The following is a 1,153,433-nucleotide window of genomic DNA, read 5'->3' as shown; positions in this document are numbered from 1 at the left end:
TTTATAAGTGCAGGGTTCATTCCCACATTTGAAGATACTTTGCATACAAGTTTCTTTTCATGTGTGTGTTTCTCCATAGTGTCTTTCTACACCTTCTTTAGCCAATGATAGTAGTAGATATATGGGGCCTAAGCCCCTCATTGGCAGCTAATATTTAGGGCAGACTTTAAACTTTTTTCTCTCTTATGAACTGTTTTCCAAGTTTTTGGAAGAGGGGATCTTTCCAGACACTCTCCCTCTCCATTTTCATCTCCACCAATTAACTGTTTCAAGTAACAGTTTGAAATTTTGTCAGGTTTCTAACACGTTGCCAGTGTTTGGTCATTTTGGCCCAGTAGTTTGAAAGCCCATGTGCAATGCCCGAAGGGTGAAATTCATGCCTGTGCAGGGGGGTATACACCACAAAGTCCAACTTCCACTTTGGTCAGTGGAAAAATAGTGCACAAATGACCAAACTATTGATCAACCTGTTCTCAAAGTATGTGCAATGGCCTGTTGTCGAGATGCCATTTAGTTCCGTCACAGAGCACTAGGGAAGCCTACCAGACATATTTTAGGTTGTAAAGGAAACAGCTGCATTGGAATCCCATGCTTCAGAAGCACTGTTCAATTACAGTGCATGTTTAAAACAAAATACATTTATGCAAGTCAAAAGGACATCTGGCTGTCCCCTTTATCTCTCTCCCTCTGGGTTGTTTTTCCTCTTTCTCTAGCCTTTGTTTCTCTTCTTTCCCTCTGTTTCTTCATCTAGGCCCTTGCTCTCTCCTCCACTTGCCATCCTCTATTCTCTGTCCTCCCCCTATAATTTCCTTTCTCTCGCCTCCCCGCTCCCTAGTGCGTGCCCCATGTGCATTCCTCCTCCCCCACTGGATGTCCCCTGCACTCTCCTCCCTTCCCCATTGCATGTCCTCTGCACTCTTTTCTCCATCTTTACAAAGAGTCTCCTAGGAGCTACTCCTACAGTTCCAGTGTGAATGCATAGTCCAATCTGACTGATCCACTGATGGTAAGCACTGTAGGTGTGTGTAGGTAGCAGTATATTTGCTTTCGCTGTTAGTAGTCACATATCTTTGCATTCAGAAGTGCCTAAACCTTCTCAAAGTAGTTCAGCCTAAATCTGCACTTCAGAGGCCTTTCTTTAAAAAGAAAAGGTCAAAAAGAAGAGAGAAAAAGTCAATCCTGTGTGACATCTAAACATGGCTGTAAGACAGACTGATAGGACAAGCTGTCTCTGCTTTACCCTAGAGACAAACACAACTGTTGAAAACTGTGCACACTGTACTGTCCTTGGAAGCTATGTGTCATCACCTACATTTAACAGTGGTATCAGCAAAGCAAGCTCGATAAAGCATGTGTTGAAGGCATGTGAAGGAATAACTTTTCAGCTGCTTTTCTTTATGCCAGATGATTCCATTGTTCAGATCATCTGTCCTGGTGATTTTGTAAACAAGGAGTCACATGGGAGAGAAGTCTCCTTCCCTTCCATCTATGCTGAGGAAAGACAAAGAGATGAGACTGTAGAGATGGGCCTGAGCCAAAATCTTCCTTCCCTTGAAAACTAGAATTAGAATCTGGATTTCACAACTGATCTCCATCTCTATGATAATCTGAACCAAAACCTCTGACTTGAATACCACAGACTTGAAAGGGCATGTTCCCCATCTATAACCATTAGTGAACTTTAGTACTGATAAATATGAAATGCAGAATACCCACAAACGCTAACCCTAGCCATCACCCTAATCTTAATCATTAACTCTAACCACCTCCATTACTCTAACACTAAGCTTAAATGCTAGCTTAGCCCTAAACCCTGCTTTTGCCTTAACTCTAAAGATCACCATATGACCTAAAGGTTACCTATAACTGAAAATCTAATTGTAGCCAAAACTCTAAACAAAGCTCAAGCCTAGCCCAAATGTAAGCCCTAAGACCAATCAAATTATGGTGCTTATTCCTTAAATGAAATAGGATGTGATGGAGTGTCTACCCTCCACTTACATGAAAAGGGTTAACTGGAACTGGAGAGCTCTATTAAAGTACCTGGCTGCACCTGGAGCATGGGCCAGCCCCAACTACTGATAAATCCCAGCCTGGGGAGGAGCTGGGAGGTAGAATAAAGAGGAAGTATGTAGTTGTACCAGAGGTGGTCACAGGGAGAGAAAAGGAGCTCTGCAGTCTCTCCCTAGGCATGGGAAGAGCCCTGCAAGGTGTTCAGTTGAGGATCAAGAGGGGGATAAAAGGTCAAGCCTGAAGAGGGCAAAGCGGGGTTTATGTTTCTACTTTTATGCTGGGATTTATTGGGGACTTCTACAGGAAGTAGAAGAGCGAATCCGAGCCACTGCAAGAAAGGCAAGCTTGGAGAGACTGTGGAGGGACCTGCTAATGGGCTCACATCAGAAGAAGCACAGAGGAGAGTGGGGGCTGAGGTTCCCCTACCAGCCAAGGATGTCATTTTTTATGGGGCAGGGGGGCAGTTGCGCCCCCTGCCCCAATTTCTCATAGGTCTATAGGCTCTATTTTTATTTTTTTTTTTTTGGCCACCCTCTCCCCGCCCCCTCCAACTTTGCAGGATATAATAGAATTACATGTTCTATATGTTGACACAACTTTGTTGTCCCCTGCCCCCAATTTTTCTGAAATGATGCCCCTGTTGCCAGCCACTGGGGAAGGTAGTGGGAAACTGCCCCTGAGAGAAGGAGATAAGAGATGATCAAACCCTGAGAGAAAAAGGTGAAGATCACAGGGCTCAGGGTCAGGGCCAACAATCCTGATGTAAAGACATTGGACTTTTTGTTGTATTGGATTTTCTCTCACCCCAGAAGGAGTGGACTTAAATGAGACCTGGCCAGAGGGCTGAGTCACGGGAAGAGACTGACCAATGTGGAACAGGAGCAGCTGTCAGCGGGGGCATTACACAGAACAGAACTGTTAGGCCATGCTTAGCCATGAGGAGGTGTTCCAGTGGTGAGTCCACTCTTCTACAGCATAGTATTACCGTTAAACTTGTTTTCTCACTGAAATTTAACATTGTGTGTCATACTGAAAGATACTTGTCTCCAAACCTGACAGTTTTAAACGGATGTGGACATTGGTGGTGTCCTAGAGCAAGGAACATTCATTGGTTATTTTCCAAAAGAGAGATAATGGGGACCAGGCTGCTTTGACCCAAATGAGAGGGTCTCCTCATGAAGAATTCTAGGTGAGCTTTCCCATTACAGAAGGATGCTATGTGGCATAGATAGGCTTCTGGAGATCTGGGTCCTGCAGTAAGAAGGGAAATGGTGCAGCATTGACTTCCACAGAGCAGCAGGTAACAGTGCATGAGGCCAGTCAGCTGGATGGCTGAGATTGATTGGGCTGCCTCTCTTGGCAAGAAGATGGAGAACTCATGAGTAGTAGAAACATGAGTCAGTTCTTTGGGGGAGCTGGCAAGAAGAGAGTGAGAATCTGTCTTGTCTGGGAGGGCTGCTCAGGGATGGGCACTGGGAGGAAAAGTTTTTTTTTGGAGAAGGCAGAGGGGATCATGGAAAGTTTGGAGTGATCCAAGAACCAGTCCACCTTGATTCAGAGAAGCAAAGCTCATTGCTTGGTGCCCCCTTGCCTCAACTTCCAGTGACCCAGATACTGATGGTCTGTTTAATTATACAGCAAAGCCTGAGTCACAGGATACAGCAGACTTTCAGTACTGTCTGTTCATGAAACAGGCACTGTGCTAATAAAGTAAACCACCCCTTGTACTTCTACTTCGCCTGGCTGAATAAAAATAAAATGGAGAATCCAATAGAAGCAAACAAAAGTTAAGTGTACAAAGGTTTCTTCTCTACTCTTCTTTTCTCCCCATACAGTTAACACCTCCTTATCGCTCTGTGTTAGTAAAATAAGAATCATGTCCTGTAACGGGAGATGAGCCTGTTACGTTGGATAGCACAAACGATTTCTATCTGGCTTCTGCTCAAAGCAAGTACTTCTCCACATCTCTGCTGACCATACGCTTCCTCAATATCAGTTACTACCATGCAAAAGAAAGATAAAATAGCGTACATGATGATGATGATCTTATTTTCATATAGCTCCTTTTATCCCTCAGGAGGGTTCTCAACATGCCTTACAGGCGTTACCAGTAGATTTATAAACTATATATAGAAACCACTTCACTCACTGCTGAAGTACAGCTACCCTTAGGGTGAAACACAGCAGCTGTTTTGAAACTGCACAGCTATACTGCACAACATTTTAGGATAGGAAGAGGAGAGTACAGTCTGTGTCCCACTGAAAATGCAAGAGGCAATATTTTAGGTAAATGGAACATAATTATTAAAAGCGCAACGCAAAGAGAACACTGTAATTAGCTCCTCCTTTCCTAATAAGTGCCACGGGATATCTAATCTCAGTGACTACGGCAAGCAAAACATACTCCTCTGGACGTCTGGAAAAATCTGATCATTTGAATGTTCAATTGAGAGCTGGTATTTATTAAATTATTATGTAATTACCAAAAAAAAAAAAAAAAAAAGAGGATTGGCTCAATCCTGTACTGAATTCTTCAGAGGTGGGTAAGCTACAGAAAAGTCAGCCACTATTCCCTGACCCTGGGGACAGCTGTTGGCCTAACAGGCCATAGTTTACATTTCAGAGCACAAGGGTGCTCTATTTTCTATAGCAATAGTAGCACTACATCTGTATTATTGACCTGATACACCTATCATCTCCTTTGCTCACCCAGCGCCTAAGCGATTAAAACACACTGCGCTTTTGCTTTTAAGAATGACTAGAAAACAAATCTAAAAACACTTGTAAATGAAGATTGTAATACATGGGGACCTAACCAACTTCGGAGGGAGGGATAGCTCAGTGGTTTAAGCATTGGCCTGCTAAACCCAGGGTTATGAGCTCAAACCTTGAGGGGCCATTTAGGCATCTGGGGCAAAAATTGGGGATTGGTCCTGCTTTGAGCAGGGGGTTGGACTAGATGACCTCCTGAGGTCCCTTCCAACCCTGATATTCTATGAATAAATGTACAATGTAAGGGCAAAATTCTCCTCTCTGTTGCATTGTCCTTGTCCTGTAAGTAGCGCTCATATTGATATTAATGGGAGTTCTGTCCACCATGGAATATGCTATGACATTCTCAGTGCAGACGAGAAAATAATTTTGCCCTTCGGCTGTATCATATTCAGGGGTTTTAGGTGAAAATATAAAAAAATTATGTATCAACTATGAAAGCAAAATGAATGCTTTGTACATGTCACTAAAGCTCCACTTTATACAAGCAGCCTTAGGAGTAGTAACAGTTTGTGTATGTTATATTATGATAACCATGACAAAGATGCCTGCAGCACTATTCTTTCCCTGATTTATGTGCACAGCTTCCATTAATGCTAGTGAGATTTCTATGGCTATTTCGAAGGGAGAATGCCCCCAAGCCCCAGACAAACACTTTAAAATATTTATTCAACAATTTTGGTTCACTTACTCGATGTACTTCTGTGACAAATGCAGGAATTTTGGCAACATTTTTATGAAGTTAATACATGCCTCGGTTTCCCTCTGCTTTTGGTATTGCTGTGCATGCAGTGTACAAAGCAGGAAACATGAGGTCTTTTGTCATGTAATTGTCCAGAAAAGGTTGTTAAGGACTGGCTGGGAACTAGCACATATCAGTGGAAGACACTAAAGACACAGTGGAAACCCTAAGGACTGAACACTTGACACCTGTCAGTGGGAGGCTCCCAGACTGGCTGGGTGGAGCACACATGAACTCAAGACGAAGGCAATGGGGGGAGGTGACAGGAGGTAATAAGAACTGGGCTCAGAGAAAGAGAGAGAGACCCAGGGTACAGATCTGTCTCTTGGAACTAAGGTTTAAAGGCTTTGTCTACACTGCCAATTGAATGACAAAGCTTTTGTCATTCACAGGTGCTTAAAAAAGCTTCCCCCTCTGGCCCCCCCAAAAGACAAAAGTTTTGTAAAGGCAAGTGGCAGTGTAAATGGCTCCTTGTTGGCAGGAGCGCTCTCCTGTTGACAATGCAAACCCCACTCGTAGGGGGTGGAAGTATTTTGTCTGCAAAAGTGCTGACAAACAGCGTTTACACTGCCCGACTTTGCTGTGTGTAGTGTAGACAAAGCCTAAGAGAAAGGGACAGAGAGAGAGTAAGGAAACTCCCAAGATGGTTCCTACAGCAGCATTGTTCAAGGGTGCTCTGGCGTTGGCCAATATAGACTGTGTCTTAAGCTTTGCTTCTCTCTGCTAAGCTAAGGACTCCCTGATGTTGCACACCAGTTGATTAATAAACCCGACTGTGTTTTGAAAATCTGCCTGGTGTCATTGCAAAATACTTACTGAGATGCATTGATCCCTGAAGCAGGAATAGTCTCTGAACGGGCATCTAGCTCAGTTGGACTCGGTGGGCAGACCTCATGGGATGAAACAGGAGTGCTGGAGCCGGAGGCTGTCTCAGAGGCAGTGGAAGAGAAGGACCCTGTGGAGGTCTGATACACTCAAAGCATACCTCCCAACGACTGTTCATATGTCGGGGCATAGCACAGGTCATGTGGATCTGTGGCAACTTCTATTTGCTTTATCTACTATTTGTCCTGGTAAAGTAGTCTGGATTCTTTAAACGAGCTTTCCGTGCAAGAGGAAAGAGAGAAATCATTTTTGATTTTTATTAATTATAGTGCAGAAAGTATGCTAGGTGCTTTCAAATATGTAAAATGACATGGTTCCTGACTCAATTAGTGCAGCCTAAAAAACTGCAGATGAGGAAAGGAAACAGGGAAGCAAGTGATGGAATCACTATGATTGGAACGTGTCTTGGTCAGGTCCACTTTTTCGGATACAATTTTCTTGAAAGGAAGTATTTTTAGGGTTCATGGAAGAAGTGTATGTGAAGGCGTGGCTTGGAAGAGATGGTGGAAGCATAGCAAGCAAGATCGGAGAGTTCCAGCTGTAGGGGGCTGCATGAAAGAAGGAGCAGAAATGAGAGAAGGAAACCAAAGGGGGTATAATAAAATGTACCGCATGGATGGAGTGATGGTGGAGAGAAAAGAGATGAGAGATCTTCTGTAATCAGTTGTAACATTGTCTTTACATCATCACATAGCAAACAAAAGACACCTGTAAAATCTATATTCCAGAAGATTTTTATTTGATTCCATATTATTGGACAACTATAATAAGGTCCAAAATAATTCCTGCAAATTGGCACACCCCAGCAATAGTTTGTGACCACATTCTGCCCTCCCACTCTTGTTGCCCAAGTAGATTGCTGCTGCTGCAATTGCTGTAATAATCTGAGCAAGGAAGGACAAATCTGAATGATGTGAACTAGAATATATGAATCATGTCCCCTAATTGTAAACTCCCACCCAGAGACCCCTTCACAGCTCAGCACAAGGGCCTGCAGTGTCAGGCCTCTAGGTTTCGGGGTAGCCAGTATCAGAGTGCAAGAGTTGCTCCCCCCTCATAAATATAACTATTCTGATCCACAACTCAGAGGTAGAATTTGGTCCTTTGAACCAAGCTGTGAATGAGACAATAACCAGGATCTCACCAATAACTAAAGGTGGCATCGAAAAGCAGAAGCTAAATGTATGGCTTCTTCTGGAGCTCATGTGCCTGATGCAGCTGTTTGTCTCACCTGGATAATGGGTCAGATTCTATGAGAAACAGAGACCTAATTATACAGAAATACTTCCTCATGTTGCCTTCCAACCCCCCCTCCCCCCATATCACTGATAAAAATGCCAGGCCTGGAGCATGCCTCAGTCAATATCAGTGCCGCTCAATGGGTGGGACACATGACATGGCACTGGGTTGTGATAAGTCACACCCCATGGGATGCAGTGGAAGCTCAGACAGGGGATAAAGGAGCAGACTATTTGCTCTTTCCTCTTGCTACTGTGGTTGCTGCCTCCACCCCGTCCGAGATCAGCTGCTCCCCATCTCTCCACCAACACAGTATTCAGGTCCTCTGGCATGTGGTCTAGTGGAGAAGGCAGTCAGAAGACCTGGCTTCTATTTCTGGTTGTACCACTGGTCTGTTGTATGACCTCGGGCAAGTCACTTACTTCCTGTATTTCTCCCCCACTTTAGTTGTCTTGTCTATTTAGATTGTAAGCTCTTTGGACCAGGAACTCTGTCACTATGTGTTTGTACAGCGGCTAGCACAATGGGGTCACAATATAAGTTGAGGCCTGGGGCGGCTGAACTACAAAGAACAAATAATCACAAGGCAGGGGAATTGGTGTTTTAAAGGCCTAGCAGTATAACTACCCCAGAACTGTCAACTCTCATAATTTATCAGGAATTTCTTATTTGGTGTCTTAAATCTTCAGCTCCTGGAGAAAAAGTGATGACACAGACTCAGGTTTCTTTTCTACTAGGGCTGTCAAGCAATTAAAAAAATTAATTGTGCAATTAATCAAGATATTAAACAACAATAGAATGCCACTTTAAATATTTTTGGATGTTTACTACATTTTCAAATATATTAATTTCAATTGCAACACAGACTACAAAGTGTACAGTGTTCACTTTATATTTATTTTTATTGCAAATATTTGTACTGTAAAAAAAAAGTTGTATTTTTCAATTCACCTCATATAAGTACTGTAGTGCACTCTCCTTATCATGACAGGTTTCAGAGTAACAGCCGTGTTAGTCTGTATTCGCAAAAAGAAAAGGAGTACTTGTGGCACCTTAGCGACTAACCAATTTATTTGAGCAAAAGCTTATGCTCAAATAAATTGGTTAGTCTCTGAGGCGCCACAAGTACTCCTTTTCTTTCTCCTTATCATGAAAGTTGATCTTACAAATGTAGAATTATGTACAAAAACAACTGCATTCAAAAATAAAACAAGTCCATTCAGTTCTACTTCTTGTTCAGCCAATCGCTCAGACAAACAAGGTTGGTTACAACTTGCAGGAAATAATGCTGCCTGCTTCTTGTTTACAATGTCACCTGAAATCAAAACAGGCATTTGCATGGCACTGTTGTAGCTGGTGTTGCAAGATATTTACGTGCCAGATATGCTAAAGATTCATATGTCCCTTCATGCTTCAACCACCGTTCCAGAGGACATGCTTCCATGCTGATGAGGAGTTCTGCTTGATAATGATGCAAAGCAGTGCGGACTGACCCATGTTCATTTTCATCATCTGAGTCAGATGTCACCAGCAGAAGGTTGATTTTCTTTTTTGGTGGTTTGGGTTCTGTAGTTTCCGCATCAGCATGTTGCTCTTTTAAGAATTCTAAGAGCATGCTCCACACCTCGTCCCTCTCAGATTTTGGTCGGCACTTCAGATTCTTAAACCTTGGGTTGAGTGGTGTAGCTATTTTTAGAAATCTCACATTGGTACCCTCTTTGTGTTTGGTCAAATCTGCTGTGAAAGCGTTCTTAAAATGAATAACATTGCTGGGTGGGGGAGAGCAAGTGACAGAGGAAGGGGGGATAGAGTGAGTGGGGCAGGGCCTTGTAGAAGGGGCAGGACAGGGCAAGGGCATTTGGGTTTGTGTGATTAGACAGCTGGCAACTCTACCCCAAGCCCCCACCCCATCCCGCCTCTTCCCGCCCCAGCTCCTCCCCAGGCCCCGACTCCACCCCTTCTCCCAAGCCCCCACTCCTGCCCCACCTCTTCCTGCCCCTGCTCCACTGCTTCCCACCCAGTTCTGCCCCATCCCCGCTTCTCTCCCTCCCCCCCACCGCTCCTGTATGCCATGGAACAGCTGATCATAGTGAGCAGAAGGTGCTGGGAGGTAGGGTGAGGAGCCATTGAGAGGGAGGGAGGAACCTGGCTGCCAGTGGGTGCTAAAAATCCACTAATTTTTTTCCATGGGTGCTCCAGCCCTGGAGCACCCATTGAGTCAGTGCCTATGTCTCATGATTTTACATTTTATTTCAAGTTGTTCTGGGCCCTAACCCATGATTTTTGAGCATTTGGGGCAATACTACTGCCCCGGAGCAGAATGCCTTGCAAGTGGGGAAGAAGTGCTCCTGTTCCTTCCCTGCAGCACGAGGCTCTTCCACAAAATGGCTGAAAAATTATCCCATGCCCCAGACTGCATAATTCTTTGTGGCTCAAAGGACAGTAAGACATTGTGGAACACTGGATGATATTTCAACTGTTTTGTGGGGTCACGGGCCAAAATAGGTTGAGAACATCTGATTTAAACACTGTTAATGGAAGGCACAGGTTTTGCACAGGTTAAAAAATGACAAACAAGGAAATGCCAAGGGTAAGTTTTTTTTATAGTGGCAGTATCTTGTCTACATAGCACAGGTATTCTCTTTCTGTTTTCCTGTGAAATAATATGGCATGCTAGATGTCTGCTTTTGTAGTGAAATGTACACCAGAACATATTAACACTACAGTCATGCCAGCAACGTGCCCTGGAGAATATATTCAAAACACTAAAATCAGTGCTTTGTATTAGGCAAAATAAATCTATAGCGCAAGACTATAAATCAGACGGCCCACAGGCCTGAGTCATTCTACTTGATGTGTTTTTGACCACATGACATTCAGATTGTGCAGGATCTAAGTTTTATTTACAAGTTTCCCTCATGGTTGCAAAATGAACTTTCCAAAGGTGAAGAATGTAATGTAAACGGATGCAATCATATCTTATTGAGTCTGCAGACAGCCTGAAACAATGAAACTGAGAGATGTGAATTCTCCTGTCTTCCTTTAATCGCCTTGCATTGTTCTACTGCATAATACAATTAAAACACTTTAACACAAGTATATAAGTGATCATTTTAGCAGTTGGAATGGGATAGGAGAGAAGCCCATGGTTGCTGGGGATTGGGAGTGCAAGGCAGGAAACAAAGGGAGGAAATGAGAAGACACACACAGCAGGGCAGAGGAAGAACAGAAAAAGGAGGATGGGAAAGGAAGAGAAACAAAGGGCAGGAACTGTGGTGGTTCTAAAAGTGAGTCTGTTGCCTTGCTGATGCTGAGTGCCACAATATGGTACTGAGTAAATCATCAATGCTGATTATGAAGTATTGGCTATAGTCTACCCTTCATCTTCATGCAAACCTCTCATTGCCAACAGTGAGAGTTTCACTGAGGAGAGCATGAATTCCTAAATGTAAACCCTGGTCCATGGACCATAATTACAAGTGAATTTGGCTCTATGCCCAGAATGAATTTGAAACCTCTGATCTAAAGACTTGATTGTTTCCTTTGCTGGTTGAGGTATACTGAGATAAATATGTGGCTATGTGCATTCTTGTATCATGAGCTCCAGTTAAGTTATATTTGCAGTAGAGCTGTGCAGAGAAAGGTAATTCCACTTTGTGGAAGACTTTGATATTTTGAAATTTAGTTTTGTTCTGATATGGAACAAAACCCAAAAGTTTCAAAATTCTTGGCAAAAGGAAAAGCACCAGGGTCCCCAACACAGGAGCAGGCCACCTGCCTGTCTGCCCCATAGCTATGGACCTGGAAACAGTAGGGTTCTTTATCTGAGATAGTCCACCAGCTGGCTGTCCTAAAGCTGCGGTCCCTGGAAGCCCTAGGAATCATAGAATATCAGGGTTGGAAGGGACCTCAGGAGGTCATCTAGTCCAACCCCCTACTCAAAGCAGGACCAATCCCCAAGTAAATCATCCCAGCCAGGGCTTTGTCAAGCCTGACCTTAAAAACTTCTAAGGAAGGAGATTCTACCACCTCCCTAGGTAACGCATTCCAGTGTTTCACCACCCTCCTAGTGAAAAAGTTTTTCCTAATATCCAACCTAAACCTCCCCCGCTGCAACTTGAGACCATTACTCCTTGTCCTGTCCTCTTCTACCACTGAGAATAGTCTAGAACCATCCTCTCTGGAACCACCTCTCAGGTAGTTGAAAGCAGCTATCAAATCCCCCCTCATTCTTCTCTTCTGCAGACTAAACAATCCCAGTTCCCTCAGCCTCTCCTCATAAGTCATGTGTTCCAGACCCCTAATCATTTTTGTTGCCCTTCGCTGGACTCTCTCCAATTTATCCACATCCTTCTTGTAGTGTGGGGCCCAAAACTAGACACAGTAGTCCAGATGAGGCCTCACCAATGTCGAATAGAGGGGGGCGATCACGTCCCTCGATCTGCTCGCTATACCCCTACTTATACATCCCAAAATGCCATTGGCCTTCTTGGCAACAAGGGCACACTGCTGACTCATATCCAGCTTCTCGTCCACTGTCACCCCTAGGTCCTTTTCCGCAGAACTGCTGCCTAGCCATTCGGTCCCTAGTCTGTAGCTGTGCATTGGGTTCTTCTGTCCTAAGTGCAGGACCCTGCACTTATCCTTATTGAACCTCATCAGATTTCTTTTGGCCCAATCCTCCAATTTGTCTAGGTCCCTCTGTATCCTATCCCTGCCCTCCAGTGCATCTACCACTCCTCCCAGTTTAGTATCATCCGCAAATTTGCTGAGAGTGCAATCCACACCATCCTCCAGATCATTTATGAAGATATTGAACAAAACCGGCCCGAGGACCGACCCCTGGGGCACTCCACTTGACACCAGCTGCCAACTACACATGGAGCCATTGATCACTACCCGTTGAGCCCGACAATCTAGCCAACTTTCTACCCACCTTATAGTGCATTCATCCAGCCCATACTTCTTTAACTTGCTGACAAGAATACTGTGGGAATCCAGGGTGCTAAGGCACCACGAGCCTGGGAACTTGGGAGTTGGTGCTCCCCGTGTTTCCACTTTCTCGGCTCCTTGTCAGCCAGGAGGGTCAGGACGTGTGACATTCCCCAGGGTACAAGACGGACTATAGAATAGAGGTGTTCCCTTAACTCTATAGCCTGGGGTGCTGCTTTTTTGCCAGTACAGCCGCACCTGGCCTGCTCACATACAGCCACTAGCATGTAAAATCACACCAAGCCACATTACCATGCATGATCTCTCAACCATTCAAGAATTACACACAGGGAAACACCTGCATCTTCTTCAGTCCCAGCCTTGTTCCCTAGAGAAGAAGGAGGAGAGGTGATGTGGAAGTCACTGTCTCTTATTTTTATACCCTCCTCTTTTCTTTGAGAATTACCCCCCACCAGGGATTAGACAAACAGTCTGCTGTGTATGTGCCGTTTGAAACATTCATGCAATGTAATTTAAATTTCTTGTTTACACTGCCCCTCCCCCCCCCCCCCCGCTGGTGAATGGACAGTTAAGTAGGTAATGGCCTTTTAGCACCTCGCTGGCATGCTAGTGTACCTTTGTCTCTGAGGAAATGGTTTGTGCGCATTACACAGAACTACAACATATTTGAGTATCAATCATATATCAAAACCTCATAAGTTTACATGCAGTAATGTTACACACATTTCAATGGGATAATGACATTCAGCAAAGTATGAGTTTTTTCTAATGATACCTCACAAGGCATACTTCATACAAAATATACCATAACCTTATAAAAGTGGTGAACATGGGGTATAGAGTGTCATGGGGGGAACTAGGAGCCTGGAAGCCCTGGTTGAGCAAGGAGATTGGGACCTGGCACTTCCAGGCTCTCTTTCAGCTCTGCAGAGGAGCCTAGAAGTTTCGGAGCTTGGGTGCCAACAATTCATAGATTATAAAACCAGAAGGAACTACTGTGATTATCTAGTCTGACCTCCTACAGAACACAGGCCATAGAACTTCCCTGACTTCATTGCTGTTTGAACGACAGTACCTCTTTCAGAAAAAAAGTTCAACCTTATTTAAAAATTGTCAGTGTTGAAGAATCTACTATAATCCTTGGGAAGATGTTCCAATGGTTTTGTTATACTTGGACCCAGCAGAGAAGGATATAGCTGGAGGGAACTAATGGAAACACAGCTGTCTGCTGTGGAAAGATTATTGTTCTTCTGGCAGTAAAACTGAAACCAATATGACAATGAGGCTTTGTACTGAGGAAGGATGAGTGCTGAAACATTTAAAAGGATAGGACATCACATTCCTCCACCCTGCTTTAAAAAAGCATTCCAAATACATATACATTGTCATTTACGTGGCTAACAAAAACTATATAACCTAACTAAAGTCGTGGGTGGTCTACTGCAGACTCTCAAGTTGCAAGGGATTATTCTGCCCTGGAATAGCAACTCACTAACTGAACAATGTATAAATTCAGGCACACAACTGGTTTTCTCACTCTCTTGGGATAACATGGTGATGGTGGTATGGCAGTTCCCTGAACAACAGGAACAACTGAGGTAAGAAATCAATTGGATCTGATACCAAAGTTTCTTTCACCAAGTCATCAAAATTAGGAGTTCTAACAGAAGGAAGTTTGATCTGAGGAACAGAAAGTCCTACTGGAACATCCCTGGACTCTGGTACTTGTCAAGATTACAAGTGTTCCATATGTTATTTCCATAAAATACCATCAGATAGTTTTACCACGAACAAAAGAGGTCCTGTGCAAAAGAGGTCATTTTACAAGATCCCCAAGTACCCATTTCACTTCACAGTCATAATTGCGAATCTACTTTAAATATCCTACTTGAAAAGAGCAATGATGAGTCTCACATCATCAATCAATTTGCATAGCTTGGGATTTGGCTATATGTGAGACAACATCAGGATGGAGCAGGTCCCAACAGGTATGCAAAGCCTGCTTCAAGAATAGAGTTGCAGGTGACTCCTGGGTTGTAACATGTGTTGTGTTCCTGCAGAAAAGCAAAACAAATGTCTGTTTCTGTCCAGTTTCTGTTGATAACTCAAAATAGATTAGTAACTAGTTGGCTCTTAAGGCATGCTTAAGTGTTCTGCTAGTCCATTTGTAGCTGAGTGGTATGGAATGGAATGTTTATGCTGAATTTCATTTGAAGCAAGGAACCTCTGAAATTTTTCAGAACAGAAATGAGGTCCATTATTACTCACCAACTGTAACAGTAAACCAAATTAGCTAAACAAGGTATGAATATGTCTAATGGTCTTGATAACGGTAGCAGAAGACATTCTGAAAATTTCTGGGCATTTCAAATAGGTGTTGACTACAACCAAAACCATATAACCTTCCAAAGGTCTGGCAAAGTCCACGTGAATACATATGTCTAAGGAGTCTGAGGCCACGACCAAGGGTGTAGATAAGCTGGGCCAGGATCATGTTGAATTTGTTGACACATAGTACAGAACTTTGTCTTTCTCTCAATATCTTTGTCAATCCCCGGCCACAGACATGACTCCGGGCTATGGCCTTCATCCACAGAATGCCAAAATGTTCTTTGTGAAGAACTTCCAAAACCTGAGATTGGAGTGATCTTGGAATGATCACTTGTATTCTTGAGTATATGCAACCATGATTCACAGACAATTCACACTGATGTAACATGAATTGTGTACACTGGGAATTTTTCTGATCCAACACTACCTTGTAGTACCACTTCCTTCATAAGAGAAGGCACATCATCCTTAGTGGTTTCTTTGTTGATGTCTGTGCTAATGATGGGTAACCTATCCATCAAATTGAGATAAAACACTTTGGCTGAAGTTTCTTTGGGTTGACGGCAGTGCAGGCATGGCATGGCAGTCATCACAGCCCATCAGCATTGCCATGCTGAGTTCCTTTACTGAATTGACAAGTATAAGAATGAGCTGAAAGTAGCAATGCCCATTGTTGCATATGAGCAGCAGCTAATGACAGAATTCCATTTTTCCATCCAAAAATGGAAAGTAACAGCCATTGATCCATCAGCAAGGTAAAAGGTCTATCATACAGATAGGTATGGAACTTCTGAATTCTGAAGATAATACTGAGAAATTCTCGCTCTATTTACACATATTTCTTCTCAGATGTAATGAGTTGTTTGTGAAGTGAAGGCAATTGGTTTCTCCATGCCATCAGGAAGAAAGTGGGAAAGAATTGCACCCACTTCATACTGTGAAGCATCACAAGCCAGTAGCAATGGCAACAAAACTTCAAAGTCCATAAGAACTTTTGCTGACATCAACAATTTCTTTGCTTATTTAAATGCATGCTCACACTCTTCAGTCCATTTCCATTTTTTCTTTGCTTGTAACAGATCATGTAAGGCCAATATTGTTGCCAGATTAGTCAGAGATTTACCATAAGAGTTAAGGAGTCCTAAGAATGAATGTAACTGTGACACATTCTCTGTCAGGGGTGCTTGAAGAACTGCCTTCTCTTTCTCTGGCAATTTCCTTAAGCCTTTGACATCAATTACATGTCCAGGGTATCCAACTGAAGGTGTGAAAAACTCACAGTTGTCTCCATGTATTCTCAGTCCATGGTCTTCCAAACCTTAAAAGAGCATCCAAATTCTGATGATGATCCTCTTGATCCTTTCCTGTAACAAGGATGTCATCCAAATAGCACTTTGAACTCCATTCAGTCCCTTCACAATCTCATCCATGGCTTTCTGGAACAGGGCAGGTGCCGATGTGATTCCAAAAGGCAACCTGTTGTAACAAAACAAGCCTTTTTGCATGTTGATCGTGAGATATTTATGAGATATCAGATCAATCTCTTTTTGTATGTATGCACTGAGCAAATCCAATTGATTGAAACACTATCCACCACTAAGATTAGCAAACAAATCTTCAATACAAGGTAGTGGTCAAACTGGTCTGCACATAAAACTGAATTCAATGTTACTTTTAAATCGCCACAAATTCAGACTGAACCATCCTTCTTGATCATTGGCACAATGGGTGTAGTGCACTCACTGTGTGAAACTGGTGACAAGACTCCAGTGTTCACTAAACAGTCCAAATAAGTTTCTACCAGAGGCTTTTGAGCAAAAGGCACAACTCTGGGCTTGCAATATTTTGGGTGGCTGTCCGACTTAACAGTGAACTTCACTGACATGCACAATTGTTGCCAAAGAATACCAAAGTCATAGAAGGCTAAGCCATAATATCTTTCCCCTAAAGCTTTACAGTATGAATAAAAAGGATGATTGCTGTGTTTGACTTCTTTAGATCTAAATAAAAAAGAGAACTGTTTTATTATTTTTGGAGCACTTAACAGTAGGACCACGATTTAAAATGTACAATATTATATTTTCAAGCCAAATACATGAAAGGTGGTTTGAGTCAAGAGTTATCATACAAATGAAACAGGGAACATTTTTGTTTTCATCATACATCTAATTTCCATATATATGCTTTTTAAAATAAATCAGCATTTTAAACATGATCTCTTTTATCTTCTTCAAGAGAGAACCCACTAAGAAAACTCTGCTCGTAGTAGACATCAAAAACACTTTTTTACCAGGTTGAACTGTACATATTACTCACCTAAAATCCAATTCAGGAGGTTCTGGGTTGCACAATGACTATCATCTCTTTCTTCATGCTCTTAGAATATCAAGACACAATGTTAAGTAAAAACAGAAAAAAAACATTGAGTTTTACAGACCACATTTTTTTAAAAAAGGGTTCCCATAAAAGGCCTATTTACAGCAAATATCAAATGTTTTGAGTACATATAACAATACTACATAATTCTCAATCTAGCCAAAAAGTCTAAAGAATTAATGTACAAGTTTTAAATGACTGTTTTAAATTTAGGCTAAATTTAGCCCCTTTCCATAAAGATCATATTCTTTATATAGGATATAGTCCTTTAGAACTGGTGGAAGAGGAAGCTTCGCCATTGATGCTTGTCTCCATAGTCTCCTTAGTCCCATCAGTTTACGTATTTTGAGGCGGCACAAATGTTTTAATGGACGAGGATTCTCTGAAAAATAGTGAGGGAAACACATCGGGGAAAAAACCAGGCGATTAATTTGGCAGTTGTGTCTCAGACTTAGAATCTCAAAACATGTGCTCTAATGAAATTCACTTCAGAAGTCTACCAGCTGAGGACTCTCCTGTTCCTGTTACTTTTAATAAAATACAGTTTTAATTTACTCCCAAATAAATGCACCACCAATAAAATTTAACTGGAGCAACAGTGATATCCAGTGGCCAGTTTTAGTGTACTTCTGTGTTATTTTCATATTGGATGCTCGTTAAGTGTTTATTCCCCCTGTTTTTAATTGACAAGCCTGTTTATGCTAGCTAAATTCTAAATGGTGATTTTATGTGCTACTAACATCTTATAATCGGCACTTTTCCTTTAAAATGATGGTAACACCATGGTCTCAATTTCTCAAATGTGGGCATCTGAATAGCATATCCAAACCCTTCATTTGGATGCTTAGATCAACACACCAATTAGCACAATAAATGGTGACTAAATACATGATCTGTGTACTCAATCCTGAAAGGTGCTAAGCACCTTCAATTCCCACTGACTCAGGGTATGTCTACACTGGAAACTACGCTCCCGCAGCAGCGCTTTGAAGTGCATGTGTGGTTGCACACCGCGTGCGCCTGGTAATCCACCTCCATGAGAGGATTAGCTCCGAGCGCTGGGCGTGCAGCTTCCAGCACTTTGAGCCTGTCTAAATAGCGCTTTAAAGCGCTCAGACTTGCTGTGCTCGGGGGGGGGGGTGATTTTTCAAAAATCCAAGAAAGTAATTATTTTGCTCACCAATATAAAATACAAAAGCAAAAATAAAGACAGCATCAGCTTTAGTTCTGAAAAAATTGCCCTTTATCCCTTGATATTACAATCTCCACATTATTCAGACAGAATTTTGTATTTATTACCCTAATAGAAAGAGAACTGCTTTGGTGAAGGTTTATAAAAGCATAAACATAGACAAACATATTTTCCATAGTTCAATAAATTAAAATGTATTAAACAGATCTTCATTTCAAACAATGCCAGTTTGTGTGGACATACATATAGATATATTTTTAAAATAAATGTAGATGTGCAATAGACTAAGAGCTCTACTGCAATATAGCATATAAATATATATTTAGGCATGGTACACATACCCTTAGGAAATTGTTATAAGACATCTTCCTATACATATCTAATGGAAACTTTTCAGAATTTAATTGCAGCTGCTTTAAAGTGGCACTGAGATAAATATAATAAATTAATTCCTTGCCTGTGTTACTAATAAACTAATGAAACTGCGCAATTTTTTAAAATGTAGGACTAAAATGTCCCTTACACATAAGCATATACCCTACATAGCCTATGTAAGGGACAGGAAACGTTGTGAATTCATAGTTATGAGGTGAAATCCTACGTACGTTTATGCTTCAGCTGGGAGGCGTGATTCCCAGCTCAGGCAGACAGACTTATGCTAGCTAGAGCACAGCTAGCACAAGTCTATCCCTGCTACCAGCTGCAATATAGACATACCCACTGAAGTCAATGACAAAACTCCCATTGACTTCAATAGGGCCAGGATGTCACTCATGGTGTTTCTGCCAGATCGATCTATCAGGAGGGTGGGATTTCCAAAGGGTCGGGGTTCCTTCCACCCAGAACTAGAAAGGGCTTCTGCATCCCAAAACCTGAGGATTCTTTCCTAAGATCTTGGCAGATCTTGAATGATGGACCCAGAGCAATCTGCATGAAGTTCCAGTGCCCCCTCACTGCCTTTAGGCCCCTCCCAGTCTCCAGGATTCCCAAATTGCTGCTGCTCCTGAACCCTCTCGGTCCTGGGGTTAATATTGTGGTGGAATGTCCCATCTAGTTTGTAAGCCTTTTAAAACACAGATATACACAGCAACCTGTGAGAGGTTCAACTAAAATGCTAAAAATGACACCCCAATAATGCACATCGTGTAAATCAAATTTAGGACATTATGGCATACTAAAGGCCAATATTTTACAGTGGACGTGCTCCACACTCTTTCTCATGTTGCTCTCTGAAGAACTGTTAGGTGAGGGAGGGAGTAGAACAATGAAAGCGTGGGCAAATGCCCCTCAGTAAAGGGTCAGCATGTCAGAGGATTGCACAGTGATGGGTGCGTTAGAAATACATATGTCAGTGTAGGGTGAGATTCTGCCACCACTACTTGCCTGGGGTACCTTACTCTCCAATTGAAATAAATGGGGCTTCCCACAGAACAAGTTACTACTCAGTGGAGCAGATCCTTAGCTAGTATAGATTATCTTACTGCAATTATGTCAATGGAACTCTGATGACTGATTCTACATGAGGATCTGCCCCAATCTGAGACAGGGTGTCAGGAACTGGCCCTTAGACCAGGTGATTCAAACAGAACATATCAGAATTAAATATAGTCTGGTAATTATAGTAATTTTTTACAAAACGTTAGTACCAGATCAAATAATTAAACAAATGTTAGACATTTACCTAATATCTGACGTACCTCTGGCCATTCTTCCTGTGCTTCTAGGACACACTTTAGTTTTGAGCACAAAGGCACATAATCCATATAGTCTATCAAAATGCGAATCACATGTCCAACTAAATGTTTCAACCAAGGAACTGTAAGAAAGGCACAGAACTGAAAGGAAAAACACAGATTACTTTTAAAATTCACCCAGGGAAATACCAAAATGATGCAATTTTAAAGAATTTATTTACAGAAATATGGTGTAAGAAATAGTCTTGTACTTAAACCCCATGGGGATATATTGGATCACCAAAAAGTTATCTCCAGCCATCGCTAACTTCTGATTCTTTGGTTGGTTGGTCTGATTCTTTGGTTGGTTGGTCTGATGGTTTGAACAGAAACCTGAAGGCCACTTTTCATTATGCCAAAGATGACAATATCTTGATAACTTCCTCTATTGTTTTATTCCACTTTGGTTTTAGGAATAGGGTTAAACAGCTTTCTCTAAAAAGTACAGTTTCATTACATGTATGCTGAGCATTATTGCTCAAACAATAATCTCAAACTCAGGGGAAAACCTGGAGAACAGTAACTCTTAGGCCTTTATCATTTTTATCTACTACTAATTCTACATTTTTTCATCTATACTTTGAACTAAAATTTGCTTGAATATATCCCTGAAAAATGAGTTTGGGGGGAGTCTCAAAAGAGCCTATGAAATTACTGGCACCCTTGGAAATCTTTGATCGTAAAGCATCCAAAGTATAAAATCCTCAAACCGTATCTTGTGTTACCTGTGTTACTAATAACAACTTGTCAGTATCTTGTGCAGGCTAATTGTGTGGGAATGCCTGCTGCTAACAGAATGCTAAAAGGCATCCTGCTCCCATTGAAGAAAATGGGAGTTTCATCATTGACTTCAGTGGAAGAGGGATTGGAACCAAATACAATTATATTTTTTCTTTTAAACCCACCATTTTATACAAAAGATATACATTTTCCAAGAATTGTATCTCATAAGTACTGTGTTTAATTGTACAGACGCTCTCCGACGTATGCAATCGTTCCATTCCGGAACGCCTTGCGTAACTCGAATTTTGCGTAAATCAGAAACGTATACCCGACCATTACACAACCCTCCCACCCCCAAAAACCCCTCCTATTTCTAGCTTACGGAACTTTTTCCATAAGTGCAGATTTCTGTAAGTTAGGTCTTGTGTAACCCGGGGAGCGTCTGTACTGACACTGCTTTATAGTAATGCTTTGCTCTTACATAACTACAGGAACTTTAATCTGAGGATTAAAAAGCACTATCCAAGCATTAATAAAGCCTCACAGCCCCCTTGTGACAGGCAGATATTATTATTCCCTCTATCTATAGGGGGAAACTGAAGTACAGACAGGTTAATTCCTAAATTTTGATTTTCCCCCCTAACTTTGTGTTCCTTAGTTATTGGGATACCCAGGTCCTGATTTTTAGAAGTGCTGAGCATCCACAGCTCTCATTTGATTTCAATCAAAGTTTGGGATTGTCACTGGCTCTGAACATCTGGACATCTCAAGCTGGGCACCAAAAATATGGACATTTCATAAATTTGGTCCAACATCTCAATCCTGCAAACACTTACACATACGTATAACTTTATTTGTCTGAGTAAATTTGTTGATTTAGATAGGTTTACCATACAAGTAGATATCACGTGCTTAAGAGTTTGCAGGATCATGTCCTAAGTGATTTAACCCAAAATGTATGGGCAAATAATTGGCTGAGTTGGGAATAGAACCCACTTTCCTGCCTTCCAGCTCCCTCCTTTAATTGCTAGTCAATATTTCCTTCCTACAACCTCTAACTCAGTTTCAGAATTAAAACTATTCTATATGTATCATTTTCTCTATCCCAGAATAAAACTGAACAAAGATTATTTGGTGAGGGGGTGTAAATAAGTATGTTGAGATCGAGAAATCTTAATTCTGCATTAAAATATGAAATAAATTTAAAGCAAGGTTACACTGAAGAGAAAAATGAAGAGACGAAAATGAGGAATATGCTTACTGGAGTATCTTTTACTACACAAGATGTCCATCCTGGTAACACCTCCTCTTCTGGAAGTGACCACACAAAAGAACTTCCAAAGATGTTGCCATGCATACAATCAAAACACCTCTCTGCATTATATCCATGATTCAGCAACAACCTTAGCATTACCTCATCATTCAAAGCATACTGAATGGCACTGGGGAAATGGGTGTCATTCACGAGCATGAAGTAGCAATTGACATTTGCTCCATAGGATAGAAGCAACCGTACGATTTCTTGGTTACCAGCTCTCACTGCTACCAGAAGACAATTTAGAGGATCCTCGTTTGGGTCTGCACCAGCTTTGAGTAACACTTCTGTGCAGAGAATGTCATTGTTAGAAACAGCAAAATAGAGTGCCGTTTTCCTTTCATCATCGTAGTTTTCAGAAATGTGTTCAGCCAGAAGAGTATTGACATCAAAATCGTTTTCAATTAGGAGTTCTAGACACTGCACATTCTGGCCATCTGCTGCTGAGTGAATGGGGCTTAACCCACTTCTCTGGATTGCAATCTTGGATGTAACTGGAATTAGATATTTCAGTGACCTAAAAAGATAATGAAGAAAATTTTCATCTGGCTCAAATCCACCCAGGCATCAACTCCTTCCCCACCCTGCAGCTAAAATCCACCCGGGCATAAACCCCTTCCCCAACCTCATGAAAACACATCCAGTTGTGACTTTCTACTACCCAATTAAACATTTCACCCGAGAAGCCAGATTCTGCCCTCGTTTACTCTTGAACAACCCCAACAGATAAATTTCTGTCCTGACTTATACCACATGGAACCTTTTTGAATTAAATGGAGTTGTACAAAATGTAAATTAGCACCTAATGTCTCAATTACTTTCTTTTAGTTCTGCTAAGTTTTGTTTTTTGTTTTGTATTTCCTATAGTATATGCTGAAGCCACATTTAAGATTTAATTAAAACTAATTTAATGTACGTACTTGTCAAATATGAATGATCTTTAAATTTGGATTTTTCAGTTCAGTCCTTTAATGTGACATAATACTAGTTGCAGTATTATAGGGGAGAATTTGAAGCCGACAGTTATACTCACAGATAATGTCCTTCATAAGCAGCTTTGTGTATAGGGAGCTGTCCTGCCCTATTAGGCACGTTACCACTTCCTCCATATTCCAGAAGAAGAGCAATACAGTCTGGATTACCTCCTCCAGCTGCTTCAAACAGTACTGATGCACCATCATCGGCTAAAGCATGAACATCACCACCTGGTGGAAGGATATAAAGGTAATAGGTTTCAGAGTAACAGCCGTGTTAGTCTGTATTCGCTAAAAGAAAAGGAGTACTTGTGGCACCTTAGAGACTAACCAATTTATTTGAGCATAAGCTTTCATGAGCTACAGCTCACTTCATCGGATGTATACTGTGGAAAGTTTAGAAGATCTTATTATATACACACAAAGCATGAAAAAAATACCTCCTCCCACCCCACTCTCCTGCTGGTAATAGCTTATCTAAAGTGATCACTCTCCTTACAATGTGTATGATAATCAAGTTGGGCCATTTCCAGCACAAATCCAGGTTTTCTCACACACCCCCCCCCACCACACACACAAACTCACTCTCCTGCTGGTAATAGCTTATCTAAAGTGACCACTCTCCTTACAGTGTGTCTGATAATCAAGGTGGGCCATTTACAACACAAATCCAGGTTTTCTCACACACACCCACCCCCCCGCCCCACAAACTCACTCTCCTGCTGTAATAGCTTATCCAAAGTGACCACTCTCCTTACATTGTATATGTTAATCAAGGTGGGCCATTTCCAGCACAAATCCAGGGTTTAACAAGAACGTCTGGGGGGGGGGGTAGGAAAAAACAAGGGGAAATAGGCTACCTTGCATAATGACTAAGCCACTACCAGTCTCTATTCAAGCCTAAGTTAATTGTATCCAATTTGCAAATGAATTCCAATTCAGCAGTTTCTCGCTAGAGTCTGGATTTGAAGTTTTTTTGTTGTAAAATAGTGACTTTCATGTCTGTAATCGCGTGACCAGAGAGATTGAAGTGTTCTCCGACTGGTTTATGAATGTTATAATTCTTGACATCTGATTTGTGTCCATTTACTCTTTTACGTAGAGACTGTCCAGTTTGACCAATGTACATGGCAGAGGGGCATTGCTGGCACATGATGGCATATATCACATTGGTGGACGTGCAGGTGAACGAGCCTCTGATAGTTTGGCCGATGTTATTAGGCCCTGTGATGGTGTCCCCTGAATAGATATGTGGGCACAGTTGGCAACGGGCTTTGTTGCAAGGATAGGTTCCTGGGTTAGTGGTTCTGTTGTGTGGTATGTGGTTGCTGGTGAGTATTTGCTTCAGGTTGGGGGGCTGTCCGTAGGCAAGGACTGGCCTGTCTCCCAAGATTTGTGAGAGTGTTGTGTCATCCTTCAGGATAGGTTGTAGAATTCCACCATGATTTCAACAATTTCTATCCCACCATCAACCTCAGCCTGGTCCAGTCCACACAAGAGATCCACTTCCTGGACGCTACAGTGCTAATAAACGATGGTCACATAAACACCACCCTATACCAGAAACCTACTGACCGCTATTCCTACCTACATGCCTCCAGCTTTCACCCTGACCACACCACACGATCCATCGTCTACAGCCAAGCTCTGCGATACAACCGCATTTGCTCCAACCCCTCAGACAGAGACAGACACCTACAAGATCTCTATCAAGCATTCTTACAACTACAATACCCACCTGCGGAAGTGAAGAAACAGATTGATAGAGCCAGAAGAGTTCCCAGAAGTCACCTACTACAGGACAGGCCTAACAAAGAAAATAATAGAACGCCACTAGCCGTCACCTTCAGCCCCCAACTAAAACCCCTCCAACACATTATTAAGGATCTACAACCTATCCTGAAGGATGACACAACACTCTCACAAATCTTGGGAGACAGGCCAGTCCTTGCCTACAGACAGCCCCCCAACCTGAAGCAAATACTCACCAGCAACCACATACCACACAACAGAACCACTAACCCAGGAACCTATCCTTGCAACAAAGCCCGTTGCCAACTGTGCCCACATATCTATTCAGGGGACACCATCATAGGGCCTAATAACATCAGCCACACTATCAGAGGCTCGTTCACCTGCACATCCACCAATGTGATATATGCAATCATGTGCCAGCAATGCCCCTCTGCCATGTACATTGGTCAAACTGGACAGTCTCTACGTAAAAGAGTAAATGGACACAAATCAGATGTCAAGAATTATAACATTCATAAACCAGTCGGAGAACACTTCAATCTCTCTGGTCACGCGATTACAGACATGAAAGTCGCTATTTTACAACAAAAAACTTCAAATCCAGACTCCAGCGAGAAACTGCTGAATTGAAATTCATTTGCAAATTGGATACAATTAACTTAGGCTTGAATAGAGACTGGGAGTGGCTTAGTCATTATGCAAGGTAGCCTATTTCCCCTTGTTTTTTCCTACCCCCACCCCCCTAGACGTTCTTGTTAAACCCTGGATTTGTGCTGGAAATGGCCCACCTTGATTATCATACACAATGTAAGGAGAGTGGTCACTTTGGATAAGCTATTACAGCAGGAGAGTGAGTTTGTGTGTGTGTGTGTGGGGGGGGTTTGAGAAAACCTGGATTTGTGTTGGAAATGGCCCACCTTGATTATCATACACATTGTAAGGAGAGTGGTCACTTTAGATAAGCTATTACCAGCAGGAGAGTGAGTTTGTGTGTGTGGGGGGGGGGCTGAGAAAACCTGGATTTGTGCTGGAAATGGCCCAACTTGATTATCATACACATTGTAAGGAGAGTGATCACTTTAGATAAGCTATTACCAGCAGGAGAGTGGGGTGGGAGGAGGTATTTTTTTTCATGCTTTGTGTGTATATAATAAGATCTTCTAAACTTTCCACAGTATACATCCGATGAAGTGAGCTGTAGCTCACGAAAGCTTATGCTCAAATAAATTGGTTAGTCTCTAAGGTGCCACAAGTACTCCTTTTCATAAAGGTAATAGTTAAGTCCAAAGGAACTTGGAAGATATATCTTGTCTTTAAAATATCCTGAATTTCTTTTCTCTTCATGTTCAGTTATTAAAATTGTACCTCTAAGAAAAGAACAGAAAAGTTTATAGTAACCAGTTTAAAAATTAAACGTAAAATTCAGCCATCATAGATACAAACAGATATATATTGGGAAAATGGAGAGAAATCACTTGAGTGACATTTGCTTTGAGTTGAGATTCTTAATTGAGGATTTGCAGTATTCTGAAATCCTTTCAAACATGCTTAATCTCAGATCTGCATGTTGCTACTTTAAAAAAAAATTGGTGTAGGAGGAGTAGTCCAATCTTGTCACTTCTAACATATATATATTACATCATTGTAAACCTTTTGTTTTCTTCCAGTGGAACAAAAACATTCCCATGTGACATTCCCTTCCTCCACAAAAAATCCAATCTTGGGAAAAAAACATGTTCAGTTACAGTAAAACCTCAGAGTTACAAACACCTTGCGAATGGAGGTTGTTTGTAACTCTGAAATGTTCGTAACGCTGAACAAAATGTTATAGTGGTTCTTTCAAAAGTTTACAGCTGAACATTGACTTAATACAGCTTTGAAACTTTACTATGCAAAATGGTGTTTTCCCTTTATTTTTTTAGTGGTTTTATGTTTAACACAGTACAGTACAGTGTGTTTGTTTTGTTTTGTTTTTGTCTCTGCTGTGCCTGATTGTGTGTTTCCGGTTCTAAATGAGGTGTGTGGTTGACTGGTCAGTTTGTAACTCGTAACTCTACGGTAAATATTGTAACTCTGAGGTTCTACAGTAAATATTCCCTTCTGAGACTTGGAAGCAGGGCCCAGCAAGGTAGCTGGAAATATTTTTTTTTTCTTTTTTGCAGTTACATCTTCTGAGGTAAAGATTTCAATGTTAACTTTAGCTTTTAAGAGTCTTATATGAATTGAGATAATCCCTAAAGTGCTTTGGTTCCATAAACCAAAGAGTGAGGGTCATGTTTTCCCATTCTCTGTCTGTTCAGTCATAAACCTTGTAATCTGAGTTAAAAGCTTGAGATTTGGCATAGTTATAGGCAGGCTACTTTGCAATATGGAACAATTGAGACAGCGCATCCTAGTGGCTATGGATGGAATTAAAAATATAAGTATATACTACACAGTTTTCTCTTATTTGCTTATCCAGTATTAATCTACCTATTGAGTCACTGGTATTGGGTATTTGTGCTGGACCAAATAAACTAACTCTGATGGCTCTCATTCTACACTCGCTACATGTGTTCCTTACACACAGAAACCCCCCAGTGATGTATCAACTATTCTGCTTTGGAGTTTGTTGGACATTAGACAAAGCACACCAGCATGTTAATGCTTTGATTAATACAAACCAAGGTGCTGTGGGATTCACTGAGAATCCTGGTGGTATTTAGGTGCTGGATATTTACAAGGCCTGAAATATGTCAAAAAAGACTCATTCAATAGTTTGAAAAGGCAACCTTCTGCACTAAGGGAAAAAGCACATTAATGTGAATAAGCAAAAAGTATGCAATTAATTTTCTTTTACAAAAGAAGGTCAGGCACTGGTATTTGCTTGAATATGTGGAAAGACATTTAAACAGGACAGTGATCGGCAATGGTAGTGTAGAAGGACTGAAGCACAGGGTCAGCAGTAAAGGAGGAAGGTTGTGGGGAAATATATTGATAGAACGCAACTTAAGACATGTACATCTGACATTTTCCTTACTTTCTGTTTGCCTAGTTTATTTAGTTTGTTAGTTTTACATGTCTATATATGTGTTTGTATAGCATTTCCCTCAATGGTGCTATACAAACATGTAGCAAAGATTATTTCAAAGCACACCTTACAGTACTAAAAAATGACTACATTATTCTCATACTTGTCCACAGCATACAACTCTTAGCTTAAAAAAATGAGAGCCTGCCATGGCTTTAACTGTCAGTTTGCTGAAATAAGAGAGCACAAAATCAGACCACCTTTAGTACTAAGAGTTCCAAAAGACAAAAGAACTGTATGATGCTGCCATAGTTTAAATTCTGTTGCCAGGATAAGCAAAGGCATTTCAAGATTTTAACATAATCTCAGGGCAGCTGGAGACAATGGAAAGGCTGTATGTTGTCTGAGATGTCTGTTGATCAAGTCTGCTGAAAAAAATTGCATGGGAGAAGAGATGCGAGCCTGTAATTGGCAATCTTCCTGGGAACAGGAAAGTCTACCAGGATGTAGATCAGAATAAAACAACTGTTTCTTCTAATAGAGCAGAGGAGCCAAGTGAAGAGTTGTGCTGTATATTTGGGGAACAGGTGCTTGGCTCACCAGGGGGAAGGGCACAAGCCACACATAGCAGTGCAGCCAGAGAACACTGATATGTAAATTGCTGCACACGATAAGCATGAAGATACCACTCAGCATGGCTTTCATGGAATCAAGGGGAGCACAACAGGCATGGATGATATGGGTCTAACAACTAGAAAATATTCAAACAATGGAAATATGGTTGAATATTGGGAAATACTTTGGGTGGTCTGCAGTACATGAAATTGCAAATAATAATAATAATAACAATTAATAGTTAATAACAAGGTGCACTGACTACAAAGGCCTTACCCATTTTCTGTGCCTTTCCCATCTCGTTTTGGCTACAAGATGTAAGCAAATGGCATCGAAACATACATTCCCAATGGTAAGAGATGTATCTGCCGTGTTGGCCTCAACATCAGACTATATTCCTGATTGTCCGTGTCATGGGTCCTGGTAAACTGCCTTGCTAAGACCCTCTACCAGTCCCCTGAGTACACTCTTCTCAAGTGACAGGCCTGTGCCTCCACATCTCTTTTGGAAAAGTGCCTGTGGACCAACCGTTCCCTGACTGGGTCTCTGAGTTACATGTTGGGGGTGCAGCTGGCTCCCAGCCTGGTCACTAGGCAACCCAGCAAGCTCAGCTAGGCCCAAGGAGCCCCCTCCTAATGGTTGTGCGTCCTGATTGGGCAGGGGAGCCAGCAGCTTGCTACTTGAGCCTTGCAGCAGCACCAGTACAGCAGCTGTTCAATGTGAACCATGCCTGTAGCAGTGCTTACACTGAGCTCACTTTGGCTTCTTGCCCCAGCCCCAGCTTCCCTTCTCCATTCTGGTTTCTGACTCCTAGCTCCAACTCCTGGTGACGTCCCTGCCTATGACTCTGGCTTAGACTTTGACTTCTGACTTCAGTTCTGACCTTCAGCTTGGCCCCTGATTCCTGCTTCACCCTGGATTCAGTGCCTGATCCCTGGATGCTTATAATTACTTGAACTGCCACCACAGCCACCAGGCCAGGTCCTGATCCACCCACGAGGTAGGCCTCCCAGACTCTGGGAGCTTATGTTACACCCGTCTGGTTACCAACCATATAACTTAGGAGGCCAAGTTGGCTTGGCACCTGCACAAGTTTCCCTCAGGGAGACTTCAGTCAGTGGCAGTGTGCAGTGACACATCAGGAGCTTCTCCAGAACAAATTTATTATTTATTTTATCCCTCTTCATAGCTATAAACCTGGCTATTGTGTTTGAGAGGAAGCTCCTTATCCTTATCCATTGTTTTATCCTTCCCACCTAGTTTTGTAACCAATCCCTTTTCATCTAACTCTGTGTATTCAGGGAGGGCAATATCACCCAGGTACACTGAAGGGCATATGATATTTATAGAAAATACAAATATTTCCTAGTTCTCCACAGTTTGTATGGCTCAATCCTTTAAAGACAAAGTTTAATTCCTTCTGACCAAAACAGCTGAAGTCTGTGAATGAACCCAAGCAACAGCCAATTTTGTAGAGCAGTGTGATTTAGTGGACTGATTTTAGGGATGGAAGCAAGCAGCTCCTGAGTTCTAATCTATATTCTGCTATTGTCTCACCCTTGTGTCTATTACCACACCTATAAAATGAGGTCATATTTACCTACTTACCTCACAGGCATGTGATAAGGATGTCTGTTCAGTGCTTCGATACTATAAAGCAGTGTTTCCCAACCCTTGAGACAAGTCACTGGTGGCCCAGGCTGGTTTGTTTACCTGCCACGTCTGCAGGTTCAGCCGATCGCGGCTCCCACTGACTGCGGTTCGCTGTGCCCGGTCAATGGGGGCTGCGGGAAATGGTGGCCAGTATGTCCCTCGGCCCGCGCCACTTCCTGCAGCCCCCCCATTGGCCGGGCACAGCGAACCGCAGCCAGTGGGAGCCGTGATCGGCTGAACCTGCGGACACGGCAGGTAAACAAAGCGGCCCGGCCTGCCAGGGGCTTTCCCTGAACAAGCGGCATCCCAAGTTTGAGAAACACTGCTATAAAGCACTATATAAGTGTAAAATAAATAGTCAAGCACTTTGGAGAATAATTCCAATACTGCACTAATACACTACATTATGCAAGCTGCCTGCCAAAGTGGACATATTTCAGGACCATATGGAAGGGTTGACACTACCCATTCAGATGATAGGGACTCTGAAAAGAGAGAGAAGTCAGGATGGAAGGCACTGTGGAGTGCCAAGTTTGGGATACATTTGTACAGTGCTTTGAAAATATAAAGTGCTATATAATTTCTAAGTACAGCTAGGAATTAATGTGTGCTACAAATTGATACACTCTACGCATGGAACAGCTTGCAGAGAGCAGTGTAAATAACATAAAGCCAATGCTAAATGTACTGAACTGTAACTGAACTGTAAAGCCCTGATGGAAGCTGCTATGTAGATCAGTAATTTAATTGCATGCCAGAGCAATAACTGTAAAAGACTGTTCTTTAAGTCTGCAACTAACAAACTTCAATCATTGCTATAAACATGGAATTCTGACAATGATATGAACTCTAACAGAAACCTTAAACACATTACAGCAGCACTCTGTTACGTTGGTATTGGGAAACTAGATAGTATGAAGCTTAAAATATTAAATATAGCTTAATATAAGTAATAAATGAACACCTGAGTATGCAAGTATATTGCTGCTGTGCACAGGTGAAAATTGCTCGGTGTTGGTAGAAAAGTACCTCTATAAAACACTCATGGATGCCATGTAATTCTTTTTTGTTTCTGGGATACACTTTCAACTGTTATCTCTCCTAGCATTTACAACATATTTATCTGTGATTGAACTATGCCTATGTGTAAAGGAGGATATATGTAGATGCGTTTGAATACTATATTCTAGACACTCCTAATATGCTCGGTTTTTTAAAAGAAAATAAGTGACATTAGAAATATACAAGTATAAAAAAGATGGATTTTAGACTGACATTATGGACAGTGAAGGTTAGTTCCTTTTGTTGCCAGCAGGAACGTTCTATTAGGGATTTCCTATTGGAAAAGAGATCAGCATGTACCATTGTATTACCACATTACGTTTCACGCTTTTAACCCAAAGTCCAAGGGTGATTTGAAAAAGTCACTGATTTACACTGATTTACACATTTACATTTAAAGTCACTGATTTACAGCTCAATATAAAGGGATAGCGGAGATGGAAATTGGGAAAAATTAGGTTATGTCTACACTTAAACCACTACAGTGGTGCAGCTACAGCATTATAGCGCTTCAGTGTAGAGCAGACACTCACTACAGTGACGGGAGTGGTTCTCCCTTTCCTGTAGTTAATTTACCTCCCCGAGAGGCAGAGGTGAAAGAATTCTTCCACTGACCTAATATCATTTACACTGGCTTACGTCAGTTTAATTACCTCACTCAGGATTTTTCATACCCCTGAGTAACGTTGCTGAATTGACCTCGCTCAGTGGTGCTCAACCTTATTACACAGGAGGGCCACTATAAACCTAAGCACAACCTCGTGTGGGCCAAGCAGATTCTACATGTTTTAATAAGATTTAATGTCACCTGTATTGATTTATATTTTAAGTTCAGCTTGTTCCACAGGTATTTAGATAGGTTGTTTCTATATTCAGTATTGTCTATTTACACACATGTAAACTAAAATGATGTCAACATGATGACAAAACGCTAACAAATTGGCCATTAGTATATTGTGTTGAAGCAGGCATTGGGCCTTATTAAATACTCTAGTAGGCCATGTACGGCCCGGGGGCCGTAGGTTCGGCACCCCTGACATAACATTTTAGTGTAGACCTGTCCTTTAGTCTTTCTTGTGTGTTAACTGGCCAGGTGACTGAACAGAAAACGTGACACATTTTTCAAACTATTCAAACAAAAATTGTGGAACTAACGATGTGCCTGTTCAATTTCATTGTACAAGCACACCTCTTTTAGTCACATCCCTGATCTTTCACTGGAAAGCTACCCATTTAGATTGTGAGTGCTTCAGGGTAAGTATGTTGTCTTCACACCTGTCTGTAAAACATTTCCCATACTATGGCACTAGAATACAAATTAACAATAGTGTTTAGCACTTTTATAGCACTTTCACCCATAGATCTTAAAGGAACATTGTCCCTGTTTAAAAGATAGGGAAACAAATACAGAGATCTTAAATGATGTGACAGAAAGGGGAGGGAGGGAGAGATTGCGGCTTCAGAAAGAGGGGCGAAGCAACACACTTGAAAGACTCACAGTTTACTAAAAAGAAAAGGAGGACTTGTGGCACCTTAGAGACTAACCAATTTATTAGAGCATAAGCTTTCGTGAGCTACAGCTCACTTCCTTTTCGTGTAGCTCACGAAAGCTTATGCTCTAATAAATTGGTTAGTCTCTAAGGTGCCACAAGTCCTCCTTTTCTTTTTGCGAATACAGACTAACACGGCTGTTACTCTGAAACCTGTCACAGTTTACTGAGGCTAGAAATTAATGCTATCTACCCATTGAAATCCAGCATTCCTGACTTTCTATGGTGTCAAGCATTGGTTTCCACTCATGGAAAGTCATGGAATAGCTTTAAAATCATTTTCTGGTTATCAGTTGCCTCTTGGGGTATGTCTACACTGCAATAAGAAATCTGCAGCAGTGAGCCTCAGAGCCTGGGTCAACTGTCTTGGGCTTGCGCTCCAGGGCTAAAAATAGCAGTGTAGACATTTGGGCTCTGAGACCCTCGCCTTTTGCTGGGTTTCAGAGCTGGGCTCCAGCCCAAGCCCAAACATTTACACTGCTATTTTTAGCCCTGTAGTGTAAGCCCGAGTAAGATGACCCAGGCTCTGAGACTCGCTGCCGTGGGATTTTTATTGCAGTGTGGACATGCCCTTCCTGTCTCCCCCGTGATCACACAATAAATAACCCCAGCAATGAGTTATGCTTGGAACCAAGACGAAAAAAGAGAAAATCAAATGGAGCACCCCAAACAAGCTAAAATTAAAATAGATTTTTTTAGACCAAAGTTGCTCTCTAGCTCACTGTGATCTTCAATATTTATTTATTTAAATACAGTGTAAGATCAGTGACACTTACCTTCCTTTTAATGTGATCAAATATATGTGATCTCATATATGCCCTGGTAACTAGACAATATGTATGCAGTTGCTGAAGCACAAATCTTTACCTGCCTACATACCTTTATGAATAAGATGCTCCAGCACATCACAGTGTCCATATTCAGCAGCAACTCCTAATGGTGTTACCCCATAACCATCTTTCAGGTGCACATTTCCTCCATTCTTCAGAAGCAGAGAAACAATCTCCTTGCAGCCTTGTTTTGCAGCTTCATGCATTGCTGACCAACGTTTTACACATGGCTGGTGGATACGACAGTTGTATTTAATCAGAGTCAATACCATTTCATAAGAGCCCTGTCTCACAGCTTGAAAATATGGAAACAGAAGAAAAAAAGACGCCAAAAGGGATCTCGTTACACATGCTGAAAGATGAATTGTGAGGCTTACATTTTTTTCAGTGTTTGGAGAAAATAAAGCAGGTCATCCATGTGGGCCAAATTCAGACCTCTGTCCTGGGAGTCTGTGGACCAAATACACTGGCAAGTAAAGGGTAGTATAAGTTACATGCTGGGTGTAAGCTGGTCAGGCAATCATTGTACTTGGATGCAAATGGTAAAATAGTGCAACCAGCACAGATTGACATTCAGCGTGTATGCAAAATTTATGTTCTGAGGCTACAGAAGCAGGAGTATTGCAAGAAAAGCAACAAACAAAAGGGTAAAAGCAAAAACAGAAGGGTACTGCTTTATTTCACTCCATCCAGTTAGTTGCTGTTGCAGCCATACCACTTTTCCTTCCCTCTTGGCAAGTAAGGTACATTCTCAGGGCTTTGTTCTTCATGTGTGGCTCTCCCAAAGATTTCTATCAGTGTTCCACATATGCCAGGCTTGTAAGATTGGCCTTCCAGTGAACACTAGGTTGATATAAATTTGCTACTTAACATGAACACCCATTCTTATTTCCAACTTGGATCCAGTGTATAACCTGCACCACCTTTTGTCATGAATACAGCCCTTTACTTTTCATGCTACAGCAAACTCTTCAATGTTCTCCCCGTGTTCCAGCTGTATCGCACTTATTAAGTCAGCTTCTAATTCTAATGCCTAAACTGATGTTCACTCGTTGTTGCTAGCCAAGATATCACTGACATATGTTACACTTAAAGGCCAAATTCTGCCCTTTTGAGGATCCAACTGTGAAATTTTCATGGATAACTATAGGTTTCAGAGTAGCAGCCGTGTTAGTCTGTATTCGCAAAAAGAAAAGGAGGACTTGTGGCACCTTAGAGACTAACCAATTTATTAGAGCATAAGCTTTCGTGAGCTACAGCTCACTTCCTCAGATGCATATCGTGGAAACTGCAGCAGGCTTTATATATACACAGAGAATATGAAACAATACCTATTCCCACCCCACTGTCCTGCTGGTAATAGCTTATCTAAAGTGATTTCCAGCACAAATCCAGGTTTTCTCACCCTCCACCCCCCCACACAAATTCACTCTCCTGCTGGTGATAGCCCATCCAAAGTGACAACTCTTTACACAATGTGCATGACAATCAAGCTGGGCTATTTCCTGCATAAATCCAGGTTCTCACATCCCCCCACCCCCATACACACAGAAACTCACTCTCCTGCTGGTAATAGCTCATCCAAACTGACCACTCTTCAAGTTAAAATCCAAGTTAAACCAGAACATCTGGGGGGGGGGGGTAGGAAAAAACAAGAGGAAACAGGCTACCTTGCATAATGACTTAGCCACTCCAAGTCTCTATTTAAGCCTAAATTAATAGTATCCAATTTGCAAATGAATTCCAATTCAGCAGTTTCTCGCTGGAGTCTGGATTTGAAGTTTTTTTGTTTTAAGATAGCGACCTTCATGTCTGTGATCGCGTGACCAGAGAGATTGAAGTGTTCTCCGACTGGTTTATGAATGTTACAATTCTTGACATCTGATTTGTGTCCATTTATTCTTTTACGTAGAGACTGTCCAGTTTGACCAATGTACATGGCAGAGGGGCATTGCTGGCACATGATGGCATATATCACATTGGTGGATGTGCAGGTGAACGAGCCTCTGATAGTGTGGCTGATGTTATTAGGCCCTGTGATGGTGTCCCCTGAATAGATATGTGGGCACAGTTGGCAACGGGCTTTGTTGCAAGGATAAGTTCCTGGGTTAGTGGTTCTGTTGTGTGGTATGTGGTTGTTGGTGAGTATTTGCTTCAGGTTGCGGGGCTGTCTGTAGGCAAGGACTGGCCTGTCTCCCAAGATTTGTGAGAGTGTTGGGTCATCCTTTAGGATAGGTTGTAGATCCTTAATAATGCGTTGGAGGGGTTTTAGTTGGGGGCTGAAGGTGACGGCTAGTGGCGTTCTGTTATTTTCTTTGTTAGGCCTGTCCTGTAGTAGGTAACTGCACATCCACCAATGTGATATATGCCATCATGTGCCAGCAATGCCCCTCTGCCATGTACATTGGTCAAACTGGACAGTCTCTACGTAAAAGAATAAATGGACACAAATCAGATGTCAAGAATTGTAACATTCATAAACCAGTCGGAGAACACTTCAATCTCTCTGGTCACGCGATCACAGACATGAAGGTCGCTATCTTAAAACAAAAAAACTTCAAATCCAGACTCCAGCGAGAAACTGCTGAATTGGAATTCATTTGCAAATTGGATACTATTAATTTAGGCTTAAATAGAGACTTGGAGTGGCTAAGTCATTATGCAAGGTAGCCTGTTTCCTCTTGTTTTTTCCTACCCCCCCCCCCCCAGATGTTCTGGTTTAACTTGGATTTTAACTTGAAGAGTGGTCAGTTTGGATGAGCTATTACCAGCAGGAGAGTGAGTTTCTGTGTGTATGGGGGTGGGGGGATGTGAGAACCTGGATTTATGCAGGAAATAGCCCAGCTTGATTGTCATGCACATTGTGTAAAGAGTTGTCACTTTGGATGGGCTATCACCAGCAGGAGAGTGAATTTGTGTGGGGGGGTGGAGGGTGAGAAAACCTGGATTTGTGCTGGAAATCACTTTAGATAAGCTATTACCAGCAGGACAGTGGGGTGGGAATAGGTATTGTTTCATATTCTCTGTGTATATATAAAGCCTGCTGCAGTTTCCACGATATGCATCTGAGGAAGTGAGCTGTAGCTCACGAAAGCTTATGCTCTAATAAATTGGTTAGTCTCTAAGGTGCCACAAGTCCTCCTTTTCTTTTTATGGATAACTATGCAGCTCAAGACTACAACAAGTTACCTGTCCAGGGGATAGTTTTCTGTTCATGAACATTTTTCTACCCAGATCAACCCAGGTCAGATTTTAACATTCAACGGTAATATTTCTACCTTTATTTTCATCTGGTTCTATAGTCTTTTGTGCCTTGTTTTGACTTGCACATTCTGTATGAGTTTGGTAGTATATCTTTAACCTATAATGGCACTTCCATTGATTTCAATGAGATTTTTTCTTTCAATGGATAGCATGATCTGACCCAGAATTTTTGGACAAATATTCAATATTCTGTGAAACTTCAAGGCTTCAGCAGTAATAACCCATCATAAATGTTTGAATAAATATACAAGCTTCCCCCTCAAAAAACATTCTTTTTGATTACTTAGTTTCAGCTGATCTCTGTTGTGTGATAATGCTATTCATAGTTACTTTGACTTCAATGGAGTTTTATGTACCCAACTAAAGAGTCCTCTAATCTACAGCTCGCCTGTAGAGTTAATGCAGGAGTAATTAAGTTAAATTAAAAGCATTTGTCAATTGCAATTTATATTGAGTGGTATGTGCTTGATGATGCTCTCACTAATTTCAGTGTGACTAGGATTGAACTGTAAGGTGCAGAGCACCCTCCACTCCCACTGGCTCAATTCCAAATGACAACAGCCTCTTAGTAAGAAAACTACATGGGCAAAAAACTCGACTTATCAGGAAATCATAAACAGAAATATCCAGGAGAGAAAATTTAGTGGGGAAGAAAAAAAATCCTTTTCCTTCAATTCTAGTAGGAGTTTACTCTTCCTGGTATTCATCAGACAGCAATGGCTAATAATCTTATCTTAACAGTTCTATGGATTTGCAATTACTGGAAAGAACTGGAGAAATATAAAGCAATAAATCTAAAGAAACTTTTACAGATCCCTTTGTGGCTCAGGCCTTAAAATTTTAATACATTAATTGCTTCATTGGGTATTCTTTGTGATTAAAATTGATAAAAGTTAGTACCCATCAAAGGTAATGTTTTAATAAGTCTGATCATTGTATTTTGGTATGTATGATGTGGGAACTGTATTAATTTTACAGATTGATTTTCTTCCTAAGACCTTGAGTACTTTCATTTTCAACAAGAGCTGGAAGCTGGTGCATTTAAATTACTAATATAGGGTAAAGCTCATTTAAATATATCAGCAGAAAACTTTCCAAAAGAATAATCCTGCTTTGAACTGAGTTATTACTTAGTAATTTAGTTGCATGCCATTTTCCACAAATTCTTTCTGAAAGTGAAAATACCCAATTACTACTGACAAAGTCAGCCGGTAACAATAATAAAATTCCATTATCTATATATTCTCCAGTAGGCCACACACAGTCATAAACAATTATTTGTAAAACATCCAAGATTTCATTAAAAGTTGTGTAGCCTTTAGTTAAACCTTCACTTGAACTACTGACCATTACTTGTGCCTTGAGTGGTCACATGAGGCCAGATTTTTAAAGGTAATTAGGCACCTCTGATGGGGTATACTCCCCCATATTAGTTCTGAAGGGGTCAATTTAGGCCATATGGGCCAATTAACTTATAAGACTGCAAACTGGGGAATATTTAGGCAATATGAGAGGCAAGCCCTAATTAAGGGAAGTTCACCTGTGCAGGAACAGGTGGGGTTTCTATAAAACCAGGGAGCTGGTAGCAAAAAGAGGGCTGGGGGGAAGAGGGCTGCAGGCTCTCTCCTTGGGATAAGGGAGAGACACTGATTTAGACCCCCCAGAGGAAAGATTTGTCTAGTAGTCCCAGAGGAAAAGATTTGGCTAGAGGGGTGGAGAAGATGAGGTAGGAAGCCTTCCAAGTGACAGGACAATGTGGTTGTCTGGATCTTTGCTGCTCAGAGATAGGGCCCTGGACTGGAATCCAGAGTAGAGGGTGGACCTAGGTTCCCCTCCCAGCTACTGAGTGAGTGGCACAATTTGGGCAGTGAACTTGGAGGCTTTCTGAGGCCACGTGTTTGATTCACTGAGTGAGTGGCCCATCCAGGGCAGTGGATTTAAGGATTGCCTGGGATGGTGAGCAAGGTATTGATATTCCTGGAAGGGGAAACACTATAGTGACCTGGCTGGAGGGCAGAGTCACAAAGAGGAAGCTGCTACTCCTGGAGCAAGAGAGGGTTTGCAGACTGAGAGAGACAAGGAGCTAAGGAACCGCAAGGACATTGGGCTGGAAGAGCTAATCCCCAGAGTGGCCACCAGGAGGCCTCACATGTGGTGAGCGGAGATCCCCATAATAGCATTTTAATGTGTAGATTGTCACACAGAATGACATCAGGTGCTTTTGAAAATCCCATTAGGTGCCTATCTGCATCTCTAGGCACCTAAATACCTTTAAAAATCTTGCTCCTGAGGCCTGATCTAAAGCCCAGTGAAGTCAATGGGAGTCTTTCCGTTGACTTCAAAGGACTTTGGGTAACTAAACACATACAGAAAATGAACTCTCTGCTTCCACCTACAGATGTTTGTCCCTCTGTTTCAGGGATAAGGCACATTGGCAAGGCAGTGTAGGAAAAAAAACTTCAGCTGCTACTGCCTGTGCGGTGTCTAGTCTGTACATAAGGAGAGGAACTTAGTTTCCAGGAACATCAACCCTGCATCTTTCATATGCACTAAATTCCTATAAAAAATTTAAAAAGAAAAGTTCTATGTAATCACATGTAACAACAAAAATAAAACGTGGTTTAAAATATTTCTCCAGAAAAACAAAGCAGTAGAACTTCCAGGTGTAACTTTTTTTTTAAATGTGGGACAACCTCTGTGTTCTGTTAAACAACATACTAGTTGCAGAAAGCAAATCCATCTTTTGGTCAAGTCCTTGCAATCAGTATAAGAATGTTCTCCGAGGTGCATTAGAATTTGTGATGTCTGCCCCAAATCTTCAAGGCAACTCGGGATGCACATTACAGAAATCATTTGATCAGAGTCTGATTGCATCTCAGATTCACTCTGGAGCTGTAAGCCAGCGAGCCCACCCAACTGAGTGTGTGTTGTGACTCATAGGTGGGAGTTTGGTGCTAGAATCAGTCTGACAAAATGCTCTGATTTGCTGAAGCAGTAGCAGGAGAGAAAGAGAAAAGATGGAATATTGGAATACCATCTATTCAAAGTCCATACCTAGTTTTCTCTCAGGAGAATAGATGGAAAAACTATAAAGGTTACTTTTGTAATTCTTGTGAAACAAAGAATAGAAAATACTTTATGCAGGGAGACAAATGTTGCCTCTCTGAGATATAAATCTCTCATCTCTATTATAGAAAGGTGCTTTTAAAATGTTCGGCACAAACTCAGTGTTAGTAAATTTAACCCCTCAGTTGCTCATACAGCATGAGTAGAAATTCCCCAAGATGCCTTGGCAGTCTCTTGGTGAAAGGTAAGAATATATTTTTCATTTATTTTCACCTACCTTTTGTCTGATGTTTAACTCTAAGGACATAGGTTTCTTCCCACAGTAATTAATTTAACATGACTACTTCTGAAACATGCCCCTATAACATCATGCAGGGTCTCCTCCTGCACCCACTTCAGTCAACAGCAAAGCTCTCACAGATTTCAAGAGTGAGGGATCAGACTCCTATGTCTACACTGCAGGATTAGTAGAATTTGAGTTAGCAAATCCGGATTTGTTAACCTAAGGCTTGAGTGCCTGTAGTCATTTGTAATCCCAGGTTAGGAATTGAACCCTGGGTCCCAATCTGGGGCTTCAGTTTCTACACTACATTATGCAGGGCTAAATCCTACCATCCATACCCCAGACTTCCAAGCACCCTCTCAAAATGTGGCCCCTGTAACCCTTTGTTCGTGGTCCAAGCATGGGAAAACTTGACTGTTCATCAAACTTGTCTGTCTAGAGGACAAAGAAAGTTGGCTTGTGGGATTGTGAAATACTTTTTGCAGACTCCCAGAGCATGAATCCAGTGGGGCAACATCTACATTGCAAAGCAACAGGGAATCCCAGCTTGACTCAGGCTCAGACCCTCCACCCCTGTGGGGTCCTGGGACCCTGAGTCTGAGCCCTGTATTAGCACAATTTGTGTGTAGATGGAAGGGGCGTTAGACTTGAACTTGAGTTTGAATGCTGGGATTACACTGCAGTGTAGACATACCCATAGGGACCAGAAAGTCAACAATTAACCTGAAAACTTACTCAAGCAAAATTAACGTTATTTGGTGGCAGTATAATCCACTTTTATTTTCCTTCTAAAAACTGAACAGCAACTAAGCATTTTAGCCAATTGGGATAGTCAAGTGAGTAAGGACTAGTCACATGAACAAGCGTTTGCAGGAGCAGGCCCCAGATCCCCTTGTTATGGTTGGCTTTGGGGAATGCAGGAACTGGATAGAATAGTTTAGAACACTGAAAACTCTGCTATTCACGTTGGCTTAATTCATAGAAAGGAAGCAATTACCAATGAGAAGAGGAGTTTCTCCTTTATTGTTTGTGGTATTAGGCCAAACACCCTTTTCCAATAACGTTCTTACATTTTCCACAAAACCAGCTTTTGCTGCCAAAGTTAACGGTGTTTCTCCATCACATGTTTTGTATTCCCACATTGATTTATAAGATGCTAGAGGTCAGAAAGTAGAAAACAAAACACAAAATTAAAATGACAGGCATCTAGGACATAACATAAATGCCATGTTGATAAATATCTGCATGAAAATGAATTTACAACTATTTTCAACTTTGACTTACTAGTTAGTCCTGCCACAATGGTTGACTATTGTAGCCAGTGATTAGATCATGCAGCTCTTCTCTGAATAACTGTAGTTTTCTGAACAAAGTCATTCAAAACGGACCAACCTCTCTGCTGGTGTACATAGGTGGAGCTTCACTGAAGACAACAGAGCTGTGCCAATTTACACCAGCAGAGAATTTGGCACATGTGACTGACCAAGCCATGCAACAATGGAGGGTTTTCTCATACATTTTTGCAGTTATTGATTCTATTCTTGTGTTTGTCTATTTATTGCTCCTTGTCTTGTATCTTTCCAATCTCATAGCCCTGTGGGGTGTCTTGAGCTCACTCACCATCCAGAATGATTTCAAGTATTTGCTGAATTGGCTGAGCTGCAGCCTCATGAAGTGGGAACCAACCTCTTTCATCAGCTTCATCCAAAGCATATTTATGTTTCACATAGTTCTGAAGATCAAATACTTGGCCTGAAACAAAAAATAGTGCATATCTGAAAAAAATAGGACAAGCTCAGTGCTTTGCACAGTGAATATTTCATTTCAATATTTGTACCTTCTCTTATGGCTGCTATAAGTTTCCTATTTTGATCACTGGGTGGTACAAATCTGTTGAAGGGATGACAAAAGATATCAAGTATACACAATATAGATACGTTACATTAAAGCACAATTTTTAGTGGTTTTAATCACCTGTTTCCACTGGCTTTCAACTTTACGTTTATATCACCTCAGTTACAAATTCTGATTCACTATGTGACCTGACAGAGTACTCAGGAATGTTAGATACAGGATAAGAATTTGAACAGATTCTGGACCCCAGGCTTCAGGCCAAAGATGACCTGGACCTGCCAATTGTAGAAGTGGGGGCAGCTGGCTTCAGCAGTGTTACTGAGCCTGCCTAGTCCATGTGAGCATGCTCAGTACAAGTCAAGCAGCAAATCTGGGGGTGGCACATGGGCCTCTATATGACCCGCAACTCATTGCCTAGGCTCTGCCTCAGGCCAGTAATAGGTCTGTTTGGTTGTGTCTAGCTAGCCTTTTTTCTGAAGTTTCCCTCTGCAGCTAATATAATACAGTTCCAATGTATAAAGACAGTTGCAAACATTTTTAACAATGTCATTTAAACCTATTCAGAGCAGATCTGTGTGATACAGTGGTAAAAATGCCAGTGGCTGCCAGGACCCTGAGATAATATGACAACAGTATAATAGTAGGAATCAGCCAAATCATAGATGGAAATGGACAGTGGCACTGTTTGACAGGCTTCAGTGAAGAAATAGGCTCTGATCTTGCAATAGGAAATAGGAACCACATGTGGCCCCTTACTTTCTCAGGGTTCCATTGATCCCATTATAGGATCAGTCATAAATTGAATTGGGCGATTAACACTTATCTGCCTTTGCCTTTATTTTCAAATACTGTGCAGCATTTTATGAAAAGTCCTTCAATTTATAGTGATCAGAAACGTATGTTGCGGTTTTTGCCATACAACTCCCATTAAAGCCAAGTTTTGTTTCATCAATAGAGGTAGCTAAAAGGTAACATTTTCAAAAGCATCTTAGTGACTCAGAAAATGAAGACCAATTTTCAAAAGTGATGTACGTACTTAGAAACCAAAGTCTCATTGAAAGCCCATGGGACCTGTAGGCTCCTAAATCATTTAAGCGCTTTTGAAAATTTTATTCAACATTTACAACAGAAATGCTATCTACATGTCATATCTGAGGGCAGTTGACTCAAACAGAAAACAATCTATGCTAATATATATTAATGATTTTAAAAATACTAACCATATCTTTAATGCAAAACTCAATTATTTTGTTTTTCACAATTTAAAAACAAATAAAACTGTACTGCTAAAACTAAATATATATACTATATTCTAGACACTCCTAATATGCTGGGTTTTTTAAAAGAAAATAAGTGATATTGGAAATATACAAGTATAAAAAAGATGGATTTTAGATTGACATTACGGACAGTAAAGATTAGTTCCTTTTATTGCCAGCAGGAATGTTCTGTTGGGGATTTCCTATTGGAAAAGAGATCAGCATGTACCATTGTATTACCACATTACGTTTCATGCTTTTAACCCAAAGTCCAAGGGTTTCACTGATTTACAGCTCAATATAAAGGGATAGCGGAGATGGAAATTGGGAAAAATTAGGTTATGTCTACACTTAAACCACTACAGTGGTGCAGCTACAGCATTATAGCGCTCCAGTGTAGAGTAGACACTCACTATAGTGACGGGAGGTTTTCTCCCTTTGCAGCCAATAGTCCTTGCACAGAGCTCTTCCTTTTCTTCCTGCCAACACAGACACGTATTTTGCCTTGAGCTTCTTAGCTCTAGATTCCAAATGCACATTAAGGAGACAACCCTGAAATCAATGGGACTACTCACATCCATAAAGTTAATCATATGCATAAATCTGTGCTCCATCAAGACCTAAAGTTTCTTTTACAGAATATACATGTCAGTGTGGCTGCTACACCATTTTCTGCATGATGGCCAGAATTCTCCCCAGAAAACCTTTTTAAATGTGGTTATAACTACAGAATACTTAGGGTATGTCTACATTGTAATGTAATCCCAGGGTTTGAACTCAGGCTCAAGCCTAAACCCCCTTCCATCTACACACACACACACTGCATTAATCCGGGCCCAGACCCAGGGGCCCAGACCCAGGACCCCAGCGGGGTGGAAGGTCTGAGCCTCAGGCCTTGTCTACCGGAGTAAGTCGGTAGACAAGTTACGCTACTCCAAGTGACGTGAATAATGTAGCTGGAGTCGACATAGTTTAGGTCGACTTACAGCAGTGTCTACAGCGTGCTGCATCAACGGGAGATGCTCTCCCGTCAATTTACCTTACTCCTCTCGGTCCAGTGGAGTAGTGGAGTCAACTGGAGAGCGCTCTGTGGTTGATTTAGGGGGTCTTCACTAGACCCACTAAATTGAACCCTGCTGCATCGATCACAGATGCCTCAATCCCCGGTAAGTGTAGATATGGCCTGAGTCACCCAGGGTTCAAGACCTATTGTTTTGCAGTGTAGACTCAGCACTACGGGACTTGTGCTCTGGGAGTCCGCCACAAGTATTCCACAATCCCACGGCTGACTGACTTTGTCCTCTAGACAGACAAGTTTGGTGGACAGTACAGTTTTCCCATGCTTGCACCACAAACAAAGGGCTAGAGCAGTCACATTTTGAGAGGGCATTAGGAAGTCTGGGATATGGGTGGTCGGACTTGGACCTGCATAATGCAATGTAGATACTGGAGCCCCAGGTTGGGACCCACGGTTCAACAATTCCTAACCTGGTGCTTCAAATGAGTGTAGATGCTCAAGCACTAGGTTAACAAACTCAGGGTCTGTTAACTCAAGTTCTACTAACCCTGGGCTTACATTGCAGTGTAGACATACTGTGACCCTACACCACATATTCTTCATAGAAATATTGTTATAATATGATTATAGCATAACTATATGTTTTGTGCAAGATAAGGAAAGAGATCATTGGAAAGGTTATGATTTGCTGAATATGATTATCCTATTTGTATGCATGTATCATTTTTGTATCTAAAGTTAGGAATATTGACTATACATCTGTACTATAAAAGTATTTGCAACCAGGGAATGCCCACCAGACAGAATGCAATCAGTCTGGCTGGCTAGCTGGGGACAAGTCAATGGACCATTAGGGAGAAATACAGGTCTTTGAAGATGCTAATCTCCCACCTTCCTGAGATGCTACAAACGGCCTTTGAATCATGGCTGCTTCAACACTGCAGGGTCATGTGATCATCGTACTGGACTCCATGATAGAATACCAGTATTTTTCCACTGCAGGGTGGGGTGGAGGGAACCACACTGGAAAACAAAGGATTCCCGCCATATGTAAAACCTATTTAAGGCAAGGGACGGACATAATCAGTGTTCGTTCTTCACTGAATCCCTGCCCAGGATGACTACTGTGAACATCTAAGAAACAAAGACAAAGGGAGAGGCAGGGAGAAGGACTGAGCCCAGGCTGAGAAGGTGTCTGGCCTGTGAAAGAAATACCTGGAGTTTTAAGCTGCAAGCAAGAGCAGCTTGCCCGCAAGAACCTCTGCATTCTACCTAAAACAACATTTAGGGTGAGAAACTACTACTTGTAACCAGTTTTTTTAGTATCTTAAGCTTATATTGCATTTTTGTTTTATTTGCTGGGTAATCTGCTTGATCTGTTTGCTATCCCCTATAATCACTTAAAATCTATCCTTTGTAGTCAACAAACTTGTTTTTGTTGTCTCTAAAACCAGTTTGCGGAATTCACAACTGGGAATGGGGGGGGGGGAGCTGTGCATATCTTCCTCCACATTGAGGGAGGGGGCGGATTTCATGAGCTTACGCTGTATTATCCTCTATGCAGCATAAGACAATACAATTTTGGAATTACAATTCAGTGGGGGTGTGCACTTGAGTACTGGGCAATTCCCTAGCTGATGCCTACCCAGGCAGTGCTTATTTCAGTGTCTGTGTCTTTCTGCAGCTGGGTGTGTCCCTACCTCTGTGTGTGCTGCTTGAGGGCCTGACTCAGCAGCACAGTGTAAGGGAGCCCAGAATGGAACAGGAGGGATTAGTGGTACCCCAGAACATCAGGTGGCATCCCGGAGGGTGGGGGCAACCCGTCACACATACCCAGAGAGTACATCATCCATTTTCTTCAAAGAGAGGATTATTTACTAGCATGTAACTAATGAAGACAGTTATATTTTGGTTTGCTGTATTCAGTCATGTCTTCATAGAGTGCCTGGCTGTAAACACAAACACAAATAGCTAAACTAAAATTAAAATGCTAGGATAACATAAAAAAAATTAATTTCAACTGTCCAGAACACTGAAAGAATTTGTTATATTCTCATCACATGTATGTGCTTTCTGACTTACTAAAGTACCTTTCATGGTAATGGGAAGATGTTGGTTGACTGGCTTCAATTGATTCTTGAATACTAAGCTGAATTGCATAAGCAGTGAGATGGTCTTCGACAGAGTCCTCATTTCCATCCATCATCTTATATGAAAGTTGAGCTGCTGTCAAGAAAAAAAAATCGAAAAATATACTGTTAGGGGCCAGATTCTGCCACTCTTATTCATGGTGAATGGTCCTTCACTCTGAGGGCTTTTATTCATGGCAAGTCACTATGTAGCAGTCCAGAATTTGAGTGCATCAGCTTGCAGCACAGTAACACCCTATGTAGACACTACTACATCATAGTTAAGCCCCTTTGTTTTCAGTTTAAATTAGGGCTGTCAATTAATTGCAGTTAACTCAAGCGATTAACTCAAAAAATTAACTGCAATTAATCACAGTGTTAATCGCATTCTTAAACAATAGAATACGAATTCAAATATATTAAATATTTGGATGTTTTTCTACATTTTCAAATATTGATTTCAGTTACAACACAGAATACAAAGTGTATGCTGCTCACTTTATATTATTTTTATTACAAATATTTGCACTGTAAAAATGACAAAAGAAACAGTATTTTTCAATTCACTTCATACAAGTACTGTAGTGTAATCTCTTTATCGTGAAAGTGCAGCTTACAAATGTAGATTTTTTTTCTTTGGTAACTGCACTCAAACACAAAAAAATACAGAACTTCAGAGCCTACAAGACCACTCAGTACTACTTCTTGTTCAGCCAATCACTAAGACAAACAAGTTTGTTTACATTTACAGGAGATAATGCTGCCCACTTCTTATTTAAAATGTCACCAGAAAGTGAGAATAGGCATTTGCATGGACTTTTATAGCCGGCATTGCAAGGTATTTACATACCAGATATGCTAAACATTCATATGCCCCTTCATGCTTTGGCTACCATTCCAGAGGACATGCTTCCATGCTGATGACACTCGTTTAAAAAAAAAATGTGTTAATTAAATTTGTGACTGAACTGCTTGGGGGAAAATTGTATGTCTCCAGCTCTATTTCATTCACATTCTCCCATATATTTCATGTTACAGTAGTCTCAGATGATGAGTCAGCACATGTTGTTCATTTTAAGAACACTTTTGCTGCAGATCTGACAAAACTCAAAGAAGGTACCAATGTGACATTTCTAAAGATAGCTACAACACTCAACCCAAGGTTTAAGAATTGGAAGTGCCTTCTCAAATCTGAGAAGGATGAGGTGCAGAGCATGCTTTCAGAAGTCTTGAAAGAGCAACATTCCGATGCAGAAACTACAGAACCCAAACTACCAAAAAAGAAAATCAACCTTCTGCTGGTGGCATATGACTCAGATAATGAAAGTGAACATGCATCGGTCCGCACTGCTTTAAATTGTTATCGAGCAGAACCCATAATCAGCATGGATACATGTCCTCTGGAATGGTAGTTGAAGCATGAAGGGACGTAGGAATCTTTAGCACATCTGGCATGTAAATATCTTGCGATGCTGGCTACAACAGTGCAATGAGAATGCCTTTTCTCACTTACAGGTGACATTGTGAACAAGTAGGCAGCATTATCTCCTGCAAATGTAAACAAACTTCTTTGTCTGAGTGTTTGGCTGAACAAGAAATAGGACTGAGTGGAGTTATAGGCTCTAAAGTTGTACATTGTTTTATTTTTGAATTCAGTTATTTTTGTACATAATTCTACATTTGTAAATTCTGTGCACATTTTCAACTTCTGCATATTTTGTCAAAATAACACAATATAATCACACAAGTTTCAATTATTTTTGGTCATTTATTTCAAAATACCTGTCAGCAAATATGTCTGTTACAATACAGACAAAAAAGATTTAGGAATTTTTTTTGACAAGTAGATTCCTTACTAGGCATATTTATACAGAACTCTGAGTAATAATTCATTTAAACTACAAAATAGAACCATATTTCCCGCACCCCTCAGAAGAAGTGCAAAGGCTTGGGGCAGTCAGGGGTAATGGAGGACTGAGGGAGAGGGAAATTATAGCTGGGAAGGAACCTAAGTGTGAACTTGGATGGTTGTTGGGTATGGGTGGGAAAAGTATGGAACAGGTTTTCGGGCGGGGCTAGGAGAGATTACTTGGGAGCTTCCCCCATGCAGACCCTGGCTGACCCCTAGCCTCTCCCATTCAGTCAGGCACATCTGCCCCTATACCCACGTGTCCCTGCACTCCCATGTGTTCTTGCATCCACGTCCACATGTGTTATTCCACTCCCACTCAGACACCCACTCCTCCCTCCCCATGTGGTCTACACCCCCTCCCCATGTGTCTCTGTTCCCCACTCAGCCACCCTTCTGTCCCTGTGTGGCCCTGCACCCTCTTCCCCCATGTATCACTGTGCCCCCACTCAGCTATCTCCCTGTCCCTATGTGGCCCTGCACCCCTTCCCCCGTCCCCATGTGGCCCTGTGCCTCCACTCTCATTCATCCCCTGCCCCAGTCTGTCCTCCCACGCTAGCCCTTATGAGCCACTGTCTGATCCCCCAGCAGCCCCACACTGTCTGTCTCCCCATATCCCCTGTCTCCTGACCTGGCCTGACAGGTGCGGTGAAGTAGGCAGGCTCTTTCTCTTCCCTAGCTGGCTGGGACCTGCTGCTCTGTTCTAGTGCCACAGTGCCCTCTGGAAGGCAAAAGGCAGAACTGCAGCAACCTACCGGCAGAAGGTTTTTTCTGTGCAAAAAATTAAAAATATGCGCAGCTCATTAATTATCCATGCACGCAGTGGTGCAGAATTCCCCCAGCAGTAACATGGGATTTTATTGTGCAGCAAGCTGGTGAGCTGTAGATTCGCACCTTGGCTAGTCATGTAGACAACCCCTAAGAGTAACTGCATTTAAATAAATGGGACTGCTTGTGGAGTAAAGTACTATTCTGTGTGAGCAAAGGTATCAGAATTTGGCCCTATGATTAGAGATGGGCAAATAAATCATATAAATATTTTGCGACTATTCTTGAGAATAAAAAATAGTGATCACAAGCACTTTTTTCTGATAATTCATGAAAATTTGGGTAAGTAATTTTTTATTTGCAAAAATGACGGAAAGAAAACCCTGCCAGCACTATCTGAAATGGGATGTCATTTGGAAAAGCTCTTTTTATTATTCATTCAATAGATTTGTCAGTTACAAATAAATATTCATGAAAATTTGTGAACAATAAAAAGAGTCTCCTGTTTAGAAAGTTTAGGTCATCCAATCAGGGAATGTGTGACTTATATGGCCAGTCCTACTGCATGAATAGTGAATAGCAAACACTCAGTGTGACCAAATCAGGAATATCTATAACCCAAAATTTGTTTTAATTAGCTATTCATGACAATTGCCAAAAACAAATAAAAATTGTAAAAGTAATGACCAATTTGTGAATAATTCACAAACACAAAAGGGATCTAAATTCATTCCAATAAATTATTCACAGTGAATAATTTGACATAATGATTCATGTAACAGTATTTGACTAAATTTAAGCACCAGTTTGTTTAGTCCTTGTGCATAAGATATAATATTTATGAACTATACAAGACCCTATTGTGCAGAAGAACATCAGAATGATCTTGTATCATTAATAGACACAAGATGCACTGGTCCCACAACATGCACAAGATGCACTGGGGAAAAAGAGGGGATGCTCCTTTCGGTCTCCACCACTCACAGTAGCGACTCCACTCCAGTCCCCACTCGTTCATCGCCCTTCCTCTTACAAGGTGCGTCTCCCTCAACTGGGAAGCCTTTCCTCTCTTTTACCCACATAGTGCACGAGTTGGTCCTGCAAGAGGTTAGCTCTTGGCGGACTCAGCTGCAATCTGCCGTACAGGAAAAGACTCCCTGTGTGCCAGGTGATGGCACCATTTGACTTGGCCACCCTTCCATCTGGACAGAGGGTTGGCCAGGCCACATTTCAGTGATGTTGTGACCCTGTGTGCCAGGCCACTATCCCACTCACTGAAATTTGGTGCAGCTGCCCCGTAAGGAGGGGCAGCTGGGGCAAATTTCAGTGAGTGGCATTGTAACCATGTGGCAGGAGTGACACTGTGGCAGCCACCAAACTGATTTAATATGGGACTACTGCTTAAAAGTGGTTGGGTCACACCTCCATTTCATGCTATGGAACTGTGAGCAAAACCATTGTGAGGGAGGGGAGGGTGACCACTTGTCTCAAATTGGGCAGGACAGTCCCAAAATGCAGAGTACAAGTCCCAGCACCGGGCTGAATGACTCCAGGACGGCATTTGTCCCAGGTTCCTTGTGGCGCTGCTCTGCACCTGCCTCAGGCTCAGGGCCGGTGCCAGCCTCTTCCCAGTGGAAGGGGTGGGGAGGGGAGAGGTGGACCTTACCTGCCCCTTGCCATAAGGCCCCCACCCCCTGCTCCTCCTCTTCCTCCTGAGTCCCCCTTCCCAGGCCAGAAGCTGCCCAGGGAGCCCAGAGGGCAGGAACATGGGCCAGGGGCTGCTCTTGGGCACCCCAGCCCCCTGCCCAGGGCAGGTGGAAGATCTGGGGCTCCCCTTACTTTTGCAGTCCTGAGAGGGTCTAGACATTCACAATGCCTTTACACAAGTGAGTGCAGTGTTCAACACCTCTCAGGGTTAGGCTCTTAGTGACTGTTACCAAAGTGTGTGTGTTTGGGGGTGGTGCGGGGGGAAGTGGGCAGTCGGCTGTCTCCGTGGATGAATAATGGGATATACTGCACCTTTTAACTATAGTCACAAGTTTGAATTCACCCCACCTGGCTTTCCAGCTCAGCCCATTAGGGGCCCTCAGTAGGAATATTTTGGACCCTCCCCTCCCCCACAACACATACTAATTATTAATAGGGGTCCCCTTGAGATGCTTGGGCTTTTACGCAATTGCTTAGTCTGCTTCTGTCTAGTGCTGGCACTGCTCCAGCTCTCACTCTGATCCTTTAGCCTGCATTTTGCTAGTGATATCAAATCAAATAATAAATCTTGTCAGTAAATAACAATTGCAAAATTGTCCTTCTGCAGGGAGTCAGGTAAATTCACTTTTTACTATATTCTGCAGTTTTGCAAAGTTTAAAATGTGGCATTTTTATCTTAAAAGGAACAAAATGTAAATATTAAATACTTTGCAAAATAAAACTGTACCAAATAAATGTACCTACCTAACTCTCTGAAGGCCAGCTCTGTGTTCCATCAAGGTTTCTGTGACTGATGTGACATCAACAGCTTAGGGCACGTTTGGTCTTTGTATTAGTGGGACCTAGCTGAGAGGGAGCAGAAGTTGTGGAACTTAAACTACCACTCCTACCAATTAGCACTCTCACAGTGCCTTACTTTTGTCAGTGCTACACAAATATTAATCCATCGAATTAAATGAGCATTATGTAGACTACCTCTCCTAGAATGGCCATGGGGGACATCCAGCATATTGCTAATGCTGCTGGAATTTTGTCAGAATGATTTGTCGGTCACTTTTTAAAGCAGTTCTTCCCACATGAAGTGCTAACCTGACTTCTGTGAACCGGATGTTTTGCATTGTAGCACTTAGCTAAAAATTGATTTTAAAACATCATACACAAGTGGTACAATCCCATACCTAAATGCTTTACTATTTATCATATTGTGATAGACCCGAGAAAACAAAACCGGATCAATCATGGCACAGAGCCAAGATAACTCAGAAGCTAAAAGTATCATTGCAGGACTCCAATTTCAGGCTTTTGCAATACTATCAGGCTAGCACAGAGCATGAATTCACACCTCTCCCAATGCTCAGACCTAAGGCTCTTGGCCAGCGCCGTCACCCATGAGGGTGGGCTCTCGGAAGGCAAGTGAAAACACCACCACAGCCCCATTGCCTTTAAAGGTAAACATACACATCTTTTGCTTTGACTGCCAGCTCTGACAGCAATAACTTCCAAAAATAAAAAATAGCTTTTGCGGACACATAAATCTTTTTTTTTTCTGCTCAGCAGACTTTATGTAGCTCATAATAGACAGAAATATTCTAATGGCGTCTCCTCCCCCTGCTTTTGTGTCTCAGAGCCAGGCTTCAACATAGTTATTCAAAAAAAGATTTCACACACCAGCTGAATATCTGATGAACTGGTCATCAGGGTACAGAATCATGTTCCAAGACCCTTCACACCATTGCACAGGCTTAACCAGGAGCAAAAGGTACTGTTTGTAACATTCAAGCAGTTAAATCCTGAAGTCCTAGCCTCATTCCCTGTGCAAACAAGGATGACTGTAAAGATCGAGGATTTTGACCAAGATTCTTGGAAGGATCTAATGCAATATAAACACTTCCATACTGTTAATAACAGAAGAATTCCAGAGAAGTTGTGAAACTCCTCATAATGCAAAAAGGTTTATCAAAGCCTTTGGCGTTTGATCCCGCACAAAAGAAAAAGGTAGACAAATATTTTTTCTGACATTGTCCAGGCTTTGTTAGGCAAAAGAGGAAGAAATTCAATGTTGAACTTCAAAAGAGGATACTACAAAGGATTTTTCAATCCTTCAAAGTAAAGTGACTGACAGTGTATTTTCCAAATCTCTTCCCCAGGCTCTTATTAAGGAATCCATAAATATGTCAATATGTGGACGAGCACCTCAAGGTAAATGCATTATAGATTAAATCACATAAAAATTTTCAAATAGCATTAAAAGTTGGCAGCCTGACTTAAATCCACAAAAGCAAGAACATTCAAAGTTAAGACTGAACTTCTGCCTTTCATCCCATCCTGTTGGAAGTACACTTGGCTGGCATGTAAGAGAATCCTTGATTTGAAGTTCTCTCCTGGGTTTATTTTCCTCCTCATCTTTACATTTACTTCTATACTTTCAATGGCATCTACAAAAATCCCTTTTGCCTCATTGAAATGTGTTAACTAGTTACAAAGAAACCAATAAATGTACACTGTGATGTAAAGAACAGCTATACCTTGCAAGCAGTGGGGGTAGGGACTCTTTAAAAGTAATGAACCAGTAATTTATAGAGTATATCCCAAAACACACAACTCTAACTTATCCCCACTACACACACAGCTAAAAAGTGAGAAGTTTTTAGAGCAAGTTCACTTGGAATTTTCACAATGAAGCCATGTAGTTATTTAGCACTGGTGTTTCTATAGCTTTAATATGAGAAAATGAATGGTGTTCATCAGTTCCGGCTTCCAGTGAGAACAGTTCAGTGGTGCTATATGTACACTAGGCTGCAATATAAAACGTTGTGCCTTCCTTCACACTTTTCCCTACACTTTGACTAGACTCCACCATGGATGGATAGGCTTCATGTATGTCAAGTGCCCTCCCTTCTCCTTCAGGAAACTTCTGAATATCCACCTGCCTATGAAGCAACCTAGCTATATCAAATCTGTATGAACAGGCTCTTATACCCACTACTCTGCCTAATTTGGAACAAGGACTTGGGTTTCCTACGCCCCAGGTGAGTGACCTTGGCTAATGGCTGTTCTTGTGGTGGTGATGCTGGTGGAGGGGGTCTCTCGATCTCTCTTCTTCCCCCCTTACACATACAGAAATTCCATCCTGGACCATCCAGTTTTGTCAAAACTGAAACATTACCTTGAAAAGTTTGTTTTGATTAATTGGCATTTTCTCACAAAAAACATTTGCTCAAAAAATTCCTGACCATTTCTATTCCCTTATACCTTTAGAGACTGAATCAAAGCCCACGGAAGTTAATGGAAAAACTACCATTGATGTCAGTGGGCTTTGGATCAGGCCCACAGATAGCAAGTGCCTTGAACAGGGCCCCTATCAGTGGTTTGGTACAATTTACATAGGGTAGATGTTCATGTAGGGCTCAATCCCGCAAGGTACTGAATACTCTCAAGTCCCATTGACTCCAAAGGGAACTGAGACCATTCACTACCTGGCAGGATCAGGATCTTCACACATTGTAGAAATACAAATAATTTAATAAAACATACCATAAATTCCATTCACTTCAGAAAAATACGATGCATGCCCAACCCCACTTCAGCACTAAAAGAAAAGCTAAGCGGGCACTTAAAATTATTATAAAATTATAATTTTTTTCTTTCTAGACCCACAAGGTCAATACCTGCTTGGACAATAGACTCCTCTTCTGCTGTGATTTCTCAGAATTCACTAGGTCACAGTCACCACAGAACTCTGCTGGAGCACAGACTCAGCCGATGTGGGGTCAGGTAAGTGGTGGTTTTGGTATATATTTTCTCCAGAGTGTCTTTCTAAACATTACCACTTATCCTGTATGAGATTGCAATGATGATAATTAATAATAAAAGGGAAAAAGCTAATACAGTGGCTAAGAGCTGTGACATGGTAGAACAAGTACGATAAAGTAAATAACTCACCAAAGTGCATATGGTGGACATTGATGGAGGTTTATAAATGCTTTGGGTGCTTGACTTGCTATATCACTGCTGGTCCGATGCTGTGTTGAGGTAATGACGATCTGATGAAATGTGAACGTTTCACTAGGATCACAATGGAATATGGCAGAACACTGGTACATTAGGCCACACGAAAAGCATATTTTGTCTGATACACTTGTACATAAAGTAGCAAAGAGGCCGTTAAAAGATGCAGTGGCAAATTCCCTTTCCTTCACCCATGGAAAATTTGTTCTCCATTTTTCAGACCAAGCTCATTGCTAGATGAGACAGTTGCTTTTTCGAGAAAATTCTACTGTTCAGGCACGGACACAGTGGTCTCATAAGATCAAGAATATTTTCCAGATTTTTTTAATAGACCAAATTGTTTTGTTTTTATTTTATCCTGAAAAAACAAGTTCCCAAGAAACTACTGATTACTGTAGATTTTTAAATTTTTGAGCTTTTATGCATTCTAAACCGGAAGGATCATTTTTCATAGAAAAGAATTTGTTCCACTTTAAGCCACTCTCTTTCAGTCCAAAAGATTTGAAATACTCACAAATCATGGAAACTGAGTCTTTGCTTAGAAACAGATGTGTCAAGGATTTATTTCTATTAAGCATATCAGGCAGATGTTTAGTGCATGCGAATGAGACGTACTAATCTGATTTCACATTTTTGAAATAAACTAAGCAGTCCTAACTTTGTTCTCTATAACTGGAAGGCCTTTAGGTATCCCAGCCTGAAGAGGTTATTCACAGCAATACAGGAATTAATAGCAGTTTAAAACTGGATTCACTCAGTTACACATTATTCACAGTTTTAATCTACTTCACCATTAGGCTAATTGGCAAGATACAGATAAAACATATCATATTCTCACCTTTTCAATCCATCATCTTGTCATTGTTACTCTGGGGCCTGTATTTTGAACAGACAGGAATAGTACCCTGCACGGTGGTGTGTCTTGTGCTTTTTCTAAAATTAAATACGCAGTTGGGAGTTAAATTAAGGTCTGACCTCGTACAACTGTAACATAAGCAGACTCCACCCCACAGGAAAGTATTATGCACGACTTCTCTAGAATCTCATCAAAAGTAACATGAGGTCTGACTGGTATAATAAGATTATCTGTGCTTGATTGGTTCAAACAGCTCTTGTTAAGAAAATAAATGATCTGCCAACTTAGACGCACTAGCTGTATAAACAAAATTTACTAACATATATACATATAGTTAAAAAGAAATAAAACCAAGAAAGGTTTAGCTGTTGTACAAATATTTAGTCTTCTACAGTGACAGATCTTGTCACATCGCTATGTGCCACAAAATAGCTCCCAATCTCTCATTTATTCAAACTTTTGTAGACATGGTGAGCCTGATGTGATGCCAAGATTTACAGATTCCATGATAGCCAATCCTAGTCTTTTAATAATTTCCATTTTAAAACAGAAGCTGGAGACACAGCATCATAGTCAATGCTGACAAGTCTGACCAAGAAGCTCTGAGTAATGCCATCAAGGATATTAGTATCTAGCAAGTTAAACCACAGCCACAGGGTGAGTGGCAAACTGGATTTTTTCTCCACTTAATTTATTTACCTACAAAAACACAGCTCAGATGCAGATTGAGTTAAATCCTGGTTATTTTATTATCCATGTATCCAGCTATAGTTATTGAGGCACAAGTGACTAAACTAAATTCATTCCAGATTAGACCACAGGCTAAGGACCGTATCTCTGCCTTTCCTTTAACCACTCTAATCAAATGAATTTTATTAGATTGTAAAATGAGGGTGAGACAAATTGTCATAGCTCCATTGCCCCGTCTTCATATGTGTTTGTACGGTATAAAGAACAATGGGGTCCCCATTCTAAACAGGGACTCTGGGCACTACTGCAATATACATAAACTAATAATAATAAATTTTGTTCACAGTGACATACCTTGCCCATGTTACTTGACCAAGTGTGGTGAGGTTCCAGAGACACCATTCAGTATGATGGACAGGTCTAGTGCAGAGAACCTTCCCTACAGTGGGCTTAGAACAAGCTGATAGTAAGGGAAAAAAAATTCTCATTTGAGAACACAGACATGTTCTTATTGTTGCTGACCCCTGAATCCACTAATTCCCTTCTTGTCACATAACCATAACCCCATGACCAGCACTAGTACATATGCATAATACAAGGATAATGCAGACTTTTTTCTCTTTTAAATTGAAAAACTACATCCGGTTTTGCAGTTTATGTACACACCTGGGGTCTGAGTCTGATTTCACAATGGTTTAAATCAGCAGTAATTTCATTAAAGTTAATTTAATTTCGTTGGATTTAATACCAGTATAAGTGAAATCAGAATCTCAGCCAGAGTCCTGCATTGGCAAATATGGATAAATTGAGATAGTTTGTAAGAATTTACATCTTGGGGTCAATTCACAACAGAAAGGCTATGCTCAGGCCTCCTTATGATGGTGTTAATTTATTGTGCATTGAGAATGTATAAGATAGTCAACACAGATAACTCATTATTGAGACAACAGATAAATTATAATCTAGAGGCTTTTTAAAGTACTGGTAGATGATTATTGCAGGTACTTTACTCACTTGCTAGACTTTATGTATTTACAGTCCTGTAATGTAAAAATCAATTTGTTCCGTTAATGCTGGATGACTATTGTGCAAAATGAGTCAGAAAGTCAGGAATGTGGCCGAACATATGAATTTCCACCTTACCTACAGTAGCATTATAGAGAAGTTCATAGAAGCAGCTAAAACATGAGACATTCCCAGTGTTTCCATGTTGAAGTTTCTTAAACAGCTCCCATGTAGAAGCTAGGCCAGCTTTCATGTAGTTGGGCAGCACTGCAAAATTATATTCAGATATACTATGAAAAATAGAGTGACGCATAATGAATGGATGAAGTGAGTAGTGAGTTAGTTAAGTGAGGAAGCAAAGTTAGCTGTTTTTCTCCGTCTGTCCTTAGTAAACAAATTTATAGTGGCATAGCTCAGTCCTGCACAAAAATACCCATATAGGATCGTTTTCAGATCTAGGGAGGCTGTTTTGGGCCCAGTATCAAGATATCTAATCCAGAAATAACTGATTTGAACTTGTTACCAACACTATTTACATCAAAATAATTGAAGCAGGGATCCCTGCAGTGTCATTCTGGACCCCAAATCTTAAACAATTCTTTTCTATGTTCTCAGCAGTGCATTTTGATGTATTCCAAATGTATGTAAATAATGCTTTGATTCATTAGCTAATATGATAACTATCAAACTGTAGGTATCACTAAGTGCTTCCAAAAAACATATAAAACACTTTTCAGAGACATAAAATGTTATTAATGTCCCATCTTGCACAGAGAATGCACCTGCCATAAACACACAACCCTATCACCCTCAAGGCCTTATCCAAGTAAAAGAAAACCACCCATTGGTTGCAAAGGCTTTTGGATCAGGTCCTAAGAGCTTGGCTCGGATCTCACAGAAGTCAGTGGAAAAACCCTCTTTGACTTTATTGGGACCAAGAACTGGCCCGACATATTCAGTCATCACAACAGAGAGAGCTTGGAATAGGGTGATCAGACAGCAAATGTGAAAAATTGGGACGGGGGGGGGGGTTAATAGGAGCCTACATAAGAAAAAGACCCCAAAATCAGGACTGTCCCTATAAAATTGGGACATATGGTTACCCTAGCTTGGAAGGCAGTTCTGGTGTTCACCAAAAATTATGTATTGCATTCGAGGGGGTTCCATAATTTTCCATGTTTGTTTCAGTGTTACAAAGGGTGAGTCTTGAAAATCACCAAAAGTGTGTTATATAAATTATGGACAGCCCCAGACTCCAGTGGCACACGTCAAGGAGCATCCCAAGGGAAGAGCCCTCCTTTGAGCGTCCGCCGCTGACAGCCCTGGAAACACAGTACTAGAAGCACTTCCGTAGGGCCCCAGTGACTGGTGGCAGGGACACAGCGGAGCGGCCGCTAACAGAACCACATCATCGCTTGTCTCTCGCTGGCACGGGGATTGTCAGTGTCACCGGCACGCCGCTGGCGATGGGGCAAGTGGAGACCCCCTGCCCTGCAGGTTTCAGAGTAGCAGCCGTGTTAGTCTGTATTCGCGAAAAGAAAAGGAGGACTTGCGGCACCTTAGAGACTAACCAATTTATTTGAGCATGAGCTTTCGGGAGCTACAGCTCACTTCATCCCATGCATTCAGTGTGTTCACGGGGCTGTGGGCGTGTCCGTGGTGCTGGGGGCTGAGATCCCCATCACGCGGCGTGTCCAGGGGGCCGCGATTCCCCTGTCACACGGCGCGTCCAGGGCTGACACAAGCCGGCTCGCTCCAGAGCCCCCCCAGCAGGCCCCATTCTCGCTTCGTGACACCGAAATAGCGTCATTTCGCGTGCGGCCGGACAGCCCTCCTGCCGCTGTGACTCCCCCTCCATCCGCCAGAGGGCGCCAGACACAGGCGCAGCGCTGTACAGGCCACTCATGGCCTCGGCCGCTGAGCGCAGGTAGCGCAAGTTCATTTTGTTACTGACTCTTTGCGCCGAGAGCATGCGCATTCCCCATGCTCTCCAATCCTCCATTCGCAGGCCCGCCTCACTCAGAAACGGCGCATGCGATTACCGTGCCGCATACGCAGGCGCACTCAGACGCAGAACTCCCACAGCCTCGGTCTCAGGCCCGGCCTTTTTGGCGCATGCGGCTTTCAGCTTCCACCGGCTTGTCCTCTAACCAACAGCCCAAAGACATCACGAGGCGCATGCGCGTTTTTGGTCCGTCCCGGGCGGTTGGCGTGAGGGGTGTACTGCTTGGCCGCAGCCATGGCCGGGGCGCTGAAGAAGGTGAGGGCCCGGGTCGTGGGCTTCTCCTGCACCGCCACGCCCGGGTCCCTGACGATTCCCCTCCCGTAGGGCTGGGCGCATGGCCGGTCCCCCGGGGCTGCTGCGGGGCGGCTTCTCCCCGCCCAAGCCTAGGGGCTGCGCCCATCTCCCGCGCGGCGGTGCCTGCCTGGGCAAGGTGGTGCCTGGGCTGATGGTGGTGGGCCTGGTGAAACTCTCCCCCCTCCGCTTCCGATCGGAGCCAAGGATCCTCGGGACGCGCCGAGCAGCCAGCGCTGGCAAGGGCCCTTCGCAGGGACAGTCCCCGCCGCTGACAGCTCCGCGGGTGCTGGCTGCTCGTTTTGCTTTGGGAGCAAAACAGAGAAACAGCCAGTCTGAGAGCCGGGGAAGAAAGCGTTAATTCTACACACTGCTTAACGTGAGCTGCCCCCCCGCCCCCCTTCTCCGCGTGTTTGTACACAGTGCACCCGTCGCCGTGCTAGCCCGGGATCATTATGTTGCTCAGGGGCGTGGATTTTGGGTGACATAGTTATACTGAACTAATCCCTTATGTAGACAGCGCTATGTTGGCAGGAGAGCGTCTCCCATCGACATCGCTACCACCTCTTGGGGTGGTGGATTAAGTATGCGGATGGGAGAAGTGCAGCTGCTGTGCTGTAAGTGAAGACAAGCCCTCAGCAAAGGGAGATGGAGCATCTTGGCCTGCAGCTCCCAGGATATGCATGGGTTTTTTTTTTTTTTAATCCTTAACTCCACATTTTGTAATTCCCATAATGTGCTTCCGTTCGGCTGACGTTATGAGTCAATAGTGTGTATTACAAAAAGACTTGAAATAAATGCATTCACTTACTAAATGTGTTCTGTTTGTGCAGACCACTGGGCTCGTGGGACTAGCTGTAGCTGAGACGCCTCACGAGGTATGTTTCAAGTATATCTAGTTGAAATGGACTGAAAATCAGAGTATTCACTTGTTTTGCTTGACTTATGTGTATATTTTAAGTATCTTATGATCCTACAGCGAGAACAGTTATTTGAAATCCAAAATTTGACCAGCTCCAAAACTTTGTTTGATGGAGAATATTGGCTATGGTCTGGAAAGGTTTTCTTTTACAAATAAAAAAGGCAGATCTTTTGCAGATGTTTTTTGTTCTATAAATATAAAAATTTAACTTGGTAGTTGCTTCTTGGAAACAATTAATTTCCAAAATCACCTTACGGTAAGGCCTTTTTCTGAGGAAACATGAAGTAGTAATATTTTTCTTTGTAGAGCCCTAAAATGGTGAAAAGAACTGTGTAACTTACCAGATGGAGTGCAACTATTTAGGCTTGGGGGATTGTAAATGTAATTATTATTCCACATACATAGATTTTCCCAGATCAAATAATAGATTCTGCAGCTCGATACTAATCTTACTGTAATATTTAATACCTGATCTACGGGGCAGGAGCGGTGTCTAGATTGTAAACTCTTTCGAGCAGGGACCCACATTTTGTTAGGTTTGTATAGTGCCCAGTGCAGTGGGGCCTTGGCTCAAGACTGTAGCTCGTAGGCATTACTGTAATACAAAGAATACATCTCTTGATAATTCTCACTGGCACTCCTAAGGAAGTAGCTTGCTAGTTCATCTAGGACAAAGGCCCCCACTGTGAGGGATAGGCCCCCCTGGGGCGGTGCTGAGGCCCACGCCATCTCCCATGAAGGGGGTGGGGAGAGAGCAACACTCAACTCTGCTTCTGGCCCCCAGCTGCCAGCTCTGCTCCTGGCCCTGCCCGGGACCCCCAGCTTGCCCCCGTGCCCTTGGCCTCCCCCAGCTGTGGCCTCAGCCTTGGCCCCCTTACCCGTCTGCGTTTCTCTCCCCCCCCCGAAGCAGCAGCTCCGCTCCTGGCTGCGGGCGGGGGACAGGCAGGGATAAGAGGGGGCACAAGGTAAAAGTTTGGGGGCCACTGACTTATGACATTTTTCCACTACCGAATTTGAAAGAACTCTTTGATTGTTTAATATCACAGCAATCCCATATCTTTCTCTGAAACATTGAAATTTTCAGACTACACAATAATCCCACTAGGGAGAGATCATGCCAGTGCCGCTGCTTGTGTTGCTTGGAGTATAAAACTAACAGGAGTATAAAACTAACTCTTACAGATAAAGAGCCATATCTACAGGGCTGTCTGACAACTTCTAGGAGCGTAAATTTATTTCAGATTTTAATTTATAACAATTTGAGTCATAAACTCATCAGGGCTTCAATTAACCCCTTGGTCTTAACACACTGTTTTCCTTCTCTTTTCCTGCTGTTGTCTGTATAATCCTGCTTCTGCTCCTTGCCCTTACCTCCAGTTTCCCACTCCTATTCCTTCCACTCAGAAATTACCCTGTTGGTTCCACTATCCACCTTCTACTACAGCCCAATCTCATTTGTTTCCCAACTGCTGCGAATTTTTTCCTAACCCGTGAAGTTTCTTAAAAACATGCTGAGAGTGTTTATCCAAATCCACAGACTTTTCTACTGATGAATGTAAATGAAATCATTCTACTCTTGGCAGGGGTAACAGGTGCCCTTTTTAGTGTACTCTGGGGGGAGGGGGGAAGTGGCTATATCTTTTGGCTTTGATGACTTGCCTTTTTTTTTTTTCTTTAAGGCTTTGTGCCGATTAACATCTCTGAGATAGATTAAAGGCCAAATCTTGAGAACAAATTAAAACATTCACAGCACAGTTCATGAAGAAAGTCAAGAAGATTAGCAAGGTAGTTTTATACTCTACAGTTGAGTCCAAACTGGAACCCCGAATTGAAATGCATCCTGGCCCAAACCCAGGTCAGAATCCTGCACTCAAACCCAGCTACTTTATTGGTATAGCCAGTGTGAATTTGAATGCTGCAGTTCTCTATATTTTACTTTGTGGGCTTGTAAATTATTTAAATATTTCTGTTAAGTCATTTACTATTTACACACTTGCACCTTTCTTCCAATCATTTCAGCACCTGAGGATACTGTATACAAAAATTCTCGCTGCTCTGCAGGACATCCCCAAAGATGCAGCATATAGGAAATACACTGAACAGATTGTAAATGAGCGGTTTAACATGGTAAAAACAGTAAGTATAGCACTACTTGTAAATATTTTATATGCAAAGTTTGTACAGCAAAGACTATAGTATTCTCAAAATCTCAGTTTATCTTCAAAGAACATATAGAAGTTATCTGTTTCAGGGAGATGATCACGGTCACATACTGTTTCTGATTACATAAACTACTACTCTTTTGTGTATTTAACTAGAAAATAGCAATGGTGTCTTATCACTGATTTCTGCTAAAAATAGAAATAGAAAGTAGTTATCTGAAGATTTGCAGAATAGCAGACTTCCAGGTATTTTATTTTATTTACACTCACTCACTCTTTTACCAAATGCACTATTTTAGCTCTTGCTGTTCAACATTTTTGGAACAACCACTTTTCCATTGGGTAGGGTCAAATAGCTCGTTCTAGTGTTGCAGTCTTGCTTTTGTTTGACTACAGTGACTTGTTGAAAGGATGAGTATCTTATTTCTCCAGAAAGCTATGATCCCACTTTCCGTCGACAATCTGCGGTACAACAGAATGCTATTTTTGCTTCTCTGTACATCTGAATTGCAGTAAAATAACTTTTGGGGGGTATTTGACTTTCTTTATATTGTCAATGAGACATTGCTTATAGCAGGAAATCATGTATTCCTGTAGTGTAAAATAGGTCACCTTGAAGCTAACTCATCTGAGTGGTTACATTTAGGAAGAATTGGACACTGTATGATCTATTTTAAGTTATGTCTTTAAGTTCTGCACTTGATATTTTAAATTACCTGAATTCACAGGAACCTAATGTGGAAAAACTAGAAGACAAAATGAAAAGTGGTCAGATAGAAGAAGTGATAATACAGGTAAAGTTGCATATTGTTTAAAAATGCCTTTGCTGAAAGGCAACAACTAGATATGAGTGCTTTCTTTGCTCTTCTGTGAAAAGAGAAATGACAAGCATTAACAGTATATTAAATATATAATAGCAGCATGCCTTTTCTAAACAGACATTATTTTCATCACAGAAGGAAGTGAATGTGCTTTGCCTGATCCATATGTGCATGGAAGTAGAAAGTACTTTTAGCTATTTAAGATTCAGTCCATGTACTGTATTAGCTCTTGTAACTGTGAGGATGGTCTCTACAAGAAGACTACATATGACTAACCACTGAAGGAAGCCACCAAAGAAAGTAATAGATTCTCCATCTTTTGATGTTTTCAGATCAAGGCTGGATGCCTTTCTGGGAAATAATCTTTAGCCAGACACAAACTATTGAGCACAGTTTGGGGATAACTGGGTGAATTAATAGGCTGTGTTATGCAGGAGGTCAGACTAGATCAGGGATCGGCAGCCTTTGGTACGTGGCCCGTCAAGGAAAGCCGCTGGCAGGCTTGGGCGGTTTGTTTACCTGCAGCATCTGCAGGTTCTGCCGATCGCAGGTCCCACTGGCTGCGGCTTGCCGCTCCAGGCCAATGAGGGCTACGGGAAGCGGCATGGGTCGAGGTATGTGCTGGCCACCACTTCCCGCAGCCCCCATTGGCCTGGAGCAATGAACCACGGCCAGTGGGAGCTGCGATCGGCCGAACCTGCAGACACTGCAGGTAAACAAACCATCCTGGTCTGCCAGCAGCTTTCCCTGATGGGCTGCGTGCCAAAGGTTGCCAATCCCTGCACTAGATGATTTAGTGGTCCTTCTAGCCTTAAACTCTCTGAATAAAAATGACACTTTCTACCAGCCTTTGGTTCAAGCAAGGTCAAGAAAACTAAAAGAAGGAACTTTTTTTTCTTCAAGATATGGCAAAATCAGATCCTAATATTTAACATCAGATATTAAGTACTGAATAGTAAAGATGACTGATTTTTACCCTAAGGCAGAAATGATGCAACTAAAAGGAAAAACTAGTAAACTTCCCTGATCCCACATTAACATACTGTTCCTCCATGAACTCTTTCAGTTACTTTCTCTAATAACGATCCTTTGCACTGCAACTTATTTGACAAACCTTACATTAGTGAAGGTCAGAGTCCTTTATCTTATGGGAAGTATGCGCTAATGGTTGAATTTTGCTCTCAGATTTGCAGAGGAACTCCTAATGATTGGAGTTGTGTACTTAGGACTAAATATTGCTTTCAAGTGTGGGAAATCCTACTATAGAATAGCAGTTTCTGAGATCAAAATTGCTGACAGCTTGTGTTATATGGGAACTGAAAAGTACATTGATTTCAATCATAAATGTGACTAGAAACTATATATTTTTAAAAAATTAACTCGTTGCGGGGTTGTGCTGAATGTCTAAACAGTGAATGAGAAGACTGTTTAGCAACAGTGTACTGTAAAACTCTCCTCACCTTCTGGTCCTCTGAAGCTGCAGATAACCAGTTCTTGCTTAATGACATTATGGCATATGTTGTTCGGGAGGTTTTGAGTCAAGAAAGTTGTGAGGTTTTTGAACTGTGGAACACAGTTATACAAATTACTTTTTGTCCCAAAGTGTTATCCTCTTGATGGCATATATTTTTTAATAGTGGGCAATACAGTAATAAAAAATAAGTGCTTAATTAACCACCCTCAACCCCAATTATTCAGTTAGGTTGGCTCTGTTCTCCAGCAGATTCTATGGTGGTTGTGACATTATCAGCATAATATATGCCAGGAGTAGTTTCCAACCTTAGTGAGTTGAAGTTGCTCAACTGTGGAGGGCCTACCTACTTTTTCTATTCTCACATGTCTTTTTGTCTAGTCTTACTTCAGTCCTCTTTATATTTTTGAGGATTTCCATCCCCCTGTACTAACTTTCTCTGCCACTTCCCTTCAGTCTGTTTCCTACATCTTTCTTCCTTTATTCTTGTGGATTTTTTTTCCCCTCCCCTCTTCTCCTCCCCTCTTCATATTTCTTCTGTCTACTCCTGGGGAAATTCTGCACCTAAAAATTCTGCACACAAATTCTACATATTTTGTCAAAATAACACTATATAATCAGGACAGTTTCAAGTATTTTGGTAATTTATTTCAAAATACCTGTCAGCAACTGTTTGTAAGAATACAGACACCCAAAAAATTCCTCCAGGAGTACAGAATTAAAGATGATCCTGTTTGTTTCTCTGCCCCCCCCTCCAATCCCTTAGAGCCCAGCAGGGGGCCAGAGACGCCCCCCATCCCCCAGAGCCCAGCCATGGTTCTCCCCCCAGCCCAGACACTCGTGTCCCCTCCTTCCCCAGAGCCTTTCTGTGGGGTGCCCCCGCAGCCCAGAAACCCCCACCCCCTAGAGCCCAGCTGCAGAGCACATCCCACCCAGACACTCGTACACATCCCCCAGAGCCCCGCTATGGGCCCCCACCAGTCCAGACACCCGCACACCCTAATCCCCAGAGCCTGGGAAGCCAGAGGGAGAAACAGCCTGATGCTGGGTCCTGGGCTAGTGTGTCACCCCATTCTTTCAGGGCATGCTGGGAACTGCAGCTGCCAGGAACTGTCCAGCTCCTCCTTCCTTCCTCCCCACCCCGGCAGTATCTTCTACTTGCAACAGTTCTGCAGCCCATTTCTGTGGCGGAGAAAAGGGAAATTCAACACTCTCAATGTACAAATTCTGCATGCACAGTGGCACAGAATTCCCCCAGGAGTATCTGTCCTACCCACATATGAACCCTAAGAGGGATCCATGCTTGGCTTAGAGGAACAATATTAGTGCTCAAGTACTCCTGTGGGCCAAAGAGGAGAAGTGTAGTGCTTGAGCAACTTTTCCTGCTTATGTTCTCTGACTGCATGATCATGATGGAGGAGGGAGGGAAGACAGGAAGGTGGGTGGTTTAAAAAGAGGTGTTGGTCATTCTTTGCTCTTCAGTTAGGAAGCACTTTTGCAGTGGGGTTGGGAGTATGGAATCTTTGCTGACTCCTTCTCTTTTGGGTGCCAGTCAGACAGGAAAGGTGACGGAGCAGCCCTTGGAGCCTGGAGTTTCTCTGTGAATTGTTTCCCCCCACAGATGTGGGTTGAGTTGCTCTGGTGATTACATGGAGCTAAGACCATTTCTGCCCTTGGAATGGTCTTGAACTCCTTTTAGGCGACCTGACCCACAGTTTGGGAAACAATTTGCTGCAGTGTCACTTGGAGTGGGTGTTGAGTAGTCTGATCTTGGGTTGCCAGGGTAAAGGTATGTTTGTAATGAATGATCTTATTCATGCTATTTGGGGTTATATAATATAATTCTACAATTTGTTTTAATTTAGTTGTAAATTGGCCTTAATTCAACAGCTGATTAATCTCCTTTTACAAATGGACTGTAAATTCTTCAAGACAGAGGAATCTTTTTGTTATGTTTGTATAGCACCTACCTTGGAGCCCCCTAGGAATTACTGCAATACAAATAAGCATTTATGTTTTCTGCTTGCCTTTAAGAGCAGTTGGGTTGCTGCTATTCTGTTTTTATTCAGTTTTTTTCTCACTCGTGTTCAACTAATCAAATTATTAATCTGCAAACATCTAGATATTTAAAGTAGAGGTTCTGTCCCAAATAGAGAACTCTTGTTATGTCATGAGCAGTATATTCGTACAATAGCTATAGTTAGGGCCCTACAAAATTCACCATGAAAAACGCATCACAAACCATGAAATCTGGTCTTTCCCCGTGAAATCTGGTCTTTGTGTGCTTTTTCCTTCTACTACACAGATTGACGAGGAGACCAGCATTTCTCAAATTGGGGTCCTGACCCAAAAAGAGGTTGGGGGGGGGGGTTCGCAAGATTATTTTGGGAGAGTTGCGGTATTGCCACCCTTACTTCTATACTGCCTTCAGAGCTGGGCAGCCAGAGGGCAGTGGCTCTTGGCTGGGCACCCAGCTCTGAAGACAGTGCCCCGCCAGTAACAGTGCAGTAGTAAGGGTGGCAATACTGTCCTTACTTCTGCACTGCTAGTAGCAGCAGCTCTGCCTTCAGAGCTGGGTGCCCGGCCAGCAGGCGCTGCTCTCTGGCCACCCAGCCCTGAAGGCAGTGCCGCCACCAGCAACAGTGCAGTAGTAAGGGTAGCAGTACTGCAACCCCTCTACAATAACCTGGAGACTCCCCCCACAATTCTTTTTTTTGGTCAGGACCCCTAGAATTGCAACACGGTGAAATCTGAGATTTAAATATTTAAAATAATGAAATTTACAATTTTTAAAATCCTATGATTGAAATTGACCATGAATTTGGTATGGCCTTAGGTATAGGGTAGGTAGAAATGCAAATTTCTGCATTTTCTTAATTTACCTGCAGTGCCATTCTACTTACTCCTGTAAATTTGAACTCTATCATAATTACAGTGAGCTTCATTGACTGTTCAGATATGAGAATAGAATTTATGGCTTTGCTTTGTGATCCATTGGCCCAATGGCTGAATTGCTTGCAAAGCATTCTAGATGGAACTTTGTTATTCGAACAGCTTGTAAATTCATAAAATATGTTCTCCAATTATAGATTAATCAGACTTAGATCAATATCTCAGAATATAATTAAAATTAAGAATCTCTTGTATATTTTTATCGACAGGCTGAAAGTGAGCTCTCTCTGGCAAGAAAAATGGTACAGTGGAAACCATGGGAGCCTTTAGTTGAAGAACCTCCTACTGACCAATGGCGATGGCCAATATAATAGTCAGCGTTATGTCTGTAACTATTTGAGAATCGAAAAAAACACTTAATTAAATATTATATCATGTTACTGAAAATTTTGTCTTTAACTTAAAGAAAATAGCTTTTTTTATATGATTTGTTTTGCCTCAATATCTATTTACATTTAGCAGGATGTAAAGGTCCTGTCTGACTTTCTTACAAAAATGCTTTACTAAAACTTTGTTAAGCTATTGGGCAATATGATTATTTTCTTTCCTAGTTTGCTGATTAAAAATATATTTAAGTAGAAACAGAAACTTTCTTCTGTGTAATTACCCTTCTTTTCTTGTCTGATCCACTTCTTGACATTTTATCACCATGGAAGCCAATTTTCATGTCTCAGACTCTGGATTGTGGCTACACTGAACTGGCTAAGGCAAGAAGAGGAAGGGGTGAACTGGATTTTACATAAATGCTTAATGATCAGCCGTGGTGAGATAAATACAGATAAAACTCTGTGTCCGTTTGATACTTTTGATTAAATTGGAAATTTGTAAAGTTTTGGAAGTCACTCTGGGGAAAAGGCAAATAATAAAAAACAAGTCTGCAACCAAAGTTATATAACTAATGGAGGCAAAAAGTACTAAGCTTAAAGTTCCACTACCCTTCCACACATGTGAATTTTGTTTGATAGTGTGCTGTTAATTTTTAAGGATTTAGAGACTTGGAGAATCACTGGGGATAATCCTAGAGTATACAAATGCATCTATAACTCAGCTAATGCTGTGTTGATTGTAAACTGACATATAGCCTTCAGATACAAGACCTTGACGTTCATAATTGAGAGTTTGGGCCGGATTGTTTTTCCTGTTGACTTAAATGGGAATAGAGTAAGCCCATTTGTGAAGAAAAGATTTCAATGTGCGTAATAAACCTGTAGAGTTCAACATTGAAAATGCCCTGTATAACAGTTAGAAATCACAACGATCAAAGCTGAGGCTATTTTTATTCATTCTATTTTATTCAGTATCATGATCCAAGTAATGCTTTCAAGTTTGCACGTGACCTATAGCCTCTGAGGAACAGTATGTGAGCTAACAATGCAGTTTTATACAGAAGAAGTCACAGTGAGCATCAAAGATTTAGATTAATAGACTGCCAGTACAGTCATATGTAAAACAGCTAGTTTCGGAGAGGCTATTTCCTTAACTAAATACTGTTGTATTTAGGGACTTGAATAATGTTGCAGGAGAACTCTGATCTGCAGTTCATTGTGCAGATACCATGAAGTTAGCAAGCAGGATGCACTGTGCAATTAAGTACATAAAAAATTGTTCTTACTGCTACGTGAACATTGGTGAATACTTACTTGAAATCTGTGCCCAGTTCTGATCCACAGGCTTTCTAAAATGTGAATGTTGAAGGGATAGGAGTGGCATACAGGAAAACCAGGGGACCAACTGAAACTTTTCAAATTTTGGATAACAGTTCTTCACATAAGCAAAGACTACAACTAAGATCCGAAAACATTGGGTAGTTATGTGGAACTTATTTCACCTTAATGGTATATACTAAGGCAGTTGACCTCTTGCGGGGGATAATTAACAAGCCCAAAGAAAAAGTCAGTGATAGAGGCATTTTCAGCGTGGCTTAGGATATGGTGAAGCTAGAACTCTGTACACAGTATGCATGTTTCACTTGCTAAGCCACTTGATTAAACTGTTCTTCTCAATGCACCCCCCACCCTTGTTTTGCAAAAGCTATTTGTTTTATTCCCATTTTAAAAAAATACATAAACTGAGAAGTTTTAGCACTGCTGTTTAGAAGAGCATTATTACAAAGGGTTGGAATCCCTGCTATGGCAATTGATTACGAATAAATGCTATTAGACTTGAAAGCTAAAGTAATGGATTGTCTACATGGCTAGCTTGTGCACTGTATTATTTTCAGTATAAGTATTTTCAGGTAAGGAGTAGCAACTGCATATGTGAAATATTTCATGTACTATTTTAAGCAAATTATCAGATTACACCAGTAAACTGACATTGACTGGGACCCTGCTTTGAGTTGATATTCCTACAAAAATAAGAGCTCCAGAATGCTGAGGATTCCAGGAGGCTGTGGGTTATGAAGTAACAGTTCATTTGGTGTTGCCCAATACTTTTTACATGCATTTTCAACATGAGATGTAAAACATCTTTTCCATACAAAATTTCAACAACTTTTAAATGAAAATCATACAATATAAGAGTCTAAATCTGATTATCTTTTTGTGACTAAAGAATAGCTGTTCACCCTTTAGGCAGGATTTGATTTGAATCAAACCTGTGTAAATATAGCATAAGCGTTTTGACCTGTAAACCTGTGGGGAAACAAAGAAAGGAAAATGGGGCTTCAGCTACTGAGTGGTATTTTCAGTGACAAAATTGTACAACTGTTCCATACTGTAATTGGATTTGATATTCAAGAGGTAAATATAAATATATATTTTGGATATTCAGAATGTATTAATGGTTGGATATGGACTTGACTTTTAGGAGTTTAATGTCATGCATCATTCATAGTGGTGGACTTTTCCTTATGAATTTTCATATGTTATAAGTACTTGGATTTAACCTATGCTGCTTTTTTTTTTTGTTATGAGGAACTAATGATATCCAAATACCTAATATACAGGCAAGAGCAAGCTTAAAGTTGTATACGTTTAGGATACTGGAGAAATGGTAAGGAGAAGATGGTTGGGGAGAGTATACTGGCAAAGATACTACTACAAGTCTAGTTAGTTTCATCCCACTATGTTTTGCTTGTATATTTTTAAATGTTTGACATATCTGTTTAGAGTGCATATTCCTGGGGGTGGGGAAAGTATTCCTACTTTCCCAGCACCAAGTATGTGTTTGGGAAACTACTGTAATACACAACAAAATATATATTTTATTAATTTACTAAATTTTTAGAATTTCTAAATATTTCTAAAATTATATTTATGCTGAATTGCATGGAAAGAGCTGTTACAGTAGTTGACCAATTGATGTTTTCAGGACAAAATTGCTAGTTTATATTTTGTAAATATCTGAATGTTTACATTTTGAGTAATGAAGTTCTAAAATTTTCATTTTAAAAGATTATCGCCAAGTTAAAGTATCTTTTGGTTATGTGAATGAGAGGTTTTTAATAGACTCCCTCAAATTTTTAATGGGTTCCAGAGCTTCGCTGGATTTGTTTATTTGCAGTATTGCTACTGATCCACAATAAGGTTTTGGTTTTGTTTTTTTTTAAATGGTAAGTGCTGGTATCTTCCAAGATAAAGCCACTAGATGGCATTCCACATGAGGACTGCAGTTAGGTAAACAAATGCTATTGTATCAGATGCCAAATGATTATATGCTGAATGAGGGTGAGCAATGTCAGATGATGAAAAAGGAATTAAAATAAACGGTTTTAGATAATGGGTACTGAGCTGATGTGAGATGAAGCAAGATGAAAATATGCACATGGGTATGAATTTTCATATTGCATTGAGTAGTTTTCCCATACACATAAGAAAAAAACACTTTGCTCTTATCACGTCTCCAAAGTGCAGTAGCAACTGAAACACGAAGAAAAAAATCTTGCGCCAACTCTGCTGAAAATAAAAAAGGGATGTCGTAGTGAAGTAGAAGTATACGTTGTAGCCTTCAGAACCATCTTCCAGTACTTTCTCCAACCTTCACTCACGCAAGGTATGTCTGCAGTAGGGTTTTTGACTTGAGTGAATTGGCAAATTACCTCAAGGTGGCTAACACATTTTGTAAAGTTAGCTGTGTTAGTCCTAGGACATGACACAAGGCAGGTGAGGTAATATCAGTTATTGGACAAATTTCTGTTGGTGGAAGAGACAAGCTTTTGAACTTCATAGAGCTTCTGAAGAAGCTTGAAAGCTTGTCTCTTCCACATACAGAAGTTGGTCCCATAAAAGATTACCTCACCCACATTCGTAAAGATTAATCTGTACACTCACTAATTGTTCCAGGTTGCAATAATTTCTAGTTTTTGATTAAAATGGTATACTTTTAAAGTTTTTGAAGTCATTCTGGAACAAACAATTGGAGTATCTAGACTAGCCTGTACAAATGTGTTAACTACCTGGAGATAGCTAGTGGGTTTTGTTTTGTTTTGTTTTTAAAAAAACACTTAGTGAAGACAAACCCTACAATTTGCTAATACAGGTTTTCCTGCTTTCTAAGTTGAGAAACAGTTATGGCTTACTCCTATATTAAACCCTGATAATTAAACCCACTTGCAATGATTTTCATTATCTCAGGCTCTATCTACGCTATGGTGATTGTGCTAGCTGTACTGTAGACATTAACTCCTTCCATCGGTGCACGTTTTCCATTGGTGTAGGAATGCCACCTCCCTGAATGAAGTTAGGTATGTTGATGGAAGCTTTTTTCCATTGAGAACGCTCACTGCAGATGCAGCTAGGTTGGCATAGTTATGTCGGTTGGGTGTGGATTTCCCCATCCTACACTCTGACTGATGTGGTTATGTTGGTAGACCAAGCCCCAGAAAACAGTAAGTAAATCATATGTGCTCTGCATGATAAAATTGCAGATTTAACTGATTTTATGTTGTGGAATCAACATTAAATACCAATTGCTGGTAAAAAAAGTGGGAACAAGTAATGAATTAGAGCTCTGATGCATTAGTGTGTGCTATTTTTTAAAATAGTGCCCATTTTCATTTCACTCTTTATCCTAGCCAGCAAAAGACGCATCCTTGCAGAAGAGGGAAGTGTAGCAATTTTTTACTTTACACACAAACTCACTAAAATAAATGTATATATTTGGAATTTAAATCCAAATCACTGCAGCAACCAGCAATACACATACATTTTACAGAGAGGGTTAATTTGTCAGATTTAATTTTATATAAGATGTACAATATTACAAGTAATTCATTCTAAGACAAATGTGCTACCAGAGCATATTTTAAAGAGACTAATTATTTTGGCAATCTGTTACCACTCGATTGTCCTCTATTAATCATTCTGGAAATATGTGATAAAAGAAAACGTTACAATTATCTGATGTAGTACAGCAAGGCAACTCAGAGCAAATTTTAAAGTTAAGAAACCTCACCTCTTTAAAACACTGAGATTTTTCTGATGAAAGTCAATAGGTAAATACAAAGTATTGTGTAGGATGGGGCTGAATGCAAGAGTTCAGAGCTTATTAGACCACACAATGTACATATTGCCATGTAATGGCAACTGAGAGTTATGTAATGGCAACTGTGAGTGAGGTCTCCATTGCTATCACCTGATCTGTTCAGAGTAGTTATGCTCTGAATGGGACCTAAGTTTTTTTTGTTGTTGGCTGCAGGAGCTCTCCAGGGTTTGCCCATTTAAAAAAGGGGTGGGGCGGGGGCATAATTGAGTGCTAATGTATACAAAACATACTGTGTGTTTATTTATATACAAGTGAAAGACTGTTTCCCTGTCCCAAAGCGCTTGCAGCCAAAGCTAAAACATATAAAACACTCTGGGGGAGGTGGAGGAGGAGAAACAGTGGACAAGAGTGGGAGAAGGAAATAAAAGGTTTGTTAAGACAGTCATGTAGACAGTAGGGAGCCAAACAAGATGAGACCGATGGGAACTAAGTTTTTGTAGGGTTTTGAAGATGAGAACTATGGGACTGAATTTGATGCTGAAGGTGAGAAGAAGCCTATAAAGGAATTCAGAGGCACTAGCTATGGTCCTTGTGGTAGGAAAGTGGATGATTTTTCATAGCTGAGTATAAGGTTGAGAGGTCAAGGAGAGAGTCACTAGACTAGAGAGAATGAGTTTGCACCCATCCACTGTCGATATCCTGATCTTCTCCAGTCAGGTTTCAGGCCAGGTCTTGGAATGGAGACAGCATGGCAATGCTGTTGGGATATTTCTACTGATGAGAAGGCCCATATTCATACCTGTAAATCTCTGTGGTATATGATACCATACAGCTATGGCATACTATCTGCCTCAGCAATGTTATCAGGATTAACAGGAAAGCATCAAAATGGCTCGCTCCATGTTTCTTTCAGGATCCTCCCAGAGTGGTGATAGGTAGCTGTTCCTCCACCTCCATATGCTCAGCTGTGAATTTTCTCCTCAATGCATTTTAATACCTAGATGAGTTATTGTGGAAATTGAGTTGATCTGTCATAACAGGAATAGCCAGCTTCATCTCATCTTAATTCTAGTACAAATATCACAATTTCAGCACTTGGATGAATGACAGGTGTTTAAAGTTGGGTAAAGGTAAAAAGAAGGAAACATTTCAAAGGGCTAACTCTCTCCTTTCATCGTATTGTATCGAAAGTTAGCCCCAGATTGTGAAAACATTGCATGACCGTGAGGCCTTTTGGGATTTCTGAATGCAGTTGGATGCTTAAATAGCTATAGCTGCAAAAACACACCCTCCTATTGTTTTACATTTCAAAACATCTGCATGAAATTAGCAAAAAGGCTATACCCTCTCCCCTTGGATTATTTCATGAGCCATGTCCTCTTGATCTTCAGGTTGGATTAGTGCAATTCATTTTTCCTTATTATGAATATGCAGAATTTAAAAACAAACCCTTTATACCGGAATGCAGCAGCGTGCCTGCTCACCAACACCAGCCACTGATAGCACATCACCTCAGTGCTCAAATCACTGTTCCTTTCAGAATAAACAATCGGTTTCAGTCTGTCCCATTTTGCAAGGCCCTCCATAAAAAAGTGGCCCTGAGTGTCTCAGAGACTTTCTGTGACTGACCTCTCAGCTTCATTACTCCAGACCTATGAAATTGTCATCCTCAAGGGTAAAATTCAGGATGTTCTCGGAAAGGGCCAAGGCTTTGGAACACATGGCTGGAGGAAATTAGAATGACCTTTGGAAGGAAGTGTGAAATTCATACCTCAGTTTAGTGTTGCGCAACTAATAGTAGCAAGAAAGAATGAATAAATAGAGGCGAAGGCAAGGAGGACAGTGTGAGAGAGGGTAGGAGAGAAAACTAATGTATGAGGATGATGGGGAAGAATAGCCCAGGCTGGTATAGGGGAAATGGAGAGAAAATTAGAGCTGAACTATTTTGAAAATGGTTATTCACTCTTTGGGAAGCACTGAGATACTGTTTTAATAACCTAGATAGATAAATGAGGTGTGAAATGATAAAAGGGTTTAGTGATGGAAATGGAGAGGAGAAAAATACGATTTGGTGTCTCAGTTTGAGAAGAAAAAAGTGATAGTACTTGATCTTGTGGGTCAGGAACAATAAGATTGCTGAAAATAACAAACAGGAAAGGAATGATGGAAATAGATTTGGAAGAAAGATGACTTCATTTTTCCACTATTGCCTTCAACTTTCTGACATCCAGGAGAGGACAGAGCTATGAACAGGCAGGCATGACTGCTCCACCAGAAGCTCAGTGGGAAAACCTGATCTGTCATGAAACCAGAAGGCTCTAAATTCTTGCACTAGACCTCAATGACTACTCTTTAGAGTAGTGGTTCTCAACCTATTTACTATTGTAGGCCGCGTCCAATACTACCTGTATGGCCCTGAAGACGTCTCATGGGCCGTAGCTGTGTGCTGACTGGACCACAAGTTGAGAACCAGTGCTTCAGAGGCAAGTGAATGTTTGCACAGCACTTTGAACATGTAGAGTGCTATGGGTGGTAATAGTAGTAGTAAGACACAGCAGAAAGTCAAATGGTGGTTATGTTGGTGGTGAAGGTTTGTGATGAATGAGGGGTATCTCCATTCCTTTAAAAAGTGTTAATTGAAAAGGCTTCATATTAATAGATTAAAATAGTCACCTTATAATGTCAACAAGTCTGTCTTTGCAGTGTAATTTGCATACTGTAGTCAAAATAATCAGAATATTCACTCAGGATATTGTTAGTGACAAGTGGAAGTTCATTAAGGGTCAGTTCTGTATGCGCTGTAAAATGTTTAAACTGCAACACTGCCAACAGGTCAACTACCACTACCTTGTGGTATCTGAATACTGTGTGCACATATCTATTAATCTCTTTAATATAATATATAGGTGTCCTTTAGGGTACATACACTATTTGTGGGATCATTCCTGTTGCCGGCACCCAGTGCCGAGAGGCTGAACAACAGCTTGAGTGGTTCGTTACCCGGTGTGCTACACCCAATAATCACAACAGGGTGGAGAAGCAGAAAAGTTTATTTGCAGCTGCAAAAAGGTACAGGGAGAATAAAATCTCAAATCCTGCACAACAGAGCAGGAAGGTACACAGGCTTTTATACATCCTTTTTCCCAAATACATTTACTTGTTTGATAAGCGTCTGAGCAGGTTCTGTGTATAAGCGATGAAGGGTCGCATTTTCTAAAATGTGCACGGACTATTATGGATTTTGCACGCAGGGATGATTACGTCTCACACAGATGAGGTGCGCACTTGCATCTGTAAGTGTTCTTCAAAGGCAGGCCCGCCACTCGAATCTAAACTGCGTAACTAATCATGAATGCTCACACAGCACCCCCCGGGCTTACGGTTCAGTGCAGGTGACCAGCCCTGTATTTAGCGAGAGACTCGCTGGGCTGCAGGAGCGAGCCCCACGGTTTCGCAGGCCCGTGTTCTCCCCATTGTGTCAGTGACGAGGTGCTTAAGCAACGGCGGTGCTGGCGCAGAGCCTGGACTGGCGCGACCACGCCAGCTACAGGCCTTTGTCTCCGACGCAGCACCCCCCTGAGCAGCGCGAGCTGGCGTCAAACCACATCCAGCCCGGAGAGCCGGCTCTGCTCCGCAGTGCCCGCTCTCGCCTGCACCGCTCCGCAGTGCCCGCTCTCGCCTGCACCCACTCCCCTCCCCCCCCGCCTGTCATTTCCTTCCCCTCCGCCCTAGATCTCGCGAGACCGTGTGAAATTCGAGGTTGTCATGGCTACAACGACAACCGACCGGCGCTCAAGACTGCTCGGGGCGAGAAGCGATTTGTCCGGGAAGCGGCCCTGAAGCTTTGGGGCTGAGGTAAAGGGGCCTCGACCCGGGGTATAAACCAGTCCCGGGTGAGGGAATCACGCGGCGCAGGTAGCCGGCGTAGAGGCGGGGAGCCGCAGCGGCAAGCGGTACTCGTACAAAAGCGGGAGGCTGGCGCCTACGGCTCCCAGCATGCCGTGCGGCGTTCCCGCGGCGGGGGCTAAGGTGGCGGAGCGGCGCAATGCATGCTGGGAGCTAGAGTCTAACGGCTGTACCTGTATTTGTAGAGTGGGCTTCGGGGCCTGCGGTGCATTCTGGGAGCTGGAGGCCCTTTGGTGCATTTTGGGGGGGCTGTACTTCATCAGCTACTGACCTAGGACAGTGTAATGGGGTCACGACCCACAGTCCCAATGCCCAAATAAAACCATGTGAGGGGCTTGGTGAGGCAATCTCAGCTGCATGATGGCAAGGGAGAGGGGGAAGAGGCAACAGGGTGGTGCATTGGCATCCTGTTTCATGACAGTACAGTGACTGCCCATCCAGCCTCAAGGTACCATGACACTGTATCAAAATGTCATCAGGTTCCACAGTAGGAGCCCGGCACACCCCTACAGATCCACTGAGGCTGATAGTAAGGCTAGAGCAGTGCCGGTGGGAAAGTCAATTGGCGCTCCTTCCTGTGCTGTGCTTGTAACAGACGCAGACGAGATGTTCCTTTGCCTTCGGCCCACTAGCAAGGTCTCCCTGACTGAACACTCTTCAAAAGGGTGATTCTAGCTTGCATTAGTTCCATTGTCTCTCTTACCATAGCATGTTTTCTACCTATTTTGCTATGAAAATAGATTGGATTCAGGTTCACTTGGCCCACATCGTGGGTTGAGTAGCAGAGAAGGAAATTATAAGCAGCTACCATTTCTAGTGAAATTTGCTCAGTGAGGTCTTAATTGCATGGGGGGGAAATTTTTACCAACTAATGGCTAGGCTACGCTCTATCCCACACTAATTAGGCCTCAGTTGAAGCATTGTGTCCAGTTCTGGGTGCCACGTTTCAGGAAGGATGTGGACAAATTGGAGAAAGTCCTGAGAAGATGATTAATGGTCTAGAAAACATGGCCTGTGAGGGAAGATTGAAAAAATTGGGGTTGTTTAGTCTGGAAAAGAGAAGACTGAGAGGGGACATTATAACAGTTTTCAAGTACATTAAAGGTTGTTACAGGGAGGAAAGAGAAGAATTGTTCTTAATCTCTGAGGATCGGACAAGAAGCAATGGGCTTAAATTGCAGCAAGGGAGGTTTAGGTTGGACATTAGGAAAAACTTTCTAACTGTCAGGGTGGTTAAGCACTAGAATAAATTGCCTAGGAAGGTTGTGGAATCTCCATCTTCGGAGATTTTTAATAGCAGGTTAGACAAACACCTGTCAAGAATGGTCTAGATCGGGGTGGACAAACTACGGCCTGCCAGCCGTTTTAAGACAGCCCTCGAGCTCCCGCTGGGCCAGTACTCCTGAGCCAGTACTAGCCACGGCAGAAGTCACGGAGGTCACAGAAAGTCACGGAATCCGTGACCTCCATGACAGACTCGCGGCCTTACCTACAGTTAGTGAAAATAATTGGGAAGGTCTTGAGCCCACCGTTGCAAGGATTGGTAATGCTTTTCTTTATGAACCAAAGATCCAAGCCACTATTAAATAGGCAGTATAGTGATAGATATGGTTAAGTGTGTTTGGTAATTTAAAGTACCCATATGCTTGGGGATAGGCACCACTATGCAATTCTAAAATAAACAAAAAAGTTTGTGAATTATTATGCTTATTCATGCAGCAATCGTAAAAATAGGTAATCTTAAATTTCAGGAAAATGGCTGATCCAAAGGAGGTGGTGGATAGCTACAGTGAAGTAGATAGAACTGAAGCATCAGACACTGAAAAGCAAATGATAGAGCACACACAAATAAAGCCACAAGCAGAAGACGATACAGAGACTGATCACATTAGCACTGCAGAGACATTGGTTCTTCTGAAAGCAAGGACAGATGCATCACAATCAAATGAGGATGGACTACAAAAGGAGCAGGAACCCGCTCCAGAGGCTCGCGGGCAGGAATCGGAGCTGGAACCCGCCCCAGAGGCTCGCGGGCAGGAACTGGAGCTGGAACCCGCCCCAGAGGCTCGTGGACAGGAACCGGAGCAGGAACCCGCTCCAGAGGTTCGCGGGCAGGAACCAGCTCTTGAAGAACAAGAGCAGACAAGTGTAGAAGGGCAGGAACTGGCTCTTGAACAGGAAAATGATCTTGCTGTGGGTAATCAAGAAGAATTGCTTGGAAAAGGTGAACAGGGTGTATCTGAGCCAACTGCTCCATTAACTGAAGAAATTTCTCAAATTACTACAGAAACATTTGCTAAGTTGTTAGCAGCTGAAATATACAACTTAGGTAGGAAGCAACCGGAGGCTTTGGAATCTGAGATATCATTGGCAGAAGTGATGACAAATGCAACAGCAACAGGTATAAAATTTGCCGCACATAAAAATTGGCTGTTACTGACATCTTTTTACAAAAGCTATGTTACCATATTTATTCACAACTTGCCAATGGATTGATTCTTGGCTTTTTCTCATCACCTTATTGAGGCAACATGGACTCCAGCCAATATTTGGTATTTTGGATGTAAAAATCAACTTCAAACCATATTATATTAATAAAAATTGTGTTCCACCGTATCCACCTGCTGGAACACCAAACAAACAGATTAAAGTAATATTTTACTACTAACCTGGGAGCGAAGTGTAGAATAAACTAAAAGTGTTTTATATATTGATCCCTATTTCTCTGTTTAGAATGTTCTCTTCATTGAGAACCACAAATAAGCTGAGCAGTTCTGTCATATTGGCATGCAAATTCACACAGTAGTGCTGCCATTGGTATGTTTTACATTCTGATTTGTTTACATTTCATAATTTTGGTGTAAATTTTAAATATAAATATAAATGTATTTCTTATATATAGATATAAAATGTACACTATTATGCACAGGAAGCATATTTGGATGGAGGAAAGAAAAATGCCTTATGCATATTGCAAGAGCTGAGATTCAGTTTTTCAATCTAAATAAAAGGATATTTATAATCCTTTCAATTAATGTAACAGGAATTGGCATCTCTGTTTATTTTCCTCAGTTAAAATCATGTTGGTTCCTGAGATCCAGATGATCACAATGGCTTTTAACATTGGTCAAACTGTAAGGAAGCTCAAGCAATGCTTTGCATCACAGCTAAAAGTACCACCAGATGTCTTACAGGTCGTATTTCAAGGTATGTATCAAGGATATATTAAAAACTTCCTTTGTTCTTCAGCCCTATTAAAAATAATAAATGGTTAGGCCCCAATCCTGCAATTGGATCATCAAAGGCAGAGTTCTGTGGGGCTCCACATGTTGGATCACATTAAAGAAGTTCTGTATTAAAATCACAAATGAGTTTGATTCCTCATAGTTTAAATTCCAGGGTAGTACTAATTAAGAGGTCTCTTGGTTTTTGATACTGTTTCTCTCCCTCTATGTGTGAAACTTGCAAGCTGCTAATTGCGTTAGTACATTCTAAGACAGAGTCTGTTCTCAAAGCAATTCACACAGAGAGAGACTCAAAACAATACTCTGTAACAACAGAAACAGCGCCCAGAGACTCCCTGCCCTTTTGTTGTATTAACAATTGTGGTTAAAATAGAGATAGAGGATGGATGGTTGGTGTGGATAATAACTGAATGATCAGGGAGGTGCCAGCCTGAGAATCCAGTGTCCATCGGCTGAAGAAGGCGTTAAGTGGACATAACCAGAGGACCCCCGGAGGGCAGACTGGAATCCACCCAACAGCCTCAAGAATGGGAGAACCAAAGAACAAGATAACATCTAGCAGCACGGAGCTATCAGGAATGTGCTATCTGCTGATTGATTCAGCAACAGCATGATGAAGCAATTCCCATAGACTGGCATAGGAAGAAATTCCTATAAAAATGGACTCTAGAAAGTGAGAACTTTGGGGTCTGATTCTGCAAACCAACTTCCAGGAGCATCAGATGTGCATCTGACAAGGCCCTGCTCCCTCCTCGTGTCCAGGCCACCTGGGCAGTGGCTTGGCATGAGCAACTCTAAGGCTGGTAACTGTGATAACAACCTTGCAGAACCTGTGTGTGTGTGTGTGTGAGAATGAATGTGTGAATAAATATGAGATTGAATGGAATGTTATAGCTATAACTAACTGCTTACTATGATTCTTTCTGTATTCACAATAGTATTTTGTGTATTTTAGTATTCACAATGGTATTTTGCCTTTTCCCCTTTAATAAGATGCTGCTGGTTTTTATTTTATTGGTATAACATACATAAGTAAAGTAGTCTGATCATGCAGGATCAAGACCTTATTTAGTGTTCTTAGTAGAAACATATTTCTGGCATATACCATATAGTAAAATTTAAGAGGCCTGGTGTCAGATCATTGACATCAGTGGAATTACCCCAAGAATGATTTTACCCCTGAAGGAATAGGATCCAGCTGAACTCACTTAGGTGTTTTGTCTCTGCATGACAAAAAGCTGTAAACATGTCTTTCAGTCAGTAGATATATCTCCTAATACACACAGGGAGCAGGTCCATTGAATAAGAAGTTGTATTTTTACATCAACTCCTCACAGGAGAACCACACTTCAAAAGTTTTTTGTTGGTGAACCAAACAAAACCTTAATATTTTTCTAATGATGAAAACATGTTTTTTATTATTATACTCCAGTTATTTTCCTTAAACATTTCACAAAAGTATTCTCTCCAGGCTGACACCAAACTTGAAAAGTTCCATACCCTTTTTTTTTCTACTTCAGAAAACTTAGAGTAAGTGAAATCTTAGAGCATATCTGATTTAGTAGCAGAGTGCTAGGTAGGACTGGAAAGGAAACAGTTGGTGTTTTGTGGTTATGGGAATTAGAAAATGAGTAAGATCCAAGTGGTAGAGGCTGCTCTGGAAAATTACTATCCTTAATTTTTTCCTTTGGGGAAATGACACAGAGTAGGTGGTTTTCCTGGCATCTGTTTCTCAAAACTTTCTGCTTGAGTCAGTTTTCTTTCTTCCTTTTTTTTTTTTTTCCCCCTTTTCTTTTTTCTTGGAGGATCTGCAGGAGCAGAGGTGACCAAAAAGTGGCACAGAGTTGCTCCATGCTGGGCGACAATGGAATCGGCAGGCTAGGCTTTTCAAACCTGTTACAGTGGCATTAAAACACCTTGTCAAAACCAATGGAAATCCTCTAACAGACCCAGGGCTCAACTTCATGTATTTTAGTAACATCTTTCCATTAAAGAAATATTTATTTGAAATGTTTCATTAAAGTTAATGGCAGATTGTATTAATCTGAGTTGGTGTTTAAACCAGAGGTCTGCAGCAGAATATCCAGTGTATTTCAGCTTTCTGGCCAGTTTGTTTATGTGCACACAGCAGTTCTGCACACACATTAGCAAGTTTGTAAATAGAACTATTAAATAAAAAATAATATGTCAAAGATTTTCAAAAGCGACTAGTTAGTTTGTGTGTCCCAGTTGTTGGCTTCCCAACTGGGGACACCTTTCAGAAAGTGCTGAGCACATACCCTGGAAAGTGTCTTAAGAAACGTGAAAATTTATTGCTTATGGGTAAAATATTCAAAAGTGCTTAAGTCCCAAAAGTGCTTAAGTCCATCTGCTTTTGGAGTGGTAGCCATGTTAGTCTGTGTCAGCAAAAGGAACAAGGAGCACTTGTGGCACCTTAGAGACTAACAAAATTTATTTGAGCATAAGCTTTCGTGGACTAAAACCCACTTCATCAGATGCATGCAGTGGAAAATACAGTAGGAAGATACATCTGATTTTACCTTTTCAACTGGTGAATCTAGCCACCAAATTTTAATTATCAGGGGACTGGAGCTGAGGGCATTCTCTGTATGTTTTAGAATAGAGGTGCTGTCATGTTTGGCTATCTGTGTAACCCAAACATTTTATTTTTAGTTTTCATATTAAAACTAAAATGTATTAATACCATTCAGCTGAGTTTTTACTAATACATTAAATCCTCAAGGAGGGCAAAGAGTAACTAAATGTAAAAGCTAGAATTTTATATGTATTTAATGTTAACAAATAAGATAAGTAAATACTTTAATTGCTGTGCCTTTTTTTCTAGAAAGTGAATATAAATGATTTTTTTCTCTTTGCGTGATGGTGACAATCTACATGGGACATATTTTGGGGCAGAAGTACCACAGTCTTTCCCTAAATTCAGCGGCAAACTGTCTCAAAACACCATGATTATTCTTTTATATGTTTCACTAACATCATCTGTAGTTTTTATTTCTTCCTGAGGAAAATTCTTTACTGTATCCTCATTTATTACAGAAGAACACCTTACATGGTTAATTTTTTTTTTTTTTTTTTTTTAGGGAGGCTAATTGAGGATAGTGAAACTCTCATGGATATTGGAGTTAGGCCTCATGGAACTATCCAAATTGAGATGTTCTCTCTTGATCCAGAACAGTACCCAATCAAAGCAATTAAATTGCAGCAGGACTATAACATGCCTGATGTCATAACTGTGAGAGTGCAAACAGGTCAATGTTTTTCAGATATGCATTAATATTAATATTTGTGTCAAATAATAATCAGATTACTTACAGAATAGTATACAATTGTATCTAATGATTGTAATATCTGAACAGATTCTGACACATTCCAAGATGTAGCAGTAGAGATTGAAAGGCCTACCTATCGTAAACCATTTCTGGGTGGATTTAAGCATAGTGTAACAGGTGTGGAATTTCATAATGCAGGATCACAAACGATACCCAAAAAACGACGTGACAAAGGAATTAAACTATTTTGCAGAGAGACACAGGTAATCTTTTAACAGTCTTTCATTTAGAACATTTTCTGCTAAGCAGAATAGAATATTGACATTGTTGCCAGAAATTAAGCTGATTGGAGAAATAATTGAGCATAAATTAGAAATAAATATCAAAATAAGCAGTTTAACTTAAAAACAAATAGTTAATAAGATTAACTTGCATGATTTTAAGTAGCTGACTTTTATTTTAATTGGAAAAGATACAAAAATCCTCAGTATAGGTTTTTATAATGTCATATTTTAATATAAATTATATTTTTGTTCCAGACCGTTGTGGAGAAAAATAAGCGCCAACAGACTAGAAATACAACCTCCACACAGATGACTAAAATTGGCCTCTATGTGTCAAACATGACTGACAAGCTAATAGAACCAAGAACGTATTTTACAGCAGAAGAATATCATAAACATAGACTTGATGCAGTAAGTTCTTATCCATTTATATGTAAAGCAACACATTATAGATATGATGGGATTAGTGTTTAAAGATGAATGGCAAAAATGCCTTTTAATCTTTAAATTTTGTTTTTATGATTGTCAGTGGGGTAGGGAAAAAGCATGTATCCGCTAATTTAGAGTGTTATCAGCGTTGTATTTTAACAACAGTGAGATCATCATTAGTTACTGCACATCTTAAGAAATTTCATTTGAAGACTCAGAATGAGTGACATCCCAACTGCTATGTATAGAAGTTGGTCTAAAAATGTTTTAATTTCCTCATAGGTTTCTCATAAAATTTCTTTAGTTAGGCAAATTGTAGGCATAAGTATACATGACTCCACAAGTTGATCCATGGAGGCACCATGGTCTAAAAAGAAGGAGCACTGGACAAACACAGAACAAAAAGTCCCTGCCTTAAAGCTTACAATCTATGTATAAGACAACAGAGCGATACAGACGCAGGGGGGAGTACAAGGAACAATGAGACAGTATTGGTTAGTATAATAGGCAGTTGTTTCAGCATACCAGTGGCCTAATCCTTAGCAAGTTTTGTGTAGGCATCATGGCAAAGGAGAGTTTTGAGGAGGAATTTGAGGTAAGACCATGAGGTAGCCATATTTTATAATCACCAGGTCAGGCATACATTTGATAACTTGAAGCCAGATAGTCAGTGGTACACTTAGGCCCAATTGTGCTCTCACTGAAGTCAATAACAGAACTACCATCTACCTTGGTAGGAGTACAGTGAAGGTCATGATTTAGTTTTTGTACATTTTAAACAAAATTGTAATTTCTAACATATTTCTCTTCTACTTAAAACAAAATTTCTGGCATTGTACTTTAAATGGATAATTATTCATCTGTTTTATACTCTATTTAGGTAATAGTAATACAGACATATTTCCGACGATGGCATGCCATAAATGTTGTACAGAAATTAAGAGAAGAAAAAAGGTTGCACTTAGAATGGGAGGCACAAGAAGAGTTAAGGAAAAAAAGAGAGAAGGAAGAAAGATTGAGAAGGGAGCATGAGCGAAGATTGAATCCTAAAACAAAGGAAGACTTTGAACTACTTTACCATGCTTTAGAATGTAAGTTTTTCTTAGAGGCATTTTCAAATTGTCTCAGGCCTCAAATGTAGGTTTTGTTGAAAACAAACTTTTACAGAGCCCTGATGTCAGTGGAAATGTTTCCATTATGTTTTTTCAGTTTGCAATGGAAGTACTTTAAAAATGAAGTACTTTTAAAAGTAAATTACTATCTAGCAGCCAAATATTTTCTGTTTCATATTAGGAAGTAATCAGGTTACCAAATACAGCTGATAATTGTTTTATCTGATAGATTTACTGTTATCTTCATCCATTTCTGTTGCTGACTTCAGTTGGAGGAACTGGAATGTTTTTTTGTTTGTTTGCTTGAAATGCAATAAGATTAACATAACTGTGATGCACTTAAATAGCTGAAAATAAATCCATACAAAATGCAGATTTAATGTCCATAGTTCAGAATTTTAACCATCTAAACTGCCACAGAGGTTTGTAATATTTTAGCCAAAACTCAAAGGACAACATACACATGTCCTTAATCCCTTCTCATCCTCTGATGTCCTTTTAATCTTAATTTTCTTCTTCTCTCCTCTTTTATTTCCCTCTGACCATTTACTGAACTTGTTAATGTCCTGCATGTGAGTCTTCTGAGTCTTATTGTGACGGGTTGGATCACAGAAACCCCTTTGGGACTGCCACCTAATGTACCTAGACTACCTCTGAGCTTGTTTTCCCTGCCAGCTTGGGACTTCAGTACCTTGCCTTGTTTGAGCCAGACATGCTTGCCTGCTGCAAACACAGATCCAAGTCTGAACCACCTCCCCCACAAGCTGAAGGCTTAACTGAAAACAGCTTAAGAAGTGCTCCTGTCTCCGGCACTCAGATACTCAACTCTCCATGGGGTCCAAACCCTAAATAAATTATGAGTTTACCCTGTATAAAGCTTATACAGGGTAAACTCATAAATTGTTCACCCTCTATAACACTGATAGAGAGATATGCACAGCTGTTTCCCCCCTTCCCCCCCCCCCGCAGGTATTAATACATACTCTGGGTTAATTAATACATACAAAGTGATTTTATTAAATACAAAAAGTAGGATTTAAGTGGTTCCAAGTAATAACAGACAGAACAAAGTGAATTACCACGCAAAATAAAATAAAACATGCAAATCTGTGCCTAATACAGTAGGAAACTAAATGCAGGTAAATCTCACCCTCAGAGATGTTCCAATAAGCTTCTTTGACAGACTAGCCTCCTTCTAGTCTGGGTCCAGCAATCACTCACACCCCTGTAGTTAATGTCTTTTGTTTCAGTTTCTTTCAGGCATCTCCTTGGGGTGGAGAGGCTATCTCTTGAGCCAGCTGAAGACCAAATGAAGGGGTTTTCCCAGGAGCATATATAGTCTCTCTCTTGTGGGTGGAAACCCCTGTCTCCCCCTGTGTAGAATCCAGCTACAAAATGGAGTTTTGGAGTCACATGGGCAAGTCACATGTTCATGCATGACTCAGTTTTCTACAGGATGTTCCCAGGAAAGCTCAGATGTGGATTGACATCTATTAAGGTCCATTGTTAACCAAGTATTCTCAATTACTTGAATAACCCCTTCACACTATGTTGACCAAATCTGCCCTAGGTGGTTTCTACAGCAAACACTTTAAATACAACATATAGCCAACGCTCATAACTTCAGAAATAAAAATGATACATGCATATGAATAGGATGAATACATGCAGAAGAACATAACCTTTGCAAAGATATGTTACATGGCATATCTAGCATAAAACATATTCCAGTTATGTCATATTTACACTCATAAGCATATTTCTATAAAGCATTATGGGGTGCAACGTCACACTTATCCCTCACTGAAATGAATCGTGTCTTCTAGTATAGCAAGACCTTTATAACTTTCCCTTGCAATAACACGAAGGAGGTGCTGCAAAGGGATACCTGCTATAACAGCAACAGGAGAATGACCTGAACATACAAATATTACACAGAGAATATCAGAGCATACCTTTCTGAAGAAAAACAATATCTTAAAAACTGGCCTTGTGCAAATGTTGTCATAAAATGAAACTACAGGAATTCCTCTAAAATTCCTCACATTGAATAAGGCTGTTGTGGTCTGTTGGTAGCCTCTGATAACATTACTTCTGTGGCTCAAGTGGTGATGGGGACAGCATTGTCTAGTGAACTGAATTCAAGATAGGGAGCTAAAAACTCTTGAGTTCTACTTGCATCTGTTCTGATTCTGCCAAACTTCAAGCGTCTAAAAGGCTAAACTGCTGTTCAACTGCTAAGTAGTATTGATGTTATTGGCCACAATTTTCAAAAATGACTAGTGGTTGTAGGTGTTTTTGGGCACCCGATATGAGACACGTTCAAGTGGCCTGATTTTCAGAGTGTGAGTGTGCAGCACTTTCTTAAATCAGGCTCCTGAAAGATGTGTGACAGGTTGGGTACCCAAAAATTGAGGACTCCAAAATCACAAGTCATTTTGAAAAGCTTGGTCATTTACTGTTAGTGCTTATGTTTGGAATCTGGAGCCCCATAGCATTTATTTTAAAACCTGTTTCATAATTAACAATGTGACCCAGTCCACTTGGTTTTCTTTGAAGAGGCTTATTTGAGATAGAACCAGCAAAGATGGACTTGAAATCCCGAATTAGTCTTTCTATTTTTTTATTTGAAACTTGTGGTTATATAAGTGTTTCTTTTGTTTAGTTAAAATACCATCTGGTTCATAAATAAAATCCTGAGCTGTGCAAGTTGAGGAATTTAGTATCTAGGAAACACAAGAAGTTTGTGCCAGTACAAACAATGTAAAAGAAAATTTCATTACAGATGTTGGAAAAAAATCAGTCATTATATAAATGACTGTTTGCTTTTGTTGTTTGTTTGTTTGTTTGTTTAACTAGGTGCTTCTCTGTACAGTGACCTGCAATCACCTCATTAAAACAGAGCTTAGTGATTCTAGGAACCACTTTTTTTTCTACCTGCAGCTAGAAGTACTTTCACATTCTTACAGTGTCAACAGACTATGCAAGCTAAATCACTGTGACAGTAATAGAATGAGATTATTGGCCTCTAAAGATCTGTGAAGGGCATTGCCAGGGATCACAACAGGGGTGGTTTGTGACAGGGTCAGCCAGAACTGGCTAGAATTGTTGTCAGTCTCATTTTTCTTTTTCTCTTTTTTTAGCATGAATAGTAAACAAGCTCTAGTTTATATAATATATATAATATTTTAGTAAGGCAATTTTATTATTAAAATGTAAAATGGGTACATGGGAATAGTTAAAGACTGGAGATTTCTCAATACCTGTAAAGCAGTTGCACTATAAGGTGCATTTTTAAACTGGTTGCCTGAATTCAATAAGTGAATCTAGACAATTCCAATAGCTGTATCTAAACACCTTTTAGTCTCTTAAACACAACCTTGCTTACTATATTTATTAGTTTTGTCTTTTAAATTCCTGCCTCCTTGTGGTATATGAAGCTTTGGGCTATGCAATGCTATTGTTGACTAAAATGATTGCTCTTAGAAGTACCTTGGGATACTGTGAATTTGTCAGGCAGCCTAGCATTAAAACCATAGCAAAAGGAGCCTTAAGGAAATGAGTTAAAATATTCTAAAATGAAAAAGCATAAGGTGCTGGAGATAAGAAGTGAATAAACCTTTTCTTTGTGCAGCTTTTTTCTGGGATAGGGTATTATGTTAGATTTCCTGCCCTCCCCCCATTAAGTATACATTATATACTGTTTTCTTGACATGTATGCTTTGTTGTGTGACTGTTTTGGAATAATATTTTAAGAAAGGTTTTATGTATGCAGATAATTCTTAACTTTCCAAAAAAATAAAAAATCTCACAAAGAAAATTCCAGGTTGATTATATAATACATAAAGAAAAATCACTATCTCATTTGAAAACATTTTGATATTGTTAGGAACAGAAAGAAGTTCATAAGTGTATGTGCATATATCTATCAGCATTTATACACTGTGGTAATGGGCAGTACAAAACAAGCCAAAATAGATGTGTGTGTGCATATTACACCTAGCATGGGACATACAAGACAATAAGAAGAGGTTCTATAAATATATTAGGAGCAACAAAAAGGCAAAGGAAAGTGTAGGCCCACTACTTAGCAGGAAAGGAGAGCTAATAATGGATAACATCAAGAAGTTTGAGGTTATTAATGCCTATTTTGCTTCAGTCTTCACTAAAAAGTTTAACTATGACCACATATTTAACACAATTAATACTAACAACAAGGGGTAAGGAACACAAGCCAGAATAGGGAAAGAACAGGTTAAAGAATATTTAGGGCCTGATGAAATTCATCCTAAACTACTTTAAGAAACTATCTGAAGCAGTCTTGGAACCATAAGCAATTATCTTTGAGAGCTCTTGGAGAACAGTTGAGATCCCAGAGAAGAGGAGAAGGGCAAACTTAGTAACTGTGTTTAAAAAGAGGAACCAAAAGGACCCAGGGAATATACACCAGCCTGCCTAACTTCAATATTGGGAAAGATACTGGAACAAATTATTAAACCATCAATTTGTAAGGACCTAGAGGATAATAGGGTTATAAGCAATAGCCATCCTGCATTTATCAAGAACAAATCATGCCAAAGCAACCTAATTTCCTTCTTTGACAGGGTTAGTGGCTTAGTGGATGCAGGGAAACTGTAAACTTGATATATCTTAATTTTAGTAACCTTTTGGCACAGACACACATGACAGTATAAGTTTTAAACAAACAATTTAATACTGTACACAGCGATGATGACTGTGAAGCTTGGTTGAGGTGGTGAAGGCAGAGGGTGGGATATTTCTCAGGGAATGCCTTATTGCTAAATGATGAACTAGCACTCGGCTGAGCCCACAAGGGTTAACACATTGTTGTTAATGTAGCCTCACACTCTACAAGGCAGCACAAATGGAGGGAGGGGAGACAGCATGGCAGACAGACACACACACCCTGTGTGTGTGTGTGTGAGAGAGAGAGAGAGATGTGCATTGCCCCTTTAAGTACACTGACCCCACTCTAAGTACACTGCCTTTTTAAGTAAATCAGCAAGTTGAGACAGCAGCTGCTGCTAGTTGTGTTCCCCCCCACCCCCGCCCCACTCTATGGAGATGGGGATAAGCGGGAGGCAGGAGCAGAGGGGAGGGGGACACCCTGACATTATCACCCCTCTCTTCCATCACCATCTCTGCACAGCAAGCAGGAGGCTCCCGGGAGCAACTCCAAGGCAGAGGGCAGGAGCAGCACATGGCAGTGGGGGGGATGGACAGCTGAATTGCCGGCAATTGATAGCCTGCTGAGCAGCTGCCGCACAGGGAACTTAGGGGAGCGGGGAGCTGATGGGGGGGCTGCCAGTCCACCCTGGTTCCAAGCCCCCACCAGCTAGCTCCAACGGGCTGCTCTTTCTGCAAGCAGTGGACAAAGCAGGCGGCTGCCAAACAATGTTAAAAGGGAGCATTGTGCAACTTTAAACAAGCATGTACTCTATTTGATCAGCAATGTAACAAGGAAACAACGTTAACCGGAACGACTTTAAGTGAAGAGTTACTTTACTTCGGAGGTCAGGGTTAGAATTCAACTCAACCTTGAAAAATTAGAGAAGTGGTCTGAAATCAACAAGATGGAATTCAGTAAATACAGGTGCAAAGTACTTCACTTAGGAAAGAAAACTCAAATGCGGAAATGCAAAATTGGGAATAATTGGATAGGTGGTAGTACTGCTGAAAAGGATCTGGGAGTTACAGTGGATCACAAATGGAATGTGAGTCAACAATATGATGTAGTTTTAAAAAAGGCTAATATCAATCTGGGGTATATTAACAGCTATGTTGTGTGAAACACAGAACAGGTAATTGTCCCACTTTACTTGGCACTGGTGAGGCTGGAGCAGGAGTGTTGTGTCCAGTTCTGGGTGCCACACTAGGAATAATGTGGACAAATTGAAGAGAGTTCATAGAAAACCAACAAAAAATGATAAAACCTTTAGAAAACCTGACCTATGAGAAAAGATTAGAAAAAACCAACAACCCTGAGCATCTTTAATCTTGAGAGAAGACGACTTGAGGGGGAATCTGATAACAATCTTCGTATATGTTAAAGGCTGTTATAAAGAGATTAAGGATTGATTGTTTTCCATGTCCACTGGGTATATGCTGCTTAATCTGCATCAAGGAAGATTTAGGTTAGATATTAGGAAAAACCTTATAATTATAAGGATAATTAAGCACTGGAATTAATTAAGACTTTCAAGGGAGATTGAGGAATCCCCATCATTAGAGGTTTTTAAGAACAGGTTTGACTGTCAGGGTTGATCTAACCTTACTTGGTCCTGCCTCGGTGCCAAGCACTGGACTAGATGCCCTCTTGAGGTCACATCCAGCCCAATATTTCTATGATTCTATGATCTATATATGTATGTAATAGTTATTTAAACAAGTTAGTACAGTTGCCTGGCTTGTATATTCGAGTGCTGCAGTTGCTCTAACGATTTTCTCCCTGGCTTTCCACTGTTAGTTTTTTTGATAATGTGGTTCTAGGAGTCAGAAGGCCAGATTCTCAGCTGTGTGATATGATTTACGTACTGTAATTGCTTTTATCTCATGATTTTGGTGCACAATATCTATGTTCAGGGATCAAACTATTGGGGGGAGGGGAGAAGGAGGAAGTATTGGTATTTTACCTAGGTTTGCCCACAAATGGAACTCTGCTCACTATACAGTATATTCTGTAAATGTTCAAAACAGGACCATGAGTCCGCAGCTGAGCTCCATTGGTGGACTTCTTGGGCTTGGCTTCCTCTCAAAAGGATTCCAATAAATGCATGGACTCTGCTGGACTGTTTGGGCTTGATTCCACCTCACTGCGGATTTGATGTCCCTAGGTTCTTTGGGCTTGACTTTTTGATTGGACAGAAATGTTAGGACTCTAAGCATCAACCACTAAAGGTGCCAAAATGAGATATCACTTCTAGTAACTTGGGCAGATGTTCATAATATAAATTTTTTGATTTCTTATATGCTTTGATCAGCAATGAAAGAGTTAATATAGGTTTTTAAACTGTCATTGGACGTCTGAGTTAATACCTCATTGAAATGAACTGGAACTGTTCACACTTTTTAGAACTATTGTTTCAGGCTCTCTGCAAACTCAGGGAGAATTCATTTTTTCAGTGACACTTGATTCATGTTTTGAAGATTTTCTTTACAACGGTAAGGCCTAGGGATCTTTTCTCAATAACATTTTAGATTGTGGAGCACAAGATGGCAGCTCTGGGGAGATGAATGTACATAGCATATCTATATCCTAATTTGATCCATCTCTGTGCTGTCTAATTTGTATGAAAAATATGCATAACAAACTTAAAAATGTACAAGTCATTTGTTAGGAAACTGAAAGTTTGGCATTAAACATTGAAAAATAAATACATATTGACAGAATGTGAAAGCAAAAATGTCCAGCTGGTAAACTTTTAGAAGTTTTTAAAATCCATTTTTTTTAATGAATATAGCATGGAGGCAGGAGGAGATTGAGCGCATTAACAGCACTCTCGCTGGAGCAGAAAGAAAGGCAGCCCTCTGTGCACTTCTAGAACAAGAGACACAACTGATTGCTTCCATTGGGAGACACAAACTAAATGCAGATGAAGAGAACCAGCAAAAAGCAGTACTGTTGTTTTTGGATAAGGTTGGTGACATAATTCAGTCTGAACATGAATGTACCCAAAATTCAAAAACCTAATATCATGTACAAACCAGCAGACAAAAGTAAACCACTGTAATTAGCTTGACCAGTTATGCATAGTGCAGACATTCACATGTTTGTCAGAGAATAGAATTGCCTCATTAGTTATAGTTTTTAGGTCTTTATTCATGTTGATACAATTTAATGAACACTTCATTTTTCCCAAGCACAGAGTTCAAGCTGCCACTTACTTTATAACTTATCTAATTATTTGAAAAGATATGAGAACAATGCATCATGTAACCTACCATCTGTGTTTCACTCTAGGCACAGCACAGCAAGGCACAGCAAGATATAAGTATATTATAATAATGACATTAACACTGAGTTGATTAATTTTGACTTATAAGAATATTCTGCATGAAGGACCTAACTGTGCTCTCAGACTTTAGTGATACAAGGTCAGACCCTAACAGAATGCATATCATTCTAGAGCTGTGTGACACAGTGTGTCAGGACAATGTGTGCTATTTTAGTTTTTGCACAGTACAGTATACGTTATTATCATGTAGGAACCCACACATGAAAAGTAGTTACTTTAAATGCATGATCTTTTTTTGAAACTTTAAATAATTCTGTCAATTAATTGCTCTCTCCAAAATACCCAGTGTCACTAATCAAAACTAATGAATAAACACTTGATCCTGCCCTCTGATATGCTGTATGTGCTACTGTGTATCTTGAAAAATCAGTTACTGCATTTTGTCAAAACATGCCTTAGGTACCTGTAAAATTTCATTTTGTTTGTTGGGTAGGGGTGTGTGTGTGTGTGTGTGTGTGTGTGTGTGTAAGCATAAGACAAAGAACAAAGGTTGCCAGGTGTCCGGTTTTCGGCCGGGAAGTCCAGTCAAAAGGGGACGTGCTGTAGTGCCCTGTTTTCAGAAAATAGAAAGTTGACAACCCTACAAAGAACTGGCCAAACCAATTTAAATGAAATGTTGGGTGGGGAAGGGAGGAAATAACAAAAATGTATTTGGAGTGGGGCCCTGAATGGCAAATTTCAGCATCAAGCAAATTAAAATGACAAAGTTATAAATGCCTCAAAAACAAAGTTGATAGTGGAATTCAAAACTCCAAAGTGAACTATACACTTTTTTTCAGAAATGGCTATGGATGCATTTATATTATATTGTATTATATAGAGATGTCTCCTTTTTCTCTTCACTTAAGTTCCCATCATGTTGGTTAACTAAATAAAAAACAAAATTCCTTCATATAAGATACTTGGTTCTGAGCTGTTCACAGCATCTGTAAGATTTCTTGTAGTAACTAATAACTTTTTAAAAAGAAAAGGAGGACTTGCGGCACCTTAGAGACTAACAAATTTATTTGAGCATAAGCTTTCGTGAACTACAGCTCACTTCATCGGATGCATTCAGTGGAAAATACAGTGGGGAGATTTATATACACAGAGAACATGAAACAATGGGTGTTACCACACACACTGTAAGGAGAATGATCCGGTAAGGTGAGCTATTACCAGCAGGAGAGTGTGTGGGGGGGGACCTTTTGTAGTGATAATCAAGGTGGGCCATTTCCAGCAGTTGACAAGAACATGTGAGGAACGGGGGGGGGGGGGGAATAAACATGGGGAAATAGTTTTAGTTTGTGTAATGACCCATCCACTCCCAGTCTTTATTCAAGCCTAAGTTAATTGTATCCAGTTTGCAAATTAATTCCAATACAGCAGTCTCTCTTTGGGATTCTGTTTTTGAAGTTTTTTTGTTGAAGAATTGCCACTTTTAGGTCTGTAATCGAGTGACCAAAGAGATTGAAGTGTTCTCCGACTGGTTTTTGAATGTTATAATTCTTGACGTCTGATTTGTGTCCATTAATTCTTTTATGTAGAGACTGTCCAGTTTGACCAATGTACATGGCAGAGGTGCATTGCTGGCACATGATGGCATATATCACATTGGTAGATGTGCAGTGAATGAGCCTCTGCTATTGTGGCTGATGTGATTAGGCCCTATGAGGGTGTCCCCTGAATAGATATGTGGACACAGTTGGCAACGGGCTTTGTTGCAAGGACAGGTTCCTGGGTTAGTGGTTCTGTTGTATGGTGTGTGGTTGCTGGTGAGTATTTGCTTCAGGTTGGGGGGCTGTCTGTAAGCAAGGACTGGCCTGTCTCCTAAGATCTGTGAGAGTGATGGGTCGTCCTTCAGGATAGGTTGTAGATCCTTGATGATGCGTTGGAGAGGTTTTAGTTGGGGGCTGAAGGTGGTGGCTAGTGGCGTTCTGTTATTTTCTTTGTTGGGCCTGTCCTGTAGTAGGTAACTTCTGGGTACTCTTCTGGCTCTGTCAATCTGTTTCTTCACTTCAGCAGGTGGGTATTGTAGTTGTAAGAACGCTTGATAGAGATCTTGTAGGTGTTTGTCTCTGTCTGAGGGGTTGGAGCAAATGCGGTTGTTTCGTAGAGCTTGGCTGTAGACAATGGATCATGTGGTGTGGTCTGGATGAAAGCTGGAGGCATGCAGGTAGGCATAGCGATTAGTAGGTTTCCGGTATAGGGTGGTGTTTATGTGATCATCGCTTATTAGCACCATAGTGTCCAAGAAGTGGATCTCTTGTGTGGACTGGTCCAGGCTGAGGTTGATGTTGGGATGGAAATTGTTGAAATCATGGTGGAATTCCTCAAGGGCTTCTTTTCCATGGGTCCAGATGATGAAGATGTCATCAGTGTAGCGCAAGTAGAGTAGGGGCATTAGGGGACAAGAGCTGAGGAAGTGTTGTTCTAAGTCAGCCATAAAATTGTTGGCTACTATGGGGCCATGCGGGTACCCATAGCAGTGCCGCTGATTTGAAGGTATAAATTGTCCCCAAATGTGAAGTAATTACTCTTTGTAACCACAGATTACCTAGGAGTTTTGGCTCAGGAGAAGAATGACTTGTTAGCTGCTCTTCGCTCTAAACATTTTATTAAGCAGGAGCCAGACATAGCAGTGATTCACAATGCAGCACAGGCTGCAGCTGCCAGCTCTTAGTTGGAAGGAAGGATTTACTTATGGTTCAATGCACAGGACAGAAAGTCAGGAGACCTTGGTGACATCTTGGCCTCATTGAACTCGGTGTCAAAACTCTCACTGACTTTAGTGGGGGCAGGATTTCATCCCTGGATTTTATTCCTGTCTGATTTTAGGAAGGTAACTTAACTGTTCTGTGCCTCAGTTTTCTCATTTATAAAATGGGGATACTTACCTAACAGAGATGACATAAAGGTACGTTAATGTTAAAGCTCAGCATGAAGCTTTTAGAAATCTTCATTACTCTTAGCTAAGAGATGTAGTAATATTCTGTTCCTTTCCTTAAACAGCTGTGAAGGATTGAGAAGTACTAAGGTAGTAGTGTGACAACCATAATACTGCATGAAGTTGGCAGACACTCTTCATGTTTTTCTGACCCTGTCAATTTGGGATGAGTGGAGAAGAGATTCTTTGGGATGACCTCAGCCCTGTTATGGGAACAGGAGAGAATGTTTGAGCCAAGTGAAGACCTTTTGAAACTTAGTAGAGGTTACCTAATGAGTGGATGTGGTAAGGAGAGAAAATATGAAAAGGAGGAGAAGCATCCAGCTGGTAATATCAAGCATTCTCCCAGAGCAGAAACTAAAGCTGCAGGGTCCCTGGGTCAAGAGATTTTTCAGTGTAGCCATTCTGTGGGCACTCTCTTCAACCCCCTAAAGAAACATCTACACCACACACTCAGCCCAGGTCTGTGGTACCTGGGCTTGGGAACTCGGTGTTTCCAAGCCCATGTTTGAGCATCCACACTGCATTGCAAAGCTGGGTTTACAATTGCTGGACCCGGGGGTCTTCCAGTTGTGCTAACACATCCATATTGCGCTACGAAGATCTTTGGGTCTGTAGCTGACCTGTGTCCACACTGCAAGATGACAGGGCTTGGATGCAAGTCATAGCAGAAGTGGAGGTCTGACCCACCCCCCTAGCAGGGTCCTAGGACTTGAATGCTTGCTGGCACGAGTCAGATCGATTTGTGTATGGATGGAAGAGGAGTTGGGGCTCAAACCTGAATCAAAGCCCAAGCTTAGTGTACAGCATAAACACACCTTAAAAAAACTCAAGGAATTATTCTTCCAGGAAATCCTGTGCTTTGGCTGATCTGAACAATATCTGTGAGGACACCAATATCAATGTTGACAAAAGATCAGATAACTCGGTCATGAAATTCCCTATTAAATATGATGTGGCCCACACACCAGCAGAACCATCAACTTTTGTCTTGCATCATGGACATAAGAGAAGATAAGAGATGACCAGATGTTCAAATAACCTACTGCAGATACCAGTTTATCTCATGTATTTCTACAGTTATGCTGCACCATGAGGTTGGTGAAGCATTCAATATCCACCTGGAACCAGCCATGCCAAACTGGATCTCTGCATCATCATCCAACCAGATTTTAGTGATCCACACCAATGTCTGGATAACACTCCACACAACGATCAAGAAGTAAAGTGAGGTTATTCAAAACAGATCTAACATTATCCATTCAAAAACTCATGCAGGAAGAGCCTATGCTACCTGTTTCACTCTGGCCACATGAATTCTTCACAGTGTGAGTCAAAGTTATTTACTAAAGAAACCTAAAACCAGGAAACTTTTGCCATCCTTGAGAATCACCCGCTAACTCTCTCACCAATGTCATTTTCCCCACAAGGAACCACCTTTCATCTACCCCAACACTAAAAACACAAAAGGCAGGAATTCTCTCTCTCATTAGCTCAGTGTCTGATAGATGTATACATCACAAGGGAAATAACGATGAAGAAAACTCATACCCCCAAACATTCCAAACAAAAGAAAAACCACAAAAAATAAAACAAAAGTGGGGGAAAACTCACTAATTCTTCATTTAAAACATCAAAAGCCAAAGAAGACTTTGCCACAGACTCTCAATATAGAAATTAAAACAAAAAAATTATTCATAAACTCAATCACACATAAAGATGCTCCAGAAACATAACCATTTGCAGGGGGAGGGATAGCTCAGTGGTTTGAGCATTGGCCTGCTAAACCCAGGGTTGTGAGTTCAATCCTTGAGGGGACCATTTAGGGGTCTGGGGCAAAAACTGGGGATTGGTCCCGCTTTGAGCAGGGGGTTGGACTAGATGACCTCCTGAGGTCCCTTCCAACCATAACCTTCTATGATTTGGGGGGAAGAGGAAGAAAGGAACAAACAGGTAATGGGAAATAACATGCATTTGCTGACCTCAGCACCCCACTCCCCGCCACAAATCAGGGTACTCTGAAGGAACAGCTTTTTTCTTTGCTCTCCTGAGTTAACTATGGAGCTCCTGAGTGTACAGGTTGAAATTAAAATACAGAAGATGATATTTGGGAACAATCTTCTTACACTTAAAAAAAGAGGGGTCTGCAAGGGGGAGAATATAATGGGTTTAGATTGAAAGCCTATGTTCCAAGTTGGCTGTAAACTCTGCTGGGGAAGAAACAGTGTAATATTGCATTAGAGAGCCACTGTCTGAGCACTAAATAGACTTAACATTAAAAAGCAGAAGTAATATAGATCACTCATTTTTTAGCAGTATTAATGCTCAGAGAGGAGACTGAAAGGGTAAAAACTCATGCTTTTGATACCAATTCCATGATTTTACTTAGCAAGTATCCTGATTTTTGTACTCTTGAAAAAGAGCAATATCGGGTGAGCCTATAGCATACATCAATGTAACAGAGTTATAGACCCACCTACTAATTCCCATCAATTCCTTCTTTGTTGGGCTGTCACTTGGGCTTCTCCATCATTTTTGCTTATTCCCAATTCAGTAGCACCATTAACTACAGTGTTTATATGATACTGCTATGTGGGGTTTTTTTACATTTGTCTGCCTCTCTCGGACTAGGCCTGACTGCATTATAGGCCTGGTACTTGAACCTTGTACGGACATGTAACTGCAGTCACATCCCACTTGCCATTTAAAGATCACACCATCATATTTGAAGTCTACAGGCAATTGCACTTTTGCTGCAATACTCTCATGGTGTGAAACTTGCTCCCCTGCAAAATATTTCTCATTTCATCCCTTCCTGCTTCTAAATTTTAATTGTTATGGTGCTTTTAATGTATTTTTAGAATGACCTCTCTTGGCCCTCTATTTATTCCCTTCCCTTCCAAATCCTTTCTTTCTCTTTTTAAATTGGACTTCCTCATTTGTTGTATGTGTATGTGTTTTAAAAGGGTAATATCTTACAGCAATAAAAATCATAATATAGCCATGAGAGTGCTTCAGGGAGGAGCTATATGACTACTGTTATTTACTGCTGCCAGGGCCAGCTTGAGGCACCAGCAAAACAAGCAGGTGCTTGGGGCGGCACATTTCTAGGGGCGGCATTCCGGCGCCGGCCATGCCGCCCCTAGAAATGTGCCCCAGCTCACCTCCGCTCCGCCTCTGCCTGCTCCCCTGAGTGCGCTGCCGCCGCTCCGTTTCTTCCCCCATCCCTCCCAGACTTGCAGCGTGCGAAACAGCTGTTTCACGCTGCAAGCCTGGGAGGGAGGGAGGAGAAGCCGTGTGGCAGCACACTGGGGGAGGCGGCGGTGGTGGAGCGGAGGTGAGCTGGAGCGGGGAGCGGTTCCACTCCCCCCCCCCGGTTACTTCCTACGCTCCCCCCCACCCTTGCTCACCTCCGCTCCGCCTGCTCCCCTGAATGCATTGCCTCTCCCTTGCCTGAGAGGGAGGGGGAGAAGCGGAGTGGCGGCGTGTTCAGGGGAGCAGGCAGAGCGGAGGTGAGCTAGGGCAGAGGGTTGCGGGGGATTGCGGGGGGGGGGAGCTGCAGGAAGCAATGGGGGGGAAATGCGGCACGCCCAGGGGAGGAGGCAGGGCCGGGGTTTTGGGGAAGGGGTTGGGAAGGGGCATAGTTGGGGGGTGGGGTGGGGAGACAAAAAAGCAGGGGCAGCCAAAAATTTTTCTGCTTGGGGCCGCAAAAATCCTAGAACTGGCCCTGACTCTTGCTCATGGTGTTCATAGTTTTCATGCTTTGTACTGTTTCTCAGCTGCCTTTTCTGTGCCCATTCTATGTTGTCTCCCTTTTCTTTTCTCTGTTCTCTCTCTTCATGCTTGTGTTCTTGTATTGCTCTCCTCTGATGCTCTGCTTTGCTTTTATGTGCTGGCAGCAGAGTGCAATTACAGTAGTCCTGCTCCCTGAAGCAATTCAGATAACAGGATTATTGCAAATTCCACATTGCTGCCAGCAAACTAAAAGGCAGGAGAGAGCTGTAAAAAAAATCAGGAAGTTTTAAATTTCTTGCGTCAATCGTGAGTACGTGAAAATAAGCCTGAAATCAGAGAGCTTGAGATTCATTCTCAAGCATTGACAAACTTGCTTTTCATACTGATGACATTACTATTTCTTCAAAGAGGAGCTTCATGTTACATTTAGGTGCATCATTTCATTTTTATAGTACCACTTTACAATATCATCAGAAATCCAAAATGACAGATTATACCAAGATTTTCATACTTTCTAACCCTGCTGTTGTAGATTTGGTGACCCAATTTTAGAGACCTTCTGCACTGTATAATACTGCTAGATCACTTAAGTGTTTTGCAAAAGAAAAGGAGTACTTGTGGCACCTTAGAGACTAACAAATTTATTTGAGCATAAGCTTTCGTGAGCTACAGCTCACTTCGTCAGATGCATTTTGTAAATTTGTCTCAACTAGCTGTAATCAGCATGTCCTAAAGAGAACCTTGCACTTTAATACTTCCTGACACAACAAGTCTCAAACTAGGAGAGCCAAAGGTCAAGTTTTTAATTGGCGGGGGTGGCCAAAAATTGAATTCATATACCCACTGGAAAATCATATCAGAAGAATTTAACTGTCTTAGTGTAAAGTTAGAGAACTGACTACTTTGTTGGCATTGGACTCTAATGATGCAGGCTAATGTAACCCTTACAACATTTTTAAAGGATTTGTCTTACTATGTATGCATGACAAAACAAAAGTAATAAACTTCTGTCATGGTAGAGTAAAAATTGCTTGTTTCCAGTTTTGCAAGAGTTTAACAGCTCTAATTCTGAGATTTAGGATTTCATTATAGGGTCTGTCCTGTTTCCTTTCAGATTTCTTAATCAATTTTGGCTCCAGACTATCAGTTCCAGTTAGCAGTACTTCATTTAATTATAGCCCTACACAGTACCTCATTTAATTATAGTTCCATACCTAGTGATGATATAGTTAAGAATCGGTCAAATTTGCAATTGCAAAGTCCTATTTTCAATTTTTTCTGCTTTTTTGTGCCTACATAACTTGAAAATTAAACTGTTTCTTAAAATAAAGCTTTGCAGGCTTTTAGTTCCTAATATGCACTATTCACATTTTATATGGCCCCCATTGCCATAATATCAGAGCACCTTACAAATGTCATGAATTTATCCTCCTAGCACCCCTGTGCAGTAGGCAGTAAGAAGTGTTTACTGGTTTACCTATTTAAAATGCTGTCTAAACACTAATTAAATCATAGAACCCTGTTCTACAGATAGGAAAGTATTAATATCCTTATTTAACAGAGAGAGAAACTGAGTCACAGAGAGGCTAAGTGATTTGCTCAACACTTCACAGCAGTTAGTGGTAGAGCTGGGATTAAAGCTCACAGGTTCGTGACTTTCACTGTGATGATGAACCCCCAAACCACATACAAATTCATTTTTCCTCATGTTCCTCATGTCATTGTGATTTGTATTGCATGGCATCAGGACTACCCCTCTCCCAAACACTGCCCCTCCAATGAGCCAATTGTTCCCCCCCAAAAAACACATTCATACAAGTACTATTCCCCTTCTTCCACTGGGCCATGCAAGTCCATAATGTGAGCACACAACACATCCCTTAGTTCTGCTGCCCAGGTACAACCAGCTCCCACAGTGATAGCTACCTTTTCTGGCTGAGGGTACCAGTTCAGCATCCCCTTGCTGTCATAGGTCCATTCAGGGGGAAATGGCACACCTCTGGCTTCACAAAGGCTGTGAAGAGCACAGCAAGCCAGAGTAATTTGGACAGCATTGTGGCATTCCCCAGGGTACAATCTGGACTGTTGAACAACTGTGTGCCCTTAATTATCTAGCCTAGGGTGCCTTTTACACTGCTTTGCTGTCAGAACATCCACTACTGGCCTGCTTACAGCCTTTAGCATGTAAAACACAGTTAAACATAAACACTCTGACCAATCACTCATGAATTACATACAGAGTGACACCCACATGTTCTTAGCCCCAGTCTTGACACCAGAAATGTGAATCTTGTACTGCACAGTACCCTCCTGAACAATGCAAACTCATGGTAAATCTGTCATTTCAGCAAAGGAAAATGATATATGCACCAGCCTTGTTATCACAGATGGAGTTTCCCACACAGTCTAATCCAAACTCAGTGGTTAAGATAAAGCAATAAGATAAGTATACCTACAGAAAGATAGATTTTAAGTGATTACAAGTGATAATGCTTAAAAGTCAGGGTTGGTTACTAAAGAAAATAAAAGAGTAATACAGAAACTAATATCTAACTTAATAAGCTAAGTGAATTTAGAAGCAAAGGTTTGGTCTCATCATACACTGTTATAAATTTCACAGCCTGCATCTCCTTTCAGCCTGGGACCACTTCCTCTTTATTTCAGTTGTTTGAGAATCATTGATGTCATGAGCAGAGATATGGGAGGAGGAGAGGTGAGGTGGAGGCCATTGTCTCTCATTCTTATACCCTCTCTCCTCTTTGAGGATTACCCCCCACTGAGGTGCAGACAAACAGTGTCTTGTTATCTGAGGTTTGAACAGTCTCTGAGATTAAATGTAAATTTCTTGTTTACACCTTTCCAGTGCTGAAGAATGGCTGCTTAAGCCGATGATTGCTCTTTAACACCTGGCTGTGGTGCCAGTTAGTCTTTGTCTCTGAAAAATTGGTTTGGACCTGCTTGTCTGGCCCTTCGAGCATGTTAACAATGATATATGTAGAATATTATAACTTCCTATACAATGTCGATATGCACATTTTACAAGGACAATAAACGATTATGACTTTTCAAATGATACTTCACAAGACATACTTTGTACAAAATTTATCATAGTCTTATAAAAGTGGTGACCATAATAGTATAGACTGTCACAAGCATTAATTGCACTGGCATCCAAAATGGGTTTTGGTAAATACCTCCAATGGTAAACACCTCCAATGTGATATTAATGTGCCAAAAGCACATACAACAACCATTCTGCACTTGCTGAGAGTGTAATTAAGCCTTTTTTTCACCAGGGCCTCTGAAATCAGGGTACAGTTTCGGAAGCCAAGGCAAAAGAGGGTACACGGGGTCCACCAAAATAACAGTGGTAACAGTAACATTGTTTATGTCAGTGTCATTTGGTGGCACTGGTATCCCAGTCTGTCCATGAATGTAGATTCCTGAGTGATGAAAAAGTCTGGCATTGTGAACTTTTCCTGTTCAGCCCACATTGACACTCATAAATCTGCCTCTGTGGTCCACTAGTGCTTGCATAACAATGGAGTAGTACCCTTTGTGGTTTATGTACTTATGTGCTCCTTGAGGAGGGCAAACTATGGGCACATGAATCCCATCAATACCACTACCAAAGTTAGCAAACCCCATTCTTTCAAAGCCAGCAATTACCTCTGGAATATCTTTAATGCCCACCACCTTGGGGTAAACCACACACCTGATTGCTTCAGTTATCTCTGCCACCACTTTATCGATAATCGACTTTCCAACCCCAAACTGGTTGGCAATGGACCTGTAGCAGGCTAGCCAGCTTCCAGACAGTTATAGAAACCTACTTCTGTACTGGCCAGGCTGACCTCATGTGAGTCTCTTTTGGAGGGTGGAGGCAAGCTGTTCGCAAAGCTACAGAAATGTAGCTTTCTTCATGCGAAAGTTCTGGTCCCACTGCTGGTCATCCCAGGTCTGCATGACAATGTGGTCTCACCTGTCTGTGCTTGTGGCCCTGCACCAGAAGCAGCAGTCTACATAGGGGGTATCAGCAGCTTTGCCAATTATACTGAGCAGCATCTGCCAGTGAGTCTACAATACCAGGATTCTCCTCTGCCACTGTCTCCTCCTACAGATCCATCAGGTACCTTTGGTGAGACAGAAAATGCCACTGAAATGTCCACCAGCACCTTGCAGATGCTTTGCCAGTTTCCTGACACAGAAGGAAAAGCACAAGCAAGAGCAGTTCATCAAAAGGCACCTCCTCCACATTGCTGGCTCTGGTAGCTGGCAGAGCACAGAACACAAGGATTGCTTGGCAGGTTGTGTTGGCAGGCAGTTCAAATTTCCTGTAACATGCAGAGTGGGCAGTGGAGTTTTTCCCTAGTGCACCACCTTCCTAGAGCTAAAGCAGTGACATTGGTAGGGGCCAGGGTGCTAGGCCGTGTGGGATACAGTTACTTTGACTCAGGTCTGTGCACTGCAGCGTGGATAGCAGAGCCTTAGGTTTCAGCATGAGTCAGAAAATTCTTAACCTACTGTTAAAATGCAATGTAGATGCTCAAGCCCAGGGTTCCTTGACACAGATCAGCTGACTCAAGTCCCACTATCCCTAGGCTTACGTTGCTGTGTAGACGTACCCATACTCTTATTCTCTTGAAATGTGAAAGTGGCACTAACACACTTGGTTCTGGGAGACAGAGAACTTTAGGTTCAGCAATAGGAACCCCTATTAGAGGGCTTGATCTTCCCCACATTTATGAATGGAAAGAAAAATGCCAAGAACTACCATTATCAGAATTATAAATACTTGACTGATTGACTGAGGGAAGATTGCTTGGACCCAATATATATGTAAACTGGCCATTTTTACAACCCAGTCATAACAATATTTCATCTTAAATAACGTCTCCCAGAAAATATTCCACAGCACAATAGGCTTTAAGGGCTTAAGCCTGCAGTCCTTACAGGCAATTCTCCCGTTAACTCTAGTGGCAGTTTTGCCTGATTAATGACTGCAGGATCAGATCTTGAGCATGTATTCCAGTACCACTTTCAGTCAGTTCATTTTAAACCAACAGAGCATTTCTCTGTGGGAGAATGTCCTTTATTTTTAGTATGTTGTAAGTCTGAATTATTATGGCCTGTTTTTTTTTTTTTACAAGTCATATAATATTGAAACTTTACTCTAGGGTACAATATATATTGTGGAAATATTGGTAGTAGAAAGAGCCTTCTGTATTAGATAAGTATTAAAGCTGACTCCTTGTTTATTATGGTAAGACTTTTTGTAATACAATGTACTTTTTTGGCTGTTGATCAAATTAAAATAACTCTGATTGATACAAATTGTTTCTCAAGTGTGCAGAGCCAAAGAGATGGAAAGCATATGATGGAAAAATAACTGAAATGGATACACGGTTTACACTACGTGCTAGAGAACTGCTTGAGATCTACCGCAGCATTAGTATGAAAGACCTCCCAAAAGATGAGAGGCTGGATGTGCTGTTAACACTCAAACATACAGTGAAGGTACATTTTGGTCTTCCCCTTAAGTTTAACTTTTGGTTATACGTTCCATACCTAGAGCCATAGTCATTTAATTGGTGCGGACACATCAGCAAGGTTTCTCTTGGCAAACAGTTGTGAGGATGTGGTGGAATGAACGAAAGCCTGGTGTGCTAACCAATGCTATTTGTTAAATTAGGAAAGGTCAATTTAATATACATTCAAGTTTCACTATCACTTTGTATGATAAGTATTCATTTCTTAAGGTAATTTTAAAGTTATAACCCTCCACTGTGATGTTAAATTTGTGTTAAATTTTAATACAGTTTTCGTATGAAGTTTAATAATTACAGTAATTGGATAAAACTGGGAGAGATACATTTAATGTCATTTATTTTCATTCTTTTTTATGCTGCAGTATTCAAAATACCTTTTCAGAAATTTGGTTATGAAATGTCTCTTAGTTTGGATTCAGAGTAACAGCCGTGTTAGTCTGTATTCGCAAAAAGAAAAGGAGGACTTGTGGCACCTTAGAGACTAACCAATTTATTAGAGCATGAGCTTTCGTGAGCTACAGCTCACTTCCTCAGATGCATATCGTGGAAACTGCAGCAGGCTTTATATATACACAGAGAATATGAAACAATACCTATTCCCACCCCACTGTCCTGCTGGTAATAGCTTATCTAAAGTGATTTCCAGCACAAATCCAGGTTTTCTCACCCTCCACCCCCCCACACAAATTCACTCTCCTGCTGGTGATAGCCCATCCAAAGTGACAACTCTTTACACAATGTGCATGACAATCAAGCTGGGCTATTTCCTGCATAAATCCAGGTTCTCACATCCCCCCCACCCCCATACACACACAAACTCACTCTCCTGCTGGTAATAGCTCATCCAAACTGACCACTCTTCAAGTTAAAATCCAAGTTAAACCAGAACATCTGGGGGGGGGGGTAGGAAAAAACAAGAGGAAACAGGCTACCTTGCATAATGACTTAGCCACTCCAAGTCTCTATTTAAGCCTAAATTAATAGTATCCAATTTGCAAATGAATTCCAATTCAGCAGTTTCTCGCTGGAGTCTGGATTTGAAGTTTTTTTGTTTTAAGATAGCGACCTTCATGTCTGTGATCGCGTGACCAGAGAGATTGAAGTGTTCTCCGACTGGTTTATGAATGTTATAATTCTTGACATCTGATTTGTGTCCATTTATTCTTTTACGTAGAGACTGTCCAGTTTGACCAATGTACATGGCAGAGGGGCATTGCTGGCACATGATGGCATATATCACATTGGTGGATGTGCAGGTGAACGAGCCTCTGATAGTGTGGCTGATGTTATTAGGCCCTGTGATGGTGTCCCCTGAATAGATATGTGGGCACAGTTGGCAACGGGCTTTGTTGCAAGGATAAGTTCCTGGGTTAGTGGTTCTGTTGTGTGGTATGTGGTTGTTGGTGAGTATTTGCTTCAGGTTGCGGGGCTGTCTGTAGGCAAGGACTGGCCTGTCTCCCAAGATTTGTGAGAGTGTTGGGTCATCCTTTAGGATAGGTTGTAGATCCTTAATAATGCGTTGGAGGGGTTTTAGTTGGGGGCTGAAGGTGACGGCTAGTGGCGTTCTGTTATTTTCTTTGTTAGGCCTGTCCTGTAGTAGGTAACTTCTGGGAACTCTTCTGGCTCTATCAATCTGTTTCTTTACTTCTGCAGGTGGGTATTGTAGTTGTAAGAAAGCTTGACAGAGATCTTGTAGGTGTTTGTCTCTGTCTGAGGGGTTGGAGCAAATGCGGTTGTATCGCAGAGCTTGGCTGTAGACGATGGATCGTGTGGTGTGGTCAGGGTGAAAGCTGGAGGCATGCAGGTAGGAATAGCGGTCAGTAGGTTTCCGGTATAGGGTGGTGTTTATGTGACCATTGTTTATTAGCACTGTAGTGTCCAGGAAGTGGATCTCTTGTGTGGACTGGACCAGGCTGAGGTTGGTGGTGGGATGGAAATTGTTGAAATCATGGTGGAATTCCTCAAGGGCTTCTTTTCCATGGGTCCAGATGATGAAGATGTCATCAATATAGCGCAAGTAGAGTAGGGGCTTTAGGGGACGAGAGCTGAGGAAGCGTTGTTCTAAATCAGCCATAAAAATGTTGGCATACTGTGGGGCCATGCGGGTACCCATAGCAGTGCCGCTGATCTGAAGGTATACATTGTCCCCAAATGTGAAGTAGTTATGGGTAAGGACAAAGTCACAAAGTTCAGCCACCAGGTTAGCCGTGACATTATCGGGGATAGTGTTCTTGACGGCTTGTAGTCCATCTTTGTGTGGAATGTTGGTGTAGAGGGCTTCTACATCCATAGTGGCCAGGATGGTGTTATCAGGAAGATCACCGATGGATTGTAGTTTCCTCAGGAAGTCAGTGGTGTCTCGAAGGTAGCTGGGAGTGCTGGTAGCGTAGGGCCTGAGGAGGGAGTCTACATAGCCAGACAATCCTGCTGTCAGGGTGCCAATGCCTGAGATGATGGGGCGCCCAGGATTTCCAGGTTTATGGATCTTGGGTAGTAGATAGAATATCCCAGGTCGGGGTTCCAGGGGTGTGTCTGTGCGGATTTGATCTTGTGCTTTTTCAGGAAGTTTCTTGAGCAAATGCTGTAGTTGCTTTTGGTAACTCTCAGTGGGATCAGAGGGTAATGGCTTGTAGAAACTCGTGTTGGAGAGCTGCCGAGCAGCCTCTTGTTCATATTCCGACCTATTCATGACGACAACAGCACCTCCTTTGTCAGCCCCCTCTGCCATGTACATTGGTCAAACTGGACAGTCTCTACGTAAAAGAATAAATGGACACAAATCAGATGTCAAGAATTATAACATTCATAAACCAGTCGGAGAACACTTCAATCTCTCTGGTCACGCGATCACAGACATGAAGGTCGCTATCTTAAAACAAAAAAACTTCAAATCCAGACTCCAGCGAGAAACTGCTGAATTGGAATTCATTTGCAAATTGGATACTATTAATTTAGGCTTAAATAGAGACTTGGAGTGGCTAAGTCATTATGCAAGGTAGCCTGTTTCCTCTTGTTTTTTCCTACCCCCCCCCCCCAGATGTTCTGGTTTAACTTGGATTTTAACTTGAAGAGTGGTCAGTTTGGATGAGCTATTACCAGCAGGAGAGTGAGTTTGTGTGTGTATGGGGGTGGGGGGGATGTGAGAACCTGGATTTATGCAGGAAATAGCCCAGCTTGATTGTCATGCACATTGTGTAAAGAGTTGTCACTTTGGATGGGCTATCACCAGCAGGAGAGTGAATTTGTGTGGGGGGGTGGAGGGTGAGAAAACCTGGATTTGTGCTGGAAATCACTTTAGATAAGCTATTACCAGCAGGACAGTGGGGTGGGAATAGGTATTGTTTCATATTCTCTGTGTATATATAAAGCCTGCTGCAGTTTCCACGATATGCATCTGAGGAAGTGAGCTGTAGCTCACGAAAGCTCATGCTCTAATAAATTGGTTAGTCTCTAAGGTGCCACAAGTCCTCCTTTTCTTTTTAGTTTGGATTGTAATTTTTCTGTCTCACAAACTGATTTCCTCTCCCTTTTTAGTGGAGAAAAAATTAACAGGAATTTTTTTTTTAAATTTCCTTGTTTGAACATCATGAAGGCACTCAGGTACCTTGGTGATGGTACTTGCACCTAAATAGAATAGAAGAGCCTGATCCTGATCTTATCGAAGCCAAAGTGAGGATTTTGCCTTGGCTTTGATGGAATCAGAATTGGGTCCAAAGTCAGAACAGCTCTAGAAATAGTGCTCGTTAATCAACTGCAGGAGCTTATAGTTTTTGGTTTTTGTTGTTTTCACAATAATAATGATCCAGATCAAATCCTGCATTCTGGGAAAACTGGAATTGCTGTAGAATCAGGATTTTTATTGGAGGAAAGAAGGCTGAATTTAAGCGGCATCATTCACCTGTTACCATCCATCTCCCTTTCTGTGTTTTTGAGATAGTGGTAGAGGAAGGTCGATAGCATCAGAAGAGAATATTTTTCTACTGTATAATTCTCTGTCAAACCTGCAGGGATTTCAGCACAGAATATTATGCTGATTTTGTTGGTGTTATATATAACACACACACATAGCTATATATGTATATATATATTTATCAGCAACGTCCGTTGTAACTTTATTTTGTTTGTGTAGGAACACGAGTGTAAACTCACCCATGAAATAGTGGAATTAATTGACAGAGAGGCTGATCTTATGATGCGAGGTGTGAAAGAATGCAATCTAGAAGGACTCAGAAAAAGAATATGCACATTATTTCTTCAGTATATTAAAACTCCATTCTTTAACCCTGAGGTTACTAGAGTGCTTAAGGTATTTCTCCTTTCTATTATGATTCTGATATTTGTCTATGGTAGAGCTCACTATATGCTCAGTGTTTACAGGCAGAGAAGCAAAAATAGTCTTTCTACCAAGGAACTTGCAGTTTTAAGGATGGGCCGTCAGGCACAAGGTAACGGGAGAGTGGAAATGGGAAACATTATATGCTTTTTTCTTTTTATTAATATAAGATTGGCCATAGGTAGAACTGCAGGAGTGGGTTTTCAAGAGGAACTAAAATGTGGAAATGGTAGAAGCCTCACAGATGAGCTCAGGAAGGTATACTGCATATATGGAAGATGACATGGAGGTGGGGTTTTTTTGAGACTCTAACCAATGGGTGCTCCGTGTGGGAGCACTGGCAGAGCACAAGAGCTGTAGGGAGTGAAGTAAGATAAGCTTAGGTAAGTAGGAAGCAGCAGAATTATGTAGAACTTTGAAGGTGGTGACAAGACACTTACAATTGATGCAATATCAAATGGGGAACTAGTAGAGAGATTCAGAGAGAGAGACTTGATCAAAATGTTTAGCAGGAAGATGACTTTCACTGCAGCATTTTGTTTGGACTGGAGGGGGAAAATGAGAGTTTTAGGGAGGCCAAAGAAGGAAAAGACTGCAGTAGTCAACGTGGGATATAATGAAAGCCTGACCAAGAGACTTAGTTATTGTGTGCTTCTATAATAGTATTCTCAAAAATTGTATATTGTACAAAATTAAAGATGTTTGATAAGGCTTATGACCACATAAATATATGTACAAATTACTATACTTACCATGCCATTAGAGTCAGTACTGATTCAGTGAAACAACTGATTCATTAAACAACAAGATGTAGTCTAAGATCCTTATCTTCCGAGCTCCTTAGTAAATAGGATGTAGTGGAGCAATGTTGCAGAAATACCATAGTTGGATGCACAAATGGGGAAAGTGCCTATACTGGATAGTTTCAACACAACAAAGCCACATCCACTCCCTCTTAAAACTGTATGACCCATGATTCTCTCATGAAAAGGGGCCACAGCTATGGAGTGGTGAAGAAGCTAGTGAACAATCAATCTAAGCAACCTGGTCCACTTCCCACTTAGACTAAAGTCTGGATAAAAAGCTTCAACCGTTTGACACAGATGCTTTGCTGAGCTTGGCTTCTCCTCAGTGGGTCCTGGATGGCCCCAGGCTTCATTACGCTCAGTTTGCCTTGAGGGGGGTATGATGCTTCACTGGGCCTGGCGTGCTCACCTTCCCCTGCGTGGGGATCAGGTTGCTGCCTACACAGTTGCTCCTCCTGTGCTTCTAGGGTTTTATTGCTGCTGCTTCTGCTCTTTACATCTACTTTCTGCCTTCTTGCAGGCATATAGGCAGACTTCTTTTACTCAGAAACCAACAAGAGCTAGTTGAGTCCCACATCCCTTGGGGATTTGTTGGCATCCAGGGTAGGGGGACCCAGTAAGCTGTGACTGGGTATCAGTAACCAGCATGTAGAGGCTATGCAGCAGCAGGTAGTAGGGACAGGGGATCTGGAGGCAGTAACTTTGTGGTAGTCAGGGCAGACGGCAGCTCAGTCATAGCCAAGGTTTGTGGGGGTGAGATCTGTCTCTTCTGAGGAATCAGGTTATCTGCAGGTGGGTTAAACATTACAGATGTAGTTATGTTTGTATTTGGTGCCACAGGCCTTCTAATTGGCCTGTGCTACAGACAACATCACAAACAAGATGGCTGCTAAATGGCATCCAGGCGGAGGAGACAAGCAGAGGAGCACATTCAAAATGACAACTGGCGAAACATGGGGACTGACTTACCAAGCTGATGAAAGTAGCCCAATTAGAGATCTGGGCCTGGCCCCTGTCCACACCATTTCCCCACTGGTCCTGCAGAACATGGTGAGAGTGAAGAAGCACATATGACATCTTTATTTTCTTCTTCGAGTGCTTGCTCATGTCGATTCCATTCTAGGTGTGTGCGTGTCCACGTGCACAGTCTGAGATTTTTGCCATAGCAGTATCTGTAGGGTTGGCAGTGGTGCCCTCTGAAGTGCTGCGCTCATGCGTCAGTATATTAGGCGCTGCCGGCCCTACGCCCTCTCAGTTCCTTCTTACCATCTGTGACGGTTGGTTGGAGTGCCTTATCTTATATAGAACGTTAGTAGTTCTTAACAGCCCATTGTCTATCTTCTTTGTATATAGTGCTTAGGTATGTAGTTAGTCATTTAGTTAAGTGTTAGTTGTTAGTTTAGAATCCCAGCATGCCTGGGCTTCAAAGCATGTTTGTCATGCAACAGGCCGATGCCTGTTAGTGATCCCCACAGCAGCTGTGTGACGTGCTTGGGGGAATCCCATATAAAGAACAAGTGCAGAATTTGCAAGAACTTTTGTCCCTGAACCCAAAAGGAGTGGGATATCCGCTTGAAGGCCCTCCTTTTGGAGGCTGCACTTCACCCGGCATCGAAGTTCCTGATCAGACTCTGCTCCTAGCACCTCATATCAGTGCAGAGCCCCCCACCAGCAACGGGCTCTGCCTGGTACTGTTCTTCCTCGCCAGTGCCCAAAAAGGGGCAAAAGAAAAGAGGCTCCCCAGCACCATCAAAGGAGGGCACAGGGGCTCTTGGCAAAGGACCTAGTTCAGGCCGCGCACTCACCCCGGAGCTATAGGGGTACCACTACAGTCAGACACCCTAGCCCAACCAGGGATCTGCCTGTGACGCCTGGGAGCGACAGGGGACCCCAGCTGCCACTGGAACCTTCAATGCCCGAAGCTGTCCAGGTGGCCAAAGACCTCATGGGCCTGCCAGTACCGCAGACTCCGCTCCAAGAGCTGGATGTGGCTAAGGCCCTGCAATGTAATCCAAGGGCAAGGCAGCCATGGGACCTCCCCCAAAAGAGTGGTGGATCACCGTCGATCCCTGGATTGTAGGCATACATCCCTGTCCCCACAACCTAGGACTCTGGTCCTGCAACCTCTGTCTCTGGCCAGAAGACCCAGGTCTCCAGCACCACGCTCTCCTTCCACGAGGCATGGAACACAAGAATTGAGGCACTGGTCGCTGTACTCTTGGTACTGGCCAACCTCTTGCCAGAGATTTCCCAGGCGCAGGTCTCTATTACCTAGACGATCTCCCAGGCATCAGTCCCCACCGGCGCGGGACCACTCGCTGTCGCAGCACTGGTCTCCGCCGCCCCAGTACCGCTCGACAGACAGATGCCGATCGCCACCTTCTAGGCATCAGTCTCTGCCAAGAGTCAGATGGCAGACACAAGCTTCCACAGACCCATCTTGGTCACCAGAAGGGGAATGGTCCAAGTTGGAACTGGAGTTCAGCCCCTGGCCAAGAAGGCATGGATCCCCATCAACCCTGGAAACTGGCACAACATCAGTGGCAGCAGCATGGCAGCAGGGCCAATGGTCTGCTTAATGGCCTTGTTGGAACCCTTGGGGCATGCCGATGATGCCAGTTGCATATTCCCACCACTCCTTCCTGGCATCCTCAGACAAACCATCCCTGGCACCACTGACACCAGGTTCGAAGCACAGTGCAGAGCCTGAAACGAGGGCAACCCAGCAGGATGCCTAGACAGCCCTCCCCAGAAGGGGAAGGGGAATCCACCCATCCCTCTGCGATGCCCTCGTTGTCTTCCTCACCGGACAAAGCGGTGGCAGCCTTTCCCAGACTGATAATCTGACCGACTATTTTAAAGAGCACCTGGCTCTCCTTAAAAGGGTGGCTGCCAACCTAAACCTGGAAATTGAGGAGTTGGAGGAGCCTCTTCAACATCATCTCTTCCACTACCCTGGCCCGCATCACGCTACCAGTTCACCCAGGGGTCCTCAAGATTGCTAAGGCAGTATGTCAGACCCCCTCTTCCACTCCGCCCACTTCCAAAGAGGCGAAAAAGATGTATTATGTCCCCACAAAGGGGTTTGAATACCTCTATACGTACCCACCAGCTGGGTCACTGGTTGTGTCCGCAGTTAATGAGAGGGACAGGCAGGGTCAGACGAGCGGCACGCCAAAGAAAAAAGACGCCAAGAGACTGGATCTTTTTGATAGAAAGATTTATTCGACGGCCAGCCTGCAATTTTGGGTATCTAATCATCAGGCCCTGTTGGGCAGGTACAATTTTAAGACTATGAGGCTCCCTTGGCAAGTTCAAGGAGGCCCTGCAATAGGACCACACACAGGAGTTTGTCACGATAGTGGAGGAGGATAAAGCAGTTGCAAGAGGCCTCCAGGATGGTCTGGGATGCTACAGACTCGGTGGCCAGGGTTGTGGCCTCTGCAGTGGTGATGAGGTGCAACTCTTGGCTGCACTCCTCAGGTTTATCCCAGAAGAGGCAGTCTGCTATTCAGGACCTCCCATTTGAGGGAGCAGGGCTCTTCTTTGAGCTCATAGATGCAAGGCTGCACAGCCTTAAAGAGTCCTGTCCCACCCAACGCTTTCTGGGCCTCCACACTCCACAGCAGGCTAGAAAGCAGTTCGAGCCTCCTTCACCTCCACCTTCTCTTTCTCTTCCTCCTCCTCCTCCTCCATCCTGGTGGCCTTCATGACATGGCACCTATAGGAAAAAGGACAGAGACAAGGGGTTTAAGCGACGCTGCCCCTCGTCCTCCCATTTGCCTCTCAACTGGACCCTTTGAGACACCAGAGAGGCCAGACACAGTCATTCTGAGGGCGCGCTTAAGAACAGCACCCCAGTCAGATTCCAGGATCCACCCTCCTATTTTTCCTTAATCACCTGCACCCCTTCTGGTGATCTTGTTCACAAGTAACCTTGGACCATTAGGTGCTCGACATAATATCTTTGGGCTACACCCTACAGTTCCTGGCCGCCCCTCCCTCCGTCCCTCTTCAGGAACCCTTCTCATGAGCAACTCCTATGTCTGGGGGCAGTAGAAGAGGTCCCTCGGGAAATGAGGGGGAAAGGGTTCTATTCCCAGTATTTCCTAGTCCTGAAAGCGAAAGGGGGGCTGCAACCTACCCTAGATCAGCGACGCCTCAATAAGCATCTCAGAAAGTTGAAGTTCTGCATGGTCTCCCTGGCCTCCATAATTCCCTCTCTGGATCCAGGAGATTGGTACGCCACCATCAACTTGAAGGATGCTTATTTCCATATCTCCATTTTTCAATTACACAGGCTGTTCTTCCATTTTGCACTTGGCCAGTGCCATTTCCAATTCACGGCACTGCCCTTTGGTCTCTCATCAGCCCGAGACTGTTTACAAAGTGCATGGCGCCAATGGCCGCTTACTTGAGGCGTTGGGATGTCCAGTTTTATCTGTACCTTGACAAATGGCTCATAGAATCATAGAATCATAGAATATCAGGGTTGGAAGGGACCCCTGAAGGTCATCTAGTCCAACCCCCTGCTCGAAGCAGGACCAATTCCCAGTTAAATCATCCCAGCCAGGGCTTTGTCAAGCCTGACCTTAAAAACCTCTAAGGACGGAGATTCTACCACCTCCCTAGGTAACGCATTCCAGTGTTTCACCACCCTCTTAGTGAAAAAGTTTTTCCTAATATCCAATCTAAACCTCCCCCACTGCAACTTGAGACCATTACTCCTCGTTCTGTCATCTGCTACCATTGAGAACAGTCTAGAGCCATCCTCTTTGGAACCCCCTTTCAGGTAGTTGAAAGCAGCTATCAAATCCCCCCTCATTCTTCTCTTCTGCAGACTAAACAATCCCAGTTCCCTCAGCCTCTCCTCATAAGTCATGTGTTCTAGACCCCTAATCATTTTTGTTGCCCTTCGCTGGACTCTCTCCAATTTATCCACATCCTTCTTGTAGTGTGGGGCCCAAAACTGGACACAGTACTCCAGATGAGGCCTCACCAATGTCGAATAGAGGGGAATGATCATGTCCCTCGATCTGCTGGCTATGCCCCTACTTATACATCCCAAAATGCCATTGGCCTTCTTGGCAACAAGGGCACACTGCTGACTCATATCCAGCTTCTCGTCCACTGTCACCCCTAGGTCCTTTTCCGCAGAACTGCTGCCTAGCCATTCGGTCCCTAGTCTGTAGCGGTGCATTGGATTCTTCCATCCTAAGTGCAGGACCCTGCACTTATCCTTATTGAACCTCATCAGATTTCTTTTGGCCCAATCCTCCAATTTGTCTAGGTCCTTCTGTATCCTATCCCTCCCCTCCAGCGTATCTACCACTCCTCCCAGTTTACTATCATCCGCAAATTTGCTGAGAGTGCAATCCACACCATCCTCCAGATCATTTATGAAGATATTGAACAAAACCAGCCCCAGGACCGACCCTTGGGGCACTCCACTTGATACCGGCTGCCAACTAGACATGGAGCCATTGATCACTACCCGTTGAGCCCGACAATCTAGCCAGCTTTCTACCCACCTTATAGTGCATTCATCCAGCCCATACTTCCTTAACTTGCTGACAAGAATACTGTGGGAGACCGTGTCAAAAGCTTTGCTAAAGTCAAGAAACAATACATCCACTGCTTTCCCTTCATCCACAGAACCAGTAATCTCATCATAAAAGGCGATTAGATTAGTCAGGCATGACCTTCCCTTGGTGAATCCATGCTGGCTGTTCCTGATCACTTTCCTCTCATGCAAGTGCTTCAGGATTGATTCTTTGAGGACCTGCTCCATGATTTTTCCAGGGACTGAGGTGAGGCTGACTGGCCTGTAGTTCCCAGGATCCTCCTTCTTCCCTTTTTTAAAGATTGGCACTACATTAGCCTTTTTCCAGTCATCCGGGACTTCCCTGGTTCGCCACGAGTTTTCAAAGATAATGGCCAATGGCTCTACAATCACAGCTGCCAATTTCTTCAGCACTTTCGGATGCAACTCGTCCGGCCCCATGGACTTGTGCACGTCCAGCTTTTCTAAATAGTCCCTAACCACCTCTATCTCCACAGAGGGCTGGCCATCTCTTCCCCATTTTGTAATGCCCAGCGCAGCAGTCTGGGAGCTGACCTTGTTAGTGAAAACAGAGGCAAAAAAAGCATTGAGTACATTAGCTTTTTCCACATCCTCTGTCACTAGGTTGCCTCCCTCATTCAGTAAGGGGCCCACACTTTGCTTGGCTTTCTTCTTGTTGCCAACATACCTGAAAAAACCCTTCTTGTTACTCTTGACATCTCTCGCTAGCTGCAGCTCCAGGTGTGATTTGGCCCTCCTGATTTCATTCCTACATGCCCGAGCAATATTTTTATACTCTTCCCTGGTCATATGTCCAACCTTCCACTTCTTGTAAGCTTCTTTTTTATGTTTAAGATCCGCTAGGATTTCACCATTAAGCCAAGCTGGTCGCCTGCCATATTTACTATTCTTTCGACTCATCGGGATGGTTTGTCCCTGTAACCTCAACAGGGATTCCTTGAAATACAGCCAGCTCTCCTGGACTCCTTTCCCCTTCAAGTTAGTCCCCCAGGGGATCCTGGCCATCGGTTCCCTGAGGGAGTCGAAGTCTGCTTTCCTGAAGTCCAGGGTCCGTATCCTGCTGCTTACCTTTCTTCCCTGTGTCAGGATCCTGAACTCAACCAACTCATGGTCACTGCCTCCCAGATTTCCATCCACTTTTGCTTCCCCCACTAATTCTACCCGGGTTGTGAGCAGCAGGTCAAGAAAAGCGCCCCCCCTAGTTGGCTCCTCTAGCACTTGCGCCAGGAAATTGTCCCCTACGCTTTCCAAAAACTTCCTGGATTGTCTATGCACTGCTGTATTGCTCTCCCAGCAGATATCAGGAAAATTAAAGTCACCCATGAGAATCAGGGCATGCGATCTAGTAGCTTCCGTGAGCTGCCGGAAGAAAGCCTCATCTACCTCATCCCCCTGGTTCGGTGGTCTATAGCAGACTCCCACCACTACATCACTCTTGTTGCACACACTTCTAAACTTAATCCAGAGACACTCAGGTTTAATCTTAATCCAGAGACCCTCTCATCAAGGGCTGTTCCCGGGATGAGATGCGATGTCATCTCAGTGTAGTTCACTCCACCTGTCATAATCTAGGTCTGTTAATAAACGAGGAAAAATCAACTTTAATTCCGGTGCAGCGCAATAGAGTTCATTGGGGCAATCCTCAACTCCACTCAGGCCAGAGCCTTCCTCCCCAAGGCCTGATTCTGAGCCATGACAGACTTAATCTCTTACATGTGAGCCCACCCTCTCACCACCAGGTTGTTGGGCTACATGGCAGCCGGCATGCTTGGCTTCATCTTAGACCTCTACAGACCTGGCTGGCATCGATTTACATCCCCAACAGACACAACATAGACTGCGTACTCAGGGAACTGGACCTGCATCCTGTTGTCCCTCACATGGTGGCTGCATCCTGTGTCGGTGTTGGAGGGAGTCCCCTTTGCGGCCCCATCTCCGTCGGTGACCTTGGTCTCTGATGCCTCGGACTTGGGGTGAGGGGCCCATCTGGGTGATCTCAGTATGCAAGAACGTTGGTCGAGTCATGATCGCCCCCTCCACATACACATCAGAGAGCTCAGAACAGTTGTCTTGGCCTGCTAGGCTTTCCTGCCTCATTGAACAGCAGGGTGGTTCAGATCCTGACAGACATAGAATCATAGAATATCAGGGTTGGAAGGGACCTCAGGAGGTCATCTAGTCCAACCCCCTGCTCAAAGCAGGACCAATCCCCAATTAAATCATCCCAGCCAGGGCTTTGTCAAGCCTGACCTTAAAAACTTCTAAGGAAGGAGATTCTACCACCTCCTTAGGTAACGCATTCCAGTGTTTCACCACCCTCCTAGTGAAAAAGTTTTTCCTAATATCCAACCTAAACCTCCCCCACATCACCGCCTCACTGTTCTATATCAACAAACAAGGCAGAGCCCGCTCATCAGCCCTTTGCCAAGAAGCTCTCTAGCTATTGGACTTCTGTGTTCACGTCATTCATCTCATAGCTGCACACCTCCCTGGGGCCAGAAACATGCTAGCAGATCACCTCAGCAGGACCTTCTCATCTCCCCACAAATGGTCTCTATGAGAAGTTCCCCCCAGGGACCTGGAACTGGAGTATCACTGAATCCGCCGACCCACTAGCCTGGGCTCCCACTTACCCTGTAATGCTGTGACAAGCTACAGACACACTCCCAGTCTCACACTTTCACCAGCTAGCCACAAGTTATGATTTCCACACACTGGTTTTAGACAAAACAAAAACAAGTTTATTAACTGCAAAAGATAGATTTTAAGTGATTACAAGGCATAGCAAATAGACCAAAGCAGATTACCTAGCAAGTAAACAAAAATGCAATCTAAGCTTAATCTACTAAAGAGACTGGATATGAGTAGCAAACGCTCACCCTAATTGTTGTTTTAGGCAGTTTGCAAAGATTCTTGAGGGGCCAGCTGCACTTGCTTGTAGCTTAAAAACCCCAGGTATTCCTTTCACAGGCTAAAAATTCCTCTAGCCTGGGTCCAACCCTTCTCCCCTAGTCCAGTCCTTGTACCCCAGGTGTTTCCAAGAATCGATTTGGGTGGGGAGTCAGTGAAGAACCATAATGATGTCACTCCCCTGGCTTAAATAGCTTTTGCATATGGTGGGAATTCTTTGTCTCCAAGCTTGGTTCTCATGTCCGGTCAGTGGAAAAACAGTTGTATTTCAAGATGGAGTCCAGTACCAGGTGACTTGGTCACATGTCCCTGTAGGGTTACAGCAGCCATGACTCGGAGGCTATTTGCAGCAGCCTCAGGAAGGCTCCCCAGGAAGGCTTCCTGGTGGGAGGTTAGCTTCTTCTAAGACCTATTGTTCTTCCTAGTGGCCCTTCCCAGCCAGCCATTTAGACTGATTGCATTCTGCCCAGTGGACATTCCACAGGTGTAAACACGTTTGTAATAGATGCATAGACAGTATTCCTAACTTCAGATACCAAAATGATACATGCATACAAATAGGATAATCATATTCAGTAAATTATAATCTTTTCAATCATATCTCACATGACCTATGTTGCATAAAGTACATCATAGTTATTCCATAACCGTATCACAATAATATCTCTGTGAAGAATATGGGGCGTAGTGTCACAATCTCTTTTTCCGGAGATGGTCAGCATCATCTTCCAGAGGTGGGGGACTCCTCATGTGGACTTGCTTATGTCCAGGCAGAACAGAAAGTGCCATGTTGATTTGGGGGATCAACAGAGGTTCCCTGTCGGATGCCTTTCTGCTCCTGTGGTCGGGGGCCCTCATGTATGCCTTCCCTCCAGTATCATTAATCCACTGAGTCCTCATGAAAATCAAGAGGACAGGACAAAGGTTATCCTCATAGTGCCAGCATAGCCATGCCAGCACTGGTTCTGCATGCTGCTGGACATCTTGGTGGCCGCCATGTTACAGCTGCCACTCTGGCAGGACCTGCTGTCCCAAAACCATGGCAGTCTTCTGCATCCAAACATGGCAGTGTTACATCTGATGGGTTGGCTGATGCATGGGTTGAAATGTGGGGGAACATGAATGTTTGGCCCATGTCCAAGAAGTCCCGTTGGGCAGCAGAAAGCTCTCTACCGGGGTGACCCACATGGCCAAATGGAAGCGGTTTACATGCTGGACCTCAGACCAAGGTGTTCAGCACAAGCAGGCCTTGCTGCAGTTGATCCTGGATTATCTTCTGCATCTCAAGCTCCGGGGTCTGTCTCTTTCATCTATTAAGGTCCACTTGGCTGCCATTTCAGCCTTCCATCCTCCACTCCAGGGCAGGTCAGTTTTCACTCAGGACATAACAGTCAGGTTTCTAAAGGGCCTGGAGTGACTTTACTCCCAAGTCCAGGACCCTGTTACTCCTTGTGACCTGAATCTTGTGGAGTCGCAGCTCATGGGTCCCCCTTTCGAGCCTCTAGCTTCCTGCTCCCTTCTTCCCTGCTCCTGGAAGGTTTCGTTCCTGGTCGCAATAACATCTGCCCGCAGGGTTTCTGAGATTACTCTTACCTCTGAGCCATCCTATACGGCATTCTACAAGGACAAAATTCAGTTGTGTCTGCACCCAGCTTTCCTGCTTAAGGTGGTTTCACCGTTTCATATGGGCCAGGACATATATTAACCTTTCTTCTTTCCAAAACCTCATAAGTCGGAGGAGGAGCACAGATTGCACTCTCTGGACGTCAGGAGGGTGCTAGCCTTCTACATAGAAAGGACCAAGCCGTTTCGTAAATCAAGGCAGGTGCCAATCCAGGATATCTGCAGGGCCACTTCCTGGTCTTCCGTCCACACGTTTACGTCTCATTGCACATTTACGCAGCAGGCCTGAGATGATGCTGGCTTCAGTATAACAATATTGCAAGCCGAATGATCATGAACTCCAAGCCCACCTCTGGAGATACTGCTTGTGAGTCATCTAGAATAGAATCGACATGAGCAAGCACTTGAAGAAAAGAAAACGGTTACCTACCTTTCGTAATTGTTGTTCTTCGAGACGTGTTGCTTATGTCCATTCCATTATCCGCCCTCCTACCCCTCTGTCGGAGTTGCCTGCAAGAAGGAACTGAGAGGGCGTAGGGCTAGCAGTGCCTAATATACTAACACATGAGCACAGCACTCCAGAGGGTGCCACTGCTGACCCCATAGATACTGCCAAGGCAAAAATCTCCAACGATTGTGCACGTGGACTTGCACACATCTAGAATGGAATGGACATGAGCAACACATCTCAAAGAACAACAGTTACGAGACGTAGGTAACTGTTTTTTCTTCCCCTCTGCATGCTTTTATAAAAAGGGGAATATTTAGCCTTTATGATTTAATCTTCACATGCCAAAATACTAAGGGGCCCATAATCTTAGCTTTTATCTTTTGAATGTGACACATTGCATTTGATAGGTTACATGGTGATTTACAGCCGTCCTGTTTTGCTGTTTTTCCCCATTCAGTTGTATTTCTACAGTTGCTTAGTATCTGTTTGCATACAATTAGTAGTAATTGTTTTGGACCAAGGAGGGCAAACTACAGCCCACAGGCCAGATCTGGCCCGTCAGGGCTTTCAATCCAGCTCACAGGATTGCCAGCCCCATGGCGCAGCGGGGCCAAGGCAGGATCCCTGCCTGCCCTGGCCCTGCTCCACTCCCAGAGGCGGCCAGCACCACATTCCTGCAGCCCCTGGGAGCCGGGGGGAGGGGGTGGGGGGCAGAGAGCTCCATGCGCTGCCTTCGGCTGCAGGCACCACCCCCCGCAGCTCCCATTGGCCAGGAACGGGAAACCGGGCCAATGGGAGCTTCAGGGGTGGTACCCGCCTGCCCCAACCCACCCCCAGGAGCCACTGCTGGACATGCTGGCCACTTCTGGGAGCAGCACAGGGCCAGGGCAGGCAGGGAGCCTGCCTTAGCCCCACTGTGTGCCGCTGCCATCCAGGAGCCACTCGAGGTAAGCAGCGTCAGCCTGGCGCCCGCACCCTGAACCCCTCATGCACCCCGCACCTCAACCCCCTGACCTGAGCCCCCTAACCCTCTGCCTTGAACCCCCTGACGCACCCATTCTTCACCCCAGCTGCCTGCCCTGAGTCCCCTCCTGCACCCTGCACCCCCTGCACCCCAATCTCTTGCCCATAGCCCCTTCCTGCATACCACACCCCAACCCCCTGCCCTGAGCCCCCTCCTGCACCCTGCACCCCCCTGCACCCCAACCCCTTGCCCATAGCCCCTTCCTGCACACCACACCCCAACTCCCTGCCCTGAGCCCCCTAATCCCCTGCCTTGAGCCCCCTGCCACACCCCTTCCACACCCCAACTCCCTATCCTCAGCCCCCTACTGCACTCCACACCCCCTCCTACACCCCAACCCCCTGCTCTGAGCTCCCTGCCGCACCCTGCACTCCCTCTCACACCCCAACCCCCTGCCCCAGCCCTATATTCATGGCCCTGCATACAATTTCCCCACCCAGATGTGGCCCTGAGGCCAAAAAGTTTGCCCACCCCTGCTTTGGATCATAATAGCTGAGGTCTTAATCTATTCCTACAAAATCAGTTGTTTTATTCTTTAAATATTTTTAATAAATACAATAAGAGCAAAAGATGTTTAAATATAGCTAAACTGATTTTTTTAAAATTTCAGATAAGTATTGGTTTCAGAGTAACAGCCGTGTTAGTCTGTATTCGCAAAAAGAAAAGGAGGACTTGTGGCACCTTAGAGACTAACCAATTTATTAGAGCATAAGCTTTCGTGAGCTACAGCTCACTTCCTCAGATGCATATCGTGGAAACTGCAGCAGGCTTTATATATACACAGAGAATATGAAACAATACCTATTCCCACCCCACTGTCCTGCTGGTAATAGCTTATCTAAAGTGATTTCCAGCACAAATCCAGGTTTTCTCACCCTCCACCCCCCCACACAAATTCACTCTCCTGCTGGTGATAGTATTGCTGACTATTAAACTTAAAGGCATGTTTAATATTAATGTTGCACACTTAGTCGCTTGTGTGGGCCGAGCTTATTGCAAACTCCAAAGGCTCCTTGCATTCCTCCATTCCACCCAACAAGCTCCCTTGTGCCACTCTCCCATCTCCATCTATTTTGGGGACTCCGTGCAACTTCACCTTTTCATGCCTGGAGCTCTATGTGCTCTTCATTCTGTCCTCTGCCACATGCCAGGATTCCCCAGTCTGTCCCCCATCAAGGGTTCTGTGTCTTCCCTTTCCCTCCACTCTTCTATACCAGGGTTACCCTTTCTCTCCATCCCCCACTCCCCATGTCATGTGTACACATGCATTCTCCAGTGCCCCCTATTGTTCTCTTCCTCTTATTAATCTTTTTGTCTATGAGATAAGTCATTCAAGGTGTCAATACTTTAAACCATTGGGAGGATAGGCAGAAATGAGATAGAGATGTTGCTGGAAGGTGTTAATGGGTGGCATCAATCAGTTTTTTTATCTATAGACAATTAAGCTATGACTGGGCTAATCAGGTGGCAGGTCTCCATGTGTCCCCCGTTTTTTCATTTAGATTTTCTGATTCTCCCCCGTATCAATAGGATATTGGCCAGTGATGTCTAGAACATTCCCTGAGGCTTGGGAATTGATCAGATGCGGCATTCAAAAGTTATTACACTATGTACAGACAGAGGAATGCCATCAAGTTCCGTGTAAACCCTTAGCAAAATTAGCCAATAGGTGTATTGTGTACTGTAAGGCATTATATGTTCTTGGTAATGTTAAAACCTCACTCATTTAATAAGAAGACATTCAGTCATATATCTATCTATCTATATATATAGATATATATATAAGAGCATCTTTCTTGTCATCCTTCTGCAGGTTCCACCAGATCCATTAAAGCTTTATAAAAACATTTACTTCTGTCATGGTTGCAAGTGCTACTTGCCCTCTACTGAATTCTCTGTGCCTGCTAATTCACGTACTGTTGGCAGGTGTCACCGTTGTTGCAAGCTCGATAATGAGGCCCGGCGTCGAGAAGCCTTTTTGAAATACAAGCTTATGCTAAAAAATCTCAGAAAATCTGAAGCTGATTACCAGGATGATGCTAAAATTGCTTATATAGTTCAGGTACTGTGTGAAAGGATAGTGCTGATAGTGAATATTAATGTGTTTGTGTTGAACACCATTTTTTCCTGTTTTTATGTATATATCACTGATGCTAATGGCAACTGGTCTAAGTTGTCACATAGGGTGGTAGTTCTAATTTTAGACAGTGATAACCAAAAACTACATACATTTCTTCCTATGATATGGAACAAATGGTTCTCTCTCGAATAGATGAACACGAAGAAACAGAGTTGCTCTTAGTATCTTAAAGTATGGTTAGACTTTCAAAAGTGAATGTAAAATAATAAAAACAGGAAAGAGGAAGGAGGGTCTAAGAACAGGACCAGGAGTCAGGAGATCTGAATTTATTCTTAGTTCTGCAACAGACTGCCTCTGTGATGCCAAGAAAGTCACTTAACCTTACTGTGCCACTGTATTGTTTATAAAATAAGGATAATTTATAATGGTGTTCTGAGAATTAATATTTGTTAAGCACTTTGAGATCCTTGGATGGAAGATATGATAGAAATACAAAGTATTATTTATTTTATTAAAATTACTAAAGTCTTGCATTGAGTTTTTGAGGAAGGAAAAAGCAGAGAAGTCCAGTTTTGAGCCTTCAATCTTACAGTTAGTAGATTTGTATTTAGAGGTTTCTGGATTTTATTTTTATTTTGCAAATATTTGTTAGAATTAAGATTTACTAAAGTTAGTTCAATTTTTCTAAACTGTTTAGTATCTTCTATAATTCTTGGCAATTATGTGATTTATCAGTGAACATGTTAACATTTGGAACAACCTCCTCATTCACACACACTTAACCTTTTTTAAAAAAAAAATCTTAGTTTTTAGTTAAATTATTATTATTTCAGTTCAGTTAAATTATTAGGTACTCTCAAAGCACAGTTTATCTAAAGTAATCTAAAAGCCCAAGATTAGCAGAACTTTCTCATGGGATTAGCACTAAGAAACTACAGTATCAACAATAGAAGTACACTTTTTGACTATTTTCAGTATGTAAAACATATTTCATATATTGTTGTAGTGCTTTACCAAAAAAACTATAATAGAAGAGGATTAGGCTTCTACTATTATCCATGCCTACGTTAAGAAATATTATACAAGTAAATAGATTATACAGATTCTGTTTGTTCTTATTAAGTACTTTTCCTGTTTAAGAATACTAGAAAGAGATTGTTTTTATTCTTTGTATTGGCACTAAATTACTGCTTGCCTTAAAATTTGGCTGTTCTCCAAAGCTCTATGACAAATTCTCACTCTTGGATCTCTGCTTCATGCATGTGACTAGTGGAATTTGCCCAGCTAAAGTCTTAGGCTGACAAGCAATAGCAGGCAGGTCCATGCCTACCTCTGCCTGGAACACTGGTGGCCACTAAATGCCCCCACTTATTACTTCCTTTTTAATGACTGACAGCAAGGAGCTCACCTCAGCTGGTGATGGCAGCCCGGCCTTGGGAACTTCACAGTGGCATCTGTGTATATGGAGTCTGTGCTTCCTCTAGTACTACTTATGCAGCTGCCACCCAGGTTCATTTAGTATTCTGAACATGCATCAAGGAGATGGTGAGGATAACAATGAGTCTACTAGAGGAAGCACAGACTCCATATACACAGATGCCACTGTGAAGTTCCCAAGGCTGGGCTGCCATCACCAGCTGAGGTGAACTCCTTGCTGTCAGTCATTAAAAAGGAAGTAATGAGTGGGGGCATTTAGTGGCCACCAGTGTTCCAGGCAGAGGTAGGCATGGACCTGCCTGTTATTGCTTGTCAGCCTAAGACTTTAGCTGAGGAAATTCCACTAGTCACATGCATGAAGCAGAGCTCCAAGAGTGATCAGATTTCTTTTGAGACTGGATTTCTGTACATTGTTGGTTCTGAAGCTTAATGCTAAACCAGTGGAAAGAATGATAGCTGATACAAAATGTGGCTGTCCACTTCCCTTGGTTTCGGCCACCATGAACACATCAAAATTCTTCCAATGTGAACAATAATTCTGGTTATGGTTCAGTCAACTTCCACTGCCAGTTTAAGATCTTGATCTTAATCTTCAAAGCAATTAATGGGTTAGGTCCTAGCTACATTCAAGATTGAATTTCCATCTGTGAGCCACCAAGGCAGTTGCACTTCTTTGGGACAATGAAAATCACAAAGCATTTCAGAGGAGAGGTCAAAGCAATCTTTTGAGGGAATACAGCTGTGGAATGGACTTCTAGAGAAGATATAGATTAATCCATAGTCTGACCACCTTTAGGAAATACAGCAAAACCATCCTGTCAGATCAAACTTTTCCACCATAACCAGAATGATTTTTCTTCAACATCAAATACCCCTTTTTTGAAGGGAAGAACTTATTTGTAGCAAAATTTCTTTAATCCAGTAAGATAGAAGAGCTAGGCACTATTGCCAGTCTAAATTACTTGCAAGGATTTCATATAAATATGGTGAAAGGTGGTACTAAGATGACAACAAGTTCAGGAAGCTTTTGTGGTGTGCAATGTGGCATCAAAAGAAGCTACTGTTTGGAATGGATGCTTGCTGATATGTCTTGTTGCAAGTGTCTGAATTTCAACAGAAAGTACAACAATAACTCAAGGACTTGCTATGAAATGGAGGGAACATATTTTGAGAGTGAAGGTGGACCAACCTTAGGAAGGCTAAAGAAAGTGAGGCTTGTGGGACCAACTTTAACGAGGTTCAGTAGTGTGCGAACTCTAGGGTACACAGCCTTAGCACAATAGAGACAAAAAGCCTTCTAAGCCCAACATGTTCCAAGAATCGTTTTGTTTTTCCCCAAGTCAAAAGTCTCAGTGGGAGCAGGACCAGGTTCTGGATTTGAAAGCAAGATGCATGAGAGTATAGGATATGACATTTTGCAAGAGTATTGGCTTGGAGTGATTCCAATCGTCCACTGTGAGGAATCTGATTTGTTAAAATGTAAATGCCATTATTTAATTAAAGTCAAGTGATTTCTTTTTGGGAGAAGGGGAAAAGGACCTACTTCAAGTGCTTGGTATGGAAGAAACCTTAGCTCAGTCTGTTGGCCTAGTAAAGAATCCTTTTGACTAAATCCTTCCTTCATTTTTCCATTATTCCAATGCAGAGAAAACTTGGTGATGGATTTGTGACACTCTGTACCTCGGGGGAACACCCAGTGCCCCCATATTAGGATAATAGAATATTAGGATTGGAGGAGACCTCAGGAGGTCATTTATTCCAATCCCCTGCTCAAAGTAGGACCAACACCAACTAAATCATCCCAGCCAGGGTTTTGTGAAGCCAGGCTTTAAAAGCCTCTAAGGATGAAGATTCTACCACCTCACCTGATAACCCATTCCAGTGCTTCACCACCCTCCTGGTGAAATAGTGTTTCCTAATATCCAACCTAGACCTCCCCCACTGCAACTTGAGACCATTGCTTCTTGTTCTGTCATCTGCCACCACTGAGAATAACCTAGCTCCATCCTCTTTGGAAGCCCCTTTCAGGTAGTTGAAGGCTGCTATCAAATCCCCCCTCATTCTTCTCTTCTGCAGACTAAATAAGCCTAATTCCCTCAGCCTCTCCTCGTAAGTCATGTGCCACAGCCCCCTAATCATTTTCGTTGCCCTCAGCTGGACTCTCCAATTTGTCCACATCCCTTCTATAGTGGGGGGACCAAAACTGGACACAATACTCCAGATGTGGCCTCACCAGTGCCGAATAGAAGGGAATAATCACTTCCCTTGATCTGCTGGCAGTGCTCCTATTAATACAGCCCAATGTGCCGTTGGCCTTCTTGGCAACAAGGGCACACTGCTGACTCATATCCAGCTTCTCATCCACTGTAATCCCCAGTCCTTTTCTGCAGAACTGCTGCTTAGCCAGTTGGTCCCCAGCCTGTAGCGGTGCATATGATTTTTCCTTCCAAAGTGCAGGACTCTGCACTTGTCCTTGTTGAACCTCATCAGATTTCTTTTGGCCCAATCATCCAATTTGTCTAGGGCACTCTGGACCATATCCCTACCCTCCAGCATATCTACCTCTCCCCTCAGCTTAGTGTCATGTGCGAACTTGCTGAGGGTGCAATTCATCCCATCATCCAGATCATTAATAAAGATGTTGAACAAAACCAGCCCCAGGACTGACCCCTGGGGCACTCCGCTTGATACTGGCTGCCAACTAGACATCGAGCCATTGATCACTACCTGTTGAGCCCGATAATCTAGCCAGCTTTCTATCAACCTTATAGTCTATTCATCCAATCCCTACTTTTTTAACTTGCTGGCAAGAATACTGTGGGAGACCGTATCAAAAGCTTTGCTAAAGTCAAGATATATCACATCCACCGCTTTCTCCATATCGACAGAGCCAGTTGTAAAATGATTGTGTGGTATCCAATGCAATGGATGTCATGTTGCGTGTCTTCAGATGGCTCATGATGCACTAAGCATTGTTGTTACAGTAACGTATAGTAATGTTATAGGTTATAATTTCATGTATGTAGTTATGAGCCTGAAAATGTATCCTCATAGCTTAAAATAAACCCAGGCAAAAACTCTGCAAGAGCAGAAAGGCAGTTCACACCTCATCAGTACAGCTATGGGACAAACCCAGCCCAGACTCTCAGGAACAAAGGATGCTGGTGTAGGTAGCACTAAAAGGATCTGTTGGACTCTCGAGTGAATCATCCCCCTCCTTTGGCCTGTTTGGGACTGCGATGAGGTAATGCTCACCTGACTCTGAAGGAGGGGCAGGAAGGGAGCAAAGCCAAGAGGGAAGAAAGAACATGATAAAAAGGAGAAATTGCCATGCTCTTCCTCTCTCTTCCACCTGCATTCATGTGGTTTGGGAAGGTTTGGAAAGTGTTTTGACTGTGCTCCTTAGTCGACCTGCTCCTTAGTAATGAATTTTTTCCATGTAGCTCAGGTTAGAGTATTTGCCTGCAGCAGGAGAGGGTGTTATGGTGGGACCCGCAAGGGAAAGGGTAAGGTCTCAGGAACTGCTGAGAGAATGGGAGAGAGTCTCCTTGATTCTTCTGCAGCTGGGAGAAGCCACATGCTTCCAGGTGGGAGGGTGGTGGAGACCAACTCCTGCACTGCAGCTGGAGGCAGCACCACATCAGGAAGGGATGGGGATGTTATGCTTGCTAGGGAGAGAACTGCCCAGGTTGTTAGCTGCCAGCAGGTCACAGCTGAACCAGAGGCCCCTCTTGGGATAACAAGCCTGGTACATATCAATTTCTTTGTTAAACTGATGAACTCATATAAGCTTGCTGTGTCCAGTAGGCATAACTGGTTGCAAGACAGAGGTTCCTAGGGTTGTGTCTGGGACCGGAGATATTGGCTAGTGTCATTCAGTTGCACAATCCAAGGAGCATCTTACATGCTGGAGACTGTGCATGAACAGCTCAGGATTGGGGGTTCTCACAGCAGAGCAGGGTAACACTGGCTCTCAGAGTCAAGGATTGGAGTGACCTAGCAGATCACCTGTCCAGATAACACCAGAGGGGAACGTCACAGGCGCATTATAGAAAAGCTTGCCAAAGTTCAACTTTAACTATGGCCCCAAACCATTTTTTGCTTCACAGACTATTTTTAAAAACTTAGTGATTTCAGATGACTAGTAATAAATGAAACAAAGTGAGATCAGTATGGGTGAATCATAACTTTAGAGGGGGAAAATATCAGATTTAAGGCCTGTATATACAGAACTTACAGTACAAACTGGCCAACCACTAGCTATTTTTAAATCCTGCAGCACCACCACAGGATGTCACAATCCCATGAGGGAGAATGAGTAACAATATCACTACACAATAATTAACTCTTTGTAGGATAGAAGAAGAGGATACGAAGGGAGAAGTGCAAAGCCTGTCATGCTTATCCTGGGGATAAGCCTCTTGATATTGCGCATTCTGGGTTACTTGTGTTTTGCCCCCTCCCAATCCTTCAACCCAGGTTATTCTGACTGCATGCTGAATTTGACTTCAGTAACATAGCACGGTACCATAACTTACTTATTAAATTTTAAACTAATTATGAACTCAAAAATACAAAATATAAAGGACAAGCATCAGTTATATTTATTAATGAGCAGGGACCAAACAAGTAGGGATGAGCATACAAAGGAGCAGAGAAAATGTAGATTAAATATAAGCAAATTAATAATTTAAAATAAGAAATTAAGCAACCTGTCAACACAAAGTATAGAATTGCCATCAGCAGAAATAATCCACAGTAAATTAGAATCTCATTTTTAGGGATGATCTAAGAAGAATTAAATCAACCCTGCTACACGACACTGTAGTAGGGTAAGCTAGATGACTCAAATGTTCACTATTCTCTACCCAAAATTATTCTGTGGCACGTACACAAAATAATTCTAATTCAAAGCATTTCCTAAGTGGTGGATAGGTAAGGTGACTTTGCTGGTAGAATTAAGCATGCTTTATTCTTCTCAACCTGCTTTCAATTACAGCAAAAAGATCTACAGTACATGGTGGAGAACATTTGGGGTTGTCAGTCAGCTCTTAGTGCCTGGGATGATCTCTATGATTTGGTTATGGTCAGATGGGATAAGCACTGTGAATGGTCTCCATGGAACACGGTCCTTCTCACTAAAGATGAGGCAAAAGCACATCTTAAGCTGCATAACCTTCAAGAGGTAAAATGGAACTAATGCAATTTTTCTTTTTATTATATTTTTCATTTTATTAGAATCTTGTGACTAAAATTTTGCACTTAGACCCTCTGCATCTTAATTGGCCCATTATAACTGCTTCATAAAAATAGTCCTGTAAATAATGACTACCCTTTTGTTGAGATCTTAGTAAGCTTGTCCACATCTGCTTTTTCAGAAGGATGACATTTAAGTGTCACTGGCACTTATTTGATTGATGATCACCTGCAATTAGACTATAAAAGCTTATGTGCTGCTCTGAGTTGATGATGTCACAAAATCTGCTATTCTTTGTTGTTAAAGATAAATTAAATTAAAAGAATTTAAGGAAATCCTTGAAACTACTGCCTTGAAACGGTTACATATTTTGTCAAAAGAAAAGTCTTCTATCTAAAGATGCAGTAGCCTGGCAGAGGTCCCACTCTGAGGAACCTGGACTTAATACAGTGGAATATTTAGTATTCCAAAACTCAAGAGATTACTTAAGAACTAGATGTATCAGGTAAAATGGGCTACAGTATTTCTTCTCTAGGCTACTGGTTTATGTTGGTAGTGACCTAAGGTCATTGCCATGTAGTGGCTGTTTGGTGGCCAGTTCAGTTCTCAGTGGCACATGACCATATCATGAAGCACCATCTCAGCACCAGTTGGCATCCTTCTTGGAAGTCACACCAGAGAACAGGAGGATTAAATGGGCATAGAAAATGAACTATCCTCTCATCCCTAGAAATTAGCCTTTTTTTAGAGAAGCAAATTGGTGGAAAGTGTTGTGGAAACTTGTGCTGCCAGCACCCATGATATACTTTTTTCTGTGCACACCCAGCTTGGGTTTCACTCTGACACCTTTTTGTGAGCATTACTTTTTAAAAGATAAAAATACATTTCAAACTGGAATCTATGAGTTCCTTCCTTGAGTCCTCACTCCTGCATTAAATCAACAAGGCTCCTCAGGCAATTGGGATCTCAATTACTCCTTTGTGCATATTGGTGTTTATATAACTGACATTATCCCTCTTGCCCTCTGTTTGGTAGGCAAAGGTTTTGATTGTGTGGCTATCTGGCCTGACTGTACCAATCTTGACATCATTAGACAAGGGAACATTCTCCACCAGCTGAGGCCCTAAATTTGTTTGTGTTTAAAATGAAAATTAACCTCACCCAAAATATTTTCATGATCTTTTACTTAATTTCAATTTTAAAAATTTAAACATTTCCCTTCTAATAGCTATCCATGCTACTAGTGATGAAAGTAGGGAGACCAAGAGACTAACATTGCATTTAATATCAGTTAATTTGTTTATGATTGTGTGGATTGCTAATCACCAGAAATGTAGTAAAATCTGTGAAAGTGATTTGATTAACAACACTCCTGGATTGAACTGCAATCTGAAATTCCAGTCCTTCTTCAATTAACCCACAACACCCTTGGTGTATTTAATCTAATTATTCTAGTATCAAATTAAATATAATACTGTATTTTGCAGACATTTCTACCTTGCAGAATGTTGGGTAATTGATTGAACTTCTAGAAATAGAACACTGGATCAAAACCAAGGCTGCATAAAATGCTACAAAATGGTTTTAAATGGTATGCTCTGATGAGCATTTATAAAAGCTTTAGTCTGTACCAATTAAGGTACAGTTCCCTTACATATTAGCTTAGAAACACACAAGTTTAAGCATTGCCAGTCTCCTCTTGATTTTCAAAATTTTAAAATAATAAAAAAAATAAATTCACATTACGCAAAAGATAATAAGGAAATGGAGAGAGACCTAGTCTGGGGAGATGCTGAATGATTTAATAGGAGTTTAAGGCAGTCATCACTTCACAGGAGGCCTTAAAAGACTGCTATACAGGACTACGTTCTGCTGTATCTTACTACATTAAGTAACATGTCTGGATTTGAATGTTATGATTTCGTTTGTTAAACAGTTTGTAGTTCACTAGTGCAGTGTTTATACTGTACTGGATATACAGCAACATATAGATAAGAGATTTTGATTGCATTTAATAAAATTTGGATTTTCTTATCTTTCAGGCATATGAAATGGTATTTATTCACAGGATAAAGCACAAACATATCCTGTCAAAGAATTATTTTTCTCAGATTCCAGAGATGGCATCATTTTTGCATAAAGGTGATGATTTGGCTCACACAAATGAACTGTTAATAACTAAGCCTATCCCCACTGGTTCAAAAGCATAACTCTTCAGACATAAAGCTGTAAATCTGAATTATTGTTTAACATGACTAACTTAATTGGAGTAAAGAATTGTCCCGTTTCATCTATAGATTAATTGTACTCGGGGGACATGTATCAAGATAAACTTCCAAAGATCCAATACTCTGATCCTGACCACTTATTGTAATAATTGCATTTATTGTTCTGTGACTGCAAGTGTGTTAAGTTTCTAAATATAGAATAAAACATTTTTAGAATACAGTTTGTAAAATTTATCATAATCATTCCATGAGCTCTTCAAACCTGAGGTTGTCTTGTATCCTTAAGTGCATACTGCTACTGCAATATAAATATTGAGGCGATTTAGAGAATTTCCTTTATACACAATTTCTATTTTAAAGAATATACTACTAATAAACCTTTTTATAATATTTTAATTCATTTCTTCTGTATTTTAAACAAGTGAGGCATTTTGGTAAAAAAAAAATACATAATCCACATTCATCTACAGATTTCATTACCTGTCCAAATATAGGCCCTTTATCTTGCAAACATTTGTGCATAGGAATAACTTAACACATGTGGGAGTAGTCCCAGTGAGCTTAATGGAACTACTCATGTCAGTGTTTGTAAAATTGTGGCTGTATTTTGTAATACCAAAAATAGATTGTTTGGAACATGTTAATCTCTTGGTTAACTCATCTGAAGTTACAGCAGGAGTCAATTTTCTCCCTTAAATATGTTTACTTATTTCATTTTTCCCTTTGTATTTCTATTACATATAATTCAATAAAAAGTTACATAAAATTGTTCAAAAGTTCTTTCAGTTGTTTCAAACTACTATATTAGCCATTTCTTTGGCCCCAGTCCCCAAGGACTTACTGCTTTGACTAGTATAATTGCCTATGGTGAAGTAGAGGCACTTAAAAGTTGAAATAAGTAAATACATATTTAGCAGCAAACAATATTAGAATGCACTGTGCATTCACCAGGGACTTAAGACCAGATCTAATCATGCCTATGGTTAAGTCAACAAAAGTATTTCCATTTGCTTTAATAGGATTTGGCCTCTAGGCTGCAATCCAGCAAAACACTTAAACACAATTTTAAGCACATGAGTAGTCCAGTTGACTTAAGTTCTTTGCTGGATTTGGGCCTTAATACAGGACTGGATGCCAGGAACGGGCATCTAGGAGCCAGAAAACAGGCTCTTTAAAAAAAAAAAAAAAGTTGAGGGCTAAAAGGTCCAGTGTCCTTCAGCAGCAGCTGTGGGAAGTACAAGTTGTGGACTACAAGCTGCGACATCTTGGCAAGAACCAGGAAGTTCTCCCAACAAGTACCATTGCTCTCGAAGCAGGAAGTTTCAACACAGACTGAAGCTGTGAGAACGAAGCAAACCAGCAGAGAGGACGCCGCTGGACTGTTATCCTGTTCTGCGTTTCTTTACAGGTAGGACCAAAAAGGCTTAAAAAGAGTACCCTGAGAGGAGTTTAAATGACAGAAAATTAGAACATTGGCTTGTTTGTGTTGGGGTTTAGTTATTGTGGGAATTCGAACATATTTGTAAGAGGGTTGAGTTAGACAAAGTCTCCTCTGTTCTTCCAGCAGGAAGTTTCAACACTGACTGAGCACAAGGCAAGCAGGCAGAGAGGAGGATGTTGGACTGTAATCCTGTTCTATGTTTCTTTTCAGAATAAAACTTTATTCTGAGTAGGTCTGGTCTGAGGTGATACACATGGATACATAACACAGGCCGAGTTTCCTAAAGTTGCGTAAAAGCCACAAGGCAGACTTACCCTATCTTGAACAACTTCATACTGGGTCAGTGTACAGGAGAAGCGAAAGCATGAATCCTGTAGATACGATTCCATCCTTTGATAAATGAATATATTATTTTTCTTAAAAAGTAGCTATTAAAAAAATAACCCTCATATCTGGTCCCCAAGGAGCATGAGGGAATTAGTTCAGGCAAATCTGGACTCAGCTATTGGTCTCATAATTTGTGTGTGCCATCTACATTTGAAGATTATAGAATTCACAAGAAAACAAGTGTTTTGGTCCAGTGGAAGAAAGCTCATTTGTGCAAATGCTTTGCCTCCTGGTCTTTTGTATACCTCTGATTCTTTAACAATGTTTTCTGTAGAATCTGTTTAGTCATGCTGTATAGGCTTCCCATGTTTGTAAATTGCTGCTAAATTCTGTTGAAACTGAACTGAATTGGATACTTCACTGTTATCTGGGACATTGGCTGGCTGATGGACTCATTGAGAATGAAATTTCTAGCCTTTCAGCTCACAAAGGCTAGGAGACTGCATTTGTACAAGGTCAAAGCTTCGGTCTTTCACTGCAGTCGTGTTAAAGAATGGCTGTTGAGAGCCACTGTGGGCTCTAGAGGGTTGAATTTTGGAGGACATGAGACACCAATACAGAAATTAATGAAAAAAATCTGACAAATGTGCTGGTAATTTGAAATCCCAATTAAATCACATCATTAGGATGGAACAAAATATAGCCATCATAAATCTGAAATAGAACAACATGTGCTAGTGTCATTTAAGCACTCAGGTAGGACTGCACTAAGCATGGAATACAAACCTAGTTAGATGTGGCCTGTTATTGTTCTTTTAGAGCAAATTGTTTTAGCTTGTCTTTATTGCTGCTTTCATTGTCTTCTACATTTTAAAATGTTTTCCCATACAATTACTGGAATTACCATAGTAAGAAGAATGCTTTTCACCTTTTTATGTCTTATAACATTGTTTACAATTATATGTATGTTATAAAAAAGATTTTTACTTTAGGATTTTTCTCTAATCTAGTTAGCTGTTTGTTTGTATGATTTCTGGCTGTTAATGTAAGTTAATTCACAGATGCCATCAAAATCAGACAAACACCAACCTGCTGATCAAGTATTAAGGAAAAAGAGCTTTTGCATATCCAATAGCAGCAGGGGAAGGTAAAGCTGACTGAAAGGGGTATGAGCCAGGTTCGAGTTATTGTGCTCTCCGAGAGAGAGATCACTGCTCTTTTTATATCTTATTTGGTTCCACATAAATGCATAATCTAGATCCATTTTAACACAACATTTAGTAATTCATTGAATGGCCTCTGCGTATTCTCAAGTTGCAGTGGGGGACGTTTAGATTGGATATTAGGAAAAACTTTTTCACTAAGAGGGTGGTGAAACACTGGAATGCGTTACCTAGGGAGGTGGTAGAATCTCCTTCCTTAGAGGTTTTTACGGTCAGGCTTGACAAAGCCCTGGCTGGGATGATTTAACTGGGAACTGGTCCTGCTTCGAGCAGGGGGTTGGACTAGATGACCTTCTGGGGTCCCTTCCAACCCTGATATTCTATGATTCCCACTCTTGAATGCTCCAACAGGCATAGCTAATATAGAGCTTGTCTACATGGGGACACAGGAAAATTAATCCTAATTAACTAAAGGTGTGAATTTAAGGTGGGTTAGTTAAACTGCATTAACCCCCTGTGCAGACACAGTCATTCAGAACTGAAATGGCTTTAATTCCATTTAGTTTAATTATCTTTGGATTTGAAAGTCCTATGTGTAAGTGCACCAGCAGAGTCTACATGGCCCAAGTAATGCATACTACATTAGTATGTTTTAGAAATCACACCTGGATAATGTACATTACCTCACCATATAGAAGCCCTAAATTTAATTCAAGATTGTGATTAAGAAGGAGGTGGGGGTATAAATTGAGGATCTGTATCTGCATTTCAAACCAGGAAGTCATTTCAAGTAGGTTTTAGAAATAATGGATGTTCCTTTTATAGTTTGTCACCTTAAACTGTTTAGGTCAAAGACCTGCAGCACGGTTGTTTGAAATATAACAATATTTGTAACATTTATTTATATATTGTCTTGAATATACAAAATTTAACTTGTTAGCTAATTAATTCTCACAACACTTTACCAAAGAGGAAACTGAGGCAGAGGTACAGAGACTCTCAAGGAAACACAGCAAGTCAATGATCCAACTGGGATTATCTCTCAGGATTTCTTGCCTTTCAATCCTCCCTGAATATTAACTCCTTTTTGCCTCATCTCCTTTTACTCCCTTCTCCCCAGACCTCTCTTGCTCAATGAAGTCCCTTGTTTCGGTACCCTGTGTCCTTTTTTCCAAACCCATCCCCACGTCTTTCTTTCATGTCTCCCTGAAGGCTGAGAAATCCTTCCCTGACCTCAAATGCCATGCCTCTTTCTTACCCTTCTCTAAATTCACTTCAGAGAGGTTTATGCTCTGAATAATTACTGTTTTCAAAATTTATTTAACAAACCTTTGTTACTTTCAAGACATGTGCACTAGTCTGCCATGTGAGTGCATAATCATAGTCCTCTTCCTTGCCCTTTCACTGTCCTACCTCTTCTTATATTACCTGTTCTTTCTATTTATTCTCTGCCCAGTTGGTAAGATGCTCAGGGTAGGGAATCTTACCCATTTTGTAAAGGGTTTTCCACACTTCTGACGTTACTTAAGTAATTAATGATAGCCCTGTGCTTATTACTTCTGATTATAGAGATGGAATAACACAAGCCTGATAACCATGAAAAATCACCCTTCCCATGTGGCAAGGTCAGCCGGCTTGGCAGTGGCATTATCAACACTTCCTCCAGAGAGGGTTGTCTGTAGGTTCAGGAATCCACATGTGAGGAGAAGATGTGGATTACATGAGCAGGCTGAAGTTGGAGGGGATGTATATCAATCGCCCCCACACACTGCACCTAGATCTCCAGGGCGGTCCTTTGGGACATTATCAGCTTGAATTTCAACCTTAAAAGAGTTGGTAAACAAGGAAGAAAAGTGTGCTCTTCCTGAGGTCATCACAGCATCAGACAGTTGATGCTCGTATTTCCCTGAGCTGGTCCCAAGGAAAGTGGAGACAAACACACCACAGACCAGCCAGTTGACTAGAGGACAATGCCCACCAGTGTGATGGTACCTCAGCTGAAAAATGTGTAGTTCACCAAACTGCAATCCCTGACTGACTCTAAAGCTCTACAGACCCAGCAAGGAGAAGAGCAGTTCCTTTTTCTTTTCCTGAATAACTTTTCTTTGTTGGGTTTCTTTAACAGAACACCTGGGCACAGATGCCTATCAGGAGAGACTTGTCCTAGCTTTGTGGGGCCAAAAATAGCACATGCGTATAAGCCCATAATACACGTTATGATTGGGCATCAATTAACCAAGGTTCCAAGCAAATTTTACCACAGATCACTAAAAGTTCTCCTAGATATGTAAAAATTCCAGCCTTAACTGGAATTCCAGCCATTCTTTCTACAAGGAAAAGCATAAACTGATAATAATTCTATTACTATGCAGCTTACTTAAATAAACTATTCAGTAATTTGTATTTAGTAGTTTTGTGATTGTGCTCATGTAATAATTTGATCAATCGTGGATCTCAAATGTTTGTTAATCAATTTTAATTCATACTATTAACTCCTTGAATTGATTAATTTGGTTTACATTGTAAGTTCAATTGGATTCTTATATTATTTAGTACTTTAGGGAAGTAATTGCTTTTAGTTGTTTATGCTCTTAAAAGCCATAAAAACACACAATTGTTTTTTCTCAAATCAAATAATGATGAGGTAAAAATAACCTTAATTAAAGGGACTTTGATTAAACATTAACAAATCATTTCACTCAGATCTTGGAAACCCAAGATGCCTGTGTTAGTCACTTGAAGAGAAATTTTTTAAAGGTGTGCAGGTGTGTTTTAGAATAGACATGTTTTTGACCCATCTCTCTAAAATAGAAAGGTTCATAAAGAATTAACAAGCTGAAAGAGGGAAAAGGAAGTTCCCTTCTGATCACTGTGCTCCCAGGCTGACAGTGAGTAGTGAAGTTTCCTGTTGAAAGAATAGAAAAGTGCAGTCAGGCATACTATTTAAATAAGCTAGACACAGAAGTGTGGAGTAGAAGATTCACTAGGAGTTTTGGTAAAGCTACAAGATAAAAAGCTTTACACTTTCAGTTTTGCCTTCATCTGAAACAAAGCTTTCATGGGTTACAGAGAGGCCAAACTATCTTCCCCTTTTCAGTGAGGAAAATCTGCTTCCTGCACATGGAAGAAAACTGCTAGTCACCACATCTGGAAATATCAAATAGTGAGTGTTAAGTTTCTTTAATTTATATTTCTACTTAGGGTTTTCACCCACATTGTGACAGGGTTTATTAACTCCTGTCCCTAACCATGAGGCAGCCAACTCATTTGAAACATTGAGCAGATATAACTTACTTCCTTTACAGGCCATTTAGAATCATAGGACTGGAAGAGACCTCAAGAGGTCATCTAGTCCAGTCCCCTGCACTCATGGCAGAACTAAGTATTATCTAGAACATCCCTGACATGTGTTTATCTAACCTGCTCTTAAAAATCTCCAATGATGGAGATTCCACAATCTCCCTAGGCAATTTATTCCAGTGCTTAACCACCCTAAAGGTTAGGAAATTTTTCCTAGCTGTCCAACCTAAACCACCCATGCTGCAATTTAAGCCCATTGCTTCTTGTCCTATCCTCAGAGGTTACGGAAAACAATTTTTCTTCCTCATCCTTGTAACAACCTTTTATGTACTTGGAAACTGTTATGTCTATTCTCAGTCTTCTCTTCGCCAAACTAAACAAATTCATTTTTTTCAATTTTTCCTCACAGGTCATGTTTCTAGACTTTTAATAATTTTGGTTGTCCTTCTCTGCATTTTCACCCATTTGTCTACATCTTTCCTGAAATGTGGCACCCAGAACTGGACACAATACTCCAGTTGAGGCCAAATCAGCATGGAGTAGAGCAGAAGAGTTACTTCTCGTGTCTTGCTTACAACATTCCTGCTAATACATCCCAGAATGATGTTTCCTTTTTTTTTTTTTGCACAATACTGTTACACTGTTGACTCATATCCAACTTGTGATCCACTATCACTTCCAGATCTCTTTCTGCAATACTCCTTCCTAGGCAGTCATTTCCCATTTTGTATGTGTGCAACTGATTGTTCCTTCCTAAGTGGAGTACTTTGCATTTGTCCGTATTGACTTTTATCTTATTTACTTTAGACCATTTCTCCAGATCATTTTGAATTTCAGTCCTATCCTCCAAAGCACTTGGAGTCCTATCCTCCACCTCTCCCAGCTTGGTATCATGTGCAAACTTTATAAATGAACTCTGTGTCATTATCTAAATCATTGATAAAGATATTGAACAGAATCGGACCCAGAACTAATCCCAACCAGACCCCCACTTGATGTGCCCTTCCAGCTTGACTGTGAACCACTATGACTACTCTCTGGGAACGCTTTTCCAACCAGTTACGCACCCACCTTATAGTAGCTCCATCTAAGTTTTATTGCCCTAATTTGTTTATGAGAAGATCATGCGAGACAGTATCGAAAGCTTTACTAAGGTCAAGATATACCATGTCTACCTCTTCCCCTGTATACACGGGGCTTGTTACCCTGTCAAAGAAAGCTATTAAGTTGGTTTGACACAATTTTTTCTTGACAAATCTATGCTGACTGTTACTTATCACCTTTTTATCTTCCAAGTGTTGGCATATTGATTCCTTAGTTATTTGCTCCACTATCTTTGCCATCTAAATTGCCATCTATCTAGACAGACAGTCGTTTGATCAATCAAAATGGGAAAGACAAGATGTCAATCAGTTGAAAGAGACCCTCAGCCAGCTCAGTGAGGACCTGGTGGCAGGCACAATATTGCAAGAAGATGCTTCCTCGTATATTGCCTGTGATTCCATCCTGGAAAGAGATGATAAACTTTGAAAGGGAAAAAGTTAAAGGTTTGTGTGGTGGGGTAGAGGGACACCACCCACTGCGGGATGAGGGCACTCCCTCCCTCAAGCCACCCTCTGCCTTTAGGAAGTGAGGCCTAAAGGCTTAAGTCCATCAAGTGGCTTTTAGCTGTGCAGCCTAGTGGCCAGATTCAATAGCATACCCTGGCTCTTAGGGCAGTGAGGCCTAACAGCCAGAAAAGGGGTGGGCTACCACCTGGGGATGGCATGGTGGCCAGAGTAGGGGTACCTAGGCCCTCCCTAATCCACTGGGTCCCACCCCAGGGCTCTGGCAGCAGCGAGTGAGGTTGTCAGTGGGGATCCGACCACAACACGCCAACTATTCTGGGACTATGGCTAGTCCCTCCCCTGGGCTGGACTCCTGCATTCATGGAATGAGTGACTTTGGGGCTCCTGGGTTCCTCTGCCTGGGCTGGTCCCCCTGGCTCTGAAGTCCCTGGGGTACTCGCAGGCAGTGGGGCATCTGCCAGGGTCTCAGGGTCTCTAGGTTCTGCTTTCAGGGGCTGCTGCAGCTCCAAGGCAGGTGCCTGTAAGAGACATCCTTCCTCTTCAGTGGCTAGCCTGGATTGAGCTGGGCTGCTTTCTTTTATACTGGTGCTACACCTCGAGCATGCCCAGTAGGGATGTGGGGGCATGATTTCCTCAGCCCAGAGTGAGGAGTTAACACTTCCCTGTCCAGTGCAGAGTGAGTGCACCCCATCACGGTTTGGAGCAAGACTTAGACAGATGATGGCTAGAAATTGATAAAGTGGCTGAGGATTTCAGAGGGATAGAAAAATTGCAGAATAGAAGGGTGAAGGAAGAGAATGAGTTGTTGGTAGAGAAGGATACTCTTAAATGGAGGTTAAAAGGAGCTCTGGCAGCTCCAGGAGTCCAAGATGCCCAAGATGTTTGTGAGATGAATGTAACCCTTACATTGGATGCGTACACCTTACCTCAGAGCCCAGATAAAAAAGAAATGTTCAAGAAAGCAAAACAGATTGATAAATTTGTCTCCCTCGAGAAAAGATATAGGTTTAACACACATATGGTCAAAACTTCCCTATCTGCTTTAGAAGGAGTTTCCGAAAATAAGATGAGGTTTCTAAGGAGGACTTTAACCATGAACCCCAGGGTCTGCCGCAATTGCTTCCAGCCCACAGGTGTTTATTTTGACATGGGAAGGGGCTCAGAGTCTGGATGGCATGTGGGGGCCTTTGTTCCCCTTCCTCCCTCCCTCCCACTAGAGGCCCTCCACAAGAGCGGGTCAGTCCTCTTCAGCACCTGGGGCTCAGCAAGGTGGACCTTTCTCTCCAGACAGGGCTTCTTTGGTAGTAATACCCCTCACCGCACCACCAAGCACCACAGCTCAATCCACTTCCAAAGGGAAAAGCTCCAATTTTCCTCCCACATGGTTAAGTGGGTGATCAGTTAACTTGGCAAGGAGTCTATGCTTTCTGACTCTCCCTCTTTGCAACAGAAGGCTGTGTGCTCTTACAGAGATTTACCTCTTCATTACCCTCCAATTACATCTCAGAGGATGAGGAACAAAGAGTCTCCAAGTAACCTTTTTCCCTGCCTCCCACAGGCTCAGTACCAATTAAGGAAACACGCATTCCCAGCTTGTGCCAAAAGGTAGTTGTAAATACAATGATAAAATAGAAATACAGATTAAATAGTTGATGGTAGCAAAGTTATTGGTAACCAACATTTGGTACCCAGCAGACACTTTCTTCAAAGGGAAATACAGTAACAGCTGGGATAAGAATTGCAATCTCTTACTCATTTTTTAAAAACAAAGCCCAGAATAAACACATCTGCTTTCATTATCCCAGGTTGCTGATGGATCTCTTAATATGCAGTGCCACCATTGATATGTCAGCTTCTGAATCTCTTTCTTGGGTCACATTCACACATAATTGATGACTGTCTTTTTTTCCCTGTCTATAGACATTCCGTTCACAAATGTTAGCTTATCATACCCATAAATTGTCCTTCTTTACAAAAGACATCCCTCTCTTCCTAACGTAGGGTCCTAAATTTAACTTCAACCCACACAAATCTGGCATTCACACTTTTTCTGTTCAGAATTATTTACATCAGGAATGGAGAATTATAAAATAGATGTTTTTTTTTTAAAAGAAGGATTTAGATGCAAAAGAAATTAAGCCCACATGACTTCAGTCTACCTTGATTACTATTTTTGTTGTGTCCTCCATTTGAGCTTAGGTTGAGACAGGTGGGTTGAGATAGGTGGGTTACAGACTCTGCACAGGATTGAAAAAGAAAACGTATAAATCTGGGGAAATGGGTGGGGGTGGATCCATGAGTAGAAATTAAATATGGTCTTGGGAAATGAGCCTTTATATTCTTTTCAAGTAATAAACTAATTGTAGCTAGAGAGCTGACGAGGGTAACATTTTGTCCTCTTTCTTCATTATATAAAACTGTAATAACACTTAAAAACAGATTAGTCTGAGTCACAAAATTTGGAATTTGTGCTGAATTTCAAACACCCCAATGTTCAGAGGTGTCTAAATATGGGGTTTAGTTTATATGCAAATCAGGAAGTATCCAGGGAAAATATAGTTGTAAAATATACATTTTCTTATTAGATAGCATCAATCTAGACATTTAGGCTCCTATCTGTGCACCTTATAGCCAGATAAGTGAACCAATGAGCAATCCTCACTTTCTAGTTCAGTCTTAGTAAGTCATCTTTTGTGCAAACTCTCTCGCCCCAGTTTCTGTTGGGGAAATCCCCTATGATTCCCTCCATTGTACTAGTTTCTCCTTTCCTTTTATGACCCACCCAGATCAGAAATGTTTTAGGCAGCAAGCCTAAGTGCCTTTACACCTTATCTCAATGATTTCTTCTCTCTCTTCTGTTTGGCGTAAGGACTCATCACAGAAACTGCACAGAAACTGTGACTTGTAGGTTAAGATGGGAATTCAACCCATTATTTGTTTACATTTATTATTGTTCTGCCTCGCTTGCAAAAGTCCAGCCCTTTTCAGATTGCAGAGTGCTGCTCTGATGTGGAGCTAGCTTTTGATACACAGATAAAAAGGGGTCTAGGTACATGACATTTTCTTTTATTTTTTTTCCTGTTATGCAGTTTTGCAAAGAGTTTGTTGCCTACACAGTGAAAACCAATGGTGTCACATCTGAACATGAGCTCCCAATCCAAGAAGGAATGGGTGTGATAGAATCCAAGAAGCTTCAATGTAATAATATGCTGACTGTTCCTCCTGGACTGACCTCTCAGGACATTCTGCACGTATTGCTAAAATTGAAAGAATTCTGCCTATTCTTCTTGCATTTCACCTGCAACAATAAAGGACTCTAAGTAGGTCCCAAAGATAACATCCTGAACTCTTACCAATAACATTTTGTACCCTTAACATCACTCCATCATGTATTCTCTGATTATAAGTCTTTCTGCCTTTCTTCTTGTGCTCTAGCTGCAGAATAGGTGTAATCTAGGCCATTTTTTTTAGATTCCAGTAACTTTTTGAGCAGTAGGCACATGCATGCACAATCCAGGAACATTCTAGACCTGCCGTGGGCAAATCAAAGTCATAGCTATGTAGGCCAATGAAGAGTGCTTAAGAGCTGAGTGGTTTGTTTGTTTGTTTGTTTGTTTGTTTGTCTGAAAAATAGTGTTTTAATTTAAAAAAAGCATTTTTCAGGTCCCTAATCCTATTAATCAAATTCATGTTGAATGAGGCAAAAGGTTTCAGTTGGGGAGGAGAGGGGGAAATCTTTTAAAAAAATCAAAACATTTCATTGCAACAGTTTTGTTCATAAAAAGTCACAATATTTTGTTTCAACTTTTAGAATAGCATTTCAAGTTGACATCTGGCTAATTAAAAAAAGAGTGAAAAACATTCAAAATGTCCGAATCAATACAAAAAGTTAAAAAAATTGTTTTCAGTTGACTCAAAACATTGAATTGCCTTGAAAGGAGATTTTTTCAAGTTTTTGTTTCAAGAAAAATAGATTGTGGTTCAAATCAAACTGGAATATTTTCAGATATTTCAGTTTGGCCCAATGAACCGAAAAATACATTATTTGCTCAGCCTAGTCATAACCAGCAAGAGGTTGTCCATTCCTAGAGACGACTGAGTACTTCGCTTGCTCTGACTCAGCTTCTTGAGCTTGTACTAAATTCTTCTCTGGAGGCTCCAGTTCTTCCCTCTCTCCCATTTAGTCTTGCATTGGCTCACTTGCTCTGTCTTACACTGACCTGCACTGTTCTGTTGTTATAATTCACAGCCAACCCAGCACGTCAGGAAATGGAAGGTGGTAAAAGCTGCCTGGGCCCGGGGTGGGGGTGGGGGCTGATAAAGGCATAAAAGACCAAAGTAAGAGGGTGTAAAGTGTAAGAAAAGAGGAAGATTGCTGTTTTTTTAAATGTAGCTTTCCTCTTGTATCACAGCTGAGTTTACATTAGCATATGAACAAATTGCCTTACATTATACATAAACTGTGCAACAATAAACAGTACACTAAATTGAGTGAGTCACATGAATTCAAGACACCGGGGCTTACCTTTAGAGCTCTGTACAACTTCAGCTCACATTCTGACTGACCTTTATTCACTTCACTTCACTCAAGCTTCCCTTCCTCTTCCCAATAGTTTGCCCCAGAATCACTCTCCCACCTTCTTTGTGCTGTTTCTTATGCTTGGGGCCTGTTACTCCTCCTGCTTCTCTCTCCCTCCAACCTGCCATTCAACCCTCTTCTTCTTGGAAGCCTTTCATCAATAATCCACCAAATCCAGAATTTCAAATTGTTAAAGTGAATATTAAATGAATGTTTAAACCACCAAAATAACCCAGAATGAGCTTTCACAATTACTCAGCCCCATGATCTGCTCTGCATGGCAAAAATTGCCCTCCTCCCTCCTTCTTGCATTTACCGATAACTTGTCCCCTGCCCTTTCCCCATTGCTGCTCTCCATGGTCTGTTGTCTTTTTCTGTTGGGTCCTTGACATAATTGCATTCATAACCTGCTAAAGGCTGGGACTACATCTTTTATTCTGATTGGAAAGTCCCATGCATGCCTATAGTGCACATGATACTACCTTACAAGGTGACTCTCAAATGCAGAAGCATGACTTGGCTGCAGCTCTGTCACTGAAGGGGGCAGGGCAGCATTTAAAAAAGAAAGAAACCAGAGGCTTGTGATGATGGGTAAAAGAAATTCCTATAACCATTCTAATCTTCTATTTGGTTTTTAAGGTATTTAAGTCACACCAGGTTTGAGAACATTGTAATTTCGTTTGACTTTTGCGATTCTTGATTTATGGGTCAGCATCTTCCCCAGTAAAGGATAATTAAACAATTCCACATTTTAGTTAAGTTCCAATCTCATCACTTTCTTACTCTCTTTTTCCTTGCTGGTAGCTGCAATGTCCACATATACTGCAGCTTTCAAACCTGCCAACACCCATGTGTGACACCAACTTCTACAATCAGTGTAAAGCTTTCGGACATGGTAATAAATAGTAGAGGGAAAACAATGGAAATATATGGGATTCTTTTTCTTCAACATGAACGTTTTCTATAAACTCCATTTCAGGGTTTAATAATTCAGTTGTCAATAAATTACAGTAATAGTGAGTGAGAAGTCAGTGTGGTCTGGAATAAATTTGAGCCTCATGAGCACTGTACTGGGGAACGATTGGTTAAGAGGTCTGTGTATGAATTCAAGGTATATACACTTCATGGGCCTTTTGCACTGCCTCACTGAAAGTTATTCAAAAATTCTAGCACTGTTGTTTGACTTAATGAAATGGATGTTTTGAATGTTTATATTGTTGACATAAAACAGCCCCAACCAGTTTCCTAGTTGTATCCAGATACTGCAGATTAAACTGGGAAATCCAGCTTCCTTCATCTTATGTTCAGTTTTTTACTTTGCAGCTAGTCAGTCATATACTAACCCAAGTGGGATCATGGCCCTAGTCTGGCTCTTCTACTCCCTCGCTGTGCTGCTCCAATTGGCTCTGTCTGTGGACCATGTACCTATGCTGCTCTGGTCAACTCACAGGTGAGAAATTAAAACATCTAGCAGTCTTTATGCAGTTGCTGTACCAGAACAAATTGTGTGTGTGTGTGTGATCATATGATCATGTCTGCTCTGCCTTTCCTGAGACCTTGATCCAATCTACAATATATGAGACACTATGGTCTATAATACTTAGTCCTGTGTTGAGTGCAGAGGACTGGACTAGAAGACATCTTGAGGTTCCCTCCAGTCCTATGATTCTATATAATTAAAGTAGGGCATGGATCAGCATTCACGTTGCACTCCCTATCAGTACCCGGCCTGAACCAAGAAAGCTAATGATCCAACCAGTGGACCAAATTCAGTGATAAATCCTGGTCATGTGCCAACAGAGGCATGTTTTGCATATGCTAAGAAGATATAATTATAAGACTATATCATAATGCATATACACAAGGAGGTTGAATTAAGGTTATACCGGCAATCGTAATTCTGGTATTTCCTAACTTTTGAGTGCCTGATTTTGCACCTTAATGTTGTTTTTAATGTAGCTTTTTTTGCATGTAAAAGAACATATGTTACAGTGTGTATTATGTCAGATGGTTAGTAGAACTTGTGGCATCATATTGGTTTGGTTTTGAAAGTGCAGGGGAGATGCTTGAATGTGAAGGATTTGAATGTACTTAGAAGGTCACAAGACTTTTGAATCTAACATGTGAGACACTTCAAAGAAAGAATCTAAAAGGACTTGCAAGGTCACAGGCCACTTTTTAACCAGATCTAAGCAAGCATGAAGGAGGCTATTCTGGAGGACAAAGGTAACAATAGACCTGCTGTACCCTAGACAGACTTGCTGTCTTACCTTAGACCTGTATAAATCACTTAATCTCTTTGCTTTACTTCCTTTGTCTTGACTATTTAGATTGTAAATCCTGTGGGGGCAGAGACTTTTATTCTATGTACATATGTATGTATGATGCCTAGCAAAACAGGGCCCCTGAACTCCGTTGTGGCCTCTAGTCACTGTGATGTAAATAACAATAACCATCCATCTGACCATGCTTGAAATGTAATAAAGTTCATCCAAGTTATTTTCAAACTATTTCCTAATGACTCTCTTTGCCTTGCACTTATTAGCTTCATGACATCGCTGATCTATGTAGTTGTCAGTGGTAGGGTCTGGAATCCTTGCAAGCAATTCAGTCCCCTTTTTTACAGCTGTGAGTTCTTAAAGTTAAACTCCTCTTGGAGATGGAGCAGGCCTTCCCCTGAGTACATTTCACCATCTTTGTGGTCTGTGAGAGAGTACCGGGCTGACTCAAGATGTGACAGCTTGAATAAGGGTCCTTTGCGGAAAGGTGTCTTGATTTTATTTGCATTTGCCTCTTAATTTACTTTCATTGTGAGAAAGGAGTAAGTTTATGCAGAAATAGTATACTATGTAAATTGCTTTTCAGTACAATGAATATGTAAAATGTGTAAAATGCCATTTCAAAATAGAGTTCTTTGATGCCCTTTCATTCTTTTAAATGTGATACTGTGGTGATGAAGCAGAGGGAGTACATTTGAACACAAATGTGAGTGTGTGAAATATGTGCTATGTCTCTCTCAAATGTGTTTTGGTCATTGTGTCTTTTATAACATCACTGATTATCACCACACTTGACAGTGCTATGCTAAGGCATCTGTGGAAATTACACCTTTGGTCCCTGGGGAGTTACATCTGCATTTTCCCTGTAGGAAAAATGCAGATGTAACTACAGAGAACGAAATTAAATTAGTTAGCTTTGTGTTTCTTTTCTGAAGGAAAGTAAGAGACAAATCTTTAATTTCAGGAGCTTGTACTACATTGGAGGTAGTAGAAGTTGACTAATTTATGAATCTTTAAAATAGACACCTGGAAGAGATCTAAAATTGTGTACTGAAAAGAAAAGTAGATTTGGGCAATAGTTTCATTTTTTAAGACAAAAATGTTCCTAAATGACTGAATCCATGTCTTCTTTGTTCTGCTTTTTATTTCTTGTAAATACTGCATCTGTTGTTAATATAAACAAAGTTGTGCTGCTGTTGTGTTTAAACAAAAGTTATTGCAAGGTAGGGCGTGGTCAGAAAGCAAGAGTTCATAGCAGTAATGAAAAGAAACTTTTCACGAGCAAGCCATTAGCAACTTGTTCCATACAGTTTATTCAGGATCAACAGCAAGAAAATCAGACAGGCAATGTGGTGAAATCAGCTTCATGTTTATATGCCTACAACTTTTTCAGGAGGAAGTGTACCTATATCCATGACCTTTTGCATTTTGAAAATGCAGTGTTTGGTGTGGGAGAAATTATTTTTTGGTGAATGCAAATGAAGTAAATAAAAGATGTATATTAGTTTAAAAATAAAGCAGAAGCAGCAGTAACTTTGGTTTGGTATACACTTGGCTCCAAATTCTACATGCAGTATTTTAAAAGAGGAACTTTCTAATAACGAAAGCTTTCCTGGATACCTCTGTCCATAATTCTGGTTTTAAACACTGCAGTTATAGCTCTTCTGCACAGCTTTGTTTGAAACTTAAACCAAGAGTAACAGGTTTTTTATTACTCTAAGGCCAAAGATATTAAAACTAAACTAAGGAAAGGGGCGCTCATTAACTGAATAAGAACCTACTGGTATATGACATGGTTTATAACATTTGGGACTGAACATATTTCAGTGTCCCTTTAAAATCAAATCTGTTCCAATTAACACAAATTATGCAATAGGTTTTATAATTAGTTCTATAGAATCTTGGGGGTTTCATCCTTTAGTTTCTGCAGGATTTTTCCATAAATTTTTGACCATGACAGGTCTATGAACACAATCCTGAAGAGATAAAAAAAGCAGATGTTTGGAATGTTAAATAAAACCCTTTCAATCTTCACTTGGTGTAAAAAAAAATCACATTTTAGGGAAGGAATGGTGGGCACAGAGCTGCTGGCTGTAAACATGGAGATGTAAAAAGCCATGCTAGTCATTTTCTGCTGTCTTGACACCTCTCCCTCCACCTCTAGAGTGAGTGAATATTCCATGTTAGGAAGTGGACTCATTCACAACCACTCTGCCAATTACAAGTTTGGAAAGAGTAATTAGGAATTTATCCTGGCTCCATATACTCTTTTATATGGTGAACTGACCTGCAGTAGCCAACTTTAAAATTGAATTTCTTTGTGTGTTACCTCTCTAGACTGTTCTTCTCTTCTGTGATAATCTTCCTTTGCAGCTCATTAGCTTTAAGTTTTGGCAGTGGGTAATTCTTTTTTTTTTTTTTTGGGGGGGGGGGTTAGTTTAATTTTAATTGTTCCTAAATTTTATCACCCAAAGTGCTCACTGGAAGTCTAGGGGATTTACCCCGCCTCTGCCACTGAGTAAACTCTGTTGAGGGCATGAGCCCTTAAAATGAGTGAGAACCAAGTTCTGCCCTGGGGCTAAACTTACAAAAATCAAATTATCTTCAATAGGAGCTGTACACAGCTATCTGAGAGTGGAATCTGACCCAAGTAAAAACTGCTATTTATAATAGTGATGGCCATATTCTGCTCTCACTTACACCAGTGTAACTGACAGCAGAATTTGGTCTGTGTCCTTAACCAGCACACATTGGGAGGTAGAGATTAAGAGTTCAAATATTTTTTTTAAACTGGTAACTAACCATACTGATGCATCCAACTATTTCCAAATAAAAACATTAAAACAAATAAAATCTTAAGGAGAGTGTAGACAGTAGTTGAGTGAGTATGTTGAGTTGTGATCAGCATCCCTTCAAGTACCATTTGATAAGATCTACATTTAAAAGCATACTAGGGTTTAGTAGTGTGAAGTAAGCAAGATTAGGAGGCAGCAATGGCTGAGCTGTAAATTCATCACTGACACTGAATCTTTCTGTGCTCTTGAGGAAGTCACTTCTCTTTGTCTCAGTTTTCTTATCTGTAAAATGATGTCAGTGGGTCCATTTCTTACCCTCATTGAAATCAATGGCAAAATTATCCTTGCCCTCAACTGGAGCAGGATTGAGCCTAATAAAATTTATATGACTTGTTTCACATAGGTGTTATGAAAAATAGTTAATGTTTGTAAAGCACTAACGAGGTAAATGATAAATTATAAATAATTAGTAACACATTTCAAAATCTCTCTCATATTACATGGAAGCCTTTTAATGAAAGCTATTCTAATGTCAGGCACTATACACCGATCTGAGAAACCTGAAATTCCAAATGTACACAGCATGCAAAGTATAAAATGGATTTAACACCAATCCTTACTGTACTTCAATACACTAAAAATGGTCTCTTCTATAATGCATATAAACAATTTGACAACATCCTAGTATTTCTAACAGCAACCTTAAAGAAAGATGAGGTAGGAATAGCTTAGATGCTGCAGTGACATGGTTTTCACTAGAGAGTCCCAAAATTGTAAAGCCAAGTGCCTCTCTTCATAGGAATGTTCTTTGCTTACAATCAGTGAAAACATTTCACATTTTCCAATAACCACCCAGCATTATGCCAAGACCGGAGATAGCTCTTTGTACAGTGAATGCAGGTTATAAGTGACTTTGAGCAAGAGTTAAGCCCAAGCACTAAAATAATATTTTTTCTTATAGTTGTGAGAAGTTTAAAGGGAAACCTACTCTGACTTATAGGCATAGGGAAGTGATACCGTGAATACAAAGAAGTTGAGAAATCCCTTAGCTTCCTTGGGGATGTTTTTTCTCAGAAGAATCAAATATGCTCCACTGTAAGATGACATTTTGTATCAGGCCATTGTTGGGTTGCCTCTATAAATGTATCCAGCTGCCATGGTGATATCGTACAATAAGATGCTTCAGTACCTTTTTTAAGTTCTGGTCCATTAGTCATTAATTTTCATTCTGCCTCTACCACTAGCACTGGTGACATGTAAACTTGATATCTAATGGTTGATTTACAGGTTCCTAGTGAAATTTTATTAACTAGCTATGGTCTTGCTTAGTCCTGATCCACAGGGCAAAAGTATCATTGCTTGCCTAAATCTCCTGCTGATTGAAAAAGACAAATTAAAAATGATTTTATCTGTAAGTTACAAAGAGTATATAGGATCATAAGTCAGAGATGTAAAAGCCTTATTAAATCATAGTCTATCCTCCTCCCAGACCAAGATACAGGGTTTATTGAAATCTTTGCTTCCATTAAAAACACTGTCAGAATTTGAGCTGGCCCTAGAGAAAAGACAGATCAGATAATATCCTTGTATACCTCACTGTCCCACCACAGAACCAAACTGTACATTCAGGCTGTTCAGGATGTCTGTGGAGATAGTGGGAGGGCAAGCAAATTGCAGGCTTAGCACTCCTTCCTGTACCCATCCCCTGCAGGCTTGTGCTACACCTAGGGTGACCAGATGTCCCGATTTTATAGGGACAGTCCCAATTTTTGGATCTTTTTCTTATATAGGCTCCTATTACCCCCCCACCCTCATCCTGATTTTTCACATTTGCTGTCTGGTCACCCTAGCTACACCCTGGTGGTGGAAGCAGGGCATCTGAGTCTTATTCCCCACCTCTTCTTTAACCAGACAGTAAAATATGTAAACACACAGCTAACTGCAATTAAGAGATTTAAAATAAACAGGCAAATGATATGGTTAATGTGAATATTAAACAAATGTTCACATTAAGGTATGAATTAATATTACTCATTCAGCACCTGAAGTTGATGGCAGTCTCTCTGGTGGCTTCAGCGTGCCCTTAAACAGCTTTTAGTCTACTGGTGAAGTTTCCAGGGCCACCGTTTTTAAAGTCTCTATTTTTGTGGCAGTCCATGTACTCACAAACACACAATAAGTGAAAATACATGTAATAAAATGAAGTAACAAGAGAGATAAGAACCAACCTATGTAGATTGTATTTCTGGCAATGATGCTGGCATTATTGAAGTACACTGTTCAGAATCTAAATCACCTTAGAAAAGGTGCCCCACCCACTCAAAAAGCCATCAAAGGATGAGTGCTTAAGAATGGTGAGCCTTTCCAAGACTCCCATATTTTAAAATGGGCTTATTAACGTCCCAACATCTTTGTATTGTTCCTATGTTGAGCTAAATAAACCCACAAATTTTTACCATACTGATTTAGAATCTAATTTAATTTAACAGACTCCAAGGAGAAACTGCAGAACTGGAATTAATTTGCAAACTGGACACCATCAAATTAGGCCTGAATAAAGACTGGGAATGGATGGGTCACTACAAAAATTAAATTTCCCCCTGCTGATAGTCACACCTTCTTGTCAACTGTTTGAACTGGGCCACCTTGTTTACACTGGCCTCATTAGCACTACAAAAGTGATTTCCACCCCTTTTTGTCAACTGTTGAGAATAGCCCACTTCCACCTTAATTGAATTGGCTTGTTAGCACTGCCTCCGCAACGCCCATCTTTTTATATGCTGTTTATTTGTACCTCCCTACTGTATGTTCCACTCCATGCATCTGATAAAGTGGGTTTTAGCCCACAAAAGCTTATGCCCAAATAAATTTGTTAGTCTCTAAGGTGCCACAAAGACTCCCCGTTAATATAATTCTGTTTTATGTATTTTTCCAATTAATTGCAGATGTAAAAGCTCTGGAATAATCATGTGAATATTTATTTTGTACAATTTTGCCAATGCTGTTTGGGAAACTGATTTTAAACTACTGTTTGATTTGCTGTCAGATAATTGTTAAAACTTTTTGCTGTCCTTTCTCCCTGCCCTCAGACGTGCCATTTACTAATTTTGCATAAATTAATCTGTAATCAGTTTCCTTACTATTTTAATGCTGTATCTTGCTGATATAAATGTAAAAAAGTCAGAGGTTCAGTATTGAGCTGAGGCACTAAAACTCTATATGAATAATAATTGTGAATCCTTGGGGCTTTCCCTGCGGTTTTAAAAGTTTATATTTAAGGCTGATGCTGAGATCATGGGGTTTGCCGTCTCTCAAAATTCCAAGCATACCTCTGAAGCAATTTCTAAGCTCTTGGGCTTTCTGCATATTCATCAGTATGAATTTCAAAGCACAAATGAAGAGGTTTAACATGCTTATGAAAATATCAAATGGTAAGAGCTCCCAAATAATAATAAGAAATTTACTGCCGCCACTGCAGGGTTTACCCCTAAGGTTTAAAAAGTGGCTCCACTAGGCTTTAATTTTAAGATCCTTGAAGCCTTTTCCTGAAAGTGTCCCCAGCACCTACCACTTGCTGTAAGATTGAAAATCTACGGTAAACTAGATATTTTATCTTTCCAAACAGCTTTCATGTCAACTCAGGGTGCAAACTGAGACCCTGAGTTGACTCCTCACAAAACTCTGGGAAGCCTTGCAGAGAAATAGAGTTTGCTTTCGACTGGCAATCAACAGTGAAATATATTCTCAGCAGACTACTATTTTTCCTGACTGCCAGTATCACAGCTGGTATCACATCTCCATTCTGCCCGAACACCCAAAGTATTTTCACCCATGAAAGGCTGTGACTCTGAAAGGATTCTCCTTGCAACAGTTCCTGATTAAAAAATCATGCTCTCATATTCACTTGTGGCTCAGATTACAATCAATAATAGCAGGCTGAATACGAAATTGTGCATCTGTTGTCCATTACAATAGAACTCATTTGATTCAAGCTAAGAACACTGACTTATCATGGTTTAGTGTTAAAGCACGTGACCAGAAGATGCAAGACTGAGGTTCTACTCCTGTTTTTCCAGAAAAAAAGAAAAGGAGTACTTGTGGCACCATAGAGACAAACAAATTTATTTGAGCGTAAGCTTGATGAAGTGAGCTGTAGCTCATGAAAGCTTATGCTCAAATAAATGTGTTTGTCTTTAAGGTGCCACAAGTACTCCTTTTCTTTTTGCGGATACAGACTAACACGGCTGCTACTCTGAAACCTGTTTTTCCAGAGTTGCAGTATTACCTTAGACAAGTCATTTAGGGCCAGATTTTCCATAGAGTTTTGCACCCAAGTGGAACAATGTGAAGTGTTGGACTATTAAAAGAGCAAGGTGTCATCATTACTTCTGTATTGAAAATATACTTTTGTAATATGTATAATATTTTACCAAATAGCTGCCTAAGTACCTACCTATGATACTTCTATAAAACAAATGGTTTCACTAAATATTATGATCTGGAGATAGGCAAATCTAGGATAATTTATCCAAACCCCCAGATCTTTGATAAAATATGAAAGTTCTAAGTTGTTCCTGGTTTTAGTTTTGCAATACCAGGTGACAATGTTTTAAAATATAGGCAGTCACCTATTTCTCTCTCTGCTATTAGAGCTGTGCAAATGTATTGTAAATGCTTTAATAGAGCGTTGCATGAAAACTTTTACCATTTTTATTCTGGATGATTTCATACTTCTGAAAAAGTAATTTTTTTCCTCCAAGAAGTTTCTGCAAAAGTGGTTGTTTCAATATTGAAGAACCTATGAGAAAACATATTTATGCATTATTGCAAATCCACCTTCACTTTAAAAGATCTTATCTCATAAGTGTTCATGTGATGCCAAAATATTAGTAACTTAGCATGAATTCTATCCACTGTATAACACCAGGCTGTCTGGCTGCATTATGCAAGTAGTTTAGTGGGAATTCGATAGTGGAAATTCCAGCTGAAAATTTTCAACACATTCTTACTGATTCCCGTTGGCAACCAAGTTTTGGCACAAAACTATTGAGTCTATTTGTCTGATGGTTCTTTGGTGTTACGGGTCCTCCAGTAGAAAACCACAGAGACCAGATGAAAGATTCCAATAGAGGATGCTACTACAGGGAAATTGGACTTTCAATGGCAGCCTTTTAGCCTTAGCCACAATGGAACAACGAGTCAACTTACTGCTTCACCTCCTGGCCACAAATCTGTTTTCAGCCTTTCCTCATCAGCTTCCCCGTATTCGTGCTCCTCCTCGCATCCCTTCAGTAATGAGTTCTGCGTCTCCATGAAGTGCTACAGGTAGTGGTGTTGGTGATTGCAACACAGTTTCTGAATTCTCCTCTCTAAAAGTGCCACCACCACAGCACCCTCCGTGTGGATCTGCACCTCTCTCTTTGGCTCTGCTTACTCTTTGTTCCCAGGGAAGTATGTTAAATTCAAGAAGAAATCTGGCACCAGAGAACAGTAGTTTTAGTTTTGCACACAAATCAGATATAGCAGCTTGCTTCCCAAGTCGAGTCGTAGCCATTTGAGTCACCAGCTCCATTGTTCCCTGCCAAATTATTCATTTTGCTAAGGCCATTTTTGAACAGCTGTGATGGCTAATCTATTTCCATTTAAAACATAGGACAGCTTGTACCCATGTCTCTCTAGAGGATGAAAGGACCATTACAAGGATCCAGAGCAAGCAGATGGAAAATTTCTCTTGTATTCTAAACAACAATATGACTTCCTTCCAACCTTTAAAATCTATTTTATAAAAGAAAGGTACTATGTACCACCAACTTTCTTTTCAAAAATATCCTGTCTATTACAATAATATGCCTATATGGATGCTTAAATCCATCCCTGTTCAGCAAACCACTTAAGCATGTACTTAAGTCCTATTGAGGTCTAGTTAAGCATAGGCGTTGCTGAACACTGATGGTTTGCTGAATTGGATCCACAGTGTTTATTACCATTGGCAGTGTCATTGACTTCTGAGGAATCGTCCACAGTGGAAAGCACTTCGTTTATTAGTATGTGTTTGCAGGATTGGGCATGGAGAATGTAAATTCTTCATGTGAGGGTCCCCATTTTACACATGTCAATAAAGCATCTAGCATACTGTTGGCACTCCACAAATCATGATAAATACTAATGGCAAGTGGCAGTAGTAATAAATAATAGTCACCCATGCCCCAGTTCATCCTTAGTGTAACTCAACGGACTTGATATGAACTACACTAGAATAATTTGTCCATTTGAATTCATTTCTAGAATAGACTGTCAGATATTACACCTGATCTTTATCAAAAGACTATGATATCATTACCAGCATTTGTATATTTAAGTGAAACAAAATGTCAACCTTTGCAATGAGTAAAAAGGAAAATATTTAACTTTAATTTTAGCTCACTGTGGAACTCTGAAGCTACTTTACATGAGGGACACATTATCTCAAAGCAGGAGCTGCATATGCTACTGCAGCCTGTGTTTACCCAGGATTCCAAGAACCTTGTCTTGTTCCTTCAAGATACGGTATGTACTGGTAATTTGTTTCATCTTGTCAATGCAGAGTACAGCTTGTGTGTAATGAGCTGAGATGACACCGTGTGACCTGCACTATTTTTCTGCTTTTCAGCTTAGCATCGATGACTTCATGCATTGCAGTGAATCTTATGAAAATGAGAAGCCATTTCACAATGTTCAGGCAAGTCTTTCTATTCCATATGTTATCTCCCAGTGGTATTTGAAAAAAAAAATACAAAAACAAAAATGGATGTTAGACAGACACGACAGAAAATTGTTAACAGAATGATACTCAAATGAAGCAGTTTGATAGCTAAACTTAAGAAGGTTTTTCAATTTTTACAGCGGAACTGCAGAAAAGCAATTGCAGAAAAGCAAAAAGTAATATCTTTTGTAGCAATTTTCTTTCTGAAAGTCAAATTCTGCTCATTGATCATCATCTGTAAAAATTATTTCTAAAAACATTATTATATTGGTCAGTATAAAACAAGAAACTCCCAGAGTGATACTCCTCCAAAGTTACATAGTGAAGCACACTTACAAAATTGCTGAACAAAGTGAAACAGCTATAGGAATAGGTTCACTGCTCCTGATTTTCAAAGTGGCCTCCTATTTTGTTTCCATAGTTATGCAATCACAAATAATTGTGAGGGTGTTTTTTAGCATGTAGACATCTAACTGTTTAATTTTTGAGTGCAATAATGTGATTAGACATCTCAATATTTTAAATGTTGGCCTACAGAGTTGTGCTACTGTTATTTATTGGAGCAAAAATGCAGACTTAACATTGAAAATGGAGTTGTCCTCAGCACTTTCTGACCTCCCACTCTAGTTCTTCTCATTAAGAATGTTTACAAAATGCTCAGGCAGCATTAGGGTGTCCCGATTTTATAGGGACAGTCCCGATGGGGCTTTGTCTTATATAAGTACCTATTACCCCTCACCCCCTGTCCCGATTTTTCACCCATGCTATCTGGTCACCCTAGGCAGCATGCTCAGTACACACTGTCCATCCTGACAGAAGCACACACCCCCAACTCGATGTACCCACTGTTCTCAGGTACTATTGGTTAGTGTGAAGGAGTGTTCACAGATGGCAGTCATAGATGCATTGTGGGAGACAGTGCTGGAAGAACAGAGTCTTCAAAATGCAGGACCTGCTGCTAGTGTCTCTAGCTCATATTAGAGCAGAGGGGGGAAGTATAAATCTGTTTAAGTCTCGTACAGCAAACCATATATATTCTCAAAGAGCCTGTGGCTTTTAGATGTTGTAAACTCTCCTCCTCACCCTTTTCCTGCATCAGTAACGCTCCTGGACTCTTCAACTTGTCACCTGCACAGCAGATCATAATGTTTTTATGCCAACATGACTAACACCAAATTCAAATAACTATACGGCGCATGCAAAAGTGCATTTGGGAATGAGTAAGTTATGGAAGTTACAGTAAAATGTAACTGAAGAGCCAAGGGCTGCATCCTTAAAAGGCTGCAGTAATACTTCAGAATGTGACTCATCTCCTGTGCTTTTAAAATCGAAGCAGGGTTGTGCCTGCTTCATTAAGGAGCAATTCTTGCCCCTGCTTCCAGGGCCACAGAGGCTCCTTTGGCAGCAGAACAGGTACACGTCGACTGTTCAAGAGAGGGAAATATTTCAGGGAGCTGTGCAGGACGTACAGATACCTGCACGTTGCAAGACACCTGTGCGGGGATAGTCTTACATGACAGACCTGGGTGTTCTGGGGGAGGGCAGAGAGATTGACAACTGTGCAGATTCTCCCATTCTTTGCCCTATAGTTGGGCTATGTAAGAGTTTGCAGAACCATACGCACTCCATAACCTTGGAGGTAGGATTCCTCCTTGTGTCCACTTAAACCTCCACTCCGCATACAGAGAAGCTACTTATGCTGGACACTGGACTCTGGGTTTGCCCCACTCTTTTCAAGCACTTGAAGGAGAGGAAGGTGATCAGGAACAGTCAACATGGATTCACCAAGGCCAAGTCATGCCCGACCAACCTGATTGACTTCTATGATGAGATAACCGTCTCTGTGGATATGGGGAAAGTGATATACATGATATACCTTGACTTTAGCAAAGTTTTTAATGTGGTCTCCCACAGTATTCTTGCCAGCACGTTAAAGAAGTGTGGATTGGATGAATGGACTATAAGGTGGATAAAAAGCTGGACTAGATCATCTGGCTCAACAGGTAGTGATCAATGGCTTGATGTCTAGCTGGCAGCCGGTATCAAGCAGAGTGCCCCAGGGGGTGGTCCTGGGGCCGGTTTTGTTCAATATCTTCATTAATGATCTGGATGATAGGATGGATTGCACCCTCAGCAAGTTTGCGGATGACACTAAACTGCGGGGAGTGGTAGATACACTGGAGGGTAGGGATAGGGTCCAGAATGCCCTAGACAAATTGGAGGGTTGGGCCAAAAGAAATCTGATGAGGTTCAACAAGGACAAGTGCAGAGTCCTGCACTTAGGACGGAAGAATCCCATGCACTGCTACAGGCTGGGGACCGACTGGCTAAGCGGCAGTTCTGTAGAAAAGGACCTGGGGATTATGGTGGATGAGAAGCTGAATATGAGTCAATACTGTGCCCTTGTTGCCAAGAAGGCTAACAGCATATTGGGCTGCATTAGTAGGAGCATTGCCAGCAGATCAAGAGAAGTGATTATGCCCCTCTGTTCGGCACTATTGAGGTTACAACTGGAGTATTGCGTCCAGTTTTGAGGCCCCCACTACAGAAAGGATGTGGACACATTGGAGAGAGTCCAGCAGAAAGCAATGAAAATGATTTGGGGGCTGGGGCACATGACTTATGAGGAAAGGCTGAGGGAACTGGCTTATTTAGTCTGTAGAAGAGACGAGTGACGGGGAGATTTGAAAGCAGCCTTCAACTCCCTGAAGGAGGGTTCCAAAGAAGATGGAGCTAGGCTGTTCTCAGTGGTGGCAGATGACAGAACAAGGAGGAATGGTCTCAAGTTGCAGTGGGGGTGGTTTAGGTTGGATATTTGGAAAAACTATTTCACTAGTAGTGTGGTGAAGCACTGGAATGGGTTACCTAGGGAGGTGGTGGAATCTCCTTCCTTAGAGGTTTTTAAGGCCTGGCTTGACAAAGCCCTCAATCTTCTCTTCCGCAGACTAAACATCCCAGTTCCCTCAGCCTCTCCTCATAAGTCATGTGTTCCAGTCCCCTAATCCTTTTTGTTGCCCTCCGCTGGACTCTTTCTAATTTTTCCACATCCTTCCTGTAGTGTGGGGCCCAAAACTGGACACAGTACTCCAGATGAGGCCTCACCAATGTCGAATAGAGGGGAACGATCATGTCCCTCGATCTGCTGGCAATGCCCCTACTTATACATCCCAAAGTTGCCCTTGTTGCCAAGAAGGCCAAGGGCACACTGTTGACTCATATCCAGCTTCTCGTCCACTGTAACCCCTAGGTCCTTTTCTGTAGAACTGCTGCCTAGCCATTTGGTCCCTAGTCTGTAGCGGTGCATGGGATTCTTCCGTCCTAAGTGCAGGACTCTGCACTTGTCCTTGTTGAACCTCATCAGATTTCTTTTGGCCCAATCCTCCAATTTGTCTCGGGCCCTCTGTATCCTATCCCTAACCTCCAACGTATCTACCTCTCCTCCCAGTTTAGTGTCATCTGCAAACTTGCTGAGGGTGCAATCCACACCATCCTCCAGATCATTTATGAAGATATTGAACAAAACCGGCCCTAGGAGCGACCCTTGGGGCACTCCACTTGATACCGGCTGCCAACTAGACATGGAGCCATTGATCACTGCCCGTTGAGCCCGACAATCTAGCCAACTTTCTATCCACCTTATAGTGCATTCATCCAGCCCATACTTCTTTAACTTTCTGGCAAGAATACTGTGGGATACAGTGTCAAAAGCTTTCCTAAAGTCAAGGAACAACATATCCACTGCTTTCCCCTCATCCACAGAGCCAGTTATCTCGCCATAGAAGGCAATTAGATTAGTCAGGCATGATTTGCCCTTGATGAATCCATGCTGACTGTTCCTGATCACTTTCCTCTCCTCTAAGTGCTTCAGAATTGATTCCTTGAGGACCTGCTCCATGATTTTTCCAGGGACTGAGGTGAGGCTGACTGGCCTGTGGTTCCCAGGATCCTCCTTCTTCCCTTTTTTAAAGATGGGTACTACATTAGCCTTTTTCCAGTCGTCCGGGACTTCCCCGGATCACCATGAGTTTTCAAAGATAATGGCCAATGGCTCTGCAATCACATCCGCCAACTCCTTTAGCACTCTTGGATGCAGCGCATCCGGCCCCATGGACTTGTGCTCGTCCAGCTTTTCTAAATAGTCCCGAACCACTTCTTTCTCCACAGAGGGCTGGTCACCTCCTCCCCACGCTGTGCTGCCCAGTGCAGCAGTCTGGGAGCTGACCTTGTTTGTGAAGACAGAGGCAAAAGAAGCATTGAGTACATTAACTTTTTCCACATCCTCTGTCACTAGGTTGCCTCCCTCATTCAGTAAGGGGCCCACACTTTCCTTGACTTTCTTCTTGTTGCTAACATACCTGAAGAAACCCTTCATGTTACTCGTAACATCTCTTGCTAGCTGCAACTCCAGGTGTGATTTGGCCTTCCTGATTTCACTCCTGCATCCCCGAGCAATATTTTTATACTCTTCCCTGGTCATTTGTCCAGTCTTCCATTTCTTGTAAGCTTCTTTTTTGTGTTCGAGATCAGCAAGGATTTCACTGTTAAGCCAAGCTGGTCGCCTGCCATATTTACTATTCTTTCTACACATCGGGATGGTTTATCCCTGTAACCTCAATAAGGATTATTTAAAATACAGCCAGCTCTCCTGGACTCCTTTCCCTCTCATGTTATTCTCCCAGGGGATCCTGCCCATCAGTTCCCTGAGGGAATTAAAGTCTGCTTTTCTGAAGTCCAGGGTCCGTATTCTGCTGCTCTCCTTTCTTCCGTGTGTCAGGATCCTGAACTCGACCATCTTATGGTCACTGCCTCCCAGGTTCCCATCCACTTTTGCTTCCCCTACTAATTCTTCCCGGTTTGTGAGCAGGAGGTCAAGAAGAGCTCTGCCCCTAGTTGGTTCCTCCAGCACTTGCACCAGGAAATTGTCCCCTACCCCTTCCAAAAACTTCCTGGATTGTCTGTGCACTGCTGTATTGCTCTCCCAGCAGATATCAGGGTGATTGAAGTCTCCCATGAGAACCAGGGCCTGCGATCTAGTAACTTCCGTGAGTTGCCGGAAGAAAGCCTCGTCCACCTCATCCCCCTGGTCCGGTGGTCTATAGCAGACTCCCATCACGACATCACCTTTGTTGCTCACACTTGTAAACTTAATCCAGAAACACTCAGGTTTTTCTACAGTTTCATACTTGAGCTCTGAGCATCATACTGCTCCCTTACATACAGTGCAACTCCCCCACCTTTTCTGCCCTGCCTGTCCTTCCTGAACAGTTTATATCCATCCATGACAGTACTCCAGTCATGTAAGTTATGCCACCAAGTCTCTGTTATTCCAATCACATCACAATTCCTTGACTGTGCCAGGACTTCCAGTTCTCCCTGCTTGTTTCCCAGGCTTCTTGCATTTGTGTATAGGCCCTTGATATAGCTTGCTGATCGTCCCTCTTTCTCAGTATGAGGCAGGACCCCTGCCGTCTGACGCGCTCCTGCTCGTGCTTCCTCCTGGTATCCCACTTCTCCACTTACCTCAGGGCTTTGGTGTCCTTCCCCCAGTGAACCTAGTTTAAAGCCCTCCTCACTAGGTTAGCCAGCCTGCTTGCGAAGATGCTCTTCCCTCTCTTTTTTAGGTGGAGCCCGTCTCTGCCTAGCACTCCTCCTTCTTGGAACACCATCCCATGGTCAAAGAATCCAAAGCCTTCTCTCTGACACCACCTGTGTAGCCATTAGTTGACTTCCACGATTCGACGGTCCCTACCCAGGCCTTTTCCTTCCACAGGCAGGATGCTGAGCAGCCTCATCTCACCCTGATTTCAGAGGGAGTTGAACGCTTTGCAGGATCTGACCCATAATGACCACTTCTTGCCAAGCAAAGGGACATATGATGCAGTACATATGATAGAGTACATCATATGTAGGGGGCGGGTTGTATTGCCTATTAATGTTGCCTGACATTTCCCATTATAGGACACTGGTTTAGTTCACTTATAACTTTTCCAGTCATAACTGTCTGGGCTGAAAGTTTCCATGCTGGCTGGCTACCTCAGTCTGAATTGTTTTGGAAAATTTCAGCCAAGACGATTCAGCCATTTCTGAGAATGAGACTAAGGAAAAATGCATTGTTTTGCCCAAGACAAAAAATTCCGGTAATTTACCATTTGAAAATCGCTAGCACCCAGGTGCTTTGGAGAAAGGACTTGGTAGGGCAGTGTCATGTATGTCAGGGATATGCCTTTTGCTGTTCCCATGGAAATCCATCCAAAATTGGCCAAGTTATAAGCCCTTGAAAAAATTCACATGCTTAGTAAAGACTTACCGGATTTAACAGCTTTTCCCAAAGATTCCTTCTACAATGGGCATGCTCCAGCCCAGGGCTGAGTTGGACTTTCCCTGTAGTTGTAGCTGTGGACTTCTGTGGGGTGTGCTGGGACTAGATCCAGATCTGGGCATGTCAAGGTTCCTCCCCCACTCTGAACTCTAGGGTACAGATGTGGGGACCTGCATGAAAAACCTCCTAAGCTTATCTTTACCAGCTTAGGTCAAAACTTCCCCAAGGTACAAAATATTCCACCCTTTGTCCTTGGATTGGCCACTACCACCACCAAACAAATACTGGTTACTGGGGAAGAGCTGTTTGGAAATGTCTTTCCCCCCAAAATACTTCCCAAAACCTTGCACCCCACTTCCTGGACAAGGTTTGGTAAAAAGCCTCACCAATTTGCCTAGGTGACTACAGACCCAGACCCTTGGATCTTAAGAACAATAAACAATCCTCCCAACACTTGCACCCCCCCTTTCCTGGGAAATGTTGGATAAAAAGCCTCACTAATTTGCATAGGTGACCACAGACCCAAACCCTTGGATCTGAGAACAATGAAAAAAACATTCAGTTTTCTTACAAGACGACTTTTAATAGAAATAGAAGTAAATAGAAGTAAAGAAATCACCTCTGTAAAATCAGGATAGTAGATAGCTTACAGGATAATTAGATTCAAAACACAGAGAACCCCTCTAGGCAAAACCTTAAGTTACAAAAAAGATACACAGACAGAAATAGTTATTCTATTCAGCACAATTCTTTTCTCAGCCATTTAAAGAAATCATAATCTAACACATACCTAGCTAGATTACTTACTAAAAGTTCTAAGACTCTATTCCTGGTCTATCCCCAGCAAAAACAGCATGAAGATAGACAGAGACCCTTTGTTTCTCTCCCTCCTCCCAGCTTTTGAAAGTATCTTGTCTCCTCATTGGTCATTTTGGTCAGGTGCCAGCGAGGTTACCTTTAGCTTCTTAACCCTTTACAGGTGAGAGGAGTTTTCCCCTGGCCAGGAGGGATTTCAAAGGGGTTTACCCTTCCCTTTATATTTGTGACAGGGCACTAGAACTGAGAGCAGGGAAGCTGTCTCTTCTGCTCTCTTAGTGCCTCTCCTGTTGGGCCCAGGCAGCATGAAGAAGGAAGCTGTCTGACTTGACTGCAGAGGGGACAAGAGATGGACCTAGGAGGGCACAGAGATTGTTACTGGGAGCCAGGAAGGGAAACTGGGGCAGGGGGGGATAGGGATTTAGGAGCCAGTAGGTGCAGGGGGAGACTGAGATTTGCTGAGGAGCTCATGGAGGGAGATTGGGACTGGGATTAAGTGCAGGGGCACATGGGTGTGTGTGTGTGAAAATGGTGACCAGAGTGGAGGAGAGAGACCAGATCAGAGGAGCCAGGTGAAGTGGGGACTGGGACTGGCTGGACAAGGAGCTGTTGGGAGGGGACTGAGTGGACAAGGAAACTGGGTGTGGCGGGAGACTGGGACAGAAAGTCTGGAGGTATTAAAGTAGGACATGGTGGCCAAGGAGACTGTAAATTGCATTTTTCTATATTGCTCCATCAATAGGATTGTAAATATGTTACATTAAATTATATATTGTTTAAGCAAAACATTTTTCTTTCACTTAGGTGCACATATGTATTACTTTAGCAATAGTTGAGCATCTGTGAACAAAGTCATAGATTTGAAGTCCAGGAAAGGTCATTGAGCCTGACCTTCTGTAGAACAGAGGCCACAAAAATTCACCCAGTTGTCTCCGAATCAAGCTCATAACTTCCAGTTGAGTGAAAGCATATCTTTTAGAAAGAAATCCAGTCCTGATTCTTTGATGAAAGGCCCTATCATAATATATACACAATAGGGGACAAAGGGAAAATCAGCCATGAATTTCTTCACCTTAGGCAAATTCAGATCTTTAGTGTTGCATGATCACAAATTTTTACATCTCAATATACAAACTTTGTTGTATCAGTGATTAAGAAATAATAGCTATGCCATGTCACCTGAGCATTCTCCTCTTGAACTTCAGAGATGCAAATTTATTCACAGACTTAAACTAGAGATCTCATTTAGTATGGATGTGTGCATGTAACAGCATGTGTAATACAAGGAAAAAATTTAACTTGCAAAGAGAGTTATAGGGTTATAAGCTGCAGAGACATTTGCAGCTATTAGATTTGTTCAGCTACATCATTAACAGCTGTTTTGAGCTTTTGGGATCAATGAGTATGTGTGCAATTAGAGGCTTCCATTTCCAGTTAATACAGAAAACGATGTTACAAGTACACCATTTGTCCTAAAGGTTCAAGCAATTTTTTTTATTAAATAATAAAATGCAAAGATTAGCATTCTGGGAGAATGTCTGTCAAGCAAATTATATCCCACAAACTGTTTCCCCAAGTATTAGCTGTGGCTGTTCCTCCACTGATACTTAACTTTATGGAATTACAATGTAAAATAAAGCAATCTAATTAGCTGCCAGCTGTGCAGTTGTGTAATTACTATTGTAAGTCAGAACTTTTTGCTAGATATTGTATGTGTGTAAATGTACATATGCACAGCTACACGACTTATTATTATAGACACTCCTTGATAGCCAAATATAATCTAATTGGCCAAAACAAACGTATGTATGTAACTGAAAATAATTGCCATCATTATCGGCACTAAAAACTGTTGATCATTTTACCAACTGGCTGAACAGGGACATATAATCCTATCTCAACATGATTGCTTAACAGGTATAAACTATATTGCTATAAGCATCTTTATATCTGCATAACTGCACACACGGTACGAGTTGCACCATTTTAACTGTTGGTTTCTAAACCAATGTAATTGTAGCAGTACAGAACTGTGTAGACCAGTCCTCAGTCACCCATGTCCCCTCCTTTCTGTTTAAAGAGGCTGAAATATTATTCCCTACCCTACCAGGAAACCTATTGCTATTTACCCTTGTACTGACTTCAACTAGATTGATACAAGATAGTCTTAAACCAATTTAAGAGTCTCCACACAAGAGGATTACACCAATTTAACCAGATTCAGTTTCTAACCCAATTTAATTAAATTGGTACAATTGCCTGGGATAGAGAAGGCCTTAGAATCTTTAAAACTTTGTTTTTGTTTACACTTATTTAACTTCAGTGACTACCTAACCTTTTAGATAAAGGTTGTCTTTGTTAAAGATTCAAACCTTCCCCTTCAGCTGTGGTGTGAAGACACACGGTAAACATGCTCTAAGACACTACTTCCTACTATTAAGAGGTTTTCAAGCACAAGTAGGGATGACCTGACTTGGCATTCCTGATAGTTACAAGGTTTTTTCAAAAAAGTAGAAAATAAAAACAAATGAATAAAATCAGGCCCTCTTTATACATCACAAAGAAGCAAAATAAGTACATAAATAAAGAACAAGCAATGCACCCATTTTTAAAAGAACAATTTGAAATTAACCTGTAATGGAAGGGCAGGAACAAATTTAATAAATGAGATATGCAATAACAACAGTCACAACATTAGGAAATGCAATGGAATGAAAAGCTTCTTATTCACAAATACTTTCAGTAGTTGAAATAACTATTATCTGCTAAAGTATATTGCATCAATTTTCCCTAGAACTATAATGCATAATTTCATGTATGCGTCCTGAAACTTGTGGTAAAGTATATTTTATTAATCTAAAAATATAAAATACATTATGTAAGATGAAAACTTCAAAAATAGTGACAACACTAATTTTCCATGTGATTGTCATTGATTTTCAAAAGACTGTTACCTGAGTAGAAACAGATGGTTCTTCCAACTCTCTTTGCTTTGCATATGTGACACTAATTGATCAGTGTGGTAGAAAATAAACCCACAACTTTGATATTTTAAATGGCATTTTTGCAGATTAAAGACTTCAAGGATCTCTCATTTATATGAAGAAACATGCCTACTTCTGGCTTGTTTTTGCCCTGGAAAAGTCTGGGAACATAAGAATCTTCTCCCCAAAATATGTTTTGTTACAAAATTGACAGAAAAGTATCTAAACACAATCTGTATCTAAGAGCAAATGAGAACAATTAACAATCTTTCTGGAAACAAATGAAATAAATTAAAAAGGTTCCTGTAATGTTTGATCTAAAAGAGGAGTAGGTGACTTGTAAAAGACAAAATTCATTCCGATGATGATTCGACATAGCCAGCAGAATTTCCTTTTACAAATATTTTACACTCCAGCTTCTTTCTATGCAGGGGTTCCACTGTCACTCTGTGTGCTTAGGGAGAACACTTCTCTCCCTTTCCCCTGCAGATCTTCCCAATATCCAGCTTGATTACTCAGAACTGGATTTGCCCCTTAGTGCCTGATCCTTCATTGGAATGCAAAATCAGGCTCATCTGGGTAGCTCTATGCATTCTCAATCCCATTTAAAGGGTGCAGGATTCTGATGAGCTGAAGATATATGCTAGTCTGAATATATGCTAGACAGCTAAAGCGTCATAGAATCATAGAATATCAGGGTTGGAAGGGACCCCAGAAGGTCATCTAGTCCAACCCCCTGTCATGTGGGTTCTTTAATGACAGGTATGCAATACTCATATAGGTTTTTCAATATCCCTCTTCATAATTTTTATAAATCAAGACACTGATCACTAAAAATGTTTCTTTAACAAAAAAGTTTAAAAAATGCTTGATACTCTTGTTGGAACAATTCCTGCTGCTGGAAGCAAGGGGTTCAGAGATTATGAGGCTGGAAGGGATCACTGTGATCATCTAGTTTGGCTCTCTACATAATACAGGCCATAGACTTCCCTGAATTAAAGTAGCAAAACTATTGGCATTAAATATAGCATCAGGATTTTCTCATGCAATATGTCAACTATCTTCAGGTTCATTAACCAAAACAAGCAATACAGGATATGACATCATTTTCCTGTAAAAGGAGCTGAGAAGCCTTCTCAGAGGCCTGTGAACCAAGGCAGGCTGGCCCTGTTTTCATTCCTGTAGTTATTTTTCTACCATCCTGGCTAATTGGACAATACAACCGAGGTATCTTTGATTTGCAGCTAGACAAACTGTGAAAATGTCTAACCTTAGCCTGGAGTTCTCTCCTTTAAAATCAATACTATCAGGAAACATAAGCAACAGCAAAACATCTGAGCAATCAGAAAAACAGAAAAGGGTCATGAAAGTGTTAGGGAACAGAAAGAATGAGTTGGAAGAGAAAAGCTTTAGCAACACCATAACACTAGCACTAGTTAAGAGAGAGTCTGTAACAAGTTTAATATCAGAACACTAGATATAGTAGCAATTATCCCTAAGTTTAGAAATGCAAAAGAGAAGATACTGTGAACTAGGTGTCATAGTCACCAGGCAGCCTGTTTTAGACTCTATTAGTCTTTCTCAAGTGCACATTTGTGGATCAGCCTTGCTACTATCACACTTCTCTAGAAAGAACCACGTGGTTCAGCCATTCTGGATCTGGATTTCTGCATGGCAGCCGCCCCCGGTTCCCAACCATGTTAAGGCAACAGGCCCAACTGGCCTTAGCACCTGTCAGCGTCTCAATTCGGGAGCCTGTGATAGTGTAGGTTTGCAGTGACACAGAAACAGCATCTTCAGAACATTAGCGTTATTTATTCATTCTTGCAGAAAGAGGTTTTTTTGTTTTGTTTTTTAATTCAATTTCCATGAGAGTTTGGCTCAGAAGCCTGAATAAAGGAGTCATGCTCACCTGATCAAATAACAGATATACCGTTTGATCAATCCCAACTGAGTCAGCTCAGTCCGAGTTTTGTGATTCAGGTTTTGAGTAGCAAGCCAGGAAGTAATTGAAATTTATGAAAATACTAATAAAAAATTAAATAGCAATAGCATGAGATTTCATAGCTGTAGCTCACGAAAGCTCATGCTCAAATAAATTGGTTAGTCTCTAAGGTGCCACAAGTCCTCCTTTTCTTTTAGCATGAGATTCTGTGACCCCAAAATAGGCAAGATTTATCAAATTATTTGTTACAAATTAGTCACTCATAGCACTTATCAAGAATGGGTATTTAAGATGCAAAGTGTGTAGACATGGTAGTGTGGCTGTCTGGTACTGAATTGTACTGTTCTAACTTGTGCTTACCTATATTGATTAGTTTCAATTACAACGGCATTAATTTCCTGTTTGACAGCTGTTTGACAGCTCTATGTATTAGACTGATAGTATAAATACACTTCCTCGTGGTGTAGTAGCCATGGAGATGGAATTACTGTGTCACATTGAGACACACTGGTGTAGAAGTGTGAGGAAACTAGCACTGTATGTGTTCTGGGGCATGCAGGCCAGGAGCTGTCAATCTAGCCCCTTTCAGTATCATGCTTACAAGCCTTCATGTGGAATATGTGCTAAATAAAATGTGCTATCAATTTAAAGAGATATAAAACCTGTTGGCAAAAATGTTAATACATTACTGGTTGAAAAATACAGGATTATCTTTGTGAAAATATTCAAACAAATTTTACAAAAAAAATTCATCAACATTTTGAATTTTCAGACATTTCAAAACCTATAAACTGGTGAAAAAATAGAAAAAAAATTAAGCTTTGCAAAGTTTTAATAATTTTGAAAAAATTTCAACCATCTCTACCAGTGCTCATTACTTGCCATTTTTTTAAATTGCCATGTTGGATTTGTGCGCAGATTTGAATATCATAATCAAGAATATAAAAAAGCAATCTGCCTGTGTCTTAACTATGAAGCAGATGACTAAATTCTCCACATACTTATTACAGAAACTCCTTGAGTCTTCATCATCCTCTTTAGTTTTATCGGCTGTTGACTGTCAGGCTACCAGTTACCTTTTGGATTATTTTCAAGAATCAATGGATTGGAAGCTAACAGACATAGACGAGTTTGAGGTATCTAAGCTGGAAGTAGACACATCCAAGCCCAACATATTTGTGGTAAAGCTACAGCCAGTCAGCAGGTATGGAGCTTGTTGCAATAAAGATTGGAATGGACATTTCTGTTTTCAGGATTTTCAAGCCTTCTTGAACATGCCATGTGTATTAACCATCTATATAAGCCACTAAAGCCCAGATTTGTAAAAGTTATTGAGGCATTGCTATGCTCAGTGTTGCAACACCTGACTGATTTGGGATCTTATTTTCAAAAGGAATTTAGGCACTTAGGAGCCTGAATCACATTGACAGTGAAGTGGCTGAGGGCCTAAATCCCTTTTGAAAATTGGATTTAGGATCCTAAATTAGTTAGGCGTTGTAATGCTGAGCACAGCAACACTTAAAAACCTTTAAAAATTTGTGCCTAAAACAATAGTGTTACAGGATTAAGAAAGTTATCAAATATTTTGCTCTAAATACACACTCTGTATTATTTCACATTGCCTGTTAAGTTTACCAAGGGCAATATTTGAATGATGTAGAGAAGGTCAATCATATTTTACCTCTGTCATTATCCTAGAAACATTGAGCACCGAATGGAATTAAATGGCAACACATTTATAACTGATAAAGGGAATTATTTTATGCAACACATAATGAACCTGTGGAATTCACTGCCATAAGGTATTCCAGAGTTTAAGAACCTAGCAGGATTATAAAAAGGATTGGATGTTTATATCAATATTGAGATCTTAGCCACATTAGACAGGATGAAATTATAAATATTAAATTATAAATGGTAAAATTTTAAAGGAAATTATAAAATCCTTCATGTTTCTGGGACTAAGCCATCTTCTCTCTGACGGGGTTAGGGAGAAAGTTCCTTCATAGGCATGTTATTGCATGATTGTTAATTATGAGGCTTTTACACCTCTTTCTGGAGTGTCTGGTATGGAGCACGGTTGGAGATAGGATACTGAACTATAGGGACCATTCTCCTGACCTGGAGATTTCTGTGTTTCTGTTTCAACAAAAAGCTACGAAGTTTATAGGCAGTCCTATCAGGCGCTGTCAGAATTCCCGTTAGGTACTTTATCTCAATATAGTCATACAAATTATTGAGTTTGACAGGACTTTGATTATTTTATTTAATCTGATAATAACTTGTTCTGTTGTCAATTTCACCATTGCTTGGCATATTTCTAGCCAGTCTTTCTATTCTCTTCCAAGTGACAGCAGTGATAAATTACTGTAAACATTTCTGTCACTGATGTCATGAGAGGAAAGAGCACATGGAGATGCTTTTAAACATAAAAGTAAATTGTACATGTGAAAAATCTAAAGTTACATTGAAATTTATTTTGCCTCTGTGCTCATTGGAATTTACCCTGTAACACCCTCAAGTCTTTGAATGCTAGCTTTTACATTTGTAGCTCTCAGTACAATTCAGTACAATCAAGCAACTAGTTTACTTTGAAGTTGATGCTAAAAATTTGCAGACCACACTGCAAGATGTTGAGAGCAACTTTTAAAATATTAGCTTCCTATTTACAATGTTGAGTTTTGCTTATTGCTGTGCCCTGAAGGCCAACTTATGCCTGCCCCATGCCAAAGGGGGAGGCAGATACTGGGCAGTCCCTTCTTGCCCTAGTGGACCTGCACAGGAGGCAGCTATAATTTGGTTTGCTGTGCTGAGGAGCACTGCCAGCAGCATTAGGAACCCTAGAAGAAGCATGTATGGGCACAGTGAATGTGGGACCTGTCCTGCTTGCAACACTAACCCCACCAAGCATCAACGTAAGAGTGTTGGGGAGAGAAGGGCTGGCTACACAGTTTGCAATGGTGTCACAAGTCCCTCTGCTCAGTTCATTCCCCTGATACCTCCATACATGCACCGTTGCTTGAACGGTGGAGCTCCTCCCTCGCTCTAGTATAACTCTAACTCTATCAAAGACATAACTGAACCCTAAGATAGCATAACGTTATATAGCATGTCACAGTACAGATACAGGCAAGAGCTCTGTCCTAAGGGGCTTACAAGCTAATATCAGACAACATGACATAATGAGAGGGGACAGAACTTAATGAGAGGGAGTCTGGGGAGGGAAGGACCAGGTTAATACCAATAACGTGGGTTCTTGTTCTGGGGAATTCAACAGCTTGATGGAGCAAAGAAGTTTGAGTTTTTCAGGAATAAAATAAATACTTCTTAGTTGACTAGTTTCTTGTGGGCTTTGCAGAAGAAAGAAATGGACTTTAAGGATTGAATAAGAAGGGAGTAGTGGCTTTGCAGATCAGCATAGGAAGGGCATGCCAAAAGTGGCCTTTAACGCCAGACATTTCTTGAGAATATTATTTTGGTCTATACAATATTTTAATTATCTTTCTTTTTTTGTATAGATTAAATGATATTTCTACAAAGGCTTTTGCTGCAAATGGTAAGCAATGTGGCTGCTGTATCCAGTGTTTCATGATTTGGTCCTATTTTCCTGAGGCTGCATGCTATACCTTCTAGTGATTCCCAACAATTGGTATGATACTATTATTAATTCTTTAGGATTCTTTTAATCTATCTGCACCTATATTACTTGTCTATAGCCAATCACCATAGCATTTAGGTACTGACAGCCTGATCCAAAGTCCACCGGAATCAATGGAAGTCTCCCAGTTGACTTTACTGGATCAGGCCCTAAATATGACTGGTCTTTTTGTGATTGATACTATGAATTCCATCCTTGCTTCAGTGTTAAGCCTCTGCTCACTGTGTCTCCTATTTACTTCTGTAAATTTTAGCCCACCCACCCATATGTTTGTACATTATAGTGCACACAACTAAATAGGAGGTGTCAGCTCAAGAGGGCAAGATTGAGGTCTTAGTCTAGTAAAATGGTACACATGATTGAAAAGATTGGGAAATGCTTCTCCTGCCTCTGTAAAATGATAATGGGGCCCTTCAAAGAGTGCTTGATTTTAAGTTTAATTTGTTGTTGGTTTCGTAGGTACCACACAATGCTTTTTAAGGGGGCATCAGTGCACACATTTCTGTATTAAAAACCTTTTCCCCCCTAGGGTATGTAAGCTAGCTGTAAAACAATTACTATATGCAAATAGACAGCCCTAGTTTTCACAGGGCTTTAACTTGGGCTCCAAATTAGAACTCCTATTATGAGGCTTGCAAATAACTGTAGGGGCAATTCTCAGGGGTACCAATGATTGCACACACAATCAATTCATTACTGTAGGTGGCTAAGTGGCTATACAATGTGCCTATAATTATGTGCGTCCCCAAAACTGCAGATCTAAAATCAGAGGCAGCTGTTGGAAATCAGGAAGAACTTCTTAGTTCTGAAGTTAATGGTGCTTTATTTTTGAGTAGGACAAAGTGAATTTGATTTTTAAGTAGAAAGTATTAGCTGGTCTCTTTCTCTGAATCACTGAGGCACTATGGTAGCATCACTAGCCAAAAAAAGCACAAACCCCTGGAGAACTAGAGGCTGAGAACTGCCCTAAACTCCACCAGCTGATAGCAGTCCCCAAGGGACATTCCGACAGATGGGGACTGCCAGAGTGTAGCATTTTCTGGCCACACCCCTGAGATCTCTCCTATTCTGGAACTGCAGAGGTGGTGGGATAATGTAGGAATTGGCTATACCCACTCTGTGTATGGGGGACTCACTGCTCCAGCAAAGAAATGGCCAGTTTCTGCTTCCTTTGCACACCTGAGCAGCAAAAGCTAGGCCCTGGCCTGCATTTCAATTGTGTCATCAGCTATATAAAAGTAGAAATGCGTGCTGGCTCCACAATTCATGTTCAGTCCTTTTGGTTCTTTTGCCAACCATGGTGATACCAAAGCACTACCCAATAACTCCTGAAAATATCAGTGACAGTGAATTTAAACTTAAAAAATGAAAAGTTACTGAACTGCTGATTTAGGTCAATGGTCTATGGAATTGATGGGACAAAATCATATAGGAATCTCACTGTTCTGTTCCAAAAACTGCATTATATAAAAGGTTCGCATTACAGCTTTCCGAATCATGCATTCCATGTTCCAGCAAATCTGTTTATTATTAGCCACACAACGCAATCCATTTGCCAAATGTTACTGCTATCAGGAGACCTCTTGAGGTCACAATTCCTTGCAAGGTCATTAATTATTTGTATTTATTATTTACTGATGACTGATAGCTACTATTGGTGTTTGGACCAGTAACAACAAATGCCATTTGTCACATCCCTGTAACATGACAAGAATGCCGTAAACCAATAAATATTGTGTATTGTTTCTGACAATGCCAACAGTAAAATCAAGAGAAATACTGCACTCCTGTAACAGTGAATAGCAACTCAAAAATACTTGTATGCATGTCACAGTGAATTCTTTACTTTCTTCCCAGAGGCACGCACAGGAATAAAAATTTTCCCGTTTTTGAGGGGCACTTTCTGTGCACCCCATGGCTGGAGGAGCTCTCTCTCTCTGAGCAGCCAGAGGAGCTGGTTTTCCCCGCTGTGGCCCCAGGACCAGTGGAGATGGCTCTCGTCCCCTCCTCCCAGCAGCTGGAGAAGCTGGATCTCCCCCACACCCTGGCCCCAGAGCAGGAGGACCTGTCATCTCCCACCCTGGCCTGGTGCCAGAGGAGCTTGCTCTTACCGTCCTGGCTCTGGAGGAGTTCTGTGCCTCCACTGGTTGGGGGGTGGGGTGTGCCCCAGCTTCCCCCCCCACACACAGCATGCCCCTGTTTCCTCCCCACTGCACATAGTTTTAAAATATGACACAACAAAACTCCAGAAGACTCTTGTGCAGTTTTATTTACTAGAGATATCATGTTTTGTTTAAGATAAGCTAGAAGTCAGATCTGGATTTCAAACACCCCAAAGTCTGACTTGAAGTGATAAGATGATGTAGGTGGTGGTCAGCATGTTATAGAAATGAGACCAGCTGGGAAATTTAGATTAGGGTTCAGATTCCAAACTTCCCCAAAATTCCATGTATCCAGACTTATGGTCTTGGTTAAGATTTCATTTTCTGTGTGTGTATGTAATAATTGTGAAAAGATTACCTTGGGCTACGTCTCTCATTTTTTAAAGATCATTTTTTTCTCTCTTAGGCCATTATTCTTTCACCTCTTCAGGATACTGGGGGGGGGAGGGGTTTCGTGATTTTTACCTTTGTCTTGCTCCTTCTGTTTCCTTTCAGTATTTTCCGTTTCCCTCTTGTTTGAGGCAGAGTATATGACATTCACTTAGGATTTTCTCTATTTTCCCTTTTGCTAAGATCCTTCCCTTCTCAGTAGACCCTTTCCTCTATACCAGCTGTCTGCTAGATTCTTCTCCATTAAGTGCTTGTTCCTGCACCCATTGCAGTCAATGGCAAAACTCCCATTGACTTTAATGATCTGGGATAAGGCCCTTAATTGCTTCCTCATTTATTCCTCCTTCCCTTCTTCTCAGTCTGTTCCTCCTAACCCCTATTTCTTACCCATTACTTTTCTCCATTATTTCTCTTTCTCCTTCCTTCGCTTTCCTATTCTCCTCTCTTGCTATTTTTTTGCTGCCCCTTCTCTTTCTTTCGATTTCTCTCCTTCCATTCCCTTTCCTCTCCCTCAGTTCTTCTCTTCCTTCCTCCCCACGCCCATGGTGTAAAAGTTCAGTGAGGACATCAAGATTGATTAGGAAGTAACATACGATAGTCCTGGTGCTCATCCTGCAGTTCTTATTTAAATCAAGTGCTCACTGAAATTAATGGGAGCTTCAGTAGAGACTGCAGGTTCTGGACCTTCCAGAAGGGAATAGGGGAATTATTTTCTGTTATCAGTTTTGGTGGAGGTTCTTAATTTAGATAACAAATATATAGAAGTTGGGTACTAAATATATGGCTGCAGGATTCTAGTTGTACTGCTACTGGCTTTTTTGTGTTTTAACTTTTAAACATTATTATTTTAATTTCATAAATAGTAAATAGGGGTTGTATTGTGCTGGGTGCTGTATAAACACAGAGCTACACACTACTTGCCTTGAAGCGTTTATAATCTAAGAAACATTCTTAAAGATACTTTCAAATAAATGGATAGTGTGTGTGTCATGGGGTTTTGGTATTTTTTGGTAACAGGTGAATTGTAGTCTTTATCAAACATACTGTCCTGAGGGTATTCCCATGACAACTCCTCTGAATAAATAGATTGCTTCTAGACCTTCCTGAAAGCAAAAAGTCATTGATATTCTTGGTAGCTATAGCTACGCTTGTCTCCTTTTTTCAGTGAAATGCTAAATAATGTATTATTACCACAGAAGTTCTTTGGATATCTTAAATGAGACACAAACACATTTTATATTATATTATACCTGCGGCAAACAGCGACTCAAGCTGTTGGGTTTTTTAAAGTGACACTGTACATAAATCTGCAGGATGTAATTTCTCAGAGCTCCTAGATCAAAGATATAAAATGTAAATGTCATTTGTGTTGCTGGGGAAAGTCTATGTGCAGGATTTTTTATAGGAGATAAATTTTGTTTATCATTTAAAAAAAACACCTTTAGATAACTGCCTCTCTTGAGTGAAATTGTTATTGTCTTAACTGTGCAAACTTGGCAAAATCCTGCTGAAAAATAGTTATGTAAATTTTCACCAAAGCTGCCTAAGCGTGAGAGCACAATTTCACTAAATAGGAGAGGTTAAAAGGGTAATGAAATGAGAGCAGATACTGATAAATGAAAATTAAACTCAGTTACTGTAGCTTGTCCACTTAGAATCTGTATAAGAAGCCTGTTTTGGCTGGGTTGTGAAATATCCATTCATCGGACAGGTTTGCTTAGTAGACAAGAAGCAGTAACAGGAAATATTAGCCCACTGACTGACTTCTCCATCAATCACACTGAAAAAGCTAACGTTTCTTGACATTCACCATGTGTGTTCTTGATCTTATGTAGTTTTTTCCTAGTGTTTTCAGTTGCAGTTGGCAAACTTGAGATAAGCTGTAAATTGTCATAATTATATATGATTTTATGAATGATGAATGTTCCATAAGAATATTCTTTGGACTCCCTTACTGAAAACTTCTGCAAAACTATGGCAAGACACTGAGTTTGGAAAACCTGGTACTTTGTAATGATTCCTCCATGTATAGTCATAGAATCATAGAATATTAGGGTTGGAAGAGACCGCAGGAGGTCATCTAGTCCAATCCCCTGCGCAAAGCAGGACCAACACCAACACCATATAGTTATGCCTCCATCTTCATGACAACTTACCTTATTTTTCTCAGAAATGTTAACAGCAGGGCTAATGAATTATCTGTTTCTGCTCCTATTGAAGTCAATAGCAAAGTTTCCATTGACTTCAGAGTTAGTAAGGTCAGACCCAAAATTCACAATGTCAAGTAGAATTATTACTCTCAGTATAGTACATATTGTGCACATATCTTAGGTACACTAACCCTTTGAGCTTTGTTTGGTGGTAAGTTTCCAATAATCATATGCTCTGAACATTCTGGGGTACATGGTATAATTTCTCCCCTTATAAACACAGTTTACTAATTCTTCAGCTTTATTTTTAATTAGCTGGTAATTTAACTAGCAGTCATAGATATCCTTTTATCATTTGCTGGATGATCTTCTCTTCTGTCACTTTCCTAAAACCCACTCTCGCAGGTATCCTTCCTACTGTACTTTCTTCACAACTTCAGAACCCCTTCTTTATCTGAATTGTTGTCTTGTCTAATGTGGACTGTAACTTCCTTAGGGCAGTGAATGTCTCTTACTCCCTTTTTGTAAATCCAGCCTCAGCTGGAGTACAGTGTCCAATTCGGGGCACCACACTTTAGGAAAGATGTGGACAATTCAGAGAGAATCCAAGGAAGAGAAACAAAAATGGTAAAAGTTTTAGAAAACCTGACCTACGAGGAAAGGTTGTAAAAACAGAGCATCTTTAGAACTGAGCAGAAAGACTGACGGGGTGGGGATCTAAAAAATCTTCAAATATGTCAATGGCTATTATAAAGAGGGCAGGGATCAATTGTTCTCAATGTCCACTGAAGGTAGGACAAGAAGTAATGGGCTTAATCTGCAGCAAGGTACATTTAGGTTAGACATTAGGAAAAACTTGCTACCTATAAGGATAATTAAGCTCTGGAATAGGCTTCCAAAGGAGGTTGTGGAATCCCCATCACTGGAGGTTTTAAAGAACAGGTTCAACAAACAGCTGTCAGGGGTGGTCTAGGTTTACTTAGTCTTGCCTCAGCACAAGGGGCTGGACTTGGTGACCTCTCGAGGTCCCTACTCACCCTACATTTCTGTGATTGTAAATTATCATACAACTTGTGGTGTCATATAAATTATTTCAAATAATAATCCTAGTAAGTTTAAATACCTATCTATGCTGTTACTTGTATTATGATCATAGATTTTTAGTTCTCAACTTAGAGTTTGGTAAACTATACAAATGTGTATTTACAGACAAAATAATTGGAAGACTGCAAGAAAATCTGCAAGAACAAGGAATTCAGTTTTCAGTAATTTACACTGCAGTGAGACCTTCACGGGTGAGTAGTCTTCCGTGTCTAGAGCTGTCAATTTTTTGTAGTATAACAATACTTGCTAATGAATGTTGTACGTGACTTTCAGGATTACACAAGTAAACAGTCAGTCCTGTACAAACTTTGCACAGAAAGGATTGCCTGGATTTTCAATTACAGACCTGTATTTTTAATAGGCTTGTGAATTTGCCATGTTTTTAGTGGTCTTTATAACTCGTAATTTTTTAAAAGCATAATGTTTAGATTTTTTTCCATTTAATTCCTGTCTTTTGCATAAAAAGGACCTTAAGGAAGAACATATTGGCTCAGGATTATCACGTCTTTCATCTCTAGAGGGTTCAAATCTAGATCAGGTCATTATTAGCCAGAAGTTGTTAATAAGCTGATGGATGTTAATTGTCCAGAGAACTGAGTTGGTGATCTAAATCTAGTTCCAGATAGATGAGGTTCAGCCAGAACTGACTGCGCTTTTTGATGGTAGTCTGAGGTAGTAATCAAATAGATACAGATACTGGACTATTTGCAGATGACACACAGATTAGTAGTGAGGTAAATAATGATGGGGACAGGTCACTTTTCTCCGTGTGACCTGTTTCTCTTGGCAAGCTGGTTGAAAACAAACATAAATTTTAATACAGCCAAATGCAAGGAATTCTAGGAACAAAGAACATAGGCCATACTAAAAGGAATGTGGACTGTACCCTAAAAAGCAGGGACTCTGAGAAGGACCTCAGTGTTATAGGGTACATCTACATAGGGATAAAAACCCATGGCTGTCCTAGGTCAGCTGACTTGGGCTTGCAGGTCTTGGGTCCCAGATTCAGATACAGTGGTGGATCAATATGAAGACACTTGCACTGCTGTTGTCTCTGCTGTCCATGTCCTGTGGATAAAGAGTGGACTTCAGTCTCTAGGGCTTTCAGTCAGGTTCTTTCAAAAGTAGTAAATTCTGTATTTTAAAGAAGGTCCACAATAATAATTACAATGAGTTGTCACAGTTCTTTCCAGTATGAAATGGAAGGAAGTAGTCACTCGCAAATTGCAGATATGCATTTGGTAGATTTCGAAAGAAAAAAATTGGGGTTGGTTACAGGAATGTGAGGAATGTTGAAAGTAATATTGAAATCTGTAATGATTTTAAAGTGATTCATTTCAGAGTAGCAGCTATGTTAGTCTGTATCCGCAAAAAGAAAAGGAGGACTTGGGGCACCTTAGAGACTAACAAATTTATTTGAGCATAAGCTTTCGTGAGGTAGCTGTAGCTGATGAAAGCTTATGCTCAAATAAATTTGTTAGTCTCTAAGGTGCCACAAGTCCTCCTTTTCTTTTTAAAGTGATTCAGTTCAGCCAACTGGAGCTTTATTCAATAATTAAAGTAATGCAGTCATTTTTAATTCTTCTACATTCCACAAACTGAGCCCTCTTAAACTCTTCTACATTCTAAATTCAAGCCCATGTAAAAACACTTCAAATTATTTGCATAGTAAAAGTGATATTAAATTACTGCAGTACTTTCAAGATTTATCAGCTGCCGTAGAGGGCTGTGGTAGGCAGCCAGTAAAGCACCTACTGGAGAGTCATCTATCCATACTTCTGTGTGTAACCCAGTGCTCAATATGTGTTATGCTTCTCTGTCTGTGCTTGGTCCAATGAAGATATGAATGTATTTAACTGTCAGCCAAAGCCAAATTTATTCCTTCACTTCATGCTGTAGAGGTTTATGCTCTACATAGAGGTTACAGGTTCAATCCCCAGTGACAACCAAAGTGTTGGTTATATGAAAAGGAATATTACATTATTCTTTACTTCTGAAGAATGTCACCAGCATCTAGCTTTAAATAAAACTCTTTATACCCAGCATAATGTTTTTGGAATTCACTCCTATTTATAAACTAATGTCTCAGGGTACTTTTCCTTGAATGTTCTAGTTATGTGGAGCATTTATCCATTAATCTGCTCATTTGATATTATTTTGTTGGAAAGGAATTGGGAAGTGCTTCCATTCCTAATTACTATTCGGTATGAGAGATTTGCCTTCACCAGGTTGGTCTTCTCCATTGATAAAGGAAAGTGACTTCAATCATAATACTCTTCTTATAAAAAGATTGGTATTGTATATGTAAATTCACTTTCTGCAAAGGAGATCCCCACTCCAGAGCTGAACAGTTGTTCCTCTTGGCTCCCTTGCAGGTAATTCTGCCTCCTAGCTGTTGCTAAGCAATTCAGAACTAGTGGTAATACCTCCTTGCTGCAGCCCTTTCTCTCGAGTGGAAGTGCCTGGGAAGTGCCATAGCCTGTGGGAAGTGCCATAGCCTCAAGCACTACTAAACCAATGATGAGAAATGCTTAACAATAAAACATGGGCAGGATTCCAGACTAGAGTCTCTCCCCGAGAAAGTGCATTAACATGATAGAAGTCAAAATCCTCCTATGATTACAGTCTTTTTTCTCTATTGATTGGGAAAACCAGTTTAGTAAGTGCAGCCAGAGAGCTCTCTTGCGGGTGAGAGGAGGTTGGTGAGCAGGTGAGAGGAGGCCAGGATGACCACAGCTGAGGAAGCAACATATGGAAAATCCATCAGGAGGTAGAGATTTACCCAGGCTTTCTCTGTCTGCTTGTTTCTGCCATAGCTTCTGGGTCACGAGCCTGGAGCTAGATGGCTAATACCTTAGAACAGCAGGTCTATGCTGAACTAGTTTAACTAGTTTTGGTAACCAGTTCAAGATTCCTCTGGATATTAGATTCTGTCACATGGGTAATGTGAAGGGTTGTCATCGCTGGGGTGCAGCCTGGGAGCTGTGGGAACCGCTGTGCCCCTCTAAGACACACAACTGGGTTGGCTCTATATTCACACATCTTGGCTGGAGAGACAGCCAGCCTCACCTGGACCTGTTAACACCCAACACAACAGCAGATGGTGCCACTCACCCAAATGGAGCCGCCTGAGTGCAAACAGCAGACACTAGCCAATTCCCCAGCTCCCCAGGCATACCCACCCTCCTGCCGCTGGAGGATGAACCCAAAATTATACGGTCTGGCACTGCACAGAGCTCTGTACAATGTAAGCTCATAAATAGTTCACTCTCCTCTCGATGTGGGAAAGATATGCAACAAGCCTGTGTTAACCAAGCTGAGATTTTTCCCCAGGCACTTCACTCAAAGACACCCTGGTTTAGATAAAACAAAAAACAGATTTTAAGTGATTATAAGTAATAGCAAACAGATCAAAGTAGATTACCTAGTAAATAAACAAAACCACAAACTAAACCTAAAAAGAAAAGGAGGACTTGTGGCACCTTAGAGACTAACAAATTTATTTGAGCATAAGCTTTCGTGAGCTACAGCTCACTTCATCGGATGCATTCAGTGGAAAATACAGTGGGCAGATTTATATACACAGAGAACATGAAACAATGGGTGTTACCACACACACTGTAAGGAGAGTGATCAGGTCAGGTGAGCTATTACCAACAGGAGAGTGTGTGTGTGGGGGACCTTTTGTAGTGATAATCAAGGTGGGCCATTTCCAGCAGTTGACAAGAACGTCTGAGGAACAGTGGTGGTGGTGGTGGTGGGGGGGGCGGAAATAAACGTGGGGAAATAGTTTTAGTTTGTGTAATGACCCATCCACTCCCAGTCTTTATTCAAGCCTAAGTTAATTGTATCCAGTTTGCAAATTAATTCCAATTCAGCAGTCTCTCGTTAGGAGTCTGTTTTTGAAGTGTTTTTGTTGAAGAATTGCCACTTTTAGGTCTGTAATCAAGTGACCAAAGAGATTGAAGTGTTCTCCGACTGGTTTTTGAATGTTATAATTCTTGACTTTTGATTTGTGTTCATTAATTCTTTTACGTAGAGACTGTCCAGTTTGACCAATGTACATGGCAGAGGGGCATTGCTGGCACATGATGGCATATATCACATTGGTAGATGTGCAGGTGAATGAGACTCTGATAGTGTGGCTGATGTGATTAGGCCCTATGATGGTGTCCCCTGAATAGATATGTGGACACAGTTGGCAATGGGCTTTGTTGCAAGGATAGGTTCCTGAGTTAGTGGTTCTGTTGTGTGGTGTGTGGTTGCTGGTGAGTATTTGCTTCAGGTTGGGGGGCTGTCTGTAAGCAAGGACTGGCCAGTCTCCCAAGATCTGTGAGAGTGATGGGTCGTCCTTCAGGATAGGTTGTAGATCCTTGATGATGCGTTGGAGAGGTTTTAGTTGGGCGCTGAAGGTGATGGCTAGTGGCGTTCTGTTATTTTCTTCGTTGGGCATGTCCTGTAGTAGGTGACTTCTGGGTACTCTTCTGGCTCTGTTAATCTGTTTCTTCACTTCAGCAGGTGGATATTGTAGTCATAAGAATGCTTGATAGAGATCTTGTAGGTGCTTGATCTGTCTGAGGGGTTGGAGCAAATGTGGTTGTATCATAGAGCCTGGCTGTAGACAATGGATTGTGTGGTGTGGTCTGGAGGAAAGCTGGAGGCATGTAGGTAGGCATAGCGGTCAATAGGTGTTCGGTATAGGGTGGTGTTTATGTGACCATCGCTTATTAGCACCATAGTGTCCAGGAACTAAACCTAAAATACTAGAAAGATTGGATATGAATTAGCAATTTCTCACCCTGGCTCATGATACAAGCAGTCCACCAGGTTTCCATACACAGGCTAAAAATCCTTTTAGCCTGGGACCAACACTTCCCCCAGTTCAGTCTTTGTGCCTCGGATGTTTCCAGGAGTGTCCTTGTGTGGTGAGTGAGGCCCCTAGATGATGTCACACCCCACCTTATGTAGCTTTAACATATGGCGGGAATCCTTTGTTCCAAAAACAGTTCCCAGCCCAGTTTATGGATAAATACAGGTACTTAAAATGGAGTTCAGTATCATGTGGTTTGCTCACATGCCCTTGCTGAGTCATAGCAGCTATTACTTACAGGCCATCTGAAACATTTACAGGAAGCCTAAGCTTTTCCATAGCCCATTGTCTTTGTTGATGAACCATTAGCACTGTCTAGCTTCATCACTGTGGTACCTGAAAGGCTAGCTCTGTGTTTTTTCCAGAGTAATCACATTTGAAATACAGATCCATAGTCAATATTCATAACTTCAGATACAAAAATGATACATGCATGCAAATAGGATAATATTAATCAAATCATAACTTTTCCAATGACACCTTACATGACACATCTTGTACAAAATGCATCATAATTATGCCATAATCATATCATAATAATATCATTATGACTCAGGGAACTAATGGGCAGGATCTCCTTGGAGGCTAATATGAGGGGGAAAGAAGTCCAGGAGAGCTGGCTATATTTTAAAGAAGCCTTTTTGAGGTCACAGGAATAAACCATCCCCAGGTGCAGAAAGAATAGCAAATTTGGCAGATGACTGGCTTGGCTTAACAGAAAAATCTTTCATGAGCTTAAACATGAAAAGGGAGCTTAGAAGAAGTGGAAACTTGGACAGATGACTAGGGAGGAGTATAAAAATATTGCTTGAGTATGCAGGGATGTAATCAAGAAGGCCAAAGCAAATTGAAATTGTAGATAGCAAGGGATATGAAGAGTAACAAGAAGGGTTTCTACAGGTATGTAAGCAACAACAAGACGACCAGGGAAAGTGTGGGACCCTTACTGAATGGGGGAGGCAACCTAGTGACAGATGATGTGGAAAAAGCTGAAGTACTCAATGCTTTTTCCCCCCTTGGTCTTCAGACAAGGTCAGCTCCCAGACTGCTGCACTGGACAGCACAGTATGGGGAGGAAGTGAGCAGCCCTCAGTGGTGAAATAACAGGTTAAGTATGATTTAGAAAAGCTGGCCATGCACAAGTTCATGGGGCCAGATGAAAAGCATCCAAGGGTGCAGAGGGAGTTGGCTGATGTGATTGCAGAGCCATTGGCCATTATCTTTGAAAACTTCTGGCGATTGGGGGAGGCCCCAGACGATTGGAAAAAGGCAAATATAGTGCCTACCTTTAAAAAAGAGAAGAAGGAGAATCTGGGGAACTACAGATCGGTCAGCCTCACCTCAGTCCCTGGAAAATCATGGAACAGGGTCCTCAAGGAATCCATTTTGAAGCACTTGGAGAGGAAGGTGATCAGGAACAGTCAACATGGATTCACCAAGGGCATGTTATGCCTGACCTACCTCATTGCCTTCTATGAAGAGATAACTGGCTCGGTGGACATGGGGAAGGCAGTGAATGTGATATACCTTGACTTAGCAAAGCTTTTGATATGGTCTCCCACAGTATTCTTGCCAGCAAGTTAAAGAAGTATGGATTGGATTAATGGACTATAAGGTGGATAGAAAGCTGGCTAGATCGCTGGACTCAACAGGTAGTGATCAACAGCTCGATGTCTAGTTGGCAGCCAGTATCAAGCAGAGTGCCCCAAGGGTTGGTCCTGTGGCCTATTTTGTTCAACATCTTCATTAATGATCTGGACGATGGGATGGATTGCACCCTCAGCAAGTTCATGGATGATACTAAGCTGGGGGTGGTGGGGAGGTAGATAAGCTGGAGGGTAGGGATAGGGTCCAGAGTGACCTAGACAAATTGGAGGATTGGGCCAAAAGAAATCTGATGAGGTTCAACAAGGACAAGTGCAGAGTCCTGCACTTAGGATGGAAGAATCCCATGCACTGGTACAGGCTGGGGACCGACTGGCTAAGTGGCAATTCTGCAGAAAAGGACCTGGGTATTACAGTGGACGAGAAGCTGAATATGAGTCAATAGTGTGCCCTTGTTGCCAAGAAGGCTAACAGCATATTGGGCTGCATTAGTAGGAGCACTGCCAGCAGATTGAGGGAAGTGATTATTCCCCTCTATTTGGCACTGGTGCAGCCACATCTGGAGTATTGCGTCCAGTTTTGGGCCCCACAATACAGAAAGGATGTGGACAAATTGGAGAGAGTCCAGCAGAGGTAAATGAAAATGATTAAGGCACTGGGGCACATGATTTACGAGGAGAGGCTGAGGTAACTGGGCTTATTTAATCTGCAGAAGAGAAGACTGAGTAGGGATTTGATAGCAGCCTTCAACTACCTGAAGGGGGTTCCAAAGAGGATGGAGCTAGGCTGTTCTCAGTGGTTGCAGATGACAGAACAAGGAGCAATAGTCTTAAGTTGCAGTGAGGGAGGTGTAGTTTGGCTATTAGGAAACATTATTTCACAAGGAGGGTGGTGAAGAACTGGAATGGGTTACCTAGGGAGGTGGTGGAATCTCCAGCCTTAGAGGTTTTCAGGGCCTGGCTTGTCAAAACCCTGGCTGGGATGATTTAGTTGGGGATTGGTCCTGATTTGAGCAGGGGGTTGGACTAGATGACCTCCTGAGGTCTCTTCCAACCCAAATCTTCTACGATTCTATGACGAATATGGCGTGAAGTGTCACAAGTAACATCCATCAGAAGAGCTGACATCAACCAACAAAGTAACTTGCAAGTACCATGGTGTGCATTTGAGAAGCCAGTGGACACTACTGTCTTAGATGGAGCTGGTTGGACAGTAAGATTGTTTCTGGATTCCCTGTCTATTTCTTCATATCTAGGCAGAAGCCCCATCTGTTTCGTATTCCACACGGATTTTGAAGAGTCTCTTCATAGAAAGTCTCTTTCTTCTTGTGGGAGTCTGTGATGGTTTCCCCCCAGGGTGCCACCTGGAACCAGGGTACCACGGAGCCCTCTGACTCATTAGCCTGTGCTCCCTCTCACACGGTGCTGCTGTGACAAGCTGCAGGCCAGCTCCAGGTCCTACACTTCCACCAGCATTCACACAGTTAGGAACACACCCAGCTGCAGTCGCATGCAGACTCTGGCCAGCCACTGCATGAACCAGCAATAAAGAGGCTACAACCAAAATAACCATCAGCTTCCCAGCCTAGAACCCCAGAGCTGTACCATCCTGCCCTGGTCAAAACCCTGACATCTATGAATTTATTATCCAGTTCACCACCCCCTCAACGTGGAGAGAGGAAATGCAACAGCCCCTGCCCCTTGAGCTAAGATTCCCAAGCACTTCACTCCAAAACAAAAACAAAACTTTGTTTTATTGTTTTGTTTTTTGTTTTGTTTAAACTTACTGGTTTAGATTAAAACATGAAGTAAGTTTATTAAAAACAAAAAGATAGATTTTAATGTGTCATAAGTGATAGCAAACAGATCAAAGCAGATTACCTAGTAAATAAACAAAACCACAAACTATTAGAAGGATAGGATTTGAATTAACAATCTCTCACCCTGACTGATGATACAAGCAGGCTCACAGATTCTCAAGGCACAAGCTGCACTTGCTTTGCAGCTTGGGATCCCCAGGTTTTCATGTACAGACTAGAGATCGCTTTAGCTTGGGTCCAGCACTTCCCCCAGTTCAGTCTTTGTTCTTCAGGTGTTTCCAGGAGTCTTCTTGTCACTCCCTGCCTTATATAGCTTTAGTATATGGCAGGAACCCTTTGTTTTAAACTTGGTTACCAGACCAATTTGTGGAAAAATACAGATGTCCCAAAATGGAGTCCAGAGTCATGTGGCCTGCTCACATGCCCTTGTATACCTTGCTGAGTCATAGCAGCCATTACTTATAGGCTGTCTGGAGAACTCTCGGGAAGGCTTACCAGGTGGGGGATAAGCTTCTCATAAGGCCTATTGTTTTTTCTAATGGCCCATTATCTTGAATAGGCCCTTCACAGCTAGCTATCTAGACTGGAAGCATTTTGCCTAGTGGGTGTGGCCCAGGTGTAACTACATTTGAAAGACAGATACATAGTCAATATTCCTAACTTCAGATACAAAAATGATACATGCATACAAACAGGATAATCATATTCAGCAAATCATTACTTTTCTAATGATACCTCACATGAGATACAAAATGCATCATAATTATGCCATAATCATATCATAATAATATAACTGTGATGAATATGGAGTGCAGTGTCACAGAGTCATCCTTCAGTCACTGCATATACAAGGGAGTCAGTCCTCAGCAGCAAACAAGGTGGTTTATTTCTGTATCAGGAAAGGGAATCCCAGTCTCTCCTGTGTGTTTCTACCTGGGTCCTGATATCTCCCATATTCGAGGCCTGTATGTGCCTAATAGGGGGAGGGCAGCTGTGTCTTTTTGGAGTCACCCCATCCTCTCAGGTGAAGGTCCCAAGAAGTTGGGGGGGGGGTCAGAAAGGCCTAGCCACACTTGGCACCAAGCCCACTCTATGGGTGCTACAGCTGTTGCCATTTCAGTTGTCTGCTTCAAGAACTCCTTGGCAGGCCACAAGGTAACTAGAGACTAGAGAGAGGGGACTGCAATAGATACATATTGCCTAACAACAGCTAGAGGCTGGAGCTTCCTGAAGTAGAGTTGAGGAGCAGCTTCTTTACAGAAAGTTAGTATTTGCAGTAATTTGAGAGTTTCAATCCGAGCTATACAAATTGTTTTCTATTAAAACAGGTGAACTTTTTCTGATGGAGCTACACTTCCCCACCTTTGTGTCCCACATGAAAATCAGAGCCACACAACAATTCTTGTGAGTTGTACTGAGGAAAATTTCAAGAAGCTTGTTGTTCAGATTTTCTGGTTCTGTATGTTGCCCTGATCCTAGTAGTTGTTCTGCACACAAAATTTCCGCTGGTGTCAATAGGTATTTGGCATGTGTGTAAGCAGAGTCAGGATGAGCTCCACCCTGACATCTGGTGGTGAGGTATGGCAAGTTGTGGAAAAGAACTTTAGGGGCTGATCTCATTTGCATAGGCACACCCATCCCGCCTAGAATGAGGCCATAGCTGCCCAAATGGTCACTTTGGCTGATGTGGGAACCCCAGTGTCTCTGTTATTGGGGCAGGAAGAATAAGTTGTTATTACTCTGATTATGGGAATCAAGGACAGTGGAACTGTACGTGGCCTTTTGTTATAATGGAGGGACTCGCCATCAACTAAGTAGCACTCGCTAGGCAAGGGTCATGGGTTCTAAAACTCTGTGAATTGAGAGAGGCTGGGAACAGGTATTAATACTTAGTGGCATGGGCTCCCTGGTGAGGGCCTTATATGCTAATTGCACTTCCTCCTCTCTCCACTGTGGAATATCAGAGCTAATTTTGATTCCATTAGGAGACAGGCTGCTGAGCTGAATTCACTTTGGGCTAATGGTGCACCAGCACTGAGGCTCCCCTACTACAAGCTGAAATCACCAAAGAGCTGAACTGACTAAGAGCTGAAATCACCGAGTGTTGTGTTAAGTAGTGGGGGAGCCTGAAGATATATTGTGGAGCAGTTTGCGGGACAGCGATCAGAGCAGCTGGTGGAGCAGAGCAGTTTGTGGGACGGCGAGCAGAGCGGAGTGGCTGGTGGAGCAGAGCAGTTTGTTGGATGCCTAGAGCAGCCCATGGGGCGGCTGGCAGAGCGGAGCCCCATGGAGAGGTGGGGCCATCAGCTTTGGACCACGTAAGGTGCCCCTTAACTCCCCCCCATCTCCACTCAGGTTGGGAGGTAAAACTCTGCAGATAAACTTTTGAACTCTGGAGCTGCCCTGACCAGGGACAGAGACTTTTGGGTCGTTGGACTTTTGGGACTTTGGGTGATTTTGGGTTGCTGGACTCAAGAACTAAAGGGAAAGGACATGCCCCGATTTGCTTGGGGTGGGTTTTTGCTCATGGGTTGTGTTATGAATCCTGTTGGTGGTGTTTCCCCAACATAATGCCACATTGTTTCTCTCTGTTATTAAAAGGCTTTTTGCTACACTCAGACTATGTGCTTGCGAGAGGGGAAGTATTGCCTCTTGGAGGCGCCCAGCGGGGGGGGGGGGGGAGGTATATATATTTGTCCCAGGTCACTGGGTGGGGGCTCGAGCTGGTTTTGCATTGTGTTATTGGAATGGAAACCCTAGATACTGAACCCGGCCCTTGTTGCTGCCAACTCTGACGGGCAGAAGGGTTACATGTGCAAGGACTGTAGGTTCAAGATGCAATTCCTCACTGACCTTTGTGGAATATGAGGCATTCCGCATAAATGTGTTACTCTTGGCTATCAAAATATACCAAAAGTGGAGGATGTGCCTCTCAACTGAGCACAGTGACAGTTGCTTATTTGCCTATAGAATAGTTGTATCATCTGCGGCCAGTGACAGGGTTGGAAAATTCCATTTGTACAGTGACGTTCTTTTAATTGATTGAACATGCTTTACAGCTGCTGCCTCCTCCAGTTGCAGTTGGCACACTCACCTCTTCTCGCTCTGATTAAAGTGATAGTATCTGCTATCGAACTTAATCATCTCTGACATCACAATAATGGGAGTCTTGCTGGGGACCAAGGACAATAAGTGTCAGGAGAATGGCCCAAATGCCATTTCCTGGATTGAGATGGACGTGTGTGTGTGTGGATTCACTTACTCATTTACTCTTCAAACCTGGGGGGAGGATATATAGGCCATATTGGGACCTATTGCTGCTAGCTACAAGAAGGAAGAAATAGTTGGGTTTTCCTATCCCTTCCCCCCAGCTTTGAGCACTCCTTTACATTTAAAAAAATAAACTTTAACTTGTGGATGTAGAAAGTATACTTAATTATTGCCCAGCTAACTCAGCCAGATTTTTCCACATTCTATTCAAAGTGTTGTTTAAAATAATTACCAAAGAACTGCTTCAAGCTGGCTGAAGCTAGCTGAATGTTACTGCAGGGAAAAAAATCACCTGGTTATTTTGGAATCAGAATGGAAGAGGGAGAAAAAAATATTTCTTAGCAATATCCCATGATTTGTTTGATGTTCTGTTATGCTATCCACGTAAATAACTGCAAGTCAATATTTTAACCTTTAACCCTAGATGCTGTAGTGCTGCTTTTCTCAGCAAAGACATTAACGTATGCAGTGCTTTATCAGTTCATGTGTTTTCTACCCTCTCTGAAGTTCATCTTTTGTTTAATAATTGTATTCCTATTGATTTCAGTAGGAAATGCAGAAATGAACCTCCTCTTATCTGGTGAGGACAGTCACTTACCTTTAATTATTTACATCTTCAGTATCTTAGGCCCAGGACATTGGCATATTTATAGAATATCTCTCTGAGCCAAGAACTTGAATGGGTAATGTGTAACAGTATTCACAAAGGGCCAAAGGCAGAATACTCCACAAAGGAAAGTTCATAGAATTCTGCCCACATTGTTGAATTTGGGAAGGGGTTTTCCCTTCTCCCCACAGAGTGAGATAATTCCAGTAGCAAACTTATGGATTCTTCAGGGTCATAGAATCATAGAATATCAGGGTTGGAAGGGACCTCAGGAGGTCATCTAGTCCAATCCCCTGCTCAAAGCAGGACCGATCCCCGACTAAATCATCCCAGCCAGGGCTTTGTCAAGCCTGACCTTAAAAACTTCTAGGGAAGGAGATTCCACCACCTCCCGAGGTAACGCATTCCAGTGTTTCACCACCCTCCTAGTGAAAAAGTTTTTCCTAATATCCAACCTAAATCTCCCCCACTTAAGACCATTACTCCTTGTTCTGTCATCTGCTACCACTGAGAACAGTCTAGATCCATCCTCTTTGGAACCCCCTTTCAGGTAGTTGAAAGCAGCTATCAAATCCCCCCCTCATTCTTCTCTTCTGAAGACTAAACATCCCCAGTTCCCTCAGCCTCTCCTCATAAGTCATGTGTTCCAGTCCCCTAATAATTTTTGTTGCCCTCCGCTGGACTCTTTCCAATTTTTCCACATCCTTCTTGTAGTGTGGGGCCCAAAACTGGACACAGTACTCCAGATGAGGCCTCACCAATGTCGAATAGAGGGGAACGATCACGTCCCTCGATCTGCTGACAATGCCCCTACTTATACATCCCAAAATGCCATTGGTCTTCTTGGCAACAAGGGCACACTATTGACTCATATCCAACTTCTCGTCCACTGTAACCCCTAGGTCCTTTTCTGCAGAACTGCCGCCGAGCCATTCGGTCCCTAGTCTGTAGCAGTGCATTGGATTCTTCCGTCCTAAGTGCAGGACTCTGCACTTGTCCTTGTTGAACCTCATCAGATTTCTTTTGGCCCAATCCTCCAATTTGTCTAGGGCCCTCTGTATCCTATCCCTACCCTCCAGCATATCTACCACTCCTGCCAGTTTAGTGTCATCTGCAAACTTGCTGAGGGTGCAATCCACACCATCCTCCAGATCATTTATTAAGATATTGAACAAAACTGGCTCCAGGACCAACCCCTGGGGCGCTCCACTTGACACCAGCTGCCAACTAGACATGGAGCCATTGATCACTACCCGTTGAGCCCAACAATCTAGGCAGCTTTCTATCCACCTTATAGTCCATTCATCCAGCCCATGCTTCTTTAACTTGCTGGCAAGAATACTATGGGAGACCGTGTCATAAGCTTTGCTAAAGTCAAGGAACAAGGGTCACTGCAGACCAGGGAAATCAACATGGAGTCTCTCAACCAGCTCTGAATCTCCCTCCTAACTCGCAGCCTGCAGTTTCAGGGCCTCCCCTGGCTACATACCCTTATGGGACTGCACGCTTTTAAAAGGAGTGGGAGAGGGGAATGGGAGATAGGAGACCCTCTTGCTCACCTAGAGGAAAACAGCATGCTTCATTTCCCCAGGTTACTCCTATGGCTGAAGCGGAAGCAGGTCTGTGCTGTGGAACTAAAGATTGTGGGTTCAGTTCTGCTATGTGAAAAAGGAAATATATAGGTATGAAAGTAAATATAAGGTCAGTAGAAAGGCTTTACATTGCAAAAATGTATTTAGAAGTGAATTAGACTTTTGAATTAATATTCATTTTATTATATTTTTATTGTGTATACTCTGAATAATGGAAGTTGAGAACAGGTTGGGGCATTTCATTGAAGAGCATGTTTGAATCCAGCCCAGTTCATTAAGAATGGTTTCCATCTTAATGGATGTTTGGTGGTCCTCACATGAAATGAGTTTGATGGGTTTCAGCTCCTGTGTCACAAACCCATCACCATTCTTTGAACTGAATTGTGAGCTCTTGAGAGCAGGGACTGTCTCTTTACTACATGCAGCATCTAGCTTGCCCTTAAGGGCTGGAAGACTAGGACTAGCCAACTCTGATTAAGATCTTAGATTGGGTCAGGTGTTTCTACTAAAGAAGCATGAGGAAACTAAAGAAGCAGGAGTGATGACCAGAGGCAGAAGGCCTGGTGGTAAGAGACCCCTGAGGACAGAACTCAAGACTAGCAGGGTAGTTGTTGTTTTCAGTTTTGGATTGTTGTATTGGGGAAATGAAAAAGGGTAAAAGCCTGGTCCAAAGGGCCTGTGAGATTGTGTTTGGTGTGAATGGAACAGGAGAGTCCTGAAGAAGGAGGAATTATTAACAGGGCACAGCAGAGGCACCCCTAGCCATGAGAGGTGGCAGACCCAGCTATATGCCCTCTACCACTAGCTCTGGCAGCAGGGGCCATAATCACATCACTTGAATATATTAACAAGAATTGGTAATGCTGTAATTGTCACACACACACTGGGAGCATCAAGGTGTTGCAAGGAAGCCTCAAGCGGAGGGTCTGGCTTTGTAAAACAGAGCCATAGGTGCTTCTGTCTCTGGAGGGTTAAACAAAAGTTTTATGTATACTTCCTCAAGCTGGGATAAAACATGCACAAATGTTCCAACTGTAGAACCCTGAAGTCAAAACTTAAGTTTCCCAGCAGGGGTATTCAGCCTGCTGTCCTCAAAGGGTTCGTCCCACCACATGAAGCTTGGCTATTCCCACCCCTAGCTTTTGGGTTCAGGAAGCCTGCCATGTTTTAACTGTCCATGCTCAAACTCAGGAACTGGGTTTCTCTGGATCCTCTCCTTTCTGACTGGCCCCAGAACCTGCTTTCTTCCACAAGTCTCACCTGGTACATCATGATTAGGTCAGGGCAATTATCCCTGGCCTTTTCTGCTGAGTTGTTGTTAAAACAACCCAACTGATTCCCAAGTGGCAGTGTTCTCTGGTGCTCACTAGAAAGAAAAGAACGTGGGAAATGAACAGAAACAGGAAAAGACTATATTTCATACTCCATTTGTATCACATTCACTCATTTAATGAGACCATATGCAACATAAGAATTTTATAAACTACAGAAACCTGCTGTAATGTATCCAGCTTCACAAAGCACTAGACTACCCTGTCACACAGGGGTATTTAAAAAAATTTACAAAGAGAGACCCCCTTCAAATGATCTAATCTTTTGACCAAAAATCATGAGATTTTTTAAATCTCATGAGTGTGGGAGTCTAACTCAAGGCTTTTGGGATTTGCAGTGTTGTTCTGAAGAAGTGAATGGTTGGGTGAGAGAGAGCTGAGCGTAGCAAGAAAGGGCTACTGGGCTCCATTCAAGTGCCCAGATACTGCTGCATAGGAGGGATAGCTATTCCAACTGCTAGGCTGAAACAGCTCACACATGTTGACAGAACAGTGCCCAGCCTTGCCTAAGCAGCCACCTGCAGTACTTTGTCTTTCTATTGTCTCAACACTAGAATGAGTTTTGGAAGGCAATTTTGCAATGGAAAAACCTCTCATTTTTTAATTTTTTTCACTAAAACGTTGATGTAATCAATTTTCTTTTTTTTTTTTTTGCCTTTTCTAAAATATTTGACCAATTTTTATCAAAAGTATCATAAAAATGTTATCAAAACAGCCTTTGACATTTTTCATTTACTGGGAATTGGGTTTTTTTTTAATTTAAAATATTTTGATAACTGTTCTTGAAAAATCAGGAACATTTTTTTAAAAGACAGAAAGTGATTCATATTTGAACACTTTGAATAAAAACACTCTGAAAGTTCAGAATTTTGTTCGAGAATAATTCTTCATTTTTCAGCCAGCTCTGTTCAACACTATTGTTCACTTTCATTTATACTTAGTCATTTGCCTGAAGCTGTTGCTGTTCCCATTGGTGGCTCACAGACTGTCTGTCTGTCTGGGCACAATCTAAGCACTAAATAAATGTAGCTATTTTAGCTCAACTAGTTAGATACCAGATTTCTCTTTACATCCTCAGTGTCTTTCTCCCATTATCTACACCCCACAGAGTGACAATAGTGCTCAAGAGTAGGTTTCTATTTCCTTATTCCAGCTGTCCATGATCATCCCTGCCTCTGATGGTTTATCATTATAAACCACTACCAATCAGTAGCATACTCAGCCTTCAAACGTGCCAATGTAGCAACACAAGCAATCAAAATATGTGACAAACCTGTGTTTTGTAGCACTTTGTGTCATCCTTTTTAATGTTTAACTATAAAACAAGGTCTAAAGGAAGCTTTCTCACTCTGTGTATTAAATAAACCAGTTGCTTTAAAAAAAATTCCATCCTGTGCAACCATGATGACTAGGGCTCTACCAAATTCACAGTCCATTGTGGTCAATTTCATGGTCGTAGGATTTTTAAAATTGCAAATTTCATTATTTCAGCTATTAAAAATCTGAAATTTCACAATGTTGTAATTTTAGGAGTCCTGACCCAAAAAGGAGTTGTGGGGAGTCACAAGGTTATTGGAGGGGGATTGCAGTACTGCTACCCTTGCTTCCGTGTTGCTGCTGGTGGTGACAATGCCTTCACAGCTGGGCCGCTGGAGAGCAGCAGCTACTGGTCAGGATCCCATCTCTGAAGGCAGAGCCACCCCCAGCAGCAATTCAGAAGTAAGAATGGCAGGTACGGTATTATCACCCTTTCTTCTGCGCTGCTGTCTTCAGAGCTGGATGCCCGGCCAACAGCTACAGCTCTCCAGCAGCCCAGCTCTGAAGGCAGCGCAGAAGTAAAGGGTGGCAATATCACAACTCCCCCTAAAATAACCTTGTGACCCCCCCCCTTCAACTCCCTTTTTGTCAGGACCTCCAATCTGAGAAACTTTGGTCTCCCCTGTGAAATCTGTATAGGGTAAAAGCACACAAAAGGCCAGATTTCATGGGGGGAGATCAGATTACACAAGCTGTGACATGTTTTTCATGGGCGTGAATTTGGTAGGGCCCTAATGATGACACTCTCCTTCCCTCATGGGTTGGTAGTAGGGTTTGAACACTGGATTGTCAGATCCCCAGCATAGACCTCTAGCACTTGAGCTAAAGAAGTGACTGCTATCCCTTATTTTGACCAACCAATGGAGAGGACACACTTTGCCAGTGGGTTACAATTTCCCAGACATCAGTAGACTGTGGGGAATGAGGATTCCTGGGTTCTTTTCCTGGATGTGTGGGGGGTGGAGGGGAGTGTGTGATCTGGTGGTTAGAGACAGGCTAGCCAAACACACAGATTTGGCATGTTCATTCTGAAACATATTGTGACTCATTAGATAAGGCTTTATTTTTACTTTACTATTATGTTTAGTAATTTTATTTTTATATTTTAATTTATCTTAGAAAAGAATTACAATATAAAAATAACAAAGTGCTTCTTTTAAATATTTAAAACAAAATTTCATTAAAATTGACACATTCCCACAGAATTTTGACAAACTGGCATTTTCCAATGGAAAAACACTTAGTCAAGAAAAGGTATCACTTGGGAACGCTATCAACTAACATTATCTACTCGTTACTCACTATATAAAATAAACTAGGCTAAGACTAAATGCAAGGTTGTGAGACTACAACCATGCAGAGCTCTGACTCTAGCCACTGGTGATGAGAAGGAACTGAGGGAAGTCAGGACAGCACCACCTCATATAGCCGGGAAGGGCACAGCCACGGGATGCAAACACCGCCCCTCCAAGAGTACCATTAGCCAAAACGCTGCGGCGCACTGGGCATGCACTCACCTAAGTGGAATACACATCTGCATCTATGCGAAGAACTGGACTGCTTCAGAGACTTTCAGCCAAGCCCACTGGGAAGGTCATGGAATGGAATAAGGAGCATTTCTTGTCTCAGAGTTGGGCTGGATTTTTGGGAGTTGTATTCAGACTCAACCTTCACCTCCTTACTGCTGGAAATGCTTCTCTTCTCCCAATCTATGCTTTTCTTACGATCATCTTCTCTTTGCGACTGTTCCTGACCTTTCTGTAAGGCTGAGAACCAGCATGTTGGGATGTCCATGCCAGAGTCCAGGCTTGGAGCTATCCAGAATGGGAAGGCTGGACTGGGTACAAGAGTGAGAAGAACAGTAGACATAAGATTTTTTGGTATAGTAAAGGTGTGATGCACAGGTGTGCTGGCAAGAAACTAGTCTTTATTTTCTGGCCCTGGTCACCTCTCATCAATTAGATTTCCAAAATTTAATGCTGCTGTTACAAGACAGGGATCAGTAGCCATAAACTCCAGCAGACTACAGTTATGGTCAGCTTATTACTAAGGGGAGCATGCTTTGATGCTAAATTGTGGGGAACAGGAAACAGAGGCCTCAGAAGGTGGGAGGAGACTCATTTGATTGAGGTAATGGCTCAGGGGCTGGCAGGAAAGTGAGATAAGTACTCTGTTGAGACAGGAGATGAGTTTGGTCTTCTGTTGCTGAAAGGGTTAACTGAACTTCAGTGCACTTGTGGCCATCATGTGAGAAATGTGGGGTGGGGAAAGTATATCAAGTAGAAAGAAATTCTGAATAGTCTCCTTCCAAAGGGCAAATCTGTTAGTTATAAGATTAGCTTTGCCAAACGTGCTGTGCTGTGGTCTCTTGTGTGTGGGGTTGGTTTTTTGCTTACACTCTAACTTATATAATTGTACTATATTGTCAGTAAACTCAGCTGTGCTACAGAGCATAAGAAAACAGAACAGAAGGCAAGCACCTTTCTATTTACATTCTTCTGTGGAAAAATACATGCTTTAATTAAGTTCCCTTGAAAGACCTTGTCACACAAGTTCTGTTTACTAATATTATTGTCCTTTGCCCTATGATTCATTAGTGCTGCAAAGGACAGAAGCTCAGATTCTCCTTACGGTTACACTGATGTAAATTCAGAGAACCTCAGAATTTACTACAGTGGATTTGCTCCAGATTTACACCAGTGTTACTGAAAGCAAAATCTGGGCCAAACGAATATTTCTGTCTTTGGTAACAATGATGGGACCACACTGAACATAATGTAACTTATGGGCAGAATTTGACCCAGAGAATGTGAATAACCTAATAGCATCTTGTCAGTCTACCATTTATGATTACAGACGGTCCCCAAGGAATGGGAAGATGGTGGTCTATGATTTATAGAGGTTTCAAATTACATTCCATAAAAAGGATTAATTTTTAAAATAAAAAGTGAAATACACAGTATTGCCAACCCCCCACATTTGAAAAAATGATGAGACTGGCCTAAAAGATCATAAAATAAGAAGGAGTAAAGAGTGTTTTTGGTCTGTCTGCTGATTTTTGAACTTTCCCTGCTCATAAAATGTGTCTTTGACATTTTGTGGTAGCAACTCTCACAGGTGTATAGTGAGTGATGCAATTTGGTCCTTGCACACCTACATCAATTAATTATGCAACTCCCAGTGACATGCTGCAATCAATTCCGCATCCTTCCAGCTGCAAATCTACCTCTTTCCCTGGTACATTTCTGCTCCTCCAGTAATTGTGGAAGCTCTTCACTCTCTACCTGAACTGGGAAGGGGCAGCTCTAGGTGCGCTTCACCCACTTTTCCAGGCCTGGGGTAGGAGTGGCCTTCTACACCTTCCCAGGCCTGGTGATGTGGCATTAGGGTATGTCTTCACTACAGAATTAGCCTGGGTGATTGGCACCTGGTCTGAGCACCTGGTTTAGTCTACCTGGGATGTGAACATCCACACTGTAAAGCCGTACCCAGGACTGTATCCTTCTCTACACTGCATTGAGTGGATTCTTTCCCAGTGAATTGTGGAAGAAAGTCTGTCCTGCCGGGCATAGAAAGGGAATAGTGGGAAGACAATGGATATGATTTAGCTTGCATTTTCATTGCAAAGTGAGTGGGTTATTCACCTAGGTTCTGCTTTCACTCTGGCTTTAACACATAGATGGATTTATGTCAGCTATTTTCCTGGGTTGGAAGCACCACCAAACTCTGCTGAGAGGTGTTTTTTTTGTGTGTGAATGGAGTGAGGACAAGGGCAGTACCTGTGCAGGACCCCGCACATACTCTGTAGTGAAGATAAACCTTCCTGGAGGAGAAGGGAAGGTGGGAAGAGGAGAGAGGAGTGGACTGTACAGGAGTGGAGAGGTGGGAGTAGGGCTCCCCTGATCTGCAATGCTTCTTCTGCCCCCTCTTCCCTGGGAAAATAGTATTGGTAATTGCCTCCCACTCTGTCCCTATTAAAAATAAAAAACTTCTCTCAGTTCCAAAGGGGAAGGAGATTACTCTCTGCCTGCCTCCTGCAGCATTTCTGATTGGCTGCTCTTGCTCAGGAGGCGAGGAAGTAGGGAAGGCAGCCAGTCAGAGCACGTTTCCCTCTGGGAATTCTGAAAATGGTATGAAGGTTGCAGCTTCTCTCATTGTCATGGGAAAATTACCTGGAGTGGGGGTCAAAATCCCATTACTTGTGATAGAATTGGGGCAGGATTCATAGATTCCAAAGCTATTGTGATATAGTCTGACCTCCTGCATAACACAGGCCATAGAACTTCTCCAAAGTAATTCTTAGAACACAGCTTTTAGAAAAACATCCAATCTTCATTTAAAAATGGTCAGTGATGGAGAATCCACCATGACCCTTGGTAAATTGTTCCAATGGTTAATTACTCTCACTGTTTAAAAAGTGGCAACAATGGACACCCACCGGCCAATATCTATTGTTTAAATACTCCTTTCAACAGCATTTGGGTTTTCCAGTGCAACGTCTTAAACGATTAAATCCCTTAATATTTTTAAAAATCTGATTTGACTAAAAGGACATACATGAGTTTTAAAAATCTGGTAGAAAACCAAAACGCTATCTGTTTTGAGTGGAATAGTTTATATTGGTTTGTTCTGTTTGTCCCAAATGTAATTTAAGTTGGGAAATGTAGGAAAAAATAACCTCCTCACAAAATACATCCTTAACATTATTCAGTTCCTCAAAGCAAGCTTTTTTTTTTTTTTTTTTTTTTGAGACGGTCCAATCCTGATTCCATTAAAGTCAGTTGCAAAACTCTGATGTAATCAACTTATGGCTAAACTGTACAGGATGACTGAGATTTAAGCCTTCAGTTTCTTTGCAAAACTGAATATTGTAGGGAGAAAATAACAGGAAATTTCAGAATTTTTCTTGAAAAAATTGAGGGGAGTTCTGCAATTCATTGCAAGCCACTGTAAAGAAATTTCATAGGCCCCATTCTGCAAAAAGATCTGCTGAGGTGAACCTTTGCACCCCATAAGTTTCTGTGATGTGCACACCAATCTGTAGAAAAGTGGGCTGACACTCCAAACTCATTTCATACAGGCCACTAAACAGCCACCATATCGTTACTTGCATTTTTCCATCTGAAGATCTCAAAGTGCTTTACAGCCATTGCCTCATATCCTGTATTGTTCCACCCATTTCTGGTTGCTGAAATTTAGATGTTAAAATCAAAATTCTAGCTTTAATAATGTGAGGATTCTAGGAGCGTGGGAGCAGAATAGATGCTGAGCAAAGGTCCCTGAGCCATTTTGTTCATTCATGGGAGTGTATATGTTTGGGGTCGGTATGGGGACTGGAAGTATGGTAATGTCAGCAGGTGATCTGCCCATGTCTTTTTGGAGCACTGAAGCAAGCATTAGCCAGGCCTCTTGACTAGTGATTAAGGGAATACTAGGTTCACATTCTTGCCTGCTTCTTTGCAGGTGTATGCACACACTTCCCCCCCTTCCCCGCCCCCCCCATCCAGGATACCTGCTTAAGAAGACCAATTTTTTTGCCCTGAGTGACTTGTCTAAACATATATAGGAAGAACAGGGGATAGAGTGTGATGAGAGTGGTAGGTAAGGATGAGGAAAGAGAGAGAACTGCCTCATCCTGAGAGTCTGCCAGGCAAAGTGACATGAATTCATTGCAACTGTAGTTATTACAGCTGCTTTACACAGATATGAAATAAAGTATGTATGATCCACTTCACAATGCTAGCAAGTAACCTTCTAATGATTTATTACCAACTGTGCTTAAAGCAGCTATGAATGTGAAGAGTGCGCTCTGAGAAGCAGTACATTTTCTGAACATTTCATTTCATCTGTATGAGGAGCTAAAGTGAAATTCCAATTTGAGCAAGTGAAACTAAATCCTATTTTGAAAATACATTTCCTGCTGTGCACTTGTAAATAGGATTGCTGCCTCAATTCTCTCTCCTTCTGGTAAATGCACTCAATTCTACTGCCCTACAATGTACAACTGGGTCACAGATCCACACAGATTGCTGAGTGAAGCATGAGTGAAGCATTCTTTGGTACAAATTTTCCTCTTTTGAGGATCCTTGCACTCACTGAAGTGCCATGTGTCAGTGAATTCCTACACACCACTGTATTCTGGTGACTGTGTGTGTGTGTGTATCATTACAGATGGAATTTCCAAGTGCACATTTGTGCTAAGTATTGTCAGTATTTAAACTATACAGTACATGAGTCATGCAGAGGATCTAATTATGTGGGGTTTTAACCAGGTACTTCCTTCTGGTTGTCTAATTCAGAACTTGGATCTCTAGTTATTACTTCACTGGACACAGAAAACATCAGTACAATATAATTTGGAGGGGGGGGTTGTATTCCTCACACAATGGTAATTAGGGCTAAAAATTGCGGTCTTCACTCAGGCAAAGCACCCATTGAAGTCATTGCAAGTGTTGCCTGAGTAAAGACAAGGATTTGGCCCCAGAGTAGAAACAGCTTAGTCAAATTGTGCAATACACTTTCACCTTGATTTTCTAAAGCGTGAATTTCTAAAGTGACCTAAATCCACACACAATACATGTTTCTCCCTAGCCTGCATTCCCGTAAAATAGCATTTTGGTTACTCCTAGTCCTGCCTACATTCCAGAGGGTCAATTCAGAAGGAAAACAGAATACTTCTGCCCCTATTTGAAGAGACTGGATTCTGGTATCAACGATGGGTCTGATAACACTCGTGAGTGCAGATCATTTAGGATGCGATTAGTCTCAGATCCACAATGCCTCCTTTTTATAACCCGCACAAACTAGAAGATCTCAGGTTGAGATTTTCAAGCTGACTCTGGGATTTAACCATGCAAGTTCTATTAATTTCCGTGGGAACTCTATAGGGCTAAATCCCCCTCTTTAGTTTTGAGAAATCTCAACCTTAAGTTATGGCTCTTATAAACTATTACAATTAAATACTTTTCTGGATGCCAAAAGGTTAAATAAATTAATGAATAAATACAATATTGTAGTGTGTACTGCTGGGAGAGGGAGCAGGGACTACATTTCCCACTGGAATTCTGGTCAGCCCTTGTGCAGAAGTTCCGGGGGTATGGCAGGACAACTTAGTCAGAGGGGTGGCCAAGAATCTAGTCCAGACGATGAACAGTGAAAGGACCAGTCCATTGCTAACTTTCACTTTATAAGCCATTTCTTCATTTGTGTCATACTCATTCCGGTGCCACCAGGACCTTTACTCATTGCCATTGTTATGTGGGCCATAAAACAGCCAAAGAAAAAAGAATACGGAGAAACTTATGTTTGGGGAAGAAAAAGTAGCATCGCCTTTTGGACAAATACCCAGAGAACCCCCATCCGTCGATACAATGGAGAATTTTTATCCTGTTACAATTGTTTATTGTACTAGTAGCTGAAAGCCTGTGCTGTTGCTTGGGCATTCCAGCTGAGCCAAGTAATCCTTGATCTGTGCAGTCTCCCTCAGATAACCAAATGAAACAGCTGCATGGAAATTAGCTGTTGAGTAAGGGTAGTAATTGGTTATCTCTGAGATCATAATGGGCTAGGACCCTTGGCATGGTATTAGATATGACTAACTGCAGCTGTAAACTGCACAGGTGTAATTTGGAAAGTCAAATGGCTGAGAATTTAAAAACTGGATAGTAACAGCCTGCAAATCCCAGTGATGATTCAATCTGCTGATATTCTGAACCAAAAGAGCCCTCCACCATGCTTGTAGCTGTTCCCATTGCTCCTCACTGACTCAGACATTTTGGGCTTCAAAAAGTGACACATACAGTGACAATCCTTGAATCTTCTTGTATAACTATTTCCCCACTATTTTTGTACTTCTTCTTTACATTTATTATAAGTAGTTTCCATTCTGTTGTATTCTCTTGTACGTATACAATAAGTGTAAAATAATCATTTTGGCCCAAAATCTCTGTTTTGATTATTTATTTGTAGCACCACAGTGCCTAGGAGCCCTAATCATAGATCAGGATCCCATTGCCCTAGCTCTATGAACCACACTCTTTTGGAAGAGCCACGAGAAAAATACCAGTTATGTGGATCTGAGGATCTGCTCCATTCTGAAGGAGAGAGGAATGTCAGTGGGTCAAATGTTCTCTTTGGAGGCTCTTTCTTCCTTTTAAAAAAAGCACAGATTATTCTGAATTAGGAGTCAAACAATGCAGATCAAAGGGAAGAATTGGGTCCTTTCTTACTTTCAGTCCACACTCAGTTCTACCAGGTCAGCCCAATTTTAATCTATGACGATGCAAAGTGCATCCCTTTCATTATACGCCTTGTTCAGTCAGCTACAGTGATTGTTCACTGTGCATGTGAGATCAGAATTGTTATTGATAAGCCCAACAGAAAGATAAAGGGTAAGAAAAATAATAATATCCTTTAAAGATTTAGAACATGGAGACTAAATTTCATTTAAGAGAATACAATATAATCTTAACCAATTTTCCAAGTAAGGATTTTGTTGTTTGTAGTTATCATTAAATGTATAGTTTGGTAGGATGGTCCTAACCAGAGAAACTCATGTTCGTTGCAGCAGGGGATACATCATAAAATTAAAAAACAAAGGAACAATAAATGCATGTTTGAAATAGAAATAGGTAGTGATTTTCTGGAGGGGCCCTTTGTTTAAAATTCCAGCATCATCTTGAAGGAAAGGTTGGGTTGATTTTCTTGCCTCTGAAGGAATGAATTCCCTTTTTCGGTCCTGCTAAATCATTCCTGTCACAGATGACTTATCCCTGGGGCTCATAAACATATTACATAAGAATAGGTATTTTTGAGTCTTTCCCAAGACAGGGCACCTCCAGGTTTCCCTACAGGTTATTTGTTCTGCCCTCCTTTAAATAGCACAAACACTTGAATGCTGTGCTATACTATCAATATATTGTCTCTATTTTCAACAACAAAGTGTAAGCATTCTGGCAAAGTGCATTTAAAATATGTTTGTTTGCCAAGTGGTGTTGTCTCTTTTCTTGGGCATGATATAGGGAAACAAACTGATAGATTCTGCAGGCAAATGCACCTTTGATATGTGGGCTTTTTCAGAGGATAAAGGGGAAAATCTCTGCAATCCCCTGGTTAAAGTATTGGCAGTACACCAGTGGAAATAAAGCTTTAGTCTGCTGGAAATGCATCCTTTATATTTTTTCCAAACATACTCAACTAATCCCCATCGCTTAGTCATTGTCTCCTACGGTCTTGTTTTCAGTTATTAGCAAGTGGTTTTAAAAACCCTCTTTAGGTGATATGCTGGGCCCATTCTCCCATAATGTGCAGTCAATTGTTAGACAAAATACAATTTAGTCTTCAGATTTTTTTCTCAATACAAAAATAAAATAATTACATTTTGGGGGGAGGAGCCTAGGGACAGATTTAAAGTTTTATATTAAAACTGAATATTTTCCTCTTCTTTAGGAGAGAGATATTTCTTCATTTAAAATGTGGGTTAATACTGTACATTATTATGAGCTGGGTGAAATGTTATGGGGTGAGATAAAACCTCATTCAAACTGATGTATTAATGCACCCTTCACTTAAGATAGTTTTAAGAAACATTTAAGGGGCTGCACCTAAAACAAGGCCTAATAGTGTCTGTCTAGAAACTATCGCCATGCGGGCAGGGTGGGAGGTTCCACTGAGCATGTGACCAGGTATGTGTGTCTGAGAGAGAGAGAGAGAGGGCAGAAAACACAGAAACAGAGATGGAGAGGCAAAAAGCAAGAACGCCAAGCAGTAACAGGTAAAAACATTGTGATGCTGGAAAAAGCTAGTCAGTGAACTTTTGGGTCTGTTGGCTAACAAGGCGTGGGGTTGTAAACTAAGTAACTGCTCTTTTTGTTCTTGGGTCCTCCTGCATTCAGAGGAGCAAGAGTGTGTACATTCCTTGTAAATAAACAAGGAATAAACAATACATCAAAGAATACCAGACTCCTGCAATTTCTACTTCCATCTGGAACATCCCCATGGCCCTGAACTAGCTGCTCTGATCAAAAAGGATCAGTGTTATATTTTAAAAGCCAGTACTCTGTATTATTCTGACAACAAAAATACAACAGGACCCCAGGAGGGGAGACTGAAGCCTGAGCCCGCCTAAGCTCTGACCCCTGAGGGGAAGAGGGGAGGGGCAAAGCCCCACTGCCCCCAGCTGGGGGGCCAAAGCTAAAACCCAAGGGCTTCAACCTGTAATCTTAGCCCTGCCGCCCAGGGCTGAAGCTCTCTGGCTTGGGCTTTGACTCTGGACCTCATCGAATCTAAGCCAGCCTTGGCGACCCCATTAAAATTGGGTCGTGACCCATTTTGGGGTCTCAACCCACAGTTTGAGAAATGCTGATGTAGAGTATTGTCTGAGTGCCTAAAAAGAAGGAATGAAATCATAGCCCCATTGAAGTCAATGGAAGCTTTGCCACTGACTTCAGCGGGGCCAGGATTTCACCCAGGATGCCTATGGCACACTTCTTAGAATATATTATCTATCAAATGGAATCCTGGGAAGCCTCTTGCTAAGGAGCTAGTGCAGTGCATGTGCAGTGAACATATATACTATCAAACCTCAACATCTTGCCCCCCTGGACATTTTAAAAATTATTTTTCCAGAAAACATTAGAGGAGCCTAATCCGCATTGATTTACTAGCCCGCTTTTAAAACAAAAAATATAAAATTTAAGCAATTTTTAAACTAATGGCATGCCAAAAAAAAAACCCAGAAAAACCCATGTCTTCAGCCTGGCTAACTGAAATTTGTTTGCCATTCTATAAGAGAAAAAAATGAATTTATATCAACATTTTAAAAAAATCAATTCATTCTCCCAAGTAATCCCCCTAAGGACACTACTATTCCAAGGCTGGTGGAGACCATAGAATGTAGCCATTCTTCTTTTTTCACTATGCTGGGTTGTGGGTTTCTTTGCACCCCTTCATCAGTTGATGCTTATCATTATTTTAAAAGTTTTCAGCAGTGTGAACTGGGATTCATGAAACATTCTCAATCAGCAGTGCCTGAGAGTGGAGTTCTCTCTTTACGCACATCAGGTATAGCAATGGGCAGTGACAGCACAAACTTCCCCACAATGCCCAGCCACTGTGCTGGAAACTCAACACTGACCTGGAAAAGCCGCCTGGAGAGGTGAAAGGATAGAGTAGGCTCCATGTCCATGTAGTCTTCTGTTGCTAAAACTGTCACAAGGTTGCCAAGCTAGGGTTAGTGGGACTGGTTTTGTGATGTGGATACTGGCCCACTGGAAACTGGTCTTAAAACCAGTGATCTGTCTATATGAAATGAGGTTGGTGAACAGCCATAAGATATTAATAACTGTTGGTGATTGCAATCCTGAGCGGAATTCAAACTGACAATATAGTGCTGAAAAGTTCTGTGTTCTAGTCCCGATTTTCTTTTTGTTTAGTAATTTAATTGTAATGTGCTGTTATCCCAGATTCCCAGAAGACCCGATGTAGTGTTGGAATCAAGACGGCGACTCATGGCCACTGAAGCACAAGTGACAGATGAATACTATCCACTGAATGTGACCAATGGAACTAACACATGCATCCTCTTTTATGCCAGTAATTTCAGCCTCACAGCCAACAAATCAGTTCATGTGGATTTGACAAATTTAACATTTGTGTCCCGTAAGGTGGACTTCAGTTCATCTGTTTGTTCAGCCACCAATGCAACGTAAGTGGGACAAAGATCCATATCATAAAATGATGTGATTCTAATAGCTAATCAGAAGTAGTGAAATTTCAAAAGGCTAATGCTAATTTAATAAACCGCCTTGGATAAATACCCCAAGTTTCATTGTCTTGTAGGAAAATGACAGAGGCAACACCACAGGAATCATTTAATCTTGGTTTCTGTTTTTTATGACTGTTTTTCCTTGTTTGCTTATGAGAGTAGAGTTAAAATGAGTTTTGGCTAGAATAGTTATCTTTACTTTCCTCAGCGCCTCTGAGCTGCTGTATCTCATCTTCTGTTAGTACCTTGTCTCTCTTCTACAATCATTGAAACCTCCAGTAGCATTAGTGAGACAGCAATTTCATTGTAAGATTTCCCAACGGTGAAGCCGTGCCAATACGTGGTATTAATCCAGCTGTGAGTATGTTCATAGAACAAGGTCTCTTGTCATTGCATTCTCTGTTTTCCATTCCTTTAAAGCACCCGCTGGAGGGAGATGAAGCATTTCTGTTTGAAATGTTTGTCATATTTGTCCAGTTTACTTTATCTTGTTGCAATGCCCTAATTTAAACTGACACACTGTAACATTTAAAATATTTCTTTATTTGCAGGTTGTCGTTGAACTATACTGGGTTAGTGGATGGAATCAACAACCTAAGAATAAGGTATCTTTATGGTTTATTCATAAAATCTTTCTACTTGAGGAACATCTGTAAATTGGTACATAAACAGAAGAGGATCAAGTGCAAATACCATTTTTTTAATTCACTATTTCTGTTCTGAAATAAGGTTATAATGGGTCATAGAGTTATGTTGATAACCAGTTTTTGTTTCTCTGTGCTGACTCTTTTTACAATGCATGGAAGAATCATGAACCAATAGGATAGACCCTTATATATAGTGTAGGATGCACATGTAACTTTAAAGATCCATAAGCCTTTTTGATGTCCACAGATAAGGTCTTCTCTTAATTTAAAAAAAAAAGTGTAGCAAAACAATTATGTTCATAGGACATTGGCACATGAAGTCTCCTATTGCTAGCAGTGTCAAAAGTGTACCCATTTCCCATGCTGATCTTGGGTTTATGAATCATTTACTTTATCATATCCATTGTAGGACCATTCCACAAGCCAGAAGAAATATAGTGATGTGTAAGTAAGTCTAACATCTAAACAGTAGTTCCATCCATCGCTGTGCTTGCTTATTATTCAGTGAGCACTATCGGTGTATTCAGTGTTTCGCAAAATGAAACAAAAAGTCAGTAACGGAATTTACAGTCTAATGGCCCAGTGCTGCAAGGTGCTGAACGTCTTCTGTGAGTGGGTGACTGCTGTTGCATATTTAAATGTAATAATTATTCATGATGTCAAATAACTGGCTCAGTTGAAATTATTTTAACAGATTATTAGTCAAAAATTAATTCAGCTCTATACAGAATACAGAAAGAAAGTATATTTTACCACCTTTTATGAATGATGAAAAGGTGGCACCCCATTCTCTTCTTCTGTAAGAAGTGGAATGCTGGCAGTTTGCTCATTCCCAGTCTAACTCCTCAAACCTCTCACCTTTTATAGGATGTGAGACAAAGAAGTTTCTTTGTGGGGAGGGAAAAGTTACTTTCCCACAACTGATTTCACTATGTTTTGTTTTTAATATCTCATTTTACCTAATTACTTATGAAATTTCTTCTTTGGTACCTTAATTTATCTGACTGATCAACTTAAAGGGATTTCTAACCCAGTTGTTATCTGTAAGAACACCTGTTTGAACAAGCCTTTCTAATGAGTTAAAAACATATTTCAATGGGTCATTATTTCATAAATCACAGAAAACATCTATGATAACAAATGTTGCTTATCAAGCACAGAACATAATAGAATTATAATATTCCCATATCAATTACCTAGTCTTATTTATTGTAACATACTTTTGTGATGATAGACATCCTTATTAGTTTACAGGAATCCCCTTCCTGAACATCAGTACTGGTAGAAAATTGTACACATTCTTTCATTTGATCACACACTAGCTCAGTTTCAGAATGAACACTATGAAGTCTTAAAATTCAGATACACTTTTGGCTAATACAGTGATGATTCCAGGAATGTAGTCAGAATGCAAAGAATTATAAGAGTTTAACATACAAAAATAATAAAAGGTTAATATTTACTAACACTGCCTTCAAACTAAGCAAACTAGAAAAATGTGGCTTAGATGAAACCATTACAAAGTGTAGTAGTAGAGAGACGATACTCAAAGGGTAGTTGTCAATGATTCACAGTTGAGCTGGGAGGATGTATCTAGAGGGGTCACACAGGGATACCATCTGCCCTGGATCCGGGACTATTCCATTTTTATTAATGACTAGGATAATGGACTGGACAGTATGCTTATAAAGTTTGCAGAAGACACCAAGATGAGGGGTTGCAAGCATTTGGAGGACTAGATTAGAATTCAAAATGACCTTGATATATTGGAGAATTGGTCTGAAATCAAGATGAAATTCAATACAGACAAGAGCAAAGTACAACACTTTGGAAAGAAGAAAATCAAATGCACTGATATAAAACGGGGAATAACTGGCAAGGCAGAAATACTGCAAAAAGGGATCCAGGGGTTGTAGTGGATCACAAATTGAATATGGGTCAACAACGTGTTGCAGTTATGCAAAAGGCTAACATCATTCTGCAGTGTATTAAAAAGAGTGTCATATGTAACAAATGGAAGGTAATTATTCTGCTCTGCTCAGCACTGGTGAGTCCTCAGCTGGAGCACAGTGTCCAGTTGTGGCTACCACATTTTAAGAAAGATGTGGGGAAAATTGGAGAGACTCAAGAGGAGAATGACAAAAATGATAAAACAGTGGACCCTAAACTGTGGGGCATGCCACCCTAGAGAGCGCAGAAGAATGTCCGGGAGGGGGGGCATGGCAGGCTGTCGGCTCCCACTCTCAGCCCCTCCCTTCTGGCCATGGCTCCTGGTTCCTGGCTGCAGCCCCCAGCCCAGCCACAACTCCGCTCCCAGCCCTGCGGGGGACCCATGGACGCTTTCCATTACAGGTAAAGCGGGGTGCCAGACTAAAAGTTTGGGCACCACTGTAATAAAAAGTTTAGATAATGTGACCTATGAGGGAAACTGGGTGAGTTTAGTCTTGAGAGGAGAAGATCAAGAGAGGATCCGATAAGTCTTCAAATATGTTACAGGCTGTTACAAAGAGGATGGTGATCAGTCATGGCAACAGAAGGTAGGACAAGAAATAATCAACTTAATCTGATGCAAGGTTAGCTATTAGAACATTTTTCCTAACTATAAGGATATTTAGAGATATTGTGGAATCCCCATTATGGGAGGTTAAGAATAGGTTAGACAAACACCTGTCAAGGATGGTCTTGGTATATGTGGTCCTGCCTCAGAATGGGGAGGATGAACTAGATGACCTCTTGAGGGCCCTTTGAACCCAAATTTCTATGATTCTCTAACTCCCATGGAGTTCTGTAGCTTGGGGGTGCGAAAAGAGATAAGAGCAGAGGAGTATGCAGGAGCTAGATTGTACAGTGCCTTTACATACAAGGTGCTTAAATTGAATGTAAATTTGAAAGTGGCTGGAGCAGCAGACAAGACAGGTGATTTTTGCAGATGTGTTTTGGATGGGTTGAAGAGGGAAAGACAGAGGAAGACTAGGAAGAGGTTAGGGAAGCCAAAGAGAAGAAACTTGCTATAGTTAAGGTCGGAGAGTATCAGGGTTTGAACAATGTTTTTGTAAGTGGGAATAGAGAAGAAAATGGCAGCAAATTCTGAACCTGGGTGAATTGGGGTTTTGCCGAGGGTTACAGAGAAGGGAAAAAGTGGAGACGTTTTGGAAGGTAAATTGAGTTCCATTTTTGACACGTTAAATTCAGGTTGGCAGAGACACATCCAGAAGGAGATGTGTCATAGAGGCAGTCAGAGATGTGAGTTTAAAAGGAAGGGGAAATGTCCGGGATATAGAGAGGAATGTGCAGTCATCATGATAGTTGATAGCAATCATTATAGGTGATAGTTCATAGCAATAATATAACATGTTTTGTTTTAAAAAAAGATGTTTGTAAGGGGGAATATAGCACAGGAGAGATTATTTTAGTTAAAATTGTTCCCATTTTGACCCAACTGATTACCCAGTATATGGGGTCTTGCAGGTTGTTTCTGTTAGGAGGAGAAATTAATGATGGAATCAGGTATTTCTTTGATTCAATCCTGCTTATTTACAAGGAATGTACAAAGGGCTGTTTCCCCAAACACACTGAAAAGCAAACAACAGGAGACAAAAAGAAAAGGAGTACTTGTGGCACCTTAGAGACTAACCAATCTATTTGAGCATAAGCTTTCGTGAGCTACAGCTCACTTCATTGGATGCATACTGTGGAAAGTATAGAAGATCTTTTTATACACACAAAGCATGAAAAAATGGGTGTTTATCACTACAAAAGGTTTTCTCTCCCCCCACCCCACTCTCCTGCTGGTAATAGCTTATCTAAAGTGATCACTCTCCTTACAATGTGTATGATAATCAAGTTGGGGCATTTCCAGCACAAATCCAGGTTTTCTCACCACCCCCCAACAGACCCACTCTCCTGTTGGCAATAGCTTATCTGAAGTGATCACTCTCCTTACAATGTGTATGATAATCAAGGTGGGCCATTTCCAGCACAAACCCAGCACAAATTAACAAGAACGTCTGGGGGGAGAGGGGGTAGGAAAAAACAAGGGGAAATAGGTTACCTTGCATAATGACTTAGCCACTCCCAGTCTCAGGAGACAGTTTCTTTGCTCTCAGTTCCAAACCACTTTCAAGCCAGAACTTTACCCAAAACCTCTCTCTTGGCTTTTTCTCAGGTTCATGCTACAAACACTTCTTTGGCTGTTTCTGGTGTTTCTCTTCTCTGTGCGCTTCTGTGCCGTTTCTGCCACTTCTGTCTGCCTATTCTTTGGCAGCTTGTTGCATGTACATGTGCGCACACCCTCTCTGTAGCCCACACACACACACACACCCTCCACCCAAAACAATGCCCAGCCCCCTGCATTTGCATTTAGCTTTCACCCACAAAGTTCAGTTTCTGACTAGCCTTGTATGTGGCCTGTATTTTAGGTGGTGGTTCCTATTGTTTCAGCTATCCTATTCTATATAGGCACCTAACTGCTTCTTACAGTTATCCTGAATGAAGGGCAAGAGTCAAACCCATCAACTTCAACAAGGTTTCATTCAACCCCGAGCATAACCATATGTTTCCTAGAATATATAGGGGGTAAAGATTCCTACAAAATACTATAAATCTTAAAGCATTTAAAAGACGTACCTGGACTGATATTATGTCAGCAACACAGAAAATTAATTGAACTGAAGAGAATTAAAGTTTTAAAAGACTGTTTGTCGGGGGAGAGGCAGTTTTGTTAGACCTCACAACAGTTAATCCAAACCCAGGAGAATGCTAATATAGAAACAGAAGACTCTGGAATGTGAAAAGTTAATGTCAGATTTCAATGGAGTTGGATAAGAAGATGAAATGTGACATTAATACATGCATATGGACTTAATGAGGATTATTCAGACCTATGTGTAGTCATCTGTTTGCTAAAATCCGTCCTTTTTATTAATTATTTGGAGATAACTTTAATATGACCATGAATCCCAGATTCATCTAGAGAAGAAGAAATGTAAAGCAACTTGGAAAGATTTTAGTGTAAATTAACGCTGTCTGGAGAACACCCAGTATAAGAGCATGTTTTCTCCCTCAGTCTAGAATATGTTTTTGTGTTCTTGGAGCCTGCCATAAAGGAGGCAGACATGCTCTCAGTGGTTCTCTTAGATCATGCTCCTATTTAATCAGATAGCTAAACTGCAAATGTAAACCCTTCCTAACAAGTATGGGAACACTTAACTATACGTAATGTACTTACCATCTGTTGTCTTCAAATACTTTACTAACATTAACTAAGCACTTCTCAGAACATGCTGTGAGGTAATTATCATCATTCCTTTTCACTGATAGGGAAGGTTAGAAAGAAAGGTTAAATTACTTCCCCAAGGTGACAGAATAAGTGTCTAACTGAGGATTAGAACTCAGGTCTTGTCTACATGGCAAGTTAGTTCGCGGCAAGCCAGGACATGGATCTACAGTGCACTAGCTTGCTGCATACCAACTGGTTGTGTGGACTCTACTACCATGCACTAGATCCCCTGAATTTGTAGTGCACAGTAACAGGGTCCAGGTGGCCAGTTAGTACATGGCAAGCTAGTGTACTGTAGATTCACATCCTGGATTGCCACGCACTAACTCACTGTGTAGACAAGCCCTAAGGCTTCCTTGTTCTTTACTTATACTACATGTTCACAGCCCTGTATGAGACAACCACTTTATTGAACCTATGGAAGAGGAGAAAGCCCACAGGATACCCTAAAGGGATCACTTAACAGAATTTCCTCAATGTCTCCCTCCAAGGGCTTCCTTTCTGAGTCACTGAGCAGAAGGGGGTTGTGACATGCAAACCCCACAGATCTTAAGCATCCATGGGTACAACAAAGTGCAGCTACATGAATCCAGACCTATCCCCTATGGCAGCACAGCTTCCTAGGAGGTTAATTGGCTGCACACCCATTGTCTTACACAAAAACCCAACTTTAAATGTCCAAAATGGTGAATCGGGAAGGTGTATTGACAATGGCTTCTCCCCAGTTATGCTTACCCCATACTGTTGAGATCCAAACACTGGGAGTTCCAGCAGAGGAGCCCCACAAGCTGCCAGGAATGGATGAGCCACTGTCCTCCACCCAAGTTCCACCTTCCTTAGATCTCCTCTTTGGCACTATCTTGGGTCTGCCTGTGCTTGAAAGGTTACTATGAAACCTACAGCTGAATCCTATCTTGGAGGCTTGTGGATAACTGCCAGTGAAGTGGAAGTTGCGTGCACGTGTCTGAGCACAGAATTTGGCTTTAACAATTCTATGATATAAATAAGGACATAGCTCACCTGAAATTAGTTTGGGATACATTTTAGGAGATGGCCTAAGGAGATGAAATCTAAGGGAAGAAAATAATTGGATAGAGTAAATAATTGAAAGCAGAACTGAAATTATTGGCTGGCAGCATGAAAACAAAGTAGCAAGCCCCATCTAAGGTACATGAAAATAGGATAGAATTAGAAAGGGTATTAAACTACAAAGCTTACATTCTCTTCCACTGTGGCTCTAAGATCTATTAATACAGTGAGAAAAGGACTCATAGAAACATGCAACAATATAATAAAACATTGATGCCCTCTATCTGAACAGCCTCAGGTAGAACAATAAGTGAAAGAGGGGTGACCACCACAGAATTTAGAGAATTTCAGAAGGTCTTTTAAACTTCAGCATACAGCTAATACGACGGGATTATCTAGGGCATGTTTATTTAGGCATTGTTAAAATGAAGTTTTTTGCTCTTCCAAGCAATGAGAGAGAGACTGTAGTCTCATAAGAAGAAATTGAGACAGACAATAAAAAAGGGACGGGACATCCACTAAAGAGAATGGTTTCTCCTGATAATTTTATTTACAGTTCAAAGTGTGGTTTTTCTCTGAAAAGCCACAAAGTAAAATGGCACATGCTACCTCAACAATTCTTAAGGTCTGTGTATATTCAAAATCATATCTGCTCACTTCACTGACAAAAAGAGAATTATTTCATTTTACTCCTCTGAGCCCCACAGAGGCTAACTGCTAGTCCTGAAAACTCAATCTAGGATATGAGTGTCAAACTTGTTCTGTTCCTTCTTGTAGATCATAAATAGACTTATTTACTAAATTCCAACTTGTTCAAAGACACTTAGGGCTGAAGGAGGTTAATGTGGAGACATAATTTGGCCAGCAGAATTGTTTATTAAAGGTGATGGATGCATGGAAAAAAGTACTCAGCTTAACACTCAGATCCTGGATTGAGTTTTCAAGACTCGCAGTTAAGAAAACCTTACGCTGAGAAAATCTGATCTGAAATCTGAGGGACAAAACAGGTGGTTGACTACTTTCCCAATAGAACTATATTTTAATGATTATTAGAACCCCATGTTAACTGAATCCTTGAATCAAGTATTAAAGTGTCTCTGTCTTCCACTATGAACAGTTTCATTGTGTACCACCAAAAGGTAAGACGTTAATTCCTCACTGAGTTTTCTGCTGCCCATGTTTAAAGGGATGGGATAGTGAGCCAAGAATCCTCAGTCAGAATTTGGTGGCCTACTCCATGGAGCTTTGTAAAGAAAGGCTTCTGGTAACCTAAGAGAGGACAGAATTTAGAACTGGGAAACTAATCTGGGAGCTTGAGAGATGGTCATCCTCCAAGCTATAAGTAAGACTGGTTTATTTTAAGTGCAACTAAACATTTTTCTTGGTTTATACAAAAACCTTGATATTTCAAAGCTGATTATCTTGATGCTTCCTGTCTGTCTCTTAAAATGTGTCTGAACAGTCCCAATCTTTTATCAGGCCTCTCAGCACTATTGCAATACAAATAATAGTGCATGTTTACAAGAATCAGAAGTTGTTGTGGACTATCTTCCATGACTTGGGAATACGTTCCATTTGTTCACCTTGTTTATTCCAACAATGCTATTTTCTAAGCACTGCATCAAAAGCCATATAAATATCTATAAAACATCCCCCCCTTCCTCTCCATTCTGTATCACTTTGGTTCATTTGGTTGTTGAGTTATGACTCCTAAAGGAGAGCTACATTCTGCCAAGCCTTAGGTGGGAGCAAACAGTAGCAGAGGGATAAGAAACTTGTTCCATTTTATGCACAGCCTGTGCAAAGGCTGGACAGAATTGCAATACCTGTACCCATAGGAGTGCAGGGACTGCTTCCTTGCTATTCCTGTAGGGATACACATTACCCAAAGGAGGTGTGGTAAGGAGGAGCAGTGAGTAGGCAGAGTCGTGACTGCAACCTCACTCATGCGCAGGCCAGCAGAACTGGCTGGCCATTCGGGGGTGGGAGAGGATGTTGCATACATTGAAGGACCACGTCCAAGTGGTCAAGTTGATCCATTAGCCTTTACCCATTTACAAATATTACTTAGTTATTGCTGGTGTTGGTATTGGTCATGTAGAATTAACAGTTCAAGTACTGTGTGTTCATTAACTGATAGTGTGTTTTGTTGAAAGGTGTGGCCCTGTTTGGTCTTTTGGGGCTTCTTATTGGACAGTTGCTCTATTAATAGTGATTACAGCCCTGAGATAAGTGACTTACATAGTTCAGGATAATCTGTGCTTGCACAGCACCTAGCACAATGGGGTCCTGGTGTGTGACCAGGACCCCTAGGTGCTACTGTAATACAAACAACAAATAATAAAAATGTTGTGAAGGGATTCAATTCCTGTTCATGACGTGAATCTACTATAATAAGGTGTTTCCTGCTCACAATAAGGACTATTTTTGGCTCTCACATAGATACTTCAGCCATATCATCTTTGTTAGTCAGACAATTGATATGTGGTGTCCATTTTACTTGCTACCTATTTATCTACTACAAAAATTACGACCTACACATATTTTATTTTGAATGTGCTTTTTGTTTTTGTCTTTTTGGTAACTTGTATTTACAGATTTGTTTGGCACCTATTGCAGCAGCACCTAAACACCACCTAAAATTTTCAAAGTCCACATCTAATATTCATGGTGGGCAGACAGCTTAGAATACGCAAATTTATAGCCACCCTCAGCGGAGAGCCCCAAGGACTCTGTGATTGCAAGTTACTGGAAACAATATTAATTTAAACTAGGTAGAATTAAAATACTGAGCATGGTAAAATAAGGAGAAAAGTGTGAAATCTCCAATAGCAACACAATTGACACAGAGTATATATTTAATATGAGAGAACTGGACTACCTGAATGCAACATGGTACAAATTTGCAGGTCCACCAAAGGAGGGAAATGTCCATACTAGCTCAATATTTTTCTATTTTAAAATACTTTGAAGGTGGTCATATTTTAGTGATGGGGGTTATAAACATACCTAGAGTGAAAGAATTGTGCCTTCATGTATAAATTCAGGTATAAATTCAGGCTGCCATGTCTAGTTGGCATCCGGTATCAAGTGGAGTGCCCCAAGGGTCGGTGCTGGGGCTGGTTTTGTTCAATATCTTCATTAATGATCTGGAAGATGGCGTGGATTGCACCCTCAGCAAGTTTGCAGATGACACTAAACTGGCAGGAATGGTAGATACGCTGGAGGGTAGGGATAGGATACAGAGGGACCTAGATAAATTAGAGGATTGGGTGAAATGAAATCTGATGAGGTTCAACAAGGACAGGTGCAGAGTCTTGCACTTAGGAAGGAAGAATCCCATGCACTGCTACAGAGTAGGGACTGAGTGGCTAGGCAGCAGTTCTGCAGAAAAGGACCTAGGGATTATGGTGGACAAGAAGCTGGATATGAGTCAACAGTGTGCCCTTGTTGCCAAGAAGGCTAACGGCAATTTGCACTGTATAAGTAGGAGCACTGCCAGCAGATCGAGGGACATGATCATTCCCCTCTATTCGGCATTGGTGAGGCCTCATCTGGAGTACTGTGTCCAGTTTTGGGCCCCACACTATAAGAAGAATGTGGAAAAATTGGAAAGAGTCCAGCGAAGGGCAACAAAAATGATTAGGGGGCTGGAGCACGACTTAGGAGGAGAGGCTGAAGGAACTGGGCTTATTTAGTCTGCAGAAGAGAAGAGTGAGGGGGGATTTGATAGCAGCCTTCAACTACCTGAAGGGGGTTCCAAAGAGGATGGAGCTAGGCTGTTCTCAGTGGTGGCAGAAGACAGAACAAGGAGTAATGGTCTCAAGTTGCAGTGGGGGAGGTCAAGGTTGGATATCAGGAAACACTATTTCACTAGGAGGGTGGTGAAGAACTGGAATGTGTTACCTAGTGAGGTGGTGGAATCTCCTTCCTTTGAGATTTTTAAGGTCAGGCTTGACAAAGCCCTGGCTGGGATGATTTAGTTGGGGATTAGGTCCTGCTCTCAGCAGGGGGTTGGACTAGATGACCTCCTGAGGTGCCTTCCAACCCTGATATTCTAAGATTCTATTTGAACATGCAAATGGCCATTTAGTCATCTGAACCAAGAAACCGTTTCCTATGATAAATCAAAGTGGTTTTCATGTCTGTACCCTTCATAAAAATACTTTTATTTAAAAAATCCCATAAAAATATTTATTGCAAAATAATGCAGTTCTGCTGACAATCTTTCAGCTTCTGCATCAGTGATTATAAACTGCCAGTAATTTATGAAATACGGCACTATAGCAGTCCGTTGCAGAATGAAACAATAAATGCTCATTCAAATTACGAAAACATTGCTTATTATACAAAACTGTAACAAGCGGTAAAACAAGATTCACAAAGTCACTTCACTCATGACAAGTCCTCCTGTAGGAGGAGATACTAACTGCAGTCTCATAGGCAAAGAGCTAGTGATGATTAATCTCGTCTGCCATCTGTTCTTCTTCAAGTGATGGTCCCTGTTGGATTCTACTGTGGGTTAAGCATGCACACCAATGAATATTATAACTTTTTCTATGTCAGTTTGACTCTATTTATTCTGTTTTTCTTCTCTCTAGATTTCTAATGACCAACAAGTTCTATGCAGGCTCTGCTCGAAAATGGTTTACTTTAGATTCTGTTGAGATTGCACATGACAACCAAGTGGTCGCTAGATTTAATGTCTCCATCATTTCTGCTCCTGCGGAGTATTCATTTCATTGTCAGCTGGTGGGGACCAGCAGTCGCTGTGGTGCAAAGCTGATTCCAGCCAACAGTGGAGCAAAGAGCTGGGAGGTTTACCTTTCAGAGTTCCAAGTGAGTGCACTGCCATTTCAGAGGCAATTCCAGGGACGATTACTTGCTAGAGTATGTGTTGAACAGCATATTTTCATAACACCTGTACTTTTAGTTCAACTCTAAAAAAACATTAAGAGAAAGCTATTTGCCCACTATGGGTGCTATTCAACAGGGGAAAGAGGGAGCAGGCAGCTTCTGAACAATAACATGAGAACAACTGAAAAAAAACAAATCACTATAAAGTCATCCACAGAAAGGAAAAAAACCAAAACAATAGACAGTACTCAATCAGGGTAATGGGGATAGGAGAAGATATATTGTAAAATGGGACCCTATCCTAACCTATGTTATCTCGATGGGACAAGAAGCAACCGCTCTCTCACTGCCCCCAGCTTTACCCAGGGGTACAGGTGAATGTAGTTCCCCACCTGTGGGAAAGAGTGGGACATGAGTAATTCCAGGAGACTTCCTTCACCCTGGTCTATCTAGCAAGGCTATACCAGCACCCCCTTGTCTTCTGGGTCCCCAGAACACTCTGGGATTGGCTTTAAGGCTGCAACCCAATTATCCTCCCTCTTGAGGGATGTCACATATGCTAGTGAGACCCCGGGACTGAGCCTGAACACTGGAAACTATGCAAGGGAGCTTCCAAATTGCCTCACCCTCTTGTCACAGTACCTCCTCCCTAGTTGCTGCTCTTACCCATGTCAGATCCATCTGTGAGGTTGAGTACTCCCACCCAGTTACCAGAGGGACTCCTAATAAGTAACATACCCCTAACTGGGGTAGTAGCTTTATCTTGACGTAAACTGTTTCAAAGGGCACACACACAAAAAAACAAATCAAACAAAATAGCTGTATCTGTCTCAGAAACAGCTAAAAGTGGGAGAGAACTTGTGGTAGCAGGTTTCAAAATATACTGAAGAGTTGAAAGGTTTTAAAATATATTAAAGCAATCATTATGCTATTTCCTATACCCAGGTGAAAAGACATACTGACCTATGTACTCTAGATGAATACACATACACAAAACCCCACTTTAAATGGCAACAGTCTCTTCTATGATGTGGTAAAACTTGACTCTCGGTTTGATAGCCCCAGCAGGGGTGTGTGATGAGGTTAATGCCCCACCACTGGGTTATGACTTCACTCAGAGTTCCACACAAATTATCACAGCAATGTCCAGGCCCCTCTTTCTTCTCCTTTTGTGCAAGCCCCAAATCTTCCCCTACAACAGAGCGTCTGGTTCAGAAGGTCACTAGATGCTTTAGATGGGGGTTGGACTAGATGACCTTCTGGGGTCCCTTCCAACCCTGATATTCTATGATTCTATGCTGTTTCCCAGTAGGCTGTAGTGAATGAAGAAGACCCAACTCCCAAGCAGGTGAATGCGCCGTACTCTTTGCAGTTTTCTCAGCTTGTGGTTTCTAGGCTAGTCGTTCCCAAACAATTTGGGCAACTGTTTGACTTGTCTGGAACAACCAGTGCTCCTCCATCCTCTCGCTGTATTCTCTCTGATATCCAGTGAAGCTCTGACAATTCCAGTATAGATCTTTTCAGAAGATTAGGGTTCAGAGTGCTCAAGCACCACTAAAAGCACAGTTCTTAGGGAGGTGAGCAATGACTGCAGTCCAGAGTCCAGCACAGAATCTGGTCATTACTCTGTACCAGTCACAGATGGCTGAAATACCAGCACCAGTGTATAGATCAATGGTGGGAATGACTGTTCTAGAATTTTGAGGTTCCTTTTACCAAATGCTTCCTCCTTTCCCTTTAATGCTGTCTGTATAATCTACTAAATGAAAGCTCTTTGTTGTTTCTAAAGCTGCATCCAGGCTTTTCATATTTCTTCAGTGTCTGTCAGACTTGCTAGTAGCCCCTTTTGCTCAGGGCAAATGCCCAAGACACTGAAGCCAGGAATTTTAGGATTTTCAAGGCTAAACTATTTCAAACCTCAGCTTTTATATGTTGCCCTTGAGGATACCCCACACAATCTACATAACAAACCTACGTTAAGGTTTTGTTAAAGGTCAAACGATTAGGAAACTCCATTCAAAATGTACAATACACTGCACAAAATACAATTTCATTTTAAAAATAAAAACTAGTAAATACAGAACAAGCAAACCTATAACAATGATACTAACTGAAACACTAGAATTTAAACATACAGTAGGCTGGAATCCTTATCAAAAGATTTATATAAAAATTAACTAGGATTATGTATCTATGTATTTTTAATTCCTACACAGGTGGCAAATCTGCAGGGAGCTTCATCTTTATTTGCCAGCTGGGATCCAATAGCATGCCCATAGTAGTGATCAAATATCAGAAAAGCAATAAGAGAACATGAAATAAACAACAGTTATTTCCTAAAAGTAAACATAGCATTTCAAAAATGTATAATTAAAGCTCCCACCTAAAGGTTTGCTAGGCATAATCCTGCTTGAATAAGGAATACTACTACCACATACAATAAAATTCAGTCTTCCTGGCTGTAGCACCAACAAATTTAATTGCTCTAGTAAAAATGGATCCATCCCTCTGTTAAGTACCTTAGAATGTCCTGGAAGAATGGTAACAAGCATGTATTGTTTCACAGAAGTTCAGTCCTTTGAGAACCAAAATGACATGAAGCATCATCTGCTTTTTTTCAGTCAATCTTTCAAACCATATTATGTGACTCCCATTCAGCTTTGGTGTGATGTCTAAACAGTGGCTTAACGATGAAATGCCCTGGCAAACGCATCACTTACTAAAGCTGTGTACAAACTCAGCCTCCCAACCCAAATGTTTATTTTCCATAATCCTGCTTGAGTCAGAAACATACAATTGGATATAGTGCAAAGCAGTCAGTATTAACAAGTTAACTGCTATGGTAACAATGGGAACAGTCTTTAATTGTTGAAAGAGGTCCGAGTATGCTGGTACCTCCAGTATTGTCTTTACCTCTACAGGGCTCTAGTTTTGCAGATCATGCAGAATTGCACTAACCATCATTTTGGCAAGCCACTGTAGTAACTGAATGAGAGACAAGGCATGCACATTTCCAAACACTACAGATAATTTGGGTTGCAAAGGTTTGCAACTCAATCTGCCTCCTAGAGCTGTGAAATATTTTTTTATTTATTTTTCACTAAGCAATTATTTTATAAATGTGTTCACATTCATTAAAAATTATTAAATACAGCCCTGGGAAAAATAAAACAAAAACGGCTTCTCTGGGGGATGCTCCACCCTCACCATCCCTTGATGAATTGGGGACACGAAAGGCATATGGACCAAAGGGACAAAGACTTCATTCTTACTAGCTAGAAATCCAAATCACTCTTTCATATGGAAACCTAAGCATTTCTAGTACAAACACCATATTACTACTACAAAATCACACCGTAGTTCATGGCAGGTCAATGAATGGTAGTGATGTGTCCCCCTGTATGTCCATTTTGCTGTTTCTATGGCAAGTTTGTACTTCTGAATTACATACATAGAGATAATTATATACAGAGCAAAATATATTAGCTATCTTTGGAATTCTGCTTTCTTGTTTATATCTGCATGGTGGGGAAAGATGATTCAAACAACTAACTTTCACAAAAATATACAGTATTGCCAACTCTTGTGATTTTTATCAAAAGTCTTATGATATTTGATGTTTTTCTTAAAGCCCCATCTCCCAAAGTCATGTGAATCTGTGAGAATCTCAGTTCTTTCTTGTTTTTTCCGTCCCTTACTCCTCAAGTAAGTTTCTAGCTTTCAGAGTTGTGGAAAAAAGCTTAAAAACACACCCTAATGCTCAAACACCGAAATAAAATAAAATAAACAGAACCCCAAATGTATTATTTTTTTTTAAATGTCATGATTTTTAAGCCAATCTCATGATTTTGGGAGCCCGACTCTTGATTTTTGAATGTTTAGGTTGGCAAATCTGAAACAGTTATTAAGTTACATTGGTCTCATGCCTCCCTTGGAATTTTACCTTTAAAATATTCCCAAGTCTCTGAAGTTTGGAAGCACAACTTCCTTTTTGTAAAACAAATAACTGTCATGCATCTGAAATTTCCTGGAAGAGAGAAATTGAAAAATTATGCTGAAAAGGAGTTGGTGCTCACGCCTCTTCAATAGGAATTGAGGGCACACAGTATTTTGCAGGCCTAGATTTTGTAGTGAATATACAGATCATAAAAGTAGGTTTTGTTGTGTAAATTCATTTGGGCTCACCTATTTTTTTTCTTGTTCTCAGATTCAGGGCTTCAATATTCATAATAACCGGTTTTCCTACGCAAGCGACTGTACATCTTTCTTCTCCCCTGGAATCTGGATGGGCTTGGTGACGTCAATAGTTTTATTATGGATCCTGACCTATGGAATCCACATGATCATGCAGCTCACAACAAACAGTAGATTTGATGATCCCAAAGGCCAAGCTCTGTCAGTTCCTCAAACAGAGTAGCAATGGATTGTTTTGACATTGCTTAAACGTTTCTTATTAGTAAGATTACGTTTTTGTCATGGTTATTTTTAGTAAAAATCAGGGGCAGGTCACGGGCAATAAACAAATATTCACACAAGCCTATGATCTGTTGGTGACTTTTACTGAAAATAAGGGGTGGGGGCTGACTGCTGGGGTGGGGGGAGGACAGACAGCCCAAGCCCACCATCACAGGAGGAGGGGGACTGAAGCTGGAGAAGTCAGAGAGGTTTGTTAAAATCATGGAATCCGTGACCTCCATGAGTAAATTATATCCTTACTTATTAGTGATGTACGATTTTTATGTTCTTTCCACTTTATAGTGAATGTACCCTAAGCAGTTAGTGTAACAGAAAGGTTTAGTAAAATTCCAACAAATCTGGACAATGAAATACTTCCTGAGAAAGGGAACCTTACTCCTGGCAACACTGATAATTCTGACAGCTGTTACCCATTTGTTCACAGTTTTCTGAGTTAGTCTACACTGAGATTAAAAAGCCACTGGCATCGAGTCTCAGAGCCCAGGTCAGCTGACTCAGGCTTGCAGGGCTCAGGGTGAGGGGCTAAAAGTTGCAGTGTAGATGATTGGGTAGGTGATTGGACGTGGGGCAGGATCCCAGGCTCTGCAAGGTGGGTCTCAGCCCAGGCTCCAGCCCAAGCCCCAATGTCTACACTGCAGTTTTATAGCCTTGTAGCCCAAGACCCATGAGCCCGAGGCAGCTAACCCAGGCAAGCCACGGTTCTTTCATCCCACTGTACATGTACCCTTAGAGGCCTGAGGTGAAGCCAATGGCAGTCATGATTCTAGCCAGCCATTAGAAAGAACAGTAAGAACTTTCAGCAGATTCATTATTCTTGGGGAGAGGAGGAGGTTGGGTGCTTGTTTTTGTTTTTTTTAAAAAGACATTTCCATGGTATTTTGGAGATAATCTTAGAAAACAAAGGGTTTATTGAGAAATTGTCTATTGAAACTTCTCAAGTCTCCTTTAAAGTTTTTTCCCTTAAGTATAGAGAATATCACAAAAAAGATATTAATTACGCAAGAGGTAAAAAGGTGAAGTTTTTTATGACAATTGACATGTATTTTATTTTGGCAGTGTGAGTAACAGCTGGGAAAGTGGTAGAGATACATAAATGAAGTGGAAGCATGTTTTGAAAATGTTTACATTTTTAAAAAAGACAGCATTATTCAGACTACCCTTCAGAGATGGCAGGAGCTTTACAGAAACGCAACTTCTGAATTATTGCTAGAAACTAAAGTTAAATGGGAATGGAATATTTAAAAATGAATATTGGAAACAGAGATTAAAATAACGTTACCCTGTCATCTGCAAAATATGCTTTTTGTCATATTTGAAGAAAAAAATTAGTTTGGGGTTGGTAAAAGCCAATGAGAGTTTGGTGCCTGATTCCCATTTCAATTTTAATGGAATTTGGCTGCCTAACTCCCTTAAACGCCTTTGAAAATTCCAGCCTTAAAAGAGACCTGCAAAGGATTTGTTGAAAATTGAAAACCTATTTGTAGGGTTCCAAAAGGGGAATCTTTCTTGCTGTTGTTCAGAAATATGTCAAGCCATTTATTGTAGAAAAATGCAAATGTGTGTATCTCTGAGGATTCCTAGATAGTCTCTTTGGTTTCAAAAACAGATCTCTTAGGAGAACCTTCAGCATATAGTGAAAAACTGTGGGATCATTACATACATCGGCATTACCAAATGCAGTTAGCACCTGGTTGAAGGTGCAACATAATCACTCTAGATCAATTGTGTCTTGTTAGCAGACTTCTCCTGAGAAAACCAGACAAGTATACACTAAATAAATAATAGACTAAGGCCATGTCTACACTGCACTTTCGTCGTTAAAACTTCCATAGCTCAGGGGTATGAAAATAACCCTCCCCTGCATGACGTAAGTTTTAACGATGAAAAGCACCAGTGTGGACAGCGCATTGTCACTGGGAGATGCTCTCCTGGTGATGAAGCTACCACCCCTCGTTCGACTACATTGTACACCTTACAATGGCGCGGCTACAGCTCTAAGGTGCGCAATGTAGACATAACCTAAATCAAGTGACCTTGGAAAGTTTTTCAAAATCTAATGTTATATAATGTTGTATCACAATGAATAGTGGTGGTCTAGGGCTAGTCTTTACTAGAAAATTAGATCTTGTTAGAATGCCAACCCTGAATGTTAAACTCAACACAATGTTAAACTCAACCTTGCAGTCAGTGTAGACAGTACCAGTTATGTTTAACATTGACTCAGCTGGCTGCAAGTAACTTCCTTAACATTCTCCCTTTTGAGCTGTCAAGTTGTAGCATTGCAGTGACTATGAAAATGAGATAACATTATGTTAATGCTGTAGTTTGTCTACATGAGGAGGCTCTTGTGAAGTAAGCTGGGGTGTGAATTTAAAGCCCAAGAGCTATTCTACACTAGCTCCTCTGTTGACACTCTTAAACCAAATTGAGTACCTTTTAGTGAATTCACTTAATCCACTTCCAAAATAAGTGGATTAAGACTGAGCTGAATGCTTGTACAATTCATAAAGATATTGTGCCTTCTCTCCAGGTGTGGTAAATGAAGGGGGTGGGGAGTAGCTCCCTTTTATGGACCCAGCCAGCCAGTTAGCTATAAAATTCCTCTTAATAGCTGTTCTCTACTTGCTTTATCTGTAAAGGGTTAAAAGTCTCACTGCGATGCAGAGGTAAAAAGAAGTGAGTGGGCACCTGGCCAAAAGAGCCAATGGGAAGGCTAGAACTTTTTAAAATTGAAACAAGACTTCCCTTTTGTCTGTCTGTTGTTCTCAGGGAGAAGCAGACACAGAGCAATTATGCTATAAGAAACTTGGGGCCAGGTATGAAAAATCATCAGTATCACATCTAGAAACTACTCATTTAAAATCCCAGATATGTAAGTAGGTTAGGAAATGTCTAGGAAGATGCAAGTAGGTTTATCTCTTTTTATTTCTTTATGGCTTGTGGACTCCTCTGTGCTAACCCCAAATCATAGAATCATAGAATATCAGGGTTGGAAGGGACCTCAGGAGGTCATCTAGTCCAACCCCCTGCTCAAACCAGAACCAATGCTTTTGTTTTGCTTGTAACCTTTAAGCTGGACCTCAAGAACATTATTCTTGATTCTTAATCCTTGTAAGTTTTTTTTTAATCTAGCAATAGCCTGAGTTTCCAGATGTTTTCTTTCTTTTTGCTTTTAATAAAATTTACCTTTTTTTAAGAACAGGATTGGATTTTTGTGTCCTAAGAGATTTGTGCACATGTTGCTTAATTAGCTGGTGGCAACAGCTGATTTACTTTGTTTTTCTTTCTCAGCTCTTCCCCAGAGGGGTGAGGGTGAAAGGGCTTGAAGGTATCCCACAGGAAGGAATACCCAAGTGCACCTTCCTGGGTTCTCAAAGGGGTTTTGCACTTGGGTGGTGGCAGCATCTACCCATCCAAGGTCAGAGTAAAGCTGGAACCTTGGAAGTTTAATACAAGCCCAGAGTGGCCAGTATTAATTTTTAGAATCCTTGCGGGCCCCCACTTCCTGCACTCAAAGTGCCAGAGTGGGGAATCAGCCTTGACACCAGGCAACCTGACTACTGAGTACATTGCTAAATATTACAAAAGCCACTTGTCTTCAGTGAGAACTAATTCCATGGCAAGTTTGATGTCTGAATGCATAACATTTTTAATACTCACATCATACTCTAAAACAGAGCAACTAATTTTCTTGTAACTTTCCACAGAAATATTTGTTTTTGGTCTTAGAATAAACATGGAAAATTATTTGCAATAAAGAATTTTTTAAAGAAAGTTATGATGGTAAAAATAAATTAGTGCATTAACACTTTCATTCTTTTGTGGTGGTTTTGATATTACTTGTGTAACAGAGAATGCACCCCCTGTCATGTAATAGGAGTCTAAACTTTTGTAACCGCGGCCTATGTCATATGACAGGAGCCAGGAAATAAAGAACAGTCTCTTACTAGCAATTCTGTGTTTCACATCTTTATTATATTGAATAAGGAGTAAACTAAATCTCTGGCAAAAGAGTGGAAAATGAATCCTCCTGAATACAAGGAAGGAAAGGTTGCAGTGCTTACAGATTTTCCTAGAAGCAAATGGCATTGCAGAGAAACCGAAGAGGGTGAAATCCTCCACACTGCTTCAAGGGGCAGATCCAGCAGCATTGGAGACCTACATTGAATTCTCACAGGAGCAAAAGGCGACTGCAAATTATCATTTAAAACTTAGAAGTGTAATGTGCTTTTGTCCATACAAGAATATCACTTGAGGATTGCAAGTTTTCTTTGCAAGAAACAGGCTGCTGGGTGACATCACGGAAAATTGGAAGTAACCTTTTCTAAAACAAATTCATATAAATTTGGACTATTTAGAGACAAAATTATTGGTGGTATAACTGATAAGCAGGGTAGAGCAAGATAATTATGAAAAACTGACTTTGCTGTGAAAACAAGTTTGTCATGTTTTTTACTTAAAACCAACAAGAGGTTGGAACAGACTTTGCTCTGTACAGGCTCGGTTATTATGGGGCCCTACACAGCAGTGTAGGGAAATGAGAGTGTAAGCTCTTTCCCTACCTTACCGTCACCAGCAAAGCATAATAGGCTTGCCCAGAGTGGAGCCTGGGACTGGGGACAGAGCAGACTCCCAGATCGGTGCCTAACAGTCACAGTTCCTTGGAACGTCTCCTAGGCTGGCACTGTTAATAAGGAAATTCCAGCAACATAGTATATCTGATGGCAACATTAATACACGAGGGGACAACTTTTTTGCCAAGTAACATTCATGTCGGTAAAGTGGCAGGTATATCAGGTGCATCCCAGGCCTACATATTTCTGGTTGCATAAAACAGCTTAGCGCCAATTCATACTGTTTCCACTTACTTGTGAAAACATGCCCATTTTGGCATGCCTCCAGTAAAAGAAAAGTTTAGACTTATCTGGAGGACAGGAGCTCCTGAATCTGATCCAAAGCTCATTGAAATCAATGGAAGATTTTTCTGTTGACTTTAATAGGCACTAGATCAAATCCTTAGAAAGTTTGTGTATATAGATAGTTATAGATATGGGGGGGGGGTATAAACAGGTATCTTTTAAAAAATAATAGAAGTTAGAAGTTTTTCTTTAAAATATATAAATAGTTGAAGGTTTAAGTAAAAAATAATAGAAATCAGCAGAGATTAAAATAAAGTTATTTTAAATTATTAAAAAAAAAGAAAATTACAATAACCCAATTTAAAAAAATCATACAGAATCAAAAACAGGCAAAGATAAAAAAATAAAAATATTAAGGGGGAGGCAATGTGTCCTAAGGGCTAGAGCACTGTACTGAGACTCAGGAGAACTACATTCTATTCTTGGCTCTGCCACTGGCCTGCTGGGTGACCTTGGGCAAGACACTTCACTTCTCTAGCTTGGTTTTCCCATCTGTAAAATGGGAATAATGATACTGACCTCTTTTGAGATCCACTGGTGACAAATGCTATATTTATGATTAAAAATAAAACAAAGAAATAGAAATAGATAGTTTAAAATTTTAAACATAGCAATTGAAAGTGGGGAAAGTCCCCAGGCCCAATGACTTCCACTGCTGAATTATATAGATGCTTCCTTGCCCTCTGTCTGACAAGAGTCTTGAAATGTTGGAGTCGCTTGTGGAGATCAACCTTCCTTTTATGCTCAGGGAAGGCCTAACATCAGTTAAACCAGGAAGATATACCACACCATGTTCCAATTACAGGCCAATTTCACATTAATAGTGATGTCAGATTACTGGCAGAAGTTCTGGCAATGAGACTGGAGAAGGCTTTGAGCTCTATCCTGCATCCTGGTCAAGCTAGGTTTGATAGAGGCCATTGTGATTCCAGTAGCCTTTGACAACTTATTGATAGTGTAGCAGTCAAATATGATCATCCCAAACCAACAGGCCGTTTTAGCATTGGCTAGAAAAGGCTTTGGATAGTGTAGACTGGAGGTATATGTGTTACCCTACAAAATGTAGGTTTACCCTACAAAAATTTGGATTTGGACCCAACTTCAGACCCTGGATCCTCTCATATTACAGCCAACCTCTCATATTACAGCCAACCATGTGACCATGGAAACCTTCAGGGATACTAAGCAAGACTGCCTGCTGTCTCCATTACATTTTGATTTGGCTCTTGAGCCCCTGGCAATAGCAAAACTGGTTCATCCAGATATCTGAGGCATATATGTTGGTTCCACAGAGTATGAAGTGAGGGCCAGATGCCCTTTTGTATATTTCCAAACCAGAAACCGATATTGCAGCCCTCCTATCACTATTTCAAAAATCTGGAGCAATATCTGATTACAAAATAAATTGGGAAAAATTGGAACTGTTGGAAATCTCCCAGTTGTCAGGTAGTGGGGCTTTTTCTCAGTGGAATTTCTATATGAAAATTTATGTTATTAAGTACCTAGGCATAAAAGTACCAAGAAACATTACCAAACTAGTGAACTTAGATCCTGTACTCTCCCAAATAATTAGTGATACAAATAAGTGGAATCTTCTCATCCTGAGCCTGTGGGGAAGGGATAATACAATAAAAATGAATTTTCTGCCTAGGCTCCTCTATATTCTAAGCAGCCTACCTCTATATGTCTCTCCTTATTTTAGAAAATGTAATAACATTATTAGAGCCTTTCTGTTGGGGCCTGGTCAGTGCCCACAAGTATCACTTAAAATATAGCTCCCTATAGCCAAGGGGAGCTTTGGGTTCCCAGACCTATAAAATTACTGTTATGCTTTTAGCATGTCACACATGTAAAATTGGTTTCAGCATGCTAACACTCTTATTCCCACCTGGGTAGAAAATGGATACATATGAATGTATCCAAGTCTCCCTAAAGCTCTGATCAATTCCTCTTTTTTTCCAGTTGAGAAAAATAAGGTGCCTACAGCAGTGGGTCTGCAAAGGATCTAGACTGTCTGAGCAAAAAGGGACAAATTTCATCCTTGCCATCATGCAGAAGCACCTAGTTGGGGTAACCCAGACTTGTAAAATGGGGGCGGGGGGGAGGAATCTATAATTTGGAAGAAATGTCTGAACAAGGGCATCATATGGATTTCCCAATTAGTCAAGGATGAAGTCTCTTTTCTAATACTAAAGCAATGATATAACCTGCCACCCTCATGGAGTAGTAGTATATACAACTAAGACACTTGCTAATGTATCAGTTTGGTCTGGATGCCTTAGGACTTCCAGAGGCCCCAGAGCTACTGGGAAGCTTGGAAATGCTTCATAAACTCCCCAGGCCCATGTCCACTATGTGTGCTTTAGTAAGAACTCTATGGGTTTGGAGTTCTTCATTAAAGCATTGGAAGGGGAATTATCAGAGCCTTTGAAAGAACCCCAACGGCAGAGCATATTATAGAATGTTAACTAACCATGCTTCTGTGGATCTCAGGCTATGCCTGACACAGCAAAAGAGTCTATTGAAAATGAATTGGATGACACAGAAGTTGTACGAGATGTGGGCCTGAAAATAGTGCTTGACTTCAAGCAATCAAATCTCAGCTGAAAATTATATCCTAGGTTATGTACCTACTACTATGGATTCACCTCCATCACAAAGACTAGGGTTTCTGCAGGATGCAATGATTACCAAGCATGTGATTTTACAAAAATGGAGGAGCACGCTTATGCTAAGAATAGAACAGTGGTATTCTGACCTGTCTGAGTTAGCAGCAAAAGAAAGAATAGCATATCACCATAGAGAGCAATTATGTCAATTTGAAGAAATTTGGACCCCATTTCTTGATACATTTGGCTAAATAATGCTGACATAGCTCAACTAATGCCAGACTTCTCTTCCACATGACTTCTCTGCTTTTTCCCGCCTTCCCTCTTCCTCCTCGTCTCCTCTTCCCTTTTTTGACTATTTGTGTATGCCTTTTGTTTGCTTGCTTGCTTGTTTTTAGCCCCACCTTAACATGTTATGTCTGTGTAATACTGTCTGATTTTGTAGTTTCTGGTCTTGCAGCTTTGATGAGCTGTAAAGTTGTAATGCATAATCTTATTGGCTAGCCTGTGAAATGTGGGATATTGGGAAACTATTATGAGGTGTCGACCCACACAAGAGGCAAATTAGGCCAGTTAACCTATAGGCAGAATTTGGAGGAAAACCAGGGAGTGGTAAGGCCTAACTCGCTAATGAAGTCCGGCTGTGGGGGGCAGAGCTAGACTGTGTTTATGAAGCCAGGAAGCTGGCAACAGAAAAGGGGCTACAGGGAAGTCATCTGCTGTCACTCTCTGAGAGATGTATTTGAGGCTACAGGGTTCAGTAGTCTGTAGTTATTCCCTGGGAGGAGGGAGTTTGAGCTGGTACACCTGGGAGGGAACCAGAAGCTGTAAGAAGGAGTCCAGGGAAGGAGCACCAGGGTCTGAGGGAAAGCAGATCACAGTTGCCAGGTAGAGGGTCCCTGGACAGGAACCCAGAAGTGGTGGGCAGGCCCGGGTTCCCCTATTGACCACTGGGGAAATGGCACGATAAGTGCAGTGCTGGAGACTACCTGAGACTGTTTGTGCAGAAGGACTTTGGTGCCCCCTGGAAGGGGAAACCACATAGTGACCTGGCGGTAGGCTAAGTCACAAAGAAGAAGCTGCAGTTGCTGGAACAAGAGAGGGGCTGCAGAGAGAGGAAGAGATAGAGTATAACTGCATCCACAGAAAGGGTCATAGGCCTGGCAGATCTAATCCCCAGAACTGCCAGAAGGTGGCGCAGTCCTAGCAGTGAGTAGAGTCCCCTCTCACAGTAACACAGACAAGCTGTAAGTCACTTACCGTTTTTGCACTTTTTGTTGTTTTTCTTATGAAAATCAGTAAACAATCACAAATAATAACAATTGCGTGGGATTACTCACATGCTTAAAGTTAAGCAGATGCTAAAGGAAGATCTGCCGGCTCATCAGCTTCCCATCCTTTCTGCCAGGAGAAGAGGAGTCTGATTGCAGCTGTAAGTTCCCCTTTTCCCTCTGGGTAGAGTGTGAGATAAATAATACTGTAATGAACTAGCTAGCTCATCACTGGGCACCAATGCAACATCCATAATCTTTCCAGGACAGGCAAAATAGACTCTCAGGTCAGTAGGAGACCGAGGCTGTGTGAGAACAGGAGTAGCAGATTGGAGGCAGCTACCTGGAAGCCAGTTGCTAGGCGAAGGTCAGGCACTGAGGAGCTGTAACAGGACAGCCCAGAGATGGACAGAGACAACCCTCAGGTTGCTGACAAGAGGCCAGCAGTCGCCTCAGTGAGAGGATACAGGGCTGCAGCTTGCATGAAGATGGTCAGTGTTACTTAGAATGTAGTTCTCTGGGGGCAGAGACTGTCTTTGTTCTGTGTTTGTACAGTCCCTAGCACAATGGGGTCCTGGTCCAAGACTGGGGCTCATAGGTGCTATGATAATACAAATAACAAATAATAATAAGTGTCTAGGGAGTACACATGAGACTCTGTTACCTTCAAACCCCTACCTTCAAACCCCTGGACTGGACTGCCCTTAGGCAGGAACCACCCTAGCTATTTTGCCAGACAGGACAGAAAATATTTTCAGGGTCCCCCTGGAGCTGTTGAACCAAAAGAAAAAAAAAAGCCCCCAAACAAAAAATATAGACAGCCAATTATACAAGAGCAAAACAAAACAAGGTGGGTGGGCGGGGGGGGGGGGGGGGGAAGCTCGGTATGGTGCTCCCTGGAAGTTGCCATGGCCTCCCACCCCGAACCAGCCCTATCTCTTGGGGCCTCATTGGGAGCTAGTGGGTTTCTCCTCATTGTTGAAGCCTCTGAACAACTGAGCCTCTGTGTTTAGGGTGTTTGCACCTTTATTTCTGGCAGCCCTAGTAAAAGAGTTCTGTTACGTGCTTGGACTAGGTGGGTGTTCATAGGCCGTAGTCTGTAGAGCCTCATGCTTAGAGAGCGTATTGTACTGACCTCCAAACTTTTGGGACACAGAGCACACATTGTAAATCCCTGGCATGTCACAGTCCTCACAGCCACACTTTGCAGTGGGCTCTGCGATTACAATGCAAACTGGATTTCATGCAACTTCTTTCTTGGAATGGCTTAAAACTAGAGCTGACTGAAAAACAGAACACATTTTTGTGGAAAATGCGGTGTTCTTTTTTTGTCAATAAACTTGAAAATGTTTCAACCAGCTAAACTGATTGCCCGTGGTGTTTCAAAATCTTCTAAGGAAGGAACCCAGACCCCTTTGTTATTATACTGATAACGATTCTCCATTCAGAACAATTCATTCCACACTAGAACCTGCTACTAACATGGGCAGAGATGAAAGGGATAATTCTTTAGAACTGAGATTTCGTAAAATGAAAAGCCTGAAAAAATTACCAGAAAAGAGTTGCAAGACATTGCCAAGAGGTGGTTCCCTACTGTTCTGGTATGTAAGTGCAGTCTCTCTCACTTTACCTGTTTGGGCCCATTGCTTTCTTAATATCCGTCCTGCGTGGGTAGAAGGAGATTTTACTTCAGGCACAGTCCAAGAAAGAAGCACCTGCTCTTGATTTCCTGTTGATAAAGTTACTTGAAGCTTAGAGCCCATACATATATGCTGGGATTTTACAACTTCACTGAGACTTTCCATCTGCTTGCTGTTTGAATATAGGTTCCTAACTCTTGATTGGATGGACATCTCTATGGATCCAGTTTCTGGTATGTTTTTGAATTCTCATTATTGAAAGTAGTTGGAGTTTTAAGAACTCACATAGACCCAATCAATTTTATTATTTGTCAAAAATTATTTACCTGAATTCTTATCTTTTTTTCCCTTTTGCAAAGCTGTACCTAGCAATGTGGGAGCCCAGTGGAAGCAAGCTAAACCAGTTTCCAGCCTGCTTTAATACTCCTTTAACTAAACAAAAAACAGCCACATTGATTAACAGCATAATGCTAATGTTGCCCTTGAACTACCTGTGCAATTCCCATTGACATAAATGGGAATTCAGTGAGCAGCATAAACACTTATGTAAAATACTTTTGTAAAGGAAGGGAGAATTAAATATATATGCATTTTTCTTATGCAATAATAATAATGCTTAATCCTTATATACTGTTTTTCATTAATAGCTCTCAAAGCAATACATAAGCATCATTGTTTCTATTCTATTGACGAGGTAACTGAGTCACAAAAATTGGTTAAGTGACTCGCCCAGGGTCACACAGCAAGGCGTAGAACCAGGAACAGAACCTAACTCCTACTTCAGCATCCTTTCTTCTGACTTCTTGAACATCATACTTAACAATACCTTCAAAGCGGATCTTGATGGAACAAAGACTTCGGATTCAGAATGTTTAGACTCTACATGACTAGAATACATTTCTGTTGCCTATGTCATTTAGAGCAGCCTCAAAGTTGCTCTAATTTATGCTTGGCTGCAAAGACCCTTGTGAGCCCTTCACATCTGAGATGATCCAGAGGGTAATGCACTCAAGCCATGGCCCTCTCCCACCCCCAGCATACCCTTATGCCATGTGCTGCAAGAAATTGGGGCAACATAGATCCATGTTTTCAGGGTTTTCAACCCTCTTATACTCCTAAAGCAGTGTAAAGGGGCTGGGATACAACCAGGATGAGATTAAGGCAATCCAGGTCTCTAAGGACACTGATATTCCCTGGGCCCCACGGCTTTACTCTCCAGCTTATTATGATAGTGACAGGGGGTCCCATCCCCTGAGAGTGGCAGAGTTGTCAGCATTTGTAATCCCTTTCTTCCCAGGAGGGGAGCAAGAGCCCACTCCCTTCATGGTAACATCTGGAGGGTCTCTCTCCCTTACTAGAAAGGCAAATGTGGCAGTAAATGAGTAAGGGGTCTTGGGTCTCACTCCAGTGAGCTAGATAGGGAAACTTGCACCCCTTAGAGCTATTGTTTCAGGTTGTCTGCAGATGTCACTGCATTGGTTACATGGAGGTATGACCAAAAGCACCCCTATATTCACACGCTACACATTATTGTAATAATCTTTGTGCAAAATACGCCTTGTGAGATATCATCTAAAACTAGCAACACACTGATTATTAATATTCTTGTGAAATGCATATTAAGAGTTATGGAACGTAAACTGAAATTATGATTACATTGTGTTTACCAGACAAATCTGGGGAGTGAGTAAACCAGTTTCTCAAAGACAAAGGACAAGGTGATGCCTTTAGCCAGGTGTCATCAAAGGTAATTGGCAATTACATGTCAATTGGCCACTATTTGGCAAGGACGAGGGGCAGGAACAGATTGATCTGCATTTTAGCAAACAACAGCATGGAACCTCTTTCACCTGGAGACTTCATGTCTCCTTTCTCACAGCTGGAATGAACTTCATTTAGGGCAATCCACAGGAAAATCCATTTCAAACGGTAACTAAGTTATAAAAGTGAGAGGGCAAAACCCTCCTAATTCATCTCTCTTTCACCTAAGAAGGCAAAGGAACCTGCCCTTTGACTTTGGGGAAGATCCTGACCTGGGAATTTGGTTAGCCATGTTGCTGGGAATGTGTGGTAAGGATTTTACCTTCAACCAAGTCTAGATTGTTAAGTTTTAGCTGCTAGAAAGCATTTTATCATTTTCTCTTGTAACTGTTTCTGACTTTAATACCTAATACCTGTACCCACTTAAGATCTCTCTCTCTTTTTAGTTAAACTGTTTTGTTTTTAATCTAAACAGGGGTTCTCAAACTGGGAGTTGGGACCCCTCAGGGGGTCATGAGATTATTACATGGGGGGTCACAAACTGTCAGCCTTTAACCCAAGCCCCTCTTTGCCTCCAGCATTTATAATGGTATTAAATATATTAAAAAGTGGTTTTAATTTAAAAGCGGGGGGTCACACTCAAAGGCTTGTTATGTGAAAGGGTTCACCAGTACAAAAGTTTGAGAACCACTGATCTAAATAATCCAGTGTGGTGTTTAAACTGAACCACTTGGTAATTCCAAATAAAGTAGCAAACTGTTGCATATTGACTGTTTACAAGAGCAACACATCTTTAATATCTAAACTGTCCAGGGGAGGGCTGGAGAGTGCAGAACACATGTTTCTGGGAAAATTCGGGACTGGGGAGAGTGTAGCGTCACCTTACCAGTGGTTAACCAAGGCTGGTAGAGACCAGTGGAAGTCTGGTATTGCAGGCAGGCTCCTGAATCCAAAGCATTGAACCAGGGCTGTCTGTACATACCAAAGGTGGGCAAACTATGGCCTGCGGGCCACATCCGGCCCACGGGACCGTCCTGCCTGGCCCCTGAGCTCCTGGCCCAGGAGGCTGTCCCCTCTCTCCCGCAGCCAGGCCGCCGCACGGCGCAATGCTCTGGGCGGCGGGGCTGCAGAGCCCAGCCTGACCCAGTGCTCTGTCCTGATGCAGCCGTGCTGCCAGACACCGGCGCTCCAGGCAGTGCGGTAAGGAGGCAGGGGGCGGGGGTTGGATAGAGGGCAGGGGATTTCGGGGCGTGGTCAGGTGCATGGATAGGGGTTGGGGCGGTCAGAGGGCGGGGAACCAGGGTTGAATGGGGGCATGTGTCCCAGGGGGGCAGTCAGGAAGGAGAGGAGGGGTTGTATGGGGCGGTGAGGGGTGGTCAGGGGACAGGGAGAAGGGGGAGTGGATGGGGCAGTCAGGAAGGGGGGGGTTGAATGGGGTGGTGTGGGGCAGTTAGGGGCGAGGGGTCTGGGGGCGGTCAGGCAGAAAGGGGGGTTGAATGGGGTGGTGTGGGGCAGTTAGGGGCGAGGGGTCCAGGGGCGGTCAGGGAGAAAGGGTGGTTGGATGGGGCAGGGGTCCCAGGGGGGCAGTCAGGAAGGAGCGGGGGTTGATGGGGCGTCCGGGGACAGTTGGGGCAGGAAGTCCGGGGGCAGTAAGGGGACCGAGAGCGCGGGGGGGTGAATGTAGCAGGGGTCCCCAGGGGGCCGTCAGGGAACAGGGGGGGTTGGATGGGGCAGGAGTCCCGGGGGGGCTGTCAGGGGGTGAGAAGTGGGGGGGTCAGATGGGGCCGGGGGCCGGGCCTTGTCTGGCTGTTAGGGGAGGCACAGCCTCCCCTAACTGGGCCTCCATACAATTTCAGAAACCCAATGCAGCCCTCAGGCCAAAAAGTTTGCCCGTTCCTGATATAGACATTAAGGGCATGCTTATTGCTGCCCATGGACAGCCTAAGCAGAGAGTGTCAGTGGTGAGACATCATAAGGCACTCAGGGTTACAGGGTAAAAGGTGACGTAACTCTTTACCAGTCTGAGTTGCCCCCCAGAACTTTGCAGCAGGTCAGGGTTTTTAAACGCTCTCTAGCTCTCACAATTATGAGTGAAGTGTCAGAGTTTGCACTGACTTGCACTGACTTTTTGCTAGAAGCTGGGAATGAGTGACAGGGGATGGATCACTTGATGATTACCTGTTCTGTTCATTCCCTTTGGGGCACCTGGCATTGGCCACTGTCAGAAGACAGGATACTGGGCTAGATGGAACTTTGCTCTGACCCAGTATGGCCGTTCTTAAGTACATCCCCACTGACTTCCCTGGGGATGCTTTGGGTGTATGTGAGGGCAAAATTTAGCCCTTAATGTTTTATTGCCTTCTATTGACTTACATACTGCGCTTGCAGCTAAATATTGAGATATAGATACTTAAAGGGAGAAAATGCTTTTTTTAAAATAGAGAGAGGGACATTATTGTACCAGCTTTGTCTGGGAACAGAAAGCTTCCACCTGTTGCAATATTAGTCTGGGCCTGATTCTGCTGTAGGTGCATGTGCAGATCTCCCACTGAAGTCAAAGGAAACTTTGAGTGGGGGTTGATAGCAGGACTAAGCATAGTTTGGATAAGAACTACAGAATGACTATTCAGATTTCCCATTGCAGGACACTTAAACTTCTTCCTAGATTAAGAGATCACATAAATCACAGTGTGTGGATTACAAGAGAGACTAATGCATGTGCATGTGCCATGAGAAGTCTCCCTGCTGCTTGTTGTAAAGCCACTGATTAATTCCCGGGAGCTAATTACTCTTATCACAATATCAGACAAGTTAAGGACACCCGTTAGTCACATTGCTGTCTTTATCTGAGATAGACAAAGGCTTCACTTCAAGGATTAGGCATGACTGTGCATGTTGTTCATTAAGCAAAATTTGTATCTTATCTAATAAGCAATGCACATACCACAACACTAGGACTGAATTCCACTGCTATGCTACTTGATTGTCATTTGGAAAACTTCTTATTGCAACCACCAACACTGTGAAGAGAAAGCATATGACCATCAAAATTACTGGCAAAAATGTAAGCCAAAAATGATGATATAGTATATTGGGTCCAAATCAGAGGACCTTGCTACAGATCTTCATCTGAGTTCTAATTGTATGGTTATAAATTACATATAGGTATGCAAGGGCGTTAAGAACATAGAGGAGGAATGAAGTCCGCATGTTAGAGTTCTAAGCAAAAATATTCTATTATTATTACTTATTTGTTAAGCAGCAACAATGCTTAACAAATTTGTTGCTGCACAAGACATGAGAAGATCCAGTCTCCACCCTGCGGTGCTTTCAGTTTAACCAACCATCTTAAATACATTTAATGTTATGAAACAAAAATATACTTATGTAGGAACTCCGTATCTTGATATATTGTTGAGTGAGATGGCAATTGTGACATGATACCTTCCATTAATACAGGGCCTTTCATCCATAAAGATTCCAAAAAACTTTGCAAACCATAGATGGTGAAATCACTTCAGCTGTCACTGGAGTGCAGCTAGTTCTTGGGCAGAACATAACATATTGTTTATCAGCATGCAGTAACACTAGGCAGTAGTTTACGACATAGGGTGAATACAGAATGCTGCTGAGACCATATTGGGAATACAGGCAGGAAGAATTTGGCCAAGATACTAGGGCTAACACTTTCGAAAATGCCATAGTTTTTCTGTGAGAAGAATTTTGGTTATGTCTGCAGCTCAGTGGTTCAGCAATGACTCAGGGAGAAGTGCCAGTCCCCAGCACACCTTCCTACAGCAGCTACTTGTTTTTTAGAGATGTGCCATGAAATCACTAACCAAACCCAACTCTGCTTAACTTGTAAATTCACAGCTGCAGCTGGTATGGCGGGAGACCATGAAGTCAGGGCCTAACTTTAGTCTTTTAGGCTGACCACATAAGGAAGCTCTTGTAACCACTGCTTATTTGTCAACAATTTAGCAGTGTAACTGAAGGGAGGAGTGGCTGGATATAGCCCTAGTTTTTTGTGTTATGGAAATTGCTGTGCCTCTTATTTGTATGCATTGTAGAGGAATTCTGATACTGAAAAGTGAGCACAATTCCAACTTCCTTTTACCCAGGTAGGTGTGGTTTGAAAATCAGAAACAGGAAAACTGTGCAATATGCAGGGAAGAATGGCTGTGTTTGATCTTCATTTTACATGCAAAATGCTAAGAAAGTGTGTTTTAAAAAACAACAGCTTCCAGTGAAAAAAAGGAAATGCAGTAATCATTTATTTCTTCCCCTTTTCCGTTCCCTTTCTATAGGAGCATAGAAGCTGTCTGCTTTTCAGCCCAAATAAATCAGGAAAATGTAGCTATTTTCAAACACCGGGAATGGTTCTGGCCTTGAAAACTTAAATCTGTATGGCTGAGTTTGGTGTTAAATGGAGCATAAGAATAAAGTCAAGCTTTTTAAACAGCTCGTTTTTGTTCTTCATAAAGCATCTACTTTCACAGGAAAGTGATCAAGGTAGTGTTTGTTCTTGGGAAACAGTTATCTTTGTCTCACCATGAGGAATCAGTGATGTCCCACCTTGCATTTATCTTGCTGCTCACGTTCCTGGGGAACAAGGTGCACACCCGTGCAGTTGCAGATCCAGCAGTTGCGGCACGGTAGCCATTTGCTCAAATGTTGTGACTCCTAAGTAAACACTTACAATGACACTCTCCTCTTTAGAGGGGGTGGGGCCCACCCTGTTTCACACTAGACAAGAGAGCTGGTCCTGTGGCTGGGTGTGGAGCATACTCATGCTTCACTTTGACCCCTTCTGCACATGAAGGCCACAACCACGTCCTAAGGCTCAGATTCTGCCCCTCTTCTTTAGTGATTCCAATGTGACAACTACTCGGCATGTGTTGGGTGTGGCAGAATCAGGCTCCAAATGACTGCAATGGCCAAAACTCCAACTTCTTTGTATACAATAAGGCTGCACCTTCAAGCTTGTCCTTCCTGTTTGTTTACAAGCTAACCACATTGCTCAGAGCAGTTGGAAAATGGAGAGCAGATCTGAGAGCAGCCTAAGTACCATTTCCAGTCCCTTTGCACAGGGAAAAGCAGCTTATTTGTTTGGGAAATAGAGGTCATAATGCTTAACTTGTGATATTTCAGTCATTTCTATGGCAACAGACTCTGATAACAAACAGGACTTCACTGCACGATCAAATAATAGCTTGCAAAATGGAAAATACAATTCAAAAAGTTACCAGGGACACTATGAAGTTCCTCTTTAAAATGTGCTTATTGCTGTAGCTCTTAACATTCGGATTTTGTCTCTGTTAATTAACTATGTTAATGTCTTCAGTGAAGTAATTACAGGTTTCAGAGTAGCAGCCGTGTTAGTCTGTATTCGCAAAAAGAAAAGGAGGACTTGTGGCACCTTAGAGACTAACCAATTTATTAGAGCATAAGCTTTCGTGAGCTACAGCTCACTTCCTCAGATGCATATCGTGGAAACTGCAGCAGGCTTTATATATACACAGAGAATATGAAACAATACCTATTCCCACCCCACTGTCCTGCTGGTAATAGCTTATCTAAAGTGATTTCCAGCACAAATCCAGGTTTTCTCACCCTCCACCCCCCCACACAAATTCACTCTCCTGCTGGTGATAGCCCATCCAAAGTGACAACTCTTTACACAATGTGCATGACAATCAAGCTGGGCTATTTCCTGCATAAATCCAGGTTCTCACATCCCCCCCACCCCCATACACACACAAACTCACTCTCCTGCTGGTAATAGCTCATCCAAACTGACCACTCTTCAAGTTAAAATCCAAGTTAAACCAGAACATCTGGGGGGGGGGGGGTAGGAAAAAACAAGAGGAAACAGGCTACCTTGCATAATGACTTAGCCACTCCAAGTCTCTATTTAAGCCTAAATTAATAGTATCCAATTTGCAAATGAATTCCAATTCAGCAGTTTCTCGCTGGAGTCTGGATTTGAAGTTTTTTTGTTTTAAGATAGCGACCTTCATGTCTGTGATCGCGTGACCAGAGAGATTGAAGTGTTCTCCGACTGGTTTATGAATGTTACAATTCTTGACATCTGATTTGTGTCCATTTATTCTTTTACGTAGAGACTGTCCAGTTTGACCAATGTACATGGCAGAGGGGCATTGCTGGCACATGATGGCATATATCACATTGGTGGATGTGCAGGTGAACGAGCCTCTGATAGTGTGGCTGATGTTATTAGGCCCTGTGATGGTGTCCCCTGAATAGATATGTGGGCACAGTTGGCAACGGGCTTTGTTGCAAGGATAAGTTCCTGGGTTAGTGGTTCTGTTGTGTGGTATGTGGTTGTTGGTGAGTATTTGCTTCAGGTTGCGGGGCTGTCTGTAGGCAAGGACTGGCCTGTCTCCCAAGATTTGTGAGAGTGTTGGGTCATCCTTTAGGATAGGTTGTAGATCCTTAATAATGCGTTGGAGGGGTTTTAGTTGGGGGCTGAAGGTGACGGCTAGTGGCGTTCTGTTATTTTCTTTGTTAGGCCTGTCCTGTAGTAGGTAACTTCTGGGAACTCTTCTGGCTCTATCAATCTGTTTCTTTACTTCTGCAGGTGGGTATTGTAGTTGTAAGAAAGCTTGACAGAGATCTTGTAGGTGTTTGTCTCTGTCTGAGGGGTTGGAGCAAATGCGGTTGTATCGTAGAGCTTGGCTGTAGACGATGGATCGTGTGGTGTGGTCAGGGTGAAAGCTGGAGGCATGCAGGTAGGAATAGCGGTCAGTAGGTTTCCGGTATAGGGTGGTGTTTATGTGACCATTGTTTATTAGCACTGTAGTGTCCAGGAAGTGGATCTCTTGTGTGGACTGGACCAGGCTGAGGTTGGTGGTGGGATGGAAATTGTTGAAATCATGGTGGAATTCCTCAAGGGCTTCTTTTCCATGGGTCCAGATGATGAAGATGTCATCAATATAGCGCAAGTAGAGTAGGGGCTTTAGGGGACGAGAGCTGAGGAAGCGTTGTTCTAAATCAGCCATAAAAATGTTGGCATACTGTGGGGCCATGCGGGTACCCATAGCAGTGCCGCTGATCTGAAGGTATACATTGTCCCCAAATGTGAAGTAGTTATGGGTAAGGACAAAGTCACAAAGTTCAGCCACCAGGTTAGCCGTGACATTATCGGGGATAGTGTTCCTGACGGCTTGTAGTCCATCTTTGTGTGGAATGTTGGTGTAGAGGGCTTCTACATCCATAGTGGCCAGGATGGTGTTATCAGGAAGATCACCGATGGATTGTAGTTTCCTCAGGAAGTCAGTGGTGTCTCGAAGGTAGCTGGGAGTGCTGGTAGCGTAGGGCCTGAGGAGGGAGTCTACATAGCCAGACAATCCTGCTGTCAGGGTGCCAATGCCTGAGATGATGGGGCGCCCAGGATTTCCAGGTTTATGGATCTTGGGTAGTAGATAGAATATCCCAGGTCGGGGTTCCAGGGTGAGTGATTACAAACAAATCAGCACAGATTTCTTGCAGTTCCCAATGCAAACGAGCTGCACACATATTATATGATTACAGAGACTGTCCAGGCACTGCTTCCCGCCCTCTCATCCCCCAGCATAACATCATCCAAAGAGGAGCCAAAATGTTTGATACCTCAAACACAAGGACTGTACAGAGACCAGTATACAAAGTGGGTATTTTGAATCACATCATTCCTTTAGGTGATACTGCAAAAGCAAAACTTCTGCGAAAGAGATCATAGAACAGACAAGACTTTTTCTGGCCAGCATTACTGCATTGTTTGCAAAAGATCTGCCTCTTGGAGGCTGAGTATCCTAGAGGCTGTAGCCTAGCATGGCTACAGGCAAGGTTGCTATTTGTGAGGCACAATATGTAAAATAAAGTCAATGTTTCAAACTTCTAACTCCCCATACGCACCATGTCCCCTCCTAAGGTGAGCATCTCTGTTGCTACCATCATAAGTGGCATCATGGCACCCACATCATGCTGTGCCTAGGGAAACTGAAATCTCAACATTTTGCTCTGTTCAGAAAGAAAATTATTCCAATGTTTGTGTGCGTGAAATTGGTATTTGTGGGGTTGGTTTTTTTGTTTTGTTTTTGCCCAGCTGTGTTAACAATTAATGCTACATGTAACAACTCGCTGGAGCTACAGTCAGTGCATATTCCAGCAGTCAGCGTCCATGACAACAAAAGGAAAAGAGATAGGAATTCCACCTGGGTGATCTCCCTTCAATATTTGAAAAGGTCTCTAGTCCAAAGAGGATTTTCATGTGTTAGGTGTCTTTGAGCACGCAGAATTAGCTGCGGGCAGGTGAACGTGGTAAACGGATGCATTGTGACATCGTGCATATAGGGGGAAAGCAGTACTTCTTGCAGCCATGGGCCTGGTCCAAAACGAATTCATGTCAATGGGAATCTTTCCATTGACTTCCATGGGTTCTGGATCAGGTCTATATAAGAAAAGTAGCATAGCACATTGCAGGACAGACTGAGCTGTGGGTTGCAAAATACACAGCCCATTAACAATCCTCTGAATGCTGCTCTGGTTAAAGGTACACTTCACACATTCTCTCTGAACTAGGTCTTATGTTTGGTTTTACTCTTTCCAAAATGGCCAGGGGGCAGGGCGAGACGCTAATTTACACCTCAGAGTTTTGTTATGCTCTGTGTGTGCCTTTTTCTGTTTCACTAGCTCACTCAGGTATGCAGAGAAAAGGGAAACTTGGACCAGATGTCTAAATCCCTCCAGTCCTTCAAGTCCTGTAAAAGAAAGCTGGATGGAGCTAAAGTGAGGCTGCTTCCCTGGAAACAAATGGTTCTTCTGATTCATTTTCTTTTCTCACCATCTCTCTAATTAGCCAGAAATTTTCTCCAACACTATCGGCAACAAAATATGCTAAAGGAAGGAAAATTGATTTCCATTTTAAAGTGCAAACAGCTTGCAAATGGCAGAACAGTGAGTGAATTTTCAGTGCAGCCAACTGGGCAAGCAGCTCAGTGAAAGGAAGCTGATCTTTTTAAAGTTTAACTAAGTGCATTGCTAGAAAAGGAGGACTTGTGGCACATTAGAGACTAACCAATTTATTTGAGCATAAGCTTTCATGAGCTACAGCTCACTTCATCGGATGCACGATGTAGCTCACGAAAGCTTATGCTCAAATAAATTGGTTAGTCTCTAAGGTGCCACAAGTCCTCCTTTTCTTTTTGCAAATACAGACTAACACGGCTGTTACTCTGAAATATTGCTAGAAGTGCATCACATAGGCTTATCAATTATTACTACTTGGAAAGTATTTTTCCTATCCTCTGCTGCCATAACCCTCACCCCAGTGGATAGTGAATGGCTAACCAGATCTATTAATCTTTTTTCATTTTATATTTTGTCTCTTACTTTCAGTATGTCTCTGTCCATTTCTAAGCCTGCTAGTGAAAATGAATGAAATTACCCTTCTGTGTGTCTGTTCTCATTAGGCAAGTCTGGAGCACATTAATAGAAGCTCTTTCGTTCTCTCCCTCATTCAATGGCTGCAGCACATTGAAAGGGCTGATAATGAGACATTTCAGCTCCCTCATTTGTGCTAGTGTACATTCTCCCACTAATCCCTCAGATAGCTCTGCATTCCCCTTCCTTGGGCTTCAATCCTAATCCTGGTCCAGAGTGGCTGTGGAAATATGGAAATGAACTTGCTGCTGTTCATCACTATAATTGTGCCTAAGTATGCAATCTCATTCTCTGTTTTGAGTAGCCACAATTTATACAGTAGGTGACACAATGGAAGTATGGGAGAGGCTTTAATCTCATTTTCAGTGCTGGGGTATTGTAGAAATCGGTACAATAATTGTAATAAGTTTTCTCCACACTGGTTGGCCCAGTGTGGAGATAGGTGTCACTGTCTCATATTCATATCTCCGTGTTTTATGTGTTTTTCCTTTACATTATTATTGTTGCTGTTTTAATTTACTGTATGCATGAATCCGTGTTGACCAAGAACAAAAAATGCACCTAGGCTTTTTCACCTCTGTTAAGGAAAAGTTAGCACATGTGACTCCATTTTGGTTTGGGGCCCACCATTGTCTAAAAGCAAGCACATCATGCACCAGGAGGAGTGTTCCTTAGATACTGCATTCCTGTGAAAATCCTCCTCCTTGTCTCCAGCTTGCCTTGACTCCTGGTATCTGTTCTTTGTCTGTCTCTAACTCCCTATCTCCTGGCCTTTGACGTGAGGCCTCCCATCCTGATAATAAAAGTTACTGATGCATGGCTTTAGGACCATGCTGTGTAATTAACATACTAGTTTAGCATGAGGAATGCACCAAGCAGGGATAGGTGATAGATAAGAAAAGGGTTTGTTTATTGGCTAAGGTTTCAGATGCACAAGGGCAACATGCTTTGCTAAAAGGTATATAACCTTTGTATAATCTGTATTCGGGATCCCCTCCTGGCTAGTAGGGGGTCACCATGCTCGAGCATAATAAACTTAGTGTTTTTTGGGAACTCTGCAGTTGTGGACTTTATGTGCCTCAGCCTAGATTTGAACTGTGCGTGACCTACCAGGTATAATTCGCGGCAGTTGTGTGCGTGTCCTACCAGGTATATTCGCAGCAGGACAAGGAGGAGGATTTTCACAGGAATGCAGTATCTAAGGAACACTCCTCCTGGTGCATGATGTGCTTGCTTTTAGACAATGGTGGGCCCCAAACCAAAATGGAGTCACATGTGCTAACTTTTCCTTAACAGTCCTCCCTTTTTTTTTTTTGTACGTCAGTAAGCTATATCGGGGCTGAGTAACCGCGATGCAGGGTTAGCAGTTGCCGATAGCACATACCACAACATTGTAGGCATACAAAAAATAACACAAAAGCAATAACAGCCAAAAGGATGAAATACAAAATACACCGTCCCCAAGCCCCCACATCTGGTAGCCATGAGGTGAGCCAGTTCCAGACCTCCTGGAACCCAGTGCTGGTATTGTTGAGGCTGGCATGGTGGAATAGGGCTGCCTGCTGCATGAGGATGTGGATATTAGTTTTCACCCTGTGCTGCTGATTTACAAATACACAACAGCTTGAGTTAACTAGAGCACAAACTGGTTTGCAAAGAGATAATTCAGGGCTAGGTGGTTTTGCAATGTAGTTTGGGAAGGCTGAGTTACTTCAATTTGAAAGGCAGATAAGGCATCTGCAGTTGCATTTGCCATTAATTTTAAAGCAGCTGAAATGTTAACTATAGCTTTCTCTAGCTCGCTTACTTCTAACCATGGCAGAAACCATCACGCAAAGGAGTGAAAGCCTCTGGGCCGTTGAGAAAGGGGGTTTAAAGGAATACTTCCTCGGTCCCTTCATACTAGATTGCGGATCTCTCCCTGGGTCAGGGTCTGGTGTACTGTCACGGCGGGTACTATAGCCCCTAAGGTACATGTACGACACCAGTTTGCTGGGAGAACTTTATAGGCTGGGTGATTGCATAACCAATACCAACCAGACCCCTTGGGGACTGGCCATGGGGTCCTGGAGTAGGTGGAGGGGCCTCCCGCACCAGAGCTGATTTGGGTGGTGTCCTTGCACCCCACAAAATTTCTTACAAAAACTGTGTTTTTTATGCCCTTACGTCGTGACACATAAAGCATAATTACCCTGGGCCACCATATCAATAGACCATATTTGGATTGTAACATTCCAGTTAAATGTAGTGTTTGCCCATAGCTTAGTTTGGAGTGTTCGATTAAGGGGAATAGGTACCCCTACCAACGGGACATCCTGACCCAAATATGTGGGGGTATGAATACAAATTCAACACTGCGTTTGATTTACACCCTGTTTGATAGCGCGGGTTAAATTCAAGAAGCTATTGCCCTCCCATCCTTGTACCAGACTTGGGAATAGGGAGAAGAACCCCCCAGGCAAACCATAGCAATGTTGGCATTCTCCTCTATACCATACAAAAAACAACACCACCAATGTTAGTCCGATAAACAGGAACACAAGAAGTCCTGGTGGGCTGTAAAGGTTCCAATAGCTGGAAAGCTTAGTCCATGGGTTGGTCGTGGTGTTCATTTGTGAAGTGGCTTGTCCAATGGCTTGTCAGGGTTAGGTGGGGTCCCAGCGCCAACTTAACGTAGCTATGATGGATACAGGAACCTTTACTTGCAAAGGAGTGGTGGCAGATGGTGGGAGTAATGTTCATGGCAGTAAGGAGTTTTTGGTATTTATACTTGCCCACAAGCACAGATTCCAGCCCCTGGAATAAACCCACCCCACCACTTCACTCCACATTCCCAAGAATACATTCTGCAACTCCCTTCCTGCCAATGTACAATGCTCCGTCTTTGCCACCAAGGCCAATTTTCAGTGCCTTTTGCAGTCAGGAATCCTTGGATCTTGGTGGTTTCAGCAGAGCAGGCGTTCCTTCTTTTCTCTTGGAACAGTCATGGTTTTGCATTATACAGGGGAGAGGTTACTAGCACGTCACCCTGTAGTGCTTTGGTTTCTTTAGCAAATACTGAATGCAGGTTAGCTCTGTCAGTGGACAAGGGAGAGGTTACTAGCACTTCACCTTCTCCTTTTCTTTGCTGTCCAAAAGGAAGAAAGAAAAAAAAAAACCAGAAGGAGGGACAGGCTGATTAGTAGTCAAAGTGAAGTCATCTTGAGGTGGAGGGGTCTTTTTTGCAGTAAGAAGCATGGGTTCAGGCAGTCAATTCTTGGCACTTTACAGCGGTGTTGGTAGTTAGCAGGACTTAATAAGGGCCTTTCCAGCATGGGGCCAGAGTAATCTTTTGTTGATGGACCTTTATGTAGACCCAGTTACTTGGTTTTAACAAATGGCAGGTTTGCTCAGGATTCTTGAAGCAGGACTCTTTTCATCTGTAAATACAGAGACCTAACACATTTCATTAATGTCTGGCAATGTGTTGCAGATCTCACAGCTGCTTGGGCACATTCAAGCCCCCCTCTTTCTTGGCTGTTAGCCAAATCCTAGCTGTGAGTAGTGTCCTTGGGCAGGCCAGCATCTTGTCTTTGGACCAAGCCTGCCAGCTACAGCGTTGAATTAGCTCGTCCTCTGTTTTATTTCTCTTCCCCTTCTTGGCTTTTATTAACCTGCAAAGGAAACTTTCACTTTCCACTCACACACCTTTGTTTAAAAATGAACACATGTACATTGCTTATTATACAGCACTTTAGTCTTATTGTTTAATGTATGCCACATACACCCTTGTAGGAAAATGACTTTATTACAGAGCTTTGGAGCAACAAGCCAGGACAAGCACACCCACTTTTGAGGAGTCCACTTGGTACAACCTCTGGTGTCCAATAGCTTTCCTCCCTTCCCAGCCCTCTGGCTAGAAATTTGAGGTAGCCAGAAGGATCTCATGTATAATATGGGGAGTGGGTTAATCTTTCATGTCATTGCTTTCAAAGACTGATGGTGTGTGAATTTTAACAACAATTTTTTTCAATTAAAAGATCTGGCCAATGACATTTTTTTTAAACTTTTAAACTTACTTAAACTTTAGTATATCACATTTTTCTGATATTATCCAAACACTTTGTATTCCAAGTTGAATAAAACAAATATCTGCATTTTGATTTAACCCTTTTATTTAGTTTTAAACTAAACTATCCTATGAAAAATTAAACACAGCAATTCTGGCCACAAGACAAACACCACAAGACAGGACACATAGAACTCAGAACAGAATTCCTATTGTACCAGTAAATTTATGATATGTTGAATTGCTTTTTAGCTGGCATCAGTTTTCTTTGATTTTCTGAAAGACAAAAAGAACATAGATCTACCCCTTCTGGGCAGTTAGTCATTGCTTAAAATATTTTCTTTTTATACAAATACCCTTGTTAATTGCAGGCAAAACAGAGGAATTACGCATATTTTCTTGTATTTGTTTCATAGGCAGCCCAGGTTTTAGCGGCTTCTACCTTATTAGTTAGGCAATTTACATTAAAACAAATGCTTTCTGGCTTGCCTTTGGATTCACAGCTTAAAGATTCTTACTTTAAAAAGGGCACAATAAACTTTGACAGCAGGAGTTAAAAGTAAAAGGCAATCAAAAGTCTGGTAAACACACAGTGACCTGAAAAGGAAGACTCCACCTACTGTAGCCTCTTGAAGCCTAACAAGATATTAATTAAGTAGCACTGTATAATTGCATTCCCTTGGAAAAGGGTCCATTTTCCTCAAAATGGCTGCAAAGAAACCAAGAATTGTTTTTTCCCAGTATTTCACAAAGTTTAACTGCTTAATTTTTTTCAGCAACTACAGAGTTAACTTCTCACTTTTCTTTCTTAAATCACTTGCTTATCTCCCAGAATGACACCCAGATAACTTAGATTTTACCATTCCAAGTATTATTCCCGGATTTACGTTTCCCATTCCTGTAATTATTTACTCCTCCTTTTTCACTATGACCTCCAAGTTTTTAACCTGTTTTCCAATCTCTCTATCTGTTGCCTGCCTGCTTGGGCCCGATCCTGTTTTTTTTCTCTGAACTGTCCCTTCCATGAGCACCAGCTTTGTTTCACTACGAGTTTAACAAGGAGGGTGGGCTACTTAACTAGCCCCCCAGCCCTCCTGGTCTCTTCTCTTAAATATTCTCACTCACAAGGGCTACCCGAGTGCTCCCCCGTGAGGCTTGTCACCTGGACAGAACACACGGCCAATTGGCAAGTAAGGAGGTGACGGGCATAAGTCAGAAAGCGGAGGGTAAGCCGGAGGAGGAGCAGAAGCAGGCGTAGCACAGAGCGGGGCTGGAGACCCCTGAGATGAATAAGAAAAGGAGGAGGAAAGAGGACGTCCTTTCGCATGCGCATAAGCCCAGTTGTCCCACACATACCAATAATGCATCTGGGCTGGAGCTTTGTTCTCCAGCCTTTTCCTAAGCACTGTTAATTTTTCCCCAGCAAAGGAACCATCCAGTGGCCATTCGAAAGGTGTTTGAGTTGTTAGTGCTGGCCACTCAACCTTGAACAAGATTACAGCTTTTTTTTTTTAACCTAATGCATGGGTACCAGAAATATTCCCCCAATTCTCGAGAATTTCAGCCAAAGGGGTCCCCTTACTTACACTCTGCCCAGAACCCATATTGGGCTACCAAAAGGACACCAAATGTGCCACCTTATCGCCTAAGCGACAGCTCACACCCCTCCTCCTTGGAGTTTTCAAAGGTGAACTCACCCTATGCCGGCTGGAGCTGTCCGAGAGGAGGAGTGTAGTCTGGATTGTTGGGGCAAGCCTAGAGTCCCTTCGTGGTCGCCAAAACTGTTACAAATTACACCTGGTAGGACATGCACACAAATGCTACGAATTACACCTGGTAGGTCACGCACAGTTCGAATCTAGGCTGAGGCACATAAAGTCCACAACTGCAGAGTTCCCAAAAAACACCAAGTTTATTATGCTCGAGCATGGTGACCCCCTACTAGCCAGGAGGGGACCCCGAATACAGATTATACAAAGGTTATATACCTTTTAGCAAAGCATGTTGCCCTTGTGCATCGGAAACCTTAGCCAATAAACAAACCCTTTTCTTATCTATCACCTATCCCTGCTTGGTGCATTCCTCGTGCTAAACTAGTATGTTAATTACAAAGCATAGTCCTAAAGCCATGCATCAGTAACTTTTATTATCAGGATGGGAGGCCTCACGTCAAAGGCCAGGAGATAGGGAGTTAGAGACAGACAAAGAACAGATACCAGGAGTCAAGGCAGGCTGGAGACAAGGAGGAGGATTTTCACAGGAATGCAGTATCTAAGGAACACTCCTCCTGGTGCATGATGTGCTTGCTTTTAGACAGTGGTGGGCCCCAAACCAAAATGGAGTCACATGTGCTAACTTTTCCTTAACACCTCTCAAAAAGTTAGTTTCTTAGGTTTTCAAAATAACAAGAATTTGAGAACACCAGGGTCATGTGAGACAGGGGAAAGAGTATTATCTGAAAGTTAGAACTGGAGTCAGGAGATCAGGATTACATTCACTACAAATGATCTACTGTGTGATCTTGGGAAAGTCACTTAGGATCAAATTTTCAAGAGGCCTCTAATTTTGGGTACAGTTTTCAACACCTAGAGCAGGCCTTCACAACTCATAAAGCGACGAGGGCCATATTACTCCAAAGAAAAGAGCTGAGGTCCGAAACCCCCCAGCCCCGCTGAAGCCCCCCCATCCCAGCGCCGCCTGGCCCCACCGAAACAACCCCCTGCCCCCGCGCCACCTGCCCTGTGGAAACAAACCCTCCTTCCTCAGCACCGCCCTGCCGAAACAGCTGTGGGCCGAAAAGGAAGGTCGGGGGAGGGGTAATACTTTAAGAATTTTTCAATTAAAGCAAACAGTTTTTTTAATTTTAATTTTTTTAATGAATCATGGAAAAATGAAAAACACCTGTTCCGTTGAAAGAAAACATTTGTACTTTTCATAATTACCTTGCAAACTTAATGAGAGATGGTACATCTCTCTTCGGCAACAAGCTTGTCGTATTTGGGGGTCATATTTGAAGTGGATATTTTCATAATGTCTTCCAAATGGTCGTCAGTCAGAGAAGAACTTTGCTTGTTTTTATTCATGTTCATGATGGAAAATGCTTGTTCACATATGTAAATGCTTCCAAAAATGCTGAACGTTTGCAGTGCAACTTGATAAGATTCTTGTATTTTTCATTGTCCAGACTTTTGTAGAAGTCTTGCAGGCTGCTTTCTCTGTGCTTATTTCGGTAAGCTGCCGAACATTGAAGTTCAATAACCTCCAACTGCAAATCTAGTGGCACTTCCTCTGGATCCACAGAAAAGGGATATTCAGTCAGCTTCAACTGGATGTCGTCTTCTTTAGACAAAGTAAGTCTTCTGTCAAATTCTTCAATCAAAAGATTAATGTGCTTTGCGTATTTTTTTTCTTCTAACGGCGTGTTTGTGCTGAGGGATATGCTATGCACAAGTGGTAAAGTGACACATTTTGCCTTTTGACAGCTGACTTCTGAAAAGTTTCAGTTTCATTTTGAAAGCTTTCACTGCTGCACACATTTGAAATATAAGTTGATTTTTTTTCCCTGAAGTTGAATGTTGAGATAATTCAGGTGTGCTGTAATATCACAAAAGAAAAAGAGATCTTGATTCCAGGGACTCATTTTCAAGCTCTGGGAGTTTTATTGGCCTATTTTCTAGGAATTTTGCTACCTCGTCTTTCAAAGCAATGAAACACTGGAGCACTCTTCCTCGACTCAACCACCTCACTTCCATACAGTAGATAAAGTTGCTGCACTCGGGGTCTACCCCTTCAAGAAAAGCTCAAAATGTCCTATGTTTTAATCCTCTAGAACGGATGTAGTTTACAATGGAAACTACCACTGACATTACATGCTCAAATTTTAAGACTTTGCTACACAAAGCCTGCTGATATATAATGCAGTGATGTTTGGTGATTTATCTCCCAAAAATTCTTCAAGAAGAGTAACTGCTCCAACATTTTTTCTGCACATATCTGAAGCACCATCCGTACAAATGACCACCAAGTTTGTGAAATCTAATCTCTATTTATCATTCATACACTTTATCACTTTACTGGAGATTTCTTTTCCAGTTGTGCAACCTGTCATAGAGCACATGTTCTTCAGTAATTTCAAAGTTTTTATCAATACCTCTAATAAAAATAAGAATTTGAGCAGTGTCTTTTAAATCGCTGCTTTCATCCATAGCTAGGGAGTAAAAGCAGAATTCACTGACTCTCTGCTTTAACTGGTCACTTAGATTGGTGGAAAAGTCAGCTATTCTTCTCTGTACAGTCATGCGTGATAGACTGACATTCTCAAATATTCCCCTCTTCTCTGGACATAACTCAGATACAGCCATCGATACTTTTTTAAAAACTCGCCTTCTGTGAAGCATTTCTCAGCAGCAGCAATTTCCTTAGAAATTTGAAAGCTTACTTTAGTAATCGTATCGTTCTCAGTGCTCACTTTCTAGAAAATTTGCTGTTCTTCACAAAGGTTTTTCGCTAAATTGGCTGCTTTAATTATTTTTCATTTGGGTTCAATTTGGCGAGATTGGGATGTTTAGTTTCAAAGTTCCGCCAAAGGTTGTATTCTTTTGGAACAGCTAATGTTTCGCTACACACGAGGCACAGTATTTTGTCTTTGGAAACAGTACATAAGTATTTATTCGTCCATTCAGTGTTAAAAACTCTGTGCTCTGATTCTATTTTTCTCTTTTTCTTTTCTCTCATGGTATCCATTATGAAGCTCTAGATTGTATTGAATAAATTCACACACAAGGGAAACACTCTCAGTCACACACAAAGAGAAGAGAGATCTTAACGGCACATGGCACACTAACAAGGCACTGATGGTGTGTGTAAGCCTGTAGAGGGGGAAAGAAACGGCGTGCATAGGGTGACCAGATCACAGCAGTAAAATAGGACCCCCTCCATCCTCGCTCAGCCCCACCATCACACCCCTCTTCACCCCCTAGCCCCTGCTGGCTTGCTGCGTCCCTCCTAGTCAATCCCCCACCCACCACTCGCCTCCTTTCATCTCCTCCCTCCCCTGCCAGAAACCTGCATGCCCGCCCCTAGATCCCCTGCTGGCTCACTGCTTGACCTTTTCGCCCACCCGCCACTTGCCCACCCGCTTGCCCCCAGCTCGCTGCTCGCCCCCTCGCCTTCCCCAAGTATAAAGCCTCATTCAAAGACCCAAGGGTCACTTTATTCCTGCACACAGCAATCAATCCAATGCACTTGTAGATAAATCTCTGCATTATGCATTTTTGTATAACTTTTATATGACTTTGTATTGAACCTTGGTACTATGTTATAGCAGGCCCCTAAGGTAGTATAATTAAGGTAAAAGAAAAATGTATTTTTTCTAGAAGTAGAATAAGATCTCCCCTTCCCCCCTCCCCACTTTATAATCAATTGCCCTGTTGAATGAATGAGGTGTGAATGAGGAAGGCGTGGAAGGCAGGCACCTCCAGACAGCTGCAACCCTTGGAGAGCAAAAGTGGATGGGAATCTGGGAGGCAGTGACCATGAGTTGGTTGAGTTCAGGATCCTGACACAGGGAAGAAAGGTAAGCAGCAGAATACGGACCCTGGACTTCAGGAAAGCAGACTTCGACTCCCTCAGGGAACTGATGGGTAGGATCCCCTGGGGGAATAACATGAAGGGGAAAGGAGTCCAGGAGAGCTGGCTGTATTTCAAGGAATCCCTATTGAGGTTACAGAGACAAACCATCCCGATGTGTAGAAAGAATAGTAAATATGTCAGGCGACCAGCTTCGCTTAACGGTGAAATCCTTGCGGATCTTAAACATAAAAAAGAAGCTTACAAGAAGTGGAAGATTGGACAAATGACCAGGGAAGAGTATAAAAATACTGCTCGGGCATGTAGGAATGAAATCAGGAGGGCCAAATCACACCTGGAGCTGCAGCTAGCAAGAGATGTTAAGAGAAATAAGAAGGGTTTCTTCAGGTATGTTGGCAACAAGAAGAAAGCCAAGGAAAGTGTGGGCCCCTTACTAAATGAGGGAGGCAATATCCTAGTGACAGAGGATGTGGAAAAAGCTAATGTACTCAATACTTTTTTTGCCTCTGTCTTCACGAACAAGGTCAGCTCCCAGACTGCTGCGCTGGGCATCACAGCATGGGGAGTAGGTGGCCAGCCCTCTGTGGAGAAAGAGGTGGTTAGGGACTATTTAGAAAAGCTGGACGTGCACAAGTCCATGGGGCTGGACGCATTGCATCCGAGAGTGCTGAAGGAATTGGCGGCTGTGATTGCAGAGCCCTTGGCCATTATCTTTGAAAACTTGTGGCGAACCGGGGAAGTCCCGGATGACTGGAAAAAGGCTATTGTAGTGCCAATCTTTAAAAAAGGGAAGAAAGAGGATACTGGGAACTACAGGCCAGTCAGCCTCACCTCAGTCCCTGGAAAAATCATGGAGCAGGTCCTCAAAGAATCAATCCTGGAGCACTTACACGAGAGAAAAGTGATCAGGAACAGTCAGCATGGATTCACCAAGGGAAGGTCATGCCTGACTAATCTAATCGCCTTCTATGATGAGATTACTGGTTCTGTGGATGAAGGGAAAGCAGTGGATGTATTGTTTCTTGACTTTAGCAAAGCTTTTGACACTGTCTCCCATAGTATTCTTGTCAGCAAGTTAAAGAAGTATGGGCTGGATGAATGCACTATAAGGTGGGTAGAAAGTTGGCTAGATTGTCGGGCTCAACGGGTAGTGATCAATGGCTCCATGTCTAGTTGGCAGCCGGTATCAAGTGGAGTGCCCTAAGGGTCGGTCCTGGGGCCGGTTTTGTTCAATATCTTCATTAATGATCTGGAGGATGGTGTGGATTGCACTCTCAGCAAATTTGTGGATGATACTAAACTAGGAGCAGTGGTAGATATGCTGGAGGGCAGGGATAGGATACAGAGGGACCTAGACAAATTGGAGGATTGGGCCAAAAGAAATCTGATGAGGTTCAACAAGGATAAGTGCAGGGTCCTGCACTTAGGATGGAAGAACCCAATGCACCGTTACAGACTAGGGACCGAATGGCTTGGCAGCAGTTCTGCGGAAAAGGACCTAGGGGTGACAGTGGACGAGAAGCTGGATATGAGTCAACAGTGTGCCCTTGTTGCCAAGAAGGCCAATGGCATTTTGGGATGTATAAGTAGGGGCATAGCCAGCAGATCGAGGAACGTGATCGTCCCCCTGTATTCGACATTGGTGAGGCCTCATCTGGAGTACTGTGTCCAGTTTTGGACCCCGCACTGCAAGAAGGATGTGGATAAATTGGAGAGAGTCCAGTGAAGGGCAACAAAAATGATTAGGGGTCTGGAACACATGAGTTATGAGGAGAGGCTGAGGGAACTGGGATTGTTTAGTCTGCAGAAGAGAAGAATGAGGGGGGATTTGATAGCTGCTTTCAACTACCTGAGAGATGGTTCCAAGAGGATGGTTCTAGACTATTCTCAGTGGTAGAAGAGGACAGGACAAGGAGTCTCAAGTTGCAGTGGGGGAGGTTTAGGTTGTATATTAGGAAAAACTTTTTCACTAGGAGGGTGGTGAAACACTGGAATGCGTTACCTAGGGAGGTAGTAGAATCTCCTTCCTTAGAAGTTTTTAAGGTCAGGCTTGACAAAGCCCTGGCTGGGATGATTTAATTGGGGATTGGCCCTGATTTGAGCAGGGGGTTGGACTATATGACCTCCTGAGGTCCCTTCCAACCGTGATATTCTATGATTCTATGAGAGGTGATGGGAGCCAAGGACAATCAAACTTGTCAAGGACAACCTAGCACAATCAAACTTGTCAAGTGGGCTGACTAGAGAAGAGCAGACATACTGACAGCCTCGGGGGTTAGAAGCAAGCACTTTCCTTTGGCAACACCCTCTTTGCAGCATTGGGACAACCCCCAGCCCACACCAACACACACAGTCCCAGATTTTGAATCTGGGAGATTTGCATAAGAGGGAAGCTGCTATAAAAGTGAAGTGTCTTGCAAAGAACCCTAGGTTTCATCTTGTCAACATCGGAGCATCGATCTGGATCGGCAGAAGCCCGGCTCCACCCCTCCCCCATCTAACTCACCTGGCCAATGAAGTTAAGGGGAGCAACTCGTTGGTAACAACAGCAAGACGGAGTGTGTTTGTGTGTGTGTATGTGAGTGCATGAGTGTGATATTTATATCATATGCACATGATAGTGTTCATTATTACATGTAGTACTAATAAATGTGGCGTTTTGCCTTATTCCCCCTGAAAAGATCCTGTACAGTACTTTAAGTACAACACAGTAACAAAAATTAAAATACTGAAAATGGATGCCCCCTCCAGCCACCAACTCGCCGCTTGCCGCCTCAGCCCCCCACCTACCCCCCAGCCACTGGCCTCTTCACCACCCCACCCGCCGGCTGGGTGTGGAGTGCTTACCTGGGGAAGCTCCTGTTTGGTGCTCAGGATTGGGGTGGGGATGTGGGGAGGTGCAGGGGTCAGGGCAGGGGGCTGGGGGTGTGTGAGGGGGTGCAGAGGACTGGGGGGTGTGAGGGGGGTTCAGAAGTCAGGGCAGGGGGCTGGGGAGGTGTGAGGGGGTTCAGGGGTCAGGTCAGGGTAGGGGGCTTGGGGTGTGTGAGGGGGGCGCAGGGGGCTGGGGTCGTGGGGTGCTCACGGCAGGGGCTGGAGGGGGTATGCCCCGATTCCAGCCCCTCCCCCAAGGCCACGCTCTCTCCTCCTCCTCCTCCCCCTCCCCAGAGCAGCAAGCATGCTGAGGGTCCGCTCTTCCCCCTCCCTCCTGCCGGCAAGCAGCGGCAGGGAGAGGGGGAGGGGAGGGAATGTAGCATGCTGGGTAAGAGGCGGGGGAGGAGCTTGGCTGCCAGCAGAGCCCGGCCGCAGCAGGAGCCCCAGCTGCCGGCAGCATCAAGCTTCTGCCCCCACAGGAGAGAGGAGGGGGACAGAGAAGAGCGGACCAGGCTGGGGCCCCTTTGTACCCGTGGGCCTGGCACCAGTGGCACCATGGTAAATCCGATATTGCCGCCACTGCCCGCCCTGCTCGGCTCGCCAGCCCCCCACCTCCACCTCGCCTCCCGCCGCTGGCTTGCCTCCTCAGTCCCCCTCCCCCGCCGCCAGCTCACCTGCCCCCTGCCACTGGCCTCTTCACCACCAGCCATTGGCTTGCCCCACCCTGCCGCTTGCCTACACCCCCCGCGGGCCGCACAGTGAGCCCACGGGGGCCGCATGTTGGGCTTAGAGCTTGATTCTAGGAAGTGCTGTGTACCCGCCAACCCCGTGGAAGTCTAGAAGAAGTGCAGACGCTCAGCTCCTTTGACAAGCAGGCTGCTTGGGCTTGACTTTTCTTGACTTAGGCACTCCAGTTTCACTCGGCTTCAGTAGGAGTTGTGGATGCAGAGTCCCTCTGAAAATCAAGTCCTAGATAGTCCTCACACGGGGCAGCAGTTGCTTTAGCACGGTTGTTTGAGCATTGGCCTGCTAAATCCAGGGTTGTGGAGTTCAATCCTTGACGGGGCCATTTAGTGATCTGGGGCAAAAATTGGGGATTGGTCCTGCTTTGAGCAGGGGGTTGGACTAGATGACCTCCTGAGGTCCCTTCCAACCCTGCTATTCTATTATATCTAGTGTTGGTAGTGTGGCCAACTTTTGAATGTGTGAAGACCGGACACTGAGCACTGGAATAGAGTGACCAGATGTCCCAATTTTATAGGGACAGTCCTGATTTTTGGGTCTTTTTCTTATATAGGCTCCTATTACCTCCCCATCCCAATTTTTTACATTTGCTGTCTGGTCACCCTATGCTGGAACCTTTCCTGCCTGCTCTGGCTCTTTCCATCGAGGCCCCGCCTCTTGCTTCTCTTCCCACCCCCACTGTCACTTGTTGCTTGCTCCACCTCCCTCCCCCGGCCAATTGAGCAGAGATGAGGGGGTGAGTGGGGCAGGGGAGCAGGAGCCGTGCTTGGGGTAAGAAAGGGAAGCCATCAGCACCCCTACCACTGGATCCATTCCTAAATGCTCCTCCAGGCTCCAGCAGCAGCTGCTGCTCTTCCTGCCCCCCAGTGGCAAAGGCCAGTTACTGCAGGTAACCAGACTTCTCGTGTCCAGTCAGCACTGCTGACTGGACACTGTCAGGGTCCATTTTTTATTGGACTTTCCAGTCAAAAACCAGACACCTGGCAACCCGTATTGGGCACCCAAAAGTTGAGGCACCCACAATTACAAGCCAATTTTGAAAATTTGGACCCTCCTCTCTCTCTTTCTGCCACAGGGTATATCTGTACTTGTAGCTGGGGGTGTGCTTCCCAGTTTGAGGAGACCTCCTTGTGCTAGCTCTCATCAAGCTAGCACCCCAAAAATAGTAGTGCGTCCACAGTAGCATAGACAGTGGTGAGGGGCTAGCTGCTCTGAGTACAAACCTGTCAGGACCCTGTGGATATGTACTCAAGTTTCTAGCCCATGCCACTATTGCTAGTGTCAGTGTTACCAGAGCTACAATGCTATTTTTAGTGTGCTAGCTTGATGAGCGCTAGCATGAGTATGTCTCCTCAAGCTGGGAATCACACCCCGAGCTCGAAGTGTAGACATACTTCTGTGACCACATCAGTATAATGGAAGCAGTGGCACTTAACCATTTCTGGGAAGCACCTGGAGATAGGTGAATAATGCTAAAGAACTGCAAAGTATTTTATGCTGTCATTTGATAACTGAACATCCACTTTTCTGAGCCAGAAGTTCTTTCTGTTTGTGCTATTGGCACAGATGTTGCTTTAGAGTTAAATTGAAAACTGCAGCTGAAGTCTAGGTCAAATGTTGCTTAAACCCTTTTTCTTTTGGATACAAAGGGTTGTCCTAATACCCTTTTCATACTGGTGCCAAACTGGGAGTACTTTAGTTGAAGTTGATGGAATTACATTCTTGTAAAACTGGTTGGAGTGAGAGGAGTGTCACGCCTGAGATGCCCAGTTTTGCTGCACCTCCAGCAATGTGTGGTGGATTGCAGATGCCTAGTACAGGGGAGATACAATTTCAGTTGGAATTTTTAAGCGCTACGTAATTCATGGAAGGGGAAAAAATGGGAAAGTAGTCAACTCAAAAGTAACAGGGTCAAATCTTCTGTGCCTGACTCAAGTGAATGACTTCAGTGGGACTGCAGATGTGAGTATGAGGAGCAGGATTTGATCCTTACGGCTTCAAATGGACAGCACGCTAGGCATGAATTTGCAATGTGGTACACAGCAGCCAAAAGGCCAATGTAACTTTGAGCTATAGACACTGAAGCACCAAATCACAGAACAGGCAGATGTAAGCCCCTCTCTTTACAGTTCAGGTGAAACTGCACCAATAGTTAAGAGGTACCTAAAGATACCAGAACTGCTTTTAGTAGGAGTAGGTAAAATTTTTCTAGAAACAGCTTACAGTACTCTAAATGGCTCATGTAAAAATGAATTTATTTGAAATTGTTCTCTGCATTCACTCACTTTTGCATAATGACAGGCATGCTGTTCCTATCACTTCCATATAATTATGGTGAAAATTTACAAAGCAGAGCATAGGATTTAGATACCCATATATTGTCATACAGTTATAAGTCTGTTAAGCATTTCTCTGCTAGGAAGAGCTCTTGCAACTTGTCCATTGATGCCATGCTAGTAAAAATTAAACAGCTGGAAAATAACAATTTGTTTTCTTTTCCAAAATCCAGGTTATTTAGGAGAAAGCAGTGTCCTTATGGGCGGCGGGTTCATTTGCATGAAAAAATGTTAAGGTATTTGGGAGTGATAAATCTATAGCGTTATTTATTTTTGGCTGCTCTTGAGAAAACCTAAGTGAACCTCGCAAGTTCTTCGTAAGGTTAATTTTTTGTGTGACTTTATTTGCTGAAGGTTCCACATGGCTCCATCTGTGAAGCATCTGGAAAAGGCAGGTGCCCTGCCATTTAAAATGGTTGGCAAAGTACTGGCATTTTAGCATCTTAGCTTGTCACTTCATCACTTTGCATAATGGCAGCAGCATGATGATAGGCACCCAAAGGACAAATTGCCAGATTTCTTTTACAAAGAGGTATTGAAAGTTAGACTCCCAAGTCCATATTCAGGCATCTAAATAAATGGCCTGTTTAATCTCTAGAAAGCGTGTTAATGTGCAATAACAAGCAATGAGCAATTTTTCATCTCAAGAGCAGGTATGAATTTCCTTGCTTTCAACATATTTTCACTTCAGTAAACCAGTTTATTGAAGAATCTGAGGGCAAACTCCTAACAAAAGAGCTTGTTCCCATCAACAATACTGATTTAAGAGCTGTGAATAATGTTACATTTCTTTTAAGACAGACGACTGATAATTACCAATATGTTTTAGGTTCCACATGTGAGATCACTCTTTAAACATCCACAATACATTTATTAAAACAATACAATAAAAATACAGAATAACTACTTGATCTTTTAATACTTCCTTTAAAAACAAGCATGCAGTGCCAATTTCAGATCCAGAGCTAGGGCACCCCAAATTTTAGGGATCCACAGAGATTCTATTTGAAAAATTTGAGTTTGGATTTTAAAAAGCCTGAAAATCCAATTTGTTCACATCCTTTCTGTAGTGGGGGGCCCAAAACTGGACGCAATACTCCAGATGTGGCCTCACCGGTGCTGAACAGAGAGGAATAATCACTTCCCTCGATCTGCTGGCAATGCTCCTACTAATGCAGCCCAGTATGCCACTAGCCTTCTTGGCAACAAGGGCACACTGCTGACTTATATCCAGCTTCTCATCCACTGTAATCCCCAAATCCTTTTCTGCAGAACTGCTGCTTAGCCAGGCAGTCCCCAGCCTGTAACAGAGCATGGGATTCTTCCGTCCTAAGTGAAGGACTCTGTACTTGTCCTTGTTGAACCTCATCAGATTTCTTTTGGCCCAACCTTCCAATTTGTCTAGGTCACTCTGGACCCTATCCCTACCCTCCAGTGCATCTACCTCTCCCCCCCATCTTGTGTCATCCGCGAACTTGCTGAGGGTGCAATTCATGCCATCCTCCAGATCAGTAATGAAGATGTTGAACAAAATCATCCCCAGAACCGACCCATGGGGCACTCCGCTTGATACCGGCTGCTAAGTAGACATTGAGCCGTTGATCACTATTCATTGAACCCAACAATCTAGCCAGCTTTCTGTCCACCATTAATCCAATCCCTACTTTTTTAACTTGCTAGCAAGAATACTGCGGGAAACCATATGAAAAGCTTTGCTAAAGTCAAGACATATCACATCCACCCTTTTCCCCATATCCACAGTGCCAGTTATCTCATCATAGAAGACAATCTGGTTGGTCAGGCATGACTTGCCCTTGGTGAATCCATGTTGACTGTTCCTCATCACCTTCCTCTCCTCCAAGTGGTTCAAAATGGTTTCCTTGAGGACCTGCTCCATGATTTTTCCAGGGACTGAGGTGAGGCTGACCGGTCTGTTTCTTTGCTTCCTCCTCTCAAGAGTTACACTCAGCTCCTTCCCCTGGTTTTCTCTGCCTCCAGCACACACACAGCCTGCCACCAACAGCTTAGCCCCTGATTTTACAACCAGAGAAACTCCTGAGTCCACATGGCTTAGCTCTGACCTGACCCATGGTCTAATGCCTCAAGTGGTAGCCACACAGCCCTCAGCTATTTCTGCCACGGAAGGGGCTTGATTGCCCCTTCTGGTGAATCTGAAATAGAGTGCTTAAGTACACCCAGGAGGTCTGTGATTGTCTTTGGATCCAAGACCCACTACTGGCAGCCATTCACTCTTTTCTGCATAACAATATTAAATGGTGTAGTTTGAAAAACATGAAATCTCAATGTCAAAGAGTAGCAAATGTACCCAGATAGGGACATTCTCTGCTGTTAGTTAATCTGGCTACAAATGCTGGCACAGTAGTTGTTTGTGCTGTCCAAAACCAAGTGTAAGAAGATTAACCAAATTAGTTCCAACAATAAAGGGCACGTTGACCAGATTCATTTTACTATGTTCTGGGAGAACAACGGGGTCTAATGTCAAGATTTTCACAGAGGAAAGCCAATAGTAGTACTTTAAATGTCACCACACCGCAGTAGGATAATACCTATTTGAATTTACTTTCAATAGATTGTCAACACACTTATACCTCTCACATTAGCACAGCACTGCACTGAAGTTAATCCTTCCTTCAGTATCTCTATCACTTTTTACTGAGTGTGTCTGTGACCCATTAACCCGTTAATGTCTACTGGCAAGGGGGTTACAAGAATATCTGAATGCTCATATGTACATTCTGGGTCACCAAAGAATGTCACGGGAGGGAGGTCTTAAATGAAAGCAAGCATCACACTGGTCATTGTGATATCACTGTGAAATGTGCGTACAGATACTATGTAAGAAGTTCCGAATGTATACTGAAAATGGGTCTTAGATTCTCTATCACAGAAGAGGTGGAGAAACAGGTTTCCTGTCAGACAAAAGATGTTTATTCACCTGTCTCACCATCCGCAGGTAAATTAAGCATTGTAAGCCAACATAATGGTGGCACATTTACATAGAAAGTTTGTCAACAAGGAAGAGAACACTGTGGGACAGGAGAACTTTATCTTGAGATACACTTCAGTGGTTTGCTGTTTGGGGAACAGAGAAGACACCCTGTCATCTGCACTTAAGTAGTAAATGGTCAGCATGTTTACATTCATGAAAATGGGCTCTCTGCCTACCTTGGTGGAAGATGCTGCAAAAGACTTTGGTGAGATACGACTGCTTTAGACAGTAGGTTGGCCTGTTAAGTTTAATCTCTAGAAAGCGTGTTATGATTTTGTTTTATACATAACCCTTCCCCCATCCTTTATCCTAGCTCACCATCTTTTGAATCATTGTTAATAAACGTATTGCTGTTTACACTATTATAACGATGTGCTGTGATATTACGTGCTGCTGATCCTGAGTGGAATCAGACAAGCTGGTGAGTACATTGTTCCTTTGGGACAGCAGACCTGGTATTTCTGTGAGTGTTCAGTAGATAAAGGGCTGAACACTATTTGGGGGAAAGTTTCAAGGGGATTTGGGGTTTACGTATTGTTAACCTGCAAGGCAAAGTATGGGCTGGCACAGTGTAGAGGAGACTGCTTGTGTGGCTAACACGCGGGTGGTGTCAGATCTAACACCCAATTAAGCACAAGCAAGTCCCCCTTTTGCTGGAGGCACGGGGGGAGGGGGGGTTACAAGGTGACTAACAGTCCTGGGTATTCCAAGACTGTCACAGTGTCCTACCTGCCTTTCCATGCAATACACATAATCCCTTACTAATTTTTCTCATTTTATGATTCAAATGTCCCTCCTGATTGAAAGTCTTTAAGTCTATTGATAATTCAACCACCTCTTAAGTAAAACAGATGCATATAGAAAACACAATTCAATTTCCAACTCTGCCACTGACTATGCAGACCTTGTGCAAGCCATTTAATTTCACTGTGCCTCAGTTGTTCATGTGTAAAATGGAGATAATAAACCCCACCCTTTGATTGTCTTGTGTATAAGCTCTTTGAGACATGGAATGTTTTTAGTAGGTGTATTAAAAGCACCCACAAAAATGGGCCCCCATCTCAGCTGGGGACGATTGTAATAATTGGAGCCATGCAGGCCTACTTTAATTGTTAGCCTAACTGGTGAAAAGTGGGTAACATTTCATGAAATTAATACACCAGGCCTCCAGGCCATACCATAATACAAATAATAAATATTAGTATCCATCTTAAGATGAGTGTGTTATGTGTGACAGTATGGTGACCACATCCGTCTCAGTTATTTTTCCTACTTTCTTACGTGGCATATACATCTCCTTTGGTTGTAATGTAAGAAACTATAATGGGATAGATAGCTTGAGTCAGATCTTGGGCCTTTCTTGCACCCCTTTAACCTGCCATTTTGGAATTTCTCTGGCATAGTGGGCCATGCCCCTGCATTCCCCGTTACTCTCCCATCGAGGTGTGAGCAAAGCAGAAGTGTCAGGATAATCTCTGACTGCAGACAGCTTCTTTGTGACTGTTTGTAACCCAGTCTAATTTAGGGTAGCCCTGAGGCTGCTTTACATTATGCCAAAGGCTGCCTTGGCCCCAGCCAGCCCCAGGTTAGGGAAAAGCTAAAGTGTCTTAAACCTACCTTCTCCCCTCCTGAGCTGAGTCAAGGAGTAGCTGGTGGCGATTGTTGTGATTTTAGAAACCTAACTACGCAAAATGTTCACAACAGAACTTGAAACCACATAAAACTTGTCTAGTTTTGTGACAAAACTCAGACCAGGTACACTGAAATTCACTGAAATTCACAATTTTCTTTTTCTTGAGCAGCAGTGAAGCGACTGTACCCTGCATGAGGAAAGTTGAAGAAGTGAAGAAGGTGTTGCTCCAGTGGTTTAGTCAGACAGAAAGCTGGCAAGTGCCCATCATTGTAAAAATCCAGCAATTCAGCAGGAGTTAGGGCTTTCAGATTCAATAAAACTAAGAATCCATGTTGTACTGAGACTAGAAAGACAATCGTGGCACAATTGTGTGGCCTATACAGATGATGTGGAAATGGTATTTCCTACTTAGAAAACACAGAGCCAGCTAATGGACTAGGGTATCATGGTTTATTTTAAGAATTGTAATGACTCCCTTGTCCTTCATTGTGTCATGAGCATTTTAGATGCAGACAGTGATGAACAAGCAGTTACGCTGGCAAAGACTTTGACCCCACTTGACTTGATGCACCTGAAAAAGAAGGCATGGAGCCATAGGAACAACAGCCACAACTGCCAAATGTTACACGCTGTCAGCTTTCACAGTTCTTTGTCATATGTCAAAATCTGGAAAAGACAGATTTCTGATAAAAGGTATTTACGTTCCTCAGATTTCAACCTTTATGTAGACATTCAGTATCAGCACTTACCCCAATGTCAAAAGGAGGAAATGGATTCAGAATTGTGTGCGCCAAGTGGAAAACAGAAAAGTTTCAGATGAAGGACACAAAGGTGATTGACGTCACAGCAGTGAATCAAACTCTTCAAATCAAACACACCCCAGGCTACTCAAGGCTGTAAGATTAATCACATGCATAAATGTTTTCAGGATTAGAGCCTAGGTTTCCTCTTGGCTTTATGCAGTTTAAATGGCTTAGATGGGTTGCAATCTTATAACATTTTCTATCAAATCTAAATGGTCATTTGTGTGAAGAGTGTGTGAAAATAGGCACACAAATCCATGTCTATTTTTGCATACTGTTAAAAAAAAATTAGGCCCATAATGTTTAATTGCTCTCTAACTCACAATTCCCCTTGTGTGGTTGCCTAATGATTAAATATATTAACCTTCACTATAAAACATGTAGGAATATTGATCTATCAGCGTGTCTTTGGTCATACATTGTAGTAAGGCTCCATTTATAAATATTTAATCAAGACTTGCTGATTAATAGATGTGATAAGCATGAGTAGTATGTGTTATAGATGTTTATAAACACATCAGTAGAAGATGTTATTGATTGTTGTAAACCAGTGATATTCTGACTCAGCCTCACGAGCGCAAATGGCTCTTTAATGGTTCTCCTGTGGCTCTTTGCTATACATGGTATTAAAACACTGTGATTTATTATTAACCAGTCAGGATGCTTTCACTATATGATTAACCATTTGTAGTTAATAAGAATAATACTTGGTCAGTCATTTTGCTGTGAGAATAACATACATATGTACATGAAAACTAAATATTTCCTCTGTCATACTGTTTAAATATAAATATGTAATACTATAATAAATGAAACAATGAATTCACACTAATGTGGCTCATTTAGTGTTGATGGCTAATTTGGCTCCTGAACCACTGAGGTCTGAGTATCACTGTTATAAACCAAGCTATTGGACACTAACAATCTATAAACAATTCATTAAAACATCATCATTAACCCTTTATAAAACTATTTATAAAATGGAACCTTAATAGCAGGACTGAATCTTCTATAGCAACACATCACCAAAGTATCTCAAATGCTTTATATAAAAAATCGTGTTTGTACCTAAATTATCACACCTTTTGCTCTTTCTGTATTTTCACATCAAATAAAAATATACAGTAGTTCCCTGCTCATAAATTTGCCAGGTCTGGTAGTGAAACTGTTTCAGGTTCTGTGAGCAGGGCACTATTGATAGGAAAGGTTCAGTTCAACTGACCCAGGGCCAGGAAACTGAACATAACTGAAAACGAGAGGGATTACTATTGTGAATCTCCATTCTAACTTTTAAATGAATTTGCTGGTTTGTGATGCTTGTTTGATGTATTTGTGCCTCCTTTGTGTTTGCTATTCGTGAATAGGCTAGTGAATGTGTTTATATAGAAATGTTTGTGAAAACAGCAAACAATGGAAAATATCTGCAGAAAGTGAGTTATAAATTAGCAAATGCTCGTATTTGCAACCTCTGTACAAATTCAGAGGAAACAGGTAACAGAAGCAGACCATTGTAACACATGTATCTATTCACAGCTAACCACACACTTTGAATTTCAAATATCAAATGCTCACAACAAACTGCTTGCAAACTACACATCAAAATTGTCTGCTAAGGGAGACTTAAGCAGTGTTAAAGCAGCAATTAACTGAGGCTAAACTATTTTTCCATTTGCCATCATTATTGCATTTTGTTTTCATTACATTTAGCATCTGTATTGGAATGAATGGAGCTTAGGGAGAATGGTGATTCGCAAATAAAATGATTATCACCATGACTGTGACTTATTACCATCCTGAATAAATAAATAAAGTTCAGATACAGATATGAGTGTCTTCCCCAACCACAAAGAGCTGCTGCAGATGGACATGGGCTTTCCCAAAGTGTGGGGGTGTGATTCAGGCCCAGGATTTTATTTCAGCTCCTCCCTATTCTTATTGGCTCCCTTGGAATTTCAGTCTGCAGGAGAATACTGAATCGTATACATGTGAGCAGAGCACACATGCAGGCAGCCATGTGCTCTGCCTCTGTGGGTCTGAAGTGAATTACCACCCAGAATCCTGTATCCTGTTCCCTACTCCGTACCTCCTCCCACTGCTGCAAGCCCTCAGGACCCACTGAAGCCAAGTGTACTGCAACCTCCAGGAGCTAGAGGAGCTTCAACTCCATGAGCAATCCCCAGTGACAGCTGGAGGTACAGCACTATACAGGCTACAGCACATAGCTGATAGTTGTAGTGTGACTGTTTCGCCTTTAATGATCAGCCTCCCCTGGGTTTCAATGAGAACACCTCTCTGTATCTCTGGCATGAAAATATTTAGGAAAAAAATAGACTAAGGGTCAGCACCCTGAACCCCTTTAATTTAATGGCAAAATCTTATTGGTTTCAATTTGACCACAATTTAACTCTAAGGCTCCAATCCTGCCGCATTCAAGTCAATGGGAGTTTTCCCATTGATTTCAAAATGATATAGAACCAGGGACTAACTTGCTTGTTGAAAGGGGCTGGAAAGCAGAACCTGGTCAGTGATGTGCTCTGGCATAAGAACAGTATGACTTTCCCTGATGTCAAAGTAACCTAACGGCTCTCTAGTGAAGGACAGAGCTTCTGATGTTTACTGTCCCAAACAGTTCACAGCAAAACTGGTGTAACTTATTCAGGCTACTCAGTACTGGAGTACACCAAACCCCTATGGTGCCAGGTGCATCGCACCTTGGAGGCAATCACTGTAGATGCTCTAGCAGGCAGGCCTTGTAGGTTCTAGCCTGGGTGGGACCCAATAACCACTCAGATGCATGGCTAAGGGAAAGGGCATTTTACTAGGCCTGTCAGGAAAGGAAGGGTAGCAAATACCTTAGGTACAGAGACTTTAAACAGTTACAGTTCACAGTGAGTAAGGGCAATTGCTGTTTAATTCCCTGGGGGGGGAGGTCCAGGAGAGACCGAGGGCTCTTCAGGCCTTGTGCCTCGGTCTCTAGTCAAGCAAATAAGAGTTTGTGGGTTTCCAGTTAAGGGCTCAGTTAATGTTTCTCTTTGTGGCCCCTCTGCACTGGCTCTCTGCCTTGCTGCTGCTGCTCCCCCATAAGTCCCTCACACACCTTCCTCCAACTGTGATGTCCGGCAGTCACAGCCTGTTCCACATAAGGCTCTGCCTACAGTTCCTGGAGAATCTACTCTGTATCCAGCTTATGGCTTGCCATGTAGCTGCCACTCTCAAACTCAATCCAGCCACTTCCTGGTTCGGGACCTTTCTCTTTACCTGGCCAGGAACAAGGTGTGTGCAATTGGGAGAGGGCTGATGGGAGTTGTAGCCCCCTGCTTAGCAGCTCCATTACACTGGAACTCATTTTAGGATTTTGTACAATTGTGCAATTGCATTGCAGACTCTCAGGCAGTTTCACAAACACCTCAGCCATTTTGCCATCCTTCTGCAAGCCTGGCAACAAAGGTCACAAAATGCCCTGATTTTTTCCCCCAGTTTTGCAAAGTAGAAATAAAATAAATAACCATCTCTTGCTTGAGACAAAAACTCTTCAAACTGAAGTGAGGATGAATGATTTAGGGTTTTTTTTGCACAATGCCAAAATAAACTCAGTTCTCTTTATGTACAAAATATATGCCTAGTTGTGCTGTACCTTTGCTATTACAAAAACATAGCTAGTCCTCTAGCCAAATATGACTTGGATCTCATAACTCAATGCACCTTATGTAATACTTTTGAGACCCAAAGCCTGTAATGGGACAGGACCGATGCTGAAGACCTTTTACTCACTATTCTCTTTCTATTTTTTAAATTCACCTGATTTCAAATTATTAGTTAAAGCACCTTTTTGTATTTCCTGTAGTGAGGCACACTAAAAGAAATCCGTTCACTTTCTAATTGTTTTTGGCATTCTAAATTAATACTACTTTAGCAAAATTGTACACAGAGACCAGTACAATACGTTATGTTCATTCATTGTGACAGCAACAAAAACAACTAAGCCGCAAACAAGATGATACTATATGGATCACGGCTTTCAATATGCCTAATCCAGAATATTTCCTTATAGTGACAGTTTGTTTGCACAATAGCTTAGATTGGTTCAGACGACACATTATATTTCTCATATCACCAGTCTCATAGAAATCCAAAATTAGAAACAGACCTCTAATCTGGTGGTGGTATAAGAATTGCCATTATTCTTTGACATGTTTTCCCAACCAGGGAAAGCTGTGATTTCTAAAAAATGGTTTTGAAATCAAGGGCACCATAGCATTTTCTCACCTCCTTCAACACTGGCTGTACAGCAGAGATTGGTCAATTGTAACAATCAAGACACACTCATAACAATACTTTTATCCCAGGTTCCTAAGGCACTTTATCAAGCTAAGCATTATTATCCCCATTTTATACATGGGGGGAAACGAGATACAGGCTGGTTAAGTGACTTGCCCTAAATCACACAATTAATGACAGGCTGTTTTTTTATTCTATTTTTAAGTAAAATTTATGAGCAGGGAACTACTGTATATTTTTATTTGATGTGAAAATACAGAAAGAGCAAAAGGTGTGATAACTTAGGTACAAACACGATTTTTTATATAAAGCATTTGAGATACTTTGGTGATGTGTTGCTATAGAAGATTCAGTCTTGCTATTAAGGTTCCATTTTATAGTTTTATAAAGGGTTAATGATGATGTTTTAATGAATTGTTTATAGATTGTTAGTGTCCAATTGCTTGGTTTATAACAGTGATACTCAGACCTCAGTGGTTCAGGAGCCAAATTAGCCATCAACACTAAATGAGCCACATTAGTGTGAATTCATTGTTTCATTTATTATAGTATTACATATTTATATTTAAACAGTATGACAGAGGAAATATTTAGTTTTCATGTACATACGTATGTTATTCTCACAGCAAAATGACTGACCAAGTATTATTTTTATTAACTACAAATGGTTAATTATATAGTGAAAGCATCCTGACTGGTTAATAATAAATCACAGTGTTTTAATACCATATATAGCAAAGAGCCACAGGAGAACCATTAAAGAGCCATTTGCGCTCGTGAGGCTGAGTCAGAATATCACTGGTTTACAACAATCAATAACATCTTCTACTGATGTGTTTATAACCATCTATAGCACATACTACTCATGCTTATCACATCTGTTAATCAGCAAGTCTTGACTGACTATTTAGAAAAGCTGGACGTGCACAAGTCCATGGGGCTGGATGAGTTGCATCCGAGAGTGCTGAAGGAATTGGCGGCTGTGATTGCAGAGCCATTGGCCATTATCTTTGAAAACTCGTGGCGAACGGGGGAAGTCCCGGATGACTGGAAAAAGGCTAATGTAGTGCCAATCTTTAAAAAAGGGAAGAAGGAGGATCCTGGGAACTACAGGCCAGTCAGCCTCACCTCAGTCCCTGGAAAAATCATGGAGCAGGTCCTCAAAGAATCAATCCTGAAGCACTTGCATGAGAGGAAGGTGATCAGGAACAGCCAGCATGGATTCACCAAGGGAAGGTCATGCCTGACTAATCTAATCGCCTTTTATGATGAGATTACTGGTTCTGTGGATGAAGGGAAAGCAGTGGATGTATTGTTTCTTGACTTTCGCAAAGCTTTTGACACGGTCTCCCACAATATTCTTGTCAGCAAGTTAAGGAAGTATGGGCTGGATGAATGCACTATAAGGTGGGTAGAAAGCTGGCTAGATTGTCGGGCTCAACGGGTAGTGATCAATGGCTCCATGTCTAGTTGGCAGCCGGTGTCAAGTGGAGTGCCCCAGGGGTCGGTCCTGGGGCTGGTTTTGTTCAATATCTTCATAAATGATCTGGAGGATGGTGTAGATTGCACTCTCAGCAAATTTGCGGATGATACTAAACTGGGAGCAGTGGTAGATACGCTGGAGGGGAGGGATAGGATACAGAAGGACCTAGACAAATTGGAGGATTGGGCCAAAAGAAATCTGATGAGGTTAAATAAGGATAAGTGCAGGGTCCTGCACTTAGGACGGAAGAATCCAATGCACCGCTACAGACTAGGGGCCGAATGGCTAGGCAGCAGTTCTGCGGAAAAGGACCTAGGGGTGACAGTGGATGAGAAGCTGGATATTAGTCAGCAGTGTGCCCTTGTTGCCAAGAAGGCCAATGGCATTTTGGAATGTATAAGTAGGGGCATAGCGAGCAGATCGAGGGACGTGATCGTTCCCCTCTATTCGACATTGGTGAGGCCTCATCTGGAGTACTGTGTCCAGTTTTGGGCCCCACACTACAAGAAGGATGTGGATAAATTGGAGAGAGTCCAGCGAAGGGCAACAAAAATGATTAGGGGTCTAGAACACATGACTTATGAGGAGAGGCTGAGGGAGCTGGGATTGTTTAGTCTGCAGAAGAGAAGAATGAGGGGGGATTTGATAGCTGCTTTCAACTACCTGAAAGGGGGTTCCAAAGAGGATGGCTCTAGACTGTTCTCAATGGTAGCAGATGACAGAACGAGGAGTAATGGTCTCAAGTTGCAGTGGGGGAGGTTTAGATTGGATATTAGGAAAAACTTTTTCACTATGAGGGTGGTGAAACACTGGAATGCGTTACTTAGGGAGGTGGTAGAATCTCCTTCCTTAGAGGTTTTTAAGGTCAGGCTTGACAAAGCCCTGGCTGGGATGATTTAACTGGGAATTGGTCCTGCTTCGAGCAGGGGGTTGGACTAGATGACTTCTGGGGTCCCTTCCAAACCCTGATATTCTATGATTCTACGATTAAATATTTATAAATGGAGCCTTACTACAGTGTATGACCAAAGACACGCTGATAGATCAATATTCCTACATGGTTTATAGTGAAGGTTAATATATTTAATCATTAGGCAACCACACAAGGGGAATTGTGAGTTAGAGAGCAATTAAACATTATGGGCCTAATTTTTTTTAACAGTATGCAAAAATAGACATGGATTTGTGTGCCTATTTTCACACACTCTTCACACAAATGACCATTTAGATTTGATAGAAAATGTTATAAGATTGCAACCCATCTAAGCCATTTAAACTGCATAAAGCCAAGAGGAAACCTAGGCTCTAATCCTGAAAACATTTATGCATGTGATTAATCTTACAGCCTTGAGTAGCCTGGGGTGTGTTTGATTTGAAGAGTTTGATTCACTGCTGTGACGTCAATCACCTTTGTGTCCTTCATCTGAAACTTTTCTGTTTTCCACTTGGCGCACACAATTCTGAATCCATTTCCTCCTTTTGACATTGGGGTAAGTGCTGATACTGAATGTCTACATAAAGGTTGAAATCTGAGGAACGTAAATACCTTTTATCAGAAATCTGTCTTTTCCAGATTTTGACATATGACAAAGAACTGTGAAAGCTGACAGCGTGTAACATTTGGCAGTTGTGGCTGTTGTTCCTATGGCTCCATGCCTTCTTTTTCAGGTGCATCAAGTCAAGTGGGGTCAAAGTCTTTGCCAGCGTAACTGCTTGTTCATCACTGTCTGCATCTAAAATGCTCATGACACAATGAAGGACAAGGGAGTCATTACAATTCTTAAAATAAACCATGATACCCTAGTCCATTAGCTGGCTCTGTGTTTTCTAAGTAGGAAATACCATTTCCACATCATCTGTATAGGCCACACAATTGTGCCACGATTGTCTTTCTAGTCTCAGTACAACATGGATTCTTAGTTTTATTGAATCTGAAAGCCCTAACTCCTGCTGAATTGCTGGATTTTTACAATGATGGGCACTTGCCAGCTTTCTGTCTGACTAAACCACTGGAGCAACACCTTCTTCACTTCTTCAACTTTCCTCATGCAGGGTACAGTCGCTTCACTGCTGCTCAAGAAAAAGAAAATTGTGAATTTCAGTGAATTTCAGTGTACCTGGTCTGAGTTTTGTCACAAAACTAGACAAGTTTTATGTGGTTTCAAGTTCTGTTGTGAACATTTTGCGTAGTTAGGTTTCTAAAATCACAACAATCGCCACCAGCTACTCCTTGACTCAGCTCAGGAGGGGAGAAGGTAGGTTTAAGACACTTTAGCTTTTCCCCAACCTGGGGCTGGCTGGGGCCAAGGCAGCCTTTGGCATAATGTAAAGCAGCCTCAGGGCTACCCTAAATTAGACTGGGTTACAACAGTCACAAAGAAGCTGTCTGCAGTCAGAGATTATCCTGACACTTCTGCTTTGCTCACACCTCGATGGGAGAGTAACGGGGAATGCAGGGGCATGGCCCACTATGCCAGAGAAATTCCAAAATGGCAGGTTAAAGGGGTGTAAGAAAGGCCCAAGATCTGACTCAAGCTATCTATCCCATTATAATTTCTTACATTACAACCAAAGGAGATGTATATGCCACGTAAGAAAGTAGGAAAAATAACTGAGACGGATGTGGTCACCATACTGTCACACATAACACACTCATCTTAAGATGGATACTAATATTTATTATTTGTATTATGGTATGGCCTGGAGGCCTGGTGTATTAATTTCATGAAATGTTACCCACTTTTCACCAGTTAGGCTAACAATTAAAGTAGGCCTGCATTGCTCCAATTATTACAATCGTCCCCAGCTGAGATGGGGGCCCATTTTTGTGGGTGCTTTTAATACACCTACTAAAAACATTCCATGTCTCAAAGAGCTTATACACAAGACAATCAAAGGGTGGGGTTTATTATCTCCATTTTACACATGAACAACTGAGGCACAGTGAAATTAAATGGCTTGCACAAGGTCTGCATAGTCAGTGGCAGAGTTGGAAATTGAATTGTGTTTTCTATATGCATCTGTTTTACTTAAGAGGTGGTTGAATTATCAATAGACTTAAAGACTTTCAATCAGGAGGGACATTTGAATCATAAAATGAGAAAAATTAGTAAGGGATTATGTGTATTGCATGGAAAGGCAGGTAGGACACTGTGACAGTCTTGGAATACCCAGGACTGTTAGTCACCTTGTAACCCCCCCTCCCCCCGTGCCTCCAGCAAAAGGGGGACTTGCTTGTGCTTAATTGGGTGTTAGATCTGACACCACCCGCGTGTTAGCCACACAAGCAGTCTCCTCTACACTGTGCCAGCCCATACTTTGCCTTGCAGGTTAACAATACGTAAACCCCAAATCCCCTTGAAACTTTCCCCCAAATAGTGTTCAGCCCTTTATCTACTGAACACTCACAGAAATACCAGGTCTGCTGTCCCAAAGGAACAATGTACTCACCAGCTTGTCTGATTCCACTCAGGATCAGCAGCACGTAATATCACAGCACATCGTTATAATAGTGTAAACAGCAATACGTTTATTAACAATGATTCAAAAGATGGTGAGCTAGGATAAAGGATGGGGGAAGGGTTATGTATAAAACAAAATCATAACACGCTTTCTAGAGATTAAACTTAACAGGCCAACCTACTGTCTAAAGCAGTCGTATCTCACCAAAGTCTTTTGCAGCATCTTCCACCAAGGTAGGCAGAGAGCCCATTTTCATGAATGTAAACATGCTGACCATTTACTACTTAAGTGCAGATGACAGGGTGTCTTCTCTGTTCCCCAAACAGCAAACCACTGAAGTGTATCTCAAGATAAAGTTCTCCTGTCCCACAGTGTGCTCTTCCTTGTTGACTTAAACTTTCTATGTAAATGTGCCACCATTATGTTGGCTTACAATGCTTAATTTACCTGCCGATGGTGAGACAGGTGAATAAACATCTTTTGTCTGACAGGAAACCTGTTTCTCCACCTCTTCTGTGATAAAGAATCTAAGACCCATTTTCAGTATACATTCGGAACTTCTTACATAGTATCTGTACGCACATTTCACAGTGATATCACAATGACCAGTGTGACGCTTGCTTTCATTTAAGACCTCCCTCCCGTGACATTCTTTGGTGACCCAGAATGTACATATGAGCATTCAGATATTCTTGTAACCCCCTTGCCAGTAGACATTAACGGGTTAATGGGTCACAGACACACTCAGTAAAAAGTGATAGAGATACTGAAGGAAGGATTAACTTCAGTGCAGTGCTGTGCTAATGTGAGAGGTATAAGTGTGTTGACAATCTATTGAAAGTAAATTCAAATAGGTATTATCCTACTGCAGTGTGGTGACATTTAAAGTACTACTATTGGCTTTCCTCTGTGAAAATCTTGACATTAGACCCCGTTGTTCTCCCAGAACATAGTAAAATGAATCTGGTCAACGTGCCCTTTATTGTTGGAACTAATTTGGTTAATCTTCTTACACTTGGTTTTGGACAGCACAAACAACTACTGTGCCAGCATTTGTAGCCAGATTAACTAACAGCAGAGAATGTCCCTATCTGGGTACATTTGCTACTCTTTGACATTGAGATTTCATGTTTTTCAAACTACACCATTTAATATTGTTATGCAGAAAAGAGTGAATGGCTGCCAGTAGTGGGTCTTGGATCCAAAGACAATCACAGACCTCCTGGGTGTACTTAAGCACTCTATTTCAGATTCACCAGAAGGGGCAATCAAGCCCCTTCCGTGGCAGAAATAGCTGAGGGCTGTGTGGCTACCACTTGAGGCATTAGACCATGGGTCAGGTCAGAGCTAAGCCATGTGGACTCAGGAGTTTCTCTGGTTGTAAAATCAGGGGCTAAGCTGTTGGTGGCAGGCTGTGTGTGTGCTGGAGGCAGAGAAAACCAGGGGAAGGAGCTGAGTGTAACTCTTGAGAGGAGGAAGCAAAGAAACAGACCGGTCAGCCTCACCTCAGTCCCTGGAAAAATCATGGAGCAGGTCCTCAAGGAAACCATTTTGAACCACTTGGAGGAGAGGAAGGTGATGAGGAACAGTCAACATGGATTCACCAAGGGCAAGTCATGCCTGACCAACCAGATTGTCTTCTATGATGAGATAACTGGCACTGTGGATATGGGGAAAAGGGTGGATGTGATATGTCTTGACTTTAGCAAAGCTTTTCATATGGTTTCCCGCAGTATTCTTGCTAGCAAGTTAAAAAAGTAGGGATTGGATTAATGGTGGACAGAAAGCTGGCTAGATTGTTGGGTTCAATGAATAGTGATCAACGGCTCAATGTCTACTTAGCAGCCGGTATCAAGCGGAGTGCCCCATGGGTCGGTTCTGGGGATGATTTTGTTCAACATCTTCATTACTGATCTGGAGGATGGCATGAATTGCACCCTCAGCAAGTTCGCGGATGACACAAGATGGGGGGGAGAGGTAGATGCACTGGAGGGTAGGGATAGGGTCCAGAGTGACCTAGACAAATTGGAAGGTTGGGCCAAAAGAAATCTGATGAGGTTCAACAAGGACAAGTACAGAGTCCTTCACTTAGGACGGAAGAATCCCATGCTCTGTTACAGGCTGGGGACTGCCTGACTAAGCAGCAGTTCTGCAGAAAAGGATTTGGGGATTACAGTGGATGAGAAGCTGGATATAAGTCAGCAGTGTGCCCTTGTTGCCAAGAAGGCTAGTGGCATACTGGGCTGCATTAGTAGGAGCATTGCCAGCAGATCGAGGGAAGTGATTATTCCTCTCTGTTCAGCACCGGTGAGGCCACATCTGGAGTATTGCGTCCAGTTTTGGGCCCCCCACTACAGAAAGGATGTGAACAAATTGGATTTTCAGGCTTTTTAAAATCCAAACTCAAATTTTTCAAATAGAATCTCTGTGGATCCCTAAAATTTGGGGTGCCCTAGCTCTGGATCTGAAATTGGCACTGCATGCTTGTTTTTAAAGGAAGTATTAAAAGATCAAGTAGTTATTCTGTATTTTTATTGTATTGTTTTAATAAATGTATTGTGGATGTTTAAAGAGTGATCTCACATGTGGAACCTAAAACATATTGGTAATTATCAGTCGTCTGTCTTAAAAGAAATGTAACATTATTCACAGCTCTTAAATCAGTATTGTTGATGGGAACAAGCTCTTTTGTTAGGAGTTTGCCCTCAGATTCTTCAATAAACTGGTTTACTGAAGTGAAAATATGTTGAAAGCAAGGAAATTCATACCTGCTCTTGAGATGAAAAATTGCTCATTGCTTGTTATTGCACATTAAGGGGTTTGCTCCAGAAGCTGGTGAGACTTCTTGTAAGGTGACTGGTTACAAATATTCTAGTCATGCAAATGAAACTATTTGTTAATAAGTCTGCTTTAACTCTATGAACACTAGACCATTTTACATTGGCTGATTTTCATCACTTAAGTATCAGCAATTTTGAAAAGTATTTCTCAAGAGTTCCCCCCCCCCCCGGCACTTGACCTCTCCTTCAAGTTCTTTTTGTGGAAGTTTGAAAATATAATCTCCTTCAAAATCCAGTTTCTCGCTCAACTAGTGTGGCAGGAGACTTCAGTGCTGACCATAAAAGCCACAACTTGCTATGTATTAATAATTTGGTAACTTTCAAAAATATCAGAGTTAATTCCTCCAGTAACAGGTTTCAAACTTCCTACCAGGGACCTTGGAATTCTGAATGTTCCAAAGAAATTTTATTAACAATGTAACTACTCCTAAATAATTTTTTAATTGGCACACACACACTCACACACACATTGAAATTTGACTAGAAGATTTCAGCCACACAATTCCCATTAATTTCAATAGGAGTTGTGTGAATAGATCCCCTTGTATAAGTTTGAAAATTTCCAACAGTAATTTAAAGTTGAACTACCAATGTCTTGGTGGTTACTAATTTACCCACCAAGAAAGATATAATGAGACTCATTTGCTGAAACTTTTTGAATAATTTGTTTATTGATTCAATGTTGTTAACTTGATTCAATTTTGCTGTTTGACTAAGATCAATTGAGTATTCTTCCTCAATATTCTTTATCCCCATGGGTTTCTGAGAGAGGAAGCTGATTAACTGATTGTGCTGAATATTAATCATTCCAAGGTATTAGCTCAGAGTTGTGTCCAATTAATATTGTACCCTGATATAATATAAATTGATCTAACAACTCAGATAAAGCCAGTATGGATATATTTGAATTAATCATGAACCTTATTTTGTCATTAAGATGCAATTGATGCTGCCTAAAAGTATGGCTTATGCTGCCTAAATTAACTATGATCACTTGAAATAATTGCAGTGGTTAAGTGCTCTAACACTAATATGAACCAATGATGAGCTGCTGTAAATAGTTCCCCTTTCTGGTGACTCGTCTCAACAGAAATTGATCCAATATAATGCTACCGACTCATATTCTTGTTGATGGATGACTGTACAAAACAGATTTCATTTTAATGAAGGAGATCCCCTCTGGAATAAATAGTGCCATATTACATAATCAGAAGCTTTTTCTGCCATCCAATAAAATTGTAGCTGTAAGTGAATTCAAAGAGTGCACTCACTTTGAGATTACAGAATGATGCCGATTTTAAAGGAAGCCTAGGGCAGCAGAGAAACCTGTTAAAAGATTCTTCAATGCAGCACCTAGAAGGTGGGCTGTGGAGAATGCTGCACCCAGGGCAGCCTGGAAGGAAGGCTGTAGGGATGCCTGCTGACCAGGAAAGGAATAGGTGGTACCTGGAAGAGCCAACCAAGAATAATGGAATCTCACAGTGCTGAATCACAGCATAGGGCATGCGGGCACACACTTTTTAACAACACTGTAAAGCACCTCACAACTTTATAAAAGGAGACTTGTAAAAAACAAACAAAATCATAAAGGTCTAAAAGCAGCGTTCTTTACTAATGTAAAACATCTACTGAATTCAGTGGGAGTTGTGTGAATAAGGTGAGGAGGATTTGGCTATAAAGGATAAGTGCATCCAGGGGAATCTGGGCAACCACCTGGCAATAAGAACACAATTAGGTACATATCACACAGGAAGAGAAACAGTGTTAAGGATTTAATCTAAAAAAATGAGGAAAAGCCGGGTTAGGATTATCAGTGTTTGTCAGCTGTAGCCTACGGTGCCTGGGCATTGTAGTGCATGCAATAAGTAACACCATGCAATCTTAAACTGGTGTAGTCATGAAGGACGTTGGCTGATATATAATAGTTTAGGAATACTTGATCTGTATTAATTCAGAGACTGTATGTGACTGGGTCAGGGGAAATGTTTACTGTGTGACTATTTAGAGATGTACTGTATGGAATGGTTATTTTAATGGCAGGACTGTTACTGAAGCAGGAGGACCACACAGGCTAGGTCTGTGCTGATGCACACACTTGAGTCCTGGACCACGTACATGCTCACGCACACTCCCCTTCCCCACCGCAAGTGTCCATCTTATGCTGTGCTGGACATGGGTTTTACACTGTGCATACACGTATATCTGCATCCACTCTGCCACTGTTGTTATCACCCCTGAAATTGTATGGTGTAGCCCAGGGTTCTGTGCAGACAGGGAGACATTCTAGGAACCACTTTCCTATGCAGTATTGATGCTGACCCTCTCAATCAAATATTTACGATGGCAGTTCCTGATGACTTTGCCCCTCACTGTAATTCCCTGCTAAACTGGGTGGAAGAAATGCAGAAATAGGATGGTGCTCTGTTTCCCCAATTGCTTCTTATCATGGGACAAATGGTTATACAGTGGAGTATGTGGATAGCATTTGGGCTGAATTTTCTGACATGTTGAAGATGGATAACCAGGAGGGTCAATGACAATTCATTCAGTTCACATGGAACAGATATGGCGAATCCCACTGTATGCCCATGGTTGGACCATCGCTTCTGGTGCAGGAGAACCAGAAGGGTTCACCTCAGTCTGGAAACCTGGGATGAGTAGCAGGGGTGTCAGAACTTCCCAGTGAGGAAACAGAGCTTCGTAGTGTGGTGAAGTCCTGGTGGGCTTGCTGAGTAATCACAGTTGGTGGACAGGGGGCCTGTAGCCCAGTACCCTGGTCTAAAGGTGGGAGAATCACATGATTCCAATGCAGAGATGTGAACGCTCAAGGCCTGAGCCCTGAGAGGGGTGCACTCCGACTTATAAAGGGGGTCAGAGATACTTCTAACCCCCAACCATGACCATAGCATCCAGGCATGAGAGGAATTCCATGCCTGAGAAAATTAAAAAGGAGCTTTCACACAGTCTGGAGTGGCTCACAACTGTGAGTGCCTACCTCAGGGCAGACTGTCAGAGGGCAGAGACCCCAAACTGGTGATGTGTTCTATAATTAGATTTCACCAAGCCAGTAACAAATGTGAACTCCTGGATCACTCTAAGACTTACCGTGGAGTCACAGACAGTCCTCTTAGCCTCTCCAGTCTATCTTGCCACCCAGACAAACTGGACTTCGTGATAAAAGGTCACTTAAACCAAAAATCAAATCAGATTTAAGTTTCTTTCGGTCCCAAGATACCAGTCACTTACCCCAAGACAATGCTGGCAGCCAATGTTGTCGTAAACTCACTAAAGGTTTATTAGCTAAGCAAAGGAAAGGAGAGTTATTGAGAAGTTAAAGGAGGTAAAATATATATACAGGTGAGTCTCAGTTTATAATTCCAAATAATAGCAGAGATGTAATAATCTGCCAGTTTCCCAAAACTGTCTCAGGAGTACCCAGAATAACTCTGGGGATGGGCTCTAATGTGGACTTTTCCTTTGCATGTGGAATGCACGTTGAGTCTCTGACCTCAGGTCATCACAATAGTCATTTGCTTTGGACTTAGCACCTTTTTTGATAAAGTCCTTCATTAGCATTCCCCAAGGCTTCTTTGATGTCTGAGTTATTTAGTTACAGGGGTATTTACAATGTGCATGTTTGGTATTACATTATGACGGCAACAGATAAGTGAAAACAACTCACGGAACATCCCATTAGTTTTATTGGAATGTCTGTGAGGGGAGGGCTCCTGCCTCATACTGGGAATGAGGGGTGATCAACAGGTTATCTCAAGTGCTTATATACAAATGCACAAAGCCTTGGAAACAAGCAGGGAGAACTGGAGGTCCTGGTGATGTCAAGGAACTATGACGTGATTGGAATAACAGAGACTTGGTGGGATAACTCACATGACTGGAGTACTGTTATGGATGGTTATAAACTGTTCAGGAAGCACAGGCAGGGCAGAAAAGGTGAGGGAGTAGCACTGTATGTAAGGGAGCAGTATGACTGCTCAGAGCTCCGGTACGAAACTGCAGAAAAACCTGAGTGTCTCTGGATTAAGTTTAGAAGTGTGTGCAACAAGAGTGATGTAGTGGTGGGAGTCTGCTATAGACCACCGGACCAGGGGGATGAGGTAGATGAGGCTTTCTTCCGGCAGCTCACGGAAGCTACTAGATCGCATGCCCTGATTCTCATGGGTGACTTTAATTTTCCTGATATCTGCTGGGAGAGCAATACAGCGGTGCAAAGACAATCCAGGAAGTTTTTGGAAAGCGTAGGGGACAATTTCCTGGCGCAAGTGCTAGAGGAGCCAACTAGGGGGGGCGCTTTTCTTGACCTGCTGCTCACAAACCGGGTAGAATTAGTGGGGGAAGCAAAAGTGGATGGGAATCTGGGAGGCAGTGACCATGAGTTGGTTGAGTTCAGGATCCTGACGCAGGGAAGAAAGGTAAGCAGCAGGATACGGACCCTGGACTTCAGAAAAGCAGACTTTGACTCCCTCAGGGAACTGATGGCCAGGATCCCCTGGGGGACTAACTTGAAGGGGAAAGGAGTCCAGGAGAGCTGGCTATATTTCAAGGAATCCCTGTTGAGGTTACAGGGACAAACCATCCCGATGAGTCGAAAGAATAGTAAATATGGCAGGCGACCAGCTTGGCTTAATGGTGAAATCCTAGCGGATCTTAAACATAAAAAAGAAGCTTACAAGAAGTGTAAGGTTGGACATATGACCAGGGAAGAGTATAAAAATATTGCTCGGGCATGTAGGAATGATATCAGGAGGGCCAAATCGCACCTGGAGCTGCAGCTAGCCAGAGATGTCAAGAGTAACAAGAAGGGTTTCTTCAGGTATGTTGGCAACAAGAAGAAAGCCAAGGAAAGTGTGGGCCCCTTACTGAATGAGGGAGGTAACCTAGTGACAGAGGATGTGGAAAAAGCTAATGTACTCAATGCTTTTTTTGCCTCTGTTTTCACTAACAAGGTCAGCTCCCAGACTGCTGCGCTGGGCATCACAAAATGGGGAAGAGATGGCCAGCCCTCTGTGGAGATAAAGGTAGTTAGGGACTATTTAGAAAAGTTGGACGTGCACAAGTCCATGGGGCCGGACGAGTTGCATCCGAGAGTGCTGAAGGAATTGGCGGCTGTGATTGCAGAGCCATTGGCCATTATCTTTGAAAACTCGTGGTGAACCGGGGAAGTCCCGGATGACTGGAAAAAGGCTAATGTAGTGCCAATCTTTAAAAAAGGGAAGAAGGAGGATCCTGGGAACTACAGGCCAGTCAGCCTCACCTCAGTCCCTGGAAAAATCATGGAGCAGGTCCTCAAAGAATCAATCCTGAAGCACTTGCATGAGAGGAAAGTGATCAGGAACAGCCAGCATGGATTCACCAAGGGAAGGTCATGCCTGACTAATCTAATCGCCTTTTATGATGAGATTACTGGTTCTGTGGATGAAGGGAAAGCAGTGGATGTATTGTTTCTTGACTTTCGCAAAGCTTTTGACACGGTCTCCCACAGTATTCTTGTCAGCAAGTTAAGGAAGTATGGGCTGGATGAATGCACTATAAGGTGGGTAGAAAGCTGGCTAGATTGTCGGGCTCAACGGGTAGTGATCAATGGCTCCATGTCTAGTTGGCAGCCGGTATCAAGTGGAGTGCCCCAAGGGTCGGTCCTGGGGCCGGTTTTGTTCAATATCTTCATAAATGATCTGGAGGATGGTGTAGATTGCACTCTCAGCAAATTTGCGGATGATACTAAACTGGGAGGAGTGGTAGATACGCTGGAGGGGAGGGATAGGATACAGAAGGACCTAGACAAATTGGAGGATTGGGCCAAAAGAAATCTGATGAGGTTCAATAAGGATAAGTGCAGGGTCCTGCACTTAGGACGGAAGAACCCAATGCACAGCTACAGACTAGGGACCGAATGGCTAGGCAGCAGTTCTGCGGAAAAGGACCTAGGGGTGACAGTGGACGAGAAGCTGGATATGAGTCAGCAGTGTGCCCTTGTTGCCAAAAAGGCCAATGGCATTTTGGGATGTATAAGTAGGGGCATAGCGAGCAGATCGAGGGACGTGATCGTTCCCCTCTATTCGACATTGGTGAGGCCTCATCTGGAGTACCGTGTCCAGTTTTGGGCCCCACACTACAAGAAGGATGTGGATAAATTGGAGAGAGTCCAGCGAAGGGCAACAAAAATGATTAGGGGTCTGGAACACATGACTTATGAGGAGAGGCTGAGGGAGCTGGGATTGTTTAGCCTGCAGAAGAGAAGAATGAGGGGGGATTTGATAGCTGCTTTCAACTACCTGAAAGGGGGTTCCAAAGAGGATGGCTCTAGACTGTTCTCAATGGTAGCAGATGACAGAACGAGGAGTAATGGTCTCAAGTTGCAGTGGGGGAGGTTTAGATTGGATATTAGGAAAAACTTTTTCACTAAGAGGGTGGTGAAACACTGGAATGCGTTACCTAGGGAGGTGGTAGAATCTCCTTCCTTAGAGGTTTTTAAGGTCAGGCTTGACAAAGCCCTGGCTGGGATGATTTAACTGGGAATTGGTCCTGCTTCGAGCAGGGGGTTGGACTAGATGACCTTCTGGGGTCCCTTCCAACCCTGATATTCTATGATTCTATGATTCTATGATTATTAAGTTTAAACACGCAAAACACTAATTGCTTTGATCTATACTTATACACAAGGGAATTGACCTGAGTACACTCTGACATGACCTGGTCACCCAGCTTCACAGGAGCCATAAAATGTATTGTAATCAATAGCTCACAAAGCTTCCAATTTTCTTCTTACTGTAAGATTTTAAAAATGCAAAATGTTTTGTTAATGAACTATGCTACAAGAACACTGTTCTGGAATATATTGGATGCAAGCCAACTATTTTACAGTCAGCAATAGAGGTCATAGCTAAGCATAAAATATAAGTGGTTTCCCCCCACTCTATGGAGAAGTGGACCACAGGGTCACATGAAGAAAGTGGAGCTTCATGTGGTTTCTGTGAGCTGCTTCTTCAAAGGCTGCCAGTGGACTCTCCTATGCTGCTATCTCTTTCCCAGTTGCTTTGCAGCTCTTGAATGTAAGTTCAGTCACAGAAGTCCTAGAATAGCTGGAAGGGAAAATAGAAAATTACAATCCACTAGCAGCCCTAAGAAAATCAAGCTAAAGAGATCATAGGAACCTGTACAAACTAAATGTTTTTAGTGGCACCTCTGCCGAGACCTAAACCCATGTTTTCTTGTCCAGATTCCTAAATCACATTTCATTAAAATCTTATAGAGTTGTTTCTTCCGGTTGTTCTGCATGTTGGTTTTTATTTTTATTTATTGATTTAATTTTATTGTTTTGCAATCTAATTACATTCTCCATGATGGAATTCTGCTGGGGTCAGAAGTGATTATTCATCAGGAGGGAATCAGAAAAAGGGAAAACGATAAACGTGTAGGTTTAAAGTGTATCAGATTGCATCCCCCTTAGTAGGTATGTGCATACATATGTATTAAATCCTGCAGCTGGCCAGAGAGTCATTTCTCACCCCATGTTGCTTATGAGTTCAGAAAGGGGAGCTCTTGAATACATGGAAAGAAAAGTGGATAGTCCTGTCTGCCACTACAGTGGCTATATCCTAGAGATGCCATGGCCTTTGTCCAATATCCATTGCTTCTGACCCTCCCTTTGTTATTCAGAGAACTGACTCCTCATCAAGGCCCAGCACATTGCCATCTCCTCTTCACATTACCTCTAATTTGATGGGAGGCATCATGGGCATCAATGAAGCGGGAGACATCCTGGCTCTGCTACTTGTCTGCTGTGCAGCCTCAAACGAGTCCCTCTAATTCTCTGTTTCCTCCTCTGTAAAAGGGAGATAATGATATTTACCTTCCTTGGTGATCTATGGATGAAAAGTGCTATTTAAGGGCTGAATATTATTAAATTCCAGCTGTCAATCACTCTGCGCAGCAAGTCGAGGAAATGAAAATGGATCGGTGGCAGTGGGAGCCTGGCAAAGCTTTTCTGAGCTGAGTGCATCTCTCACAGCACATACGAGGCCATGGGCCATTACAGTCAGAGATCTGACTCTCACTCCATTCTACTTTACATTTTGTAGGCATTTATTTTCAATTATGTCTTTCAAAAATGCCAGCTGATGTCCTGTTCATGCTAATGAACCCTGTTTTTTCATTAACAGTAAAGCTGTATTAGAAGTGCCATTGGTAGGTAAACAATTTTCTTCTTCCAGATCACACGTTTTCTGTGGTTCTTGTTAATTCCTGGGCTCCCTTTAAAACAGAGCAGGCTAGGCTTGAGCTTAACATAAATAAAATGTCAAGCATAGAATATAACCTGTCCTTGCAAGGGGCCACTCCTATAAGAGTGGGAGTATTCAGTTTCTATTCAGGTCAATGGTAGTTAAGAGCTTTCTCAACACCTTGCAGGATCTAGCTCTCTATTCCCTATTCCACTTATAGGAATATGTTACGGGTGGGGGCAGATAGTAATAAGAAAACTACTAAGCCTTAAACGCAGAGCACATTTGAAGCCTGAGGTTTACTGATGAACACCAGTCTTATCTTCCTAGTGTTAGTAAAGACACTAAAACAATAAAGAGCAAGATTTATTTTTAACTCAGCTTGACTAATCAGTCTGTTGCAAAGGCTAAAGGTGATAGTTTAGACAGAGAAATATTAATCAGTCAACTATTTATAGGCCATCTGATTTTTTTTTTTTTTTGGTAGTTTCTACCAGAAAACTGAGCCGCCAGCTCTCAGCAATGAAAATTTTCAGTCAGCTTTGGGTCTACCGAAGGTTCCTACTGATTCTCTTCACTCCACTGCTTTTACTTCCATTACCACTCATCATTCGAACCAAAGTAAGTGAACTGATGCTATAGGCAATTATTATATACTGTATGTCTGTGTGAGTTTCCCACATCCTTTCAGAATGGCCAGATTCTCAAATATGCTTGCATCAGGGATTATTTTCTTCACATTGCAGTGTTTTTACAGAAATATATAAAACAGAACAAGTTTAATGTAAACAGCAAAGTGAAAATTATTTCTGAAACCGTTTATATCTATTTTCTCTGCTTAAGCTGAGCTGGCTAAGAGATTTCTCACTAACATTGGGAACTGGACATCCAAATCACATTGCCTGTTCGGAAAATTCCACCCTGTTTGGTTTGTTTTAATTTTGGACACAATGAAGTTGCCCAATCTATTTGCAATATATTATACAATATAGATGAACTAAAAAGAGGGAAACATGGGGTTTTGCCCTTTATTTTGTTTCTTCCTGATGTATAAAGAAGATCTCTGTGTTTCATTTTTTAAAAAGGAAAGTTCTGCTTCTTCTTTACCTTAGAAATATCAGAAGTATCAATTTTCTTGTCTAACCTGGAGGTCTCTTTTGAAGACTGGAGAACTGGAGTAGGAGCTGTTGCATTCCTTATTTGAATAGGATGGACTGGTGAAAAAATGTTTCACAGGCCTGTCCCAAAATGTTAAGTACAGATCTGAGCTATTCCACAAAATCTGCAGCAGACCATGCTCATCAGTCCCTCCTTACTGCACTCATAGGCCTGCCCCTAAGCCCATGTTCCTGGAGCCCAATGAAGAGGTTTGCTACAGAGCAAGTGCCCCTGCTCCACTTGACAGGTTTCACTGGCTCATATGTGTAGAAAGAAGAAAAGGGAAGAATTTGGTCTTAGACCTAGGCAGGCTGGACATGTCTTCCTATAAAAGTGGAATTCCTTATGTTTGTCCATTACTGTAGTTACCTTTAACCTTTAACTTTTCCCTTCAACTGGTATCTTTTCCCCTGTTCTGCACTTGTTCTCAAGTGTGTCTGCCTGAATCTTTCAGATAAAATTTGCAGCAAGTATTTTTAAAGGGAAAAAATGCTTTGTATGATCTAACAGCAAAAGCCAAATTTACATTTAAGAAAATGTCTAATTGTTGCACATAAGATCAGTGCTTTAGATTACAGTCCTTGCATTTACTGAGCATCTAGGACACAACTGAATTTGTCCCTGGCCATTCTTGTGTAATCAAGACATTTGTTAGAAGTCAAAAATAATGTCAATAAAAAGATTTTTCCCTGAGCAGTAAAGTGATCTGAATTTTATGGGTATGCTAAATGTATTTTTAATCAGTCCATCTATCACTAATCAAAGCAGGAATGTATTGATTTGAATTGTTTCTTGTTCTCCATCAAAGGAAGGAAAGTATGTCTTTCAAGGTTAAAAATGTATAAACTGAGACACTGCTTTTAAAATGAAAGAGATAGCAATAGATAAATGGGGCCAACTTCTCTGCTGATATAAACTGGCACAGATCCAATTACTTCTCTGCTGGTGCAAGTGAGTGCTGCTCCATTGAATTTGGCCCATGGCCCAAACCACTGGATCCAATTCAAACCAATGGAAATGCCAGTGGAACAACACTGGGTTAAATTAAGAATCTGAGTTTGAATATGTCAGTATTAAAAGTGAGATCATGGCTGGCCCTGTGCAAAGGCACGAGTGTAAAAGGGGGCACCAAACCTTCTGTGCTTGTGCACACTTGCCCAGAGGCCAGTGGCAATGTGTCTGGGGAATGCAGAGAGTGCAGGTGGGTAGCACGGCCAGCCAGAGGCACTGGAACTAGGGGTGCTGAAGATGCGGCAGCAGCCGAATGCATGGCTTCCTTCACATACAGGGTTTACAGTTTTGTTCAATGGCTTTTAGCATCCCCATTATAAAAAATCCTCCAGTGTCTCCACTGCCAGCAGTATTGCTATGCAAGAGGGATGAGGAGGGGGCAGGAGTGTCCAAAGTCCATATTCTCTCCCCACCACCCAGCTGAGCTGGCCAGTTGCTGTCGGGACTTAAAGCGTCTAATGGTGGTTGAAATGATAGCAATGTGCTAGCAACCACTTTTAAAGTTTTTTAAAAACCCACCTCACTGTATTTCAGCTAATCTTAACTGCAAGAGCTGAGATCTATATTAAAGAAAACATCTAATTGTTGTGTCATCACTGCTGATGCTAATGGGCATCCTTCCTGACAGGCTGTTTTAGGAAGCCAAAGTTTGCCTGGACATGCACACTCAGCCAGCTTTCCTTCTCTGACATAGGGCTCAATGTTAGGAATGGAGCACACTGGTAGGGCAATGTGCTGCTGCCCGTGCTGTACCTGTTTGGTGGGTCAAAAGTAGGGCTTCAAGCAACAGGACTGACAATCCAGGACACTTTTATTTTTAATGACAGGTTTCAGAGTAACAGCCATGTTAGTCTGTATCCACAAAAAGAACAGGAGTACTTGTGGCACCTTAGAGACAAACAAATTTATTAGAGCATAAGCTTTCGTGGGCTACAGCCCACTTCATCGGATTCATAGATTGGAACATATAGTAAGAAGATAGATAGATATAGATATAGATGATCTATATACATAGAAGTTGGAAGTTGCCATACAAACTGTGAGAGGCTAATTAGTTAAGATAAGCTATTATCAGCAGGAGAAAAAAACTTTTGTAGTGATAATCAAGATGGCCCTTTAGACAGTTGACAAGAAGGTGTGAGGATACTTAATTTAAGGAAATAGATTCAATCTGTGTAATGACCCAGCCACTCCCAGTCTCTATTCAAATCCAAGTTAATGGTTATCTAGTTTGCATATTAATTCAAGCTCAGCAGTTTCTCGTTGGAGTCTGTTTTTGAAGCTTTTCTGTTGCAAAATTGCCACCCTTAAATCTTTCACTGAGAGGCCAGAGAGGTTGAAGCGTTCTCCTACAGATTTTTGAATGTTATGATTCCTGATGTCAGATTTGTGTCCATTTATTCTTTTGCATAGAGACTGTCCGGTTTGGCCAATGAATATGGCAGAGGGACACTGCTGGCACATGATGGCAAATATCACATTGGTAGATGTGCAGGTGAACGAGCCCATGATGCCGTGGCTAATGTGATTAGGTCCTATGATGGTCCTGCTTTGAGCAGGGGGTTGGACTAGATGGCCTCCTGAGGTCCCTTCCAACCCTGATATTCTATGATTCTATGGTGTCACTTGAATAAATATGTGGGCAGAGTTGGCATCGGGCTTTGTTGCAAGGATAGGTTCCTGGGTTAGTGTTTTTGTTGTGTGGTGTGTGGTTGCTGGAGAATATTTGCTTCAGGCTGTCTGTGTTACGAATTATACCTGATAGGACACGCACACAACAGCTGCGAATTACACCTGGTAGGACACGCACACAAATGCTATGAATTACACCTGGTAGGACATGCACACAAATGCTACGAATTATACCTGATAGGTCACGCATAGTTCGAATCTAGGCTGAGGCACATAAACAAAGTCCACAACTGCAGAGTTCCCAAAAAACACCAAGTTTATTACGCTCAAGCATGGTGCCCCCCTGCTAGCCAGGAGGGGACCCCGAATACAGATTATACAAAGGTTATATACCTTTTAGCAAAGCATGTTGCCCTCGTGCATCGGAAACCTTAGCCAATAAACAAACCCTTTTCTTATCTACCACCTATCCCTGCTTGGTGCATTCCTCGTGCTAAACTAGTATGTTAATTACACAGCATGGTCCTAAAGCAATGCATCAGTAACTTTTATTATCATATCAAAGGCCAGGAGACAGGGAGTTAGGGACAGACAAAGAACAGATACCAGGAGTCAAGGCAGGCTGGAGACAAGGAGGAGGATTTTCACAGGAATGCAGTATCTAAAGAACACTCCTCCTGGAGCATGATGTGTTTGCTTTTAGACAATGGCCCCAAACCAAAATGGAGTCACATGTGCTAACTTTTCCTTAACATCTGTAAGCGAAGACTGGTCTGTCTCCCAAGATTTGTGAGAGTGAGGGCTCATTTTTCAGGATAGGCTGTAAATCTTTGATGATGTGCTGGAGAGGTTTAAATTGGGGGCTGAAGGTGACATCTAATGGCGTTCTGTTATTTTCTTTGTTGGGCCTGCCCTGTAGTAGGTGACTTCTGGGTACTCTTCTGGCTCTGTCAATCTGTTTCTTCACTTCAGCAGATGGGTATTGTAGTTTTAAAAGTGCTTGATAGAGATCTTGTAGGTGTTTGTCTCTGTCTGAGGGGTTGGAGCAAATGCGGTTGTATCTTTGAGCTTGGCTGTAAACAATGGATCGTGTGGTGTGTCCTGGATGGAAGCTGGAGGCATGTAGGTAAGTATAGCGGTCAGTAGGTTTCCAGTATAGGGTGGTGTTTATGTGACCATCGCTTATTACCACAGAAGTGTCCAAGAAATGGACCGCTTGTGTGGATTGGTCTAGGCTGAGGTTGACGGTGGGATGGAAATCGTTGAAATCATGGTGGAATTCCTCAAGGGCTTCTTTTCCATGGGTCCAGAGGAGGAAGATGTCATCAGTGTAGTGCAAGTAGAGTAGGGACATTAGGGGATGAGAGCTGAGGAAGCGTTTTTCTAAGTCAGCCATAAAAATGTTAGCATACTGTGGGGCCATGCAGGTACCCATAGCAATGCCGCTGACTTGAAGGTATACATTGTCCCCAAATGTGAAATAGTTGTGGGTGAGGACAAAGTCACAAAGGTCAGCCACCAGGTTTGCCGTGACATTATCAGGGATACTGTTCCTGATAGCTTGTAGTCCATCTTTGTGTGGAATGTTGGTGTAGAGGGCTTCTACAGGATGGTGTTTTCACAACTAAAACCTCTCCAGCGCGTCATCAAAGATTTACAACCTATCCTGAAAAATGATCCCTCACTCTCACAGATCTTTGGTACTGGTGCAACCGCTGCTGGAATACTGTGTCCAATTCTGGTGCTCACAATTCAAGAATGATGTTGATAAGCTGGAGAGGGTTTAGAGAAGAGCCAGGAGAATGATTAAAGGATTAGAAAACATGCCTTATTAGATAGACTCAAGGAGTTCAGTCTATACAGTGTAACAAAGAGAGAGCTGAGACGTAACTTGATTAGAGTCTATAAGTACCTGCATGGGGAATAAATATTTAATAATGGGCTCTTCAATCTAGCAGAGAAAGTTATGACACGATCCAATGGCTGGAAGTTAAAACTAGACAAATTCAGATGAGAAATAAGGTATAAATTTTTAACTGTGAAAGTAATTAATCATTGGAACAATTTACCAAGGGTCATGGTGGATCCTTCATCACTGGCCCTTTTAAAATCAGGACTGGATGTTTTCCTAAAAAAATATGCTCCAGGAATTTTCTGGGGGAAGTGCTATGGCTCATGCTAAACAGGAGGTCAGACTAGATAATGTGACAGGGTCGAACGGGATGGCTACAGGTGAGTAATAGAAGGTGGATATGTTAGCCCCAGGTTAAGTAGGTCCCTTTTCCCTGGGTAAGGTAACAGGGAAGGGTCCAGAACAATCAGGAACCTTCTGGAGACAATTAAGGCAGGCTAATCAGGGCATCTGGGTTTAAAAAGGAGCTCACTTCAGTTTGTAGTGCGCGTGTAAGGAGTGGGGAGCAAGAGGCGCAAGGAGCTGAGAATGAGAATGCATAATGTTGGAGGACTGAGGAGTACAAGCATTATCAGACACCAGGAGGAAGGTCCTATGGTGAGGATAAAGAATGTTTTGGGAGGAAGCCATGGGGAAGTAGCCCAGGGAGTTGTAGCTGTCGCACAACTGTTCCAGGAGGCACTCTAGACAGCTGCATTCCACAGGGCCCTGGGCTGGAACCCGGAGTAGAGGGCAGGCCCAGGTTCCCCTCAAACCTCCCAACTCCTGGTCAGACACAGGAGGAGTTGACCTGGACTGTGGGTTCACGAAAATGGCCAAACTGAGGGCTGCCGTGGCGAGCAAATCCGCCAATAAGTGCAAGACCCACCAAGGTAGAGGAGGAACTTTGTGACAATAATAATTTCTGGCCTTGGAATTTATGAATCTATGAAGTCTCAACTCTGAAGTCTCATAATAAGTGTTAATATTGGTAATGCTTGCACCGCTGATCGTTTTAGCAGGATAATCCAGGTGGTCCCTCTGTATTGTTGTTGGATGAAGTAAGGTGTAGTTTTGTAGGGGTGGCAAATGAAGAATTCAACCCTGCATCCACTCCCAAATTTAGGCCCCTATTCAGCAAAGTACTTATGAGTGTGCTGAACTTCGTGAGTAGGCTCATTGATTGCAATGAGTTAATTTAAGCATGCGCTCAATTATCTTACTGAATCAGGATTTTAAAGAGCAGATGCACCCGCTCACCAGTATCAAAGGCTTCAGTTCCTTTGTAGCTACAAAAACAAAACCTTCCCACATCTCCCTGAGTGTCAGAAGCCTCAGCAATCACCTCTCCTGGTGTCAAAACCCCTAGATTCCAAGCAGCACTTTTGATAATGTTGTCATGCATTTTTTCAATAAAAAAATCTGTAGGATGTAGATAGATGCCTAGGATTACCTTCAGCCAATTATTATTACCCCATAGTGTTTGGCATAACTTTACAGGATGTTAATTTCTTGATATTTCTCTTTCTGCCTGCTAATAGACTAAAAAGCAAACTATTCTTGTGTGTAAGACTGAAGTTCAGAGCAAATGCTAAATCACTTCCCTTGTTGAACATATGAGAATTTTAGGACAAAATCCTGTCCTTATCTGAGGGAGCTGAGGTGAGGAAGCAGAGCAGTATTGATCATAATACATCCAATACAAAAGCTACCCTGCAGTTGCCAGGCAGGTTGGCTCAATGGGGACTATCATTTGCCTCCTTTTGCTGCTGCCGTCATTGTCCTCTAGGCACCATGGCCTACCTCTGCTTGTCTAACTCTAAGTGAGTTCTCTGGAACGTCGCTTCACTGGTACTACTTATGTAAGGGGAGTTAGCCCTATGTGTTTGAGCTGTTATGCTTTCTGTTCACTTGTCGGAACTATGCTGTAAGCTCTTCAAGGAAGGGACTGTGTCTTCACTACATTGATGTAGCACATGTACATTTCTGGCACTAGTACGAATAATAATAATAATAGTAATAAAAGAAGAATGTGTTGCAATATCTGCAAGTACTTTTGCATGGTGTAAAGAAGCCTGACCTAGTCTTGTATCCAAGTGTCGGGCCAAGTCTAGACCAGGGTATGTAGACTCTGAGTCTGATTCTCATTTACAATAAGGCCCCTTTACACCACTCCGACTGTGTAAATAGAATATAAAGTGGGGAGTAAAATATAATGATTCAAAATATTTGTATAGCAGTGAGTGGCAGATCTTACGACAGTCCTGGCTTTTGCGGGACTATCCCACTTTGACCCCCCCCCCCCCCCAGACTCTCTATCCTGGCTGAAGTGAAACATTCCTATATTCAGAATCACCTGAGATTGGGGCGGAAGGAGGAAATGGGGCAATTTGCTCTGGGACCCGCTGTGACATTCTATACCTTGGGGGATAAGGGGGATCCTGGAACCCCCTTATTCCTCTTTTTTATATAATTGTGATCTTACACATAAAGCATGCCTTGTAAGGTATCAGGTTATGATCTGAGGTTATGATCTGCTGAAAGTCATTTCTCTATTCATATATGTGTATCATGAATACATATGAAGTTATGAGAAATGTGTTGTATGGTGGTCTCTAAAACATGCTGTAAGTTCGGGAATCAGCCAGATATTAGATCCCCAAAGGCAACAGCAAGGAAAGTAGCTAACACCCAGGTGCAGCGTCAATCAACCCACCAACAGCCATTGTCTTGCAAGGGAGCTACAATGCAATGACTCACCTGCATAAGGCCACACCAGGGGAATTGCTCAACCTTGCCTGGAGACTCAGCAATGCCCACCAGACATGCCTGGACTTGTGATCTATAAGCACATGGGACTGAGTATATAAAAGAGACACAGTGGTCACATGCTGGGCCTTTCTCCATCACCCACCTACGTTGCAAGCAACAAGGACACTCTGAAGGCTCCAACTGAGGGGACTGGCCCAGATTGCAAGGGTGAAATCTGTATATTAAGGACTGCAATATCCAGTGGGGTGAGAAAAACTGCTTAGTCTAGTTGTTACTCAGCCTAATAGGTTTGAGAGTTTAGACTGTGTGCTTATATTTTATTTCTTTTGGTAACTGACTCTGACTTTTTGCCTATCACTTAATATCACTTAAAATCTATGTTTTATAGTCAATAAACTTCTTTAGCTTTTTATCTTTACCTGTGAGTTTGTCTGAAGTGTGTGGCAAATCGGCTCAGGTTTTGCAAAGGCTGGTGTATATCCACTTTCCATTGATGAAGTGGTAAACCAATTGATAAATTTTCACTGCTCATCTTGAGCAGTGCAAGACGGTAAATTCCTGAGGTACAAGGCTGGGAGCTGGGGGGATTTGGCTGGTGCCTTTCTCTGTGTGATTCATGAGTGGCTCTAGGAACATTCATGCAATCTAGCTGGGTGTGGGGGCTCCACATGCTGTTGTGCTGAGTGATCACAGCTCCTGGAGGGGTTTGCTGCTGGTCACTAGCAAAGCACTGTGAGATACAGCCCAGACTGGAGAGAGTTCAGGGGGCACAGTAGTCTCACAGTCCCAGGCTGCACCCCAGGGATTCTGTCACACCCCCATTAAAGATGGCCCCCAAACGAAGTGGCATTGTGACCTGGCACACAGGGTAGCAGCGCCACTCAGGTTTGGCCCAGCGGCCCTTCCATTGCTATCTACGGTGAAGTAGACGGGGCAAATCTGAGTGGCGCTGCATCTTGCTTTAGCCCCTTGAAATGTTGGGAAGTATGCAATAGTGACAAGGTGCCCGCCTCATGGGCCACAGCCCCATTATGCTAGGCACATAACAAGAAAAAACTCCCTGCCCTGAAGAGTTTTCAATCTAAGCAACAATCTACATTTACAGTCTCAGTAAACGTAATTTTTACCCACTTTAAGGGCCCTTTGTACTTCCTGTGTAGGGCAAAGGGGCCTAAGTGTAAACAAGAATCAGGGGCTCTGACTTCAATGGTAAAAAATGTTATCATATTAAATAAAATCTTGCTCTGACATGACCCATGTCTTCAATTTCAGGTCAGGTTACCTACATTTTAGTATAAATAAATATAATATAAAGATACCATATCAAGATCACAAGGTGACCTACAAATATAGTGAAAGATTATAGCAGGGATCATTTTTGATTTTTTACTTATGTGACAGGGTTGGGCCAAATGGCTAGAGGAGAGTAATAGAAGGCAGATATATTAGCCCCAGGTTAAGTAGGTCCCTTTTCCCTGGGTAAGGTAACAGGGAAGGGTCCAGAACAATCAGGAACCTTCTGGAGACAATTAAGACAGACAGGCTGATTAGAACACCTGCAGCCAATCAAGAAGCTGCTAGAATCAATTAAGGCAGGCTAATCAGGGCACCTGGGTTTAAAAAGGAGCTCACTTCAGTTTGTGGTGTGCATGTAAGGAGCTGGGAGCAAGAGGCACTAGGAGATGAGGGTGAGAATGCATACTGTTAGAGGACTGTGGAGTACAAGCATTATCAGACACCAGGAGGAAGGTCCTATGGTGAGGATAAAGAATGTGTTGGGTGGAGGCCAAGGGGAAGTAGCCCAGGGAGTTGTAGCTGTCGCACAACTGTTCCAGGAGGCACTCTAGACAGCTGCATTCCACAGGGCCCTGGGCTGGAACCCGGAGTAGAGGGCAGGCCCAGGTTCCCCCCAAACCTCCCAACTCGTGGTCAGACACAAGAGGAGTTGACCTGGACTGTGAGTTCACGAAAATAGCCAAACTGAGGGCTGCCGTGAAGCTCCAAAGCGAGCAAATCTGCCAATAAGCGCAAGACCCACCAAGGTAGAGGAGGACCTTTGTCACAACTGGTATCAGTGGTGGGATTTGGTGTACACAGCGTGGCGGAAGAAGGAGGGTGTTTGGGGGAAAAAAAAAGGGGAGAGGGTCTATTTTTATTTTTTTTCACCACAATGGAGGAGGTAGTGCGGGCACTGATACAAGCCACGGCTGCCCAGCAGGAGTCTACCCGTGTCCAGGCAGTTGCCCAACAGGAGGCAGTACGGCTGCAGCAAGAGACTAATCGCTTGCTGATGGACCAGGCTGCTCAAGACTGGGCTATGTTGTGGGAACTGGTAAACCAGGTAAAGGCCCTTACAGAGCTGAACTGTGGCTATGATGGGACGCAGATCATGCGGGCCAGCAATTGGCTGCAGAAAATGACACAGCAGGATGATGTAGAGGCATACCTCCTGGCCTTTCAGAAGACAGCCCTGTGGGAGGCTTGGCCCTGAGGACAGTGGTCTGGCATCCTCGCTCCATTCCTGTGTGGGGAGGCCCCAAAGGCCTACTATGATTTGCCTGAAGAGGCTGCGGCAGAGTACCCCCAGCTGAAAGCAGAAATCCAGATCTGGGTGTTGGATCATATTAAAGAAGTTCTGTATTAAAATCACAAATGAATTTGATTCCCCATAGTTTAAATTCCAGGGTATTACTAATTAAGAGGTCTCTTGGTTTTTGGTACTGTTTCTCTCCCTCTACGTGTGAAACTTGCAAGCTGCTAATTGCGTTAGTACATTCTAAGACAGAGTCTGTTCTCAAAGCAATTCTTTGTAACGACAACTACTCACACAGAGAGAGACTCAAAGCAATACTCTAACAACAGAAACAGCAGCCAGAGACTCCCCGCCCTTTTGTTGTATTCATCTTGCTTTGTTAACAATTGTGATTAAAATAGAGATAGAGGATGTATGTGGATGGATGGTCGGTGTGGATAATAACTGAATGATCAGGGAGGTGCCAGCCTAAGAATCCAGTGTCCATCGGCTGAAGAAGGCGTCAAGTGGAAATAACCAGAGGACCCCTGGAGGGCAGACTGGAATCCACCCAACAGCCTCAAGAATGGGAGAACCAAAGAACAAGATAACATCTGGCAGCACGGAGCCATCAGGAATGTGCCATCTGCTGATTGATTCGGCAACAGCATGATGAAGCAATTCCCATAGACTGGCATAGGAAGAAATTCCTATAAAAATGGACTCTAGAAAGTGAGAACTTTGGGGTCTGATTCTGCAAACCAACTTCCAGGAGCATCAGATGAGCATCTGACAAGGTCCTGCTCCCTCTTCATGTCCAGGCCACCTGGGCAGTGGCTTGGCATGAGCAACTCTAAGGCTGGCAACTATGATAACAACCTTGCAGAACCTGTGTGTGTGTGTGTGTGTGTGTGTATGAATGAATGTGTGAATAAATATGAAATTGAATGGAATGTTATAGCTATAACTAACTGCTTACTATGATTCTTTCTGTATTCACAATAAATGTGGCATTTTGCCTTTTTCCCTTTAATAAGATGCTGCTGGTTTTTATTTTATTGGTATAACATGGGGTAATGACCTCAGTGCAGGCCCAGTGATATCATGAGTGGAGGTACCAGGAAAACAAAACCCCACGGTCCCAATTATATGACCTCATCCATCTCACACGAAAGTGGTTACGAACTGAGTCCCAGAGTCCGGAGGAAATACTAGAGGTTCTGGTCATCGACTGGTACATGAGAGGACTACCGCCAGACCTTCGTGCCTGGGTAAGCCAGAGGGTCGCTCTCGTAGGTAGGTGGACCCGAGCAGCTGAGAAGGATGTTACCCAGGAGGGAGAAGCACCCGAGTCTGACCCACACCCTAACGCCTCAGAACCAGTAGAGGCAACAGAGACTGGCCCCCTAGATCTCGGGCAGAGTAGCCCCGGGAGAGGAAATTTTGGATGGGACTAGGCTGAAGACCCAAGGTATGACAACATTAGGAAGGAGGTGACCGAAATAGATGGGGTCCCTGTGGAAGGGAAAACCCAGAGACCAGGACCCTACTTCATAATGAAGAAGAATCTCTTATACCGGGTTGCACCAGTACAGGGGCAGAAGGTACAGAAGATCCTAGTACCTCAAAAACACCAGAATGCTGTTTTAAGTCTGGCCTATAGTCATCTTTGGGGGGGGGCATTTGGGGGTAGAGAAGACCCTGGCTCGGGTCCTGCGACTATTCTTCTGGCCTGGAGTACATGAAGAAGTGCGGAGGTACTGTGCATCCTGCCCGGAGTGTCAGCTGCACAGTCCCCGTCCCCACTTGAGGGCACCTTTAGAACCCCTTCCCATCATAGAGGTCCCCTTTGAGAGAATATCCATGGACCTAGTGGGACCCCTGGAGAAGACAGTCCTGGCCACCAATATATGTTTGTCGTTCTGGATTATGCTACTCGCTACCCAGAAGCCGTCCTCCTGCGGAACACGACCTCTAAAACGATAGCTAAAGAGTTGGTGGGGATCTTTGCCCGAGTGGGGCTACCAAAGGAGATATTAACAGACCAAGGTACCCCATTTATGTCGAAGCTAATGAAGGACCTGTGTATGCTGCTCCATATATATACCCTGAGAATTTCAGTCTATCATCTGCAGACTGATGGGCTGGTAGAAAGGTTTAACCGAACCCTCAAGGCAATGATAAGGAAAGTGGTAAGTCAGGATGGGAAGGATTGGGACACCCTACTACCCTACCTTATGTTTGCAATCTGGGAGGTACCTCAGGCCTCAACTGGGTTTTCCCCCTTTGAATTATTATACGGACGCCACCCCCGTGGTATACTAGATATCGCAAAAGAAATCTGGGAAGAGGAACCCAATGAGGGGAGAAATATAATTGACCATGTTTTGCAGATGCGAGAACGGATAGCCTGGGTCATTCCTATTGTACAGGAACATTTGGAAAAGGCGCAGGAGGCCCAGTGAACCCATTACAATCGCCAGGCAAAAGTCCGACAGTTCCAACCAGGGGATCGGGTGATGGTGTTGGTACCCACGGCAGAAAGCAAGCTTTTGGCCCAATGGCAGGGACCCTATGAGGTGGTTGAACCCATGGGGGAAGTAACCTACAAGGTGCGGCAGCCAGGACTCCAGAAACAAGAACAAATTTATCACATTAACCTCTTAAAGCCTTGGCACCAACGAGAGGTGTGTGTAGTGGCCCAAGAGACCCCGATCCAGGGAAATAATATGCAGGAGCAGATCAGGATATCCACTGATCTGACGCCAAACCAGGAGAAGGAGGTAACTGAGATGATCAACCGATACCAGGATGTGTTTTCAATCAAACCAGGTCGGACCACCGAAGCATATCACCACATTATCACAGACCCTTTAAGGTAACTTTAAGACCCTATTGGGTCCCAGCGGCAAAAAGGGAGATCAATGCAGAGGTAAAAAGGACGTTGGAGCTGGGAGTCATTGAAGAGTCCCATAGTCAGTGGTCAAGCCCGATTGTGTTGCTGCCCAAACCCGATGGCACCACTAGATTTTGTAATGACTTTCGCCGGCTGAATGAGATATCCAGATTCGATGCATACCCCGTATCGACGAGTTAGTTGACCGCCTGGGCAATGCCAGATTTTTGACCACCCTTGATTTAACAAAGGGATACTGGCAGATTCCCCTTGCCAAAGATGTGAAAGAAAAGATGACATTCTCTACACCAGAGGGTCTGTTTCAATATACTGTCCTTCCTTTTGGACTGCATGGGGCACCTGCCACCTTCCAGTGTCTTATGGAAAAGCTCCTATGGCCCCATACCAGTTATGCAGCGGCATACCTGGATGATGTGATTATTCACACCCCCGACTGGGAAACACACTTAGAAAAGGTGGAAGTGATTCTGGACATGCTAAGATGGGCTGGCCTCACAGCCAACCCAGCAGAGGCTAAATACCTTGGCTACATTGTAGGAAGGGACATGATCAAGCCCCAACTAAACAAACTAGAGGCTACCCAAAATTGTTCCCGGCCGAATCAGAAAAAGCAGGTCCGGGTATTCCTGGGGGTGGTGGGGTACTACCGACGATTTAGTCCCATTTTCCTACCAGAGCGAGTCCCCTGACAGACCTGATAAAAACCCGGGGTCCAGACATAGTGAAGTGGAAAGATGCCACAGAGAAAGTATTCATAAATGATCTGGAGGATGGTGTGGATTGCACTCTCAGCAAATTTGCGGATGATACTAAACTGGGAGGAGTGGTAGATACGCTGGAGGGCAGGGATAGGATACAGAGGGACCTAGACAAATTGGAGGATTGGGCCAAAAGAAATCTGATGAGGTTCAACAAGGATAAGTGCAGGGTCCTGCACTTAGGATGGAAGAACCCAATGCACAGCTACAGACTAGGGACCGAATGGCTAGGCAGCAGTTCTGCGGAAAAGGACCTAGGGGTGACAGTGGACGAGAAGCTGGATATGAGTCAGCAGTGTGCCCTTGTTGCCAAGAAGGCCAATGGCATTTTGGGATGTATAAGTAGGGGCATAGCGAGCAGATCGAGGGACGTGATCGTCCCCCTGTATTCGACATTGGTGAGGCCTCACCTGGAGTACTGTGTCCAGTTTTGGGCCCCACACTACAAGAAGGATGTGGATAAATTGGAGAGAGTCCAGCGAAGGGCAACAAAAATGATTAGAGGTCTGGAACACATGACTTATGAGGAGAGGCTGAGGGAACTGGGATTGTTTAGTCTGCAGAAGAGAAGAATGAGGGGGGATTTGATAGCTGCTTTCAACTACCTGAGAGGTGGTTCCAGAGAGGATGGTTCTAGACTATTCTCAGTGGTAGAAGAGGACAGGACAAGGAGTAATGGTCTCAAGTTGCAGTGGGGGAGGTTTAGGTTGGATATTAGGAAAAGCTTTTTCACTAGGAGGGTGGTGAGACACTGGAATGCATTACCTAGGGAGGTGGTAGAATCTCCTTCCTTAGAAGTTTTTAAGGTCAGGCTTGACAAAGCCCTGGCTGGGATGATTTAATTGAGGATTGGTCCTGCTTTAAGCAGGGGGTTGGACTAGATGACCTCCTGAGGTCCCTTCCAATCCTGATATTCTATGATTCTATTCACGGATCTACAGACAGCCCTCTGCAGTAACCCCATGCTTATAGCCCCAGACTTCAACAAAGAATTCATTTTACAAACAGATGCATCTGAAGTAGGATTGGGAGCTGTCCTATCGCAGACAGTCGGAGATGAAGAACACCCAATCCTCTATCTCAGCAGGAAACTCCTCCCAAGAGAGCAGAAGTTTGCTGTGGTTGAAAGAGTGCCTCGCTGTGAAATGGGCCATGGACACACTACGTTATTACCTTCTCGGACGACAGTTTACCCTTGTGACCGACCATGCACCCCTGCAGTGGATACAGCGAAATAAAGAGAAGAATGCAATGGTGACCAGATGGTTCCTGTCCCTACAACCTTTCCAATTCACCATACAACACCAGGCTGGAAGCCACCTTAGCAATGCAGATGGCTTGTCACGATTACACTACCTGACGTCTCAAGTTGCCTAACCCCAAAGTGTTGAGCGGCGGGGGGGGGGGAATATGTGACAGGGTTGGGGCAGATGGCTAGAGGAGAGTAATAGAAGGCAGATATATTAGCCCCAGGTTAAGTAGGTCCCTTTTCCCTGGGTAAGGTAACAGGGAATGGTCCAGAACAATCAGGAACCTTCTGGAGACAATTAAGACAGACGGGCTGATTAGAACACCTGCAGCCAATCAAGAAGCTGCTAGAATCAATTAAGGCAGGCTAATCAGGGCACCTGGGTTTAAAAAGAAGCTCACTTCTCTTTGTGGTGTGCGTGTAAGGAGCAGGGAGTAAGAGGTGCTAGGAGCTGAGAGTGAGAACGCGGACTGTTAGAGGACTGAGGAGTACAAGCATTATCAGACACCAGGAGGAAGGTCCTATGGTGAGGATAAAGAATGTGTTGGGTGGAGGCCATGGGGAAGTAGCCCAGGGAGTTGTAGCTGTCGCACAGCTGTTCCAGGAGGCACTCTAGACAGCTGCATTCCACAGGGCCCTGGGCTGGAACCCGGAGTAGAGCGTGGGCCCGGTTTCCTCCCAACTCCTGGTCAGACACAGGAGGAGTTGACCTGGACTGTGGGTTCATGAAAACGGCCAAACTAAGGGCTGCTGTGAAGCTGCAAGGCGAGCAAATCCGCCAATAAGCGCAAGACCCACCAAGGTAGAGGAAGAACTTTGTCACACTTAAACTAAATGTATGAAGTAATTTCAGGCCAGCAACTTCTGAGGCTTGAATGGCTCTATTGACTTCAGTGGGCTTTGGATTGGTCCCCTATACAACTGTAGGATTGTTTGCCAGATGAAGCCAATCTTGTTTTTAATGATGTCTTGTGTATTCTAGGAAGCAGAATGTGCATACACGCTGTTTGTGGTTGCGATCTTTTGGCTCACAGAAGTTCTGCCACTGGCTGTTTCAGCTTTACTTCCTGCCTTAATGTTCCCATTGTTTGGTATTATGGCATCCAAGGAGGTAACCTTCCTCTTCTTCCCCATCTTCTTACGCTTCACATATTATATAGCCATAAACTGTGGAATCCCCAAAGAAAGAACTGGCGTAATGCTGCAATTTCATCAGCTGTTTTTACTATGTGTTTCTGCAGCATCTATCACAATGGGACCTCAAGCTCAGGACTACTCGCATGCTCAAAGTTAAGCACACAGCTTAAGTGTTTTTCTGGACCGAGATATATTCAATTGGTTCCATCTCATGCTCAAACCTGCAGCAGAAGCCAGCACAAATTATTGCAGGCATCATCTCCTAGCCAAAGTTGTCTCATCTGTGAAATGGGGATAATAAAATGTATCTCCCTTTGCAAAGTGCTTTGAGATCAATAGATGAAAAAGTGCTATGGACATGCAAAGTGTTATTAATGTTACACTACATTACATCAGAAATATGACATGCTAAGAGCCCAATAACGCCTACCTTGATATCAGTGGGAATAGATACCAGTTGATTTCAAACCAGAAAAATATTTAAACATGTGAACAGTCCTGAGCTTGAGGCACCATTGTGACAGGCACTGTAGGATCATGTCCTAAATCCTTATATCTCAAAGTGTTTGCTATGGAGAGGTAGCTGGATGAATTAAAGATCAAATGGACTAATGCAGCAGGTTTTCACCTTTAGCTTAGTTCATATGTGAAATGTGCTTGATGATCTTAGGCTGCTTACATCATTAACCTTATTATTACGACTGTCAAACGATTAAAAAAATTAATCGCGATTAATTGCGTGATTAAAAAAATTAATCATGATTAATCACAGGATTAATCGTGCTGTTAAACAATAATAGAATACCATTTATTTAAATATTTTGGATGTTTTCTACATTTTCAAATATATTGATTTCAGTTACAATACAGAATACAAAGTGTACAGTGCTCACTTTATATTTATTTTTTATTACAAATATTTGCACTGTGAAAAATAAAAGAAATAGTAAAAAGAAAAGGAGTACTTGTGGCACCTTAGAGACTAACAAATTTATCTGAGCATAAGCTTTCGTGAGCTACAGCTCACTTCGAAAGCTTGTGCCCAAATAAATTTGTTAGTCTCTAAGATGCCACAAGTACTCCTTTTCTTTTTGAGAACACAGACTAACACGGCTGCTATTCTGAAACCTGTCAAAAGAAATAGTATTTTTCAGTTCACCTAATACTGTACTGTAGTGCAATCTCTTTATCATGAAAGTTGAATTTACAAATGTAGAATTATGTACGAAAAATAACTGCATTCAAATGTAAAACTTTAGAGCCTACAAGTCCACTCAGTCCTACTTCTTGTTCAGCCAATCACTCAGACAAACAAGTCTGGTTACAATTTGAAGGAGATAATGCTGCCCAATTCTTGTTTAAAATGTCACCTGAAAGTGAAAACAGGCATTTGCATGGCACTGTTGTAGCTGGTGCCGGAAGATATTTTTGTGCCAGATGCACTAAAGATTCATATATCCTTTCATGCTTCAACCACCATTCCAGAGGGCATGCGTCCATGATAATGATGGGTTCTGCTTGATAACTATCGAAAGCAGTGCAGACCAACGCATGTTCACTTTCATTATCTGAGTCAGATGCAACCAGCAGAAGGTTGATTTTCTTTTTTGGTGGTTCGAGTTCTGTAGTTTCTGCATCTGAGTGTTGCTCTTTTAAGACTTCTGAAAGCATGCTCCACACCTCGTCCCTCCCAGATTTTGGATACCACTTCAGATTCTTGTCAAGTGCTGTAACTATTTTTAGAAATCTCACATTGGTACCTTCTTTGCACTTTGTGAAATCTGCTGTGAAAGTGTTATTAAAACGAACATGTGCTGGGTCACCAACCAAGACTTCTATAATATGAAATATATGGCAGAATGTAGGTAAAACAGAACAGAAGAGTTCAGTCACAAATTTCTCCCCCAAGGAGTTCAGTCACAAATTTAATTAGCATATTCTTTTTTTAACAAGCATCATCAGCATGGAAGCATGTCTTCTCGAATGGTGGCCGAAGCATGAAGGGGCATATGAATATTTAGCATATCTGGCATGTAAATACCTTGCAACACTGGCTACAAAAGTGCCATGCGAACACCCTGTTCTCACTTTCAGGTGACATTGTAAACAAGAAGTGGTCAGCATTATCTCCTTCAAATTGTAACCAAACTTGTTTGTCTGAGTGAGTGGCTGAACAAGAAGTAGGACTGAGTGGACTTGTAGGCTCTAAAGTTTTACATTTGAATGCAGTTATTTTTCGTACATTTCGTACATTTCGTACACTGTTTTGTTTTTAGTGCAGTTATGTAACAAAAAAAATCTACATTTGTAAGTTACACTTTCACAATAAAGAGATTGCACTACAGTACTTGCAGGAGGTAAATTGAAAAATACTATTTCTTTTGTTTACCATTTTTACAGTGCAAATATTTGTAATAAAAATAATATAAAATGAGCATTGTACACTTTGAATTCTGTCTGGTAACAGAAATCAATATGTTTGAAAATGTAGAAAAACCTCCAAAAATATTTAATACATTTCAATTGGTATTCTATTGTTTAACGGTGAGATTAATCTTGGTTAATTTTTTAAATCGTGATTAATTTTTTTGAGTTAATCGCCTGAGTTAAATGCAATTAATTGACAGCCTTACTTATCCTCTTTCTTCCATTGTTTCACACCTATTTAACTCCATGTACCCAGTGATTCACATGGATTTAAGCGATAACACTGACCTAATTAAAACAAAATGGGACCTTTCCAGCACATTTTTCAATGCATGCCTTAACTTGTTTCTACTGAGGCTGATATTTTTTATTTGGTCATATTAAAAATGATAGCTAAAAAGCACCTGTTTCATTAAGAAATTGTTTTTGATTTCAGGTGGCGTCTGCTTATTTCAAAGATTTTCATTTGCTATTAACTGGAGTAATTTGTTTGGCCACATCAATAGAAAAATGGAATTTGCACAAGAGAATTGCTTTGAAAATGGTGATGATGGTGGGTGTGAACCCTGCATGGTATGTACTAAATACTACATTGGAATATGGTAATGCTCATGAAAAACTTGGTAGTACAGAAATAATTGCCTACAGAGGGGTAGTGTTTTGTTCCAGGCACCTTTTGCTGCTGAAATAAAATGAAAATATGTGAAATGCTTTGATTGAACTATAGTAGGTGAAACATTATTCTTTTGCTGAAATTCTAATTATAGGGATAGGTAGGGTATGAATGAGTTCTATTTCTAATGCCTCTGATATTCACAATAACTAGTAATATTCAGAACAAATATATTATGAATTTGTGAATGTATTTAAGACTCATATTTCTTAATGATTGATTGTAAAGCCCACAACTGAAGAGTCATGTAACATGCTTATTATTAGTAATTTGTATTTCAGAAGTACTTGCAGTGTTCTGGGCACTTTCAAAATCTACTGTAAGACAGTCCTCAACCCTAATAGTTCACAGTTTAAGGTAGGGAGGACAATAAGAAAGGTGGAGGAGAGGGGGGAAAACATACAAAAAGAAAATTGAGAGCCTCAGCTCTCTAGACCGAGCCTCCTCTTTGCCATTATCTGTGAAGAAAGCAGGTACCAAACAGAACTGAACTTCTCCAACTCAGGCTATGTCTACACTACTGTACCACTGCAGCTGCACCATTGTAAGGTCTCCTGTGTAGCCGCTCTATGCCAGCATGAGAGAGCTCTTCCGCTGGCATAATTAGACCATCCCCAATGAGTGGCAATAGCTACATCAGCGGGAGATGCTCTTCCACTGACATAGCACTGTCTACACTAGCACTTTTGTCAGTGTAAATTTTGTTGGTCAGGGGTGTGGGGTTTTTGTTGGTCAGGGGTGTGGGTGTAGTCATAGCCTCAGAATGGTCAGATGATGCGGTGAAGGAACTGAAAATACTCATCACACATTCATCTCTTGATAATGAGCTAGCGATATCATATGAAGTGAATACGCTACCCTTGGCTTCTGAACAAGAAGGCTCTGGGTGAAGTAGAGGCCTCCATCAGCATCTCAGTAAGACTGGACAGGAAATGTGCTGTGTCAGTCTGGCTCCCCAGAATATGAGATTCTCATAATCTTACTTTAAGAAACAGACGTTAAAAGCTAGACGTTAAAAGGCCAGACAAAAAGAAGTCAGATATTAGTGGTGGAAAATGCCTATTAGATCATCTAATCTCTCCTTCTGGCAGTGCAGAATTATCCCTATTCTCCAATGCTTTGTCTGCCATAGTTTTCAATAATTTCTTAAATGGGCCTTCCACCACTTCCTTTAATAACTATTCTCTTCCCTGACAGGTTTTATTATTAGAAAAATCTTCCTGCTATTCTACATTTTACTGTGTTCAGTTTTCTCCCATTACTCTTAACTACCCTCCTTGAGCCCCCTCAAGAATTCTATTCCTTCCTTGATGTTCATGCCCTTCAAATATTTGTACCGAGCTTTTGTATCTTCCCCTCCTCATTGGTTAGCCAAGCTTTGCACATTAGCTATTTTAATCTTTCCTAATCACTCACACTCGCCAGTCCTTTCATCTTGGCTGAAGTCTAGTAACATGGCAGATGACCTGAATGCTGTGCTGAGGACTCGGCTGGGTAGCCCCCTGTGCAGTTATGGAGAAAGGAATCCTGCCCTCAAGCTGGAGGTAGACATTCCACAGGCAATACTGAAACCGTGAGGATTGCAGCAGTTCTGCCCTGACCCCACCCCACCGCTAAACCACCACCTCCTCTTGAGAAAGTTCTAAGTAGTGGAGGTTCCTCGAGCCTCACCTTCAGCCCCATCCAGCTCATGCCCAACTCTCACATGCCTTCTGCAAACTACCAGGCACAAGCTTTCTGTGCTGAGCTCTCTGTTCCTCTGAGCAGCAGCCTGCACCCGAGCCCTGCCCTTGCATATAGGAACCACAGCAGTTTCTCTGACAGGGAAGACTATAAAGCCACAGAAGTGAAAGCTGTGTTTGCCCATTTTTTCTTCTTCCCTAAATCCCCTCCAGTTTTGTACTATGTATTTTGCATTTCAAATACAGCTTTTTAGATGCAGTGTCACAAGTAAAATACAGAGAAGCCTACAACCTTGATAGTTTGAGATGTAGTACCACCACTTCGTATGCAGGCCAAAATCATACAGGGTGGAGATGCTTTCTTAGTCAACCAGGCTAGCTGTGTTTTAAATGATCAGTTGTGACATCTGTGCACCATCTGACCTGGAGTTCAGGTTAGAACTGTGCCCTAGACCTCAACACAGACGAGAGGTGAAATCCTGGTCTCATTTAAGTCAATGGGAGTTTTGGCATTGACTTCAATGGAGCCAGGATTTCATTCAAGAATTCAACAGACAGTAGGCTCCATCCTCAGGTCTGGCCAAGCTGCACTGTGCTTTGGTTTTCTTGGCATCCAGAAAGGCCCCTGAGGGCCATGAACAGCTTCGCATGGCATACCTTAGAATAGCCTTGAGGCTACTCTAAATTACACTCATGACTGGGCCACTCCCTTGTTGGCCCCAAGATTAGTAAAAAAACACAGAGATCGTATAGAGTAACCTTTGCACCTCACCACCTCACCACCAATTGCACCGTATTTCACTTCCAGCTGAGGATGTAGCCCACAGGGACGAATTGCGTGAGTAAGGCAAACAGGGTTTTCCTCTCATTGTTATATGGCAAAAGGGTATTAGCTTTATTATTCGTTATAAATGAAGCCGTCATCCAAGATTTCATACAAAACCTCACTTGAAATACTGCGGGTGGAACAGATTAGGAAAAATTGAGGTTGAACAGGTTAGGACATGCTCTGTTATTTTTTAGATCAGTGAATCATCAGCTCTTAATCACTGGAACTACTGGGAATAGGTTAATTCTCCAATGTATTGAATGATCCTTTGAACATCTGACCATCAAATGTATTAAGTTAATAAGAAATTGTTTCAAAGCAGCTGTCAGTGAATGTCTTCTTTTTCTTTATTTCTTACAGTTGCTGCTAGCTCTGTTAAGGTTGTATGTTTTTCCAGTATAAAAAAAATCTGTTACCAGAGCTTTTGGTCTTCCTCAAAGCCACTCCTCTTCCCCCATTCAAATGCCTCCTGGTCCTGGAGACCCACTTCTCACACAACTCCTACAAGAGACTAACTGAAGATCTAATCCAAAGCCCTGTGAGGTCCATGAGTGTCATTCTAGTGTTTGGGATTAGACTGTAAATTAGCAAGTTCTACAGTCAAAAAAGTACAACTCTGTATTATCACAGCTATTAAAAATGGGCAGAAATACAAGCAGAGAGAGCATCTACTTGTCCAGGGCCTGAATTTAGCCCACTCATTTTTTTTTGTGTCTCTATCATGAAAAAGGACTTCTATTTTTAAATGAAAATGTTGCCTTTAGTCATTAGGGAGAGCAATTTGTGTGAATAACTCTTCTTTAATATATTAAAAAAATCACAATCAAATCAACAGCCCTTAACACTGGTGTTTTTTATCGTCCCAATTTTTATGCCGAAAAAGTTATGCTTTTGTATTGAATTGGATGCTGATAGCAGAGGTTAATGGAACAGTAATAGACTGGAACAGTCAAAGACTGAAGTATTTCTCATTTCAGGCTTACGCTGGGTTTCATGATTAGCTGTGGCTTCTTGTCTATGTGGCTTAGCAACACCTCTACTGCTGCTATGGTGATGCCAATTGTAGAGGCTGTAGCTCAGCAGATCATGGGTGCCGAAGCAGAAGTCGATGCCTTGGAGATGAATTATGCAACTGGATCCACCAATGAGGCATTGGAACTTGATGGTGTGCATAGATACAGTTTTGATATTCATCCACCCTCATTCTTCAGTTTGAAAGTGACCAGCTAAATTGCAGTATTTATCTTTCTAATTCCACTAATATTTTACAGAAAGTGTTAATGACTGTGAAGATAGTGACTGGAAAGAGAAAACAAAAGAAGTTCATGGGTACAATTTATGGATTTCATCATTCATATTTTAAGAATTTGTTTAAGCAAAATAGTTCTTTTATTACAGTAAGGAATTTTTTTTCCAGATACAACAATGGTGAGGGTCACACTGTGTGCAAGATTGAAAAGGAAAAGGTATTTAAGATGCGATTATTTTGAGAAAAAAAATCATGCAGTTAGTACATGCTAATTAACATAATTTTAACCTAGCCATCTAATCTAGTTTTTACATAGCACCTCTCACTGTTATCTAAATGTTTATATTTTTATATGTACACATATATACGTAGATATTTAAATACACATTACATGCACATAAGAAGTGGAAGACTGGACTTTTGAAATGACCAGGGAGAAGTATAAAAACATTGCTCGGGCATGCAGGAGTGAAATCAGGAAGGCCAAATCACACTTGGAGTTGCAGGTAGCAAGAGATGCTAAGAGTAACAAGAAGGATCTCTTCAGGTATGTTAGCAACAAGAAGAAAGTCAAGGAAAGTGTGGGCCCCTTACTGAATGATGGAGGCAACCTAATGACAGAGGATGCGGAAAAAGCTAATGTACTCAATGTTTTTTTTTGCCTGTGTCTTCACAAACAAGGTCAGCTCCCAGACTGCTGCACTGGGCAGCACAGCTTGGGGAGGAGGTGATGAGCCCTCTGTGGAGAAAGAAGTCGTTCAGGACTATTTAGAAAAGCTGGACGAACACAAGTCCATGGGGCTGGATGCGCTGCATCCGAGGGTGCTAAAGGAGTTGGTGTTTGTGGTTGCAGATCCATTGGCCATTATCTCTGAAAACTCATGGTGATTGGGGGAGGTCCTGGAAGACTGGAAAAAGGCTAATGTAGTGCCCATCTTTAACAAAGGGAAGAAGGAGTCCAATCAGCCTCACCTCAGTCCCTGGAAAAATCAAGGAGCAGGTCCTCAAGGAATCAATTTTGAAGCACTTAGAGGAGAGGAAAGTGATCAGGAACAGTCAGCATGGATTCACCAAGGGCAAGGCATGCCTGACTAATCTAATTGCCTTCTATGATGCGATAACTGGCTCTGTGGATGAGGGGAAAGCAGTGGACGTGTTATTCCTTGACTTTAGCAAAGCTTTTGACATGGTCTCCCACAGTATTCTTGCCAGCAAGTTAAAGAAGTATGGGCTGGATAAATGGACTATAAGGTGGATAGAAAGCTGGCTAGATCATTGGGCTCAATGGGTAGTGATCAATGGCTCCATGTCTAGTTGGCAGCTGGTGTCAAGTGGAGTGCTGCAAGGGTCGGTCCTGGGGCCGGTTTTGTTCAATATCTTCATTAATGATCTGGAGGGTGGTGTGGATTGCACCCTCAGCAAGTTTGCAGATGACACTAAACTGGGAGGAGAGGTAGATACGCTGGAGGGTAGGGATAGGATACAGAGGGCCCTAGACAAATTAGAGGATTGGGCCAAAAGAAATCTGATGAGGTTCAATAAGGACAAGTGCAGAGTCCTGCACTTAGGACGGAAGAATCCCATGCACCGCTACCGACTAGGGACCGAATGGCTAGGCAGCAGTTCTAAGGAGGAATTTTAGCTCCACCCACAATAGAATAAATTAGTACATTCCACCAAAAGGCAACCAGTGCACATCACCATCCAGTCAGGATTTCCCAGAATTTGAAATGTCTGTGGGCCAAATCCTGAAGTTATTAATCAGTTATTACTCATCCTTGTTCTGGACTATTAATTTCAGTGGGAATTGTACCTGTGTAAGGACTGAGAAAAACTAGAGAAAAACTCTTCTCTGTAATATTTCTATTACCATAGTTAGAGCCCTACCAAATTCATGGCCATGAAAAAAAAAAAGTCATGGATCATTAAATCTGGTCTCCCCCTGTGAAATCTGGTCTTTTTGTGTGCTTGTACCCGATACTATACCGATTTCACAGGGGAGACCAGAGCTTCTCAAATTGGAGGTCCTGACTCAAAAGGGGGTTGAAAGGTTATTTTTCGGAGGATTGTGATATTGCCACCCTTTCATCTGCACTGCTGGCTTCAGAGCTGGGTCGCTGGAGAGCAGGGACTATTGGCCAGGCACCCAGCTCTGAAGGCAGTGCCCTGCCAGCAGCAGCACAGAAGAGTGACAATACCCCATCCCATGCCACCCTTACTTCTGCACTGCTGCCTTCAGAGCTAGACGGCTGGAGAGTGGCAGCTGCTAACTGAGGGCCCAGTTCTGCAGGCAGTAGCACAGAAATAAGGGTGGCAATACCATACAATCCTTACTTCTGCACTGCTGCTGGGGGTGGCTCTGCCGTCAGAGCTGGGATCCTGGCCCCTGACTGCCGCTCTCCAGCTGCCCAGCTCTGAAGGCAGCGCCGCTACTTGCAGCAGTGCAGAAGTAAGGATAGTGATATCGCAGCCCCCCCTACAATAACCTGGCAACCCCACCCCCAACTCCTTTTTGGGTCAGGACCCCTACAATTACAACACCATGAAATTTCAGATTTAAATAGCTGAAATCATGAAATTTACTATTTTTAAAATCCCATGACTGTGAAATTGACCAAAATGGATGGTAAATTTGGTAGGGCCCTAACCATAGTCCTAGGCACCAACAAATGCTGCATATGACAATACTCCTAGCAAATGAAAGAGCCCTGTGGAATGCTGGGAAATACTGAAAGCTGGTTGCTTCTTAAAGACACTGTTTTTTATGTAGAGTTTATGATGTCAGATGAACCTTTCTCATACATTAATCAATGTGTATTCTTATTGAGCAGAATCTGCCCCCAGCTGAGACAGGAAGGAAATACAGAAACCAGAAAGACCAGATGATGTGCAAAATGATGTGCTTGTGTATTGCTTATTCTTCTACCATTGGAGGGTTGACTACAATCACAGGAACATCAACAAATTTGATTTTTGCTGAGCAGTTCAATACGTAAGAGATACCAAGTTATTTCTGTACCTGTTACCCAGAAGTCCAGATACTACTTTTTGTACTCTTAGCTGGTTCCCCCCAAGTGTGTTATAGTCTGGAGTTTTATACTATGACTTGGCAATGCCTGGCATCATGATTTTGTTGTTTTCCCATAAGACATACAATGAAATTCCATGATGATATCTGATTTGCGTACATGCAGTTGCACTAGGGAAGGTAGCAAGGACTCATTCTACAAATGCAAAATGACAGCCAGACTTCTGTCATCCTTCCTCAAATTGAATAATACTTTACTCTTTGAATTTTCCCATTGAAACAGGTGGGTTTATTTGAGGAGTTAGGTACCACTCCGTGTAAATACTGATAACCAATGGCACAATTTCTGGCCCTAAGAGACGTTTGCTCATTCCTAAATAGAATTGGAGCTAAGTTTTTATTGCCTTTTAATTCCAAAGCAGCTGTGACAGCACCATTTTATCTCCCTGATACTAATTTGGGATCTCTTTGAGTGATAGCAATGATAATTTTGTCAGTTTCACTTTGTGTCCCAAATGTCTCTAATGGGCTAATGTGATTTCTAAGTAGTAGGAATAATGTCTGACTGCCCCCTATGTTTTGTTAAAACTGGCATAATTGAAAATTGAGCTTTTACAGAACTTTTACCGTCATTTAGATTAAAAAAAACAACAGACAAACAAACCAAAACAGCTAAGGCTCCAGCTAAGGTCTATTTCCTCGTCTCCATCATCACAATGGGACTTAAAATCAGTTTTATATTTGGACACGGCACATTCTGCTGCTGTGAGGGAACCACCTGCTTTCTCAGCCTCTAGGATAGAAAGAAACATGTTGGAGTGGAGCCAAAGTGCACTGCCCTTTTTTGCTCCTGTGCCAACTGTTCCAATTAGCATAATTTAGAGCAGACCTGTGGCTACTCTAACTTGTACTATGGGATAGTTTGGTCCCCAGCTCGTCCTAGGTAGATCACAGCCAATTCCTGCTCTTGCTCACAGCTGAGGATTCAGCCCTAACGCTGATTTTCCATTCATTTGCACCAGTCTGAAGACAGTGTTTTCAAACCCTAAAACCTGTTTAATAGATTGTAAAATCAAATCTGTAGCACACAGTGGAAGTCATAAATAGTCTAAGAGTTTTCATCTAAAAGCTCCTTTTTCATTTGTATAAAACTTTTCTCAAACTTTAATCTTTTAAGACTGAAATTTTCTGGGTCTGCTCTCTGACCAAGCATGTGTATTTTTTAGTTTGGACATTTTGAGGAAAAAAGTCCAACCATTTTCAAGAAGAGTTTGGGAAAGAATATGGTTGACACTACTAAAAATAAATAAATGAAAAAAAATTGTACAATGTTTTATGAGCAGCTCTGGCACCAAAGCAGGAGGGTAGGTAGGTAGATTTGGCATGGAGACACTCTGAACATGTGACTTTCATTCTTCATTGTTCCAACAGCATGAATCATACTCCACATATGTGTACTATTTTTCTAACAATAAGAGTTTGATAAATAATGATCTCCTGTCATTGTAATGGCTTTGAAAGTGGGTATAAGTAAGCTGTGTGGAATATGAGATTTGGCTAAAACATTTGAAACCCTTCTCATTCAGAACCAGTGTGTGACCCTTGCTGCATACTCAGGCAGGGAAGTAAGGAGGCGTAAACATTCTTTTCATTCCCCTGTGCTTGCTACTTGTAACACTCATAGCAATGCGGAGACGAGAGCAGCCACTGATGGGTTGCTGCTACCCTTCCAGTGCCAGTGATCAGGGATGGGAGGTGGGGAGTGGAGAGTTGGCTCTTACCCCACAATACACTGGCCACCACAGCTGAACTGGTACGGGAAGGAGGGGGAGAAGCAAACTGCACTAGGAAAAGGTCTGGTGCAGATCACTTCTCCCATGGAGCAGTGGGGAAAGTAGGAACCAAATTATAACACAGAGTCTGCTTGTGGGGCAACACAATGACATGCTGCCCCTTTTGCAGAGTAGATTGAGATTGCAGTGTAGCCCTTAATGCACAGGGCTGTCTGAATGAGACTGAGCCCTGCAGGAAGGACCTTTGTAAGTCTGTAGGGGTTCCTGCAAATTTCCAGAAATCTGTAGCAACAGCTAAGTGCTCATGCATTTAATGTACAATCACTTAACTGATTCTGCTAGGAACCAGTTTCTTCCAGCAGCCTAGGAGGTCCCCAAGACACTGGGAGTTAGGGACAGGCATTGCCATCTTTCATCTCCTTCAGGTGGAAGGAAACTGGCTCAAAGCCTATCTTCCAACTCCCCTAGACTTGAGCAGTCTTTCCAAGTGTGTGTAAGCAGCGTTGTTCCCCATCCATCCTAGGAAAACAGTATAGATACACATCATCCAGTTTTACATCCTTCAGTGCATTTACTAATCATAAATCTCAAGCTTTATTTCTCCTCAACCTTAGCTTGGCTGTTCCCAGGGTTTTCACTGCATACTTTTTTTTGTCTAAATGCTTAGTTTCCTCTGCTCCAAGAGAGGCTCCAAACCCATTTATATCCTGATGGAAGTTAACTGAATTGCCCCACTAGTATGACCTGTCTACAGATCTTTGCACTATACTGTCATGGACAATTCGAAAACCTGATAACAGGATGATTCTGCAAAGGAGCCTTTCATCCTTATGCAGGGTTCTAGAGTTGGCCACTTTGTTACAGTACAGTTAAAATAGCATTGTGGCGTTTCATATTCATTGTGTCTCAGTGATTTCAATATCAAATGCAAGTTGAGTTTGTAAGTAAAGAGAGTCTTTCAGCTGGTGGTTGTCCCAAGACCCACTTTTAAGGCAGATTACCAAATGCAGAGGAAAGCCACAGAAAGGGTGATGAAGCCTTAAATTTCATTAACTTTTTGTAGGCTTGGGTTGATGTGCTACCCACAGATTACTCCTTATCCAACTACAAATGCCTGGTCCCAGGGAGGGGCATCTGGAGATGGTGCCACAGAGGAGGTTGACTCCTGCCCCTACAGCTCAACAGGGATGATCCTGCAGAGGGGAACCTCTGTTTTCCTTCTGTTTGGCCCACTGAAAATTCCCTAGATTATTGCAAACATAGTCAGGTAATTGACTTTGACCCGTCCATAAACTCCACAAGGAAGAGTCAGGCCGTATCCAGAATTAATCATATAAATGCTTAAGAATGTTCTAAAAATAATAAAAACACATTAGTAAGTGTTGGTCCCAGTTGGTCTCCATCTCCTGCAACAGCCAGTCCTTTTCTTTCAGAAAATCCCACAACAACTCTACTTTCCTTAGAGGTCTGCAGGTGGGGGGTCTTTGTGGCTGGGTGGCCCTTTGACTTGAAAACCTGCATGGTGGGTTCAGATTATATGGGGCCCCAATGAGATCGCAGGGCTCCACCCACTTGTCCCACAGGTTCCAACCCAGCAAATGTTCTTGGACATTTTATGAGCAATTATATTGTTATTAAATGTGCACTGGCCCTTTCCCTCCAATTCTTGCCTTCCCATCTCCATTGCCCATCTTAGAGCCGTAAGGCCCTATCTTCCTCCACCACTACCCCTTCTCAGAGAAAGGCCCTTCCTTCTCTTCCTCCCATCTCCTCTTGCCCCAGAGTCCTAATGGCCCTTCCTCCTTCACCGCCATCCCCATGAGCCATGAGGAGCCTTTACCACAGAGTAGATATTTAATTCTTTCAATCCAGTGAGCAATGGGGTCTTCTGTTGCTGCTCTGATATTCAGTGCTCATGGCATGAGGGTTGGACACAGAGGTATGAGCAGCCCAGTTACTTTAATGGCCATTATCATCATGGGACAGGATGGGAGAGTGAGGTGAGAGCAGGCCATTGACAGTCTCTGGCTGAAGATTCCTGCTTCACTGGAGGCAGCTGATAGCAGCAGCCTTCCCCAAGTATTCCTGCTGCAGCAGAGCCTGATGGCATTTTACATATGGTTTGATTACTCTTGCAATGCCTAATTTAAGCCTATTTTATTTTCATTCAGACGCTACCCAGGTTGCCAGTGCATCAATTTTGGGTCCTGGTTTGTACTTTGCATCCCCATCACTATTATCATGATGTTGCTCTCCTGGGTCTGGCTCCAATGGCTTTTCCTTGGTTTCAAGTGAGTAAATGTTAAAAGATATTCTATACAGATCAAAAAGAATATCATATCTATATCTAATGCACACACTGTAGAATGGTGACCATTTATTGTCCTTTCAGTGTCAAATAGCACAAATGAGTTCTCTGGAAGTGCTGGGAATTCACACTGCCAGTCGTTGTGGCTTCTCTGAACTGTCCAACAGGACACCACAGGAAAACTTATTCAAGGATCCATTTTGTAAAATATGTTGTACATTTCTATAGAATATACACACACCATTAGTAGAGAGTATCTGAGAGAAGAATTCAGATTTTACAGTTTGTGGTCCAAATCTTGATGATATTGAAATAACAGTACTTTCCTGGCTGATTTCAATGAGGCCAGCATTTGACCCTATGTTTGAACAATGTTTATCTAACAAACTTGATGAGCAGACTGATATATTATATTTAGAGAAAAATACAATAGTTCCTGTTCACAGATATTCCTGTTTGTGTTTTTTGAGTGGGTTTGCTTCACTCCTGAGTTTTGTGCTTCAAGTTTTTGGATAGAATGACAGTTCTTTGGGCCCAATTCTCAATTGCCTTGCACTCTGGATACTTATTTACAGCTGTATGAAGTAGGTGTTCAAAAGTATGAAAAATGGAGCCAGGCTAATTTAGTGTGAAATGCTTCCCATATAGCATTTGCTTTCCATGGGTATAAATGGCTGCTTAAGGTGCAGACAGTGGAAAATTTGGCCCTCTATATTTAATGTTAAATAGAAGCATCTTAAGTTTCCTTCTCACTCCACTGATAGTTTAAACTTTAACATTTCATTTTTCTAGACCATTTTGACAGTGTTCTTATTAACACTGTGGAGTAGCTCACCGCAAAAGAGTGTGAATTGAAAGCCAAAATTGTTAATCTTGTCCCCTGTGAAAGATGCTACAGAACACCCTGATTAATGTGCTGGCTAGTTATACAGTAAAAACTTTCCCATTAGAAAAGAAGGCAATGTATTAACAGGAGAGAGTCTGATTCAGCAAAGACATAGATGACTTCCCTTAATTAGATGGATACATTGTGTGCTTAATTTGTTCCTTTGTGTAAGTACTGCCCTTCCTGGGCAAACAAGCCAATTTGACTTTTCAGGCCTTTGTTCTTTCTGATAGAAATACTATGATGAATAATACTGTACAGTCATAAGGATGATTGTCTAAAACATGAACTTCCCATGTTCTGACATGAGGTGGCTCTTAGCTATAGATATTTATTGGTAGACACACCAGTACTCCAGTCTTATGTGCCTTTTGTTGTTATTAATATCATTTCTTTGATGGCAGAGCCTAGAGCCCTACTTATGCTGGGTTCTGCATAAGCATATAGCAAGACACAGTGCCCGCCTCAAGTAGTTTACAATCTAAATAGAATAACAAAGAGTGGGATGGGACAGAGAGAGGCAGAAGTAAAGTGACTTGCCTAAGGCCATATCTTGGCCCACATCTTGTTATATTTGGAACCAGCAGAAAAGGAGATAGACATAGGCACAGAGATTTGACTGAACCAGCGATCTCTGTTGTGCTGGCTCTCTTGTTCAGGCTGCAAAACTGAAACTAACATGAAAGTGAGGCTTTGCACTGGGGTGGGGAGAATGCTCAAGCATTTCAAGGGACAGGACATCACATTCTTCCAACCTACTATAAAAACTTTCCAAACACACATGCATTATCATTCACATGACTAAAAATAAGCACTATATTACCTGACTAAGAGTTGTGGGTGGACTACAGCAGACTCTTAAAATGCAAGGGATTATTCTGTCCTGGAATAGCAACTCACTAACTGAACAGGTTAAGTGGTTTTCTCACTCTCCTGGGACAATGTGGTGATGGTGGTGCAGCAGAGTTCTGAATAACAGGAGCAGTCGGTGGCAAGGGATCAGCTGCATCTAGTATGGAATCAGCTGGATCGGGTACCACATTTTTTTTTCTGATGAGTCATCAAAACTAAGAGTTGCAAGAGAAGGAGGCTCAGTTAGAGGAACAAAAAGTCCTACTGGAACATCCCTGGACTCTGGTACTCATCAGGACTGAAACTGGTCCATGTTATTTCCATAAAATACTACTGGATAGTCCTACCATGAACAAAACAGGTCCTGTGCATTTTACAAGTTCTCCAACTGTAATTGCAATTCTACACTAAGGGTAAGTCTACACTATACAATTAGGTCGAATTTATAGAAGTCGATTTTTTAGCAAGCGATTTTATACAGTCAATTGTGTGTGTCCCCGCTAAGCGCGTTAAGTTGGCCGAGTGCTTCCACAGTACCGTGGCTAGCGTCGACTCACAGAGCAGTGCACTATGGGTAGCTATCCCACACTTCCCACAGTCTCCGCCGCCCATTGAAATTCTGGGTTGACCTCCCAATGCCTGATGGGGCAAAAACGTTGTCATGCGTGGTTTTGGGTACATGTCGTCAGTTGCCCCTCCCTCCGTGAAAGCAACAGCAGACAATCATTTTGCGCCTTTTTTCCGTGCGGGCGCCATACTGCTTTCAGCAGATGGTGCAGTAGGACTGCTAACCATCATTGAATGACTGCTTTTGCTGCCACTCTGCTCTCCTGATGCTATGAATCCACCTCGCAGCTCCTCTATATGACTGTCGTCATCCACCACTTCCACTGCCACTCTGCTCTCCTGGTGGTCTCGCAGGGCCGCTTCTGCTGCCTCTCTGCTCAGCTGCTCCTGTCTTGCCATAACACAGCAAACATGCAGCCCACTCGTCTGTTGTGGCCTGGCAGCAGACGTTGCAGTAGGTCTGCAAAACTGGTCATCCAACCACCGCTTCCCCTGCAACTCTGCTCTCCTGCAGATGCCATACCACGGCAAGCCTGGAGCCCACTCAGATCACCACGGCAGTTATGAGCATTGTGAACACCTCACGCATTATCATGCAGGATATGCAGAACCAGAACCTGCAAAAGCAGGTGAGGAGGCGATGGCAGCACAGTGACAAAAGTGATGAGGACATGCACACAGACTTCTCTCAAAGCACGGGCCCCGGCAATTTGGCCATCCTGGTGGCAATGGGTCAGGCTCATGCCATGGAACGCTGATTCTGGGCCCGGGAAACAAGCACAGACTGGTGGGACTGCATAATCTTGCAGGTATGGGATGATTCCCAGTGGCTGCGAAACTTTTGCATGCGTAAGGGCACTTTCATGGAACTTTGACTTGCTTTCCCCTGCCCTGAAGTGCAAGAATACCAAGATGAGAGCAGCCCTCACAGTTCACAAGCGAGTGGTGATAGCCCTCTGGAAGCTTGCAACGCCAGACAGCTCCCGTCAGTTGGGAATCAATTTGGAGTGAGCGAATCTACTGTGGGGGCTGCTGTGATCCAAGTAGCCAACGCAATCACTGAGCTGCTGCTATCAACGGTAGTGACTCTGGGAAATGTGCAGGTCATAGTGGATGGCTTTGCTGCAATGGGATTCCCTAACTGTGGTGGGGCAATAGACGCAATGCATATCCTTATCTTGGGACTGGGCCACCAAGGCAGCCAGTACATAAACCTCAAGGGGTACTTTTCAATGGTGCTGCAAGCTCTGGTGAATCACAAGCGACGTTTCACCAGCATCAACGTGGGATGGCCGGGAAAGGTACATGACGCTCGAATCTTCAGGAACTCTGGTCTGTTTGAACAGCTGCATCAAGGGACTTACTTTCCAGACCAGAAAATAACATTGGGGATGTTGAAATGCCGATAGTTATCCTTGGGGACGCAGCCTACCCTTTAGTGCCATGGCTCATGAAGCCGTACACAGGCACCCTGGACAGTAGTCAGGAGCTGTTCAACTACAGGCTGAGCAAGTGCAGAATGGTGGTAGAATGTGCATTTGGACATTTAAAAGAGCACTGGTGCAGCTTACTGACTCGGTTAGACCTCAGCGAAACTAATATTCCCACTGTTGTTACTGCTTGCTGTGTGCTCCACAATATCTGTGAGAGTAAGGGGGAGACGTTTATGGCGGGGTGGGAGGTTGAGGCAAATCGCCTGGCCACTGATTACGTGCAGCCAGACACCAGGACGGTTAGAAGAGCAGAGCAGGGTGTGCTGCGCATCAGAGAGGCTTTAAAAACCAGTTTCGTGGCTGACCAGGCTACAGTGTGACAGTTCTGTTTGTTTCTCCTTGATGAAAACCCGCCCCCTTGGTTCACTCTGCTTCCTTGTAAGCCAACCGCCCTCCTCTCCCCCTTTCGATCACTGCTTGCAGAGGCAATAAAGTCATTGTTGTTTCAAATTCATGCATTCTTTATTAATTAGTCACACAAATAGGGGGATAACTACCAAGGTAGCCCGGGAGGGGTGGGGGAGGAGGAAAACACTGGGTGGGGTGGGGGAGGAGGGAAGGACAAGGCTGCACTGCACTTCAAATCTTATTGAATGCCATCCTTCTGTTGCTTGTGCAGTCCTCTGGGGTGGAGTAGTTGGGTACCCAGAGGGAGCCCCCTCCCCCCCGCGTTTTTGGGCATATGGGTGAGGAGGCTATGGAACTTGGGGAGGAGGGCGGTTGGTTACACAGGGGCTGCAGTGGCGGTCTGTGCCTTTCCTGCACCTCAACCATACACCAGAGCATATCAGTTTGAATCTCCAGTAGCTTCAGCATTGCATCCTGCCTCCTTTCATCATGTTGCCGCCACCTTTCCTCTTGATCCCGCCACCTCTCCTGTTGCTCCCACCACTTGTCCTCTCATGCATCCCTCCTGTCCTCGTGTTCATTTTGTGCTTTCCTGGACTCTGCCATTGTCTGCCACCATGCATTGTGGTGGGCTCTTTCAGTTTGGGTGGACTGCATGAGCTCAGAGAACATTTCATCGCAAGTGCGTTTTTTTCGCCTTCTTATCTGTGCTAGCCTCAGGGATGGAGATGCTAGTCACAGTGTTGAAACATTTGCAGCTGCAGGAGGAAAAAAAGGGAGATTAAAATTGAAAAAGACACATTGGCCATTTAAAAGGAGAGGCTGATGTTTTCGGGTTAACGTGCAGCATAAACCCAACTAAACTCCCACACACACCCAATTCTCTGGGATGATCGCTTCACCCCTCCCCCCACCGCATGGCTAACAGCAGGGATGACTTCTTTTCAGCCACAGGCAAACAACCCAGCAGGAACAGCTACCTCTGAATGTCTCCTTAATAAAATTCCCCTATTTCAACCAGGTGACCATGAATGATATCACTTTCCTGAGGATAACACGGAGAGATAAAGAATGGATGTTGCTTGAATGACAGCAAACACTGGGACCACACGCTGCCATGCTTTGTTATGCAATGATTCCAGAATACGTGCTACTGGCCTGCTGTGGTAAAGTGTCCTACCATGGAGGACGCAATGAGGCTGCCCTCCCCAGAAACCTTTTGCAAAGGCTTTGGGAGTACCTCCAGGACAGCTTCATTGAGATGTCCCTGGAGGATTTCCGCTCCATCCCCAGACACGTTAACAGACTTTTCCAGTCCTGTACTGGCCACGAACGCATCCCAATTCTTCAGGGCAAATTAATCACTAAACACGCTTGCTTTTAAACCGTATATTATATTTACAAAGGTACACTCACCAGAGGTGCCTTCTCCACCTTCAAGGTACAGGAGCCCGGGTTGGGAGGGTACTGTCTCCAGGGTGATAAACAGTTCCTGGCTGTTGGGGAGAATGGTTTCTCCGCTTGCCTGGTGTGCGCTATCTTCAACCTCCCCCTCCTCATCATCTTCCTCATCCCCAAAATCCTCATCTCTTTTGCATGAGACTCCTTTGCAGGAGTTCACATACAAGTGTGGGGTAGTTGTAAGGGCACCCCCAGGAATTACATGCAGCTCATCATAGAAGCAGCATGTCTGGGGCTCTGACCCTGAGCGAGCATTTGCATCTTGGGTTTTTTGGTAGGCTTGCCTGAGCTCCTTAAGTTTCACATGGCACTGCTGCTGGTCCCCGTTATGGCCTCTGTCCTTCATGCCCTTGGAGATTTTTTCAAATATTTTGGCATTTTGTCTTTGGAATGGAGTTCTGATAGCACAGATTCATCTCCCCATACAGCGATCAGATCCAGTACCTCCCGTTCGGGCCATGCTGGAGCTCTTTTGCGATTCTGGGACTCCATGGTCACCTCTGCTGATGAGATCTGCATGGTCACCTGTGCTGATCAGCTTGCCATGCTGGCCAAACAGGAAATGAAATTCAAAAGTTTGCGGGGCTTTTCCTGTCTACATGGCCAGTGCATCCGAGTTGTCAGTGCTGTCGAGAATGGTCACAATGGAGCACTGTGGGATAGCTCCTGGAGGTCAATACCGTCAAATTGCATCCACACTAACCCAAATTCAACCCAGCGATTTCGATTTCAGCTGTAATCCTGTCGTTGGGGAGGAGTACAGAAATCGATTTTAAGAGCCCATTAAGTTGACAAAAATGGCTTCATTGTGTGGACAGGTGCAGGGTTAAATCGATCTAACGCTGCTAAATTCGACCTAAACTTGTAGTGTAGTCCAGGGCTAAGTCTCCAACTTGAAAACAGTGGTGACGAGTCTCATATGATTGATCAATTTGCATAGTTTGGAATTTGGCTACACATGAAGCAATTTCAGGATGTAGCAGGTTCCAACAGGTACACAAATATTGCTTCAAGAAAAGAGGTGCAGGTGATTCCTGGGTAGTAGCATGTGGAGGGTTCCTGGAGAGAAGCTAGAAATTGTCCAATTTCTGCTGATGACTCAAAATAGATTTGTTAGCTTTTAAGGCATTCTTAAGTATTTACCTAAAGCATTCTGCTAGTCGATTTGTAGCAGGATAGTATGGTGCAGAGCATATGTGCTGAATTTTAATTGAAGCTAGGAACCTGTGAAATTCTTCAGAACAGAACTGAGGTTCAATGTCACTCACCAACTGTACCAGTAAACTAAACTTGCTAAACAAACTACAGATATGTCCAATGGTCTTAGTGACTGTTGTAGAAGTCATTCTGAAAACTTCTGGCCATTTTGAACATGCAATCTTCTAAAGGTCCAGCAAAGTCCACATGAATATATATTCAAGAAGTCTGAGGCCACGACCAAGGCTGTAGATGAGATGGGTCAGGATCATGCTGAATTTGCTTACACATAGTACAGCACTTTACATTCCTCTCAATAGCTTTGTCAGTCCCCAGCCACCAGATATGACTCCAGACTATGGTCTTCATCCATACAATGCCAAAATCACCTTCATTAAGAGCTTTCAAAACCTGACCCTGAAGTGCTTTTGGAACATTCACTCACATTCTCCATAAAATGCAACTATGATTCACAGATAATTCATATTGACGTGATATGAATTGTATAAACTGGGGATTATTTTGATCCAATGCCATACCCTGTAGTACCATTCCCTTCATAAGCAAAAACACATTATCCTTAGCAGTTTCTTTGTGGATGTCTGTGCTAGTGATGAGTAACCTATCCTTCAAATTGAGATAGAACACTTCATCTGAGGATACTGGTCTGCATGTAAAACTGGATTCAGCATTGCGTTGAGATCTCCACAAATTTGGACTGAGCCTTCCTTCTTGAACACTGGTACAATAGATGTAGCCCACGCACTGTGTGAAACCAATAACAAGACTCCAATGTTCACTAAACAGTCCAAATCAGCTTCTACTAGAGGCTTCAGAGCATAAGACATAACTCTGGGGTTGCAATATTATGGTTGGCTGTCAGACTTAACAGTGAGCTTCACTGACATGTTGCTTTGTCCAAAGATTTTGAAACAGAGCTTGAAGTGTCTGTCCAGTATTTCTTGAAGATTTTGAAGTGCTTTGGTGATCGCCTTGATATCAGTTCAATTCACTTTGAGCATCTCAAGCCAAGATCTGCTAAATAATGGTGGATACTTTTGTTCAGTCACATACAAGGGTAAAACAACTGATAGTCCATATAATTGAACTTTTACCTGGAGTATCCCTTTTAGGACTAACATTTCAAAACCATGGATGTTTCTTCTTGTGGAACTTGTGACAAAGTCTGGTGATAGGTGGATGCAGAAATCAATGAGACAGCAGCTCCCCCGTATTAAGCTGAATTCTTGTAGGAACTCCTTCTATCAAGGGTGTGACCCAGATCCCATCTTTGACTCCATCTTCAGATAACACATGCAGTGCTAGGCCTTGATCAGTGTCACTACAGCTCTTGTCTTTTTCTACATTATGAATTCCCAACTTCCATCCTTTCTTAGGTTCAGTTGTCACAGGTGTCTTTTATGTATGTTTACTCTGTTACTAGTTGTTGAACTGTGCGACAGATCATGTTGATGTGTCCCTCCTTCTGCAAGTGACTTGGTGTGCCCAGCAGTCCTTTTCAGCAAGCACAGTTTGTGCAAACTGCCACATGGAAATTCCTTATGCTTCTGTGGTCCTCTGTCTTGCTGATTCAGGAGATGAACTTTTCAGTGCAGGCTAAATTGCAGAGTGAAGGAACAGAATATGGACACCGTGTAGAATCAAGCACGTGGGTTTATTATGCACAGCACTGGCGGAGTGTCACCTTGCTTATTAGGCTCAGAGACACTGCCAAACAATTGATTACAATACATTCTATGGATTTTCCATGGGCGGAGGGAAATGACTTGGTAGGCAGTCCCAGACCCCTGGATAGGTCCAACAGCAAGACAAGATAAGCACACTAGCCAATAGTCAAAGATTACATAATGTTTTCGCCCATGGTTTCAGGTTAACACATGACACTTAATTAGTACACAGGTAAAGCAAAAGGACAAATTAAAAGTATATAGCAATAAAGATTGTCTTTTAGTTGTTCATTTGTATTTCTAAGGTAGGCACTGGCAATGGCTTGGAGGAGAGGTGCACATCTGTGAGAGGGAGGATATCATATCTCATACTGACATGTTTGAACCTCTTCCATAAACTCAAGGCTGGTGTGTAGGAAGGCACTTCTTCTACAGAAGAAACAGGGCCCCCTTTCACTCCTTTGGTCTGTTTGCAACTTTGAGATAAAGCCCCCAATTATAATTTCCACCTGGCTTCTTGCTGACCAAGCTTATCTTAGCAAAAAGCAAGGTTGTCCTTTGTTTGTTCTGCTTCTTAGCTAATATTGTTCACTATTTGCTAGACCTCTGTCTTCTTGAGCAAACTCTGGATTTTGCGCCTGTATGGGCCATCACCTGAGATGGCACTGACCATAATCATCGCTTTAACCTCCACTGCCTGGTTTCATGCCTTCGAGTACTTCAAATTGGTCTGATCCACAGTTTCCTCTATCAGGTTGTATCTCAGACAGCCTTCCTCAATATGCCTCTGGGTCTCAGCCACCAACTCCTTGATCTTCGCCTGCAGGGCCTGTAGACCTTCCTCTAGACACTTACTGCCATAGTGCCATTCCGGATCCCATGTTAGGTTACCCGTCATTGGCGGAGTACTGTGGAGCCGCGTCCCATCAACGGTCAGGGTCGCCCTTCGGGGTACTGTCATGCACACCGATGGATGTCTCGAGGGGCAGGGCTTTCCATTTAGCTCGATGGAGTGGTTCTGGGCAGTCACACACCAATAGGTACTGTTCATTTGGACCAGCTCCGTGTGCACCAGTTTCTCAGTGATGGCCACTTCGAACCTAGACAGATTCGTTAGAATATTATATGGGCTTGTACACAGAATTTCCTTATCAGAGTGGGTGCAACATTCACTAGGATACAATGCTCTCCCAGTGACCTCGGAGTATGCAACGCCTTCTATCTTAATAACATGACCCCTCCTCCATACTGGCAAGGAGGTCACCATCCTGGCTCGCTGGAAATTAGGGATGCCCAGAGGTACCAGAAGGTTAAAGAGTATACTGTGACCTGTCCAAACTGGTCTTTGGACTCTCATTGATTCTCTGTTTCCCCATGCCCACGGAGGGGTACTGGGGAGATAGGGTCCCACCACTTCCATAAGGGCTGGGTGGATCCAGCCATCAAGGAGATCGTGTGGTGATGGCCAAAGTTTGTCCTGCTCTCCAACAACTCTCTTCCAGTGCCTTTATTTTGGTACCATTTATCAGCAGGGTGGTGACTTCTTTACCCAGGTATTTTGTTATATCTAATGAGGTGGACAGAGGTTGACAGATACAGAGGTTGACAGATCCTTTAAACTGTCTAGGATCAATCGACTGGCCTTATTAGTATCCAGTCCTCCCCAGGCATTAGAGATTACAGCATCTGCCAACCTTGACTCAAGTTGATCCCTCTTCTCAGCTTTGCGTGCTATGTTATAGGTGTTGCCAAAAGAATTACCTGCACCAACGCATCCTGCAATGGTATCTAGTAACCCCCTTTTCTGTCTAGTTAAGCGGTCACCAATTTGGTTTGTTAGGCTAGTAATATTTCTACTCATTTGAGGCCTGACCTTTGCACACTGTCTGTTCGCTTCCTCTAATGGAATATGCCCCTCGACCCTGTAGGTGTGGAATACTACCGAGGTGAGGACCGGTAGTGCTGGTCCTATCATTACCAATCCTGGTTCTGGAACAGGGATTTGTTCAGGGCATGACACATAGTCAGGTGGTTCCACTCTGTGTCTGATAACTTGGTTGTTACCAGTCATGGACATTCTAATTTGGGCCATCGTTTAACGACGTTTGCCATGCCTTTGGGGTTACCTCGGTCCATGCTTTAAGTGGTAAGCCCTATCCTGAATCAGCAGGCCCAACCTTCACAGGTACCATGTCAGTATAATTGGCACATGATCTTTCATGAGTGTTTGGTTTCTTTCGCACAAAATCCCGCACAAATTCCAGTACCGAGGTCTATGTGTTTCCTCCCAAGCCATCGTGGCAATATGCCATGTAATTGTGTTCAAATGAGGGATAGCCCAGGACTTTGAGTCCCCTTCACTAGTAGTATGCAGCTGTCCCCCTTTAAAGGTGATCCGGACACTGGTTGCATTAAGTATAGACACTGTCCCTCTAAGAGGGCTACAACATCATCTAAGGCTGTCACCCTGCTCAAAGGGGTAGCTCATGCACTTCCATGATTCCTTCCAAATGCCTCCATAAAACTCCATAATCTCTGGCACCTGCCACCAGCGAATAACTGGGCAGTCAGCTGTTATTAAAATTGTGATGTTACTAGTCTTCCTATTGTTATGAGCATCAGTGTATGATTTTATTTGGACCTTTTTACGTTCCACTGTGTGCTCATGTCCTAACCATAGTGCCACCTTTACCTCTGGCCAGAGCTGTTTATTGACCACTGCACGTGTTTTGCAAAAGCTAAGTGTTTCCTTAGCGTGGCAGTTGAAGCGAAGCAAACTCGGAGGACTGGGGTTAGTGACCCACTCCCAGTCCTCCTTTTCACATGGCACACTATTTGCGTCCTTCCTCATGCACCACAGGGACAGCAGGAGCCACAGCAGGAGCCTCCCCATGGTCACTCTGGTTGCCCTGGTCACCCTTCAGTCCTTCCTCTTCCACTTCCTCTTGTTCACCTGTGGAGACACCTGTGGAAACATTGTTAATATTCGCAAAAAGAAAAGGAGGACTTGTGGCACCTTAGAGACTAACCAATTTATTAGAGCATAAGCTTTCGTGAGCTACAGCTCACTTCCTCAGATGCATATCGTGGAAACTGCAGCAGGCTTTATATATACACAGAGAATATGAAACAATACCTATTCCCACCCCACTGTCCTGCTGGTAATAGCTTATCTAAAGTGATTTCCAGCACAAATCCAGGTTTTCTCACCCTCCACCCCCCCACACAAATTCACTCTCCTGCTGGTGATAGCCCATCCAAAGTGACAACTCTTTACACAATGTGCATGACAATCAAGCTGGGCTATTTCCTGCATAAATCCAGGTTCTCACATCCCCCCCACCCCCATACACACACAAACTCACTCTCCTGCTGGTAATAGCTCATCCAAACTGACCACTCTTCAAGTTTAAATCCAAGTTAAACCAGAACATCTGGGGGGGGGGGTAGGAAAAAACAAGAGGAAACAGGCTACCTTGCATAATGACTTAGCCACTCCAAGTCTCTATTTAAGCCTAAATTAATAGTATCCAATTTGCAAATGAATTCCAATTCAGCAGTTTCTCGCTGGAGTCTGGATTTGAAGTTTTTTTGTTTTAAGATAGCGACCTTCATGTCTGTGATCGCGTGACCAGAGAGATTGAAGTGTTCTCCGACTGGTTTATGAATGTTACAATTCTTGACATCTGATTTGTGTCCATTTATTCTTTTACGTAGAGACTGTCCAGTTTGACCAATGTACATGGCAGAGGGGCAGAATACAGACTAACACGGCTGCTACTCTGAAACCTAACATTGTTAATATTGACAGTTGCTGTTTGAAACAATTTTAACTGATTTTGGTGCCTCCAAAAAGTTCCCAATTTGTCCCCAACCTTTGCATGTGTATTAGTAGTCAGAAGGACCCTCATAGGGCCTTGCCACCTTGGCTTTAAAATTCCTTTAACTTCTGGGTAAATACAGCACCTTACCAAAACCCCAACTTCAAATGCAGGTTTGTCCAAACTGCTGTTAACATCCAGCTGGGTTTGATTTTCTTTCACTTGGTTGTATAAATCCTTTAACTCTCTTTCCAGTGCCCTGATGTAATTCTACAGCCTGTCTGCAAAAAGCCCCAACCCCTCCCACAGGGAGGATCACATTACTAGGCATTCTCATTGCTCTTCCTGTCATTAGCTCAAAGGGTGTCAGCTGAGTCAGCCTGTTTGGGCTTCCTCTGAGCCGATACAATTCAGCAGGGAGCATACAAGCCCACCTGTTCCCTGTGTCCAGTACTGCTTTTGTTAAGGCTGCTTTTATTGTTCTATTCATTCTTTCCACCATTCCTGAGCTTTCAGGGTGGTATGGTATATGGAATCCTTGCTTTATTTCTAGTGCCTTACATGCCTCTTTCATTACTCACCCTGTAAAGTGAGTTCCTTGGTCAGATTCTATTGACAATGGCAGACCCCATCTGGGTGTTATTTTTTCTGCTAGGATCTGAGCCACTGTTGTGGCAGTACAGTTCTTAGTGGGGAATGCCTCTACCCATCGGGTAAAAGTGTCAATAATTACCAAGATATAAGTGAACCCCCTGCTTTGTGGCAAGGGTCCAGTAAAATCAATTTGCAGATTTGCAGAGGCAGGTCCCTCTGGCCGTGGCTGGTGATTCAAGGGTACTTTTTTCCTTCTCCCCACATTAACTTGTGTGCATCACACATCTTTTGAGAAATTGTTCCAGGGCAGCCCTCATTTGTCTCCACCCCAGATGAGCTGGAGAGTGGATGGCACGGAGCAGCAGAGCCTATATGCACTCTGGGGCTACCAGCTTCCCCCTGCCCCCCCCCCCTCCCCCTCGGCCCATATCAGAGGTGATTTTTATACACACAGCCTTGTTCTTCCAATTTACTTTTCTCTTCTGGGCTTACGGTTGCATATAGTTTTTTTTAAATTCAACTCTTCCTCTGGTACTGTAGCTGCACAGACCTTAATAGGACTTGCATGTGCAACTTCTTTAGCACATTTATCTGCCCAGTAATTTCCTTTTTGTTCCTCACTTGAGATTTTATGTGCTTTTATCTTTACTACTGCCAGTTCTGATGGTAGTTTGACAGCTTCTGCTAGTCTTTGAACTGCCTCCATATTATTGATGGGCTTGCAGGTTGTTGTTATAAAACCTCTTCGTGACCACTCATCCATGTAATCATGCACTACTCCGAATGCATATCTGCTGTCTGTATACACAGTGAGCCTTTTGCCCTCCCCCACTCTCAGAGCTTCAGCGAGAGCTGTCAGCTCTGCCTCTTGTGCTGACTTGGATCCATCCAGCTGTCCTGACGCTGTCACTGTTCCGTCACCAAGCTCCACTGCCCATCCGGTGTGTGGCACTCCATTTTCATACTTTCTTGATCCATCTACATACAAAACTATATCTGGATTCTCTAATGGTCCTTCCTTAACTTTTCCCAAAACTTCATCTGCCCTATCTATGAGACACTCGTGGAGGGATAGCTCAATGGTTTGAGTATTGGCCTGCTAAACGCAGGGTTGTGAGTTCAGTCCTTGAGGGGGCCATTTAGGGATCTGGGGCAGAAATTGGGGATTGGTCCTGCTTTGAGCAGGGGGTTGGACTAGATGACCTCCTGAGGTCCCTTCCAAGCCAGGTTTCAGAGTAACAGCCGTGTTAGTCTGTATTCGCAAAAAGAAAAGGAGTACTTGTGGCACCTTAGAGACTAACCAATTTATTTGAGCATGAGCTTTCGTGAGCTACAGCTCACTTCATCGGATGCATACCGTGGAAACTGCAGCAGACTTTATATACACACAGAGAATATGAAACAATACCTCCTCCCACCCCACTGTCCTGCTGGTAATAGCTTATCTAAAGTGATCATCAGGTTGGGCCATTTCCAGCACAAATCCAGGTTTTCTCACCCTCCAACCCCCCACACAAATTCACTCTCCTGCTGGTGATAGCCCATCCAAAGTGACAACTCTTTACACAATGTGCATGCTAATCAAGTTGGGCCATTTCCTGCACAAATCCAGGTTCTCTCACCCCCTCACCCCCCTCCCAAAAACCACACACACAAACTCACTATCCTGCTGGTAATAGCTCATCCAAAGTGACCACTCTCCCTACAATGTGCATGATAATCAAGGTGGGCCATTTCCAGCACAAATCCAGGTTTTCTCACACACACACCCCACCCCCATACACACACAAACTCACTCTCCTGCTGGTAATAGCTCATCCAAACTGACCACTCTCCAAGTTTAAATCCAAGTTAAACCAGAACATCTGGGGGGGGGGGTAGGAAAAAACAAAGGGAAATAGGCTACCTTGCATAATGACTTAGCCACTCCCAGTCTCTATTTAAGCCTAAATTAATAGTATCCAATTTGCAAATGAATTCCAATTCAGCAGTTTCTCGCTGGAGTCTGGATTTGAAGTTTTTTTGTTTTAAGATAGCGACCTTCATGTCTGTGATTGCATGACCAGAGAGATTGAAGTGTTCTCCGACTGGTTTATGAATGTTATAATTCTTGACATCTGATTTGTGTCCATTTATTCTTTTACGTAAAGACTGTCCAGTTTGACCAATGTAAATGGCAGAGGGGCATTGCTGGCACATGATGGCATATATCACATTGGTGGATGTGCAGGTGAACGAGCCTCTGATAGTGTGGCTGATGTTATTAGGCCCTGTGATGGTGTCCCCTGAATAGATATGTGGGCACAATTGGCAACGGGCTTTGTTGCAAGGATAAGTTCCTGGGTTATTATTATGGATCATTATGCAAGGTAGCCTATTTCCCCTTGTTTTTTCCTACCACCCCCCCCCCCCCCAGATGTTCTGGTTTAACTTGGATTTAAACTTGGAGAGTGGTCAGTTTGGATGAGCTATTACCAGCAGGAGAGTGAGTTTGTGTGTGTATGGGGGTGGGGGGGGTGTGTGAGAAAACCTGGATTTGTGCTGGAAATGGCCCACCTTGATTATCATACACATTGTAGGGAGAGTGGTCACTTTGGATGAGCTATTACCAGCAGGATAGTGAGTTTGTGTGTGTGGTTTTTGGGAGGGCGGTGGGGGGGATGTGAGAAAACCTGGATTTGTGCAGGAAATGGCCCAACTTGATTATCATGCACATTGTGTAAAGAGTTGTCACTTTGGATGGGCTATCACCAGCAGGAGAGTGAATTTGTGTGCGGGGGGGTGGAGGGTGAGAAAACCTGGATTTGTGCTGGAAATGGCCCAACCTGATAATCACTTTAGATAAGCTATTACCAGCAGGACAGTGGGGTGGGAGGAGGTATTGTTTCATATTCTCTGTGTGTATATAAAGTCTGCTGCAGTTTCCACGGCATGCATCCGATGAAGTGAGCTGTAGCTCACGAAAGCTCATGCTCAAATAAATTGGTTAGTCTCTAAGGTGCCACAAGTACTCCTTTCCTTCCAAGCCAGATATTCTATGATCTATGACCTCTCCTTCTATGTTCAGGTATTCAGCTACATTTATTCCCTTGTCCCTTACTATAGAGAAGTTGGGGTTTTGCAAACACAATATGGATTCCCACTGACTCCTCCGGGCAACTGTTACAGATCTTAGCCACCCTGTATTAAGGAGATCAGTAAGTGTGTATGTAGCACTAATTTCCCCGTGAGGGTGTATGATTCACAAGCTTTTACCGCGCACAGTAGAACAATCCAGAGCTGCTACACACTCCCTAGTCCCTGGGATACAGGGGGTCTTAAGGTAGATAGGTATGGACTGCTTGTCACCTGTCTCAGTACAGCTGAGTATTGAGCCTCCCTGCAGCTGCAGTAAAGGTGGAACGGCTTTCCCATATCAGGTAAGCCCAGGCTGGGGGTGGAGGCTAAAGCCTGTTTTATCTTTATAAATGCCTTCTCTTGTTCTGTGCCGCATATTACTGACTCATTTTCAGGCTTTCCCCCTCTAGTGAGGTTTTGAATCAGTTCCGCCATCTCTGAGTACTCCAGTATATATCTTCTACAGTAATTAAGGAGTCCCAATACCTTCCAGACTTCCTTAACTGTCCGTGGTCTTTTTAACTCTCGAATTGCCTTTTTTCTAACTCCCTGTGCTATGTCATGCCCTAGATATAAAACATGCTGCTGCTGCTGTAACTGAGCTTTCCTCGCGCTTAATTTAAATCCAACCTCACTCATTCAGTCTGTTTAGGGTTTTTAAATGGTCCTTTTCATTTGAACTGGCAATTAGCAAGTCATCTACATGCTACAGGATCACTGTGTCCCCCTCCAAGGGTACTTGTGCTATTATTTCTGCCATTGCCGTGTGGAAGATGGAGGGAGAATTATGGAACCCCGGAGGTACTCGGGTCCAAGTGTACTGCTGGTCTCCCACTGCAAATTTCTCCTGACTCTCCTTTGCAAGGAGAATACTCCAGAATCCATTAGCTATATCCAGGACTGAGAATACTGAGTGTCCTGGTTTTAGCAAATTAAGGATGGTGGCAGGGCTTGCCACAATAGGATATGCCTTTGGAGTCACCCGGTTGAGGTGGGTGTAGGCTATAGTTAACCTCCAGGTCCCGCCTGGCTTCCGGATGGGCCAAATTGGGGAGTTAGTTGTGGAGGTGTTTTTTTAATTACCCCTCTAGATTCCAAATTAGTGATTATATTTTGAACTGCCTCTAAGGCTTCTGGTATAATTGGGTACTGCCTGTGGACTTTATGAGTTGGTCCTTTTACAGATATAGGCTTCATGTTTACTAGCCCACAATCTTGTTTATTTGTTGCCCACACTTCAGGGTGAAGGGAACACAGTGTTTTTACTGGACTCCCCCCTCCCCCCCCCCACTCTGGTATTATTGCTTTACTACTGGCAACCATGGCTATATTTTGAGATAATCTCTCCTGTTTGGATCCTCCAGCCCTTTCAGTGCAGCTAGCTCTGGGGTTGATTACTCCCCTGAGCTCCTTAAGGAGATCTAAGCCGCAAATTGTCTCCCTGCTCGGGGCAAACCCAGATTTGACTGACTGTGACCATATCTTCAAATTCTATTTCTACTGGCTGTCTTAGGGTTGCTTTTAATCTTCCCCCTCCCGCCACTTCAATCCATATGGATCCAAGGTGAAGGGGAGATCTTGGCTGGTTATCAATACCGAGGCTCCTGTGTCTATTAACATACTGCATGGTTGGCCCCCCCACTGGGGTCGTCTTCAGTTCCAGCCCCAGAGGCCACTGATACCTATTTGCTAACCAGGAATTTGAGCAACTCCTGCATATGTTTATCCTTTTCCTGTTCTTGGGTGCTAGTTGTATCAGTTTTATTCTGCTTGTTCAGCCACTGACTTTTCTCACCCGCCCCCCCCACCCGGGGGGGAGGGGTGGAAGCAGCTTTCTTTTAGGTGGTCGCTCCTTTTACAATTACTGCATGTTTTGATTTTTTTATCTTTACGGTCACGTGCCAAATGTCCAGGCTTATTGCAAGTGAAGCAGATGGTGGTTCTGACTGCATGAACTGTTGCAACTTCCTCAGAGGGGATGGTTGTTGCTACCTTTCTTTTTTTCCTGTTATCTACTTCTGTGGCCCATTTCATTACTGCTGAGTATGTCTCTCCCACTGAGATGCCTAATGCCAGGACTGCTTGTTGGTCTGCAGACAGCCCTTCCTTTAGAATTTAGCATCATGGTCTCGGGATGTTAAATTCTCAAGACCTGAAAAAGCTCGAAATGCATTTCATTTCTTTTCAGCATAGGACATGGCAGACTCCCCTTTCTGCTGAACCACTGATTGCAAAGCCCCCCAGTTACTGGTCTGGGCTCCTAGAGCAGCAGATAGTGCATTCCTGAATTCTATTACAGTGCCTGCATCTGGGTTTGGAATTCCTGCTGGTTCTTCAGCCAATCCCCTCCCGCAGGGCTGGGGCTATGATCTTCAGCCCAGTGCCCCGTCTTCCATTTATCGTCTAAGTTGTCCCACACATCCCTGGGGCATTTGACTTGACCAGGATGTGAACATCCTTCCTATGGAGGCCGTGTATTTCAGTAAGGCCATCCAGCGTGTCCCAGAACTCAGTGTTTTTGTTATCGCTTTTGAGTTTGGGTAAATCAGACAACAGTGCCTGTTTTTCCTGGGGGGGGGTGGTGGTGAAGGGATGGTAGATTTCAGTAGTTTCTGTCCTGAGTCCCCTTACTTGTTCACCCTCCACCTTAACATTTCTGAACCTTCTTAGCTGTGTTTTGATTCGAGCCATACACTGTACTTGCTGGGGCAATTAATCCTTGTGGTGCCCCTTCATTAGCTCTCTGGGGGCTTAAATTTGGCCTTTCACATGAAATAATGTATGGAGGGGGGTTCTGTTCCTCCCCTTTGTCTTGTGCTGCTGAGTTTTCCCACAGAGAGTTAATCAGTGGCGCCCTTGTTGGGCTTGGCTGACAAATGCCGGGAGTGGGCTCTCCCCCTTCTGCTCTGGGCGTGTGTCCCAGGCATGGTGAATGTAGTTCTTTTGTTCTGGGATCTTTCCAATTTCCTGCCAATTACATGGTTTAAAGCACAAACTCTTATCCTTCACAACCTGATTCTCAGATTTTAAAGTTGCAATTTCTCTTTCTTTTAGGTTGAGTATATCCAATATCACTATTACTGCCTTGTCTGTTTTGTTACTTTTCTGATTATTCCACCAAGTAACCAGATCTGCCTTTGGTCCGGCAGTGGAATAGTTTGTTTTTTTAGCTGCTGTTTGTCGGGTTTTGACATGTTTACACTCCAAATATTCTCGAGGGCTGATTATCGCCTCTCCTTTTGATGCCATGGGCTTTTACTCACCCTGGCTGCTGACCTTGTTTGGAATGTACATCTTCCCTCTTATTTCTGTGGTCTCAATCTCCACAAATGTCAGCCTTAATGGGGATTTATGTTTCCCCTTTTGAATACTGTGGTCTAAATCTCCACACTGACAGCTTTGATGGGGATGTACCTTGCCGGCCTTATTGGAGACTTGTACTATTCGAAGGCATGTACATCACATGCCGAGGGTTGGGGGAGGCACTCCCCTAGGGCTTGCAATGTTATGTGCAATGAGGAAATGGGACCACCAGTTTGTACTGCCTACCGCTCGCGTACCCAGCCAGTCCTGGGCTTAACTCATAGCCAATCGCTTGCTGGTGGTTTGTCCAAGTCCTCTGTAACACACCCCTTAATTTAAACAGTACATAACCCTCTTGCACATGTCTCCCCTCCCAACTGGTACCTTTATTAACCCCTCTGTTTATACTACCCGTGTCTAGGTTCCTTTGCACTTAAATTTAAAAAGTGAGAACAAGATGTGTCTGAAAGGGGATAAGAGACTTCTATCCCTGGCCTAATGAAGTGGTAAATTAAACATACTCACCTCGTTTGGGATTTCAGTCTCAGTTCCTCAATCAGTTCACAAGCTTGCATCCCGGATGAGCCCCCATCTGAAGGAACAGAATATGGACACCGTGTAGAATCAAGCATGTGGGTTTATTACGCACAGTGCTGGCGGAGTGTCACCTTGCTTATTAGGCTCAGAGACACTGCCAAACAATTGATTAAATACATTCTATGGATTTTCCATGGGCGGAGGGAAATGACAGGGTAGGCATCCCAGACCCCTGGATAGGTCCAACAGCAAGACAAGATAAGCACAGTAGCCAATAGTCAAAGATTACATAATGTTTTCGCCCATGGTTTCAGGTTAACACATGACACTTAATTAGTACAGAGGTGTTTTCCTTTAAACAATATATAGAGTATGTTAGTATAAAATATATATGTTGAATTCTGATTTGGGATCCATAGGAATGAAGTAGCTCCCCTGATTGTCCGACAGGTACACACCTAGGAGTTAAAGCAAAAGGACAAATGAAAAATATATAGCAATAAAGATTGTCTTTTAGTTGTTCATTTGTGTTTCTAAGGTAGGCACTGGCAATGGCTTGGAGGAGAGGTGCACATCTGTGAGAGGGAGGATATCATATCTCATACTGACATGTCTGAACCTCTTCCATAAACTCAAGGCTGGTGTGTAGGAAGGCACCACTTCTACAGAAGAAACAGGGCCCCTTTCTTTCCTTTGGTCTGTTTGCAACTTTGAGATAAAGCCCCCAATTATAATTTCCACCTGGCTTCTTGCTGACCAAGCTTATCTTAGCAAAAAGCAAGGTTGTCCTTTGTTTCTTCTGTTCTTAGCTAATATTGTTCACTATTTGCTAGGCCTCTGTCTTCTTGACCAAGCTCTGGATTTGGGGCCTGTAAAAAGAGCTGACACAGTCTATATAGCAGGTTGTAACATAAACAGCATATGGATTTTATCCCTTCACAGAGAATCCCATCTCTGTGGTTTCCATTGCAACTGCTACATCAACAGCCTTTCTGAATGTAACCTCTGTTACAGCCAGTAACTTCATTCTAATGTGGTCATTGTGTAACCCAGAAACTAACTGGTCATGCAGGGCATCACTTAATGTTTCTCCAAACTGACAATGCTCTGACAACTTCCTGAGAGCGGCAACAAACTGTGCTACTGACTGTCCACTTCCCTGATGTCACTGATGAAACCACTATCATTCAGCTATCATCAATGGGATAGAAGAAAAATATTCCTGCATTGCTGCAGTAATTGCAGCATACATGGCAGTTCTGGGCATAGTTGGAGACACAGCAGTCCATATGGCATCACTGTCAGTAAGGTTGAAATTCTTTGTCCATCTGGAATGGTGTTGCAGGTTACAAATTGCTCAGAATGTTTGAGGTACATCACCCATTATTCACCAATATTGCCCATAAAAGCTGCCTTTTTACTGCTCTCCTGTAGAACTTCGCACCTCCTGGACTTCTCTTCCACGGGGAAATTCTTTCTTTACCTTTTCCCCCCGCCCCCAATCGTACACTATCTTCTCTGGATCACCCTCTGCTGGCTGTGTTCTTATACTGCAAAATTCAAAATTCTTCCTTTGGCTGCATTTGGGCTCCCTCTGCTGATTATAGACGCTGTAGTGCAGGCTAAAGGCTGTTTGCCTGCCTGCTTGCACCTGGTCAACAAAGATGGCTGCTTGCTTCTACTTCACTGTCTTGTTTGAACAGCTCCTTTGTTCTGCTTCTAATTGCCTACTTCCCCCTCTGTAGCTAACTAGTTCCCAGGAACAAAAGTCTGTTACCCTGGGCCTCTAGGTGAACTTTGTTCCCCTTTCACAGTATTATCTGCTCACTCTTTCTCTTTGTTGTTCAGGTAATGGGAGCACTGGACGCTCATGGGATATAAATCCTGTGTGGCCAATGTTATATTTCTGGACCCAGCAGAGAAGGAGAGAGTCACAGACACAGAGGGAACTGATAGAAAGACAGCTGTTTGCTGTGCTCGCAAAACTGAAACTAACACAAAAGTGAGGTTTTCCACTGCAGAGAACAGAGTGCTCAAACATTTAAAGGGACAGTACATTACAGGAATAGTTCCCAGGGCTCTTCATTTCCCAGTCCAGTGCCTTAGCCACTAGACCACGATGCATCCTTATAGAACCTAGTGATGTAGGTTGCCTCCTCTCCCTTAATGACAAGCCTGAGTGTTGGGGTATATTTTGCTACTGCTTCTGCCAAGCTCCCATGCATTTGTGTAGACTCCAATCTGCTCAGGTTACTCCAAATCAGTATTGTAAAGTTCAGACTATGCACAATGAAATAGGAGATAATGAGCACTGGCTGGTAGAACTGAAATCTTAGCCTAGTAAATTGGTACAATTAGCTGGACAGGTTGGGATCTGTGACTATCCTGTAAGAATAACACTCCATTATTGTTGACTTACATTCCAGTTTCAAAGAAATGTTCCAATGTGGCAAGGAAAAAACAGCCAGAGAACAGGCCTCAGCACAGGTGATTAAAGAGGAGTATACAAAGCTTGGGCCAATAAGGTAACAGAGACGGCAAAACACCAGGCCATTTCAAAACAAGCACAGATTTAAATTTAAGGAAATCCAGACACTAACAAATTGTGCTTTTGCTGCAGCTACCCAGAAATCACTACCCTTGTCCTGTTCATTTTAATGGCCCTCTTGTGGTTTACCAGAGAACCTGGATTCATCCCTGGATGGTTTTCTCTTTTTCCTCAGTAAGTAAAACAGCTGAAATACCAACAATGGCTGTACTGTATTTAATTAAGAGTATGTCTTCACCACCCGCCAGATCGGTGGGCAGCGATCGATCCAGCGGGGATCGATTTATCGCGTCTAGTCTAGATGCGATAAATTGACCCCCCGAGCGCTCTCCCGTCAACTCCTGTACTCCAGCGCAGGCGGAGTCGATGGGGGAGTAACAGCAGTCGACTCACGGCGGCGAAGACACCACGGTAAGTCAATCTAAGTACGTCGACATCAGCTACGTTATTCATATAGCTGAAGTTGCGTAACTCAGATCAATCCCCCTCCCCCCGCAATGTAGACCAGGGCTAAGTGTTTGCATTTTCTTCCAGATTTAAAGTGAACTTTAGTAGTTGGAAAGGCCGTAGACTGACAGCAGTGGAAATCTGTGTTTATCTACAAAATGGGTACAGCACAGGCACCAATATTATTTCTTTATACCGTATTGAAAATGTAAAAAGAAAAGGAGTACTTGTGGCACCTTAGAGACTAACCAATTTATTTGAGCATGAGCTTTCGTGAGCTACAGCTCACTTCATCAGATGACAACTAGTACTAAAATGGACTAATTTTACAGAACAAATTCAAGGACATGGTGGACATTTAAGGCGCTTCAGTCTACTTTCAGATATGCCCAGTGAGTGAGACTGACTACGGGGATGGGGATTTTGTAGTTATCTGAGAAATGAGATTAGTTATGAGTGGACACATCTTGGTGGTTCTTTTGAGTATGTAAAAATGTGCTTTGTTTACATTAACTCGCTGCTTATCAGCAATGCAGAGAAATGGGGTTTTAGGGTGGATTCGAATGCAGAGAGGGGTTGTGATTTGGTGAATAACCAATGAGATGACCAAACCCAAACAAGTACAGCAAGCTTCTCCAGACTCTTCCCACCTTCCAGCTGAACCTGGAGGAAATACCTCCAGGAGGAAAAGGTATTTCAGTTTCCATGTTCTTTCAGTCCTTAGCCTCTCTGCTGAAACTCCAAACAGTGGTGTCAGATGTGATGTAGACAACCACCTACTAGGAATTCAATTGAAAGCACCACCTTATTTCAGTCAAAACAGAAAACAAACCTCTTGAACCATCATGACCAGTGTGTTACTTAAATGGAATAACTACATGTACATAAGACCTGTGCCCCTTTCTCACCTTCCCCTTCCTTTTTGCCTGCATGCAGTGTTATTTTAGTCATGTCAATCCCAGGATATTAGAGAGTCAAGGTGGGTAAGGTAATATCTGTTACTGGACCAACTTCTGTTGGTGAGAGAGAAACTTTCAAGCTTACACAGTGTTCTTCTTCAGATCTGGGAAACTAACTCAGGGCAGGTCTACACGGTGCAGCTGTACCACTGTAGCACTTAAGTGAAGTCTCTCCTGTTGGCATAATTAATCCACCTCCCTAAGAGGCAGCAGCTATGTCGATAGTAGAAGCTCTCCTTTCGTCACAGCACTGTCTACGCAGAGGGGTAGGCAGTTAGGTCAGTATAATTACATCACTCAGGGGTATAGATTTTTCACGCTCTAAGCGACATAATTATACCCATATAAGTCTGTAATGTAGACCTGGCCACAGAATGTCACAGCTGAAAACAAGGTGGAACAAATTGTTTACCACCTGTAGTTAGCACATATTTCAAGGGACCATTCATGGTGAAGTGGCCCATTAACACCTCGCCAGTTGGGGAGGGGGCTGTTTATGGCTTATTACAACAATCTATAATCCACTAACAACTCCCCTGAGCTGCTTTACCTTCCCCCCTCCCCATTTCTTTTCTCCCTCTGACTGGAGGGGTGTTAATGGGCCACTTTAACCACCTTGTTTTTCTTTTTGCTGGTTATGTCTTCCATTTGGATTCGAAGGTGTTGGGGGCAAGGATCTGTCCTTTTGAAGTTTTTCTGTGAAGCAACTAGCACACTTGTGTGTGTCATAAAATAATAAATATCAATAACTTCATGCAGACCATAATGCAGCCACCAAATAGTGCATCTTTTGGTTATTTCTGGGCTTGGAAGGAATCCATCTGGCAATCTACATTAAAATGTCCTATAACACTTTACCTGATGCCCTCCATCCACTCCTCCCTGTCCTACCCTTTACATCGACTCCATAGTTTCCACACACAACTCTATCTTTTCATCCATTCTCAGGTATTGTTGCACTTCTCTCAAACAGCCGTATTTATCCCACACATGCCCAGGCTTGGCTCACTCCTTGCATCTTCTTTGTCTGCTGCTGCTTGTGTGCCCTGAATGACTCTTGAGAAAATCCAGAAACTAGTTCTGCATGATTCCTCCACACAAGTGCATTCTCTGCTTTCAACGCCCTCCTCAACCTGCAATATCTGACTCACTTCTTCTTCCAAAAAAAAATCAATGTGAGCTGGTGTAAAACAATCCCCCTCTCTCTGCCCCATTTCCCACAGCCTGCCATTTTCTCCTCCTTTAGCATGATCTCTGGTTCTAAAGTGTCCAACCTCCTCTCATTTGCATGTCCTTCAATCCAGTTCTGTCTCCTGATCTTCTCAACTCCTCCCTTTTCATCACCCTTCATCTCATTCTCTCAAAAAGCCTGTATTGACCCCACTTGCTTATCCAGGTATCACCCCATCTTCCTCTTCTTCTTTTTTTAAATTTCTTGGGCACTTCATCAATAACTCAACTCCATTCTTACCCTTCTTGGTCTGTCAGCTGCCTTTGACATTTTGATCACTTCACTATACTGAAAACTCTCCTCCCCAAGCTCACTATTTTCTCATCTCTTCTGGTTCTATTCCTACCTCCCTAACCAATTCTTCTGCATAGCCTCTTGTAGCTCCTCCTCCTCCTCTTCGACTCTCCAGATGTCTGTTGTTGTTCCCCCTGGAGCCTGTCCTTGGCCCCACTCTTCTCTCTATATATATATCCTCTCCTTGGGCAAACCTCACTCTGCTAGCTTTAAATACTATCTATAATGACGCCCAGATCTATATCTCTGTCTCAGCTGGGATAGTAAGTTCTCTCATTACTGTCTATAAATACACACACACACACACACTCAGTCGCTTGCTTTCCCAAAACATACACCGGGAGGGTATCATAAGGAATAATTAGTTAATGGTTGTAACTCTTTGAAAAAGTAAAGTGTTAAGTAGAGTTATTTTGTGACACCCAAAGAAAGATCATCAGTTTATCCTGATTGGTATAAAGCATCTTGGAGTTTTAAAATTGTTTTTTTATCTTTTAAACATATTTCTTCAAACAGTAGCAAAAATGCAAAAAAAAAAAAAAAAACCTATCCCCACAGCAACGATAGAAGAGCTTCTGATCTTGCTCTTGCTCTTGAAGCAACATCTTTTTAAAGAAGATTTTAAAGTGCTGAGCTAATCAAGCACTCAGCCAATCAAGCAATCAAGCTGCCTTGACCATGCCTACCTGCTTTAAAATAGCATGTAATGTTCATATAGCACCACTGAATGACCTATCCCTGATACTAAAAAAGCAATTGTAAACAGCTTGTTAAAGGTGCACACACTGATATGTTCCTATATTATCTTCTCTGTTTGTTGTTTATCAAACTATCTTGATCTTAAAAAGAGATAAGTGGAGTGTAACTATACTATTCACTATTTACAGGTACTGCACAAGTGTGTTACTTGCGGCTGTCCTTTAATGTTTTCATTTGGAATAGAATGCAAACATGTGTCATTTCACATTAGGCTAAATCATGATCTCTGTGTGTATATAATATCTGCTGCAGTTTCCACGGTGTGCATCTGATGAAGTGAGCTGTAGCTCACGAAAGCTCATGCTCAAATAAATTGGTTAGTCTCTAAGGTGCCACAAGTACTCCTTTTCTTTTTGTGAATACAGACTAACACGGCTGTTACTCTGAAACCTGTCATTGTATTGTATGATAGCTGAACTAACCTGCTGAAATACAAAGCCTGTACTTCTTTACAATGAAAGCATAAGAAATAACATGTCTTGCTATTCAGTATTCTTCTTGTTATAATTAATTAATTGTGTAATAATTTCCATAAAAATGAGCAGTTATATTCTTATTCTTACAGTCCTCCTTAGATTTATCATAAATATAGTTTTGTCCAAGTTTTGTACATTGCAGTTTCAGAAGGGAGTTGAGAATTTGTTCAGGGGGTTGAATTACTTTCTTTTTAATATAATAATGTACTGTGGAGTGTGTGCAAGGATGACATATATTGATTATATTTTATTATTCAGTTCTAATATTAGGCCATCTACATGCATTTCTGGAAGGTGTTCAGAGACCACAGTGATGAATGTGGGACAAGAACCTGAATAGAATCATTCACATTAGGTTGCCACTGGGCCTATTTCCCAGAATTGCTTCAGATCAGCCCATTGTGAGATTTCCTTACAGGACAGTACTGAGCTGATATATGGGGCAATTATTTTTATAGGACCTCATGCTGATACATATTTTGTATCCAGGTATCACAAGTCAGACAAATAGGTGTTTAAAAATCCTATATTTCAATACACAGTGATCTTTGGAAAACTACAATTAGAGAGACACCCATGCCCATCAGGCCAAACAGCAGTGACAGCTGCCATTTTTTAATTCCAGTTCAGGTATTGTTCTCCTTTTAAATCCATTTCTGTGTATGCAATATTGTCCCAAGAGCAGATTTTCCAGGAATAATGCAATTGCATCAGAAAATCTAATTCTGTAACCTCACTATTGTTCACAGATGTGTCTGCTTCCTGGACATGGTAGTTGTAGGCATTATATCATTACAAGCCGAATCCTACATTCCAGTACAACTCCCAGTGAGTTCATACCAGAGTGCAGAATAGGATCCTCCTATAAATTTCTGCTTGGAATACCAGGGAGTATGTGGCTGTGTCAGGGGTGAAAGTAACTTAAAGGACTTACCGGTACTCCAGAGTCCTGAGCAGGGGTGTGTGGCCTCGACCGGAAGAGGTGTGGCCTCAACAGGAGGAGGCGGGACTGGGCCCTTTAAATCAAGATTTAAAGGCCCCAGGGCTCCGGCTGCGGCTGGGAGCCCTGGGGCCTTTAAATCACCCCCAGAGCTATCAGCTGCAGAGGCGGCTGGGAACCCCGGGGCTCAGGGGTGATTTAAAGGGCCCCGGGCTCCGGCCACCGCTGCAGCAGAGCTCCGGGCCCTTTAAATCACTGCCAGAGCCCTGCCACCGCTACCCCAGGGGCTCGGACGGCAGTTTAAAGGGGCTGGGGAAGCTGGTCCGGTCCGGCTTACTTTCTCCTCTGGGCTGTGCTAGGAACTGATGAAGCTACTGGGAAAGCTGAGCAATATTGTCACATGAGTATTGTACATGCGGCCATAAGGATATTGCAGTAGCAGGGGCATTAATGTGTCCTACATATTTCTAAAAATAATAGCTTGCAAAAACAAATCTTTTCCGCGGTAGCAGACAACAGAACAAAAATATGTTTAAAGCACACTCCCAGCATTTATGGACCATTCCTTTTTTTACATCCTTAAGAAGCTAGCTAGCAACATTCCTTTCACATGAGAGTTCGTGGGACAAAATTAGTTTTAGAAGAGCTATGAGGTGGCTTCAGTGCAATATTCATATTAAAATGTCTTTGAGTTTCACTCAGCACTGTTAATAAATCTAGGATTCCCTAGGTTGCCCTGTTGGATTATACAATGTTATAAAGTGTAAGAAAGTGTGATGTTTTATTCCAAGGAAATAGCTAACATAATATAAAACCTAAGGGCCAAATTATTTCTGGAACATACTAAATCAGGATAGGATCAGAAATATGTGGAAATGTGGCATGATGCTGCAAGGAAAAATACTCTGTATCAATCCAAAAATAAGGAGATCCCAGGGGCCCTTCACAAAAAAAAAAAAAAAAAAAAAAACCACTAACAAGACATTGGCTCGGATCCTTCTCGCTCAAGCAAAATTCTCATTCTACTTAATGGGAGTTTTAGCTGAGTAAGAAGTGCAGAATTGTACACAATCGACTAGATCTTTGCCTGTGCCTGAGAAGCACACAGCATAAATTGGGTGAGTATTTGTGTGTTAAGGTGGTATAAAGTTCACCTTTTATTCCTCTGATCCTGAGCCTGCTCTGTGCTGAGCTGATCCCCTGTAGTAAACAGAGCAGTGTAAGGGCTACTCTGATTTGCACCACTTGTAGACAGTTCCAAGGAGCTGAAAATGCACCAAGAGATAAGTGCGGCATAGGGGCACCCCACACTCTATGGTTATGCCTCCTACGGTGGCAGCAGAGAGAGGTTGTCATAAAAGGCTCCATGTCATCTCTAGATCATGAGAGGATCCCCCTTTGGGCAGGAATGATCTTCCTGGGACAAGTTACATTGGCTCTATTGCTAGATTCTACCACTGGGAGAAGTGCAAAGCAACTATATTACACCCAAGAATCTGGCCATTTTTTGTGTGGAAATGGGAATCTTTAAGTACCATATAACTACAGATTTGTAAACTTGATAGAATGCGACAAATTACTGTACAGTCACATGCAGACTAAAAGGTTTAGTATTTATAATATTGTTATATAATATTTCTACAGAATATTTATTTTTCCTGGAGCTGTATATCCTTTATTCTTTCTTTACTAAATATGCATTTAATCTCTCCTTAGATACCCAGGTTTTGCTACAGATTCAACAGCTGCCTTAATAATTGGCCTCCTCTTCTTCATTATTCCAGCAAAAACTTTGTCTAAGACTTCAAATGGAGAAAACAGTTGGGTATATTTTTATTGGAGCTTTGCTAGAGCAAGGACTGTAGGTGACCCTATGTGAATATAATTCAGTGTTTGGTCTAGGAAATCTATCAGGTATTTAAGCCCAACAGGTACAGATTTTGTTAAATAAAAAGAAAAGTGTATAGAGGGTGGGAGTTGTTAGAAAAACTTGATAGAAATAGAAAAATGTTCATGATATCAATTCAAATAGTTTTTGTTCCCATTTAAACTTCCCCCTGCAGTGCTAGAAACCATAACACAAGAGCACTGAGTTAACTCCTGAGATCTAGGGCTTGTCTTCACTACTGGGGTAATTCAGCCTAAATTACGCTACTCCATCTATGTGAATAACGTATCTGGAGTCGACGTAGTGTAGGTTGACTTACCTCGGAGTCTTCACTGCACTGCATCAACGGGAGACCCTCTCTGGTCGACTTCCCTTATTCTTCTCGAGGAGCTGGAGTACCAGAGTTGACCGGAGAGCGCTCTGCCGTTGATTTAGCATGTCTTCACTAGACCTGCTAAATTGACACCCATTGCATCGATTGCAGCAGTGTCAATCTCCCTGGTAATGATGACAAACCTTCAGAAAGCAAAATTGACCTATGAAGAGAAAGTGATACTGAGCTTCATTTCAGTGTCCAAAGCGAGTGAAAACCAAATAGAACAAATTAAAAATAGCTGGATAAGTGGCGAGAAGTACATTTGATTGTTAAAATTCTTTGGGCCAGATTTTGTTCAGTTTCACTCATGTAAATCCAGATTAACTCCATGTAACACTGAATGTTACTTTACATATTATTGTTGCTATGGTACATAAACTAGCTACATGTGTTCATAAAAAGGGTTCACTGATATGTGCATATATGGGCCGGATTCTCATTTACAATAAGGTGGCTTTACATAGCTTTGGCAGTGGAAAGAGGTTTTTAAAAGGACATATTGGAAAGGGGCCTTGAAATTTACACTTGCTTTAAGGCTCACTTACACTGGTAGAGTTGTGTAAAGTCTCTGTAGCATAAATGAGAATCAGAATTGTATATATATACTTTTTCCTAGGTAAAAAGTGGGGGATTTTTTTGTGGGAGTGTTATTGGTTTGCGGGGGGGTTTTCTTTTCTCACTAGGGGACTAATTCTGCCACCATCACAATGAGTAGTACCTTAGCAGGAAATTAATTCCTTGCCAAGGAAATCAAGTGATAATACTTGCAGAGTAAGAACAGACTCAGTGTAAGGGCAGCAGAAGTTCACTCTAAGTAGGATCACTCTTAGTGATCCAAAGCCCATTGAATTCAGTGGAAAGCTTTCCATTGACTTCAGTGGGCTTTGGATTAGACACTAAAGTTTGTTTTTTAACAAAATATTTTCAGCTCTTATTTAGATTAACCTTAGGAAAATATAAAATGGTGAATGAGTCTATTTTCATTCCCTTCTTCTGTTTTAGAAAGTAATTTACCTAGATTAGAATATGACCTGAGTTTAAATTCTGTATGTACTCAAAACTCCTACTATATCAGTAGATTTTTTAGATGAACAAGGAATACAAGATCAGACCTTAAATGTGTCTCAGTGAAGCCCAGAATTTACACTGCAATCTGTTTAAATAGAGTAGCCATCTTGCTGCATTAGTCTCATCAATAGCTATCTTTCATAAGGGGGCAGCCTCTCAGCTGGTGTAAAGTATCATGGCTCCACTGAAGTCAATGGCGTAATGACAATTCACAGCTGCAAAGGGTCTGCCCCAGAAAGTTCAAGATGATCAGAAGAAAAGCCTTCCTAATTTGATGATAAAGATTAGTCTTTAAATATTTCACTTGTGTATCTGGAGAAAAGCTGTATCAAGAGGTCTTTTAAAAACTTTTTTTCCCCTAGCTGTTTTTGATTACACTCCGCTGATTACTTGGAAGGAATTTCAGTCATGCATGCCCTGGGAGATAATGATTCTTGTTGGTGGAGGTTTTGCACTGGCAGAGGGCTGTGAGGTAATGCAATTTCTACAAGATTCTGAACAATTAACATGACCTGTGCCAAGACAAACACAGACTAATGGCATATTCAAGTTTCAGAGTGATAGCTGTGTTAGTCTGTATCAGCAAAAACAACGAGAAGTCCTTGTGGCACCTTAGAGACTAACAAATTTATTTGGGCATAAGCTTTCATGGGCTAACACCCACCTCATCAGATGCATGGAGTGGAAAACACAGTAGGGAGGTATAAATACACAGCATATGAAAAGATGGGAGTTGCCTTACCAAGTGGCGGGTCAGTACTAACAGGTCAATTCAATTAAGGTGGAGGTGGGCTATTCTCAACAGTTGACAAGAAGGGGTGGAAATCACTTTTCTCGTGCTAATGAGGCCAGTGTAATCAAGGTGGACCATTTCAAACAGTTGACAAGAAGGTGTGACTATCATCAGGGGGAAATTAGTTTTTGTAGTGACCCATCCACTCCCAGTCTTTATTCAGGCCTAATTTGATGGTGTCCAGTTTGCAAATTAATTCCTGTTCTGCAGTTTCTCACTGGAGTCTGTTTTTGAAGGGTTTTTTTGAAGAATTGCCACTTTTAAGTCTGTTATTGAGGTTATTCAAGGTTATGATGTCATTTTACCAGTGTATCTTGCTAACGATTAAACCTGGAACATGGAAATGCAGAGAAGATTCAAGAATATTCAGATAGGACACTAAAAAAAAACAGAGTCAAGCCTCAATTAACAGACTTCATAAATTATATGCATGAAGCTAGTAACATCTAAGTCTTTGTGCACAGAAGTTTGACATAAAGACTTACTTGCTGAATTTCACTGTATATAAATGACTCCCAGTTAATCCAAAACCTTTGTTATCTGAACAGTTGTATTTTTCTGCTGTTGAGGGAAAAAAATCTAAAGGCAAGCAATGAACTGGAGAAAAAATACAAATATTTTGGTCAGTGAAGTCATTTCAAAATCTTTTAATCCTGTCGCAGATTTGTATTACTTGTTGTTGTTACTATGGTAGCCATTAGGGATCCAAAGAGGGATTTAGAATCCCATTGTACTACAAACTATACAAACAAATAACATGACTCCAGAAAGAAGATTTGAATTTTGGTCTCCCACATCCAAGGTTTGGCAAGAAACTGTGAGTGAGACAGACTCTGTGGCTGTTAGGGTACTCATTTTGGATGAGAGAGGCCCAAGTTCAAGCCCTACTCCACTGGTTAGTTAATTAATTATACATAATAGAACAGCTTCAACAGGAGAGATTGAGAGGTACCCATCCCAGTATAGCTCAGTGGCTAAGGCAGTCTCCCTATAGTATAGGCTAGAGCTGAGTTTAAATTCTTCTCAACATCAGGTAGAGAGGAGAACTGAACCTGGGTCACCTAAAGCCTGAGTGAGTGCCCCAACCACCAGGCTAAAAGTTATGAGAGCTCTGACTCCAGCCCAAAAAACTGAAAGGTTTCTCAGTTGAAACTATACAGTGAAAACACAAATTCACAGATAGTGTCGGGTTGTCCAAAACTGCATTTTTCAGTGAATAAACTATTTGCCAAAAAAATTCTCCCATCTTTATTCTGCATGGGTGGAGCTCCCATGTAGAGCAGCACTGATTTATCCCATAACTAAGGGGAGCAGGATTTGGTCCTAGAGCTTGTCCAGGAACATAAGAACGGCCATACTGGGTCAAACCCGAGGTCCATCTAGCCCAGTATCCTGTCTTCCAACAGCAGCCAATGCCAGGTGTCCCAGAGGGAATGAACAGAACAGGTAATCATCAAGTGATCCATCCCGTGTTACCCATTCCCAGCTTCTAGCAAACAGGGGCTAGGGACACCATCCCTGCTCATCCTGGCTAATAACCATTGAGTGACCTATACTCCATGAATTTATCTAGTTCTTTTTTGAGCAGACTAAAAACATTTGAGGTTGTCTCTGTAAACATCTGTGAGGTATAAACATTGCAGTATAGTTTCTCATTTCTTCTCATAAGCCAATGTCTTGATATGAGAGCACTGCAATAAAAACACATGGTAGGATGAAGTATATTTTATAATCTGTTATCTCTAACTATACAAATATGCCACATATTAATAAGTGAATAAACTTCATTAATACTGTGTTGGTTACATTTTTCATTCAATAATTGTTGTGTCATAATAATATCCTATTCCTTATTCAGGTTTCAAAACTATCAGCTTGGATAGGAAGTAAAATAACCCCTCTGGGATCATTACCAATTTGGTTGATCATCCTAATATCGTGTCTGATTGTCACCTCAGTAACAGAAGTGGCCAGCAATCCAGCTACCATCACTATATTCTTGCCTATATTAGCACCTTTGGTGAGTACCCTATCTATGTCTGTTTTAACCTTCATGTTCCTTGCTCTATGCAAGAAAAATACACTATATAATTGTAATGTGTCTATAAACTCACACACACACCATGCAGCTGCCAATAATGGAAGCAGGCACCCACAGCTGCAACCAGTAGAGAAAACAAAGCCTGCTATAAAGGGGAGAGTACAGAGCCAGAAGGGGAGGTAGAAAGTCCTGGGTTAGCAAAGGGGTGACAGTCCTGTGCCAGGCTGCCTTCAAGAAAAGGTAAGGAGACTATAAGGCCTAAAATTGAGGGACTGGTAGACCTAATTGAAGGTGAGGGTCCAGGAACTGACCTGACTGAGAAACAAAGTAAGGTGGTCAGTCAGGAGAAGCTGAGACCCCTCAAGAGACTACCCCAAGAAACAGTGACAATGATATATAATAGACTTTCAAAGCATGGGTGCCATCAGTGTAAAAACTGAGCTGGTCAAAGAAATAGTTAAAACAAACAAAAAACATGATTTTTAATTTTTTTTCAAAATTTTGATGGACTTTTGAATGCTTTGAAATCAAAAAATCCCCAACAATCTCTATATCTTGTTTTTTAAAAAGGAAGCGCTTCAAAGAAAATTTCTGGAAGAGGGTTCTATCACAATTGAAATTTTTGAGAAAACGTTTTGTTGAAAAATCAAAAGTCAAAATCTTTAACAAGTTCAATCTGAAAAACAGTAGTAAGCCAACTGAGAGTTCCTGAATATGTATTTCCCACTTCCTCAATCACTTCTCCCACTGTCAATCACTGTCCTCCTGATCAAGTACTGGGGGAATGGTATAAAGTTCATCCTCTCCTTCCTTTTACCATCTGCACCCTCTCTGTTCTCTACTCTTCCTCCTCCTATGTAACCTACTATGTTCAGCTCCCCCTCTTCTCATCTTGCCTGGCTCCCCCATCCTCTATAATTATCTTCTTCTCCCACTGCCCCAGTCACGTTACTTAACTTCCTGAATCCCTTCACTAGCTTCCTGTCTTTTACCACATTCAAATTCAAGTTCATCACGCTCTCTTTCAAAGCTCTTCCTGCAACTGTTGCATTGTATCTGCTAGAATGCAAACACTCTGATGCAGGGGCCCTTGTTTTAGTCTGTGGTTCATAAAACACTGTGTATTTTCTATGCTAATGTTTAATTATAATTACAAGAAGTATTATAATATAATCATGCTGCAATTATAATATTTTGTTACACAATATAAACAAATAAGTTGTTCTTTAGAAGATTGTTCCTTTGTATTTGAACAAGTTATTCAGTTCATTCATGCACTTGTATTATTGTAGCAAGTAAGTATTTGTAGGTACGTGTCCCTGGAAATCTGTTATTTCTCATTATCTTTACCATCTGGCAGGCTGAAGCTATTCATGTGAATCCACTTTATATTTTGATACCTGCTACACTGTGTACTTCATTTGCATTCCTGCTTCCCGTAGCAAATCCACCCAATGCCATTGTATTTTCATATGGTCATTTGAACGTTATTGAAATGGTGAGTTATTAACAAAAATTCCATAACATCCAGTGTTGCTCTCTGATAATCACACTAATGCTGCTGTCTGATTTTGCCATTTTGGAAATTTTCTTCAAAATTGCTTAGTTTTCCTGATACCAACTTTTGATTTTTATTATTACTCTAGGTGAAGGCTGGTTTGGGTGTTAATGTCATCGGAGTTGCTGTAGTTATGCTTGCAGTCACAACATGGGCAGTGCCCCTGTTAGATCTTCACACATATCCAAGTTGGGCACCAGATCTTTCCACTGTGAATAACACAGGGCCGTAAAAACTGTCTGGCAAGGTTTTTGTGGGGTTTTTTACTATTATTTGGTGAGTTAGTAGTAATGCAAAATACACCACAATAATGATAGTGATCTATATTTCCCAGTCCCAAGGACTGATGATCTGCTGATCCTAATCAGGAATAATGTTATCCAAATATGGACCTTGCAAGCACCATCAAGCTTCAATGTGTTTCTTATCCAGGTCATCTTATTCAGATTTTACTTGTACATGTTGTCGAGTACCATCTATAAATGTGCACATTCTTTATAATTGCCAAATTGGCCCTGTTCTTGGGGTCATAAAATAACAGGAGCTATCTATTTTAACATTTTAAATGTTGTAGGAACATTTGCTGCTGGTCTGTAGAACACACTGTATATTTTTTTCCAAGTCATAAAATTTTTGATGATGATGATTACAAATGAAAGGTCAGGTTGGGGATTGTCTGAACAATCCATTCACGGCCCTGTCCATACATCTGATCTTGTAGGAAAAGTACAACCCGTGGAGAGCTGCCTGGGCATTTATACTACCGCTTTTCTGTCAATGTTTCTCTGGCCATCCCCTCACTATCTGCAAGGAGAATCATTCAGACCCCAGTTCTGGAAAGCAATGAAGCATTTATTTAAATCTATCCCTATCCAGGACTGCACTTAAGCCAGGGGTTCTCACAACACATTTTTTGGTGGCCTCAGAGTGCAGCTGGTGGCTGCAACTCTTGCTGGTGGCCACACTGACACTTTTCCCTAAAATACTTAATTAATTTTAGGAAAAACAAATAAATATGCATGTATACACATCCAGATCATGCAATTTATTTACGTAGGATTTTTTTTTTTCAGACTCAATAAAAATAATGCTGTGTAAAGTGATATTTGTGTGTTTGTTAATATCACTTTTCACAGAAAGTCCTGGCAAGTTAAGACCTGGATGGAGGGCTGGGGGATGAGGCAGCAGAGGCCAGTGGCGATGGATGGGGGGGCCCCACCACCGCGTGGTTGGAGGTGTGGGTCAGCACCTGGGGCTGGGGGTCAGTGCCCTGGCCCAGCACCCACTGGAGCCCAGGGTCATTGCTCGCAGTTGCATGGCTAGGGCCAGGGATTGGCGCCCAGGGCCAGGGATTAGCACCCACTGCCATGCAGCTGGGGGTTGGCACCTGCTGCTGTGCGACCAGGGCTGTGGGTCGGCACCCAGGGTCAGCGTTTGGGGTCCGTGCCCACTGCTGCACAGAGGGGGCTAGGAGTCAGTGTCCTGGGCCAACACCCACTGGAGCCAGCTGCTGTGCAATGGGGACTGGAGGTTGATATCTAGGGCCAGCACCTGCCAGATCCTGGGGTTGGTGTCTGCTGCTGCGTGACCAGGGCTGGGGATTTGCACTAGGGGCTGGGGATCGGTCGCCATGGCCAGCACCTGCCGGAACCCAGGGTCGACGTCCAGGAGCAGTGCAGGGGTCAGCAGCCAGGGCTGGGGGTCAGAGCGCACAGCCAGGGTTTGACTGCCAGCAGGTTTGGAACTGGCACTTGGGGTCTGCACCTGCTGTCGCACTGGGGATCTGTACCCAGGGCCGGCAACTGCTGGAGCTCAGGGTCATCATGACTTAAGCATTTGCTTAAAGTTAAGGACATACGTTAGAGTTGTCCTAGATAGATATGCTCTCCTGAATTGGAGCCTATAAGAGTGAAGAATAAACCCTATCAGAATAATTCTCTGCTCAGTACCTGTCAAAACAATAGATGCATTCTTTAGATTAATACACAGTATATAGTCCTGGAGAGTTAAAATTCAACTCTCTTTAACAAGTTAATATCCCCTTCGGGATAGGTATAATTTTAAGCTTCCTAGACTGTATTAATGTTAGAAACCTTAAAAAAGCCCATGTGATTGAAGAGGAAGTTTACAGTTAAAAGCTGTTTAGAGATCATTTACATTGTTATAGTGTGTTTTGCAGATTAAGAGCTATGACATTCTCCTCTTACAGTAGTTACTGAGTTATGTGTACCATCATCCAAGTGTTAGACTCAAGTCTGCATGCCTGAGATCAGGTCCACCTTTGTGGCTGCCTTAAAACAGTGTAAACCCTAGTGGGAAGGGACGATAGGAGTGTTTTCCCCCTGGGGAACCTCACAAAAATAAGATTGGTGTCTCTTCAGGCAATCCCAGGGAGCAAAATTTTACAAAGATATTTTCTTGGCAAGTTTGAAGAAAGAGGACATATTTTCTTCTGCTATGGAAAACATGAAGTAAGCAAACCTCTTGTGCCTTTGCCACAATGAATGTGATATCCTTAGTTATCCAGTCTTTGCAATCCCAAGGATATCTATTGTCTTATTTCTGGGGCATCTAAATATTGCCCAACCAAGGCAATTTGCTTATTGCTTACAACCCAGTGTTGTAATGTTGATACAGCAGCACTGATTGAAATTGTCATCTTGAATATGGCATTGTGGCCCACTGAGTTTTAGTCCCAGCAAGCAATTATCAAATCAGAATGGAGCTCCTGGAGCTTGCATGCTCGGGTACCTGTATTCTCCCCATCTTTATTAAAGAAAATGCTGACTAGTTATATTTTGCCAGCCCCTTAACAGTTAATACAACTGTTTCATTATAAAACTGAGGTTTAGTTTGTACAGTAGAACTGTCAGTTAGCTTTACTGATGTTTTATTTAGAGGCTTTTAATGATCCCATTGACAGCATAAAAAAAGCATCCAAGTAAACTGGAGACAAGTTTAAACATTTCAGGAAAGGATGTACTCTTAAAAGTTATTTTTTATGAACAGATTGCACTTGAAGTGAATAGTTTGCAGGGGGCAGGAGGGAGAAGTGAGAGTTGTACAGAAAATATAAACTGCAGTGATTTGTTCTATTTTTGGATATTTTAAAGTGTGTTGCAGAGGACACTTCCCAATGCCTCCTGACATGCATTCCTCCTACTCTACCATGTTCTGATTCTGGCCTGAAAGGGCCTTCAGAGAGTTCATGTTCTTTATGATTAGGCTTGGAAGGATTAGATTTTTACTGGCAAATGTCAGTAAATATCGATTTCACTGTACACACACAAACTGAAGAAAAAATATTTCCATCAATGATGATTGAAATTTACTGATAGCAAAGTAACAAAAATGCTGCTTGAGAACTTATTTGTTTGATTTAAAGATATTTACCTTGTATATTTTGTCATGTGATGTCAACAATTTGTGTGTTAATGGTTATAAAGCTTTAACTTTTTGAATCTCAGTGTCTACTGTCATTAAATGTCTGACCCCCCCTATTTTCTGATCCCCCTAAAATTTCCTGCAGGTGGGAAAATTTAAATAAACATTACAAAAACTTAACCCATAATTTTGAGCAACTGAAAATTTAAATTGAAAAAAAATGCTTACAAATTAATAGATTTTGTCAAAATTATAAAAAAAAAATCAAATTCTCCCAAACTTATTTAATATAAGGTATTTCTCTACATGATCACTAACCATAAGGGAATATCATACTTTGGATGATATGGAGGAGGTATTGGGTGTATTACAAAATATAGTCCTAATTTAAACTTATAAAAATAGTAATATTTGCTATAAATTTTCATAGAATCATAGACTATCAGGGTTGGAAGGGACCTCAGGAGGTCATCTAGTCCAACCCCCTGCTCAAAGCAGGACCAATCCCCAACTAAATCATCCCAGTCAGGGCTTTGTCAAGCCTGACCTTAAAAACTTCTAAGGAAGGAGATTCTACCACCTCCCTAGGTAACGCATTCCAGTGTTTCACCACCCTCCTAGTGAAAAAGTTTTTCCTAATATCCAACCTAAACCTCCCCCACTGCAACTTGAGACTCCTTGTCCTGTCCTCTTCTACCACTGAGAATAGTCTAGAACCATCCTCTTTGGAACCACCGCTCAGGTAGCTGAAAGCAGCTATCAAATCCCCCCCTTATTCTTCTCTTCTGCAGACTAAACAATCCCAGTTCCCTTAGCCTCTCCTCATAAGTCATGTGTTCCAGACCCCTAATCATTTTTGTTACCCTTCGCTGGACTCTCTCCAATTTTTCCACATCCTTCTTGTAGTGTGGGGCCCAAAACTGCACACAGTACTCCAGGTGAGGCCTCACCAATGTCGAATAGAGGGGAATGATCACGTCCCTCGATCTGCTGGCTATGCCCCTACTTATACATCCCAAAATGCCATTGGCCTTCCTGGCAACAAGGGCACACTGTTGACTCATATCCAGCTTCTCGTCCACTGTTACCCCTAGGTCCTTTTCCGCAGAACTGCTGCCTAGCCATTCGGTCCCTAGTCTGTAGCGGTGCATTGGAGTCTTCTGTCCTAAGTGCAGGACCCTGCACTTATCCTTGTTGAACCTCATCAAATTTCTTTTGGCCCAATTCTCCAATTTATCTAGGTCCCTCTGTATCCTATCCCTACCTGCCACCGTATCTACCACTCCTCCTAGTTTAGTATCATCTGCAAATTTACTGAGAGTGCAATCCACACCATCCTCCAGATCATTTATGAAGATATTGAACAAAACCGGACCCAGGACTGACCTTTGGGGCACTCCACTTGATACTGGCTGCCATCTAGACATGGAGCCATTGATCACTACCTGTTGAGCCCAACAATCTAGCCAACTTTCTACCCACCTTATAGTGCATTCATCCAGCCCATACTTCTTTAACTTGCTGACAAGAATACTGTGGGAGACCATGTCAAAAGCTTTGCTAAAGTCAAGAAACAATACATCCACTGCTTTCCCTTCATCCACAGAACCAGTAATCTCATCATAGAAGGCGATTAGATTAGTCAGGCATGACCTTCCCTTGGTGAATCCATGCTGACTGTTCCTGATCACTTTCCTCTCCTCTAAGTGCTTCAGAATTGATTCCTTGAGGACCTGCTCCATGATTTTTCCGGGGACTGAGGTGAGGCTGACTGCCCTGTAGTTCCCAGAATCCTCCTTCTTCCCTTTTTTAAAGATGGGCACAACATTAGCCTTTTTCCAGTCGTCCGGGACTTCGCCCGATTGCCATGAGTTTTCAAAGATAATGGCCAATGGCTCTGCAATCACAGCCGCCAACGCCTTTAGCACTATTTTCAAAATGAAATGCAATGCTGTGAGTGGGTTGATTTTTATTCTTATCAATATTTTAATTATTGTATCACATGACAGTAGTGACAGCTAAAATGAGCACAATTTTCATTAAAAGAATGTTATCCTTTCATGAGTAAAGGAGTGGGTGGTTGAGTGAATGTGGGATTCCTGTGACTGAACCACTGTTAAACTTTTTTTTAAAAAACTAAGGAAATTAGCAGACAAACCAGCTTTGTTAACTTTCAGACATAACATTAACGTTTTTTTGAAAAATCTTTTAAAGAATATTTCAGTTAAAATATATCAGCATATGCGCAATGTGCCCAGCCATTTGATGGCGTCATCATCAGCTAGGTGGAGCACTGGTAGCCCGCTGTTGAAATAAGTTAGTGGGCACTCCTCAAGGATATGCAACATAGTCTGAAATTGACCACAGCTGCATCGTGAGTCATTAGAAAAACCCCATTTAAAGAGATTGGCTGCACAGTTGCCCTGTCCTGTTCGAAACCAGGTCAGAGATGACCACAAGGTTTTGATCTACCAAGGCACCTGTAGACAGATAGTTGGGTCAATGATCATAGAATCATAAAATATCAGGGTTTGAAGGGACCTCAGGAGGTCATCTAGTCCAACCCTCTGCTCAAAGCAGGACCAATCTGCAACTAAACGATGAGAGAGTGATTAACAACACTCATCGCTGATAGCTCGTTGAGCCAAGCACATTCCACTGTCCTGTCATGTGGTGGCATAAATGACCATAAAGGCATCTAGAAGACAGGCAAGTTGGTGGGTGGTTAAAAAGGTCTGCCTATAAAGGCAGGTCGCTATTCTCATGGATCTTGGCCAGCAGAATAACAGAGGCCTTCTCATGGCAAATATGGGACAGTGCTGTGTTATTAAGGATCAGTAGCCATTGCAATGGCAGCGTTGTCTGTAAAGTCCTGGTAACAATATGCATAGCTTTGTTAAGCTTTATCTCAGCCAGTCTTGTGTGAGGCAAGCAACACCAGACAGGAGCACAGTACTCTGCTGTTGAATAGCAGGGAGCAAGGGCTGGTGTTCTAAGCATCCAGGCCAGTGGTTCTCAACCCGAGGGCTGCTTGCAGCCCAAACACCACACAGCTGCAGTCCATGTGACATCCTCAGGGCCATACATGTAGTATATGTATTGTGTGGATGCAACCCACATAACACAGAGAGAGCTGCCTATGTGGTCCATAAAGGTAAATAGGTTGAAAACCACTGGTCCAGGTGCTCACACTCCAGATTGAACTGACCAATTTTCTGAGCAGGTTATTCCAAGTGCTGACTTTGGCTACCATCTGTCTCAAGTGGTTGTGGTCCATTAATGATCAATGTCACACTGAGGTAAACCAGGTTTGGATCATGCTGCAGGTATTGGCCATTGAGGAAAACATTTAACTTGTGGCTTGCACTTGCATTATGCAGATGAAATACACTAGAAACTGTCTTGGAAAATCTTGGCTGCAGGCCAATAGTCTGCCATGAGCTTCATATCATCATGATAGTTGTCAGTTAAAATGACACATGCTTAAATGCATGGAAATTCAAAAATGTTTTACACTAAAACCAAAACCTCAGTAACAATAGAGAAGCATAATTAGGATTATCCTAGCAATCTGGACTATGCCTCCCTCTAATCTAACATTTGGAAAAGAAACTGGATAGTTTGCAGATGTAGAACTGATAATGTTAACCACAAAGTATTGGTTCTAAAGGGTTAAGAATAGAGGGAAAATAGAAATACAAAATGTTAGGCTCCACAGGTTGGGTTGATTCATCTCTGACAGGCTGCATGGGGCACTATTCCAATTGCCAAAGGAAAATGTCCTCTCTATTTGTCACTTGTGCATTAGTTATTTATGGCTTTATCCAGAGGATGTATACGGTTTGGCAAATGGTCAAAATTATTCTTAACAATTGACCAATATGATGAATATATTAAATATTTTTAATGCTTCAGGCATAAATGAATATAAAAATGAATGTGTTTTCGTTTTCCATTAATGTGTATAAGTAGAATGTTTTAGCAAATAAGTAACATTTAGGATATGTAATATAATTACTATTTACTAGTGGCCCCAATCCTACACCTGAGGAATTCAGTGGGAATTTTGCTTTTTACTTCAATAGGCGTAGGGTCAGGCCTTTGTTTTGCTATTTTTATTGATGTTCAGTATTTAGTTTATCCTTCCCTCACTTTATTTCTTGGAGGCATGTGTTCAAATGATCAGAAAATACAAATCAAATACTTCAAGGAACTTCAGCTCATCTTGCCTGCACACCCACCTAATGCATACCCTGAGCTGCAGCTAAGGAGCACTCAGCACAGTGGCTCAAAACAGAGAGAGGGTGCAAAACCACCTTTATGTTCCCTCAGTCTTTTGAGAATCCAAATGCCAAGCTGACCCTAGTGTCAAGTACAACAGTCTGAAGGCTGCTGCAACTTATGCCCAATTGCCAACGGCCCCTGGATACCATTACAACAGTTGGTGACAGCTGGAGTGCATGGTCTCTCACCACACTCGTGTTTCCCTTTCCACCCTCTTGCACTAGTAGCCAGGAGTAGAGAGTGTAGCAATCACTATAGCAGCTCTAGACCACAGAAGAATTCCCCCATGTAGGGGAAATCCTTCAGTGGCCAGATCTGCCAGGTTTGGAGCTTCTTTGTGCCGTTGGAGCAGCACTAAGAAGCCCCAAAGTACTGAAGCATCAGGAAAATCATACAATATTAATGATTGAGGGAAATACCACGTCAATGTTACAATAAATTATCCACCTGTGTGTGTAAAGTTGACTAAATATTTAGTCTCTTTTTGACCAATATACATAGAATTGCTTTTTAGTGCTATCTTTTCCCCCACTGTTCTTGGAAGTTATTGTATGTTTTCAGTTTACCTATGTAATGTACAATTACTGTATGACAGTGCTATACCTTCACATAGTTAAATCTTACTTGTAAAAGTAATATTTGCCAAATGTTGTACAGAGAAACCTATGTTAAGTGTTCATTTAATGGGTCCTGATCTGTGAAGGAAGGCAGTCTTTTGACAAAGGTGGCTGAGAATTTAAAATACCTTCTATTGTCATAATATTTCAGAATCAATGCAGGAAAGGACCATCATGGATAAAGCTAAAGGAAATCTCATTAGGGAATAAATTATAGGTATTTAACAACAACAAAAGCCCTGCTTAGCTTATAAAATACTTTCAGACGCAAATGCTGAAGTACTCATATTTTTATTGTTAGTGAAATGTAAATACTTAACAAAAAAAGTTTTTAAAATATATATAAAGTCACTTGTAGCTGAAACACTTGTCTTTCTACTAGGCATCTTGTTGAGAGGTGAAATAAAGATGGAACGCTTTTCCATCATCTGCAGTCGGGGGTTCAGTATAAAAGGTTAAAGCAATCCATATATCTACATGAAATGCAATCTCCAGTACACTGGGTACCTTTCCAGTGCCCACTAAAGTCAGGGAGAATCTTTCCAGAGACTTCAGCAGACATTGGTTTGGGTGGCAGCTCCTGAATTAAGCCCACTCTGTGCCATGGGTGCATGGAAGTCCAAGTCAGTTCACCTGGTCTCTTAGGAACTACTATATCTGGGCCCAGTTCTGAATCGCTTTAGAGGGCTTGTCTATATAAGTAGCTTAATATACATACCCCTAAACAGTCAATCCACCGCTGAACCCAAGAGACAGATTCCAGGTTAGTGAATTTCCTATTATAAGAATACAAATTTTAGACAAGAAAAAAAGTCTATAGTAAAGTATGTGGGGTGATCGCTTAAGACAGGTGGATTTTAAAACAGGTTTCAAAGTAATTTATCACCCTGAGGAACTCTTTCTTCAGTATACAAGGCATCTCCAAGGTTCATGGGGGTTTTTTACAAGGAATATTTATACTACTTATACTTACACTGTTACTTTGCTACTTATAACTGTTTGAATCAGCAGTAGTGGAATAAGAACAGGAGTACTTGTGGCACCTTAGAGACTAACAAATTTATTTGAGCATAGCTTTCGTGAGCTACCCGAAAACTTATGCTCAAATAAATTGGTTACTCTCTAAGGTGCCACAGGTACTCCTTTTCTTTTTTCAGAGTAGCAGCCTTGTTAGTCTGTATCCACAAAAAGAACACGAGTACTTGTGGCACCTTAGAGACTAACAAATTTATTAGAGCATAAGCTTTCATGAGCTACAGCTCACTTCATCGGATGCATAGAATGGAACATATAGTAAGATAGATATATACATACAGATAAGTTGGAAGTTACCATACAAACTGTGAGAGGCTAATTAGTTAAGATGAGCTATTATCAGCAGGAGAAAAAAACTTTTGTACTGATAATCAAGATGGCCCATTTAGACAGTTGACAAGAAGGTGTGAGGACACTTAACTTAAGGAAATAGATTCAATATGTGTAATGACCCAGCCACTCCCAGTCTCTGTTCAAACCCAGGTTAATGGTATCTAGTTTGCATATTAATTCAAGCTATTTCCCTATGTTTATTTCTCCCCCTACTGTTCTTCACATGTTCTTGTCAACTGCTGGAAATGGCCCACCTTGATTATCACTGCAAAAGGAAAAAGAAAAGGAGTACTAGTGGCACCTTAGAGACAAACCAATTTATTTGAGCATAAGCTTTTGTGAGCTACAAGTGAGCTGTAGCTCACGAAAGCTTATTCTCAAATAAATTGGTTCGTCTCTAAGGTGCCACTAGTACTCCTTTTCTTTTTGCGAATACAGACTAACACAGCTGCTCCTCTGAACACTACAAAAGGGTTTTTTCCCCCTCCCCCCTCACCTGCTGGTAATAGCTCACCTTACCTCATCACTCTTGTTACAGTGGGTATGGTAACACCCATTGTTTCTTGTTCTCTGTGTATATAAAATCTCCCCTCTGTATTTTCTACTGAATGCATCCGATGAAGTGAGCTGTAGCTCACGAAAGCTTATGATCAAATAAATTTGTTAGTCTCTAAGGTGCCACTAGTCCTCCTTTTCTTTTTTACATATAAAAGTGTGTGCAAAGAGTTCCTGCTCTCCTAAATAAGCTGTCTGAATAATTGGCTTTTATCCTCTATAGCATCTTGCAAGAATCTACTTGTTACTGCCATACACTTAAAGCATTTAGAAAGGTTTGATAAGCTAAAGCCGGCAGTTTGAAGCTTTGTTGTCCTCTAAAAATGGCAGTGATCCAGATACAAGATTGAGACCCCTTTTGTTGACATCCTTGATTGACTTGAAAAGATTGGTTTGCATAGCACTAGAAAAGCCACATGCTTGTCTCTTTCTTTTTTCAGATGTCACGTGCTTTGTTCAGGTGCTATGATAACGTATCAAAGGAGGAGAAAATGGGTGGCATAGAAAATACTATAATTTGCAATGTTCGTACTGCAAAAGCAGGTGGAGCTGTGTGCATGTTGTGAACCATTCATCCATTCCAACCAAGTGTTAACCCTTTCCTGTTTGCATTGTACAGTCCCAGGGAAGCAGTTATAGTTTGCACAACACTGGCTTATGATTCCTTCCAATATTTCATGAGTAATTGTCGCGGGGTAGTCACCCACTCCAGAAAGGGTTACAGCCAGCCCTGGGAGAGGGCTGGGGCTGTGAGCCAAAGGCTAGGCTGATGGGGAAGGCAGCCACAGCTGGGGCCACACCCCAATAGGCCTCAGCTGGCCCTAAAGAAGGCTGTAAGCCAGGAGCTCAGAAAGTCTCTCTCTAGTTGTGAAGAGAGAAGGGCCTGGCTGCTTGGGAGCTCACCAGGGTACCTAGAGTGAAGCAGGGCTGGGGAGCTCCAGGCTGGAAAACCCCCAGCCTGCAGGCCTTGCTGAAGGCCTAAAGCAGGTGCTGGAGTTGCAGAGGGGCAGCCCAAGGTTAGGCAAAGGCAGCAGGTCCCAAACCCTCCTTGCCGATGATGAGTGGTACAGACTGGAGTCCGCCCCAGTGTACGGTAACTAGATGAGGACTGGCAGTAGCTGCTGAGGCAAGGTAGGGATAGAGGGTGTGGATTCCCCGGGGAGGGGAGACCCAGACTGTGGGAGTACTGCAAGGGGCAGAACCCTGATGTAGAGGGGCACCAGGGTCCGGGAAGGACACGGGGGGCCTGAAGCAAGCAGGACACCAGCCTGCAGAGGGCGCTCCGGAGGCTAGAGAGCTAATTCCCAGGATGAGCAGTGGGAGGCGCTGCGCCGGTGAGTCACGCCTTGCTACAGTAATATACTGAAAGCACTGACCCCGAAAGAGCTAATTGTGAGGAGCTCTTTGTACAATACTGCCTTATATCCAGTACCTTTTAGTCCAAAGCAGAGCAGCCAATGTCACTACCCCGACAACTGCACTGGCCGTCACTCACAAGTCTTGTTTTACGCTTCCTTCACCATTGCTGCATTGGGGGGGAAATGTAGTGCATGACGCTGACAGAACTCTGTGAGGATCATAATGTGAAGTTGGAGAGAAGCGGAATGTCTCTTCATCACAGCTATGACTGGGACATATGGCAGGTACCCTACTGCCTCTCCTGTTTAATGTGAAACCTCCATATACTATCTACATCCTCTCCCAAGCCAGCACAGCACGGGAGTTTGGGACAGGTGGGAAGCGCATAGTGAATCTTGGGCCATCTAGTGTGTGATCTTGTCTGCAAAGGTGAACAATACAAGCTGCTTTACCAGAAGCTGTGCTTATATCCTTGGATGTACATAACCGTAGAATACATTACTATGAAAGGAGATGTTTCCTGACTCCAGCTGATGTTCATTTTATGCCAAGAATCATGATAGCTCTTCAGATGTTATCTCAGCCAGAGAGACTGCATATTAATAAATGTCTAATCCTATTTGGAAACTACTAGAAATTTTTTACTTCAGGTGGTTAGCAGTAGTGGAAAAGTAAAAATCAATAGTACTATCCACTGCCAGATATTGTAAAGTGCTAGGAAGTATCATAGGAAAGGAAAAGCATTGTATGTGATGGAAACAAATAAGACTAGAAACCGATTATGGACAAAGTAATGGAAGATTTCAACTACTTAGACATAAGCTCAGATATAAAACAAATCCTACTTGTCTTACATGAGTAGTCTCAATAAGCCAATTTCATTCCAGATGTAAGTCCTTTCCATGAGACTATTCAAGATCCTGATCTATATTCTACTGAAACCTATGGCAGTCTTACAACTGACATTAATGGGAAGTGGATCAGGTCAGTGCTGGATTAAGGCACAGACACTACAGAACTGTACATAAGGCCCTGACTTCTGGAGTCATTTGATTACGTCGGAATCTAAGCTTTCATTTCAAAACAGAATAGTATCTAGCCCTCGTGTTTACAAAGAATAGCTTGGAAATGTGATGTATGCCTGAGTCTGCAGACAGCCTGCAGTAATAGCTCGGGTGGGGGGGACGGTGAATAGCCCCATGCATCACAATGAAGTGTTAACTCCAATGTACAATGTACATTGCTCTGGGAGTCCCTGCCACCCCAGCAAAGGGCTCTATGTGTGGCAGGAGGAGAAGAGTGAAGTGGGCTCACTCCACTCAACCAAATGAATACATCCTGGCTGCTGGGGGTAAATACTACGGATTCCCTGCTGCCATCCCTGAAGTGGGAGAGGGGACGCCTGCTGATGCAGCTCCTGAGAGGAGGAACCCTGTTGCCGCTGCTGGGAGAGAAGAAGGAGGGCCCATGCTTGTGTCCCAGCAAGTCAGGAGAGGAGGAGGACATAGAAAAAGGAAAGTACTATCTGGGAGGAGTTATGACGTGACTAGGTTTCCAGAATTGCCTACATTCAGTCCTGGATGAGACATCAAGTGAGTAAGGCAAGTAGCATTTCATTTGTTAAGGGCAATGAATAAATTTTAGGGCTATGAGAAACTTACAAGTTTTTAACCATCATTTCTGAATGTCTGTGGGAGCAAATCCAAACTCATTTCCAAATCTATTGAGAAACAAGAAAAAATGGAAGAGGTGCCATTCATCGAAGTCATTAATCCTAAATAAATTACTAAAAAACCAACACTTTCCTAATCTTGGTGTTTTTTGTTTTTCACTGGGGATAAAACTAACTCCATGCACATCAGGCTCTGTGTTGGTGAAATCTTCAGACTGGAGCCAGGTTGTGGAGCTGTTGTACAGCCTTTCTAGTCTATAGGCCTCTCTGTCATCACCTGTAATTAGAGCTGCTTGAAATTTTTCACATTAAAGGCTTTTCTGCAGACAAAAGATTTTTTCTTAAAGTCACATTTTTTGTGCAAATTGTCAGCACTGAAATTTTCCATTTTTCCTAAAAGTTTGTGATTTTTTTTACCCATTTTTTAAAAATCAAAATTTGTATAAAAATTATTGAACATTTTTGTTTACCAAAAATACAATTTTTGGTAAATGAAACTGTTTGATAAGGATTCTAAAGAGAATTTTGATTTTAAAAAGCCATAAGAATGTCAAGGAAACTTTCACAAAACCCAGAAACAGTTTAGAAATGTCCCACAAAACTTTTTCAAACACTTCTACTCATAACATGATATCCCAGTTCCACTTATGCAGGGTTGGCACAAAGACTGTGCTTTTAAAAGTGTTTGATTACACAATTTAGCACCTGTCACAATTTTTGTTTTTGATATTAGCAGGGGTTGAAAAAGTATTGCTCCAAGTGGCAAAAAACTGACTTCAACAGTAATTTGGATGTTACAATTCTAACCTTGGACCTAAGTAACAAGTGGGGAATAGGTGTGTTCCTTAAACTCTCTCCTTCCCTGCTCAGCACAACGTTAATATGGCTGCCACATCTCCTTTCATTCCCTGGCAGTCATTATGCCAACAAAAGCAATCAGTGTTCAAATGACTAATGTGAATGGTCACTTTGTATTCAACAAAGGAATGTGGAATGGACAAGGTACATCAAGTATCTGCTCCAAGAGGACATCTATTTTAGCCCAACTTCAGTAGGGTGGCCTGTGATGCTGTACAATCTGTACTAGTGCATCATTGGGTGCAGACCTGCAAACTCCTAAGCATTTTTGCTGAAGTCAATGGGAACTGAAGGCAGGTAGAAAATCTTGGAGGAGCAGGATGAGGTTTGTAAGTCAATGAACTGGTGCAAAAGACATTGAAGAGATGAAGTAATTCAGCCTCCAGAGTTAACTTCTGTTCCTTCAGCAATCAAGAAACAACAAAGGGTAAAATGTTCAGAAGGTCTCGCATGACTTCGGAGCCTAAGTCCCATTTCAGAAAGTGACATAAATACTTACTTAAATAGTCAGTGGGAGAGAGAGAATGAGTGACTCTATAGCCTAGTTGTTTATGTTCTCACCTAGAAGCCGCAGGCCCTGTTCCAAGAAGTTTGTAATTATGTTATACAAAATGGAACAGCTTCAAGAGGAGAGGTAGTGACCCCCCCCTTAGAATACACATAGCCCAGTGGTTAGGGCACTCACCTGGGAAATCTGGCTTCAAGTCCCTGCTCCACATCAGGTAGAGGGAGAATTTGAACCATGGTCTCCCACATCCTGGGTGAGTCCTCAAACCACTGGGGTAAAAGGGTGGCCTCTCAATTTTCTGTGAAAAGGAGCTGACCTGGCTTGAACACCTAACTCCAGAAGAGTATTCATACCCATGAATCCTCAGCACAAGGAGTTACCTAACTCCCTTTGGGGGACAGAGCCTAAGCTCCACCCTTCTCCTCATTATTTCCTACTGACTAGTTTAGGTGGCTCCCAACTCAGCATGCTGGTTTCTGTGAATCCCATTCTCATGCACCTAACTTTCCCCATGCATTGTACAGGGAGGTTGGGTGCCTAACTCAGGGCTGTGGATTCCAGTCCGTAGCAGGGCCCTTCTACTTAAGCATTGCAACACTGAGTCTAAAGGCTTATCTCCACAAACATTTAGTTAGCAGCAAGCTGGGATGTGAATCTACCCTGCACTATCCTGCATGCACTAACTGTCGATGTGGACCCAGCTGACACACATTAACAGTATGTTAATGCTCTTTGATTAGTCCCATTTCAATGAGGACAAGATCAAAGTGCATTAACAAACGGTTCATGTGCATCACTGGGGCTAAGTGGACAGTTAGTCCGTGCCAAATGACTGCTACTTCATAACCCAGTTTGCCTCAAACTAACTGCCCATGTAGACAAGCCATAAGTCCCCTTTGTAGATCTAGCCCTTCGAAGCTTAAGCCTAATTGAAAATCAATAGGATTTAGGCTCTGAAGTGGGAAATTAGGCTTCCAAATCAATTAGGTGCTTTTGAAAATGTGACCCTAAATCACAAGTTGGTCTCTGTGTTTTTATTTACCATTCCCTTTCTATGGATTGTGGCCATATGGCTAAGGTTGTTGCTTTGCCTAACCTGGCTTCCTTTCCTTTGGGCCATCTGCACTGGAGGAATTTTGCTGACAAGAAAACAAAGAGCATGCGTTTACTAAGCACAGATATATGTACATAGGGTTTTTTTATCGCTTCATGCATTTCTGCTTCAGAATGAACCTCTTTATTGTAACGTTTATCTGAGAGAATACAGAGGAAGCCCTTTGAATAGCTGAGCAGAAACTAAAAGGTAATCCACCTAAAATGCAATAACGTGGTAATTTTGTGTATTTTATTTCTGAAGAATTCCACATTTATGCTTGCTTTGGGAGCTTTAATAGAGCTTGATGAAGTGTCCACAGTCTCCAAGAGACAGGCAACAGCATCTAAATTATTTAAGAGAGCATCTGCAGCATTATAATGACTACTAACCCATCTCTGGGAATAAAGGTCAGCAAATGTATTAGGGTCTTTGTGCATTGCTTTACTGACATTTTCCAGTGCCTTCCCCACAGTTTTTTAAAAAAGAGAAACAGAATAAAATGCAAACACTGATTTAATGGCAATCTCTGCCCCAATTTCATGCTTCGAGTTGCTTAGTGATAGTCAAGAATAGTTGGCTCTAAATGATAAGAATGTAATGAAGACTGGTAAACTGGAGAAAGATGTTTTTTAATTTTTTTTAATTTGTCATGGCATTATCTAATCACACTATGCAATTGAAATATGCAACAATATTCAGTTACCCATTAATAAATTAAACTCCAGAACCTACTTATTGAATTATTGGCCAGCTCACACTCAACCAAAGAGAGAGAGAGAGAGACCATTATTGGCTGTGCAGTCTAGTGGGGAGAGGAAAGGCAGTGAGCAAGGAAACATGGGGTTCTCTTCTCTACCCTATCACTGATTCACTTTGTAAGTCTTTAGGAAAACTAAGGCCAAGGGAATCTATCTGTACCAACTCTGAATCTGATCCTGCTGCCTCTGGTAACAATGGCAAAACTCCCACTCACTTTCTTGTAAGATGATCCTGGAGACTAACAGAAAAAGTTACTAAGTATTATTAGTGTTAGAATTAATATCTTCAAGTCGGTAATGGAAAAAGGAAATCCAGGAGAAAGAATTGTACATTTCTGGGATTTATAAAGCCTTTAGGCAAGTGCCTGAAACCTTCACTGCAAACATTTGTTGAAGTTAGTAACATATATGTCTAATATACATTCTTGGCTGCTGAGATAGGGCAAGTCATGAGCAAATAATTGGTTTTGGTTCAGGGGCCAAACAGAAAATTAAAAAATATGGTCTGGTTCATTCAAATTGAAACAAATATTTTCATCTAATCAAAAAAACACACACACAAAACTATATTTGTCAGCTGACTGAAAAAAAATTTAATTGTTTTTTTCAGTTCAGTCTTTTTGAGTGTTTTTCACCTTCTTTTTTTCAGTTGTCCAAGTTTGTCTTGAAATGGCATTTTAATTTCAAAAACTCAAAGCAAAACATTTCAAAATGAAATGTTTTGAACTGGTTGAAACAAAATGTTTTGACTCTTTTGAACATTTTTCCTATTGCAACTATTTGCCAAATTCAGGAGTTTTGAGAAAACTCCTTCCGCCCCTCCCAAAATGCATTTTTTGGCAAATAAATAAACAAATAAATAAAAAGCAATTTGTAGAAAATTTTTTGCCCAACAGTAGTCATTAGGTCACACCAGCCTCCCGATATGGTGAAGCAATCACTTTACCCACAAATGAAATGCAGCCAATGCCCAGGTGGAACATGGCAGCTTCTTACCAGCAAAGAGTAACACTTACGTAATTGATTAAAGCAGAAAGAAGAATAGCATATCCATTTGAAAATGTAGTGAGACTGTTGGTGGGCAGAGGGTAATTCCTCAAACTGGAACTTGGGCGGGATACTAGAGATGAAAGGCTTATGCCTGCAAGACCTTTGGAAGATGCAAATCATTAGACAATCGCTAAGAGCAGCAAGTGGGGGCTGTGTTACTAATAGGCAGATTGTGGAGATGGTATAATTTCCATGAGGTCAAAGCTGCACACTGTTGGAATTGATTGCATGGTTGTCATGGAATCAATAAATCAAAATACAGGATCCAACAGACACTGTCCAAAAGCCTACACACCCCAGGAATTTTAGGTGTTCAAAATCCAAATCCAGCTCTAAATGTCACGGCTTCAGTCCTTAAATGCCACCATTATTAATCAAAGAACCCTAAAAATGTAGGGCTGGAAAGGACCACGAGAGATCATTTAGTCCATTCTCCTCAGGCAGGAGACAGGACCAAATAAACCTAGCTCATCTTTGACAGAAATTTGTTCAACCTGTTCTTAAAAACCTCCAATGATGGGGATTCCAAAAACTTCCTGGAAGCCTACTCCAGAGCTTAACTATCCTTATAGTTAGAAAGTTTCTCCTAATATCTAATCTAAATCTCCCTTGCTTCAAATTAAGCTGAATACTTCTTGTCCTACCTTTAGGGACATGGAGAACAATTACTCACTGTCCTTTATAACAGCTCTGAAGAGGAAGACTGTCTCCCACTCAGTCTTCTCAAGACTGAACAGTGTTTTTAACCTTTCTTCATAGATCAGGTTTTCTAAACTTTTTATCATTTTTGTTGCTCTCCTCCAATTTGTCCACATCTTTCCTAATTGTGGCGCCCAGAATTGGACATGGTACTTTGGTTGAGGCCTCATCAGAGCTGAGTAAACCAAGAGAATTACCTCCCAGGTTTTATATTCAACACTCCCGTTAATACACCCCAAAACAATATTAGCTTTTATTACACCTGCATCACATTGTTGACTCATGTTCAATTTGTGATCCGTTATAACCCACAGATCCTTTTCAACAATACTACTGCCTAGCCAGTTATTCCCCATTTTGTAGTTGTGTATTTGATTTTTCCCTTCTTAAGTGCAGTAACCACACACTATTGAGTATCATTCCAAGAACAAATAACTAATGAGCTTGTTGGGTCAGTGCAGCTGGACATTCCTGCCCCGGCCTAACAGTCTGATAATTTGAATGGGTTTTACATAGAAATAAAAGTGTGAGGCAGCCTATTTAACACACATGGAGTTGCATGCACACAGTGCAAGAGAGTGAGATGGATTCTGTGGTGCTTCTGTACGAATGCTTCTGTACAGAAACACATCATAGTTAGGGCCCTACTAAATTCATGGTCCATTCTGGTCAATTTCACAGTCACAGGATTTTAAAAATTGTAAATGTCATGAGTTCAGCTATTTAAATCAGCAATTTCACAGTGCTGTAATTGTAAGGGTCCTGACCCAAAAAGGCATTGTGGGGGGGTTGCAAGGTTATTATATGTGGGGGGGATTCTGGTAATGCGATCCTTACTTTTTTGCTGCTGCTGGCAGCAGCACTGCCTTCAGAGCTGGGCGGCCAGAGAGTGGTGGCTGCTGGCCGGGAGACCAGCTCTGAAGGCAGAGCTGCCGCCATCAGTTGCGCAGAAGTAAGGATGGCATGGTATGGTATTTCCACCCTTATTTCTGTGCTACTGCCTGCAGAGCTGGGCCCTGGGTCAGCAGCCACCACTCTCTGGGTGGCGTGGTATGTCATTGCCACCCTTACTTCTGCACTGCTGCTGGCAGGGCACTGCCTTCAGAGTTGGGCATTTGGCCAACAGCCACTGGTCTCTGGCTACCCAGCTCTGAAGGCCGCACAGAAATAAGAGTGGCAATACTGTGACCCCTTAAAATAATTTTGTGACCCCACCCCCGCAACTCCCTTTTGGATCAGGACACCCAATTTAAGAAACACTTGTCTCCCCTGTGAAATCTGTATAGCATAGAGTAAAAGCACCCAAAAGACCAGTTTTTGTGCGGGGAGACCAGATTTCATGGCTGTGAATTTGGTGGGTCCCTAATCATAGTGGCGTCTGAGTATTCAATCTGTCACTAGCTGAATACTATATTGATTATTTGGACATACTGCCCCAAGGTGAGAATATAGATGCTGCTTGAAGAGCCATCAGTTAAAATATGTTAAGACTCCAGCTGAGAAGTTTGTAGAGAACCTGAACATTTCCTATGATGGGTCCAGCAGCAGTAAAGGCAGTTAAGGGTAACTGTGTACTATATTCTGAATTTATTTCCCTGTGTAAACAATATTCTTCCTTGAGTATGTGTCAGTATGAAGCCCAGGATAAGTGCGTATGCACCTTGTGTGTATGGATCGAAGTCACTGAAACAGTGGTGTCCACATGTGCACATACCCTGTGCCTTCTCATGCTGCTGAGGAAGGGCATAAAGGGCAAAGCAGCCACAACCCTCCCTCGGTTCCCTCTTACTGCCCCATAGCAGCCATGGAACCCCGGGAGTGGCCGACCCGCTACTCTCCTAAGAGACTTCACAGAGGTTTTTCAACAACTTTTTGTGATGAAAATTCATCTTCACACTCATGTTTCCTTAAATATGACATTTTAAAAAAAAAGATTGCCCCAGCTCACTTCTCTGCAGGGATCCCCATTGTGGGGCATGGGCTGAGGCTGGTAGCTGAAATCCGCCCTGGTGTCATGCCAAAGGATCAGATTGGAGTTGGTGAGCTGTGCTGAGTCAAAGGCCCAATGGAGGTTGGGGCAGTGGATCAGTAGCAGGACAAGAGGCCAGAAGTGAGACAGGAGAACTTGGAACCCAGAGCCAGGAGTGTGAGGTATCTGGAAACATAGCGGGGTCTATCTGCAACCATGAGCCAGGACCCACCTAGTTGCACAGACAGCCTCCAGGTATTTCCTCCAGGCCCTAACTATCAGGCCTAAGCCAATCGGGAGACTCAGTAGGCACCACCAATCAGGGCCTCCCCCATGAGTGAAGCATGAGCCCACAGGGCTCCTAGGCTGCTGTTCCTTGTGCTACCAAAGGGGTGGAATGGCAGCATGGAGATGGCAGCCAACTGGGAGCCCGGAGACACGGGTTAAGGAACCGCAGATCCGCACACTTCCTTTATAGTGGGCTGACATGCTTCACACCAACCACCATGTCTAATGGCAGGCATCAGGGTTCAAGTCCTGCCCATCTTGCATATTCTGCCTCAGGGAGACCTACATCCCAGGTAGGTGTTCTGGGTGTACGTCATTCTTCACAAGAGCCTGCAAATCAAGGGAAGCTCAGCTTAAGTTATACCTGCTAGAGCAGGCCACGTGAGTCACTTTGGATCCAGAGGTGATGGTAACTACCAGAGCAGGCCCATAAAATCCATCATTGGCCAGTGTTCCCTCAAGCAGGTACCACAGCTAGGGATCAGGCAGTGGAAAGAAGGCAAAAAAGAGGTCAACTAAGCCAACACTGGCAACTTCCACACTGGCCATCTTGTAACCAGGAACCTCAGCAATAAAACCAGTAGCTATTCTCCTGGAAAAGGGCAACATTGAGAGACAGAGAGTGCAAACAAGGCTCCAGCCCAGGAGGACAGACCCAGAAAAAGGGCTTGTAACATCATTCTCCCAAGGACAGAGCTTCCACCAAAACAGAGAGGCACAGGGTGAAATGAGACCCAGGACTGATATCCATATCTGAGTCTCACAGAGGGCTGAGATACACCCTGGAGGACTCTATGTCTGCTCTGGAGACACTGTCTGCACTGAAGCAATGACCAGTTCCTGGGCAGATACTGGTATCATATCACAGTGCCACCACTGAAAAAAGAAATCTACTCATCCTCACCTATACCATCCTACTCCTTTTCTCCAGCATCAAGTAGAGACCTGTCTCCTTTAACTTCAGAGCATGACCACGGGGCGGGTAATAGGGGTCCCTCATTTAGAGCTCCACCTCAGCCAGGGCATGAGTGGCACTGGGCCAACCAGCTTCAATCACCCAGAAGCCAGCAACAACCTGGCACACTTCCTGAGCAGACAATCCCTAACCAATCATGAGTGGTTGCTGTGGAGCTCCATTATAAAACTGATATTCCTGCATTGGGTAACCCCTATGATAGACTTATTTGCCACTGACAATGCCAAGTACCAGAAAGTTTGTTACAGAGAGGGTCTAGCTGCACCAATACAAGTCCCTCATGTAGACCAGGCCTAAGCTACACTGGTGCAGCTGGCTACCTGGCAATTAATAGATGGCGACAGGACAAATCACCAGCATAAGCAAGGCTCTAACATCTGAGATAGGGTGACCAGACGTCCCGATAAAATCAGGACTGTCCGATATTTAGTTGTTTGTCCTGCATCCCGACTGATGTACGGTTGAGATGCCATTTGTCCCTATATTTTGCTTCGGTGGCACTCCGGCTTTTTTTTTTTTTTGCTCGGGGCGGCAAAAAACCTAGAGCAGGCCTTCGTGGGGGGCGGTGAGCATGTGGCTGCCCCCTATGTGTCCCGACATTTTGTTCTTGTCATCTGGTCACCCTAAGCTGAGAACAGAGCCAATGAAAAAACCAAAAGAATGAGCCTGTGTAGAAGTTACCTAGAATTTAGCAATTTCCTTCACCCCTCCAGATTAGGGAATGACGTCTCAAAACCCTGTCAAAATTCTCTGCAGATCTCTGGCTCTTGGCTAGGAAAAAAGATTTTTTCCTGAATGTTGACATTATGAGGGACAACGTGGGTGAGATAATATCTTTTATTGGACCAACTTCCGTTGGTGAAAGAGATGAGCTTTCGAGCTACACAGATGTCATGGTTAGGGATAGTGTTACAGTGATGTGATAGCAGCATGCGTTTAGCCTGTAAATTTAAAATTACTTAGAACAGCTTTTACTAAGGCCACTGTTTTTTAAAATAGCATTTGCTTGTTTTCATAGCATCAGTTGTTTATTGGAATGTTCTCTCCCATCCCCAAAGAAAGGTTTCTGCGTGTGTCATATGGACCTTTTAGATTCATGTCATTATTCAGGGCTGACGTCTATTGTGTAGAGCACACAATGTGAAAAACGCACACACACAAAGGTGAAACTCTTCTTATGATGGTGTCTGCCCAGGAGCTGAGATTTCCTGGTCAGTCGTGAAGATCTGCTGGATCAGTAATATAATATCCCCAAAGCACATTTTGAAGTCAGGTGTTGCTGGTTATTAACAAAGGCTAAAGTGTCTTTAAAGACCCAATTTGTATATGAAGAAGGAAAGGCAGACACCTTTTTTCTCCGCTCTGTGGAAGAGAGGGGACAGAGCCAGAAGCTCTATAAGCAAATGTTGTTCCTGGAGGGCTCACTCAGAGGAGAATGTATATCAGCTCCTGAGTCTGGTGTTGGTAAGTCTTATGAAGTTTAATTTTTATCTATCCAAAGTGGAGCTTTCCAATACCCCAATTTAATTCTCTAGCTCGGTTTTTGGTAATGCAGTTTCTGTATATTCCATTTTAATTTCTCTTTTGTTTTGCTTCATGACATTGGCCTTGTAAATAGTGGTAAAAACGCCATAGTTAGCATTTGCTTTGGTTGCAACTTATTTAAGAGGTGTCCTCTCAAAGCATCTCTGAGGACATGTCTACACTGCAGCTGCGAGCATGCTTCCCGAACTCGCATGCTAAAAATAGCCATGTAGCTGGGGGCGTCACATCGGCAGTGGCTTGGGCTATTCACCCGAGTACATATGCAGGAGGTATTGGCAGATTTGTACTCAGGTGGCTAGCCCAAGCTGTCGCTCATGCTACCCGTGGCCACGCTTCTATTTTGGTGTGCTAGCTAGTGTGGCTGTCTACCCGAGCAGGGGAGCACACTCCCAGGTGCATGTAGATCCCTTAGAGGCACCTTACCCAGGTGGAACCAGACCATTATGAAAGGGCTGTCCTGAATGACCTCATTAGCTGGGCAGTCAAGAGAGAATTTAAGAAACAAGCCTCAGAATATGGCTTAAGCAATTGGTCCCATTCCAAGACTAACCAAAGGCTTTGCCACAGGGGTGAACCATGGGTTTCTCCTAGAACTCCAGGCTGATTTATACGGGCAAACATTTGATGGAAACAATATCAAGGTATCTCATAGATTTTTTTAAGGCCAGAAGAGATAATTATGATCATCTGCTCTGAAGTCTTGTATAACACAGGCCATAGAATTTCACCCAGCAATATCGGTGACACTGGCAACTCCATCGTCCAGGAAAGAGCTTAAAAAATAGCACTACCCTGGATGAGCACAGAGCCATGGCAAAGGAGGAGCTTCATTATAAATACATTAAAAGTTCTCTTTGTGGGGTATTTTTGTTCCAAGCCATTTAAACTGAAGTTGGGTTGCATAATGACCTTTTACTTCAAAAAGGAAAGGTGGGGGGGTGTGGAATCCTAAATATTCATTGAAAATGGTGGCATTTAGGGGGAGTAAATGGCAGATATGAAAATCAAATAATATTTGTATAATGGGGGAAAAGAACCAATCATATATTCATCACTGGAATTCATCACTAGAGTTTCTTATCTAACAAGATATGGCTGAATTCTTGTAAAAGTAGCAATAAAAGATTGACCTCATAGAGAATGGCCAAAAGATGCATGTTAGTTCTTCTTTTCATTCTCCGCTCCCCTTCTTTATCAAATGCAGCTATTTATTTTTTAAGGAAGAAATGGATTATTACAGGGTTTCTCAAACTGGGGGTTGGGACCCCTCAGGGTGCCATGAGGTTATTACATGGGGGGTCACGATTTGTCAGCCTCTACCCCAAACCCTGCTTTGCCTCCAGCATTTGTAATGGTATTAAATATATAAAAAAGTGTTTTTAATCTATAAAGGGGGTGCACTCAGAGGCTTGCTATGTGAAAGGGGTCACCAGTACAAAAGTTTGAGAATCACTGGATTATTACTTACCTGAATGTTAAACTGTAGAAAGAACAAGAATTTCACTATAAAAATCAGCATTTAAAAGTGGGGGGAAATTGCTGATATCTTTCCTTAAAATATATTGATAAAGTAAATGCTTGTGTTTTAGAATGAATAATGTATGGGTTTCTCTAAGAAGTAGCAGAGTGACAGTATAAGGGATAACATTCCTCTGGAGTCGGACCTACAGCGAGCTAACTGGCTGATTAGCCCCATCTGCTGCACCTGAGAAAAGAGCTGAAAACTTAACTGTCGGGTCCTCATGAAAGAGGGCAGCAGGAAGTGGAGGGTAGAGATTGTCACACTCTCCAGAAAGTAGAGGGGCCAGGAGTTGTGCCTCCATGGACAGGAGCTACAGCAGAGAGGAATTATTCTAGAAACCAAACAGATGGAAGGGAGACAGTGCAAAGTCCTTTATTATGGAGGCTCTGAGGTAAGAGCCAGGAAATTTTGGGATTGCTGGAGTTACTGGTGTGAGAGGCAGACTTGGGGAAGGGTCTGCTCAACCTGCACAGACTTTGAGGGAGGAGTCTGTGTGGCTTTGATTTGTTTTGTTAAGAAGGCTTAAAATAAAAACCAACTAATCCTGTTGGAAACTGGTTCCCGGGATTCTGTGAGAGAGCTACCGACAGAATTACGCCAGGGAGTGAGCTAGCTCAGTAAGGGCAAAACCAGATCCAGCAGGATGAGGGTGCCAGAAGATAGGCTCCAATCCTTTTCCAATAGGCAGTACTGTATATAGAGTTTGCTGCAGTAGTTATCAAAATGCTAATTATTGGCATCAATCCTACAAGACTCTGGCTCCAGTCCAGTAAACCATGTGCTTAAAATTAAGTCTGTGCTTAAGTGCTTTGCTGGATCTGTTTCTTGCCATCCTCGGGGTGTCTGAGAAAGAAGCCACTTTTGTATAGCAGACAACCAGTTTCTTTTTTTTTTCTTTTTTCTTTTTTTTTTTTTGAATGTGTAACTTGAAAAAATATTTTTACACTTTATACTGGTAAAACACTAAGGAAAGCCTTTATAAATGATATGTCAAGGTTTAATGAATTGGGTCCACAGGAAACTAAGATTTGTTTCTATTTACTACACCAACTAGCACAAGCTGTACAGAATCTTCAGCACATCCTGTGTCAGAGGACTCGAAAAACACATTTCAGAATTACCAGGAGAGTACATATGAAACCAGAGCTTGAAAGTGGGATGGCCTGACAGGCCCTTCAAAATGGAGATAAGGATGGAAGCGTAAGTTGGTGGTGGGAGATGTGAGCAAATGCCTTTTGCACTGGCATTCTACATTTTACAAGAATTTAAAGGGCAGGCCTTTTCAGGTCAATCTAAATGTAAATAAACATAAGAGATCTCCACATGGCTACTAGGGTTCTCAAAGGGACGTTTTAATTAATATTTTTTGTCTGTATTTCAGTAAGTATTGTAAACATATTAAAAGGGGTGAAAATGTGGGCAGGCAGTCTATCAGGAACCCTTCTCTGGGATTCCTTCTGAGATTTATTACCAGTGGTAGCATTACAGCTTTTTACCTGATAAATACTGTCCTTCTTTTACTTTTCTTGACTCCAGCAGCCTCCTATCTAATCTCCACTGGCTCTAGACTTATAGTGAGAGGTCGGCTCCCAACCCTGGATGTTCTGTGATCCTGTGAAAACTTCCCCACAGCCTCATGCTTCCAGAGCCTTTCCTCACTGCCAAAGTCTCCCCCTGTGGCAGGGGAAGGGCACCAATAGTGGGAAGCTGCCAGACCCTTTCTCCGCTGCTGGAGTGTTTCGCTGTGGTGAGGAAAGGCTCCAGCAGCAGGGAGCTGCCAGAACCTGTCCTCAAGGGCTCCCCCTGCAAGAGCCTTTCCCCACTGACGGTCTTTTCCTGCAGCAGAGAAAGGCTCCAGCAGCAGGGAGGCAGCAGGACACTACACAGCTTAAAATAGAAGCATAGTGGGGGAGGCATGTCTTGAGAGATTAGAGAGCCATGTAAGGTAAGTACTCTAGTACATACCCATGCCCTTCAGGCATGTCTTAATTTTATACACCTCACAATCTGCACTGCTATATATATACCTGTGCTACGGGCTACACATGTACATACACCACATGCCACCAAAAGAAGCATATGCGATGGGTACATCTTTTGGCTGTGTCATGTATAAATGCATATAGCCCCAGAGCATGGGCGTATACATATCCGTGTAGACGGTGAGGCCAGGCTTAGGTGAGTAGAGTAAAGACACGCCTGAAGTGCGTGGGTGTGCACTGGAGTGCCTACCCTACACAGCTCTCTACTCGCCCCAGCTGCGCCTCCTCATCTGTGCTGTTATTTTTAGCAGTGCAGTGTCTTACTGCCTCCCTGCAGCTGGAGCCTTTCCCTACCACAGGGAAAGACTCCAGGTTCTTCATTGTATTAGAATCATAGACTTTAAGGTCAGAAGGGACCATCATGATCGTCTAGTCTGACCTCCTACACAATACAGGCCACGGAATCTCACCCACCAACTCCTGTAACAAACCCCTAAATTATGTCTGAGCTATTGAAGTCCTCAAATCATGGTTTAAAGACTTCAAGGTGTGGAGAATCCTCCAGCAAGTGACCCGTGCCCCATGCTGCAGAGGAAGGCGAAAAACCCCAAGGGCCTCTGCCAATCTGCCCTGGGGGAAAATTCCTTCCCGACCCCAAATATGGGGATCAGCTAAACCCTGAACATGTGGGCAAGACTCACCAGCCACAAACCCAGGAAAGAATTCTCTGTAGTAATTCAGATCCCTCCCCATCTAACATCCCATCACAGGCCATTGGGCATATCTTCCGCTAGTAGTAGAAGATCAATTAATTGCCAAAATTAGGCTAGCCCATCATATCATCTCCTCCATAAATTTATCAAGCTTTGTCTTGAAGCCAGATATTTTCCTCCTTCCCCCTGTTCCTCTTTAACAGTCTCTCTGTGTGATTTTCATTTCTACTCCCCCCTGCTACATTTTTTTTGTCTACTCCTCTTTGTGCGGTTCTCTCCTAGTCACTGAACAAACCCAGTATAATTTCATACTTTCAATTTTATTATTTCATTTCATATACATGCATAAGCAGTATGTTAAATGAATGTTATTTAAGTTACAAAATCAAATGCTCAAAAGTTACGAAATGCCAGATTTATGGTTGCCTGTGAAACCGTAATTTGGCCTATTTCTGCATTCATCCAATGTGCTGAATGAAGTAGGATCCTAGAGAAAAAGTAGTTTGTGGTGGTGTAATTAAAGACTGTATCATAATGCATATGCATGAAAGTGAAATTGAGGTTGCACCAGCACACAAGTGAGAGAAGGGAGATGGTAACTTTTTTTAATTCTTTACAACTCAGCTAAATGTGAATGGAATTTCACGTGACAAAGAAGAGTCACTTCTGGAGTCTGACGGCTTTTCCTCAGCTGAATATGAAAGGCCTACTGCTAACAATGTAGGTGTTTAATGTTTCTCAGAGAAAAGCTTGCAGGAATCTTTTAAAATGGAAAGTTGTAGGCAATCTAAATAAAGGGTTTCTAACAACTGCCTTCATGATATTATACAAATTACGTTAAAATATTTTAAGGTAGCAAACTTGACAAAATAATACATGATTGTGTAATTATGACTGTACCATAGTATATATGCATAAGGGGGTAGAATTAAGGTTGCACAGATAATCATAATTCTGGTGTTTCCTAACTTTTCACTTTATTTGCACTTTGCAATCTTAATGTTCTTAGAACAGTATTTTGTACTTTCCTAGGCTTAACAAAAAAAGTTCACTGAAAAAACCAGAGATTCCATGATGTGGCATCATATTGGCTCACTACATGGTTCATCAGCAAGGTTGGAACCTTTAGATCCACCACAGAGACTTCTGCCACTTGAGCTAACAGAATAACCGGTAGCCGTTATGGATTGTCATCTTCTATGTGGACCAGCACTAGAGGGAGATGAGAGACTCACTTTGCCATGGACAGGTGTCGTCTGACTGCAATGGAACTGAGTTTTGCTCCAGGCTTTGGAGGGGAGTGTTCCTTAGTGAATACAGACTCTCCTGCCCATTTTCCCCTCCCCTCCCCGCCCCAAGCTTGACTCCTTCTCCCCTACCCCTCCAACCTGTCCACATCCCCAGTCTTGCCTCTTCCCCACCAGTAGCTTCTTGTTCCAGTCCTATTCTCGTTGCCTTCCCAGTCTTCATTCCTCAGTTTTCTCATCCCAGTTCTAGTCTCCTTGCCCATCCAGTTCTATTTACCCACTCCAGGCTTGCTATCCAAACCCCAGCGACCCAGCCAGTCCGAGTTTTCCCCAACCAGCTCCTTGTCCGATCTATCTCTCCACATCCTTCCCACTGGCTGCCAGTCATAGGCTCCCTTCCTGGGCTTCTCACCTTATCTGAATCTTTCTCTCTACTCCTTTCCTGGTCCTTGTCCCAGTCCCTTTGCCAAGTTAGTCCCAGTTCTCCATCTCGTTAGATCTGTTTCCTCTCCTCACTGCCTATGCTTCCCTTCATGCTGGTTCCTAGTCCCACTACCCCTTAGCTCCTCATCCAGTCTTAGTGTCGCCCCTGCTCCCTCCAACCAACTGACTTGGGTCCCCCTTCTTTCTCTCACTGGCTTTCAGACACCCTTGTTTCACTCCTCAACCCCCAACCCCGGCTCCCAGTCCCCTTGCCAAACCAGTCCTGGTTTCTCTTACTCTTTATTACAGTCCGGTCCCATTCCTTGTCCCAATCTACTCTTTTCACGTCTCCCGGTCTGGCTTTTGTCCCCACCGCACTTGACTCAGACAGCATTCTCTTGCACGCTATCTGGGTGACAGCAGGGGGGTCATTGAGCAGACAGGAAACATTGGCCCTACTCTGGCCTAGAGCAGCCATTACAGAGAAAGTTCCTTACTGTGAATTCCCCAGGGGGCATAATGCTGGTAAGTTAGCTCTTACACCTTCTTTTTTCTGCAGCATGCATGTTGTGGATGAGGAGAGTAGGGAGGAGGAGTGGCTGCAGTTCAATGCGCTCTGGCAATTTTCAACTGGCATATGGTCCCTTACAGGGCCATTGCCAGCCAGTGCAAATTAGAGCATCCTGAGCCAGGGATTTACAGAGAATCAGGGAGGCCCTTTGGGAAGCAGCAGACAAAATTATGCCTGTATGTTTGCCTCAACAATGTGGTCCAGTAACTTTGTTCATCTAAGTGATGCATCACAGCCTTCAGTATAGGAAATCTTTTTAGTTTGCTCCAGTTCCAGAAATCAGACATGAGAAATGTAGTGAATGGGCAATATTCAAAACCACATTGTGGCATCTGGTTCTGAACATCACTCAACTGATTCTGATTGGTAAGGGCATTTAAACAGAAGGAGGGAGGAGACTCATTACTAATTGCTCTACAAGTAAAAAAGAAAATAGCTGCTGCAACTGCAGACAAAACACTATGAAATTGTATTTTAATACTTTTGTGACACTAAAGGAGAACATTAAAATGCTTTTATATGAAAGAAACTGTCAGTCTGAGAAATCTCATTTTTTCTTAATACAATTGTGTAACTATCTTGTTTCCCTAATATTTACCCTACAGTTTATTTCACTATAGACATAAATTATGCTGGTAGCTGGAGAGCTCTTAACAAGTGAAAGTGACACAGACAGGAAGACTAGCTCATCAGTTCTTTTCTCCCCAGAACTCATGGCTCTCATTTTAAGTCATATCACATTAATTTATTTTTCTTTCACAAATTATTTTTAGTCCAAGTTCCTTCAGATTGATGTGTGAAGTTATAAAACAAGACAGGTGCATGAACTCCATCCCTTACTTTTCGGTGGTATGTCTGAACATTTTACCAGTGGAGAAAACTGCCGGCAGTGAGATTTCTGCAGCAGGATTTTGCAGTACCTCTTAGGAAGGATGTTTGTACGATTAATAATGGTTGTTGGAAATTCAGGATATGAATCAGCCTCTCTATCCTGTTGATTGGCTCTGATTCATTATGCCAAGAAAAACAATGTAGTTTTGAAAATCACTAGTAATGATTTAAAGCCACATTCTTGTGATAGGTAATAACTATAGTCCAAGAGAAAGGAAGCTTCTGTTTGGAGCTGATTAAATATACTAACTGATATCACATGCTAAGGTATTACAGTTCTTTGGACAAGTGACTTCCGCTTCTTATGCCTGAATTAATTTAGCTGTTAAATGACAGGCATAATCACTGGGAATGGAATGTTCCCAATCAGAAAAACCCCTCATTGTGTTGATGTGCAACCTAGTATAAACGCAGAACCCTGTCTGACAAATAGATCCTGCCTTTATGCTGAATTACCTTGAGTCAATAATAGATCTGTGACTGTACTCCACAAAGTAGGTATTTTTTGAGCAGTCTTTGACCACAGCAATTTATGTCTGTTTTCCCCTTGGAAATAAGATTTATTTGGAGTAAAGTAGGATGTAAACATTCCATTAGCCTCCTGACATACAGTTTCATTGTCCCTTTCTCTTACCTTTTTATCCATGGAAACTTTCCTAGTCGTTCTTAGCTACTGACTCCTGTGGCTTCTGCTGCATACACGCTGACTCCTTAATTAAAATTGCATGCCAGGAAGTAACTGCCAGCTGAATCCATCCCTCCTACTGTTGCATTCTGTCAGCTCAGGGATATTTTGGTGGGGGGGAAGGGGAATGTCAGTGGCTGTCTCTGAAACTAAATTTTGGAAACTGGAAAATGTATGTTGTGTGAAGATTAAATCAGGAAAATATCATAGCTTATTACACAACAAAAATGACTATTGTGAAGGTATAGAGTATTTTCTGAATTATGAATATGCAAAAGAACATCAGGGGAAAAATAATAAGGAAGATGCTAACCTGATGGCTGATCTTGTGAAATCTTCCCACTAGAAGCAGTACTATCCACTTTGACTCTTTCTATATTCTATCTTTGGACCTCCTGTATATTGGTAGTACCTTAAATATCAGGTGGCCAGCACAGAACACAGAATTCCAGAGGAGAGGATACAGCTAATTTATATAATGGCATTAGGGTATTTTCTATCCTGTTGGGTAGCCATTCTGTCTGTTTCCTCTCCTTTTCTTTTTCTGTGATCATCACGCCACATTGATAGGAGGTTTTTTTCATTTGAGTGTCTATGACTATATTGAGGTCTTAACTGTAGACATTCAGGATAAGTTAGAACTGAGCAATGTGTTTTAAGTAGATCAAAATGACTCCTTCCACTGTGAACTACCTTTCATTCTGCCTCTGTCTCTCGTCCGCATTCCGTTCCCTACATTCCTCCCATTTTGCTCTGTGAATCCATCATGCCCTGTGTTCCCCATTCTGTCTCCCCCCACATTCATCTGGTAGGATAGACAACCGGGGTGGCAGGCTTGTTAATTTTTGGTGATGCCCAGAACGGGTCCAAGTCCTGCCCCCCCCCACCACCACCACCACACACACACACCTGCCTTGTAAGCTGATAGATATTTTTTTAAATAGTGTAAAAATGGACTGTAAGAATTTAACGGTTTCCCTATATTGCACAATATCACTAAGAATATCAACTTCATTAATACTCTTTTGAATACGGAAACAACCAAGTACTCTTGGATCAATAACCCTCAAAAGCAAATACTTTCTAAAATTAAAACAAAATGTAGCCCCTTCTTTTGCGATGTTCTTCAGGAGGCAGCAAACCCTTTTCATCGTTGTTTGATGGGGCTGCCCCTTCCCCAGAGTGGGGAAGAAGTGGTGACCGCAGGCAAGGGGACAAGACTCCAGGAAGCCCCCTCTGAGTTGTCTCCCGGTGAGTGCTGTGTTGGAGAGCTGCCCCGCCCTCCCTCCACAGGCACAGCAGCCTCCTCAGCCTGTCGCCAGCGCTGCTCCCTTTGTTGTAGCCAGCAGCGGCCAGCAAGGGAGCGCAGCGGAGTGGCAGGGCAGCTGTCCAGGGCACAGGCAGGTATGCTCTGGGGAAGGCGTGTGAGGGCGGCAGGCGGAGCCGGTGGAGAGACCCAGCTGTGAACATTGGTGGAGTTGGGCCCCCAGGCCCTGAATATTGCTGGAGCACGGGCCCAGAGGGCCTAAATGACTCATCGCCCCTGTAGACTAATGGATTCTTCTGTGTCCACCTCCCTGTTCGGCTGGAAGCTCTGATCGTTGGCTTGGGTCTAGATAGAATATGGAGCACTTAATCTGGGAGCATAATGGAGTTAAATCTCATTCCGTGGCTTATACAAGCCTGCCACCCCTGGTTGTCTGTCCTATCAGGTGGATGTAGCCCATTCCCAACAGTTGACAAGAATGGGTGAATATCCCCAGAGGGAAAATTTTATTTTTTGTAGTGACCCTGCCACTCGCAGTCTTTATTCAGGCCTAATAAGATGGTGTCAAGACTGGGAGTGGCTGGGTCACTACAACAAATAATTTTCCCTCTGGGGATATTCACCCATTCTTGTCAACTTTTGAGAATGGGCCACATCCACCCTAATTGAATTGGCCTTGTTAGCACTGACCCCCAACTTGGTAAGGCAACTCACATCTTTTCATGTGCTGTATATTTATACCTGCTTACTGTATTTTCCACTCCATGCATCTGATGGAGTGTAAGCATTTAACAGCTTTATATCCCACAAAAGCTTATGCCCAAATAAACTTGTTAGTCTCTAAGGTGCCACAAGGGTTCCTCATTGTTTTTGCTGATACAGACTAACACGGCTACCAAGCAAGGCACTGAATTGAGCCATATGAAGTGGAAATCCATCAACTTCATGAAAAAACTCATGCAAATACAGACAGACATCATCTTCCTTTCCAAATGCAAACAGATGGACATCATGCCAAAAGGACTGAAGGTAAAAAATCCATTACAATCAACATACCACACAGACTATGGTGAGAGATTGTGCCACACACTCTCAAAGAAACTGCAGAACCTCCGGATCAACATCCGATACAGCAAACAGGAAAAGATCAAGAATGAGCTCTCAAAACTGGAGACTCTCATAAAAAAACAACCTTCCACACAAACTTCCTTGTGGCTGGACTTTAAAAAAACTAGACAAGCCATTTACAACTTTGCTTCTCTACAGAGGAAAGGGGACACTAAAGTATCTAAACTCCTACATGCCACAAGGGGCCACAACAGTGGTACCCTTAACTCACCCAAAAATATTGTTTATCTATACTCTTAGGACAGACTCTTCTGCTGGGCTATCTTAGGGCCTCTCCTTCTGCCCCACCATCCCCATGAACATGATACACTTCTGCAGTGACCTGGAATCCTAATTTCTCCATCTCTGACTCAAGGAATATTTCCTCCACACCACTGAACAGCACACTAACCCACAGAAACCTTCTTCATCTTGTAGAGTTGGTTGGGATTCTGCATGGACTCCTCCTGATGGTTGAAACCACAGACTGGACTTCTACATAGTGTTTCCGCTGATGTGCATGAACTGAAACTGTGGAAAAGCAGCATCATTTGCCCCATAACCTCAGCCATGCAGAACACAACTCCATCCACAGCCTCAGAAACCACTCTGACATTATAATCAAAAAGGCTGGTGCTGTAGTCAGGGTATGAACAAGAGGCTGCTAGGCAACTCTCTGACACCACATTCTACAGGCCATTACCCTCTGATCCCACTGCGGGGTACCAAAAGAAACTGCACCATCTTCTCAAGAAACTCCCTGAAGAAGCACAGGAACAAATCTACACAGACACACCCCTAGAGCAGCAACAAGGGGTATTCTATCTGCTACCCAAGGTCCATAAAACTGGGAATCCTGGACACCCCATCGTCTTGGGCATTGACACCCTGACTGCAGGATTGTCTGGCTATGTGGACTCTTTCCTCAGGCCTTACGCTACCAGCACTCCCAGCTATCTTCAAGACACCACTGACTTCCTGAGGAAACTACAATCCATTGATCTTCCAGAAAACACCATCCTAGCCACTATGGATGTAGAAGCCCTCTACACCAACATTCCACACAAAGATGAACTACAGGCTGTTAGGAACGGTATCCCCAATAATGACACAGCAAACCTGTTGGCTGAGCTTTGACTTTGTCCTCACCCACAACTATTTCAGATCTGGGGATTATTTATACCTTCAAGTCAGTGGCACTTCTATGGGTACCTGCATGCCCCCACAGTATGCCAACATTTTTATGGCTGACTTAGAACAATGCTTCCTCAGCTCTCGTCCCCTAGCGCCCCTACTCTACTTGTGCTACATTGATGACATTTTCATCATCTGGACCCATGTGAAGGAAGCCCTTGAGGAATTCCACCAGGATTTCAACAATTCAACCCACCATCAACCTCAGCCTCTTGACCCACACAAGAGATCCACTTCCTGGACACTACAGTGCTAATAAGCAATGGTCACATAAACACCACGGTATACCGGAAACCTACTGACCGCTATACTTACCTACATGCCTCCAGCTTTCATCCAGACCACATCAGATGATCCTTGTCTACAGCCAAGCCCTAAGATACAACCGCATTGTCTCTGTCTGAGGGATTGGAGCAAAACACCTACAGGATCTCTATCAGGCATTCTTAAAACTACAATACCCACCTGGGGAAGTGAAGAAACAGACTGACAGAGCCAGAAGGGTACCCAGAAGTCCCCTACTACAGGACAGGCCCAACAAAGAAAGTAACAGAATGCCACTAGCCGTCACCTACAGCCCCCAACTAAAACCTCTCCAGCACATCATCAAGGATCTACAACCTATCCTGAGGGATGATCCCTCACACTCTCAGACCTTGGGAGACAGGCCACTCCTCGCTTATAGACAGCCCCCCAACCTGAAGCAAATACTCACCAGCAACTACACACAACAAAACAGAAACACTAACCCAGGAACCAACCCCTGCAACAAACCCCTTTGCCAACTCTGTTTACATATCTATTCAAGGGACACCATCATAGGACCCAACCACATCAGCCACACCATCAAGGGCTCATTCACCTGCACATCTACCAATATTGTATGTGCCAGCAATGTCCCTCTGCCATGCACATTGGCCAAACCGGACAGTCTCTATGCAAAAGAATAAATGGACACAAATCAGACATCAAGAATTTTAACATTCAAAAACCAGTAGGAGAGCACTTCAATCTCCCTGGACACTCAATAACGGACTTAAAAGTGGCCATTCATCAACAAAAAAAAAAACCTCTAAAAACAGACTTCAACAAGAAACTGCAGAACTGGAATTATTTTGCAAATTTGACACCATCAAATTAGGCCTGAATAAAGACTGGAAGTGGCTGGGTCACTACAAAAAATAATTTCCCCTCTGTTGATACTCACCTTTTTGTCAACTGCTGGGAATGAGCCAGATCCACCTTGATTGAATTGACCTTATTAGCACTGACTCCCCACTCGGTAAGGCAACTCCCATCTTTTCATGTGCTGTGTATTTATACCTGCCTACTGTATTTTCCACTCCTGATTAAGTGGGTGTTATCCCATGAAAGCTTAAGCCCAAATAAATTTGTTAGTCTCTAAGGTGCCACAAGAACTCGTAGTTGTTTTTACTGATACAGACTAACATGGCTACCACTCTGAAACCTATCTCCATCCAGGAAAGCACTACTAGACACATTGTCACACTGATCCTTGCCTGTGTCGCAGTCTCACATCGCTGTACAAGGCACGCAGCTAATCAAATACTGGCATGGTGGGGAGCATCTGGTCTTTGTGCACAAGCATTTGATTAACTAAAGGATTGATTCGGGAGCACATGGTACTTCACGCATTCCAAGACCTATCCATGCCCAGTAGGGGAGGGTAGTTTTGGATGTGCACAATCATCCCAGAGCCATTCTATTGCTTAATAATTTGCCCTCTTGACGGTAGATTTAAATGCACGTCTTGGTGGTGGCAATTTTTCTCCAGTTGTCTGCTTTTTGGAGAACATCCACCAACATAGCTCTGCAAGTGTTGTAATGTTGGTCTTCAAATAGTAAACTTGGCATGTGATTGCCTCTAGTGCCTTTATGACACCGTTGGTAACTGTATCAGCCATTCTGGGCACCTTCAGAGTGAGAAGAGAGTCTTTTGACGCTGAATCAAATGCTTTCCAGTAAGATAACTTTGGTCTTTCAGCCAATCTTCCAGTTGTGTCACATCCTGAAAGGGTGTGGAAACCTGGCAGTGCAGTGATATTTTAATAGTCCAAGTAATAGGAATGTATCTCTTAGGAATATACAGCAAAGATGTTCCCCAGCAGCAGGCACAAAAACAGAATCTTGACGAAGTCTTGGGTAGCGTTTCATAGACCGCACTAAAACATCTGTGTCTTGTGCAAAAATCTAGAGTTTAGTAGCTCCTCTCTTTGTGGTATTGATGACATGTAAGATCATTTTAGTGTCATAGAATTATAGAATATCAGGGTTGGAAGGGACTTCAGGAGGTCATCTAGTTCAACCCCCTGCTCAAAGCAGGACCGATCCCCAATTAAATCATCCCAGCCAGGGCTTTGTCAAGCCTGACCTTAAAAACCTCTAAGGAAGGAGATTCTACCACCTCCCTAGGTAACGCATTCCAGTGTTTCACCACCCTCCTAGTGAAAAAGTTTTTCCTAATATCCAATCTAAACCTCCCCCACTGCAACTTGAGACCATTACTCCTTGTTCTGTCATCTGCTACCACTGAGAACAGTCTAGAGGCATCCTCTTTGGAACCCCCTTTCAGGTAGTTGAAAGCAGCTATCAAATCCCCCCTCATTCTTCTCTTCCGTAGACTAAACATCCCCAGTTCCCTCAGCCTCTCCTCATAACTCATGTGTTCCAGTCCCCTAATCATTTTTGTTGCCCTCCGCTGGACTCTTTCCAATTTTTCCACATCCTTCTTGTAGTGTGGGGCCCAAAACTGGACACAGTACTCCAGATGAGGCCTCACCAGTGTTGAATAGAGGGGAACGATCACGTCCCTCGATCTACTGGCAATGCCCCTACTTATATGCCATTGGCCTTGGCAACAAGGGCACACTGCTGACTCATATCCAGCTTCTCGTCCACTGTAACCACTAGGTCCTTTTCCACAGAACTGCTGCCGAGCCATTCGGTCCCTAGTCTGTAGGGGTGCATTGGATTCTTCCGTCCTAAGTGCAGAACTCTGCACTTGTCCTTGTTGAACCTCATCAGATTTCTTTTGGCCCAATCCTCCAATTTGTCTAGGTCCCTCTGTATCCTATCCCTACCCGCCAGCGTATCTACCACTCCTCCCAGTTTAGTGTCATCTGCAAACTTGCTGAGGGTGCAATCCACACCATCCTCCAGATCATTAATGAAGATATTGAACAAAACTGGCCCCAGGACCAACCCTTGGGGCACTCCACTTGATACCGGCTGCCAACTAGACATGGAGCCATTGATCAGTACCCATTGAGCCCAACAATCTAGCCAGCTTTCTATCCACCTTATAGTCCATTCATCCAGCCCATACTTCTTTAACTTGCTGGCAAGAATACTGTGGGAGACCATGTCAAAAGCTTTGCTAAAGTCAAGGAACAACACGTCCAGTGCTTTTCCCTCATCCACAGAGCCAGTTATCTCGTCATAGAAGGCAATTAGATTAGTCAAGCATGACTTGCCCTTGGTGAATCCATGCTGACTGTTCCTGATCACTTTCCTCTCCTCTAAGTGCTTCAGAATTGATTCCTTGAGGACCTGCCCCATGATTTTTCCAGGGACTGAAGTGAGGCTGACTGGCCTGAAGTTCCCAGGATCCTCCTTCTCCCCTTTTTTAAAGATGGGCACTACATTAGCCTGACTTAGGGAAACTATGTCAGCTGACTTTGTTACGAATTATACCTGACAGGTCACGCACACAAACTGCTGCGAATTATACCCGATAGGTCACACACAGGAACTGCTACGAATTATACCCAATAGGTCACGCACAGTTCGAGTCTAGGCTGAGGCACACGAACAAAGTCCACAACTAAAGAGTTCCGAAAGATACTAAGTTTATTACGCTTGAGCGTGGTGCCCCCCTGCTAATCAGGAGGGGACCCCTAATGCAGGTTATACAGAGATTATATACCTTTTAGCAAAGCATGTTGCCCTCATGCATCGGAAACCTTAGCCAATAGACAAACCCTTCCCTTATTTACCACCTATTTCTGCTACGTTCATTCCTTGTGCTAAACCATTACTTCAACTACACAACATGGTCCTAAAGCAATGCACCAGTAGCCTTTCTTATCAGGATGGGAGGCTCACATCAAGGCCAGGAGGCAGGGAGTTAGGAACAGACAAAGAACAAAAACCGGAGTCACAGACAGGCTGGTAACAAGGGGGCGGGGAGGTTCACAGGAATGCAGTATCTAAGGAACACTCCTCCTGGTGCATGGTGTGCTTGCTTTTAGACAATGGTGGGCCCCAAACCAAAATGGAGTCACATATACTAACTTATCCTTAACAACTTAGGGAAACTATGAAGAAACTCCACTGAACAGTAAGAGGCAACAACTTCATCATGCCCTGCAATGACAAAATTCTTCAAGCAATTTGAATGCTGGAGCATTTTTCCTGCAAGGTATGCATTTAATTCATCCTTTGTGGGAATATGTGACAGTAGCTTCTTCATTATAACATTGGAGATGTCTGTGGAGCCAATGATTTTTGTACTGGACAAGTGCAATACCATAGAGTCTCTTCTTTCTGGTAATATTTTTAATTGAGTCCTGTGCATACCTGTCAGACATTAGGTGACCTTTTTCATAGGTCCAGTATTTTCTCGGTAGCCTCATAATGAAGTGTTCTGCTAAGATTTGGCTGGTGAGTTTCTGATTAGCTAGAGCTTGTACCTCAGCTATACCATCTATGACTGCTGCTCTGAAAGGCCTTGGGCATAAGATACTGGTCACACTGTCAGTAGATACTGGCTTAGGAAGACCAAACAAGATGTGGAATAGTTTGCTTTTCAACTGGCTCATATGCATTGTTCCATTCCATTTGAACATTGATCATGTACCATGGAGAACTCTCATGGAGAGCTCTTACTTTCTCAAAGTCTCACCTTGATCAACATCACACTGAGATCTGGACGCTATCAGGAGACCAGCAAACAATAATCTGTCTGCAGTTACCTCTCTAACAGTCCCTGTCACCTTCACTCTGACTTTCTGCTTTGTATTTGAGCACAGGTTTAGCATGTTCATCTTGACTGCAGCCCATACATTTATGGAGACTGAAATGCATGATTGGTAGTAGGGGAACCCGAGCCCTCCCATTCCTCCTCCTGCTTGCCCAGAAACCAATCAGGTGTGCACCCTGGGCCAGGATGTCACCTACCCTACTTCCTAGGTTACTTCCTACTGCATCCCTGCCTCACCAGAGGCATGATGAAGGCCTGGCCAACAGCCTTCAATGTGTCCCCTCAGAAGGGAGACAGGAGGATCCCCTCCCTCCTAATGAACCGATGTTTTGCTGTCTCTTCTGTGTTGACTAGCAGCTCTGAATTGAAGCTTAGTTTAGGACAGTGCGGGGATCCTACTGGATTTCTGCAGGAACTACAAGGGCAGGTCTGCTCCCTGGTGCTGACTGAGCTGTCCTGTGCTCTTTTAAGCTCCCCCTCCATTTAGAAAACATCCAGAAAATGCAGCTGGGCAGATCCTCCTGTGACCAGACCAGCTCCTCAACCCTCTGTTGCCCAGCTTAAGGTTTGTACACCCCATCATAGGAATTCATCCCACCCATGCTTAATGTTTTGTTTGAAATTCAATGGAGTTCTGGGGCTGTTGCGAAAAACTCGGGAAGAGCATTTGGATGCTGGGTTATGCCCGCCCAGCCACCCACCCACTCCAACAACTTTAACTGCTCTTTTTTTGTGTTCTAGGGCTTCAACTGAACCAAGTGCACAGAAGGGAAATGTTGACCTTTTAACAACCCAATTCCTTTTAGAAATTCTTGCCATGAGTCTGGGTCAGACTTTTCTGTGCCTCTTATTTCTGGGAGGCACTAGGCAATCATCACTGAAGAGTTAGTGAAATACTTTTTTGCTTTAGATTTAACCAAATCTTCAGGTGCTGCAAAGGTTCAAATTCTAATTAGCAGTCCTAACAGATTGAGTAAAGAGCAGCAAAGACTCAACCATCTTCATGCATTGCTGCACCATCCTGAAAGTGGATTTTGTTGCAGATTCAAGCTCATTGAATTGCTTGATCTGTTCTGTGATATTGCAGCTCTCCATTGTAGGCAATTGAGTTGTCTACGAGTTCAGTGAGGGTGGAGTGTACACCGGATGTGTGGAACTGTTCTTTCAAGTCCTGTACTCTTTTTAGGAAATGATTCCAAACACTTCAGTTCGCTGTTCAAAGAAGAAATATTGTGGCATAATAAACAAAGCTGATAACCAATACTGCTGACCTGTTTCTTTTCTGCCAATGATGGCAAATCAGCTTGAGGCACTCCTTCCATGTATAGTAATCTGTGACATTCAAAACATTAATCAGGTTTCGTGTTGTGAGCATTAACTGACACAGTACTGTCAGTTGCAGACCACAATTTAACTTTTGTGAGGGCTGTACGTTACACATGCCTGTGTTTATAATAAAGTTGATTTTTTTTAAACTTTTTATACATTTTTGAATATATAGCAATGTAATTGTTCTAGGTTTGTTGTGTTAGGTACCATGGTGTTTGCAGGAGAAAGGGCTTTCAAATGGTACCAAACTTGACCCTTTTCTGATGACATTATCAACATTTCCTCCAATGGAGAGAACTGGGATTTAGGGGGAAGGGAGGCAGTCCCCACACCAGTCCACAGAAGGTGACACCATTGTCATTATGATTCTGTGGATTTTTACAGATCAAATGACACCTGACTTACCTGTATATCACTAATTTGCACACAGAGTTACATATGCTCCCAGACTGAGTGGGAGCAGAGAAAGTAGCAGGCTGGCTGTAATCCAGCAATGTTGAGCCCTGGTAGTGAAGAGGAGGAAGTGAGGGATAACCCTGGTTGCCTGCAGCTTCAGTGGATGCATAAGAATACAGCATGCAAGTGAGCAGGTGTGATGGGGAGGGAGAGTCAATAGCACCAATCTCACATGAGGTGTGTAAAACTTGGCAGCACTGCAGGTCTAGGCAGTGGGAAGAAAGGGACTGGTTGTAGATGTTTACTCTCAGGTAAAACAGTTATGTGTCCCTGAAAATAGGAAAGTCCCAGGGAAGGAGACTAAGAATTCAAATCCTCCACCAGAGAGAGAAGAGGGCAGGCAGACAAAAGCTCCTCCTGTCCTTCCAGGAAACTAGTCAAAATATTTGTATTCCCCAGCTTGTCTGTTTCCCTTTGTAAGTCATGTGCTCTTTGAAAGCTCTCCAGAGAGCTGTGAGGCTCCAAGAGAGGCAGGTACCTTCTGCTCTGAATCCCTTCTGTCTTACTGCTGCCTGTATGGTCCCAAAAGTCATCTTGGGTGAAAAGAAAGCAAGGTATTTCATTAGCTTCTTGGTTGTAAAATGAAGAAAAGAAAAGGGGAGCAGGGGAAGGAAGAGAGATGGGGCTCTTTATTCTCTATATTATATTACGTTTTCTAAATGAACAGGCAGAGGAAGGGCTTTTCTTCAAGGCTGTATAGAGTAGCCTTGATCATGTGAAGACTTTGTTGTCTTGAGGAAAATTGAGTCTCTGAAACCTGTTTAGCCTTGACATGATGAAACCTCATGTTTTATAGCTTCCTATACAATTTCACCATTGATTTATTTTTAAAAAACATTGTTTCCCCTAGGAGGTTTCTTGGGTTTTCTTTTTTTTTTACCAAAGCACAGAGAAGCAAAAAAAGCAAAGTTAAGAATCCAGCTCTTCTGAGACAATATTAAATTCAGGTTTCTTATTCAAAACTGCCATGGAGGAATGTAAGACAACCATCATACAATGGTCAAGACTCAGTGCTAATACTGTGACACTTTGGCAGTTCAACCATACCCAGGAAGGGGTTGTGTCCCTGCCTGCCCTGTAACCGTGGGTGCTTCTGTGCTGTGTAGATTTGGCTCAGAGCCCTGCCACCAGCAGCCTGCTTACAGCACAGTGATCTCACCTTGGCTTCCACCAGCCTGGATCTACCTTGCAAGGTGACCTCCAGTCCTGAGTGTATCCAAAATCGCCTCCTCTTCAGTGCTCAGGGCTTTGCACTGTAGCATACTCAAAGCCTTGGCTGCTTCTTTTTCTAGAGGTACACAGCACCAGCCTGTTAGTTTGGCTGAGGATTTTAGTCTTCAGTTTGAAACACTGCCCTGAGATGGTTGTGTAACAAATAAGATTGTTATTAATAAAAAACAGATATTTAAGTAATCTAAAGTAGAAGGAATTGGGATACAAATGGTTACAGACGAACACAAATAAAAATACACTTCTAAGACTAAAACCTAACTTAACACACTAAAGTCTTTTGTTCAGAATAATATTCTCACCACAGTTGTTCTTCCAGCATGGCTGGCCAGTCTTTGGCCAGCATCCACCACAGAGCTCAAAGCATTGGGTTTCTTTGTCTCCTCAAATGAAAGATGCCAAAGGAGCTTTCTCTCTACTTGTATTCTCAATGTTTCTTTGTTTTCAAAGTCAAGATGCCCTCCTAGAGGCTCAGCTTGTCATATCTACTAGGGAGCAGATGCCACGTTAATATTTGCAGTCTGCTCCCCACATCATGATAGTTACGTGGTGTGACACAGGGCCAGAAAGGGTTCCACAACTTGCAGGCTAATTAACCCAGATTAACCTTTAGAGACATATTAGGAGATAATGTTTGTGTTTTTGTGAGTTTACCTATATATGGTTAGAGGTTGATAATATAATCAAACAGTTCCTGTCTATTGCTGTATTCTGGTAATTCAGAGATCAAAAGGAGATATTAACATTTTTAGTGAACTGTGATTGTAGTGATATCAGTATCTTCATTTCTCTTTTGAAGTATATAGCAAACTACCTGTAAATGGCAACAGATGGGCAATTGCCTTATGTTACTCCATAATTACTTGTGTATATGTAACCCTTCTGCCCGTCAGAGTCAGCAGCAACAAGGGCCGGGTTCAGTATCTAGGGGTTCCATTCCAATAACACAATACAAAACTGGCTCGAGCCCACACCCAGTGACCTGGGACAAATATATACCACCCCCGCTGGGTGTCTCCAAGAGGCAATACTTCCTCTCTCGCAAGCACAGAGTCTGAGTGTAGCAAAAGCCTTTTAATAACAGAGAGAAACAATGTGGCATTATATTGGGGAAACACCACCAACAGGATTCATAACACAACCCATGAACAAAAACCCACCCCAAGCAAATCGGGGCATGTCCTTTCCCTTTGGCTCTTGAGTCCAGCAACCCAAAATCACCCAAAGTCCCAAAAGTCCAACAACCCAAAAGTCTCTGTCCCTGGTCAGGGCAGCCCCAGAGTTCAAAAGTTTATCTGCAGAGTTTTACCTCCCAACCTGGGTGGAGATGGGGGTGGTTAAGGGGCACCTTACATGGTCCAAAGTTGATTGCCCCACCTCTCCATAGGGCTCCTCTCCGCTTTGCTTCACCAGCCGTCCCACAAATCGCTCCGCTCTGCCAGCCACCCCCATGAGCTGCTCCAGTCATCCAACTAACTGCTCTGCTCCACCAGCCGCTCTGCTCTGCCAGTCATCCCGCCAACAGTTCTGCTCCACCAGCCACTCCACTCTGCCAGCCATCCCGCAAACTGCTCTGCCAGTCATCCCGCCAACAGTTCTGCTCCACCAGCCACTCCACTCTGCCAGCCATCCCGCAAACTGCTCCGCAATATATCTTCAGGCTCCCCAGCTACTTAACACAACACTCAGTGATTTAAGCTCTTAGTAAGTTTAGCTCTTTTGTGATTTCAGCTTGTAGTAGGGGTGCCTCACTGTTGGTGTACCATTGGCCCAAAGTGAATTCAACTCAGCAACTAGACTTCTAATGGAATCAAAATTAGCTCTGATATTCCACAGTGAAGAGAGGAGGAAGTGTAATTAGCATGTAAGGCCCTCACCAGGCAGGCCATACCACCAAGTATTAATACCTATCCCTAGCCTCTCTCTCTCTCTTCACTGGGTTTTGGAACCTATGACCCTTGCCTAGCGAATGCTGCTTCGTTGATGGTGAGTCCCTCCATCATAACAAAAGGCCAAGTACAGTTCCACTGTCCTTGATTCACATAATCAGGATAATAACAGTTTATACCTGCCCCAATAACAGAAAAACTGGGGCTCCTGCAGCAGCCAAAGTGACCATCTAGGCAGGGTGGGTGTGCCTATGCAAATGAGATCAGCCCCTGAAGTTCTTTTCCACAACCCATCATGACTCACCACCAGATGTCAGGGTAGAGCTCATCCTGACTCTGCTTACATATACATAGGACATAGGAGGTCTACTTCAAAGCTCTTGAGCAACAAGATTGAGGTATCCAGTTCCATTCTGGATCACCCTGATATTGAACGTTGGGCTGAACCTATGGGACTAATTCTGAAAGAATGCTTCCTCAACTCTGAAGCTCACCATCTCTACTATGAAACTGAACAAAGAACTCTCTTCATGTCCGTATGTATCTTTTAACCAATACAGTCTCTTTTCTTTTTAAATAAATTTTAGTTTAGTTAATAAGAATTGGCTATAAGCATGTATTTGGGTAAGATCTGAAATATTCATTAACATGGAAGGTAATGTGTCTGATCCTTTGGGATTGATAGAACTTTTTATTTGATGAACAAGATTGTCAGTAATCCTCATCCTATTTGATTTGGCTATCTGGGTGGGAGCCCAAAGGCTGGGTTGCTTTAAGGGAATTGTATGTCTGACTTCTAGGTAACTAGTAAGGTATTATAGAAGCTGTTTTGTTGCTGGCTTGGTGAATCTAAGTGTTAGAATAATCACTAGTCTTGGGGATTGTCTGCCCCATTCTTTGCAGTTTGCCCTAATTGAGCAATCTCAGCATGGCGCCCCAGAACCCCAGTCACAGGTGGCTATCTCCCCCACTCACTAATGTGATAGCTTTTTTTACCTTGCATGTATATGTGCTTTTCAATGTTTTAGGTCACACCTGGCTTAATTTACACTGGAGACACAGTCAAGCCTGGGAAACATTTCTTTGTCTAGGGCATGGTGACTTAAGCCCTATTTGCCAAACAGATTAAGAACACATTTCTGGCATGTGACTTTTCATATCTCACCTGTATGTACACCATACAGAAACAGTAATGACCAGTGTGTTACCAGTTTGCATATGACAACTTACGTGATACCTTTTTAGATACAGATTATGACAACAGTGAGTGGGGGTATGATGAGCTGGTCAGGCCAGCTGAGATTCACTGCTAGGTACCAGGGAGCCCCTTGCCATCTGGCTTTGGGGTGTTGTTAGAGCCAACCCACCCTCCTTACAAAGCTGCAGAAGGGCTAGCCCCTCGCTGATCTGTAGGTAACAGGTCAGAATCCTCTTTCCTGGGCAGTGCATCGGCCACCATATTTTCTTCCCCTTTATATGTACAACTTCCACGTCGTATTCTTGAAGTGGTATGATCCATTATACCAGCTTGGGTCTGTGCAGCCAAACCAATGGAGAGTGGTCAGTTGAGACCCTGAATTTCTTGTTTAAAGAGATTGCCCACACTATGGTATAACATTCTTTCTCTACGGCAGTATTTTTTTTTAATCAGTTTCTTGCTTCAGAAAGCAATGGGGTGATTTTTATTACTTTCCCCTGACTGCATCAGTACAGCATCTAAACCAATGTCTGATGCATCTATATAGAATTCAAATATCTTGTCAGAATCTGAACTGGCCAGAACAGGGTTTAAAATGTATTATCCGTGAGTATCCATAATTCCTCAGAGTATTAGTATTTCACAATGATATTAATCACCAGTTTTATAGTACAGTAATTGTGTAGGCAATCAGTTGATTCAATTGCTTATTCTTTGGGGTTCAGACCCCTGTTCTCCCCTTTCGGGGGGAGGGTCTGGACTCTGTCACACACATCGAAATGCTCTTAATATAGTACCTGCTCTTTGTGTTTGTCAACTTCAAAGTACTATCGAAGCAAATAGATGCAGCTTCAAAGCCACTCGGCTTCTAGGTCCAAGAGTCATCAATATTTAAATGACAAAAGCATCCCTTCAGTTTCATGCTGCTTCAATAAGCAGAAGCAGATATATTGTCAGCAGAGCTCTGATCAGTGAAAATTCTAAAATAAATAGCTCTGTGTTGCAAGCCACTATAAATGCATTTACAGTTGGTTTGAACACCCTGAGATTAAAGGGAACTGAGAACTAGACCTCCCTACTTTCAGGTAATTTCTGATCTACCATCTCCTCTAATCAGGATACCTAAGACATCATCATTTTGCTACTCAGTTTTTTATGCCAAATTCCTGACTCCTAAAGAGAGGTGACACTGTAGTCAAACAGACGGCTGGAGAGCATAGCACTTGCAATTGATGCACTTATCCCCTGTCTCATGTTTCTAGAATAGGAACATCTTTGGATCTATACTCCTATTTCCTCAAACATAGAGTGAAATCCTGACCCCACTGAAGTCAATGGTAAAATTCCCTTTGACGTTCGCAAAGCCAGTACTTCACCTGCATTTTGGTTCTGATTGTCTTTGGTTAATTATTTGTCTAATATTAAAATATGCATGACCATAAAATCAAGACAACCGCACAGCTATATTTTAAACACTCCCCATGTAGATTACATACTATTAATGGTATGAATCCATTAATAGTTCAAATTCACTTAGACCTTCCGTTTTTAAATTAAAACTGAAAAAAGAGCCCTACCACACCCAAAACATGAAAATATAAAATGAATAAAAACAAACATGAAAAATAATCCTAGAACTTGCTTTTGTATTTTTTCCTCAGAGGGCATCCAGGACCATTGGAATGCAAATTCAAAACATACTGGAAACCAATCTGTTTATATGAGCCAGCAACGCTATCTCTGGCTCCTATCTGTATTTTTGCTCTGATTTTTCTATACTTACTGTTTGTTGAATAAAACCGACCATACCTGTTTACAATCTACTTTTTGGGTCCACTCCAAGATCCTTTGTTCAGAAGTTTGACTAGACTCGAACATTCTTTTCTTGAAATTTCAGTGAGGAAAAAGGAGCAGAAAGGGGGGGTGGGAATTCTGCCAAATAACTAAATACATTGTATTTTTAAAAATGTTTTGAAAACTAATCATGGTTGCTAAGTAAAAACAATGTTACTTAGCCTTTTATATCACTGATGAAACTCAAATACGCAAAAACAAGAAAGCGAATAGCTATGGATTTCTGAAAGCCATTGTTTTGTTGTGGGAATTTCCCAGGCCTGTGTGTGAATGTTTGCTGGTTGTTTGGGTTTTTATAACCCCTTTCACTTTTTCTTTTATAAAATTTTAAATGTACGGGCTGGAGAGAATCACTAGCTGATTAAATTAAAGAAGGTGGTGCTGGCCAAATTGATCATGACTGGGACTCAACATCCACATTCACATATGAGCTTTGAAACTGCCAGTGAATACTTACTTTCTACAAGCCTACATCGCCCCTGGGGCCCCTAGACACTCACCAGGCTGCTGTGCTTGGAGCCCAACAGATTTGATCCATGAGCTTTTAAACTTGCTGAGATTGAGCAGAGTTTAGAAACTCCCTCTGGCTTTGAATTTCTAGGCACACTCCTGGGGTGCAGATCCTTCATCTAGCCCCCCGCCCTGCGAGCTGAGACCCTGCAGTCCAGCTGCCTAGACCTTGAGATTAGTACCAGCTCCCCCAATAGTTTAAACACACCCCTCAGAGTTCCTACCCTATTGGTGCTCTGGTTTATAGTCAACCCTTCAAGGGCGTGTGACAGCTGAAATACCTAACACAGAGATTTTGCAAAAGGGATTTATAAAACAATTACTTTTTACTTTATGTAAGGGGACTGTTGGCCCCTTACTTAAACTCAGTGGGGGGGGGAGGGTTTCGGTCGGCTAGCTCCTAGTACCAAAAGGAACGGTCGAGGGGAAATCAGGACCCTGAGACTGACAATCCCCAGGAACACTGCGGAGAGGCCAATGCTGCAGGTCAGCCTGATTGATGACAGGGTGGGCAGGCTAATTAGGGAGTCAGGAGGCTGGGGGGTGGGGGGTCCTGTCCTCTGGGTGAGCTGTAATTGCCTGGGTCAGACAGAGTGGAGCCGAGCTATGGAGAGAGCAAGGGTCCAAACTGAGCTGGGGAGCAGGGCTGTGCCATCCACAGAGAATCAGAGGCACAGCCCAGGGGGAGTAGATCTGTGCTGGGAGTAGAACTGCAGCAACAAGAGCCAGAGAAGCAGCCCAGGGAGCAGGTCAGTGCTGGGAGCAGAGCCACAGAAGCAGCCCTGAGAGCAGAGTTGTTCTGGGAGGAGAACTGCAACAACCAGAGCCAGAGGGGCCAGAAATTGCAGCCCAGGGGGCTGGTGGAAGAGTGGAGCGGGAGCTGGGGCTGGAGGAGTCCAGAGCTAGGTGCGGTGAGCTGCTGGGTAGAGTGAGGGGGGATCCTGGACAGTGGGCCCAGCCAAGGGAGTTGCCCCCAACCAAGAGGACTTGCAGGCCAGACTTGGAGGGGGATCATAACCCCAACGCGGGGCCTGCCACCCAAAGCCTGAGGGTGTGTGGCCACTGCCAGAGCAAATGTCTGACCCGCAGCGTCCCTGCAGCACAGCCAGGGTCTGAGAAGGAGGCCTGGGACTTGTGAGGAACAGACTGTGAACTGCCCTGACATTCCAGAGATGCTGGTTATGGTGTCCCAATGCCACAGAGAGGGGTTATGTGTTTTCCTTTAACCTTTCCCATTTTTTTCCTTATTTTTTTTAATTGATTGCTGTTTAATAAATTGTATTTTCTTTGAACTGTATGTAATGATCAGTGGGTCAGGGAAGTGTCGAGTGCGGAGAGAGCACCCCAGAGTGGGGACACCCTAGCCCCTGCCCTAAGTGACCATGATAAGGTTGGGGGTTGAGTCCCCAGGAATCCTGGGCCCAGCCTTCTTGTGGTTACGAGGACTCTGCCACACAGGAGAGTGGAAGAGGAGCCCTCGAGGTCAGGCAGGCATCTGGGTAAAGGAAGTGGGAGCGAGGACTCGGATCCTTTCACTAGTCCATTTCACCGGGGTAGTGTATAAACCAGGAAATGTCCCCACAGGCCTATTCCCCCGCTTACATTTAGATAGCATGAAAGATATACAGATCAAGACTAAAACACTAGAACACTCATATGTCATCCCTGCCTCAGTTTCCTCATCACTCTGGAGTGTTCTTTGGGACTTGGGAAAGTGGCCTCTAAGGAGTCCAGATCTCCTTCTTCCCCTACCCTAGTTTATATAGTTTCTCCTATGGAACATGGAGTGTCTCTTGTCTCTTCTCCATCTCTCTAAAATGGCTGGTGAGATAATCTATCTATTATAACTTCCAATCCCCTTTGTCAAGTGACCCCCTGATCATCATCATCAGATGATCAAAGTCCCCCACCTGGTAATTCATTGCTTAGTTACTGGATGGACTGATTTTTCTTGATTCTGTCATGGTGCTTCCCTTTTAACAGGAGATATAGCCCTGCATCACGAGCGTTGGAATTTCATCCCAGACTGGAGGTAAAAAGACAACAGAGAAGGGAAACAAGCCCCAGAGTCTAAATGGAGTTTGCAGTGTAAGACTGATACACATAAAGTCTCCAGTATGAAACTGAAGTCGTAAGATCTACATAGACAGATTCCACAGCCTGTGACATAAGTATTTCAAATGCATGCAACACCAGATTTTTGTCTGTGAAAATCTCAGGGTATCACACACCCAAATCCTTGGTTCACAGAGAATTAAGAATTAAATCCCTTACATCAACTATCTCTTTGCCGACCCAGTGAACCCTAAATTCTCCAGCTTTGGTTCACCCTTTTATCAGGACCTTTCCAAGCATGCTTTGTGCTTTTTTCAGCATGGGAGAGACTACAAGTTGCTGTCAAAAAGGTGACAATTTTCCATCTGACTGCTTGCTTTGTCTTTTGCTTTCTATACAAAACTGCTGCAGGACCCCCTCTCCCCTTTTTGTTCCTTTCACCTGGTAAGTTCTTTAGATTCTTTTATGTACTGTCCTGTTTGCCCCCTCTCTCATTCCTGGTGAGGTGGTACACCCTAACTGACAGCTTTCTTCTATAAATTGCCCTGTTAGTTGTTGGCATCAGTAATGTTTGTATATGTTTTTGTTTGGGGAGGAGGCCTTCGGAGATGGGAGTGGAGTGGAGGGAGGAAATATAGGATATGTTGTACAACTCTACGTTACAAGAACCAAAAGTACTTAGTCTTATGATGAAGCTCCCCATGGCTACCCACATGGAAGAGAGTAGTAATCCTGCAGAAAAGGGGTAAACTTCTCAAAGGAATTGAACTAAATCTATGCAGCACTTCCATAAACCATTGGGCTGATCTTCTATGTCAATTCCATATGATTTGAGGCTCTACAGGAATTTGGAAGCTCAGTCAGTCAAAGCTAGGGAGCATGTATAGTTCAGAAACCTATATTGTTTCCAGCACCAAAACCCTTCAAAAGTTATTGACACTCAGACCATCTTAAGCTTCTGATCTAAGGCTTCTGTACCCCTGAGAAGGAGGCTAGTTCAGACCACTGTCTGCAGCAGTGAGGAGAGAGGCTGGCAGTCTCCAGCTGGGAAAGGGATGAACAACCCGAAAAAGCAGCTGTCATCTTTTCAAGTCTTAAACAACTATAAACCAGTACGTTATAATACAGGAGACTCCGGGCTTGTCTACACTTACAGCACTGCAGTGGAACAGCTGTAGCTCTTAGTGAAGATGGTACCTACGCTGATGGGAGAGCTTCTCCCATTGGTATAGGTACATCACCTCGCCAAGAAGTGGTAGCTATGTTGATGGGAGCTATCCCCTTACCATAGCATTGTCTACACTGGGAGTTCAGTGAGGTGGTAGTTCAGAAAATCCACACCCTTGAGTGACACGGTTATAAGTTTGTAGTGTAGACCAGGGCTACCCTGTTCACGAATGCAAAATAATTTAACAATTTCTAAGTAGGACAGGTCTGACTCCTCTCAGACCTCCAACTCAGGTGGTTGCAATGTACACGTCTCCCATAGGCGGAGAAATGATGGAAGTAGAGCTGCTAGGGAATTCAGAATGGGAATTTTTTTTATGTCAGGAATGTTTTTGCAGGAAGGAAAAAACATTTCCCACCCAGCTCTAAATGAAAGCCTGATGGTAGATACCTAGTCTCAAAGATAAGCTAATATAATAATAATGCTATGTATATCTCCAATGCTGTGGCACCATCTTTCTTAAACACTGGGACTCAGTTCTTTCGTTATCTAATGGCTTTGTACTGTAGTGGAAGGTGATTAAAACTGTTCTATTGACCCGGTGCTGTACAGAAATTCACCCTCGGAGTTTAAACCTCTGGAGAAAAATCTGTCTTTTGAAGACTATTTGAAGAGGTGTGCTTGATGAATGTGCGGTGCAACAGGAACCCAGATACTGAACAGTTTGCCTAACCCTCTGTTCAGTAGAATTCTCTCTCTTATCAACTGCTTTGTTTAATCCCAGAGACATATGTTGAGATGATTACATGTAACCTGAAAATGGTGTGACTACTCAGACTGCCCTTCCACACCTACCTCTTTTATCCATAGTGGAGTTCACTACATCAGCCTTTGCAGAGACAGGCAGGCCCTTATGTGCACAGAAATGTAGCTCTGGCTACAATTACTAACAAGTAAAAGTATTTTAATTCTAATAAAACACAAAATGAAATTAACCCAAGATTATCGATGGGAAGCCTTTAAAGTGATTGTGCTCTTCACGTTATCACTAGCCTTAAAAACACTAAAAGTCAAATTGATTCTGACTGGATTCACAAACAAGAGAGTGATATCAATTTGCTATACACAGCTATATGGGAATTTGGGAGAATGCCAGAGCACAGGTATGTTACTAGATGCCTTCTGTTTAGTAAACATTTTACATTTAAAGCAAAACAGAATTGACATGAAACAGAGACAAAAATGACAGGTTTCAGAGTAACAGCCGTGTTAGTCTGTATTCACAAAAAGAAAAGGAGGACTTGTGGCACCTTAGAGACTAACCAATTTATTTGAGCATAAGCTTTCGTGAGCTACAGCTCACTTCATCGGATGCATACTGTGGAAACTGCAGAAGACATTATATACACAGAGACCATGAAACAATACCTCCTCCCACCCCACTCTCCTGCTGGTAATAGCTTATCTAAAGTGATCACTCTCCTTACAATGTGTATGATAATCAAGTTGGGCCATTTCCAGCACAAATCCAGGTTTTCTCACCCTCCGCTCCCCCCCCTCAAACTCACTCTCCTGCTGGTAACAAAAAAACTTCAAATCCAGACTCCAGCGAGAAACTGCTGAATTGGAATTCATTTGCAAATTGGATACTATTAATTCAGGCTTAAATAGAGACTGGGAGTGGCTAAGTCATTATGCAAGGTAGCCTATTTCCCCTTGTTTTTTCCTACCCCCCCCCAGACGTTCTTGTTAAACCCTGGATTTGTGCTGGAAATGGCCCACCTTGATAATCATACACATTGTAAGGAAAGTGGTCAGTTTGGATGAGCTATTACCAGCAGGAGAGCGAGTTTGTGTGTGTGTGGTGGGCGGGGGAGGGGGAGGGTGAGAAAACCTGGATTTGTGCTGGAAATGGCCCACCTTGATTATCATGCACATTGTAGGGAGAGTGGTCACTTTGGATAAGCTATTACCAGCAGGAGAGTGAGTTTGTCTGTGTGGTTTTTGGAGGGGGGTTGGGGGTGAGAAAACCTGGATTTGTGCTGGAAATGGCCCACCTTGATTATCATACACATTGTAAAGAGAGTGGTCACTTTGGATGGGCTATTACCAGCAGGAGAGTGAGTTTGGGGGGAGGGGGGGCAGAGGGTGAGAAAACCTGGATTTGTGCTGGAAATGGCCCAACTTGATTATCATACACATTGTAAGGAGAGTGATCACTTTAGATAAGCTATTACCAGCAGGAGAGTGGGATGGGAGGAGGTATTGTTTCATGGTCTCTGTGTATATAATGTCTTCTGCAGTTTCCACAGTATGCATCCAATGAAGTGAGCTGTAGCTCACGAAAGCTTATGCTCAAATAAATTGGTTAGTCTCTAAGGTGCCACAAGTACTCCTTTTCTTTTTAGAGACAAAAAGGACCATCTGATCTGGTTAATAAAGCAGACAGAAATGTCAAGGGTAACCCTTCAAATTGAATTAGATAATGGACACTTTACTTCAGACCCCAAAGGCATCAGTGAATGAATTTTCCATTATTCTGATTTCTATACACAACTAGCCAAAGCACTGATGGTTCAAGCTCTGAGGTTTTGTTACAATCACTAGATCTTCCGAACGTTGACAGAGAGCTGGCCTTGCAGCTAGAGGGGACCATGGCAAGAAAAAATTCAGGCATTTAAAAATGTATACAAAATAATAAACCACCAGGGCTGGAGGGCTTCCCAATTAATTTTCATTAGAAAATTATCAAGGTTCTAGCTGAGATAATCAGCTTTGCACTACAAGAATTAATCCCACAAGTGCCTACATATAGCACGTATCTCCTTCTCTTCTATTAACCTAATAAAGATCTTTGGAAATGCTTTGCTTACTGGCCTATACATTTCAACTGAGATGTGAAGAGTCTAGCTAAAACTCTCATATATTCTCAATTTGAACCACCCCACCAATCCAGGTTTACTTGTTTTGCAGGTGAGAACATTTAAGATATTTAGGTTTGGCCCTAGGCTCCTGCTGCTACTAGTGTCCAGCTCCTTTCCCGACTCTAGTAATTGGCTTATATCCGTTTATAGTTTTAAGGCTACCTTTACAAGGAAAAGGGCTAGTGAATCACTTTTTTAATCCTCATTTCATTTGTAGTTTCCCCTAAAAGCAGGAGGACCCAAGGCACTGGGCTTCACCAAGCCCAGCAGCCAGCTTTGTGTTTAATTAATGCTTAATTTTATATTGACATGACCGTGATATGGGAAGACATCCTACGCACACTCTTAAGGATAGTTTAATTTTTTTCACTTTTGCCATTTTAGAGTGAGTAACTTGTAGTTCCTTTCAGAAGACAAGTTCAGTTTACCAGAATGATTGTCAGTATCTAGCACCATAGCTGAGGAAAGAGATCAAGGGCACCATGCAGCATGGAAGGGAAGAGAGAGGAGTTGCTATCCAGCGGGGAGTGGGTATGCCACACCGTGTTCCAGATCCAAGTGCATGCCAATCAAATTATTCGTAGTGCACTGAAAAATGTGTGCCCTCAAACACTAGTTTATATCCGTTGCGAAGAAGAGATATTGAATGATACTTCCGTACTACTGAGGGGGGTGGGGGAAAGTCAGTGTATCTACAGAACAACCTTAATCTTTTCCCTTTAATATGTTAGCTTAAATTGCCTTTTGTTACACTTACTACACTGGATCGATTTCTTCTCTATATGTAAACTAAAATGTAGCTCTTTATACATATCTGTAACAGAGGAGGATCCCATATGAGCAGGTATGTCAAATAACATTTGATTTAATTGACAGAGCATCATGGCTATTAGGCAGCTCAAACAGAGGCCAGAGGATGGGGTAGACAGGATGATTTAATCATTTACCCATGGCCTGTCAGAACAGAAGAGAAGCCTTCAGTTCTGTATCCATTAGCATTTCAATAAAGCATGTGACAGCATATTTGCTTCTAAAAACCATAAATGTTAAGGTCTGCCTAAGTCCTTAGAAGACCCCTATAAAGACTTCCACAGTGCAATAGATAAATGAAGGCCCCCATAGAGATTAATGTTTTTTTTGCATAAATATGCCCTTTGGCTTTACAAATACCTTTTCAGGATAAATGGCTTTGTACATTTCAATGCATCAAAGTCAAAGGGACTAGTCAGCTCTTCCAAGGAGAAAAATCTTATTCTTTATACTTGAATGCATGAAAAATAAAATTCTGTATTGACTCAAATGTAGTGTGTGATCCAGACTTTTTATTTGCCTCTATTATTGCTAAATAACTAATTATTCCTGATCTAAACCATTTTCTCAAAATAGAAAAGACATCCTTTGATTTGTGGATTCACTGGATAAAGTTAATCTTTCTGTACCCGTGCTGATTCTTTCAGAGGTTTGGGGAGGCTGTTTGTGCTCGTGTATCAATCGATATTTTTCTCTCACAGAAATTTCAATCCAGGTTTAAGTGTGATTAAGTTAAGCTTTGAAACAAGATGCCCAGTGGTATTTTCAGAAGCAGAGGTTGCGTTCATATTCCTAGAAACTACATTACTGTAGCATGTCTTTTGAAAACTTCAAGTAATTTCCTGTCATTTGCTCAATTCAGTACATCATCTCAATTCTCAACTATGATTATCCTTTGAATGTAGGCCTAGCACTCTGCATCCCTGTTTGTCAGGTGTTGAGGTTTGTAAGCAGAGTCTGAATGAGCTCTCCCCTGATATCTAGTGGTGAGCTGTCGAAAAGGACTTCAGGAGCTGATTTTGTTTGCATGGACGTACCCACCCTGCTTAGGTGCTCAGTATGATGGGGTTGCTTGCCCAAATGATCACTTGTTCCTGGTGCTGGATCCCCAGTCTCCTTGTTATTGGGGAAGGAGTAATAAAGAGTTGTTATCCTTGTTGTGTGAACCAAGGGCAGCAGAACTGTACCTGGCATACCCTGATGGAGGTACTCACCCTCAACTCTGGTACTTGCTAGACAGGGGACAAAGCCCAGTGAGAGAAGGTGGGGATAGGTACTTGTACTTGAAGGTGTGGGCCCTCTTTAAAGGTCCTAGACACCATCTGACCCTTCTCTCTCCAAGGTATAATAAAAGAGCTAATTGAGGGTCTTTTGTGACACACTGCAGAGCTGAAATCACGGATACCTAGGTCTATTAGACTTACTTTGGGATAGTCTTTGGCTCCCCCACTAAAAGCTGAAATCACCGAGAGCTATGTTAAGTGGGGGGCCCTGAAGATATCTTGGAGAGTGGCCAGCAGGGTGGCTGGTGGACAGGTGCAGCAAGTGGCTGGTGGAGAGGTGCAGCCAGCAGGGCGGCTGGTGGAAAGGTGCAGCAAGTGGCCAGCAGGGAGCTCTGGTGGAGAGGCGCGGCAAGTTGCCAGCAGGGTGGCTGGCAGCGAGGGCCAGAGCAGAGCCATGCAGAGAGGCGCAGCAATCTGCCGTTGGGGCGACGAGCAAGTGCCCAAGCAGCGGAGCATGTAAGGTGCTTCCTTACCCCACCCCCTCTTTCCACCCAAGGTGGGAGGTGAACTCCGCGAATGAACCTCTGAACTCTGGGGCTGCACTGGAAAAGGACAGCAACTGTGAGTGGGGTGAAGAGAAGGGATGGGTACATTAAAGGGATTTTTGGGTTGCTGGATTTAAGAACCTGAGGGGAAAAGGACTCTTCCCAACTTACTCGGGGGTGGGTCTTTTGCTCATGGTTTATGTTTATGAACCCTAGTTGTGGTGTTTTCCCAAATTAATGCTGAGTGAATTCCCTCCTTTTATTAAAAGTTTTTGCTACAGAGGTTGTGATTGTGAGAGGGGAAGTATTGCCTCTTAGAGGGCTGGTGTGTAATTGTCCCAGATCACTGGGTGTGGGCTCGAGCCAGTTTTGTGTTGTATTGTTGAAATAGAACCCCTAGATATTGAACCTGGCCCCTCTTGCTGCTAGCTCCACCTGGCAGAAGGGTTACATATGCAAACAGGAGATGTGCGAGACTGGCCACCTTTCTGTAAGTATCATCTTTCTGCTTTGACTACCTAAATGTTTTCATATTTTCCTTTTTGTAAATCCTGTATACTCTTTGAGCCAAATTTGCTCTCACTCATACCAACCAAAATCAATGGGGATATGTGGATGAAAAGTGGGGGAGTGAAATTTGGCCCTATGTCCCAATACTGTCAAAGGATTAATAATTAACAGTTGGTGTCAGAATGCCTCTCTGGATCTTATGGGAGCCTATTTGATCCAGTGGGTAGGGCAATAAACTAAGGCTACATCTGTACTTGTAGCAGGTGGTGTGATTCCCAGCTTCAGAAGATATACTTGTGCTTGCTCTCATTGAGCTAGTGGCTAAAAATAATGTAGCCATGGTAACACAGGCAGTGGCAAATGGTGGTATGGGTTAACTGCCATGAGTATTTACCTATGGAGGGTTCGTACCCGGGGCCAGTTAGCCTGTGCCACCTACTGGAGCTACACCACTACTTCTAGTGTACTAGGTCAATGACAGCTAACGTATGTTTACTCAAGCTGGGAATCACACCCCTAGCTCCAAGGGTAGACCTAGCCTAAGAGTTAGGAGATGTGGCTTCTTTTCCTGGCCTTGGGCATGTCACCTCCCTGGGTCTCAGTTTCTGTAAACTGGACATAATACTTATCTTCCTTTGTAAAGCACTTCAGTGCTTTTCATCCATGGATGTCAGAAAGAGCTAAAAAGTCTTTATTGCTGCATCTCATCTTCTTCTCCAAACTGCATTTTATGCTAAACCAAAAACCTAATCAGAAGTTCAGCATTATCCTTGGCCCATCATGTTTCTATGGTTACAAAGTCTGCATCTTTCATCTTCGGAGCCCAGCAAGAATTCACCCATTGTAAGATTGCCTTGCCCTGCCTCCATGACCCACCCTTATCAAGGATTGATTATCACGTTGCTGTTCTGCAAGCCTCATTCTGTCATGCACTGAAATCATTTCTGAATTAGCCTGCCTGCCTTTTGGTCAGAGAATTTGAACACAAAGCAATATTTTTTCAGTAGTAGCCAGAGTTGCCATCATTAATGATAAAAATGTTGGAAGGGATATCAAACCTGGGGCTTCAGAGTTTAAACCAGTCTCTACCTATTAGAGGTCAAGAGGAGGTCTAATGTTAAGGGACAGTTTTTCCCTCATATGCTTTCTGTGGGGTTCTTACACCCCTTCCTAAGTGGGCCACTGTCAGAGACAGGATGATGGATTAGATGGACATTGGATCCAATCCCATATGGAAACTCCTATGTTCCAGTATTACTTAATTATTCTGTACAGTGATGTATGAATCACTAGAAGGCAATAAAGCTGCTCTCTCTCAACCACCGCTGTGAACATCTGTGTTAAAAAGGTCTGGTTAAGGTATTTGTTTAAGATTCACTTAAACTCCCTCGGGTATTGGAATTAGAGCTAGGCAAATTTTTGGGGACATAGTTTATTCTCGGAAAAAATACAGTTTTTGGTCAATGAGAAACTATTTGTGAATTTGACACAAATTCACCGAATACTTCTGACAAAAAGAAATGTGTTCAGCCTAGATTCACAAAGGCACCGCTTACAAAATGAGAAGGGGATGTTTCACCATTTCAGCCCACAATGGGCTTTTTGTTGACTTTTCTGATTCAGTGAAAATTCAGAAGATGTTTAGATTTGGTTCACTTCAAACCACTTGGGTTTTTTTGGTTTTTCAGACCTGGCAGCAAACCAGAAGAACAATTATTCCCCCAGCTCTAATAGCAAAGCCCATCGTTTCTGAGTCTGAAATCAGAAGATGGCGGCTATCAAGCCCATTCCCCATCGTCGCCAGAGCTCCTGTGTATTCCTAATTTGCAATTCCTTTCTTTCAAACATCTGGGGATTTTAGCTGTAGTGTCAGTGCAAATTACCACATAATAGCTCAAAGATGGCTTGATGTGTTGATCTACTCACTGTGACTTCCTCACAGCATGCTTAAAGGATGGTAACCTGCACTGCTACTCTGAGAGCTGGTAGCTGTGGCTCTTAGAAGATTGCTATTGCTGTTTTATGATGCTTCCAGCTCTCTTCTGTTTGGGGAGAAAAGCTCTGAGATCCCCATGTTCCAGCGAACTGGGCTGCCTGCTGATCCAGAACTTCTAGACTTTATTCTAAATGTGCCCATTTGGAGTTGTCTAAATGAGAGCCTGCCTACTGTGATCACATCTCTGTGACACAGAATAATTATAGACGGATTCCTTCTTCCTGATTTCTCAGTGATCTTTTTTTTTCTTGACAAAAAAAGTTCTATCTTAAGTATTATTTCTGAGTTTATTTCCAGCATGAGTGCTAGCCACTTTGGGTGATGCACCACAGAGGAGTAAGGTGGTGTAAGGCACCCCCACGTCATTGGTAACAGCATGCAAGAGGAAGGCAGCCTCTGTGAGGCTGCTACTCCCCCTCCTGTGCAGGGGGTGGAAAGTGGGCAGAGAATAGGTTGAGCTGTCACTCCACCTTCTCCTCCCAAAGCCTGTGACAGATGTTAGTCATATCACTTAATGCACTACTAGAAGATGTGATGATGAGGGCTGTGTACAAACCTATATAGAACAAACCTGTCAGAGTATCTGAGCTAGCATGCCAGGGGAAGTAATCCTGAGTAGAAATAGGACTGACTCAGATTGCTTACACACACACACACACACATGCACACACACCCTATCTTCACAGCTTTAGGGGAACCACATTCTTTCTTTGACTATTAAGGTAATAGTTTCAAAAGTACCAAAGTGACTTAGGAGCTGAAGTCCCATTTTTAAAGTAATTTAGGACTAGATTTTCAAAGGCATTTTGTGCCTAAAGATGCAGATAAGCACCTACAGAGATTTTCAGAAGCACCCAAGCTGGGTAGGTGCCTAACTTCCATTTGCTTAGGTGCTTTTGAAAATCCTACAAGACACATATCTGCATCTTTAGACATGTAAATGCCTTTAAAAATCTAGCCCTTGGAAGACTAAATCCCATTTCATAAGTGATTTAGGCACCTAGAAGCCTAATTCTCATTGAAAGTCAAGACCTATTGACTTTCAATGAGAATTAGGGTCATGCATGCATAGATTGTGTTTGAAAATGGGATTTAGGTGCCTGTGTTTTTTAGGCACTTTTTAAACTTTACCCTAAGACAAAACCTGGTTCCAGACCTGCTTCTGGGACAGCATAGCAATGAGCTGTGTTGTGCTCAGAGCTTGTGGTAAAGCCAGCATAGTGCTAAATTTACAAAATCCCCATGATGCGACTTAAAATGTATTTCTTTTTTATTTAGATGGCATAAATGCAAGGGGGATGGGGAACAAACAGGAAGAACTGGAAGTCAGTACACATGCTAACTTTTTACTTTGGCAACACTGTCTGACTGGGTGGGATAAATCTCATTGCTGGAATATTGATATAAAGGGCTATAGTTTGTTCATTAAAGACAGGCAGGGAAAAAAGGGAGAAGTTGTTGCATTATACATCAAGAATATACGTGTTCTGAGGTCCAGAAGGAGATAAGAGCCAGACCACTTGAAAGTCTCCGGGTGAAGCTAAAAGGGGGGAGAATGAGGGATAATGTCATGGTAGGTGTCTACTATAGACCACCAAATCAAGAGGAGGAGGTGGATAAGGCATTTCGAGAACAAATAACGGAAATAGCCAAAACACAAGACCTGGTAGAAATGGAGGACTTTACTTGCCAGATATGCATTGGAAAAGTAATACAGCACAACACAAAACCTCCAGTAAGTTCTTGGACTGTACTGGGGATGACAACTTGTTTCAGAAGATAGAGGAAGAAACTAGTGGGACATCCATTTTGGACTTGATTCTAACTAACGGGGAAATTGGTTGTAAATGTGAAGGTAAAAGGCAATTTGGGTGAAAGTGATCACAGAATGATAGATTTCATGATTCTAAGAAAAGGAAGAAGTGAAAGCAGCAGAATAAAAAGAAGACTTTAACAAATTCAGAGATGTGATAGGAAGAAAATCTAAGGAAAAAAGGAATTCAAGAGAGCTGGCAATTTCTCAGAGGCAATATTAGTGGCACAACAGCATCCTGATGGAAAGGAAAGATAGAATCATAGAATACCAGGGTTGGAAGGGACCCCAGAAGGTCATCTAGTCCAACCCCCTGCTCGAAGCAGGACCAATTCCCAGTTAAATCATCCCAGCCAGGGCTTTGTCAAGCCTGACCTTAAAAACCTCTAAGGAAGGAGATTCTACCACCTCCCTAGGTAACGCATTCCAGTGTTTCACCACCCTCTTAGTGAAAAAGTTTTTCCTAATATCCAATCTAAACCTCCCCCACTGCAACTTGAGACCATTACTCCTCGTTCTGTCATCTGCTACCATTGAGAACAGTCTAGAGCCATCCTCTTTGGAACCCCCTTTCAGGTAGTTGAAAGCAGCTATCAAATCCCCCCTCATTCTTCTCTTCTGCAGGCTAAACAATCCCAGCTCCCTCAGCCTCTCCTCATAACTCATGTGTTCCAGTCCCCTAATCATTTTTGTTGCCCTTCGCTGGACTCTCTCCAATTTATCCACATCCTTCTTGTAGTGTGGGGCCCAAAACTGGACACAGTACTCCAGATGAGGCCTCACCAATGTCGAATAGAGGGGAACGATCACATCCCTCGATCTGCTCGCTATGCCCCTACTTATACATCCCAAAATGCCATTGGCCTTCTTGGCAACAAGGGCACACTGCTGACTCATATCCAGCTTCTCGTCCACTGTCACCCCTAGGTCCTTTTCCGCAGAACTGCTGCCTAGCAGCAGATAGGAACAGTAGATAGGAAAAATAGGAAGCGTCAATAGGAAGAGGCTGGACCAGGAACTATTTAATCACCTGACAATCAAAAAGGAATCTTTTAGAAAAGTGGAAACATGGACAAATTGCTAAGGATGAGTACAAAAGAATAGCACAAGCACATAGGGGCAAAATCAGAAAGGGTAAGGGCTTCTTTACATGGAGACACTCAGAAAAATTAATCCAAATTAACTACAGGTGTAAATTTAAAGTGGATTAATCAAACTGCATTAAACCCCTGTGTGGACCCTCTCATTCAGAATTAAAGTGGCCTGAATTCGGTGTATCTTAATTCACTGTGGAAGTGAAGACAAGCCCTGTGCATACAAGCCCGAGTAGGCACAAAATGAGTTACATTTAGCAAGGGACATAAATGTTCTATAATAACATTAGGAACAAGAGGAAAAGTGTAGGTGCTACATTATTTAGTGGAGAAGGTGAGCTAATAATGGGTGACATCAAGAAGAGCTGATGTGTGTTTAATGCCTATTTTGCTGCAGTCTTCACTAAAAAAGTTAATTGTGATCAGATTCTTAACACAATCAACATTAACAAGGGGGAAGGAACACAAGCCAGAATGGGAAAAGGAACAGGTTAAAGAATATTTAGATATGTTAGATGTATTCAAGACAGCAGGGCCTGATGAAATTCACCTTAGGGCACTTAAGGAAATTGCTTTTGCTATCTCAGAAAGATTAGCAATTATATTTGAGAACTCATGGAGGATGGGTGAGGTCTCAAAGAGAAGGAAAAGGACAAACATAGTACTATGTTTAGCAAGGGGAACAAAACGGATCTGGGGAATTATAGACCAGCCAGCCTAATCTGATATCTGAAAAGATACTGGAACAAATTAACAATCAGTTTGTAAGCACCTAGAGGATAACAGGGTAAGTAGTAGCCAACATGGATTTGTCAAGAACGAATAATGCCAAACCAACCTAATCACTTTCCTTGACAGGGTTACTGACCTGGTAGATGCGGGGGCGGGAAGTAGTAGATGTGATATATCTTGATTTTAATAAGGTTTTTGACACAGTCCCACATTACATTCTCATAAGCAAGCTAGGGAAATATGGTCTAGAAGAAATTACTAGAAGGTGGGTGCATAACTGGTTGAAAAAATTATACTCGAAGAGTAGTTATCAATGGTTCACCGTCAAACTGGGAGTATGTATCTCATGCTGTCCCGCAGGAGTCTGTCCTGGGTCTGGCACTATTCAATATTATAAATAATGACTTGGATAATGGAGTGGAGAATATGCTTATAAAATTTGCAGATGACACCAAGGTGGGAGGGGTTGCAAGCACTTTCAGAACAGAATTAGAGTTCAAAATGACCTTGACAAATTGGAGAATTGGTCTGAAATCAACAAGATGAAATTCAATAAAGACAAGTGCAAAGTACTATACTTAGGCAGGAAAAATCAAATGCACATATACAAAATAAACAACTGGCTAGGCAGTAATACCGCAGAAAAGTATTTGGGGTTATAGTGGATCACTAATTGAATATGAGCTAACAATGTGATGCAATAGCAAAAAAAGCTATTATCATTCTGGGGTGTATTGACAGCAGTGTCATATGTAAGACACTGAAGGTAATGTCCCCCTCTACTCAGCATCAGTGTGGTGTCAGCAGGAGTATCGTATCCAGTTTTGAGCTCCACACTTTTACAAAAATGAGGGAAAAATTGGAGACAGTCCAGAGCAGAGTAACAAAAATGATAAAAGGTTTAGAAAATCTGACCTAAGAAGGAAGATTTTAAAAATTGGGAATGTTAAGTTTTGAGAAAAGGAGATTGATGGGGGACCTGATAACAGTCTTCAAATATGTTATGAACTGTTATAAACAGGACTGTGAGTAAGTGTTCTCCAAGTATTCACCCAAGAGTTCTGAAGGAACTCAAATGTGAAATTGTAGGACTACTAACTGTCATCTGTAACCTATCATTTAAATCAAATGACTGGAGGATAGCTAATGTGATGCCAATTTTTAAAAGGGGCTCCAGAGGTGACCCCAACAATTACAGGCAGGTAAGCCTGACTTCAGTACTGGGCAAACTGGTTGAAACTATAGTAAAGAACAAAATTGTCACACACATAGATGAACATAATTTGTTGGGGAATAGTCAACCTGGTTTTTGTAAACGGAAATCATGATTCACCACTCTACTAGAATTCTTTGAGGGGGTCAACAAGCATGTGGACAAGGGGATCTAGTGGATATAGTGTATTTAGATTTTCAGAAAGCCATTGACAAGGTCCCTTACCAAAGGCTCTTAAACAAAGTAAGCAGTCATGGGATAAGAGGGAAGGTGCTCTCCTGGACTGGTAACTGGTTAAAAGATAGGAAACTAAGGGTAGGAATAAATGGTCAGTTTTCAGAATGGAGAGGTGTAAATAGTGCTTGGCCCAGTCCTATTTAACATATTCATGAATGATCTGGAAAAAGGGGTAAACAGTGAGGTGGCAAAATTTGCAGATGATACAAAACTACTCAAGATAGTTAAGTCCCAGGCAGACTTTGAAGAGCTACAAAAGGATCTCTCAAAACTGGGTGAGTGGATATCAAATGTTGATAAATGCAAAGTAATGCATGTTAGAAAACATAATTCCAACTATACATATAAAATAATGGGGTCTAAATTAACTGTTACCACTCAAGAAAGAGATCTTGGGGTCATTGTGGATAGTTCTCTGAAAACTTCCACTCAATGTGCAGTGGTAGTCAAAAAGCAAACAGAATGTTGGAAATCATTAAGAAAGGGATAGATAATAAGACAGAAAATGTCAGCCTCTATATAAATCCATGGTACACCCACATCTTGAATACTGTGTGCAGATGTGGTTGCCTCATCTCAAAAAAGATATATTGGACTGGGAAAAAGGTTCAGAAAAGGGCAACAAAAATGATTAGGGGTATGGAACGGCTTCCGTATGAGGAGAGATTAATAAGACCTGGACTTTTCAGCTTGGAAAAGAGATGACGAAGGGGGGATACAATAGAGGTCTGTAAAATCATGACTGGTGTGGAGAAAGTAAATAAGGAAGGGTTATTTACTCCTTCTCATAACACAAGAACTAGGGGCCACCAAATGAAATTAATAGGCAGCAGGTTTAAAACAAACAAAAGGAAGTATTTTTTCACACAATGGACAGTCAACCTGTGGAACTCCTTGCCAGAGGATGTTGTGAAGGCCAAGATTAATACAGGGTTCAAAAAAGAACTAGATAAAATCACGGAGGATAGGTCCATCAATGGCTATTAGCCAGGATGGGCGGGGATGGTGTCCCTAGCCTCTGTTTGCCAGAAGCTCGGAATGGGCGACAGGAGATGGATCTAGAGTGATCAGGTAGTAGATGTGAAAAATTGGGATGGGGTGGGGGGTAAAAGGTGCCTATATAAGAAAAAGCCCCGAATATTGGGACTGTCCCTATAAAATTGGGACATCTGGTCACCCTAGATGGATCACTTGATGATTACCTGTTCTGTTCATTCCCTCTAGGGCACTTAGCATTGTCCACTGTCGGAAGACAGGTTTCAGAGTAGCAGCCATGTTAGTCTGTATCCGCAAAAAGAAAAGGAGTACTTGTGGCACCTCAGAGACGAACAAATTTGTTTGAGCATAAGCTTCCGTAAGCTACAGCTCACTTCATCGGATGCACTCAGTGGAAAATACAGTGGGGAGATTTATATATACAGAGAACATGAAACAATGGGTGTTACCATACACACTGTAACAAGAGTGATCAGGTAATTACCAGCAGGACAGCGGGGGAGGGGGGGCCTTTTGTAGTGATAATCAAGGTGGGCCATTTCCAGCAGTTGAGAAGAACATCTGAGGAACAGTGTGGGGTGGGGGGGAATAAACGTGGGGAAATACTTTTACTTTGAGTAATGACCCATCCACTCCCAGTCTTTATTCAAACCTAAGTTAATTGTATCCAGTTTGCAAATGAATTCCAATTCAACAGTCTCTCATTGGAGTCTGTTTTTGAAGTTTTTTTGTTGAAGAATTGCCACTTTTAGGTCTGTAATCGAGTGACCAAAGAGATTGAAGTGTTCTCCGACTGGTTTTTGAATGTTATAATTCTTGAAGTCTGATTTGTGTCCATTTATTCTTTTACGTGGAGACTGTCCAGTTTGGCCAATGTACATGGCAGAGGGGCATTGCTGGCACATGATGGCATAGATCACATTGGTAGATGTGCAGGTGAACGAGCCTCTGATAGTGTGGCTGATGTGATTAGGCCCTATGATGGTGTCCCCTGAATAGCTATGTGGACACAGTTGGCAACGGGCTTTGTTGCAAGAAGAGGTTCCTGGGTTAGTGGTTCTGTTGTGTGGTGTGTGGTTGCTGGTGAGTATTTGCTTCAGGTTGGGGGGCTGTCTGTAAGCAAGGACTGGCCTGTCTCCCAAGATCTGTCAGAGTGTTGGGTCATCCTTCAGGATAGGTTGTAGACCCTTGATGATGCGTTGGAGAGCTGAAGGTGATGGCTAGTGGTAATCTGTTATTTTCTTTGTTGGCCCTGTCCAGTAGTAGGTAACTTCTGGGTACTCTTCTGGCTCTTTCAATCTGTTTCTTCACTTCAGCAGGTGGGTATTGTAGTTGTAAGAATGCTTGATAGAGATCTTGTAGGTGTTGGTCTCTGTCTGAGGGATTGGAGCAAATGTGGTTGTATCGAAGAGCTTGGCTGTAGACAATGGATCATGTGGTGTGGTCTGGATGAAAGCTGGAGGCATGTAGGTAGGCATAGCGGTCAGTAGGTTTCCGGTATAGGGTGGTGTTTATGTGACCATCGCTTATTAACACCATAGTGTCCAGGAAGTGGATCTCTTGTGTGGACTAGTGTTGGATCATATTAAAGAAGTTCTGTATTAAAATTACAAATGAATTTGATTCCCCATAGTTTAAATTCCAGGGTATTACTAATTAAGAGGTCTCTTGGTTTTTGGTACTGTTTCTCTCCCTCTACGTGTGAAACTTGCAAGCTGCTAATTGCGTTAGTACATTCTAAGACAGAGTCTGTTCTCAAAGCTATTCTTTGTAACAACAACTACTCACACAGAGAGAGACTCAAAGCAATACTCTGTAACAATAGAAACAGCACCCAGAGACTCCCCGCCCTTTTGTTGTATTCATCTCGCTTTGTTAACAATTGTGATTAAAATAGAGATAGAGGATGTATGTGGATGGATGCTTGGTGTGGAAAATAACTGAATGATCAGGGAGGGGCCAGCCTAAGAATCCAGTGTCCATCGGCTGAAGAAGGTGTCAAGTGGAAATAACCAGAGGACCCCCGGAGGGCAGACTGGAATCCACCCAACAGCCTCAAGAATGGGAGAACCAAAGAACAAGATAACATCTGGCAGCACGGAGCCATCAGGAATGTGACGTCTGCTGATTGATTCGGCAACGGCATGATGAAGCAATTCCCATAGACTAACATAGGAAGAAATTCCTATAAAAATGGACTCTAGAAAGTGAGAACTTTGGGGTCTGATTCTGCAAACCAACTTCCAGGAGCATCAGATGTGCGTCTGACAAGGCCCTGCTCCCTCCTCATGTCCTGGCCACCTGGCCAGTGGCTTGGCATGAGCAACTCTAAGGCTGGTAACTGTGATAACAACCTTGCAGAACCTGTGTGTGTGTGTTTGTATAATGAATATGTGAATAAATATGAGATTGAATGGAATGTTATAGCTATAACTAACTGCTTACTATGATTCTTTCTGTATTCACAATAAATGTGGTATTTTGCCTTTTCCCCTTTAATAAGATCCTGCTGGTTTTTATTTTATTGGTATAACACTAGTTCAGCCTGAGGTTGATGGCGGGATGGAAATTGTTGAAATCATGGTGGAATTCCTCAAGGGCTTCTTTTCCATGGGTCCAGCTCATGAAGATGTCATTAATGTAGCGCAAGTAGAGGAGGGGCATTAGGAGACGAGAGCTGAGGAAGCGTTGTTCTAAGTCAGCCATAAAAATGTTGGCATACTATGGGGCCATGCAGGTACCCATAGCAGTGCCGCTGATTTGAAGGTATACATTGTCCCCAAATGTGAAATAGTTATGGGTGAGGACAAAGTCACAAAGTTCAGCCACCAGGTTTGCCGTGACATTATCGGGGATACTGTTCCTGACGGCTTGTAGTCCATCTTTGTGTGGAATGTTGGTGTAGAGGGCTTCTACATCCATAGTGGCTAGGATGGTAGACAGGATACTGGGCTAGATGGACCTTTGGTCTAACCTAGTATGACCGTTCTTATGTTCTTATGTCCACTGAATGCAGGACAAGAAGAAATCCGCTTAATCTTCAGCAAGGGAAATTTAGGTTAGTTATTAGGGAAAACTTTCTATCTGTAAGGGTAGTTAGGCATTTTAGTAAGCTTCCAAGGAAGGTTGTGGAATCCCCCATCATTGGAGGCTTTTTAAAACAGGTTGGACAAACACCTGTCAGGGATAGTTTAGATATATTTGGTCCTGCCACAGCACAGGGGCTAAATTAAATGACTTTTTAAGGTCCCTACCATCCCTACATTTCTTTAATATTTTGGGATATTCCTTCAGTGAAACAATATTAGTGTGAAGAAATTAACAGTGGGGCTTTGGTGAGCTCTAGTTCTGTTGTTAGTGCAAAGGTCTAACTGAACAGAATCTAGCAGAACCAGAATGCCATGAATTCCAGAGGTGGATTAAATAGAACACACATAAGGGAATAGAAGTACCATTCCTGCAAGTACTGCTAAGCTTCAAAACAGCTAGGTGGCCAGAGTGTGAGAGACTCACAATTGTCACTATTAATCATAACAGTGTGATACCAGTTTGCAATGTCAGGAGAGAAAGGAGGAGGGAGGGACATGATAAACTGTTCTCATTATCATAGCGCGGAGAGACAGACCATAGATAATGTGGTACCAGAGTTCACTAACTAGTAAACCAATAGAAAAAATGAGGGAGAATTAATGCTATAGACTGACTCTGCGAGCCCAGAGATGTTATGGTTTTGCTATAGTCTTTACCTGGAAACATAAACACCTTGCTGTGAAAGAAAGCTAAATGAGAGGCCTTCGTTTGTTCTGGCAATAGGGTAGGACAGGAGAGCTGAGGAGTCAGCACTATATCACTCCCCTAAATAGAGTCTCATGAGCTACTGGCACAAAGGTAGCAGCTATACCTGCTCTAATTATCACATATTTAGAGAGCCCTGAAGACCTTAGAAATGCTGCAGGGCCAGGAGAGGAACTCCACTGCTGCACACTTTAAGATGTGTACAGGAATGGAACCTCACTTTCATTGGCTTCCTAGGATCAGCAGGAAAAGAGCTGTCCTCTTGCATGCCTTGGGACAAAGATATGGGGCAGGCATCTGCCAGGTTGTACTCTGAAGTCCCAGCAAAGCTGGAACCTTCCTTCCACACAGTTTGGCTCTACAAGTTCCAGGCACTTTTATTTCTCCATCAAAAGCGCTGACACCCAAAATTTACATCATCACTGTTTTGATGCATAACATGTTAAATTATTTGACAGATGCTGATATCTAACTGTCAGCTTCCCCAGCATAATGAAACTAATTAATTACTTTGTTCTTTTTTTGTATTTAAGCCAGGCTCTGTATGCCTTTGTTTAGCTCTAAGTTTGTCTAAAAGATCAAGTGCTGAAACAAAACTCTCTGAAAGTTATAGGGATCTGAAAAAAAATTAGACACTGGGCCTAAAATTTTATTTAAAAAGAGTCCAGGTGGGTGAGGTAATATCTTTCACTGGACCAAATTCTGTTGCTGAGAGAGACAAGCATTCAATCTTATGCAGAGCTCTTCTTCAGGTCTGGGACATATACTCCATGTCACAGCTAATTGCACAGTGGAACAGATTGTTTCACATAAGACGTTAACTCATATTTTAAGGGACCATACAAGGTGAGACTGAGTTAGTTTCCCAGACCTGAAAAAGAGCTCTGTGTAAGCTCAAAACTTGTCTCTCTCACCAACAGAAATTGGTCCAATAAAAGATATTACTCCAACTACCTTGTCTCTCTAATATCCTGGGACCAGGGCAGTTACAACAACACTGCATGTTTAATAAGAGTCATTTTTAACTCCTTTGGATTCTTGGAGTAGTGAGACATTTTCTCAGAATTTTGCAGAAAAATGTGGGTTACATCTCAACTGGTGTAAGTCAGCACTGCTCTGTTGGCTTGACACTGATTTACACCAGCTGACTTTACCCTCAGAGTCAATGGTGTCATTTTGGTTATGGTTAAGATTTGTTTTTATGCCTTACAAAAGGTTTAAATATGCTTTTAACTGGAAAAACTGAACCCATTTTGACCATGAAGTATTTGCTAATTAACACATTTACTTCATAATTAACACATTCACCAAATATGTCAAGACTGGCTTGTCAGCATTTTGAATTTTCTAAGTACAAAAGAAGGGGATGTAACAGATCATTGCAATTTGCTGAAATGGGCATCCTGTTAAGATTATTGGAAGATGAAGACCCTTGGGGAACCTCAGTCCCACTTAATTCTAAACCTGATAATCAGATAGTTCAACCTTCTTCTAAAGAAATGAATCATCTTAGATGATAAAAATTAATTTAAAATAAAAGTTACTCATTCTGGGAAATGGGCTATTGAAACAACACAGACAAAATCTTTCAAACGTCAGGTCTTCTGTCTTCAAAGAAGCAAATTAATGTCTGATCTGATCACAGCCATTCTTCGGGCCTAATATTCCCCCACTATCCTCTCCCTGAAAATAATCAGGAGACCCAAATATTGGAAGTTGTTCTATGAATGCACCTCTGCGTCTGCACTGAATCCCTTTGGCATCAATGGTCCATCAAGGCAGAATCATTTGCAGGATCTGGGCCATAGCAACTATGTCTTCTCTACTGCCTTGGAAATAGGCAACTGGCAAATGTCACGAAAAACACACAATATGCACAGCTAGAAATTCTAAGGGCTGAATCCTTCTTGCCTTATACACAGGGATAATCATTTGACATTAGGAGTCTCAGAGTCTCTTCCTACTACAGTCTGAAAGTCTTTTGATGCTAATATTTGCATTTATTTGACATTTAATCTAAGTACTTTCTCAAAGTCTCAGGTGTAATTTATTGCATCTTCCTTGGAGGTTATTTTTACGTTATACAGTGGTTTGATTTTATTTTTTCATTTAATGCACTAAAAATACAAGCAACAGGTCCTGCGGATATTTCACATCATTGTATGTGGGGCACTTGCAGTGTGAAAATTGATTTTTGGAGTGTGGACCTTCACTAAATCTTGACCAAGAAATTTGGACCTTGACAAAAAATAATTGACTACTACTGGCCTCAGGTTGTATACTAGAGAATTCGTTAAAATCTATTAAGTTTATGGGATAGTCCTGAGATCTTGAAAAATAAAATATTGAATACTTCTCATAATTAAACAACACAACAAATATTTAAACAAAACAAATAGAGAACATCAATATATATTTTTTAAATCAAGGCTTCTAAAAGAAGCTCCTGCAGCTGTCCCATGGAGGTCCCTTCTTGCCAGCTGAAGCCATTGTGTGCACATGTAGTCTGGTATTTAAAATGCTGTCCCAGTATTGCCCACATTTGCAGAATTAAATTGGGTCCTATTTTCAAAATGTTTCCAGACTTTGCTAAAAAAAATGAAAAGCTCCACATCATTCATTTGCTCTTGCTACAGGTCACCTACTTTACATCACTCTGAGTGTAAAACCCACCTGTACAATATCCCTACAAGTTGGGTGGAGTGGCAATGATCAGTGCCCCAGTGCTAGAGAGGTTGGACCCATGTGGTGAGAAGGGATATAATGTTCCTTTGAAAATGGGGTTTGTTTGTTTTTTTGGGGTTTTTTTGGTTTTTTTTTTTTAACTCAAACATCCAAGCAGATCCGAAGAGGCTCATTCTGCCTGCAGGATTGGCATGGCTCTAGTACAGAGGTTATTTCAAAGGACTTGTCACTTGGAGGCTTATTGGTTCTAAAGAAGGATAACTTGCAACTCACTGTCTGACCCTGGCGAGTCCTTGGATGTCTTTTCTCTGCTGTCAATATAGCTTTATAACTCAGCATATCTTTCATTTATAATAATATAGCATGAGGTGCATCCAAAGGAATGAAGTGAGACCACATTGTCTAAAAATTCCAACAAACTTTCACAACTCTCACACAGCAGCACCTGCCTCTCCTAAAGCTGGCAGCAGGCAACACCATCCTTCAAAACATCTTTGTTTCAGTTCCCATTCCCCAGCATTCCTCCCAAGCCACACCCACCTGCAGTCCAATTAATGAGGGAGAAAATGCCTGTTACAGGATTATTAAAATATTATTTTTGTAATGCAGTAGATAATGAGGATTAAAATAGATGAGAAGACTTAATGTTTGAAATGAGATCTCTTTTTACCTCCTTCCCTGAGCTCTGTATTCCACATCCCTAGCTACGATGCAAGAGACAGGTTGAACTTCCTTTTGATTTTTTTTTAAGTGACTGTAAAAATACAGAACCTTTATTCTCCATAGATCTTTCATTCTGAATATAGTATATATGCTCACTTTGGAGCCAGAAGCAAGTTTTTACTCTGTTTTACTTTCGTTAGCAGTGCAGAACCAGCCCAGCGGTGGGAGAATTAGCTGGATTCTATTCTGACTCTGGTATCAACAACATATTAACTATATTCGAGCTGGAGAGAGAAATTCTGCCCTTGGCTCCCCATTGATGACGCCACAGTGGCAGGAACTATGTAAGCAAATGGATTGAATGGATCGATAAGCCTGTATAACCCTATTACACAGGAAACAGAGTAGAATCTAGCTCACTCTCTCATGCATCAACAGAATTGTTGACTAAATTCCAACAGCAAAAGCTTTATTTTTAGTCATGCATAAACCAGAAGGAACCTAACCTGAATTTCAGAATCCGGACAGAGTTTGTAGGTTTAGCAGTTATCAAAAATGTTAGTTTTTGTATGGAGTTCTGGAGACAATGCCATTTTTTTCAGAGGTAGCACTTCTGTATGTTGGTTGGCACAGTGGAGAGTGGAAAGAGCTGGAAGTGAGCAGTTATTCCTAATCACCAGCCATTAAGAACTTATGTGACTGTATACATATGCATATTTCTATGGACTTTGATCTTTGCAACACCTAGCCCAGGAACTAGTAATCTTCTGGTTAACCCTAAATTTAAATGTCTTGCATTGCTACAGGGGCTGAATATACAACACAGCAAATTGAAGGACTGACATCCTATCAGTAGATGTAGCTTAAGATTACAGTTACCGTTGTATTGAACTGCAAGACACCAGTCTGAGTTGTGGATACACCTTTTTGTTTTGCCCAGGGAACTGGGAATCTGATCTGTATTACCTTAACAACAAATCTCAACTCCATGCTATTACACCATGCAACAGACTACACAAACTAATTGTACTAAATGTTGCTCTTAAACATTAAACAGGATAAAGGAATTTGAGGCGCAAGTGGTGTTCTCGTCCATCCTCCCTGTGGAAGGAAAAGGCCAGGGTAGAGACCGTTGAATTGTGGAAGTCAACGAATGGCTACACAGGGGGTGTCAGAGAGAAGGCTTTGGATTCTTTGACCATGGGATGGTGTTCCAAGAAGGAGGAGTGCTAGGCAGAGGCGGGCTCCACCTAACGAAGAGAGGGAAGAGCATCTTCGCAAGCAGGCTGGTTAACCTAGTGAAGAGGGCTTTAAACTAGGTTCACTGGGGGAAGGACACCAAAGCCCTGAGGTAAGTGGAGAAGTGGGATACTGGGAGGAAGCACAAGCAGGAGAGTGCAAGGGGGAGGGCTCCTGCCTCATACTGAGAAAGCGGAACAATCAGTGAGTTATCTGAAGTGCCTATACACAAATGCAAGAAGCCCCGGGAAACAAGCAGGGAGGACTGGAAGTCCTGGCACAGTCAAGGAATTATGATGTGATTGCAATAACAGAGACTTGGTGGGATAACTCACATGACTGGAGTACTGTCATGGATGGATATAAACTGCTCAGGAAGGACAGACAGGGCAGAAAAGGTGAGGGAGTTGCACTGTATGTAAGAGAGTAGTATGACTGCTCAGAGCTCCAGTATGAAACTGCAGGAAAATCCTTAGATTCTCTGGATTAAGATTAGAAGTGTGAGCAACAAGGGTAATGTTGTGGTGGGAGTCTGCTATAGACCACCAAACCAGGGGGATGAGGTGAACGAGGCTTTCTTCCAGCAACTAACAGAAGTTACTAGATCACAGGCCCTGGTTCTCATGGGAGACTTCAATCATCCTGATATCTGCTGGAAGAGCAATATAGCGGTGCACAGACAATCCAGGAAGTTTTTGGAAAGTGTACGGGACAATTTCCTGGTGCAAGTGCTGGAGGAACCAACTAGGGGCAGAGCTCTTCTTGACCTCCTGCGCACAAACCGGGAAGAATTAGTAGGGGAAGCAAAAGTGGATGGGAACCTGGGAGGCAGTGACCATAAGATGGTCGAGTTCAGGATCAGGAAGAAAGGAGAGCAGCAGAATACGGACCCTAGACTTCAGAAAAGCAGACTTTGACTCCCTCCTGGAACTGATGAGCAGGATCCCCTGGGAGAATAACATGAGGGGGAAAGGAGTCCAAGAGAACTGGCTGTATTTTAAATAATCCTTATTGAGGTTACAGGGACAAACCATCCCGATATGGCAGGCAACCAGCTTGGTTTAACAGTGAAATCCTTGCTGAACTTAAACACAAAAAAGAAGCTTACAAGAAGTGGAAGATTGGACAAATGACCAGGGAGGAGTATAAAAACATTGGTCAGGCATGCAGGAGTGAAATCAGAAATGCCAAACTATACTTGCAGTTGCAGATAGGAAGAGATGTTAAGAGTAACAAGAAGGGTTTCTACAGGTATGTTAGCAATAAGAACAAAGTCAAGGAAAGTGGGGGCCCCTTACTGAATGAAGGAGGTAACCTATTGACAGAGGATGTGGAAAAAGCTAATGCACTCAATGCTTTTTTTGCCTCTGTCTTCACGAACAAGCTCAGCTCCCACTGGACAGCACAGCATGGGGAGGAGGTGACCAGCCCTCTGTGGAGAAAGAAGTGGTTTGGGACTATTTAGAAAAGCTGGACAAACACAAGCCCATGAGGCCGGATGCGCTGCATCCGAGAGTGCTAAAGGAGTTGGCGAATGTGATTGCAGAGCCATTGGCCATTATCTCTGAAAACTCATGACGATCAGGGGAGGTCCCAGACCACTGGAAAAAGGCTAATGTAGTGCCCATCTTTAAAAAAGGGAAGAAGGAGGATCCTGGGAACTACAGGCCAGTCAGCCTCACCTCAGTCCCTGGAAAAATCATAGAGCAGGTCCTCAAGGAATCAATTCTGAAGCACTTACAGGAGAGGAAAGTGATCAGGAATAGTCAGCATGGATTTACCAAGGGCAAGTCATGCCTGACTAATCTAATTGCCTTCTGTGACGAGAAAACTGGCTCTGTGGATGAGGGGAAAGCAGTGATCGTGTTATTCCTTGACTTTAGAAAAGCTTTTGATACAGTCTCCCACAGTATTCTTGCCAGCAAGTTAAAGAAGTATGGGCTGGATGAATGGACTATAAGGTGGATAGAAAGCTGGCTAGATCGTCGGGCTCAATGGGTAGTGATCAAAGGTTCCATGTCTAGTTGGCAGCCGGTATCAAGTGGAGTGCCCCAAGGGTCGGTCTTGGGGCCGGTTTTGTTCAGTATCTTCATTAATGATCTGGAGGATGGCGTGGATTGCACCCTTAGCAAGTTTGCAGATTACACTAAACTGGTAGGAGTGATAGATATGCTGGAGGGTAGGGATAGGATACAGAGGGACCTAGACAAATTAGAGGATTGGGCCAAAAGAAATCTGATGAGGTTCAACAAGGACAAGTGCAGAGTCCTGTACTTAGGACGGAAAAATCCAATGCACCGCTACAGACTAGGGACCGAATGGCTAGGCAGTAGTTCTGCAGAAAAGGACCTAGGGGTTACAGTGGACGAGAATCTGGATATGAGTCAACAGTGTGCCCTTGTTGCCAAGAAGGTTAATGGCATTTTGGGCTGTATAAGTAGGGGCATTGCCAGCAGACCGAGGGATGTGATCATTCCCCTTTATTTGACATTGGTGAGGCCTCATTTGGAGTACTGTGTCCAGTTTTGGGCCCCACACTACAAGAAGGATGCGGAAATATTGGAAAGAGTCCAGCGGAGGGCAACAAAAATAATTAGGGGACTGGAACACATGACTTATGAGGAGAGGCTGAGGGAACTGGGAGTGTTTAGTCTGCAGAAGAGAAGAATGAGGGGGGATTTGATAGCTGCTTTCAACTACCTGAAAGGGGGTTCTAAAGAGGATGGATCTAGACTGTTCTCAGTGGTAGCAGATGACAGAACAAGGAGTAATGGTCTCAAGTTGCAGTGGGGGAGGTTTAGGTTGGATATTAGGAAAAACTTTTTCACTAGGAGGGTGGTGAAGCACTGGAATGCGTTACCTAAGGAGGTGGTGGAATCTCCTTCCTTTGAGGTTTTTAAGGTCAGGCTTGACAAAGCCCTGGCTGGGATGATTTAGTTGGTGTTGGTCCTGCTTTGAGCAGGGGGTTGGACTAAATGACCTCCTGAGGGCCCTTCCAACCCTGATATTCTATGTGACAAAGTTCCTGCTCTACCTTGGTGGGTCTTGCGTTTATTGGCAGATTTGCTCGCCTTGGAGCTTCATGGCAGCCCTCAGCTTGGCCATTTTTCTGAACCCACAGTCTAGGTCGACTCCTCCTGTGTCTGACCAGGAGTTGGGAGGATTGGGGGGGAACCCGAGCCAGCCCTCTACTCCGGGTTCCAGCCCAGGGCCCTGTGGAAGGCAGCTGTCTAGAGTGCCTCCTGGAACAGCTGTGCGACAGCTACAACTCCCTGGGCTACTTCCCCATGGCCTCCTCCCAACACATTCTTTATCCTCACCATAGGACCTTCGTCCTGGTGTCTGATAATGCTTGTACACCTCAGTCCTCCAACAGTCCATGTTCTCACTCTCAGCTCCTGGTGCCTCTTGCTCCCAACTCCTCACACGCACACCACAAACTGAAGTGAGCTCCTTTTGAAAACCCAGGTGCCCTGATTAGCCTTCCTTAATTGATTCTAGTTGCTTCTTGATTGGCTGCCGGTGTTCTAATCAGCCTGTCTTAATTGTCTCCAGAAGGTTCCTGATTGTTCTGGAACCGCCCCTGTTGGGAAACGGAACGTCCTTTGCTTGCTCCTTAGCTATCTGCTTTCTATTCTTTTCTAAAGCCCCCTGGCCTGGATTTTTCTTACTTTTTGAACCTGCCTTAGTTTTCCCCTCCGACCGGGCCAGACACTTTGTTTTGGTTTGATTTTTGTTATTTTTTTCCTTCTTGCCGTTTACGTGCTGGTCGGCCTCCAGCTTGCCGCTAGCACCCCCCCCCACGCCTGCTTTCGGGCGCAGCTATTTGCCTCAGCTGAACCCACCGGAGGAGGGGGGGGAAGATTGCCGATTTTGCTATCCGGAGGGGGGAGTGGAAACCCCCAGACCCAGCCATTTTGCTGGCAGCTCGGACTTTACTTCTTATCTTTCAGCATGCCGGAAGCCTTGGAACACAGCCAACACAGTTGGAGAAGAAGATTTCAGAAGACAGGAGAAATAACCCAGGGAAGCTACAAATTATCGTGAAGGGGGCCGTAAGACTGAGTAATTTTCTGAATTACACTTTCGTGGGGGGGGAGTTTGACTGTCGTTTACTTGCGTTAGTAGCGGCACAGGGGGTGTGGCGCGGAGCCCCCCCCGATCCATCCGTGCCCCTAACCCCCCCCACCATTACTACGACTGTCACGGCCCCCCCGCCGTCCGTCCCTGCTGGCAACCTGCCATCTGCCTTCGGATCCAGCTGTTCGCTTTGAACTTTGCCTTTCGGACCGGACATAACAGCCGACCAACCAAGACTCTTTGGACAAACATGTGTGGGTCTGCACCCCCTCCCCCCCGGATTGCTTATCCCACAGCTTGCCCCAATTACTGGACCCCGATTTTGTTTTTCCCCCCCTCCCAGTCCAACCCCCTCGGCATTCCCCCACCCTGCCTGCAGCCCAGTGGGGAGGAGCGGTTACTCTGCTTCCCCCTCCCTCCCCCTCCCTCCTCCTCCTTCCGGTGTCTCCCCGTCTCTCCCTGCTCACAATGCCGGGGAATGAGAGGGGCAAGGCCCCTCCAACAAAATCAGTTGTCCCTCCCCCACCGCCCCCCCTGCCCGACCCCCAAGGTCCCCCCCCACCACTATTGTTAAGATACTTGCCACCCCTCCGCTGGGGCACCAGCGGCAGGAGGCACCGGGGTGATTACTGCTGCTGCTGCGCCCACCCCCCCCCCAGATTCTAGGACCCCCCCCAGCTGGCCGGAAGGGCCAGGGCGGGAAGAAAGGAAAGGGCCCAGCTAAAACCACTAAACCCTCCATGGCAGGGGCTCCCCCCACCGCTGTGGCCTCATCTTCGACCGTGGCGCCCCGCCCTGCGTTTCCCTCCCCCAGCTCTGCGATTGTCCCTCCCCCGGCCTCCAGGACGTATGCCCGGGCGGTGACGGGCTCCCCCCTGCCTGCCGCCTCATCATCTTGCCCACCCCCTGCCTCTGCTACCATCACCAGTGGCCGGGGCCCTTTCCCCGCCTTCACCAGGAGGCAGGGTGTCCGTTGCCTCCTGGTGCCCGCCTTGCCCCACGTGGAGACATACGTGCAGGCGTTGGCGAAGGTGGTAGGACCCACGGCTATTGTGGCAGCCTCCAAGATGTATGGGAAGGTCGTTTTTTTCTTAGCTTCGGAGGCTGCCGTCCAGGAGGCGGTGGAGAGGGGCCTGGCGGTGGTGGGGGTGTTTGTCCCCCTAGAGCCGCTAGAAGACCAGGGTGTTCACCTCGTCCTCACCTCCGTTCCTCCCTTCTTACCCAATGTTGCCCTGTTACCCACTCTCTCCACCCTGGGGAAACTTGTCTCTGTCATCAGCCCTCTCCCGTTGGGCTGCAAGGACCCCACCCTCCATCACGTCCTTTCATTCCGCCGGCAAGTACAGCTTCTACCGCCGGCGGGGGCGCATGACGGAGAGGCGCTTGAGGGGTCTTTCCTAGTCCCCTACCAGGGAGCCCGCTATCGGGTCTTTTACTCCACTGGAGAGGCCCAGTGCTACCTCTGCCGCTCAGCAGGGCATGTCCGCAGAGACTGCCCTTTGGCCCGGGGGGGAGGGGCACCCGAGACCCCCGAGACCCGGCAGGACATCGGCCCTGTTGTTGCCGACGCCCCTGGCCGCCCAGCACCTGAAACCAACCCTCCTCCTACTCGACCCATCGCTGCTCCCATCCGGGCCCAAGAGATACCTTCCCTACAACGCCCGGGCGAGCAAGGGAGTTCCACCCTTGCTATTACCAATCCAGCAGAGCCTATGGAGGAGGGTGTGGCAAGGATATTACCGGGTACAGGAGAGGGCCTGCCCCAAGGAGAACCCCCCGCCCCTCATGCTGCCTCACCGCTACCCCCCCAAACCCCTGAACCATCGCCTCCGCCCCCCGACACGACCCCTGCTAACCAACCCCCAGATGACACTATGGAGGGCTGGACCCTAGTCCAGGGGAAGCGAGGCAAGCGGAAGGCTCGAGCTCCACTGCATCCATCCAACGCGGAAGCCCCCCGGAAGACCAGGAAAGGAGGCACTGATATTGAGCCTCCCGCTACGGCCACGAGTGAGATCCATCCGCTGGTGTCGGGAGGGGAAGGCAGACTGACATTGGAGGGCAGAATCCCCCCTCCACAGGAGACCCTCCCCTCCGAGACTCCTGAGGATGCCCCTTCTGCCTGGATACCACCCAAACTCCCTGCGGACCCCGAGGCGACCGTTGAGGCGGGCCCTAGAGGACAGGCCCCTGGGGTAGCAGGAGCTGGCCTCTCCTCCATGTATGCGGAGATTGAGGCCCTAGATTTGACCCCGGTCACCCAGGGAGAGGATGATCTACCACCAGCTGACCTCGAGCTGGGCAACCTTACCCCAGCCCCCCTTTCCCCATGCTCCCTCCCCCTAATTGCCTTCCTGGGCGAGCACCCTGCAGAAGGTGGTCCACCACCTGATGCCATGGCCGCCAAGACCACCACGGAGCCAGCGCCTAGCATTATTGGGAGCCCCCTCCCTTACCCCTTAACCCTTGACTCTGCTCAGGAGGCACTTTCCTTTAGCTGCTTGCCTCCTGAACCCCAGAGCCTTACCCCTGCCCCCACCCCTGTCCCTGCCCAAGTCCCCTCCTCCTGCAATGCTAATGCCGCCCCTGGGGTTATTTCCTTTCCACCTTTCGCAGATTCCCCCCAGGGAGCAGTCTTTGCACTTTCTAGTCGCGACCCATTAGGAGTTGCAATTTTTTCCTTGCCATCCCCCTCCACCCCAAGGCGTGAAATGAATTTAATAACCCCAGCCTGTCAGACGCCCCGTCGGTGGTCCACACCCTGTTTACCCACCTTAGCGGACCACGAGGCTGTATTAAGAGTCCCACCAGGGAACACCCCGGAAATTGTAACCCCACCCCCCCATGAGCTGCGGCATGCACTACAGAAGTTCCTAGAACACACCCGTGGCACCCGCAGTAGGGTACAGCTGGCTCTTCAGCTATGGGGGGACTTTGACCAAATCCTCCAGGCCACAAGGGCCCTTATACAGGAGGGCAGGGGGCAAGGAAGGCGCGGTGCTGCGGCCTACGAGCGAGCCCGCGGCTTCCGACACGATCTACTCATCCACGGGATGGGTCACGGGTTGCTGCGCAACCTGCCGGGGGCCCTGAACAACCCCGCCAACAAGAAACCCCCACCCCCCCAGCCCTCCGCATGACGCCTCTTATTATTGCGACCCTGAATACCAGGGGCTGTAGGATGGCTCTCCGCAGGTCCCAGGTGCTCTCTTACCTTCGGGAAGGGGGGTACTCTGTAGTTTTCCTGCAGGAGACCCATACAGACCCGACCGCCGAGGACAGGTGGCGGCTGGAGAGGGGGGACGGGGTATACTTTAGCAACTTCACGACTTGGCAAGCTGGAGTGGCGACCCTGTTCTCCCCCAACCTACGGCCTGAGGTGCTAGGGGTCAATGAGGCCGTGCCGGGCCACCTGCTGCACCTTCGAGTCCGTATGGAGGGGCTCGTGGTCAATCTTGTTAACATCTATGCCCCGCAACTGAGCTCAAGGCGGCCACAATTCTATCAGCGGGTGTCCGACTTTCTCGACACCCTAGATTCACACGAGTGCCTGGTCCTGGGAGGGGACTTTAACACCACCCTTGAGGAATGGGACCGCTGAGGGGCCGAGCCGAGCCCGGCCGCCGCGAATATTCTCCGAGGGATAGTTGAACATCACTCCCTAGTGGACGTCTGGCATGATCATCACCCAGATGACACTTCCACGTTCACTTTTGTCCGGGTGGAGGCCCATCGGTCACACCACTCTCAGTTGGACCGTATTTACTTATCCCATTTCCATCTTTCACAGGCCCACTCCTCCGCCATTCGGCCAGCCCCATTCTCCGACCATCATTTAGTCACCGTAACGGTCTCCCTCCGTGCAGAGAGACCGGGGCCGGCCTATTGACACTTTAACAACAGCCTGTTGGAGGACGAGAGCTTCGTGATGTCCTTCCGGGAGTTTTGGCTGGCCTGGCGAGAGCAGTGGCGTGCCTTTCCCTCGGTGCGGCGATGTTGGGATCTCGGGAAGGTGCTCACCAAGCTCTTCTGCCGTGACTACACTCGGGGCACCAGCTGATGGCGAAATGCGGCGATAGAGCACATTGGAACGGGAGGTCTTAGAGATGGAGAGGCGCCTGGCCGCCAACCCCGAGGACCCGTCCCTCTGCGGAGCATGCCGGGAGAAGCGGGAGGAGCTCCAGGCCCTCGAGGACCACCGGGCCCAAGGTGCCTTCATTCGGTCCCGCATCCGCCTCCTTCGGGAGATGGACTGCGGCTCCCGCTTCTTCTATGTCCTGGAGAAAACGAGGGGGGGCCAAGAAACACGTCACCTGCCTTCTTGCGGAAGACGGCACCCCCCTCACGGATCCGGAGGAGATGTGTGGGAAGGCCCGTGACTTCTACACAAGCCTTTTCTCCCTGAATCCGACCGATCCTGGCGCTTGCGGGGTGCTCTGGGAGGAACTCCCCACGGTCAGCGTGGGTGACCGAGACCGGCTAGAGCTGCCTCTCACCCTGGCCGAGTTCTCGGAAGCCCTCCATCGCATGCCCACCAATAAATCTCCGGGCATGGATGGGCTGACCATGGAGTTTTACCGCACGTTTTGGGACATCCTCGGCCCAGCCCTAGTCACCGTCTGGGCTGAGTCCTTGCAGAGAGGGGTCCTCCCTCTGTCGTGCAGGCGAGCGGTGCTCGCCTTGCTGCCGAAGAAGGGGGACCTCCGCGATTTACGAAAGTGGCGTCCCGTCTCACTCCTTAGCACGGATTACAAAATCATAGCGAAAGCAATCTCGCTGCGGCTAGGGTCCGTGATGGCGGACATGATCCACCCAGACCAGACCTATACTGTCCCGGGTCGCAGCATTTTTGACAACCTATTTCTAGTCTGAGACCTTTTGGAACTCGGGCGGAGAGATGGTCTGTCGTTCGCCCTCCTGTGTCTTGATCAGGAGAAGGCATTCGATAGAGTAGACCATGGGTACTGAGCACTCTGTAGTCTGAGTAGTCTGAGCACTCTGCAGGTGTTTGGATTCAGACCTCAGTTTGTGAGTTTTCTCCGGGTGCTGTATGCCTCCCCGGAGTGTTTGGTTAGGCTCAACTGGACCCTGACTGAACCGGTCAGCTTCGGGCGAGGAGTGCGGCATGGGTGCCCTCTCTCGGGCCAGTTGTACGCTCTGGCGATTGAGCCTTTCCTCTGTCTCCTCCGCAGGAGGATGACAGGGTTGGTGCTGTGGGAGCCGGAGCTGCGGCTGGTCCTGTTGGCATACGCCGATGATGTACTCCTCGTAGTCCAGGACCCGGGCGACTTGGCGCGAGTGGAGGCATGCCAGGCCATCTATTCGGCAGCCTCCTCCGCCCGAGTCAACTGGGTCAAGAGCTCTGGCTTGGCGGTGGGGGACTGGGGGCAGGTAAGCTCCCTCCCACCTGCGCTTCAGACCATCCGGTGGAGTGCGGGTCCACTGCTATATCTCGGCGTTTACCTTTCCGCCATGCACCCTTCCCCGCCGGAGAACTGGCAAAATTTAGAGGGCGGGGTGATAGAGCGGATCCGGAAATGGACGAGGCTACTCCGATGTCTCTCCCTCCGAGGGAGAGCACTGGTGCTTAACCAACTAGTCCTGTCCACGCTCTGGTACCGGCTCAACACCCTGGCCCCGGCCCCGGGTTTCCTGACCCACCTCCGGAGATTGATTGATTCTAGAGTTCTTCTGGTCAGGAATGCACTGGGCCCCTGTTGGAGTTCTTCATCTACCCCTGAAGGAAAGAGGGCAGGACCTGAAGTGTCTGTACACTCAGGTCCACGTTTTCAGCCTCCAGGCCCTGCAGAGGCTCTTTTATAGTGCAAGTAGTTCGGCGTGGAGCATACTGGCGCACGCCTTCCTGCGCCGCTTCCAAGGGCTCCGATACAACTGGCAGCTCTTTTATCTTTGTCTGAGAGGTTTTCCGCGAGACCTCCTCCGGACCTGGAAACTGTTTCTAACGACCAGATCCGTGGAGGCCACCGTGGGAGCAGATCTCCTCACGGATCCCCTGCTACACAATCCCCAACTCCGTGTGCAGGTGGCGGAGTCCCGCTCGGTGTGCCAGAGGTTGGTCCTGGCGGAAGTCACGAGGGTCAGAGACCTCCTGGACTACGACCGGAGAGATTGGCTGGATCCCCTGACACTCGCGCGGCGCATGGGGCTCTCCAGCCCTCGTACCCCCCGGAGCGTACTTCAGGAGGTGAAGACCGCCTTGATCCCCGCTGCTCGGGCTTATGTCAACTGAGCCTTGCGTGAGGGCGCACTCCGCCCATCCTCTACCCCAGGCCCACCGGACCCTTCCATTGGGCCCCTACCCTGCCGATACCAACAAACCCCTCACCCTTTCACTGCAAGCCAGCTGCATGAACTGCAGCCGGTCAGTTTTCAAATCGCACCACGGAATTATTTATACACACTCACGCTTCACACCCTTCACGCCCACACCCTGGTGTCTGCCCCGATACAAAGTGGTGGGACTTCCTGCCACCCTTGGAGGGTGAGCAACCTCGGTGGGCCAGCCTGTATTCCACCTTGGTCCTGAGGCCCGTCGGGGACATCAGTTGGTGGCTCCTTCACGGACCTGTGAGCACGGGCGTGTTTCTGACACGGTTTACCCCCATCCTGGATACTTGCCCTTTTTGTAATGTGAGGGAAACCCTGGCGCACGTATATCTAGAGTGTGCCAGATTGCAGCCCCTTTTCCAGCTCCTCACAAATATTCTATTGCGCTTTTGACTTCATTTCTCCCCTCACCTTTTTATCTATACACTCCCCATTCGTGGCCCCACAAAATCGCGAGACCTCCTGGTTAACCTCCTCCTAGCCTTGGCTAAAACAGCCATTTATAAAACCAGAGAGGGGAGGTTGGCCCATGAAGCGTCCTGCGATTGTAGGGCCTTTTTCCGATCCTCAGTACATTCACGTATCCGGGCAGAGTTCCTCTGGGCGGCATCCACTGACTCCCTTGATGCCTTCGAGGAGCGGTGGGCGCTATCCGGGGTTCTCTGCTCGGTGACCCCGTCCGGTTCCCTCCGTCTGACCCTTTGATTGAGGGGAAGAGCGAGAGACGCCAGCCCCAGCCGTTGCCGCTGTAGATAGCATCATTACTGTCATCTAGGAGGGGTCCTATAATACATGGGTGTCTACCCCCCCCACCCCACAGCCGTGCCCATCTTGCCGGGCACTCTCAGGAGAGGGATAATCGGTGACACTGGGTGCGGCACTAGGTAACTCGAGGGGGTGGAAGACCACGAGTGTCGAGGAAGCCCCCCCGCTCTAGGCCACCAGGTAACTCAGGAGGGTGGAAGACCACGAGTGTCGAGGAAGATGCCCCTGCTCTGGGCCCAGGCTAGCCTGAACACTTCTCCCTCCTGAAAGCTGCTGTGTTATACCTTCTGTTTGCGCTGTTTTGTTGCATAGTTTGTTTTGTTTTCTTTGGTAATTCTTTGTAAGTGTTACAAATAAAATTCTTTTCTGTTTCAAAAAACAAAAAAAAAACCTTCCCTGTTACCTTACCCAGGGAAAAGGGACCTACTTAGCCTGCTCTTCTGCTGCTGCCCTCTGGCCTGGGCTTTCCTTGCTTTTCCCCCTGCTTTCAGCTTCCCTCCCAACCGGGCCAGATGCTCTCCCCCCTTTCTTTTCTTTTTGTTGTTTTTTTTTCTTTCTCCACTGTTGCTAGAGTGCTGGCCAGCTGCCGGCCGGCTGTTAGGCCCTCCCACCCCCCCGTCTGCCCTCAGATGCTGCTGCCACTCCAGCTGAACCCCCCCCCTCCCGAGAGAGGGGGGACCTGCCAGCTCGCTTCCCCGGATGGGGGGAGTGGAAGGACCCAATCCCCAGACCCAGCCGCTTGCTGTTTGTCTGCGGACCCGTCTCCGGCTGAGAGAATTTCTCATCATCCGCTCCAGCATCCCTGGAATACGAAAAAGAAAGCCCGGAACAGACAGAGAAACAGCCGTCTACTGGAGGAACACCGCCCGGGGAATCTACAAATTGCTGTGGAGGGGGCCCAAGACTGAGTAACTTTCTAACTGTGCTCTCGTGTGGGGGGAGGCCTTGACTGTGTCATGACTGTGTTTGTAGGGGGTGTGGCACGGAGCTGCCCCCCGATCCATCTGTGTCCTCCCAACCCCAACACTACTATCCTCATCACTGCCCCCTCCATCGTCATTGCTGGCTGTTTAACATCTGCCTCTGGACTCAGCTGCTCGCCCTGATTCCACCGTGTGGGCCAGAAGCACCAGCCAACCAAACAGGACTCTCTGGACAAGCGTACAGTGGTTCATGTGCCCGCCCCCCTGAACTGCCCATCCCACAGCCTGTCCCTTTTTACCTGACCCCAACTCCTGTTAACCACCTTCCACCGCCCCCGCTGGGGCATCGGCAATGGAGACCACCGCCACTGCCATGCCCACCGCCTCCCCAGATTCTAGGGGAGCCCCCCCAGCCGGAGGGAAAGGCCAGCACAAGAAGAAGGGGAAGGGCCCCGCTAAAACCACCAGGCCCTTTGTGGCAGGGGCCACCCCCACTGCTACGGCCCCGTCACCGACTACAGCGTCCCTCCCCACTGACCTCTCCACCGGCTCTGCGGGTGTCCCTCCCTCACCTCCCAGGACATATGCCCGGGCGGCGGCAGTCCCCCCGCCTGCCACCTCATCATCTCTCCCGCCCACCGCCTCCGCCACCATTAACAGCGGCCGGGGCCCCTTCCCCACCATGACAAGGAAGCATGGTGTCCGATGCCTCCTGGTGCCCGCCTCGCCCCATGTGGAGACCTATGTGTGGGCATTGGCAAGGGTGGTGGGGCCCTCAGCCATTGTGGTGGCCTCCAAAATGTATGGGAAGGTCGTCTTCTTCTTAGCATCAGAGGCTGCTGCCCAGGAGGCAGTGGAGAGAGACCTGGCGGTGGGGGGGGGGGTTGTCCCCCTAGAGCCGCTGGAGGACCTGGGTGTCCGCCTGCTCCTGACCTCTGTCCCTCCTTTTCTTCCCAATGATGCCCTGTTACCCGCCCTTTCCACCCTGGGGAAACCTGTTTCTGTCATCAGCTGCAAGGACCCCACCCTCCGTTGGGCTGCAAGGACCCCACCCTCCGTCTCATCTTTTCCTTCCGCCGGCAAGTGCAGCTTCTACTGCCGTCGGCGGCGTGTGACGGAGAGGCGCTCGAGGGGTCCTTCCTAGTCCCCCACAAGGGGGCCCATTACCAGGTGTATTTCTCCACTGGGGAAGCCCGGTGCTACCTCTGCTGGGTGTCAGGGCATGTCCGGAGGGACTGCCCCTTAGCCTGGCAAGGAGGGACACCTGGGATCAGGACATCAGCCCCATCATTGCCGACGCCCCTGGCCGCCCGATACCTGAACCCGCGCCCCCTCCTCTTTGGACCACCACTTCTCCCGCTCAGGCCCAAAGGGCACCTCCCCTACAATGCCTAGACGAGCGGGAGAGCCCCGCCCTCACTGCTAACAATCTGGCGGGGCCTATGGAGGAGGGTGTGGCAGAGATACTACCAAGCATGGGAGAAAGCCTGCCCCAGGGAGAATCCTCCCTCCCTTATGCCACCCCACCATCCCCCCACAAGTCCCTGAGCCATCGCCTTTACCCCCTGATATGACCCCTGCTAACCAGCCCCCAGATGATGCCATGGAGGGCTGGGCCCTAGTCCAGGGGAAGCGAGGCAAGCGGAAGGCTCGAGCTCATCTACCTGAGGCGGAGGTCTCCTGGAAGACCAGGAAGGGGGGCACCGATGCCAAACCTTCCGTTTTGTCCATGAGTGCATCCCATCCACCGGTGTCAGCTGGGAAAGACGTGGTAGCACCGGAAGGTAGTGTCTCCCCTCCACGGGAGACCCTCCCCTCCGAGACCCTTGAGGAAGCCCCTTCTGTCCTGACACTACCCGAAGCCCCCGTGAACCCCAAGGCAACCGTTGTGGTGGGTGCCAGCGGGGAGAACCCCGGGGCGACAGAAAGTGTCCTCTCCTCCATGTTCGAGGAGATTGAGGCCCTAGATCTGACCCCGGTCGCCCAGGGGGAGGACGACCTTTTGCCATCAAACCTCGATTTGGGTGACCTCACTCCACCCCTCTTTTCCCCATGCTCCCTCCCGCTAACTGCTGCTTCTTCTCCCACCTCCGGGGAGCCCCTGGACTCCTCCATCAACCCGGCTGCTGATGGCACCCTGCTGACGACCACTGAGCCTGCTCAGGTGACAGCCGGCGCCACGCGGCCGGGACACGAGCCGCCAGGGGCACCCCTCGTTGGTGCGGAGCAATCGATTTCCTTCCCGGGCGGTGGCCCAACAGAAGATAATCCACCTCCTGATGCTGTGGCCGCTAAATCCACCATAGAGCCCACGCCCGGTATCACTGAGAGCTCCCTCCCCACCCCCTTAACCCTCGAGCCTGATTGGGAGGTGCCACCATCCAGCTGCTTGCCTCCTGAAACCCAGAACCTCGCCTCTGCCCCTGCCCCTGCCCCTGCCCCTACCCCTATCCAGTCTACCTCCTGCGATGTTATCGCCGCCACCGGGGCTGTCTCCTTACCTTTTCCAACCGATGACCCCCAGGGAGCAGCCTTTGTGTTTTCCTGCTCCGACCCATTAGGGGCTGTTATTTTCCCTTCACCACCCACTATCGCCCCAGGGCTTGAGGCAGGCCTAGAAGCTCCAGCCCATCAGGCACCCTGTCGGGGGTCTGCACCCTGCTTGCCCGTTTTAGTGGGCCACAGGGCTGCACCAAGGGCCCCGCCGGAGAACAACCGGGAAACCGTAACCCTACCCCCCCAGGAGCTGCAAGGAGAGCTGCGGAAGTTTTTAGAGGATGTCCGTGGCTCCCGCAACAAGGTACAGCTTGCTCTCCAGAGATGGGGGGATTTTTTTCAAATCCTCTGGGCCACAAGGGCCCTCATGGGGGAAGGTAAAGAGATGGGGAAGCAGGATGCCGCGGCCTCCTGGCGGGTCCGCGTCTTCCGTGACCAATTACTCACCTACGGGATGGGTCAAGGACTGTTGCATGGCCCGCTGGGGGATATGAGCGTCCCTGCCATTGAGGATCCCCTCCGGCCCTCCCCATGACACCTCTCACCATTGCAACGTTGAACACCCAGGGCTGTAGGATGGCTCTCCGCAGGTCCCAGGTGCTCTCCTTCCTTCGGGAGGGAGGATACTGTGTGATTTTCCTGCAGGAGACCCATACGGATCCGACTGCCGAAGATAGTTGGCGGCTGGAGTGGGGGGACAGGGTCTACTTTAGCCATTCCATGATTCGGCAGGCTGGAGTGGCGACCCTGTTCTCCCCCGACCTAGAGCCCAAGGTGCTAGGGGTCACCGAGGCCATGCAGGGTCTCCTGCTGCATCTCCAGGTCCTGCTGCATCTCCAGGTCGTGGTTAACCTCATTAACGTCTATGCCCTGACATCGGGCCCAGAGCGGCTGCAATTCTATCAGCAGGCGTCCGCCTTCCTCGGCACCTTAGATTCTCACGAGTGCCTGGTCTTGGGGCGGTTTTTAATACCACCCTCGAGGAGTGAGACCGCTCGGGGACCAAGCAGTGTCCGGCCACCGCAGACACCCTCCGGGACATAGTTGAACATCACTCCTTAGTGGACATCTGGTGTGACCACCACCCGGATAACACTTCCACGTTCACCTTTGTCTGGGCGGAAGCCCATTGGTCGAGCCACTCCTGGTTGGACCGCATTTATTTATCACGCTTCCATCTCTCATGAGCCCACTCCTCCAGCATTCGGCTGGCCCCATTTTCTGACCATCACCTAGCCACCGTGACAGCCTCCCTCTGTGCGGAGAGGCCGGGGCCGGCCTACTGGCATTTTTACAACAGCCTGTTGGAGGATGAAAGCTTCGTGACATCCTTCCAGGAATTCTGGCTGGCCTGGCAAGGGCAGTGGCTTGCCTTTCCCTCAGCATGGCGATGGTGGGACCTGGGGAAGGTGCGCACCCGGCTTTTCTGCCACGACTACACTTGGGGCACCAGCCAACGGAGAAATGCGGTGATAGAGCAGTTGGAACGGGAGGTCTTAGAGCTGGAGAGGCATCTGGCCGCCAGCCCCGAAGACCTGTTCCTCTGCAGAGCATGCCGGGAGAAGCGGGAGGAGCTCCGGGCCCTCGAGGACCATCGGGCCCGGGGACCCTTTGTTCGATCCCGCATCCGCCTCCTTCGGGAGATGGATCAGGGCTCCCACTTCTTCTATGCCCTGGAGAAAACGAAGGGGGTCAAGAAACACATCACTTGCCTCCTGGCAGAAGACGGCACCCCCCTCACGGAACCAGCAGAGATGTGCGGGAGGGCCCGAGCCTTCTACGTAAGTCTTTTCTCCCTGGATCCGACCGACCCTAGCGCTTGCAGAGTGCTTTGGGAGGAGCTCCCTTTGGTCAGCGCGAGCAACCAAGACCAGCTAGACTTTCCTCTCACTCTGGCCGAGTTTTCGGAAGCCCTCCGTCGTATGCCCACTAATAAGTCTCCAGGCATGGACGGGCTGACCGTGGAGTTCTACTGTGTGTTTTGGGACATCCTCGGCCCAGACCTAGTCACCGTCTGGGCCGAGTCTCTGCAGAGTGGGGTCCTCCCTCTTTCATGCAGGCGAGCTGTGCTCACCTTATTGCTGAAGAAGGGGGACCTCCGCGATTTATGAAATTGGCGTCCCGTCTCGCTCCTCAGCACAGACTACAAAATCGTAGTGAAAGCAATGTCGCTGCTGCTAGGGTCTGTGCTGGTGGACGTGATCCACCCAGACCAGACCTACACCATCCCGGACCTCAGTATCTTTGATAACCTATTTCTGGTTCGGGACCTTTTGGAACTCGGGCGTAGAGATGGTCTGTCGTTCGCTCTCCTGTCCCTAGATCACGAGAAGGCGTTCGATAGCGTGGACCACGGGTGCCTCCTGAGCACTCTGCAGGCATTTGGCTTCGTACTGCAGTTTGTGGGTTTTCTCCGGGTGCTGTATGCTTCCGCAGAGTGTCTGGTTAAGCTCAACTGGACCCTGACCGAACCAGTCAGCTTCAGGCAAGGAGTACGGCGGGGTGCCCCCTCTGGGGCCAGCTGTATGCTCTGGCGATCAAGCTCTTCCTCTGTCTCCTCCGCAGGAGGTTGACAGGGTTGGTGCTGTGGGAGTCAGAGCTGCGGCTGTCCTGTTGGCGTACGCTGATGACGTGCTCCTCGTGATCCAGGACCCCGGCGACTTGGCCTGGGTGGAGGCTTGCCAGACCATCTATTCGGCAGCCTCCTCTGCCCGGGTCAACTGGGTCAAGAGCTCTGGCTTGGCGGTAGGAGACTGGCAGCAGGCAAGCTCCCTCCCACCCGCGCTTCAGACCATCTGGTGGAACGTGGGTCCGCTGCTCTACCTCGGCGTTTACCTTTCTGCCACGCATCCCTCTCCGCCGGAGAACTGGGAAAATTTAGAGGGTGGGGTGATAGAGCGGCTCCGGAAATGGACGGGACTGCTCCAATGTCTCTCCCTGCAAGGGAGAGTGCTGGTGCTTAATCAACTAGTCCTGTCCATGCTCTGGTACTGGCTCAACACCCTGGTCCCGGCCCCGGGTTTCCTGACAAACCTCCGGACATCGATTCTGGGGTTCTTTTGGTGGGGAACACACTGGACTCCTGTAGGGGTTCTTCATCTACCCCTGAAGGAAGGAGGACAGGGCCTGAAGTGTCTGTACACTCAGGTCCATGTCTTCCACATCCAGGCCCTACAGAGGCTCCTCCATGGTGCAGGCAGTTTGGCGTGGAGCACACTGGCGCACGCCATCCTGCGCCGCATCCGAGGGCTCCGATATGACCGGCAGCTCTTTTATCTCCATCTGGGAGGTCTTCCGCGAGACCTCTCGGGGCTGCCGGTCTTCTACCAGGACCTCTTCCGGACTTGGAAACTGTTTTTAATGACCAGGTCCGTGGCGGCCACCGAGGGGGTAGATCTCCTTGCGGAGCCCCTGCTACACAACCCCAGCTCTGTGTGCAGGTGGCGGAGTCCCATTCGGTGCACCAGAGCTTGATCCTGGCAGAAGTCACGAGAGTTGGAGACCTCCTGGACTACAACCAGGGAGACTGGCTGGATCCCCTGACACTCGCCTGGTGCATGGGGCTCTCCAGACCTCACACCCCCTGGCTCATACTTCAGGAGGCGAAGGCCGCTTTGCCGCCCGCTGCTCGAGCTTACCTTGACCGGGTCCTGCTCGAGGGCACGCCCCGCCCACCCTCTACCCCAGGCCCGCCGGACCTTTTTAATTGGACCCCTGCCCCACAGACCCAATCGACCCCCTCACCCCTTCACTGCGAGCCGGCTGCATGAACTGCAGCCAGTACACTTCCAAACCACACCAAGCAAACATCTATACACGCTTGTGCTCCACACCCTTCACGCCCTCACCATAGTGTCCTGCCCCGACACAAAGTGGCGAGACCTTCTGCCACCTTTGGAGGGTGAGCAGCCCCGGTGGGCCAGCCTATATTCCACCTTGGTTCCGAGGCCCGTCGGGGACATCAGTTGGCGGCTCCTTCACGGAGCTGTGAGCACGGGCATGTACTTGGTGCGGTTCACCCCCATCCCAGATACCTGTCCCTTTTGTGGTGTGAGGGAAACCCTGGTGCACGTATATTTGGAGTGTGCCAGGCTGCAGCCCCTGTTCCAGCTCCTCACAAATCTCCTATTATGTTTTTGGTTGCATTTTTCCCCTCACCTTTTTATTTATGCATTCCCCATCCGTGGCCTCACAAAGTCGTGGGATCTCCTAGTTAACCTCCTCCTGGTCCTGGCTAAAATGGCCATCTATAAAACCAGAGAGAGGAGGTTGGCCAATGGAGTTTCCTGTGACTGTGAGGCCGTTTTCCGATCCTCAGTACATTCACGTATCCGGGCGGAGTTCCTCTGAGCGGCGTCCTCCGACTCCCTTGATGCTTTTAAGGAGCGGTGGGCGCTGTCTGAGGTTCTCTGCTTGGTGTCCTCGTCTGGGTCCCTTTGTCTGACCCTTTGATTGGGGGAGAGAGTAAGGGACCCCAGCCGCAGCCATTGCTGCTGCGGACACCACCACCTTAGAAGGGTCCTTTCACACGTGGGTGCATGTGCCTCCCGCCCCCAGACTGTCCACCCCACAGCCTGCCCCTCTTGTTGGGTGCTTTCAGAGGAGGGAATTGTTGGTGACACTCAGGTGTGGCGCCAGGTAACTTGAGGGGGTGGAAGACCACGAGAGTCGAGGAAGTAAGCTTGAACACTTCCCTACCCTGAAGCTAATGAGAAAACAATTGTGATTGGTTGCTGTGTTACACATTGCATATGCTGCTGTTTTTACTTTGTAAGTGTGTTATGCAAATAAAAACATCTTTTGCTTCAAAAAATTACTCTCCTATAGCCATCTGGCCTGACCCTGTCACATCTATGATTCTATGAAAAGGAATTGTTGTGCTTAAAAAATGTCTGTGGTAAGCCTTTGAATATTTTCTTAACTTGTTTTATACTGTGTCCAAAATGGCAATGGAAGATAGCATTTTAAATAACAAGGAGATTTTTTGGGGAACTTCTTTAATATGCAAAAAGAAAAGGAGTACTTGTGGCACCTTAGAGACTAACCAATTTATTTGAGCATAAGCTTTCGTGAGCTACAGCTCATTTCATGTAGCTCACGAAAGCTTATGCTCAAATAAATTGGTTAGTCTCTAAGGTGCCACAAGTACTCCTTTTCTTTTTGCGAATACAGACTAACACGGCTGTTACTCTGAAAGCTTTCTTTAATATGCTTGAATTCAATTAACAGCAACGGATACAATCCAACATGACCTTCTGTACCATATTGGGCTCTCATCTGAAAATGGTACACAAATTTGTCATTTGTCTAAAAACTGGACTGGAGGGCTTACAGGTTCAGAAACAGGGGAGAGAGACATTTAATTCCAGGTCATTAGTTAAAATCCTGCCCTTAAGAGGCCAAGAGCCATTGTCATCCCTTGGCTGTTAGTGAAATTAGTTGATTGCGTCAGTCCAGTTGTGAACATATCTGGTATTACTTTGCATCTTTGTTGGCAATTCCAAAAGAAAGGCTAGAGACTGAATGGGTTGGCCTACTGTCATGTCCTTAGCATTACTCCGTTCAAAACAGGGTGGATAGAGACACACTGGCAGTGTGGAGAAATCAACAGAATAGTTACATCACAAAACATTTCACTTCCCCAAGCTGTGAATCTGACTCCTTTATATAAAGCACTAAAATTCACCCCGAAAGACGAAAACTGGGCTTTAAAATAAATGTATTATTTGAAAGAGAAAGTTTTTACCACTCTGTAGCTACAAAATGTTAACCCCTTACTACTGGGTTCTCTTAATCTAGGCAGTTATTTTGTAGGTATAAAAATACATATGTTAACGAGACCTTGGCATCCCATCAGCCACAGAATTACAAACTGGAGCAGTATCAGACATTTCAGCATTTAATGAACTTAAAAAGTTTTAAATCACTGCAGCTGCTTGTAATACAAACATAATCAATAAAAGGGAGACACCCACCAACAATTTGTGTCTATTTTTTAAATTATGTACATGTAATTACCATATTATGCAAAATTAAGTGTGGTACAAATGCTACTTTTTGTAGTTTCATCAAGCAACTTGTCAAGGAATTGATACACTGTGCAGAAAATAGTCCAACAAAACAAATTTATTTATCTGAACACACAATGTCAATTCATATAAATTCAAGAAACTCTAAAACCGTGAATTACTAACTGTTTATGCTTGAGACCTCTGTCACAGCTCATGCAATCTGTAAAGCTTCTGTAATAAATAGTTTTGCCAAATGCTCATTATAACTTTTCCTCTCATCTTAGAAACAGAGCTTTGGTCAACTAGCCCCCAAAGTTTTGGCAAACAGATCCAGAATTTTCAACACTAACATCATTAGACCAATGGTGGACCCTGGAGCTTTGGTGGTCCGTGGAGAGGTGTCTGGTGAAATGGTGCTGGCTTTCTTCTTTGTTTTCAGTTGCTAAATTATACTAAAAGTAGCTAGATATACATTAAATACTTTCCTAATTTAACTTCCTACATAATTCATGGGCGTAGTTAGCATAGAGGTTATGTCATAGTGACTCAGAGGGGAGATGGTCCAAAAGACACTCCTTATTAAAATGTGGTCTATGCTAGGGAAACACTGGAACATCCTGGTCTTAGACTAATATCATTAGTGTTCTGTGAAAGAGCACTTTAAATATACTGTCCTAACTATCTTTCACAAAATGAGCACATTAATCATTTTTTACAAAGCCTTTGACACAGTTTAATGGGGACTGTCAGAAAAGCAAATGACAGCATTCCCAAAGCAACATTCAGTGATAGATGATAAAGCAAACCTTTATCTTATTGTGGTTTTAATCTTGTGGTAAGATGGGGTATTATTTTCCCACACTGTAATCTTGTGATGAGCTCATCTTCCTCTGATAAGAATAGTATTGGCTTTTTAATGTGTACCACTGTATTGGGAGATCATTAAGGAACACTTCCTGTAGGAGCTATACTCAGTGAGGGTGACAATGAATTGGTACAAAATTAACAGCCTAACTTGGTGTTAGCAGGCATTGTGTTGTTGGAGGTGCTGTTTTTCAGATGTCAAACCAAAGTCATGCTACTTTAAAGACTTTCCTGACACTCTTTGTGGACATGATCCAAACCTCATTGAAGTGAATGGATAGGCTACCATTGCTTGACTTCAATGGGCTTTGTCTCTGGCCCTGAAAGAACAGCAGTGTTAATTCCCTTTTTCTGGCCTAGTTCCATCTTGGACTTCTACCATAGGCGTAGAATAGACATGATATAAGTACCTAAAGAGAGTTTAAATTCAACTGGAAAAAGTGTTCTTCACTTCCTTTCCTAAACTCCATATTGTGTTGCTTGCTGTGCGCTGTTTCATTGGTAATGAAGTGACCATGATTCATACTTTGGGTGAGTTTATTTATAAAATAATCTGGGGTCAAAGGCGCTATACAACTATATATCATTAATAACAGTTCTTGAAGGCAGATATGGGACTCCGCCCTGAGACATGTGGAGCACGCTGGCCTTGATCCAGCAAAGCACTTAAGCAGGTGCTTAAAGTTAAGCGTAAGAGTAATCCTTTTAGCTTCAGCGAAACTACTCAGATGTTTAAAGTTAAGCACATTGTGACGGGTTTCCCCCCAGGGTGCCACCTGGAACTAGGGTGCCACAGAGCCCTCTGACCCACCAGCCCGGACTGCCTCTCACACCGTGCTGGTGTGACAAGTTGCAAAGCCCTCAAAGCTTGCATTTTCAGCAGCATTCACACAGGTAGGGACATACCCAGCTGCAGTTACATGCAGGCTCTCTAACCAGCAGCCTCCCAGCCTAGGACCCCAGAGTGGTACCATCCTGCCCTGGTCAAATCTAGCCAGTATATGGGTTTAACAACGGGTCTGCCTCTTCCTCAATGTGAAGAGGACTATGCACTCTTGTGGTAACCAAGCTGAAATTTTCCCCAGACACCTTAGTCAAACGCTCATTGGTTTGGATTAAAACATAACATAAGTTTATTAACTACAAAGGGATAGATTTTTAGTGATTATAAGTGATAGCAAACAGATCAAAGCAGATTACCTGGTAAATAAACAAAACCACAAACTTTTTGGATCACACACCCCCAGGGCCAGCTCTAGGGAAGCAAAAAGAAAAAAAAAAAAAGAGCGGCCGCTGGTGTGTCATCAAAGATGGAGCGGGGGAGAGCCGAGCTGCCTCCGGTGTGCTGCGGGAGAATCAAAGGTCCAGGAGCGCTGCTGCCACCATGCCGGCAGCGCTCCTTCAGCGGCACTCCTCCTGCCACGCACCCCCAGGGATGGTCTTGCGCGCCCCTGGGGTGCGCATACGCCACTTTGGAGAACACTGCAGTAGATAGGTAGGATATGAATTAGCAAATTCTCGCCCTGAGTGACAAACAGGCTGGCAGATTCTCAAGGCACAAGCTATCTTGGCTTTCCCAGGTTTTCATACACGGGCTAAAAATCCTCTAGTCTGGAACCATCACTTCCTACAGTTCAGTCTTTATTCCTCAGGTGTTTCCAGGTGTAGTGTTGTAGGGCGAATGAGGTATCATCATGATGTCATTGTCCCCCTTTTCAGTCTTCTTCCCACTTGCTGGAAATCTCTTTTGCTGTGACCTGAATCAAACAGTTCCCATTGTATAATGCTATCTCTGAGAGGTTTCTGTTGTACACAGTTCCTGGGGTAATCCTTGTGCTTGCGTGCATTTCCTCAATAAGCCATTAGCATTGTTTGGCCTTTTTACTGTTGTACCTGAAAGGCTGCTTGTGGGTGTTTACAATCTCACAACATGTTTCAGTAACACACACATAGCCAAACTTCATAACTTTACATACGACGATAGCACATACAATCCAATGAGATATTAATGTCTATCAGATCAAGAGTTTTAGAATGATACCTCACAAAGCATACTTTGTACAAAACATATCCTAATTATATGACAGTGGTTAATATTGGAGTGCCAGGGTGTCACACACACGTTTAAGTACTTTGCTGGATCAGGACCAGAATGCTCAGAAACGTGACGGGTCAAGCCCTTTATGCTTAATTTTCTTTCATTCTAGAACGTTTCCATTTTGGTAGATTCTCCAGACATGGCTATGTCAGAGCAACACTCTCACACTGTTAGGCAGGGACAGCAGCTGTGTTCTGTAGTCCAGAATAAGCATGAGGGCTCCTGTGTCTTCAGTCTGTCATGTTGGCAGGAATGTGCTGGTGTCATGCAGGAATCCTTCCTATCACCTTCAGAATATTGAGGATGGCCAAATGACCACCTGAGTGGAGCATAAACATTAGGGATAAACCACCTTTCTTTCCATGCAACAAAAGATTATTTCAGCTTCTAAGTGTGGCTTGCAAGCTGCTTTATAACTATGAGCTAATTTAAACTTCTTATGTTTTGGCTAAGATTAGCTCATGAAGTGACATTTAAATTTCATTTGCTAGCTGTAATTTTGCTGTGCAGAATGTTGCAGATAAGAGAAAATGGCAGATTATGTAAATAACCATTTATAAAAACAGCAGCTTTTTTCATTCCATTGTCTTGAACATCTTACCCAAATTGCCTTATGCATGTTTTTCATTTTAAATATGCACTACTAATACCAGAGGCTTTGCTGAAACAAATATTTCCAAGTTGCACCCATATACCAAAGAGAAGAGTTGTCTTAAACTAAAAGGCTACAGAAATCCAACCATTTGGCCAGACTCCAAATAAATAATCTTCCCAAATGAAGGACATGAAATACAAAAAACCCATCTGCTATATGTAGCAATAGCATTAAAAAGGTGCAAGAAGTGACATTTGAAGCAAAACTACTGGCCAGCATAGAGCAAGCCACATCAAAAACGTTGCCTATCAGATCATTTTTGAGCCTGCAGAGGGGCAGTTAACCCTGCTCCTGAGGAAAAAGGTAGGCTGATTGAGGAAGCAGCCACAGCTGTGGCCACACCCAATCAGCCCACAATTGGCCCTAATATAAGGACTAAGGGAGGAGTTGTAGCCACTGTGGCATGGTGGGTTTAGGGGGTTGGAGGTTCCTCTGGGAGGGGAGACCTGGAGTGTGAAGGTACTCCTGGGGACAGAAACCCAAAGTAGAGGGGCACCAGGGTCTGGGAGAAACACGGGGCCTGAGGCAGGAGAGACACTGTCCAGCAGGGGGCGCTTCAAGTGCTGGAATCAAGGTAATTCCTGGACGAACAGCAGGAGGCGCAGGGAGGGTGATTCTGCAATCTGCTACAGAGCCTTTTCAATTTATGGCGGTGAGACCTTGACATGGATTGTCTATCTGAAGCTTCATAAAAGTCCTAGTCCTGTACTCTGCCTCATTCCATACTGCAAGAAATCACAATTTGACTCTTTTTGTGCAAGGACTGTGCTTACATACAAATAAGCATTGTCATTTAGTAAAGCACTATAAGAATTGGAAAAGCATTTGTTCTCTGTCAAGGACAAGGCTTTTCAAATCATGTTTGGAAGAAAAACCTGTGAAGGATAACAAAATATGATTTCCTCCTTGTTAATAAAGTCCTCTGAGGTTTTTTTGTTTGTTTGTTTTTTAAAAAAAAAAAAGATGGATGTGATGTGGCTGGAAGATGAAGCTGAGGGCCAGAGAGAACATTGGAGAAAAGGGGAGAAAAGATTTAAAGAGGCAGTAACTCAAACCAGTATGTTCAGTAAGGGTGGAGTATCTCCCTGGCTTTAACCCTACTGTTCCATCTCCAGCAGTGGTGGCATTAGGCTTATGTGACCTATTCCAATGCATGGGGCATCACCCTTCCAGGGGCACCCAGGCCATACTTGCATGCTAGCCTGGCCAGGCAGAATGGCATCCCTGACTCTACTTCTGTAGGGCAAGGAAAGTGTTGTTGGCACTGTTGGGGCCTGATCTGGAGTCCAATGAAGTCAACTGGGAGTCTAATTTGATTACAATGGATTTTGGATGAGACCTATTCTACTTGTCTGGCTATTCCAAAGGAAGCTAATGTCAAAGTTTGCATGTCGTAGCAAAGGAAAAATAGATGAGACATGTAAAGGATAAATATGCCCTAATTATATAGGTGGTACATTATATACATATGGTATAAAACAGGACAAAGTTTAGCATCACTGAAAAGAGGAAAATGGAGTGAGATGAATTTGGTTCAAGATGATGTAAGCAGAGTCAGGATGAGCTCTACCCTGACATCTTATGGTGAATTGTGGCAAGTTGCAGAAAAGAACTTCAGGGGCTGATCTTGTTTGCATAGGCACACCCACCCCGCCTAGCATGAGCCCACAGCAGCCCAAATGGTCACTTTGGCTGCTGTGGGATCCCCAGTTTCTCTGTTATTGGGGCAGGAAGAATAAAGTGTTGTTACCCTGATTATGGGAATCAAGGACAGTGGAACTGTTTTATGACAGAGGGATTTGCCATCAACTAAGTAGCACTCGCTAGACAGGGGACATGGGTTCCAATTCCCAGTGAATGGAGAGAGGCTGGGGCAGGCATTTGTACTTGGTGGTGTGGGCCTCTTTTGAGGGCCTGAAACACGAATTAGTACCACCACATATCCTCCTCTCTCCACTGTGGAATATCAGAGCTAATTTTGATTCTATTAGGAGTCTAGTTACAGGCTGCTGAGCTGAATTCGCTTTAGGCCAATGGTGCACCAGCACTGAGGCCCCCCTACTACAAGCTGAAATCACTAAAGAGCTAAAATTACTAAGAGTTGAAATGACTGAGTGCTGTGTTAAGTAGTGGGGGGCCTGAAGATATATTGCTGAGCTGCTGGTGGAGCGGAGCAGCTCGCAGGACGGCTGGTGGAGCGGAGCAGCTCGCAGTGGAGGCTGCAGCAGAACCCCATGGAGAGGCGGGGCAGTCGGCCTTGGACGGCATAAGGTGCCCCTTAACACCCCACACACTTCCACCGAGGCTGGGAGGTAAAACTCTGCAGATAAACTTTTGAACTCTGGGACAGAGATTTTTGGGTTGTGGGACTTTGGGTGATTTTTTGGGTTGCGGGACTCAAGAACCAAAGGGAGAGGACACGGCCCAATTTGCTGGGGTGGGTCTTTGCTCATGGTTTGGTTTATGAACCCTCGTTGTGGTGTTTTCCCAATTTAATGCTGATGTTTATCTCATGTTATTAAAGATTTTCTGCTACACCGAGACTCTGTGCTTGCGAGAGGGGAAGTATTGCCTCTTTGAGGCACCCAAGGGGGTGTGTAAGATTTTCCCAGGTAACTGGGTGGGGGCTCAAGCCGGTTTTGCATTGCGTTGCTGAGAGGGAACCCCTATGTACTGAACCCAGCCCTTGCTGCTATCAACTTGGCCTGGCAGAAGGGTTACAATGATATCACTCAAATCCATATATAATTACCATTTATTTTACGCGTTTAACATTTTTTTATTTTAAATTTTTTCTGCTTGAACACAGTAGATAGTTTGATAGGCCTCTTACAAAAGATATGGGAAGAAGACAAATTCCAGATGAGTAGAAAAGGAGTCATGTCGTGAATCTGCCAAAGAAAGGAAACGTCTGGTCAGTGTAAGAACTTGAGGGGCATTCAGTTGCTGTCTATCCCAAGTAAGGTATTATATATATCATTCCAGACAGAATAAAGAAAGCAGTAGATTCAAGGTTCTGACAAGAACAAGCAGAGTGGAGACAGGACAAATCATGTATAGATCAAATAGCAACCCTATATATCATCACAGAACTGCAAATCAACTGACAGTCACTGCTGTATGTGGATTTGTTCTTGTTTTGTTTTTAAGATTTCCAAAGAGCCTTTAATGCAGTGGACAGCACAGTTTATGGAAGTTGCTATGTTATGGTTTCACCCCAGAAATCTGTGAACACCATTCGGAGCTTCTTTGAAAATAGGAGCAAAGGACTAAGTCATTTGAGGTTACTACAGGCATCTGACAAGGATGTCTTATGTTACTCATGATCTTTTTACTGGTGGTGGATTGGATAATGAGACCACAGAACAACCAACGGGCAATTCTTTCACACAGAATTCTGAGGACCTTGACTTTGCAGATGACATCAACTTGCTATCCCGTACACAAAGACATAGAATCCAAAACAAATGGTCTCCAGGCCTATGCATAATTAGTAAGGTAGAAAATCAGCACTGAGAAAACTAAAGCCCTTAAAATCAACACTCACATTTCCCGCCCTTCTTCTCTCCCCCCTGCCCCCCCATAGGCTTCAGAGCCTGAGCTCCAGTGCAAGCAGCAATCATACACAGCTATTTTTAGTGCAGTAGCATGAGCCCAAGTCTGTCAGTCTGGACTGGGAGGCTCACTGCCATGGTTTGTGTAGATGTACCCAAAGATAAAAGCAGGAGATTTGCAGAGATGGAAGGCAATGGTGAAGGCTCTATATTCCACATGGAATAAAGAGGCATAAGACAGTGAGGGCGAGAGAGAGATTTTAGGCTAGTATCTGAAAGCCCGCGCTGTTGCACATGTGTAATTGGTCAAGTCACATGTATAAAATAAGCCAAAAATGGGGACTCTTGTTTCCATGTGCTGTGTTGTACTGAGCAGTATTGCTGTTTGTACACGTTCAAAGTTTATACACAGAACTGTCCTTGGTTTGAGGCACCAACCACCTCTTAGCTACCCCACACAGCTGTCACTCCCATTGTCTATGATCAATTGTCCCATTCCAACCACAGCTGCCAACTTTCATGTGGTAAATAAGCACCCCGACTTTCACAATAAGCAAAAATCAAGCTAGTCCCATTTCAAAACAAGGCCAAAACAAGCCAATCCCTAAGAACCCCCCACACTCTGTGACTAAATTTCCCCCCGGTGTGCAGTCTGGGACTATGGTGGGCTTGCTGTGCACCCCAACTCTTCCTCCTTCCCCCACCGCCTTGCCCCTACTTGCTGGGAGCTGATCAAAAAAAAGAAGCTACAAGCCAAAAACTAGCCAACAAGCCAATTAATCCAAAACCACACCCAATTTCTGTGGGTCGTTCCCCCCTCCCCCCCCACGGGTTTGGCATGTCTCATTCCATTTGCCCTAGAACTTTTGGACTCCAATGTTCCACCTGGTTCTTATAGGACCCAGTGATGGCTGAACTTGGTGCCTCAGGACAGAAAGTGCCTTGGAAAAATTTGCCTGTAACAGAGTGAGATTCCTAGAATCTTCTTATACAGATTACATGCAGAGTTTTTCCAAGACACTTTCTGTTCAAAATATTTTCATTAGAGCTAAGATATAGGTAAGTTGATTCTAACACATATTTTATTAGAATTTTGCAGAAACATTGTTTTTTAAATACAAATAAATATGTTTAAATTTTAGATAAAAGTATTTTATAAACACACTATATGCATATAAGGGAAGATGCAGAACACCAAAGTAGCTTAAAGCCAGCATAAAATCCTATGGATGAGTGTTGTACAGCTATCTCCATAACAGACCAATGATGGTGTCTCTGTGCTCTGAAAAATAATTTGATTTGGGCTGTAATCTGTAAATTATGAATATTCATTTAACATGGATATGATGAGCCTGATTAAAGAAGTATGTGTGTGTGGAGAGAGAGAGAAGGGGTAGAAAGGGTCAGTTTGAGATGCATTAAATTTTATCTGAGATTCATAAAATAAGGATGTGGATGTAGTGTATCCTAGTTTGCATGGAGCTGAATATTCTGAAAGGAGCGCACAAGTTTCCTATGGGCAAACATAGATTACTATTAGAATGGGTTCTTACTGTGGTATAAGACAACAAAACGTTGAGTAACTCCCGTTCTAAAAGTATGATCAGGCTCAAGAATGTATGGGCCAAATTCTGGGGCCTTATACGTTCACAGAGTAGAGCTGCGTAGCTGCTTGGACTCTGCAGCTGTGGAAGACCATGTGGATCCTGACTATGGGATTGCCACATATATTACCAGTTTCTTTTGGCACCTCCCAAGCCAGAAAGAAGAAAAGATCTCTGCTGTAAGGAGTTTCCAAACCCAAATTACACTGGATGTAATGAGGAGGAAATAAAACAGTTGGGGGAGGAGAAAATGGAGGTAACATCAATAAGATTGTGATCACGCATTAAGGGCAAGTAAAAGGCACAGTATAGTAAAAGGGATGGACCTCTTCTTTCTTTTGTCAGGGAGGAGGAGATAAATGGCTATCTTAAAGGAAGCTGGTTAGTTTTCAGTAGATGTGGTGGGAGAAATGGGTCTTGTGGGACTGAATGAGAAGGAGGAGCCTTGGTGATCGGCTCATGGAAGGTATTCTAGGTGTCACAGCGTGTGGAGGGGGAAAAAACTCAAACATGTTTGTGAGAGACTTGGTGGAATGGGATATTTAGGCTGGCTTTGTTGATGGAGCACGAGAGACATGGGGCAATGCAGAAAGAGAATGTCAGCTAAATATGGGAAGGCAGAGTTAGGCAGGGTGTTGAAAGTGAGGACAATAAGTTTAAACTTAATGCAGAAGAAAAGGAAGAGACGGTGCAGGGAATCAAAGATGGGGCAATGTTGTCAGCTCGATAGGCAAAGGCATATGATTTCACCATCAGCATTTTGAATGGACTGAAGAAGGCAATGTGGGTGTCGGAGCCAGGAAAGGAGGAGGTTACAGTATTCAGGACAGGAAATGATGAGGACATGATGAGTTTTTGCTGTCTGAATAGGCAGAAATGGTTGGATATTAAAGATGCTGTGGAGGAAGAAGCAGAAGGATTTGGCCACCACCAGGATGTGTGAGATGAATGAAAGAGATGAGCCAATGATATGTTAAATGGTTGAGATATAGAGGAGGAATGACCAACAAGATGGAAGAACCAGGAGAGGACAAAAGCCAAAGAAAGACTGAACTTCTAGAAGAGGAGTGTAATCAGCCATGTAAAAAACAGCTCAGAGAACAAGGAGGATGAGGATGCCATGTAGGTTCTGAGATTTGACCAGGAAGACACCAGTGGAACCCATTATTGAGAGTGGTTTCAGTGGAAAGCACAGGAAGTAGATGGATAGAAGGGGACCTAGGATGGAGTTAGGGCTAGATTTTCAGAAGTGCTGAGCACCCATAATTTTTAATTTAAATAAATGTTCAGCACCTCTGAACATCAGGTCCAAGATGTCTCAAGTCAGGCACCCAAAACTAGTGGTCAGTTTTGAAAATTTGGGCACAGACACCTCCTCAAGGAAGTCTTACTATGACTGAATAAATGGGTAGTGCAGAAAAAAATAGTGAAGAGACTGCATGAAACAGGTGTTTTAAATGGTGCTTTTAGGAGGAAACTGATTTTAAACTTTCGATTTTGGGACTATTTCCTGCATTTCTGTGCACAATACATTAAATAATTTCTGTATCCATATAATGTTACTAGTGCAGCAATCGGCTACAATGTAAAGGAATAAAGATGTGTTTATTGTTTAACGATCAACACAAATCTCTTTAAAAGAAGAAAAACCACTACACTTACATTTCTAATTTCTGCTCTTTGCCGTGAGAGTGAGACCCAGCCTGTATGCCAAGGGTCTGATTCTGATCTTACACTGACTGTCCCCCAGAGTAATTCCGTTGTCTTTAGTCCTGATTTACACTCATGTAAATCTGAAAAGAATCATGACCCTTGTCTTTCATCCCACTTCTACATACAAAATGGGGTGACTCATGTCAAGCAACACCAAGCCCTCCAGCCACTGTAAAGTAAGCTCTGAAGGGGAGTCCCATCTCATTAGCTTCTCAACTGGAAGCTATAGAGGTTTCAAGGGTGAGGTCAATAAAATGAAGGAAGGTGGGAATCCTAATAACTCTGTCAAAGGTGCAGCGACTGTCTTGCTTACTCTCCACATCTTTCAGATCTAGCAACAGTAAGTTGCTGTGATGGAAGCTGTTAAACAAAGGACTGGTATAAATCAGAGGAAAAGTAAAAGAATTATAATCTTCCTTTGATTGCAGTTTCATTACATTTCACTGAACTGCAGTACAACATAAAGATATCCGAATGGTGTTGGCCTATTAAGTTGTCTAAAATTTGTATATGTCTAGTGCTTTCTTCATTACATATTAACAGTTACAATACTTTAACATAACAAAGTTGAATCAACATAGAATTTTCTCTGCTGAACATAAATTCTACTGGAAAGCACTTACCTACACATGGATCCATATGGGAATCATTGTGCTGCTTTGCTGTAATAAACAGAGGTGTGCGCCTGCCCACATGTCAGGAATCGCTAATGCAATGGACTCCATGTAATGAAGAATTATAATGGTGACTGCCATTGCTTTAAAAAGCATTCAGATCTCGGGGGGAGGGATATCTCAGTGGTTTGAGCATTAGCCTACTAAACCCAAGGTTGTGAGTTCAATCCTTGAGGGGGCCATTTAGGGATCAGGGCAAAAATTGGGGATTGGTCTTGCTTTGAGCTGGGGGTTGGACTAGATGACCTCCTGAGGTCCCTTCCAACCCTGATATTCTATGATTCTAAAGGAAAATTCAATCCTAAAACATCTCTGAAATGCTTGTGGTGACTCACTGGCATAGCTATAATGGTGCAAGCGATCATGCCAGAGCCCATGAGGTTATGGAGGCCCAAGCAGCAGAGGAGCAGGAAGTGGTTCCCTGCCATACTGCTAAGGAAGTGCTCCCAGCTTCTCTCCGGAGGCTCCCTGCCTCCAGCCTGGGTAAGACTGTGGCCATACTCAGGCTCTGCCCAGCCCAGAGCTGCTCTTCACAGCACTGCTGCCCTGGACTCTCACAGCAGCTGATGCTTCAACAGCAAGGGCTTAATGTGGAAAGCTGTGGGGGAAGACTGAGGGATGCAGTGATTGCTGGTGGCTAGGCAGGGTGTGTGGGCTGGGCTGGAATAAGGGTATGCAGTGCGGGGGGCCAGGTGAGCAGTGCCTGAGTCCCATTGTGGCTGAGCTGAATGGCTCCAGGGGAAGTGTTGCAGGTGGTGTGGTCCTCAGCCCTGGGGAGTGAGGAAAAGGGAGCCAGCGGAGGGGTCCCCTAACCTATTCTTGTACCAGGGCCCTCTGGGGCCTTGTTATGCCACTGTGGGTGCCTGTTCACAAATTCATAACAGAGAGCTGACTCAGCCTAACTGCAAAAGGAATTCGAATGTATAAGAAAATGTATGTGAGGCCTAAAGTGATGGATTAATATACAAACTAAAGGCTAGATTTTCATTCTGATATTTTTAGCTCCTGCTAACTGGTTCAGCAAATAGCAAAACATGAACTTGAGTCTCCGGCAGAAGAGCTTGACACTTTGAGGAATGAAAAGTGAGCTAAATAGAGTCATTATAGAAATCCCTCTGGTAAATTTACAGGGGGAAAAAGTTGAAGCCAGATGCTTCTATTAACTGGCTTGTCCAATTTAGAAAGTGAGAACCAGTTCCTGATCTAATTTTCACCCTTGTAAATCCAAAATGGCCAACATCAGTGAAGTTGCTACAGATTTGCACCGTTGTTACTGAGATCAGACTCTGTCTTCAAGCTTTCAATTGTCTAAAAGGTGAAAAGAAACTTGAATGAACTTAAATTGAATTAGGTGCAGTGACAACAGATTTGATAACATCAATATTTTGTCTGTTGATGTTGCTTTTAATATTCCAGGCAAGCAGGTAGATTTTTATAATGTTCTGTGTGGGTGCCTCCAAAATCTGTCCCTATTTTGCATTCACTGAAAGAGGTGTTGCTTTTATATATCTGCAGATGACAACAGTGCCAGAAAGGATATCAAAGCACCAGGTAAACAGCATTTTACAACAGTATGGTACAATTTCTTCTTTCAGTGTATTGAGACCAAGGTAGAGTGACCATATGTCCCATTCTGGCCGGGACAGTTCCGTTTTTAAGCCCTGTCCCAGCCATCCCAAAAACTGGGCATGTGTCCCCTTTTCTCTTGACAAATGCCCAGGTTTGCCAAAAAAAGTGGGGTGCGACCTTTAGCAGGGCACAGAGGAACATGCAGGGGGCAACGCCAGCCCCGTGCGAGGAAAGGGAAGGCTCGGGTCAGCAGCTTGGGCTAGGCAGCCCTGCCCGGGTGGGTTGGCAGGCAGCTCGGGCCGACGGCAAGTGGGCTGAGGGGGATGAGTGGCGCAGGTCAACCTGGCATGGTGGGGAGGGGTCAGCAGCACGGGCCAGGAGGATGAACGGCTCGGGCCAGAGCAGTGGAAGAGGAGTCAGTGGCATGAGCCAGGAGGGTGAGCAGCGGGGGCCGGGGAGGGCGGGGGGGCGAGCGGCTAGAGCCAACCCTACATGTGGGGAGATGGAGGCCTTTGGCTAGCCCAAGGCAGTGTCCTGTTTTCCCTTTTGGGAAATATGGTCACCCAACATCAAGGCTAGCTTCTCTAGGAGAAGCCCCCAATGCTGAAGCCTAGAATTAGCATGGAATTAGGTGGAGTAGTCTAGTGGTTCTCAGATTTTCTGAAAGCGAGGAACTGTTTTCTAATAAGAAGGTGTGGGGAGGAATATCCATCACATTCTCAGAACTGTATAGGACTTTCTAAAGAAATTGCTCTCAAGCTGAAGGACATTTCTTTGTATAGCAATTTTTCTTGGGGATTTTCTTTGATACTTTTCTTTTCATATTTATATTCTATTCCCTATGGTTTGGGCAAAGGCTGAGATATGTCCTTGTGTGAGTTGACAGTGGCTTTTCTGCTGCCTTCATTTATTGGCTAGCTACAGTAATTTGTTTCCTATAGATTATTTTGATGCCAGTGGGTGGTACCATTTTGGGCTAGATTGTGCCCTAACTTCTAGGCCAGCATGCAGGCTGGCATGTAACTGCATTGCTTCAGAGGGAGCGATGGGAAAGTATTGTGACTTAAGCAGTATGTGTACACTACAACCAGAGGTGTGACTGCAGCATGTCTAGACATACCCAAGCTAGCTTTGATCTAGCTAGCTTGAGTAACCATAGCAGTGAAGCTGCTGCAGCGTGGACAGCGGCACAGGTGACCTGTCTGAGTACATACCCAAGGTCATGGGCAGACTTCACTGCTGTTATTTAAGCTAGTCAAATTAAAACTAGAGCAGGTGTGTCTACAGTCACAGCTCTGATTGCAGTAGACAATTCCTTCCCTAGTTTCTCTATGCTCAGGAGTTAGGGAAGTAGTTACTGCAATCCTTTACGGAGTGCAGGTTACTTCCTCCACCTTGTGCTGACTCAGTCCTTCCAGGCCAACTTTGATACATTGGGAGTGGAGCCAAGACTCCATCCACTTCCCACGCCTTTCCACTCCCTACATGTTTTAAGCCTCCATACATCCCTGAAAACCCATGTAAAGGCAAGTAGCAATTTTGCCCTATGGGATTTTTAAGCCTAACTTTGAGAGTGCCAAGAACTCTTGTATAGATGTGTTTTAAATATCGTTTACAACTAAAGAAATAATAATAAGCTCCAACGTGCAGTGTCCATTTCAGTGTTGCACAAACATGAACATAAAAATACTTTTTTGTTGTAATAACCAAGGCATGACAATAATTGAAAATGAGTGCAGGAAAAAGTGGGATGAATTCAAGCTAAATATGGGTCAGAGAGATTATTTGCATGTATAGAAGACTGAAAACAGTTACATAATATTGGCATTCATATATTTGCTAAGATACTAAATGGAACAAAGAACAGTATGTTTCTAAACAAAGCAAAATAAAACATAAATTGATTGGCGGTTAAGAAGGATTATAGTTTTGTTGTATTCTAACCTAGTGGAACACTACCCTTGATCACAGTCTGCATGTTGGATTAGTAAACATTTGACAATATTTACATTTACAAATTCCCCTATTGAACTAAACACTAGTAACCTTTATGATATACATCATTATTTCCAAGACTGAATTTCCACAGCAAAGCCTGTGGACATTAACAAGGCCTTTAAACCAATTAAAATACAATTAAAAAAATCCATTGTGCACATCTAGAAAGATTTAAGGGCATGGGCCTGAGATGTGCTGAGCACCCACAACCGTCATTGACTTAATTTCTCAGGATCAGTCGTTAAGAAACTAAATTTTCTTATCTCTAGAACTCCTCAGTGATGTATCCAGTCCATGCACAATAATGCAATAAAATGTTACTTTTAAAAGGCCCAATCCTTCTCCTCATGCAAAATTCCCATTGATTTTAATGGCACAGGATTCGATCCATCTAGCACTTTTTGTCCCAAACTATGTCATAAACAGTGTATAATCAGGGATCACTTTATACACTTTACCTGCAGCCAAGTCTGAAGTACAACCTAGCAACAGTTTAACAGCAAATACAATTACAAAACAGTTGAGGACAAGAAGCAAGACAAATACCATAGCCAATTAAAACAGGAGGGGAAACTTAGGAGTTCAACATATGATTACCCAAACTGAAGCACCGTTGTTAAAATCCTTGCTTTTGAGAAAGTGCCATAGTGTATTTTGTAAAGAGTTGTATAATATTCTACTCCAGTCCTGAACACATTCACATGATCAGCCTTTGGTTCAAAGCTGACTTCTATTTACGAACCTATTGTGTCCACTACAACCAGAGGTGTGACTGCAGCATGGCTAGGCATACCCAAGCTAGCTTTGATCTAGCTAGCTCGAGTAACCATAGCAGTGAAGCTGCTGCAGCGTGGACAGCAGCACAGGCCACCTGCTTGAGTACACACCCAAGGTCATGGGCAGACTTCACTGCTGTTATTTAAGCTAGTCAAATTAAAACTAGAGCAGGTGTGTCTACACAAACATAGTCAAGTCTGTGAGCTCTTGGTTAAAGCTGAACACACACTTTTTTGCTCTGTCTGAATATCCCTGAACATTCTGAATTTGCTGCTCACCAGTGTATATTTGTGATTATAGTTTTTGGCTGAGAAACGTCCCATGATATAGTATGGCTGCTAGCTCCACTTGCATTCCCTAGTGGAAATACCCCAGATGAGAATTTCCAGTTGGTTGCAACTGGCCAAACTAGGTTATGGAACAAAACCATGATCTATAGTTCTACTGGTTTCTGGAGTTACTCCTCCCCCAGTTTAAACCAGTAGAGACCAGTAGACCACCTGAAAAATTCTAACGGATTTCTGGCAAATAAGCTAACTGATGGGAACACATGGGGAATTGAACTTTGCTGGTTGGTTCACAAGGAGAATGAGGCACTGAAGACCAATTTCATTCAAACCCAAATCTTGGGGACTTGCAAACTGATGTGATTCATACCAGTTCTGACTACAAATGCTTTCAAATCAGACCCTTGAGTCGCACACCTGAAACTTTGGAGAAATTGGAATCTCAACCCAGATCAGGATTCAAATTCCCCATATGCATAATGGGGTCCTATATGTCTAATGGACCCTGAATGTGAACAATCCTCAATTTTGGGGAGATTAATATCCGCCTTTATTATTATTAAATTTGTATTACAGTTGTGCCTCGAGACCTCAGCCAGCCCTGGGCCCAATTGTGCTAGACACTGTACAAACACACGAAGATGTTCCCTATGTTGAAGAGCTCATAATTTAAATAGGCAAGACAAAGGACGGGAGACAGTAAGTGTTATTATCCCCATTACAGATAGAGAACTGAAACGCAGAGAATGACTTCTCTGAGGTCACACAAGAAGTCTGTGGCACAGTCAGGAACTGGAGTCGGGTATCCTGCATCCCAGGACTTCATCCACAAGACAATCCTTCTGCCACTAAGCCTAAAAACTGTAGTTCTGGCATGAAAGAAATGCAGATGTTTCAAACCAGCCCTGGAAGGGCTTGCAGAGCAATAATAGTCAATGCTCACAAGAAATAAAGTCTTTTGCTTAATCTATAATCCAAGAGGCAGCACCTCCAGCAGCATAGTGCCCTTTCATACTATGTTTGGGCACTAGTTCAGGACCAAATCAGAGGGGAGAACACTACCTATTAAATTTCCAGCAGCACTTACAACCACAACTGTGCATTCCTTAGAGCAAGGGTTGGCAACCTTCCAGAAGTGGTGTGCCGAGTCTTCATTTATTCACTCTAATTTAAGGTTTCGCGTGCCAGTAATACATTTTAACATTTTTAGAAGGTCTCTTTCTAGAATTCTTTAATATATAACTAAACTATTGTTGTATGTAAAGTAAATAAGATTTTTAAAATGTTTAGGAAACTTCATTTAAAATTAAATTAAAATGCAGAGCCCCCCGGACCGGTGGCCAGGACCCGGGCAGTGTGAGTGCCACTGAAAATCAGCTCGCGTGCCGCCTTTGGCACGCGTGCCATAGGTTGCCTACCCCTGCCTTAGAGGATCCACATCTAAACCTGACCCTGCTAAACCTGTGAGATCTGATGAGCTCACAGACTGAGGTGGCACCGCAGCAGGAAAAACAAGCAACGTACGATATTACAGAAATAGGAAATGGAACACATTGTAGTCAGATCAGCCGCTAGTTTATAGAGAGTACAAGAGTAAATCAACAATACTTTCTAGTCAGCCTTAAGTCTTTAGGCTTATAATATAAAATATTATTAGATTATTTGCCAACACAGAGAGGAGCAGCTCTTGCTTCGACTCAGATCTGAGCTCACTTCCTTACTTTTGATTATGACTGTCCTCTACCAGAACCAGGATTTTTTTCTGCACTTATAAAACCTTTGTAAGACTCATCCCCTGGACTTTTCTTGGGAAACTGCAACCAAAATATACCCAATAAAAATACCAAATTGATTAGCACCAGAAAAATGCAATTTCTGAATTGTCTTGCTTAGGACTATATGTTTTGCTGTCAGATAAATGAACTTTACCTGCATCTAAAAACAAAATAAATTATTAATACCATTTATATATATTCTGTTATGTTATCTAAGAACTGTATTTGAATGTGAACAACCCTCAAAATATATTTCTAGCTGACACTGTAGAACAAGACTGGGCATATGTGTCATTAAGTTAAGGGCTTAGATTTTTGCAGGTATTTTAGGAATGGAGAAACCACACACGTACTTCCTTCCATCAACACTGACAGCTTTCATTAATGTTAGTGATTTGTTCATAGCCATTCTTTACCCAAGTCCCTGAGGCAAGTGACAGGCTCCACTAAGAAGAATGAGGTCCTTACCAAAAAATGATCCATCACGAAAAGTTAAACACTTAAGGGCCATATCCTCTGCTAAGTGTAAATGGCTGTAGCTCAACTGATATCAATGTAGCTGCACTGATTTACACCAGCTGATGATCTGGCCCCTTAAGAACAAGATACAGAAACTCAGATTTTCTATTGATATGTATAGAGATAGTCTACATGAGCATGTTTTAATCTGTTCCCCTGCATGGTACAGAATGGGATTATCTCATCAGTTATTACACACATGTTGAGGGGGAAATAGAGGGGTATTTTTAGGGTTTTTTACCCTTTGATTTTAGAGACTCTCTCTCTCTCGTTCCTATTCTATACTAATGAAGAAATATCAGTCTTTAGGGAGATTTAAACTTCTAGGGTCTTACCCTGTAAAGCCCTCCAGACAAGAAATCCTACTGAACTCAATGGGTTCTGCTAGCAACATCAGGTCTTCCGTTTAATTTGATTTTGTATCACAGGCCTTATGAAAAGAGATCTAGTGAGCATTCATCTGCTATATATGTAAAGTATTTCATTCTCCCACGAACTTCGGTAGTACTTTAAAAATTCTTTTTTCTTTAGCTGCTTTTGTCTCACTGTATCCCAGGGTCTTAACTTGTGCAGAACTGTCAGATCGCTTGCTCCCCATCCCACCTGCTCATCAAACACTCATTCAGGGACTCTCACTGTCTTTAGCCAATTGGCAATTATTAGCTGCCACCCAGTGACCTTCCCATTGTGACATCCCATTCATTAGAAGGAATACTCTAGATTCATGGCTAGCTTGTTAAAAATCTATTTGTTTTAAATAAGCAGCAGTCTATACCCCTTACTGGACTTCAGGAGTCTTGAATGTTAGCAGAGTCTCGGTATTATAACGTAACAGTCTTTAAAGTAACCTCACAATCTCATCCTCAGTGACTTCATTTTCCATGTTTATGACACCCAACCCCTCAGCTGTACATTTTCTTGCCCTCAGCTCTTCTTTAAAGCTGATTCAACTGTCCTACTCACCAAAAGAGCTGTTCACCTGACTTGATGTTCACCAAGCACTGCTCTTTCTCTGAGCTCTCTGTTGATGAATTCCCACTCTCTGACCTTCACCTGGTCACATTCAGCATTGTTGATCAGCCCCTCTCTGTCTCATGGCCTGTCATCACTTGGCCTTTCCATGACCTCCAGTCCATCAACACTAATGACTGCTTGTCTTCTCTCAGTCTTCTCCTCCCTATCCTCTCTTCCCTTTCTTCCATCTTTATGGTTGTAATTCTTTCCTTGCTTCATTCTCCTTCACCCCTGGACATTTTTGACCCTCTTTCCCACTGCAAGGTCTGCCCTACCAACCCCCAGTCCACGCTCACTCCCAACATCTTTTCTGATGTTCCAGGTCTCATGCTGTGGAGTGTCCCTAGTGGAAATCCCATGACCAGGCTGACTTCCTCCATTACAAATTTGTTCTCACCTCCTTCAGTTCTGCCATCTGCCTAGCTAAACAACTCTACTACTCCAACTTAATTGAATCACCTAAGCCATGATCCCAGCCACCTTTTTGACACCTTTGACTCACTCCTCAAACCCTCCCCTCCTCTTGGTTCTGCACATAATCTTACTAATTTCTTCCAAGAGAATATTGACAAAATACGACTAATCTTACCCCTCCCCTGTGCTGGCCTTTACTTCCCCTTTTCCCTCCTATAACTTTATCCCTCCTGCTTCCCTACAAATGCAGAAGTTTCTCATCTGTTCTACTCTTCTAACTCCTCCTTTTGCCCCAGTGACCCAAACCCAACCGATCCCATCTTCTGATCTCCCTCATGCGCACTCTCATCCCTACCCTTACGCTGTTCTTTAACCTCTCACTCTCTTCTGGCTCTTTCCCCTCACAAGACAAAATTTTTTTAGTCTCTCCCATCTTAAAAAAAAAAAAACACACTTTGACCCCACTTGCCTCTCCAGCTGCTGCCCCATCTCTCTTCTCCTTTTCATCTATAAGCTCATTGAATATTCTGTCTTCAAACACTCTCTGGAGTTCCTTTCCTCCAATTCCATCCTAGACCCCCTCAGTTATGGCATCCACCCCTTTCACTCCACTGAAAGCGCTTTTGCCAAAGTCTCTAATGACCTCTTTCTAGCCAAAGCTCAGAATTAGTTCTCTATCCTCCATTCTTGACCTGTTAACTGCCTTTACACAGTCAACCATGCTCTTCTTCTTGAAATCTTGTCCTCCCTTGTCTGCTGGAAATCTGGCCTCTCCCAGTTCTCCTCCTGTCACTTTAATCACTCTTTCTGTGGATCCTTGGGAGGATCCTCCTTTCCCTTCTTCAGCTTTCTTTTCAGCTTTCACAGTTCTTTGTCTTTGTTCCCCTTCTCTTTTTCCTCTACACCTTCTGTCAAGGTTCCTCCCCCACTCTGAACTCTAGGGTACAGATGTGGGGACCTGCATGAAAACCTCCTAAGCTTACTTTTACCAGCTTAGGTTAAAACTTCCCCAAGGTACAAATTAATTTTATCTTTTGTCCTTGGAATAACCACTGCCACCACCAAACTCTAACTGGGTTTACTGGGAAATGTAGTTTGGACACATCTTTCCCCCCAAAATCCTCCCAACTCTTGCACCCCACTTCCTGGGAAAGGTTTGGTAAAAATCCTCACCAATTTGCATAGGTGACCACAGACCCAAACCCTTGGATCTGAGAATAATGCAAAAGCATTCAGTTTTCTTACAAGAAGACTTTTAATAGAAATAGAAGTAAATAGGAGTAAAGGAATCACCCCTGTAAAATCAGGATGGTAGGTACCTTACAGGGTAATTAGATTCAAAACATAGAGAATCCCTCTAGGCAAAACCTTAAGTTACAAAAAAGACACACAGATAGAAATAGTCATTCTATTCAGCACAATTCTTTTCTCAGCCATTTAAAGAAATCATAATCTAACGCATACCTAGCCAGATTACTTACTAAAAGTTCTAAGACTCCATTCCTGTTCTATCCCCGGCAAAGGAGCATATCAACAGACCCAGACCCTTTGTTTCTCTCCCTCCTCCCAGCTTTTGAAAGCATCTTGTCTCCTCATTGGTCATTTTGGTCAGGTGCCAGCGAGGTTACCTTTAGCTTCTTAACCCTTTACAGGTGAGAGGATTTTTCCTCTGGCCAGGAGGGATTTTAAAGGGGTTTATCCTTCCCTTTATATTTATGACACCTTCTCTCTGGATAATAAAATCCACAAACACAAATTCAGTTGCCATCTCTATGCTGATGACTCACAGATCTATCTCTCAACCCCAGACCTGTCTCTTTCCATCCAAACTATAATCTCAATCCACCTCTCTGACATCTCCTCATGGAAGTCTAGCTGCTAAATCAAGCTCAACATGACTAAAACAGAGTGCTTAATTTTTCCATCGTAGCCCACCCCCTCTATTCCTTTTTTCAGTCACTATGGACAGCACCACCATCCTGCCTGTCATTCAGGCCCATAACTTGGGCATCATCTTTGGCTCAGACCTCTCTCTAGGTCCTCACATCCAGACTATCTCTAAATCTTGCAGATCTTTCTTCATAAAACCTCTAAGGTATGAACTTTCCTGTCCACCCACACAGCTAAAACTCTTGTCCAGCCTGTCATCATCTCACATCTCAGTTATTACAAAGTCCTTCTCTCTGGCCTTAACAAGTTCAATCTTGCCCTGCTCATATCCACTCAGAATGCTGCTGCAAAGATCATTTTCCTAGCTCACAGCTTTGACCATGTCACCCCTCTCTTCGAATCCCTCTCCTGCCTCAAACATAAGTTGCTTGTATTCACTTTCAAGGCATTCATGGCCTTTCCACACCCTATCTATCCTCTCTAATTCAGTATTGAAAAGCCACCTCCTACTTCCAATCAGTCCATGATGCCATCCTTGTTAAATTTTCAAACAAAAACCTTTGTTCTTTTTCCCATGCTTCCCCTCATGCTTGTGTGAAGCTCCCCATAAACATCCTCCAAACAACCTCAATATCTTCCTTCCAAACCCTCCTGAAAATTTTTCTTTGCTGTTATGCCTACGAAAAACTTGAAAATGCTCCCCACCACCACCACATCTATTGTCTCTTGTTTTATACTGTACTTAGATTATAAACTCTTTGGGGCAGGGATTGTCTTGTTTTGTATTTATGCAGTGCCTAGCAAAATGGGGTCCTGGTCAACAACTAGGGCACCTAGGTTTTATGGTAATACAAATAACAACAACTGTTTAAAGAAATAGGGCTAAATTTGCTCTGTTATACTGTTTAATTTTAGGGTAACACCACTGGCTTCTGTAGAATTACTCTGGATTTACACCAGTGGAAAAGAGAGCAGGATTCAGCCCATGTACGGTAGGTCACTTTTTTACCTGCATAGCATTGTACTGATTAAAATATGGTTTTACACCATGAAAGATGGTTGTAGTAGGTCCCTTTGTTTTCTTAATGTATGTTATTTAACAGAAGAAAAATGAAAAGCTATCAGTTAAGCACAGGTGTCCTTCCTTACTTAAGTGTTCAGATAAAGACCTAATAAAATGAGCTACATCATTTAATGATATAAATAGTTATCTGTGCTGATAACATTAACTCATATGATCCTAGCTGTGTGGCTCTTTCATAGTCTCTTCTATTTTCAACATTTCAGACTTTTTGGAGTTATCAGTGTATCTTTGCTTAGTACGCTTAACAGAGCCCTGTTCTATGGTCTACTAAAGCTTTTATCACAATCATCACTGTATGCTCTTAAACAGAATTACAAAACAAAGTGACAAACTAGGGCAAGAAAACAACATAAGGTTATGTGTGATACAGCGAGATAAATGCAATAGTCTCCAGGTCTATTTTCTGCTCTGGATATAAACAAAACAACGTTAAACATAAAAAATCCTTCACCTGTGCATACAAAGAATATGTGATTTTGCCAGGGATCATTCTTTTGCATTTGAAGAAATGAAATCTGTGCAGTAGGGTCAAGGAGGAAGAGATTCCTTTATACAGACTTTTAAGAGTAAATTTCCATTGTGTTTTGCTGAGTTGCAGCCAGTGACATTGACTGACTGAGTCACATGTTTAAAAGCCTATGTAATGCTTTGTAACTTTAATTCCATTAATGTCATGGTGGACAGGTTTAAGGCCAGCACCTAAGGGTTGAAAAAAAACAAAAACAAATATGGTTTGTCTGAAGCCAGCTCAGTCCTAAAAGAACTGCAATTTGTGACAGATCCTGCATAGGAACAATTTACAACCGCAACAATTTACAACCCCCCAAATCATGAGTCAGGCAACATCAAAAAGATTGCAATATATGTTCATACAACTAGCCCAAGTATGCTATAAAAGATTCATCCAACAGGTTACTAGATGGCACTGTTGCTCAGTACAGCTGCAACAAAGACTAAATTTCCTTGTCAATAAAAGGCCCAAGTCCTCAGCAGGCATTCTGAGTTTGGATCTATCCCTAACAAAAAGTCAATTGTGCCTCTATTTAGAATGCATATAAAAGAAAGGAAAGTTATTTTGAACATGCATTTAAATAAGAGAGACTTTGACTCTTTTCCAAAAGTGTTTTTAATTTTTTTTTAAATATTTTTAGGTAAATATACATGAAAGCTACATAGATAGGCAGACAAGTTTTTGGTGTGGTTTTATGTAAAACCAAGTACCCACCAGTACAGAATTGGTGCATTAGTGCTCAATAACAAAGCAAACTTTTAATGTATTTAAATAGATTCTGTGCCATATTTATTATTCTGATAGCTGTCTTGGAAATGTTCTCATCAGCTAAATGCTCTAATTCATTACAGATTTTGAGCTAAAGCCAAGTTGCAGTAGTGATGACAGTTATATTAAAAATACTTTTTTTCACGTAAATGTCAATTTTTTTAGACAACTGATAAGTTAATTTGAATATGACTGATTGTCCAAGAGAGTGCCATTGGGGTGTCCATGGCTCACAGAAGGATACCAGTCAAATTCCGAGTGTGACAAAAGGTAAACCAATGGATAGTAGGTGCAAACAGATACACCACTGACAAATATTTGATTAGTAAAATGATGAGCTTTTCAGGGACCTGCTTAACCAAGAACAATGCTGTCTGGCAGCAGCATGGCCAGGATTTAGCTCTGCAGTGATAATGACGTTGGGTAAGATTCTATGCTACATCTCAGATATGGGCAGCACAGATCTCCCAACCCACATAAGGTGCTGAGATGGGTTTAAGACACCTTAGTGCCCTCCCCATCCTGGACTGTTTTGGGGACTGGAGGGACCCCTTCTCTACACTTACCAGAGGATTGATGCATCGGTGATCAATTTAGTGGGTCTAGTGAAGACCAGCTAAACCGACCACCGATCACTCTCCTGTCGACTCCGATACTCACTGGATCAAGAAGAGTAAGGGGAGTCGATGGGAGTGTAAGGCGAGTCTCCCGTTGACATCGCGTAATGTGGACCCTGCAGTAAGTAGATCTAAGCTACATCAATTCATGTAACTCAAACTGTGTAGCTATTCACGTAACTCAAATTGCGTAGCTTAGATCGACTTTTCCTTTTAGTGTAGACAAGGCATTAGACTGTGCTGGGAGCCAGTCCAAGTTACAGCAACCTTTCCCTGAGCTGCGCTCTGGGCTGCAGCACTTTCTGGAATGTCAAAGCACTGCAAGCTGCACTCCTTCCCTGGCACACCCTCTGTGCCAACATTGGGTAAGGTGTCCTCAGAAGGCAGACTTCTGGCTGTCTTTCACAGTTCCTGCGGCAGGGAAATTCTTCCCTGGTCTAATATTGGGCTTTTAGGGCCCTTTTATGCCTTTTCATCCTTTTTACCTGCCATAAGGGGTCAGGGCAGTGGGTGAGTATCTCTCCTTTTGCATTTTTATATATCACTTTCCAGCCAAATAGAGCGAGAAGCACTCTACAACTTTTCCTGAACTGATGCTTAAAGGTCTCCAAATAGTAACCACTTTGTCCCCCACTGAAGCACGGCCAACTCTGAGGATAATTGTGACAGTAGTTTAATAATGTACATCAGCACTACATGAAAATATAGGATAGTTATTGAAGAATAGCATATGCAGTGGAAACTGAAGGTAGGATTTAGGGCTAGATTGTAATTACAATACTGAACATGAGATTGTTCGAAGACAGCTGTGTTAACCCTCCCGCGCGCACACACTTTTCTCAAACATAGGATCTGTCATGACAAGTGGTCAGTGTTATGGATTTGGAGCTGTCTGTACTAATTTATGAATACTGTATCTTGACTGGGTTATTGTGATGTTTACTGTATTCATATATTGAGTTCATTTAACAACAGAATTGTCAGGAAGTACACCCAGAAAGGATCCAGATATATGCTTCATAGCAAACACTTGAGTGACAATTCAAGAGCCATTCACTTTGATGCCCTGGCTCTGCCCCCCATAAAGCTCATTAAACTAGTTTTGGGCATGAAGTCCAAGCCCTGGAAACTGAGAAGAAAGAATTTTGGCTGGATTTAAAGACAGGGATTCAAGCGTAAGTGGAGAGAGCATTAAAGAGAAGACTGAGACCCAGCCCCACAGAGGTTGGGGTATAGAGTAAGATAGGCCAATCTAGGACTCTAGGTAAGAGGGACATGCATGAAGACCTTTTGTTGTTTTATAAATCCTTAAGTTACACTTTGTTCCTACTTTTAAAAATGTACTGTAGCTATTTTTAAGAAAACTGTTTTGATTAACTGTAATGCACTGGTCACTGAAGGGAATAACTGCAGGTGCCTGAATCCAGTCCAACCTGCAGGATAAGTTCAATACACAGGATGCTATAGCGTAGGACCCAGTCTAAAAGTGGAAAACTGCATTGTTCCACCCCCTATGAAAAGTAATAGCTTGAGGCCTGAGAACAAAGGAAGTGCACTGGAAAGACCAGAGAGGGGTCAGAGGAGTAGCCTGTAACCATGACAGTTAGGACTTGGTTGTATAATCTCCCTGGAAAGGAAGCACCCCTGCACCAGCACAATGCTCAGTATTGCCAACCCCCCAGATCATGAGTCAGGCTCTAAAATCACAAGATTGGCTTAATAATCATGAGATTTTTTTAAAAAATGGATAAATTTTGAGGGGGGGTTTCCCATTTGCTTTTTGAGCTTTTAGAGTGCACTTAGATCATGTTTTCAAGACTTTTTTCTGCAATCAGCAGGGTTAGAAACTTATTCTTTTTAAAAAAAAATGAAATCTGAGATTCTCACTTAATCATGTGAATCTAGACACTATCGCTTTAAGAACACCAAATAGCATGGCACACAATAAAATTATGTGTTGCTAACACTGAGTGTGCTGGTTCAGTACAGATGGGGGGAATGAATGTTACCCTCTGAATTATCAACTCAGCTTTTCTTCTGCCATGGTTTTCTCTAGAGAACTTCTATCCAAGCACTGCTACAGCCCAGCCCTGCCTTGCTTACCAGTTCTGACAAGACCACAGCTTGAGGTGATATGAATTGAGGGGGTTGGACTAGATGACCTTCTGGGGTCCCTTCCAACCCTGATATTCTATGATTCTATGAATGCAGACAATAGACAAAAACAGAGTTGTGGCCATGATGATTGGCTGAAACACCCAGGCCTATAAGTGTCTGATAACAACACAGTACAGTCTTTTCTGCATGGCAGTTCTGTGTTAAGCAAAGTTGTCTCACTGCTCTTGCTCAATAAGAGGCTGTGTGCACAAATCAAAGCAAAGCTGTAGCAAAATTATACAATGAATGCGTAAGCAATTAGGAGGTGCAGAAAGCTTCAGCAGCTAGGAAAGCCGTAGCCATACAAGACATTGCAGCAAAGAAAAATAAGGCTAAAGAAGCCTTGGGGCATTCGCATCCTAAGATCAGACAGAACTCTTAACTTATTCTTCTAGCATTTGCAGAATTTATTGGGGACAGTGGAGGCAAATGACTTATACACAACACTTTCTGGCTGATCTTAAAAGCAAGAGATTTTAAAAAAGAGCACCACACGAACTTTCATGTGTGACCTTATATCTGTTGCTCACTTGATTGACTTGTCAGCGAGGGAACACCCCCCCACACACACACACACACAAATACACACATACTGAAAGGACTTTCAAGAGCATATTCAATGGGGTGTACTGATGTCAGTCTCAACATGGCAAATGGCTGGGCATAAACAGAGACCCTGCTCTGCAGAAAGGCTTGATGTGGAGCACCTAATAAGATATCCCTCACTGACTGGAAAAAAAGGAGATTTCATCCCCTTTAAGAACAATGATTGTTCTGGACAAGGTTCTGTGGACCAACTACTACAGAAGCTAATTTTAGCTAAAGCAAGCCCTCTGGATGTTCAGCAGAAATTTCTTAAGGTAGAAGGAAATTAAGGTGGGAAACAGGCTCCCAAGTGCAGCAATTGTATCCATCATGAACACCGTGTATGTGTGTGAGATTTGAGATATATAAATTGGACAAGCTGTAGCAGAAAATGACAGTACAGATATAAATGCTATAGACAGAAAAGGTATTCCTTGAGAAACCACCTATCCGCCTTCTGTACTGAAATTTTACAATTGCAACCTTGTAACCTAAGGCAGTATTCACAGCAAATATATAAATTACAGTGCAATACAATTTATTTTATATAGTGTCTTTTCATACAAATGCTCTCCAAAAATGCTTTTCCACACTAAATAACACCATTACAAAGTCAATAGATGAAGTTAGAGAAAACAGAGGGAGTGATTAAGTGATATATGTAAAGAAAGCTTGTCATAAACTATGTGTGGGTAGGAAATGTTGTAAAGGTATGAAACTAATATCCTGACTGAAGATATTATACAGATTCATAGATTTTAATAGCTAACTAAGATGGGAAACCACAGAAGTGGTTAACTGTTACTGTATGCCCTAGCAGCTCACTAATGAGTTGGATTAACAGCTGAGTGCTTGAAGGTATGTAAGTGAAAACAAACAGAGGCTTCAAAACTAGATGAGATTTGATTCCTGGTGGTTGAGAGAGAGGATTACTGAAATCAGATGAGTTTCCTTTTGTAAAGCAAAACAGCTATAGTGAGGGATGGTACCCCTAACATGGATCCTCCAGACAAACCCTCAACCTCAGAGTGTTTTTAATTGGCACATGGATAGGGTGGTAAAAGGGTACATGATTTGGTATGACAACCTAAGCATGTGCCCTTAAGAAATTATTTTAAAATGTATGGAGAGAAGTTAAGACTTAGGGCCTGATCTACAACACCTTGTAGCTTGTGTAGTGATTTATACCTGTGGAAAGTGAATGTATAATAATAAAATCTGAATTCTCCACTAATATACACCTGTATTAATTTTGTGCTGCTTTTTCCCAGACATAAATAACCACACAATGTGTAAGCTAATAGAGAATTAGGACCAGACTCCCTCAGCTGTTGGTACAGGGAAGAATGGAAGAATCAGTCAAAGGAAAATTGGCTGGCTCAGGGTTGAACACAGCTTTAGATTTAGTGTTGTTCTATACTTGTGAGTTATAAATTGCACATTGCTCATACTGTCTAATATCCCTACTCAAGAGTATACCTACTTATCAACCAAATAGCCTAGGATACAGTGTCCTGTATTTTATGGCCATTTATTTTACTTCCAATGAGGAAATAACCCATACCTGAAGTCTCTTGGAAACTGAGGTATGCAAGAAAGAAACAAAAAGGTCAAGATAGACTAGAAGAAATGTGAGGGGGAAATTGCTAGTATGCGTATGTTCCTCTGGTGTTATTACAGTGTCTTCTAAACCCAAATTGAGAACCTCTGCTTTAAATCCTTTGTGTAAACAAATACTAGTCTCTACTTTTATTTATTTATTTTTTAAGCTGAAAACATGTTCAGGCTGAATCATAGAATATTAGGATTGGAAGGGACCTCAGGAGGTCATCTAGTCCAACCCCGTGCTCAAAGCAGGACCAATCGTCAATTTATGCCACAAATCCCTAAATGGCCCCCTCAAGGATTGAACTCACAACGCTGGGTTTAGCAGGCCAATGCTCAAACCACTGAGCTATCCCTCCCCAAAGACCTTGGGGATTCCGTAATTGCACAAAACTTTAATAACTTTTCAAAACGTTTTCCGTGTTTCCAAGCCTCTTTGGACACAAACAAAATACAAATCATCATATTCAAAATTCATGCAGCCATGCAAAACATTTGAAATTGGATTCTCCACCTAATTAATGGGCAAAATCTATGTATTTATCATAAGAGATTTTTAGCCTGCATCAGTGTAGATAACTAAGCACTGGTCCAAGTGCTGCACTTAAGCTTATTTCCCTCTAACGTTCTGATTCAGGAAAACACTTAGCATGTGCTTAAATCCATCCCTCTTCAAGACCTCATTTAAGCAAGTGCTTAACTTTAGGTATGTGCTTAAATCCCATTGACTTCAATGGGACATAATTGCATGCCTAAGTGCCATCTGAATAGAGATCAGGGCCTACAATAGTATTTTTCTTGTACGTCTTAACTTCTATAATTGTGTTATATGCACTTAAAGGTCACACAGTCTTTCAAATACAGGTAATCTCATTTTAGCCAAGTTACATAGACAAAAAACTGTTTTCAACTACATACCCTTGCAAAATAATGAGTTGTTAATGGCCTTTAATAATAATCTTGCAGATTCAAACTATACCAGCTATTTCCCAATTTTAATAGTAGCCAGAGATGGAGACATTAAAGTTAGACACCCTGGCAGTGTATGAATCACAGGCCATTCTTATCTAATTCTGCATTAAAAGCCTGACCACCTACAGCCCAATATTAAATCATCAGGCTTGTACTTTCCTTAGCAGAATACATAATGAAATACAATACGTTACCAAAAAGAAAAGGAGGACTTGTGGCACCTTAGAGACTAACCAATTTATTTGAGCATAAGCTTTCGTGAGCTACAGTTCATCATTTCAACAACTAAATCAGATTTTACAATGAAAATGTAATTGTATCTCATAGGTCTCATAGTGGTGAAGTATTACATTTATCAATAGCAGTTGATACGAGATGGTTCAAATTAAATTGGACTGCTGCAAACAATGGGATTCTTCAGAGGTTGTCCGTGACTAAATCTGTTTTCCATTCCAGTTGGACCAAGAGATTATTCATTATATTGCAGAATAATCATCACGTCTGGTGACTTCAAGCAACCTCAGTGATGGGCAGGTTAAATTAAAAAATAACCAACTTAACTGAAATGCATATCTTAATTAAACAAAGAAAAGTTAACACACAAGAAACTTCTGCTGAAGTCAAGGGGCCTGACTGAAAGCCACAGAAGTCAATGACAAGACACCCATTGACTTCATTTGTATTTGGACAGACCCAAGGTCCTACATACTTTGTATAAATGTTAGATAGTTGTCAGAGCAGGGGCTGATCTCACATATCATTATGTATGTGCTGGAAGAGCTAGATACAAAAGGAATGATTTTATGTTAATGACCAAGGGCTAGATGTTGCCTTCCACAGCATAGTGCAGAGGAGAGCAAAGGAAAAGAAATACTAGCAGACAGGAGAAAAACTCGTGAAAGGAGAAGTTCAGAGCATATTGCATATGCGTCCTTTCCCCAGCCTGCACTACTCCATACCCATAAGCATTGTACAGGATTTTGGGCCTGGCAAGGGAGTATCCAGCCTATTTGTAGAAATCCTTATGGATGTTTAGTGAGCTCAGTGCAGTCCCATACCTCTTCCAGCTCAAGGAGAGGATGAGGGCAGTGTGTGGTTAAGACACTGGGAGCACTCTTGAGCTGGCAATGCTGCTATGCATATGACAAGTAAGCCGCAGAGAGGAAGCACATCATCTGGGGCTCCTGAGAGACACAGGTCTAGGACTTGTATGCAGTGCTGTTGTAGCTGTGTTGGTCCCAGGATATTAGAGAGACAAAGTGGGTGAGGTAATACCTTTTGTTGGACCAACTTCTGTTGGGAAGAGTGACTAGCTTTTGAGCTTACACGGAGCTCTTCTTGAGGTCTTCAGGAAATATTTCCCAGACCTGAAGAAGAGGTCTGTGTAGCTTGAAAGCTTGTCTCTCTCGCCAACAGAAGTTGGTCCAATAAAAGGTATTACCTCACTCCCCACCTTGTCTCTCTCCTGAGTCTTTGCAATTATCCCTCTTCACATGGCTACTAACCCCATCCCTCTTAAAGGAAATGCTGCCATTTCTTCTGTACAGTCAAGCTCACAAAGCTTTTAGTTTGCTTTTTACAGGAGAGGGGGTAATACAGGGCTGAGAGTATCTAACCACTCTCTAGTAAAAACAACAGATACAAGTCAGTGAGATACACAGTAACTATATTACTGTTTTAAATAACTGTTTCATTTAACTTCCAATAATAATTAAAAATAAAACAAGAGACATCTGAATCTGCAATCAATATTATGTGCTTGTAAATTTCTATTCTGTAAGTGTTCTTGGCAAGTTTCGCTGTTTACAACTTTTTAAAAACCCACAATGCTGGGGGGAAAAATACCCAAGATTTTTTTCCTTCTAGAGCTAGACTGCTAGCCAATTCCTCCTTGCAGAGACTTCCAGATGGCTTTGAGCTAGTTCCAAAACCAACTGTCCAATTCCTAGATGCCTCTTTTGACAATGTTGTTTATCTTCATTTGTGTACTTTCAGAGTATTCCTGTGGTGAGATTTATAGCCTAGATCATCCCATCCCATAAGAAAACCTATGTGAGCAAGCAAAGACTGGAGGAAGGAAATTGGAAGTTCACCTCATGGGGTTCCCCCCACTTCTTCACGGGGAGGGGTGAGGTTGGATGGCTGGATGAGGTTTGCCACCCATATGGCAGAAGCAAAGGGATTCAGTTCCCAAGCCCCACAGATCTCCTAAAATAAGAACATCTTAGGATTCATTGGAGGGCAATCCAAGTGAAGCTCTTACCTCTGTCTTGACACCAGGACATAGCCTCCAAGGACTCTCTAGCTTTTGACCATCCTTGGACCTTTCATAATTCCGTAGTACAAGAAGGCTCAGCTTAGAAGTTAATATAGTCTCAGGATATGTTAACTTCTGAGCAGATTCCCCACAGAAGTCAGTGGGGGGATGATCTGAGTTCCCAGACCCTCACCCAATTCACCACATAGGAATTCAGGAAACTAGGAAGCGTCAATTGATGCCACAGATGCAGCTGCTTGGAGAGGGACCCTATATTTACTTAAGGAAATAGCAATATATTTATAGTTTTAGGCCAGGCTATTTAAAGTGGGCTTGTCCTGGCCTTCCATTTTTGTGGGTGTATTTGCATCTTCAATTCATACAAGGTGCCGATCCTGGTATTTTTCAGTCTAAAGGCATGTCTACACTGCACACTTTGTACAGCTGCAAATAGAATACACACGCTGCACGTCCACCTAGACTGGCTATAAATCATAGGCGCTGACTCTGTGGGTGCTCTGATGCTCTGGAGCAACCAAAGACAAAAAATAGTGGGTGGTCAGCACTCACCAGCCACAGCCATTTGGCAGCGCTGCCCCCGATCAGCCGTTTGGCAGCGCCGCCCCCCATGAGCTAACTGAGGGCACTGCCAAAGAAGCTGTTTGGCAGCTTGGGGAGAGGGTGGAGAGCGGCGGGCAGGCAGGCGCCTGGGGGTGGGGATGGAGTGGGGGCAGGAAAAGGTGGAGCAAGGGTGGGGGAGGGGGCGGGGCAAGAAGAGGCAGAGCAAGGGAGGGGCCTCGGGGAAAACTAGAAGTCAGCACCTATGGTATAAACAACAGTGCAGATGGTGAGGCACTGCTTTGGTGAGTAAAGAAGCATCTGAAACCTGTGGGGATGTCCCTGCATCACTCTCTACAGGCCTAGCAATGCCTCCCCCCATCTAACCTGCTATTTTTAGCGGTGTAGTGTCCCACTGCTGGAGTCTCTCCCCAGTACAGGCATCTTCATCACAGGGAAAAGGTTCAGCAACAGGGAAAGGCTCTGGCAGTGAGGAAAGGCTCCAGCAGCTCTCCATGGCTGGAGCCTTACCCCACTGCCTCCCATTGGCCAAAGCCTTTTATGGACACATGTAGCTACACACTGCAGTGTGGATGCAGCTTGCTTTTCACTGTGGAGTATAACTGTACATACCCAACATGTTGCTGACACTCTAGACATTGCCTAAGTAACTGATTTGATGGTGTAATCAGGAATTTAGCTAAATGGCAGAATTGTGTCCATAAGTAATTGCAGGTGCTAAATTGGATGCAGAAAAGAAGGAACAGCACTGAAATTCTGTCCCTAATGTAGCTACCATTTTATGGTAGCAATTGTCATGCATCCATTGTCATTTGATTGTATTAGTCCTACAGTCCGAATTCATAATTGACTCCTCAGTAAGAAGAGAGTAGCTAGCTAGGAGGAATGCATACTGGACACTTAAAGCTCCTACAGGCTTTGTGCCTGGCTCAAGCACAATGCCTCTGGGAGCTCCTGATGGGAAAGTGCACCATTACACTTTTTCCTACTGTGCAGCTATGGCTTAAAGCCACAATTTAGCCCGCAAAGTCTATTTTTGATTAAACAGAGGTCCAGAACACACCTAGCCATAATGAAATATTTTTCTTCCTTTTTTTTTTATTTCCCAGGGACACGCGTGAGTCATGCACTGGGCCAGACCTTCAGCTGATGGAAATCAGCATCATTGACTTCAGTGAAGCATCTATTCATTTCCACCAGCTACGGATCTGGCTCAATGTATGCCAAGGTAGAAAATAGGTCACATGGGTCAAACTAAGACCTTTTTAAATGTCTATATACATAAAAGATACCTTAAAAATAAACAACTTCAGTACATGTCCAATTACTTGTTGTGTGTTTTATTTTTTAGGGACAGTCATTTCTTGCTGTGGCCAAAATATCTCAAACATGTGCCCTCTGTGGGAACAGCAGCTTTTCTCTAATTCTCTATCAAATAGAAATGTTGGGCTGGAAGGGATGTCAAGAAAAAGTCGCCAAGTCCAGCCTATTCAGACAATAATAATGTATATCTCTTACAGCATGATTGAATTTTTTTGTTTGTAAAAAATCAAAGTGGATTAATCCAATCTGGAAGAATTAAAGACCTTACTCTTCTTGCTCTTTTTCCTTATACTGCTGATCTATAGGGCTATGGGTATGTTTTAAAAGCCCATCAAGGTAAGTACCTCTCTTATGCAAAGTTTGACGATGGGGAAATGATGGATTGAAAGAACAATTTTACTCTGAAACTTAACTCGCTACCAAAAAAGAAATAAATTTTTAAAAGTGACGTCATGGATTTCCATGATTATTGTGTCTCAATGTCTTCCAAATCAAATTTCTCAGTTTACAAGTAAATAGATGGTTTTTCTAACTGCTAGCCCTGGAAACTCAAGCTGGGATCTGAGAATCAAGCTGTGATCCTTTTCGCTTCTGCCTAATTGCTTAATACTAAAGTTTCTGCAGGCCAAATTCTGACTCAGTTACATCTGTGCAGCTTCAATGGTTTGCAAGAGTGTAGGGAGCAGAAGGGAGAAGATAGAGAAATGAAAGGAGAGATGTAGACGGGGGCAAAGTGATGTAGGGCTTTGTATATGAGGCTCAATTTGATGCAGTAAGGGGCAGCAGGCTACTGTAGGGAATCAGAGGACCATAATGTGTTTGTCATGTCTAGAGATGAAGATGATTTTAGAAGCATAATTTTAGACAGACTGGAGTGTGTATAGAGAGCATCAGGGTGAGAGACAATCTTGCCTTGGGCAAGGGTATTAATAGAGGGTAAAGAGTATATTTTGGTAACACTAAAGAGGAAGAAACTACAGAAATTATAAAGAGGTTTGACTTGGGGGAAAGAGCAGAGCCAGTAATTAGGGAATATGGCCATAATTTGATATAGTACCTGAGGAATATTTGCCCTGAACTCAGATATTATATATTTCATTTGTCATTATATGTCAGCCCTTTCAATTATAGTAATAGGACTGTATGGACTGTCTTTAGTGGTTAATTTAACATTTGAAATAGTTATGTGTTTTTTTTAATCAAAGACTTTCTGTACCTCGTGGATAAAAGTAATTGGCTTGAGCACAGAAGGCAGCAGTTTCATTTTGGTTGCTATGACCCTGGGCGGCCTTCAATGCTAACTGGCAGAGGGCACACCATACCATACCATCAGGCCTGACATACTCATTGCCCCCAACATACTGTTGTCATAATCTGTAGCTAAAAGGGGTCACGTAAAGTGTCAAAATTGTGCAGGCCCTAAAAATCATTGTGTAACATATATACGGGGTGTGTATAAAGAATTATTCATGTGTGCTGGAAAGATGTTTGTAAAATGCATTTGGCAGGCTACACATAAAGCCCAGCCTGCCCTAGACAAAGGAATATGTATTTACTTGTCTGACCAGCTTGATCACAGAGGACAATGAAATGTACATTTATATATGACGTAAACAAAACAATCAAGGTAACAAGTGTGGGAGATGACTGCTTAACCATTATGATGAGGCATGGAGTCTGCACCCCCAGGAAGCCTTTCTGGCTCTTGAAACAGAAACAATGAACTTTGGGAGAATGTAACGGAGGCACAGAGACATTTGAGTCATCCATCACTTAGGGGATTAAGGGGTGCAGCACCTTTTGATTTCATGAAAAGTGGATCTTCTTGACCTGGGAGGCAAAGGAAACTGACTATAAGTGAAAAACCTACTTATACAAAGATTGTAACTTGCTGAAATTAAGTTTTAGTCACTAGAGGACGTTTTGTTTTGTTTACTTGTAACTATACCTGTCTCATTCTAACTTATTATCATTTAAATCTTTGTTCTTTGTTCAAAACTTATTCTTGTTTTTTTTATAAAACTATCTCAGTGCTGTGTATTAAACTGGAAAGAGTCCCCAGCTAACCTAACAGACTGATGTACATATTGTCTCTCTGGAGGCAGTGAACTTTATAACTTCTGTGAGTGTTCAGTGACAGGGATTGGACACTGCAGAAAGACATCCTGGGAGAACTCAGGAGTTGGGGTTCACTGGTTGTTACCTGCAAGGCAAGGTTTGAACTGGCAGAGTCCTGTAGATTTTGCTAGCAAGACAGAAAGCTAGTGTGTCTGGGAGCTGACACAGAGCTTAGCAACAGCAAAACTCCCAGTTGCTGAGACTGAGGGGTAGCAATGACTCACAGCTCTGGGTACCCCAAGAGAAGCATCACAGTTGTATCAGGCGTTCATTTAAAATTTGGTTTTCAATGAGACCTACTGATGAAAAGCACTAGATAAGACCTAGCTATTATTGCTATTATCATCATCTCAAAGTGATATGAGTGAATACATGTGGTGTATTCTTTTTTTCATGTGGTGCCAATTATTATAAAGGGAATTAATCATATTTAATGCTGACAAATGCAAGGTAAAACACACTCGAAGGAATAAACTGATCCACTCACCTATACTGCTCGGTTCTAAATTAACTGTAACCATTCAGAAAATAGACTTCAGCATCACCGTGAACAGCTCATTGCAAACTTCTGCTCCGTGTGCAGCAGCAGTTAAAAAAGCAATCAAGATGTTAGGATAAATGAAGAATGGGATAAAAGTGAGACTGCAAGTAGAATCATGTCATTCTCTGAATTGATGGAATAATAGCTATGGTTCTGATCTCCCTATCTGCAAAAAAGATACAGCAGAAACAGAGGAGGTTTAGAGATGGACATTGAGAATGATTAGGAAAAGGGAGGTGGAAAAGATTAGCACTGTTTACAGAAGAGTCAAGTAAAAGAGGACATGGTACAAGTATTCAAAATACTGAATGGTACATTTCTTTTAAAAATGTATTATTTATTTATTTATTCTATACTTACAATAGAAATGCACCCATCCCAGTCTCTCAGCACTCTTCACAATGTCTTTACAATATACACTTCAATGGATTCTAATCTACTTCCTAGATTACAGTGCTGGCAACAGGGAATATGTAACGAAGATAATTTAAACCAATCCTGTGGCAGAATCTCTATCCAAGTCTCTCCTCATTACTCGCACTCTCACCTGCCTCCTGCCCCCTTATGAGCCATTGCCACATAGGTGTAGCTTGGTATAGATGTAATTGAAAATAATGTTTACTAGGAATCTATAAAAGGATTGGTTCATCAAATCAACATGTACTTGCAACCACTAGGTGAACTGATGGCATGGGCATAAGTGCCAGTAATATGCAGATGACATGCAGCTTTACCTATCCTTCAACACATAAAACCATACCACCACCACAAAGATAGCTTAGTGATGGGAGGAGATCAGCTCAGGATGAAGAACCGCTGGCTGAAGCTGAACCCAAGCAAAACAGAGGTGATACTGGTGGACAGAGGAAAGCATTTTGAAGCATTTGCAGTCACAATTCAGTTTCCTTGGTTGAAGGTACACACCAACAATTGGTCAATTCAGGCTGTAGTTTAGGAATGCTCTTGTATTGCTTGCAGACACTAAGATCTTACATAGCAGCATCCACAAATAATGCTTCTACCATCTACAGTTAACAAGGGGACTCGTCATCCTGATGAACAACGACCTGGCAACAATTATTCAAGCCTTTGTAACCTCCCACCTGGACTACAGCAATACAATAAAGCTGGGCATGAAGCCATTAGCTCTTAGGAAATTCCAATTACTACAGTACATTGCAGTGCATCTTCTCAACAACACAGATTACCATGAGCACATCAAACCTGTTCTCTGCTCTCTACACTGGCTTCCTATATAACATTGAGTCAAGTTCATAGTCTTGGTCCTTATCTTCATGGCATGGGCATGGGCAAGTGGGGGCACAGAACTCCGGCCCCAGGGCTGCGGAGAGAGGGAGGGAGATCCAGCTCTACCAGTACCAGGGCCACAGCGGGGAGAGGCAGCTTCTCTGGCCGCCAGGGGAGAGCCAGCTCCACCGGCCCTGTGGCCGTTATAAGTGGGAGAGCCAGCTCCTCAGCCCCAGGCTAGGGCAGGAGATGATAGCTCCTCTGGCCCTGGGGCCGCGGTGGGAGGGAGAGCCAGCTCCACTGACACTGGGGCCATGATGGGGAGAGGCAGCTCCTCCAGCTGCAGGGGGAGAGGGAGGAAGAGGCAGCTCCTCTGGCCATGGGGGGCACAGAAAGTGCCTCTCCAAAAGCGGCCAGATTTTTATTTCTTTGCACACTGCTGCTTCAAGGCACTCTATAGCCTCAGCCCAGCATATCTAAAAGGTCACCTAAAGTTCCAGGATGAAGACCATGACTAACAACTCCACTTCTCAGGCACAATGGAACTTTTTACCATCAGGTAAGACAGAGCTTTCTCAGGGGCCAGTTCAAGACTATGTAATGAACTCCTACAGGAACTAAGGACCATTGCAAGCCCCACCAACTTCTGCTGTAGGTGCAAGGAGCGCTTCTTTAACTTGCCTTCTCCAACTTACATACATAGCAACATGTACATCAAACAAATGTGAACCTAAACCCAACACCCTATCAAAACAAAACACTATGGTGCAAATGTAATTCTTTCTCTGGGGAGTGGATGATAGAAAGAACAAACCACAAGTGACGGATGTTAGACATGCAGCATTGTTATGGTAATATTGGTCTCAGGATATTAGAAAGACAAGGTAGGTGAGGTATATCTTTTAATCTCAAGTAACACCTGAGGAAGAGCTCTGTGTAGCTCAGAAGCTTGTCTCTCTCACCACCAGAAATTGGGGAGGGCTAAGAAAGCAGCAGAGGGAGTTTGCTGAGAGAGTTGAAGAAGGCTGAATTCCAGCTAGAAAGAGCTGGGAGTGGCTGCTGAATAAAAAGCAAACTGGGACAGAAGAAGAGCTCCAGGACTGGCTGAAGATGCTAGAGCTGAGTATGAGCTTTTGTGTTGTGCTGATGGATTTTATTTTAGGACTTTGAGAATCACTATAAACTGTTTGTTATTAAACCAGCCTCAGGCACCAGTGCTGTTAACCACAAGAAAGCTTGGGTGGAGTTTATTAAGGAGCCCTGAGAGAAGAGAAAACTCACAGGCCTCTAAAAAGCCACCTTTGGCCAGCGGGGGTGTTTCAAGGTGAGCACACCTTTTACAGGGTTATAGAATGACATGTTTTAATGCTAATCCATCTACCAAGTGATGGGAATAAAGATATTTCCTTTACAGCCAAGTTATTAGAAAAATAAAGTGCTGTATGTATACACTACTAAGTTTTTCACAAGGAACTGAGGTGAAGGACTTCAGATTTATACTTAACCCTTATGTGGGCATAGGCACCAACTCCATGAGTGCTCTGGGGCTCAAGCACCCACCAAAAAAGTAGAGGGTGCTCAACACCCACAGGGCTGCATTAATCTTTTGTGAGCCCTGGTATCTGGACTGTGGCCCTGCCCCATGGCCCTGCCCATGCTCCACCTCAAGGCCGCACTCCTGCTTGGCCTATTCTAACCCCCCCACACACACACACACACACTCCCCCGAGGCCCCACCTGCCACTCTCACAGGGGGGAGTGGGTGGAGAGGCGCACCCACCGGCAAAAACAAAAGTCAGTCCCTGTGTGTGGGGGTATGCCTGAGCATGAATCTGGTACGCTAAAAGCCCCAGTGACTTCCAGTTCTTTAGACCAACTTTTGATCTGTTTCATCGTGCCTTTCTGTAGGAGCTAGTTGGCACCCTCTGCCCAAACACCCCCAAGCTTTACCTATACTAAGCCCAGAGAGAGGTTGGATGTGACCTTTTAATTTTTGTATTCATTCTTCATACTGCAAAAGAGAAATTATTCACAGGCCCTAGATCCTCTGTACCAGAATAGCATACAGTTTTCTAGTATTTTGACTTTTGACATTTCTAAACTAAATTTCTTCAACCATATCAAAGCTACTAGTCCTTCTTGACTATCATGTCCTGAAAGGCTTACGTTTTTAAAAGAACATGGTTTTGTCTACATGTGCATGGAACAGCTTTTTCACATTAAACTTAAAAAAAACTTCAATGGAGTGTATATAGAGAGAATACTCCACTCTACTGTGAAACATTTTAAATGCTTACCTAGATACCGTGGTATTAGGTTTGCTAGAAATATAGATGGATTGAATGCTCCAACATACCTCATTTTTCTGCAACTTCCTTAAAATCAATTTTGCTCTAAAATTAGTCATGGAAATTTCTTTCTTTAAGTAGTGCTTTTTTTTTTCTTTAAGTATCCCTTTAAACGTCAGTCATAATCAGTCTTCTCACAAAATTTCCAGATGACAGTTTTATCTGAAGCAATCTGCTATCTCAAGTACCTCTCTCTGAAAAGCCCAGTGAGGATCAAGTGCATTTATTACATTCTGATGCAACTTCCAGTGCAAGTTCTATTTACTTTTTATCTAATAGTGTATCAAATATTTTACCTTGTAACTATTGATGCAGTGATTGCAAAACTACTATTCAACAGGGAAAAAAACTAGCTGTTACAAAACAACTGTGGAGTGTTTGACTGTTTTAAGATCTGTCATAATGCTGACAAACTGGCACAATAAATTCTGCGTATGTCTTTACTAACCAGCAATTCAGCAAAGCCACTTTCTGCTGTTTTAGTCGTTTGTCAGGCTAAAGTCCATAAAAAAACAGTTCCCAGTTTGGGTTTCCAATGAAACTCGTGAATATATAAAATAGCAGCCTCCAGTCAGCCCCCCTGCACTATTTCTGGCACTTCATTAACATATGCTAAATGTCACTGAATCGCTCTGTGCTAGTCATACTTTACCTGTCACAGGCCAACCATGACACTGAAAGAAAATGCGGGGGGGGGGGAGAGAAATCCTCTTCTCATTAGTTTTCCTTCCCAGCAAAAATCTAAGCCCTCTGTAAGCCAGTGGTCCTATGGGATGCAGCTCTTTTGTATTTTGTTCTAATTGTTTGCTTTAGAGTAGTTTTGCTTTAGATACACAGGATCAGATTCTGCCTTCATATATATGCGTGTGAGATGGGGTATACCTGCTCTGCACCGGACAAGAAGGGGTTAACCCCATACTGTGGGCTGAGGAAACCACACCCCCTTGCCTCTGCTAGGGAGGTGCCAGTTGGAACCACAACATAAAAGGGAGCAGCCGAGCTCAGTCTGCCTGGACTGCTGAGAAGAGAGGATGTGCGTTGCAGACTCCTATCCGGGAGCTGTTGGAGCCCTGCGTTGCAGAGGCCAGGCATGCCAAGACCAAGGCTGCAGTGATGAGCAGCCAAAATCTTAACAACCGGTTCCCTATAAAAAGTTCCGGTTTAAGGGATGTGCCCCAGTATGTATTTTTTTACCAGTAGGGTTACCATACGTCCATATTTTCCCATAATTCCTCCTAGACGGCGATTTAAGAACCAAAAAGTATGACATATCTGGGAAAATAGGCTCCTATTACCCCCCACCCCCGTCCTGATTTTTCACACTTGCTGTCTGGTCACCCTAGGGTGTGCACATGCGTGGGTCCCAGCTGCTCCCTGCCCCCCTCATTGAAGCAGGTGTGCAGGGTTACTGTCCTGGGAACTGCAGGGCCCCAGTGGATGTGGGGCCAGCTGCAGACGGTGGCATGGGCCAGGGCTAGCTGGAGGCAGGGGGTGCGGGGCTGGCTGGAGGCAGGGCAGGGGGTTGCGGGGCTGGCTGGAGGCAGGGGTTGCGGGGCTGGCTGCTTCGGGCAGGGCTGCAGGGGGGTGTAGCAGGGGTTGGCTGGAGACGAGGGGTGTGGGGCTGGCTAGATTCGGGCAGGGCAGGGGGGTGCGGCAGGGGCTGACTGCAGGCAGGGCAGGGGGCTGGCTGTTGGCAGGGGCTGGCTGTGGGCACGGGGTGCGGGGCTGGCTGCAGGCAGGGGCTGGCTGCAGGCAGAGGGTGCGGGGGTGGCTGGAGGTGGGGCTGGCTGCAGGCAGGGGGCGCAGGGTGGGCTGGCTGCGGGCAGGGGGCGCGGGGCTGGCTGGCAGCAGACAGGGGCTGGCTGTGGGCAGGGGATGCAGGGGTGGCTGGAGGCAGGGGCTGGCTGCGGGCAGGGGGTGCAGGGGTGGCTGGAGGCAGGGGCTGGCTGCGGGCAGGGGGTGCAGGGGTGGCTGGAGGCAGGGGCTGGTGTGGGCAGGGGGTGGCTGGACACAGGGCAGGGGGTGCGGCAGGAGCTGGCTGTGGGCAGGGGGTGCGGGGGTGGCTGGAGGCAGGGGCTGGCTGCAGGCGGGGGTGCGGGGGTGGCTGGAGACAGGGGCTGGCTGCGGGCTGGGGGTGCAGGGGTGGCTGGAGGCAGGGGCTTGCTGCGGGCAGGGGGCATGGGGCTGGCTGGCTGCGGGCAGGGGCTGGCTGCAGGCAGGGGGTGGCTGGACACAGGGCAGGGGGCACGGGGCGGGCTGGCTGCGGGCAGGGGCTGGCTGCGGGCAGGGGCTGGCTGTGGGCAGGGGGTGGCTGGACAGAGGGCAGGGGGTGCGGCAGGGGCTGGCTGCGGGCAGAGGGTGGCTGGACACAGGGCAGGGGGCACGGGGCGGGCTGGCTGCGGGCAGGGGCTGGCTGCGGGCAGGGGCTGGCTGTGGGCAGGGGGTGGCTGGACAGAGGGCAGGGGGTGCGGCAGGGGCTGGCTGCGGGCAGAGGGTGCGGGGGGGGATGGCTGGAGGCAGGGGCTGGCTGCAGGCAGGGGGTGCGGGGGTGGCTGGAGGCAGGGCAGGGGGTGCAGCAGGGACTGGCTGCAGGCAGGGGGTGCGGGGGGGGGTGGCTGGAGGCAGGGGCTGGCTGCAGGCAGGGTGGTGGGTGCTCACGGGGAGAGCGGCTCGGAGCAGCCTGAGCAGCAGGACACAGCCCAGGTCCAGCAGAGCAGCCGGGGAGCCACCAGGCAGCAGCGGGAGCCCCAGGGCCAGGGGTCAGGGGAGCAGCAGCAGCAACAGGGCTTGTGTCCAGGGCCAGGCGGCAGCCCACATGGCTCCTGCAGCGCAGCGCCCCCGGTGGCCGGAGGAGGAATTACATCACTTCCGGGCCGGAGCCCATCAAAGCCTCCGCGCCCCCTGCAGGGAAGCGGGTTAACAACCGGTTCTAAAACTGCTTCAAAATTTAACAACCAGTTCGTGCGAACCAGTGCGAACTGGCTCCAGCTCACCACTGCCTGGTAGCCATGCTGGCACATGAGAAGGAGTCATCAGAAGCTTCACCTGTTGGCTACCCCAGAGAATCCAAGGACAGAGCAGGAAGACAGGGTTGGAAGTAGCCCAGGGGAACCAGACATTGATCTAGTTGTGGAACTGGCAACAGAGTCAGCATATTTTTGGAGGAATCCCTGCTGACTCAGTAGCAGATACATTTGACACTTCTAGGGCTTTGGGCTGGGACCCGGTGGAGTAGAGAGAGCCTGTCTGCCATCCCACCCCATGCCTGGCACCTATGCCATACTACCCCGATCAGAAGGGCAGTCCTATTAATTTCAGCCCCTTGGGGCAGACCGCCCCATCCCGAAGGGTGGCTCTATTGACTGTGTCCATTAGGCCATGCTGCCCTGCACAGAGGAGCAGCCCTATTGACTCTCGCCACTCAGCCACACCATCATGCACAGAGGAGGGCAGTCCCATTGGCTCTAGCCACTCAGCCGTACTGTGTTGCACAGAGGAGAGGGTCCCATTGGCTCTAGTCAATTGGCTGTACCACCCTGCATTGACTGGCCATTCGGCCATACTACCCTGAACCTAAAGACAGTCCCTCCTGACCATTAAGCTATGCTGCCCTGAGGAGAGGAGTGGTCCCTTGGACTTGGCCGCAGGGCCATATTGTCCCTATGTGGCAACAGGGTATACTTACCCTGTGACAACATATCATTGAATTCACTAGTGTTACTCTGGATTTAGATTCCTGTAACTTTGGGAAGAATTTGGCCCTCAGGCAATTGTTCAAATGTTGAGAGCAGAATTTGGTTCATATTATTCAAGTATCTCCACTTTATACATCACACTTTACATGTGTCCCGTTCAGCTGAGTCCCACTAATATGCCACTATATTAAATGCTGATGTATTAGTTTCGATGGAATATATGGACCCAAAGAGTGAAAGGTATTAGCATAATCCAGTTGTTTAACACTTAACAGTTTTAAACAAGGTTCAGGGTTTGAGATCTTAGCCTGCTTAATACCATGGCAAACACACCATTAAAAATTCTTTTTACCTCGAAGATACAGAAGGGGAAATAGTAAAAGGATTGAAATATGAAGTGTTAAATGAGGTTTCACGGGCAGCATGGCTCCTACTGTAGCTATACTGACAGGGCAGAGGGGCCAGCAGAACTGCAGCCACACCCCCAGGATGATGACTGTCTCCGTATGGAAGGAAGTTCTCTTAAACCCCTTCATGATCTGGGACCCAGTTACCCAAGTGTATGCCTACACAGCCTGCAGGAGCAAGCCTCCAAGCCTGGGTCGATAGGCTAGCAGGACTCATGCTATCATTTATACAAAGAGCTGTGTTGACAGAGCTTTGAAGTTTTAGCTCAGGCTGGGGCTTATGTTCTGAAACCCACCCAGAGCGCTCGTGCAAGCCGCACTCTCCTGAGTCTGTCAGCCCAGGCTGGGATGCTCATTCCTGCAAGCTACGTAGACGTCCCCTAAGACTCTTAAACTTTGCCTCTCTTTGGGTATGTTTACACTGTATTTTAAAATCCGCAGCAGTGAATCTCAGAGCCCAGACTCTGGCTCATTCTATAGTGCCATAAACATCTGTGTGGATGCTGCACCTCAGGTTGGAACTCAGGCTCTGAAAGCTGGGAAGGGGGGGTGGGTTTCAGAACCTGAGCTCCAGCCCAAGCCATAACGTCCACAGTGCTGTTTTTTAGTATCGTAGCACAAGCCTGAGCGCACAGATCCAGGCTCTGAGACTTGCTACAGTGGGTTTTCAAATGCAGTGGAGACATACTGTTTTAGGTCTTGTTACAGGCTTTGAGCTTAGATGAGTCATTTGTGTCAGTAACCATCCTGCCAGGTGGAGTTGGCAGCAACCAAGGCCAGGTTTGGTGGCTAAGGGTTTGCTTAACAACACTCAAGCCCCCACCTAGTAATCTGGGAAAAGTAAACACCACCTTTGGGTGTCTCTAAGAGACAATACTTCCCATTTCACAAGCACTGAGTCCATGTACAACAAAATAAAACCTTTATTAGAAGGGAAAAGGGAACCAGCATTAATTTGGAAAAACACCACAACTCAAAGCCATGGGCACGTAGACAAATACCCTTCCCACAATATGTTGGGCAGTGTCCTTTGCCTCAGTTTCTCACCCCACAGTGGGAAAGTCCAATAAACAAATGTCCCTTTAAGACATCACTCCCCTCTCCCTCTGTTGCACACCCCTCACAATTGCTGTCCTTGGTTAGTGAAGACCCGGAGTTCACAGGTGCATTCATGGGGTTCACCTCCCAACCCTGTGCAGGATAGGGAATTGTGTGACTTTGCATTGGGAATAAGGAGGGAGGCTGTAGCTAGCTAAGTGGGGAGGTTATCACTCTGTGTGGATTTGTAGAGAGGGGCAGAAGAGGGTGCTGGAGGGGGTTGTGTGGGAAAGTTTACTGTCACCAAAGATGACCAGGAGTACCCAAGACTCACTGCAGGACTCCGCTTAGGATTCCTGAACTCTTGAGTCTCTATCCTTGGCCTCTATCCTTTTATATTGTGGTACCACTGGGCCAATGTTGGATGTGACCCTGTTTAACCAATCCCCCTATCTTATCACCCTGTTGTTTTTCTCCATTCATTCCTCTGTAAATAAATATTTCACTTTCTTACATTCATTATACTAATCCAGGGTGTGTGCATGTATTTACACTGGGGGGGGGGGGGTTTGGAACAGGCCCCCTGGGCTGGGAAGGGAGTTTCCCTGCTGCAGTCCTGTGTCTGCCTTTTCTTGACCGGAGCCACCCGCAGCATGGAGTCTATCTTGGATATGAGGACACTATAGTTACATGAAGATGTATTTATAAATCAGTCCAGTAACTCAGACATTTTAGGATTCTGAAAGAGTTTGTCTCCATATTCATTTCTTAATGGGTCTACTTAGTTTTGAATTATCTAAATCTAACAGTTTGTTAAAATGAAAAACTGAAAGCCAAGGGTATTTTGGCACTGCCAAAGACATAGCTTTTACCCCGGATTCACCCTTGCTACTGAAATGTACCATCTTAAGACATTATGTGAGTACTTTGCTTTGTTGATGTGTTACACCATCTAATATATCAAATAAATGAGGTATCAAGTGGCATTATACTAACACAGTACATCAACAGAGTACTGTCTCTATAATCATGTCTTGCATCACTACACTGAGAAGCAATCAGTGTTACTCAAATGATGGCACTATGAAAAGGAAGAAATTCCAGAAGCCGATTTACAAAAATTTACAGGATTCAAACATAGTGACAGCAGCTCTTATATGATACCAGGTAGAAGTGCTGGCCTTAAATTAGCACACATGTCTTGTCCTGTAACTAGGACATCAGATTAACAACCCTGCACTTCTAGTCTCTCTCTCTCCCATTCTCTCTTTCTCATACACATTCTCTCTCTCTCTCTCTCTCTCTCTCTCTCTCTCTCTCTCTCTCTCTCTCGCTCTTCAATTTATGTCAGTTCTACTGATACAACTAATGTTTCCTTCTTTCCCACCTTGGTATTTTAAATTTCTTACTAAAACAATTTTATTTGGGAAGAGGGACATTGTATCAGCATTTATTATCAACTATGCTTTCTACATCGTTGTTTTTCCTTAACCCCTAAGTAACAGTAATAACAATAAAAGTAGAGTTCATGTTTGCACTTTGTATCTCACCAAAAAGAATGAATATTTGCAAGCTGAGGCCCAGACAGTGCCATATGTTGGAAAACCCTACCATGGGGCTAGACGTCTTACCTTGTAGAGTTTCCTATGTATCATCTCGTTAACTGTGGCGCTAACCCTCACGCATGCACAAACTAGTAAGAGGGTTGGCCTTTAAAGGCCGTTCTGGGATGTATTAACAGAAATGTTGTAAACAAAACATGAGAAGTAATTCTTCCATTGTACTCAGCACTGATAAGTCCTCAACTGAAATAGTGTCCAGTTCTGGGTGCCATGGGTCAGAAAAGATGTGAACATATTGGAGAAAGTCCAGAGGAAAGGAACAAAGATGGTTAAATGTCTAGAAAATATGACCTATGAGGAAAGATTAAAAAAAAAATTGGGTTTGTTTAGTCTGGAGAAAAGTGACAGGGGACATGATAACAGTCTTCAAGTACATAAAAGGTTGTTATAAAGAGGAGGGTGATAAATTGCTCTCCCTAACCACTGAGGACAGGACAAGAAGTAATGGGCTTAAATTGCAGCAAGGGAGATTTAGGATAGACATTAGGAAAAACTTCCTGACTGTCAGCATAGTTAAGCACTGGAACAAATTGCCTTGGAAGGTTGTGAAATCTCCATTATTGGAGGATTTTAAGAACAGGTTAGACAAACACCTGTCATAGAGTGACCAGGCAGCAAATGTGAAAAATCGGGACAGCAGGTGGGAGGTAAAAGAAGCCTATATAAGGAAAAGACCCAAAAATCGGGGCTGTCCCTATAAAATTGGGACATCTGGTCACCCTAACCTGTCAGGGATTGTCTAGATAATACTTAGTCCTGTCTCTGTGCAGGGGACTGGACTAGATGACCTAAATTTCTGATTCTGTTATTACTGATATGATATGACAGGGGAGCTATAAATTCCTGATTAGTCAGAGGGAAAACTCACAGGGTTGCAGGGTGAGGGAAACAATTGGTAAGGATTTATCTTACATGGGAAATTGCAGCATCAGAGGGGGATGATGTTGCATAGTGAATGTGGTGTGTTTAGCTATGTAAACGTGGGATGTTATGACTCTCTCTCCTGTACACAGGACCACTTTATCTGATGGTGGCAGTACTCATGTGGCTGTTACATACTAAGCGCTCACTCTTTCTCTCTCTTGCACAGAAGATTATATGCATCCTTTTCTTATTTTCCTTTATCTCACATAAGCTCCACACTGATATAACATGTTTTGCTCTTTGAGAACAGAAAACATATAGCCCCAGCTTCCCCTTCCCCAGCCCCCAAAACAAGCCAGCCCCAAAGCCATGGAGGATGCTTTTGTAGGATTTCAGGGGAGAAGGATGATGCTTTTTATGCATTTCCTTTCCTTGTGTACCAGCTACTATTGACCCATGTATGTTCTGTTCTATGTAGGTTCTTATACTGCACTCATCACTGTACTATCTGAGTGCCTTCCAGTAGTGTGTTAAGCAACATGTCTACACATCTGTCATGCGTTTGTTCTCTCATTCTCTCCTGGGGGAAGAAGCATGTGCAGAGAAGTGCCTTGTTTTGGTAGGTCTTGTTTGTTTTACATTTGTATAAATATGCCTGTTGCTGTGTGTTTGTGTTAGTGAAGATGAGGTCAAAGAAATGCGCCTTGCACTTGGAGCAGAAAGTGGTGAGGTTTGTGATGTTCCATAGTTCTTGGGGAAGTTCATTCCACAGTCTTGGATTGTCCCCCTGAAGAAGGTTCTAGGTCCTACACAGACAAGCTTTACTCTCATTGCTGAGAGAGTGGTTGGGCAGGAAAAGTGAAGTTGTCAACCAAACTCTTCATCCTGGAGCTTTAGATGGTCTTTTAAGTGTCCTCGACCCAGACCTTGGAACACTTTCATGCTAAGAATCAATACCTTGAACTTTATTTGAAATTCTCTGGGAAGCCAGTGTAAAGAGTCGAGGACAGGTGTGATGTGCTCATGGTAGTCTGTGTTGCTGGGGAGATGCATTGCAACATTCTGTACTGGTTGGAATTTTCCCAAACGTTGCAGGCTTCATGGACAAGTATATTGCATTGCTGTTAGAGGTAATGAAGGCATGAATAAATGAATCCAGGCCTTTGTCCATTTTTGTGTTCCTTCCCAGCCATAGGTGCTTCCCAGTGGGATGATTTGGCTCTGACTCGGTTTAAATACTTTCAGAAGTAAATGCATAAGTGAGCTGGATTTTATTGTGACCTGGAGCTTAAGCTGATCTGGGGGAGAGGAAAATGTGTATGGAAAACTGCACTGATAAGTTAGTACATAGCCCCAGGTTATGCTGTAAACATGTTTTTTACAAATGTTTTAGATAAAATATTGACGTTTTGGAAAATGCTGTCTATATTGACAGTTATTGGCATGGCATTCATGCAGATATTAATTAAGATGACACAATGTAAAAAAGCAATGAGAAAGTAGAATATATTTAATTGTGGTAAAAGGGTCGATTTTATGTTAGTTAATATAAGGGGCACTATTATAATTGATTATAAAAAGGATAGCATGCTAATTTTAGATTGGGCGTGGCCATCTATCATCCAGGTACCTTTAAAGAAAGGATTATATCCATTCTTCTCATTTAGGGACCGATCACCCCAAATGCATCATTTCATCTTAGAATGTGAGTACCAATGCAGTGTATTTGTTTCACTAACTGTTTCAAATTTCATATTAAATATATTTTTTAATTTCATCACTCACTGTGTCATTCACAGTCTTCCACTAAATTAAATTGTCTGTAACTGCCTTGGCGGCTCAAACCTTAAATAAATCAGTTTGGTTTTATTCCTTATTTTGACCATTTAATTGGGAACACATAAATCAAAGGCTACATGGCCCAGAGACAGCTGGGTGCTGTGCCAGTCATGGGGTTGTGCGGGGAGTTAATTACTGATAGATATTCCACTGAAAAATCTACGAGTATCAGAGGCATAATACTGTAATTTGCTGCCCTTTCAGCTCCTCCTCTTCTAGTTGCCCTTTCCTCAAAAAATCCCCCAAAGCCACGCGTTAGCTGCACATTACATTTCTGCTGTCTTGGGGGGCGGAAGGGCGGGGTGTTGTGATGATACCTCAGCCGTGTTTCTCTCCCACCTTTTGCACTCCTGAACAGATGTGGCCATTATCTGTGTCACATCCGTTCCTCTGTGCTTCACACCTTTAAGTAAAACCTCTAGGGTGCAATTTTTTCCACTTTGTCAAAGTGAATGACTAGATGATCCTTTAAGACCATCACAAGTCTTTAGCAGAAATAGATGCAGTAAAATTTAACTATGAAAGGGAGCTGCTGCTAGCTCATAGAATGTCAGCTGAAACTAACATTTCAGCTACTTTTCAGATTTACAGCCATGAACCAAATCTTGAACAAAGATCCTATGACTAATATTCCAATACATGTAAATTAACATATTGGAATGATTTTGAAACCAACATTTGCAATCTGCCTGCCAAAAAAAATGTCACCAACCCTCAGATTATAACAAGAGCATTTAGCTACAAATGCAACATACATTTTATTTTTTAATCCAAATGACTCTGGTCAAATTAAAGATACAGCACCATCTTATGGATATTTCTGTATAAATTAATGAATGTAACAGTTTCTCTATTTGTAAACAAAGTTTAACAGTTTAAGCGTTCTCTGTCCTACAGAATGTAATATACTAGCATTATCAATCACTCGGCACTTTTTAATTATATTAGAAATCTCAATTAACTTCAGGAATGAGAGATGTGGGGGATAGTCTTGAAATTTTTACTCAGGCACATTTCCCATTTGGAGTCATGAAGCACATGGCGATAGTGTCATACAACATACTCAAAAATCATGAAACAAGCCTCAAAAACACATGAGATGGGTTTAGAAATCATGAGGTTTTCTTTTTTTAAATGATAAGGTTTGGGGTTCATTTTATTTTTCTTCTGGTTTCTGGGCTATTTAGGTGCACTTGGGGTCATGTTTCCAAGCTTTTCTCTGTAACCAAAAGGGCTAGAAACTTCCTTTTTATTACGTGGAAGTTGAGAGTCTCTCCTAATCACCTAATTCCAGGAGTTGGGGCTTTAAGAAAAACACCAGATATCATGAATCACAATAAAATTGTCAGTGTTGTCATCACCACAATGGGTTTGATTCTCATTTGCATTAAGCGCTGCCCCCACAGGAGGTGTAAATGTAATTTACTTTCACTTTAAAGTCCTTTTAAAAGCCCAAAGTGTTGTAAATGAGAATCAGGCCTACATTGCTTCCTTTTATTGACTGTACTAAAAATGATTTGAGTCAAGCTTGATATTATGTGAATTACTTATAAAATGGTAATTTATTCATACAGCTTCTTGTCTCGCAAACAATATATCAGCTTAGTTTATCTTTGTTTTGCCAAGATGGTTTATAGCATGTCATTTAAAAAAAAAAAAAAAGCATGACAGACAAGTTAAGGCCCTAATTCTGCAACTGAGTCCTTGTAGGCTGACCCTTACAGTGACATCATATTCAATTAAAGTCAGTGGGGCTCTGCATGAGCTCCAGGGTCTCCCCTTTTCAATCTGATTACAGGGTCAGGTGCTAAGTCCCAAATTCAGGAAAGCATCCATGTTAAGGAAAGCACCTAAGCAGGTGTTTAACTTTAAACTTGTGCTTAAGTCTCAATAAATTCAAAGGCTATTATGGAACATGTTTAAAGGGACGATGTGCGCAAGTGCTTTCCTAAATAGGGATAAACTTACTGAAATGCTTAAGAAAATGTTTTCCTTAGTCTGGACCTAAACAAGTATGTGTGTGTGTGTGTGCATATACATACATAATTAATTTAGATTTAAAATAATAAAAAATACATCTGTCCAAGGCTCTAGGGATCCTAACAAACCCATAACAATATAATGAAATCCCAGCATTAAAGTAATCATTTAATTGCAGCCAGATACCTACAGAAACTCCTTTCCTGGCAAGCATACTCTCAGGCCTCTCCAAACAACCTATCAAACATATGTCTTTTGCAGCATGTCTGGGACGTCACTACATTTGGGCTATTCTGGACTAGGGCAGGAGCCATTCTAGAGTCTTGGAGCCCTCAGAAAGAACATCCTGCCAGCCAACCCCTCTTTCATAATGACATAGGCTGGTCCCATACATAAAAGTTTAGGACTTTTCAGTCATAACCAACACCTTAAACGCCACTCAGAGATGGATAGGCAGCCAGTGCAGATCCCAGAGCACTGGTGTCATCTGCTCCCAGCCAATAAGTGAGCCACAACTTTCTGCGCCAGCTTCTGTCTCCAAATGGTTTTAAGGAGTAGCTTCATGTAGAGCACATTACAGTAGTCTAATCTTGAGGGAACAAAACCCTGAATAACACTGGCAAGCTCCACATAGAAAAGGAAGGGTTGCAACTTCCTAGCCAAATGCAGATGGTAAAAAGCTGTAATATGATTAAACAGCATCAGTGGGGGAGGGTCTAAAATCACACCTGAGCTGAAAACTCTCAAACAATAGAGGATGTACCCACACAATTAAAGAGGCTGTTATTACCTCCACCATCTCCCCTGGCTGCTTACTCCAACCTGCCATTGCAAAGAAATGAAGAAACAGAAAGTGATCTAAATTAAAGTATTGATTGCAGGATACAGGGCAGTGTGAATAAATAACATTAGTATGTGTTAGTCACATTAGGAATGAGCATAACTCAAATAATTTTATACATTTAATATGAGGAAGCAATGTATTATTAATTATAAGTTAAATATTTCATGTAGTCTTAATAATCCTATATTGAATCAAATGTCCTAATCTTATATTCAACTGACTTCAAATTAGTTGCTGTAAAAATCTTAATAAAATTAAACTTGGTACAGATTTCATTAAAATAATTTGTTTAGTAAATGTTTGGATCAGTTGAAATATCTATTTTACATAAAGGCTTATGAAACGAATATAAAATGTGAACTGTGCTTTTAGCACTGTTTACTTTTGAGGCACATGTACATATTTTTGAACAGATTACAAATCTGGTATATGTTCATAGTTCCCCTTTCAGCATATTGCCCACCAGAATCTCTGCCATTGTCTATGCCTATATTGGAGGTAGAAACCGAGGCTCAGATGTTGAATGTTAATTTAGGCACCTAACTCCCATTGGCTTCAATGGGAGTTAGGCATCTAAACACTGTTAAGGCTCTGGGCCCAAAATCCAAGCTGTCTTTAATAATAAATAAAATAATAATAATATAATATAATACTCAATAGTGTATTGCAGATGTGATTGCAGAGCCATTGGCCATTATCTTTGAAAACTCATGGCGATCGGGGGAATTCCCGGAAGACTGGAAAAAGGCTAATATAGTGCCAATCTTTAAAAAAGGGAAGAAGGAGGATCCTGGGAACTACAGGCCGGTCAGCCTCACCTCAGTCACCGGAAAAATCATGGAGCATGTCCTCAAGGAATCAATTCTGAAGCACTTAGAGGAGAGGAAAGTGATCAGGAACAGTCAGCATGGATTCACCAAGGGAAAGTCATGCCTGAGTAATCTAATTGCCTTCTATGATGAGATAACTGGCTCTGTGGATGAAGGGAAAGCAGTGGACATGTTATTCCTCAACTTTAGCAAAGCTTTTGACACGGTCTCCCACAGTATTCTTCTCAGCAAGTTAAAGAAGTATGGGCTGGATGGATGCACTACAAGGTGGGTAGAAAGTTGGCTAGATTGTCGGGCTCAACGGATAGTAATCAATGGCTCCATGTCTAGTTGGCAGCCAATATCTAGCGGAGTGCCCCAAGGGTCGGTCCTGGGGCCGGTTTTGTTCAATATCTTCATTAATGATCTGGAGGATGGTGTGGATTGCACCTTCAGCAAGTTTGCGGATGACACTAAACTGGGAGGAGTGGTAGATACGCTGGAGGGTAGGGATAGGATACAGAGGGACATAGACAAATTGGAGGATTGGGCCAAAAGAAATCTGATGAGGTTCAACAAGGACAAGTGCAGAGTCCTGCACTTAGGACGGAAGAATCCAATGCACTGCTACAGACTAGGGACCGAATGGCTAGGCAGCAGTTCTGCAGAGAAGGACCTAGGGGTTACAGTGGATGAGAAGCTGGATATGACTCAACAGTGTGCCCTTGTTGCCAAGAAGGCCAATGGCACTTTGGGATGTATAAGTAGGGGCATTGCCAGCAGATCGAGGGATGTGATCGTTCCCCTCTGTTCAACATTGGTGAGGCCTCATCTGCAGTACTGTGTCCAGTTTTGGGACCCACACTACAAGAAGGATGTGGAAAAATTGGAAAACGTCCAGCGGAGGGCAACAAAAATGATTAGGGGACTGGAACACATGAGTTATGAGGAGAGGCTGAGGGAACTGGGATTGTTTAGTCTATGGAAGAGAAGAATGAGGGGGGATTTGATAGCTGCTTTTAACTACCTGAAAGGTGGATCCAAAGAGGATGGATCTAGACTATTCTCAGTGATAGCAGATGACAGGACAAGGAGTAATTGTCTCAAGTTGCAGTGGGGGAGATTTGGGTTGGATATTAGGAAAAACTTTTTCACAAGGAGGGTGGTGAAACACTGGAATGCGTTACCTAGGGAGGTGGTGGAATCTTCATCCTTAGAAGTTTTTAAGGTCAGGCTTGACATAGTCCTGGCTGGGATGATTTAGTTAGGACTGGTCCTGCTCTGGGCAGGGGGTTGGACTAGATGACCTCCAGAGGTCCCTTCCAACTCTGATATTCTATGATTCTATGATTTAGGACAAACTCCCTACCAAGTGACTAGGACAGTGCAAAAATACTAGCAGTGGAAAGATCATAAAGGGCTGATGTGGCATTACTGGATAGGGAGATTCCACATGGGACCAAAAGCAGGACTGCCAACCCCGAGTGCTCAAAAATCATGAGTCGGGCTCCCAAAAATCATGAGATTGGCTTCAGAATCATTAGGTTTTTAAAAAATAAATCAATAAATGTTGGACTCTTTGACTTCTGGTTTCTGGGCCATGAGGGTGCCCTTGCTTCATGGTTTCAAGCTTTTCTCTGCAAGTAAAAGGTCTGGAAATTTTGAGGTCTTTTTAAATAAAAGCTGAGATTCTTATGCAATCTATTGATTCTAGGAGCTGGATGCTAAGGAAAACACCAGCTATCATGAGCCTCACGGTAAAATTGCATGGGTTGGCAATGCTGTAGCAGTGGACCATAACCGTCCACTTTTGAAAAAGAGAGGATTTTTTTCAATTGCCTCTTAAAAGTAAATTGAGGGTGGCTGAGATAGTGTGCACAGCAGGAGAGTGAGCTGTACAAACTTAAACGTGATCACCAGTTGACCAAAGGCATGGTGATGAACCCCACAAATGTGGAGGTTGGATACCTACCAGGGCAAGGCTCAAAGTCTTGAATGCCCACTCCATGTAAGTGCTTTACAAACCACTAAGGCCAGTTTAAATAAAACCAGAAGAAAGGTTTGGACCACAGCTGATACAAGTCTTGCCATGAAACGTGTGTGATGGACAATGACTCCAAGGCCCTTAACTTGGTTTGCCACATCTGAAAATGCTCCCTTCAGTAAGTGGGGTGTAAAGGAGAGAAAGCATCATAATAATGATGATTCCAGCCACAAGCCAGGCTTCCCTCTTCCCCAGGCTGAAACTGAGGATAATCTGATATATCCAACCAGTAACTCTGTCCAATGGCCCTGCAGCACAGAGCCTGTTGAGAGAGACTCCTATTGACTTTAGTATCCTTTGGATCCGGTCTGGACAGTTGCAGGATCTACATTCAAAAGATGTACAACTGTGTATCATTAGAATGCTGTAAAAAATAGGCAGGGATAAACTAGATTAGCATATTGTATTTAGTAAGAGCGCTATTCATACATAGTGGATTTCTGCCTGTATCCATATCTTTTATCATCTTTCTTCGGGCACTAGGACAGGTGAGCTGTTTGCACGGTATTCAGCTAGAACAAAATCGATTACAAACCCATCTTGTACGCAAGCATCTGAGCAAGGTTTGAATGACCAACTACTTAAAATGCAGATTTCAAATATGGCCACAGGGATTCCTTTTGTTTTGACCATATGTTGCAAGAGAACTGCCAAAGTGTGTACAATCACTTACATTTCTTTACAAAACAGAAAACGTCATCACGCCTTCAGGGTCAGGAACAAGCTGGCTTCATTGCATACAATGAGAAGGTCTGTTCATATCAGCAGTGCTCTTTTTGTTTCCAGTTCTGATTCTATAAAAGTAGTTGTACATGTTCATCATCCTTGAGTACTGGGCAGGGCCGCCCTTAGTGGTGGGTGGGCTGGGCCACAGCCCAGGGTGCCATGCTCCCACCCACCTGAGCTGCTGACAGCCAGCAAGGCTTATAGGCAGCCAGGCAGCATCCTTTCTAGAGAGATATTGAACCATCCTATAGAATTCTATAACAGGGATATGATTTTCCAATAAATATCACAGAACAGTCCAAAAGCTCAAATTGGTTGTGTCCATGTGTGTTTCGGTTGCTAAGAACTCAGTTAAATAATATTTTATTTTAAAAAATCAATACAAATCTTTAAATAAATGTAATTAACAGGTATGTGGTTGTGATGGTGTCCCCAGGGTGCAACCTGGACTGTGGGATCACTGAACCCTCTGTGCCACCAACCTGGGGTATCCCTCTCACGCTGTAATTCTGTGTCAAACCACAAACCTCTGGCAGGTACTGCACTTACACAGACATCCACAGACAGGGACACACCCAATTAAGTTACATGAATGCTTTCTCAGTCACGCCTGAACCAACAATAGGGAGGATCCAGACAATTCCCCCCCAGTTCCCCAGCCTTGCACCCCACAACTGTACCATCTTGCCCTGGTCAGAAGCCTGGCCAGTGTAAGTTCATTACCCAGTCCGCCCCTCCTCGATGTGGAGAGGACACACACTAGCCTTTGTAAACTGAGCTAAGATTTCCCAAGCACATCAACCAAAACACACTGTTTTAGGTAAAATATAGAACAGATTTATTAACTACAGAAAGATAGATTGTAAATGATTCTACATAGCAGGCATATAAATCAGAGTTGGTTACTTCAGAAACAAGAATAAATTCAGAGTCTCAGCTCTACAAACTAAACAGGATTTGAATCAAGAAGTGTCTTACCCTGATAGATGGTACAAACAGGTCACAGATCCTTGATACACTGGCTGGGACTCTTTTCCCAGCCTGGGACCACCCTCCCTCAGTTCAAAGGCTTTGTCCTCCAGATGTAGAGTTGTGGGGGGATTGAGGCCAAGTGATGATGTCACTTCCCCTCTTTTATAGTTTCTCCCAGCTTGCTGGAAAGATCTTTGCTGTGAGGTGGGTTAGTCACTCCCCATTGGTCAAGCAGTCTCCATTGTCTACAGTTCCTGGGATAGTGGATCCTTTCTTTGATGGGTGTTGATGAGTCATTAACCGCTGTCCGGCTACTCCATTGTTGTACCTTAAAGGTTGGTTGTGAGTGTTCCCAACCTCACAACATATTTCAGTAACACACACATAGCAAAATTTCATAATGTCATATACAAAGATAGCACATACAACCCAACAAAATACTAATGTTCAACAGACCAAGACTTTTAAAATGATACCTCACAAGGTATACTTTGTACAAAACATATCAATGACAGAAGTGAATATGGAGGTTCTAGGGTGCTACTCTGAGGTACAGAGTGTCACAATGGTCACGATGGCCATTATGTAAACTCTTATTTAATAGACTATGGTAAAACAGTAACTGTTACATTTATTTTCCATTTGTGGACTTCGCTAACTCAGCTGCCCATTAATCCATTCTGAGACTAATTCAAAGATTCTCAGTCTCCTTAAAGCTAACTGGACACTAGACCTCTAGGCATTTTCGTAACTCCTTCCAGCCAATTAGGACAGGGAAGGGCTGGCTGAATTGACTGTAGGCTCGTCACCTTGCTTTTGACAGAAATATTTCTAATAGAAATGTGTATTAGAATATTGTTAGACAGTTTTTAAAAAACGCATTAGTGCTACTTTTCCAGTCCCTCCACTGTAACCACGGATTGCTTTAATTATCACAACTCAAGATCCTTAAAGCAACCCAGAATTTCATGCAAGGGATACAAGGAATAGCACCAATCTGTAAGTTTCTAATTTTTCAAAGAAGCCTTTTTTCCCTTGCTATTTGATGGTGTGATGTAAATTTTAATTTGGTCTTTTCGTAATAACCTGTTAATTGCACTGAGGCTCCACTATTTTTGTGTAGCGTAATCATCCTTAATCTGTACCTCTGAAAACTTTATATCGTGACACGTTATTATGCATTCTCTCTTGTATGTATGCGTGTGCACGCATACACACACACACACCCCTGAGCTTCAAAGTTTGGATCTGTGTATAGGGTTGTTTGGATCCTCTTTAATAAATAAAGTCATTTTTCACAGGTACTGCATGGAAGGTGAATTTGGGGCCTAAGAGGTTAGTGATTCTTTAAATATGAGTTACTATGCCACTGGAATACTGAAAGGAAATAATCCCCAAAAAGTTATGAGTGTGGGAGAACAGTCTGTTTGATATCTGGAATCATTTGCAAGATCCAGAAAGGACACAAATCATAAATAGAAAGTATGATTTATTTTCTTGTATTGTGCACAGTATATAGGGACCAAATTCTGCTCTCAGCCGTACTAGTGTAAAATCCACTGAAAGTCAATAGTAGTTGCACCCCATGCAGCTGAAAAAATTGTTTTGGCCTTATAGAAGGGCCAAATGCTTTCTTCTAGTGAGTCAAACTTGCAGAACCCAGCTCAGAAGGCATAGGAGGCTTGACAGGAGCAAGTGTTGTCTCCATAGCATTCCCTTGGCTTTGCCCCAACCTTGCAAAAACTATTCTGTAAGGTTCCAGCTGCAACCCTGTGGAATAAAAGTACTCAATTTACTGCATAGGGATATTCCGTTGCAGTGTTCCACAGGAGTGCCCAGAGTTTGCAGCGGTCAGGGAAACACTCGGGAGCATGGCTTCTTTAGGATCATGGCTGTCAGGGTGCAACAGCAGGCAAAAGGTGGGGGATCAGGGGATCATGTGGTGCCAAGGGGCCTCTGCACAAATGTGAATCCCTTGCAATGCAAGGGGTTAGGGACTCAAACCCTTTGCCATTTACTTTGGTGGGGAGGAGAAGGAAATCCCTTCTCTTCAATAGAAGAATTAAGAGAAAGCTCTGTGAATATTTACCCAGGGATTTCTACTCCCTGCAGGGCATTTCTGTGAAGAGGAGCATTGGTCTACAGTTTATTAAGATAAACAGGTGAATAAGGCGACGTGCCATTCTAATCATCAAGGAAAGCTCTTTATTTAATTTATTTATTTATTTGTGTCAAGCACATTGAAGTACCTGCTCCAGCACATTATCCTTTTGTAACCATGACGCTGCCTTGCTGCCAAACCAAGGATGCTAATTCTTTTGCACTGGTCACACCTATTTCTTGACTCCTTTTCATTACCAACAATCCAGCTATTTGATTCTGTACAGAAATACCAAAACCAATTGAAATGTCAATTTCCTATTGTTGGCCAATATATGCTAGCTAGCAAATATATATTTATATAATATAAATATGTATTATCCTCACCATATATATAGTAGTATGATAATCTTGTTTATATGAATGTATCATCTTTGTATCATGAGTTATAAACACGTGTGATATACCTGTACCATGCGTTATAAACATGTGTGATATACCTGTGTTTCTGGATGACACTCCCAGACAGATTGGCATCAGCACTATCCAGCCTTCTTAATGGCCCATTCAAGGGCAATCAGATGTACAATGAACACATTGCCCTGGTCTACACTAGGACTTTAGGTCGAATTTAGCAACGTTAAATCGATTTAAACCTGCACCCGTCCACACAGTGAAGCCCTTTATTTCGACTTAAAGGGCTCTTAAAATCGATTTCCTTACTCCACCCCTGACAAGTGGATTAGCGCTTAAATCGACGTTCCCGGCTCGAATTTGGGGTACTGTGGACACAATTCGATGGTATTGGCCTCCGGGAGCTATCCCAGAGTGCTCCATTCTGACCGCTCTGGACAGCACTCTCAACTCAGATGCACTAGCCAGGTAGACAGGAAAAGAACCACAAACTTTTGAATCTCATTTCCTGTTTGGCCAGCGTGGCAAGCTGCAGGTGACCATGCAGAGCTCATCAGCACAGGTGACCATGATGGAGTCCCAGAATCGCAAAAGAGCTCCAGCATGGACCGAACGGGAGGTACGGGATCTGATCGCTGTTTGGGGAGAGGAATCCGTGCTATCAGAACTCCGTTCCAGTTTTCGAAATGCCAAAAACTTTGTGAAAATCTCCCAGGGCATGAAGGACAGAGGCCATAACAGGGACCCGAAGCAGTGCCGCGTGAAACTGAAGGAGCTGAGGCAAGCCTACCAGAAAACCAGAGAGGCGAACAGCCGCTCTGGGTCAGAGCCCCAAACATGCCGCTTCTATGATGAGCTGCATGCCATTTTAGGGGGTTCAGCCACCACTACCCCAGCCGTGTTGTTCGACTCCTTCAATGGAGATGGAGGCAATACGGAAGCAGGTTTTGGGGACGAAGAAGATGATGATGAGGAGGAGGTTGTAGATAGCTCACAGCAAGCAAGCGGAGAAACCGGTTTTCCCGACAGCCAGGAACTGTTTCTCACCCTAGACCTGGAGCCAGTACCCCCCGAACCCACCCAAGGCTGCCTCCTGGACCCAGCAGGCGGAGAAGGGACCTCTGGTGAGTGTACCTTTTAAAATGCTATACATGGTTTAAAAGCAAGCATGTGAAAGGATTACTTTGCCCTGGCATTTGCAGTTCTCCTAGATGTAGTCCTAAAGCCTTTGCAAAAGGTTTCTGGGGAGGGCAGCCTTATTTCGTCCTTCATGGTAGGACACTTTACCACTCCAGGCCAGTAACACGTACTCGGGAATCACTGTAGAACAAAGCATTGCAGTGTATGTTTGCTGGCATTCAACCAAAATCCGTTCTTTATCTCTCTGTGTTATCCTCAGGAGAGTGAGATATAATTCATGGTCACCTGGTTGAAATAGAGTGCTTTTCTTCAGGGACACTCAGAGGTGCCCGTTCCTGCTGGGCTGTTTGCCTGTGGCTGAACAGAAATGTTCCCCGCTGTTAGCCACAGGGAGGGGGGAAGGTTGAGGGGGTAGTCACGCGGTGGGAGGAGGCAAAATGCGACCTTGTAACGAAAGCACATGTGCTATGTATGTAATGTTAACAGCAAGGTTTACCCTGAAAGACTGTAGCGACTGTTTTATAAAATGTGTCTTTTTAAATACCGCTGTCCCTTTTTTTTTCTCCACCAGCTGCATGTGTTTCAATGATCACAGGATCTTCTCCTTCCCAGAGGCTAGTGAAGCTTAGAAAGAAAAAAAAACGCACTCGAGATGAAATGTTCTCCGAGCTCATGCTGTCCTCCCACACTGACAGAGCACAGACGAATGCGTGGAGGCAAATAATGTCAGAGTGCAGGAAAGCACAAAATGACCGGGAGGAGAGGTGGAGGGCTGAAGAGAGTAAGTGGCGGGCTGAAGAGAGTAAGTGGCGGGCTGAAGACAGGGCTGAAGCTCAAATGTGGCGGCAGCGTGATGAGAGGAGGCAGGATTCAATGCTGAGGCTGCTGCAGGACCAAACCAGAATGCTCCAGTGTATGGTTGAGCTGCAGCAAAGGCAGCTGGAGCACAGACTGCCACTGCTGCCCCTCTGTAACCAACCGCCCTCCTCCCCAAGTTCCATAGCCTCCACACCCAGACGCCCAAGAACGCGGTGGGGGGGCCTCCGGCCAACCAGCCACTCCACCACAGAGGATTGCCCAAAAAAAAGAAGGCTGTCATTCAATAAATTTTAAAGTTGTAAACTTTTAAAGTGCTGTGCTTAAAGTGCTGTGTGGCATTTTCCTTCCCTCCTCCACCACCCCTCCTGGGATACCTTGGTAGTCATCTCCCTATTTGTGTGATGAATGAATAACGAATGCATGACTGTGAAGCAGCAATGACTTTATTGCCTCTGCAAGCGGTGATTAAAGGGAGGAGGGGAGGGTGGTTAGCTTACAGGGAAGTAGAGTGAACCAAGGGGCGGGGGGTTTCATCAAGGAGAAACAAACAGAACTTTCACAGCGTAGCCTGGCCAGTCATGAAACTGGTTTTCAAAGCTTCTCTGATGCGTACCGCGCCCTCCTGTGCTCTTCTAACCGCCCTGGTGTCTGGCTGCGCGTAACCAGCAGCTAGGCGATTTGCCTCAGCCTCCCACCCCGCCATAAACGTCTCCCCCTTACTCTCACAGATATTGTGGAGCACACAGCAAGCAGTAATAACAGTGGGAATATTGGTTTCGCTGAGGTCTAAGCGAGTCAGTAAACTGCGCCAGCGCGCCTTTAAACGTCCAAATGCACATTCTACCACCATTCTGCACTTGCTCAGCCTGTAGTTGAACAGCTCCTGACTACTGTCCAGGCTGCCTGTGTACGGCTTCATGAGCCATGGCATTAAGGGGTAGGCTGGGTCCCCAAGGATACATATAGGCATTTCAACATCCCCAACAGTTATTTTCTGGTCTGGGAATAAAGTCCCTTCCTGCAGCTTTTGAAACAGACCAGAGTTCCTGAAGATGCGAGCGTCATGCACCTTTCCCGGCCATCCCACGTTGATGTTGGTGAAACATCCCTTGTGATCCACCAGAGCTTGCAGCACTATCGAAAAGTACCCCTTGCGGTTTATGTACTCGGCGGCTTGGTGCTCCAGTGCCAAGATAGGGATATGGGTTCCGTCTATAGCCCCACCACAGTTAGGGAATCCCATTGCAGCAAAGCCATCCACTATGACCTGCACATTTCCCAGGGTCACTACCCTTGATATCAGCAGATCTTTGATTGCGTGAGCTACTTGCATAACAGCAGCCCCCACAGTAGATTTGCCCACTCCAAATTGATTCCCAACTGACCGGTAGCTGTCTGGCGTTGCAAGCTTCCACAGGGCTATCGCCACTCGCTTCTCAACTGTGAGGGCTGCTCTCATCCTGGTATTCATGCGCTTCAGGGCAGGGGAAAGCAAGTCACAAAGTTCCATGAAAGTGCCCTTACGCATGCGAAAGTTTCGCAGCCACTGGGAATCGTCCCAGACCTGCAACACTATGCGGTCCCACCAGTCTGTGCTTGTTTCCCGAGCCCAGAATCGGCGTTCCACAGCATGAACCTGCCCCATTAGCACCATGATGCATGCATTGTCAGGGCCCATGCTTTCAGAGAAATCTGTGTCCATGTCCTGATCATTCACGGGACCGCGCTGACGTTGCCTCCTCGCCCGGTATCGTGTTGCCATGTTCTGGTGCTGCATATACTGCTGGATAATGCGTGTGGTGGTTGATGTGCTCCTAATTGCCAAAATGAGCTCAGCGGCCTCCATGCTTGCCTTGGTATGGCGTCCGCACAGAAAAAAGGCGCGGAACGATTGTCTGCCGTTGCTCTGACGGAGGGAGGGGCGACTGACGACACGGCTTACAGGGTTGGCTTCAGGGAGCTAAAATCAACAAAGGGTGTGCCTGTACATCAAGGAGTATTTCAGGCAGGACTGCACGGAGGGTTCCAATAAGAAATGGTGCACCAAAGTTATCGTTGTTATTGGAACAAGGAGGTTAGCCTGGCCTCTGATTGATACATGGCTAGATTTACCTCGCTGTGCCTTCTCTGTGAGTGACTGCAGTGTGATCTAGACAGGGGAGGAGGAAAATGAGTACAAAACAAATCTGGTCTATTTCTTGTTCTGACCCACTCCATCTATCTTTTACATCTTTGGCTGGCAGCAGACGGTGCAGAAGGACTGCATGCCATCCACATCTCATGGCTGCTTGGCAGAAGATGGTACAGTACGACTGCTAGCCATCTTCATCTCTTGCCTGCCTGGCATAAGATGGTACAATACGACTGCTAGCAATCCTCATCTCTTGCCTGCCTGGCAGAAGATGGTACAGTACGACTGCTAGCAGTCCGTATCGCCTGCCCGCTCACCATAAGACGGTTCAATAGGACTGCAGGACTAAAGAGAATGACCTGGTCAAGTCACTCCAAATTTAGTCCCTGCGCCCATGTCTGCCCAGGCGCTCCCAGCCGACGTGGCCAGGAGCACCTCGGACACGACGAGGACGACTACCAGTCGTATCGCACCGTCTGCTGCCAGAAGGCAATGGGTTGCTGCTACTGTGCAGCAAAGCCGTACCGCGTCTGCCAGCACCCAGGAGACATAGGGTGACGGTTACCTGAGCTGGCTCCATGCTTGCCGTGGTATGGTGTCTGCACAGGTAACTCATGAAAAAAGGCGCGAAACGATTGTCTGCCCTTGCTTTCACGGAGGGAGGGAGGGAACGGGGGCCTGACGACACGTACCCAGAACCACCCGCGACAATGTTTTAGCCCCATCAGAGTGCTCCATTGTGAGTGCTCTGGACAGCACTCTCAGATGCCCGATTGTTTGCCATTGCTCTGACGCTGGGAGGGGCGCTTACAGGGTTGGCTTCAGGGAGCTAAAATCAACAAAGGGGGTGGCTTTACATCAAGGAGTATTTCAGGCAGGACTTCACAGAGGGTTCCAATAAGAAATGGTGCACCTAAGTTATCGTTGTTATTGGAACAAGGAGGTTAGCCTGGCCTCTGATTGATACATGGCTAGATTTACCTCGCTGCACCTTCTCTGTAAGTGACTGCAGTGTGATCTAGAAGAATGAGTCCCCTAGACAGGGGAGGGGGGGAAGCAAATCTGGTCTATTTCTTGTTTTGATCCACTCCATCTATCTTTTACATCTTTGGCTGGCAGCAGACGGTGCAGAAGGACTGCATGCCATCCACATCTCATGGCTGCTCGGCAGAAGATGGTACAGTACGACTGCTAGCAGTCCGTATCGCCTGCCCGCTCACCATAAGACGGTTCAATAGGACTGACTGCAGGACTAAAGAGAATGACCTGCTCAAGTCACTCCAAATTTAGTCCCTGCGCCCATGTCTGCCCAGGCGCTCCTGATCGACCTCACAGAGGCGACCAGGAGCACCTCAGACATGATGATGACGGCTACCAGTCGTACTGTACCGTCTGCTGCCACAAGGCAAGGGGTTGCTGCTACTGTGTAGCAATGCCGTACCGCGTCTGCCAGCATCCAGGAGACATAGGGTGACGGTTACCTGAGCGGGCTCCATGCTTGCCGTGGTATGGCGTCTGCACAGGTAACTCAGGAAAAAAGGCGCGAAATGATTGTCTGCCCTTGCTTTCACGGGGGGAGGGAGGGTGGGAACGGGGGCCTGACGATATGTACCCAGAACCACCCGCGACAATGTTTTAGCCCCATCAGGCATTGGGATATCAACCCAGAATTCCAATGGGCAGCGGAGACTGCGGGAACTGTGGGATAGCTACCCACAGTGCAACGCTCCGGAAGTCGACGCTTGCCTCGGTACTGTGGAAGCGCTCCGCCGAGTTAATGCACTTAATGCACTTAGAGCATTTTCTGTGGGGACACACACACTCGAATATATAAAACCGATTTCAAAAAAACCGACTTCTATAAATTCGACCTAATTTCGTAGTGTAGACATACCCATTGAGACAAGTTAGGAGTTAAAAGTCATAGTCATTCTGCCTATGAATCAGCTGACATGTCGGGAAATGCCTGTGGACAGAGGTCTCCAAGTGCTTTTCCTTGCCCATGTTCTGTGAGCTTGTGTTTGTGACAGGGGGTGTACAGACCCTAGACTTCAGAAAAGCAGACTTAGTCTCCCTTAGGGAGCTGATGGGCAGGATCCCCTGGGAGACTAATATGAGGAGGGAAAGGAGTCCAGGAGAGTTGACTGTATTTTAAAGAAGTCTTATTGGGGGTGCAGGAACAAACCATACTGATGTGCAAAAAGAACAGCAAATATGGCAGGCGACCAGGTTGGCTTAACAGTGAAATCTTGGGGGAGCTTAAACTCGAAAAGGAAGCTTACAAGAAGTGGAAATTTTGACAGATGACTAGGGAGGAGCACAAAAATATTGCTCGAGCATGCAGGGGAGTAATCAGGAAGGCCAACTCACACCTGTAGTTGCAGCTAGCAAGGGTGGTTAAGAAAGGGTAATAAGAAGGGTTTCTACAGGTATGTTAGCAACAAGAAGAAGGTCAGGGAAAGTGTGGACCCCCTACTGAATGCGGGAGGCAACCTAGTGACAGAGGATGTGGAAAAAGCTAATGTACTCAATGGTTTTTTTGCCTTGGTATTCACAGACAAGGTCAGCTCCCAGACTGCTGCACTGGGCAACACAGTCTGAGGGGAGGAGGTGAGCATCCCTCAGTGATGAAAGAACAGGTTAAGGACTATTTAGAAAAGCTGGACATGCACAAGTCCATGGGTCCAGATCTAATGCACCCGAGGGTGCTGAGGGAGTTGGCTGATGTGATTGCAGACCATTGGCATGATCTTTGAAAACTCGTGGCAATCGGGGGAGGTCCCAAATGATTGGAAAAAGGCAAATATAATGCCCATATTTAAAAAAGGAAAGAGAGAGAACCCGGGGAAACTACAGACCGGTCAGCCTCACCTCAGTCCCTGGAAAAATCATGGAGCATGTCCTCAAGGAATCAATTCTGAAGCACTTAGAGGAGAGGAAAGTGATCAGGGACAGTCAGCATGGATTCACCAAGGGAAAGTTATGCCTGATTAATCTAATTGCCTTCTATGACACGATAACTGGCTCTGTGGATGAGGGGAAAGCAGTGGACTTGTTGTTCCTTGACTTGAGCAAAGCTTTTGACATGGTCTCCCACAGTATTCTTGCCAGCAAGTTAAAGAAGTATGGGCTGGATGAATGGACTATAAGGTGGATAGAAACCTGGCTAGATTGTCGGGCTCAATGGGTAATGATCAATGGCTCCAAGTTGGCAGCCGGTATCAAGTGGAGTGCCCCAAGGGTCGGTCCTTGGGCCGGTTTTGTTCAATATCTTCATTAATGATCTGGAGGATGGTGTGGATTGCACCCTCAGCAAGTTTGCAGATGACACTAAACTGGGAGGAGAGGTAGATATGCTGGAGGGTAGGGATAGGATACAGAGGGACATAGACAAATTGGAGGATTGGGCCAAAAGAAATCTGATGAGGTTCAACAAGGACAAGTGCAGAGTCCTGCACTTAGGACGGAAGAATCCCATGCACCGCTACAGACTAGGGACCAAATGGCTCGGCAGCAGTTCTGCAGAAAAGGACCTAGGGGTTACAGTGGATGAGAAGCTGGATATGACTCAACAGTGTGCCCTTGTTGCCAAGAAGGCCAATGGCACTTTGGGATGTATAAGTAGGGGCATTGCCAGCAGATCGAGGGATGTGATCGTTCCCCTCTGTTCAACATTGGTGAGGCCTCATCTGGAGTACTGTGTCCAGTTTTGGGCCCCACACTACAAGAAGGATGTGGAAAAATTGGAAAACGTCCAGCGGAGGGCAACAAAAATGATTAGGGGACTGGAACACATGAGTTATGAGGAGAGGCTGAGGGAACTGGGATTATTTAGTCTGTGGAAGAGAAGAATGAGGGGGGATTTGATAGCTGCTTTCGACTACCTGAAAGGGGGTTCCAAAGAGGATGGATTTAGACTGTTCTCAGTGGTAGCAGATGACAGAACAAGGAGTAATGGTCTCAAGTTTCAGTGTGGGAGGTTTAGGTTGGATATTAGGAAAAACTTTTTCACTAAGAGGGTGGTAAAACACTGGAATGCGTTACCTAGGGAGGTGGTGGAATCTCCTTCCTTAGAAGTTTTTAAGGTCAGGCTTGACAAAGCCCTGGCTGGGATGATTTAGTTGGAGATTGGTCCTGCTTTGAGCAGGGGGTTGGATTAGATGACCTCCTGAGGTACCTTCCAACCCTGATATTCTATGATTCTATGATTAATTGCATCCTCAGCAAGTTCGCAGATGACACTAAGCTGGGGGAAGAGGTAGATATGCTGGAGGGTAGGGATAGGGTCCAGAATGACCTCAACAAATTGGAGGATTGGGCGAAAAGAAATCTGATGAGGTACAACAAGGACAAGTGCAGAGTCCTGCACTTAGGAAGGAAGAATCCCGCTACAGCCTTGGGACTGACTGGCTAAGCAGCAGTTCTGCAGAAAAGGACCTGGGTATTACAGTGAACGAGAAGCTGATATGAGGCTGCAGTGTGCCCTTGTTGCCAAGAAGGCCATATTGGGCTGTATTAGTAGGAACATTGCCAGCAGATCGAGGGAAGTGATCATTCCCCTCTACTCCGCACTGGTGAGGCCACGCCTGGAGTATTGCGTCCAGTTTTGGTCTCCTCCCTCTACGGAAGGGATGTGGACAAATTGGAGAGAGTCCAGCAGAAGGCAACAAAAATTATTAGGGGGCTGGGGCAAATGACTTACGAGGAGAGGCTGAGGGAACTGGTGTTATTTTGTCTCCAGAAGAGAAGAGTGAGGGGAGATTTGACAGCAGCCTTCAACTACCTGAAGGAGGGTTCCAAAGAGGATGAAGCTCAGCTGTTCTCAGTGGTGGCAGATGACCGAACAAGGAGCAATGGTCTCAAGTTGCAGTGGGGGAGATCTAAGTTGGATATTAGGAAACACTATTTCACTAGGAGGGTGGTGAAGTACTGAAATGGGTTACCTAGGGAGGTGGTGGAATCTCCATCCTTAGAGGTTTAAGGCCCGGCTTGACAAAGCCCTGGCTGGAATGATTTAGTGGGGCTTGGTCCTGCTTTTGAGCAGGGGATTGGACTACATGATCTCTTGAGGTCTCTTCCAACCCTCATATTCTATTATTCTATTCTAAGCCACATGGCAAAGGATTAGGGTTGCCAGGTGTCCGGTTTTCGAATACCTGATCGAAAAGGGACCCTGGTGGCTCCAGTCAGCACCAGTAACCAGGCTGTTAAAAGTCAGGATGGTGGTGCTGGCAGGCTCCCTACCTGGCGCCACACGGCTCCCTGGAAGCAGTGACAAGTCCCTCGGCTCCTAGGAATAAGGGTGGCCAGGGGGCTCAGTGTGCTGTCCCCACCCTGAACGCCATCTCCACAGCTCCCTTTGGCCAGGAACTGCGGCTAATGGGAGCTGTGCAGGTGGCACCTGTGGCCGGAGGTATCATGCAGAGCCACCTTGCTATGCTTCCGCATAGGAGCCAAGGGACTTGTCACCACTTCCAGGGAGCCACCTGAGGTAAATGTTGTCTGGACCCCTCACCCCTCATCCCATTCTGCACCCCAATCCCTTGCACCAGCTCTGAGCCCCCTCCAGCACCCAAACACCCACCCAGAGTTCCCACCCCCTGAACCCTCTCCTGCACCTAAACTCTGAGCCTGCACTCCAACTCACTGCCCCAGCCTGGAACCCCCTCCTACACCCTGAAACCCTCATTTCTGGCCCCACCCCAGAGGCGACACCCCTAGCCTAGAGCCCATACACCCTCCCACACCCTACCCCCTGACTTAGCCTGGAGTCCCCACACATACTCTGAATCCCTCAGTCCCCTCCTGCACCCCAAATCCCTCATCCTCGGCCTCACCCTGGAGCCTGCACCCCCAGTCCTGTCAACTTCTCAGTAAGTTTTAAAGCCAGTAGTCTTGCCATGAATATTCACTTTCACTCTCCAGGCAGGCTTTACGTCATCACAAGTGATAGATCCCAGAAACAATGGCTCTTGACCGTCTGTAATCGGTGTCAATTACCTGACTAATGTGGCAAACAGCTGCAAAATGTCCATATTCCATACATTTATTATACTGTGTGCCTCTGGCTGGACATGCAGCATAATCTCTTGGATATAATTTTTCTACACCTAGTGCATGTAGGGTAGAATTTTTATCCCTCTGAGCCTGGGAGTTCTCTCTCCATGCCTCAGTGGGTTTATGATAATGACTTTTCACTCTCAAAGATTTCAGGTTTTTCAAGTTGCTCTTGTCTTTTGTTCTGTTGTTTGACTAATTCTGACTGCCTTGCTATCTGTATAGCTGTGGCTAGGCTTAAATCTCTCTTCACTTGTAGCTTCTATGAAAGGTTTCTATTTGATAATACAATAACAAACCTCACTCTGATGTTCATGTTTCACATTCCCCATATTACAGTTTTAAGCCAATGTATGCAGAGCTTTTGTAAAACTTTCAACATTTTCCTCTAGTTCCGGAATTCTCTAATGAAAACATGCTCTTTCATAAACCATATTTCTCTGGAGTATAAGCTATGCATCAAACATAGCCATGAACCTTCCATAGTCATCTTTGTGACGGTCTTTAGTAATGTCAAAGGATTTAAAGATATGCTCTGTTTTCTTCCCCATAGCATAAATTAAAGATACCTTCATAGCTTCCATTTTTGTGATGTTTGTTTGCAATAGAAAATCTTGCAAAATATTGTTTCCAATCTGTCTATTCTAAAGATTTATCAATGCTGATGTCCTTTGGGCAATGAAGAGCGGCATGTTGATGAGGTCCTGCAACCTTTATTGCTTTGTCTCTTTTGTCTGCAACCTTTATTGTTGTTTTATTTTTCTACTTCTCTTCTTAGTTTACTCCTGACACCATGTCATATTCTTCTGTGTCAGATGTAGACTGGGCATAGAGTTTGCTTATATACACCAGCTGTGTTCATCATAAGATCCTTTAATGCTCTGCCAGGTATGGCTGAGGCTAGTTTTTAAAAAGGTATTTCATACACAGTGCCACCTGGTGGCTGAACAGTATATACAGTTTAACATTCCATTACAGACAATCCCCAGCTGAAGCAGGAACAAAGGGATCTGTTGCATGGGGAAAGGGCAAGGTTTGGGGAGCTTTTCACAGGTATGCATTAGAGCCACTGGATTTGCAGCTATAAAAATCTGTTGGGCCTTGCCCATCAGAGTAAGGCACAGGAGCTGCAACTTCTGGTTAGTCATGTAAGCAGAGTTGTCATAGCCTTATTGGTCCCAGGATATTAGAAAGATAAGGTGGGTGAAGCAATATCTTTTATTGGACCAAATTCTGTTGTGAGAGAGAGAAGCTTTCCAGGTTTCACAGAGCTCTACTTCAGGTCTGGGAAATGTACTCAGTGTCACAGCTAAATACAAGGTGGAACAGATTATTAGCATAAGTAGTTGACACATATTTCACGGGACCATTCAAGGTGAAGTGAACCATTAAGACGCCTCCAGTCACAGGAGTTGAAGTTTTTCCTTTGCATTCTAAAAGACTTCTTTGATGGGTTATTTAGTTACAGGGATATACACAATGTAAATGTTTGCTATTACAATAGGACACAAGTGAAAACAATGCAAGTAACATTCCACTAATTTTTATGATGTTTAAACACCCAATACATGTATACCTTTAACAATCTCTTTGATCTACACAAGAGTATTGACCTGAATACATTCTGGCATGACCTGGTCAGCCAGTGTCACACAATCCTCAAACCACTCACCACACAAAGGGCCAACTTCCTCCAGGATGCAACTGACTTCCTCCACAAACTCTGCAACATTAACAACTTCCCTCAGAACACCATCCTTGCCACCATAGATGTCACTTCGCCAGTACACAGCAACATCCCTCACAATGATGGCATAGTTGCCTGCCTCAAATGTTTATAAGACAATGGACAATTCTCAGATATCCTCTACAAACACATCACCAAATTCATCCATTTCATCCTTAGCCATAACAATTTACTTTCAACAACACTTCCCCCAACCATGGGAACAGCCATGGATACTAGGATGGCTCCCCAATATTCCAGCCTCTTCATGGGCCACCCTGAAGAAGAATTTCTGAGCAAATGCACCATGAAATCAATGATATACCCAAGATACATTGATGATAGTTTCATCTTCTGGACAGATGACTTAAACTGCCACATACATTTCAACCAAAACTTTAACAACCACCACCCATCCATTAAACTCTCTCTAGGACACTACCACACTAGCGTCAACTTCCTGCACAGCAGAGCCATAACTAGGCATTTTAATGCCCTGGCAAAGCAAGCATATTTGCCCTCCCTAGAGGCAATGTTGGGTGGGGGTTGTGTAACAGTACTGCCATGGTGCCTCCTGCTGGTCGTGCTGGAATTAGCTCTCTTGGACCACCAGGTGCCTTTAACTAGTGGTGTCTCATTCGCCATTACTTCCACTTCCTCCACCGTCTCCACCATCTGGAACCGCATCGCTCCCAGACTGCGATGTCCTCTTTGGGACACAGCCCTCTGGCTGTGCCCTAGCCCACTGTCTTCCCCCATTTCGGGGGACAGCGGTCCTCAGTCCTTCCACTTGCCTCAGCAGCCAACTGCAGTCTCTAGTCTAGCCTCTGGCTTCAGGGGCAAACTGCAGTCTGGATTTAGGCCACTCTCCTCATTGGCAAGTAGGGGTAAAGTGAGGGGGGACCCAGGCCCATTCACTACTCTGGGTCCCGGCCCAGGGACCCTATAGCTGGCAGCCACTTACTGCTCCTCCTCCTATTCCCGCTGCCTACTTTCCCTGGGCCACTTCCCCCATAGTCCTAGCACCTTCCCTGCCTCTTGCTTCAGGACCTCAGTCTGGCCATGGTCAGCCAAGAGCTCCCCTATTGCTCTGAGACCGTGCCCAGCACTGCAGTATCCCTAGTGTTCCTCAGTAAATAATCCTTCCCTTTGCCCGCTAGGAATAGACTTCCCCTTGCTCTGCTGAGCAGCCCTTTACATATGGGCTGCTTCAGCAAGCCTTCTCCTGTTTGGCTCTCCCAATAAACCGTTTCCTGATTGGATGGTTTCTGTGCAGCCTCTCCGAGGCTCTCCGAGGTTTGTTGCAGGGGTTGGTTTCTGGGTTAGTGTTTCTGTTGTGTGGTGTGTAGTTGCTGGTGAGTATTTGCTTCAGCTCTCCGAGGCTGCCGTAACCCTTCTCCTGCCTGTGTGGGTCAGCCGCCCCACTACGTATCCCTCCCCCCCAGATTTCTGCCTTCCATTTAGCTCAGAGGTTTTCAAACTGTGGCCTACTGCCAGGAGGCAGTGGATTGGAATCTGGAGCCACCCAGCCTGCTCAGGGATGGCATGGCAGCTGGGCTTTGTGGGCAGGGGCTGGATCCAGGAGGTGTTGCTGGCTGGCACCAGGCTCCTTCAAGGGAGAGGCAAGAGTGTGTCAGGGGTGCAGTTCAGAGCTGTGATGCCCGCCCTGCTCGAAGAGCCCCTGGCCATGCAGAGATGGCTTGGCTTGGGGAGTGGGGCAGGGAGGGCTGCTGGGCGGGCAGTCAGCCAGCCAGCCAGCACCCTGACTCCCACAGCGCAGAGAGACGTCTGATTGAAACAGATTGACAGAGTCAGAAGAGTACCCAGATGTCACCTACTACAGGACAGGCCAGTTGTTGGGGACACTGGGCATGGCCACTAGGTAACTCGAGGGGATGGAAGACCACGAGTGTCGATGAAGCCCCCTTGCACTAGGCCCAGGTGTCCTTGGCCCCCCCACCTGGAGACACTCGCAGCAGTTATGCTGAGGGTCTGCAACAATATGTTGCAGAGTCAGACTGCCTGAAACTAAACAAGGTCAAACAGGGCAGATATGGAAGAACAATGCTGAATAAAGCAGCTTTATGAATAGTTTAACAAATAATACAGAGAACAAGGGAACTAGCTGGTAACTGGATTGGCTGGCTATATGGATACTTAGGGCAGCTTGCTATTCGATAAGTATGCTGAAGAAAGGATGTATAAAAGCCTGTGTAACTTCCTACTCTGTGTACAGGATTTGAGATTCTAATCTCCCTGTACCTTTTTGAAGCTTCAAATAAACTTTTCTGCTTCTCCACCCCGTTGTGATTATTGAGTGAAGCACACTGGGTAATGAACCCCTGCTGTTGTTTTGCTTCTCAGCACTGGGTGCCGGCAACAGGCCCAACAAAGAAAATAACAGAACGCCACTAGCCGTCACCTTCAGCCCCCAACTAAAACCTCTCCAGCGCATCATCAAGGGTCTACAACCTATCCTGAAGAACAATCCCTCACTCTCACAGATCTTGGGAGACAGGCCAGTCCTTGCTTACAGACAGCTCCCAAAACTGAAGCAAATACTCACCAGCAACTACACACCACACAGCAGAACCACTAACCCAGGAACCTATCCTTGCAACAAAGCCCGTTGCCAACTGTGCCCACATATCTATTCAGGGGACACCATCACAGGGCCTAATCACATCAGCCACACTATCAGAGGCTCGTTCACCTGCACATCCACCAATGTGATATATGCCATCATGTGCCAGCAATGCCCTTCTGCCATGTACATTGGCCAAACTGGACAGTCTCTACATAAAAGAATAAATGGACACAAATCAGATGTTAAGAATTATAACATTCAAAAACCAGTCAGAGAACACTTCAATCTCCCTGGTCACTCGATTACAGACCTAAAAGTGGCAATTCTTCAACACAAAAACTTCAAAAACAGACTCCAATGAGAAACTGCTGAATTGGAATGAATTTGCAAACTGGATACCATTAAATTAGGCTTGAATAAAGACTGGGAGTGGATGGGTCATTGCACAAAGTAAAACTATTTCCCCATGCTTATTTTCCCCCCTACTGTTACTCACAACTTTTTTCAGAGTAGCAGCCGTGTTAGTCTGTATCCACAAAAAGAAAAGGAGGACTTGTGGCACCTTACAGACTAACAAATTTATTTGAGTATAAGCTTTTGTGAGCTACAGCTCACTTCACCGGATGCATGCAGTGGAAAATATAGTGGGGAGATTTTATATACACAGAGAACATGAAACAATGGGTGTTACCATATACACTGTAACGAGAGTGATCAGGTAAGGTGAGCTATTACCAGCAGGGGGGTTGAGGGGAGAAGGAAAAAAAAAACCCTTTAGTAGTGATAATCAAGGTGGACCATTTCCAGCAGTTGACAAGAACGCGTGAGGAACAGTAGGGAGGGAGGAAAATAAACATGGGGAAATAGTTTTACTTTGTGTAATGACACATCCACTCCCAGTCTTTATTCAAACCTACGTTAATTGTGTCCAGTTTGCAAATTAATTGTGTCCAGTTTGCAAAAGACTGGGAGTGGATGTGTCATTACACAAAGTAAAACTATTTCCCCATGTTTATTCCAACCCCCTTACGGTTCCTCACATGTTCTTGTCAACTGCTGGAAATGGCCCACCTTGATTATCACTGCAAAAGGTTTTTTGTTTGTTTGTTTGCTTGTCCCACCCCCCCCTTTGCTGGTAATAGCTCACCTTACCTGATCACTCTTGTTACAGTGTGTATGGTAACACACATTGTTTCATGTTCTCTGTATATATAAAATCTCCCCACTATATTTTCCACTGCATGCATCCGGTGAAGTGAGCTGTAGCTCACAAAAGCTTATGCTCAAATAAATTTTTTAGTCTCTAAGGTGCCACAAGTACTCCTTTTCTTTTCACATCTTCTTGTCAACTGTTGGAAATGGGCCATCAGGATTATCACTACAAAAGGTTTTTTTTCTCCTGCTGATAATAACTCACCTTAACTGATTACTTTCGTTATAGTTGGTATGGCAACACCCATTTTTTCATATTCTCTGTGTATATATATATACATATATATATATATATATATATATATATCTTCTTATTGTATTTTCCATTGCATGCATCCGATAAAGTGGGTATTAGCCCACGAAAGCTTATGCTCTAATAAATTTGTTAGTCTCTAAGGTGCCACAAGTACTCCTCGTTGTTTTTGTTGAACTCACGGTATGTATGCTGCTATTCAAGGCCTGCTGCTACATTTCTGTTGTTCCTCCTGTTATGTTTGTTCACAATGTTGCTGATCCAACTGGTTCATGGTTATTACATGCTTTGATTGACAATATACCTGTGTGTACTGCTTCATTTTTTTATTTAGTTTTGGGATTGTGGTTCTGTGGTATATCACAGCATAAGAAGAAACCACAGCCACAAACTCAGATTGTGTACTTTAGGATGGATTTGACCTAAGGCCCAGACCCACAAAGATATTTAGACTCTTAACTTCCACTGATTTCAATGAAAGTTAGGCTCAGATCCACAAAGGTATTTAGGCTAAGTGATTGCCCAATTAAAGTGAAATCCACAATACATGCTGCATCAGCCATTCATGAATATGGTGACTCAATCCTGCAACTTTTGCTCTGATATTAGCAGACTACAATACTATCAACCCTGAGCATTCAAAAATCATGAGTCAGGTCCCCCTAATTATGAGACTGACTTCAAAATTATGAGAATTTAAAAAGAATAAATGTTGAGTTTTTTCTATTTTTCTCTCTCCAATTTTGAGCCTTCTGGGGGCACTTGCTTCATGTTTTCAAACTTTTCTCCACAAACATGAGGGCACAACTATACTTTTTGTCTAAAATACAAAAGCTGAGATTCTCATACCATCATTTAATTGTAGCAGCTGGGACTTTAAGAAAAACACCAAATATTACAAGAACTGGCAAGTGGGGTTGTGTGTGTGGTGTTTAGATGTTGCTTGTAATTATTAGAATTGGGAGCACTGGCTGTTGGGAGTCTGAAAGGACAGGAAATAGGGAGGAGGAGGGAGGAGTTGAGAGGCTGGGAGAGAGCTATAGAGGGTGCAGCAGCAGCTTGGTAAAGAGGTTTCCACTTTGAAAATAAAGTCCTGTTGAAGCTTGTTAGTACCTTGCCTGGTTGATACAACAGTGTGCTAGATGGAGGAGCTTGTGATGATATACTCACAATACTAGTAGTTGTGTCCGTATCTTCTGTGTCTGCTTGTCCTGGTCTATGCAATATAACAAGTCCATCTTAAGGACAAAATGGGGGTATAGCCGTGCCCTCAGAGGATCCACCTCTTTGTTGTCTATCACTGCTACCTGTATGAAAACCTGGCTCAAAGTCTCATAATTTCTTTGCTCCACATGGAAATCTGAGAATCCTGTTAGCTTCTCTGGGTCCAGTTGCAGAGGGAGCATTTTATTTGGGCCCATGGAAGGCCCTTCTTTAGTGTCTTCTGTATTGACTACGGAGTCTGTGATTTCCATTATGCCTAAGGAGGGGATCACCTTTCTCACCTTCCTCCACTCTTTTCTTTCTATCCTCTTTTGTCTCTGGAATGTTTTCCTTTTAGCCAGGAAGTAAGTAGGTCGCATTGTTAAAAGGGAACAGGATCCCTAACTTTTCTTCTGGGATGTATACCTTGGGCTCCTGCATTAAAGGAAGTACCTGTAAGAGTTCAGGGAAATACATCCAGTCTCAGCCTGATATCATGGGGTAAGGAAGATCCGGAGACACACAGACTTTCATCCAGTCTTGGTTCCAATCAACAGTCAATTGTATTGTCCTGCAGAGATACTGTAAAATATTTCCATGGATACATTTAAGAGGGATTTCCCCTTTCTTGAGTTACCCTATTGCTGCAATTACCCACACCTAGACAAATCTCTGGTTAGACATGAGTCTAGAAGGGCTAGTGTCTTTTGACTACTCATTTCTACCGGAATTGTGACTTTCCCTGGAACATTTTTGGGGATTTTATTTTCTCCTGTCCAGACTTGCCCAAAATTACTCCTCTATGTAGGGGCAGTAGTAAAACCTGTATCCCTGCTATCCACAGGAGAAACAGGATATCGAATCTGTCCCTTGTCTTCTAGCAGCTGGATCTTCCTCATTCCAAGCTTCACTGGGCCCTTGTTCCTGTTTAGCCTTGGGGTGAAGGGCTGGTGAGGTACTTAATGTCATGGGCCTGCTGTCTTGGGGAAATCTTACCCACAGAACCTGAGTCGGCTACCTGTCACCTAGCCTGCCCACCAACCAGTCAGTTGCCAATATTCCCTTGGGATTTACCCAATATGGGCCACCACCACTGTTGGATACCCAGTCCGTTTCCTTCTCTAATGTATGAGCAGCAGCTACTTCTGCAGCAGATTGAGTGCCCGTGTAGCCCTCCATGAGGTGGGTGGCATCACGTAGGGTTACTGGTTGGTGTCTGCAGACCTACAGATGGAGGGATCTGTACAAACTGCTCCATAACTATGTGTTCTACTATCTGGGGTCCCATTTAAGACTCTGGCTTTAATTAACACAAGCACACGTCTTTGGACAACCACCCTTGGCCATGCTTTGGTGGGGAACACTCTTGGCAAAAGCGCTGATGGTAGATATCTTTATCCAGACCTAGCCAGTCCAATATGACCACCTTTACTTGTTCCTAGACCTGGACTGCCACATCATCAAGACCTCCCATATGCTACTTAGGCTTCCCCAATGAGGAGTGGAGGAAGCCAGATTGCCCTCTGGGCTGGAGGTCATTGACAGGCTGGGGCCACCCGTTCAAAAGTTACCAAGAAGACTTTGGGTCATCGTCTCTCATCATCTTGCAAAGCATTAGGCTCTAAGTGGTTCCCTGAATTATGGAGGATACATTCTCTTTAGGGGCAGGACCCTGAGGAGTAGCAGCTGGTACTAGTTCCGCCAGCCATTGTAATAACAGTTGCTGATGTGATACCATTGGTTTGAACAGTTGTTGCTGTTTCTTTTTCTGTAATGCTTGTGAGTCATCCAGCTACTTCAGGGGCTGATTCACCTCCACAGCTCTCTTGTGTATATATAAAAGAAAAGGGAAAAAAAGTTATGTTTGTTTTTCATTTAAAGCTTCCCTTTTCTGCAGGGACAGTAAAAATCCACCCCACTTCTTGTACCACATCCTCAACTGCTCTTGGAGCAGTCTCTCTAGGGGTCCCAGCTTTTTCCTAACTGGTCCCCTTCAATTTATCTGCCAATTTATTAAACCAGTCCATAAACTCAATTGAGGTTAAGAGTTTATCAGCCCTTAAACTCCAGGACTTGTAGTCTTCTTTTGTCTCCTTGTTGGTTTCTCAGAAGCAGCTCTGCATAGTGCTGTTGCCCCTCTGGTATCCCAACCGCCTCTTATAGCTGGGTGTGGGTGCATATCTCCATGTCTGGTCTGGCGTTCTGGCAACTGCATGGGGGTGTGGTCAGCTGATTGCCTGTAAGCAGGGTAGACTCTGATCTCCCTTCTGCCTGTGCTCAATATGGCGTTTGTTAAGGTCATTACAGTCTCATATTGCTGCTCAGTAGATAGAACCAGAACTGTAACTAGTGATAATTCTTTAAAATAAATCACAGTGTAAATTATGAAAATTAGAACATTTAAAGGAGCCAGGGGGTGGGGGGTGGGGGGAGGCTACTATTAGATAAACATGACCTGAAAATAAACCTGTGAGGTCAGCAGGAAGTAGAGAACAAAACAGGTTAGGTTAGATTACATTGATAAGGAGTTGCAAAAGTTGTTGCCTTGCCAAGAGCTACTCATGCAGCCTAAGGGAAGATTCACTTCATTTTCTAGGTGTTAAAAAGCATTAAAGAAAACTAAGCTATTTTTCCCCTCACAAAAGATACAGGCAGGAAATAGAACAAAATCAATCCTACTGCTAAACAAGAAGTGTGTTGTAATCCACTGTATGATAATACAGTATGAACAACCTAAGATTAATATGGCAGTAGTTGGTATTATAGATTTAGGACCAAATCCTGCAGTGCTGATGCAAGTAAAACTCCAACTGCAGGATTTGGGCCCTATGTTAAAACGAAAAAACACACCTCAGTAAAATGGAATTCTTGTGGACCTTTGGATGTGCATAATAGCTCCCCTGATGGAAGCAGAATTTGCCTGGAATGGTCATGGTCCACTGAGATGTCATGGTACTCAAAGAGTTAAGAAAACATAACATATCACTGATTTCTACAAACCTGAATGGACTAACTGGAGTATATATACCAGAAATGACTCTTATTTATGACTTTAAAACCTGAAGGTTTCCTACCTGCTATATATACACTGGACTAGTGAAAGATCATAATGTTTCACATAATTTACTTATCTTCTGATGCCCTATGACCTCTTAAGTCAGAGGAAGCAACAAGTTTGGTCCTAAAAGCATAAAGGACCAAAACAGGTTAGATTGTATGCACCTTGGGGCAGGGACCCTCTCATCCTCTCTGTTTAGCACCATGCATGCTGATGGTGCTCAATAAATAAAAAAGGGTTGTGTTCCTGTTCCTTCAGCTCTGAGTCTGTGGAATGCAGTACCTTTTGAGCTGAAAAATGCCTTGGACCAGGAATCTGTTAAAAAGAACTCAAAAGATATTTTTATTTGTAAACACATTTTGCATGGTAGCATGATTTGATTTTCTTTTTAAAATGTCATCGGTGGTAAGTAGAGATGGGACCAAGCTGTGAAGTTCAGATGTGAATCCAAATTTTCCCCAAAATTTTTAAATCTAGGCCTTTAATAGAAATAGACCTCAGCCACAACGTTTGAATCCAGACTCTCAAAGCCTAAAGGAGTTCTGGTTTGGGCCCATCTCTGTTTCATAGTAGTACCTGTATTGTCTTTGTGAAGCACTTAGAATGATGGAAATAGGAGCTGATGATGATCTAACTCTAAAGTTGGGTAGGACAGACTTCTGTCAGTTTCTTGGCTCAGGTAAGTAACTAGAATGCCAGCCACCTCAAGGATAGGCCCATGTCAGACATGGGGAACTAAGGTACAGAGAGGTTGTGACTTGCCCAAAGTCACCCAGTAAGTCTATAGCATAACAAGGGCATGAACCCAGTCTCCCATGTATTAGGCTTGTGTCCTAACTACCAGACCATCCTCCCTGTCAGAATGACAGATGTCAGTCACAAAAATGTAAATTACAATAACATATTTTCATGAGACACCTGCAAACCTGAGTATACATATAGTAGTTCCCATGGAGAAAACTGGTGCATACACGAATAAATCTGGTCTTTCAGTACTAATGGTTGTGTTTGTCATGGCCCTGGCTAGGCTGCCCTTGCTGAGATTCTTTTCCAGTCCATGTGCACCCCTTTCAAGTAACTGTCCCAGGCCTCCACTCTTCTTTGGCATGGGATCCCGCAATCTAACCATTCTCTGAGTGACGCTCTGAGTTACACACCCTGGTTGCCAACCATGATACCTAGAAGGCCCAACAGGCTTGGCACCTGCAGGAATTTCCCTTCAGAAGCATGGGTACAGTAGCAGTATACAGTGACACAGAAGCAGCCTTCTTCAAAACAAAGTATGATCTATTTTGCCAAAAGGTGTGTAGCACTCAGACAAATGGATTTAAAACAACAAAGAGGATTTAAACAAATGGATTTAAAACAACAAAGAGACATACACATACTGTCTTACCTATGCTTGGCATCCCCCCCAAGCTACTAAAAGACATAACTTAGTGTAGGTGCCTCCCATTCTCTTGAGGACCACAAGTTACAATTTGCTTGCTGCAGACCCTGACTCTCCATCAGTCTGTGTCAGCCTGCAGCAGCTGACCTCTCTTAGGGCAGATCTCAGTGCCTTGAATTCTGGTCTCCACATTCTCAGCCTTGGCAAAACAGCCATGTAACCAGGATTGGGACCGAGGAGTTGACTCTTCACAGCTGTTAATAGGATGCTCCTTATCTAGGCCATTGTGTTACCTTTCCTGCTTGATTACCCTAACAGCTCCCTGTTGCTCTAACTCCATAGCAAGCAACTCATTATAAACACAGAGAGGCACGACCAATATTTGTAAAAATAATACAAATGTTTCCTAGTTCTCCTCAGATATCTTAACTATGAACATCTGAGAACAAAAGAGCCTATATCAGTCTATAATAGCTGCAGATGCAGGCCCGGGTTAACCAATGTGCAGTAGGTCACTTACACTGGACCCCCATCTCAGGTCACCAGTTTTTTGTGGGTGGTGATGTGACCTGGCACACGGGGTTGCAACACTGCTCAGGATTGGCTTGGCTGCCCCCTCTGTCATGAGGGGGGCAGCTAGGCTAACTCTGAGTGAATGGCATTGCAACCTAGCACCTGGGGTCACAGTACCACTCAGGACAAATTTGAGAGAAGATGGGAGGCCCCCAATTTCCACAAGCATAGGGCTCCAAAATTCTTTAATCTGGCACTGTGCAGTTGCTTACTGTACTGGTAGCACACTCAAGTTTAATGTAATATGGCAGCTTCTATGTCTATGAATAGGCTAGCTAATCCTGCAAATAATTGCTTAAATATAATCCAGTGTATGCATAGGACCATCAAATAAATGCGGAGTACAAGGGAAATATTACTATCTAACAATAAAACATTTTTAAAAGGACAATAGTATTTACTGACAATTATATATATTCCTTTAAGGGCAACAGGAGTAGTTCAGTCTCCAGGGCCCCTGCAGTTCTTGGTTTCTATACTGAGTTTGTTGATTAGAGCAAAGGAAGGTGCTGAGTTTACAAAGTGGGAGCTGGAATTAAACTGTGGTATACTCATCTCATAGAAGGGCCACCAAACATCCATTTAATAGAAACAACCTTCAGTCCCTACAGTGAAAGGCTGTGTAGTCTATATCAATATCATGTGGCCTCCAGTCCTCCAATAAGTCAATTTAAGAAGGAATCCTTAATGTAGGTTACCTTCAACTCCAAGAGGGGGAAGTCACACACACTTTGCCAAGAGGTTACACACCTATCACTGTTGAGCCACACTGGTAGGTAGGGATCCAAAACAGCAAGTATTCAACGTTTTTGAAGGTGCTATTTGTTCCCCAGAATATAGGCTAAAAAAAGTCTCTATCTGTTAAGGTTGGGAAGAAAACCTCAAAAATGATGAACCTTGATAGAACTCATGCAATAGACCAGTAGTGCTGAGAGGTGTGAACTGCTCCCTTCATCTCAGTGAAATGCTAAGTCAGATTTAAATCATAAATTTAAATGTCACCACTGTTAAATATTTCATTCCTCAGCAAAGAAAGGAGAGGGAGGGTCACAGATCAACACAAGTTACTATGAGGGATGTCTCCTTTTGTTGCCACAACCATGTAGCTCTTTGACAGATTTATTATTCCCCACCCACCCTTTGAGAAGGAGACACTACACACTCAAGGCACCTAGCAAAGCACAAAACCATCATTCAAGCCCCCTAGAAGGGGAGCTAAGCACCAGGAAGCCAGTGGAGCCCTAGCAGCAGCCCAGTGAATGGTATCTTGAACATTGCACAACCCACTGTGAGAGGTATCTCATTTTGGCTGTTTGCCGAGGCAGTTTATTTTATGGGTGTAGTCTAGCGTGCATTTCCCTAATCTGACCCATTTGGCCGCGCTGGGTGTTCAGGAAGCTAAAGAGGAGATGTCATTCACCTGGGAAGTTCAAATGGATTCCTTCACCACCACTAGATCCACACATTTTAAGAAAAAAAACCTCAGTTAAATTTCTGATTATATGCAAATGATCGTATTAACCAACTTGCATATTGTTTCCATGATAGCGATTAAGTTGTTCCCAATTCCCCCCCCCCGGGAAAGTGGCAACGCTCAACTGGATCCCAGTGCTGGATCCGGGGTTTGGTGGGACTGTTGGGCAAAGATGCATCAGGGCTGGGATTTCGGTTTTGTGGCGGAGCAGGAGCGGCGGTATTCTCTACTCAGACAGCGGACCGGGGGGGAGGCAAAAGTTGGCTGGATCCCTGTTTTGAGGCAGGGTTTTTCGTGGCGCAACCGGAGCGGCGGGACCTAGGTGGCGGCAGCTTTCCTCTGTCTTGGTTTCCCAGCGGGAGCCAGACAGCGCTTGGGCGGGCCAGGGAGGGAGGGAGGGGGCGGGCGGGCGGGCGGCAGGCAGCGGCGCTCCGGGCTAGCGCGGAGGGGAGGCCGGAGCGGAGCGCGCCGAGCCCCATTAACATTCCGTTCCACGTGGTGCTTGTTGTGGGCGCTCCAGGTTCCCCACCGGCGCGCCGTGGCGCCGGCGGGCGGAGCCTGCCCCCGTCGCTCGGGGAGAAGTGACAGGCTGGCCGGGGCTCTGATAGGAGCCGGCCGGAGCAATTCCCAAGGCAACCCAAGCTCGACCCCCTTCCCAGGCCCCGCCCCCTCCCTGGCGGCGGCGGCGGCGGTGGGAACTGGTCGGGGAGTAAAACTCGACGTGTCCGGAAAGGTGCGCGCCGCTTTCCCTTTCGCTCCGCGCCCGCAGGCACCATGCTGGACCCGTCCTCCAGCGAAGAGGAGTCCGACGAGGTGCTGGAAGAGGAGAGGCGGGAGGTGCTGGTGGCGGCGGCCGGGGGCTGCAGCGGCAGCTTGCCGCGAGCCCTGCCGGCTCCCACCCGGGAGCCCCGCGCGAGGGAGCCGGGGCGCCAGGGCAGCGGCCCCGCCAGACCGGCGAGCCCCAGCCCTTCGGTGCTGAGCGAGGGCAGGGAGGAGCGGGAGAGGCTGCAGAAAGAGGAGAGGGAGAAGCGGCTCCGGCTGCAGCTGTATGTGTTCATCGTGAGGTGCATCGCGTACCCGTTCAACGCCAAGCAGCCCACGGACATGGCCCGGAGGCAGCAGAAGGTGAGTCGCCTCAGGCACCGGTCCCACCAGCCGCCCTCCCCTCCACCCCACCCTTTCCCACTTCCTGCCTGGCCGCTGGGCACTGCCCGCTCCGCCCCTGCTCTGTCTGCGCTTCATGGTCCGCGAGCTTTGGGTTTGTTTTCTGCAATGCGACCCCTATCTCGGTGGCAGCAGCAGCGGCAGCTGATCGGCGCCTGCAGCCTGAGCCCGGCGTGCCTGCTCAGTCCGGGTGCAATCCCCGGGATCCCGCTACACGTCTCTGAAGTGCCATAAAGTATTACAGCGCCCGTAACTTCTTCTGAGCACGCCCGAGACCGGGATTGTGGGCCGTCGGCTGCCCACCTTTCATCCGCGTCTCTGCATTGATCGGTTCAGTAGTGAAGTGTTTTTGTGTCAGTTGGTCACACCGCACTGCTGAGAGTAATTTCCAGCTCACTAGCAGAGCATAGAGAAGCCTGTTCAGACACTACCATATTCTAGGCTGGGCACATCTCTGGTTCCTTCAACAGGTATCTCTTTAATAGGCGTTTGTTTAATGAGCCTCCAAACGTTTGGGAGGAAGAAAATGCAGTCGTTCAACAGAGTGATTGATTTTCACAGATGTTTCTGCAAAGGGAATCAATTTCTTGTATTTTATGTCCATGTTAATAGGATTATCTTTGCAGCAGATACTCCCAAAAGTAGAAAGAAAAGGAGGACTTGTGGCACCTTAGAGACTAACAAATTTACTTGAGCATAAGCTTTTGTGAGCTATAGCTCACTTCATCGGATGCTCCACTGAATGCATCTGATGAAGTGAGCTGTAGCTCACAAAAGCTTATGCTCAAGTAAATTTGTTAGTCTCTGAGGTGTCACAAGTCCTCCTTTTCTTTCTACTTTTGGGAGTAACAAATTTATTTGAGCATAAGCTTTCGTGAGCTACAGCTCACTTCATCAGATGCATTCAGTGGAGCATCTGATGAAGAAGTGAGCTATAGCTCACAAAAGCTTATGCTCAATAAATTTTAGTCTCTAAGGTGCCACAAGTCCTCCTTTTCTTTTTGCGAATACAGACTAACACGGCTGCCACTCTGAAACCTGTCACTAAAGTAGGTTCCACAGTGCATTTTTAAAAGCAGCATGGCACTAGTGGCGTGTAGAAACGAGCAGAAGAAAATTTCTTTACAAATTCTAAGTTTTCAGGGTGACAGTTAAATACACCTGCATTGTCAAATGTGGGCATATAGAATCATTTTACAGAAAAAAAACTAATAATGGAAGACTTGTTAGAAGTACTAATTCAGCAGGGTATGATAGATGTCCTCCTTTGAGAGGCAAAACAGATGTGACAATGACATTAAACTCTGAAAGGTTTTTCATGCAAAAAATAATGTTCTGACCAAATACATCTAAAGATAAATCACGGATCTAATACAAAGGAGAATTGTTTGGTGAATGAGACAATCTGGCTATTTTGTTTCAGTGATTATTACTAAATGCAGACTCAAGATAAGGAGAAACAGTGTCTTAACAACTCAGAGAACCAATAACATGCGGTTGTTTGCTCTACCTTTAATAAAAGGCAAAGTTTCATTTGCTGTGCAATATATTTGGGGCAGGCTCCCAAGAGAGTGTGTTACTCTATGCTTTTAGATTTTTCAGGAGCTCAAAAATACTCAGTTACTGAAAAGTTTATTTTAAAATTTGAAATCTTTTCATTTTGTGCTTGGTTCTGTAAATATCACATAATCAGTTTCTAGAAAGATACTAAACAAACTCCTATTAATGACTTCTCTAGTGGCAAATGCAGAGAATCTTTTTAAATTCAATCTCCAGACAGAATACTTTTGATTCTGACTCTTGATCTTTTTGAGTATGTAAGGGCTATTGGGAAAGAAAATTGTCTGGGTATTGACTTTTACATAGATTCAAATCTTCATATATTTCAGAATGTATTTATTTTTAATTCACAAAATGGTTTGAATTACACTTGGTTTGTTGCTGTGAAGACTAGTAAACTGTTAAAGTGTTTACTGTTTTAGGGACATGTAGGGTGCCAGCATGAATGTGACTGATATAGGTGATGGCAGATTGTCACAAAAATCCAGTAGGCACGAACGTAATGTGAAGATAGTAACAGCAACAACAAAACAACATATTGTAGTAGTTCTTTTATTACATTTTACTTATTTAAACAGAGAAACCCATGGTCAAGATTTTTCAAAAACAAGTGCCTAAAGTTAGGCTCCTAAATCCATATTTAGGACCTAAATAAGTGGCCTGATTTTTCCAAAATGCTAAGCACCCAGCTGTTGCTATTGGCTACAACCCTTAAATTCACTAAGTATTTTCATGGTAATGATCCAAGGTAGTACCATGTACATGGTGTTAATAAAGGTGTGTGAAAGAGGATCTGGAGGATTTCTGAGGTCAGTATAGGGCACTTATTGGTGTTGCAACCAGTGTAAAAGTGTGACACTTGCTCAATTAATGATTAGCCATTGACCTGTAAATCACCCAAACTGACATCTCCTCTCAAATCAAATGCCACTACCTGCAATTTTCACTTCTAAGTGACACGTGACATTCAGTCGTTAAAATGGGACAAATTTTCATTTGCTTTAAGAATTTAACTGTGGAACTAGAATGATGTTTTATGTTTTTAATCAGGCTGAAAAACCTAGTAAGAAAGAAAAACATGTCATTTTTCAGTGTCCATAACTGTTAGAAGTAAGCAACTATCAGCTGTTGTTGTTGTAATAATCTAGTAAAAGTAACGTTCTTAAAAATACTGTAGATCTGTTAGGCGTCAGCTGCTCAGCTAGAATGTTTTATTTAGCAGGAATTGTCTGAAGTGTAAACACACCTGTTTTCAGTACATGCCTCGTGATCATTTATAGTGCTGTCGGGAAGGTAACAGAAAGCAATATCCCGCTTTGTACCAGGGACGAATTTCAGGTTTAGCCATACACTCTGTAATTTCAAATTGCAAATCTACTTAAATCATTCATTTAATTTATCATTCATTACTTAGATTGCAGTAGGAACTACAGTGTTCTAGGTGTTTTCCAAATATGAAAGTCCTAGACCCTGCCACAAACAAAACCCATAATTTGAAATAATCTGAATTTTTGTCTATTTCAAAATTAGCTTTTTAAAACTTCATATGTATAAACTTTACTCTTTTCATATAATAACTACTCAAAGATTATTTAGCTATATCTTGATGATTTTCTTAGATTTTATTTCTTGCCCACAAAATGTTTAGTTATTTGTGCACTTGACAATTAAACATCTTCTTGAACTCTTTGGATATTGATAACTCGTATATTAATCAGAGCCACTAGACAACTAGGAATGTTATTTTAAAAACAGAGTATTGGATAACCTATATGAAAATTTCATTGATCTACTACATATTTTATTATTTAGATTATATAGTAAATTGGGCTGCTTTTTTATGCGTGAGGCCAGCTACTATAGACAGTTCCTGCTGTATGTGTTCGTTTCTCCTCCTGGTACACAAACTAATTACCCATACTTGTTAACAATAGGTAGGGGTTTGCTTACCTTACTCTTTCTCTACCCCCCTATACCTTCTTCCTACCCATTCTATAACATTCTCCATAATGCGTTAAGTAATCTCTTTAAGGTAAGTTGTCTCAGGAAGCTTCACTTCCAGATGCGTGGCTCTGTCTCACGTTCCCTTGTCACATTTGGAGGATATTCTGACTTCTGGCCTCATAGATCTTAAATAATGGGGTATCTGAAATCAAAAAACATTTTAAAAAGTGAACATCATGCTTATGCAAAGCTCCACAACTGGTATGTTCTGGGTAGCGAGTATGCAAGATCCTGCCAATGTGCCTCAGCCCTGACTAAGAGATTCATAGATTATTTTAAGGTTAGAAGGAACAATTGTAATCAAAATAGGTATCGTGCCCATTTTACAAATGGGCACAGACCATCTAAGTGACATGCCTAAGGTGAAACAGGAAATCTGTGGTGCGGTTGAAAAATGAACCAAGATTTTTCAAGTCCCAGTACAGTTCCTCAACTGCAAGATCGGCCTTCCGCCCTACCACATCTAAGGGTTAAAGTCTCTTATTCACATTTATTTAATCCTTGAACTCTGTTATACAGACGTTTAGTGTTACTTGTAATTATAATTTCTGTGGTCCTGTTCGCAGGGAACTGGACTGAGACCACCTCATTGGGTCGTTTGACACAGACCACTAAATAGTTCATGTGGTGTCCACTGGTGGTCACTAATGATTGGGAAGGATTTGAAATAGTGACCTACATGTGGAAAAACTCAAAATTCCAGCACCATCTCAGTCTTCCCAAAGACCAGATCTCTTGATGCTGTGCATTATCAGTGATGTTTTTGCTTGCAGACTTCTAGCAGTCTTGCTGATAATTTATCTAACCTCTTTTTAGTTTATTAGGCTTTGATCATTTATTTTTTTTCTGCTAATTCAGTATTCATATGTTGCTGAACAAATACTGCAAGATGTGCCAGACTGCTGCTTTTTGTTACGTGGAATATATTATCCAGTAGGGAATGTGATTGAAACCACATATTAAACTACAACCTCAGTCTGAACAGAAACAATATCTGTGAGGAGTTGGCTTATTTTTTTTAAAACCAATGCATTGATCTCTATGATAACCTGAGACCTCAATGCTTAATTTTATAGGCTGAGTTGTATTAATGAATTCAAACGTTTTTTAACTGTGATTTTAGCATTTACTCTACTTTCCCCTTATATTATAAGAAAAGTATCCAGCTCATTTCTGAAGCTCAGAAAACAAGAAATAAAAACAAGTATTAGAGTATTTTATACAAGAATTTCCATATTGGCTCAGATTAGTTGTTCACTTAATCCAGTAACCTGCTTTTGACTATAAATTACTGTAATTTCATCCCTTAATTTTATTTAAGCACAAGATATGTAAGAAAAATAGTTGCTAAATAGACATTAAAATTAATCTACAGGATTATGCATAACTAAAAATGTGTGAAATCTGACCCAAGGTGGAATCCTGCCACCCTATCCTTTTATTGACTTTTCTTTTGCTTGAGACAAAAGTTAAAACAATGGTCAAATGTGCTGAAATGGCTTAAGCATTAAATTGGAGGCTATCTAGCACAGACAGGTAGGAAGTCCTCAAGGGATCAGGGCAGGGGAACACCCTTCTGGGCTCCGTAGATATTTTGTCATGGGAATATACATGCTGAGTGATGAAAAACCTTCCACGTAAACTTCCAGGGTAGATCCACGTTTATTGTGGAAGAGGAAATGAAATAATGAAAAGATGCAGCGGTGGTTGCTGCAATACATTGTTGTCTGTCATCGTACTTAACACCGTTGTAGCATCAAAGCATCTTCAAGTATTTGTGGATTTATACTCCCCTTTGAGAGAGGGTAGGGTTATTACCTTCACTTTACAGATGTGGAACTGAAGAACAGAGAGACTAAGTTATTTTTCTCAAGTTGACACACTAAGTCTTCAGCAGAGTCAGAGTTGAATCTAGGCCTCCTGAGTATCAATGCAGTGCCTTAACCAGAAGACCATCATTCCAGTGGATATTGTGCGAACGTTCAACAACATGCTTCTCCAGATGTCTTGGAATGTTAATGTCACCAGTGTACATAAGTGTACTGAGGGTGGCATTCTATTTTCTATGAGCAATAAAGCCTGGTCTAAAACAAGTTGTGATTTTGTTCTTTGTTCCTGAGAATCCAATGAAGTGTATGCTGGTGTCTTTCTTCTCACCCCCACCCTCCAAAATACAGCTGATTCAATTTATATTTGGAAAGCTCATAGAGTAAAGCGTGTAAACAGAAATGGATTGTTCTGTAAACTGTTTTCACTCTAGAAAGAATTTTGTTTGTGAACATGCACACTCAGTGAGTTAGGGGATTAGATTGTGCCCTGAGGATTACATTCTGAACTACTTGAGTGGTGAAAGGTTGTGACAATTATAGTGCTCAGTTTTATTCATGGACTATATGCCAGAGGAATGCTCTCTATCTGAGTGACACATCAGGAGGAGGGTTCCTAAGTAAATGGAGGATGACAATTCAGTGCCTGAAAGGATATCAAACCACTGCTTTTTTCTTCCATATTTATAATTTTACTTTAATATGTACATACAGTAGAAATCCAAGAATGGGGGAAGAATTGAAAAATAAATCAATAAAAAACCTACCAAAAGAGAAATATTTCTAAGCATGATATGAAGTCATATAACACCAAGATTTAATTAAACTATGCCTTTAACTGATTATAAAGAATGGACACTAAAACTAAAACCAGAACTAAATCGGTCTAACATCTGAATCAGAAGAAGCAAAAAGAAAACTATTTCAAGTAATAAATGACTGACATTTCCTATTTTTCACTTGCAAATAGGAGGGTGGGGTATAACCAAACAAACCCACAAATGAGTACATCAGAAACATTACCATTCAAAGCTGAGAATAATGGAATTCAATAATTCATTTTCATATGAATCCTACTAGCTTCCTTTTGCCTGTTTTTTCATTTTTCTAGGATTTTATCAATGGTAGAAAAGTTGATCATAAGTTATAATAATAAAAACCTCCAAGCAACTATCAGGAAAAATTTAGCAAGAAACAAAACCATTGTGTCCATCCCCAGGGAACACACTGTATTGTCATATTTCTTTTCGGCCTGTTTTGCCCAAGCAATATCTGGAAATACATCTGTTTTTTTCTTCCCCTGTTACAAACTATCTCCTGGATGCTTCTGGGACTCCTTCATATGATGGTCTGACCAAAGTAAAGGTAAATGTGGAAGTACCCCACAAAGCCAATTCTGATGAAGATTCCAGGGGTATTTCAGAAGAAGTAGTACATTGCAAAGAATTCTCACACTCCCTGCCAAGGCAGATCAAACTTAATCAGAAATGGTTTCTATCAAGAGAGGTAAAATGGAACATTGATCTTCTCCCCCCCATACCCTCAAGGAGAGCTAACACTCCCAAATTACAGCTCTTAAAATGATTTTCTACCATGTCTTTTTTTTTTTTTTTTCTGATGAAACTCAGGCTTATCCTTTACAAGCAACCTAAGGCCCTGTCTTGATGGGCAAAGTGTTTGTTTTACTTTCAGTTATCATACATATATCCAGTTAGCATGCCATGATTTGATAAGCCCTTTGAATGCCCAAGATGTGGGCTAACAGAGCTTCACATGTGTTTAAAAGGCTATTCAATTGTGTTCTGCTAACATTATTGAAAAATTCACCCTTTTTGTCCATCAGAAAAGGCTTTGGGGTTTTAGATTTTTTTTTTTTACCTTAGACTTGTCTGTGCTAGTAAAATTACCCATTGAGGGTGATGGATGTTGGCCATGGCTGAGGTTGAAGAAATATTGAAAGCTGTTTTATAGCAAGTGAAGCCAGTGACAAGCAGTGTCCAGCACTATTTCAGAGAATGGTGATTAAAGCAGTTAAACTGTCAGTTAAAACTGCTGTCTTGTTTATCCAACTCAGCCTCAACCAGATGTGCCTTAGTCAAAAGTTTATAATAGTCTAGTTAGTTAGTACTCATTAGGCCTCTGGCGTTTAAGGCAGCAACGAAGCTTCTCCACTCCTCTATGTTTCTGGCAAGTCTTTCAATGGTTCCCCAGTCTTTCAGTGGTGTCCCAGGTTTTTCAGCTCAGCTTCCTCAGTTCTTCGCCATGTTTTTGGGCAACCTCATTTTCGCTTGCTTTCAGGTGTCCATCTTTTTGCTACTCTGGTGATGGAATCAATTTCCATCCGAAGCAGATGGCCAATCCATCTTCAGCGCCTCCTGGTAATGATGGTGCTCATATTTTTCTTGGCTGCACTATGTGAATAAGTCTAGGTTTGACATCCTTCATATCTTTTGACCCAGAAGAATTTTTCTGAGGCAGATTGTATGAAATAAAGACAGTTTGGACATGTTGTATTTTGTCATTTCCCAGCATTCTGCCCTATAAAGTAGTGTTGAAAGTACTCAGCTCTGATAAATCTTGAGTTTGATTTTGGTGTTATATTTTTATGATTTCTAGACTGTGTATAATAGTCTAAGGTGCTGAAACCTAAGCAATGTATTTGCCTTATCAGATTCAGAGTGGTAGTCCTGGCTAGCTGGAAGATTGGCAACAACTGTATGTTTTACTTGCATGATTGCAAGCTTTTTATTTTGGCCAATTTCTGCCTTTTTATGTTGAATAATACCTTTGTGTTTTTTGTTTACCCCACCCCTGTTTTGGGATAAATCTCATCAGCTCTGTTTGCTTTGCCTAACACTCTGTTCTGAGCGGGGCTGGGGTGGTGGGGAGAGGAGGGAAGAGAACTTCACAGGTTCTCTACAGGTGGCTGATCAGAGCACTGTCAGGAAGACAGCATGGGGAGCCCAGTAACTGTCACAATCTCTGCAGGGCTACTGGGAGGGAATTGGCTAGCTGCTTTGCTCTTTTCCCATATTCAGAAAGTTATTCCTGCCCTTCCATTATTTTGTATGTGGGTGTGCGTGCTTTCTTTCCTGCCACAGCAAGCTACCTGATGCCTGGGGAAGCATGGGTGCTGTGTTCTGTTCTCCTCACCCACTTCCATCCAGTGTTCTTTGACAGGACTTAAAATGTGTTGGGGGATGGGGCGGGAAATACCTGCTATGACACAACCACTCCCACTCCATCCAACCTCTTGCAATTTAAACAACTAAAACATTTGTGTACTGTATTTAGTTGTAGACTGTTGTCAACCAGTGCAGCAAAAATCCATTTGTTGAATGTCATTTGACTAATTTCACTTGTATTTATTGAATGTTATATTAGCTGAATAACATTTGACTAGCTCTTAAAAAAAAAATTGTGACTAATATATTTTGGTGAATACTAGCCAGTCATCCCTCCATCTTCCTGGCTTTTGGTATGTCTTTTTTCCCTTCCTGATTTCACTCCGTTCTTCCATAATAGATGATCGTACTTAAGGTTCTGATTTTTGGTTTTAACTGATAAATGCTGATAAAGCACCCACAATACAGAAAAAATTAAAATTGTTTATCCAGTAAACTTGTATCTAAGGGCTTGTCTACACAGAGCAGTAATGCGGACTACGGAGGGTGATTTCTAAAGCATATTAACGTGTTGCTCATTAATTTGTTGATGTAGGCCCTGGTGGTGTGCACTAAATATTTCCTGGTGTGCTTTAACATAGTGCTGCCTGAAACAGTGCTACGTTAAAGCGCATTAGAGATTACAGTAGTATATATTTCAGAGTAGCAGCCGTGTTGGTCTGTATCTGCAAAAAGAAAAGGAGTACTTGTGGCACCTTAGAGACTAACAAATTTATTAGAGCATAAGCTTTCGTGGGCTACAGCCCACTTTGTCGGATGCATAGAATGGAACATACAGTAAGAAGATATATATATATACACACACACACACACAAAACATGAAAAGATGGAGTAAGAGGCTAATTATATATAGCTCATCTTAATAGAACAGAGGGAGGGTGCTGGATGCTGTCCTTTGACTCTGTTATGGAACTCTATTATTCATTAATATGAAGCTCAGGCTCGTGTGTCTAATGGATTTTTAGCCCTCTGCCCAGCTCTGGCTTCTGGGAGAGAAAAGAGTATTCTCTCTCCTCACTCTCTGGTTCCCATATAGTCTCCTGTTGCTAGAAGGGAATGTGGGAGGAGTCTTTGCAATGTGACCCTTCCCAAAGTCTCTTGGTTGCTGTGATGGGCTTGAGTCTACTACTCCAACCTTACCTGGGTTTTCTGGCTATTGTGGGAAGGTGTCTGTGCTGAACTACCCTGACCTTGGTGTGTTTTGGGGACTAGCGCCTGCTTCTGCCTGGAAATGCTAAAAGCATATTGAAATTGACCAAATTCTTGTCATTCTTACTTGTTCCCACAGTGTCCTGAACAACAGCTGTGGAAAAAGGACAGGACTCTTGTCAGTTTCCTCTCTGATACAGTTTGGGGAGAAGTGTGAGGTGCATCAGAGGCAGTAGAGTTGCTTGCAGTACAACACATTGCATCAGTTTATGCCCAAGTTCACAGTTCGAAGGTTGTTAGTCATAAGGGCTAGAGGCTTAAAAAAAATAGAGATTTTTAGATTCTGTTGAAGTTGATAGCACTTGCCTGAAAGAGCTTATTACATACTCCCGGCAATTTTAAGTTCTGCTATTTGTGTTATAACTGTAAGAGACCCAGTTCAGCACAGAATAAGTGAATGCTTAACTTTAAGCATGTAAGTCCAAGAAGATGTTTAAGTGCTTTGCTGAATTGGGGCCACAATGAGAATTTGTTGGAGGGGGTATGAGAAACAAAACTATATTTACTCAGTTGTAAGTTTGTAATAAATAATGTGTTGGTTTAAAAAAAATCAGAAGGGCAATTGTGCAAAACCTTTTGCACTATTTTGTTTGCATCTTTTTTTCTTGAAAATTTATTGTCTGTATTTGGGAGTCTTTCCATTAAAGCCAATGGAATTTTAATCAGACTCCATGACATTCCCTTTCCAAAAAAGTGAGATCAATGAGTACAGTAATAAACCTTTATCATTATGGTGATTAAGAGATAAGTAGGGTGGGCATAGGTCATGAAAGGCCTTGAAAGTGAAGACAAGCAATTTGCTTGATGTCCTAGAGAATGGGGAAACAGATAGGGATCCAAAGGCTGACATGGTCAAAGTGATGGGTTAGGAAAATGATCCTAGCAGCACTATTCTGAATGGGTATGAACAGGGCAAGGTTGCATTTATCAAGGCCACAGAGAAGGATGTAGCAATAATTGAGATTTGAGATGACAGCCTGGATTAAAGTTTTAGCTGTGTGAATGGATAGGAAAAGTCATGTTTTAAAGATGTTATGCAGACAAAATCTGCAAGATTTGGACCTAGCCTGGATGTGAGGCTCTAGACTAGAGAGATATCTGAGTTGAAGATAATGCCCAAGTTGTGGGCCTGAGTGATAGGCAGATTCTTGTGTTGTGCTCAGTGATCAAGAAAGGAGGAGAGAGGTGGGCCTGGGTGGAAAGATTAGTTTTAGTCATGTTGAACTTGAGCTGATGGCTAGACATCCACTAGATCAGGGGTGGTCAAACTTTTGGCCCAAGGGCCACATCTGGGTATGGAAATTGTATGGCGGGCCATGAATGCTCACGAAATTGGGGTTGGGGTGAGAGTTCCGGCTGGGGGTGCGGGCTCTGGGGTGGGACTGAGGATTAGGAGTGTAGGATGCAGGAGGGTGCTTCGGGCTGGGACTGAGGGGTTTGGAGGGCGGGAAGGGGATCAGGGCTGGGGCAGGGGGTTGGGGCGTGAGAGGAGGTCAGAGGTGCAGGTTCTGGGGGGCACTTACCTCAAGCAGCTCCCAGAAGCAGCGGCATGTCCCCCCTCTGGCTCCTACGCTGAGGCGCGGCCAGGTGGTGCTGTGCGCTGCCCCATCCGCAGCTGCCGCCCCTGCGTATTCTATTGGCCAATGGGGCGGGGCAGGTGCGGAGTCCCCTGACTGCCCCTATGCGTAGGAGCTGGAGGAGGGACGTGTTGCTGTGTCCGGGAGCCGCACGGAGCCATGTCATGCACGAAGCAGGGCAAGTCCCCTGCCAGAGTGGAATAAGCCCCAGACCCCGCTCCCTAGTAGGAGCTCGAGGGCCAGACTGAAACATCTGACATGCTAAACATGGCCTGCAGGCTGTAGCTTGCCCACCCCTGAACTAGATGTAAGGGAGATAAGCCGAGATTTTAATTTGGACAGAAAGACCGTTCTAGAGTACAGAGGTAGATCTGTGTTTCATCAGCATAGATATGGTAGGTTTCAGAGTTTCTTTTTATAGATACGGTAGTTAAATTTGTGCTTATGGATAAAATTACCAGAGAGAGGAAACAGAAGGGGACCCAGGATAGAGCCATGTGAAACACCACTGAAAGTGGGAGGGGGTATAAGGAGGATCCTAAGGAGTCATTAGAGAGGAAGGAGGAGAACCAAGAAAGGACAGAGTCACAGAAGTCAAGGGAGGATGAGATTTCAAGAAGAAGATATGATAGATATGTGTAGCGCCCCCTCTCCACCTGGTTACCTCCTTTAATGCCAATCCGCTTACAGGTTTTGATGGACAGGTCTGGGTTCTTTTGGATCCCGCCACCCACTCCGCGGGGTGTATCTTTTCTTTTTTACCTAGGAAATTATTTGGCGGTGCCTCCACCCCCCTCGCTCCTTCCTGGCAGGGTCACCAGGGCAGCTTGGGCGGAAAATTCTAACTACAGAGTAATCCCCACTTACTTGCCAGATAGTTGGAGACTTCCAAGAAATAACACATAAAAATATATTCAACACAATTATTATTAAACAGGAGACAAATACAACATAACAGGGTAAAACACTATTTTTAGGGTCACTGGTGCCCATGCTGCAAATACCCATGACTTGATGTAGCAAATGTAAAATTACTGTCCTGTTGGTATGCGTACTTTGCTGGGGCCTTTGATGACCTATAACCACAAAATTCTTCTCTGCAGTGGTTTAGCAGCATGGCTGATTGGGTTCAGTACAGCCCAAAGGACTCAAGTGGGAGAAGGTGGTAAATCCATCCACCGGTGTAATGTGCAGCAGGTTTTAAAATCCTCAAATCCTTACTCCCTGGCTTGAGGACACAGTTCAGGGAGTAGGGGGTCCCCAGAATAAATTCTCTAACTAAACGATGGTACACTCACAAACACCATGAATGATCCTCAGGTTCGAAGATGACTCTGGACTCCTCGGTCACTGCAGAGGGGCTGCTCTCTGCTGGTAGGGATCCTCCTCAGGCAGGAATCAAGCTGTGTCGGTCCCAGGATTTCCCCTCACCACAAAGGGGTGCAGGGCTCAAGGTGTAGGTTACACAACTACACTAACATCCAATCGGTAGCCTCCTAGCCCAGCCTCCAGTCACACACTCAGCAGGCAGCTTCCTTGGACTAGCAAACAGAGCAGAGCTGACTATGTGGTGACTGGTCTCACCTAGGGAGCTGGAGGGTGAACTCAGCCTGGCTGGGAAGTTTCCCAGCAAACTCTACAAATTGGGAATCAGTGGGGAAGGAAAAAACCCAGCTGAGAGATCTGTTGTCAGGTCCCTAGAGGCCTGTTCTCAGGGGGAACCCAGCATGCAGGCCTGGGACTCACCAGCTCCCCACACAGCCAGTTCTGCCCTTTTCCTGGCTGGCTCCAGACTGACTACCAAATGGCTTCTCCCTGGGAGGGCCTCTCACTCCCTGTTGGTTGCTGGGCGGACTCTGAGTCCGCCTTGGCTCCCCCTCCCTACCAGGGACAGCGTGCCTCTCCCTGAGCTGCCAGCAGACAGAGTTCCAGGAATCTATGTAATCTCCTTGGAGATTACATATGATGGTGTCATAAATATGAAGGGAAGGGTAAACACCTTTTAAAATCCCTCCTGGCCAGAGGAAAAACCCTTTCACCTGTAAAGGGTTAAGAAGCTAGGATAACCTTGCTGGCACCTGACCAAAATGACCAATGAGGAAACAACATATTTTCAAAGCTGGGGGGTGGGAGAGACAAAAAGGCTTTCTGTGTCTGTGTGATGCCTTTGCTGGGAACAGAAAAGGAATGGAGTCTTAGAACTTAGTAAGTAATCTAGCTAGATATGCGTTAGATTCTGTTTTGTTTAAATGGCTGATAAAACAGCTGTGCTGAATGGAATGTATATTCCTGTGTTTGTCTTTTTGTAACTTAAGGTTTTGCCTAGAGGGATTCTCTGTGTTTTGAATCTGATTACCCTGTAAGGTATTTACCATCCTGATTTTACAGAGGTGATTCTTTTACTTTTTTTCTTCAATTAAAATTCTTCTTTTAAGAACCTGATTGCTTTTTTCATTGTTCTTAAGATCCAAGTGTTTGGGTCTGTGTTCACCTATACAAATTGGTGAGGATTTTTATCAAGCCTTCCCCAGGAAAGGGGGTGTAGGGTTTGGGGAGGATTCTGGGGGGAAAGATGTTTCCAAGCGGGCTCTTTCTCGGTTATATATCTGTTAGACACTTGGTGGTGGCAGCAATAAAGTCCAAGGGCAAAAGGTGAAATAGTTTGTACCTTGGGGAAGTTTTAACCGAAGCTGGTAAAAATAAGGTTAGGGAGTTTTCATGCAGGTCCCCACATCTGTATCCTAGATTTCAGAGTGGGGAAGGAACCTTGACAGACGGGTTTCAGAGTTTTAGTCTCTAAGGTGCCACAAGTACTCCTTTTCTTTATATGATAGATGGGCTCATAATTGGCTTACAGGTCAAGGGGAATAAGGGAATATTAGTTCTGAGCTTTGGCTAGGAAGAGGTCATTAAAGACTTTGACAGGAGTGGTTTTCAGTGGAGTGGAAGGGAGGTGGGGAAAGCCAGATTGGAGAGGATCTAGCCTAGAATTGGAGGACAGGAACTTTAGATAGTGATTGTAAACAATGTCTTCAATAAGCTTAGAGATGAAAGGTAGGTGGGGTGATAGCTGGAAAGGCAAGTAGGGTCAAGGCTGGGGTTTTTAAGGTGGGAGAGTCTAAAGTATACTTGTATTGTGAAAGGAAAAGAGCCAGAGGATAGTGAGAGATTAAGGAGAAAAGTGAGGGAGTGGATGTGAGGGAGATGGGCTGGAATCACTGGGGCAAGTGGAGGAGTTAGGAGTAAAGTAAATAAGAAACATCCACATCTGTGGTGGGGAAAGGGAAGGGCAGTTGTATTTAGTTAGTGTCCTCTTGGAGGAAATGAGCAAAATCCTCTGTAGAGAAAGAAGTGGAGGTGGGAGGAGGGGAGGGTCCAAGATGTCAAAAAGGCAGCTGGGGTTGCAACCAGGGGATTAGATTAAGTTGGAGTTGTAGGGTAGTTTAGCTAGGAGTATGGCAGAACTGAAAGAAGGAGGCAAGAATGTAATGAAGGAGGTGACTCTGCGTGTAAGGTTTCCAGCAGGTCTGCTCCACAGCATGAGAACTGGAGTGGAGAAAGTGGATGTTGGGGCTGAGCCAGAACTGGGGGTTGGCAGGTGGTTGCAATGGGGAAGACAGGCAAAAGAATCAAGAGAGGAGGAGAGTGAAGCATGAAGAGAATAAACGACCATATCAATGAAAGAGAGGGTAGGGATGAGAGGGCTGAGAACAGACGAGAAGTCGTTAATGCTGATGGACTGGGGTTCATGGAAAGGACAAGTGAAAGGGCTTAAGGAGTAGGGGGTTGGTGAGTGATGCTGAATGAGACCACCAAGTGATGGTTGGAGAGGAGGAGCTCAGCAAGAAAGAGATCAGAGAGACCAGTGCTTGATGAAGACTAAGTCAAGCGGATGGCCCTTTTTGGTGGATGGGACAGTTTAACCAGGGATGCAGAAGGAATAAAGAGGAGGGCGAGGACTCCATGGCCTGATAAACTGAGCCAGCAGAGCAAAAGTTTCCCAGCAGCTGGGGAGGGGTGGGGAGCTGTCAGGCTGGGGCAGGATTTGTGCTTCAGGGAGAAAGGGCAGGGAAGCTGCTGCAGAGAGGGGAGGGAAACAGGGGGCATGTTATGGTGGGATCTTTTCTATCTAGAACTTCCTGGCTAGAGCTTGATGTGGGGGGATCAGCAGCTCCTTCCAGCTGTGTCTGAAACACAGGAATCGAGGAGGATAAGGTGGAGGCAGTTTCCAGACCTAGTGAGATGCCTAGTGACTAAAAGTCCTGCCTCCCTTAATTTGTTGTTTCACACTTCGCATGAAATAGTTTGGATGTCTGGACTTTTTGTACCTTAGAGGTGGTAACCTTAGAGGAGATGTGCGGGTTGGCATGGGTCATCAACATGGAAGTTCAGGTCCCCAAGAATGAGTGTGGGAGACTGGGAGGAGAGGCACATAGTTTTTATGGTACTATAGTGTACTCTTGCAAAATAATGTACCCTTTAACTGCTTGTGTGATAACGGGATGACTTTTGTGCTTTCATTAAAAGTATAAATGAACATCTCCAGGCAACATGTGCCAAATATTTATTTTGAAAGCTGTTGCTCAAGAGAGCCCCCAGCTTGTCCTTAGTTGTTCTCTATCCCTTCATTAATTTTGAATTACATATTCAGAGGCCGCAAAGCAAGGTTCCAGAGGCTGTTTCCTTGTACAAAAATGTCATAATATTGTCTTTCTATTGGAACTGTTTGGCATATCAAATATGCATTGTGTTAAAATATTGGACAGGTCCTTTATTGTGATCTCCTTACACATGAGTTGCTAGCAAGACAAAGAAACAAAAATAAAAAGCAGACTAGTTTTGGGTGGGTCTGGAACTTGCTGTGTTACTCCACTAAATCTGATCTTGCTTGATTTTAGGTTTTCACTTCATAGAGGAGAGTTTCTCTTCCTCCTGGGTTGGTTTTTCAGAGTAGCAAAGATTGAGAAAATATCTGGAAATCAAAAATAAGCTGTATTTATGAGCTTAGGCCAGATCATGCAGTCCTACTGAGATCAAACTCCTATTGAAATCAGTGGGTGTTTGCCCTGAGTGAAGACTGTAGGAAGTCCTTTATTACTAACTACTAATACAACTCAGTGCTCAGTCTGGTATAGGTTCAGAAAGTCACTGAGATATGATGGCATCAATTATTGTTTGATACAAGGTAAATCTTTCTAGTGTGCTTCACCATTTAAAGCAAAAGTTAATAGAAAGCTGTTATACAGATAATATTGGAGTGTGGAGGAGGGAGGGAAGGTGAGAGAGAGAGAGAGTCATGTGCATTCCAGGACAGAGTCTATTTTCAGAAGCATGTAACTTTTAGAAAGATAACAAGCATAAGAAATAGGTACTCTGTCTGAAGATTGTTTCCCCTTCCTCGAAAAACTGCGTTAAATTTCTTGTGTTTTATTATCCAAGCATTTATCAAAGTTTGTATAACAAGGTGTTAATTTTTCCAGCTGCTTATTTTTGTACTCTCTTTAAATCAGGAGCACCTTACATTGTAAAGTTTAAATGTACCATGGACTTTGGCCTCCATTACTTTGACATGTTTGAAGAAATGCCCATTAGGTATAACTAAGCTAGAATTATTTGAAAATCACCTACTGGGCCCTATAATTTCCCGTCATGTTTTTAAGCATCTGCCATCAGGGTAGGAGGTGAAGTGTTCCAGATACACCATAGCATCATTGCTGCAGCTCCCTACGTTGAGAGAGGTGCAGGTGCATTGGTTTAATGAATTGGGCGTTCAAACAAATACACAGCTATACGAATGCCTCTTGATCAGTAGTTCTCAGGCTGCTTGCGGCCCAATGGCACACACTGCAGCCCATGTGACATCTTCTGGGCCATACAGGTAGTATATATATTGTGCGGATGCGGCCCACATAGCACATAAATAGCTGTATATGCGGTCTACAATGGTAAGTAGTTTGAGAACCACTACTCTAGATAGTCATTATATTTAATTTTTATTTTGGCCTTCCATGATGTCTGAGCTCAAAAGGTAGAGAAATATGCCCCTCTGGCCAAAACCTTGAGAGCTAAGGGTTACCAGGTCCAGACACATGCACTGATAGTTGGTGCTTTAGGCGCATGATACCCCAGTAACGAACTAGTGCTGAGAGAATGCGGAATTGGTCAATGCTCGGCTGATGCAGCAACTTATAGTGTCAGACGCCATCAGGTGGTCGAGGGACATCTACACAGAACACATCACTGGACATTGGCAATACCATGAGGGATGAGCTAGAGTGCCAATGAGAAGCACAGTCAGGAAAGTAACAAATACTTTCCTCTTGGATTGTATTTTCTAAATGGACAAGCAACCTAATTCTCAATTACTGAGGGACAGTCTCTACTCATTGATATATTTTGCTTTCCACAACCAAATCTCTGTACAACTTTTCATGAGTGATGTACCCGAGTATTCGGATTCTAATATCTAAACATTTAGGTGAATAGTATTAAATCTATTCACCTAAATTTGGGTTATTGCTGATTATGTACTCTATGTATCATATGACTTTAAAAACAAACTGTATTTGAGGATAATCTAAGTACTATACCCAGATGTGCAGATGCTTTTCCCAGCCTATGTTTTATATAATGTTTTTAACATTAGTTTTAATAAAATTTTTAGTGTTTAAGAAGACTGCTAAGAAGGATCACCCAGTGCTCTTTGTTCGGAACTGATGTCATAAGAGGTTTGCTTTATTTCCCATCTGTATCTGTTGGTAGACAAAGTTATACCCACTTGTCTGGCTGGCATAATTTGAGTTCTTCAAAGTTTTTTTTTTTTAATCAGTTAATAAATTACCATTTACAAGTTTCAGGCTAAAGAGGCTTTCTTTTGACCTGTTCAACCAGACAAAGTGGTGAGATTAGATTCATGTTCAGCAGCCGTACATATCCCCCAAACATGCCCAGTACTAGATGATACTGTGGCAAAAGACCAACAGCTTTTGGCATTATTGTTAATGTGTACCCAGTCATAGCATTGCTGTGAACTTGCTTTGACTGTAATTTTTGTCAGCTAAACTTCCTTGAAAAGTTCAGTTTTGAGTGTTCTAATAAGCCAGAGCTTCCTCTGGCATTCTGCCAGAGATTGTTTGCCAAGTTTCTAAGTGGAGGGTAAGAAGCATCTGTTGGGTCAAGCATTGAATTGACCTCAGGACCACTTAATTTCCAGGACATGCAGATTTTAATATAGAATGCCTTTTGAGTTATGTTTTGTGAATTTTTATTATATTTTTGAGCACTGTTTGAATGGGCCTTCTGCACATAATATATGTAAAAAAAAAAGCCATAATTAGGAAAATTAATTGAAAAAAAACCTACAAATATTCCAGATTTTTAACCATTTTTAAAACCTGTATGTGTACATATACATACATTTTACATAATAAAATAATGAAACCTCCGCACTTGTTTACTGTAGTCTTTCTAATCTCTTCTCCCTGAAATTCCCCATGTTTTGTGTGACCTGCTTTTATCTTTGTAATACATCACAACTTCATAACTGTTCAAAATATAACATTGTTATGACTTTAACTTATCTTTCTGTCCTGTACTTAACACTTTAATTCAAGTGCCTCACAATTTCTGGAAATTACAAAGGGTTTTATGTTTCCTTCCAGTTTCCAACTGGGAGGGCTTTCTTTTTTTTTAAGTATTATTTATTACTGTAGGAAAGCTAGCTCACAAAAGTGAGTGAGGTCTGTCATTCTGATAGTTGTGGAAGTGATGCCCACAGTTGGGGTACAGGTAGCTGCCAAGAAAGCAATGTCCATGTTCTCCAGAGTCTTAACCATACTGCAATTAAAAGATATAGTGCCAAAAGTGAAATCTCTGCAAGCTGGAAACTTTTTAAAGATACCATAACAGAGGCTCAAACTAAAGATATACCTCGAATTAAAAAACATAGTAAGAGAACCAAAAAAGTGCTATCGTGGCTAAACAACAAAGTAAAAGAAGCAGTGAGAGGCGAAAAGGTATCCCTTAAGAAGTGGAAGTTAAATCCTAGTGAGGAAAATAGAAAGGAGCACAGACCCTGGTGAATGAAGTGTAAAAATATAATTAGGAAGGCCAAAAAGGAATTTGAAGAACAGCTAGCCAAAGACTTAAAAAGTAACAGCAATTTTTTTTTAAGTATATCAGAATCAAGAAGCCCCCTAAACTACCAGTGGGGTGACTGGATGACCAGGGTGCTAAAGGAGCACTCAAGAGTGATAAGACCATTATGGAGAGGCTAAATGAATTATTTGCAAAGATATTCACTGAAGACGATGTGAGGGAGATTCCCAAACCTGAGCCATTCTTTTTAGGTGACAGATCTGAGGAACTGTCCCAGATTGAGGTGTCAATAGAGGAGGCTTTGGAACAAATGGATAAACTAAACAGTAATAAGTCACCAGGACCAGATGGTATTCACCCAAGAGTTCTGAAGGAACTCTAATGTGAAATAGCAGAACTATTAAATGTGGTATGTAACCTATCATTTAAATCCACTTCTGTACCAAATGACTGGAGGATAGCTAATGTGACACCAATTTTTAAAAAGGACTCGAGAGGCGATCTCCGCAATTACAGGCTGGTAAGGCTAACATCAGTACCGGGCAAACTATTTGAAACTATAGTAAAGAACAGAATTATCAGACACATAGCTGTACATGATTTGCTGGGGAAGAGTCAACATGGTTTTTGTAAAGGGAAATCATGCCTCACCAATTTACTAGAAATCTTTGAGGGCATCAGCAAAAATGTGGACAAGGGTGATCCAGTGCATATAGTGTCAAAGGCCTTCTAAAAATCTACGTACAAGGTCCCTCACCAAAAGCTCTTAAGCAAAGTAAGTTGTCAAGGGATAAAAGGGAAGATGCTCTCATTCATCAGTAACTAGTTAAAAGATAGGAAACAAAGGGTAGGAATAAATGGTAAATAGTGGTGTCCCCTGTGGGTCTGTATTGGGACCAGACTGTTCAGCATATTCATAAACGATCTGGAAAAAGGGGTAAAGAGTGAGGTGGCAAAATTTGCAGATGATTCAAAACTACCCAAGATAGTTACGTCCTAAGCAGACTGTGAAGAGCTACAAAGGGATCTCACAAAACTGGGTGACTGGGCAACAAAGTGGCAGATTAAATTGAATGTTGATGAATACAAAGTAATGCACATTGGAAAACATAATCCCTACTCTATCTATAAAATGATGTGGTCTACATTAGCTGTTATCACCCAAAAAGGACATCTTGGAGTCATTGTGGATAGTTCTCTGAAAACATCCATTCAGTGTGCACTGGCAGTCAAAAAATGTTGGGAATCTTTAGGAAATGGATAGATAAGATAGAAAATATCATGTCTATATAAATCTGTGTTATACCCACATCTTGTGCAGATGTGGTCGCCCCATCTCAAAAAAAGATGTATTGGAAAAGGTACAAAGAGAAGGGCAACAAAAATGATTAGGGGTATGGAACAGCTTCCAGATGAAGTGAGATTAGTAAAACTGGGACTTTTCAGCTTGGGAAAGAGACAGCTAAGGGGGGATATGATGGAGGTCTATAAAATCATGACTGGTGTGGAGAAAGTAATTAAGGAAGTGTTATTTACTCCTTCTCATAACACAAGAACTAGGAGTCACAAAATGAAATTAATAGGCAGCAGGTTTAAAACAAAAGGAAGTACTACTTCACACAATAGTCAACCTGTGGAACTCTTTGCCAGAGGATGTTGTGAAGGCCAAGACTATAACAGATCTTGGCCTTCACAACAAAAGACCTAGATAAATTCATAGAGGATAGGTCCATCAATGGCTATTGTCTCTAACCTCTGTTTGCCAGAAGCTGGGGATGGGCGACAGGGGATGGATCACTTGATTACCTGTTCTGTTCATTCCCTCTGGGGCATCTGGCATGGGCCACTGTTGGAAGACAGGATATTGGACTAGATGGAACTTTGGTCTGACCCAGTATGGCCGTTCTTATCTCATAACTCATTCACCACCTATCAGACTGTCAGAGGGTGGCCCCAACTGGAATGCTTTCTGTAACAGGCCCTGGCACGCCAGGCACACCTGACTGAGTTTTCCTCCTTCTGAGTGCCCAGAAATAGACCATCTCTCTTGACACAATAATACCTTCCTTTGGCCTGGTTTATTATAAACGTTATTCAAATAGTCTGTCACAATAGTCCCAAAACATAGCCCATATCCCCTCCAGTGCCTGTAGTCCTTATAACCCCTCTCTTCCTAGCTGGAGCCATCACAGCCTCTCTGCTAGGAGCATCCTTGCGTGGTGAGCATCCCTCACTCTCGCTGACCCTCTTGCTGTTCCTCTGGGTCCAGCTCTCAGCCCTGGACATATCAGTGGGTAAGTTCCTCAATTCTCTCTACTGCTACTGCTGCCTTCAGCCTCTCCCGTGTCCCAAACATACATGCTCCTAGCCAATTCCTCCCTCTTCCCAGGGAGGGCAGAAGCTCTCCCCAGAGATGACCACCATCACCTCCTCCAATCGCCTGACTTTTCTTGACTGACATACTAAGTCTCTCTCTCACTGGGCCTCTCCCTGACCTTTTATAGTCCCCTGTTGCTGCCCTGCCCTCTTAATTGGCCCAGTTGGGAGCACTTGCTGTGGCACAGGTGAGTTGGATGTGCCTTAATCACAGGCACCAGCCACCCTGTGACAGACAGTCTGCAAGATCCAATATGCTTGAAATATCTGGCATTTTTGCTGGATCATGCTGTCTGTCTGATGGTACCACAAAGGCAGGCAGTGTCCCTATGAAGGGGGAGAGAGATTATTTTTCTAAATACTCTGTAGGAAAGTGCCCTGAGCTGGGAGCCAGGAGAATGAGTTCATATCTCAGCTCTGCTGGCTGTTTGTTTTTCCTTGCTCTTCAGAGTCCTTATTACTGACAATGGCCTTTCACCCCAAATGTAAAAGGTGGTCAGGTATTAGCCTCCTTCCCCCATTTTACAAATAAATTTGTAATAAAAACAGAGAAATTGCACCAGATCACTTGAGGCAAAATTGGAAATAGAATGTGGGTCTCTAATATGGTAGACCTAAATGTTATCCACTTAGCAATGCTGTCTTTTTTCACACTGAAGTGCCAAATCTATGTCCTTTGGTTATCCCATATCTAACCACTACTCCATAGACCTGACCCATGGCTATTGATACAACCAAGGAGTCCTGATCTTCAATATTGTACTGCAGCCTAATAAATAGATGTGTAACCTAAAAGCAAAGTGTGTGTTGACTTCCTCTAAAGTTGCTGGCCTGTAGAGAGGTTAGCAGTTACTCCTTAACCCAAGCGATAAAGGTCTGTGCTGAAGCTCTGAAGAGCCAAGGTTCAAACCCTGCTGTGACCCATGGGCAGGGTTGAACATGACCGAACTACTTTTTCCTGTTTGCTTTTTCCAAAATTGGTTTATTTGCACAGTGAAGAAACATCTTTAAAACAGACATTATAGTTTATAAACCATTATAATCTGTAAATGATGCTGCAATACACAACAAAATACAGGCCTTCTGTCATTCTGTTGTCTGTCACACCTTTTTGATTGCTGATGTCAGGAATTGGTAGGTTAAGAGAGACTCCACCTATGGAAAGAGTTTGTGAGGAGGTTTCAAAATTTCATAAAAATCCTAAACTTCCTTTTTCTAAAGCTGAACACTCAATTTATGTTTAGAAGAATAGATTGCCACAAAGTTTCTGCTGAAATGGTGTCTGAGTCCCACATCTTTATCTCTGGAAGTGATACAATGGCAAATTTCTTTCAGAGCAGATTGGGAGAAAAAGGAAAGTGTGTTTCCATGGACTCATGACAAAGAAAATGTGGGGCATTCATCAGAACGGCTGGGAGTTTTCCTTTTCCCGCTCTCTGTTCCCAACTCTTCCCCCCACCCCTCTGAAAAAAATAGGCACAAGGTGCAGGGTCGGGGAGTGGGAAGGTATTCTCACAAACAAGAAGAATCTTAGACAACCTGGTGTGGGGGATAAGAGAAGAAATACAACAACCTTGAGCTTGTTTGTCTGTCTGTCTGTTTGAAGGACTGTGTGCTGTGGCTGGCAGTTGGAAGCTGTGAGCTTCTAAACAAGAAATCTAGAAGCCTTGAAATCTAGAAGCCTCTGTTCGTTGGCTGAGCCTTAGTCGTGGGCGGAGCTATCAAGAATGCCAGGGCTTTATAAAGCAGTGAGCAAGCGACCAGGGGCTGCTAACAGGAAGTTTTGAGAGGGAGTATGGAAGGGGAGTGGAAAGGGGGTGAGGTACACTTGCCATTCTTTAAATCCATTAAACTATAATCAGAACGTCTTGATTTAAACAAAAACCCTATGATTAACCTAGGTAGCTGTAGGAGAGAATGCAGGTAGAAGCCCAGCAGCAGAGTGCGGGCTATCCTGTTTATTGCACTCAGCGTAGAATGTATGTTTACCTGTCCTGTGGGTGGGTGGCGTATGTGCGTATTCAGTGCAAGGAGCTCCTGGCCCTCAGAGACCGTGTACGGGCTTTGGAGGCCAGGGTGGCGGAGCTGGAGGAGCTAAGGGAGGCAGAGAGGTATGTTGATGAGGCTTTCTGGAACACAGTAGATTTGTCTCACCTCTGGTCAGACAGCCCCAGCGCCGTTAAGGAGGATGAAAGGCCCAGAGAAGGAGAGCAGTCAATGGGAGAAGAGGGAAACCTGCCCATAGCTGGGACCTCCTTCCAGATGATGTTGGGGAGGGAACTCCAGTCATTAGGAAAAGGCAAGTGTTAGTAATGGGAGATTTGATCATTAGAAACATAGATAGCTGGGTTTGTGATGACTGGGAGAACCGTATGGTGACTTGTCTGCCTGGTGCGAAGGTTGCGGATCTCTCGAGGCATCTAGATAGACTTGTGTAGTGCTGGGGAGGAGCGGGTGGTCGTGGTACATGTAGGTACCAGTGACATAGGGAAGGGTAGGAGAGACATACTGGAGGCCAAATTTAGGCTGCTCGGAAAGAGACTGAAATCCAGGACCTCTATTGTGGCATTCTCAGAAATGCTTCCAGTTCCACACACAGGGCCAGGTAGGCAGGCAAAGCTTCAGAGTCTCAATGTGTGGATGAGACGATGGTATAGAGAGGAGGGGTTTAGATTTATTAGGAACTGGGGAAACTTTTGGGATAGGGAGTGCCTGTACATGAAGGATGGGCTCCACCTAAACCAAAGGTGGATCCAGACGACTGGCACTTAACATTAAAAAGGTTGCCGAGCAGTTTTTAAACTAAGAGATGGGGGAAAGCCAATTGCTGCAGTGGCGCACGTGGATCAGACAGAGACTTCTCTTCGAGGAGAGTCTATTGATAGAGATTCTCTAGGTTTTAATCAAGAGGAGAGGATGGAAGAGGATAAAGTATGGGCCAGATCAAACGAGAAACATTTACATGAAAAAGAATCTGACATATCAGAAAAGGGCAGACAAATAAACAGTGACAAGTTCTTAAAGTGGTTGTACACAAATGCTAGAAGTCTAAATAATAAGATGAGTGAACTAGTGTGCCCCATGTTAAAGGAGGATATTGATATAACAGGGATCACAGAAACCTGGTGGAGTGAGGACAATCAATGGGACACAATCATTCCGGGGTACAAAATATATTGGAAGGACAGAACAGGTCATGCAGGGGAGTGGCACTATATGTGAAAGAATGTAGAATCAAGTGAAATAAAAATCTTAAATGAATTCACATGTTCCATAGAATCTCTCTGGATAGTAATTCCATGCTCTAATAAGAATATAACGGGAGGGATCTATTATTGACCACATGTCCAGGACAGTGATAGTGACTATGAAATGCTAAGGGAGATTAGAGAGGCTATCAAAATAAAGAACTCAGTAATAGTGGGGGATTTCAATTATCCCCATCTTGGCTAGAGACAAAATTTGTCGATATTTTAGATGACTGCTTCTTGGAGCAGCTGGTACAGGAACCCACAAGGGGAGAGGCAACTCTCGATTTAGTCCTGAGTGGAGTGTAGGATCTGGTCCAAGAGGTAACTATTTCCAAGTGGTCCTGTTATAGTGACCACAATATATTAACATTTAACATTCCTGTGGTGGGAAGAACACCTCAACAGCCCAACATAGTGGCATTTAATTTCAGAAAGGGGAACTATGCAAAAGTGAGGAGGTTAGTTAAACAGAAATTTAAAGGTACAGTGACTAGAGTGAAATCCCTGCAAGCTGAATGGACACTTTTAAAGAAGCCATAATAGAGGCTCAACTTAAATGTATACCCCAAATTAAAAAACACAGTAAAAGAACTAAAAAAGAACTACCATGGCTTAACAACCATGTGAAAGAAGCAGTGAGAGATAAAAAGGCATCTTTTAAAAAGTGGAAGTCAGATCCTAGTGAGGTAAATAGAAAGGAGCATAAGCACTGCCAAATTACGCATAAAAATGTAATAAGAAAAGCCAAAAAGGAGTTTGAAGAACATCTAGCCAAAAACTCAAAAGGTAATAACAAAATGTTTAAGTACATCAGAAGCAGGAAGCCTGGTAAACAACCAGTGGGGCCCCTGGACAATCGGGATACAAAAGGAGCACTTAAAGACGATAAAGTCATTGCGGAGAAACTAAATGAGTTCTTTGCTTCAGTCTTCACAGCTGAGGATGTTAGGGAGATTCCAAAACCTGAGCTGTCTTTTGTAGGTGACAAATCTGAGGAATTGTCATAGATTGAAGTGTCACTAGAGGAGGTTTTGGAATTAATTGAGAAACTTAACAGTAACAAGTCACCGGGGCCAGATGGCATTCATCCAAGAGTTCTGAAAGAACTCAAATGTGAAATTGCGGAACTATTAACTATGGTTTGTAACCTGTCCTTTAAATCAGCTTCTGTACCCAGCGACTGGAAGATAGCTAATGTAACGCCAATATTTAAAAAGGGCTCTAGAGATGATCCCGGCAATTACAGTCCGGTAAGTCTAATGTCAGTACCGGGCAAATTAGTTGAAACAATAGTAAAGAATAAAATTGTCAGACACATAGAAGAACATAAATTGTTGGGCAAAAGTCAACATGGTTTCTGTAAAGGGAAATCCTATTTTACTAATCTATTAGAGTCCTTTGAAGGGGTCAACAAACTTGTGGACAAGGCAGGGCTGGTGCAAGGATATTTTGCGCCCTAGGCAAAACTTCCACCTTGCGCGCCCACCCCCCCCCCTTTCCTGGACACTCACACAATTGACACAAAGTATTAGTGAAATGATGCAGCAGCAGTTGCCAGAGTCTTAGATCTGAAACAACTCAATAAAAGTAGCTAGCCTCAGTCGGCAACCTCTGAAAACTAGTACATTTAGCACTATAAACAGCCTGTCAGAACGGGTAACGACTGCGTGTGGTGAGAAAAATGATGTCATTGCCACTTTGTACTGTAGTGAAGCAGTACACTTGCCCCCCGCTCCCGACACTCTCCCAGGAACACAGCCCTCCCCAGACCCCCCCCCCGGCACACAACCCCCCTGCCTCCCCCCAGAGCCTGGCGAGGCACACAGCGTTTCCCCCCCCCTCCCACTTCCCCCCCAAAACCTGGACCAGTGCACTCCGCAACGCTCCACAGCCCCCATCTCCGGGCGGCTTGGCCTGCTTGTCCCCCACCTTCCCCCCCAAAGCCTAGCCCAGCACACAGAGCGCCCCCCCCAGACAGGCACACAGCCTGCCCGGTACACAGCTGAGTCCTGCTCCTGTCTCCAGAGCATGGCACGCAGCCCCCTCCGGCCCAGCTTGCCCGCGCCTCAGCCTGGCCAGCCCATGGGACCCTGCCCCCTGCTCCAGAGCTTGGCATACAGCCTCCCCTGCCCCCGCTGCTTCTCCTCCCCCCAGCCTGGCCAGCCACGCTGTCCCTCCCACCAGAGCCTGGCACACAGGGTCCCCCCCGAACCTCCAGCACCAACAGGCCCCTGCCTCCCCACCCCAGGGCAGAGCCCCCCCAGGCAGCACATGGAGCCCCCTCCCCAGCAGTCCGAGCCTTGCCCCGCCCCCACAGCTCGGGCACCCAGCGCTCCCCCCGGGAGGAGCCAGGGCTGGGGACGGGGCTGGCACATGCAGAGGGAGAGGCGGGGGGAGAGCAATCAGAGCAGGGGGGTGACCCCAAGCCCGCCTCCGCCCAGCCGCCTCCCATCTGTGAGCTTGTCGCCACTCATCCCGCCGGAACCCTTTTTGGGTCCCCCAAATCTTGGCGCCCTAGGCGGCCGCCTAGCTCACCTAGTGGTTACACTGGCCCTGGGACAAGGGGGATCCAGTGGACATAGTGCACTTAGATGTCCAGAACGTCTTTGACAAGGTTCCTCACCAAAGACTCTTATGTAAATTAAGTTGTCATGGGATAAGAGGGAAGCTCCTATCACGGATTGACATCTGGTTAAAAGACAGGGAACAGAGGGTAGGAATAAATGGTAAATTTTCAGAATGGAGAGGGGTAACCGGTGGTGTTCCCCAAGGGTCAGCCCTAGGACCAATCCTATTCAACTTATTCATAAATGATCTGGAGAAAGGGGTAAACAGTGAGGTGGCAAAGTTTGAAGATGATACTAAACTGCTCAAGATAGTTAAGACTAAAGCAGACTGTGAAGAACTTCAGAAAGATCTCACAAAACTAAGTGATTGGGCAACAAAATGGCAAATGAAATTTAATTTAGATAAATGTAAAGTAATGCAGACTGGAAAAAATAACCTCAACTATACATACAATATGATGGAAGCTAATTTAGCTACAAGTAATCAGGAAAAAGATTTGGGAGTCATCATGGATAGTTCTCTGAAGACATCCACGCAGTGTGCAGCGGCAGTCAAAAAAGCAAATGGGATGTTAAGAATTGTTAAAAAAGGGATCGAGAATAAGATGGAGAATATCTTATTGCCCTTATATAAATCCATGGTACGCCCACATCTTGAATACTGCATACAGATGTGGTCCTCTAATCTCAAAAACGATATACTGGCATTAGAAAAGGTTCAGAAAAGGACAACTAAAATGATTAGGGGTTTGGAACGGGTCCCATATGAGGAGAGGTTAAAGAGGCTAGGACTTTTCAGCTCGGAAAAGAGGAGACTAAGGGGGGATATGATAGAGGTATATAAAATCATGAATGGTGTGGAGAAAGCGAATAAAGAACAAGTAAATAATTTTTTCCCATAATATAAGAACTAGGGACCACCAAATGAAATTAGGGGGCAGCAGGTTTAAAACAAATAAAAGGAAGGTCTTCTTTACACAGCGCACAGTCAACCTGTGGAATTCCTTGCCTGAGGAGGTAGTGAAGGCTAGGACTATAATAGGGTTTAAAAGAGAACTGGATAAATTCATGGAGGTTAAGTCCATTAATGGCTATTAGCCAGGATGGGTAAGGAATGGTGTCCCTAGCCTCTGTTTGTCAGAGGGTGGAGATGGATGTCAGGAGAGAGATCACTTGATCATTACCTGTTAGGTTCACTCCCTCTGGGGCACCTGGCATTGGCCACTGTCGGTAGACAGGATACTGGGCTGGATGGACCTTTGGTCTGACAGAGTATGGCCACTCTTATGTTCTTAACCACTCCTTCCATGAGATAGGTAATTTGGTTGAAGACAGGTAGGGCTGGATGGGAGCAGATCTTGTTCCACCTTGTAGTGTTCTAATACAGATACTGAGGAAAGAGTTTTAATCTGAGAAAGAGCCTAAGGATCCTAGAGATCCTTACTGTCCTCCAAATAAAGGACACCAAAAGGCAGAAGATTCTGGGTAAGTGGTGTAAGATGGAGCGTTTGGGTTTTGTGGAACACTGATCTACCTTCTGTGGGGAGAGAGGACTGTATAGTTTGGATGGCCTCCATCTCAGTAGAAGGGGAATCAATCTCTTCAGGATCAGGCTGTTTAGAGTTGTCAGGAGAGTGTTGAACTCATAACAAAACGGGAAGATAAAAAGGGCAAAGATAGGAGCATTCAGTTAGTGTAAAATGGAGATACTGAGGACAAAATTAATCAAGAAACCAGGGGACATGAAGAGAAGAAATTATTGAATTGCCTATATAGCAATGCTAGCAACCTGGGTAACAAACAGGAGAAATTTAATTTATTCTCATAAATGAGAAATTCCTTCTAGTTGGTATTACTACAACGTGGTGGTATGATTCATGTGATTTAGGATGTTAAGATCAATGGTTATAACTTCCTTCGGCAAGATCTAGTGGGCAAAAGGGGAGGTGGAGTGAACTTTGTCAAAAATGACATTACCTTTTTCTGAGTCACTGACAACTCAGAAGAAAATAATCTTTGATCCATAAGCATTCGTGTTCTAACAGAACACGGATCATCTAACACAAGATGGGTTATTAGTTGGTGTTTCTTCTACAGACCACCAAATCACCGGGGCACAGGATGACTGGCTCCATAAGCCCCTATCAGTAATGTGTAGGTAAAAACTGTGTGATCATTGGGGACTTCAGTTTCAGTGACGTATGCTGGAGGTGTCATGCTGCCAGCACTAAAACAGCCTCAGAATTTCTAAATATTATAGATGAGTTTCTTAACTATCAGAGTGATCAGGTAAGGTGAGCTATTACCAGCACCGGGGGGTGGGGGGGATCTTTGGAAGTGATGATCAAGGTGGGCCATAGAAAAGGTTCCCCTCCCCCCCCCTCCACTCTCCTGCTGGTAAAGCTCACCTTACCTGATCACTCTCATTACAGTGTGTATGGTAACACGCATTGTTTCATGTTCTCTGTGTATATAAATCTCCCCACTGTATTTTCCACTGAATGCATCCGATGAAGTGAGCTGTTGCTCATGAAAACTTTTGCTCAAATAAATTTGTTAATCTCTAAGGTGCCACAAGTACTCCTTTTCTTTTTGCGGATACAGACTAACACGGCTGCTACTCTGAAACTTAACTATCAGTGTTTCATCAAACCCAGGGGAAATCTGTATTAGACCTTGTTTTGACAGATAGAATAATTGCTCACCAAACTAAAAATTTATGGTAGGTTAGGTATGGGTGATCATGACTTGATCACAATTGTAAACCAGTAATATATATGCTTGGTGCTTAAGACCTGTTTTCGCCAAGCTGAAAACAATTGAGCTATTTCAGCTGGGAAGAAAATGTGAATGATGATTGGGAATTGTTTAAGAGCATTTAACTAGATACCCAAAAGCCACAATCAATAAAGAAGTTAAAATACAACCTGGTTTAGATGGGAAATGAAGGCATCTATTTTAAAAAAAAAAAAAAAGGAAAAAAAAAGGACATTGATAGTAATAAAAATAAATAAGAGGCTAGGAAATGTAGAAAACAGAGAAGGAAAGCAAACGGATGCAAGGAGAAATCTATGGCAAGCAGAGGTAAGGAAAATAAGAAGGAGATTTTGAAGTACATAAGGAACAAAAAGAATCCTAACAATGGTATTGGTCCATTGCTAAATAGAAATGATAGAATTATTAATAATAATGGAGAAAAGGCAGATGTGTTCAATAAATATTTCTGTTCTATATTTGTGTGTGTGTGTGGGGGGTGGAGAACGATAACGATGTAGTCATATCAGATGATGACACATTCCCATTCCACTAAACAGCAGCTACAAAAGTTAGATATTTTAAATCAGCAGGTCTGGGTAACTTGCATCCAGGTGTTTCAAAAGAGCTGGGTGAGGAGCTCACTGGACTGTTAATGTTGGGTTTTCAATAAGTGCTGGAACACTGGGGAAGTAAGAAAGCTAATGTTATGCCACTATTTAAAAAGGGTGAATGGGATGACCCTGGTAATTATAGGCCTGTCAGTCTGATATTGATCCCTGGCAAGATAATGGAGTGGTTGATATGGGCCTCAATTCCTAAAGAATTAAAGGAAGGTAATATAATTAATGCAATCAACATAGGTTTATAGAAAATAGATCCTGTCCAACTAACTTATCTCTTTTTATGAGATTACAGGCTGTGATGGGGGAAAAACTGCGGGTTTGTTTAATCTTTTCTTCTATCCACTTTAGAGAAATATTGAGTAAGAGGAAGGAAATTTCAAGCATGTATGCTTTTGAGATGAAGGGCTGCCATTTGTTGGCCATGGGGCTAGATGTTAAACAGATCAGATGAACTCCACTCATAGCTTAATATGCTTCCTTTTCCACAGGACTTTTCTCTCCTCATTTTGTGTGTGTGTTTTTCCTTTTGCTCTTGCACTGATTGCCAAGCGGAAGCTGCTCCTCTTTCTCCTGATTCATGTTTGTACAGAGTACGGAAAAGGGTCAGGATGAAGCTTCTCGCTCGGCTATCTTTAGAGGAGGGAGGGAAGTGCCTGATACAAGAGTGTTGTTTCTCTGACTGGATATACTTGCTCCCTGCAAATACAAATTTCTAGGAGTTTCTTTCATGGTAGATTTTAAATAGATGGTGATCATGGTCATTGGGTTTTTTTGGTCTGCTCTCCCCCCACTCCCACTGGGAATCATGGTTCCTCCCCTTCTCTCTCCACAAATCATTTCTCTGTTAACACATTTTTCATGAAGCTTGTCTTTCCTGGCTATTATTTGTGGGATGGGGGGTGGGGGAAAACCCTGGTAGGCTGCTCAGCTGACATCCTTTGTTGTCTTCAAGACATTCAGCATGGTCTCGGCCACCTTTGGCCCTTTATAACCCAATCATAGAATCGCATAGGTTTTTCTCTTTTAACACACCTCTTAGGCGCCTGTTCAGCTTTCTTTACTCAGGCAAAACTTTCATTCATTTCAGTGGGAGTTTCCCTGAGTATGTGGTGTATTAAGTACAAATGTGGTGTGGTGATTATGTACCCATGCAGAGAGCCTCTAGCTTTCAGAATATATTCACATTTTAAAAATGTGTGGCCACTTGTCATGTCCTAAGTACAGTAGCTGGGATTTGGAGAGAACTGTTTCACTTTACTGTTGAATTTCACTTTGTGCAAAGCATCTTTTGATCAATTTGTTACTGTTAGCCTTCAGTCTTGAGCATTCTGTCTGAGCTAGTTATTAGTGAATTATATTCTATGATGTGGTCTAATTCCCACTGAATAACTTTTCTGTATTAGCGGCAAAGAGTCCTGTGGCACCTTATAGACTAACAGACATATTGGAGGATAAGCTTTCGTGGGTGAATACTCACTTCGTCGGATGCATGTAGTGGAAATTTCCAGAGGCAGGTATAAATATGCAAGCAAGAATCAAGCTAGGGATAAGGAGGTTAGTTCAATCAGGGAGGATGAGGCCCTCTTCTAGCAGTTGAGGTGTGAACACCAAGGGAGGAGAAACTGCTTTTGTAGTTGGCGAGCCATTCACAGTCTTTGTTTAATCCTGAGCTGATGGTGTCAAATTTGCAAATGAACTGAAGCTCAACAGTTTCTCTTTGAAGTGTGGTCCTGAAGTTTTTTTTTGCTGCAGGATGGCTACCTTTAAGTCTGCTATTGTGTGTCCAGGGAGGTTGAGGTGTTCTCCTACAGGTTTTTGTATATTACCATTCCTAATATCTGATTTGTGTCCTGTATTGTTTTCCATTCATGTTTTCCTTCCATTGTCATCCTCTCTCTTTGCGTACTTTAACTTTTACTTTTACTTTATAGCTTTTCAGAATGAATATCTGTGAATCATGCTTTGAAGTGAAATACTGATAATTGCATTATGGTACACTGTGAAATAACTATGTGTGGGGCTGTTGCATGAGCCCTTTACGTGTTAGACTTTCCTGCAAAGAATGATAGCATGCTGCATGTGATCAGGGATAAAAAATAAGGTGCTGAGAAATTTCAACATTTCATTTAAAGGGCTTATTTCTGAATAGGCTTGCCAGTGGCAAGCTAAGGGAGAAAATTGGATCGTTTATTTATTCAAGTGAAATACTAATAATTTAATAAATTGTAGAACTAGAAATTTGATGTAAATTAGTTTTTGCTACATTCACAGATATGAAAAATCAGATGTTAATTTTCAGAGATTTTTATTTCTAGCAGTAGGGAAGTGGCAGTGCTCCCCTGCAGAGCCTGGAGAAGTGACAATGTTGCTAGGGTGTCAGCCTCATAGTATTTAAATAGGTGGTGAAATAAACAATCCTAGAGAATATGTACTATTCCATTCCATTGCAAAATGTCTGACTATTCAGCAGTAAGCAGCAAGAGTTTAAAAAGATTTTGCTGTTTTAAAACATTCAAATATTGTTGAGAGATTAATAATTAAGGCCTGAAAAAACATTCTCAAGCATGGACCATTGTATCTGCTCTGTGACCCATTGACTTCATTGGGACTGCATGCAGGAATAAGAGTCAATGCCGGTAGATTGCCTTATAGATACAGACTTTCAGAGGGGAATAATTCAGTGAAATGAGGGAAGAGAGTGGTGGTTTACATTCTTGTTTGGGAGTCAGGGAAAATGTAATGGTAACTGTTCGCTTAGGACTTGTTTTTCACAATAGCTATATTGTAACTATGGATGATGGAATGCAGCTACTGAGCTTCCCTAAAATGGTTTGCAGCAGTACATTTCTCCCTGCTTTTTAATGAAATAATATCTGTAATGTAATCTAAATATTATAATTTTGGTAATTAGTTTCCAAGAGAAAATTCTTCTCAGCTATGCTTGCTATCAGTGATGAGTAACTAGTCTGGTATCAAATTACTTGCTGAAACTGCTACCTAAACCTTTGAGCATCGTAGGGGCATTTTTAAATACTCCTTGTAGCATGAAAAAGCAGCATTAATATATTATCACTGTGTTAATATTTTATAGTTGGATTGACATTTATATCTGACACTTTTTTATGAGCTATCTGTTTTCTAACACATAATTTGGTAACTGCAGACTGACTCTCTTTTAGTGAGCAATTCATTTTCAGTGACTTTCTGTGGTTTTTAAACATTTTATTACTCAGATGGAACTTGTTCCTGGTCAGTCTAAAGTGCAGTTGGAAGGACCTTGGGAAGGGTTTCCTGTCCACTTGATTAGAGATTGGTAGCTGCAAGGCAGACCTTTTTAGAAACAGGTTTTCAAGGAGGTGGGATGGAGTTTTTGGAGTCTCAATGCAGAAGGGAGAGAAGGAGAGAAATATTTGCTTTGTGCAATGTCCAATAAGTTTTAAAGTGCCTCTGTGTATTTCTTCAACACAGCACCATTTAATTGTTAAATTACATTTGGATTAGCAGACAACAGGGCCCTGTATTTTAATAGTATTTACCAGCTACTGTAAGTGCACATTGCACTTTCATAGATTTTTAAAGCCAGAAGGAACCATTATGATCTGCCAGTCTGATCTCATCAAAAAGACAAGTTACCAGCCCTGAGAAACTCAACATTTAATTCAAACCAATACTCTGTGTAACTTTAGCGACCTCGTGGCCAAGATGGAGTCTGCTCTGCAGGCAGCTCTGGCCAAGAGACAGTGGCGCAGGAATGCAGCAGGAAAAATTCCTTCCACCCTAGGGGTACCTGTTCCAAGCCCCCCAGAGTGAACATGCACACCCACAGGAAAAGTACAATGGTATCATAAAGGGAGATATTTATTTACAGAGGGATGAGAGGAGAAAAACAACAAGGGGAAATGTAGGGGGAGCAGTAGAACAGGGTTGCATCCAAACCAAGGCCCCACAGGTCCAGTGGTAGCACAGTCTGAAAGGGCAGACACTGAGCAATGTGTCTGCACACACAGCTCAGGAGTCCTGAGCAGAGTTCTAGTTCAATGGTGAGTCTTGGGTGCTCCTGGTCATCTTTGGTGCCAGTGAACTTTCCCCAACAAACCCCTCCGGTGCCCTCTTCTGCCGCTCTCTGCAGAGCCACACAGAGCAACAACCTCCACACTTAACTAAGTAGCAGCCTCCCTCCTTATTCCCAATGCAGAGGTACAAGCTCCAGTACTCACAGCTCCATGCAGCTCTGAGCAGCAGTGATACTGGGTCCAGCTCCGGCCTGTCCTTCTCGGGCAATTCCTCCCTGGCACAGTGCTCCTCCTGGCTCCTGTCCTGGGGTGTCCCCGATCGGCCGCCCTGTCCTTCCCAGGCTTCAGGCACGTTCTCTGCTGCTTCACTTTGTCCAGGGCCTCCCAGCTGCAGCCCTTCTCTCCCTGGGCTCCATAGCCACACCCCCAAGTTTCCCTCCTTTCTCTCACTGCTCCCCCTCCCCAATAGGAAAAAGATTTAAAGGGACCATGCTCTCTAAACCCCAAGGGGTTACACTCTTCTCCCCCTCCAAAAAAAGAAATAATCCTTGATGTCCCCATCAGGGTGGGCAGCTCTACACCATGGATCCCCAGCATTTCCATTATTCATCCTACAGGACCCCAAGGGGTGGAACAGGTTTCCCATGAGGCAACTCGCCCCTGGTGGCACCCCAGAGATCTGTAGGTCACTGGGTTCCCCTAAATGATCATACATCAGCACACACCTGGGCTTCCCTTCCCTAGAGGAATGTCCAGGCTGGCTGTCGGGTATTGGCTGAGGTGACACCACCTGCAGTACAGGGTTCTCTGCCTGCACCGAACCTTCCTCATCATGTTCTTGGGAGGTCCCCAATCGGCAGCCCTGTCCTTCCCAGGCGTCAGGCAGGTTCTCTCCTTCACTTTGTCCTGGCTGCAGCCCTTCTCTCCCCTGGGCTCCAGAGCCACACCCCGAATCATAGAATCATAGAATATCAGGGTTGGAAGGGACCTCAGGAGGTCATCTAGTCCAACCCCCTGCTCAAAGCAGGACCAATCCCCAATTTTTGACCCAAATGGCCCCCTCAAGGATTGAACCCACAACCCTGGGTTTAGCAGGCCAATGCTCAAACCACTGAGCTATCCCTCCCCCCAAGTTTCCCGAGTTTCCCTTCTTTCTCTCACTGCTCCCTCTCCCCAATAGGAAAAAGCTTTAAAGGGGCCATGCTCTCTAAACTCCAAGGGCTTACATCTGCATAGGACAACAATTCAAATGCACAATATTGTGGAGACATTTTGGTGAGGGGATCCATGGAAAACTGTAGCTCTGTAGATACTAAAACATACTATATTAAAACATGCCTGATTTAAGGTTCTATTTGCAACACCCCCATGAGGTAGGTGGGTATTACTCCCATTTTACAGATGGGTAATTGAAACACAGAAGTGGTAATGACTTATTGAAGAGTGCACAGTTCCATATGGAAATTAGAACTAAAGAGTTCCCATCTCCCAGCTCTGTGTATATGATGCTGCATCTAACTTCTTTTTTATCTGAATAGCTATATTAGAGCTAAACCTGGGAACACCATAACAAAAATCTTCATGTAATTTTGTACTGTAAGTGCTCAAACACATCATATTGTGCCTTATCTGCCAAGTGTCTTAAATCGTAGACACATTCAAACCTGTACATTTCTTCAGGTTGGTAGGCCTGCTACAGTTTGTCCATCATGTGGCTCATGCACATGGCATATTGCCATTTTCCCCCTTAAAGCCATTGATAAATAGGTAAAAAGCTGACAGTATTTCTTCACAAGCTGGGGAAGAATCCACCTTGGATAAATGGGTTCTAAAGTCAAGATAAGAGCAAGTTCTTCGATGTTGATAAATGCAAAATAACGTACTCTGGAGGAAAAAATACAATGTACTGGTGTATCTTAAAGGGTTCTAAACTAACTGTAACAACTAGAGAAAGGAACCTGGGCTTCATTGGTGGCAGCTCCATGAAGACCATGGCTCTGTGTGCAGCTACTGTCATAAAAGGTAATAAGATGTTAAGATGCATAGAGAATTGGATGAAGAATAAAACAAAAATAGTATACACATTTATATAAATAAGTGGTGTAGCTGCATCTGGAATACTGTTTGTAGTTCTGGTCACCCCATTCCAAAAAAGGATATTGCATAACTGGAGGGAGTTCAGAGAGAGAATTAGAATGATTAGGAGCATGGAAAACTCTCATATGAGGAAAGTAGAAAGATTTGGATTGTTCACCTTAGGAAGTGACATGATAAGAGTATATCAAATAGAGAAGGTTGATTGAGACCTTAGGTTCTCCCAGTCTCATAATACAAGAACGAGGAGACATTTACTGAAATTAAAAGGTGGGAAATTTAAAACTGATAAAAGGAAAGTCTACTTTATACAAGTATAGTTAAACTGTAGAACTTATTGCCAGGAATGTAACAAGATTCAAAATGGATTGGATATTTATATGGCTATCAAGAGTATCCAGAGTTATAAAAATTAATCAAAAATGTTGGAAGGGCTATTAAACCTCATGCTTCAGGATTTAAATCAATCTCTAACTATTAAATCAGGATGAAACCTATTGTGGAGGCAGACTGCCCACACCTGCCTACACCTTCTTCTGAAGCATCTGGTACTGGCCAGTGTCAGAAATCTGATACTGGACTAGATGGACCACAGGTCTGATCCAGCATAGCAGTTCCTATGAATCCGCAGGTGGCCTAGCTGGAGCAGCTAAGAGAGCTTCATGCAGTGCTGTGATGTTCATTTCAGATGCCCATATCTTAGATTAAGTTGTAAAGAAAATAAGTGTAAGTGGTAAAGTAGCAGGCACTGGGGTGTACCTTAAATAGCAAAGGGACAGAAGGTTCTATGTGTAGCAGGAAAGGCACCTAACAAAGGGTCAGATAAGAGTTCCTTTGTGGATTCTAAACAGCAGGACAGTACCTTGAAGCAGATGTGCAATCGAGTGGGAAGGCAGTGCTGAGTTCAGAGCACCAGGGATATGTGCCAGACCTGAAGGGGCACACTTAGGACACAGGCTGTTGTGTGATCCATCAGTTTCCTTCATCTTCAGTCCTAGACATCATCTGTAAAATGTAACGCTGTTCTGCAAAATAATGTTATGCTCGTTGCATACCAGTTACCTGCAAAATTCACAGGATACACTTGCTAGAATATTCTTTGAAGGAAAGAAGATCCTTTGCTTGGAGTGGAAGTGAAGTATCAAGCTTACCTGGTTATTAGCAGACAAAGGTTCAGTTGTCCTTTCCAGGGAATGGTTAGCTAAGATTAGCATTTCCATTTCTGAAGACCGAGATTGGGGTAATGTTCTCTCTCCTTTGCTGTGTGCAGAATAAATGAATGACTGAGTTCAAGTATGAAACCTGTGAATGCAGTCTTCCCCTGCTACTCTTTTCTCTCCCTCGTTCCATCTATGGTTTCATTCATTCCTTTCTCCCTCCCCACTGACACATTTTCATCTTCATCCCATAATGCACACTACTTATTGTCTCCTCTCCATTGCTCCTCCTTTCACTTTCTCTTGCCCTTTCTTCTTCTCTCCATACGCATACCCTCTCCCTCACTTTCACTATTTATGTAGGGGGAGAGAAAGCCAAATGAGAGGAAAAAGACTTGGGGGGTGGGGAGAAGAAAATGGCCAGAAGAAGGGGGAATCTGGTGTCCCCTCCGCTGTGATTCCAGGCACCCTCTGCTAGCAAGGTGTATGGCTTAGAGGGGAGTGAGTGTGTGTGTGTGTGGGAGGGTGTCTTAAGAGCTGCTGAACGTAAACACTGACATGAAGGGTTAGTTTGGACCTAGCAAACTCTCATTTATTTTACCCTCTGTTGAAGAGATCCACCAAATTGCATTACATAGCTGATCAGTTAATCATTAAAGACTGTTACTGCATGTGGCAGTAAACTAACTTGGAAGTAACAAAGGACTTAAGTGTGTTCCTTGAGCAAAGTCAGATCCTGGTGAAAGGAAAGCGGTGTACTGAAGACTAGGCATATCACAGATATCAGCCCTAGGCCATATTCTAAAATATAAACTTCTTTCTGTGCTGTGTAGCTGTCTGTCCAGAATTACGTCATCTGTGTAATCAAAATGACTGAAACTGTACATGTATCCTATCCCAGCTGTTCTTGAGGTCTATTTAGATAATTTGTGTTTGGTTATGCTAGGCGTGTACATTTAAAGCCATAGAAATCTCTCCCCCATTCCCACCTGCCTGCTTAGCTTTATGGATGGAGAATAACATTACATGGCTATAAATCAGGTGGGTATAGATAACTTGATTCTTCTCTCTCTTAAACAGATGCATCTCTGACTTCAGGGTGTAAATCGAGTAAAAGATTCTCTTTAAAAATTCATTCTTTACAGCAGTTGGTCACCAAAGCAATACAGTGTGATTAAATATGACTGTGGTGTCTGAAATGCTTGTAGATGGTCATGGTTCAAAATAGGGGGTTAGGAGAGAGAGTGTGTGTGTACACAAATATATAAAGAACAATGACCATGTACACTATGATTTTAAAGTTTGCTTCATGTTCTTTGCTTAATTGTTTTTGTTGAAGGAGCATTGTTACCTATGTGGTTTTTGTAAACCTCAATAAATGCATTTTTAACAACTTGTCTGACAAAGTTAATTCAGGTATAGCTCATGCCGTTTTTGGGTTAAAAAACGGGGTCCACCACCCCGTTCTATTAATTCATAACAAAATCAAACCAAAATATATTTCCTGGCTTACGGATCTTTCATTAACCGCAGTTACCCCTGGTATCAAAGTAGAAGCACTATTTATCCCTGACCCTCTTCCCTTGACCATTTGGGCACTTTTTGCAAGGGCAAAGTCTGTGGTGGCCCACAATTCTGAGAGATAATGTTCCCAGTTCCCGCTCCTATTTCTCCCTTGGCCTCATAGATGTCATGCAAAGTACAGATGGCATTTATCACATGAGGCACCAAATTATGAGACATCTCCATCCTTTTCATAAGGCACTGCCATCTCCCTTTCAGCCTTCCAAAAACACACTCAAGTGACAAACTTTACCCTGAGCAGTTTTAAACTTTTCCTTTCTCTTGGCCAAGGATCCATTGTCAGGCTTCATAAGCCACTAAAGAAGAGGGTAAGCTGGGTCTCCCAGAATGAGAGGAGGAATCCTTAATTCTGTTAATGTCCACAGTGTTCTGAAGAACAAAAGTTCCCTTAGTCATTTCAGCAAACAGGCATGAGCTGCTAAATATCCTTAAATCATGGACCTTTCCAGACCAGCCCACATTAATACTGGCAAGTCTTTTGGCTCATCACTAGGGGCCTTGCAGCACCATGGAAATATCCTGTTCTGTTAATAATTAAGGCTATGTTTTAGTCACAGATATTTTTAGTAAAAGTCATGGACAGGTCACGAGCCGTGAATTTTTGTTTACTGCCCGTGACCTGTCCATGACTTTTACTAAAAATACCTGTGACTAAAATTTGGGTGGGGGACTGTGGGGTAGCGCAGTCCAGGGGTGCCGCAGGTGCTGGGGGAGGTGGCCTGGGACCCCCACTGTGGTTGGCAGGGCTGGCATGGGCTCTCTACCTGTCTCCACGTCCCTGCAGCTCCTAGGTGCCTCGGGCAGCCCCTGAGCCAGCACCAGATGCTGCAGAAGTCACAGAGATCATGGAAAATCATGAAATCCATTACTTTCTGTGACAGACTCACGGCCTTATTGATAATAAATGCTTTGGAGTGAGGGGGGGCAAAGAATAGGCATCTCTGTCCCGTCAGTAGCCCCTGTATAGTTTGGGAGTCCCTTTCATGCAAAGCGGTCAGTACCCTCCTGCGCACAGCCAAGCTTTATGACCTGGCACAGCTGCACCCTCCTCATAGCATTGCCAGCCTCTGACAACAGCCCTGACAGCTGATCTACCAACACCAAACTGGTTAGCCACTGACTGGTAGCAATTGAGGGTGGCGGGGTTCCATATGTTGATGGCCACACACTTCTCCATGTTGAGGGGAATTCTCATGTTAGTCTTCTGCAGCTAAGGGATGAGTTCTGCACAGATTTGCTTAGTCACCTTGAAGTTCTGCTGCCATTGCTGATCCATCCTGGTTTTGCGTCGCTGCCCTTTCTCATCAGCTACTGTTAGTTGGTCAAGCCCAGATATGGTGCTCCACAGAGTAAAGATGCTCCATGCTGCAGAAGTAACTGTTCAATTTCATCCTTATTCTTCTCCATTAGCTGTATCATAAACATACAGCTAAGAGTAGCATAAAATCCCTCCTGTACCTGTAAATAGTTAAGAAGCTCAGATAACCTGGTTGGCACCTGACCAAGGACCAATAAGGGGAGAAGATACTTTCAAATCTGTGGGGGAAGGTTTTTGTTTTGGCTTTTGTTGTTGTTCTCTTGGGAGACAAAGAGAGAGACCAAGTAAGTAATCCAGCTCTTACTGAATGATACATCTAATATTACAGAAATAGTAAGTACTAGCAAGGAAATGCTTTAGATTATCTCTTGTTTTTAGCTTGTGAATTTTCCCTATGCTTAGAGGGAGGTTTATCCCTGTTTTTTGTAACTTTAAAATTTCGCCTAGAGGGGAATCCTCTGTGTTTTGAATCTGATTAGCCTGTAAAATTACCTTCCATCCTGGTTTTACAGAGGTGCTTCTTTTACTTTTTTTTCTTTTTAATAAAGTTCTGGGCGTTTTTTAAGAATCTGATTGGCTTTAGTGTCCTAAAAACCCAGGGATTTGGTCTGTGCTCACCTGTACCAATTGGTGAGGATATTATTCTCAAGCCTCCCCAGGAAAGGGGGTGAAGAGGCTTGGGGGGAATATTTTTGGGAACAGGAACTCCAAGTGGTTCTTTTCCTTGCATCTTTGTCTAACTCACTTGGTGGTGGCAGCGAATACCGTCCAAGGACAAGAAGGGATTTGTGCCTTGGGGAAGTTTTAACCGAAGCTGGTAGAAATAAGCTTAGGGGGTCTTTCATGCGGGTCCCCACATCTGTACCCCAGAGTTCAGAGTAGGGAGGGAACCCTGACAATCTGTATCGCTGCAGCATCAACAACCGTATGAAACTGCAGAGCGGCATCCATGCATCTGTGTGACTCAAAATGCATTTGCATTATTCTGTTCATAATAATGACTGTGATGACTACAGCACTCAGTACTGGGTCATCTACACTGCCTGACACCAGTTTGAAAATGGTGCTGGCAACATGAGTGAATGTCAGGAGAGGAATCATGGAAGTTGGTTAGTTTGGCCCCAAGTCCCAGAATTCCTGTGGTTTCCAGTATGCATCCCAAATGCACAGTGCAAAAAAATCAGAGCATACATGTAGAGCATCGCACCATAAGACATCTGGCCAGAATGCTGACGGTTAATTCAAACTAATAGAGCTGCATAAATGCAATGATTAACTGTGAGAAACTGAAGTGTGTACTTTATAATATCGCTTCATTTTAGAGCAAGTAAGTTGAGGCTCATCCGTCCCTCTGATCACTAGCCTGTGCTGCTCATCCACATGGGTACTAATGATACTGCCAGGTAAGACCCTGAGCAGATCAGTAGTTGACTACAAGGTGAAGGAGTCGGGGATGTTGATGGTATCCTCACCCATCTTCCCGGTTCAGGGTAAGGCCCTAAGCAGGGACACGCACATTCTGAAGATGAATGCATGGCTGCACAGGAGGGCTTTGGTTTCCTTGACCAAGGGAATGAAGTTTGCTGGGAAGAGATGAGGTGCATCTGACCAAAAAGGGGAAGAAAATCTTCCAATGTAGCGAGGGGGGCTTTAAACTAGGTTCACAGGTTGCAGGTAGCCAAAGCCTACAAGTAGGCATAAAAAAGTGGCCTTGACCAAAGGCTAGGATCTGCAGGGAAAATGGAAGATTACAATAGAGTCGTAGGAGCAGAAAGAGGGAAAACAGTGGGGGAAATCTGCCCAACATCTTAGATATCACTGTACAAATGCAAGGAATCTAGGGGAATAATCAGAAAGAGCTGGAAATTTTAGTACATAAAATAAAACAGGACTTAATTGGCATGATTGAGAGTTGGTGGGATAAATCTCATGTCTGGAATATTGGTTTAGCGGGGATAGCTTGTTCAGGAAGGACGGGCAAGGAAAAAAGGGAGGAGGTGTTGCATTTTACATCAAGAATGTATATGCTTGTTCAAAGGATGTAGGAGGCAAACCAATTGAAAGTTTCTGAATGAAGGAAAAAAAACAGGGGTAACATGGTTGGGGTCTACTATAGGCCACCAAATCACAGAGGGGAGATGGATGAAGCATTTCTAGAAATAATAGAAATAGCCAAAACATAAGTCCTGGTAATAGTGGGGACTTTAACTACCCAGATACCTGTTGGAAGAGTAATACATCAATACACGCACCAATAAGTTCATAGAGTGTATTGGGGACAACTTCTTGTTCCAGAAGATAGAGGAAGTAACTCACAAGACAACCATTTTAGACTTGATTCTGATTAACAGGGAAAAATTGGTTGTGAAGGCAATTTGAGTGCAAGTGATCATAAATTGATGGATTTCATGATTCTAAGTCAAAGAAGGAGTGAGAGCAGCAGAATAAGGATGTTGGACATAACCCTCCTCCCCCCCGTCCCCCAGACTTTAACAACTTGGAGAAGTGTTAGGTAAGGTCCCATGGGAAGAATATCTAAGGGAAAAAGGGCTTCAAGGGAGCTGGCAGTTTCTCAGAGACAATATTAAATAAAGGCACAGCAGCAAGCTGTCCGGATGCAAGGGAAAGACAGGAAGTAAGGGGCCAATATAGCTCCACCAGGAGCTCTTTAATGAGCTGAAAATCAGAGGAATCACTCACAAGAGGAAACATGGACAAATTGCCAAGGATTAGTACAAAAGATTAGCACAAGTGTGTCAGGACAAAATCAGAAAGACTAAGGATTTGCTTACAGAGGGACACTCAAGAAATTTAATCTGTATTAACTCAAGGTTTAAATTAAAAATGGATAAGTTAAATTGCATTCCACACATGGTGTGGAAACTCTCATTCAGAATTAAAGTGGCCTTAATTTGGTTTATTTTACTTCACTTTGGAAGTGAAGACAAACCCCATGTAGACAAACCGTATTAGGTGCAAAATGAGTTACACCCAGCAAGGGACATAAAAGGCAATAAGAACAGGAGTACTTTTAGCACCTTAGAGACTAATAAATTTTTTATTAGAGCATAAGCTTTCGTGGGCTACAGCCCGCTTCATTGGATGCATAGAATGGAACATATAGTAAGAAGATATATGAGTTTTTTCATGATTTTCATTCCATACAGCTAAATTCAGTGCCTCGCATAATGACAGGTTTCAGAGTAGCAGCCGTGTTAGTCTGTATCCACAAAAAGAAGAGGAGTACTATTTTGCCTTCATTAAAAAGTTCATGGTGACCACATGCTTAACAACTTAATATTAACAACAAGGGGGAAGGAACACAAGCCAGAATAGGGAAAGAACAGGTTAAAGAATATTTAGGGTAAGTTAGATGTCTTCAAGTCAGCAGAACCTGATTAAATTCATCCTAGGAACTTAAGGAACTAGCTGAAACAATTTCAGAATGATTCGCAATTATCTTCGAGAACTCATGGAGGACAGTCCCATAGAACGGGAGAAGAGCAAATATGGTACCTATCTTTTAAAAAGTGGAACATATTGGATCCAGGGAATTACAGACCAGTCAGCATAACTTCAATTCCTGGAAAGATACTGGAACAATTTATTAATAAGTTTGTAAGCACCTAGAGGATAATTGGGTAAAAAGTAGTTGCCAACATGGATTTGTCAAGAATAATTCATGCCAAACCAACCTAATTTCTTTCTTTGGTTACTGGTCTGGTGGCTGGGGAAGCAGTGGATGATTTTAGGAAGGCTTTTGACACAGACTCACATGAGATTCTCATAAGCAAACCAGGGAACTGGGGACTTCATGAAATTGGTGGGGTGCCCAAATGGTTGAAAGGCCATACTTGGAGTATTTATCAGTGGTTTGCTATCAAACTGGGAGGATGCAGCTAATGGGGTCTTATAGGGATCTGTCCTGAGTCCAGTACTAGTCAACATTTTCATTAATGACGTGGCTAGTAGGGTGGAGAATATGCTTATAAAATCTGAAGATGATACCAAGATGGGAGGGGTTGTAAATACTCTGGGTGACAGGATTAAAATTCAAAATGACCTTGATAAATTGGATAATTTTGTTTGAAATCAACATGGTACAATTCAATAAAGACAAATTCAATGCTCTACACTTAAGAAGAAATACTGAAATGCACAAATACAAAATAGGGAATAACTGACTAGGTAGTATAACTGCAGAAATGGATCTCTGCGTTATAGTGGGTTACAAATTGAATATTAGTGAACAATATGATACAATTGTGAAGAGGCTAATTCTGGGGGGTATTAATTAGAATGTCATGGGAGGTGTCACGGTTCCCTTCCCATTCTGAACTCCTTGGATGAGTACTGCTGCCACCATCAAGTGAATTAGACAAAGATTCAGGAAAAGGACCACTTGGAGTTCCTGTTTCCCCAAAATATTCCCCCAAGCCCTCCACTCCCTTTCCTGGGGTGGCTTGAGAATAATCTACCAAAGAGATAGGTAAAGAAGGTGAGCATAGACCAGACCCTTGGGTTTTTAGGACACTAAAACCCCATCAGAGTCTTGAAAAACAGAACTTTATTATAAATTAAAAAAAAAGTAAAAGAAGCATCTCTGTAAAATCAGGATGGAAGGTAATTTTACAGGGTAATAAGATTTAAAACATAGAGGATTCCACTCTAGGCAAAACTCAGTTACAAAAAACAGGGATAAACCATGACCTGGTCCCCTAGTTGGAAGTAATGCTCTCTGGCATGTTTATCATACCAGACTTTTTGCTCTTCCTGAGCACCTTTTAGGTTTTCTCTAGCAAGGGCTAAAGAGGTTCGGTGGGTGTTTTGTAGGTTGTTTACAAAGTCCAGAATGTTAGTTCCTGGAGAAGGCATAAACCCCTTCCATTGCTGTTTCACCAGCTGTAATGGCCCCTTAACCTCGTGGCCATACACAAGTTCAAATGGTGAAAAACCTAAACTGGGATGTGGTACAGCTCTGTAGGCAAAGAGCAACTGCTGCAACAATAGGTCCCAATCATTGGAGTGCTCATTTACGAATTTACGTACCATGGCCCCCAAAGTTCCATTAAACTTCTTCACCAGGCCATTTGTTTGATGGTGGTAAGCGGTGGAACCAAGTGGTTCACCCCATGAGCTTCCAACAGGCTTTTCATGGTTCCTGCCAGGAAATTAGTTCCTGAATCTGTAAGTATGTCGGAGGGCCAACCTACCCTGGCAAAAATGTCTGTTAATTCCTGGCACACGCTTTTAGCCCTGGTGTTGCTTAGGGCTACTGCTTCTGGCCATTGGGTGGCAAAATCCATGAAAGTAGGTATGTACTACTTTACTCTGGGTGTCTTTTCCAGAAAAGGACCCAGAATATCCACAGCTACTCGCTGAAAGAGAACCTCAATTATACGGAGTGGCTGGAGAGGGGCTTTGACCTGGTCTTGGGGTTTTCCCCACTCTTTGGCACACCTCACAAGATCAGACATTAGTAGAAATGTTGTTGCCCATTCCCTCCCAGTGGAATGACTTCCCCAAGCGGTCTTTGGTCCTGTTCACCCCAGCATGACCACGAGGATGATCGTGGGCTAAACTCAAGAGCTTTACCCGGTACTTAGTTGGAACTACCAACTGTCTTTGAGGATGCCAGTCCTCCTGTGTTACCCAGGATTCTTTCAACCCAAAGCTCTTGGTAACTTTTACTCTGTGCGAGGTGGTGTCAGGAAATAAATCAGGGGAGACACAGCCGTCCAACCGATAGATGCCTGGCACAAACAGGACAACACGAGTGCTTTCACTTAAAGCTAAACTTTACTTCATCTCAAGCACTTATACACACGTCCGCAACAGGTTAGTAGAATACCCCCAACCCTTGATAATTACCAAACCTGAGTGTGGCTCTCGTGTGGCACAGGAGCAGCCCGTCTGCCGGTGGGGAACACAAGATGAATCCGGAGGGAGAGTCCCACCACCTCAAACTTTTTCCCCTTATTTATACATTAGTAATACAATGACGTGTCCCTTAAAGCAAACTTGTTAAGTAAGCAGTTTCAATGGTCAAGCGAGAGGTTCCTTCTGATTATCGATGAACCAGGTGTGGGTTTTTCCAGAGTTTTCAGCCTTGAGGCCCCAATAGACATTCCTGGGGCACATCCTGCTCTTCTAAAATGCGTGTATCAGCAACTTCAATACAATTCTTATCAAGAAGGATGCGGGGTCCAGCTGTCCTTTCTCCCAAAACCCTCCCTCCCCTTCTGCCTTTGTTAAACTGAGCCTGCTGACTTGGCTAATTTACAGCCTGCTGACTTGGCTGCTTTTAGCAATAAGCTATAGTGGTTTCAGGCACTTTACTGGTTTGTCAAAGTCTCCCCATATACCTGGTGCCCACCAGAAAGAGTTTTCTTGTATAACAGTCCTCTTTCTACAACAAACCGGGATCAATTAGAAGAGCTGAGAGGCGGTGGGTTGTTCCGTGCTGCCGTTTAAGCTCCCTGGAGGCTTTCATCTGCCTCCTGCTCGGCCTGGAACTGTTCCTTGATGCTGGAGACATCAGTTCCTCACTGGATTGTGAACTTGGCTTTGTCCCTCTGGAAGCGATGGAGGTGATGGGGCTATTTCCGTTGACTGTGAACCGCTCTCCGCTGGTGCACTATGTTGGGGTTCAGGCTCCGGTTGAGCCTCTTGTGTAGGTTTATCTGCTGTTGCCAGGGCAGGCTCGGTGGTGCCCTCTGGCATTGGAGTTGTAGATGGGGTTGCAAGCGCTGGATTCACTGCGGGCAATGGTTCTGGGGCTGGTTGCTCTGCCAGTTCCAGTTCTGGGCCTGACTCTGGCTGGGTCTCTGGTAACACAGATTGGACCCTTGTAGAAGGCTCAGGAACAGAGCTAGGAGTGAAGGTTTGCTTAGCCTGGCTGTGGGTGACCATTCCCACCCTCTTGGCTAGCTTCACATGGTGGGCCAAGTCTTCCCCCAGCAGCATGGGAATGGGATAATCATCATAGACTGCAAAAGTCCGCATTCATGACCAGCCCTTGTACTGGACGGGCACCTTGGCTGTTAGGCAAATCAAAAGAGTTTGACTTGAAGGGTTGAATTGTCACTTGGGCCTCTGGGTTGATGAATTTGGGGTCCACTAATGATTGGTGGATAGCAGACACCTGTGCTCCAATGTCCCGCCACGCGATAACCTTCTTCCCACCCACACTCAGTTTCCCTTCACTCTGAGGGTATCTGGGAGGCATCTGGGCCTGAGGACCTTTGGTGTGACCCCTGTGCAATGAACTGTAGTCTGTTGGGGTTCTTGGGGCAGTTGGCCTTTACATGCCCCAGCTTGTTACATTTAAAACATAGCCCAGCTGACTGGTCATTGGGGCGAGGTGGGTTGCTGGAGAATGGTGTGGTGGGACGCTAAAGTGTCTGGGGTTTTCCTTAGGGTGTAGTTGGGGCCTTGGGCTGCCCCCGGTGTTAGGGTGTGGTCTCTGGGCGGATACAAGAAGGGATACCCTAACTGCGACCAGAGTTGTTCCTCTCTGCTGCCTCCACCCATTTAGTTCCGATTTGCCCTGCCTCTGACGGTCTGGGACTGCTCGTAGTGATCAGCAGAAGAAGCAAGACTTTCTGCTGAGTCCATGTTCTTACCCCATAAACACTGTTTTATATCATCATTGGTCATAGACAGGAATTGCTCCTGTATAAACAAATCACACATCCCTTCAAAGCTAGTTGCACCCCTTCCTTCGACCCATTTATCTAACAGATCCTTCATCTGGTTTACATAAGCCACATTACTTAGTCCAGCCCCTCCCTTAAGGGCTCTAAATTTTTACTTGGTAAGTTTCAGGTGTAATTTGAAATTGTTTCAAAACCAAATCCTTAAATTTACCATAGTCAGAAGCATCCTCAATAGGCGTCTTGTTGAATATGTCTAGAGCTCTTCCAGTCAATTTTGCTACCAATGTGGTCATCTTGTGATCTTCAGGAATTGCATGGAGTGTGCACAATCTCTCAAATGTGATGAAATATTCAGCAATATCACAGGATTCCTCATACTGTGGACATAGTCGCTCCCATTTGTGGATTATTGGGGAAGGATTGTTAGGGTTGTCCGGTAGACCCATTTTAGCCCTTTCCATATCTAAGTGCTTCAGCTCTAACTCTGTATCGAAGCGTTTCAACTCTGCCTCCAAGCATTTTTGCCTTCATTTCCATCTCCAAGCGTTTTGCCTCTGCCTTCGCTTCCAAGTGCTTTAAGGCCATTCGCCTTTCATGTTCTTTCTGTCTCTCTCCAGCTTCAAATCTGGCTAATTCTAGTTTTTCTCTGGACATCACTTTCTGTCATCCTAGCCTTCCTGCGCTTAGCTAACCCGAGAGCTAGAAAGAAGAAAAAAAAAGGGGGGGGGGGAAAAACCAAAACCAGTTTGTGAATTCCTTGCTGTAACTTAACTCCTCTGCCTTCAGGCAAAGAAAATAAACTCCAGCTGCTCTCAGCTTTAAAAAAAACCAACCAAACAAAAAACAAAATAACCCTCCCTGCTTTCCAAGCAGCCAAAAGAAGAAACAAAGTCCATTTAATATCCTGAGGTTTGTGCTTCTGGTTCCAAATGATCCCACTGCTCTGCCGCCATGCCAGGGTTCCCTCCCCACTCTGAACTCTGGGGTTCAGATGTGGGGATCCGCATGAAAGTCCCCCTAAGCTTATTTCTACCAGCTTAGGTTAAAAACTTCCCCAAGGCACAAATCCTTTCCTGTCCTTGGATGAGTACTGCTGCCACCATCAAGTGAATTAGACAAAGATTCAGGAAAAGGACCACTTGGAGTTCCTGTTTCCCCAAAATATTCCCCCAAGCCCTCCACTCCCTTTCCTGGGGCGGCTTGAGAATAATCTACCAAAGAGGTAGGTAAAGAAGGTGAGCATAGACCAGACCCTTGGGTTTTTAGGACACTAAAACCCCATCAGAGTCTTGAAAAACAGAACTTTATTATAAATTAAAAAAAAGTAAAAGAAGCATCTCTGTAAAATCAGGATGGAAGATAATTTTACAGGGTAATAAGATTTAAAACATAGAGGATTCCCCTCTAGGCAAAACTCAGTTACAAAAAACAGGGATAAACCTCCCTCTTAGCACAGGCAAAATTCACAAGCTAAAATCTAATGCATTTCCTTCCTATTACTTACAATTTGTAATCTTAGATGCTTAGTTGAGGTATGGCTTTAGGAGATGTATTTTCCCTGCCCTGGTTCCTTGCTGACCCAGAGAGAACACAAAGAAAACACAAAACAAAAACCTTCCCCCACAGATTTGAAAGTATCTTTTCCCCTTTTTGGTCAGATGCCAACCAGGTTATCTAAGCTTCTTAACCCTTCACAGGTAAAGGAGGGATTTTATGCTACCCTTAGCTGTATGTTTATGACAGGAAGTAATTGTCGAAATCTGGTGAGGCCAATTCTGGACACCACACTTTAAGAAAGAGGTGAACAAACTGTAGAGAGTCCAGAGGACAGCAACAAAAATGATAAAAGATTTAGAAAACCTGACCTATGAGGAATGGTTTAAAAAAACTGCATATATTTAGTCTCGAGAAAAGAGTGGCAAGGGACCTGATAACGGTTTTCAGAGATGTTAAGGGCTATTATAAAAAGGACGGTGATTGATTGATGTCCATGTCCATAGAAGGTAGGACAAGAAGCATACAGCTTGATTTGCAGCAAGGGAGGTTTGGGTTAGATATTAGGAAAAACTTCTTAACTTGAAGGATAGTTAAGTACTGGAATAGGTTTCAAGGAAGTTGTGGAATCCCCATAATTGGAGGTTTCTAAGAACAGGTTAGATAAACACCTGTCAGGTGTGGTCTAGGTTTGCTTGGCCCTGCCTTAGCAGAGAGGACTATAATTAATATCCTTTCGAGGTCCTTTCCAGCTCTATCAGGGGCGGGCAAACTTTTTGGCCTGAGGGTCACTTCGGGTTTCCGAAATTGTATGGAGGGCTGGTTAGGGGAGGCTGTACCTTCCCGAACGCCAGGCATGGCCCCCTCCCGCCCCCAGGACTCCTGCCCCATCTCCCCCCCCGCTTCCTGTCCCCTGACCGCCCCTGGACCCCCTCCCCTGACTGCCCCCCGCCACCCCATCCAACCCCCCTCTCATTCCTGACTGCCCCCCCGGAACCCCTGCCCCTGACTGCCACCTGCCGCCACATCTAACCCCCCTCTTCCTGACTACCCCCCTGGGACCCCTGTCCCCATTCAACCCCCCTGTTCCCCACCCTCTGGGCCGTGCCGTCCAGAGCACCAGGACAGGCAGCCGCACTGCCCGGCTGGAGCCAGCCACGCCACCGCGCAGCACAGAGCACTGAGTCAGGCTGTGGGCTCTGCAGCTGAGCTGCTGCCCAGAGCATTGCGCCAGCAGTGCAATGAGCTGAGGCTGCGGGGGAAGGGGAAAAGCAGGGGAGGGGCCGGGGGCTAGCCTCCCGGGCTAGGATCTCAGGGGCTGGGCAGAAAGGTCCCGTGGGCCGGAGTTTGCCCACCTCTGAGCTATATGATTCTGTGAAACTACATGACTGTAACATCACCATGTAGACATGCCTGAGTGCGTTTGAGACACCTGAGGTTTGTTGGAGATTTTGCTTGTGTGCATACAGAATGGAATACCCTGCCAAATCAAAACTATCTTTCTTGAAAGCAGACCTCATTTTCAGAGGTGTAATGCTTGGGCTTATTGGGGACTGGATGCATCAGATTGTTGCTGGTGATCTACAGAGCTGGTCACTAGTGTAATCCTGTCCAACTCAGCAGAGATTAAAAATTGTCTCCTGTGTAATGGAAGTTTTTTTAGCTCTTTATGAGATATTTAGTGGGTAGTAGTTCCAGGTCGCACATCACAGACACACTTCAGTGTGTTGCTCAAACAGAGAACTGTGATCCCTGACAGTCAGGAAAGGCAGCTGGATGGAGGGGGGTGCAAGAGGTTGAAAGTTTTGGTACAGTGTAAAACCAAGAAGATCTCTCTTCCCACGCACCCTTATCCATTCAGGTCAAGTATTCTCTGTTAACCTCATGAAACACAAATACATTATATAGGCTTATTGTTGTCATTGGTTATGTCTGCATAATAACTAGACACCCATGGCTGGCCTGTGCCAGCTGTCTCAGGCTGTGGGGCTTTTTCATTGCTGTGTAGATGACCTAGAAGTCTACACAGTAATGAAACAGCCCCATGACCACGAGTCGGCTGGCGTGGGCCTGCCACAGGTGTCTGGTTGCTCTGTAGACATACCCAGTTGACACATTTATTTAGTCCTTTACAGTAAATGTAAAGGAGTCATTAATTTTTTGACTTCAGATACGGAGGTTGCCAGCCTGAAAGCACTGAGAAACCCTTCTCTAGACTGTAAGCTCTTCAGGGTAAGGACTGTCTCTCAATATGTTTGTACGGTTACTGATACAATAGAGCCTGTTCTGATTGAGTCCTCTTAGCATACATCTCCTGCAGGAGGGGCCAGAGTTGTATTACTTGTGACAAATTATGAGAGCTGGCAGCACTATAATTATCACACATACATGCTGTAAAAGAAGGTCAGGGGAGTTAGAAATAGTTCCAAAAACATGGCTTAATATCTTTTTTAATCTCATGTTTTTGGAGGAACTTTACCATGATTTTTGAACTTTTGGGGTTGGCATAAGTGGTCCCTGGAGAAGGAAAGTGGATAACTTAATTCTGAAAGGGTCAAACCCAGCTTTCAGGCTAAAGCTTAACAAATTTGATATTGGGGTAATTCCACAAAGAACATCTGACTCCTCCCTAGCCAAAGGGCTTCCACAGTGTTGGTGGAAGGGGTGATAATGCTGTGGAGCTGTCCCTCCTAGTTGGTGCTCCCTCTCTTGTTGGCTTCTTATCCCCTCTGCTTGAGGAAGCAGAAAGCATATCCGCAATGTTGCCAACTCGTGTGATTTTGAGAAAAATCTTGACTCTCTTGAGAAATTTAATGTATTTTGAAGTCCCAGCTCCTGGAGACCAGTGATTATATGAGAATCTCAGCTTTCATTTAAAAAATTTATATTTGGCTGCCTTGTTTTCTGAGCCTTCAGGGTGCACTGGAGTTATGTTCCCATGCTTTTCTCTGCAATCCTAAAACAAACAAGAAGAACCTGAAATTGAATTTCTTTTAATTGCATGATTTTTAATCCAATCTCATGTTTTGTGTGTGTGGGAGGGCTGCCTTGTGATGTTGAACACTTGAACTATACTGTGTAGAAAAGGTAGTTTTTATTTTCTAAAAGATACCTACTGTGAACTGATGTAGTATCTTTTAGAGTGCATCAACAGGGTCTGGAATTAGAGTGCAGCACTTCAGAGCATTCTACAGTTGAGATCCCTGTGGTTTGCATTGCTGCACTGTGTAGACAAGCCCTAAGGGAGGAAGGAGGAATTTCTTTTTATTTCAGTAAAATTACAACCAAGGCAACATTTATTTTTATTTCTCAGCCTCTATGTCAGCTTCTCAAGCCAGCTCGCACATTAATAAAGAGCCAGGTTGGATTCCCCACAGTTTGAATTGTCATAATAAGTGGGTGGTCTTCAGTGGATCAGGTTTATTGGTGTCAGGTGATGAATAATTATAGGAGGTAAAAGACAAAGCCAAAACTGTGATCTTACTTTAGAGAGGGGAAATATAAACTGTCAGACTCACATAATAGAATACACCTGGCACCCCATACTTTATTTTAGCAGCTAATTTATTGTTTGTACGAACCATGTCTTGCTGTAGTTGATCCCTTCCTTTCATTGCCAGAGTTGCGACTGCTGTTACTCCATCTGGAACTACTGAAGTACACTGAATCCTATCTTCTGTTGCTCTGAGGACTGTACACATTTTATCACTATTACACAAGTTCTTAATGATTGGGGCTATAATCCCCTGCTTGAATTTCTGGTCACGAAGGCTATGGTTAGGTTTTTGTGCAGAGAGTTCTTGATCTGCTCAGTCCCTGCATATGTAAAAAGCTGACACCCAACTGTTTCAGGCCCTCTGAGAATGTACTTGAGTTTATGTGGGACTTATAATACCTTATACAGCCTGGGGATTTTTAATGTAACCTGTGTTTATCTTCACCATGACTCCTCGTCAAATCCATTACAGGTTGATCATCTGAAGAGGTTAACTTTTGGGGTATAATGTAGAATATTTTTCTTTCTAAGAAGGAATAGAAAATTGCTTTCCTAAAGAACTGGGAAGCCAGTGCTCAAAAAACACAGAAAAGCCTTGCTGAATAAGACTTCTTAATGTACACAACATTTTAAGCATATTAATTTGACTAAAAGAAAGCTGTTACTGATGCTTTTCATGAACCTTGGTTTGTGCAGATCTGTCTCTGTGTGCCTAGTAATTTCCTGTATAAAAAAAAAAAAATGTACTTGCTGTGGATAAGTCATTCTGTGATGCTGGGTTTACTACTTCTCTTACCCTTGTATGAAGCCTTTATTGGCTTCTGTTTAGATGGAATATAATAGAGTAGGAGACTACAGAAATTACTACAGTGACCCTGCCAGTCTCCATCCACAGTGTGATGCCCTGAAAGCTGAACTGCTTTGGATTCCACCGTAGGATATTGAATTTCATCCGGATTTGAAGCCAAACTTAACCTTTGGGGAGACTGAATTCCAACTTCTGTTCTCATTACTAGCAATGGCTCAGTTGGCTCTGACTCCAGCAATAGGCTGTAATTATTTAAACTGGATTCTTGAAAAAGAGTAACAGGCACACAATGGGAATAATGTAAAATTTCTCTTGGTTTGCCACTCCTTTTGTTTGCCTCACATCTGAGACTGAATTTGTGCTGGAGAACATATGAAAGCCTTTCCATCAGTTTTTCCCTCTCATTAAAAAAAAAAAAAAAAAAAGTAACTATTTTCTGCATGTTGCCTATTAGCACAGACTGCAGCTGTCTTCCATCATAGGAGTCTAATGTAGATAAAAGATGGATGCAGCTTAATCCTTCTTAATCCTGCAGAGATACTTGTGATCAATTAACAGCTCAGAGGGTCAGAAATATTGCCTTGCCCAAAGTCCTATAGTGCAGTGGTTTTCAGACTTTTTTTCTGGGGACCCAGTTGAAGAAAATTGATGCCCGTGACCCTGCGGAGCTGGGGATGAGGGGTTTGGGGTGTGGGAGGGGCTCAGGGCTGGGGCAGAGGGTTGGGGTGCAGGGGTGAGGGCTGTGGGGTGGGGCTGGGAATGAGGGGTTCAGGGTGTGGGAGGGGGCTCTGGGTTGGGAGAGGGGGTCAGGGCTCTGGGCTGGGGGTGCAGGCTCTAGGGTGAGGCCGGGATGAGGGGTTTGGGGTACAGGAGGGGCTCTGGGTTTGTGGAGGGGTTCAGGGCTGGGGCAGGGGATTGGGGCATGGGGTTGGGGCACGGACTTATATCGGGTAGCATCCTGTCCGCAGTTTTCTTAATACAATACTACAGATGTCAAATAGATACTCTCCTTGTTACGGATCTACTTCAGGATTAAATTAGGTATTCACTGTAAGAAGGTCCATATATTTCAGTAAGAACTTGACGTTTTGTATACTTTTGGCCCAGTGTTGCATGAACAAAGTGCTTATTTTTAAGAAGGGATAGTGCTTAGAAAATGGCAGTGTATTATGTTGGAGGAAAAAAAATTGAATATGTTTATTGGCACTGTGTACACTTTAAACAGGCCTTTTTTCCTTACTGAGGTATTAACTATGGTTTCCTTGTAATCCTGTTAGCTTCATCAGCTTTTTTTTACTTAATGGCTATGCAGTAGTATGCAAATGGAGCATGTAAAAATAGAGACAAAACCTGAACTGATAAATCTGTGTAGTACTTGAAGGATAATCCTAAATATTTCACAAGAAATAAATAGCTAAGTTACCTTTGCCTTTTTATACTATACACTTCTTGTTCCTCCTCCATGCTGCCTGGGCACCAGCAGGGAGGTCATTGAAACGACAGGAGAGTGAGTCTCCTTGCACCCAGTTCCAATGCCCAGCCTGGAACAGCAATTACAAGGCAAGTCTGGTTTCACCCCTGTAGTCCTGGGCTAAATCCTGTTTAGTTGCTTTGTGGGATGGTGCAATGCATGCACAGGCCAGTCACGCACAGAAGCTGTGAGAGGCTGGAACATGCTCAGCATGAATGGAATTTTGGGGGGTTTTAGGTGTTAACATCTAAGAAGTCTCTAAAGAGCACGTGCAAACTAATTTTTTCCCCCCAAAGGCTCTTGGCCAAATTTGGGCAGATTTTACAGGATGGTAAAAGGCACATTGCTGACACACAGGCCAATCCTTGCCAAATTTCAAATCCATGCTTCAAAGCATGTATTGATAGAGCTGTTCAAAAAAAAAAAAGGGTTGCCAGAATTTAGCTCAGGCTTTTTTCTTTAGCCTTGTTTGTGTAAGCAGCTGAACCGTTTTGGCTGACTGTTTCCACAACATATTCATGTTTCCACAGAATATCTGCCCAAATGGTCAAAGTTTGGCAAATTTATAAATACCTTTAAACATGATCTTAGAATGCAAAGTGTTAATAATTGTTGCTGCCAGCATTGTGTGTAATACTTTAGCTTTCTATGTATCCTAGTAAAACCTGGAGCATATTTATTTACAGCATGAGTTATGTGTTTTCACAACAGGGTGAATGACTATTCAGCGCTCTCCTTTATATCCACTTGATACGTCAGCGGATAAATAAGTCTTGATAACTCTGTAGGTTGCATTTTTAAACCCCTTCCCCTTCTGTTTTCAAATTTAATTAAGTTTTTGTTTCTATGGGTTTGGGTTAGATTTCTTGACTGAATTTTATACATTTTTATTTTACTGGGAGACAGGTAGGGAGTCAAAGTAGTATTAAATCTGATGCCACAATATTCTTTGTCTTCATTGTCTCTTTTAGAAAACAAACAGACAAGCAGTATAAAAAATGCAGGGGGAAAAGAATACCAGGCTGGAGAGAGGGCGGGATTTTAAATCTTTTATTTTTTTCAACAAAGGCTTGAAACAACATTTAAAAAACAAATTATCGGAAGTACGGAATACATTTTGTAATGTATAAAGGTGGTTAGCTTAATATATTGTTACAGTTTTCATGGTTTGTTATGGCTTTGGTGCTGACTACAGCTTGTTTTTCTGATTTTAATATTGGAGAAATTTGAAAAATGGCCAAATCCTGCCTGCTTTACTTATGCATGAGACCTGACCCTGATAAGTGCAGACTTATCCCAGCTCCTGTTAAGCACCTCAGCACCTTGTAGGAACTCAGCCACAAGTAGACTGCTGGTATTTGGCATGGACCTAAGTTTTATGTAAGGGTTAAGAGCAACACCTTCCTTCCTGCTTTCAGACTGGGCGGAGGGGAAGGGGGAACTACAGTGTGTGTCGGCACCCTCCTCCACAACTTTCAGCCACTACCTGGATGGGAGGGAGCAGTTGGAGGCTGCTGTACCAGGTGTCTGTGTCCAGCAGCTGGGTGGGGAGGTGGGGGCTCCTCTATTTCACTGCTGGGCTGGCAGAAGCTTCTGTCTGGCACTCCCCTTGGCTTCCTTTCAGCCTGTCCCTTCCCCACCCACTTTGAGTACAAAGCAGGGGTGGCTCACAGGGCTGAGCTGGCAGCAGAGAGACTGAGCTGCTGATGCCCTGTTCTGCAGTGGCAGCTTTTGCTGCTGCCCCACGTCCTCCCTCTACCTGCCCTTGAACCAGGTTTGGGTGTGAGCTGGTGCCATGAGGAGAGCAGCTTAAGGGAAAGGAATCAGGAACCCAGCCTGGTTGGGGGCGTGTTCAGTGCTCAAGCATAGAAAGAGCCCAGGGAGGGGCGACACCATGGTAAGAGGCAGGGATAACTCTACAGTTGAAGAAATACACTGCTTGAGGCACCTCAGTAGGTGGATGCTGTTTCCTACTGGCTATCATTTTGTGCTCTAGAGAGCCATGGTTCTCAACCAGGAGTATGTAGAGCTCTTCTGGGGGTACATCATATTTAGATATTTGCCTAGTTTTACAAGTGGCTTCATAAAAAGCACTAACGAAGCCAGTACAAACTAAGGCCTTGTCTGCACTGCTGCTTTACAGCACTGAAACTTTCTCGCTTAGGGGTGTGAAAAAACGACTCCCTGAGCAATGCAAGTTTCAGTGCTGTAAAGTGGCAGTGTAGACAGTGCACCAGCGCTGGAAGCTATTCCCCTTGTGTGGGTGGGTTTTTTTGTGTATATATATTTTTTTTTACAGCTCTCTCCCTGGGCTGGTGCCATGACTACACAGCCACGTTAAAGCACTGCAGCGACAGCTCTTTAAGTTGGTAGTGAAGACACCCTAAAATTGTACACAGACAGTGACTTGTTTCTACTGTTCTATATACTGTACACTGAGATGTAAGTACAGTATTTATATTCTGGTTGATTTATTTTATAATTTATGGTAAAAATGAGGAAGTAAGCAGTTGTTCAGTAATAGTGTGCTATGACTCCTTTGTATTTTTATGTCTGATTTTTTGTAAACAAGTAGTTTTTAAGTGAGGGGAAACTTGGGGTATGCAAGACAAATCAGACTCCTGAAAAAGGGTACAGTAGTCTGGAAAAATTGGGAACCACGCTCTAGAGACAGGGCTGGATTAAGGCAAACTTGGACCCTAAGCACATCCAAAAAAATTGGAGTTCTCTTATGAAAATGATGGTTTTCCAATGCACATCGCTTCTCACTTGAAGAAAAATATAATCTTTAAATTATGAGTAACTATTTAAAATAATAAGCTATTTTCTTGCATATATTCCAAAACACTTTTAGAAGAGTTTAAATGTTAGAATAATTCCAATTAATTTTCACGAACAGAAACGATTAACTGTATATTCGTTATTTAATGTAGCCACTTATTCCCTCTCTCCTTAATTCTCCCTTTCTCTTCTCCTGTTCATGACTCTGTCTCATTTCACACTGCCCAGTGACTAGAACAGTCACTTCCTAACTGTGAATCAAATAAGCTTCTTTATTCCATCAAGTTCTGTCTCAAAAGTTCCCTATTTCCTGTTAGCTTTCCACTGCTAAGGAAAAGAAAGGAAGTTTGACAAAATTATATCTAGAGTTTTCGATCCTCACATCTCAGAAATAATTGATTCATATCCTTCAGTATTCTCGCAGAAGATTTTTTTTCCTTTTTGTTTCTCTTCCTGTCTTAGGGTTTTGTCATTTCTTATTGTTCACAGTAAACTGGTGCCCTGTCCTACAGCTTTTAGTCCTCTGAGTCAATAGGAGACTCTTATCACTAAGGGTTGAAGGATTAGGTTCCAAGACTCTAAACTCCTTGGAGCTAGCTGGCATTTGGTTCTCTGTCAAGTGTCATGCACATCTGTCATTTTATAAATAAGAGGTGAGCCTGCTACTTGTGATATGAACTTCCCCAAAATTCAAGGTGGTGTAGGTTCTGTCCATTTAAAAATAAATAGTATATTTTTCCCTTAAAAGTTCCTCAGTATTAGTACTTGTAGCATTCCTTGTGTGTGTGTGTGTGTGTGACTCTCTTCAAGTGAATTTATTTTAAACACTGAACATTTGGCTCATCTTTAAAAGTTTGCATATATATGCCGGCTCTGACTTTCATCTTTCAAGCAAGTTGAGTGTAAAGAATACTGATAGAGATAATTAACTGGCACTTCCCTGTAAGATAATAGTTTTTGGGCTTTATAGCTGCTTAATACTGAAACCTGGAAAAATGAAAAGTGATAGGGTCTTAATCCTTTTGTGCTGTTCCTTCCTAATGCATCCATTGTTTGTGCTGGACTTCACATCAGGAAATTGACTACTGGCACCAAGGAGTTTAAGTAACAACTGACCTTCATGAAATCCAAAGACTACAGAAGAGACACAGTAGGCTCTCTGAGATTGCAGTTCTAGTTGTTTAACATCAGTTTGAATCATGGTACAGCATGACAACATGCAATCTGCTACTTCTTTTTAAGTTGCAAAAATAAAATAAAAAGCTTAGTGGAACTAGATCAGATACACTTACATATTGCATGAATTGGGGGCAAGGACTGTTACTTTAAGTTTTTGTACAGTATTTAGTGCAATGGGGTCCTGACATACTTGTTCTTGCACCTCTATCACAATATAAATGTTAGAATTCATGGTTGTGAATGAAATTGTAAACCTCTTGTATCACTACATTTGTGCAACAGTGCTTGAGCAGAATTTCTTTAGCAAAAATATTACAGGGTAGTAAAAAAATTCTATCTCTAAGACCATGGTACATGCAGTGCCAATTCTTGCAAAATTTATTACAAAGCAGCATGATTTTGCCCTGTGCTGCAAGGGCTCTCATGGAAACATCATAACCTTTTGGTTTCATGTAGTTTTGGAGGGGGAGAGGAAAAAAGTGAGGCCAACCAACCACATGTAAACCCTGATCCTTTGTGGAATATGCACTGAGCTGCCAGTCAGGAGACCATGAATTGTAGTCCCAGCTCTTCCACTGAATGTTGTTAATATATCTTAGTTAGAATCCTTTGTATTAACCAAGGCCACATATCATACTTTAGGGGGGTAACTACCATTCACATTTTATAGCTAGAGTAACTGAGAGCTTGCATAAAGTCACTTCAGGCAGAGTTAGGAATAGAACTCAGGTCTCCAATATAACCGATTATTCTCACCTACTTTGCCACAGTGCCTCAGAAAGAACGCTCCAAATTATGTGTGTGTGTAACCTATGCTGATACAGCTTGGTTCTGTCACCATCTAGTCTAATGGCTAGACCTTATGTAAAGGGTTGACTCTTCTGTTTTGTCTCTGCTAACAGACATGATTTTTTTAATTCTTTGATAGAGGCATATGCTTTTACATTCTAGCTTCATTTCCCATAGAAGAGTTAAACAGGGGTGTGTTTTATGCTTGACTGTGTTGTCTGTCACCGTGAGGCTACACTCTGCTCCGAGAAACAGAATCAAGAATTCTGATGCGCAAGATTCAGTGCTGTCCCAAGTTCCACTGCTGCCTCAAAAATACTTTGTGTAACCCACTTGCAAAGTGTATGTGGTGCTGGTAGAGGATAACTTTTCCTGTAGCAGTTACTATCATAACTGCAGTGGAAGAGGTCTGAGCTGTGGATCTGAAGGTTGTGGGCTCAAACCCTGATGAGGATCCAAGTGGTGGTGAAAAAAATTGTGTAAAAGCTAATGCAAGGACTCTGGAGTAATTGTTGGAATGATTTTTACACTCTATTTAGAAGTGGGTTTGACTGTTGTATTAATGTGTTGATCTGTTTTTAGTGTCTGTATATTGGTTAGTGGGATTTGTCCCTTGGCTAGGCTACTTTATTGTTGAATATGTTTTGAGGCTGACAGCAGTGCATAGTGCTCTGTATGTACAGAGAGGGGAAGACCCAGCCAGCGTAAGCATTAGAAGGTCAGAACTTGATGTAATATCCTGATTTTTCCAGAAAGGGAGCTTCATTCTCGAAGATGTAATCTTAACACTTTCTGGGACTACATACCTCAGGACATAGCTAATGAGCTGCAGAACCTTTTATTTAATAGGCAATACATTTGTGAGAGTTGGTAACACTGTAATTGTCTCTACTAACAGCTGCCCCTGTGAAAAGTTGTGGTAGGTCAGCAGTAAGGTTGCACTGAGGCTAATGAAGGGGAAATTACTTATCTTGTATTTCTGCTTTTTGGAAGATATCTTCTTGCAAGACTCTTGGTCACCCATGTGCCTCCCCTCAGTCTGGATATTTTGTTTTGGGGTTGGTGTTTTTTCTGCCTACATAGCTGAATATTTTATCTTTTCCCTTGAAAAAAGGAATGGTCAGTTGACTGCACCGGACAAATGGCTCTTTTGACCTCGCTCCCCTCACTGATTTGCACTCAGAGGGGCTGAATAAGTGTAGCTAAGGGCATTTTTTTAAGACAGTAGGGAGCAAAGAAGAAGAATTTGGCACTGTCAAACAAGAGACTCTCTACCCCACCATAGGTTGTATGGTGGTAGATGTAACACATGCTACATCCTCTGCATTGGTTTCTGATCTGCAGTTTCTGTAGTAATCAAGTAATCATGTTGCTGATGGAGTAGGTCCCACAAAAGGTAACTCTAATGGAAATGATCTGAATAGCATTTTCTGACGAAAGTACACGGCTGCCTTTCTTTCCTGTATGTATGCACACATCTCAGGTCGGTAGCGCTTACTTCACAGTACGCAGTCATGACAGATACAGGCTTCGCTAACATTTACCTTTAACACTTCAGCTGGCTATCAAGTATATTAAACTTTCTCACCTCTAAAAATAACCATATAAGTGCCCTCTCTGAGACTCTTGGTTACCCTATGCCTTTTTATGTAATTTGCAGTATGTCTACACGGGCAGAGTTACATCGCCGGCAGTTACAGTGCCGCTCAGAGAGTGCTGAAGGGAAACTGCTGTTGTGTGTTCACACTGTCAGCTGTCTTTGCTTGTGTTCATGCTTGTGGCACTTGCAGCGGTATTCGGAGTGGTGTACTCTGGGCAGCTATCCCACAGAGTATTTCTTCCTCTTCTGCCACTAAGAGTTGTGGGAAGATGGAGGGGGTTCGCAGGGCATCCTGGGTTCTGACCCAATGCCCCATGATGCATTGCTTAGCATCCCAGCAATCCCTGTGCTTCCATCTGCATTTGGCGCCATCTTTCAACGGTTTGTGTACTGCGCGCTCTGCCTCTTCGGTCTGCAGGAATGGATCCTGCACTGTTGACCAGTATGCTGCTTGCTCTCACTAACACATTATGTGTGGCAGTGGAGTTATTTCTTAAACTACAAAAGCAAAAGGAGTTCAACGTTGATCTCGCCATGCATAGTAGCTATGACACGAGATTGCTTGTGGCATTCACGGAGGTGCTGACCACAGTGGGTCACCGCTTTTGGGCTCGGGAAACGAGCACTGAGTGGTGGGATCACATCATGATGCACGTCTGGAATGACGAGCAGTGCCTGCAGAACTTTCAGGTGAGGAAAGTCACATCCATGGGACTGTGTGATGAGCTCGCCCCAGCCCTGTGGTGCAAGGACATGAGAATGAGAGCTGCCCTGTTGTTGGAGAAGCGTGTGGTGATTGCACCATGGAAGCTGGCTACACCAGATGGCTACTGATCGGTCGCTAACCAGTTCGGAGTGGGAAAGGCTACCGTTGGACTCGTGTTGACGGAAGTCTGCAGGTCCATTAATGGCATCCTGCTGCGAAACAGTGACTCTGGGTAACATGCGTGACGTTGTGGATGACTTTGCACAAATGGGCTTCCCTAATTACAGAGGGGTGATAGATGGCACGCATATTCCAATTCTGGCACCAGACCACCTAGCCACTGAGTATGTTAATCGGAAGGGATATTTCTCTATGGTTCTCCAGGTGCTTGTGGATCACCGTGGGTGTTTCATGGACACTAACGCAGGCTGGTCCAGAAAGGTGCATGATGCACACATCTTTCAGAACGCTGGCCTGTTCAGGAAGTTGCAACCAAGGACTTTCTTCCCAGATCAGCAGATCACCGTAGGGGAAGTTGAAATGTCCATTGTGATCCTGGGAGACCCTGCCTACCTCTTAATGCCATGGCTTATGAAGCCGTACATGGGGATCCTTGACCACAGCAAGGAGCGATTCAACAAAAGGATGAGCAAGTGCAGAATAACTGTTGAGTGTGCTTTTGGCTGTTTAAAGGCCCGCTTGTGTGGCCTATATGGGAGGCTGGACCTGGCCGATGACAATATTCCTGTGCTTATAGCCTTGTGCTGTACGCTCCATAATATATGTGAAGGGAAGGGTGAAAGCTTCACTCAGGGCTGGACTGCTGAGGCTCAGTGCCCGGAGGCTGAATTTGAACAGCCAGAGACCAAGGCTATTAGAGGGGCGCAGCACAGGCCCATAAGGATCAGGGATCCCTTGAGGCAGCAATTTGAAGCTGAAAGCCACTAATATTTGTTGCTGTGCTCAGGAGTACCATGCTTGTAATGCTAGGAGGTGACTGTGATTAGTGCAGACAATGCACTATGAAGGTTTAAGAAAATTGCCTGTTGCTTTGCGGGGCTCTGTTTGATTTCAATTAATGGAATAAAGATTGCTTTCAAACCAAAACAATTCTTTTCTTTAAAAAAACAACCAAGGAGGAGAGAGACAAAAAAAGCCCCACATCAGCACTCTGGGAGAGGGGGAAGGGAGGGTCCCAGGAGGCGGTGGTATCCCGGGAGGGTTAAAGATTTGTGTATGTCCAGGTATCATATGCAACCTTGTTCTTTGGAGTACAGTGCTGCGGGTACTGTATTTCAGCAGGGCTAAACTGCAGAGGGACGGGTGTTGAGAGCAGTGAGTCCTGGGACTCCACAGGGCTGGACTGTGATGGGGGAGGAGTAGAATGCAGCGGGTACAGACTGGAGCCAGGAGGTTGATAAGAGTGTGCTGGTGGTGTCTGGGGGGCTGTCATAAATATAAATGGAAGGGTAACCACCTTTCTGTATACAGAACTATAAAATCCCTCCTGGCCAGAGGCAAAACCCTTTCACCTGTAAAGGGTTAAGAAGCTAAGATAACCTTGCTGGCAACTGACCAAAATGACCAATGAGGAGACAAGATACTTTCAAAGCTGGAGTGGGGGGATGGACGGATGGACGGACAAAGGGTCTGTCTGTTTGTGTGATGCTTTTGCCGGGAACAGATCAGGAATGCAGCTCAGAACTCCTATAAAAAGTTAGTAAATCTAGCTAGAAATGCGTTAGATTTTCTTTTGTTAAATGGTTGGTAAAATAGGCTGTGCTGAATGGAATGTATATTCCTGTTTTTTGAGTCTTTTTGTAACTTAAGGTTATGCCTAGAGGGATTCTCTTTGTTTTGAATCTGATTACCCTGTAAGGTATTTACCATCCCGATTTTACAGAGGTGATTCTTTTACCTTTTCTTTAATTAAAATTCTTCTTTTAAGATCCTGATTGCTTTTTCATTGTTCTTGAGATCCAAGTGTTTGGGTCTGTGTTCACCTATGCAAATTGGTGAGGATTTTTATCAAGCCTTCCCCAGGAAAGGGGGTGTAGGGCTTGGGGGGATATTTTGGGGGGGAAGATGTCTCCAAGTGGACTCTTTCCCTGTTCTTTGTTTAACACGCTTGGTGGTGGCAGCATAGAGTTCAAGGACAAGGCAAAGTTTGTTCCTTGAGGAAGTTTTTAACCTAAGCTGGTAAGAATAAGCTTAGGGGGTCTTTCATGCAGGTCCCCACATCTGTACCCTAGAGTTCAGAGTGGGGAAGGAAACTTGACATGGGTGCATTGGAAAGAGTTTTGCGACAGAGGCTGCAGGGGAGGGTGGGCGCAGAGCTGCTCAGTTTGCAGTGATGGTAGCACCTGGAGCATGTCTGCTTGGCACTCTATAACGTTTAAGAGCTGCTCCGTGGCTTTGTTCTGGCATGCTGCATTCTTCTTTCGGTGCCTCTTCTCGCTGTCCCGCCACTCCTTCAATTCTTGTTTTTCGGCCGTGGAGTGCATCATGATATCACACAGAAAGTCCTGTTTAGTTCTTCGTGGCCGCTTTCTAATTCTGCGCAGCTGTTCAGACGGCGATAACAAAGAGGGAGGCTCCCCGCCCCCCCCAGTGATGGCAGAGTGGTGTAGGAAAGCTCCCTTAATGAGGCAAGAAACAAAGCGGTTCTGCCAAAGAACCTGCGGCAGCGGATTGCCCAGTATCTCCATGAGAGTTTCCTGGAGATCTGAGGCAGATTCTCGTGAAATGAGGGAGTCAATCAACACCTTGTTCCGCCGCTCAGACTAGGCATGTGTTGGTACGTGCATCATACAGACACAAGCTTGCTTTCTGCAACCCGCCTGCCCACAACAACTCGCTTCAGCGATTCCGAAAATCAAAGCCACTTACCAGGGGCCTCCTCTCTTGTTTGCGCTTCGCCAAGCTCCGACAGCTGTGACTAGCTAGCCTCCTCCGGGGTAGAGAAGAGCTCCTGGCTGTATGCATCTCTAATCTCCAAGTTGTCTTCTGCTTCTGGGTTACCCTCCCTCTCCACATCCTCGTCCAAGATTTCCTTCTCCTGGCTTTGTCCACTTTTGACTGTCACGCGAGCCACCGAACTATCCACAGTGGCCTTCAAGTGGAGGTGGGTTCGCCACCGAGTATCGCGTCCAGCTCTTTGTAGAACCGGCAGCTCGTGGGCACAGCACCAGAGCAGTAGTTTGCCTCACGTGCCTTGTGGTAGGCCATCCTCAGATACTTCACTTTGACCCTGCACTGCAGTGTGTCCCGGTCATGGCCCCTTTCTGTCATGCATCGTGAAATCTGTCTGTAGGTATTCTAATTCCTATGGCTAGAGTGCAGCTGGGACTGGACAGCCTCCTCTCCCCAAATGCTGATGAGGTCCAGCAGCTCGGCAGCTCAAAACCGAGGATTGCCTGGTGCGTGGAGCAGGCATGGTCCCCTGCAAAGATGTGCTGAGACCACTGCATGCCTCACGGAGCAAACGGGAAGGGGGCTTTCAAAATTCCCAAGGAATTTAAGGGGTGGGGCTCGTGGTTGGTCACCTGAGAGCAGAGCAGTGGAGTTCAAATGGATGATCAGAGAGGCGAGAACAGGCGTTTTGGGACACCTCCTGGAGGCCAGTTGCAGCGCTGTAATCGACCAGGGCGTCTACACTGGCACCGTGGCGCTGTAGCCCCTATGCAGAAAGCTGTACGCCTCTCGTTGGGGTGGCTTTTTTTACAGCACTGCAACTGCACAGTTTGTGCACACTAAGTGGCTTGGCAGTGTGTACACCTTGGGAGTTGCACCACAGAAAGCTGCTTTACTGCACAGAAACTTGCAGTGTAGACAAGTCCAGAGATTTGGGGGGTGGGAGGAAGGAAAATTTGTATGTAACATTCCACAATTTGCCCTTCAGGAAGAAAATAAAATTTGAAGTTTCCCAAATACATCAGACTTGGGCTCAATTATCAATATAGTTTTACTTCAGGGGTTATTCTTCCTTCAATAAGCAAATGGAGTTGCATGTGTTTATCGTGGTAGAGCAGAACTGTAATGGTAAATAACATGACAGGTTGCACATACAATATGTAGGGATAGTAACTCTAGGCAATCACCCTGGGGAATAGATGAGGGGAGAGAGGAGCTAGCAGCTAAACCTACTCTGCGGATCAAGAGGAAATAGATATGTTGGTTCATGACAAGACGCACGAATGTTGTGCTAAACCCTAAAATTGGCGGTTGAGAAAGGAACATTAGTAAGCAGAGGAGAAAAAACAACAAAAATAGATTTTAGAAATGATTAAATGAATAATTCTCCAAGGTAGTTGGTGAATTATCTCCCCGTTCAGCAGTGCCTGGTAGTACAGTGTAATAAAATCAAGGACATGCAGCAGTTCCTGTGTCCAAATATAATATGTTTCTCCAACAAAGTAAACTAATAACGTGATCTGTTAATGACTGTAGTAAGAGACCCATCACATTACGAATGGACACATTAGCATTTAGCCAGTACAAAAGTAACACAAATCCATATTGAAAAAGGAAAAGAAAAAAATGCACATCAACCACATTTTTATTAGCCTTTTGCATAAGTTTGTACTACTATGTTCCATTTCCCCCTTCCCATCAATGTGCGTGCTTGCAAGCAAGTCCTTCGAGTGGATTATTTTTAAGTAAGAGTATTAATATTGCTTGTCCTTAAGTTAAGACTTTTTTGTTTTTCTGGGAGCTACGTACTCATTAGCATAAACAATTCTACAAAAGTCACAGCAGTGGCCATGGCTGTTAATCTTCAATGTGGTGATCAGCTTCAATAAATCCATGCTGGCAATTTAAAAATATTAATTCTTTGAGCATTGATTCTGTATATTCCTACTTTTGGGATATGCATCTCCTCTAGTCAAAAAGCTTTGGGAACGTCTAGAACAGCAGCAGTTGCTGGGAAGGCCTCGTGGCTCAGGCTTGGTCTACACTAGGAACTTATGTCGATATAATTGTGGCTCAGGGGTGTGGGAAGTCCACACCCTGAGTGACATAGTTTTACTGATCTAACCCTCTGTGTAGACAGGACTTCTCTTGTTGACATAGCTACTGCCTCTCGGGGAGGTGGAGTACTTATGCTGACAGAAGAAGCTCTCCCGTAGGTGTAAGTCTTTGCTAAGCATTCATTCCTGGAGTATTTTGTTTAATTTTTTGCTAAACTTTAATTGTGTTGTGTTGGTTGGTGTATTATTTTGTTGTTAATATTAAAACTGTCATTTAGCATACAGGCTTTTTTAAACGGGTTTCATATGTTTGCACCATAGTCACAAGTTGGTCTCTGCCCCAGGAATGCGATGGCTAAATCAGGATTTTACCACTGACTTTAGCAGGATCAGGATTCCATCCCTAGTTTTTAAGTTATTATTTATTGTTTATATCATCTAGGAGCTCTAATCATGAACGAAGGACCTCTTTTATTTAAGGTAACGGAGGCAGATGATCATTGTTTAATTTTCTTTGGTGAAGGAATTTCCCCCTACAGTGCTCTTCATGCTTTGCTCTTTCACCTTGAGCTTGATGGGACAGGAAGATTTGGCTGCAAACTTTCCTGTTGAGGGAGGCAGTGAAATTTGGATTAGAATCTTATCAAGGTCAAAGAACCAAGTAGGCCTCTGCTAGGACAGATAAGTCTCGTCCTCAGACATGATTCCCTGGGCACCGAAGAATCCAACTCCTTCCAGAATTTCCAGGATCAGAGCATCAATATTGTCCAATTTGCTGTAGGATAAAACCTTACCATAAACAGTATTTTGAGCTCTTGTGTAATAGTGCAGGCCACAAAAACTTGCTGAAGAGATGGAGAGAGGGGAAGAGTTGTAGGGGAGCTTCAGTAAATACTAGTTCTTTAAGCAGAATCTGTTTTGGGGTCCAAATTTTGTCTTAATTTATGTTTGTGCAGCTGAGTTCTGCTTAAGTCAGGGGAGATGTGTATGTTGACTTAGCGGGATCTCTAGGGACTCATCACCTCTGAAAAATCAAGCCACTTATTTAGATGCCTAAATTAAGCACTCAGGGTTGTAAAATATGGCATAATGAACCTCCTGTTACTCAGCTTGGGGTAACTGTATTCTTTGCGAGGTAGTGTTAGGGACAAATCAAAGGGGGGGTGGGGACAGCGCATCTGTCTGATTGAAGATTGGCACAAGCCCCAAGTGTTTTCATCTTAATTTACAATTTTATTAGATCCCAAGCACACACAAATATGCAAAAGGGTTAGAGTGCCCTCAAACAATAGTTACCCATGGATCTCGAGTGGACAAAGTGGCCAGCCATCCCCCTGTGACTGGGGATTCCAAGAGATGTCCAGAAGGTCAAATCCAAAAATCACTCATACCTCTTTCCCTTTTTATGCTCCAAATGTTACATAGCTTGTCAATCACCAATAACCGCTGAACAAGCAGTTTGTTAAGCAAGAAGTTTCAAGCCCTTTGCAAAAACTCATCTGTATAACTGAGTCTGCAGTCTCATGGAACTGACATACATACACCAGAAGTCAAATATAGATAGACTTCCTGTCTTTCCAAGACTGCATACTTCAGCAGTTTGAAAAAAGCAAGACAAGATAGAACAGGATCATGCTCAATTCTTGTGGTCACTCCTCCTCTCCTGGCCTGTCCAGTTATGCTAAGGCTGTTACAAAGGCCTTACGGGTGCTTTTAGCTATAGGCATAATAATTGATATTACAGTACTGGCAGTGGCCTAGGCATTCTGTTATGCTCCCAGTGTCTCCTCTAGAGTACATCTAGTCATCTTGCTTCTCTTCCCCTTGAGATTTCATATCTTCTTTTCCAGCTCCCCGCACGGCATATTATGTCTCTGCCCTAAACACTGCCAGAATGGTGACCAAAAAAGCAGTGGTAAATTGAAGGTCTGGTGAGAGTTTATGTTCTGGTATGTTGCTAATCATTAGGATGAGAAACAACTATGTACCAATGAAAAGCTGAAACCCCCAGTCTTATAGATTAATTCATTTTTACTTATGTCAGTTTTCAAGATATTGGGCATTAAAATCCTATCTGATCTGATCATCAACTTGCTTTATGTTCCCATTTAAATTCATACTGATTTTAACAGTTGATATACTGTAAACTGCTAAAGTTGGTGATTAATGTTTTACATCTAAGGCTGTCTCTTTTGTGTGTGGGGGGCGGTAGTAACCCTATTTTTCAAGGAGAAAAATGGCAATATATTTTTTGGGCAACATTAACTTTTATATTCACAGTTTTGTAACAAGTATCAACCAACCAATGTTTACATGTTGCTAGAAATCTTTCAGTGTATAAGAGAGAAGCAAAGAAAGCTTATAATTTGGGCTTCTGTTTTTTTTGTTTTGTTTATTTCATTATTAGGGTTTGATTAGCGATTTGTGAGTTCTATGTAGATGTTCAAAAATAGGGGGATTTGGGAGCCTTCTCTTTATTTATACATGTAGTATGTTTCAAACAGCACTGTAGTAAAGTGCACTAGGGAATCTTTAGTGCGTGCCAGCAGGGTCTACACAGATCAATTAATGTGCAGCATGATAGTGTGCTTTAGAAATCACACTCTTGTAGTCCGCATTGCTTCTCTGTGAGACCAGCCTTTTAGATACAAGCTAGAGAGCAGGGATATCGCCTATATAAATAAACTGCACAAATTGAGTAAATATTTCTGCTGTTTGTTAGATAAATACAGATTTTTTTTTGTATCAAGGTTTTTTTATTGGTGTTTATCAGTTAAAAGCTAAAATCAGAAGCCATACTTATAATATTAAAAAAATGGTGTAGAGGAAGTGAATTCTGCACTGTTTACCCTTTCTCATGGTAAAAGAACCAAGAGGGTGTTCAGCCACTAAAATAATGTCAGAATTCAATTGCGGAGAACAAAAGTAAGATAATGATTGGAATGGAGTTATATCTTATGACATATCAGGGCTAATAGATCTTTGGATGAGTACAGATACCTTCAGAGATAGTAAAGATTTCAAATACTGGGCCTGGACAGGTGACCTTTTCTAATAGTGTATACATGTGGGATTTATAAATGTATAATTCTTGAATTATCCCTAAGCATTCTATTAGAATGATCTGTGTTAAATAATGCACTGGTTTTGTATTACAAATTAAAACTTGCAAACATTTAGGCATGAATAACTTTATATATGTGAATAGTCATCCTGTTGAGTTCATGGGGCTATAAGTGTTTGCGGGATTCGGGCCTCAATTTTTTCAATTCACTTTTGAATTCATATTGTTTTGAGTAGATCTGGAAAGAATTGTTTATTCTGAAGCAAAAGTAAATCAGTTGATGTACTAACTTCTAATATTACCTTTTAGTGATTGGAAGGAGAATAAACACTTTGAGAAAAAGTTTAGATCGTGGACTGAAGTATGTTATGTACTCAAAATTTATCTCTGATTAATTCCTTCTCTTAGGGTAACCTCCCTGCACTGTCGGATTGAGGGAATTCATTAACTAATTATTGTAACTGTTTTACAGTTAGCTTAAATACCTTTAATGAGTCTTTTCAAACAAATTGATCGTCAGTGTCTTTTCCTTCTTTTAATGAGGGCCATAATGACTTCAGTTTTCCTCCAATTTCCTGTAAAGAGATTTGTGAAGTGTTCTTGCCATAGCAATCTTAAAAGAAGTGTTTGGGTTAATAACATAGAACTTAAACCACTTAGGTTAGCAGCTAGATCTCTTTTAAGATTGGCTTTTTGTTTGTTTAACCTTTCCCTTGAGACTGAACTTCATTTTGGAAATGTGTAAACAGGGTCACCCCGTTATAAAAGGGAGTAGAACAAATTAGACCAGATTTCTTGCAGTTCTTTAAATGTTTTCTAAACCATGAGAAGAAAAAAAGTACACTCCTGAGTAATTAAACTTCATGGGGTGTGTTTATCACTAATATAATCAGGTTTTGGAACTGAACAACCCACCACTTTTTCGCTTAATAAAGGTTATTGCTGTATTCATTGTATTAGGGTAGCATCCTTGTAAGTTTTATTGACCTAATTAGAACATCTGCTTCCTCTATAACACTTTACTGACCCTTTGATTGGATGGTTTAGTTGTCTGAATAGGCAACATCTGAAATGTTCTTTAAGCAACTGGGTGTCAGAGTAGCAACCGTGTTAGTCTGTATTCGCAAAAAGAAAAGGAGTACTTGTGGCACCTTAGAGACTAACCAATTTATTTGAGCATAAGCTTTCATGAGCCACGGCTCACTTCATCGGATGCATGTGAGCTGTGGCTCACGAAAGCTTATGCTCAAATAAATTGGTTAGTCTCTAAGGTGCCACAAGTACTCTTTTTCTTTTTGCAACTGGGTGTGTGAACTAGACAAATGCCCAAATGGGTGCATTACAAAGGCCAGCCATAGATAAGGTGCTTTTCTCAGTGTTTGTGATAACTTACTTACATGTTCAGTGTGTGTATATGCAGATTAAAAGAAAGCTACTTGGGTTGCGAAGTCAGGGAGTTGAAAGTTAGACAATGCCAGATTCAAAGTTGCTTGTTCAGCCTGAATGCTGCCCTTTTGAACATCCATCCTGTACACAGAATGAGGCAGGGGTCCTATGGAAAAAGTAGTTTGTGATCGTGTAACTAACGACTATCATAATGCAAATGCTCAAGTGGACTGAACTAAGATTGGAACATTAACCTTACATTTTATCATTTCCTGATTTTTGAGTATCTGGCTTTGCAACCTAAATGTTCTTTTAATGTATATTTTTTTAAATATAATTTCCAATTTTTTAATATGAAAATTGTAAAAAAAATTTCTATTTATTATCATTTTAACTCCCCTTCTCTATCATGCATCATCAGCAGGGTTTGAACCCTGAACCTTCCTTGCTGCGTCACAAACTTCTACTGTTTGGGCTTCGGGACTATCTTCATTAGCTGGCAGTAGAAGACTTGTATTCCAGACTGGAGATGGGCCACTAGTGATGTGCAGGATCTGGGATAGTGATTGTAGGAGATAGGGGAGTCTGGACAGTCTCTTCTCTCCCAACTTCTCCACCCCCAGCTGCTACAACTCCTCCCTAGGTGTTCCTACTTCATTGTGTGTTGCTGCAGCTGATTTGGCTGTGATCGGGCCTGGTTCTTTAACAAGTTGAAGTCCATGTAATTATTTTGAGAGGGTGCCAAAATTTTCCTGAGCATTGCGTGCAAGGGAAGAGAAACGGCAATTTTTCAAATGCTTATAACTCTGTTAAACTGAATGAAATTAGATAGATCAAGCAAAAGTCATGTCTCCAAACCCTGGGCTGTGTCTTTGATTTTTGAAACCCGGCTGCAAACAGTGGAGGTGTCCAGGAGTTCTGGGGGGAAAAATGGTTTTGTAATGAAAACTTTAGACAACCTAAATACAGGGATCACTGCCAGCTTCCTCTGTACTGATATTGTTCAAAAAGTGTTAAAGATGTTAAAATAATTAATCAGTATAGGTAATATTGGAGATATTCTTTTTCACTATGCAAAGGATTAAAAAAACTGCAGTCCTCCTAGTGCACTATTAAGTTGAATTAATAGTCATATGGTTCATCACTCAAATGTCGAATCTAGAAAATAGGGACTACGTTGCCTTATCTGCAAGGCAGCTTACAGAACTCAGGAACAGATTCTGATCTCAACTGCAGTTGTTCTGGAAGTAGCAGCAGTATTTAATTTATTAATTTTTGTTATGTACTACAATAATGGGCACCATTTAAGTATCTGAGTACCTCACAATCTTTTAAATGTATTTATCCTCACAACACTGATGTGAGATAGAAAAACATAATCTCTGTTTTTACGGATGGGAAACTGAGGCACGGCAAGGCTTGTTGACTTCTCCGTGGTCACACAGATAGTTCATGGTGGAGCTGGGATTTGAATTTAGGTCTTCCAAGTCCTATGCTGGTGCCCTAACCACCATACCACTCCTCCTGGACAAGCTTACTGCCGAGGGAGATGCAAGAAACCCTGAGAGGGGAAGTTTCTTCTTTACCCTCCTTTTTTGGAGGTTGACTTGTGCCAAGAAGCACAAGAGTTTGTGCGCCTTGAAGCATGATGGTTTACTTTCTGTGAATGGATAATTGTGTTGATTTCTGTAGGTGGTGAAGTAGAAGTGGGGAGTAATTGGAGCAGAGCAGTAATATCAGCAGTCAGAGAGTGGCTATAGTGTTTCTGTACCTTAACTTCCTGGCTGGTAGAGTTTTCTGCAAGTGAACTTGGAATTTCGGGTCTAGCAGTCACTACCAATAGTGCTGGATCCTGAGGGCCTTTCCAAGGTGAGTCTCAGTGCTTCTACAACTTTTGTCTCCTTCCTAGCAGCGTAGTAGCTAACAGCACTACCATCTGGAGGCTGCTTTGGTAATTCTGGACATCAGGGCCTCCACCAGCATGAAAACACAAAACTGGGGCTGTGGCCAAAGAAGCCACCACTATCAAAAGCTAGTTTTCATCAAAGAGCACAGGACACTCTGACTCCTGAAGCTTTATTTATTTATCTTCCCTGCTCCTGCATTGGGATTCTGGCCTGGAGAGGCAAGCTTTCTGCCTTTCTATGAAAATAAAATCTACAAAACCATTTCCTAATAATCATTTGTCACTACTGCCTTCTCCTACATGCCAATGATTAGGGAGTTCTGCAGCTGTCTAGGTACCTGGTGTACCACTTATCACCAGCTGATTGCCACCTCCCTCTTTCTTACTTCCCCAATGCAAGTCATAATGGGAAGAAACAAACTAAGGAACACCAATCAGTGCCTGAAAGAAATCACCAGAATGCTTCTTAAAATCCAGTAAAAGCAACAAACAGCTTTCCCATGCAAGGCCAAAAACAGACAAATACCCGGGGGCTTCAGCCTCATGCTGATCTCTGTACGTTCAGTGGTGGTCAGATACTTCACTGTCTTACAGTCTTCCCTCTGATGAATTGCCCATCCTGACTTGCATCACAGAAATTTGGCTGAAGCACAGGCCCGGTGCTTGCTCCCCATTTCCCCTCAAGCTGCTTTCTATGGTACAGAATTGGACTCCAGAAATGCTCTCACAGGGTTGATTGTAGGAAAAGTTCATTTAAAATGAAATCTTTTGTGCATCCACTTACTCCTTGAGTCCAGAGAGAAAAACAGTTTGGCTAATCTGCAAATCTACAGACATCCAAAGCTTTCCAGAGAAGATGGTAGAAATGCAGTCTCATATGGTGACTCAAGTTCCCAAGACTCCATTTTCCTTGGAGACTTGAATGTACATGCAATGCCTCTAATAGAACAACACCAAAACTCCTATTTGATATCTGTCCTAGGATACTCAGAAGGATAGTGGGACAGAAATAACTGGATAATTTGGTTCACTGGTGGTTTCAAAAGAATCCTTTGGCTCAGCTTGAACTGAATTAAAAAAAAAATGCTGAAATCCTTTGGCAAATTGAAAGGTCCATTTTGGGTCAAACAAAACTTGTCATTCAACCCAAAATGCTTTGTTTCTGGGCATTTTGAAAGGTGGGGGTGGTAGCAGTGGTGGTGTCTAGCTTAGCTTTTAGCATGGTAGTTGGGGCACTCATCTTGAATGTGAGAGACCCAGATTTAAATCCCCTCTCTTTCTCATGTGGAGCAGGGATTTGAACTTTTGTCTCCCCATCCCTGCTGAGTTTCCCTAACCACTAAGCTAAAAGGTATAAGTTGGGCACCTCCTCCTCCGGCTGTTTTGCGAACTAGCCCCCCCACCCCCCGTGTTTTTTTTTTCTTTTGCTAAAATTATTCTGTCAATTTATGCCAAATTCTCATATAGTTTCAGGTTGAACAAAACGAAATTTTTTGGCAAATCAGCTATTTGTCTGACAACTTTTGTCCAGCTCTACTCAGAAATTGTCTCCAGACCTGCACTCAACAGGTAACACCCTGGAATGATTCCTCAGCCTGGGTGCAGATATAAACACAAGAACTGCCTCCTTGTTCTGGTCAGAGCTCTTCTTTTGTGTGGAAATCTGAATTCTCCCTGTCACCAGATAAGCAGCAGCTATCAGTCCTCCTCCAAAAACTCCTAGATTCTGCCAAATTCCAACCTTAATCCTGGGCTCTGTTTTCATGATTGCTCAAAAATAAAGATAGGCTGTCATAAATATAAAGGGAAGGGTAAACCCCTTTGAAATCCCTCTTGGCCAGGGGAAAGCTCCTCTCACCTGTAAAGGGTTAAGAAGCTAAAGGTAACCTCGCTGGCACCTGACCAAAATGACCAATGAGGAGACAAGATACTTTCAAAAGCTGGGAGGAGGGAGAGAAACAAAGGGTCTGTGTCTGTCTGTATGCTGGTTTCTGCCAGGGATAGACCAGGAATGGAGCCTTAGAACTTTTAGTAAGTAATCTAGCTAGGTATGTGTTAGATTATGATTTCTTTAAATGGCTGAGAAAAGAATTGTGCTGAATAGAATAACTATTTCTGTCTGTGTATCTCTTTTGTAACTTAAGGTTTTGCCTAGAGGGGTTCTCTATGGTTTTGAATCTAATTACCCTGTAAGATATCTACCATCCTGATTTTACAGGGGGGATTTCTTTATTTCTATTTACTTCTATTTTTTATTAAAAGTCTTCTTGTAAAAAACTGAATGCTTTTTCATTGTTCTCAGATCCAAGGGTTTGGGTCTGTGGTCACCTATGCAAATTGGTGAGGCTTTTTATCCAACATTTCCCAGGAAAGGTTGGGTGCAAGTGTTGGGAGGATTGTTCATCGTTCTTAAGATCCAAGGGTCTGGGTCTGTAGTCACCTAGGCAAATTGGTGAGGCTTTTTACCAAACCTTGTCCAGGAAGTGGGGTGCAGGGTTTTGGGAAGTATTTTGGGGGGAAAGATGCGTCCAAACAGCTCTTCCCCAGTAACCAGTATTAGTTTGGTGGTGGTAGCGGCCAGTCCAAGGACAACGGGTGTAATATTTTGTACCTTGGGGAAGTTTTGACCTAAGCTGGTAAAGATAAGCTTAGGAGGTTTTTTCATGCAGGTCCCCACATCTGTACCCTAGAGTTCAGAGTGGGGGAGGAACCTTGACATAGGCCAAGAGAGAAATGGGCTGAAGACTGAAAGAGAAGTAGGCTAAAAGTGTGTATGGAGATGTATAGGGGGCAAGAGGAAAGGAGTTATGAGAGGTAACACATAAGACTGAAGCTTGTAATCGAGGGGAATGGAGAAATGGGTCATTCTGTCCTATCACGGGCCTCATTTAATGTCTAGAATGAAAACTGCACAGCAGTGTTTATCTTCCTGCCTACTGTTTTTTTTACTGATCTCTAAATCTAATTATTAGGTCCAGTTGTTCCTTAAGGTTAAGTCCTGCTGCTTTCCTGTTGTGTTCAGCCTTTTAATTAAAACTTCTTTGGATGTTGTGAGACTGCAGTTTGGAAGTTGCTACTATCTTTCCTCCTCCTTTTTTTCCTTTGTGTTGAAAAAGACACCACCAAAATATAGGAAAAGTAGTAATGCAGTGCATGTTGTTGAATTAATATGAAAACTAACTTAAAATATATCTCCCGGTTCCCCTCACGGTATCCAACCTGAGCTAGTTTCTGTAGGTATGCTAAGGCCTTTTGCTAAAGGTACTTTGTGGGGGTGAACACCATGTTTTAAGTGCAAAACTGAACTCAACCTAAATTATGGAGTCACCACCCTAATAAGCCCTAGAACACTTAAAAATTCTGTATCTAATAGTTGAATGTTTTGGAGCCACTTAGAATACGTCTATACGGGGATAAAAGACCTGTAGCATGGGAGTGGCTGGCCTGGGTCAATGGACTTTGGCTTGAGCTGTGGTGCTAAAAATTGCTGCGTAGACATTTGGGTTTGGGCTGGAACCCGAGCTCTGGTATCCTCCCCTCCTCACAGAGTCCCAGAGCTCAGGCTCCAGGCTGAGCCTGAACATCTACCCAGCAATTTTTTAACCCCGAGTCAGCTGACCTGGGCCAGTGGTGGGTTTTTTACACCTGTGTAGACACACCCTGACTGTTCCACTACTTGTCTTGAGTGACAGTAGCAATCAATCCGTCTGTACAATTTTGATATACTCACTCCCAACGTGGTTGCCATAATCCTCTTCCCCACCCGCAACTCTTTCTGCATTAGTTAGAAACCGTCATGATGTTCACTTACGGTTGTTCATTGTTTGTGTGGGGAAACTTTGCTTCTTGTACAACAAAAAACAGAACTAAAATCCCATGAGATAAAAGCAGTGTGGTGAATATGGAACCCCCTTTTTGATTCATTATACTAGGGCCTGTTTGTGTGCATTGCTCGGCTTATATTGGATGTTTGATGGGAATTGTGAAGAAGGAAACAGGACAGCTTGACTTCTTTGACTTCACCACCACAATCTTTTCTTTTGCTACACCTGGAACTAGACATTTGAACATAAAGGACATTTTTAAAAATAAGGGCTTTCTAGCATGATAGTAATACCTAGCTCTTAAAAGTGCAAAGATATGTCTGTTACTAGACAGTCTCCCTTCCAACTCACATAGCTTAGTCCAGCTGAATAGGGCTAGTCAAAATGTTTTTGTCAGCTTTTTTGACAGAAAGTCATTTTGAACTAAATGAAAATGTTCACAAAAATAATTAATTTTATTTGAAAACAATTTTCCCTATGAGAAAATCTAAAATGAATCACAAACTTTTTTGTTTTGGCTTTCGAAAACCTGAAAAAGTTCTGGTGTCAACTTTACTTTTCTTTCTTCCTGGGATCCTCAAACCTGATGCTAGGCCATTTTTGTGTATTACTGTGAATACTCAGGATTTCAGAAGTTATGATGGCAACATTTTATATGAAAGAGGGCTCTCACCTGAAACAATAATTTCTGGTATGGGCCTTTACCAAAGACCTAAAGAGAACTTGATAACATTGGTAAATTGAGAAGAGTTCACTGATGATGTTTCTACATTTCATAAATTTAGGCATGAATTTCAACATGACTAAGTGAAAGTGTTCCCAAGGGGGCTTTATTGGGTGTTCAGGGAGAGGAATTAACTAGCTTACCTAGGCAGGATATGACTACTCCCAACCCTAAGGCTGTAATTGCGGGTGCCATCTCTGTGTGTTTCCTGAAATCCTTTGTGTTGCTCTTACCATGCATCTCTCTTTTTTTTGTGTACCATTCTGGTGTAGAGCTGAGTGCCTCTTTGTCCAGCAGATGCAGAGAAGTGTCATGTGCTTGCTTCACAGCTGCCCATTTCCCGTGCAGTGAAACTGGTTATTCTGGTGCCTTGAGACTTTCTGCTGCCTTTAAGCAGCTGGGTGTGTTTCACTGATGTATAATTTTCCCATGTCTGAAGGCTGAGGTAAAAACTGGTATCTTATCCAAGCAGAAACTGAAAAAAGTAATATGCTGTGTAGAGTGGCTTGCCAGTTTTAGGTGTCATTAGGATCTATTGAATTTGATCAATGGCACGAATGTTTTCCATGATTCATTTGTTCCCACTTGCTCCCCATAAAAAGGTTTTCAGGGATGCATCAGAAGGAAAAACTGGGGAAAAAAATCTTTGTTCTTGAACCCTTTTCCCTTTCATAACTTCTTCTTTCCTTCACCATGAAAGCAAAGAAACAACTAGAATGATGATATGTATGTATGTACAAGTGTGCATACACACTCATGTAATGGAAGCTTCCTATAAAAAGAAGCCACTAGGAAAGGTAAACTACTAGTTTAAAAAGTGAAAAAGTGATTGACTTTTTATAATGTCTTGTAGCTTTCTCCTGGGGACAAGTACAAGAGAAGCATAATTCAAAACACAGCTGGGGAAAAAGGCATTTTTTAATTGGGTCTTCTGTTTTTTTGGTTTTTTTTTGTTTGTGTTTTGAGCCAGAATAAGCATCTTGAAATATAGCTGTCCTGTGCTTTCTCAGCCGTAATTTAAGTAAAATTAATAGCTAATTAGCATCAGAATTGCTTATTGTATCTACAGGAACACAAATATCTTTCAGCAGGTATTTAGTTGTTCTTAGGTAGTCTCTCTCTCTCTATAGATTTTATGCTCCTTCCTTCTGTGTACCATGCAAATGGTACTGTATTCACTGTATTTTCTTTAAATTTCCTACTTTGTATGATACTATGTGCTATTTGCTGTTTTCTGTTATCTAGTTGTTTTTAATTTGAAATGTAACTCTTCTATATTATTTATTTTAATCTTGATTTCACTCGTGTATTTTCCAGTGTACATAGGTTATTAAATGAAAAAAGAAAAGGAGTACTTGTGGCACCTTCGAGACTAACACATTTATTTGAGCCTAAGCTTTCGTGAGCTACAGCTCACGAAAGCTTAGGCTCAAATAAATGTGTTAGTCTCGAAGGTGCCACAAGTACTCCTTTTCTTTTTGTGGATACAGACTAACACAGCTGCTACTCTGAAACCTTTACTAAACGAGTGTATCCTGGAGCACTGAATCAACCCAGTTCACTTTTCAAACTTTAATGTAGTCTCTGTGGCAAACTAATTAGGGACTAATTAGGCAACGTATTGATACCAGTACTTGATCTGATTCTTGGCAGTACATTAATCTGAGATAGTTACTAAGTCCTGCTCTGTCCTTTGAATAAAGCGTAAAGTATTTAATTTGTATTATAAAATCTACTGGAACTTTGAGCACAAAGTCCTGCTTTCTGATAGGTTTAGTATGCTGGTCATTAACTGCTAGAAGAAGACTGTTGCTAGTTTAAAAACAAACAAACATCACAACTACCAAATACATCTCAGCTCTGTGTCTTGAAATGTAACAGATGCAGGGAATAATAGGAAATTAATATATTATTATGAGTTGGACATTTCCTGAAAGCTCGAGTGATTGATCTGAGAGTCAATTGACCATTGTGCCTGATCCTGAATGAAGATTGTTACAGTGACACTTCTGCGTCTAGTTGAAGGACCACTATTCCCTTTATCCTTAATGGCTTGGCAGGTGACAAGCTATGACTGTTGCTTACCATGCAAAACATGATGGCTTCATTCATATCATGTCCCTTCCACCTCTGCCTGTCTTTTGTCCATCTGTTGTATCTTTTCTGAAACAAGATTGCACAAGGGGGCCTCATGTTATAATATTTTTTTAAAATTTACAGTCATCCACTTCTTTCCAAAACTTATCCAAATGTTTGTACGCTGGTGTGTATATTTCAATAAGCTGTACATTTGACATGCCAAAGCAGTGGAGAGAGAGAGAGATCTCACAAAAACAGCAAGCTCAAATAAGTCAAAAATGTATGAAATGTGCCCTCTGTGTGGAAAACACTATATAATTTGTTTGGGCATCTCAAAAATGAATGGTGTGCAGACCATATAGATTCCGTTCTTGTTTACGAAAACATACTTGTATTCATGTGAACTAACCTGATATCTCTAACTTAATGTTTTTTGTATTTATAGTTTATGCCTGTGAGAATGCTTTGATATTTTTCTTAAACTAGTGTATAGGCTGCTAAATAAGGGATAAAAAGTAAAACGTTTGTATATATTCTTTTAACTATATTACAAAAGAGATAATATTTTTAGCAGGACTGTAGTCTTTCCAGTAATGTAGCTATGCTACTTTATTGCAGAACAGTTGGATGTACTTTTATTGACTGTATTCTCTTAATCCATAATACAATAAAGATGTAACCCTTTTATTGTCTGTGGTTTGTTCATCTGGTTTGGAGTGTGGGTTAGCAATGCATCTTGCATTGTGCAAAGTCATGTTTGAGTTGGCAGACATTTAGTCTGCCTTTCTTTGTGATGATCATTCCTTTTTAGTATTCAGTTCATGGAAGAAAATGTGATATACGGGAATTGTCTGCTGTCTTACAGACTGATTCAGCCATTTATTTCTGTTTCTTAAGGTATGAAACACTGCAATAAAAGTATTTCCTTTACCAAAAATGATTTTGCATAGAAATGCACATTAATCATAATTGTTCACTTTTTAAAAAACTGGCATATGAAAAATATAGTAAAGGAAAAAATATAAATACTGTATATTAACTGAGCTTCTATTTTATATTTTTAATTTATTCTTTAGAGTACATTTTACTAGTATTTTAAGGCTTTAAAGTTATGCATTAGTGTACTTGCAGAAATGCAAATATAAATTTTATATTTAGCAAGGAGAGATTCTTAATATTGCGAAAATCTCAGTTACAATAGATGTTTTGTGAAAAAAGCTAAATATTTTCATCACTACTTGACATGATGGAAATATTTAAGTAGGAATTAAATGATGCTGTTGAGACCAGAAATTCTTGTGAGATTGGCAGAATGTTTTTTTTAAAAGTATGAAGCATTGCTCTCTAGCTGGTGGTCCTGTTCAGTTACACAAGAGAGCTGTATAGGAAATGGGCTTCGAGTATGCAACTGTAAAACTAATTTTAGATTTCAGGGAAACAACAACATTTAAGAAGTTAAAGAATATGGGGCTAAGTCTTATTGAGTCCAGAGAATATGCATGCAAGAGTGTTAAATAACCTAGAAAACAAACTTACTACCTTGTCAATTTTTTTTAAGTAATAGAAAACTGAAGTACCTGAATCAGGGGTGCTGGAAAAGAGGGGAGCCAAAGGGCCATGCCCCCCACTTTTAAAAGGTGGGAGGAGTGGTACTAGGTGACCCTAAAGGTGACACTAAACTGGGAGGAGTGGTAGATACGCTGGCGGGTAGGGATAGGATACAGAGGGACCTAGACAAATTAGAGGATTGGGCCAAAAGAAATCTGATGAGGTTCAACAAGGACAAGTGCGCTTAGGATGGAAGAATCCCATGCACTGCTACAGACTAGGGACCGAGTGGCTAGGCAGCAGTTCTGCAGAAAAGGACCTAGGGGTTACAGTGGACGAGAAGTTGGATATGTGTCAACAGTGTGCCCTTGTTGCCAAGAAGGTTAACGGCATTTTGGGCTGTATAAGTAGGAGCATTGCCAGCAGATCGAGGGACGTGATTGTTCCCCTCTATTCGTTTGGAGTACTGTGTCCAGTTTTGGGCCCCACACTACAAGAAGGATGTGAAAAAATTGGAAAGAGTCTAGCGGAGGGCAACAAAAATGATTAGGGGGCTGGAACACATGACTTATGAGGAGAGGTTGGGGGAACTGGGATTGTTTAGTCTGCGGAAGAGAAGAATGAGGGGGGATTTGATAGCTGCTTTCAACTACCTGAACGGGGGTTCTAAAGAGGATGGATCTAGACTGTTCTCAGTGGTAGTAGATGACAGAACAAGGGGTAATGGTCTCAAGTTGCAGTGGGGGAGGTTTAGGTTGGATGGTAGGAAAAACTTTTTTTCATTAGGAGGGTGGTGAAGCACTGGAATGGGTTACCTAGGGAGGTGGTGGAACCTTCTTCCTTAGAGGTTTTTAAGGTCAGGCTTGACAAAGCCCTGGCTGGGATGATTTAATTGGGGATTGGTCCTGCTTTGAGCAGGGGGTTGAGCTAGATGACCTCCTGAGGTCCCTTCCAACCCTGATATTCTATGATTCTAGGACTATGCCCGCCCACTTTTTAACTGTCTGTAAGGACAAACGATGGAGTGTGGCGTGGGAGTGGGACTCGGGGTGGCGCGGGTGGGTGGGTTCGGGCACCAGTGACCCCTCTACTGTTAGGACGCTTTTGCCGCCCCTGACCTGAATACAGAAGGAAAAGAAAACGTTGCACTCATTTTGGCCGGTACTATCCCATAATTGTCTAACTTCTTTTCCTTATGAAATAATTCAACAAATTACTAATTGGAGAAGGGGGAGAAATCACACAACATTTAGAAGATAGTGGAACCATGATCATTAAGCAACATGAGACAAATTCAGAACCAAAAAGATAGTCTCTGCCTTAGAGTTTACAATCTAAGTAGAAGACAAGAGGTGAATACAACAGACAGGAGCACTAGGTAAATATGAGACCAAACTGGTCACCTTGAAAAGCAGCGGTCACAGCGCACAAACTTCCTAATCACTGTCTGGTATTTTTAAGCATTATGGCAGAGGACTGTCTTTTAAGAAGAGACTTGAAGGAGAACAAAGAGGTGGTTGCTTGTATCTTTATGGGGAATGCTTCCTAGGATTCTGAGTGTGTGTGAAAGTGCTTGTTTGAAATTTTAACAAGTGATGAAGCTTGGCCCCATTGGAAAGTAGAGGCAGGGATCAATTTCTTAATAGTATGTGTAAGGGGACTGTTGCCCCCTTACTAACATTCAGTGGGGGCGTTTTAGTTGTTAGCTCCCAGTACTAAAAGGGGGAAAGGTCGATGGGGAATCAGGACCCTGAGATTGACAGCCCCCAGGAACAATGGGGAGAGGCCAATGCTCCAGGTCAGCCTGAATGACAGGGGGGGCAGGCTAATCAGGGAGTCAGGGGGCCAGGGAGGTACCGTCCTCCGTGTGAGCTGGAATTGCCTGGGTCAGACAGAGTGGGGCCGAGCTAAGGAGAAAGCAGGGGCCTGAGCTGAGCTGAGGTGCAGAGCTGGGCCAGATCCGGAGGGACCAGAAAAGCAGCCCAGAGAGAGTGCAGACCCTGTCCTGGGAGCAGAGCGGCAGCCCCAAAGCCAGAGGCCCAGCCCAGAGAGAGCAGACTTGCCATGGGAGCAGAGCTGCAGCAGCCAGAGCCAGAGGGGCCAGAAAAGCAGCCCAGGAAGCAGGTCAGTGCTGGGAGCAGAGTCACAGAAGCAGCCTGCAGAGCAGACCTGTCCTGGGAGCAGAGCTGCAGCAACCAGAGGCAGAGTGGCCAGAGAAGTAGCCCAGGGAGCTGGAGGCAGAGCAGCAGCAGTGCAGAGACAGAGTGGTGGAGCTGGGCTGGAGCAGTCCGGAGCTGGGTGTGGTGAGCAGCTGGGGAGAGCGAGGGGGACCCTGGGCAGTGGGCCCAGCACAGGGAGACGCCTCAGTCAAGGGGCTCTGCAGGCCAGGCTTGGATCATAACCCCGACAGGGCGGGGGCGATACTGGGAAGAAGGGCCCTACCACTTAGAGCCTGAGAGCGTGTGGCCACCACCAGAGCAAGTGTCCAACCCACAGCATCCCTGCAGCAAAGCCAGGGCCTGAGAAGGCCTGGGACTTACAAGGAACAGACTGTGAACTGCCCTGACGTTCCAGAGACACTGTTTGTGATGTTCCCTGCCACAGAGCAGGGTGATGTTTCCTTTAACTTTCCCATTTTTCCTTATTCTTTTTAAAGCTAATTGTTGATTAAATAACTTGCATTTGCTTTAACTTGTATGTAAGGGTCAGTGGGTCAGAGAATTGCCCAGTGCAGAGAGAGTACCCCGGAGTGGGGACACCCTAGCCCCTGTCCCAGGTGACCACAGCAGGGTTGGAGGTCGAGCCCTCCAGGAATCCTGGGCCCAGCCTTGTTGGGGTTACAAGGACTCTGCCAGACAGGAGAGTGGAAGGGGAGCCCTCAAGGGCAGGGGAGCCACTGGGTAAAGGAACTGGGAGCGAGGACTCAGATCCTTTTGCTAGACCACTTCACCGGGGTAGTGCAGAAGCCAGGGAAGTTCCCCACAATAGCGGGACTAATTCCCCGCTTACATATGTAAAGGATGATAAATAAAGCAGGAATAGGTTGTGAATACAAGTAGTTTGTGTTTTAGACCATGGAGCTAGGGGAGCCAGTGTAGGGCTTCAAAGAGAAAGGTGAAATGGCTGAAGCAACAGTTTGGGAACATGATCTACAGAGCAGTGTATTTAATTGATGGCGGTTGCAGTAGTTGATGTGAGATTTGGGCCTGGATGAGAGATTTGGATGTGTGGCCTGAGAGGAAACGCTGGATTGTAGAGTTGTTCTGCAGGAAGAAGCAGCAAGATTTAGACACTGCTAGATAGGAAGATCTAGAGAGAGGGTTGAGTTGAAGATAAAGCCTAGATTAGGCCTGAGTGACAGGGAGGAGGAATGGTGTCCACGGTAAATGAGGAAGGAGGGAGAGGAGAGATTAAGAGCTCTGTTTTGGCCATGTTGAGTTTAAATTGAAGGCTGGACATCCAGAAGGAGTTGCCTGAATAACAGGCTGAGATTTTAACTTGGACTTGTCTTCTCCTGTGGAAGGTAAATCTGAGATTCATCTGCATAGAGATGTTAGTTGAACTAGTGTTTGTGAATGAGATCCTTCTCTGTATCTCCTCATTGGGGAAAGAGGAGAGGGGGCCGAAGATGGAGCCCTATAGACTCTCCTCCTGTGAGTTGGAGGGAGGATGATAGTGATTAGAGGGGTAGGAGGAGAATCAGGAGAGGACTGAAACATCAAAGTTGGGGGGAAATGAGATTTCAGGAAAAATAGTGTGGTTGATTGTATCAAAGGTTTGAAGAAGATGAGGATGAAATACTGATTTGGCTTTGTCCAAAAGAAGTAATTATAGACCTTAATGAGAGCTATTTACATGGAACTTGGAAGGTGGATTGGAGAGGGCCTAGGGTGGAATTGGAGGAGAGGAACTCCAAACAGAGGTGGAGGTGGCATGCTCAGTGAGCTTAGAGAGACTGCATTAGTAGTAGAGGAAAGTGAGGTCAAGGGTGGGATTTTTATGGTGGGAGAGACTAAGGTATGTTTGTATTTTGAGAGGAAGGAGCTTGTGGAGAGTACAAGGTTGAGGAGAAAGGTAAGGGAAGGAATGAGTGTATGGGTCAGGGGAGATCAGGAGATGCATGGAGTCACTGAGGCACGGGCGTGGGTTGGAGGGGAGAACAAATGTGAAGTTATTCTTTCCTGGCCCTAATGCAGGAGGGACTGAGGGGCATGGACAACGGGGTGGATAAGCAGGGGAATGGGCCCCTCACAGAACTCCTCCCCCTGGACCCAGGACAGGGAGAGTGAGCTCTGTGGCGGGGAGAGCGAGCTCTTCCAGCCTCTTCAAAAGCAGCGAAATTTAAATTTCTGTGCACATCCCTAGGGACTGGTGTAGCAATGGAGGGGAGAAAAGAAAGGGCGAATGATACACCAGACTTATTTGTCAACTTTTTATAATAAAATTACAAAAAGAAGGGAAGGCAGTAGATTCAGTGTTTGCATTTTAGTAAAGTATTGATTGCATCATGAAATCTTACACTCAAAATTAATTCCAATCAGCTGTCAGATGAACAGTTGTGCAATAAAAACAGGTTGAAGATCCGTAACCAAAAGGTTATGAAAAAATGGATGGCTAAGTATCAAATTGCATTTAGGTAGGTGTCTAGCAGGGACCCAGAAAAATCTCTGTTGGATTAATTCTTTAATGAGCTAGAAAAGAGTAAACAATATAGAATGAAATTCACAGTTCATAATTGAGAAGAGCTGTGAACATGAATAACACAAATGGATGTCAAAAGATCAGAAAGAGGGGGGAAAAGGTAGTTTTAAACTTAGTTTAATGTAAACTAATCATATGAGGAAAATATCCAAAATGCAAATTTCTGGACTTTTTCAAGTTTCTTCCTCCCACTGATTATTTGCAGTGTGAAAAGTTACCAGAACAAAGGGAAAAAAAAAAAACGCAAAAACCACCCAACCAAACCCCACAACACACACAGCAGCAACTAGAGCCCTTGATAGAATGATTTAGCGGGAAAATATAAAAATCCAAATATTGATGGTTTGGCAAAGAGATGACCAGGTGGGGGGAACATGAGTTCACAAAGCTTTGAAGGATGTGAACATCAAGGAGGGGGAGAAATTAATTAGCAGACTAAAAGGAGACAAACAGAAGTAACAGGGTAAAATTACAGTAAGAAAGTGAAAAGTCAGGCTGAGTGTCGAGAAAATCTTAATAACAATAAGATCTATTAGCTGCAAAATAATCTGCCAGAGTTAGTGGTGGTGTGAATCCCATCGCGTGGCGCATTTAAAATTGGCCTGGCCATGGTTTATATTTGACACATTTTCAGATTTGTTTAATTTTTGTGGGGTTTTTTTGTGGGGGTTTATTCTCTAGCCTCTAAAAGTTAAGTTATTTAAGACAAAAGTTATTTAAGACATAGGGAAATAATAAATTCAATAGCATTAACATAACATTTCTTCTATCATCTATTAAAATCCTTAAAGTTCTAAGGTTCAGAAATATATCTGGAATGTGACAATTGTATACTTGGAGTTATAAAGACACCATTTCTTTCCATGTTTATAATGTCTTGTAACCTACAGTTCTCTAGTGACATTCATTTTCCTGGAAAGATGGTCCAATTTACAGTGGTTACTAAATATACTTTATCTGTTACTATTCATAAGATATTGTAGGAGATGTCAGCAAGAATTATATGGTGTTTGTGCTGTGTGAAAAGTTTGCATACTAAACTAGCACTTCTACAGAAGAGGAAATAGTAATCATATAATTAATATGACCTAGATGATCCCATGCTAAGTACTTGATCCTATTCTCAGTTATGTGGATGAGCATGGCCACATATCTTGTAAAATTTTGCTATTGTGTCAGTATGCAGTAGCCAGTTACACTGGTATGCCTCACTGTATGTCTGAATCTGAGGATAGGACTGAGTCCTATAAATTTAGACAAGTGACAAAACACACTTGTGTGATTATAACACGTTTTCATAGAATCAAAGAATATCAGGGTTGGAAGGGACCTCAGGAGGTCATCTAGTCCAACCCCCTGCTCAACGCAGGACCAATCCCGAATTTTTGCCCCATATCCCTAAATGGCCCCCTCAAGGATTGAACTCACAACCCTGGGTTTAGCGGGCCAAAGCTCAAACCACTGAGCTATCCCTCCCCCCTACATCATAGACATTCCAAAATAAAAGCACAGATAATTTTGAACTAGTCTTTTTTGTTCAGTTCAAGGAAGGGAAATTTATTGGGAGCATTAATTAAGATTGCAACCAAGTTCTATTGTAAAACCTATTTTTAGGCTCTGTCTTCCCCTGTACTTTTGGTTATGAAAATTATTTAGGCTGGATGAATTCCAGATTTATTCTGCTGCAAAGGCTGAAGAATACTGATTCATATAAGGCCGGAGGGACTGTTATGATCTAGTCTAGTCTTCTGACTAACACAGGCCATAAAAATTCACCCAATAAATTACTGCATCAGGCCCATATTGTCTGAGCTAGAGCATATCCTTTATCAAGACATCCAGTTTTGATTTAAAGATGTCAAGTGAAGGGCTTGACATGGGCACAGGTTTGTACCAGAAGATAGCATTGCAGGGTTGGTGCCTAAATGTGCATATTACATTTGTGTTGGGGGAGTTAAATGATCAGTCTTTTGGAACCTGGGGTCGATGGCAACTACTGGGAAAGTGAACAGGGAAAATATATTGGCATTTTAGTCCACATAAAGAAGGTAGTTGGAGTAGAGGCTTTTCTGTCTCATAATAGAATTGTGGATAAGGTTAGGGTGGTTTTTCAGGGTTAGATATGGCAAATAAGAAGAGCCAGCCATATATGATCTCTTGACCATAGTGAGAAGTTGACCTGAAGAGGGTCAAGTCTATGGTCAGTATATGGAGGGGAGGGACAAAATCACGTGTTTGGGAACATTGACCCTACATCTTTTTGTTCCAGGAGTAAGTTGACTAGTACCCTCCTCCCATTCTTCCCTGTTCTTTTAAAAGGCGTATACCCCTTCATGTCCCCTCACCTTCCTCATGCAGATGCACAACCAGGCCAGTGGCTCCATCCTCACTCTCATTGGTATCAAGTGTGGGACAGAGGGATCTGGTGTCCATCTCACACCCCGAGCCTTGGGGAGGGGAAGTACAACTAGGATGCACTAGGGGTGACAGTGGACGAGAAGCTGGATATGAGTCAGCAGTGTGCCCTTGTTGCCAAGAAGGCCAATGGCATTTTGGGATGTATAAGTAGGGGCATAGCGAGCAGATCGAGGGACTTGATCGTCCCCCTCTATTCGACATTGGTGAGGTCTCACCTGGAGTACTGTGTCCAGTTTTGGGCCCCACACTACCAGAAAGATGTGGATAAATTGGAGAGAGTCCAGCGAAGGGCAACAAAAATGATTAGGGGTCTGGAACACATGAGTTATGAGGCGAGGCTGAGGGAACTGGGATTGTTTAGTCTGCAGAAGAGAAGAATGAGGGGGGATTTGATAGCTGCTTTCAACTACCTGAGAGGTGGTTCCAGAGAGGATGGTTCTAGACTATTCTCAGTGGTAGAAGAGGACAGGTCAAGGAGTAATGGTCTCAAGTTGCAGTGGGGGAGGTTTAGGTTGGATATTAGGAAAAACTTTTTCACTAGGAGGGTGGTGAAACCCTGGAATGCGTTACCTAGGGAGGTAGTAGAATCTCCTTCCTTAGAAGTTTTTAAGGTCAGGCTTGACAAAGCCCTGGCTGGGATGATTTAATTGGTGATTGGTCCTGCTTTGAGCAGGGGGTTGGACTAGATGACCTCCTGAGGTCCCTTCCAACCCTGATATTCTATGATGCTTCCCAGCCCCCTAACCAGATATGGGGACTGTTTAGTTTCACCCAAGGAGGGTGGCAGGACAAGTGTTCTGATTGAGGCTCCTCTTATTTATTTTTTTTCTATTCTAAGGTTGACGTAAGGTGAGCAGAGTATTGATCAGAGCGCCTGCTCTGCATCCAAAGACTGCCTCCTTACCCTCTGCTAAATACATAGTTCCTTCCCTTTGTCATATTCTCCAACCTGAGTCCCCCTAGAGTTGCCACCCCTCCCAGTTTCACTGGGAGTCTCCCGTAATTACGCCCTATCTCCTGGAGGCTACTGAAGCCAAACTGGGAGATTTTAGGTGCTGGAAGTCCCGCGGCACAGTGGGGCTAAGGCAGGCTCCCTGCGTGCCCTGGATCTGCACCATTCCTAAAAGCAGCTGGCACGTCCCTGCGGCCCCTGGGAGGCGGGGCAGGCAGCTCCACGTGCTGCCCCCGCCCCCAGCACCGACTCTGCAGCTCCCATTGGATGAGAACTGTGAGTGTTTTGGTTTGTGTGATTAGACAGTTGGCAACCGTAACTCCCCTGCACTGAATTCTTTCTGCTCCCTCAGATCCTCCCTGCTCGCTCAGCAGCCTGCTGTTCACCAAGGTTGAATTTTCATTTCCCTTGGGCGAACAAATGAGTGGGAGTTTTTTCAACCCTGGGCAAGATTCTGTTGTATGGACAATAATGTGATGTTGACCTGGAAAGTGCTGTGTGAGCCACGTAGTGGGTTATGGCCCTTGAAGACTTATCACCCATATTGGAAACATTTAGGGAGAAAAATGTGTGTAAGAGAGTGTTTGATCTATTGGTTGAGATTGGATGGGGATACATGAGGAGAAGTGTCTTTTTATTTTTATTTTTTGAAAGTGCAATAAGATCTTTAAGAGATTATTGAGTCTTGCAGTTCATACAAACACGTCTTCTTCAACTTTGAGTTGCTTTTTTTGTGTGTAGCATCTCTTGGTCCATAGATATCCTTTGTCAAAATCCTTGGACCTAAAAAAGTGAGAATTTGGCCCTTCCCAGGATCATCTTTTTCTGTCTTCCTGGTCACTTCTGATATCTCTCAGATACTTCTGAGTCACACTTTTACAGGATTTTTTCCCAGCGTGCTGATCTGATAGCAGACAGTTTAGATTGTCTAAACAATATGGCCATGACTTAAGCTAGACGTAACCACATTTATTTAATAGTTTCCTTTTTGTTGTACCACACTGATAGTAACACATACACTGTTGTATAGCTTCTGTGATGTATGTTTAGTATGAGTTTCTATGTTTCCGCCCCTATTCTTTGTGCTGGCAAACAACTTTTTCTTTTTTTGGTAGAGAATGTTTCTGTGTTTAATGTCAATGTATTTTCATAAATCCCAGTTGAAACAATTCTTTATGAAAAATAGTCTAAAGGTCAATGCATGGAAACTGACGTCATAAAGGATTAGGTTAATAGAACTAGTAAATCTGATTCCCTGCGCTCCTAAGTGCCCAGGAGAACTTCTAATATTCATTTTCTGATCTTGCTCTGCAGCAACCAAATGATTTTTGTGCAGGGGACCCCTCTTCTGCTCACTTCTACAGACCAAAAAACAAACTCAGCCATGCTGCCATGAGTCTATGTAGCACTGGCACTGTAATAGTTACAGCAGATAAAGAATATTTAAAAGGACAGCTTTGATATAGTGATGGTACATGATATAGTGACATTCCCAGAAGCATCTCTGTTCTTATTGTAGAAACAAACAAATGCAAGCTAAGATACAACTGTTCCCAAACACCGGGTTCCAGCTTCTGATAACTATTTTTTTTAGCCAAACCCCTAGCCCTTAGAAAGGTGGAAATTTAGCCCTTTCTCACAATTATCCCCCTCCCTCCCGTGACTGTAGTTACACTCACACTCTCACACACCAGTCCTGGAATGGTCAAACAGAATCCAGGCAATTCTTCTTTCAGGAATCTCAGCCCAACACTGATGCCTGATTCCCAGACAGCAATTCTGCCTTGAGAATGTCTCCAATTAGAGATGAAGGCAGAGAGCAAACTCTCCTGCTGCTTGCCACAGCGTGTCTTTTTGAAGACCATTGTCTCTACAATAACCTTACCTAATTCAAAAACACACAGTATTTCTTCCCAAGACTGAACATGGACTCACAACCTAAGAAAAACTGAAGACCATCATACTACACCTATACATTTCCTTAAGTTTTACCTTTCTTATTCATGAGGAGATGGCACATGTGCACAAAAGCTAGTTTCAAGACACTTTCACGACCTCACACTATGAAATCAGCATTTCATTTATGTAGGAGTTTTGCAGGGAGACAAGGAAGAGATTCTTTAAAAATATAAATACCCTATCAAACAACCAGAAAGACCGTTCATATCACGTTCCCTTGAGTTCCTTATTTCCTGGTTGTACCCTTGTCCAGCAGTTGGTAGGGCCTGCTTCTCAGAATGCTTTTTCTCCCTTTGTAAAATCTTAGTTTCTATCCTCCTCATAACCTCCTCTGCTGCCCCCAATGAATATGAATTACCTGGTATTTTATGGCACCTTAGAGACTAACAAGGTGCCAGAAGTACTCCTTTTCTTTTTGCGGATACAGACTAACACGGCTGCTACTCTGAAACCTGGTATTTTATGAGACTGTCTTCATTGCTTTATAAATTGGCTGCTAGAGGGCACTGAAGAAGCAATTCTTTCTCTGCAAGTTCAACTGTTATTACACATACCACTTGTGGCTTCTGCTAACTGCGGAATCTAAAGATCTGTTTAAAAAATAAATAAATAAAAACCTTTGTCTCTACCAGTGGCATTTCTGAGTGCTGCTGTTGAGAATCCTGGGTATATCTCTTGGAGGGTTTGACAAAATGTCTTCCATGTTGTAGAGAGGTGCCCTAGATATGGGATTGAATGTCTAATTATTTGACAGTGGAACAGGGTGGCAGAGCAGTAGGAGAATAGGTGGCACTTCATAGTCATCCATGTTGAATTGTCTGTGGAACAACACTAATGTAAAAACATTTAGATACTCACATTAAACATTAGATCAAGTTGTTAAAATCTAGTATTTCTTTAAAATTTGCTAAATTATTGCATCCTGCATGACTAAATAGATATGTGATGGTGATATTTGACTGGCAGCCTTTAATGTTATTCCAAACCCAATGTTCTTTGAGGTTTTTTTTTTAAACCACAGTTAAAATAGGCACGTGATAGCAATATATTTACCTGTCAAATCATTTACAAAACCTAAGCACTTAAAGCAAGGAAAAGACATAAATCTTATGCTATTATACAGGATGGATTTGTTTTAAATCAAATGGATTTAAATGATGATTTAAATCACTAGTCAGGAAGAATTGATTTAATCACAGATTTCTACATAAAAGTGCATTCTTGTTGGTTGTTATAATCTTAATACATATTATTTTAGGTAGAGGAACTTCATTAAAATATTCCCAAACTGGGTCTCTCTTATGGCCTGCTGCCATTACAGGTTTTCCCTTCTAGTGAGAGAATGGTATTGTAGAGCTCAAATCAGTGAAGGCTACACTCAGAAAGACCTCAAAACTTCTGGAATATGCTGCTCAAACAGTTTCACTTTTGTTTCTACTGCCTGTCCCTCCCGTCTCAAATTTATCTCCAGACTTCTCTAGATGAATGTCTAGTTGGCAGCCGGTGTCAAGTGGAGTGCCCCAGGGGTCGGTCCTGGGGCCGGTTTTGTTCAATATCTTCATAAATGATCTGGAGGATGGTGTGGATTGCACTCTCAGCAAATTTGCGGATGATACTAAACTGGGAGGAGTGGTAGATACGCTGGAGGGGAGGGATAGGATACAGAGGGACATAGACAAATTGGAGGATTGGGCCAAAAGAAATCTGATGAGGTTCAATAAGGATAAGTGCAGGGTCCTGCACTTAGGACGGAAAAACCCAATGCACAGCTACAGACTAGAGACCGAATGGCTAGGCAGCAGTTCTGCGGAAAAGGACCTAGGGGTGACAATGGACGAGAAGCTGGGTATGAGTCAGCAGTGTGCCCTTGTTGCCAAGAAGGCCAATGGCATTTTGGGATGTATAAGTAGGGGCATAGCGAGCAGATCGAGGGACGTGATTGTCCTCCTCTATTTGACATTGGTGAGGCCTCATCTGGAGTACTGTGTCCAGTTTTGGGCCCCACACTACCAGAAGGATGTGGATAAATTGGAGAGAGTCCAGCGAAGGGCAACAAAAATGATTAGGGGTCTGGAACACATGAGTTATGAGGCAAGGCTGAGGGAACTGGGATTGTTTAGCCTGCAGAAGAGAAGAATGAGGGGGGATTTTGATAGCTGCTTTCAACTACCTGAGAGGTGGTTCCAGAGAGGATGGTTCTAGACTATTCTCAGTGGTAGAAGAGGACAGGACAAGGAGTAATGGTCTCAAGTTGCAGTGGGGGAGGTTTAGGTTGGATATTAGGAAAAACTTTTTCACTAGGAGGGTGGTGAAACCCTGGCTGGGATGATTTAATTGGTGATTGGTCCTGCTTTGAGCAGGGGGTTGGACTAGATGACTTCCTGAGGTCCCCTCCAACCCTGATATTCTATGATTCTATGGCCTGTTTTTCCTCTTTTTGAAAGGGAGGCTGGCAGGATAGAAGGCAGGAACTCCATGATGGAATGAGTGGGGTAATTCAGGCAATTGTCTGGGAGAGAGGAGTTTCCTGTCTCATTCTCTGAGCAGTAGGTGAAAGAGAGCTAAAGAAACCGGGCAGCAAGCATGGTATTGCCTGTAGGTAGTAGTTGTAGTGAAGTCTTCACTACTTGAACTTGAGGTGATGCCTTTTGTAATCAATCAGCTGGTTTCTGAGTGTGTCTGTATCTTTCCATTAGCACTTTAGGATAATATTTCAAAGAAATACATTTAAAAAATCATGTAAAAAGTAAAGGACAGACATTTTTTTAAAGATCAGAGCATGATTAATATCGGAGTATGATCCTTTGCATGATCACTGCTGAAGTGTGGGACAATGTTCCCTATATTGGTCTGATACAGGAGAGGGAATATTAGATTCCAGATACAGTATTCCCCTTAAAATGGTTGTTCCTGGGGCATTATCCTGTCCTGCCCTTCAAAATCAGCAGGAGGGTCCCTCCATTCCTTGATTTTAAATTGGAATCAATTAACTCTTTACAAAATAAAGCCAAACAAAACCAAGTTGGAGAAAATAGTTTGTGAGCGTGTAACCGAAGACTGCAGACAAGGAGACTAAATTAAGAGTGCCCAAGCAACCTTAACTCTGGCATTTTTTAACTTTTGAGCGCTTGACTTTCCAACTTCTATGTACTTTTAATGCAGATTTTGTGTGTGCAATTTCCTATGTTTTTCAGGGACCGTATTTGTTCTGTGTTTGTACAGCAACTGGCACAATGGGGTCCTGGTTTGTGACCAATCTTGGGAGCTATTGTAATACAAATAACTGAAAAAAAAATCCATCTTGTTGCAACATCTTGACACTGATGTGGGTCATCACCTCGGTTGGACCCTTTAGATGCCTGACACAAACCTCTGCCGCTTGAGTTGATGGAGTAAGAGATAGCAATAGTAGGTTGTCATCCTCTGTGTGGACCAGCATTAGAGGAGAATGGGAGACCATGCCCGTGGGCTTCAAAGATATTTGCTGGTATCAAAGGAATCATGAGACTTGGTGTCATAAATATAAAGGGAAGGGTAAACCCCTTTAAAATCCCTCCTGGCCAGAGGAAAAATCCTCTCACCTGTAAAGGGTTAAGAAGCTAAAGGTAACCTCACTGGCACCTGACCAAAATGACCAATGAGGAGACAAGATACTTTCAAAAGCTGGGAGGAGGGAGAGAAACAAAGGGTCTGTGTCTGTCTGTGTGCTGCTTTTGCCGGGGATAGAACAGGAATGGAGTCTTAGAATTTTTAGTAAGTAATCTAGCTAGGTATGTGTTAGATTGATTTCTTTCAATGGCTGAGAAAAGAACTGTGCTGAATAGAATGACTATTCCTGTCTGTGTCTTTTTTGTAACTGAAGGTTTTGCCTAGAGGGATTCTCTATGTTTTGAATCTAATTACCCTGTAAGGTATCTACCATCCTGATTTTACAGAGGGGATTCCTTTACTTCTATTAAAAGTTTTCTTGTAAGAAAACTGAATGTTTTTTCATTGTTCTCAGATCCAAGGGTTTGGGTCTGTGGTCACCTATGCAAATTGGTGAGGATTTTTACCAAACCTTCCCCAGGAAGTGGGGTGCAAGGGTTGGGAGGATTTTGGGGGAAAGACGTGTCCAAACTACGTTTCCCAGTAAACCCAGTTAAAGTTTGGTGGTGGCAGTGGAAATTCCAAGGGCAAAGGATAAAATTAATTTGTACCTTGGGGAAGTTTTAACCTAAGCTGGTAAAAGTAAGCTTAGGAGGTTTTCATGCAGGTCCCACATCTGTACCCTAGAGTTCAGAGTGGGGAAGGAACCTTCACACTTGGGTTCCATTCTAGACTCTGGAAGGGAATGTATTCTAGTGGACAGATTCTTCTGGGCACTCACTCCAAGCTTGACCCTTCTATCCCTATTGTCTCCAGCATGTCCGAGTCTGGTCTCTTCACCTAGCTGGTCTCAATCTACACTCGTTAGGCTTCTCATCCCAGTCTTCTTCCCCAGCAAGTCTTAATCTCATGCCTTCAAATTCCCTGCCCCAGCCTTCCCTCTCCCTCAGCATTCTCCCAGTCTTAATGTCTGGCTGTTCCCAATCCCTCTGCACCCTCACATCACATGCTCCTCATTCAATCTGTGTCTCTCCTGCCCTCCACCCCACCCCCCGTCTGCCCTCTGGTAGCCACTTTGCCAATACTCCTCATCCCCACTGGCTCCCAGTAATAATCTTCCTCCCTGGATGCCTTCTCCAGTATCAGTACCCCCACTCCTCCTGACTCCTTGTCCTAGTCTCTTTTCCCAACCATTGCTCGTTCTCTCCCACTTCCCCCAGCTTCTCATCAGATAGGTCTCCTGTTCCTCTTTGCCTCCTTACCCTGCCGCACTGTATCTCAGTTCTAGTCTCATTGCCCAGTTTGTCCGAATCTCCTTCATGACTCCTCATCTGATCTCATATCTGTCCCCACTCCCCACTGTTCCCTGGGACCTGTTTCCCTCCTTGGCTCCCAGATCCCAATCTCCTTGCTCAGTCAGTCTCACCCCTCTGATCTCAACCTGTTCCTTCCCTCCCACCAGCTTCTTGTCCCAATCTACTCTGCCACATCCCTCTACAGGTCCAACCCTTGTCCCCTCTGCATTCACATCAGGCAGGTTCCTCCTTCACCCTGTCTTGGTTCCCTAGAGAAGTATGTGTATATGGGGGTGTCACTGAGAGTACAGGAGAGACTGTCTCCCTCTCTCAGTACAGGTGCCTGGACCAGACATGGTCCACAGCAACCTAGAACTGCCATTGCAAGGAAAGTCCTGCTCAGCCCCAGGTTTGGAGCATCCATAGGGTGGAGGGAATCTTTGGGGGAATTTATCTGCTAAAATCTAAGGCCTGGTCTACAGTACGCGGTTATTTTGGAATTAGCCAAGTTAATTCGAAATAAAACTGATTCTGTGCACATGAATCCAATTCTTAAAGGACTCTTTAATCCGATTTCTGTACTCCACCTCAGCAAGTGGAGTAGCACTAAAATTGAGATCGCAGTTCGGGTTACAGGTACTGTGGACGCAATTAGACGTTATTGGCCTCCGGGAGCTATCCCAGAATGCTCCCTTGTGACCACTCTGGACAACACTCTCAACTCCGATGCACTAGCCAGGTAGGCAGTAAAAGCCCCGGGAACTTTTGAATTTCATTTCCTGTTTGGTCACCATCAGCACAGGTGACTATCAGCAGACTCCACCATCATAGGTGACCATGCAGAGTCCACCATCACAAGAGACCACGCAGTCCCGGATTCGCAAACAGGCTCCAGCATGGTCCAAATGTGAGGTACTGGATCTCATTGCATGTTGGGGAGACGAATCTGTTATGGCAGAACTACGTTCCAAAAAAAGAAACGCAAATACATACGTTAAAGTTTCCAGGGCCATGACGGAAAGAGGCTACTCCAGAGACACAGAACAGTGTCGTACAAAAATCAAGGAGCTCAGGCAAATGTACCAAAAAGCCAGGGAGGTGAACGGGCGCTCTGGGTCACAGCCCCATACATGCTGCTTCTACCGTGAGCTGCATGCAATTATGGGGAGTGATGCCACCAATACCCCACCACTGTCCATGGACACCTGCAAGGGGGGAGTTGCATCGAATGAGGAGGATGAGTTATTGGAGGATAAAGAGGAAGAGGAGGACAGTGCACAGGCGGCAAGTGGGGGAATCCGTTTTCCCCCCTAGCCAGGAACTATTCTTAACGCTGGACCCAATACCTCCCCCCACTCCCAATGTGAGCTCCCGGACCATGACCCTGGAGAAGGCACTTCTGGTGAGTGAGAGCCTGATCGGAGCCACACAGTGCGGGGGGAGGGGTGAGGGGAAACCCAGCCACGCTGGGCTGTTCGCGTTTAGTTTAAAGGGCGCATCCCTGCTCAGAGCCTCATCAGAGCCATACGATCGGTGTGTGTGGCTGGGGTGGGGTGAGGGTGGGCGGTTGTGAAGCGATCATCCCAGAGAGCCTGCAGGCCCTCCTTTTATATGGCAAACCCACCAGGCATTGCTTGCTATGGGAAAGGGGGCCTGGCAGTTTGAAAGCATTGAAGTGAATGCGGAAGAAGCAGAACCCCACATGCCCCTAAGGCTTACCATGGCTGACTGCAAGCTGAATTCTGTTGCTCGGCCACGTGTGATGGCTTACTCACACTGAAGTGGCAGGCACTACAGTATAAGAGGCAAAATGCGACCTTGTGCAGAAAGAACATGTGCTGTTTACTGTGAATTGCCTGTTTCACTGAGAAAGTGTCCCCTTTGTTCTCTAAAATGTATCTTTTAAAATACTACCCTCCCTTTTTCTCCTCCCGCAGGTGCAAATGTTTCAACATGGCCCCTATCTACTGCGTCCCGGAGGGTGGTCCAGATTAGAAGGCGAAAAAAATGAACTCGGGATGACATGTTTGCCAAGCTCATGCAGTCCTCCCGCACTGATAGGGACCAGCTGAATGTGTGGAGACAAACAGTTGTGGAGTGCCGTAAAGCGTTAAATGAAAATGAAGAGAGGAGGGACTTATGCAATGAGAGCAGGCAGGATGCTGTGGTCAAGCTTATGGGGGAGCAAACTGACATGCTCTGCTGTATGGTGTATCTAATGCAGGAAAGGCAGCAAGACCACAGACTGCCGCTGTAGCCCCTGTATAACTGCCCTCCCTTCTCCCCAAGTTCCATAGCCTCCTCACCCAGACGCCCAAGAACATGGGATGTGGGGGAGGGCTACGGGGACCCACACACTCAACCTCAGAGGATTGCACAAGCAGCAGAAAGCTGGCATATCTGAAATTTTGATTTGGTTTCTGGATTTGTCCGTCCTTCTCTCCTCCTCCACCCTCCTCCCAAGTACACCCTCCTCCCCTGGTCTACCTTCTGATTTCTCTCAATGTGTTGTGCAAGAAATAATAAAGAATGGTTTTTAAACAATTGTGACTTTATTTCCTTTCATATATATAGGGGGCAGGTAACTTTAAGAGAAACAAACACAACTGTCACACTGTACCCTGGCCTGTCATGAAACCGGCTTTCAAAGCTTCTCTGATGCACAGCGCTCCCTGTTGCGCTCTTCTAATGGCCCTGTTGTCTGGCTGTGCGAAATTGGCCACCAGGTAAGTTGCCTTAACCTCCCACCCGCCATAAACGTCTCCCCCTTACTCTCACAGATGTTGAGACACAACAAGCAGCAATTACAACTGGAATATTGATTGTGCTGAGATCTAACCGAGTCAGTAAACTGCGCCAGCACGCTTTCAAATGTCCAAAAGCACATTCTACCACCATTCTGTATTTGCTCAGCCGATAGCTGAACTGCTCCTTACTACTGTCCAGGGTGCCTGTGTACGGTTTCATGAGCCGTTGCATTAAGGGGTAGGCTGGGTCCCCGAGGATTACCATTGGCATTTCAACATCCCCAACAGTAATTTTCTGGTCTGGGAAGTAAGTCCCTTCCTGCAGCTCTTCAAACAGACCAGAGTTCCTGAAGATGTGAGCATCATGCACCTTTCCGAGCGATCCCATGTTGATGTTGGTGAAACGTCCCTTGTGATCCACCAGAACTTGCAGCACCATTGAAAGTACCCCTTGCGGTTTATGTACTGGCCGCCCCGGTGTTTTGGAGCCAAGATAGGGATATGCGTTCAGTCTATCACCCCGCCGCAGTTAGGGAACCCCAGCACATTAAAGCTATCCACAATGGTCTGCACATTTCCCAAAGTCACTACCCTTGATAGCAGCTGGTCAATGATTGCGTTGGCTACTTGCAGCACAGCAGCCCGCACAGCAGCCCACACAGTAGATTTGCCCACTCCAAACTGATTCCTGACTGACCGGTAGCTGTCGGACGTTGCGAGCTTCCACAGGGCTATGGCCACTCGCTTCTCAGTTGTGAGGGCTGTTCTTATTTTGGTGTCTTTGCGCTTCAGGGCAGGGGACAGCAAGTCACAAAGTTCCATGAAAGTGGCCCTACACATACGAAAGTTTTGCAGCCACTGGGACTCATCCAATACCCGCAACAGTATGCGGTCCCACCAGTCTGTGCTTGTTTCCTGGGCCCAGAATCGGCGTTCCATGGCATGAAACTAGCCCAACACCACTATGATCTCCCAATCGTCGCATGCCATGCTTCTAGTAACGTCTGTGTCCATGTCCTCATCGCTATCGTAATCGCGCTGTCGTCACTTCCTCGCCCGGTTTTGCAGGTACTGCACATGCTGCTGGATAATGCATGAGGTATTTACAATGGTCAAAACTGCAGTGGAGATCTGAGCGGACTCCATGCTTGCTGCGCTATGGCACAGGTAATCCTGGAAAAAGGACACGAAACGTAGGAGAGCAGAGTGGCAGCAGAAGAGGTGCGGTTTGGTTCACGATAGCTGAAAAAAGGCGGGAAATGGTTGTCTTCTGTAGCTTTCATGGAGGCGGGAGTCCAGGACAGACAACATGGAGAAGCTCAGTAGCGCGGCAAGAGTGGGAGAGCAGAGTTGGTGGCGGAAGCGGTCGATGAGGAAGAGAAAGAGTAGATAATTATGAGATTACATAGAAAGATGAGAGGAAATGCGAGGTGGATTCATAGTACCAGGAGAGAAGCGGTGCACCCTTTTGCACAGTCTGCTGAAAGCAGTATGGCGTCTGCATGCCAAAAAGGCACAAAACGTTTGTCTTCCGTAGCTTTCATGGTGGGAGGAGTGACTGACGACACACACCCAGAAACACTCGCAAGAATGTTTTTGCCCCATGTTGCACTGGGAGCTTAACCCAGAATTCCAGTGAGCGGCGGGGACTGCAGGAACTGTGGGATAGCTACCCACAGTGCACTGCTCTGACATTCGATGCTTGCCTTGGTACTGTGGATACACTCTGCTGAATTCATGCGCTTTAGTTGGGGAAACACAAGGCTGAATGTATAAAATCGCTTCCGAAAATTCAAATAGAATAATTTCGTACTGTAGACATACCCTAAGTCTCTAGGCATCTGTAAACTGTGTCTTGATTTTTTTTCCCCTAAAGGTTTGGTTAAATTTGGGCTGATTTCCACAGGGTTGGCAAAAGGCATATTCCTGACACAAAGGTCACCCACTGCCAAATTTCAAGTCCCGGATCCAAAGCATGGGGATGGTAAAGCTTTTCAAATAAAAGGTCACCAGAATTTAAAGCTGGCAAAACAATGTCTTTGTTTCCTACTCTAGGTCTTGGAAATGGCTGAACTGTTTGGGCTGAAATTTTTTGGGAAAAAAAAAAATCAGCCTGAGACAGACACTCAACATGGATAACTTCAGCCCAAACATGAATCTATAAGTGACTGAAAAATTGGTTTTCTAATGGGAAGTGTCAAGGAACATAAATAAGTGGTGCTACCAGCCCCACCTATGTTAAAATGTTACAAGAATAGTACACATACTGTAACTATTGAGGAAAGTTGTCTTTTTGCTGTTCTTTTCAGTCAAAATTAAAAAGAAATATTGTCTGTAGCTCTAAATAGAGCAAGAACACACATTTCCATTTATTTTCTTCTGCAAAAATCCATGTGCTAGCGGTGAGAAAATATTCTGATTTTTTTTTTTACTTGGTGTTTGGGAATGGAGATTAAGTAATACTGTGTGATGATAATACAGGCCACAAATTCATAGACACTTACAAGTTGTATTAAGTACAGTTTTGAGTCTTGCAAATGTATAGTATAATTGCTGTTTCTTTAATATGTCTGTCTAAATTTGCCACAAGATGGCAGTGTTTCAGAAGATTATTTTCATCTTGCGAGGTCTTTGGTTTTCAAAATTTCGGATGTACAGAATTAGCCATAGCATATGTTTATACCATATAATTTTGTGTGTGTACGTGAGCGAGAGAGAGATGGCTAGCATTTTAAAATTCAGAAATCCATATTACTTTTGTGTCAGTTAGTTTTTTGTGCTATGATTTATGCCTTTGGATACCTGCAGCTTCAGCATTTTGGGGGGGATGTATTGATCTGCTCCTCCTACACAGCCAATTAGAAGCAAATCAGAATGTCCAAAAAGAGTTGTTGATATAAACTTAGGGTATGATCCCTCAAAGCCTTACTTTGTAATTTGGTGAAAATGTTGGCAGACATTGGTAACTGGACATGAGGTAGGAATGCCTCAAGGTTTTCAGATACAGAATGATGTTAGATTGTGAAGGCTTTGAAATGGGATGGATAGTTTTAAAATAAATTCTACATTAGAGTATTTGTTTAAACAAATTTAAATTGATTTCTTTATAAAACTGTATTTTAGTAAAGGAGTTTAGTTTATTAAAGAGTTTTTAAAATGTAGCAGCTGAAAACTTTTTACATTTTTTTTAAATAGAAGATGTTATGCAATGAAACTAGCTCTATTTGTACTAACATGTCTATGCAATGTAAAATTAGTAATGTAACTTGGATAAAAAAAGAAAGATGTTCAGCTATGCTTTCTAAAGATGTGTTTTCCTCCCTTGATATTTTCTGACTAAAAGACAAGGTATAAAGAGTAATAATAATCATTTTAAAAAAAGTAAATTGCTCATTTACTGGATATCAAGTTTTACAGCACAACTTTATATAATAAGAATTAAACTTCAAGGTGGCTAATCCTCTTTCCAGGAAATTTGTTCCTCCCTTATCTTGACTCTGCCTCTTGCAGAATAAATAAACTGAAGCCCAGAATAGCTGGAGTTCAGCTGTGAAGCAGTGGTTACTATTGTTGATTATATGTGTAACATTTACAGTGTGGGCACAGTACAGAGAATCATGACGACAGTCCATTCTTTCAGGATCTTAAAATTGAAGCAGACAGTGTACAACTGAAGCAGGTGGGTGGGATGTGACAAAAACACTGACTCTGAAGTTTATTGCATGTCTCATTAATTCTTGGATTTTTGTTTGGGGGTGTGGGAGTAAAGACTTTTCAATCACCTAGTTTAGTAATTCTGAGTAGAACTACGAACTCAAAAAGAACTGTTTTAAGGTGGAGCGTAAGGGAGCATGGCAGACCAGGTAAAAAGGAGATGGTCCACATGTGAGAGCAAGATTAAGGAGAGGAGTAGGTATGCGGCTTGTGCAGAGTAAAGGGGACAGGGATAACAGAAAGATACCTTTGGGCCAGTTTGTATAAATTCTTGAAAGAAAGGACAGAGGAGCTTAAATTTGCTGTGGAAAGTGAGAGGAAGCCAATGAAGGGGATTGAAGAGGTGGTGACCTCTCCAGAAGTGTACGGGGCATATAGCCACGCTTTGCTACATAGTTCCATCCATCCTCTCCTCCCCTCTGTGCCACTTAAACTGTTGATTGACATGGAACCCCTTTATTCCTTGGGGCAGCAGCCCATGGGACTCTTTGGCAGCAGAGTCTGAGCAGGATCACAGTGCCTCTGGCAGATCTTCCCCAGATTTTCAGTTTTGGGGGGTCAAACATCTTGCCACTCATATGGTTGGAGGAGACCTCACTTTCCTGGCAGAAACTGGAAGAAATCCCCACAAGTTTCAAGCACTGATGTAAAAATAACACATGTAAAGAAGCATCAGGCCATTCATTTATTAAAGTGCAAAGGTTTAAGAGTGCATCTCTATACTGCCTGAGTGAGGGGAAGGATGTAATAAAAACAGCAATAAAACCTTTAATTTTGCTGAATCTCACTTTCACCTTATGTTCCTTTCATTTATCTCTTCCCCCCTTTGCTGAGTGCTTCTCCTCACCCCCTCTTTCTGTTATAGTTAAAAAAATAATCTTTCGAGTATGTTCATTAGTATATGCTAATGAGGGTCTTCAAAATGAACAACAGAAAAGACAGACTGGGAGGGGGAGCATACAGCAATCTCAGTAGCCTGAGGTGTGTACTGTGACTGAGGAAACCTTCAACAGTATGGGACAATAAAAATGTTTGGTTTTTTTGGCAGCTGGCCCAATTGCATCTCTACAAGTCAAATCAGTTAGATCTATTAAAATATGCTTAACGTGTAGTCATTCTCTGGGTGCTATGTGCAGTCTGTTGTAATTTTCCATTTGAAATTATTTTCTGTCACGTTGGCAGTAGTTTTTTTTATTTCCTCAAACCTCAAAATTCCACAGTGAAATGCAAGTAATTTAAGTACAATCTAACAGTCCTCAAATGTTACTCTTCCCTCTCAAACTATTGTCTAGAATATTTATAACTTGCTTTTTTCTATTCATTGTTTAAAAAAATTAAAAGGCAATCCAGTATTTTAAACTAGGAACATCAGAGCTGAGAAAGCCAGAAATAAATTCATGTTGCAGTATTTCATCCATAATTTTCTGGTTGATATGTCGGTAATATACAGGTAAATCACATAGAATACAGTCTGTAAGCAGGAAAAACATTTTCATAATTGCTCTGGCAGACAACCCTCATATTCTAATAGCAGACAGATGAATATTCCCTAGAATGGATTAGCTATTTTCCTAGCAGTGCTACGTTGTCCGACTATGGAAATGGTTAGTTATCTTTAATCCCCTGCATAATAAATGCATACATTCAGATAAAAACTCACATCATCAGGTGTGCTTTGTATTTTCCGCTGTCTCAGCTTCTTTCAATTTCTGTAGGAAAAACTTTGACCTAAGAAATGCATAACATTAGATGAGGGATGATGGTTGTCTTCCCTAGGAAAGAAATAAAAACCAGGAGGCCTGAATCAGTTAACGTTTGTGAAGTAAAATATAAAGTATTAGGATCAGACACATTTGTCAACTCATGATATGGATATCTTTAGGATGTGGTAGGGAAGAAAGGAAAACAGCAGAATACGGACCCTGGACTTCAGAAAAGCAGAGTTTGACTCTCTCCGGGAACTGATGGGCAGGATCCCCTGGGAGAATAACATGAGGGGGAAAGGAGTCCAGGAGAGCTGGCTGTATTTTAAAGAATCCTTATTGTGGTTACAGGGACAAACCATCCCGATGTGTAGAAAGAATAGTAAATATGGCAGGCGACCAGCTTGGCTTAACAGTGAAATCCTTGCTGATCTTAAACACAAAAAAGAGGCTTACAAGAAGTGGAAGCTTGGACAAATGACCAGGGATGAGTATATAAATATTGCTTGGGCATGTAGGAATGAAATCAGGAAGGCTAAATCACACCTGGAGTTGCAGCTAGCGAGGGATGTTAAGAGTAACAAGAAGGGTTTCTTCAGGTATGTTGGCAACAAGAAGAAAGCCAAGGAAAGCGTGGGCCCCTTACTGAATGGGGGAGTCAACCTAGTGACAGAGGATGTGGAAAAAGCTAATGTACTCAATGCTTTTTTTTGCCTCTATCTTCACGAACAAAAGGTCAGCTCCCAGATTACTGCACTGGGCAGCACAGCATGGGGAGGAGGTGGCCAGCCCTCTGTGAAGGAAGAAGTGGTTCGGGACTATTTAGAAAAATTGGACGTGCACAAGTCCATGGGGCCGGATGCGTTGCATCCAAGTGTGCTAAAGGAATTGGCGGATGTGATTGCAGAGCCATTGGCCATCATCTCTGAAAACTCATGGCAATCCGGGGAAGTCCCGGAAGACTGAAAAAGGCTAATGTAGTGCCAATCTTTAAAAAAGGGAAGGAGGAGGATCCTGGGAACTACAGGCCGGTCAGACTCACCTCAGTCCCTGGAAAAATCATGGAGCATGTCCACAAGGAATCAATTCTGAAGCACTTAGAGGAGAGGAAAGTGATCAGGAACAGTCAGCATGGATTCACCAAGGGAAAGTCATGCCTGACTAATCTAATCGCCTTCTATGATGAGATAACTGGCTCTGTGGATGAAGGGAAAGCAATGGACATGTTATTCCTCAACTTTAGCAAAGCTTTTGACATGGTCTCCCACAGTATTCTTGTCAGCAAGTTAAAGAAGTATGGGCTGGATGGATGCACTACAAGGTGGGTAGAAAGTTGGCTAGATTGTCGGGCTCAACGGGTAGTGATCAATGGCTCCATGTCTAGTTGGCAGCCGGTATCAAGTGGAGTGCCCCAAGGGTCGGTCCTGGGGCTGGTTTTTTTCAATATCTTCATAAATGATCTGGAGGATGGTGTGGATTGCACCTTCAGCAAGTTTGTGGATGACACTAAACTGGGAGGAGTGGTAGATAACGCTGGAGGGTAGGGATAGGATACAGAGGGACCTAGACAAATTGGAGGATTGGGCCAAAAGAAATCTGATGATGTTCAACAAGGACAAGTGCAGAGTCCTGCACTTAGGACGGAAGAATCCAATGCACCGCTACAGACTAGAGACCGAATGGCTAGGCAGCAGTTCTGCAGAGAAGGACCTAGGGGTGACAGTGGACGAGAAGCTGGATATGAGTCAACAGTGTGCCCTTGTTGCCAAGAAGGCCAATGGCATTTTGGGATGTATATGTAGGGGCATTGCCAGCAGATTGAGGGACGTGATTGTTCCCCTCTATTCGACATTGGTGAGGCCTCACCTGGAGTACTGTGTCCAGTTTTGGGCACCACACTACAAGAAAGATGTGGAGAAATTAGAGAGAGTCCAGCGAAGGGCAACAAAAATTATTAGGGGTCTGGAAAACATGACTTATGAGGAGAGGCTGAGGGAACTGGGATTGTTTAGTCTACGGAAGAGAAGAATGAGGGGGGATTTGATAGCTGCTTTCAACTACCTGAAAGGGGATTCCAAAGAGGATGGATCTAGACTATTCTTAGTGATAGCAGATGACAGGACAAGGAGTAATGGTCTCAAGTTGCATTGGGGGAGATGTAGGTTGGATATTAGGAAAAACTTTTTCACAAGGAGGGTGGTGAAACGCTGGAATGCGTTACCTAGGGAGGTGGTGGAATCCCCTTCCTTAGAAGTTTTTAAGGTCAGGCTTGACAAAGCCGTGGTGGGATGATTTAGTTGGGATTGGTCCTGCTCTGGGCAGGGGTTGGACTAGATGGCCTCCAGAGGTCCCTTCCAACTCTGATATTCTATGATTCTGTGGTACTACAGATATACCAGTGAGTCAAGTGAAACAAATATTTGTATTACTGAGTAGTAGGTGTGATTTGAAACACAGGCTAGAGATATTAAAAACCTGCAAGTATTGTGTTGGGAAGCATGTGAAGCACTGTATAATCACACACACATGTAAATGTGCTGCAAACTTTTCCAAAAGTCTTTGTGGTCTGAGATGAAGCCCCCCTTTCCCCCCCCCGCCCTTGTTTGCATAGACTTCCACTAAAGTTTATATCCTGCTGCTAATCAGTGAATATTTTTTCTAGCTGTAATCATTGTCAGTTTTCTGTAGTTAGCTTACCCTTTTTTCCAAGTGTGCATCGTTCTCAGCTTTGAATTGGCTCCTCCCTCTTTTCTATATACACTACTCTTTTTTCGGATTTGTCCCATTTAGAAATCAATACAATATTTGCTAAGTTTGTGTTGTCATTTTTTGTTGCAGAACAACAAATAGCTTTTATATATAATTTGGAGGTGAATTTTGTAGTAAATTGCTGCAGGTTTCAGCATACAAGTCATAGAGGCATATGGCTGTTTAAAAGTTTGAGGAATCTTGTCATGCTATAGCTTGTTAAGCCTCATCTCCAGTAAAGGAATTGAAAATTCTCATTTATACTATCTCTGGTAGAAGTTCTTTGTAAAATTCCTTAAATTATACACAACATTAATAAGATGAGCAGAGTTTTGTTCTCTCATTTACACTGTTGCAACTCCAGGGACCTCAGCGGGTATGTCTGTACTGCATTGTAAACCTGGATCTGTAGCACTCAGGCTTGTGAAATCCACACTGAGCTGCTGATGCTGGAGTTAGTGAGTATGTGGTGATGCAGCAATTAATTGGGTATCAATCAAATCACTCTGTGTTGTTCCAGTGTTTTGCAGTTGGTTGCTCTCACTTGAGGTAGGCTAGCTTGAGTGGAGTAACTCGAGTGTACTAACTCAAGCTAACTTTGGCAGTTAAAGGCAAGCCCTAAATGAAACACGCAAAATCTAAATATTGTAATTTTTTTTTGTCTTCTTAGGAAAGTGGTCCAAAATGGAAACCTTTTTTTCCTGCTGAGTATTTTGCCAGTCATTGTTGTTTAGTAATTTCTAGCACTGTCATGTGAGGTTTTGGATATTTCAGTATTGGCTAAACGAAAAGTTGGCAATAGTTAGAAAAAAACTTCTGCAATAAATGATTCTGCGTGACATAAGTGTGGTACACTGCACAGTACATCCATTAGCAAGCATTATCTTTTGGACTACAAAGTATTTGTGTTAGTTACTTAACAAACCATGGCTGCATACTTGCTTAACAAAGCAAGGGTCAAAAGGCTGATTTTCTTTCAGTCAGCAGTGTTTGAATATTTTAATTATGAACTTTGAGTAGAAAGTTAATCGCGATTAATCACTGTTTTAATCACACTGTTAATAGAATACCAATTGAAATTTATTAAATATTTTGGATTGTTTTCTACTTTTTCATATGCATTGTATTCTGTGCTGTAATTGCAATTAAAGTGTCTATTTTTTTTACAAATATTTGCACTGTAAAAATGATAAAAGAAATAGTATTTTTCAATTCACCTCATACAAGTACTATTGTGCAATCTTTGTCGTGAAGTGCAATTTACAAATGTAGATTTTTTTTGTTACATAACTGCACTCAAAAACAAAACAATGTAAAATTTCAGAGCCTACAAGTCCACTCCTTGTTCAGCGAATTGCTAAGACAAACAAGTTTGTTTACATTTACAGGAGATAATGCTGCCCACTTCTTAATTACAATGTCACCTGAAAGTGAGAACAGGCATTTGCATGGCACTACCATTTTGTAGCCAGCGTTGCAAGTTATTCACGTGCCAGATATGCTAAACATTCATATGCCCCTTCATGCTTTGGCCACCATTCCAGAGGACATTCTTCCATGCTGATGACACTCTCTTTAAAAAAAAAAAAAAAAAAAAAAAAAGCGTTAATTAAATTTGTGACTGAACTCCTTGGGGGAGAATTCTATGTCCCGTGCTCTGTTTTACCTGCATTCTGCCATATATTTCATGTTATAGCAGTCTCGGATGATAACCCAGCACATGTTGTTCGTTTTAAGAAGACTTTCACTGTAGATTTGACAAAACACAAAGAAGGTACCAATGTGAGATTTCTAAAGATAGCTACAGCCCTCAACCCAAGGTTTAAGAATCTGAAGTGGCAAAATCTGCAGATGATACAAAACTACTCAAGATAGTGAAGTCCCAGGCAGACTGCAAAGAGCTACAGAAGGTCACTCAGTTTTCAGCCTTCTTTGAATTCTGAGAGTAAACCAAGGGTTGTTCATTGAGGCAACTGCCATGCTGAGGGTCCAGTTGCTATTGCTGAACTATCGGAACTGCCACAAGGGGAGATTCCCCCCCACCCTCACACGTTCTGACCAACCAGCATCAGTGCATGCACATGAGAGATACACCAGTGCCGGTGGTATCATGCTAAGTCTCTACTTCTGTACTTGGTGAATGTCTGAGAGCTGCTGCAGTTTGCCTATTTCTCCTGTCAGTCCCTGTCTGCTCTGCCTGGACTTCAAAGAACCAGTACTTTGAGGGAGCCCATTTCTATTCTAATCCCTGCCCCAAAAAGGACAGTATTTTGATGTTGGAAAAGATTTTCATGGTGACACTAATTGCGTTTACCTTTTTCTCCCACAGCTCAACAGACAGCAATTACAGATACTTAAGGAGCGTTTCCAGGCCTTCCTGAACGGAGAGACGCAAATTGTAGCAGATGAAGCATTTTGCAATGCAGTGAGAAGTTATTATGAGGCAAGTTGAACACATTGTTTTCTGTGCTGTTTTAAAAGTTTAGTTCACAAGACTGTTCTTTTAAAATAATCCATTTACATGGAAGGAATTGTAAGGTTCCAAGCCTGTGAGCTCGCAAACCTCCTGAAAACATTTTCTATACCGCTTTGCAATTTAAAAAATTTAAATCCACTGCCTGGGCATTAGAGATAAACTGAACTGGAAAATGTCCACTTCTTTTGGGAAAACAAAACAAAAAAACCCTGGTGCTAAAAAAATCTTTCTGGCAATGGTTGATAAAACTGGGTACTGCTATCTTTATCGCCATATGTCTAAATTACTCCCTTTTAATCAAGGTTTCAGCTGTAAATTACCATCTTGAGATACATGTCCCCTAGCCTTTTAAATTTTTAGGGACAATAGAGAATATCTTAGGGACAGACTGCTCTTTTTTTCTTCGAGAAGGAATAATGCTGCCAACGCAGCTATGCCAAGTCCCTTGAATTCAGCTTGTGACTTCCAAGGGATTCTGTGTGGTTAACACCGCCAGCACCAGTTTTCACATGTGCTCTATAATTGCTTAAGGGAGATGCCCTTTTCTGGGGAAGATAAAAATGTCCCTCCGATATCATAGGTAACACGTAACTGGGGAATATATTCCTTACACTGTGAAGAAAGCAGCCACTGTGAATACAGCGTTTATCTATATAACAAAAAAACTCAAATTTGTTCAGCATATCATCAAGGCTGCACATTTAAACTTGATTTAGTTATTTCTTTAGAGTTGTTTGCTTCCTAATTTCACTGTATTGCTTTGTTCTTTTTCAGATTACTCTCATTTTCTTTTAGCATATTATTCCTTCTTATTTCCTACTGATGTACTTCATTTATTGGGCAAAGACATTTCTTGATGCAGAAAGAATTATATCTGCTAATAGTGTTATGGATTGTTACATTTTGTGCTGAACAACAAATTTAGATTAAGCAGCTTGTCTCCAAAGCTTGGGAAGTGTGTCAGGATTCAGGGTGAGAGGTTCTCCTTTGCACCAAGTCATGGAGAAGAAAGTGTGTTAGCAGTGGAGAGACAGAAAGAGCCCGCATTTGTGAAGAGGTTGGGGAAGGCCATAGTTATCAAGGTTAGAAGCCTGGCTGACAAGGTGGATATTGGGAAGCCTGAAACGTTGTTAACGGTGGTAGGCAAATAGGTAAGGGGAGGCATTTGAGGCAACTAAAAAGTAGATATGATACTGGATAGATGGAGAAGTGAGGAGTAGGAGGCAAGATTTAGGAGCAATTGTGTGTAAGTGATTGATGATCCAATCACCCAATAGCAGGGTGATTTAATAGTACAGTTTTTACCATTTGTTCAGCTCTTATGTTTAAAGTGTTAAGATAAGGCAGGGGTTCTCAAACTGGGGGTTGGGACCCCTCAGGGGGTCGCAAGGTTATTACATGGGGGGGTCATGAGCCTCCACCCCAAACCCCGCTTTGCTCCAAGCATTTATAATGGTGTTAAATATATAAAAAAGTGTTTTTTATGTGTAAGGGGGGTCACACTCAGAGGCTTGCTGCGTGAAAGGCGTCACTAGTACAAAAGTCTGAGAACCTCTGACATAAGGAGCCCCAGAAGAAAATAGTGAAGGAGTATTTGGGTAAGAAAAGAACCAGAAGAATACACCAACATAGAACCCCAAATAGAAGGCAGCAGATTAAGAAGAATTAGTACTGAAAAGCATTAGACATGGACTGTCTAGTCTTCTACTTCCCTGTGGCATTAAATCAGTCTCTCTAGCTTAGTGGTGGCCAGAAAGAGAGTCATGATGGACTGACAGATTTCTGGTGCTAAAACTGCAATGATAAAATCAAGGGAGAGAATTGTTCATTTTAAGGATTCTTTCTCATCTAGACATTTTTGGTGTTCAGCTAGCAACTAGAATAATTGCATCCTCAAAAGTGGGAAACAATTGCATGCATCCATAAATTTCTGGCATTTTTGATCTCTTGGAAGACTTTTCTTTTCTCGACCTCTTTCACTTATGACAGCTATGCTCTTGAGGAACACTAGAATTGTCTGCTTCCAAAATATGGCTTGTGTATGCCAGAGATGAGGCTTTTTGGGTGGCTGACTGATGACTGTGGAATTAGCATCTGCAAGAATGCAGAGCAAGCATGAATCTGAACTCCTTTAAGACTAATGCAGAGCTGCTTTGACACAGTCTTCACACGCTGCACAATATTTAAAGAAAAAAATTCACTAAAAGCCTTTTCTGAGATGAAGGAAGAGAACAAAAGTCAAGAATATGTTATATGTCTGAATTGCTTTTTAACTTACTAAGGTGCTAACTTACCTGAATGGGGATCATGATACAAATACCTAATTAGAAAATCTTGACAGTTGATTAAACTTACTTGTTGTTCAGACTATATTGACTCATATAGAAGCTACTCTGCCCTTTCCAAAACTCAGTTTAATATAATGAGGATCATGGCCTAATAAAAATAAGGCCGTGTATGGAGTGGAAGATCTCAATTTTTCAGCTGTGTTACTTAGTATCCTCTCTTAGCTCTGGTAGGATAGCTGGAACATTTGTACACAATGCTCTTTCTCAAACGTTGGAATTTCAAATGACTTCCCTCTAGAGGTGGTCTTGGACCTAATTTTGAAGCCCGGCATGAACCCCAGTAGATTACACCCAATTCTGAGGGTGTGGAGCTGTTTCATACTTGACCTCCTCTGAAAAGCTCCCCAAATAAAATAATCCTAAACATATATGGTTCAAATTAAGGGCTTGTCTACACAAACAATTGATTCATTGCAAGATGGGGGTGAATCTACCCCGCATTAGTCTGTGGTAGACTAACTGTCCTTGAGCACCCTGTTCACGTGGACACTAACAGTTCATAAATGTGCTTTGATCTAGTCCTATTTCAAAAAAGACTATATCAAAGTGCATTAAGGAACAGTTAATGAGCACCAACAGGGTCAATGTGGACAGTTAGTCTGCAGCAGGTTAGTGTGGGGAGATTCACACCCCATCCCAGCTTGCCGCAAGCTGGTGGTTTGTGTAGACAAGCTGAAAGGCACATTCTGAACAACCCCAGTAATGTGCACTTTCTGGTCTGAGTGGCAACACACTTGTGATAGCTAGACTGAGATTATAATTACGATATGGTCAGGGGATACTCTCATTAGCTGTGCTATCATAATGGGGTTGCCCACAGTAAGCAATATTATCCTCTTGGCTTCCAACTCCAAGAAGAAAGGCCTTCCCCAAGGCATATCTTAACTATAATGAGCAAATTTCTTAGCCTTTAGAAACTGCCTTCCATAGAAAAAAAAACAAAAACAGTACAGACTATGGATATAAGCAAAGACAATGGAAAATATATCCTGATAAGTCATCTCAGGTTTTTTCTTCTTCAGCTTTATATTTACTGAGGTTAAAAAAAAAGTATGTGAACAGTCCCCAAGACTCCTCATTTATTAAAAATTGAGATTAATTTAACATTCAAACAGCAAAGTGAATGGTCAACATAAATATTAAACTAAGACAGCAGCCTTTAATAACTATATGATTTCCAGAGATCATGCAGTGTCTATCTTCTTTCAATAATATGTAATCCAAAAAGTCTTTACTGATCTGTGATAAATATAATTTTAGCCTTAGTCAAGTTAAACTGGATAGGTAAAATTATTAAATCCCTCTTAACAGAAGCCAAAATCATTAATAAAAAAGCTGTTCTACAAAATATCATTTAAGAAAAGAACAGAGTCACTGGTTGATGGCTTGAGGACAGGCCTCCACTGGGCAATCATCCTTTAAGACAATGCTATTCAAAGTGGTGTCCATCGGCTGACAGTCCGCAGTGCCTGGGACCTGAGGCAGCGCATTCTGCTCGCGCTGGCTCTGCTCTGCTCCCCGCGCACTGCTCCGGCTCATGCTGGCTCAACCCTGGCTGCTGCCACAGCAGCTGCCAGCGACTCTGCCGCGGTCGTTGCCATTGGCCGGGTCGCCCCCCCACACCCTTATGCCGTGGAGAGGGAGAGGCGCTGCTCGAGCTGCAGCGTGTGTGTGTGTGTGTGTGTTTCCGGCACGTTGTGCCATCCATTCACGCTGCTCCCTGCCCAGCCCCGAGCAGACAAAGCCCACGGACACAGTAATAAGGAGAAGACTCATTAATCTCTGGCAATTTCTTGGATTTGGCTGCCACCCCCTCTCCCTCCCATCCCCCAAAGGTAGCCCCTTGATGTTGGAAGACAGTTTAGCGCAGGTTTGGGGAGAGGAGGATTAATTATTATTGTTGGTGGTGTTCCGTGAAATTTGACAGCATCTGCACTGATCAGCAGAGCTGGTGGAGGAAAAAGACACTGCAGCAGGTTGTCAGGTGGCAGCAGATAAGCCTCCTAAAAGTCTGCCAACTCTTATTATATTCATTATATTGTTTCCGATAGAAATTAATATGACTACAAATGTTCAAATAATATTTTCTTGGATTGTAAACTAATAAGTCATTTTATACCAGATGCACAGCCTTTCAGTCAGTCTTCAATGTATTTAAATGGGAACATCTCCGCGAGTACGCCACACTCCCATTCCAGTTAATATAGTGAAGAATGTTAGTTTTTCTGATCTGATGTGCTATGTGCCTATGCGAATATGATAATAATATGGCACAAATATGGTACCGGTCCCTGGCACATTGGAAAAAAAATTGCCGGTCTGCCACATCAGATAGTTTGAGAAGCACTGCTTTAAGACACACTGAAGTTCCTCTTGCTGCTGGCAGGCATACATAGCACACTTCTAGCCAACATGGCCAGCGCTGTGTTCCTTCCACCAGTTAGTTCAATGTATCCTGTTCATTTTCCATTGTAGCTGTCTGTGGTGAATACCGCTGTACTTCATCATCTTCTAGTCTATCGCCATCATGTAGATGCTCCCATTCAACAAAGTCATTCAGTGCTTTTATGGCAGCTGTAGGGAGATTTTCAATGTTGCCTTGCTTTACAGGGTCTGCTCTGCCTCCTTTCCGGGCCAGCTCTAGGTTTTTTGCCGCCCCAAGCACAAAAAAAAAAAAAAAAAAAAAGGCCAGAACGCCGCCCCTTGAAAAGTGCCGCCCCAAGCATGTGCTTGGTTTGCTGGTGCCGAGAGCCGGCCCTGCCTCTTTTGATTAGTCTGCACGCTTTGGAGTTAACTTGGCATTCATTGCATTCAAAATGGATTACATTTAGGCCAGAGAAGTCATTCTATCTTGTGTAGGTCATGTGTTTCCACTTTTTTTTAAATTAGGCACTTATAGTGTCATTGCCGGGGCAATAGCACTGTGAGTGGCTAGTTTAAAAAAAAAAAGTGGAAACACAAGACCTACACAAGACAGCTGCTTGCACTGGAGTATCTGAAGACACTGTGCATATCTTAGGGTAAAGCTTCACTCACATGGGATGATTAACAGACAGACAAAAAGGAAGTTGGATGAGGTCTTTAGGAACAACGTGACAATGTCGTGGCAGTGCACAATGAAAAAAAATGAAAGTAAGGAAGGACTCTTGTTGCAAACAAACACTGTCTTGTTGCAAACAATAGCACTGTAATCGGACCCTGCATCTGTTAAACTCAGAGCTTGTCTACATCAGGTTTTAGTTTGTGGCAAGCTGGGTTCCTACAGCCCCCTTTCAGCAAAGAGCGTCGGCTAGTCTCCGAGAGAATGGCACTGCATACTCTGTCGCTTCAGGTGAGGTGATCGGATCGGTCAGTGGCTCATCAGACCATCCTTAGGCAGTAAAGCGGAAACCAGAGGAAAGAAGTTGAGGGAAACACATTTGTACAAGGAAGATGTACAGAGGATGTCTACGACCCTCTCACAACCTCCTTCAGCAAAGAGCATCAGCTAGTGCCGCATACTCTATCGCATCAGGTGAGATGCAAGACCAGTCAGTGGTCCTAGCCTATGACCTTCCCCACAGCCCCCTTTAGCAAAGAGCATTGGCTAGAGCCGCATACTCTATTGCCTCAGGCGAGATGTAGGATCAGTCAATGGCCAAAAGAATTAGGGTTGTCCAAGGACACAAAATAGGGATACGCATTCCTTGCCTCAGACGGGGCCCATTTTGCCGGTCAAGCCATGCAGAAATGGCCCGTCTTGGCAAGGGCTTTTACCGCCCTTCTCCATTGGGGCCACAGAGCTTGCCTTAGAGACACCTCTGGTATGCATCCGATGAAGTGAGCTGTAGCTCACGAAAGCTCATGCTCAAATAAATTGGTTAGTCTCTAAGGTGCCACAAGTACTCCTTTTCTTAGAGGGCTCTGGGCGTCTTTCTGTGACTCTTGCTTTCACACTGGCACAGAGCTGTTTGACAATAAAGTTCAGATCCAGCACGCAACTCACCCAATTCCAGAGCCTACAGTCAGTTCTCCACCGAAAACCCAATATAGAGATTTAAAAAGGTGTCTTACCTTTCACATGGCACCTTGGGTTCGGAGGGAGATGGCCTGCAGTCCTCTAGTCATGGATGGTATATGGTGGATGCCGGACGAGTCCCCAAATTGTTGTGGAAAACGAGTCACACCATCTGTTTGGTTCAAACAGTCTGAGGCCTTTATTGAATACAAGCTTGCAGGGAGAGGGAGACAGAGATGGTCACACACAGGTGCCACCCTGGTGTCTCTCTGCCCTGCCCCTATAATACCAGTTTTATATAGGTCCAAATCCAAGCATTTCCTTATTAGTTATTTTTCACCACTCAAGCATTATTAATAAAGCCTTATAAGGAGATAATGGAAAGACAGTTTCATAATTAGCACAGTGCTGACACACCTTGTTGTTATCAAGATCTGCGGTTTGCTGTGGCAGCGTTTTGAATAGGGACTTTTGCAGGGTGGAGGGTGCATATAATGGACAGCTAGGGACTCTTCTGGAGGCCCTTTGGTTCTTTTCTAGTTAGAGATTGGCCTAGTCCATTACCTGGGTCAAGTGCCACAGCCCAGCATATGTAAATGCTTTTAGGGATTTCTAGGAAATGCATTAACTCAATTTTTCATTTTATTTATCATACTAATCTACCTTTGTTTTCACCTTTCTTCTAACCCTGTTCTATGTAATTGTGAATCTTTGTGTCTTGGTCTCTGCATAATTAAAATTGTATCCAGGGCTTTATTAGAAGCCTGATCTGATTTTGTCACTTCCACCCTTAATATATCGTTGGATAGAAAAAAAGTGTGTGTTTGTGCACGCGCGCTTACTCTCAGGGCTATAGTAGAATTTTTATGGAAAATTCCATTACATTCATTGAGTCCAGATTCTAGTCTGCTTAGAACATCAGTTGGTGATTTTAGATAAGAAGTAAAAATCAATCATATGGCAATTTATTATGAGTAATTATATTGGACACACTAAGAGTAAAATTTAAGTGGGAAAGTGATTATTGAAATACAGTATTCCTTTGCATATTTTAGTCCAATTAGTTCAGACAAAAGCCAGCTCAGTAAAACAGTAGGCACAGATTCACGCTCTTAAACTTGAGACGTGGTGGTTGGAAAGCATCTAGCATAAGACCTGTATTCAGAGGTCCAGCACAAGACCTATATGCACCACTTAAGCTATATTTTGAAAACTTAAGTGATTCATATAAGCCTTGTGCTAGCGTTCTGCGCAGGAGTAGTTTTTTACTCTTGGTTGTATTTAATCTCAGAAAGAATACATAAATAGGTGGCAAGAATGTCTGAAATGTGACATTGAGACTGGTGACTTGAGTCATATTTTCTGGAACTAACTGGTTATTCAGAAGTTCTGGATTGCAGTAAGAACTACTGTAGATGTTGTAGAGATTCAAGGTTTACTACAACCACAGGTTTGTATTATTAATGATATTTTCAAATATTGCCTGGACAGATGTAAAAACAAATGACCCGGAATGTCCTTAGCAGTAGCTAAGAATTTTTAAAAGGCAGAGTTTGTACTGGCTGATTTTTTGTTTATATTCCTTTAAAATAGCCTTTTGCTATTTTTTAAAGTCTGGAGCCCTAAATGTTAATGGTAGTAAAACAACAATGTGATGCTGTAGCTAAGAGGGCTAATGTGATCCTTGGATGTATAAGCAGGGGACTATCTAGTAGGAATAGATAAGTGGTGTTTTTTCTTTCCCTGGCATTAGTGAGGCTATTTATTGGAATAATGTGTCCTCTTATAATGTCCATAGTGGAATATAGCATGTCCCTTTCTGATATCCACACTTCCAAAAAGGATGGTGACAGATTGAAAAGGATTCAGAGAAGAGCTACAAGAATGATTAAAGATCTGGGAAACTTGGCTTATAATGAGCCTGAAAAAGTACAGTATATTTAGTTTATTCAAGAGAAAATTAAGAGGTGGCTTGATCTGTATACAAGTTCCTAAAATGGGGTAGAGATTTCTGATAGTAAAAGGCTCTTTAATTTATCAGAAGTTATAATAAGATGCAGTAGTTGGAAGCTGAAGCTAGACAAATTCAGACTAGAAATAAAGTGCAATTATTTTTAACATGGAAGATAAATAACCTTGGGAATAATTTACCTAGGGTAGATTCTCTATCACTTGAAGTGTTTTAAGATTAGATATCTTTCTAAAAGCTATGCTCTATCTCAAACAGAAGTTATGAGCTTGATGCCAAGAATCACTTGGTGATATTTTATGGCATGTATTATCAAAAGGTCAGACTAGATGATAACAGTGGTCCCTTAAGGCCTTAAAATCCATTAATCTATGTATAAGCTGGGTGATTTTAGTCTTTGTAACTGTCTAGTAAAAAATCTATAACAGATGCAGTAAAATAAATGACAGCAAAGGTTTTTATAATTCATTATAGGAATTTGTATAGATATGCTGAAAAATCTTAAAGCGAAAAAGGTTGATGGCTTGAATTAAACTATTAACTGATTTACCACGTGTGTGGACAAAATCATTACAAGTCTGAAAATTGAATACCGCAGTTCCATTAATTTTTTTCCCAACAAGGTGAAGAAATCTATATTATCAGTCTTACGAAACTGATCATTTGAGTTGATCTCTTCTTTTGTGTGCACAAAAAGGAGAATGTATGTATTAATTTTACATTCTCTGGCAGCAAGAATGCAAGGAAATTTAATGGGAAATGTTTGTCAGAACTTACTCTAAAATTTCTGTGTAATCATGAAACTAAACTCTGCAAGGAATGAATTTGTGTGGGGGGGGTGGAGGGTGAGAAAACCTGGATTTGTGCTGGAAATCACTTTAGATAAGCTATTACCAGCAGGACAGTGGGGTGGGAATAGGTATTGTTTCATATTCTCTGTGTATATATAAAGCCTGCTGCAGTTTCCACGATATGCATCTGAGGAAGTGAGCTGTAGCTCACGAAAGCTTATGCTCTAATAAATTGGTTAGTCTCTAAGGTGCCACAAGTCCTCCTTTTCTTTTTGCGAATACAGACTAACACGGCTGCTACTCTGAAACCTGGAAAATGTGAGTTTTCCTCTAGGTGTATGAGGTGGTTTGTTTAAAAGATTCAGTACTAAATTACCAGAGTTTAATATGTTGGAACTTAGAGATGATCTTGTTAATATTTTTTTTTTAAATTTACCATTATGAAATAACTCAGTCATTCTATTGTGTTAAGGCTTGGAGTCAAATTCAGAATTGGTGGAACATCACTAGAGTTGCATCTGTTTGTGTAAAGTCTGAATTTGGTCTTGGATATCAATTATTGAGCACAATTGTTTTTGACCATTGTATTGTTAACTTTAGGTGTATATTCTTTTGATACCAGAAAGCTTAGAAATTTTGTCTCAAATTGTCCAAGTGCACTAATTTATTGCTATTTGATCATACAAAATTGTTGTATCTAAGCATAAAATTTCAAGTTTTTTCAAATAAATGTACACCCAGTGAGACATTGAACACCTACTGCAGTGTGTGTGCGTGTGTGTGTGTGAGAGAGAGAGAGAGAGATATGACATAGGTGTGTTTAAGTAGTACACAAGTCATGCTGACCCACTGGACAAGGGTGAATTTTGTGTTATAAGAATTATTCTTTAAAATTGCCAGTGCAAGTAAACTTGACACCGTTTATTGCAATTTATTAGAATCATGTTTTCTAGCAATCATTTTCTTTTTCTTAGACTTGATTACTGTTTGTTTTATTTCTAACATTTTACTTCAGTAGTTTAGGAGCCAAAAGGGTGCAGTCAGGCTTCAGGATTGTATCAACACATAATAAGAGAGAGTTTGCTCTGAAGAGTAGACTTTTTTTTTTTAAGTGTGTGTGTCTGTGTGTGCGGGGGGGGGGGGGGGGGAGAGACAACTTCGACTCCAAGTGATGAGGATAATTGCAGATGTACATGTTAGTTCCATTTCTTCCTTACATCTTTCCTTCCTTCCTTTTTAATTAATATTGGATCATATTGCATAAAAACCCTATATTAAAAGATCGTTAAGTTTACAAAGTCAAGAACTCAAACATTAGGAAATACTAGAATTATGGTTACCTGTGCGACTTCAGTTTAAGCCCCTGGTATAATGCATTATGTTAGTCTTTTATGACGTGATCATGTATTATTCCCAGAGGATGCCTGCCTCATTCAGTGCACAGGATGGATAGTGCACACTGAGCAGCTACTTAATAATGGTTTTTATCCTCATCTTTCAGTATGTGCCCCCAGGCTTTATTTACTGTGTGTCCACTGAATAGAGGATTCTGGACTTTTTTCAGAGTACTTAGCATTTTTATAGCACGTCATATGTTCAGATAATTCCCATTGGTTGAGGTTGCTGTTGTGAGTGCTCAGCACATCTACAGCTCTTATGTTGGTAATCCAGAAAATCCAGGAGCTCACAGTAGTCACCTGGGGAAAATTTGGTTTAAGTGATTTGGCAGAGCAGGGGTAGAATCCAGGACTACAATGGGGATTTCCTCTACCTTAATCACAAGACCACCCTTTTTCTTCCTGCACTCCCTTGACTTATTCGTCACACACCTTCCAACTACTGCAGTAAGTAAGGCAAGGGTCCTAAAGGCAACACCCTTCTTCATTACCCAAAACCCTGAATCCTCACTGACATGCTGTGCACTGAATGAGGGAGGGGCCTGTGGGACAGAAGTACATGATCCTGTAATAACAGACCATACCACAATGCATATGCAGAGGAGGCTGAATTAAGGTTGCACAGGCAGTATTCATTCTGGCATTCTTTAACTTTTGAGTGATTGACTTTGCAATCTTAATAATGTTCTTATACCGTAGTGTAATGTAGTTTCTTCAGTGTTTAAAAAATTAAACCAAAAAACTACAAATTCCCTCACATAAAACCATTTTGTTTCCTCACATGCCACTGGCTTATACAATCCCTTGTGGACAACAGGGGAACAGACAATTCACCAAGACTCCTGCGTTCAATTCCATGTTCTGGAGGAGAGTTTCCTTTCTCTTTACTTTCAGTTCCATTTTCTGGTACCATAGCAGCCTCCATCAGCCAAGAAGAGTAATTGCAGGAAAAGTTTTGCTCCACACTGGGCTGGAGAGTGCTCAGTAGAGATGGCATGTAGCAGAGTGAATGCCCCGTTAAGGATAATAAGAACTAGTGGTCAGTTTAATCAAGTTATATGCAGATCACACCAGCTCACTAGGGGCAGGTTAGAGTTGGTAGCTAAACTAGTTGTTTGGTAACTAAATTGTTTAAGGATTCTGAGCATGCTTCAGCCTAGAGCTGCAGGGGCTGAGCAGGACTTTTCCTACAACTGGTGCCCCTAGTGCTGTGGGCCACTGGGCAGCAAAACTGAAAGTAGGGAGATGCTCTTCAGTGTTGCTCCTGCTTTTGCACAGGCAAGCTTAATTCTGGCACTTCCTAAATTTTGGGTGTTTGATTTTGCAAACTTAATGAGCAAGCAAGAGAGAGGGGATGGACTTCTAAAATTATTTATCTTCAAATTTCCTTCCTCTTCTTTCCATTACTAAGTTTCAATAATATTTTAGTACAGATTGTATTGATTTTTTTTCTTTCTATTCCTTTAGATAATATAATTTGGCAACTTGGTAAAGAATATTCAGAGAAAAGTCATGAGATTGAATCTTAGATACATTTATGACTACAGAACAAGTAACTCATAAGTATTTATGTATAACTTCACTTCTAGTTGCTCTTACCTTGTTGTTGCATTGTTCATGGAGTCTTTCTGTGGAATGGTGTTAACTCTGAATTTCCCTGTATATTCCACACATCATAACTGGCTAAGGATAACTGGACTCTTTTCTGCTTTCATGGGCTGAATATCCTACCTTAACTCAAATGCATGATGATCCAAGATATTCGGAGATCAGGCTGGAGAATCAAAATCAATTTGCTATATGGTAGTGCAGAGTATGATCACTAGGTTATTAAATCTGTTGAGTCTGTTCTGGCATTGGTGTTTTTCTATTATCATTGTTAAATTGACTGAGAATGTTATACAGCTGCTTTATCCATATTATGGGTATAATTGTAACAAACTTATTTCAAACTTTTAAATGCAGTGGCTGAAATAAACCCATTATTACACTATAACTTTATCTATCCCTGGATTTGCAAGTGATGTGTTCTGGTTGGAAGAGAGCAGGAGAACTTGCTTACTGAATGAAATGAACAATTTCTCCGAATGCTTGTAGTTTAAATTGTTATTTTTCACCTTTTGTACAGGTAGTTGCCCTGGCAGAATTTGGAAGTCTCTCACAAATCGGACACGATAGTGTGGAAGTAATTAATTTGCGTAGTCAGATACTTTACTACTTCGTAAGCAATAGAATAAATTGCTCACTTATTCATGACATTAATTCTGCTTGTCTTCTAATCAGAATACACCAGTTACAAACCAAAGAATGGCTCAAAATGTTATGCATCAATGGACTTAATCTTCATGTTTTAAATTATTTTTCTACTTATCCCCTGCTGTTTTGTTGTGGATTTTTCCCCCCAGAAAACCGTTTATCTGGACTTTGGTTTTGCACTGTTAACAATTTGCACTGAGAGACTAGGAATACGCACACTTATTTGTAGTAAATATTTTTCTGGACAATTAAAGTTGATAAGCTTGTATTTTAACCAGCACAATGTTGATATGGGAATATATTAACAAAATATCACTGGGGCAGAAATACTGAAGGCTTCAGAAATATTCTAGGTACTGATTGACTTTTTATTATTAATTGTATTAATGTTCCACCTAGGAGCCCTCATCATGGATTGGAACCCCATTGATTGGAACCCCATTGTGCTAGGCACTGAACAAACTCAGAAAAGATTATAATTCTGAAGCACTGGATGGCCAAAGGCCACATCATTCCCTTCCTCACAGAAAAGGCAGAGGGAGGAGGAATAAATATTCATCTTGCTCAACAAGAATTTTGGCAATATTAAAAACGGTGGTAGCTCTCAACGCCACACTCCCCCCCCCCCCCGCTTCCCCCCACTCCCAACGGGAAGGTGGAGTTTGCAGATTTGAAATAATTCTTCAAAGAGCTTTGACATGTATGGTAATATACTCACATCTATCTCATACTCTTCATTTTGAGTCTAGATGATCCTAAAAACCCCCAAAACTATTGGGGAGGAAGGACCACCACCATCATTCTACTTTGTCCTTTGAGTGATTGTTTATGTGCCCATTCCACTGATAGCATGCATGCGCCTCAGGTGGTGGAGATCAGAGTTTTTGGCCAGCAGAACTAATAGGGTGTGTGTTTGCTCTCCAGTCTTTGTGTTCTGTTCTGAGGGCATATAAGCGTGAACTGAACCCACTGCCATTCAGTTCTTCTCACCACCTCACAGCTTAGAGACAGAATCCAAGATACCACCAGCCTTCCAGATAGCTACAAAGCTACATATTTAGTGTTAGTAGTTGAATAGTCATTGGTTCGGTTGCCTGTTATAGCCTTTATTGGTTGTTTGCTATGGTGTTTCCTGTTTCACTCAGGTTTAAACACTGCCCCTTGTGTGAGGGAGTTAACTGAGTTTCAGGTGAACACTTTGTGTCTCTATTGTCTGGAAGAGATGCACATACTGAGGAAATGTGCGACTTGTAAATCCTTCAACCCAGAGCTAGGAAGGGCAGGGAGGCCCAACTTCAGGTCTTCCTAATGACAAAATCAATAAGACCAGCTTTCCAGCCAAGCTGTCTTGTACAAGGGCCTTCTGTACCCAAGAGCATCAGTGTGGGCTTTTGACATGGAGAGCTCTGACTTGAATCCTGACTGCAACAATGGTGTCATCATCAGACTGCAGAGAGCTGGAAGTCCCAGGGGTAGGCCGGTCACCAGGGCTTCCTCTAAGAGGAAGATCTCCCTGTGCACTGTACATCATCTTAAACCTCATAGCCCAGAATGGCTCCTGCTGAACCTTAGACCCAAGCTGGCTCCAGCCACATGGCACCGAAACTCAGCACTTCAGGAAAGACTATTGTGACCCAAATATCCCTTAATGCCAACTGACAAGGAGGTTACAAGAATATTCTGATTCTGGTGTGTACATTCAGGTTCACCAAAGAATGTCATGTGAGGTCTTAAATGAAAACTTGGGTCATACTAGTCATTGATATCATTGTGAAATGTATGTACAGATACTATGTAAGAAGTTATGTATGTATACTGAAATATGTTCTTAGATTGTGTCACAGCAGAGGTGGAGAAACAGGTTTTTGTTAGACAAAAGATGTTTGTTCGCCTGTCATTGTCAGATGTAAATTAAGCATTGTAATCTAACACAATGAATGCACATTTCCATATGAAGTTATCAAAGAGATGTAAAGTCAACAGGGAAGAGCACACAGGAAAACAAGCGATGGATGTTTGTGGGAATTATACTGTCTCTGCATACAGAAAGTGAACTCTGTGTGTACTGTAATGACCCGATGACACACCCTAGAAGCTCCTTTTTTAAATAAATCCTTGATATTCACTTGTTTACTTGTCTTCTGCCTCTTTCTCATAAAGAAAGATATTGTGACCCACAGAAACTGGTCTGTTGGTTTTCTACACCCTGTCTACTGGGGACATACCCGACAATGCCTGTGTGGCTGTACTGGGGACCGTGATTGGCTCAGTGCATCCCTGGTCCTAGGGAACAGCTCTACTGTAAAAAAAAACTGCTTCCTCCATGGCACTATGTGCTCAGGTGATCCAGCCACCCTTGCTGTTTCTGGCACAGCCAAGGACAGAGGAGGCAGCAATAGAAGAACAAACACTGGAAGGTTATCTGCTTACATCAGTAACCCTTTCCTTCTTGTCCCTGGATGAGCCTGTAGTACCATGTCGTGGGGTAGGCACACCCCGTCACGGGGTGCCAGGTCATGTAGGGTCAGGGTGAAGGCGATTCTGGAGCCTCCGCTAATGACCCTTACTATAACATGGGGTAGTATTACTTAGTAACTAGAGTCAGTAAGCGGCCCTTACTATTAGGGCCACATGCTCCAATGGCCAGGGTAAGTGAGTGGCCCTTCCCATCAGGGCTGCGTGGCCCAATGGCGAGGGTCAGTGAAGTAGCCCACCTTTGTGAGATTGCGTGGCTGGTTGGCCTGTGGTGGGAGCGTCGCCCCAGGTAAGGGGACTCAGGCCTTCTCTGCTCCTCCGAGCCCCAGCCCAGGGCCCTGGCAGTGCTGGGGGTACTCACCACTGAGTCAGTGGGGATCCTCCTGAAACATGCTGACCAGTCCCCTGGTTCACTCACTGGTGGAGAGTTCAAGTCCCCTGGGCTGCTTCTTACCCTTTCCCCCTCATTGAAACTCCCCAGGTTTCTGGGGTCCTCAAATGGCTGGACTCCCACTGGTGCCGTCCTTTCTCTGGGCTCGTCGGGCAGCCTAGAGTCTCCAGTCAGGATCTTTGTGAGTCATAGTCCTGTAGTCAGGATTTGTAGCAACTCCTTGCAGGGAGCTTGCAGCCTGTGTCCTTCCCCGCCAGCAGCCTCCCCAGACTGAGCTGGGCAGCTACCTTTTATATACTGCCTCCAGGCTTAGCATGCTCACAGGGTTGGAGGGGTGAGGCTTTCTCAGCCTGCAAAGCAGAGTTAGCCCTTTCAGGGCTAGTGCGGGGTAGTTATGCCCTGTCACATACCACCCACTACTCCACAAATGAATGATTATAAGGGTTTCCAGAACTTATTAGAAGGATGTCTCTGGCCCTCCAAATTCTTTTTGAGGAGGTCTAAGAACTGGCCCATACATTTGAGGAGCCTTGGAGCACAACCGCCGAAAAGAAGGTTGCCCTCCCAGTTAATGAGGCCATGATGGATCATACTAGAACTGTGTGCAGGCACCTGCCTCAGCACCACCTACATCTCGCTGGGTAGATAGTAAATACCAGGTGCTTTCTAAGGGAGCAAAATTCTTTTATATACACCCTATCCCATTATATGTCACTGCAGCAAATAAAAAGGCAGGACAATTTAGGTCCACATTAAAAGACAGAGAGGAAAGAGATTAGATTTATTCGGCTAAGAAGTCTACTCTCCGGCATGCCTAGAAGCTAATTATCAGGCCTTACTGGCCAGATAAGATGTTTTGTTTTCATTAGAAATTGCTGGCCTTCATGGACAATATTCCCAGTGACGCTCGTGAACAATTTATGTCACTGGTGCTGGCTACAAGTTTTCCCTCAGTAAACAAGTCTCCGAGTGGCACTGAATGCAGTGCATACTGTTGCCAGATCAGCGGCAACGATAATGGCTGTCATATGCGCCTATCCTCGTGGTTTCAGGGATCAGGCTTCCCCAGAGAAGTACAAGCCACGGTGAAAGATCTGACCTTTAAAGAAGCTTAATTGCTCAGCTCTTAAACCAGTGAGGACCTCCACATACTGAAGACCTCATGAGTTACCTTATGTTCCCTCAGTTTGCGCACCAGTTTCTTAAATAAAAGAAACAAGGCAATATTGTTTACATAGGCTACCCAGTCGTACTTTTGCCAGAGGTATTTAGAGACTGACCCGGCTCACTTCAACCCCCCAAATCTTTGCAGTCCCAGAAACATTCATTTTGATGGAATGGTTGAGAGATGTGTCCTGTCCCCACCAACTCTGGAAACTGATAACCTCTTCTTTGGGAATTGCTTAGCTCATTTCAGACACATTCAGTCACTTATCACTGTAGCCTAATGAGCCATGGATACGATTACAAATGGCTACTTCATCCAGTTTTCTGCAGTGCCTATTCCCAACCTTCCTCCCCATCCCTTTTCAGGGACCCTTCTCAAGAGGTCCTCATGCTTCACTCTCTGAGTAATAGAGTAGATCCCTGCGCCTTATAGGGGGAAGGGATTCTACAGTAACTGTTCATTCCAAAGAAAATGGAAGAATGGTGACCCCTCCTAGACTAGTGAAACCCCAACACCTTTGTTCACAAACTGAAGTTCCAGTTGGTCATCCTATTGTTGATAATTCCAACTACTCCAGAGTCAGGAGGCTGGTTCACATCTCAATCTTCAGGATGGATTCTTCCACATCTCCATCATTCCACCCCATAGGAAGTACCTGAGCTTTATAGTACAGCAGAACCATTACCAATAATGAGCTCCACTCTTCACCCTCTCCACAGTGCCAAGAGTATTCACCAGGGTGTTATCAGTAGTGTCATCTTACTTGAAAAGGCACAACATTGCACCAGCTAATCATCAAGATACTGGGGAAAATCTCCTCATCAGGCCTCTGAGGCAGTCTGCATCATGCTTGGTCTTTTCAGGACATTTGAGCTAAAAGTCAACTTTAACTTCAGTTGAAAGGAGCGAGTTCATTGAAGTGATCCTAGACTCTACCACATCCAGGCGTTACCTACCGAAGGACAGATTCATGAGTGTCTGCTTTGATTCATACGTTCAGAAAGAAACCCAAACACCGATGTGAGGCCATGCCTTGCCCTAATAGGCCACGTGGTCTCACGCAAATTCATGATACTGCATTCCAGACTCCAGTTCTGATGCTTGCAGGATTAGCTGAAGTCAGTCTCTGCACCCTCCAAACATCTCCTGGATGTATCCCTCACCATCCCAGACACTGTCCTCTTGTCACTGAAATGGTGCAAGGAACTACTGAATGCATGCAGAGGGCTCCCATTCAGAGCACTTCTACCTTCCAAGACCATTGTCATAGAGATATCTCTGCAGGGATGGGGAGCCCACATGGGAGAACTAACAGTTCATGGCAAGTGGTCCCTGACGGAGAGGAGAATGCAAATCAACCTCCTGGAACTCAGAGCCATACAGAAGGGCTGCAAGTCCTGTCTCCATTTAATATCTGGAAAGTCTATCCAAATCGTGACAGGCAACATGACTACAATGCTTCACATCAACAAGCAGGATGGAACCATGTCCTTCTTACTCTGTCAGGAGGTAGCCAAACTCTGAAATTTGATCAAACATCAAATATACCTAGTGGCAATACACTTACCTAGATTGCAGAACATAGTAGCAGGCACTTTCTCCCAAATCATGAGTGAGAGATCAAAGCCAGGATCCTAGTAGACATCCCACAACAGTCCTCTTTGCCTCTAAACCCAACTGCAAATGTCAGAGATTCTGCTCAAGAGGACGGAGGAGTCCGGGATCCATAGCAGATACGTTCCTAATACCATAGTCAGGCAGTCTGATGTACGCTTACCCTTTGTCCTCATTAGTCCCCAAAGTGTTCTGCAAACTCAAACAAGACTCAGCCAAGCTGATCCTTATCTCTCCATCATGGTTGAGACCGTTCTGTTGATTCTGACTCTAACCCTATTTTCAGACCTACTGACATAGAATCAAGGACAGCTTCTATACCAGAATCTAGCATCTCTGTACCTCACTGCATGGAGACTGATGATGGAGCAGACCTGCTCTTCCGCAGTTAGGGAGGTTGTGATAAACAGTAGAAGAGACTCAACAAGACAAAGTTACCCATCAAAATCGACAAGGTTTTCTAGTTGGTGCCAACGAAAATTGTTAATCCCACTTCACTCCCCAGTCCTGCATATTTCTTACTATTTACTAGAACCCCCAAATGGAGAATCTGTCCCTCAGCTTGCAAAGTGCACTTGGCAGTGATCTTGGTTCACCTCCCACCAGTGGAGGATCTCATGGTCTTTGCTCATTTGACGGTGACTAGATTCTTGAAAGTCCTGATAAAATATTCCCACCCATCAAAGAAGAAACTCCCCCATGGGGCTTGAACCTAGTTCTCACAACTCTCGGGGGGCTATCTTTTGAGCCCATGGCCACCTGTTCCCTACTGTACTGGTGAATGAAAATGGCTTTTTGGTAGCTATAACTCCAGCCTGAAGAGTAGAAGAGATTCCAGCATTAATATCTGACCCACCATGTGCAGCTTTCCATGTTGAATAAGGTATCAATGAGAACACAGTCTAAATTCTTTCTGAAGGTAGTTATAGAATTTCTCCTTAACCAACCAATATACTCCCTGGTATTTTCCCAAAACACCCTACATCCAAATCTGAGGCAATGATACATACTTTGGATATGAGGAGAGCTTGGCCTACTACCTGAATAGAACAGAGCCTTTCAAAACATTGCCAGGATTGTTTGTGTCCATTGGGCAAAGAATCAAAAGCTCTGCACTGGCCACAATTAAGACACATTCCACTAGCACTTAAGCAACAGCACTCAAACTTACCAATATCAGGTGTTTGTAAGGCAGCTACTTGGGCACTGATCTACATGTTTTTTCCACATTGTCTTGATGGAGAGCCTCTCAATCTGATGCTGTGTTTAGTAAAGCTGTCCTTCAATCACTATTTAGTTAAGTTACACAGAGCTCCCACTTCCTTAACAGGATAACTGCTTGGGAGACACCATCTCTGGAATGGGCGTATGGACAGTCACTCAAAGGACAAAGGAAAGTTGCATAGTGTGCCTAGTATTCAGAGTTCTTAAATATGTGTTGTCCATATACACATTCCACAGTGACCCTACCATCTCCTCTACCTTGGAGCCCTCTTCTAAGGGGTTCTGCAGTAAGAAGGAACTGAATTGTGGTGCGTATGCCTTGCCCTGATATGCCTTCTCAGTAGAGCACGAGGACTGGAGAGCACATGCATGCGCTATGGGTACTGTTGAGCAAAAAGACTCTGCTGTCCACCACATGAGACATATGTGCACCATCAGTGGAATGTGTATATGGACAACACGTCTCGAAGGATTCTAGTTACTGTACATAAGTAACTGTCTTGCTTTCATCAACCTGCACACTTGGTCCCTTAGGCAGTTTGCTAGCTTCGTATTCTAGTCAGAAGAAAGCATGTGGCACCAAACTAGTAGTACTCTACCTCAGAATAAAGAAGAGGAGGACTGTGGCACCTTAGAGACTGACCAATTTATTCGAGCATGAGCGTTCGTGGGCTACAGCTCGCTTCGAAAGCTCATGCGCTAATAAATTGGTCAGTCTCTAAGGTGCCACAGTCCTCCTTTTCTTTTTACGGATACAGACTAACACGGCTGCTACTCTGATACCTCAGAATAGAAGAACAAGAGAAAATTTCCACTGACATTCTGTGAATTAGCTGCAAGTAGCTGTTAAACTCTGTGAATCCAGATCTTTGCAACCAGTATTTCTGTGAAGGCTGTGGACTTCCATCAGCCCAGATCTTTGGATTCTGAAACCGACCTGGATACGTCAGGAAACCACAGTTGTGCTATTATGATACATTTTAAAAAAATAGTCTTTACCATTCAAGGTGATAAGTAAAAAACAGCTAAGGAGTTTCTTGAGAAAAGAAAGGTGGTGATTTTTCTGTGTCATCATACTGGATAATAGTCCATTTTTGGACTGGTATTTATCTTAAGTGTTGTTTCATTCAGTCATAGATTTCTACTTTGGAGAGAAAACAATGTTAATTTACATATTTTGATTGAAATTCTATGATAAAATCGTACTTGGATAGAAAGATTTACCTCTCAAATCCCTAGAGATGTGTGACCTGTCGACCTCTTTTAAACTTTGAAGTAAACTTTGAAAAAACAGATTTTTTTTCCTGGCGAATTGATAATCCCTAAGTAAACCAAGCTATGCAGCATGTGTCAGTAAGGGATAAAAAAGGTCAACAAATTCATAGTTGGAATCCAGACACTAGTAATGTGAAGTGAGGTATTGAATTCACATTGATCTCTCTTGATCAAATTGTATTTGTTTTCTATTATTAACCTTATCAGAGAACAAATTCTTATATCAGAATAGCTGTTCCTCTGTGGTAGAGGAGCCCTGGCAATAATATTGTAAATACTTTCTTTGTGGTTATTTTCAAACTTTGTTACATTTAAATTTCCCATCACTCTGCTGTAAAGAGCAAACTGGGAAATCAGATTCTTCACCAGTTTGTATTCTCTGAAGTAACCATTCTAATGCTATAGAGAGGGTTGTTCCTATTTCATGTTCCCTGTAAAGGCTATTACCACATCCATTGAACAGGAAAGAGCCTTCTTTACTATTAACACTAGGCCTAATGTCCCTGCTCATTTAATTTTATTTTTGTTGAGATATAACTTAAAACCACATAATAAGAGAAAATTAATTATCCAGCCTATTTAAGTTTGTAAATACCATTGCTTAGAGCACCTCTATTTAGTTAGCAATAGCTACTTCATTAAGGAAACTGTCTGACTGTCTGATAGCCCTTGCCATCAGACAGTTTTCTTTAATTTCCTAGTTTAACTTTTCCTTTATTAACTTAAGCTTGTTGCTTAGCTCATTGTTTTCTGTGTAAATAGTATATTTCCTTTCCTTACTTTATTACCCTTTAAGTGTTTATCTGAGGCTATCATGTGCCTACTTACCATGTGAAAAAGGCTTAATACATAAAGTTCCATTAACCTGTCCTACTAAATCATTAATCTCAAGTTTTTATTATTTTGGTTGTCCTCTTTTGAACCTCAATAAATTTTTTTCTCTTTTTCAAGTGAAGGTTTCTAAAATGGCAAAGTAGTACTGATGCGGTTTAACACTTTAACCTATAGAGTTGCATTATATCTTAGAATCATAGAATATCAAGGTTGGAAGGGACCTCAGGAGGTCATCGAGTCCAACCCCCTGCTCCAAGCAGGACCAATCCCTGCTTTTTGTCCCGGATCCCTAAACAGCCCCCTCAAGGATTGAACTCACAACCCTGGGTTTAGCAGGCCAATGTTCAAACCACTGAGCTATTCCTCCCATAGAATCATAGAATCATAGAATATCAGGGTTGGAAGGGACCCCAGAAGGTCATCTAGTTGAACCCCCTGCTCAAAGCAGGACCAATTCCCAGTTAAATCATCCCAGCCAGGGTTTTGTCAAGCCTGACCTTAAAAACCTCTAAGGAAGGAGATTCTACCACCTCCCTAGGTAACGCATTCCAGTGTTTCACCACCCTCTTAGTGAAAAAGTTTTTCCTAATATCCAATCTAAACCTCCCCCAATGCAACTTGAGACCATTACTCCTCGTTCTATCATCTGCTACCATTGAGAACAGTCTAGAGCCATCCTCTTTGGAACCCCCTTTCAGGTAGTTGAAAGCAGCTATCAAATCCCCCCTCATTCTTCTCTTCTGCAGGCTAAACAAGCCCACCTCCCTCAGCCTCTCCTCATAACTCATGTGTTCCAGTCCCCTAATCATTTTTGTTGCCCTTCGCTGGACTCTCTCCAATTTATCCACATCCTTCTTGAAGTGTGGGGCCCAAAACTGGACACAATACTCCAGATGAGGCCTCACCAATGTCGAATAGAGGGGAACGATCACATCCCTCGATCTGCTCGCTATGCCCCTTCTTATACATCCCAAAATGCCATTGGCCTTCTTGGCAACAAGGGCACACTGCTGACTCATATCCAGCTTCTCATCCACTGTCACCTCTAGGTCCTTTTCCGCAGAACTGCTGCCTAGCCATTCGGTCCCTAGTCTGTAGCTGTGCATTGGGTTCTTCCGTCCTAAGTGCAGGACCCTGCACTTATCCTTATTGAACCTCATCAGATTTCTTTTGGCCCAATCCTCCAATTTGTCTAGGTCCTTCTGTATCCTATCCCTCCCCTCCAGCGTATCTACCACTCCTCCCAGTTTAGTATCATCCGCAAATTTGCTGAGAGTGCAATCCACACCATCCTCCAGATCATTTATGAAGATACTGAACAAAACTGGCCCCAGGACCGACCCTTGGGGTACTCCACTTGATACCGGCTGCCAACTAGACATGGAGCCATTGATCACTACCCGTTGAGCCCGACAATCTAGCCAGCTTTCTACCCACCTTGTAGTGCATTCATCCAGCCCATACTTCCTCAACTTGCTGACAAGAATACTGTGGGAGACCGTGTTAAAAGCTTTGCTAAAGTCAAGAAACAATACATCCACTGCTTTCCCTTCATCCACAGAACCAGTAATCTCATCATAAAAGGCGATTAGATTAGTCAGGCATGACCTTCCCTTGGTGAATCTATGCTGGCTGTTCCTGATCACTTTCCTCTCATGCAAGTGCTTCAGGATTGATTCTTTGAGGACCTGCTCCATGATTTTTCCAGGGACTGAAGTGAGGCTGACTGGCCTGTAGTTCCCAGGATCCTCCTTCTTCCCTTTTTTAAAGATTGGCACTACATTAGCCTTTTTCCAGTCATCCGGGACTTCCCCGGTTCGCCACGAGTTTTCAAAGATAATGGCCAATGGCTCTGCAATCACAGCCGCCAATTCCTTCAGCACTCTCGGATGCAACTCGTCCGGCCCCATGGACTTGTGCACGTCCAGCTTTTCTAAATAGTCCCTAACCACCTCTATCTCCATAGAGGGCTGGCCATCTCTTCCCCATACTGTGCTGCCCAGTGCAGTAGTCTGGGAGCTGACCTTGTTCGTGAAGACAGAGGCAAAGAAAGCATTGAGTACATTAGCTCTTTCCACATCCTCTGTCACTAGGTTGCCTCCCTCATTCAGTAAGGGGCCCACACATTCCTTGGCTTTCTTCTTGTTGCCAACATACCTGAAGAAACCCTTCTTGTTACTCTTGACATCTCTGGCTAGCTGCAGCTCCAGGTGCGATTTGGCCCTCCTGATAACATTCCTACATGCCCGAGCAATATTTTTATACTCTTCCCTGGTCATATGTCCAACCTTCCACTTCTTGTAAGCTTCTTTTTTATGTTATCCCCTTATCCTGTAGTTGATCCCTCTGTATAAACATTGGATATTCATTTTTTATTGCTCCTGGGGTAATTCTGCACCACTGCGCATGCACAGAATTCATGGGTCGTACAGAATTTTTTCTTCTGCAGAAAATACATTCTGCCTGAAAGGTGCTACAGTTACACCTTTCATCCATGACGGGCCCTATGGTGCCAGAACAGAGCAGCCGCTCCCGGGCAGCCGCTCTCTGAGCTGTGGTTAGGGAAGAGAAAGAGGCTGCCTTCCTCACAGCACTCCGCCTGTGGGGCGAGGTTAGGAGGAACAGAGTATGAGGGAATAGACAATGTGGGGCAAATGGGGCTGTTGGGGATCACAGACTGGGGTTCAGAAGGACTAGTGGGTGGGGGACAGACTAGGTAGAGGAGGCTGAATGGGAATGGGGGTGCAGGGACACATGCGGAAGAGGGAAGGAAGGGTGGCTGAGTGGGGGTGCAAGGACACGTGGATTGGGGGGTGCAGAGACACATGGGGACAAGGACAGATGTGTCTGACTGAGAAGAGCTAAAGCTCAGCTGGGGTCCGCCAGGGTCTGCATGGTGGAGGCTCTCTGACAATCCCTCCCCATCCAAAAAACCCCTCTGTTCCGTATTTCTCCCACCCACATCCAACAACCCTCCAAGTCCACACTAAGGTTCCTTCCCATCAATGACTTCCCTCTCTCTCAGCTCCTCTGTTATCCCTGATTCCTCCAAACCTTTCTGTGGTTTCTGAAGGGTGCAAGAAATACATTACTGTATTGTAGTTTAAAGGCATTTATTACTCAGAGTTCTGTATTAAAATGCCTAGTAAGAAATCTATTTGTCAGAAACATTTCCTCAATCTTTTTGTTGTCTGTATGGTTACAGACATAGATGCTGATAGATATTTTGAAATAAATTACCAAAATAATTGAAACTGATATAATTATATTGTTGTTTTGACAAATATGCAGAATTTTAAAATATTGTGCACAGAATTTTTAATTTGTTTGGTGCAGAATTCCCCCAGGAGCATTTATGTGTGGACAAAAATAACCCAAGTAGGAGACTGTTCAGTATGGGTATTGAATTGCTGTAAGTACAGTGTGCCTTTGGAACAGTAAGTTATTTCTAAGTGGACCAAAATACTATAGTGCTAGAGATTGCTTTTGGTACTAAGGACTCTTCTACACAAATACTTAGTCCATGGGAAGCTGAGGTGTGAATCTATCCCACAATGGCCTCTTACACTGATTTTCAATGTGGATCCTACTGATGCGCTCTGACAGTTGCTTAGTGTGCTTGAAGTGAACAGTTGGTAAGGGGTATAGCCACACCTTAGTTTGCTGTGGACTAAGGCCTCGTCTACACTACAAAGTTAGGTTGGCTTAACTACATCGCTCAGGGCTGTGAAAAATTTCATGTATAATGTAATTAAGCCAGCGTAAGCCCCAGTGTAGATGCTGCTAGGTTGATGGAAGAGTTCTTCCGTTGACCTAACTGCCACCTCTCGGAGAAGTGAATTTACTACAGTGATGGAAGAAATCTCTTCTGTTGCTGTAGTATGTGTCTACACTAGAAATGCTACAGCAGCATTTCTAATGTAGACATACCCTGAATATGTAGAGCTTAATTCTGCACAGCATTGCTTATAGACTGTGTAGATTGAATAAAATGTCCTTTTCTCTCCCCCGCCCCACAAAAAAGGAAAAAGTGACAGGTGAGTGAGGTGTGCATGGCAGCCTGATCCCGCATGAAAGAGCTTTGCTATTTCACTCTGTTATTTCTGTTTAGTAACAGAAGAATGTCCAAAAAGGGGAGTGTGTATCTATTCACTTCCATTTGTATGCTGAAGGTTTCCCAAACATGCATATTCTACATCCACACACCATCTTTCTAGTACAGACTCTTGCTAATAAGGGTGTCACCACATAAAAGGCTTCACTCTTAAAATGTTTAAGGCTTGTCACTCAGTGGGGTAGGCTACATGTAGGCCAGTATTCTCATACTAAAGTGCCAGGTCATCTAAAACTATTTTTAGGTACTCAGGGCTACTGTGTGTCACACATCTTGCAGGACTTTCCCATAAGTGGCAGCCTTGTCATGCCTGCCCACATTCCAGTCCTTTTTTGAGTTTATAATTATTTGAAGCTTTAATTATTGGTTGAGTTTTCTATTCTTCTTGCTTTAAGTTTGTAAATTGGGTTTTCTAAAATGTTTCAGCTTTAGCATCTATTTTCTCAAATTACATGTGTCTGATTTTTTTCTTTCATTTGGTGCTTGTTTTATTGATTGGCATGATTGTTCAAATTTGTCCATGCTCTCTTAAATTCTTTGACTTCTCATAGTCTAATTGTGATAAATATTCACAGTAAATAAAATGTTGTTGTATTCATCATCTACTGGATAGTGATTTGTGTGCATAGTCTTCCAAATTATGCAAAGTAAGTTCTCGTTTTCTTTGTTATGGAGTTAAGTTTTTTTTCAAACTTCATTTTCTTGATTGTTTAAAAAAAACAATCCTAGATATTTTCGAGTGCCTTTCCTACTATATTTTATGCTCTTCCTTTAAACATGCCTTCACCACTTCTTGTCTTAACTATTCTAATTCCTTCTTTGATAGTCTTCCTACATCCCTCTTTTTTTAGCTCCAGGCATTTCAGAATTCTGGAAAAGAAGTATTTTGATACATTGCATGTAGCAATACATTACAAGTATTTTGCATATTACTGCCCCGCATCTTCATTGTTTTCCAAGTCATCGCTGAATCCAGTTCTACCTCTACAACTCAAAAATTTTCCGTAGGTTTGCTCTATATAAATATCTTGTACTATATTAAATCTTTTTTTACTAATGTAACCATCCAGTTCTCCATTGTTGCACTCTCCTTGCAATTGCTGGAATGTACTATGGCATGCACAGAATAATAAAATGTACGGAGATTTACATGTTGTTCCAAGTATGCAGGCTTTACTGTAGATGCTTGTTTTTTTGTTACTCTAGGATTCTTTTTTTCAAATGTTGTTTGCAGTTACTACCTTGGTTTAGTAGTGCATCTATTCCACACTGAGAATACACCCTTCACCTAACTTGAAGCGAATTCTGAAACTTGAACACTTTTTAGTTGATTGCAAAAAAGGACTAACCAATTTTTTAAGGGAAAGCAAGTAAACATCATACTTGCTTAAGTTCAAATACAGCTGACAAGATCTTTCTTTAAGCTACTAAAAAAATCCAAACCAAACAAAAACTATTCATTTTTGAGATAAGACCACACCTGTGAAATTCCCATACAAAAGGACATTGTTGAGAGAACTTGTGACTAAGTAAAATGAACTACAATTGCCTTCTTAAACTTACTACATTGTGATGGCGATTACCAGAATAAAGTGATTATAAATGTGAAACCAATCGATTAAAACATAACAGAGGAACATAGCAATGTTCAGATACCTGTGCAGCAAATTTTTGCAGGGGCTGACCTTTCTTCAATCTTTTCTTCTAGCATTAAAATGTATATATTGTGTGCTTTTTCTTTGTCCAGAAGTTTATCTCCAGAGCTTTTTCTTTGTGGGGAGGAGGAGAGTTTTAATTAAACTGAAAACTGAGGTTTAGAATGAAAATGTCATTTTTTGCTGCTTTAACAAAGTTATTTGCAGTTACTAACCTTTTCTGCCTCTGCATTTTACTTGTGCTGTGGGGGGAGCTGAAGTGACACCGAATACAAACATCTCTCTTGTGCTCACTGATCCTCTGTTCTAACAAGTATAAACATGTTCAGCTGTCAAAAGACAATCTAAGAAAAAACCCCAGGGTCTTAGTCTCTAAAATAATCTACACAGTTGTTATAATGTGGAATCTTGTTTAAAGAAGATGAAAAAAAAATTCTGGATCTGAGATTTTAAATTTTATTTCTATTAATTGTAGGTGTTACCTTTCTCCTCCCTCCCATCCCCTCAGTCATGCTTCAGTACTTTATAGATGACGAGGGATTATAATTGAATTTAAAATCACATTCCCTTTATTTCTCTTTCCTTGTAACCCCATTTCCCCTGTTCAAGTACCTTCTTCTCGCCTTGATTGTATGAGGCTTCTCTTCTTCCTTCTTGGGACTTAAGCCTTATGGGAAATAAACCTGTTAATATGATTTTTGTCTCAAGACCCCTTGCACTCTCACTGCCTCCCCAGATGGTTGCTACCACAGTTCATTTTGATGCTTACTTCTCTGTCTTTCCTCCTACGTGGTAATGGAGAACCAGTACCTGGGCACAGCAATTACTTGGGAAGTAAAGAACATACCAGGCAGGTAGTGGGTTGAGTAGTCACAAAGTGGTGAGGACCCCTAATGAGCAGGACAGGGAGAGAAGTCCTCACCCTACTAATCTCTCTGTGGATGTTGTATAAGTGTGGATCCCAGTGTAGGTGCGCATGCATCTCATGTTGTGAGATCAATTTTTGTAATAGTAGTGTCAGAGTGGCACAACAAAATGGTCTTTGTCCATGAGTGTGCCTTTTGTTGATTTTTGGGTGCAAGGCCTACTTGTCCACCTCTCTACAACTCCGGAGGCAAATTATCAGGCGTTCGCAGAATATAATTTAGTTACGTGTGAGTGAGTGACTCTCTTTCATGCAAAAAATACTACAGGTCTTTAGGGAAAAGTTGAAAGGCACATCCTAAGAAGATCAGATGAGGGCCGGATCAGCCCTGCAGGCATACACAGTTGCCAGCTGTTAGCATCTGGAATACCAAGGAAGATCCAGAACATCATTCACACCTCTCATTGAAGGAAATGGAGCTCTTCAGCAAAAGAACTGACTAAGCATTCTACTCCTTAACAGCCCCCAACTAAAACCTCTCCAACGCATCATCAAGGATCTACAACGTATCCTGAAGGATGACCCATCACTCTCACAGATCTTGGGAGACAGGCCAGTCCTTGCTTACAGACAGCCCGCCAACCCGAAGCAAATACTCACCAGCAAACACACAACAAAAACACTAACCCAGGAACCTATCCTTGCAACAAAGCCCGTTACCAACTGTGTCCACATATCTATTCAGGGGACACCATCATAGGGCCTAATCACATCAGCCACACTGTCAGAGGCTCGTTCACCTGCACATCTACCAATGTGATCTATGCCATCATGTGCCAGCAATGCCCCTCTGCCATGTACATTGGTCAAACTGGACAGTCTCTACGTAAAAGAATAAATGGACACAAATCAGACGTCAAGAATTGTAACATTCAAAAACCAGTCGGAGAACACTTCAGTCTCTCTGGTCACGTGATTACAGACCTAAAAGTGGCAATTCTTCAACAAAAAAACTTCAAAAACAGACTTCAAAAACGAGAGACTGCTGAATTGGAATTAATTTGCAAGCTGGATACAATTAACTTAGGTTTGAATAAAGACTGGGAGTGGATGTGTCATTACACAAAGTAAAACTATTTCCCTTGTTTATTTCCCCTCCTACTGTTCTTGTAAAGTGCTGGAAATGGCCCACCTTGATTATCACTACAAAAGGTTCCCCCCCTCTCCACTGCTCTCCTGCTGGTAATAGCTCACCTTTCCTGTTCACTCTTGTTACAGTCTGTATGGTAACACCCATTGTTTCATGTTCTTTATGTGTATAAAATCTCCCCACTATATTTTCCACTGTATGCATCCGATGAGATGAGCTGTAGTTCATGAAAGTTTATACTCTAATAAATTTGTTAGTTTCTAAGGTGCCACAAGTCCTCCTTTTCTTTTTAAGGCTCACCCTGTGATCACCGTGGATCTGCACACCAACCTTCTACAAGAAGCTCTATAGGTATCAGCCTCAATAGAAACAGTAGGTTCATCCATAGTCTCAGGGTAGACAGCCAGAGTCCCCATTGCAAAAATTATCATGATACTCCAGGAAATACCTGTCATTTGCTTCTCTCACCCACCCAACTCCATCAAGATAGCAGATTTGACTAGAGGTGTCAGGAGCCACACTGAAAATGATCAGAAGCCAGTCTTCAGGAGCTGCCTTGTCCTGTTCCCTTGGCTTGGTATATGTCATGTCACCATGGACATATCTGCCCATGGTTATCCCATTTATTTCTATGGCCTTCTCTGTACTTCTTCAGAGACCCTTCTGACAAAAACCTGTTGCAGAAACTAGCCTTATTGCTTCAACTGAGAGGCATAGAAGAGATTCCTTAGGAGTACAGGGGAAGAGGCTTCAACTCCCAGTATTTCCTTATCCCAAAAAAGAAAAGAGGTTTTCATCCTGTCCTAGATCTGATTTGATTGAAAAAATACATATGCTGCCTCAGATTCAGAATGGTTATGCTTGCCTCCATCATTCTATCTCTTCAGACGCAAGACTGGTTTGTGAGTCTTGCCTTGCAAGATGCATAATTTCACGTAGCTGTGCACCCTCCCCACAGGAAAGGAAATACTTGATATTCACAGTGGGACCAAATCATTACTAGTACAGGGTACTGCCATTTGGACTCTTCACAGCACCAAGGGTATTTATGAAATGCCTAGTAGTGGCAGCAGCACACCTGAGGAGGCAGGGCACCACGTATACCCCTACCAGGACAAATAACTGATCAAAGGCTGATTGCAGTGTGAATTGAGGATGGTGAGCCTTTAGTGCAGGGATGGCCAAACTGTGGCTCGTGAGCCACATGCAGCTCTTTTATCGTTAAAGTGCGGCTCACAGAGCCCCCCCGCCCACTCACATTCTCCACCTCCCAGACTGGAGGTGGGGGAGATTAGGACCTCTGCCTTGTAGCAGAGTGGTGGGGAAGGGGCTTTTGCTCAGTGGGGAGGGGAGTCTTGGGGTTTCAGCCCGATGGGGTGTAGCTGCCGGGGCTTGGGGCTTCAGCAGGAGAGGGGCTGAAGCCCTGAGCCCCGAGAGGTGTGCTCTGGCTCTTGAACTTCTAAAGTTTGTCATATGCAGCTCAGTGGGTCACTAAGTTTGGCCACCCCTGGTCTAGCGTGTTCTATCCCTATTTGCCTGGCTGGGCTTACTAGTGAACTAAAAAAAATAGCCATTCACACCATCTCATATAATACAGTTCATAGGAGCCATGATAGACTCTAGATCAGAAAAGTCATACGTGCCTGAGGACAGATTGCACTTGTAACAAGCACTCGTCCTCCAACTTAATTCAAAACAACTAGGAGAGTAGGGGATTGTCTCACAGTATTAGTCTGCATGTCATTGTGCAAGAATGTGATGCCACTTGACAAACTTCACTTGCAGCCCCTCTAACTCTGGCTCAGGCCAGTCTATTCTGCAGCAAGTCATCAAATAAACAGGAAAATTTCATTTCCCCAGTACATCGTTGTAGAGCTTGCTTGGTTGTTGGACCCCACAAATGCATGATGAAAGGCGCACTTTTCAGTCTTCTCTGACAAACGTGCTAATCATGGACATGTCAGGGACAGCCTGGGGAGCTCACTTGGGTCACTGACAGATTCAAGGAACTTGGTCCCTGCGTGATATGGAGTTGCACAGGAATGTCCTAGAGCTCAGAGTCATCAGAGTGGCCTGTGTAGCATTTCTGCCTGTCCTCTGGAATTCAGTCTTCACAGACGTCATTGCAGCTATACATTTCAGAAACAAACAAGAGGCACCTATTCCTTGCCCTTGTGTGTGAAGGCTATCAAGTTTTGGACTGGTGCGATCAGAACAGTGTGACCCTGAGGGCTCTTCACCTTCCAGGAATCAGAAACAACTTGATGGATTTTTTGAGCAAGTAGACATTGAGTAATCACAATGGTCCTTGCACAGATCTAACAAAGGACCAATATTTCATCATTTGTGCTCCCTATAGGGTATTTTCTTCAGATTAACAGCCGTGTTAGTCTGTATTCGCAAAAAGAAAAGGAGTACTTGTGGCACCTTAGAGACTAACCAATTTATTTGAGCATGAGCTTTCGTTAGCTACAGCTCACTTCATCGGATGCATACCGTGGAAACTGCAGCAGACTTTATATATACACAGAGAATATGAAACAATACCTCCTCCCACCCCACTGTCCTGCTGGTAATATCTTATCTAAAGTGATCATCAGGTTGGGCCATTTCCAGCACAAATCCAGGTTTTCTCACCCTCCACCCCCCCACACAAATTCACTCTCCTGCTGGTGATAGCCCATCCAAAGTGACAACTCTTTACACAATGTGCATGATAATCAAGGTGGGCCATTTCCAGCACAAATCCAGGTTTTCTCACATCCCCCCCACCCCCATACACACACAAACTCACTCTCCTGCTGGTAATAGCTCATCCAAACGGACCACTCTCCAAGTTTAAACCCAAGTTAAACCAGAACATCTGGGGGGAGAGGGGGAGGAAAAAACAAGAGGAAATAGGCTACCTTGCATAATGACAGCCACTCCCAGTCTCTATTTAAGCCTAAATTAATAGTATCCAATTTGCAAATGAATTCCAATTCAGCAGTTTCTCGCTGGAGTCTGGATTTGAAGTTTTTTTGTTTTAAGATAGCGACCTTCATGTCTGTGATTGCGTGACCAGACAGATTGAAGTGTTCTCCAACTGGTTTATGAATGTTATAATTCTTGACATCTGATTTGTGTCCATTTATTCTTTTACGTAGAGACTGTCCAGTTTGACCAATGTACATGGCAGAGGGGCATTGCTGGCACATGATGGCATATATCACATTGGTGGATGTGCAGGTGAATGAGCCGATACAGTTCTGTGGTGACCTAGGATCCTATTTTCGACGTCTCCGACTCAAGGAATATTTCCAAAATACCTCTGAACAACATACTAATCCACAGAGGTCTCCCTACCAACACTACAGAAAGAGGGATTCTAGGTGGACTCCTCCTGAAGGTCGAAACAGCAGACTGGACTTCTACATAGAGTGCTTCCGCCGACGTGCACGGGCTGAAATTGTGGAAAAGCAGCATCACTTGCCCCATAACCTCAGCCATGCGGAACGCAATGCCATCCACAGCCTCAGAAACAACTCTGACATCATAATCAAAAAGGCTGACAAAGGAGGTGCTGTTGTCATCATGAATAGGTCGGAATATGAACAAGAGGCTGCTCGGCAGCTCTCCAACACGAGTTTCTACAAGCCATTACCCTATGATCCCACTGAGAGTTACCAAAAGCAACTACAGCATTTGCTCAAGAAACTTCCTGAAAAAGCACAAGATCAAATCCGCACAGACACACCCCTGGAACCCCGACCTGGGATATTCTATCTACTACCCAAGATCCATAAACCTGGAAATCCTGGGCGCCCCATCATCTCAGGCATTGGCACCCTGACAGCAGGATTGTCTGGCTATGTAGACTCCCTCCTCAGGCCCTACGCTACCAGCACTCCCAGCTACCTTCGAGACACCACTGACTTCCTGAGGAAACTTCAATCCATCGGTGATCTTCCTGATAACACCATCCTGGCCACTATGGATGTAGAAGCCCTCTACACCAACATTCCACACAAAGATGGACTACAAGCCGTCAGGAACACTATCCCCGATAATGTCACGGCTAACCTGGTGGCTGAACTTTGTGACTTTGTCCTTACCCATAACTATTTCACATTTGGGGACAATGCATACCTTCAGATCAGCGGCACTGCTATGGGTACCCGCATGGCCCCACAGTATGCCAACATTTTTATGGCTGATTTAGAACAACGCTTCCTCAGCTCTCGTCCCCTAAAGCCCCTACTCTACTTGCGCTATATTGATGACATCTTCATCATCTGGACCCATGGAAAAGAAGCCCTTGAGGAATTCCACCATGATTTCAACAATTTCCACCCCACCACCAACCTCAGCCTGGTCCAGTCCACACAAGAGATCCACTTCCTGGACACTACAGTGCTAATAAACAATGGTCACATAAACACCACCCTATACCGGAAACCTACTGACCGCTATTCCTACCTGCATGCCTCCAGCTTTCACCCTGACCACACCACACGATCCATCGTCTACAGCCAAGCTCTGCGATACAACCGCATTTGCTCCAACCCCTCAGACAGAGACAAACACCTACAAGATCTCTCAAGCTTTCTTACAACTACAATACCCACCTGCAGAAGTAAAGAAACAGATTGATAGAGCCAGAAGAGTTCCCAGAAGTTACCTACTACAGGACAGGCCTAACAAAGAAAATAACAGAACGCCACTAGCCGTCACCTTCAGCCCCCAACTAAAACCCCTCCAACGCATTATTAAGGATCTACAACCTATTCTAAAGGATGACCCAACACTCTCACAAATCTTGGGAGACAGGCCAGTCCTTGCCTACAGACAGCCCCGCAACCTGAAGCAAATACTCACCAACAACCACATACCACACAACAGAACCACTAACCCAGGAACTTATCCTTGCAACAAAGCCCGTTGCCAATTGTGCCCACATATCTATTCAGGGGACACCATCACAGGGCCTAATAACATCAGCCACACTATCAGAGGCTCGTTCACCTGCACATCCACCAATGTGATATATGCCATCATGTGCCAGCAATGCCCCTCTGCCATGTACATTGGTCAAACTGGACAGTCTCTACGTAAAAGAATAAATGGACACAAATCAGATGTCAAGAATTATAACATTCATAAACCAGTTGGAGAACACTTCAATCTGTCTGGTCACGCAATCACAGACATGAAGGTCGCTATCTTAAAACAAAAAAACTTCAAATCCAGACTCCAGCGAGAAACTGCTGAATTGGAATTCATTTGCAAATTGGATACTATTAATTTAGGCTTAAATAGAGACTGGGAGTGGCTAAGTCATTATGCAAGGTAGCCTATTTCCTCTTGTTTTTTCCTCCCCCCCCTCCTCCCAGATGTTCTGGTTTAACTTGGATTTAAACTTGGAGAGTGGTCAGTTTGGATGAGCTATTACCAGCAGGAGAGTGAGTTTGTGTGTGTGGTTTTTGGGAGGGCGGTGAGGGGGTGAGAGAACCTGGATTTGTGCAGGAAATGGCTCAACTTGATTATCATGCACATTGTGTAAAGAGTTGTCACTTTGGATGGGCTATCACCAGCAGGAGAGTGAATTTGTGTGGGGGGTGGAGGGTGAGAAAACCTGGATTTGTGCTGGAAATGGCCCAACCTGATGATCACTTTAGATAAGCTATTACCAGCAGGACAGTGGGGTGGGAGGAGGTATTGTTTCATATTCTCTGTGTATATATAAAGTCTGCTGCAGTTTCCACGGTATGCATCCGATGAAGTGAGCTGTAGCTCACAAAAGCTCATGCTCAAATAAATTGGTTAGTCTCTAAGGTGCCACAAGTACTCCTTTTCTAGATGGTATTGTTTGTCAAAACTTGATTCATGAGAGAACCGAGTCTAGGGTGGCTGTTTGGAGTAAAGATCACCTGTTCAAAAGAGGTACATGAGGTATTGCTGAACAGTAGAAAGGTGTTGACATATCTGCAGAAGTGGAAGAGCTTTTACACTGGTGTACCCTTTCAGCATTTGTCTTTTGTTGACTCTTCCTTATCTGATGTCTAGGATTACCTTTTGGGTTTGAAGAATTCAGACCTTTCTCTGAGTTGTTAAAGTCCATTTAGCAGCCGTTTCCAGTTGAAGAGCTTTCAGTGTTTACTCACCCCACCATTTCCTGGTTAATCAGGGGATTAGCTAACCTTTTCCCACATCTAAGGGAACCTACCCCTTCATGGAACTTGAACTTGATCTTCAATTCTCTAGTGAAGCCTCCTTTGAGCCACTAGCTAAATGTTCCCTTCTCCATTTGTCCATGAAAACTGTCTCTAGTGACTGTCACCTCTTCTAGAAGAATCAGTGAGCTGGGGCTCTAACAGTGATTTCTTTTATCCACTCTCCTATAGAATGGAAGCTTTAGCTTTTTGGCATCCCATGAGGGAAATTATGGAGCTCTCAGCTAGTTTTAATTAGGAAACAAACCTGGTCCTGACCTTTTTTGATCTTAACTGAAATACGAGGTGGTGTCACTGGGAGAAATGGGAATCCCGTGTCCAGGCTCTCATAAGATTTCAGAGAGATGTCACTGATTTCTTCTTTTGCCCTGGATTTGAAAAATATGTTTGCATTGTTTTTATTACATTTAAAATAAAACTGTTGTTCTAAATGGGTTATTTAATAATTGGAGGCTTTATTTTTCATTTCTTTTGTAACACATGGTGTAAATGAAGCAGAAACTGGAGAGTTGAGGCTAAATGTTTTTTAATAGGAGTAGATGAAATATAATGGAACAATCATTTAATGCATACAGAATTTTAATAAACCAAACTTACATAAGCCAGTTTTCATTAAAATAATTTGACCTGGTGAAAGCCAGTGGTCATATTTTACAAAACTGAAGTCTATTTCATGTACTTACTAGACGATGCAAGGAAATCGTGTACCTTTTGTAAACCGTATTTGACAAAGAAACTATAAATGGCTTAAGTAAATCACCACGTACTAATGCAAGTAGCAGCTTATTCATACCAGGGTTAAGGAGAAGAGAGGAATTGCTGATATCGGAGCTAAAAATTTGATTCAAACTGAAACCAAATGTATTTTGTTTGGATAAGTATCCTGTCTCACTTCTGCTAATTGTTCCCCTACTTTTGCTAAGATTCATCTTGTGATCTAGTCATACCTGATGATGGTCGCCAGGGGCGGAGATGCTTTTGGTTCCATTTTGCCCAGGCTCCTGAGCAGGGCTGACTCTGCTTCCACCACAGGCATGGATGATCTGCTACTGGGGGAAGAGAGCGTGGCTTGGCCCCTTGTTGGTCACTGGCTGTGGGAAGCTGAGCGGCCTAGGCAGTTTTGACCATAGCTGTAGTGCGGGGGCGCCGGAATGGGAGGGCCAAGGGCCCTGCCCTTCCACTTTTTACCTGCCTTAAGGGTGAACGGGCTGGAGGGAGGGGGAAGCACTAGGTTATCAACCTGCTTAGCCTGGGCTACTTCCTACCTGTGTCTTGTGGGCAGGCAGGCAGGCTCTGCTTAGGCTGCAGCTTCCAGCCCCAGCTCCAAGGGCAGCAGATGAGTAGTCCCCTTCTGGGCAGAGGGAGCTCAGCTAGTGGGGGGTGGAGAGGATAGAGTGACAGGGAAAGGGGAGAGGAACGAGTAGGGGCTGGTGCCTCGGGGGAAGAGGCGGAGCAGAGGGAGGTTCTGGCGCTCCTGCAGTAGTGTCCAGTTTTGAGAAATTGGAAAGTTGGCAACCCTACTCTCTTTCCCTCTTCTCTCTTGCTCTGTTTCCCTTCACCCCTTCCCTTCAGTGTCCTCTCTGCCTTCACTTTTTGCTTCATGTAGCTTATCCCCTTAGATAAACCCTCCCCAAAAATAAAATTGTGCAAATAACGTGATGTTTGCAGCCATCACATTGTTCATTCTGCTGGTGTGTTATATCCCTTCCCTGGTTCTGTGTCTGTCTTGTCTATTTGGATTGTTTGCTCTTTGAGGCAGGGACTGTCTACTATTGTGTTTGTGCGGGGCCTAGCCCAGTGGGAGCCCTGTTCTTGATTGGTCCTTATGCACTACCGTAATAAACATAATAATAATAATTTTCCAGATCTTTTCTTCCATGTTGGGCAACCTTGTACCAGACTTCCCTTGTGCCTGCAGCAAGTACCTGACTCACTTTACCTTATTCAAATCCCTTCCTTCCAATTATTATTCTGGAACACGTTCCTTGTCTCAATGTTTCTTCTTAGATTCTATTGGCTGAGTAACACTTCGTTCCTTTGTTTATTCCCTGATTTACATCCTGATTTCTAATGACCTGAGTGTGATGAGCTCTTTAGATTACTTTCTCAAGTGGCAATGTTGACTCAATCTGTAAGCTCTGTGCACTGTCAACAACATTGGTTACAAATATCTTGCAGCTGTTTACTAACTAGCCTAATTATTTAATTACAGAAGCATAGATTACAATGTACCCTGCACATTGTAATATATGCTCAAGTATCGTCCGGTTATATTCCATATAGCTATAATGGAAGAGTGAGAAGGAGCCATTTTGATTATAAGGGATCATGATAATAAGGAGGCCTCTGGTTGTGTGTCAAAATTGACACCAAAAAAATCTCATGAGGATTATTTTGGCTTTTCAAGGCAACACATAGAGAAGTGATCTCTATTTAAACATGGCAAAAATAACCCTCACAGTATGAGCTATGTGTGTTAGAGGCTAGCAGATGGATAATAAAAAAAAATACTTTCAAATACTCTGGAACAGAATTTAGTTACAATTTATTATAACTACTTAGGTCACTGTTAATCGGATTTTTAGATAAATGGGAAATAACTTTTCAGAGTAGTGTAGAAGAAGCTGTAATAAAAATGAAAAATCTCACACATTAGCTGAAGTACAATTATAAATTGAGTGGAATAATAGAAAATAAAAAGCACTTGAAATTACTCTGGCTATTTAAAGCTTTAGGACAGAGGAAAGGAAACCAGTCTGGGTCAATGACATGAATCTGTTAGAAGGCCCTTTCTCTACAGACGCTTTGCAAAAGCAGCATTGCACCAACTGCCTTCAGCTACCTCCTTATCTCAGCCTGCCTTCATATTCTTCCGCTTCCAGACCCTTTTATTTCAAAATCTGCCTGAATGTACAACATGAAAGGACTAAAAAAGTAGTTTTATTGGTAGGCATGCTTCAAACGATCATGACAATGATGGATCAAAGCTGTTACTATATAGTTTAGCTATAGGGAAGTCTGCAGTAAAGTTATCATCCATGCCATTTGTATGTTTGCCGGTGTCTTGGTGCAGTTAAATTTTTTTGGGAAAATATAATGGCAGGAAAATATAATTGCAGAAATATATTTGTTTTGGAATGATGCATTAAAACATAATTTTGAAAGGTCTAGAACTTACTGTAGTTCAGTGAATTTTTAATATTTTCTAAAAATTTAATAGCTCTAAAGGGAGAGCGAACTATGACTAAGAAGTCTCAAAATTGCTATTAAAGCTATACGAACCTTGACACATAATTGGAAAGCAGAAAAATAGTCTAATTTATAAAAGTTTGCACTTTGCATACTAAAATCTAGAGGGATTAAACTGCAGTCCAAATGTTCATTAATCTTCCCATTGAAGCGTTGCTGTCTGAAGTGCAGCTGGGTTATTATTAAATCTGAAGAAGGATTTAAGATTCAGAATGCATTTTGAAGCTATTATGTATATTATAACTTTTCCACCATCATTTTGAATTGATCACCCTTGTGAAAAATCAATCAAGGAAAATGTGGAGTTGCTTTTTCACACATAAAGATTACTTTTTAGAACAGGGGGAAAAAGGGGTTGTGTGTGTTTGATTAAAAAGTTGACATTTTGAGCAAGTTGTGATGGAATAACCTTATCCATGCTTTCTGTAATGAAAACTAGCTGTAGGAAGTAGGATTGTAAAACTATTTAAAAAAAATTAATCATGAGTTTAAAAATAATTAGTTACGATTAATTGAAGTTTTAATCATACTTTAGCGCCTACAAATCAAAGCATGAAAGGACATGTGAATGTTTAGCATATCTGGCACGTAAATATCTTGCAACACTGACTACAATAGTGCCATGCGAGCTGCTGTTCTCACTTTCAGGCGACCTTGTAAATAAGAAGTGGGCAGCATTATCTACCGTAAACGTTTGTCTTAGCGGTTGACTGAACAAGAAATAGGACTGAGTGAACTTGTAGGTACTGAAGTTTTACATTGTTTTGTTTTTGAGTGCAATTATGTTAAAAAAAAATCTACATTTGTAAATTGCACTTTCACGATAGAAATTGCACTACGGTACTTGTATGAGATGAATTGAAAAAATACTATTTTATCATTTTTACAGCACAAATATATATAATCAAAACTAATAATATAAAGTGAGCACTATACACTTTGTATTCTGTGTTGTAAATTAAATCACTATATTTGAAGATGTGGAAAAACATCCAAAAATATTTATAATTTAAATTGGTTTTCTATTATTGCTTAAAGTGATTAAAACTGTGATTGATTGTGACTATTTTTTAATATAGTTAATTTGTTTTGCGTTAATCACATACATTAACAGTAATTAATAGACAGCCCTAGTAGGAAGGAGATGGGGTTCAAGAGGGGGGTGGCAGCCCAGCCCAGGAAAAAAAAAGGCAGGGACGTATTTTCATTTTTGTGTGTGTAATTCTTAACCAAGCCACTATTGATTCAAGACTTCTTGTTCCTTCATCCTGTATTTTCCAGTGCAGTCTCTGTGTCTTTTAGATTTTAAGCTCTTTGAGGTAGGGACTGTCTATAGATCTGTATTTTCTACAGCACCAAGCACACTGTTGGCACTAGACAAATAGTACTAATCAAACTTTCTAATGATATATTATTGATTATAAACTCAGATCAGCTTGCTAGATCTTCAGTCTTCTTTCCCCCTCTAAATTGTTGAACTGTTTTACCATTTTAGAGACTATTTTTCTTTTTAAAGGTATTTTTCTTCTAAAAAGGGTGCATGCAGATAGATGATAATAATTAAAACACTCCTTCCTTATTTGACTTTTATGTTTCTGTGTTTATCTTTTGTCTCTCTTTTCTTCATCAGCCTTTCCCCGTTTGCACTTCCCTATTTCCCGGCCCACTTAGTCTATTTTCCCCTTCCACAACCATTCTACTGCTCTCCTGTCCTCTGCCATCTGCCATTTTGGTCCTCATTGTCTACAAATTCCCCTGCTTGGTGGGGAGTGTGGTCCTCATGTGTCACCCAGACACTGTTCCTCAGATCAACAGTGGGGAATGGTGCGTAGGGAAGTCATTTCTTTTTTCCTTTGGCATGGGGAATCTTCTATCCTTGGCCTTGTGGATCTTTCCTCCTCTCCCCCACAAACACCCCCATCCAACCCTTCCTCCCAAAAAGAGCCCCAGACCAAAAACCACCACGATCATGTTTCTTGGAATAAAAAAAAAACCCTTCCTTGGTAGGAAGGGGAAGTATCCTTTTATCTTTGACTGTTCCGGCCTTCCGAAACCCAAATTCTCTCTCTTTCTCTCCTCCCCGTCCCACCCATCCTGAGGGTTATGGTAGGAGTGATAATATATTATAGTGAAAAGTGAGAGGCAGCATAGTCTAGTGGATTTCAGGATGTGAGTTCTTATCCAGAGTCTGTCAATTACATTTGGTATGTCCATGGGCAAATCATTCGTAACACTGTAAAGTCTCTGAGAGAAGGACCATGTTCTTCTGTATTTTCTCTGAAGTATCTAGTACTCATGGAAGCTGCAAAAGCAAACCACAGAATATGATCTTTGGAGTACTATTGGAATTGTTAGTGTGGGGTGTTTTTGTTTTTTGTTTTTTGTTTAAAAGAACTGATGCAGAAAGAATAAGAGAATTTTTGACCTTGCAGGAAATTTTTTTCATTGGATTGTCACTATTCTTTGTATCCCTTTTGCAAGTAATCTGAAACACATTGGGACTTGTCCTTTGGCCGTATTGTTGCTCTTCATGTGTTGCTTCCTAGAGTATCAGTTATGCATCGTATTGTTTGTCTGTAGAGTATCTTATAACTTTTTAGCCTTAACAGAAATATATTTTCTACAGCAAATGTGCCAAATTCTAATGGGATAACAAATCTGTTGTGGTGTAAAAGTCGTGGCCATTCCAGTGCTCAAGAAGGCTTTCATTTTCATCTCCAAGGGAAACCTAAGAGCAATACGCACCCCAACTTTATCAGAATTGCACTTCAATACAAAACCTTAACAGTGACCTCCATAACGTTAAGGCAAAATAAGTTCCTATAGATATATTGAATATACTTCAATAGCACAGGTATAGGTGTGAGGTTTTTTGCAGGAGTGGTGGGTGAAATTCTGTGGCCTGCGTTGTGCAGGAGGTCAGACTAGATGATCATAATGGTCCCTTCTGACCTAAATATCTATGAATCTATGTGACAGTCAGATGTACTGATCTGTTGATACAAAAGCATATGAGATCACTAATAACATTTTGCATTGGAGTTCGGATTTGATCAACCTGGGATATGTGTTGCTTTTGGGCATCTTTTGGAGATGAAAGCCTTATGGAACACTGGAGTGTGCTGTCGACAGTGTTGTAGGCAGTATGAAGGTAGAAAGGAATGAATTTCCATTGTTTTAAGTGTTGAGGTGGATGAAGTGTATAGCCCCATTAAAGTCAATGGCAAACTGGGATTTCATCCTCTCTGTTTCCAGCGCTCATGTCAGGAAAATGAGAGTAGTGGGCCTATAATACTTCATCTGTCTCAGGGAGGTTTGTGTGCCCTTCATTGGGCTGTGGAGAATGGAAGGAAGCAACCACACTTTTTGGGTTCATATATGCACATACTACTACACCTCTACACCAATATAATGCGGTCCTCGGGAGCCAAAAAATCTGACCGTGTTATAGGTGAAACCGCATTATATCGAACTTGCTGATGATCCACTGGAGTGCGCAACCCCGCCCCCCAGAGTGCCCCTCTTTACCGCATTATATCCGAATTCGTGTTATATCGGGTTGGGTTATATCTGGGTAGAGGTGTATATACACCCAAATACTTAAGTGCACACTGCTTTTTGTGGAGAAATGTTAAAGCATCCTTTATATGCTCTCTGGGTTCCTTTTTGCTATCAATAACAGTGTTGTTCACTTCGGCCTGTAGTGTATAACAATATTAGGTAATTGAGACTATTACAGAGCACGAGTACTTACAAACAACCTTAACAGAATTTCCAGATTCTTCTATGATACTATTAAACTTCACAGCTTTCTTCGTAGTTCTGCAAACTCATTTTTAACAAAAAGTAAGAAATTTCTCCTTCTCCAAAGTAATTACTAAGGTTGAAAATATATTGGTTGAGCGGTGTGGGGAAGGTTACACGGGGGCTTATGCTAACGTAAATAATGGAATTAAGTCTCCAAGGATTTTAATTTGGCACTTTCCAGGGATGCTAAATTAATTGGGGAAAAAAGACACACCTTTTTCTCTCCACTCCTTTCCCAATAAGCAACACATATTTTCAAAGTACTGGGTTGGGGTTTTTACCTACACAGCTTTCATTAAGCCTAATGAGAGTTGTACAGTGGAAACACAGCATAACTTAGAACATGTATTAATGTTTCAGGGTTTTACTGAACCTTTTTTACTGGTATGAGGAGAGACGGTATTATGGATTAAATTTTTAACGGGGCTTCACTCTGTTTCTCTCTGCCTGCATGATTTTTGAGTGCTCATATACACAGGCTATATAATTTACATGTGCAAAAGCCCTCTGAATAAGTAATGTGTTGAAAATTTTGATCTCTTTTGGTCCTCAAACATCCAAATATGTATGATTTCAAAATAGAGATATAGTAGGGTGTTTTTTCAGACTAATAGCTACTAACCCGCATTGGGGAAAAATAGCTACTGCAAGAGAACTTTGACAACGAAAAAAATACTTGCAGTGAAAGGATCTTTATATTTCAAGCAAAATTAACCCTGTATGACACCATTGACAAATGTGCTGAGACTTGCATGGTTTCCATTTTACACTCGAGTAGAGCAAAAATGAGAACCACAAGTCACTCTGGGGAAACATTTAATGAAGAGGAATAATCTTTTCTCCTACCACAAACTTAACCGTGGTTTTGTTTGGTAAATAACTGTAAAATTTGGGTCCCACATCCAGGGATGGACTATCCTGGGAGATCAGAGTATAAAACACTAATTTTTAACAAAGAATCATATTTATTTTGTGCAGAAATGATTTTTTTAAAAGAGCTACTCACCTTCCTGTCCAATGGCAATTAGGGAGCTCCCTTGCAAGTGGAATGAAAATCCTATTGGTTTTAAACAAACTATTTGTTTTAAACAAAATTGCTTTCATTTTAAAAAAAAGATTGTTTCCAGTTATCTGTTGTTGCAGAAATTGCCTTTTGTAGTGTATGGATGTAATGCATTCTTTCTGAGTCTGCCAGATACAGTTTCAGCGTGTTTCAGGGCTGGCTCTAGGTTTTTTGCCGTCCCAAGTGCAAAAAACCACAACCCTCAGAGAGCGCAACTTCTGAAGCAAAAAAAACCCAAAAACAAACAACAACAACAAAAAACCACCCGGAATGCCGCCCCTGGAATTCTGCCACCCCAAGCACATGCTTGGTTTGCTGGTGACTTGAGCCGGTTGTGGCATGTTTTGATGCTCATCACTTTCACAAGTATTAAATATAACATTTAATAAGATTCTGGTCATCTTTAATGCTGATTTTTAGATCCCCGAATAACTTGGAAATAGACCTGATTCTTGTCAACTTGGGAAAGCTGTGAGCACCAGCAGAGAGGCAGTAAACTGGGGCAGTTCAAGGGGACCATAATAACACACCTGCTTCTTAATTTTCTTAGCTCTCCAGCTCTGTTTTAATCAGTAGAACTCAAGGTGCTTTACAAAGGGAGGTCAGTTGCATTACCCATTCTACAGATGGGGAAACCGAGGCACAGGAAGGTGAAATCGCTTGCCCATGGTCACCCAGCAGACCAATCACAGAGCTGGGAATAGAACCCTGGGCTTCTGAGCCTCAGTCTAGTGCTCTGTCCTCTAGGCATACTGAGCTCCCTCATCTTACTCTTGTTTCAAGTACCAGCCATAACACTGGTGGGGGTAGATCAGAAAGCCAGAATAACATACTTCTGAATATCTTTTCTTTGGAATGTTCCACATAATTTTATTCAGATCTCATAAACTAGCGTCTCTTTTCATAAATTACATTGATAGCAAGTATTACAAAATTAGAATGGAAAACCATTTGTCTTGGCAGCAGCAACAGGAATATTCACTGTTGGGGAGTAGCATATGTAAAACTAACAGCAAACTGCCTGTGCACTCAAAAAACATCCTTTGATTTCTTGTTTCCTCTTTTTGTTTCCTCATATTTATTTTTCGCTAATTGCTTTTTCCTGGTCTCTCTCTAGCTGTCTGTCTTGTGATTCTCTTTTCCTTTTGAAGTTTTTCTCTCTTTTTCAAATTCCTTCTCCTTTTTCTTCCTTTTTTGGTCTGTCTCATTTTTCTTCCCCCTCTTTCCTTTTAATTTTATTGGAACCCTTTCACTCAATGTGTGAATCCCTCATCTTTCTTACCCTCTTTTCCCCCAGTTTTCCCCTCTCATACTAATCTGGACCCCCATTTTTCCAGTGTCTCTTTGCAGACCTGCTTTTCCCATTATCTCTTTCTATATGCTTTGGTGCATCTCCCCTTGTTTCTTATGTGCTTCCTTTTACTTCCAATTTCCTCGTATGGTTGTGGGGGGCCCTTTGACCAGCCTGTTGCGTTCTCCCCCAGCTCTGTCTCAGTTCACTTCCTAGCTCTGTCTTTTAGTCAGTCTGAGACATCGCTATTGAAGGAAGTTGTCAGGAAGACTTTAGAGGTCAGAGTAGCACACAGAGGAATTGGAGAGACCATCACAAAGCTGATGACTGATGGGGAGGGATTTTTGCCTAAACGTAGGGGAGCACTGGTCCCAAAGAGGAGAGATGTTCACTCGTTATTCCTCGGCCCTTGCCAGTGGTAGAACCCAATAGCTTTCCTGTTGAGTTCTTTGTCTTCAGTGTTGCTAAGCATTCTTGAGTTAAGTAATAGATTTCCAGATCTTCCAGAGAAATCAGGGTGTAGCATAGTAGTGCTTTCTCTCTCTACAGCCAAGGGAATGTCCTGTGAAAAACGTAATCCAAGCATACTTTTGCAAATGTTTCTTTTCCCAAATAGATGCAGTTGGATCTAATCAGAGGGCAACAAGTATTTCTACAGTTTTGCTCCAGAGGTGGAAGTAGTTTTGGTTCCTTGATAGGGTTGCCAACTTTTTAATTGCACAAAACTGAACACCCTTGCCCCATCTCTACCTGAGGCCCCAACCCTGCCTTCTCTGAGCCCCGCCCCCTGCACACTCTGTCCCCTCCTTCCTCTGTTGCTCACTCTCTCCAACCCTTGCTAATTTTCACAAGGCTGGGGCATATTCCCTCTATTTTTTTCCATCCATATGTGGAATAAATGTTATGTGCACTGAACTGTGTGCCGATGTGCACCACCAGTAGAAACAAAAAAAACTATATATATATTGTGACAGGGTCAGGCCATATGGCTATAGGAGAGTAATAGAAAGCAGACATATTAGCCCAAGGGCAAAGTAGGTCCTTTTTCCCTGGGTAAGGTAATAGGGAAGGTTTCAGAACAATCAGGAACCTTCTGGAGACAATTAAGACAGGCTGATTAGAACACTGCAGCCAATCAAGAAGCTGCTAGAATCAATTAAGGCAGGCTAATCAGGGCATCTGGGTTTTAAAAAGGAGCTCACTTCAGTTTGTGGTGTGCGTGTTTGAGGAGCTGGGAGCAAGAGGCACTAGGAGCTGAGAGTGAGAACGCGGACTGTTGGAGTAGAAGGCGGTCCCAGGTTCCCCGCAAACCTCCCAACTCCTGGTCAGACACAGGAGGAGTTGTCCTGGACTGTGGGTTCATGAAAATGGCCAAACTGAGGGCTGCTGTGAAGCTCCAAGATGAGCAAATCTGCCAGTAAGCACAAGATCCACCAAGGTAGAGGAGGAACTTTGTCTCTCTCTCTCTCTCTCTCTCTCTATGTTTAAAAACTTACCATAGGGATAATTACTCCAGACAGGACAGGTTAGGCATTTTAGAACTCACTACTCAAAAGAATTAAATTTAAGTGTAAGAGAAATAAAAATTATGAAATGCATAGACCAGTCAAAACACTAAAATAACACACTTTAAAAGAATAAAATTACAGAGAATATATGTGCATTGCAGAAAGTTCAAAGAAGTAACAACAATAATAATACAAGTATGTGTTGGGAGGTGAGTGTGAAAAAGACTGTGTGTGAGAGAGAGAGAGACACACACACACAGAGAAACTGTGTGTGTGCTTGCTGCTGGGGAAAGCTGTGCGCTGTCTCTTTAAGACACTCACTGAAAGCTCTCCTGCTCTGTCCTGAGCCCTGTTATCTCCCCTCCCCTGCTCTGTGGAGGTGGGGTACATGGGCGGGGGATGGGGGGGGAGAGAGAGAGAGACTGTGTGAGGTGGCTGCTGGGGAAATCTCAGAAACAGTGCACTGTCTCTTTAAGAAAGACACTCAGCCACTCACCATTCAGACCTTACACTGTAACAGCTCCCAGTCCTCCTGAGCCAGGCTGTATCTCCTCTGCCCTGCTCTGTGGAGATGGGGTACAGGGGCGGCGGCAGGGGGACACCCTGACATCAGCACTCTCCTCCCACCCCATCCCCTGCTCTGCATATCCAGCAGGAGGGTCCCAGGAGCAGCTGCAGGATGGAGCAATGTGGGGGAAGGGGCACCTGAACACAAATCAGCTGGGAGGCACTTAAATCTCTCCTGCATGGCTGCCCAAGTCTGCAGCTTACAGGGAACACGGCTGGGCAGGAGGTTGGGGTGCAGGCTTTGGGGTGGGCCAGGGATGACGGTTTTGGGGTGTAGGAGAGGGCTCTGGGCTGGGGGATGGAGCCTAGGGGTTCGGTGTGTGGGAAGTGGCTCTGGGCTGAGGCAGGGGGTTGGGGTGTAGAAAGGGTAATGGGCTCTGGGCCAGGGTGCGGGCTCTGGGGTGAGGCTAGAAATGAGGGGTTCAGGGTGTGGGAGGGGGTTCTGGGCTAGGGCAGGGGGTTGGGGTGCAGGTTCTGGGAGGGAGTTTGGGTGCGGGAGGGGGTGTGGATGCAGGAGGGGACTCAGCTGGGTTGCGGGAGGCGGTGTGCAGGAGAGGGTGAGGGATGTGGGCTCACGGCAGCTCTTACCTCAGGGAGCTCCCTGGGAGCAGTGACATGTCCCTCGGCTCCTAGGCGGAGGCGCGGCTAGACAGCTCTGTGTGCTGCCTCAGCCCATGGGCGCTGCCCCCGCAGCTCCCACTGACCACGTTTCCCAGGCAACGGGAGCGGCAGAGCCAGTGCTCGGGGCAGCACGCGGAGTCCCTCTCTCCTCCGCATAGGAGACAAGGGACTTGTCGCCTCTTCTGGGGAGCTGTGTGGAACCAAGTAGGGAGCCTGCCAGCCCCGCCAACTGGACTTTTAATAGCCCAGTCCAAGGTGCTGACCAGAGCCATCAGGGTCCCTTTTCGACCGGGTATTCTGGTCGACAGCTGGCAACCCTATTCCTTAACTGTCTTATTACCACTTAGATCTTTACCAAAGGATTTGTATCTGCATTTCCTCTGATACCAGTGGAGTTCCGGGAACTTTAAAGTTCTTCGAGGAGCGTCCCTGTGGGTGCTCCACTTTAGGTGTCTTGGCACATTGCGCTTATAATTGAAGATTTACAGTAGCAGTGTCTCGGTTGGCTGCGCACGCATGGCGTCTCACCACACTCCGAGCGGCTACCTAGCATGCGCAGCCAACCGACCCCCAGTTCCTTCTTTACTGCTCTTGGCTTGAGTCGGAGCAACAGCAGCATCCCTTCTACTTTGTAGAAAGTTTATATTCCTTCCTTTTTATTTTATCTTCTCTCTTCTAGTTAACTTCGGTTACCATTACTTTTAGTTTCTTCCATAATTAAAAAAAAAAATCAGGGTAGTTTTTTCACCTCCCGCCTCTGGCAGGCCTCCACCAATGACTGCTTAAACACGGGCTCCCCAGTTTCTCTCCAGAGCTGGACCTTCCTCAGGCATGCCTGGTTCCCCTGGATTTAAATGCTGCCTGACATGCAGGCTATCTATACCTGTTTCAGATGGCCACGCTCAGTGGGTCCGCCGTCTCAGAGAGACCCATATTCCTCAAAAGTGTCCTCATTGTAAAAAACTGACTGTCAGGACGCTAAAGGCCAGGGACCGCCAGTATTACTCGTGATGGAGAAATCCCTCAGGCCAACCTCCAATCCAGATTCCAGGACGCCTCCTGGCCAATGGTCACCAGCAGCAGCCTCAGACAAGGGCTCTACTACCAAGACTGCTTCGAAGAACCCTATCACTAAAAGGCGACCAAACACCCGTTTCAGTCATTGCTACAGCGAGACCTGCCTAAAAAGAAACTGTCTCCTGGCAAAAATTCTGCCCCGGTACCGATGACACCAAGAGCCTCGGACCGCGAGGCACCGGGAATGTCCGGTACTGAGATTTCCCAAGGAGCCAAGGACCCGGTACGGGCAGGTTCTCAGTCGGGTGAGCTATCTAAAGCCAAGCTCCTTAGCTTGGCACCGACCATGAAGAAGATTGTCTCGGCACCGCCCGCTGTAATGGCGCCACCTGCTGCACATATACAGCTCAGCAAGACCTCGGCACCAACAGTTCTGACCCTCTCCTCTCAGATTGCGCTGCCATTCCTGGCACCGAGCTTCCTGATACTGCAACTTTTCCCTAGATAGGCAGACCTGTCAGTTTCTTCTACACCAGGGACCCCACTATTCGGTACCAATGCTACCGCAGCGAGGCCCGGACCAAGCCAGACCATCACCCCAGGGGCTTCGGTGCCACCTTCTTCCAGTGATGATGTTGAGGAGGATGACCCAGGACTATGTAGAGAACTAAATCAGTATTTTAGTGGTTTTAGCAAGTACAATTACAGGTATGCAAATGAGTTAGTCCTTGTTAATATGTTGGCTCATGAGCATCTGATGTCACAATCCCATTACCTAACAGTGAGCTGTTTATTATTATTTTGAAATCAGCCTTTTAACTTTTTTTTAAAGCTATATTTTCCCTCTTCTGTTTGTAAGAAACACACTAGCAGACTGTCAAAATGCAGGAGACCAGTGGAATTTATTCTGTTTTTACAGGCTTTTAGTGTTTTATTCTCTTTAACTGTTCTTAACTATGATCATTTTTGTTTTGTTTTACTGGTTATGTAATTTTTTGGCTGAGAAAGGAATGAAGTTGCTTGGGACTAGTGCTTGGAGAAGAGAGGACAAATCGTCCTGGTTGCTGTGTCTTGGTGTCTTTCTGGTGCTGAGTCTGCATGTCTCCCGAGCCAATGCCTTTTGGGTTGCTCATCTGAACATATCATTTCAAATAGGGAACAAGACTGTATGGGAGTTAGCTGACAATGGAGTTTTTGGAAAAAACTCCCCATTGCAGAAGGTGTCTGGAGTGGTGGTGCCACCAGAGGGAATGAACCAAATTGCCTGCAACCCTTTAACAAACTTCAGCAGGCCTGTAAACTCTGAGAGCTGGATAGCCCTCATTAAGAGGGGACACTGTACCTTCACAAAGAAAATAAATGTGGCAGCAGAGAGAGGAGCAGTTGGCGTGATTATCTATAACCATCCAGGTACAGGAAATGGAGTATTTCCTATGATGTACCTGGGTTCAGAAGATATTGTTGCAATTATGATTGGCAATCTGAAAGGTGTGGACATTTTACACTTGATACAGAATGGCATCCAAGTAATAATAGCAATAGAAGTAGGAAAACGCTATGGTTCCTGGATGAATCATTACTGGGGGTCGCTTCTCATCTGCACATGGGTAACGGTGGCCTATTTTACCTTTTACTGTGCTGGAAGGCTAAGGATAGCAAGAACTCATATCAGGAGATGCCAACAATTAACAGATGTCAAGAAAGCTATTGGTCAACTTGAGCTTCGCATATTAAAAGAGAGTGACAAGGAAGCCAAAACAGATGCAGAGAACTGTGTAGTGTGTCTGGAAGTATACAAGCCCAAAGACGTAGTGCGCATTTTAAGATGCAGACATATTTTCCATAGGAAGTGCATTGACCCTTGGCTGCTGAAGCACAGAACATGCCCCGTGTGCAAATATGACATTCTCAAAGCTAGGGAAACTGAGCTGCTTGTTAAAAATGAAGCAGAGTCTTTACAAGCTGTAGTGCCAAATGAAGCTCCTAACACCACTTTACTTAATGAAGAAGATAATCATAATGAATATGTGTTAGTACAAGGTGCAGAGAGACCATCTGTGGATGAATAACTTCCTTCACAGATGGATAATCAAACCATTTCTTTGGTCCTTCATGTTGCTTCACCTTGATCACCTAGTTTGTAAAGGTCAAAATTAAACTTATATTCTTGAAATAAATTCCGAAATTCTGTCAGCATAAATTTTGAACTCTTTTTGCTAATTTCAATAATGCTCTGAAATGTAGAACGGATGAACGTGAATGAACTTGGCAAGTATTTCTATGATAATGAGTACTTTTTATGTGACAGTTTTTGGCAACTTAAATGTCACCGTTTATACTTTCTATATAAAAATAGTTAGAAAAACTTTGTCCTGAAAAAGAATTAAATTGTCTCTGTAACTTATTACATATGAAAAATTTCAGTCTTTACTTTACCGGATGGAGTAGAACACATTTGTGTGTTTTTGTGCAGTAGCCTGGTATGGCAAAGATATACAACTTTTCATTTTAATATATGGATATCACATCCTTTTGGTTAAATTATACCTTCCTAGCTAGGTAAAACACATGATTTTAAAACCAGTTAGGTTTTTTTTTTTTTACATCTGCTACTTTGATTTAAATTGTATTTCCTATTCTCAGTCTTTTTTCTGTTGAGGTAGGGGTTTGGAGGGCACTGCTCAGATGAGGTGGGAGACAGGAGACCAGAGAAGCATTGAGGCAGCATTGGGCAGAGTTATAGTTTCTGTTGGGAGTCTGCTTAGGTTTAAGGAACACTTCTTCCCTTTTTCTCTTCCCCGCTCCCTCCCACCCCCAACTTTTATCCTTCAAAGACTCAGGAGAGAGCGAGAGAAACTGATCGTTGATACTGATTTACTTGCTACATATGTAAATTGTCCACACAGCTGATTCTACCATTGTACTAATACAATATATTGTTTCCTTGTCCTCCCTCCCGTGCCCACATGTTTGTGTCTCCATCAGTTACATATTTTCTTGTCTCTTAGAATAGATTGTAAGCTCTCTGGGGGCATGGACTGTAATTTCTTACATTGTACAGAGCCTGCTAGCACAATAGACCCATGGAGCCCTGATGTGATGGAGATCTCTATGTGCTACTGTAACCCATGCCTGGTTGGTGTGGTGCTCTGTCCCCCTTTAGTGGCACCTAGCCCAGCTAGAGATTGATGAGTCTGCTACAGCCTTGGCTAAGAGCCATGTGGCTTTTAGCTCATGCAGTAGAGGCTCGTATGCCAAGCTTCAGAGGTCCCAGGTTTGATGCTGATGACTGGGATCTGTCGGCATTACAGTACAAAGAATAAATAATGAGAATTATGCTGCCACCTTGCCATTTCTTAGAGTACAGGAGGATTAGAGGAAGGAGCCTTTAATTCCCCAGCTTCTTCCACATCTTCTTCCTATGGCTACTGCACTAGCATAATACACTTACTGGTTCCTCACCTGCTCTTTTCACCTAGACACGCATGATGGAGAAAAGGGACAAGCAACCGCATAAGAAAATAAAAATCACCATACTGGAGGAGTCTAGAGGTCCATCTAATCCAGTATCCAGTCTCTGACAATAGTCAGGAGCACATCTCCAGAGGAAGGTGTAAGGATGCTGCAGCAGGCAAATGTGGGATAATCTGCCCCCTCCCCCACATTAAATCTCATCCTAATATCTAAATTGAGATTAGTTTAAACCAAGAAGCATAAGGTTGATATCCTTTCTAAAATGTTGTGTTACTAATTATAACTGGATCGTCTTTATCCATAGAAGTGTACTATTCCTTTTTCAGTCTTGCTAAATTCTTGGTCTCAATGATTTGTTTGGGAATGACTTCCAAAGTCTAATTGCACGTTTTTTGAAAAAGCAGTTCTTTTTATTGGCTTTGAATTTGCCGCCTTTTAGTTTCATTAAAGATTGTCTTGTTGCTGTGTTATGAGATAGGGAGAATAAATGTTCCCAATGTAACTTCTCTACACAATTAATTCTTTTCTTTTTAACATATCTCCTCTTGTTCGTCTCCTTTCCATGATAAACAATCCCACTCTTTTTAGTCTGTTTTCCATAATGGGGCCTTTTCAAACAAACAAAAACCATAAGTAAGGGGGAAAATAACTTCAGCTGAATGGCAGACAGTCTAATTTTACATAATTGAACAAGATGCTTAAAATAATATCAAAGATATTTAAGGTAACAAACAATAAAAGTTTGCGTTTGTTTTGCACAAGTCCTAAAGTAATGAGAGAATGGTTCCAGTGTTGTTTGCAAGTTCACTTTCTCAAAATTTATTGCAGGGTTTTTTTTTTTTACCTGTTAATAAGGAGTTTGTAAAACACATGGGATGAATTTCAAATGTTTGCATAAGTAAGTGCAACACCAATTGGTCAGGGCTGAATTTGTCTTATTAGGTGATTTGGCTCACTAAGTGGATTGATGTTTGGGTAAGGGAGACCAAAGAAAATGTTTAAAGTCGCAAATGTAGCACTATTACAATTTATCAGCTGTAATACTTTAGTAATACCCTGATCTGAGGAAACTAGTAAATATTGGTATTTTGTAGATACAGTGGGTAGATATTTATCATTAATAGGGTTTAGCTACACAGAAGCCTGCTGGAGGGAGGCCACAATAATACAAAATGGAAGCAGTGAGTTTGTTTTTTTTTTAAAAAAAGTGAAAAGAAAACTTAAATTATAAGTTTACATGATATTGTGGTCTAATGGGTTTTTGTATCTTACAAACTGGTTAAATATTATTGAAATTACAGTTGCTGAAATTGAGATAATGTAAATTAAATTGTTTAGTAAATTGGCTTTCTAATCTTTTAAGTAGAAAAAAGGGTACTTTGTCATCAAAATCTCTTAATGTTCATGCACAGCCATGTGGACTTCATTAAATTCAGTATTAAGTTTAGTGAATACTACAGTGTTTTCATGTTTGAGTGGCAAGTCCTAGGTCCAGTAAAAAACACAAACAAACAAAAAACCTCCCCCCACCACACAACCACTTGTTTGGGTATGTATTTTACATTTTTCAATGCTAGCTTTTCTTAGTCCATAGGAACGTTACTTAAAAGATAAATGTGTTACACAGCTCCATTCTTGTAAGCTGTTTACTCATTCCATTATTTTTTTAATTCAAAAAGTGAATTACTAGATTTTATTTGAAGGATAATTGATAAGAATAATTGATCCAGTGCTATAAGACTACTGTGAAGTGTTCCAAACCTATCATAGCAGCAAGATTAATCCATAAGTTTATTCACAATGATTAGGCTAAAGGAAACTTTTTAAAGGAAATTATTTCAATAGATAAAAAATGGTAATTTCTGCAGCTGTAACAGACGATGCACTTGTGGCCAATTTTACGATAGTTAGGTTAAGCCCATGCTTGAGCCCATCTCATTTAGTGAGGAGGATATGGAAAAGAGTATTGTATCGATAGAAGGTTATTGTCTAAGTTTGTGTGTTGACCCAGGAGTCGTTTCCAGGATTGAGATTGGTGATCCATTTAAATACTTATACATTTTGGTGATTTATGGATTGTAGCAAATGCAAGGGGACTAAACTCAGTAAGGGTTTTTTTTGGAGGGCAAACTCCCAGTGCCCAAAAAAAGGGGAAGGGTCGATGGGAAATCAGGACCCTGAGACTGACAGTCCCCAGGAACAATGGGGAGAAGCAAATGCTCCAGGTCAGCCTGATAGACAGGGCGGGCAGGCTAATCAGGGAGTCAGGAGACCAGGGAAGTCCCGTCCTCCGTGTGAGCTGGAATTGCCTGGGGCAGACAGAGTGGGGCAGAGCTAAGGAGAGAGCAGGGGCCCAAGCTGAGCTGGGGAGCAGAACTGTGCCAGATCCAGAGGGGCCAGAGATGCAGCCCAGGGAGCAGATCCTGTGCTGGGAGCAGAGCTGCAGCCACAGAGACAGAGGGGCCAGAGAAGCAGCCCAAGGGGCTGGAGGCAGAGCCAGTAGCATCATCAGTGCTGAGGCAGAGTGGAGCTGGAGCTAGAGCCAGGTGTGGTGAGCAACTGGGGCCAGCCAAGGGGGGATCCTGGGCAAAAGGTCGAGCGCAGAAAGACCCCCCCCCAGCCAAGGGCTCTTGCAGGCCAGACTGGGAGGGGATTTTAACCCGATGGGGGGCTGACGCTGGGAAGAAGGGTCCCACCACCCAAAGCCCGGAAGTGTGTGGCCACCACCAGAGCAAGTGTCCAACCCGCAGCATCCCTGCAGCACAGCCAGGGCCTGAGAAGAAGGCCTGGGACTTACAAGGGACAGACTGTGAATTGCCCTGACGTTCCAGAGACACTGTTTGTGATGTTGCCTGCCACTGAGCGGGGTGGTCTGTTTTCCTTTAACCTTTCCCATTTTTCCTTACCATTAATTTAATTAGCAATTAACTTAAAAAGAGAATATTTGCTTTAAATTGTATGTAATGATCAGTGGTTCAGGGAAGTGTTCAGTGCACAGAGAGTACCCCAGAGTGGGGACACCCTAGCCCCTGTCCTAGGTGACCACAGCAAGGTTGGAGGTCGAGCCCCCCAGGAATCCTGGGCCCAGCCTTGTTGGGGTTACAAGGACTCTGCCAGACAGGAAAGTGGTAAGGCTGCCCTTGAGGACAGGGAGGCCTCTGGGTAAAGGAAGTGGGAGCAAGGACTCAGATCCTTCTGCTAGCCCACTTCACCGGGGTAGTGCAGAAGCCAGGAAAGTTCCCCACAATAGCGGAACCATTCCCCTGCTTACACAAAGTCAGGAGAGCTCCTCAGGAAAGGAAGCTGGCCTCTTGTCATCAGTCTGTTCCGATTGCATCCTATATGCCAGCCAGGCACTCTGATCTCCCCAGCATCAGATGCTTTGACACCAGCGGTCATGTGGGGTTTTTATGTCTGTGGATGAGGTCCATGTTAGGTCTCCACTGTCCCACTGACTTCAGTCTGACAGCCTATATGCTGAGTGGGTAAATATGGTAGACTGGGATTGTTCTGGGGAAGTGAAAAATGTTTTGGTATAGAACAAGAAATCTTTCACAACAAAGTTCTATGCCCCAACCTGAACAGGCAGAAGGTATCTTAAAAGGCTACTACTGGCTGACCCATCTAGTGCAGTGTTCCATAGAAATAAACTGATCCTTTGTCTTCACCCATTGCTCCTGGAGGGTGGTTTTACTGTACTGGTACAGCTTTGCTGGTGTAGCTGCATCCACATTAGGAGTGCTAGCTGGTATACTGGTAAAGCACTACCACTGAGGTTTCCGTGTTTCACTTAGATTAATCCATGAATGTTTCTTATCTCCAAGCCCTGGTAGCTACCTTGCTAAGGCTAGGTTATGTAGTTTAGCTAGTTAGAACTAAGCCTAGTTTTAAATACAAGAACAATAGGGGGAAAAATCTTCTGTAAACTTACTGTTAAACACATTCTTTAAACCAGTGCACTAATTATCAAAATGAACAACCTGATTTAGGGAGAGGATTGGGTTTCATGTATGCCCTAGTCTGCAGGAATGAAAGTGAAGGACTGGGGTGCTTATAACAATGGCTATGGAAATGGGTGCTGGCAAGAAAGTGTATGCAATGAGATCTAAAGTCTATACCTTGTAGAGATGAGTAAAGTATGAACCCAGACCACGGGAGTGCAGAAATTCAGCCAGGAGGCTCCCTGAAGAGTGGCTTGGGTACTGTGGAATGGTGATAGATGGAGTAATGGAACCATTCCAGCTACGATGTCAGTGCTGTCTAACTTCACTGCAGCACAACATCCTTCGGACAGCGGGGTTTACTATAAGATTTCATGAAATTTTTTTTAAGCAAGGAAATCCAGGCACAAAAACTTAACAGGCGCTATAAGTTTCAGGAGAAAAACCGCAACAAACACAATAGAAAGCATGGAATTTTGCATTTAAAGTGAAATGAATCATATGCCTTCAATACAAGGAACAAGAATCTCTTAATGTCTTTTTAATGCATTGCATTGTCATATTTATAGTACATATGGTATATTTCACTCTTAACTGTGAAATTCCCTTCCTTTGTAGTTTTTCTGTCACAAACATAATATTTTGTAAATATAGCCTTTATGTATGAATGTTCCTGGTTTTTTATTCATTTTTATCTTAAGACAGTTTTCTCCAAAGTATGTGATAAGCTGTTTATATTAAGGATGTTGTGATTTATTTATTTTCAATGACTTCTATAGGGAAATTATCATTCATTAAGAGTCTATCCTGAGGCTGGATGGAGGCATTAAAGAAGTCAGATCAGTTCCTTCTCAGTAGATACATATGAACTTTCGATGGTGTGCAAATTGTACCCTGAAGTTTCGTGTCTTTGTAACATCTTTGTAATCCACTCTAATAATGTGTCATGTATTTGCTGAATTAAATACCTTGAAATATTTTGCGTTGTAATATAAATACAACTTATAGTAAAGGTGATTTTAGAGGATAGGGTGTTGATGCATCTTCCTTTCCCTATTAAATTTTCATACAATTAACATTTCAAAAGTTGATATATTCTTTTTTACTGCATAAGCATGTTTACCTTTGTTTAATTTGATTGATAGAAAATAATTTTGAGTTAATCTATAGTCAACATGCTTTATAAAGCATAGGGACAAGCTCCAAAGCAGATTTTATTAATGTACTACTTTTAAACGTTTTACTCCTGGGGGAATTCTGCACAACTGCACATAGGCAGAATTTTGTCCCCCGCAGATTTCTTTGCTTCCCCACAGAAAAATGACTTTCTGACAGGGAAGCAAAGGGAAGCCACAAGAGCGTTCATGTGACCCTCCCCAGCAGCATGTTTCTGGTGTCCAGGGCAGCCGGCAGAGAGGTAAATCAATGTGGAGCAGGGGGCGGGACTGGGGAAGACCCAGCTGGTGGCTCCTACCCTGCGGCATGTTCAGCTGCTAGTCCCCGGCTGGGCTGGGGAGGATGAGACTTCCTCTTCCCCTACAACATACCTGGGGCTGGGTTCGACTCACCCCCAGATTTCTCCCTCGGCTGCAGGAAGCTCTGCAAACTCCCCATGCCACTTCCTGCACCCATTGCTCCTCAGCTGCAGGGGGAGGGATCCCTGTACAGGGATCTGCTCCCTCATCCTCCCAGCCCCCATGCATCCAGATCCCCTCATTCCTGCCAAGCCTCACCCCCACACTGAGAACCTCCCCACAATGACCCCCACTCCTCCTGTACCCGGACCACCTGAACAAGCCACCTGCACCCTCACCCCACAGAGTTGCAACCAGCTGCACCTGGATCCCTTCCACACTAAGCCCCCCAAACCCAGACCCCCGCCGAGCTCTATCGCCCCCCACACCCAGACCCCCCCGCTGAACCCCAACCACCTTCACCCTCCTGCAGAGTCCCATTACTGTTGCACCCAGAACCCTCCCGCAACAAGCCCCTGTGCATCCAGATCCACCCCCATACCCCTGACTGAGCTGCCTGCACCCAGTTTGCCACACACACAAACCTCTCAACCCACACATGGCTCTCCTCACACTAACCCCCTACACACTTGGATCCTGTCTTGCTGAGCCTGCCTGCCCACACCTAGTGCACCTGGCATGGAGGGGCAGTCCCCGGGGTGTTTCTGGGGCAGGCCCGGTCCTTGCACTGTGTCAGGGTAGAGTGTAGCCTCACTGCTGAGTCCGTGTCCCGCGGGGGAGCGGCACAGTGATCTCCCATCTTTTTGCAGCCAGTGGCCTGTGCTCCCCAATGCCATGCTGGAGCCTCCACATTTATTTGACAAATACAATTTGCAGAATTTTAAAATATTGTGTGCAGATTTTTTTTTGGCACAGAATTTTTAATTTTTTTGGCTCAGAATGCCCTCAGGAGTATAAAATGCACTCTGTTGCTGAAAACTTATGTTGTATCATATGACTGAAAAACAGTGTTTTTGCAGTTATCACAACTCCTTGCTGTCTCACCCAACACGAATGTGACAAAATCTTGCTGAATGATGGCACCATGAATTGCACTATTGCTCCAGTCTCAAGCAGATCAGTGAGTGAAGGTCACAGCAAAGCATTCCAACAGTCTGCTAGAGAATCCAGGATTTACAAACTGCTCTGGAAGTTTACAGATAGAAAAATATAGCCTGTTGCAGAAGCCAAGGAAAGTGCTACATGAATGGTTGACCTGCTCTTTTATTTAACCTGAAATCATGGACTCAAATCATATGCCCCAGATGTTGTGAACAGTGGAGGAGTATCCTCTTTGTCTAGCCAAAGGTTTACCTTCGATCTGCTGCGTGGGAGAGCCCTGGGCTCTATGGAAGACATCAAAGCTAGATTAAAGGGAGGGATGTTTGCTTTTCCCTGTGCAATTGTTCTTTTCTCCTCCAGACTGTATAATAAAATTTCCAAGGTGCTTCATAAACTCAAAGTACTATAAAAACATTTATGCAAGCATTAATCTTCACAGTATACTTCTGAGGTACCTAAGTAGTAGTAGTATCCCCTTTTGCAGCTAGAGCAACTAAAAGCAAGAGGCTAATGGCTTGATTTACAGACCTTCTGAGTACCCGAAAATTTTGTTGAAGTCAGTGGGAGGTGCAGATACATACCATCTTTTGAAAATCACACCCCGTGTGTCTTGCTCAAAGTATGACAGAGCGTAAGTCTCAAAACCAGGATTAGAATTCAGATCTCCTGACTTCCAGGTCTTTGCTTAGTCCAGTATGTCAGTGACCTTAGGCAAGTCACTTACCTTCTCATTGTCTCCAAGTGACTTGGTGTCATAGATCTGGTCAGGATCCCTGCTGGCAGTGGCTCACCAGACTGCTGGGAGGGGACCGAGCCACTGGATCCCATGTGTTTTAGGCCACTGGAGTCGGAACTCGGCCCAGGACTGTCCATATTTTGTGGCCCCAAGGCACATTTTCTGTCTATCATCCCCTTCTCGGAGCTATAACCTTGTGGCCAAGCTGCCTAGCCCCTGGGCTGAGTGCTGGTCCCTCAGAATTCCCTTGTAGTTTAAATATACCCTCTCCCAGAACTCCACCCAAACCTTTTGGTTTACCTCTTCAAGGAGCCATATGGTAGGCCACATTGCTCTTTACTTAATCAAGCAAGATGTACACAGATCTATACAAAAGTAATAACCCCAAGGCACGTTTCCTCACCATTGCAGAGTGTTCTTTGGGCTGGGGTCTGGGTCGTCTTTGAGATGGAGGATCCTTCCCCTGCAGCTGCATTACTTCCCTTCTGTCACATGGAGCCGTTCTCCCTAGGTCTAACCTTAGCCAGTCCATCCACTTCCCCACTCCTGCTCAAACTTCCTTTGTGTTTCTCTGTGAGTCCTTTTATAAACTTTTGTTTTGCTCGCCTGTCTTTGTCCTTTTCTGATAACTTTCCACTGCTCTCCATTCTCCCCCTCCCTTCATGCAGCAAGAGGAAGTATCTTCTCCAAACTCAAGCAGCCCCACTGTCTCAGGGTACTTTACCTTGAATAGATGGTTATTGAGTTCTAAGTATTCACTTCCCGCCCCCTGCCTTGTCCCTGGTTTGGCAGAGACGTGATGTAACCCTTCCTGCTCATGGTGGATACACACTGACAAAAGGGCTTCATGATACATCTGCTTTCGTAATAACTTCATAATATCAAACAGGATTCATGAGTTCACTCCAAATTATCCCACTTGGCTAGGTATTTAAACTTGAGACTTGGAGTCAGGAAATCTGGAGTTCTGATCCTGGTTTTGAGACTGACTTGCTGTGTGATTTTAGACAAGTCACTTAACATCTCTGATCACCAGTTTTGTAGCTGCAAAATGTGGGCAGTGATACTGCTACTCCTTTTGACCCAAACAGTTATCCAGTATTTGGAGTCTGTTGGGTTATTTTAATTGGGAGGAGAAATTGATAATAGTCATGTATTTCTTTGAGATAATCTTGTTTATTTATAAGAACGTACCAAGTCCTGTTTCCCTGAACACAGTAGGAATCGAACACAAGATGGATTCCTTGCTCAATATTCCAAGCCTCTTTTTCCAAACCACACTCTACCCAAAAAGTGCACACTTTCTCTCTTATCTTTCTCTCAGTGTCATGTTACAAATGTTTTGCTGGCTGTTGGTGGCTTTCTGTCTACTTCTGTGGTGTTTCTGCTACTTCTGTCTCTCACACAGTTCCACCAAACAATACCCAGCAAACCCCCTACACCCAAATAGTTCAGTTTCTGACCCACCTTGCATGTGGTTTTGGTCATGGCTCTTGCTTGTCTATCTTACTCGAAAAGGAGCTTAACTGCTCCTCACATTTATCCTGAAGAAGGGGTAGCTATTGCACCCCCCCAGCTTCAGTGAAATTTCACCCAACATAACAAACATTGTGAGGCATTACTAATAACGTTTGCAAAGTACTACAGTGAATTAGTAGGCATAATTAAGGCCACTCAGTGGCAGAAATGAGAATGGAATTTGGAAGTTCCTGATTCATTTACCAGCCTATGATGCTTCTAGAAACAATTGACATGCATTGAGAATTTGCAAGCCAATATTTGATCAAAAAGGTGTTATTTGACTTTTCAAATGCTTCAGAAAATGTCATCTCAAAATGTTATAATAAAACAAAACATTGGGGTTATGAAATTGTATGGAATAACATGGTAAAATATTTTGCACCATTCCCCTCCCCCCCCCATTTCTTCTTCTTCTTATTCCTAGGGGCTCTGTTGAGTTAGGTGCTGTGCAAAGAGAGGAGAAAGGGATAGTTCCTTCCCCAAAGAGTATAGGGTCTAAGTAGACAAGACAGGCAAAGGAGGGGATAGCGTGAAGAGTATGATGATCTACCAATTTTTTTCATTAGTTGTACTTAGCTGCATTGGAAGTAAACAGTGATATGAAACCTTTGATAAGATTGATTCATGGTATGTCACTAGTCCATCTGTGTCTGAATCTATTTTGTAAGCCCTGCATGCTAGTGTGGTGGAAGATCTATTGTTGTGATACAGAATACAAAAGAGAGAAAGTGGAGCATAAGCTACATGAGCCCTTCTTAGTTTCTTAAATAATCATTTGACTACTTTGTTTTCACTGAGGATGCTGTAAGAAATAAATTACATACAGACAGTCCCCGGGTTATGCAAGACCCGATTTATGCAAATTTGCATTTATGGAGAAAGTTCCGTCAGCTAGAAATAGGAGGGTTTTTTTTTCTTTTTGGTTTTGCATAATGTTCAGGTATATGTTTCTGACTTATGCAAAATTCGAGTTACGCAAGGCTTTCCGGAATGGAACGATTGCCTAAGTTTGGGAACATCTGTAGTTTTAATTGCAAAGTATTTTAACAAGAAAACAACAGAATGCACTTGCACCAATTTGTGTTAGTAAAGTTCACTGCATCAGGGAATTTCTGACCATATGTTTTGTTCTGAAATTAGATTCTAATTTTTCTTTTGAACAATGTGTTGAGGAAATTAAACTAGTAAATCATCTATGCCCATGCCAGCTCCTAGTTTTATGCACTAGGAAACGCATCTGATATATATCGATAGCTATAAAAGAAGTGATTAAACAGATAACCCGTTTAATCAAAAATGTAATCCTTAGGTATAGGAAAAAAATCTTTTAACCCAAGTTTTGATCATGGCTCTTTTAGTCCCAGATAATCTACAGGTTACAAGACAGTAAGGGTCATTATGACATTTGGAAGGTTAAATAATTAAATTAATCTTTAAAATATATTGTAGAAGTTGCTCAAATCACTGAGCATCAACACCTCCCTAACACATCCTGCTTGGCCTTCCCTGTTTCTTTTTTCACTCTTCTTTGTTGACATGTACAGTCCAAATTTTTATTTTGCACATGGTATGAAATAATTACGGCTGTCAAGCTATTGAAAAAATTAATCACGATTAATCGCATTGTTAAACAATAACAGAATACCGTTTATTTAAATATTTTGGATGTTTTTTACATTTTACATTTTCAAATATATTAATTTCAATTACAACACAGAATACAAAGTGTACGGTGCTCACTTTATATTTATTTTTGATTTACAAATATTTGCACTGTAAAAAACAAAATAAATAGTATATTTCAATTAATGTAATACAAGTACTGTAGTGCAATCTCTTTGTAATGAAAGTTGAACTTACACATGTAGACTTATGTGCAAAAAATAACGGAATTCAAAAACAAAAAATGTAAACTTTAGAGCCTACAAGTCCACTCAGTCCTACTTCTTGTTCAGCCAAATGCTAACACAGGTTTGTTTACATTTACGGGAGATACTGCTGACTGCTTCTTATTTATAGTGTCACCTGAAAGTGAGAACAGGAGTTTGCATGGTACTGTTGTAGCTGGTGATGCAAGATATTTACGCGCCAGATGCGCTAAAGATTCATATGTCCCTTCATGCTTCAACCTCCATTCCAGAAGTCATGCATCCATGCTGATGACGGGTTCTGCTCGATGATGATCCAAAGCAGAGCAGACCAACGCACGCTCATTTTCATCATCTGAGTCAGATGCCACCAGCAGAAGGTTGATTTTCTTTTTTTGTGGTTCGGGTTCTGTAGTTTCTGCGTTGGAGTGTTGCTCTTTTAAGACTTCTGAAAGCATCCTTCACATTGTCATCCCTCTCAGATTTTGAAATTCAGATTCTTAAACCTTGGGTCGAGTGCTGTATCTATACTTAGAAATCTCACATTGGTACCTTCTTTGCATTTTGTCAAATCTGCAGTGAAAGCGTTCTTAAAATGAACATGTGCTGGGTCATCATCCAAGACTACTATAACATGAAATATATGGCAGAATGCAGGTAAAACAGAACAGGAGACATATAATTCTCCCCCAACGAGTTCAAGTCACAAATTTAATTAATGCATTATTTTTTTAATGAGCATCACCAACATGACCTCTGGAAAGGTGACCGAAGCATGAAGGGGCATACAAAGGTGTTGAGCATATCTGGCCCGTAAATACCTTGCAACGCTGGCTACAAAAGTGCCATGCAAACGCGTGTTCTCACTTTCAGGTGACACTGTAAATAAGAAGCAGTCAGCAGTATCTCCCGTAAATGTAAACAAACTTGTTTGTCTTAGTATTTGGCTGAACAAGAAGTAGGACTGAGAAGACTTGTAGGCTCAAAAGTTTTACATTGTTTTGTTTTTGAGTGAAGTTATGTAACAAACAAAAATCTACATTTGGAAGTTACATTTTCACGATAGAGATTGCACTATAGTACTCGTATGATGCGAATTGAAAAATACTGTTTCTTTTGTTATTTTTTTCAGTGCAAATATTTGTAGTAAAAATAATATAAAGTGAGCAGAGTACACTTTGTATTCTGTGTTGTAATACAAATCAATATATTTGAAAAAGTAGAAAAACATCCAAAAATATTTAATAAATTTCCTTTGGTATTCTGTTGTTTTAACAGTGTGATTAATCACGATTCCTTTTTTTAATCACAATTAATTTTTTTTGAGTTAATCGCGTGAGTTAACTGCGATTAATCGACAGCCCAAGAAATAATGTTTTTAAGTTGTTGGATAGATGCACTGTCCTCGTGCATGTGGAGGAAGGTGGAATCTCTAATAACAGCAGGCATGTCTACACTTTGAGTTGGGGATGTGATTCAAGGAGACATACCCGCACTAGTTCTGATTGATCTAGCATACTAAATTAGAGTGTAGCTGGAGCAGCATGAGTGGCAGGAGGGGCCAGCCGCCTGGAGTACCTTCCAAACATCTCAGATGGGTACATACTTGAGGCGGCTAACTCTTCCTGCTACTTGCGCTGCTGCAGTTTCACTCTGTTGTTAGTGTACTAACTTGAGCTGGGAATTACAACCCCAGCTTGAAGTGTAGACATACCCTGTATGTTGTTGTCATCTTTCATTTGTATTCTGATAGTGCTCACAATGTGCTAGGTGCTGTCCAAACACACTGAAAGACAGTTTGTCCTTTAAAAAGCTTCCAGCCTACGTAGGCAAACTATGTTCAAAAGGTGGAGGAGAGGGGTACAATCAAAATGTATGCATTTTCTTTTTTTTCTTAGATATCAGCTATGTCTGAATGCCTCTTTTCCTGTGTGTTACAGTTATTAGTGGGACAATTTCTTGCAGACATGGTGGTAGAAATAAGTCTTAAAGAGAGTTTCTAAAGAGCTGAACAAAAGTAGCCATTCAGATTAATTCCATACATAAGAAGTGGCTTAGAGGAATGTATGAATACCGTTTATTTAAATTTTAAAAACTTATACAACACTAATAAAACTTCATTAATTATTTACTAATATTTGTTTTTGCAGTTACCTTATATTGGCCTCGTATCTTCTAATGTGTTGGACTTTTAAACAGAGAATCTTGCAGTATGTCACCTAAGTTTATGCAACATTAACTCCACTGTTCTCTCTTCTGGTACTCCCAACCATCCTGTGTTAGCACTGATCATCTTATTCCCTTCAGTATTGTTACTTGCCCACCTCATGGTTTTCTCTGATCCTTGGACTTCTTATTGTTATCTGGGAAGATAACTGGAACAAATTATTAAACAATCACTTTGTAAATACCTAGAGCATAACAGGTTTATGAGGAATAACCAGCATGGATCTGTGAAGAACAAATCATGCCAAACCAACCTAATTTCCTGTTTCACAGGTTATTGACTTAGTGGATGGGGGGAAGCAGTAGACATGATGTATCTTGATTTTAGACACATCCCACATGACGTTCTCATAAGCAACACAGAGAAATTCAGTCTAGATTAAATTACTGTAAAGTGGATGAACAACAGGTTGAAAGACTGTACTCAGTGTAATTATCAATGATTCATTGTCAAATGGGAGGGCGTCTCTAGTGGGATCATGCAGGAGTCTGTCTTGGGTCGTAACTATTCAATATTTTCATTAGTGACTTGGATAGTAGAGTGAAGAGTGTGCTTATAAAATTGGTAGGTGACACCAAGCCAAGAGGTGTTGGAAGCACTTTTGGAGACAGGATTAAAATTCAAAATGACCTTGACAAATTGGAGAATTGGCCTGAATTCAATAATGATAACTACAAGTACTGTACTTAGGAAGGAGAAATCAGATGCACAGCTACAGAATGGGGAATAATTGGCTAGGAGGTAATACTAATGAAAAGGATCTGTGGGTTGTAGTGGAGTACAAATTGAGGATGAGTCGACAGTGTGATGCAATTTCAAAAAAGGCTAATATTCTGTGGTATATTAACAGGACTGTTGTATGTAAGACACAGGAGGTTATTGTCCTGCTCTACTTGGCGTTGGTGAGGTCTCACCTAGAGTACTATTTCCAATTCTGGGTGCCCCACTTTAGGAAAGATGTGGAGAAATTGGAGTGAATCCAGAGGAGATAAAAGGTTTAGAAAAACTTGACCTATGAGGAAAGGTTAAAAAAACAGCTCACGTTTGGTTTTGAGAAAAGAAGACTGAGGAGGGATCTGATTAGTCTTCAAATATGTTAAGGGCTATTGTAAACGGAACAATGATCAGTTATTTCCCTTGTCCATTGAAGGTAGGACAAGAAATAATGGGGGTAATCTGTAGCAAGGGAGATTTAGGTTAGATATTAGAAAAACTTTCTCACTATAAAGATAGTTAAGCACAGGCATAGGTTTCTAAGTGTGGTTGTTGGATCCCCATCACTGGAGGTTTTTAAGAGCAGGTTGGACAAACATCCATCAGGCATGGTCTAGGTTTACTCAGGGGGCTGGACTTGATGACTTCTCGAAGTCCCTTCCAAACCTACATTTCTATGATTCTGTGAAGCACCTGCTCCGCTCAATCTCAACTCTTATAACACTGTTGTTCCACTTCCATCCTACTATTGAGTCTATACTGTTGCAAAATTTGCTGAGGGCTGCATTTTCCTCCAATGGTGTTTCAAAAAATAATGGACTTAAAAAAAAAAAGTCTCACTTAAATATATTTATCTTCAGGAGGAATTGATCATTTTAGACTCCCCCCGCCAACATGAACCATAGATGTTGGGAGACTGTATATTTTCATAAATATTTACAGTTCATTTTAGATTTCCCTTATGGCCATAGAGGAAAGAGGAAGTCTTGTAGATAACAGTTTTAAATTAACTTTTTGCACATTCAGAAGAATGTAATTTGTCTATAGTAATTCTGTGTAGAGTTTCATATAAGGTTGTTGGGTTCTTTTATTAATTGAAGCCATTAACTTGTAAAAAATACATTTCTTTATGATAAACATAACAATTTTTGCATGTGTAATTTACATTATAAAGCCATTTTTCATAGTAGCACAATGCTAGTCTGTAATTTCTATACACTAGGGTATTCAATTTTTATGCCCATACCTAACTGTGTTTTTTTTGTTTTTTGTTTTAAAAGGTTTTTCTCAAGAGTGACCGAGTTGCCAGAATGGTTCACAGTGGAGGATGCTCTGCAAATGACTTTAGAGATGTTTTTAAGAAAAATATAGAAAAAAGGGTCCGAAGTTTGCCAGAAATTGATGGATTAAGCAAAGAGACAGTGTTAAGCTCTTGGATAGCCAAATATGATGCCATATGCAAGGGAGAAGAGGACTTGTGCAAACAGCCCAATAGGATGGCATTAAGTGCTGTATCAGAACTTATTCTGAGCAAAGAACAGCTGTATGAAATGTTTCAACAGATTCTAGGGATCAAAAAATTGGAACACCAGTTGATGTATAATGCCTGCCAAGTAAGTAATTGGTCTTGCTCAGTTCTGTAGCATTCAAAGCCTTTGCACCCGAAATGCCAAATCTTGTCTCCACACCCTCCATCAGTGTAGCAGACCCTAATCACAGCAGAATCATGTAGTTCTATTGTATGGCATCCCATGTCTACAGAGAGGCCTCACAAGGAGACTACACCCTGCGCATGGTAGCTTTAGAGTGGCTTCTTTATTAAAAAGAAAAATCATTAATGATCCAAAAATCTATTGATACATTTTAAAATCTTGCTGCTGCAGTGATTTGGGTGATGGTAGAACATGGTATGGTTGATATATTTTTAATAATGGCCTCTCCATGGCAGCATGGGAAATGCGGGCAAGGGGGAGGAATTTGAGGCTAGGTGGGCAAGGAGCATAGTGAATGGGAATGTAACTGCGCTGACCCTATAATGAAATTTTGTGTGCATTGGAGCTTGGTGGCCTTCTTGCTACTAACTCCAATGAGCTGAGTTAGCATCTTCTTTGCTGTTCTGCACTGTGGAAGAAGAATGATTCTCCCCAAACCATTAATAGAACCAGAGCAAAGACAGTTTAATCAGGATTTGATCTAAATCAATTACAAAATAAACAACCTACTAGTACAGCAGAACCCTGTTTGTCCGATCTAATTGGGACCTGGGCCATATCCGATAATAAAAAAATCGGATAAACTGGCGAATGGAAGAGTGTGAGGCTGCAGCACCATCTAGCGGCTACAGGAGAGATTACCTGCTTCTGAATTTGCATGCACTGGTTGTTTGGTTAACACAAGAACTGGATAATGGAGCGTCAGATAAACAGGGTTCTACTGTAATATAGAATGTATTGCCATAAAACCTGTAGACTGCTAAAATGTTCTTGTAGCTATAACCTTGCTATTTTTGTCAAAAGCATCATAGAACTATTTTAGAATGAAAAAGTACTGTAATTACTAAATCTGTTCCTTCATAAGACATCAGCTATCTCACTGCAACCACCACCACTACCAAAGTAAATATAAATTATTTAAACTTATTTACTTACGTAGCTGGCTGATCTTGTCTTAACAATGGTGTGACTGTAAATTCGCCATTACTTGACCTTTTAATGCAAAAAATGATGGTGGCTGTATTGATACCTTGTCCAAATTATTTGTTTATAACATCAAGAAAAGTTAAATCCTTAAAAGGCATCCCATTATCTAACTTTTCCATATGACTTTCCTACATATTTTTGGCTGTTTTGCACTTTGTTGTTTAGGCTAAGCACTTTTTTTTTGTGCTTTTTATTTGTGCACAAGTTTTTATTTTTTCACATCACTGCGCTTAACCTTAATGGAACAGATCAGTAGGTATTTATACAGTGCAATCAATACAAATCCAGATAATTGTATAATTTCAGGAGTGGTCAGATTAAACTCCATAAAATAACACTTCTGGAGACCTTCCATCCAATGATCACCAAGCACTTTGCTATTATTAATGAATGAACACTTAGAAGCTCACTTTTAACTGGATATAATTATGCCATTAGGAAAAACTGAAACACAGATGTCTGCTTGCCAAAGGTCACACAGCAAGTTGAGGTAGAGCTGGGAACTGAACCCAGATCACCTGAGTCCTAGGCCTATACATCAACGACTAGACCAGTGGTTCTTAACCTTTCCAGACTGCTGTACCCCTTTCAGGAGTCTGATTTGTCTTGCTTACCCCCAAGCTACATCTCACTTAAAAACTACTTGCTTACAAAATCAGACATAAAAATACAAGTGTACAAAATACATCACACTATTACTGAAAAATTGCTCAGTCTCTTGTTTTGTCTGTATAAAATTTTAGTTTGTACTGACTGCACGAGTGCTTTTTATGTAGCCTATGATAAAACTAGGCAAATACCTAGATGAGTGGCCATGCCCCCCGGAAGATGTCTGTGTACCCCCAGGGGTACACACATCCTGGTTGAGAACCATGGGACTAGACTGTGCTTCAGACTTTTTTTCCCCCATGCTGTATGTGGCAGGCCAGTGTACACCAACAGGACCATATCAGCACATGGGGAAATGAGAAATCCTGAATTTTATTGACTACTAAATTTGCACAGTGGATTGACATAAAATTATACAACAAAATTGTTCCTGTCACTGAAACATTTGCAGTGTTGAGTGACTCTCACACTCTCAGCTTTTCTCTTGGATGGAACACTCTAATGTTTGTATTCTGGCTATATTGAGGGTGTCTCATTTTCAGTTCCAGCTGCTTGTCCATAAAATAAAATTACTTCTCAGGAAATAGAGGTTTAAGTGAAAAGAGGTTGAAATTATTCCATAATTTTATTTGTCCTCTTTGCCCCCTCCCCATCCTTCTTCCCTTGGTCTCTTCCTCCTCCATACATGTACCCACCAGAGGACAACTAGCTTTGTGACATTGTCCCCAATTCACATGGGGAAGTTGCATGGGACTGACTTCTGAGGGCATGAAGATCACAAGCAAAGGTAGAAAATGTTTTGCAAAAGGGATATTTAACATCACATAAAATGTTAATAAATCAGTTCTATTATTCTACAAATAGACAGCCATAGCTGTAATAGAGACCCTGTAGAAATAGTCTTTAAAGACTATTAGAATTGCATTTTATTTTCATTTCCACTTTCTTTTCCTAGGTGGCTCCTGATGTTTTTAGGTCCCACTTTCCTTTTCCTTGTAGACAGCCAAATTCTGCCATTACGTTTATTAAATCCAGAGTACCTCTACTGAAGTAAATGATATTGCTATGGATTTATACTGTCGTAACAGGGACGAATATGTCTGTAGAGCTATGAAGAGTGGATTTTGGTTGTTAGAAACTGAAAATAGTTGCGCTAGCACAACCTAATGGTTATGCCCAAAGGCATTCCTTTGATTTAGTGGAGGAATTTTGATAGAATTATGGAAGTTAGGCTAATAGAGGTTTTCCAGCTCTATCGAGTCCAGTGGTTTTCAGTCCATTTTTGGTCTGTGACCTGCAAAATGACTAAAAATACTGATCATATTCCACAGTCCTAGTGCTGTGAACTTCTGGTATGGGGAGCTGGTGCTATGGAGTGGAATGGGACTTTCCCCTCCTCCTTACCTGCACAGTGCTGAGTTCTGCAGGTTGGGAATCCTACTACGCCTCCTTGGAGCACTTCTTTACCTGTCCCAGAGCCAAGCCATTGTGGGTACCCATTCGGGGGTGAGGAACAGAGCAATTGCCAGTTTGGGTAGAGGATTGAAGCAACACACAGCAAGCCAGAAGGAGTGGTGAAGGAGAGAACTACTTCAAACCCATTCCTGACCACTTTCACTATTGTTCGTAGTTTTCCAAGGATTTCGTTGCCTTTAACCAGGGGAGTGCAACCCATAGGATATCTCCTGGTGACTGCTTCCAGGTGGCAGCCCACCTGTTGAGCCACATTGATCCAGTTCATCCTCCTGACAGTACAGGATTGTTCCAAGCAGCATACTTTGTGTAATGCTTTGTGCGGTCCAGTTCAAGCAGTTAGGTTTCCGCTTCTCTCTTTGGGAGATTATTCCATAGTCTAATATCATAAATTTCAGTTTTCACAGCAAGTGTACCACAGGCAGCTAGTGACCTGTTCCTTATGTATTTAATGGTAGTTTTTGACCGAGAAAGCCCTCACATCCCAATATAGCTAAGAAGTGTTATTTGTTTTCTACTTCCCTGTATTTTCAGGGTATTCACAGAATGGGAGCAAAAGTAAAGTGAAAAATTAAAGTAAAGCAAAATTACATTCCAGACAGCACCTACTGTTTACATGCCTATCCCCACTCCATGTTCTTTTATTTCCCTTAGCCATGACTTTTTAGATTTACAGATAGTGACAATCAATACTATCCAGGAGGAGAGGAAACAGCCAGAGAGGTGAGAAACCAAACAGATGTTAAAACTGAATTTTTGATAGAGGTTTTGATGAGTCAGCTTCTGGTTTCTGCTTCTGACAGATTTGGAGTCTGAAATGAAATCCTGAGTGAGTTTATTCATCCTTTGTGAAAAACAACCATCACTCTCACAAATCTGTATAATTACAATTTGTGCAGAGAGTTGTAAGTTATTTGTCCTCCTTTTTGTACTTCCAGTCCCTTTGGAAACACCAGGCTACAGAATATATCTTTGAGGGGAAAACTGTCCTACAGTTAAGCTGCTAGTTGTCAGGCCCATTGATGTGGGTAACAGTAAGTAGTGCTGCCTACCAACCTCTGTTCACTGTCTCCCATGCAGATCCTCTGCAAGTTTTGCAGCAGCTGCCTGTGTTAGGCAGGAGTACAGAAAGCAGCTGTTCTCTTTGCTTTGCTGCAGGCTTCCAGCAGCGCCACTACTGGTTGCCTGCAGTATTGTGCCCCACCTCCTCAAAAATGGAGCTTCCTCCTTCTCATCCTTGTTCAGGGGAGTTCAGCATCTCTAGGGATGCTGCTTCTCACTGACGGGTAAAGTGAAACTCACCAGCCATCGCAAGTTGAGGTGGGAAAAATGGGAGAAGGAATATGGCTGTGGAATATGTTGGGCCCTCAGCTTTCCCTGCAGTAGATGAAGTAGCAGGAGTACCTGACAGGAGAAGGGGAAGTTTTGCCTCTCTGTGTCTTCTAACTCAGTTCTGCCTCCTCGCCAATTCCCCTTTTCCTCAGGGGGGAAGAAGAGGACCTCCACTGCCAGTTTGAAAGGGAGAGGGGATTGAAGTGCATCGGGTATTTCAGAGGACCAGTTGGTTCACGTGTAGGAGGTAAAATTGATGCTTTGTTTCTCTTTCCATATGGTCCTCTGCTTCACAGCCCTCAACCAAATGGTCCTTTTCCTCCCCTCTGAAAAATGTTGATATAACTGATGCAATTTCCTCCATTTTAGAACATTTTAAACTTGCAAGAGCCGAGTTATGGTCTGTTAAGAATTAACAAATACACACTGAAGCCAGGGTTTGAACTGGGGAGAATAGGAGGCGAGGCTGTGAGATTCTTCTAAGCTCTGTCCACAAAATATGTTCAGCTTGAGTCTTCAAAATGTGATGCTGCTTACAGTAAATTGCGCAGATAGTAAAAATATAATTGTGTGTGACGCTTGTCTTTATTAGCTGTTTGAGCCTGAGCGCCTCTTGGTGTGGCTTGCGTATGCACATGGGCTCTGCGAGACTGTTGGGTTTGGCTTTTTGTGGAGGGGAGCTGTAGCATCTCCCAAATACCACCCATGTGTGGCACCAAAATGAGATGTCAGTCTCAGGGAATTGTGCAGATCTGTAATACCCTCCGCGCCTTGCTATCAAGAGGAATGAAATCATTAACATCTTTGCTTCAGTTATACTCTCTTAAGAGTTTTGAGGTTTCTTTGCAGCCATAACAGCTAGAGACTTAATTTTAAAAACATGAATGCTGAGATCCTGGAGAATAAGATAGTAGTTTTCAGAGATGCCGGTATGGTGTCTGGGTCTGTATTTGCTATACACCAAAGCCACTACAACGAACATGCTCCGTCAATCAGAGCAAGTTCTCTTTTCTCCTGTTTGTAAAGACATTAGGATCCTGTGCACATTTCCCATTTATGAGCAGAGCTGCTGAGCCCCCTTGTCCCACATAAGCATGTCCCCTGACATCGATATCAGCCAGGAATGTGTGTTTTATTGCAGTAGTTTGGCAACAAACTTTCGATATAACAATGTGTCATATTTTTACCTGCTGTGTTTTCTGAACTGTCTTCTCACCCTTCTTTTCTCTTTTGCCTATCTTTGTTCCTTAACTTTTCAGTCTCCTGTGTCTCATTTTTTGTCTTCCTTTTCTCATCTATAAGTCCCCCTTTCCCCCCTCATATATTTGTTTCTGTTTTTCCCCCTGTTGACTCCTTTTATCTTTCATGCTACATTTTTGTACAGGATGAATGAGGCATGGGAGATCTGGGGTGAAAATTTCACCCTAGCTTAATAGCACTTGTATATTGCTGTAGTGGCATTCCAGGGCATCCCAGCAGCCAGCCAGGAGAGAATATCTCAGTTCAATGCATAGGACCTCTGTAGCCTGCTGTGCACATGCCGCCACTACAGGTCCCCTGCACAAGGGGCATGATAGGATGAGAGAGGATGGGCCTGTAATGCCATGTTCTGTGATGATTCTCAGTAGTGTTGCTGCCCATAGGCACCCTGCAATAGGATGCTATAACCTGTGCTACCTAGGTTACATCAGATGCAGGGCTGCTGGAATAATTTGTTTAGTGGGGGTGCTGAGAGCCATTGAACCAAACTGTAAACCCTGAATATGATAGAAACCACCGCAAGGCAGGAGGTGCGGCAGCACCTACAGTACCCCTAGTTCCAGCACCTATGGTCAGGTGCCATTTCAGCCCCAAGAGTAGCTCAGAAGTGGGAGGGTACAAAGATGGCACCCGTGCTTGTGAGTTGGACTTGGGAGTCTGCTCCTAAGTATGTGTTGAGAAGGGGAATAATCTGCTTAATTTAACAAAACACACACAAAAAAATCCAAACTCTTAGTCAGCGTAGCTTTTATGAGTATTTTATTGGTGTTTCTGTGACTGCTTTCAGGACTTGGGGGTTTTGGTGCATATTTAGTGTTTCAAATGAACATTACCAGTTTGAAATCTCGTGTTTCAGAAAGAGTTCTTTCCAATATTGCACCTGCCCGCTAATTCCTTCTGCCAATTTACAATCACATTTTCCTATTTTTAAAGATGTTTATCTTCTCTTTTGCTATGAAACACCTACGCAAGCAATGAGGGAAACTGACTACACAAGGAACTTGTGAAAATGATTATATGTAGCTAAAACTACACTACGAACTGATAAAATACCAAAAAAAAATCTCTAATCTCTCACTTCTAAAGATCATAGGTGTTTCTTGTAACAATAGAGGGCAAAAATATTAGATGAAGTAGTCTCTTTTAATAGAATATAATTTACCAGTGACAACTTTTTAGAATTCCAAGGTCAGCTTCCAGTGGGAATATATAGTATTTTTTTTACCTCCCCACTAGGACTGGGCATTTGACTGGTCCAAAAATGGTTGACTGGTCAAACATTGATTAAATATTATGAAATAATATAAAAAAGTTCACATATTTTAAAATATGAATTCATTAGAATAGTAACAAAAGGAAGATTTTATGGGCTGCAATAGGTTTAACCTTAGATACTTATTTCTAATTACCCCCCAAATTTACGAGAGTTATTTTAACTCAGAAAAAATGCAAAACATAATGAAATGCAGTTTTAAAAGATGAAAGAATAATTATTACCTTTTTAAGCTATGTTAGGTTGGCATTTAAATGTGAACTTTATTCAAGACTGCACAGTTACAAAAGAAAAGAATCAGGGAAAGGTGTTGCAGGGGTTAATTGCTGTCAAGGTTCCTCCCCCACTCTGAACTCTAGGGTACAGATGTGGGGACCTGCATGAAAAACCTTCTAAGCTTATCTTTACCAGCTTAGGTCAAAACTTCCCCAAGGTACAAAATATTACACCCGTTATCCTTGGACTGGCCGCTACCACCACCAAACTAATACTGGTTACTGGGGAAGAGCTGTTTGGACGCATCCTTCCCCCCAAAATACTTCCCAAAACCTTGCACCCCACTTCCTGGACAAGGTTTGGTAAAAAGCCTCACCAATTTGCCTAGGTGACTACAGACCCAGACCCTTGGATCTTAAGAACAATGAACAATCCTCCCAACACTTGCACCCCCCTCCCTTTCCTGGGAAATGTTGGATAAAAAGCCTCACCAATTTGCATAGGTGACCACAGACCCAAACCCTTGGATCTGAGAACAATGAAAAAGCATTCAGTGTTTTACAAGAAGACTTTTAATAAAAAATAGAAGTAAATAGAAATAAAGAAATTCCCCCTGTAAAATCAGGATGGTAGATATCTTACAGGGTAATTAGATTCAAAAACATAGAGAACCCCTCTAGGCAAAACCTTAAGTTACAAAAAAGATACACAGACAGAAATAGTTATTCTATTCAGCACAATTCTTTTCTCAGCCATTTAAAGAAATCATAATCTAACACATACCTAGCTAGATTACTTACTAAAAGTTCTAAGGCTCCATTCCTGGTCTATCCCTGGCAGAAACCAGCATACAGACAGACACAGACCCTTTGTTTCTCTCCCTCCTCCCAGCTTTTGAAAGTATCTTGTCTCCTCATTGGTCATTTTGGTCAGGTGCCAGCGAGGTTACCTTTAGCTTCTTAACCCTTTACAGGTGAGAGGAGCTTTCCCCTGGCCAGGAGGGATTTCAAAGGGGTTTACCCTTCCCTTTATATTTATGACACGCCCCCCAAATCTCAGCTAGGGTGAAACACTGGCTGGGATTTCTTCCTGGAGCTCTAGGAAAAACAGAATAAGACACATGCATCTCTAAATATACTACCAAGTACATAAAGACTAACAATATTTTCCACATCTCAAGGACGATTTTAACCAGTTGATTCTGGGAAACTTTCACGGGAGAGTGCATCAGCCACTTTGTTAGAAGCTCCTGAGATGTGTTGGATGTCGAAATCAAAATCTTGGAGAGCTAAACTCCACCGAAGAAGTTTTTTGTTAGTTTCCTTGACGGTGTGAAGCCACTTCAGTGCAGCATGGTCGGTTTGCAGGTGGAAATGCCGTCCCCAAACCTATGGGCGTAGCTTTTCCAGAGCGTAGACAATGGCATAACATTCTTTTTCAGTGACTGACCAGTTGCTTTCCCTCTCAGACAGTTTTTTGCTGAGAAACACTACAGGGTGGAATTCTTGATCAGGTCCTTTCTGCATTAAAACTGCTCCCACACCACGCTCGGATGCATCTGTGGTTACTAGGAACGGTTTGTCAAAGTCTGGGGCCCTTAGTACAGGGTCAGACATGAGTGTCGCTTTAAGCTTGTTAAAGGCCTTCTGACACTTTCCGGTCTACTGAACAGCATTTGGCTGTTTCTTTTTGGTTAGGTCTGTCAGTGGGGCAGCGATTTGGCTGTAGTGCGGTACAAATCGTCTGTAATAACCGGCCAAGCCTAAGAAGGATTGAACCTGTTTCCTTGACTTTGGGACAGGCCACTTTTGGATAGCCTCCACTTTGGCCTGTAGGGGGCTGATAGTTCCTTGACCCACCTGGTGTCCAAGGTAAGTCACTCTGTTTAGGCCTATTTGACACTTCTTAGCCTTAACAGTTAGTCCTGCCTCCCTTATGCGCTCAAGGACTTTTTGTAGATGTTCCAGGTGGTCTGCCCAGGAATCTGAAAATATGGCCACATCGTCAAGGTAGGCGACTGCATATTCTCCTAATCCCGCTAGGAGACCATCTACAAGTCTTTGGAAAGTGGCGGGTGCATTTCGCAGCCCGAAAGGGAGTACATTAAATTCATACAGCCCGAGATGTGTGATGAAGGCTGACCTTTCCTTGGCAGATTCATCTAGCGGTACCTGCCAGTACCCCTTGGTTAAGTCCAAGGTAGAGATGAACTGGGCCCGTCCCAGTTTCTCTAATAGTTCATCAGTGCGTGGCATTGGATAGTTGTCTGGGCGAGTTACAGCATTTAGCTTACGGTAGTCCACGCAAAAACGTATTTCCCCATCTGGTTTGGGAACTAGAACCACTGGAGATGCCCATGCACTTTCAGAGGGGCGGATTACATCCATCTGTAACATATCCTGGATCTCCCGTTCTATAGCAGTTTTAGCTTGAGGAGACACCCGGTAAGGGTGGACCCTAATTGGGTGAGCATTACCTGTGTCAATGGAGTGGTATGCCCGTTCAGTCAGTCCTGGGGTGGCTGAGAACGTTGGCGCGTAGCTAGTGCACAGCTCCTGGATCTGCTGTCGCTGCATACGCCCAAGGGTCATGGAGAGGTTCACCTCTTCCACACCACCAGCACATTTCCCTTCGTAGTAGACACCTTCAGGCCACTCAGCGTCGTCTCCTCCCTGGGCTGTAAACTGACAAACCTTTAATTCTCTGGAATAAAAGGGCTTTAGAGAATTAATATGGTACACCTTAGGCTTCCGGTTGGAGGTGGGGAATGCTATGAGATAATTAACAGCTCCCAGGCACTCCTGGACCGTGAATGGCCCTTCCCACTATGCTTCCATTTTATGGGCCTGGAGCGCCCTTAAGACCATGACCTGGTCTCCTACTTTGAAGGAACGCTCTCTGGCATGTTTATCATACCAGGCTTTTTGCTCTTTTTGAGCATCCTGTAAGTTTTCTTTAGCAAGAGCTAAAGAGGTTCGGAGGGTGTTTTGTAGGTTGGTTACAAAGTCCAGAATGTTAGTTCCTGGAGAAGGTGTAAATCCCTCCCATTGCTGCTTCACCAACTGCAATGGCCCCTTAACCTCACGGGCATATACAAGTTCAAATGGGGAAAACCCTAAACTGGGATGTGGTACAGCTCTGTAGGCAAAGAGCAACTGCTGCAATACTAGGTCCCAATCATTGGAGTGCTCATTTACGAATTTACGTATCATGGCCCCCAAAGTTTCATTAAACTTCTCCACCATGCCATTTGTTTGATGGTGGTAAGGAGTGGCAACCAAGTGATTTACCCCATGAGCTTCCCAAAGGTTTTTCATAGTTCCTGCCAGGAAATTAGTCCCTGCATCTGTGAGGATGTCGGAGGGCCAACCTACCCTGGCAAAAATGTCTGCTAGTGCCTGGCACACACTTTTAGCCCTGGTGTTGCTTAGAGCTACTGCTTCCGGCCATCGGGTGGCAAAATCCATGAAAGTCAGTATGTACTGCTTTCCTCTGGGTGTCTTTTTCGGAAAAGGACCCAGAATATCCACAGCTACTCGCTGAAATGGAACTTCAATGATGGGGAGTGGTTGTAGAGGGGCTTTGACCTGGTCTTGGGGTTTTCCCACTCTTTGGCACACCTCACAAGACTGGACATAGGTAGAAACATCCTTGCCCATTCCCTCCCAGTGGAATGACTCCCCCAAACGGTCTTTGGTCCTGTTCACCCCAGCATGGCCACTAGGGTGATCATGGGCTAAGCTCAAGAGCTTGGCCCGGTATTTAGTTGGAACTACCAACTGTCTCTGAGGATGCCAGTCTTCCTGGTGTCCCCCAGAAAGAGTTTCCTTGTATAAAAGTCCTCTTTCTACAACAAACCTGGATCGATTAGAAGAGCTGAGAGGCGGTGGGTTGCTCCGTGCCGCCGTCCAAGCTCTCTGGAGGCTTTCATCTGCTTCCTGTTCGGTCTGGAACTGTTCCCTTGATGCTGGAGACATCAGTTCCTCATTGGATTGGGGACCTAGGCTTGGTCCCTCTGGAAGCGATATAGGGGATGGAGCTGTTTCTGTTGACTGTGAACCGCTCTCCGCTGGTGTACTATGTTGGGATTCAGGCTCCGGCTGAGCCTCTTGTGTAGGGTTATCGGCTGCTGCCAGTTCAGGTTCAGTGGGGCCCTCTGGTGTTGAGGTTGCAAGTACTGGATTCAGTGCTGGCACGGGGTCTGGTGTTGGTTGTTCGGCTGGTTCCGGTTCTGGGACTGGTTCCGTCTGGGTCTCTGGGACTGGATCCACTACTGCTGTTGCAGACATTGGCCTGGGGTCCAGGTCCAGCACCTCTGACCGGGTCCTGATAGAAGTTTCCGGAACAGAGCTAGGCCTCACGACTTGTTTAGCCTGGCTGCGGGGGACCGTTCCCACCCTCTTGGCCTGCTTCACATGCTTGGCCAAGTCTTCCCCCAACAGCATGGGGATGGGATAATCATCATAGACTGCAAAAGTCCACATTCCTGACCAGCCCTTGTACTGGACAGGCAACTTGGCTGTAGGCAAATTGAAAGAGTTGGACTTGAAGGGTTGAATCGTCACTTGGATCTCTGGGTTGATTAAATTGGGGTCCACTAAGGAAGCATGGATAGCTGACACTTGTGCTCCGGTGTCCCTCCACGCGGTGACCTTCTTCCCGCCCACACTCACAGTTTCCCTCCGCTCCAAGGGTATCTGGGAGGTATCTGGGCCTGTGGACCTCTGGTGTGATTCCGGTGCAATGAACTGTAATCTGTTGGGGTTCTTGGGGCAGTTGGCCTTTACATGCCCCAGCTCGTTACACTTAAAACATCGTCCAGCTGACGGGTCACTGGGGCGAGGAGGGTTGCTGGAGAACGGGGTGGTGGGACAATAAGGGGTCTGGAGGGTTCTTTGGGAGGTAGGTGGGGCTTTGGGCGTCCCCCGGTAATAGGGTGTGGTCTGGGGTGGTCCCTTCTGGTCTCCGCTCCAACTGCGACCAGTTTTCTTCTTCTCTGCCACCTCCACCCATCTGGCTCCAATCTCTCCTGCCTCAATTACAGTTTTGGGTTTCCCATCTAGGATGTATCTTTCTATTTCCTCAGGAACACCCTCTAAGAATTGTTCCATTTGCATTAGGAAGGGCAAATTTACTGGAGATTCAACACTTGCTCCTAATATCCAGGCATCCCAATGTTTCACAATGTGGTAGGCATGTCGGGTAAATGACATGTCTGGTTTCCACCTTAGGGCTCTGAACCTCCGACGAGACTGCTCGGGTGTTATCCCCATTCTGACTCTCGCCTTGGATTTAAACAGTTCATACTTGTTCATGTGTTCTTTAGGCATTTCAGCTGCCACCTCAGCTAAGGGTCCACTGAGCTGCGGCCTCAGCTCTACCATGTATTGGTCAGTAGAGATGTTGTACCCAAGGCAGGCCCTTTCGAAGTTTTCTAGGAAGGCCTCAGTATCATCGCCTGCCTTGTAGGTGGGGAACTTTCTGGGATGGGAAGTGGTACTTGGAGAAGGATTACTAGGGTTTGTTGGGATATTCTGCTGAGCCTTTATCTTCTCCATCTCCTCCACATACTTCCTCTCTTTTTCCTTCTCCTCCAGTTCTTTGTCCCTCGCTTCCATAGCTCTCCTGTGAGTAGCTGCTTGGTGTTGTTCTGCCTCCCTTTCTTGTTCCTTCTTCAGCCGCATGAGTTCTATCTGTCTTTCATGTTCCCTTTTTTCTTTCCTCAGCCTGAAATTTGGCTAATTCGAGCTGTAGTCGAGCCGCGGATTTTGCCATTCTAACCTCTCTGTTTTTAACTAACTTTACACCCGAGGTTTAGAAATAAACAAACAAAACCTGGCTGTAAAATTTTGCTGTGCTGGAATAGAATACCTATTCTCTGATAGTGATTGTCAGCCTACAGAAAAAGACAATTCCCTTGTCTCTGCTCTGGGCCCAAATTAAAGCAAAAACCCTCCAACTACTTGGAAACCTGCTTACCCAGCCCAAAGAAAAAAAATTCCTTTTTAAACCTGTGCTCCTTGTAAAACAAAAAAAATCAAAATCCTAAAAAAAAAAACCCCTGCCACTTTTGTCTCCAGGCAAATGGGTAGAGCACACCCCCCCTATTTACTTTTAGGAAGAAAAGAAAAAAAAAAACTCTGGGTTGGAAGACTGTGAATTTCCCTGCAGGAGTTAAGTACCCTGCCTCCAGGCAAAGAAAACCTGCAATTCACAAGATAATCCCCTTTTGTCTCTGCTTGGCCACAAAGCAGAGAGAAACCAAGCTGCTTTCAGTTTCAAAGCTGCTTTCTGGACTTCCTAAAAATTCCTTTTTAAAATCTGTATTTCTAGTTCAAAAAATCTCAACTGGATCTCAAAATGATTTCAGGTTAATCCCACCACTGTGCCACCATGTCAAGGTTCCTCCTCCACTCTGAACTCTAGGGTACAGATGTGGGGACCTGCATGAAAAACCTCCTAAGCTTATCGTTACCAGCTTAGGTCATAACTTCCCCAAGGTACAAAATATTACACCCGTTATCCTTGGACTGGCCGCTACCACCACCAAACTAATACTGGTTACTGGGGAAGAGCTGTTTGGACGCATCCTTCCCCCCAAAATACTTCCCAAAACCTTGCACCCCACTTCCTGGACAAGGTTTGGTAAAAAGCCTCACCAATTTGCCTAGGTGACTACAGACCCAGACCCTTGGATCTTAAGAACAATGAACAATCCTCCCAACACTTGCACCCCCCCCTTTCCTGGGAAATGTTGGATTAAAAGCCTCACCAATTTGCATAGGTGACCACAGACCCAAACCCTTGGATCTGAGAACAATGAAAAAGCATTCAATGTTTTACAAGAAGACTTTTAATAAAAAATAGAAGTAAATAGAAATAAAGAAATCCCCCCTGTAAAATCAGGATGGTCGATATCTTACAGGGTAATTAGATTCAAAAACATAGAGAACCCCTCTAGGCAAAACCTTAAGTTACAAAAAAGATACACAGACAGAAATAGTTATTCTATTCAGCACAATTCTTTTCTCAGCCATTTAAAGAAATCATAATCTAACACATACCTAGCTAGATTACTTACTAAAAGTTGTAAGACTCCATTCCTGGTCTATCCCTGGCAGAAACCACCAGCATACAGACAGACACAGACCCTTTGTTTCTCTCCCTCCTCCCAGCTTTTGAAAGTATCTTGTCTCCTCATTGGTCATTTTGGTCAGGTGCCAGCGAGGTTACCTTTAGCTTCTTAACCCTTTACAGGTGAGAGGAGCTTTCCCCTGGCCAGGAGGGATTTCAAAGGGGTTTACCCTTCCCTTTATATTTATGACAATTGCTCTGATAGTTTTATTTGTAAGGGAGAGGCTTAATGGCTAAGCATCTTTCTCTTTGTGTTGGGGGAAGAGGTTTAATGACTGAATCCTTCATTCCCTCCCCCCCCCCCAATTTCTTTGTTTGCTTAGTCAGTTTAGATTGTAAGCTCTTTGGGGCAGGAACCATGTCCTTTAATTTATTTAATGTGCTTTGTAAACTGCCATGTACCTCGATGGCCTGGTATACAAATAAAGATATAAATACATACATACATAAATACAGTGTTTGTTCAAGATCAGTCACGGTGCTCAATTTTCGATTAGGTCACCTTTTGCCAAACAGGTGGCATTAGCATGTAGTGTAACATGAGTGATCAAGACAATTAAGTAGGGTTGAAGACCGATGGGACCATGATAAAATCAAAAAAGTAGAACACCAGCTACAGCAAAGTACTCTTGTTGGAATATTTGACCATGGTCAAATAGGCCATCAACTGACATTATTTTACTGGTCAATTGACTGACTTGCCAAGCCTACTCCCCATAGCTTCTTTACTTTTGTTTCCCAAGCTACAGGTCGCTACAAAGTTTGTAAGTTATAGCAATCTAGTGTACGTTATATGGGAGAACCAAAAATGCTGGCTTCAGACATTCTAAAGATGATATTTACAGGCTTCTATGGAAATTTCCCAGGTTACATTTCTGTAATTATTTAAGATGAGTTCTAGACCGGGGCTAGCTGTTAGGAAACAGGAATTAAACTCTCAGAGTTTCGTTGAAGTTTGACCACATATGGAGGAAACTGGATTTAGTTTTTCAGCTTGGTCTCTGAGCTTTATAGAAGAAATGGAAATCTAGGAATCTTTAGATCCTTCAGAGCCACAACAAGGCACATCTGTGGTGTAGAAGGCTTCCAGTTTGTGCAGCAGAAATGTAAGAGAGAACATAACCATAGCAACAAAATATAATTTGAGAGTCTCATTGAGAAAATATCCATAGGGTTACCATATGTCTGGGTTTTCCCAGACGTGGCCTCTTTTTTGATCCGTGACCCTCTCTATCCAGATAGAATTTTCAAATAAGAAGCTATTTCTGGGGTTTTTGCAGAGCAGACGTTGCAGTTCAGAAAGAGTCCCGATTGGTCCCTCCCTTGCATCTGCATCTGATTGGTCTCTTGCAACTGCCAGGATCTTACCCACTCAGGCCCTGACTCCGAGCCCAGGGGAGGGGGAGAGCCCTGCAGGGAAGCGCTGACTGCCTGCTGTCGTTGTATCCAGGGTCTGTGCCAGCTACTCTGCCACCATGACAGGGGGCAACACTGCCCCCCAAGTTAATGAATGGGATTAATTCAAAACAAATTAATGTGTAATTTTTTTAAGAGAGTTAATCGCACACGGCCAGGTGGGAGGGAGGCACCAGTTGTGGCAGTGAGCAGGACAAGAGACTCCATAATATCCAGATCAGACGTGCAGATTACTGGAATGCCTCCCGAATCCTCAGAGCCGGTCTTGCACCCCCTCCCCCTGCGATAATCCATTGATTTGTTTTACATGGGGGGAGAGTAAGGGCAATCGCCAGCAGCTGCAAGGACACAAAGCAGGGAAAGGGTGCTTTGGAGCCTCTGCTGCAGGACCCCCCCCCATGCCCCCTCGGGTGACTCCAGGGGCCTCCCGCCCCACTGCATTAATTGATAGTGACCCAGTCCCATAGTCTGTGGGCAATTTGGGAGACCTTGTTAAACACCTTCCAAGGAAGAGAGAGGAGCCCAGCCACTGCCGCCTACACCGTCCCCTCCCTGCTGGATGAGGCTAGCTTTAGGAATGGGTGAGAGAGGCCACCCTTCAGGGTGCCGATCTCAGGGGGGGACGGCTGCGTGCCTCTGGGGCAGGGGTGCCCCTCCTCCCACTACCCTGCTCTACTGCTGTTTCCGTCCCCCATGGAGCCACCCTGGCTAACCTACTCTGGACTGATTAAAACTGTGATTAATCACAACTTCTTTTTTATCTCATGATTAATCACGATTCATTTTTTAAAATCGTTTGACAGCCCTAATTGGCTCAAATTGTGAATTTATTAAAAATAAGTCATGGTTTCAAACTAAAATATTTAAGCTACCCAGGACCTCAAGGTAATTTGCATGTATAATGTTACTTGAATATATGGCACTGAGAGTTCTCTGTGGTAGCCAAGTCTCTCCGCTTCATTTTTCTGTTTCTTCACACTCTGCATGGTGATACTCAGTTTAGTTCAGTACACACAACATAATTTTGGCTCCAATTCACTCCATCAGAATGCAGCTTGGACATACTGTTGAGTGGTAGCCATGGGGAGTCAGGTGCAGCCCTGATCCTCAGCCAACCCAGCCCTGGTGGAAGGGAGAATAACCAGGGTCTGCTCTAACTTCTACCACTAGTGTAAACATAATGTAACAGAGTTTGTGCCAGCAGAGGGATTGGCCATTGTGCAGCTCTGCTTCATGCCACTCCGAAGATTCCACCTCCTCCCCTGTATATTTGGGTTTGTAGGAGCAGCTGGTGTATGCAGTGAAGTTGACAGACTGGGAAATGGAGGCCTTCACATCAAATACTCACCAGCAACCACACAACAGAACCACTAACCCAGGAACCTATCCTTGCAACAAAGCCCGTTGCCAACTGTGTCCACATATCTATTCAGGAGACACCATCATAGGGCCTAATTACATCAGCCACGCTATCAGAGGCTCGTTCACCTGCGCATCTACCAATGTGTTCTATGCCATCATGTGCCAGCAATGCCCCTCTGCCATGTACATTGGTCAAATTGGAGAGTCTCTACATAAAAGAATAAATGGACACAAATCAGATGTCAAGAATTACAACATTCAAAAACCAGTCGGAGAACACTTCAATCTCTTTGGTCACTCGATTACAGACCTAAAAGTGGCAGTTCTTCAACAAAAAAACTTCAAAAACAGATGCCAACGAGAGACTGCTGAATTGGAATTAATTTGCAAACGGGATACAATTAACTTAGGCTTGAATAAAGACTGGGAGTGGATGGGTCATTACACAAAGTAAAACTATTTCCCCATGTTTATTCCCGCCCCCCACCCCACTGTTCCTCAGACGTTCTTGTAAAGTGCTGGAAATGGCCCACCTTGATTATCAGTATAAAAGGTTCCCCCCCCCCCCCCGCTGGTAATAGCTCACCTTAAGTGATCACTCTCGTTACAGTGTGTATGGTAACACCCATTGTTTCATGTTCTCTATGTATATAAATCTCCCCACTGTATTTTCCACTGAATGCATCTGATGAAGTGAGCTGTAGCTCACGAAAGCTTATGCTCAAATAAATTTGTTAGTCTCTAAAATGCCACAAGTACTCCTTTTTTCTTCATATCTAGTTACCCCTTGCCTTTTTGTCTTTGGGTTAACCTCCACAGATCTCAGAGTAGCCGCCATGTTAGTCTGTATACGCAAAAAGAACAGGAGTACTTGTGGCACCTTAGAGACTAACCAATTTATTAGTGTTCCTGTTCTTTCTCCACAGATCTGTTACAATGGGTACTTCAGCCTGTTTGCTTCTTGGGAGCAAACTCAGACCTGCCAGGCAGCAGGGGAATGCCTTGTCTCCTGAAATTTCTATACCTTCAGACTGGTCTGTGGCTCAGCCAGACCTCCCTGCTGCAGAGCTTTTCTGAGGAATATTCCAAACTTTATTTTGAATGTTTAGAGTAGGAATTTGGTTGAATGACATCTGTCAAATTCCCATCCATGTCCCAGGGCTGCATATGGCTTTTGGGGGACATTATCGTCTCGGCTCTTCTTCCCTTTCTGAGGCATTTACTGCAGCTGGTGCTCCTGAAGGCTTCAGGGCAGAGCAAGGCCAAGAAAAGCCAGTCTGTCTCCTGCTCCCCCACCTTATCGAGCGTCTCATTAGGGATTTTGGCTGGCTGCGTGGGCAGAGCGTGGTTTTCTTCTCAACCCAGTCTGGGCAGGGTTTCCCCAGCAGGAGGGGAGCCAAGGGCAGGATTGAAGATGCCAACTCTGCTAGGCAAGATGCAGGCCTGGCTTTTGGCTAGGAAGGAATGGAAAAGAATGGTTCAGGGCGACTGCTCCCTCCCTTCCCTCCTAACTCATTGGAGTGAAGTCAGAAGACCAGCACACCAGCGAGAAGTTTGCAGCTGAGTCCCCATAGCATGCACCAGCTACCATGCCTCTGATTGCAAAGCTCAGCTTCCTCTTCCTCCTACTCTGCTTCCCAATGGGTCACAGATGGAGGGTGTTGGACACAGCATGGACATGCCTGTGCCAGAGAATGCGGTAAGGGGCTTTTGGCCCAAGTATCTTCCTTTGCTGCCACTTCTATAACAGAACTCCCCTTCCACCACCCTCCACCCCCTGGGGATCCCTACTCATCTCGAAGACTGAAACCTCCAGAGGAAACACAGACTTATCTGGCCCATGTGGATGCCATGCAACAGAGAGGAGTGGAGCTTCTGGGACAGCCTGTTCTTGAGTCCCAGGTGAATAGCTCCTTGAGAAACCGAGAAGGAACCCATCTGAGGGAGGGGAGACAAATGAGTTCAGTCTCTTTGTGCATGTGGACATCACTAGCCACTTGAAATATTTTCAGAGCAATCTTCAAGCCCAATTTTCCTCCACCCTCTGAAGCAGTATTAAGGGGATAAACTCCAAGGAAACCAAACAGTGTTGTTTCCCCTTCTCACTTTCAGAGATAATCCTGAATGCCCGATTTCCCTACTCCCCTGCACAGGGTGCAGCAGGACAGATCAATGCAGAAAAGATCAGGCCCTAGGTGTGCCAATTCCTCACCTCGTGTCCGGTCTGAAACATCCAAATAAGTTCCTAAAAGAGGCTTATCTTCAAAGCATTATCACTTTACCATCCTCAGACAATGCTTATGCTTCATATGGATGAGAGCCTTTTTCTTTTCCTAATTTTGATCATTATCATTTGATTTTCCAGGGTCTCTCTCCATGTAGTAGTAGTGGCTTTAAGGAAGAGGGAAATTCACTTATCTTTTCCTAGACAACTTTTCTGTCAGGGCTTTCAGAGAGAAAGCTGAAGCAAACACAGCGATATGGATCCTGCAGTATCTTTGATTCAGAACAAATAAAGACAACATAGTGCTAGGGGAGTTGATCATAGGCTTGGACTGAGGATGGGTACTATCAGATACGAGGTGTCATCTCAGAAGGATGTTAACAGAAGATGAAAATGGCCATAATGGAAAACAAATGGAGTCACAGAAACAAAAATCTAAGTCTTATAGGAGCTTATTGGGAATTTTGGTCTCAGGCACAGGCAAGCTTCAATGATCCAGAGTTCCTTTGATAGCTGTGCACTAACTCTGAGTATTCCCTCCACATCTCTTTCTATCTCATCTGTTGGCAGATGACTATCTCTAATTTGTATATTCTTTCCTCCCACAACTGGTGAAAGCAGTGAATCAGATTTATTTATTGATTTGATTGATTTAAAGGGATTTTCCTGATTCAGTTCAGGGAACATCTACCAGAAAGAGAGCACTGGCATCCACCAGCCAGAACAACTCTGTTCATTCATTCTTTCATGTGTGTTTGTTCAGAATGGCATTCCTCACAATTATTGTCCTGCTTTTAAAAAAGTAATTTTGTTTCTAGAATATTTGCCCAGAAGCTGTATCTTTAAATTTAAACTAAATGTAAATGATTATTTCATTTCAACTAAATATGAACTCCCTCCTTCTGTGTAAGGCTTTGTTATTTAGATATGGTTTGTTTTTTCACTCTGTGAAATCTGAAAACAACTTAGTTAATGAAACATTTGCATGTTGAAAAAGTATAATAAATTGGAAGTTTAACTAAAGATAAACTGTCCTCTTGAATTTTAAGGTTCTTACCTAATTAAGTGACAGCCAGATACAATTATTTGGGGTAAATTATCAGTGTGACATTCAACGTGCTTTTGCATACTGAATACAGTGTTCGTTAACATTTATTGCCCTAATTACATAGATTCACTTTGCTTTCAACACTCAAGAGGAAATCTAATCAATAATTAACGCTTACTGAGAGAAACATTTTACATAATATTTTGAAAATGAAATATTAATTCTTTTGAGGCAAGCCCTCAAATTTGTGTTCACTTTATAACTGAAGTCACTGTGGAACAATCAAGTGATGGTTATCTGTCTTTATGTTACAGAAAGAGTTCATTTGTAAAATTCCAGCTGGGAGAATTCCTGAAAGAGTTAATGTTATAGGACAAAAAAAACCCAACCTTGTTCGGTGGGAGTTTGCATGTATGCAAGTCCCTGGTCATGGAGTGTCTTTGGATATGCTATAATTGTTTTATAGAGTCTTATAAATACCTAAGATAATTGTCTTTACAATGGACTCCTTTCTCCAAAGGTGTCACTTGTCACAGACTCCCATCTATTCTTCTAGAGTGAAATGGATGGCGAAAAACCGATCACTTTAAAATTCCGTGGCATTCCATTATTCTTCCCCGGCTATGACAGTGAGCCCTAGTGCCTCAATAGTCAGTTTCTTTCTTAGCATTGATGCAGTAGAAGCTGCCAGATGCTGAGGTGTTGCTGTGTGAAAAAATGAAATCACTTGCTTTTTCATTCTTTGCTAGTATTTGGCTGTTGGATTTATGAGTGTGACTAGTCTATATTAGGAGCAATGTAAGGGTTTTTTATTTGACTTACAAAACAATGAGTTCTGTGGTAAGCTCAAAGAGGATAAGAATGGCTGGAAGTTATACAATAATAAATAATATTTGGGGCTGATGCTGTTTTTCTTTCCCGTTTTTCGTGTAGTAGCAAGAGCCATGGTCTTTCCTGGTTTCTGCTTCTTCACTGGGAAAAACAAAGCCTAGCCGAATCTATCCTTTTCGTAGCACTTGGTTGTAGAAATTCATGCCTTTCTATTTTGTATTTCTGAACTGTAGGGGAGGTAGAATGAGATTTTGGTCAAGTTGATGTTTAAATCCTCTTTCCATCTGGCAAATGATTTTATCTCTGTCTCTAAATTGGACAGTATACTCCCACAGTTCTGGGGAAACAGACCAGTGAGAAGAGTGGGGGAAGAGCCTAGTACTTATGGGAGTATTTGGATGGTATCAGGTTTTGAATTCTGTCTGAGAAAGCACTTATAGCAACTCTTCCATATATTCAGCAGGTTTCTTCAGTTGATCTGTTTGCTACTGAAATCTTATGTGTTTTTATTAAAAAATGCAAGTTACTTTAGTTGTGGTTTCTTGAACATTTCTTTTCCATTTCCATATTTTTTTTTCTGAGTGTTCCATATGTTTGATTTTTTCATATTGATTCCATATGTTTGATCCTTTGCAGGTGACACCAACATTCCCATCTGTAGTTTCTCCTAGTGGTATTTTGTTGACGAGAGAAATGTTTCTTCCTGTACGTCTGTCATCTGTATGGTACCTGGGTGCTACTTTTTTGATCTATTGTTGCCCAGTAGTTCCTCAAGGAATATAGTGATGGTTCATAGCAGACTGATTTAGTTTGAAGCAAGTTCTCAGCCTGCATCTTAGCTGTCAAGTAGTCTCCTAAACCTCAGTGTTGACAAAGTAGTGTGGCTTTTGTTTTCTTCATGGTAACCATTTTTCATTTTGGCCTTAGTAGGTATCTTTCATCAGGAACCACCAGTACTGTACTTTAGATCTTTTATGTAAATTCTCTTAACATTTTTCTGCAAAATCTCACGTCTAAGACTTAAGACTTGTAATATAATTAGCCAAAATGCCTTTCGGTTAAATTTTTCTAATGGGCACTTGATATCTGTTCAGGGATAAAATATTAGGTAGCAAACTTTGAACAAATCAATGTGTTCAGTCATCCTCTCATTTACCATTTAGTAATCTCAGAAATCTTAACATTTTGGGTTTGGGCTTGATTCTTTAGTATTTTGTTTCTCTTTTACCCAAATATTTAATTTTTCCTTTATGGCAAGGTCAGTGATGTTTGTTTTATACTTCTATTTTTTTCCTCTTTTTTTCTTTTCTTTTTCAGTTCCTATATCTCTCCTTTTGCTAATAAATATACTCTTTACCTGTTTATTGTAATGGAGAAATTATTTTTGTTTTTAGCAGATTTCTATCAGTACACACCCACTTTGTTCAACCATTCATTATTGCTCCCTTACCGTCCCTAATCGGAAGATTTTAACTTTAAAAGATGAATCTGTCTTTTGAAATGCATTTCACGTGGGAGCACTCCTGTACCAGCTGTAAAATATATTCACTGGATGTTTCTTCAGTGTTGCCAACTATCACAATGTTATTGGAAGTCTCAGGGTAACTGGTGGTTTTTTTCCTGAAAGCCCCAGCTCCTGGATTCATGGTAGTATATGAGAATCTTAGTTTTCATGTTTAATAAATGTAAATTTGTAGCCCTCATAGTTGAGAGAAAAGTTTGAAAATGCAAAAAGCTGAAAGTAAATAAAAGGAACCCAACTTTTTTATTTTATTTTTTTTATACTCCCATGCGTTGTTGGGGCCTGACTTGTGATTTTTGAATATTTGGGATTGGCAATGCTGGTAAATATGGGCTTTCTCTGTTACTATAGTATTTGCATTTTACTTGTGTAAAGCGTGTGTGTGGCTGTATCTGGAACTGATCTTAACTCCGTCAGTACCTGAATAAGCTTATACAAGGTATGTTCAGATAAGTAGAACATGTACACTATGGCATATATTATAGGGGCTGATATTTTGTACTCTACATCTGAGTCCCAGAGTTACTGGCACAGGACATATGGGTAATTCATCCTTGTATGCACGCTACGCAAAATGTCGGGCACTAAAAAGCCCTGATATTTTAGTGTCCATTGGCCATCCAAGTTTCCATTGCTCTCTTCCCCTCTCCCTTTTGCCCTAAGCCTTTGTCCCCCAGTCTTTCTCCTGGCCAGGTGGACAGAAGCAACATACTTCAGCATCTTCCCTTTGGGACACTAAAACTTAGGCAGGGGTTAGGCTTTGGCTTTTGATCTGTACTATCATTTTTCAGAAGTAGAGTGAGCTCAGGAGACAAAAGGATGAGAGGTTGGAAGCTCACTGGTTGTCGTGCTATTCAGCCCATACTGGCAGGTTTCCCTTGCTCTGTTTGCAGCTCATGCCCACTTTCAAATGTGGGTTTTGGAGTTGTGTCTTAACAGTGGCTTCTTTAAATCTGTGCACACTGTGTTTCATCAAGGAGGATAGCCTGCTTTGCAGGTGACAGGTTTTGCAGCCGTTATTCACACAGACAGGGCAATAATTTAAGCTCCATTCTTCTAATAGCCTAATTTGTCTTTTCTTCTCTTCTGCTCCCAGGACAATTTCTGATTGGTTGTTCTTTGGTCAGATCTGCCTATGAAGAAGAGCTATGAATCTGTGCTGTGCCAGTGGAATACGGAACCCAGAAAGGAATTAGCATTGCAAATGTTTCCTTTCTCATGGTTTTGAGAACTTGGCATTTACCAGGAAAACCAGGATTTTTAAAAATATATCGTATACCTTTTATTTTATGGAGATCATCATCATTTGGAAGGAATTTCTCTTCACAACATTTGAATTAGACAAATAGGAAGATGGCCTTGATACATGCTAGTTTTGAATGCATAATATATCAGCAAAAATGCAAGTGAAAGATAAAAGTAGAGTGTTTTATAGGTGACAAAGTGAACAATGCAGATTTTACAATAAAACACAATTTAAAATGCATCCATTTCATGCATTTATAGCATGGACTTGTGGTAATGGAATGGCCTGTGCAGCTAGATAACTCGTTGGGTTACTTAGTCTTTTATTTTCTTTCAAATTTTCCTTGTTAACTATACAGCTTCAAAATCCATCCTCTATCATCATCATCCTTTGGCGGAGAATCTGCAAGCATTAGAGTGCTTTATCTAATAATTTAAGATGTTGTTTGTCACAGTCTTTACTCCCAGAAACTTTGCTCATCACTCACTATAACACAGATTGAAATTTTTAATGGATAGCCAAGTTTTTTTGGCATGTCTTGAGCTCAAAGCAAGGGGATGATGGGCGCTCATAGGCAACGTCTTCATTGTAGAGTTAGTCCAGGTGATTTGCACTTGGGTTAGCCTAGCTGGGGTGTGAGCAACTACACTGCAAAGCCTGCACGAGTTGCTGTATCCATGTGTGTTGCTAGGACTTCTGGGGGCATGTCCCATGGTTCTTTGTGGTGCAGTGAGCTGAGCCACTCTGATTCTTTCCTAGTGAATTTTGGGAGAATTTACCACCAACCTGGGAGAAAGTGAAACCCAGGCTGTAACCTACTCCCCCAACTGTGCCAGCGAGCCTGGTTTGAAAGCACCACTTAACTCAGGTGAGATGTGTTTGTGTGTGGACAGAAAGGGAGTTAGCGGCAAGATCCAAATAAGTATCTGGGTGAGATCTACAGTGAAGACATAATCTAAGTCACTTTGGCTGTAATTCAAACAATCTCACGTTTCTCCCATCTATGTAAGCCCAGGCATTGGCAATGTGCCATAATTACTTAATGTTTATACAGTTCTTTGCAACAGGAAAAGCACTAGAAAAGTGTTATGTATTATTATTAAGAGATGTCATTAGTGAACTGGCTTGAAACATGTAGTATAAAAAGATTTCAGACACTGTTCCCTCTCATTTTTTCCATGCATGTGCGGAATGAATTTTGTTATGTGCACCAATATGGAGGTGATGTATGACACATCACCTCCATATTGGTGCACATAATAAAATTCATGTGGCGGGGGTAGTGCTGAGGGGTCTGGAGTGTTGGAGGGGCTCAGGGCTGGGGCAGAGGGTTGGGGTGTGGGTGGGTGAGAGCTCCAGCTGGGGGTGAGGGCTCTGGGGTGGGGCTAGGTATGAGGGGCTTGGGGTACAGGCTGCTACAGGGCTACGATGGGTAGGGAGGATTCCCCACAGCAGCACCTGGACTGGTGGGGAGGGGCACCTCTCCCCCGGCTGCAGCAGGTCTGGGGCTGGGTTGGGGCCAAGGGAGGAGCGCCTGTCCTCTAGCTGTGGCAGGTCTGCAGCTGGTTGGGGCCGGGGGAGGGGTGCCTCTCCCCTGGCCATGGCAGGTCCAGGGCTGGGCTGCGGCCGGCAGGGAGAGGCGCCTCTCACCGCCACAGCCTGAGCCCTATGCGGTGCTTAATCCGTGGAGTTTAGAGAGAACTTAGATTTCAGATATAGGTAGGGTAGAAAAAGGGCAAACTAATTAACAAAAAATTATTTTAAAAAAAATTTCAATTAATTTTTTTGAAAAGCTTTCCACCAGGTCTAGCATATAGTAGGGTACAATTCATCACTAACATCCCTTTGCTTTGCACCAGTTTATAGGTGCTTTGAATCACTGGAGTGGCAAAAAGCAGCCTGAACTTATGGATAGATCTGCCCCATAGCATTTACATTATACTATTTATAAGACCAAACATGGAAAAACAGGAAAGACCCCAAAATCACATTTCTGCAAAGCTAATTAGTAGACTGGCCATGTGACTTTAGCCCAAGAAGAAAGTGAAAATATGCTTCATCAAATGAAATCTTTAGACCTCTGAGTGTCAAGAGGTCACAGCAGGACCAGCCCTAAACCAAATGGTGCCCCAGGCAAGGAACATTTTCGGTGTCTCTCCCCGCCCCCCCTTTGTTAAACTTTTGAATACTTTATTTTTTATTGCATTTATAGCCCATTTCACAACTTTGATGCATGATTTGCATGCATGATTTATCCATGTCATATAAGATGATAAATTTACACATTGGAATCTGTAAATCTGTATTTATTCATGCCATATATAAGCAAATAAAAAATTTCTCTAAGGTTATAGAAACTTTTTAATTTTAAAAGGTACTAATTTTGAAAGGTACTAACCATCAAGAAATTGAACTCTGCACCAACATTTGGTGGGCTAGTATTAAATAGAGTTACAGTAGGTGACAACATTAGAATGTTTGTTAACCCTAATCCTTTAATTCAAAAGGTCGCTTTTCTTGCCTTTGCCCTCGGGAACTGAAGCACAGCATCAGAGAGATCCAATGACTGACCATTGGTATTTTCAAGTGATAAAATAGCAATTGATGTCAGTTTCTTGTTGGCCATCGTTGATCGAAGATATGTTTTAATAAGCCTGAGCTTCGAATAGCTGCGCCCATCTCTCACAACTGTGACTGGCAGCATGAGCGGAGTCATCAAAGCTATCCATGCATTAGGAAAAGTGGCCTTCATCTCTACATCATGAATGAATTGGAGAACTTGGACTGGAAAGGGCTTCCGATGTGGCAAAATGTAATGGATGTTGTCGATTTTGACATAGAGGTCTTTGTCATTGACGTCTAAACATTCGCCATGTGTCAGCGTCTGGTGAAGGTCCGTTCAATTGTTCGTGAGTGTTTTCCTGTCCACCGACAGCTTACTAAGGTCATACAACCCCCCGCCCCAGATCTTTTAATCGTACTTCATTTGTCCAAATCTTTCTTTGATGGGCACTCTAGCAGTGTCAACAAGCGAGCAAAAAACCCCTCCCTCTTGAATTTTTCTTCCGAGCTTCCTATCACCTCATCTCTGCCCTTGTAACCAAACTGTCTCTTTTTCTGATGAATCAAGTTTTATTGAAGACAAGCTCAGCTCCTAAGTTTCGCCATTTCTTTGGCAGCAGTGATGGCATCTTCAAATCCGTTGTCTCTGTAGACCTCAATGAAATCAAGCAGCTTCTCATCAAAGTAGGAGTGGTCATGATGTTCATTGAATTAATTGGAAATGCCTTGCTTACAACATTTACTTGGAACAGAATATCGTGCCAAAATACACGATTGAGACCAGAAATTTGAAGTCGGTAATCTGGTTTGCTAGACTTGGCGCCTCATGTCAAATTCCAACATCTGCTTTATTTGAGTGCTCCAGTTCCATCAGGGTGTCGTAAACCTCAGTCATGTGGTACCTCACTGGCCTTACACTGTCAATTTGGCTCTCCTAGCAAGTGTCACTTGGCGGCTTCACAATCAGATTTGTAACATAGTCAGTGAGGATCTTCCACCTGATAGTTGATGCTGAAAACAGGATGTGTATCCTTAGCAGTACTCTGAAGAGAGAGACTGAATCTAAAGATGATGATGATGCATCTGACACAACCAGGTTGAGGGAATGGCATCCACAAGACATGAAGAAAGCTGTTGGATTCAATGCAATGTGTAGATGCCACTGTTTCTTCCCTTCATGTTTGCGCTATTGTTGTAGCCTTGGCCGCGGCAGTCCCAAAGCTTTATTTCATTCTCATTCAAAACACTCATAAACAGTTCTGTTAGGCCTTTTCTAGTTGAGTCATCCATAGACCTGAAAGAGATAAAGTGTTTCTGTACTTGAATACAGTCATCCTCGTCATCAATAAATCTTACTGTAAATAAATTCTTTTCACTGTGACTCGTGTCAGGAGTACAGCCTATTATTACGGTGTAGTACTTTGCTTTGCCGAACCGCATCAATATTTTATCAAGTGCTTTCCTTTCTGTAAGGTCAATCAATTTGTTTTGAATTGTTTTGCTGCAGTAATGATCCACAGTTTCTTTACGGACTACTCGATGTTGGTGCTCATGCATGACATCATCGTATTTCCCAAAGAACTCTACCAAATCGAGAAAATTACCATTATGTTCAGTGAACAACTTATCCGACGTGCCCCAGAAAGCCAAATTATTTGTTGCAAGGAAGAAGGTAATTGAGATCAGATGTTCAAGCATGTTCCTCTATGCTTGAACATCTGATCTATACATCTTGTATATATCTTGTCTGTGCATTTATTCAGCTTGAGCCTGGACTTGACCTCCATCCATTTGGAGTAGGCCATGTTGGTTAAGAGCATCAGCTAAATTATGTCAGCAATTGTACCAGAAAGCGCAAACAACATTTGGCATTCTTGTAAAATATTTTGCAATGAAAACAGAACACTTTGCCAGCTGATTTTGAGTAAACTAGTCAATGCCGATTCAGTTTCTCATCACTCTCGAGCACTCTTTCGCAGTGTGACTTTGAGAAGTGTCACTTCTGCTCATTTACAGGAAATGAAATATCCTTGATTTTGCCTGGCCCGTTCAAAATTTTATAATCAATATTGGCAGAGTTTAGAATCACTGGCCATAAAGTGGGATCTGATGTATAGATTTGTGGTGTGCAGTTTTTCTCACTGCTGTTTCGGTCATAATGTGAGGCTGATTCTTCTTTATCATTTCTCTCCTTTTCATGTAAACCAGATTTTTCTTTATTATCACTCTCCTTTGCGCCACCAGGAGAACTGGATGATTCTCGATTACTTTCCTCACATTTCCATTCTTTATCTTCAGGTAAATCTGCTAATTTGCAATTTTAAGCCTGGCAAAAGAAGTAACAGTATTTCTTTTACATTGTTGCATAGATAGGTGTTTGATAGATATCTCTGGTGTCTCATGAAATATGTCCTTTATTAGTCACTACTTACACTCCTCAAGTCTTAAAACACAAGTATACTTTCACAATTACAATAAAACAAGGTTCACAATATCGCAGCTGGGCTCTCACTTCACTTCAGTTTGTTCTTCTATCTTGCCAACTGATTGGTAATGCCCCACCCTTTATATATCCATGAGAGCATGGCTGATCACATAGTAGGACAACATTTGAGGAAAATATAGGTCTCAGAAACTCTGGAAGGTTCTAGAAGATTCTACAAAGGTCCAGAACATTTTAGGAGGTTAGTGAAAAATGAATCCAAATACAGAATACATGAAACATTTTTTCTTTAAACGTCCTTTTGTCGGTAACAACAAAAACAGCACTGTGAGCCTGACACCGTGCAAGCACAGCACCACCAGTGGGTCACATGGGTTGCCTGCCCCTAAATCAGGCCTGAGGTCACAATATCTGGTAGCTAATAAGGAGAAAACATCGACCATTGTGATGTTTTCTATTTATACCCTCAAACCCCCTCCCTTCATTTCTCTAGATTAAAGATTAAAAAAATCATAATAAGGTGACCCTCTGGTTAACTCTTCTGATTAGTTAGTTTAGAATTATCTCCTCTTGGTGCCAGGACAGAAGAAGTTATATCACTTAATTACATTAGAGGTCTTTTAATTCCTTTTAGGGTTTAAGTATTCGGTGGTTCATTTGTGGCTGCAAATTTATTTGTTCTTCAATATATTCAGCATTAGTTATCACTTCGTTTCAGTTTAAGCATTTTGTCTGAACTTTTCACTCACTCCAGTCATTTTTTGGACGCAAACCATAGCCTTTTTATTCCAGTTTTAACTTTAGATATGCAGACTGAAGGTATCCAGAAAAAATAGAATAAAAATATCAAAATGACAAAAACAAAACAAAAAAAAACAGAAAAACCTATACTGCCACATTATTTCTGAGCCATTCCCTGTAGTTATATAATTTGCTAGTTTTATGTCAAATGAGTATTAATCTAATGAGCTGGTCAGCCTTTACAGCACTAGCAGATTATATATATTTAATTGATATTATAACTTTACCTAGAAAGACAAGAGAAATGTCAGGCACTGGAATTTCAAGTGTTACATTAAAAATATATGTACCAAACCCCAGAAAAATAATGAAAATCCTTTTTTAAAGATTTAAACCTTGTGTAGTATTTCAGGTATCATCCATTCACTCATGTACAAATACATCTACAAAACACATCCTGTTTGCTGACCAAGAAGAAAAGAAAGGTAGCAGCTGAACAAATCAGAAGTCAGCTTTGTATTGATTACTGCTGGGCTTTTGCTGCCTTTTAGACCCTCTCTTGAGCTGTTTGATAAATGCAGTAAAGGTAAATAAATATAGTACCAGGTGTGTCTGTAGGGAGAACCTTATTGAATGGTTATTACAAGTATCTCATTAATTTACTACTTTCAGTAATACTATATTGTGTTTATTTAGATAGGGGATATTTCAGGTGTTGAATAGCATTGTAGATCTTTAGATGACAAATCTTTTACAAAATCATCCCGTGCTCATTCTGTTAAAGAGAGTATCCTGTGACAGAATTATTCCCTGCTGATGTTGGTTTGTTGACCATATATAAATATAGCCTTTCTCAATATACTTTTTCAAAATGAGGAAATAAGTGCTTATAAAAGTGAGAGACTGATGTCTTTGGTGCCTCATTTAAGGTGGCGACAGGTGCTATGCAGTTCTAGCTATCTGTCTGACAATGGAATGCAACACTTACTTGGTGGGGTCAGTTATCTCATCAGTTGTATACATGCGCCTTCCACTGACTACAGTGGGAGTGGTATATACACAACTGATGGGAAGAGTTGATCCCCTACTATCTCAATTCCATGCCTTTCTTGAGCAGAGACTGTCATTTTTGTGACAAGTGGCACAGTAGTTTAGTCATGTGGACAAATGACGACTATGATGAAAAACAAATTTTGTCAGTGGCAGAGTGTTCACTAATTTTTGGACTTAAGGTTGTAGAACAAAGCCTTACCTATACTAGTAGCGTGAGGTATACATGCTGGGAAGTATGGCGTTTACCATTGTTTCAGAGCCTGCTGTTTCAGACTAGCTTTGAAAACTATTCACACATTTAAAAACAGATTGCCAATATTAGTAGGGCAAGATTTGGATTCCTCCTTTTTTTTTGTATGATGCAAGACCTAAGTAATCTATGGGCAGAAGATCTGCATTTAAGAATACATTAATCAGAGAACAGAAAGATAGTGTGCCAGTATGCCAGCATTTATGAACAGTCCTGTGAAAACAAACCAATAAATACATGTGATAGAGGAAAAATCATTTAAGTGTGAAAGAAAATAGATTTCAATGTTAAGCTTCATTGTAATGGTTTAATTTTCCAACCTTCTCTTTTTATTGGATTTTTCCATCCAAAACCTGTTAGTTCCCAAGTTTTGAAAAGATCTTCATAATAGCAATAAATTATAGACCTGAAAAATACAACTGAAAGAAACATTGGAGACTTACAATTCAATATCTGACCACTTATGATTCTCTGGTTTCCTCCCCTCTATCCCTAAACAGACCACAGTGAGTGAATAAATATTTAAAATATTTGTTTCCAGTTCACAGTGTACATTTTTCATGTGAATCCCACATTGCATAATTAACATTTTCTGTGCATATGTGTCCATGTAAATGGAGAACTCAGTGCCTGGACTTTTACCTTGTATAAAATCTGGGGAAAATAATGCAACTTCCCCCAAAAGATTTGGGATATGTTATGTGGTCCAATATGGAATTCTTCTACAAACTGTTTGCTCGGATTACCAGATTGGGACGAGGGAAACAATTGTTTGAGTTATGAGTCCTTGACTTTCTGGAACTTCATACAGCAGAAAAAGTATTTTAAATTCAGCTCAGGAAACAAAAGAAAAATGGAACCGCATGATTATGTCTAAAATGTTGGATTTGAGGGGCAACAACAGTGTCATGGACAGCACATGACAGAAAGGATCTTTTGCATAAATGAGTGAAAATTCATTTTCACTATTCAATTAAAGGGGAATGCCAGGGTCTGCTTAAATCCAAACAGGGAAATTGAAACAACTGATGCCATTCTCTCCTGTGCAAGGCTAGGGTAAGTAGCAAAGTAGTATGATGGAGCAAAGTAGTATTCCTTCCAGTCACTAGATCAGTGCTTCTCAAACTATCTGATGTGGGGGACCGGCAATTTTTTTTTTCCAATGTGCGCGCAGACCAGCAGCCGATGGCTTGCGGACCGGCAACGGTCCGCAGACCACTACTTTGAGTAGCACTGCTCTAGATGACAAAATTCAACTGCAAAATACAGGAAGACCAGGCTTTAACTCACACCAAGGCAATCTTCTTATGAATTGTTAGTTTTCAAATGTTTGGTTTGGCCACTGAAATGAAAAACTGGAAATCTACTTGGAAGATCCTGCTAATGCAGAATGCAGCTACCTATCTGTGTAATGAATTTGGCATGAATAATATTTGTATTGCGTCTGAGTCTGCTTAATAGTCCTGTTTACTTTGAAGTGTGATTCAGGATGTTGATGGCCTCTAAATCCTTTAGTAAATTGGAGCATAATTGTTTGAGAGAGCACCGATGCCACGGCTGTTAAGATCACTTTGGAGATTTTCTTCATTTCCAAAGCTTGAACAGTATATAGGTACAGGTCTTTCTCAGTAGAGTGGTTCTAGCTTTGGAATTGAAACTATCAAGCCTACATCTAGTACGTGGTGTAAAGGCCTTTTGGTTTTAGTGTCTGAATTTTTTTTTCCAGTTTTGTGCTCACTAATTAGTGTTTTAATCTCTCACCAAAGCACTTACCTGCCATGGGAGTTGTCATTATAGAATTAGTAAAATAAATGTGTTCTTGTGGATTTTGGTTGACATTTTCTTTCTTTTTAAACATTTTTCTGCAGGTTAATATTAATTCAATATGCTGACTTCTGCAGTCTTAATTGTATTTTTATGAGATATGGTTGAATAATATAGGCAAGTCGAGGACTTCTAAGATACTTTCAGGGCCCAGAAATTCTCACCATGGCAGGTTCCTGCATGCATACTTTTAAGCCAGGGTACAAGAGCATTCAGAGTTGCATACAGAACTTGGGCCTATGGATTAAGAGGGTCTAAGGGATGCTTTGAGTAAGAAATAAGATTTCATGTTTTGAAGCTTGAAATGTAGTGTTCTGGGGTAAGTCAGCTTAAAGATTCCAGACACAGCTTCTGAGAACTTTCTTTTTGGCACATGTTGAATATAAGGATTATATAACTCAGGCCAGTACAGTGCATGTAGTTGTTGACTAGTCTTGTTGTGTAGCTGCATGAATACTTGTCCTCAACAGGGTATTGGATATATGGTGTGAAATTTTCACCCCTGCTTCATATAGGTAAAGAGACCAGAGTGGCATAAAAGGGCCCCAGGAGAATTTCCCTGGCTGTCTCCTGAGGATCTCTGGCACAAGTGGCAGGCCAAGGGCATGGGTCGGGAACAAAAGGGGGTGGGACCACATCAGGTAGCACTGCAGAGGTTTTGGATAGCCCTGCTGCCTGTAGGCTGCAGGGCACAGCTTGCTGTAATTTAGCACCAAAAGGCTGCCAAAGTACACTAAAGACTACTCTGGCCACCAGAGCAGCCCAGAATCAGGAGAGCACAAATGTGGCTTACAGACAGCTTAGCACCACCTGCCCCCGACTGGCAAAATCTGTGCTGCACCTCACAAAATGTCACCCATAATATGGAAGAAAAAGGAAGAGGAACACTTGGTGGTTGTGATATACAAAACAGAAATGTATCCCTATAATTTCCAAAGCAGAAAATATTATTTCTGTATATGTACAGGTCCCAGTATTGTACCTCACTGTGGCTGCAAACCCTCCCGCACTCCACTGGTGGTGTGGGGTGGTGAGCCAGTGGCTCTGCCTCTGTTTCCCTCTTAATCTTGTCTTCTTCTGCTCCACCCGTCCTTCAACAGCTTCTGAGTTCAGGTGACAGCCCTCCAGTGATGTCATGTAATAGTCCCACCTCTTCGGGGTACCGAAAGTCCAAAATCAACACAAAGAAACAAACTTTTCTATGCCCTCAGAGAGGTCCTGGGTAGGCAGCATTGTTTCTCAGTTCCTGGCCCCAGCAACTTTTCTCTCCTACATTGAGAGTTCCAAGTCTTCTCTCCATCCCACCGTGCAACAAATGATCTGGGCTCTCCCATTTTAGCTCCTCCCTGGATGTTGGGTACCTGATTCAGGGGAGGGAATGATTTGGCCCCCCACAGGCCATTAACTTGCTCCTGATTTGTGAGGTTTGTACGCCCCATCACATGCCTATTTTGTATAATTTAAAAATCATGCCTTTACAGTATTGGCCTTCTTTAAAGGTGATCTACAAAGCACTTTCAATGTTGTTCACTTTTTCAGCTTATGAAATTCATGATCTATGAAAAAAGAAAAGGAGTACTTGTGGCACCTTAGAGACTAACCAATTTATTTGCGCATAAGCTTTCGTGAGCTACAGCTCACTTTATCGGATGCATACTGTGGAAAGTTTAGAAGATCTTATTATATACACACAAAGCATGAAAAATACCTCCTCCCACCCCACTCTCCTGCTGGTAATAGCTTATCTAAAGTGATCGCTCTCCTTACAATGTGTATGATAATCAAGTTGGGCCATTTCCAGCACAAATCCAGGTTTTCTCACCCCCCCCCCCACACACACAAACTCACTCTCCTGCTGGTAATAGCTTATCCAAAGTGACCACTCTCCTTACATTGTGTATGATAATCAAGGTGGGCCATTTCCAGCACAAATCCAGGGTTTAACAAGAATGTCTGGGGGGGGTAGGAAAAAACAAGGGGAAATAGGCTACCTTGCATAATGACTAAGCCACTCCCAGTCTCTCTTCAAGCTTAAGTTAATTGTATCCAATTTGCAAATGAATTCCAATTCAGCAGTTTCTCGCTGGAGTCTGGATTTGAAGTTTTTTTGTTGTAAAATAGCGACTTTCATGTCTGGAATCGCGTGACCAGAGAGATTGAAGTATTCTCCGACTGGTTTATGAATGTTATAATTCTTGACATCTGATTTGTGTCCATTTACTCTTTTACGTAGAGACTGTCCAGTTTGACCAATGTACATGGCAGAGGGGCATTGCTGGCATATATCACATTGGTGGATGTGCAGGTGAACGAGCCTCTGATAGTGTGGCTGATGTTATTAGGCCCTGTGATGGTGTCCCCTGAATAGATATGTGGGCACAGTTGGCAACGGGCTTTGTTGCAAGGATAGGTTCCTGGGTTAGTGGTTCTGTTGTGTGGTATGTGGTTGCTGGTGAGTATTTGCTTCAGGTAGGGGGGCTGTCTGTAGGCAAGGACTGGCCTGTCTCCCAAGATTTGTGAGAGTGTTGGGTCATCCTTCAGGATAGGTTGTAGATCCTTAATAATGCGTTGGAGGGGTTTTAGTTGGGGGCTGAAGGTGATGGCTAGTGGCGTTCTGTTATTTTCTTTGTTAGTTCTGTCCTGTAGTAGGTGACTTCTGGGAAATCTTCTAGTTCTATCAATCTGTTTCTTCACTTCCGCAGGTGGGTATTGTAGTTGTAAGAATGCTTGATAGAGATCTTGTAGGTGTCTGTCTCTGTCTGAGGGGTTGGAGCAAATGCGGTTGTATCGCAGAGCTTGGCTGTAGACGATGGATCATGTGGTGTGGTCAGGGTGAAAGCTGAAGGCATGTAGGTAGGAATAGTGGTCAGTAGGTTTCCGTTATAGTGTGGTGTTTATGTGACCATCGTTTATTAGCACGGTAGTGTCCAGGAAGTGGATCTCTTGTGTGGACTGGACCTTACCTTCTTTTTTTCCCCCATAGATTCATTTTTGTCAGAATGCCTCTTTTCATGATTTTAAAATAGTGCTTGTAAGCCCCCTTCCTGACAACATGAGTGAGAGATTTAAGATTTAAACTATGCATCTAGCTTGATATTAGTTGTAGGCTTGGCAGAATTTTTATTTTTTATGACTTGATGGATAATAGTGATATTTATTTTTAAGCATTAGACAAAAGAAAAGTTTTAAAAGTTATTAGGACTTAAAATGTACATGCTAACATGTTAGAATATTTCATAAAAGCTTTGCAGGTCACCTTTATAATACACTTTTTATTTTTTAGCTGCAGACAGATTGAAGTGAAAGTACTATAGTTTACTTTAGAGCATCCTTCAGAGGGCCCTGAAGTTGTCTTTTGACCTAGGATTTCCTGTAAATGATGTATATTTTATTCTTCATCCAGAAGATATATAATTTTAAGGAAAAGATCCTGGTTATTTTTTTTTTTGCAAAGTTTGGAGATTGTCTGTATGTGTGAAAGATCTTTCCTCATCCTCTTGTGTTTGTTTCAATACTACCAGTTGCACAATGTTTTTATTTGCCAAATCCAGCATATTTTCTGCACTTTGTGTAGGTTGGTTGGGAGAGGGGGTTGATTGGGTGGCATGGGAAAAGGAAGAATTAAGAACTGATTATGTACACAGAATTCCCTTTGAAATAATGGGAATTCTGTGTGTAGAGCTTGCAGGATCAGGATCCAGATCCTCAGGGTCCTGAGGGATCAGGGCCTAATTTTCACTGATGTCACCTTTGAGGATTTGGGCCTAGGCCATTAGGATGCAGTGCTATTGGAGCCATATATTGCTACTATAGGAAATACTGATCCTGCAAAGTGCAAAGCTCCTTCTACGAGGTGTCGTACCCCTGAAACTTGTGATGGAGACCATGAGAGTGCAGGGCCTTTAGAAACTTGCAGGAGGATCTCTGCACCTTCCAGGATGAGGTCCATTATTAAGTGTAAAAATCTATAATAGTGCAAAGATTTCAAATTCAAGTCAGAATGTAAAGGTTTTAGGGCTTGATCCCTGATGCTGAGCACTGCATCCCCATTCCCACAAAGCACTGACACATGTCGGAATGAGCACTCAGGCTCCATAGCAGCATTGAAATAAGTAAATTCTTAGAAAAAGAAATAAAATATTAAAGCAAAATACTTCATTTGGATATCATTTTATGCATCTGAAAATTGTAAATTTTATCATAATTTTAATCCAGAATTTAATCTGTAAGAAGGCAAAAACAAAAACAACCCCTCAAACAAACAAAGCAAGCCCAACAACCCCACTGTTAACACCTTTGAAGAACTAGACTCCTATTTTGATAAATAAAATTAGGAATTATGTACTTTACATATTAATTTGGGGTTAAATGAGAAGGAATTGTCTGATAAGACGTTGAAGAGTGATTTTTTCCCACTGTAACACTCCCATCTATCTGAAACAAAAGACTGATAAGAGTTTTTTAAAAAGAGTTTAATAGAAACCAGTTGAAGTATTTGGGAAAACTACACAGACTGGCCTTTATATAAACCTTTATTCTGCTTGTTTTGCATGTGCAAATAATTTGAGGGTGAAACCAATACTCTGTCCCCAGAGATGAGCTTTTACTGATGCCTCCTCCAGAAGTGCTCTTGATTAGGCGTTGGCATTTTGTGTTTTCTGGCTTATTTGAGAGTTGCCGATCCTTCTACAGTACATACTTAGCTGCTAAGTACTCCTGGCTCCTAAGCTTGAGAAATTCTAGGAAGATTGACAGTCTTTTCTGGGGTCAACGCACAACATTAGTAGTGTACTGCTCTTAGGCTGTGACACTGCAAAGAGTTATGAACGTGCTTAACTTTACAGTTGAAGTCAATGGGACTGCTTGGTGTGTGTAAAGTTAAGCACATGCATAAATCTTGGCAGAATCAGGGCCTCACAGACCTAGTGTTGCCGGGAACAGGTATCTTTTTCTGAGTACTCCTACCTTTGGTGACCAGGAAAGGGGACAGTATGGAAAACCTGTATCTACATATTCCATGCCTACCATGTTTCTAAATGCTACATACTCACAGGACAGCCGTGAATCTGACCTTGGGCTTTTTCATTACCCTCTCATTCCCAGGAGCAGTGCTGGACTCCATTTGTTGCTGGTAGAATGGAGGAATCAACCTTTCCCCCTCTCTAACATCATAAGAAGGCTTCTAAACTATTCTGCTGTGACTAGGACGGCCATTGAGCACATGCGCAGAATACCAGACATTCCGGACTTATGGGAGCGATGTTACACCACTCCTCCCTGCGTGATCCTGCCGCCACCATCATGACCTTGCATGAGGTCATGCTGGTGGGGACAGAGTGGTGCTGTCTTCAATATGGTGTCCTCCATCCCATGCAGTGTGATGCTCGACAAAACCATGTCCAGTTTTACATTCATACTGGACAGGGGACAAACCTTGAGGAAACAGAACTGTCCAGCTTAAAACGGAACACATGACCTGCCAAACTGTGACCTTTATTGCACCACAGTGGCTGACAACTTTTCCATGGTTGTATGCAATGATGTTGTAGCCATGACGGTTCCAGGATATTAGAGAGACAAGGTGGGTGACATAATATCTTTTATTGGATCAATTTCTGTTGGTGAGAGAGACAAGCTTTCGAGCCACACAGAGCTCAAGAAAACATGAAGAAGAGCTGTGTGTGGCTCGAAAGCTTGTCTCTCTCACCAAAAGAAGTTGATACAATAAAAGATACTACCTCAGTCACCATATGTCTCTAATTTTTCCCCTTGGCTATCAGACTGAAATGCCATAGTGGGAACCGTTGGCTACCTCAGGTAGGCACCTCTCAGCGGTATATAGCAGGATCCCGACTAGACAGCATGGGAAGAAATGATTATTGGGGAATATTATGTGGCCCAGGAGCTGTCAGCCATTCAAAGAACATAGAAGCAAGTAATAGTGCTTTTTGATTGATGTGACAGAAATGAAAATGGACCCCAAAACTGCAGATGTGTTTAAAATACTTAGAATTCAGTCATTAATTTAGAATACATTTAAAGCTGCACATTTGTTATTTCACATTAACATGGAATTAAAAAGTTACAAGAAACTAATTTAACATCAATGAAATGCTCAGGGGGAAGAGCAAACTTTAATAATTATGGATGTGAAGAACTATAATTTTTGTCAGGTCAATATTCCCATTTGTATATAATTAAAATGTTTTAATTTCTTCTATGAATGATATTTGACATACTGTGTGTGTATAGGAAATCAAATGAACATCATGGAATTTAGTACATTATCTCTTCTGCTTTAAGTTGTTCTTGCACTTTAGCCATATTTTTCACATTGTGCCATTTCCCTTTTGTGTCAAAATGCATGAACATATGTTAGGGTCCTTTAGGTAATAGAACAGTAAACAAAGGATATTTACAATCAGAACTGCAAATCATGCTGTCTTTGGATTTCAACCTTTAAAAACATGGGTGCTCATTCTGTAGACCTATGCTCCCTTTCTGTATTGTTTATGTACATAAACAAATAGGTAGTAAACTGATCAAGATGTTATGCTATTGATCTGACCTGTGGTTCTTACTCAGATAAACTCACATTGAAGCCAGTTTTGCCTAAGTAAGGGCTATTACAGCAGCATCTGCTTAATCAGAATGACCTCCATAAGTAGGTGGTCTTATCTGCCACTTAGGCAGAATTCCCAGTTATTGGAGGATGTAATTTCAATAGTAATGCTATCTATGGAGCTGAAGATGCAGAAACATAGACATTGCCATACTGAATCAGGATAGCCATCCATCTAATCTGGTATCCTGTCACTGACATTAGTTAGTACTAAATGCTTCAAAGGAAGGTCCAAGTAAAACCTGCAGTAGCCAGTTATTGTTTCTCCTAACTAGTCCCCTGCCCAATCAGCCCCAGTCTCCTCCTTGCTCCCAGTCCCAGTGTCCTGCAAAGCAAGTCTCAGTATTCCCTGCACTCCACTTCCCAGTTCCAGGTTCCCTCTCCCTTGATAGGTTCCTTGTTCCAATCTACTTACCCTGCCCCTCCTTTGCAGGTGTGACTCTTGTCCCCTCTGCATTTGAATCAGGCAGCTTCCTTCTCCACTCAGCTTGGGTCCAGCAGCAAGTCACAGAGTGCAGAAGAGCCTCCCTGTTCTTTGTTCAGGGACCCAGACCTTGCATGACCCTCATCAGCCCAAAGCTGCAATTGCAGGGAAAGTGCTGGTCAGCCTCAGGTTGGCGCATGCCCAGTGAAGACAATCTTAGGGAATTTAGCTACTAAAAATGACCATGTGTGAACTGAGATTATATTTCAAAGGTTTATAACTTGGCTTAATAATGTGGATAATCACATGGACAGCAAAAGACCTCCCTGCTCCAAAGCATGGAGCAATAGAGCTGTTCAAGGAAAAGATCATAAAAAAAAAAAATTAACACGGGCAAACAATATATTTTTCCTTAACTTCTTTCTTGGCAGTAACTGAACTGTTTGGGCTGAAATTTTTGGAAAAAAATTCAGTCTGAGACAGACAGCTGGCATAGAAAATGTCACCCCAAATTGTTCAACTTTGGCAAAGTTATAAACAACTGAAAAGAGGGTCTAATAATGGGAAGTGTTGGGTAACCTTAATAATCAGTGCTATCAGCCCTGTCTATAATAATAATAAAAATACCTTTGCTCTTTTAAGAGATGGGAGAGAGAGGAAAATATATTGAAGAAAATGGAGTGAAAAGCTTAGACTGGAGAGAGACAAGCAATTGGCAAAAATAATTGACTGGCAGAAAGGATTTGTTGATGAGCATGTGAATAAAACTAGGAGGTCTGTTGAGAATGTCCAGGGGGGCATAACAGCATGTAGTAGAGAGGAGCTGGTAGCGAGAAAGCAAGGAGCAACTAAAGAATGTTTTGTCCCCAGATCGTACATACTTTGTGGTGGGCTTTGTAATCTGCATTGTCCAAGGAGCACAATGGTCTTAGCAGTTCATAGATGGAGATGTGGTCTCTAATGTAGCTTGGACCTGATCCATTAATTGTTTTAAGATTTTGGACCTAATCTTCAAACTGGCTATTATAACATCATTTGGCGAGACAGTAAGATATCATGGGTCTTGCTCTCTATATATGTTGATGATACCTGTCTGCATCTCTCATTCTCCTCTGATGCAATCACTGCCATGATGAGATGCCACAATGCTTACAAGAGATCAGCTTTTTGAATGAAGAGCAGCTGGCTCAAACTCAGCCCTGCCAAAACAAAAATGATCCTGGTTGGCCAGGGAGATGCTTTGAAGAACTAGCTGGGAAGCTGTCACTGTATCTAAAACTGAATGTGAAAACAACAGAAATACTCCCGCTGATGTAAAATGTGGCTACTTGTCTCCTCCATGGTTTAGGCTGCCATGAGCACATCACAGACAAGGCTCTACTCCCTCCAGTCATTCCCATAATAAAAACCAGCTGTTAAAAAGGTTCATGTGATTTTAAAATGTCATGGATGGTTCTATTTATGTAATCTTAGTCCTTCCTCGCCTTCCCTGTTTTTTGTCTCTCTCACTTACTGTATCTATCTAAAATGTATACTGTAAGGTCCTTTGACAGTCCTGCATTCCATCTCCCATGAAGCACTTTTGGAAGTTATAACATCCTAATAATGAGGACAATATTGGGAATTTTTAATTGCAACTAATCTATATAAATCTCTTTGTATGTCAGAGCTCTAGTGGCTAATGCCTCCATGATAATTTGCATTTGTACTTGTCATGATACATTCAGTGTTCTTATAGCTGTGTTGGTTCTAGGATATTAGAGAGACACGGTAGGTGAGGTAATATCTTTTATCTTTTGAGCTTACACAGAGCTGAAGAAGAGCTCTGTGTAAGCTTGAAAGATTGTCTCTCTCACCAACAGAAGTTGGTCCAATAAAATATTATATTAAATAAAATATAAATAATATTACCTCATCCACCTTGTCTCTCTAATGATGGTGTTTTGTCACAATTCACTGACAAATGGAAATTGCCTTGCATTTCTGATGAAAGTCAAACCTTTAATGTTTGCGTAGCATTTTACTTTAAACAGATAGAAACTATGTGAAGCTTTTCTGTTATTCCCTTATTTTGAAATGTATGATTTTTATTATAATTAAAACAGCCAATTACCATAGCTTGTCCCACATGATTAATTTTTGCATTTTGTGTGCTCTGTACCGAAGCTGGATAATGCAGATGAACAAGCAGCTCAGATCCGACGCGAACTAGATGGACGTCTACAAATGGCGGAACAAATGACAAAGGTAAATTATGATTGTCACTTTCATGACTGCAATTTTAAATGGTGTGTGTGAGTGCATGTGTACACGCCATATACCCTCCTGAATATTATAACCATTGATCCTTTTAAAAGAAAAAATAAGCAAATTAGGGCAGTTGTGCTGTGCAGCCGTTTGGAAGAACAGACTAGTTCCAGTCTAGTGCATTTGTCTGTCTGTCTGTCTGTCTCTCCTTTTTTATATATATATATATATATATACACACACACATATACAGAGAGAGAGAGGGAGACACCTTGATAAGTGATATATAGTGTGATCTGATTCTGCCATTGTCCGTGAACTCAATGGGAGAGAAAAGAAAGAGTGTGTGAAATTCATACACACATGAGTATGGTATGGTATAAAATTTGTATCAGCATGAGTTTGGGATGGATTTTGGCATTACGAGTAGCAAAGCCATCAGAGAGTTGTGCAGGCCATCCTAAATGGAAGTGGATAGATTAAAGAGAATATTTTTTATAAATGTTTTAGAAAATTGGATCTATTTTAAACCAGACCAGAGTGCACCACTGACCTGTTAATGCGCATCAGCAGGGTCCATACGGACAATTAGTGAATGGCAAGCTAGTGCAGGGTAAATTTGCATGTCAGCTTGCTGTGAACTAAATGATTATGTAGACAAGGCCATATAATACTATGGCCCAGATCATGTCCTCCCATGTTAAAAACTGTGAGCAGAAGATAATGGGGAGTAAATCTCTGGCATTATTCATTAGGAGAGAACATCCCTAACTTTGTACCATAGGCCACATCACTCCATGGTTGGGGGCAGGATTTCCCAATTGCAGAAAGAGCCATATGAGCCTCTCCCAAACCTAGTATTCCCTGGGAGGCACTGGGCCATAAATAAGGAACTTCTATACTAGTTCTGTACTCTGGTGGCTCCCCAGCCCCTTGCTAGTGTAGCGCTAATGCATATCCCAATCATATATACGGTTTGCTCCATGTGTGTATTTAAAAACCCTTCTCCTCTTCTTCAGGTGCTTTCTCATGTCCGTTCCAAGTAGGTGTGTGCACGCCGCATGCACGGTCGTCGGAAGGTTTTCCCCGTAGCAGTACCCGTCGGGTCGGCTCTGGACCCCCTGAAGTCATGCCTTCATGGCAGTGTCTATAGGTTCCTGCCGAACCACCGCCTCCTCAGCTCCTTCTTAACGCCAGTGACGGTTGTGGAGCAGCTCTATTCTCTTGCAAGCGATCCACTACCGGACTTTTTCCTGTTGTACCTGTAAATAGTTAAAACTTAGTATTAGTTCCAGTAGTTTATAGTTAGCTAAGTTTTAGTTAGGGCTTTCACCCACCACCTTTCCCTCCAAGGGACCAGGGCATGCCTCGGTCTCAAGGGTTCAAACCGTGCAGGTCCTGTCTGAAGCCTAAGCCAAAGGGAGACCCACATGACTGCTGCTTAAAGTGTTTGGGGAAGCCCATCAGACTGAGAAGTGCAAAATCTGCAGAAGGTTCCACCCTTGGACTAAGAAGGAGAGGGACTTTAGGGTGAAATTGCTCCTCATGGAGCCAGCCCTTTGTCCCCAGCCTGCACAGGTGGTATTCGACCCTAAGCCCAGCACTTCGGTGCGGAGTGCACCGGCCTCAGTAAGAGAGGCTGTGATGCCGTGAAAGGACTCGGGCTCCAGGGACCCTAAGCACCACCATTCCCCAGCGCAGAAGACCTCCTCCAGTGCAAGTGCCAGGCACCGCTCCCATTTGCCAGTGCCACACAAGAAAAAGACTGACAGAGGTTGCTCACCCACTAGAGTAGTAGAGCAAGGAGGCAACAGCAGGATGCATCCTGCACCGGGTCACCCTGTTCTGGCTCCGAATCAATCAGCACCGTCAACTCTGGCTTCACAGGGAGGTCCATCGAGTCCGTTTCTCATGGAATCCCTGGGGTGGGGTTGTCGGGTGGAGGAGTTAGACCTTCCCTCCACGCCAGACACCTTTGAGGCATGTAGGGACCTCATAGCGATGACGGTAGAGTCCCCCCACAGGCACCACAAAGAGGCACTGTGCCTTCTTAGGGAAAGCTGGCAATGATGCAGCACTCCTTGCCCTCACATTGGCACTGTTCCCCAGCACCATCTTGCTCTGCAACACCTTGGTCACTGAGGTCGGAGTCCTCATCTGACTCGGAGGAGGAGTTGTATGCGGCTAGGCGATGCTCCAGAGAAGATGCTCCAGACAAGAGGAAGGGCAACCATTGACTATGAAGCCGTGGCCTCCACAGGGGCAGGTGCCTGCTCAGTGTCCCTTCTGGACCCCGTGGGCCTACCACCAAGCCCAAGAGCTGGAGTCCAGATCCTCGTCAGTGTTATTGGAGCATGGGCCCCTCCATCATCATCATTTGTAGCCCATGAACCTCCATGAGGCCAAGAGATGGGCACGCAGGCCTGCACTGAGACCACAGCAGGACTGGCACCGGGGCCAGTACCAGGATGTGTCGGTGCAGTGGGATCTCCTCAAGCTGGAGGGTCAGGAAGACCTGGTGCCTCTGAAGGCATCTTCCTTATCCTCCCCTGATGAAGCATTGGCGGGCACATCCACCACGCTTCCGGCCATGAACAACAGAGCCCACCAGGAGTTGCTCAGAAGGGTGACTCAAAATTTGAGCATGCAGGAAGAGGAGGTGTCGGAGGAGACCGACCCCATGGGTGACATTCTGGGGTGGCTTTTCCCCTCATTAAGACCATCCAGAATACTACTAAAGCACTGTGGCAAAAGCACGCCTCCCCTCCCCACACAGACAAAAGGGGTGGAGAGGAAGTATTTTGTGCCTTCAAAAGGGTATGAGTACCTGTGCATTCACCCTCAGCTGGGCACTCACTCAGGTTGCCAACGAAGAGGAAAGGCAAGGATAGTCGGGACCCACTCCTAAGTCCACGGAGGTGAAGAAGCTGGATCTCTTCGGTAGGAAAGTATATTCTACCAGGTCGGGGTGGGGGGTCCAGCTTTACAATCCCAACCAGCAGGCAGTCCTAAGCTGCTACAGTTTTAACTGTTGGACTATGTTGTCCAAATTCAAGGAGCTAGTTCCAGTGGACTCCCACTAGGAGTTTGCTGCTGTTCTTGAAAAAGGCAAGGTCATCGTGAGGACCTCCTTACAGGCCTCCCTAGATTCGGTGGACTCAGCAGCTCATACTTTGTCGGCAGTCGTAGCCCTGAGAAGGAGTTCATGGCTTCAGGTGTTGGGACTCCCGCACAAAGTCCATCAGACAATCCAGGACTTTCCTTTTGACTGTTTAGGGCTTTTCTCGGAGCAAACAGACTCTAAGCTCCATAGTCTGAAAGACTCACGGGCAATACTAAAGTCCCTGGGGCTTCATATGCCAGACCTCCCGACAGAGGAAGCATTTTAAGCTGCATTTTACCCCTTGCTTCTACCCTGCCCCACCTACATAGGACTATAGCAAGAAGCAGGGCAGGAGTAATAGACGGAGATCCTTTCAGTTGAACTCGAACCAGGGCCTGGGTTCAGCGAAGCAGTCCTCAATCTGCAAGACAAACTTGGAAGGTGGACATGGGGGGCAATGCACCAATGCAGATCCTGGATCCTTCCCCTCGCTTTGTAAATCATCTATCCCATTTCTACCATGCCTGGGCACAAATCACCTCAGACCAATGGGTCTTGAGCATGGTAGAATTGGGATATTCCCTCCAATTCTGTTCACTCCTTCCCCATCCCTCTTCAGGGACCCTTCTCACGAACAACTTCTCATGCAGGAGGTGCAAACACTCCTACAACTCGAGGTGGTAGAGGAGGTCCCTCTGGAGTTCAGGGGCAGAGGGTTCTATTCCTTGAGATGTGGAAAATATTGTTAGTCTTTATGTACTTGGTAGTATATTTAGAGATGCATGTGTCTTATTAACTCTGTTTTTCCTAGAGTTCCAGGAAGAAATCCCAGCCAGTGTTTCACCCTAGCTGAGATTTGAGGGGCGTGTCATAAATATAAAGGGAAGGGTAAACCCCTTTAAAATCCCTCCTGGCCAAAGGAAAAATCCTCTCACCTGTAAAGGGTTAAGAAGCTAAAGGTAACCTCGCTGGCACCTGACCAAAATGACCAATGAGGAGACAAGATACTTTCAAAAGCTGGGAGGAGGGAGAGAAACAAAGGGTCTGTGTCTGTCGGTACGCTGCTTTTGCCGGGGATAGAACTGGAATGGAGTCTTAGAACTTTAGTAAGTAATCTAGCTAGGTATGCGTTAGATTATGATTTCTTTAAATGGCTGAGAAAAGAACTGTGCTGAATAGAATGACTATTCCTGTCTGTATGTCTTTTTTGTAACTTAAGGTTTTGCATAGAGGGATTCTCTATGTTTTGAATCTAATTACCCTGTAAGGTATCTACCATCCTGATTTTACAGAGGTGATTCCTTTACTTCTATTTACTTCTATTTCTATTAAAAGTCTTCTTGTAAGAAAACTGAATGCCTTTTCATTGTTCTCAGATCCAAGGGTTTGGGTCTGTGGTCACCTATGCAAATTGGTGAGGATTTTTACCAAACCTTTCCCAGGAAGTGGGGTGCAAGGGTTGGGAGGATTTTGGGGGGAAAGACGTGTCCAAACTACGTTTCCCAGTAAACCCAGTTAGAGTTTGGTGGTGGCAGTGGATATTCCAAGGGCAAAGGATAAAATTAATTTGTACCTTGGGGAAGTTTTAACCTAAGCTGGTAAAAGTAAGCTTAGGAGGTTTTCATGCAGGTCCCCACATCTGTACCCTAGAGTTCAGAGTGGGGGAGGAACCTTGACAACAACACTCACTATCAATTTACAGTTCTCCCTTTCAGCCTCTCGGCGGCCCCTTGGATGTTCAGCAAATGCATGTTGGTTATGGCAGCTTTCCTGTGGAAGTGGCAACTGCAAGTATTTCTGTACCTAGATAACTGTCCAATCAAAAGCCGCTCCAAGGACAAAGTTGGAGGTTCATGTGAGCCTACTTCGGACAACATTCCACAGGCTTAGTCTGATACTGAACACTGTGAAATGGACCCTAGCCCTGACTCAGAGGATAGAGTTCATAGGAGGTCTCCTAGACTCTGGTCAAGCCAGGCATTTCTTCCGGAAACTTGCTTTCTCACCATGGGCGCCATCATAGAGGAACTCAGGCGATACCCTACCACTACGGTTCAAAATTTCCTGAAGCTGCTCGGCCATATGACCATTTGTACTTATGTAGTACAGCATGCCAGGTTGCGGCTCCGTCCCCTTTAGGCGTGGCTAGCCTCATTGTACAGGCTGAACCGAGACTGTCTAGACAAGTTGGTCACACTCTCTCCTCCAGTTATTGAGTTCTTCCGGAGGTGGCTTGACCTGCAAGTGTTGTGTGTGAGATTGACCTTCTCTGGGCCCCAACCTTTGCTGTCTCTAGTAACATACGTGTTGGAGATGGATTGGGAGGGCGGGGATGCACTTCGGAAGAATCAGTCTCTGGTCCCAAGCAGAACTTCTGCTGCACATCAATATAAGGGAACTATGTATCATTTGCTGTGCTTGCCAGATGTTACACATCTTCCCTCCAGATGGATTTGAATCAGTATTGACAAACAATACAACAGCAATTGTCATAAATGTAAAGGGAAGGGTAACCACCTTTCTGTATACCGTGCTATAAAATCCCTCCTGGCCAGAGGCAACATCGTGTTACCTGTAAAGGGTTAAGAAGCTCAGCTAACCTGGCTGGCACCTGACCCAAAGGACCAATAAGGGGACAAGATACTTTCAAATCTTGGGCGAGGAAGGCTTTTGTTTGTCCTCTTTGTTTATGTGATTGTTCTCTCTTGAGACTGAGAGAGGCCAGACAGAAATCCATCTTCTCCAACCCATCCTAATCCAAGTCTCCAATATTGCAACCAGTATAGGTAAGCCAGGCAAGGCAGATTAGTTTATCTTTTGTTTTATGTGAATTTTCCCTGTGTTAAGAGGGACGTTTATTTCTGGTTTCTGTAACTTTAAGGTTTTGCCCAGAGGTGGATCCTCTGTGTTTTGAATCTGAATACCCTGTAAAGTATTTTCCATCCTGATTTTACAGAGATGATTTTTACCTTTCTTTTCTTTAAATAAAATCTTTCTTTTAAGAACCTGACTGATTTTTCCATTGTTCCAAGATCCAGAGGTTTGGGTCTTTGACGATTTTGTAACCAATTGGTTCGGATATTATTCTCAAGCCTCCCCAGGAAAGGGGGTGTGTAGGGATTGAGGGGATATTTTTTCGGGGAAGACGTCTCCCAAGTGCTCTCTTTCCCTGTTCTTTGTTTAAAACGCTTGGTGGTGGCAGCATACTGTTCAAGGACAAGGCAAAGTTTGTACCTTGGGGAAGTTTTTAACCTAAGATGGTAAGAATAAGCTTAGGGGGGTCTTTCATGCAGGTCCCCACATCTGTATCCTAGAGTTCAGAGTGGGGAAGGAACCGTGACAGCAATGATCTATATAAACAGACAGGGTGGTACTCCCTCTTCTCCCCTGTGCCAGGAAGCCCTCAAGCTGTGGGACTTCTGCATTGCCCACTCCATACATCTGCAGGCATCTCACGTTCCAGACTCTCAGAACAAACTGGCCGATCATCTCAGCAGGTCTTTTCACAACCACGAGTGGTCCTTCCGCCTGGATGTCGCAATATCTTCCAAAGGTGGGAATTTCCCCAGACAGACTTGTTAGCAACACGGTGCAACAGGAAGTGTCAGCTGTTCTGTTCCTTCCTGAATCATGGCCTGGGCTTGCTCACAGACACCTTTCTCCTCCGTTGGAATAGGCACTTGCTGTATGCATTCCCGCCCTTCCTGCTCGTACGCAAGATCCTGCTGAAGGTCCGCAGAAAAGGAGCATCAATTATCTTGATAGCACCAGGATGGCCATGTCAACACTGGTTCACCATGCTTCTAGACCTGTCAGTGGACACATCCATAACACTTCCCCGGATCCCCAACTTGATCACACGGGGTCATGGTCCCCTCCAGCATCCCAATCTAGAGACTCTCCACCTCATGGCAAGGAAACTCCATGGATAAACCCCTTGGCGCTCACATGCTTAGACTCCGTTAGGGAGGTTCTTCTTGGCAGCAGGAAACCATCCATTCAAGCCACTTATCTGCCTAAGTGGAAGAGATTCTCAATTTGGTCACTGCAAAAAGACACTTTGCCATTACAGTCATTGATTCCTTTTATTCTGGATTATTTACTGTACCTAAACCAGCAAGGCCTGGCAGTGTCATCAATAAAGGTGTACCTGGCTGCCATCTTGGCTTTCCACCCCGGTTCTGCTGGCCGGTCAGTATTCGCTAACCCCAGGGTTGGCCACTTCCTCAAAGGACTAGATAGACTGTAATGTCAGGTAAGACAGCTGATTTCCCCCCCATGGAATCTCAATCTGCTGCGCTCAAGGCTAGTGGGCCCTCCTTTTGAGCCCATAGCAACATGTTCTTGCCTTTATCTTTCCTGGAAAGTGGCATTCCTAGTGGCTTTAACTTCAGCCAGGAGGGTGTTTGAGCTTAAGAGCTTGACGTCTGAGCCCCTTTATACTGTTTTTACAAGGACAAGGTCCAGCCTTCCTCCCAAAGATAGTTTTGCAAAATCATGCGGACCAGGACATTTTTCTTCCACTGTTCTTCCCTAAGCAACATGCTAGTAACCGTGAACAGATGCTCCACTCCCTGGATGTCAGACGAGCATTAACTTTTTACATTGAATGGACGAAGCTGTTTCTAAAGTCAATACAGTTTTTCATTGCAATTGCTGAGCGGATGAGGGGGCTGCCGGTGTCGTCCCAAAGGATCTTGTCATGGATTATGGCCTGTATCGGGGCATGCTACAATCTAGCAAAGACTCCTGCCCCAGCGTTGACAGTGCACTCCACAAGAACGCAGGCTTCCTCGGTGGCATGCCTGGCACAGGTTCCCATTCAAGGCATCTGCAGGGCAGCGACGTGGTCGTTGATCCACACCTTTACATGACACTACACGATTACTCAGCAGGCTAGAGATGATGCCACATTTGGTAGGGTGGTGCTGCAGTCTGTGATTCAGTGAACTTTGACCCCTCCTCCTGGGAACTGCTTCGGAGTCACCTAGTTGGAATTAACATGAGCAAGCACTTGAAATAAAAAACAGTTACTTACCTTTCATAACTCTTGTTCTTCGAGATGTGTTGCTGATGTCCATTCCAAGACCCACCCACCTACCCCTCTGTTGGAGTACTCTGGCAAGAAGGGACTGAGGAGGTGGTGGGTCAGCAGGGACCTATATACACTGCCATGAAGGCGCGACTCCAGTGTGTTCCACAGCCGACCTGATAGATGCAGCTAGGGGAAAAACCTTCCGACGACTGTGCATGCAACGTACTTGGAATGGACATGAGCAACACATCTCAAAGAACAACAGTTACAAAAGGTAGGTAACCATTTTTTTCTTAGAGTCTCTCTGGTGGTGGCAGAATGCGGCCACTTCCGGACACCATGATGTTTTGTAGAATAGCAGAAGACAACTGTTTACTCCAGTCATGATGGGGGTTTTTTAATAGGGGAAGGAATGGAGAAGCAAAGATAATCCCTCTCAGGACTAGTTGGATGAAATCTGAATAATAATTCTGCTGGGTAAGCTTTCTAAAAAGTAAAGCTTACTTTTTGGATGATTAAAATTAATTTTAAAGGAAGTGAAAATGCTAATATGACTTCCACTAAAGTTTAGTTCCATTCCTCCTCTGCTCTGTTGCTACTCTAATTTCTTCCTTTACATAAGTGAATATTCTGGAAATATGTAGATTTTGCAATCTTTCTAAACAGGTTGGAAATGTCATGGCGTCTGTGTACCAAGGGCATGATGTTGCACAGAGCAAGGAAAATCCCAGCTGCCATTTTGGATATACTGCACAAGGGGTGAAGTTCCATGCCTCCTAGAATCTTCTAAATCTTTGTTTACAGTTATGGGAAGTCCTTTTACAAGGGCCTTTTCTTGTTGATAATCCTGCCTTTTCCTGTTGATAATCCATAAAAAATACCTGTTGCTGTAGATATGAGAGCCCCAGAGGTCACCCAAGAAATCAGGTGCTTCAAAATTAACAAAAAGAGGAAACATCATAAAAAGTTTTTATATTCTTGTTATAGTTCACAACTAGGAGATTTTATCTAGAAATCATTTCCACTTCATAAAGTGGTTTATAAAAATGGTTACTATTCTGCAGTTCAGACATTTCTAAAAGGAATACAACTGTCACATTCTTCTGTACCAGATGTGGACTGGTCACAGAGCTTGCTTATACACACCAGCTGCATTCATCATAAAATCCTTTGATGCTCTGCCAGGTATGACTAAAGTTCCTTTAAATAATATCTTTTACACACAGTGCTATGTAGTGGCTGAACAATATACTACAGTTTAGCATTCCATTACATCTTCCCCTTTGAGTTCTACATTCTTATCCTTTACAATAAGTTCAGTACATATCAGTCTAAGTGTCTCTGAATTGTTCTGGTTTTTTAATTACATGACCTGAACACATAACACCTTGGATATCTAAGTGTCCATTAGTTGCAACGACTTGCTGTGATCACTTCGGAATCTTTGAGTTATCTTCTTGTTCTGCGTCTATCATCTATAGAGTTGACTTTGTTGATTGTTCTTTCTGAGGAACAAACTGTAGATGTTGACTGTTTCGGTTGAACTCTCCACTATTGGTCACGATCACATGATCTGGGCATTGAATTCTTTTTCTATGCGACAGCTGGAGTTGTCCATATTTTTTTTCTATCCAATTTGACATGAACATGGTCACCAGAAGCTAGACCTGGCAGTTCTCTAAATGAATGATGTCTGTTGTAAAAGTGTTTATAGGCTCTTTTAGCTTTTTTTTATTGGATTTGGCTACTCTTTTCATGTCTGGCCACTTAAAAATAGATTCTTTTCCAAAGTTGGAACAGTAGTTCTGAGTGTGCTGGACTATATCCAGTAGCCGCCATTGGTGTTACTCTGTGACGCAAAAGAGCAAGGAATGGCTCTTCCTGCTGTAGGATTTTCTTGGCTGTCTGTACAGCTCTCTCAGCCTCTCTACTCACTTTTGGGTAATATGGGCTGCTATTAATATGACCAAAATCATATTTCGTTTGGAATGACTTAAATTCTCCTGCAGTACTTTGTGATCCATTGTCCATCACTAGTTGTTTTGGAATACCGTAGTGAGGAAAAGTGCACTTCAGGTTCTTGATAACACTGTGACATCCTATGTCTTTCAAGTACATTATTTCTATATCCTGGAAAAATAGTCCAGTATGACCAGGTAATACTGAATTTGCATAAATTTGCAGCTAGTCTTTTCCAAAGTCTCTCTGGTAAGGGTGTTTATATAGTATATGGCTCAGTATTGTCTCTTTTTTAGTTGATTTGCACTGGATCTTCTTTCAAAAGTGTAATATCAAATCCTCCATTGAGTTCTTCTGCCTTTCTCACTAGGCCCATTGTGGCTGCCACACTGTAACTGACAAGGTTGTTGGTCTGTGGTCCGTTGATCACATGCAGTCAGAATGCATGGCTTTTGTCATTGTAAGTTGTTTCTGTAGTGAACTGGCAATGCAGTTCAGAATACCTCCCGGGCTAGTCAGAGCTGTGTCAGGAGACTTCTAGGGTTGAAGGTGATTGTAAGTCCCATCAGAGAGGGCTATGATGTCAGCTCCTGAGTCAATTTTAAAGTCAATAGTATTTCCATGAATATTCAGATTCACTCTCCAGGCAGGTTCTATGTCATCCTAAGTGATAGATCCCAGAAACAGTAGCTCTTGATTGTCCATAATAGGATTCAGCTACCTTACTGGTGCGGCAAACTGTTGAAACATGTCCATATTTCATGCATGCATTACACTGTGCGCCTCTGGCTGGACATGCATCATCTCTTGGGATATGAGCATATAGTCTGGAATTTGTCCCTCTTAGCCTAGCAGTTCTCTCTCCTTGCCTCAGGGGTTTTATGATAATGACTTTTCACTTTCAAGTGTCTGTTTATAGTTTTCAAGCTAGTTTCCTTTTTGTTCTGTTCTTTGACTAATTCTGACAGCTTTGCTATTTTGTATAACTGTGGCTAGGGTTAAATCTCTCTTCACTTGTAGCTGATGTGAAAGGTTTTTATCAAGTAACCCAATAACTAGCCTGTCTGATATTTTCATGTTTTGCATTTCCAGAATCTCAGTTTTCAGCCAATATATGTAGAGCTCTTATAAAACATACAACATTTCCCTTGGTTCTTGAATTCTCTGCTGCAAAAAAAATGCTCTTTTATAAACCACATTTCTCTGGAGTATAAAGACATAGCCAGACTTAGCCAGAACTCTTTCACGGTCATGTTTGTGACTGAAATCCTTCGATTTTACAAAGATAATATATGCTCTGCTTGCTTCCCCATAGAATAAATTACAGAAAATACGTGTATATTGCCAATTTCTTTGTGGAGTTTGTTTGCAAAGCAAAATCTTGCAAAATTATTGTTTCCAGTCTGTCCATTGTGAATGTTTGTCAAAGCTGAAGTTCTCTGGGGCATTGAAGAGTAGCATGTTGATGAGGTCCTACAACTTTTGTTGCTTTGTTCTTTCAGTCTATAACCTTTGTTGATGTTTTTCTTCTGTTTCTGTTCTTACTTTATTTCTGACACCATGCCATGTTCTTCTGTATCAGATATGGACTTCTCACAGAGCTTGCTTATACACATGAGCTCTGTTCATCATAAGATACTTTAATGGTCTCCCAGATATGACTGAAGTTAGTTTAAAAATGGTATTGTTCACACAGTGCCACCTAGTGGCTGAACCGTATAAATACCATTTATCATTCCATTACAACAACATTTTAAGACTGGCTTCTTGCACTCAGATGAATTGTTTGTCATGTCAAGTATTCCCAGATAGCTTTTATTTTCGACAATCAAAATTAGGAATTATGGATTCTTTCCTTGACAGCTGTTTTTTTTTTTACCAGCAGTGATCTAACTTAAAAAGAGTAACAGATCTACAGTTTTTGGTGATCAACATATATTTTTAAAGTTTCCCCAGCACATGGTATTTTAAAATCTGAACCATTTTTTCCTGTAAAATATCATATTCATTTTTATATTAGAGTTCATAATTCTACTATCACACCTAGTGAATGCAAGAACGTTAGTGTTGATCTAGGATAGGATAGAGCAGGGGTGGGCAAACTTTTTGGCCCGAGGGTCACATCAGGGTGCAAAAGTGTATGGAGGACCGGGTAGGGAAGGCTGTGTGTCCCCAAACAGCCTGGCGCCTTCCTCCTATCCAACCCCTCCCACTTTCTACCCCCTGACTGCCCCCCTCAGAAATCCCAACCCATCCAACCCCCCCTGCTCCTTGTCCCCTGACTGCCCCCTCCCGGGACTCCCGCCCCCTGGGACCCTACCCCCTATCCAACCGCCCACTGTTCCCCATCCCCTGACCACCTCCCCCTCCCCCCAAATCTCCACCCCATCTAACTGTTCTCTGTCCCCTGACAGCCCCCTGGGACCCCCTGCCCGTTATGCACCCCGGTCCCCTTACCATGCTGCTCAGGGCAGTATGTCTGGCAGCTGCGCCGCCCAGCCAGAGCCAGATATGCTGCTGCGCTGCCCTGCATTAACGTGCAGCCCCGCCACCCAGAGCGCTGCCCACGCGGTGGCACGGCTGCAAGGAAGGCAGAACACTGGGAGAGGGGCCGGGGGTGAGCCTCCCTGGGCCAGGAGCTCAGGGGCAGGGCAGGACGGTCCTGCAGGCTGGATGTGGCCCGCGGGCTGTAGTTTGCCCACCTCTGGGATAGAGTCATTCAAGAAGACAAACTACAGTATGTTTATTATCTCTTTCCAGCTGACAGAGCTTAGAAACATATATCAAGTATATCTTGGTATAATGGATTTTTATCCATATTAGCAAATTATGCCACAGTTGAGAGAGCTTTTTGCTTTCCTATAAATATTCACTTCACAATAAAAATTGTCCCATTAACAGCAGAATAAAAAGACACTCATATCATCTGATATTTGTTAGCCATAAGTTTGAGCTCTCTGTAGAGCATGTAAGTCACAGGAGTACTGCAGTAATGTTGAAATGCTAGTGCCAATATCCTGGCCAAACTCCAGCTCATGTAATCGTATCCAATGATTCAGTGATTGACTGTTCAGTTTCTTTCCTACTTTCAACTGCCTGTTATTTTTCAGTCTTCAAAATGAGCAAGCAAATGTTGCATTTCAGTAATGGGTGAATTGATACTTGAGATTTAGAGACCAGTTCTGGACCTGCTTCCAGCTCCAATAGGTCACTCTGGCTGCATGCAGAGACCATAGAGGATCCACAAGCAGCTGGGGCAGAATTCCACCTGCACAGGAGCAATGTAGAGTTCATGTAAACAGCATTACAGTACCTCCCTTGCAGCCTGCAGTGTGCAGAGTGGGGTTGGGCAGGGGTGTGGAGGGGACTTACTGAATGCTATGGGGGTATTCTGGCAACTTGAGGGAAGGGTGCAAACTAAGCCCCATTAGCATAGATGACCCTCTCTCTTAACTGATGGCCTATTTTATATTTTTTCACTTTTCATTACCTATCCCAGTAAGAATGGAGTGACAAGTACTTTCACTTACTTTAATAGGTAGGCTGACGCATCTTAGGGGTGTGTGTATGTTTGTGTGTGTGAGAGAGAGATATCCTGTCTGTGATCCAGGACTAGTCAAGTATCTCTCAGACATGAGGGAATGATACTCACCAATGATCAGAGAAGCACACACAGAAATAGAAATAAGAATTCCCTATAGCGCTTTTTAACATAGCTTATATCCCTATGAAATTAAGTAAATAAAAGCTGATAACCATAACATAACATTCACTGTACTTGGGGTTTTAGATTAAATGCTTTAATTTTTAAAAGTCTGTTTGTGTTTGTTTATTTTGACCTTAAGAAGAATGCACAGTTTAAGTTTCTTTAAGTTGCATTTTGACTTAGCCTTTACTTTCAAAAGTTTAGGGAGATAATTCCAGCCGTAGTCTGCATCATGTTTATCCATGGTCCCTTTCTCTAATAGCATAGGTTTGGACCAGTGGAAAATTTCTTTGACCTTATACATTGAGACACATTCTTTTTGGCAGTATTTGCTTCATAACAGGGCTTTATTAAACTTTTTTCTTTTAATTATTTTATTAGGTCTGCCCATGATTATAATACACGTTTATGAGCTAGGCCGATATAATTTAACAGGATCGTAGCTAATAGGGTTCAATATAAATTATTCTAAACAATCTACAGAGTCTAATAGAAAAATGTTTCTTATCTATAGAATGTTTAGATTAACCTGTGGAATTCAGTGGCCTGGGTATAATTCTCTATTAGATTCCATTGGATTTTTCCATAAGGGAACTTGTAAGATATGGGAGAAGACTACTTGAGATGTTTGTTCCGTTTCATTGCCACATACTATAGCCCTTTCCTTCCTGTTCAGTATCCTATGCTAATTAACAGATATTCATTTATTTTAGTATTTAGTAAACTAAAATACTTTGATCTTATTTCTCCCCCTCCACGTTTTTGTTTGTTTTTATATGCATGAAAATAGAAATAGTTCTGTTGAGTTTTGTAACTTCTCTGCCAGTTTCTTTCATTTATGTGAAGCTCACGTGGTGCGTCAAGATATATCAGACAGTGAAAATGCAACATGCTTTTCATTATAGCAAAGCTCAACTCATTTGTGACTTCACTTCAGTCCTTTCCATGAGCTACTCAGTCATCCTGAATGAATTAAAATAAACACTTCAGAGGGGAGTTTAGTAAATAAATTAAAGGATAAATGTTTTGTTATTTTGACAACGTAATTAAGTTATCTTTATACATATCAAAATAACAGGTTTCAGAGTAGCAGCCATGTTAGTCTGTATCCGGAAAAAGAACAGGAGTACTTGTGGCACCTTCGAGACTAACAAATTTATTTGAGCATAAGCTTTCATGGGCTACAACCCACTTTATCAGATGTATGCAGTGGAAAATACAGTAGGACGATTTTATATACACTGAAAACATGAAACAACGGGTGTTACCATGCACACTATAACGAGAGTGATCAGTTAAGGTGAGCTATTATCAATAGGAGAGAAAAAAAACCTTTTGTAGTGATAATCAAGATGAGCCATTTCCAGCAGTTGACAAGAACGTGTGAGGAACAGTAGAGGGGAAAAATAAACATGGGGAAATAGTTTTACTTTGTGTAATGACCCATCCACTCCCAGTCTTTGTTCAAGCCTAATTTAATGGTGTCCAGTTTGCAAATTATTCCAATTCAGCAGTCTCTTGTTGGATTCTGTTTTTGAAGTTTTTTTGTTGTAATATTGCGACTTTTAGGTCTGTAATCGAGTGACCAGAGAGATTGAAGTGTCTCTGACTGGTTTTTGAATGTTATAATTCTTGACGTCTGATTTGTGTCCATTTATTCTTTTATGTAGAGACTGTCCGGTTTGGCCAGTGTACATGGCAGAGGGCAGTGCTGGCACATGATGGCATATGTCACATTGGTTACCAAAAGAAACTACACCATCTGCTCAAGAAACTCCCTGAAAAAGCACAAGAGCAAATCCGCACAGACACACCCCTAGAACCCTGAGCAGGGGTATTCTATCTGCTACCCATGATCCATAAACCTGGAAATCCTGGACACCCCATCATCTCAGGCATTGGCACCTTGACAGCAGGATTTTCTGACTATGTAGACTCCCTCCTCAGGCTCTATGCTACCAGCACTCCCAGCTATCTTCGAGACACACTGACTTCCTGAGGAAACTACAATCCATCGGCGATCTTCCTGAAAACACCATCCTGGCCACTATGGATGTAGAAGCCCTCTACACCAACATTCCACACAAAGATGGACTACAAGCCCGATAATGTCACGGCAAACCTGGTGGCTGAACTTGTTACTTTGTCCTCACCCATAACTATTTCACATTTGGGGACAATGTATACCTTCAAATCAGCGGCACTGCTATGGGTACCACATGGCCCCACAGTATGCCAACATTTTTATGGCTGACTTAAAAAACGCTTCCTCAGCTCTCATCCCCTAATGCCCCTACTCTACTTGTGCTACATTGATGACATCTTCATCATCTGGACCCATGGAAAAGAAGCTCTTGAGGAATTCCACCATGATTTCAACAATTTCTATCCCACCATCAACCTCAGCCTGGACCAGTCCACACAAGAGATCCACTTCCTGGACACTACAGTGCTAATAAGTGATGGTCACATAAACACCACCCTATACCAGAAACCTACTGACCGCTATACTTACCTACATGCCTCCAGCTTTCATCCAGCTCACACCACACGATCCATTGTCTACAGCCAAGCTCTACAATGCAACCACATTTGCTCCAACCCCTCAGACCGAGAAAAACACCTACAAGATCTCTATCAAGCGTTCTTACATCTACAGTACCCACCTGCTGAAGTGAAGAAACAGATTGACAGAGTCAGAAGAGTACCCAGAAGTCACCTACTACAGGACATGCCCAACAAAGAAAGTAACAGAACGCCACTAGCCATCACCTTCAGCCCCCAACTAAAACCTCTCCAATGCATCATCAAGGATCTACAACCTATTCTGAAGGATAACCCATCACTCTCACAGATCTTGGGAGACAGGCCAGTCCTTGCTTACAGAAAGCCCCCCAACCTGAAGCAAATACTCACCAGCAACCACACAACAAAAACACTAACCTAGGAACCTATCCTTGCAACAAAGCCTGTTGCCAAATGTGTCCACATATCTGTTCAGGGGACACCATCATAGGGCCTAATCACAACTGCCACACTATCAGAGGCTCGTTCACTTGCACATCTACCAATGTGATATATGCCATCATGTGCCAGCAATGCCCCCTGCCATGTACATTGGCCACACCGGACAGTCTGTACATAAAAGAATAAATGGACACAAATCAGATGTCAAGAATTATAACATTCAAAAACCAGTCAGAGAACACTTCAGTCTCTCTGGTCACTCAATTACAGAGCTAAAAGTCGCAATATTACAACAAAAAAACTTCAAAAACAGACTTCAATGAGAGACTGCTGAATTGTAATTAATTTGTAAACTGGACAAACCATTAACTTAGGCTTGAATAAAGACTGGGAGTGGATGTGTCAGTAGACAAAGTAAAACTATTTCCCCATGTTTATTTTTCCCCCCTACTGTTCCTCACACGTTCTTGTCAGCTGCTGGAAATGGCCCATCTTGATTATCACTACAAAAGGTTTTTTTTCCTTTCCTGCTGGTAATAGTTCACCTTAACTGATCGCTCTTGTTATAGTGTGCATGGTAACACCTGTTGTTTCATGTTCTCTGCGTATATAAAATTGTCCTACTGTATTTTCCACTGCATGCATCTGATGAAGTGGGCTGTAGCCCATGAAATCTTATGCTCAAATAAATTTGTTAGTCTATAAGGTGCCACAAGGTTTCAGAGTACTCCTGTTTTTATCAAAATAACAGTTACTGTTGTTTTTTATTTTTAACTGGTATGGTATGGAAAATATTGTATTGCTCCATATATCTGAAATGTGCTTGAGATCAGAAATAGTCAAATAAATGGGGATTGGGTGGTGTCACGTCATCTGGAGTGGCTGGGGAGCGTGAGTGTCAACCTCAGAGCAGGCTGTCTGTGAAAAAGCAGGGCAGACACCCCAAACTGGTTGTGTGCTCTATAATTAAATTTCTCCAACACAGCAACAAGTGTGAACTTTTAAAGCACTATGACAATCTTACCATGGAGTCACAGACCATTCCCTTGGGCATTCCAGTCTATCTTGCCACCCAGGCAAGCTGGAATATGTGATAGATGGTCACTTTACACCAAAAATCACGGTAATATTTAGGTAACTCACAGTCCCAAAGGACCAGTCACTTACCCAAGATCAACTCTACTCAGATCTCAAACCAAAGACAATGCCTGTAGCCAATCCTGGCTAAAGATTTATTAACTAAGAAAAGAAATGGGAGTAATTTACAAGGTTAAAACAGGAAACGCATGCGTGCGCGCGCACACACACACACACACACACACGAGTTACTGTCTTAGATTTACAAAAAGAAAAGGAGGACTTGTGGCACCTTAGAGACTAACCAATTTATTTGAGCATAAGCTTTCATGAGCTACAGCTCTCTTCATCGAATGAATAAAAGTGGAAAATGCAGTGAGGATGTTTTTATACACACAGACAATGAAAAAATGGGTGTTGATCACTTCAAAAGGTTTTCTCCCCCCCCCCCCCTCTCTCCTGCTGGTAAGAGTGATCACTTCAGATAAGCTGTTACTAGCAGGAGAGTGGGGTGGGGGGAGAAAACCTTTTGAAGTGATAAACACCCATTTTTTCATGGTCTGTGTGTATAAAAACATCCTCACTTCATTTTCCACTTTTATGCATCAGATGAAGTGAGCTGTAGCTTACGAAAGCTTATGCTCAAATAAATTGGTTAGTCTCTAAGGTGCCACAAGTACTCCTTTTCTTTTTACGAATACAGACTAACAGGGTTGCTACTCTGAAACCTATTACCAGCAGCGGGGGAGGGAAAGAAAACCTTTTGTAGTGATAATCAAGGTGGGTCATTTCCAGCAGTTAACAGGAACATCTGAGGAACAGTGGGGGGGGGGAATATATAAGTTTCTATAATAAGCAGTTCTAGGTGTCCGTTAGGGATGACACATGATAAGCAGCATGGGGATTTCTTGCTTACGTTTAGGAATCTTTGCCCCTGAGAGTCCAGGCAGCATAAAGAGACCAAGTTTCTCTTTGACAGGGATTTTTATCCCCTTCACCTCAGATTCCAAGCTGATGGGATGAGTTCATGCACAGGTTTCCCCTTCCTGGAGTGGGTGAGGAATGTAATCAACAAGGTCTCTGTCCTTTGGTACTACACAATGCCTCATTGACTTTCCATGGGCCATCTTGTGTGCAAGACGAGCACTTTACCTTAATTAATGCTGCTTTTCCTGTTTGGTGAGTTACACAATTGCAGAGATTTACAATGCAAACATGCAATATAACTTTATACCATGGGATACAGATATTGTAAGTAGGATTAATACATGTGGCATCCCACAAGCATTTCATAAAGTCTAAAAACATTCTTATAATGCTAATATCTGTTTTAACTAATTTTTATTTTAGTCAGACTGGAAAAGTTGCTTGTTTTGTTAACACCTATTTAACTTCATTACCTAGCATTTTGAATAAAGGAAGCCTTTTTTTAATTAAGATTCAACACCTTTTCCTCTACAATTAAAGTGTTAGAGATGTGTATTGTGAGCTCTGAGACTTCCTAGAAGTTCTCCAGCAAGAACAGGGAGGACCAAATATTATATTGTTTACTTTTCTATGTTTACAAAAAAATAAAGAAAGCAAATAACAAACTATTGTTGGGCTTTCTTTCTGTATCATAAAGACGCAAAAGAGGGCACATGCTCAGTTTCTTTTAGTAATCATTTGCAAGGCTTCTTTAAATTTGTTTTCTGTGAATATTCCTCATGGAAACTTGACTGGGTTTGTTATGCTCATCCTGTTAGGGAGCAGAAGCAATACCATGTTAGTAACCCTGTGCTGAGGCAGGACCAAGTAAACCTAGACCATCCCTGACAGGTATTTGTCTAACCTGTTCTTAAAAACTTCCAAGGGTGGGGATTTCACAAGCTCTCTTTAAAGCCTATTCCAGAGCCTAACTACATAGTTAGAAAGTTTTTCCTAATGTCTAACCTAACTCTCCCTTGCTGCAGATTAAGCCCATTACTTGTTGTCCTGCCTTCATTGGACATGGAGAGCAACTGATCACTATCCTCTTCATAACAAAGTTCCACCAAGCCAATAACATGGTCAAGGCTTGTCATTTTCATAGCAAATGTTACACAAGGGACTGATGTGGCCAGCATCACATCTGGCTGACTTTGACTTCCCTAACATAGTGGATCATGTTTCTTACAGACATGCAGCAGACAGACTAGCCTTCTCCACTGTCTCTCCTCTCCACAAGGCCCTGGAGTCTGACTTCCTTGGTCTGGTTCAAAAGTCTATTGAAACCACCCAGGTTCCAAGTGTGTCATCCTGAACTATCTCCTACTTCTCCTTCTAGTCTTTTCAACCTTTTCTTTCAGGATTCATCAGCATATCTTAATCTAGGGAGTCCATTTTTCCCACCTCATCTTGTTTTCCAGGTCGGAGGACCTCCCAGTCTCAGTTATCAAAAGTGGATGGCTTAAGAACATAATAAGAATGGCCATACTGGGTCAGACCAACAGTGGCCAGCGCCAGATGCTTCAGAGGGAGTAAACAGAAAGGGTACTTTATAGAGTGATCCACTTCTCACCCAGTAACATGGGCTTGTTCCATTATGTTGCAGTAATCCTGATCATAGCCTTGATAATTACAGCCTACTGGGAGGCATTATCTTTGAGAAGATTTGGGCTTCATAAATCAACTACACCCCCACTTGGAGTTTGAAATATAATTGAGGGAAAAAAGAATGGAAACTTTATTGCTCTAAAATATCTGTAATAAATGTCAGCTATCACAATTTGTCACAACTTGACTTCTCCTGAAATGTATTATGAAAAAAACCATAGCCTATATACTGAAGATGCTAGACTATACTTTCATGAGATGGGGCAAGTGGGTAATACAGGGCTCCTTTGTCGAGTGCAGATTATCTAATCCAGAATAGAAGCTTATTGCACAATGCAAATTTACAAATGTGACTTGATTTGAAATATAGGCGCTGTTGTTGCCACCACTACTTTTGTTGCTAGTGAGAGTTAGTGGTGTGTTAGACATTTGGAGATCACCCTGAAAATAATTGAGAGAAGTCTGGGTAAAAAAGTAAAGTAAGGATAGAAGAACAGAAGACATTTCTTTAAAAAGTAAAGAGGAAAGATCATTTAACACAATTGACTAATGTTCTATCTTTAACATTCTAAAACCTCCCACGTTACAGTCAGAATATTACTTCAGTTATCCTCCTAAGACATTTTTTTCATTTAATTGTGTAATCTATAATTTCAAAAGCATTGGGAAGGGCTTTGCTTAAAAACACTCTGAGTTTTAATTTGTTACAATTTTATTGCTGTCACAAAGCAAAAATCTGTTGTATACCTTTGACTGTTAGACTTGTATTTCTGGTTGTAATTGGCTTTCCTTCTTGTGGTTGCCCTTAAACCATTCAAATCTTAAAATCTTTAAAATGTTACTTAACATTAGAATGGTATTTCCTTTACCTGGCATAAACATGGTCATCAGACTATGCATCAAGAGTCCTTAGTGTTATACTCGGTGATGCAATTGACTGAATGAGTGTCCTTGGGAGTGTCACTTAAGCTCTATGTGTTTCATCTATAAAACGGTACTCAAAATGCTTACCTGCATTTTTTTAAAGCACTTGAGATTTGTGAATGAAATCTGTTATTTAACTGCTAAGTGTTCCTGTTGTTTCTTATACATGGTATGGGTAGCAAAAAGCAATTGTAAACATTTTAAATGGCCATCGTTTTCAGCCTCCTTACTAGAAACAGGTAATGGGGAATTTTCTGTGGTTCAACAGAGAGATGCCTGTTTTTGCCAGCAAAAAATGAGTACAGTTAGATGACACATTTTTAAAATCTTTCTGTGTCCAGATATGAAGAGTTTTTAATAGTAAAAGGACTACTGGACAATTGAATTTTGTGTCAGCTTGTCAGATATTAACAGTGAACATTAAAGGGATACAGTAAGTTGATGAATATACAAGTAGAGCAGAGAGACTGTGTAAGATGCATGCACATACTCACATTCTGAAATTAAGGTAGAATGAATTATTTGGCCTTGCCTCCTTTAAAAGATGCCCTTTAATCTCTCTTTCTCTGTAAGTACTCAAGAAGTTGCAATTTGGTTTAATCTGTTTGAAGTATTTGATGGAATTCAATTCACACTGTTTCTCGCTAAAGACAGCAATGTATTTAGGATAGATTTCCAAAGCCAAGTATTTGTAACGTGTAATCCTAGATAATCACTGAAGTTCAGATTTATATTTTAATTAACTATCTTTGGCTGAAAGCACATAGACAATTGATTAGTAAATTAAACTAAATTTATGGTATGACATAATTAATGACATTCTGAATTTTAAAAATATTTTCAAGGAAAGAAAATTTCCGAAGTTTGTAATGAAAGAAATGGAGAACATGTTTATAGAAGAGTTGCGGTCTTCAGTGAATTTGCTAATGGCAAATTTGGAAAGTCTTCCAGTGTCTAAAGGTGGCCCAGAATTTAAATTGCAGAAGTTAAAGCGATCACAGAATTCTGCTTTCTTGGACATAGGAGATGAAAATGAAATTCAGCTGTCAAAGTCAGATGTGGTGCTATCATTCACATTAGAGGTAAGTGAATATATCACGTAACATTTGTTGATTATTTAAATGATTCTAGAATATTATTTCTTACTACCTCCTTATGATTAGTCCTTCCCCAGTAGTTTTGTAGTTATATTTAGAATTTCATACTAATATGTTAAACAGCTAGACCATAATTTAATTTTCAATAATTAGGGTTTATGTGCAAACACATGTACATTTTCCCCTTTAAACTAAGAATAGGACTCAGGATCACTATGTTGTCAGGTGAGCTGTAGCCTAAAGGATGGCTTTGGTTAAGAAATAAGTAAACATTCGCTTTGGGGCCTAAATTAGCCCAAATGTAGAAGAGTATGAGAAACTGAAGTTGCTAGTGTGAAGAAAGTCAAAGATAACTTGGAGATAAGTTATGGGAAAGTACGAATCAGCAATGACATGATGTAGGGTTATGTTACCATTATGTTTGGTTATAACTGGTTTGAGCACAGTTTTCAATGGATGTTTTTTAAAATTGTATATGTTTTACTAAAATACCAGCTATATTGATAGTATGGGGGGACATTGGTGCAGATGTTAATTTAAGTAGTGTGAAAAGACAATAAGAAGGTGGAGGAAATATCATTATCATCGAGGCCAACTTAATGTTAATTAGGATTATAATGGAGCATAGAAGGTGTAGTTTTGCTAAATTGTGAGACAGTGCCTGTTAACATCCAAAGGGTACCATTAGGTTCTAGTGTTATATGGCTGTACTTCCTCTGTTATCAGTGGACTGATCCCCGCATTGATATACCATTTTGTCATTGAGTGTGAGTACAGTAGAACCTCAAAGATGCGAACACTAGAGTTACGGACTCACTGGTCAATCGGACACCATGTGGAACTGGAAGTAAGCAATCAGGCAGCAGCAGAGACCAAAAAAAAAAAAAAAAAGTGAATACTGTATTGTGCCTGTGCTGCATCTTAAAGGTAGGCACATTAGGGCTGCCTGTCACTTCCTCCACCGCCTACTCGCCACACATGGGGTGGGGAGCACAGCCACTCACAGGTAGGAGGTGAAGATGCTGACTTAGTTTCACAGGCACAGCTGTGAACCCCTGAGCCTGGAGAGCAGGAGCAGCGCTGGGGTCTGCTCTGCTTTCCTAAGCCATGGGCACAGTTCCCTCCCCTCCACCCCTGGAGGGAAGGGGACAAGTTTGCATGCTCAGTAAGAGCCGGGAAAGAAACTTCCCGAGCTCCTGCTTGAATCTGGCCTGGAGTGTTTGATGCTGGAGCCCAAGCTCCTGCCTGCATGCTGTGCTCTGGATGTGGTGCTATCATGGAGGAGCAGCTCAGTTTTAAAGGGCTACACTTCCTCACTTATCACCTTGCAGCCAGGGGGCTAGAACCAGCTGCCTGTTCCCACCCCCATTCGCTGGGCGGCCACTTTCAGGTGGAAGATGAAGATGCTAAAGTTTGCAGGCACAGCTGTGAGCCCCCCCCCCTCCAAGCAGTCTGCCCTGAGGAGCATCCCATAACGTCTTGTTCAGAGTTATGAACGTTTCAGAGTTACGAACAACCTTCGTCACTGAGGTTCTACTGTATTATAATAGCATTTGTGTAAGTAGTAACTGAATGCCTGTTTGTTTAACTAATCATTTTTAAAAATAAAGTTTGATTGCATCATTGAAAGTATTGCCTTGTGGTCCTCTACTAAATAAATTTTCTGGAACCAACCTAGAGGTGTGAGTCTGAAAAATAAGTTGGGTTATTTCACTCTTATCTTTAACAACGTAATATTAATTGGGAACATTTTAATGTAAAAGTTACAAAATGTTACACTCTCTCTCCTTGTGACTGGCAACCTTGAATAAATTTCATGCTAATTTGTTAAATACACAGGAATACTGTTGACTATAATTAGGAATGAAAGTGAAGGTTATCTGATCAACTCTGGAATTCTTTTTAATCTGTCAGTCCATTTTGGCTTTCACTTCCTATCCTCCATTGTTTCAGCTCACCTGCATAGCTTCTCCAGAGATTAAGGGTCTTATCGTATGGGAAAGTATTATCATATTTATTTTAGTGTGATTTCCCTGGGGAAAACTAGGAAGAGGCAAATCAGAAGTCTGCTTTTGTTTTTTCTTTCTTTTTTCCTTAATTTAATTATTTTTGCCTTAACTCTGCAACTATTAACACATAGTCTATCATCTGCCATGGACTCAAAGCTGTAGAAGTTCACAAACAAAGTATCCATTTTACTCAGCAGTAATATAAATAAATGTACAATTTACATCTTCCATGCTCATTATTAATATCATCAGGGAAGACAGTTTTTGAAATTAGCTGTTTTCTTGAGGAAAATCCAGGAATCTTTTTGAGAATACTCAGGAAGAATTGAAGGTCTTGATCCTGCAATCTGTTCCATATGGGCGCATTCTTGCACCCACATTGAGTCCAAAATACTGCAGTAGGCGAGCACGAGGACGTAAGATTTCAGGATCAGGGCTTATGGCTATTAATGCAAATCCTATACCAGGAAATACTAGCCTCTCCTTGTGACAGTAGTATGAGTAAAAAGAGGGACCAAAGTTTGTATTTGACATCTTTATATGTGCTGCATTTAGAGCGCATTCAGCTCATTTGAGAATAGGTACCTGGATAGACGAAAGTGCAACTTGGAATGTATTATTGTTTTAATTTTTTTAAGTAGCTTAAAATAAACTTAGAAGTATGCATATACTTCTTAAACAATTGTTCTTTTCTAAGCAATGTGTCTTTAAATAAAAAGCTTTCAGTGTTGTTATTGGGGGAGCTGGTAAATGATCCTTATATTAAAGTTGCCTAATACTTCCCATTACAGCCCCTTCTTTTCAGTTGTTTATAATTTGGCTGCTTGGGCTAAAAATATTTCCCAAGTCATATATGTATGCCTGTAATCACAAACATTCCGAGCATCTTGGATTCATTGCTAATTGGCTATTTAAGTAAGTAGCTGGGATTTTATTTGCGTTATGTATACCCTTCATTTAGGAAGACTCACGCTTTTTCACAGAACATGAAATGTGTAAAATGTTCAAACATAAGTTAAGTTCCTAAATTGTTTTCAGAGATGTGATGAAAATTGGAGTTGTAGGTGCTCAGCACCTTTGAAAATGTCATTTTTTTAGGTGTTTGAAAACGTTAGCCTGTATTTTTAGGTAGGTTTAAATTTTGGGTCTGTGAACTGGGACAGACTGTGCTTCTTTAAGGAACTGCTCTTTATCAGAGCTGATTGAAAAACAGAACTTCTGCCCTGTGGGAAATTGCAGTATTTTGCCATTTGGATTTTATCTTAATTCAGGAAGCAAAGTCAAAATATCAAAACTTTTTGCAGAATAAGAAATTTGCATTTGGGAATGGTGAAATGATTCATTTTGACATTTTTGATTGAAAGTAAATGTTTTCCCTTCCCCTTTTGATGCTATCTCTCTCCCTGTGCATGAGCAACTGTGGTGCCCTGAGGGAGCTGAAGTTTCCTCTTTCCTCTCCGTTTGTTTCAGAATCAACAATTCCTGTGAAGCACTGCAGCTGCTCAACTACAGTGAGAGCGTGCAGTGCTTCCTGGGAGGTGAAGTCTGGCCAGGAGACTGGGACTGTATGGAGAATGAAAACAGGAGGGACATGGCACTACTATTCCCATGATGCATTGTAGTGGCTCAGGCAGAGGGAGAAATTCTGAAACTAAATATTTCTCATTTCAGGTCAGGTCTACTTTTACAACTGAAGCACATTTATGTTCTTCATGGAAAATTTCAACAAATTTGATCTGTACCAGCAAAAAAATTTTGGTTTTGATTAAACCCTTTGAAATTTCCTTTGAAATTTTTTGACCATCCCTACCCTTTACCAATAATTCCATGTCTGTAATTGTTCCTATTTATTACTGTGGCTTCTAGAAGTCAACAGTTACAGTGCTTCCAAATCCTAAACTAAAATCTTCAACAATTCTCTGCTGTACCTATTGCATATACTTGACATGGCTTGATGACATTAGTAACTTATGGTTAGAAGTGAACTTTTGAAGAAATGCTTCAATCTACACTGACTAAATGTTTTAAATGATATTGTCTTCTGTACTGTGTACCACCTAAACTGTCAATTCTGAAGTCAGTAGACTAGACTTCAGAGCACAGTGATTAGTGGACACTAGTAACAGTTTTCTCTCAATTTTTTAAAGACTTTAATATGCTAATTCAGAACTGTCACAATTAAGGAAAAATGCTATGACCATTTTCTTTGCCATTACTGAGCCATAAAGTAAAATGCAAATGCACACTGTTCACATCGATACTGTACCTGAACTGATAGTAATAATTTATTTGAGATTGTTTAATGCAGGAGTTAACCTCTCAAGTTTCTTCCATTGGATTTATTTTTAATAAGATGCAAAATGATAGGAAGATTCTGATTGATCCATGCACAATGCAAAAACATGTCTAGCATTCTTGTAATGGCAGAATTTTTAAGAGCAATTTAAATCCTTAATTACTTGGAAAAGAACAAAAAGAGTAGGGCTTCCCCTCTACATGCAATATTCATATGTAAAAGGCTAACAATTTTTTTTTAAAGAATAATAGTCCTTCATTCCATGCATCAAAACAGCAGCAGTTCATCAGCTAGACAGGTACGTGAGTGGTTGTGTTAGTGGTAAAGTACATAAAATGAACGAGCCATTATATAAAACAATACATACCTCCCTTGTTTTCACCAAACCCACTTAAGAGAGTGAATGCAAAGCCTGAAAATAGTGCCGTAAGTCTCCATAGCAAATGTTGGTTGTGTAGCTCCTACAATGCTTGGCATACACAGAAAATGTCCTATTTTATAAAAAGAGATTGATTTTTACCGAGTAGATGTTGAGAGTTTAATGGGAATGTCAAAAAAAGGCTTTCTGCAACTTTCTTTAGATTTCTAGAGATGGACACAAATTTTACACCATGAGGAAATATATTGAGATCAGCAGAATCACAACTACTAATACGTCTAAAAGATGCCCAGGGATGAGATGAAAAAGAAGAAATCAGATTTTCTTGTAAATGTTGTATGTGGAATGAATATAGTTTTTTCCACTAGAAACTTATCCATCTTAAACAATGAGGAGTCTGGTGGCACAGCTTGTTTTATCCAGCTTGTTTTAGTGAATTTACAAAGCTCTTGTAGCCTTTTCTGTCACTGACAGGCTCTCTACCAGTCAAGAGGCTACAGTTCATTTTTGACAAGTCAAAAAGTAGATTACTTTTCTGAAGTGTTATTGCATGGGGGTAGCATTTTTTCAGCATGGGAGACTTATATTTTAAATGCTGTGTTAAAAATCTGAAAGCCAGATTCTTGCCTGAGATCGATTCACGCACATCCTATTCACTTAAAGCTAAATCTCAAAGAAAAAAAAAGGGGGCGGGGGGGAAAGAAACTAAGTTGAAGCTGACATCATAGATTTTTTTAACTGAAGCATAGTGAACTTATTCCTCTGTATACACGACGCAGGAGATGGACAAAAACTGATCCACTCTCTAAAGTATGAAGTGGTATCCCTGAAGGAAAAGCAGGATTTTGCTAGTACTGCTGTATGCAGTTTATAACATCTGAATGCTGGCAAGTTGAGGACCTTAAAATATCCAGTCCATACTTCTGCAGGAAGCGGTTAAATTAGGGAATCTTTGTCTGAACAGCTATTTGAGAATTATGAAAGACAAAAAGAACATAGGGAATCTATTAATGCTATTTAAAGAATAAATCTAGGAAGCAGGTAATAAACTGGCTCTATATCTTGATTTCAACAGAGTGGAAGATATTGGGAACCAGCACTGTCTACAAGGATAGAAATGAGAAGGGATCACAACTGAAAATGATAAAGGGGTACAAACTGAGGCTAAGCAATGGGGAAATAATAAAGGAATGTAGCCAAAATGTTATATGTAGGTTAATGCAAACTTTGCTCTCTGCACAATTAAGATTCCAGATTTTTTTTTGGTCATCACAATGAGATATTCCCACAGGATAAAATGTAAATAGCTAGCAACTTTAAGTACAATGATTTCCTTAAAGAGACACTGTCACCTTTGAAATGGAATCCATTTTAAAAAAGCTAAAAGTCGTTTCAGGTACTTAGATCTGCCCTTTCATCATACTGCCAGTTCCTATCATTTTACAGCCACATTTTCCTACTTTTAAAATTTTTGTGCCTTCTCTGTGTCTGTTTGAAAGACCCACACGATTAAAAGTCACTATAGTGCAATAGGCTACACACAAAATGCTATCAGATTCACAAAGGAAACAAACAAAAAGTAGAATGAGTACTTCCCCTTTCATCTCTTTCGTGGACAGTAATCTTAGTTATTCCACATCACAATAGCAGGTAAACAGCGTAATTCTGAAATACCGTTGTTGTTTTTCTTTGGGTCGTGTCACTGAAATACCGACCACTTCCCATGTTAACGGACATTTTTCTGCTTTCTAAGAGACTGGATGCTTTCCACGCTCTTTCTGCCCTTCAAAAATAAACACTAAGAGCAGGAGGGGTGTGTGTGTGTGTATGTTAAATGGTCTACATTAATCATCGAGGCAAATGTACTGTACAGTTTAGGAAACCTCTGAGACTATTCATACATCTATTCAAAGTTACTGCAACTGAGCATCATAAGCAATCTGGGTTGACTGTATTAAAATCACTGTTCAGTCAAGCATTCATTTCTGACTTGGATTATAATAATGTTTCATTCCAGAGTTTAGTATTTGTAAGCAGGCAATTTTTCATTGTATAGACATTTTCTATGCAGGTGGTATCATCGTTTTATGAAACAGAGTGACTGTTTCACAAGTTGGAATTGTTATAAGAGGACCTTTTTACAACAGCTTGAAACAAAAATGATAGAAATAGTGGCAGAGGATGCCTTTTTAATATCTTGTCTGTTTCAGCTACTAAACAGGTATAGGAAAGGAATACAATACAAACAAATAGCACCTAGAAAGCTGTTTATCACCTAATGAGAATATGATGATTTCCTTTCACCTGGAATTGTCTTGACCCTTTAGTTTTCTGTTCCAAGCATCCAGAATTAATATCCGAGACAAAAGTACCTTCTAATTAAAATGGAAACTGAAGAAGAAAACAAAAACACATCAACATAGAAATGAGTCATCATAAGAGTTACATTCAACAGAGCTATTCATTTGGCATGAGAAAAGGAAGCATAGGTATTATTAGGTATCATAATGTTTCAGTGCCTCAACTAGAGATTATGAAATAATGTACTGAGCATGGAGATCACAAATGACAAGGATAGTCATTCATAAAGTTATGATGTAATTGTTGTTCTTTACAAAGCTCTGTAGATATTGGTGGTACTTTTCAGTTAAAAAAATGCTTCGAGTAGCCCAGTACCTGTCACCCCACATTGGGGTGACATCTTAGCTTTATCCATTTCACAATGCATGATGTTGTGTCATGGTGTTGGAGGCTTTATGGTACATTTTACCATTAGCTATGAGATCCCTTGCACTTTCCCCCCACATCCTTATCTTTAAAGGTGGGTTTTTGTAAGTGAATAGAAAGAAAAAAGCCGAAGTACAGATGTTACAGAGACAAGATGTGTGAGGCAATGTCTTTTTTGTTGGACCAATGTCTACTGGTGAAAGAAACAAGCTTTTAGGCTACACAGAGCTCTTCTTAGGTCTGGGAAAGGTAGTCAGAGTGTCACAGCTAAATACAAGGTGGAACAGATTGTTTAGCATAAGTAGTCAACCCGTATTGTAAGAAACTGTTCAATGTGAAGTGGCCCATTAACACATCTGCAGTCATCGGACAAGAAAGGGTGGGTGTGGTTAGTGGGGTACAGAGTGTTATAATGAGCCATAAATCCAGTGTCTTTATTAAGACCATGATTTTTACAGTCTAGCAAAGTTATGAATTTAAGCTCCCAGGTTTGTCATTTGAAGGTATTGTGCAGGTTTCCTCTGAGGATGAGGACTGAGAGGTGAGATATAGAAATATTGTTTTGTGAAAGATGTTCGTCCACAGGTGCTAAGGGGTTTAAAAGTGATGAAAGACAAAAGCACCATATCACCTGTGGGTAAAATAAATGGTGAATAATCCTACACTCTCCTTCAGCTTTTTTAGGGACCACATCTAGGTGGGGATGGTCATAGGTCTGGCGTTGGTAACTCAAAAAGGTCCAGCCACTTGTTTAGCTGCAACCTCCAACTGTATTTTCCCTTGAATTATTTCCTTGTCCTTTAATAGATTTCACATTTTTCTGCCCACACATGCAACCTCTCTGCTCATATGGGATCTCAAAATTTTCTGACACAGGTCTGCAAAGGAGTCATTATCCCCCTCCACTGCCCTGCCTCTAGAGCTTGAGGCCACCAGGCTTTTAGTTGTCCCATGAGCAGAGAGGGGACCTGTCACAGTAGTAGCCAGTGCTGCCTGGCCCTTGTGAGGCAGCTGGAGCCTGCTGGAGGCAAATCTTAGCAGCTGTCACGTGGCCCACAGCCTCCTCCAGGCTTCCAATCCCAAGCAATAGCATCCCACTCCAGGGCTGTTGCCAGTGATCCTCCCTCAACTTGCGAGTGGGTGAGGGGGGCAAGGCTCTGACTCGCTGCTGTTGCAATGTGTTCCAGAGTCCCCCTGCAGTTTCTATTACCCAGCATGTTGCCTGAGGGGACAGATGAAGAAAACGTGTGTCTCTCTCTTTTCTGCTGCACTGACCTCTTCCTGAGCAAACAGAAAATCTGGGCTATTATCTTTGTGTTACAGAGCTGTAAAGAGGTAAACTGGAGCACAGAGAAAAGCTCAAAGCCACAGAAGAAATATGTGGTGCGGCTGTGAATAGAATCCAAGTCCTTTGACTCCCCGTCTTGTGCTTTAGTCACAAGAAATCTTTCCTCTCGTCATAATGCGTTATTGTCTGGTATCCATAATTGGTCTGAGTCTCTCATTATTGGGACAACTACTGTACTTTCTGTAAAGATTAGCTAATATTGAAAAATAACTACACTAACATAGTTTTCCAACTAGATTAGAATTTTGCATGTCAGTTCATAATACAGTAAAAATCAAGGGTATGCATTTTGTTTATAATATGTAATGTCATTTAGCATTAAGAGGAGCTGCACATATGGTTTGAGAGGAAAATATAACCTCAATTATTTAGAGTTTTGTTGCTTTACAGGGACATTTTCAGTTTAAAGATGACTTTTTTTGCTTTTATGGTACATTTTTGATGCTTAAAACTGAAAGTTCTGTATACATCTTGTTTGTTTTTCTACAACTCATTTTCATATGGAAGTGTTTATACAAATTGGAAGAGTTTGTGGACACATCCTGGGGCTTCCTATTTGTGTGCGTTGGTATGATGATATCACCATGCTTATGTGCCACTCTGGAAGCAATGAGAACTTGCTTCTTCACCATCTAAAGAAACTGCATATGATAGAGGGTGTTCATATCTATATTTTAGAGAAGTGAATATGAACAAATATGTCATGTTTTTTTAAATCAAGACACCTTTAAAGTGTTTCTTAAGTGAGTATATTAGTAGAACTGCTGGAGAAACTTTGGGTCAATTTATCCAATTTTTCACTTAGAAAGAAAAATGGAAAAAAGTTTAGACAATGTCTAAACATCGCGTTTCAACATTTTCCAAACAAAATGTTTGTTTTTTGTTTTGAAATGATTTCTGTTCTGAATTTTGTTTTATTTTATATTATATTTATAAGTTTAAAAAGTTAAAATTGAAACAAAATATTTGAACTTACCTGAAATGAAGTGAATTTTTAAAAATAATTTGCCTTTGCAGAATTTCAAAATTTTCTGTTTTCACTCCAATTTAGATTTGAAATCCTTTGAAAAACAGAACTTCTGTTCTCCACACAGCTCTAGTATTTAGCTGTCTGTTTGCAACATGATAACATTTTTGACCCTCTCCAGCAACAGTTAGATACTCTTTCTAGTAAACTGAAGAATATAGGCTTTTTTTTATGACAAAGGATAATGATTAACAACTAAAATAAAATTTTCATAAAAGATAAAACTCCATTTTTAGTTATATCTTCTGACACCAGAATTAATTAAGCAACCCTCTGGAAACTATCTATCCATTTTACAACAAGCAAATTACTAATACTTTTATAGTGTGACATATGTTCTTCATATCGTTTGTACCTCTTATTTATTAAAGGCCTGATGTAATGCCCATTAAAGTTAATGGAAAGATTGATTGACTTTATGTGCATTGGATCAGCCCTTAAAACTCTGAAAACTATCTTTTTTATGAACACTTATTTCAGCATTTGCTTAAAAATTTGTAATGTGTTCTAGCATTTAGACCTCAATGTAAACACTAATTTTAAATGTAAGTACTTCACATCAATGTTTAGTTTATGGTTGACATGAGAGATTTCAACAGGTACCCAAATAGAACCCTACTGAAGATTAATAGAGCACAAGGCATAACTTTACATTCTTTGTTCCTTAATTGCTATAGTATATATTACTTAAAGATTATAATAAGGGGAAAATATAAATTCATGTCTGTTTATAGAGACTCAAATTAATTATTTGTTTTTCTGTGTTTGGCAGTTTAATACCACAATATCTGTGGTGTTTAATATTTTCTAAAGTCTGACACATAAATTGTTTTTGTTCCTTTCTTCTTGCTTAGATTGTTATAATGGAAGTGCAAGGTTTAAAGTCAGTAGCTCCCAATCGGATTGTTTACTGCACAATGGAAGTGGAAGGAGGAGAGAAACTTCAGACAGATCAGGCAGAAGCATCCAGGCCACAGTAAGCTCTTCTAAAATTGTTTTTTATTAAATATATTTTCTTCACAGTGTGGAAGACTCTACAAGAAGATTTGGAGAGACCTTTAAAAAGAATGAGACATTATAATAGTTGGTTGGTTTAGTATTTGAGCATTATAGTGATTTTCCTTGGAACAACAGTTGAACTCTTGTCCAATGTAGTGCGGAAATGTAACATATAACACACTATGCAGTGTGGCTGTAGCCATGTTGGTCTCAGGATATTAGAGAAACAGGGTGACTGAGGTAATTTCTTTTATTGGACCAACTTCTGTTGGTGAGAGAAACAAGCTTTTGAGCTACAGGACCTGAAGAAGAGCTCTGTGTAGCCTGAAAGCTTGTCTCTCTCACCAACAGAAGTTGGTCCAGTAAAAGATACTACCTCACCCACCTTGTCTCTCCAGTACAAAACAATAGTTAAATATAACAGAACAGGTAAACAAAACACTTGTAAACTGTGCAAAGGAAAAGATGCTTGTTAAAAAACATCATTAAAAATATGCTTTAAGTCTGTGTGAACAAAGCAATTGGAGGCTGTAGCATTGTGCTCTTTTCTGTATCGTCTGACAATGCAAACCTTTTTATATAAATTAGCCTGAGATAAGTTAATATGAAGGTGGCCTTGTGGAGTTCAGCTTGCACAACCAGTAGAAAATCAATACTCAGTAATCAATCCTCACAAAGCTTACTCACTGCTGAGCTTATTTTATTTTAAATGATAGGATTCACTTCTTTCATTTAATTTTTGAAGGAAATGGACTCAGAGGGGGAAAGTATCAAACCATTGTAGTTGAACTAGTCTGAGTTCCATAGAGGAAAAAAAATAAGTGTGGTTTTAGTAGATTTGTTGACCTCTGGCTGCATATTGACTTCACAAGCTTTTTCCTCTGTTAAAATGTCATTTGGAATCTCTTGCAGATACGTTTTCAGATAGATTGCGAGGGTTTTACCAGCACCTTTGTGTGTCTTGTGAAAAACAATTTCACAATTGCTCTCACTAATATTTCTAAAAGACAACTTAAACTCAGATGTGAAGGTGGCTTCAGTTCAACTCAAAACACAGATATAAAATTCCGTTAGGCCAAATTGTAAGCATGTAATTGTGATCGCGTGTCGCTTTTCTATAAAAAGTCAGTGAACTTTCTCCTTGCATTGTGGAGGAAACCTACCATACAGTTTTAGGCCCATGGCCTTTCTAGTCCAGCATCTTTCCTCTGATAGTGGCCCAATACCTAATGGTTCAGTGACAGCAAAAGGCAAAACCATCACCCCATCCAAAGTAATACATCTGGCCAATTTTATAGTTCTGTACATGGGTAGGACAAGGTGGAAAATGCAGTGCAATTGAATTTCATAACTGTTTCACAGTTAGAAATTTTACATTAAAGAAGTGCCATAGTGGATGAAGACAGGAGAAAATGAGAGTGATAAAGCACTGGTAATAGCAAGCACTGATGTGGGGAACACTTGTAGGTAGATCAGAACTAGAGGGTTTCAGGCTGCATATCTGAAACGTCTAAGTCAGTGAGTAGTGGAGAGGCAGGTGGCCAGATTCTTCTAGACAAATGTTATCAGGTGAACAGAGGAATAATCTCTGACAGGGAATGAGGAATTGAGAGATGTCCAGTACTATAGAATGGGGGTACAACTTCAAAAAGAAGAGAGGAGATTGTGGAGATATATGTGGGCACAGCCCTAGGCATTTACAGATATTGTGACTGCAGGGTTACCATCAATAGAAACAACTCTTAAAGCTGATGTGTTTTTTGTGATCCTCTGAATGATCTGAGGAACCTTGTTTCATTGTAAGCAGGGGGACTTATATTGCATTGGGGCTGCCCAGGTATGGTGCAATGAAAAGGAAAGAAAGACCCTAAGAAAGAGAGAGATTTTTGTAGTGTAACAGAGGGAGTTAAGAGGAGGCCATAGAGGAGGATGTTCAGGTAGTCAAAGCATGAAATTAACAAATTATATGTTTAGCCGCATGTGAGGAGGAGGAAGCTCTCTCCCTGGACTTGGAGGCCATTGATCTGGAGAATGTCTTTTCACGCATGTTGGCAGTATTTTAATATCAACAAAGTAAAAAAAGCAGCAAGAGCGAACATAAAAAACATTGTAAAAGCAAATAAGTAGCTTAGAGTTTAGCCAACATTTTAATTCAGTAGCTGACAGTTTGCCCCATGTCTCCACAATTACAAGTTAAAAAAGAATGAGATCGGCTTGTGTACACAAAATGGAATTGGGAAAGGTTTAAAAAAACAAACACATTAGTAACAGAATGGAACTGATGTGAAAGACAAAGGCCTTGTCTACACTGTTGCCACATAGTTCAGATTGTGAGGGTGCAAACTAGGGTGACCAGATGACAAGAACAAAATATCAGGGCACATTGGGGGGGCAGCCACAAGCCCCCACCAGAGCCGGCTCTAGGTTTTTTGCAGCCCCAAGCAAAAAAAAAAAAAAGAAAAGACAAAAGAGCCAGAGTGCCGCCGAAGCAAAATATCAGGACAAATGGCATCCTGACCATACATCACTAGGGACGAGGGACAAATAACTAAATATCGGGACAGTCCAGATTTTATCGGGATGTCTGGTCACCCTAGTGCAAACAGCAGTGTGCACCAAAGTGTTGTGCTGAAACATCCCCTTGTGAAAACTTGCGGGTGCCAACTAAAAGGTTCCTAGATCACATTAATGTAAACTCCCTTCAGTATTGTCTGTGTTTCCCTGATTCTTGGGGAAAAGAACCTTTTTGCCAAACAGTATCTAATATCTAAAGGTTTACTTATAAGAGAAAAGAAAGAGGTGAGAGTTAAAATGATCAAAGGAATCAAATACGTTCAATAATTGCAGGGTTCTTTGATCAGGTTTGAAGCAGTGATGTAATAAACTGCTAGCTTATTAAGTCTCTGGTTGCTTCCAAAAGATTGGAAGATCCTCATTCCTTCGGTTAGAATGCTCCCATTAGTGTAGAGATCAGAGCAGGAAAGAGGCAAAATGGAGATGCTTCCAGGGCCTTTTATACTTTCTGCCATGTGGTGGGTCTGCTCTTAGTACAGTCAGTGGACAAGTACAGGCACAAGATGGTGTCCAATGTCACATGAGCTGGTCACATGCGCTTGCATGCTTCGATAAGTCATAGCAAGGGCCATTACCCATATTCTGGCTAGAACCTCCACAGGAAAGTCCATCAAGTGGGGATAAGCTTCTTCCATGGCCCATTGTGTTCGCTGGTGGGCCATCACCTTGAATAGTCCATTCACAATGTGCTGGCTAGACTGGATGTAAACTACCTTGTGGGTGTTACCACAGGAAGAAACACATTTAAAATACAGGTACATAGTTAATATTCATAATTTCAGACATGAAATTTCATTTCACGTAGCAAGCCTCTGAGTGTGACCCCCCCCCTTATAAACAAAAAACACTTTTTTATATATTTGACACCATTATAAATGCTGGATGCAAAGCGGGGCTTGGGGTTGAGGCTGACAGCTCACGATCCCCCATGTAATAACCTTGCAACCCCCTGTGGGGTCCTGACCCCAAGTTTGAGAACCCCTGATCTACGTGGTAATATTTTAATCATATAATGTCACAGTATACTAGTATCAAATGCACACTGTATAAGATAGGTTTTCCTCTCTTTTAATAAGATATATAACTCTCCACACTATATATGCATTATAGTAGGGCAAGTGTTTAGCACTGATTCTAAAGTGCTAGATATCATGGGCATATGAACCTATGGCTTGCTAGGACCTAGTTTAAAAGGTATATTGCTTCCTCTCATGCCAGCCCTATTTAATTTTTATTACTGCCTGAGCAATATTTATTAATGCATTTCAACTGCTTCCAGCTTTTTAGCCCTTCAGAAAAGCCCACCAACATAGACAAAGACCTTTTCTGCCAGAGATCACTTAAGGAGTACCTTTAGAAGAGCTTTCTCCATTAAACCAACCTAAGCATGGCTTTATTGCTTTGATGCGATAGGGGTCCATTTGATGCGATAGGGGTCCAACGGTGTTTCCCAAACTTGGGACGCCGGTTGTTCAGGGAAAGCCCCTGGAGGGCTGGGCCGGTTTGTTTACCTGCCGCATCTGCAGGTTCAGTCGATCGCGGCTCCACTGGCTGCGGTTCGCTGCTCCAGGACAATGGGGGCTGAGGGAAGCAGATAGACAAAACGGCCCGGCCCGCCAGGGGCTTTCCCCGAACAGGCGGCATCCCAAGTTTGGGAAACACTGTTCTAGAATAACAAATATCCAACACTGATGTCATTTTTTTGCTGTTATAGACGTTGCTTTTCTTAGTTGAATGGAGTCTGTCTCAGCAATTTCTATATATTTTTTATCATAAATATTTATCATTCTGAATATTTAACAAAAATATGGAAAATGATTCCTTGAAAATAAATTATGGCTCATAAAGGAAGATTGTTATATTTAAGATTGAAGTAGATGTCCAGCTTTTAAACGTATCTTCGCTATTAAGCATATTTTTAGGGCTGTCAAGCGATTCAAAAGAGAATGTTAGAGCAAAATTTAGTATTTCTGGCACCCATATGACAAATCAGATGATCATTTTCGATCACCAGTTGCATGTATTAAGTAATATAAATCTATCGAAAGAGCTACAGTATATTAAAAAAAACATAAAGGGTGCACAATTAAGAACTCACAAATCAAAAACATCCTCAAATTAAGATTGCCTGTGCAAGGCTATTACTGACCCCTTGGATTCTGCAAAGTACTCTACCACCTTTAAATACATCATATTTCTCAAATACTACAATATGTATAGGCAAATAATTAGACATTGAATCATAATGCATACAAGGGTGCAGAATTAAGATTTCATGTGCAATCTTAAATTTGGATTTTCTTGACTCTAAGTACTTAACCATGAAAACATAACATTATTTAACATTGTTCTTTAGATGGCATTTCCTGGGATTTTTTCCCCCTTTAAAAAAAATACAGGGGTGTCTTGGGCATTTTCCAACTTTGAGTTCTGAATCATTCTTTTTGAAGCTTTTCTAACTCCACTATTTATTTTTTGTGGATTATTAATAATATGTAGTTGGTGGTATCCACAATGCTGTCGTCTGATTTTTGGTATGTGTGATGGTGAAGTAAAGTATGCGATGGAAGGGGAGCCAAACCTACATTTTAGTTTATCTGTTACATATGTGTATATTTGGTTTAACTGCACTACCTTAACTTGAGAAACTGTATTTCAGTATTATGTTAGCTTGTAGTCTTACAGTTTACTACTGTCATGTTTAACTTTGTCTTCCTGATTTTGTTTTTACACCTTTACTTTTCTGCCTCTGGAAGAAAAAAACTCTTAGGAATTTTAGAATCCAAAAAATTGCTGCTAGCTGAAATATTGTCAACTCCTGATGTGATTAGCTAGTTCCAGACGTCAAATTACAGTTTAAGTGCAGTAAAATCTATAGTCACCTACTGCTTTGAATTATATCAAAGCAGTGTTCTTCAGCTCACTGTACAGTTCAGGGTCTGTTGGCATCACAACTGATTTTCTTAAAAATGAGGCATAACAAATACCTAAATTTTAGTCATTTTATTGAAGTGATACTGAATCTAAAAGAGTCTCAGTCTTCATATCATGCAATTAATAATGCCATTAAGGTTATTTTAAGGGCAAAAGTTTCAAAAAGGTTCATCTGTGGTGAACAGGTAAAGTTGGACTTTTGAAGTCTAATGGGGTGTACTGTTACACTCCCAATAACATTATGTTCTTTGAAATGGCCTCTGCATGTTTCCACTTAAGGGAAGCACCTTTCTCTCTCCAAACTGCATCTTTGGGAACCTCTGTCAGGGGCGGGAGGAAGAGGCGGGAAATCTCTAAATCTTCAATGAGCACTGAACAATGTGCGGAATGAATTTTGTTATGTACACCAATATGGAGGTGATGTGTGACACATCACCTTCATATTGGTGTACATAACAAAATTCATGTGGTAGGGGTGGGGTCAAGAGGTTCGGAGTTTGAGAGGGGGCTCAGGGCTGGGGTACAGGATTATTGGGGTATGGAGGGGTGAGGGCTCCAGGGTGGGGTCGGGGATGAGGGGCTCAAGGCTGGGGCAGATGGTTGGGGTGCGGTATGGGGGTGAGGGATCCAGCTTAGTGTGCAGGCTCTGGGGTGGAGCAGGGTTGAGGGGTTTGGGGTGCAGACTGCCCAGGGGCTACGGCTGGGAGAGAGGACTCCCTGCAGATATCTCCCCCCACAGCAGCAGCACCTGGGTTTGGGTGGGGGTGGGGAGAGGTGCCTCTTCCTCGGCCGCAGCAGGTCTGGGGCAGGTCCGTGCTGGGGCCGGTGGGGAAAGGCACCTCTCCCTGCCTGAGCCCCTGCACAGGGCTTAACAGGCTGCTGTGCTGTTGTGCATCTTTCAGGGAACTTAGGCACTAAAGCTTCCTTGGTACCAAGAGGCTGTGTTCTGTAAAGTGAGCCTTTCCTTTCCTAGAACATGATGGTTTGTAGACAGATTCAGGTTTCAAAGCAATGGTTGGAGTTCCCCTTTCCCCATAGCATTGAGGGGCATAGGTGACTGTCCTGTGACAGGGATCCAAACTAGAACTATTTTCTGACACACTCAGTTCTCAGATGTGTCAAACCCATCCCTGTTGAGAATTGCAACATTGAAAATCCGTTTTAGGTCTGTGGCAGGCATGACATGTCTTTCTGTTTACTTCCAGCTAGGTGTGCAATTCTAGAATCCGGTTGGATTGTGTGGGGTTCAAAGGGGTAATTTTAAATTGTGTTGGGCACCAAGTTATTTTATCCCAAAAATTACTTAATATATTAGTCTAGGGGAAAAATAAAAAAGGTAGGCCAGCTCTTACTAATTGTTTCTCTTACTGCCAGCTCAGGAGTATGGCTTTTACATAACTTAGGGGACACCATGCTCAGGACTAAGCAAAATAATCACAATTATTAACCTTGGCTATTTTAGTTATGGCATGGTATTTCACAATGGTTATATCTGAGCTATAAAAGTGTAGCAACCCCTCCCTTTAAACAAACCAAAGAGATTTTGGTGTGCTTCGATGTTCTTTTAGTGCTCTGTCCTTCAGTCAATTTCATATTACATTGGTCTTCTGTCTCCATCTCAACTTAGTTTGATTTAATGTGAAAATGCATACATATAATGGCTAGTGCATTGAAAATCTCAGTTCTGATATGAGTACAAAGCCGTAATCAATATCCTTCTATTTGGGCTACATTTTCAGATTGTCTTTGCCAAATTAAATTCTCTGTTCACATAATACTTATTTAACACATTGAACTAAAATTATTCCATGCACTCAGGAAATGGGTGTCACACAGGTAGTGATCACCTGTGAAAATTTTGGTGTGACTTGCCCAGCATCACACTGGAACTCTGGTAGAGGCAGGGATAGAATCCAATTCTCCAGGGTAGCATTCAACTGCATAGCATGAAGCTGTCCTTTCTCTTCCACTGCCTCATTCACTGCACATCTTCTGACTTTTGCAACAAATGAAATAGGGATCCTACAGACAACAGCCTTCTTTACTACACACCCCTGATTAATCCCCAGAGAAGTTCCATACTGTGAAAGATGTCACAATTATTCTGTCTGTGCATCATACCATAAAGGAACATTCCAAGTACAGCAGCTGAGAACCAAGAACTTCTTGTATATATCATTTTATTTTTCAACTAGAAATATGTTTTCATAATGCTTTATGTACTCATAGTTCGGCACAAGCAATTAAAAAAAATCACCTAGCTACCAGATTACTCATTGAATGTGGTCTTGAATAGATTATAGAGAACAAAGATGACAAACAGATGTTAGATTAGGCTTACAAAATCATGAAAATGTACCAGACCAGGAGCAAAATATCTGCTCACGTAATACCCACCAACATATTCATGATCATGGGGAAAAATATTTTATTTGGCATTAATAAAAAGGGCAAATAGCATGTGTGAAGTTGTTTTTAGGAGGAATTTGATGATGAAGACTAAGGCCCAGATTTTAAAATCAATAGGAATTCGGCATTTGGGTATTTTTAAAAATCCATCTAGGTATCTGTCTTGATCTTTAGGTGATTAAATACGTTTATAAATATAGTCCTGTGTTCTTTAAGTTTCCAACCTGAGAACATGATATGTATTTTGTGAAACATTTTTTGTTAAAAGAGAGATATTTAACAAGAAATATTTTCAGATATTTTAAAAAGTTTTCTCTCTATCTCAGTAGATATATAAAGCTTAACTAACTGTAAAAATCTGATTTTACTTTTCACATTTTTTGCATGCTGATGCATAACATTTTCCATTTCACTCCATTTGTGATCATGTTTTTCTACTTGTTCTAATACTCTAGCACAATACTGATTTGCTTTAAGACACTACAGGGGAATGTTTATATAGAACAGCAAAATATAGAATAATAGAATTGTACAGGTGGTGGGGCCCTAGAAAGTGCTGAGGCAGGACTGAATATATCTAGACCATCCCTGACAGGTGATTTCTAACCTGTTCTTAAAAATCTCCAATGACAGGAATTCCACAACCTTGCTTGGAAGCCTATTTCAGTGCTTAGCTTTCCATATAGTTAGAAAGTTTTTCCTAATATCATAACAAAAGTTTTCTTTCTGCAGATTAAACTGATTACTTCTTGTCCTACCTTCAGTAGACATGGAGAACGATCAATCACCACCCTCTTTATGAAAGGCCTTGACATATTTGAAGACAGTGATCCAACCCTCCCTCAGTCTTTGTTTCTCAAGACTAACCAGGTCCAGTTTTTTACCTTTTCCTCATAGGTCAGATTTTCTAAATCTTCTATCATCTTTGTTGCTCTGCTCTGGACTTTCTCATATTTGTCCACATCTTTCTTAAAATATGGCACCCAGAACTGGATACAGTACTCCAGCTGAGGCCTCACCAATGCCAAGTAGAGCCGGACAATTATCTCCTGTGTCTTATGTATGACACTCCTGTTAACACACCCCAAAATTATATTAGCCTGTTTTGCAACTACATCACATTGTTAACTTCATTTAATTTGTGATCTATTATGAACCCCATATCCTTTTCAGCAGTACTACCATCTAGCTAGTTATTCCCCATTTTGTAATTGTACATTTGATTTTTCCTTCCTAAGTACTTTTTGCTTGTCTTTATTCAATTTCATCTTGATTTCAGACCAATTATCTAATTTGTTAACGTCTTTTTGAATTCCAATCGTTTCCTCATATATGCTTCCAACCCCCTTCCCCCAGATTGGTGCAATCTGCAAATATTATAAGCATATTCTCCACTCCATTATCCAAGTCATTAATGAAAATGTTGAATAGTAGCAGACCCAGGACGGACCCCTGTGCGACCCTACCAGATATGTCCACCCATTTGACAACAAAACATTGATAATTACACTTGGAATATGGTCTTTCAACCAGTTATGCATGCCCTTCATAGTAATTTCATCTAGACTCCATGTCCCTAGTTTTCTTATGATACTGTCATATGAGAGTATCGAAAGCCTCACTAAAATCAAAATATATTACATCTACTGCTTCCCCCTTCCACTAGGCCAGGCACCCTGTCAAAGAAGGAAATTAGGCTGGTTTGGCATGACATGTTCTTGACAAATCCATGCTGGCTATTACTTATTACCCTACTATTCTCTGTGTGCTTTCAAATTGATTGTTTAATAAATTGTTCCAGTATCTTTCCAGGTATTGAAGTTAGGCTGGATGGTCTATAATTCCCCGGATCCTTTGTAAAAGATAGGTACTAAATTTGCCTTTTTGCAGTCCTTTAGGACCTCACCCATCCTCCATCAGTTCCTGAAGATAATCACTAAATAATAATTCAGCTAGTTCCTTAAGTACCCTATCCTGAATTTCATCAGGCACTGCTGACTTGAATATATCTAACTTATCTAACTTACAACTACAATACATGCCTGCTGAAGTGAAGAAACAGACTGACAGAGCCAGAAGAGTACCCAGAGGTTACCTTCTACAAGACAGGTGCAACAAAGAAAATAGCAGAACACCACTAGCCATCACCTTCAGCCCCCAACTGAAACCTCTCCAGCTCATCATCAAGGATCTACAACCTATCCTGAGGGACGACCCATCACTCTCACAGATCTTGGGAGACAGGCCAGTCCTTGCTTACAGACAGCCCCCTGAAGCAAATACTCACCAGCAACCACACAACAAAAACACTAACCCAGGAACCTATCCTTGCAACAAAGCCTGTTGCCAACTGTGTCCACATATCTATTCAGGGGACACCATCATAGGGCCTAATCACATCAGCCACACTATCAGAGGCTCGTTCACCTGCACATCTACCAATGTGATGTATGCCATCATGTGCCAGCAGTGCCCCTGTGCCATGTACATTGGCCACACCGGACAGTCTGTACATAAAAGAATAAATGGACACAAATCAGACGTCAAGAATTATAACATTCAAAAACCAGTCGGAGAACACTTCAATCTCCCTGGTCACTCGATTACAGACCTAAAAGTGGCAATTCTTCAACAAAAAACTTCAGAAACAGACTCCAGCGAGAGACTGCTGAATTGGAATTAATTTGCAAACTGGATACCATTAAATTAGGCTTGAATAAAGACTGGGAGTGGATGGATCATTACACAAAGTAAAACTATTTCCCCCCCGTTTATTCCCCCCCCCCCGCCACTGTTCCTCACACGTTCTTGTCAACTGCTGGAAATGGCCCACCTTGATTATCACTACAAAAGGTTTTTTTCCCCCTGCTCTCCTGCTGGTAATAGCTCACCTTACCTGATCACACTTGTTACACCATGTATTGTAACACCCATTGTTTCATGTTCTGTGTATATAAAATATCTCCACTGTATTTTCCACTGCATACATCCAATGAAGTGAGCTGTAGCTCACGAAAGCTTATGCTCAAATAAATTTGTTAGTCTCTAAGGTGCCACAAGTACTCCTTTTCTAACTTATCTAAACATTCTTTAATGTTTGCTTTCCCTATTTGAGCTTAACTTCTTTCTCCTAAAATGGCTCTTCCCTGGTTACATTTTTAGATGTGATTTCATTGAACTTGTTTTCGGAGCGCACAAAATAAATTCATGTAAAACCCTCTTTAAAAAACAAATTATGAATTCCAGGAACATAATTATATAGATGTACCTTTGAATGATTTTTATGGGAAAATATACAAAATATACATATATTTATACATATATGTATAAATCTTTGTTTTGTAACTGGTGGTTCATTTGGACCCAGGTGGCTTTTAGTATAGCATCTACAAAGGTTAGTCAAATAAGCATTACATGTTTGAAAATAATTTGGGCTGTGAGTATTATCGGAGTGGTAGTGATCATGACATAGTGTATATTCACTTTTAATAATTAATTTAGGTTCAGGTTTTTATATAACTTTCAACACTGTTCCTATTCTGTTTCTAAGCTGGTTTGGAGATAAATTATTGTATTTCTAAAGGGATACCTACCTTCATGGATCCCATTGTTTTTGGTTTTAGTAAAACTTTCCTTTCTGGATTGTCATGAGTGGGGTCAGTCATGGACAAGGATTTAACAAATCACCCTTCAAAATTAAGATACTATGAACAGAGAAGCCGAATATACCTGTCTGGCATCCAGCTGTGAAGAGGAAAAAGGAAACTGAAATGAACTGATCCATCTTTTCTGAAACACCATTTTGTCCCAGCATATTTTGCTGGGCTCTGAACAGAAGGTGATGGAATACATTTTTATCACGTCTTCGTACCAAACTAACAGTGAATGAATTTCACAAAAGCTATATCGATTCAGTGGAGCGTTTAAGCCACAATTTTATTCAATTATGTCTTACCAATTGTTCAGTTTTTTAGAGGCAAGAAATAGCCACTAATCTGTTTGAGAATAGAGAAGAACAGTAATGATCAGGAGAGAGAGAGAGAGTGGGTCTCCGCAGTAATCAAGCTCCTACATTACATCGTATTCTGCCATTGATCATTATCCTGTAAAATACTCTTGTCTAAAAATGCTTTTTTTCCACACAGAATTTTTTCTTTTTCTGCCACTGGGAAATATAAGTACTTTTTGTATGTGCTTTTAAAAACAAAAAAGAAATCCTCTACTTTTATGATTTCCCCCTCTAGGTTTTTAGTTACCAAAATTATGGCTACTCAAAAGGAATTTTTACAGCTCTACTATAAAAGTGTAGTATTGTGTCATTCAACAATTTGGGTGTGTGGAGAAGGGAATTAATTAAAGTTCATAGAATCATAGAATATCAGGGTTGGAAGGGACCTCAGGAGGTCATCTAGTCCAACCCCCTGCTAAAAACAGGATCAATCCCCAATTAAATCATCCCAGCCAGGGCTATGTCAAGCATGACCTTAAAGACCTCTAAGGAAGAAGATTCCACCACCTCCCTTGGTAACCCATTCCAGTGCTTCACTACCCTCCTACTGAAAAAGTTTTTGCTAATATCCAACCTAAATGTCCCCCATTACAACTTGAGACTCCTTGTTCTGTCATCTGCTACCACTGAGAACAGTCTAGATCCATCCTCTTTAGAACCCCCTTTCAGGTAGTTGAAAGCAGCTATCAAATCCCCCTTCATTCTTCTCTTCTGCAGACTAAATAATCCCAGTTGAAGGACAGGTTTCCACACCATGTGGAGTTAAGCGCAGGAGTTTATTTCGCACAGCACTGGCAGTGTTACTTTGCTTATTAGGCTTAGAGACACTGCAGAACAATTAATTACAATAGATTATATAGGGTGCTAATGGGGGAAGAGAAGGGACGGGGACGGGTTTTCCCAAGCCCCTGGATAGGTTTTAACAGCGAGACAAGATAAGCACAATAAGCCACTGGTCTAAAAAAATTACATAATGGCTCTGCCCAAGGCTTAAATTAACATATTGGTGACGCACAGGTAATTACCCCCAAACTATTTTTATTAACGTGTATAGGTTAAATCCTGATTTTGGGGTCCAGAGGAATGAGGTAGCAGCTTTTCTGGTTGACCAACAGGTACATTTCTAGAGATTTAAAGCAAAAAAGCAGTAAATTAGTACTTAACAATAACAATTGTTTGTAAGTTTACCCTTGCATTTTTGTGGGCTAGGATTAGCATGCATTACATTTAGTCCCTGCTCTTGACCCTAGGGTTTTTTAACTCGCCAGGTCAAATACAACATTTTAGAAGTTTTTAGGTTACTTCAGAGTTGCCGGTAAAATATTAACACCATCAGGAATGTTAGGATGGACACTTCCCACATAATTTGGCAAAATAGCACCCAGATTCATCCCCAGGGGATTTCATTACCTGAGATCGCATTGCCTATAATTATTGATTTAACCTCCACTGCCAGATTCCGTGCCTTAGATTACTTAACACTGGCCTGGTTCACAGTCTCCCCTATCCGAGTGTACCTCAGACAGCCTTTTCCAGTGTGTTTTTGGGCCTTGGCCATCAACTCCTTGAGCTTCGCCTGCAGAGCCAGAAGACCCTTCTTTAGATACTTACTGCTATAGTGCCATTCCAGATTTCATGCAAGGTAACCCATCATTGACGGAGTACAGTGGAGCCGTGTCCCATTAACAGTTGCTCTTCAGGGGACCATTATGCACATGGATGGATGTGTCGAGGGGCAGGGCTTTTCATTTAACTCGATGGGGTGGTTTTGGGCAGTTACACATCAGCTCCATGTGCACCAGTTTTTCAGTGACGGCCGCCTCGAACCTAGACAAATTTGTTAGAACGCTATAAGGGCATATACATAGAATTTCCTTATTAGAGTGGGTGCAACATTCACTAGGGTACAATGCTTTTCTGAAGACCTCGGAATATTCAATGCTTTTTATTTTAGTAACATGACCTTTCCTCCATACTGGCAGGGAGGTTACTATTCTAGCTCGTTGTGAGTGTGGGATTTCCAGAGGCACTAGGAGACTGAAGATTATACTATGATCTGTCCAAACCGGTCTTTGGACTCTTACTGATTTTCTGTTTCCCCATTTCCATGGAGGGATACTGAGGAGATGGGGTTCCACCACTTCCATAAGGGCTGGGTGGACCTGGCCATTCAGGGGATTGGTTACAATTCCCTGTGTGGTGATGGCCAATGCTTGCCCTGCCCTTTAACAACTTTTTTTCAGTTCCTTTATTTTGGTACCATTTATTAACAGGCTGATAAATTTTTGACCCAAGTATTTTGTTATATTTAATGAGGTGGATATAGAGTTTGACAGATTCTTGAAACTGTTTAGGATTAGTTAACTGGCCCTATTAGTATCCAGTCCTCCCTTTTACATGGCATACTACTTGCATCCTTTATCATGCACCACTGGGGCAGCAGGAGCCACAGCAGGAATTTTCTTATAGTTACCCTTCAGTTCTTTTTCCTGTTTACCTGTGGAGATATTGTTAGTATTGGCAAGCACTGGTTTAAACAGTTTTAACTGATTTTGGTGCCTTTCAAATATTTTTATTTTTTTTCTAATTTTTAAATGCAGGTTTGTTCAAACTGCTGTTATTATTTAGCTGGGTTTTATTTATTTATTTTTTTACTTGCTTGCGTAGCTTTTTTTTTTTAATTTATTGTTTAATACCTTAATGTAGTTCTGTAACCTGTCTGCGAAGGACCCAGAAAAATTAATCTGCAGATTATGCCGTGGTCCTTCTGGGCATGATTGATGGCTTAGGGGTACTTCTTTTTTTTTTTACCCACATTTACTTGTGCACATATTACACATTTTTAAAGAAATTATAAGGCATGTTTTATGGCTGGCCACCACCAGTGCTTTAGTGCAGCTTTTATTTGCCTTCATCCCAGGTGAGCTGGGGAGTGGATGGCATGGGGCTGCAGAGCCCGTATGCACTTAAGGGCTACCAGCTCCTCCTCCCACCAGTCCCATACCAAAGGTGATTTTTATACACACAGCCTTGTTCCTTTAACTTGTGTTTTTGTTTTATTTTCTGTTTCTTGATTGAGATTTTATGATGTGCTTTTATTTTGACTACTGCTAGTTCTCATGGTAGTTGGACAACTTTTGTTAGGTTTTTAACTGCATTTATATTATTAATGGGTTTGCCAGTTGTTGTTCTAGAACCCCTGCGTGACCACACTTTCATGTAGTTATGCACTACTCCGAATGCATATCTGCTATCTGTGCACACCCTAGCCTTTTGCCTTCCCCCATCTTAGAGCTTCAGTGAGGGCTGTTAACTCTGCTTTTTGGTCTGATTTTGAACCATTCAGCTGACCTGACCCTATTACTGTTTCATTACTAACTACCACTGCTCATTCTGTATTTGCACTTTATTTTCGTACTGTCTTGACCCATCTACATACAGAATTATGTCTGGATTCTTTTAATGGCTCTTTCTTAACTCCTTTCCCTATCTATGAGACATGCGTGCACCTTTTCATTTATGTTCAGGTATTCAGCTACATTTATTTCTTTGTTGCTTACTATGGAGAAATTGGGGTTTTGCAGGTACTGTCACTGACTCCTCCAGGTTTCAGCACCAGTTAGCACAGCAACGTATTGAGTCTTACTGTGGTTATAGTAAAGGGGGAACAGCTTTCCCAGGTCAGGTAAGCCCAAGCTGGGGGCGGAGGCTAAAGCTTGTTTTACTTTTATGAATGCCTCCTCTTGTTCTGTGCCCTATATTACTAACTTGTTTGCAAGTTTTCCCCATCTGGTAAGTTTTTGGATTGGTTTCATCGTTGCTGAGAACTCTGGTATGTATGTTCTGCAGTAATTAAGGAGTCCCAGCACTTTATGGACTTTCTTAACTGTAGGTGGTTTTTTAACTCTTGAATTGCCTGCTTGTGAATGAGACTATTTTGATTTTTGCCTTAAAACTAATTTTTTTAATATGGTTTTGTTACTTGAGGATGGTTGGGTTTCTTTTGTTTTGTTTTGTTTGTTTTTTAACAGACTGGCATTTCTTGACATTTACCCTTCTGCAACATTTGTTTTTTGTAAATACCATTAAATGCCTATTAATTTTTTCTTTGAAAGACAAAAACAACATGTTTTTGCTCCTTTTGTGGTGGCAGGTGATTGCTTAAAATATCCCTTCCTTTTACGAATATTTTTGCTGATTGCATGCAAAACAGAGGAATTACCCCCCATACTTTCCTGTGTTTTATAGTCAGGCCAGGTTTTAATGTCTTTTACCTTTTAAGGGTTTAGGGGAAATTATTTTACTGTTCAGTTATTACATTAATGAGGTAGTGTACCTCAGTTTTTATATAGTAGACCAGGCATGTTTTTTATCTGCAACTTCTTTATGCTGCCATTTATGGACAGATTTTTCCTTTTTTATTAATTAGGTAATTTGCATTACCAAAGGCGCTTTTTGGCTTGCTTTTGGATTTAAAGCCATTAGCAGCTTAGAGACTCTGTTTTAAAAGGAACACAATTAACTTTCACCAGAGTTTTGATTACTTTTAGCTTTTAACTCCTGCTTTCAAAACACACAACAGTTTGAAAAAGAAAACACAACTTACTGTGGCTCCTTTTGATGTCCTAATAGGATTTTAATTAAGTAGCATGTTTTGTTCGCATTTTTTTTAACTCCTTTTACAATATACATTGCATATGTTTGGGGTTAAATGCACATTTTTTCATAGTTTAACTTTTATAACATTATATTAACTATATTAATTTTTACATAAGGTGTAACTGTTTCTTTCGTGCTTACAGAGTTTTGTTTATGTACTCTTATTAACATGACAGTCTAATTACCTAGAGCCATCTTAAGGCTCAGTGTTTTTAACATTACTTTTTGTGTGTGTGTGTGTGTGTGTTTTGTGCACCTTACCCCTGCTGTTGCTTTAGGGGAGCACTGTTTTTTAATTTTTTTTATTTTTTTACTACAGCTTTTATTTGCTATTTTGTTACCAAAAAATAAATTCAGATTTTTTTTAAAAAAAATTTCTGGGTTTGATTGCCCTGATGTAGGCATAACTTTGGTTTTTATAAAGATATTAAACGGTATGAAGCATTGAGGTACCTTAAGGGTTAAATGCTAAATACTAGAGCCGAACAACACTAGTTATTTGTATTTGGCAAAACTATTTAGTTTTGCAACTTTGAATGAAAGATTTAAATGGATTTTAGTGGTATTATTTAAAAACAAAACAAAACCCCAATTAATTTTAAACTTACAAAACAGAGGTTTTCAAACAGGAGTGTTGATTTAGGTTTTTAAGACCTTACATATTTACTTAATATACAAATTTTATACAGCTTTTTATATATTACATTTCTATACATTTGGGGGCAGTTAAGTTCCAAAAGAAACCCTTTATGTTCTTTTAGCGAATTTGACTAAATTGTTCATAGTCAAATTATTTCAATCAGATTGTCTCTTTGCCTGCATTATTTACAGACATTCCTTTGGAAAAGGGCCCATTTTTTTTCAGAATGGCTGCAAAGAAAACAAGAATACTTTTTTATAACACTTTTTTAAAAAACATTTTTACGAAGTTTAATTGCTTAATTCCCTCCAGCCTCTGCAGAGTTAACTTTCCACTTTTTTTTTTTAAATTTTAAATCACTTGCTTATCTCCCAAAATGACACCTTTATGAACTCAGATTTCACCATTCCAAGTATTGTTCCAGGGATTTGAATTTCCCATTCCTGTACTTTGGGAAAAAAAATCTTCCCCAATGCAGAAGTTTTTAATATACAATAATGTTAGCAACAGGACAAACAACACAAGACAAAACATAAAACACAAACACAATTTTTGTTTTGACAGTAGATCCATGGTATTTTGGGTTGCTTTTTATTTGGTACCAGGTTTTTTTTTGGTTTTTTGGTTTATGGTTTTTTTACTCCTGCCATTATGCCCTCAGGGCTTCCAACCTGTGTCACTTTGCTTATTAGGGTTAGAGACACTGCAGAACAATTAATTACAATAGATTATATAGGGTGCTCATTGGGCAGAGAGAAGCGACAGGATTGGGTTTTCCCAAGCCCCTGGATAGGTTTTAGCAGCGAGACAAGATAAGCACAATAAGCCACTGGTCTAAAAAATTACATAATGGCTCTGCCCAAGGCTTAAATTAACATATTGGTGACACACAGGTAATTACCCCCAAACTATGTTTATTAAAGTATATAGGTTAAATCCTAATTTTGGGGTCCAGGGGAATGAGGTAGCAGCTTTCCTGGTTGACCAACAGGTACATTTCTGGAGATTTAAAGCAAAAAAGCAGTAATTAGTACTTAACAATAACAATTGTTTGTAAGTTTACCCTGGCATTTTTGTGGGCTAGGATTAGCATACATTTGTAAGGGGAGGGTGTCATAACTCATGTCAATCATATTAGGCCTTTTTCCGAACTCTGCCTGGGATCTGAGAGGTATTGTACCACTGTCTTCTCTTTGCATTAGGGAATAACTGTGAGGCCTTTCTCAGCGCTTTATGTGTTTATAACTCGCGATAAGGACTCCCAGTTACATTTGGAGTTATGCTGACTTGAAACACACAAGGTTGTTTGTTTACCCCAGCTTTTTTTTAGCCATATATTGTTTTTTGTTAGCTAGTTCTCATCCAGGCCTATATGGAAAGTTCTTAGCAAAAACTGAAGTTAAGATCTTACATCCACAGCAAATGGATTTTGGCCCTTCACAGTTCCCTCAGCTTCTACTCATAAGTCATGTGCTCCAGACGCCTAATCATTTTTGTTGCCCTCCTCTGGACTCTTTCCAATTTTTCCACATCCTTCTTGTAGTGTGGGGCCCAAACGTTAGTTGTGAGGCCAGTAAATCTGTGTATTTAAAATAAAGATAATCCCTCTCCTTATCCAGAATATCTCTTGTGCTTGATTTCCTTACTCTTCTACCCCTTTTCATGTTCCTCTTTGTGTGTTCTGCCTAATTCCCCACATGCCTGCATTTTGCTCACCCAACTTCTGACGACGTTCTGTGCGATTTTGCCTCGGAGTGAAATTGGCTCACGTCTGCCACTGATGTGCTGTTTGATAGCACTTTGGAGGTTGGAATAAAATTGAACAAAATAGTACAGCTACAGTGAGGCACAAGACAGGACACAAAGGAGATAAGAGTTGTACAGTTGCTAGGTTGTCCGTTCCAGGTAGGAAGCTTGACATTTCTTTAAAATTTGATGATCAACAAAATCTTTGTACACAGTCTGAAAATCAGTTTCATGCCTATATTCTATTTTTGAAATGGCAGATTATTTGGATTATCTTCCAACTGTCCCACTGACCCTCAGTTCCCAACAAAAATGGGCTGAAAAGAAGCTGGGAAAATTTAAGCCAAAATTGATAAGCTTCTAGAAATGGGCGATTAGTATGGAATTGCCATCTCCTCTTTAATTAAAACACTGCTATTATGATGCTTCAATCATTTCAGAATGAATATTCCATCCAAAACATATCATCACTAACTTGTGGCTATAATGACATTCAAGTTTTATTTTGAAGTTTTAAAACAGAATTTGGGCTGACCAAGTAGCTTAGAGGTGCATTTTTCATTCTTCTTCCAATGTCTCTTTCTTTTCAGGTTTGGAGGAATGTTGTGTAACCCACTGCTCAGTGTATGTAAGGTGTCCCTCTCTTTTCATGATCCCCAGAGGGATGAGAGTTTGTTTTTGGAGACCTTGACTCTTTAGTTCAAGCTAACCCACTGGGTTACAGTTGCATAGGTTGGAAATCACTTCTTGGAGAGGGGGAGTAAGATTGATTAATTTAACTCAACAGCAATCCCAGGGGTGAGTAGGCATCTGAAAATCTCCTTCAGGAATATTATTAACAGTAGAGCTGGTTGAGAATTTTTGATGCAATTTAGGGGAGGTGTCAGAAAATTCTGATTCATAAAAAGCAAAACCGAAATTTCCCATTTTGGAAAAAAAACCTCAAAATTGTTGAAATATCCCATGCATGCTTTCAGAATGAAAAGTTCTTTATTTTGTTTCAAACAAATTTTCTTTTTGAGGTCATTCATTATAATAAATAATAAAAGTTTGAAAAGGTTAAATTCAAAATGAAGCATTTAGAAATGAGGGAGGTCTAGGTTGGATATTAGGAAACACTGTTTCACTAGGAGAGTGGTGAAGCACTGGAATGGGTTACCTAGGGAGGTGGTGGAATCTTCATCCTTAGAGGTTTTTAAGGTCAGGCTTGACAAAGCCTTGGCTGGGGTGATTTAGTTGGTGTTGGTCCTGCTTTGAGCAGAGGATTAGACTAGATGACCTCCTGAGGTCTCTTCCAACCCTAATATTCTGTGGTTCTGTGATTCTAATTTATCAGAATGTTTTGATTGGCCTGATCTGATTTTCAGTTTGTGGAAAAATTTAGAGTTTCTGACTTTTCATCCCTATTCTGGATGGGAAAAATTCCCAAAAATTCTCCTGGGACAGAAGCAAAACTTCTCCCCCCGGCTCTAATTAATAGGCCTTTCTCAGTCAGAAGGAGTATTGCAGCAATGTGTGAGACCTCAGGGATCAGGTGACTAACGTGTGTGTGCAAGGGGACCACATCCAGTGAGGATACAAAATGATCTCTTACCCCAGAGGAAAAACTACAAATTTTCTGTTTTATGATCTAAACTGCTAATTTCCTTTTATATACAAAAGTAAAAGTGCAGAAATTTAGTGTAGCTGCCAGCAAGCGTACTTGAAAGTTGCAGCAGATTTAGAGTAGGAGGGCAGTGGAAGCAAAAAGGTAGAACAGAGGAGGGTGAGAATAGCAGGAAGTAGGGAGACAAGTAATAATTATTTTAGAGCAGAAGTAATGGTGGGGACACTGGAAACCAGCAGCTCTTGAAATCTAATCCTGGTTCTGCCACTGATTTGCTGCTGTTAATTATTTATATTACTATAGCACTAGAAGCCCTAGACATGGGCCAGGACCTAATTGTGGTAGGTGCTGTACAAACACAGAATACAAATATGGTCCCTACCCCAAAGAGCTTACAATCTAAGTATTGTGTGAGTTTAGGCATGTCACTTCACTTGGTTGTCTGTTCTCCGCCCCTGCTTTAAAGTGCAATGATAATATTTATCAGTTTCACAGAGGTGTGGTGAGTTAATGTTTGTACAGCGTTTTGAAGACATGAAGCACTATGCACATGCTAATTATTGTTGTTGCTAAACATTATGGAAAAATAGCCTGCAGCAAAAGTATTCATAGGCTATCAGCTGTAACTTTAGTTTGACTTTAGCAAACAACTTGCTCTTGCTTCTTAAGGCTTGTGATGTCAAATAAAATGTAAGTAGAGTCTTCTATTTATAGTGTTGGTGTACATTGTAAATTGTAGCCTCTGTATTATTTTCTATGGAGTAAACCTGAACTAATGCATTCACTTGCTCTGCACACATAGTTCTCTGTACATTTAAAGTCTCTTCCCTTTTCCTTTCTCTAGGACTAAGCCTATTATGTATAACTGTCACATTTTTCACTTTAAAGAAAAATAAACAATTTTATGGCATTTTATTTTTACAGATCAAATCTAGCTTTTGTTCAGCACCAGATTCACGATGTTTGTCTTTCAAAAAAATGCACTACTTAATTGCTCTTAGTCTGATTAATAGCGCTAGAAGAAATGGTTGGTAATTAAGGCTTTTGCTCTGTTACTTCCTTTATTGATTATTATTATGTTGTTACATACAAAAAATTGCATTAAGATAAAAGGCCCTGATTTTCATTTATACTGTGGCCACTTTACACCATTCTAGTTGTGTAAAGGGGCCTTAAAACATGCATAAATATAATTTATTGTCGCTTCTCCAACCCTGCCTGTTGGGCTGAATTATTTTATATGAATCTCTAGCTTAATTCCATGCATGGGTCTGTCCTCATTTTTCTGCTGTGTCCATATCAAAGGCTCTTAAGCAAAGTGAGGAGTCATTGGATGGGCGGTAAGGTCCTCTCATAGATCGGTAACTGGTTAAAAGGTAGGAAACAAAGGGTAGGAATAAATTATTAGTTTTCACAATGGAAAGTGGCAAATAGTATAGTCCCCCAAGGATCTGTTTTGGGATGAATGCTGTTCAACATGTTCCAAAATGATTTGGAAAAAGGGGTAAACAGCGAGGTGGAAAAGTTTGCAGGTGATACAAAATTACTTCAGATAGTTAAGTCCAAAACTGACTGTGAAGAGTTGAAAAGGATCTCGCAAAACCGGGTGTCTGGGAACAAAGTGTCAGATGAAATTCAGTGTGGATAAATGCAAAGTAATGCACATTGGAAAACATAATCCCAATTAGCCGTACAAAACAATGGGGTCTATATAGGGCTTACAACTCAAGAAAGAGATCTTGGAGTCATTGTGGATACTTCTCTGAAAGCATCCTCAGAAAAGCTAATAGAATGTTAGGAATCATTAGGAAAGGGATAGTTAATAAGACAGAAAATATCATAATACCAATATATAAATCCATGGTATGCCCCACACCTTGAATACCGCATGCTGTTCTGGTGGCCCCATCTCAAAAAAAAAGATGCATTAGGATTGGAAAAAGTACAGAGAAGCGGAGCAAAACTTAGGGATATGGAAGAGCTTCCCTCTGACAAGCGATTAATAAGGCTGAGACTGCTCATGTAGGAAAAGAAACTACTAAGGGGGTCTATAACGATAGAGATCTATAAAATCATGAATGTTGTGGAAAAAGTGAATAAGGGGAAGTGTATTTACCCATTCCCATAACACAAGTATCGGGTCACATCAGGGTATGTTGTGAAGTTCAAAAGTATAACTGGGTTCAGAAAAGAATTAGATAAGTTCATGGAGGATAGGGCCATTAATGGCAAATAGCCAAGATGGTCAAGGATGTAACCTCATGTTCTGGGTGTACTTAAGCTTCTGACTGCCAGATGCTGAGACTGGATGGCAGGGGATGGATCACTGAATAACTGTTCTGTTTATTCTCTCTGGAGCATCTGGTACCAGCCGCTGTTGGAAGACAGGATACTGGAATAGGTGGACCACTGGTCTGACCTAGTATGGCCATACTTATCTTCTTTTTGGATATTTATAAATAAATTAAACAACATTAGAGAAAAATCCCTCCTTATTCCTATTCCTCATACCATGGTAGTGCCAATGGCATAGCATCTGAATGTTGGACTTAGTTTGGTTCCATTAAAAAATCATGCATATTTTTGCAGGTACCGAGTGGGGCTAGTGGTCTGTGATATACAGGAGGTCAGACTAGATGGTCTGGTAAGCCCTTCTGGCTTTAAACTCTGTGACTTTATAATCTTTAATTACAATTTTACTTGTTTTACTAGAAACACCACAGATTATTAAAACTGGACACTTTTGAAAACAAAATTAATTTTCATCACTTGTGCAGTTTGTTTACTTTTTGCACTTTGTTCAGATTGGACAAAAAAAAATACTAGTCACTTTCTCTGTGACTACTGCATTGCTTGAGGTGCAAACCCAACAGGGTAGATTCTTTAGATCCTAACAAAAATAGGGTTCAGTGAAAATCATTGAACATATATTTATTGATATTATGATTTGTAAAACTTTTAAAAAATAAATTTGGGGCCTTAAACTATCTGATGAGAGAGGTATTATTTATAAGTATATGAAATGAATGGAATGCCAGGATATACAGAGTGTGGTAAATCAAATGACTAGTACCTTTTTGTTTAATTTATTGGCAACGAGGCATATTTTGAAAAATTGAGGTTCTATAACATGAAAAAAGGAATGCAGATGCACATCTTCTCTTGTGTAGGTATATGTGCAAACTCATTGCCCCAAAATCTCAGGAAGAAAGAGAAGACCCCAGCAATGTGGTTTAACTAGGCTGCAGCTTACTAAGTAATGCATCTGGGAACTATCTGGCAATAAGTCATCCAGTTCAGGTCATTCTTCCTTCTGTAATCCGTACCACTTGGGAGAGGGCTACCCTCAGCTCCTCCACTTCCATGCATTCACCTTGTTTTAGGACTGTCGATAGGACCCTACTGCCCTTTCCTGAAATGAGGGTTGAACATAAGGAGGAAAAAGGGGTTGTTGTACCAGACATTAGGAACCACAACCCTGTTGTCCATTTTCCTGAGGAGATGCAGTATCCTAATCCACTTTTAAATTCCAGTTTAACTGGGAACTGGCCCCTTATTGAACAAGTATCTGCACTGGGCACCTGCCAAGTTGCAACAATATGAATTTTACAAACTACCCACCAGGTTCCTGAGCTGTTGAGAGGGAGGTGGAAAACCCCCACACTATTTAGGCCAGTCTGGCAGTGAGGGAAAAATCTCTTCCCAGCTCCCAAAAGGTGACTAGCACGATGCCCACAGCAAGGCACCAATACCAGGTCTTACTCTTATCCCAAAGGGGGGGAGGGGAGACTTGGCTCCCAGGTGCAGAATGGGGTCCTAGGCAGGGGGAAGATCTTATAAGCCTTCACCTTGCAGGAGCCAATAGACTGCTCCCTTTTGTCCAGCCAAGGAGCCACCCCTACTCCTGCCAAAAGCCCATGAAGAGTAGAGCAAGAACTGGAGGATGAGTGAGAAATCAGAGGAGCAAAGGGTTTTCTTTCCTTGTTTGACCCAGATAAAGCCTTCCAACCTGAGAGGTTGTGGAGGGAAGGGATATACTTTGTGGTCAGTCCTCCACTTCCAGTTTTTAAAAAAGATATATATGTTGGCCCTAAATTTATTGTACTGACCTTTTCCTTATGATTATTATTTTATTGTTTTATTTTATTTTATTTTTACTCATTTGCATATATTGTTTGCAAAGGAGGTTGATGTATTTTCAGGGTGTGAAGAGGGCGATCCAATAGCTTTTTCCTCACTGCTACTAACCTTTCAGAGCTGCATATGCATTAAACTTACAGTGATTGACATATAGTAATTGCTTCATTCCAGAGTAATAGATTGCAGCATTTTGTCTCCAAGGCTCCCAGGTCTTCCTGTAAATATCACTTGGTATCTCAAATATTGTTACTTGCTCTAGCAAAAACATGAATTCACATCAGTATGTTTGACCATGTTTAAATCATTCTGTGTATTTTCATGTAAAATTTACAAAAAAATTAATATGATCTTAAAACCATTAAACAGTGTCAAATATAGATAGTGTATTTCACATAGTAAAGATTCTGTTTATTTTAAGAAGGGAATATTTGATAATTTTTTTTTTTTGCATAAGAACTTTTCTGGCAATTTGTGCGAAACAGGAATAATTTGCAGCATATCCATATGAAAAATTGCAGTGAATGGGTTTCTTCAAGAAATAGTTGAGGCGTTTACAGTATTAAAAGCAATGCTGAAATCTTATGCTTTTTGGTTGTGTGTAAGCTTTAAGCATAAAATACTCAGATTCCTGAAGTAGGCATTACTTTTTAATGTTTATCATGTTTCCTTTTCACTTTTTGTTTTCCTTTCTGTTGCATTCTGTCATTTGATCCATGGTCTTTCCTTCCCAATAACTTGCCTGATAAAATGCTTCATCAAGAATGTTCATCAGCTGTGTTAGAAATAGTTTTTATGGAAAATTATTCAGTTTGGTTGCAGTGTGCACAGCTGATTGATAAATAGAAAAATGATTTTACTGCATGTGAAACAAAGTAGATATATGATAATTTAAATGCTGTGTCAGGAAAAGTGACTTTCTATTCTGTGACAGGATTTAGAAAACTAGGTATTGACACAGAAATATTCCTGTCTTTTGACAGTTTACTGGGAAAATGATGACAAAACACACACCAAGATATCTTCAGAAGCCTTGCATGTTTACTGGAAATCAGTTCTATTCCTCCTGCAAGGGGTCTTGCATATGGCAGTTGTTTGTATTTTCAACAATATGCTTGAGCAGCTGTGATTCACAGTATTAAGTGTCACACCTGCCTGAAGACCTCACAGGAGTATTATGAGGATAAATACATAAAAGATTGTAAAGCGATTTGAGGTCTGCTGAGGGAAAAGTGCTATTTAAGAAGTAAGTGGTATTGTTAATAATACTATGATGGCTCCTGCTGGAAACCAGACTAATCTAAGAGTATATAAGCCTCTGAGAGATTAGGTTGTTCAGATATATATTGCACAGAAAACCTAGAGACAGGAGGAAGGAAACTCAGGTTAGGGTCTGTTTCCTTAAGAATAAAGGAAAGAACCCTGCTCTGCTATGTTGAGAGTGGGGACCTTATAGTAGATTTTGGCACAGGAATTGCGGATTACCAGGCATCCTCTGCACAAATGAGGGAAGATGGAAGACACCCTGAATGCAGAACAAAGGCTGCATTAGCATGAAGCCCTAGCTGCTGTCCAACAGTGATCCCAAGCTGCTATGCAAGAGAACTTGATGCAATTTATGAAGGAACAGCAGAACTTTATGCATTAGCAACAAGAGCAAGCTCCAGGCTGCAACACACAAGAGCCACAGGTCCAAAAGCAGCTGTTTCAGAGGCTTACCCTGATGCGCCTCAGAGGCAGACAGTAAATCCCAGGCCTTTCTTGGGAAAGCTGGTGTCAGAATTTGATCAAGAAGCTTACCTGCTCACATTCGAGCAAGATCAATGCAAGGAGTTGCTCTGGATTACCTGTTTGGCTTCTTTTCTGAAGGAAAGGAAGAAACTGTATATTGGGATCTGGATTAGAATGTTTCTTCAGATTGAGGCCATATACTCCACGATACATGGAGCAGGGATTAAATATTGGGGTGATATAGCTGTATGACAGTGAGGTGGGGATAGGATTTGGAGTCAAATCTTTTAACTTTAGTATGTAAATATTTTCTCTCTGTGAATTGGCAATAGAAATCTTACCTACCTCATAATGGTGTTGGGAGGTCTAATATTTGTAAAACAACATGTTATTCTTGCTTAAGTTACTGTATAAGTGCAAATGGTTGAGAATTTGAAAGTGGAAGGTACCTTGGGTGAAAGTGATCTTCAAATGATAGAGTTAATGAATCTAAGGAATGTTTGGAGGGAAAACAGCAAAATAAAGATAATGGATTTCAAGAAGGCAGACTTCAGCAAACTCGGGGAGTTGGTAGATAAGATCCCATGGGAAGTATGTCTGAGGGGAAAAACAGTTAGAGAGAGCTGGCAGTTTTTCAAAGAAACATTATTTAGAGTCACAAGAGTAAACTATCCCAGAGTGTAGGAAAGATAGGAAGTATGGCAAGAGACCACTGTGGCTTAACCAGGAGATCTTCAGTGAACTGAAACTCAAAAAATGAGTCCTACAAAAAATGGAAACTAGGTCAAATTACGAAGGATGAATATAAACAAACAACATAAGCTTGTAGGGATAAAATTAGAAAGGCCAAGGCACAAAATTAGATTAAACTAGCTAAAGACATAGAGTAACAAGAAAACATTCTACAAATACATTAGAAGCAAGAGGAAGACCAAAGACAGGGTCGACCCATTACTCAATGAGGGGGGTAAAGACAATAACAGAAATTGTGGAAATGTCAGAAGTACTAAATGACTTTATTGTTTCAGTTTTCACCAAAAAGGTTAGTGGTGATTGGACCTCTAACATAGTAAATGCCAGTGAAAATAAGGTGGAATCTGAGGCTAAAATAGGGAAAGAACAATTTAAAAATTGCTTAGACAAGTTAGATCTCTTCAAGTCAGCAGGGCCTGATGAAATACCTCCTAGAATATTCTAGGAGCTGACTGAGTAGATATCTGAGCCATTAGTGGTAATCTTTGAAAACTCATGGAAGACTGGAGAGATTCCAGAGAACTGGAAGAGGGCAAACATAGTGCCAATCTATAAAAAGGGGAATAAGAAAAACCCGGGAAATTACAGACCAGTCAGCTTGTCTTCGATACCTGGAAAGATAATAGAGCAAATAATCAAGCAATTAGTTTTCAAACATCTAGAAGATAATAAGGTGGTAAGTAACAGCTTTCTTCGATAGGATAACAAACCTTGTGGATAGGTGGGAAGCAGTAGATGTGGTACATCTTGACTTTAGTAAGGCTTTTGATACGGTCTCACATGACCTTCTCATAAACAAACTAGGGAAATACAACTTAGATGTAGCTACTATAATATGTGTGAACAGTTGGAAAACAGTTCCCAGAGAGTAGTTATCAATGGTTCACGGTCAAGCTGGAAGGGCCTATCAAATGGGGTCCCACAGGGATCAGTTCTGGGTCTGGTTCTGTTCAAAATTTTCATAAATGATTTAGATAATGGCATAGAGAGGACACTTATAAAGTTTGTGGATGATACCAAGCTGAGAGGGGTTGCAAGTGCTTTTGAGGATAGGATTAGAATTCAAAATGATCTGCACAAACTGGAGAAATTGTCTGAAGTAAATAACATGAAATTCAATAAGGACTAATGGAAAGTACTCCCCATAGAAAATGGGAAATGACTGCCTGGGAGGGAGTCCTGCAGAAAGGGATTGGGGGCCATAATGGATCACAAGCGAAATATTGGTCAACAGTGTAACAGTGTTGCAAAAAAAAGCAAACATCATTTTGGGATGTATTAGCAGGAGTGTTGTAAGCAAGATACAAGAAGTAATTCTTCCACTCTACTCCATGCTGATAAGGCCTCAGCTGGAGTATTGTGTCCAGTTCTGGCCGCCACATTTCAGGAAAGATATGGACAAATTGGAGAAAGTCCAAAGGAGAGCAACAAAAATGATGAAAGGTCTAGAAAACATGACCTATGAGGGAAGACTGAAAAAAATGGGTTAGTTTAGTCTGGAGAAGAGAGGACTTACAGGGGACGTAATTACAGTTTTCAAGTACATAAACGATTATTACAAGGAGGAGGGTGAAAAATTGTTCTTGTTAATTTATAAGGATAGGACAAGAAGAGAGAGGCTTAAATTGCAGCAAGGGAGGTTTAGGTTGGACATTAAGAAAAACTTTTTAACTGTCAGGGTAGTTAAGGACTGGAAGAAATTGCCTTGGGAGATTGTGGAATCTCCGTCATTGGAGGTTTTTAAGAATAGGTTAAACAAACACCTGTCAGGAATGGTCTAGTTATTATGTAGACCTGCCATGAGTGCAGGGGACAGGACTAAATGATCTATCAAGGTCTCTTCCAATCCTGCATTTCTGTGATTCTGTGAAATTATTATTATTTTATGTTCAATTTCTGCAGTCGAGGTTCTTGCTCCTTTTGAATGCAGTAGTTTTTCTATGCAAACGGAGTATTGGACATATGCATAATATATGTCACACGCACACACACACACACATATGTATATATGCCATATCCTCTCGTGCTTATCTGACGTTGACAGAGTTAATTCCTTTTTATAGATGGTACTAATCCATCCATACTAGCGTTGACTTTTTTTAATCTCAGGACCATGAAGACACTTCTGATGAATATTTTGCTTTTGGCATACACCAGATTGTACCCCTTGCCCTCCGATTCTCCAGAAAAAATCCTAGAGGAGAATAACTCTTGTCTCTTACAAATTAGTTGGTGATATATGGGCTAGCCAAAACACATTGCCCAAGACACCTTACTCTTCCCAGCTCAGAGGAAAAAAAGCCCATCTGGGGAATGATTCATTGCAGCAGCAGCAGCAAGACTGACAGAGGGTAACAGCAGGGAAAATTAACATGTTAATGATAACTTATAAACATGTTTGACAAGAGACAAACAAGACAGGTTTTTGGAAAGAAACTAGTAAAGTTTCCCAGTCCTGATATTCTTGAGAGCTGGCGGTGCATATAAATTATATGAATATGTAAAGTAATTTATAAATTGAAATAAGGAATTTTAATAATATGGTAATCAAGATTCACTCCATGGTAACTATAGTTGAGAGTTTGAGGTCATGAATTACTAGGTGTCGTGCAATCTATTTTTCACTGTCAAATTGAGCAGTTTTATATTGGCTTGAAGAGCAAACAGCCAAAGACATAAAGAAAGTAGAAAGAACTTTTAAGCATATCAGGCTTTGTCTACACTACAGGGAAAAGTCGATCTAATCTACGCAGTTTGTTACGTGAATAGTGTAACTCAAGTCGACGTAGCTTAGATCTCCTTACTACACTATTTGATGTCGATGGGAGACGCTCTCCCGTTGACTCCCCTTCCTCTTCACGATCTGGTGGAGTACAGGAGTCAACGGGAAAGCGATATTCGGTCAGTTTAGTGGGTCTTCACTAGACCTGCTAAATCGACTGCCGATGCATCGATCACTGCACCTCAATCCCCCAGTAAGTGTAGACAAGCTCTCAGAAATATGAAACCAGCAAAAATGTTCAGTAAGCCCACTTGGCTGCCAGGCAGTAAAGTGCATAATTAAGGTAGATAAGGACATTACATTGAAGCGAAACAACTTATCTGCATAATATTTAACCACAGAGGGTGATGGGAGAAAAGCTACCCCGAAAGCTGCATTTTGCAAGTATATAATAGATTCGTACAAAAATGAATGGTATAGAGAAGGTCTTCACGGCACTCCAGCTTATTCTTTCTTGTAATACAAAAACAAGGTGACGCCTAATTAAACTCAAAGGTAACTATTTTAAAATTATTAAAATGAAACACTTTTTTATGCAATACATAGCTAATTTGTGGAAATCAGTGCCACAAACCATTAGTGAAGCAAAGAACTTAGTAAGATTTTTTTTAAAATTACCAATGAATGAATAATATCACCCCTAGTAATCCTAGCTAAAATAAAAATATATAAGAAATATCAGCCTTCGTGCTTGTTGCCTGACCCTTTTTGAGGTTGATAATGTTTAGATTTCTGGCCAGTTGATCTGATAAGTGATAAGGTTCTTCCCCCAGAATGAGGCTACACCGAAATCACACCATGGAGTTCAGTATCTTGTGGGAATCTTGGGTGGATGACAAGGACATTCACACTGAGGACGAAGTAAAACCTTAGATACCTTTGTTAAAATAATGGATAAAGCTAGAAAATATCCAAGCCACATAACCCCAATCTTGTATTATCTCTATCTTATCTGTCATATCATTCTATGCATAAGCTCTTAGAATAGCATACTCTCACCCTTAGTTGAGGACCTGGTGGTAAGAGACAAAAGGACCAGCCCTGTGTCTGGCATGCAGTGTCTGATGGTCCAAGTCCCCCAGCGAATTGAAGGGTCAAGTAGAAAAGAAGCAGAGAGCAATGGAAGCGGCCCAGGAAAGAATAGCCCCAGACCAGGTGGTGACTGCGCTGTTATGGGGCATGAACATCGTCTGCTCATGCTCAGTCCTCCATGCCCATATTTAGCCTTTATACTAATATAATAGTGAGAGGGTACATATTCTATAGGTTAACATATTGATATGTGTAACTACCATTTCAGTGCATTATCGTACCATCACCCCTTGCTTAAGCGGATTTGCAGTTATTACTTCCACGTTTCTTGCAATAGCACTTACTGGCACATTCTAACTCCTACCATTGAGCAAGCTCCTTATTTCTTCCCAAAATCTAAAGGTAACTGTTGATCTGGGCCATGGGTTATGGTCGACTTAACCACACTTATGCTAACTTAGGCTCCAGCTAATATCTTACAGGATACAGGCCTGTAGGCTTCTTGCGTTACAGCTTAACATTATAGAAGGTAAGCCAGTGAATATAATGGGGTAAACTCTCCCTATGAGCTACGTGCTGTAGGTCATAATCTAACCATAGACTTCCTGGGTTTAGGTAGAAACTTCCCTAGAGGCATATTCTTGAATAACTGTCTCTATTGGAGATTTCACAACTTTTTCTGAAGCATATGGTGGCGTAGCCCCTATTGGTGACTGTGTATGGGACTGTATTGTGAATCAGTGAGTGAACTATCATTCTACAGTGTCCATTCACCCCTTCTAGCAGTTCCCATCTCAGTTGTTTGTTTCAATAACATTATTGATGTAGTAATTTCACCTCTTTGCTTTATTATTTTTTGGACTCTGGAAATAGGAGACAGTGTTATGCTAATGTTTATGAAATGAACATCCAGGCAATTGATGATATAATTATATTAACATAGTACATTTATTTGTTACCTGTTTCAAATTCAATTAAGCTCCATGGTACAAACCTTCCCCCTCCCAAAAAAGGGGAAGCATTTAGAAAAAAAATTTACAAGCTGTAAAAACCTAAATAGGGACATGATAATGCAGCTATTATACAACCTCATGGATTTTTTTAACTCAGTTTTAGACAATTAAGGTGGTAATATCCTGTACTTTCCTAAATCTGAAACATTAACATTTGTTTTAGGTAGGTCAGGCACATATTTCTTTGCAGTAGCTGAGAGTTTTGTTTGGCGCTGAGCTCTGTTTTTGGTTGGTTTAATTGGTGGATTCAGGTGGTAAAAATGCCTTTTAAAATTGGCTAGTTGGTGGAGGGAGGTATAGCTCACTATACTTATCCCATTATTTTGTACTGTCCTCAATAACTTTTGGGTACTTGGAACCTTCATCTATATTCACAGCACTATCAGTATGATCTGTACCATGGAGAATGTAGCCTTTTATGAACTTCAAAAGTGGTGGTGATGATGCACAATACACACTGTTCAGAGAATGAAACCAGCATTTTTTCTGTGCTCTATTCTCCACTGACAAAGCAGAAAAATGTGAAGGTCTGCTGTAAATTGGCAGTAGTCTTCCACTGGACCGGTCTACAGATGGGATTTTTTAAATCCAAAACTCTTCTAGCTAACCATGATACATTTCCTGGCTTCAGTCTAAGTTAGTAATACATTAATATAAAAAGTATATCCTGATGTAGATGTATATGCACAAATGCAAGGAATACAGGGAATAAACTGAAAGTATTAGTACAGAAGCTAAAATATGATTTCATGGGTATCACCAAGACTTAAATCTCATGTCTAAAGTATTGGTAAAGGGGTATAGCTTGTTCAGAAAGGACAGGGCAAGGAAAAAAGGCATTAAATGTTACATTATATATCAAGAATATAATACATTTGTTCTGAGGTCTAGAAGGAGGTGAGAGGCAGACCAGTTGATAATCTCCAGGTGAAGTTAAAAGGAGTGGGGGGGAATAGGAGAAACATCATAGTCAGGGTCTACTAGAGATCACCACGTCAGGAGGAGAAGGAGGTGTATGAGGCATTTCTAGAACAAATAGCAGAAATATCCACAACATAAGACCTGGTAGTAATGGGAAACTTAAACTATCCAGACATCTGGAAAACTAATACGGCAAAACACAATGTGTCCAGTAAGTTCTTGGAATGTATTGTGGACACTTGTCCTTTCAGAAAATGGAGGAAGTAACAAGGGGACAACCATTTTAGACTTGATTCTAACAGGGAGGAATTCATAGAATCATAGAATCATACAATATCAGGGTTGGAAGGGATCCCTGAAGGTCATCTAGTCCAACCCCCTGCTCGAAGCAGGACCAATCCCCAGTTAAATCATCCCAGCCAGGGCTTTGTCAAGTCTGACCTTAAAAACCTCTAAGGAAGGAGATTCTACCACCTCCCTAGGTAACGCATTCCAGTGTTTCACCACCCTCTTAGTGAAAAAGTTTTTCCTAATATCCAATCTAAACCTCCCCCACTGCAACTTGAGACCATTACTCCTTGTCCTGTCATCTGCTACCATTGAAAACAGTCTAGAGCCATCTTCTTTGGAACCCCCTTTCAGGTAGTTGAAAGCAGCTATCAAATCCCCCCTCATTCTTCTCTTCTGCAGGCTAAACAATCCCAGCTCCCTCAGCCTCTCCTCATAAGTCATGTGTTCTAGACCCCTAATCATTTTTGTTGCCCTTCGCTGGACTCTCTCCAATTTATCCACATCCTTCTTGTAGTGTGGGGCCCAAAACTGGACACAGTACTCCAGATGAGGCCTCACCAATGTCGAATAGAGGGGAACGATCACGTCCCTCGATCTGCTCGCTATGCCCCTACTTATACATCCCAAAATGCCATTGGCCTTCTTGGCAACAAGGGCACACTGCTGACTCATATCCAGCTTCTCGTCCACTGTCACCCCTAGGTCCTTTTCCGCAGAACTGCTGCCTAGCCATTCGGTCCCTAGTCTGTAGCGGTGCATTGGATTCTTCCATCCTAAGTGCAGGACCCTGCACTTTTCCTTATTGAACCTCATCAGATTTCTTTTGGCCCAATCGTCCAATTTGTCTAGGTCCTTCTTTATCCTATCCCTCCCCTCCAGCATATCTACCACTCCTCCCAGTTTAGTATCATCCGCAAATTTGCTGAGAGTGCAATCCACACCATCCTCCAGATCATTTATGAAGATATTGAACAAAACCGGCCCCAGGACCGACCCTTGGGGCACTCCACTTGATACCGGCTGCCAACTAGACATGGAGCCATTGATCACTACCCGTTGAGCCCGTTGAGTCTCACTACCCGTTGAGACTCACAATTGGTTGTGAGTCTGAAGGTAAAAGGCAGCTAGGCTGAAAGTAATCGTTAAATGATAGATTTCATGATTTTAAGGAACAGAAGGAGTGAAATAAGAACAATAGACTTTAATAGACTCAGAGAACTGATTCGTAAGGTCCCATGGGAAGAAAATCTGAATGAAAAGAGAGTTCAGGAGAGCTGACAGCTTCTCACAGACAATATTAAAGGCACAACAGCAAACTATCCCAATGTGAAGCGACGATAGGAAGAATAGTAAAAAGCCAATATGGCTCCTTCATGGGCTCTTTAATGACCTGAAAATCAAAAGGGAATCCTACAAAAACAGGAAGCAAATTGCTAAGAATGAGTAAAAAGACAGAAAATGAGTTACACCTAGCAAGGGACATAAAAGGCAACTAAAAAGGTTCTATAAATACATTAGGAAGAAGAAAAAGATGAAGGAAAGTGTACATCCACTATTATGTGGGGAAGGAGAGTGAATAATGGATGACATCAAGAAGGCTGAGGTGTTCAATGCCTATTTTGCTTCAATTTTCATTAAAAAGGTTAATGGTAACCAGATACTTAACACAATTAATGTTAACAACAGTGGGGGAAAGAACGCAACCCCAAATAGGAAAAGAATAAGTTAAAGAATATTTAGATAAGTTAGATATATTCAAGTAGGCAGGTTGAACCCTAGGGAGTTTAAGGAACTAGCTGAAGCAATCTTGGAACCATTAGCGACTAACTTTGAGAACTCAGAGGATGAGTGAGGTCCCGGAAGACTGGATAATGACAAACAGTGCCTGTCTTTAAAAAGGGGAACAAAGAAGACTCAGAGAATTAAAGACCAGTCAACCTCACTTCAGTATAGTACTGGAACAAGTTATTAAACAGTCAATTTGTAAGCACCTAGAGAATAATAGAGTAAGTAATAGCCAGCATGGATATGTCAAGAACAAGTCATGCCAAACTAACCTAATTTCCTTCTTTGACAGGGTTACTGGTCTAGTAGATAGTGGCAGAAGTTGTAGACATGACATGTCTTGATTTTATTAAGGCTTTTGACACAGTCCCATGTGACAGTTTCATAAGCAAACTAGGTAAATAGAGGCTAAATGAAATTACTATAAGGTGGGCACCTGACTACCATACTTAAGGTGTAGTTATCAATGTTATGCTGCCTAACTGGGAGGACATATCTTGTGGGGCCCCACAGGGTTTGTCATGAATCCTGTACTATTTAATATTTTCATTAATGACTGAATAATGGAGTGGAGAATATGTGTATACAATTTGAAGATGACAGTAAGCTGGGAGGGGTTGAATGCACTTTGGAGGACAGGATTAGAATTCAAAATGACCTTGACAAATGGGGAATTGTTCTGAATTCCAGTGCTACTGCCAAAAAGGATCTGGGGGCTATAGTGGATCATAAATTGAATATGAGCCAACAACGTCATGCAACTGCAAAAAAGGCTAGTATCGTTTGGGGATATATTAACAGGAGTGTCATATGTAAGACGCAGGAGGTAATTGTCCCACTCTACTTGGCACTGATGCATCCTCAGCTGGAGTACTGTGTCCAGTTCTGGATGCCACGCTTTAAAAAAGATGTAGACAGAGAGTCCAGAAGAGAACAACCAAAATGATAAAAGGTTTAGAAAACCTGACCTATAAGGAAAGGGTAAAAAAACTGGATATGTTTAGTCTTGAGAAATGAAGACTGATGGAGGACTGGATCATAGTCTACAAATATATTAAGGGCTGTTATAAAGAGAACGGTAATTGTTTGTTCTCCATGTCAACGTAAGATAGGACAAGAAATAATCAACTTAATCTGAAGCCAGGGAGATGTATGTTAGATATAAGGAATATACTTTCTAACGATAAGGCTCATTAAACACTGGAATAGGCTTTCAAGGGAGGTTGTGGAATCCTCATCACTGGAGGTTTTTAAGAAGAGGGTAGACAATCGCTTTTCAGGGATTTTCTGTGTATACTTGGTTCTGCCTCAGCACAGGTGGCTGGGCTTGATGACCTCTTGAAGTCCTTTTTTGTCCTACTTATCTATTTATGAGTAGAGCCCTGTGCAGATACAAAATTTGTATCTGCATCCAATCTGCGATCCACAAACATGGTCTGCAGATGTAAAGTAGCAGATATAAACCAGATTTGCAGGGCTTTATCTAGGAGTCTATAATACTGTAATTCAAAATGCATAGTGTAATGGAAACTTTCATTCCTCCTTTGATAACTGGATCCTTGATATACATTGCCATTTTTGGGAGGAGCGAAACATGGAGTTTCTAGCAAGGAGTGTCTGTTTTGGCCACTTCTTTCCCCATAATTCTGGTTTATGAGACTATAAAAGGGGGAATGCCTCCAATAGCCCTTTAGTTCCTTCTAACCTCCAAAGGAGGAACAGCCCCAGTCCTCTTCAGCTGATTCCCTTTTTTGTCTTTTCGCTTCTCTTGGGCTGGTTTTGCTTTATTCCTGTCTGGGTTCTATTAATATGAGTGGTGATGTGGCTCGTGCTGTGAAGAGGATGAACTACAAGCCTTGTGATTCACTCAATGCTGTGATGTTGGTGATGGATAGTCATGGTCATTGTCTTCAGTGTCTGGAAGAAGGCCATCATTCTCATAGGTGTTCTCTATAACCTGCCTTCTTCAACAGAATCTCAAAAGATCAGGAGGGCTGCTTCAAACACCTTCTGGTGGAGGATGCTCTTAAGGCCCAGACAACAGAGTCTGGTAATGAGTGTCCAGCATAGTCAACACTGAAAGATATCTGAGTTCCAAAGAGGTGCTCACCATAAATGGCTTTTAGATCTGGTTAAAGAATTAGTCTGTACTCTCACTAGGTCAACAACAAGCATGAAGATCAGTGCCTGGAACACCTTTATGCTTAATACTGCTAAGTGGTCTAAGGCTATTGACTCTGTCAGCTTCATGATGTACATTTTTTCATTCCTGGCCAGGAGAGAGAAGCAGAAGAAACACTTTGTCAACAGACCCTGTTGCTCCCATTTGAGATCAGGGAACGTGGAGAAGCATGGTGCCAAAACTAAGTCTTTCTCCAGGACTGTTTTGGTACCTCAAGAAAGGGGTGATGCCACAGTGTCCGCTCCATCAGTGCCAGTTTCTTTGGTACTGATTACTGTGGAGACTCCTCCAGCATTGTTTCCTGGCCATATATCTTTTTGGCATTGTGGGACCAGCCATGGCTTTGTTGGTAAAGCTGGATCTGTCATATTCCACAGTGGTCAGCCCCAGTAAAGCTCCTGCATGGGCCTCAAGCTCAAGATCTCATAGAAGCAAGACCAGTATTGTGGTTCCTGGACACAGAGGCTTTACCTCTCTAAAGGTGGCTCTCAGGGTGACATGTATTAACGGGAGTAGAATCACTTTCTTCTATATTGCTGAGGGACCTTTCTTACAGCTTGTTTTGCAAAATGGTTGTCCCTGAGTATTTCTCATTATAGGAATCCCCAAAGAGGAGTGTGGATGGGGAAGGGAGGGGATACATATCTACAAGACAGACTGGTTGCAGATTTTCAATCAACCCATCAGTCTTGTTTCCTAGAGCCCCATGAAGCAGACACGATTCCCAAGAAGGTATGGGTGGGCCACGGGTTAGAATATTTGGACCATGCCATCAGAAGATGACATTGGCCTTTCTTACCCCTATTTTCATATCACTATCTGTCTCACTGGAAATATCTCCTTTTCTATGTCAGAGCATTACAAATACTGTCTTACCCTTTTGTTTTTCTATAGTGCTGATGTTTTTCACAAAATGCCAGTGTATTACTTGTACATTTGTGTCTACTTATATTTAGACGATCAGCTGACGAGAGCTCAGTCATTTCAAGGAGTGTCCTCTGCTGTGAAGAATGTACAAATGCTGTTCACGGTACTTAGGTCCTTTAGGGATGGATGTGATAGAAAAATCTGAATAGAGTAGAATAGAATTTTAGGCCTTGAGGCTTAATATAATCATATTTTTCTTGGCAGAAAACGTTGGATTTATCCTGAGCATTTTCCCGCCCAGCAGACAAGTCTCATACCATTCAGAAGACAATATGCTCTGAGAGCTGAGCCTCAGAGGAGTTGTGTAATTCTTCCTGTGGCTGTTAAATCTCATGGCTTTGTACTTCTGTGGCACCATTTACTGGGTTATGTCCTAGCCTGTGCAGGGCTGATTATGTATATCGTTCCGACCTTGGCATCATGGACAACTTAGCCATTCAGGCCTGAAGTATGGTAGGAGAAACATGCCAGTCAGAGAATTCCCTCCTCACCTTTCTCCTGAAGGTAGAGGGAGAGAGGGTGTGCTAACCTAAACTACAATCACGCTGTTCAAGGCTTGTGCATTCTGCAGAGACAAGGTGCCACATTTATGTGCTGCAGGTCTTTCTTCCCTCTGATCAGCTCCAAAGTTGTCCAAATTTTGACGAATGTCACCATGGCGACAGATTACAGCAATCTCTTAGGAGGAGCCTGACTGAGATAGCCATGCCAAGAAGCTGTCTTGTCCTGAGAGTGGAGCATTTGCCATCAAATCATCCCAGTTCACGTACCAGGGAAAGATAATGTCCTAGCAGACTCCTAAAGCCCAAATTATGATTAGCAGCCTTAATGACCACTCAGGAACTCAGTTTAGCTAAGGGCTTGCTTACTATAGAACACTGGTAGCAATAGTGGAATGCCCATCTAATGTAGACAGGACCAGCAGTGTTTCACCACTCTGTTGTCTAACCATGGGAGATTTTGCAAATAAATCCAGTGTAGACAAAGCCTTTCGTGCAGATGAGGATAAGACCATGGTTCAGTCCATATCACCAAATTGTCCAAAGGGAATCATTTGATAGGTTTGTGGACTTGATTGTTGTCATCTGGCATGCATTCAGCCATCTGTGGAACTCCTCTTTCTAGTTCTAAATCAGACTCCAGAGTGTGTCATCATAATATCTATATCATGAAAGTAGGCAAAGCTGCTGCTTGAAGCTCTATCTTCACCATCACACATTATTTCTGAATTTGGCCCCTAGGTCTGAAGCCTAATTCAGCAGTGGGGGTCCTTCAAATCACTTTTCAACTAATACTCCAGAGATCCATCTCCAGGGGGGTCACTACTGCTTTTTAATCTTCCAATACTTGGGATCCATGTGAGACGCTTTTGAAAGAGGAAAAAAATGTTACTTCTATGGCAAATGTGGTCCTCTGAGATGACTGCCCATATGGATTAACACTTCCCATACATCTTCCCCATTTTTTGAGAGTCTCAGGCTAACAATTAGCTAAAGCTGAAGAAGTTAGTGGAAAGAACTGAAGGGAGTCTAGGCCACTTATTCATTAAAATTTATTATTTGTATTTGGGGAGTGTCCCACAGACCCCAGTCAGGATCGGTGCCCCATTGTGCTGTGTGCAGTACCAACAAATAGGAGAACACGGTCCCTGTTCTGAAGAAGCTGCAATCTAATTGGTAAGCCATGTACTCACTTTACCTTTGGAGCCCAGAGTAGGGGAGCTAAGTAACTCCAACAGACGTTGACTAGAAGCTTGTGAGTTTATTTCCATACATGTGCTTTTCTAAGAGCGAATCTCACAGAACTACAGACTCTATTGTAAGTAACCAGCTTTACTTCCAAGCATATTTGTGTTTAACATTTTCTCTGCTTCTACATTAATTTATGGTGCTTCTTGAAACTTATTTTTCTCCTGTGCTTTCTTCTCCAACAATGTAAATTAAGGGCTTAGTCCTTCAAATTTATCGGACGGGGAATGGTCTGGCAATCTTGTCTATAACTATATGCTCCCCCTCTTCTTTCACCTCAGCTTTATTCTTTATTCTCACCTGACTGCACTGTTCAGAGTTCTGTCTTCTCAAGACTTTCCAGAAAGCATTACACAGAGTTAAACCTCAGAGCTGTTGTATTTAAAATCTTGATAAATGGATGTTAATAATCCCCAGTTAATTTTCAAAGAAAGAGTACTATACACTTTCTTAGTAAAGCAAACATTTAATGCACACAAAAAACATTGTATATAGTTAAGGTTAAAATTCTGTCACATGTATTTTTAGGAAAAGTCAAGGACAGGTCGAGGGCCATAAACAAAAATTCACAGAAGCCCATGATCTGTCCCTAACTTTTACTAAAAATACTCTAGGGGGAACTGACAGCTGGTCTAGCCTTGCCACTGCAGAAGTCATGGAGGTCCTGGAAAGTCACAGAATCCATGCCGTCCATGACAGAATTGTATGCTTATATATCCTATAAAACACTAAATAGTATTTGGAATAATATGAGTATCGTTTAAACAAACCTATGAGACAATAAATTTATTGGTGTTCCTTGTACAGACTTCCCCCTTTTTTGTTTCAGTTACAAACATTCAAACATAAGGTTTCCACATAACATTTTCCATGCTTTAGCAAACAAACATCAGAATACATTCTCCTCTGAGAATCTTCTCTCAGAGATGATTTCTCAGTCTTTATAGTGCGTGTTGGTGTATGTCCCCTGGACTTTTCAGATCTTGAGAAAGGGCACATCTCAGCCCTTCAGAACCCTGCTAGCAAACAAACAGTCTGGGGATCTCCACAGCTAGCAGAATTCCAACCCGTGGGTTAATAGCTGACAGGTCCTCTCAGCGTATGCTACACTGCAGCATAAGCCCACATTTAGTGAGACTTGAGACAGTGGACCCTGGGTTTGCAGACCTAGGGCCTGAGCGTCCACACTGCATATTGACCGGAGGTTAAGAATTTCTGGATCCAGACCCCAACCACATGGCTAAGGTTTCCACGCTACAATAAGTAGACCCAAGTCAAATCTCCATTTCCTGCCATGCCCCAGTCTTCCTGGCATCCCCCACACCTTGAACAGTGTGGGTAAACTTGACTGTCTGCCCTGAATGTTACAGTAAGTTGTAGCAGCCTGCAACATATCCTGCCGAGCTATGTTTTGGGTCTGTATGCTCCTAATAATCAGAGCCAGCAACATGGAAGAGTCACTATTTGCAGAGCTTCTTTTCCTTGCATTTTCACTCCTGTTTCAGCAAACAGGAAGAGCATCCATTAGACACTGGGAGACATTCCAGTGGCGGTTTCTGAGCTACTGAAGGCCCCTGGTGGAGGAGGAGAGCAATACAGACATGGATTAACAGCATTGGTTGCTGGTCTTGCAGCTCGGTGTAGCCACTTGTGTACTCTGCCTAGCTCAGCACTTCTGCAGCAGGGCCACAAGCACAGATTGGTGGGATCACATCATCCTGCAGGGTGACCAGCAGAACTTTTGCATGAAGAAAGCTACATTTCTGGAGCCTTGTGAGCAGCTTTCCCTGACCCTCCAGTGGCATGACACGTGCATGAGGGAAGCCATACTTACACACAAACTGTCTAGAAGTTGGCTACCTCAGACTGCTACAGGTTTGTTGCTATTTGTTGCTAACCAGTTTGGCATTTGATAGTCAACAGTGAGTAAAGTGGTCATGGAGGTTTCAGAGGCCATCAGGTGTGTGATTTACCCAAAGATGGTGGGTGTAAACAATATATCTGAAGTAGTCATTGGTTTTGAGAGAACTGATTTTCCAAACTGCATTTGGGCCATTGTTGGGGCTCATGTACCCGTATTTGGGCATCCTCAAGGAGCACAAGTACATAAACCACAAATGATACTGCTCCATTATTATGCAGGTCCTTGCGGACCATAGAGGCTGATTTATGGATGCCAGTATAGGCTGCACTGGAAAAATACATGATGCCAGGTTTTCTGCTGATCGAATGCCTACATTCATGGACAGACTGGGATGCTGTTACCACCAAATGACGTCATAAATGGAGTGACTGTCTCTGCTGTTCTCAATGGGGATGCTACTTATGAAACCATTTTGCCTTTGCTTATGAAACTATATCCTGATTTCATAGGACCTGGCAAAAGAAGCTTTAATTGCATTCTCAGCTGGTGCGGAATGGTTTCTGAATGTGCTTTTGACAAATTGAAACCCCATTGGAGATGTCTACAGACCCATCTGGATGCCAGTATCATCAGTGCTGTCCACATCACGGTAGCTTGCTGTGCTCTTCGTAATCTTTGTGAAGCCAGATGTGAACCATTTCCCCTTGTATGCACATATGACAGAGATGGGCAGCAGAATCGGTACCCTCAGCCAGAAAGTGCACCTACCACAGCTGGAGCTGGCCGTACCCAGGCAACAGAAGTCAGGGATGCTTTGTGTTCCCACATTATGGACTTGCAAGGGCCAGTGAAAGAGGGAGAATAGTATGTTTATGGATATGCTTGTGCAATTTTTATAGAACATGAGGTACTGTCACATCATGCAATGAAATGGTTGGGTAGGAAGAGTGATTGCCGTGCATTGTACCTATGTATGAATGAATGAATCAATCAATCAACATGAAGCACTTGTGAAAACTGAGAGAAGTGGAGGGGTCGATTGCCATGCAATATACTTAAGAACGAAAGACTGAATGACATGACTGCTTACGAAATTTTTTTTTGAGGGAGATTGTTAATTACATGCACTGTACTTGTGGATGAAAGGACTGCTTATGAACTGGGGGTTGAAGAGTTGATTGCTATGCATTGTGATTATGAATGAATAACATACCCACTGATGAAATGGGGGTGGGGTGAGAGTGGTAAGAACTGTGGATGTACGGTATGGGGTATATGTCTGTAACTATTGAGAACCGGTCTTTGTATATATCTTTCCAGTTGTTCCATAGCATGTATTTACCTTTATTATTTGAAATACACATTATATGATGTGATGCAATGATAGCAATAACATTTCTTAATAAAATAAAAAACTTTACTTTTGTGAAGGCTCCTATTGAGGAGCCTCTGAACCCTATCAGAGGTATTCAGATTAGACAGACGTCTGTGCACTGTTATGCTGACTTTGAAGGACTGCAGATCCCATAATGCAGTGGTAGATGCTCTCTGGGATTGGACTGAGCTTCCTGGGTCAGAGGGTACAGTGGGAGTGGCAGTCTCCATATTGTGGGCAGGGAGCTGGAACAGAGAGCTACTGTTCCCTTTGGAGCCTGGGCTGAGGGGAAGCTGTGACAGAACATAAAAACGATCATATTGGGTCAGAACAAAGGTCCATCTAGCCCAGTATCCTGTCTTCTGACAGTGGCCAATGCCAGGTGCTTCAGAAGGAATGAACAGAACAGGTAATCACCAAATGATCCATCCTCTGTCGCCCATTCTCAGCTTCTAGCAAACTGTGCTAGGGACACCATCCCTGCCCATGCTGGCTAATAGCCATTGATGGACCTATCCTCCATTAATTTATCTAGTTCTTTTTTGAACCCTGTTATAGTCTTGGCCTTCACAACATCCTTTGGCAAAGAGTTCCACAGGTTGACTGTGCGTTGTGTAAAGAAATACTTCGTTTTGTTTGTTTTAAACCTGTTGCCTATTTATTTCATTTGTTGACCCCTAGTTCTTTTGTTATGAGAAGAGTAAATAACACTGCCTTATTTACTTTCTCCACCCGTCATGATTTCTATCATAATCCCCTTTATTCGTCTCTTTTCCAAGCTGAAAAGTCCCAGTCTTTTTAATCTGTCCTCATACAGAAGCTGTTCCATTCCCCTAATAATTTTTGTTGCCCTTTCCTGAAACTTTTCCAATTCCAATATATCTTTTTTGAGATGGGGCAACCACATCTGCATGCAGTATTCAAGATGTCGGCGTATCATGGATTTATCTAGAGGTAATGTGATATTTTCTGTCTTATCATCTATCCCTTTCTTAATGATTCCCAACATTCTGTTAGCTTTTTTGACTGCCGCTGCACATTTGAGTGGATGTTTTCAGAGAACTATCCACAGTGACTCCAAGATCTATTTCTTGAGTGGTAACAGCTAATTTAGACCCCATCATTTTATATGTATAGTTGGGATTATATTTTTCCAGTGTGCATTACTTTGCATTTATCAACATTGAATTTCATCTGTCATTTTGTTGCCCAGTCACTCAGTTTTGTCGGACCCCTTTGTAACTCTTCACAGTCTGGGACTTAACTGTCTTGAATAGTTTTGTATCATCTGCAGATTTTGCCACCTCACTGTTTACCCCTTTTTCCAGATCATTTATGAATACGTTGAATAGTTCTGGTCCGAGTATAGACCCCTGGGGGATACCACTATTTATCTCTCTTCATTCTGAAAACTAACCATTTATTCCTACTCTTTGTTTCTTATCTTTTAACCAGTTACTGATTCATGAGAGGACCTTACCTCTTATCCCATGACAGCTCACTTTGCTTAAGAGCCTTTGGTGAGGGACCTTGTCAGAGAGTTTCTGAAAATCTAAGTACACTATATGCATTGGATCCCACTTGTCCACATGCTTGTTGACCCCCTCAAAGAATTCTAGTAGATTGCTGAAGCATGATTTCCTATTACAAAAACCACGTTGACTCTTCCCCAGCAAATCAAGCAGGGACTCCAAGCAGGGTCCCAGAATGTTCTGCAGCTTCTCCAGTGGCAAAGCTTCCTTGGGGACCAGTTTGAAAAAAAGAGTCAGTTTATCAGCCTGATCTGGCACTTGCTGGCTCCCCTCTATTGCTGTACTGGATTCAGGGATTAGAAGTCTGCCATCCTGGCTCGGTGCTAGTACCGGTTTTACAATGGCGCCAATGGGCCTGTAGGGCCGGGTCCACACTCAGAAGGGTCCGCTTGGCCTCTTTCCCTCCCCCCCGAGGCTCCGCCTGCTGCTCGCTCCTCTCTGCCCTCTCCCCCCATGCAAGCAATAGGTGGGGTCTTGGGGGGAAGAAGTTGACTTGGGGTGGGGTCTGAGGGCAGAGTGTGGGTGGGGCCTCGGGGGGAAGAGATTGGGTCGGGTCTTGGGGTGGGTGGAGCGGGGGGCCCACAAAACAATCATCCAGCCCTGCTCGGCACAGTACACAGCACCCAGTCAAACTCCTTGTCAAATGGGCAGGATGATAGGGAGTTCCTAGAAGAGTGGTTTTCATCCCTGGCTTTACGGTAGTCTGTGTTGAGCTGCTTAATCTGCTTCCTGCACCACTGACCCCGTGAATCCCCAACACTGCGAGCTTCTTTGCTGTTAGCTGATATGCGTGGTTATTCCTGGAACTCTTGCTAAAATCATACTGTTTACTCACCTTGCACCAGAGATTCATCAGTATCTGCCTGCAGCACACTTGCAAATGACCTCTTCATGTCAGGGGCCATTGCAAATGCAGGAGGAGGTTCACTGTGCTTGCAGCTCAGTGTCCTGAACAAAAGGGAAGGCTTAAATGCTGAGCAGCTGTACTTGAACCAGAGAGTTACTTCAGTTTCCTGGGAGTTGATTGGCCAGTCTTGGGATAGAAAGGACACAGGATACTGTCCCATGGGATTATGGGATAGAATTGGCAGATTCTCAGGAGCTGAATCTGGAGGGTCCGGGTCCGAGCTGCATCCACACTGCAAAACAATGGAGTTTAGGCCCAAATCCCCGTGGTGTCTGGGCTTTGAATCCTCCACCGTTGTGGTCCTGGGCCTGAATCAGATAGAATTGTGGGTAGACAGAAGGTGGGCTTGGACTTGAGCCTGAGTCTGAGCTTGAGTTTATATTGCAGTGTAAACATACCCTCAGTTGCTGGTGAAACAGAAATATGTAGCATGTATCCAAAGTGACACAGATTCCCCTAGATCTCTATAAGGTGCTCACTCTATAGAGCATTATCTTCTCTCCAGAAGTCAGCTTAGTCACAAACCCTCATCTTGCTAAGTGCTGCTCCATTCTCTCTCTTTTTCACAGAGACAAAATAGTTCAATGTAAGGTCCACAGGCTCTGTGGCCTCAAGGAGGAATAAATGCTCCCCACATCTCCCAAGCTCTCCCTCTAGATCCATAAAACACACGACAGTGGTCCAAACACTATCCTAATAGAGGGCATCCCTAGTTAAGTAAAGCTGAAATAGCACTGCACTGTATCCCAAGTGATAGAGGGATTGGGACCCAGCCCTCACAGCAGACACATTCCTTGGTCCTGTGTCAATCAGGGCTCTTTGTAACTCCGGTATTTATAACCTTGCCCCCAATCCTTGTTCTCTGATTGGTCCACTCTGAGAGGATGACTAGAATGTGACGTGCCAAGTGCGTTGCCCAAAATAAAAACTTTATGTACAGCCTCAGAAACAACTACTGATCATGTCTAGTACCTGCCACACCCTGTTCTGGAAGTTTCTGTATCCTTCTAAGTGAGTTGCCCTGCTGTTATCTCTTCAGGTATGCAAATACATGGCATATCCAGCTAATATCCATGCCTCCTCCCCACTGTTTTGCTACCTCTTTCCTGGAGAAACAAAGTCAAATGCTGCAGTATAAACCACCTGGGTTACACAAACACTCAGACAAGTGCTTAACTTTAAACAAGTGAATAGTTTCAAAGTTAAGCCCATGTATAAGTCTTCGCAGGATTGGGGCCCAATTTTACAATTGGGTGAATAACTTGAGAAATCAATTTAATTTTTACATGCCCAAGAGATTATATTAAACCTAATAATTTCAGTATATTTCAATAGAAGAATAAATGTGATCTTCTGCTTTGTTATACATAAGTCTGTCCACAAGCTTGATACTGCATTCTCCCAATAGGATATTGTTGCAATGCTTTGATTATGCCATCTGTCAAATTGTGATTTTAATTAAAAAATCATGTACAAAACCCACGTTCCATCACAAAGGAAGCCCAATTTTCAGTGTAGTCTTGGTAGCCAAATACAGCTGAAAATGTACAAAATGTTTTTTGCCTAAATATATAGTTCCACTATTTAAAAACTAGGCCCAAAGAGTAAAGTAACATGTATTCTACAGAACATTGCAAAGCTATTGTCCTAAAGCTTTAAAAAATAAAACCTAAATTCTGTTACTTTATTTATTACAGATGGGGAACTCAAGGGGACTTCACTACTACTCACCCTCGGCCTGTTGTCAAAGTAAAACTCTTTACAGAAAGCACTGGGGTCCTAGCCCTTGAAGATAAAGAATTAGGAAGGGTGAGTTTCGTTGCATTTACAAAATTAGAATACCGACGAAGCGCGTTGTGCAAACAAAGCTATAAGGTGTTCATTATAGCAGACCACCTGCTCCGCTATGGTTAAGGCTGATGCTTGCTTTCTGTTTAAAGGTGGGCTTTCTAAGTGCTCCCAAATCCATATTCTGACACAGATTGTCTCGAAATTTGCTGTGTCTCATGAGTTTCTGCATACTATTAGTGCTCCAAATTTAGGGTCATTTGAACAAGTGGTTTCCAAAATACAGGCCCCCCACCCCCCAAAAAAATACCACAGCATTTTACAACATTTTTTGAAAACATTGATCCTCCCCGAACTAATTTCAGTTGCTCGGGATTTCTCTCAGCTAGGGCATGGCACTGATTGCCTCTTTGGGGCAGCAATACTGAAAAAGTTATTAAGAGTAAAGTTTGTAACTCTAGGTGGGTGGGTGCCAAAGTGATGTACCTAAAAGAGTGAAATGCACTATGTGCCTTTACAGAAGACTAGGGCTCTGTTGAAGCAAGACAGTTTCCAGACAATCTGTTGTCACACCAACTGGATGGCACAAATGACTATACTGCACTCATTGAACCTGAACTGCACCCATGAACTGGGATTTTGAGCCCTGCTATTTAGTTTTCAGAAAATGTGTTGTGCATGTTCCTTGTTCTTTGCCTGCCAGGGGCAGATATAGCCTCCCAATTCAATGAGTGAACTGACCTCTCCCGCTCAAATTCCATGCAGGAGCACCATTTCAGGTTTCAGTAGGGAGGCAACTTTCAGCAGGGGCCCAGGGACTTCTTAGACCCCTGGAGGTATGTCCATATACAATAAAACATCTGTGGCTGGCCTCTGTCAGCTGACTCGGACTCTGGCTGCAGGGCTGTAAAATTGCAGTGTAGACATTCGGGCTTGGGCTGGAACCCGGGCTCTGGGATCCTTCCCCCTGATGGGGTCCCAAAGCCTGGGCTCTAACCCTAGCCCGAACTTCTACACTGCAGTTTTATAGCCCTGCAGCCTGAGCCTGAGTCAGCTGACACAAGCCAGTTGTGGGTGTTCTGTTGCAGTGTAAAGATACTCTGAAGCTCTTGGATTTTTTTAAAATGGCAGAGAACATTCTTATGCAAGAAATAACTTGGACAATCTTCTCCTTCAATTTTACACTTTGAGGCACGGATCTAAAATATACAGGGAAAAGAGAAGGAGGAGGGAGGAGTAATCTAGAAGACCCTGCACTTGGAACAACTTGGACCAAATGTGGGATACTTGAGAGGTTTGTCTTTGTCCCCACCCCACCTTTATGGGTGGCCCTGCCTGTATGAGTGCACATCCATGGACCCTAGCTAGAGCCACAGGATACATGATCATCATAAACTATTTTTCCAATTTCTGTGAGACAGACTGTTTACCAGATACAGGATCCAGAACATTCATAGGAAGATGAAAACACACTTTGCATGGTATAAGATACCAAATATCGTGTTCCAATAATGGACCACAGTTTGTTTCAGGACAGCTGTGGAAGTTCAATAAGGCCTGAGATTTTGATCACATATCATCACCAGGGTATCTTCAGAGAAACAGCAAAGTAGAATCAGCAGTAAAACTGCCAAGAAACTAATGAAAAAAGCAAAAACTGCAGATGCTGCCCCATGCATAGCATAACAAGATCACAGGAATACTCCCTCGCAAGACCTAAATTCTAGTGCAGCCCAAAGGTTGATGAGCCGCAGAATGAAGACACTCTGACTGACAAGTGGGAAATCGTTAGAGCGTGGGTACTCAGGAGTTGGGTGAATTATGGACAAACCGGCAAAAAAGACAAGTGTTTTATGACAATAGAGGTGCGAGAGATCTGCTATGTCTGGAGCTGGGTAACAAAGTGCACATGCAATCATTAACAAAAATGGGCCCATTCAAGTTTTAGCAAAAAGCTATAGTGGTTCAACCAGGAAACAAAAGATAATATCAAGTGCAAATGGACAATAGAGAGATAGTGAGGTGAAATCTTAGGCACTTCAGGAAAACAAAAGACAGTATGGACAACACAAGTCTTAGCATTCTAAAGCAGGAGAATCCTGAGCAGAGTCACTAGAAGTAGGTATACATATGTCAAGGGCATACGAGAGGAAATACAGGAGGAAGAAGGTATTTCAACAGAGGCTTCGGCAACACCAAACCTAGAGACAGTGGTTGACCAGACTGGTGGAAGACTGCATCAGGGAGGCACCAGTGAACCTAACTGTACTAGAGGAAAGTAGATTGTTAAAAGATCGGCTCATCTGAGGGATTTGGTGTGATGAGCTTCTTATACAGGTGCATAGCCAGACGAATTGATAAGATGTTGAACACAGTAACCGCAAGGATGGACAGTATCTGAAAGGTGTATGTTATTGTTGGGATGTTAGTTTTCTTTGAAAGAAAATGGATGTAACAATATGAAGGTTCTAGCATCATACTTCCAGGCATCATACTTTTTCCGTGGGGCAGCTGCTTGGAAGGGACACCTCCTGGTGAACTGTCTATGAAGCCAAGAGGCTGAAGAAACCATGTTATAAGTAGTTACAATAAAGCTGGGGTTTGTTGATTATCCTGGTCTTAGTGCAAGATCTTATATGGCAGATGATCCAGACACAACAAAGCATAAAACAGGAGCAGTGAGGGAGAATGGGGTGGGCTTAGGAACAGTACAGAGAGCGTGAGATTTGGAAGGATGAACGGAGGAGAGTTAGTGGTCGGAGGAGTGGGGAGGAATAGGGAGAAAGGGGTTTGGGGCTGCAGTGAAGGGAGAGAGATACATGGGATGGGTGATGGGGAAGCGATTAAAGGGAGGAGAGAGGGGTTGTGGTCTTGGGTCAGGTGAAGGGGGTAAGGATTAGTGGGAGGGGGAATGGGTGGCAGAGGAAGTGGGGGGATTGTGGTGGGGGGATCTGTCAGTCCCATATTCTCTCCTCCAGTTAAGCTGCAGCACCCTCCCCTTCTCTCCTTGTCCTGGCTTGGCCACATATTGGTGGTAGGTTCACCATATTCACAGCCCCATCTCCCAAGGCCACATGTGGGTGTCAGAGAGGGGTGCACCTTGCACAAAGAGGAGTGGGGAGAATGGGGCAACAACAGCTCCCATCCTCTGGGAGTGCAGCCAGGATTGGGGGCCCTGCCCCTCTGGAAGGGTCTGAGCCCATCTCCCCAACACCCCACTGAGTACAACTGAGCAGTTCACACACCTCAGAGCTATTGTTTCAGGCTGTATCCATTTCCATAGAGTGTTGTCATTTAGCTAAGAACATCTAATTGAGATGAATGGGCCCATTCATGTCTCTCTGAGCATCCTACACTGCAGATGAATGCATACAGCCTTTTCTAGACCCAGATTTGGGGCAGGAACTCTGCATCTCCACTCATTTGCCCCTTCCTGTCTTCAGCTGGAAAATGCATTGCTCATGGGCCCAACCTCCCCCTTGTTTCTCCATGCTTACCAGGGGCCTTGAGTGGTAAGGAGGAGGGTGGAGCTAGTGTATGTGTGGGGAGTGGCCATGTGAAGGGGGCTTGGAATAGCAGCAGTGAGGAGGGTGGGCTCAGAGAAATGGGCATGGTGGAGGACTTGGCGTGGGAGAGAGCTTGGGGAATATGAGGGATCCGAGCAGTGAGGGGGAATGTGTCAGGGGGAGTGTTGAAATAGTGCAGGGAACACTGAGTTGTTGGAAAGGTGGGGGTCAAAGCTGGGCAGTGGGGGATGTTGGGGAGGCTTTATCAGTCCCCAGTGTCTCCATGCTAAACCCTGCATTGTTATTGCATCTGGTTCCCAGATTTTCAGCCTGTGGGTCCCATGTCAGTGCCTGCCTCTCTGTGGGGAGGACAGTTGAGGTGGGTCACTGGGCTGTTCTAGACAGATAGACTAGAAACAAGGAGATGATGCAGTTAGTGAATGGACCAACGTGCAGCCATTGCATTCTGTGGCTGGGGTAATCATTGCCAAGAAACCAGAGACAGTGGAGCAGGACTGCTGGTCTGCAGCACATGAGGGTGCTAAGAAATTATTTACAAAAAAACAAGAAAAGTAAATGCTCTAACAGTTTGTTAATGCAAAAAGAAAAGGAATACTTGTGGCACCTTAGAGACTTGAAGAATTGCCACTTTTAGGTCTGTAATCGAGTGACCAAAGAGATTGAAGTGTTCTCCGACTGGTTTTTGAATGTTATAATTCTTGACGTCTGATTTTTGTCCATTTATTTTTTTATGTAGAGACTATCCAGGTGGACCAATGTACATGGCAGTGGGGCATTGCTGGCACATGATGGCATATATCATATTGGTAGATGTGCAGGTGAACAAGCCTCTGATAGTGTGGCTGATGTGATTAGGCCCTATGATGGTGTCCCCTGAATAGATATGTGGACACAGTTGGCAACGGGCTTTGTTGCAAGGATAGGTTCCTGGGTTAGTGTTTTTATTGTGTGATGTGTGGTTGCTGGTGAGTATTTGCTTCAGGTTGGGGAGCTGTCTGTAAGCAAGGACTGGCCTGTCTCCCAAAATCTGTGAGACTGATGGGTCGTCCTTCAGGATAGGTTGTAGATCCTTGATGATGCGTTGGAGAGGTTTTAGTTGGGGGCTGAAGGTGATGGCTAGTGGCATTCTGTTATTTTCTTTGTTGGGCCTGTCCTGTAGTAGGTGACTTCTGGGTACTCTTCAGGCTCTGTCAGTCTGTTTCTTCACTTCAGCAGGTGGGTATTGTAGTTGTAAGAACTCTTGATAGAGATCTTGTAGGTGTTTGTCTCTGTCTGAGGGGTTGGAGCAAATGCAGTTGTATCATAGAGCTTGGCTGTAGACAATGGATTGTGTGGAGTGGTCTGGATGAAAGCTGGAGGCATGTAGATAAGTATAGTGGTCAGTAGGTTTCCCGTATAGGGTGGTGTTTATGTGACCATCGCTTATTAGCACTGTAGTGTCCAGGAAGTGGATCTCTTGTGTGGACCGGTCCAGGCTGAGGTTGATGGTGGGATGGAAATTGTTGAAATCATGGTGGAGTTCCTCAAGGGCTTCTTTTCCATGAGTCCAGATGATGAAGATGTCATCAGTGTAGCGCAAGTAAAGTAGGGGCATTAGGGGACGAGAGCTGAGGAAGCGTTGTTCTGAGTCAGCCATAAAAATGTTGGCATACTGTGGGGCCATGCGGGTACCCATAGCTAGCTTGTTTGATTCAATTGAGGATCAGCTCCTTTATAACATCACAGCGCTAAGATATATTTATAGTGAAAACAATATTAAATTTATTTTCAAAGGCTAAGATTAAGAGAGAGTGAGTAAGGATAATAATGGAACAGAAATGGTTACATATAAAACAAAAGGAAACAGGCTTCCTAAGTCTAAATTTAATTTTAACAGGCCAAACCCTTGTCTAAAGTAGTTTATCTCCCCTAAAGCAATCTCTGTATCTCCAACCAACATGGCTGAAATCCCTCTTTCATGAAAGCAAAAAGTGCTGTCCTTGTTGCTTCCTTAGTGAAGGATAAAGAAGTGTACTTTTGCCTGCTTCTTATATCCCCCCAGATTCGTTGTTTTGTCTCCAGGGTCAGGATGTCCTCTCATGGTTTGTTCCCTGATGTGCTGACTTCATTGACTTCACATCCTCATGTTGTGACTTCTTATGCAAATGGCGCTTCCGTTGGGTTGGCTTACAATGCTTAAGTTATGGGAACCAAGGCAAAAGGTGAATAAGAAGTTGGGCCCTGCTGGTTGGAAGAGCAATTAGAGTTTCTTACAAAGATTTAATCATATAATTTGTGGTTGTTATAGTAGTTGTGTCAATGGATGCTATCGTACTAGAAAAAATAAATCTTGCTGAAATCAAAAGTCATTGCTGTCACCCTGAAGAGTAATTCAGTTATTCTGAATGACAAATTGCCCAGTGAAATATTGTTTTTCACTGACTAACAAGTGCTATTTTTGTTTTCTCACTGTGCAGAACTACGTTATGGTTGAGTCATCCATTTTATTATCCATGAAATATCATTACAGACGCTGTAGGTTAAAGGTTCAAATTTTGGAACCTGAATTTAGGCAGTTGACTCCTATAAAGATCATTGGGAGTTGCATGAATAAATCGTTCACAGGAAAATGTGAATACTTCCTTCGAAAATGTGTCCTCCTTACACAGAGTAGTCATCTCTTTGTATATCAGTAGCTAAAGTACATACATCCAATTATGGTTTTGGTTTTGCATCCTTGCCTATCCTGGCTAATAGCCATTGAGGGACATATCCTCCATGAACTTACCTAGTTCTTTTATGAACCCTGTTAGACTTGGCCTTCACAACATCCTCTGGCAAAAAGTTCCAGAGGTTGACTGTGCGTTGTGTGAGGAAATACTTCCTTTTGTTTGTTTTAAACTTGCTGCCTATTAATTTCATTGGGTGACCCCTAATTCTTGTGTTATGAGAAGGAGTAAATAACACTTCTTTATTTGCTCTGTCCATACCAGTCATGATTTTATTGACCTCTATCATATCCCCCCTTAGTCATCTCTTTTCCAAACTGAAAAATCCCAATCCTATTAATCTCTCTCCATCTGGAAGCCTTTCCATATCCCTAATAATTTTTGTTGCCCTTTTCTATATCTTTTCTAATTCCTATATCTCTTTTTTGAGATTATATGGCAACTCCTTGTTACGACATAAAAAGGATAATGCTAAGCCTATTTAAAGAATATTTTTTCTTACAGTTACATTTAACATACATCTTTCAGACAGTTCTGAAGTAAGATTACCTGAGAATAATGGTGAACTATAGCAAATGAAGAGAGCCATTTATTGTACAAGTTCAGTGACAATATTCCATTTGAAAAAAATGGGATTAAAATTGTATATTTGTATTAAACCATTTGCAGCTCTTCAAGCCAAGAATGGAACAAAATTAATAAAATGTGCTTCCAATAATCTGGTCAAGTATGATAAATCTTATATTTGTCACCTGCTTCCTGTTATATAAGGTGTTATAATTTCAGTAAGATCATCTTTTCAAGGCCAAATTCAGTACTTGCTCACGTCTCAGTCAGGCAAAAATCTGTTGAGATGTTGGACTGAAATATTAAAATATAAAAAGTTCCTGTCATGTTTCAGATATGATTTTTTTTTCCTTTGTGGGGAGAGATCATGTAAAGTTAAAGGGGAAAAAGGAAAGAAATATCAATTCAAGAATAGAAAAATAAACAAACAACCAAATGTCTTGCCACTCTAAAGACACACATAGCCTTCATTTAAACATGCATGTCTCACAGTTATCACCTTTTTCACTGTGACGCTGCCTGGAGTACCCAGGCCTTAGAGGCACCTCACCACTACCCGCCTTTAGCATCAAGCAGTCTTATCTTTGCTTGCTGTAGCTCAGCTCCATGAAACCAGCAGCCTCTGGCAATATAAGCACGGACTTCCTGGTTTTCTCAGACCTCAGTGTCTCTATTCAGGTTAACGATAGGCACACACCAACCCCTGAGTCCTTGGAGTGCTCTTTGCAGTTCACAGCCCTTAACCACTGGATACTCTCAGAAATTACCAGGTTTGCTGTCCCTCAGGGGACAGTATACATACTAGCTTGTTTGATTCAATTGAGGATCAACTCCTTTATAACATAACAGCACTGAGATATATTTATAGTGACAACAATCATAAATTTATCGTCAAAGGCTAAGATTAAGAGAGAGTGAGTAAGGATAATAATGGAACAGAAATGGTTCCATATAAAACAAAAGGAAACAGGCTTCCTAAGTCTAAATTTAATTTTAACAGGCCAAACCCTTGTCTAAAGTAGTTTATCTCCCCTAAAGCAATCTCTGTATCTCCAACCAACATGGCTGAAATCCCTCTTTCATGAAAGCAAAAAGTGCTGTCCTTGTTGCTTCCTTAGTGAAGGATAAAGAAGTGTACTTTTGCCTGCTTCTTATATCCCCCCAGATTCGTTGTTTTGTCTCCAGGGTCAGGATGTCCTCTCATGGTTTGTTCCCTGATGTGCTGACTTCATTGACTTCACATGATGAGCATACACATTTACTCAGTCCTTCCTACCAGAGATCCTGTGCTACTTTTTTTTTGTTCCGTGCTTTGTCTATGAAGATGTTCAAACGTAATAATTCAAAGTGACAGCCATTGTGCTTGTTTCACACACATGTGAATACAATGTGGGAGCAGCAGGTGGTGTTTGATTAGATTTTTTTGAATATAAAGATAATTTAGTCTTGTTGCACTGATTATTCAATTAAGAGTGAAGAACTCTTGTCTTTTGAGCTGCTTGTCACATCCAAAGGCAGCCAGTAATAATTAGCTTTATAGCTATGCTTTTCATTAATACTGTTATTCTGTATTTGTTTTAAAGATCTCTTTCTGGGCAGGTACCCACACAATTTTCTAGTTTCTGAATGTTGACAACAGCAGGCACATAATTTATATGCTGTGATGTGTTGAAACAGCCTCCGAAAAAAGAAGTAGATTTTAAAACAGATTCCACACTTTGAATATGCTAAATTATGGTTCTCCGTTGTGGTAATGTGCTTCTCTATCAGGTGCTGAAATACTTGTTTTTTCCTTCCCAGCCTTCGTCTCAGTTTTTCTGTCTTTTCCAAGTCTTGGAGTACAGGTCCCATCCCCAGCACTCATTACAAGTGCAGTTCCACAGGTTTTTCCCTCATGCTCAGAAGCAGAGGTTTCCTGAGCAGCTCTGTCTGAGTCTCCTTTCTTCAGAAATGTTTAGCATTTGTCTTTCACTAGAGAGACCAATCCTTTGGGGAGCATGTGTAGGAAGGCTGGAATGCCCCTAGCTTAATGGTAGCTCTCCAGCCACTTCAGCAGTTGTATAGGGCTCAGGTGGCAGCATCCAAAGGCTCCCATTGCTACAGCTGGTCCCATGTACTGCCAGACCCCACCCCCTCTCATCACCTATATCGTTATTTTAGGGTCTTCTCAGCAGGTGCTTTGTGTGTCAGATATCGCAAATACACACACCATCTGTGGGGACTATTGTTTCAACTTTATGAATTTTATCTGTATGTTTGAGCCAGATCTTGAAATCATGGATACTTCAAAGACTGCTATACTGGGATGGGCCAGACAACATGGGCCTGTAGAATATTCATAGACCTTTGTGTCAATATGTATTATATGTATTTGTGTGTTCCTGGCTCACTGGGTGGATTTCATGGGGAATATGGAATCACTAGGTAAGTCATTAGTGCAAAATCCTAATACTGGTTATGCAATCAAGCCTTGACACTTTACTCCCTGGGGAAAGGAGTATTGACTAGTTTTACCTGTTTCAGAAGGCTTGGGAACAAAGGCTTTTGAGGTATAAAGGCTGAGTTTAAACAGACTCAGAGGGCTCTCATTTTGATCCTACAAACTGACATCAATGTTTAACCAAGGATCCAAACCCTGCTATGGTCTCCATAGGACTGATGGTGGTCCTCTGGTAAGCTTAAATATGCATTTAGACCGGTTATGACTATTATTATTTGTACTATACTAGCACCTGTTGTTTGTATATGTTTTCTGTGTAAGAATTTTGTTCTTAAATCAATGTACCTTGCTTTTTGAAAGCTGTCTAGTTACTGGTAAACCACTGGAAGTGCTCCTAGAGAAAAAAAGAGTGAAATGGCAGGTACTGAGCTAGGTCAGACCTGCTGGGATAGACGCAATAAATTGCAAGGTGGGGGTGGGAGGCTGCAGCCTAAACCCTGGTCAGGAGGGAAAGAGGACTTGGCTCCATGGCCACAGAAAGGTGATGGCAAGAGGCCAGAGACTTAAGGAGCATCCTTTGAGTAGACCATGGTGGGAGTCAGAGGTGCAGTTACCCCGAAACTATGACTCTCTGCGGTTTGCCATTTTCCCTGGCCTAGGTCATTTTTTTGTGCGGTTTCTGTTCTAGTATTATGACAGCTGGCAAGACTGAGATCACTCAGCAAGTAGGTAATATTGGTTATATGGAATCCCCACAAACTGCCTTGGTGACCAGGTTTCTGTTGGCCTGTTGTTCAAGGGAAGTCCGTGTGAGCTGTGCCCTTTCATTTCTCCACTTCAGCACCCCCCTATCTTTGTCTTTTGCTTTGCCTGAAAGCTTTCCCTCAGAATTTCTACCTGTGATAAGGTATTAAAACCCCAGACTGGGCAACACAGGGTTAACAAGCTAATGTACGCTTGGGTGGCCCTACCCTGTCACATCTGCGAGAAGAGCTTAAAAATGAGACCCCCAGCTCATTTGATGGCAGACCAAGGAGGAGAACAAACCTTCAGTCCTTAGATCCTGGAGAGAGGGCTGGCTGAAGGCAGGTGCTCCTCAGATGACTGTTGCCTGAAAGCCCATCCCTGAAGGAAGGGAGGGCCCAATGCTGACTCACATTGAGAGGGAACTGTTCCTCTCTATTTCACTTGTGAGCTTAGCTTAGGGCCACAGTCCGACGAGTGCCCTATGAAGGAAGAGAATCTTAACCCAGCTTTGGGATGATTCATTTGTGTTAATTCCCCTTTTTGTTCTGTTCATTGACAGTCTGTCCTTTCTGGGATAATCTGGGGATAAGGCTTTTAGGACGAGAACCAGAGTCGGAAACCACCTGGACATCACAAAGCAGTGGCCTGGGTGAGAGCTGAAACCCTACCCAGAGTCTAGGGAGTGCCTTGGGCAAGGAACTTTGACACTAACCAACACTCAACCACAAGTGACTTATAACTTCAACAACTGTGAGGCCCAACTGGACTCCTCAGAGGATAAAATTATGCTCAGCAATCTCATTGAGGCATTCAAGGGCATTAGTTATTTACAACTTCCAGTCTTCTGAAGTTCAGTCATGTGGAATTGGTGAGACTGAAGCAGCTCAAAGTAGTCCCAAACTCTCTCATGCCATTGTGTGAGGGAAAAGAAGGCTTAAAGGGGGGCAGTGTATCCTAAAAAAGTGGACAAGAGTGTCTGATTAAGGGGACACAGCCAAAATCACCCTGAGAATATGCTCATTCAGTACATCCCCACATTGATTCCTGACCAAGGAGTTTTTTTGCAGGAATTAAAGCTACTCCCACGCCCAGGTGCTGAGGGAAGAAGTTAGTGGGAAGGCGTCTCACAATAATACACCTCCGTGAACCAGTTTCACTGACTCTGTCCCATTATCTGTATATTAAAAGTAATTTACCAAAGGGCATACTGGGAATGAAACTTCTTGTGCCTTTGTGCAGACAATGGTTTGGCCCAGTCACATGTATAATTCACTCAATTTGACAGTCATAGGTGCTATGTAACAATAGGCAAAAATATACAGTAAAACTTGCCCACACTCTTTGTTTTGTCTGAAATCCTTTTCTTTTTCAGTCATTAAATTGGTAAAACATAAGAGTAAGCCCTCTATAGCATGAATTATTCTGCTACATGATGAGAACTTCCAAAAGGATATACTTGAAAAGTCTCTCATACTTTTTGAAAATACCCTCCCTATATATCTCTAGCAGCTCCAGCTTCCCTCCCCCTATTCAGGCTACAGGACACAGGGCCCCTCTCCCTGCCTCCAAACACAAGAAGCTCCCAGCTGGGTGGACCCAGTCAGCCCCTGGGAAATTGCAAAGGAGTCGCTGGTGGTAGCTTGTGATCAGCTACAGTTCCATCTTTGAGGTCGGCAACACTGAGAAGCAGCCTGACTGAAGTGCAGAGGGCTGTGGGTTGCAGGGGGAGGGCAATAGATAGAGACAGGAATCCTGGAGAGAAGACTGGGGGCAGGGTCTCAGGGTGGGGGTTGTGGGAACACAGCATTTGGCTGGTCAAAGAGGCTGGGACTGGGAACGAGGGGTCAATATGATTCCACTTGGTGAAATTTCTGGTTTTCTAGTTTACTTTATAATTTTCTAGGTTTCTAAAACAAACTATGTTAAAATAATATTAAGTTTGCAAAGTAAAGAACGCAAAACTTAGGAAATGTCAGAATTAATATTGTCCGTGCAAATGTAATTTGGCCCCTTTGTGCGTGTGCATTATCATACAGCATGATCAGACTATTTTTCCACAGGACCCCTGCTTTATTCACAGGATGGAGCTGGACTGGGGATGAACTGGGGTGGTGTGAAAAAGGTGGTTGTAGTCTGGAGGATCCTATCGCATTTGTTGCAGAGGCTGGAAGGTGGTAGCTGAATGGGGCAAGGGACTATAGGAAAAGATGACATGGTCTCAAGGTTAAGGCAGTTGAATGCTGCTCTGGATAATTGGTTTTATCCCTGCCTCTGGCACAGGTTGCCTGTGTGATGCTTGGCAAGTCACTTAACCCATATTCTTCAGAGGTGGTCACAAACTGCGCTTCCTATTTTATGGGTGACCCTGGGGCTGAGCACTGACAGCTGCAACTGAAGCCCCTGGGAGCTCTGCTTTGTACATTGTATAAAGTGTTATATAACGCTACGGATTCTGAAAAATAAGGCCGTCATGGGCTCAAATTGAGTACCCAAAGTTAGTGGAAACTTTTGACCTAAATTTCTCCATGAGTCAGTTTCTCATCTGGAAAATGGGAAGAATTATACCGCTTTATTTCACAGGGCTGTAGTGAAAATAAATTAAATGATGTTTGTGAAAATACCACTGTAATGAGTGTCTTAGGCCAACCCTCAGCCTGGGCTTGGCTGTAGTCTATTTGAGTGTCTTGCCCCGGCTCCTCTAAGGGAGCCCCCTCTCCTGCACATTCTCTCTGTTCTCAAGAGGAATTCAGCTCACTCTTGTGGTCCTTTCTGAGTCCAATTACTTCCAGGTCCTGGCAGTGTACCCTGGGTTCCACCAGAGGTCACTGGCTGGGAGCAGCCCCACCTGTATCAGGCTTGTAGTGTCAGTCCCCAAAACAGGAAAGGCTAGCCACCGCCTCAGGCTGGGCTCCCCTCGCTACTTAAGCTCACTGGCGGCCCCTAGCAGCCGCTCTTCCTGGGCAGACTTCTCCCCCCACTTCTCTGTGGCGAGTTTAACCTTTTTAAGCTCCCCTTTTCCAGGTGGAGCATATTCTGCAGGTGCACCTAATTGCCAGTGCCTGAGTGTAGGAATGCTCGTTGGCCTTTCTATCAGTTGGATGCGGGTATGTCCCATCACTGTGAGCACCACAGTAAAGCCCTGAAGGAAAATAGTAACTGTATAGATTCAGAGCAGTTTTTGAATAATAAATAAGGCAGGGACACCCCTAAAGGCTGATGACAAAATTGACTGTGGAATAACTACTTATTCGATGAACATCATCCATTCTGAATGAGGCAGGGGTCCTGTTGAAAAAATAGTATGTGATTGTGTAATTATATGTATCATAATAGATATGCATAAGGGGGCTGAATTAACGTTGCATAGTCAACCTTAATTTTGGCATTTTCTCTTTAACAATTTATCTAGTATCTGGCCTAAATTGGGGCTTAGGTAAGGGCCAGTTGGCTGGGACTAAACTCAGATGTGATTGAGGTTATGCTTGTGGGCTGGGAGAAGCAACCAGAAGAAATGGCTCCCTTGATTGGGGAGTGTGCTTATAGTTTGTGTCTTGGGTGTGATGAATCTGCTGAAGAGTCCTTTTGAGGACTGCTGCCTCATTTGAAACCATGGCAGATGAAGTCAGGTGATGAGCTTGAGCTAACAATCCCTGGCTTAAACAGGAGACTACAGGTGGCAGGTGTTTTCAATGAAATGTCTCTGACTCTGAGGGTATGTCTTCGTTACCACATTAAAGCGCTACTGCTGTATAGTCATGGCACCAGCGCTGGAAGAGAGCTCTCCCAGTGCTCTAAAAAAACCACCCCTAGAAGGGAAGTAACTACCAGCACTGGGAGCGCGACTCCCAGCACTGGTGCACTCTCTACACTGCCACTTTACAGCGCTGAATTTTGCATCACTCGGGGTGTTTTTTCACAGTCCTGAGCGAGAATGTTTCAGCACTCTAAAGTGGCTGTGTAGACAAGGCCTGAAACACACTGCTTCCACCTTTGTTCTGGCAGATCAAGAGTTTAACCATTAGGGTATGCTGCATGGCTCAACTGTTCTTCCAGGCTTTCCAGAGGAAGTGGATTAAGGCTCGGGAAGGGATGGAACTTGCACACCCTGTTAAGTTTAGTGACTGAGGAAGAGTTGTTCTATTGGGTATAAATGATAACTTCTGTATTTGCTTTTATAATGTGGTTGACATTTTCTGAGTTGGGGATTTAGCCACATAGTTCAATTGCAATAGATAGTTGTGTGGCTACGTCCTCTAGTCGGCTGTGAAAATTTCAACGTGTGTTGTACCTAGAGCTTAGGAGGGAAACATTCTGCCTGTCAGTCACAAAAAGAAATAAAGTGTTTTGAGATCCTTGCATGGAAGAGAGTATTTAAGTGCAAAATATTGTATATCTGTGTGGGTTTTTTTAATTTTATTTTTTGTGATTTTTATCTCTGGAGAATATACGTTATGTGTATGATCAGAAGGAAAAGCATAAAAAGTGAGATTCTAACTTTTATTTTCTAGATCTTTAGAAAGATAAGGTGATTTAAAAAAAAGAGGGAGACGATTAATATGTGATACTTAACCCCTTGTGGCTTAGTTTAATTAAAAAGTCTGGCGTATTACTAGGATCATAAGATGACTGCATTTATCAGCAATATTCCAAGCAATAGTAGACTGAGACTGATGATTTGTCATGAGTCACCTGGCCCCATGCAACGCTCAAGGCCCAGTTTTGGCACTCAATTATATTATCATAAATAATGCATGCAGCTTTCATAATGAAGGTTACCTATCAGGTTATTTCTTTATGCTTCTCTTTAGAATTATGGTTTATAGTTTGTGTTACTGCTGACAGAATATATTTAAAAAGTAACATCAGTGAGAGTAAAAGGTGATTTGAAATCATTCTGCAACTGGAATTTGTGTGAAACTTGTAGAAGTACTGTGTATAGAAAAAAAGGATACTTACAGGTGTTTTCTACATCCATTAGTGAAGAGATGTAGGAGGTGATGACTTCTATTTGTAAGCAGATTATGGAAAATATAGCTAAATGATTAAAACCATGAAATGACATAACACTTTGAAAATAAACCTGTGACAAAACAATCTGGAAAGTTATTTGTTCACTAACATTGGAAATAATATTGTTTTACAAAACATATTACAATGGAAAACAATCTTTTTAATACAAAGAAAAGGAGTACTTGTGGCACCTTAGAGACTCACCAGTTTATTTGAGCATGAGCTTTCGTGAGCTACAGCTCACTTCATCGGATGTGTCGATGAAGCTGTAGCTCACAAAAGCTTATGCTCAAATAAATTGGTGAGTCTCTAAGGTGCCACAAGTACTCCTTTTCTTTTTGCGAATACAGACTAACATGGCTGCTACTCTGAAACCAATCTTTTTAATAATAGCATTCAACTGTTTTTCCTTTTCTTTCTCTCCTTGGCCATATGTCACCTTTATTTACAGTGACACAAAGTGCTGTAGTTAGAGCTATTGGATAAATTGACATGTATTTATTCTCATTTCTCATGGTTTCGTGCATCTTTAGACTTTAGTTCTTGATGTTCAGTTCAGAATGGTAGTCAGGTTCACCCATCTGTTCCAAAAGAGATCCTTGGATGCATGAAACTGCCCCCTTTTCTTCCTTCTATTGCTTGAGATACACACATGCGCGCGCACACGTGAACATGCGCACAAATATTTACATTGTGCTAAACTATTAAAACTTGGGAGGGAGAAGAAATCCCCATAAATACATTAATTTTTAGTTAAGGCTGCTGAGTGATGTAAAGCTTAATGATTAATCATTAATGATCTGGATGATGGGATGGATTGCACCCTCAGAAAGTATGCGGATGACACTAAGCCCAGGGGAGAGGTAGATACTCTGAAGGGTAGGGATAGGATCCAGAGTGACCTAGGCAAATTGAAGGTTTGGGCCAAAAGAAATCTGATGAGGGTCAACAAGGACAAGTGCAGAGTCCTGCACGTAGGACGGAAGAATCCCATGCACTGCTACAGGCTGGGGACCAACTGGCTAAGCAGCAGTTCTGCAGAAAAGGACCTGGAGATTACAGTGGACGAGAAGCTGGATATGAGTCAACAGTGTGCCCTTGTTGCCAAGAAGGCTAACGGCATATTGGGCTGCATTAGTAGGAGCACTGCCAGCAGATCGAGGGAAGTGATTATTCTCCTCTATTTGTCACTGGTGAGGCCACATCTGGAGCATTGTGTCCAGTTTTGGGCCCCCCACTGCAGTGGTCCTTCTCGAAGTTATTGCAGATTAGCAAAGGAAGGTGCCCTACCATGGAGGAAGAAACAAAGCTGCCATCCCTCAAAACTTTCAGGAGAGGATTGCAGAGCACCTCCATGGAAGTTTCATCGCGTTCTCTCAGGACAACACAAGGGACATCCCTGTGTTCATAAACAAACTGCTCCGCATGACCACCTCCCCACCTGACTCTACGGGGGAATGAAAAGCAGATAACTGTACCTCTCTTTGTTGTATCGCTACATCTTCTAATACTAGTAAATTAATGAAGAGTTGATAGCTGTGTGCATCATTGAAGTGGGAAATATATTTACACACTGACCTGAGGTTCCTTCCACTGTGTTGGTCTCACCCATGCTCGACTGCCAGGGCTGACTTGGTCTGCAGTGGAATCTCAAACAGGTCCTGGAGTCAGTCTGTGTTCTAGGTAGTTGAAACAGTGGTTGAAGTTAGACATAGGGTCAGGATGAGGCCGAGGGCAGTGTTGAAATCGGGGTCTGAGGGCAGGCCATGGCTGAGAACTGGGGTCAGTGTCTGTGGATAAGCCCCAACTCAGGATCACAGAGTAAGGAGGCAGGCCAAAGGTTGAAGCCAGTTAGAGAGTCAATCCTAGGGACTGGAGGTCAGGAGACATGCAGGGTTGGAGTGGGTCAGTAACAGGGCGGGAGCAGGGTCAGTGAAGGGCACAGACAAGATTGAAGCAGGCTAGAACAAGGCTCAGGCAAGCCTGGGGGCAGGCACAGAAACCGGATCAAGAGCGGGCTGGAAGCCTAGGGAATCTGTAAGATTGAGATAGCAGGTGGATTCTTGGCCAAGTAATGCTAATGCACAGAATAACTTGCAGCTCTGGCAGGGTCAGTGAAATGCCTGTGGGTCATCTGATCCATGCCCTGCTCAGAGAGAGGTTGCTGCAGCACGCCAGAGGGCTCTGCTTACAGGATAAATCGGTACAGCTCAGTTGATGTAGCATACCTCAGTGACAATGAGTCACTGCAGACTCTGATGGAGGGGTGAGTCTTGGCACCTATTGAGGTTCTGGGGATGGGTGACTGAGTTAGCGGTCCTGCTCTGCCTGTGGGTTTGCCTCGCACCTGGTTTGCAGCATAGCTGGACACCCCCGGTAGCATGTCCCCCGTCCTCCTCCTCCTACTCGCCCTCTCCTTCTTCCTCCTTCTAGCTGTCCGTGGCAATGGTCTGTGTCTTAGGCTCTTCAGAGGTATATGTGTGGCGGGGAGGTGGGGACGGTGCCTTTGCCAAGACTCTTCGTAAGAGCTGCCTGTCTTTGGCTCAGCACCAGATTGAATGTTGGCCTCCTTGGCCTTCTGGTATGTCTATCTCAGTTCTTTCATTTCATGCGGCATTGCTACTGATCCTTGTCATACCCCTTCTGCATCCCCCGTGCAATCTGTTTGTAGATGTCCACATTTCTACGGTTGGTCCGTAGCTGTGCCTGCACAGCCTCATCTCCCCACGGGCCCAGGAGATCCAATATCTCTTGTCTTCTCTAGGCCAGAGTATGTCTGGAGCACATAGCTGGCATGATAAGCTGGGCAGTTGCACACAACAATGGAGAGCTGCTAGGTGTGCTTGCCAAGCTGGGCAATCAGGAAAATGCATTTCAGAAATTTGAATTGACCTTAGTATGCTGACCATGACTCTATGCCATTCGGGGAGGTCGCCATAATATGGCACTTACATGGGTGAGAGATGAACTTAAGTATAGACACATGCACAAATAGGTTGATGCAAGATGGCTTAGGTTGACCTAACTTTGTAGTGTAGACCAGGTCTGAATGATGCATGGGTCCTGTTGAAAAAATAGTAGTGTGATCATGTAACTAAAAACTGTATCATAATGCATATGTACAAGGGAGCTGAATTAAAATTTCACAGGCAACTTTAACTCTGGCATTTCCTTACGTTTGAGTGCTTGACTTTGCAAGCTTAGTAATGTTCTTTTAGCACAGTTTTTTGAGTGTAATTATAATTATTACGTACTTTAAGGGGTTGGGCATCCTCATTAGAGGAAAACATGAACACAAGACAGTGTTCTTTGTGTCCTGTATATGACTATGTGAAATGAAACATTAGTATTACTTGTAATAGATGAAATGTTAGTATTATTTGTATTAGATGGTTAATGTGACTTGAGATTTTGTCAGAGAGATGTAATGGGCATGAAATGGAGGACACTGGTGCTGTGGGATTGTTATTTGGTATAAAGGGCTTATGACATGAGGTTATGTGCATGCAATTGGCTAATGGACCATTTTAAAATTTCTTAACTTGTAGATTTATTTTTACCTCCCTCTAACCTCCTTGTTGAAGCATTGTGCTTTGGAAGAATGAGCATAGAGTCAGGAGGTCCAGAATTCTAATAACAGCTCTGCCATTGACTCACTGGGTGACCTTGGGGACATTGCTTTGCCTTCCCATCTCTGTTTCTTTATCTGTAATACACTGAGCCAGATCCTCAGCTGGTGTAAATCAGTGTGGCCCCATTGACTTCCACAGTGCTACGACAATGTATGCAATGTGATAATCGGACACATAGGGGTTAATAATTGTCTACCTCACCTACCTTGATAATTAATTAGCTAATATCCGTACATGCTTTGTACATATAAAGTGCTAGAAAAATGTTAAACATTATCACTAACATTCTTGGAATGCAATTTGTACAAGACTTGCCTCTCAGCAATCTGTACTTAAAGTTAACGTTTTATTGGCGGGGGGGAGGGGGTAAATGCAAATAGATCTTCTGTGCACATTTGGTACACAAGAACTTGTGCCAAAAAGAGATATGGGAAGAAAATTCTATCATCCTTTTTAAAATACAGACAGAAACTACCAGTACAAAAATTATGAATTAATGACACACTTGTCTATTTGTGTTTACGTCAACTTTAAAAAAATAAATAAAAACCTTGGAGAGAAAGAAATGTTGCTTGCAACTCATTAGGTCTGTTAATCTGTTTCATGACAGTAGTAACTATTGCCTGTAAAAGAGGGAAAAAATCAGACTATTATCTACTGTTTGGCATGAATGCCTAGATATATATGAAATCATAAAATGCAAGGAAGGAGTAATAACGTTATTTACATAGTTTCTGCTTAAAAGGAAAAAACAACTAGAAACCATTTCCTATGCAATGGAACTCAAAGGCTTCTATATTCATGGAAGGGGGGGGAAGAATCAAGAATTACCTTTCTTGGAATTCTGTTAGTAAGCACAATGAGAGATTTAAAATTGTTAGAATGTAATAACCTTAAGCCTGAACACAGATACTTTGCTTAATATTCAGTGTGCTTTGTTTTGAATTAACGTTATTTTTTTATTTCAGACACACATGCATTGCAATTTAGGGTTACATTAAAAGATTTTGGGCTTTGGATATGTATTTAGAAGATGATTTTTATATTAAATAGAAATAATTTTGCTTCCTTAGGGGCCTCATTCTGAAAAATAATATTCATTTTTGAACAGTAGAAGCATCTATCTTAAGAACTAAAACTGAGATATACAGTCAGCTTACTAGCTCTTTAAAGGGAACTAAATCTACTTGACACCCCAAAGCAAGTCACTACTTCTAGTTTATTATGAAATGTGCACATTTCATAGACAGTATATGACGATATATCTTGATTTTTTTTTCTCTTTCACTAAAACAGTTGAGAAATAGGGAGGAACTGGTTAAGAATTTGAAAGTGGAAGGCAGCTTGGGTGAAAGAGATCATGAAATGATGAGTTCATGATTTTAAGGAATGGTAGGAGGGAAATCAGCACAATAAAGATAATGGATTTCAAGAAGCCAGACTTCAGCAAACTTGGGGAGTTGGTAGGTAAGATCCTATAGGAAGCAAGTCAAAGGGGAAAAACAGAGTTGGTATTTTTTCAGAGAGATATTATTAAGGGCACAAGAGCAAATTATCCCACTGGGTAGGAAAGATAGGAAGTAGGGCAAGAGACCACCATGGCTTAACCAGGAGATCTTCAATGATCTGAAACTCCAAAAAGAGTCCTACAAAAAGTGGAAACTAGGTCAAATTACAAAGGATGAATATAAACAAACAACAAAGCATGTAGGGACAAAATTAGAAAGGCCAAGGCACAAAATGAGAGTAAACTAGCTAGACACACAATGGGATACAAGAAAACATTCTACAAATACATTAGAAGCAAGAGGAAGACCAAAGACAGGGTGGGCCCGGTACTCAGTGGGGGGGGGGGGTAATAACAGAAAATGTAGCAATAGCAGAAGTGCTAAACGAGGTTCATGTTTCATTTTTCACCAAAAAGTTTAGTAGCCATTGGACATCTAACTTAATGAATTCCAAGGAAAATGAGGTGGGCTCAGACGCTAAAACAGGGAAAGTGCATGTTAAAAATTATTTAAACAAGTTAGATGTCTTCAGTTCACCAGGGCCTGGTGAAATGCGTTCTAGAATCACAGGTGCCGAATTTCGAAAGTGTCAGGGGGGTGGTCAACCCCCATCTCTGCCCCAGGCCCTGCCCCATTCATACAATCATAGACTAGAATCATAGAATATCAGGGTTGGAAGGGACCTCAGGAGGTCATCTAGTCCAACCCCCTGCTCAAAGCAGGACCAATCCCCAACTAAATCATCCCAGCCAGGGCTTTGTCAAGCTTAACCTTAAAAACCTCTAAGGAAGGAGATTCCTCCACCTCCCTAGATAACCCATTCCAGTGCTTCACCACCCTCCTAGTGAAAAAGTTTTTCCTAATATCCAATCTAAACCTCCCCCACTGCAATTTGAGACCATTACTCCTTGTTCTGTGATCTGGTACCACTGAGAACAGTCTAGATCCATCCTCTTTTGAACCCCTTTCAGGTAGTTGAAAGCAGCTATGAAATCCCCCCTCATTCTTCTCTTCTGCAGACTAAATAATCCCAATCCCCTCAGCTTCTCCTCATAAATCATGTGCTCCAGCCCCCTAATAATTTTTGTTGCCCTCCACTGGACTCTTTCCAATTTTTCCACATCCTTCTTATAGTGTGGGGCCCAAAACTGGACACAGTACTCCAGGCCTCACCAATGCCGAACAGAGGGGAATTATCACATCCTTCGATCTGCTGGCAGTGCTCCTACTTATACAGCCCAAAATGCCGTTAGCCTTCTTGGCAACAAGGGCACACTGTTGACTCATATCCAGCTTCTCATCCACTGTAATCCCTAGGTCCTTTTCTGCAGAACTGTTGCCGAGCCACTCGGTCCCTAGTCTGTAGCAGTGCATGGGATTCTTCCGTCCTAAGTGCAGGACTCTGCACTTGTCCTTGTTGAACCTCATCAGATTTCTTTTGGCCCAGTCCTCTAATTTGTCTAGGTCCCTCTGTATCCTGTCACTACCCTCCAGCATATCTACCACTCCTCCCAGTTTAGTGTCATCTGGAAACTTGCTGAGGGTGCAATCCACGCCATCCTCCAGATCATTAATGAAGATATTGAACAAAACTGGCCCCAGGACTGACTCTTGGGGCACTCCGCTTGATACCAGCTGCCAACTAGACATGAAGCTATTGATCACTACCCGTTGAACCCGACAATCTAGCCAGCTTTCTGTCCACCTTATAGTCCATTCATCCAGCCCATACTTCTTTAAGTTGCTGGCAAGAATACTGTGGGAGACCGTATCAAAAGCTTTGCTAAAATCAAGGAATAACAGGTCCACTGCTTTCCCCTCATCCACAGAGCCAGTTATCTTGTCATAGAAGGCAATTAGGTTAGTCAGGCATGACTTGCCCTTGGTGAATCCATGCTGACTGTTCCTGATCACTTTCCTCTCCTCTAAGTGCTTCAAAATTGATTCCTTGAGGACCTGCTCCATGATTTTTCCAGGGACTGAGGTAAGGCTGACTGTCCTGTAGTTCCTCAGATCCTCCTCCTTCCCATTTTTAAAGATGGACACCACATTAGCCTTTTTCCAGTCATCCGGGACCTCCCCCGATTGCCATGAGTTTTCAAAGATAATAGCCAATGGCTCTGCAATCACATCCGCCAACTCCTTTAGCACCCTCGGATACAGTGCATCCAGTCCAATGGACTTGTGCTCGTCCAGCTTTTCTAAATAGTCTTGAACCACTTCTTTCTCCACAGAGGGCTGGTCCCCATACTGTGCTGCCCAGTGCAGTAGTCTGGTAGTTAACCTTCTTTGTGAAGACAGAGGCAAAAAAAGCATTGAGTAGATTAGCTTTTTCCACATCCTCTGTCACTAGGTTGCCTCCCCCATTCAGCAAGGGGCCCACACTTTCCTTGACCACCTTCTTGTTGCTAAAATACCTGAAGAAACCTTTCTTGTTACTGTTAACATCCCTTGCTAGCTGCAAATCCAAGTGTGATTTGGCCTTCCTGATTTCACTCCTTCATTTTTGTACTCCTCCCTGGTCATTTGTCCAATCTTCCACTCCATCCCTTCCCCCAAAACCCCACCACTCCACCTTTTCCGGCCCCCACTCCACTGCTGCCCTGCCTCTTCCCACCCCTGCTCCACCCCCATCTCGCCTCTTCCCACCCAGTTCCACCCCTCCCAAGTGTGCCACATCGTTGCTCCTCCCCCCTCCCTCCCAGCCTCATGCATGCCACGAAACAGCTGATTGCAGCAGATATGAGGCACAGGGAGGGAAGAGGAGGCACTGATCTGCAGGGCCTGCTGGCAGGCAGGAGGTGCTGTGGGGATGGCGGGGGAGATGATGGGGAGCATATTTTCCCCATTGGTGTTCCAGCCTCGGAGGACCCACGGAGTCGGGCGCCAATGCCTAGAATACTCAAGGTGCTGACTGAAGAGATATCTAAGCCACGAACAATTATCTTCGAACAGTCATGGAATACAGTGAGATTCCAGAGGACTGGAAATGGACAAATATAGTGCCAATCTATAAAAAGGGGAGTAAGGACAACCCAGGGAATTACAGACCAGTCAGTTTAATTTCAATACCCAGAAAGATAATGGAGCAAATAATTAAGCAATCAATTTGCAAACACTTAGAAGATAATAAAGTGATAACTAGCAGTCAGCATGGATTTGTCAAGAACAAATTGTGTCAAATCAACCTAATAGCTTTCTCTGGTAGGGTAACAACCCATGTGGATGGGGGGGAAGTGGTAGCTGTGGTATATCTTGACTTTAGTAAGGCTTTTGATACTGTCTCGCATGACCCTTCTCATAAACAAACTGGGGAAATACAGCCTAGAATCTGATGGAGCGACTGTAAGGTGGGTGCATAACTGGTTGAAAAACTGTTCCCAAAGAGTAGTTATCAGTCATTCACAGTCAAGCTGTAAGGGCATATCAAGTGGGCTCCTGCAGGATGAGTTCTGGGTCCAGTTCTGTTCAGTTTCTTCATCAGTGATTTAGATAATGGCATAGACAGTACACTTATAAAGTTTGCGGATGATACCAAGCTGGGAGGAGTTGCAAGTGCTTTGGTGGATAGGATTAAAATTCAAAATGATCGGACAAATTGGAGAAATGGTCTGAAGTTTATAGGATGAAATTCAGTAAGGACAAATGCAAAGTACTCCATTTAGGAAGGGACAATCAGTTACACACAAACAAAATGGAAAATGACTGCCTGGGAAGGAGCACTGTGGAAAGGGATCTGGGGGTCATAGTGGACCACAAGCTAAATATGAGTCAACAGTGTAACACTGTTGCAAAAAAAGCAAACATTCTGGGATGTATTAGCATGAGTGTTGTAAGTAAGATGCAAGAAGAAATTCTTCTGTTCTACTCCGCACTGATTAGGTCTCAACTGGAGTATTGTGTGCAGTTCTGGGTGCCACATTTCAGAAAAGATGTGAACAAATTGGAAAAGTCTAGAGAGCACAACAAAAATGATGAAAGGTTTAGAAAACATGACCTATGAGAGAAGATTGAAAAAATTTGTTTGTTTAGTCTGGAGAAGAGAAGACTGAGAGGGGATATAACAGTTTTCAAGTACATAAAAGGTTGTTACAAGAAGGAAGGAGAAAAATTGTTCTCCTTCACCTCTGAGGTTAGGACAAGAAGCAATGGGCTTAAATTGCAGCAAGGGTGGTTTAGGTTGGACATCAGGAAAAAATTCCTAACTCTCAGGGTGGTTAAGCACTGGAATAAATTGCCTAGGAAGGTTGTGGAATCTCCATCATTGGAGATTTTTTAGAGTAGGTGTCAAGGCTGATTCCCCACTCTGGCACTTTTGAGTGCAGAAGGTGGGAGCTTAAAAGGATTCTAAAAATTAATACTGCCCACTCCAGGCTAGTATTAAACTCCAAAGGTCACGGCTTGTCTCTGACCTTGAATGGGTAGATGCTCCCACCACTCAAGTGCAACCTTCCCCCCCCCCTTTTGAGAACCCAGGAAGGAGCACTTGGGAATTCCTTCCTGTGGGGTACCCTCAAGCTCTTTCACCCCCCACTCCCCCACCCCCCCGCCGGGGAAGAGCTGAGAAAGAAAACAAAGTAAATCAGCAGTTGCCACCAGCTAATTAAACAACATATGCACAAACCTCTTAGGACACACACAAAAACCCCCAGTCCTGTTCTTAAAGAAGTTAAATTTTATTAAAAACAAAAAGAAAGAAAATACATTTGGAACTTAGGCTATTGCTAGAATTAAAAAGAGCAAATATAATAATTAAGCATCAAGAATGGTTTTCTTGAGGTCCAGCTTACAAGCAAAAGAAAAGCATTTGGAGGTTAGCACAGAGGAGTCGACAAGCCAATAAAAAATAAAAGAAATAACCCTAATCATGTCCTTCCTACACATTCCCTGATTTACTTGCATATCTGGGGTTCTAAGAAGTAGTTCTAGGTATGATCTGATGATTTTCCATACCTGGTTTAAAGCTTCTTATAACATTGCTGGTATGTGTCTCCTCTCTCCGGAGAACAACAGACAGACCAACCAAGAGAGAGATTTTTTTTCCAATTTTAAAAAGTTCTAGCCCTCCCATTGGCTCTTTTGGTCAGGTGCTCACTCACTTTCCTTTGCCTATGCATGCAGTCAGACTTTTTAACCCTTTACAGGTAAAGCAAGTAGAGAACAGCTACCAAGAGGGATTCTATAGCTAACTGGCTGGCTGGGTCTCCACAAAAGAGAACTACCCCCCCCTTTCATTTATCACAGCAGGTTAGACAAACACTCATCAGGAATGTTCTAGATAATACTTAGTCCTGCCATGAGTGCAAGGGACTGGACTAGAAGACCTCTCGAGTTCCCTTCCAGTCCTACGATTGTATGAGTCTGTGATTACCAGAACTCATGATTCTGATTCTGCAAAGTACTAAGATAAAATGCTGTAAACTGGGGGCGTTCAACATCCCAGAGATTTAGGCCTCAGATACAGTACTATTGTAATGGTCTTAGCCGTGAAGGTATTCTTTACATTTACCTTTTCTTGGCGACTTGTACTCAAGTTCTCATTTTAACTTTCCCATATTACACAGAGGAGATATATAGATATACTTATGAAACCAGTTGTTTTAGATAACCTTTTCTCGTGAATCTTGTAGAACAGTGACACAGAAGAAGTAGATTGTTATTTTACTGGGTTGTGCTTTATTTTGAAATATTTCATTTCTTGGTGGTGATAGTCTGAACACACTGACTTGTCATGAGTCCCCTAGAGACATGTGATTTCGAAGTGTAATCCTGTTCAAGGGCTGTGGCCACAATGAGAATGGAGGAGGCTATGGTTATCTAATGTTATTCAGGTACTACATGGAGACTGCTTAATTGTAATTAGTAATAAATAAAGGATTTTTTAACAGTTTGGATCCAAGCTTCTGTTTAATTTGAAATAAAGATTTATTCATGTGGATGTATTCATGTAATTCATGTGGATGTATTGTTTCTTGACTTTAGCAAAGCTTTTGACACGGTCTCCCACAGTATTCTTGTCAGCAAGTTAAGGAAGTATGGGCTGGATGAATGCACTACAAGGTGGGTAGAAAGCTGGCTAGATTGTCGGGCTCAACGGGTAGTGATCAATGGCTCCATGTCTAGTTGGCAGCCGGTATCAAGTGGAGTGCCCCAAGGGTCGGTCCTGGGGCCGGTTTTGTTCAATATCTTCATAAATGATCTGGAGGATGGTGTGGATTGCACTCTCAGCAAATTTGCGGATGATACTAAACTGGGAGGAGTGGTAGATACGCTGGAGGGGAGGGATAGGATACAGAAGGACCTAGACAAATTGGAGGATTGGGCCAAAAGAAATCTGATGAGGTTCAATAAGGATAAGTGCAGGGTCCTGCACTTAGGACGGAAGAACCCAATGCACAGCTACAGACTAGGGACCGAATGGCTAGGCAGCAGTTCTGCGGAAAAGGACCTAGGGGTGACAGTGGATGAGAAGCTGGATATGAGTCAGCAGTGTGCCCTTGTTGCCAAGAAGGCCAATGGCATTTTGGGATGTATAAGTAGGGGCATAGCGAGCAGATCGAGGGACGTGATCGTTCCCCTCTATTCGACATTGGTGAGGCCTCATCTGGAGTACTGTGTCCAGTTTTGGGCCCCACGCTTCAAGAAGTATGTGGATAAATTGGAGAGAGTCCAGTGAAGGGCAACAAAAATGATTAGGGGTCTGGAACACATGAGTTATGAGGAGAGGCTGAGGGAGCTGGGATTGTTTAGCCTGCAGAAGAGAAGAATGAGGGGGGATTTGATAGCTGCTTTCAACTACCTGAAAGGGGGTTCCAAAGAGGATGGCTCTAGACTGTTCTCAATGGTAGCAGATGACAGGACAAGGAGTAATGGTCTCAAGTTGCAGTGTGGGAGGTTTAGATTGGATATTAGGAAAAACTTTTTCACTAAGAGGGTGGTGAAACACTGGAATGCGTTACCTAGGGAGGTGGTAGAATCTCCTTCCTTAGAGGTTTTTAAGGTCAGGCTTGACAAAGCCCTGGCTGGGATGATTTAACTGGGAATTGGTCCTGCTTCGAGCAGGGGGTTGGACTAGATGACCTTCTGGGGTCCCTTCCAACCCTGATATGCTATGATTCTATGAATAGATTACGTGGGTTGGACAGAGTGCTAGAGACATAACTGTAGTCTACTGCACTTGGAGCAAGATGGGCTAGACCTAATCGATCTCTTCCATCTCTAATTTCTGTGATATTACTGTGATTGATTTTCATTGTTACCACTGACTGAATAATAAAAATGGTAAGAAACAGAGTATTACTCTTGTGTTCTCTCAAGTAATTAATTTCATTGCTGGAGAATGCTATCTATTGTATAATAGCATAGCACATTGTTTCAGTAGACATGTTCCCCGTGGAGTATTGAATGATGGAAGTGTCTAGGTGCCTGCTAATTGTACCTGAGCATTTCTCAACTGTCAGTTCTGCTGGTGCTTGTTGAGCTATTCATTTGGAATGAAGTAACACAGGAGGGAAACATGTTATCTGATGATATAAAAACACCCATTTGTCAGAAAATAAATGAATCTGCTTTGAAAACACATCTGTTGTGAGGAGATGGAATAAAATGGTTTATTAGCCATGTCTTGACTCTGACAACCCCTGTTGGAAAAGATACAATGAAGCTCTCAATCGGTCACAAGTCACCAAGTAAATTCTGGTAAGATTTTTGAGTCAGTACAATAAAAAAGTTCTTATTTTATATTTTACAGGTTATATTATATCCAACATCCAATAGCTCAAAGTCGCCTGAGTTGCATAAAATGATAGTCCCCAAAAACAGCCAGGACTCTGACTTGAAGATTAAACTGGCAGTGAGGATGGATAAACCACCCCACATGAAGCATTGTGGGTGAGTATGGAATTTTTGAATTCCTCTGCATGTTATTTAGTTCCAATATTATGTTCACATTTTTCCACTTGTAACTATAAGACAAAGTTGAGAAGCAGCACTGAAATGCACAACAGTTGCTGTAATATGGGAAGGTGCCATGTGCTGGCTTTATAAATAATTTGTACCCTGGACTAACATTTAATTCAAAGGATTCACTGGGATGTAAAGACAAATTTAAGAACGAATTCTAAGATGTCAGAGTGAAAAGTGCAATGCCATTTACAAAAAGCAGTTCTTGAATGTTAGGCTTAGAGTTAATAATGATTTTTAAAATACTTGTTATCTAGGTGGCACACAATTTCCATTAAAATAAAATAAATTTTATATGTGAATGTGGTGCTATTTATAACACAAAAAGTTTGTCCTCTCATGTTCAATATTTCCGTTCAAGGGTATTTGCAGTATAGTACCAATTTAGGAACATTTCCCTGTTTTTATATCTTATATTAGAGCTATGTGTAATGGATTATAAAAAAAAATATGAAAACACGTGGCCAGCATCCCCCATCCCAACTGCAAAAATAATAATGTTTCCTGCAAAAGGAAAAGGCTTCAATTACAAGTGTTACAAAGTGTTCGGCAGGCATATTTTTTATCCTTCTACACAATGCAAACAAAAGGCAGAAGGTTTCCAGAAAAAGAACACCATTCTAGATTCTAATTGTTACTGTATAAATTAGCATTGAGTATGCTATTAAATTCTTCTGAAATAGTTCCTATTGTCTCTATTTTGCTTATTTCAGACAGGGCTGGTGTCGTCGCCTATTATTAAGGATTCCCCAGACTTCCTATTATATAACACAGTTTTCGGTTCCTTTTGACTTTGCTAAACTTTAACCGTATGGCCTGAAGTTTTCCATGACCTGTGTCTGCCTCAGGATGGTTTTTTTGTGAAAATGTCAGCCCAAATGGTTCTGTTGTTTCAAAGAATGAGACTTGGGATTGGTAGGGCAAGGAGACTGGGACTGGTTGTTCAAGGGGACCGAGCTCAGGAGCCTGGGGCATTAGGGGAGAGATGCATTGGGTGAGGAGCTGGGAAGGGGGAACTGAGACTGGCTGGGCAAGGAGAGTATGATGGGATGAGAAGTCTGAGAATTGGAAACTGAGACTGGGTAATGAAGGAGAATAGGACAGGGATAAGAAGCCAGGAGTGGGAAGTTGGGGAGCGAGGTTGGAGGGGACAGGGCAGAAGGGGTCAAGCTTCAGAGGGAGGGAAGGCAAAGGGACAGGCAGAAGTGAGTCTGTGCAGACTAGAAGACATTTCCATTCAGAACCTGTAATAGAACCCATGATTCCTGAGTTTCAATATTCTTCTGTTCTCAGAAAATATCTGTGAAACCAACTGGCAAAGTGTGTTTCCATCTCCCTTTAGTGCTTCCACCTACAGGATGATGATCTACTATTGAGATCAGTTACTCCATTAGCTCACATGGCTGGAGTCTGTGTGGTGGTCCAGATCTGCTGCTGTGGGTGTCAATATGATGCCACATGATGGAATTTCTTGGGAGGGTTTCAGGGTTTTGGTTTTTTTTAATAATTAGGGCATTATTAAAAAAAACATGTTAAAAGTAGGGATGTAAAACCAGTTAATCGGTAAGCATTAGGCTTCCCTGTTAACTGACATTAACCGTTAACCCCCAGCTGCACCAGCCAGCCCATGGCCGTGCCACGCCAAACCCAGCCATGTCGGCTGGACATCAGCCCCTGGCTACACCACTCTGGCCCCGGCCGTGCAGCGCCAAGTTCTGGCTATACTGGCCGGACCCCAGATCCTGGCTGCACTGGCCAGACTCCAGCCGTGCCCCACTAGCTGGCCAACTGACCCCAGCCCAAGCCCCTGTGTCGCCAGCCAGAGCAACCCCAGCCCCTCTCCCTTTAATCAGTTAACTTTTTAAATGATAGTATTTTAATAGTTTAAATGGTTTTATTTACATTTATATTTATATTTACATCCCTAGTTAAAAGAACATTAATAAGTTGGCAAATTCAAGCACTCAGGCAACTCTAATTTATTCCCTTCATGTGAATGCAATGTGATACACTGGATGGACCTCCTCTGGTGAAGGATTAGGTCTGTGTAGTAAAGAAGGGTGACATCTGTAGGACCTCTGCCTTTGTTGACAAAGTTGGAAAGTGTTTCGTGACTCAGGCTGGAGGTTGCTGAAGTAGAAAGGAGGTTGTCATAGTTAAGGAACTTGAATACTGTGTTGGCAAATTAGATTCTAACCCTGCCTCTTCCACAGAGTTCCTGTGTGATTCTGGGCAAGTCACTTAAACCAGACTTTTCACATGTGGTCATTAATTTTGTGTTCCTGTTTCTCTGGGTGTCTGAACTGAGAAATCTGGGTCTGATCTGCAGAAGTGCTGAGGACTTACAATTGGAACTGAAATCTGTGGGAACAGTGTTTTGAACATAGGAGGTGCTCTGAAACGTCAGGTCCTGCGCGTTCAACTAGGGCATTACAAGTTAATGGATACTTTTGACCTTAATCTCTCCGTGCTTCAGTCCCCACTCTGTAAAATGAAAAAAATAAGACCTCTTCATCTCACAGGGATATTGTGAAGATAAATTCATTGATGTTTGTGAAGCACCACATACTATTGTTAGGAATACCATAGAATAGTAATTAATTTAATAATTCTGTTTTCTGAGCAGGTTTGATGAGTGTGCAGTAAATAAGGTCTAGAGCCATACATGCAACAGTGAGGAGAAAACCAAATATTGAATAGCTGCTTATTAAGTGATCAGTATCCATCCTCGGCACTGAATCAGAGAAGGGTTGGTAGGAAAACATATATGATTGTGTAATTAAAGACAGTTATCAGAAGGCATATGCACAAAGATAGTGCTATTATAAAGTGGGTGCATAACTGGTTGGAAAATCGTTCCTAGGGAGTAGTTATCAGTGGTTCACAGTCACGCTGGAAGGGCATAACGAGTGAGGTACCACAGGGATTGGTTCTGGGTCTGGTTCTGTTCAATATTTTCATCAATGATTTAGATAATGGCATAGAGAGTATACTTATAAAGTTTGTGGACGATACCAAGCTGGAAGGGGTTGCAAGTGCTTTGGAAGTTAGGATTAAAATTCAAAATGATCTGGACAAACTGGTCTGGAGAAATGGTCTGAAGTAAATAGGATGAAATTCAATAAGGACAAATGCAAAATACTCCACTTAGGAAGGAATAATCAGTTGCACGCGTACAAAATGGGAAATGACTGTCTGGGAAGGAGCACTGCGGAAAGGAATCTGGGGGTCATAGTGGATCACAAGCTAAATATGAGTCAACAGTGTAACGCTGTTGCAAAAAAAGCAAACATCATTGTGGGATGTATTAGCAGGAGTATTGTAAGCAAGACACGAAAAGTAATTCTCACACTCCATGCTGATTAGGTCTCAACTGGAGTACTGTGTCCAGTTCTGGGCGCCACATTTCAGGAAAGATGTGGACAAATTGGAGAAAGTCCAGAGAAGAGCAACAAAAATGATGAAAGGTCTAGAAAACATGACCTATGAAAGAAGATTGAAAACACTGGATTTGTTTAGTCTGGAGAAGAGAAGACTGAGGGTATGTCTACACTATGAAATTAGGTCGATTTTATAGAAGTCAATTTTTAGAAATCGATTTTATACAGTCAATTGTGTATGTCCCCACTAAGCGCATTAAGTCGGCGGAGTGCATCCTCGCTACCATGGCTAGCGTCGACTCACAGAGCAGTGTGCTGTGGGAAACTTTCCCGCAGTCTCCGCTGCCCACTGGAATTCTGGGTTAAGCTCCCAGTGCCTGATGGGGCAAAAACATTGTCTTGGGTGGTTCTGGGTACATTTAGTCAGTCTCCCCTGCCTCCCTCCCTTCCTCCCTCCGTGAAAGCAACGGCAGACAATCATTTCGCACCTTTTTTCCTGGGTTACCCATGCAGACACCATAGCACGGCAAGCATGAAGCCCGCTCAGCTCACCACTGCTGTTGCGAGCATTGTAAACACCTTGTACGTTATACTGCAGTATGTGCAGAACCTGGCTAAGAGACGGCAGCACAAGGACGATTGTGAGGAGGACGTGGACACAGACGTTCCTGAAAGCATGGGATGTGGCAACTGGGACATCATGGCAGCAGTGGGGCTGGTTGATAAAGTGGAACGCCGATTCTGGGCCCAGCAAACAAGCACAGACTGGTGGGACCGCATAGTCTTTCAGGTATGGGATGATTCCCAGTGGTTGCAAAACTTTCACATACGTAAGGCCACTTTCCTGGAACTCTGTGACTTGCTTTCCCCTTCCCTGAAGTGTAGGAATACCAAGATGAGAGCTGCCCTGACAGTTGAGAAGCAAGTGGCCATAGCCCTGTGGAAGCTTGCAACACCTGACTGCTACCGGTCAGTCAGGAATCAATTTGGAGTTGGCAAATCTACTGTGGGGACTGCAGTGATTCAAGTAGCCAATGCAATCACTGACGTTCTGCTATCAAGGGTAGTGACTCTGGGAAATGTGCAGGTCATAGTGGATGGCTTTGCTGCAATGGGTTTCCATTACAGTGGGGCGATAGGCGGAACCACCTTCCCAACCAGTACATAAACCGCAAAGTGTACTTTTCAATGGTGCTGCAAGCACTTGTAGATCACAAGGGATGTTTCACCGACATCAACGTGGCATGGCCAGGAAAGGTGCATGACGCTCACATCTTTAGAAACTCCGGGCTGTTTGAGCAACTGCAAGAAGGGATTTACTTCCCAGACCATAAAATTACTGTTGGGGATGTTGAAATGCCAATAGTTGTCCATGGACCCACCCTACCACTTGCTCCCATGGCTCATGAAGTCATACACAGGCAGCCTGCACAGTAATAAGGAGCAGTTCAACTACAGGCTGAGCAAGTGCAGAATGGCAGTAGAATGTGTCTTTGGACATTTAAAAGCTCACTGGCTCTGTTTGCTGACTAGGTTAGACCTCAGCGCAACCCAACATTCCCATTGTTATTGCTGCTTGCTGTGTGCTCCGCAATATCTGTGAGAGTAAGGGGGAGACATTTATGGCAGGGTGGGAGGTTGAGGCAAATTGCCTGGCTGCCAGTTTTGAACAGCCAGACACCAGGGCAATTAGAAGAGCCCAGGTAGGCACACTGCGCATCAGAGAGGCTTTGAAAACCAATTTTATGACTGACCAGGCTACGGTGTTACAGTTGTGTGTTTTTCCTTGATGCAAACCTGCCCCCTTTGTTGATTTTTATTCCCTATAAGCCAACCACCCTCCCCCCTTCAATCACAGCTGGCAAAGGAAATAAAGTCACTATTGTTTTGAAACCATGCATTCTTTCTTTATTAATTTAAAAAAAGGGGAGATAACTGATAAGGTAGCCCGGGTGGGGACGGGGAGGAGGGAAGGACAAAGCCACATTGCTTATTGTAGCCACACGACAAATCAAAACTGTTTTGAATGCCAGCCTTCTGTTGCTTGGGCCATCCTCTGGAGTGGAGTGGCTGGGTGCCCGGAGCCTCCCCCGCCCCCGTGTTCTTGGGCCTCTGGGTGAGGAGGATATGGAACTTGGGGAGGATGGCAGGTGGTTGTACAGTGGATGCAGCGGCGATCTGTGCTCTTGTTGGCTTTCCTGCCGCTTTACCAGACACCTGAACATGTCCGTTTGCTCCCCCATTAGCCTCAGCATTGCATCCTGCCTCTTCTCATCGCACTTACTTAATGCTTTCCTGGACTCTGCCACTGAATGCCTCCATGCATTCAGCTGTGCCCTATCAATGCAGGAGGACTGCATGAGCTCGGAAAACATGTCATCGCGAATGCGTTTTTTTTGCCTTCTAATCTGCGATATCCTCAGGGACGGAGATGACAGGGGGAGCATAGAAACATTTGCACCTGCACAGGGGATAAAAAGGGAGCGTAAAATTTAAGATGATACATTTCCGAGAACAAAAGGGAGACTCTTTCACAGTGAATCAAGCAATTCACAGTGGACAGCACATGTGCTTTAGGTACAAGGTCGCATTTTACCTTTTATATTGAGCACCTGCCGGTATGGTGACACATCACACATGGCTGGGCAACAGAATTTGGTTTCCAGGCAGCCAAGGTAAGCCAAAGGGTACGCAGGTTTGGCTTCTAATGCCTTCATAGCATGTGGTAATGTTTTCCAATTGCAGCACCGTCCTTTCTCATAGCAAGCAATGACGGTTGGGTTTGCCATTTAAAAGGAGCGGCTGCGGTTTTTGGGTGGATGTGCAGCGCACATCTCCCCCCACTCCTCTGCGTGGCTATTTGGGATGATCCCTTCATCCTCCCTCTGCTGCATGGCTTTTCTCAGGGATGATCCCTTTTAGCCAAGTGCAAACAGCCTAGCATGAACGGTCAGCCTAGCATGAACGGTGTCCTTTTACTGTTCCCTTACAAAAATTCCCCTATTTCAACCAGGTGACCATGAATGATATCACTATCCTGAGGCTAACACAGGAAGACATAGCCCTAATGTTGCTTGAATGCAACCAAAACCCAAGACTATTCGCTGCCGTGCTTTGTGCTGCAATGATTCCAGACTACTTGCTACTGGCTTGGCGTGGTAAAGTGTCCTACCACGGAGGATGAAATAAGGCAGCCCTCCCCAGAAACCTCCTGCAAAGGCTTTCAAAGTACCTCCAGGAGAGCTTCATGGAGATGTCCCTGGAGGATTCCCACTCCATCCCCAGACACGTTAACAGACTTTTCCAGTAGCTGTACTGGCTGCGAATGCATCCCAATTCTTCAGGGCAAATCAAACATTACACTACAGGGGTTAAAAGCAATTGTGTTTAGTTACAAATGTGCACTCACCAGAGGTGCCTTCTCTGCCTTCAGGGTCGGGGATCCCGCCTTGGGCGGGTATTGGCTCCAGGGTGATGAAGAGGTCCTGGCTGCCTGGGAGAACAGATTCACCACTTGCCTGCTGTGCATTCTCCTCCTCATCATCCACAAAATCCTCCTCCATGTTGTGTGAGACTCCCGCCTTGCAGGTGTCCATGGACAGTGGTGGGGTAGTGGTAGGATCCCCCCCCTAGAATGCCATGCAGCTGACCATAGAAGCAACACGTATGGGACTCTGACCCAGAGCCACCGTTTGCCTCCTTTGTCTTTTGGTAGGCTTGCCTGAGCTCCTTGACTTTCATGTGGGACTGCTTTTTGTCCATCGTAGTCTCTGTCCATCATGCCCTGTGCGATCTTGGCATATATAGTAGCATTTCTTCTTTTTGATCGGCGTTCTGCCTGCACAGATTCTTCTCCCCATACAGCAATCAGATCCAGTGTCTCTCGTTCGCTCCATGCTGGAGCTCGTTTGCAATTCTAGGGGGACTGCATGATCACCTGTGCCGCTGAGCTGGCCACACTGACCAAACAGGGAATGAAATTCAAAAGTTCCTGGGGCTTTTCCTGTGTATCTGGCTAGTGCATCAGAGTTGAGAGTGCTGTCCAGAGCGGTCACATTGGAGCACTCTGGGATAGCTCCCGGAGGCCAATAACATCGATATGCATCCACACTACCCCAAATTCGACCCAGCAAGGTTGATTTTAGCGCTACTCCCCTCACTGAGGAGGAGTACAGAAGTCAATTTTAAGAGCCCTTTTGGTCAATGGAACAGGGTTGCTTGTGTAGACGCATTCATTATAAAATCGACCTAATGTGGCTAAATTCAACCTAACCCTGTAGTGTAGACCAGGGCTAACAGGGGACATAACACTTTTCAAGTACATAAAAGGTTTTTACAAGGAGGAGGGAGAAAAAATGTTCTTCTTAACCTGTGAGGATAGGACAAGAAGCAATGGGGTTAAATTGCAGCAAGGGCGGTGTAGGTTGGACATTAGGAAAAACTTCCTAACTGTCAGAGTGGTTAAGCACTGGAATAAATTGCCTTGGGAGGTGGTGAGATTTTTAAGAGAAAGTTGGACAAACACCTATCAAGGATGGTCTAGATAATACTTAGTGCTGCCTTGAGTGCAGGGGACTGGACTAGATGACCTCTGGAGGTCACTTCCAGTTCTATGATTCTATGAAAGGGGCCAAATTAAGGTTCCACAGGCAACCTCAACTCTGGCATTTCCTAACTTTTGAGTGCTTGACTTTACAACTTTAATGAGGTTCTCTTAACATAGTTTTCTTGTTTGTAGTATAAAGTAAGAATGAGAACTAGAGATGGAAAATCAGTTTATTTTCTTGCAGTTGTCTCTCACTTGTTATCCCTGACCAATCTTTGAACTAGTTAACTTAGATTCTAACTACCAAATGTATAAGATTCATGTCGAATTTATTGGAGATAAGTGCATTATATGTTTTATGTAGTGCATTTCAACTGACGATCTCAAAACACTTTCATACTAGCTTTAGTATATACCTCTCCTAACCAGTTTGATACATTTTAATCATACTAATTTGACAGTTGGGAAAATAGATCCTAATGACAGTAATAGATATGGGGATTCCATAAATTTTGGTGAATTTAGCAGGTACAAATCAAGACTGTTGGAGGCATCAAGGCACTGCCATGGCCCAGGTTGATCTCTGGTTTACAATCACTTGTTCCCTGAGCAAGCTGTGAAGACTTCCCTGGGAATGGAACAGTTTCTGACTTTCTTCAGCTTTGGTTCCCTTGACTAATAAAGGGGATATGATGAAATGCTTCAAAGTCCATTCCAGTCCATAGTGCATATCTTGCATTTATATTTGATGGGTAGCGTCTCATTCCACAATTGCTCCCGTTTAAATTATAACATATTAAGAAGTTAAGTAATCAGTATTTTAGACTGCACTTTCTTCAAATCTTGCTCTTTCATTGGGTAGTCATAGTCATGATACATAGCGATACTCCTAACAATATTGTAAACTTTGAATAGTTTTGTTTATATGAATTGATTTTTTTTACAATAAAACTTAATAAAAATGCTCAAGTCTCAGGATTGCTGTGAATTTCATTTGCAATTATCCGCAACTCTGATGCTTTTAACTCACAAAAACCCAATGACTGTTGTTAGCTACATATTTTTGATAATAGTGTTTACGTTGGTACCATCAAAAAGCTGTGTTATAGTGTTACGCCAGTTAATAAAGTTTGTAAAGAACTTGTTTGAGAAAACACCCAGTGGTTCATCTATGAAACCCTCTGTAATAGGTTGAAAAGAATAAATGACAGTGATATAAGCTTGTAATAAGCTTAGCCTTCGGACTCATCTTTTTTTTTTTTTTTTAAAGTCTTTCCTGAATGGATATTTGAAAGAGTGAAAGAAACCGAAGGGCATTTAAATCCCCCCCCCCCTTTTTTACACACTTAATCCAAGCATTTGATGCCACACGCACATGTGTGCCTGGCCCTAACAAATGCTACTAGCTAGAAGGTTCTGTACAGTCTGAGGTGAATGCAACTCAGCAATGTGGATTTTTGAGGCAGTCTTCTTGAAGAACTCCAGATACTAGTAACTTATGAATTTCTTAAAATTCTTTTTTCCTGTCACTAAGAATCTGTATTTTGTATTCATGGAATGTGGCAACCTTCTACTTGCCAAAGGTTGTAGAGCCTTCTAGATAAAGTGTTGTCCCACCATTGCAAAGTACTGAGTTCATATTTTGCTAAAGTTTTACTTTTATTAAAATCTCTATTAAAATGTTTCCATTATGATTTTAGATTTTCCAAAAACTTCTGAGCCGAAATGTATCATGTTAAAAAGCCTATTTCGAAAGCTGTGTAGCCATATGAAGATATGATAGCTAAATTAGAAAAGAGATTATACTGAAGACACAATGTGTGCCAATTTGGTCTTTCCCTTTCTAACTCATCACTTCATTGTGTGGGGTTGTGAACTAAAGGAGGCAGACACATCAGTCCTATTGTCTTACTTTGCTTAATAATGTAAGTAGTTTTCCCCTGTCTAATACGTTTTCTTTTAGTGTACATCATTACATGACTGAATAGATGGATTTGTAATTTGGATTATTTTTACAAGGGAAATATTTTGGATCAGTTGAATGATCTTTTAGCATAGCCTAGTGGCTAATAGAAGGTAGTGCTCTGTCGCTGTCAGTTTAGAATGAAAATAGGAAGTGAAGTTTTTTCAAATAACTTGTTCAAGAAATAAATGCAGAACAAATAATAATCAGTAGTCTCATCTAAAAGGAAAAAGAATAAAAACAAATGTAAAAAAGCAAAACCCAATCAGCATTATGTTTACAAAGCATTATTGCTTGAATTGGATATTGCATTTCTGTCTCAGCGCTCCAGAAATTTTTTCCAAGATACAGGAGGCAAAACTTTCACCCCCTAAATGTTTTGTTTTGCTTTTTCTTGAGATGTCCCTTATCAATTCTCCCATGTCTGTCTTGTTTTTTTTCCTGGATTCCTCTCTCATTCTACAGACTTTTGATTGTTGTTATTAATGCTGAATTTTAAAGAGGTTTCTTGGTCCTCTGTGTTTGTATGTGTGTAATTATATATAAAAACTGTGTGTGTGTAAAACTCCCTCACTTTTTGTGTTATTAGCATTGGCCATATTGTTGCGGCTTGTTGCATCTTTGCTCTCATTTTTCTTTTGGGACATCTTTTAAAATTTATACTCTTCAGTAGTAAGAATTCTAGACAGATGATATCGTTGGAACATTACTTACCCTATCATTCTGCTTCTCTGAACATATCTTTCAGAATTGTCACTCACCAGCCCACCTCTTCTGTGTTTTGGATGTTGCCTTTCTGGAGGTGTATTTTCTCTTGCACCTTGTTTTTCATTATTTTCTGAGGCATTTTTGAACCTTATGAGGGTCATCTTGAATTTGTTAACCTTTTGAGAGAGCTGTCTATTCATGCAGTTAGAACTGACTGGAAAATTTGAAGTGCAACAGTTATGCTCAGCAACGGTAGCACCTGAGTTCTAGTACAAGATATGGTTCTCTTTCACATGCATACACATACTACTGCTGCCATGAAGGATCAAAAAATGTTAAAAGCTAGGGGAAATCTGCCAATCTCACTCCAAGGAACTAAGACCAGGGATGAAAATCTCATAACAAGTAGAATTAAAAGGTAAGTAATTTTATTGAACCCTTTGATGGTGCTTTTTGATCATAGATATACATGTACTTTGCAAAGGAAGGTAATATGATTAACTGTGTTTTACAGATGGGGATACTGAGGCACAGAGGTGACTGACAGAGTAAGTCAGTGGCAGAGCTGAGAAAAGATCTGAGGTCTCCTGATTTCTTTGCAGATGTTGGTGTGAAGAAAAAGAAATGTGGGACAATGGTTTTCATGGCTACCAGGCAGATCATGAGTCAACCCAGAAAAGCCTCATGGATGTTGAAGTTTCTCTGAACAATAATAATAGTATAATAATACCTATCTCTTATATAGTGCTTACCGAAGGTCACCTAGGTCCTAGCAGGCCAGTGGAATGAGCAGAAATACAATCATCTGGGTAACTTGAAGTCCAGCTGCGTGATCTAAACACAAGAATTATTCTCAATGTAACTGGTTTGAGACTGCTGCAAAATGAAACCACTCAAATGAATCCATTTTAAGAGTTGGCTACTCATTCTGAAATCAAATAGAAACAATACTGATACACCTTCCTGACCCATTCTCAGCACCATATGATCTGTATTCACAAACCCAAATAGAGACGTGTATTACTTCATATCACGTAATGAGACATGATTAATTTAAACCCAAAGTTTCAGGACTTTCTCTTGGCTATGACGAAGAGGGGTAAAGTAGAATTACGGTTGTTGAATCATCTGTTTATACAAACAAAGTTGCCTACCCAAAGGCAAATGACAAAATAAATAGAATTCAATTTCCAGGTAAGCAAAGACAGTCAGCAAAAATTCCTCTCTTAGGAACCAGAAGTTGTGTAGTAGTTTCAAACATGACTACAACAACACAAAATATTTTGCATCCAGCATCTTCAATATCCCTTCCTAACACTTTAGAAGTTATTGTAATGTACCTGACATTCAATCTGTTTAATTCTCCATTCAGTTGCAAAGATTATTTTTCCACTATACTACTGGGAATACATTTCTCACTAATAAACAAACTTAACATTATTTCTGGGGGGAGGGGGGAGATATGAAAATTCTTTGCTCAAACTGAGGACAAAGAACCATTCAGTATCCATCTTTGTCAGTTCTCCCCCCCCCAGCCCCCCGACTTCGAAAATCTTAAAGCAAAACAAATGTAAAGAAAATACGTAATCAAATTTAACCCCTATTTAGGTGGTTTTAGGCAAGTGCGCAAGAATCAGGATATGGGCTTCGGTACCATTTCTGCTGGCTAAGTCACACGTTTTGAAACAATAATTCAAACCTTGCGTACTTAAGTGACCTGGGAGCCTATGTTTCATTAACTTTCAGTAAAACTTAGGTTCCTACCTTCTTAAGTAACCTGTGAAAATGGGACTTAGCCTCCTAAGTCACTTAGGTAGATCTATATTATGGCAGCATACAATGTACAGACACTGCATGCCCAGCTAGCACGGGTAGTAAGACTAGTGAAGACAGTGAGGCAGTGCTTAGGCGAGTAGAGTACTGTACATGCCTGAACCCTAGATTATATATCCCACATGGCTCTCTAGATACCCAGGCAGTGCCTCCCATGTCTACACTGCTGTTTTTAGCAGTGTAGTGTTGTACAGCCAGAGCCTTTGCCTCCCCACTGCCAGAGAACGTCCCTCACTGCAGTGAAAGGCTCCAGCACTGGGGAAAGGTTCCAGCAGTTCCCTGCTGCACCCCGGCCAGAACCTTTCATTGCTACATGTAATCTACACACTGCAATGAGTGTGCACACCGCCTGCCTTTCACTGCAGCATCTAGCTGCAGATACCCTACGCACAACCACAGGGTCTTAGATACATATGAAAATTTTACCCCAGGCCACTATGAGGTTTATGGGAATTTCACTTTCCTTATTATGCTGTCTTTCTGATACTTTTTTCCTCTCACTGGCATTACTATTGATCACGTATAGTTAAAATAGCATTTGGCTATGTAAGCAATTTATATGCAATGATAAAATAAATCATTTTTACTCAGTCTTTAAAAATGCAAATTCTATAGTAGAATTTCAATTAATTGCCATAAAAAAAAATTCTGTCTGGGTTATGATAATAAGGTTCACTGTTAACAAATCAGCAAGTTATGTTTACTACTAACTTCCAATCGGTACATTAGGTTTGGTTTTTGTTCTGGGTTGAACTCTACAGTAGCAGGCATAGCACTTGATTTTAATTATATTTACATAGATACATAGATATTAAGGTCAGAAGGGACCATTATGATCATCTAATCTGATCTTTTTTCCTGCACAATGCAGGCCACAGAATCTCACCCACCCACTCCTGCAATAAACCTCTCACCTATGTCTGAGTTTATTGAAGTCCTCAAATCATGGTTTAAAGACTTCAAGGAGCAGAGAATCCTCCAGCAAGTGACTCGTGCCCCATGCTATAGAGGAAGGCGAAAAACCTCCAGGGCCTTTTCCAATCTGCCCTGGAGGAAAATTCCTTCCCAACCCCAAATATGGCGATCAGCTGAACCCTGAGCATATGGGCAAGATTCACCAGCCAGATACCCAGGAAAGAATTCTCTGTAGTAACTCAGATCCCTCCCCATCTAACATCCCATCACAGGCCATTGGGCCTATTTACCATAAATATTTAAAGATCAATTAATAAAATCTATTTTATTGATAACTTGCTACTTTCATTATGACAGCATGAAAATATTGAACTCCAGACTGTCTCTCTAATTTTGCTTTGGAATTTCAGTCCATCAGTACTCCTATTTAAAGGTTGTAATTCTCATTTTCTGTTTACACGTTTTGGTAATTAATAGTTCTGAAAATAATTACTTTTTAATACAAAATTATTGATTTTTCTGGTTTCTAAAAAGTGAAGTTAATTAACATATGGTGGAAAGGTTAGACACGTACTCTGGATACTCAATTGCCATAAATGGTTAAGTAAGATAATCAGATCTGTCAGAGAATTGAGAGAGGAAGCTGCACTAGAGTCTATAAGTCAACCTCAAGCTTGTAGTCAGCCCTGGTTTCCAAGTTCAGTCCTGAGCAGGAAGTTGGTCTAACCAGAGCAGGGGAGAGTTGGAAGAGGAACAACTGTGAGAGGGAATAACTGGGTATTCTATCACTGAGACGGGAGGCAGAGGAGGAGGGGTAATGTATGAGGGTGGGGTGTGTACAAGAAACATTCAGTGCTTCCAGCTATGCCAGGTTCTATTGGGCAGTAGTGGTGCTACCTAAGTATTCAGTTTTGAATAGATTTTGAAACATTATGCATCTGATGCAGATTATCTGAATTTTGGCTGAATATCTGTTTGAAGTTGACTCTCAGTACATCCTCAAACATAATAGAGAAGATGTTTTGAAACAAATCCTTATTCCCAGATGAATTATATAGAGTTTCTACCTCTTTAGTAAGTAATATTGGGTGAGCCTCACATGGAAACCCCGGGAATTGTGAAAGATATTTTTCAACAGAAAACTGTTAACAAGTATTCTGAAATTAGTGGCAATGCATCTTTCTTACTAGATTCAGATATGGATGGTTGTATTTATTTTCCCCCAGAAACACTGCCACTCTGTGGAAAGCAGAAGGGTTGCTAGGGGGAATCTGAAGATGTTTTTGAGAATTCAGGGGTCTCAATGAAACTGAATATAACTGCCATAAATGTCTGTTAATGTTCCCAGGACTCCGAACCACTTGTCACTGATAAGTATTGAGATTTGTATGTAATATTGCAGAAAGTTAATAAATGATCTGTTGTTACTTACAGCTTCTGCTGCCCCTTGCATAATCTGTCTGGCACATAGTGTATTTATCTCATAACATTGCTTCTGGGCAGACATTCAAATTTCCACACAATAACATCAGAAAGATCAAATCCCTAAGTTTAGCTAAAATAAAATATGGCACATATTGTGCTTGTTTCTCAAGATATACATTTTCATTATGGAGCTAGTCCCGATCAGCATCTTCTCATGAGACATTTCTAAAACTTGTGGGGAGGATTATTAACATAAAGTTGCTAACTGATTATTTCTGTTGCCCTGAAAGAGACATACTTCCATAGCTGTAGTTTTCAGTTTCACAGGACCCTTTGCTGATATTTTCTTGCATAACATATCCTAGTGTGTTATCTAGAGAACTGCAAAAGTTTTCACCAAACAGATGTAAATTCAGTGATACACACCTGAGCTGAAATCTGCCTGCCAATGTCCAGCCCAAATAGCTGGTCTAGGCACTGGGAAAACATAGGAGAGAAGGAATCTCCACTGCTAGAGAAGTTCTCTCTAGGTCAGTGTTAAAGGCACATGGCCTTGCCCTGAAAAGGTTAGTTTAATTTTAGGGGTGTGACCCAACAAGTATGAGGGGTGGGCAGTAAGGGGGATGGGGTGTAGAGATAAGGGCTACAGCATTGCAATCACATGTTTACTAAGTTTAGGATGTGCCCATCTTGGTAGTTCAGAATTTGTGCTGAATAACTATTATTGTTGTAGACTCCCTGGTGGGCATCAAGGAAGAAGCAAGTTCTTAAGAAGGGATTTGAATGAGGAGAAGGTAATGTCTTGGTGGGCCAGGACTTGGGTAGTGTAGTGTTTCCTAGTAGCTGGAACATTGGACTGGGATTTGGGAGATATGGATTCTAGCCCCAGCTCTGCGAATATCAGGCTAGGTGATGTTGGGTAAGTCATTTCACCCCTATGTGCCTCAGTTTCCCCATTTGTAAAATGGGATAATGATATTTACCACCTTTGTAAAGCACTTTGAGATCTACAGATGCAAAGTGCTGTGTAGGAGGTAGGTGTTACTATGACTTGAATAGAGAGTGACATGCAAAAAGGCCCTGAGACATTTGACAGGGAAGCAGGCAAATGGTACACTGAAGCTGATATTATTGGTGGAGTGGATGAGATGTGATTGACAATGGCACACATCTAAAAACTTTCATCACAGAATTTTCTCTTTTATAGAGTGAAATTAAGTACTCAGAAGTATTTAAACATACTTTGTTATGACATAAGCCAACAAAAATTTAAAATATTTGAATGTAATGGTTTGTACTCCATCCTGAATACCTGTTCTTATTTTAATGCCTGGGTGTAAGTGGACCATTGGAAGTTGACATTAATACTATATATTCTGGCTTTTGTCAGTTTTAGTAATCTTAACATTATTTATACATATATTTTCTTTTTAATTAATAGGTACTCCTCCGTACAATGATAACAGAGTGCCTCAGGGCACTACATCTAGTGTTGTATATTGATGAACTAGAGGATCAGGTGTATAGAAAAGTGAGAAAAATTGCCTATAACAAAATTATTTAGATTATTAAAGATTTAAGTAACTGGGCATCACAATGGCAGGTTAAATTCAACATACACAAGAAAAGGGAATTGGCAGTATACATTGGAAGAAGTTGTTCCAACCAGTCTTACACACGGGGTTTGTAAACTAGTTGCAGCCTCTCAGGAAAACTGGATAGTTCAGTGCACAACTGTCAGGGTTCCTTCCCCACTCTGAACTCCAGGGTACAGATGCGGGGACCTGCATGAAAACCTCCTAAGCTTACTTTTACCAGCTTAGGTTAAAACTTCCCCAAGGTACAAACTATTTTACCTTTTGCCCTTGGACTTTCGCTGCCTCCACCAAACATCTAACAGGGATATAATTTGGAAAGAGTCTGTTTGGAAACGTCTTTCCCCCCAAAATACTCCCAAACGTTACACCCCCTTTCCTGGGGAAGGTTTGATAAAAATCCTCACCAATTTGCATAGGTGACCACAGACCCAAACCCTTGGATCTTAAGAACGATGAAAAAGCATTCAGTTTCTTAAAAGAAGAATTTTAGTAGAAGAAAAAGTAAAAAGAATCGCCTCTGTAAAATCAGAATGGTAAATACCTTACAGGGTAATTAGATTCAAAACATAGAGAATCCCTCTAGGCAAAACCTTAAGTTACAAAAAGACACAAAAACAGGAATAGCCATTCCATTCAGCACAGCTTATTTTCTCAGCCATTTAAAGAAATCGGAATCTAACGCATCTCTAGCTAGATTACTTACTAAGTTCTAAGACTCCATTCCTGTCCCCGGCAAAAGCATCACACAGACAGATAAAAACTCTTTGTTTCTCCCCCCCTCCAGCTTTGAAAGTATCTTGTCTCCTCATTGGTCATTGTGGTCAGGTGCCAGCGAGGTTATCCTAGCTTCTTAACCTTTTACAGGTGAAAGGGTTTTTCCTCTGGCCAGGAGGGATTTTAAAGGTGTTTACCCTTCCCTTCATATTTATGACAACAACTATGGTTAGAACTGCAAATAAGATGTTATTATTTTATTAAGAATAGTGTAGAAAAATAATGATGGAAAAGATTATTTGGGGTTTATATAGAACAATTATGTATTAATCTTGAATACGGTGTTCAGTTTGAAGTTACCTTATATCCCAAAAAGCTGTTGCAGAGCAAGAACAAATCCAATAATGGGCACTTAATACATATCTGTGTATCATTTCAAAAAATCTTCTATTAAAAGTTCTGAAAATAACCAGGGGCAGAGTTTAAGAATATACAAGCTATTCCTATGCTAATTGACCTTTGAGGCTAGATGGCAGTCTTTCATTATCCCCTTCCCTCCCAGAATTATGGACAGATGGCGCACACGTGCTATTATTTTACAAGACAGGAATTTTGTTACATCAAGCAAAAAGAACTAGCACACCCTATTCTTTGGTAAATGCATAATTGTCTGACAACCATAACAATCTCAGAGTTCCTAAATAATACTGTTTTAAACTGTAAAACAGTTCTGTATATTAGTTAATCACAATCCTTCATTTATATTTATCTACTGTAAAACAGTTCTGTATATTAGTTAATCACAATCCTTCATTTATATTTATCTAGGTTCTTTTATACCACCTGTCACCATGGAATCTGAACACCACACAAAATAGATAAATAGTAGGTATATATTACTTCCCTGCACTATGAATTGTAAGTAAATTGGGGCTTTGGGACTAGGCAGTAAAAAGAGAAGGGACCTTCTCCAGCAGTTGATGCATGGGTTTTTCAGTCCTTCCCTCTTAGTAGTTCTTCCGACTAAAGTGGCCTCTGTATTCAACGGAGATAATGCTCAGAACAGAGAACCAGGGTGATGCTCACAGTGACCTGTGTTATCTAACAGCCTCAAGCTTCTACTTTCTATACCATTTGGAGCTTTTTTCGGGGTAGGAAGTCTTATTCTTAACTACAAGTTATAATAATCAAGCTCCAAGGTCATAAATTCATGGCTCGCCATAGTCAGCTCTGAGTCTGATAGTTTGGGCTACATTTTTCTGGCTAGCTACAGAGAGAAGGAGGCTTAATTTTCAGCCATGGCTATTTGAGCACCCAGTCACAGTGCGGGGGTCCAACAGGACACCAACACTATGAACTAATTTAGCAGGCTCTGGGCAGATGCTCTGGATAAAGAGATGTAATGTCAACAATTCTGTCTTTATTTACTTAAACATTCAGGGAGAAATTGCAATGCAAAATCAGCTTTTCTTCCTAAACCATTCTTTTCAAAAATAATATACATGGTAATTAGGTTGAAGCCAAAACATTCTCAGCTTTATTCACAAAGGTGTTAGTTTTGTCAAGTCAATTTCCTCAGTCAAACACATACATAAGAAGATATACTCATGAAAGGGAAGGAGAAGGGAATGGCAATAAAATAGATTCAGTGCAATATTTCTTTTTTATAGTCAAGTGGATGGTAGGTAGTGTTTGCCATTAGCTTCAGGCCAAAGTTCCTGGTACACCTTAGGACAGATTGGATCAGAGAGGAAGGTTTGCTTTTCAGATGGCTTTTTTATTTCTCTCCAAATAATGGAAATCAACAGAAAGATGATCAGGCAAAGACCAAACTCAAGACTCTGGGGTGTGTTAAATCCAAGAAACATCATGGTCTTATATTCAATAACCCTTACATCAAATAGACCTGTAACCTGCAGCAGTAAGAAGGAAAAGTACAGACACAGAGCAACCAAACTAAGCAACGAAAAAGCCCCCTCAGGATTGCTCGGGGTTTTATATTTTCTTAGTCCATGGAAAATTAACCAGGCTGTTTCAGAAGTCCTGTCCAGAGGTTTCCAATAGCATTAGCTCATAAATAGAGCAACCTGAGTACTGTCCCGAAACACGTTTGAATATCCAGTTCTCAGAGCAGAAGTTCCATCATACAGTGTGTTCCTCCTTCAGTTACTTCGGTTAGGGGTAACAAGCACTCTCAGAATTCTGGTGACAGGTGATTAGTTCATCAGGCCTTCACTCAATGTCAAATGTACACAATTGGAGGTTAGGCACACGCCCCACATGAGGGCCCCCCAAGGCCTGCCCACTGCCATAGTTCCACTTTCCCATGAGGTGTTAGTGATAAGGGCTGACCATGTGAACTGGCTGTTGGGCTGGTAGAGACCGGGGGGGCTGCCACCACTTCTCTTTGGGCAAGCTGGTACCTCCCCTGACCACAATTTCCATTCACTGTCTTCTGGTGGGTGAGGGTCTGTCCCAGAAGAGAGAGGATTCAGCTCCACCTCTCCTCCCTCGCCACCATCACTACCTGAATAAAGGACTCTGTATAGAGGATATCTGCCAACACCACCCTAGTGGAACCATATTGGGCTAGTGGCAATGAGGGCCCCCGCTCACAGAGCCCTCTGCTGGAGCAGTGTTAAGAGCAGACATGCAAAACCCATGAAAAAAATGCAGAAATTGGGCTTGCTTTTGGCTTAATTGGTTTGTGAGTTGCTTGTTGGCTAGTGTTTGGCTTGTAGCTTGTTGCTTCTTTTTTTGATTGGCTCCTGGCAAGCAGGGGCAAGGGGGAGTAAGCAGGAACAAAGGGCAAGAGGGGAAGAGAGTCAGGGGTGCACAGTGGGCCCAGCACAGTCCCAGACTGCATGCCGGAGGGATCTAGTCACATAGAGTGTTGGGGTTTTTAGGGATTGGCTTGTTTTGGCCTTGTTTTGAAATGGGATTAGCTTGATTTTTGGCTTATTGTGAAAGTTGGGGTGCTTATTTTCTGCATGAAAGTTGGCAACTGTAGTTAACAGCATGCTTCAGAGTTAACCCATTAAGATGAAGGGGGCAGTTCACACCTCTCAGAGCTGCTGTTTTAGGGTCTCCGAACACTCGGGCAGACACAACTGTATCTATTATAATCAGATCACATAATCAAGCTTCTTTTTGGGGGGAGAGGGCAAATAGGAGGGCTAGGAACATATTTTTTATTGTCCACAGTGAAAGCTGGGAGTCTGATGTCATTGTATGACTCCAGGAGTGGCGGCCCTAGGCACATGCCTGTTGTGCCTGTGCTCTACTCTTGTTTAGCGTTTGCAGGGTCTCTCTTTCACAGGTAGGCCTGGTCCATTGTTATGAAATTGTCTGCTACTAAACTGCTAACTCCACTTCCTGAAACTTGTAGGTATTCTGTGGAGGTCCCCCTTTCAAATACTGATTTAGCCTCACTCTGCTTGTCTGGTGAGTTCTGATGGTACCACAGCACAAGATGGTATGGTTTGATTTTAATTTACTTTAGAAGATGTGGCGTACGGACACATTGACATTAATATTTCTGCACATTTCATACAAGTATTGGTGGCCACACTGGTTTAAATTGTGTTAAATACTAGAATGATACATTTAAGGTATGTGCTAATGTGTTAATTCTGTCTTAGTATAAATGATTTTCATTCTATATATTTCTGCAAAATCAATTGACTGAAATCCATTACATTAAAAATGGAAAATTGAACTTCTTGACAAATGGTGCATTAAAATTACATTAATGATTGATTGGATAATGATGATGAGTTTAAATGCAAAATTGCTAGGGAAGGAAGAAGTAAAAGTGTTTATCCTGCTGCTAGATCCTCAGAGAACAGATTATAGCTATGAGCTTGATTTTTAATGCTTCCTACAGTAATTGCTAGTGAGGAGGCATGGGGGATCTTGGAGACCTTAGTAATATGCCACTGCCATTTTAATTGCCAAGAGAAGTATTACTAATTAAGGTGTCATTCTTCATTCATTCCAAAATAATTAGTCTGAAATATTTGCAAAAGCTGAGATATAAATTTAGATCCAAACTCACTTAGCTTAACCACAACAGACTTTATGTGAAAAAGATCTGTGGGTTAAGCAAGGTTAATATTAAAAAACCTGAAAATGTCATTTCTTTTCTTAGAATAATTTGATGCAATTATGTGATTTTCATGTTTTCATGGCTTTTTTTAACTGAAGTAGCAGAACTGAGGATGATTTCAGAACTTTGCATAACCAAAGGACTGTGTTTAAAATGTGATTCTACTCCAGGATAAAAACAACTCTAAAAATGGCAATGTGGTGATTCATTTTTACTGTCTTTCAATGAAAAGTTGAATGCTTTCGAAAATCCTGTCTTTGAAGTCAAAATGAGTTCTTTCCTTCTTCTATATCATCGCAGAATAATCAAGTTTCACTTTTATTAGTACAGCCCCATTGTCCTCAGATTATGTTCTCAGTGACACCTGTTCAACCTCACTGCCTTCTGTGGGTTTATGCGAGTATAACTGATCACGCACAGAAGAGCTCACAGAAAAATATCCATATAGCCCCACTATTTTATCCTCCTTTGTATCCCAGTTTGATTCGCCTGTCCTGAAATACCTGTATATCTCTGCCAGATGATCACCAGGAGACGAGTTAATATTACTGCTACTTACAAATTTGCCTGGAAACTCTGTTATTAGAGTTATTGGAACAACATGCTCGTGTTGTTATGTTGCCTTGTCCTTCCTCCCTAATTTGTTTCATCCATCTGCTATGTCTTGCCTTTAAGGGTATGTCTATGCTGTAATTAAAAACCCGCGACTGGCCCATGCCAGCTGACCTGGGCTCATGGAGCTCCGGCTAAGGGGATGTTTAATTGCAGTGTAGAGGTTAGGGCTTGGGCTGGAGTCTGGGCTCTAAGACCCTGTGAGGTGGGAGGCTGCAGCCTGAGCCCCAATGTCTACTCCACAATTAAACAACCTCAAGCCCCAGGAGCCCAAGTCACCTCGGGTGTCTAACTGTAGTGTAGACATACCCATAGACTATAAACTGTTTAGGACTGTGACAAAGTTCCTGCGCTACCTTGGTGGGTCTTGTGCTTATTGGCGGATTTGCTCACCTTGGAGCTTCATGGCAGCCCTCAGCTTGGCCGTTTTTCTGAATTCACAGTCCTGGTCAACTCCTCCTGTGTCTGACCAGGAGTTGGGAGGATTTGGGAGGAACCAGGGCCCGCCCTCTACTCCGGGTTCCAGCCCAGGGCCCTGTGAAATGCAGCTGTCTAGAGTGCCTCCTGGAATGGCTGTGCGACAGCTACAACTCCCTGGGCTACTTCCCCATGGCCTCCTCCCAACACCTTCTTTATCCTCACCATAGGACCTTCCTTCTGATAATGCTTGTACATCTCAGTCCTCCAACAATCCACGTTCTCACTTTCAGCTCCTCGTGCCTCTTGCTCCCAGCTCCTCACACGCACACCACAAACTGAAATGCCCTGGAGCCAGGGTGCCCTGATTAGGTAGCACCAGGTGCCCTGATTAGCCTGCCTTAATTGATTCTAGCAGCTTCTTGATTGGCTGCAGGTGTTCTAATCAGCCTGTCTGAATTGTCTCCAGAAGGTTCCTGATTGTTCTGGAACCTTCCCAGGGAAAAGGGACCCACTTAACCTGGGGCTAATGTATCTGCCTTCTATTACTCTCGTATAGCCATCTGGCCTGACCCTGTCACAGGACATGGACTGTATTTTGGATTTTTTTTACTATTTATATGCACAGTACCTAGCACAATACAACCGTGCACTGGTTAGGGCCCCTAGTCTCCCCGATAATAAAAATAACATGCTAACAATGAGTGGCATTAAGTAAACATGCCTGTGTATGAGGAAAAAGGTAGGATAGAATCCAGCTTCCTCATTTTAAGCCTTGGAGAACTAACACAGCCAATAAGTGAAAATGTGCATTTGTCGTGGCCACACAGTAAGAAAGACAAGAGGCAATGGATGTGGTTTAATTAGGTCACAACTTTATTCACTTAACATATCTGAGAATAGCCGGTAATAAGTTATACAGTGCAGGTCATCTTTCTTTGCTTTAATCTTTTCCACCTATTTGGAAGTGCTCCTGTCAGCTCTCCTCTGTCTGAACTGGGTCCCAGCCCATCACTAGAATCCCACCATACTCCCATTGTATGATGGTTAAGGGAGAGTGGAAAAAACAAGGGTTTGTTTCCTTGTTGTTCCAGACGTTAGGAGCTCCAACCCCTCTTTTACCTGCTTCCTTACGGCAGTGGTTCTCAACCAGGGCTACATGTACCCCTGGGGTACGCAGAGGTCTTCCAGTAGAGTATATCAACTCATCTAGATGTTTGCCTAGTTTCACAACAGGCTACATAAAAAGCCCTAGCAAAGTCAGTACAAACTAAAATTTCATAAAGACAATGACTTGTTTATACTGCTCTATATACTATACACTGAAATGTAAGTACAATATTTATATTCCAGTTGATTTATTTTATAATTATATGGTAAAAATGAGAAAGTAAGCAATTTTGCAGTAATAGTGTGCTGTGACACTTTTGTATTTTTGATTTTGTAATTAAGTAGATTTTAGGTGAGGTGTAACTTGGGGGTACGCAAGAAAAATCAGACTCCTGAAAGAGGTACAGTAGTCCAGAAATCTTGAGAGCCACTCAGCTCTCTTCCCCTAATGCCCCTTCTCTACTTGCGCTACATTGATGACATCATCATCCGGACCCATGGAAAAGAAGCCCTTGAGGAATTCCACCATTATTTCAACAATTTCCATCGCACCATCAACCTCAGCCTGGACCAGTCCAAACAAGAGATCCATTTCCTGGACACTGCTGTGCTAATAAGCGATGATCACATAAACGCCACCCTGTACCGGAAACCTACTGACTGCTATGCCTACCTACATGCCTCCAGCTTTCATCCAGACCACACCACATGATCCATTGTCTACAGCCAAGCTCTACGATACAACTGCATTTGCTCCAACCCCTCAGACAGAGACAAACACCTACAAGATCTCTATCAAGCGTTCTTACAACTACAATACCCACCTGCTGAAGTGAAGAAACAGATTGACAGAGCCAGAAGAGCACCCAGAAGTTACCTACTACAGGACAGGCCCAACAAAGAAAATAACAGAATGCCACTAGCCATCACCTTCAGCCCCCAACTAAAACCTCTCCAGCGCATCATCAAGGATCTACAACCTATCCTGAAGGACGACCCATCACTCTCACAGATCTTGGGAGACAGGCCAGTCCTTGCTTACAGACAGCTCCCCAACCTGAAGCAAATACTCACCAGCAACCACACACCACATGACAGAACCACTAACCCAGGAACCTCTCCTTGCAACAAAGCCCGTTGCCAACTGTGTCCACCTATCTATTCAGGGGACACCATCATAGGGCCTAATCACATCAGCCACACAATCAGAGGCTTGTTCACCGGCACATCTATCAATGTGATATATGCCATCATGTGTCAGCAATGCCCCTCTGCCATGTACATACAAACTGGACAGTCTCTACGTAAAAATAAATGGACATAAATCAGACGTCAAGAATTGTAACATTCAAAAACCAGTCGGAGAACACTTCAATCTCTTTTGTCACTCGATTACAGACCTGAAAGTGGAAATTCTTCAACAAAAAAACTTCAAAAACAGACTCCAGCGAGAGACTGCTGAATTGGAATTAATTTGCAAACTGGATACAATTAACTTAGGCTTGAATAAAGACTGGGAGTAGATGGGTCATTACACAAAGTAAAACTATTTCCCCATGTTTATGTCCCCCCTCCCCACCCCACATGTTCTTGTCAACTGCTGGAAATGGCCCACCTTGATTATCACTACAAAAGGTTCCCCTCCCCCCGGCCCTGTTCTCCTGATGGTAATAGCTCACCTTTCCTGATCACTCTTGTTACAGTCTGTATGGTAACACCCATTGTTTCATGCTCTCTGTGTATATAAATCTCCCCACTGTATTTTCCACTGCATGCATCCGATGAAGTAAGCTGTTGCTCACGAAAGCTTATGCTCAAATAAATTTGTTAGTCTCTAAGGTGTCACAGGTACTCCTTTTCTTTTTATCTTATGGAATGCCTCCCTTAAATCCACTTCCAGCTCCTGTTTATCAGGGAACCATATCCCCTCTGTAGTGAGTACCTGCACTGGACACCTGCTACCCACTATGTTGTGACATCTTGACCTAACCTACTTACTTACCTCACTGGATCTCTGACCTGTCATGGGGAGGGTAAAGGAAGCTACCACAATGCCAATAGGTGATAGAGTGGGTTCTTCTGATTAGTGATTGATGAGGGAGAGAGAGAGAATTCCCTCAAGAATGCATGGGCTATAAATATCCCCCACCCTGGCCATGCACATGGTGGGTCAGTGCCCCTACCTGGTCTGTCCATTTTCTGTTCCCCCATCCTCTACCTCATAACCAAAACGCAATAAGAGCCCAGTCCCCTTTCCTTTCTGTTGGCCAGACAGAAATGCATGACATGAGGTGACCTCATTAACACAGTTGTAGAATCATAGGACTGGAAGGGACCTTGAGAGGTCTTCTAGTCCAGTCCCTTGCACTCAAGGCATGACTTAAGTATTATCTAGACCAGGGGTCTCAAACCCCTGGCCAGTGGGCTATCTGCGGCCCGAGAACCTCCTCAATGTGGCCCATGGGGCTCCAGCAGTTTTGGGGCTGGGTCTCTCCCTTGGCCCCGCCTGACGCCTCCAGGAGCGCCCCCACCCCCGTGCATCCCCCGGGTGATCTACAATGGCCCAAGGCTCTGTCCACCACCAGCAGCACAGCAGAGCTGAGCGGCTTCTGCCTGCTCGCTCCACGTGGCTGTCCCTGCCCCGAGGGCCCCTGTGGTGAATGGGAAGCTGCAGGGGCAGTGCCTGGGGGTAGCAGCCCACAGAGGCCCCCCAGCCCGCCCTGCCTTGGAGTCCCAGGTAAGCACTGCACCCCCCTCCCAGAGCCTGCACCCCCCACTCCCTCCCAATATACCACCTCCTGCCCCCAAAGTCCCTCCCAGAGCCTGCACCCCTCCTCCCTCCCAGAGCCTGTTAGCAGCACCCAAACTCCATCCCAGAGCCTGCACCCCAGACCTTCTCCCCCACCCAAACACCCTCCCAGAGCCTTAGGCAGGTAGGGGGTGGAGTTTTGGGGGGTGGTTTCTGGGCAGCATGAGTGACACTATTGGCCCGCTGGGAGGATTTGAGGGCTGACACTGGCCCTAAGGTAAATTGAGTTTGAGACCTTTGATCTACACCATCCCTGACGGGTATTTGTCTAACCTGCTCTTAAAAACCTTCAGTGGTGGAGATTCCACAATCTCCCTAGACAATTTATCCCAGTGTTTAACTACCCTGACAGTTCAGAAGTTTTTCCTATTATCCAACCTAACCTAACCTAACCTGCCCTTGCTGCAATTTAAGCCCATTGCTTCTTGTCCTATCCTCAGAGCTTAAGGAGAACAATTTTTCTCCCTTCTTGTAACAACATTTTATGTACTTGAAAACTGCTATCATGTCCACCCTCAGTCTTCTTTACTACAGACTAAACAAACAATTTTTCGGTCTTTCCTCATGGGTCATGTGTTCTAGACCTTTAATCATTTGTATTGCTCTTCTATAAACTTTCTCCATTTTGTCCACATCTTTTTTGAAACTGGAACTGGACACAGTACTCCAGTTGAGGCCAAATCAGACCGAGTAGAGTGGAAGAACTGCTTTTTGTGTCTTGCTTATAACACTCGTGCTAATACATCCCAGAATGATTTCTTTCTTTCTTGCAAGTGTTACACTGTTTATTTAGCTTCGGAGTTACTATGACCCACACATCCCTTTCTGAAGTAGTACTTCCTAGGCAGTCATTTCCCATTTTGTGTGTGTGCAATTGATTGTTCCTTCCTAAGTGGAGTACTTTGCACTTGTCCTTATTGAATTTCATCCTATTTTCTTCAGACCATTTCTCCAATTTATCCAGATCATTTTGAATTTTAATCCTATCCTCCAAAGCACTTGTAACCCCTCCCAGCTTGGTATCATCCATAAATATTGTAAGTGTCCTGTCTATGCCATTATCTAAATCATTGATGAAGAAATTGAACAGAACTGGTCTCAGAACTCATCCTGCAGTACCCCACTTGATATGTCCTTCCAGCTTGACTGTGAATGACTGATACTCTCTGGGATCAGTTTTCCGACCAATTATGCACCTACCTTATAGAAGTTCCATCAGATTCTAGGTTGTATTTCCCTAGTTTGTTTATGAGAAGGTTATGCGAGACATTAATAAAGTCAAGATATACCAAAGCTACCACTCCCCCACCCCCCTGCTCCACATGGCTTGTTACCCTGTCAAAGAAAGCTCCTCAGTTAGTTTGACATGATTTGTTCTTAGACAAATCCATGCTGACTGTTACTGATCATCTTTTTATCGTGTGGGTGTCAACAAATTGATTGCTTAATTATTTGCTCCGTTATCTTTCTGGGTACTGAAGTTAAGTTGACTGATATGTGATTTTCTGTGTTGTCCTTATTCCCCTTTTTATAGATTGGCACTATATTTGCCCTTTTCCAGTCCTCTGAAATCTCACCTGTGTTCCATGATTTTTTGAAGATAATTGCTAATGGCTCAGCTATCTTCTCATTCAGCTCCCTGAGTATTCTAGGATGTTTTTCATCAGGCCCTGGTTACTTGAAGTAATTTTTAACTTGTTCTTTCCCTATTTTAGCTCCTGATCCAATCTCGTTTTTACTAGCATTCACTGTGCTAGACGTCCAAACACTACTAATCTTTTTGGTGAAAACTGAAACAAAAAAGTAATTTAGCGCTTTTGACATTTCCACATTTTCAGTTATTCTGTTATTCTGTCTCCTCTCCCACCCCCACCAACCTCCTTTGAGTAATGGCTCTACCTTGTCCATGGTCTTCCTCTTGCTTTTAATGTATTTGAAGCAATTATTATTAATTATATGTCACTCTCAATATTCATTGCTAGCAGATCTGTTGAGTAAGGTGCCATTTTTACATTGACATTTTCCAGAGTAAAACCACACCTTGAACAAAAGGTTCTGTTATGATATTTTTATATGAGTGAAGTTTTAGTATGGATGTGCACATGGAAAAACAATGGGACATAGGCATCAAATGTGATTAAATGCATAGGCCAAAACTTTATTCAACAAGTCATAAATTGGGATAAGCCATCCTAAACTACTGGGTGGGGTTCTTCCAGAGTAGATCTCAAACCGGCACCAGTGGCTTGTGATGAGTTTATGAACTTGAGGGTGAGGGCTATGGTCATGCCCTCTCACCCTCAGCCCTGTCAAAGGACCCTAACCAGGTCCTTATCCCCTCCCTTCCTCCACCAAAAACTGTGCCAGACCCCTGCCCCCCACTGCCTCCCCCATGAAGGTACAAAATAAAAATCTAAACAAAAAGTTGTTTTGAAAGAAAAAATCAAAATGGACCCCTTTTGATGTTGTTGGAACTATTTTCCTTTTTTTCCCCCTTCCTTCAACTGAAATTTTGGTGAAATCGAAATGATAATACAAATTATTTTGATTTTGACAGAGCTGCATTTTCTGATAGAAAACTGTTCCATTTACTTTTTCTGGACAGCTATTTTCAACTTTAACCCTGCCCCCCATCCCAACCAAACTTCTCTGATGCCAAGAGAGAAGTGAAAAATCACCAGACGTTTGCTAATTTTTTTCAGACTCTGGATCGGGCGATTGGCTGAGCCCTGGATATCACAGAAGATCTAGCATTAAAGTTTAGGGTAGGGCTGATAAAGGGAAGTAAAATATATTCACTCCCCTTCCCCCCCCCAGCTACCACTGGATGAAAGCCAATCACCTCTAAGCCAATCTTTGTGGCGGCTGTGATTGCAGAGCCATTGGCCATTATCTTTGAAAACTCCTGGCGAACGGGGGAAGTCCCGGATGACTGGAAAAAGGCTAATGTAGTGCCAATCTTTAAAAAAGGGAAGAAGGAGGATCCTGGGAACTACAGGCCAGTCAGCCTCACCTCAGTCCCCGGAAAAATCATGGAGCAGGTCCTCAAAGAATCAATCCTGAAGCACTTACATGAGAGGAAAGTGATCAGGAACAGCCAGCATGGATTCAGCAAGGGAAGGTCATGCCTGACTAATCTAATCGCCTTCTATGATGAGATTACTGGTTCTGTGGATGAAGGGAAAGCAGTGCATGTATTGTTTCTTGACTTTAGCAAAGCTTTTGACATGGTCTCCCACAGTATTCTTGTCAGCAAGTTAAAGAAATATGGGCTGGATGAATGCACTATAAGGTGGGTAGAAAGTTGGCTAGATTGTCGGGCTCAACGGGTAGTGATCAATGGCTCCATGTCTAGTTGGCAGCCGGTGTCAAGTGGAGTGCCCCAGGGGTCGGTCCTGGGGCCGGTTTTGTTCAATATCTTCATAAATGATCTGGAGGATGGTGTGGATTGCACTCTCAGCAAATTTGCGGATGATACTAAACTGGGAGGAGTGGTAGATACGCGGAGGGCAGGGATAGGATACAGCGGGACCTAGACAAATTGGAGGACTGGGCCAAAAGAAATCTGATGAGGTTCAATAAGGAAAAGTGCAGGGTCCTGCACTTAGGACGGAAGAACCCAATGCATCGCTACAGACTAGGGACCGAATGGCTAGGCAGCAGTTCTGCGGAAAAGGACCTAGGGGTGACAGTGGACGAGAAGCTGGATATGAGTCAGCAGTGTGCCCTTGTTGCCAAGAAGGCCAATGGCATTTTGGGATGTATAAGTAGGGGCATAGTGAGCAGATCGAGGGACGTGATCGTCCCTCTCTATTCAACATTGGTGAGGCCTCATCTGGAGTACTGTGTCCAGTTTTGGGCCCCACACTACAAGAAGGATGTGGATAAATTGGAGAGAGTCCAGCGAAGGGCAACAAAAATGATTAGGGGTCTGGAACACATGACTTATGAGGAGAGGCTGAGGGAACTGGGATTGTTTAGTCTGCAGAAGAGAAGAATGAGGGGGGATTTGATAGCTGCTTTCAACTACCTGAGAGGTGGTTCCAGAGAGGATGGTTCTAGACTATTCTCAGTGGTAGAAGAGGATAGGACAAGGTGTAATGGTCTCAAGTTGCAGTGGGGGAGGTTTAGGTTGTATATTAGGAAAAACTTTTTCACTAGGAGGGTGGTGAAACACTGGAATGCGTTACCTAGGGAGTTGGTAGAATCTCCTTCCTTAGAAGTTTTTAAGGTCAGGCTTGACAAAGCCCTGGCTGGGATGATTTAATTGGGGATTGGTCCTGCTTTGAGCAGGGGGTTGGACTAGATGACCTCCTGAGGTCCCTTCCAACCCTGATATTCTATGATTCTATGATTCTATACCTACTGATTCAAAATATGACTTCCATAATCTTTTCAGAACAAAATCACATCTGTGCTTCAGTGCCATTATTTTTATACATATTACAGCATTGTACAATAGAGAATATTTTTTAAACTCTTCTATCATTTGAACTGTTTTTTAAATGTCATCTGAAAACTTCCCTCCTATGAGGTGTCTGTCAGTGTTAATGAAGAGGAAACTGGCTTTGACATTAGAGTGGCCTAATTACCATACCCATGACACAAGTATTCTTCATGGTTATTTCACCATGATGTGGGACTATCACAATAAGAACATTCTATTTATATTTTATTATTATCTGTTATTCTGTTTATATATTAAGTATAATATCCATATTAACAATGAGGAGAGAGCGAGGTGATGCTGTGGTTATTTATTAGCCTTTCTCTTCAGGTGATCTGACTTGAATTCAGTATAGATCCTATGAAACATTTTGTATGGCATAACATTTAAATATCAGTTTCCCCACCTGACATTCACCCCAAATTACAAGTGGCTTTGTAGGACCTGGTATTCTTCTAATTTAGAGTTACTGTTAACTGCAGAGATATTTGCACTGTGCCACATCCTCACTTGCACTATCCATCAGTCACTTGCCCGAACATAAAATTCACCCAATTTGTGTTTCATGGAAAATAAACCCACCCAGAATCAAGCACACTAATTAAGTCAGGACAACAGCATTAATTTTAAAGATTGATGGTAATTCTTAATTACACATAATTCTCTCGGACTCAGAAAATAGTGGATCAGTTTACACACCATAGACCTGATGTTGCTTTTAGATATGTGGGCATACATCCTTCCATGTCTTGTGAAATTTGTTATTGCATTCGGCTCATAGTACCTCACAGTGCTACTGTACTCATGAACACTAGGACTAAAAGATACAGTGATATGACTAATAATTTCCTCGCTTTTTGTGATATTATGTGAGATTCTTAACAGTATTTTAACAATTATTTTAGTTCACTGTTATGGGTTTTATTTCCACAGTAATATAATTCCAGTGACATTATTTCATTCTCTTTAGACATGGTAACAGAGTCCCCATGGTCTTGTGCTGCTGTTGTTTTGTCAAATAGTGTGTTGATCACAGTGAAGTCCCTTTAGATAGTTCATATGGTGTTATATTCCAATGATGTTTTATTGGCAATCGCACACTGTAACATTTTCACAGGGTCCTCATGGAAATCTCACATCACAAAGTAATATATCGTGGTGGCATCACCTTGGTAATCTGGCAGTGCACTTCCCAACAGAAATATAATATAATTTCTCTGAAGTAATGCCATCAGAATGAGCTCTGTGCCATAAGTTCACACTGAAATGTGGCTTTTTTTCAAGTTACGATTGAACTATGCACACATACTTTTAAGAATTTTCTCAGCATATCTAAAGTCACCAGTCTAAAGGAAAATCTAGATTACAGTTTTAAATTGTTTTTACGTGTGTTTGTTTGTGCTTGTATATGTTCTCTATAATATTTTTTTGTCTCTGGGGCTGTGTTATGACAGGGCGAGGTTTTGTTCATAAATGAAAGGGGAAAGGTGAATGAAACAGTATAAAAAATCTTTTGTGGGCACTATCACAGAAGCAAGAGATAGAAATGACCGGTTCGATCTTCCTGCCATGCGTCTTTTAGGGACTGAGACATAGGGAATACTGGCAGGTAAATTCCTCTGGCAAGTGTGTTCCATTATTGAGCCAACCCCTGGTTCAGACAAACTTCCTCTGCTTTGTCAGATGGAAAATTCTGTGATAAACCATGGGAAGTTTGTCAGTCCAAAACTGCCATCTCCCACTGTTCTGATGCTGGGGAGAACAATCCAGTGGGGGGCGAGGGGAGAAGTACTGGGATTTTGGTGAAAGAAATGAGTGGAGGGTACTAGAATCAGTATTATCAATCAATGATCAGCACCCCAAATCATGATAATGGCTTAAAACCATGAGGTTTTTTCTTTTAAATCACTTTTTTCCCATATGCTCTTTGACCTTTGAGCTTTTAGGAGGGAGCCACTTTTCCCCAATCTGTGTGTGATAATTTTAGGTTCAAAATTCAAGGCAAAATGTGAGCTGTGCAGAAGAGGCTGCAGTATTTCAAGTAAGATTGTATCAGAGTAGCACAGAGAAGATCTATGAGCATATTTCCTTACTGTGTGGCATGTCGTCTGTGGGTATCTCCCCCCCCCCCCCGCCCCAGACTGTACTGGACTTTCTGACTGCCACTTCACATTGCACGTTCATGTTGAATACTTGTGGAAAAGTTTGTGAATTCTGAATGACCGTTCATTCAAATTCAAAAATTTGTACTGGAAATTATTTTGTTAGTCATTTAAAAGTTTCAGTCATCCAGTCAGAGCGCAGAGACAGTGATCCATATAATTTAGATGACCAATTACATGAGAAGAATGAATAATGAATAGAGAAGTTAAAGTGAAAAATTAATGAACCACCCATATCTTAAAAATTAGTCATCCAAACTATTCAGCAAATACTTACAAATTACAAATACATTCAAAGAAAATCAGAATTGATTTAGAAGCAAAAATGGATCTAGATTTATATTAAATATTTTTTCATAACAAATACTTCGACCAGCTGTAAATATGATATACTAAAATCCTAATATATTATCATAAATATATTACACCTATATTTCTTTCATCTACTAATTCTGTAATTTTACTATACAAAGCAATCCAATTTATCAGACAGAATATGCTGATGTATATCTAAGTGGAGAAGACCAACAACCTAACTTGCATATGTGACTGAATATCTATATATAAATATTTATAAACATCCAGATTAAATTTTGCATATCAAGTATCAACAGATGCATTTTAAAACAGCAGATATTCAAATTCCTAAATCAAATAGTTAATAGTTAATAATTCAAAGGCTGATCCTATGAATATGATGTAATAAAGTAGCAATGTATAGTACAGAGTTTACAATTTTATGACTTTATAGAATGTTTGAGCATAATTTTATCATGAATAGATACACTGGTTTTTTCATTGAACTACGTATGTTCTATTAAATGGAAAGTTTATGCTTTCTCTTGCACACCTAATATTTTTAATTGAATACCTGATTTCTATCACTAACAAATTAACATCTGCACTGTATGTATCTCTTATGCATATGGATACACTGATTAGAATTCTAAAGAAAAGCAGATACTAGAAAACAAAAAGACAGCATTGTGAAACATTTAGAGCCATACATTTTGATTACATATTGAGAAATGTTTAATTATCTTATTTCATTTAATTAGCCCCACTACTTGGGTCAATTGCTTTTTTTTATTAAGATGGCATGTTAGCAACTTTGTTAATTGGCATGAAATAGCATGTGACTCCACTGAATATTTTGTTTAAGTTTATAATTTTTTGTGTGGTTTTAGCTTTCCCCGAGATTTCTATTTATTTGAGCGAATCGCTTCAATAATTTGTACAATATCTGATCAAAGAGCTCCTTGGTTTGAAATTCAGCGTTCATTCTCCATTTGCTTCAGTATCACGAGACAAAATGACACTAAAGAATCCAGATGATTAGCTCTTAGTATGCATCTTTTAAAATTAGAGAGCATCTCTATCTCTTCCTTAGATACAAGAAAGACTTGTCCTTATTTCAAAAGATAACTATTTTGCTTTGTTTGTAAGCACTCTTTAACATTAAATATTTAAACGTTCATCTAGAAGAATTTTGGTGTTTAGTCTGTAATATTGTTACTCCGACTCTCACACCTCTCCAACACTGATGTTATCTGTTCAGCACTCCTGTTGTTGCTGTAAACCTGTAATTTATACTAGAACTGACTTTTATAACAAAGTGTAACAGGTTTAGTGCTTAGAGGACCCTTACTTTCTACTTAGGCCTGGAAGGATTAGATTTTTATTGGTAAATGTTGATTTCACTGTACGCACACAAATGGCCGAAAAAATATTTTCCATCAAAGGTAATCAAAAGTTACAGATAAGCTAAGTAAGAAAAATGCTTCTTGAGAGCATATTAGAATTTAGGGTTATTTACTTTGTATATTTTGACGTGATGTTGATAAGTTTTGTTTTGATGCTTAGAAAGCTTTAACTTTTTGAATCTGAACATCTACTGTCATTAAATAATTATTCGCAAAAAGAAAAGGAGTACTTGTGGCACCTTAGAGACTAACCAATTTATTTGAGCATAAGCTTTCGTGAGCTACAGCTCACTTCATCGGATGCATACTGTGGAAAGTGTAGAAGATCTTTTATACACACAAAGCATGAAAAAAAATACCTCCCCCCACCCCACTCTCCTGCTGGCAATAGCTTATCTAAAGTGATCACTCTCCTTACAATGTGTATGATAATCAAGGTGGGCCATTTCCAGCACAAATCCAGGTTATCATACACATTGTAAGGAGAGTGATCACTTTAGATAAATAAAGTTCATTTAGTGTCTCTGTACTTGAAAAAGAACTTCCTATACTCAGCTCAGTGTTGTTACTTTTGCCCTTTAAAAAATGAATTCAGACTATTATACTGGATACAGTTGCCTTTGAAATTTATTTCAGGTTTCCTGATTTTATAGCCCCCTGATTTTATGAAGGTCTTGGGTGACCTTCATAATATCAGGGCTAAAATGTTTTGCACTACAGCATGCAATATAAGTGTATGTAGGGTGACCAGATGTCCCGATTTTATAGGGACAGTCCCGATTTTGGGGTCTTTTTCTTATATAGGCTCCTATTGCCCCCCACCCCCATCCCAATTTTTTTCATTTGCTGTCTGGTCACCCTCAGTGTATGTTTCATACAATATATGGTCTTTCCCTTATTTGAAAATAAATGTATTATAATGGCATAATACTTAATGTGTATTCTCATGAGAATGTGAGTTGCAGGATAATAAGGCACACCATCACCTTGAAATGTACTCCCTTTCAAAAATAAATTCAAAGTATTTTTCAGGGTTTACCCTTGGCCCTAAGTTTCCCTGTCAAAAAATTTTGGCTTTATAGTGACATGTTCCTATTTTAAATGTTTTTCTCTTCCTTGTTACTGTGTGACAGACCAAACATGGAAAACTGACTATATAGGGTAAACAGTAAACATCACTCTTCCCAAAGGTCTGTCAAATGCAGAAAATAAACTGAAAACTTTTTTTCTTATCTTTCCCTTTATAATAATCGTAATAGGTTGACTTGTAACAATAGCTAATAAAAAAATCAGACAGAAGTGTGATCTTTAAATTGATTGTGGTTTCCTTAAATATTATACAGAAGGGAAAATGAGAGTAGTTTTGAAGAGACTGTCATGATGTCCTAAGTGAAAAGTGTATTGAGGCTTTGTTTTAGTTGTGTACAAGAGTTTAGATTTGCTGGTCCGCCAGGTAGAAAACTGCACAATAAATAAAGTAGTTGTAACAATGATTATCTAATGGTAGCCCATCTAGGGCTTCACTTTTGGCAGAGGTTTCAGGCTATGTCTACATTGTCGCAGTAAGTCAACCTACGCTACGCAACTCCAGCTACGTAAATAACATAGTAGGAGTTGACGTACCTTAGGTCAAGTTACCACGGGGGGTCAATGGGAGAAACTCGCCCGTCAACTTACCTTACTCTTCTCGTCGGGGACAGAGTACAGGGGTCAACTGGAGAGCACACTGCTGTCGATTTGGCGGGTCTTCACTAGACCCACTAAATTGACCGCTGGTGGATCGATCTCAGAGCGTCAATCCCGGCCGTAGTGTAGATGTAGCCTCAGTAAAGGACTTCTGATGGTACTGTTCCCCACAGAGTGGTGAGTCTAGATATGTCTGTTGTAACAGGATGAATTGCAAAGACAGATCTGCTCACCAGTATAAGTCCTTGTGCTGAGGGATTCCAAGGCAAGAGAGTAGGACAGAAAGAGACATAGGCATGAACATAGACAAAAAGTATGATGTACACTTGAGAGCTGACATCAAGTTACATTTCTGAAAAACAGAGCGGAATCTGGTTTAATCCTAAATTTGTCTGAGTGGCAAAATTTGTTATGTACTCTCAGTTATTATACAACAAATGAAATGCTTTATTGTGTTCACTCTCTTCTATGTCTGACTAAGATTACACTAGATTATACACATCAGGGCTACTTCAAGCCTGTAACCTTAACATCAGATTGCTGTGTATCAAGTAAGGATTGCTTAGTTCAAAATGCTAGGCCTAATTCACATCTGGTGTAAGCATATCAGTTGCAGCTCTGCCACATTAGGCCTGAAGTCAGTCTCTATCTGCCTTGTTGAATATATTGACATCCACAAGAGGGCAGCGTGGTTAAATTTTAAAGGAAAGAGGGGACAGGGAGACATTAAGCATTAATGATTTTTATATTTAAAAAGTCGTAAACTCATAATAAACATATTTAATTGTATGAAAGCATTGTTTTTCCTAGTCATCATAGATTAAGACATTACCTATTAATTGTGTATGTTTTTCTTTATATCTATTGGTTAATATGAATGAAAGTATCACAATATGAATGCCATCTGTTTCAGAAAAAGTTGCAAATATTTAAGATTATAATTTTTAAAGCCAAGTAGGGGATTTAGTTGCACAACTTCCATTAATTTCAATATGACTTCTTTGGCTAACTCTACTGTACTAAGTGCTCCCAGCCTGGGGATTGTGACCTTTAACAGGTGTCGGATGTGGGGGACCAACCTACCATTCCCATATTGCCAAACGGGAAGAGGTTCCTGCTTCCACAGGGGTTTGGAGGAGGGACGATCCAGGTATGTAAAAGGGAATCCTGATCTGGGAAATGTAGGCTTTTAAAATCTCAACCTAAAACCTGAATATTAGAAAACCATATAAATAAGATACATTTTAATAATTGGTGCCATTTAAAAGCTCTCTTGCCAAAACACCACAGTTTTCCAATTTACAATAATAAAAGGTGTGTTGTAATATGTTGCAATGTATGTGTATTTGCAAATTAGCCTCTTTATCAGGAATACATTTGTGGAACTTACAAATTGAATCTTATGAGTTATGTATTGTGTATTTCAGAGAGAAGCTGCATAGATCTGTATAGTGAAAGGGAACAATCCAACATTTTCCTTATTTTTATTTTATTTTGTTCTTTATCCTTTTATGTCCCTTTAGCTTTCATGGAAGTAGGCATCTATGGCAATATATATATATATATTAGGAATATATATTTAAAAATATCAAAGTGAATATACCTTTAAGACTGTTTGTAGGGGTCCTTGCAATATTAAGCATTGTCCAGTAGATGGCCTTGATGTGTTCCATATTCCTGCAAGTGCTAGTATATCAATTTCTGTAGATCTGTTCGAGTTTAGGCACTGCAGTACAGGCACAGAGAAATTCACTTGAAGATTCTATGCAGCCTTCTCATACAGTAAAGAAAAGTGTTTGAAAATGATAAAATGCAAGTGATGTTATGGGTCGCATCTTTCTTATCTATCTGCTTTGTTTTTCCATATTACCCATCACTGCAGTGCAATATCTAAGGGCTGATAAGTGTAGTGCAACCTGTGACAATTTGGGGAATGTATGTAAACTTAGGAATGATGTTTGAAATTATGGACTCTGTATGTATCTCTTAAACTACTAACTCCATTTTGACTGCAAGGCTGATCAGGCTTCCCTGCTGGCTTTACCTCCATCTTGGATCAAAATTCCAAGCAATAGTGACAGGGGGCTAACAGTGGAGGGCTTGATGGTCCTCTGTTCCATGTGGAAGCACCTTGGAACAAAGAGTTGGCTACCTTCCAAAAGAACTAGTCTGCCGATATGGGCTGGTAACTAAGCAGTGGCACCTGGGGGTGGAATTGGTTACCTGATGAGGCTGATCAGTGGATCACCTGACAAAGGGGACTGGAAGTTATACATGAAAGGGTCTCTCATTGGCCATTTTTGAGAACCAAGGTCAAAGGAAGCTAGCTGTGGCAGACACAAACACATGGAAGCTGGCTGTAGGAGAGAGAGACTCTCTGATTCTTCGAGTAGATGCAGTCATGTATTCCACTTTGAGGAGGGTGTGCATGCCTGTGCGCCCAGCACACTGGAACCAGAGAATTTTGCCTAACATTCCCTGTAGAGGGGTGGCGCTCACTCCTCATGGCTGTAGCTCCTCCCCTGGCTATATGAGGTGTCACTGCCCCAACCCCCGCTCCTTCAGTTTCTTCTTACTGCCCAGGGCTGGAGCTCTGGGTGGTTTTCACCTCACAATCCCTCTATTTTAATGACTTTTTGTAGTTGTATGTAGTTAATTAGTATCCTTAGTATACTGTTTGTTAGTTAGTTGTAGTTAAATGTTCTCTGATGATGCCCTCACCAGGGTTTAAACATTGCCCATTGTGTTGGGGAGCGATTCCCAGCAACAATCACCACACATGGTGCTTGCTGTGCCTACGCAGAGCCCCCATCAAGGAGTGGTGCTCAATTTTCAGATTACAAATGAACTCAAGTGATGAGAGATCTTTGTCTGAAGCAGCACCTGTTTGAACAGGCCATGCAGCCTGTTTTGGCACTGAGGCCCTCCTCAGATCAGAGGTCACCTTTGGGTTTGGAGAGTGCCGTCACTTCGCGTCCTGGAGCAGGTGCCTCTCCAAAGACATGGAGGAGTCATTCCCAGTCAAGTGTGCTGAGGACAAGGACACAAAACTGACTGACACTGCTCAAGATCCTGTGGGGCTCTTCTTTCTACTCTAGAAGAAGTGTGAATTGGCACAAAGTGAACGGTGGTGCTCAGAATGGAGCAGGTCAACTGCTCCCCAGTTGTCTGCAAGGAGGTCAGAGACCCCATACCATTGACTCCGGGTCTGGTGCCAAGCTGTCCATTGAGTCCGGTACCTGCAAGGGCAATGCCAGCACTGGCTGCTTCCACGCTGGCAGTGTATCAGGCACCAATGGGCCTCCTCTGCCTTTCTGTTCCTATCTTGCCACTTGTCTAGGACTTTGCCAAGGGCATCTTTTATAGCCCCATTGGCTGGGCAGGCCATTAAACCTGTTAGCACCATACCCTGAGGTTCACCTTTCAGTCAGTGGAAGTGTGTCAGGCTTGGCACAAGGCACTTCCTTGGCATCCCTACTGTCAGCACTGCAGATGTTATCATGACAGCACTCACATTGGAGGCATACTCAGTGCTGCCAGCACTGTTCCCACTGTCAGCGCCAGTCCCCTCTTCTTTCTGGGCTATGGACGAGTCAGACCGGCTCCTTGCACCCTCGGGGCTGGCACAACTTCTTTCCACTGAAGCTCAGGACTCCTTGGCATAGAGGTTGGGAGCCTCCTCCTTTCTCTCTCCATCAGCTGAGCCACATTGGGGACTGTTCATGCAGCACTACAGGTAACAGGACTGGTGCTCATCTCATGGTCGGGATGGGGGCCTCCTGACCCAGCACCTTTTGGCTATCTATGCCTTATCTGTACTAGTGGCCTCGATGGAATCCATGGGACTTTCCTCGGTTGTGGAGGGCCCACTTCTCTTCTTGCTCAAACGTGATATCACTGGCCAGGTCTGCAGTGGTGACAGTTGATCCACCACAGGCCTGGATACTGGTGAGTCTTGCCCTCGCAGAGCCTCCAGAGTCATCCCATCCAGGCCCATCAGTCCTGGAACGGGATCCAGCTCTGGCAGTTAACTGCTTCATCTTCATCTCTGGATGATTCCGCAGTGCCGGGTTCTTCCTTCCCTTTGGAACTGGAGGATTTCAAGGCATATCAGGACCTTTTGAAATGCCTGGCTGCCTCCCTCGGTATCCAAGTGGAGTTCCTGCAGGAGAACACCCATAAGTTGATATCCTGCAGCGCCTGCAGATAGCCCCAGGACAGTTGCCTTTCCTATTAACGATGAGCTCTTTAAGCCTGCTAAGGTTCTGGAGCATGCCTGTACTGCCTGCAGCGAAGCTCATGGAGAAGTGCTGCTTTGTCCCAGTGCAGGGATCTGAGGATTTTTATTCCCATCCGGCCCCAAATTCCCTGGTTGTAACTGCGGTGAATGATAGAGCCTGGTTGATCAGGTTTAAGTCCACCCCCAACGATAAGGATGCTAAACAATTGGACCTGATGTGCAGGAAGATTTACACTTAATCTTTGTTGTAGACATGAATTGCCAACCAACCGGCATTGCTGTCCAGGTACAATTAGATTGCTGTGTTTGAGTTCGCAGATCAGCTGCCCGAGGTCCCAAGAGAGAGGAATTTCAGAAATTTGTCATCAAAGGCTGCTTGGAGGCAAAGACATCATTGCAGTCCATGCTGCTGGACATCATGGATAATTCGGCCAGAGTGGTGGCCTCAGGAGTGACCATGAGGAGGGTTTCCTGGCTGCAGAATGTGGGCATTACTCCCAATGTTCAGCAGACCATAGACGATTTGCCCTTTGATGGCCAAGTACAGTTTTCGGACAAGATGGACAAGACTCTGAACTCCCTCAAGGACTCTAGAACTATTCTACCTTCCTTGGGGGCATACACGCCAGTGGTGCAAAGGAACCACTACAGCGGTCAGCAACAGCAGCAGTGTCATCCGCAGTGCATGTCTGGGCAGTCTTTCCCTTTTGTGAAACAGCAGGACTACCCCAGAAAGGGCATAGGTCCCAGTGGAGGAGGCAGTCAGGTCTGGGGTTCAGTCAGTCCACATGCCCTGCCTCGGTGTCCCTCAAGCACCCATTTTCACACCTTGGTCCCGAGCAGTATTCCATCTGGTACTACTTTCTGCCCATCCTCTGCTGTCAGGATCCTTGGGGCTCAGTCATCACCGACAGCTGAGTCCTAAGTACCATCAGATCAGGTTATGCCATCCAATTCCTCCCTGTCCATCTTCAGGGACCCCATCACAAGATACTGCTGCTCAAGCAGGTTCGCTCTTCACTGACTTTGGGAGTGGTGGAACAGGTTCCCCCAGAACACCAGGATCATGGCTTCTATTCGTCGTACTTTCTGGTGCTCAAATCCAAGGGAGGGGTAAGACTCATGCTTGACCTTTGCCGCCTCAACAAATATCACATACATGAGGTATCAAGTGGTCACTCTATCAATTACTCTCCCCTTGATGTCTCAGAATGATTGGTTTGCTGCTCTGGACCTTTAAGCTGCCTACTTCCATGTGGCAATTTTGCCAGGTCTCAGATTTCCTTTGATTTGTTGTAGCAAAGCGCCATTTTCAGTATATGGTGCTCTCCTTTGCCCTCTCTTCTGCCCCTCGGATTTTTACCAAATGCATGGTCATGATGCAAGCAAATGCTAGGAAGAAGGGGATTCACATTTTCCTATATCTGAACCAACTAGCTGCTGAGGGGCAGGTTCAGAAAGGAAGTCCTTTCTCACATCAGTGGTATATTCTGCTTCTTTGAGTGTCTGGTTCTCATCCTAAAAACTGGGAAGCCAACTGTGGTTCCCACTCAGAAAATCAAGTTCATCAGGGCCCTAATAGACTCTGAGTTCAAGAGCATTTCTGAAAACTGACCATTTTCAGGCAATTTGCCACCTTTGCCTCAGTCTGCAGTATCAGTCTTCCACAACAGTTTAGATGTGCCTGAGGCTCTTGGACCCCATATCTGCCTACCCAACACACAAGTGGTCCAGTTTGTAAGGTTTGCCTTCTCCCCCTCCAAATATGGCTCAGGATGGTTTACCATCTTACTCTTCATCCCCTGGACAGATTGGTCTGTTTTCCTTAGCTGGCCCTGGACTCCTTGCAGTGGTGGACATGTCCAGGGAACATTTGCCAGGGCATTCCATTTGTCCAGCCCTTGCCAGCCAAGTCAGTTGTCACAGACACATTCCTGATGAGTTGAGGAGCACACCTGGGATTGCTGAAAGTCCAAGGTCTGTGGTCAGAAAAGGAGTCCCACTATCCATGTGCTGGAGCTTTGGCCATTTACAATGCACATCATGCTTTTCAGCACCGTATCAAGGGTTCAGTGGTTCACAAACTTATCAAAAATACCATTGCAATGCATTTTGTGAACAAGCGAGGGGTATCACACTTCAGAGTGCTCTGCCAAAAGGTGATCAGATTGTGGCAGTTCTGCCTTAAGGAGAGCATTACTCCAATAGCCAACCACTTGCCAGGGCTCCAGAATCATCCCATGGACCATCTCAGAATCATCCCATGGACCATCTTTTCCCTAAGGCATGAGTGGTCTCTGAAGACAAGGTCACATTCACACCTTGAGGCATCCTGAAGATCAACCTATTTGCTAGGAGGGATAACAGGAAATGCCATCTGTTTTGCTCTCCAGGGGTTCTCAGTCTTGGCTCCCTGTCTGATGCTTTCCATCTCAGCTGGCAGTTGGCTCTCTTGTATGCTTTTCCTCCATTCCTGACCATCCCACAGGTCATCCTCAACCTTCTTGTACTATCAATTCAGTCTTCCATACTGCTTCCTTTCAATCCCAACCTGCTCACTCAGAATTACGGCTGCATCTTGCACCCCATGTTCAGCTCCCTGCATCTCATGATGTGGCTGCTTCATGGCTAAATGAAAAGGAAGAACAGTGTTCAGCAGCTGTTCAATGGGTCCTGCTCACCAGTAGAAAGCCCTCTACCAGAGTGGCCTATTCAGTGAAATGGAAGTGGTTTTCGGTGTAGTCATTGGCCCACAGAATTCAACCAACTCTGCTTCTCCAGAGATCCTGGAGTACCGGTTGCACCTTCAGTCTTTGGGACTTCCACTAAGTTCAAGGAAAGTGCATCTGGCAGTGATATCGGCATTTCATCTCCCTATTCAGGGAAGATGAGTCTTCTCCAGTGCCATGATAGCAAGATCTTTAAAAGGGCTTCTTTGGTCTACATCCTCTGGTCTGAGAGCCTCTTTGGAACCTTAACATGATCCTAATGGCTTAAATGGGACCTTTCTTTGAGACCCTGACACCCTGCCCTTTTGATTTTTGTGTCAGAAGACTGCATTTCTGGCAATAATAACATCTGCAAGAAGAGTGTGAGAGTTGCAGGCTCTGATGGCAGAGCCTCCTTGTACACAGTTCTCCAAGGACAAAGTGACTTTATGACCACAGGCAAAATTTTTGTCTGAAGTGGTGTCTCAATTTCATCTGAACCAGTCAGTCTATCTACCTATATATTTTTCCTAAGCCACATTCATCTCCAGAAAACCAGCAGCTTCATGCATTGGAAGTTAGGTGATGCCTAGCCTTCTATCTGGACAGGACTAAACTTTTGTGCTTAGCCTCGCTTGTGTGTGTCATATGCAGACAGTGTGAAGGTTCAGGTGGTCTCTTCACAGACGATCTCTAAACAAATAACATCCAGTGCCAAGACTGCATATGAAACAAAAGCGCTGACTACGCGAGTGCTCCGGGGCTCAAACACCCATCGAAAAAATTAGGAGGTGCTCAGCACCCACAGGGCCAGATTAATCTTTTGCGGGCCCTGACATGCAGACTGTAGCCCTGCCCCTTCTTTGCCCTCTTCCCCCTGAGGCCCTATCCACCCCTTGCATGGGGGAGAAGGTGTGCAGAAGAGCTAGCAGATGGAAGGGTGGGGCAGAGAGGAACAAGTGGCAGGTGGGGCCTTGGGGGGAAGAGGTCAAATGGCAGAGCATGGGCGGGGCTTTGGGGGGGAAGAGGCTGAGCGGGGGCAGAGCCTCGGGGCAGAGCACGGGTGGAGTGGGGGGCGGGATCGTGGTCTAGGTGCCAGGACCCATTCTGCATGTGGGCCCAGCACCGTTGATTACATTTCAGAGTACCCCGATGCTAGGTCTCCCCTCCCAGCGGAACCCCCAACTCTCTCACCCACCTTGCCTCAGCCAGTCATCATCTAGCCCCCACTCACTGGGGCAAACTGCAGTCTGTCATGGCAACTTATCACTGGCAAGGAGATTGGACTAGCTGCCTCTGCCTATCTTTGGGCTGCAACTCACAGCCCCGATACCTGCATAGGCCTCTACCTGGGGAGTTGCCAGGGTGGAGCTCCCCAGCTCCTCTGGCGTTTCCCCAGCCCTGCTCTACTTCAGGTACCCTCTTCTCTCTGGCAGCTAGAGATCCTTCTCTCTCCACAGCTAGAGAGAGACTCCCAGATCCTCCCTGAGCTCTTATAACAGGGCCAGGTATGGCCTGATTGGGGTGTGGCTCCAGCTGTGGCTGCCTTCCCAATCAGCCTACCCTTTCTCCTTGTTTTTCAGGAGTGGGATAACTGTCCTGCTACAAACCCCTTATGGAAAAGTCCTAAATAGAAAGTTCTTTCTTACTGTCCCTTTTTTTTATTTTTGTTCCATTTAACAGAAAATGACCCACTTTCCTGATATTCTATAAGATTGTTGGAAAAAACTTCTAGGAAGACATAATTCTCTATTAAATTCAATACATTTGTAGAGTAATTTCTATGGAACTTTGTTTTCATCTTACACGTTTCTATAGGACATTTCCAAGCGCAGTCTTCTAATTACATTTATGGTCATTATGTAAACTTCTTCACTGAAAGACTAAAAAGGTAAAATTATTGCTAAAGGATGGGATTTTTAAATGAGCCCAAGTGACATAGGTGCACATGCCCCATTGCTTCTTCATCATTTTTGAAAATTCCAACCATAATATCCTCTCTACGGCAGGGTTTCTCAAAATGTAGTTTGAAAAGAACTGACTGGTTATACTGTGAAGCTCTCCTCCTTGTTTCCATCCCCTAAGCTGCATTAAAAGACAGTCAACAATACAATAAATACTTCCCTAATGTACAGCTGTTGTTGCCACAGAGAGGTTACTCAACTGTGAATGGAAGGGTAGATGGTCAATGAGCGAACCTCTGTATTAAATGTGGACCACATTATGAAAAAGATTGAGAAATCCTACTTTATGGGAACAGACCATTAGACACTGCACTGGCATATGAGACCTGGATTCAGCCTCCAGTTCTGTTCCTTTGCTCTCCAAGCTGAAAGAGGCTGGAGTGTAATGGAAGCAGTGCACTCTGCTTTTGGAGTATAGACAGCATCTTGTGTCACTGCAGCACCTCTTTTGGCTGACTTAGAAGGGCCATTCATGAACTCCAAAGAGAGTTCCATTTAACTCTTGTAGCTGAAAAAAGCTTCCAAGGTATGAGGCCTCGTGCAGATTTGCATACAACCAAGGGGAAAATCAGAGAATTCACAGGAGACTGTAAGTTCAAAATATTTTCCCTTGGTCAAAAAAAAAAGTACCCTCCATTTTTATTTAGGAATTATTACGTTATGTTCTTTCATATTTCCAAAACTCGAGTGTGTATGTCATGTGAGGAAATCTGAGAAGAGTAGTAGTTTGTTGTTTCTATTATTATTATTTAGTAAATTTATAAATGGTAGTTATCCAGAGCAGATGGCTACACTACTTAAATTTCACCTAATCCCTATTTGGAGGTTTTCTTTCTCTCTCGGTCTCCCTCTCTATATTAGTATATATAGTAGATTCCACTAGCAACCCCTTGGTTATCAGCAAAAATTTGCTATTATCCAGCCATTGCTAATAAGTGGAAGGCAGGTTTGCAAGGCAACAGCCAGGGGAAGAAGCTCAGGGACATGCCTTCCCTGGCTGCAGTCTTGCAAACCTGCCTGCAGGGAAGGGAGCTGCAGCTCAGATGTCGGGGCCTCCTGTGAGTGCCGGGAGCCTGTGGGGCTGCACTGTACCTCTCTCTGCTCTCTCCAGGGGTCAGGGGTCAGCACATCCCGGCGCTTCCTTCCTTGCATGCGGTCCACCTGCAGGGCACAAACTGGAAAGCTCAGGGAGAGGTGCCATGCAGCTCCAGCGTCTGGGCTGCAGCCCCCCTCTATGTTACTGCTCTCCCTACAGCCTCCCCTCCCAGCCTACCACCACCCCTTATCTCCTGCAGGTACATTTTTGCGGCTGCAACTTCAGAAGAGAGTGTTGGAATGAGCTGAGCACTGGCCAGAGATAGGTATGCAGGGCTGCAGCCAGGAAAGGCATGTCCCAGCACTTCCTTCCCTCTCTGCAGCCTCGCAAACCTGCCTGCAGGTAGGGACTTTCTTCCAAAAAAGTTGCTATTAAGTAGCATACTGTTGTCACTAATCTGAATCCCATTAACGTTGATGTTAATGGGGTGGGATTGGTTCCCAGCAATATGTTGCCTTTAACCAGAAGTTGCTAATATCAGGATTACTTTCAAGTGGAATCTACTGTAATATGGAAAGATGCAATATTTTTTGGTTGGCAGAGTTTGTATTCACTGGAAGCCCATCTTCATCGATTTGATTAATCTGGGTAACAAAAGGTACATCCAACTACTGAGACTTGTTAAATCTGTTATACCAGGAGTTCTTTACTTGTTCTGTACAGGAGTTCATATATTAGAGGAATATAATTCTATTTACTTTTGATGAAGACTTTTTCCCTATAAGGTTGGGCTGTCAACTTGAATGTCCTGGCTAAATTACAAGTAGGCAATTGCATTTTTGCTTGCCTAAAATTCTACTGTTTCATTTTTATATGGTTAGCTCTACTTGTTCTAGACCATTTTGTAGTATTGCTGTGAGTGATTTAAAGACTTTAACTGTAGGTGGAGTAAAGCTCATATATAAAGTTTGCCAAACATTTTGAAACCTTTCAAATAAAGGTACTCTAAAAATATAAATTATCATAATTAAAGTTCAGCCATGGTAGCAGCAGCAGGTTCACATGGCTATAATGTAGCTGTGATGTCATGGAGAATGGACTTTCATCTCAAACAGTCCCGTGTAAGTCTTCTTTCTTCATCAAGAGTCAGTATGGAAGGATTTAGGCTTCTTAAATCCCTTAAAACTGCATCTTCCAACCTCATCCCTGCCTGACATCGTGCTCTACTTTCTTCAGCCTCAGCTCTGTAAACCTTGTACAGAAGCATACTTTCTTCTGCACGTTGGACATGATTCCAGCATTGGAGTCGTCTTGTTTTTAAGTGCGGCCCAATTTGCTGGGATCATCTGAGTATCTCGTCTTTTGTGACAAACTCAAGCCAATGAATGTTAAGAATACGCTGTAACTTTTGACATTAGAAACTGTTACTTTTCTCTCCTCAGCAGTTTTTAGTGGTGTGTTTCTGCTCCATATAACAGAGTTGTCATCACCCAGTGCATTGATGGCATATCGTATCATATCGTAGTTGTCATACAGACATCCCACCACCCAAACAGATCTGATGAGTGATTTCTTCAGTTATGCAATCTCCTGCTGTCAAAAAACTATCTAGATAGTTAAAGCTATTCATCCATTTGACATCATTACCATCTACCTGCAGTATCAGAAGGCCGTTCCATTTTATGAGGCATGCATTGCTTTAGTTTTATCACCACTGATCTTAAGTACTATACATTCTGCAGTTTTTCTCAGCTCTTCCAGCATTAGCTGTAGATGGTCAGTAGTCTCTCCAAGCAAGGAAATGTCATCTGCATACTCAAGATCCTTTAAAGATAAATCTTTAATTTTCACACTTCCTACTTTGTCCTCAATCAGCTTTGTCATCAGATCATCTATTAGAACATTAAATGTAGGTGAAAGAATGCATCACTAGTATACTCCTGATTCTTCTGAAAACCAGTCTGTAAGACAGCTGTTGACCCTCACACAACTAAGTGTACCACGGTACTGTTCCTCCACTAGGTATGCTAAGTCCTCGGGCACCTCATGCTGGTGTAACTGAGTGCAAAGCAGCTGCAAAGTCTATAAATGAGATGTTAACTTCCTTTTCTCGGTTAAGTCATTTTTCAGTAACCTTGTGAAAGGCATATATAGCATTGTCGGTTGACCTGTATGGAAACCACACTGATTGTCTCTTATTTTAGGGCTGAGACAGTATTTCAACTGTTTGAACAGTATGATTGTAAACCCTTTCCTTGGAACTGACAGAAACATTCTTCCCCTGTAATTTGAGCAAGTTGATCAGTCTCTGTTGTTTAAGAAGAGATGATGCAGCTGCTTTTCCAGTCCTCTGGGGTGTGACCTGTTTCCCAGACTTTAAGATGACTCTATGAAGCCAGTGAACTAAATCCGGACTTCCATTCTTTAGCAGTTTTGCTGAAATGTTATCCAGGCTTGGTGCTTCATTATTTCGTAGCTGTTTGTCTGCAAGTATCAATTCCTCTAATGTCCCTGGCCTATTTTCTGCTGGGCTCATTTTTTTTTATGAAGTTGTAGTTCATATCTTGGTGGAGATCTATTCCTTAATTCAAAAAAAGTTGTGCATCGATGTCCTGGCTGTATTTTCCATATTTGTCCTTAGTTGGCAGAAACTGCAAGAGTGGGTGTCCAGTCCAGACATTTCCATGTGCACTTCTGGTGATGTCTTTTAGAAGCTCCCTCAGAGTGCTGCACCATACCATTCCACCACTGATTACCGTAATTCCTACGGTCCTCTTAACTGCTCATTCAAGATATTTCTTTTCCTCTATTGCCCATTTCTTCCTCCTCCTCCTTCACTAATTCACTGCTGATCTTCAAGTGCATCCAGTTTACATTGCACTTTTTGTCTTTCCCATAATTTGATGGCATCACCTGTAATCCAATGTTGCTTTTTGTATTTCTTAATCCTAGTTCTCCAGCGATCTTTGTAATAGAATCACAAAACGAAGTCCATTCTTCCTCTGTGGTAGACAGCGGGTCATTCTATATGGAATATTTAGAGAAATCACTACTGCATAACTACTTGTGATCGCTTTATCATGAAACTTATAAATACTGAAGTGTTTCAATAAGGTAGGAACCTCTCTCTGAAACATTATTAAGCAGAACAACACTGTTGCTGTTAGGAGTCAATGATCGGATTCTAGACCAAAATCAGCTCTCCTAAATACACATACATCCTGGATGCGTTTACTCAGGGGGTTCCAAACAAAAGTGTAATCCAATGTTTCATTGTTGCCCAATAGATATTGAAATGTATACTATACAATTCCTGTGCTGAAACCAGGTAACCCTTAAAAATAGTCCATGTGTGGAAGCAAATTCTAGCAGACACACACCATTACCTGACTTCTCATCCAATAAGCTGTATGGCCCCAGTATGCGTTCAAATCCAGTTTTATCATAACCAGTTCTTGCATTTATATCCTGAAATGACAATTTGATGTTGAAGTGATGTACGAGATACAATGTCATCTAACATAGCATTAAAAACAGCTCTTTCAACATCCAGCCTTACACTGTGTGGGGCGTATGCACTAATAACTACCTCACATCCTCCATTCAGACTGAAAATGGTGGCTATCAGGTGTGGAGAATAAGCTTGCCATGTAAGTAGTGCAGAATGCACATAGATCAGCACTCAACTTTTCCAATTCTTTAGTTGAGAGAGTGGTTTTTCCAACAACTTAATGATCGAATATTCCACAGACCATCCTCAGATACTGATATCATTGCAGAAGCAGACATATCGTCTTTATATCAGGTGCTTCCCCCCAGTCTGGTTTATGGAAGAACCATCATCATTGTGCATAGTAGAAGATTTAGATGAATCCCAAAGTTTGGTTCGATTCTGAATAGCAGATGAAGCTGCTGAAGTTTTATGTCCTTTTCTTCCATGTGTTGAAGCTGAGATGTTTTAGGGCAGATGGGGGCAAACTACGGCCGGTGGGCCACATCCGGCCCACAGGACCCTTCCCTCTGGTCCCCGAGCTCCTGCCAGGGAGCGGGGTCAGGACAGGCTTGCGGAGGAGCCAGCCCAACTCCCCGGCAGCGCGGTGAGCGGGGTGGAGGCTAGCCCCTGGCTCCTCCCCTTCTGCTCCCCTCCCTTGCAGTCACAGTTCCCCCAGCACTTGGACAGCATGGTTGCAGCTCCGGCAGGGCGGCACGGCTACAGCACCACCAGACCTGGTGCTCCAGGGCGGCGCGGTCAGGAGGCAGGGGGAGTTCTGGGAGGGGGCGGGAGGCAAGGAGCAGGGGGGTGGTCAAGGGGCCTGGGCCCTGCTGCCGGGGATGGGGCAGAGCAATCCAGGGCCCCCCTCCACCCTCAGCATGCTTAGCCCCTGTCCTCAGCAGCCAAGCCCAGACAGGGAGCGAGCCCTGCCCAACTGCCAGGGAGAGCAGCCCAATGAGCAGGGGAAATGCACAGGAGAAGGACTGAGCCCCCCTTCTCCCCACCCCACAGGTAACATGGGGCGGGGAGAGCAGGAAGGGTTGGACGGGGGGTAGTCAGGGGGTGGGGAGCAGGAGAGGTTGGATAAAGACAGGGGTCCCGAGGGTGGTCAGGGGGTGGGGAGCAGGGGGGATTGGATAGGGGATGGGTGTCCTGGGGGGATGGTCGGGGCAGAGAGCAGGGGTGTTTGGATAGGATGGAGGAGTCCCGGGGGGCAGTCAGGGGCAGGGAGCAGAGGTGGGTGGGGTGGGGGTTCCGGTGGGTTGGATAGGGGGTGGGGCCAAGCCATGCCTTGCTGTTTGGGGAGGCATAGCCTCCCCCAGCCTTCCCCACCCAACCCTCCATACAATTTCTGTACCCAATGTGGCCCTAGGGCCAAAAAGTTTGCCAACCCCTGTTTTAGGGGTTGCCAGGCCATCACCCAATCTTCCCACTTCATCCCACCTTGGGACCAGCATGAGGAACCAGTAGTGTGGTTCAGACATAGTATACATCATTAGTTATTTTAAAAAAATAAATCCTATTTTATATTAGGACTGACTAAAATTAACAAAATCTAGTAAATTCAGAGTTAACTTTTGAACACAGATATTTTCCAGACAGCCAGCAAAGTACTGTGAGGATGTACAATATCTATATTTCTAATACCTGTAAACCTATTTCAATATATATAAAATCATACACACTTTTCAATTCATAGGTACAGGAAGTGCTGCTATTTGTATAGTACCAAGAGCAAGCTCAACTTACAAGCCAGTAGGAAGACCAGGTCCCTGCTCTGAGAGCTTAAATCTATACACATACAAAGAAGTGGGGAAAGGGAGCAATAGAAAGAGGCCTGATGGAATGGTGAAAGTTAAGCATTTGTTTAGTTCATGATTTTATTTGGATATTTTTCTATTGTGTCTTATTTATTCTGTGTGTGATTTTCAAGTGTCTGTTGGCATCTGTGTAATGAGAGGGCTGAGTGGGGTTTATAGGTCTTTGAAATTCAGGGGCTGACAGTCAGAACAAGACTGGAAGCAAGCAACTCTTGAATTCTAATTCCAGCTGTAACAGATTCCTTCTGTGGTCTTGAGCAGTTCACTAAAGTCTCTGTCTCAATTGCTGTCCCTGGAAAACTGAGAATTTAGTAGTACTTACCTACTTCCCTGGACCCTGGGGGTGTTTATGAGGAGTAATTATTTAATGTTTGTAAACCATTATTCAAATACCAAGTACTATTCTTGTTAAGGAAATAATGAGAGTTTTAGTTTAGAACTTTTTAGTTTAGAACTTTTTAGTTTCATTGATTTGTTTCAAAACTTTAATAATGTTTTAAAATAGGGTTTTTTAATTAATTTCCTTTTGTTTTTTATGTAAAAAATCTGATTACTAAGAATTTTAAAAATAATTACAGGATATCAGAACACACTGAACAAATATCTTTGTGCACAAATTGAGTTAAGCTCCTAGAATGATTTATTACTGTAACTTCTAACTTCAAAGTAGTGATGAAAGATGCCACATACAGCAGAATTTGCCAACTGGTAGCACGCTCTGATGCAACTGCTCAGTATCATGACACACATTTAAAGAGAGTTGCTTGAAAGAAATAAAAAATACTGTGATACTTCTGTCAGGAAATTAAAATAAGAACATCTTGGACTCACTTAATCTTGTCAGTCCATAGCATGGAAGTGTGGAATTATACACATCTACTTATTTTATTACTTAATTTTACTTATAACTCATATTAAAAACGCTTATCCTGGATTAGAGATGCCTTTGATGTAATTAAGAGTAGAATTTTGTAAAGATAAAACTGGCAGCTTCCCTAAAACCAGCAGAAAAATATAACCAACTAGATATATCAAATGTAAACAATACCTCAGAAACATTCCACCACTTCTACCAGTACCTACCTGGCCTTCCCAAACCCTGGCTCAATAAAATTAGGCTATTTTGCATCAGGGAGGATCAGTGAATTCTTTTAAAGCAGAGTGTCCATCATAGCCCTGGTCTACACTAGGAGGGGGGATCGATCTAAGTTACGCAACTTCAGCTACGTGAATAACGTAGCTTAAGTCGACGCACTTAGATCGATTTACTGTGGTGTCTTCACCTAGGTGAGTTGACTGCTGCCACTCCCCCGTCAACTCCACCTGCGCCTCTTGCAGCGCTGGAGTACAGGAGTCGTGGGAGAGCACTCGGGTCGATTTATCGCGTCTAGACTGGACGCGATAAATCTATCCCCACTGGATCGATCGCTGCCCACCGATGCAGCGGGTAGTGTAGACATACCCATATAGAGCACACCCTGTTCGTGGCTCCCATTCTTTTATACCCCACGGATTCTAAGGTTATGTCTGCACTTAAAACGCGACAGGGGCACAGTGGTTCTCCTGTCAGCATAGGTAATCCACCTCCCCAAGAGGCGGCATGTGGGTCCATTCTTCCATCAACCTAGCACTGTCTACACAGGCAGTTAGGCCAGTTTAACAACGTCGCTCAGGAGTGCATTTTTCACAACCCTGATTGATATGGTTAAACCTAATTTTCTAGGCCAGGCCTCAGCGGAGTTCCTTTGCTGACACAGGCACAGGGACAAAGAGATTCTCTCAAATAGGCAGGTCCCAAGCCATTTAAGACTTCGTAGGTCAAATTCAACTTTTCAGCAATAGCTTGAACTCAATTGGATCAGTTTAATGTGCTGCTTGTGAGATACACTACAGACTGGGTTGACTTAAGGGGTAGTCTTGCAGAGTGCACTGTAGTAGTCTAATCGAGAGGTGACAAAGTACTGGTGACTAATCAGGTTTGTATCCAAAAGAAGTGATCTGAATAGCCAAGCTCCGGAAGCTGAAGAAAGCTTTCCTTAGACATCACTGCTCTATGATTGTTCACCAATAATACCCCCATATTGAGAAGTAATAACAAAGGACAGGAACACAACTTCAAACACAGGGGCAAATGTAATCCTCTTTATATCTTCTGGTTGCTTCCTCAAACCTTACCTAAATTGAGTCCTCAACCAATAGCAGGAGCTGGATCAGATTTGATCGGGAAATAGTGGAGTGTCACCAGCCTAGTGAAAACACTTCTGTTCATGACAGGTTTCAGAGTAGCAGCCATGTTAGTCTGTATTCACAAAAAGAAAAGGAGTACTTGTGGCACCTTAGAGACTAACCAATTTATTTGAGCATAAGCTTTCGTGAGCTAAGTGAGCTGTAGCTCACGAAAGCTTATGCTCAAATAAATTTGTTAGTCTCTAAGGTGCCACAACTACTTCTGTTCATGGTTTCTCACCAGACCTCCCAACAGTTTCAAACACACATTGAACAAAAGGGATGAGGGGGATAAAAATAACTGTTCTGTCTTAATTTCTTATTGTCATGTCTCTATCATGGTTTTTCTTATAAATGTGTAATACAAAGCCTTTTACTAGGAAGTTAGATATTATGTGCATATTGTTCTGTTTCCTGTTGTTGGAACACTGCCCACATTTATGTTGTATACACACATACAAAGGATATCAATCACTTTTTTATTGTCTTGGGGGTCCTTTCAGAGTTGAAGAATGCTTTTTACCTTTAATGTGAATGCTCAGTTCATAAATTTAGTTGATTTTACAGTACTACATAGGTTCAATTACTAATTAACAAACCATAATAGTATTTATTTCGCAGCTGATGTGAGTCCAGTAATGCTTATTTAGTAGTGGTAAAATGCTGTTGGATGGTGCTATTAAGATGGTAAACAGACCTTTTCAGATAAAAATGTATGCAAGAATATACAGATCCTTAAGTGCACCCATATTAATCAAAATACTGTATGTACAATGAAATGGAAATAGAATGAAAAGGTGCTCAGAATAAATCACATTTTTCTGTCCATATTATGAGACTATTGCTCATTGGAATAAATAATACTATGTTCTCCCTCAGTTGTGATGCTTACATTACTTGACATTTCTCACGATTTCTGCATCCTTAGCAGTCATAATTACAATAGAAGTTTGGGATGATATTTTTTCATTTGTTGAAGGTTTATTTAGTTCTCTTTCTCAAGAGCACAGAAAGTACTGAAATCAATCTGAGAATGTTTACTACTAGAATTCTGATGACCCAGGTCATATTGTTGTCTTACATCAGTTGTGCCTCTCATCCTCAACTGAAGGCAAAAAAAATGGCTTAATCTCATGGGGTTAAATAAAAGAAGGAATGCAGTGCAGGGAAGATTCCTTTTATGCAAGCAACACAGAACTTGCAGTGATGACTGAAAGTGCCTGTGGGCATTTGGTCCCTATTGGTTCTCACATCAAATGCAATGATGCCCACAGATAGCCTGTATTGTTGTCAGTTAAATGGGATCATGAGTGTCTGAAAGGTGTTTGAGAATGAACTGAAAATCATTTTCACAAGTGGATGATTACTTCTGCCACATGTTAACCGAACTCTATCAGAATGGCCCAGTTTTTTGAGACTGCATTAATTGCTCCTTCAACCTTGACTGAGGTTTCTCTTCAAGAAAGCCCTTTGCTGGACTAAACTGCTATATGTATTGATTTTTCTTTCTGTATTTTTTCATTGTTTGTGATAAATGAAGCCTTGTAAAAGTAGAGGATTTATCATTCAAGATGTAAATTGATTGCTTCATTCCTTAGAATAAAAAGCTAGACTAAAAATGATCTGTGTTGAAGTAATAAGTCCTTTTCCCTTTTTTCCCAGCAGTGAATAGTTCCAGTATTCCACACACAATTAGAATTTTCAGCTATTCATTAGTGCTGATTTTTCATCAAAAACTAAATCCCTGAACTCTCACAGCATGAATTTAGTGCAAATAATCTGCCACCCTCTTTCATTTTTGACACATATGCCACCACATAACTGAAACTAAATTACAATATTTAACTGTTTTTGAACTTTTGTAATATGTGGATATGTACTTTGAAAAACCTTTAAGCTTATTGTATATAAAATTTTTTGTCAGATTTAGCAAAAACAGTTTTCGCATTGCAAATATTTCAGGAGTACAACATTCAGTAAATTTGTTTTATTTTCAGATAAAAGGATATTGACTGCCCTTACATTGTTATATAAATAAAATCAGCATCCATCACAGTTTTTATTTCATCCAGAAAATTAATTATAAAAATTTCATGAAATGTGTATTAATTCTATTTTTGTTGTTGGAAAATATACGGCAAGCAGTATAGAATAGATAGTTTTAATCTATTACTTTAATTGATTATAATACAGTTCTGAGTTCTACAGCTCAACTCTTTATGTGGATTGAAAATAAAAGGGAAATATAGCATGTTCGTTTGACAAAACAATTTTCAAGGCTATTATTAAAACAGCAAACTTTTAAGAAGGTTTTATTTTCTAAATAATTTTGTGTTGAATTTCAATCCCTATTATTATTAATACTACTAATGTTAATATATGTTCATATTGTCTTGTCTTATCTAAAGGCCCTGATTATGATTGGGGCTCCATTGTGCTAGCCTCAGATTACTGCCAAATTAAGAAAATGAACAAATATACAAAGGTTGAGGGAGCTGGACAATCAAATATATACATTGTTAATATATGTACATCTTTTATATTTGTGTGTTTGAAATTGTGTGATTACATAGATCAATAAATAACAACTTTTCCCAACTTGCCTTCAGCCTACCCATTGAACACTGGCAAATTTGTAATAGGTGTTGTAACAAAAGTGGATCTTGAGAAATAGAGCTGAAGGTGAAGCTATTTCGTAATAAGCAAAGTGTAACAGTACTTTTTCAGAGGCCTCCATCTAAATATGTAGCCAAATTGTAATAATTCAAGAATTACCTTTGACTGTCTCGATGGTGGAACCAGAATTAAAGAGAGCGAGAGAGAGTACATGTAGTAAATTGTACGATATTTTTAAGGAATATCATATCAGCTGTATCTGCATATGATTTTTTGGAGTTTTACACAAAATATGTTTCAGTGTTTCCCAAAGAGAGAGAGAATCTATGAGAGAATGACTGCTGTGTTTTTCAGTATGGCTGAAGATAATCAAAAGGGCATATACCCCAAGGTATAGTGTTAAGGGCATATTCTGTGCATGGAGTGATTGATCAGCATGTGTAAATGAATGAAGGTACACACGGGGATAGATTTAAGCAGCAAGCTGCAACTTTATTAACTGAGTGGAGGGCAGGGGTGCCCATATACCAGGCATTTAACTGGGTCCAGTGTGGGGTTACAGGGCTCCCACCATATAACTAATAACTAAGGGTAGACCCTCCTAACCTAGCCCCTATGATTCAGCTCACTTCTGAGCCCTCTTGGCCTCCCCCTGTATGAGAGTATAAAGGGTACAAAGAGGGACTTTGGTTTGCAAAGACTTCAGGTCTTCCCTTCTCCCAGAGGCACAAGGTCCGCCAGTGAAATCCCAGGTCTCTTTCACCCAGTGCTTAATTTGTAATGAAAGAGCTGCCGGAGCACAAGCAATTTTTTTACTTTCATAACTGATGTGGCAAACCTAGAGGTGCTGGGACTCAGCCCTGGTACAAATTAAGCATTGCTTTCACCTCTGGGATCTGTCCATTTTACCATTCTCCCCAGTGAGCCCTGGCCACAATTTGTGACAAACTAAAATTCCTATAAATTCCTAATATGAAATTTCCAAGTGCTACTCCACACAGAATGAATGTTTAACTCTTTATGATGCCACAGGAGTTTTCACATGTGGAATGAAGATATGACATAGCCCTGGGTAATTACTGAAATGTTCTACAGTAGGAAATAGCACTTCTGTTTACAGAAAGCCCTGGAAGAGGGATTAATAGTTTAAGATTATTGTTGTGTGTTTATAGTGATTTGTAAAACCAAATGCCATAAGGCTTTGCTTCTCTGTGTTAAATCCCCGCTTTGTGTCAATAGTGCTAATTTCTTTGTTACCTAATCCTATGTAAGAACAGCAGATTTTACAGTTAAATAGGGAGCGTTTTCCTCCCCCTTGCTCTCATTCCCCAGAGAAAGCTGGTATTTAACATCGTACTTACTAGAGGAATATAGGCTTTTTCCCCTATATTTTTAAACTGGTTTTGAGTTGATGGTAAATTTTGAGCATTGTGCCCATTTAAATGACAGTAATAAAAAAAGAGTATCGAAGAGAAGTTTTAATTGTAAACAACCATGTGGGAAGAGAAGTTTTAAAAAAAACAAAAAAAAACCCACCACCTTTTTTCTTATAGAAAGACTTCATTCAGAGATCAAATGTTCATGGATCATCATACAATTAAGATGTCCTTTGTCATTTCTCCATGCTATGCTCATTTGGTCTCAGAGAAGACCTTTAGTGTGGGGTGTTCAATTTATGCTGCAACCCTAATGGATTCCAGGCCTACAACCAGCATTGCTGGGCATGAAAGGATTATCCTGGAGTCGGGGGATCCTCTGATGGTTATCCTTTGTAACCGTCTGAGTATGTCTACCCTGCAGTTAGGCAATTGTGGCTGGCCTGGGCCAGCCGACTTGGGCTGGTGGGACTCCATGTAAGGGGCTGTTTAACTGCAGTGTAAACAGTCTGGGCTCAGGCTCTAGGACCGTGCAAGGTGGAAGGGTCATAGAGCTTGGGCTGCAGCCCGAGCCAGAAGATCTACATCAGTAGTTCTCAAACTTTTGTACTGGTGACCCCTTTCACATAGCAAGCCTCTGAGTGTGACAGCCCCCCCCCTTATAAATTAAAAACACATTTTTATATATTTAACACCATTATAAGTGTTTGAGGAAAAGCGGGGTTTGGGGTGGAGGCTGACAGCTCATGACCCCCCGAGGGGTCCCAACCTCCAGTTTGAGAACCCCTGATCTACACAACAGTTAAACAGCCCTGCATCCTGAGTTCCAGTCAGCTGGCATGTGCTGGCTGCGGGTGCCTATTTGCAGTGTAGACATACACTAAGGGGCCACACCCAGCGGTAAGTGCACATGGTCAGGATGTTCCTGTATCTCAGCAATTTCCAGCTCTTTACTCCTAGCTGCTGTGTTGGCCCCAGGAGGCCACTGGCATCCAGTATGATTAAAGCATCACTCCTCTGAGTTATGCCAGAAGATTTGCTTGGCAGAAAGCGGGCTCAGGATTGAGAGATCACAAATCTCACCTGTGCACCCCCTTTCCTGAGCTGCTCTGTGGTCTCCTTTGTCCCCAGGGATGAGACCAATATTCTGTAGATGTTTTTGTTACTGTTCTTCAGACATTTCCATTCACACTTTTCCCTCCTGCAAACATGATCACTGAAAAGAAAGAAATTACAAGGGAGAAGAATGGGTATGTGTTGGCAAAAAAGAATAAATGTTCCAACCTAGGGGAAAGTGTTTGCCTCTTTTAAAGTATATATGAAAAGTAAAACAAGTCACATTACACATTAGAGTATGTTTCTGGCACTCTGTGTGGTAAATACATATATTATTGGCAAACACTAAAAATTCTCACATAAAACAGTTAAATATGTGCTCCCAGTATGCCCTTTCTCTGACAGGTCTGATTTACACCCCCAGTTTCTTAAACTTTCTTTTTATCAAATTCAAGATAATCCTACAATTGAGAGAAGATGGGAATTACACAGCAGGCTCTAGAGTGTTCAGCCAGAACACAATCACACAGCAGTCCTGCAAACAAACCTCTGGTACATAAACCAAATTGTCTGATCTCACTAGCACAAAAAAAACCACGGTGCTCAAATAAAGCAGAATTCTTACACATTTGTACCAGGGCATGAACTAAGGGAAGATAACGCCATGTTTTAATAATGAGGGGAGAGGTTCAGTGTGTGATATAACAAAATGATCACAGTCTGATTAAAAACAGTTGTGTCCTATACATTCTCAGTGGGCAAAAGTTATATCCTTCGCCTGTAATAACCATACAGTGCAAGAATCTGTTTAGAAACACAAGCGCATTTTCTTCTGTCCTCTGCAAAAGTGAGTGGAAGGAACGAGTTAGTGCCTGCACCTTACTGCTAACAGGGTGCAGAACACAGGGGATTGAGCCCAAAAAGACAGCAGAAACCAGAGATCCACAGGTTTCAGAGTAGCAGCCGTGTTAGTCTGTATCCGCAAAAAGAAAAGGAGGACTTGTGGCACCTTAGAGACTAACCAATTTATCTGAGCATAAGGTTTCGTGAGCTACAGCTCACTTTATCCACAGGGAACCACAGTCCCAACCCCTTGGACCTCAAGCAGCTGTCCCCTCTATACTCCCATGCAGCAATGGCTGCATGTTAGAATCAGACCCTGTGCTATTGTGAACTCAGTGCTCCCATTACACTCTGTGCCTCTGTGGACAAGAGACATAGAATACACAGAGGAGAGTTAATGCTGTCTCTCATTTTTCTTGTAGAGCAGCTGATAGTTTGTAAAGTAACATACCTCTTAGCCCCTCCTTGACACTTTCTGTCCCATATCCCACCTTTCCTTAGTGAGGCATGGTCCACAGATCCTACAGTGAGTTTTCAGCCTTGCTTGAAGTTTTGGAGGCAGAACTAGCTCTGTCAGTCACCAGGAGGCCTTAGCCTCCACACTCGGAGGAAAAATCAGTGTTTCTCTACCTCCTTAACTGCAGGTAGACAGACCTTCTGCTGCAGAGCTTCAGGTTTGAAACCAGTCAGATTCTTGATACCATGATTCTCCTCAGTGCTTTAACCCAGGACTGTCAGTTTGCAGTGCTGTTTGCGCAGTCTCATGTGGGTCAAGGACACTTAAATACCACTTTTTGGTTGTCCTCAAACTCAAGGGAAAAGAGAAAGAGAAGTGCTCACCCATGTTTGGGACTGGAGTTCCCATCACTACGTCAGAAAAGGAAAATGCATGATCAAGAATCCAAAAATCTGTGACCCTGAGATGTCTACTATGGCACCATCAGTGCTGAGGGCTTTTCTCATTTTGCCAGTGATGTCGATGCCTAGGACTCTGGGTTTCTCTTCTATATCCTTATTTGTTGTGGGGCCTTCAGCACTTTCACCAGAGTTTATACCCTCTGAATATATGCTTTTCTGGGGAATGCTATCTGAGCCCAGCCCTATCAAATCCAGACACTGAATTGGAGTTTTGTACACGGGTTTTGTTCCATGAATTATACTAGTTATCCTCAGTTCAGTCTGGCAGGCTCATTGGGACAGCTCCTGGACAGGGGTTGTGGTGTTCTCCCTCAGGTTCTACAAGGCACTCTCTCTCAGCTTTTCTGGGCTGTTGGGGACATTCATTTCAGACCACCACCTTTTGCCCTCTGACATTATGAGCAGGCTTGTCCTCCTCATGATTAGGAGTCTGACAATCAGAAAATGAAAAAAACAGTTATAAAACTTGCTGCTAGTCTGCACCCTTCTGCTGCTCCTAAGATAACTACAGTGTTGCTCTTCCGCCCAGACTTCTACCAAAGTCTAGAATTCTCTGTCCCTGGGAACACGAAGTCTAGTTTTTTATTCTCTACACTAGGTGAATCTGTATTTGGGAACCACAGTTTTATTTACATTAAAGAGAATGAAGTCCTGTTTCCTTGATGGCAGTTTTATATTTGATCATCTTCCCGCATTGGCACTATGGTTGATGTTATACAAAACTTACCCACACTCAACCGTGTTGAAGAAGTAACAGCAAAAAATTAGAAATACAAAGTAAATCTGCACGGAGCAAAAAATGTGAGCCTGCAGTCTAATTCTTTGACAAAAACACACACTCGTGTGTGTGTGTAGCCATAAGTGTTCTAATTCGCTAAGTCATGTTTCTATTCTGTCTTTCCCTTTTTTTTTCAGTGTCAATTGCTTGCATAAAAGAGCCAAGCAGATTAGTCTTTTTAAATATCAATGCAATCAGTTTGTGTCTGTTTCTCGTTGTCATATTTTTAATTACAGTCTAATTTTGAGTGAAAAGGAATATTTACACACTTGCATTTTTAATGACTTGAATAAATAGAAGAGAAAATTACTTCTGTTTGGAGATGACTGCTTAATTTAAAGGAAGGATTGATAGTTGAATAATTGTTTTCATTGGCTCCTCTTTATATCACATTATTTATTCACAGATGACATTTTTTTAACTTGGCAGGTATTTATATGCTCTTGGACAGAAGGTTTGGAAAAGATGGAAAAAACGCTACTTTGTTCTTGTTCAGGTTAGTAGTTTCTTTGTCTGCCAAGTTTGGATGGTGAAGTTTCTGGAAATGTACTCTCAGAATGGTAAAATCTTACCTGTGATTCTGCAATGTTCAAGCAGCATATTCTCCTTTGTATATACATACCTTCAATTTATGTTCACAGAACTCTCCCAGATTTTTTAGCAGCATCATTATTTTTATTTATAATATGTTCAGAGAACAAAAGTGTGAGGGCGTTTCACATACACATAGACCAGATCCTGCTCAGAAGAACTTCGGAATAAGAGTTCAATTTTAAAGACGCTATTGAGTGAAATTCTATGGTCTTGAACTATCCCATCAAGCATGGCCCTTTCTAACAGCATTCTGTTCAGTGAAAAAATTAAAAAATATTTGTAAAAAGTAAAATATATTTATCCTACCTGAATGAGCTAATTCAACTACTGTGTTCTGTATTTGAAATTAAATAAAAGTAACAAGGTACTACTATGTTATACTTTTTTGATGTTTTAGTTTTGTGTGTGTGGAGAGAGAGAGAGAGAGAATCCTTTCTATATTAGCCATTTAATTATAGAACTATGGGGTTAGAAGGGACCACAGGGATCATCTAGTGTAACCCTCTGCCAAGATACAGCATTTGTTGAGTCTAAACCATCCAAGACAGATGGCTATCCAGCCTCTTTTTGAAAACCTCCAGTGAAGGAGCTTCCACAACTCCCCTAAGTAGTTTGTTCCATTGTCCTAGTGCTTTTACAATTAGGACATTTTTCCTGAGATTTAATCTAAATCTGCAATTGTAGTTTGAACCCATTGCCTCTTGTCCTGCCCTCCGTGGCAAGAGAAGACAATTTTTCATTTAAACCAAATATGTGAATAATAATTTTGGAATAGAAATGCATATGCTTCTTACATGAGTTGTCAGACTGGAGCAATGAACAGCAATTTTAATTAGTGTTTAAAAAATCAGCATGCCCTCTGTGCATTCTCAGGATGATGATTGTTTTCAGGTCATGGTTGAAAATGTGATGTACTTTAGAGTCAGTTCTTCTCCTTTGTGTGTCCCTATTCTAACTGGCAGAAAGGTGCCGTGGTGATGATATGAATCTCCTTGAGTACGTGTTATTTATATTATTGGTGGGCCTGTGGGGAGTTCATCAGCCCAAGGATTTCTAAAACAGTGGATAATTATTTTACTGGAAACCCATCTCCTTGCTCTAGCATTCTGTCGTTCATCCACATTCAACTGCTCCCCTTTGTCACTCCCATTCTGAGAGTTTAAAGGACATTAAGCAGAATAATAACTATCCCAGACAAAATCCTTGTTCAAATTAAAATAAAAGTTGAAAGCACTTGGATCTGGTTTGGCTTCGATTGAAGTCAATGGCTTCAGTGGTGTGAAATCAAGCTCCACCCTATGACTTCAGGGTAAAAATCTTTATAAGAATGTACAGGCTCACTGGGGAAGAGGAGTAGGCACTTTAGTTAGGCTTGACAAGTTCTTCTGAGCCTCTTAAGGCTCCCAGGGGAGGTTTTAGGGCCCCTTATGAGCCTCCCAAGGCTTAGCGGGGTGGGGATGACGCTGATGTTGCTCTGTAAGGCTTGTGTATAGGCAGTGAACCTCTTAAAGTGCACAGAAGGGATGGAATGCCTCTCATCCTGCTGTTCCCCCATGCTTCCTTCCTGCAGCCCCCCTGTTCTACTGCCCTCTACCTCACAAAAAGGCTCTATTCTCTTCCTATTTGTGGACCTCCTAGACATGAAAGTCCTAGAAAGTGAGCACCTTAGCAGACCTAGGGGGGTGGATGGAGAGGTTGTGGAACCAACTAGGAGACCAGCTGAGTCCAATAAACTTAATTTTAATGATCTCCCACTTTCTGTTCTCCAGCTAGAATCGAGGGGAAAATCATTACAATAATTTTCTAACTGTGATGATCTTCTGCACTAGACACCAGCGCTTTATTTTGGCCCATATCAGTAAAGTTGGTGCATGATGTCAGCATGACAGAATCATAACATGAAGTAGCTACAAAAATCAACAAATTATATTATACAAAGATACTGTGTGAATTTAATATTAGCTATACAGTCAGGCCCTGCTTATTGATGTGATCTATACATGCTACTTGTCTCATGTTATCAGTGCAAGTGAAAGATTTGAAATAAACATGTAACAATGCATATCAACCTGTTGTACTGATTCATTATTGACATTCTTGGTGATCCTCCCCTCTCTCTCTGTCTCTTTCATATCTGTTTGACTTACATCATTAAAGCACTAAGCACATAAAATTCAGTTATATGATAGATGCCTTCAACATGGTTTACACATGGTCTTGAATTATTCAAGTGTGACGTTAATGTGTAATGCTGATGTGCAGGAAGCTGTTGTGAATGATGTGGGAGTGTGGTTACTCCCTTTTATTTAGAAAGTATACCTGTCTGAGAGGGAACAGTTTGATAGTATAGAATGGATACAACTGGCTTTTGAGTATTTGGAAATTCTAACTACTTCTGTTCTGTGATATAATTGTTTGTTTGTTCCTTTTAAAATCCAGTCACTTCTTTAGAAGGCTATCTATCCATCCTTCTTTTCAAACTGGAAAACGACAGGGGCACAATATCTTATATTTTAAAGAGGAAGAAAAAAGAGTCAGTTCTGATATTTTATCTTGCATACAATCTGGTAATATTTTCTTCTTCCAATAAGCCAAATAGAGAGACATTTCTGTTATAATTGTAATTCATTCCTAGTTGTTCTTTTCATCATTAAATGCCAGAAGTCCATCTGCCCAGATATTGGGGCTCTTGTTATCTCAGACATGTTGGCTAAATCTTGCTGTCTTTATGACCTGCCACAGAAATCCTTAGAAATTTTGACTGAGTAAGGGCTGCAAGATTTGGTCCTGTATATCTTAGCTATAAGACTTTCATGAAATAATTCATTTTTGAACCATGGACCTTACAGTTTGTTTTCAGTAAAAATGGGTTGGAAAGATTCTAAACGTGAAATACTTTGTCCTTTCCTGTTTTTAATTTACAGACAACACAAAATTACTTGACATGGTTAAGTCCAAACTGTGAGGAGTTACAAAGAGGTCTCACTAAACTTAGGTGACTGGGTAACAAAATGGCAGGTGAAATTCTGAGCTAATAACTGCAAAGTAATCCACATATGAAAAAATAATCCCAGCTGTACAAAATGGTGGGGTCTAAATTAGTTGTTTCCACTCAGGAAAGATATTGAAGTCATCATGGATAGTCCTCTGAAATTGTCTGCTCAGTGAGCTGCAGCAGCAAAAAAGGCTAACAGAATGTTAGGAACTATTTGGAAAGGGATCAATAATAAAACAGAAAATATTATAGTGCCACTATATAAATCCATGGTATGCCCACACTTTGAATATTGAGGGCGGTTCTGGTTACCCAATTTTTAAAAAGATATATTACAATTGGAAAAGTTGTGGAGAAGAGCAACAAAATGATTAGTGGGATGAAACTGCTTTCATACAAGGAAAGATTAAAAAGACTGGGACTGTTCAGTTTAGAAATGAGACAATTAAGGGGGATATGATAGAGATCTACAAAATCATGAATGGAATAGCAAAAGTGAATAGGGAAGTGTTACTTACCCCTTCCCATAACACAAGAAGTAGGGGTCACACAATGAAATTAATAGGCAGCAGATTTAAAACAGAAAAAGGACTTCTTCACACAATGCGTGATCAACCTGGAGAACTCTTTGCTGTGGGATATTGTGAAAGCCAAAAATATAACTGGTTTCAGAAAAGAATTAGCTAAGTTCATGGATGATAGGTCCACCAATGGCTATTAGCCAAGATGATCAGGGACAAAGTGCTTTGGGTGTCCCTATACCTCCATCTGCTAAAAACTGGTATTGGACGCCAGGGGATGGATCACTTGAAATTGCCCTGTTCTGTTACTCCCGCGGAAGTATCTGGCAGTGGCCACTGTCAGAAACAGGTCACTGATCTAGATGGCCATTCTTATATTCTTATGGTTAGAGTTAATATTTTACTACCAATGATCTCACCTACCAATTTCTAAATGTGGTGCTTGGACTTCCCTCTTCAGCCACCTAGGGATGAATTTGACACAGGACGAAGTATGTGATGTCTGTATGTCTAAAACTTCCTATATTGAGAAATAATTTGTAAGGCTCACTAACCTCTCTTCCTTAAGATCCACTTCCTCTATGATGCCTACAAGAAATCCATGAGCTGTGTTGACTTAGTTGTGTGGTAGTAGGGGATAGTTGGCCATCCTTACCGGGTGAGGAACTCTATCCTTGGAATTCTGAAAAAGATTTGAGCATTGTGGTGGATGATCAGCTGAACATGAACTCCCAGTGTGACACTTTCGCCAAAGGGCTAGCACAATCTTTGGATGTACAAACAGGAGAATCTTGAGTAGGCTATGTTACCTCTGTGTTTGGCAATGGTGTGCCCACTACTGGAATACTGTGTCTAAATCTGGAGTCCACAATTCAAGAAGGATGTTGATAAATTGGAGAGGGTTCTGAGAAGAACCATGAGAATGATTAAAGGATTGGAAAACATGCCTTATAATGAGAGACTTGAAGAGTTCAATCTGTTTAACTTAACAAAGAGAAGACTAAGGGATGATTAGATCACAATTTATAGATATCTAGATGAGGAACAGAAATATGATAATAGAAGGCTTTACAGTCTAGCAGACAAAGGTATAATAAAATCCCGTGGCTGGAAGTTGAAGCTAGATAAATCCAAGCTAGAAACAAGACACAAATATTAACAGTGGGAGTAATTAACCATTGGAACAGTTTATGAGGGTTGTGGCAGGTTCTCTGTTACTACAAATCTTTAAATCAAGATTGGAAAAGATATGTTCCAATTCAAAAAGAAAAGAATTCAGGGAAGTCCTGTGGGCCTGTGTTAAGCAGGAGGTCAGACTAGATTATTGCAGTGGTCACGTTAGCTTTAAAATCTATGAATTTATGAACATTCAACCAAGCTATAAATATAAACTAGTAGCTTTAGTTTTGTATATATTGTTGTTGAGTTCTGTAGCTTTCTGTAGTCTCATCTCACCAACTCAGTCATGTATCCTAAGCTCTATCTCAAAAATGTAAGAAAAAGAGGAAGGTTCTTATATGCTCTTCAAGTTTCTCCGTGAACTAGCAGTACCCACACCCTATCTCCTGGGTAGGAGAATTCTGCAAGGGCATGAGCCACACAGGAGGTGCAAATTTTTTTGCATAGAGAGACATGGTGAGTAAGGTAATATCTTTTATTGGAGTAATTTCTTTTGGTGGAAGAGACAAGCTTTTGAGCCACGCAGAGCTCTTCTTCAGGTCTGGGAAAGGTACTCAGAGTATCGCAGCTAAAGGTGGAACAGGTTGTTTAGAGCTGTGACCTCTGGGGGTCCGCAGACTGTATCTAAAGGGTCTGGGAAAAGGTCATTGTTACCATAGAACAGTGGTTTACAGCCTCTGATCAGCGGATTCCTGGTGGTCCACAGACTATATCTAAGATTTCCAAAGGGGTCCGCACCTCCATTCCAAATTCGTTAGGGGTCCACAAATGAAAAAATGTTGAAAACCACTGGTTTAGAGTAAATAGTTGACATGTTCTAAGAGACCATTCAAAGTGAAGTGGCCAATTAATACCTTTGCAATCATAGGACAAACAAAGGGAGAGGGGAGGGTTAGTGGGTTACAGATTGTTATAATAAACCATAAATCCATTTCTGTATTAAGTCCATGGTTTTCAGTGACTAGCAAAGTTATGAATTAAAGCTCCTAGGCTCATCCTTTGAAGGTTTTGTGCAGGTTTCCTTTGAGGATGAAGATTGAGAGGTCAAATATGTAGTGATTGCTTTGTGAAAAGTGTTTGCCCACAGGTGATATGGTGTTTTTGTGTTTTATTATTTTCTGTGTGAGTTCATTCAAGAGCGTAGTGATTGTCTCATTTCACCCATGTAGCTGATATTGAGGCATGCAGTGCACTGGATGAAGTACGCTACCTGTTGTGATAGGCACATGTAGGACCCCTGGATCTTGAAAGATGAGTTGCGGGGGGTATTGGTAGCAGTGGGGTTATGTCTGCAGATTTTGTTGTTCTGGCAGGATCTTGTGCCACTTTGAGTTGCTGTGTCCTCGTCTGTGGGGACCTTGCTTCTGATGATGAGCGATGATGAGGTTGCGGGCTTGTATGAGGGCCAGAAGAGGGGATTCTGGAAGTATTTCAGGATGGGGTCCCCATCGACTATGTGTTGTAGTTGTTTAATGATAGCCCCATATCGGTCCCAGTGTAGGGTGGGTAGGTGACAACTATGGGTGTGTGGTCAGAATGGTTTTTTTCCCATTATGAAGCAGGTTCTCGTGGGATATTTGGGTGGCCCATTCCATGATCTGACCTACTTCTCTGGAGGAGTGTCCTTGTTTGCTGAAGGCGGTTTTAAGTGAGTTAAGGTGTGTATCCTGAACTATCTCCTCGGAGCATATTCTGTGGTATCTGAGTGTCTGGCTGTAGATAACAGATTTTTTTGTGTGACTGGGGTGGTTACTAGATTGGTGAAGGGAGGTGTGGTGGTCCTGTGGGTGTCTTGTATATAGTTATTTGTAGGATTTCATTGTTGAAGTTGACTGTGGTGTCCAGGAGGTTGATCCTGGTGTGGGAGTGTTCTAGTTTGATGGGTGGTTAGTGGTTATTGACGTTTTGGTGGAAATCTGTGAGGGAGTTTAGGGTGTCTGTTCAGAGGATGAAAATATCATTGATGTGTCTCAGGTATAACATTGGTTTCATAGGGCATTAGTCCAGAAATTCGTCCTCAAGGTGGCCCTTGAAATCCTGGCCTCATAGATTTTATACATAAAAATGTGACAGTGCACTACAACAAAAGAAAGTGGGCGCACACTTTATAATCACAGAGCCCAGTGAGTGTTGATTTTGTAGATTTATTTTTAAATCTTTTTTCCTAGGAACTTTTACAATTTGAAAATATTTTAGATTAAATGTATAATTTTGCTTTACTATTATACTGTAAGAAGGATTTTTTATTAGCAGTACAGTATATTGTTGGGCTTGAGAGTATGATTGCATCAGTTAAATATCCAGTAAAACATAAGGGAAATAGGGTAACTAAAGAATTTATAGCAGGAGGTAACACCTGTGCCACCCTAATTCCAGCCCAAACAATCTGCCACCTTGTTGTGAGACAGCAAAGAGAATCTGTAGTGACCCAGATGGGAGTATAGGGAAGGGGACTGTGGCTCAGGTTCAATCACAGTTTTCTGTGGTGGGGGGGGATCATTACTATAATTAGTACCAGTGGCTATTGACGAGTCTGTCTGTAAATGGCAATATGTGATTCATGAAAAAATATGTGGAAAAATAGCAAATGTGAGCTCAAAATTACATACCAGATGGGTACAGTTGTGGTGTGTTGTTCATATCCAAGTGAATACACAGCATTACTCTAGCTTGGAATGGTGAGGGAGGGTTTAACATATATTTAAAAGGGTAGCAGTGAACAAAAATAAGATATTTTTTCTTTCCTCCTTATTGTAAGCCCTTTTTAGTAGGGACTTGTCTCTTATTTGTTCTACTAAGCACCTTGCACACTTTTGACTGCTGCAAAAATAATTAACACTAATAACAATAACGTTGTGGCAGGAGCACTGATTCCTGATGAGACAAAAACTGATGCAACTAAAACAATGTTTTTGGAATATACATGAAAACCAAACACCTTCACTTCTTTAGCTGAGCAGATCAAGTTACCCAATTGTCCATCAATGATATTTCAATAATCATACATCAGCAGCCTTCATAGTTTATAGATTGTAATAGTCTTAATTAACTTTTATTTGTTTTTTATTATTTGGATTTATATAAACTATTATAGCGCCCACAGATTCAAATCAGGATCAGGGTCAAGTTTTGCTGAGCATTGTATAATACATAGGAAGACTTGGTCACCAACTCAAAAATCTTAAAATCTCATGGAAGACAAAACTCACTGGATGAGTGTAACAGACCGTAGGAAGGAAGGGTATGCAAGGAATGGGAGGTTAACATTGTTAATGTTACATAGGCTAACAGTTTGCACAACTTTAGGATTTTGAATCATGTATGTTATTCTTAAAACTATTTTAAATATTCCCTAGGAAACTATAATCCTCAAGCTCCCTTTATGATGTGGCTCTGTACCTGCCTGCTGATTATCCACTCTCTCCTATTAGGTTTTATATATACAGTGTCTACAAAACTATTTTCACAACTCCCTCAGACCATGGGCGCCCTCCATCCCTAGGGTTGTCTAATCGCGCAAACCCAAAAACCCTTGCTCCACCACTTCCCCGAGGCCATGCCCTGTCCCACCCCTTCTCTGAGGCCCCACCTCCCACTCATTCCATCCGTCCTCCCTTCGTTGCTCGCTCTCCTCCATCCTCACTCACTTTCACCAAGTTGGGGTAGGGGGTTGCGGTGTGGGAGAGGGTGTGGGCTGTGGGAGGGAGTTTGGGTGCAGCAGGGGGTGCAGGGTGCGGGCTCTGGGAGGGAGTTTTGGTGCAGGAGCAGGTGTGGGGTCGGGCTCTGAGAAGGAGTTTGGATGCAGGGTGCAGGCTCTGGGCTGAAGCAGGAGGTTGGGGTACAGGAGGGCGTGTGGGGTGCAAGCTCTGGGAGGGAGTTTGGGTGCAGGAGGGAGTGTGGGGTAGGGCTCTGGAAGGGAATTTGGGTGCGGCTCTAGGCTGGGGCAGAGGGTTGAAGTGCAGGGTGTGGGCTCTGGGAGGGAGTTTGGATGCAGGAGGGGGTGCGGGTTCTGGGCTGGGGCTGGGGTTTGGGGTGTGGGAGGGGGTGAGGAGGTCGGCACTTATCTCAGGCGGCTCCCGAAAGCGACCGGCACATCCCTCTGGCAGCGGCTCCTAGGTTCGGGGACAGGGGGTCTCCATGCGTCGCTGCCCACAGGTACCGTCCCCGCAGCTCCCATTTTCCACAGTTCCCAGCCAATGGGAGCTGCGGAGTCGACACTCAGGGTGGGGGCAGCACTTGGAAACCACCTGCCTCCCAGGGGCCACAGGGACGATGCCAGGCGCTTCTGGGAGCGGTGCTGAGGAGTAAGGGAGTAAGCGGGTAAGGGAGCCTGCCTTAGCCCTGCTGCCGTGTTGGCCTTTTAATGCCCCAAAATCTCCTGGTTTGGCTGAAGTAGCCTCCAGGAGATAGAGCATGATTTCAGGAGACTCCCAGCGAAACTGGGAGGGTTGGCAACCCTATCCATCTCTAATTACCAAACAGGTAATTGTCTGTTTGGGCCCTCAAGGTTTCCAAAGGTCAGAAAGTCCACGGATCAATTACGAAGTATATTCTCTCTGTAACTGTAGTCCTGGACCATGAAGGTACTGCCAAGATGTGCTCATTTCCACCTGGCAGTCAAGCTTTGAATGCTATACTCCACCTCCTAGAGTCTGGAACTGCTGAGAAGATATGGGAGACTGTTGGAGCCGTATGTCCCCCAAATCTTCCCTCTCTAATAGAGGTGGGGGTAGTGAAAACTTGTCTTTTCCCTTCCCCCTGCCTTCTGGTGGGGAATGCTTCACCTTATGGGCTGGGTTTCCTTTTAAAAATTGGTATACCTTGGTGAAATTGTTTTACAGACCATTTTCAGGTTTGTAATAAACAAAAACATATAGTAGCTTTGCATTTTGTTATGAATAAACTTTAACATGCAAGCTAATTAAGCACGTGTATGAGACCCTGATATTTGGTTCTGTGGAAATTATGAGCTGCCGAGAACTCCAGTTACAGACAAGAAATTTACATTTCTTCCTACATAACAGTGCTTAATTTGTGCCAGAGCTTGCCCTGGTTGAGCCCCAGCACCTCTACGCTTGGCAGTTCATAGACCTGGCACTTCTGGGCTTGCTGCATGAGTTGTTAATGTAAAAAATTTGCTTGAGCCCTGGCACATCTTTCATTACAAATTAAGCAGTACAACCTAATATAGCTATTTAAGAAGATAGATCAGTTCTATTTTTATCTGAAAATATCTTTTCTCTAACTTCAGACTTCACATTTTTGACAGTTATTTTCTGAATTATCAGGGGAAACTTCCTTTAGCCCAATTACTTGAAAATGTATTTCACCACTTTTCCAGCTTTTGTTTATGAAGAAACAACAAAATGTATATTTTCATAAATTTGTAGATTCCAAGTCCAGAAGGGACCATTGTGATCATCTAACCTACCACAGGCCTTAGAAGTTCCACAAAATAATTTCTCAAATATATCTTTTAGAACAAAATCTAGTCTGGATTTAAAAGTAGTCAGTGGTGTAGAATGCACCACAACCCTTGGTAAATTGTTCCAGTTGTTCATTGCTCTCAAAATTATGCCTTATTTCCCATCTGAATTTGTCTAGATTCAACTTCCCGTCATTGGATCTTGTTATACCTTTCTCAACTATGTTAAAGAGCCTATTATTAAATATTTGTTCCCTATGCATGTTATTGTTCTGTTGTCCACAATGAGGGTTTTCCACCTTCCTGTTTAGCTTCTCATGTGGCCACTGACAGAGATAGGTAGCAGACTAAATGGACCATTGATGTAATCCAATGAGGCAATTCCTGTGTCCCCATGTTTTCTGAAAGATTTTCTATTATTTTATTCTCTTTGTTTTAGGATTTGAAAAAGTTTAGGTTTTATATATTTAAACAAAATATAAAACTTAACGTTGATTTTGAGAAATGTCCCTTTAGAAAAATGTAAGTAAAGCCAACAGACTATGTTGCACAGTCCTTAGGAGACCACCTTATGATGCAAATCGGTGCAGGAGATATTAGGAGTGAGCCTAGTACCAAGTAATTCACGATGTCTTCACAGGTGTACAGTAACTGCAGGAAAAAACTGGAATATAAACATTATCACAATTAGTTAATTACTAACTACCTTTATGATGCAAGTCATTGGTGTGATATTGTTATTTAAATTTGCTAGTCTGAGAAGACCGATATGGATACAGAACAAACTGGATCAGCTGGTAAGAACAACATGTGTTTTAGCGTATAGCCAAATGCAGGAACATTCAGCTGGGAACAAAGATTGTAGGTCACATTTGCAAGATGGGGGTCCGTATCTTGGGATTTGGTGATGCTGAAAAGGACTTCAGTGTCATGGTAGATAACCAATTGAACGTGAGGTCCCAGTGCAATGCTGTAGCTAAGAGAGCAAATATGATCCTTGGGTGTATAAGCAAGTGAATATCAAGTAGAAGTAGAGAGGTGGTATTGTCTCTGAATATGGTATTAGTAGACCATCACTGTTATGTTGTCCCAGTTCTGGTGTCAACACTTCAGAAAGGATGTTGAAAAATTAAGGGGGTTCAGAAAAGAGCTGCAAGGATGATTTGCAGTCTGAAAAAACATGCCTTTTAGTTGAGAGACTTAAGTACAAAATATATTTAGATTATCCAGGAGAAAGTTAAATGACTTGATCCTGGTCTACAACTATCTGCATGGGGAAGAGTTCTTCTTATAGTAGATCTAGGCAGAAAAAGGCACAACAAGATCTAACAGTTGGAAACAGAAGCTAAATAAATTCAGGCTAGAAATAAAATGTAATTTTTTAGCCGTGAGGGTAATTAACTGTTGGAACAACTTACTTTGGGATGTGGTAGATTCTCTATCACCTGTAGTCTTTGTAAATCAAGACTCATTATTTTTCTAAATGATATGCATTAGCTCAGACAAAAATTATGGACTTTCTGCATAACTGGGTAAAGTTCTAAGGCTTGTGTGGTTCAGGAGGTCAGAATAGCTGATCATAATGGTCCCGTATGGCCTTAAAATCTGTGAATCTGTGTGAAAGAAAATTTTAACCATTTTGGCCAGATTCTGCCACCCTTACTTATGTTGAGCTCTACCTTACTCCTAGGGTAGTCCCATCTAAATTGATGGACCAAGCTTGAGGAGTGAGGTTGCTGTTCAGTGTGAGTAAAAGAATCTGGCTCTTATCCAGCATTTGCTGCTTATTTTAATATTTATAGATGTATCGGACTAAATTAAATAAATATTTTAAGTAACAGATAATATACAAAATTTGCATACAGAATCTCATATATGTACATATGCACTTTATAATTTAATTTATCCTTAGTTCATTTATGTGAAAAATTAAACAGCTGAAGGGTTGGTCTTGTGGTTAAGGTATTTGACTGGAACTCAGGATATTTAGGTTTTGTTCCTGCCTTACCATAGACTGCATTTGTGACACTGGATAAGTCATTAATCTTTTTGAGCCTAGTTCCCCATCTGTAAAATTGGATCATACTCCACTTATCTGTCTTGTTCATTTAGATTGTAACCTCTGCAGGCAGGGACTGTTCAGTTAACATGTGCATGTACCCCACCACAATGGGGCCAATCTTTTTGGGGGCCCTGACAGCTACTGTAAAACAACAAATAATAATTAAAACAATGCAGTACATTTTCAAAGCAGTGTACAGGAATTTAGCTACCCACATTCCATTATTATTATACTTTATATCATAGCTTTCTTTCCCCAGCCCCATGTGAAACTTGGGTTCTCTTCTTCCCCATACTATATAGGTAGCTCTTACCTCTATTGATTAGGAGTGACCAGACTGCACACTCATTTATCTCCACTGGTTGATTGTGTGTCAGCAGTTTCTTTTCCACAAGGTAGTCTGCTTCTATTCTTTTGGCAACTGATCCTCTTGAGAGGATGATTTATGGCACTTTCTCACCCCCTCAGTTTGAGCATTTAAAAGATGTGAAGTAGCATTTCTTCTGCTTTCTGTATATGTGTCTTGTTATTTGTGTTGTATAACACCAGTCAATTGTCTGCTGGTATGTAAACCTATGAAATGCAATGTAACAAACCAAAACTCCTGTTCTTATTCAGGTAAGCCAGTACACATTTGCAATGTGCAGTTACAGAGAAAAGAAATCTGAGCCTCAGGAATTAATGCAGCTTGAAGGATACACTGTGGATTATACAGCTCCTCACACAGGTACTCTTCATGCTATTACAAAAGTCTTACAGAGTATGTACAATAGCAGATTCATTTTACTTTCTTATTATCTTTCATGTTTCTGTCAGTCAACAGGATAACGTTGATTTTCTGCCAGTGGCTGAAGGTTTTACAGTTACTACTCTGGGATTTTCAAGTGAGAAAATCATGCTTTAGAAATAAAGGAAGTTTGTTGAAAGAAAGAAAATCAAAAAATTCAAACTAAGGTGTCCAAAAGGTCACGGAGCCATTTGCACTAAAACAAAAACACACCTCGCAGGGAAACACAGTAAACCAATATCTTCCCCTTTCTTTTTATATTGTTAGTATTGATAGTAAAGATTGACAGACAGAGAACTCAGCAGGACTCTACTGAATGAAGTCTGTTAATCTAAACCCACAGACTTCAACATTGCAAGAGTTGGCATGGTCTAGTAAATTTACACCAGAATCAGAAGCCAGGAACTCATAGGTTATAATCCTGATTGAGCAAGTCAGTTAACATCTCTGCCTCAATTTCTGGACATGAAAATAGGAATGATCAAAATTACCTGCACACCAGAGATGTTGAGAGGCCTGATTAGTTTGTTTGTGCAGTGGTTTGTAGATGAAAAGTGATATATGAGTGCTCAGTATTATTATTATTATTTATTAGTCTCTCTCATTCTTGACTCCAATGGGGAACAGATTAGGATTTGGGATAATCTTTGCATGGCCTGTATATATTATGTCTACATACTACCATTTAATGGCTGTGCTGCAAGTTTTCTCATGCTTCTTGAGCACAAATACCTATTTAATTCATTTGATGATCTTAAAAATATTGGCATCCAGTTAGTTAATATACTAAATATGTATTTAATAGTCACATTAAAAATCACTGGTGCCATTGTGCACTAATAATTTATTTTGCAATCTATTTTTGCAGGTCTTCAGGGTGGTCAAATGTTTTTCAATGCTGTTAAAGAAGGAGATACGGTAATATTCGCCAGTGATGATGACCAGGATAGAATACTATGGGTTCAAGCAATGTACAGAGCAACAGGCCAGTCATATAAACCCATTCCTGCAAGTCAAGCACAGAAGATGAATCCAAAAGGAGGAAATGTCCACATGGAATTATCACAGCTGTGTAAGGTTTTGGGGTTTTTTGGTTCGCGTTTGGTTTTTAATAAGTGAAGCATGGAGTGGCTCCCTCAGGGAAGATTAAGCAGGAGTGATTCACAAGGAGGATGTTTCCTGATAGTTTGTTCTTAGCTGAAAGCTCTTTAACTCAGAGTATCATTAGCAACCAGAGAATGTCTGATTTGGAGGTCATTGTTGCTATTGTAAATTATGAAAATATAACAATTAACTGTATACGGGTTAAAGTTGAACCACATATTGCCATGGAGATAGCATCTGGTGTAGAATATATTTTTCTAAGTGTGAACCATTACAATGATCAATAGGAAAGCATTATTTTACCCTCATCAATCCATTAGCTTTATAATCTGCTTTTGTGTGCACCCAAATATATTATAAAAATATGTTAATACAAGCATAAGATAGAGAGGTGGATGGTCTAGATGGGCTGCAAGACTTCCATACATTCCCAGAGGTTACTAAATTATGTGTTAAATCTTCAAAGCATTCAGACAAGGCATGAAGGGGCTAGAAAGCACCAGAATATTTTAACATAGGCAAAACAACTTATTTTTCCCTAGCCTCGTTCTTGGAAATGGCTGAACCATTTCGGCTGAAGTTTTCCCCCCAAAAATACCAATCTGAGGCAGAAACCCGGCATATGCAATTTCATATGTTTCAAAGAGTTAAAGTTGTACAGAATTATAAGCAACTGGAATCAAAATCTTATAGTGGCAAGTGTTGAGCAACCTTAATATAGGCGATGCTACCAGTCTCTCATATAATCACACTCCCGCTGATGCAGCCCAAGTCATGCTGACTCTGCTGTCATATTCTGTTCGAAGTCACTGTGGGTTGAAGAGAAAAGCTAATTTCAAAGAAACGACACGTGCTTTTACTGATTAATGCCTTGACTTAGCAAAGCACTTAAACATGTACTTTAGTCCATCCTGCTTGAGCAAACACTGAAACACATGCTTAACATTAAGCACATGCTGAATTTCCGTTGACTTCATATTAACAGCTGGGTGAAATCAGGAGTTATGGTTTTACTTTACTTCTATTTTTGCAAAGCCTATCCATAAGTAAGGTTGCTTCAAGTTAGGCACGTGCATAAGTGCTTTGCTGAATCTGGGTCTACTTCTTAAATTTAAAGATGGCTTTTCTCGAAACATATTAATTTAAAAAAAAAATTGGATATGAGCAGCTTTGAATAAATACCCACATATCTTTAGACCACAAAAGTTTAAAGCAATCTATTAGCAGACTTTTAAAATATTGGTATGTCTCATACTCTTTAACAGTTGCCCTATATCTACCGAAAGTCTTCTGTAATCTCGGGTTCCTTTATACTGTAATTCATCATTCTGATACCAGGTTTTATCAATATATACACAAATATTTTGTATAATAAAGGTGAACTGGGAAATATTTTGTTGGACATTTAAAACTCTTTTTAGAATATAAAGGGGAGGATTTAATTCTTATTTATTTTAAAAAATAAAACTTCACCTATTACTATATTTGAATTTGAATCATTAAAAAATGCCATAGTGACCCATGATAGTGCTTCATTTTCAGTCACTCCTAGCTTATTTTTATTTGTGAACCAGCTTCTTTTTTCCAAATGTGCCGGAAACCTTCACTGAAGACTAAGGGCCTGAATCAACTCCTGTTGAAATCAGTGAAGCCTTTTCATTGATTTTTAGTGAGAGTTAGACCAAGCCCTGTGGTCCATTAAATTAAACAATTAACCTGTTTATGGTTCCTGAACAGAAAAGGGCACGTTAATTTCACATGTACCTAATCCAGAGATGACGCAGATAGTATTGCTGGGGGGGGGGGTCAAATATGAACTGAAAATAAACAGGAGCAATTTCAGTCCTCCTTATGTTTTTTTCTCCATAAAGTCAAGGGAGTGAATAGAAGTTAAAAAGGAATTGCATTTTTATTATATCATTATGGTGGTCATGGTGTCATTTTTTTACCTTGGTGGGCAAACCAGAAAGTCTCAAACTCATTGCTTCAAGGATCTGATGGAGCAAATTTTTATTCTAAATAATGCTAAAATGTAGTGCTAATCACATTTTTAAACCACAGGCATAAAATATTTATCCCTGTCTTTTAATCTTCCAAACAAGTTCTTATGTTTTTAATTATGCAGTTCAGCTTTATTTTAGTGGGGAAAAGATGAACAGTTACTAGAGTGTAAACACTGTAAAGTAAATGGGATATTGTATGTGACACAAACTATTTTTATTATTATTATTATTTCCTGCTCACCTGTAGCTGGCAAAGGTAAGTTTTTAACTATTCTTTTCTTTTTTAAAATCTTGAGTGATATATTTATTGTTTGATATTAGTAACTTAAGGTTTTTTATTGACTTTTGAAGAAAAATATAAAATGCAAATATTGGTAGGAAATGGGCCTTAGGACTAAGTACCAATAAGTATGTATATCTGAAAACTTTGTTTTGGTTTTCCCAACTTATCCTGCATCTGGGTCTGCTATCACAGACTCCACTGATTTCAGTGGGACTTCATTCATGTTCAGGTGTCCATAATAATGCATCTGGATGTTAGGTCAAAGGCTTGTGTAACAACACACATGCCACTAATTTCAAATTAATTATCAAAAGAAATATTTACTTTTTTAAAAATAAGAAAAAAGATCTCATACCTGTAATTATGCAGAGAAGAATTAAGTCTCAAAAGCTTAAGCAAGCTGCTGCTGGGTACATGCTATGCACAAGAGACACAGCACAAAGGAACATTATGTATTCTTTTTTCTGTGACCTGCTGTAATGTTTTTTAAAAAAAGACTCAGTAAAGTAGATATTTATACCAGAAGCATTGCTTACTAAGAAATGCAGAAAAAATCTATGTATTACATTTATATGGATTGTGTCTGGGGAAATATTTCTATCGATGTAGAATATTTTGGAAACAATATTCAAAATAATTTCACAACATAGTTTAATACTTGGAATCAAATGTAATCTTGTTGATGCCCAAGTGTATCTCTTCAAATTAATATTTTAAATAAGTTTAAACTATTTACCACTTATATTTAAGAAAGGACACTTCAAATTACTGTGTGTGAAATACAGTCTAAGTTTGTGATTAATGGTAGGCCACTTGTATTCAGAAAACAAATGTTAATCTTTTTAAAAGGTGTTTAATCAGACATGCTGTTGCTTCTTAAATGCTAAGAAATAATATGCTGCTGTTTCTGTAGATGATCATCTTATACCTTAAATCATCAATGTACTGTCACACTGTTTATTTGCTACATCCACCTTGGTGAAATCTGTCACATGGATTTGACTCTTGATTTGACAATGCAAAGCCAAGTGATATGAATTAGTTGTGCATCTTTTCAAGATATGATGCTGCAGATCCTTCAGCTTGAATTAAATAATTCTTCCATCTACAAATACAGCTGAAAGTTGGACTTGACATGGATCAATATGATCTGGGGCTAAATTTCTAAATGTGACTGATTATGTTAGCATCATGCCCGCAGATCAATATTGAGTTTTATTATGAACCCGACTCTATAATTGGGTTTAATCAATAAACTTTTGTCTCCCTTTCTTTAGAAATTTTAGGTTTGTACCATGCAGTTATCAAAATTACATTTAGGATACATTTAGGATTCTAGTTTTCTAGTAACAAGCATAAAGAGACATATTTGAATTTAAAGGAACAAAGGCTGAGATCCTATTGTAAGGGAAAGTCAATTTTTAAGTTGATAGGACTGTTCACCCCAATATAGTCTATAGAATCTAGCAGAGCTAATGTGCTAATACATAACTAGTCCTTTTGGGCACTGTAAGGCTTTTTCTGTCCATACTTGGTAGATAATTCACATTGAGGACTTTGACAAAACATACCATTAATGAAAGCAATCATTAGAGCTTGTCTTTTGATAAACCCGCGGGGTTCAAAGGCGTTGAAAGATGCAATCTGTGAAGAACAATAAATTTGGGCCTTTGATTGAAGTGCCATTTGGAATGGCATGTTTTCTCTATGTATTTACACAAAAATACTGCTCCCTTTTTTCATTACTCTTTGCTTGGAGGTTGAAGAAGCTCTTTGCCATTACTACATTTAGGTTTGTCTCATTAAAAGCGGAGTACAAAAAGAAGGCTGGAAATGACCTAGCTCAACCCAATGTGTTCATTTCTGCTCCAGTTTGCCATTTGGGAAATGGGCTTCTAGCAATGGTGAATGTTTTCCATGAGTGTTACTTTGATGTGCAGTGGACATACTCTTTCCTACATCGATAAATAAATGCATAAACTTTTATTGCAATGGAGGAAGGCTATTTATTTGGTAATCTTACTAAAATTAGCAAGAGGGCCTCATGTAAACAAGAAACCCTAGAAATAAATTGTTTACACTCAAGAGTATTTTATAATCTGTGATGTTTAAAAAGGTACAATAAAAGAATCATACTGTCAGAATTATTTTAAATATCCTGTATTGCATTTGCAAATAGGTTTTCTAAACTGGGTTTGGTCAAGCACTGGTTTAATTCTGGGCCTTAGCTGGATCATTTATGTTTGATTGGAACAGTACAAGGAAAAAAGAGCTGTTTGTGCTGTCAGTTGCAGGCAACTTAATTACCCATTGTTACAGTTAATCTGTGTGGTGCCCAGATTTAAAAAAAAAAAATTCAATAAAACTATTTGCTAGATCAATTTAAGACAAGATTCTATAATTGGAGTCACCTGCATGCACCCGTTGATGTAATTCAGCCCTCAGTTTTTAATGCTTGCAAGAATCTTCTTCATTTTCTGAGAGCCATAGGCCATTAATTAAAAGAATATACATATACATGAACTGTACTGTATGGTTTTTCCTGTCTCTGAACAGATGCAGATCGTGCTCAGAAACATGGGATGGATGAGTTTATTTCTGCTAATCCCTGCAAGTTTGACCATGCTTCCCTCTTTAGACTACTTCAGAGGCAGACCTTGGATCATAGATTGAATGATTCCTATTCTTGTTTGGTGAGTACAAAATGGAATAAAAGAAATGAAAAAGTGAGAAATAGTTGTTAACAAAGTGGCCTTTTCTTCCTAACTCATTCAATAACTGTGCTTGTAGTTGGGATAAAGGATTCCAATCGATTGGCTTCAAATTTGAAAATTATACACTTGAAGACTACTGCTGTGCCACTCAATAAAGAACAGAATAGACCCAAACTGACTCTGAACTGTAGTTTATCAGCTCCTCTAGGGAGGGCTGAATAAAACAGAAGGCTTTAATAAAAATGGAAACCTCTGTGGTAGGATTTACTAACACCTGTACAGGCATTTTAAGGTACAAATTCAGCTTGCCAGATGTCAGACATTATGTCATCTATCTTGTAATTCTCTCTTCTGTCATGGACTAGGAAAGTTAAAAAAAAACAAAGAATAGAATCAAAACCACAGGGGGAAAAGGCAATAGAATTATGGGGGTTTTAATCAGCTGAGCCAAAGTTCGCTCTATGAGCATAAAACCTGTATAAATTACATGCAATAATTGGTAGTTAGAAATATATTTTTAATTATTACAAGAAAACAGGAAAAATGTGATCACTCTGCCAAAATGAATGTTTTCCCCCCAAATCTGGAGTATTATTAATAGGGGAAATTGGGGTGAGAAAGTGTGTGTCAATATTTACTCTTCACATTTCACTGTTTATTTTATATTGCATTTTTGAGGTGGCTTTTCCTGTTTTGTTTTGTGTAATTTTTTTAAAGCTGTCCCTCTGATCCTGATTTAATTTAAAACAGTGACAGTCAGGAGTGACTACATGGAAGTTAGTGGAATTACACTGGTGTAAAAATGGTGTCATTAACATCAGAATCAGATCTCCTAACTTGTTAATGCCATATTTTTAACTTTAGGAGGTCTGGAGTTGTGATCAGTTACTCTAGGCATCGAAGTTTGCTAGCACCTGCTCTTCAAAATTGTGAGCCCTCGCAAGTAAATACAACACTTTTTTTACTTTCATTTCCATTTAACTAACCAGTCAAGGTTGCCCAGATATAACAATGAACAGATTTCTATAGGTTATTTTGTACAATTTAAAAAATAACTTTTTTGATGGCACTTTCTTTCTTTTGAAACCCTTTTAAAATTACGGTTTTCTTTGGTAGTGTACCAACTATGTACAGAAAAAGTTAAAGGACTAATTTTGTGTCTGTGAGTTGTGCACTGAATCAAATGAAAAGGCCTGAAGGTACATCTGTACAAAGTAATTGGCACTCAAGAGAAAGTGGTTAGCTTTCTAACAGTGCATCAGGGTCAAAAATCTTTTTTATAATAATAATATGGTAAGACACTAAATATAACCTTGGACTCAAGAACTTTTAAAAAGAGTTTATGAAGGATATGCAGTGCTATAGCAACCACAAAACAGGAGGATTTCTTATTGCTCTTTGTTATTTTAGCTTTTGTTAAACAGAATGTGCATGCAGAATGTTCTGTTTTCCTTGGAATATAAAAGAGAAATAAATCATCGTATTAACTCCCTCCCCTTTTTGTTTTAAAGAAATATTTTGAGGCTACTAACATGGGAACAGTTAATGCAAACAGAGCTATAGTTATATGTTTGGTGACTTTGCACTGAACATTTCAAATTTTATATACTGCAGATATTTTAAAAAATAAGTACCTCTTTACATTTCAATAAATTAAAATATAATTATCCACACATATGACTAAAAAAAACCTAAACCTTAATTTTTAAGAATGGGAATTATACATAGTCTTTGATTAAACCTATTACCAGCCCTAAACATCTTTAATTTACCACTTTTGTAAACAGTAGGAAGCTTTTTTGCAATTATGCAATAAATGAAAACTGATTGCCATAAAATTATCTCGTTATCTAACAATATCTAGTGCATAGTTGTTTGCATAATTATATGTGTGCATATATACATATGAGTGTATGTGTGTGGACACATATTATGTAAAGATACACATTTTGTGACAAATTTGTTAAAGGGATAATGGGAAGATGATCTTCATGTAAAGGCTTTAATCAATTAAATGACACTCCTATTTCTTATATGGCTACTTTCTGATGTAAATATTCAGCAGGTCTACTGATGATGTACTGCTTTCTTTATTGATTAATCATAATTTTGTTTGATTTACATGGATATATAAATATTATAAAGCAAAAATCTTCATTAAAAGGTTCATTAAGATATGGGACTATATAATTAATACATTAATTTTGTTAATATATAAGAAAAGTATCTTGTTGGTTAATAGTATCATTTTGATGAATTAGGGTATACTGAATCTATGGATACATTTAATCACCAGGATTCAATTAAACCTCTATTTCTCATTTCTTTGCCAGAATAATATGTTCTCTTTACTGAAAAATCTTTTTTACTGATACTTTAACATCAGATTTAGTAATATGAGTGCATAGCTGGACATTATTTTAAAATGTTGAGGGGTTGGGGTTTTTTGGGTGCCATCACAAAACTAGCTTTCCTCTAAAAACATTAAGGGTCTGATCCAAAGCCCATTGAAGGCAATGGAAAGATTCCCATTGACTTGAATGGGATTTGGATCGTGCTTTACGAGCTTTATTCTGGACAACTCTGTGTGATAACTGTGAGGAGCTGTCAGACAATAATCCTAAATTAAAGATGAGAGTCAGACTGAGAACATAGGGCCAAATTCCTTTCTGCTGTAACCCCATTGTCTTCAGTAAAGTTACACCATGGATGAGTTGGAACTATAATGTGAATATTTTTTCCAGGAGTCTTTCCTAAGGTTTTTGTTTCTATTTCATTTAAATTATCAATATCTAAGACCATTCAAGTATTCTGATTGTATAGGAAATAATTCAAAAGAGATGCTTTCAGATGCTAGACTACTATAATAATTTAATGGCATCTAAAACTTTTTTGAAGCATTGGTCACTTACACCAAAAGATTTTTTTTTCTTTTGTTTTTTTCAAATTGTCTTAATATTAAAGTTTAGTTTACACGTTCCTCAATGATCTCTTTTAATGATTAAAAAAGAAAAAAAGTGTCACTGTTAAAAGTTTTGCTATTTAAAAAGAAAAATATTATCTTACCACCACAGCCACAATCTTCTACCCCAATGTTTATATCTCTTTTTCTGTTGTATTTGGAGGTTTATTTTGACACCTTTCCCCAAATCATGAGATGAATCAGGTGATTTTTTTTCTGAATCAGGAATCACATTCTTTGCAGTCTGAATTTGCTCAAAGAATATACAGGTTTCCTTCCCTCAAAGACATTCCTCTCCCCGCCCCCCATCTTCCTCAGTCGGTGCAATTTTGGGCTGATCATCTCAAATCCATTTCCAAAAGGCTCTCAGTGTTCCAGTCCAAGTAATGTACCAGAATGTCTGTTCATAATTGAAGGTCAAATCCTCCTCATCTTACTCACATGAGTAGTCCCATAAACTATCTAGTTGTATATCTTTTGAATAAATACAACACTATATATGTTGAAATGGTTATGCAGAAGCGTGTTATATAAGAAAGATGAACAAGCAGTCAAATTGTGGTTCATCTCTCTCAGATTAAGTATGCAGTCACAAAGAACTGGCCACCTGAAACTTGTCTTTTTAACCATCTTGCTAAAGGCACTATAACATTTGCTTCTAAAATTCTTTTTTTAGTTTATCATTCATTACATTAATAAATCCCAGCTCTTTGAGGTGTTTGTTATTAAATGTATGTTATAATTTGTCAGACAGTGACATTTTTATATTCTGTACAGGATCATGGACATATCAGTGCATTTTTTTCTGAGCTGTGTGGTTCACAGTAGTACTAAGGCTGAAGAACTGCAAAGAGTTACCCCATGACAGTCGCAGTTCTCAAGAGAACTATTGTTAGAGCCCAGCTCCTCTGATATATTTCCTACGTTATTAGCATCAACTTGATTAGTATGAAATGTTTATGTAATGCACACAAAAATGTTATTTGCTTTTGTTTCTCCTTTACTGGGTTGATTTAAAAGCAGAGCAATGAAGAGAAAAATCCTGATTAATTAAAAGAATGTATTTTTCCCATTCTCTTCCAGGGTTGGTTTAGTCCAGGCCAAGTCTTCGTATTAGATGAATACTGTGCTCGTTATGGTGTGAGAGGCTGTCACCGCCATCTCTGCTACCTTAATGAATTGATGGACCATTCAGAAAATGGTGCTGTCATTGACCCAACCTTGCTCCATTACAGCTTTGCATTCTGTGCTTCTCATGTTCATGGCAATAGGTAATTTAACATGAAAATACACAGTAAAACTAATGGCATTTGGCTGAATGGATAAAGGAAAAATATTTTACTTAGGTTATTGCACTCACCAGGTAGCAAAATTTTGTATTTGAAACAAGCAAATGAATCAGTTCATAAAAAGCTTCTTCGGTAGTTCTGGGTTTTTTTATGGAGCTTATAGAAAACATCATTTCCATTTTATTAAGCATGTTTTTCCATGTGTTGTGTCTGGGCCTTGAGTTTTTCTTCTGCATTCCCCATTTTGTGTTGCACTAGTGAGCTGATGTTTTGAATAAATAACCTGAGCTATCCTGGAACCCATTAAACTCCAGTGCTCCTTCCACATCCTGTAACATGTCAACTTGTCTCTTTTGCTGAATTCTCCTTGAACCAGACACCGCAGGAAGACAGAGAAGACACTAGGAATGTGATTTAAGTAGGTGGTAGCTTTAGTAAGTAACATATCTGGCATTTCTCTGGCAGTACCTTGTCCAGAGCAAGTCACCCTTCCTTTGTAATCTGTTCCACCTGGTGGAGGGTTGCCATCAGCTCTCCACCCCATTAACGTGGTCCCAGCACTGTTGCTGGGACCCCACTCTCCTCCCCTCATACAACAGTTAAGCGGCCGGGGAAGAGAGGATTGTATGCACAGTGTGCTGGACATTAGGAGCCGCAACCACATTCCCCATCTTCTTTGGGAGATGCCTTCTCCTAATCCCCTTCCAATTCCAGTTGATCAGAAAACCAGACACCCTACTGAACTGCACTGGGCTCCTGTCAAGTTGAAAGAACAATTAATTTTACAACCTGCCCAGTGGGTCCCTGGGCTGCTGAGAGACAGGTGAATGAACTCCACAATACCCAGGCCAATCAGGCAGTGAGAGAAAAAATTCCTTCCGAGACCTAAAAAAGCAATTAGCATGATGCCCGCAGCAAGGCCTCAAAACCCAGCTCTTCTCCAATCCCAAGAGAGGCAGCTTTTCTTCCCACCAAAGGACGGCACCCCTGGGCAGGAAGAAGGGCTTATAAGTCGTTCCCTTGGGTTCTCCAACCAATCAGCCATAGAGCCCTGCTCCTTTGCACCCCCTCATAGACTTATCTTTAAAGGGGCCAAGGATTTCTTCCCCTGCCCAGACAAAGCCTCCCAACCTCTGAGGCTGCATGGGGCACAGGTGAGGATCAAGAGGGTAGGGCATTTGTGCACCTGAGGGATATGGAAAGGGGGAACAGGGGAATCAAGGGAAAAGCAATTTCCTTGGCTGTAAGGTGCAATGGAAAAATTCTCACCAAGTATCTGAGATGCTCTCCGGGTATCTTAACTAGCATGCTGACAAGCTAGGTAGATTTTCTGGCTTTTATTTACTAACCTCTTCTCTGTCAAACCATGTTTCTGTTGTCAACTCTTGAAGCATCTGGCAGCTCAAGTTAGTTTCTTGTAGAAGTCTGATTCTATGCAGTTTTCTCTCTAGATTTTTTTTTATTAGTTGTGAATCTGACAAGACAAATAGTGATAATTGCGCAAACTTATTTCAAGTTTTCAAAAGCAAGGGAGATATATTTCTTTTTATTTATTAACTTAAGTGAAGGACAACAGTGCATGCAGTATGTGGAAAAATCTCTGGGAGCACATCATTTTGCACAGTGGTAAGCACTCGGTATGTATGTATTCCTTCTGTACAAATGCATGCTGTCTGAATAGCATTATGAGTGTTTTAGGTATAAAAGAATAGTGTTGAACAGAGCGGGTTTGACTAGTACTGAGACATTGTAAAAACATTGAAAAAAGAAAGAAGAAGAAAAAGAAAAGTAAGTCAAGGACAGAAACAGAGACACTCACTGAGGATGACAGACACACATACACAGATAATACATCCACTCATTCATCTACAGCACCACTAGGGAAGTGCAGGAAGAGAGAAAAAGAATTTCACAGACAATACACGATAGGCCAAAGTTCTAGGCTGATCTATGTTGTTATACGTCTTAGTTTTATAAATCACGCTGAGGAGGAGAAATACCACAGAGCCAAGACAAAGAGTTTTCATGCCCCAATTAAATCGTTTAGAAATGATGGATAAACAGTGAATTCAGAGATTTTTCTTTGGTTAGGAGGGCCTTAGACCTGCTACTAGCCTGACAAAGACCATCTAAGATATACTAGCTTTGGAGTGGGGGAAATATAGAAATACCAGTCATGACTATAGTCAGTATACAAAGTAATCCCTGTTTCTTTTAGATACTAGTTTATTTCAGAGTGGCAAGCAACCTTAGTGACATCAGTCAAATGATCAGATGAAGATGTCTCTTTTTCTTCATGTTTTCTAACTTATTGTATGGCACCATAGTGATATAGATGGAGATAGATAGATATAGCTAGATATTGTGTGTGTGTATTCACTCTCCTCTCACTTCAAAAAAAGAAGCAAAAACAGGAATCCTGGCTGAATTCTTCAACCTATATTGCTAAGAGACAATGACAGTATTCACATAATAAAAATTTAACATTTTGCAACAACATGAAAGGATGTTGAAACAGAGTAAACCTTATGCAACAATTATATGCAAACACTAAAGAATATCATGAATGCGGTGGCCAAACTTTGAGATCAGCTACCATTTATACATACTTCAAGTATATCCATTTACTGCGCTACTTGGGAAACTTCAGCTTCAGAGCAAGATTTTCAACACTCTCACCCATTTTACTTGACTGGTATTAGATATTTCTCTGCATAATTATCAGATATCAGTTAATGGTAATACTGGATATATGTGTCTGTTATGGAAAATAACCTCTGAAAGGCTTGTTGACTCTCTTCTTGCTTTCTTTTACTTCTGTGTAAAACAAAAGGCCAAGAATGCATATTTAATATTTTTAAAATATGCATTGTGATTATAACTACTATTAGATATTTGTTGTACTCAGCCATGTATAAGAGAAAGCCTTACTCCCTTTATCTGGAGCTAAAACGCTATACAGATACAGTGTTATATTACACTACATTACATTCATTCCAGATGTTTGTGTGTGGGGGGGTATTTTATTTATTTGGTTGGTAACAAATAGCATTAAATCATCAGAGGGATTATGGAAGATCACTTCTTAATTCTCCCTTTCCCCTTTTTCTCCTTTTTTACCCTACTCAGAACCCCCAGGATTTCATTTATTGGTTAACTCCCTGGTTACCTGTTTTAAACTCTATGACAAAGGCACTATAGTGCTAACCTAGCAGAAACTTTCTTTGGAGCCCATCCATAGTAGAACTGAATCAGTCAGAAGATCAGCGCTCCAGGCTGGCCTGAGCCTGGATGTGAATGCAGAGAGGGCTCTCTAGTCACAGCTCTCCTCATGTCCAGGCAGAAGCAGGTATCAGCAGTCTCTGCCGCACGATACCTTCCGTTGCAGATGTCCTCCATGGGGTTGTAAATCTTTATGGGAGCAGGGAGCAGCCAGAGAGGAGGCAGGTTTGGGGGGAGATGCACATTGTTTTTCTTGCCTTTCAGACCCTTTTCTTTGCAATATCTCTGTGTGGAATCTGCTGAAAAGGTGATACAAATTCAGGCTGCCTAACATAACCATGAGGCATCCTCTGTACAATGGAATCCATCTTTAGCAATGGGACCTGAGGGACACAGTGGGGTGCTAGAACTGCATGGCTGGGGAGTTGATTCTGGTTTGTTGAAGAGGGCAAGCCCCATGTTCAGCTTCAATGATCTGGGGAAAAGCAAAGGGGAACGATGCAGAGTTTCTCCTCCATGTTCACAGGATATATCTGTGAGTGGGAGCATAGACCATTGGGCCTAAGCTTCAATTGACAGCCCTTGCAGAGATTCTTTCCTTTTCAGTTCTGCAGGGATGGACGGGAGGGATAGCTCAGTGGTTTGAGCATTGGCCTGCTAAACCCAGGGTTGTGAGTTCAATCCTTGAGGGTGCCATTTAGGGATCTGGGGCAAAAATTGGGGATTGATCCTGCTTTGAGCAGGGGGTTGGACTAGATGACCTCCTGAGGTCCCTTCCAACCCTGATATTCTATGATTCTATGATGTTGATGCAGACAGGGAAGGATTCTACTGTCTGGAGCACATGCAGCTGGGCTCAACAACCTGTCGGACATAGCTGCTAGGAGCTAGAAGCAAGCAAGCAGTAGTAGTCTGGTAGGGGAGAGGTCAGGCTCAAGTAAGGAGGAAACTGTTCTCCTTATACCTCAAAAGGAGAGAACTTATTTCAAACCTTGCTTATACTCCTAAAAGGGATGCATTTTGGGCCAGATCCCAGGAGGTCCTGAGCACCTGCATGTGGTACAGGCTTCTGTGAAAACAGGTTCATTCCTTGTCAAGATTTTACATAACTGACTAGATTGTGGGTTTTGAACTGAAAAGAGGGGAGAACTGTGCTTATTATTAATAAATGTAATTTATTCATTAATTTTGTATTGCCGTAAGACCCGAGACACCCCTACCAGGATCAGGGCTCCACTGTGTTGAATGCTATACAAATACACATGGGAAGACATAGTCCCTGCCTCAAAGATTTTATAATCTAATTTCACTTCACCTGGAATGGTCCCTCAGGCGGTGTGTTAGCTACTTACACTAAACAATCTCTTCCACCTTGTATTTAGCTGTGACACTCTGAGTACCTATCCCAGACCGGAAGAAGAGCTCTGTAGCTCAAAAGCTTCTCTCTCACCAAAAGACGTTGGTCCAAAAAAATATATTCCCTCATTCACCTCGTCAGTCTAATGTAAGGCATGGTGCAGCAAGTGGTTGTGACAAATAGGCGGGAAGGGGCGGAGAGAAGAAAAGCATAATTGTAATATCAATGCACACAACAATGACTCTGAAGCAACTGATTTTTTTTCCTTTTTATCCTAAATAAAATGAGCTGCCCTTCTTCTGCCAAAGTACTGGGGAATTTTACAATACCTCTTCCTTCATTTTCTCTTCACAATCTGTTTCCTCGGGACTACTCTACTCTTCTTTGAGTTCTTGCTCATGTCTATTCCATTCTAGGTGTGTGCGTGCCCACGTGCACAGTTGTTGGGAGACTTTTACCTTCGTGGTATCCGTAGGGTTGGCTGTGGTGCCCTCTGGAGTCTGTACTCATGTGTCAGTATATCAGGCATCGCCGGCCCTACGCCCTCTCAGATCCTTCTTACCATCCATGGTGGTTGGTCGGTGCGCCTCTGTCCCTGGCCTCGCAAGTGGCCAGCGGTTTCTTTCCCTTTTGACTTTGTATTCCAGCTGTAAATAGTTTTGTTTATTGTAGATTAGTTAGTAAGTAGCTGTTAAGTACTGTAGTTAGTCAGGGTCCCAGCAGGGACTTTGCCCCAGGCAGGGCATGCCCCTGTCACTGGGTTTTAAGCCCTGCACTGACTGTAATAGGCCTACCTGTCAGTGATCCACATGACAGCTGTCTGAAGTGCCTGGGGGAAACCCATGTCAAAGAAAAGTGTCGCATCTGTAAGAACTTTCATCCCAGGACACACAAAAAATGCGATATTCCCTTGAGGGCCCTCCTCAGGGAGGCCACTCTCCGCCCAGCCTCGGAGCTGTCCCACTCGGACACAACGCCCAGCACTTTGGCCTCGGTGCATAGCGCACCCCAAGCACTGGGCTCTACCTGGCACCGATCCCCTTTGCTGATGCCCAAGAAGATGTCTAAGAAGTGGGTCCTGGCACCGAGCAAGAGGCATTGGGTAAAGGACTCTGTTCAGGCTGCCCACCCATGCTGAAGCCACAAGGTCACACGTCCATGAGGGGACCTTTTACCCCCCCTAAGGGATCCGCCACCAACTCTGGGGAGTGGTAGGGGACCCAGCCTGATGGTGGAGTCAATGCCTTCCCATCTCCCGACGCCCAGAGAGCAAAGGACTCTCCTATCACAGTCAGCACCGCGTGCAGCGATGGACCTGGCAAAGACTCCCTACGAGGGCAAGCCAGCCAAGAAAGCCTCCCAGAAGGTGAGTGAATGCTGCAGAGCTCTTTGTCGCCACACTCCTGGTCTCTGCCCTCACGTCAAGACTCGCCCAGAGGGAACCGCCGGTCACTATATGATCGGTACCGGTCATCTACACGCTGACCCTCTCCACACCGACGATCACTGTCGCCTAGACCACAGGGATGTTCCCCAACATGGCGCCCCTCCCCCTACTCCCGGCACTGGTCTGCCTTCTCAAGGTGCCAAACTGAGGTGTCGACAGCCCCGCCATGGTCACTGGAGGAGAATTCCTCTGGCATGGAGAGGGAGTTCAGCCCTTCGCCAAGACAGCATCGTCATGTCTGGTCTCCTGAGGCTGTTGATGCCCCCATCTCACCAAATGTCAGTCACCACATTGGACAAGCACCAAACTGCACCAATGGCACTGGGCTTGGAGCACAAAGCACAAGCAGACGTGGAAGGACAGGTGCCCACCCCGAGAACCCCTTTCCCCACATGAGTTGGGTGGTTTAGTTGTCCTCATCCTCTCCACATGAGGCTGTGGCAGGACCCACTTGTGCTAGCCCACCAGATGACTTTAAGGAGCATCAAGCCCTGCTCTGAAGGGTGGCCACTAACTTAGGCCTAGAGGTAGAAGAGATGGCAGAGCAATCAGACACTTTAATATGCTCTCTGCATCCACCCCCACATGTGTCGTGCTCCTGGTGCACGAAGGGGTCCTGAAGATTGCCAAAGCCCTCTGGCAAACCCTGTCCTCAGTCCCACCCACTTCCAAGAGGACTGAGAAAAAGTTTTTTGTACCTACAAGGAGTTTGAATACTTATACACTCACCCGCCCCTGGGGTCGTTGGTTCTTTCAGCGGCCAACAAGACAAGCAAGGCCATTCTAGTTCCACCCCCAAAAATAAGGAGGCCAAGAGACTGTACGTTTTCAGGGGGGAAATATATTCCATGGCCAGTCTCCAATTCCGAGTCACGAGCCACCAGGCTCTTTTGGGGTGATATAACTTTTCCAAGGACACAGACAGTTCCTCCATTTTATGGTGGGCCATTTCCAGTTCCAGTGCTTCCCTTTGGCCTCTCCTCGCTACCGCAGGTATTTACAAAATGTATGGCCCCGATAGCCTCTTACCTGAGGCATCAGCGGGTCCATGTCTGTCCGTATCTTGACGATTGGCTCATCAAGGGCAGGTCATGGGATCAAGTGCAAAACAGTCTTGATCTAGTGCATTCCACCTGTCGCGATCTGGGTCTGTTAGCAAACAAAAAGAAATGGACCCTCATACCAGTGCAACTAATAGAGTTTATTGGGGCAGTCCTCGACTCCACGCAGGCCAGAGTCTTCCTTACGGAGGCCCATTTCTGAGCAATATCGAATGTGATCTCCCATGTAAGGGGCCACTCGCTCACCACTGCCCGCACTTGCTTAAAGTTGCTAGGCCACATGGCTGCCTGTACTTACGTGGTCCGTTGTGCCCTGCTCCATCTCCGGCTGCTGCAGGCATGGTTGGCATCGGTCTACATCCCCAACAGGCACAACTTGGGCTTGGTAGTCAAGGTGCTGGACCACATCCAGTCATTACTGGCTTGTGGTTGGACCCCGCATCGGTGTTGCAGGGAGTTCCCTTCCTGACCCTGTCCCCATCACTAACTCTGGTTTCCAATGCCTCAGACCTGGGCTGGGGAGCCCACCTGGGTGAGCTCAGTACACAAGGCCACTGGTTGGGGATTCACCGCTCCCCCTACATAAATGTCAGGGATCTCAGGGCTGTTCTCTTGGCCTGACAGGTTTCTTGGTCCCACTTACAAGGCAAAGTGGTTCAAGTCCTGATGGACAACACCGCCATGATGTTTTATATCAACAAGCAAGGCAGAGCTAGGTTGTCAGCCCTCTGCCAGGAAGCCCTGCAGCTCTGGGACTTCTGTGTTCAGCATGCCATTCATCTCATGGTAACACACCTCCCCGGAATCAGGAATGTATTAGCAGATTGCCTCAGCAGAGCCTTCTCGTCTCACCATGAATGGTCAGTCCACCCCGAGGTGATCAGCAGGATCTTCCGAAAGTGGGGATTTCCCCAGGTGGACTTGTTCGCAATTCGTCAGAACAGGAAAGTCACCTTTTCTGCTCATTTCGGGGGATCAAAAGGTGATCCTTGTTCGACGCCTTCCTACTCCCATGGTCAGGGGCTCTAATGTACACTTTCTCACCAGTGTCTTTGTTTCACAGAGTCCGCATGAAGATCAAGTAGGACAAGGACAAGGTTATCCTGATGGCCCTGGGTTGGCCTCACCAACACTGGTTCGGCACACTGATGGTCCTGTAGGTGACAACCCCGATGCAGCTGCTCCTCTGGCAGGATCTCCTGTCCCAGAATCACGGCAGGCTCCTGCAGTCAAATCTAGCAGCGCTGCACCTAACAGCTTAGTTGCTGCATGGTTAACTGCTGAAGAGCAGGTGTGCTTGGCCTGCATCAGGCAGGTCCTACAGGGTAGCAGAAAGCCCTCCACTAGAGCAACCTATGTGGCCAAATTGAAACTATTCACATGCTGGGCCTCGGCCCAAGGGGTTAGGCCTGAGAAGGCCTCGCTACTGTAGATCCTGGACTACCTTATGCATCTCAAGTTCCAGGGCTTGTCCCTTTCATCAATGAAGGTCCATTTGGCTGCCATATCAGCCTTTCATCCTTCATTCCAGGGCAGGTCGGTCTTCGCTCATAACGTGACAGTCTGGTTCTTGAAAGGTCTGAAGCGACTTTACCCACAAGTCCAGGACCCAGTCCCTCTGTGGGACCTGAATCTGGTTCTTGTGCAGCTCATGGAAGCCGCCTTCGAGCAATTGGCATCCTGTTCCCTTCTTCTGTTCTCCTGGAAGGTGTCATTCCTGGTGGTGATAACTTCTGCCCAAAGGATCTCTGAGATTAAGGCACTTACTTCAGAGCTGCACTATATGGTGTTCTTCAAGGACAAGGTCCAGCTGCGAACACATCTGCCTTTCCTGCCCAAGGTGGTTTCGCAATTTCACATGAGCCAGGACATATTTTTGCCAGTCTTCATCCCAAAGCCTCATAAGTCTGAGGAGGAATGTAGGTTGCATTTCCTGGATGTAAGGAGACCGCTAGCCTTTTACATCAAGAGGATCACACCATTTCGCAAGTCGACGCAGCTGTTTGTCGCAGTGGCAGATAAGATGAAAGGTTGTCCAGTGTCCACCCAGAGAATCTCATCTTAGATCACCGCCTGCATATGATTTTGCTATGATCAGGCGAAGGTGCCTCCAACAGCGACTGTAACTGCCCACTCAACTAGAGCTCAAGCCTCATTGGCAGCCTTCCTGGCCCATGTGCCAATTCCAGATATCTACAGGGCTGCCACCTGGTCGTCCATTCACACATTCACATCTCACTACGCGCTTACCCAGCAAACCCAAGATGATGCTATCTTCAGTAGAGCAGTATTACAAGCCGCACGTCTGTAAACTCCAAGCCCACCCCAGGGATAGAGCTTGTGAGTCACCTAGAATGGAATCGACATAGCAAGCACTTGAAGAAAAAATGGTTACTTACCTTTCGTAACTGTTGTTCTTCAAGATGTGTTGCTCATGTCCATTCCATTTCCCGCCCCCCCCAGTCCTCTGTTGGAGTTGCTGATAAGAAGGAACTGAGAAGGTATAGGGCTGGTAGCACCTGATATACTGACGCATGAGCACAGCACTCCAGAGAGCACCACAGCCAACTCTATGGATACCTCTAAGGCAGAAGTCTCCGACAACTGTGCATGTGGGCGCGCACACACCTAGAATGGAATGGACATGAGAAACAACACATCTCAAAGAAAAACAGTTATGAAAAGTAAGTAACCGTTTTTTCGGTGCTCCCAGTCAAGATCACTATCTCACAAGTGATTTTGTCTCACTGCTGTTATTATTCATGTTCATGTACTTCTGGTGTAAGTGAAATGGGCTGATTATGTAAATACAATATAATCCTGATGGTTGATATTTCAGTCTAAATAACAGCAGTGGGTGTTAAGCACAAGACAGAGATTTTGTTTTCTTCTCCATCATCTTCTTTCTGTCTGGTTCTCATGCTGTGACTTCCCATTCTGACCCTCTTGTTCTGAAATGGATGCTGGTGAGAAATACATGAAAGTGACTTCTTTCATCTGCTGAGCTGCAGGCAGAATTGAAACATTCAAATTTCAAAAATACCCCCCATTAGATCTCTGTCCCCCTCTCTCTCTTTTTCTTGAGAGCGAGCTGATGTGTCATGCATTCCTTATATGGATAGTGTAGGTGAAAAGCGTTTGACTGTAAACTTTGTAATTTCTCTCTACCTTGTTTTTGAAATTTTCAGCCCTTGTAAGAAATGGAATGAATCTGTAGCTATTGACTTCTACTGTACTTGACTAACTTGAAGAGGTATGCATGAGTATGTAAGAGAATTGCAGCTCTGTAGATCAACATGAATATCATATAGAAATTGAGAGAGTTGTGGGAGAGCCACTGCGTTAACTCACCTTCACTGTTAATTGATTTGTAACAGGAACCATTTATTGTGTTCATCCACCTCAAATCAAGTGACAATAGTAAGTATCACAGGAACTGTTGCTTTTTTCAAACTCTGATCCAGGAACTTTACTAAAATAAGGAAAACAATATTATCTCTAAAACTAATCTGTCTCTTTCCTTCACTCTGCTTCACTGTAGAGCTTCTGTTCAGAGCTTTCTCCTTCCCCTTCTACCTTGCTTCCTTCAAGATTTAAAGTAACAGGGCTTATAGCATGAAATCTCCTTCACCTTTTTTTTCAGCATAAACAATCTCTAGCAAGATTTAACAGAAAATGGTGCATTCAAATGAGGCAATAGCTTCACCTCTCATCCAAGTCTGATCATGATCGGGCATGATGGATAGTTTTGTCTTGTTGATTTACTTGGATTATCAAACTGAACGAAAGAGATTCCGGTTCAATGATCCTTCTCAGCTCTCCTCATGGAGGCTGTGGTATCAGAACCATTGCTAGTAGGACCATGTGTCAGTTCAACTGGGTTGGAACCACATTAAGATGCTGCCTCTTTCTTCTGTACTGAATACCTTGATCACTCTCAATTTTGTAGAATCTTGAGCTGTAGCTGCATTCAGTGATAACAGCTGGTTTACTATATTTTTCCTCGTTCTGTTTTATTGAGATTGTCTCCTGGTTTAAGTCTGGGTAAGATGCAGGCTGCATTCTAACAGTTAAAGGAGGAAGACTGAGATCCGTTACATTATGGGCCGACCCTGCCAAATTCATGGCCATGAAAAACACGTCATGGACCGTGAAATCTGGTCTTTTGTGTGCTTTTACCCTTTAGTATACAGATTTCATGGGGGAGACCAGAGTTTCTCAAATTGGGGGTCCTGACCCGAAAGGAAGTTGCAGAGGGGTTACAAGGTTATTTTAGGGGGTATCATGGTATTGCCACCCTTACTTCTGCACTGCCTTCAGAGTTGGGCAGCCAAAGAGCGGGGGCGGCTGGCCAGGTGCCCAGCTCTGAAGGCAGCACCCCACCAGCAGCAGTGCAGAAGTAAGGGTGGCAATGCCGTACCATGGCATCCTTACTTCTGCACTGCTGCTGGCAGTGGCTCTGGCTTTAGAGCTGGGCTCCCGACCAGCAGCCGCCACTCTCTGGCCACCCAGCTCTGAAGGCAGCGCCAGCACCTGCAGCAGCAGAGAAGTAAGTGTAGCAGTACCACAACCCCCTACAATAGCCTTGCAACCCTCCCCCTACCCCACACATACACACACAACTCCTTTTTGGGTCAGGACCCCTACAATTACAACACCATGAAATTTCCGACTTCAGTAGTTGAAATTATGAAATTTAATATTTTAAAAATCCTATGACCAGGAAATTGACCAAATGCAGCATGAATTTGGTAGGGACCTAGTTATGAGGTTATTCAGGATGATTTACCTCTAAGGTTGGTAGAGTTCTTCTAATCTGACCACCGATATGCAGTTGGGCTTACTCTGGTGAGTGTTGTGGGGGTTACCCTATAGCTCAAGAGAGCTATCATCAATCCTGTTTGTTGTATATTTCTCTTAGCCATCTGTATGGCTCTCTTCACCAGTCCATTCCATTGGGGCTGATGGGGAATGGAAGTAATATGCTTGAAAATTTACGCTCTCCAGAAGCTTGGGAAGTCAGAGCTGGTGAATAGGTGGCCCATTGTCAGTAGGTGTTTGCAAGAATGTTGAAATGAGAAAAAATGTACTAGCTTTTCTATGATGTGATCTTGTGGGTCAAGGTGAGGTACAGAATTTCTACAAATTTAGAAAAATAGCCATTGACTGTTAGACAGATATGGTTTTTTTCTTCACAAGAAAATAGCTAGTGCTCTTCTTTTCTGAGGTCCATTGTGTAATGCTGGGAGCATGAGATATTCTTCACTTGTGTCCTTCGAGACTCTCATGATTCCCTCCTATGTTTTAGGTACTGCCCTATGCCCGGCCACCACTCCATCTTACCCAGTTTGTTTCTTCACTTGGGTAGCTGCAGGACTTGTACGGGGAGACTTTGGCAAACCAGTAAAGTGCCTGAAACCACTGTGGCTTATTGCTAAAAGCAGCCAAATCAGCAGGCTGTAAATTGGCCATTCAGCAGTCTCAGTTTAACCAAGTTGGGGGGCGGGGTTGAGTGCCACAGAGAGGGCAGCTTGACCCCCCGCGTCCTTCCTGATAAGAATTGTGTTGAAGTTGCTGATACAAGCATTTTAGAAGAGCAGGGTGTGCCCTAGGAATGTCTATTGGGGCCTCAAAGCTGAAAACTCTGGAAAAACCCACACCTGGTTCATCAATAATCAGAAGGAACCTCTCACTTGGCCATTGAAACTGCTTACTTAACAAGTTTGCTTTAAGGGACATGTCATTCTATTACTCATATATAAATAAGGAGGGAAAGTTTGAGGTGGTGGGACTCTCTAGGACTGGACTCTCCCTCTGGATGCATCTTGTGTTCCCCACTGGCAGACGGGCTGCTGCTGTGTCACTTGAGAGCCACACTCAGCTTTGGTAATTATCAAGGGTTGGGGGTTGCTGACTAACCTGTTGCTGACGTGTGTATAAGTGCTTGAGACTAAGTAAAGTTTAGTTTTAAGTGAAAGCACTCTTGTGTTGTTCTGTTTGTGCCAGCCATCTATCGGTTGGACGGCCGTTTCTCCCCGATTTATTTCCTGACACCACCTCACACAGAGTAAAAGTTACCAAGAGCTTTGGGTTGAAAGAACTCCAGGTAACAGACTGGCACCCTCTAGACCTTTCTGAATGCACACGTATGCTCCCCTTCTTTCAGTTTGATCTGCACTGGTTCTCCTTCTAGCAGTTCCTTTTCACAGAACGCATTCTGACTCCATTGTGTGGTTTATAAGGCCTGTCTCAATAGTTGTACTTTGGTCTAGAAAGCCATTTGTTGTGGTCTTGATTATAAAGGTGTCAAATACATGCTTGTAGTGTTCATAGTTAGTACAATCTTTGAATTGCCCAAGGTCACACAGTCTATGGTAGAGCAGGGAATTGAACCCTAATTTCCCAAGTCCCAGGCCAGCACCCAAATCACTGTTGCATCCTTTCTCTCTCTGATTATGTATTACCACCCATGATAAAGGCCAAATAAATGGCCTAATGAGCATTCAGATTATTCTACCATTCAACAACAACAACAATAGTGAAATGGGACAGGCTGGTGACTGAGTAATGGTGCTTTGAAAGACTATCCAGAAGATCTAGGTTGTGCTAGTTTCTCACTGTAAATGTTTTCCAGAGGCTGAGCCTTATGGAAAAGTGGAGACGCCTTTCTTCTGTCTTTCCTTTAACACAATGAATGGGTGATTATTTCATTTAAAAAACATTGACTCTTTATCACACCTATTCATTTAAAAAAAGGGGAAAAACAAGAGTCTCTTTGAGTTACAGAGAGAAAATATGTTGACTTCACCTATGGCATGAGGAAAAGCGTTATCCTATGATGTATTGTGCTGATGGTTTATAATGTGTCGAGATCTAAATCTGTCCTTACCAGGAAATTTACAGCTTAATATTTTTCAACACAATGAGCCAGGTCTGCTCCTAATAATTCTCAGAGAAATTGTCAGTGAAAAACATATTTACATGTAACAAGAAAACACTAAAACCAGATCTTGTATGTGTAATGTGGCATTTACTTTTTACACAATGAAATAACAGCTGCTAATACTTGATTATAATGAAGTCCTCTATACATTTTATAAGATGTCTTATGATTATTATAGTTACCTATACCCTGCCTATATGTCAACATATGTCCTATGTAAAAAGTATTTTTTGCAACACATGCTTAGCCTTTGAACTGGAAGATGCTAATGAGTCGTATCTAAAATGTTCCCTTAAAAAGATCATGAAATTAACATGACCTATCTTCATAATCCATTCTATAGACCTCTAAAAATGGTCTTTTTCTTTTGCTTGTGAAAATAAAGGGTATGACCTGTAAGCAGATGTAGGAGCAGGCTGAGAAGCACATGCAACAGAAGGCTCTATTGTACAAATTTTCTTTTGTAAGGATGTTTAAAGTATAGTTAATATAAACACCAAAATGCTTGGTCTTCAAGTGCCTGCCGGTTAAAGGAGTGCTGAAATGCTGCACCCTAATTTGTTCTCTTCCTTCTGTGTGTTCTTCCTTATCTCACATGCCTACTTTTTGAGCATATAACGGCTTGCTTGTCTCAAACTCCTTTCACGTGTTCCTCAGATTCTGCTAGTCATTAATTAACAACGCTGAGCTTTGAAGGAAAATTCAGATATTAAAAGCTTGTTAAATGAATAACAGAATTCTCTTAATCAAAGCTGCAGACTTACTCTTTCTGTGACTTAAAGATAGGAAATTCATGTTTTTCACTTGCAGAATTGAAAACTGATCAGTTTTGTTTTGTTTTTTTTATTCTGAGCATCACTGTGCATGTTACATTTGAAAACAAGCATTCTTAGAAAGGGTTGAGGCTTTTTTTAGTGAATTTGTTTCTAACCAAAAATCTCAGGGGATGGGGGGGCGGGATTCTGAAATGTAATACACTATAAAAATCCACAGGTCAAATTAATGGCTCCATGTAAATATTATGCATTAATTTTTTTCTTGTCTTACAACTGTTATATTTTCTCTCTTTTGCTGGTACATTTTTGGCAGCACTGCTGTACCCATCTGCCCACATGGATTCAAATACAAATGTCAACTTGTGTATTCCTCCTTATCTCAATTTTTCTGTTTTCATCTATTTTGTTAAGGATAGAAAAGGTTCTATTTTTTTTAATATTTGGACATATGCAGGTCAGTAATATAAATTACTGTGCAGATGACCAGTATCACATAACACTTAAAAACAACTTCACCTGCGTTCAGTTGAAAACAAACATACATACACCCTATTATCACCTCTTTAGACAAAAGCCTGATTGAAGGTCAAGAGATTCACACTCTGTCAAACCAGCAGGAGAAGCTACTTCCAGAGTTGAGGGCCCTTCACCGAGAACATTCTGCCACCAGTCCTATGACATTTGTATCTAGGGACAGTAAGCTTAAGAGCCCCATTTGATCTCATATGCTGCAGCTATTCACAGGGGCCCCAGTCCTGCATTACACTCAGTGACTCCTGCAAATTACTTGGAGCATTTAACTCCTATTGACATAAGTATTTCACAGGAGGCTCTCCACACCTTACAGGATTGAGCCAAGTGAGAAATGATTGGGGTCAAGGAAATATCAGCACTCAAGGAAATCCCCAAAAGTACTGTGTGATCAATCACTTTTCTAAAGGCTGGGTAGAGTATGGGTAACAATTTGCAAGACTGTCAGAGTTTCTTTCTGCAAAAGAATGCTGGAATCTTCTTTTCTGCTAGCACATCATTGAACAGTCTCCCACTAGCAACAAAGCTGCTACCTCTCACTTGATTTTACTGACCATATGAACACAGGTCCAACTCACAGTAGGGTTTCAAACCTTTTGATATATCTAGAACCGGAGTGAGTGAAACTTGTTGAAAGATGAGCAGAGATGACATTTCATCTATACTCCCAGGAATTAATATATTCCAGCAGAAGCAGATGGGCCAGTCCGAATCCAACTGATCTGATCCTCAAAAATAAGTGGGAATTTTATGAGTGAGGGAAAGTATTATTTTTCAGTGATTCACCTAGCTGTACAGTACCAAAAGCATTTGTGGTGGATGAGATTTTGTGGTTGCTGTTTAGGAGGAAAGGAAAATCCAATTTGCCTCTTCGTGTAAGGGAAGAAGATGCTTAAGTGGTGGAAGGCCATAGGTGATCATCAGTAGAGTGGTCCACCAACTGTACAGTACTCTACTCTCATTTAGAGACTTCTGAAACTTACTTGGGTTCATCAGTTGCCATGGATGGACCAATGGAAGAGGTCCTAAACTGCAACCAGAAAAATGAACTGTGACTTGAAATTGAAAAATCAAGTCACCTGTATAACTTTTCCTTGGTTGGTAAGAGGGGGTCACAAATATTGCTATTAGCTCCAGACGAGTGCTCAGGTGATTTATGGAACAGAAAAGCTTTAATTCTAATTGCCCTGTGCTACCAGGCCATATTAGCATGTTCCTGTGGGAGTGGACAACAAAATAACACTAAAACCATACATATAACTAGTTAAAAAATGTCAGTGCCATTTTGTTTTAATCTCGTTTTAACTTTGAAGCAAATGAAGAAAAAGATTTGGAGATGTAAAACAAGCATGTGTTTTGAAATCTGTTGTTTTTCTGTATTTTTAAGATAGAACTATCTTGGGGCCCAGTGGAATAGCCATTACTCTTGTGGGTGAGCAGTTACTTACAGGAGTAACAGAAACTGCACCTGAAAGTAAATGTTCACTAGTGTAAATCAGGTTATGCCTACCCTGCATTTAAACTCCTGCAGCTGGCCAGTGCCAGCTGACTCGGGTTCGCAGGGCTCGGGCTACGTCGCTGTTTAATTGCAGTGTAGACATTAGGGTTTGGGTTGCAGCCTCCCACCTCGCAGGGTCCTATAGCCTGGGCTCCAGTCTGATCCCGAATGTCTACACCACAACTAAACAGCCCCTTAGCCCGAGCCCTGCAAGCCTGAGTCAGCTAGCATGGGCCAGCTGCGGGTGTCTAATTGCAGTGTAGACATACATTAAGGGGCTCGCTATTTGGCCCTCATTTGTATCTTTCTGGGACAATAACAGCTTTATATGCTATTCTGCCACAGTAATATTTAAGTGAAGCAAGAAAACCATGTTTCAAAGTTGGGGCTATTTTCGAAGAGCACATTTTGGAGATCTCAGTCATACCTTATTGTCTATTGTACACATTTTCTGACATCTTTTTGTGCTCTCCTTATTCTTCTTGCAGCACACTCAGTTCTGTCGAAACACTCACTGCAAATACATTTGGCAATTCTAAAAAATTTAGATATTGTCGGTGTAGTTCTGTGTGACAACAAACTCAGTGAAGTGACAGTTCCTTTGTATGTAGTGATTCTAGTCTTAGTGCAGGTTGACAGATGTGACATTCTCCTGGTTCACCTTTCTCACTTGTCATTATCTGCACCCCTGGCTCTTTCCTGTCACATATGTAACATGCCTCAGTGAGGTTTAATATGACAGAACTATTTACTTTATCACTCCAGAGCACAATCTCTCTTGACAATGAAATCAGACAGTGAAATTTACTCAAATTTGAGCACGTTCCATCTGTCAGGGGGCTGAGGCAAAGTGTCCGGGCATCCATCAAAAGAGAGAAGATAAGTTATTTGCTCTTTCACTTCAAATTTATATGATAGTATATTGATGTACATAGCTACACATACCTTCACCATATCAGATTTTTATTGCTGTCTTTGAAATAATTTAAAGAGTTCAGACATGTTTTCCTCCTTGACCTGACAGGTCACAAATATAAATGATTATGAGGGTAGGGAGTTGTTGCTTACAGCACATTATGTCATGACCAGGTAACAATCTATCACTTCTAGATTTAATGTTGGTTGAGAAAGTTAAGATCTGAGTTTCGCCAGTTGACCTTTCATTACTTTATTTGGTGGTTAGTTAAAATAATTAATAAATTTAAGTACTGACGTGTCTTTTTAAACATGCTGCACAGAGAAAAGTCATGAGTTTTATATGGCAGATGTATAATATTGGAAATGTTTACTTCAGGTTTCTGGAACTCTTCTGTATTACCTTTCATGCAATATTTTTAATGATATACATTTTAAGATCCTGATTCCGTAAAACATTCTTATTCAGGACAAGACTTGAGCATATGCTTAAATTTGCTGAGTGCTTGTATAGGATTGTATAGGATTAAAGCGTGTGCTTGTATAGGATTGGACTTAAACATTTACTTAAATATGTTCCAGAATGAAGACCAATATTCCTTGGGCCACATCACAATCTTCTTGTTCATTAGAATTTATTGAGAAACCAAATACATCAGATAACAATTTGACATTATAGTAATTGAATGTCTGTTTCTCTCTTTATTTGTTGTTTTTCTGACGTACTGTCTTTTGATGTTCACAAGCTGAAAATAGACTATTTAAATAGTAGATAACATTTTATTCACAAATCATGTGTAGTCTGTTTCCTTGCTAATTGCCAATCTCTTTAAATTTGTATTGTTTTAGAGCATATTGTTGCAAACCTTACTCCTGTGAGCAGTCATGCATAGTTCTATTAAAATCAAGCTCATTGACTCAGTAGGGTTACTTGCAGGAGTAGTAACATATTAAGTATTGGGCCCTTAATTTTTACCTTTTGTGCCTGATTTGGTTAAAAAATAAAAACAGCTTCCTTAGCATGAAAGCCTTGCTGAGGCATTTAAATCAAATATAATTTTTCAAAATTTATTCACAGCTTGTTTAGAAATACTATTTCAGTATTTTGATATACATGTCTGTCTGCATATAAAAAATAAATACATTGGAATGGATGCAACATTTTTAAAACTGACATATACTTTATAGAAAACAAAGTATTGAGATATTTACAGTCTGAGCAAAATAGGAAATAATTATGAATATGATTTGTTAAAAAATAAATTACAGCCAACATGCCACATTTGTAGTGGTATCTCTGCACAGAAAATCCATTCCTTTCTCAATATGCTGTGGACTGACCATTTGAATTCATGGCCTAACTGCTTTTTATTAACAATAACAAGCCACAAGTATACTGGAGCTTAAATTAATTGCCAGTATTCTAAATGTCATCAGTTCTAATCATCTTGTTAATTCAATGCCCAGTATTATTTTAATTGTATCAGTTTTCCTTTTGACACTTTTTCATGAAGTAAATATAATATTTTATAAACACGCAGGCCTGCTCATTATAAAACATAATGGTGTCTACTGTCAGTGAGAGACGTAGAAAAATGATTATGCAGGTAAACTTTTTTTAATTGCTATGTACTTGCATTTAATATTCAGTATAGCTAATGTATTAATTATATTTCTATGGTGTAAAAGGAAGGTATATTATAATTTGTGTGTACACACCCTCACACAGAATATAACCACTTCTTCAGTTTTATCATTTCTATGTAGTTAGGATCGCTCATATATTCAAACTATGTCTCCAATCACTTATTTCGTCTTTGCATTTTTGAAGTGATGTTATTAGATAGCTGAGTTGCAAACTTAGGTGATTGTATATCCTTAGTTCCATTATGTGCCTGAATCAAAAAGGATTTATGTTACAGTGTATGTAAATAACTGGGAAAACGTACACAGAAAATTGTACTGGAAAGATCAGACATTTTGAGTTCTGGACAAGACATCTAAGGTGACATTCACCTTGGTGTGGGTACAAGGCCCTCTGAATCACTCAAGTTTCATAGACAGGGTTTCGTGGGAGAGGAGGTACTGATTGAAAGATCACACCTGTGGCTCTGTGGAGCCTTGCATGCTGGAGAGGGGAACTCTTTGGTGGGTCATAGAGGGGTGGCTAGCTGGTAAACAAATAGAAATGAGAACAGGGTGGGGTGAGGATTGTTTGTTTTTGGGTTTTCCACCTTTTCTGAACTCAGAAGTGGCTTTTGAATGGATTTTGTTCAAACTTTCTAATAACTGGTTTGAAACAAATCATGAAATATTTCAAATAGAAGAGAGAATTTATCACAAAGTCATTAGTATATGAAAACGTAATTATAATGGAAGTTCTGATGTAACCTTGCCTACAGCAAGAGCTATTAGGGACTCACTAAAAAGAAAAGCTAGTAGAGACCAAAAATGCAAGGATATTCCTTAGTATTTTTGTTTATTGGAAATTTACTTGAGAATGTTGATCCCTGTATAAATTTGTTCACACCCAGGTTAAGTCTCTTAAGGAATCCAGTAATAATTATGCTTCCTCTGGTATATGAATGCTCTTTTCTTAAGGTGTGTATTCCTTCAACAATTCATAATAGACAAAATTTTACCATTGTGCAGAAAGCCAGCATAAGGTCTATACATTGCTTAAATTCCACTTAAGCCCTCCTGTGGGAACTTAAACAGTGCATAGATCTTGTACTGGCTCTCTGTACAGAGATGAATTTCACCCAGGCTATCAGCTATCAAAGCAAGACCTTTAGAGATGCAGTTGAACTAATGGTTTATTTTTATATCCGGTACTTGCCTGTATTTAAGAAGGGGTTTGTGTTACTTGGTAGGTGTTTTAAAATAAATGTATTAGAGTAATATTATTTTAACATAGCTTCCCCTTTTGCAAGTGCAAATTTGCACTTGTGGTTTAGCACCCATAAAATGGAATTATGGGTACGAGTCAGAGGCTCTGCACTTTGAAGTACTTGTTTTTCACCTGTAAAAAGGACTTAAAACATTCAAATATCAAGATTTGCACTGGCAGTTTAGTTGCAGGTGCAGATTTTGCAGGTCACTCACAGAAAGGGCACTTTTTAAAGGTTAATTATTAATTACTGAAAGTTGAATGAGGAAAAAAAATAGTTTGTTTTGAGAAAGGACCTCATTTGTTGCAGTCTCTTTTGCTGTATACCTGATCTTCCTCCAATGTTCTCATGCCTGCTCTGTCTTGTTCACTTGCTGCTTCTTGTCCATGTTGAGGGAGTTTCATGTGGTAGGTCTGACCCTAATTGGTGCTCATTCCCTCAGGAAGCTAGAGACGGGAAACTTTTTCATGGTGAGATGCTTTTCTGCATTGTCAGCCGCACAATGCCTCAGGGTGGGTACCTCCAAGGATCAGAGATTTGGATTTCAGAAGACTGGGCCTCAGTTTTGTACAGGAGTGCTCAGTTGAGTGCAAGGACAGGACCTAGCTGGGAAATGGATCAGAAAGACTGCCTGTGCTACCTTCTATTGGGTAAGCATGGGCGTTATTGGGAGGGGTCTTTATGATAGGGAAGCTGGAATGAAAGACTACAGGGAAATGGGAGCCGGATAAATAGTTAAGAATTTGAATTTCTAAGCTCTAGTCTAATTGATTTCTCAATATAAGTTTCAGCCTAGTTCTTTAACTATATACATACATTGCTTTGAAATAAACTCAGTAATAATGGAAAGGGGGCAAAGGCCAGGGAGAACTCTGGGTGTATGAATGGGATAAATGACAATGCGTACATTGAAGGATGTTGTTCAAACAAAACCCACTGTTAATTGATTAAAACATACCAAGACAGAAGACAGATTTAGTTTCTATGATTATGATTAACATGTGGAAGAAAATGTTGAACAAAAGATTAAATAACTATATCATATTACAGGCCTGATGGAATTGGAACAGTCTCAGTTGAAGAGAAAGAAAGGTTTGAGGAGACTAAAAACCGACTTTCTTCCCTTTTAGAAAACCAGATAAGCCACTTCAGGTGAGTGTATAATTCATTCAGTGCATATGAAGCTTCACTCAAAACGGTTTTGACATGGTGGTGTTCATTGTTGTGACTATGAATAAGACATAGCAAAGATAAAAGTTGTTATTTGAGGAAAAATTCAAGTCATAGTAAATATAACATAATACATTTATATTGGATGTCTTTCAAAAAGATACCATTTAATTTAATCACACGTTATTGGCCTGTAGTGTTCACTTATATAGCAGAGGAGACTAATTCCTTCCAATGTGGGAATCACTGGGTGAAATTCTATGGCTTCTGACCTCCTGCATAACAGACTAGATGACCATAGCAGTGCTTTTGGCCTTAAAACCTATTACTATAATTCTAGCTCATGATTAGCTGAAAAACTTCAAATGAAGATGAGTGAGTAAGCCGTACTGAAGTCTAGAATAGTGTTAATCAGTATGATCCATATGCAAACTAAGTGTCCTGATTAATTGCAGCTGAGTTAAGTTCAATTTTTTTTTTAACCTTTGAGCTAATCAGATCCCATATGCAATATCTATTTCCTGACTGAACCCATCAGAGGTAAATATTTTTCTGGGTATCTAATCTGTCTTTACTAAACTTTATATTTTTTATGCATTTCCCCCCCATATCAGGCAATGTCTCTGCTCCCTAGTCCTCAATGAAGAGTTTGTCCATGCTGAGTTTCAAATTTTAGCCGTTTTTGTTGTTGCCCAGTTCAAAAACTTGATTTAGAATTAAATCACAAAGGAAAGAGTATTTCTTCTTCAAGTGATCATCTACAAGGATTCCAGTCTTGATCCACATGCACCCCATGCACACAAAATCAGATTCTTTTGGCCAGCAGTGTCCATTGAAGCTGCATCTGAGCCCTAGATGTCCTTGTGCCCCCGCCAGAACCTAGGGCACAAAGGATAGACCAGGCCCAACCAAGCCTTAGTTCCTTTTTGCCATTCATGGCAGCAAAACAGAATCCCTGAAGTATCCCACCAGCTTCTCTGCACACTCTGCTAGCTAGTGTTAGTTATTTGTTAGTCTTGGTGCTTTTGGCAACACACAAATGCACAAAATAAAGAAAGAAATTTTATTTTTTTTAGTCAAGTTCTGGATTTAGGCTAGAACACTCCCTGTACAGGTGTTCTAGTAGAATGTCAGAAGAGAAATCTCTGGGGTTTAAAACCTGCCCCTCATGTGAAGCTTCAATGCCACTTAATGATGGGCACTCTAGGTGCCCATTTTGTTTAGGAGAGGGACATGTTCCTGAATGATGTACCATATGTTACCCCTCCTTTGGGTGGACTTAGAAAGCCAGAGAAGCCTGCCTGAAATTGTTCCTCCTGTAGTGCCCTATGCAAACTCCTCAGACACCAAAAGGAAGGACACAGCTGAACCTCACTCCTCAGGTTGGTCCATCTCCATGGGTGCCCTGGTGAAACCAGATTCCACCCTGAACTCCCAGGCTCTGTAGACCAACAGGCCCCAATCATCACCCATCATTCCAGCTTCGATTACCTCTAAGGAGGTAGGAAGGAGCACTGCTCTAGAATTGAGCCAAGGCAGAAGACTCATAAGTCTTACTTATCTCACGCTCAACAGCCAAGGGGCAGCCAATAGCCTGAGAAGGGTCCCTCTGGCACCAGCTGTTAAGAGAGCACTGGTGGTATCCACTGAAACTGTGTACCACGTCTCTCTTGGTATTGAGCCTTCAGTATCTGGCATTTCTGCACAAGCAATCTCAGAAAAGTGTTCCTCAGTGCCCAGCTCATCAATAACTAGTGTGTTGTTACCCAGGGCATATACAGTACTGAGTGATTTATTTGTGAGCCTGGTACTGGACTCTCATCTTCTATGAGGTTGGGGGTGGTGATAACTAAGTGACCAGCTATTGAGTTTGTCAGTCGAGCAAGTAAAGGTGGAATCTCCAATATTGACTTCATCCTCTATCAGCTGAGGGAGCACAGCAGAGCCAGGGCACCTGTGACAGGACAGCCCCTCCCTTGGAAGAGGTATATTTTTAATCCCCTTGTGGGCATAGTAGGAACTCCTCTCCTACACACCCACCTTCCCCTCCTCATGTAGCACAACAGAACTCAGGAAGAGACTACTCTAAGGAGGGATCTGTAAGGGACAGCAGAAAATGACCTACGGTTCCCCCATGTGTCTGCCATACTCATATGAGCCCTGGCCCTATTGGACATCCTGGGGACTGCAGCCATATTCAGTCATCATCGGCTCCTTCTAGGCTTAGATTCCCCTCCCCTAAAAGGCAATATAGACCAACAGAGCCAGGTCAACGAGTGCAGCCTCAGATCCTGAAAAGATAGGAAGAGGGAGGCAATGAGGATGAGCATCTACAAAGGGAAGAATAATTTGTCCGTGCTGCGATCTCCTCATTCTCTCCCGACAAGGCAACAAATCTCTCAGTGTCTTCAAGACAACTTCATCAAGTATATGGCAGAGATTCTAGATATACCTCTGGAAGTGGTGCAGCAAAAACTTCTCAAACTCCTGCTCATCTTGCATTTTTCTATGCCTATAAATGAGGCACTGTTGAAACCTGTAAAAGACTTGTGGTGTATACGAGCATCCATTTTGGCCACATCAAAATGAGCTGACAGAGATATCAAATCCCTTCCAAGGGATTTGACTATTTTTATTCCCACACAGTTCCAGGGTCTTCTGGTAGCTGCATTCCAAGAGATGCTGACACAAAAGAGTCCTTCCAATTCTATATCTAGGGAGAGAAACCCCAAGAAACTGGACCTGTTTGGATGCAAAGTCTGTTCATTATCAGTCTCCAGATGCATGTGGCTAATTTCCAAGATCTTCTGACAAATGCAATTATATGAATTGGTACAACCTGTCTCATTTAGTGGGCATGCTATCTCAAGAGCATGAACTGGAGATAAACACCATCATATCCAAGGGACAGCTTATTGCCCACATGTCCTGACACGGCCAACACAGCAGAACATACTATGACTATATCAGTGACTGTGAGAATTTCTTTTTGGATCCAGTCTTCAGAGATTCCTAGGTTGATCCAAACAACAACTGAGGAATTGCCCTTTGAGAGCAACAAACTTTTTAATTCAAAGGCAGATGAGGCCATCCATCCTTTAAAGGACACTAGGGCAACTCTGTGTTCTCTGGGCCTCTGTGTTCCCACCCCAAGAAGGAAGCAAACAAGACCACCGGCCTCCTTTGGGCATAATTCTTCTCCCCACTGTTATCACCAGCTCCAAAGGACCTCAGCGCTGCCGAGAAGGAAGCAAAGGTTCCACTGATGATGAACCCTCCACCTCTTCTTCCGCTGTCTCAGAATCTGGGTTTTACATCAAGCAGCCGGTATGATTCCATTGTCAAGATCCTGACAGTAATGCTCAAAGATCTCTTCCCTTCTACTTCCCCTTGCCTTCCTTTGGCAGCTTCCTCTTTTAGTTTAATTAATTTTGGACTCAGAACTTCTTAGACCAGTAGGTCCTGGAAATTGTAAACAAAGGCTACTCTATCCAATTCTTTGTACTCCTTACCCAACCCTTTTCAGGGACTCTTCTCACAACATACTGCCTTTTACAATATGAAGCAGTAGAAGAACTGGCCTTAGAGTTCTGAGACAGGGATATTTATTTTCATTACTTTTTCATCCCAAAGAAGAAAGGGATTTGGTGTTCCATTCTTGCTCTTCAGCATTTCAATAAATTCATCTGCCATTTTAAATTTAGGATAGTGATGCTAGCCTCCATAATTCCCTTATTAGAATCTGAAGACTGGGTCATAGGTATCTTGCAGGTCAAGAGCTATTTCCACATATCCATTCATCTGGCCCACAGGAAATAGCTCAGATTCCTAGTAGGAACCAGTGCAAGGTGCAAGCCCTTTGGTCTTTCCACAGCACTGAGGTTATTCACCAAATACTTGGCAGTCATGGCAGCTCATCTAAGCAGACAAGGAATCCAGGTCAACCCATCCCTCAATAATTATCTGATCTGAGTAATCTTAAATTCTTAACATTGCTGGACACTAAAAATCATGGTCTTGATAAAGACAGTGTATTTATGGCTTATTACAACAACCTATAACCCTACATCCTATGATTGCAGAACTGTTAACAGGTCAGTTCACTTTGAATAGTCTTTTAGAATATGTGTTAACTACTTACACTGAACAATCTGTTCCACCTTGCATTTAGCTGTGACATCTGGCTTGTCATCATTGCAGGCTAAATCAGCACCACTGCGATTGATGCAGCAACGTCGATTTAGCAGGTGTGGTGAAGACTCAATAAGGTGATGGAGAGTATTCTGCCGTCGACTTCAGTATTCCACCTCAGTGAGAGGCGGAAGCTATGTCGACGGGATAGCGTCTTAACTAACATAACTTAGATCGACTTACCTCGTTAGTATAGACAAGGCCTCTGAGTACCTTTCCTAGACCTGAAGAAGAGCTCTGTGTAGCTCGAAAGCTCGTCTCTCTCACCAACAGAATTTGGTCCAATAAAAGATATTACCTCACCCACCTTGTCTGAGCTGAGTAAGATCACCTGAGTGGGTAATGAATTTCTTTGAAATAACCTTAAAGCTCTTTGCTACTCTGAGCATCAAACTTAACCTCAAAGGGCCCTGTCTTTTTACATTGACAGGACAAACTCATTCAGGAACACACCAAGAGTATGTCTACACGAGAGACCTTACAGTGGCAGAGCAGTACGGATGCAGCTGCACTGCTGTGAGATAGCTCGTGTTGCCTCTCTATGCCAATAGGAGAGAGCTCTCCCATTGACATAATTAAACTACCTCCAATGAGTGGCAGTAGCTATGTCAGCGGGAGAAACTCTCCTGCTTACATAGCGCTATGCACACTGCCAGTTATGCTGGTGAAACTTATGTTGCTCAGGGGTGTGTTTTTTCATGGCACAAGACTGTAGCATTTGTAGAGAGGGTTATCATAGAATAGAATATCAGGGTTGGAAGGGACCTCAGGAGGTCATCTAGTCCAGCCCGCTGCTCAAAGCAGGACCAATCCCCAACTAAATCATCCCAGCCAGGGCTTTGTCAAGCCTGACCTTAAAAACTTCTAAGGAAGGAGATTCCACCACCTCCCTAGGTAACGCATTCCAGTGTTTCACCACCTCCTAGTGAAAAAGTTTTTCCTAATATCCAACCTAAACCTCCCCCACTGCAACTTGAGACCATTACTCCTTGTTCTGTCATCAGCTACCACTGAGAACAGTCTAGATCCATCCTCTTTGGAACCCCTTTCAGGTAGTTGAAAGCAGTTATCAAATCCCCCCTCATTCTTCTCTTCCACAGACTAAACAATCCCAGTTCCCTCAGCCTCTCCTCATAAGTCATGTGTTCCAGTCCTCTAATCATTTATAGGTCAGGAAAGGCCAGGTCTACACTAGCACTTGTCAGTAAAACTTCTGTTGCTCTCCTGTCAGCATAACGCAGCTACACAAGCTGTACCAACACAGCTGTACTGCTGTTCGCTCATAAGCATAGACATAGCCTAAGAGATTATCTGTGTAGGTCTCCAACTGTGTAAGGACATGTTATGAGTTAGCCAGGTTAGATCCACCTAGACACATTAGAGCTTGTTCCACTGCTGCCTATTTGAAAAATGTCCATGTTCCTGAAATCTACAGAGCAGCTACAAGGAACTTGTTCTGTACACTGACAAGCCACTATTCTCTGATAGAGGGTTTCAGACCAGATGCCTGCTTTGGAAGGGCTGTCCTGCAAGAAGTTTAAGTAGGACTCCCACTACTCATCCCCAAGCAAACAGACAATTATTTGTTAGTCACTAAGAGTGGAATCCAAGTGGGCAAGCACTCAAAGAAGAAAAACAGTTACTTACCCTACAGTAACTTTAGTTCTTTGACATACGTTGTCCGCATGGATTCCACAACCCACCCTTCTTCTCCTCTACAATAGAGTTCTACTTCTCTGGGACTGGGAATTGGCAAAGGAAATGAGGGACGGTTGGGCCTGCTCTGCCCTTTATGCCCACAGGTGGAAGAACAAGAGGACAGCTAGGGATCAAGTGCAGCCCCAACGAACACTGTTGGCCAACATAATCTGATCTCATTTACACGGGATGCAGGCCTACCAAGAGTGGAATCCATGTGGAGAACGTATCTCAAAGAACCACAGTTACTGTAAGTAACCGTTCTTCTTTTTCCATTATCCCATAATTTAAAAATAGCTGAAATATATCTCTTCAAACTCTCCTAAAAAGTTCACCTTTTGGCAAAGCATGGAAAAATGTAGCTGATTAAGTGAGTATTTTGGAAAAGTATGACTGCATGAAAATAGGTGGTTGTAATGGAAACTGTTTTGTAGCCTTAATTCTCGTGACTACTACAATACAGAACTGTAATTATTAATTAGAGCTCTCTATAGTTAGATCGTTCTCAGCATTGACTCAGGACTACGTGCATTTTAGCAGTGTTACGTTATTTACATATCATATGAAGGAAGCAACACTTTAGAACGTACCCAGTGGGATCTCTTGATTTGAAATGCTAAATGTAATCCAGGGATCAATAACATGTACTCATAAACTACGTCACCTACAGGTTAACAGGAGTAAACAATAGAAGAGACAATACATGGATTATGCAAATACTCTGAGAAGGTTTAAGAAGGAGGAGGCAAATACAACAGCCAAATGTGTATTTTATTTAAAGGTGGATTAAGGCTAAGGATTAAATCTGTTTTGCTAATTTGTTAATACCCCCAAGAGTTGCTAGCACAACAATAAGAAATAAGCAGAATGAAGAAGATAGTGTACTGGCACTATGTCTGCTGAAAAGATTTGTCTGACCTCATTTTCAGGGTTTTATTATGGGTTGGCCAAAGTGATTACTAAAATTCATTGGTCTGAATCCTTTTATTACTGGTAAAATGATGTTAGAAAATAAAGCAACCATTCTCATTATAATAATAATAATAATAATATTAAAAGAAATGTAGTTTCATGCAAATAATCTCAACAAAGTAGAAAATCCCTTTTTTGATTGGGGATATCCCAGCAAAATACAGGTTTCATAGATCGGATTAGGAAAGGGTATGATGTTCTGAGCTCTACAGACTTGAAGGAGTGGCAGGGGTATTTTTCAATCAGTTGAATTTATGGAATCTTTTCTTTTTTAATTAGTTAAGCACCAAAAGTGTTGTGGTGCTGTATGAGACGTAAGAGGTTTGTGTCCTGGGGATCTTCCAATTAAAGCCAATATAAAATGCATTCATATGTAATATAGTTATAACAAAAGAGGAAATATTAGAGGAAATTTGCACCCGTTTTAGCATTAATATTTTAAAAAGTGTAGATATCAGAGATTTTCTTCTGATTGCTAAACTGATATTAAAGCAGGATAGAACAGGTAAAATGCTACTTTACAGTGTCTTACTGCAATGTCTGCTAAAGTCATAAATGAAATCCCTTCTCAACACCATGGACACCTCTGACACCAAACTCAGAATATTTTTGTAAATACCATTCATAGTTTAATCACCATGACAGGTGCTTTTTTATCTTTTGGACTTTCAGAATCTTGGAGCTGAGGAAGAGGGGTTCAGATTTCATTTAATGTTATCCTATGTATTGGATTAATGAAAAGATTTAAAGGTGTCTTCTGTCAATATACAGTATACATGTACCTTGCACTAATGTAAATTAAGGGAATGATGTATGCACATTACATGTAAAATAAAATTCTTAATTTAGAAATTACACTCTTGGTAATGCGTCCTGTGTTTTGTTGTTTGTTTTTTGTTTTGTTTTTAAGATACTGTTTCCCTTTTGGACGTCCTGAAGGAGCTTTAAAAGCCACACTTTCATTACTTGAAAGGGTATGTTTTTTTAATGTTTTAATCCTGTTAGAGTACTTAATTTGTGTGTCCTATTATAAGTGTAACAGTGAGGACACCTGCACTTCTGTTTAGATACTGTTCTACTTGTTTCATTAATGCACTGCAACATTTTTCAACAATGACAGATAGTAGTCCAATCTAGAACATATTTACAGGAACTTCCCTGAAGTCATTGCAGTGATTCCCTATTTCTTTATAAATTGATGGCTATTGAGCACAACCTCTCAAATGAATCCTGGCCATGTGCCACCTGAGGCATATTGCACATATGCTTAACTTAACTTAAAAAAACCTCCATAAAATTGAAATAAACTCCCAGTAAGAGCAAAATTGAAGTCAATTTAAGAAGAAAAGGCAAAGGGCTAAAGTCAACCAAATTGGCATGGAGAGATGGAAATAAACTCTGGACCTACAAATCCCCTGCACTGGGCCATAAGAAAGACAAGCATTGTTAACAGCATCTATCCTGTCTTGGGAAAGAGGGGCTTTAAATTTTAGAAATGACTCCTTAGGAGTATATATATTTTATTTATATTTTAAGCTACTAAAAGCCAACATACCTGTATAGATTGAGTGACGTTGAAGTCACTGGCAAAGCTTCCATTGTCTGTCCACGCCAGAAGAGAAAGAAGGCCATGGATGTGGTTTAACTAGGCCACAGTTTTATACACTTATAATATCTGGAAGTACCCTGCAATAAATTGTACAGAGCAGAGGTTGGCTCCCTGCTGATCCAGACATAGTAGCCCCAACCCCCCTTCATCAGCTTCGTTAAAGGGGGTCAAGAAAAGGAAGGGGGTCGCTCCCTAGTGGTGAGATGTAGGAGACCCAAAACCGCCATTACTCGGTTCCCATAAGGGATGTTTTCCTGCAAATCTTTTTCCAGTCCATTTCATCCAATAACTGTATCCCATTTATACCAAGTACCTGCACTGGTCATCCACCACAAGTTGTATGAATTTAAGTTGCGATAGTATAACCTAACCCCCTTACCCTACCCCACCTGTTCCCAGACCAGCAATGGGGAATGCAAAAAAACCCAAGCCTCTCTGGCAATGAGCGAAAAATTCCTTTCCAACCTTCTCAGGAAAAGGGGCAACTACCACAATAGTCACAGCAGCTCAGTACGGAACCCTGGTTCCGTATTGCCAACTATTGCCAACTTCAAGGGAAGTGGGGAGAGAGAAGGGGCTTCCAGCCCGATCTGGGTAAAGAGGGTCTCTCCATGGCTGCCTGGGCTATAAATACCCCCACCCCTCTTCTGATCAGCAGGAAGGGCAATGCAGTGACCTTGTCCTGACATGGCCCCATCTGCTTTCTACCCTTCCTGTCTGTCCCTGTAAACCTTCCCCCTTCTTCCCATCTGCTGTCAGAGAGCCCTTAAAGGGACAATGCTCCTTTTCTTCCAGCTAGTCAGACAAAGACCCACTCTCATAAAGGTTGCAGTGGGTATTTCATCCTCAGCCATTTTACTTGGTTACTACATTTTAAATGCCTTAAATTTTTTTTAAAAAGTATCGCGCTTTTTTTGAAAGGCTGTGTATGATCTAGCCTTCTGGTGCTCCAAAAATTCAATGAAAGTCTGGTACTTGTGCTGCCTAAAATAGCTAATCCTTTTTCACAAATTAGACCTGCTTAATTTTAATAAGCATATGCAGGAGGAAAACGAGTCAGTAATGGCAAGTCTTGATGCTGTGCTCTTCCAATATTTTTTTTATCTGTCAGTGAGTGCTATGCTCATGAAATTGCTGGATGCATTTCACTGGCAAAGGCTTAGCAAAGCACAGATAGGTGCTCCGCAAATTTTGCTCCTCGCGTCTCTAGCTGTGTACCTTAATCTAACCTTCAACACTTCTGGTATTCCAGTCTTGGTTCTCACTAGAACAGAAACTGACAATCATGCTGAATGGTGCCACGCTGTAGAGGTGGTCTTTTAGTGTGCATAAATAAGAACAAGAATGAAACCATCAAATTAATGCAACATAAATCAGGGTTTGAACTCAAATCTTCAGAGGCAAATAGCTAGTTTATTAACCAACTGTGCCATCTACTGAAATGCCTCTTCGATTTCTGCATTTATTAGCAAATCTAAAATAGCCATTGGTGTACATTCAGATTTTTCTCTTGGGCTTTAGGTAATGTGTGTAACCAGTGTGTGTATGTTTGTCTCTGGGAAAGGTTTTAATGAAAGATATTGCCACTCCCATACCAGCAGAAGAGGTGAAGAAAGTGGTTAGAAAATGTCTGGAGAAAGCTGCCTTGATCAATTACACGCGACTTACAGACTATGCCAAAATAGAAGGTTAGTACAGTGATCTACTGCCAAAGTGGCTGTAAAAGCCAGCAATGCCTATTAACTGAATATTCTGTGAGCAGCCTTTTCCCTTTCCTGAACAAATCTGTACCACAGCAAGGGGAAATGTCTCATTAAAATCTCAGCTGGTGAACTGTAGAGCTTTTTCCTATTCATTGCTTTAATATGCCTCCTGGGACCCTGCTTGAATGAAAGATCCAGACTTCATGTTTAAGTTATCCTTTGTTCTTATTTGATTTTCTTTAAGCCTAAAAGTGTGTTCATGGCTTCTTTTTAATTTCTCTTCGTATTCCTAATAATTAAATTATTGGCAGTACGTTCTTGCCATATCAGCAATAACAGTGCCCTGAAACTTGGAAACCAAGGTGATAGAGGCCTTATAAATACCATAGCCAAGCAGGCAAAGAGATAGCAGAGTAATTTTGTTTGTTGTTGTGATGTCTTATCATTGTCAGTCAGAGATGGAAAACTTACTGGTTTTAATATAGTGAGATGTAACAGTAAATTGTTGAAATATCAATTATCTTTAGATTATTTATAAAATGCAATAACAGAAGTAAGTATTATTTCTCATGATGATCTGCACTTTTTCTTTATTTACAATTTGTGTACATTTGGGATAATGAGATTCCTCAGAATTGTTGCTAGTCATGGAGTAGTTTATGATGTGCAATGTTATTGTTCAACCTAAGGCTTGTATTACAGTAAGTCATAACATTGGGAAAAGTTTATGAAGCCATAAATGCAATAAAATTATTTTCAGAAAGCATAAGATAACAGTGTACCAGTCATCCATTGTATACTGGTACATAGTTAACTTTAGGATTAGGAAAAAGGTATGAAGGTCATTTTTAAAAAACATAGACAGTAGATGAGTTAGTTCAGCAGAAGAAAGACTATGACATGTGCTTAAGAGTTACATGTTATTACTAAACATTAAAATCTGTTTTAGTATAATTTTTAATAACATTCTAGAATTAAATACAGTAATGATATCAAAACCAAGTGAAATGAAAGGAGGCCAATGTTTGTAGAAGTATTATAATTTTTTTTTATTAATTCCAGCTCTGGTCAAACTCCCTGACAAACATGAGTTAACCAATCTCATGAGTGATTAACCAAAAAAGAGGGGAAAAAAGCGATCTCATCACTATAGCAACCAATATTATATAACAGCAGTAACAACGTGAAGCGACCTTAGTAACCAGTTTATCATAATTAATTATGATATCACGTTGTGTTAAAGCAAGAAGGATGAATATTAGTTTTTTTTTAAATGAGAGAGCCAAGATACCGCTTCTCCCTTAGCTTTGATAGTATGCATACTCATAATGGGGGACTTCTGCTGTTCAATAATCTTGAGCTTTTAGCAGAACTGTAAGAATAATAGGTATAAAAATTTAAAAAATAAATTAGACATCACTAAAGCCTGTGAAAGACTTAGAAACTTACTGATTTTAAGCTGGATGTAGAAACAGTTTATTTACAATAAAAAAAAACAGCATTGCACATATGTTCTCAATTAAAGTGTGGGAATGCAATTCTCCTAAAGACCACATTCTGCACTTTAAACCACGCATATAATTCCCACTAAAGTAAACAGGAATTCCATGTGAGCAGAAATTTGGCCCACTATATATTTTGACTAAAGTGAATTTATTCGTGGTTTAGTAAGCCACTTCCCCATCTGATGCATAATTAGCTTGCTGTAAGTGCAAGGAATATAATGGAAAGCCCCAGCTACAGAAATCCATTTTTTAAATTTTTTTTATATATATATTACATAACATCAAGAAGAAATTTTTTTTAAAGAAAAAGAGAGTGTATACATGTCCTAACTCCCTATAGGCACCAAAACCTCATATGACACATACCTTGTCCAATAGCTTGAGTTGTGTCTCTTTAGGTTGGTAGCAATCCTGGTCTGTCTGCATGTACTGAAGTGGAGGTCTGGGTCCCCATAACAATTAGTATAACTATTTTTATTACTTGCTTACTCCCTGCATGGGACAGTGGGAAGCATCTAAGCATTATGTAACCTGTACAGCATTCATGATAATGAATTGTAATGAACACTTTGGTATTGGAACTGTTTCCTGATCAATTAATATTTCCACAGTCAACAAACCAGATTCAGTTAGTCAAACATCAGTGTACTCCATGTGCTCTAGTGGCTATATTGGCTATGTATAAATCAATAACAATGAAGTACAGAATAAAGCCACAAAGATGGTTATCATAATAATAGTAACATACAGTATTCTTATTCTGTGTTTTAGTGTTTTTTCTCTCACCAATTTCCCAAGCACAATATGGGATGGATATGCAGGCTCAGTCATTGGGCATAAACCAGAAAGAGAACCGTTCCTAAAATATAGTCAGATGGAAGTAGCAAATCAACAAGGACTACATAGACACACACACGCATTACACCCTCTATGGGAAAAGTTAGGTGATCTGTGAAAACTTAAACAGGACAATCTGGGATTAAGAAATATCCTGTAGTATTTGACATGAAAATGTACTATACATTTAAATACATGCTGAAAATAGAAAATGCCATTATCAACAAAATTTCAACATGAGTTCAGCTTATTTTAATCCTCTTTCATTTCCCCTTTTTTCTACCTCTTTTCCCCACATATCTCTTCATTACCAAAGAAGGAGGTCTGTTCAGAATATCATTATTAATGTGATCTGTTTTCGGATGAATAGCATGTGATTGATTACTTTTTTTGAATTGCTTAATGATATTGAATTTTAAAGCGAATTTTTCAGCGCCTGGCCTGCTTTTTTTCTTAAACTGATTTATGGTTGTCAGGTTTTTATCTGAAGAGCAACAAATGTAGTTTTCTGAATGCATACAGAAAAGTCAGTCAAAAATTTTAAATTGACGAGCACTGAAATGCCTGATTTGATATTTGTTCTGCTTTGATGGGGTTAAATTAAGCGCTATATTTTTCTCTGATGGTGTCTTAATTTTTTTTTCTTACACTTTAGCAACAGCAGAGAAGGATCCAGGTGATTACTGTTTGTGTCTATGCATGATCGTACCATTGCTTTCAGTGTATATTAAAGTTAATTTAGTTTATTAGTTTATTTAAACAATCCCAGCATTTTGACCAGAACACAATAAAATATTACAGTTAAAGTTGTGCTTGGAGTATAGTCCGTGCATTGTTTGCCTATAGTGAAACATGCATGTGATGTGTATTATTTATTAACAATCTAGATTATTGTAAAATTCTGTAATTTCTGGAGTTTGACATAGTTTTGAGGATCATATTTTCATCACATTCTTCAAACAGAACATTTTGTTTAATTTGAAAAATATACACAGAGGAATTCATTAACAGCTTCTTTGGGTTTTTTTAACTGACTGAATTTATAATTAAAGGGACATTGTCCAATTACTTGAGACCCAGGTTTTCGGCGTATAAGCTTTTGTGAAACATAATGGGCTAAATCCTGAATTTGGCCCTCTGTTTTTACTCAGGGTTTACTCCGTTGAAATTAATAGAAGATGTCCCGGGTAAGGACCTTAATGTTTGGCACCATGTAAATGGAATGCTTTCCAATAAAACTTCAAGAAATAGAGGGAAAGATTAGTGGCGAAAAATTGTGTAAATGGAAAATATTCTCTTACATTGTTTGCAGTTAAAACGTGACAATATCTTTCTAATGTATGAGAATCAGAAAGTCAAACTTCTTAAAAACTACAGTAAAATTGACTAGTTTATTTTCATTTGTCCACGTGAACTCTCTAGATACTGGTGTTTTCTGCAATGTCCATTACCACCCCAATGGGTGCATGGAGTCTTCTGCTTTCTGCTTTGCCCAGTTTGTTTGTTGGGCATATGCACGCGCACACACACTGCATGCCCTAAAAATGGTCAGATTGGATTAGTTTAATCTCCTTTCAAAGCTAGTTCCACACTCAAATGCTCTCAGTAAAATGGCTAAGACGCCTTATTTCTGTCTCACATTTCATTCGGATCTTTGTAAACTGCACTGTTACGGAGGAGAGCAGCTGTCTTGAGAGGCCAAGGATGAAGATGTGGTTGCTGATATACCTGGGTCCTGACCTATTGATGACTTTTAAGATCAGAACCAGGAACTTGAACTAGCAACAGAAATCTTGTTCAGTCACTCTCCTGTTGGGAAGGGGGGAAAGGCCATGATTATTACCTAGATAAAGTGGTGGAATAAAAATGTTTGTTAAATCTTCAGTGTTCATGCCTAGTCTAAAAATGAGGCTCAGTGCATGTCTGGCTAGGAGAATGGCGCTGCCAACTCTTGAAATTTTATCATGAATCTTGTGTATTCTGCATTTTTCTTAAAGGTCCAGCTCCTAGAATTATGCAGTTTTATTCTAATCCCAGTTTTCATTTAAAAAAAAAAAGTAAAATTTCTAGTGCTCATGGCTACAGAGAAAGGCTTGAGAATACGAACTATAAAGGCTCAAAACCACCAGAAGGGAAATAAAGAGAACCCAAAATGTGTAGTTTTTAAAAAAATAAAAAATGGTAAGCTAAATTCATGATTTTGGGGGGCCTCACTCATGTTTTTTTGAATATTTAGGGTGGGCAATATTGGGTGTGGGTTTGCCTATGAGAAAGACATGGCTACCATGAGGTACCAAAGAACCGATGCTATGGTAATCGTAGTTCTATTTATATGGACACTAATTTCCCCAGACATGATTAATCTTGGGGATTCTGGCAGCATGATGGACAGTGAGTCTGTCTGTTCCTCTAGGAGCTCAGGAGAGTCCTCCTCTGGACTGTAATCCCTTGGTATCTTAGGTTTCTTTGCCTTGCAGACCAAATGGAGGCATTCAACAAATTTTGTTTCTGGACTGGGGCATCTTCTGCATCTGAGACTGAAGTGGAACAAGACTGATGTTTTGCCTCCCTTTGTCTTTCACTATGTCCACATTGGTGCACGTATTCAAGTCCAGGACTGTGTACATGCTCACACATGCTTCCCAAACCCATTCCAAGTGTCTACATTATGCTGTGCTTCACATGGGTATAACGCTGTGTACACATGTATACAGATGTCCACACTGCTGCTGCTGTTACATGTCTCAAGAGACCAGGTCATAGATGGTCTGGCCTAATGGTCGGAGCAGGAGTCAGGCCTAATCGTTGGAGCTGAGGGTCAGAACCAGATTACTTGGATTCAAGAAAGGCAGAAGCAGGGCTGGTTCCCAGACAGGAGCGAGGCTGGGACAGGACTGGAACAAGGCAGGATCTAGGCTGGAATGAGGCTGGGTGCAGTGCAGGAGCAAGGCAGGAGCAGGGCTTGGAGTGAGCTGAGCACAGGGAGGCAGAGAATCTCCTGGCGTGTGCATTGAGCAGCCGCTCATCCTCTGCAGCTGTTGGGCTTAAGAACAAGCCAACTGACTGCCTTAGCCAATCAGGTGGTTCTGCTGTAGCCTAGCAGTGCTCATTGGCTGCCTGATGACTAGGCAAGTGCATCTGCAGCCCTCATTCCTGACAATATGACATTAGCACTACCATTTTGAGCAGTATCCTAGAGTTCTGTGTGTCACAGGGAGACACTCTTGGAACCACATTACTGTGTGCTGTTGGTACTGTCCCCTGCCTTCACACGTTGGCTGATGGCAGTTCCTGATCACGTTGCCCTTCACTGTTATTTCCTGTCAAACTGAGTGGAAGATATGCAGCAATGGGATGATGATTTTGGTTCTGCTCCTGCTCTGTATTGTGGGACAAATAGTTATGCAGTGGAGTAGGCCCTTGGTGAGATACTGGATGGAATTTGGGCAGAACTTTCTGGCAAGTTGAAGATGGCTGACCTTGAGAGTCATGAATGCTGGTATTACCATAGTGTGCCTTTGGGTGGACTGTCACTTCTGGTTCAGGAGAAGCAGCACCCTGCAGTGGAATCACATTGTTTTCGAAACCTGGGATGACCAGCAGTGGCTTCAAAACTTCCCAGTGAGGAAGCAGATTTTCATGGAACTATGTGAAGCACATGCACCAAACCTCCAGCACCAGAACACTTGATTCAGGAAAGCCACGCCGGTCCAGAAGTAGGTGGCTATCGCCCGGTGGAAACTGGCAACACCAGAAAGCCATGGGTCCATTGCAAACCACGTTGGGACAGGAAAATCCACCACTGGGGTTGTGGTTGTTCAGGTTTGCAAGGCAATTAACACTGTGATCTACCCAGGGATGGTTGCCATTAAAAAAGTTCCAGAAATAATAGCCAGGTTTGAGAAAATGAAGTTTCCAAAGTCTGCATGGACCATTGGTGGCACCCACATCCCAATACTTTGCCCATCACAAGGGGCAAGTGAGTATGTGACCCAAAAAGGTTACTATTCACTCATTTTGGAAGGCTTGGTGGACCACAGAGGCAGATTCGTGGATACCAACATGGGAAACTCTGTAAAGGTTCATGAAACCAGGGTGCTGAGGCAATTAGGATTGTACTTCAAAAAAGGAAGAAGGGACTTTATATTGTTCTGCACAGTTTGTCTGTGCCCACTGTTATTTTGAGGGACCCTGCATAGCTGCTTCTAACTTGGCTCATGAAACCATACCCTGACATCAGTGACTCTGGAAAAAGAGTATTCAGTTACAAGCTCAGTGGTTGAAAAATGATCACGGTATATGCATATGGTAGGCTGAAATCTTGTTGGCGATGCCTATATACCCACCTGGATGCCAGTTTGGCAAATCCTGCTTGTATAATTGTCGCTTGCTGTGCATGCCATAACATGTGTGAGGGTAAAGGGTAGTGCTTCCATTCCGAGTGCACTCAGGATGAATCTGGATTACAAACTGTGGATAGACAGTTGGATCCCACCCACATACATCTGGTTCTGGCTCCCAGCCAGGAAGGGAAATCAGGGATGACATATGTGCACACATCTTGAAACAACAGAGAGGCAGAGGATAACATTTGCCTGTGCCAAGGGACATGGTCACACCTTGTATAGCTGCTGGAAATGCAGATGAGGGAACATTGATACTTGTGGAACTACATAGCTTTGTAAAGGTTTTGTTCCCCTGTGGCAGATTTGGGGGATGGGCACTTGGCAAGGTTCAGGGACTCCTAGAGGCTCATAATTCCACTCCTGGATTCTATGGAGGTGGTCTCTCTGTTAGGGGTTTTATGTGTCAGTGGATGGAGATGTCTTGGGAGTCCTGCAGGCTCCATGTTCTCCTTGTGGTCACTTGTCTTGAAAGAGGGTCCTCTGACTCAGCAGCACCCTGGGCAGCAACTGGAGGAAAAGGAAGTGGTGGTGGTGGTTCATGGACAGGTGCAGTGGCCCTGGTAGTAGGTGAACCCCAAACCCTTTCGGCCACCAGTTCTGGGAGCATCTCCATTAGGGCATGCTCCTGTTCTCTGTGGTGTGTCTTTTGCTCCATGAACTGGTTCATCCATGTCTCTTCCTGCTAAAGAGTCCTCCCACGCTCTGAGGAATTCAAACTGCTCCTGGTTTCTCTTGTCCATCCTTATGAGCAACTCACCCAGAGCAACTCCTTCTGCCTCTGCTGTCTCTGGGGTGCTGCTTCTGCCCTCCTGGTGGAATGGTGTCCCTCGCGGGAGCTGAAGTTCCTGCCAGTTTAAAAAGAAGGATAGCATTTTTTTCCTTTGGAAGAAGCTGAAAAAAAACAACATAACATAACTTTGCTAAGGCCTCAATTTTGATATTTTTCAGCATTCCAGGAATGCAACTGTTAGACTATCCTTGGTTCTCAGGCAATGATTGCATCCTATGAGGAAGGAGCAGAGTATACTAATGGTGAGATACAAGTACTACTATTTTTTAGAATGTTAAATTTTCATAGAATCTCAAAGAGGGTGTAAGCGGGGGTGGGGGGAGGACACGACATTTCTGACCAGGGGTTTTGTTACTAGTTAGTAATTTCTGTTTTAAAGACTGGCTAACATTTGGAGAATATAACAGCTTTCAAGGTACAAGAAAAGCAAAGAGAGGTGGCTTTCCAGCCCTGAGAAGAGATCCAGCAGTCATTGCCAGAGATGTTTCTGCTAATGGTCACCCTGCTATATATTACTGAATGGGCAGCTGTGAAGGTGGACCAAGCAGATTTGCACTGCCATTGAACTTCAAGACCCAGCTGAAGGTTCTTCTACACCAGAAATTTGCTGAAATATGCTTACAGGAGTGGGAGGCAATTCAACCAGAAAAGGACTCTGTTCTCATCTAGCATATGACGTTTCCATGCAAACAGAAATATGAACAATGAACACTGTCCACCTACCTCCAACCCCCAGCATCACCAGAAGATCCTGCCCCTGTGCCTGTCTATCAGTAAAATAGAGAAAGAAAGAAAGAAAGAAAGAAAGATGCCCCAACTTTATTTGGTTGCCTGAAGTTTCAGATCTAGGCAAGCCCCTTCCCTCTCCATTGCAAAGGGACACCGCACTGTGTTTATCCAACTGCCAGACTAGTTCCTCTCCCACCTGACTTGTGCAGCAGGGCTTGGTGTGGTAAGGGGCCAGACGCCAGAGACAGGGATGGGTAATTGTGTAATCTTCCAAGGGAGAAAGGACTTCTGTGAGTAACTTTTCCTCAGACAACCACTGTTCCCTTCCCCTTCCCGGACTTAAGCCTCCCTCCACCTCAGCCCTCACTCCTCCGTTCCGTGGGGCTCTTGTTTGTAAGGGGACAGTAATATTGGGGGAAGGGAGAGGCACTGAAATTGTAATCTTCCAAGGGACAAAGACAATTGGGACTAACTTTAGACAAACAACTATAAGTTTTTTACAGCTGTCCCATCCCCAGCCTGGACCTTTCTACCCTTCCACCTGAAAACGGGGCGGGGAGGAACCTTCATAGATTGGGTAAGGGTCAGGAACAAAAGGGTTCAGTGCATTGTGGGAATGGGGATAGAGGACTATTGAAACTTGAGACATAGTACACGCCCCTTAGCCCCATCCACAGTGCAAACTGGCATGGGTATGGGCTGTGCCACACCCCTCAGGTATGCTAGCTCACTCGCCCTGTGCTGGCCTTCAGACATTTGCTTCTGGGGTTTAGGTGTGGACGATAGGGGAGTTACGGTATGACTACAGGAATGGGCATGTGTACAGCCACTGTGTACCTTTTGTTTTGGGTAGTTCTGGAATCAGTCTTAGTTTGTGTTGTACTGAGTAGCCTGTTACGACTAGCTGGACTAGAACATGCTAGAAGTGTCATTAAACCACATCTCAGCGATGCAGACAAGTTTGGGTGTTCTGTCTAAAATCAGATGATGATTAGTGCTGGATTTATTGACAGCTGATCTCACATTCATCAGCAGATGGTTGTGTCTGCAATTTGGGAGGGAGGGAGTTCTTCAGGTTCCACTCTCTTGAAGGTTCCTTTTCTCCAACAACATAGCAGCACTCTTCGGTGCCTTATGGTCAGAGAGTTGGCAGTGTGGTCTGTGAAAGAGAAGTGTTTGTTTGACTAGTGGTCTGTGAAGGTGAGGGCATTTTCTGTGTGCATGTGTGCCTTTTAGTGTCTTTTTATTACATATATATACAGTACCTAGCACACCAGAACCTTGATCCTTGGAACCTTGAGGCACTACTGCAATATCAATTATATCAGCAACAGTGTGGGGGTTCTCTTGGTGATGTTCCCAGGATGAGGTCACTTTCCATTTGAGAAGAAGGCTTAGATGGTGATGGAAAGCTGTGTGAAGATGACTCTGGCTGGGGCTCCCTCTTGATGCTAGTGATGGAGTGAGGAAGACAGCTGCTACGAAGTGGGCTTCCCAGTTCTCCCGTCCCTTGGGGAGGAGAAGTTTCTGTAGCGCGTAAATAAACAGCATACTGTTGGTGAAAATTAAATTGGATTTTAAAATTCTTTCCGTTTTTATCATGTACATTTCAGTTCTACATCCATGGTATGCCCAAAATTCCCATTGACTTCTGTGGAAATGTTGGGTTCCCAGGAAATGCAAGATCTTTTCTCCAAGTTTATTGTTACAAACAAGTAAGGACATCTGTGTGTGTGTGTGTGTGTGCGCGTGCACATTATATATTATACATATATCTATTTTATAACTATATATTATAACATACAATGCGTATGTGTGTACTGTGACAAAGTTCCTCCTCTACCTTGGTGGGTCTTGCGCTTATTGGCAGATTTGCTCGCCTTGGAACTTCACGGCAGCCCTCAGCTTGGCCATTTTTCTGAACCCACAGTCCAGGTCGACGACTCCTGTGTCTGACCAGGAGTTGGGAGGTTTGGGGGGAACCCAGACCCGCCCTCTACTCCGGGTTCCAGCCCGGGGCCCTGTGGAATACAGCTGTCTAGAGTGCCTCCTGGAACAGCTGTGCAACAGCTACAACTCCCTGGGCTACTTCCCTATGGCCTCCTCCCAACACCTTCTTTATCCTCACCATAGGACCTTCCTCCTGGTGTCTCATAATGCTTGTACACCTCAGTCCTCCAACAGTCCACGTTCTTACTCTCAGCTCCTTGTGCCTCTTGCGCCCAGCTCCTCACACTCACACCACAAACTGAAGTGAGCTCCTTTTTAAAACCCAGGTGCCCTAATTAGCCTGCCTTAATTGATTCTAGCAGCTTCTTGATTGGCTGCAGGTGTTCTAATCAGCCTGTCTTAATTGTCTCCAGAAGGTTCCTTATTGTTCTGGAACCTTCCCTGTTAGGAAACGGAACGTCTTTTGCTTGCTCCTCAGCTATCTGCTTTCTATTCTTTCCTAAAGCCCCCTGGCCCGGATTTTTCTTACTTTTTGCACCTGCCTTAGTCCCCCCCCGACCGGGCCAGACGCTTTTTTGATTTTTCTTTCCATTTTTTGTGTTTTTTCCCATCTACGTCCTTTGCCGGCCATCCCCCCCACGCCTGCTTTCGGGCGCAGCTATTTGCCTCAGCTGAGCCCCCGGAGGAGGGGGGGGAAGATTGCCGATTTTGCTTTCCGGAGGGGGGAGTGGAAACCCCCAGACCCAGCCGTTTCGCCAGTAGCTCGGACCTTATAGCATTCTTAACATACCGGAGGACTTGGAACACAGCCAACACAGCCGGAGACGGAGATTCCATCGGACAGAAGAAATAATATAAATCATCGTGACGGAGGCCGTAAGACTGAGTAACTTTCTGAATTATGCTCTCGTGGGGGGGAGTTTGACTGTGATTACTTGCGTTTGTGGCGGCACAGGGGGTGTGGCGTGGAGACCCCCACCCCCGATCCATCGGTGCCCCTACCCCCCCATCGTTATTACAACTGTCACGGCCCCCCCGCAGTCTGTCCCTGCTGGCAATCTGCCATCTCCCTTCGGATCCAGCTGTTTGCTTTGAACTTTGCCTTCCGGACCGGACCTAACAACCGACCAACCGAGACTCTTTGGACAAACGTGTGTGGGTCTGCCCCCCCCCGGACTGCTTATCCTACAACTTGCCCCTTTTACTGGACCCCGATTTTGTTCCCCCCTTCCTCCCAGCCCCCCTCCCTCGGCATTTTTTTTCCTTCCCATCCGCAGCCAGCGGAGGGAGGGGCTATTCTGCCTTCTTCCCTCCCCCCTTCTCCTTCCGGTGTCTCCCTGTCTCTCCCTGCTCACAATGGCGGGGAACGAGAGGGGCGAGACTGCTTTATTAGAATTAGTTGTCCCTTCCCCACCACCACCCCTGCCCAACCCCCAAGGCCCCCCCCCTACTACTATTGTTAAGGTATTTGCCACCCCCCCTGCTGAGGCACCGGTAGCAGGAGGCACCGGGGTGATTGCTGCTGCTGCTGCTGCACCCACCACCCCCCCAGATTCTAGGAAACCCCCCCCGGTTCGCAAGAAGGGCCAGGGCGGGTGGAAGGGAAAGGGCCCCACTAAAACCACTGAGCCCTCCATGGCGGGAGCTGCCCCCACCGCTGCGGCCTCGTCATCAACCGTGGCGCCCCTCCCAGCGTTTCCCTCCACCAGCTCTGCGATTGTCCCCCCCCGGCCCCCAGGACGTATGCCCGGGCGGCAGCGGGCTCCCCGCTGCCTGCCGCCTCGTCATCTCGCCCCCCCCCGCCTCTGCCACCATCACCAGCGGCCGAGGCCCTTTCCCCGCCTTGACCAGGAAGCACGGCGTCCGTTGCCTCCTGGTGCCCGCCTCGCCCCGCGTGGAGACATACGTGCAGGCGTTGGCGAAGGTGGTGGGACCCACGGCTATTGTGGCGGCCTCCAAGATGTATGGGAAGGTCGTTTTCTTCTTAGCCTCGGAGGATGCCACCCAGGAGGCGGTGGAGAGGGGCCTGACGGTAGGGGGGGTGTTTGTCCCCCTAGAACCGTTAGAAGACCTGGGCGTTCGCCTCGTCCTTACCTCCGTTCCTCCCTTCTTACCCAATGCTGCCCTGTTACCCGCTCTTTCCACCCTGGGGAAACTTGTTTCTGTCATCAGCCCTCTCCCGTTGGGCTGCAAGGACCCCACCCTCCGTCACATTTTTTCGTTCCGCCGGCAAGTGCAGCTTCTACCACCGGCAGGGGCGCGTGACGGAGAGGCGCTTGAGGGGTCCTTTCTAGTCCCCTACGAGGGAGCCCGCTATCGGGTCTTCTATTCTACCGGAGAGGCCCGGTGCTACCTCTGCCGCTCAGCGGGGCATGTCCGCAGAGACTGCCCTTTGGCTCGGGGGGGAGGGGCACCCGAAACCCCCGAGACCCGGCAGGACATCGGCCCCGTTGCTGCCGACGCCCCTGGCTGCCCAGTACCTGAAACCAATCCTCCTCCTATTCGACCCATCGCTGCTCCCGTCCGGGCCCAAGAGATACCTTCCCTACAATGCCCGGGCGAGCAAGGGGTTTCCACCCTTGCTAGTACCACCCCAATAGAGCCCATGGAGGAGGGTGTGGCAAGGATGTTATCGGGTATAAGAGAGGGCCCTCCCCAAGGAGAAGCCCCCGCCCCTCATGTTGCCCCACCGCTACCTCCCCGAACCCCTAAACCATCGCCTCCGCCCCCCGACACGACCCCTGCTAACCAACCCCCAGATGATGCTATGGAGGGATGGACCCTAGTCCAGGGGAAGCGAGGCAAGCGGAAGGCTCGAGCTCCGCTGCATCCACCCGACGCGGAAGCCCCCCGGAAGACCAGGAAAGGAGGCACTGCTATCGAGCCTCCCGCCACGGCCGCGAGCGAGATCCATCCGCCGGTGTCGGGAGGGGAAGACGGACTGGCATTGGAGGGCAGAATCCCCCCTCCACGGGAAACCCTCCCCTCCGAGACTCCTGAGGACACCCCTTCTGCCTGGATGCTACCCGAACCCCCCGCGGACCCCGAGGCGGCCGTTGAGGCTGGCCCTAGAGGAGAGGCCCCCGGGGTGGCAGGAGTTGGCCTCTCCTCCGTGTATGCGGAGATTGAGGCCCTAGATTTGACCCCGGTCACCCAGGGAGGGGATGATTTGCTGCCGGCCGGCCTCGAGCTGGGCAGCCTTACCCCAGCCTCCCTTTCCCCATGCTCCCTCTCCCTTTTTGCCTTCCCGGGTGAGCACCCTGCAGAAGGCGGTCCACCACCTGATGCCGTGACCGCTAAAATCACCATGGAGCCAGCACCTAGCATTATTGGGAGCCCCTCCCCTTCCCCCTTAACCCTTGATTCTGCTCAGGAGGCACTTTCCCTTAGCTGCTCGCCTCCTGCACCCCAGAGCCTTACCCCTGCCCCCACCCCTGCCCCTGCCCAAGGTCCCTCCTCCTGCAATGTTAATGCCGCCCCTGGGGTTATTTCCTTTCCGCCTTTTGCAGACTCCCCCCAGGGAGCAGTCTTTGCACTTTCTAGTCGCGACCCGTTAGGAGTGGCAATTTTTCCCCTGCCATCCCCCTCCACCCCAAGGCGTGAAATGAATTTAATAACCCCAGCCTGTCAGACGCCCCGTCGGTGGTCCGCACCCTGTCTACCTGCCTTAGCGGACCACGAGGCTGTATTAAGAGGCCCATTAGGGAATACCTCGGGAATTGTAACCCCACCCCCCCATGAGCTGCGGCATGCGCTACGGAAGTTCCTAGAGCACTCCCGTGGCGCCCGCAATAGGGCACAGCTGGCTCTTCGGCTATGGGGGGACTTTGATCAACTCCTCCAGGCCACAAAGGCCCTTATGAAGGAGGGCAGGGGGCAAGGAAAGCGCGGTGCTGCGGCCTACGAGCGAGCCCGCAGCTTCCGAAGCGATCTACTCACCCACGGGATGGGTCATGGGTTGCTGCGCAACCCGCCGGGGGCCCTGAACCCCCCCGCCAATACGAGACCCCCACCCCCCCAGCCCTCCGTATGACGCCTCTTATTATTGCGACCCTGAATACCAGGGGCTGTAGGATGGCTCTCCGCAGGTCCCAGGTGCTCTCTTACCTTCGGGAGGGGAGGTACTCTGTAGTTTTCCTGCAGGAGACCCATACAGACCCGGCCGCCGAGGACAGGTGGCGGCTGGAGTGGGGGGACGGGGTATACTTTAGCCACTTTGCGACCTGGCAGGCTGGAGTGGCAACCCTATTCTCCCCCAACCTACGGCCTGAGGTGCTAGGGGTCAATGAGGCCGTGCCGGGTCACGTGCTGCACCTTCGAGTCCGTATGGAGGGGCTCGTGGTTAATTTTGTTAACATCTATGCCCCGCAAATGAGCTCCAGGCGGCCACAATTTTATCAGCAGGTGTCCGACTTTCTCGGCACCCTGGATTCGCACGAGTGCCTGGTCCTGGGAGGGGACTTTAACACCACCCTCGAGGAACGGGACCGCTCAGGGGCCGAACCGAGTCCGGCCGCTGCGTATATTCTCCAAGGGATAGTTGACCATCATTCCCTAGTGGACGTCTGGCGTGACCATCACCCAGATGACACCTCCACGTTTACCTTTGTCCGGGTGGAGGCCCATCGGTCACACCACTCTCGGTTGGACCGTATTTACTTATCCCGTTTCCATCTTTCACAGGCCCACTCCTCCGCCATTCGGCCGGCCCCATTCTCCGATCATCATTTAGTCACTGTAACGGTTTCCCTCCGTGCAGAGAGACCGGGGCCGGCCTATTGGCACTTTAATAACAGCCTGTTGGAGGACGAGAGCTTTGTGATGTCCTTCCGGGAGTTTTGGTTGGCCTGGCGAGAGCAGTGGCGTGCCTTTCCCTCGGTGCGGCGATGGTGGGATCTCGGGAAGGTGCGCGCCAAGCTCTTCTGCCGTGACTACACTCGGGGCACCAGCCGACGGCGAAATGCGGCGATAGAGCAGCTGGAACGGGAGGTCTTAGAGATGGAGAGGCGCCTGGCCGCCGATCCCGAGGACCCGTCCCTCTGCGGAGCGTGCCGGGAGAAGCGGGAGGAGCTCCGGGCCCTTGAGGACCACCGGGCCCGAGGTGCCTTCGTTCGATCCCGCATCCGCCTCCTTCGGGAGATGGACCGCGGCTCCCGCTTCTTCTATGCCCTGGAGAAAACGAGGGGGGCCAAGAAACACGTCACCTGCCTTCTTGCGGAAGACGGCCCCCCCCTCACGGGTCCGGAGGAGATGTGTGGGAGGGCCCGTGACTTCTACACAAGCCTTTTCTCCCCGGACCCGACCGATCCTGACGCTTGCGAGGTGCTCTGGGAGGAACTCCCCACGGTCAGCGTGGGCGACCGAGACCGACTAGAGCTGCCTCTCACCCTGGCCGAGTTCTCGGAAGCCCTCCGTCGCATGCCCACCAATAAATCTCCGGGCATGGACGGGCTGACCGTGGAGTTTTACCGCGCGTTCTGGGACATTCTCGGCCCAGACCTAGTCACCGTCTGGGCTGAGTCCTTGCAGAGCGAGGTCCTCCCTCTGTCATGCAGGCGAGCGGTGCTCGCTTTGCTGCCAAAGAAGGGGGACCTCCGCGATCTACGAAACTGGCGTCCCGTCTCACTCCTTAGCACGGATTACAAAATCGTAGCGAAAGCAATCTCGCTGCGGCTGGGGTCCGTGATGGCGGACGTGGTCCACCCAGACCAGACCTATACTGTCCCGGGTCGCAGCATTTTCGACAACCTCTTTCTCGTCCGAGACCTTTTGGAACTCGGGCGGAGAGATGTTCTATCGTTCGCCCTCCTGTCTCTTGATCAGGAGAAGGCGTTTGATAGAGTAGACCATGGGTACCTCCTGAGCACTCTGCAGGCGTTTGGATTTGGACCTCGGTTTGTGAGTTTTCTCCGGGTGCTGTATGCCTCCGCGGAGTGTTTGGTTAGGCTCAACTGGACCCTGACTGAACCGGTCAGCTTCGGGCGAGGAGTGCGGCAGGGGTGCCCCCTCTCGGGCCAGTTGTATGCTCTGGCGATCGAGCCTTTCCTCTGTCTCCTCCGCAGGAGGATGACAGGGTTGGTGCTGCGGGAGCCGGAGCTGCGGCTGGTCCTGTCGGCGTACGCCGATGACGTACTTCTCGTGGTCCAGGACCCGGGCGACTTGGCGCGAGTGGAGGCATGCCAAGCCATCTATTCGGCAGCCTCCTCCGCCCGAGTCAACTGGGTCAAGAGCTCTGGCTTGGCGGTGGGGGACTGGCGGCAGGTGAGCTCCCTCCCACCCGCACTTCAGACCATCCGGTGGAGTGCGGGTCCACTGCTCTATCTCGGCGTTTACCTTTCCGCCACGCATCCTTCCCCGCCGGAGAACTGGCAAAATTTAGAGGGCAGGGTGATAGAGCGGATCCGGAGATGGACGAGGCTTCTTCGATGTCTCTCCCTCCGAGGGAGAGCACTGGTGCTTAACCAACTAGTCCTGTCCACGCTCTGGTACCGGCTCAACACCCTGGCCCCGGCCCCGGGTTTCCTGACCCATCTCCGGAGATTGATTCTAGAGTTCTTTTGGTCAGGAATGCACTGGGCCCCTGTTGGAGTTCTTCATCTACCCCTGAAGGAAGGAGGGCAGGGCCTGAAGTGTCTGTACACTCAGGTCCGCGTCTTCCGCCTCCAGGCCCTGCAGAGGCTCTTTTATAGTGCAAGTAGTTCGGCGTGGAGCATACTGGCGCACGCCTTCCTGCGCCGTTTCCAAGGGTTTCGATATGACCGGCAGCTCTTTTATCTTTCTCCGAGGGGTTTTCCGCGAGACCTCTCCGGGCTGCCGGTCTTCTACCAGGACCTCCTCCGGACCTGGAAATTGTTTCTAACAACCAGGTCCGTGGCGGCCACCGTGGGGGCAGATCTCCTCACGGAGCCCCTGCTACACAACCCCCAGCTCCGTGTGCAGGTGGCGGAGTCCCGCTCGGTGCGCCAGAGGTTGGTCCTGGCGGAAGTTACGAGGGTCGGAGACCTCCTGGACTACGACCGGAGAGACTGGCTGGATCCCCTGATGCTCGCTCGGCGCATGGGGCTCTCCAGCCTCCGTACCCCCCGGCGCGTACTTCAGGAGGTGAAGGCCGCCTTGACCCCCGCTGCTCGGGCTTATGTTAGCCGAGCCTTGTGCGAGGGCACACCCCGCCCATCCCCTACCCCAGGCCCGCCGGACCTTTCCATCGGGCCCCCACCCCATAGATCCCAACACACCCCTCACCCTTTCACTGCAAGCCGGCTGCACGAACTGCAGCCGGTTAGCTTTCAAATTGCTTCACGGAAATATTTATATACACTTACGCTTCACACCCTTCACGCCCACACCCTGGTGTCCCGCCCCGATACAAAGTGGCGGGATCTCCTGCCACCTTTGGAGGGTGAGCAACCTCGGTGGGCCAGCCTGTATTCCACCCTGGTCCCAAGGCCCGTCGGGGACATCAGTTGGCGGCTCCTTCACGGAGCTGTGAGCACGGGCGTGTTTTTGACACGGTTTACCCCCATTCCGGACACTTGTCCTTTTTGTAATGTGAGGGAAACCCTGGTGCACGTGTATTTAGAGTGCGCCAGATTGCAGCCCCTTTTCCGGCTCCTCACAAATATTTTATTACGCTTCTGGCTTCATTTTTCCCCCCACCTTTTATCTATACACTTCCCATTCGTGGCCCCACAAAGTCGCGGGATCTTCTGGTCAACCTCCTCCTAGCTTTGGCTAAAACAGCCATTTACAAAACCAGAGAGAGGAGGTTGGCCCATGAAACGTCCTGCGATTGTGGGGCCGTTTTCCGATCCTCAGTACACTCACGTATCCGAGCGGAGTTCCTCTGGGCGGCGTCCACCGACTCCCTTGAAGCCTTCGAGGAGCGGTGGGCGCTGTCTGGGGTTCTCTGCTCGGTGACCCCGTCCGGTTCCCTCCGTCTGACCCTTTGATTGAGGGGAAGAGCGAGAGACGCCAGCCCCAGCCATTGCCGCTGTGGATACCATCATTCCTGTCATCTAGGAGGGGTCCTATAATACATGGGTGTCTACCCCCCCCTCCCTAAACCGCCCACCCCGCAGCCGTGCCCATCTTACCGGGCACTCTCAGGAGAGGGAGGATCGGTGACACTGGGCGCGGCACTGGGTAACTCGAGGGGGTGGAAGACCACGAGTGTCGAGGAAGCCCCCCCGCTCTAGGCCACCAGGTAACTCAGGAGGGTGGAAGACCACGAGTGTCGAGGAAGCCCCCCCGCTCTGGGCCCAGGCTAGCCTGAACACTTCTCCCTCCTGAAAGCTGCTGTGTTATACCTTCTGATTGCGTTGTTTTGTTGCATAGTTGTTTTGTTTCCTTTGGTAATTCTGTAAGCGTTACCAATAAACTTTCTTTTTGTTTTTAAAAAAAAAAAAAAAAAAAACCTTCCCTGTTACCTTACCCAGGAAAAAGGGACCTACTTAGCCTGTGGCTAATATATCTGCCTTCTATTACTCTCCTATAGCCATCTGGCCCGACCCTGTAACAGTACACACACACACGTACAAAGATTTCCTTACCTCTTTGTAACAACAACTTATGTATATATAAACTAATATATAAAATATATGTACTGTTATTACTGACAAACTGATTTCTAATTTTAAGTGAGGAATATAGAAAAATAGTACAAATGATTAAAAGAACTGAGCATCCTGTAGCACACTAGCAGTGGTGACAAGTTATGCATAGTAGTTATATGATTAGAATGTGTTTATAGAGTGAATCCTTACACCTTTGATTTACTTCTCTTTGCTGTACACCATTATGGTGTATGTTATTTGTTTTAAAGCCATATTTTCTTATGTGCACCAGACACTTACTGCTCTGACTTCTTATTCCTGCAAATCATTGATAAGAGCGATGTAAAATGATGACACGAAGGGAATGGAGAATAGTACAGGAATTGACTGAAACTATATGGTGTGTTTATTTCGTCATTATTTTTCTGTTTATCCCTCACTTTGGTTTTTTTGCACACTTTAAAATAAGTCCATTATCATCCAGCTAAGTCTTAGAGGATAGTGAATCTGTTCTTTGGATGCACTGGCAAATGAATATATTGTGGAATGAATATGAATAAAGCCCTTTGCTCACAGTGAAAAAAGAGTGATGCACAATGTTAGTAAGATCAATATTTTATTTTTCTGTTATATTTATAATTTAAATGCATAATTAAATTCACTTTTTTACAAAAAGGGTAGCTGTAAATAAATTGGACAATTTACAGGAATTGGTAAAATGACAATAAATACATTGTGATGAAAAAGCTTTTTGGATCCTGTGATCCACTTTTATCCAATGAAAATCACGAAAGGTCCTGAACAAGATGCAAATACTAATGGATCTTGCATGTCTTCAATTCTAGATAGATGAATAGGCCCTGCACCTATTGTAGTGAATGACCAAACTGCTGTTCCCTTTGATGAAAACATGACTGGACCCATAATGTGTATTGGATTTATCCATAACATTGTATTTGACATAGTAGCTGAAGACAAGGGAAGAATATTTCTTAGTGATTATCGCTGACTTCTTAACTTATGCAACAGATTATACAGAGGTGAACATGCAAATTCTTTGTGTTATGAGAATCTTTTCTCAGCAGTGTGGTTGCCAGGTTCCCAGGTCTAACCCCCAAGTGCTCTCATTTTCACAGTGTCTCAGCTGAACTAAATTCAGAGTGTTTTCCCAGAAGACAGTAGTTAGGTTTTTGTTTTTTGTTTTGTTTTGTCTTTTTAATGGAAGATGTGGTGTAAGCTGAATTTACATAGACAGGATTTGTTTGCAGTCTGGATGATATTTTGCTTAGCATTCCTATATAGTTATAGGAATAGTTATATATATAAAACCCTGTCTGAATAAAAATGAACATTAATAATAGCCAACACACCAGATAACTTACTTATACCCTATGCCATTCTTTACAGCATGGGCTGCTGAAATTCTCAAAGCTGCAGATATTCTGTTCAGGCAGTATAATTACCATATTATAGTGAAAATAGCAGCAACCTCCATATTAAGGCTTTCTAACACTTCCCATTATAATTTTTTCTTCCAACAATTTTTAAGAGCTCTAATGCCTCCATGGTTTGCAGCAGAGACTTGAAATTTTGCGGAGAGATGGTCCTGGAATCAAACACACATTTTGCCATTCCCATGAAAATGTCATGTTTCTGCAGAAGCAGCCTTAATTCTGGCATATCCTAACTTTTGAGTACTTGACTTTTTGCAACCTTAAAAACATTCTTCTAATGTAGTTTTTTTTGTATATAAATGTATATTTCTGAGGTAATTTTATGAATTAAGTCATATTAATAACCAGTAATATTTGGTGTATAACTTGATATACATTCTCTCTTTGTGTAGTAATAAACATATCTCTTTGATTAAGGTCTGAGGTATTTTTCAGATGAGTTTACTGTACTAGTTCGTAAACAGGGAGCTCATTCCAATGAACAGCGTGTAGAAATGTGCACTTCATCATCACCTTTTTCCTCCCTTTCAACCTCCATGCTGCTTAGGAAGAAGATGACCCTACTCACACACAATGAATAATGTTTCATTTACATTGTACTTATAATAAAGCAACCATTCATCACTTACCCCATTTATTCTCCCTCCTTGGAAATGAATATTTTTGCCCATAAAGTTATTTAAAACAGGACTAGATTAGGGGTAATAAACTCTACCTCCTAAACCACAGCTGCTCTTACTGACTCAGAGGCTGGATAGGAGCTTTTAATGTTAATTTTGTAAATAAATTACTCACTATTGGGAGTTGGGGAGGCTTAGTCTTTCTTATGAGTGCTACAGAGGTTGAGGATGTGGTACTAAGTTTCAAATGGTTGGGAAGCTGAAGGTGCCATATTTGTTGTGCGTATATGGATGTTTCTTGAGGGTGCAGGAGCCAATCAGATTGCAGAGATTTCCATGAAGTCTAGTTCTTTTATTTATTATATAAATTGGATCCTTTCTGCCAGTCGGATACCATTGTGATGGATGGGCTATAAGAACCTGAAGAGAATAAACTAGAAGAAAATCTTACCAAAGGCTCTGCAACTGTTCAAAAACATACCATATATAGCATGCACATATTATTCTTCAGCCAGTCAAAGTGCTGAGGTCTGAAGTAAGTGTGAACCCCATGCTACTGTGGGTTAGTAATAGAACAGCCTGTGTCTGCTTAATTTGAAATAAATTCACAGGTAATATATCATTAGAAACAAGTTTTCTAAAGGAAAGGAAACATGTAAATGCCCTCAAAGCTCACAAGGATCTATCTGAAGAAAAACAAGAACACTACAAACATTATTGAAATTGAGGAGGCAAGTAGAGAGTCACTTGTACGTGTGGTGAGAGGGCTTCATGGTGAGTTAAAGCTGTCAGTGCATGTTCATTGCACTGAATGAACAAAGAAAAATCAGTGACCTGCACAATCACATAACACCATGTTGTTGGACTCTTATTACTATGCAACTAAATGAAAATCAAATAAGAACATAAGAAAACACCCTCGTCCTCAGCTTATTCATATGGATCTAATCTTTGCTATGTTTATTTACATAGGGATTTATTCTATTGAAGTAAAATATTCTGCAGCCACCAGTGGAACAGTGTAGGTATTGCCAACCTCAAACATTCAGAATTGGCTTAAAAATTATGGGATTTTTTAAAATAATACATTTTGTATTCTTTTTTATTTGCCTTCCAGTTTTTGGATCTTCAGAGTTCACATTTTGAAGCTTTTTCTCCAAAGTCATGAGTCCTAGGAACTTTTTTTTAATTGAGAGCTGAGATCCTCATGATTTGCATGTGACTCCAGGAACTGGGGCTCTAAAGAAATAATGATAATTAAGTTTTTAGTAGAATGTTTTAAGATCCTTGATTTACAAAACCCATTTAACTCTTAAGTAACAGTTATGGAATCATTGGTTAAAGCTCCCTAGTTAAGGTTGAGTTCCATTTTTCCTTAAAGCAGGAATTCATCCTCTTTTTTTTTGGTAAGGAAAATGTAGTGTATCCTTCTTAGATGAATAGTCCTTACTCTTTCAGTACAGAATTAATTTTCTGAGAATTTACAAGAAAGGCCATTAATTAGTTTGAGTTAAAACTAATTTAAAATTGGGTCCTTTAAGAAATTAGCATCTACAGCAGTTTTTACTTGGTTCCAAATGATCTTAACAATTAAATAACAGAGACACTTCAAACTTTCCAGATAGTTAAAATGAAATGAAGTCTTTTGAATAAACTATCTTTGAAGAAATTGGGCTGAAACTAAGCTAAGATGTTAATGATTGTGATGTCTAATTCTATAGGCTACAGACAGGCTCAGGTAACTCTTAAATGCACACATTGTGACATCACAGGTAACCCAAACACTTGTCATCTTTCCTACATGTGGATGCACAGTTCTGTTGGTTGTAGTGATTCAGAGAGAGAGACTGGATACATGAGTGAAGAGTTCTCATTGGTAGATGATTTGGCCTGGCTGTCACTGGTTCATAAAGATTCTGTGGCTGCATAATAGCTTGGGCATCAGTGCTTCAAAGGCTCCCCGTGGCACTGCTGTCATGGCTCCGCTGTTCACTGATGCAACACAATCAGGAGAACAGAGGAAGAATCACAAGGGGAGCCCTTCACGTAGTTCCAGTCTCACTAACACAGCTCTCTAAAGTAGTGAGTCAATTGCGTATGAGATTCACCAGTCTGTTTCAGCTGCTCTGGCAATGCAAAGCAGCTGTAAACCAATCTTAAGTGGACAGTGGGCTCTGGCAACCTTGTGCTGCTCTAATATACCAGTGAATCTACCCTTAAAAGTTATTTATAAAAATAGATTTAAGGTGGAGAATCCATGTCAGCAAATTGTTAGATATATTGCATGGTAATGTTATTTTGGGGGGGTAGAATTTTTAGTATTTGTGGATGGTATTTTTATTCATTTTTAAAAACTAAGGATATTCCTAGACAAAAAACTATGTGAAGATGTAGTTAAGTTTGAGAGCACATACCACTGACTTATGGAAAGAAATACACAGCTAAGGTTCCCAAAATAACCTTAACTCTGCCCTGTAGGGACATCATGCAATAAACATACAATTGTTTTATATCTTGCAGTACCAGATTAGATAAAACTGATTTTAACAATATTTTAGTTTTTTTCATATTTCCTGCCTCCCCTTTCTTCCCCTTCTGCCCCCCCCCCGCCCGCCATTTGGCATCACTGCAAGACAGACTTAAGGTCATTTGGGTGCATTTCATATCCTGATATGTTTGGATTTATTTTAAGTGTAACTTTAACTCTGAATTTCTTGAGTTTAATGCATGGGTTTTGGGATAATTAAAAATTCCTGTAATGTTCTTCACCCTTAAATTATTGATATATACTCTCAACTTTAACTCCATACCATAGTTTTTTGTTAGGGAATATTATGTCTCTCCAACAAGGTTTTATAGTGTTGTGTAACAATGGACAAGTTATTTTCTCCATCTCTTCCTCTTTTTCCCACCCTGCCCTTTCTGTCGTGTATTTAAATTGTAAGCTCTTCAGGGCAAGGACTGTTTCATACTATTTGTTTGTACAGGGCCTAACACCATGCGTCCCCAGTCTTGGCTGTGACTTCAAGATCACTTCTATAAAATACAAAATAAATATCTGTTGCTTGGTCTTCATCTGTCTGAGGTGTCACATACTGTTTATCTTATGAATTAGTTAGTTGCTTTGTTAAATTATTCCTTTTCATTGAAAACTATAGGAGGAAAAACAAATTCATGTAGCTTAAGATATCCCCTTTTAATACAGTATAATTTTTTTGACAGTAGGTGGAGGTAGGGGCTGCCAGACACAGACAGACTGCTTTTTAAGTAGGCACATCCCAGCCTAGTATGAGTCAGGGGTAATGCTGGCGAAAGGAACCCATCTTAGAGTTTTGTATTGCCACTTATCACTGTACTATCTGAGTGTGACTCCCAGTTCCCTGCCTCAATCAACAAACCTTACTCCCTTCTCTTGTGATCTAGTGGCATTCCATGGAGTTCAAATCCTTTGAGACTTTTCACTCCTAAAGACATCCTGATACATACATCTGCAAAACATATAAAAAGAAAAAAACAGAGAAAATAATGTAAAATGATACATTATGGAATATAATCTTTGTCATGGCTGCTTTATGGACAAAAACAGCCCTCCAGATGATTGAAATAACTTTTTTTTTTACATTAAATAACTTCTGATATAAACTAAGCATTTTCTTCCCCTAAGGTGGTAATGAAACACACACATGAAAATCCTCTTGAAGAAGCCCATTAAACAGGCAAACACTACTTGGAAGAGGTTCTCTTCTAGGTTCAACAAGGACAAGTGCAAAGCCCTACACTAGGAAGGAAGAATCTCATGCACCGCTACAGCCTGGGGACCAACTGGCTAAGCAGCAGTTCTGCAGAAAAGGACTTGGGGATTACAGTGGACGAGAAGCTGGATATGAGTCAGCACTGTGCCCTTGTTGCCAAGAAGGCCAACGGCATATTGGGCTGTATTTGTAGGAGCATTGCCAGCAGATCGAGGGAAGTGATTATTCCCCTCTATTTGGCACTGGTGAGGCCACACCTGGAGTACTGCATCCAGTTTTGTTCCCCACACTACAGAAGGGATGTGGACAAATTAGAGAGTTCAGTGGAGGGCAGCGAAAATGACTAGGGGGTTGGGGCACATGACTTACGAGGAGAGGCTGAGGGAACTGGGCTTATTTAGTCTGCAGAAGAGAAGAGTGATGGGGGATTTGATAGCAGCCTTTAACTACCTGAAGGGGAGTTCCAAAGAGGATGGAGCTAGGCTGTTCACGGTGGTGGTAGATGACAGAACAAGAAGCAATGGTCTCAAGTTGCAGTGGGGGAGGTCTAGGTTGGATATTAGGAAACACTGTTTCACTAGGAGGGTGGTGAAGTACTGGAATGGGTTACCTAGGGAGGTGGTGGAATCTCCATCCTTAGAGGTTTTTAAGGCCCGGCTTGACAAAGCCTTGGCTGGGATGATTTAATTGGTGTTGGTCCTGCTTTGAGCAGGGAATTGGACTAGATGACCTCCTGAGGTCTCTTCCAACCCTAATATTCTATGATTCTATGAGGCGAGAAGTGGCAAACGGGAGTTTTGGAGGGCATAGCTGCAGATCCTGTGTTTGGACGTAGAGGAACTTGGCAAGTTGTGTGTTTCATGCTTCTGGTTGTTCTCTGTGAAGGTTGGGTGGCTAAGCTGTGGGCCCCTGAACAGGCCAGATGAGAAAGGTCTGTTTCTTTGTGTCTCAGTAAGGCCCCCATGGGTCTGTGACCAAGCCTGGTGTTTGAAGTCTCTGAGCACGTGGTTAATCCCTCCCTCTTAACAAGGGGATTGAGCTGAGCTGTGAGGTTTAGTATTTGTTAGTTGCCAGATGAGCTCCTGAATTGGTGCATAGGAGCTGCAAATGGAATTTTCTGAGGGAGTTGGTAGAAGGGACCACGGTGCCTTGTTTTAGGTGTTGTTCTACACCAGGCAGCCTTTGTGAATGACAAGAAACGAACTTCTTTGGCCCCCTTTAGATGTGCTATGTTTTCCTTTCTGCCCGAAGATGGAAGAAAGTTCTAGTGCACATAATGCTAATTGGTAGCTGGACTGGAGGAGAAGATACACAGTACTTAAAGAATACCTGGTCAAAAAGGGTCACAATACCAGCAAATACAATTTCTGCAATTCCAGCTGGGTTACTAAGCAGAGTTCTTTTGAGCCCTGCTTGCAGAACAAGTGTGTGGGGGAGGTTTTCTTAGACCATCACATTTGGAAATCATTGTCACGGATGCCACAAAGGGAAGGATTGGTGATGGGAGAACTGGAGAGAGTAGAAACTGAAGAAGTGAACTGGCAATTTGTGACCAAGAGGGAAAAGAGAGCCAGGAGGCATTCAACCTTGCTAGAATTATCAGATACTGAGCAAGTCAACTACAAGGGGCACCTGTCTTTGGGGAAACAGAACAGAAAGCTATGGGCAACATACCTGATGGACATCTTTGTGGTATGAAGCAAGCAGCTACCAAGAGAGGTTCTTCAACCTTTCTAGGAAGGCCAACAATTGTCATCAGCAACTTCACATTAAGAAACATGGACAGAGAATTCAGCAACTGGGACAAGAACAACAGTCTGTCTGGATGGATGGGATTATGAAATTTCCTGGCAGGTTTCCACAGGTGGTGATACACATTGGAACTAATAACTCAGCATCACCAGGATCACCAGCATCACCTATAGAGAGAATAGAAGACTTCAGAGATTTTTGAAAAGGAGATGAAGAAGAGGAAATTCCAAGTGATCCTCTCTGAGATCCTTCCAGTCCCATAAGCAGAAGAAGGGAGAAAATACTGTAAATGAACCCTTGGCTGTGCCTCTGGTGTGAAGTTGAAGATTTTGGTTTTGTGGAACGTTGAGTTGCATCCAAGTGGGAGTCGGGGATGTACAAATGGGATGACCTGCATCTCACAGGTATGGGGTAAACTTCTGAGTGGAGACTAAGTAAAGCAGCCCAGAGGGAGTCTAACAATGCAGGGGAGGGTGCATGTCACAAACAAATTGAACTGATTTGACAATGAATGTGAAGAGAAGAAATGATTCATTTACTTATATACCAATACTAGCAGTCTGGGTAACAAGCAAGAGAAATTGGAAATTCTTATTGATTAGAAGAAAACTTAATATAATTACAGGTTTCAGAGTAACAGCCATTTTAGACTGTATTCGCAAAAAGAAAAGGAGTACTTGTGGCACCTTAGCGACTAACCAATTTATCTGAGCATAAGCTTGCATGAGCTACAGCTCCCTTCATCGGATGCATACTGTGGAAAGTACACAAGATCTTTTTATACACACAAACCATGAAAAAATGGGTGTTTAATCAAGGTGGGCCATTTCCAGCACAAATCCAGGGTTTAACAAGACTGTCTTGTTAAAGGGGCGGGGGGGGGGGTAGGAAAAAACAAGGGGAAATAGGTTACCTTGCATAATGACTTAGCCACTCCCAGTCTCTATTCAAGCCTAAGTTAATTGTATCCAATTTGCAAATGAATTCCAATTCAACAGTCTCTCGCTGGAGTCTGGTTTTGAAGTTTTTCTGTTGTAATATCGCAACTTTCATGTCTGTAATCGCGTGACCAGAGAGATTGAAGTGTTCTCCGACTGGTTAATGAATGTTATAATTCTTGACATCTGATTTGTGTCCATTTATTCTTTTACGTAGAGACTGTCCAGTTTGACCAATGTACATGGCAGAGGGGCATTGCTGGCACATGGTGGCATATATCAAATTGGTGGATGTGCAGGTGAACGAGCCTCTGATAATGTGGCTGATGTTATTAGGCCCTGTGATGGTGTCCCCTGAATAGATATGTGGATACAGTTGGCAACTGGCTTTGTTGCAAGGATAGGTTCCTGGGTTAGTGGTTCTGTTGTGTGGTATGTGGTTGCTGGTGAGTATTTGCTTCAGGTTGGGGGGCCCAGACGTTCTTGTTAAACCCTGGATTTGTGCTGGAAATGGCCCACCTTGATTATCATACACATTGTAAGGAGCGTGATCACTTTAGATAAGCTATTACCAACAGGAGAGTGGGTTTGTGGGGGGGGGGAGAAAACCTGGATTTCTACTGGAAATGGCCCAACTTGATTATCATACATATTGTAAGGAGAGTGATCACTTTAGATAAGCTATTGCCAGCAGGAATGTGGGGTGGGGGGAGAGAAAACTTTTGTAGTGGTAAACACCCATTTTTTCATGGTTTGTGTGTATAAAAAGATCTTCTGTACTTTCCACAGTATGCATCCGATGAAGTGAGCTGTAGCTCATGCAAGCTTATGCTCAGATAAATTGGTTAGTCTCTCAGGTGCCACAAGTACTCCTTTTCTTTTTGCTTAATATAATTGACATTACTAAAACCTAGTGTGACAGTTTGCATGATTGGAATATTAAAAACACTGGTTATAGCTTGTTCAGGAAGGATAGAGCCAGGTACAAGAGGCCAAGGGTGGAACTCTACATTGAAAACACATTACCTGTTTTAGAGTTGTGGATAACTCAGAACCATAGAATTTTGAATGCACATGAATCGATGTGCTAACTAACAAAGCCCAGGAGGGAGTACTGGTTGGGAGGGTCTGTTACAGACCACCAAATCAAATGACAGAATAGGATGAACTACCTGGGAAGAAAGAAAATTTGTTTTGTTATTGGGGTTTCATTTTGGGAGACATATACTGTAGGTCTCATTCAGCCAGCAGTAAAACATCATTAGAGTTTCTAAAAGTTATAGATTATTTTCTAACCCAAGAGGTATTGCGCTCAACACAATGAAATTCTATTTTGGACCTTATTGTGATTAATAAAGCTGAATTAATCACCGGACCAGTGATTGTGAACTGATTAATGGGCAAACAGAGGAAACTGCTGACCAGTTGTATACATACTTGGTCCTTAAAAAGGACACAGTCGGGGCTGTGGTGTCGGTGGCCTGGCTTAGGTGTTAGCGTTGGGCGTGGGCCAATGAATCAGGGCAGAAAGCCAGGAGATCAGAGTCAAGTGACAAATTGGAGGGCTGGAACCAAGAGATAGGTGTCAGGAGGCAGGCAGAGTCAGGACACCAGGAGGTCAGGAACAGGTGACAGAACCAGAGGGCGGGAACCAGAAGGCAGCTACCAAGAGTCAGGCTAGGTCAGGATCAGAATGCAGGAACAAGTAAACTGTAGTGTTGCTGTCCATGACAGGGTGGAGCCCAGTTATGTAGATAGCTTCCTGGTTCCCCTTCTGGCTGAAATAGGGCTGTGGGCCCAGCAGGAGTCTTGGAGCTCTCCCAATAAGATCATAGGGGCGAGGCTTGTGTCCCAGTTGAGCTTCCTGGGCCATGGTCCAGCTCCTATCTGTGAGCTGCCAGGTGGAGGACTGGAGTGTGATGACTTCCATGACCCCACAGATTCAGGCTCAAGGCCTGTGGGGCCTGACAGAGACACAGATTGATGGTGTGGTAAATAAGGATGCATGCAGGGCAGTCATACAGAGCAATCTGGATTGCTTGGTAAGATGGGCGTGTTCAAACAAAATGTGTTTTAATACAGCCAAATACAATGTTATACATCTAGGAACAAAGAATGCAGGCCATACATCCACAACGGAAAACAGTGGGAGGGGTGTAACAGTGGGAAGCAACATTCAACCTGTGCTCCCAGTGCAATACTTGGATGTATAAATGGGGGAATAGTGAGTAGGATTAGGGAGGTGATTTTACCTCTGTATATGACATTGGTGAGACCAATACTAGAATCCTGTGTCCAGTTCTGATGTCCACATTTTTAAAGGATATTGAAAAATTGGAGTGGGTGCAGAATAGAGCCACAAAAATGTTTTGAAGGCTGGAGAAAATGCCTTTCAGTGGGAGACTTAAAGAACTTAATCTACTTAGCTTATCGAAAAGAAGTTTTAGTAGTGACTCATTTACATCGGAAAAGTGCCTTCATAGGAAGAAAATACCAAGTTCTAAAGGGCTCCTTTAATTTAGCAGAGAAAGACATAACAATCACTAATGACTGGAAGCTGAAGCTAGACAAATTCAAATTAGAAATTAGGCACAATTGTTTAACAGTGAGGGTGATTAACCACTCAGACACACAGCTAAGGGAATTGGTATGGTCTCCATATCTTGATGTCTTCAAATCAGAACTCGATGCCTTTCAGGAAGATATGCTTTAACTAAATACAAGTGATACGTTAGTGAAATAGAAGTAAGATATTGGGTTCAATTCAGGGTAATTTGGTGAAGTTTAAAACCCTGTGATATACAGGAGGTCAGACTAGATGATCTAATGGTCCCTTCTGGCCTTAAACTCTGCATCTATGAAGTAGTCATCTTTTCATTTCAAAACCTAGGGATTAGTCAGTTTACTCCTGCCTCAGTTAGCACTGTTGGATTGTTTTCTATGTGACTCATTGATAATACATACTTGAGATGTCCTCCATTACTTCCAAAGCTTTTCTTTTTTTCTTCCGTGAGAAAGAGAAGTAGAAAACAGATGATTGATGGCTTTTGCTGTTTGTTTACTAAAAGATGTCAACAGGTATACTTACTGACTTGCAGGAGCTTGTTTCCTGCGGTGTGGTGTTAATCTGAGCAGTGTAAATGTATCTTCAGAAACACCTTTACCGTTTGAGAGGAGACGAAGCATAATGAAGACTGACAGAACAGATTTCCATTTTTGTGTGTGGTGATTTTTGTTTGGTTGCTTTACAATGGTTATAAATATTCACATACAAAGAGCAGAATATTTTCCCAATATTCCTGAGGTATTAGAGCTTCCAAATAACAGCTGATTGTACAAATAGGGCCCATATCAAAAATGAAGAGGTATGTTCCCTTTGCTTGGGGGAAAAGCCTTTAAAATGTGGCTTATTGTTTTCTAATGCAGTGGTTTTCAACCTTTCCAGATGACTGTCCCCCTTTCAGGAGTCTGATTTGTCTTGCATATCCCAAGTTTCACCTCACTTAAAAGCTGCTTACTTACAAAATCAGACATAAACATACAAAAGTGTCACAGCACACTTAGTGAAAAATTACTTGCTTTCTTATTTTTACCATATAATTATAAAATAAATCAATTGGAATATAATATTGTACTTACATTTCAGTGTATAATATATAGAGCAGTAAAAACAAGTCATTGTATTGTACTGACTTCGCTAGTGGTTATTATGTAGCTTGTTGTAAAACTAGGCAAATATCTAGATGAGTTGATTTACCCTCTGGAACACCTCTGCGTGCCCCCACGGGTACACGTACCCCTGATTGAGAACCACTGTTCTAATGTACTAACTAAAGACAGATAACCCTTTATTTATTTGTACAGCCAACAAATGAAAGTGATTCCTCAGAAAGGCACATATCCAGTTAATTTGGGAAAAGGATAATTAGGCATGGGGACGAAAGAGTGGATTGTCCGGCAACATTTACAAAGTGGGAAGGTACCTTCTTTAGATGAACCAAAACACGTTGTTATGGTAATAGTACTTAGCATAGAGTTTTACATGAACGAGTGAAGTATTAACATTTGTATGTACAGTTCTGGAAAAAAAGTAACATGACAGCTGTGATTCACTTACATTTTGTAGGTGTCATTGTTTTAACTACTTAATATTTATGTCGAGGCCTCAGTCAGGATTGAAACCCCATTGCGCTAAGCATAGTTTGTGTTTGTACTGTGCTTCATGCAATGGGATTTCAGTCCTGATTCAGGCGTTTTAATATAAATGTTAAGTAGTTAAAATAATAACATCTACATAATGTAAGGTTTCAGAGTGGTAGCCATGTTAATCTGTATCAGCAAAAACAACGAGAAGTACTTGTGGCACCGTAGAGACTAACAAATTTATTTGGGCATAAGGTTTCATGGGCTGGGTTTTAGCCCACGAAAGCTTATGCCCAAATAAATTTGATAGTCTCTAAGGTGCCACAAGTACTCCTCATTGTTTTAACATAATGTAAGTGGTTGGTAGCCATTTATTACATTCCTGTTTTAGAACTGTACATAAAAATATTAACACCTCACCATATTCATATTAAGGGCATAAAGAATTTAGCCTTTCATAAAACCATATACAAGATGTGGAGTGTAATCCTGGCCCTATAGAAGACAGCGGCAAAATGTATATTACTGCAACATGGCAGGATCTCACCCATAGTCATTGCCCTAGGGACTTTGCAATCTACAACAATTATTGTGTTATGTTAGGGCAGAATCAAACTGGTTTGTACGCTTGTCATTAAGAATTATTTTTATAAAAGGTCCTTGTGCAGAATTAATAAGGCTGGTGTGACAATTGTTCGTGTATCCTTACTTAGTAATTTCCATTCTTTTTAATATTTAGTACCATCTAGGAACATTAACTTTACATTAAGGCCATTAAGGACATATTATTTATGTTAGCCCTAACACAGTAAGTGTAACGGTCATGTTTTTTCCAGGGATGAGGGTACCAACAGACAAGATTGTGAGCATAATTGCATCCAGATCTTGTTATTTTTTATTTTATTTTTGTATTCAGTTTAGATCAAGTAGCTTTTCATTCTTTGTAAATCATTGGTGGTAAGGTGAATTAATTAGCCAGTAGGAGATCAGGAATGGGAGTCAATTGTATAAATATTTGTACCCATCTTTACTATAAAGGAGAAGAATTATTATGATGATGTGTTAAAAACCGTGCATTTCGTCTGCATTCTGTTTCCACATTTGGACATATATGTCATTTTGTATGTCTTGTTTCTACATACAGACTTAGCTCTAGTGTGCTGCAAGGATTATTTTTGGGTTCTGTAAGCCCAGTTTAAATCAGTGTTATATTTGTATACTATAGAAGGTTAAATTAATGTATGAGTGAAGACAGTAAAATTAGTTTTGCACCAGTAATGCTAAGCTGTCCACTAAGCAGTACTTCTCAGAAGTTGTTCCAGATCCTTGTAGTCAATGTAGCACTTCAGATTATTACTCGGTAAACTCATTTGTTTCTTTTGGACCATATTGTCCTATTTCGTAGAGAAAGAGGTAGAAGGCAGCAAGCTCTATGTAAGACTCAGCAGTTTATTGCATAGCATTTCCTCTGAATCATCATGTTGAAAGAGGTGGGGCCGGCAGGCTGGGTTTGATCTTCTATGGGCATATCCCCATGAAACCTGCAGATGTCACAAGATTAGTCTAGATCTTGGGGCATAGACTGAGACCAAGCAAAGGCAAGGAGGTCCTAACTGGACCTGCTCACCTTGTGACATTAAAAGGAAATTTGGTGGGAGGCAGTCTACCCTCTCAACAAGAGAAAGTTGGTGGAGCCAACTATATATGACTAAGATTACAGTGCTGTCCTTGGGGCCCATTCAATTCCCACCAGGTAACTCTGGCCTCATTAACACTGCAAGATGGCCTTCGGTAATTGGCCCATCTGTTGAACCAGATAGGGTTTCCTTGCAAAAGCTAGGTTAGTGACAAAGAAATTCAGGGACCATCACGTTTAGAGTGTGACTTACTATTGTTTCACATGGGGGTGGAGCAGAATTCTGTTTAAAAAGCCTGTTGACTGGATGGAGCCCTCTATGTGGTTGTTTGTGTTCCTGTCCAGTGAGGAATGGAAGGGTTTGTTTGAAGGTTGTAGATGCATCTGTTTATCATTAACCATTGCCTGATACTTCTGTTTTCCTATATGCAATTTCAGTTTTCTTGACTGGACAACAGTGTTAAGTTACTCATGTTTCACCCTACTGTGCACAATTGATGTATGCAGTGGGATGTTAACATCTCTGATTCACAGCTCTTAGCTTTGGTGTGATGGCTCCTTTGAGTTTTAAGGAGCACTTCTTGCTGCAGTGTCTGTTCCAGTGGATAGTCCTTGCCAAGAATCAGGATGATAGTGAAAGACATGGGAATGGTTCATAGATGAATAGATGTTAAGGCCAGAAGGGAGCATTGTGATCACCAGGTCTGATCTCCTGCATAACACATGGCATAGGACTTTGTACATAGTCAGGAATCCTGGCAGCCAGGTAATTATTAGCCCTACAAGTACTTCTTGACTGTCTGTTTGGATGGGGAGCACACCCCTGAGATGGCCCATTTTTCATGAAGTCAGGGTCCTAATTGGGTGTAATTGTCTGTACCCCATGGAGGACCCAAAATAAGCCTTATTTCGAGCTGTCAGTCACTGTGCCCCAATAGGATTTAGGTCATGTGGACAGGTCTCAGAGCTGAAATCCCAGCAGACATTAGCAGTGGGGAATGTGTTGTGTTTAAACAGCAATTAATTAGTAGTTGTTGCAAAAACATATTTGCCTGTTTTGTAAGTTATGCATGGATAGTACTTTTTTTACAGTCAGCTTTAAATACATGGTTCCCGTACACTGGAGAACACTCATGGAAAATTGGGCCAAAATTGTATCTTGCATCTAGATAGTGTATTTCAGTCTTCCACTTTGTTCAGTATTAAGAGGCTTAGATTGGAGACGAAGCACAATCAATTAACAGTTAATGTTGCCTAAGTATTTCCATTCTAATATGTCTTTTTTCCATTGCTTTTAACTTTATCAGACTTTAACCTTTGATTCAGAAAAATGTCAGCCTTTTTTAAGTTTGAGAAGAGTAAGGAAAAATAGCACTTTTCCATTGTTAAAATGGTTGTAAAGAGCTCTGGCGTCCTTGTGTTTTGGGGTAGACACATGATATTTGGCAGGGGCATATGCCTTTCCACTGTCTGAAGAGATGTTTTGATCTGGCAGACTTGTAAGTGTTTAAAAAATACTTTGTGAACACAAGGCTAGGGGTTTTTTTGTTTTTCTTTAATAGACAACAAAGGCTTGTTGGTTGGTTGGCTGAGGTTTTTTTTCCTGTCAATCTACCATTGTTCTATAGCAGTGTACATACGTAAGTAAGAAAGAAACTTAGGTAGCATTTTCTGTCTGTGAAGATATGTATGGAACTTCACTCTCATGATGTCTGAACATGTGTATGGAATGAGGCAGAGCTCTTAAATGCTTGTGGAGTTCTCATCTTGTGTTACCTCCTTCAGAAAACTTCCAAAAACTCTCCTGCTCTGTGACCCATTCTATTTATAATGCATTGCTTTATATTTGAATTGTACTGTACTGCATTGTTTCCATCCCACATCTTTAAGATTGTTAGTCCTTAAAGGCAAGGACTTTGTTAACTGAGGAGGCTCACCTATCTCACAGCAATTAATACATTTAATAAATAATGCCTCATTCCTGGTGGAGATAGTGATATAGTCTGGTCAATATGTTTATTCTTACTGTGTTAACTTTTTCTTCAAATTGATTGTTAATTGTTCCTGTCTACCTAGATTTAATCTGATGGATATTATATTTGAAACTAAACTGAGTTTAATTGCACCACTTTTATGTTCTTTGCTGGGTTTGCTTTTTAATTCCATTCTGCAAAGCAACTTATCCTAGTTTCATATGTATTTTTTTTTCATTTATACTTGTTTTCTTTCATGTGTAGTTTTTATTGGGTACCTTGCAATCCTACTATAGCATCTTTTATTTCATAGTGCTAGTTTTCACTGCAGTGCTGAAAAGAACCTTCTGCTTCAATGAATGTTATTGAGGGGTGGAAGCGGTGGTAGAGGGATCCGTTAATTACATGATGTCGTTTTCTGTACTTTTCCGATTTTTAGATCAACTAAAATTTAGGCTCTGATTCAGATAAAACATGCCTGGAATTTAAACTGCAGCAAAAAGCATGAATCTTGCTAATGCCAGTAATGACTCATCTGGTGAGAATGGCATTGTATTGACAATACAATAAGAAAAAAAGTCTCTTGTGTCTGCTGTCTTTATATATCTGACCTTGGAGAGAATTGGAATTTTCTTGTTGCAGAAGTTGAGCATCTAATGTGTTGCTGCACCTCTTTATTCTCATGTATTAAATCAGAAAATGTTTGTAGTGGTCAGTGATTTCTTTGTGGATGATATATTTTCTGTAATCCATTGATGTGGCCATACAGTTGCATTCATTTACATTAAAAGAGTGTCCCTAAAATGTTGAATTGCTTATGATCAGGAAATTATTTCAGGGCAGTATTCCAGCTCTCTACTAGTACTATTCTCTGCTGTAAAATATAGTTTATTTTTCTGTATTTCTAGCTAAAATAATTTTGTCTTAAATATTTTTAATTTTTTATATGTGTGTGTATAGAGACCTTGAATCAAGCAACACCTGCTAGAAAGCTGGAAGAGGTTCTTCACCTTGCAGAGCTCTGCATCGAAGTATTGCAGCAGAACGAAGAGCATCATGCAGAGGTGAGGGTATCTGCATTCACTATAGGGTAATGGTTCATACCTATTTTGTTTCTCCATGGTGTGAAGGAATTCTGTCAAGAAACATTCTAACTTTGGGTTCTGACAGACGTTTAAGGCAGTTCACATTTACAAAGAAAATGAGTGTTTTGAAGCTTAAGAATAGTGAAGTGAAATAAAACTCTACCTGAGTTCCCATGAATGACCTCCAGGTTTGGAAATTTCAGATTAAAGAGCATAACATCAATAACAGGCGATTAAATGGTATCGAAAACTTTCAGCCTTATACAGTTTTCCCTTCCAACTTTTTACCCCCACACCAAAACAGAAAGGAAATATAACTTTAAACACTAGGTTTCATTGTGTCTTGTGCCAATTAATTTTAACTTTAAAAATAATGACTAGTGAATTAAATATTCACATTGGTATTATGGTTGTTTTGTGGGACTGATTCAACAACTATTTCTCTTTATCTATTTATTTAAAATTTCATTTTAAAATAGAAGAGGTAAATTCAATCAATTTCGTATTTCTTACCCTCTCAAGTCTTTTTGTTCCTTGATTCATAAACTACAATGGACAAGCATTATAGCACCTTTTATCTCTAGGTAGTACCAAAAAAGAACAAATAGACCAAATACATAGAGATTTATATTATTAACATTAATATGATAATCTAGTTGTCTAAGATACAGTTTCTAGGATGTTCTTTAAAAAATCAGAGAATTATTTTCTGGAAAAGCATACAAAGAGGTAAACCTAGATTTTAATGTATATATAGTTATAAATATGATCATTCAAAACATCTGCTTTTAGCTCACACTGTGGAATCTAGTTTTTAGCTTACATCTGTCAAGTGTGAACTTGTTATGGATATTTTATTTTATACTGAAGAAACAGCTGCTTCAATAATTTGAAATTAATTCCCAGGAGATTTTATTCTACACTAGTATTACCACTGTGTTACACTGTAAATGATTACTTAATAAAACATATATATTTTTCTTTGTCTTTTGAGGATGTGTTAGAATATTAGACTTTAAAAACCAAAGGAATCTGATAAAATACCAATATGCAATACATTTTACTGTTTAAGAATTGTGTTTCTTAGTAATTAAATGTAATAATAAATAATGCTTTAAAATTCATTTTGCAAAAAGGTATATTCTATTCTTTTATCTGCCCAAATGAAAATCAGTCCTGCAAGAATACTGAATCTGTCAAATTCAAAACCAAAACTACTGTTTTTGCATCACTTCTTCCTTTTTTGTTTCCAAAAATAAATGTGCATTTCTAGTGAAAGTTTTATAAAATAAACAGAAGTGCAATATTAAAAGGTAAATGAAACAAAAAATACAAAAATTGTAAATATGCACCTCTTATCCCTATTCAAAATATAAACATATCACACTGAGCTGAGGTCATAACACTACAGAAATTATGATGGTGCAGTTAATGAAATGGATTAGTAGCCTCTAAAATTGTTTTAGTAGTATAACTTTTTTTTCTATTCCACAACACTTCCAAATTTATGGATTCCCACAGGCACGAGAGGTATGTGGTTCCTCACAAACAAGGCATCATTGTTTTTCACCATTTGTAGCATGGAGCTGTTACTGTGTCTTGAACATGTGTCATAAATTGTTCTGATCATTTCTGATTTTGTTTTGCCACATTTGTCTCTCTTTCTAGAATCTAAGAACTTCAGTCTTTCTTTAATCAGGTCAGATGTTTTTGTTCTCTTAGGATGTATATGACCAATCACTAATTACATTCAGCTTGTTTTCATATTGTTCATTCTGATGGAACAACATCTTAGTCCTGGTATATATTTTCCCATTCTTCTCCTCACTTGCTCCCAGACACTTCTGAGAGGGTCAAGAATATTTGTTTGGTTCACAGTGTCATTTGCAAAGGGGTTTAAAATGGGAATAGAATGGGCTGGCTTTCTAGATTTTGTGTGTGGGTGTGTGTGTGCGCTATATGTTCTGAAAAGAGTTTTGTTTGCTGGTCCCAAAGGGACACCTGCCAATGCCTGTATACTTTAAAAACAAGTAGCATGAAAGTGTTTTTTATTGTGGTAGGTTATTTTCTTGGGCTAGAAGGTTGTTTCCTTAATGAGCTCCCATTTATGCTCAACTCATCAGTCAGAGACTTCTTCTCATTACAGGAAAAGGAATCTATTTTAAATTCTTGCCAAAACAATTTGCAACAGATTCTGTATACTGTTCACTTCATTACCAGTCAGTATCCTTAAGGCCTGATATAATATATAATGTTGTAATAATATATAAACTGATAAGCAGTTTTCTGAGCACCTCCGTTCCCATTAACTTCACTAGGAGCAGCAGGTACTTTCAGGGAGCACTCATTACCTCTCAGAAACCACTCTCCAGGTCGTCTTCTCTCCCATCATGTTGCAATCATTCCTTTCATAAAAAACCAAAACGCCATGTTAGGCTGTCATCAGGAAGTCCAGGATACAAGTAAACATTTATGACCACATTTTCAAAAGTGGAATCTAATTTTGGGCTCTTCAGTTCTAGACCTGAATTTCTAGAATTTTAGACCTCTAGGGCCCGATTTTCAGAAGTTCTTGAGCATGTGTTGTTGCCATTGACTTCAGTTGGAATTGTGGGTGCTCAGCCCCTCTGGTGATCAGGCCCTAGGTGTGTCCAATGTTGGCACTTCAAAAATGGAGGTGTTCAGAATTAGAGGTCACACTTGAAAATGGAGGCCTTACTATAACTCTTTTTTATTCAAGGTGACTGTATATTTCTCAGCATCAGATGTTTGCAGTGACACTGAACAAAACAGTTGCAGCAGTGTTAGCTTGACACTAGTAGGAACTTTAAAGCCTGCTCTTTCACAGGCTCAGAATATTACTCGGCCTTTATCTTTACTTGCCAGTATCTCCATTTACCATTTCTCACTTTGATATAACATCCAACGCTGTACAATTCCTGTCATTCTTTTCCTTCTCCGCCAAGCACAGATGTAAATGCAGGAAGAAGATGCATGATGTGAATGTGGTGGAGTCCCTAATTTTGCCTGAACACAGCAACTTTTGAATGAATTTCCTCCCCAACCTCCATTCTTCTGAGCTAAGACCACCTAATGCACGAAACTTACACTCATGAAAGCAGTATTTTCCAAAACACTGTTAAATTAGGGGGAAAAGATGTTATAAACTAGAGATTATTGAATCTCCAGATATCTACCCATAACGCTTATTAAAGGAAATGGGAATTTATGCATTGTGAATGGCCTATCTTTTTAGGACAAAATAAGGATAAAAATGAAGATTTTGCGTCTATCAAAAATACAGATTTCAGAAGATATTATTATTAGCTATTAAAGTTTAAATCAAATTTCTTCTGATAATGAATGAGGACAAAATGCTTTTAAATATGTATTTGTTTAGAGAACATTTGACAAGAAATTAGGCTGATTTCTTATAACTTTAGAACTGAATTAAACCAAAATTAGAGTATGTTGTAATTTTCCAAAGATTGTCTTTAGACTTTCAGTTCTTCTGTTTTTCTCTCTCTCTCCCCCGCACCCCTCCCCCCTCTGGTTGGCAAAAACAGTTACAGTCAATGGAATGATATTCAGCTATTTAAAGGTTTATAGACAATCTGTTTGTTATTTTTCCCCTCTTATTGGCAGTAATTTGGGGTTTATTATTAGTGCTGCCTTTCCAACAAAATAATTTCTGGTTTTATTTTTTTCCCCTTGTTGACAAATGCGGTATATTTTTTAATACATGTCTATACATATAGGAATGCATTAACATTTATCACACATGGACTGTACATCACCCATGCATGATAAAAGACATAAAGTGACATATCCAAATACATTTGACCATATGTACCATACAGTAGCTCTTCTTTTTTGTGACTTGTGTTTACTAATTTTTTTTCTTACATTATAGGCTTTTGCTTGGTGGCCAGATTTATTAGCTGAACATGCAGAGAAATTTTGGTCTCTCTTTTCTATCGATATGGATTCAGCACTGGAGGCACGACCTCAAGATTCCTGGGATACTTTCCCACTTTTCCAACTGCTTAATAACTTCCTAAGAAATGACAGTAAGATATTAAGGTTTTGTTGTTGTTGTTTATATGTGATTTTTTTTCTTTCAGTCTCCACACACTCCAGAAATTCTGTTGTATTTCGATTTCCAGAGCAAAACAAAAGTTACAGTGCCCCTCTTTGCTATAAATATTTCTCTGCTGAGTTCCTCTGAAATTAAGCTATTACTCTTTATCCCACTCGATCCTTTACTGTATACTATACTTGAACCATATAGTATTGCATAAATTGCTTACCTCGAAAGCAGCATTATAAACACAGCATAGCACATTTTAATATTATTTTTAATACTAAGGCATTATATTTAAATAGGTCTGTATCAGTAAGTGTACTCTTATAATAAGTTTTCATTCCCATCACTGCTTTAATACCATTGATCATATTTATAAATGTATTGTAGACTTAGTATTAATTGGAGTTAGGCATATACATCAGACTGAAAGAGATTTTTAATTTACACCATTTGTATTTGCCCAAAACTGAGGACATATTGGTTATGAAATACAATGCTCTTGCTTTTATTTGTCTTGAGTGAGCTGGTTTTCCTTTTATAATAGCTAAATAATCTAATATGCAGATATTAAACATGATCTTTTGGGGGGTGATTTTACATGTGGAAATATACAGAGAATATCAATGAAACTTTAGAAAATGAAGTAAGTTAAATTAAAAAGCATAAGTTGTACTTTATTTTACATGCAGATTATTTTTCAAACATTTTAAGGCAACATTCAGAAAATAATTGATGTGCTGTTTTTAAATAGAAAGATAAAAGGCACAGTTTTCCTTCATTATTAAGGGAAGGCAAAATGCTATTTTTATTCCATGTCTCAGTTCATTTCAAGCTTTAAATTTTTGTTTGTATTTACACGATTCATATGCTCAACAAACTAGTTTTTAAAATTATTTTCTGTTTATGTTATTATCAAGCATATAAAAACCAGTATCAGAATGTCCTTTATGGATTAAAGCTGCATGATTTAGGGGATTGGAAGTGGAATACTGGGACTTCCATTAAGAGACCAGAGGTGCTGCAACAACCCACATTGCTTATAACAGAGTACTGTTACCATCAGCTTCGGAGTGCCTGAGTGAAATAAGTAGGTGATCTCAGTGCAACCATAGGGGCATCCATATCGCAAAAAGAAGCATTGCAATTGGTGTTAGTCCCCTGGATGGCAGACTCCTCAGGATGCCAGAGGCTGAATAGACATGGCGCCTTAACTACCTTCTTATCCTAAAAGCTATTTAGAATTGAGAACTATTGGTACTGCAATGTAGGATCATATATTGCCTGGTCAGTATATGTTTTGTGGATAAGTAAAGGACTTTAGAGTCCAGTGTTGTCTGCGTCTTTTCATGAGTACTTAATTGTGTTTTCATTAATTGGCAGTTAGCAATATATTAAATGCTACACTCCTGTTGTGTAGTTGTCTTTTTACATGGGTTCCTTAGTGAGAGAAGATGTGTCTATTTTGTTACTGTTTTCTTTATTTTTGGTTGTGGTTTTGTGGAAGGTGCTGGAGGTTGCTCCCTTTGAAGTTCTCTAGGATAGGTACAGTGTAGACATCAGCAACAAAGACTTCCTAACTCTGCCATGTAAATGTGCTGAAACCTTAACTTCACAGGAACACTTGAAGTCGTGTAGGAGTAGTTTCCTCCTTGTGCCCATTTGATCCTTGGTGCCTGTGTTGAGACTGCCAACAAGGATTACAATCATAGTGCTGGATTTTGTGATGTGTAATTTTGTTAGGGTAGGGTTGTTTGAATCTTATTCAGCCAGTGGTATCTATAAACTTGGTATTGGGTTCCATTACAGCAAGTTAAGTTTCCGGAACCAATGGAAATGAAGCTTATTGCAGGATGATATTCTTGGCCTTCAGGCAGGGTTTGTGACAGCAGAGTTATAACTAACCCTCTTATTACACAACGTGGGCTGCCTTGCCTGCTGATTTCCAGAATAACACAAGCAATACAAACAACTCTAGCTCCACGCTTACATAAGAAAAGACTGTTGGAAGGCTACTGCTTGCTTTTTCTTCTCTGAAGAGATTAAATGGATAATTACTTTAAATCATTACTAAGGAAACAGTCTCAGTAAAGACATATTATTAAAACTGGAGGAAATCTTGTTTTCATAACAAAATAATTATCAGCAGGGTTGTAAAATGTAACTGAAAGAACAAGTAGTAGCAGCTACTCCAAGAAATAAATGCCACACCTGTATACTATTTTCCACAGTTCTCCTAATGGCAAAAGATATAGTAAGTGACCATTTCTGACAAGTGAAAGCCATCTGGAAAACTGTATCTTTTTTTTTTCCAGTGCTATTGAAAAGCAACCCCTGGAACTAGTCACCTTTTAATCGGTGGATATGCTAGCAAGTGGCAAATGACCATTCTCCCAGGAACAGATTCCCAAGTGAAACATACCATGATTCTTATTCTTTAATTAACAGCCCTTTCACATTGCTAGTACATTAAAGCTATTAGAAAGAACATGCCATGCTTCTAAAAATCAATCTCACAGGGTCTCCCTAAACGAATAATAAATATTCTAGCTTCCTCACTAAGTGAAAACCTATTCCCGAAGACTTTTGCCTTCCTAAAGATAGGCTCATAAAAATCTAAAAAGAGAGAAACTGGAATGTGGTCTCATGAGGATAAAAAGGCTAGTGTTAATAATTAACAGAGAAAGTGAAGTGGAGTCAAATTAGCCATAATAGAGCCCAGAGTGACTGACAAAGTCACCTCTCATTATCGAAAAACTCATTAGGAAATGAAGAGGTAGAAATCCCACTGGGTTATTCTCTCTCTGAGGCTGTATCAGAGATTATTTTTCAGATTTCTTTCAAATGAAGAACTGTTAGGTCACCATATTGCATATTAGGTTAATCTTCAACCTTTGAAATTTGGAGGGCTGACACCTGCATGTTATTCTATCTCAAGAGCCTTAAATGAGCTCTAAATCTGAGATGCAGGAATCAGTTTTCATATGAATCTGACATGTGTGAACTGCCAACAGTATAGAAATAATCTAACTAACAATTATAGCCTTTAAGCAGATCTTCATGCAAGATTATTTTTTATAAACATGACACTAAAATATGGTGCCAGAAAGACTACAGAAAAATGAATGTATAGTCTTTATAAATATACTGGTTTCAGAGTAACAGCCGTGTTAGTCTGTATTCGCAAAAAGAAAAGGAGTACTTGTGGCACCTTAGAGACTAACCAATTTATTTGAGCATGAGCTTTCGTGAGCTTCTTACCCTACAAACTTTATCCATTTTTTGAGTTTCTTCTGTAGAACACAAGGTGCTACACAAATTCAAGCAAAATGCATCAAAGCACAGCTGCCATTAACTTAGCAAAAAGCAGAAAAGAGAAAAATTCCTCGTGTTGTTGTTCTGCACAGAGTAAAAGAGAAGCAAATTAAGTTTTCTCTTTTTGTCTTGCTTCTTGATAAGAATAGGTAGCAGATAATATTTTTTGGTCTACCCTTGGTATGAACATGCAGAGTTCAATCCTCAGCTGTATCCAGTAAGCATTAGGTACCACTGAAGACTGCATCTGCAAAGAGGCTATTTGAGCCCCAAGTCCCAGGGCCAAATCTACACCAGCACCTATGTAGTTTACAGCAGCTGCAGGTTGGCTTTAAACTACTCTCGCTGGTTATGGACCTGAGGTTCTGGTACGCGAGTGAGAACTTGCCAGAGCACAGTGATTCTCCAGTGTGCCCCTTCTTTCTAGGCCCCTAAGCCATGGAGTGAAAGAGATGGCCAGTTATTCAGAACCCCGGGCTGGCCAGCTTTCCTGGCTCTTTCTACTGCCAAAGTGCAAAGCCCAGGATCTGGCTCACAGTCTTAGTACTGTTGCTTTGAAAGCCTTCTTTGCAGTTCTTGCTTTCTGCGTGGAATGGCCTTTCTGCACCTGCCCATCTAATTTCCGATCTCAACCAAAAGCCTATATTTTTGTCTCTATATAGCTTAATTTCTCCCTCTCTCTATTGTATTTTTAAGTATTTACTTGTGTAAATTATTTTAGGACATGATTTGTATGAAAGAAGCTATCTAAAATAAAGTTGCACTGTGCGTGCTATTGTATATATGTCTTCAGTTTAATTGAGGGATTGTATAGCATAAAAATACAGGAGAAGACTCATTATAAGAACATTATGCAATAAAATGTTCTGAAAATATAGGTAGATAGTTTATAAATGTGTCCAGAAAATCATGTTGGAAACTCATTAAGAAATATCAATTTCCTTATAATTAACCTCCTATAGTGTGTGCTGTGGAGACATCACAGAATTATCTTTTATTCTACAGCATGCCATATTAACACAGGAAAGAAAACTGAGAAAAAATTATTAACAGTTGTAACATTTTAATGTACTGGACAAAATGCTTCTCTCCCTCCCAACACCCCCCCTCCACCCTTCCACCTTATTATTATTATGTAGTTCAAACAGGATTGAATTTCCTAGAACAGTCAGCATATATGAACATTCAATATAAAAGGCAGAGCACGTAGCACAAATGGGTCCATTCTAAAGGAATTCCATCTGCATTTGTGTATAATTGTTGCCTTGTGTGTGTGTGCAGTTGAAACTTGGGAAGTTTGTTTTCCGTTCATGGGTAATTTCTTTTTTGTATATTTTTTTAAGCTTGAACAAAACAATATTTTCAAAAATGAAGACTGGAAAGATGTCCTGTCTTCCCATTATACAAAAATGTTGAACTTTTTTGAACACTGTATAATAGATGGTTAAAATTACCATTTGGCCCAGTGAAAATAGACATTTGGCAGATGTTCTTTTCAGTGATCTGGTAAATTGGCTGTGAATAGTCAAAGTGTAAAGATTTGAACAATATACTTTGCACATCTGCACTGAATTTTGTCACAAAATCTCTTAATGATCTGCTGGGATTCTGTTGGTTCTGCGCATGTGAACATAGCTTTGGAAAGTCTGTCAGCTCTGCTGTGTCTTTTTGTATAATTAGAGAAAGTGTACAGGGAGGGAGGCAAAGTGCAAATGAGCCTTGTATAGGTAAGAGCGCATATGAGAGGGGGTTGGATTCCCAAGGAGGTCTGGTTCTTTTCATACAATACATTTGGAGTATATATGGAAGGGGGCAGGACTGGAAAGATGTTCATACGATGCAACTCCTACTTTTGCATATTTGACTGTACACAGCATTCTGTTGTCTGACAGATAGTTATATATATTGTGAGATTTTCTTTTTAAAACATGACAGAAATTCCATTTTTTAAAAAAATAATAAAGATACAGATCATAATAAAATTAGGATTTCCTGTGCAGCCTGAGCTCTGCTTATAGTCTTTCATAACATGTTTACTACTATATTTTCTGCAAGACCACTGCCGGACTTCAGGTATTTTCTCAGCTCTTACCCATTGTTTTATATTTAATACTAACAACTGTAGAAAAGAAAGTAGTACTGATCCTTCAAATTTATTAGTCATAATAATAATAATGCCTAGTGTAAATTTAGAACCTTTCATCCAGAGCTCAAAGCACCTTATAAAGAACTATAATTATCATTATTTTACAGATGGAGAAACTGAGGCACAGAATAACGAGTTGACATGCTCAAGGTCACTTATCAGGGTAGAAACTGAGCTGGGAATAGAACCTATATCTTCCATCTTATGTATCTATTTATTTTTGCATGGTCTGTGTAAACTATAGTTTGAAACCCTACATTTTAGTGCATCTTTATTAAGCTTCTCCTACCTGCCTGGCTTATTCCAGTCATGGGCATATACTATGGGACCATATTTGGTTTTTTGTTCCCATTTGATATAGTTGATAGGCTGTCTACTTTTGTGCTTAGTACCTCAAAAAAGCTGTGAATAGATCTCTCTTTATTTCGGATGATTTCACCATGAATAGATCTCTCTTGGTTTCATCATCTGCTAGCACAGGTTGCTACCTCCAGATCATGTGTAAGCATGAAGAGAGGTTATATTTGGTTTATTTGGGGAAGGGGTTAGGCATTTTTGAAGAATGTAAAAATTGTCTCACCTTTCAATTAGTTTCCTTCCCAAGAAATCTCTCTCTGATCCAAGGTCCCATTTAATCCTAGCTGCATCTCTCTCTCCTTTCTGGCATCACTCAATGTATTGTTGCCTGGCATTATTGCTGCGTTACTTGCTGACACAGGCACTTTTCCAGATTAGTGGAAACTAGGAAAGCTGTGCTGTTAACTCATGTGGTCTCTAGGCAAGTAAGTGCTCCCCATAAAGTATTGCTCAATGAAAATATCTGTAAAGCTGCTCTGAGTAAACCTTACAACCCCAGTGGGCAATATGACCGCAGCCAACTTAAAAAAGGCCACACACTGAGGGCTTGCTTCCTGATGTATGTTGTCATAATGGCTGTTGTTGGTTAAAGGAATAATGCTAGAACATTCTTATTAGTCCAAATGGAGGGACAGGAAAAGCTCGCACTCATGCCTCAGGCTACACGTCCTTTAAAAAAAAGGGCATTGACAATGCACAACTGTCTGTTGTGTGATTGTGAGTGGAATGTACATTGGCATGTGGGTATCTGTAAGAAAGGAAGCATAGATTTACACAGAAAATGTTATTGATGAGAACATGCTAGTATAGCTGAGGTTGTGTCAGCATTTCTACATGAAACATTGAAGCCCATGTTTCATGAGGGGCTATCATTCATCACAAAATACTTGGGATGTGCAGGAACTTGGCATGTAACATCTCCATGTGTGAGACAAACCAGTTCAATCATTTTTAAGTCAGGTGGATTTTTTTTAATAGTGGCATTATGAATAAAGAAGCTTTTAAGCCTTTAAACCTAACTTTATGGAGTGCCTATATATGATTGAACACAACTTGAAGTGGTGTCAGGTTAAAAATACAACAGCACCCCAACTGTTCTAAATCAGTTCCATGCCAACTACATGTTTACACAATATATCATGTCGAACTGAGTAATTTATTTGAAAAAAAAATCAGTCACATGCAGTTATCCATTATAACCCAGTTGCTGTGTTTGGCTTTGGCAATTAACATTGTCCATTAATCTCAAACTCCTTCCTATATAGACATCATAAAAGGATGGATTAAAGACCTTCAAATCTTCCCAGTTGTCAAGGTTCCGTCCCCACTCTGAACTCTAGGGTACAGATGTGAGGACCTGCATGAAAACCTCCTAAGCTTACTTTTACCAGCTAAGGTTGAAACTTCCCCAAGGTACAAATTATTTTACCCTTTGCCCTTGGACTTCCACTGCCACCACCAAACATTTATCTGGGTTTATTTTTATTAGGAAAGCGTTGTTTGGAAACGTCTTTCCCCCCAAAATCCTCCCAACCCTTGCACCCCACTTCCTGGGGAAGGTTTGGTAAAAATCCTCACCAATTTGCGTAGGTGAACACAGACCCAAACCCTTGGATCTTAAGAACAATGAAAAAGCATTCCGTTTCTGAAAAGAAGGATTTTAATAGAAGTAAAAAGTAAAAAAGAATCACCTCTGTAAAATCAGGATGGTAAATACCTTACAGGGCAATTATATTCAAAACATAGAGAATCCCTCTAGGCAAAACCTTAAGTTACCAAAAGACACACAGACAAGAATATCCATTCTATTCAGCACAGCTTAATTTCTCAGCCATTTAAAGAAATCATAATCTAACGCATATCTAGCTAGATTACTTACTAAATTCTAAGACTCCATTCCTGTTCTGTCCCTGGCAAAAGCATCACACACACAGACTCTTTGTTTTTCCCTCCCCCTCCCCCCAACTTTTGAAAGTATCTTGTCTCCTCATCGGTCATTTTGGTCAGGTGCCAGCGAGGTTATCCTTGCTTCTTAACCCTTTACAGGTGAGAGGATTTTTCCTCTGGCTAGGAGGGATTTTAAAGGGGTTTACCCTTCCCTTTATGTTTATGACAGCAGTGCTTCTGGTATTTGCTTGGGGTTCTTTTTATTTGTAGTGAATTTTTAGTGCCCTGCAAGCTCTCTGCTTTTGCCCTAGAGCTCTACCTAATTGCTTGCTAATTCTCCGATGTTTAACCCAGGTGAAAGCTGTCCATTGCTGAAGGTTTTGGGGGATCAGCTATTGGGTACTCTGCCAAGGAGAGTGACTGCTTTTGTCCTCTGAAAGATGGGGCTAGGATAGGGTTTCTTTTTGAAGGAGCAAGTTCTACCTCACCTCAACTTCCTCTCACAAGAATTTTGACCCTTTGGGGTACCTTCCAACATACCCAATTTACCCTCACTGGTAGGAGCCAATACATCAGTTGGTAACTGCTTGCGCAAGTCATGTGAGGTATAGTTGGGGAGAGTAGGACCAGTGAAGCTGGCAAGACAGGGGAGATGGACAAGTAGTGTGAGTCTTTCTCTGATAGGTTTCAGAGTGGCAGCCGTGTTAGTCTGTATTCGCAAAAAGAAAAGGAGTACTTGTGGCACCTTAGAGACTAACAAATTTATTTGAGCATAAGCTTTCGTGAGCTACAGCTTACTTCATCGGATGCATTCGATTAAGTGAGCTGTAGCTCACAAAAGCTTATGCTCAAATAAATTTGTTAGTCTCTAAGGTGCCACAAGTACTCCTCCTCTCTCTGATGTTGCTGTGGGTAAGGAGGAGAGGCAGCTCTTCCCACATGTAACAGAGGGAGGGAGCAAGGGATGGTTATGTATGTGGGAAGGTCTTCATTTGAGAGGGGAGCGAGAAGGAAGGTATGACTTCTATTGTTTATTTTCTTTACTCTAGTAAAACTACAACAAAGTCATCTGCTGTCTCAGAAGGGGAACGGTAGTGGCCATCTTTAAGGGTAAAAAAAAATAACTCATGAGAAATTGTGGCAGACATCATTGTGTGCACCATTGTTAGTTATTGGAAATTAATAACGGAATCTGCAGTAACAGGTTAACAGAACAAAAGAAGAAGAAAGTAATACATTAAATAAAAGTTTGAAAGAAAATTATATAATAATACAAGAAGGAAAAAAATAAGAATCACAAAAAAACAAAACAGCAGATTGGCATGGATGTGAACAAAATGTTGGTATTTAATACCCATGACAATGAAGTAGTTGATTGGTTATGGTAGAAATGGACAAGCAGATTCAGAAATCTGTTGGTGGCACTAAATATTAAAAATCTAAAATGACAAGTTGTACATCTGCTACAGTATGTGGGTGAGGAGATAAATCAGATTTGTGATTCACTGACCAGCACAATGCCTCACTGAGAAGATGATCTCCTTGAAAAAGTCATTATTGTTGTTACTGATCATTTCTCTCTCTGAAACAGTGTGTGATGTTTGAAGTGCTTGTTTTCAGGCAAGTGGAGCAATAATTTGAAGCCTGACCTGTGTATGATAGATCTATAATACCAACTGGCACTCCCATGAGAGTTTTCTGACTTGGATTTTAAAGTCTTTAGGACCAAATCCTAGAGTTCTTATACCAGGAAAAATTCCCAGTTAATGGAAATCTATCCTGAGTATAAGGATTCAGATATTTTGGCCCATGCCTGATAAAAATTAGCTATAGTACCATAACCTTCCTTTTAGTTCAGAGCTGTACTTTTGGGTCACTAAAATTTAATGCTGATCATTGATTAAATAGTTCTATAGGAAATTTCAGGCAAAAGAGTTACTTGGGTTCCCAAAACTCCTGCTGGCTGAGTGAGCATTTTAGATGCACAAGAATTCTTGAGTGAGCCTTTTGTTTTGCTTAATCTTTTAAATAGGAATTTAATTGTGGTCTCATTAGCACAGGGTAAGAGAATTTTAAAAGTTTCTTTGTCCTTAAAATACATTTAGGTCAAATGTGAAGCCTGTTTCCACTAATACATCTACAAAAATCATGGTTACATCCCTTTGCACATGCAGACAGATTCCTGTGTGAATGAGAAGATACACTAGCAGATTTTGCCAATGTGTGAATAACAGCTGAGCCATTTAAAGGTTTGAAAACATAGTATTCTTCATAGAAAATTACAAAAATGCAATATAAGCTGTCTTTCTTCTTTCCAGTTTACTGGACCATTTTCAACAGCCACACATAGAACACTGATCCTTAAGTTCATTTTCTTGTTGAACCCTACCATAGGTGCTGGAACCAGGGGTGCTGGGGGTACTGCCACACTCCCTGGCTTGAAGTGGTTTCCATTATATACAGGGTTTACAGTTTGGTTCAATGGCTCTCAGCACCCCCACTACAAAAATTGTTCCAGTGCCCCGAATCCTACTTATTTTTAATACTGTTAATTAAAAATACAATACAATTATTATAATCAATTATCATCCGTTTACAGTAACATGGCATAAGAAAGCATATATGCCAGCAGGGCCTGATGAGGCCTTCTTAGAGAATCCATTGCGGTGGCAGGATAATTTTTAGACTATCTGCAAAAATAGGACAATTTTAGTCGGTGGGAGAGAGGTTGACATTAAGTTGCATCATTCTTCCTTCCTTTCAGTTCTGCAGAGGCCCTTTCTTTGTGCATGCGTGCAGGGTATGTGTGTGGGGGGGTTCTGTTTGTGAAACTCATACAATTTTCCTGTCCCTTTTCTTCAGAGGATGGCTTAACTCCACTGACTTTAGAGTTATTCCTGATTTACACTGTTGTAAGTGAGATCAGAATCAGCCCCTCATAATTCTTAGCCTACATGAGCAATGTAGTCTGTTTCCCCTGTTCTGGAGGTGAAGCCTTATTCCAGTGCTGCAGTATTGTTTACATTGCAATAGCTAATGCTATTTGAAACTGGTCTTGCGATCACTGGTTATATTTTACTATATTTAGAACATTCAAGAAGGATAAGGTAAAAGTAGCTTTTATTTTTAATTTCAGTATTCCTTGGATCTTCCTTAGGATTTTCCTGCTCCCAAAATCAGCTTTGGAAGAGTACATATGAAGTATTTCTGTTTTGTCTTTTTTACTCTGGTACGTCATTTTTGTGGTGTTGTGCTATGTGAATGTAGGATGGTTTCATGCACAGAGAATGTGGGATGGGTGAATTGACTAGAAAAAGGAGAATGGCTTGAAGATAAGTGCTAGGATTACTCTTTCCTTGGACAAAGTTTCCTTATTTTAAGCTCTTTTGACAAATCCCTTTAACTCTCATTGAATGAGTCCTATTTACTTAAAGTGGAAACAGTAACTTACAATCAGCATGTGATTTTTGGCCGTCTATTGCCAGATCTGTTGTGCAAAGAGGCAGCATGCTAGGATTTTATTATGGATTATCTTCCAAACTGATCTAGCACTGTTGCTTAGTTGGATGATGATATTAGTTTTAAATTAGGTCAGTCTATTTGGTCATACTGGAACTCTGAACAGCTTTTGATACAAGCAGCCAAGTAAATAGGACTCATTCAATTGTTACTTTGGCAAATGAGAGACTTTGCTGGTGTGTCTGTAGCTGCCCTCTAGTGGTTCCACTCATACCTATAATATAGGAGCAAGTCAGTACTTGATGGTCAATTGCATGACATCCCTGAGGAATTTGCAGTGTGGCATTCCTATAAGGAACTCTCTTGTCTTCCATCTTGTTTGATGTACAGGTGATACCTTTTGGTAAGCTCATTTCTAACCACTGGGTAGGGTCTCATCAGTATGCTGATGATCCTCAGCATTATACCACTTGTCCCATGGCCCTGCTAGTCTATTCTCTGCCCTGGAGGAATGCTTGAATGAATTCTCTAGAGGGATACATCAGAGCTGCCATGTCCTCAACCCTGGGAAAATAAAAGGCTTACTGCTGTGTTAACAGTATGAGAAAGCTCACTCCTCTTTCATGTCCCCACTTGTAGAAAGATTTGTTTGGAGGTAGAGTCACGTTAAAAATCTTGGCATCACTTTACACAATTCTTTTCCTGACAAAGCCAAGCATTGGCTTGATATGAAAATGGGGTTTTTCAGTTGCACAATTTGTACTTGCTGTGCCCTTTCTAATCCCATTGCAGCCTCACAATATCCTCACAACACATGTCCTCCTGCCCATGAGGCTTGATTACTGTAATTCTATCTGAGCAGGGCATGCAGCAGAGCATCTCTACAGCTTGTTCAGAAAGCAGTGGCATGCTTGCTCACCCATTCAAGCAACTGTGATTATATTATGCCAGCCTTGCATTGTCTGCATTGACTGCCAATTAATGTTGATTTAAAACTGGCACTGTTGTTTTTTAAAGGTCTCAACAGTGTTGGGCTTGTCTTGCTCAAGATCTCCTCCTTGAAAATTATTCTGGTAGATATTCTGAACCGCCCATCTTTTATGTCTCAGGCTAGTGATCAATTTTTTGTTGTTGGGGTAATCCTTGGGCTTCATACCTGCTATCTGTATGTATTAGGCACCATTGGGTTAGTATATAATCCCTTTCTTCTGTATTATTATGGATCACAGTTATGCTGATTTTAAAAATATACAAACACAAAAAGCTTACAGTCTGCTTTTAAGTGATTCTAAAATGGGCATCAAATTTGATACCAAATATAAAAATAATTATGCTGAAGCTAAGTAGTTAAAAATTATTAGCACTTCTAAAAATAATACTTTGCACAGCTTAGCAAGGAGGGGGATGCAAGGGTGGTTAATTATATCTGTCCTTTTTAAAGAAAATAAGTATTGTCTTCTGATGGTTGAAACAACAAATTGCGTCCAGACACTCAGCAGCAGTGACACCCCCTGATGCTGCTGGCAGCAATGGGAGAGGGGCGGCATATCCTCCTGTGCAGAAGCCCCCACCTGTTCCAGATGTACTCCACCAAAGGATTTCCCAAGAGGAGTATTCCTTTGAGAAGGCCCCAACATCCTCCAGGGAGGAAAGAGCAGTGGTGGTAGTTCTAGTAGTAATAATCACACTGCCTGTTCGTTATATAGCACTTTTCGTCAGGAGATCTCACAGTGCATCGTAATGGTCTGTGAGGTAGAGCTGTGCTATGTATCCCTATTTTACAGACAAGTAACTGAGGCACAGAATAAGGCCTGGTCTATACTACAAAGTTATGCAGACGTAAGCAGCCTTGCATCAACCTAGTTGTGCAGGTGTCTGCACGTAAAATTTGTCTCCCACTAGTGTAAGTGCCCCGTTTTGGCAACACAGTAACCTCACCTCCCCGAAGGGCATTGAGCCAGGGTCAATGTATTGAGGTTGACACAATGCCAAGGTAGACACTGCATTAGCTGTGTTGATCCTAACAGTCCTTCGGTAGCTGTCCCACAATGCCTGAGGCTAGTCACAACTGTGAACTCTACCATGCAGGGCTCATAGAGACCAGAAGCCTTCCCCCCTACCCTCTTTGAGACTCCAAGATTTTTTGAAATGCCTTTTCCTGATTGCCAAGCTTAGCGAGCACACCTAGCAGCTCTCCACTGTTGTGTGCATCCTGGCTACACATTTCAGATGTGCTCTGGCTTGGAATAGACAGGGGATGCTGGAGATGAGGCTGTGCAGGCACAGCCATGGACCAGTCATGGAAGTGTGGACATCAATGAGCAGATTGCACAGGGGATGCAAGAGAAGGACAACAATGGAGATCAGCAGCAGTGCTGCCCGAAAGCAAAGGAAGTGCAGCAGGTATACCAGAAGGCCAGGGAGGCCAACAGTCAACCTGGTGCTGAGCCGCAGACCTGTCATTTTTACAAAGAGCTGCTGCCATATTTGGCGGAGACCCCAGCAGCACCCCACAGAGCATCATGCATACCTCAAAGGAACCCGAAACACAGACCTCCTCATCCTCACGCCAGGGGAAGAGGATGAGGAGGAGCATGGGGGACATGTGACTGGGGGTACAGCTATGCCGCAAACCAGGATCTGTTTGAGGCTCTACCACAGTCCAGTCAGTTCTGGCAATCAAGCACGGGAAAGTCCGCTGTGGGGGAAGGAACCTCGGGTAAGTGTGTAAATGTATTTCTCGTACAAAGATATACTGATGGTGCCCCCAACTTAGCAAGACACAGCTACTGACTTTTAATTAATTTACTCATACTAGAGAGGTAGTGCTACAACAAAGAGAGAGATAGCGTTATCTGCTTTTCATTCCCTAGAACTGTTAGCTGGGGGTGGCCATGTTGAGCAGTTTGTTTATGTAGTTTGTCCCTTGAATCTTCCTGAGAGATCTGGATGAAACTTCCATGGAGATACTCTGCAATCTTCTCCCGAAGGTTTCTAGGGATGGCAGCCTTATTTCTTCCTCCGTCGTAGGATGCTTCCCCATGCCAGTCTGCCATAACTTTAGCAGGCACCATTGCAATAAACAGGGAAGTGGCACGTGAACCCAAGCAGCTGCGGGACACCAGCAGCCACTGTGTTCTCCATGATATCAGCTAAAATCACCACCATCTGTGGAAAATTGTACCACTATTTAGTGCCATTGCCTAATACTCAGTTTCATGCAACTGAGCAATTCCCTCCGCATTTCACTCACCCTGGTAGGCGAAAGTCAGCATGGCTGGTGCTGTGAAGGGTGCCATGCACAAGCACTCCAAAGCAGAAGTGCCAATAAGCATGTCTTGTTTAGAGGAGCAAGGGAAGGGAGTTCTGAATCTTGACTTTTGCTTTTTATCGTGACTATACTGACAATGATACCTCTGTCTGTTTTAGCAGTAGCTGCTGTGGTTGCAGCCTTGAGGGTTTCCCCCTGCACACCCAGGGACTGCCTGCTCCAGATGATGAAAAGAAGAGATCTTGAGAAGAAATGTTCAGCAAAATCTTGCAAACCAGTGCTGCATTGGAACATGAGCAGAGGACCTGGAGGGTGAATATTTCAGATTGTATGGAGAAGGAAAGAGCGGACAGGAGAAAGGCACTGGAATCCCTGCAGAAAAAGGAAAGGGAGATACACCAAGGCATAATGGGGCTTCTCCAGCAACAAACACAGATGCTTCAGACTCCTGCGGATGTACAGATTGACAATCCCGGGCTCACTTCCCTTTGCAGTCTATGGGGAACTCCATTATAGCACCTCCCTGCACCCACTCACTCAATGTTCCCCATGGCATCAGGGGACTCATACTGATACTTACCACTCCACACCAGGATGTTCTTTCCCATTTAGTTCTGTGTTACATCTGGACCAGCAGAGAAGGAGATACACATTTAAGTACAGCAAGTTGCCGTGGAAACTTTTTATTGTTCTTGTAGCAAAACTGAAACTAACACGAAAGTGAGGCTTTGCACTGGGGAGGGAGGAGCGTGCAAACATATAAAGGAACAGAACAGATTCCTCCACCCTACTTTAAAAAACTTCCTACATATATATACATTATCATTTACGCGGTTGACATGAAACATTATATAACCTAGCTAAAAGTTGAGGGTGGACTGTTGCAGACTCTCAAATTGCACAGGATTATTCTGCCCTGGAATAGCAACTCACTAACTGAACAATTTATAAATTCAGACACACAACTAGTTTTCGCATTCTCTTGGGATAATGTGTGATGGCAATGTGTCCTGAACAAGAGGAACACTCGGTGCTATGGAATCAACTGGATCTGGTATCAAAGTTTCTTCCAACAAGTCATTGAAATTAGGAGTTGTAACAGAAGGAGGTTCGATCAGAGGAACAGAAAGTCCTACTGGAACATCCCTGGACTCCGGTACTAGTCGAGGCTGCAAATGGTCAATATGTCATTTCCATAAAATACCATCAGACAGTTTTACCACGAATGAAACAGGTCCCATCCATTTTACATGTTCTCCAGTACCCATTTCACTCCACATCTGTAGTTTCAAGTCCACACCAAGTCTCCTACTTGAAAAAACGTGATGACAAGTCTCATGTAGTTGATCGATTTGCATAGATTGGGAAGTCGCTACATGTGAAGCAATTTCAGGATGTAGCAGGTCCCAACAAGCACACAAAGATCACTTCAAGAAAAGAGTTGCAGGTGACTATATGGTAGTAGCATGTGATGTGTTCCTGTAGACAAGGAAGAAATTGTCCACTTTCTGCTGACAATTCAAAATAGATTTATTAGCTCTTAAGGTATGTTTAAGTGTCTGTACAAAGTGTCCATTTGTAGCAGGGTGGTAAGGAGCTGAAGGTACATGCTGAATTCCATTTGAAGCTAGGAACCTCTGAAATTCTTCAGAAAAGAATTAAAGTCCATTGTCACTCACCAACTGTAATGGTAAACCAAATTGGCTAAACAAGGTACAAAGATGTCCAAAGATCTTAGCAGCTTGGGCACAGAAACCGAAACAACCCTATCAGTCTCTGGAGACAATCCATCCAGGATGGGGCTGGGCAACACTGGCTGAGCAGTGTGAAGAAGTTGCTTCCTGTGCCATATTTGATCAGTATATAGCTGGCACTAACCTAGGCCTTTCAGCCTAGAAGTCTTAGAAGTCTTTCTGAAAACTTCTGGCCATTTTGAATGAGCATCAACTACAATGAAAATAATATAACCTTCTAAAGATCTGGCAAAGTTCACATGAATATGTATCCAAGGAGTCTGAGGCCATGACCAAGGATGTAGATGAACTGAGCCAGGATTGTGCTGAATTTAGTGACATTAGTATACTTCACCTGTCTGTCAATATCTTTGTCGATCCCCAGCCACCAGGCATGACTCTGGGCTGCGGCCTTCATCAGTACAATGCCAACATGACCTCTAAAACCTGAGATTGAAATGATTTTGGAACAGTCACTCACATTCCCCATAAAATACAGCTATGATTTATAGATAATTCACATTGATGTGACAGAAACTGTGTAAACCCGATTCTTATGATACAGCACTATACTGTGTAGCACCATTCCTTTCACAAGAGAAGGCGCACCATCCTTCGTCATTTCTTTGTTGATTTCTGTGCTAGTGATGGGCAACCTATACATCAAATGGAGACAGAACACTTTATCTGCAGTTTCTTTGGGTTGACTAGAGCTTAGGCATGACAGCCCATCAGCATTGCCGTGCTTGAGTCCCTTTATGGAATTGAATAATGTAAGAATGACCTGAAAGTAGCCATGTCATTGTTGCATACAAGCAGCAGCTAATGATAAATTCCATCTTTTGGTCCAAAAATTGAAAGTAATGGTGATGAGCCATCAGCAAGGTAAAATGTCTATCATACAAATAGATATGGAACTTTAGAATTCTGAAGATAATGCTTAGAGCTTCCCACTCTGCACATAGTTCTTCTCAAGAGTAGTGACTGTTTGTGATGCAAAGGCAATTGGTTTCTCCATGCCATGAGGAAAAATGTGGAAAAGATCTGCTCCCACATATCATGAAGTATAACATGCCAATTGTAGTGGTAGCAAAGCATCAAAATGCATAAGAACCTCAGCTGATGTCAACAGTTTCTTTGCTTCCTTAAATGCACAATCACACTCTTTAGCCCATTTCCATTTTTTCTTTGTTTGTAACAGCTCATGTAAAGATGCCAAGACTGTTGCCAGATTAGGCAGGAATATACAATAGTAGTTAAGCAGTCCTAAGAATGAAGCAACTGTGATACATTCTCGGGCAATGGCACTTCAAGAACGACCCTTCTCTTTCTCTGGCAATTTCATTAAGTCTGTGGTGTCAATTACATGTCCAGGGTATTCAACTGAAGGTTTGAAAAATTCACATTTGTCTTGACATACTTCCAATTCATGATCTTTCAAATATTGCAAAACAGCATCCACATTTCGAAGATGATCCTCTTGATCCTTTTCTGTAATATGGATGTCATCCAAATAGCATTGAACTCCATTCAATGCCATCAGGATCTCATCCATGGCTTTCTGAAACAGGACCAGTGACAATGTGATACTGAAAGGTGACCCGTTGTAACAAAATAAGCCTTTTTACATGTTGATTGTGAGATATTTACAAGATGCTGGATCAATCTCCATTTGTCAGTATGTACTGAGCCAATCCAATTTATTGAAACAAATAAACCTTCAGTATGAGTTAGTAGGATACTGGTCTGCACATAAAACTAGATTCAGCATCACTTTGAAATCGCCACAAATTTGGACTGAGCCTTCCTTCTTGATCACTAGCATGATGGGTGTAGCCCACTCCCTACGTGAAACCAGTGACAAGACTCCAGTGTTCACTAAACAGTCCTAATCAACTTCTACCAGAGGCTTTAGATTGTAAGGCATAACTCTGGGCTTGCAATATTTTGGCTGGCTGTCAGAATTAACAGTGAGCTTCACTGACACGTTGCTTATCTGTCCAAGCTCTTTTTCAAAAACTTGGAAGTGTCTGCCCAGTATTTTTGGAAGCTTTCAAGGTGCTTTCCTGATCGCCTTGATCTTGGTCCAATTCTCCTTGAGCTTCTCAAGCCAAGGTTTACCAAATAATGGTGGATACTTTTGTTCAATCACATACAAGAGTAATACAACTGATTCTTCATCTAGGTTAATTTCCACCTGGACTATCCCTTTTGGTACCTACTTCTTTCTGGTATATTCCTTCGCGGATACCAAATTTGTATCCATATCCGATCCACAAAAATGGTCTGAGGATATCCTCAGATTTTCAGGGCTCTAGGTGTCAATCTTCAAAAATGTGGAGGTTTCTTCCAGAGAAACTTGTGACAATGTCCGGTGATAGGTAGATGCGGACATCAGTGAAACAACAGCTCCAATATCAAGCTCCATTCTTGTAGGAACTCCTTCAATCAACAGTGTAACCCACGTGCCATCTCTCACTCCAGCTTCTGATAACATGTATGGTGTTAGGTCTTGGTAGTGTCACTAGAGGTTTTGTCTTTTTCTGCATTATGAATTCTCAACTGCCATCCTGTTCTTAGGTTCAGTCTTCACAGATGTCTTCTTGGATGTATCGTTGCTGGTCATTGAACTGTTTGGCAGGTCACAACAATATGTCTTTTCAACTGGCACTGTCTCCAAATGACCTGGTCTGCCCAGCAACCTTTCTCAGCATGCAATTTGTGCACACTGGCCACATGGAAATTCCTTACATTCTCTATCTCGCCATCTCATAAAATGAACTCAGTTCATGCTAAATTTTTCTCTGCAGTTTCCTTTGCGACTGCTACTTCATGTGATGTGGTATAACACTGGGGAGTAAGGGTTAAGGAGCAGTTCTGGACCCAGAAAGCCATGCCTGGTCATCCTGTTGGGCATGCTTACAATGGGTGTTGAGCTCAAATAGGAGCAGCTCAGCTCAGTCTAGGCAGACATGGTGCAGGCTCCTGCCGAGAAGCCGCTGGGGCCCCAGGTGGCTGGGATCAGGCCCCATGGCCAAGCCACCGCAGGCGCTTCAACAGCAGAGGACAGCAATGATGATCCCAACCGAGAGAGGAGGAGCCTCCAGATCTTAACCAAAGAGGACTCCCGGGGGAACTCAGAAGCAAACCAGTGGCACCAGCAGAGGAACTGAAGTTGGGATAGGAAGTGGCCCAGGGAGCAGGCATAGGATGCCCACCTCCTAGGTCACATAGTTTGAATTAGTGTTTCATTGGGCCCTGGGTTGGAACCCAATGGAGCAGAGCGGGCCCAGGTTCCCATACCCCCAGCTATTGATTCTCGCCACTGGGCGATACAGACACTGACTTTAGCTGCTAGGCGTTGTGGCTATTGACTCCAGCCACTGGGCAATGGGGCTCAACTCTCACCCCTGGGGGACGCAGTTATTGATTCTCGCTACTGGGTGATGCAACTGATGACTCTTGCCATGACTAGGTGGTACTGCCAAGCACAGACACCAACCATCCCAACACGTCAACTGTCTTCTTGAATGTAAATGCTGATACAAACAATAACTTCTTCTGGATCTTGATATTGCATAATCCAGAGACAAATTGGTCATGCAGGACATCACTTAATATTTGTCCAAACTGACAGTGCTCTGACAACTTCCTTAGAGCAGCAGCAAACTGCTCCTGACGCTCCACTTCCCCGATATCATTCTGTTTTCGTTAATGGGGTAGGAGAAAAATGTTCCTGCGCTGGTGCAGTAATTGTGATGTACATGGCAGTTCCAGGTACAGTCGGAGAGACAATAGGTCACACTTGTCCATGTGCCTTTGGGACCCATCGCTGTCAGCAAGGTTGAAACTCACTGTCCATTTAAATGGTGTTGTGGGTTATAAACTGCTCAAAGTGTTCAAGGTACACCTTCCATGATTCGCGTTTTTTGTCGAAAATTGCCCACCAAAGTTGCCACTTCTCTACTCTCCTGTTAGACTTCACACCTCCTGGACTACTTCTCTGCCACAGGGAAACTGTTTTTTGTTAGTGCAGAAAGACAAACAAATGAACAATCTGCCTCCTCTGGCTGTGTGCAGACTGCAGAATTTTTCCTATGGATGTACTTGGGCTCCCTCTGCTGGCTGTACATCCCCTGTGCAGGCTAAGTTGTTTGCCTGATTGCACGTGGTCAGCCAATAGGGCTGCCTATTTCCCTCTCAGTGCTTTGTTTGCAGTAGCTCCAGGCAGCAACCTATCCCTTTGTTCTGTCTTTACTGTGAGTTCCCCCTCTCTCTGTGTCTGGTTCATGATGTCCCAGCAGCAAAAGCAGCCATCTGTCTCCTTGTGCCTCTAGGTGAACTCTCCCCCTCTTTTTATAATATTCTTTGCTTACTTTTTCTTCTTGGTCAGGCACAGGCAGCGTAGGACACTCATGGGACAGAAATCCTTCACCACCAAATGTTCTGTCTGCACCCAGCTGAGAAGGAGATGCAGACACAGAGGAGCTCCACAGCTCACTGCTGTCAAAACTATTGTTCTGGCAGCAAAAGTGAAACTAACATGAAAGTGAGGCTTTGCACTGTGGGGGGAGTGCTCAAATATTTAAAGGAACAGGACATCATAGAATCATAGAATATCACAGTTGGAAGGGACCTCAGGAGGTCATCAAGTCCAACCCCCTGCTCAAAGCAGGACTGATCCCCAATTTTTGCCCCAGATCCCAAATGGCCCCCTCAAGACATCACATTCTGTTCTGTTAATTTATTAAGTTTTTAATATATTTGCTTGTAAGTAGCACCGATTTTTAACACTGATTTTGTTTCTCAATAAAATTCTATTCTGTGGGAAATAGTTCATCTTTATTAGTTCACAATATATGCTGCAGACTGCCTTGCAGTACTGAATGCACCCACTTACTTGTTATTGTACAGTGTGACATAATTCATTCAGTAATAAATACAGTGTAATAATCATAAATGTACAGCAAGACCCACAAAATTAAGAGGTGCATCGACAGTTTTGTATTCACAGATGGCACCAAGCACCACACAATTCCTAACAGGCCCCAGAACTGCAGGCCAAGTAGAGCACAGTCCACCACAGTACATTACAATGGCACACTGTTAAAATGCTCTCAAGGCCTCCCTCAGCCATATAGCTCCACACTGAGATCTTCTAATTGCCCTTGCGTCTGGCTGTTCAAACTCAGCAGACAGCTGCTCCGCCTCTGCCCTTCACCCCAGAAGCAACTTTTCCCACTTTACCTCACAGGTATTATGCAGGATGCAGCACTAGAGCCCTGCAGATCCATGGATATCCGCTTTACATCCACAGATACGTGCAGCCCGGATGCAGTTCTTTGTTTCTCATCTTTGCGAATTGGATGCAGATCCAATTTTTTTTTTCTGCACAGGGCTCAGAGTAATGGTACTCAATGGAGGGCTGCAGTTTCAGGGGGCTGCCCATGGGGCTGAACCCCAAGCCCTGGTGCCCCCTACAGGGCTAAAGCCCAGAGTCCCGAGCCCTGGCACCCTCCTTTGGAGGGAGTGCCAGGGCTCTAGACTTTAGCTCCATGGGGGACTCAGGGCACCAAGCCTCAGCCCCATGGTGGGCTCGGGGTTTGGGGCTTCTGCCCTATGGGGCCACGGCCCTCCTGAAACAGGCTCGCGGCCCCCTATAGGGCCAGAGATGCCCAGTTGAGGACCACTGTTCTAGAGGGTGCTGGTGTGGGTGCGAATGCAGATACATATAAAAGGTGGAGTGCAGATCGTGGGTCAGATGCAATTTAATTACCGTGGATGCAGATTGGATGCTGATCCAAATTTTTGTATCTGGGCAGGACTCTACACAGCAGGCAGCTATAACCATTGGGATATTTTTCCTAGAGATCCAATCTTGTGAGTAAACAATGCCATCATCTCTTCAGTCTTCTAAAAGTACACTAACATGTCATTCTGCACCTGCTGAGCCAATAGCTGAATCTCTCCTTGTTGCTGTCAAGTTGGTCAGTGGACAGCTTCATGAGCTTCAACATCCCCAATGGTGATCCATCAATTGGAAAAGAAAGTCCTTTCTTGCAGCTTTCCGAACAGTACTGTGTTCTTAAAGATATGGCTCTCCTAACCAGCCAAAACTAGTGTTGGTGAAGTGTCTCCGATGATCTCCAGTGTTTGCATAACTATAGGAAAGTAACCCTTTCTGTTAATATACTCTTGGGCAAGGTGGACTGGTGTCAAAATAGGACTCTGCATGCTGTCTGTCACTCCATCGCAGTTCAGGAACCCCACTGCTATAGATCCATCCACTGTGTCTTGCATATTTCTGAGTCACAATTAATGGCCCTGCGCACTTGGATGACAACTCACCAGTAGCAATCCGATGTTGCAATCATCGCTCACTCCTCTGCTGTCAGTGCAGCTCTCATTCTGGTGTCCCTGCTTTGAGGCCCAGATGTTGTGCTCCACCATTTGCTGCTTCTCCGTCAATGCCACCAAAAACCTGGAGTTGATTTTCACTGTCCCACAGCAATCTGTCCTCAATTAAACTGTCATGTTCCCCGCTTTTCAGAGTAACAGCCGTGTTAGTCTATATTCGCAAAAAGAAAAGGAGTACTTGTGGCACCTTAGAGACTAACCAATTTATTTGAGCATAAGCTTTCGTGAGCTACAGCTCACTTCATCGGATGCATACTGTGGAAAGCACAGAAGATCTTTTTATACACACAAACCATGAAAAAATGGGTGTTTACCACTACAAAAGGTTTTCTCTCCCCCCACCCCACTCTCCTGCTGGTAATAGCTTATCTAAAGTGATCACCACTGATGCAGTTTTTCTTGCGGCTCTGCAAACACCAGAGGTTTGTGCATCCTGTGCTTGCAACAGTCAGGACAATAGTGCAGAGCTGTGGCAGTTCCATGCGTCTGTCAGAGGCCGACGACTCCAGCCCCAACTTCAAAGCACTGTCTACAGAGCTATTTTTAGGGTGCTAACATGACCCCTGGGAGGCTTGCACCCGTGGGCTTCAAATCGCTGTGTAGACATGCCCTGCTAGGTCAGTAGTTCCAGACTGGCCCTGACCTCGCAAAGACTTAAGCATGTATTTAACTTTCCACACACACTCACATACATAAAGTTTAAAATATGTGTAAGTCTTGCAGGATCGGGGCCGGGTGAGCTGCTTTATGGGGTCTGGAGATAGACAGGGTGTGGGGAGCAGGATCAGTGAACACTGTGGTGAGCAATGAACATCACGTTCACAGATACAGACCACAGACACACCATAAATGATCATGGCTTTTTGCCTTCTTGTCCCCTGCAGGAACCCACCCCGTCTCCCTGAGCAGTACAGAACAAGTGATCATACTTCTGGGTCCCCTACCCTGGGACAGAGGGAAGTATAAATAGATGATGGGGACCCAAACCCAGAGGGAGTTGTGGGGATTGTTTCTATATATTACGTACATTTAATTATATTGGTGATATAGAGACTTTTAAAAGGAACTAACAACCACAAGTAGCAGGATGGTTGGGGATAGTCTGTTTGGGAAGGGGATAATCTATATGGAAGAAGCAAACAAACTCAAATAAAACAATATAAGAATAACAGTGAGCCAAAGCGCACCACCTTGCTGTGGAAGGATATTAAGGGAGCACAGGAGAGGATAAGGATTTTTTTAAAAATTCAGAATCTTCTAGTGGAGCATATTGTTAGCGTGTGTCCCACTAGTCTTCTGCATAATATTAATCATCACACGCATTCTCTCTTGCACCACCTGCTATTGTTTGTCACACTCATTGCTTCTCGTCTTGAATTGTATTGGAAGCTTCTTGTAGCAGGCACCATGTGTGCCTATGTGTATGCATACAGCCTGGCAAAATTTGACACCAATCTTGGTTGCAGCCTTTGGGCTGTAGTGTAATATAAATAACAAATAATAACGGAATATTATTTCATTACTACTAGTGTTTATACTTGTTTTGTTTGTTGTCTTTGCATCCAAGTATTCTATCAAGGCAATATAATTATTAAGCCCCGATTCAGCAAATCCCTTAAGCACAATCTTAAATCCATCCCTATTTGGTCTAAATTTCATGATAGTGAAAGTTAAGCACATGCTTAAGTGCGTTGCCGAATTGAGGCCTAATTCTGTATGTGTGTAGAGCATTCAGTACTTATCATTTATAATACAAGAGTATGATCTGTGAATGAGCAAACATACTATTTTCCAAGTCAGTCACACTATGTAGAAGAAACTACCTGATATAAAACAAGAATGACTGGAATGGCTAACTTCAGCCTTGGTATAAACAGTCACTATTATGTTGTCTTCCTCATGTAAACAATAGTTACTGAAAAATAAAACTAATCTAAACTTAAGAAAAGCCCTTAGGAATTTTTCTGACATGGTATTCATTACAGAGGTTGGGTCATGCTATCACTGCTCTTAGAACTACATATATATATATACATACACACACACCAGAACATTTTAAGAGATTTCTTTTGCTATAGCTAATTAAATCGGATCACAGCCTGTTGAGTAATTGAGAATTGTTTTTGTTTGTTTTTAAAGTACTTTTGTGCAATGGACAGTTTCACAAGCACTTGCAAGAAATTTTTGTTCCCTTGGTCGTCCGCTATGTCGATCTCATGGAATCATCTATTGCCCAGTCCATTCATAGAGGTCTTGAACAAGAGTCCTGGCAGCCTGTCAAGTAAGTGTTTATAGAAGGGCTAACCTACCTATATCTTTATACCCAATTTGCTTTAATCCTCTATTGTCCTGTAAGTTCTATTTTTTATTGTATTCCTACATTGTTTATTTCTTCACAGGAGCATCACCAACAGTCTTCCCAATGTAGCTCTTCCGAAAGTTCCAAGTTTCCCTCTTAATCTTCCACAGATACCTAGCTTTTCTGCACCAACTTGGATGGCTTCTTTATATGATTCCACGTGTGTATTCTTCACTGATCTTCTGACTGTACGTCAGCTCTGCATGGCCTTGCTGGTGTCCTGTCTGGTGATATTTGGATTGCATGGTGTTTAGGATTGTGTAGTTGGAAACAATAATTTCTCAGTTGTGAGCCAAGCATGGAATGTCAGTGCGTGGTGCATTTTTAGTGCATAAAAATACAGCAATGTTATAGCTAATATCTCACTTAAAATCAACTTGGCAAAGGTTTGTTGTGGTACAGTTAACAGTCTAAATGCCATAACTGCTCTTCTTATTCAGTTAATAAGCAGGGGAGAAAAATTAAAATAATTGTTCTTAGACCATGTTTTCATAAACTACAATAGCTCTTCATGTTTTCACATGAATGTGACTAATTCATTGCATGTGCAAAATGGTTCAGAAAACAGTTTCAACATTTGTTTGCAAGATTCCAGTTAGATTTAAAAATTCTCAATCTTAACGGGAAACTAAAGATTAGTATGTCCAAAATTTGACCTGCATTAGTTTCTTTTTGTGTTTTTTTTTTCACCATGCTTCTTGGTTTTTTTTTAATGGAGCCAGTAGCCCATGCCCAGTTGATCAATCCCAAAATAACATACTGAAGCTTTGTGTGTCTACCTGTTTGTGTATGAGTATGGATGTGCATGCACAGTTGAGGAAAATAGTTTTGGGTAAAGAAACATGTTTCACTTATAAGTTTTCAAAAGAGGGGGTTTTGTAGAAGCAACAACAGAAGATATTTTTAAATTTTGAAAACTAATCTTGACAATATCCTTTAAAGCTAAAGATAATTTAATGTTTTGGAAAACAAGGGGTTTTTTTTGTTTTGTTTTGTTTGTTTGTTTGTTTGTTTTTACAAGCAGATGTCTAAATCCATTATCACACATGAAGTTCTGTGTTTGTGATAAGAATTACGTAGCCAAGTGTATTGAGTAATGTGTCTACAGACTTTTGGCACTTGTTCATTAGCTGTAATGGGATTTGTTCTTTCTGGCTCCCCTAAGGAATTGTCAACCTTTTTCTTCCCCATCCTTAGGCTTTTACACCCTTTGTTTTGACTGTAACACTGCAAGTTTGCACCTACATACTTTTGCCTTTATAAATCATTATTCCAGCTTTGAATCACAACTCAGTGGTGTTTTGCCCTTCAAAACTCTTCCGACCTGCTTATTCCTGTCCTTTGAAGGTTACTGTCTTAAACAGTGTCCTCCACACTTTACACTTTCTTGAGACTTAATGTTCTTAACTGTGGTCTTCTAACAATCTGCACTTATAGCACTTCTGCCCCGTAAAAATGAATTTTAATTTACATTTTACATATGTGGACATGAGTTGGAGGTTTTTACACACAGATGTTTTCCCCTGGGAAAATATATATAGTAGGTTCCCCAAATTACTGATATTAAGGACTGGTTGTATTATAGGCAGGGCTGCCAAACACTTTGTATTATAAGACTCTGTCTTTAGTTACTTATAACTTTGCCACCTGTAACTGACTGGGTTGAAATTTTCCATGTTGGTTGTCTGCATCAGGCTAAGTTTCTTCAGAAAATTTCAGCCAAAAGGGTTCAGCCATTCTGAGAATGGAGGAAGGGGCAGATACGTTGTTTTGCCTATGTTAAAAAATATTCTGATGATCTTTTCTTCAAGCAGTTGTAGTACCTTAAGACTTTAGAGCAGGAACTTGTAATTTGGCAGGGGGTGGCCTTAGTGTGAGGGGTGTGCCTTTTGCCATCCCCATGGAAACTCACCCAAATTTAGTCACGTTGTAAGCCTTTACCCAGAAATCCTAATTCTGGCATTTCCTAAGCTTAATAATGTCCTCTTAATGTAATTTATCTGTTTGTTTATTTATAATTTTGCATAATCTTTGTAATAAAAATGAGTGAGAGAGGGAGTGTTATTAAAGATGTACAAGTGCCATAGGGCCAATTCTATCATCGGCTGCACCGGCGTGTAACTATTTGAAGAGGATATAAAGGAGAGTCCTCCTATTTGTAATATCTCAGGGTAGCTGCCACAATGATGCACAAGAGTGCTCAGCAAAGGATGAATAACATGCCAACTCTCACATCCAGTTCGCCAGGGCAGCATTCAGCTAGTACATGTGCTGCCATCCCCAAGTGCTTGTAGGCAGTGGCTAGAGTGCCGCTTCTGCTGAAAGGAACAGTAACAAACAGCCCACCAGGCATTGTACAAGCTCACTGAGACATCTTGCTTAGCAGCTTCAGTATGCTTCCAGGGCTGTCTGCACAGCTGCCTGCCAGCCAGCCACTGTCCCTTCTACCCCGGTAGCATTGTTCTTTGTAAGGGCATGAGTTAATTTAGAATATTCAGTTTCAAGATAAGTGACTCAGATCGTGTTTGAGAGAGAGCAGATTACAGTGAATAATATGTTCTTCACTGTGGCCTCTGTATGTGTATTCCCACTTGTGGGGCATACCCACCCGCATCTGGTGCCATGGCACATTCTAGTAAAATAGCATCTGCTGGGACATCGTCTGGGGTGTGAAGTCCTTTTTGTATGCCTTTCAGAAACCAGTGATTGATGTTATCTTTCTAATCCATTGATGGCTGATATGGAAATGAAATTCCATTCAAAACCGCTGCATTCAAAATTGTAGATGGCAGGCATTCAGTGGAATTCAGATCACATTTTTGGATTAATTCCTTTAAAGTTATTGCAAAAGCTGGCCATTTTAGCCATTTTTATAGTTAATTGTTTTCAGTGGCTGGAGATTTCGTTATACAATGAGGAGTTAAAACACATCAGAAACTATGATTTAACTGAGTTATTTTTAAATATTTTCGAAGAATGTCAAGTCATCTATCTAGTTGACCATAGCCTTTTTGTTTTATGAAGTGACAAGAAATGGTTTCATATTCTAGCATACATTGCTAACATCCAAGTCCCGGTCATAAAGCTGTTGTTCCCAATTCAGCAAAGCACTGAAGCACATGTTTAAGTCCAGCCCTTTCAACAAAGCAGTTAAGCACTTGCCAAATGCTTAGCTGAATAAGGATGGGTTTAAGCATGTAGTTCGGTTAAGCATGTGCTTAAGTGCTTTGCTGAAGTGGGGTTATTGATATTGAAATTATTTTCCTCTCTGTGACTAATAATTTACACTTACTTTTTTGAGCATTACCATAAAACTTTGTATACAGGCCATGTTAAATCACTGTAGCTGTTCTGTTGCTATTTCCATTGACAAGTTATTTTTTCTCTTTAATGTGTGTCTAGGAACACTAAATGTGTACTCTTCTCTGTCTTTACACTGTCACAAGAACATCATTACTGTGTTTTCAGTTGTTTTTGCTGGTTCTATAATTTAATGGTACATTTGGGGCATTGCATGTTAAGGTTAGGGAGATATTAAGAGAGTAAAGTGCTGTGTGTAGTAATCAGTATTTTGCTTGATTGGTCCCATGAGAAGTTAACTCAGAGGACACCTTGGCTAGACGTGCAGAACACTGTGAATTATCGTCAGATTCAGCAAAGGAAAACATGCTGAAAGGTTGAGAGGGCTCGGACAGTGTGTTTGGGGGAGGGGAGGTAGAAGCTTTTAATTAACCAGAATGGGAGTTTTTCTTACAATCTACTTGTTAATTAAAATTCGTTACTCTAAACCTAATTTTTATTTCCTTTCCGTTTTGAATCTTTACTCTTTTACAAGTTTTGAGCCTAGCTTTTAAGTTGGATTTATGGCTTGTTTTGATTATACCAGTGTTCCATTTATAAATTATTTTCTCTGTTACATACGTAATAGATGTTCCACAGTCACTGTAATCATCACCACTGGCAGAAGCAGCTACAACCCCATGGAGTTAGGGCCACTTCTTACGCTAGCAATGAATTTGACTCTCAGTATGTGAGTCATTGTTTTGTGGAGTTTTTCCTATGTACAGTGCTCAGTCAATTCACTGCTTAATAACAATTAATTCTTTTCTCCTACACCAAGATATGCCTGGTGCAGGAAAAGGGAGGAACCTCAAGGAGCTGGTTACAGTTCCTTGAATCTCAATCTGCTCCAGCAGTATTAGATCCCAGTGTACAAAGTGCAAATCAATTTAAGAATGTTCTTGACTTTAAGCAGGTATGTACTGATTTACTGGACCAAGTGCTTTACTGGATTAAGATCAGAGTGCAGAATCATGCCCAAATAAAGTATATACCATTGTACAAATAATCTTAGTCTGTCAGTGTAAAATCATAATCCTCCAGAGTAATTTACTGTAATAGTTAATAATAATCAAATGACAGATGTGTGGTTTTGGAATACACTATTTCTTTCTGTTGTCACAGCTCCTTTTATGTCAGTAGTATACAATATTAGTCTATATCTTTAAGAAAAATGGTTCTGAATGTCGTTGTGCAATATATAACTAAATAATAAATAAGAATGGTGGTTCAGAAGCATATAAAAAACAAGAAATGTTTATTACGGAGCTTCTCTCAAATTTCAAGAACCAGTGGCTATTATTATAATTATTATAATTGTAAAACCTTATTTGGCTATGTAATGAAACCAGTTTAAGTGGACACCAGGGAGCGAACGTGCATAAGAATACATTGACAATATTTGAGAGCACATGATTCCTCCTGAGTCTTAGAGGATTCCATTTAGTTTGGAGTCCTGTTAAGCAGAAATATGATTTAAAGAGAACAAAATTAAAATGCATAAAATCCCTGCAGATCAAATAGAGAGAAATGATTATCACATTTGGTAAATAAATGTGCTTTACTTTCAGATAGGCACTCTCATCAAAGTCAATATACATTGAGACTTTGTACGAAAATATGTTAGTGTATTTATGCGCACACCCGCATCTTGTTTTTTAGTTAGTACACTCTCTCCACATCTTTCTCATCCATACCAGTTGACTATCTTATTTTGTGATCTAAGTTTGTATATAATGTAACATATATAAGGACAAACTCACTACCAGGGAATATGGGAGATATCTGATAACCATGTAGAGTTATTTCATTCGTCTGTAAGGAAGAATCCTACCCTAGCAGGACGGTGGACTCTTGTTTTTCTTATATTAAAAAACTATTGCCACTGTGTAAATAAGGGCTTTATGTTCAGTGCAAGGGAAGGGTCTTTGCCTCAAAATGCTTGCAATCTAAACAGGCAACATACACACAGAAGATGGGGTTGAGGATGGAACCTAGTCAGCCCAACAGGTCTTTGGTCTCCTGAGATCTGGTTGTTCTGTTTCAAGGGTGTAACAGGGAGGTATAACTAAGAGTTACTGAATGTTATTAAGCAGGAACATGTAGGCAGAATATCATGAGTCTTCCTAATGGTGAAATCTACTAAACTGTGGACTGTCAGTGTAAGGAACGTGGGGAATCATCAATACTTGAGTCATTTAAAAATGGAGAAGACAGAGCCACTAGCAAATTACTGTAGGTAACAATCCAACTTCATTAGGTAGATATTTTAGGCCTTTTCCATCTCTAATTTTTTTGGCCCTGATCCCTCTCAGTCCTGAGTGCACTCAACTCCCATTGACTCATTCAGTGGGAGTTGAAGGCATGCAACCCCTTCATGATTATGGCCTTTTGTTATGAGAATATAGGAAGGAAAATGGCAATACTTATAAATTAAAATGCTGAGTCAAGGCTGCTATACTAAATTTTTGTCACTTTTGCTCCTGAAGTATGTTGAAATCTGTTACTTGGAATGTTAATGTGGATAGCATTATGACTCTCAGTATAGCAGTTCAGGCTTTGGAGCATAGGCACATTATTAGCACACTTGGAGGAGTTCATTCCGGCTGAATATTGTAATGGTATCACAGTAATTAATGATGAGCAGATGTATATATTAAAACCTATGAGTTGGTCAGGAGGGAGAGTTTTAAAATTGTGGCAACCGCAAATGACATAGAGACATTTTCTTCTTTTGTTCTGCTCATGTTAAGTTTATTAACATTAATGTGAGTTCTGTTTTTCCTTGCTTTGGAGATCTTCTGTACTACTTCCCTCAGTGGGAGTTAATCTGCATGTGTCAAGAGAGTATCTGTCTGTGTGTGGCTCTTCTACTACACTACACTTCTTCAGTACTATGGGAGGTCTACCCACCCGTGCTGTGAGAGCAAGCAAATATATGTGCAAAGTGTTCACTGTCGTTAAAAAGTTCTTTCTTAAATAAAACTCCTTCTGCCCATATTTTTCTTCTCTTCTCTTGAATTTGGGTTGCTTCACTTCCCTCTCCCACCTCCATGATACCAGGGTTGAACTCATGTACTTGTTTCACCCCTTAGGGAAGTCATATTAAATCAAAAGGACAGGACTTTCACAACCACTCTAATGCTCTTGGAACAACACCCAACTGTGTTGTGGGAGCTACGTGTGAGAAGTGAACTGGAAGGAGGGGAGGACTCTACTTCTGCAAGTTATTCTGTGTGTTTTTTTCATATGTCCTATAAATTTATCTTCTGTTTTTCTTAATAGCAATGGTTCAGCTACATCAGAAGATCTTTTCTGGAAACTTGATGCACTGCAGATGTTTGTTTTCGATCTGCACTGGCCAGAACCAGAATTTGCCCATCATTTAGAGCAGAGACTTAAACTTATGGCCAGTGATATGATAGAAGCCTGCGTCAAAAGGTACAGTTATATTTTGAAATTGTCTGTTAAAAGTTGTAACACATTTGGACATGAACATCCATGAAATGTTAATGAGAACATCTAGATGTGTGGTATCCATGTAGAATCCTACTGCAAAGATCCTAGCCCATCGCTTTGACCATGTCATTCTTTTCTTTGCATCACTCACCGACTCCCTCTTCTCTATCGCATCAAACATAAGCTGCTTGCCTTCACTTTTAAGGTCCTCAACGTCCTGTCCCTATCTTACCTATTGTCTGTCATTCACTATTGAGATGTTAAATCCCACCTCCATTTGGTCCATGATACCAGTCTCTGTCACCCACTTCTTTGATTTTCATACAAGTACCCTTATGCTTTCTCTCATATTACCTGTCATGCTTGGGAGGCGTTCCCCACAAAGCCACCTCATTAACCTCCTTTAAAACCCTGCTTTTCCATGATTCCTACAGAAAGCTTGACAATGATGTGCTAAGACCGCTGTCTATCGCACTGACCAAATTGCCTCATTGGTTCATTGTACCCACCCCAAACCCCATCTGTCTGTCTGTATCCATCTGGTGTCTCTTGTTTTATACTTAGATTGTAAGGTCTTTGGGCCAGGGCCAGGCTTTTTGTTCTGTGGAGTTTTTTTTACAGCGCTGAGCACAATGGGGTCCTGATCTATGGGTGGGACTCTAAGAGTTATGATAAAACAAATAATAAACAATAGGGCTATTTTGGGAGCCTGCAAAGACCACAGATCCCACTTTTGATCCTGAAGCATAAAGCTATTATAAGATGGGTGCTTTTTATTTTTTAAAGTGAGTTTCTGGCCCTATTCCTTTCAAAGGTAGGTTTGAACATGTAAACATAAATTAATGTAAACCGATCACTGGGATGAAAGTTTGTCACATGGATTTTTACTGAACAGTACAGGTTATTCACGACTTATCAATAATCATACCACCCAGGATTAGCCTTTGGGATTCATGAAACCCATATTCAGATATTCTTCAATTTTGGGGGTGACCCTATACCAATTTAAAACTGGGGGGGGCCTGTGCCACCTGGGATACTGCTAATAGCACTTGGTCAGCTACAGTCTCTCTTGGCTCCCTGTTGGCTACTTGAATGTCTCTTCTGATGAGTAGTTAGTGGGTCTCTAGGCTCAAGGAAGGGTGGCTACAAAGTATAAAAGGCAGTATTGTTTTGTAGACTACTACGCACAGATCTGAGAGCAAGAGACTTCTGCATTCCAGTCTTGGCTCTGACATTGACTCTGTGGCTTTCATCAAACAATGTAACCTCTTCGCCTCAGTATCCCCATATGTAGAATTGGGATAATAATACTGAAATGCATCACCCGGGGGTTATAATGACTAAGTAGCCACTGTTTGTAAAACACAATTATATAAGTGCTGAAATTCACTAGTATGTACACAGATCCCTCACAGATCTGGGTTGTAGTTTGAGTCTGTCCTAATAAATTATCTTGCTGACCTTCCTCTGAATTGAATCCTAAGGCTCTCACTCTGCGTAGCGGCAAGATCATAGTGGTTTGGTATATATGTTAATGGAAGAAGGTTTGAGAAATACTTTTTGAAGGCCACCCAAAAGTCCTAAAAAATCATCTGCATATTATCAAAGTCAAGTGAGGTGCCAAATGCTGTATTGATAGCAGATTGTACTGAGATGTACACTTCAAAATGATAGAACAGTGCAAGTACATTTCAAACTTGCTAAAGGATCTACAGAATATGATTTCAGGCATCTTAAAGATATATCACAATATCCTTGCTGCTAAATATAAGCATAAGCTAAATGTTGTTTATACATTTTATATAACTCCTAAAAATATAACTGATAAATTATGATAAATGTTATCTAGATATATCTAACTAGAGCTAGGTTGAAAAACAAAAATCTAATTTCATTAAAAAAGTAAAATGTCAAAGTTGTTTTAATTTTGATGTATTTGAAAAGGACCCATTTTTGATTTTATAAAAATTTGACATGATATTTTTAATATTTCTTTAAAGATCAACAATAACATTATCAAAATGGTTGTTGACATTTTTGTTTGTTGAAACAATATGAAAAAAACAATTATTAAAAAAACAATTTTTCTGCAAACAAAACAATTTGATAACCATTTTTCTGGTGTTTTTTAAAAAAAATTGTAAAAAAAAAAGCCTGAATGATTATGAAAAACAATTTTTTGACAAGGTAGATCAACAATCAATTGAAAAATACTGAACAGCTCTTAGTGCTGATCATAGTGGTTGAGATTTCAAAAGCCTAAACTTTTCCTGTACAATAGTTTGCACAAATTGGTATTTAGAGTGGCAAATAAACAATCACTAACTCAGGTACCTATTTCTGTGTTCATTTGCTGATTTCTCAGACAGAAATATGGGGGTTCACATGTGAAATGAGCCCAGATGCAAATTTTGTGGCTGCAACTTGAAAACCCACATTTGAAAAGAAACCTTTTTTATGGCCAATTTTTAAGTCTGTGTTACTGCCTTCAAAGTGATAGGAAGATTTAAAACCATATGTCTAGTCTTGTTTGACAAGAAGGAACCTGAGATAAGTGGCCTAAAAGCAAATTGTTTCACTTATCACTCCTTCCGTATCTAACTAAAAATCAACTCTTAGAAGATTTGCATTCAAAAATTATTGGTAGAAGAGAAATCTTTTGACACTGTAAATGAATGAATTACATCTGTGGTCCTGAAAACATGTTCCACCACAAAGTGCAGGTGGTTCAAGATTATTGACTGCCAATGTGAAATTGTGGCTTGCTGGTTAAAGAGCATGGAACTTACAGAATGCCTAATAAGCTACTATGGGTAGAAAATACTTCAAGCTCTAGTGTCATTGGAGAAAATTAGCAAAGCTGCTTATCACCTCAAATTTACCACTTATCCAAATATGAAGGCTTATCCTCTGTACTGCTTCATCATGGTGGCAGAACAATATCCACAATCTTCAACTATTGTATTTCTACTTGGAAACCTAAAACCATTCCAAGTGATTTCAAGCATGCAGTTATTATTTTTATAAAAAGAAGAACAGATCATAGTGTGGAACTTCCTGAAGGTCCACTCTTTCATCTGTTTGTGGTAAAGCTCCATCAAAAGTCCTTCCCAATCATCTCTTACATACAACTGTATTCCTACCCAAGAGTCAGTGTGTTTTCTTCATTGGTCAGTGTACCAGGGAAATTACTTTTACTCACTGCTGACTCCAACAAATGTCATGAGATCAATATCAGCTGCTTCACAAGGCTTTTATGGACTCAGCCAGGTGACCCGTTATATAAGAGGCATATTCTGAACAATCCCACAAAAAACACTATCATATGAATGAATTTGTCATCATCTGTTTATTCCAACAACATATATCTGGAATGCTATCTGTAAGCAAGTTGGGCCTAGTATGTTCAGAACTTTAAAGAAAAGCATTTTTATAGCAAATCGGAACTGGATCAGGTAATAGTAGCGAAGTACTGGTGCACTGCTGTCATTACAAGTGGTCTCTGTTAGGACGCAAGCTGCCACATGATGAATCAGCTACAGCTTTTGAGTTGGCTTTTCACTTCGGCGTCAGGTACTGTAGAGCTTGTTGCAATAGGCAAATCTGAAAATGTCAAAGGCCTGATTATGAGATCTAGACTTATTTTTTATCAAATCAGGAAGACTGATGGCTTCCAGGTGCATTGGGTTAATAAGATTCTCAGAAACAACTCATATGGCTAAGTCTTTAACATGAAAATTGCTGTCCTTCGGTAAATTCATCTCCAATGGAGTAGGAACTTTATTCAGTAGCCCTCTGTGTGCCCACCATAGGGCACATTCTAATTCAGCTATGTAAAGTTTCACCTCAGCATGAGTTTCCATGTGCAAGACACCCGTAAATGGTCCCAAAACAGCAATAACATTGCAGCTGACACATGAGAAATCTTGTCACTCTCTCAAATCAAATGGAGAATCATATGAGGAAAGTTTTTTGGGGAGAGATGAATTGAAACTTTTAGGCTGATTTATACAAACTGTTATAATGATTATAAGAATTATATTTCTCTAGTAGCGTAGATGTTTGATTTAGCCGTCATTTTACATTTGTATAAAATAGGCCTGATTCTGATCTCACAATAAATTTTCTCTGATGTAACTCTACTGACTGCAGTGATTTTGCTCTGGATTTACACCAGCATGAGACGAGAGCCAGATCTTTGTGTATCTATCTTTGTTTTAATATGAAAGGAAATAATTTAACTCACTTTTTTCTTTATTAAAGATTGGTTTTTTTTAATTAAAGCCGTAAGAGCATTTTTGAGTCATATGTATCAGAAGTGGTATCCTAACATGACAGATTAGCTGTTACGTTTTAATGCAGAAGATCCAAATAACATGACAGATTAGCTGTTACGTTTTAATGCAGAAGATCCAAATATTTCTTTGAGTTTTATATTTTTACTGCTTGAAACTTGTTCACAGATAATGGATTAGGAAGCATATTGTTAAATGTATTATGTTTTTGCCTACCAGTCATTATTTAGCTAAATCAAAGCAGAATTTTGAGATTACTTTCGTGTTCTACTGAACAGATGAATATTTTACTCTACTACTTGTAGTATTGTGTTCCTACATGTTTCCACCTGGTGCTCACAGACTTAATTTTTAAATTAACACATTTAGTGAGATTTTTGCTTTTACATGTCAGTTGTCTGGAATTATGACAAACTTTCATGTTGTGAATTCATGTTTAAATAAATAGAACAAGAATTGCATTTGAACTCAAACTGCAAAAGACAAACAAATCAATGGACTTGCGTATTCCTGCCTCCGTGTGTACGATGTTTAACGTTTTAGTTGATGCCAAAAAGCAAACTGCTAAACTCTGCATTCTGGATGGTGGGCAAGAGGTAGGTGGAATTGTGTACGTTTAGATTAATCAGGGGTGTCTAGCACTGTGGACTGTCTTTACTAGATTGATTAAAATAGCTTTGTTTTTTATTCGTGTATTTTGTCTTCTGAAATGTGTCACATAGTTTTAATTTTGTTTATATAAGTATCTGAGTATCACTGAGGGTGCAAACTGTCCCCCATTATTCCATCCAAATGGACAGAGGAAAGTCCATAATTTTTCTGTGTTCAGGGAGACACCAGGAGGGATTTTGCACTATCCATCCCAGAGCTTCTCCTGAGTTGCATCTAAAAACCAACCTTGTTTATGACAGCATCTTAATAGCACAACTGAGCCAAAGCATCATTCTTTATAGTAACCTGTTCATCTGATTAGATTTATATTTAATTGGTTCTTTTAATGCTCTGGCTGGCGTTTGCACCTACATGTGCACAAGAAAAATGTTAACTAGAGGAGAGAATCATTGAGTACAATTGTTAACCTTTAACTTTTGCTCTTCCAGAACCTGTGTAGAGGCCATTGTTTGGGTGCTGTACAAATGGGGCTGTAGAGAGAGACTCTATGATGGGGCAATGGCCATGCTTTTTGAGTGGATGTATATCCATACTTGGCTACTCCCCCATCCCTTTGTACATAGAATACTCCCACTCTTGTCCGGAATAATCTGTGCAGTGGTGAGGGGGCAATAGTGGTCTCTAGGCCATCCGGAATACTGATGCACAATTAATACTGCTTTTGCATTGTTGATGTACATGGGTGCGGGTGGGGGTGTAATTTTGTTTGTTTGGGTTTTCGTGGGGGAGGGAAACCAATTGTCAGAATTTGACACCAACAATTATTCCTGCCTTGTGCAGAAATATATATATATAATCACACCATTGTTACAGGCAGTTTTATTTTTATTTTATTCATTTCTGTTGATTGCCCTTTTCTGTTGTCTTGGTGGGCATGCTTGCTCCTCATTTCCTTAGCTCATCTATTTAAGTTAGCATTTTAGCCATAATTAATTTTGCATTTTAATGAAATGTTCATCATTTTCCTGTTCTTCCCCCTGTTATCTGCTTTTTCTACTTTGATTTTCCATGATTTGATCCAGTTTGCTGGTCAGTGGGTAAGTGCCTTTCATTTTAGAAACTACTTGTTCTTTGTGAATTGTCTATATTCAATGCTTGTTATAAACTAGCTATTACTGTTCCTGCTCATTCAGCAACATGGGCTGGAGGGACTTCCTCTGCTGTTTGAACTTGTTAGGCAGTGATCAGTCACCATCACCAAATTTCTTCTCACCCCATCCAGCTGAAATCTCTCTTCAGGCTGGTTCCAGAAATTTCTTCTGTTTATCTTCTGCCCTGCTACAGGCAGATGCCTTCAGATCCTCCTGGAGCAGAACACACAAGAATGGGCAGGAAGTACTCTGAGCATGGCTGTGCAGTGGTACTGTGACTTGTTCTTGGTGCCACAGTTGTTATGTCTCTCTTGGCAGCCAGTATCTAGCAAAGTGCCCCAGGGGTCAGTCCCGGGGCCGGTTTTCTTCAACATTTTTATTAATGATCTGGATGATGGGATGAACTGCACCCTCAGCAAGTTCGCAGATGACACTAAGCTAGGGGGAGAGGTAGATACACTGGAGGGTAGGGATAGGCTCCAGAGTGACCTAGACAAATTGGAGGATTGGGCCAAAAGAAATCTGATGAGGTTCAACAAGGACAAGTGCAGAGTTGTGCACTTAGGAAGGAAGACTCCCATGCACTGCGACAGCCTGGGGCCCGACTGGCTAAGCAGCAGTTCTGCAGAAAAGGACCTGGAGATTACAGTGGACGAGAAGCTGAATATGAGTCAGGAGTGTGCCCTTGTTGCAAAGAAGGCCAACAGCATATTGGGCTGTATTAGTAGGAGCAGATCGAGGGAAGTGATTATTCCCCTCCATTCAGCACTGGTGAGGCCACATCTGGAGTATTATGTCCTGTTTTGGTCCCCCCACTACAGAAGGGATGTGGACGAGAGAGAGTCCAGCGGAGGGCAACGAAAATGATTAGGGGGCTGGGGCACGGGATTTACAAGGAGAGGCTGAGGGAACTGGGCTTATTCAGTCTGCAGAAGAGAAGAGTGAGGGGGGATTTGATAGCAGCCTTCAACTACCTGAAGGTGGGTTCCAAAGAGGATGGAACTAGGCTGTTCTCAGTGGCAGATGACAGAACAAGAAGCAATGGTCTCAAGTTGAAGTGGGGGAGGTCTAGTTTGGATATTAGGAAACACTATTTCACTAGGAGGGTGGTGAAGCACTGGAATGGGTTACCTAGGGAGGTGGTGGAATCTCCATCCTTAGAGATTTTTAAGGCCCAGCTTGACAAAGCCCTGGCTGGGATGATTTAGTTGGAGTTGGTCCTACTTTGAGCAGGGGATTGGACTAGATGACCTCTCGAGGTCTCTTCCAACCCTATCATTCTATGATTCTTGCTCCCTTTCAAGACTGACTGAGTCGGACAGCTTTGGAATCTCCCTCACCTCTCAGGGGAGGCAGAAGAGCACGTCAACGCAAGACCAATAGCATCAGAGCCAACCCCAGAGACTCCAGCACCGCTTCACCTCAGCCCATAGTAGTGAGTCCACCTCTACCCCTACTTGTTTTTCAGGCAATGTCCTGAGAATAGGCTTCCCACTTCCTCCTCAGGGAAGGCAGCACTTCCATGAAGGCCTTTCACATAGAAGGTAAACAGCCCCACTATCTCGATCCATTCCATTCCACTTCCCTTCTCAGGGCAGGAACACTTAAAGAGGGCCTCCTGAATTGCCAGCCAAATACTCTCAAAGCCATCAGAGCTTCAGTCCTTGCCAAAGGGCTCTTCAGAAATCTTCCTGTGCCGCTCCCATGTGGCACTGCAGTCTCTAGAGCTCCAGTCTCCCTTCATCATCCCCTCTCAGCAGCAGCATAGGGAACTATCTCAGGTTCTTACTCTGAAAGCATGAGACTTCCTTCATAGGGCCTAATCACATCAGCCACACTATCAGAGGCTCGTTCACCTGCACATCCACCAATGTGATATATGCCATCATGTGCCAGCAATGCCCCTCTGCCATGTACATTGGTCAAAGTGGACAGTCTCTACGTAAAAGAATAAATGGACACAAATCAGATGTCAAGAATTATAACATTCAAAAACAAGTCGGAGAACACTTCAATCTCTTTGGTCACTCGATTACAGACCTAAAAGTGGCAATTCTTCAACAAAAAAACTTCAAAAACAGACTCCAACGAGAGACTCCTGAATTGGAATTAATTTGCAAACTGGATACAATTAACTTAGGCTTGAATAAAGATTGGGAGTGGACGGGTCATTACACAAAGTAAAACTATTTCGCCATGTTTATTCCCTCCCCCTCCCTCAGCTGTTCCTCAGACGTTCTTGTCAACTGCTGGAAATGGCCCACCTTGATTATCACTACAAAAGTTTTTTTTTCTCTCCTGCTGGTAATAGCTCACCTTACTGATCACTCTCCTTACAGTGTGTATGGTAACACCCATTGTTTCATGTTCTCTATGTATATAAATCTCCCCACTGTATTTTCCTCTGAATGCATCCAATGAAGCGAGCTGTAGCTCACGAAAGCGTATGTTCAAATAAATTTGTTAGTCTCTAAGGTGCCACAAGTCCTCTTTTTCTCATTACCCTGTCATTCTTGTAAAGGACTGAAGGCAGACATTCTTCTTCAACTATTCCTTAAACTGGGAAAACTGAATAGTGGAGTGTATTGAGGCTAATGCTTCTTAATATATTTATTAATGGTGGGCAGCAAGTTCGGATGAACTTCGTCAATGACTCCATGGTAATTTTGATTAGTACAATCCAAAAAGGATTCTGATTAACTCGAGAAGGATTAAAACACTTCATGTGGCTTGTCAGTAAAAGACCAGAGGAAATGTAATATAAATACACACTGGCAATAGTAGTTTAAACTCATAAAGTGGTGGGATATTGATTTCCAAGAACCTCCAAGGAAAAAGACTTGGGATTCACCGGTGATAACAATAAAAATATTAGTCCAACGTGCTTCAACAGTTTAATAAAAACCAAATAGGATACTTGGGTGCACCTAAATGGAACAGAAAATAATACAGAGTATAATATAATATTGAATAAGATGTGGTCAGGTATAGCTTCAAAATGTAAACTCATCATCACAAGAATTGGAAAAGAATTCCTCTCTTTTCCAAATGCAGTAATGCACAGGTGGCCAAGTGCAGTATGAGTATATTTTAGGGCTGTCGATTAATCACAGTTAACTCATATGATTTAAAAAAAATTAATCATGATTTTAAAAAAATCACGATTAATGACCCTGTTAAACGGTAGAATACCAATTGAAATTTATTAAATATTTTGGGATGTTTTTCTACATTTTCAAATATATTGATTTCTATTACAACCCAGAATACAAAGTTTACAGTGCTTACTTTATATTATTATTTTTATTACCAATATTTGCACTGTAGAAACGATAAAAAAAAGTATTTTTCAATTCACTTCATACAAGTACGGTAGTGCAATCTCTTTATCGTGAAACTGTAACTTACAAATGTAAATTTTTTTTGTTACATAACTCCACTCAAAAACAAAACAGTGTAAAACTTTAGACTCTACAAGTCCATTCAGTCCTACTTCTTGTTCAGCTAACTGCTAAGACAGACAAGTTTGTTTACACTTACAGGAGATAATGCTGCCCGCTTCTTATTTACAATGTCACCTGAAAGTGAGAACAGGCATCTGCACAGCACTGTTGTAGCCAGTGTGCAAGGTATTTACGTGCCAGATATGCTAAACATAAGTATGCCCCTTCATGCTTCGACCACCATTCCAGAGGACATGCTTCCATGCTGATGATGCTCATTAAAAAAAAAATTGTTAATTAAATTTGTGACTGAACTCCTTGGGGGAGAATTGTACATCTCCTGTTCTGTTTTACCTGCATTCTGCCATATAGTTCATGTTATAGCAGTCTCGGATGATGACTCAGCACATGTTCTTCGTTTTAAGAACACTTTCACAGCAGATTTGACAAAATGCAAAGAAGGTACCAATGTGAGATTTCTAAAAATAGCTATAGCACTTGACCCAAGGTTTAAGAATCGGAAGTGCTATCCATAATCTGAGAGGGACAAGGTCTGGTGTATGCTTTCAGAACTCTTAAAAGCTCTTTTCTGATGCAGAAACTACAGAATCCGAACCACCAAAAAAGAAAATCAACCTTTTGCAGGTGGCATCTGACTCCGATGATGAAAATGAATATGCGTCGGTTGGCACTGCTTTGGATGGTTATCGAGCAGAACCTGTCATCAGCTTCTACGCATGTCCTGTGGAATGGTGGTTGAAGCATGAAGGGTTGAAGCATGAAAGGTTGAAGCATGAAGGGACACATCTTTAGCACATCTGGCACGTAAATATCTTGCAACACTGGCTACAACAGTGCCATGCGAACGCCTGTTCTCACTTTCAGGTGACATTGTAAACAAGAAGCGTGCAGCATTATCTCCTGCAAATTGTAACCAAACTTGTTTGTCTGAGCAATTGGCTGGACAAGAAGTAGGAGTGAGTGCACTTGTAGGCTCTAAAGTTTTACATTGTTTTATTTTTGAATGCAGTTATTTTTTGTACATAATTCTATATTTGTAAGTTCAACTATTATGATAAAGAGTGTGCACTACAGGACTTGTATTAGGTGAATTGAAAAATACTGTTTTGTTTTTTACAGTGCAAATATTTGTAATAAAAATAAATATAAAGTGAGCACTTTGTATTCTGTGGTGTAATTGAAATCAATATCTTTGAAAATGTAGAAAACATCCAAAAATATTTCAGTAAATGGTATTCTATTATTGTTTAACAGTGAGATTAATCTCCCTATTAACTGTGATTAATTTTTTTAATCGAGCAATTAATCACAATTTTTTTTATCACTTGACAGCCCTAGTATTTTTGTCTTCCTCCCCAGCATGAGGTTATTATCACTGTTAGAGTCAGCCACACCTGAAGGACCAGTGGTCTGGTCCAGAAAGGGAAATCTTATATGTTCTTAGCTCATGGTAAGTTCACCACTGCTGAAAATAGTCTCCCCATTGACACTCTATAGACCTCCTTTGGCTGCAGCTGATCACATTTTTTGAGAAGAAAATATCCCAGAGCCATTGGGATGCCACATTCTGCAATGTCTCCTTCAGGGATCTCAGGAATGATGCTAGGAGATTTTCTTCATAGAATATCAGGGTTGGAAGGGACCTCAGAAGGTCATCTAGACCAACCCCATTGCTCAAAGCAGGACCAATTCCTCTCCCCCCCCCCCCGTTTTTTGGCCCCAGATCCCTAAATGGCACCCTCAAGGGCTGAACTCACAACCCTGGGTTTAGCAGGCTAATGCTCAAACCACTGAGCTATCACTCCCCCAGTGCTCAATTTAGTTCAGTTCTGTAAATTGCTTTGTCTACCCTCCCAGCCCCTAAATGAACAATACATCAGCCAAGGAAGAATTTTAAAATGACTAAAGGTGTGTTATTTTTCTGACTTTCAATTCCTTCATCTATTCAGAGAGAATCATTTATACTATCCATTGGTCTCACAAGGGCGAGTTTAGAGAGGTGGAGGCCAAACGTTGCCATAAATATCTCTTCTAGATAATTTCAGAAACTGGACTGTTGGGCAAGGATCATGCATGCAGCATTGCCAACACTCACAGTTTTATTACAAGTTTATAGTGTTTGATGTTTCTCTTGAAGCTCCAGCTTCAAATGATTACATGAGAACCCCAGCTTTAAAAAAACAAAAAAAGTTTATAGCCCTCATGGTTGCAGAGAAAAACTTGAAAACATTAACCTTAAAAGTTCCAAACCAGGAAGCAAATAAAATAATCCCAGTTTTTATTAAAAAATATCTCATTCTCTGAAAATCTTGTATCATGATTTTTGAACATTTGGGGTTGCCTGAACTCCCTTCTCTCAACTCATTCCTATGAGAGTTACTTTAGCCTGCAATAGATAAACTCCCAATTCCTGCAAAATCATAGGTAATCAGGATAGCGGTGGGACAGGAGAATGGAGGGAAATGAAAATATAAGGATTTGGGGCATTAGAAGTGGAGGTAATTTGCATGAACTTTTGGGTAACTCTGCAACTGTCAGCGGTGGCACTAAAGTTGAGGCGATATGGGGTGACATCTGTGAGAAATCAATTTTTGGATACTTCTGCTGGAGAGGCAGGATCCACTGTCTGCTGGGATTGCATAACAACAAAAGACACAGATTATTTTGGCTGAATTGGGCCCTTAAAGTGTCAACAAAATTTTATGCTGTTCAAAAAATTAATAATTTCCCCCTTGGATGTAGGACAAAGGCCAGCAACTTGTCCATACTGCAGCCACAGAAAGCTTCTCTGTGTATTTGCATTAGGTTCATTCACTCTTCAGAGTGAATGAGGTGTGCATTGAGATCTTCATGAGCTATATATTCAATTATATGCATTTTAAAGGGAGAATTTTTTTAAAAATATTGATTCAACATGCAATAAAAAGTACTTGGGGCATTGAGAAGTTACATAACATACACCTATGCTACTTTAATTCGAATGCAGATACTGTAAATATTTATTGTTTGGAAAATCATTTCCTGAGCATATTAAGCAGATCCAATTTAATGTTTTGATTTGTATGGAAACTTTGAGACAGAAGGAAAATGGCCTTCAAAAACTTACATCTTAGAAAACTATTCATCCAGCAGCTGCTACGCTAGGCTAATATTTATGTTGACCTCAGTACTTTTACTCCAAGCATTATGTTATTAGCTGTTCCAAGTAGCCTTGAATTATCAAGATAGGGTTAGTCTTTACAAGTCACATTTTCTGTGAAGTGGCTATTGAGGACAATCTTTGCTGTCAGATAAATGTTTTTAAAGGAAGAATTACTATTTAAATTGATGTCCCTTCACAGCAGAATAGAAGTTGTAGCTCCTGTTAATTTCAGGATGGAGCTCTGTAGTATTATCCAAAGAAAGCATAAAAGTCTTTCAGGTTTATTTTAAATAGCACCTACTTAAAAACATCTTTTTCCGTGAAAAAGCAGGAAAAAAAGCTTTGAAGAATGAGGACTGTTTTATTATGCCTTCTGTGGACTATTAATTTGTTACCATCTATTCAGCTTTGTTGATGAAATTTTAATTTTGTCCTTGCTTGAGCGTAATGTAAGGTTTGTATAAACTGCAGCTCACTAAGCTGACAAAAAGGCCCTTTTAGGATGAACAATTGGGAGCTCATTTTATTTCTAGAGGACATTTAAAATAACTTATGAATGAGAGTTGTCAGACATGAAATGCTGTATTAATTAAATCTTTTTCTAGTCCTTTTGCTTCTCCAGCTATACCAACCCTTTAGAAAAAAAAAATACATGGCCACCTTAATTATAGAGGAGAAGACAAAAAGTATCCTTCACATTCCTTCGCCTGAATAAGAATAAGAACTCAATTCATCTAAATAATAACCCCATTAGCTGCTTAACTCAACAGTGTACATGGGAAAATTTTCAGCACAAAATGTAAGAAAGTGTTGATTGGGTGGATCGTTTTCAATGTTTTGTTCTTCTGATGTTCAAAATGATAATTTTAAGTGAATCTGATCTGTCAGGGTTAGCAGCTTTGTACCATTTATGACTTATGACAAAAGTGTTGTGTTCGTATACACACTAATGCTTTCTTTGTCTTTTAAAACGCAGCAACAATACCATTCAAAAATAGATGACTTGATTGAAGAAACTGTTAAAGAAATTATTTCACTTCTTGTTTCAAAGGTAAACATATTTCGATTTTGATTTGTTTTAGAATGGCAAACACATTTTAAATCACGGGTTGTCAAAAATGTCCTTAAACAGAATGCATTTCATTCTGTATTTTCTACAATGAGATTGGACAAATATGATTCGTAAATAGCGATCACCCAAGTTATTATGAATGTTACAGAATTTAATTGATTAGACTCTCACCTGGAGAAAGCTTTCTGAGTAGTTTGCTAATCAGAGTAGTTTCTCTTTTGTTTATATTGCAGCTCCTTCATGGCTACTGGCAGCCAGTAGCACCAACACCTTTGAGTATATTAACATTGTATCTCTGAGTATGTTAACATTGTCTTTATTAATTGTGTCTTTATTTCCTTACTTGTTTCATTGAGTACATGAAGAAAACTTTCTGTCCATTTTTAAGTACTATTTAAATCACTTTTCAATTTAGAGATGGGCCACACAAAAAATCTGAATAGCATTTTTGTTTACTTTTTCTTCATCCTAAATACTTAGAGGATGTTTTTAAGTGCAGCAAGATTAAATCATATTTTTGTTATTGTGGCACCACTTAGGATCCTAGAGTGCTTCACAAAATACACAGTAGGAGGGGAAAAAAACCCTCAACCACAGACAATTCCAAGAGTAGTAAAGAAAGTAGCAAATAATATTGGGAAAGTATATAGCTTTTAAAATAAATGTTCTCCTGTTTTAAATACAACATCTGTGCACTTTAAACAATTAATGCATTCCAGAGATGTCAGCTTTTCAAGATTAGGATAAAAGATTTATAAGTATGTGGTGCCTTAATTGATTAATGAGGAACCAAGAAAGAATATTATACAGACCTCCATTATGACTTTGTCTTCTCTTGTTCACAACTTCCTGAATTTTTTTCCCTTTTAACCAACATCTCTCATAATTGGGCATAAGCCGATGGACTTTTTTTGGAAATTTGAGCAAAATTTGTTCACCCTTGGCTGGATTATGAGAAGGCACAAAAAATATAATTTTTCTTTTGTAAAGAGATTTAAATATTTTGGATGCATATATAATTTTGAAATGAACTTTACAATTTGAAGCATTACATGCAGTTAGTCCTCACTGAGGACTCATCTCTTCAGTAAATGTATGTATGTAAACAGAGAGAGAAAGAGAACTCCCATAAAAGTAATTCTTCCTTAAATTAAAGTGTATTTAATATTTGAGACTAGGTGGTGGGCATATGGAACAGAGTCAGAAGCTGAGATGGCAATATTTGTTGTGGACATATGGAAGGAGAGTTCTGAGTAACGTAGCCAATCAAAGCAGAAAAATTTGCAAAATCAGTTTTTATTTTAAAGAAAGTGTATTGAGGCTGCAGGCAGCACAACTGGATTCTGGGAGTTGTATTTCTTGGATTATACTTCCATTCTGAAATGAACTGATGGCCAAAAGTCTGCCAAGGAAGTAGTCATTTGAAGCTGATGGGGAAGTGACACCTCTAACGTTGTGTCTACATTAGCCTTTTTGGGGATAACTCCCACTAGGCACTGTCATTGGTGTATCTCCACCAGCAGTAGCAATGATGGGAGCGCTATTTTAGACGGGCTACAGGCGTGTTTACCACTGTATCATTGATGCCCCTGGAAATACATTGGTGGTAGTGCAGCAGAGGGTGATTTCCCATAAAATGTTTAGTGTAGACAAGGTATCAAAGGGTAATGTAGCACCCCAGAGAAGAAGGAAAGAAGACTCTCACACAACCTCCCATTAAAAATTTTCCTGTAACTTCTTACAAGATATTCAAGGCCACTGCCTCAGGCTTCAGCTATAAAGAGAATAAGCTATTGTATAAAAAGACATTTATTATTATAGTTAGCAAATGTGACAAGAGAAATTCTCAAAATCATGGAAAGAGTATTTGGATTTATGTGTAAGAGGAAAATTTGCTTTAGTAAGAAAGTTCGTCCTAAGTTTGAAAGTTAAATATTTAACTACTTTTCATTTTAAAACATTTAATGCGCTAGCATGATATTTATTCCTGGAAACTATGTTTAAAATATTCTAGTATGCAAAGTATTTAAAACATTGTGGAATTTAGAGTTGTTCATTCCTTTATTTATACTCGTTACAGAAGTTTGAAATAAGATTTTCTTTCCCACAGATTTTGTCTTTTTTTTTGTTGACAAATTACTTGCTATTTTGATGGGGCAGAAATTAGCATAGCTGGTTTTCTTTACCAAGAGTTTCTATTTGCATTGCGCCTTCTGATGACAAAACAGAAGCATAACGGATAATATTCCCACAGCTATGAAAATAATGTTAGCTTACAGGAAAGTGAGCTGAGAACAGTGACTATTGATTTTCTCTAGTTTCTCAACAATGCTGAAGTGGTTTAAGGTGCACGCACACGCCCACATCATTAGACATTTGGATCCCAATTTTTAGCTACTCTTTCACTAAACCTAAATCTGTGTACATAAATAGTGTACTTGGGTATGTAATAACCCCACCTACATGAACAAATATCTTATGATGAGGTGGCTGGACACTTATGCTCCTGATCTGATACTAAGGTTGTGGATACTTTGTGTGATTTCAACCTAGCCATCTGGGAGAGGTTCCACCACAGCAACCTCCATTAGGTCACACTTTGATGAGTTTAGCCCATGAACTATAAAAAAAAGCTAAGAATGTAAAATGTAAAAGTTACATTCACAGGACATTAGCAAATAGGTTACGCTGCAAGTTTGACCTTATTTAGGCCCTGATTCAACAAGGTACTTAGGTATGTGCTTAAGTCCATTCTTACATAAAAATGGTTTACATGCAGTTGGTTATTTATTTATTATTTTTATTTATTGTGTTATAGTAGCAACTAGGAGCCCCAGTCATGGACAAGGAGCTGTACAAATATAGAACAAAAAGAGAGTTCCTCCCCTAAAAAGTTTACAATCTAAGTATAAGCCAAGAAATAACAGACAATGTTGGTCAGCAGTGGCCTCAACACACCAGCATCCTAACTGTTAAATGCTTTGCAGAACTGGAGCTGTAAAACCAAAATGAAATAATGATAGAAATATTTAGCACTTACATAGCATTTTTCATGTTGAAGACATCATAGAAATAATAACTAATCAACCTGTTGCGTTGGAGAGTCTCCACTAATGCACAAGCAACATTTTGGGGCTCACCTACTTGCCTTGCAAAAACCCCTATTTGTGCATGACATAAGTGTATATCACAGGCCAAAAAAGGGACCTGGCATGGGCAGTTAGGGGATCTACTGATTCACTGGTTTTACAGACTCCCTCCAATTAACTTCCTGGAGCCCTGGAAGAAGATAAAGATACCGTCCCACCCTTCCAGGCGTCAAATCTATACAGGACAGCAGCTGAAACAATTGCCTCCCTTTTGCAAGGGTGACTCCAGCAGAGGACAAGGAGCTTTGCACCAGTTTTGCTGAATATAGCCCCATCATTCCTAACTCCCCAGCAAAAATTACGTTCAAATGGATTTAAGGTTGAGAGTGCATATTTGCTTTGTTTTAAATTTAACCTTAACTCTTGAGATTTTCTTGGTATATAAAGCAGTTTTTTTCAGGGGGGATAATTACAGCATCCCTGTGATGTATTTTACTCCACTTTACCGATATGTACTTTCAATCTTAGCTCCATTTTAACATATTTTTGGCTGGGAATTGCCTTAGGTTTTTTTTTATTGTTAAAAGTCTCATACATGAACATGAAACAAGAAACCCAAAGAGAATATGCCATTTTATTTTTCTGATTATTTGAAGGTATGAAATATCAATCTTAAATCATTGTTTTCAAGTAGACTGAGGCCACAGGCTGCACACAGTTAAGGCTACCTCCTTTAAAAATAGCCCCAGCCTGCTATTGTTTCCAATTTGATTGAAAGAGAGACGTGCTCAGGAAAAATAGTCACCTCAAAATCTCAGGAGGCAAAGAACAACACTATGAGGAGCAGGTGAATGAAAATTGTGGCCGTCTTTGCTAAGGATAGCCTGAGGCTTCTTTTCCTTTGAGAACAATGGGAGATGGTGGCCATTTTGAAAGAGAGCAGATAGTCACATTGGAACATCATTCTTCAGACTCTACTGAAGGAGAAATTTTCAGTTATAAAGGATAATGGCAAAGATGACCACTAAACATTTTAAAAAACCTTTTAATATAGCTAATATGCACAAGATTTCAGTTGAATATAAACTACGTGAGAAGTTTGAAGTCTATGTTGTTCCATTTTTAAGGTAGTATGAGACAAAAAAGGTCCAAAACAGGTTGCTCAATTTCTTAAAGGTCATATTTTTAATTAATTTTGGCCCTAACCTATTTAATGGGTTTACTTGTAAATTATTAAAAAATTAATTCTATTTTGTAAAAGAAAGTGTTGTAATTTTGGGAAGTATATGCTGTATTTTTCATAATTAACAAAGATGTTGAATCCCCTTTTTTAAGTGCAAAACTCATCCTTAATTATGGAACAGCGACCAGCATCTCCATAATGTGGAGATGGGCTGCCTTTCATGATTTTCCAGCAACAGTCATGAATTCCTAATATGTTGTCCTGACAGCATAACCTGGCAGATCTTTAAGATTGCTTACTTCAATTGCTGTTGCAATTAGATATGAAGGGAATTTTTAGATACATTTTACTGCAGCATTGATACTGTTACAGGATGCTGAAGCCTAGGAAACTGGGGGGAAGCATTCTTTGTGATTGGCTGATCACTGAAAGCCCAGCTATCTCTTCCTGTTGGAATACAGAGCTTAGATGCCCAGTGAGATCAGCAAATTGTATTGGTTGCTTCCATTCCAAGGGACAAAGAGTGAAGATTCAAAGCAAAGTTGATATATCATTGTTGTTCTTAGTCAGCAAGAACCAACAGCTGTCGTTATAACATCCATATTCTTTTATGTACTGGATCCAAAGATGGTATTAATTAATCACACTATTTTGAGTTATCACCAGTGTATTATATTTTTAACAGGGAAATAAACCTTGTTGCTTAGAATATTTACCTTTTACTGTTTGCTTTTATCTGTAATGATTTCCTTCAGAAATGAAAAGGATGCTGATACCTTTTTATTTCAATGAGATTTCATGTAGTAAAGATTAAATTGCTAATTTCACAAACAAGATTTACCATGCTAAAATGTTAAACAAATCACATGAATAATACAGAGCAGTGAAACAAAGCAATCTCAGCGTCTCATCCTGACAACCCCAGAAGACCTGAAAATGCAAAGTATACCCAGAAGTATTTATATAGTCCCTCAGGTCTATGTAGAGAGATCACAGGAAACAGCTAAAGACACAATCACCAGCCTCATAACTAAGCCTTGTATTTAACTTGATTTCTTTGGGATTTCAATGCATTCTTTTAATATACTCATTTTAATAACATGTTAGTGCTGAAAACATGGGCCTGGTGTTTGTTTCTGAGATCAGTCCCTCCAGCAATGGGTCTTTTCAGAATAGTATTGACTAACATTTTGCAGAAAGAATCCTTCTGAATAAGATGAGTATTGCAAGAGTACTGCAGTGTGCAAGCAATGGTTACTCACTGGCATGTAATAGCAAGGCAGAGAACTGGCATCCCATGTAAGGCCAGGACCCTGATTATACCCAGAGCAGAGAAAAAACCAACTTCCATCCCCTCTAGTAGCCCAATGCATTTGTAATCCAAATACAGCTCTTGGATCCTACAGTGATGATAAATCATTTATAAATGTGAATGAATAGATTAGGTGATGAGTGTAGTTCTGCACTTACTCTTGCTCTTTGAACTGTTGGAAGCAGGTTTTATTGTAAGGTGATGCTCTCAGTTTCTCATAGGGAGAAGGGAAGGTGACACTGTTGTGACACCGTGATACTGCCCATTAACAGCATGCCAGATGGAATTTTGTCCTGTCCTCACACTCATAAAGTGCTACTCCTTGGTTCTGAGAATGAGTTTTTGGCAGCAGACAGTTACTTTTTACAATATTCTTTACATATGTCATGAGGCAACTAACATATACCAGTGAGCATGCACGTATGCAATAATTAACCAGTAATGAGCTACATTGTGTGTGTATTTTTTTCTCAACAATTGTTACATTTTCTTTTTTTCTTGTATGTGATGTCATAAATGACATGATCAACTAAATGGAATACACAAAGGTGGAGGGTTTGGTTTAAGTTAATTTTTTTTCATAACCTTTGTAAACATTATGCCCACAATTTGCATGCAGGACTCAGTGTTTGGCAAAGGTGGCTTTATGCTATGACTATGCCATGGCACTCATAGAATCACAGGTGCCAGATCCACCAGGTTTATGGTCTCTTTCCAATTGCAGAGTGGAGCAAAGTGGTCACAGTAGATCCAAGATTCAGGCCTTATATTTTCTGATTCTTAGCTGGTTCTTCAGTAGCAGTTCAGTAACAAACACTGTCCCTAGAGCAGTGCTGACGTAATCAGTGGTGCTAATACACAAACCAGGGAAATCAGCTTTGGTTAATTTCATCTCCCTTTTAAACGTTAGAAAAATATTGAATGTCAGAACATTTAAACTTAACAGTTGCACTTGATCCTTAATTCTTACCACTGTGCCACTTTAAAAACAATTTCCAACAGCAGCATGAATGAAGTTTCCATGGCTGCCCATAACTTGCTACTTCCTTTTGTGCCACTTTCTGAAATGTGGTCTTAAAAAAGTAATAAAAGTGTTTGTATTTCTGTATAAAGGCATAGTGGGTGCACACATTTTTTTAACCACACGTTCTAGAGGTAATAAAGTTGTATAAGGTAGAAAGCCATTCTTTAGAAGTGGGGTTTTGTTTTTTGTTGGTTGGTTGGCTTTCCCCCCCTATTTCTGAGTTATTGGAAGCAGTGACTTCCATCAGTTTTGTTTATAGATGAAACTGAGTACTTCCTATGACTTCGCTCATTGAGAGATGGACAAAATTATCAGATTTTCAGGCTACAGTGTTCTGTTACAGAGTGCAAACAGGAGAAGTTATTCACTTTCCCATCCTTAATAATTAACATGACACTGTATGTATATAAATATTTATACTGTGTCTTTGTGTAGTTTCAAAAAAAGAAAAGGAGTACTTGTGGCACCTTGGAGACTGACAAATTTATTTGAGCATAAGCTTTCGTGAGCTACAGCTGATGCATCCGATGAAGTAAGCTGTAGCTCACGAAAGCTTATGCTCAGATAAATTGGTTAGTCTCTAAGGTGCCACAAGTCCTCCTTTTCTTTTTGCGAATACAGACTAACACGGCTGTTACTCTGAAACCTGTCATTTGTGTAGTTTGTTTCAGTGCTAGAAGGTGTGCTGTCTAAACTATCAAGGTATGATGAAGGCACATTCTTCTCATCAATACTTTCATTCACTGTAAGTATATGAACTATTAACCAACTATTAATTTTTAAACTACACATAATCATTAACACTTATAGTATTTGTTTCTTATTTTTAATTTTTTTTAAAGGTGAAAGCAGCTGCAAAATATGTTGATGTTCCTGTAAGTATGACTTTTTTTTAAATTTCACTTGTTTCTAGTCTTAGGCACAATCCACAAATAGATGTCGTTTTTCTTAGTTTATATTTTTCATTGCTGTCATTATGATCTCTCATAGAAGTTCACTATAGCTTTACTCAGAGTAGTTAAACAGTCGCCACAACCCTTAGAGGGCATCTCATTTCCCTCTCGCAACAGCTAACTCTCAAAGCAAAGCTTAGAAAGATTATTCTCAATGCACTTTTTCAGTTGTGGGAAGACTGAGAATTGTAACCTAGAAACTCAATCTTAGGGGACATTTCATCATTTGGATATATTGTTTGTACGTGTATGATCAGTTACACTTAAACAATTGGATGCTGTATGTACAAGCATCATCCTCAGATATCACTGTTAATAAATTCCTTACTTGTAAACAAAAGCCTGATCCTACAGCCATTATTCAGATGATTAACCCTTATTTATGTCTGCAGCTCTATTGGGGCTACATGCAACATACATGAGTAAGGTTCCGTCTGTGAGTAAGGGATGTTGATTGAGCTTTGCTTAATGTAGAAACAAAAGTCAACTGCTCTATTTATTATCCATTAAATATATTTTAAATATTTTTTTCCAAACAAGCATAAAAGTTATCTGAGAAACTATTAAACTAATTTAAATTAATGACCCTCCATTCTTTTACAAGGCTCTATGTTACTTATAACTTAGATCCCTCTGATAGAATTCTTAGACAATCTTGGCTGCCAAACATAGCAATAAATGTGATTAGCCTAATTTTAATAATACCTCTTTTTAAATGGTTTGTCCTTATTGATGCTTATAAGAAATACAAGTTACAGAAGAACTGCAAATATATCTGAAGTTGCAGGTAGAAATCCTTTAAACAATTTTCTACCCCAAAAATCTAATGCCTGCAAGTCAGTCTGTACAATAATTCATAAAATTAAAAAGCAAATAACACCGCCCCTCAAAAAAAAAGAAACCCCAACCCAGAAAACCTAAATAAAAGGAAAATCCTTACCAAACTTGTGGAACCGTTTTCAGTTAATTCATTACCTTTGTCTTATATTTATGTCTAACTTGCACATACTATAACAAATTATGACTTTTATCCCTTAATATTATTTCTTGGTGTTTATTTTGTTTGGCTGGATATGTTTTCTTTTTCTGAATCTTAGAAGTACCCTCCATGTTTTATCGAAAACATGTAACTTGCCTTCCATTCAAAATGATGACCTCAGACCAAATCCAGTTTAAACACAGTTTATGCTGGCAATATTTCATGCTTGGGGAATGCCTAAATAAGATTTTTGGAAAGGTACTTCAAAAGCTAGGCAAATGCCTGTGGAAGATGTCTTTAAAAAATTAGACATTCATATACTTCTGTTAGATCAAATGAAAAGAGCTCCTATTTATTTAGACTAGATATGGCAAAGAGATTTCAAAAGCTCTCAGCATTGGCCTAACTCTGCTCCCATTGAAGTCAATGGTAAAACTCTCATTGACTTCAATTTGAGTAGAGTGGGGACAAGGCTGAGCACTTCTGAATCCCACTCTTCATGTTCAGAATGTGATTGGTTAAAAAAGTGGCATGAGGCTTACAAGGCAACCAGAAATGCTGCTTTAAGCTTGATGTCATTTCAAATATATAATAAATTGAATTCTGTTTGGGGGCCAAATTCACCCCCCAACCTGCACAGTCACAGCTAAACCAGTGTGGTTCCAGTAGGCCCCGGGGTAGGGCCAGGATTTGCACCCTAAGGTGACTATATACTGCCAAGTGTGGGGGATGAGCTGAGGGAAGAGCCAAAAGAGAGTCCATTGCATTCCCCACTCCATGGATCAGATTGACCAGCTATCATCCTACACGAAGCAGGAGCAGCACGGACTACTGTAGCCCATAGGTGAATCTACATGGCAGAACACAAATCCCTCCATTATAGTGCTATATCTTTTATAGACACCACAGGAATTACCTCTGGTCAAATGTCTTGCAGCGGGGGTGATATGTAAAGCTCAGAATGGCCATTTAGCCTCCTCAGCGTCTGTGTGAGCACTGCAGCTGACAGAAAGTGAAATCTTTGAAAAGCGACATTACATGTGAACGGACGACGTTTTAAAGACTACTGGGTAGTTTGCCAGCAGGGAGTTTGTTGCACCAGGAAAGCCAGTGAGGAGACTGTTGTAATTCCCAGGAGACTTGAAGGATTAATGAGTGGAAGCATTTATAGACGGGCCTTTCCCCTACCAATTAACGAGCCTTGGTTCTATACCACCCCTCTCTGGTCCTTATAGGGTAAGAGCTGTGTGGCCTGAGCATACAGTGGTCTTTCAATGCCATGCTTGGGGGCTATTGCAGGCAACTGTAAATTTGAGCCCTGAGGCGTCTCTAACTTACACCAATGGCCAGATCAGCCTCCGGAAGTGCAGGGACTAGGGGAGCACAAATGCAGCATGAAAACACCTTTGTCACCTTTCACCCTTAGGGCCAGTGCTGATCACAACAGAGATAGACCTCTCTCCTGAATGGTTCACCAGTTTCAGAAGATGAACACATGGTGCTTGACAACCTCAAGTGCCTGCCTTTCAGGCGTGCGGTTGTGTGACTTCATTTTGGGGAGTCTATGTATCAATCTGTGCTTTCATTAAAAAAGAAAATCTAGTACTTTAGGTTGCAAGGATTGCTCTGAAAATGTGACTGATCATTAGGACCCCAATTCAGGAAAGTATCCCTCTTCAGGATAATGCTTAAACATGTGCCTCACTTTGATCGTATGCTTAAGTCCAACTGAAGTCATTAGTGCTGTTCCGAATAGGGGCCTAGCACTGAGCGTCTCAGGACAAGAGTTCAAATGTTGTGAACTATGCACATTCCCCAGCACAATAAACTGGGCTATGCCTCTTCTGCAGCTTGAGGCTGGTGGTGACCTGAGGATTCCCCTCCACCTTTATAATTTCATACACATACATTTATATTATCGGTGGTGTTTGGGTTGTTTAGCCCATTTAGTTGACCCTCCCCCCAAATCCTAAGACTGGCTCTGTACCTAGTGATGTCCATGAGAAGCTGCTGCCACCGATATATCAGGATGGAGGCAGACCTGTTGGTCTGCAGTTAAAGCCATCGAGAACAGCAGAACTGAAAAAGCCAGAGAGAAGCATGAGCAAAGAAAACAGGCCGTGGTAAAAACATGTGGCCAGGTCTGCCCGACATGCGGACACATCTGTGGATCCCACATTGGTTTACGTTCACACAAGAAGACTCACTGAAACAAACTGACACTCATACGTCAGCTACGACGGGATACTCCAAGAAAGCAGCAAACACGCCACACACAGTGATATGATCACAGCTGATAGAGGTTGGGTAAGTTTGGGAACAGGGGTCCCAAAATTTGATGAATAGGCCCACTCTACATACCAACTCTGGCCTACTAGAGTTGACTGGAACTGGATATGTTTGCATTATAAATTTAAGGGTACCTACTTATAATTATCTACTAAATTGGTAGAGAGGATTAACAAAGCTGGTAATAAGACTCCAGCAATGATAAATCAGTGCAACATTTTACTTTCCCAGCTTGTGCTCCATTATATAGTCAGACACTAAGTTTTCTGAACGTTCAGGTTTCATTTGAATAACATTCCAAGCAAACTGAACCCTTAGCAATAGGTGCTATTTTGCAGTCTTTTTCTGCACTGCTTCACATTGTCTTAAGAAATTAGACACAGTGTTCTTACTTTTGCTTTGCTATTTAAGCTAAGTGAAAGTAGTTTATAATCTATTGCATGGGTAACATATTGGTCCCATTCAGGCATTTGCTAAATTTGCAGAGTTATCTTTAACAGCTGAGTTGTCGTTGAAGAAGTTGTAAAGAAAGAGCTGAGACATCCAGTGATGCAGTGATAGGCTAGAAGGCTTTCTTCCAGATGTTCCTTTACTTTTTCCTTCTCTTTAGCATTTCTGCTACTACTCATCCTATTTTCTGTGGTCCAGGCTCCAACCTTCAGTTCTTTCCTATGTGACACATTGAGGTCCAAATACTAAACTGTATATATTTAGTTGCCTTTGAAATTTGTGTAAGTAGCTTATCAAGCACTCTTTGAAATCAGTATATTATTATGATGCTTATATGGTTTTTATTTGTTTTATTGTACCTCTTGCATATGTGATTGTAGCTGCTTTGGGACGCTAAAATACCTGACTCCCTGTTTGTGATATAGTTGTCTGCCTTTGACATCAAGTCAACATTAAGAAATGTTAGCAAAATAATTCTGCATTCTCTCCTGTGCACTACTGATGTGCTGAGGTCTTAACTTCTAGCTTTGAGTTGTACATCTTCAGCAATCTCCTGATTGCCAGTCTGTTCTTCCAGTCATTCAGCTTTTCAAGAATAAAATATAACCCAACCAAACCCTTTTCATCCCTACCAACCATGAACCATATCCTTTTACATTCCTGCTTAAACCAACAACAACAAAAATGATTCTCTCCATTTTAGAAAGCCTTTTTCAAAGGAGGGAGCATCTTGTCACAGGGAATTTGCATTTGGAAGCACTGAACATCTGTAGTATGTGACTATTACAAAGAAATGGGTCATGGGCATGGTATCAGTGCACTAGCTAAAGCAACAGCAAAAAGATGTGCTGAAGGCCCTGGACTCAGAATAGTAGCAGCACTGATAGCAGTTTATGATTTTTATTAATAATTATTAAAAATAATTAGCATACATTATTTGTATTTGCTTCTGGTAGCACCCAGAACATGCTATGCTCTTTTTCTGACATAAAGGAAAGTGCAGTGCTTGTTCTGAAGAAGTTGCCATCTAAAAAGACAAAGAAATAGATGGGAAAATGGATGCAACGCATAAATAAGGTGCTGAAGGGTGGAATTTTCTGTCTTGATAATACTGTGTTTTTATAGCAGAATACTTGGGGCTTGTGTGGGTTAGTTTCTTTTTTTATGAGGGGGTCTGTAGTTGTTTTAAGAAATATAGACTCTCTACCAGTTCACGCAACTTTGCTATGATTGGTTGGTTAGTTACTCTTAAAGCCCTGGGCAAACATTAGAAGATCTGGGAGAATTAGAATAATGCTGGCTGTTCTTTTGCTGTCTTTTTTCCAATGAAGTGGTTTGTACATACAGTGAAGTTGTTAAGGAGTACCAGCAGAGGCAGTGACAGAACACAGAAAGAAAAGTATAGTTATCCTTGATAATGGAGTAACAGCCTGATTTTCTAATCTGCGTACACAATTGTGTGTGCTAAATTGTACATGCAATTTCTCATCACGTAAATCAAGTAATTGTGGACAAAAATGTTCAGCTACACATTTGCTTGGGCACTTGTATATGCAATTACCCAGTTTGCACATACAAACACCATAATTACATGCCCAAAATGGGCAAGCAGTTGTATGCATACGTTTGTGCTCACCATTCAGAAACTCAAACTCAGTTTAGGGGAGCACATATTGAAGCCAGTGATCTGTGTCAGTCTTTCAGAGGGTACAGTGGAAGCTTCCTCTTCCTCCCCATACCCAGGGTCTGTGCCGGGTGAATACAGCACACTACGGGAGCCTGGTGCTGGACTAGCACAGTTCTTGGCCTCCCCACACAGAATTTTCCTTTAGACGAGGGTATATCGAGAGGACGGAGGTCTTGCACCTTCTTATCTCTCTTGTGTATTGTCAGCCCAGTGTGGCCGAAAATTATTCAGTTTCACCCAATGGATATAAGTGGTGTAATTGTTATAGGTCTGTGAACCCTGAGGTGCTGGAACTAGGGATGTGGCAGCATCCACTGGCTTGAAGTGGTTTCCATCATGTTCAGGGTTTACAGTTTGGGTCAATGGCTCTCAGCACTCCCACTATACAAATTGTTCCAGCACCCCTGCATGAACCTTAGGAGCTAATACACGTCGTGGTCTACCAGACATTTTATTTATTTCCATATATGTTTTGTTTAACTGCTTCAGTGCTTCATTTAGCTAATTTTAAGAGCTAAAACATTTTTGTGGAAAATCAGTGTATCATTGACATAGTGCCATTAATTTTTAAGCAGAATCTTCTAAAGATTTCAATGGATGTCTCTGCTTTTAAATTGGTAGCACAGGACAGCCCTTAATCCCAAATTCATGTGTTCTGCTAAATAATTTCTCCTGCTTGACACACACAAACCTGGAAATATGTCCCTTCTATTTTGAAATCCGTTTATATGAATGATTGTAGAGTCTGAAGGTAAAGCTTTAGTGTGCAGTGAGATACTGAGCAAGCTCATTGCAGTCTCTCTTTAAACCTGTCATACTTTTGGGGATAACAGGCAAGTGGAGATTTGAAGCATAACCACTCCAGTCAGCAAGAAAGTTAAAATAATATAAATCAAATATATTTCTTTGCAAAAACAGGGTTTAAAAATGGATTTTGCCATGGCAGCTGCAGCTTGCTGAAGACCCCTTGCACTAGAGAATTAAAAGTCTGATCCTGGTAATACTTGTACTCCTGAGTAGCACCGCGGGTAGGACTACTCACACCCATAAGATTATGCATGTGCACAAGTGGCTGCTGGACTGGGGCCTAAGGTTTGTCTGACAGCATTCTTTTCAAATTTCCCCCAATGCCCGGTTGCCTGTTGCTCTCCAAAAGGAAGGGTGAGGGATCAGGACCTCTATTCCTTGGTTTTCCCATTTAAACAAAATCATTTTCTTAAATACAACAATCATATAGGGGCGCAGCACTATCTTGCAAACTAATTAAGTATACAGCTAATATAGCATTCTGCCTAACTGTCCAGTCTGAAGTGTGAGAGTGGAGGGGGGGAAATGAAGACCTTGTAGGGGGTTCCAAGGGTATCTACCCCAATAATTTTTTTAATTGCTGCCATTTGGTGCCATCTGGTCATTTCCAAAGCCAAACAATGATGAGTAAGGCTGTGAGTCTGTCACGGAGGTCATAGAAGTCATGGATTGCGTGGCTTTCCATGACCTCCATGACTTTTGCAGCTGCTGGTGCTGGCTCAGGGGCTGCCCAAGCCGGGCAGCCCCTGGGCCAGCGGCAGCAGTTTGGGTGTGTGGGAAAGGGCTCAGGGCTAGGGGCAGGGGATTGGAGGATGCTGGGGGGCGGGGCTGGCATGGCCCTGAAGCTCCTAGGTGGTGGAGGGGCTGGGGGAGCTCCCCGGGCCTGCAGGCCTCACCCCTGCAGCTTCCATGGGCTGTGGTTCCCAGCCAATGGGAGCTGCAGCAGCCAGCACTTGTGCCCCTCTGCCACCTAGGCGCTGCAGGGATGCGGAGCTGGGTAGGGAGCCCCTGTCAGCCCTGCCAACCCTCCCCTCCACAGCACCCGCGGGGGTCCTGGGCCACCTCCCCCAGCACCCGTGCTGTCCCCTCTCCCAAGCAACCACGTAACCCCTCCCCCCTGCTTTGGTCCCAGGTATTTTTAGTAAAAGTCAGGGACAGGTCATGGGCTGTGAATTTTTGTTTACTGCCCGTGACCTGTCCATGACTTTTACTAAAAATACCCGTGACTAAAATGTAGCCTTAAAGATGAGTACCAGGGATAAGTCACTTCTGGCAGTGATATTTAACTATGTCTAGAGAGGAGTGATTTCCTTCAAAGTCAGGGAACTCACCCCAATCTTCTCTTCAGTGTAGTGGTGGAATGTTAACATGAGGCTCCCATATTCCTCCCCAGAGCCCCTTCCCGCTCCTGGCTGCTTTTCAGCTAAGTGCTTCAGTTGAAAATGCCTTCCTTCAGTCAAAAAAGTACTCAAATATGAATTACAATGAAATCAGGAGAATTCTGGTCTTGGATAGGTATAGTATGAAGTCCATTTTAAGCGCCTGAGGAATGAACGCTTTCATGATACCAATCCCTATAAAACTAACTTTTTTCTCAGTAACACCAGAAACATGGGTATGTTTAATATGCTCTGCTAAGTAACAGTCTCTTCTGAATGATGAAGTGAGAATAAACATAACTTAACATTTACAAATACGTGTGGTTTCTACTGAGGTTGTGACAAGCTGTTCCATTGTAGAAGCAGAACACAACAACCAAGCTATATCTCTCCAACCATAGGGAAACATTAGGAGGAGTAGCACTTGTTGAACCTTTCATCTGTAAACATTTGAACTCTCAGAAATTAAGACAATATGGCATTACTTTTGATTTGTTGCTGCAGGCGAGCTTTTCTAGGGGAAAAGACATGTGCTTTCATATTAAGTCAATTATAATGTAGCTTCTGGATACTCTTTGAAACTGGAAGAGTGTATTTATAAATTTGTCTCCTTGTTAAATAGGCACCATGACAATGTTTTTCTGGAGTACTGTTAACCTCTAGTGAAAGGTTAAGCAGCTTCTTCTGTATCTAAATCTGTTGCTCTGAAAAAATGACTGTGGAGTTGAAACCACCTACCAGTGAATGGTAAAAGAAACGACCTGCACCTGTGGGATTAGGTGTAGCAGCAGGAAGTAAGAGCACTTGCAGCATATAATTAACAAGGAATTTTTTTATCTTTTTTTTTTAAACAGCGTGTTCATCTTGCCAGGTTAACTAGTGATTAACCCTAGAAAGAATCTGTTGAAGCCTACACCCTTGTTTAAACTCAATCACTTGCCAATGTATTCAGTTACTTGTGTAACCAATGACATAGTAACCCTATTAAAAATATTTCATTTCCTGGTATTTCATTTGATGTCTTTGTCTTTCTAGTCTTTCTATTAATTTCTTTGTGACTTTCTCTTTCAATCTCTGATAATTCAAAACATGCTGCCTACTGTTCTGAATTAAATAAACAATAGTACAGTAACTTTTCTCTTTCCTAAAATATGGTTATTCCTTTCCTGTAAGATGTCAGACCATTAAAAAACTTTATGCTTATTCAGTTAAGTTTACTAGGCTAAATTCTGCTCTCAGTTGCATGTGGGTAGCTCCCTTCCATTGACTTCAGTAGGAGTTTCATACAAGGAGAACTTGATATTTCTGGTATAAAAGTGCTCACAGTTATAATCTATTTGATATTCATAACAGTCTGCTGAAATGTCCATTGCTATATAGCTTGTTATAGTTACTTTAAATACAACTTAGTATCTGTTTGTCATTTAAGTCTCTGATTGCTAATGAGACTTAATCTTTTTCTCACATTTTCAAATTTGATATTCATCTTGTTTTCCTAAATATAAAAATCCAAAATAAGAGAATGATGATATATATTGATATAAATGGCTCAACTTAAAGAAGTCATCCCTATGAAAAAAGAAAACTTTTCTATTTGTTAAAAACACAGTTTACAGTGACATATCCTGTTTTGTCACTTGTTTACAATATATATTTTTCTTTCACACATTTGAAGAAGGCCAAATAAATGAAATATTCCCAGTATAGGGAGACAGTGAAGTATATATTTTATTACTAATTTAGTCAAATTTGTTTAAAGTGTGTATCCCAAATGACATGCAATAAAGGGACAGCTTGTAATGGCTTCAATGAGTTCATGAATCAGTGTGCCATAGCTTTTAAAACAGAGAGACCTACCATGAAGGAACATTGGACGAGTTATAATCTTCCTTATCCAGACACATTTGTACAGTAAGTAGAAACTGTTAGAAGGAAAATTACATTTTTTCAGTAATTTATCAGAAATAATTGTCCTACACACACATTAAAAAAGGATAGTGTTTTTAAGAACTGTAATTGTAATGGGTAAATGTCACAGCTGTTGCAGTTACTCTTACTTGTGTATATTCTTTTAATGATTAGAGTCTCATGCCACAAGCTACATGAAAATATATTCACTAGGTGTGAAATTCCCATATGTCACAGCTTCAAGAATAGGTAAACATCTCAAAGAAAAATAAAGAGTTGATGCTAATGGGAAATGTTATTTTTTCTAGTTTTGACTGTTTTCAGGACAAACATTTCTTTGCTTAACTTAGTGAAAGCAAAATTCGCATGTAACATAGAAATGTTAGAGGTTAACATTTCAATGGGAGACTTGTGTGTATTTTGAAAAATTATCCCCAAGAACAATAATGAGTCCCTAATTTGATAGATTTTTTTTTCAGTTTACAGATTTCAAAATATTTTCCCATTGTCATGCCAAATCAGAACCATTTTTATTTCTGTCTCATGCATATCAGGACTCAGCAAGTTCCTAAGGTTTGCTGAAATATTTTTCTAACAATCTTAAATAGGTATACTGAATGAAAGTATATAGTTTTGTATTATAGGTTATGAATATCCTTCACATAGTGATTCAGTTTCTAAACTGATGTGATGTGATTGGAACAAATGTCTAAGAATAGGTCTTTTGTGCGAACTGCAAAAATAGAATTGTGCTTCCCAAATGCCCTTCATTTTGGACATGATCATGCAAGGTGCTGTGTCCTCAACTCTCATTGAAATCTATTCATGCTGAAGTCACTCACAACTAGAGCTGATCAGAAAATGGAATTTCCATCCCACGGGAAAGTCCAACATTTTGAAATTTCTTTCATCCTGAATCAGGGCAAAAAGCTGACATTTTGAAATTTACCATGGGATGGAAATTCTGAAATGTTGATTTTTGAAATATCAAAATGATCTTATGGAAATGTTCGTTTTAATAATGTTGAAACAAGAGGTAAAATATTACATAATTTTTAAAAAATTATGTCAGAGTGAAATGAAACAAGAAAGTGGAAAAATAAAGTAATGAGAAAGTACAAACAAAATACTCCATATTGATTCAAATGTTTTCAAAATTTGTGCATTGAAAATTTTCTTGGAATCTACACATTCCTGTGAAACATTTGTTTCAACAAAACAGAGTTTTCCAGTAGAAAACTGTTCTGTTGAAAAATTTTCAACCAGCTATACTCAGAACTCTGTAGACCCAAATTTAAATCCTGATCCTTCTTTCCTTTAAGATCTATACATGGATAGTTCTATATAAATGCTAAGTGTTTGTGGGGTTTTCTTGCACACACAAAACAAAGTGTGCAAAGAACTGCCAGTATTTCACAGGGAATTTTGGATGTGCAAGGAATGTTACATCAGGGTGTATGTGATAATTTCTACTGTTACATTTTCTCGTTCATATTATGATATATTGGAAAATGAAGTCCTAGACCCTGTTATTTATGCAAAAGTAGTAAATTCCATATATGATAGTGAATCCCTTATTCTGGGTTGTCTTCCCAGATTTGTTCCTTGGTAGATTCAGTGAAAGGAGTTGTTCTAACAAAGAGTGTCTGATTTTGTTAATGGTCTTGAGGGGCTGGATAATTGGACTTCTGAGTGGTGAATATTCTCAAATGTTGCATCCTGTTATTGTGGTAGATGTCACTGGGATCTTAGCTGCCGTTTCTGAAAATACAGCAGGTTCTCTGTGCTAGGGCTGGTCTACTCTATTGCGCTACATTGGCACAACTCTGCTGCTCTAGCACGTCTGGTGAAGACTCGCTATGCTGACAGGAGAGCACTCTCCTGTCGGCATAATTATTCCACCTTAGCAAGAGGTGGGAGAAGCTATGTTGGCGGGAGATCTTCTTCCTCCAACATAGCACAGCGTAGACACTGCTGTAAGTCGATGTAACTTACGTTGCTCGGGGGGTGGCTTTTTCACACCGCTGGGTGACTTGACATACATTGACTTAGGCAGTAGTGTAGACAAGCCCTGGGAGTCCTACTGCCTTTGTGCACAAACACAATTATACCCCTCTTCTAATAAAGTACATGATAATAAGGTCTGGTAAAAACATAATTCCATACAACGATAGCATAATAAAATAGCCATGTTTTTGAAATCTTCTGTATAGGTATTTTTGAATATATAAATGGGTTTACATATAATCCTTTAAAATATGCTAAATATCATACTTTAAAGATGTGTTAAAGACAGATTCTGATGTATGCTGTGGTCATTGTGCTGCTCTGGCAATAACAGCCCCGGGAAGCTGTTACAGACCGGTATAAGTTAAAGCTGTTTGCGGCTGCTTTAATGTATTCCAGGAAATGAAAAGGTGGCATACACTCACCTCCCTCCCCCACCGCTGAGGTTGTACACTGAGCAAAGCTCAGCCAGACCTAAGGATTGGAGCGCGAGTGCTTTAGAAACTTTTTTTTGTGTTAAGACGTATTATCAGATAAATAATATAACATTCAGTACCATCATCTGATCTATATCAGTGGTTTTCAAACTTTTTTTCTAGGGACCCATTTGAAGAAAATTGATGCCCATGACCCAGTGGAGCTGGGGATGAGGGGTTAGGGGTGTGGGAGGGGCTCAGGGCTGGGGCAGAGGTTTGGGGTTTGGGGGTGAGGGCTGCAAGGTAGGGCTGGGAATGAGGAGTTCAGGGAGTGGGAGGGGGCTCTGGGTAGGGGGTTGGGGTGCAGAAGGGGATCAGGGCTGGGGGGTGCAGGCTCTGGGGTGGGACTGGGGATGAGGGGTTTGGGGTGAAGGAAGGGGTTCTGGTTTGGGGGCCTCAGGGCTGGGGCAGGGGATTGGGGCACAGAGTTGGGGCATGGACTTACCTCAGGTGGCTCCCAGTCAGTGGCGCAGCAGGGTGCAGATGCAGGCTTCCCTCCTGTCCTGACACCCTGGACTGCACTGCACCCCAGAAGCAGCCAGCAGCGGGTCCCACTACTAGGCGGAGGCGCGCAAGTGGCTTTGTGTGACTCTCGCCCAGAGGCACCGTCCCACCCCCAGCTCCCATTGCCCAGTTCCCGGCCAGTGGGAGTGCAGAGGCCGTGCTTGGGGTGGGGACAGCGAGCAGAGCCCTGTGGCTCCCCTGCCTAGAAGCTGGACCTGCTGCTGGCCCCTTTCAGGGCCCAGTGCGGTGTCGGAAAAGGTAGGCGCAAGCCTGCCTTAGCTGGGCAGCAGTGCCAACGGGACTTTTAACATCCCGGTCAGCGATGCTGACAAAAGCAAGGCGACCCAGTGCCTGACATGCCGCGACCCAATACTGGGTCACAACCCACGGATTGAAAAACACTGATCTATATCATCATAACCGTTGTCCTTCAGTTGCATACTATAAACATCATAAAATATTATTTTTTGACAAATTATACTTTTAGACTGAAACTAACCCAAGAGTGGTGCATTTGCTGAAGGCTGTCCATACTCCTTCAACCCTTTTTTAGCTCACCTTCAAGGAGGCTCCTATCTGGTTTCAGTAGTGCAATATGGACAGTGGGTTGTCTGGGGAGGGTCTAATGGAAACGCATTTAAGGATACCACACTTTAGCAGCCACCATTCCAGCTAGAGTGGAATAGACATGGAAAGACAGCCTAGCCTACCTACATCCTGCCTTTGGGCTGTGGTATGTGAATTCAATCTCTTCAGCCCCCATGCAAAGCCTGAAGAATTTTGGCTTGATGCAGGGAGGGGAATATTTCACCATTAGCAAACATTTCCAGGAGCAGTGACCATCCTTTCTGTTTTCCCATATATCGTTACAAAGCTCCATCCGTAGTCATCCCCTTTGCTCATTATACCAGCGCAAAGGCATGGGGAAGACGGGATTAGATTTTAGTATCTGTCAAGGTTCCTCCCCCACTCTGAACTCTAGGGTACAGATGTGGGGACCTGCATGAAAAACCTCCTAAGCTTATCTTTACCAGCTTAGGTCAAAACTTCCCCAAGGTACAAAATATTCCCCCCGTTGTCCTTGGACTGGCCGCTACCACCACCAAACTAATACTGGTTACTGGGGAAGAGCTGTTTGGACGCGTCCTTCCCCCCAAAATACTTCCCAAAACCTTGCACCCCACTTCCTGGACAAGGTTTGGTAAAAAGCCTCACCAATTTGCCTAGGTGACTACAGACCCAGACCCTTGGATCTTAAGAACAATGAATAATCCTCCCAACACTTGCACCCCCCCTTTCCTGGGAAATGTTGGATAAAAAGCCTCACCAATTTGCATAGGTGACCACAGACCCAAACCCTTGGATCTGAGAACAATGAAAAAGCATTCAGTTTCTTACAAGAAGACTTTTAATAAAAATAGAAGTAAATAGAAATAAAGAAATCCCCCCTGTAAAATCAGGATGGTAGATATCTTACAGGGTAATTAGATTCAAAAACAGAGAACCCCTCTAGGCAAAACCTTAAGTTACAAAAAAGATACACAGACAGAAATAGTTATTCTATTCAGCACAATTCTTTTCTCACCCATTTAAAGAAATCATAATCTAACACATACCTAGCTAGATTACTTACTAAAAGTTCTAAGACTCCATTCCTGGTCTATCACCGACAAAGACCAGCATATAGACAGACTATAGACAGACACACAGACCCTTTGTTTCTCTCCCTCCTCCCAGCTTTTGAAAGTATCTTGTCTCCTCATTGGTCATTTTGGTCAGGTGCCAGCGAGGTTACCTTTAGCTTCTTAACCCTTTACAGGTGAGAGGAGCTTTCCCCTGGCCAGGAGGGATTTCAAAGGGGTTTACCCTTCCCTTTATATTTATGACAGTATCACACTAGCTTTATACGCTATTATAACTCAACTGACTTCAGTGGAGATACTGCTAATTTTTATCAGCTGTGAGATCAGAATCAGGCCAAGGTGTGTAGATATTTATTAACAAACCTGAGCCTCTGACAGTTTGGATCCCCAAAGTTCATACTGCTCTCAATTACACCTTGGAACCAGAATATGTCTGAAGGAGTGCAAAGGGGATCTAAAGCCACCTTTGTGCTCCTTAATCTCTATGAGTTGTCATATGCTCAGCAAACGAATATCTGGACCAGTATCAAGGAAGTGGTGTATGAGGGCTTCAGCAACATGAGATTCTGTGGTTTTTTTCTGATTTTTAATTTGATGTATCATTTTGATTTATGTGGCCATCTTTTTAGTTTCATATCTAATATACATACTTTTCTATATTCAATTATTGACATTAGATATATAAAATGTGTATGTATTTGTATACCCACATGCAAGTTGTCATCTTTCATAAGTTTATGGACATAAATTACTTTAAATATTATGGGAGTATGTTCTCCCTGCTTTGTTTGCATCCACTTTCCCTTAGTGCTGATAGAAGCTGTACGTGCAGATCAAGAGGAGTATATATCCTGACATTTTACCTTCATTGTTAACCAGTTCATAAGTATTAGTGCCTCTGTATTTCAGAACTTCCAAAGGGTATATCCAGCAAGCAATACCGAAAACACTAAGGGTGAAATCTGGATTCCTTTGAGCTCAATGGAAGTTTTGCTGTGAATATCAGTGGAACTAGGATTTCACCCTAAATGTGTATCAGTGTATGTAGATGGCTAAAAATGTTCATGAAATTACAATAGGAATTATTAATATTGAATCCTGCTTTACTATGGCATCTGATTCAAAGTTCATAGTAACTTTAATTAAAACAGTTTTTACATATTTACATCATTTTTCAATATTAATAATCTCACAATCTTAAAATAACCTCTTTCTAGGTGAGTTACAGTTTTCTTATGGTCTCTCTCTTCCGCAGAAACCGGGAATGGATCTAGCAGACACCTACATTACATTTGTTCGGCAAAACCAGGATATACTGCGAGAAAAGGTCAATGAGGAAATGTATATAGAAAAGTTGTTTGATGTAAGTAACTACCCTTGCAAGGCGTGCTGGCATCATGGTTACATCTCAAAGGGATAAGTTGCATTTTGATTGCATTCAGCATGTAGGTCAGGATGCTTTTCCCTGTGCCTATTTTGTTCTGCTTTTTTTTATTTATTTCTGCTAATAAAGATAGCCTTAATTGTATGCATTTCCTGCATGAGAGCTGTCTGTGTTGGAATGAGTAAATCAAAAGTTTTATAAGATTAATATTTTAACTAGTCTATCATTTTATCATTGTGTGATATGCAACTTCATTTTATTCCACCTTTTGATTTTGAAGTAAAGTGCCATGAACAGAATTGTATTGTAATGGATGTTCTTAGTGTATGGAGACACAGTTGGAAAGGTATTTTCCCTAAATAACAATTCTTATATCTTATTCTTCAGATAAAGTAAGAAAACAAATGAACTATGCGACATTCCTCCAGATCTCTAACAGCTGTTTTTATTGAGTGACTTTTGGAACTTAGCTTACTGTAAATTTAGTCCAAAATTTTCAAATATATAAAATCCTAAAGTTAGCCTAATGCTTATTTAGGCACAGGACTCATATTTTCAAAACTGCACCCATCTCCTGTTGACCTCACATTTCAAGTGAGCTTCTCATCCTCACCATTAAGACCCTGCACACCACTCCTGCCCATGTCATCACACACACTTTCTTTACTCACTCCCCAATCTCTCTATAACCGCTCCCTTTGCTTCTTAATGGCCTCATCGTCCAAATCCCTCCTTACGCAAGCCTCATCCACAAAGCCCTGCAGCCACACTCTGTCTGGATATCTCCACTGCTTCAGGCATCGACCATCACTGTGTTGTCTGTGTCTCTGAACTAGAAGCTTTATGAGGTGGTCATGTCTTATATGTGTTGAAAGTACCAAGCCCATAAAAATGGTAATAAAATCTAAATTCCTTTGTTACATGTCTGAAATCTGGATCAGGAGACCAATCACTTCTGATTATATGGGAATCTGAACAGAGAAAGTAATCCTGTGTCTTTGAGACAGCTTAATACAGTCCGTTACAATACTGTTTCTGAAATGTTATATTCACTTTGAAATGTATTTATTTGTGTACCATCTACTCAGCATTTTACAGAGCTTTTCTGGCAGTTTCATTTAATTATGTTACTGCAAATGTTTTCATAACAGCAATTCACAGCCTCTAGTGTGACACTTCAGTTGTGGCAGTTGTAGAAGGTCCTGTAACATAGACTCGCAGCCATGATATGTCATGTCAGTGTTTGTTGTTTGTTAGATTAGGTGGTCAAAATGAGACTTATCTCTTTTACTTTATATTTCCAGACATTCCTAGGCAGTTTTACAATAAAAGTATCATCTGTTTTAATAAGCTAAGTGTTAATATGTGTGAAAAGAAAGATTTTATAAAAGCTTTGATGCCCTGCAGGGGTAGAAAAATTATCATCCATCCAGCTGGCGCTTTCACAAAGCACTAAAACTGTGTTAGCAACTTCTGCTTCAGTTTGGTATTACGCTGAGTCTGCAAGCATATGTTTCATTTTCAAGTTTCCTGGTGTGTGTGTGTCTGTTTTGGGGGGGGGGAAGAGATAGGGGAGTTTTTTTCTTGCTTAAGTTGTAATTTTCTGAAACTTAATAGATGTCTAGGGCCAAATCCAACTCTCATTGGAGTCAATGGTAGGCTTTCTATTAGCTTTAACGGAAATTGAATCACACCCTTTGTCTCTAACACTAGTTTTCAGGCAGAAAAAAATGTATTCAAGGTACTCTCTTTCACACCATCCACTTACATCTTTGCCTTTCTTTGTATATGCATGAGAGATGAAGTGGTGTCATATTGAAATAAATCAGAAAGACGTTATTACAAGCATGAACGTTATGGGATATTACATTCACTTCGTATAACAAGGAGCCAAATCCGGCTCAGTTACACTGATGTAAATCTAGAATAACCCATAGAATGCAGCTTGCCTTCAATGAGATTACTTTGGATTTACAGCAGTATAACTGAGAGTAGGATTAAGTTATGGTTATTAGTGTCAGTAATTTAGCAAAGACTACGTAACCTTTGTATATACAATCTATTAAGTTGTATTTTTATGGAAGGATTAAAATGAGTTGTAATTAACTTTTTAATTGGCTGTCTCAAGCCATTTATTTCTGACTACAGTTGCAGATTGTTTTACTACTGAAATATTTTTTCATTTTCATCAGATGAGAAACTGGCAGGTGGGGGAAGGGAGAATATGCCAATACATGTTTGTTTCTGAAAGGGAAAAACCCCTTTGGAATAGAGTAAAACCTCAGTAGCTAATGACCCAGGGAGTCTTGTAGCTATTCTGTGTTCCAGCAGATACAGATGCAAATTTGAACAGGACAGAGCCCTGGGTATATTACGGTTATTTTTTATTTAATATGAAAATTTATCATTCAAAATTTCTTGTGTATAGTCATAGGTCTCATTCACTACTGCATTGCTTCAGTTTTATGCTGATGCAATTCCACTGAAATCATTTATTTCAGTGAAGTTACACTGGGATAAAACTGGAATAATGCAGTGGTGAATTGGGCCAAATATATCTAGGTTTCTGCCTATACCATACAAAGCAAACACTTGCTACCATTTATATTTCTATGATGCAACAGGGTGCAGTACATAATTAGTAAAATCATGCTGATAAACATCCTCTTGCATTTATAAGATGATTAAAAATGAGTTGCTGAGAAGTTTTGTCTAGTGAAGATGTCTTTTAAATAGCTTCATGTAAAATTAAAAATAATTTTAAAAATAATGGTTAATCGGTATATTTAAATCAAGATGTATCTATTAAGGCTTAAGTTCTTTGAACCATTATCTGCTTTCAGTGAAGGCCCTCAGAGTGGTTCTTGGTGAACTGGAGAATTAAATACTTAAACAGAATTACAGTAGCATAATTCCCTTGTTAAAACATTCCATTAGGCAATTGGCTTGGGAAGCCCTGAATAAACATTGAGAGTTTCCCATTTATCCAAGCACAAACTTTACACATGCAAATAATTTAAATGCACCCTGTATCCAGTAATATAAAATAAACTTTCTCCTAGGGTCTGATCTTATACCATTAAAGTCAATGGGAACAGGAGTGGGCCCTTAAAAAAGCATTTCTCAGTAGCCAGTGTGGTTGAACTTAGATACATGTTCTGTTTTGAATTGTTAAGATAAGATGAATAGCTCTGTGTTTCATGTGCACTTTTAATTGGCATTAGACTTATTCAATGAGAAGCTAGTGTGTGTAGATCAAAACTGAAATTGGATTACATTAAATTTTCACACATCAAAGAATTGTGCTTCTATGTAAAATACACTGCTGAGTGATCCAAATTCTTCCTTTTTCTGCTAAAGTAACTCTTTCAAACACCTCTTTTGGTAGCTTATCAGTTTGATGTATTTCTTATAATTTGTGCAATAAACACAGATGTGTATCTGAAAACAGAAAAGTTGACCTTAGGCTTTTTTCAAAAATATTCCTATTCCCATTCTCCAACGAGGCCTATGGTATAGATTATATTTGCATTGAGATGTCTCCTGTTGAAAGGCTTCCAGTTTAAGCAACTATATGATTTTGTTCTGATTTTGTCAAGGTCACATTAGTAGTAAATTTGTCTAAGTAAACAATTTCCATTTTAAGTAACAGAGGAAACTTTAAGACAAAAGAAAGCCAGTAAAGCCATGTAGGTCTACCCATTATTTTAGGTTAAAATTTGGGCCTCTCTTTCTCTTAAAAATAAAACAAAACAAAAAATGCACACACACACAACATAAACAAAAAACCCACAACCCAACAATAACCACCTTTATTTTTTCATTATTGAAATAATAATACATGCGTGTTACCACATGCATACCTATGTACATAAATCAGAGGGGTAGCCATGTTAGTCTGGATCTGTAAAAGCAGCAAAGAGTCCTGTGGCACCTTATAGACTAACAGACGTATTGAAGCATGAGCTTTCGTAAGTGAATACCCACTTCGTCGGATGCATGTAGTGGAAATTTCCAGAGGCAGGTATAAATATGCAAGCAAGAATCAGGCTAGGGATAATGAACTTAGTTCAATCAGGGAGGATGAGGCCCTCTTCTAGCAGTATTCACCCACGAATGCTTATGCTTCAATAGGTCTGTTAGTCTATAAGGTGCCACAGGACTCTTTGCCGCCATGTACATAAAATGAACACCATTAAAAAGTCAGTATTTGCCAACAGTTAATCTCACTGTGATAAGTTAGATGATACAGTGTACTAACTATTAGCAAATGTGAACTTTGGCCCTGACCCTGCCAACTCTTACTTACTTGCTTAACTTTTGGTACGTGATTCGTAGATTCCAAGGCCACAAGAGACCATTGAGATCATCTAGATTGACCTGTCTAACACAGGCCATAGAACTTCCCCAAAATAGTCCCTACAGCATAAATCATAGAAATCTAGGGCTGGAAGATTTGGAGGTCATCTAATCCAGCCCCCTGTACTGAGGCAGGACCAATTATATCAGACCGTTCCAGACAGGTATTTGTCTAACCTGTCCTCCAGTGATGAGGATTCCAAAACCTCCCTTGGAAGTGTAGTCCAGTGTTTAACTAATCATATAGTTTAAAAGTTTTTCCTATTATCTGATCTAAATCTCTCTCACTACACATTAAGCTGATTACTTCTTGCCCTACCTTCAGTGGACATGGAGAACAATTGATCACCACCCTCTTTGTAACAGCCCTTAGAATATTTGAAGTGTGTTATCAGGTCTGCCTTCAGTCTTCTTTTCTTAAAACTAAACATGCCCAATTTTTTTTAACCTTTCTTCAGAGGTCAGGTTTGCTAAACTTTGTATCATTTTTGTTGCTCTCCTCTGGACTCTCTCCAATTTGTCCACATCTTTCTTAAAGTGTGGTGCCCAGGGCCAACCTTACAGATGGGTGACAGGGGTGACTGCACAAGGCGCCATGGTCAGGGGCTGCCGTGATCAAGAGGCAAGGAATGGCGTGGGTCTAGGGTGCAAGGCTGTGGAAGGGAGCTCAGGGCAATGGGTGGGGGAGAGGCAGCAGGGCCCAGGGGTGATGAGAGAGGGTGGGGGAGCCCAGGGAAGCAGCAGGGGCCAAGGGGGATGAGTGGGGAGCCTGGGGGAGGGGGGCAGCAGGAGTGAGGGGGGATGGGTGAGGAGCCCATGGAGGTAGCGGGGTCCAGGGGCACCAAAATATAAGTTTGCCCAGGGTACCATTTTCCCAAAGGCTGGCCCTGGTGGTGCCAAAGATTAGACACTCTACTCCAGTTGAGGCCTCCCCAATACTGAGTAGAATCCTGTGTGTTACATGTGACACTCCTGTTAATACACCTCAGTATAATATTAGCCTTTTTTGCCACTATATCACATTGTTGGCTCATATTCAAGTTGTGATCCACTATAACCCCCAGATCCTTTTCTGCAGTACTACTGCCTAACCAGTTATTCCCCATTTGGTATTTGTGCTTTGGATTTTTCCTTCCTAAATGTAGTACTTTGTGCTTCTCTTCATTAAATTTCATCTTGCTGATTTTAGACAAATTCTCCAATTTATCAAGATCATTTTGAAATCTAAGCCTGTCCTCCAAAGTGCTATCCAGTATTGATTTTAAGATAGCCAGTGATGGAGAATCCACGACGACGTTGGCAAATTGTTCCAATGGTTAATTGCCCTCACTGTTAAAAATTGATGCCATATTTCCAGTCTCAGTTTTGCGAGCTTCAGCTTCTAGGCACTGGATTGTGTCATACCTTTCGCTGTTGGACTGAAGAGCCCATTATCAAATATTTGTTTCCTATGTAGGTACTTATAGACTGTAATCAAGTCATCCCTTAACCTTCTCTTTGTTAAGCTGAATAGATTGAGCTCCTTGAGTCTATCACTGTAAGGCATGCTTTCTAATTTTTTATTCGCTTTCCTGGCCCCTCTCTGAACCCTGTCCAATTTATCAATATCCTTCTTAAATTGTGGACACCAGAACTGGATACAGTATTCCACCAGTGCCAAATACAGAGGTAAAATAATCTCTATACTTCTTCTCAAGATTCCCCTGTCTATGCATCCTAGGATTGCATTAACTCTTTTTGCCATTGGCCACAGAGTTGCACTGGGAGCTCATGTTCAGCTGATTATCCACCACAATCCCCAAATGTTTTTCAAAGTCACTGCTTCCCAGGATAGAGTCCCCCCATCCTGTAAGTAAGGCCTTTATATGGCCTACAGCCCAACTGAATTCAGTGGGACTGCTCACGTGTCTATAGGTGAGCACATTCCTAAGTGTTTGCAACATCATGGCCTTATTATGCTGGTCACTGTATATGTATGCATGAACACTTACAATGATTAGAGGAATAGAAATGAAGGGTAAAGCACTCATACAGTATTCTTTGAAATTTAGAAACACTGGGATTTATTACATATAACATACAATGTTTCAGCTTTTCCCAGCTTTCCATAGCCTATATTATTTGTATTCTGTTGTGCTTTTGTATTTGAGATGTTCAAATATAAGCCATTAACTTTGTTGACCTGTCATAACCAGTCATTCTATTTATTTTTAATTTTTTCTGTCAAAAGAAACTGATTGATCACATTATTTTGGTTATAATGTCAACACGCTGAACTGAATACTAATCATGTTTCCATGTCATAACCATTATTTTCCTTTTCCATTAGTAGAAAGGGATGGATGATATAAGTTCATTGATGTACTTGAGGCTGTTTGAGGTAATAGTTTATTTCTAAAGATTGTTATGTCATGTATGTCATTATGTGCTGAAGGGTGGATATGAAGTGCTTGTTTAATTCACGTGTGTTTGTTATGTCTGCTAGTATCTAGAAGCAAACAATTTATTGGCCAATTCAGCTGCATGTTTTCATATAGCATTTATAATAATTTGAAAGAATGATCCCTAGTTAAAAACGTGTGTTTCTCCTTAGTAAATAAAAAATAATTTATTTTCCTGGTGACATTTGCTAGAGTAAGAATGTGTTTTAGGTGTGAGTTTTGAGTTTTCTATTGTACTGGTTTGTTCTCGATGTTGTCCATGTCTGTCTCAGAAAGCAACATTAATGTAGTATTTAGCAGTGTTTTTCTAGCAAAATTTAATGTCTCATTTTGAAAAAATTACACATTCTCAAATTACTACCTGTCAAGTTAGTTTTAGTTAATAATCATCATTGTCAAAGTTAAGTAATGATTTGCAAGTGTAAGATTTTATAAAAAGGTTTACTTTTGATCTAGGTTATATGCCAAGATAACTCTGACAAGTTGAAACTAGGTGTGGACTGGTTAAAGGCCTTGACTTGACTCTAAAGCTGTATGTGAATTAAAATCTGCGAAACTTGAGAGGAGCGTACCTAATTACCTAAAAGAAACTCAACAAGCAAATGTATTGTAGTTTGTTGATCTTCTTATTTCTTTGAGAATTCAGAATAATCTTCAAGAAATATGTAGACTTCTTGCTCAGATTCTTGAAATGTGATCGCAGAAGAACACAATTGTCATTTGGCACAAACCCAGAATTACACATCTTTGCATGATGCACCTGGACATATGTGGCAGGTCTGGTAGAATCAGCTAATTAACAACACAGGCTTAAACAGGCACCTCATCTGGCAGTGTAGTTAGTTGCCTGATGGTGCTCAGCAGGATTTGGTAGTGCTTTTTATTTTTCTATCCTAATGGTCTGCTGCCCACCTAATTTTGCCTTATTGTCAGCCACTACTTACCGCAGCTTGAGGCCCTCCCAGGAGGCTGAATTACTATCAAAGGATTAGGGAGATGTAGCCTTGCAGCTCTGACATTTCTGATTACTTGTCTATGCCAGAACGCTAATTAGCTGTGACTAATTAAGAAAAATGTTCCTGCCATAGAAAACCATTTAAAAGAACTGAGAAGTAGAAAAGCAATTCAAAAGCTGAGCAGTGCTCAGATTTGCCGATGCTCTTTAGATTTCCACCAGAGCCTTAACTCAACTTTAATTGTGCCTAATATTTAAAAAAAAAAAAAAAAAGCCCTCCATATGTGAATTGATCTCAGTTTTTCTCTTGAACTGGAAGAATGTTTGTCTCCTTAAAACAGTTTGTAGTATCACTTTTCCTTCCAGTGAAAAAAAGAACAAATATTTTTATTTTTCAGGCACTTTTACCAAACATTGAATATGAATGAAGATGTTTTGTGCACACACACATGCATACATACACAAGCTATCAGTATCTTGCAAATATGTTATTTAAAGTCCACTGCAGTGTAGTTATTTTTTTCTAAATAATTTTCCCCACTCTTTTTTAAGATGAGAAGGTCTATAGAAAAGAAATAGACCATTTAAAATCTGGTAAAGATAATCCAGTATGATTTTATAAAGAATAGAGGAACATTTTTACCCAGATTTTATTGAAAAGCAGAGAGCTCAGTCTAGCACTGATCCAACAAAGCTCACTGCTATTGAAATCAATGGAACTACTCACATGCTTAAAGTTAAGCATGTGGTTAGCAAGATCAGGACCAATGTGCACAGTAACTTGCAGGTGGAATCCACTGTGAGCATTTTTAAGAGTTTAATGGACTGTTTTTCTATAGAAGAATTCTTGCAAGTAATTCCTTTGGCTCTTTCTGACTATTATGACCTGGGCCTTAGCATGGTGGGTAGTCCAGTGTGGTCCTAAATTTTCCCCACCTCTTCATTTTGAAGATGCTTTTCCTCAAGTCCTTGATGCCTCCATCTTGGATCTTATTATTGTCACCCTCCTTTACCAGCATGAGAAGACATGGGAATGATTTCGCCTCAGGGGTTGTATGTGCCATAATTCAGTCAGTGTGTTGCGCTCATGGGCTAGGTCTACACTACAAACTAGCGGTGTGATTCCCAGGCCATGTACGCTCAGTGGGAGCTAGAGCAAGTATAAATAGCAGTGTAGTTGAAGTAGCATGGACAGCATCAGCCCAGGTTAGCCACGCCAATCACAAACCCGTCTGAACCCTCTGGGTATGTTCGCGGCATGGCTGAACCATGCTGCTGCCACTGCCCGAGTAACTGCAGCTACACTGCTATTTATACTCACACTAGCTCTCAACGAGCTAGCACGACTATGTCTAGACAAGCTGGGAATCACACCCCTTGCTTGTAGTGTAGATACAGCCATGGAGTTGATGCGTGCCGCTTATTCCTCACAAGCTTAACTGTGTCATTTGCATGACTCCTCTAAACTGCTGCAGTTTGGGGAGCAAGAGTCTCTGAGCTAGATGCTAGGAAAGAATTGAGATCTGTACAATAGCTGAAAAAACAAGAAACAGGGAAATGAAGTCATTTTCTCAACAGTGCCAACTCTTCTGCTTTTATCATGAGTTTCATATTATTTAGAGTTTCTCCAGCTCCTGGTTTCAACTGATTACTTGCGAATCTCGACTTTCACTTAAAAAAGAAAAAGTACATTTCTAAGCCTTATGGTGGCGGAGAAAGTCTTGAAAATGTGAATCCTAAAGATTCAAAAACCAGAAGTCAAATTTTAAAAAATCCTAACCTGGATTATTTTGTAAAATCTCATTTTTAAGACAACCTCATGATTTTTGGGAGTCTGACTCATGATTTGTAAATGCCTGCGGTTGGCAATCTTTTACTAGAAATATTTATGGTGCCCACTGTTTATTTAGACTTCTTTTAAATGCACCTATCCATCCACGCCTGTGCATCAAGAAAAATAACCAATCTGAGCAAACAGTGAACTCCTCCCAACACCTAGTCAAGATTAAATCCCTTAACCCTTTTGTCCCACTAGGACTATGTGCAAATAAGCAGCTTGTTACACGTATTTTATCTTTTATCTAGATGGCTTGAAAAGTGTCTGGTACCTTAATGAAATTTATGGGACACTTACAAGTTTACACATATAAACCAGCACTGAAACATTAGATGAGGCTGTTGGTAAGTGATAACTGTGCCTACAGCTGTCACATTCTGTGCAGTCAAGGAAAATCAATAGGGATTGTGCCATTTGCATTGTCTTATCTAATATTTGTTCACCATGAAGTGCCAGGCACAAGCACCACCTAGAGCATGTTGATTTCTTGATGTAGTGTAATCCACACACACAGAGTCAGCAGATGAAACTCGTCGCTTCTGGAACCATACCATGCAGGTTTGGTGTTTTTGACTTGTGTCTCATCTGGGTCATGCTCGCTACAAAGCAACAACAACAACCCTATGTGTAAATATTCACAAACAGAAACATAACTGTATTATTCACCATGTAAAGAAGCTGCCAAGAATGAGGGGCACCCAGTGAGAGTGCTCTGGTTTTATGAGAATTGGTATACAGCAGCAGAAATAGGGTGTTCCTTTGTAAATCAGAATAGTCTAATGAGAAGAAGCTGCAAGCTATCTGAAACAATTTGTGAAGTTAGTAAACATCAGTAGTAAGTGCTGCTTGTCTGATCCTACAGTGCTGAATTCAGTGAGAGCTTTGCCACTGATTTCCATGAGCATAGGGGTCACATGTATGAATTCAGGATTTCTTTCAACCAAGAGAAGGGCCTCGTTTTTAGTGTTCCCTCATATATCTATGTATCTTTTCATAGGACTCAGGCTTAACACCTGTCCTTCACTTTTCACTGTGCACACTACGCACATATGTAAAAATATGCAAACCAAATTGTAAAAACACAGAAGAGAAGTTCATGGAGAAGTTCAAGGTGGGTTGAAAAGAATGCAGGTGTGTGAAATGGAAAAGATGTGCGCATCAGAGTTGAAAAGAACTAAACCAGGAGTTATGTCATAGAAACAACATCCAGATTAAAGAGACAAGCATTTTTAAAATGCTCTAATCTAAACATATTTGCCTAACTTCAGATGTAAATTGAGAGCTTCCTTTGTAAGGGGCAATGCCACCAGGCCTGAAAATAAGCCATTTTAGGATCTGAGCATTACTTATTTATGTCCTTAACTTTACACATTAGCAGTTCCATTGGCTTTGATGGATGACTCACAATGGTAATGTTAAGCTGGTGCATAAGTGTTTGTGGGACTAGGACATTAGTGATGGGGATAGCATGAAGTAATTTTAAACAGTGGCGTTTCACCTTTTATTTATTTATTTTGGGGATTTGTGTTGGCTTAAGCTCAAGAAACGTTAACTGACTGGTCTCATTCTGTTCTTTGGTGAACATTGGTCTATATCATAGAACCACAACGTACAGCAGAGCACACAAATATGGCATGACTGGTAGTAGGTGCTCAAGGAAGCCCTAGTACTGTGATAGCATAGAGCAGTGCAGTTTAAGAATGAAGGGCATGGGCAGAGGTGAGGGGTGGGGGAGAAGCTATATGTTCCAATGCCATTACTCTCTCACTTTAATAAGCCCTACATTAGCACACGATATTTAAAATAAAGATAACATAACAGATGTCCAGGTCTGGATGGAAGATTTGTGTATAGATAATTTTGCAAAACCCCACTTCAGTCTGCATCTATCGTATGTGAGGAAGGCAGAAGGGAGATGCAGATGATAAAAGTTGCAATTACAACATTACCAAAATGTTGCAAACAAATTATTTTGGAATTTTATATCTGTCTCTGAGATAGCAATGTCGTATACAGTATGTGGATGGATGGTTACTGTATATCATGTATTGAACATTTACATTTGTTATGAATGACAGTACTTCCACAGTTATGTAGCCTCCAACCCTGAGCTCAGTTTAAAATAAAAAAACTTGACTTTTCTTCAGAAAAACAATCCCCATGAAATGGAACATGCCATATCTCATTCTATGACAGAGTTTTTCTAGGATGTTTGGAAAAAATCAGAAAAAGAATTTTAAAGCTGTGGGATTTAAAAGTTTCCCCCTCAGTGACATATTTTTTAAAATGATCCTAACAGTTTTTGGCTCTTCCTATCCCCAAAATGGCTCAGCCAACAAACTCCAAATTTGTTTGGTAATGTTGGCCATGTGGATTCTGTGGTTTGGGTGAGTAGTTTTGTTGGGTTTGTAGTTTTGCAAGGGAGGTGTTGGTGGCTCGATTACAAAAGTGGATAATATGAACCCCTCACTAAAGTAGGCAGGGAAGAGACTAATTAGGGGATCATTCAAGTAGGGGTATAAATAAAGGCATAGGAAGGCAGGAGGAGGAGCCCTGAGGGGAAAAGGAAGTGTTCTTCCTTCTAAGTACAGGCCAGAATACAAGAGGAAAGCTGATCACCTTGCTGTAAGGAGAGAATAGACTTTGTGAAGTAATAAAGGTCTGTTTGTCACTTTACCAGGCTGAAAAAAGTCCCATCCTGATTCCCTTTTCAATGGGTTTGGGCAGAGAATAGATCTGCAGAGTTATCAGTGCCATAAAGTGGCCGGCTGCAGTATTGTTCTTCCTCACTCCTCCCTTCCTGTTACCTGTGGATACAGTTTAGGCTGTACAGAGCAATTATTTACATACACACACTCTGCAATGCTCTAAATTTTTTCCAAATATTAGAGGGAGAGATTTGAGGTGGAGGATATGCGGATGAGCAGGAGTCCAGGAGGAGGCCTGTAGAAGTGGGGACGTGAGTTTCAAGGGGAATAGACTGGGTGACCTAGAACTGTGCTACTATTTGTTGGATTAGGGTGTCTGTGGGAGGAAGAAGAATATGAGAGGACAGGAGACTGGCGGAGCATGCAGTGGGGAAAGAAGGGGAAGTGCAGGGAGCCAGGGGTATAGAAAAGGGTGCAGGGGACTGGGGGAGGCATAGAAAATGGATGCAGGATACTTGAGTAGGAAGGTGTACAGGAATTGGCTAGAATGGGGTACAGGAATTGGGATGGGGAAATGGAGAGTTTATCCATGATAAATTTTAAATATTTAAAATTTTCTAGATAGAAAACTTTAAGCACTTAGTTTACAGTGTAGATAAAAAGCTCCATTCCCTTCCACTGTCCTCTAACCCCATGATCCACACAGATACAACTCCAGACACACACAACTCCACATGCACTGGGCCTCATAAAATGTTACAGTAAGGATCCCCTTCTGTGGACCTTATTTCCCAGATTTAAATTTATGATTTATAAAATTTATAAAAAACAAATAGAGGAAATTCCCCCCCCCCCAAATATTCATTACAAGAAGGTTTTATGGTTGAAAGTGTGTTTCAATGGAGTCTAGTTGGCACCCAAAACCAAGATTATACATCTCGTCACAAAATTGTGAACCTCAAACTCACACATCTACAAATTAACAATTACAGGATTCACCCAGTTTCTTTATGCTCATACAATCCTTCATCATTATCATTCCATCAGATTTACACCTCCGCCTGACATTAATTTTGCCCTCCCCAAAAGCGTCTGATATGTATGCCGATGTCAAAATAACAAATGACTGGAGATCAGTAAATCTTGATTATTTTATTTATTGAAGGGACCCATTTCCAACATATTACTACAGCGTTATTCACTACAGAAAAACTTCTTGTTATCGGATACACAATATAGTTAATGTAGTTATAAAATACAACTTATCAGGCTTTCCTACAGTCGCATAAACCTAAAACACCATACAATCAATGGACATTATATTACCAAATTACACCAGTCATTCATTAAAATATTATTTTACCCCTTCATCATATCACACTGTGAAATATCTGATGACATATCTTAATAAACCTTTTGAACTATATTATTTTTTGAATCTTTACTACACAATGAAAATAACATACAAAATCAACGCATCCAGCAGCATATTTCCATTACACAACAAAACGAGTTGGCCATACTAAGATTGGGTGTGTAAAAGAGGGAGGGTGATAGTGAGTGACGAAGGATTGTATGGCAGATGGTTATTGGCTATTCCTTAACTGATCATTTCTATACAGTTAATAATATTTGGTTTTTTAACATATTGATTTTTTTAAAAGAATCAATTGAAATGCACCTTCAAATGTAACACTTTTGTGTGGGTGTGTGTATCTCAATTCTGGCAACTTAATTCCAGTACTATCTGCAAATTCATATTTGCAAATATCACTTCTCTGTACACTCAGTGTTCTATAAAATGTGTGCAGCATAAAAATGCCACCGGATTCTAAAAATGTTTCAAACTAAAAGGTGAGGCTCCATACACTGTTTACCTGAAGCAATTACTTTTTAAAGAATTCTGTGTAGAGTAATTACTGGTTTACCAAGATAAAAATAAAGTTCCAGGAGCAGCAATAAAAATATTCTAGTTACTCCTCTAATAAAGAACAGACAGTTTTTTTAGAGTAAAATAAAATTAAAAGTCGCATATTTAAAGACTGTTCCTGCAGTTGCTTAATACGATGAGGAGTCGCTACTCATGTTACTAAGCCCTATGTCTAGTAGAAAGCGTTTACCAGATTGGCCCATTAGAACCAAATGCTGATCCCACCTGCATCCACAGCATGGAGTCCACCAGAACTTCAGGGCTTGGCTTTGTTCCACAGCTGCCTACACAGCTGTGGAACAAATAATAATCACATGCGGACTACCCCTACCCTCACATACACACACACACACACTCTCTCTCTCACCTCAAGAACAGTTCTACAGAGGGATCTGTTGTTGCCTGTCCCCCATGCTCTCTGCTGAGGAGCAGAGGCACTCTGCATATGTAGTATCTCCCTAATTCCATAAGAGTTAGCTAGTGGAATTCCCCACCCCTCCTAGCTGTCAGGTAGTAACCAAGAAGAGTGAATGGGTCTTGTAGTCCAAGATGGGAATCTTCAGGCGGATATCTCTGAAAAAGAGCTGTCCCCCTAGAATGAAAGTGGACAAAGCTCCCTCAGCCACACATGCCAATTACTTTTGGAGGGAACAGATTCTTCACACAATGCACAGTCAACCTGTGGAACTCTTTGCCAGAGGATGTTGTGAAGGCCAAGACTCTAACAGGGTTCAAAAGAGAGAGAGATAAATTCATGGAGGATAGGTCCATCAATGGCTATTAGCCAGGATGGGCTGGGATGGTGTCGCTAGCTTGTGTTTGCCAGAAACTGGGAACAGGCAATGGGATGGATCACTTGATGATTATCTGTTCTGTTCATTCCCTCTGAAGCACCTGGCATTGGCCACTGTTGAAAGACAGGATACGGGGCTAGATGGACTTTGGTCTGATCCAGTGTGGCTGTTCTTATGTTCTTATTCCCTCCCCATCAGCTCCTCTCTCCCTTGGGCCAGCAAGTTGGAGATCTGGGCCTAGTCTCTCTTCCCCAGGGCAGTTCCATTGGGTTACTGTTGCAGTAATCAGGAAGGTGAGAGGGGCAGGATCTGCAGAAGCCGCTTAGAGAAGATGAAGCTTATGTGTGTGAAAGGTCCAGTTCCCGCAGTCTGTTCCAAGGTCTCCTGGAGACCATTAACCTTCCTTCTTCACCAGGACCACCTGTTGCCAAGATAAGTTAGGCTGCTGAGGAGAGACCATACATTGAATCATAGAAATATAGGGCTGGAAGGGATCTCAAGAGGTTGTCCAGTCCATCCCCTTGGTCTGAGGCAGGACCAAGAATACCTAGATCATCCCTGATAGGTGTTTGTCTAACCTGTTCTTAGAAACTTCCAGTGGTGAGGATTCCACAGCCTCCAGAGGTAACCTGTTCCAGTGTTTAACTCATAATCCAACACAGCTGCAACATAAAGTTGGGACATGGCTTGGTCCGTGAAACACAAACCTGCAATCCTCCCTTAGGAATTACTCTCACTGAAGCCAATAGTTTTGTCTGAGGAAGGGCTGAGGTATCAAGCCCAGACTTGGATAACTTCATATTTATCCTGCTTCCATATTTGTGCAATGAAGTGGAGAGCTGAGTATCATATAGATGTGCTTTGGCATTAGAGAAAATATGTTTTAGTTAAATGATTTTGTGGCACCCTGACTGAAGAGCTTAGAAATATAAATTAAATTATCTGTAGATATAATGTAGCTTTACAAGTTAAGGAAAGCTATTGACACTCAAAATGCAACATAAACAATAGCAGATTGTTACCAGTTAACAGGCCACTTCACTGTTTAAGGGTTCTGTTCCTCGTCACCCATTCCCAGCTTTTGGCAAACAGAGCTTGTGACGTCAGATTTTGAAAAAATTAACAGACCAAGATGTATAAAAGTAGGCATCCCAATGTGTTTGCAGTCACCAAGATAATTGGCCTGATTTTTCAGAGGTGCCGAGCATCTACAACATTCATTGAAAACAATAACTCTGGAAATCTGGCCACTTATCTAGATGTACGCATACGGAGTTAAGTGTCTAACTTCACTACCCAAATAAGAAAACATTTGCCATAATTCCTAAGCCCAAAAAGTGTCCTTAAAGATACAATAATAATAATAATTAATACTTAGGTCTTGTATAGCAGTTTCATCAGTAGATCTCAAAGACCTCTACAAAGTAAGTCAATATCATTATCCCTATTTTATAGCTGGGGAAATATAGAATGATTGAAACATTAGGTAACTAAACAGATCTTTCTGTCTATTGAAAATGTCCATATTATTTAATGTCCCTATTTATTTTTTTATAATTTGCATTTTTTAAACCTAACTTCATTATTCTTTTGATGATTTAACTTTTTTTCTGAAGTGTTAAAAGCACTTAGCATACCATTAGTGCTATGCATCTAAATAATAATATATTTTGATACAGGTGCTATAGTATTCTAAACACACTAATATTTATTTTACACTGGCAGTTTAGCTTTCACTGTCTTAACATACAGTCTTTGTGGAAAGTATAATCTCTGCTATTGTTCCTATTGAGACAAGTGTAGCTGGAGGAGGTAAAAACCTATCATTGTTTGTACAGCACCAATTCCTAATCAATAAGAAGCTAAACACATCAGTAGAAAAAATATTACAGCTTTGTTTCCACGAAATGTTACAATTTTTTTTCTCTCATCTTCATCAAAAGCAGCATTCTTGACAGTGCCCATTTGCCAGGAATAGCCAAGATATAGAAACCCTATGGAGCCTTGTGATTCAGATTTAGGAATATCAGACCTAGAAGGTCTAAGGCATTGTGTATTAGTATGTATTGAGTCCTCATTCCAGGTGGCAAACAGCTGCACCTTTTTATAAAACTTCAAAAATATATCTGAAGTGCTTGCTTTCAGAAGATAAGTGTTATATTTAATTGAATAATTCTCAAAACATTATAGATTAGGCAAGAAAAAGGATTGTGAATATTTCATATATTTGTTTTGTATTTCCAGTAGTCAACAGAATAATGAAATTCCTTAACTACTTCTCTTTAACTTGCATGAAGAAAGCACGGTATGTTGCTAAATCTCTTTTCACCAGCACTGCCGAGAAACAACTTTAATCCTTGTTAGAAAATTGCAGAGTCTGGGGCTGACAAAGAGCTCATGATTGTTCTATTGTGAGTGCTCCTGGGCCCTGAGAGTGGAGCCCTTTACAGCTGCATGGATCCAGCCTGGCTCAGCTGTACTATTTAGGAGAGGAGGTTTGTCAATTTCTATTGACAATGGAGAGAGTTTTTCAGTGCCTATAGCAGTGCTGAACACAGTTGGGGATCAATGCCAGCCATTCAAGCTGCACCCTCTTTCATTGCTTTGGTTTGTTAATTCAAGACTAAAGGTCCACTGAGGGGGTTTAGGGTGTTTAAGAAAGCTGATGAACTGTTTAAGAAAGCTGATGAACTGAGAGCGTTTATAGCCCTGGTGTGGCAATTTCCATAGTCAGTGGCATCTATTGGCACTGAGGGAGTTGTGTCCTTGTTGACCCTCTTGTTATTAAAAATGCACAAGTACTGCGCTTCTCAATATTTCAACACTCTTTCATTGTCAGTACCACCTTCTGAGCCCTTCAGCTTGTTGCTTGCTCTAAAGATCTTCTTAGATTGGGTTTGAAAACTTCACCTTAAACACTAGATTAGACTGATGTTCTGTTTTCCGTGCTCCTGTTGATTTGTTGAACCTTCCCAGGGCTGGAAAGCAAGTAGCAGCTTGATGGGGAGACAGGCTGCTAATATGATTTACCAGCCTACAGTCATGCACAATAAGTGTGAATAAATACAGGGGTCTCACAAAGTCAACCCTAGCCTTTCCTTTTCTCTTATTTTTACTTTAAAAGAGATATCTCTGGAAAATTGAAGTGAGTAATGCATGCCGTTACAGGAGCTGGATGAACCATGAATAAGAAAAAACTAACATATTTTTCTTAAAGTGGTTGGCTGCTGTCATGTACTGATGTGAAAAAATATATAATATTCCCTTACTGCTTTATGTCTGCACAGACCACAGCAAAGAATAAGCCACTAATACTGTATCGTTGACATCTGCAAGTGTCTTACTGCGTTTCCAGTGTCATTGTTAGAAAAGGGGAAAAGTGCATTTTTACCAGTTAAAAAGGAACTGTTTTTATTTAAAAATTTTGAAAGCTAAAGTCCATTATCTGACTGCTAACGGTTGCAAGTGAGTTTGCAACAGATCTTCCAAATGACACATTTGGTGCATACTCTGCCAGTAAACTATACTGATGATGGTCAAAATGCATGGCCTGCTTTCCAACCCCCTCTGAGTTTGTAGCACTCTGCTTTTTTTTAACACCATTTAAAAAAACAGAAAAAGGGAAACATTCATCTTAGATAGTCTAGAAGAAATTCCTTAAATGCCCAAAGTCTGTGGAGTAGAGGCCAGAAAGTAACAGGAATTCTGTCTACCAAGGCGAGGCGGGAGGGGAGAGACCCTGAAAATATGCTGTGATTCTTGTAAAAATTCTATAACAATTCTGGCTTCAAAATTTAAATGTCATTTTCCATATAGTGCTTTTTAAATGTTTTCTTCATGTGTTTTGATATATAATATCTTATAATACTGCTTAATGGTAATTTCACTGAACTATTTTCCTGTATATGGTTAGCTTGTTAAAACTAGGCTAACCATTTTTCAGTGATCTTGATTTTAACACTTTACCATTTTTGTGTTAATAATTATAAAAAATGCTTTTTTGCCCTAGTGTATTGATTATCCTATTTATACAATGGAGGGACAAAGTTAATTTTTATTTGCCTCTCAAATATTGCCTGAGCAGCATTTATTCTTTAATTTCCAGATTTAGCTGGACTAATGTGAAGCAGTGATTTTAGTTTCTTGGCTGTGTTTTCAATGTGTCTGTCTTATTGGGGTGATGTAATGAATTTGAATTCCATGGCAGTTTTCATTTACGTATCTGGATTTTTTTGAAAATACACACATTTTGAGAGAATGAGACAGGTTCTGTTCTTAATTTTCCTTCTACAACTCCATTAATTTCAATAGTGTTACACAAGGATAACCAGTCACAGAACTTATCACAGTGTCTGCAGCTTGCTCGTTCATTCCTTACCAATTATCTCAATACAACCCCCTTAGCAGAAGTAAATTGTAGCCCATGTTATACAGGTTTTTCTCATGGAATAATATTCATTTCCTGAAAATTCATTGATAGAATCATGTTCTGTATCTCTCCCCTATGCAAGATTAAGATGTGTAGCACCTAACCAACAAGAGGATAGATTAGGTCCATCTTGTTGCAAAGAACAGTAGAGGGTTCAGAGAGAATGCATGTCTATATGAGATTTCAAGTTTATCATGTCATCAGAGTCCAGCAAGTGAATTCACATATATGCTATTTGTTATAGTACATGACAATCATCCTGTGTCAGCCTTTACTTGAATAAGACCCCATTATCCATTATTTTAAAAAAATGTGAAGAAATTATAATGAAAACCCTAAAATAAGCATGTGACTAATAAAAGAAAAGAAACTCTATTAAGGAATGTCTTTCAGTGATCCGGAGCAATGTTCCATGGATACCAAATCAACCCTACATAATATTAAACAAATCAAGTTATTTCATTTTATGAGATTTGTATGGCCACATGCATTTTATTCATGGTTTGTTCAGTTCAATATAATAATAAATTAATAGGAATACGTTTGATAAAAAGTAAAATTAATTTATTTCCTGTGATATGTAATTAAAATACCTTTTATCAATATTAAACAAAATTGTTAAAGCAACCTTAATAAATACATATGAAAATCTTACTTTTAATCATTACAAACATTTCTTAAAGCTGATTGCTAATCACTTCTGAGTCTAGATTTATTTTATTTACTATAAAGAAAAAGAATGTAAATATGTATCCAATATATGCATAAAAAGCTTGTTACAGAAGGCTGGCATTATTGGTACAAAGAGTGCTACTTTTATCATTAGTTAGATAATATCCAGAAACCACACTGTGTTAGATCTTTCAATATATTTTTAATTGGGCTTACAATATTCAGAGAGTGCTAAAGCTGCATATAGTAGCCATCCTTTGAACTTTGTTAATATATGCATCTTGTATCGTATGCTGCATTTTAAAACATAAAGACGCAATGTTTCTCTCTTTACATATCTGTGTATGTTGTAAGGGGACAGGAAATTACAACAGGAAAGGATTTAAGCCTCCTCCCTGTGGGAGAGAGACTATAAATAAGGATGAGACATGAACTCTCTCAAAGTGTAATCTCTTATTCTTAAAATGAAACAAGCCCCTTCCTTTTTTATACTTTGACTGAATGACATCTGGTTAGTAATTTACATGAGAGGGAATAAAACTACTACAGCGTCTTGTAAAAACTCTGTTAACTTTAGTTAATTTTAATGCAACTTGGTGCTCTGTCTTGGACTCTTGTATATTTGAGCTGGACGTGATTTTTATGATAAAATGAGAACCAACTACAGTAAGATTGTTTTTGCAATATCTATTCATAAAGCTTTGAGTGAAAATGTTTACAGACATGCCTAGCATGCAAAAGGAAAAAAAGATATTTTGTAATATAGTTGGTAACAAATGGAAGGCAAAATCCTGAAAAGCTTACTTCTTTTATTGTCTGTTTCTGGTTTTACTGAAGTAAAACTCCCATGGACTTTGGGATGATTTCCCGAAGTCAGGAGTGAGTAAAAACAGAATAAGGACTTCAGGATTTTTGGCTCATCGTTGATGCCCTTATCCTGTATTAGATGTTGTTTTCTTGTTTGGTATGGAAACCCTGAAGCAAGGCAAAATCTTTCTTTAAAGCTAATCTTACTGCATTTTCCCCTACTGTTTCAGCAGTCAGTTCGTTCATATGTGTGTTTAATAACCATTCTTACTGACAGATAGCACAGTGCAAAACACTATTTCACATTAATTTGTTACAACTCAAAGACACAAATTAGCGTAGAGAGTGCTAATTAATGTAAAACAGTCCAGGAATAGGTGTAGTTTTACTTCTATATATTTTTTGCGAGGGGGAGGCAGCTCCAGTCAGATCAATAGGGCTGTGCTTGGGAGGGCAAATTCGGCCCCTGCCTGAGGTTTGCAGTTGGGGGCGGGGTGGGGGGCAATGCCCCTCTTCCCATCCCTAAATTACACCCATTAGTCTAGGTCAAGTTAGTTGATTTCCTAGCACCACACGCAATTCTCTTAACAGAAAATTATATCACTGATGACTTCGAGGGCTGATCTATGGTCATTACCTCTCATTACTAAATATGGTAAATGAATACTTCAGAGTTGTTTTGTCTTTTCTCACCCTTCTTTCTAGCAATGGTACAGCAGTTCCATGAAAGTCATATGTATGTGGCTGGCCGATAGATTAGACCTTCAGCTTCACGTCTACCAGCTGAAGACTCTCATCAAGATAGTCAAGGTAAACAAAAATATATTTGAATTAGGGCATTAGAGAGAAAAGTGAGGGATAGTTAATAGAAAATAAACTACTATAGATAAACATGGGTCACTGTGCAAATCCAGACATGTATAGTAAAGCAAGTTGCAACTTTTTATCAGGGTTTCATCCCCCTTTGGTTACCTGTGAGTATGGGGATGGGGGAAGTATGTTTCAAAATGCTTATCTTGATTTGCAGGAAGAAAGACAGGCAATGAATGTGATTTAATTAGGCCACTTTATTCACTTAACTATCTCGGAAAAGTTGGTAATAAATCGTACAGTGCAGGTCATCTTTCTTTCCTTAACCATTTCCACCTATTTGGAAGCACTGCCCACAGGCTTCCCCCATCTGAACCTGATCTCAGCCCGTTCTCACCACCGTCCTCTCAACTGAGGGAGTTAAATGGGGCTGGAAAAAAGATAAGGCTGTCTCCCTGCCGAACCAGACATTAGGAGCTCCAACCCTACTTTTACCAACTTCCTTAGGGGATGCCTCCCCCTAAACCAGTGGTGGGCAACTTGTGGCTCGCGGGCCACACACAGCCCATCAGGGTAATCCGCTGGCGGGCTGCTAGACAGTTCGTTTACATTTGCATGGCTGCCCGCAGCTTCCAGTGGCTGCGGTTCACCGTTCCCAGCCAATGGGAGCTGCAGGAAGCGGCACAGTCCACAGGGACATGCTGATTACCCTGATGGGCCACAGGTTGCCCACCACTGCCCTAAACCCACTTCCAGCTCCTGTTTATCAGGGAACCATATCCCCTCTGTAATAAGTACCTGCACTGGACACCTACCACACCTACTACCTACCAAATTGTGATATCTAGACCTACCCTCATTACCTACCTCACCAGGTCCCTGACCTGCTACAGGGAAGGTGGAAAAAACTCATTCGACTTCAGCCTATCTGGCAGTGAGGGGAAAATTCCTTGCCAGCCCCAAATGAAAAAAGGCAACTAGTGCAAGCCCACAGAAGATCATAAAATCTGCTTCTATTCTGATCCGCTGGGTTGGAGGGTAGATGCTACTGATCAGTGATTGAGAGAGAGAAAGCCTTCTGGAATGCAGCAGGGGCATGAATACCCTCCCCTTCCCCTGGTGCACATGATGAGACAGTGACCCTCCCTGTCCCGGCCTCTTCCTGTTTCCCCCTTGGCTCCACTCAGATGAGTCTGTCCTCCTTCTCCTCTCCCTCATAACCCAGATGCAGTACAGATGCTTAAAAGAGCTCTGTCCTCTTTTTCCTTCTGCCTAGACAAAGAGTTATTGCATTCAGTTGCAGTGAACACCTTTCCCTGAATGAGTAGTTACTGTCCACTGTAACCTCACTACAGAGGAATCAACTGATCAGTTACAGTGAATAAATATGTTGACTGCATTATGTCTACCATCTCAATTACAAATCCTTACCTGGAACAGACTGGAGCAATTTGTATAGGGACTGCTGAAAGCTGCTATTTTTATCTTGACAATTACAATAGCACACTTACCCCGTTTTTTCCCTGCCCTCAAGAAAGTGGATGGTAACTGTTTTTTAATTATTTTTTCTATTTCATTATCTATTGTGATGTATTAGGTTCAGTGTGGAGAACACTGTACACATATTGGATAGAATTTCCTAATTTTTCTTCGGCCAGATAGAGCACCAGTAGAATTAGGAACAAAGGAATTGCCATATTGAATGAGACCAGTGGTCTTTTCAGTCCAGTGTCCTATCACTGACTGTAGCTAATGCCAAATGCTTCAGAGGAAAGTGCAAAAATCCTACATTACATAATTATTGGATAACCTGCCCTCTTGGAAAGTTTCTTTCTAACCCCCATCAGTGAGAAACTGGCTTATACCTCGAGTCAGAGGAATCTGTGTCCCTTTCCAAACTTTTTAAATCCTTACTATTGTAGTTCTGAATGTTCTTGTTATCCATAGGTCTGATAAGAAGTTGTTGGTCTCAATGATAACCTTTTCCCCAAATTATCGTGTTGTACAGTTAAAGTCATGGCTGTAACATCAGGGCAAATTCTTCTCTTGAACGCTAGAGTTACATTTGGAATTTTCATTGTAAACTGGAAAAATGATCAAATATGGCCCACCGGGCCATCCAAGTTCAGTTTTGCCATCTTAGAGCCAGGTCCTGCACTATTGGTTTCCATGGAACCAATTTCCTTTCAGGCCACTGGCTGGTGACAGCATAGTCAAGACACACTGTAAGTGGTGACTCCAATGAGAGCCCCCTCGTGGAATTCAACGTTTTTCTCGAGGAAGGACAACAGTGGAAACATGACCTGCTCTCCTCCAGGGCTAAAGTGCTGATGGAATACAAGAAGTGCACACAGTGAGAGTTAAAGGCAAAATTATACAAGTGAGGAGCTTCTGGACAACTTGACCACCGGACCATAGAGTCCAAAAGATTTACCTAATCGGACACTTAACGAGTGACTGGTGCACTGTGAGTCAATAGATGCCAGTACTGTTGTCTACATTAAAACTACAGAGTGACACAGTGGTTACCCTTGCTTAGAGGAAGTACAGTGAACACCTGTGCAAAACTGGTAGCAACTTTGCAGCTAGACATGTGGAGTGTTATGGGCATGTGAGAGAGGGTTCCAAAGTTGGTTTAAATGTCTATGGCCTCTAGTGTAGAAGAGGTCCTAAAATCCCATCTGGGTCACTTTACATCTATCTGTATAAACAAATTCTGGAGAAAGAGCTATGTAAGTTGTTTGAAGGCTCTGAACTACCATCATAAGAATGAGAGTTTAATCTTACACACTTAGGAAAAGATGCCAAGAGGAAACCTTGTTGTATTTTATAAGTACCTAAAAAAGGATCACAAAGTCTTTAAAAAGATTGGTATGAGCTAAACAGCCACAGAACACATGGACACTCCTGGAAATTTAAAAGGAAAGAAACTGGATTTAAGTAAATGAAAAAGCTTTTGTCTTGGAAGGTCATCAAAGCTTGGAATTCAAGAAAAAAGGCTGCTACTTGGACACTAGTGATACCTTTGACTATAAATGAGATTAAGTGACAATTACTTGGTAGTACATAATTACTTGTATTGTTTTATTTATACAGTACCATCAGTTTGCACAGAGCTGTATGCTAAGTGAGGTATGCCAGATCTCTGCCTCCATATGCTAAATTCATGGCAAGCACAATAGAGCACCTGAACGTGCACACAGAGGGGAAAAATGTACTCTGAAGGATAAGAAATATTCTTTCCCCAGCTAGCCAGCAGAGGCTACCCTAGGAGAAATACTAATAAAATACTAAAACTCCCAAATTAGCAAGAGATGCTTTAGATATGTAACTGCTTTTAGCAATAACAGCAGTTGTACCATCGAAGGCCACTACACTGAACTGAAAATATATCAATGGGCCTGATGCTGAAGTCTATCATGAGGCAAAAGTTCTGCTGAAATCAATGGGAGGTTTGTCTGGATAATGGTTGCAAAATCAATCTTTAAAAGTCATGTAAAAGGAGAATTCTGAAAAAGTGTGAAAATCCTACTGTATATACAGTAGTGAAATATAGTGAGTGACTGTATCCAGAGTTACAGCGTTTTCTATTTGTTCTCCCATAATTGTTTCCTTGTTTAAAGGAAAAGTGCACCCACGTTGCTCAAATCCACAGTATAAAAATCCACAAGGTAACCCACAAACTCTAAAATGTGGGGACTTGGAGCATAGGTTAAAGTTTTTAATTAAAATGGATATTTCTGAGCTTTGTACTTGCACAAGCAATATCAGGCCTTGAGGGTGTCATGAAAGAAGGTTATAGTGGATGTGGGACATAAATCAAGTGATTGGAAAGGAAGCATAGAGTGCATGAAGTAGGAAGGGTCATAAGCAGAGATGGAAGAGATAGGAGCAGTGATGGAGTTCTGGAGAGATCTGAAAGTGATGAGTAGAACTTTGATCTCAGTGTGGTTCAGAACACAGCTTAAAGTAGCACTGACTTAAAGGATTTCCTTCAGGGAGCGCGCTATACCTATGTTCTGTTGAGTGCAGTGGCTACCAATTCATTTCCAGATGCAATTCAGGGTAAGAGAGAGAGGGTGCAGCAGTTGAAATCAGCTGAGATGATCAAACTGATATGTTCATTTTGGGGCTAAGAACAGAGCCATCTCAGTAGAAGGTCTTCAACTCTGGAACTTATTCCCTCTTTGATCCAACAGAGAAACAACTGTGATGTTCAGGGCAGGCTGCAGACCTCATCAGTTAACCCAGGAATAGTCTAAGGGAGTTGGTTAAGGACGGGTTCCCTGGAAATACAGGGTCCTTATTGGGATTGCTTTGATTACCCTGAGTTATAGTTACTTTATTGTTGATTTTATTGCACTGAAATGTCAGTGCATCTACAAGAGATTATTCAATAGGCATATAATATGAATGCAAAAATATTAAATCTGGATTGAGAATCAGTAGGAGTGATTTAGTCAGAGCATTGGAAGAATGAAAAACTTGATAGCTGTGTTTTAGATGGACTGGAGGCAGAATCAATGAGATAGGGAAAAGTCAGCAAAATGGATCCATATGGGAAATTAACAGGCAGTGGTCAAAGTAGACAAAGTAGTAGGGAATTGTGGGGCTTTAGTCCTTTCCTGGTCCTCTTCTCCTATAGCTTTTTCCATGCACATTGTAAGCCCAAACCAGTGCTACCAGAAAACATGGCAGAGTATGAGTGTGTTGGATTTTCACTACTGCAGTGCTGCCTGCCTGCTTTTAGACATCATCACTGAATAATGTCTTCTTGCCCAACATAGAAAGTCAAATGAAACAGTAGCCTCTGCTGTGTCATGGCAAATCAATGCATCAGGGAAACAAAACCTTGAGAAGTGAACAAAGGGAAGGATATGTAGATGATTTGCAATTTAAGTGAGCATTTACTCTGGCTTTTTTTTTTTAAGCAGTGACCATAGAAACTGTTATGTCACAGAATACAGAACACATCTTAAAACTTGTTTTTGAAAGTATTTTCATAAACACCTGGTTTATAATGCAGAGATAACTGCAAAATAAATTATATTATGAGGAAAGAGTGCAGGTGTTGAGATATTCTGCTGGATGGTAAACAGTAGCTGTAACCAAATATAATTGAATATACAACTGTAGACTTCTCAGTTTCAAAATGCTGTACTCTTAAGACTGATTTCACAGAATTATGCCAAATTGTTTAGACATTCACAAAGCTCTTTGTCAGTTTATCTCTGAATGAATGAGGGGACTACAGAGTTACTGTGAAATATGCACTGAGTGAAGTCTGGAAGCTTAACACAAAACACACCATCTTAAAGGAATGGTTTTTTAAATTGGGGACAGTGGACCCTTTTCTGGTGTCTATAGAATGAAACAATTTAACATTGTCTATGCTAATGCAGTTTTGCAAAAATTACCCAAAGTTAGACAACAGGCTGTTAACACCTCTGTCCACTTCCATGGTTGCTACCACTAGTGAAAGCTGGACCACTGCAAGAGATCAAAGTGTAAAGAAGGTCTTTGGGAACCAAGTATTTAGGGGATTATTGTATTGGGAGGGAACAGACCCATGAAAGGCGATCTTTCTTTCAAAGTGGTGCACAAGAGGAAAAAGTTGATAACTACCTTAAAGAAATAATTGCTAATATATCTTGGTAACATGAACTATTTAATGTTTCTAGTAGGTGGCTTATTATCACTTCACATCTCTCCTGACTTGCACAAGTTCTCAAACGATTATGACAATAAGTTGCTTATATGGACACACAGCCTGGTTTTGGTGGTTGTGTTCTGTGGCCCAAATTTTCAAAAGTGATTAGTGATTTTGGGTGCCTTGTATTTTGGAGGGTTATCTTGAGATTTTTAAAAGGCCTAATTCTCGGAAAGTGCTGAGCTCTGACTCAAAAGTGAAAGCACCAGCACCACTTAAAAGGATAGGCCTGTATTTTTAAAAGGAGTAAAACTATTCTAATAATTGTATAATTGGGCACTTTATGCAGTGACTATGCATGGGCTTCTTGGGAAAATCCAATGGTGCATTTAGAATGTTCTCTCTTCTTGCTACAGAAAACCTACCGAGATTTCAGACTGCAGGGTGTGTTGGAAGGAACACTGAATAGTAAAACCTATGATACCATTCACAGCCGTCTTAAAGTAGAGGAGGCCACAGTCTCAGTCACTGATGGGGGAGGACTTCAGGGTATCACCATGAAAGACAGCGATGAAGAAGAAGGATGATAGTGAGATATTTCACCTAGAAGGTCAACACTAAATGTTTGTTTTGTAACTTGTCCTTGTATTTGCATTTATAGTTTTGTTTTACCCACTCGAGTACCAAAAATGTAATTCATTCCACTTTTTTAAATCTGAAAGCAGAATTATTGGGAGCAAAAGTGCCAAGAATTTTTTGAGGACAATGATTTTAGCATATTTCAATGTATAGCTTTGCTTAGAACTGTGAGAGTGTTGGCATGGAGTTTGAGTTTCCCTTGTGATTACGTTTCTTTACCTTTTGTTAGAGTTACCATTTGTTCCTGTTACTCCATCAAATAGTGATGTCCTGTGCAGAAAACAAGATGTGTGCCTCCATAATACACAATTATACAGGAAATCATTCTTGGACTAATTCAGTGCCCTTGTTTAAAAAACAGTGTATTTTCAGGATTACACTTTACATATTTTTTCTTGTTTTGTACTTAATTTTTCATTATTGTGTGATGTGTGTTAAAAACTTAAATCTTGGTTCACAGTGCTTTGAGTTTGGTGTATAAATAAGAAGACTCTAGGGATGACAAAATGCACATACGCTACTTACTTACTGTGTCTTCTATTTCCCTACATTCATCTTGCAAGTTTAAGGATATCTCATCAGGTTGGATGTCAGTAAGCTTGCCATCAGTGTTTCTATTTCTATGTGAAATTTTGCAGGCAATAAGAACACATTTTGTCATGACCGTGTCTGTATCTAAGTTTGTATAGAATTCTAAAATTAAAAGATGTTTTCAGTATTTCAAATCATTCAAACTGTCACCTAGTTTTTCTTGTAAAAACAGATAAGCTATTTCTCAATGCTTGTATTTGATAACCTGCTTTGTATGAGCCCAGGGCTGTGTTCTGTAAACAAACTCCCATATTCCCATGCCTTTGATGTGAGTTTGACAGAATCAGACAAGGTTGTCTCAAAATTTGCTGTTTCTATTAAAAAAAAATACCACAGTGTTTATTTTCAGAGAAGGTGTATGAATCTTCGTATGGATGGGATCCAGAGGAATTCTGAAAGAGCAATATCAGAAGGAGGAGTGGAAAGAAGTTACTGAAGTTCCCATTGACACTAAATGTCTGTGCTTAATTTAACAGAGCAAAGTGTTTTTTTCTCATAGAACAATTCAAAAAGAGTGCAGCTTACATGAAGTTTCCTTGCGGTGACAGTTGTGGAACTTCACAAGGGTTCTGGAAGGGCAAAGGGCCTGATGAATTGAAAAGTTTTAGAGCGTTAAGAATGTTTTTAAGAATTGGTTTTTAAGTGTGAACAAGGGCAGGCAGGTTACACTTCTGCATAGCTCAGCTACTTAGAAAAGAAAATGACAATTACTCCCTGCCGCACTCCTGGCACCCAAACCGAAAAGGAGTTTGTTTCAATGAAATAGAGGGAAAGATCAAACATCATTTTCTGTTGAAAACCATCCATATCCTGCCTCTTCACAGGGGCCAGGAGCGGCAAAGTTTTCCAGGTCCTGTGCCTCCTGGTCTGCCTTCCCAGATTGTCCCTGCTCAATCGCCTTTAGTTGTCATGGCCCCGACCCCGTCAGCAAAGGGGATTTCATTTGCTGCTGCTGTAGCAAGGAAGTGCTCGTGCGAAGTGCATTAGTGGTTCCCCCGGCCTCAGAGGATTAAAGCCTCCACCCTGCCTGTGGGGAGAGCCGCTGCTGGGCGCGCGCACTTTGCCAAAGGGAAGGAGGAGCTTTACTGGGCTTTGGGGGGAATTTTTCCAAATTCTCCGCTGAAGCTGCTGCTGCTGTTTGCATCCCGTTCCCTTCGCCCGGCGGAGCAGCGCCCTGCGGAGGGGGAGGGAAGGGAGCGGGACAGGCAGCCGCCGGCCCCCGGGTGAGATGAGCGGGGCTGGAGAGAGAAGCAGGAGGAGAGCGCTGGCGCTCCCAGGCTGCTCGGAACCGCTCCCGAAGGGGATGGGGTGGGATTGGCGGCCCAGGCCCGTGGCCAGCTCCTAACCGCAGTCCCACCCCGCGCTGGGGGGGACGGGCCAAACCCCGCGGAGCCGCCCCCCCCCCCAGGCCCAAAAAACCTTCTGAAACAGAGCGGCCCTCGCAGCCGTGGCCCCGGGGGACACTTCGCTCCGCGAGGCGCGCAAGCTTCCGCCGAGCAAATACGCCACGCGCGGCTGCGTGGGGGTTTGGGCACCCTTCGCTATTTGGAGCTGAAGCGCTAAATCGGTGGCGTTTGTACCAACGTCCCTTTTGCAGTAACCGGTCAAGCTCTATTTTATAATCGCCTAGTCCCCCGTACGTAGTAATCTCCCAGATCGTCTTTCGGTCTCGTCTCATCTCCCTCCTCCCGGTCACCGTCCGGCCCAAAAAGCTCGGGCGCCCTGTGAAACTCACGGTGCAGCCATCTCCTTTGCCGCATGGTGAAGGCCGAGCTCGCTGCAGCGCTCGCCCCTAAGGACCCCTGGCTTCTCGGCACGCGCGGCACGAACCTCACAGCGAATGGCGGGCTCCTTCCCGGGGCAAACTAGAGATGCCCGGGGACGAGGGGCGCCCAGCGGGCTGTGTCGGGAGAGAGCTGGGAAACGTCTCCTCCTCAAACGAGACAGCAGCTGCCCTGGCAATGGTGGCCAGCGTTTAATCCCCCCAAAACTCTCAACTTTCCTCGGGAATAACGGGCCAAATCCAGACTCGGCCGGCTGGATCGGTCAGAGACCAGAGTAAATTGGCCTCCCTCGTGGGTGGAGGAGGAGGAGGGGGGGGGGCTATTGTGGGGAAGTCTGTAGCGCCACGAGGTGTTTTTTGGATCCCTTGGACAAACGACGAGCGCTGTGCGTGCACTTGAATACGCCGGGGCCAAAGTCTCTGGGAGCTGCGAGTGAGCGGCTTTCGCTGGTGTTCTGCCCCCGTGGCTGCAAATTGCCTTCCCGGGCTGGACAACTGCACGTTTAGTGAATCCCTTGGCTCGCGAGGAGAGCTCCAGAGCCACCCTGGGGGTTTGCCGAGCTGCTTGGGTATTGATGGGCCTGCATCGCACCTTGCAGCCCAGCAGAGGCGAGTTGCAAGGCCAGGGCAGCGGGACAGTTCAGGGAAATCCCCAGCGTTTTGTTGGCTATTGAGGCTGCGCTGCTATTCATGAGCAGGACAGAGTGACAAGTGCGGGTCTGTGGGTCTTTCTTTTCTTAACGGTGCCCGGTGGGGCTATTGAGTCCTGCACCAGACTCAACAAAACAGTATACAAAGAGGGTCGACCCTCTTCAAACCTACTCAAAAGAGGAAAGGTTGTTCCACTGGGAGCCATTCAAAGCAGCGTAGCCAGAATATGCATGTGGTTTGAGGAGAGCCTAATTTCCGTGTAAACCTAACCATCCAGCCCCCTATCTTGTTCACAACAGGCAGAGCAGTCCCATTTCTCCGGTTTGAACGAGAGATTCCCAGTACATAAGGAAGGAAACTGCAATCCCAAAATGTGTGGGGCTTCTAGACCCATTTCAGAGTAACAGCCCTGTTAGTCTGTATTCGCAAAAAGAAAAGGAGGACTTGTGGCACCAACAGGAGAGTGGGTTTGTGGGGGGAGTGGGGGGAGAAAACCTGGATTTGTGCTGGAAATGGCCCACCTTGATTATCATACACATTGTAAGGAGAGTGATCACTTTACATAAGCTATTACCAGGAGGAGAGTGGGGTGGGGGGAGAGAAAACCCTTTGTAGTGATAAACACCCATTTTTTCATGGTTTGTGTGTATAAAAACATCTTTTGTATTTTCCACAGTATGCACCGGGTGAAGTGAGCTGTAGCTCAGGAAAGCTCATGCTCAAATAAATTGGTTAGTCTCTAAGGTGCCACAAGTCCTCCTTTTCTTCTAGACCCAGTAACTTTGGTTTGGTATGAGGGGATTTGGTCAGGGTGGTCTTGCATTTTGCAACTACCAAAGGACTGCAAGGTTTTCTCAAAGGTACGGAATAAAAATTCAGCTTGGTAAGCAAAGAGAGCCTGTGACTGCTTCGAGCTCAAAGGAAATTGCAGGGGCTGGAAACCTGAAAAGACGGGAGACAGGAGGGAAATCAAGGAACCGGTTCTGGAGGATTTTTGAGTAGCAACAAGTTGACCAGGAAGGTTTAAAAGCTCAGAAACCAACGCTGACTCCTTTAGTGATGATATCCGAGGAAAAATCAGGATGTGAGTTTTGTCTCTTATCCTGGGGTTTGGAGTTAAAGGCCTTAGCTTTCCCTTGAAGAGCAGAGGGAAAATAACGTTATTAATTCATGCAACCATCGTTTCCCATAGATTCGTTTTTCAATGTAAGTAGACGATGGCTGGGTTCAGATGACGCCGTTCCTATCCGGAGAGTCGTGATGTTGCCGAGAGAGCAGAGCGCACTAAACCGGTTCCAGTTGTTAATGTGCTGCTAATAAACAAAAGCCGAAGGAGCACACGTGTTTTCCAGAAGGACTCCTGCTCTGTTTGCTTCCTGAATGTAGGACTGCACTTGATTAACTGTGTGGATCCTACTGAGGGAAGGAGCGGGCACATGAATACTGCCAGAAGCCGGGGAAGCACGGTTTCAAAAGGAAAGCAGCACCAGAAGGTAAATGAAGTGGAAAATAATAGGGTTGCTTCTCCTCCCTGGTAATACGTCTGCACTCAGTCCTTTTTAATTCCCTGGGTGTTTGTTGGACTCGGGTTAATAATTGTGGCATACTGTATTCTATTGGCACAGTGTACCCACCTGCATAGGACTCCCTCTCTTGTTGAGTCGTCAAGGCACCACCTCACTGTTACGCTTGAACTTACTTTTTAAAGTAATTCATTGAAAGAGTCTGGATCTGGTGCTTTGAGATCTGTGGAGATGTGACCCCCGCCTATGGCCCCCCACCCGCTGGTGCATGGAAGCCTGCAGCATCTGAGGAGATGAGGCAGGAGGGGATACCAACCAGCTCAGCATAACAGCCTAAAACGAGAGCCTTCCCTATGTCTACACCATGAAATTAGGTCGAATTTATAGAAATTGATTTTTTTAGGAAGCGATTTTATGCAGTCGATTTTGTGTGTCCCCACTAAGTGCATTAAGTCAGCAGAGTGCGTCCACACTACCGTGGCTAGCGTCCACTCATGGAGCGGTGCACTGTGGGTAGCTACCCCACAGTTCCCGCAGTCTCCACTGCCCATTGGAATTCTGGGTTGAGCTCCCAATGCCTGATGGGGCAAAAACATTGTCGCGGGTGGTTTTGGGTACATGTCGTCAGTCGCCCCTCCCTCCGTGAAAGCAACAGCAGACAATCGTTTCGTGCCTTTTTTCCGTTCAGACGCCATACTGCTGTCAGCAGACAGTGCACTAGGACTGCTAATCGTCATCATCCACCACTTCTGCTGCAACTCTGCTCTCCTGCTCTTGTCTCAATAGCAAATTTCTCTATGTTGGCTGTCATGGGCTCCCGCTTCCACTGCAACTCTGCTCTCCTGCTCTCATGAATCCACCTCGCGGGTCCTCTCGTTGTTCTATATAAATATCTATTCTCGTGGCATCCATGTCAGCCACCGCTTCCACTGCAACTCTGATCTTCTGCTCTCCTGCAGAGGCTATACCACGGCAACCATGGCGCCCGCTCAGATCACCACGGCAGTTATGAGCATTGTAAACACCTCGCGCATTATCCTGCAGTATGTTCAGAACCAGAACCTGCAAAAGCAGGCGAGGAGGTGATGGCAGCGCAGTGACGATAGCGATGAGGACATGGACACAGACTTCTCTCAAAGCACGGGCCCCAGCAATTTGGACATCCTGGTGGCAATGGAGCAGGCTCATGCCATGGAATGCCAATTCTGGGCCTGGGAAACAAGCACAGACTGGTGGGACCGCATAGTGTTGCAGGTCTGGGATGATTCCCAGTGGCTGTGAAACTTTTGCATGTGTAAGGGCACTTCCATGGAACTTTGTGAGTTGCTTTCCCCTGCCCTGAAGCACAGGAATACCAAGATGAGAGCAGCCCTCACAGATCACAAGCGAGTGGTGATAGTCCTCTGGAAGCTTGCAACACCAGACAGCTACCGGTCAGTCGGGAATCAATTTGGAGTGGGTAAATCTACTGTGGGGGCTGCTGTGATCCAAGAAGCCAACGCAATCACTGAGCTGCTGATAATAAGGGTAGTGACTCTGGGAAATGTGCAGGTCATAATGAGTGGCTTTGCTGCAATAGGATTCCCTAACTGTGGTGGGGTAATAGATGGAATGCATATTCCTATCTTAGGACCAGAGCACCTTGGCAGCCAGTACGTAAACCGCAAGGGGTACTTTTCAATGGTGCTGCAAGCACTGGTGGATCACAAGGGACGTTTCACCAACATCAGCATGGGATGGCTGGGAAAGGTGCATGACGCTCGAATCTTCAGGAACTCTGGTCTGTTTGAACAGCTACAGGAAGAGACTTACTTTCCAGACCAGAAAATAGCCATTGGGGATGTTGAAATGCCGATAGTTATCCTTGGGGACCCAGCCTACCCCTTAGTGCCATGGCTCATGAAGCCGTACACAGGCACCCTGGACAGTAGTCAGAAGCTGTTCAACTACAGGCTGAGCAAGTGCAGAATGGTGGTAGAATGTGCATTTGGATGTTTAAAAGTGCACTGGTGCAGTTTACTGACTCAGTTAGACCTCAGCAAAACCAATATTCCCATTGTTATTACTGAGAGTAACAGGGGGAGACGTTTATGGCAGGGTGGGAGGTTGAGGCAAATCACCTGGTGGCCGATTATGCGCAGCCAGACACCAGGATGATTAGAAGAGCACCTGGGCACCCTGCGCATCAGAGAAGCTTTGAAAAGCAGTTTAATGACTGGCCAGGCTACAGTGTGACAGTTCTGTTTGTTTCTCCTTGATGAAAACCCGCCCCCTTGGTTCACTCTACTTCCTCATAAGCCAGCCGACCTCCCCCATTCGATCACTGCTTGCGGAGGCAATAAAGTCATTGTTGTTTCAAATTCATGCATTCTTTATTAATTCATCACACAAATAGGGGGATAACTGCCAAGGTAGTCCAGGAGGGATAGGGCAGGAGGGTAGCACTGGGTGGGGTGGTGGAGGAGGGAAGGACACACTGCACTTCAAAACTTATTGAATGGCAATCTTCTGTTGCTTGGGCAGTCCTCTGGGGTGGAGTGGTTGGGTTCCCGGAGAGGGGGCCCCCCTGCATTCTTGGGCATCTGGGTGAGGAGGCTATGGAACTTGGGGAGGAGGGCGGTTGGTTACACAGGGGCTGCAGTGGCGGTCTGTGCTCCTGCTGCCTTTCCTGCCGCTCAACCGTACACTGGAGCATATCAGTTTGATCCTATGGTAGCCTCAGCATTGCATCCTGCCTTCTCTCATCACGCTGCCGTCACCTATTATCTTGCTCCTGCCACCTCCCCTCTCGTGCGTCCCTCCTGTCCTCACGTTCATTTTGTGCTTTCCTGGACTCTGCCATTGTTTTCTTCCATGCATTCTGCTGAGCTCTTTCAGTGCGGGAGGACTGCATGAGCTCAGAGAACATTTCATTATGAGTGTGTGTTTTTCGCCTTCTTATCTGCGCTAGCCTCTGGGACGGAGATGATAGGGGGAGTGTTGAAACATTTGCAGCTGCAGGAGGGAAAAAGGGAGAGTAGTATTTAAAAAGACACGTTTTAAAGAACAATGGGTAGACTCTTTCATGGTGAACCAAGCTGTTAACATTACAAAGCACACGTGCTTCTGGTACAAGGTCGTCCCCCCCCCCCCCACACACAATTCTCTGGGATGATCACTTCACCCCTCCTCCCACCACGTGGCTAACAGCGGGGATGATTTCTTTTCAGCCACAGGCAAACAGCCCAGCAGGAACAGCCACCTCTGAATGTCCCCTTAATAAAATTCCCCTATTTCAACTAGGTGACCATGAATGATATCACTCTCCTGAGGATAACACAGAGAGATAAAGAATGGATGTTGCTTGAATGCCAGCAAACACCGGGACCATACGCTGCCATGCTTTGTTATGCAATGATTCCAGCCTACGTGCTACTGGCCTGGCGTGGTAAAGTGTCCTACCATGGTAGGATGGAATAAGACTGCCCTCTCCAGAAACCTTTTGCAAAGGCTTTGGGAGTACCTCCAGGAGAGCATCATTGAGATGTCCCTGGAGGATTTCCACTCCATCCCCAGACACGTTAACAGGCTTTTCCAGTAGCTATACTGGCCGCAAATGCATCCCAAGTTTTCAGGGCAAATTAATTATTAAACACGCTTGCTTTTAAACCCTGTATTATATTTACAAAGGTACACTCACCAGAGGTGCCTTCGCCGCCTTCAAGGTCCGGGAGCCTGCCTTGGGAGGGTATTGGCTCCAGGGTGATAAACAGTTCCTGGCTGTCGGGGAGAACTGTTTCATCATCATCATCTTCCCCGTCCGCAAAATCCTCATCCCTGTTGTGTGAGACTCCCCCCTTGCAGGAGGCCACGTACAGGGGTGGGGTAGTGGTAGGGGAACCAGCTAGAATTGCATGCAGCTCATCATAGCAGCTGCATGTCTGGGGCTCTGACCCGGAGCAGCCATTTGCCTCTTTGGTTTTTTGGTAGGCTTGCCAGAGCTCCTTACTTTTCACGCAGCACTGCTGCGGATCCCTGTTATAGCCTCTGTCCATTGTGCCCTTGGAGATTTTTTCAAATTATTTTGGCATTTCATCTTTTGGAATGGAGTTCTGATAGCACGGATTCATCTCCCCATACAGCGATCAGATCCAGTACCTCCTGTTTGGTCCATGCTGGAGCACTTTTGCGATTCTGGAACTGCATGGTCACTTGTGCTGATGAGCTCTGCATGGTCACCTCTGCTGATGACCTCACCACGGTGGCCAAACAGGAAATGAAATTCCAAAGTTCCAGGTGCTTTTCCTGTGTACCTGGCTAGTGCATCTGAGTTGAAAGTGCTGTCCAGAGCAGTCACAATGGAGCACTCTGGGATAGCTCCCAAAGGCCAATACCATTGAATTGCATCCACACTACCCCAAATTTGACTTGGCAATGTCAATTTCAGCGCTAATCCCCTTGTCAGGGTGGAGTACAGAAATCAATTTTAAGAGCCCTGTAAGTCAACAAAAATGGCTTCGTTGTGTTGACAGGTACAGGGTTAAATCGATCTAATATTGCTAAATTCGACCTAAACTTGTAGTGTAGACCAGGGTCAAGGTACACAGGGAGCCGAAGGTTCATCCATGACATGCTACATCCCGATGGAACGCCCGAAGAAGCCGTCGGGCTAATCCGGCTTGAATAGTGTAGACAGAAGGCCAAACTCTTTTTAGAAACTTTCTCAAGGCCCTGAGCCACAGCTGGTTGAAGCAAAGGGTAGGCTTTCTATTGGATCAGGTGCAGATCCATGAACAAGTCTTCCTCATTCCTTTCCCGCTGCCTTCAAGATGCCAGGCCTCTCCTCCCACACCTTCCTGAGACCCTGCTGTAGGTGACACCACTGGGAAGGATGACTGGAGAGACCGGATGTAGAGTTTGGGGCTGAATCGGCCCCAATGTATGTGTGTAGTTGGAGTGGGGAGGAGGAGAGGGAAAGCTAACCTTTATTTCCCCCAATGAAATTATCAGAGACAAACTCTGTGAAGTTGCCAAGTATTTCTCCTCCAGCAGGCTCCTGTGTGGGAGGGATGGAACTGACCCTACACTGCTGAAGTGAGATATTCAGCAGCCTATCTAATCGTGCTCAGGTGTAGAAGTCAAGAAGGTGGCATGGATCCAGTGATCTAGATGAAGTCGTGTAGTGCTTCCAGTGCTGAGTTGTTCTGGTCTATCTGTCTGCATGCTCAGGGGAAGCTGCTGTCCTCCTGCCCCTCTATTTTATTGTTTGGGCACAGTGACTTTCTTCACAGTGGATGTGAGAAGCATTTTTCAGAGAAGGAGAGAGGGTAGAAAGTAAAATCAAAAGCATTCCTTTTGTTTAGTTGACAGGAGAATAATGAGATCTAACTCTGGAAGCTGAAGTTAGAAACACTGAAACTGGAAAGGCTTTTTTAACTGAAGGGGAAGGGGCCTTTGGAACAGCTTATCAACGCATGGGGTAACTTCTCCATCACTTGGAGTCTTTACATCAGATGCTCTAGTTCAATCACAGGTTCTTATTGAACTCACGGATGCTCACTTCATGCAGGACAGGTTAATAATTCCCTCCCCTGGAGGAATCACCAGGTGAAATGCTATGGTTTTTTTATGCGGAAGGTCAGACTAGATGACCATCTATGGTCTGGCCTTAAAATTGATGAACCCTAGTGTGTTGAAGACAGTTTGAGTTTCCTAAGAGGTCTCCTCATATGTTCTGCTTGACCCCCAACACTGCCCTCCTTCAGTTTAAAGCCAAACGCCTTATTAATGGCAAAAGAGGGCTCACTTTTATATCAGAGATAACCTGTATCAATGATACCAAATGGTGCTTTGAACAGAGACAACCAAATGGGCTTGTATCTGTGAAAAGGTTATAAAACCATTAACTAGAGTCAGATTGCAAAGGGCAACTGCAAGGTAAGAAGGTTGTTATCGGGACCCCAGCACCACATCCTCAGGCGGTCACAGGAGCTGTGTATTTAGCACTGGCTGCATTAATAGCACTTTGGAGAGGGTAATTTCATAGTTTAGTCATCCAGATCTTTTGCTAGTAGCTGATCATTGATATGGATTATCAAGTGAAGCAAAATGTTGGAATTTGTATTCGGAGATTCCTCTAATAGGTCAGCTACTGCTTCCATGAAACTCCTTCGAGCTCAATGGGAAGGGCGTGGGGCCCTGTATTTTAGTCTGCATTTTCAAATGTTCATTACAGACACGCAGAAATGTTTTATGAACTCAGTGCAGAGGAAACGGAGGACTTCCTGGGCCGTCCTTGAGAGTGAGCAGAATTCTTTTCATACCCGGGGTCTTTTGCACCAGTGAATTCCACAGAGCCTTGCTACTGATGCAGGGAAGTTGAAATTGCACCACAGCAAGTGACTAGTTAGCTCAAATTACTGATGGCTCCTAAAACTTAGCCTCTGACCCCAACAGCCTCAGAGAAGCCAGGTGCTGTGTTTTGATGTGTAATAGAGAAGATCCGGCCCGAGCCCCCAATTCAGCGAGGAGACTCAATCAGGTGCCTGATGTTAACAAGTCCCAGGGACGCCAAAAGTTGGGGTGCTGAAGTACCGTGCTGACCTGGGGCCCGAGAATCCAACCCAGACTAATGCTTCAGTCTCCCCAGGCCTTCAGAGCGCTTTTTAGAAAGGTTGAAAGAAAGTTGCCCGGCCCGGGCCCATTGCTCCCACACCGATGCTGATGCTGCCCCCCCAGCTAGAATCGTGGGGCCGTCCCCCGTGCCTCGGGGCTGCGCCACCTTAAGACTTGTTAGGAAAGTAGCTCACAGGCCGTGGGAGAAAGGAAAGAGCTTAACAACGTGCGGGTGACCATAACGCGGAGCCCTTAGAAAAGAGACAATAACCGTGTCCGCGAGCCTGCAGAGGTCCCCCTGTTCCGTGCTTCGTTGCATCAGGAGGGTTTTCGTCACGGGCTTAACTGTGTCCAGTCCCAAGGAGCCCAGCGCACGCTGCGGCCCAGATCACAGGTTTGCCAGTCCACACACCGCGGGGATCGGGGCGAACGGGAGAGCGCGGGGGATGCCGCCGCTTCGGGGCCCCGGCGGCTTTTCTTTGCCAGGTACCGCTTGTCCCCGCCGCCTGACCCGCGCAGCCAGGGCGACAGGGAATGGGAGCCAGATGGGCAAGTTCAGGGCTAAGCCTATGAAGGTGTAACCCGGGGGTGGGGCGCCCCCCCCGAACGAAGCGAAGCCGCTTGCAAATCAAAGCGGTGTGATCCTGCCCCGAGCGGCTGTTCCCTTTCTGCGGCTCCACTGCGCCGCTTCCAATCCCTCCCCTCTCCCATTCACACGTGAGAGGAGCCAAGGGGGGAAAGGCAGGGAAGGATCGAGCTTGTGGGCAGCCGAAGCTGCTCTTCTCTTTCACAGCTACAGCTGGGGCGTTACCGCCAGCTCAAACAAGAAGGGAAGGTGGAGCCGGCCGTGCCAACGCCGGGCACCGCTCCAGGGAGGAAGGTGGGCAAGGAGCCGCGCAGAGAGAGCGGGGCGTCGGGGTCACTCTGGGCCGCTGTGTCTCTATTATGTAGATTCTAGAGGGACGGGAAATGGCCAGGATGGAAATAGCCGGGAGGGCTAGGCTGGCATGACACGCGGCTCCGCTGTCGGTGCTCTGGGGTGAGATGGTTACACAGCAGCCTCGGGTACACGGAGGCCACACTTCATGCAGGGCCCGATCCGAAGCACCCTGAAGGGAAGGGGTGTCCTTTTAATGAGCCCCAGAGAGAGAAGCGATCTGAGCACCGGAGTGCAAGTTAGACGCTACTGAGCTCTCACTCTGCCACCGACTCCCTTTGTGGCCTGGGACCTTAACCTTGCTGCCTCAGTTTCCCCCACCTGTAAATGGGACTCACTGGACTGACCGGGTTAGTTCGTTGGTTTGGAGGATGAGCGGACAGCGTTTGGAACGGCTAGAACCCCATAGTGTTGCCCGTTTCACCACGCATGACGGTTGACCTAAAAAGCCCACTCCCTGTGTTTATAAACCTTATTAGAGAGAACCCCACATGTGTGCATTACTCCTTGTACAGATAATACACCCGGAAAGGAATAGATTCCTCTTTGTCACCTGGCCCTCCTCTTGCCCTGACATTGGTGATGTTCCCTCGCTCATTTACACGAAAATCCGTGACTTCTTTGGAAACCGGACTTCATAATGGCCCAAGAGTCGATCATTAGATTGTTATCCCAGTTTATTTCAGTACAAGGCAGTCATTTAGACTCTTCCCGGATGGTTTATGGGTGTATTTGCCGAGACACTTAAAAACTAAGCCACTTGAATCCAGAAATTAAATCCCCGTTGAAACCTTGGCTCTTCTATTGCAATAGTTGAAATCGCTTGGCCATGAGTTTGTCGATGGGAAAGGAAGCAGGCATGAAAGGCCTGTCACCGGGTTAGATAGCCAGCGAGCATCAGGTGTTTTAGAAGTGTCCAGCGAAAAGACGTACGAAGAAGAGACTCTGGGGCGTTTTGGTGACATAGGGCCTGATCCAAAGACCATGCAGTCAAGGAAAAGTCTTTTAGGCTTTGAATCAGGCCCACCGAAAAGGATCCTTAAATGTTTCCATTCAAAGAGCCCTAGGTAGGATTTGATCCCACTCCATCAAATCAAATTCTGTAATGACAGTCCACAGCCACATCAATAACACTCTGCCCAAAAAGCCAGCACAAGCATAGTAACGAAGATTGACTAAAAGTTGTTTCTGACAGCTACCTGTATATAACAAACACGATAAAACGGATGTGTGAACAATGAGCCAATTTTTTTGGCCAAAACGAGTCTATAATAATTTTGTTTAATCGAAAGTTTAACAAGCAAATAAAAAATTGCAACTCAGACAGATGGGGGGGAAACAACAACAGCGAATTATTTCCCAAAGACAGAAAGTTGAGACTATTTTCTGCACATAGATGGAAATTCTCTTATGGTTCCTTGTACTCACCAAAGAATATTTCAAATGTCCAATATTGTAAATTGCAGCTAGCAATTTTCCTCCGACTTCCACTGACATTAAAAAAAAAATGATTTGGGGCTTTTGGCTTAATTTCCCCCAGAATGAGCCTTCCAACTTTCTTCCACCACCAGTGTTGTAATTCAGCCTGAACGGGCAGCAAATTGAGAGACTAGCAAACTTTTCCCTGTCTAAATGGGTCAGCTGCCGGCTCTGGCCAAGGCACACAACCTCCTCCCTTTTCGGTGCTGTTGAGACGTGATAGTGCTGAGAAGCAACGTGGAGACGCCAACGGGACTTGTCAGGAGAGCAGGATTTTGCGGCGGGATTGGATTCAGCCCGGGACAGGTCGTGTAGCACCGTTTCTATTTAACCCCGTGAAGCGGAGTAACAGGAAGGCACGTACTTCCTAGCTGTGCCTGGCCAGCGGGCAGCTTGGGAAGTAGAACTCTTGCACTTTGCCGCAGTTCACCGTTTAGCCAAACTTTCTCCCAGTCCCACCTCCCAGTGCGCTAGAAGAAAACAGAAGCAAAGAGAGGTTTCAGAGTAGCAGCCCTGTTAGTGAGCTGTAGCTCAGGAAAGCTTATGCTCAAATAAATTGGTTAGTCTCTAAGGTGCCAAAAGTCCTCCTTTTGTAGAAGCCAAGAGAATTATTCCCGACGCTACTCAGCGCGCATAAACGACATGGATTGCCTGATCCAGCGAGCGTGACACGTTCCTGTGCCGGGAATTTGGCTCCGCATTTGTTGAACTGGAAAGGAACAAGCGGGAAAGTGTCATTCATAGCCCCAGTTGCTGCCTTTTGGCCCCTCCCAGCCACTTTTACCAAGGGCCCTTCGGAGCTGATGACAACCGCTGGGCCCCCTCACAGGCAGACTGATTAGATTAGACGTGATTGCTGTATGCTTAAGCAGACCGGGTGCGTGTAATACAGGGAGCTGGGAGCGCTGCTCCAGGGTCACTTGTCATTATAATTATGTGCGATTAAAGGATTTATACCTGAAAAGTTTTAATTTGCACCCGCTTACTTGGTTGTCCTGGCGGGTGGTAGCCTGCGTGGAGTTTGCACGGGTGTAAAATAGAGCAGCAAACACATTGGTTTGGTTTTGGTTCAGACAACGTTGTTTTTTGCTGGCGGATTCACTAAAAAAGACGGTTTATTTTAAAATAACAATGTCATCATCCTTGCCATGGACTAATATATATTGCTGGGGAGAAAAAATAAACCACCGAGTTAAGCAGCTCATGATGCCTAAATGTCCTACGCGACCAAAAAATCCTACATCGACCTTCCTTCAGCACATAGCATGGATACTTCAGAAATGAACCCTGCTGATTTCCAAAGGACTTTGCTGCTACCATCATATCATAACAGCTCCATTCATTATTGTACTGGCTCGTGAAGTATGTCAATGGCTAGCTTCTCACTCCGCCAGATCAGGGCAGTAGGGAACAACAATTCACTGCGGAAGAGGAATGCAACTTAGAGTCCTGCCAAAAGGTTGTTGACTGGAGCGGTTACAACTGAACTTGTTCCAGTAAAATTACACTGGGTCCTGTGGCTCTGATCCTCAACCAGAGGTCTATGTTCCCCTCTTCTTTTTGGGGGAAATCCTTTATATAAACCATTTCTCGTTTGTATTTTAGCGAGACATTCATTTAAAAAAAATTAACTCTAATAGATCACAACAATAACAACAACCAGGGGCTAATTTCCCTATTGAAAAAGCCATGGCAGTGCCGGGCTAATTTACTCCATTGTGTCCAGGTATGTCAAATTGCACGGTGTAGAGTATAAAGCGCTATTCTGGCAGTACAACAGAGCCGTGTAGGGGACGGAGTGGCAGTTTTTGCTCTGGATTTCCTGGCTTTTGTTTGGGGGGCAAATCACCCCTTTAACAATGCTGGATTGTAAAGATGTGATCCTGGTGATTGATTGATTGACTGATTGATTAGCTAATATGAACAAAGCAGTGACCGTAAACGAATCAAAGCGACTAAAAATAATAATCGGGCACAGAGGAAGCCGCCAGAGTCCTTCAATGAAGCAGGCAGGAGTATTGTCTGTAACCTCCTTGCTTCTTTCCTAGATCGCCCAGAAACATAATCCCGAATAAAACACGCTAGATTCCCGTCGCCTTCTCCTCCTGTAGCTAATCTGCAGCAAGTGAAAGAAGCTTGTTGTCTTTATCCAGATCCGAGGATGAAATGCAGCCTGTTCCTAGGGGGACTGTGAAACACGTCCAGGAGAAGATTAATACACGCAGCAGAAGGTTGGAGAAATTCTCATGCTTTTCAATTAATTTTTTACTTAAAAACGCAATGGAATTTATGTGTTTTATTACGAAGGAAGAAATGAAAGATTAAGGTTTAGGCGGTATTTTACATTGCTGTAATCGCCTTTGGGTTCAGATTGGAGTAATCTTGCCCACGAGATGAATTCGCCTGTGGCTCGGATTTAAACGCGCGTAGAGATATGTCATGAGAATAATGCAAGTGAGCAATATCAAGAACATAGTTTAGGAGCGAATGAAATGCAAAACCGATTACGGGGGGAAAGAGAACAGCACCTTTCCCAGACCGGATACGAAATTATTGTTCGGCGCTCAAACTTTTGCCCTTAATTCCTCAGAAGGTTTTTAACTCTGGGGAGGTCACCTGGGGTCTGCTACTTCCCCAGGCAGAACAGACCAGACTTCCCTCTCCAGGACAACCCACTCACCCCTTGAACGTCACTGGAGAGAAGGGCCAGAGATTGGAAAAAGAAAGGCAAACAAATGGTGAAACACCCCAGTTAGAAGACAGCCGAAAACGCCCTTTGAAAATAGAAGCAGGCAAGCTGTCACTCTGACCACCGCGAATCATTTCAGGAATACCTCCCTTCAGCGCCAGCTGTTCTGTTGGAGAGGCGCTCGTAGTTTACAGACCCTCGTCTAATATCGCTAGAAAACCGAGACCCTGAGTGAAATGCAAGGTCCGGGACAGGAGCAGAAAAAATCGTTACGCTGCTTTAAGAGCGTAACTAGATTTTCAGCAATTTTTGCACTCGCAAAAGTCCCTTCTCTCAAACAGAGGCTGAGCCTGCCAAGAGATCCGTGCCTCTGTTTATTAAGTTGGCTTGCACACAAGTTTTCAGCTACACTAGATACAGAGGGGAAAATATCCATTAACAAATAATGAATAATCAAGATTTCCAAAGCTCCCTCTTTACCACTTCAGCGTTAAGAAGGCCAGTATTATCCTAATGGACGGGCTGTAATTGCTGCTTTGGGATATTTACACTGCTCAAATGACATTACATATATGTTACTTTCCAACACATGTCAAAAAGTCAATCCCAAAAAGACCAGTTAAAAGCAACCTGTTAACCTACCAAGTGGGTGGGATTTGAAGCCTCCAAACCCACCCCGTAATAATTCCTTTCTTTCCTATCAGCTAAGAGGAAATTTGTCGAGATCAAATTTAATGTAAATTGTTCGGAAGCAGGAAACTCCGCTAGAATAGGCACGAAATAGACCCGGGAGGTTTACACGCGAGAAAACGAAGATCTCTCAAATTGGACCACGTGACCCCCGCACAGGTTCGGGATCCCTAATCTGATTTTATTTGTGTCCCTGTCAAACTCACTCAGACGCAGTGTTTGCAGTTTCTCTGGTGCGCCTTAAAATCCCTGCCCCGCCGCTGGAGGAGTCCCCTGGGCTTTCGGTGCCAAGGCAGGAAGCAGCAGGTAAGAAGAGGGCCCCGCCTATGGGAACCTGATCAGCGCTTAAAAGGCAGCAATTAGAGTCTTAACCGCGACCCATCTGCCGCGGGACCTCTCCAGCGGCCACCCCCCCGCTCGCCCTTTGTCTGCGCCCAGGAGGGAGCAGCGCCCAGCGGGAGAGGAAAGAGGACAAACGTGGAGCTTTGCCGGGCACCCTCAAGTCTGTGTCACCCAAACCCCGGCTCGCCGAACCCCCAGCTCGTCCCTTCTGTTGGCCCAGCCCTTGCTCAGCCCCCCACTTGCCACTACTTCAGCGGCCCCAGGCATCTCCCCACACCGCTGCCCACCACTCACAAGCCTCCCCCCGCAGGACTCCGAGGCCTTGGGGCTTTTGTCCCCGCCAAAGGGGCTCTGATCCCGCGCTATGGGGGAGGTTTGCATGAGCGGGGTCGCACGCCCAGCTGTGCTCCCAGGGCAGGGGTCACAGGCTGGTGCCCTGGGAAGGGACGGGATCCCGCCCCCCAGGGCCCATGTTGCCTCGCCAGCGTGAAGCAAAGCTGAGCTATGAGCCCTGGATCAGTCTGTCCCTGCCCGCCCCATGGTCCTGGGGGAGCCCACCCTCAGCCACCCGTGCATCCGGGGCAGGGAGACCTCCCACTGCCAGCATGCCTAGAAGGGTCCGCCCTCCCAGGAGGCCTGCTGGAATCGCCACCCACTTCACCGCCCCACCGACTGCGGGCTGCCAGGGAAGAGGGGCCCTGGGTACCTGGCTCTCCAGATGTCTGCTCCACTGGGAGAGGCGGATCCACCCTTCTCTGCCCCGGAGGGGGCGGCGAATCAGCCCCTTGTCCAGCTTCTTCTCCCCTGCACAGTGCAGGGGAGGCCGTCGGGGCTGGATCCGGACGGGCTTTTGTAGGGTTTCTAGCAGGGCGTTACCCTGCCCGGACTCCCAGGTGGGTGTAGGGCGACCTCTCCCTGCCAGCCTGACCCCATTTCGGGCGCCTCCATTGGAGCCCGCTGGAGTCTTCCCCCTTAAAAAGGTCCAGGGCCTTGGTCCATCCCTCTGCGCCTGCTTCCGTGGGCCCAGAGAAGGGCTTGCTGTGGTGGGGGGAGCTGGCATTGTGGGCTGGCTATTGGTGCCCCCTAGCTGCCCCCTTTCGCCAGCCTGAAATGCGGAGACTGGAGGGAGCCAGTATGGGCGACATCCCCCAGCCGGCTGTGCCCGGGCTGGACTCTTCCTCGCCTCCCACGTGTGTCAAAGGCCCTTGGGAGCGGCCAGGCACGGAGACGCTCACGGGGAACATGCAACAGGCACCTCCGGGCGGTGCAAAAGGGGCGGCTGCTCGGCCACATCCACCCCCCTCCCAGGGCCCCAGAAAGCGTCAGCAGCCCAGGAGGCGGGGGAGGGGACCTACCTGCCCAATGCAGTGGGGGCCCCATTCACGGCAATGTCCCTGCCCAGGCGCACATGCAGCCTGTTGCTTCGCTGCCTGTAGCCGAGAGGGACTGTAGGCAGATTGGTCAGGAACTGCAGGCCTCTCTCGTTATATAATGCCCGCCAGTGGCCGGGGCAGACGGGAATAACTGACACTTGCTTTAGCGGTAGATTATCATGTCTGCAAAATGAATAGATCGGCCACAAAAGTAAAAATAAATTGATGGCAACCTCCTCCTCCAGCCACGCTGCCTTGCTCCTGTGCTTTGACTGTAAACAAGCGGAGCAAGGAGCCTGGCTACCTCTATGCATACAGGGTTCTCCCGTCAGGATTAAGGCCTCTAGGCACTGCTGAAACACACCGAGAGTGTGTGTATGCATATATATAAAGTATCGGTTTGGGCAAGCTCTTCCTCCTTCCTCCAGATTGTGATTCAACTTTTGGTTATTCGGTCTCAACTCGGCTTGGCCCCAGTGGTTTCTGTCTAGCCATTTGCGTTTCAGTTCTGGAGTGATCGGATCTGGGGCAAGGTCCAGCCCCGTTGCTTGGCTGTCTTTTCCAAAAGACCAAAGCCCTCCAAGCCGTGGCGTCAGCCCCCGACCAGCGCCTGCCAGAAGGGCAGCGGCCTCAGAGCGTCCAACCCCCCCCCCCCCCCCGCCTCCTTCCCCACGCCAGAGCCTAGGCTGGAAAGTGGCAAGGAAACAATCAGCTTCCCCCAGAGCCGCTTCTCCTGCCGCTGCCTGCTCGCCCGCAAATTGGGCTCTGTTTCCTTATTTAGCACGTGGACAATGATTTTATTTGCTGTCACTTAGAGCCAAACAAGAACATTGATGTCGGTTCAGCTTGGCCTCTAAAGCCTGGCGAAACAGATTGCGAATAATAATAAAGAAGAGAGGGAGGGGGCGTGCGAGGGGGAAGGGGGGAGAGAGACACCTCCTTCTCCTGGAGGGGGAGACTGCGTCTCCAATGAAAAGTAGTCGCTTACTAGGGGAGTTGGGAGGGGGGGTGTATGGGGGGGACTTTTCCTGTTGACTGTTGGAAGCGAATTGAGCAATTATCTAGTTTACCTTCTCCTCTTGGAAGTTAACGATTGGCGAGATCTTGGCTGCGTTATTGACACAACACTTTCTATTGATAGAAGTAAGCAGCGATTGTCCTTAAGTCACTGGTGCGCCAAAGTAACCTGTGATGGGCTGGCATGAGTCCACTGGACCGGGAAGGCTGGTTCCGCCGGCGGAGGCTCTAATGATGCTGGTGGCGGCGACGGTGCTGGTCTCCCTCCTTGCAGATCAGTGACCAGAAAAAGGGGGAGAGTGGGGAGAGAGAGAGGGGGGAAAAAAGAGGCGTCTACCAAAGCGGCTCAGACAGGCGAACAAATGCAAGCCAGCCATGGACAATAGTAGCCACCACACGGCGACCAAAATCTTAGCAACTTCTCCAGGCAGAGAGAGCCTGTCTGCTCGAAGCAACATGATCAGCACTTCTAAACCCCTGGCTTTCTCCATCGAGCGAATCATGGCCAGGACTCCAGAGCCGAAGTCCATTCCGGTGCCGCCCTTCCTCCAAGGATCCGTGCCCAAAGGAGACCCCAAACACTCGTTGCATCTCAACTCCTCCATCCCCTGCATGATCCCCTTTGTCCCGGTGGCGTACGACCCCCTCCCCAAAGCGGGGGTGGCCGGATCGGAAGCCAGGAAGGCTCACTTGGACTCCTCTGCCTCCCCCTTCAGCTGCGGCGATCTACTGAACTGTGCCCTGAGCCTAAAAGGCGATTTCTCCCGCGACGCCCTGCCCCTGCAGCAGTACAAACTGGTGAGACCGCGAGTGGTCAACCACTCCTCTTTCCACGCCATGGGAGCGCTGTGTTACTTCAACCGCGGCGACGGCCCTTGTCACCCGTCGTCCAGCGTCAACATCCACCCGGTGGCTTCTTATTTCCTCAGCTCGCCTTTGCACCCGCAGCCCAAGGCGTACCTGGCGGAGAGAAACAAACTGGTGCTCCCGTCCGTGGAAAAGTACCCTTCCGGAGTGGCCTTTAAAGACTTATCGCAGGCTCAGCTCCAGCACTACATGAAAGAAAGTGCCCAGATCCTATCGGAAAAAATCGCGTTCAAGAGCTCGGAGTTCAGCCGGAGCTCTCCCAGCAGCAAGCCCAAAGTTTTCACGTGTGAAGTTTGCGGGAAGGCAAGTAACTAACTTCCTTTGCTCGCATAAAGTTTCGATCCATTTGTCTGCTCCCGTTTTAGAACTATCACCCCCCCCAGTTGCTTTATGATTCTAATTGTTTTTTTTTCTGATTTAACTTTCAAGGTATTTAATGCACATTATAATTTAACTCGCCACATGCCAGTCCACACAGGAGCCAGACCCTTTGTTTGCAAAGTTTGTGGCAAGGGCTTCAGACAAGCAAGCACTCTCTGCCGGCACAAGATCATACACACCCAGGTGAATATCTCTCACGCCTATTGCACTGCGTATTTCCACCTGGTTTTGCTGATCCGATCCGACAAAAAAAAAAAAAGAAAAAAGAAAACTATTAAAACGGGGTCATTTGGTCGGGAGGCGTTTGTTTTTGTTTTCGTTCGTTTTTTAAACAGGCTTTGCGTCGGTTTCACGTCTCTAGAAAGCCACAGATTTCCAAGCACTGGAAAGCGCTTTGCCAAGCACTTCAATATTTGCTTTTGTTTTGTTTCCTTATAGGAAAAGCCTCACAAGTGTAACCAGTGCGGCAAAGCGTTTAACCGGAGTTCCACTTTAAACACACACACCCGAATCCATGCCGGCTACAAACCTTTTGTTTGTGAATTTTGTGGCAAAGGATTTCATCAAAAAGGTACAAAGTCTCAAACCCCTTCTTGTTGTTCTCCTCAGAATCCCACCCCTAGTAGGTAAACAATCAAAACAATTTGCAGGAGGGCTTGCTTTATTATTTATTCATTATTATTTTATTTTATTTTAAACCCTTGGCTCAGTTTTAACCCGGAGATCAACTTTTTATGTTGAATACTCGGTATCTGAAGTGTCCGATTTAAGCTTGTAGAGGAGTGGAAAAAAGAGAACTTTCGGGGGTTTTTTCACATTGCAAGATGCAATTTCCAACCTACTTGAATTCCCCCACCCCAAATGCAATTTGTTACTGTTCATCTTTTTGCTCAGTGTGAGAATCTTTGTTTAATATTAATCTTGGATTCTAGTAATCCTCATGCTATCGTTTAGAATTTTTTACAATACTTGTTCTGTGTGGTTTATAAATCTGGTTTTATTCAGCGCTTTACCGTGTGGTTCTAACAATCAATTTCCTAACCGGAATATTGTGAGTGGGCGGTTTGAGTTGTGTTTTAGTTAAAAACGATCAATTGACAATTTCATCTTGAGCTGGGGTTTGGGGATAGGGCAAAGCGCTCTCCCCGGTGTAGCGTCTGTGACCCTTGACTTGTCTGTTCCCAGGTAATTACAAAAACCACAAACTGACCCACAGCGGCGAGAAGCAGTTCAAGTGCAATATCTGCAACAAGGCTTTCCATCAGGTGTACAACCTGACCTTCCACATGCACACCCACAACGACAAGAAGCCCTTCACCTGCCCCACCTGCGGCAAGGGCTTCTGCAGGAACTTTGATCTCAAGAAGCACGTCCGCAAGCTGCACGACAGCGCCCTGGGACTGCCGCGAGCCCCTGCCGAGCCGGGGCCTGACCAGGAGCTACAGCCGCCGGGCCCGCTGCTGCAACAGCCGCACCATCCGTGAGGGAACTGCGAGCCCGGAGCTCCGCCGGTCCTACTGGCGAGGAAAGCAACCCAGAGCCCCGCGTTGCAACCATCCGCCTGCTTCTTTGCATGCACCTGTTAAGCGGTTTTGTGTATTACGCTCTACTTGGCCACTAACATTGATGGACTGGTCGTTTCCTTCTTTTTGTTGTTGTTGGGTTGTTTTGTTTTGTTTTCTTTCTTTCAAGACTCGCTTTTTTTAACATCTCAGGGTTAGAGATGGTTTAAAAAAAAAAAGCTAAGCCAATTTCTGCTGTATTTATTGGGATCTGTATTATCCGAGCCGGGAATGCTGCACCAATTAATTATTTCGATGTGTGTGTGTATATATATGTATGTATTGGTTCTGCCCTGTCTTCGGTGCCCGCTGGTTGTCCCTTCTTGATAGCTCCCCTCCTTCCCCCCCCCTCCCCTGAATATCGTATCTTTATGGCCAGAGCTGGTTCACTATGTACGGATTTGAATTTCAGTTTGATTCTTGCACGTGGAAAATGAATTCGTTGACCTGGTGGAAATAAATACTTGGAGCGTGATGATTGAATCATCAAGGGCGCATTAGCTATTTACATTATTCAGCTACCAGACCAATGATCCTATTAAAGAGCTGTGATCCCACCATACCGCTTCCTAATGTATTGATAAGGAAAGGCTGGGGGCGGGCGGATGATAGGTAATACCAACAGCGAGGGGCTGTGTGTGTGTATTTATGTTTAAGCAAAAGGGAAGATGGATGGAAATCAAAACTGTGGCTGATGCCAGGTCCTTGAAATGCTCCAAGTGTTAATCAGCAGCTCTGCTGTGAGCTTAGGCGCTGGTGTTTTCTGACTGCAAACCTCTCCTGTTTTCTTGCCAAAACACTGAAACAACTGCTAAAGACTTTAATTAAGAGGGGGTAATTAGCTTGGATTTATCAAAGCCGGGTTGTTAGAAGCTGCCAATCCAGCCTTAAAAACTAAGCACGCTCCTCCCGGTCGTTGCCTAGAAAGAAAGCGGGATGGGAGAATGGATGAGCCCGGGAAGGAGATCTTATTTTATGTAATTATTTTAAACCTCTCCTGTGCCAAAACAAAATTAACCTGCCCCCAATCGGGTGCTATCCTCAGCCATTAGTAAAAGCAGCATCTTTAAGGGGCTTCTTTTGCTACTATTATTTATTCGCCTCCTCCCCAAAAGAGATGGGAGCCGCACGCGGTGCTCAGAGCCAGGCCGGCCGCGGCCCGGCTGCCCCACGTAACCCTCTCCCAGAGCGGGGGGAGTTCGGGGCTCGCCTCTGGGACGCCTTGTTTAGCATGAAATAGACAAACTCGCCGGGAACATCTTTTCCAGAGGGCGAGGGCAGTGGGCAGCAAAATGGATGCGGGCGAAGCCGAGCAGAGGCGCCAGCTGTGAACCAGCCTCATGTGCCCTTAGCCGCTTCTTCGCCCTCCGCTTGAAGCGTTTCAGAGCCGTTGTCCGCATCTGAATTTCGGGTCGTGTTGTACTTCAGAAAGGAAGGGCTTGGAACGGTCCCCTTCCGTGCCCCCCCCCACGCCCACCCGAAGGGGGCCGAGCTGAAGTTACACCGAGTGGGTTTACACCGAGCTGAGGTTACACCGAATGGGTTTACACCGAGCTGAGGTTACACCGAATGGGTTTACACCGAGCTGAGGTTACACCGTCTGCTGCGCACTGCACCTCGGCAGGACGGTGTCTGACACTCACGGCCGCGCGTGGGACGGCAATGTACCGACCGGGCGGAGAGCCGATCGAGAGGAGCAGAGCCTAAGGGGTTCCGATGCTCTCCGGGAGACAAGGCGGGAGACTAGCGAGCATTGCCTGGGCACGGACAGAGGGCACAAGGGCTACGACTGTGTGGCCGCAGGCACCAGGGAGGAATTTCAGGGAGCGTGCGAACTAAACAGATCCCCGACAAATGATCAGCTCTTGGGACGTTACAGCCGCTCAGTCACGACCTTCGCGTCCCGGCAGACCCCTGGAGGTACGTGTCTCCCAGCTGCGTGGTACGTTGTGTTCTGAGCAAATATTTGGACAATTCAGGTTTCTTTCCCGAGCTTAGAGGATACAATGCTTCTGGCCCATGAACGCAGATCTCCAGGTCCTGGCTGCGAAGTTCTCAAAGGGATCACACGATCACACCCAGCTCTTCCCTGTGTTTCCAGGATCTGGACTGGCGTCCGGATCCCGGCTCTGTAGAAGGGGTCTGCAGCGGAAGCGAGTCGAGCTGGTTGTAGGGACAGGCCTAGGAGGTCAGGTCAGGCGAAACAGCAGTTTGTCGTTTTGTAAACCATGAGCGGTCCCTTTGTCGTGGTGCGCTGGGGAATGGGCTGTTTGATACGAATCTGTAGAATGGGCATAAACTTTAAACAGACTTCGTTTGTCTAAATATGTGTTGGAAAGTGCTGTAAACGTGGAAGTAGTCTCCCTTTCACATACCTGAGGTTAGCCATTGGGGCTTTAAGAGAAGATTTTATTTGTAGAATAAACAAACCGGTTGAGGTGCAAAACAACGCATCTGAAAGGGCAGCTAAGGTTGCTTGCAGAATCGCTTTCCATTTTCTCCCCAAACTCAGATCCTATGGTGAGATGCCTGAACATTGGATGGCGCCCTGAATGAAATGGGTATGAGAATACTAACTAATACACTGGCGATGGAGCAGTTAGATCCCCCCCCAACCACCACTTTCTTTTTACCCAGTATACCAATGGTATGGTGGGCTGGCGGAAATGGAGAGAAGGGAGACTGTTTAATCGGGTCAGAGTGCTGGTGGTTTTGTAGGTCAGAACAAAAAGAGACGGAAACAAAAACTACAGGTGGATTTAGTTTGCCCGAACATTTGTTAAATCATAGTAAAGATAAGGCGACCGGGAAAGAGGCAGACACCAGAGTATTGCCCCAAAGTGCAATTTGTATGGAAGGCACGTTTGCTCAGGTCTGTGTACGAACTGGATTAGAAAGTCTGACCCAAGAATTCTGAGAATATTAGGGGCGGGCGGGGAGAGGATTTGGGGTGTATCCCAATTCCCCTTCTAACCAAGAGCCGCCTACTGCGCAGGAGAGAAACGGGAGTCAGGACTGGAGCCTGTCGGCGGGCGGGCGGGGAGGGTTTGGGTTCAGCTCCCTCGGTCGGGATTCCCTGTCTTTGCGGGTGCGCTTCAGGGGCCACTCAGTCTTCCGCTGACCAGTGTCTCCCCGCAGACGGAAGGAAGGAGGCGGGCCCGAGTGGCTGATCGGCAAAGTAGAAGGGGTTCAAAGTAGAAGGGGCCAGGCAGCTCCGGAGTTCTCCGCGGCGTTGGCTCTGGGGCGGCACTGTGCAGCCTGGCTGCCCTCTATTGCCCTCTCGCCGCCTCTCCTGCGGGGTCACCGCGCCTCTCTTGTATATCAAAGCAGTTTCAGGCAAAACGCCCGATGCTTGTGCCGTGGAAACCGACGGAAGTTTGGCGCCCATGGGAGCCGGATCGGAGCCGGCCCCGCTGCGTGCGGGGAGTGAAGGGAGAGATCAGCTGGCAGCCGCGAGTAGCAAGGTTCAGCTTTCACACCTGTTGTTCTTCATCGTCCGTGTGAGGCGCGCCTGGTGCCCTTCTGATAAAGTCCTCTCCTCTGGAGACCTCAATAGAAAAAAAAAGGAAGAAACGAAACACGGCCGAGGCGCAGGGAGCCTGCTAAGGTCGTAGTCAGTCCGCGATCCGCAGTCGCCTGTGTAGGAGCCTGGGGAAAGGAGAGTTTCAATCGGCAGCAGGGCTGAACTGACGGAGCAGAGCTGGCTGGGGAAATCCGAGCAAAGGCCGATGTTAAACACTGACTAGTGTGGCTGGGTTTCACCCACAGGAGCACTGGCCGTTGCCCACTCTTCACCTAGATTTCCAAACTGCCCCCTAAACACTCAGGACTAAGGACTAGGAAGAGGGGCAAAAACCATGGCGCCCTTCCGGGTGACTTTGATGTGAGGGTGGAGATGGGGGGAGGGTTCATCTCCGAGGCATTTGTAGTCCTATCGGTCTTGAATCTGACCTGTTGTAAGATTTGTGTGTGCTATAAATGACCAGAGTGGCAAAATGGGAAGCCCCCCACCCCCCGCCCAGTTTCAGCTGCGCTACAGTGGCGCTTCAGTGTGGACGCTCTGGGTGAGGTTCTCCCATCCCTGTAGTAAATCCAGCTCCCCAGAGGAGGTAGCTAGGTCCCCAAGAATTCTTCCCTGGCCCTAGCACTGTCTACACACCCCTGAGCAACATACCTGGGTGGCGCCAACATTTTAGTGTAGACCTGGCCTCTGAGTTACCAGAGGGTAGTTAAATACCACGGTCCAAAGCAGAACAAGCAAACGCCAAACAGCCACAACCCAATCCCCTTTCGTTCAAAAGGAAACTATGGAGGAGTTGAGCCTCAACAAGCTGTTTGGAAGTAGCCAAGTGCCTGACAGCCCATGTGCATGTGCAGTAATCACCTCTCAGGACATTTCCAGGAGTCATCAGGTCCCTCCTGCAAATCGTTTAGAGTTCAGCAGGGACAAACTGCAGCTGAGATGTGTGAGGGTGGGGACACCCATCACTCATCACATTCTTAGGGGTATAGAACGGCTTCCCTATGAGGAGAGATTAATAAGGCTAGGACTTTTCATCTTGGAAAAGAGGAGACTAAGGGGGGGATATGATAGAGGTCTATAAAATCATGAGTGGTATAGAGGAAGTAAATAAGGAAGTGTTATTTACTCCTTCTCATAATACAAGAACAAGGGGCCACCAAATGAGATTAATAGGTAGCAGGTTTAAAACAAACACAAGAAAGTATTTTTTCATGCAGGGCACTGTCAACCTCTGGAACTCCTTTCCAGAGGGTGTTGGGAAGGCCAATACTATAACAGGGTTCAAAAGGGAGCTAGATAGATTCATGGAAGATAGGTCCATCAATGGTTATTAGCCAGGATAGGCAGGAATGGTGTCCCTAGCCTCTGTTTGCCAGAAGCTGGGATTGAGTGACAGGGCATGGATCATTTGATGATAACCTGTCTGTTCATTCCCTTTGGGGCACCCTCAAAGTGGCTACTGTCAGAGGACAGGATACTGGGCTTGATGGACCTTTGGCCTGATCCAATATGGCCGTTCTTATGTTCTTAACCCCTGTGCATGTCTGGGTTACCTAGGCCTAGGCGGTCCAGCAACCTAGTAATGAAGCCCCTGCTTGACTGAACTAGATTGAAATGAAAGATTTAGCGCGTTTGTTTCCCCGGCCTATATTATCACATGATACCAATGATGTTGGTAGTAAACTTTTAAAATGTCCATTGACTGGACTTCACCAGTCGTTAGAGAGACTAGTGGGTGAGGTAACATGTTTTATTGGACCAACATCTGTTGGGAAGAGAAATGAGCTTTGGAGTTTCAACAGAGTTCTTCTCCAGTTCTGGGAAAGATTTCCTGCAGAAGAGCTCCAAAGCTTGTCTCTCTCCCCAACAGAAGTTGGTCCAATACAAGAAATTACCTCACCTACACTGTCTCTCTAATATCCTGGGACCAACACATCTACAACAACACTGCATCCATCAAAGTATCCAGTACGGTTTCCTTGCCTATCACTGGCACACTGGGGTGACAGAACAGTATTACAACGATGTGATGCGAATGCAAATCTGCGGAGAATCTGTTATCACCTGAGGGATGAATTTAAATGATGCCTGCACTGTAAATCTGTTCTCACCACCCTGTGATGTGGGGAAAGGGGAGAAGGGAAGCCAATAGTTACTGGGATAACACTACTGAAAAGGAAATCGCTCTCCTCCCTCCCCAAGGGCCACCTTGCAGTATTGGGACTACTGCACCCACTACTAACGCTCTGCTCGTTCTGCAAAGAGAAGGGTCCAGCCCCCTTTCGTCAAGCCGGCTCTCAGGCAGGCTTTATCTGTTGAATACCCAAAATTGCACCAAAAATTGATCACTAGGAAAGATATCAACACCCTGGATCGGAGTCTCATAACGAGGCTTTCTGCAGAAGGAGCTGAAAAGTTCCCTTATCAGCTGAAAAATGCCGATACAGTTTCCGGAGGAGCAACATCTATTCAGATACCCCCTTTGGTTTGCTATCAGAGTTGTATTTGTATAACTCCACTTCTGCAGTTATGTGGTGAACTCCTGGCCCTGTGACTTCAATAGGGCCAGGATTTCATCCATATGCCTATCCATATGCTCTAGGCTCCCTGGACATTACTGAAAAGCACAACCAAATTAATGCCCAGGAATTAAAACGAAGCAGTTTAATTCACTAAAATTCACTGCCAGCAAAGCAAGCAGCTCAGAAACTGAAGTTTTCCTACAGTTCCTCCACTAATTCCTAATTTGTTACCATTCCTCCCTGATTCCTGTGTGAAAAAGCAAACTTTATGGTGCAGAAGCAAGTGAGTTATCTGCATGAACGAGGGAGACTACATCTTGCCCAAAAGCTTTAAGGCAGCCAAAGCCCAGACTATAGAAGAGCTGATCCATCCCTCTATCTATCCAGTTGTTTGTCAATCTATGATACTCATAATCCCTCCATTATTGTAGTATCCCAGTGCTGCACATCTTTAATGTATTTATCCTCACAACACTCTTGTGAGGTAGGGAAGTGCTATTATTCCCATTTTGCAGATCGGGAACTGAGGCACAGAGATACTAAATGGTTTAGGAATATGATACTGGAAAGGACCTCCTGGGTCATCACATCCAGTGCCATGCTAGGACAGGCAACCTTATTGTATAATCCTATTAATAAATGTATCAAGCTACATCTTACAACTAGTTAGTGTGTTCCCTCTTTGTGACTATTGGAAACCTTCTCTAGACCCTCACTCCGCTGAGGGTTAGAAACCTTTTTCTAGTTTTTGGCCTTAATTTGCCCAAATCACATAAGAATGGACATACTGGATCATACCAATGGGCCATCTAGCCCGGCATCCTGTCTTCTGACAGTGACTGCTTCTGAGGGAATCATAGAATCATAGGGCTGGAAGGGATGTCGAGAGGTCATCTAATCCAGTCCCATGCACTCATGGCAGGACTAAGTATTATCTAGACCATCCCTGACAGGTGTTTGTCTAACATGTACTTAAAAATCTCCAATGATGGAGATTCCACAACCTCCCTAGGCAATTTATTCCAGTGCTTAACCACCCTGACAGGAAGTTTTTCCTAATGTTCAATCTTAACCTTCCTTACTGCAATTTAAGACCATTACTTCTTGTCCTAGCCTAAGAGATTAAGAAGAACAGTCCTTGTCCCTCCTCCTTGTACCAACCTTTTATGTACTTGAATGAACAGTTACAGTGGGTTTTCAAGTGATCCATCTTCTTTCATCCAGTCACAGCTTCTGGCAGTTGGAGGTTTAGGGATACCCAGAGCATGAGATTATGTCCCTGACTAATCAGGCAAATAGCCTGGCTAATAGTTGGCTAATAGCCATTTATGGACCTATCCTCCATGAATTTATGTAATTTCTTTTTTGACCTGGGTTAGTCTTTTGGCCTTAATAACATCCCTTGGCAACAAGTACCACAGGTTTACTGTGCATTGCGTGAAGTACTTCCTTTTGTTCGTTTAAAACCTGCTGCTTATTAATTGCCTTGGGTGTCCCCTAGTTCTCGAATTCTATGATGAGGTAAATAAAACTTCTGTAGTCACTTTATCCAGCCCATTCAGGATTTTAAAGCCTTCTGCCATCCCCTCCCATAGTCATCTCTGTCCGAAACTAAACCATCACAGTCTTTTTTAATTTCTCTTCACATGGAAGCTGTTCCATACCCTTAATGATTTTTGTTGTCCTTCTCTTTTCCAATTTTAATATAGCTTTTTCCGAGCTGTGACGACCAGAACTGCACACAGTATTCAAGGTGTAGCCATACCAGGGATTTATATAGTGGCACTATGACATTTTTGTTTTATTTATCTCCCTTTCCTAATGGTTCCTAACGTTCTTCTAGCTTTTTTGACTGCCACTGCACACTGAGTGGATGTTTTCAGAGAACTATCCGCAATGATGCTAAGATCTCATTCTTGAGGGTTAACAGGTAATTTAGATCCCCATCATTTTGTATATATAGCTGGGATTGTTTCTTCCAATGTTCATTACTGTCCACATATCAACACGGAATTTCATCTGCTGTTTTGTTGCCCAGTCACCCAGTTTAACCAGATCCCTTTGTAATGCTTTGCAGTTAGCTTTGGTCTTAACTATCTTGAGTAATTTTGTATCATCGGCACATTTTTCCACTTCACTGTTCATTCCCTTTTCCAGATCACTTATGAATATGTTGAACAGCACTGGTCCGCATATGAATCTTTGGACTTCCCTCCCCTGCACTATTTAGTTCTCTCCATTGTGAAAACTGGAGGGAGAAGGGCTAGCTGCCTACAAGGAAGGTACCTGAACAGGAGCAGTGCTGGGGAATAGGGCAAGGGAACTGGGGAGCTCCTGCCTGGTAAAACCCCAGGCTGCAGGCCTTGGTGAAGGCCTACATAGGTACTGGGGCTGCAGAGGGGCAGCTCGGGATAGGAAGAGGCAGCTGGTCCTACCCCATTGCCAATGATTAGTGGCCATTACAGACTGCAGTCTGCCCCAGTGAGCGGGAGCTAGATAATGACTGGCGGTAGCCACTGAGGCAAGGTGGGTTTAGAGGGTTGGCTGTTTCCCTGGGAGGGGAAACCCAAAGTGTGGGGGTACTGCTGGGGGCAGAACTCTGAGGTAAAGGGCACTGGCGTCTGGAAGGGACATGGGGGCCTAAGGCAGGTAAGACACTGGCCAGTAGAGGGCACTCCGAAGCTGGAGTTAACCTAATTCCCTGGATGACCAGCAGGAGGTGCTGTGCCGGTGAGTCATCGACCTCCCTACAGACGCCTAAAGAATTCTAATAGGCATTATTTCTCTTTCAAAAAGCCATGTTGACTCTTCCCCGACATATTGTATTCATCTATGTGTCTGATAATTCTGTTCTTTACTATAGTTTCAACCAATTTGCCTGGTACTGAAGTTAGGCTCACTGCCTCTTAATTGCCAGGATCGCCTCTGGAGTTTTTTCTGAATGCCTGAAAATAGGCATTACGTTAGCTAGCCTCCAGTCTTCTGGTACAAAGGCTGATTTAAGCCTTTAGTTTATATACCACAGTTAGTAGTTCTGCAATTTCATATTTGAGTTACTTCATAACTTTTGAGTAAATACTATCTAGTCCTGGTGACTTATTACACTTACATTTTTCAATTTGTTCCAAAACCTCCTTTACTGACACTTCAATCTGGGAAGGGGTATGCAGCCTAAAAAGTTTGAAAACCCATGCTCTACAGTGAAGACGGATGCAAAGAATTCATATAGAGTCACTGTAATGGCCTTGTCTTCCTGGAGTGCTCCTTTAGACCTTGATTGTCCAGTGTCCCCACTGACTGTTTGGCAGGATTTCTGCTTTTGTTGTGCTTAAAAATAATTGCTGTTAGTTTTTGTGTCTTTAGCTAGTTGCTCTTCAAATTTTTTCTTGGCCTGCCTTATTATACTTTTATACTTGCCTTGCCAGAGTTTATGCTCCTTTCTATTTTCCTCACTAGGATCTGACTTCCAATATCTAAACAGTGCCTTTTTGCCTCTAATCACCTCTTTTACTCTGTTGTTCAGCCATGGTAGCATTTATTTTTGGTTCTCTTACTGGATTTTTTTTAATGGGGGAGGAAGGGGGTATACATTTAGTTTGAGCCTCTATTATGATGTTTTAAAATAGTCTCCATACAGTTTGCAGGCATTTAACCTTTGCAGGCATGTTCCTTTTAATTTCTGTTTAACTAGCGTCCTCATTTTTGTGTCATTCCGCTTTTTGAAATTAAATGCTACGGTGATGGGTTTCTTTGGCATTTTTCCCTCTACAAGAATGTTAAATTTAATTATATTATGTTAGCTATTACCAAGTGGTTCAGCTATATTCACGGCTTGGACAAGGTCCTGTGCTCGACTAAGGACTAAATGCAGAATTGCCTCTCTGTTTGTGGGTTCTAGGACAAGCTGCTCCATTTCCAGCTGGCGGGAGAGGAGAAACCAGTGTCTGTATTTATGGACCAGCATAGATGGAATATTGCAGGTGTCTCGGAGGAATACAGGACGACACAGTAGCTCTGCTGTCCAAAGATCAGCTCCATTGTGTGCAGAGACTGGAGTCTGTAAGGTGTGACTTCATATAATTTATTATTATTATTCATTCAATACATTTATTTCGTGGGCCTCCTTGGCTTAGATTACCTGCAAAAACACTTCCCAAGAATAAGAGGCAGAATGCACCATAGCCTCTGGGGGTACATCTACACAGCACATTAAAGCTGGGCTCTGACTTAGGTTTAAACCCAAGCCCCTCTTCTGTCCACACAGAAATCAGCCTGACTCGGACCAGGAACCTCCTCTGGACTTGGGCCTGCAGGAACTGCTTTGACCTTGGGTGGGTCAGAACCCAAGTCTGCTGTGATGTGGGTCAAAGCCCAGGCATTTTGCAGTATGGATGCAGCTCCAGTCCAAGTCACTAGACTCAGTTCTGTAGAGTCTGCCAACTCTATCCCCAAATCCCTTGGGGCTATGCTTCCTGGCATTTCCATCCCAATACCTCCCACTCACTTCCCAGAAAACAAAAGGAAGCTCCTGGTTCGAATGCACCCTGCTCAGCATTTAACTCTTTATTTCCTCATGGACTGCTCAACCGGAAACACAGTCAATCCACATGCGTATTAGCTATGGCCAGCACTAAGGAGAAATCCTGCATCAGGTGCCCTGCTAGCTGGCCAGAGGAACACAGCCTGATTCTGGAAAACCACTGTTGTGAGGCGAGGAAGATGTTTGACTTCAGCAAGAGCACAAGAAATGATCATGCTTACAAAGCTATAACCGAGCAGCTGATGGCACTGGGAATCTATCGAATAGCAGAACAATACAGACAGCAAATCAAGCAGCTGAAGACAGACTACTGCAAAGTCAAGGATGCTAATGAAACCTCTGGGAACTCCCCATCTTCTTGTCTCTTTTATAAGGAATTCCACCAGGTACTGGGAGCTGTAGTGTGCACCAGGGCCAATCAAAAGGGGAGTGGAGGGGGTGTCAGGAGGGCCATTTGGCTGGGGCCTCAAATTTAGACACTTGTTTATTTTTTGGCAAATAAGAGATGTGATTTGGTAAAAGAAATAATTTTTTTGCACAGAAAAAGGCTAGAAAAGCATCTGTTAAATAAAAAAATATTCAAATTATGTCTCGCTCTTTTTTGGTGCCTAATTTTGTTTTCATGTATCATCATTTTTTATTTTTATTATGGCTAGGGGTTTCAAAAGCTGGAAGTGGCCTGGGCCTCTCTGGACGTCTGAGAGGGCCTGGTGAGCGCTGAGCTGATGCATGGCATCTACAGAGCAGGGATAATTTTCCAATCCCAGGCAGCTCCAGAGACCAGCCAGCCACCAGAAGATGGACCAGAAGTGACCCTGGTACTGATAACCAAAGGGCTATGCTGCCGAACCAACTTCAGCACATCCTGTGGCCATACTCAGAGACGCGGTTTAGGGAGAGCCCTGGGGAGCAGCCAGCAGCAGAACTGGCATCCGAGCAAGTGACAGAGCCAGTAAGTTTTAGCAGCTATGTTTGTTGTTATTAATGGATGAGATGGATTTCTGGCTTATGGCCCTATTAAATTGTTAATACAAGCTGAAGTTTTAGTGTACTTCTTTTCAGTGCAGAATCCACATCACTCCCCCCACACCTTCTCCCTTCCCCCACAACCCCATGTGGGATTTAAAATGGACACAGTGAAAAGAGGGAAGTGGTTAAACATGCAGTTATTATGACATTTTTACCAGTTACTCACTGATTGTTGTAAATATGGGTCGAGGCTCCACAATTCATAGCCTCATGTACCCCTCCCATGTATTACAACACACCTCAGAAATCAGCCATATTTGCACTATTCCAGGCTACCTGTGAACTGAGTCTCCAAAAAATCTGGCTGTTATTAGTCCAAACAAAGCCAGAGTGTGTATTTGGTCCATACATGGCTTTAATAAATGAGTCCAGATTACAGTTGCAGGTGGCAGTCTGTGTGTGCTAAGAGTCAGTCGGGTCTGTGCATGGATATTGGGTGCTTGTAAACAGGCTGTACTATGTCTCTATGCTAAACCAGCATCTTTGGTTTTTACCATGAATTTCCACCCATTGCTGGCTGGTTATGAAAGTGTACTTCTCATGGAACAGGAATTCAAGATGGTCAGTTACGTTGAAGGGCAGGGCATAGTTATTAGAGCTGCCTCTGTAACTGACAAGCCCCCTACATTCAGAGATGTGCTGGTGGGTCGCTAGACCCCTAAATGTCTCCTTAACGCACATTGATGGCCATCCTCTGCTGGCCTGGAACAGAAGTTCAGGTTTGCACTCTGGGACTATCAGAATGTCAATGTTCTCCAGAGCTTGCCCAGCCTGAAAGGATTGAAAAAACATAGCTCGTGACTAAATTACTCATAGGTCTCCTCTTCCACTGAAAAAAGAATGAAGGGAATATAAAAATCATTTCAGTTGAATTTGTATGGATAGCTTACCGTGATGGCTTCAGTGCTGCTCCAAAGGATGTCTGAAGTGGACACTGGATTTTGTGTGAATTAAATTGAATTAAAGCAACCCCTTTGTTAGGGTGGACAATGTAATTCTTTTTTATCATGGTCAGACAATAATGTGCTCTTTCTTTTCCCCTCCAAGGCCTTTCACCTCTGCAGGGAAAATACTGGGGACGCGGACCCACTTACTCTACGCAAAGAGAAGTTGAGTCCAAGATGAGTTGATGGGAGAGATCCTAAATAAAACAAATCAGCAGACAGAGGTTCAGAAGGATCAAATGGAGTATCAAAAGAATAACAATGAAAGAAGAGTGGAAAGAGAGACAGAGGCTGCACAGTATGAGAAGATATTGATGGACAGATTCATGAAGCATGACTGCAAGTTGAGGGAGGAAGACAGAGTGCAACAGAAGGAGCTGTATGAGCAACTACTTGTGCTTATGGCCACCAGACTGCAGGCTCCGCAAACACCTGCAGTGCTTGCTCCAGTGCCATGCCCTGAGTCTCCTCCATGCTATCAAGTCCTGCAGACTATGCACCCTTTGGACAATTCAGGTGGTGCCTGGACTGTGTCACAGGCAATGATATGTCACAGGCACATGGAATGGACAAATGTACCCTGTGTATTCAGCGACTCCAAGCCTACACCTGCAAAACACGCCAGAAAGGCCAAGGAGAACAGTGGGACAGGGACACTCAGGGATAGCAGGACATGACATTTGGGAACAAGCACCTTTCACTATTTTGGCACTGAGTTTGTTTATTATATTAGATGTTTTGATAGTTGGGAAACCATGTTGATGGCTCCAGTTGCAGGGAGCATGTGGACCGAAAATGGCTTGGCTGGATGTGTTGGCAGGCTAAAACCACCCAAAACACTTCTGGACAACTCCTGCGTGATGGACAGACAAGTTCTCCCACAAGGAACCAAGCTCTAGAGGAGCACCAGCTGGCAAGGGTGGTAGGAATCCTGGGATATGATGATATATGCTCTCAGAAGCTGAAGTTCTGTGTAGTATAGTATGGACACACCAGCATGCTTGTGAGGCCTGGGTTTCCAATGCAGTGTGGATGCTCAAGCACAGGATTGGAAACACCAAGATCTGGGTTTAGTGTGCAGTGTGTAGGCATAGCCTGTAACATCACAGCATTACGCGGGTCAGAGAGAGGGAAACCTTGCCAAAAGGCTGGGTGCTAGAATACTGAAACTGGCAGTCAGCGAAAAGCTTGGACAAAGTGATGTATCTTATAGTACTTCCTGAATGTGACCAGGTTCAGGCTTACGTGTATTTCTGGTGGGAACAAATTTCACTGGTAAGGTCTTGACATCAGGAGTATTCCGCCCTGGCTGCCTCATGCTTTGTGACACTAAATTTATTCCTTCTGGATTAATAGAACTTTTGAGGTGGGTTAGAGTAGGTGAGGCTGTCTATGAGGTGTCTGGGCCATAAGCCATCTAGAGATTTATAAATGGTTGGCTGCAGTTTGCCTTTCCCCTGCAAAAAGTCTACAGCCAATGCAGAGCTAAGGGCTATATCTTCACTGACTAAAGAGGTATGTTTTACCATGAGATAGTTAATGCACATTAGCTATCTAGCTGATCAGGCATAGTGGAGACCAGGCACTTAAGTTTTATGATGAGGTAAACTAGGTGAGGTCAACTAAGCCTGGGCAGGGAATATCGCACTGGATCTACTGTGGCATAAACACTACAAGCATCTTGTCCCCATTTAAGATTTTATGGGTGAGATAATAAGCAGACCTTCATATCTGTGAAAACAAAGATTAGGTGTAATGTTCTCTTGCCAGTCTCTCCTGCTCAGAATGTGACCAGCCTGTTTGGCATTACCTGAAGCTTCTTGGCCTGCAAGGTTAGTCTCAGGTAAAGTGTGTTGTCTAGCTTAGTGATGAAAGGGGCTATGATCCTAGTGAAATCTGCATGTGAGAGGAAGGTACATTATTTCTTAGCCACCCAACACTTAAAACTGTTACTGGAGCCCCTTGGCAGCAATAATATTAGGAGACATTTTAGATTGTGAACAACTTTGACAGTGGGTGGACAGATGTCAGAGGCTGAAGGAACAGTTATCTCTGCTGGTTCATCAGAATGCTCCTCCCTGGCAATCAGCATCATCTCCATCTTATCCAAATTGAGTCTGACATTCTGAGAGCAGCTGGGTCTGATGGAATAAAGATGAAGAGCAGAACATCAGGACATTTGTAGATAGACTCATAGATTCCAAGTTGTGGTGCGTCTTTTTCTTTCTCTGTCCATTTCACCAATGTTAGTCAGGCGCAGAGGCAGAATTTTCAATGGTTTCCATGGTTCTCATCTTCCTTTGCGTGGAAACATTGTATGATAGGTGAGAACATAGTCAATTTCCAGTTGAATTGCCTCCCAGTCCTATAAGCATATTTCAGCAAATTTGTGGTGTAGCAGAAACTCCAGCTGGGTCTTGAGGTTCAACAGCAGTGCAAACCTTCATAGCTGACCAAATCCCTCCATTCAGCATTATGTAGAGGGGTGACCATTAGCAGAAACAGCTCTCTGGCATAGATTGCTGGATTTTCTCCACAGGACTGGAAAGCCACCTCTCTCTTCCATTCTTGCTCTTTGAAAACTGCTCTGTTCTCCGAGTGTTGGTTAGTCTTTAAAGAAGAAATTGGAAACTGGTAACCTAGCTCCTGGAAGGAACTGCTATATCCCACCACTACCAACCCTTGAGACTTTAAGAAAATTTAATTTTTTAAAAAAACAATAGCCCTTGCTCCTTCCTCGTGGGATGCAAAAGTTGTCTGAGAACCAATGATATTCTAACAGTCGCAAACCTGGAATGCTGAAAAGTATCAAAATTTGGCTTTCCACAGCAGTTATGTGTGGGGATTTCTCAGCTTCTTCCAAAGTAAAAAAAAATATATAAGGCTATACTTGTCTTCGAAGTTGCAGGACCTTCATCTCCTGAGAGGGAAACCATTCCACCAGGAGAATGGGAGAATCACTCCAAAGATAGCAGAGAAAGATGGAGAATGACTCTGGAGGACTTGCTCAAAGACATGGACCGGAGGAACCAGGAGCAGTTTGAGTTCTTCAGGGTATGGGACGATTGGTCTCTTTAGCAGGAAGAGACAATGATGAACTGGTTCATGGCACAGGACACATACCTTAAAGAAGGAGGGCATGCCCACAGAGAATGGGGGCATGCCCTAATGGAGAAGCCCATCGAACTGGTGACTGAATGAGTTTGTGGTCTGCCTGCTGTTATGGCCACTGCACCTGTCCATGAACTTCCACTATTTCCTCCAGCTGCTTCCCAAGGTGCAGCTGAGGTGGAGAACCCAACCCTTGGAGCAATTGAGAGGAGCCTGAAGGAC

General features: G+C 42.5%; 8 protein-coding genes and 2 long non-coding RNA genes across 23 annotated transcripts; 8 read left to right on the top strand and 2 right to left on the bottom strand.

Annotated features, from left to right (window-relative positions):
* Window positions 1-17,520: 17,520 nt before the first annotated feature.
* ASB15 (ankyrin repeat and SOCS box containing 15) lies at window positions 17,521-46,689 on the bottom strand (the record flags this gene model as incomplete). The annotated part of the gene is made up of 9 exons (XM_084636236.1): window positions 46,558-46,689; window positions 42,174-42,226; window positions 41,957-42,088; window positions 41,334-41,492; window positions 33,773-34,018; window positions 23,308-23,479; window positions 22,221-22,791; window positions 20,185-20,338; window positions 17,521-17,693 (listed from the first exon to the last, which is right to left on the bottom strand). Exons 1-9 carry the CDS (start codon window positions 46,671-46,673, stop codon window positions 17,521-17,523), a joined length of 1,776 nt encoding a protein of 591 aa, XP_084492362.1. The 5' UTR covers window positions 46,674-46,689.
* Window positions 46,690-59,648: 12,959 nt separating this feature from the next.
* Window positions 59,649-68,550, top strand: NDUFA5 (NADH:ubiquinone oxidoreductase subunit A5). Its single transcript, XM_084636257.1, has 5 exons — window positions 59,649-59,799; window positions 60,669-60,713; window positions 62,777-62,893; window positions 63,648-63,713; window positions 68,373-68,550. Exons 1-5 carry the CDS (start codon window positions 59,779-59,781, stop codon window positions 68,472-68,474), a joined length of 351 nt encoding a protein of 116 aa, XP_084492383.1. The 5' UTR covers window positions 59,649-59,778; the 3' UTR covers window positions 68,475-68,550.
* An 8,745-nt stretch (window positions 68,551-77,295) lies between these two features.
* IQUB (IQ motif and ubiquitin domain containing) lies at window positions 77,296-133,986 on the top strand. 3 transcript variants are annotated; one of them, XM_084617861.1, is made up of 13 exons: window positions 77,296-77,442; window positions 79,245-79,894; window positions 80,566-80,700; window positions 83,840-84,007; window positions 84,116-84,291; window positions 84,568-84,723; window positions 85,622-85,832; window positions 93,335-93,510; window positions 105,897-106,067; window positions 110,229-110,405; window positions 124,644-124,892; window positions 131,347-131,532; window positions 133,587-133,986. In XM_084617861.1, the coding sequence occupies exons 2-13, from the start codon at window positions 79,249-79,251 to the stop codon at window positions 133,752-133,754; spliced, it is 2,619 nt and encodes an 872-aa protein (XP_084473987.1). In that variant the 5' UTR covers window positions 77,296-77,442; window positions 79,245-79,248; the 3' UTR covers window positions 133,755-133,986. The 3 variants fall into 3 exon arrangements, with proteins under 3 accessions (XP_084473987.1, XP_084473988.1, XP_084473989.1); XM_084617862.1 differs by lacking the exon at window positions 110,229-110,405 and having other exon boundaries at window positions 133,587-133,983; XM_084617863.1 differs by lacking the exon at window positions 124,644-124,892 and having other exon boundaries at window positions 133,587-133,982.
* Window positions 133,987-135,109: 1,123 nt separating this feature from the next.
* On the top strand, window positions 135,110-227,896 carry ATP6AP1 (ATPase H+ transporting accessory protein 1). Of its 3 annotated transcripts, none has more exons than XM_084617864.1 (11): window positions 135,110-135,180; window positions 147,474-147,600; window positions 157,644-157,770; window positions 157,874-157,942; window positions 171,041-171,234; window positions 173,549-173,586; window positions 179,600-179,685; window positions 207,368-207,609; window positions 208,221-208,274; window positions 219,225-219,462; window positions 223,688-227,896. In XM_084617864.1, exons 2-11 carry the CDS (start codon window positions 147,506-147,508, stop codon window positions 223,895-223,897), a joined length of 1,353 nt encoding a protein of 450 aa, XP_084473990.1. In that variant the 5' UTR covers window positions 135,110-135,180; window positions 147,474-147,505; the 3' UTR covers window positions 223,898-227,896. The 3 variants fall into 3 exon arrangements, with proteins under 3 accessions (XP_084473990.1, XP_084473991.1, XP_084473992.1); XM_084617865.1 differs by lacking the exon at window positions 135,110-135,180 and adding an exon at window positions 139,710-139,866; XM_084617866.1 differs by lacking the exons at window positions 135,110-135,180; window positions 147,474-147,600 and adding an exon at window positions 148,810-148,916.
* Window positions 227,897-232,827: 4,931 nt separating this feature from the next.
* LOC311515033 lies at window positions 232,828-263,045 on the top strand. The gene is made up of 4 exons (XR_014710033.1): window positions 232,828-232,916; window positions 234,582-234,628; window positions 252,833-252,998; window positions 262,950-263,045. It is a non-coding gene; the product is annotated as an uncharacterized lncRNA (long non-coding RNA).
* A 19,747-nt stretch (window positions 263,046-282,792) lies between these two features.
* SLC13A1 (solute carrier family 13 member 1) lies at window positions 282,793-356,663 on the top strand. Of its 3 annotated transcripts, XM_084616740.1 has the most exons (17): window positions 282,793-282,812; window positions 287,422-287,555; window positions 302,670-302,839; window positions 303,817-303,945; window positions 306,835-306,971; window positions 310,560-310,747; window positions 310,854-310,911; window positions 311,000-311,048; window positions 313,663-313,823; window positions 317,824-317,943; window positions 340,251-340,349; window positions 340,445-340,546; window positions 347,195-347,298; window positions 349,173-349,282; window positions 351,462-351,623; window positions 353,005-353,142; window positions 353,291-356,663. In XM_084616740.1, the coding sequence occupies exons 1-17, from the start codon at window positions 282,808-282,810 to the stop codon at window positions 353,432-353,434; spliced, it is 2,010 nt and encodes a 669-aa protein (XP_084472866.1). In that variant the 5' UTR covers window positions 282,793-282,807; the 3' UTR covers window positions 353,435-356,663. The 3 variants fall into 3 exon arrangements, with proteins under 3 accessions (XP_084472866.1, XP_084472868.1, XP_084472867.1); XM_084616741.1 differs by lacking the exon at window positions 282,793-282,812 and having other exon boundaries at window positions 287,467-287,555; window positions 302,594-302,839; XM_084616742.1 differs by lacking the exons at window positions 282,793-282,812; window positions 302,670-302,839 and having other exon boundaries at window positions 287,431-287,555.
* LOC311514284 lies at window positions 322,261-338,170 on the bottom strand. Of its 2 annotated transcripts, XR_014709866.1 has the most exons (4): window positions 337,813-338,170; window positions 329,145-329,417; window positions 323,523-327,552; window positions 322,262-322,864 (listed from the first exon to the last, which is right to left on the bottom strand). It is a non-coding gene; the product is annotated as an uncharacterized lncRNA (long non-coding RNA). The 2 variants fall into 2 exon arrangements; XR_014709865.1 differs by having other exon boundaries at window positions 322,261-322,864; window positions 323,523-329,417.
* Window positions 356,664-531,237: 174,574 nt separating the features above from the next.
* Window positions 531,238-1,115,950, top strand: CADPS2 (calcium dependent secretion activator 2). 7 transcript variants are annotated; one of them, XM_084638323.1, is made up of 31 exons: window positions 531,238-531,799; window positions 642,674-642,787; window positions 710,016-710,348; window positions 752,466-752,546; window positions 774,737-774,973; window positions 785,629-785,750; window positions 833,028-833,139; window positions 861,008-861,147; window positions 922,859-922,925; window positions 935,824-935,932; window positions 936,861-937,064; window positions 941,939-942,075; window positions 946,142-946,329; window positions 968,039-968,140; window positions 975,930-975,993; window positions 978,193-978,316; window positions 981,329-981,349; window positions 1,014,329-1,014,432; window positions 1,018,367-1,018,523; window positions 1,043,262-1,043,403; window positions 1,043,522-1,043,641; window positions 1,050,106-1,050,261; window positions 1,055,026-1,055,173; window positions 1,056,272-1,056,286; window positions 1,063,923-1,063,997; window positions 1,071,288-1,071,371; window positions 1,071,469-1,071,501; window positions 1,086,964-1,087,071; window positions 1,093,784-1,093,831; window positions 1,108,670-1,108,774; window positions 1,114,841-1,115,950. In XM_084638323.1, the coding sequence occupies exons 1-31, from the start codon at window positions 531,449-531,451 to the stop codon at window positions 1,115,009-1,115,011; spliced, it is 3,972 nt and encodes a 1,323-aa protein (XP_084494449.1). In that variant the 5' UTR covers window positions 531,238-531,448; the 3' UTR covers window positions 1,115,012-1,115,950. The 7 variants fall into 7 exon arrangements, with proteins under 7 accessions (XP_084494449.1, XP_084494450.1, XP_084494451.1 ...); XM_084638324.1 differs by lacking the exon at window positions 981,329-981,349 and having other exon boundaries at window positions 531,241-531,799; XM_084638325.1 differs by lacking the exon at window positions 1,093,784-1,093,831 and having other exon boundaries at window positions 531,242-531,799.
* RNF148 (ring finger protein 148) lies at window positions 692,689-693,747 on the top strand (the record flags this gene model as incomplete). The annotated part of the gene is made up of 1 exon (XM_084617466.1): window positions 692,689-693,747. One exon carries the CDS (start codon window positions 692,689-692,691, stop codon window positions 693,745-693,747), a length of 1,059 nt encoding a protein of 352 aa, XP_084473592.1.
* Window positions 1,115,951-1,127,034: 11,084 nt separating the features above from the next.
* On the top strand, window positions 1,127,035-1,138,092 carry FEZF1 (FEZ family zinc finger 1). The gene is made up of 6 exons (XM_084638397.1): window positions 1,127,035-1,127,085; window positions 1,132,211-1,132,306; window positions 1,134,857-1,135,902; window positions 1,136,029-1,136,163; window positions 1,136,419-1,136,551; window positions 1,137,166-1,138,092. The coding sequence occupies exons 3-6, from the start codon at window positions 1,135,108-1,135,110 to the stop codon at window positions 1,137,462-1,137,464; spliced, it is 1,362 nt and encodes a 453-aa protein (XP_084494523.1). The 5' UTR covers window positions 1,127,035-1,127,085; window positions 1,132,211-1,132,306; window positions 1,134,857-1,135,107; the 3' UTR covers window positions 1,137,465-1,138,092.
* Window positions 1,138,093-1,153,433: the final 15,341 nt, after the last annotated feature.

This window comes from Lepidochelys olivacea (genome assembly GCF_965140295.1).
Source record: "Lepidochelys olivacea isolate rLepOli2 genome assembly, chromosome: 1".
Taxonomy (NCBI): Eukaryota; Metazoa; Chordata; order Testudines; family Cheloniidae; genus Lepidochelys; species Lepidochelys olivacea.
Note: the sequence above shows the minus strand (reverse complement) of the source record. Positions and strands in the feature narration are given on the sequence as shown.

Excerpts from the sequence above, each read along its gene's own strand:
- NDUFA5 (XM_084636257.1), top strand. The coding sequence starts at position 59,779 with ATGGCCGGGGCGCTGAAGAAG. Across the intron at positions 59,800-60,668 it reads TGGCCGGGGCGCTGAAGAAG|ACCACTGGGCTCGTGGGACT; the intron begins GTGAGGGCCCGG and ends CTGTTTGTGCAG. Across the intron at positions 62,894-63,647 it reads GGTTTAACATGGTAAAAACA|GAACCTAATGTGGAAAAACT; the intron begins GTAAGTATAGCA and ends CTGAATTCACAG.
- IQUB (XM_084617861.1), top strand. The coding sequence starts at position 79,249 with ATGGCTGATCCAAAGGAGGTGGTGGATAGCTACAGTGAAGTAGATAGA. Across the intron at positions 79,895-80,565 it reads GACAAATGCAACAGCAACAG|TTAAAATCATGTTGGTTCCT; the intron begins GTATAAAATTTG and ends TATTTTCCTCAG. Across the intron at positions 131,533-133,586 it reads AGCTGCATAACCTTCAAGAG|GCATATGAAATGGTATTTAT; the intron begins GTAAAATGGAAC and ends CTTATCTTTCAG.
- ATP6AP1 (XM_084617864.1), top strand. The coding sequence starts at position 147,506 with ATGGCCCTAGTCTGGCTCTTCTACTCCCTCGCTGTGCTGCTCCAATTG. Across the intron at positions 147,601-157,643 it reads CTGCTCTGGTCAACTCACAG|CTCACTGTGGAACTCTGAAG; the intron begins GTGAGAAATTAA and ends CTTTAATTTTAG. Across the intron at positions 157,771-157,873 it reads TCTTGTTCCTTCAAGATACG|CTTAGCATCGATGACTTCAT; the intron begins GTATGTACTGGT and ends TCTGCTTTTCAG.
- SLC13A1 (XM_084616740.1), top strand. Across the intron at positions 310,748-310,853 it reads TGAGGCATTGGAACTTGATG|AAAGTGTTAATGACTGTGAA; the intron begins GTGTGCATAGAT and ends AATATTTTACAG. Across the intron at positions 347,299-349,172 it reads GACTTCAAATGGAGAAAACA|CTGTTTTTGATTACACTCCG; the intron begins GTTGGGTATATT and ends TTTTTCCCCTAG.
- CADPS2 (XM_084638323.1), top strand. The coding sequence starts at position 531,449 with ATGCTGGACCCGTCCTCCAGCGAAGAGGAGTCCGACGAGGTGCTGGAA. Across the intron at positions 946,330-968,038 it reads TCTCATGTTCATGGCAATAG|GCCTGATGGAATTGGAACAG; the intron begins GTAATTTAACAT and ends ATCATATTACAG. Across the intron at positions 1,108,775-1,114,840 it reads CTCTCATCAAGATAGTCAAG|AAAACCTACCGAGATTTCAG; the intron begins GTAAACAAAAAT and ends TTCTTGCTACAG.
- FEZF1 (XM_084638397.1), top strand. The coding sequence starts at position 1,135,108 with ATGGACAATAGTAGCCACCACACGGCGACCAAAATCTTAGCAACTTCT. Across the intron at positions 1,135,903-1,136,028 it reads CGTGTGAAGTTTGCGGGAAG|GTATTTAATGCACATTATAA; the intron begins GCAAGTAACTAA and ends TTAACTTTCAAG. Across the intron at positions 1,136,552-1,137,165 it reads CAAAGGATTTCATCAAAAAG|GTAATTACAAAAACCACAAA; the intron begins GTACAAAGTCTC and ends GTCTGTTCCCAG.